Source organism: Ranitomeya imitator, chromosome 9, assembly GCF_032444005.1.
Source record: "Ranitomeya imitator isolate aRanImi1 chromosome 9, aRanImi1.pri, whole genome shotgun sequence".
NCBI lineage: Eukaryota > Metazoa > Chordata > Amphibia > Anura > Dendrobatidae > Ranitomeya > Ranitomeya imitator.
Genome location: NC_091290.1, coordinates 132,651,733 through 133,781,647, shown reverse-complemented (window position 1 = coordinate 133,781,647; position 1,129,915 = coordinate 132,651,733). Strand labels below are relative to the sequence as shown.

The window sequence follows — 1,129,915 nt, the reverse complement described above, 5'->3', positions numbered from 1 at the left end:
AGCCCCACTCCATACAGCCAACCAATTCCAGCCCTGTGCTGATGAGGGCCTAAAGCCCGAAACACGTGTCCACAGGTAGGAATTGGTTGGCTGTGTAAATTTAGAAACTAATCCGCAGCATTGCACGCTTGGCGGTTCCAAGCGCTGTGGATTAGACAGGGGTGGAAAGAGATGATTTGCATAGCTCCGCCTACTGCAAAGGATTCTGGGTAAACCTGCTATTCTTTGTATTATGCTGCTTGCAAGTACTTTCCGTTTCAGGAAAGCATCCACTATGTATTTCCTTTAAGTAGAGGGCTTTTCGGTCTCTTTCGTCCCGCTACATTTAGCCCAACTTGGGTCTCTCCCTAAGGTGGCTAGCATGTATGTATCGCTTGCTCACCGAGCCCCACTCCATACAGCCAACCAATTCCAGCCCTGTGCTGATGAGGGCCTAAAGCCCGAAACACGTGTCCACAGGTAGGAATTGGTTGGCTGTGTAAATTTAGAAACTAATCCGCAGCATTGCACGCTTGGCGGTTCCAAGCGCTGTGGATTAGACAGGGGTGGAAAGAGATGATTTGCATAGCTCCGCCTACTGCAAAGGATTCTGGGTAAACCTGCTATTCTTTGTATTATGCTGCTTGCAAGTACTTTCCGTTTCAGGAAAGCATCCACTATGTATTTCCTTTAAGTAGAGGGCTTTTCGGTCTCTTTCGTCCCGCTACATTTAGCCCAACTTGGGTCTCTCCCTAAGGTGGCTAGCATGTATGTATGGTCAGAAACAAAATTTCATCTCAATACTTTGTAATATATCCTTTGTTGGCAATGACAGAGGTCAAACGTTTTCTGTAAGTCTTCACAAGGTTGCCACACACTGTTGTTGGTATGTTGGCCCATTCCTCCATGCAGATCTCCTCTAGAGCAGTGATGTTTTTGGCTTTTCGCTTGGCAACACAGACTTTCAACTCCCTCCAAAGGTTTTCTATAGGGTTGAGATCTGGAGACTGGCTAGGCCACTCCAGGACCTTGAAATGCTTCTTACGAAGCCACTCCTTCGTTGCCCTGGCGGTGTGCTTTGGATCATTGTCATGTTGAAAGACCCAGCCACGTTTCATCTTCAATGCCCTTGCTGATGGAAGGAGGCTTGCACTCAAAATCTCACGATACATGGCCCCATTCATTCTTTCATGTACCCGGATCAGTCGTCCTGGCCCCTTTGCAGAGAAACAGCCCCAAAGCATGATGTTTCCACCACCATGCTTTACAGTAGGTATGGTGTTTGATGGATGCAACTCAGTATTCTTTTTCCTCCAAACACGACAAGTTGTGTTTCTACCAAACAGTTCCAGTTTGGTTTCATCAGACCATAGGACATTCTCCCAAAACTCCTCTGGATCATCCAAATGCTCTCTAGCAAACTTCAGACGGGCCCGGACATGTACTGGCTTAAGCAGTGGGACACGTCTGGCACTGCAGGATCTGAGTCCATGGTGGCGTAGTGTGTTACTTATGGTAGGCCTTGTTACATTGGTCCCAGCTCTCTGCAGTTCATTCACTAGGTCCCCCCGCATGGTTCTGGGATTTTTGCTCACCGTTCTTGTGATCATTCTGACCCCACGGGGTGGGATTTTGCGTGGAGCCCCAGATCGAGGGAGATTATCAGTGGTCTTGTATGTCTTCCATTTTCTAATTATTGCTCCCACTGTTGATTTCTTCACTCCAAGCTGGTTGGCTATTGCAGATTCAGTCTTCCCAGCCTGGTGCATGGCTACAATTTTGTTTCTGGTGTCCTTTGACAGCTCTTTGGTCTTCAGCATAGTGGAGTTTGGAGTCAGACTGTTTGAGGGTGTGCACAGGTGTCTTTTTATACTGATAACAAGTTTAAACAGGTGCCATTACTACAGGTAATGAGTGGAGGAAAGAGGAGACTCTTAAAGAAGAAGTTACAGGTCTGTGAGAGCCAGAAATCTCGATTGTTTGTTTCTGACCAAATACTTATTTTCCACCATAATATGCAAATAAAATGTTAAAAAAACAGACAATGTGATTTTCTGGATTTTTTTTTCTCAGTTTGTCTCCCATAGTTGAGGTCTACCTATGATGTAAATTACAGACGCCTCTCATCTTTTTAAGTGGTGGAACTTGCACTATTGCTGACTGACTAAATACTTTTTTGCCCCACTGTATATAAATACACTGTATGCAATACATTACTTATCCTGCACTGATTCTAAGTTACATCTTGTACTCCAGAGCTGCACTCACTATTCTGCTGGTGCAGTCACTGTGTACATACATTACTGATCCTGAGTTACATCTTGTATTATACTCCAGAGCTGTACTCACTATTCTGCTGGTGCAGTCACTGTGTACATACATTACATTACTGATCCTGAGTTACATCCTGTATTACACCCCAGAGCTGCGCTCACTATTCTGCTGGTGCAGTCACTGTGTACATACATTACATTACTGATCCTGAGTTACATCCTGTATTATACCCCAGAGCTGCACTCACTGTGCTGCTGGTGCAGTCACTGTGTACATACATTACTGATCCTGAGTCACATCCTGTTTTATACCCCAGAGCTGCACTCACTATTCTGCTGGTGCAGTCAATGTGTACATACATTATATTACTGATCCTGAGTTACATCCTGTATTATACTCCAGAGCTGCACTCACTATTCTGCTGGTGCAGTCACTGTGTACATACATTACATTACTGATCCTGAGTTATATCCTGTATTATACTCCAGAGCTGCACTCACTATTCTGCTGGTGCAGTCACTGTGTACATACATTACTGATCCTGAGTTACATCCTGTATTATACCCCAGAGCTGCACTCACTATTCTGCTGGTGCAGTCACTGTGCACATACATTACATTACTGATCCTGAGTTATATCCTGTATTATACCCCAGAGCTGCACTCACTATTCTGCTGGTGCAGTCACTGTGTACATACATTACTGATCCTGAGTTACATCCTGTATTATACCCCAGAGCTGCACTCACTATTCTGCTGGTGCAGTCACTGTGCACATACATTACATTACTGATCCTGAGTGACATCCTGTATTATACCCCAGAGCTGCACTCACTGTTCTGCTGGTGCAGTCACTGTGTACATACATTACATTACTGATCCTGAGTTACATCCTGTATTATACTCCAGAGCTGCACTCACTATTCTGCTGGTGCAGTCACTGTGTACATACATTACATTACTGATCCTGAGTGACATCCTGTATTATACTCCAGAGCTGCACTCACTATTCTGCTGGTGCAGTCACTGTGTACATACATTACATTACTGATCCTGAGTTACATCCTGTATTATACTCCAGAGCTGCACTCACTATGCTGCCGGTTTCAGAGCTGAAATTTCCCTGCAATGGGTGCCAGATGAATATTACATCTACAATTACATGTACAATTACAAATTGCACATTCACACTGAAGGCATCAAAACTATGAATTAACACATGTGGAATTATATACTTAACAAAAAAGTGTGAAACAACTGAAAATCTACTATATAATTGTCTAAGGGTCACTTCCGTCTGTCTGTCTTTCTGTCACGGTTATTCATTCGCTGATTGGTCTCGCCAGCTGCCTGTCATGGCTGCCGCGACCAATCAGCGACGGGCACAGTCCGGAAGAATATGGCCGCTCCTTACTCCCCGCAGTCAGTGCCTGTCGCCCGCATACTCCCCTCCGGTCACCGCTAACACAGGGTTAATGCCGGCGGTAACGGACCACGTTATGTCGCGGGTAACGCACTCCGCTACCGCCGTTATTAGCCCTGTGTGTCCCCAACTTTTTACTATTGACACTGCCTATGCGGCATCAATAGTATAAAATGTAATGTTAAAAATAATAATAATAAAAAAAAAACCTGCTATACTCACCCTCCGTTGCAGCTCGCGCCGGCCGCCATCTTCCGTTGCAGGTTCCGGTGTCCGAAGGATCTGCCATGACGTCACGGTCATGTGACCGCGACGTCATCACAGGTCCTGCGCTAATACCAACCCTGGGACCGGAAGCTGCCGTGGACTACAAGGGCTCCCTCGGAAAGGTGAGTATATGTTTATTTTTTATTTTTTCACCTGTGACAAACCTGGCTGGGCAATATACTACGTAGCTGGGCAATATACTACGTGACTGGCCAATATACTACGTGGCTCTGTGCTGTATACTAAGTCACTGGGCAATATACTATGTCACTGGGCAATATACTACGTGGCTGTGCAATATACTACGTAACTGGGCAATATACTATGTGGCTGCGCAATATGCTACGTCATTAGGAAATATACTATGTGGCTGGGCAATATACTACGTCACTAGGCAATACACTACGTGGCTGGGCAATATACTACGTGGCTGGGCAATACTACGTGGCTGGGCAATATACTACGTGGCTGGCCAATATATTACGTCACTGGGCAATATACTACGTGGGCTGTGCAATATACTACGTAGCTCGGCAATATACTACGTGGCTGGGCAATATACTACGTGGCTGGGCAATATACTACGTCACTGGAAAATATACTACGTAACTGGGTAATATACTACGTGGCTGGGCAATACACTACGTGGGCTGTGCAATATACTACGTAGCTCGGCAATATACTACGTGGCTGGGCAATATACTACGTGGCTGGCCAATATATTACGTCACTGGACAATATACTACATGGCTGGGCAATATACTACTTGGCTGGGCAATATACTACTTGGCTGGGCAATATACTACGTGGCTGGGCAATATACTACGTGGGCTGTGCAATATACTACGTGGACATGCATATTCTAGAATACCCGATGCCTTAGAATCGGGCCACCATCTAGTATGTCTTATATTCTAGGTTCTTCAAAGTAGCCACCTTTTGCTTTGATGACTGCTTTGCACACTCTTGGAATTCTCTTGATGAGCTTCAAGAGGTAGTCACCGGGAATGGTCTTCCAACAATCTTGAAGGAGTTCCCAGAGATCCTTAGCACTTGTTGGCCCTTTTGCCTTCACTCTGCGGTCCAGCTCACCCCAAACCATCTCGATTGGGTTCATGTCTGGTGAATGTGGAGGCCAGGTCATCTGGCGTAGCACCCCATCACTCTCCATCTTGGTCAAATAGCCCTTACACAGCCTGGAGGTGTGTTTGGGGTCATTGTCCTGTTGAAAAATAAATGGTGGTCCAACTAAACGCAAACCTTATGTTTATATATATTACAGGGAGAGACACACAGACCTCACATCCAGCCTATATTACTGGGAGAGAAACACAGACCTCACATCCAGCCTATATTACTGGGAGAGACACACAGCTCACATCCAGCCTATATTACTGGGAGAGACACACAGACCTCACATCCAGCCTATATTACTGAGAGAGACACAGACCTGATATCCAGCCTATAGTACTGGGAGAGACACACAGATCTCACATCCAGCCTATATTACTGGGAGAGACACACAGAGCTCACATCCAGCCTATATTACTGGGAGAGACACACGGATCTCACATCCAGCCTATATTATTGAGAGAGACACACGGATCTCACATCCAGCCTATATTACTGGGAGAGACACACAGAGCTCACATCCAGCCTATATTACTGGGAGAGACACACAGATCTCACATCCAGCCTATATTACTGGGAGAGACACACAGACCTCACATCCAGCCTATATTACTGGGAGAGACACACAGACCTCACATCCAGCCTATATTACTGGGAGAGACACACAGATCTCACATCCAGCCTATATTACTGGGAGAGACACACGGATCTCACATCCAGCCTATATTACTGGGAGAGACACACAGAGCTCACATCCAGCCTATATTACTGGGAGAGACACTCGGATCTCACATCCAGCCTATATTACTGAGAGAGACACACGGATCTCACATCCAGCCTATATTACTGGGAGAGACACACATAGCTCACATCCAGCCTATATTACTGGGAGAGACACACAGATCTCACATCCAGCCTATATTACTGGGAGAGACACACAGACCTCACATCCAGCCTATATTACTGGGAGAGACACAGATCTCACATCCAGCCTATATTACTGGGAGAGACACACAGATCTCACATCCAGCCTATATTACTGGGAGAGACACACAGACCTCACATCCAGCCTATATTACTGGGAGAGACACAGATCTCACATCCAGCCTATATTACTGGGAGAGACACACAGATCTCACATCCAGCCTATATTACTGGGAGAGACACACTGATCTCACATCCAGCCTATATTACTGGGAGAGACACACAGACCTCACATCCAGCCTATATTACTGGGAGAGACACACAGACCTCACATCCAGCCTATATTACTGGGAGAGACACAGATCTCACATCCAGCCTATATTACTGGGAGAGACATATAGATCTCACATCCAGCCTATATTACTGGGAGAGACACACTGATCTCACATCCAGCCTATATTACTGGGAGAGACACACAGACCTCACATCCAGCCTATATTACTGGGAGAGACACACAGATCTCACATCCAGCCTATATTACTGGGAGAGACACACAGATCTCACATCCAGCCTATATTACTGGTAGAGACACACAGATCTCACATCCAGCCTATATTACTGGGAGAGACACACAGATCTCACATCCAGCCTATATTACTGAGAGAGACACACAGACCTCACATCCAGCCTATATTACTGGGAGACACACAGATCTGACATCCAGCCTATATTACTGGGAGAGACACATAGACCTCACATCCAGCCTATATTACTGGGAGAGACACACAGACCTCACATCCAGCCTATATTACTGGGAGAGACACAGATCTCACATCCAGCCTATATTACTGGGAGAGACACACAGATCTCACATCCAGCCTATATTACTGAGAGAGACACACAGACCTCACATCCAGCCTATATTACTGGGAGACACACAGATCTGACATCCAGCCTATATTACTGGGAGAGACACATAGACCTCACATCCAGCCTATATTACTGGGAGAGACACATAGACCTCACATCCAGCCTATATTACTGGGAGAGACACACAGACCTCACATCCAGCCTATATTACTGGGAGAGACACAGATCTCACATCCAGCCTATATTACTGGGAGAGACACACAGATCTCACATCCAGCCTATATTACTGGGAGAGACACACTGATCTGGCATCCAGCCTATATTACTGGGAGAGACACATAGACCTCACATCCAGCCTATATTACTGGGAGAGACACATAGACCTCACATCCAGCCTATATTACTGGGAGAGACACACAGACCTCACATCCAGCCTATATTACTGGGAGAGACACAGATCTCACATCCAGCCTATATTACTGGGAGAGACACACAGATCTCACATCCAGCCTATATTACTGGGAGAGACACACTGATCTCACATCCAGCCTATATTACTGGGAGAGACACATAGATCTCACATCCAGCCTATATTACTGGTAGAGACACACAGATCTCACATCCAGCCTATATTACTGGGAGAGACACACAGATCTCACATCCAGCCTATATTACTGAGAGAGACACACAGACCTCACATCCAGCCTATATTACTGGGAGACACACAGATCTGACATCCAGCCTATATTACTGGGAGAGACACAGGCGGTGAATGGATATCTTTTTGTTTACACCCATAGATGAAACTAGAATAATTTAGAGCTTTCAGCATCTGGCTATTACCTATTATTATTATTATTATTATTTACTAATAGTAGGTTTCCTAGATTGTGGCAAACTCAGAGTTGTGAGTACTATCAGGCTGCCGTGGTTTTCAGTCCCTGGGCACAGATTACATGTGTTGTTATGGAAACAAGCAGAGAGCAGAGGCTTCGGCCTAGTTGTCACAGTTCTGTGCTCTGCTGCTATGGCAACGGATCAGTCAGCGGGCTGTATGATGAGGCTGACAAGTTTGATAGGACTTTTAGGAGCGTGTAGTAGCCATTCACTACATTCAGTTTTGGGGGCAGAATCCTACAAGCCAAACTGTGCCGAATTTGCTGGGACCGTACCGATTCTTTGGTACCAGTCGTGGTAAATTTGCAGGGCATTTTGTGCGGAATCGGGAGAGTCCCCAGGTTTGGGGGTGTGTGGGACTAAAGTATCCATAAATCACTTACACCAGTGCTGCCAGACTATGGAACAATTTCTGACAGGTTTCTATGGACAACAAGGTTAGCAGATCACAGCCACATTGGATGCATGAGGTCTATAGAGCTGAAGGAACGGATTCAGGAGATTGGTTAAAAATCCCATTATTATGGTATATGTACAAGTTGACCCTGATGAAGGACCCAGCTAATCTATTAATTTAAAAGGGGTTTTCCAGTCAAATTGGTTGGGGTCCGATACTCGGCACTCCCATCCATCAGCTGTTACCACCTCCGGCTATAGACAGGTGTAAGCAGTGCATGGAGCGGATCTGCCCTACCCATCCATGGCTACTAAACAATGTGATGGAGACAGAGGTGATAACAGATGATCAGTCGGGTGTCAGACCCCCACCAATCGAATATTGATGACCTATTATAAAAATGGGTCATCAATATCATCATACTGGAAATTCCCCTTTACAGAGAATTTGCCACCACCAAGTTTTTGCTACCCCATCCACTGTAGGGGCAGAGACCCCCATTCCAGCGACCCCTATTCCAACGATGTGTCACTTACTTGGCTATTTTTATTTTTTTAACTGTTGTATCTGCTGCAAATTTAGCAGTTCTGTGAATGATGAGCTCTGTATAATAACCCCGCACACACCACTGATTGTCTACTTTTTGTGTATACAGTGCATAGGCAGAAAGCTGCCAATAAGTGGTGGAGGCGTGGTTGGACTATCTGGCAGCAGATTTACTAGTCCTCTAGATCAATCAGTGATTTTATAAAAACTACACTAAACAGGCTAGTAAGTGATACATTGCCAGAATCAGGGTCTCTGCCTCTACATTAAACCGCTCTCAGATTACGTAGCAAATGAGAATTATTTAATACTTTATTACCCCTTGTGAATGCGCTGCAGGGAAAATAAACTTAAATAAAAATAACCCAACAAAAAGTGATTTCTATCCCAAAATACATACCTTTAAGAAAAAAAAATTGTCCCAAAATGTGGCTATCCCCTTTAATTTTCAGGGATCCGTCTCCCAAAATGAATAAAGTAAATTAAACCAGTTCAAAAAAATCTTTCTCGGTGACATCTTCTATAGCCATCCATCTTGTGACCTCTAGAAGAGCCAGGATCTCCTTATTGATCCCATCCTCTGTCAACAAAGAAAATGCAGACGATGACTAAACCGATAAGAGAAACCATTACGCCCAGCAGATACGGTGCCCCATTAAGTGAAGGCGATCGATTAGTTCGTAAACAAATCTTTATCTGCTTATAATCTCATACCTCCCAACTGTCCTGGATTTAATGGGACCGTCCTAAAATTGGAGATCTGTCCCAAGAGGTCTGGGGTGATGTCCCGAGTTCATTTGTATCTCTAGGTCAAATATATAGTTTATTGGATTAGGGGGCTGACAGATCCCTGCTCTATCGACCTGTCTGGTTCGAGTACTGAAGGTCTGCAAGAACCTTCAGGGTATGTGATATTCTCAGGATATGCAACTAGGCAGCAGAGACCAGGTCAGAGGAGCCAGATACTTATATATGTATACTTACTGTATATAGGAATATCCAACTGTATATGAGAGGTTGTGGGGGCCATTATACTGTGTGGGGGGCACAGTGGGAACATCACGCTGTATGAGTGGTCTGTAGAGGTATTATTCTATGTAGGATACTGTGGAAGCATTATACTCTGTGGGGGCATTATATTGAGTAGAGGGTAATGTGGGTGCATCATACTGTGTGGGGGTCTACGTAGAAATTATACTGTGTGAGGGCATGATAGTGTGTTTCTGGAGGACTGGAGGTGAGGATGTTATACTGTGGTGGGTGGGGACTGTGTTGGAGCATCATATTGTGTCTCAGAAGTGTTGGGGGCACCATGTGTGTGTGGGGGGATTGTTTTGGCGTTATACATGTACTATATAGGTGGTGAAATGTACTCTGGGGGTATGATAATGTGTTTAGACTATGGAGGCATAATACTGTGTGGAAGACTGTAAGGCATATAGACATCATACTGTGTTTATGAGGATGTGAGGGCACCATACTGTGTGGGGGGCTATGGGGACATTATACTGTGTGGGGCCACTTAGGGAGAATGTACAGTTAGGGCATCATACTGTGTGGGAAGACACTGTGGGGGCATCATATTTTGGGTGAAGGACTGTGAGGGCATCATACTGTGTGGGGGAGGCACTGTGGGGGCATCATACTCTGTGAGGGAGGCACTGTGAGGGCATCATACTGTGTGTGGGGGAGGCACTGTGGGGGCATCATACTGTGTGGGGTAGGCACTGCGAGGGTATCATACTGTGTAGGGGAGGCACTGTAAGGGCATCATACTGTGTGAGGAAGACACTATGGGGGCATCATACTCTGTGGGGGAGGCACTGTGAGGGCATCATACTGGGGAAGACACTGTGGGGGCATACTCTGCGGGGTAGGCACTGTGAGGGCATCATACTGTGTGGGGAAGGCACTGTGAGGACTTCATACTGTGTGGGGGAGACACTTTGGGGTCATCATACTGTGCGGGGTAAGCACTGTGAGGGTATCATACTGTGTAGGGGAGGCACTCTAAGGGCATCATACTGTGTGGGGAAGACACTATGGGGGCATCATACTCTGTGGGGGAAGCACTGTGAGGGCATCATACTGGGGAAGACACTGTAGGGGCATCATACTCTGTGGGGGAGGCACTGTGAGGGCATCGTACTGTGTGGGGGAGACACTGTGAGGGCATCATACTGTGTGGGGAAGGCAATGTGAGGACATCATACTGCGTGGGGTAGACACTGTGGGGGCATCATACTCTGTGGGGGAGGCACTGTGAGGGTATCATACTCTGTGGGGGAGGCACTGTGGGGGCATCATACTCTGTGGGGGAAGCACTGTGAGGGCATCATACTGCGGAAGACACTGTAGGGGCATCATACTGTGTGGGGGAGACACTGTGAGGGCATCATACTGCGGAAGACACTGTAGGGGCATCATACTCTGTGGGGGAAGCACTGTGAGGGCATCATACTGCGGAAGACACTGTAGGGGCATTATACTCTGTGGGGGAAGCACTGTGAGGGCATCATACTGCGGAAGACACTGTAGGGGCATTATACTCTGGGGGAAGCACTGTGAGGGCATCATACTGGGGAAGACACTGTAGGGGCATCATACTGTGTGGGGGAGACACTGAGGGCATCATACTGTGTGGGGGAGACACTGTGAGGGCATCATACTGTGTGGGGGAGACACTGTGAGGACATCATACTCTGTGGGGGAGGAACTATGGGGCCCATGAATAAGGTTTCGGACATTAATGGGCTTCACTAGAAGGAATATTTCTCGGAGGGTGCATGTAAAGAAATGGGAGAGGTTAAAGAAATGGCTTAGTATTAAAAAAATTGTTGCGGCACGCATCGATAAGAATAGCCCCAAGCATTTTAGTGAGGTCACTGAGGGTCTTATGTGTTTTTGGGTTCTCACAACTCTCCCCCAAAGGGCTCATACTCACTTGCGCGAAACTTGGATGAGTGTTGCATGTTAATACCCGGCGCTGCTGCCGGCACTCAGATCGGAGCGTGCGGCCGCATAGGAATACATGCAGCCGCACGCTCCGCTCCCCTCCCCTGTGCCGGGTATTGCCGTGCGAGACTCATCCGAGTTTCTCGCAAGTGAGTATGAGCCCAAACAGTAAGTACAGGGAAAAAGGATTTGGGCATGTTTTTACAGGGTCAGTCCTATTTTTCCTGCAGGGGTAAAGAAGAATCAGAGATGTTGAATTTTAATACCTAACGCTTTTGTTCCCAGGGAAAATAAGCCGCCATCAAAGTGTCTGGCTGTAGCTTTGATACCACTAAAGGGAGGGGTCTTTCTCAGGATGCCAGATGTTTCTTTACAGTTTTGAAGTTTTTTGCCATTCTTCAAAACTGCTTGTTCTAGGTAAGCCATTTTTTATGGCAATTTTACCATTTCTTTCCCTATAGAACTTCAAAAACACTATGAAAATTACATAAAAGACCATCTTTCCCTGTAGTGGAAATGCTGCGGGGTTTCTTTCTGCAGGTGACCTTGCAGCAAAACACACAGGATAACAATCCACACTATTGCTTTTTTAATGAGCTTTCCAATTTTTAATACGTTTCTTAGTGCAAAATCACATTGATTCTACATTTGAATGCGCAATGGCGATTTTACTTGTGTTTTTTTTTAGCCTTTCCATAGAACTGAAATGTAAGGGTATGTGCACACGTTGCGGAATGGTGTGCGTATTTTTCCGCACTGTTTTTGCAAAATCCGCAGGTAAACCGCACTGCGGATTACCTGCGGTTTTTGTGCGGATTCCACCTGCGGTTTTACACCTGCGGATTCCTATTATGGAGCAGGTGTAAACTGCTGCGGAATCCGCACAAATAATTGGCATGCTGCGTAAAAAACACCACCACGATTCCACGCGTTTTTATCCTGCACCATGTGCGCTGCGGATTTTGTTTTCCATACGTTTACATGGTATTGTACAACGCATGGAAAACAGCTGCAGATCCGCAGCAAAATCCGCAACGTGTGCACATAGCCTAAAAGAATAGACATGCTGTATCTAAAAAAAACACGAGTGGATGACATTTTGGGCGCAGTCATACGGCTATATTACTCACGAGCAATGCTCGGACTGATTGTCAGCTCTCCTGGCCTGAACGCGACAGCATAGAAATGCTATCCCCCAAAAAAATACAAACAAAACATCGTTTATACCCCAAAAATGGTATCAATGACTAGGTCGGCTCACCATGCAAAAAAACAAGCCGTCATGCAGGTCCACTCATGAAAAAAAAATGGAAATGGTCTCAGAAAATATATATATATTTTTACAGATTTCTTTATTTTTTTTTTCACCATTTAAGTCAAATAAAATCCAAAAGTTTGGTATTCCCGTATTCATATTGACTTGGATAATCAAGTCATTTTTAACCCACATTTAATGATGTCCCCAATAACAATTGCGGAATTTAGATTTTTTTTTTTACCTTTTTTTGCTGTAATTGAATTTTTCTTCCCTTAATAAAGTACCTTATAGGGTAAAGTGCGCAGTGTCATTTACAACTACCCTCCCCAAAAAAAAGGAGATTATGACACTTGGATGGAAGGGAGGAAAACTAAATGCACAAAAGTGGAAAATTGCTTGGTTATGAATGGGTTAAAAACCTTGGAACTTCAATAATTTTTTAATTAATGAGCTTTATGGCTGTGGTCTATAGCAGATATTTGAGCGGCAGCGTTTGCTCTTGGAATGACACTTTCATTGTAGCAGGGATTTACTTTCCTAATCTCATCCATCCTAGTAGTGTACCTATTAATAGAAGCCTGGGGAGCCTGTCCTCTGCCCTCCCCCAATGCTGAAAAATGAGCAGAGCCGCAGAAATTGGCAGTTTATCATGGTGGGTAATTAAGAAAATGAATTCACGCAGGAACCGAGCTTAAAATACCCACACCGGCTGCTGCATACTACGGGAACAGAATTAACCCTAAATGGCCACTTTTAGGTTCCAGGTCCACACACGTGTTACAAAAGTGCAAATAATGCGGTCTGCAACACTTTCTTGTTGGAATATATATATATATATATAAATATATATATACCGGAGTTCTGTTGCACCCTATGAGGTCCATCGGAGTCCGTTTGGATGAATTACCATGTGGATCTTTCGGAGTATGTTCACACCTGTGTCGGTTTCTTAAAAAAAGCAATAAAAAAATTGCAACCGACATCTTGACGGAAACCTATTGGACTCAATTATAGTTAAAGGAGTTTGGGTAGTTCACAGTAAATCAAGATTTGTTAGTAGTAACACTTAATTAAACCAAATCACAGAAAAACCCCTACATTAAAAAAATACACTTTATTAATTATTATTTTTTAAAAACCGGGTGCACAAAAACCATCACCAAAGAAAAACATTTAAATAGAAATTTTGATAGTAAAGGGGTTTTGGTTAACTTCTGTCATCCGGGTGCCCATTTGTTTAACATAACAGACAAAGCACATTATTTACCCTCCCAGGTCCAATGTTGCTCCTAGTGTATGCAGTGGTGACATCACGTCGACAGCGCTGCGGACAATCAGTGAGCTCAGTGGACATCAGTGTCTGTACTTTTCGGACTTACTGAGAATATAAATGCACCTTTTTCTTGTGTTTTATTGGAGCCTTTATGACATGCCCTTCCATTGCTCTGGTGACTCTGATGCTATTGATGTATTTTTGGGCAGCTAACAACTAATAATGCATGTAAAATTATTCAAAGAAACAACCGTCCGTCAGGCTGATCTCTCAGGGACAGACAGTGAGTGGCGTAGTATGGCGGCACATTGCTGACTCAGGACGGGGAGGCCGCATCGGACGATCAATATTGGCCAATTTCTCGATGCTAAGAGCAACCTAGATGGATCTAGGACACCTGCAACTCCTGGGACGTAACCATTTACTGCCTGTATGTTATAATTATTCCAATTTTTCTCTATTTCTTTGTTAATAATACAAGTCACAACAGTTTGGTTATAGACATTTATTTTGCAGAACTAAAAAACATTATTTAAAGAGGATCTGTCACTTGCATATATATGTCATTTTTTTTTTACCTGGTGTAAATACCGCTGTTTTCCTGAATCCGACATTGTTTTTCTTTTGTTCCTGCGCCTTTCCGTTCTTCAAATATGGCCTCATCTTCGCTGTATGATGACATTTGGGGAACCTGGACCCAAATCACTGTTTTTCTTACAGCTATTAATATTTTCCGCACGATCAAAAGGGTTGCTTAAAAAAAAATGATGAAGTAATCATTTAAAATACTACTAAAATAACTTCATAAAATGTAATAATAAAACTATATAAGATAATAAAAGCAGTGTCTATCGCCCTATCAAAATACACTGAAACACATTAAATGCCATTGATTTGACAATATTTTTCTTGCACCGTCTCGCTCAAGGTTTATTTTATCTAAATGCCATATAAGAAGAGTACAGTAGCCAATAAAGTCGAATATTCTCCAAGGCCGAGCAGTCTTTGTCATTTTAATTTGTGCAATGAGACATGTTGGATTAAGTCTTAGCCCAGTGGCATCTGATTCAATTACTGCAATGCTAAAAGGGCACAGAATACAATCTAACATGCTAATTATGTATGTCCGCGGGAGAGGAATACATAGCAATGACCCATCTATTAATATGTTTGATATTCAGTTATTATGGAGAATTGATTATTAATTACATTCCAACATGAAGCCATGTAAAATAATAAAAACATATGTTTCTGCTATTTCAAATATTGAATGTATCATCTGTGACCTGGAGATAATCTATTCCACCTACTATCAATCTTTCTCCAAGTCACAGCAATCGCTCAGTATTCAGAAAGACAGAGTAGAGAGCAATGTGAGCAGCCTCTTCTTTCCCTCAGCACCACCGATATGTCCAGTAATAGATCAGGGTGAACAGCAGTGTGAGTTGCCTCTTTTTGCCTCACTAACCTGTTATGAACTGGTGATTCAGAAACACAATGGACCTGGTGGTTAAGAGCACACAAAGTGACCTGATAGTTACTAATACATAGGACGAGCTCTGAGACGTGGGAACTCTGCTGACCGCAATCCCTAATCCTATCACACCACACTAGAGGTAGCCGTGGAGCGCTCCTGACCAGACCTAGGCGCCTCGGGCACAGCCTGAGAAACTAGCTAGCCCTGAAGATAGAAAAATAAGCCTACCTTGCCTCAGAGAAATTCCCCAAAGGAAAAGGCAGCCCCCCACATATAATGACTGTGAGGAAAGATGAAAATGCAAACACAGAGATGAAATAGATTTTAGCAAAGTGAGGCCCGACTTACTGAATAGACCGAGGATAGGAAAGATAGCTTTGCGGTGAGCACAAAAACCTACAAACAACCACGCAGAGGGCGCAAAAAGACCCTCCGTACCGACTAACGGCACAGAGGTGCTCCCTCTGCGTCCCAGAGCTTCCAGCAAGCAAGACAAACCAATATAGCAAGCTGGACAGAAAAAATAGCAAACAAAAGTAACACAAGCAGAACTTAGCTTATGCAGGGCAGACAGGCCACAAGAACGATCCAGGAGAGAGAGCAAGACCAATACTGGAACATTGACTGGAGGCCAGGAACAAAGAACTAGGTGGAGTTAAATAGAGCAGCACCTAACGACTTAACCTCGTCACCTGAGGAAGGGAACTCAGAAGCCGCAGCCCCACTCACATCCACCAGAGGAAGCTCATAGACAGAACCAGCCGAAGTACCACTCATGACCACAGAAGGGAGCTTGACCACAGAATTCACAACACTAACCCTAGTATCTCCAGTGTTAGATGAGATAGAGAGGGTGGACAGCAGTGTGAACAGCCTCTTCTTACCTTGGAATTCCTAGTTTCTCTAGTATTAGATCAGATAGGGTGGACAGCAGTGTGAGCAGCCTCTTCTTAGCTTAGAACTCCTAGTATCTCTAGTATTAGATCAGATAGGGTGGACAGCAGTGTGAACAGCCTCTTCTTACCTTAGAACTCCTAGTATCTCTAGTATTAGATCAGATAGGGTGGACAGCAGTGTGAGCAGCCTCTTCTTACCTCAGCACTCCTGGTACTGCCAATATTAGATCAGATGGACAGGGTGGACAGCAGTGTGTTCAGATTCTTCATGTCTTAGAACTCCTCACATCTCAAGTATCAGTTCAGATAGACAGGGTTGGCAACAGTGTGAGCAGCCACTTTTTACCTCAGCACCCGTGGTATCTCTGGTATTAGAACATATAGACAGGGTGAACAGCAGTGTCAGCAGCCTCTTCTTACTTTAACATCCTGGTATCTCCAGTATTAGACCAGATATATAGAGTGGACAGCAGTGTGAGCAGCCTCTTCTTACTTTAATATCATGGTATCTCCAGTATTAGACCAGATATATAGAGTGGACAGCAGTGTGAGCAGCCTCTTCTTACTTTAGCATCCTGGTATCTCCAGTATTAGACCAGATATATAGAGTGGACAGCAGTGTGAGCAGCCTCTTCTTACTTTAGCATCCTGATACTTCCAGTAGTAGACCAGATATACAAGGTAGATAACAATGTGAGCAGCCTCTTCTTACTTTAGCATCCTGGTATCTCCAGTATTAGACCAGATATATAGAGTGGACAGCAGTGTGAGCAGCCTCTTCTTACTTTAGCATCCTGGTATCTCCAGTATTAGACCAGATATATAGAGTGGACAGCAGTGTGAGCAGCCTCTTCTTACTTTAGCATCCTGATACTTCCAGTAGTAGACCAGATATACAAGGTAGATAACAATGTGAGCAGCCTCTTCTTACTTTAGCATCCTGGTATCTCCAGTATTAGACCCGATATATAGAGTGGACAGCAGTGTGAGCAGCCTCTTCTTACCCGTTTAAGAATGTATTTATAATTACTGTTTATTAATATATTTTTTTATTTCCAAAGAAATCATTTAAGAGATTGCCCATTATTATACCCAGTCCCACTTCGCCCTATAATGTGCAGAGGTTTAACCATTTCCATTTTAATCAATAGGAGCTGCAGAACCTCTAAGTGAGGGCATCATTCAGATTCTTGGTGATGGATCTGTTTTAACGTTGCAGGACAAATAAATTATTAGGGTTTTTCATGTGGGCTTTCCCCTCGCTTCCAGACACCTGTCTGAATGACTAAGAATCAGCATGGGATACTGATAGTTTCACACCCAGGATATTACTCCTGTCATCATCAAAGCGTCTTTTCCCACATTTCCTCAGACTTTCTTGCTAGTTTACAAAGTCTGATGTTCAGACTTGTAGGTAAGATGACAAAGCCAATATTAAATGATGCAACAAAACCTCTGAATGGGCTTGTCAGCTGGTGGTGTGGTGACATTTTTAAAGATTGCTTCATGAAAGTAGCATTTTAGTGTCTTGTATTTTCCATACTACATCGTGACACTTGCAGTTATAGGCTGTGTTCACACCACAGTCTAGGCACAAGTTCATTGTATTAGATAGAAGATCATTCAACCTTCTAAACTGATCAGACCTGAATATACTTAATAGACCCAATGATGTCAAAGACCAAATTGCAAAATGGCTACTCCACAGGTTCCCCCTATTAGGCTGTGTTCACACCACAGTGAATGTATGCGGTATGCTCAATGCTCATTCTTGTGGAGATGCAAATTTTTGCAATAGATAAGGTGAAATTATTGACTACATTTGCAGTGAATTTGTTTAAAATTTGTGGCTATGTATTGAATTATCCTACTTTGCCAATTTAGTTTAATTAGAGAAATTGTGCTCCTTACGGGCAAGGCCCAACAGAGTGGCCGATCATGCCCATGGTGCCGCCATGACGCGGCTGCAAAAGGCAGAGGAAATTAACTTCTACTGTTTGATGATTGTCTAATAAGCCAACTTTTGATTTTGATCATCTATTTCTACTGTGAAACCTTGTGATTGTAAGTGGTGCACGATTCTGGGGTGAAACAACCATTACTTTACAAAATTAAGTGATTACTTATTAAACAATCACTGAACAGCAGGGGCGTAACGATTGTGGGCGCAGAGGTCGCAGCCGGGCCCGTGCGAGAAAGAGGCCCACCGACACCAGCACAACGCACATTTAGCTGAAGTGTATTGTGGCTCAGGGACCCGCCGGGTCTGTGCGCTGCGATACACGCTGCCGGCCAGTCAGAGGCCCGCAGCTGACATCGGTGTGCACATGACTGGGGACGCATGGCAGTGACGTTATGGGTTCCCAACGCTTGTATGCTGAAGTCAGCTACCGGTTTCAGAAGAGGATGCCGCGTGGCGGGGGAGCAGAGGGTATGTGAGTAGAATCTTTTTTTTTCTCTTTTTTTATAGGCATTAAAGAACAGTGGCAGAATGAGGGACATATATACCAGGATGGGAGATATATATACCAGGAAGGAGGATATGTATACCAGGATGGCGGGTTAGGATGAGGGACATATATGCTCGAATGGGCGAACATATGGTGGACATTACCACTTAATGGAGGAGGGGGTGCAACTTGTATGTCCTTATAGGATTTAGAACGCTACAAGGGCCCATATATCTGACCAACATGCAGGAGGGGGGGGCAGATCCAAATCTTGCACCGGGGCCCATCGGACTCTAGTTACGCCACTGCTGAACTGTAGCGGTAAATTGCAGCTGTGGCGGGCAGCCATGTCATGACTCCATCACGGCCAGTCCATCAGGCCATATCCTCAGACGGGCAAATTCTCCTGTGGCTCCCCAATTTAGATATTCCGTTTGTCCATTTGTGTGGACCCTTTGATTTTCTTTGCAACGTCTGCATGATGAAAGTTCTACGTTGCACCATCTGTCAACAGCATGATTAATAGTAGGGTTACTTTCCCTTTTCTCTAGGTGTGGCGGAAATGGGATGTAGTAAGAGAATTTGAAGCTTTTATGAACAGAGGTAATGAGATACTGCATCAACAAACATGTTCGAGATCTTATAAAAAATTATCATTATAACCTGCAGCAAAAAAAAAAATATATAAATTACACAATTCCTCCATGGAATACATGAACAGGAAACGTCCTGGAAACTAGCTACAAGTTTTACTGTAAAATAGTTTTATGAGTTTTAATTATTTACAGAATTTGCATAATATCTGATAGACACTATTGCTATGGGGGAGACTATGAGTGCATTATACTATACGTGTGGGGGCGTACAGAGGGCATCATACTGTGTGGGGGACACTGTGGCTGAATCATAATGTGTAAGGGAGGCACTATGGGTGCTTTATTTGTGTGGGTGTGTGGCCACTAGTATAGCAGGCAGTGGAGGCATAATGTATGTAAGAGCACTGTGGGGGCATCTTACTGTGTGAATGTAAGGGTGTACTGTGGGGGCATTAGTGTGTGTGAAGGGAATCATCCTGCGAGGAAGGGCACTGTGGAGCATCACACTGCGTAAGGGCCAAAAGAGGGGTATCAAACATCACTATTTCCTTGTGGGCACACAAAAAGCGTTGGGCACGGTTAGGGGTGAGCCTAGCTGTAAAAAAATACCTGTCTCTTTCCTGTCTTTCAAAGTTGGGAGGTATGGTAACATTAATATATCGGGTACGGATACTTGTCCCTAGGTGAAGTGCAGCTGCAATATGGATTAAAAAATTAACCAAAACATGATTTTAATACAAATCTCTGGATTAAAAAAAAAATGATAAAGTTTGCCTGTTTTAACAGTAGGACCATGAGCAATCAAAAATGGCCAAACCAAGGTTAAAACGCACAAAAAGCAAGCTGAAAACCAAAGACAAAACAGGTGATGTCTCCTATACAAGTGATCCTAAGCTCATAATAAGCTCCTCCAGCACTTCTCCATAAACCTCACCTTGGGCGAAATGCCCCTTAGGTGCCTTAGAGGGTTTCTTTGAAGCCGGGCACCGCCCTAAGTGTATTTTTTAATAATGATTAGTGAGAGGCCTCTCAGCGGTGAGATGAAAGGCTGCTGCCTGCTCGACAACCTGGGAAGGACTATAAACATAGGTTGTATTGTCTGACTACCACAATGGGGGCTCTCATGGATCCCCCCCAACAACCGCCACCTCCCACCGTGTAATTATCAGTGAAGCTGATCAATGTCCGCATGCCACATTTCTACATAGAATAAGTCATAAATATTAGAACAGGATATATAGGATCTGTATAAATTACGTTCCAATTCTTGTAGTGCGACCAAAAACTGTGCCACAATAAACGCATACGGAAAAAAAATCTAAGAATATGGGCAGAAAAAAAGCGCATGCACGCATTTTATGTGCCATTTTTGCTGAAAGACTTGACATTTTGCTAATTAAAAAAACATTCACTAGTGTTCAAGACTTGCATATGTAAGTAAATTCCCTCCCTATGTGATTGATATGTTCGAAATCAGTGGTTCAGGACGCTGAAATATGTATAGTTGCTTTGGCCTCCTTTAGGGTATGTTCACACGTGTTTTTTCAGCATTTTTTTTTTCCAAAAATCAGCATGGTTGCAGAAAATATGCATGTTTTTGTTTCACTTTTGCAGCGTTATTTACCCCATTAATTTGGCTTATGACTTATATCTCCGCTGAGTGATGGATTAAAGGGTTGTGCATCTGGAATATTTTTATGATTTTTTTTTGGATCAGTACCATTTAAAAAAAAAAAAAACCTTTGAAAAAAAAAGCTAAATAAGTGGCTGGAGCGATTTTTCCTATTGATTTCTATAGGAAAAGCTCTTTGCAGTTCACATGTTCACTCTTTTGAGCATTTTTTTTTTCGTGTTAGGATTTGAAAAATGCGCGGGCGGAAGAAAAGAAAATGAGTGCAAATCTGCGTTTTGAAAAATGGGCGTCTCAACGATGCCTCTCTTTAGACGCCATGGACTATAAAGATCCGTGAAAAACGGACGCCTCAACGATGCCTCACTTTAGAGGAAAACTTCCTTTTGGAATTTTGAAGGGTAATTGAAATAATTTATTTTCACATTTGATGTCTCTTTTTGCCTCTCAGGAGGTTTATATATTATAGGTAACCCTTCCATATGTAAAGGGTTAATGAAGGCCTCACACAATCAAAGATGGCTACCATTACTTGTACCAAAATAAGCCTTAGAAATGTAGGGAAATTCAGAAAGGAGGCATTTATGGAGAGAGGTTACCAGCCAGTGAAAGGGTTAATTGGTGTACGCGCATTAATGGGAGCGGCTGTAATTAGCGACCTTCTACTTTGCAGGGCTCCTGCGTGTCTGCGTTGTGCCAATTCACCCAGGGGTTGGGTAGAGAAGCGCGGTACGTCTCCTGTCATGTATCCAGCACCTGTGCCTTAGGATACAAGTTCCTCAGAAGATTGAAGAAAATGTGGATTATTTCCATATTGGGATACCATCTATTAAAATGAACGCCTTAGGCTGCACCACTGAATCTGATGACAACATATAAGATTCTGATTTTACCGTCCACTTCCATGTTTACCTCATAAAAATACATTTATTTGCCATTATACACTTCAGATAGAACGTACATGTGATATCATATCACATATTGTGGTGATCTGCCATGGTCTCCATGACGACACAGCTCCTGACAGAAATCTGAGGAGGACATGTCAGCAGAAGTAGCGCAGCCTCAGGCTTTGGGCCTGTAACGTCAATATATTAGAAAACTGCTTTAAACCCTCTACCCACCATGGCCATTCTTATGTTTATATGAGTTTTAATTTTTTTCAAAGTTATACATTTTTTATTCTTCCATCTACATAGACGTATGAGGGTTTTGGGGGATTTTTTTTGCGGGAAATATGTAGTTTTGAACTCCATTAATTTCATCATATAAATTATAAAGTACTGAAAAATTTGTAAAAAGTGGGGTGACATGGTGACAAAAATCAATTCCGCCATTGTTTTATTTTGTATCTTCCTTTTCATAAGGTTCATTGTGAGGTAAAAAATATCTGGCAATACCACAATTTTATATTTTTTTGTTATTTTAATAGTTATTAAAAAAAAAGAACTTTGTTAAGCACAAATGGTGTGTGTCACCATTTTATGAGACATAACCTGGTTTGCCACAAATCAGAACTATTTCAAAACTTCCAATTGCCCAGAAAAGTATGTATTATACAATTTTGTTTTCCTCAGACACTGATATTCATTACTGCTGTGCTGTTACACACTGCCTGTCTAGTTTATTCAGTGTTTATGGCTTCCTCTCACTATTTATATGGCTATGAGTTGTGACGTCCTTTCACTTTACAGATTCGCCTTATAATGGCTGCTGTATTCCCTTCCTCTGCTTTTATACAGGCTGATAGTCCTACCTGAACGGTTGTGCTATTTGCAATCTTCTGAAATGTGTATAATGCTGATGGACAATTGCAAATTGTTCGAATTTGCTGGGTTCAGCATGTTCCCAAAAATTTGATGCAGATTTGATTTGCTCATTTCTACTTAGAACTTTTTTATTATTCCTTCGATAGAGTTATGTGAGGGCTTTTTTGTGTGTATTAAGCTGCAATTTTATTTCAGATGCCAAAATGCCCCTGAATTACGGCCGCCAGGTTGAGGCCTTACAGCCATGAAGTCTAACCTAAATTTTCTTGGGATAGCCCTTCCGTGAAAGTGTAATTACAGCAAATGTGACCCAGTTTTCCTGACATTTATGATCAGAGGAAATGTCAGTCTCGACTCCTCACACCATTATTCATCTGATTCATCCTTTATTTCTGTAACTTACCATTTTATTCCAGCTTATTAAATGAGTTTATTAGTAGAGGAGATGAAATATTAAAGGCCAGTTCACATTACAGAGGTCAGTGGACCTCCTAGCACATCTCAGGTTTTCTGGGGACACCTACATTGTGCAGTATGTAAATCATTTGGTTATGACTCTTCTTCTCACCGTGAGGATGAATTCACAACTGCACTTTTTCATCAGTTTTTCTCGTATGAAAAAAAAAAAATTAAATATATATGTAATGTTATAATTGAGGTTTGAGTTTCCTAAGCGTCTCCTAGCAAACAAAACCGTGCGACCAGATGGGAGCCTTGTGATCAGCCTCCTACCTGCGGAATTCTCGGAATTCTTGTAATCAGAGGGAGCACCAAGGATGGGGGATTCCATAGGTAGGAGGCAATTTGCAGGGCTTTCATCCAGGGGCCAAGGAATAGTGATGTGGCCCTTGGACCAGTCGCTAATCTCTACTGTTATTAGCAATTTACTCAGTCAGTGATCTCTATTATTCTTATATGTCCAGTTTGTATGCAAGTCTTATTGCTGTATACAGACAGGATTTCCATTACTATCTACTATATAATTGTCTAAGGGTCACTTCCGTCTTTCTGTCTTTCCTTCTTTATGTCACGGATATTCATTGGTCGCGGCCTCTGTCTGTCAGGGAAATCCAAGTCGCTGATTGGTCGCGGCAAAACAGCCACGACCAATCAGCGACGGGCACAGTCCAGAAGAAAATGGCCACTCCTTACTCCCCGCCGTCAGTGCCCGGCGCCTGCATACTCCCTTCCAGTCACCGCTCACACAGGGTTAATGCCGGCGGTATCGGACCGCGTTGTACCGCGGGTAACGCACTCCGTAACCACTGCTATTAACCCTGTGACCAACTTTTTTACTATTGACACTGCCTATGCGGCATCAATAGTAAAAAAATGTAATGTTAAAAATAATTTAAAACAAAAAACCTGCTATTCTCATCCTCTGTAGTCTGCCGAGCCGAACGCGCCTGCCGCCATCTTCCATTCCCAGCGATGCATTGCGAAATTACCCAGAAGACTTAGCGGTCTCGCGAGACCGCTAAGTCATCTGGGTAATTTCGCAATGCATCCTGGGAACGGAAGATGACCGCAGCCGCGCGCGTATCGCCAGAGCTTCGGTGGATCCCGGTGGGTGAGTAACTGTTTTTTATTTTAATTATTTTTTTAACAGGGATATGGTGCCCACACTGCTGTATACTACGTGGGCTGTGTTAGATACCGCGTGGCTCTGTGCTGTATACTACATAGGCCACTGTTATATGCTATGTGGGCTGTGTTCTATATTACATGGCCACTGTTATATACTGTGTGGGCAGTGTTATATACTACGTGGGCTGTGCTATATATTACGTGGGCAGTGTTATATACTACGTGGCTGCTATATACTACGTGGCCTGTGTTATATACTGCGTGGCCTGTGTTATATACTACGTCGCCTGTGTTATATACTGCGTGGCTGCTATATACTGCGTGGGCTGTGTTATATAGTACGTGGCTGTTATATACTGCATGCCCACTGTTATATATTGTGTGGCCTGTATTAATGCATCGTGTATTCTACAATATGTATGTATATAGCAGCCACATAGTATATAGCACAGGCCACATAGTATTTGTCTGCTATATACTACATGGCTCCTATATACTACGTGGCCTGTGCTATATACTATGTGGCTGCTATATCCATACATAAATACATATTCTTGAATACCCGATGCGTTTGAATCGGGCCACCATTCTAGTAACTTTATAAAATTCCAGAAACTTTTTTTTATTTGAAAGTACAAGATTAGAGCGCCACCTTGTGGTAAATAGGAGCAGTGATGATGACTGATATATACCGCTCACGCGTCTTTATGACCCATTGATACGGAGTTATAAGACGGTATTCAATGAGTGAAGTCATGCCCACTAGCTCATTGTTAGAAAGATGTCTAAAAGAACAGATTTATATATTGGGGTTAAAACAGATTTCTGGTATAAATATATTAAAAACATGGCGGTCAGGTGCCAAAAGCATGGGAAGAGCTTCATAGTCCTACTCTATTCAACTCATTTGTCTGTTGTCATATTGTGTGTTTTTATTGTACCTTATATGTGTAGGTATATGCGAGTTTGCACTTTCCAAGGTATTACTTGAAGCTCCTGGAATTTTAATGGGTTATTCCATTAATAATTTTTATATCAAAAGTTTTGAAGTGTTGATAAAAGAATGTAGGATTTAGTTTACAGACTTTTTAAGAACACAATAGATATATTTTTTCATCATATTTGCTTAAATGTTTTCTCCATGGGTGCTGCTGCAACAATCTGTAGACATTATCAGTCTCCTTCCCCCTCTGGAAGTCAAATACATTGTCCCTTTATGCTTCTGCCAAAAGAGTGTTCAACTCTACTGTATCAAAGGCTATGCCCCTGATAAACAGGCAGAAAGCCATTCTGTGTGACCCAGAGGCTCTGATCAGCGGTAGTGTTAGACTATGGAGCCTCAGAGCTAGGCTCTACAGGTTTTGTATGACGGATTTTGGGAACTTTCTGGTAAGCGCTGCACTATATCGGAGCTACATGTGACCTTTTTTTTGCATAATAAATTGGTGAACGAGGCACAGTGTCTTGTTTTTATTTTTCTATTTTTATATTTTTCAGGTTTCCAATTGTGAACCGCATTGGATTCCCTGAACTACATCGAGCCAGAATGTTTTTTTTTTTCTTTTTAATGAATCGGTGAACCATGGAAATTGTCGTAGTGTTTTTTTTTTAAATAAAGTACTTTTGTGTGTGTTTACTTTTTATTACTGGTTTAGTAATGGGGGTGGTGTCTTATAGACACTTCTCCACTACTAACACCAAGGCTTGATGTCAGCTGTGTTTTTGGACAATTGACAGCTGACATTAATTGTTGTGAATTCTGCTCTTGGGTTCCCTCCAGTGGTTGTTGGTGGGAATGCAGTTGTCTCTGACTCGCAGTCCTGGCCATGTGTATCGGATGATTACAATTCTGACTGGGATATTTAGGTGTGCAGGATCCTTTAGCCCTTGCCAGTTGTCAATGTTCCTTGTGAAGTGTTGGATCACTTTCTGGCTTCTCCTGCTTGCTGCCAAATTCAGCAAAGAAAAGTGTTTGGTTTTTGTATCTGTGGCACACTGCTGTGTGCTTGTTTCAGTTTTATTACTGCTCTGATTGTAGGATTCACTGGAGTTGCAGATTTACGCTCCTACATCTTTTAGTTAGATGTAGGAAGTTTTTTTGTATATTCTGCTGTGGATGTTTTGGTAGGGTTTTAATACTGACCACACAGAACTCTGTCCTATCCTGTCCTATCTAGCTAGAGTGGACTCCTGTGCTAAATCCTGTTTTTCTGCCTGTGTATGTTTTTTCCTCTCCGACTCACCGCCAACATTTGTGGGGGGCTGTCTATCCTTTGGGGATTTTCTCTGAGGCAAGATAGTATTCCATTTCCATCTTTAGGGGTATTTAGTCCTCCGGCTGTGACGAGGTGTCTAGGTGTGTTAGGTACACTCCACGGCTACTTCTAGTTGCGGTGTTAAGTTCAGGATTGCGGTCAGTATAGTGGCCACTTTCTCCAGAGAAAGTTCTCATGCAGCTCCAAGGTCACCGGATCATAACAATTAATACCATTACCCCAATTGTCAACGTACCAGGGCAATTGGGAAGAAGGAAGGTGGAGTGCCAGACTTGGAGAATCTAATGTGTTGCCCCTTCAGGGGCGGCTGCAGGCTAGTATTGATAGGCTGGAAAGGGCCAAATAACCATGGACCTTCCCAGCCTGATTATATCAGCTCATAGCTGTCTGCTTTACCTTTGCTGGTTTCATAAACATTTTTTTTTCTTTTATTTATTAGGTTAACCAAGCCTAGGCCAACCAAGGCGAGAAAAAAAAAATTGCACAGTCGCATGAAATACAGAATGACATATGCATGACACATTCAAATTTTCGGAATGAACATCAGAGCTATTTTTAATACGCAGATGTGAGCGAACCCTAAACGAGTTTTCCAATTATTCCTATAACTGCTGCGACTAACAATGATCGCAAGAACCACAGTGGGGAGACGTATGTAGCTTAGGCCGGGCATGCATTCAGCATTCTTACTGACACTGTGCTGGAGTAGAAACAGTTGAGCACTTTAATGTTGTAGGTCAACACCAATTAAGACTATCTCTTTTTTTTTTGTCATGGCAGATATGAAAAAAGCTGAGTGCTTACAAGAAGAAACCTGGAAAACTGCTCAAGGTTTGTATACAATACTTTTTTTTATAACTGTTGCAACCCTTTAAAGAATACCTGTCACTTGCATTAACAGGTATTTTTCATTTGGTGCAAATGTCGCTGTTCTCCTGTGATGTTTTTCTTTTGTTCTTGCGCCTCTCTGTTGCTGAGATATGGCCTCCTCTCCCCTTATGTATGTCTTTTTATACAAGTATAACTAGCACATATAGTTGCACTCTGTAGCGCTATAATATGAAATATATGGAATTGTTTTACTGCTCTAGATAACCGGGAAAACAGTGGAGCCCAAGAGAGGAATCACATTTGTTTAGGTTCCCAACAAAGAGGATCGCCTTGTCGTTGGCTGCTGGACACATAAGAATTGGCCAATTTATGCTCAAAGTATCTTCATTTGTTTTCTTATTATCTGGAGCAGTAATGCAATTCTAATTTCATATATTTCATGCTGTAACATTACAGTGTGTAACTTTATTTGTTAGTTATATATGGAGGAGGCTCCTCTTAGTGTGTACCTGTTCACACCTGGACTCTGGAAGTGACAGGCAGTTGTTGATATTTCTTCTATACATAGGTTCTCTGACCGAACACTGCAACCCTCAACCTATGGCGGTTTTACTCACAGAAGGATCCTATCCACCCATATAAATATAGTTTATCAGCCCAAGAGTGGAATCACATTAGGTTAGGTTCCCAGCAAAGAGGATTGCCTTGTCCTTTGCTGCTGGGCACACATGAATTGGTCAATCTATGCGCAAAATATCTTTGTTTCTCCCTTTTTTCTAGAGTAGTAACGTAATTCCAATTTCATATATTTCATGTTTGCTTACTTTTTTTGCTAGTTATATATGGAGGTGGCTACTCATGCACCTGTTCACACCTGGTCTTTGTTTGGGAGTGGCCATCAACTCTTTTCTGTGGGAGTATTTTTTAGTACCACACCCAGTTGGCTAAAAATACCAGATAAACATACAAAAAAGAAGGAACCATATCTCAGGAACAGAGAGGAGGAGGAACAAAAGAAAAACATCACCGGATTCAGGAGAAAAGCAGCATTTACACCAAGTTAAAAGAAATAAACTTATTTATGGAGACAGGTCCTCTTTAATACCACATTCAAACCTGGAAACCCCATGGATTTTGCTTTGGCTTCAGATGCTCTTTTTAGGTTTTTATATTTAGTGAATAGAGCGGGGACCTAATGATCACTGTAAAACATTTTCTTTTATATAAACAATTTTATTTTTATACAAAAAATATATAAGCGAGTATAAACAATTCAGATCTAAAGCTTTCAATGCAATTTTTGAAGTAGACAGAGACGTTTCGTTTGAGAAGCCTCAGTTTTTGCAAAATCTAAGGAAATTTTATTGGGTTTTGGGCCAGAGGCGAATGGTAAAGACAAGGCCCAAGGCATTCCACATGCTGTTGTTTCATGGTCTTGTATGGATCGCGATTTCCAAACTGGGTGTTGGCCTCCTGACCCAAAAACAATAACCTTACATACTGTATGCCTAGGAAGCTGTTGAGTTCGGGTCGAGAGAACTGTAGTTGATCTGGAAATTGGAATCATCAGGTGTAATAGACGAAACGGCGACTTTGGCTACCACACAGGCCGTAGGGGTCAAAGAGCGCCCTGTGCCGCTGCTGCATGGCAGGTAATTGGGGTTGCAATACAACTTCCAAGGTAGTGCAACAAGTACATCACAACAAAATCCACTGGTCCTGACTTGCGACTTACTGGTCATGGTACCCTGTGGGTTTCTACATTGCAGCAGGCAGTGATTGCAATTCTCAATGACACTTTACCAAGTGTGTCAGACGCCACACACTTATCTTATATAGCTAAGATACAGTGCAGGTATTAAGGAGGTGCTTTAAGATTTAATTCTGCAAGTAAGGGTAGAATCGTTATACAATGATGAGTTGCAGGCGTAAAAGGGTAAGGGTAGAAAAGTTGCAGAGATAACAGGGTAAGGGTAAAATAGTTGCAGAGGTAACAGGGTAAGGGTATAATAGTTGCAGAGGTAAAAGGTTAAAGGTGGAAACGTTGTAGGCGTAAAAGCGTAAGGGTAGAATATTTGCAGAGGTAACAGGGTATGGGTATAATAGTTGCAGAGGTAAAATGGTAAGGGTAGAATAGTTGCATAGGTAAAAGGGTATGGATAGAATAGTTTCAGAATGAATACTTGCAGGGGTAAAAGGGAAAGAGTAGAATAATTGCAAGAGTAAAAGTGTAAGGGTAGAATAGTTGCAGGGGTATAACGATAAAGGTAGAATAGTTGCAGATTGAATAGTTGCAGGGGTAAAAGGGTAAGGGTAGAATAGTTTCAGAATGAATACTTGCAAGGGTAAGGGTAGAATAGTTACAGAATGAATAGTTGTAGGGGTAAGGGTAGAATAGTTGCAGGGGTATAGGGGTAAGGGTAGAATAGTTGCAGGGGTAAAATGATAAGGGTAGAATAGTTGCAGAATGAATAGTTACAGGGGTATAGGGGTAAGGTTACAAAAGTTGCAAAGTTTTAGAATGTCACAGGTAACAGCAATATTTTGGTACGTCAACACCTGCAAATACATATCATGTAGGCATAAAAATATAGTTCTTTGGATAGAATTATCGTTTCTTCATTAACATAATTAACACATCCCAAGGATAAATTATATAAAGAGACTAAATCACATTGTATAAAATGACAAAAAAAAAAAGTTGTATAAGCACAATATAGACAACTGGTATATGTTTGGCAAACAGCATTGCTTCTCTAACCCGCAGCCGTTTTAAAACTACAACTCCCAGCATACTTTGACAACCTGCGACTGCCGGGGCATGATGGGAGCTGTCGTTTTGCAACAGCTGTAGAGTAACAGGTTGGCGATCACTGCTTTAAAAGGCACAAATGACAAAGAAAAGAATATGATAGAATGTATGGCTGCTTCTCGTAAAGAGATCCAGTAGTAGTAGTAGTAGTAGAACCGCTGTCCTGTGACGACACCCCAGCTTTAGATAATAGGGCAGCAGAGTTAAGAAAATTCTCGTCCAGGCCCTTTTTTTCCCAGTGCGAAGTGATAAAAAAGTTCACAATTTCAGCCGTTATTATTCTCAGGTGTCGGCCACAATCTAGTCCTCGTCTCCCCCATACATGTCCGCCAATTTACTAAAGCGTGGACCCCAGTGGCTTAGACCACTGTAATCCTGGTCCATGTCTGAATTGGAGGAGTTCAAGGAGCTGAGAGACGCGGCCTCGGATCCGCTACCTTCATAATCGAACACGAGGAGGGAGTCGTACGGAGGGGCGGTGGGGTCATTGTCAGCAGCGTTCAGATTCTGGTTAAGGGAAAAAAATGCATTTTATTACATTTATTACGGTAATCATAATCATTATCATTTGCACCATTATATTGCAATAAAGCTAATATATGCGGCCCCTATTTATCAATTTTTTTGTGCCTTTTTTTTTTTTATTTTGCTCCACTTCTTTCCAATCCTTGTAATTTTTTTGTGTGTGTGTGGTTTTCAATCCAGCTATTTTCAACTAATTTATCATTTGCGACTTTTGGAAATGTCACGAAATTTCCGCGCAGTTTAGTGGAGTACAGAATCTGACTAATATTTTTTTTGTTATGTGCAGTTGACGACTAACATGCGACATTTTAAAGGGTCATGACACTTTTTGCTCTCTAAAAAGGCACAGAAAAGGTCAAATTAGAAAAAAAAGAGCATTTTTTTTTCATTTTGTGCAGAATTCATCAACCCATGGAGGAATTTGATGCAAAAAATGTCAACGGAAACCACAAAATTGTTCTGCAGTTGAAGACTAAAGCTCTGCAAATGTGTTAATATTTTTCACCATTTTCAAGATGTCAGCTTGCTGTCAGCGAATGTAAGCACTCATGAAACAGATGCAGCGCAATAGAGCTCTCTTGGAACGAGTCGTGGCTCATTTTTCGCCCCTGGCATGCGAAGATCGGACATATTTGTGGGAATTTATAGAGGTCAGGATGACAGTTTTTGGTACAAAAAAGCTGAAAATTTTGCCTAATGCAAGTTTTGTGCAAAAACATCAGACTTTTTTCCTATGTTTATGAATTGACTCCTACTTTTCGTAAAAATTGATGGGGCCCAGCTAGATGGACAGGGCCAAACTGTCCTAAAAAATTTACTGCAATTTTCATCTGAAATAATCCCTCATAGCGTGGCCCAACGAGTCTAAAAACGAAACGCCCTTGAGGTTTGATTGGAGTTCCTTGGGCCTATGAGCGAGCTGATTCTGAAGCCCACCGCTACACTAAAAATGAATATATTCATCTGTAATCAAATACCTAAATTTGTCAGGGTCCAGACAGACGCATTTCATGGTCCAGAGTGATTGTAGGTCTCCTGACCCAAACTTACAAACTTCATATATGCCTTTAAGGTCAGGAGACCCGCGATATTGTGATCCGTATATGGCCTTGAAAAAGTGTCACCTGTACAGGAGCTTTATGGTCATATGGCCATTAGATCTCTGGACACATGGTATGATCGTGAGAAGAGGACAATAGGGTTGGCGCCATACACAACACGCCTCAGTAGATACTCTGACAAAACCAATAGGATTGTCAGGAAGCTCGATCTTGGTCCTCAACATTGAATTTTCATTAAAAAAGGCTCTACTAGAACCATGACCACCTCTTGGAACCCCTTTAGCTAAAACCTCTCTTACCTCGTCAATGAAGTTTCCTATTTCATCAGGATTGGCAGGACGTGGCCGGTACTGAGGAGCCGGCATCAGCGTCGGTGCAACGTCATTACGAATGATTTCTGGACGGGCATCGAGACCACGGTGAAGTTGACCCAGATCGAAATCCTTCAAGAAAAGGAGGACGTTAAAAAGCCGTCCGGTAATAAGCGGACATTTGTGAGAGCGGATCCTCTTGGTACGGTACCTGGTCTTCCTCTCCTCCGCCCTCTTCATCGTAGTGATACACGTTATCGCGAGTCTCATCTTCTGGGGGTAGTAAGAGCTCCTTCGCAGGCTTCTTCTTTCTCACGAACAGCAGGAGAAGTAACAGCAAAACTAGAAATGCAAAAGCCAAAAAAACATTATTATCCATGTAGGTTTTTTTCTGTTTTTATATGAAGTGACCTCACCAGAAACAAAGCAATCAATAGTCAATTTTCATTTTCCATGAATCTCCTCATTACCATCACATATTACACTAGTAGGTGTCTGTTTATATTTTCCTCTGTGTTTTTTTTTTTAAAAAACCCTTTCCGCATCCACCTTTATTTCTCCCCTTTTCCCGAGAACATCAACTTTTTTAAATGTTTTTGATGACATGACTGGTAGGAGCACGGGTTATTTTTGCGTAACAAGTTGTAGGTTTGACTGACACCATTCATTTTACCATACAATGCACTGAAAAAAAAAAAAAAATAAATTCCAGAAGCGATGAAATGGTGCAACTTCCCCATTGTTTTTGAGGTTTTATTTTTACAGCGTTCATTCTGCAGTAAAAATTGCCTGGCAATGCGATTCTTCAGGTTGGTAAAATTATGGCAGTACTAAACGTGTAAAACTATTTTGTTTATTTAAATGGCAAAAACATATTAATTAATTTGTCATTTCGTTTGTGTCGTTAGTTTGTGAGACCCGTAACTTTTTTATTTTTCAACTAGTTGTTGTGTAATTGCTTTTTTTTATTTGTGATGCAGCCTTATATTTTTCAGTACCATTTTGTTCGCTAAATATTACATTTTGAGTGGAGGTACGTCGACTAAAAAAAAATAAAAATGGAACTCTGGTATTTAAATTTTTTGTAACTTTATTACATTTATTGCATGAGCTAAGTTATTTAATATTTTGATATTGGGATCAAAATATTAAATGTTAAAAATTATATTTAAATGTATATATTAAATACATATATATTTAAATAATATATAAATATGTTATTTTAATATTTAAATAAATATTAAATATTAATAATTGAGATCGGACTTTTGCAATGACAGCAATGTCAATTATGTTTAATTTTTTTATTTATTTTTTAAATTAAGAAAAAGTGCAACTTTCAAACTTTTATATATTTTTTTCATTTATTTTATAGTTTTAGGAAAAAAATGTTTTTTAATTTACTTTATTTTCAATTTGATTGTCCTATATACTGTAGTAACAAATGTATTGCAGTATATAGTATAAATGACAGTCTCCAGTCTTTGGGTGGAGTACCAAGATGGCAGTAACAGGAGCCTTCAGCTAACGTTATGGGGAAAGTGAGTAATGAGCGCTCGAAATGGCGCGCCACTTGGATTCTGTGCTTTAAGTGCTGCTGTCAGAAATTGACAGTGGCGTATATGGGGTTAAACAGCAGCAGCGATTGCTCCGGTTGCTGCTAATAGAGGCAGGTGCTTTCTGTGGAACACAGTCGGCACTTGCTGTCTGTAGGCTGCAGTTTGTATGGTATGGCATAAAGTGGTTGGCAGGTGCATGGATAACCTCATGGCAGTAAATGCCAAAAATTGGATGTAGCCTCTTTGAAATACTATGCGGTAAATTCATAACTTTTTGCCATTTTCATGCCAAATTTTGTGGCACTGAGCGTTGCCTAGCTCGCCCGACAAATTCATCATAGTGGCATAAATGACAACAAATTTACACAAGCCCTTGCCTGGCGTACATTTCCGGACACGGGGCATGACAGTTTAAAGATGAGCCACAGAGGCGCGCGCCATGTGATGTGTCTTACTCCAACGCTCCCGTCAATACACTAATCTTAATTATTTGGAGCCACTGTCCGTGCCCTAAGCCAAAATGTCCTGTGCCATCTTAACGGAGAGAAGGACTTACTCAAAAGTGCCAAGATGCCCCCGAGTATGCCAAGAATCACCGGGATCCCCAGCCCTCCAGCCAGCGCCTTTGCCCCAGAACATGTTGTGCCATGATCACATTCGCACACGTCTATCTTTAGTATAGTCGTGTTTTTAACCCCTCCGGCATCAAGGATGGTGACCGTCACAATGTATTGCTCTTCTTCCAGTTCCTTCTTAGGTTTTATCTCAAACTCTACAATAAGCAACAAAAAAAAAAAAAAGTTTGCATTACTGTAATCATTCAGCAGAAGGGACTCCATGTACACAGACGTCCTGGTCTATTTTCTTTCTCTGTTTTTCAGCCATGCTTTTAAGTTTATCGAGCAAAACAAACATATACATTAACTGTAGGGGAAATTGGGGGCGAGTTTGGGCAATTTTTTGGGGGGGTTATTTTGGATACCCCTTGAAACGCCCTATTGGGGGTTATCCTTTTTCAGAGCATTGACTAATAAATTCCCATCTTTTACTTACGGTTATTCACCACTGTGGTGGTCCAGTTTTCCCGGGCCTCTTTGTTGATTTCTGCCATGTAGGGGGATGTAAATGGTGTTTCATCTCTATCAATGATGTTGATAAGCAGAGGATCAGCGTTCTTCAGACACCATGTAATCCTATCCTCTTCCAAAAAGGGACCGTTATCATTTACATCAAGGAGAACAAGCTGGAGGGTCCCTGTTCCGGTAGCCACTGGAGAACCTGTATAGAAGAGCAAAGCGTCAGGTACAGCAATACGTCTGATGTGGAACGTCACACAACGATGTTGCGTCAGTTTCCCGGCAAGACTGGGTTCCATTCACTGAGAGAAACAAGAATGTTCCGTTACACAACTAAGGCCAAATTCAGACTGTCAGGGTACGAGTCATGATGCGCGAACCAGCTGTGAATCTCCCAACCGGGAGTTCAGGTCAGGAGACCCGCTGCGGCCAGTCCATCCATCTTCATCTGTGATTCAAGGACATATGAATTCGGTCAGCCCAAGTCAATGAGACTCGGGCAACATAGCTGTACAAGATGAGATTGCATCTACTGTTTGCAACAGAATGTGTTATGGTCTACGGGCATGGGATTGCTGACAGTTTCCACCAACATTGCCAGGGTCCAGCCTTTTTTGTATACAAGGGCAATGTCTTCGGTATGCCATCTCCATATCAAGCTTCAGGTATAAATGGATAGTTACCATTGTCCACAGCCAAGATGATGGCTTTGTATGTGTTGTTCTTGACAAAAATCGACTCTCGATCCAACTGGCCATTTCCGGTGATAATGCCATTCTCTGGGTTCACCGTCAGCCATCCAGCGGGGTCAAGACCAATATAATATCTGCAGGGGACATAAACCGAGATCATGAAGGACGATGTGACCTATCTGGCAAAAACAATGCTGAATCCTAACATTTATTATCTATAACCAAAGAGGTGAAATGTTACAACTAGTGTCTTTATATGGAGGCCCCAGCCTGGTTTGTGTGGCCCCTTGAGCGACAGACTCTCAGTGGGTTCTTCTTCGCTTCCATTTTTCCTCCTCATCTACAACTTTATTTTTTCGGTCGATTGAGTTGTATCAAAACTTGTTTATTTATCTACGAGCTGCAGTTTTTTTCATTACCATTTCTAATCTCTTTTTAAGGAAATGACAATAAAACAGCAATTTTCTATTTTTGTTTATTTTTTTTCTAATTTGGAATTTACTGTATGGGATAAATACTATCCTATTTAATAGTTCTGAGACGTTATGCATGAACATTTTAGATTTATTTTCATATTTTTTTCTAAAATATTAATCATTGTTTGTTTTTTTTATATTTTTTTTATTAAATGCCCTAGAGGACTTGAACAATACACTGCAATACTATAATATTGCAGTGTACTGTTAGAATTACTAATATCCAATTAAACCGAGTCACAGGTTGCTATACAAACAATATGGCTGCCATCACAATGCCATTGGCATTGTTGATGTACAGTGGGACACATCTCCCTATTTCCAACCTCTTAAATGCTGCTGTCACAATTGACAGTGGCATCTAAGAGTTTAAACAGTTGCAATCGGAGACAGCTCTGATCATACCAATTATATTTGTAGGCCTGAGTTCCAGCTGTAAAATACAGCCAGCATCATCGCTGTATGGAGCGGTTCGGCTCATGAGCATGCCACCATACTTGTCCTGCACAATCTGAATGAAGTGGGCTCTACAGACCCAGATCCACCAGATGCATGTGGCTTTCTTTAAGAAGAGTAATGCTATATACTCCTCCAGGGGGCGCTGCAGGAATACTGAACACTTACGACCAGATTCTCCACAGATTACAGCTGATCGCTGAGGGGGCCAGTAGATCCCCCTTTTAGATTTAGACTACTAATGATAAAATGGTCTATCTATGAAATAATATGTAAGCAACTTACGTGATCTTTTGATTCTGAACCTTGTCCGGATCTACAGCTGTATATGATGCCACCTCCTGGCCGCTGGGCAAATCCTCCGAGACCGAAACTCTTTTTTCTATTGGATCAAACACTGGAGCCTCGTTGACATCAGTAACGATTACAGTCACCGTAGCCGTGGAGGTCGGGAGTGCCACCGAAAAGTTTGCCTTGTTTGTAGCCGTCACAAGCAGGACATACTCCTTCTTTGTCTCAAAGTCCAACCCCTGCCAAGAAAACGAATCCGGAGAATGTTTCATGCGCTCTCCTAAAATACTCTGTGCTGCAAGGGACATTACCAATTGCTAGAATTTTTACCTTTACGGTTGTTAGGAGGCCCATGTTGTCAGAAGTGGTGCTTATTCCAAACACATTGGCTTCATTGCCTTTGATGATCTTGTACACGGCACGCCACGCGTCTGTGTTGGGAGTGTCCTCATCCGTGACTGTAAGCCGAGTAACTTCAAAGCCAACGCTATTTTCGGGCACCTCTGCTCTGTACTGGAAATTGAAGGGGTAAAAAAAAAAGTGAACATCCGGTCTCGGAAAAAATGGCTTCTCATTGAAATGAAAGGGGGTCTCTCTACTCACTGTCAAGGGATCAAAAATTGGAGGGTTGTCATTGGTGTCCGTCACGAGGATCACAGCTTTACCATGCGTTTCGAAGCCGGCGCCTTCTTGATCCGTTGCTGTGATGACTAAGGTGTATTGTGGATATTTCTGTAAATAGACAAAATATTTTAAAGATATTACATATACAGTAGATAGGAACACGTGCAGGGTTGTGCTATTTATCGGCACACCGACTCAATTTAGTCTAAGGGGTTCTATACACATTACATAACTGCAGGGCGAGACATGGCTCAGCTGGCAACGATCTCCCCCAACTCTTCCATATGCTCGCTCTGCCAAGGGTTTCTGTGTTCTTATTGAGAAGGTCTCTGCCAAAAACTCTGGCGGCGGCTTATAAAAACTAAAATTTTATTCCCTGCTAATTTTTTTCACACTGTTTATTTATTAGTTAGTGGCGCTCTAAATATGACTTAAAAAAAAAAAATTGTGAGACATGTCAGTAATAAAATGTCTCTATTTTTATGTCATGGAATTTGGCTCATACCTCGTGATCAAGACCAGTTTGCAAAACACTGATCACACCGGTCTCAGGATCGATCGCAAACATTTTGGAGGAGGGAAGTTGTGGCTCCTGACTGGTGATACTGTAGGCGACAATCCCATTGTTCACGGTAACCGCATCGTCTTTGTCTAATGCTTCCACCGTCATCACAGATGTACCTTAAAAAACAAGGGGGCATAGTAGTGAATCTACTAGAATTCATTCAGCGTTCAACTCTAACCGTGGGTTAACCCGATAGAAAGTGTTCAGTTTATATGCAGCGCCTCCGCAGGGGAAATTAAGCATTACACTGTGTGATGGAGCTGCAACGAAATTGAACTCTTGATGTCAGCTTTTCCTGGAGACGAGACCACCGCTGATCCAGGAGGGTCACTAACTCTAGTTATCAGCTTATTGTCAACAAATCTTTTTCATGTTGCGACCCTTTCATACACATGTACGCTTCGCTCGGTTGAGCGTGCATGTATTCTTAATAAGGATAGAGGAGTAAGCTGCCAAACTCCTCTGATGGCTGCTTATCTCCACTACGAACAAATGATCGAGCTTCTTGAAGTTTTACATGCTCAACTCTTCTCGAGATAGATGACTAGTCCCAACTTTACTCTTATGTGTATCGGCACCATGAAAAGTAGAAATTGGCCAAAGTGGTCAACCCTTTTTTAGGGTTCAATGCTTTGGACTTTGGGGCTGTGGACCTTCCAGCACTTCTAAAATAACCGATTGATCGTTCCACCTTTGCCCATGTATTGTCACAGTGGTACAATAGATGCCAAGCCTTAAGATTCCCCTTATACATTAGATGGCTGTCTGTAGAACAATTCTTTGGCCAGCAGATATCTACCCCGACCTCCTTGGCTAAGCCCTCCGGTCATTTTCTATGAGACCGCCGCTACTAGACATCTCTGATGTCGGTTAATCTCACAGAGAACAAAAGGATTGGCTGTAGGAAATCCAACATAATCTTTCAGGGAAGAGTCGGGATGTCCCCATATGCACTAGACAGTTGGACAATCCCACCAATATCAATTAGATTCCACCGATTTTGTGCATGGACATAGCTTTTACCTGGCATGGAACCTTCAGCCACTTCGCCTTCAAAGACCGACTGGGTGAAGTACGGACGGTTATCGTTCTGATCCGTGACCGTGATAAGAATTTCTATCGGAGTTTCCAAGCTTACGCCACTTGCGGAGACGGCATAAACAAAGATCTGGAAATACAGATACCCATCAGAGAACACAGGCCATGAACACATAACAGATCTGCGAGTTGTGTCTTGATGGTGAACTTACAGTGTAGCTCGGTATCTCTTCTCTGTCCATTGGCCTGGTGACGTTTAACCAACCAGTAGACTTCTCCATGACGAAGAGTCCCACAGGTTGTGAATCAGCCCCGCGGCCAGTGATGCTGTAGTATACCTTTATCTCGTCGGCTCTGCTGGATTTAATCTACAATATAAGACAAGGAAGATTTCTTCTAAGTAAAGGAGGGAGCTCTAACTTACATGGGCCCCAGCCACAAGAAATAATAGCAGTAATAGCTATGTACATATTCTATTTGCGTACTACCCACCTGGATAACCCTTTTGGGAAATGGCCCCCTCTCATTTTCAGGTGTGAATACTGGAGGGATGACCCAGTCTCTCTTCTGTCTTCTATGGCTGAGTTCAGCGTTTTTGTGGTGGTGGTGGTGGTGTCCAGGTTCAGGCTGAAAAGATCAAAAGTAAGAATATCTATCTACCGTGTTTTCTTTCCTAGCGCACACAATTTGTTACACCCATGTGATCAGCGACATAGCGTGGGTTGCCAGCTCCCAGGCCAAAATATTTTGCGCCCTTTCACCCACGAGCCATTGGTGCTTCCGGAGACCCTTCAATTAGTCCAATATGGAACCCCTTATCCCCCAAGTGCATGTATTGTAATATGAGGAAAATACTGACTTAATTATAATTTTATGGTTTTGCGCTTTGACCTCCTACATTTTGTTCTGCCTTCCAAAAAAATAAAAAGTTCCACATTATTTTTTTCCTTACATTTTTTTCTGTAACCATTATATTACTTTAGCCCCAAGGCAAACCCTAAGCCTATCCATAGCCTTGGTCCTAAGCCTAACTCAAACCGAATCCTTAGCCCTAAGAATAAACTAACCCAATCTTTAGCCCTAAGAATAACCTTAACCCAATCCTTAGACCTAAGAATAACCCTAACCAATCCTTTGACTTAAGAATAACCCTAACCCAATCCTTAGCCCTAAGAATAACCCTAACCCAATCCTTAGACCTAAGAATAACCCTAACCCAATCCTTTGACTTAAGAATAACCCTAACCCAATCCTTAGACCTAAGAATAACCCTAACCCAATCCTTAGACCTAAGAATAACCTCATCCCAATCCTTCGACCTAAGAATAACCCTAACCCAATCCTTAGACCTAAGAATAACCTTATCCCAATCCTTAGACCTAAGAATAACCCTAACCCAATCCTTAGCACTAAGAATAACCTTATCCCAATCCTTAGCCCTAAGAATAACCTTATCCCAATCCTTAGCCCTAAATCTAAGCCTAGCCGTAAGTCTAATTCCAAACCAATCTTTAACCCTTGTAATGTAAAAATATAAAGGCAGATTTAGGAATGACAGTATCGAGCCATGCGCAGTGCACTTGATTCAATACTGTCTACATTTTTTACGTCCTTGCTCATCTCTGTCACTGATTATGCAGAGCGCAGCAGTGGAGAAGATTCTCTCATGGGCTGCTGTGCTCTGCATAGGCAGCGACCAAGAAGCTTCTTGCTGTGTTGGAGATGGGAGTGGGCGCCATTATGTCTTGGGCTCCTGCTGCATGCCTCCATGTGCCAATCACTTTATAGTGCAAGCAGCTTGGGGGAAGGAGCGGGAGGCAAAATTTTGTAAGCTCATAACCCAGACGACACCACTCCATGTGAGTAGACTTCATATTACAAATAGCAAAAAGCATCTAATAACGAAACCTAGTGTGAATGCAGCCTATGGATCATTCCCAGATGTTGCCCACCCACCTGTCTGTGGTGAACATGCTCCTTCTTCAGGATGACAGTGGTGGACGACACTTCAGTCTTCTCATCGTATGCAACAACCTGGAACTTTCTTTGTGTTCGAAGTTTTACGTGATTCTTTACTGTGACTGTACCGTCCGCTTGGACTTGGAAATTGGGGTCTCCGGAAACAAACTTTATCGCTATCTGAGCCTCACACTTCTCAAAGTCCACTGGAAGAAATACAGAGAAAAGATTGATCAGAGTGACTTACTCCTGCCAGTTTATCCACATCACAATACTGTTTTCCACCCTGGGTGTCTTCTCCTAATAGATACCATATAGTAGTACCCACAGACTGTAGCAAAGCCTGTAGTAGTGGTTGCACAGTAGGCCGCAGAGGCGTAGCGCAGGTGGACCTGCAGAGGCGAATGCTCTGGGATCAAAATTATTAAATTCTCAAAATTATTTAAAAAACACACCAAAAATTACTTTTTTTTTTTTGCACCCCTTTGGAATTGCACATGCCCCAGATTTCTGTCTTGGCTCTCCCAGATCTACATTTTCAACTTTATTGACGTCAGCATGGTACCGATACAGTTGGATCCATTGGTAGAGCAGAGAGCCAATCTCTGTCCTGTCTGTCGTTGCCTACGGGCTACAAGACATCGGCGTCCCGGGACCACTATGTACATATAAGTAGAAGTGAGAAAAGGAATTGATTGCTCGGATAAGGCCAACATAGCCTTTTTGGGGTGGAAGGGGAATTTATTATTTTTGAAGGGGTCAGGATTGCTTTTTAAGCGGCAGTAAGAAAGCATTAATACGTTCTAAATGGACCACTCAGGGGGGGGGCATTGTTACTGGATTAGGGGGTGCAATGTTTACTTTACTGGCAACCTATCGGCAACAGATTGCCAAAACAATGGCAGCTGTACAGTAATACCCATACGCATACTGTATTTATAGTCCAATTAGTGGAAAGTTATCACTGACTATTCTGCCCCCAGAGGGAGCTTTTTAAATCAAACCCCAGAGGGAGCTTTTTTTAATCAAACCCCAGAGGGTTCTTTTTTTTAATCAAACCTCCAGAGATATTTTTTTTTAATCAAACCCCAGAGGGAGCTTTTTTAAAATCAAACCCCAGAGGGAGCTTTTAAAAAAAAATCAAACCCCAGAGGGAGCTTTTTATTTAATCAAACCCCAGTGGGAACTTTTTTTAATCAAACCCCAGAGGGAGCTTTTTTTAAATCAAACCCCAGAGGGAGATTTTTTTTTTTTAAGCAAACCCCAGAGGGAGATTTTTTTTTAATCAACCCCCATAGGGAGCTTTTTTTTATTCAAACCCCAGAGGGAGCTTTTTTAATCAAACCCCTGAGGGAGCTTTTTTTGAAATCCAACCCCAGAGGGAGCTTTTTTTTAAATCAAACACCAGAGGGAGCTTTTTTGTAATCAAACCCCAGAGAGAGCTTTGCTGGAGACGTCCCCACCCAAACATATGTTGTAAAATTCCCTATAGAGGACGTAAAGTGAACCTGACCCCTTTTCCGGACATGTCTGCTTTAGTAAATACTTATATTCCTGATACAATAAAGTTTTCAGAACAACAATTCTGCACTGCTTTATTCCTCTATTATTCCTCCTGCAAATCTTTTCATAAATTGATAACTATTACCAATGTGCTTTTCAAAACTTCACATTTTGGAAGTAAGACATTGTAGGAGCCCGCCCTATTGACAAAGAGAATGGTGACACCAAGTTGTCAATTTGGTCATATACTTCCAGGGGGAATAACGAGGGAATGATGACCATCCAGCTTTCTCAGGAATAGGTATAATAGTTGAATAGTATTCATAGGATTGCCAATGACACTTATCCTGAATTGCTTACAGTCCAGCACACGGAAGAAGTCATTACTATTGGCATTGTCATCTGTGCGTCAAGCATCAGGATGTAATTTTGAAGTTTTTTGAAAATCAGGCATCTCCGGATACACAAAGATCTAATTATTTCATGTGGTCCACCTACAATAGATGGATAATTCTACAAAATCAGGGGATTATATGGGGTGGGGGCACTCAACACTTACTGCTAATCCTATTCATTGACATTTAATGTGACACTGTGCACCCAAAGCAGGTAGTATGGGGGATGATGAATGTCTCTCTTGTGTGGGACAAACATGGTCTATAATAAGTTTCCATTTTTTTAAAGTGATACAAGCCAATATTATAAAATGCTGGTTTCTTAAATCCTCCACCAGAGGGCGCACAGTAGCATATCGCATAATAATTGGATCTTCCCATTACATAATGTTATAAAATTGGTCATCACCCGAGGAGGCAACATCGTGGACCCCCAACCGATCCTAAAAATAAGCCATTAATTAAAAAAAACAAGTCTGAATAACCACTTTAAAGGGACTTTCTACTACTGATGGTCCCCCCCATAGGACAGGTCATCAATCTGTTATCAGTGGGATTCCGAAAACGGGGACTCTCACTATTCCGCAGCGCATCCGCATGTGGTACTGTAGCTCAGCTGAACCGAATTTTGTAACAAAATGTCACCCAACTTTGAAAAGAAGTTGAGCCTTTGCAGTCTGTAAGTCGGCGACAGTGCCATTAGCTTTTTGCAATCCTTTTGCTTCTTGCATCAACTCAAGAGATGAGGTTTCATAACGCAGAGCCCAGACAAGGAAGGAAATAATTGCACGCTTTTAATAGATTTTTTTTGCAGAAATACAACAAATGGAAGTGTGCGGTCATTATGGGTGATGACATACTCAGCCACTAAGATTGGTACAGAGACCATGCCGCACCGTTGCCATTAGCGAGCATACTCCTACCCTCTTTTATAAGATGACAAGGATATTGGTAATAATGTATATCTATCTACACAAAAAGCCTAAGTATCATAATATTGCAAGCATATAACTTATCAGTATTGTCTGCAGCCTATCGGACCTTTACTACAACTTCTCCTCCAAGTTCCTCGGTGCTTTTTAAAAGTTTTTTAATAGTTGCGGGCGCTTAAGAGAACACACATTGTGTCAATGACAAGACAATCCCTATGTACCTGCTTAGGCATCTTGTAAGCTGACGCCTCAATCAAAGTTCTCCCTTGTAACCGGAGGCGTCTCGGGCACAATGCACCACTTGTCTTGGCTTTGTAAGACCAGCAGTGAATAGCGTCCGTCGGCGTTTGCAAAAATCACAAGAGAAATAAGATAAAGGCAGGGAAAGTTCCTGGACGCTCACAGGTAATTCCTTATATACTATGATTGCGGGGTAACAAAATACCTAAGGTGTATTGTATGGAAACAAGGTGAGTAACCGAGATCTGATCTCCCTGGTAGGCGGTGGCAGCGGAGGCGCTCTATAGCGCACCTGTCACCTGTTTGTGGCACTATTCATAAAGAGGGGATTGTATGGTTGTATGTAAATGGGGAGTGGGATACACAACAACTTTGGTTGCAAGACATCAAAGCATGAAGCCCCAAAATTTGGACCAAAATATTGATTTGGATACAGGTCATAAACTACGGTATCTCACGCGAATTAGATCGAGGTCTATAATGGAAACGTCGAACGCAACTTTTGACCAGAAAAATTAGCGCTTTGCTTTTCAACAGCCGCGGACCCCAGAGATCGCGCGGCAGAAGTCAATCATACGTACTGTTGCTCCATTCACTCTAATGGGAGTGCCGAAAACCAGTTGAATGAAGCGCTCGGCAATCACCGGCGCTACCAATATGAGTGAATGGAGCAGGAATGCGCATGCTCGTTCACCGCTCTGGTTCTCGAAATTGCTTGGGCGCCCCCAAGGATGAATTTCAGACTTGGGAATACCCTTTTAATGATCACCCGGTCCTATATAGTCTGTATCGGCCGCTGTGAAGGGTTCCTTTTAACGATTTCTTAATCATTCCAGCCATTTAATTGATAGCCAAGATGGCGTGTATCGGTGATTTATGTGTTATAATATTGGGAGACGGAGCCTCCTACGCTCCATGTAGTGTGATTTATCAGTCTCAGGTTAACTGGGACTATCCAGAGGTCAATAAGGCACCAATTTGTTCTCAAGATGCAATCAGTGATGATACAATGGGAGCATTGTCTAGCCGCACGCTCTGGTGGTCCTGGATATAAAATTCCTTCTAGCCAAGTGATTGTAGGGGGTCCGACTACTGAAAACAGCAGCTATCAACTATTTAGGTGAAGCTGCACATTGCTTCTTGTACAGAGGCGGATGCTGACTCTGAAGGGCCCCTGTGCAGGACTTGTGTCTGGGCCTCACTAAATCAAGCTGGGAGTTTTAGTGCCAGGACTGGCACCACTTAAAAATATAATTAACTGTATATTAAATAATATACAGTACTGACCAGGGAGAGGTGCACAGGGGGGTCCTTCTCCCAACGCTTGAGAATGAAAATCTACAAGGGAACGATCACAGTAATTGAGCGACCTGTAGTGCTGTCAATCAATGCTACTGTGCGGTGGGCACATGACCATAGCAGTATGACTGACACCCCAGTGTGTGCATGTGCAGGGTGGATGAGACGAGGGGCGATACCCCGACTAATGGACACCCAGCCATGGAAAGCTATATAAATGTAATGTCCAGCTCAAAGAAGAGGGAGGCCAGTGTGAACATGCTCCTACACATTGCATGCATACCAATTTATATTCCAGTTCATCTCTTTAGGTTTTTGCACCCAATGCAAATAAGGGTATGAACTCCCGTTTCATCAACACAGAGAGGATGGAGGTCCCATCCAGCAATTTTTGCAGAGCGGCCCGCCGCCCTTCTGTCTGTAAATTACTCGGGTATGGGCCCGGTTCATCTCTCTGTAAATGACTCGAGTACGGGCCCAGTTCATCTCTCTGTAAATGACTCGGGTACGGGCCCGGTTCATCTCTGTAAATGACTCTGGTTCAGGCCCGGTTCATCTCTCTGTAACTAACTCGGGTACGGGCCCGGTTCATCTCTCTGTAAATGACTCGAGTACGGGCCCAGTTCATCTCTCTGTAAATGACTCGGGTACGGGCCCGGTTCATCTCTCTGTAAATTACTCGGGTACAGGCCTTTTCTCTCAGTGTTGATGCCGCCGCTGGATCTATGACAGATAGATTGAGCACCTTCTCCTTCGGGGGGGTTCCCTGTTCAGCTGCACCGGCGGTATGTCCACCCTGCTCTGGTACCTTATGGCAACTGTGGAATTCCTGGGCATTGTGAGTGTGCAAGACCGAAGAGGTTCTGCTTCAGCTTCAGCCGTTCTCCACTATAAACACCTACTATTAGAAATGCCCAACAAAACAATGACTTATGAAATGTCCTTGTCGTGAGAGATGTAAACCCCTTAAATCAACACTTATTCTGTTGTCGGTGTCCTCGCCCATTGGAAAAAAAATGTATTACTGGTAAAATAGCGCCGTATATACAAAACGCCTTCATGACAATTAAGAAGCCTGAAGGGTCCTCACGTGATGACATGCTTGTCTGAGCAGCGCAAATGCTAGTTTACTTAAGAGAAAAGCACAAATATTCGGGTTAGTCGCTCTACCTTAGGATTCAGGGGGCTTGTGCTCCCTGCTTAGGTGGAGCAGTGGTCATGCCGGTGCGCTGACCCTTCATTCATTCTCTATGGGACTGCTGGAAATAGTGGAGCTAAAGGTGGCAAGCTGTGCGACTGCTATGGGGTCCATGGGTAGAGGGACGCCTGGTGCTGACCTCCACCCCAGACCCGATGGGTGCAAGCAATTTTGCGCATCAGATACCCATTGGTGCTGCTGGATCGGAGCAATTTAACTACTTAGATGCTGTAATGAATAGCAGCCAGAGCATCTAAGAGGTCAGATAGGACCCCAAAAAGCAATCATAGGAGCCAAATGGGTTATTTAGTGGCAGCCAGGGGCCCATGTGGAAGCCCCAATTCACACTTTCACTATTTGCCTCTCAGTTGAGCACTGTACGTCTGTCACAGACCTTGAATTGAGCGGACGTGCACATGGCTGAACACCCCTCCACTGGCTCTGTCAATTTAGGGGGTCTCAATTGGTGAGACCCGAACTGATATAGCAGATATTACCGATCCTATGCATAGCTGATAACTTATTTTAACCAAAGTACTCTTTACCAGAGTGGTATAAAAGTACAGGACTGCTTTGTTCAGAAACAGCGCCACCCCTGCCCACAGGTTGTGTCTGGTATTACACTTCAGCTTCAGTGAAGTGAATGAGGATGAGTTGCACTATGACACAATCTGTGGTCAGGCATGTCTCTGTTTTTTTAAAGAAATTCACCATATTTATTTCTTCTGGACAACCCTTGTAATGGATCTGGAAGGGTGACATTTCTTACATGGGTCTAAACTGATGACCGGGTGACCTATGAAGGCTCCGCATGACATTTTACCGACAGGACATTTCCTTATTATACGTGTAAATCAATAAAATACCAGTATGTTATTGCTCACTGTGTCTGAGTTGGAAGTATAGACGTTGCGTAGGATTATATGGTTTCAGGAATCGGGAAACACTCTTCCCGGAGTAGATGGCTACCGCCATGAACAGGACTGACCACCTCCTCCCACGTAAGCCAAACAGTACAAACAACCAGAAACCAGCACTTACTGATAATGAAGGCAGGCACACCCAGAGATGATGCACCCGTATCAATATTCAGAATGCTCAGCTCTAATTACAGGCTTATCTAGAGGCCATCTAATGCAGCAATTGCAAATAAAGAAGGAAAAATGTAAAAAAAATAAAGAAATCAAAATTTATACCAATTGCTAACAATAGAGCTGCAATGTTCTGCACGAAGGCTCCATATGCATAGACGTTAACAAGCTTCGATCAACCCGTTCGCTGATTAATTTCTCATCTAAAAACCAGATGTAGAAATCCCAAGGGTACTGTTCAACAATAGTATCATACAGTGCCTACTTAACACCGACACACGCTGCCAAACGATTGTGGAGGTCTTTAACAGACTTCTTCGGCGCAGCCTTCTGTATGGCAATTTTATCTTGTCCAGTTGTTTTTCTGATCTATGTTACATTACAGTGCTATAGAGTGCCTGTTTGATAGTACCCTACAGCTCCCACATAATAGGGCCATATTAGTGTTCACTGTAGTGCTCTTTACTACCCACATAATAGTGTAATACAGTGACTAAATACCAGAGCCTAAAAGTCCCACATAATAGTGCCATAAGGTCATAGTGTCATACAGTGCGATGAATGCTACTTTTCAGTACTCACATTATAGTATCTATATAAGTGCCTTAGAGTCCAACATAATTGTGCCATAAAGTTTTCACATCAGTGCAGCAATATCCTATAGTCAACATGAAAACATGCAGAAAAGTGCCATACAGCACCCACATAATAGCTCTACAGTCTTCACATCACAGTGTCATTCAGTTATAGATAAAAGTGCCACTTACTATAGATAATACTGCCACACAATCCCACATAATAGTGTCTTAGAGCAGGGGTCCCCAACTCCAGTTCTCAAGGCCCACCAACATGTCATGTTTTCAGGATTTCCTTAGTCTTGCCCAGGTAATAATTGCATCACCTGTGCAATGCAAAGGAAATCCTGAAAACATGACCTGTTGGTGGGCCTTGAGGACTGGAGTTGGGGACCCCTGTCTTAGAGCACCCATACAATGGTGCCATACAACACACAGACCATAGTGTCATGCAGTGTGTACAGAACATTACCATATAGTATACCATACAGTACCCACATCATAGAGCCATACAGTCTTTACATCACATTGACATGCAGTACTCCCATCATAGTGCCATATAGTACCCACATGATAGAGCCATACAGTCTTCACAACACATTGCCATACAGTACCCACATCATAGTGCCATATAGTACCAACATTGTAGAGCCATACTGTATTTACATCACATTAACATGCAGTACCCACATCATAGTGCCATACAGTCTTCACATATCACTGCCATACAGGACCCACATAATAGTGCCATATATTCTTTACATCTCAGTGCCCCTAACCTCATATAATAGTGCCATACAATACCCAGATGATAGTGCAATACAACATCTACAGAATAGTGCCATATATTCCCATATAATTGTGACATACAGTGCTCACGATAGTGCTTTTCAGCATCACATGTGTCGCATATTATCTAAATAACAGTGCCTTATAGTCTCACATAATTGTGCCATAAAGTTTTCCCATCACAGCACCATAGACTCCTACATATCAGTGCCATACAGTATTACAGTAATGTCCCATAATCAATATAAAAAAGCATGGTGCAGAATAGTGCCACATACTTTACCTACATAATAGATCAACACAGTCTTCACATCAGTGCCATACAGTCCTATATAATGGTGTCAGATAGTACTGTCACACAATCCCACATAATAGTGTCATAGAATACCCAAACGATATTGCCATACAGTGTCTACAGAACAGCGCCACACAGTACCATCATAATCATGCGCACATAATACCGCCATACAGTTTACACAATATTGATTTTCAATGCCCACATTATCATGTCAGTTGTATAGTGTGTAAATAACAGTTTACATAATAGAGCTATGTCTATGTCCACAGGAAAAAGGATCCTAAATAGACTAATCCCATTATGTAGGGAGGAGGGTTATGGTCGTGTACGACCAGCCGGTCACATTCTCTGGCCATATATGGCCATTCCTGGGACGATACTGTCGCGTTTCGAGCGGAGTTTCCAGGATGTTTGTTCTGTCATTTTTCATACTTCATCTTAGTAACACCGATTCAGGTGAAACGATGACATCAGCGCCGGCAAATCACACAGCCAAGTCTGAATCACCATGCCCAGGGGGGAGAGACAAAAAGAACAGGAAATTCCGCCTCCCCATGAAACCCAAGTATCTCACTGATAAGGACAAGAAGGCATTTAACCCTCATACTGCTGATCACTTTAACAAATTAGTAAGCAAATTGTGCTGTGGCCATGGAGTACGCAGCATGCACCAAATAAATTATGTCCTATACGCACTTTTTACACCTTTTTCAACACCAAGGCGGTCGTATTTATTAACAGTATATGTCTGTTTTTTTTTTTTTAATATTGGTGTAAAACCCTTTCAGTTATCAGTTGACATAAGAGGAGAAATATATCTGGATTTCTGCACCAAATTTATTGTTCTGGCATATGCAATTTTGATCAATGAAGGCTTCTTTATGAAACTAGGCCCCGCTGCTACTAGCAACCAATCAGAGCTCACCTTTCATTTCAATATCTGGTTAACAAACATATAGGCTGCGCTCTGATTGGTTGCTAAGGGCAGGAAGGCCGGATTTGATAACAGAAGCCTTTTTTTCCTTACCGTTTGCTTTTAGTGAATGGAATTATTCACGTTTATACTCCAAAGCTTTACAGACCTATGTCTACAACCAGTTATTATTAATCTAAGCACTTCGCAATGAGTAGCCCCAGACTGATGTCCCTCGCTTTGGTCCCAGGGACATGAGCGACCAAATTATAAATTTGAGAGAAGTAATCATACAGCAGCCATATTGTACTGTATCTCCATTCATATGGAATCTGTATGCATTTACATGCACCATATGGCGGCATAGATAGTGGCTGAGGCTTCGCAACACAGAATTATGGCAACCCTATGCTCCGCAGTACTGGCACTGTGCACACAGCTTTGCCATATGTTTGAAGCCTTCCGCTGACACATTGTACCATATGTCAGCTGTCAAAGTGATATTCCACATTTGCTGAAATAGTAGTAAACTCCGCGTGCACACTGAGCGCATTGTGTTTTCGTCCTACTCCTTCTACCATTACCATTGTGCTGGGAGGCTGACTCTAGTCCCTTCCTACACAATAAGGCGGCCATTAAATACTTATGTCCCACACTGACTCAGCTCATTGTATGGAGATGGTGGTGCTTTGAAGAGCTATAATATTTGCATACATCTGAGCTGTTGTATATATTAATGTGTCAGCGCTGGACTAACACAACCACTTCACAAGAGCTGACTGATCCGCGGCAGGAGTCATCCTCAGGGAGGCTTAACGCCATTTATTAGGTTTCATAATTAATTCACGCTCATGAGACATTGGGAGTTATAGTTTGGCACCTCTTACTATGTGACGGGTGCTCTACTGCTGCAATAGTCAAACCTATAAAGACTGATGGGCAAAAAAAGCAATATACAGACCCACTTGCCTCCAAAAACAAGGTGGGCAGACCTTAAACTGTGTAAAACACCTATATTCTACTATTCAGGCTGGGGCTACACCGTGATACAGGCCGCACTGACGGACATTTCGGTACACTACAATGAACAAGTGAATTAAGTCACATTGTGGCCTATAAGGTACCATGATAGCGACAAGCAAGTTGCAAAAAAACAAGCAAGTTGCCCAAAAAAAAATCGACTTTTTACCTTTGCTTGTTGCGGTACTTTGAGAATCGCAATGTGACCCCCATGCTTCAACGTAGCAACGCATCTTTTGATGGCTGCATCTTGAAATAAAGCTCAGCTCATGTAATGTCTACATAATTTATAAGCTTTTTTTTTGCTGTTTACTCCTTAGTTTATAGAAAAGCTTATTTTGCCATTGATGGCGGAAACCATCACCATGCTGCCATTTACAGATCCGCTATTTGTATTACATATCTACGTTGAGTACGTCACCTCTGCAGTCTTTTACATTAACTGGTTAATATGGAAATCAATTGTCAGACAATTTCAATGTTCCTGTATCTATATGAAATATTTTTATAGTTATTTTCTCCATTTTTTAGTTGATTTTTTAATGATGTAAAGTGAAAAAATATCTGTTACTACCTAGAAACCATCAGCAAGAAGGCACATTAGTTATGGCAGTAATTAACGCTAAACATCTAAGGTGATGACAGACGCTGCATCTTGCTTCATGTATCAGAAACTCCTTCCTACTCAAGGGCCATGCAATGTGTCTTCAAAATCGTGCGGCCGTAAGTCATCACGACAGGTGGAGTTTTGGATGCATGCAACAAGATGCAGAGTAAATAGAGTCTTTACTAATTTGCCTACTTGTTGATGGTTTCCTGGTACAAACAGATTTGTTTTCCACTTTTAACATAATAAAAATAAGCTGAAAAGAGAAAAATAGCTAAAAAAAATGAAGCAATAGTCCTACAGAGCCTGCATTTGCCGACTGTGTAATTGCATTTCTATCCTTCTTGTCCATAAGATGTTTTATAGGACTAGTCTCTTAAGTGCATACGCCAGTAATGTATTACACTGTATTGATTACAACAGCGTCCTGTAATAGATATTTCTCAAAAGCATCATTACTTATTAGAAATAATTGATATTTTTAGATACAAAAACATATTTGAATCCACTTATATGTTATGAAATTTAAAGGACCCACAACATTAAAATTTTAGAAAACATATATTAACGCCATTCAATAATATGTATATAGTTGCACAAGTTTCAGCTGCTTATCAAAAGTGCCTCGTTATTTGCCCAATGGTCAGACAACCTCAGATCTATCCTGTTTTTCCCGGTTAACCCCTTTAAGTCTGCATCCATAGTAATCTAGGATATTAGATGAATAGATATCTGTATGGACTAAATAATTGTTTTGACAGCTAAAAATTGTAGGATTTTGATCAAAACGAACTGACGTCCTTGCGTCTATTATATATTGCACACAATAATAAAATAAATTGAAAATAATAAAGTCCAATGGCTTAAAAAAAATGCAAACGAGGATACAGATTAATGAGGGGCGTTAATGAGGGGGCAGACCATAGACTGCTCCATAATTAATCATTCTTATAAACAATAATGACACTAGGAATCGAAATACCACTTAGAATGCAATAAATAAAAGTGTGGAATGACCCTTAAACGCATAGATCAGCTTCCTACAACCCTGGGAAAATGACTCGAAAAAACATCCTTATCATGGAGTCAAAGAGGAACTTTTTATTTAAACATCAGCTATGGAGAAGTTAATGATTAACGAAGGCAGCGATGAGGATAAAGGGAAAGTGTGCGCTTGACGGGGAGCAGCCATGACTTACTACCGGCCTATAAAAAAATACTAGGGTAAAGTCTACTGACTCCAACATTACTCACTATATAAACTCTACAAAAGCCAGTGGAAAGTACCTCTCAATGTCAATCTGTAAGGCCGCAGAGACATAATACAGTCCTCTATTAACTATTTGTGTTGCCATACAGATTTTTATTTAATTAAATAATAATTATAATAATATTTAGGCCACCAGTCCAGTGGTCAGTCATATTGATTTGTTACACGAGAGCCATCCATTTAAAGGAGTTCTCCAATTTGGACAATTCTTACTTAGAGGGGTCCCAGCTGATCACTGTTTTCCTGCTGGGACCCCCATTGATCTACTAAACTCAATATGAAACCCTAAAGAAAAATTCCGCCAAACCCAACTGTACACCCACCACCAGATCTGCTCCCAGTTCTACCCAACAGATTCACTTTTGAGTGTGGGAAAGTTGGTACATGTAGCTGCTGGTCAAGTGCTTGTCCAAAACATTTTTTGGCCCATAGTTATCTGTCGTGTATGGGGGTCTTAAACGTTACAACTAATTTTATCGTCAAAAGGGAAAACATTTTGCATTACTCGACACCCATTCAAATTTAAAAGGATTTTTAACTTTTCGAAAAGTGGTCCCCAAATGATCTGATATTAATAAAAAAAATACAAATATAGGTAGTAGTCACCTTCCACTGGTCAAGTACTGGCTCCCTGCCGATGCTCTGGTCTCTGTTTTTTGGATGCAATGGTGCAAATTACTGAGCTCAGCTGCCATGATATCTACACAGTGATCGTCTGCAGCGGTGATGTGCGCTGTAGTCATGATGTCAAGGAGCAGCTGCGGGAAGCTGACACCGGACTGGGAGAGGGTGAGTAATATCTCCCTTTTAAAGGGCTGCCAGTGTAATGCAGAACAGGAGAGGTCCGAGCCTGGCCAAAAGTTGGGGATCTCAAACAGAGGATCCCCCTCTAACATCCAATAATAGGGCATATTAAAAAAAAAAAAAATCAAAACACCACCTTTAACATGGGTATGAGATTTACATTGTTCCCATCTAATCTTTGTATGTTTTTGGCGCGGGTTTTTCTGTGTAAATTTCATAGTGTAAAATTTACACTGAAAATTCTCAACGGAGTCTGTACTTTGTCTAATTGTACTGCCCATTTTTGCATCCTGATAATAATGGACCGATTATAAAATATCAGCAGTAAAAGTTTCTTTTGATCCTAGATTAAATGGCTCCTATCAGCGGCCATACAGAACACCATATAACCCTATGGTGTAATTATACGGATCTACAGTGTGAGCACAGATACCATCCAGCCACTTTGAACATTTTCCCGCTTACTCAGCAATTACTTCTTTAGCATGGGAGAGGTCTCTTTGAAGTGGGGTAACTTGGCTGGAGATGTGTTTTTTGCCTTTATAACCCCTGGGTTTGGCCACAGCACAATACCCCTCCCTGCGCCTTGGGGCACAACATCATGGCATTGTGCAACGTGAGATATACCACATTCCTTAGCAGGCCATCACATAATATAGGACAACTATATATATATATATATACATATATATATATATATATATATATATATATATATATATACACACAGTACAGACCAAAAGTTTGGACACACCTTCTCATTTAGAGATTTTTCGGTATTTTCATGACTATGATAATTGTACATTCACACTGAAGGCATCAAAACTATGCCTTTTAAATGGGGTTGTGACCATCAGTTGTGTTGAGCAGAAGTCTGGTGGCTACACAGCTGATAGTCCTACTGAATAGACTGATAGAATTGGTATTATGGCAAGAAAAAAGCAGCTAAGTAAAGAAAAACAAGTGGCCATAATTACTTTAAGAAATGAAGGTCAGTCAGTCCGAAAAATTGGGAAAACTTTGAAAGTGTCGCCAAGTGCAGTGGCAAAAATCATCAAGCACTACAAAGAAACTGGCTTACATGAGGAAAGGAAGACCAAGAGTCACCTCTGCTTCTGAGGATAAGTTTATCCGAGTCACCAGCCTCAGAAATCGCAGGTTAACAGCAGCTCAGATTAGAGACCAGGTCAATGCCACACAGAGTTCTAGCAGCAGATACATCTCTGCAACAACTGTTAAGAGGAGACTTTGTGCAGCAGGCCTTCATGGTAAAATAGCTGCTAGGAAACCACCGCTAAGGACAGGCAACAAGCAGAAGAGACTTGTTTGGGATAAAGAACACAAGGAATGGACATTAGACCAGTGGAAATCTGTGCTTTGGTCTGATGAGTCCAAATGTGAGATCTTTGGTTCCAACCACCGTGTCTTTGTGCGACGTAGAAAAGGTGAACGGATGGACTCTACATGCCTGGTTCCCACCGTGAAGCATGGAGGAGGAGGTGTGATGGTGTGGGGGTGCTTTGCTGGTGACACTGTTGGGGATTTATTCAAAATTGAAGGCATACTGAACCAGCATGGCTACCACAGCATCTTGCAGCGGCATGCTATTCCATCCGGTTTGCGTTTAGTTGGACCATCATTTATTTTTCAACAGGACAATGACCCCAAACACACCTCCAGGCTGTGTAAGGGCTATTTGACCAAGAAGGAGAGTGATGGGGTGCTACGCCAGATGACCTGGCCTCCACAGTCACCAGACCTGAACCCAATTGAGATGGTTTGGGGTGAGCTGGACCGAGAGTGAAGGCAAAAGGGCCAACAAGTGCTAAGCATCTCTGGGAACTCCTTCAAGATTGTTGGAAGGCCATTCCCGGTGACTACCTCTTGAAGTTCATCAAGAGAATGCCAAGAGTGTGCAAAGCAGTCATCAAAGCAAAAGGTGGCTACTTTGAAGAACCTAGAATATAAGACATAATTTCAGTTGTTTCACACTTTTTTTGTTAAGTATATAATTCCACATGTGTTAATTCATAGTTTTGATGCCTTCAGTGTGAATGTACAATTTTCATAGTCATGAAAATACAGAAAAATCTTTAAATGAGAAGGTGTGTCCAAACTTTTGGTCTGTACTGTATATATATATATATATATATATATATATATATATATATTGTTCCATATTGGCAGAGGATCATAAAGTGGTCGGTCGGGGTTACAAGTAACAGAATGACCAATGGACGGTGCCCAAAACTAGAACACTTGGAGCTTGAGCGTGACCTCTAGCCTCACATAACCTTATGCAATCCACATGGTTTCCAGACTCTGGACTTGCCAAAAATTCCATACAACTATGCTCCTTCTAAACCATATCCTGAAATGATCAGATGATGCAAATGTAGCAGCTGCCAGCCACTTTGCATGGCCTTGCCAATGCATTTCAATATATCATCCGAGCAGGATAGTCGAAGATGTGTTCATTTAGATGGCATGGGGAATTTTAGTTTTTTTACTTAAATTCAGAACTAAGATTCATTTTTGCAATTAGGTTTCATTACAAATGTTTCACTGTTTGGCTTCTATATCATTTGTATTGCTGGCTGCAGAACGAGCTAAATGAGAATATGTCAGTAAGCTCATTCTGGGGGAGTTTGTAACTCTTTTATCTATCTTTTCTTCTACGATGCTCTCAGCTGATTTATGACCACAGAACACATCAGGAAAACAAAGAGCAGGGACAAAGCCAACCTGAATTGTAGCATATTTAGGCACATCCCATAAGGTCTGATAATACACATCTCAGGCTTTGACTGTCAGGACATGATGGGAGTTGCAGTTTTGGGTTGGAGATCACTGCCCTACAATGTGGAGCCTCCAGCATGGCAATATTGGAGAGTGATTGAGTTGGAACCAACCATTATTATAATATATCTGTTGTCGGTATTGCAAAAAATATATCTATTGCTTTTCTATCTAATTTTTTCATAACAGGAAAAACTTTCACTTCCACTTTCCAGCGTCCACTAACGAGCTCAGCTAGAATCACTTATATTCGTTAATTATTCACATGTCTGTCTCGTCTTTACACTTTTAGAATAGACCAGGTTTCGGCAATAATAGTAGATATTTTGCAAAAATATATTTAAAAAAAGCGAGAAAACTAAAATACGATAATTGCATCAAATGTAAAATTAATTAGAAACAGACAGTGGGAAATAAGAGGCTCAGGAAAAAAAAAAGTTTCTGCTTTCACTTCTCAAAAACTGTGCAACTAAAACCGCGGGTCATCGAGAGCAGCCAATGAGATTGCACTTTCCATCATTTGCGTATCATTTGAATACACAGATTTTTTTTTCCCCCTAATTTTTCACTTGCTCAAAAGTCTGCATATTGTGAGAAAAATAAAAAATAAGGAAGAGAATCTATGTAGTATTATTTCAGAAAAGCTGCTTTGTCCTTATATAGAACAGGATTGACTGGAATTCTGCCTCTGACGATAATGAGACTGCTGATATAAGTCCAGTAGTTGATTCATAAGCACCGTTGATGAGATTTGGGCATATCTCGGCCGGGCTTCCCACCAGGTCAAGAGCAGTACTTGAATCAAAGAAGTCGATGCACCAGGACAGAAAATTCCTTATAAAAACTTGATCTTTATTCAACTACTGGACTCCTATCTCCTGTCCTATCAGGAAGAGTTTTCAGCAGTCTCATTATCATCAGAGGCAGAATCACAATGACAGGTAACACCTCTACACAAAGCTGATAACACATGGTCCAGACATCACAATAGGCCTTGTCACAGGTCTACACAATGACTTTTGCACACACTCATTAGATGCTTCAAAACAGATAGGGTCGGAGTTGGTTTTTTTTGCTGCTAATGTTCATGTGAATTTCCTAAAACTACAGGAAGTAGGAGTCTAAAAACGCCCTAGTGGCCAGAGTGCAAATTGCAAGATTGTAAACAATGTTGTGTTATCAAAAGAGGAGTCTCGGATGCCGTCTGCTAAGAGGCAGTTCTCCTGGTCGAGACACTGGTTCTTGTGAGTCAATTTGCACCAAATCAATCCCTGCCATATATCCCTAGATCCCTATTCATTTTTTACAGGCCAGAATAGTTCCTTTCTGTCCGTCCCTGGGCTGGTATTAGTCAATATACCTATATACCTTGCTAAACAATGGGGATCCCAGGTGTAGGACCAGAATGGCGAACTTACCAAAATATTGGACTCTTTCTTATTTAATAAAAAGCAACAAAAAAAACCCGACAAGATTTGAGACGATCATTTTGAATTAATTTGGTTTCTGTATCAATGTACACAAATTATGTGTCAATACCAAAGCTATGTATCCCGGCAGCAGGGTGCAGGATGATGACAAGTGGAGGCACGCTGTGTTATGGCCGATTTGCAGGAGCCTTATAATGGCTGAGGAATCTGTAGACCTGCTGGAATCCCACCGGCAGCCGTGTCACTAATAATCCTGATAATTGCTCTCTGTCTCAGGCCAACAGGAATCCTAATACTACGTCGGCGCCGGTCACTGAAGCACTATTCAACTTTTTCCAAGTATAGGAGAATAAATCCCTTAAATGAGGGCTTACTTCTGCGTCGTTAGCCGTTTTATGCGCTGCAGCGCTCCCTATATATTTTAATATTATATTGCCGCCTAAATTGCAGAATGTCTGAGTATCGCTTTAATTAGTTTTTTGGGCTATGGCACCAAAAAGCTAATGTAGGGAGAAGAGGATCAGCCATCTTGGACTTTTTCAACTTTTAACCTTGTTGCGACAAGCTGTGCCTGGCTGTGTGTTCCTAAGGAAATCAGGCTGAACGGAGGCCAGAAAGTGTTTGACTACTATGTGGGCGATTCGCCCAGACGATACAGCATCATCGTCCTGAACTGGGACCATCAAAAATTGCTCCTCAACTACACCAGCAAAGACAAGACACTGTTGGCCAATCTCAAGTCCCGAATGTTACCGATCTCAAGCCCCCTAATGTTACCTGCTAGGGTGAACAAATCACATATCCCTGCCCTTGTCATAACTGGAGTTACAGGAAACACAGGACTAGGAGAAAGGTGAGCCTTTATCTACACGGTGACATTTAGGTGTGAGATATTTAACTACTTACTTACGTCTTTTGGTCACATTGACTCAAGACTGGATTCATGCTGCATGATTTTGGAGCCCGGTTATAAATTATGACTTCCTAAGATTGGTAGGATCCAAATGATACCAGATCAACTATCAAGGGTCTTCAATACTACTGTCCTTTTCACATGGGTCAAATTATTATTATTATTATTATTATACATTTTTATGTATACATCCCGGGTCAAAGGGACCTTTTGGGCACCCTAAGCTCCTAGCATGACTCTAGCCCCTCCAGTCCCTATATCTACACCCCTGCCTCTATAACTTTGTCTATGATCATTCCGATGCTTGAGAACTTACTGGAATTTTAGAGTAAGAAAAAGTGAAACTGAAGAAGAGGATGGACAACCATTAGGTTTTCTCATAGAAAGTTAGGGGATTCTCAAAGGTGTTGTCCAGCCCTATGGAATTTTTCGACAAGTAGTGCAGGTTACCAAATCCCAACAGTATGCAATGTGCACAATTTTAGAACTTGGCTCTACTTGCCGGTTCCATCGGTCGTCTTGCGACCACAAGTATCAAATCGTGTGCTGACTAGCTTCTCATCTGCTTCTCTGAAAATTCTATGGAAGAGAAGAGGCTGAGAAGCTAGTCAGCATCTGACCGTAAGGCGGCAAATCTCATACTTGAGGTCACTTGATGACCACTCAAACCGGCAAGCAAGACCTGAAACCTAACAGATTGTTAATTACACATGGTCTGTGCTTGTCAAAAATTTTCCCAGGGCTGGAGAAACTCTTTAAGTCATAACAGCTGAAGAAAAGTGATATTCCCCATTCTGTCTACACTTCTAAATAAAACAAAAAATATCTCCGAGATCAAGAGAAACCTTCTGGAGAAATACCTTGAGCAAATAAATCTGCACCTCTCCTCCAAAAGGCTATGACCTAAGATGTCCTGAAGTTTAAAGATCGCCCTAAAGTGAGTTATAGCTCCTACAATACATTACAGACTTCAATAAAGGAAAGATATAGATCTTGGTACCATGTTAGCCAGTAGATAGAAAAAATATTTAGAATTGAGAGTCCTCAGTGGTTGATACCTTTTAATGGCTAATTGAAAAGATGGTAACAAATTGCAAGCTTTCGAGACTACTCAGGCCTGATGAAGAGACCTGAGTCGTCTCGAAAGCTTGCAATTTGTTACCATCTTTTCAGTTAGCCATTAAAAGGTAGCAACCACTGAGGACTCTCAGTTCCAAACTTCGATAAAGATTCTAGATCCAAAAAGAAATCTAGAATTCCTATAAGGCAAGTTTCACCGAGGATATTAAATTCGAGAAAAATGACAAAGAATGTTGGAGCTGGAGGACACAATCGAAAAGAAAAACATGTCCATGCAGATGTTCTTTAGAGTAATGTCGACCGAAGCCACTGATTTTGGTAAGATTAGACTATTATCAAATATGTCTACTGCTGTGCTGGCTGTCCTACGAAAAATAGATGTCAGGGAGAAGACAGGTGGGGCATGTTGGATACCAATATGCCCAATCCTTTTGTTTCTGCAGGAGAAAAGCTTCATCCAAAGGTATCTGGCACCAGGATACTACTGTTGTTAGATCTCTTTTCCATTTTATGTATTATCTACTTTTTAATGAAGACATATTTTTATGGACATTAAGAAGGCAATGTAGTTTCTTTTTTTGGTTAATTATATACCGTATATATGACTTTTATTGTGCACAACCATTTCTTATAGAAAATTATTAATAAAACTTTTCTAAGTCGCGTCTACGTGTAATTTACTTTTATGATTGTTGTAGATGAGATCCTACACATGACTTGTAGTGTTGTAGTGTATGTATCACTTTTGCATTGGATCATTTTAGCTTTTTTTTTTTGCTTAGATCTGGGATTTTAAAGCGTCACAAGCTGCATCTCTCCCTGACTCTTAAAATCAAGCGATGTGAAGAAATGATGCAACCAAAGAAAAAAAGAATACGGGGGAATTAATGTGGATCTCCAGCTTCTTATAGATGAGCAGGGTTATAGTTACCTATGATGAGCTTTAGGCTTTGTCCAGGGTTCGCCATGTTCCCATGTTTTGCCCCTGTGACAAAATATGTGATGGCGGCTCCGATATTGTGCCGCCATCACAGATTTCGTCACATGGACGAAACATGAGAACACAGCAAACCCCGGCATAACTCATCCGGATAAATATGTAGCAATTCCCGTATTATAATTGTGCTTTTTGAAAAAGCAAAAAGAAAAGGACCTTGTGCAATATCCTATGGGACTAGCTCGAACAGAAAAGCTCATGGTGGCGCCAGTCTTGGATGGTAAAATAAAGCCCAACTGGGTGGGATGATTGCACGTCCCCACGAGTGTAGGCTGCTTCTCCGCAGCGGAATCGGGAAGCGTTCTAAGGTCAGAGAGTCACTTGTTGATCGCCGGATGACGTGAAGTCATGGAAGGAAATAAGAGATGGCTTACTGAAGAAAAACAACGCGTTCCAGTACAGATCCTGTACCGAAACGCGTCATTTTTATCTAACATAAAAAAAACAACATTTATTTTATTTCTTACAACCTACAATTTCTTCGCATCTTCTCCCAGGCAGTGCCCAACATCCGGCTAGCTCTTTCCATAATTATGTTGACTGATACTACGCTAATGTGTCCCGCAATAACACAGCTGTATAATATTATTTTCTGTAGCCCTCAGATTAGGGCAAGGCATGGACTCCGCTCCTAATTCCCAGACACCCAGGAAAACAGAATGTCACACAACTGGTTTTCTGCAATTGTTCCAGCACGGCCCACAATACACACCCGTGACCGCATCGGGCCTGTGATAACAAGTCTCTGCACACGCCAAGAGACAAAGGTCTGGAGAAGTAGAAGGTGCGGACGGACAGGACGCCATGTTGTGAGCGTTCGCAGAAAAGAAGCTGAAATAAATATGTCCGATGTTATATGAAAGATCCATGAATTAACATGTTTATATGTCAGGAGTTTTTATGGAAAGTCTCCTTATTAGAGATGGCGGCAATTCGAGGGGTAAGACTTCCTTCAGCACCAAGCAAACCTCGGAAAATGCCAGGGTCTACTGGGCTGGGGAGCACGCCGTCTGAGCTGACACACCTAGTGTCGGCCCTGGATTATTTATGGATTGTATAAACATGGCTATATTAAGAGCATTCGGAACTACAGGTGACTACTCCTTGGGGAGGATTAAGCAGTTGGGCAATTGGCCACATGGCCCAACAGGTGACAAAACCACAGGTCCATGCTTCTCTCCACATGTCATTTACAAGTCATGATTAGGGTGGTGCCCATTGTGCCCTCCCTATAATCCAGCCATGAATATGTACTAATGGGCTCAGGTGGCCCATTCACCAGGCATTTTATATTGACGTATAATTACACTAGGCTCGGTAACGACAGACATCTTACCGAGCTGCTAACAGTATACAGACATGTGCTTCATGGCAGCCACATTGGTCATAGGCAACAATAATCTGTACCTGTTCATGGTCATCTATGGAAGAGTATGGTGGGTATAATCTGAGATCTGTGCAAAGCTCATTGTACAGGAGGAGGAGGTGAGCTGTGACATCACCTTGAGAATGGTCGATCCTGTGTTATCTACTGTATATAGAGGTGTTATCAGTCATTGTACAGGAGGAGGTGAGCTGTGACATCACCTATTGTGAATGGTGGATCCTGTGTGATCTACTGTATATAGAGGTGTTATCAGTCATTGTACAGGAGGAGGAGGTGAGCTGTGACATCACCTTGTGAATGGTGGATCCTGTGTTATCTACTGTATATAGAGGTGTTATCAGTCATTGTACAGGAGGAGGAGGTGAGCTGTGATATCACCTATTGTGAATGGTTGATCCTGTGTTATCTACTGTATATAGAAGTGTTATCAGTCATTGTACAGGAGGAGGAGGTGAGCTGTGACATCACCTATTGTGAATGGTGGATCCTGTGTTATCTACTGTATATAGAGGAGTTATCAGTCATTGTACAGGAGGAGGAGGTGAGCTGTGATATCACCTATTGTGAATGGTGGAGCCTGTGTTATCTACTGTATATAGAGGTGATATCAGTCATTGTACAGGAGGAGGAGGTGAGCTGTGACATCATCTATTGTGATTGGTGGATCCTGTTATCTACTGTATATATGTGTTATCAGTCATTGTACAGGAGGAGGAGGTGAGCTGTGACATCACCTATTGTGAATGATGGATCCTGTTTTAGCTACTGTATATAGAGGTGTTACCAGTCATTGTACAGGTGGAGGAGGTGAGCAGTGACATCACCTATTGTGAATGGTGGATCCTGTTTTAGCTACTGTATATAGAGGTGTTATCAGTCATTGTACAGGAGGAGGAGGTGAGCTGTGACATCACCTATTGTGAATGGTGGATCCTGTTTTAGCTACTGTATATAGAGGTGTCATCAGTCATTGTACAGGAGGAGGAGGAGGTGAGCTGTGACATCACCTATAGTGAATGGTGGATTGTGTTATTCCTGCATATAGAGGTGATATCAGTCATTGTACGGGAGGAGGAGGTGAGCTGTGACATCACCTATAGTGAATGGTGGATTGTGTTATTACTGTATATAGAGGTGTTATCAGTCATTGTTCAGGAGGAGGAGGTGAGCTGTGATATCACCTATTGTGAATGTTGGATTGTGTTATTACTGTATATAGTCATTGTACAGGAGGGGGAGGTGAGCTGTGACATCACCTATAGTGAATGGTGGATTGTGTTATTACTGTATATAGAGGTGTTATCAGTCATTGTACAGGAGGAGGAGGTGAGCTGTGATATCACCTATTGTGAACGGTGGATCCTGTTATCTACTGTATATAGAGGGGTTATCGGTCATTGTACAGGAGGAGGAGGTGAGCTGTGATATCACCTATTGTGAATGGTGGCTCCTGTGTTATCTACTGTATATAGAGGTGTTATCAGTCATTGTACAGGAGGAGGGGGTGAGCTGTGACATCACCTATTGTGAATGGTGGATCCTGTGTTATCTACTCTATATAGAGGTGTTATCAGTCATTGTACAGGAGGAGGAGGTGAGCTGTGATATCACCTATTGTGAATGGTGGATCCTGTGTTATCTACCGTATATAGAGGTGTTATCAGTCAGTGTACAGGAGGAGGAGGTGAGCTGTGATATCACCTATTGTGAATGATGGATTCTGTGTTATCTACTGTATATAGAGGTGTTATAAGTCATTGTACAGGAGGAGAAGGTGAGCTGTGACATGAATGTTGGATCTCTTGTTATTTATATACAGGTATTAGTTATCATTGTAATTCTTTCTGTGATGGTAATGAGGCTGCTGAGAAGTGATCTCTACAGATTATGAAACTCAGTGACCAGTGTGAGAACTTTATCATTTCAATATTTTCTTTAAATAAAGTAACATGAAAAAAAAAAAAACAATAAAATCTGAAGAACTGCAATGGGACAAATAAATAGATAATTTCCTGACAACACATTCTCATTAAATGAAACCTGAAGATCTGAATCTTATAGAGATCACCATATATCAGTTCCTGCAGTCATTAACGATGGAAATAGAAACGGACACAATGTATCTAAGTTACAAAATGACTCTGTGAATTATACATGGCTACTCTGTACCTGATCAATGTCCTTATGATAAAAATATGTTCAGTTGTACGGTTCCTCCCAGGTACAGGACAGGCGGATGCTAGGAAGCTATGGTAATGTTCTTTTACGGGAACAGCAAAAATTTAAAAAACTGACCCAGACCAAACCTGGGGGCAGAAGGAAGAAAGCAATTTCTACCAATACATGGAATTCGACTGCTGTGTCTACTCCAAAGATTGGCCAAAGTTGTCCTACAAGCTCTTACATGATTTCATTCAGCTTTGACTTCCAGATACAAAGTCCATAGAAGCCATCTATTAGGCACCAGTTCAGACCTATGATTACTTTCACAAACCTATGTTTGCATTCAGTGAATATCTTTTGGATTGCAGCCTTGATCAATTGTATGAAGACGTCACCCAAGAGTTGGCCGAAACGGTGAAAATTATCCATGGAGCACTTGCTGTAAAAGTGCAATTCCCTTGCATCCAGTGACTATCTATTGGGTAACTGTCTTGGTCATGATCAGTTGGATAAAGAAGTCACCTAAGAGTTGACCAAAACTGATCAAATTATCCATGGAAGCACTAGCTGTAGAAGTGGCAATTCTCAGCCAAATTGGTGAATAGTTCCAGCACCGCCTGTACTTCCTGCCCCTGTGCCAAAAATACGGAAAAGAGGCGGTGGGCATATCTAATGAGATGAAGGTAAGGTTGGTGCCATTAGACAAACATGAAGGATGGTGGTTGTGAGAAGAAGCAATAGACCACACTAGAAGGGACCTCCATATGTATCTCCCTTCTTTTCATACATCCCTGAAGAAGACCCCAAAATGTGCTAAATTTAACCACTGTGCATATCTCAGGCTTCATCTCCACCCAGACTTTTCAGTATTGCCAAGAACAGAGGAATTTGGACAATTAATTAGATACCAGGGGGCATTTAAGGGATGCTTGAACTGCACAGGAGTGACAAAGAGAAGATAACACACACATTAGAGGAACTGTAAACAGGAGGGACAGTATTTATCACCAGAGACCTCCCAACCTAGCTGATCAGGGTGATAACCAGTTCTACCAGGCTATTAGCATTCACTGACATGTGCTGGGGGTCATGCAGTTCGGTTTTCTGACCATCATGTATGTGAATAGGTTCTGTCTTCTCCTGGGTCATCCTATATCGTAAGCCCTTATAGTCATGTCTTGCCAATAGGGTCGACCCAACTGGAGGCCGTCAATTCAAACAATGAACGGCAATTGCATACTCACAGATGCAAAGGCCCCAATAACTGACCAGGAGTTAAAAACCAATTTTCAATAAAAAAAAAAAAAAAATTGCTGAAAATTGGATTTGTCCAATTTAAACAACAATTTTGAAAAAAAACGAAAGCATGGCAGGGCTTCCTTGGAAAACACTTTAGTTTTTCAATGCTGTGCTTGTGCCACAGGCTCATCCAATAATCAGATCACGCCTTAATGGAGCATATGAAATTGGGTTTCCATTTTTGTAAGACCTCAACTGGTCAAGTGGAAAACAAAATCCCCCACTTTCCATTCTTACCTTGTCCCACTACTGTTCCTTCTTCCAAGGACTTGTGCACAGTGAATTGGTAACTTTTATCCGTGAATCCGAATACACATATCTCCCATTCTGCCAATCCTCCAGCAATCTGTCACAGAGACGAACATGGGTTTGCAATTAAGAACTAGCATGGAGAGTCATATGTAAAAAAACAGTATATATTTGACCATATCCATCTCCTATGTGGTGCTCAAAATCAGAACCTTCCAGGTGTATAATAATTGGTTATACAGTAGTCGCGTGATGGATAAATTTGAGGGTACACGCAGAGGGTCAATCTATTCTGTGGATTCTGGGCTATGCTATACTAGTGGTTAATACTTAGTATTATCTCCTTCACCATGATTGAAAGGGGGATTAAAATTTTAGGGGTGCCATATAGACTCATATAACCTAAATTAAAGGGGTTCAATCTAGAAACATGTCTCATATAGCCTAAATTAAAGGAGCTCAATACAGATACATGTCTCCTATAACCTAAGTTATATTTTAGCTCTCTGTAGCTTATCTTGGGGTTTGAAGGCGACACTGGTCAAGGTTGAGGGGCGCTATCTTTCTATGGTTTGGCCGTCTATACCTACACGGAGAGGCATGTATATATTAAATCAATTTAGTGTCTCGAATAAATGGAGTGGACCGAATCAAATTATTAAAAAATCTTTCAGTAATTATGTTCTAAAGACATTGAACGTATCAATAAGAGGTCCTAACAGATGGAAAAGAGGAGTCATATTAGTAGATATTAGTTTACAGAAGTAGTATATACATTGAGCAGATATACGAGTACAGAAGATCAGACAAATGGCTCCTATTGTCAAAAGCCCAAGGGTCATAAGTTGTCAATGGTCAACTTATTTGGGACGTGAGGTTATAAAGGAGATATGACTGACCTGCAGGAGGACACCCAGCAGCACAAGTCCATGGTAGCTCCTCTTGTTCATCCCCATCGGGGACTCCAGCTGAGAAGAAGTTATAAGAAGTTGTCCTAGATGTCCTCAGACAGTGACGTTTCCCCTGCAGACTTGTGCTCACAGTGTGACTGTGCCCTGAGTCTTCTCGCTGTTCTCCTGGTTTTTGGGCAGGGCTTTTTCCAGGTGTGGTCACCTGGGGGTGGCCAGGTAGAGTAATCAGTGGGTGGTGACTTTACCAGTTTGTATCAGGGTGGGTACAATATAGTATCAATGACTGCAGATTAGTCATGAAAGTTCAAGTAGGAGGTGTCAGATATTGCAGGAGCAGTGTGATAATCTGCAGTGGGTTACAATCTGTCCTCTGTAGACAGTATCTGTGGATTCGTCTCATCTCATTACTCTGACTTCTCCATTAGTGGTAAAAGCTGGGAGTGTCCGAGTCATAATGAATGTAACTGAGGACGCCGTCTGATGACAGGACATCTGCCTATTTGTAAACCAGCACAGAACTGACACATTCCACTTATCCTCCGTTTATGATTTCGGACCCACTCAGACCAACGTCCTGACAATTCATCATTTATTCCATTGTCTGAATTGCTCGTTTATAGGTTACCTTCTATTACAGGATAATAAACTCTGATATTCCCCATATTGACATTTTAAAAAGTTTCTAATCTTTTTTTTTTCCATTGTTTTTATTGCTTTTCAGCTGAAGTAAAGAAAGCCCCCGATAAATCTTAGATGGCTTGTTCAGCCGTCAGTCAGCTCAGCCGTCTCTCCGCTTTGCCTTTGCTCTTGTGTTGTCTATGAGGAAGCCACTGCTCGATTCCTCCGATGGTGGCTTATTTCAGGGCCAACAAAAGGATCAGCAATCCAAAATCAGACATGTCCGGTCAGCGCTGGACTGGCCATCTGGCAATTCTGGCAAATGCCAGAAGGGCCTGTCTGGACATGGGCTGCCTTGACTGCTACATTGTTAACAGAATCCGTGTTCTCAAGACACCCGTACTGTTAACAGTTGTGATGGAGCACAAAGTTGCTGACTCCGTCACTTACCCCAGTAGCCACCAGTATCATTAGAAATATTGGTCTTGTAGTAAATCTTGCTTTCCTCCACCCAGGGTAATATTAGTAATATATCCCATCTGGCGCTTGGGGACAACATGGGCCTGTGTGATGTCAAATGTCAGGGCTGAATTTCAGCCCCAGTCCATACCGGTGTCCGGTCCTTAACTCCACCAACAGTCTGTCCAGTGTCTCCTAACACAATAGACTGTCAGTCAATCCCATCTATATCTGTGGACTTGGCCAACATTAGCCTAAAGTTTACAGGGGGCTTAAGGGTTCATTTACACAGCATGATGAGCAGTGTCAAACCACAATCAAATCGGCAGTAATTTCGAACAGTCAGTAATAGAGCAGTGCGCATAGGCTGCTATTGGTCTCGGCAGCACAAATCCAGATTACACAAGACGATGTGCTGCCGAGCACTGAAGGATCAGTTATAGATCAGTGTGCATAGGTTGCTATAGTTCTCGGCAGCGCAAGTCCACATTACACAAGACGTTGTGCTGCAGAGCACTGAACGATCAGTAATAGATCAGTGCGCATAGGTTGCTATAGTTCTCGGCAGTGCGAGTCCTTATTACACAAGACGATGTGCTGCTGAGAATGATGATCTTCATTTCAAGCCAAAAGATCAGTTTGTCAGGTGATTGTCATCCCGTTTATCCGGCACGATTATGGTGAAATGAGTATTCCTAGGAACAACACTTGTGCAGTATGTAGGACCGTGAGATCACCAGTTAATCAATAATTTGATAAAGTTGACTTAAAGTGTACTGCTATGTTTGGTTATTTTTCAGCTGTGCAAATAAATGTATAAATTCATCCTTATAGAAGATCGGTCTCCATTCATTTACCTATAGCGCCATAATACAAAAACCCAGAGACCCAAAGCGTCGCCGCACGATAGGGCTGCACAGCAACTTTGGGCACGTTACATTGTAATGTCAATATTGCATTGTGCCATTACAACTAATAATTATCAATTGTGGAGGCACGATTTTTATAGCATAGTCCCAAATTTGGCGAGACTGTCCCATTTTTTTCAATAAATTTTGAGCTGTCCTGGGCTGACAAGGGATATGATTTATGTAAACTCTTCAAAAATGGGAGAGTAATACTTAGGCCTAGCTTCAGGGCTGGCGTTAGGCGCAGGCAGACCAGGCAGCTGCGAGTGCGATGAGCCAAGCATCTCCATAAGGCCTTATCAACCCAATAGAGGCCGTAAGTACACTCAGGCTGGTATATGTCGCTATCATAAAAAAATGGATTGGAATGGTGTCAGACTACTCTATTCCATACAATCCAGTAAGAAAGCAAAATTTTTTTTTTCTTTTTATACTGGGACCCTAATGGCCTATGATTAGATTTTACTTAGGGTATATAGAACTGGACGGGATCGGCTACAAACGGAAGAATAGTTTTATACTGTAAATTTGTTGCACTTTGTATCTAAGATTTCGTTCAATGTCCTAGCCCTGTATCTAAATCCCCTTGGACAAATTAGACTGGTTCATTGGACCCCCGCCATGCACCATTACTCAAGGCATGTGCGCCTCTACCCTATAGCTACCTCCCTGCCTAATGAATTGTAATGGCATCTCTAGGGTCTCCAGGACACACATCTGTCCAGCTTCACATTAATTATTCTCTCTCTGCTCCGTATAAATGGGTGTAAATGTGCATTTAGCCATGCAGGTAATGAAAACAGACAGGTGGGTGTGACTGGCGATGACCGTGCCCCGCAGACAAGATTTTTAACCCACTTGTCCATTATAGTCTTGCGAAAAGCTGGGCACTATAAAATAATCAACCGCCCCTAATTGTATCTGACGGGGAAAACAACCTCTCGGACACATATCTATATTTAAACTGGAAACTCGATTAGTTGGCGCTCGGTTCTAGCGTGAACTGCTTACTGTTTGTATCGTTGGACTTTGGTCTGTAGATTGATAAGAGGCTGGGTCTGTGCAGCCAAGTATAATCACACCAAGGTCGTATTGTACTGTGTAATTACATACAATGCATACACGTATACACGCATAAATACAGTTATGGCCAAAGGTGTTGGCACCCTCGAAATTGTTCCAGAAAATTAAATATTTCTCCCAGAAAATTATTGCAATTACACATGTTGTGTTATGCACATGTTTATTTCCTTTGTGAAAAATACATAATTTCAAACAAAACCCCCAAAATGGGCCGGACAAAATTTTTGCCATCTTTCCAAAATTGTGGTAAATAAGTTTTGTTTCAAGCAAGTGATGCTCGTTCAAACTCACCTTTGGCAAGAAACAGGTGTGGGCAATATAAAAATCACACCTGAAACCCAATGAAAATGGAAGAAGTTGCATTGCGTGTGGGTGTATGCCACACAAAGCATGGAGAACAGAAGGAGAAGAGAACTGTCTGAGGACTTGAGAACCCAAATTATTGATCAATCTCAAGGTTACAAGTCTACCTCCAGAGATTTTGATGTACCTTTGTCCACGGTGCACAACATAATCAAGAAGTTTGCAACCCATGGCACTATAGCTAATCTCACTGGACATGAGCAGCAAAGAAAAATTGATGAAATGTTGCAACGCAGGATAGTCTGGATGGTGGATAAGCAGCCCTAATCAAGGTCCAAATAATTTCAAGTTGTCCTGCAGGATCAGGTTGCATCAGTGTCAGCATGCGCTATCTGTCGACGTTTGAATGAAATTAAACAATATGCCAGGAGACCGGAGAGGGCACCACTGCTGACACAGACGTTAAAAAGCTAGACTACAGTTTGCCAAAATGTACATGAGTAAGCCAAAATCATTCTGGGAAAGTGTCTTGTAGACAGATGATACAAAGATATAGCGTTTTGCTAAAGCATATCATTCTACTGTCTACTGAAAACAGAATGAGGCCTACAAAGAAAATAACACACTACCTACAGTCAAATATGGTGGAGGTTTAAAGATGTTTTGGGGTTGCTTTGCTGCCTCTAGTACTGGGCGCCTTGACTGTGTGCAAGGCATCATTAAATCTGAAGATTACCAAAGGATTTTGGGTTGCAGTCTAATGCTTAGTGTCAGCTGGGTTTGTGTCCTAGGTCAATGACCCCCAAACATACTTCAAGAAGCACCCAGAAATGGATGGAAACAAAGCGCTTGAGAGTTCTGAAATGGCCAATGATGAGTCCGGATCTAAATCCCATTGATCACCAGTGGAGAGATCTTAAAATTGCTGTTGGGAGAAAGCGCCTTCACATATCAGAGACCTGGAGCAGTTTGCAAAAGAAGAGTGATCCATAATTCTAGTTGAGAGGTGTAAGAAGCTTGTTGATGGTTATAGGAAGTGATTGATTGCAGTTATTTATTCCACAGGGTGTGCAACCAAATATTAAGTTGAGGTTGCCAACAACTTTTTCCGGCTCATTTTGGGGATTTTGTGTGAAATGACGTCCAATTTGCCTTTTTTCCCCCCATGTTTTTTGTGTTGCTCCAATACACACAAAGGAAATAAACAAGTGTATAGGAAAATGTGTAATTGCAATAGTTTTTTGGAAAAAATACTTACCGTAATTTTCTGAAATAATTTCAAGGTTGCCAACACTTTCGGTCATGACTGTTTATATGCCGACAAACACACACTCACACATTAAATATATTAAGGCTTGCAATTTGTGTTGAGCGAACGTGCTCAGATAAGGTGCTATCCGAGCATGCTCGAGTGCTAACAGAGTATCTTCGGCATGCTCGAATATTATGTTCGAGTCGCCGCGGTTGCATGTCTTGCGGCAGTTCGACAGCTGCAACACATGTAGGGATTGCCTGTTTTTTTACTGAATTGAGTCAGGGTTAGAGTCAGCACATCACATCCATGTGTGCATCCTACAGCTTTTGAGCGCTGATCGGTGACGCACATCAGTGATCGGCCTCCAGTTGCTTTTTTTAAGTGGCAAAATAATATAAAAATTATGTGATTAGGTACAGTAAAAATATATCCTCAGTAATGAGGGAGAAGATCCCACCTTCCTTTATTTCTTTATTTTTCCTCTTTGTCCTCTTCTTCAAGTGATACTGAACCACCACGTAAATGCCCCAGGACAGAAACTGAACCATGAGCCGCTGATTTCTGAGTTTGTGGCACAATCAAGAATCAAATTTGACACCACCGGCCTCACAGAATTAGACTTTTTAAAAGTTACTTTCTCTGAGGATTTTGTAAACCTCATGGTGTCTAAACAAATTTGTAAGCCCAGCAATTTTTGGCATAAGTCCACAAGTCATTATTTCTAACTGGACCCCTGTAGACTCACTAGAAATTATGATGTTTTGGGGCCTGGTCCTTCACATTTGGTTAGTAAAGAAGCCAGAAAATCGGTAATATTGGAGTGTTTATATTGTATGCCACACTCCAGTGTCCCGCACGGCTATAACCCATAAACGACAATATTACATCTGCAGACCAATCCATCAAAGTCCGCACTCCAAAACATTACTCCTTTCCTTCCGAGCCCTGCCATGCACAGAAACAGAAGTTTTACCACACATATTGGGTATGAGCATACTTAGGAGAAATTGATAACAGATTTGGGGTTCAATTTTCTCCTCTTACCCTTGTGAAGATAATAAAAAAATCTTTCGGGCTAAAATGACATTTTTGTTGAAAAAATTTGATTTCTTTATTTTCACGACTCAATGTTATATTTTTTGGTGAAGCATCTGGGGGTTCAAGGTGCTCACCACACATCTATATAAGTTCCTTCAGGGGTCTAGTTTCCAAAATGAAGTCACTTGTGGGGTGTTTCCACTATTTAGGTATATCAGGGGCTCTCCAAACGTAATGTCGACTCTCAATTCTAGCCAATATTGCGTTAAAAAAGTCAAACTTTGCGCCTTCCTTTCTGAGCCCTGCTGTGCGCCCAAACAGTGGTTTTCCCCCACATATGACGTATCTGCGTACTCAGTAGAAATTGCACAACATTTTGGTGGGTTAATTTTCTCCTCTTGCCCTTGTAAAAAAAAAAAAATTAAATTTGGTGCTAAAAGATCATTTTTGTGGAAAAAAAGATAATTTTTTATTTTCATAGCTCTATGTTATAAACTTATGTGAAGCACCTAGGGCTCACCACACATCTAGATAAGCTCCTTGAGGGGTCTAGTTTCCAAAATGGGGTCACTTGTAGGGGGTTTCTACTGTTTAGGAACATCAAGGTCTCTCCAAATGCGACATGGCGTTTGCTCACGATTCCAGCCAAGTTTGGGTTCAAAAAGTCAAACTGTGCTCCTTCCCTTCTGAGCCCTGCCGAGCACTCAATCAGTGGTTTTCCCCCATATATGGGGTATTGGCAGGAGAAACAGGAGAAACTGTTCAACACATTTTGATTTTCTCCTCTTACCCTTGTAAAAATAGAACAAATTGGGTCTAAATTAAATTTCTGTGAAAAAAAGTTAAATGTTCAATTTTTTCATTCCACATTGCAAAAATTCCTGTAAAGCACCTGAAGGGTTAATAAACTTCTTGAATGTGGTTTTGAGCACCTTAAGGGGAGCAGTTTTTAGAATGGTGTCACTTTTGGGTATTTTCTGTCATATAGGCCCCTCAAAGTCACTTCAAATGTGATTTGGTCTCTCAAAAAAGTTTAGTAAATTTTGTTGAAAAAATGAGAAATCGCTGGTCAACGTTTAACCCTTATAATTTCCATACAAAATATATATGTTTCAAGAATTGAGATGGTGTAAAGTAGACATGTGGGAAATGTTATGTATTAACTATAACTATTTGTGTGACATGACTGATTTATAAGGGTATAAAAATTCAAAGTTCAAATTTCCGATTTTTTTCACAAATAAACGCAAGTAATATAAAAAAAACAACACTAACACTATCATGAAGTACAATATGTCATGAAGAAAACAAACTTAGATTTAATTGAATACATTGAAGAGATCCAGAGTTATCACCACATAATAGTTATTCTCGTCAGAATTGTAAAAATTTGTCCTGGTCATGAAGTTCAAAACAGGCTCGGGGGTGAAGAGGATAATGACAATTTATCAGAAAATTGCTCAAGGTGCAACTCCCTTTAGGGTATGTGCACACGATGCGGATTTTGCTGCGGATCCGCAGCAGTTTTCCATGAGTTTACACTTTACAGTACAATGTAAACCTATGGGAAACAAAAAACGCAGTGCACTTGCTGCGGAAAAATAAGTGTGGAAACGCGGCGGCTTACATTCCGCAGCATGACAATTCTTTCTGCGGATTCCGCAGCGGTTTTACACCTGCTCCATAATAGAAAACCGCAGGTGTAAAACCGCAGTGGAATCCGCAAAAAAACGGCTATAAATCCGCAGGAAAAATGCTGTGTTTTTTGCCCTGCGGATTTATCAAATCCACTGTGGAAAAATCCGCAGTGGACCATTCTACGTGTGTACATAGCCTTAATGAGGACTGGTGCTATCCTCCAGACATCAGCCACTTACCACTAATTTCCAGTGATTGCTTTTGCTCAACGTTTTCTGTCTGGAAAAGATAGTAGAATGCTTTAATATAATATGACAATATGATATAAACCATCACTGACTCCGTCCTCCTACCATTATGAAGGAATCCTCCAGGCCCGACCCTTCACAATACAATGGCTCTTATTTACCCTCTACTTTTTTTTTTTTTTAAACATTTTTTATGATGTGGGTCGTAAAAATGCAAGAAATACATACCAGGCGGAGAGTCTCCGACAGAGATGACATCATGGTACTGAATCCATTCCAACTGTTAAAAGAACTACAACTCACAGTATGACCTGACATTAGCACAGTCATAGTTTTGTGACAACAGGACAGCCACATGTATAGGATTACTGCCCTAATGAAAATTACAATAAAAAGGAAACAGTGCCACCCTTGTTCATAGGCTGGGTCTGGTATTACTGCTTATCCCAAGTCAAGTGAATGTTGTAAAGCTGCAATACCCTTTAAAAAGGTCCTGTCACTTGGCACTAGTGATGGGCGAACCCGTGGATGTTCGGGTCCAGCCGGACATCTAAAAAAAGTTTGATACAGGTACCCGAATCCAGACCCCATTCAGATGAATTGGAGGCACGAACATCTGTTGTTTGCCATGCTATCATCTGCATGACAGAGCGGCAAACACGGGGTCTGATTGGCGGAAAGAGCACTACCGGCGGTCAGAGAGCTGAGGTTCCCACGTTATCATCTGCATGACAGAGCGGCAAACACGGGCTCTGATTGGCGGAAAGAGCACTACCGGCGGTCAGAGAGCTGAGGTTCCCACGTTATCATCTGCAAGACAGAGCGGCAAACACGGGCTCTGATTGGCGGTAAGATCACTACCGGCGGTCAGAGAGCTGCGGTTCCCACGTTATCATCTGCATGACAGAGCGGCAAACACGGGCTCTGATTGGCGGTAAGATCACTACCGGCGGTCAGAGAGCTGCGGTTCCCACGTTATCATCTGCAAGACAGAGCGGCAAACATGGGCTCTGATTGGCGGTAAGATCACTACCGGCGGTCAGAGAGCTGCGGTTCCCATGTTATCATCTGCAAGACAGAGCGGCAAACATGGGCTCTAATTGGCGGTAAGATCACTACCGGCGGTCAGAGAGCTGCGGTTCCCACGTTATCATCTGCAAGACAGAGCGGCAAACATGGGCTCTGATTGGCGGTAAGATCACTACCGGCGGTCAGAGAGCTGCGGTTCCCATGTTATCATCTGCAAGACAGAGCGGCAAACATGGGCTCTAATTGGCGGTAAGATCACTACCGGCGGTCAGAGAGCTGCGGTTCCCACGTTATCATCTGCAAGACAGAGCGGCAAACACTGGCTCTGATTGGCGGTAAGATCACTACAGGCGGTCAGAGAGCTGCGGTTCCCATGTTATCATCTGCAAGACAGAGCGGCAAACACGGGCTCTGATTGGCGGTAAGATCGCTACCGGTGGTCAGAGAGCTGCCGTTCCCACGTTATCATCTGCAAGACAGAGCGGCAAACACGGGCTCTGATTGGCAGTAAGATCATTACCAGAAGTCAGAGAGCTGCGGTTCCCACGCTGTCAGCCAGCAGCTGTGACCTGCAGTATGCCGGCTGTTGCTGAAAAAGCCGGCGCTTGTGCTATAAATAAATAATAATAAAAAATGATGTGAGGTCTCTTCTATTTCTGATAACCAGCACAGGCAAAACTGACAGGTGCGGGCTGCAACCCTCAGCTGTCAGCTTTATCATGGCTGGTTATCAAGAATAGAGGGGTTTCCCACGCCATTTTTTTTTAATTATTTAAATACATAATTTAAAATAACGGTATGGGGTCCCCTCATTTTTGACAACCAGTCAAGTTAAAGCAGACAGCTGGGGGCTGGTATTCTCAGGCTGGTAAGAGGCCATGGATATTGCCCCTCTAACTAAAAAATGTCAGCCCACAGCTGCCCCAGAAAAGGCGCATCTATTAGAAAAGACACAGCAGGAGTAAAATCCTTTACTTGAAACAAAGACACAGTCTCCATTATTTGAAATAAAAGCACAGTTTAGACCTTTTTAGCCAAGTGGGCGTTGTCGCCGCACCCATTTGCCTAGATTTTTATACAGGGAAAAGGGGCCATATCTCAGGAACGGAGGCTCGCAGGAAGAAAAGGAAAACAACGCCGGATTCAGGAGAACTGCAGAATTTACAACAGCTACTAAAATAAAATTACAAATGACAGGTCCACTTTAAAGAGAGGTTTTTAATCACAGTTCCTTGTTATGCGGAGCTTTGTCTTTTACTTTTTTGCATTCAGCTTTCGCTTTTGTCATTTGCTTGCATGTAACATCAGGTTTTATTAGTGTCTGAGAACATAGATGTGATGATTGTGATCTCATTGCATAAAATTCTGATGGTAATTACCTAAAATTCTTACAAAATGTAAAGGCAGGTGATGGCGGGAAGATTGTGTATTCTGCTCCATCTGCCCCAGGCTGGGAAATCAGACATAGGGGAATGTAACAGGGTCCGGTATCCTTTCCTTCTCCCGACATCTGAAAAACTACGCTGAACGTTGGTACGCTGCTCTTAAAGGGGCTTTCCGATAATGAATATTTCAGCTTCATATGTCCGAATTGTCTGACAAGGAGAGACTGTGAGGGCATGCTGGGAGTTGTAGTTTTACAACAGCTGGAATGTCACTGATTACAGACTACTGTTCCTGACAATACTGATGACTCAAATTCCAGGTGATGCTGCAAGACATGAAAGGGCCAAAGGCAAAGAGAGTGCGAGAGCGGAAGAGGGGGCAGGGCGGAAAACGTATCACAAAAATCACACAGCCAGATACTGCAGTTACTTTTTGTTTCCTAGTTCACCTGATTTCGCCCATCTCAGGAAAGTAACAGGTTAAAATCTATAAGGACAAAAGTATGTGCCCCTCCACATTACACTACAGGAGCTTTCCTGACCTCCCATTCTGCATCCATAGACATAAACCCCTTCACTCCGCAGCCCTTTTTCATTTTTGCGTTTGTTTTTCACTCCCCTTCTTTCCAGAGCCATAACTTTTTTTATTTTTCCGTCAACATGACCATGTGAGTTCGTGTTTTTTTTTTTTTGCGGGACAAGATGTACTTTTGAACAACACCATTGGATTTACCATATCGGGTACTAGAAAATGGGCAAAAAAAAAATTCAAGTGTGGTGAAATTGCAAAAAAAAAGTGCAATTCTACAACTCTTTTTTTTGGGATTTTTTTTTTCACCATGTTCACCAAATGCTAGATCTGACCTGCCATTATGTTTCTCCAGGTCATTACGAGTTCATAGACACCAAACATGTCTAGGTTCATTTTTTATTTAAGTGGTGAAAAAAAAGATCCAAACAAACAAAAAAAAATTCCGTCATTTTCCAATACGCGTAGCGTCTACATTTTTTGTGATCTGGGGTCAGGTGAGGGCTTATTTTTTGTGTGCCGTGCTGACGTTTTTAATGATACCATTTTAGTGCAGATACGTTCTTTTGATCGCCCATTATTGCAGCGACCAAAAAAAAACGTAATTCTGGCTTTTTGACTTTTTTTCTCGTTACGCCGTTTAGCGATCAGGTTAATCCTTTTTTTTATATTGATAGATTGGGGAAATTCTGAAAGCGGCGATACCAAATATGTGTAGGTTTCATTTTTTTTATTGTTTTATTTTGAATGGGGGCGAAAGGGCGGTGATTTGAACTTTTATATTTTTTTTATAACTTTTTTTAAACTTTTGGCATGCTTCAATAGTCTCCATAGGAGACTAGAAGATGCCGTAACCCGATCGGCTCTGCTACATACAGGCGATGATCAGATCGTCTGTATGTAGCAGAATTGCTCACTTGCTATGAGGGCCGACCACCGGCGCTCATAACATCAGCAGTGTCTGTGCTGATGTTATACCAGAGGAGATCCGGACTCTGCAGTTATGTGGTCAGCAGAGCGTTGGTGACTTTTCTGCTCCTCAGCATTCGGCCCCCCGCTCTGCAATGTTATGGGGTCTCCACTTTGTAGCTGAGTTGCTGCAGTTCCTTCCACTCCTCAATAATATCACTCACAGGTGATGGGGGAAGATTTAGGGATTTAGGAGGGAAGAAATGTCATGAACGGACTTGTTACCCCAGTGGCTCCTATTACCGGTCCACACTTTTATCAGTGAGCTCTGCACCACCGGCCGGTCTATCACTTGTTAGTAAAGGTCAACGGCATGGTGGGGAGGTCAGAGGTGATACGGTTATAAACCGGAGATGAGGGTCCATATTGTATACACAGGGGAGGGGGGGTAGATGTTATATAATGGGGGGGGGGGCGAGGGGCCAGAGGTTATATACTGGGGAGACTGTGGGGCTGGAGGTTATGGGGAGAGGGGCAAGATGCTGGAGGCTATACATCGGGGAGGTGGGGTGGGGAAAGGCCACAGGTTATACATCGGGGCGAAGGGCCGGAGGTTATACACTGGAGGGAGGAGTGAGGAGCTGGAGATGATGGGACTTTTCCCCATAGAATGTTGCTCACCTTTAGGCTGTTGGACTGAAATAATGACCATGGTTCAGATTATATGACCAAAATGATGACTGTAGAGACTCGCGCACGTCCGTATTATGGGTCTGGAATGTATTGATCTCTAATATGATGCTTATTCTTGTGCATGGTGAAATGTAACATGCTTGATCCCTCTCTCCCCCGACATAGGGGGCGGCCAAGATGTCCCCATACAGGTCGGATTATTGTGTTTGGTGCGCAATTTAATGTCCCCAGAAGACCATTAACCTGCTCGCCTCCAGGACATTGGTGTTAGTCAGGGGATAACAAAAGAACTCTGTAATGGAAGGGTGCTGACACAAAGTTACACAATAGTGCATGGCGTTGGGTGCAATCATTTATGCAAAGAATATATAATAGTTAATTTGCACCTTGTTTTGTTATTATGTTCCTACTGAAATTATATACAATAGTAATGGGGGTACAAACAAGAGGCAATTTTATGTGTCAATTGACAAACCATGTTTTTCTCAGAAACCGCCTGAAGAAAAAAAAAAAAAAAACTATCAAAAAATGTTTAAAAGAATGAACATATGCATGTCTAAAAAAAAAAAAAAAAAAACAACTTGCTGTGCACATGTTCAGGCTTTTAAACTTTTTTTTACTCCTTCAGGCTTCTAAAAAATTAAAAATTCAAGTGTTTAAAAGAAGTGACGTCCATTCTTTTGTTGTTTTCTGTTCGGAAGACACTCCGTACTTCATAATACAAAACAATGGGAAAAATTGAAAAGATGAGCACTATTTTTTTGGAGCATTTTGTCTTTTTTTTTCTTAAAAAATGTGTGTTTTTCATTATTCAAGAGTGAAAAAACGACCAGAAAATGGCCTTAAAGAAAGACATCACAAAAACCATGAGAAAAACGGACAAAAACCGTCAAGAAAAACGCTCAGGAAACGACTAAGAAAAGTCAGTTTCCTTCTTAAAAAACATGTCGGGTTCGTCTGAGTTTAAAAGTCATAGGTTTTAAAGAATAATTTCTAGAAAATGGAAACAGAAGTTTTCCCCCTCATTATAGTAAAAGGAAGAAGAAAAATGAGGAAGAAAACAATTGTATCAGGCCTAAAAATACGTGCAGATCTTATCCACGGGAGATTCCCGCAGTCTCTGCTGTCATAGATTATATGATCGCTATCACTTGTGTGAACTAGATCCAGGCCCAATAAAAATCAGAAAACCTTGTCATTTATCGAGATGCTTCTTTCGAGTGTAAATGTAAAGTCTGAGTTCACATGTTGAGGAACAAAAGGAAAGTCCACACGGATCCGGGACCAAAAGAAAATGTGGCATGTGGATGAGTATAACAGTATAACAAGAAGAAAATCCCTTTCGGATGAGACATTTAAAGACGATCGGTCAATCGCCATAAAGTAATAATTCAATATTTTGTAAGATTTCTTTATTGATGTAAATGCCGCTGTTCTCCTGAATCCGGCGTTGTTTTTCTTTTGTTTCTGAGCCTCTCCGTTCCTGAGATATCGTCCTTTCTTGTTTTTTTGTATAAATTTAGTCCTGTAAGCCAAGTGGGCCGTCTTCTCGATGACCACGCCCGTTTGGAAAAAAAAACACACTAGATTTGCATCCAAATAAGAGAGGACCATATCTCAGGAACAGAGAGGAGCAGGAACAAAAGAAAAACATCGCCGGATTCAGGAGAACAGCGGCGTTTACATCAGGTAATAAGGATGACATATTTATGGAAGTCCTCTTTAAGGGATAAAAAATATTTAAAAAAAAAAGGCCAAATTTTTCAATGAGTTTAGTGCAAAACTGACACTAAACCTGTTAGATGCATCCTTAAAAATGCACTAAGCTCTAAGAAGTAACATTTCTCCTTGCGGAGAGTGACATATCGGCTCTGACATGCCAATGTAAGGAGGCTTATTCGCCATGCATGCTCCTCTGTGAAATCAAATATGCAAATTGCCTCTTCAGAGAGGAAGAGGACTAGAACTCTATAGCGCCACCTGTTGGAAGCAGCAATCACACAAGTCACTATAACGAGCCTTGCATTATGACTCAGATGAAATTTCCCAGAGGAACATTGCATGGCGAATAAGCCTCCTCACCTTGGCATGTCAGAGCCAATATGTCACCCTCCACAAGGAGAAACCTTACCCCTTAAACCTCAGTCCAGAACCGCTCACCTACCCAAATCAGATCTCTTACTCAGCACTGACGAGGGGTAATACCCCGAAACACCGTCTGCAAACGGAGATTCTGATGTGGCTTTAAAGGGACACTGTCACCTGAATTTGGAGGGAACAATCTTCAGCCATGGAGGCGGGGTTTTTGGGTGTTTGATTCACCCTTTCCTTACCCGCTGGCTGCATGCTGGCTGCAATATTGGATTGAAGTTAATTCTCTGTCCTCCATAGTACACGCCTGCGCAAGGCCATCTTGCCTTGCGCTGGCATGTACTATGGAGGACAGAGAATGAACTTCAATTCAATATTGCAGCCAGCATGCAGCCAGCGGGTAAGGAAAGGGTGAATCAAACACCCAAAAACCCCGCCTCCATGGCTGAAGATTGTTCCCTCCAAATTCAGGTGACAGTGTCCCTTTAATACCAGTGATACTGCAAGGGTCCATAGTGACTGGTCGGATTTGTGCTTCCAGCAGGTGGCGCTATAGAGTTCTAGTTCTCTACACCTCTATGAAGGGGTAATTTGCTAAATACACTAACACATAGGAAAAAAAAAAAAAAAAAAAAGACTACCCGCACCATCCTTCCTTCTCACACCTGAATTCCTGACAATCCTCCATCTCAGGTTACAGCGCGGTGGATTATAGCCAGAGATGACGCAATTAACTGGAACACAGTGTACATAAGTGAGACTGATGTATCATATTATAGGGGTACACTGCAGTCCCTCCTGGGCCCTATGACTCAGGGATCAGGGCACAAGACCCTCTTCCACCAAGAACAGCAGTGCCTTATGTCAGTGGTGCCATGCATCAATGTCATATATGCTAGATCAACCGGCGGCACTCTAGCTGTGGAACTACAGACCCCAGCATGCCCTTATAAACTCATCAGGTCAGGGCTTGCTGGGACAATTCTCATAATGGTTTCCGGGAAGTCACCTCTATTAGGTGTAACCACTGCCAATCATCTAGTATATAGGTAATAGCACAGAGCCACCTAGTGGCCAGGTGATGCTATAGCACCTGTGCAGCGACTGAAGTCACCGTATCCTTCTTCTATTCCCACACATTACCCACTTGGTAAGCTTAGAATGTGTTGAATTTTGTAACAAACAAAAAAAGCAATTGTTTTTATCGTAACATACAGGTACAAAAAAATAAAATAAAAATTATATATATATATATATATATATATATATATCTTTTACACCAAATTTTAAAAATGGTGCACACGGGTTAATTTTTTCTTTAATTCAAAATTAAAGTGTTTGGTTTTTTTTCCCTTTACCCTGTCGGCATCTTTTTTGTTTTAGGGTGTAACTCAAGTTCTATTCACATGTGCTTTGGGGCATTTCATGTGCCTATACTTTTTTTTTTTAGCAAATAGAATTCTCATCCAAAATTAATTAGTTGAGCATTTAATGTAAATGAAAGCAGAAGGGCCCATTTCATCTGTATGGGGGTTTACTTGGGGTCTGTTACATGCAAGTTCTCAAAATAAAAATAAAATTCTGCACAATGCATTTTATTTAATCAATACACACAATGGAGATGATAAACGGAGGAATATAGGAGTTAAACTGTGGCCAGAATGAGCTCGCTGACAGATTGACAGTTAACTCGTTGTGCAGACCGAAAAAGACCGTGCAACACAGAAGAAAAACGTTTGTTTTTGTTTTATGAATTCTTGTTGCAAAAGTTTTTTTTAGGCAAAAATACGTAAATTTAAAGCGTTTCCCCAACGGGGCGCAAGTATGTGCAGATTTAAAAACACATCACGCACTAGTCTGAAACCCTTCTGAGCCAGCTATATGGGCATGAAGGTCTCATAGACAGTGGACTAAATATACATCAAGAGGTCTGTGACCCAGAAATATCCACAATATTGTTAATATGTAAATGAGCTGTTAAGATCTATGGACTGGACATAGATCTCCACAAGAATCTGGCTCCAAAGATTATTTTAAATGAAAAGGGGTTTAGCAGTGACAGACATGTAATGACTGACAGGCCGCTCTCCTGACCTACATCTCACATGGACACCACCCCCCCTTTAATTTATAATGATCTCTGGGGGCAGATTCTCAGGGAGATCTATGTCCAGCCCATAGATCTTAACAGCTCATTGACTGGATTTCTCTGGAAGATTAAATCTGATTTCAGATATCAAGGTATCATTTTATTCAACTTTCTATGACCTACATGCCCATATCGATGGCTCTGGGAGGGTTGATCCTATTGACAGATTCCCTTTAAGGCTGGAGACACACTAGCGAATTTTTAAAAATCGGTCCGATTTTGTTCCTGAATAGTCAGAGTGTCATGCGTTTTTCATGCAAGTGCAATCCGATTTTTAACACCTAGCATCCGAATGACACACAATTAACATGCGAATGCGATCCGATTGCAATGCGATTTTAACATGAGGTTTAACAGAGCAATTCTGTATTTAGATTACATGTATTTTCCAAAGAGAGAGTATATGTATATTTCATTATATATATATACATACACACACGTATAGCTATAGAGATATTTATCTTTTTGTATCTATGTGAGATATAAATCAGTGCTTTGTGTGTAGTTTACTGTACTTTTTTTTTATACTAAAAACAAAGACTATTAACCAGCAGAGGGAAAGCAGACAGCTTAGTGCAGATGTTTACAGCCTGGGAAGGGGGTAATACCTATGTAGCTTCCTAGTTGTTTATTATTTTAATTCGGTTACAGGAGACATGGGCGTTGACACGAGTATATGTGTTTTTGGTAAATGTAGTATCATTAAAAATGAGTGTCAGTTTTTCTATTAAAATCACTTTATTTGGGGAGTTATACAATATCACTATGGGGTTTGTAATGAAGACCTCTTACAGATGCCTCTCCATTACTAACATCTGGATTTGATGTCACCTTACATCAACCCCCCAACTATCACCCCACCCGGGAAAATGGGAAAAGCAAGGCTAAGAGCCAGAATTGGCACATCTTATGGATGTGCCATTTCTAGGGTGGCTGAGAGCTGGTTAGGTTATTAAGATCAGCCCTCAACTGCCTGCCTAGTCTTTGCTGGTTATTAATTATATGGGGTCCATACATAGTTTCTTTATTTGGGGGGGGGGGGGGTTACCTCATTTTATTAACCAGGAAAGGCCAAGTATACAGCTGTGAGCTAATAAAATGGGCAGCTCCACGGGTATTACCCCCTTCCCAGGCTATTAACATCTTCCCCCAGCTGTCACCTTCTCTCTGCTGGTTAATAAAATATCAGTGATCTCATACATCCCCCCCCCCCACCCAAAAAAAAAAAAAATACCATTAAGTAGAATCATGTACAATTATGTGACTTGACATCTTAATATCCATCTATTCTGTGTTAATATCTATTGGGTCATGTTGTGATTTTACTCTACGTGGCAGATGAAGTGTCGGTTTTAAAATGGACATGAGAGCATGTTTCAAAAAAAAAAAAAAACACACGGAAAGCACTTGCATGGTCTGGATGCTGTGCAGTTTGCCCCACAATCTTGTAGAATGTAATCTCGCACGGTCAGCGTCCTCTTCCTTCTATACCAGTTTGCCATTGTAAGTGATATTCGTATTTTGATGTAACCCCGTTTAATGTACAGTACCATTGAATTAATGGTGCTATATAGTTTTTCACACTTATTTACTTTTATTGCTGAATGATCTCATTTCCGGTTACTATCGAAGCATGTGGCGATTTTTCCTCTCCGATCGTAATCAGATTTGGAGAAAAACACTAAATAGCAGATGAACACAGGATGACAGAATAACATTGGTCCAAATGCTATCCAGTTTGATTAGATTACATTTATCCAATTTAATTAGAAGTGGGAGTGAGCCCTACTGGTAGTAAAGGGGGGATGCTTAAAATTAAAGTCCAGAGGCTCACATGCAAGCCTTGAATACTTTTGCTGATGGTGCCATTTCTGGCATGTCTGCCATCTTGATTTCTTCTTTCCCTTAAGAAGGTTTTCTAACTGCATACGATAGCAACGGATGGCTCTCGCTTTGTAGGTAGCTGGAGTATTAATCACATATCACTGTGTCCTAAGATAACAGACAGCATTATGAGTGCAGGGACTGCCGTTCTCTGCACATCATGTGATGTAATGCTTTGTTACTTACTGGTCAGTGTTTTTCGGAGCCAATGACAGCCCCACAAATGATCAACCCTTCCAGGACAGGAAACCTACTGACATATAAAGGGTGGCACCTGTTTCCCACATCCGTTGGTTTCCTATCCCTGAGAGGTGAACCTCTTCGGACATACCTGTGGAAGGTCGAAGATATTCCCAGGCCTGGGAGGTCAGCTTAGGCAATGAGGGTCCCCCTGCCTCGGCCGGTCTAGTGCCCTGAAATCGCCACAGTGGGCAACGAAATAAAGTCATTTTCTCTGGATCCTGCTCTTGTTTCTCCGTCAGTCCTTACAAGCAGGTGGCAGGGTAAACAGACTGGAGCCGAACCACTTATTGCTGCATGTGCATCTTCCCAACATGAGAATCTAGTGTAGGTCAGGGGAGTTTTGTAGTTTTTAAGCTATCTAGGAGTGTATGCTGAAGTTAACGCAGAATCAATATCCTCAGATTTATAGCAGATGCACAAGGAATACATTGTGCTGAGAAAACCACATTGACCAAGTAAACTAGAAGTTGCACTGCAGCCCTTGGCAGTAGCCACTACACCATGTATGGAGCCGTCAAGGCATCTTGACAATATAAGCTTCGAATACATGCCGACCACCACTTTAATTACTGATAATAGGTGGCCACCATCTAGTAAAGTCCAAAATGTAATCGATAGGTTAACAGACCAAAAACAGTCCATGGGCTTACGTGAACTATGGGTTCCAAAAACCCTCACCCGTAGCCTTTTGAGTGTCTACCCGCTTCTCATTCATTTCACTCCCTACACCTTAAATGTTATATTGTGCCACCAACATGCAGATACAGCTTCAGAACTTTTGTATTCTAGGATCTCATACTGAGTTGTCCTAGCATATGAATGCACAACTTAAGGGGGTTCTCCATAGAAGCTCGGCAATAATTTAAAGTATTAGCGGAGGTCTGGCAGCTGTGATGATCGGCAGTAGGAGACCTTTGGATTCCATTAGAATGGAGCGCTGCACTCAAGTGATGGTAGAGTATGTGCACAGTAGTTGGAGTAAAAGGTTCCCCATTCTGCCGATCAGTATGGCCTTAAGTGGACAGATTCCTGTACTAATTTATAGGTTATCACTGGTGATCTTGAACTCTGATAAGGCGATATCAAAGCATGTTCGGGGGCTAACCAGGTGACTTCGGGGTGCTTCAATGTATTCGGGTCCCCGTGGCTGCATGTCTAATGGCTGTTAGCTGCAACACATGCAGGGATTGCCTATCTAACAGCTACGGGGGACTAACATTCGAGCATGCTGAAGACCCTTAGTACCCAAGCATGTGCAGATAACACCTTATCAGAGCACGTTTGCTCATCACTAGTTATCATTCTTCTATGGGGAGTCGCTGTGTGCCTAGCCTGCTCCTTATGATTTTTTTTGGGGGGTTGGTTAGATTTTATTACTAGGGTATGAAGTGAACAGACCCACGTCCTAGATATTCTCTACTCACTGATGGCCTTCACCTCATTTTTACCATATAGGAAGAAATAAAAAAAAAAAAAAAAAAAAAATAGAACCTCATTAAATAATCAAATTTTTCTTTTACACTGTAATTTTAAAATATAGTTTGAGAGCTCAATAAAAAAAAAAACACATAAACGTTTAATAAAATGTATTTGGGCATTTTACATCAAATCTTTTCTTGCAAGTTTAAAACACAAGTTAGAAAAAAAAAAAAAAAAACAAACGATTTATTCCTATAAATAGTTGACGAAACTGGAAAAAAAAATAGCCAATATAAAAACCTGCAGCAATACCCCAAATTGTGAATTAGAAACAAAACCCCCAAAAGGGGGTTAGAACTTTACTGTAGAAAGACAATGGCAGAGAAGGTTTGGGCAAAAAAAAAATTAATAAAAATATGTAGAGGTGGGAGTTTTCAGGGAAGAAAAACAAAATTTGTGGAGTTTTCAGATTTGGAGTTTCTGCTCCAAAAAAAGCCATGTGCACCGAGTAAGGAGGCGGGGGGCTGGTGACCTATGCCAAAAATGTTTTAGCATGATCTCATGATGCCATAAGATGATTTGGTCTCCTACCGTAGAACCTTAGAGCATGGTCGGCACCAAGCCTGAGTATTGATGGAAAGTTTTTGCACTATCATCCCAGAGTCATGCATCATTGGTCCCCATCCAGGAAGTGAAGGTTATTGAAATATATACATTTTTTATAAAGACTTGTCGATGCTAAGAAGCAAAAAAAAAAACCCCACTAAAAAAAACAAACAACAAAGCAAACATGACTGAGTACTGCATCATCCATAGCTTCTAGAGGAAGGCACAACAGCCTTTTTTTTGGCATGTTCTAGTTTATAAGCATAGTTTCAGGCACTGGATTTTGGCTTTTCAGCTCTTTAAAGAAAAAGTTTGTGTCATAAGATTGTCAAGCATGAAAGCCATGATAAAAAACAAAACATGCGAGTAGTGGTTCGAGGTACAACTAGACAAAGATTAGAGTCTTCAGTTTGGTCTGAAAAATTGAAAAAAAAGTTGGATGGAACAGAGTTTAAGGTGATGTGGTAGAAGTTCCAGTACAAGTCCCGCGCCTACAAACTAGTCTTCATCTCCTCCGTACATATCTGCTAGTTTCCGGAAACGAGGACCCCATTCGTGGAGACAGTCGTAATCCTGATCGGCACCCGAACTGGAAGAGTTTATGGAACTAAGAGAAGGTGCTTCCGAACCGCTACCTTCGTAGTCAAACACGAGGAGGGAGTCGTAGGGCGGAGCGGTGGGGTCGTTGTCAGCCGCGTGGAGGTTCTTTAAGAGAAAATAGAAGGAGTCAGTCAAGTTTGCATCACGGCAGCAGATATTCTAACAATAGAAGAGCAGAGTCCTCCAGAACATTAGGCCGGGAATGTTCCGTCAGCTTGTTTAGAAGTAATTTCTGCTTTTAATGAGCTGGAGAATCCATTAAGCAGCTTCCCGTATAAGTAGCTATGGAAGCTCACTAATGTCCACTCACTGGAAAATGACAACTAGGCAATTTAACCCTATCCAGTCGACCAGACTTTAATGTTCTTAGGATTTTTTTTAGCCTCATTACCCATTTGACTTTTCACACCTCAACATACCTCATCAATGAAGTTTCCAATTTCATCGGGGTTTGAGGGACGGGGTCTGTACTGTGGAGCAGGCATCAGGGTAGGGACCACATCATTCCTCATAACATCAGGCCGTGCGTCTAGTCCACGGTGGAGCTGACTCAGATCATAATCCTTAAAATAATGTAAAAACCGGTCACTTTACTCTGCAAAGGAGCCAGAGTACAGGGCAGACAATACATTACTTAATTTTGGTCTCACCTGATCTTCCTCTCCTCCTCCCTCTTCACCATAATAGAAGATATTGTCCCTCGTCTCATCCTCAGGAAGCAGTAGAGGTTCCTTTACCACCTTCTTCCTCCTCAAGAACAGCAACAGCAGTAGGATGAGAACTGTAGGCAAGAAATTAAGACATTCATGAAGCCACCTAAGCAGCCAGGATGGGATGAGGAACCAGCATAGCAGAAGACACCAACATAATGAGCAACTCCAATTGTAGGGTATAGAATGGGAAGGGTTTCCGGGTCTTTACACATTGCACTGGTTGATGGTTTTTATCAGTGCATATACATTTTATATTTCTGAATTTGGCACCTTAGAATTAAGATGGTTATTAAAACAATTTAATTTTTTTTTTTATTAAAGAAAAGGCAATCGTGTCAGCCAGAACAACTTACTTAGAAGGGCCAAAACAGATCCCAGAATGACCAGTATGATCGGCAGATTAAAACCAGCAACAATCTTATCTTGACACGAGATACTGCTGCCTTCACAGTTACACACTGTAGCATTGACGACCGTGACTTGGGCTCGCCTCTGAGCGTCATACAAGCGGACGTACAGATTGTAATCTCCAACCTTCAGCTCTTCTTTGGGCTGGATTAACAAAATATCTGAAAAAAAAAATCCCATCAAAATAAACATCCCACTTGTATAGGTTGTATTCTTAATGTGACCATACACGTCAGCCATTAGCCAAACACTCCAAGAACAACGGTTGTGCCAAAATCTGGGTTTGGCTGACAGCTTGTGTGTATGAGCACTTTCCTGCACCCATAATACCTTGTGGTGATCTCGTTAGGTGCAGATATTCTATGTGGAATATGGATGCCAATCACCTGTATTACATTCCCACTTACCTGTTCCCCTCATCTCAGCTGTCCAGGTCATGTCGGTGCCATGAGTGAGCTCCACCTCATACGGGTAGGTGTTTGGCGGCAAGTCAGCATCGGTCACCATGAACTCGTACGGCTCTGGGTTGCGGTTGCATATGGTGAAAGAGCGAGGACTGGGGACAGGACCGTTATCATTGACATCCAGTACTTGCAGAACAAGGGTACCGGTGCCAGTAGCAAATGGAATCCCTGTAAAAGCAAACAATATTTGTTTATAATAAAAAAAAAAAAAGTTCAAATCATGACCTTAGTGTTAACAGAGGCCGACAAAAATTCCATTTACCGTCATCAATCACCATCACAATGATCGTGTAATTGTTGTTCTTGACGAATTCCGACTCTCTATCCAGGTTGCCGTTTCCGGTAACAATGCCGGTTTCCTCATTTACAGTGACCCACCGAGCAGGGTCATTACCGATTCTGTACCTGCATTGCAAGATTTAACCAGTATGAGATCAATTATTCTAATTACAGGAGGTCAAGACTGCCAATACCTTCTACCCACCAAGTCAGCAGCTACCCCCCAGTCTGACCTACCGAAGCTTTTGGTTCTGCTGCTTGTCGGGATCCTGGGCCACCAGAGCAGTGATCTTCTGCCCACGTTGCAAGTCCTCTGACACCTCGGCCAAGCTGACCTGAGGGACGAAGAATGGCGCCTCATTCACGTCCTCCACGTTCACAGTCACTGTAGCAGTTGAGGTCGGCAGAGTGACGGAAAAGCGTTCTTCATTCTCCACCGTGATCTGCAGCACAAACTGCTTCCTGGTCTCAAAATCCAGACCCTTCGGGGGAAGAAAAATAAGAAGACGAGACGGGTTAGGAAAGAAAACCCAACAACTGGACGGCTCCATAGGTCGAGGAAGAGCAACTCTTGTACAATCGTCATAAGTCAATGGAGGAATGTTACCTTACCCTGCCCTAAACACCATCATATTACCAGACTGCCATCACTATGTGCTAGTCTGTGGACATACCTAGCAGTTCAGGTGCTTTGTCAGGAGAAAGCTGGACAATGCATGGTCTTCAGAAGAGGACACTGTATAAGGCACTACCCTCTTCCAAAATAGAAGAGGCCATATTGTAGAAGGTTTACCGGGAATCTGTCCATAAAGGTGCATTCAATGGGGAGTGATGCATGAAGGGGCCAGGACTGAGCATTGAAATTTGACATGCCCGTTTTTTCCTTCTGCCCCAACATTGGTGGGGCAAAGACTAGGAGGTCCTCATACACATTACATAGCTGCAATGTGCTGCTCAAATTGGAGGATTCAGACAACTTTGGGCTATTGTGTATTGACTACTGAACAGATTTGTCTGGAGCTGCTCACTTCTGCATCAGGAACAAGAGTGGAGCGTTTTTTTAAGCAAGGCACCATCCAGTAAGCTCATTTTAATGCCACCTCAAGGACCTTGATTAAAAAAAAAAAAAATTAGGGACGAGTAATTTTAAGTGTGACCACAACACTAATAAAGTTCCATAATGCAATTACATCGGAAGATTACATTATCTGGAGAGATACCGGAATGGATTAGAGCAAAAAAAAAAATCATCTTCTTGAGTGAATGGAAGTATTGAATGACAGCAGTCCGCTCTTCATGCTGCCGGACAGATGATCACATAATGCAATCAGCTAAGGACTCTGAAAGAGCAGCTTGTGTTCTATACAAGCAGTTACACATCTCGGCCACCAGGGGGCAGGATTTTTAACAGAACTGGACAGCGTGTTTTATTTTTTTGTTTTAATAAACATCAGCCGGGATCAGACTGCAAGGTCACGGGCGCTGGATAGTCAGGTGGGAGTCAGAGGACACAGACGGCTACTGTTTAATTTCATCTGTATGGAAAAAAAAATCTAAACACCAAACATTCACTGTTTTGGGTTACATTCCTCTTAATTAGCCTTATCATAAAAACCTCCTGTACGGGAGCGCGGGCACCAACCTTGGCTGTAGTCAGGATGCCTTCGTTTGTGTCTTTGTCTGTAGCAATGGAGAAAAATCCACCTTCGTTGCCCTTGATCTTGTAAACAGCGCGCCACGCGGGAGAATACATTTCGTCATCGTCCGTTACCGACAACCGCTTCACTTCAAACCCGACTTCATTTTCTGGCACAAGGGCCTGGTACTGTACAGAACATATAGAAGGTTACCAGTACTGCCCCTATTGAAGTGAACAGAACCTCTTAAGGCTTTTCTTTAACCAGTTCCTACATATGTACTCTCAGATTGCCTGAGCATGCATGTGTTTTATGGGGGAGAAAGCTGCTGGATTAATTTTATCTGGAAACTAAAAATTGGAACATTGATCCTTTTCCAACACTGGTAGAGCATGCAGCAAGATCTGCAGGCCAAGAAACACTGATTTGTTGGTGAAAATTGTGGGTTTCTTTGCACCATGAATTAAAGGACAACGCATTTGTTTAAGATGAGATTAGTAGCCCCCAGTTTAATGGATGCAATCATTAGTTTCACTGCCCGAGGCATGGACTGGCCGTGGTTCTCCTGAACCCGAGAGCCTCGTATATGCGCTTAGGAGGCTGTTTAATTCGAGCCAGAAGAACCATGGCACAGCGGGCAGAGTTCTGATCATAAAACATGAATGCGTAAATTTGGCTTTCGCGTAGTTTGAGAAAATCTTTACAACCCCCAACCATCCAGACAAAGATTTCTGTAGCACATTGTAAAATGGGTGCACAGCTCAGGGGCAGGAGCGTAATGGTGCCCGGAGCAACCCTCTGGTTGCCCCATATATCAAAAGAATGAGGTCAAGGGTTAAGTGTCTTTGTTTCATGCTTATCTCTTAAAAAAAAAAAAAAAAAAAAGGGTTAAGTTAATAAAAACTTACAGTCAAAGGATCGAAAATTGGGGCGTTATCGTTGGCATCCAAGACTTTGATAACGGCTTTTGCAGTGGAAGACAGACCTGTGCCCTCCATGTCGGCCACCTGTACAGTCAGTGTATACTCGGGGATTTTCTGGGGTTACAGAAAAGGAATGGGGGGTTAGCCAGTTAACAAATGGTGTCAATTATAACAGTATGCGAAGGAAACGAAGCCCACCTCTCGGTCCAGTCCGGTCCCAATCACACTGATGACACCGGTCTCACTGTTGATAGTGAAAAGTCCAGCTGACGGGTCCTCAGGCTCCTGCTTCAATATGGAATAACCCAGAATGGCGTTTGCCGTTTGGGGGTCATCGTCATCTGTTGCAGTGACGTTCATTACGGGCGTTCCTACGGAAGGATATTTATTGCCAGTTAATTTTGTTAAAATTAAAAAAAATAAATATATAAAATATAAAGAAATCCGCCTCACCTGGTGGAACGCCTTCTTTCACAGATCCTCTGAAAACTTGTTCTGTAAACACAGGTCTGTTGTCATTCTGATCAATAACCTCGATGATGATGTCCATGGGTTCCTCCACAGACTGGCCATTCGCTGACACCGCGTGAGACTTGAGCTGTGTCGGAAATAAAGCTAGTTAAGTAACCTGGAGCGTATACTGATCGGGCATGTTTATTTTAGTGGTGAAGGAGGAACTAGTCACTGTCAAACCCCTCAGGCAGTTGCTTCTTGCTAGTTGGAAAGAACTGGGCAGGTGAAACCTAAAAACTTGTGCAACGGTGGAGATCTGATTCCACTGATTTTGAGTAATAGGGCTCTGAAATACTGTGAGTTTAGCAGTGCCCACCCACGCCACCCTGGTTCATCTTTGACTGCCAATCCCAAAGAATAAATGGCAAATTGAACAGATGTTCACACGCACCATTGGAGTACAGATGTGCACACAAATGCAAATCAATCCATCCATTCTATGGAAGTGGAAGGCATGGAATGAGACATGCATGGCCCCTACGCTATTCTTACAGGGCATTTGAGACCTGTTCTCTGCATCAGCAGGGAAGGTATGACTGCTGGAAATGGGCCATTTATTGGCCTTTGGCACGATCGTGAGCTTTGGCAACTTGATGGATTTATGATCTTTAAGAAGCCTAGATAGGCCCAACAGCCTCTTCTCCGCAATTATCTTAATAGCATCAAGCCATCAGGTTGCTGGTCTTTACAGATTGTTCCTTCTACTCTAGCAAACTAGGCAAGTTGTAACTTGGGGATCCTTGCTTCGAGTGACGTCTGGCTTTTTTTTCTTCTTGCCATCCATGGTTGTGAACATCCTTCTCCAGCCTCACATTTCAAAGGCGTTGATTCATCTTCTGTCTTGTTTCTTTATCGTCCAGCTTTCTCATCCGCATGTTACTACAGAATAGTCCTCACTATGTACCAGCCGTGTGTCCGCAGTGAAATGTTCCTTGCTTTGAAGACAACGTCCAGTGACTTGAGTTGCTTATAGCTATTCTTGAGGCATCTTGTGAGATCTTAGATTCCAGTAGGTTGCAGTCTTTTACAGTTTCCAGTTAATCGTCGTCATGTTCTATTCCACCTTTTAATTGTTGGACCATCCAATCCCAACTATTTTCACCGAACTAGTAGGCTCAGCAGTATCTCACCTGTGTGACTTATAAGGCTCATTGGTCATAATTTGGACTGTTTATTTTTTTTTGTGATTACCACGTAAGCATCCCAAATGATAAGCAGTCGGCCAAGTCCAAATACTTACAACATATGTTGACAATTTTTCACGGTCCAAAGGTTGCGTCACCAACAGCCATCCAGTCTCCTTCTCAATAATGAATACTCCTTCCGGTGGGGTATCGGCACCCTGTCCGGTAATGCTGTAGTAAATCTTTGTAACCTTGTTGGATTTAATCTACAAGTAGAGAACCAAAAACAAACAAACAAAAAAAAAAAAATTTAAACCATTGAAGTTTCTTGGCAGTGTAACTTGCAGATTTTCCATTTGCAAACCCAACAGTCATGAGTGCATGTACCCTAATACTCCAGAGCTGCATTCACAATTGTTTTCTGTCGAATCAAGATCGATGCATTTATACAATGAGCAGCAGAATAGGGAGTGCAGCTCTGGAGCACAATATATTGCATATATGAAACAATCCTCAAACATGGACTCAGTTTAAAAAAAAAATAAAATAAAAAGTAGCAGGGCAGCACAGCTCAGGGACTAAAGCTTGGAACATGGTGAGGTGTCCTTACCTGTACTAGTTTTTTGGGAAAAGGACCCCTGTCATTCTCAGACAGATGGATGGGTGGAATGACCCAATCCCTTTTCCTTCTCTTTAGGCCAGTATGTTCCTCGGGGAAAGTCAGTACTGGTAGTTTGCTGTTGCGGTGAGATTTCTAAAAAAATTAAAAATTAGATTAATAGGTTAGAGATTATAGAAGGAATCCCAGTACAGAATCACACCAGCCACTACGCTCACCTCCTTATGCCGCTGCAACCTTTTGATAACGACTGCTGCGGAGTATTTCTTTCCATGACCATCCCATGTCTTGATGAGAAACTTGAGGTCCTGGCTTTGAAGCTTTACTAGTCGTTTAGCAATTAGTTCTCCATCTGCGCGCACCAAGAACCGGGCATCTCCGACATCAAATTTACCATGTTTACGAGCAGTGCAGTCCACAAACTTTACTGGAAAATAAGAGAAAAGTTGCTATATAAGAACCAATTCCTTCCAACCCAACATGCACGCGCGAATGTGCACTGAACCCAGGCAAGGGAGGAAGCAGTGACCGGACACCTCTGGAGGCATCAAGAGAAACTGGGTTCGGCATTAATTTCCTTGACACCATCTACATTGGGGAGGTTATGAGATTGACATTGCCCTATACTGGGGGTCAACCCCACAGTCAAGAATGAAGGTTACTCCAGTGCTGCGATGGGGCACAGCACAGATGCTATATATTGGCCAACACGCTGGCTTTGCTAGGCAGGAAGCGAGCCTTTGTTTAGTCTGTAGCTTCTGTGAACAAATCTTTATAGGTGACAAAGCGCAAAGCAGCCGCCCCATAAAACTGCATCAAGTGAGTAATGGAGGTGGCGGAGACTGGATAAACTAATCACAAGTTTGTGTTTTAGGGATACATGTGCAAGAACCATGGCGGTGGTCCCCAAACTGCATTTATGGCATGCATAACTGAGCAGGAGACAATATGATAAAAGCTCAGGCAGGGGTCACCCATTTAAAGAGGCACCCTTATATACCCATAGCGCTAATCTGCTCGTCAAGGGGCTGTGAACAGCAGATCAGAGATGGGCCCCAGGAAGCAGAGCAGGATTTTCTACCTCACCGAGTCATCCCCCTCGCCCAAAAACATCCTGAAAGTGATTCATTGTGGATCCTATTAAAAGCCTATGGAGGGGTGCAATGGCCCCAGGCATATTTGCATGACTGAAGGGAGTAAGCCGTTTGCACTACAAACATAGGACAGGGGCGTCAAATCCGCTCAAATTCTAATCAAGAAAGTTCTGTGGATGCTGGGAGTTGTAGTCCAATGCACAAGTACTGGACTCATCGGGACTAGAAAGTGTTTATCTCCATGACCAGAGAGTAGTCCGTCAGGGTGTAGTCAAAACCTGTCCCACCACATTTTAAAGGAATGAAAATTTTGCTTTTGGATGCAAAATTGTCGCATGTTCCAGGCCAGTACAGACATGAACTTTAACTACAGCATGCGATACAGTGCGGGCCCAACAGGCATTTCCCCTTCAGGGGCATTTATGATCCTTCAGACTCCATGGTAAATCTGATCTTCTGAAGCATAAGTGACAGTCGGGGGATGAGCAGACTATGCAGAGGACATGCAGGCAGGCCATGAAAGACTGCCACTACTGTGAATGGCACATAGGACCCCTCAGGCCATCATCAATCAGACCCGTTCCCCGAGTAATGAGCCGGTGACAGGAAAATGCATCATACTCGGAAGCCATCTAGGCTAGGACGGGGTTCAGCCAGGTCCAGACTAGATTTACACAGGACGGGGCTCAGCCAGGTCCAGACTAGAAGATTTGCACAGGACGGGGCTCAGCCAGGTCCAGACTAGAAGATTTGCACATTTTACTGCAATTTGGAGAAGAGTAAAAAGTAATAAGTTCTGCTCCAGTGAATGCAGTAGTTGACTCATTAGGTCATCGCACATTTATCAGTTTAAGGCCATGTTCACACGGTCAGTATTTGGAAGCCAATATCATGAGTGGATGATAAATACAGAAGTTCCGACGCGTTTCTTTTATACTTGTTCCACTCACAAATTCTAAACATGGCCTATAGATGTAAAAAGCTTCTCAGTTACAGATTATGATTTCACCCCCAAATTCCACTATTTATATAGCACCGTTGATTCCATGGTGCTGTACATGAGAAGGGGACCAAATTGCTCATTATTGAAGATAGGATGAAGATGTTCTGCAGTTTGATGGGGTCCTTAACATGGTCATTTTAGTTGACACTTTGATCAGCAACTAGGAATTAAAATAGGAGAAATAAAAAATGGAAGACGACTTAATAAAAACAGTCTCCAAATCAATCTCAACCGAGTGTTAAACTAGACTAAAGCCAGGGTTTAAATAAAGCTTTTACATCTGACTATTAGGATTTTGTGTAAAATGGAAGACAACAGCTCAAACTATTCAACTTGAGTCTGAAGAAATCTGGTTTGAACGTTTCCAGTCCACCCATCACCATGAAGAAAGGAGGGGAGGGAGAAAAAAAAAAAAGAAAAAGAAATGATAGTTTGATGCCTGATAAGAAAGTGACCTCACAGCGATGACTTTGAAGTGTGAACACAGAGTTCATTCTGCACAAAGCACAAGATCAGAGGAGACCGAGGAGGATTTAACTCATTGAGCTCATCACCCAGAACGTCTCCAATGTTCTCAGTAAGATCTGAAAGCATTAATGTCTGAGAGGCCAAACCTGCAGTCTTATGTGGAAGGGGATTGTAGGTTGAAGGAAGATCGGACATGCTCAATGCAGATATGCCCCATCCCTTTATAGGCCAGGTGTCTGGCAAGCTTTAGCTGAGAGTGCATGTGTTCAAAAATGTGGGGAGTAAAACCCAAAAAAAAGGGGGATCGGGCATGTTGAAACCTAAAAATGACATACATCAAGGGGGAGAGAGTCAGGATAAGTGTTCTACACATTACATGGACGCTTGCAGAACACCACAGCACTGGAGGCATCACAGCATGCAATCATGGATGGCCGGGAAACAATATCTTTCTAACAATATCTTTATCCACTACCCTGCTGATTAAATAGATGCCAGGGAACAATAGCACTCAGACGTAGAGGAGCATTGCAGAGCATCTCTTAAAATACTTCTATATTTTTTTCCATTACTAGTAATACCCAATAGATTCAATTGGAGAATAGAGTCCAATCTACTGTCCTGAGTGTGATGTAGAGAAGTTATCATGCAGTTATTTAAGACTTTCCAGATTACCAGGCTAGATCTGCTGACTGCTTCCCTGCAGGCAGACATGTGACAGAGGCCGAGTACTGCGCAAGCAGGCCAACAATGAGGGGTTTTATCCTACATCTTCCTCCAAAATGAATGGATCAGCAGTGACATAACTAGTGCCCAGTGTTACAGAACCACAGCTCTGCCCCTTCATTCACAAGTAGAGAGTTTTATTTTATTTTTTTTTATTAAAACACTTTGTCCAGCCTCCTAAACACCAGAAGTGTCAGAACAAGAATTAGTATATATTATATGAAAAAAAAAAATTACAGATGCTCCCGAATATTAGGGTACAGGGGCTACTGATTTGACTTGTGCATTGGATACTTGCCAGGTGTCAGCATTTATAGCATTTTAATATCTAAACACTAAACAGGTGGATGACCTCTGGCAAAAGGCCAAATCAGAAGTGTAAAAAGGGGGGGGGGGGCAGTGGTTGACCCCTTAAGGAGGGTTCCAACATCAGCTGTTTAAAATTTCAAGTTATTAAGAAAACTCCAAGACCCAGGATGGCCACTAGTACACTACAAAGTTTACAGAACGAAGGGACGGCTGTGCTTAACATAGCCCAGGATAGTATGCCAAGAGTCAGGAAGGTATCTAAAGAGTCAAGACAACTGCTGACAAGTCCCAAAACTAGTGAATGGAGTGCGTTTTGGGCCAAGAATGAGTTTCCTGAGAAAACCTCTCCCACTATTACTGTAACATTGTAGGTTTCTAGTTGCAGTAAAAGTCCTCCATTACTCACCGATGACCAGTTCAAGACAAGTATCACTGGTCTCCTCCCCCACAGTTCCCAGGACCCTATAAAGTATAACAAACCTTGCAGTCCTGTCCTAGGCTGAGCAGTGGGTGGAAGGCCATCCACATCACACTTCATTGAGAGGACGAAGTCACATCCTGCTGACAGGTCTAGTTTCATCAGATTAAGTACACATGTGGCAGCCAGGAAACAGAAGATGGAAGGATTTATACCAGCGGCTGCAGAGCTGAGTGATCACTGATCAATTTGCAGATTGGCAGTCAATTAATAGGCATATTAACCTGGATTCACATTGTCCGATCAGGAAAGCACTGTGCGAAGGTTTGCTTTTCTTCTATGACATTTGTCAGGGAAAAATGGGGAGGACAATACTACTAAAGTTAGTGTTTGGAATTTAAAAAACCCAAGGTTTTTTTTTTTTATCCTCAATTTATTGCAGTCATGTTACATAGAACTGTGTACTTACAATTGCTCATTTTGTCTTTCTAACCAGATAATTCTCCTCTTTTCTCTGCCTTTATATGGAAACAGTCTCTTGTCCCTGCTTTTTATCATAAACCTCCTGACCCAGCTGTGATCTTCCCCTGCCAAGAACTTTTGCAGTGATTTAGCATGCACGGAAAGTTGACCTCCTAGTTTTACACAGAGCTTAGGATTCAGCCAGTCTTTTTTTTTTTAATCAAGTGATGTCAGACAATGTAAAACAGAATAATTAACTGGGTAGAAAAGGAAAGTGAGCAATTGCAAATACAGTGCTATATAAGGACTGCAAGGAAAGGGGAGAAAAGAAAAAAAGAAAAAATCTTGGAGGAGTGCTTCTTTAAGTCACTGTATAATTAAGTCTCAAGATTTCTCAAACATGCCCAAAATATTGCAATCCACCAGAACATCAGATTGTTTGCAAAAACATCCCACCAGGAACATGGCAGACCAAGTGCACAAGTCATGTGCTTCAGCAGCGTGCCAAAAGGGAATTTAGTTGATTGTATCATACATACGCTTAAGAGTTTGTTATCTAACCATGCTCAAGTGCCAATAGCATTGGAGCACTCTGAAGATACTTTTTGTTCAAGTCCCCGCATGTCTCCCGCGGGGACTAAAAACATTTTTCCAGCACGCCAAAGACTCAGTTAGCACCTGAACATGCTCAGATAACATCTTACCCGAGCACATTCTTGCATCACTAATCATTTTTGAGTTTTTTTCCCTACTTTTTGGGAGTTTGCCAGCTTCACCACATTTATAAAAATTGGGTAGATGTTATAAACAGGTGGAGAATGGGGGAAGGAGGATTTAAGGTAGGGAGAAGTCCACAGATCCACTACACATTTATGCCACAACAACAGCCTAAATTATACCAGAAATCTACTCCAGTCCATGACCGAGGTGCATTGTGACGCATGTCTCACTAATTTAGCACATCCTTCTCCAGCAGAGTCTGGACCAAAGACTGGGATATGAAGTGTTAGCCAATAGTTGTGGATGGATTATATGCCAAGTCTTGATCCAGGAGACATTAGGAAGAAGTCCACTAGGAGGGCGTTCCAACGTGAGGACTACCAAGAAGATCATCTCCATACAGCACAATCAAATATGAGATGGAAGTGGGAGAAGTACTACCACCTTTCTTCTTGGAGTTGGTCATTTATGGTTGCAAGACCATTGCAAGGGAAAATCGTGGAAAAAGAATTTACAGATGGATTCCAAAAATCAAGAATGTAGATGAAATGGATACTGTAGTGTCCAAGCTGAGAGAACCAGTTGTGAGCAATCATATCTAAACTTAACCCAAACATTAGCAAGTCATCTTTAGCGCTTGCAGACCAGGACATGAGCGGCCGCTTAATATACCAAGATACCAAGTACACGGGTAACTCACAGACCTCCAGGGCTGGTAAATGGATAAAAGAAAACCCACAGATGGTTAAGGATAGAAATGTGTTAAATATTCATAAACCTGCTTCTACATTGGCTCGAGAGCTTTTCAATTTTTCCATTAGTTCCATGACATAATATAGGGGTTATGCAGAGATGTCAACATCTTTGTAGCCATAAATACAGTTACGGGAAGAGACTCATGTCAACCTTTCAGCTTTAATCATGGCAAACAGCAAGTCCAGATCTGAAAAGGCATTTATTATATCAGATAAAAGGGGCTGTCCAGAACAATAGGCCTTAAAATTCCCTGCAGATCGTTGGGAGTCCAGGTCCTGAGATCCCAACCACTGACAAGTGTGTACTAGTTAGCCGATTCAATTGTTTCTGGACTCCCCATAACACTGATGGTAGGGGGCACCTTAAGTCCACGCAGCAAGTTTTGGAAATCTCAGATTATTGGTGAACCACATGGGCACGGTCACCGCTTCCATTGAGTTGCATGGAACGTGATCTGTTTGATAGATGGACCCGCATCTCTCAGATTCTTTGGCCTTCCCTTTAACGTACTTCGTAGTCTAAGTGGTCACCGATCTTAAGAAACACTCCCAGTCCAGGATCATTTTCAGATGGTGTACTATACAGCACAGCTTTTGCAGTGCTACCATGTCATCACTGCTCTGTGTGAAGGGGGCTCGCTGGCAGCAAAGGGGTCTGGTTTGTCCTTCAAAATCAACATCTTTAAACCATGACTTTACATTTGTGCCAATTTAGTCAAAAGAAAAAAAAAAAAAAACATATTTCAGGCCTCCGATATAACTTGCCAGCTTCAGCAAGCGAGCAGCTTATTTAGCTGAACTTGAGGATAGCAGGGTAAGAAGCCATTGTACAAGGAAGCTCTGCCTGCATGGAAAGGAATGTGTTTGGGTTATGCTACAATGCATCTTTCAGGTCATCAGTTAACTATTACAAAGGAGCGCATGTAATCTGCAGAAACTGGAGGAGGTCACATTCAGATGAGTACCGGGTGCAAAGAACGCCAAAAAAAAGTCCGATGCCACCCTCACCCTTCAGTGCCTGTATTTTGGATGATTAAGACTGGGACGGAGCGTCACTTCATTTCAAATTTAGGGCTTGGAAATCACCGTTTCATAGGAAACGATAATTTTTTGTTTTGGAAACTAGCACCAACAGATCAAATCCATATTGCTTGCAAAACCCAATTCACAGCAACATGCATCATGTTGGGAATTTCCTTCTGTAATTATAGGAGGCCACTTAAGATGTTCTCGTACACCGAGCGGCATCATTAAATCCCATATTTGTGCATTTTGCTAACAAAATCAGACAAGGTCATTAGATAACGCTTCCTGTAAACACTCAATCGCCACGTCAAGGTTAATTCGCTGCTCGTTACTGTGCAACGATTCCCCAGGTTACAGATTAGAAGGTCTCCGCAGAAAGCTCCTTTCAAAGCACCCGAGCCAAGCAAGGCCCTCGGCAAAGCAACACTTTCCTCCAGCTCATATATAAACCGCTGGTAATTAACCTCCGGGACCTTTAGAAGGAGACACTAATTGTAAAGCTTTCACCAAACCGCTCAAAGTTACAGACAGGGGTCAGCCCATAGTCTCAAAGGATGAACTGTACTTCAAGACCAACAAGGATGACCAAGAGAGCCTGCAATAGATGCATGGTAGCCCAACATCACCCACCCTGGCATGCATGGTTACGGGATGGGGATGCACTCAGCAATTTCTACACTTAAGGATAAGTAAGCATCAAAAACTGAAAAGGAGGATGGCTAAAGGTTCGTTTAAAGAACTGATTTGGAGAAGGCAAGAATGTATGACCAAAAGTTGACTTGGCTGATAACAGGAGCCCAAAAACACATACTGGGTCTTACAAGGCAGTCAGGACCACCTCCGCAAAAGTTCTTAGACAGAATGGAGCTTCTACACTTCCTTTTACATTGAAAAGAGGAAAATACACTTGGAGGAGGTTGTGATACATTGTGCATGACTACAGCGCTTCCTCTTTGTTAGTGCATGACCTATTCTGTAATCTAGCCTCATGCCTGCTGTATGTTTGTCAGATTCATCTCATCATATGACTGCACGGATTTAAGATGTGAACCAAGAACGTTTTGGTAATGAATACAGGAAAGATGTTCTTTTCCGCACATGATACCCATTACAAAGTCCCAACAAGTTGAGGTTTAGTCTGCGTTTCCTTGCTGGCGACTTGTTTTTTTTGCTTCCAATGCTTGTAGAGAAAATTAGGGAATATTAATGACATAGTTAAAATTTCATCATACAGTAATCTTCCAAACATGAAGGTATGCAAGTGATCAATGATAGGAACCTCTAAAATCAATTGCATACATATGAATTAGTAGCTCGTTTACATGCTGGTGGACTTTTATGGTGTGGGGCCCCTTAAGGTAAACTGTTCACGAGCCCTTTCCATTAATAACTACGCTCCGAGGTCAGTATTGATTGGTATTAATACGCACAGGACAAAAAAAAGTAGCCAATTTCCAAAAAATAAGTAGTGATTTTACTGCAGCATTATTTTTCTGTACCTGGCAATGTGGCGACATAAATTCCATCTATTTAAACCAATAAATTCCTCCCTGGATCCAGCGCCCACCTTCATCTCTGCAGTAATTGCCATCCCATAGCGAGATCCAACATGTCGGCTGTTTTCCATCGCCTGTCAGACCTGAGCTCCTTAGTTTCTGTAGAGCGGGGGGGGGGGGGGGGGTGTTTACTAGCTATAATGAGACCCAAATGATTGTTTGTAGAGGACGTAGGCCAACTGTCTAAACACATTAGGATTAACGCCGCAGCACAAAACAAAATAAATCCTGACAAGTGACGCAGCAGATGTATGGTCAATTACCACATTGCTTCACAAAAAAAAAAAAAAGCTACCCAAGATTGAGAGGGTGCAATCAATATTCAGTAATCCGAACATATCCATTTATAGAAGGAAATTGCAAGTTAATTTCCCCAAATACACATCCTACACAAGCTGGAGGTGATCTGATAAGGACAGCCATGCATAATGCTAAAAGTCAACCTGTCTGCAAGGAAGTAACGAATGTAGTTTAAGGACCACCCATGTCAGCAAAAGTGGGTAGAGATTTTTTTGGAAGCTGGGGGCTTGGCAAGTTCAGTTTAAAGCAATTGAATATCAAACCCAAGATGTTGCAGAAGCGCAAGCCGGTTTGTTTTCAACTAAGGCCACAAAAGATTAAATTTACAGTTGTGACAAAGATCTTAGGAAAAAAAAAGTTGAACAACCAGTTATGATGATTGGAGTGCCATGTTCTCCATGGGGGTAAAGGTGCATTGTCCCTACCATTCTCTATGGAAATGCCAAAACAAATAGGACCCTTGTTCTCCAGACGTTTACGGATCTCTGCAAACTGGACCACAACATATCCTAAAAATTTGTTTGAAGAAACAAACTTTACTTCATTCATCTTCACCAGGTCCAGTTCCTGGTCTCAGAGATGATGTCATGTCCACAAGAGCCTCTTGTGCCATCTAGTTGGGCAGAACCGCCAAGCTCGCCAATTGACTGTAGTGGAAATGACAGCAGCGCTGCAGGCAGTATTTGACACCACGAACAGCAGTGCTGGACCTGGGGAGGACAAGTAATGACATTTATACTTCTAGAGCGCTTTATAGACGATATTGTGCCCCAATGGGGACAGAGTTACTCTAAATTCCCCAACAATGTCTCTGGAGTGTTGGAGGGAACCCGCGCAAACACAGGGGAGAACATACTTCTTGCAGATGTTAGCCTTGGTGGGATCTCAACCTAGGACCCCAGTGTTGCAATGCAGCAGTGCCAACCATTGGGATTAAGCAAACGGCAGCCGTGGAACATGACCCCTTTATTAACATTGGATGAGGACATGCAGCAAGAAATTTATTAAGAACAATGCAAAAAATACAAAAAAGTGCACCCATGCAGGAAACAGCAAGCATACAAGGGAATCTGCAAAACTAAATTCGAGCGGAGCATGCTGGGAGTTGTAGTTTGTGAAGCTGGAGGGACCCTAGTTGCGAACTATAGCTTTAACTTATGCCACCAGCTTTCAGGTTTTAACAAAAAAAAGTTTAGATGCCCAACTACAGATTACTCCCACTCAACCTATTCCAGGTAATAAATAAAAAATTATTACATAAATGCACGCAGATAGTTGTAAACATGGATCCCTCATTGCACACAGTACAGACAGATCACCCAGCTGCACGAATAGTACGGTAACTACAGATACCCGATATGGCGCTTCCTCCAGGGGAGGAGGTGCGTGTTTGAACAGGTGAAGCCTTAGGGAGGAGGAGGATGAGGAGGAGGAGGGGGTGTTCTCGCTGCTCCACCAACACAAAGATGAAACAAAACAGGCAAGAAAAAGACCGTAATAGGGCAGGAGACGGAGCAGGTGATAAACTTATCACATAGCAGCGATTATTATTATTTCTGCTGACCAATCAAAACATAAGAAGTTTGTATCAGATTAGAAGCGGCGTTAAAGGCCCATTACGAGACCTCAGGACCTGCGTGGAGCACTTAGATGATGGACGCAGACGAGTATACAACCACAACATGCCATTAACCATGCATCATATCTGCAGATCAATTCAGGAAATAGAAACAACTGCACAAAACGCTGGTACAGCTACAGCCATAGACCCAATAATAATAGCGGAGTGGAAGCCCCTATATATAGCGGTGCAAAGGCTGGGGAGGCACAATCTACACCTCCCAGGAGTTCAGGCCTCGTGTCGAATGACCATGTCAAAAAACTTGTAATAAAGAGCATTTAAAAAGGTTATTAAAGTCCACAAACAAGACAGAATTCAGACATATGATAAACATGGTTCTGTATGGACCACAAGTCCTTGACCCAAACTCAGGCTCAAAAAGGGCATCCAATGCCGGAGAGTTAGGATCAGGCGGGCCCGTTATTGGTCTGTGCTCAGCGTTTATTAGAACGTCTAAATTTAGCCCAAGGACCATAAGTCAATGTCTTTTAAGAAAACCCAATGTCATTATGCAAAATTACAGATAGATCTAGACAACCATATCGAGGTGGTGAAATGGTGTCCATGATTACCGTCAACCATAATGGCAGAGTTGTGCAACTGTCCTAAACTAGACCTTATACAGGCCACCCGTGATCAGATAAGCAGATTTTATCCTGTCTGGTTTTTGGTCACCCATGACCAGTCACCATTTATGACCACATCAGACAAACAGTCCATAGATAAGAATCGCCCAACCTGATCTTCATGTCTACAGTCCTTGACAAAATAACCTTGAAATACCCAGACAATACTAATTTGGATGCAGGTCATAGTGTAAAGATAAGCACTATTAGGCTATGTTCACATTAGCGCTGTGCGGTGCAGCGTTGGCGACGCAACGCACAACGCAAATGTGAACGCATTTACAACACAGCATTTTGTGACGCATGCGTTCATTTTTTTCATGGAAAAAACTGCATCATGCAGCGTCCTCTGCGCCCTGACAGTTGTGCCATAGGGACGCATGCGTCACAAAACGCAAGAGCAACGCATGTCCATGCGCCCCCCCATGTTAAATATAGGGGCGCATGACAAATGCGTCACCGCGGCTGCCTCCGACGCAACGCTAATGTGAACGTAGCCTTTATGAGTTTTCCACAGACTCATCTGTGATAGTGGGTGGGGGCAGTTTGCAGCAAGGAGAACAGACATAAGTCATTCAAACAAACATTCATTGATCACCTGTCACACAGTTCATATACACATTAAACATGGCTGAGGGGTTTTTTTTGGGTGGTCATTGGTCAGCAGAAGGCCCCCCAAACATAATCATGGAGGGAATGATTAGGCTGCTACATGTTAAAGCACCAGTACACATTAAACCAGTCAGACAAACATGGGAGGTGGACCGCAACCCCCCCCCCCAATGGTAAAGAATCTGGACCCTGGAACTTTAACATCCAAACTTCCTTTTGATCCCAAAGTAGACGAGACCCCACAAGAGGTGTCCACACACATTTGTATTTAGGGGGGGGGGGGGGGAAGCACTGATATAACCTAAAATTGCAAGATTGTCACCTTTTGAAGACCTGAGCGTGTTGTTGAGTTGGTGCGATAAAGAAAAAATTATAATAAAGAAAAAAATAACGCAACGTATCCTTTGGTGGCGTTACCCTTTTGCAAACAGTTCTATGAGAAAGTGACAAAAGCAGGATAAGTTTCAGTTTAGGACCTGCAGCTTATGGGTTCAGCAGGCGTTTGTTACACTGAAATCCTCAGGCACCTGGGCAAGAAGAACAATAATCCTTTTGTTAATACCCAGAGAAGAGTCAGGTACTAGAAAAAAAAATATATGGAGTTTCACTTGAGTTTCAGTTACAGGAAGATGTATAAAAAGTTAACTAGCCCTCTACAAACATGGGCACAAAGGGACATCTCACAGGACAGGGTAATGACCACCACCAGGAGGAGGATGGCCAGCACCCATGGAGAGAGGGGGATGGGAACAAGACCTATCAGGAACCTGGACAATGGCACCCTGGAGATTGCCTGGAACTATCCCAATTACCACTTCAAAAAGGTCATAACCATTCACATGGATTTAGTGCTCCTCTGTTCTAGTAACAAGATGCAGAGCCAAGGAGGAGACGATTAGAAATTCTTTAGCTTTTCAAGGTTTGGGGGCTACATGACAACTTTTGTAGTATTTTCCCCAAGACTGCACATAAGAATTGCATGCCATAGTTTTGCATCCCTGTCCTATAGATGTCAGTAGAAGAGTCCATAGAGTCCACTGATTAATTTGGAATCTGTTGAGGATTCTGGATTGCACTAGAGCAGCCATCAGCTAAAAAACGCCAAACTATTCAGCTGCTGGACAACCTAATAGATCAGTAGAGAAAACAAAAAAACTTACTCCATCTCTACTGGTTGTCACATTATGCATTGCTTATGTAGCCCCATCATGTTCCAACTCTTTAACGACATCACTGTCCCCATTGGGGCTCAATCTAGATTCCCCATCAGCATGTCGGTAGCGTGGGAGGAAACCCGGGAGAAAACAAACTCCTTGCAGATATACTTGGTGGGACTTGAACCCAGAGTGGCAAGGAAACAGTGCTTAAAAGGTGACAGTGCCATTATGATGACTTACTCTAAAGTGGCACCCTGAACTAGGGTTTCATTGCCAGCATTTGGTCAAGAATGAACCGTCAATCATTTGTTATTGTCGAGCTAACCACAAGCGTTTTGTAACCCACAGCACCCAAGTAAATACATAATCTTGCCAAAGCCTCTAGAGGCACAGGTTGCAGAACCTCTCAGATGAACAAGCCTTGATTGGCAGGGAAAGGTGGTCATATATATTAGAAATTAGTTTATTGCTTAACAACGATGATCAAACACTTTAGTCTGTATTGGCTATATAGAAGAATTGGAAGGGACCTCCAGGGTCATCTAGTCCAACCCTCTGTTCAATGCTGGAGTCACTAAACCATCTCAGACAGATGTCCATCCAGCCTTTGTTTGATGACTTCAATTGAAGGAGAACTCACCACCTCTCGTGACAGCCTGTTCCACTCATTGATCACCCTCACTGTCAAAAAGTTTTCTAATATCTAATCTCTTCTCCCATTCAGCTTCATCCCAATGCTTCTCGTGTTCCCATGTGCAAATGAGAATAATGATGATCCCTCTACACTGACAGCCATTCAGATATTTGTAGACCGCTATTAAGTCTCCAATTGTTGGTCTTTTCTTGGACTAGCACAGAAACTATGCTCCTTCATAGCTTTAGACCCAGAGGGACTTACCCATCAGCTTGCAAAATATTTTAGTGCTAAAATAATCATCCGGCGAGGGATTGCATTGGTTGAGCTTTCAATTAAAGTAGTTTATAAACAATATAGTAAAAAAAAAAAAATATCTAATGTGTATGGGGGCTCTAACAAGCAGAGAAGGATTGGGTGCGTCATGTTATAGGCGACGCTTACGCCACTGTCCCAGCTGAACACGTGCACACTTGGTATATTGGAGGTCAGCAGATTGCTAGGGCTTAAATGAAAGGTGCTACATTTACTTTTGTGATACCATGCACCAGATTTGCTACATTGTAAACATTTGAAGGATTGCCCATTGTATGCAGGAGCCAGTCCCAAGTAAAATACTGGCTGCCAGAAGAAATAAATTATATTACATTCCCAAACAATGATAAGATAAGACCTGTGCAAACAGCTCACAAGGCCAGAGACTCCTAACCTGACCCTCGCTCATGCTGCAGGAATGCGGCTAAGACCCTCAGGAATCCCATATTATTTATAGTAAAACACAGCAGAACCTGAAACCCGGATGTCACAACCTGCAAGATGCAGCGGGATATAATGTATCAGGCTGGGAAATAAGACACAACAGAAACTAGGTGACAAAACATCTGTTTATAAAGGAAGGAGAGGAAAAGAAAGACCTGGCAGGTAACCTGAGCCATGGTATGCATGGAGGTGGGGAGGGGGATGGGTGTGATCCAGGCAGGTTGTGGTGCCTTAGAGTCAAAAAGAAGAGAAAACCCACAATGCATTGCTTCAATATTTAAAAAAAATAAATAAAAATCGCCTATTACAGAAGAGGTAAAGTGCAACTTTCATCAGACTATATCACCGCTGCATACTATAAAGAAGTGCACCGTAGCACACCAAGAACAGAAACAACCAGGTCATGATCTTGTGTTCTGACCTCAGTACTTGGACACATGGAAGGAAATAATTAAAAACCTATTGAAGACAGGACACATGTGCATCTGTGCACTGGAGGATAGCGATCAATAATCAAATGAATGTCCATACAATGAGAGGGGAAAATAAATAAGATAGGAAAACAGAATCCAACAGTAAGGAGAAGTGATCCTATAGGAGCACAGGCAAGGTGACCGAAACCACCAGTACAGCAAGGAAGGTGTTAACACATTGCAACATTGTAGAGAAGCTGCTCTCAGCCATCATACCACCCTTCATTAACCATAACCCTGCCAGGTACCTTGTGCAAGAAGCAGTTCCCAGGGCTTTAGTGGTATCAAATTGGGAAGGACAGGAGGGCGGGATCATACCCACACAGAAGGCTGAGAGAGGGGTGAACAGGGGGCTATGCCATACCTGTGCCAAGCTTTCTATCCTTCTTCAGCTCCCTGCGGTCCACAGCAATGATATACTCATTGGAAGAAAAGCCAGGCTGGCAGGCCAGAGAGCTGGCGGTCACAAAGGTCAGCACCTATGGATGGAGACAGGAATGCAAGAAATTATATCTGCAGAGGAAGCTACAGCCTTGTCGTGGCCGGTGAACTCACAGGAATTCAGAACAAAAAAAAAAAAAAAAAAATTATATATATATATATATATATATATATATATATATATATATATATATATTAAATATTTTATTTATTTGTATATTTTATTTATTTTATTTATTATTATTATTTTTTTAGATTTTTTTTTCTAAGAAATGCAGGTGAGGTTTTCCATACAATGTGTGCAGACATCTCAGCACACAGAAGAGTTAGAAAACAAGAGAAGCTGGGCATATATGTTGCATATTATACTTTTGTTAATAGATGGTGTCCCCAGAGACTTCTCCACCCGCTCCATGTGGACCAAGAACAGATTCCATGACCAGTTACACTGCCAGGCACAATATTACATTAAACTCCCACCCCTGAAGAAGGAAAATGTTGGGCAGAAATGATTTAATAAGTTGTTTTTTTTCTTTTTAAGGCATTAGAGTAATTTATTGGATACATAAGGATTTTTCAATATCCTACAGAGATTTGGATTATATATATATATATATATATATAAATTTTTTTTTTTTTTTCTGGGGTCATCTATGTTGATATCCCCATTAGGATTTGTAGGGAATTATTATTAATACTACACAAATATTAAGAATATACAAAGATGACCCCAATTAATAAAATTAGTGTGAAACTAAAAGTAAAAACTTCATAATTTAAAAAAAAAAAATCTTACAATTAAAGGGTTAAATAAAAATCCGCACATTTAATCTAAAAGCGATTGATCCTCCGTCCGACCGCTCTCTCCCCCACAACGTGTCAGAGGCCGCTCCCACCGCGCCCACCGTTACTGAGGGGTAATAACTTACCTGTAAAGCGCACAGCACAGCCCCGGGGCTCCAGCCCGGGAAGGGTGACTTGTGTGCCCCCATGTGTACGGTACCGCGCCCGCACCGGCCCCAGCAGAGTCGCACACACCCGTCCGGCTCCTCGCACGCTTCGCTCTGACTCCAGAGCCAGGTGAGCCCGGCCGAGCGTGACGTAGGCAGGTGAGCGTGCGGATTGGCCGACTCTAACGTCAATCATCATTATAAATTCTTTGCCCCGCCTCACCCAGTGAGGCCCACGTGACCAGGGGATATCATTATCACCCAGAAGAGGAATCTGAGCGGCTCCTGCTTGTTTCTCCTTGTGAGGAGATTTGTTTATTTATTTTTTGCTTTTTCTGAGGATTTTTTTTGCAGGTCAATATGATGTTTTCATTTTTTTTGCCAATTATTATGATTAAGTAAACTTTTATATGTATATCTGGAAAAGTCGAGGGTGTACAAAGATGGCGGCCGCAAGGTCAGGGTCCTGAGCGCACGGCGGGTTTTATGGTTATTAAAGTTGGCCAATTAGTCATTGGCTATTACCCATAATACATCACTGCAGCCAAAAAAATGACTCGAGTACCTACTACCCCCTCACAGCCAAAAATGTGTCCCCCACCACCACCAATGACCGTAATTAAACGCTGCATCCCAGGGTTAAGTCTTTGCACCCATGAATGCCCCCCCAAAACAGCGGCTATGCCCAGTTTTGGGTGAGGTTTACATAAACCCTTCCTCATTTTGGACAAGGACATGCTCATATTTTACACATTTAAAAATTGGGGGGCAGTTCTGGGGAAAAAAATAGTGGCCTAGTACACAATGAGCTCACCCAGCTTTTCCAGAATCAGACAAGTGACTGAATTCAATGACAATATTTCTTGTACTTACATGTTTTCCTCTTTGAATTGTAGGCGGCGGTGCACAGTCTGAAGCCGGGCACTACGAAGGTACATGGGGGTCCAGATATGGGCATTGCCACTACTATAAATGGCACTTTGGGGGGCTGCTATATACTGATTGAAGGGGCAGCAGAATTTATCATTTCTTCTAGGCTTCACTCATGACCGCTGTTTAACAAGCGCCAACTCACCTTCATTGGGTCTTTAACACTTATTCCCTAGCTAATAAGTTATCCTCTATCCATATGATAACTTACTGATCGCTGGGGTCCTACCTATGAGACCCCCAATGTTCCTCAGTATGGGGGCTCTACAAAAAAAAAAAAAAAAATCACAGCATGCCCGAGTTGGATCCAATATTAGGAACGCACTTGGCCAGAGAAGTCAATGAATCAGTGAAAACATCGGGCTGCACACGGATGACATCTGAGTGCAGTAAGATTTTCATGGGCTGATACAATGGAGAAGATGGAGACATTTTTTTTTTCTCAATCATCTCATCCAAGAGAAATAAATCACACACTGATCAGACTGTGATTGGCAAAATCGACTTGATTCTCTGCACCTACCCTTAAAGGGGTTTAGCCATCTCTAGGATAGCCCATCTATTTTTGATCTGTGGTGGTCTAACCTCCTGAACATCCACTGATCCCGAGAAAGAAGGGACCAAAGTTCTGATTAAGTGCCGCATCCCCTTTTAAGTGTAACCATTGACTTCCATGGGACATGCTGCAGTTTCCAGCATGGTGGATGGCTTGGGTGCCACTGTGCAAAGGAAAACAGTAAAGAGGACATATTGCTAAACGGCGCTTTCCCCGTTATTCTGAGGTCTAACCTGAGATCATGGAACCGTGGTGTATCCTAGTGATCACTTTCTAAGGTGGGGATACTGGGGGAGGGGAGATCAGTGGCTGCCAGGCTCCTCGCCAGCCGGGGCACGGTCAGCATTACTCCATGCACGCTGCCTAATCTGGTGGGATTGACCGAGTATAATGTATAGGGCCATCAAACTCCTCGACCAGTGAAGGTCAACCATAATAAAATTAATAGCATAATGCGATTTCAATGGAAATGTCAGCTGTGCTTCACGGAGGGTCCACAGTGGTGGTCTTTCCTCTGCCGTGCCCTTCTATCCTAAAGGGGAATATGGAAAACCCCTTTAACGAAATGCCCACATTTTAGCAATTGCTTAATGTCAGCCGTGTGCACAAATCTAAAGTTTCATATCCAGCAGTTAAGAAAACAAAATAAATCCGTATGACCAGAAAAGGAAGTGGGGAAACCTAAAGCCGCGGTGTGAAAACCATTAATTAGTGTTGGTCAGATGTGGGACTTTCCTGCTCCGCCTCCGTAGAGGTTTATATAGGAATATTCATTATTACTACATTTGTATAGAAATAGAGTAAAGTGTGGCATGAAGGGACTTGGGGTCCGCATAATTGGCTGTGTTCTGGATTGTTGGACTGCCATGAAAAAGTATATAACACATACATGTAATGAAAGAAAACCTGATGGATCACCCGTAACTTTATAGTGAGGGGTTTTTAAATTTTGGGTGGTTTCCAGGGTTCGCCAAGTGTTGGTGCAGCAGATCTCTTCCAATTCCTCCATGCACATGAGATCGGCCGAGCGTTCATGTGATTTCAATGGGGAGAGAGGAGGATGTATAATAATAAATAATAATAATGATGTGTATGGCCGGCATGGTGTCAAAATGAAAAAGAAAACATACCTACCAATTCCCGGCCGCTCCTCCGCACCTATGCCTGGGTCACCAGCCTGTCCTCCCTCTGCCAGGTGATGGACATCACTGCAGCCAGTGATTGACTGCAGCGGTCACACAACGACTCCTGGATAAGGTTTAGCATAACTTGTGCATCAGAGTATGAGCGATCCTACCCTTACAATTGCTTGTTTGCAGCGTCCATTAGCCTGAGGTGCAGATGTTAATTTGTAACGGTGCTAGATTAGGGGTCACATTTTTTTCAGGGAAGTTTTGGGGTCAGGAATACTCTGGGGATCACTTATTGGAAGGTCGTTCAGCTGTAGATTATACTGCTCTCTGAATAGCTGAGGACACTTTTTTTTGCTCTTGAGTTTGATCTGACATTCGTGCGTGCAAGTCAATGAGTCCAAGGAAACCGTCACACTGCACTCTGATGACATCTGATTGCAGTCCAATTTCCATGGACTGACAGAATGGTGAAGATAAGAGGATGTAGACCCTTTTTTTCCCATCTTCTCCTCGTCCGAGAGAATCAGATCTAACTCCGTTTAGTGTTCTTTTTTGGATGAGAGAATATACACTGGTGTGACCCGAGCCGTACTCTCACTTCCCTCTTGGCTCTATATATAAAACACATGATTATAGAAAATGCTGCAGACGTCTCATCAGCTGTGTTATGTATGGGTTTTGGTGCCATAACTTTAGATTTGTGAATTGGGGGTAATACCCATGTTTAGGCTATGTTCCCACAAATGAGCTTTGGCTGAGTTTTTACTGTTGCAGATCTTCTGCACCCACTAAATAAAATCGATTACTTGCATTTTTTTTGAAAATACGCAGCATAAAAAAAATCTACAAAAACTCATCATGGGAGCGTAGCATTAGTCTTTCACTGTTATTTTAAGGTGAAAATACCCTTTAATTGTCATTTAAAGGGGATGTCTAGCTCCTTCATATATATATATATATATATATATATATATATATATATATATATATATATATATATATATATATATATATATATATATATATATATATATATATATATATATACCAAAAGCTTAGATTGGAAGAAAATCAGAAACAAAATGATACCTTTTTTTTTTTTTGTAGAGATCCGATATGCCACTCATGAGAAATCTAGCATAGAAGCTATATGCAAATCAGGCTGGAAGTGCTCTGGGAATGTGGAAGAAGCAGTTCAAGTGCACGGACACGCCCCCGTGCATGGACACGCCCCCAGTGCACTAACAGCCTGATTTGCATATGGCTTCTTTACTAGATTTCTCATGACTGACACATCGGATCGCCTACATGTATTTCTTCCAGCTGGTAATCTTGAGTTTGTCCATGAGATGATTAGTGGGAAGATGCACTCATCGTTAGGCATCCTGGGTTACATGGAGGTGGGTGTTGAGGCTTCGGGTCAAGGTTTAGGGTGGGAACAGTGGGTCGCAGCCATGACCCCCAAATGCATGGAGTCCACGGTTGATGACACCGTGAGCCCGGTGTTTATGACTCTCCTACATGTGACAGATGTGAATGTCCCGCAGCGTGTTTCCATATGACTTGTTTGTTCTCTTTGAGAAGAAGCTTACTTCATATGGAAACCCCTGTAATCCCATTAAATGACATGAAATCGATGCGGCAATCCCTCCCCTTCCCCCTTCAGTCGACTTGTTCATTCTACTCCTTAGGTTTATTTGTGATATTTTTTAATGCTTGTTTGCACAGAGTTTTTTTTACTTGGATTTTGGAGCAGATACTCTTTAAAAACTACTTCAAAAAACCCTCAAATGCTCTTATAATATGCTTTGATGTGGATAATTAAACGGATCCGCTCCTAAGTCCTCAGAAAAAACTGTGTAAAACTATATTTAAAAGGAGAGCTGCTTGATACCTACTTTGGCCACAGCTCCACTCCAGTATAATGCCCACACAGCTCTCTATATAGTATGATGTCCCCACAGCTCCACTCCAGTATAATGCCCACACAGCTCTCTATATAGTATGATGTCCCCACAGCTCCACTCCAGTATAATGCCCACACAGCTCTCTATATAGTATGATGTCCCCACAGCTCCACTCCAGTATAATGCCCACACAGCTCTCTATATAGTATTATGTCCCCACAGCTCCACTCCAGTATAATGCCCACACAGCTCTCTATATAGTATTATGTCCCCACAGCTCCACTCCAGTATAATGCCCACACAGCTCTCTATATAGTATGATGTCCCCACAGCTCCACTATACCTAGTATGATGCCCCTACATCTCCCCTCTACACAGTATATCTCCATAGCTCCCCTGTACACAATATATTGCCCACACATCTCCCTATACACAGTATTATGTCCCCACAGCTCCACTCTGCACAGTATAATGCCCACACAGCTGTCTATACACAGTGTTATGTCCCCACAGCTCCACTATACCTAGTATGATATCCCTACGTATGCAGTATACACAATATGATATCCCCATAGTTCTCCTGTACACAGTATAATGCCCACACATCTCTCTATACAAAGTATGATGTCCCCACAGCTCCACTATAGTTAGTATGATGTCCCTACATCTCCCCTCTACACAGTATATATCTGTAGCTTCCCTGTACACAGTATAACGCTCACACAGCTCTCTCAACATAGTATGATGTCCCCACAGCTCCCCTCTGCACAGTATGATGTTCCTACAGCTCTACTATATGCATTATGATGTTCCTAAATCTTTAATCTATACAGTATGATGTCACCACAGCTCCCCTATATACAGTATGATAGACCCACAGCTCCCTTACATACAGTATGACGTCCCCACACCTCTTCTATACATAGTATGATGTCCCCACATCTCCCCTATACATAATATGATGTCTCCACATCTCCCCTATACACAGTATGTGTTCTCCAAAGCTCCTCTATGCATATCATGATGTCCCCACATCTTCCATATACCGTATGATGTCCCCACATCTCCCCTATACATGGTATGGTGTCTCCACATCTCCCCTACACACAGTATATTGTCTCCACCGCTTCTATGTACACAGTATGGTAAACTCACAGCTCCCCTCTACACAGAATGATGTTCTCACAGCTCTCCTCTATACAGTATGATGTCCCCACATCTCCTCTAGACATAGTATGATGTCTCCACATCTCCCCTATACGCAGTATGCTGTCTCCAAAGCTTCTATATGCACAGTATGGTACACCCACATAATGAACTTACAGAATGATGTCCCCACAGCTCCCCTCTATACAGTATGATGTCCCCACATCTCCCCTATACATAGTATGGTGTCTCCACATATCCCCTATACACAGTATGTTGTCTCCACAGCTTCTATGTACACAGTATGGCAGACTCACAGCTCCCCTCTACAGAATGATGTCCCCACAGCTCCGCGTAGGTAGGTACCGGGAGACCATGTCACAGATGTATGGAGGAGACAGGTTGTGGATGGCTTTGTATGTCAGTGTGAGGGTTTTGAACTGGAGTCTCTGGGCGATAGGAAGCCAGTGAAGGGCTTGACATAGGGGAGAGACTGGGGATTAGCGGGGGGACAGGTGGATTAGTCGGGCAGCAGAATGTAGGATGGATTGGAGTGGTGCCAGAGTGCTAGAGGGCAGTCCAGAGAGTAGGAGGTTGCAGTAGTCGAGGCGGGAGATGATAAGGGCATGCACTAGCGTTTTTGCAGTGTTGCGGTCAAGGAAAGCACGGATTCGGGAAATATTTTTGAGTTTGAGACGACAGGAGGAGGCAAGGGCTTGGATATGTGGCTTGAAAGAGAGGGCAGAGTCGAGGATCACCCCGATGTGTCTCCACATCTCCCCTATACACAATATGTTGTCTGCACAGGTTCTATATACACAGTATGGTAGACCCACAGCTCCCCTCTATACAGAATGATGTTCTCACAGCTCCCCTCTATACAGTATGACGTCCCCACATCTCCGCTATACATAGTATAATGTCCCCACATCTCCTCTATACACAGTATGCTGTCTCCACAGCTTCTATATACCCAGTATGGTACAACCACAGCCCCCTCTATACAGTATGATGTCCTCACATCTCCCCTATACATAGTATGGTGTCTCCACATCTCCCCTATACACTGTATGATGTCTCCACATCTCCCCTATACACAGTATGATGTCTCCACATCTCCCCTATACACAGTATGATGTCCCCACATCTCCCCTATACATAGTATGGTGTCTCCACATCTCCCCTATACACAGTATGTTGTCTCCACATCTCCCCTATACACAGTATGTTGTCTCCACATCTCCCCTATACACAGTATGATGTCTCCACATCTCCCCTATACATAGTATGTTGTCTCCACATCTCCCCTATACACAATATGTTGTCTCCACATCTCCCCTATACACAGTATGATGTCTCCACATCTCCCCTATACACAGTATGATGTCTCCACATCTCCCCTATACATAGTATGGTGTCTCCACATCTCCCCTATACACAATATGTTGTCTCCACAGTGTCTATATGCGCAGTATGGTAGACCCACAGCTCCCCTCTACAGAATGATGTCCCCACAGCTCACACAATATTAAAATAAAAAATAAACAACATGTACTCCCCTAACTACTGTGATTCCAGCGGCAGGTCACTGACAGAGCACTCGGTGATGTAGTCGCACCTGCGCTCTGATGTCATGTGCATGTTCCTCATCACATCGCTCCTCCTAGGACTTACCATTCTGAAGGCCTAAAGCGACCTGTGGACTACGGAAAGGAGAGCGGTAGTGCAGGGAGACCATTGTGCGCACACCGATACAGTTGAGGGTAGTGGTCGCTCTGGGTAGGACCCTCCAAGTCAGGGGTCCATGGTGACCTGCCCCTGACCTCTGCCCCTCCGGTAGCAACTCTTGTATGTTCAGTGTGATATCTGGGGAAGAAGGTTCGGCCATGTTTAATTTCACAGGCCTATTCTTTTATTCTCAGGAGAGGAGAGGTGAGATGTCTAGTGTGAGCAGCTTACTTTCCTCTCCCCATGGAAAACACATGTACACTCCGCTAACCGAGCATACCTGGGAAAAGAGGTTTGTTAGGAGTAACTGCTGCACAGGTGTGTATGGGCACCTTTAAGCATTACATTTCCATGTTCCTGCTGCAGATGTAACATATTGTAGTACCTTTGTGGCCTGCGGCCTTTTCAAGTGAAGTCGGGCAGGGTCGTTAATAATAGATAAGGACAATACATTACAATAGATTATTCTCCGAGCAAACAACCAGCAAATCTCCCAACCTCTCGAACCTGGAGAAACATACGTAATAATGCAGGATATCCACACAGGAGCGGCACTGGTGACAGCGGGCAACTGTACCCACCATCCGTGGCACTAAGGTGTCAGTGGCCATGGATCTATTGTGGGGGCACTAATATGTGGGCATTGTGTATTGGGGGCATAGTTACTGGCTATACCATACACAGGTGGCTTTGTTATGGGGTCACTAGTTGGCGATTATGGGAACAATGTTGCGAGTAATCTTATAAGAGCACTGTGGGGGGCTATGGTAGGGGGCTCTGCAGCCAGCTCTGGAGTTTACTATTGTGTGAGGGTGCTAAGGTTGGCACTGTTATGGAGGCATTGCAGCCAGCTCTTTTATAGCAGCACTGTAGTTATTGTATGGGGGCATTGTGGCTGGCACTGTTATGGGGGCACTGTAATTAGATATTGTATGGGGGCATTGTGGCTGGCACTGTTATGGGGACACTGTAATTAGATATTGTATGGGGCATTGTAGCTGGCACTGTTATGGGGGCACTGTAATTAGATATTGTATGGGGGCATTGTAGCTGGCACTGTTATGGGGCCCTGTAATTAGATATTGCATGGGGCATTGTAGCTGGCACTGTTATGGGGGCACTATAATTAGATATTGTTTGGGGGCATTGTGGCTGGCACTGTTATGGGGGAACTGACAGTAGCATAACTTTAGGGACTGTATTGACTACTGGGCCTCATTGTCACGGAGGCCCACAGCCCCCAACATCAGGCCTCATATCACAGTTCTTAAAAACTACATACAGTATAGATAGAACCATATGATAAAACCACTGATGACATTCCTCTTCCTCCTCTTCCTCCTGTTCCTCGTCCTCCTCCTCTTCCTCCTCTTCCTCCTGTTCCTCGTCCTCCTCCTCTTCCTCCTGTTCCTCGTCCTCCTCCTCTTCCTCCACAAACAGATGCACCATGACTTGTAAGCCGAATCTCCCTCACTAATGTTGGTCCATACAACCTCTCTCACCCCAGCCGTGATGACCTGACATTTTCTATATTTTCTCTCCCTCTTCCCCTTCAGGAGAGAGTTAAATAATAACTCACGGACCAGATCCTCCCCCCTCATTCCTAAAATCAGGATCCTTCTGAAAACCTCACAACTTCCAATAAATAACAGAGGTGGAAGGGAGACGCTGACTCCACCGTAGTATCGTTTTCTATCATCACTTCCTCATTTTGGGGGTTTTGTGTGAAATTTTGTCCAATTTTCCTCTATTTTTTGTGCGTTGTTCCAATACATACATAGGAAATAAACTGTATATTATAGGACTATTATAGGACTGTAGGTCGCACTTTTACAACCTTGTTGCTCTTTTCTCTCTGCTCAGTAAATAACCAACAAAAACAATCTCAAACCAAATTAACTTTTATTTCCAAGTTGAACTTTTCTTTTTTTCTGTAGTCTCATAACTTCTTGTATGGGATGGAGCATTAAGGTCCTGAGCTCCAGAGATGTAAACGGAAATTGGATCTCCTTCTCACGATGTTGTAGGTTACGTCCTGTGGGCTTCTCGTAGCCGGTTGACCTGGATTTAGAAGAAGGAGACAATGAAGTGGGGAACCCTTCGTTACGGTGTCCTCACGCCTTATTCTCGCCTCTCTCGTATAGGTACATACATGTCAATGGTACAAATATCCCTCAAAGAGGTTTTGCAGATAGATATTGATGACTTATGTACGTTGTGCACATCCAGCTCTTGTGGGACCTGGTTACAGCATCTTGGTGGGGTTGATGAGTGTCGAACCCCACCACTTTGATAGTGGTGACCAGTCCTAACGCTAGATCATGCATTACTTTTACCGACGCTTATTCTGGATTTACAAGGAAGTGAGAAATGGGAAACCTTGATGAGTCTTGTGGTTTTTCATTTATGTTCTCTACATTCGGCAAAACCACCAAGGCAGCCGGATTGTTCTTAGGAAGGGGTTGATGATGAATCATTCCGCGAACTCTCTTTCACCCCCCTTCCCCATCTTATCCCTGACCCTTTCTTGTCTTATGTTTCTACTCTATTTGTACCGGGTTTTTCAGCCTCTTTTTTAAAAATTCACAATGGGAAGCCACGCTGATAAAAGAAGAGAAGAAGCGGTGCTGTCCCCTAGGAATCCGCTCCCTGGTCCGGCGCCGCCGTTCTGACGTCTTGACCACCCATCGCCTGATTGCTTCCGCCATTGAAGGTGAGAGATCAACATAACATCACCGCTGGACCGGGGCGCAGATTCCCGGAGTGACTTTTCTTTTTTGTTAGTAGGGATCCCAATGTGAATTTTTTTTTTTAAAAAGCCAGAAGACCCCTATATTCCATTATGGTTTATTTGCAGGTTATTCCACACGCTATTTCTTGTTTATGCAGTGACTGAACCTAGCAAGCTCTCTGCCTGCAGACACTGAACCAGCAGGGACTGCTGGGAGATTTCAGCTCCAATATCACCAGAATGCTGCTGTGAGAGAGATCGGACTATGATACGGGCAGTAAGCCAAGTTAAATCAGAATATATATATATATCACAAATATCTGAGCTGCAGTCTGACGTTCGGCTCACATTGGCATCTTTCCTGGTTTGTCTCCTCTTACCCAACCAGCTTCTCGTGTAGGAGACGACTTCTTGGTAACTCACCGTTTGAAGTTGACCTATAATTGATGGATGTTGTCCTCTGATGATCAGTGATAGCTCTGTAGCCTGGAAACAGACGTGTTCAGTGTGAGGAGCATTGTCTACGTATCAGTAAGGGAAGCGGACAGAGGATGAAGCTATAGGGCCCCAAGGGAGTGGCAGAGCGTGTGCGCCAACGCCTGGGGCAAGGCAGTATTGCACCCGCTATTCCAGTAATAATACCCCCTCCAAAAGTAACATAGTTAGTTAGTTAGTAAGTAAGGCCGAAAAAAGACATTTGTCCATCCAGTTCAGCCTATATTCCATCATAATAAATCCCCAGATCTACGTCCTTCTACAGAACCTAATTGTATGATACAATATTGTTCTGCTCCAGGAAGACATCCAGGCCTCTCTTGAACCCCTCGACTGAGTTCGCCATCACCACCTCCTCAGGCAAGCAATTCCAGATTCTCACTGCCCTAACAGTAAAGAATCCTCTTCTATGTTGGTGGAAAAACCTTCTCTCCTCCAGACGCAAAGAATGCCCCCTTGTGCCCGTCACCTTCCTTGGTATAAACAGATCCTCAGCGAGATATTTGTATTGTCCCCTTATATACTTATACATGGTTATTAGATCGCCCCTCAGTCGTCTTTTTTCTAGACTAAATAATCCTAATTTCGCTAATCTATCTGGGTATTGTAGTTCTCCCATCCCCTTTATTAATTTTGTTGCCCTCCTTTGTACTCTCTCTAGTTCCATTATATCCTTCCTGAGCACCGGTGCCCAAAACTGGACACAGTACTCCATGTGCGGTCTAACTAGGGATTTGTACAGAGGCAGTATAATGCTCTCATCATGTGTATCCAGACCTCTTTTAATGCACCCCATGATCCTGTTTGCCTTGGCAGCTGCTGCCTGGCACTGGCTGCTCCAGTAACGACACCCCCACAGAAAAGGTAAATTTCATATTACTCCTCTTTTGTACCCATGACGTCATTGTGCCTCCTACACGTTTTGGCCCGCAGGAGAGTGTGGCTTCCTGCTCTATCGCACGCGGCTCTTGCCCAGTTCACCAGGCCAGAAGTCTATGGTATACAGTATGTGCACCACAGCTAATTTCTTTCGTTTTTTTCTTGAGAATTTTGCGCTCAGGGTAACCTCCCTCGTGACCCCCACTGCCAAACAATCATTTTACCAGGGACCTGCACCAATCACACACTTTTATAATATTGTTATCCAAATTAGCTCCCCTCCAGAAGGAAGAAAATTGCCTCTCTACTGCCACCTACAGGTCGCTGCAATGTAAACCATCAGTAATACAGAGCTGTGTGACATCCCGAGTCATATCCCACGGCTGTGACTTATAGGTGGCTCTATAGAGAGTTTTTTTTTTCCTTTTGGGGGCGCACTGCCATCTTCCCATAGAGAAATCTCATGACTCCCCCCAGTTCTTGCTTGCTAGCTCTGTAGGGAAAGGTCATGCAACCTATAACATCTCCCTTGTTGGAGCAGCAGGCGGGGGGCTACTCTGATACCCCAAATAGGAAAACACGTGAAATTCCGTGCTGGATTAAATTAGCTGTGAATGGGGGATGGGCCCAGTATTTCTGCAACCACCATGCTGGATAACCTACCAATGACAATGACGCAGTAAACGGCCACTGCTGCAAGCACAGTGAAGATTATAACGGAGGCGAGGACAGTGATTTTTGACCGAGACCCCTGGTCACCCTCCCGACCTGTAATGGAAATGATCAATAGTCATTGGGTCAGTTAGGAATGAAAACACAAAGGAACCTTCACCGTTATTATACGCATACATCAGTGAGCTGCAGCTGCTGCAGAACTACAGCGTTTTCTGACACCTGCCACTACCTGACAATGCTGGGAGTTGTAGTTTTGCAATAGCTGGGGAACAACTTTGATACAAGGAAATAGAAGCATTATAAATGATATTAAGCAGTTGCATAAATAACAATTCCTTAACTTGGAAATATATATAAAACCATTGACATGTTAAAGAGGCAGAAAACTTGATTGGTCGCATAAGCTGTGAAGATGGGTCAATAGAAAATCTATTACCGTAGTTTGTTTTTGGTCTCAGAAAAGAGCGCTGATCATCTTAGCACTTTCCCCCCCCCCCCCCCCCTTCATTTTAGGGATAAGTGGGGTCTCCAGTCGGCACTTGGATCGCTACCAATTAAAACTTTCAACATTTCAAAAGCTTTGTGACAGTGCAGCTACTCTCCTAGATAGGGTCCAAGTTGTCAGCTTGATTCTGCTGCCATCTAGTGGCCACATCTACTAATTGCATTCCGTAGAACTTGGCACCATAATCTGTAGAAACTGCTAAATATTGCACAATCTAAAGTAGTAAGAGATCAAACTGACCTTGTGCAACCGTCACTGGCAGCACCACGTGCTGACCCGTCAGGGCACATGAGATATTAATAGTCACTGGCACTGGGAATAACTGGATGGATGCGAGGTCCAAAATAGAGACGGGAAAGAGAAACAGTCCTGTGTGCTTTTCTGAAGCTATGGCGTTCCCAAGCAAGAAGTCTGGAAAACTTGATACTATCTGTAGGTAAAAGAAAGTGTCGTTGGTTTATGTATCTCCATTTTTTATAGTAATACCCCTCTAAAATTAGAAAATGTGGCAACCAGCATCATGGCCACCATTACATTTCACCACCCAGCGGTCATCATAACAACTTACCTCCACATTTCTTATGACGTCGCTGGTCCCATAGATCCTGATACAATCATCAAGATTGTTGTTACTGAAAATCAGCTCAGATTGGTTTATGTGGAAGGCTGGACAGAAAGGGACATGGATGAGCCCGATTGCTCCATTCAGAGAGGCTCTTATAGCCACCGAGGTCTCCGTCGTGCTCAGGGTTTGCATCTCCAGGTCTGTCAGGGGTCGGATGGAGATCTGACAAATATATTGTTCTAGAAATACAACACGTCACAGGATAAGGCCTCAGAATAAGTTGTGCTGTGTACGCACAGGAAAAAAACAACACTATTTCTATCCGTTATATGACCTGTATCCTGCATTTGTCACAATTTCCCTCCTCTGCAGGCTCTGTCTCTGAGCTGGTGGGGTGGGGATGAGCTGCTTTGATGCCTCCCATACACAGCACACACAGACATGGGGTATTCCAGCTCTCCTGTTTCCACAGCACATGATCAGAAGGATCAGCATAGCGAAAAAATATGCAGAAGTACTGAGCAGTGTAGCTGTGAATACAGATTTTGGGTGTGATAAAGCATACAGATGTTGCTGCTTTCTTTTATCTGGTTCTCGCTTTATCATTCTGCTGCTCGCTCCCGATCCCCTGTCCTTAGACTTTAATAGCTCCCTGCAGACCCGGCTGCAATCTCTGCTGGAATTTCTGCTCCTTGACATCAACACAACAGCTCTTCTTCTTCTGTCCACGGGGCATGACTGTTGACGTCATGCTGATTGACATCTGGCTCCCCGCAGTTAGGAAGCAGGGAGCCGACTGTCAATCAGTATGCCGTCAGCAGTAACGTCCCGTCAACAGAGCAGAGAGGAAGAGAAGTCGCTGCTTTGTGGACGTGACGTTAGAAAATCGGCGCCGAGCACAGCAGGCAGGTGGGTAGCTACCTCTTCTTAAAGTCATAGTAAAAAAAATAAAATGTCCTTTGCTTCTGACCGTACCCGTACCTGTCTCCATGCTGAACTCTGGTCTGATCTGGAACACCTTGGAAGCCGGGATGGGAAAGGATTGGTTACTGAACTGCACCGAACAGAGCAGGTGATTGGCAGGCGTCAGCATATTCTTCACCGCCTCCATCTGTGCGTTGCTGCACGGACCTGGCCAATAAAAAATATAAAGAGCGTGCAACAACAACAAAAAAGTGCTGGCCTGAGTATACAGACAAAGGTGTTCAATGAGAGAGAAGCACTTGAAGGACTATGTAAAGGAGCGTATGATCAGCCATTTGTCCTTTCTCCAATGTCCAGTGACCTCAGCTGGAAAATCCTCTGGAAAGTCATGAAGAAAGTTTCCGGAAGTGATAGATTTAAGCCAGATTCCCAGGACTAGAGGATTACCAACTACACCTGCAGACATGTCCCATCCTTACCTTTTATAATGGGCTCCGAGAGACTGAAAGCCACCAGCAATCTGTACTGACGTGTGGACGGGAAGTTAGTGACGTGACTTTGGGATACAAGTCTCATAATGAGGGACTTGGAAGATTCGATTGTGATCTGAAATGAAAGATTATGGATTATTACCCTCTAAACGATGGCGAAACCAATTTAAATGTTTCATACAGGGCATATATCGGAATCCATAATGGTAGGCAACTAATTGGAGACCCCGTATAATGGCCGACCACATACAATTGCCAATATACTTCTGCCGTTTGAGGGGTAGTCCACGTTCAGGGACAATTTATTTTTTCTTAAATGCATATATTTTTAGCTAAAAAATCATTTTCGTAATTGGGTTACGTTAAAGAATCTGCCTTGTTTTCCTTCTACAGCCTCTGTCTATTGCTGGCTGTAGAATGAGTTAGCTGAGAATCCATCAGTGAGCTTAATCTGACAATCTAATGGGAACATTTTTTTTTCCTGTCTTTAACTTCTCTGATTTATGACCACAGACCACATCAAAGTTGAATGTTCAGGAACACAAAGAGCTCATAAAAGCCAAATGGAGAATATTTTTACCCCCAAATGCATAAATGTAAGTGTAAAAAAAAAAAAAAAAAAAAAAATATATATATTTAGATTTGCTGTACCGCCATGTCTTATATCACAGGTGTATTTTCCTATAAGCCAGAGACTCTCACCTGCTTGTATGTGGTGAACATCCCAGTAATGATATAGAAGACATTGGTGATCCCTTTACAGCGAGCTACGGCCGCACCTGTCACTGCGTCTACCTGCAGGAATGGACCTTGTGACGACTGCCAGACCCCCGGTTCATCTGGTGAAGGACAAGGAGGATTTGGTGTGACAGAGTCTTCATTAGCCCAACGGTGGAAATCATACATTTTACTATCGCCCCTGCCCAAAGTTGGATCTCTAACAACCCAAGACAGAATATTTTAAGACTTGATAAAAGAGACCCGAGGACATTTTTGAACCCATGTATGTGAGATTTCAAATGTTTGCAATTTTTCAGAATTATGATGTACCTCTCAGAAAATGCACCCATCTTACTCAATGTGCCCCAAAATGCACCAATTGCCAGGCTACTTATCTCTGCTATTCCAAGGTGCTGTCTGCACCCTCTACTTTCCTGCACTGCTATTCCAAGGTGCTGTGTGCACCCTCTACTTTCCTGCACTGCTATTCCAAGGTGCTGTCTGCACCCTCTACTTTCCTGCACTGTTATTCCAAGGTGCTGTCTGCACCCTCTACTTTCCTGCACTGCTATTCCAAGGTGCTGTCTGCACCCTCTACTTTCCTGCACTGTTATTCCAAGGTGTTGTCTGCACCCTCTACTTTCCTGCACTGCTATTCCAAGGTGCTGTCTGCACCCTCTACTTTCCTGCACTGTTATTCCAAGGTGCTGTCTGCACCCTCTACTTTCCTGCACTGCTATTCCAAGGTGCTGTCTGCACCCTCTACTTTCCTGCACTGTTATTCCAAGGTGCTGTCTGCACCCTCTACTTTTCTGCACTGCTATTCCAAGTTGCTGTCTGCACCCTCTACTTTCCTGCACTGCTATTCCAAGGTGCTGTCTGCACCCTCTACTTTCCTGCACTGCTATTCCAAGGTGCTGTCTGCACCCTCTACTTTCCTGCACTGCTATTCCAAGGTGCTGTCTGCACCCTCTATTTTCCTGCACTGTTATTCCAAGGTGCTGTCTGCACCCTCTATTTTCCTGCACTGTTATTCCAAGGTGCTGTCTGCACCCTCTACTTTCCTGCACTGCTATTCCAAGTTGCTGTCTGCACCCTCTACTTTCCTGCACTGTTATTCCAAGGTGCTGTCTGCACTCTCTACTTTCCTGCACTGCTATTCCAAGGTGCTGTCTGCACCCTCTATTTTCCTGCACTGTTATTCCAAGGTGCTGTCTGCACCCTCTATTTTCCTGCACTGTTATTCCAAGGTGCTGTCTGCACCCTCTACTTTCCTGCACTGCTATTCCAAGGTGCTGTCTGCACCCTCTACTTTCCTGCACTGCTATTCCAAGGTGCTGTCTGCACCCTCTATTTTCCTGCACTGCTATTCCAAGGTGCTGTGTGCACCCTCTACTTTCCTGCACTGCTATTCCAAGGTGCTGTGTGCACCCTCTACTTTCCTGCACTGCTATTCCAAGGTGCTGTGTGCACCCTCTACTTTCCTGCACTGCTATTCCAAGGTGCTGTCTGCACCCTCTACTTTCCTGCAACAAGTTTCACCTCTGTTATTCCTGTGTTATTTCCATATTTCTTACATTAGTGTTCTGCCCGCACATTTTGCTCTGCTGCATCCAGTACTTCCAGCACTGCTGATACACCAGTTCTACTGGACCTCACCATTCAGCATAACCTCAACATCAGTATGTCCTTCTCTGCTGCTCACCCTGACCAACAACTTAGAGTATCTACCTCACCAGTTGAATCCATACTGGTACTAATCTCACCATTACTGTTGACCAGCTCTGTATTGAAGCAAATTACTTCTCCTACTGCAACGGATTGTTTAAGCTCTGGCGATATGGCATCTTCTACAGATATCGCCACAAAATCTGCCATTCCTGGATGTGCTTCATCCCAGACTCTCAGGAGGGTATCTCCTTGCATCACTGTCGTTATCATGAAGGTGTAATTCTTAATGCCTGGTTCGATTAGTAGGAGATCATCTCTGTTTAAGAGAAGAGAAAAAAACCTAATAAGTAATGCTTGAGTATGTGAAGACAAACAGGCAGCCTTGGGCAATGTTCTATCAGCTTATCCCCATGATTCCCATTTTTTCTCCATAGTATCCAATTTTCTGGTACCTGTTTGTTGAAAACCGAAGTTGGGTTTTCTGGGCGTGGAATCTTTCGCCAATGCTAGAGTAAAAGTGCACAGTGAGGTCCAGGGTTATACCGACAGGAAACGAGGCCAGCAGATGGCCACTTCTGGTATGGAGCTTGCGTTTGACGTCAATTCTTAGGTAGGAGACAGGAGCCACCTGGAAAAGGTTTAGAGTAGGGAGTAAGAGAAAATGTCATCATATTCATGTTTTTGAGTATTGCCTCCTACCTGCACCCCAACGACAAGGTTCTGGGTAATTCCAAATGGTTCCACAGCTGTGATCTTTAGGATGCCAGATCCGGTAATGCCTCCAGCTCTCAGATGCCCCTGCCCATCTTCTTCAATCACCGAAGAGTTGGGGAAGGACTGAAGCAAGTAAGAAGTCACGGAAGCTCCTCCATCTCTACATGTAAGGGTACAATTACCGGAAAGTCATCCACTTGTTCTAAAGAAATGACTGGAAATGTTCTGTTCTCCTTACTTGTTTGTAGTCACAGTGAGATAAGAATTTGGAGCCATTAGGATCTGCTGAGCAGAATATTTGAGGAACGCTAGAGAGAAGCTACGTAAAACCTTTTTTCCATCCAGAAAAAAAAAAGACAAACAGTCTAAGACTTGGAAAACCAATCTTTGCCAATGACTATTAAAAGAAGAACCGTAAGAACCAGACACACCACCACTTGTACTTGGTCTCTTAGCTCCGTGGTATTGCCCTCAAGCTGGCCACCAGACACAGCACGTACGGTCACTTTAATGTTTACCCTGCCAACCGCCCAAGTTCGAACCAACTGAGCAAAGTTTAACTCTGACCGCAACTGTACGGATTCCTGAAAATACAAAAAAAAATTAAATTCTCGCTTATCGTGAAAATATCTACATGAGAGATGTCACTTTTTTTGTTATCACCTCAATCATACGTGGCTCCAGGGTCACCACATCTCTCTTATTTAATGACCAGTAGAATTGCAAAGGAGGCTTTGAGTTGCCAAAGGAAAATGGTGTCTGTGTGCTGGAGACCCCCATCACATATACAGGCATCTGCAACAGGGAGGAAATGTCACTGTTATTGTGACCATTGATAGGAACCGTTGACCTACGTGTAGAAGTAGATGCATTCATCTAACATTTCCACTAATCAAGTGTAGAAAAGTTGCCTAAATAATTTATGGTTAAGGGTGACGGCAGGGAGCTCCTGTACAGACCTCCGATGGTGTAATTAGACGGGTCACGGGGATGTGGATCCTAATCGCTTTCAGATAAACGACCTCGACCACGATCTCATCCTATGAGATAAAACAGATGGAGTCATAGATTTAATAGGGTCATGTTTTATCTAAATATTGGGCTAAACTGACTTTCTTATGTGTATGGGGGGGCCTTTTCACTTTCCCTCCATGATCTCAGGAGAAAGAAGAATCGGTTACATTGAATTTTAAGACCCAATCCTTTTCTCAGAAGAGATAAGATGATCCCACCACTGTCCCAGTTCAGAACACATGAACACTCATGCAGTAGGTTGAACGAGCATTTTGCTGACTGCATATGGTCATCTTAAAGGTTAAAGATGAAAATCACATAATTGTGGATAGGTTCCCATTTATCCTTTGCTCTTCGCTGAGCACTGCTTCGAGGTTTCCACCCATGAAAACAGGATTCATACTGGACCCTCGATTAAGCTATTCCATATAGCTGGGTAAACTTTGGTTCTGGCAGCGTCCTTTTTTTTTTGGGCAGGCATAAAGGCGGTCTACCTTTATGGTTGCTCAACTCAATATTCATGATTTCAGTATAGTAGGGGGAGCTGTTTATAAGGGTGTCCAGTTGAGGGACCCTTCAAACCAGACAAATCTTCAAACCTGTCCCCCGGCTATAGTGTGTTTTACAAAAACAAGCATTGTTTAACTCTCCCTTCTCCGGTTCAGCACTGAGCATTGCAGACAATATCCGACACTGGGAGCAGCAGTGGAGACTCAGCGTTGAACCCAGGGAGGGTGAGAAAAGCACTTAATTTTTATTTTTTACTGCTAGATGAAAGGTTTTTTTTTTCTACAGAGATAAAAATCTCTCTATGAAAATTACGTTTTTTTTATACTAAAATCTGTGTAAAGTCGTTACCTGTGAAAACACCGTGGATTGGCCATTATCTTCTCTTATGGCCTGAACAGTTCCTCTGATTTTGGTAGTTCCGATGGCTAATCCAGTCACCTGACCCACTTCATTTATGGTGGCTACGCTGTCATTAATGATGGAAAATTGGATCACGGACTGTGGCTGCGGTCCTCCCTCGGACGTAACCTGGAAAAGGTCAATCCATATGAAGAACTAGTCAAAATGATAAGAGGTCCGAGTCTGTGCTAGGGTGAACCCAATATATTGACTAAAGATGAGTAAAGATGTCATCGATCTGTGGAGCAGATACTGTATGCCATATGTGATGGCGGTGTTGGGTGACCCTTACGGGATTTACTAGTGAGCTCTATCTTTCTTCTGATTGTTACTCCTCCTCAGACATCAGGGTCCATCGCTGCATGTCCCTATATACTTTATAGATATTGATTTTTTTCTTCTTTGAATTTTCCAGACGCGTGGTGCAAAAAAAAAAAGACATCATGCTACAATCTATCGAAAAAAAGCTCTCACCTGCATCATATTGTAAGGGATCAATGTCAGCTTCTCTGGGAGCAGTCGGAAAGGTGCAAATACCTACGGAGAAATCCAGCATGTGTGTACTGTACATAACAGGAGAATATTGGACATGTATTACGCGCCGGCACCAGTGCTGGCCATCGCACCTCCACCGGATAGGGGTCTGATGTTATCTTCCTCCCTGCTTTATCCTCTGCGGTCACTACCACCGTTGCCTGTCCTACGTCAGTGCCATGAAGGCGGTAACTCCAGGAGTACTTGTCACATTCAGGCAGCTGTCTGAAAAAGAAAAGTTTACGCTGAAACGACAAAATATGTGTTATTTTTCCCAGTTACTAATTAACATGGGACCAGATTACAAAAAAATAATATAGTATGTATGTAAAATCATTTCTGTTGATGATTTGCAAGGGCACAACTGATCCCTACCAATCCCTAGAATGAAGGGGATTGTTTACTTGAGAATGATGATAGAACTGGAGCTCTGGACTCTCAGTTGCATGACGTTGAAGTATTTATTCAGGAATGGCCTATGGGAAGAATCCCAGACTTTCACCGAGATGTCTACAGACTTTCCAACTTCCACCTAGAGAAAAACACAAAAGGTGAATGTGTGTATACTGTCACTTAGTGACTAAGGGCTGTGGGTGCTTACCTGATCCCTCGAACTAGAGGGCACCCTAGTCTATCCATGTCCCCCGGCTTACCCCTGAAGGTGGAGACACCAGTGTCACATGCCTTGCTATGCTCCTATGTTAGCCCTTATCTGTTCCCTCCACACCCAAAAACTCCAGTGGAAACCACTTCATGAAATTCTCCATCTTTGGGGAATTTTTGGAGATGTTTTTAAAGTCCAAAAGCAGTTTTCGAGCATTTTGGAAGAGCTTTTTGCAGTCTCTTGATTGGATAGTGCCTAGTTTGATGCGGATTCCATCAGGAGCCACTTCAAAGAAGCGACATATACTATACTTTTCCACCAGGTATTTTTCAAGCAATTTTTCTTCATTTGTTTTTTGGAGTATACCAGCTGTAAACACTTTGATGCATTGGGTGTTTTCATTCTTCTGCTTCGGGACCTGTAGTTAACTGATCAGTGGGGATGCCACCAGTCGGTCTCCAACCATTCTGATATTGGCGACCTTTCCTAAGGTTGGGTCATCATCATCAGTGCCTATGACCTGGATAACCCCATTAACTTCATTGGCGCTTCTTGGAGTTGAAGAACATAATTTTATTAGCCAGTTTGACTGGATAGTCGGTGACAACACAAAAGCAATATAATGAAAATATTACCTTATCGAACAAATTAATCTCCAAGTTATAGATGTCGGAGATGTGGATGGTGACATGGTTTGCTGATGAGATACACAGGTCATGCACCTCCAATGTCAGGGTCCCGGGGTGCAGAGGGGTCACCTGGAGAAAGATGCAGAGGTCTTTTGGTGTTTGCTCTTCTTCTCACACTGTATAGAGGTGTAGACTATAGCACTAACAGTATACAGTTATGTTTCGCAGCCTCGCCGTCCCAATAATTGATGCAATTCTCCTTGTCAGCAAATTGGCGGTAACTGCTAAAATGCAAAAACTCTCACTCTAGTCAGTGGGAACTTATTAGTCATCAAAGTGTTTGTGACTTAGCAATAAAAAAAAAAAAAAAAAAATCCCTCTATTTTCTGTTCCCTGTTACCTGCACCGTGTTCTCTGCTTCTACATACGCAGAATATGCAATCCGGGGATCGTTAACGTTCACCAGAAAATATCCTGATCCTTCCACTAAGTAAAACATTTCCTACAAAGTAAAAAATAAATAAATATATATTTATAATCAAATCGTAACATAAAAATTCTGTATTTCTATCAAAGGACATGGCCAATGAAGCAACGTACAACTTAGTTAAAATGTGCCATTAGAAACCAGGCGCGGCTTTTACCATGACAACTTTTGCCATTTTTGAAGTGAACGTCCAGCTCACCTCAACGTTTTGGTGATTGAACACCGTGATGTCATCGGGTGAAATGGACACGTCGTCAACCATGGACAGTTCCATCGTGGTGGTGATGAGAAGCGATGACGTTTCCTGTTATTAGAAACGTCTTGGTGATATTTGTCGCCTCCGCTCCACAACATTAGGATTTTTTTTTTTCACTTACTTCGACCTGAACCCAGGACTTGTATCCGGCACAGGTGACGCTGATGGAAGATGTCCCTTTTATCTTCTTCGCTTCGAGAAGATGCTGACCTATGGGAAGCCATTACCATCATATGATTACGACGCAGTGCGCCATTATCCTGCACTTTATATCTTGGCTCTCACTGTTGTGTGAAGGTAGTCGGTGCCAATAAAAAAGGTTGCAAGTTGCATTTACCCTTCTCACCTCCACCGTACCAATTCATGCAACAGTCCTTTGTAGATTGTGTTCCTAACCAACGCTGCTGCACCCTTCGGTTGATTTTATACCGATACCCTCCTTATGGCACTAGTTACTTATTTCCAAGTAGCCATCATTAAGATGTGGCACATTTGTAGAAAATTATTGAAACGTCTTGACATCATCTTGTACGTATGTTGTGTATCTGAAGCCTAACCGCTTACCGTGTAACCATGTCTGTCCGGTGCCATCACTCTTTGGTATCTCCTGCATGCCCTGGCTAGAAGAGAGATGGGCGGTGGTCTCGTTGGAAGAGGTCCAATCTATTGCCAGTGAGCTGAAGTTATCAAATTTCCTCTTGTGCTGGTCAAAAATGATCAGCTCCAGTTTTGTGTCCCTCAACATGGACACGGTCATCTAGATAAAGGATATCAGCAGTTTGGACAAAGACTGGATTCAGGTCTGATATCTTCTCCAAATACCATTTATGTCTTATATTCTACTATGTCTACAGAAGGAACTGGTCAAGAACAAAAAGTCTTACAAGTTGCTTCTTATGTTTCGGGATGGGGCATGGCGGCGCTCCATCGAGTGCAGAATGCAGCGGATACAAGGACATGCTCGCAGGAAGAGCACAGATAAGATTGACTTCTACTATTTCCACGGACGGTCTCGGATTTAGAATTCCAGGATTGTTTCCCAATTGGAATGTCAAAATCTGCGCAACAAAGTCTACATTTTACCTCCGTCATTAATGTGTCCAACACCGTCAACGTTTTCTGTCGCTCGCTTACCTGTTCCCCTAGTTTGGTGCACTGGACCTGATACATGTGTAATTTCTGCTTTGCCTTGGTAAGATCTCCAATTTGGCGAATCTGAACGCTGTCCCAGTCTTTGGCAGTGAGCCACATAAAGAAACTGGTTGGCTCTGGAAGCCATGGGCCCGGACCACCTTCAAACACCATGACCTTGGTGGACTGGAGGGAAAGAACCGAGGTGTGCACTGGATCCACTGCCTGCAAAAACAAGCAATATAGAGAAAAACTGAGCAGCAACCAGCAAAAACCTACAAGTATGAGAGTGCCGGGATTATGAAGCTTATAAGTGTACCTTAAGAGCGCTATAGGCTGAGAACATGGTGCTGTTGTGGCATTCCCTGTCATCTGTTGTTACACTGACTTTGAGGACAATGTGTCCGGGGTTTTGTGCAAGTATCTTCAAGCAGGAACATGATGGAGGCGCAAACGTGCATCTATCTATTGCCAAGGAAGACATATTATCAAATTACTAGTAGAAAGAGACCTTATTATCCAAGAAGTAGCAATCCGGAGTGAAGCTCTTCATCCATTACCCCAAGGCACCACTTGCAGACACTGCCAAACTTTAGTGGCTCTCTCCAGCCACTAATATAACAGTATGCGCTGGAGTTTCTGCATTCTGATAATAGGGAACAGTCAGGCAATCTCATAGGTTCTCTTTAAGGAGATAACCGCCATCGATCATACATAGCTGTTGGTTTACGGCATATCTCACCTTCTTGGAGGCTGAACACTCCACCCTTGTCCATGCTGACGTGCAGCAGAAGCAGAGAGCAGTTTACGAAGGGAATGATGGCATCCTGATATTTTCCGTACACCACTACAGGAATATTTATCTCGCGGCCGACCTGTGTGTCAGCATTGGGTGGAAGGAGCTCCAGAGAGGTGACCGGGAGCACCAAAACCTGCATAAGGATGGATGCACAACTCAAGAGCGAAACATAAACCTCTAGAAAAGTTGAAAGAAGTTGCAAAGGGCAAAAAAGTTTTGTGGAGGAAAAAAATCAACTATAGGGATCTGTTTCGTCGATCCTGACAGTGTAAAACAAATGTCCAATATGAGAAGTCCTGGCTTACTTACATGGCTCTGACTGCTGTGTAGCGGGTTCATGATGTCATTCGCCTGGATCAGACAGGGGCCAGGTTGTCCTCCCGTGGTGACGATGCCTCTGGCGTTGATACTTGCGATGCTCTTGTTTGTGGAAAACCAGGAGACGTTCCCGCTGCCTCCCTCGGCCTAAGGAGAATATTTTGTGTAAAGTTTTGTGCATATTATACCTTCCACCATCAGATGCCTGCTCTCCTAGCTATAATAAGGCATATATTGTATAGGCTGCACGTGTATGTGACTGCAGCTGCTTTCATTGTCTATAGGACTGTCGGAGGTCTGGTCCAGCGCTCGGCTATCTCCCAGTCCCATAGGCAGAAGATGGAGATGTGCTATTGAATGTACACAGCCACTCCATGTACTTAGTGGTTTAATAGACCTTAGTTCTAATATGTGGGGGACCTAGTAGTCAAAACTCCATAGTTTGGCCATGTATCCGCTCTTATGTGGATGGGTAATAAATTGCAATCATGGGCGCCAAGTTGGTAATTTATCCACAGGATAGAGGATAGGATCCCAAAGTTTCTGAGAGTGCGCCACCGCTCCATTCATTGTCTGTGGGACTGCCAAAGAGAGCTGAGCCTTGGTTATCTCCAGCAGTCCTATAGACAATGAATGGTGTGGAAGTGCGCATCCTCTTGGGAACGGTGTAGGGTCCAGCAGTCGATATCCTATGAATTGGAGAAAACGTACATACTTGTTACCAACCTTTTAAGTTTTATACTATGAATATTTGTCAGTATACGGTACTTGAAAATTTCTAGAAAAATATAATTTATATACAGTTAGGTCCATATATATTTGGACAGAGACAACGTTTTTCTAATTTTGGTTATAGACATTACCACAATGAATTTTAAACAAAACAATTCAGATACAGTTGAAGTTCAGACTTTCAGCTTTCATTTGAGGGTATCCACATTAAAATTGGATGAAGGGTTTAGGAGTTTCAGCTCCTTATCATGTGCCACCCTGTTTTTAAAGGGACCAAAATTAATTGGCCAATTGACTCCAAGGCTATTTCATGGACAGGTGTGGGCAATCCCTTTCTTTATGTCATTCTCAATTAAGCATATACAAGGCCTGGAGTTGATTTGAGGTGTGGTGCTGCATTTGGAAGGTTTTGCTGTGAAGTAAACATGTGGTCAAAGGAGCTCTCCATGCAGGTGAAACAAGCCAACCTTAAGCTGCGAAAACAGAAAAAACCCATCCGAGAAATTGCTACAACATTAGGAGTGGCAAAATCTACAATTTGGTACATCCTGAGAAAGAAAGAAAGCACTGGTGAACTCATCAATGCAAAAAGACCTGGGCGCCTACGGAAGACAACAGTGGTGGATAATCGCAGAATAATCTCCATGGTGAAGAGAAAGCCCTTCATAACAGCCAACCAAGTGAACAACACTCTCCAGGAGGTCGGCGTATCAATATCCAAATCTACCATAAAGAGAAGACTGCATGAAAGTAAATACAGAGGGTTCACAGCACGGTGCAGCCACTCATAAGCATCAAGAATAGAAAGGCTAGACTGGACTTTGCTAAAAAACATCTAAAAAAGCCGCACAGTTCTGGAAGAACATTCTTTGTACAGATGAAACCAAGATCAACCTCTACCAGAATGATGGAAAGAGAAAAGCATGGCGAAGGCGTGGTATAGCTCATGATCCAAAGCATACCACATCATCTGTAAACACGGCGGAGGCAGTGTGATGGCTTGGGCATGCATGGCTGCCAGTGGCACTGGGTCACTAGTGTTTATTGATGATGTGACACAGAACAGAAGCAGCTGAATTAATTCTGAGGTCTTCAGAGCCGCCATACTGTGTGCTCAGATCCAGCCAAATGCAGCCAAACTGATTGGTCGTCGTTTCATACTACAGATGGACAATGACCCAAAACATAAAGCCAAAGCAACCCAGGAGTTTATTAAAGCAAAGAAGTGGAATATTCTTGAATGGCCAAGTCAGTCACCTGATCTCAACCCAACTGAGCAGCATTTCACTTGTTAAAGACTAAACTTCAGACAGAAATGCCACAAACAGCAACTGAAAACCACCACAGGGAAGGCCTGGCAGAGGATCAAAAAGGAGGAAACACAGCGTCTGGTGATGTCCATGAGTTCAAGACTTCAGGCAGTCATTGCCAACAAAGGGTTTTCAACCAAGTACTAAAAATGAACGTTTTATTTAAAATTATTGAATCTGTCCAATTACTTTTGGTCCCTTTAAAAACAGGGTGGCACATGTTAAGGAGCTGAAATTCCTAAACCCTTCATCCAATGTTAATGTGGATACCCTCAAATGAAAGCTGAAAGTCTGAACTTCAACTGCATCTGAATTGTTTTGTTTAAAATTCATTGTGGTAATGTCTATAACCAAAATTAGAAAAATGTTCTCTCTGTCCAAATAAATATGGACCTAACTGTAAACACTGCCCCAAAAATGACAAAAATATTCTACCTATTAACCAGAAAAATACATTTTTTTGTTAAGCCTTTAAAGCTATCAGTTTTAGAATACTTTTGTCTTTTTTGGTTCTTACATAGATTTTTCTTAGTAACATGCAACCACAATATAATTTTTTTGTTATTGTAGGTTATAAAAAGGATATAAAAAAGAGGTGTGCGTCCAGAAGGTTTTTACCAGCCTCACCTTTACTGTGTACAGATAGGATGCATTTCTTGGGTAAGCGGGTAATGCCAGGGTTTGGGGAGCCAGGGTAATGGGCGAGAAAATTTTCACTTCTTGTTTCTGGGAAATTGGGTTTGAAAACATCCAGAGTTCATCCTGTCAATGACACAAGAAATATCTCATTTCTAGACAACCCAATGATCCACAACAATTTGGAATTCGGTGGCCATCAGGTGACATAATACTCACGCCGCCATCATTGCTTTGTAATACTTTGTGTGTAAGTTTATGCCTTTGATCTTACCTCGGGATCGACACCAATAAGTGACGCATTGAAGGTTGTGGTACCTGTATGGATGGCGCGTACCACATGGTATGACCCGTTTTTAGAGGAAAACATCAAACTGAAACATTCGGAGGGAAATTGAACACTGATCTGTAGGTTCTGTAAAAGAAGAAGAAACTAAATGGACCAGGGATCTTAATGAATATTGAGCTTATGTGTTTTGTATCTGTAGTATGCAGCTTAAAGAGGTGGAAATGCCGCTGTTCTCCTGAATCCGGCGATGTTTTTCTTTTGTTCCTGCGCCTCTCCGTTCCTGAGATATGGCCCCTTTTTCCCTGTATATAAAACTAGTCTTGTTAACCAAGTGGGCGTTTTCCTCAATAAGATGGCCACACCCGCTTGTATACAGGGAAGACGGGGCCATATCTCAGGAACGGAGAGGAGCAGGAACAAAAGAAAAATGACGCCGGATTCTGGAGAACAGCGGCTTTTACACCAGGTAAAAAGAATTACATGTTTATGGCAAATCACAGATCCTTTGGATATACTTATTACATTAGTCACGAGTCCATACCTGTGAGGGATAGACCCGGCGACTGCTTATCTTGTCGTACACCTCAATGGTGACCTCGTACGATTTTTCTACCTCCAAAATCCAGAGCTCTCCAGGACTTATGGAAAACCCTGAGGGAAATAACATAGTCATTATATGCTACATGTTTGTCGGTGATCTCGGTCTGCGGAGGGGTGTAAGAAGCAGTATGACCCTTACCGAGAAATCCCGGCTCTACCACACACACTGTGCAGTTAGGGAGGCTGGAACCGCCGTGCGTGGTGGCAATATCTAACGGCACATTGAGTTTTACTTTACATCTGATCCTTACAAGGATGTGGGGGGTTGTATGGACAACACTGGCCCACCAGGGGATATGACAAAGAAAGGAGAACGCTGGAGTAGAGGATTTCTCTAGTATGGAAACTTCTGAAACTTTGAAAATCATATTATTTGGGTATTTGTCTTCATTCCTGTTTTTAAAAAAAATATGCATGTTAGTAGGTTCCAATCCCCGGCTTCTCCCCAGTCACCTGCCATCAGCTGCATTGATGTCAGAACATACGCATTTGGAGTACGGATGATGGCAGTGATCGGTCACCCCCTGTCTCCTCTTGTCAGAACAATCCCACCGCAGCTTGGATGAAAACCTGATCAGGAGCACTGACGAAACTCAGATCGATAGGAGCTGACCGATCACTGCCATCATCTGTACTCCAAATGCGTACATTGTGATATCAATGCAGCTGAAGGCAGAAAAATAGACTGGGGGAAAAAGAGGGATTCGGAAGCTACTCACATGCCATATTTTACAGGAATAACGACAATTCCGATAATAAAGAGATTTGCAAAGTTTAATAACTTTTCATGCCGGACAAAATTAATAAAAAAAAAAAAAAAGTTTATTAACTCTTTAATCAATGATCTGGGCACATAGGAATAACCCAGGATAAAAGATGGCAGGAATCCTAAATCGTTGGCGTAGGATACTCTTGTGGGTGAAGATCAGGTTGGCGCAGCCCAGTTGGAGAGCCGTCACTGTAAGGGAGGATTCATCAAGATCAGCGACAGGAAAGTCAGGGTCGCCTCCTGGAAACAGCACCTGGTTCTCCAGCTGCACTATATAATTGGCCAAAGGTGGATCCATCCCTGCAGGTACAAAAAAAAAAGGTGAATATCTTCATTTGGTCTTTAGGGCAAGTTGCCACCATTGTCTTGTTATACCCCGGGCACCTGTACCTTTATGCTCCGCCAGTCTCCGCACTTGGAAGTGGACGCGAGCCATCTTTAGCAGGAGGACCTCGCAGCACGGGGTCAGGAATATCTTCTCCAGGACCACCAGGCGTATACTGGTCACCGGTATGTGCTGCGGGGAACAAAGCATTGCCAATGGAAGCTGTAACAATATAAAGACTGCAGCGCGGGACCGCCAAAGTCAACGGATCTCACCTTGTAAAATTCACCTTCTATCCGCACTTTGACAACGCTGGCTCCTGTGCGGACTCCTGACACCAGGACAATATCTCCCTGTTTTCCAGCTTTTTCCATCGATATGATATACTCAGGGATGTAATACTGTGTCTCCGTGTAACGCAGAATCCTACAGGGAAATCACTGATCATATAATGATGTCGGGGATACATTGCATCTGCCCCCTTAGAGCCAATATAAGGGGTAAGTAATGGCCCAAATTGCCATCTGCAATAGTTTCTCCTTTTCCTCACCTGATCTTTGTAGAAGTTTTGGAGATTCCTGTAGATTCATCCATCATCACCATCCACTGGAAGCTTATCCCGGCCAAACTGCTGAAGATATTACCTGTGGGTTACAAAGCATCGAAGCTCAGCGTCACAAGCGGATGATTTCTGATCGCTTGTAGCTAGTGATTAATTCGTATTTCCGTTTTTTTCCCCTACGTTTCTTATAGTGGACGTTCGCTATACAAATACTATAAGAAACGTAAACTGTGAAAAATCTGATATGAATCCGCAAGTACAATCCCAGGCTGATTAGTTCCGCGTGTACCGTAAATATCAGCCACGTTTTCCACACAGAATTCTTGGGATATTTGATGGAAGCAGTTTTCATTTCTGCACGAGTGAAATTTGTGTCCGTATGAGCTGTGGCATTATGTGGGTTTCCAGGGCTCCGGGCAATTTCATGTATTGTCGCCCCTAATTCTGCAATAATGCCCCTGAATGCACCCTAAAAAAAACAATGACTTGAGTTCTCCCTTTAGGCTATGTTCCCACCATGAACTTTTGGGGAGTTTTTGATATATCAAGTAAAATGGATTACTTGCATTTTTTCGAAAATACGCAGCACAAAAAAAAAAAGCACATGGTGGGAACGTAGCTTAAGAAAGTGTTAATGCCACCTAAACAAGCAATGATGACCCCTTCAAAGCCAACAATACCACTTTTTATTCCCCCTTCTGCAAAAAAAAAAAAAAAGTTTGTACTCTCCCAATCTGAGCGACTGTGCTCTCTTCTCCCATGCACACAGAAGGGTTTGCACAGGCGGCGCAATAAAGCCGCCAGCACCTCATAAGCCTATAGCTACCCTTGGTCTACAGGATGGAGAGTGGTTGGGATCAACTGTAATGGCGCCATATTGACACCGGTACAGTTTAGCCCTTGACCAGGATCCAGGTGGCTTCGATCTTCCTGGGCTCCTCTGATTCTGCTGCCATAGTTTGGACCAATGGCGCAACCAAGCCACTGGTTGGCATTGTCCTTCTTTAGGAGCACCGCTCCCCTGCAAACGGAGAGCCACGAAAAAGAGGAGCGGAGACCTTAAGAGTGAAGTATGTTGGTATGAGGTTATTAAAATGATAGTTGCACACCTTCTTTATCTAACCCAGCAACAGTAAGTTCCACCGGAGCGTCGTCCACATACAGCTCTCGAGTCCGCGATTCAATCTCCAGTGTCACTATGAGATCCACAATCACATCACAACGCAAGACTTGTCCGGTCACTGCAGGTAAGACAGGCTTGTAAGTTATTGCATTTTGAAGAAAGTAAAAAAGGGGTTGTCCATCTTTTTTTGAGAGAGTTTTTAAAAAAAAACCTTAAAAGTATGTACCGTATTTGTTGCTAAAAAATTTTTTTTTGCTATTTAGTGTCATTAAAAATGTTGCACCGTTTGGCTTTTACAGGCTTATTGTTTCCCGGCACATTCAACTCTGATGTGATCTGTGATCATAAATCAGCGGAAGGGAGGTCAGAAAAAGTCTGATGGCCCTCCCATTGGACCATCAGAATGGGCTCACTGACAAATTCTCCATTAACCCATCCTATAGACAACGCAGCACAAATGCTGTAGGTGGCAAACGGTGCAATATTTTTTTTACAAACCCCAATTTTGAAAAATATTTGTAGGCAAAAATACATGCACAGTCACAGTCTGTCTGTTGATCAACATTAGTCACAGTCTGTCTGTTGGCCGCCAGTAGTCACAGTCTGTTTGTTGGTCACCATTAGGCACAGTCTGTCTGCTGGCCATTATTATCCATAGTCTGTATGTTAGTCATGATTAGCCACAGTCTGTGTTCTGGCCACCATTAGTCACAGTCTGTGTGTTGGTCACCATTAAGCACAGTCTATGTGTTGGTCACCATTAGGCACAGTCTGTGTGTTGGTCACCATTAGGCACAGTCTGGGTGTTGGTCACCATTAGGCACAGCCTTTGTGTTGGTCACCATTAGGCACAGTCTGTGTGTTGGTCACCATTAGGCACAGTCTGGGTGTTGGTCACCATTAGGCACAGTTTGTCTGCTCACCACTGTTAGGCAGTGTGTGTTGGTCACCATTAGGTACGGTCTGTTTGCTGACCACCATTAGCCAAAGTCTATTTGTTTGCCACCATTAGGCACAGTCTGTCTATTGGCCATCATTAGGTACAATTTGTTGGTCATCATCATGCACAGTTTGTTGGTCACCATTACGATATGTCTGCTGACCACCATTAGGCACAGTGTGTCTGCTGGCCATGATTAGGCACAATCTGTTGGTCACCATTAGCCACATTCTGTGTGTTAGTCACCATTAGGCAATGTCTGTCTGTTGGCCACCATTAGGCACGGTCTGTCTGTTGGCCACCATTAGACATCGTAAATCTGTTGGCCACCATTAGGCACGATCTGTCTGCTGACCACCATTAGACACAGTGTGTCTGCTGGCCACCATTGGGCACTATCTGTCTGCTGACCAACATTATACACAGTCTATCTGTTCATCACCATTAGGCGCAGTCTGTCTGGCCACCATTAGGCACAGTGTGTCTGCTGGATATTATTAGGCACGATCTGTTTTCACCATTAGACCCAGTCTATCTGTTGGTCACTGTTAGCCACAGTCTGTGTATTGGTCGCCATTAGGCGCAGTCTGTCAGCTACGATTAGGCACAGTCTGTCTGCTGACCACCATTAGGCACAGACTGTCTATTGGTCAAGATTAGGCACAGTCTTTCTCTAGTACCTACCTATTTCTTGGGCAATCACTACTGTGGTCTGACGCTTGGGCTGTTCTGATTTGCATTTTAGGATGGCTTTCTGTGAGCACAGGGTGTTGTTCTCAAATATTGGTGTCACAGAGATGATCTCTGTGTGGTGAACATACCTACAGGTAAAACATCATGTTCGCGTTAGGAATGGCACATTTTGCTGCATAGACCTGGCTTTATAACCAGAAGGTTTATGTCACGATTCACACCGTGACCGTCACCCACACATCACAGATAGGGGTGACTTTAGGCCAACAGACGGCTATCACATGTGCAGGGGTCTTATCTTAGTTATCCCTCCACTCCACAATGTGATGAAAAAACCACACACAAGGCTATTGACCTCTTAGTTTACGGCAGGGGCTTATTTTAGGTATCCCACTGCTCTTCAATATACCACGAACTGCAGGGATTTATGTATATCCCACTTACAGTTCCACTTGAAACTTGCAGCTCTCTGGCGCCCCCCTTACTCTCAGGTCAGATTAGGTACTGCACCTGGGGTAATTAGTCGCTAGAAAGGCTGCCTGCTATGTACTGGCTATTGGGCATGCTGCAGCGACGCATTAAACTATTCCCACTCAGGCGGGAACAATAATTATCAACGCCACGGTCGCTACAACGACTCCCAACTACCCAGTACAAACGTATGCTGCCACCAGCTTCAATTAAACGGGTCCGAAGCTAACCCAAAACAGTAGCGTAATTCCCTTCAGAAGACTTGGGGTACGTTTTAGCGCATGAAGAACGAATCTAGTATTAAATATTATACTCCGTCAAAGGTTTCAGGCAGTGTTTATAAAAAGTTATATAAAGATGTTACAATATGAGACAATTGAACATATGTACAAGGTAATTATAAAAATAACAGGGGTTAAAGGAGAAATCAACACTTACATGTGTTCAGAGCATTGCAGGCAACCAGGCTAGGTCCATATATCCCAATGCAGCTTTACATGAACACCTGAGCCTTACACTATGGCTGGTCCGAATAACTAAAGCAATTGTTACCATCCACCTCTCGTGTCTCCCCTTTTCCTCATAGTTTGTAAGCTTGCGAGCAGGGCCCTCACTCCTCTTGGGATTACTCCAGATTTACCAAAAGCAATTTCCCCATAATGGAACAGAAGAATATGACTCACCAGGTATAGCATCCTCCACCAGCCTCAATGGTGTAAGGGACCTCCAACCCTGGGAAGAAGGGCAGGAGAACTTTGGGAACAGACAACCTGGAGGCCTCGGTGGTAACTCGCAGAATGGCAAAGAGTGCGGTGTACATGTACAATGCAATGGATCCGTGGGATCTCATCTTTCCAGACACAAAGAAAAGCTTAAAAAATAGATGAAACAAAGATTAAACTGACCAATACATTAACTCAAACACGTTAAGAACTAAGGACTTGTTCAGACATCAGTTTTTGGAGGGGGAATTTGTACTTGAAAAAATTTGACCTATTTTCATCAGTGTTTTAGATCGGATTCTCATTGGTGTTTGGTCCGTGTGTCAGTTTTTACCAGTGATTTTCTCGAATGCAAAAAAAAAATTAATAATAATTTATTATTATTATTATTATTTATTTATATAGCACCATTAATTCCATGGTGCTCTACATGAAACAATTTGCAAAAACTTCCTGGAGAAGCATCTGCGTGATCCGTGATTTTTAAGGGCTCACAGACTTGTACTGATAATTTTAATCCTTGACTTGGATCAAAAATGGACAAATTCCCTTGATTTTTTTTTTGGGAAACAATTTGCAAAAAAATATGGAAATGTGAACCCCCCTCAAAAAAAAAACTGAAAAAAAAAAAAGCGGCAAAAAAACACTTAGGAAATTACCCAAAAATTAGAAAAAATAATTTTCAGGAATTCAAAGCATTTTCAGCTTTTTTGACTGCTGGAAAAAGGCCCAGTGTGAACGTACCCTTAGGTAGCTGTTGGGTCGGTGCTCATTCGGCCGACTATATTCCACTTTAATAAGCAGTATCCCATTAATTACAAGCATCAGATACAGGCGGTGTGACCCATGTATGGCCAGTTGACGCATTTCGATCCCATCGTTCTGCACCCATGAGGAATAGGTTCCTCTTACACATATTTTTCTAGGAGCCATTGCCGATCACGCAGGTAAGCGTATGTATATAAGACGCCATCCCATAGTGGGTACATGTCCTTTATGGCCGCCCTCCGAGGCAAATGGAAGACTTGGATTGTGATCTAGGCCACTACTTACCCCCTAAACTTTATAATCTTATTTTTTTTATTTAGTCATGTCTAATCTGCCTACAAACAGCAAAAAAATAATTTCACATTAGTCCGACCACCCACCGCCATTAATCGCGTCGTCCTCGGCGAGCGATGCGATCAGATGTGACAGTTGGGCTGGGTCATTCCACTCAACGGGTGGAAAATGGTACAATCCAAAAAAAAAAAAAAAAAAAAGCAGCGGCATCCACAAGAGCCAATCGCATTATAGATTGAGCTGGGAGGAGCAATCTGATTGGCTGGGAAGTAACTTTAGCCTTTTTGCAAAATCACAACTGGTTGTGAACTATCAGCCCCCCACGTATACGTCTTACGTCTGATGCCCCCACGTTAAGTCCTGCCTATACCCCCACAATCACCAACGCACTTTCTCCCCTATGGGTATGGGTCCTATATGTAATACCAATTTTGGCAACTTTCTGATCAGAAACGCGGGTGTCTAGATTTGCTCCAAAATGTTGGTAGGAAGAGGGATTGGGCAGTTGGCTTTCAACATGCTCAATCCTCAGGGAAGAAACACCACTACTTGTGGGGTAAGGTAGAAGTTTATTATACTTTTCTCATGAAGAACACCTGGATGCTCAGTACTCCGGAGATATAACTGTAGGCCAAATACTAAAATCTGGAGGAAGGGGGCGATGGCACCAATGCATCAACTCCAGCACCAAGGATCCTCCCACTTGACTGACCTTTGGCATTGACCCCCTGACCTCCCACTACAGCAGGTTCACCACTGCTAGATACAATTGTAGTTTTTGCCTTGCAGAATAGCAAGAAATATTCCCGGAGCAGGATACCAGTCTGAATTTGCAGCTGCATCTCCCCACTTTCAGGATAGACATGGGGACAACACATCCCCCCCCAGTATTTGGTCTGTAAATGTTTAGCCTCTGGATATAAGCTAGAATTTACCCATTCACTGACAGCAGAGATACTGGAGATCAGCAAAATCAATTCAAGGTATAACATGCATATGTCATTTTCTGGCAAAATTAGAATTTTGGCAGATTCACGCATCACTGAAAAAGTTTATTTGAAAGTTATAAAACTTTTTTTTTTCTATAGCGAAAGTATTGACACCCCTGCAATTTTGTCAGATAATACTCAGTTTCTTCCTGAAAATGATTGCAAACACAAATTATTTGGTATTATTATCTTCATTTAATTTGTCTTAAATGAAAAAAAACACAAAAAGAATTGTCCTAAAGCCAAATTGTATATAATTCCACACCAAACATAAAAAAGGGGGTGGACAAAAGTATTGGCACTGTTCGAAAAATCATGTGATGCTTCTCTAATTAGTGTAATTAACAGCACCTGTAACTTACCTGTGGCACCTAACAGGTGTTGGCAATAACTAAATCACACTTGCAGCCAGTTGACATGGATTAAAGTTGACTCAACCTCTGTCCTGTGTCCTTGTGTGTACCACATTGAGCATGGAGAAAAGAAAGAAAACCAAAGAACTGTCTGAGGACTTGAGAAACCAAATTGTGAGGAAGCATGAGCAATCTCAAGGCTACAAGTCCATCTCCAAAGACCTGAATGTTCCTGTGTCTACCGTGCGCAGTATCATCAAGAAGTGTAAAGCCCATGGCACTGTGGCCATCCTCCCTAGATGTGGATGGAAAAGAAAAATTGACAAGAGATTTCAACGCAAGATTGTGCGGATGTTGGATAAAGAACCTCGACTAACATCCAAACAAGTTCAAGCTGCCCTGCAGTCCGAGGGTACAACAGTGTCAACCCGTACTATCCATCGGCGTCTGAATGAAAAGGGACTGTATGGTAGGAGACCCAGGAAGACCCCACTTCTTACCCCATGACATAAAAAAGCCAGGCTGGAGTTTGCCAAAACTTATTTGAAGAAGCCTAAAACGTTTTGGAAGAATGTTCTCTGGTCAGATGAGAGAAAAGTAGAGCTTTTTGGGCAAAGGCATCAACATAGAGTTTTGTTATGAACAGGTAATTCAGAACCACAATGGACCTTGAAGTTCAGAGCATACAAAGTGACCTGACATTTACCAAAAACATATGACGAGCTCTGAGACGTGGAAACTCTGCTGACCGTAATCCCTAATCCTATCAAACCACACTAGAGGTAGCCGTGGATTGCGCCTAACGCTCCCTATGCAACTCGGCACAGCCTTAGAAACTAACTAGCCCTGAAGATAGAAAAATAAGCCTACCTTGCCTCAGAGAAATTCCCCAAAGGAAAAGGCAGCCCCCCACATATAATGACTGTGAGTAAAGATGAAATACAAACACAGAGATTAAATAGATTTAGCAAAGTGAGGCCCGACTTACTGAATAGACCGAGGATAGGAAAGATAGCTTTGCGGTCAACACAAAAACCTACAAACAACCACGCAGAGGGGCAAAAAGACCCTCCGCACCGACTAACGGTACGGAGGCGCTTCCTCTGCGTCTCAGAGCTTCCAGCAAGCAAGAAAAACCAATATAGCAAGCTGGACAGAAAATATAGCAAACAAAAATAACATAAGCAGAGCTTAGCTTATGCAGGAAGACAGGCCACAGGAACGATCCAGGAGGAAGCAAGACCAATACTAGAACATTGACTGGAGGCCAGGATCAAAGCACCAGGTGGAGTTAAATAGAGCAGCACCTAACGCCTTAACCTCATCACCTGAGGAAGGAAACTCAGAAGCCACAGTACCACTCTCATCCACCAAAGGAAGCTTATAGACAGAACCAGCCACAGTACCACTCACGACCACAGGAGGGAGCTTGGCCACAGAATTCACAACGGTACCCCCCCTTGAGGAGGGGTCACCGAACCCTCACCACAACCCCCAGGCCGACCAGGATGAGCCACATGAAAGGCACAAACCAGATCGGCAGCATGGATATCAAAGGCAAAGACCCAGGAATTATCTTCCTGACCATAACCCTTCCACTTAACCAAATACTGGAGTTTCCGTCTCGAAACACGAGAATCCAAAATCTTCTCCACAATATACTCCAATTCCCCTTCAACCTAAACCGGAGCAGGAGGATCAATAGATGGAACCACAGGTGCCACGTATCTCCGCAACAATGACCTATGGAACACGTTATGGATGGAAAAAGAAGCTGGAAGAGTCAAACGAAAAGACACAGGATTAAGAACCTCAGAAATCCTATATGGACCAATGAAACGAGGCTTAAATTTAGGAGAGGAAACCTTCATAGGAATATAACGAGATGACAACCAAACCAAATCCCCAACACGAAATCGGGGACCCACACAGCGCCTGCGGTTAGCGAAACGTTGAGCCTTCTCGTGGGACAAAGTCAGATTGTCCACTACATGAGGCCAAATCTGCTGCAACCTATCCACCACAGTATCCACACCAGGACAGTCCGAAGGCAACCTGCCCTGAAGAGAAACGAGGGTAGAACCCAGAATTGCAGAAAAACGGCGAAACCAAAGTAGCCGAGCTGGCCCGATTATTAAGGGCGAACTCAGCCAAAGGCAAAAAGGACACCCAATCATCCTGATCAGCAGAAACAAAACATCTCAGATATGTTTCCAAGGTCTGATTGGTTCGTTCAGTCTGGCCATTTGTCTGAGGATGGAAAGCCGAGGAAAAAGACAAATCAATGCCCATCCTAGCACAAAACGCTCGCCAAAACCTCGAAACAAACTGGGAACCTCTGTCAGAAACAATGTTCTCTGGAATGCCATGTAAATGAACCACATGCTGGAAAAACAATGGCACCAAATCAGAGGAGGAAGGCAATTTAGATAAGGGCACCAAATGCACCATCTTAGAGAAGCGATCACAAACCACCCAAATGACCGACATTCTTTGAGAGACTGGGAGATCCGAAATAAAATCCATAGAGATATGTGTCCAAGGCCTCTTTGGGACCGGCAAGGGCAAAAGCAACCCACTGGCACGAGAACAGCAGGGCTTAGCCCGAGCACAAATCCCACAGGACTGCACAAAAGAACGCACATCCCGCGACAGAGACGGCCACCAAAAGGATCTAGCCACCAAATCTCTGGTACCAAAGATTCCAGGATGACCAGCCAACACCGAACAATGAACCTCAGAGATAACCTTATTCGTCCACCTATCCGGGACAAACAGTTTCTCCGCTGGGCAACGGTCAGGTCTGTTAGCCTGAAATTTTTGCAGCACCCGCTGCAAATCAGGGGAGATGGCAGACAAAATTACCCCCTCTTTGAGAATACCTGCCGGCTCAGACAAACCCAGAGAATCGGGCACAAAACTCCTAGACAGGGCATCCGCCTTCACATTTTTAGAGCCCGGAAGGTACGAAACCACAAAGTCAAAACGGGAGAAAAACAGCGACCAACGAGCCTGTCTAGGATTCAACCGTTTGGCAGACTCGAGATAAGTCAAGTTCTTATGATCAGTCAAGACCACCACGCGATGCTTAGCTCCTTCAAGCCAATGACGCCACTCCTCGAATGTCCACTTCATGGCTAGAAACTCTCGATTGCCAACATCATAATTTCGCTCAGCAGGCGAAAATTTCCTGGAAAAGAAGGCGCATGGTTTCATCACCGAGCAATCAGAACTTCTCTGCGACAAAACAGCCCCTGCTCCAATTTCGGAAGCATCAACCTCGACCTGAAACGGAAGCGAAACATCTGGTTGGCACAACACAGGGGCAGAAGAAAAACGACGCTTCAACTCCTGAAAAGCTTCCACAGCAGCAGAAGACCAATTGACCACATCAGCACCCTTCTTGGTCAAATCAGTCAACGGTTTAGCAATGTTAGAAAAATTAGCGATGAATCGACGATAAAAATTAGCAAAGCCCAGGAACTTCTGCAGACTCTTCAGAGATGTAGGCTGAGTCCAATCATAAATGGCCTGAACTTTAACAGGGTCCATCTCGATAGTAGAAGGAGAAAAAATGAACCCCAAAAATGAAATCTTCTGAACACCAAAGAGACACTTTGACCCCTTCACAAACAAAGAATTAGCACGCAGGACCTGGAACACCATTCTGACCTGCTTCACATGAGACTCCCAATCATCCGAGAAGACCAAAATATCATCCAAGTACACAATCAGGAATTTATCCAGGTACTCTTGGAAGATGTCATGCATAAAGGACTGAAACACTGATGGAGCATTAGAAAGTCCGAATGGCATAACCAGGTACTCAAAATGGCCTTCGGGCGTATTAAATGCTGTTTTCCATTCATCGCCCCGTTTAATACGCACAAGATTATACGCACCACGAAGATCTATCTTGGTGAACCAACTGGCCCCCTTAATCCGAGCAAACAAATCAGACAGCAGCGGCAAGGGGTACTGAAATTTGACCGTAATTTTATTTAGAAGGCAGTAATCAATACAAGGTCTCAGCGAACCATCCTTCTTGGCCACAAAAAAGAACCCCGCTCCCAATGGCGACGATGACGGGCGAATATGACCCTTCTCCAAAGACTCCTTCACGTAACTCCGCATAGCGGCGTGCTCAGGTACAGATAAATTAAACAGTCGACCCTTAGGAAACTTACTACCAGGAATCAAATCGATAGCACAATCACAATCCCTATGCGGAGGTAGGGCATTGGACTTGGGCCCATCGAATACATCCCGGTAATCAGACAAGAACTCTGGGACCTCAGAAGGGGTGGATGATGAGATAGACAGAAATGGAACATCACCATGTACCCCCTGACAACCCCAGCTGGACACAGACATTGATTTCCAATCTAATACTGGGTTATGGACTTGTAGCCATGGCAACCCCAACACGACCACATCATGCAGATTATGCAACACCAGAAAGCGAATATCCTCCTGGTGCGCAGGAGCCATGCACATGGTCAGCTGGGTCCAATACTGAGGCTTATTCTTGGCCAAAGGCGTAGCATCAATTCCTCTCAATGGAATAGGACACTGCAAGGGCTCCAAGACAAACCCACAGCGCCTAGCAAACTCCAAGTCCATCAAATTCAGGGCAGCGCCTGAATCCACAAATGCCATGACAGAATAGGAAGACAAAGAGCAGATCAAAGTATCGGACAAAAGAAATTTCGACTGTACCGTACCAATGGTGGCAGACCTAGCGAACCGCTTAGTGCGCTTAGGACAATCGGAGATAGCATGAGTGGAATCACCACAGTAGAAACACAGCCCATTCTGACGTCTGTGTTCTTGCCTTTCAGCTCTGGTTAAAGTCCTATCGCACTGCATAGGCTCAGGTTTATGCTCAGATAATACCGCCAAATGGTGCACAGATTTATGCTCGCGCAAGCGTCGACCGATCTGAATGGCCAAAGACATAGACTCATTCAGACCAGCAGGCATAGGAAATCCCACCATGACATCCTTAAGGGCTTCAGAGAGACCCTTTCTGAAAATAGCTGCCAGCGCACATTCATTCCATTGAGTGAGCACGGACCACTTTCTAAACTTCTGACAATAAATCTCTATCTCATCCTGACCCTGACACAGAGCCAGCAAATTTTTCTCTGCCTGATCCACTGAATTAGGTTCGTCGTACAGCAATCCGAGCGCCAGAAAGAACGCATCAATATTACATAATGCAGGATCTCCTGGCGCAAGGGAAAATGCCCAGTCTTGAGGGTCGCCACGTAATAAAGAAATAATCATCTTAACTTGTTGTACTGGGTCACCAGAGGAGCGGGGTTTCAAAGCCAGAAATAGTTTACAATTATTTTTAAAATTCAAAAACTTAGCTCTATCTCCAAAAAATAACTCAGGAATAGGAATTTTAGGTTCTAACATAGGATTCTGAACCACTAAATCTTGAATGTTCTGTACTGTTATAGTGAGATTATCCATCAAAGAGGACAGACCCTGAATGTCCATGTCCACACCTGTTTTCTGAACCACCCTGATGTATAGGGGGAAAGAAAGACAGAACACAGTGCAAAGAAAAAAAAATGGTCTCAGAACTTCTCTTTTCCCTCTATTGAGAAGCATTAGTACTTTGGGCCTCCAGTACTGTTATGAACAGGTAATTCAGAACCACAATGGACCTTGAAGTTCAGAGCATACAAAGTGACCTGACATTTACCAAAAACATATGACGAGCTCTGAGACGTGGAAACTCTGCTGACCGCAATCCCTAATCCTATCAAACCACACTAGAGGTAGCCGTGGATTGCGCCTAACGCTCCCTATGCAACTCGGCACAGCCTGAGAAACTATCTAGCCCTGAAGATAGAAAAATAAGCCTACCTTGCCTCAGAGAAATTCCCCAAAGGAAAAGGCAGCCCCCCACATATAATGACTGTGAGTAAAGATGAAATACAAACACAGAGATGAAATAGATTTAGCAAAGTGAGGCCCGACTTGCTGAATAGACCGAGGATAGGAATGATAGCTTTGCGGTCAACACAAAAACCTACAAACAACCACGCAGAGGGGCAAAAAGACCCTCCGCACCGACTAACGGTACGGAGGTGCTCCCTCTGCGTCTCAGAGCTTCCAGCAAGCAAGAAAAACCAATATAGCAAGCTAGACAGAAAATATAGCAAACAAAAATAACATAAGCAGAACTTAGCTTATGCAGGAAGACAAGCCACAGGAACGATCCAGGAGGAAGCAAGACCAATACTAGAACATTGACTGGAGGCCAGGATCAAAGCACCAGGTGGAGTTAAATAGAGCAGCACCTAACGACTTAACCTCATCACCTGAGGAAGGATACTCAGAAGCCGCAGTACCAACCTCATCCACCAAAGGAAGCTTATAGACAGAACCAGCCGCAGTACCACTCACGACCACAGGAGGGAGCTTGGCCACAGAATTCACAACAGAGTTTACAGGAGAAAAAAGAGGCATTCAAAGAAAAAAACACGGTCCCTACAGTCAAACATGGCAGAGGTTCCCTGATGTTTTGGGGTTGCTTTGCTGCCTCTGGCACTGGACTGCTTGACCGTGTGCATGGCATTATGAAGTCTGAAGACTACCAACAAATTTTGCAGCATAATGTAGGGCCCAGTGTGAGAAAGCTGGGTCTCCCTCAGAGGTCATGGGTCTTCCAGCAGGACAATGACCCAAAAAACACTTCAAAAAGCACTAGAAAATGGTTTGAGAGAAAGCACTGGAGACTTCTAAGGTGGCCAGCCATGAGTCCAGACCTGAATCCCATAGATCAGGGGTCCCCAACTCCAGTCCTCAAGGCCCACCAACATGTCATGTTTTCAGGATTTCCTTAGTCTTGCCCAGGTAATAATTGCATCACCTGTGCAATGCAAAGGAAATCCTGAAAACATGACCTGTTGGTGGGCCTTGAGGACTGGAGTTGGGGACCCCTGCCATAGATCACCTGTGGAGAGATCTAAAAATGGCAGTTTGGAGAAGGCACCTTCAAATATCAGGGACCTGGAGCAGTTTGCCAAAGAAGAATGGTCTAAAATTCCAGCAGAGCATTGTAATAAACTCGTTGATGGTTACTGGAAGCGGTTGGTCGCAGTTATTTTGGCTAAAGGTTGTGCAACCAAGTATTAGGCTGAGGGTGCCAATACTTTTGTCTGGCCCATTTTTGGAGTTTTGTGTGAAATAATCAATGTTTTGCTTTTTGCTTCATTCTCTTTTGTGTTTTTTCATTTAAGACAAATTAAATGAAGATAATAATAACAAAGAATTTGTGTTTGCAATCATTTTCAGGAAGAAACTGAGTATTATTGACAGAATTGCAGGGGTGTCAATATTTTTGGCCACAACTGTACTTGTCTTTTTCAGGCTCTACATGGGTATCTCTGCTTTTCTACACATCTGGAAATGCTTACTCCGCTGGAGGCGATGGTGACTACGTCCAGTGTGAGGAGGAGGAGGGATAGACTCACTGGACTTTCTCACTTTACCCAAAAGCTGCAGTAAACAAGAACTCTGGCAAACTGTGGAACAATGAGGTTGATGTACCCGGCGTTACTAATCCTCCTAGTAAAGGTAAATACATTATGTGGGTAGAAGAGGGGCTTACGGATTTATATTAGGCATACAACCGATATCTGTAGTTGGGACAGTATGAAAGCATCGCCTGTCATCTAGCCGGGGTGGGACTACAAGTTGCAGCATGCATGCAAAGCCAGTGCAACTGTCAAAGTTGCATATCAAACGGTGTTTTAATTTATTTTGCAGGTGTCCCTGGTGGTCTTGGAGGACCTGGAACAATGTGTGCCCGGCTTCAGTGAGCAACGCTACGCTTTTACTGTGCCCCGTAAGATCCTGGAGAGAGGCCGAGCTGTTGGAAAAGGTACCAGTTTTTAGGGTGCTCCCATAGCACAAAGTGAGGGCTTTGTGGCGGTCCTAAGTGCTGGCCCCTTTATTAAAGTCCCAGTAAAATGCTTTACGTTCAGTCTGTTGTTCTCTGTTATCAGCCATAGTAGGATAACGGTAATGTATCCCATTGGGTGGTCTAGAAAACTCCGCCGTCTATTAAATAAGCTATTTCTAGTGCTGGAAACTCCCAGGACCCTATACATAAGACCACATTCACACATCCGGTCAGACGTTGCAGCCGGACCTCCGTTCCGTGGCCGGTATCCTTGGCCCGGCATGTTTTGGGCACCAAGATGAAGCTGCAGCCGTCCTCCTGGGCACAAGTAAAGACATAGAGGGCAGAACTAGAAATGGAAAATCGTTTTGCCCATCTGTACCACGCTCCATCACTTTATTGGAAGGATATACTGTGCCCCCATAAGTAACGTAAATCCTGGCATCCCACTAATAAATTCCATAGAAACCTCAGAAGGAAATCGCCCACATTCCAGAGTTCTCCAAAGACGGAGAGAAAATGCTGAGACTTGCGGACCACTTAACGGATTTGCATTTTTTTTTAAATTGACACAAAAGGACCATAATTATTATATAGGGGCGAAAAGAGGGCGATATTACCATATAGAGGCGCAAAAGGGGTTGGAATTATTATATGGGGCATTATCGCTTGGAGCCAAGCACAAAGGGGGATGTATTCATAATAGGAGGCACAGAAGGGGGTCTTCTCATTATACAGAGGCACAAATGGTGCTTCATGGTTGTGACGTAGACTGTACATTATGAAAACATATTCAATTATTTCAGCCTTGTGTTAATAAAATGTTTTTATCGTTTTTAGTGACCTTTACATCCTGCTCCGTTAATAACCGGGCGCTGTACTCGCCTGAAGACACCCGCTTCAGGGTGTTTCCCGATGGTAAAGTTGCGGTGAAGAGGCAGATCACCCTCCACGACGGAGCTGTCAGTTTTGTATTGAATGCATGGGATGCCAAAGGAACGCGACACTCTGTGCCCATTATCTTATGGAATGAAAGAGAACAGCAGGTATTGTAAAGCTGTAAAGTTTTACCCACCATCTCATACTAGGTTCCAAATTCCATGATGGTTGCTGTATAGTATAAATATAATTGTAAGGTTTTATACAGGAGTAAAGTAGAAAAAAATAATTATATACCGTATTTTTCAGACTATAAGATGCACTTTTTTCCCCAAAAAAATTTGGGAGGAAATTGGGGGGTGCATCTTATAGTGCGGACGCAGGCTTACCGGGGGTTGTAGCAGAGGTGTGGCGATGCTGCGGTGGTGGGCGGTGTGGAGTGCAGGTGAGCAGGGTCCTTTCTTCAGGATGCCAGCGGCAGAAATGTGGTGGCGCTGCGGCCCGGTGTCCACGGTGAGCAGAGTGCATCACCAGTTTCCCTGCGACCATCTTCCCGAAGCCGTGGGCCGACGGAGGCTTCAGGAAAATGGCCGCTGAGATCTTAATCTGCGCACGCGTGGCTTCCGGCGGCCATTTTCCTGAAGCCTCCGGCGGCCCACGGCTTCAGGAAGATGGCTGCAGAGAAACCGGTGATGCACTCTTCTCACCGTGGACACCGGGCCGCTGCGCCGCCAGATTTCTGCTGCCGGCATCCTGAGGGTGGGTCCCTGCTTCAGTTCTGCCTCACCACCGACACCGGACCCACAGCATCGCACCCCGGGACTGCAGCATTGCCCCACTTCTGCCGCTGCTGGCTTCCTGAGGAAGGGATCCTGCCTTCTGTGACCCTGCTATACCACCGCCGTCTCTCAGGTAAGATACCTTAAATTCGGACAATAAGATGACCCCCATCTTATAAAAATCTTTTTTTCTGCTATTTTTCACCCCAAAATTTGGGGTGCGTCTTATGGTCCGAAAAATACAGTAGTTGTGGATTCCTACTGTCACCACTAGAGGGAGCTGAGTGAAGACAGTTATTATGTCAGTCGTAGCTATTTACATCTATATACAGTGAGCTCCCCCTGGTGGTAAATGCAGGCAGTAGGAGGAGAAACGGGTTATAATGGTCTAATCCCAGCGGTGATCACTAAACTAACAGCCTTGGATGTCTTGGAAGTTTTTGTTTGTTTGTTTGTTTGTTTTTTTCACATTTATGGCTAAGCATTAAATTGTTTTTTTGTCTTTGTTTCTTCTAAACTATCAGGCGGTGGATCAGTCTTTTGGAAGGTTCTAACTTGTCTACCTGGCGGTTACTTACTTTTTCTGATCTTCTACCATTTGTATGAATAAATGAATTGTTTTATATGGCAGAGTGTTTTATTTCTATTTATTTTTTCCGTAAAAAAAACATCACCAAAAAAACATATTTTCCCTAAATCCATAAATCAGACATTTGTGCATAGACCTCATATCATGCTTGGCATGTGCCCTCTCACATGTTCATAAAATTACTGTGCGCCTACAATCTGTTGTAGGGGAATGAGTGTTACTGGTCGGTACAGATGACATGGGGGGCCCTTCTGAGACTTTGGCACCCAGGTGGCCTAGATCTACTTTTTCTTAGAGCTTCCCCTTTGCCGGGATTCAAACCTAGTACCTGTGGCATGGAAGGCAGCAACTATTAACAACGATCCACAGGCTACATGGCTGTGTATGAGAGAAACTGGAATCATACAGGACCCTGTAGGTTTGGATTTCTTTCTTGCTTAATAATAAAGACCTTCTTATAAAAACTGCATTTTGTTATGTTATCTTTGTCTAATATTTATATTTGTTTGTTGATCTGAAACACTTAAGTATGTCAAACATTGCAAAAGAATAGGAAATCAGGAAGGGGGCAGAGACTTTTTCACACAACTGTATATGTGTAGTAAGAGACCTGACAGTCACAGCTGGCTGCAGTCACGCAAGCAGTGTCTGATTCATGTGCGGTCGAGTAAACCTATTATTTATGGTTAGCAATATATTAACATAACAGAACTGGCTTTTTTTTTACTGCTTATAATAATATGGTGTAGATATGGCTGCACAGGAGCAAGAAAGCGCTTAAGTCGGAGCAGTAGTGTGTGAAGTGTTACCCTGGTGAAGGAGATCAGCCCACCTGAACAAGAGTGCCGCCATTAGTTGAGGGGGAACCTGTAAGGGGTAAGAATATAGCGACCATGCGCAAGATTGGCCACACGAGAGGAGGCTGATGTGTGAGCGTGTCATGCCAGAGAGGGCACTACTGCTTCCAGCGTGTGGGGGAGAGTGATGTATCCCTATGAAGGGCGCACAGGGTCGGTTGCGATGAGCCAGAACAGAGTTCTCTTTACTCTGATATCCCTCTTCTAAGCAGGAATCAGAGTTGAGCGTGATGTGCTTTCTTTACTCACTTGTTGTTCGGGAGTCCCTATTACCTCCTCATCCATGGGACCAGATACATCTGCAGACATGACAGGAGACCTTAGGTCTAGTTAAACCAATTCAATTTAACTGTGCAATTCAGATACTTGCGGTTGCGGCGCACAGAGTGCGGCAGAATCCCCTCTGGATGATGTTCCCTTTGTCCAGTGTACTATCAGTCCTTGACTCTGTTCTGCCCGACCTCCCCCCAACCTAAACAGCTCCTGTTGGTACCAGGGACCTCCTATCTGGCTTCCCTGAGGCCCACCATCCTTCCCTCGCTGAGACCCGGCCGACATCTTTCTCACAGGGGAGACAGAGACATGGCACTCAATGCCTTTTCCGGGACCTAGGCCCATGACTGCCCGGGGATCTGCACGAAGCCTCACATTTGTCGTCATACTGTTGGGAGACTTGGCATGGACAGGACGACTTTGCCGCTGCTTGTCAAATGCTGTCACTGTCTAGCACTTCCTCTGACTGAACTCCGCCAGCACTTGACTCTGAATTTGACTCACAACTCGACTCTCTTTAACTGAGTAAAGCCAAATAAACCCTTGCCTGGCGCTCCATACTCGGTCCTGAGATGGCTGGTCTCATTGCTGGTTCTGGTCTGTATAGTTTTTGACCAAAACAGGAGTAAACGCCATCGGAGACAATCCGAAAAACTGAGTCTGTGATGGGATACACTAGTGCGTGAATGTGACAGATCCTAATTCACAAGACTTCACGATTTAAAGGGGAGATACACTTTAACCTGAAGAAGTCCTAACAATGTATCTGACAAAGGTGAGGAGCCCTCCTATGGAAAATAAAACAAATTTGGGGGGAAATTGGCTTCATCCAATCTGTACAGCGGTGCCCTTATGTGGAAACTGAACGATGTCTCGGAAAATATGCTCCGTCCCTTCACTTAAATGTAAGTAGCTGAAAGTATCGTAAGAACCACTTGACTTTATCAACTATATTTGTGGTTCACAGGCCCAGTCTTCTGATGGAAATAAGGATATTGAGAAAACAAGTCTTCTCCTGAGAAGAAAGAAAAGAGCTTATGTTTTACCGCCAGTCTACATAACTGAGAATGAGCGGGGTCCGTATCCAAAGCGATTTTTCCAGGTACGGCATCTATAAGATCGGTAGATAGACTCTGCTATTCCAGCCTATGTACATCCATCAAAAATGGGTAAAAAATATGCACAACTAATGGCACAAGTGTTGAAACTCATGAAATAGGCCTGGACAGAAATGATGGTACCTTAACTTAACATTTTGTCACACAACCTTTTGAGCAATCACTGAAATCAAACGGTTCCTGTAACAGTCAATGAGACTTCTGCTCCTCTCGACAGGTATTTTGGCCACTCCTCAAGAGCAAACTGCTCCAGTTGTCTCGTGTTTGAAGGTTGCCTTTTCCAGACGCCATGTTTCAGCTCTTTCCAAAGATGCTCAATAGGATTTAGGTCAGGGCTCTATGATGGCCACTTCAGAATAGTCCAATGTTTCCTCTTAGCCATTCTTGGGTGTTTTTAGCTGTGTGTTTTGGGTCATTATCCTGTTGCAAGACCCATGACCTGAGACTGAGACCAAGCTTTCTGACACTGGGCAGCACATTTCTCCCTAGAATCCCTTGATAGTCTTGAGATTTCATTGTACCCTGCACAGATTGTAGACACCTTGTGCCAGATGCAGCAAAGCAGCCCCAGAACACGGGGTGAATAATTCTGAGAGTAATATTAGTTGTGTTGAGATATGAACATTTATTGCAGAGAGCTGAAAGTTTATACATTTTGCTAATAGACAAAATGTCCAATGGGAGATGAATAACTATGATTAGATATAGTCAAATACAACTTCTACCTCCTATAACCATTGATTTTTCACGTACTTTTATTTTGCCTTCTCTATAGGTGAAATCAAATGTGGACTCTACTGGGAAAGTCTTTTACAGAATATCCGGCACCGGGGCTGATTCAGATCCCATTGGGGTATTTACTGTGGACAGTACTGGTTGGCTGTGGGTGACCAAACCCCTGGACAGGGAATACATTGCTAAGTACAATGTAAGTACACGGCCTCTCTGTAGTCCCTGCTGTATTATTATTAGGGGGCACGAAAGGTGTAGCTAAGGCTACGTTCACACTAGCGTTATGCTAGTGTGCGTCGGGTTAACGTCGGGCGACGCAGCGGCGACGCACGCGTCATGCGCCCCTATATTTAACATGGGGGACGCATGCGTTTTTGTTTGTTGCGTTGTGCGACGCATGCGTCTTTTTTGCCGCAAGCGTCGGACCAAGAAAACGCAACAAGTTGCATTTTTATTGCGTCCGATTTTCGGCAAAAAACGACGCATGCGTTGCAAAACGCAGCGTTTTTGCGTGCGTTTTGCCGCGTTTTTGCGTGCGTTGTGCGTTGCGTCGCCGACGCAGCGGCACACAACGCTAGTGTGAACGTAGCCTTAGAGTTACCAGGCTTCAATGCAAAAATCCGAAGTGCCATTTTTCATCCTGCTTCCACCAGATAGGGTGTACTTCTGTACCCCCTTACAGCTGTGCCCACGACAAGCTCTTAATTGCCACAGTTTGGAGGGGGTGGCAATTCTATTGACTATGATGGCGTTATCACACCGCTCCATCAATGAAAAAATATGCATAAAATAAAAATACAGGAAAATGGCGACACAAATTATAAGGTATATATATACGGTGTATATATATATATATATATATATATATATATATATATATATATATATATATATATATATATATATATATATTTATATTTATTTATTTATTTATTACAAATATCTGAATATCTTTTGACTCTTAAGTAATAAAAAAACACTATGTAAGTTTGGCAGGGCCGAGACAAGGGGTAGACAAGTTAGGCACTTGACTAGGGTGCTACCTCTTGCCTACCTGAGGAGGGCGCCCTTTGAAAAAAAAAAAAAAAAGAATGCCTTCGGCCACCCGACGCCTTCCTCCAGCCGCAGGCATTCAGCACAGTTATGGTCGGTGCGCAGGCACATGCTCTCTCAGTCTGTGCTCCAGAAATCACTCCCCGGCAGAGGAGCTGTAGTCAGCCTTCTGCTCTGCCAAGACCTCCAGCAAGATGTAGGCCATTTCCAGCCTGCACCCTGTTGGAGAAGGCGCACACACAGGACATTGGATGGTGCCGTTCAGTGATGTCATCATGCCATCAAGCGCCCACTGCTATTCAGGACAGGAGAGGAGACAGTGGACAAGGAGCCTGGATTAGGCGAATATAAGGGTTTTTTTTTTTCTTTAATTCCTATATTACTTGACCATGAACTGAGGGACTGTGAGAGGTTGCTGGAGGGCATAAAATGAGGGGATTGTGGGCTGTGCAAGGGGGACATAAAATGAGGGGCTGTGCAGGAGGGCAGAACATTTCATCCCAAACCACGTCTCCACTTTACATTTTACACTGATTTCTGTGCAAGAATCTTTATCGTTATTTCAAATGACGACACGATATTACCGTAATTCATATAAACATTTATGATTACAGATTAAAGTATCTGCTATTTCAGAGTCGGGACAAACTTTGGAAGATCCTGTTGAAATCGTCATTAATATTTCAGACCAGAATGACAACAAGCCGGTGTTCACACAGGCACGATATGATGGAGGAGTAAAGGAGGATGCTTTACCCGGTAAGTGTCATGTTTTGTGTTAGATATACCATTAAATCACACGCCTTATAAAGGGTTATTTCCATTTTTCTAGATTTTTTTTCAAATCACTATTCCTTAAAATTTTAAGCCATTCTTGAGACGTATCGTATTGTGCAAAAGTTTCAGGCAGGTGTGGAAAAAATGAATGAGTTCAAAACTAGAAGTTTTTGTTTATTTTTAGCAATTGACAAAATGCAAAGTGAATCAGCAAAGGAAAAATCAATATTTGGTGTTGTCATTTCGATACTTGTCACTTGAAAATAGTTAATGAACTCCTATATTTTCATGCATAGTTGAGTTGCTTGTCCATGTTCCCATATGGAAAATCTGTTCTTTTTGGCCACGTCTTCCATGACGGTCACTTCTGGGCAGACTACTCCAAACAGTAGATGGATGTAGCGGTGTCCCACTGGTCGCTGTCAGTTCTGAACTGATGGCACTGCTGGACATCTTCTGATTTAGAACGCAAGTAATCATGAAGCTTCTTTCACCTGCTGCAATAAGTTTCCTTGGCCGACCGCATCATCTACTGTCCTCAACGTTGCCTGTTTCTTGGTGCTTCTTCAACAGAACTTAAACAGCCCATCCTGTAACCCCAGTCTGCTTTGTGAGCAGGAAGACACCTTGCTGATGCAGTGTAACTACCTTGTGTGTTGTTGTGTTGCTCAGTCTTGCCATGTCATGATGTGTGACATTAAACTGTCTTGCTCACCTTTGGCTGTTCCCAGGTCCATTTTTAGGGCTTTGCTTATAAACAGTACATCTCAGCCATGAGACTATTCAATACACATGATGCATTCTTACATATCTCTTTAGACCAGGGTCGGATATATCATTGGTGCAACCTGTACGGTCACACAGGGGGTCCAAGAGTTAAGATGGCCAATTTCCTCCTCCAAAAACAGGTGGAATTGTGCATTATGATGTGCGTGACTGCGGTGATTGTGTTATATAGGTTTTCCCTGTGGAGCAGAAGGTGCACGCTCTATGTATGGACTCTGATTGTGTCTCTGATATAGGTACGTCCGTGGTGAAGGTATTGGCGACTGATGAGGACGATACTGAGTTCACCTCAAATGGGATAATACAATATTCAATAACTGACCAGACACCAAAAGAGCCCAACGATATATTTCGTATTGATCCTAAAACTGGGCTGATCAGCGTGGTCAAGCTCGGACTAAGCTACAAGGTTTGTTCTTCATCTTCCTAAATTAATTTGATCCATTGATTTTGCCATAAACTTAACAAAACAAAGTTGAGCTGAACCTAAATATTTATATCTATACCAGAGTCATTATACCAGGAAGGGGCCCAGGACGGGGGACATTGTTACTGCTAGGGACTGAGAATGGGTGCATTATACCAGGAAGGGGGATATTGTATCAGAATGGGGCCCAAAGTGGGGGAAATTATAACAGGAAGAAGCCCAGGATAAGGGACATTATAACAGGAAGGAGCAACAAATGGGGAACATTATTACAGGATGGGGGCCAGGACAGAGGACACTATTACAGATAGTGGCCAGGGGCATTATTACATAAAGGAACACATGATGGGGAATATTATTACAGGATGGGGGCCAGGATGGAGGACATTATTACAGATAGTGGCCAGGATGGAGGACATTATTACAGATAGTGGCCAGGATGGAGGACATTATTACAGATAGTGGCCAGGATGGGGGGCATTAATACAGGAAGAGACACATGATGGGGAACATTATTACAGGATGTGGGCCAGGAAGGAGGACATTATAACAGGAAGAGACACATGATGAGGGACATTATTACAGGATGGGGGCCAGGAAGGAGGACATTATTACAGATAGTGGCCAAGACGGGGGGCATTATTACAGGAAGGGGACCAGGACAAGGGACATTATAACAGGAAGAGGCACATGATAAGGTACATTACAGGCTGGGGACCAGGATGGAGGACATTATTACAGATAGTGGCCAGGATGGGGGGCATTAATACAGGAAGAGACACATGATGGGGAACATTATTACAGGATAGTGGCCAGGAAGGAGGACATTATAACAGGAAGAGACACATGATGAGGGACATTATTAGAGGCTGGGGGCCAGGACGGAGGACATTATTACAGAATGGGGGCCAGGACAGAGGACATTTTTACAGGATGGAGGTCAGGAAGGGAAACATTATTACAGAAAGGGGATAGGGTGGGGAATTATTACAGAAAGGGGCCCAAGACAGAGGACATTATAACAGGAATCTGTACATGATGGGAGACATTAGTACAGGAAGGGGCCAGGATGGGGAACATCATTACAGAAAGGGTCTAAGATAAGGGACATTATTAGAGGAAGGTGACAGGATGGGGGACATTATTATATGGAGGGTGAACTCATACTGTAAGTGTTTATTGGATCTAGAACACTACAAAGGCCTATACATCTGACCAACATATAGGTGGGGGCCCAGGTACAAATTTTGCACTGGGGCCCATTGGGCCCTAGTTACGCTACTGCCAAAATACATGTTAATTCCTTATAGAGGTTTATATATAGAGATTCAGCTGAACTTGTATTTTATTGATTTAAGTCCCAGAGGATTGTGATGTCCAATTGTGATGTTACATCTAATAGTTTCCAGTGGGGTTGGTGCCACACACGACCTGACAGCTAACACGACTGTTGACTTTTTGGTTGCAAGTTACATCCAATTTTTTGCCATCATGGATCACAATGCAAGTGTTGTGCAACAGAAATAGTGAGAATACAGCAAGGTGCGGACAAGTCACACACCATTTGATCTGCATGGAGACGTGGGCTAGGAGGTGGGCATGGACCCCTGAGGTCATCCTCTCCATGGGCTCGGTTGCGGTATTTTTGTACCAATGTTCTCAGTTGTGATGAATGATTTATGTTTGTTTTTTTTTTCAGAAAATCAATAACTATGTTCTAACAGTCAGTGCTGCAGATATGGAAGGGGTCGGACTCCGTACCACTTGTAGTGTTGCCATCTCTGTGCTGCCGGCTGAAGGAGACCAGGTAAGTCATCCCTGAAATTGACTCCACGGTTTGCTGATTTTTTTTTATTTTTTTTTTGGGGGGGAGGGGGGCGACGCTAAAGGAGGTTTTTGGTTTCTGGGAGCAATTAGTATAGAACTGTGCTTTATTCGCCCTCCCCAGATCTCCACTGCTGCTCCCGGTGTCTGGTATTGTCTACAGCGCTGATGTAATGTCGATAGCGCTTTGGGCAATCAGCTCTGAGCGTCTTGTTCTGGCTATTTGGGCTAAAACCGACCATAACATACACCCTGAGCAGAAGCGGAGACTCAGGGTTGGACCTGAGGAGGGTGACTAAAGGACTTTTTATTATTATTTTAATCAAACTACAGCCAAAGAACAAAGGTTTACCAGAACTGGAGATCTACTGTCTGCATCAATGGCAGAAAATAAATCCTACAAGGTCGGTGTGATCGGATTTTATTTGACAGCACATTTTTGCTTGGGGTCCATTAGCTTATATAAGGTACAGACGGAATAATCCCAAACTCATAGGTAATCACACACAACCAGGTGCAGCGGCGCCGCTGTTATTGGAAGAATCAGCCATGTTTTTCTGGCACTGAATACTAGAATACTCATTGCCTTTGGGGTCAGTGATCCGTCAGGACAACAAGGCTGGTAAATGATAACCAGGACCCCCCTGGGGCACAGGAGCTTTACAGTACAAAGGTCCCGGCTCAGAACACTGGATCCTTTACTATGAGCAGGAAGCGATTGCAGCTCATTCAGCAGCACCTCCAGGGCACGCAGGTAACGATCTGCCGCATGTGCTGACACTTCTGTGGGCATGATGGGATCACACCCTCCTATGTGCTCTCACGTTTCTGCAGGTCGGTGGCATCCGGCGGCAGGAAGTTCTTCTGCTGAATATCTGCAGCACAAGTAGGTATATGAGGAGGGCAGGCTGCAGAGGCAGCGACGCACGTTCTGCACAAGAATTGCTAACATTGCAACTCCCTAAAAGACTTGTAAGCCATGCTGCTCTCTATGGGTGTGAGAAAGAAACTAAGGGGACAGGACAACCGGTTCCGAACCTACAACTGTATTTCAGGGAATTGCTTAAAAGGGGATTCCCTAATATAATCTTATTTACTAGCAACTGGGGAAAATGCAGGAAAGGAAATTCCCCTACTGCAAAGCTGAAAAAGTCATAGCAGATTGCACATTTTTTTTCCGCACTGAATTCTCACGCAAATGTATTAATAAATAGGAAATAACGAGAAATCTTCATATCTTTTAGGACATGTCGGGGGGCAGTGACAGCCTGCTGAGCACACATGTCCTCAACACAGCGCAGGGGATTCCTGCCAAAGGGCTCACCATCACCCTGTCCAAGCTGGATGCCCGCCAAACAAAATGGGTACAAGTGAGCAGAAGGTGAGTACTCAACTGTCTCCCGGGTTTCCAGTCCTTTCAGGAAGAGTTTTCAGCAGTCTCATTATCATCAGAGGAAGAATTGCAATCGCAATAGGCTATGTCCCAGCTCCCCTCCCTTCACAATGGCCTTTGCACACGCTCATTAGATGCTACAATACAAAACATAGCTGTTTGTTTACTGTGGCTAATGTACATGTGGTGTCTCTTGAAACAATAGAGGAGTCAAAAAAAAGCCCAAGTGGACGATCTGAAAATTCCACAAATTCTATTTTTTTTATTTTAATGCAAATTATGATATGGATAAAAAAAAACAGGATTTTAAAAACAAGGATGATTTCACCCGGCGAGAGCGCCACCCCTGTCCTTGGGTTGTGATCGGTATTACAACTCGGCTCTCTTAAAGTGAACAGAGCTGCAATACCCAACACAACCTGTGACCAGCTGTAGCGCTGTTGTAGGAAGGAAGCAGCCATGTTTTTGTAACTATCACAATATAAATCACATCCAGGTACGATTTTTTTTTTCTTCTTTGAGCAAATGGAAAAAGTTGTATTTAATATAATTTTTTGTTAATGTAAACCTAATCTTTCTTCTCCAGCATCACTAATGAGGACGGCCGCTGTCCAGGGCTCCTGCGAGGAGAACCTCTTGCCGCTGGGACTTTCCAGTTACGTTTTGACACCAAGGACTACTGGAAACAGTTGCAGCAAGACAGTTTCTACCCTTATGTGGAGGTACCGTATGCAAAATCAGCAAAATCATATGCCCATAGGTACATGGGCTGTTGTCACCCCCGGAACATTTAACCTTGGGGGGCCCAGAAAGTCGTTTTGGCCCATATTAGAAGACCTATATAATTGCTGGAAAGTTTTCATTGGGGGCATGAGCTTCAAATTATCCCACTGCATGTGCAACGTATAATATTACTGTCTTCTATGTGGCAGAGGGTATCATGGGCCCTTCAGGTCCTATGTGCTATTGATAGTTTTCAAGACCCTTCTATCACATCTGGTGGCCCCCTTAGCCTGGGTTCAGATGGGCACATTTAAGAGCCCAGATAGGACCACAATGCCCAGTGTGACCATGGGTCTTACAGCCTGATAGTCACATACGAGGCTGTAAGTCTGGGTCAGTCTGGGCATTGCGGCTTGTTCACTCATCAGTACCCGGTCTTATACATTTGAGCTCAAAAGTGTACATACCCCGGCAGAATTTTTGCTTTCTTGGCCTTTATTCAGAGAGTGTGAATGTTTTCACCAAAACTTTTTCTCCACTCATGGTTAGTGGTTGGAAGAAGCCATTTGTTGTCAAACTACTGTGGTTTCTCTTTTTAAATCATAATGACAACCCAAAACATCCAATTGACCCTGATCAAAAGTTCACATATCCTATTTCTTAATGCCGTGTATTACCCCCTGTAACATCAATGACAGCTTGAAGTCTTTTGTGGTAGCTGTGGATGAGGTTCTTTATTTTCTCAGATGGTAAAGCTGCCCACTCTTCTTGGCAAAACGCCTCCAGTTCTTGTAAATTCCTGGGCTGTCTGACATGAACTGCGCGCTTGAGATCTCTCCAGAGTGGCTCAATGATATTGAGGTCAGGAGACTGAGATGGCCACTCCAGAACCTTCACTGTGTTCTGCTGTAGCCAATGACAGGTCGACTTGGCCTTGTGATTTGGATCGTTGTCATATTGGAACGTCCAAGTATGACCAATGCGCAGCTTCTGGGCTGATGAGTGCAAATTTGCCTCCAGTATTTGCTGACACAGTGCTGAATTCATCTTTCCTTCAACCTTGACCTAGTTTCCTGTGCCTTTGTAGCTCACACATCCCCAAAACATCTGCAATCCACCTCCATGCTTTACAGTAGGAATGGTGTTCCTTTCATCATAAGCCTTATTGAACTTTCTCCAAATGTAACGTTTATGGTTGTGGCCAAAAATTTCAATTTTGGTCTCATCACTTCAAATCATCTTGTTCCAGAAGTTTTGAGGCTTGTCTCTGTGCTGTTTTGCATATTGTAGGCGAGATACTTTGTGGCATTTACGCAGTAATTGCTATCTTCTGGCGACTCAACCATGCTGCCCATTTTTCTTCAAGTGCCTCCTTATTGTGCACCTTGAAACAGCCATACCGCTAGTTTTCAGAGTCCTGTATTTCAGCTGATGTTATTTGTAGGTTTTTCTTTGCATCCCGAACAATTTTCCTGGCAGTTGTGGATGACATTTTTGATGGTCTACCTGACCGTAGTTTTGTTTTTACAGAGACCCTGATTTTTCATTTGTTAATCACAGTTTGAACGCTGCTGCCTGACATTATCAATTCCTTGGATATTTTTGTGTATCCCTTTCCTGTTTTATACATTTCAACTACCTTTTCCTTTAGATGCGTTGACAATTCATTTGATCTCCCCATGACTCACAATCCAGAAACATCAGTGGCTGGATGAAAGATGCAAGAGTCTGTCTGGATCCCAGAAAATCACTCAGCTTTTATGCACACACACTGATTACAAGCAAACAGGTCACAGGTGAGGATGTCACCTTTAGTAGCCATTCAAACCCATTTGTGTCAACGTCTGTGCATGTTATCAGGCCAAAATCACCAGGGTATGTGAACTTTTGATCAGGGTCATTTGGATGTTTTGGTTTGTCATTTTGATTTAAAAAGAGAAAACACAGTAGTTTGACAATAAATGGCTTCACCCAACCACTAACCATGAGTGGAGAAAAAGTTTTGGTGATATTCATATTCTCTGAAAAAAGGCAAAGAAAGCAAAAATTCTGCCGGGGTATGTAAACTTTTGAGCACAACTGTATATCACTAAAGACAGTAATGGAGAACATACAATGCCTTTGTGATGTGTACATTTCCATCTTATTTTACAGGTTGTTTTCACCATCTTGGACCCAAAACAGAAGTACCACGTGCCACTCCTTCTGACTCCGTTCTCATACACCACCTACAGAGGGAGTTAATCAGGCAAATCTGCAGCTTCCGCCATTGTCACTTTGCATCTCTCATCCTGTATCCTGCATTTCTGAAATACAAGTCATAAAATCAGTCAAATAAACTGTGGTTACTCTCAATATTAGTGGTACTGCTGTTGTGTATATGTCCCAGGTCAGTTCGCAGAGGTCCCATTAGATCTGAGCACAGATATATACATTTGTTTCATGCTTTCTCCTTGTGCGCATTATTACCCCGTGCAGAGACACACACTTTGTACCCAGATGGAAAGTGACAGCTCCTCTTAATGCACTTGTGTATGTCATTGTCAGGCACATTCAGCCATTCCTGTCTCATGTAATAGTCATAAGTATGAGAGAAATTCGCTCTCTTCTATGCCTTTTGAAGTCAGGAGCCCCTACATTCTAGCATCTGCCCCTACCAGGAGCCCCTACATTCTAGCATCTGTCCCTACCAGGAGCCCCTACATTCTAGCATCTGTCCCTACCAGGAGCCCCTACATTCTAGCATCTGACCCTACCAGGAGCCCCTACATTCTAGCATCTGTCCCTACCAGGAGCCCCTACATTCTAGCATCTGTCCCTACCAGGAGCCCCTACATTCTAGCATCTGTCCCTACCAGGAGCCCCTACATTCTAGCATCTGACCCTACCAGGAGCCCCTACATTCTAGCATCTGTCCCTACCAGGAGCCCCTACATTCTAGCATCTGTCCCTACCAGGAGCCCCTACATTCTAGCATCTGTCCCCTACCAGGAGCCCCTACATTCTAGCATCTGTCCCTACCGGGAGCCCCTACATTCTAGCATCTGTCCTTACCGGGAGCCCCTACATTCTAGCATCTGTCCCCTACCGGGAGCCCCTACATTCTAGCATCTGTCCCCTACCGGGAGCCCCTACATTCTAGCATCTGTCCCTACCAGGAGCCCCTACATTCTAGCATCTGTCCCCTACCAGGAGCCCCTACATTCTAGCATCTGTCCCCTACCAGGAGCCCCTACATTCTAGCATCTGCCCCTACCGGGAGCCCCTACATTCTAGCAAATGTCCCTACTAGGAGCCACCACATTCTAGCATCTGCCCCTACCGGGAGCCACTACATTCTAGCATCTGTCCCTACCGGGAGCCCCTACATTCTAGCATCTGTCCCCTACCAGTAGCCCCTACATTCTAGCATCTGTCCCCTACCAGGAGCCCCTACATTCTAGCATCTGTCCCTTCCAGGAGCCTCTACATTCTAGCATCTGTCCCCTACCAGGAGGCCCTACATTCTAGCATCTGACCCTAGCGGGAGCCCCTACATTCTAGCATCTGTCCCCTACCAGGAGCCCCTACATTCTAGCATCTGTCCCTACCGGGAGCCCCTACATTCTAGCAAATGTCCCTACCTGGAGCCCCTACATTCTAGCATCTGTCCCCTACCAGGAGCCCCTACATTCTAGCATCTGTCCCTACCGGGAGCCCCTACATTCTAGCATCTGTCCCCTACCAGGAGCCCCTACATTCTAGCATCTGTCCCTACCAGGAGCCCCTACATTCTAGCATGTGTCCCCTACCACGAGCCCCTACCGGGAACCCCTACATTCTAGCATCTGTCCCCTACCAGGAGCCCCTACATTCTAGCATCTGTACCTACCAGGAGCCCCTACATTCTAGCATGTGTCCCCTACCACGAGCCCCTACCGGGAACCCCTACATTCTAGCATATGTCCCTACCAGGAGCCCCTACATTCTAGCATCTGCCCCCTACCAGTAGCCCCTACATTCTAGCATCTGTCCCTACCAGGAGCCCCTACATTCTAGCATCTGTCCCCTACCAGGAGCCCCTACATTCTAACATCTGTCCCTACCAGGAGACCCTACATTCTAGCATCTATCCCTACCGGGAGCCCCTACATTCTAGCATCTGTCCCTACCAGTAGCCCCTACATTCTAGCATCTGTCCCTACCAGGAGCCCCTACATTCTAGCATCTGCCCCCTACCGGGAGCCCCTACATTCTAGCATCTGTCCCTACCAGGAGCCCCTACATTCTAACATCTGTCCCTACCAGGAGCCCCTACATTCTAGCATATGCCCCCTACCAGGAGCCCCTACATTCTAGCATCTGTACCTACCAGGAGCCCCTACATTCTAGCATCTGTCCCTACCGGGAGCCCCTACATTCTAGCATCTGTCCCCTACCAGGAGCCCCTACATTCTAGCATCTGTCCCTACCAGGAGCCCCTACATTCTAGCATGTGTCCCCTACCACGAGCCCCTACCGGGAACCCCTACATTCTAGCATCTGTCCCCTACCAGGAGCCCCTACATTCTAGCATCTGTACCTACCAGGAGCCCCTACATTCTAGCATGTGTCCCCTACCACGAGCCCCTACCGGGAACCCCTACATTCTAGCATATGTCCCTACCAGGAGCCCCTACATTCTAGCATCTGCCCCCTACCAGTAGCCCCTACATTCTAGCATCTGTCCCTACCAGGAGCCCCTACATTCTAGCATCTGTCCCCTACCAGGAGCCCCTACATTCTAACATCTGTCCCTACCAGGAGACCCTACATTCTAGCATCTATCCCTACCGGGAGCCCCTACATTCTAGCATCTGTCCCTACCAGTAGCCCCTACATTCTAGCATCTGTCCCTACCAGGAGCCCCTACATTCTAGCATCTGCCCCCTACCGGGAGCCCCTACATTCTAGCATCTGTCCCTACCAGGAGCCCCTACATTCTAACATCTGTCCCTACCAGGAGCCCCTACATTCTAGCATATGCCCCCTACCAGGAGCCCCTACATTCTAGCATCTGTCCCCTACCAGGGGCCCCTACATTCTAGCATCTGTCCCTACCAGGAGCCCCTACATTCTAGCATCTGTCCCCTACCAGGGGATGCTAGAATGTAGGGGCTACTGGTAGGGGACAGATGCTAGAATGTAAGGGCTCCCGGTAAGGGCAGATGCTAGAATGTAGGGGCTCCCGGTAGGGGACAGATGCTAGAATGTAGGGGCTCCTGGTGGGGTCAGATGCTAGAATGTAGGGGCTCCTGGTAGGGTCAGATGCTAGAATGTAGGGGCTCCTGGTAGGGTCAGATGCTAGAATGTAGGGGCTCCTGGTAGGGTCAGATGCTAGAATGTAGGGGCTCCTGGTACGGTCAGATGCTAGAATGTAGGGGCTCCTGGTAGGGACAGATGCTAGAATGTAGGGGCTCCTGGTAGGGGACAGATGCTAGAATGTAGGGGCTCCTGGTAGGGGCAGATGCTAGAATGTAGGGGCTCCCGGTAGGGGCAGATGCTAGAATGTAGGGGCTCCCGTTAGGGACAGATGCTAGAATGTAGGGGCTCCCGGTAGGGGCTCCCGTTAGGGGCAGATGATAGAATGTAGGGGCTCCTGGTAGGGACAGATGCTAGAATGTAGGGGCTCCTGGTAGGGGACAGATGCTAGAATGTAGGGGCTCCTGGTAGGGGACAGATGCTAGAATGTAGCGGCTCCCGGTAGGGGCTCCCGTTAGGGGCAGATGATAGAATGTAGGGGCTCCTGGTAGGGACAGATGCTAGAATGTAGGGGCTCCTGGTAGGGGACAGATGCTAGAATGTAGGGGCTCCTGGTAGGGGACAGATGCTAGAATGTAGGGGCTCCTGGTAGGGGACAGATGCTAGAATGTAGCGGCTCCCGGTAGGGGCTCCCGTTAGGGGCAGATGATAGAATGTAGGGGCTCCTGGTAGGGACAGATGCTAGAATGTAGGGGCTCCTGGTAGGGGACAGATGCTAGAATGTAGGGGCTCCTGGTAGGGACAGATGCTAGAATGTAGGGGCTCCTGGTAGGGACAGATGCTAGCATGTAGGGGCTCCCGGTAGGGACAGATGCTAGAATGTAGGGGCTCCTGGTAGGGGACAGATGCTAGAATGTAGGGGCTCCCGGTAGGGGCAGATGCTAGAATGTAGGGGCTCCCGGTAGGGGACAGATGCTAGAATGTAGGGGCTCCTGGTAGGGGCAGATGCTAGAATGTAGGGGCTCCCGGTAGGGGCAGATGCTAGAATGTAGGGGCTCCCGTTAGGGACAGATGCTAGAATGTAGGGGCTCCCGGTAGGGGCTCCCGTTAGGGGCAGATGATAGAATGTAGGGGCTCCTGGTAGGGACAGATGCTAGAATGTAGGGGCTCCTGGTAGGGGACAGATGCTAGAATGTAGGGGCTCCTGGTAGGGGACAGATGCTAGAATGTAGCGGCTCCCGGTAGGGGCTCCCGTTAGGGGCAGATGCTAGAATGTAGGGGCTCCTGGTAGGGACAGATGCTAGAATGTAGGGGCTCCTGGTAGGGGACAGATGCTAGAATGTAGGGGCTCCTGGTAGGGGACAGATGCTAGAATGTAGGGGCTCCTGGTAGGGGACAGATGCTAGAATGTAGCGGCTCCCGGTAGGGGCTCCCGTTAGGGGCAGATGATAGAATGTAGGGGCTCCTGGTAGGGACAGATGCTAGAATGTAGGGGCTCCTGGTAGGGGACAGATGCTAGAATGTAGGGGCTCCTGGTAGGGACAGATGCTAGAATGTAGGGGCTCCTGGTAGGGACAGATGCTAGCATGTAGGGGCTCCCGGTAGGGACAGATGCTAGAATGTAGGGGCTCCTGGTAGGGGACAGATGCTAGAATGTAGGGGCTCCCGGTAGGGGCAGATGCTAGAATGTAGGGGCTCCCGGTAGGGGACAGATGCTAGAATGTAGGGGCTCCTGGTAGGGTCAGATGCTAGAATGTAGGGGCTCCTGGTAGGGTCAGATGCTAGAATATAGGGGCTCCTGGTAGGGTCAGATGCTAGAATGTAGGGGCTCCTGGTAGGGTCAGATGCTAGAATGTAGGGGCTCCTGGTAGGGTCAGATGCTAGAATGTAGGGGCTCCTGGTACGGTCAGATGCTAGAATGTAGGGGCTCCTGGTAGGGACAGATGCTAGAATGTAGGGGCTCCTGGTAGGGGACAGATGCTAGAATGTAGGGGCTCCTGGTAGGGGCAGATGCTAGAATGTAGGGGCTCCCGGTAGGGGCAGATGCTAGAATGTAGGGGCTCCCGGTAGGGACAGATGCTAGAATGTAGGGGCTCCCGGTAGGGGCTCCCGTTAGGGGCAGATGATAGAATGTAGGGGCTCCTGGTAGGGACAGATGCTAGAATGTAGGGGCTCCTGGTAGGGGACAGATGCTAGAATGTAGGGGCTCCTGGTAGAGGACAGATGCTAGAATGTAGCGGCTCCCGGTAGGGGCTCCCGTTAGGGGCAGATGATAGAATGTAGGGGCTCCTGGTAGGGGACAGATGCTAGAATGTAGGGGCTCCTGGTAGGGGACAGATGCTAGAATGTAGGGGCTCCTGGTAGGGACAGATGCTAGAATGTAGGGGCTCCTGGTAGGGGACAGATACTAGAATGTAGCGGCTCCAGGTAGGGACATTTGCTAGAATGTAGGGGATCCTGGTAGGGACAGATGCTAGAATGTAGGGGCTCCTGGTAGGGACAGATGCTAGAATGTAGGGGCTCCCGGTAGGGACAGATGCTAGAATGTAGGGGCTCCTGGTAGGGTCAGATGCTAGAATGTAGGGGCTCCTGGTAGGGGACAGATGCTAGAATGTAGGGGCTCCTGGTAGGGGCAGATGCTAGAATGTAGGGGCTCCCGGTAGGGGAGATGCTAGAATGTAGGGGCTCCTGGTAGGGACAGATGCTAGAATGTAGGGGCTCCTGATAGGGGACAGATGCTAGAATGTAGGGGCTCCTGGTAGGGACAGATGCTAGAATGTAGGGGCTCCTGGTAGGGTCAGATGCTAGAATGTAGGGGCTCCTGGTAGGGTCAGATGCTAGAATGTAGGGGCTCCTGGTAGGGTCAGATGCTAGAATGTAGGGGCTCCTGGTAGGGTCAGATGCTAGAATGTAGGGGCTCCTGGTACGGTCAGATGCTAGAATGTAGGGGCTCCTGGTAGGGACAGATGCTAGAATGTAGGGGCTCCTGGTAGGGGACAGATGCTAGAATGTAGGGGCTCCTGGTAGGGACAGATGCTCGAATGTCGGGGCTCCTTGGTAGGGGACAGATGCTAGAATGTAGGGGCTCCTGGTAGGGGACAGATGCTAGAATGTAGGGGCTCCCGGTAGGGACAGATGCTAGAATGTAGGGGCTCCCGGTAGGGATAGATGCTATAATGTAGGGGCTCCTGGTAGGGTCAGATGCTAGAATGTAGGGGCTCCTGGTAGGGACAGATGCTAGAATGTAGGGGCTCCTGGTAGGGTCAGATGCTAGAATGTAGGGGCTCCTGGTAGGGACAGATGCTAGAATGTAGGGGCTCCTGGTAGGGTCAGATGCTAGAATGTAGGGGCTCCTGGTAGGGGACAGATGCTAGAATGTAAGGGCTCCTGGTAGGGGGCAGATGCTAGAATGTAGGGGCTCCTGGTAGGGACATTTGCTAGAATGTAGGGGCTCCTGGTAGGGACATTTGCTAGAATGTAGGGGCTCCTGGTAGGGGACAGATGCTACAATGTAGGGGCTCCTGGTAGGGGACAGATGCTAGAATGTAGGGGCTCCTGGTAGGGGCTGATGCTAGAATGTAGGGGCTCCTGGTAGGGGACAGATGCTAGAATGTAGGGGCTCCTGGTAGGGGACAGATGCTAGAATGTAGGGGCTCCTGGTAGGGGACAGATGCTAGAATGTAGGGGCTCCTGGTAGGGTCAGATGCTAGAATGTAGGGGCTCCTGGTAGGGTCAGATGCTAGAATGTAGGGGCTCCCGGTAGGGGACAGATGCTAGAATGTAGGGGCTCCCGGTAGGGGCAGATGCTAGAATGTAGGGGCTCCCGGTAGGGACAGATGCTAGAATGTAGGGGCTCCCGATAGGGACAGGTGCTAGAATGTAGGGGCTCCCGATAGGGACAGATGCTAGAATGTAGGGGTCCCGGTAGGGGACAGATGCTAGAATGTAGGGGCTCCTGGTAGGGTCACATGCTAGAATGTAGGGGCTCCTGGTAGGGGACAGATGCTAGAATGTAGGGCTCCTTGTAGGGGGCAGATGCTAGAATGTAGGGGCTCCTGGTAGGGGACAGATGCTAGAATGTAGGGGCTCCCGGTAGGGACAGATGCGAGAATGTAGGGGCTCCCGGTAGGGACAGATGCTAGAATGTAGGGGCTCCCGGTAGGGTCAGATGCTAGAATGTAGGGGCTCCCGGTAGGGGACAGATGCTAGAATGTAGGGGCTCCCGGTAGGGGCAGATGCTAGAATGTAGGGGCTCCCGGTAGGGACAGATGCTAGAATGTAGGGGCTCCCGATAGGGACAGGTGCTAGAATGTAGGGGCTCCCGATAGGGACAGATGCTAGAATGTAGGGGCTCCCGGTAGGGACAGATGCTAGAATGTAGGGGCTCCTGGTAGGGGACAGATGCTAGAATGTAGGGGCTCCTGGTAGGGGACAGATGCTAGAATGTAGGGGCTCCTGGTAGGGGACAGATGCTAGAATGTACGGGCTCCTGGTAGGGACAGATTCTAGAATGTAGGGGCTCCTGGTAGGGACAGATGCTAGAATGTAGGGGCTCCTGGTAGGGACAGATGCTAGAATGTAGGGGCTCCTGGTAGGGACAGATGCTAGAATGTAGGGGCTCCTGGTAGGGGACCGATGCTAGAATGTAGGGGCTCCTGGTAGGGGACCGATGCTAGAATGTAGGGGCTCCTGGTAGGGGACAGATGCTAGAATGTAGGGGCAGATGCTAGAATGTAGGGGCTCCTGGTAGGGGACAGATGCTAGAATGTAGGGGCTCCCGGTAGGGGCAGATGCTAGAATGTAGGGGCTCCCGGTAGGGGCAGATGCTAGAATGTAGGGGCTCCCGGTAGGGACAGATGCTAGAATGTAGGGGCTCCCGGTAGTGGCAGATGCTAGAATGAAGAGGCTCCCGGTAGGGGACAGATGCTAGAATGTAGGGGCTCCTGGTAGGGACAGATGCTAGAATGTAGGGGCTCCTGGTAGGGGACCGATGCTAGAATGTAGGGGCTCCTGGTAGGGGACCGATGCTAGAATGTAGGGGCTCCTGGTAGGGGACAGATGCTAGAATGTAGGGGCAGATGCTAGAATGTAGGGGCTCCTGGTAGGGGACAGATGCTAGAATGTAGGGGCTCCCGGTAGGGGCAGATGCTAGAATGTAGGGGCTCCCGGTAGGGGCAGATGCTAGAATGTAGGGGCTCCCGGTAGGGACAGATGCTAGAATGTAGGGGCTCCCGGTAGTGGCAGATGCTAGAATGAAGAGGCTCCCGGTAGGGGACAGATGCTAGAATGTAGGGGCTCCTGGTAGGGACAGATGCTAGAATGTAGGGGCTACTGGTAGGGGACAGATGCTAGAATGTAGGGGCTCCCGGTAGGGACAGATGCTAGAATGTAGGGGCTCCTGGTAGGGGACAGATGCTAGAATGTAGGGGCTCCTGGTAGGGACAGATGCTAGAATGTAGGGGCTCCTGGTAGGGACAGATGCTAGAATGTAGGGGCTCCTGGTAGGGGACAGATGCCAGAATGTAGGGGCTCCCGGTAGGGGGCAGATGCTAGAATGTAGGGGCTCCCGGTAGGGACAGATGCTAGAATGTGGGGGCTCCCGGTAGGGGACAGATGCTAGAATGTAAGGGCTCCCGGTAGGGGCAGATGCTAGAATGTAGGGGCTCCCGGTAGGGGACAGATGCTAGAATGTAGGGGCTCCTGGTAGGGTCAGATGCTAGAATGTAGGGGCTCCTGGTAGGGTCAGATGCTAGAATGTAGGGGCTCCTGGTAGGGTCAGATGCTAGAATGTAGGGGCTCCTGGTAGGGTCAGATGCTAGAATGTAGGGGCTCCTGGTAGGGTCAGATGCTAGAATGTAGGGGCTCCTGGTACGGTCAGATGCTAGAATGTAGGGGCTCCTGGTAGGGGACAGATGCTAGAATGTAGGGGCTCCTGGTAGGGGACAGATGCTAGAATGTAGGGGCTCCTGGTAGGGGCAGATGCTAGAATGTAGGGGCTCCCGGTAGGGGCAGATGCTAGAATGTAGGGGCTCCCGTTAGGGACAGATGCTAGAATGTAGGGGCTCCCGGTAGGGGCTCCCGTTAGGGGCAGATGATAGAATGTAGGGGCTCCTGGTAGGGACAGATGCTAGAATGTAGGGGCTCCTGGTAGGGGACAGATGCTAGAATGTAGGGGCTCCTGGTAGGGGACAGATGCTAGAATGTAGCGGCTCCCGGTAGGGGCTCCCGTTAGGGGCAGATGATAGAATGTAGGGGCTCCTGGTAGGGACAGATGCTAGAATGTAGGGGCTCCTGGTAGGGGACAGATGCTAGAATGTAGGGGCTCCTGGTAGGGACAGATGCTAGAATGTAGGGGCTCCTGGTAGGGACAGATGCTAGAATGTAGGGGCTCCCGGTAGGGACAGATGCTAGAATGTAGGGGCTCCCGGTAGGGGACAGATGCTAGAATGTAGGGGCTCCCGGTAGGGGCAGATGCTAGAATGTAGGGGCTCCCGGTAGGGGACAGATGCTAGAATGTAGGGGCTCCTGGTAGGGTCAGATGCTAGAATGTAGGGGCTCCTGGTAGGGTCACATGCTAGAATGTAGGGGCTCCTGGTAGGGTCAGATGCTAGAATGTAGGGGCTCCTGGTAGGGTCAGATGCTAGAATGTAGGGGCTCCTGGTAGGGTCAGATGCTAGAATGTAGGGGCTCCTGGTACGGTCAGATGCTAGAATGTAGGGGCTCCTGGTAGGGACAGATGCTAGAATGTAGGGGCTCCTGGTAGGGGACAGATGCTAGAATGTAGGGGCTCCTGGTAGGGGCAGATGCTAGAATGTAGGGGCTCCCGGTAGGGGCAGATGCTAGAATGTAGGGGCTCCCGTTAGGGACAGATGCTAGAATGTAGGGGCTCCCGGTAGGGGCTCCCGTTAGGGGCAGATGATAGAATGTAGGGGCTCCTGGTAGGGACAGATGCTAGAATGTAGGGGCTCCTGGTAGGGGACAGATGCTAGAATGTAGGGGCTCCTGGTAGGGGACAGATGCTAGAATGTAGCGGCTCCCGGTAGGGGCTCCCGTTAGGGGCAGATGATAGAATGTAGGGGCTCCTGGTAGGGGACAGATGCTAGAATGTAGGGGCTCCTGGTAGGGGACAGATGCTAGAATGTAGGGGCTCCTGGTAGGGACAGATGCTAGAATGTAGGGGTTCCTGGTAGGGGACAGATACTAGAATGTAGCGGCTCCAGGTAGGGACATTTGCTAGAATGTAGGGGATCCTGGTAGGGACAGATGCTAGAATGTAGGGGCTCCTGGTAGGGACAGATGCTAGAATGTAGGGGCTCCCGGTAGGGACAGATGCTAGAATGTAGGGGCTCCTGGTAGGGTCAGATGCTAGAATGTAGGGGCTCCTGGTAGGGGACAGATGCTAGAATGTAGGGGCTCCTGGTAGGGGCAGATGCTAGAATGTAGGGGAGATGCTAGAATGTAGGGGCTCCTGGTAGGGACAGATGCTAGAATGTAGGGGCTCCTGATAGGGGACAGATGCTAGAATGTAGGGGCTCCTGGTAGGGACAGATGCTAGAATGTAGGGGCTCCCGGTAGGGACGATGCTAAAATGTAGGGGCTACTGGTAGGGGCTGATGCTAGAATGTAGGGGCTCCTGGTAGGGGACAGATGCTAGAATGTAGGGGCTCCCGGTAGGGGACAGATGCTAGAATGTAGGGGCTCCTGGTAGGGACAGATGCTAGAATGTAGGGGCTCCTGGTAGGGACATTTGCTAGAATGTAGGGGCTCCTGGTAGGGATATTTGCTAGAATGTAGGGGCTCCTGGTAGGGGACAGATGCTAGAATGTAGGGGCTCCCGGTAGGGGACAGATGCTAGAATGTAGGGGCTCCTGGTAGGGGCTGATGCTAGAATGTAGGGGCTCCTGGTAGGGGGCTGATGCTAGAATGTAGGGGCTCCCGGTAGGGGCAGATGCTAGAATGTAGGGGCTCCCGGTAGGGGCAGATGCTAGAATGTAGGGGCTCCCGGTAGGGACAGATGCTAGAATGTAGGGGCTCCCGGTAGGGTCAGATGCTAGAATGTAGGGGCTCCCGGTAGGGACAGATGCTAGAATGTAGGGGCTCCTGGTAGGGTCAGATGCTAGAATGTAGGGGCTCCTGGTAGGGTCAGATGCTAGAATGTAGGGGCTCTCGGTAGGGACAGATGCTAGAATGTAGGGGCTGCTGGTAGGGGACAGATGCTAGAATGTAGGGGCTCCTGGTAGGGTCAGATACTAGAATGTAGGGGCTCCTGGTAGGGGACAGATGCTAGAATGTAGGGGCTCTTGGTAGGGACAGATGCTAGAATGAAGAGGCTCCCGGTAGGGGACAGATGCTAGAATGTAGGGGCTCCTGGTAGGGTCAGATACTAGAATGTAGGGGCTCCTGGTAGGGGACAGATGCTAGAATGTAGGGGCTCCTGGTAGGGTCAGATACTAGAATGTAGGGGCTCCTGGTAGGGGACAGATGCTAGAATGTAGGGGCTCTTGGTAGGGACAGATGCTAGAATGATGAGGCTCCCGGTAGGGGACAGATGCTAGAATGTAGGGGCTCCTGGTAGGGTCAGATACTAGAATGTAGGGGCTCCTGGTAGGGGACAGATGCTAGAATGTAGGGGCTCTTGGTAGGGACAGATGCTAGAATGTAGGGGCTCCCGGTAGGGGACAGATGCTAGAATGTAGGGGCTCCCGGTAGGGTCAGATGCTAGAATGTAGGGGCTCCCGGTAGGGGACAGATGCTAGAATGTATGGGCTCCCGGTAGGGTCAGATGCTAGAATGTAGGGGCTCCTGGTAGGGTCAGATGCTAGAATGTAGGGGCTCCTGGTAGGGTCAGATGCTAGAATGTAGGGGCTCCCGGTAGGGACAGATGCTAGAATGTAGGGGTCCCGGTAGGGGACAGATGCTAGAATGTAGGGGCTCCTGGTAGGGTCACATGCTAGAATGTAGGGGCTCCTGGTAGGGGACAGATGCTAGAATGTAGGGGCTCCTTGTAGGGGGCAGATGCTAGAATGTAGGGGCTCCCGGTAGGGGGCAGATGCTAAAATGTAGGGGCTCCCGGTAGGGGACAGATGCTAGAATGTAGGGGCTCCCGGTAGGGACAGATGCTAGAATGTAGGGGCTCCCGGTAGGGACAGATGCTAGAATGTAGGGGCTCCCGGTAGGGTCAGATGCTAGAATGTAGGGGCTCCCGGTAGGGGACAGATGCTAGAATGTAGGGGCTCCCGGTAGGGGCAGATGCTAGAATGTAGGGGCTCCCGGTAGGGACAGATGCTAGAATGTAGGGGCTCCCGATAGGGACAGGTGCTAGAATGTAGGGGCTCCCGATAGGGACAGATGCTAGAATGTAGGGGCTCCCGGTAGGGACAGATGCTAGAATGTAGGGGCTCCCGGTAGGGGACAGATGCTAGAATGTAGGGGCTCCTGGTAGGGACAGATGCTAGAATGTAGGGGCTCCTGGTAGGGGACAGATGCTAGAATGTAGGGGCTCCTGGTAGGGACAGATGCTAGAATGTAGGGGCTCCTGGTAGGGGACAGATTCTAGAATGTAGGGGCTCCTGGTAGGGACAGATGCTAGAATGTAGGGGCTCCTGGTAGGGACAGATGCTAGAATGTAGGGGCTCCTGGTAGGGACAGATGCTAGAATGTAGGGGCTCCTGGTAGGGGACCGATGCTAGAATGTAGGGGCTCCTGGTAGGGGACCGATGCTAGAATGTAGGGGCTCCTGGTAGGGGACAGATGCTAGAATGTAGGGGCTCCTGGTAGGGACAGATGCTAGAATGTAGGGGCTCCTGGTAGGGACAGATGCTAGAATGTAGGGGCTCCTGGTAGGGACAGATGCTAGAATGTAGGGGCTCCTGGTAGGGACAGATGCTAGAATGTAGGGGCTCCTGGTAGGGACAGATGCTAGAATGTAGGGGCTCCTGGTAGGGGGCAGATGCTAGAATGTAGGGGCTCCTGATAGGACAGATGCTAGAATGTAGGGGCTCCTGGTAAGGACAGATGCTAGAATGTAGGGGCTCCTGGTAGGGGGCTGATGCTAGAATGTAGGGGCTCCTGGTAGGGAAAGATGCTAGAATGTAGGGGCTCCTGGTAGGGACAGATGCTAGAATGTAGGGGCTCCTGGTAGGGGACAGATGCTAGAATGTAGGGGCTCCTGGTAGGGACAGATGCTAGAATGTAGGGGCTCCTGGTAGGGTCAGATGCTAGAATGTAGGGGCTCCTGGTAGGGTCAGATGCTAGAATGTAGGGGCTCCTGGTAGGGTCAGATGCTAGAATGTAGGGGCTCCTGGTAGGGTCAGATGCTAGAATGTAGGGGCTCCTGGTAGGGTCAGATGCTAGAATGTAGGGGCTCCTGGTAGGGTCAGATGCTAGAATGTTGGGGCTCCTGGTACGGTCAGATGCTAGAATGTAGGGGCTCCTGGTAGGGACAGATGCTAGAATGTAGGGGCTCCTGGTAGGGGACAGATGCTAGAATGTAGGGGCTCCCGGTAGGGGCAGATGCTAGAATGTAGGGGCTCCCGGTAGGGGCAGATGCTAGAATGTAGGGGCTCCCGTTAGGGACAGATGCTAGAATGTAGGGGCTCCCGGTAGGGGCTCCCGTTAGGGGCAGATGATAGAATGTAGGGGCTCCTGGTAGGGACAGATGCTAGAATGTAGGGGCTCCTGGTAGGGGACAGATGCTAGAATGTAGGGGCTCCTGGTAGGGGCAGATGCTAGAATGTAGGGGCTCCCGGTAGGGACAGATGCTAGAATGTAGGGGCTCCTGGTAGGGGACAGATGCTAGAATGTAGCGGCTCCAGTTAGGGACATTTGCTAGAATGTAGGGGATCCTGGTAGGGACAGATGCTAGAATGTAGGGGCTCCTGGTAGGGACAGATGCTAGAATGTAGGGGCTCCTGGTAGGGTCAGATGCTAGAATGTAGGGGCTCCTGGTAGGGGACAGATGCTAGAATGTAGGGGCTCCTGGTAGGGGCAGATGCTAGAATGTAGGGGCTCCCGGTAGGGGAGATGCTAGAATGTAGGGGCTCCCGTTAGGGACAGATGCTAGAATGTAGGGGCTCCTAGTAGGGACAGATGCTAGAATGTAGGGGCTCCTGGTAGGGGACAGATGCTAGAATGTAGGGGCTCCTGGTAGGGTCAGATGCTAGAATGTAGGGGCTCCTGGTAGGGGACAGATGCTAGAATGTAGGGGCTCCTGGTAGGGACAGATGCTAGAATGAAGAGGCTCCCGGTAGGGGACAGATGCTAGAATGTAGGGGCTCCTGGTAGGGTCAGATGCTAGAATGTAGGGGCTCCCGGTAGGGACAGATGCTAGAATGTAGGGGTCCCGGTAGGGGACAGATGCTAGAATGTAGGGGCTCCTGGTAGGGTCACATGCTAGAATGTAGGGGCTCCTGGTAGGGGACAGATGCTAGAATGTAGGGGCTCCTTGTAGGGGGCAGATGCTAGAATGTAGGGGCTCCTGGTAGGGGGCAGATGCTAGAATGTAGGGACTCCTGGTAGGGGACAGATGCTAGAATGTAGGGGCTCCCGGTAGGGACAGATGCTAGAATGTAGGGGCTCCTGGTAGGGTCAGATGCTAGAATGTAGGGGCTCCCGGTAGGGGACAGATGCTAGAATGTAGGGGCTCCCGGTAGGGGCAGATGCTAGAATGTAGGGGCTCCCGGTAGGGGCAGATGCTAGAATGTAGGGGCTCCCGATAGGGACAGATGCTAGAATGTAGGGGCTCCCGATAGGGACAGATGCTAGAATGTAGGGGCTCTCGATAGGGACAGATGCTAGAATGTAGGGGCTCCCGGTAGGGACAGATGCTAGAATGTAGGGACTCCCGGTAGGGACAGATGCTAGAATGTAGGGGCTCCTGGTAGGGACAGATGCTAGAATGTAGGGGCTCCCGATAGGGACAGATGCTAGAATGTAGGGGTTCCCGGTAGGGACAGATGCTAGAATGTAGGGCTCCCGATAGGGACAGATGCTAGAATGTAGGGGCTCCTGGTAGGGACAGATGCTAGAATGTAGGGGCTCCTGGTAGGTGACAGATGCTAGAATGTAGGGGCTCCCGGAAGGGGCAGATGCTAGAATGTAGGGGCTCCCGGTAGGGGCAGATGCTAGAATGTACGGGCTCCTGCATGATGTATGATGCAGGAGTGACATAAGGTCACCCAAAAGCAGTGTGAAAGACTGGTGGAAAGCATGCCAAGACGCATGAAAGCTGTGATTAAAAATTGTGGGTATTCCACAAAATATTGATTTCTGAACTCTTCCTGAGTTAAAACATTACTATTGTTGTTTCTAAAGGATTATGAGCTTGGCTTTTTTGTATCATTTGAGGTCTGCAAGCAATGCATTTTTATTTTAATGAATTGTTTGGAACTTCAGAGACATGTCAGAAGTTTATAGAATAAAAGAACAATTTACATTTTTCTCAAAAATATACCTATAAAGAGAAAAGTCAAACTGAAAATTTTGCAGTAGTCTCATAATTTTTGCCAGAGCTGTGTAATGTCAGTGTACAGGTAATAGTTAAGTAAATAGGGCAGCACACTGCAGCGCCAAAACATGCAAACTTGAAAGCACGAAACCTGAACTGCATTACTGCACTAGAAATATGAAAAATGAGAGCTTTTAGCGCATAAAAATGGCCATATTTATGTGTACCTCGTAGCCACTTTACGGCATCTCTCTTATACGAGGTCCTACGCTTGACCTACCTCGCTGAGAATAAACGTCTCCAACTGAATGGGTACCTGTGAAACCTCTTCTTGGACTCAAATTCTCTCTGTCTGTGGAGGGGTATTGGACCTACTATAATTAAAACACCTGTGGCTAGGAGGCGGGGAGTGCACGATCAGAAGGCTAAAGAATACATTTCAAAAACCTGACCTGCACATCCAAACATAGACTGAGTGAGGTCCAATACCCCTCCACAGACAGAGAGAATTTGAGTCCAAGAAGAGGTTTCACAGGTACCCATTCAGATGGAGACGTTTATTCTCAGCGAGGTAGGTCAAGCGTAGGACCTCGTATAAGAGAGATGCCGTAAAGTGGCTACGAGGTACACATAAATATGGCCATTTTTATGCGCTAAAAGCTCTCATTTTTCATATTTCTAGTGCAGTAATGCAGTTCAGGTTTCGTGTTTTCAAGTTTGCATGTTTTGGCGCTGCAGTGTGCTGCCCTATTTACTTAACTATATACGAGTTGGCGACTCTGGGTTCAGCACCTGTTCACACTCAGTCTATGTTTGGATGTGCAGGTCAGGTTTTTGAAATGTATTTTGAAGTGTACAGGTAATAGTGATCCAGGTGAAATATAGGAGCTTTACATACAGTATTAGTGTACAGGTAGTACAATGATCAACAGTGACATTATATACACGAGAACTGTACATATTGTACAGGTTATACTGTGACCAATGACATTTTACACAGGAGCTCTGTATATAGTGTCAGTGTAATACAGTGATCACTGGTGACATTGTATACTATATACAGCGCTCCTGTGTACAGTATATAGTGTCAGTGAACAGGTAACACACTGACCATTGTCATTTCTAGGTGAAGTCCTTCATCTTTGCTTTTCATCTTCATACAGCACAGACCTCCATCACTTCCAGCCAGGCCTTATCTCTGCAGGAAATAACAGCCAGAGCACCGCTTGCAGAACACATTATTTTTCCCAACTTCTAAACTACACCAGATGAAGAAAAAAATGTGATAGTGTCACTGCACCAGTAACAGGAGTGCCTCCCGCATTTAAAACAGTATCCTACAAAAAAAATAAAATGCATCACTGCAGTAAGAAATATCCCTTAACTAGCCCTTATAGTAACAATATCCCCTATCCTGGACCCCGTGTCTCATTCCTGGCTCCAGCCATGTTTTCCCATCCTTGCCCCATATGTTCTCCTATGCTGCCCTCATGAGTATACATTCTGACCCATGTGATGTTCGATACTGCCCCATTTGTCTCCATCCTGCCCCAAGATCCTGCCCCATGTGTCTCCATCCTGCTCGCTGTGTCTCCATCCTGCCATCAAAACATATTACGGCTTGTCGTTTTCCATAAAAATAAAAAGCCCTTTCTCCTTACCTGACTGCCCCATTTGTCTCAATCCTGCACCATGTCTCCCATCCTGCCCCCTGTATCTTCCATCCTGCCCCCTGTATCTCCCATTCTGCCCTCCGTGTCTCCCATCCTGCCCGTGTCTCCCATCCTGCCCCCTGTATCTCCCATCCTGCCCCATGTCTCCCATCATGCCCCCTCTATCTCCCATCCTGCTCTCCGTGTCTCCCATCCTGCCCTCCGTGTCTCCCATCCTGCCCTCCGTGTCTCCCATCCTGCCCTCCGTGTCTCCCATCCTGCCCCCTGTATCTCCCATCCTGCCCGTGTCTCCCATCCTGCCCCCTGTATCTCCCATCCTGCCCCCTCTATCTCCCATCCTGCTCTCCGTGTCTCCCATCCTGCCCGTGTCTCCCATCCTGCCCCGTCTCACATCCTGCCCCGTGTCTCCCATCCTGCCCTCCGTGTCTCCCATCCTGCCCTCCGTGTCTCCCATCCTGCCCTCCGTGTCTCCCATCCTGCCCCGTTTCTCCCATCCTGCCCCATGTCTCCCATCCTGCCCCATGTCTCCCATCCTGCCCCATCTCATATCCTGCCCCATGTCTCCCATCCCGCCCCGTATCTCCATTCTTCCCCGTGTCTCCATTCATCCCCCCTGTATCTGCATTCTGCCCTGTGTCTCCATACTTCCCGCTGTGTCTCCATTCTTCTGCCTGTGTCTCCATAGTTCACCATGTCTCAATTTTTCCCCCTTTGTCTCCATTGGTTGCTCTCTTGTCTGAGAACACAGAGACTAAAAGCCTTTTGTTCCCATCTCATAGATCGGTGCACAGCCTGCTGTTGCTGGTGGTTATGCACCCATGGGGCAGCATGGTAACACTGTTGCTTTATTTTTCTTGTTGCTGTTTTCATTGGTTCAACTCTGACCAAGAACAATGAGATTCCTCCTCAGACACATCTCAGAAAATGAAATCAGTGACCACAAGGGAACCTGCTGTTTTTCATGACCTGTCGGTGGGTACTAATAGGCATATTGATGACCTAGCCATCAGCTAATTCTATGTTGGCTCAGTGGTTATCTCAATTACCTTTCAGTGCTTTAGTTCAATTCTGGTTAAGGTCGGAGTAATTCTACCTCTCAGTTGTACTTTAGAAATTGCAAATGGATCTGCTCTAGTTTTTTATGACCTGCGGGTGGGCACTGATAGATATATTGATGACCTAGCCTTCATGTGATGCTCAGGCAGCACAGTGGTTCAGTGTTTAGCTTTATTATATCTTTCAATACTTTGGTCCTTAGTTCAATTCTGACTGAGGTTTGAATAATTCTTCCTCTCAGTTGTACTTTAGAATTTGCAAATGGAGCTGCTCTAGTTTTTCCTGATCTTTCCATTGGTGCTGCTAGTAATATCAATGTTTTTGCCAAACGTAATCTTATGAGCAGCAAAGTAGCTCAGTGGAAAGCATTGGTGCTTTCAGCATGGGAGTCCAAGATTCAAATCCCACCATGGGAAAGTACTTGGTCTAGTTTATCCTGATCTTCCCATTGGTGCTGTGAGTCATATCAAAGAATTTGCCGAAGGTTTTCTTATGAGCAGCACAGTAGCTAAGTGGAAAGCACTGGTACTTTGCAGCATGTATGTCCACAGTTCAAATCCCACCATAGGAAATTGCAAATGGACCTGCTCTAGTTTCTCCTGATCTTCCCATAGGTGCTGGTAGTAATATCAATGACTTTGACAAAGATCTGCATCCGAGCAGCACGGTAGCCCTGTGGAAAGCACTGGTGCTTTGCAGCATGGGAGTCCAGTGTTCAAATCCCATCAAGAGAAATTGCAAGCGGACGTATTCCAGTTTTTCCTGATCTTCAGATTGGTGCTGCGAGTCATATAAACGAATGTGCGAAAGGTTATCTTCCTGGTGGCACAGTTGCTCAGTGGAAAGTACTGGTGCTCTGCAGCATGGGAGTCCAAGGTTCTAATCCAACCATAGGAAATAGCCAAAGGACTTGTTCTAGTTTTTCCTGATCTTCCCATTGGTGCTGCGAGTCATAGCAATGATTTTGCCAAAGTATTTCTTTAGAGCAGCGTGGAGGCCCAGTGGAAATCCCTGGTGCTTTGCAGCATTTGAGTCTACGGTTCAAATCCCACCATGAGAAATTGCAAATGGACCTGCTCTAGTTTTTCCTGATCCGCCTGGTGCTGGTAGTCATATCAATGACTTCAACAAAGGATGTCTTCTGAGCAGTACGGTGGCCCAGTGGAAAGTGCTGGTGCTTTGCTGCATATTAGTCCATGGTTCAAATCCCATCGTGGGAAATTGCAAATTGATCTCCTCTAGTTTTTCCTGGTGCTGGTAGTAATATCAAGGACTTTGCCAAATCTTATCTTCTGTGCATTACGGTAGCCCAATGGAAAGCGCTGGTGCTTTGCAGTGTGTGAGTCCACGGTTCTAATCCCACCCTGGGAAATTGCAAATGTTTCTCTTCTAGTTTTTCCTGCTGCTGGTAGTAATATCAATGATTTTTCCAAAGAATGTTTCTTGAGCAGCGCTGTAGCTCAGTGGTTACCTTGATTACCTGGCAATGCTTGGGTCCTTAGTTTAATTCTGACTGAGGTCTGAGTAATTCTAAATTGTTCTAGGTTTTCATGATCTTCTCATTGGTGTAATTAGTCATATAAATGATTTTGCCAAAGACGCTAGTCCGAGCAGCATAGTGGCCTAGTAGAAAGCTTTGGTCCTTTGCAGCATTTGAGACCACGGTTCAAATCCCATCATGGGAAGTTGCAAATGGACCTTCTCCAGCTTTTCCTCATCTTCCTGATGCTGGTAGTAATTTCAATAACTTTGAAAAGGTACTCTTCCGAGCAGCACGGTAGCCCAGTGGAAAGGACTGGTGCTCTGCAGCATGGGAGCCCAGGGTTCAAATCCCACCATGGGAAATTGTAAATGGACCTTGCTTTTCTTGACTTGATATTCCCATTGGTGCTGGTAGTAATATCAATGACTTCGCCAAAGTTTAATTTCTGAGCAGCACGGTAGCCCAGTGGAAAGGACTGGTGCTTTGCAGCATGGGAGTCGAGGGTTCTGATCCCACCATGGACGACATCTGCAAGGAGTTTGTATGTTCTCCCTGTGCTCAGATTGTTGGCCTCCCTTGAAAGACATACATGTAAGGGCGAGTGATGGACGTACTGTGGCTAATGATGTGTCTCCTGTGCAGCATTCAGGAGGGCTGCTTGCCTGCCTCCCCCCTTTGGGCAAGTATTCTGAATGGATTAATGTTCTGACACAATTAGCAACAAATTGATTTGTATATATTAACAGCTCAGCACAAGCTGAGCTGTGAAAAAGTCTTTTTGGGACTTAGGAAAAATTTTCCCCCTTCTATCCATATCATTTTAATAAATTCTTACGTTCCTTGAATCCTCAGGACAGGAGCTGCTTACCCAATAGACACAGGGAACACCACAGCACCTCCATTGTATGTCTTTAGAGCATGGGTGGCCGACAATCTGAGCACGGGGAGAACATACAAACTCCTTGCAGATGTCGTCCATGGTGGGATCAGAACCCTGGACTCCCATGCTGCAGAGCACCAGTCCTTTCCACTGGGCTACCGTGCTGCTCAGAAAATAACCTTTGGCGGAGTCATTGATATTACTACCAGCATCTATGAGAAGATCAAGTGAAGAAAAAGAAAGTCCATTTGCAATTTCCCATGGTGGGATTTGAACACTGGACTCCCATGTTGCAAAGCACCACTCCTTTCCTCTGAGCCACCGTGCTGTTCTAACAATAATTTTTGGCAAAGTCATTGATATTACTACCAGCACCAATGGGACGATTAGGAAAAACTAAAGCAGGTCCATTTGCAATTTCTCATGATAGGATATTAAGCAGCACGGTGGCTCAGTGGAAAGCACAGGCGCTTTGCGGCGTGGGAGTCCTGGGTTCTAATCCCACCATGGGAATCTGCAAATGGACTTGCTTTATATTTTCCTGATCTTCTTGGGGCTGGTAGTAATATCAATGACTTTGCCAAGGATTGTCTTCTGAGCAGCACGGTAGCCCAGTGGAAAGGACTGGTGCTCTGCAGCATGGGAGTCAAGGGTTCTAATCCCACCATGGACGACATCTGCAAGGAGTTTGTATGTTCTCCCCGTGCTCAGATTGGTCTATTGGCTAAGCAGCTCCTGTCCTGTGTTTCTGAGGATTCAAGGAACATAAGAATTTATTGAAATGATATGGATAGAAGGGGGAAAAATTTTTCCTAAGTCCCAAAAAGACTTTTTCACAGCTCAGCTTGTGCTGAGCTGTTAATATATACAAATCAATTTGTTGCTAATTGTGTCAGAACATTAATCCAATCAGAATACTTGCCCAAAGGGGGGAGGCAGGCAAGCAGCCCTCCTGGATGCTGCAGAGGAGACACATCATTAGCCACAGTACATCCATCACTCGCCCTTACATGTATGTCTTTCAAGGGAGGCCGACAATCTGAGCACGGGGAGAACATACAAACTCCTTGCAGATGTCGTCCATGGTGGGATCAGAACCCTGGACTCCCATGCTGCAGAGCACCAGTCCTTTCCACTGGGCTACCGTGCTGCTCAGAAAATAACCTTTGGCGGAGTCATTGATATTACTACCAGCATCTATGAGAAGATCAAGTGAAGAAAAAGAAAGTCCATTTGCAATTTCCCATGGTGGGATTTGAACACTGGACTCCCATGTTGCAAAGCACCACTCCTTTCCTCTGAGCCACCGTGCTGTTCTAACAATAATTTTTGGCAAAGTCATTGATATTACTACCAGCACTAATGGGAAGATCAGGAAAAACTAAAGCAAATCCATTTGCAATTTTTTCAAGCTGGGATTTGAAGCAGCACGGTGGCTCAGTGGAAAGCACAGGCGCTTTGCGGCGTGGGAGTCCTGGGTTCTAATCCCACCATGGGAATCTGCAAATGGACTTGCTTTATATTTTCCTGATCTTCTTGGGGCTGGTAGTAATATCAATGACTTTGCCAAGGATTGTCTTCTGAGCAGCACGGTAGCCCAGTGGAAAGGACTGGTGCTCTGCAGCATGGGAGTCCAGGGTTCTAATCCCACCATGGACGACATCTGCAAGGAGTTTGTATGTTCTCCCCGTGCTCAGATTGGTCTATTGGGTAAGCAGCTCCTGTCCTGTGTTTCTGAGGATTCAAGGAACATAAGAATTTATTGAAATGATATGGATAGAAGGGGGAAAAATTTTTCCTAAGTCCCAAAAAGACTTTTTCACAGCTCAGCTTGTGCTGAGCTGTTAATATATACAAATCAATTTGTTGCTAATTGTGTCAGAACATTAATCCAATCAGAATACTTGCCCAAAGGGGGGAGGCAAGCAAGCAGCCCTCCTGGATGCTGCACAGGAAACACATCATTAGCCACAGTACGTCCATCACTCGCCCTTACATGTATGTCTTTCAAGGGAGGCCGACAATCTGAGCACGGGGAGAACATACAAACTCCTTGCAGATGTCGTCCATGGTGGGATTAGAACCCTAGACTCCCATGCTGCAGAGCACCAGTCCTTTCCACTGGGCTACCGTGCTGCTCAGAAAATAACCTTTGGCGGAGTCATTGATATTACTACCAGCATCTATGAGAAGATCAAGTGAAGAAAAAGAAAGTCCATTTGCAATTTCCCATGGTGGGATTTGAACACTGGACTCCCATGTTGCAAAGCACCACTCCTTTCCTCTGAGCCACCGTGCTGTTCTAACAAAAATTTTTGGCAAAGTCATTGATATTACTACCAGCACCAATGGGACGATTAGGAAAAACTAAAGCAGGTCCATTTGCAATTTCTCATGGTAGGATATTAAGCAGCACGGTGGCTCAGTGGAAAGCACAGGCGCTTTGCGGCATGGGAGTTCTGGGTTCTAATCCCACCATGGGAATCTGCAAATGGACCTGCTTTAATTTTTCCTGCTCATCCCATTGGTGCTGGTAGTAATACCAACTAGTTTGCCAAAGGTTATCTTCCGAGCAGCACGGTAGCCCAGTGGAAAGGACTGGTGCTCTGCAGCATGGGAGTCCAGGGTTCTAATCCCACCATGGACGACATCTGCAAGGAGTTTGTATGTTCTCCCCATGCTCAGATTGTCGGCCACCCATGTTCTAAAGACATACAATGGAGGTGCTGTGGTGTTACCTGTGTCTATTGGGTAAGCAGCTCCTATCCTTTGTTTCTGAGGATTGGAGGAACATAAGAATTTATTGAAATGATATGGATAGAAGGGGGAAAATTTTTCCTAAGTCCCAAAAAGACTTTATCACAGCTCAGCTTGTGCTGAGCTGATTATATACAAATCAATTTGTTGCTAATTGTGTCAGAACATTGATCCAATCAGAATACTTGCCCAAAGGGGGGAGGCAGGCAAGCAGCCCTCCTGGATGATGCTCAGGTGACACATCATTAGCCACAGCACGTCCATCACTCGCCCTTACATGTATGTCTTTAGAGAATGGGAGGCCGACAATCTGAGCACGGGGAGAACATACAAACTCCTTGCAGATGTCGTCCATGGTGGGATCAGAACCCTGGACTCCCATGCTGCAGAGCACCAGTCCTTTCCACTGGGCTACCGTGCTGCTCGGAAAACAACATTTTTCAAAGGCACTGATATTACTACCAACACCTATTGGAAGATGAGGAAAACAAGAGCATGTTCATTTGCAATTTCCCATGGTGGGATTGGAACCCTGGACTCCCATGCTGCAGAGAACCAGTCCTTTCCACTGGGCTACCGTGCTGCTCAGCAGATAATCTTTGGCAAAGTCATTGATATTACTACCAGCACCTATGGGAAGATCAGGTAAAACTAGAGCAGGTCCATTTGCAATGTCGTATGGTGGGATTTGAAACGTGGACTCACATGCTGCAGAGCACCAGTCCTTTTCACTGAGCTACTGTGCTGCTCAGAAGATAACTGCTGGCATAACCATTGATATGACTGGCAGAACCAATGGAAAGATTGGGAAAAACTAGAGGACGTCCATTTGCAATTTCTCACAGTGGGATTTGAACCCTGGACTCCCATGCTGAAAAGCGTCAGTGCTTTCCACTTGGATACCGTGCTGCTCGGAAGAAAAATTTTGGCGAAGTCACTGATATTACTACCAGCACCAAAGGGAAGATCAAGAAAAACTAGAGCAGGTCCATTTGCAATTTCCCTTGCTGGGGTTTGAACTATGGACTCCCATACTGCAAAGCACCAGGATTTTCCACTGAGCTATTTTGCTGCTCGGAAGATAACCTTTAACAAAAGTTATAGATATGACTCGGAGCACCAATGGGAAGATCAGGAACTACTAGGGCAGGTCAATTTGCAATTTTTAAAGTACAATCAAGAAGTAGAATTACTCTGACCTTAGCCAGAATTGAGCTATGGACCCAAGTGTTGAAAGATAATTGAGCTACTCACTGAGCCACCATAGAATTACCTGATGGATAAGTCATCAATATGCCTATCAGTACCCACCGACAGGTCATGAAATGGAAGAGCAGGCTTCATTTGAGGTCTCTGATTTCAAATTCAAAGATGTCTGAGGAGGAATCACCTCAACCTCAGTCAGAGTTGAACTAAGGACCCAAGTGTAGGATGGCAATAGAGGTAACCACTGAGCCACTGAGCTGCCTGAGAGTTTATTTTTTGCCAGATCATCTATATGACTCTCAGCATTTATGGGATGGTAAGAAAAAAACAGAGCCGGTACCATTACAATCACTGACTACAATTTCTAAAATACATCAGATGAGGAGTTTGATTTCGAAAAGTATTTGGACGACATGGAGCAGGAAAAGCGTTGCTGCTGGAAAAAATATTCCACTCCCATAGAAAACATTTTAACCATATTTCAGCGACATTTTTCTCTTGCTCTCAAAGAAGTAGAAGAGTTCAATCGTTCATCAATACTGACTCATGAGGCAATTCCTTTACACCCTGAAATTGTTAAGAGATGTCGCCCATGTGGTTACCGCTTTGCCACCAACCCAAGTTAGTGTAGAGAGGTTGTTCTCTAGGCTTAAAATAATTAGGGCAGATATGAGGTCATCTATGAAGGAGGATCTGATGGAGGTGATACTATTTCTCAGAACAAATTCATAGACTGCACAAATGCTATTCAGTAAGCTTTTGTTTTAAACTGTTTTTTTCCACTTACTGCATAGTGTAGAATACATTGTAAATATGCAAAAGTTTTTTGTTCTAAAGTTGTATTCCAATAAATATATTTATGGTCTATCTTAATGGCTTGATTATTGTATCATAATAATAATTAAAAGCCTGATGTTACCATTTTACTACAGTAAATTTATCACTTCAACATGAGCCACATATGAGGGAGTCGTGGATTCAGAGTCAGAGTCATGGAAATTGAGGAGTTGGAGGTTTGGCTTACCGACTCCACAGCCCTTTTTTGAACTCCAAATATTAAAGTATGTACAGACTAGTTGGCCCATGCGAAATTTTCATACAATGGTTGTCAGGCAATTTTAGAAAAATTAAGCTGATCAAATTTAAATGTATTTAATGAGATGATGAACACAGAGAGGTATGTGTGTCACTGACATATATATATATATATATATATATATATGTATTTATATATATATATATATATATATATATATATATATGTATATATACATATATATATATATATGTTTTCACAAATATTTGAGCCCATGGATCCATTATATGTCCATTTTGCAAGCCGGCGAGAAAATCTCGCCATACGGCTGTCACACGGATACTTACATGCGAGAAAATCGCATCCTCGCATTGCACACAGATGACATACAGATCACTGTTCAGGAAACATTTCTGCGATTCTTGTCCGTGTAAAACGGCCGGATTTTTTATACGTTGTGTGTGACTCCAGCCTAAAGGAGATCCCCCAACATTAAACATAATGGTATTTTACTTATTGATCAGAAGGTGTCTGATTGTTAGGACCTTGCAAAAGAACAGGGGCAGCAGCATTTTTCCCCCTCCACAGCAGCACTGCAATCTATCTGCAGTGTAGGAAAGTGCAACACAGCCCTATGTATGTGAACGGAGCAGCTCCCTGTACAGCAGTGCCATTTTGACAGTAAAAATGATGGAGGAGAATTGACTCCATAAGTGAGCGTATTTACACCATCGTATAATAACTGAGAATATCCCTTCAAAAAAAAAAAAGTAATATCTGCAAATTATATTATTTTTTTCCCTACGGTTGGTTTTTTTTTTTTTTTTTTTTACAATTTTTGCAAGGTTGTTTCCACCAATCTCTCCCATCAGGAAACAATGTACAGTCTGAGTTATATCAATGCTGCAGTTTTTTACTTGTAACCAGAGGTGACCCCAGGTCACCAATAAGCTGCAACCTTAGAAGGAATTTAGACTTTTCAATGACTATCCAATAATACGGAAAATCTGATGGTTTAGAACCTGTCAGGTCCCTTTTAGGCTACATTCATTCATATCTTCTGTTTTAAAGCTGAAGTCTTAAAACAGGTAAAGTTTTACTTTTATTCTACTTCCACATATGTAGCAAATATTTTATATGTACCTGCCTGAAATCGGCTGGGCAAGGAGATCGGCAAGCTGGAAAGCCTCCAAGGCAGATATTAGGATTTGTTTCAGCTTTGTGGTAGTATGCTTTTGGGTAGTGTGGTGCCACTTGCAGGTCATTTATCCTTAATGCAGGTTTATGAAAATTAATGTTTAAATTGTATCTTGTGATCACATCGAGGATGTGTGGTTTGTTTGGCTATTTTAAGGGGGCAAGTTTACCTTTCAAATGTTGCATCATTTGTGTGTGTGGGTGCAGTATGAACGGAGATACATAGAAATCACCGAAAAAACAGGATTTTTGGTTGCTTACCGTAAAATCTGTTTCTTGGAGCCTCCATTGGGGGACACAGGAACCATGGGTGTATGCTGCTGCCACTAGGAGGCTGACACTATGCAAATAAAAAAAGTTAGCTCCTCCTCTGCAGTGTACACCCCACCGACTGGCATTATACTCTTCAGTTAGTAAGAAAGCAGTAGGAGAAAAATAACAAGGTTGAAAACCATAACCACAAACTTGAGAACTGTAAACGTGAGGACAGTCATAGAACAAAAACCAACAGGAACAGAGAAACATTGGGAGGGTGCTGTGTCCCCCAATGGAGGCTCCAAGAAACAGATTTTACGGTAAGCAACCAAAAATCCTGTTTTCTTTATCGCCTCTCATTGGGGGACAAAGGAACCATGGGACGTCCCAAAGCAGTCCCCAGGGCGGGAAAAACAGAATTCCATCAGGTCAGAGGACTGACCACTGCCGCCTGCAAGTTCCTTCCGCCTCGGCTGGCGTCCGCCGAAGCGTAGGTATGGACCTTGTAAAATTTTGCGAACATGTGAATGGAAGACCAGGTTGCCGCTTTGCAAAGCTGTAGGGCGGAAGCCCTGTGGTGCACCGCCCAGGAGGCGTCAACAGCCCGGGTAGAGTGAGCCTTGATCCCAGGAGGGAGCACTCTGTCCTCGACCCGTTAAGCCTCCAGCATTGCCGTTCAGATCCAGCGAGCAATAGTCGCCTTAGAAGCCGATTGGCCTCTGCGCGTGCCATCAGGAAAGGCGAAAAGAGAATCAGTCTTCCGGAAAGTGGACGTTCTATCCAGGTAGATCCTCACTGCCGTGACGAGGTCCAGCTTGTTCAACGATCACTCCAGGGGATGAGTCAGAGCTGGACAAAAGGAAGGTAGAACGCCACCTTAGGAAGGAAGGAAAGCGGAGGCCTGAGGACCTCCTTGTCCTGGAGAATGACCAAGAACGGAGGACGGCAAGAGAGGGCCGCCAACTCGGAAACGCGGATGATAGAAGAACTGGCCACAAGAAAGGCCACCTTCCCAGATAGAACTGACAGGGGAATCTCCCTGAGAGGCTCAAAGGGGAAAACCCTCAGAACGTCCAGGGCCAGGATTAAATCCCCTGAATCCACAAGGGCCCTGTACAGAGGGACAGCGTGTGCTACTCCTTGAAGGAAGGTCTTAACCTGTGGTCGGGAGGCAAAAGTCTTCTGAAAAAGGATGGAAAGAGCAGAGACTTGGCCCTTCAGGGAACTAAGAGCTAGCCCCGAACCCAGTCCTGCCTGAAGGAAGGCCAAAATGGAAGGCAGGGAAAAGGACATAGATGAAACGCGGTTGGACTCGCACCAACGGAAGTAATTCTTCCAGGTACGATAATAGGCCCTGGAAGACGAAGGCTTCCGAGCCTGAATCATGGTGTGAATCACCCGGTCCGAAAGACCGGACGCTCTTAGAACTGCAGTCCCAACAGCCACGCCGTTGAACTGAGCAACCGAGAATTCGGGTGGCAGATCGGACCCTGAGACAGCAGATCGGGCCTGTCTGGAAGGCGCCAGGGAGCGTCCGCGAGAAGATTGACGAGCTCCGCGAACCAAGCTCTCCTGGGCCAATCCGGGGCGATCAGAATGACCGGCACCCCTTCCATTACTTCCCAAACTGTTGAAAAAGATCAAAGCGGAAGGGGCGGGAACAGGTAGGGCAGCACAAACTGTGACCAAGGAATGGCCAGAGCGTCGACGCCCACTGCAAGAGGATCGCGAGACCTGGAGACGAACTGCGGAACCTTCCTGTTCATTCGAGACGCCGTGAGGTCCATGTCCGGAGTCCCCCATCAAAGACAAATCTGATGGAAGACCTCCGGATGCAAGGACCATTCCCCTGCCGTGAGACCCTTGCGGCTGAGGAAGTCGGCGGCCCAATTGTCCACGCCGGGTATATGCACCGCAGATAACCCCGGAACCGTTTCCTCTGCCCAGAGGAGGATCTTGGATACTTCGGCCAAGGCCAAGAAACTCCGAGTCCCCCGTAGATGGTTGACATATGCCACCGCCGTGGCATTGTCCACCTGGATTCGGATTGGAAGGCCCCTGAGAATCCCTTCCCAGAGATGAAGTGAAAGAAAAAAAAATGGCCCGGATCTCGAGGACATTGATCGGCAACGTTGACTCCTGCGCCGACCAACGGCCCTGAACCGTCAGGTTTGCGAAACACCGCGCCCCAGCTGAGCAGGCTGGCATCCGTCGTCACCACTTGCCAGTCAACTGGAAGGAAAGACCTGCCCTGGGAGACATGAGGTGACGTGAGCCACCAGTTGAGAGACCGTTTGACCCGGGAAGAAAGTCAAATCGGGCGGTCCAGGGAGAAGACAGACCTCTCCCTGTGAGACAGGATGGCTTGCTGGAGAGGTCCCGAGTGAAACTGGGCGAAAGAAATCGCTTCCAATGTTGCTACCATCCTCCCCAAAACCTTCATGGCCGCTCGGAAGGAGGGAGACCGAAGGCCCTGGAGCATGCGCATGTCCCGACGAAGGATGGATCTCTTGTCTTCGGGAAGAAAGACCTTGGTGTGACGAGTGTCGAAGAGCATGCCCAGAAAGATGATGCGCTGAGAAGTAATAAGGCATGACTTCTTCAGGTTGACCAGCCAGCCGAAGCGGGCTAGGGTGTTGAGAACGATGGACAGGCTTTGGCGGGCCTGAGAAAAGATGGAGCCTTGATGAGTATGTCGTCGAGGTATGGAACAGAACCAGGCCTCTGACCCTCAAGACTGCCAACAGCGCCGCCATGAGTTTCGTGAAAACTCTTGGGGCGGTTGCAAGACCGAACGGCAGGGTGACGAACTGAAAATGTTCCTGAAGCACTGCAAAGCGCAGGTATCGGTGATGTCCCGGGAATATCGGAACATGGAGGTAGGCGTCCTGAATATCCGTGGAGCACAGAAATTCCTGAGCCTCCATGGAAGCCATTACTGAACAAAGGAATTCCATCCCGAAGTGTCTCAGACAAACCCTCCTGTTCAGCAATTTTAGGTCCAGAATGGGGCGAACCTTGCCGTCTTTTTCCGGTACCACAAAAAGGTTCGAGTAGAAACCTGTGAATCGTTCTTTTTCTGGGACGGGAACGATTACCCCGGCTTTGGCTGTGAAGAAACCCGAAACTAGAGCGGGATTTCTTGGAGGTCGGGATTCTAAGAAACGATCCCGGGGTCGAGAAACAAAGTCTATCTTGTATCCACAGGATACAACTTCCCTGACCCATGCATCCTCCACTGCGGAGATTCACATGTCTCTGAAGAAGAGAAGACGGCCGCCCAACCTGAGAGGTGGACTGAGGTCGAGAGTCATGCCGAGGAGGATCTTCCAGCCCTGGGCCTGGAGGATCTACCCTGGGAGTAGCGAGGACGCCAGGACGGAGTGGGCCTAAAGGATAACGCTTTCTTCTCCTGACGTGCCTGTGGCCTCTGTTGCTGGGAAAGAGTTTGACGCCGCGAAGCGACGAAAAGGCAGAAAGGATCGGAATTGCCGTCTAGGAGGAGGGCGACGAGGTTTAGCCTGGGGGAGAAGAGAACTTATACCCCCGGTGGCGTCCTTAATGATTTGGTCCAGCTTGGAACCAAAGAGACGAGAGCCTTGGAAGGGCAGACTGGTAAGGGACTTTTTGGAAGATAAGTCCGCCTGCCAGGCCTTGAGCCAAACGGTCCGGCGGATGGCAACAGCATTGCCAGACGTCTGAGCCGCACAAGACGCAGATATTCATCAGCGTGGGAAATCTGGTTGGCAGGGAGGTGCCCCGTCCAGGATATCTCGGCGAAGTTCTTTGGCTCATTTGGAAATGGATTTTGAAACCCAAGTGGAAGCAAAGGCTGGGCATAGAGCCGCTGCAGCCGCTTCAAAGGCTGACTTCGCAAAGGATTCTATAACTCTTTTCGTTAGAATCCTTCAGTGATGCTCCGCGTGACAACACACCCAGGCGGTTTCCCCTCTGAAAACGTCTGGTCGGATTCGCTCTCTCTGGACATGATTTCCTCGAATTCCTGATGAGGAGCAAAAAACTTGGGAGGTGATTTAGCCCGTCTAAATGAAACCGCCTGATCTGCGGGTTCCGTAGAGGGATCCTTGATGCCACAGGTCTGGTTTACAGCTCCAATGAGATTCTGGACCATATCCCTCATGGTGGCGATTTGGTTAGAATCCAGCTCCGAAATATCCTCCGAGGGCGCATCAGAGAACGCCTCGCCTGACTCAGGGGAGGAGGATCGGGAGGACGCCGACCACAGAGGAGGACCGTGTGGCGAGATGGAGCTGGAAGAGGACTCAGACCGTCGTTCCTGTCTGGACCTTTTGTGGCTTGTCATGGAGGGCTCGGACGGAGGCTCCTGCGACCCGCTAGCTACTGCGGGGGTCTGCGGAGATAATCGATCCAGCACAGAAACCAGAGTTTGAAAAACCCGTGTTAGATTGGCCACCGATTGTGACAGAGAGGAAGCCCAGCCAGGGATGGGGGTATCACTCTCGGGCGGATCGGCAGGGGGATCCTGGGCGGTGGGAACAATCCTGACAGAGCGGAGAGAACTGACCTGAGGGAAAGGTCTGAAAAGAATGCCAGAGGGTTAGGTGACAGTGGGAGCAGAGGTAAGTCTGCAGTTGCAGAGCCACTCACGGTTGACGAAATAGCAGACGGAAGACGCAGCCCAGGTCGTGGTCCCTCAGGGAAGGTTGGAGGGAACGCTTTTCCCTTCTGGATGTGCAGCAGTCCAGCCAGGTGAATTCGAACCCCCAGTAAGCCCCTGCAGCACACCGATTTCAGGGACGTGCGTGCCAGGAGTACAAAGATGGCTTCGGTGGGCGGAGCAATGCCTCGTCCGAGGTGGGGATGTTCGGCGGGGGAAAAGCCCGCCCGAGTAGAGGGGAAGTGGGCGGAGCGGCGTCGCCGGAAGTAGGCCCCGGGAACAGCCGGGGCCTAAATTAGAAGCCGGCGACCGCCGGAGAAGCACCGCTGTGCAGGCGCTGCCCGGAATAAAAGGCGCGACAGCCTGCCGCATACACGGGGAGCGCTGCTGCCGGTGGGCGTAACGCCGGAAGTAGGCCCCGGAAAAAGCCGGGGCCTAAAGTAGGAGCCGGCGACCGGAGGAAAAGGCCGCGGTGCCAGCGCTAATCGGCTGGAAGGTGAGCGGTGCAGCAGCCTGCGAGGCCGCCGCCTAGAAAGGGGGGAAGGAGGGGACGCTGCCGCAGGCTGATGTGTCAGAGAAGACGGCCGCCGCAAGTAGGCCCCGGAAGAAGCTGGGGCCTGAATTAGGAAGAAAAGGCGACCGCCGGGGGGCCGCGGTGGTGCTAGGTGCAGGAAAGGTAGCACGGCTGGCAGAAAAACCGCCGCGCCAGACCGGACCACCGCGCAGAGAATGGGGAAAGGTGCTGCGAGGACCCCTGCTGAATACTGGGACCCCATTAAGGCACGCCGACCAGGCCAAAAAAGTGGCCTGGAATACTGAAAACAAGGGACCCCCGGGAAGTATACTTACCTAAAATCATCCCACGCCGTCCGTTACTAACCTCAAACCTTGGGGAAGGTATCAGACGTCCATGGGAGCTGGTGGTGGACGTCCTCATCACCTCCAACCGACAGGCTCTGGTGGGCGAGTGGGTGGGGGACGGAGCCAGGACCGGACTTCTAAGCACGCTTGTGTGCTAGGCTCTTGGTCCTGGAGAGGGATCTATGAGGATACGGGGTGGCAGTACATGCCGTACTCATAGTCCGCCTTGTGGGACTACAGGTGTGACTGTTCACCCTGTATCCCTCCGGAAAAACCTGAAAAGAAACGACGCACATTGAGGTAGATAAGGGTCTAATGAAAGACCCGTGTCCACCTCCTACTGACACTAAGCTAAACTGAAGAGTATAATGCCAGTCGGTGGGGTGTACACTGCAGAGGAGGAGCTAACTTTTTTTATTTGCATAGTGTCAGCCTCCTAGTGGCAGCAGCATACACCCATGGTTCCTGTGTCCCCCAATGAGAGGCGATAAAGAAAGAGTGTTTTGAAATAATGTAGAAGGATGACAGACATACTGGTACAGATACTTACAGGAGTTTTCTGGACTTGAGATAAATTTCTGGAGTTGCTCTACATGTCTGCAGATTGTCAAATCCTGACAGTGAGCCGAGGTCACGTACCAGCTAGATTTTTATCTGCCTCTCTCAGCACTCACAGTCAGGTTTGACAAATCTGCAGTTGCATAGAGTTACCATAAAAATGTATCTGAAGCCTGGATAACGCTTTTAACAACAATAGACATGTGCCGGAGGTCACCTCCTAAAAATAAAAGGCGCGTCACTGTTTTTGTTATTTTTTTTTGTAATGGATTAAAGAATATTTAAAGACTTTGTTTAAAAAAATAAATACTCTGTGCCGTCTCCATGTGCAAGTGTTAGGACAGTACAGATCAGATGATACATTGTTCTTCTGGATAGGAAAAATAGGTATGTACAGCTTTAAGTGCTGGCTGCTACCAGGCCCGCCGGCCCTTGCCCAAAGGTCTGCCCAGGTACCAGGCACTCCAGAGGCTTAAATCCCAGCTCTTCTACAGGGATTCCAAATGCCCTCATCTTGGCTTCATAAGTCCGGAGCAGGTCGTTGTGAGCCTGGAAAGGAGAAAAAAGGGTTTTTTTAAAAAAAAAAAACCATTCCAAATCCTACATATAGGAAAGGGAAAATTATATGACATTACTGGACCTGTAACTTCTGTATAATAGCATCTAATGGATTCATGGAAAGTATCCAGCGTCAGTCCTAATAAATAGGATAAGTCGTGTGTATGATGGACACCACACAGCAGTGTCTCACAGCTCCCAATGTGGAAGGATAAGGCAGCATTACACCACAAGCAGCTCTTCCAGGCTTCCCTATTTATGAAGAGCTGTTATGCACACAGGCCCAAGTCTCCATCCAGGAACTTGATTGCCCTTGTTTTCCACCTCCAACACTAATATGATCCATCTAACCAGCAGACATTAGGTCACCTATATGATCACATAGAGGATGCAATTGGGTTCATTAAGGCCAGGCATACATGGCCACGTGTATTGTGCAGCGTTCAATTTGACGAGTTGCAAATATTTCCGATTTTCTGTTGGTGGTCATAACAACTCACTTGACATAGACTTCAATGCATGCGACTATGACTTGCACTTGACTTGTCTGCAATTTTGTTGTTTTTTTCTACAGCAAAATCGCAGCTCAATTATAGTCGCGCGACAGCAAGTTGCATAAATGCTTCTGATGATGTGTCTATCCTGCCCCACGGCAATATGGTTAGTTCCACATGGACAATATATGAATGTATCTGCTCCCTATAATTAATTAGGACGCCTTTCTAGTTGTAGGGTATATTCAGACTGAGTTTTTTTATGGGGATTTGGGATTAGATCCACTTCAAAATCCACATAAAAAATCCTTCAAATACTCAGAATTCGTTTTAATGTGGATTTTGTTTGGTGTGAACGTACTCATTAAAATAAATGCAATGTATCTCCTTTTATCATATATCATGAGCACTATTGTGTTACTAGACTAGAGGTGATTGCTTCACCAGTACTCCCACTGCTATGAATCCTTACCTTACATACTCTGGCCAGTTCATACTGCAGATCCTTAATGGCGTTATTCTTGGTATCTAACACATCCTGTGAAAAACAAGAAAAACTAATTATTTTGTACATAAAAAATAATCTGTACAGGTCTTTTCTAGAGCGAACGAGCGTCTCGTACCTCTAGCTTGCGAGTGACGGTACTCAGAGCGACCGGGTCCAGGTTCGATGCTGCCAGCACCTCGTTAAGTTGTGCTTCCTTCTTCTCTAGAGTATCTCGTAGTGCCTGTAACTTTCTTTCCAGTAGTAAGTTCTTAAAGCCGTTCTTTTGCTGAACTTCGTGAATTGCCGCTGTGAATTTATTGTACAGCTCGTCTCGCTCGCTCTGGATCTATGGAGCAATATGGAACAATCTGAGCAGTCAAAGAAATCTCATTGAAGTCTAGATCCTCTGAATTCAGCACCTTCCTAACGCTATCGTGGAACTACAGAACCCAGAATACTTTATGGTCTGGACATCTTTCAAGGACTCCCAAGTCCTATCTATATCAAACTGAATTTTCACTTTCAATGCCCCCATGCATCATTTAGGTGTATGTTTATATCTGTTGACTTTATAAGTTTGCATCAATCGACTGCATATGGTATTAATTCACAATTTGGGTCTGTTCACAACACTAAAGGTCATATAATGGCAGACTACAATGGCGGATAGCACGCCACATCACAGTCTCCAGCTCGGGAGCTGACACTCACCTTCTGGAACCTTTGCACTAATACTTCGTGCTCCCATGTCAGATCTTCTAGTTCTTTCTCGGCTGATTTCAGACGTGATTTTGTGCTCTGTAGGGAGTCAGTAAACAATTAACAATGATTTATTTATGAGCTGCCGCCATGTTGCACGCAGATGTTTGTTTTGACAGAGAGTGACAAGTCGGCTTATAAGGAGATAAGAACTGAATATACAGTGATCACTTTCTCGCTGTCCTCATATGTGTACAGATATGTATAATAAGATAAGAAAGTGGCGCACTAGAGGAACAGAAAAACAACCACTAAAAAGGGAATGGATCTGCAGGTAGTGGCCACACACAATTTCTCCCCAGTTATCGTTCCTAACTAGTTTTTCATTTTGCTCGTGTCCTTGTCACTACAGCTACCCTAACTGCTGTCAAGTACAGGGATGCAATCCTCAGCACATTACCTTGGTGCAGTGGGACCTGGATTCCTCCAAGTACCAGTAAACGTCCTACCTCATGAGGCCGAGGTATAGGCAGCTCCTGGACGACGAGGGCAGGGGTGCCACTGATTGACCCTCATGTTCCCCTGGCCAGAATCAACCACTAAGGACTCTCAATTTTGAATATTTTTCAGATAATTTGCATCATCCAGTTTATCCTCTTATATAATACCACAATCCACGTCCCAAATATTACAGCCGTACACCCCTAGATAATATGGCTCCAGCTTGTTCCCATACTTCCAAACCTGGGCAATTGTCCAGACTGCCGCCCCACAACCTGCATTGCTATACAATGCTCTTCTATGGACTTTAATAGGATGAGATGTGACTATCTGTGATAAATTACCTCCTGCTGTCCTGCAAATATAAATAGCTATAATGTCCTGGCAAATATTGCTCTCCAAACGAATGAATGTAACATGGAAAACTCTGGAAATCCATTAAACATGGACTGCACAGGAAAAAGATAGATGACCAGGGCACAGCATGTTCCAACAGGACGATTTCCTTCAAGGCAAACACCCTGGTGAGCCAATCGAAAAGATATTAAGCTGCTGCGGATATGGACGCAAGAGCGGAGTGATTCCAGCATGAAATGGTGTGTCCTGGTGAGAAGACTGGTCATGGCGCATTGCACGGACAGGGTGAGACACTTACTATCAGAAATGCCTTGTCCTTTTCATAGTTGGTTAGTTGTCTCTGGTGTCCAGCCACCTCCTCGCGAGCCTTCTGCAGGGGTTCAGTGAGGCGACGGTTTTGTTGCTGGAGGTCCGCCATCTCTTTCTCTAAGCGATCTTCCTTTTTCCGCATCTCCTCCATCTGCTCCTGTAATGAAGATCATAAAAAAGGTTGATTTATTACAAAGTAAAATAATCAGAAACCTGAGAAAATCAAGAACATTCGATCTCTTGGTCCACATCTATCTCTGTCATATACATGCCTGTGCCGATCAGGTGAAGGTGCGTGACATTTCTATAATGAGACCACCAGGCACCGCTTATCAGGTTAATCCAAATGTGTTTAAAAACTAAAGCCCCGCTAAACTAAATGCCGATTCTTCAGGTGCCAACCATCCCGGCAGTCTCTCCCAGGAGTCCTCATTCAGCCGAGCGCTCAGGTGTTCTCTCCAGGACAATACCTTTAAGATGCCATACATATTAAAGGAATGTCAGCCAAACTCACTGATATATATGGGCAGCAATTGAGTAATTGGATTTTAATATGCCTGGTCCTTTGTTTTTAAGAGTGATAAGTCACCACTTGGAGACCGGCTCACTCCATTATCTGTACTCCCAGCCCGTGCATGCTTGGTCAGGCCGAGAGTGCATGTGTATGGGGAATTTTGAAGAATAGCCATCAGACAGCCATTTAATGTGTATGCCTAGGCTAATGGCCTATTAACATAAGCCGACTATATGGAAATGAGAGTTCTCGATTATCTGCTTGTCTAAACCCGACGAGCAAGCAAACGCTCGTTGGTCGGGTGAAATTATTTTTAAGCTTACTCAGCAGCACATCACCCCTGGTAAACAGGACATGTGCTGCAGAGAACACTGATATTAATAGTATTAACAATTGTTCTGTCTGCATCAACCTGCATGATCAGGCTAGTAAAACGACCACTGATCAACTTCCGGGCTTAATGTCTGCGAGACAGGAAATCTAAAGGCAACTGTTTGGTGTATGGACCAACCATGTGTCTCCCATGAAAAGCCAAGTGTAGTTGATATGGATCCAAATATCAACACTAGCTCATTAAATCCTAGCTGTAAAAAATTGGGGTTGATTCACAGTGGTGAGTAAAAGCAGGTCTAGATCTAGAAATCGGTCCCTCCCAGGCAACCATCCTGACAAAGTGGCCAGGTTTCAATTAAAATCTACATGGACAATTGATCAGGTTAGATTTGCTGACCAAAACACTATGGAGGCTTCCTTGCTTTTCATACCTTCAGTGAGTTGATTAGAGCCAGGTTGTTGAGAGTGATGTCATTATAGTAGTTTTTGATGTCGCTGAAGGCCTTCTCATGGTTCTTCATCAGGGCATTGATCTGTCCGTTCTTCCTTTCCTCAACCTCGTGAATTTCCGTCTTTCTACGGAGCTCTAGTTCGTCTCGCAGCACTTGCATCTTCTTTTCATATTTGGATTCAATTTCTGCATGTGAGATTGGAGGAGTAAAGACTCGTTTATAAGTGACTGTGAACAGAAGCAAACTTCACAGAAATTCTAGGCTTCGAGAGTCGCTGGGGCAGAAAATGGCGGTTCATAGACATGGTCTGCAGGTGCAACACCTTAGAAAAGAAGATCGGAGTTTTTACATCTACCACGTAGGGGGCACATAATTTAATAACCATAGCTGACCTTTTACTTGTCTTTCAAAATCATTCCTTAGGCGTGTGATCTCTTCATCTTGTTTCTTAAAAAAAAAAAAAAAACGTATTCAAAATTTTTGTCAGAAGAACATTACTGCATTACTAAATTTCCTGTGCAAGAAAAAGGTTCTCACGCTTGGATTTGGCTACAGGAGGCCAGTTAACATTTTGCCATGTAGTTAGAAGCAGATGCAAATGAATACAGCCTATAAAGACTAGTAAATGGTTTCCTAACCTTTAGTAATGCGGACTAGAGCCTACAAATTCTATTAGTCCAACATGACATTTTCACTACCAAACACAGCCTATAAATCCTCATAATAAGATGCCTAACCTGAGATTTCCTAATAGTGAATACAGCCTATAAATCCTAGTAATGAGAAGCCTAGCCTGAGATTTCTTAATAGTGAACACAGCCTATAAATCCTAGAAAACGGAAGTCCAACTTGAAGATTTTAAAGGGGTTGTCTGAGCTCAAAACAAAAGTCTATTGTCACTTTATGTGATTGCAGACTGCTGAATCATGACAGTGCACACAATGTCATGATTCCCCGTTATATGCAATGAGAACAGGCGGTAACGTAACCCCATGTATGCAATTTACAACTAATCTCACCCTGTTTCTCTCAATTCTTATCTACTGAAAGAAGCCAAACAATCGTAACCATACAGTCACGTGTTCCCATAGAGAATATTGAGGAATCATGACATTGTGCATACGGCACACTAACATAGTTTGAAAGCCTCGAGTGAAAAAGTGAGTGCAGACTTTTGTTGTGAGCTCAGACAAACCTTTTAATGGTGAACACAGCCTATAAATTCTAGTAACAAGGAATCTAACCTGAGATATTCAATATGGAAAACAGCCTTTAAATCCTAAATAACCTGTAGCCTAACTTAAGGTTTTAAATTGTGAATACAGCCTACAAATCATAATATTGAGATTTTTTAAATAGTCCAAATTCTAATAATTTGTAACCTAACATGAGATTTTTTTAGCGTGAATACAGCTATAGATCCTGGTAATTAAAAACCTGAGCAATGAAAGCAAATAAATACAACCTATTATTTTTAATAAATAGTATGCGAACCTGAGATTTTTCATAATGATGACTACAGCCTAAAAACAGGGATTTTTGTGTACTCGCCGTAAAATCCTTTTCTCCGAGCCACTCATTGGGGGACAAAGCACCATGGGTGCATGCTGCTGCCACTAGGAGGCTGACACTAAATGAATATAACAAAATTAACTCCTCCTCCTCTGCAGTATACACCAACCACTGGCTCCAGCCGAACCAGTTCAGTGACAAAGCAGTAGGAGATCAAAATCATCAAATACGGATACATGTCAAACCAAAAGAACAAACATAGCCATCAGGCCAATAGGGTGGGTGCTGTGTCTCCCAATGAGTGTCTCAGAGAAAAGGATTTTACGGTGAGTACACAAAAATCCATGTTTCTCCTTCACCTCATTGGGACCATGGGACGTCCTAAAGCCGTCACTGAGTGGGAACCGATAGGACAGACAACCTCAAGCACCAACTGCCCAGAGATGCGTTACCACCGTCTGAAAGATCCGTCTTCCCAGACTTGCATCTGCTGAAGGCTGAGTGTGAATATTGTGCTTTGAGAGGGTATGCCGACTGGACCGCCGATGCCTGTTGCCAAATGGTCCAGGAAACATCCACCGAACGAATGGAGTGTGCCCTAATCCCACTGGAAAAGGCTTGCCTCAGACACAGTAAGACTCCTGAATAGCCGAGAATATCCACCTGGCTATTGTGGATTTGGGCATGGCTAGTCTCTTCCTGTGACTCTCAGGAAGAACGAATAAGGCGTCCGTCTTGTGGAAGAACTCCGTTCGGGAGATGTATCTATTGAGAGCCCTCATGAGATCTAGAGTGTGGCGAGCACTCTCAAAACGGAGTATTGGTGCCAGTCAAAACAAGGGGAGGACAATGTCCTCGTTAAGGAAAAAGGAAGAGACCAACTTGGGTAAAAAGGATGGGGACGGAGAGAGAACCACCCTGTACTGGTGAAAAGGAACTCGACCGGAAGAGCGGCTAGCTCCAATCTCCGTCTCATCTAAGTTACAGCAAGCACGATGACGATCTTCCGGGAAAGGAGAGTCAGAGAGACATCCTGCAGCAGGTCCTGCGGAACGCCCAGGGTCAAGATAGGGTCCCTGACGTTCAATGGCCCTCTGTAGGTTGGCACCACGTTGGAGGCCCCATGAAAGACTGAAAGAAAGTCTAAACCTGTAGCTTAGAAACAATCCAGCGCTGAGGCAAAACTGATAAGGTCAGAACGAAGAAGGCAGGGGGAGAATAACGGCTATCCCTGCACCCCGCAAAAATAGCTTTCCGGGTATGTTGAAAAATGTGCTCCAATAAGTGTGCCCCGATACCGGTTTCCGAGCACGAAACATAGAGGAAACCACCTCCCGGGAGTACCCCACTCAGGTTATGATCCAGGAATCAACAGCCAGGCCGGTATGCAGAGGGCCCTGGTGACAGATCGGGCCCTGGGGGAACCAATCTGGTCGATCCAGTAGCCGCCAGTGGGAGTTGACAAAGAGCAGAGGCAACTCTGCGTATCACGCCCGGCGAGGCCAGTCCAGAGAGACAAGTATCGCCGGAATCCCTGCCGCCTTGATTGTCCCGATGACCCTCGGTGGACGAATCTGAAGCCACGAATGTAAGGTGTATCCGCCCCAATGACCTCTGGGTTCCGGGACCAGCTATGAGCCCGGGTACTTTGGCGTTTAGCCATGATGCACTCGGGTCTCCATCTGGAGTCCCCCAGCGATGACAAATCTCATGGAACACCTCTGGATGAAGTGACCACTCTCCAGAGACAAGACCCTGACGGATGAGGAAGTCTGGCGCCCAGCTTTCCACTCTCAGGATGTGAACCGCTGAGATGACTGAGTGTGACATCTTGACCCAGCGGAGAATGTGTTCCACCTCACGCCATGCCGCCCTGCTGCGGATGGTTCTGTAATAATTGATATAAGCTACAGTCGTGGTGTTGTCTAACTATATTCGGATGGGGCGATCCGCCAGGGGTGATGGGACGGGCTCAGGGACAACCGAATTGCCGGATCTCCAAGCCGTTGATCGAAAGGGGCGACTCCCGATGTGACCAGCACCCCTGGGCTGTGTGATTGGAGACAAGCGGCATAGACAATGGAAAGAGAATGTATTCCTGTCCCAGCTGTTAGTGAGGAAAAGGTCGACAAAGCGCCCGAGCCCCATGTTGAAGGGCTATGACCTTGTCTCGAGGGAAAATTACCAGTCCTCAGGAGGTGGAGGCTGAAGGGCAAAGCCTTAAATTGGAAATGTTCCTTTCGGACAGCGAAACGCAGGAACCTTAGAGTCGGAAAGATCGAGACATGAAGGTAAGCATCCTGTATGTCGATGGATGCTAGGGAACTCCCTCTTCTAAAGTGATTACAGAGCAGAAGAGCTCCCTCTTGAAGGAACCTGACGAACTTGTAGAGTAGCTTCAGGTCCAGGATGGGCCATACCGCTACGCCATTCTTTCTTCAGGAACGAACCATGCTGTAGGGCGGGATGAAACACTGTCTTGTATGCGAAAGACACCAGGAAATTGGCTCATTCGTCATGAAGGATGGAGAGCCAGATATGACAAGACAGGAATAGACATCAGCCTACAAAAGAATCAGAAACAATCCTGTTGACAAAAAAGACGCCTAGACTTTTGTAGGGAGGGAATTTTGTTTTCTCCTGTAGCGTCATAGATAAGCTAATACGGCATCTCGCCGAATAAGTACCCGGTCTGGTAGGGCAGACACATCAAGGAATGTTTGGAAGCAGCATCCGTTCGCCATCCCTGAGCCACAGTATCCGTCGGATGGTTATGGTAGTTGCGGCTGTAAGCACAACATGGAGTAGAGTGTAGGGACGCGTAGAAAAGATATTCCCTGGCCAAGGAGATCTAATTGGATAGTTCTGCTGCTTCCAGAGGAAGGTCAGTACGGAAGCTGAAAATGATGCCACGGGAGAACGAGTGCATCTGCCCTGATAGCTGCTGGATCGTGGGACCGAGATATGAAGTCGGGAACCTTGGAATTTAGCCATGAGGCCATCAGATCCATGTCCGGGGAGCCCCAACGACAGCGGATTTGGTGGAAGATCTCCGGATGGAGAGATCACTCCCTGGAGTCGAGGCCTTGACGACTGAGGAAATATGCCTCTCAATTATCCACTCCCGGATGTGAACCGCAGAGATAATTGAGCAGTTTTCCTTGGCCCAATGGAGAATGTAGCCTACCTCGTTCAAGGCTGCCACGCTGCGGGTTCCCCCTTGTCAGTTGATGTATGCCACTGCAGTGGCATTGTCGGACTGAATCCTGATTGGACGACCCGCCAGGAAGGGATGGAATTGGAGAAGAGCTAACCTGATTGCCTGAATTTCTCAGATGTTGATCGGAAGGCGTGATTCCTGAAGAGACCAGCGGCCCTGATCAGTGTGATGTAAGAACACCGCTCCCCAGCCTAGAAGACTGGCATCTGTTGTCACAACTAGCCAATATACTGGAAGTAAAGACTTCCCTTGATTCAGGGAGGACTATAATGTCCACCACCTGAGAGACTGTCTGACTCGCTGGGGAAGGAAGAACCGACGGTCGGGGGAGAACGGGTTCCTGTCCCAAACAGCCAGGAGGGCATGCTGTAAGGGACGGAGGTGTAATTGGGCAAATGGAACTGCCTCCAAGGCTGCTACCATCCTGCCAAAGACTCTCATACTGAGGGTATGTGCACACGTTCAGGTTTTTTTCTTTTTTTTTGCGTTTTTTCGTGATAAAAACGCAATAAAAATGCATTACAAACTGCAGACATATGCATCCTTTCATTTAGAGAGTGCATTCTGCAATTTTTGTGCACATGATGCGTTTTTTTTCTGCAAAAAAAAGCAGCATGTTCATTAATTTTGCTGATTTTTCGCATTTTTCCCGCTATTCTATGCATTTGGGAAAAAACGCACACAAAAAAAACACACCAAAAACGCGTCAAAAACGCATGCGGTTTTCTGGCAGAAATGTCCTGTTTTTGTCAGGAAATTTCTCCTAGAAAATCCTGACGTGTGCACATACCCTGAAGTGCAGAAAGTGATGCCGAGGCTGAGAGAGCTTCGCGCTGTAAGGCTGAGATCTTTTCCGGGGAAAGAAGTTCCAACCCCTGGGAAGAGTCCAGTATCATTCCTAGAAAGGAAATTCGCTGAGCCGGTACTGGGGAAGATTTTTTTTTTTTTTTTTTAAAGTTTATCTTCCAACCCAGGTGAGAAAAAGAATCTATTGTGATGTTCACAGCCTCCTTGCAGGCGCGGAAAGAGGGGCCTTTGATGAGGATATTGTCTAGATACGGTAACACCACCACTCCTGGGCTGTGGAGTATGGCCACGGCAGCTGCCATGACCTTTGTGAATACCCTGGTGGCGATGGTGAGGCCGAAGTGCAGAGCAACGAATTGGAAGTGTGGCACCTGAACTGCGAAGCGAAGAAACCTTTAGTGAGAAGGTAAAAATAGGAATGTGGAGGTACTCGTCCTGGATGTCTATAGACGCCAGGAACTCGCCTTTTCCCATGGAGGCGATGACAGAACAAAGCGATTCACTCCAGAAACGTCGCCCCCTGACGAACGTGTTCAGCAGTTTTAGGTCCAGTATGGACCGTACTGTACCGTCCTTCTTTGGAACCGTGAAGAGGTTTGAATTAAAAGGTTGAAACCGTTCGCCTTGAGGGACCGGAATAATAACTCCGTCTTTTCTCAGAGAGCTTATAGCTTGGAAGAACTCTGATGCCCTTTGCCCTGGGAGGACAAGATAAGAAGTCAATCTTGTATCCAGAGAACACCGAGTCGCGGACCCACTCGTCGTGAACGACCGAGAGCCACGCGGCACTGAAGGAAAGCAGGCGGCCGCCTACTTTGAGGGTGTCCCCCGGATACCACAGGGAGTCATTGTGTGGAAGATCTGCCCGTTGTGGAGCCTCTGGATCCCAATTGCCTAGGCCTGCCTCTCCATCAAGGGGAAGGTTAATAAGAGGCCTGGGAACCTCTGTCTCCACGTTGTGCCTGGCCAGAACCGGGAGATGTGGAAGTAGAGGACAAGTTTGAGTGGTAACGAAAAAAATCGGAACCGAGCCTGTGGTTGTGGAAAAAATTTACTCTTCCCTCCAGTAGCGTCGAAAATCAATTGGTCGACCTTTTCGCCAAAAAGGCGACCGCTCTGATAAGGTAGAGAAGTCAGTGATTTTTTGGAAGCAGAATCCACACGCCAGTCCCTGTGCCATAAGGACCTCCGGATGGTGATGGCGTTTGCTGCTTCTTGAGAAGCGCAGTTAGCGGCATCCAGGGACGCGGTCACTACAAAATCTCCAACTCTGGCTATCTGATTAGCGAGGTCTCCTATCTCGGGGGGAAGATTGGTATCCAGCACCGCTGAAGCCAAGACCTCAGCCCAGTGGGTCATAGCCTTAGCCACCCACGTAGCGGCAAAAGATGGGAAGAGTACGGCTGCTGAAGCTTCAAAGGTTGAACGTGCCATATTGTCGATCTGACGATCGGTTGGTTATTAACAGAGGCGCCCTCTGAGGAGGATAAAACAGATTTAGTAGCCAGGCGCGATCGGGGGAGACTGCGACCAATCTATTCTTGGATCCTGGGCAAAGGAATATTTTGACTCATGGGCTTCTGACCTGTGAATCTTTTATCTGGACGGATCTTGTGAGATTCAGCGATTTCCTTAAATTCGGGATGAGTGGCGAACACTCTATGAGCTCATTTGGTCCTCTTAAAGGACACGGTATGATCCGTTTTAGATAAAGGTTCCTCCTCAAGCTTCAAAGCCTTATTCACTGACTCGATCATGATGGAAATCCGGATCTAGGGACGTGTCAGAACCGCCCTCTGGAACAGGTTCTCTACTAGCCCCAGTGGAAGGGGAGTGAGAAATGGAGCTCTCAGAACCCGAAACCCGGTGATGGTCTGAGGATATGTCATGAGTCCTGTTCCTGGAAGAGCGAGAGCTCCTTGACAAGGTACGACCCCTGGAGTATGAGGGGTTCTGATCATCGGAAGCGTCGTCCGTATTAGTGCCCTGGTTAGAGGATGGGTCTCGGAACAATTCTAACGCTTTTGCCAAAGATGCCATAGGCCGGGTAAGGGAGGTAGCCCACTCAGGGCGACTAGGCTCATTGGGTTAGGTATCAGTAGCAGGTGGTTCCTGATCAGTCACCGGTTCACAAGCTGTGCATAATGCAGTTTTGTGACCCCTGGGTAATGATACTTTACGAGCGGTACATGCCGCAAAGAACATAGTGTGGGTTTTCCCAGACTTTTGTGAGGCTTTGATTGAGGCACAGCATAGCCTTGAGGAGAGCGCTTACTAACAGGGGAAAGGTTAAGCCATGTTTCTGCAGCTTACCCAGGTCCTGTGTCTTGAGTTCCCAGTGGGTGTGTGGTGTATGCACAGAGAACGCTAGTCCTAAAGGCTGTGATTCAAAAGGCTGGAGCAGCGCTGCAGCATCAGCCCTGTCGGTGTACCAAGATGGCCGCCGAGATCGCTTCTCTAGGGAACAAGAAGCGCCAGAAAGAGTGGGCGGCGGTAACTGCCGGTGGGTGTGGCCAAAACTCCGGCCTGTATGAAGGGGAAAAGCCAGGGGCTAAATTTTAAACCTGCGGTTGCGACCTGCAGCGCCGCGACCGCTATTAGAGCCATTCTTAAGCCACACTCCTTCATTGAATTGCCGCACTGCGGACCACCCACGGACTCGGGCTTTAAGGTGCGGACCTCCCATACCCTGAGGACCAGGACCCCCAGGGCCTTGGCCCCCGCAGTGTACTCACGGTAGATGCGGTGGGCCGGTGCTCAATCCACCGTCGCCATAGTCAGGGAGGGGGTGGAGAGCTTCTGCTGCCTTGCGTCATCCGTTATATGATGTTATATGTTGGTGATGCAGAGGGGGGCTGCAAATACGCCATACATATTTATGTCCGGCTAGGCACCTGGCTCCAGGAGAGGTAGATGGAGAGCTACTCCATGTCGTCGCCTGCTATGGAGGGGGGAGATCGGAACGCGAAGGAACCATCGCCCGTAAGGTGAGCTCAGGGCTGGCATCCAACGTTACAGGCGGGAGGGAAGCTCCACGTACTTGCCTGTTGATGATTCGGGGGTGATCGGAACCTAGAATGGAACCGTCGCCCCCATTCGCTCCGTTAAGAGAAAAAAATGGAATAAAAAGTAAATAAATTAATTTTAAAAAAGTGGGGTCTGAAACAGACCCAAGTGCCTCCTATAGACACTAAGCAAGAACTGGTTCACTTGGAGCCAGTAGGAGGGTGTATACTGCAGGGGAGGAGCTATTCTCTGTATTACTTAGTGTCCTCCTAGTGGCAGCAGCATAACACCCATGGTCCTGTGTCCCCCAATGAGGCGTAGGAGAAAAAAGAATGGCCCGGATTCTCTATCCGCCAGTCTGTGGGGACTTTAATTAAGGAACCATTTGGTACGGACCGAAGGGATTTTGAGGCTAAGCGGTGACAGGTGGATCAACCAGAGGGGATTATTCCCATTTCTTCCGCAAAGAGAAAGAATCCGGCAGGCATCTGTGAGTTATGTTTGCGCTGGGGGCTGCTCTTGGGGTGCGCACCACATGTAGGGGCCAGACACCCTGTGGTAATCTGCCCAGATACCGATGCTGCTCCACACAAGGCCCATTTTTCACTCCTACTTTATGAGAGGTGCTCCTACTGAAAATTTGCTGCAGGGGCCCACCGCCAACCTGGATTCTCTTGCCAGCGGTGCACGTCCTGGCATGGCGGCGCCGCCGCGGATGACTGGGCTTTAGTGTTGTTGCATTGTGGAAGGTGCAAGGAACCCTCCATCCACCATCCCTTTGTCCACGAGGTGGAGAGGGACCGTCCGCCTCCTTCCATCGCTGCTGTTCATCAATGGTGATGCAGTGGGGGCCGCACGGATGCCATAAGTGCCTCTGGACATCCTAGGGGTTTACTTCCTTAGGATGGAGCAGAGCTGTTGGTCCGACTGAAATAAGCCTGGCTCAGAAGAGGGTACATAGAGACAACACTTCATGTTCTCATCCGTTGTTGGTGTGGGGAGATCGGAATCCTGAAGGGAACCTTCGCCCCTAAAGAAGCTCAAGCATACCTTTTAACGGTGCAGTAGGGGGTATGTGGAGGCGACACTCCACGTTCCCGCCAGTTGTTGGTTTGGGGAGATTGGAACCCTGAAGGGAACCATTGCCCCTAAAGAAGCTCGAGCATACCTTTTAACGGTGCAGTAGGGGGTATGTGGAGGCGACACTCCACGTTCCCGCCAGTTGTTGGTTTGGGGAGATTGGAACCCTGAAGGGAACCATTGCCCCTAAAGAAGCTCGAGCATACCTTGTAACGGTGCAAGAGGGGGTATGTGGAGGCGACACTCCACGTTCCCGCCTGTTGTTGGTTTGGGGAGATCAGAACCCTGAAGGGATCCGTCGCCCTCTGTAATCCATTATAAGGAATAAAGAATAAAAAAAGCAGACCCATGTGCCTTCTACAGACACTAAGCATGAACTGGTTCGGCTGGAGCCAGTGGTTGGTGTATACTGTAGAGGAGGAGTTAATTTTGTTAGATTCACTTCGTGTCAACCTCCTAGTGGCAGCAGCATACACCCATGGTCCTGTGTTCCCAATGAGGCGAAGGAGAAATTATATTACCTAGTAATCTAACATAACATTTAACCCCTTCATGACCGGGGGATTTTTCGTTTTTCCGTGTTCGTTTTTCGCTCCCCTCCTTCCCAGAGCCATAACTTTTTTATTTTTCCGTCAATTTGGCCATGTGAGGGCTTATTTTTTGCGGGACGAGTTGTACTTTTGAACGACATCATTGGTTTTAGCATGTCGAGTACTAGAAAACGGGAAAAAAATTCCAAGTGCGGTGAAATTGCAAAAAAAGTGCAATCCCACATTGGTTTTTTGTTTGGCTTTTTTGCTAGGTTCACTAAATGCTAAAAATGACCTGCCATTATGATTCTCCAGGTCATTACGAGTTCATAGACACCAAACATGACTAGGTTATTTTTTATCTAAACATGAACACATGGGCTACTTGCACAGTGAACAAGTCTGTATGATCATGTTCACACACCACCAAGAAACCTGAAGACACAAAAGAGAATAGTAAAACCAAAAACACTCAGTTTGAAAAAATGTTGCAGTAATCCGCAAGTGCTAGTAAAAGATGTAAAAAACAGGGTATTTGGTTGATACGTTTTTTGCAAAAAATGTATACTAAGCTGCTCTACCAATCTTCACGGTATACCCTTATCAGAGCAGTCCTAACTAATGTATGCAATCCCTATCTGATGTATTTAAAAACCTGATCAAAAAATGTATACTAAGCTGCTGGTGTGTGAACATGATCATGGTATACCGTGAAGATTGGTAGAGCAGCTTAGTATACATTTTTTGCAAAAAACGTATCAACCAAATACCCTGTTTTTTACATCTTTTACTAGCACTTGCGGATTACTGCAACATTTTTTCAAACTGAGTGTTTTTGGTTTTACTATTCTCTTTTGTGTCTTCAGGTTTCTTGGTGGTGTGTGAACATGATCATACAGACTTGTTCACTGTGCAAGTAGCCCATGTGTTCCTGTTTCCATAATTGTTCTCTTGTGTCTACAAGACTGGGGAGTTCCACCACTCCTCTTGGGCTAGCTGCACAAAAGCTGTTCTTCCCTGTATGCACACATGGATTTTTCCTCTCTGAACCCTGTTCACACAGGTTATATACAGATGATCAGGTTTTTAAATACATCAGATAGGGATTGCATACATTAGTTAGGACTGCTCTGATAAGGGTATACCGTGAAGATTGGTAGAGCAGCTTAGTATACATTTTTTGCAAAAAACGTATCAACCAAATACCCTGTTTTTTACATCTTTTACTAGCACTTGCGGATTACTGCAACATTTTTTCAAACTGAGTGTTTTTGGTTTTACTATTCTCTTTTGTGTCTTCATATTTTTTATCTAAGTGGTGAAAAAAAATTCCAAACTTTGCTAAAAAAAAAAAAAAAAAAAAAAAATTGCGCCATTTTCCGATACTCGTAGCGTCTCCATTTTTCGTGATCTGGGGTCGGTTGAGGGCTTATTTTTTGCGTGCCGAGATGACGTTTTTAATGATAGCATTTCGGTGCAGATACGTTCTTTTGATCGCCCGTTATTGCATTTTAATGCAATGTCGCGGCGACCAAAAAAACGTAATTCTGGCGTTTCGAGTTTTTTTCCCGCTACGCTGTTTAGCGATCAGGTTAATACTTTTTTTTATTTGATAGATCGGGCAATTCTGAGCATGGCGATACCAAATATGCGTAGATTTGATATTTTTTTTTATTGATTTATTTTGATTGGGGCGAAAGGGGGGTGATTTAAACTTTTATTTTTTTTTATTTTTTTCATATTTTTTTAAACTTTTTTTTTTAACTTTTGCCATGCTTCAATAGCCTCCATGGGAGGCTAGAAGCAGGCACAGCACGATCGGCTCTGCTACATAGCAGCGATCTGCTGATCGCTGCTATGTAGCAGAATTGCACGTGTGCTGTGAGCGCCGACCACAGGGTGGCGCTCACAGCAACGGGCAATCAGTAACCATAGAGGTCTCAAGGACCTCTATGGCTACAATGGAGACGCATCGCCGACCCCCGGACATGTGACGGGGGTCGGCGATGACGTCATTTCCGGCCGCCCGGCCGGAAGCGGTAGTTAAATGCCGCTGTCTGCGTTTGACAGCAGCATTTAACTAGTTAATAGGTGCGGGCAGATCGTGATTCTGCCCGCGCCTATTACGGGCACATGTCAGCTGTTCAAAACAGCTGACATGTCCCGGCTTTGGTGCGGGCTCACCGCGGAGCCCTGCATCAAAGCAGGGGAGCCGGCATCGGACGGTATAGTACGTCCGATGCCGGTAAGGGGTTAAGGAGAAGATAAAGTCTGTAAATCCTAATAGCTTGTAGCCTAACCTAAGATTTTTATACCAGATACAGTCAATAAATACTAGTAAGGAGTCTGGCTTAAGATTTCTAATAGTGATACAGCCTAAAAATCCTAATAATTTGCAGGATAACCTGAGATTTTTTTTAATAGTGAATACAGCCTAAAAAATATAATAATTTGCAGCATAACCTGAGATTTTTTTATTAGTGAATACAGTCTAAAAATCCTTATAACTTGCAGCATAACCTGAGATTTCTAATAGTGAATACAGCCTAAAATCGTTATAATTTTCAGCATAACCTGAGATTTCTAATAGTGAATACAGCCTAAAAATCCTAATAATTTGCAGGATAACCTGAGATTTCTAATAGTGAATACAGCCTAAAAATCCTAATAATTTGCAGAATAACCTGAGATTTCTAATAGCGAATAGAGCGTACAAATCCTAATCATTTGCAGGATAACCTGAGATTTCTAATAGTGAATACAGTGTAAAAATCCCAATAATGTGCAGTATAACCTGAGATTTCAAATAGTGAATACAGCCTAAAAATCCTAATAACTTTTAGGACATCCTGAGATTTTTTAATAATGAATACTGCCTAAAACACTAATGATTTGCAGCATAACCTAGTGAATACAGCCTATAAACCTTAATATTTAGAAGAGTGGCATGAGATTCTTGTTAGTAATTACAGCGTATAGATATTAGTGAATACAGCCTAGAAAGTCTAATAACCCATGGTCATAAACATTACTTTCCTCTGGAGCCCTTACTTCATCATTTCTCTTACCTTCTTGATGTTCTTCACCACCATCTCGCTGGCCAGCTCCTGCTCCTTGATATCCACTCGCAGACCCCGAATATCTCTGCGTAACACGCTCTCCTGCGTGTGATGCTCCTTCTGTGCCAGCTTCATAGTGACGCTGCCCCCGGCTTTCAGCTCCGAAATGTTGTTCTGGTGCTCATATAGCAGGTGTTTTACTTTCTGCTTGTATACCTAAATCGGGAGAATGAAAATCAGAAGCCAGGGACAAGTTACAACAACGATAGAGAGTACAAAACATGCTTAGATCAGACGTCACTTCTATGTCTGAATTGGTCGATAGTAGAAACAGTCAGCAAGTTGGTGAGATAAATATGCCTAACCTAGCCAATAAGAGGGGAGCGTATTGTACAGTACCTGGTGTGAAGACTGCAGTATCCAAATCACTAAAGATACTTTGAGCTAGCAGTGAAATTAGGAGGTTTTAGCCAGCAGAATTGTGAATGCAGCTCTGGAGCGTAATACATACCCTTTAAGTCATGGATAGAAATAGGCCTCTTTATGTTATATGGTATGTTGAACACACTCATTTATTAGCAGGGGTTTGGTCACAAGAATAATAATGTCCTGAGGGAGAAGGACACTATGATATATGACAAGCTGGCTTAGTGGGCCAAGGATTAAACGCTGCCTCAGGGAAGTTTCCTTGGTTTCCTGGAAAATGTTGACTTACGGGAGATGGACTCTCTGTCCCTGCAGTTTCTCAAGACCCAGCACAAAACATAAGCAAAGTAAGCAGTGTAACGTCTGTGCGAGATGGCGGCATACATTATATGACGTAGCCAGCATCATCTAAAAAACGTTGAGCGGCACCTTTGTCGTTTCCCCCGTTCCTGCAGCATGACAGGTAATGATCATCTTTAAAAGGGGTTGTCTCAAGTTCTTAAATGGGGTAAAATTGCAAAGTGCTTGGAAAAAAAGCAACTTACTTTCTATTAAAAAACTCTCCATTCTCAAGAAAAAAGGGATTGAACATGTTATAGTGTAGAGCTGGTTGCCTAGGTTACCAGCCACCCTGCAGTATCAGAGTGGACAGTAACCTGGGTAACGAGCACGCGTCACAGCTTTCTGCAATGAACTCTCTCCAACAATTTCCTTCTAAACAATCTCCTGATTGGATGCTACAGCTGTCACTCAAGATCAGAGCGCTCGGGATGAGGAGTGTTTAGAGCAGAGTCCAGAACGTAGCACATGAAGAGACCACCCACCAGGAAATCACTGCCCGAGGGGTATGTTATAGCTGCGTTACCAATCTAGCTCAGTCAGCAATTTTAAGGGGTGAAAACTGCTGACAGTCTCCCTTTAATTCCTCCGTTACATATGTTCATACCTTGATTTCCACCTGATGTCTCTCCTCCGCCTCCTCCATCTCGCGGTCCTTGTTACGGAGTTCGGATTTCTTCTCTTCCAGCTGCCGGCGGGTGATCTCCCAGAAAGTGTGGATCTTGTCTCGTTCCAGCTGGAAGTAGTTTCTCTCCTCTCGTTCTCGGTCCAGCTCCTCTCGCAGACGTACTATGTGCTCCTCCAGCTAAGAACAATCACCACACTAACGATTATATATAATTATACGCCACTTACACATTGTACAAATATAAAGGGATAGAAAAATGCAACTAAGACTTAAAGGTGTTGCCTATTCATTTAAAAAGTTATTCTTAATGGGCACAGAATGGTGAAAAGAGAACATTTTCATTTAAATGTACATACAGCGGGTGAAATAAGTATTGAACTGGTCACCAATTTTTTAAGTAAGGTGCTATCAACATGAAATTCTCACCAGGTGTCTGCAATAACCCATCCAATCCACACAGGCAAAGACATCAAACCATAAGTGTCTATAAATTATGTGTGATAATGAGAAATGACACAGGGAAAAAGTATTTAACGCATAAGGCAAGAGAGGTGCAAAAAGCCCCTAAATCAGATGGTTATATCACACAAAATAGTTCATAAATAACATTTCCCACATGTCTAATTTACATCAGCACAATTTTTGAAACATAATTTTTTTGTTAGGAAGGGTTAAAAGTTGACCAGCAATTTCTCATTATTTCAACAAAATTTACAAAACAATTTTTTTTTTTTAAAGGGACCACCTCACATTTGAAGTGCCTTTGAGGGACCTATATGATAGAAAATACCCAAAAGTGACACCATTCTAAAAACTACACCCCTCAGGGTGTTCAAAACCACATTCAAGAAGTGTATTAACCCTTCAGGTGTTTCACAGAAATTAATGGCACCTGGTAGTAAAAAAATTAACATTTCATTTTCTTTTCACAAAAATTTTACTTTAGACCCCAATTTTTTAGTTTTGCAAGGGTAACAGGAAAAAACAGAACCCCAAATTTATTGTGCAATTTCTCCTGAGTACGTCGATACCCCATATGTGGGGGAAAACTACTGTTTTGGCACATGGCAGAGCTCAAAAGGGAAGGAGTGCCATTTGATCTTTTGATCCCACTAATATGCCTAAACAGTGGTAACTGGTCACAAGTGAGACCATTTTGGAACCTAAAATCCTCAGGGAACTTTTCTAGATGTGTGGTAAGCACCATGAACATTCATGTGCTTTACAAAAGTTTATAACGTTAAGCCGAGAAAAAAAAAAAATACATTTTTCACACAAAAATATTTTTTAGCCCCAAATTTTTTATGTTCACAAGGTTAAAAATGGAACCAAAAATTTATTGTGCAATTTCTCCTGAGAACACCAATACCCCTTATGTGGTTGAAAATTACATTTGAAGCACAGTGCAAAGCTCAGAAGGGAAGATCAGATTTTGCTGGACTGGTTTGAGGGTACCATATCACATTGGAAAAGCCCCTGAGGTGCCAGAACAGCAGAACCCCCGACAAATGACCCCATTTTGCAAACTACACCTCTCAATGAATTCATCTACAGGTGCAGTTATCATACTCACACCACAGGTGGTCACAGAATTTTATACAATTTGGGCAGTGAAAAAACCCCAAAAACATTACCACCATTTTATTTTAGATTTTACACACACTGGAAAATGGGTAAAATGGCACCAAAATTTGTCTCACAAGTTCTGCTGAATGTGGAAATATGTGGCTGTACAGTAATACTTAACCACACAGCAAGACATGGGAGGGACGAAGCGCTATTTTCCTCCTCGAGTGCAGATTTTGCTAGAATAGTTTGCAGACTCCATATATAGAGCCCCTAAGTGCTAGGAGAGCAGAATCCCCCCTCAAGTGACCCCATTATGGAAATTATTTTCTTTTGGGAATTTATCTACAGGTGTAGTGACAATTTTGACTCCATGTGTGTTTCCATAAACAAGCAGCAGTGGATCTTGCGGAGTGAAAATTGCAAACTACCATTGTAGTGACCAGTACATTGCAGTCACCAGTACGTTGTAGTGACCAGTACATTGCAGTCACCAGTACGTTGTAGTGACCAGTACATTGCAGTCACCAGTACGTTGTAGTGGCCAGTACATTGTGGTGCCCAGCTCATGCTTCTGTAGACAGGAACCTATAAATTAGGTGGGCTCTTATTGTTACAGAAATGCCAAACATGTGAATGCTAAATGCGGTTTAGGCACACTGGGGCTCAGAAGGGAGGGGGCATTTGGATTTGGAAGTGCAGAATTTGCTGAATTTCTTTGGAGGGAGGGACAAGAAGCTTTCCCTCAGCTTTTTTACTACCAGTAAAGTGGAAGCCCCTATATTTCCATTATCAGATGACAGACCAGAGTGGGGACTTGCTATTTTTGTGGATTGAATTGAATGTTTTGTTGGAAACATTTTACAAAACATTTGGGATCTCATTTATCCGGCGCTCTACGCTGAGCACTTTCACTCAGGTTTACCACCTAAATCTCTGAGTGACGTGATTCAGATGAAACCCCTGAGGGATCCATTTGCTATTATGAGGCAGCAGAGTTACTCTGGACTCTGTCTGGCCTTTGTTCAGTGGTGTTCTTCTTTTCAGAATGCACAAAACTGTGGGGGACCGCACTTTTATGCACACCTAAAAAGACAGACACCGCCGGATCCCATGCAGCCAAATGGCGTCCACAGTGCCTCCATCTGCCTCATTATAGGGAATCTTCCATCAGAAGTTCCGTCTGAATCATGTATTTTAAAGACTTACACTGAAATCATGGTGTCAGCTTTCACCGCAATATAAATGTGAGTTGAGAATTACTATGACCTTTGGGAGGCAGAATGAACAAATCAACAGCAGGTTAAGAATTGCTTTTATTTATTTTTCACTCTGTTCATCGTCCGGTATAAGCAATTAGACAACTTTATTCTTAGGGTCGGAGCGATTACAGCGATACTAGATTTATATTGTTTTTTTGGTTGGCAGCTGTCACACACTAAAAGACGCTTTTTACTGCAAAACGAGGATTTTTGAGTACTCACCCTAAAATCCTTTTCTCGGAGCCACTCATTGGGGGACACAGGACCATGGGTGTTATGCTGCTGCGACTAGGAGGCTGACACTAAGTAGATACAAAAAAGATTAGCTTCTACTCTGCAGTATACAGCCACACACTGGCTCCAGCTGAACCAGTTCAGTGACAAAGCAGTAGGAGAACATGAACATCATACAAAGGTCACACAGGACCATGTGACGTCCCAAAGCAGTCCCTGGGTGACGAAAAACCATAATCAAACAAACCCCATGCGCCAGCTGCCTAGAGATGTGCTACTACCTGCAAGATTCTTCTTCCCAGGCCTGCATCTGTGGAGACCTGAGTGTGAATGTTGTAGTGCTTCGAGAAGGTGTGCAAACTGGACCAGGTCGCAGCCCTGCAAACCTGTTCCGCCAATGCCTGGTGCTGACTGGCCCAAGAGGCACCCACCGACCGAGTGGAGTGAGACTCTATTCCCGCTGGGATAGGCTTGCCTCTGACACGGTAGGACTCCTCAATAGCCGAGCATATCCACCTAGCTATTGTGGATTTTGAAGCGGCCAATCCCTTCTTGTTATCCTCAGGAAGAACAAATAAAGTGTTCGTCTTTCGGAAGGACGCCGTCCAGGAGATGTGGCTTCTAAGGGCCCTCACCAGATCCAGAGTGTGGAAAGCTCTTTCAAAATGATGTACCGGTGCTGGGCAAAACAAGGGTAGGACAATGTCCTCATTAAGGTGAAATGGAGAGATCACCTTGGGCAAGAAGGCCGGAAACGGTCAGAGAACCACCTTGTCCTGGTGGAAAATTAGAAATGGAGCTCGACAGGAAAGAGCGGCTAGCTCTGATACCCACCTGATCGATGTTACTGCCACCAGGAAGGCGGCCTTCCATGAAAGGTGGGCCAGAGAGAGATCCTGCAGCGGCTCAAACGGAGCCTCCTGTAGGACACCCAGGACTAAGTTGAGGTCCCAGGCATCCAACTGCCTTCTATAGGTGGGAACCATGTGGGAGACCCCCTGAATGAAAGTCTTTACTGGCGGCTTAGAAGCAATCCAGCACTGGAACAAAACTGATAAGGCAGAGACTTGACCATTAAGGGAACTAAGCGCTAGGCCTGAGCCCAGACCAGCCTAAAGAAACTCCAAAATGATTGGGATAGATAAGTCGAGAGGGTAGCGGCCGCGTTCCCTGCACCATTCGAAAAAGGCTTCCCAGGTGCGGTTATAGATACGCACCGATGCAGGTTTCCAAGCGTAATCATAGTGGAAACCACTTCTCGGGTGAACCCAGCTTTGGGTTAGGACCCAGGATTCAACGGCCAAGCCATTAAACAAATACCTTTGAGTTCTGGTGGCAAATCGGTGATTGGGATAGAGAAGTCGAGAGGGTAGCGGCCGCGTTCCCTGCACCATTCGAAAAAGGCTTCCCAGGTGCGGTTATAGATACGCACCGATGCAGGTTTCCGAGCGTAATCATAGTGGAAACCACTTCTCGGGCGAACCCAGCTTGGGTTAGGACCCAGGATTCAACGGCCAAGCCATTAAACAAAGGCCTTTGAGTTCTGGTGGCAAATCAGGCCCTGTGAGAGTAGGTCTGGTTGTTCCGGTAGTCGCCAGGGAACATCGACGACGAGCTGCACCAACTCTGCGTACCACGCCGGCGAGACGAGTCCGGAGCGACTAAGATAACCAGGATCCCTTCCGTCTTGATCTTTCTGATAAACCTCGGAAGTAATGGAAGTGGGGGGAAGACATAAGGCAGACGAAATCGACGCCTAGAAAGGACCAGTGCATCCACTCCAATGGCCTCTGGATCCCGGGACTGAGCAATGAACTCGGGCACCTTTGCGTTTAGCCTTGATATCATCAGGTCCACGTCCGGAGTCCCCCATCGATGACATAACTGTTGGAAGACCTCTGGATGAAGAGACCACTCCCCCGAGGCGAGACCCTGACGGCTGAGGAAATCTGCAGCCCAGTTTTCGACGCCCGGGATGTGGACCGCTGACTGACTAGTTCATTTTGGCCCAGCAGAGACTGTGTGCCACCTCGCGCATTGCCGCCCTGCTGCAGGTGCCCCCCTGATGGTTGATGTATGCCACAGCCGTGGTGTTGTCTGACTGTGTTTGTATGGGGCGACCCGCCAGAAAGTAATGGAACCGTTGCAGGGTCAACCAGATGGCCCGAATTTCCAGGACATTGATCGGAAGAAGCAACTGCTGAGGCGACCAGCACCCCTGGGCAGTGTGTTGACGGAAGACAGCCTCCCAGCCGAGAACCGGAAGAAAAGATTTCCCGAGTGAGGGAGGACCGTAGCGTCCACTATCTGAGCGCCCGTTTGACCCACGGAGACAGGCGACACAGATGTCGAGAGAGAAGAGGTTCCTGTCCCAAGCTCACAGAAGCGCAATCTGCAGAGGACGGAAGTGTAGCTGGGCAAAGGGAATAGCTTCCATTGCTGCCACCATCCTGCCCAGGACCAGCATGCCGAACAAAATAGAGAGAGAAAATGGGCGACGAAGTGCCCAGGCTCCTTGTTGAAGGGCTAGGACTAGTGATGAGCAAGTATACGCATTGCTCGGGTTTTCCCCGAGTATGCTCGGTTGTCCTCCGAGCATTTTGGTATGCTTGGAGATTTAGTTTTTGTCGACACAGCTGCATTATTTGTGGATGCTGGACAGCCTGAATACATGTGGGAGTTGCCTGTTTGTTTAGGAATCCTCACATGTATTCAGGCTGTCTAGAAGCCACAAATCATGCAGTTGTGTCGACAAAAACTAAATCTCCCAGCACGCCAAAGGACACCCGACCTCAGGAAAACCCGAGCAACGAGAATACTCGCTCATCACTAGCTATGACCTTGTCTCGAGGGAGAATCACCAACCCTTGGGAGGTGTACAGAGTCATTACTAAAAAGTAAATCTGCTGAGCGGGGACTGGGGAAGATTTGTTTAAGTTTATAAGCCAGCCCAGGCAAGAAAGTGTATCCAAGGTTATACGGACGCACTTTGTGCAGGCCTGAAAAGACAGCTAAGCATCTCTGGGAACTCCTTCAAGATTGTTGGAAGACCATTCCCGGTGACTACCTCTTGAAGCTCATCAAGAGAATGCCAACAGTGTGCAAAGCAGTCATCAAAGCTAAAGGTGGCTACTTTGAAGAACCTAGAATATAAGACATAATTTCAGTTGTTTCACACTATTTTGTTAAGTATATAATTCCACATGTGTTAATTCATAGTTTTGATGCCTTCAGTGTGAATGTACAATTTTCATAGTTATGAAAATACAAAAAAAAAAATCTTTAAATGAGAAGGTGTGTCCAAACTTTTGGTCTGTATGGCAGCTTGTTTTTTTGTGGCACAAGATGATATTTTCAGCTATACAATTTTTATTTACGTTGGTCATTTTGATCGCGTTATATTCCACTTTTTGTTCAGTGGTATGATGATAAAGCATTGTTTTCTGCCTCGTTTTTTATTTAATTTTTTTACATTGTCCCGGATGGGACATGAACTTCACACTCACAGATTGCTGATCTAATACTCTGCAATGGTTCTGCACTGCAGAGCATCAGAGCAGCGTCTGACATGCAGGGAGGAGTCATTTCAGCTCGCGCTTTCAGGATAAGCCAACAGGCCACCATCCCTGAGTGACCCAGCGGCCATCTTTCAGCCCGGGGTCACCATGAAGACTATTGGCATAATGCGATCGTATCACGTTGTGCCAAAAGGAAAACAGAAGGAGCTCCCTCCCCTAGCAATTCCCCCCAAATTCGCTGTCATTATTGACAGCGGCATGGAAGGGGTTAAACGCCTGACACCCGCATTTAATTTCTGCTGCGCTCAGCGTGAGCCCACGTGACCATGACACCATATATATACACCGATTTGTAGGAACGCACTTTACAGCACATGTCGGGAAGGGGTTAACTAAACTCTGCAGAGCTGGGATTTAAACCTACTACTTGGATTACCGTATATATCTTGGCCTCCCTAGATATTGTGTCATCCGCTGGTCATCTGGCAACAAGAAAAAAGTGTCATGCGACTCTTGCAGCCAATCAGCTGCAGCCTTCATCTCCGAATAGGAAGAGAGATGTTTCGTCCTGATTGTATAGAATGTGAATGCTGCAACCAATCAGTGGATCCTAATTGGCTGCAGCATTCACATGAAATCTCTTTCCCTTGACGGATGTTGATGCCAGTAGCATCCAGTAGCGCTGGTCCAAGAAGCACATATAGGTTTTTCTTTTTTAACTTCTTACAACACAAAAGTAGTGGAAAACCTCTTTGTTGAAAATGTTAAAATGAATAACCCTAAAAATCAAGACATTTCCCATCTATATATTACCTCCTCTTTGCTCATTTCTTCAGTGGCCAACCCATCTACCAACCCGGGACTTTTCTTCCCCTTGGCGGACTTTTTCTTTGGTGAAGCTTTCTTTTTCGGCGGCTGAAAAACAGAACATAAGAAATCATACCGGGTCCACAGGCCTTAATACTTAGACTTACATTTAAAGGATTGTACCATCTCAGACATTTGCAACATATCCGTAGATGTCTGGTAGATACTTGTCCCTGAATCTATCTATCCACAGAAAAGGAACTTTCACCATTCACTTATACTGGAGTTTCCAAAAACATCAGCTGGTGATCACAACCGGTAATATACTTGTAGGGATTGAGTGAGTTTAACCCCTTAGTGACCGAGCCAAATTTTTGAAATCTGACCAGTGTCACGTTATGTGGTAATAACTCTGCAACGCTTCAACAAATCCCAGTGATTTTGAGATTGTTTTTTCATGACACATTATACTTTATGATAATGGTAAATTTAGTTCAACATTTTTTGTGTTTATTTATAAAAAATATAAAAAATTTGAGAAAAATGTTAAAAAATTAGCAATTTTCTAAATTTGAATGATTATCCCTTTAATCCAGATAGTCATACAACAGCAAACCATTAATAAATAACATTTCCCACATGTCTGCTTTACATCAGGACCATTTGTAAAATGTTATTTTATTTTGTTAGCATTTTAGGAGGTTTAAAAATGTAGCGGCAATTTTTCATTTTTTCAAAGAAATTTACCACATTTATTTTTTTTAGGGACTTATCCATGTTTAAAGTGACTTTAGGGGTCCCATATATTGGGAAACCCCCAAACGTGATACCATTTTAAAAACAGCACCCCTAAACATATTGAAAACTGCTGTCAGGTAGTTTATTAACCCTTCAGGTGCTTTACAGGAATTAATGCAAAATGGCATGACAGAAATGAAAATGTGTATTTTTACCACCTAAATGTTGCTAACTTCTAAACAAATTACTATAGCCGGCAGACTCTAAGGCCACTATTTGGTCATGAATTGCCATCGCAAACATCAGGACAACAAAATCATGATCTGAGGGCACCAATTGGGATAAAGAAGAAGCCCCCGCCCTCTGTTAACCATTTATAATGATGTAGTCACTATTGACAGCAGCATCTAAGGGGTTAAACAGATTTAGAAGGCGCAAATACTGATCGTGGCTGGTACAGCAAGTTGTCAGCTATAGTGTACAACCAACAGATGCTGGATTGTCATCTGTATGGGGAGACTATTCTCTTATATCTCAGGTCAGTTAAAAGACGTATTGGCGGTCATTAAGGGGTTAAAAAAACATGGCTGCTTTCTTCCTGAAAGATCAACACTTATGTAATGATTGAGAGCTGATCTGCAGGACCTGGCAGCGGCAACTACCTAGCGCCCTGCTGCTTCACTCTATACACTGTTTTCAATTTTCAAGTGTAACAACCTGATTTTAACCTAAGAACAAGCTATCAATATCCTTGTATTTGAAACTCCTGTAACCAAATATACTATACATAAGGCGGCTGCAATCACTCGGCAAACCCACAGCACACAATCTTCAACGGTTTCGGCTGTACATGAACATAATGTGTGCACGAATGGAGAAGAGCTTTACAGTCGGCATTTGAGTTTAACTGCTGAGATCAGAGCTAACTCTGATCTCAGCAGTTTAACCTCTGTCATGCCTCTAACAATTATGACTGCAGCATGTAAAGGGGTTATCAGGACTTTAACATTGATATCAGGCCTATATAAGTCATCAATGTCTGATCGATGGGGGTGCTGTTGTGGATTCTGTTTTTGGGCTCCCTCTGGTGGTTACAGATGGTACTGGGTGACTTGTGTTCTCTGCGGTCTCTGGTGTCCACCTGTTCTATCAGGATATGGGAGTTTCCTATTTAACCTGGCTTTCTTGTCATTTCCTCGCCGGCTATCAATGTAATCAGTGTGTCTTGTTACCTCTGCTTCCCGCTTCTGTATTCTTCAGGACAAGCTAAGTTTTTGATTTTCCTGTTCCACGTTTTGCTTAATTTTTGTCTTAGTCCAGCTTGCAGATATGTGATTCCTTTTTGCTGGTTGCTCTAGTGGGCTGATATTACTCCTCATGTTCCATGAGTTGGCACATGAGTTCAAGTAATTTCAGGATGGTTTTTTGTAGGGTTTTTCGCTGACCGCGCAGTTCACTTTTGTATCCTCTGCTATCTAGCTTTAGCGGGCCTCATTTTGCTGAATCTGTTTTCATAACTACGTATGTGCTTTCCTCTCATTTCACCGTCATTACATGTGGGGGGCTGTTATTTCTGTGGGGTGTTTCTCTGGAGGCAAGAGAGGTCTGTGTTTCTTCTAATAGGGAAAGTTAGTTCTTCGGCTGGCGCGAGACGTCTAGAATCATCGTAGGCACGTTCCCCGGCTACAGCTAGTTGTGTGTTGAGGTTCAGGATCGCGGTCAGCTCAGTTTCCATCACCCTAAAGCTTGTTTTGTTTTTTGTGCTTGTCCTTTTGTGATCCCCTGCCATTGGGATCATGACAGGGTGCATTCTCGCCCATCAGCTATTCCTTGCTTCGGAGGCGTCTGGAATCCACCCCCTATGGATTTGAATGGCGTATTCATGCAGCGTCAAACCCACAGAAGCCAGATGTTACAGCATAGTGGAGTTCACAGACGCCTGTGGATCACCTGCGGACACTGTCTTTCAAGACCGTGGAACATAAATTTCTCTTGCGAAGATGCGAGTCTCAGCAAAAGAAATTTAATCAATAGAATGTATTGAATGGAGTAAATCTGCACGGGTCAGTGAACACATGCGGATTTACCTGCATTCAATATAAGGCAGCGTATTGGACGCAACGAACATATGCTGCGTCCAAAGTGTTGCTACTTCTGGATCATGGGCACATTGCCTGAGCAGTTCTGGCTGCCACCAAGACTGGCAACAGCTGATCGGCGGGTGTACTGGGTGGCGTACCCCTACTAATCAGGAGTCAATGACCTATCGTAAGGATAGACTATCAACGTAAAAGCCCTGAACAACCACTTTAAGAGATTGGAAATGGGAAGTGTCCCTTCTGACCCAAATGCAACATGATTGCCAAAGGCGCTGTCATGCTAGCCAAGAGGTTACTGAAGGTGCCCGTGTCTACCATGTTTGTACGACTATCTGTCACTGGCCCTCATATGATAATAGTAATGTTACAATACATGCGATATTACAGTTTTGGAGCCTACTGTACAAGTTTTCGCAGGTTCAATAAAAATGTTAAAAAAAAGATAGAAAAAAATTAAATTATAAGGCTGTGTGCACTCGTTGTGGATTTTGATGCGGATCCACAGCGTTTTTGGATGCGCGGAATTGCATCAAATCTGCAGTGTAGTGCACAATCAGTGTTAATCAATGGGAAATCTAGAATTGGTGCGCACGTGGTGCGGAGAAATCAGGGTGGATTTGCAGTATGTCAATTCTTTTTGTGGATCTGCAGTGTTTCTGCACCCATTGACTTCCATTGAGTCAGTCAAATCTGCAGCAAAACCGTAGGTATAAAAAGATTTGTGGATTTGCTGTGGATGTGTGTGCAAAAAACGCTGCAGAAAGGCAGGAGGAAGAGTGTGTGGGTGGAGAATATGTGTGTGAGCGGAGACTGTGTGCGGAGACGGTGTGTGCGGAGAAGATGTGCGTGTCTGTCTGCGGGTGTCTGTGTGTGTGTGCGAGGGTCTGCAGGGCTGTGTGTGTGTCCGTGTGTAGGCAGGCATCGTCGGATGGGACTACTAGTGCCATCCGGCCATGTCTGCTGTCACATAGAACAGGGACAGCATTAGCCGATGATGGGATAGTAGTCCTATCATCCGGCTAATGTGTTGAATAGTAAAAGAAAAAACAAGAAAAAAAACACATATACAGCATTATACAGTACATAAATATACACATACAGTACATATATATACACATACAGTACATACTCCCCAAACAGCTAATCCCCGACAGCCTTGATCACCTGCAAAAAAAATAAAATAATAAACCAACCCAATACTCCTTGTTCCGATGTAGTCCATTTAATAACGAGTGTCCCACAACGATCTCCCGGGTAGAGCTGTCATATCAGGAGATGTGACCGCTCTACAGGGGCTCCGATGTACAGTGACCGGAGGTATTCTCCCGCACTGTATCTCTCTACCGCCTAGAGGTCACCGGAGTTCGTCTGGTCACTTGCGGCACCGCTGCGTGAGAAAATTCTCATGCAGCTGTAGTGCCGTAAAGCGAGAGCACAAACTCAGATGATACACTGGGGGATTATTACCTCGGGTCAGTGTATCATCGGAGGTCCCTGTAGAGCGGTCACATCTCCTGATATGACTGTTCTACACGGGAGATCGTCGTGGGACACTCGTTATTAAATGGATTACATCGGAACAGGGAGTATTTGTGTTGGTTTATTTATTTTTTTTTGCAGGTGATGGAGGGCATCGCAGGAATTAGGCGTATAATATGGGAAACTGTGTTGTGTTTTATTTCATTAAAAGACTTTATTCTGGCTGTGTCTTTATTTAACCTATAACAACTACAGGATTAGTAATGGATAGGTGTCTTATTGACACCTCTCCATTACAAAGCCGGGATTGATGTCACCTTACAATACAGAGGTGACATCAACCCCACTTGCCACAGCTACAGGGCAAGTGGGAAGAGAGAGGCTAAGTGTCGGAATTGGCGCATTTTAGAGATGCGCCATTTCTCGGGAGGCTGAGTGCTGGTGTTTGTAGCTAGGGTGGCCAATATCCATGGCCCCTTCCTAGGCTATTAATCACAGCCCACAGCTGGCGGCATAGCCTTTTCTGGTTATTAATTATAGGGGGAACCCGCATAATTTTTTAGGGGCTTCCCTATTTCTAAAAGCCAGCAAAGGCCAAGTATACAGCTGTGAGCTGATAATAATAGCCTGGGAAGCTCCATGGGTATTACCGCCTTCCCCGGCTATAAACATCTGCCCCCAGTCGCTGGCTTTCCCTCTCTGGTTTGGAAAACTTGCGTGGGAGTCCACACCATTTTTTTTTCATTTCCTTTTTAAATTAAACAGATATTGCATTTAAGGCCGGGGTCACACTTGTGAGAAACTAGCACAAGTCTCGCACCTCAATACCCGGCAGTGCTGTCGGCACTCTGGACTGGAGTGTGCGGCTGCATGTATTTCTGTGTATTTCTATGCAGCTGAACGCTCCGGTCCGACGCACCGGACCAGTATTAATCTATGGGGCAGCTTACATCACCGTTTTTTTCTTCGACCCTTTTCAACGTGCGAGTGAAATCGCAACACGCTGGGATTGTCACCGACAATTGTTCGAGTCTCATCTCACTCGCACCCATATAAACCTATGGGTGCGAGTGAGATAACGCACATCACTAGAATATCATCCGAGTGATGTACGATATATGCTGACCCCGCCAATGGAGGAGATGGAGAAATTCAGCACAGACGAATGTCACTCTGCTCCCACTCGCAGCAGAGCAGGAGCCGAGGGTCATTAGCATATCACATCCAATGCTCTAGCATCGGATGCTATACGCTAGTCTGGCCCCGGCCTAACGCAGATTTCGTGTGTGTGTGTGTGCCTTTATTTAACTCTTTATGTACCATTTTATTATGCTTATTACTCAACAGCGGGCTTGGTATTATCTATCTATATATAGTATCTATCTATTGTATCTATCTATTGCATCTATCTATCTATGTGTGTAAACATTATTCTTCAATGAAGTATGTAAAAGAAGAGGTTGGAAAAGGAAATGACATCACAATTCTTTTTTGTGAAATAACATATCTATATTTAGCTTACAAATCCGCATGAAAATCAGCATAAAAAACGAATCAGATCCCTGCGGATTTTCAACTTCATATTCTGCCAGGAGAGAAATAATCCGCGCACAAAATTCCACAGGCAAATCCGCAACGTGTGCACATACCCTAATTGTTCCCATCGTCTCTCCTTTTCCCAGACCGTAAATAAAATCAAAATAACATTCACACATTTGGTCTGGTCGTGTGGATAACTGTCTGAACTACTAAATATACCAATTTTTACCCAATACGGTGAAAAAAAAAAAAGTCAGAATCACTGTTTTTTGGTCACTTTGCTTACTTAAAAAAATTAATAGATAGAGACCAACTAGTACCGCAGAAAACAAGCCCCGGATACAGCCGTACGGACCACAAAATGGCAACAATAGAAACGCCAACTCGTACCGCAGAAAACAAGCCCCGAAACAGCGGTACGGACCCCAAAATGGCAACAATAGAAACACCAACATCTACTTCAGAAAACAAGCCTTGATACAACCGTACGGACCCCAAAATGGGAACAATAGAAACACCAACTCATACCACAGAAAACAAGCCCCGGATACAGCCGTACAGACCCCAAAATGGCAACAATAGAAACGCCAACTCGTACCACAGAAAACAAGCCCCGGATACAGCCGTACGGACCCCAAAATGGCAACAATAGAAACACCAACTCATACCCCAGAAAACAAGCCCCGGATACAGCCGTACAGACCCCAAAATGGCAACAATAGAAACGCCAACTCGTACCGCAGAAAACAAGCCCCGAAACAGCGGTACGGACCCCAATATGGCAACAATAGAAACACCAACATCTACTTCAGAAAACAAGCCTTGATACAACCGTACGGACCCCAAAATGGGAACAATAGAAACGCCAACTCATACCCCAGAAAACAAGCCCCGGATACAGCCGTACAGACCCCAAAATGGCAACAATAGAAACGCCAACTCATTCCGCAGAAAACAAGCCCCGGATACAGCCGTACAGAACCCAAGATGTCAACGACAGAAACTCCATCTCGTACCGCAGAAAATAAGCCCCCAATACAGCCGCACGGACCCCAAAATGGCAACAATAGAAACGCCAACTCGTACCACAGAAAACAAGCCCCGATACAGCCGTACGGACCCTAAAATAGCAAAAATAAAAATGCCAACTGGTACCGCAAAAAACACGCGCCCGATACAGCCGTAAGGACCCCAAAATGGCAACAATAGAAACGCCAACTCGTACCGCAGAAAACAAGCCCCGGATACAGCCGTACGGACCCCAAAATGGCAACAATAGAAACGCCAACTCGTGCAGCAGAAAACAAGCCCCGATACAGCCGTACGGACCCCAAAATGGCAACAATAGAAACGCCAACTCGTGCCGCAGAAAACAAGCCCCGATACAGCCGTACGGACCCCAAAATGGCAACAATAGAAACGTCAACTCGTACCACAGAAAACAAGCCCCGATACAGCCGTACGGACCCCAGAATGGTAACGATAGAAGCGCCAACTCGTATCGCAGAAAACAAGCCCCGATACAGCCGTACGGACCCCAAAATGGTAACGATAGAAACGCCAACTCGTATCACAGAAAACAAGCCCCGGATACAGCCGTACGGACCCTAAAATGGCAACAATAGAAACGCCAACTCGTATCGCAGAAAACAAGCCCCGATACAGCCGTACAGACCCCAAAATGGCAACAATAGAAACGCCAACTCGTGCCGCAGAAAACAAGCCCCGATACAGCAGTACGGACCCCAAAATGGCAACAATAGAAACGCCAACTCGTGCCGCAGAAAACACCTCAATACCCGGCACTGCCGTCGGCACTCTGGACTGGAGTGTGCGGCTGCATGTATTTCTGTGTATTTCTATGCAGCTGAACGCTCCGGTCCGACGCACCGGACCAGTATTAATCTATGGGGCAGCTTACATCACCGTTTTTTTCTTCGACCCTTTTCAACGTGCGAGTGAAATCGCAACACGCTGGGATTGTCACCGACAATTGTTCGAGTCTCAGCTCACTCGCACCCATATAAACCTATGGGTGCGAGTGAGATAACGCACATCACTAGAATATCATCCGAGTGATGTACGATATATGCTGACCCCGCCAATGGAGGAGATGGAGAAATTCAGCACAGACGAATGTCACTCTGCTCCCACTCGCAGCAGAGCAGGAGCCGAGGGTCATTAGCATATCACATCCAATGCTCTAGCATCGGATGCTATACGCTAGTCTGGCCCCGGCCTAACGCAGATTTCGTGTGTGTGTGTGTGTGTGTGCCTTTATTTAACTCTTTATGTACCATTTTATTATGCTTATTACTCAACAGCGGGCTTGGTATTATCTATCTATATATAGTATCTATCTATTGTATCTATCTATTGCATCTATCTATCTATGTGTGTAAACATTATTCTTCAATGAAGTATGTAAAAGAAGAGGTTGGAAAAGGAAATGACATCACAATTCTTTTTTGTGAAATAACATATCTATATTTAGCTTACAAATCCGCATGAAAATCAGCATAAAAAACGAATCAGATCCCTGCGGATTTTCAACTTCATATTCTGCCAGGAGAGAAATAATCCGCGCACAAAATTCCACAGGCAAATCCGCAACGTGTGCACATACCCTAATTGTTCCCATCGTCTCTCCTTTTCCCAGACCGTAAATAAAATCAAAATAACATTCACACATTTGGTCTGGTCGTGTGGATAACTGTCTGAACTACTAAATATACCAATTTTTACCCAATACGGTGGAAAAAAAAAAAGTCAGAATCACTGTTTTTTGGTCACTTTGCTTACTTAAAAAAATTAATAGATAGAGACCAACTAGTACCGCAGAAAACAAGCCCCGGATACAGCCGTACGGACCACAAAATGGCAACAATAGAAACGCCAACTCGTACCGCAGAAAACAAGCCCCGAAACAGCGGTACGGACCCCAATATGGCAACAATAGAAACACCAACATCTACTTCAGAAAACAAGCCTTGATACAACCGTACGGACCCCAAAATGGGAACAATAGAAACGCCAACTCATACCCCAGAAAACAAGCCCCGGATACAGCCGTACAGACCCCAAAATGGCAACAATAGAAACGCCAACTCATTCCGCAGAAAACAAGCCCCGGATACAGCCGTACAGAACCCAAGATGTCAACGACAGAAACTCCATCTCGTACCGCAGAAAATAAGCCCCCAATACAGCCGCACGGACCCCAAAATGGCAACAATAGAAACGCCAACTCGTACCACAGAAAACAAGCCCCCGATACAGCCGTACGGACCCTAAAATAGCAAAAATAAAAATGCCAACTGGTACCGCAAAAAACACGCGCCCGATACAGCCGTAAGGACCCCAAAATGGCAACAATAGAAACGCCAACTCGTACCGCAGAAAACAAGCCCCGGATACAGCCGTACGGACCCCAAAATGGCAACAATAGAAACGCCAACTCGTGCAGCAGAAAACAAGCCCCGATACAGCCGTACGGACCCCAAAATGGCAACAATAGAAACGCCAACTCGTGCCACAGAAAACAAGCCCCGATACAGCCGTACGGACCCCAAAATGGCAACAATAGAAACGTCAACTCGTACCACAGAAAACAAGCCCCGATACAGCCGTACGGACCCCAGAATGGTAACGATAGAAGCGCCAACTCGTATCGCAGAAAACAAGCCCCGATACAGCCGTACGGACCCCAAAATGGTAACGATAGAAACGCCAACTCGTATCGCAGAAAACAAGCCCCGATACAGCCGTACGGACCCCAAAATGGTAACGATAGAAACGCCAACTCGTATCACAGAAAACAAGCCCCGGATACAGCCGTACGGACCCTAAAATGGCAACAATAGAAACGCCAACTCGTATCGCAGAAAACAAGCCCCGATACAGCCGTACAGACCCCAAAATGGCAACAATAGAAACGCCAACTCGTGCCGCAGAAAACAAGCCCCGATACAGCAGTACGGACCCCAAAATGGCAACAATAGAAACGCCAACTCGTGCCGCAGAAAACAAGCCCCGATACAGCCGTACGGACCCCAAAATGGCAACAATAGAAACGCCAACTTGTACCGCAGAAAACAAGCCCCGATACAGCCGTACGGACCCCAAAATGGCAACAATAGAAACTCCAACTCGTACCACAAAAAACAAGCCCCGATACAGCCGTACGGACCCCAAAATGGTAACAATAGAAGCGCCAACTCGTACCACAGAAAACAAGCCCCGATACAGCCGTACGGACCCCAGAATGGTAACGATAGAAGCGCCAACTCGTATCACAGAAAACAAGCCCCGATACAGCCGTATGGACCCCAAAATGGTAACGATAGAAACGCCAACTCGTATCGCAGAAAACAAGCCCCGATACAGCCGTATGGACCCCAAAATGGTAACGATAGAAGCGCCAACTCGTATCGCAGGAAACAAGCCCCGATACAGCCGTATGGACCCCAAAATAGCAACAATAGAAACGCCAACTCGTACCACACAAAACAAGCCCCGATACAGCCGTACGGACCCCAAAATGGTAACGATAGAAACGCCAACTTCTACCGCAGAAAACAAGCCCCGATACAGCCGTACGGACCCCAAAATGGTAACGATAGAAACGCCAACTTCTACCGCAGAAAACAAGCCCCGATACAGCCGTAAGGACCCCAAAATGGCAACAATAGAAACGCCAACTCGTACCGCAGAAAACAAGCCCCGGATACAGCCGTACGGACCCCAAAATATCAACAATAGAAACGCCAACTCGTACCGCAGAAAACAAGCTCGGATACAGCCGTACGGACCCCAAAATGGCAACAATAGAAACGCCAACTCGTGCCGCAGAAAACAAGCCCCGATACAGCCGTACGGACCCCAAAATGGCAACAATAGAAACGCCAACTCGTACCACAGAAAACAAGCCCCGATACAGCCGTACGGACCCCAGAATGGTAACGATAGAAACGCCAACTCGTATCACAGAAAACAAGCCCCGATACAGCCGTATGGACCCTAAAATGGCAACAATAGAAACGCCAACTCGTGCCGCAGAAAACAAGCCCCGATACAGCCGTACAGACCCAAAAATGGCAACAATAGAAACGCCAACTCGTGCCGCAGAAAACAAGCCCCGATACAGCCGTACGGACCCCAGAATGGTAACGATAGAAACGCCAACTCGTGCCGCAGAAAACAAGCCCCGATACAGCCGTACGGACCCCAGAATGGTAACGATAGAAGCGCCAACTCGTATCGCAGAAAACAAGCCCCGATACAGCCGTACGGACCCCAAAATGGCAACAATTGAAACGCCAACTCGTATCACAGAAAACAAGCCCCGATACAGCCGTATGGACCCCAAAATGGTAACGATAGAAACGCCAACTCGTATCGCAGAAAACAAGCCCCGATACAGCCGTATGGACCCCAAAATGGTAACGATAGAAGCGCCAACTCGTATCGCAGAAAACAAGCCCCGATACAGCCATACGGACCACAAAATAGCAACAATAGAAACGCCAACTCGTGCCGCAGAAAACAAGCCCCTATACAGCCGTACAGACCCCAAAATGGCAACAATAGAAACGCCAACTCGTGCCGCAGAAAACAAGCCCCGATACAGCAGTACGGACCCCAAAATGGCAACAATAGAAACGCCAACTCGTACCACAGAAAACAAGCCCCGATACAGCCATACGGACCCCAAAATGGTAACGATAGAAACGCCAACTCGTATCGCAGAAAACAAGCCCCGATACAGCCGTACGGACCCCAGAATGGTAACGATAGAAGCGCCAACTCGTATAGCAGAAAACAAGCCCCGATACAGCAGTACGGACCCCAGAATGGTAACGATAGAAGCGCCAACTCGTATAGCAGAAAACAAGCCCCGATACAGCAGTACGGACCCCAGAATGGTAACGATAGAAGCGCCAACTCGTACCACAGAAAACAAGCCCCGATACAGCAGTACGGACCCCAGAATGGTAACGATAGAAACGCCAACTCGTATAGCAGAAAACAAGCCCCGATACAGCAGTACGGACCCCAGAATGGTAACGATAGAAGCGCCAACTCGTACCACAGAAAACAAGCCCCGATACAGCCGTACGGACCCCAGAATGGTAACGATAGAAACGCCAACTCGTATCACAGAAAACAAGCCCCTATACAGCCGTATGGACCCCAAAATGGTAACGATAGAAACGCCAACTCGTATCGCAGAAAACAAGCCCCGATACAGCCATACGGACCCCAAAATGGTAACGATAGAAACGCCAACTCGTATCGCAGAAAACAAGCCCCGATACAGCCGTACGGACCCCAAAATGGCAACAATAGAAACGCCAACTCGTATCGCAGAAAACAAGCCCCGATACAGCCGTATGGACCCCAAAATGGTAACGATAGAAACGCCAACTCGTATCGCAGAAAACAAGCCCCGGATACAGCCGTACGGACACCAAAATGGCAACGATAGAAACGCCAACTCGTATCACAGAAAACAAGCACCGGATACAGCCATACACACCGGAAAATAAAAAAGGGGGAAAAAATCAAAAGTGAAGAGGTGTATAATGTATTATATAATGTAATAACAATATCAAACATTGTACGGTTTCACTATCTTCTCCTGGGAAAGCTGGGTGACAACCGGTCCCACCTATTGGTATACAGGTTGTCAGTCAGCTTTCCTAGACAAATGTGCTTCTACCTATTACTAGCTTTTTAGAGTATAAATGGAAACGAGGAGCCCCCCATGTACACAGAGGGGGGCTCTGCAGGTCGCCACTCACCATTTTGGTCCTCGTTCCTTTCCCTCTGCTATAAAGTAACACGGTCTCCAGGCAACAGAATCTCGCGCGAGATTTCCCGTCATCACTTCCGGGTTTCTAGGCGGTCGCTATGGAGACGGTGTACACAGTAACAAGGCCTAGTAAAAGGGCTGCGAGTAGTCATTCTTGGGTGTGCCTGTAGGTGGCAGCACTGGCACATCCATGATGGAGATTATTGTGTAAAACTGTGTAGATTAATAAATTCTATATAGAAATATAAATATATATATAAATTCTGTATATAAATAAATTCTGCTCTAATCATGAGAACATGGCTGAGCACATTTCTGGCCCAAATGTGTCCCTTGCAAGAGTGCTGCTTGTATATTCTACGCTCTATGAACCGTGCTTTCCTGTACGCCGCCATTAGTGACCATTTCACCTCCAGGCGCCACTGGTCAGGACCCCAGTAAATAATACCGTCCCCTTGGACAGTCAGGTGATATTTCCTCGACTCCATTTTTTGTCCTGTAGCGTTTGTTAATGTTTCCTGAGGTGTTTTCTGTAGAGGTTTTTAAGAATTTTTTTTTTTTTTTTGTCAGTAATTTCTCGCATATTTTTTAAAAATCTATTAAGCAATGAATAAAACGCCTCAGAAACGCTTACAGATTGCTCAAAAAGACACGATTTTAGCGTGGTTTTTTTAAATCCTTTTGTGGCGTAAAACGCCTGAAGAACTGTCTGCTCATTTCTTTTATATTCTTGGCGTGTGTGGATGCCTGAAGATAATTTAAAAAAACCCTCAAAAGACCAAACGTATGGGCAACAAACAAAAAGAGTATTTCTAGCTTTTTTTAGCTATTTTTCAGGCATTTTTCGATGCAAACGTCCTCAAAAAACTATGTGTCCTTATAATTTTACACTGTACAAGGTCGTCATGGGCACAGCAATACCAATTTTGTTTCCCTCTTTTTTTTTTCTTTTTATTTCTTTAATGTTTTATCTTTTTTAACCTCCAAATCTTTATTCAGAAATTTGTTGTTTTCTTTTGCATATGAGAAAAAAAAACATCATTGTGCAGAATTGAATTTTCATCCTTTTTTGGTCCATGTATCATTTTTTTACCATTGGTGTACCATCCATTTATATTGTGTGCAAAAAAAGAAAATACTGTAATTGATGATGGTTTCCGAGCCTTTCCTACTCATTGCGCCTCATTCAGACATCCATTTTAGTCGTACTGTCCGTTTTTTTTTGTTTTTTTTTAAACATATCCAGTATATTGGTTTTTTTTTCACTAACCTAGTCAAGTCAATGAGTTGGTGAAAAAAAGGACAGTGCTCGGATTCTATTTGTTGCATTTGATTGTGTTCCATTTTTCACTGTGTAATGGGTAATCAGAAACTTTTTTATTCGGATATAAGAAAACGGAGGCCACACTGATGGTAAAAGCTAATAAACGTACCAAAACTGGATGACTTGGATCCAGCTCGATGATGAAAAGCAGTCTTTTTTTTTTTTCTTGTACGCAAAAAAAGGGTGTATTGAGGCATTATAAAATGGACAGCACTAGGATGCCACACAAATAGCATGCATCGCAGCAGTTTAAGGAAGGAGATGGACAAATGAGAGATTTCCACAGTTTCAGGCTTAATAGAGTGTCAGAGTCAAGACTGCAAACAGGCACCGCAATCTGCTGTGCTGGTCAAATGTTGTAGGACAAGAAAAAGTAGCAAGAACTGCACCAGCCAGAACTGTAGGGTGAAGTACATAGTTCCTGAGGGGCAGAAATTGGAGGCAAACCCAGGTTACATGGCGTAATTATTAATTATAAAAGACCCAGGAGGGCACACCTAGGATGAGTCGGCACCTGGACCGGTAGCAAGATGGATGTGTGTTGCAGCAGAGTTGGCTTATAGACACCATTATGAGTAACCAGAGCTGAGTGACCAGATCTGAGTGAGGAACCGAGTGAAGAACTGAGTAACTAGATCTAGATGAGGAATCAAGTAACCAGATCTGAGTGCAGAACCGAGTAACCAGATGCAAGTGAGGAACTGAGTAACGAGATCTGAGTGAAGAACCGAGTAACCAGATGCAAGTGAGGAACTGAGTAACTAGATCTGAGTGAAGAACCGAGTAACCAGATGCAAGTGAGGAACTGAGTAACTAGATCTGAGTGAAGAACCGAGTAACCAGATGCAAGTGAGGAACTGAGTAACTAGATCTGAGTGAAGAACCGAGTAACCAGATGCAAGTGAGGAACTGAGTAACGAGATCTGAGTGAAGAACCGAGTAACCAGATGCAAGTGAGGAACTGAGTAACTAGATCTGAGTGAAGAACCGAGTAACCCCGATACGAGTGAAGAACCGAGTAACCAGATGCAACTGAAGAACCAAGTAACCATATCCGAGTGAAGAACTGCATAACCCCGATACGAGTGAAGAAGCGAACAACCAGATGGAAGTGAGGAACCGGATCCAAGTGAGAAACCGAGTGAAGAACCAAGTAGCCAGATAACCGGATCGAGGTGAAGAATAGAGTAACCAGATAGGAGTGAGGGACCGAGTGAAGAACCAATAAGCAGATCTAGGCGAAGAACCGAGTTACCAGATTCAAGGGAGGAACCTAATGAAGAACTGAGTAACCAGATCCGAGTCCGAGTGAAGAACCAATAACCAGATCTAGGCGAAGAACAGAGTTACCAGATGCAAGTGAGGAACCTAATGAAGAACTGAGTAACCAGATCCGAGTCCGAGTGAAGAACCAATAACCAGATCTAGGCGAAGAACCGAGTCACCAGATGCAAGTGAGGAACCTAATGAAGAACTGAGTAACCAGATCCGAGTCTGAGTGAAGAACCGAGTAACCAGATATGAGTGAGGAACCGAGTGAAAAACCAAGTAACCAGATCCAAGTGAAAAAAACGAGTAACCAGATCCAAGTGAAGAACTACGTATCCAGGTCCGAGTAAAGAACCGAGTAACCAGGTCCGAGTGAAGAACCAAGTAACCAGGTTCAAATAAAGAACCGAGTACCTGCAATAAGAATGAAGGACTGAGTAATCAGATGCAAGTGCACCCCTACCTTCTGTCTCTTCCCCACTATCCCATAGAATGTAAATCTGCAAGGACAGGGTCCTCTCCCCTCTGCACCAGTCTGTCACTGTAAACCTGTTTACTGTAAACGATATCTATAACCCTGTATGTAACCCCTTTCTCATGTACAACACCATGGAATTAATGGTGCTATATAAATAAATAATAATAATAAAAAAGTGAGGAACCGAGTAGCCAGATCCGTGTGAGGAACTGAGTGAAGAACCAAGTAACCAGATCTAGGTGAAGAACCGAGTAGCCAGATCCAAGTGAAGCACCGAGTAACCAGATCAGAATGAGGAACTTAGTGAAGAACCAAGTAACTACAGTGCCCCACTTTTCAGTTTTTGAATTTTCACCAAAATTTAAAATAACCAATGAATTTCGTTCAACTTCACAATTGTGTTCCACTTGTTGTTGATTCTTCACCAAAACTTTACATTTGGTATCTTTATGTTTGAAGCATGATATGAGGGAAAAGGTTGAAAAGTTCAAGGGGGGCCGAATTCTTTCGCAGGGCACTGTATATCCGGGTGGGGAACCGAGTGAAGAACCGATTAACCAAATCTGCACAGCAAGAGCAGAAATGATGCTGGAGAGGGACGATCGGGTGAGCTGTAACTCCCAGGTTAGACGTACAGTACAAAAGGGACTTGGGCCGTACTTCAGGGGACTACAACAACCAGCACAGCAGGTGTGCAAACTGATTGATAAGGGACTTTCAGCCTGAAGACGTAGTACTGTAAATTCCCATTAGGGCCAGTACCACAATATGTATTGCCTGAGAGTGACGACGGGGACGGGTCCAATAGCATTGTGACGCACTTCTAGTCGAAGTGTTAGGTCAAAGTCACAGTACTATTGGACCCATCACTGTCGACACTCTCTTAGAAAATAAGAATCATCGTACTGGCCCCACCAGGAGTCTTTGGTACTACGCCATACATTTGGTCGAGGTATTAGGTCCAAGACACCCCTGATGATAATAGTCAACAACAGAACAATAGTGCGCTAATAATGCGATGCTGCATCCACTTACCTGTTTACAGATGCCACTGTCAATTATGACAGCAGAGGCTGGAAATAGGGTTCCAAAGGCCTACTGAAGACCCCGACGTCTGCCATGTTAGTAAACCTATGTTGGTCAGCCTGTGTCCTGGCTTCATGGAGATTGGTGACCTTACAATACACTCTGCAGTAACACAGTAAGCACACGCAGGTTCAAGTTCTAAGGAAAAATGAAGAAAAAAAAAAAACAATGAAAAATATTTTAAAATTACGGTAATAAACAAATCACCCAACTTTTCTGGGAACATAAATAATATCTAAAAAAAAATTAACATATGTCAGAACTGATGTTTTTTAGTCACTTCACGCTCTTCCACGCTGGATTTTATGAGCATTTTTCAGGCGCAGAGATGAGAAGAGAACATCTCACAGCTGATCATCTGCTTTCACAGCTTCCCCTGAAAGTGACACCAAAAAGTCACCAGGGCAGAGAGGATTACGCTATTTTTAACTGTTCCTTCCTCTGATGAATAAGTCATAGCGCCCTGACTTCCCCTTTAATTAATACAGACACATGGCAGGATTTCTGGCTTCTGAGCCTGGCAGAGCCCCAGCCGGGCAGAGACACATTTGGAATAGACGATTACTCCACTTTTCCTTTTTCTGTTTTTGTGGTTTTATTTGGATTATATTAGTCGTGTTTTTTTTTTCTTAACCCCTTTTTTTTGTATCTGTCTTGGCTCAAAAAATAAAAAATAAAGGGATTCTTAAATATCTGTCCACTCAGGGTTCACCTTGCAGGCCACTGATGTCCAACACTGTAATGGTGACCTGCCCTGCACCCTGCACATACAAATGGCGCACATTTAGACCTTTGTGCTTAATCAAGGGACTGTATTGTTTGTTAGGGCCCCTTTCCACTTGTGAGGAAAACGGACGAGTGCAATCCGATAAAAAATCGGATTGCACTCGGACCAATGTTAATTAATATGTGACACTCCATTTGCGATTTTTTTCCCAGCCGAAATCGGACTGAGAAAAATCTGTGTCGGCTGAGAAAAAAATCGCAGCATGCTGCGTATTGCTGAGATTCTCGGACGAGACTCGCCAATGCAAGTCAATGGGTGCGAGAGAAAAAACGCACAGCACTCGCACCATGCGAGTGCTGTCCGATTTTTACGCACCCGTGTCCTTAGAAAAGCCGGCAATTCAGCGCAGAGTACAGTAAAATCACACTGACAGGTTAGATGAGAGTAGATATATACACATAGAATAGGTATATATACATATATATATGTCAGGGAGACACCTATATATATATATTTATATTTAATGCAGCGCGAGATAGCTTTAAAGCTGATAATTCAATTACCGGCTTTTGCTTTCTCCTTCACAAACCCGACATGATATGAGACCTGGTTTACATACAGTAAACCATCTCATATCACCATTTTTTTTGCATATTCCACACTACTAATGTTAGTAGTGTGTATATGCAAAATTTGGGCGTTCTAGCTATTATATTTAAGGGTTAAATGGCGGAAAAAATTGGCGTGGGCTCCCGCACAATTTTCTCCGCCAGAGTAGTAAAGCCAGTGACTGAGGGCAGATATTAATAGCCTGGAGAGGGTCCATGGTTATTGGCCCCCCCCTGGCTAAAAACACCTGCCCCCAGCCACCCCAGAAAAGGCACATCTGGAAGATGCGCCTATTCTGGCACTTGGCCACTCTCTTCCCATTCCCGTGTAGCGGTGGGATATGGGGTAATGAAGGGTTAATGCCACCTTGCAATTGTAAGGTGACATTAAGCCTAATTAATAATGGAGAGGCGTCAATTATGACACCTATCCATTATTAATCCAATTGAAAGAAAGGGTTAAAAAAACACACACACAATTAAAAATTATTTTAATGAAATAAAAACAAAGGTTGTTGTAATTTTTTATTTAACGCCCAATCCACTCAGTGAAGACCCTCGTTCTGTGACAAAAAAAAAATAATAAACCAACAATATACTTACCTTCCACAGATCTGTAAAGTCCAACGATGTAAATCCTTCTGAAGGGGTTAAAACATTTTGCAGCCAGGAGCTTTGCTAATGCAATGCTACTCCTCGCTGCAAAACCCCGGGGAATGAGTCTAAATATAGATCAATGAGCTATATTTAGCTTCATTTGCGGTGAGGCGCCCTCTGCTGGCTGTTCATAGATCGTGGGAACTTTCCTAGAAAGCCTGGGAGCTTTCAAGGAAAGTTCCCACGATCTATGAACAGCCAGCAGAGGGCGCCTCACCGCAAATGAAGCTAAATATAGCTCATTGATCTATATTTAGACTCATTCCCCGGGGTTTTGCAGCGAGGAGTAGCATTGCATTAGCAAAGCTCCTGGCTGCAAAATGTTTTAACCCCTTCAGAAGGATTTACATCGTTGGACTTTACAGATCTGTGGAAGGTAAGTATATTGTTGGTTTATTATTTTTTTTTTTTGTCACAGAACGAGGGTCTTCACTGAGTGGATTGGGCGTTAAATAAAAAATTACAACAACCTTTGTTTTTATTTCATTAAAATAATTTTTAATAATGTGTGTGTGTATTTTTTTAACCCTTTCTTTCAAATTGGATTAATAATGGATAGGTGTCATAATTGACGCCTCTCCATTATTAATTAGGCTTAATGTCACCTTACAATTGCAAGGTGGCATTAACCCTTCATTACCCCATATCCCACCGCTACACGGGAATGGGAAGAGAGTGGCCAAGTGCCAGAATAGGCGCATCTTCCAGATGTGCCTTTTCTGGGGTGGCTGGGGGCAGGTGTTTTTAGCCAGGGGGGGGGGGCAATAACCATGGACCCTCTCCAGGCTATTAATATCTGCCCTCAGTCACTGGCTTTACTACTCTGGCGGAGAAAATTGTGCGGGAGCCCACGCCAATTTTTTCCGCCATTTAACCCTTAAATATAATAGCTAGAACGCCCAAATTTTGCATATACACACTACTAACATTAGTAGTGTGGAATATGCAAAAAAAAATGGTGATATGAGATGGTTTACTGTATGTAAACCAGGTCTCATATCATGTCGGGTTTGTGAAGGAGAAAGCAAAAGCCGGTAATTGAATTATCAGCTTTAAAGCTATCTCGCGCTGCATTAAATATAAATATATATATAGGTGTCTCCCTGACATATATATATGTATATATACCTATTCTATGTGTATATATCTACTCTCATCTAACCTGTCAGTGTGATTTTACTGTACTCTGTGCTGAATTGCCGGCTTTTCTAAGGACACGGGTGCGTAAAAATCGGACAGCACTCGCATGGTGCGAGTGCTGTGCGTTTTTTTTCTCGCACCCATTGACTTGCATTGGCGAGTCTCGTCCGAGAATCTCAGCAATACGCAGCATGCTGCGATTTTTTTCTCAGCCGACACAGATTTTTCTCAGTCCGATTTCGGCTGGGAAAAAAATCGCAAATGGAGTGTCACATATTGATTAACATTGGTCCGAGTGCAATCCGATTTTTTATCGGATTGCACTCGTCCGTTTTCCTCACAAATGGAAAGGGGCCCTAAGGCCCCATTTTGACCTTCACCCCCAGCAACGAAGGCGTTAAATCATGTCATGGCGGCAGAAAATCAGGTGATGGCTATGGTGATGAATTGTCAGCTCACACCTCTCCTCGCGCAGCCGGCTCTTGTGACAATGTGTGATCAGACTCCTAATTTCCAGAACCCCTCCTGCAGCAGAGCGTTCAATTATTCCTCCTTCCCATAGAAAAAACATCTGCCCGGGCGTCAGATCGCTGGCATCACATGAGAGTGGGTAGCTGATCCCTTTATACTGCCGCCCACCCAGTCTGTAGGGCCACGTTCACATGCCGGCGACGTCCCCTGTATGTGCACCCACTTGCTCAGTGCCAACTCCAGGATTATGGTGGCCTTCGGATGGCACAGTGACCTCGTCGTCTACCTCACCCATGGCTCTACAAGTGTTAAGCATGTTTATCCATTTATTCAGATCATCATGTGCCACTAAAGCCCAGCGGGTCCTGGCATCACCCCAGGCTCGTCTGATACTGATGCCAGCCATGAGCAAGTTCACATGCTGTCTAGCAAACAGATTATAAAAGGGGGGAAAGAAGCTAATTTTACTGGGGCGACCACAATATAGGGGCTTCTGCTACCCCATAACCATTTGTACTGGGGCGTCCACAATATGGGGGCTTCTGCTACCCCATAACCATTTGTACTGGGGAGTCCACAATATAGGGGCTTCTGCTACCCCATAACCATTTGTACTGGGGCGTCCACAATATGGGGACTTCTGCTACCCCATAACCATTTGTACTGGGGCGTCCACAATATGGGGGCTTCTGCTACCCCATAACCATTTGTACTGGGGCGTCCACAATATAGGGGCTTCTGCTACCCCATAACCATTTGTACTGGGGAGTCCACAATATAGGGGCTTCTGCTACCCCATAACCATTTGTACTGGGGCATCCACAATATAGGGGCTTCTGCTATCCCATAACCATTTGTACTGGGGCATCCACAATATAGGGGCTTCTGCTACCCCATAACCATTTGTACTGGGGCATCCACAATATAGGGGCTTCTGCTACCCCATAACCATTTGTACTGGGGCGTCCACAATATGGGGGCTTCTGCTACCCCATAACCATTTGTACTGGGGAGTCCACAATATGGGGGCTTCTGCTACCCCATAACCATTTGTACTGGGGCGTCCACAATATGGGGGCTTCTGCTACCCCATAACCATTTGTACTGGGGAGTCCACAATATGGGGGCTTCTGCTACGCCATAACCATTTGTACTGGGGCGCCACAATATAGGGGCTTCTGCGACCTTATTTCCATTTTATCTATGCCTAAAGCTGGCCTCCAAATTAAAGGGTGCTATAGACCGGTCCCCTTATCAAAGAAGAATTTAGCATGTACTGGACCGTACAATAATAAAAGTTTCATGGATGCTGCTGATAGAAAGTTGTCTGCTGGTATGGGCGCAGTATGGCAGTGCTATTTGGTGACACTATGGTGATATTTATTCACAGCACTTCACCCACCCCCTGGCAGGCCTCTGGAGAGGCACAGTGCCCAGTATTACGCCTGTAGTACCTGCAATCAAAACTCAATGAAAGACAGAACGTCCTCTGTTTTGGAAGGAAACAGAGCTGTCATATTTTTTACTAATGTCCTTTCTCAGCGCTGCGGGCATCTCCGAGTGCCAAGACTCAACTCCTATTTTTACCAGAGGTGAATGGTATGGTTTTTTTTTAAATTATTATTATCAAACGCCCATTTCCCCCCATTTTTTTTGTTTTACTTACTTCCTGTAAAGCTGGATGGCAACTAGTATGGCTGCCATTGTCGCCATCACGGGGGTTATTTGTTATACATGGCCAGGAATGGAAATATTTCTTCATAAGGCCTCTTTCACACTTCAGTCTTCTGCTGCGACAGCGACGGATCTGACAAAAATAGTGAAAAATGGAAACAACGGATCCAGTTTTTCGTCAGATCCATATAGCGGATCTGTCGAAAAACCTCATCCGCTGCATCCGTCGCATCTGTTTTTTCATCCGATTCTTCCGTTTTTTTCAACGATCCATTTTTTCCATATCTCCAAATGATGATTGGCTACTGGAAAAGAATGGAAACCTATATATTGAATGCTTTAACACCCCATCTTTGAGAGGTTGTAGAGCAAGTGGCAGAAATGTAAGGAGTTCTAGCAAATATTGTGACCATCTATCCATCAGGCAGGTTGCTGGCAGGCTTCTTGCTTGTATGCTTCTTGCTGGCACATTGAGGAATGAAGCCACATGGCAGGTCTATATACCGTAGATTTGGGGCTGTCTGGCCAATTAGCTACTAAATAAAGATTTGGAGCATGCTCAGTGTAAAAAAACGGAATCCGTCACTGGATTCTGTCATTTGACGGAAAGCGACGGATCCTGCGCCCATAGGCTTCTATTCTAGCCAACGATGGACGCCGCTGGATCCGTCGCTGTCCGACTTTTCGACGCAGACAAAAAATGTTACTTTGTCCGTTCTCCAGACGACGGATAAACAAATTCCAACGGATCCAGCGCACAACGGACGAAACGTGAGGCCATCGGTCGTAATCCGTCGCTAATACAAGTCTATGAGAAAAAGACGGATCCATCGGGCAAATTCGCTGGATTCGTTTTTTCCTCAAAACGATGGATTTTGACTGAAACAAAAAGACTGAAGTGTGAAAGAGGCCTAAGCAGTCAGATTAGGCTTCTTTCACACTTGCGTTGTTTGGAATCCGTCGCAATCCGTCATTTTGGGAAAAAACGGATCCTGCAAATGTGTTTTTTTTTCCCCATAGACTTGTATTGCCGACGGATGGCCATACGTTGTGTCCGTCGTGCGACGGATGAGTCGTGTTTTGGCGGACCGTCGGCACAAAAAAACGTTCAATGTAACTTTTTTTTGTACGTCGCGTCCGCCATTTCCTACCGCGCATGCGCGGCCGTAACTTCGCCCCCTCCTCCCCGGGACATAGAATGGGCAGCGGATGCGTTGAAAAACTGCATCCGCTGCCCACGTTGTGCCGCATTTTCACAATGTATGTCGGGCCAACGCATTGTGCTGCCTGGAAAAGCTGGGTGACAGCCCCTGTATATGCCAATTTTCCCAGATGGCACATTATATATCCCACATGCTAATGGTTGTCATATTGGTTGTCACCCAGTTTTCCTAGACTATGACTGGCACATTATAAGCCTTGAAGCAATAATATATATATCCAACATGCAGTGCCACCCAGCTTTCTCAGACACTGGCACTTTATAAGCCATTAAGCAATATGTGATCATTCAGCTTTCTGAGACCCTGATTGGCAAATAATAAGCAATAAAGCAATGCAAAATATATCCAGCTTGCAATAACTGTTCTATTAGCTGTCACACAGCTTTTTGAGTCCCTGATTGGCACATAATGTCATATATCGCACAAGCAATAATGGGTGTATTTATTGTCACCCAGCTTTTTCAGACCCTAATTAGCATGTTATAAGCCATAAAGCAATGTGAAATATATTCCATATGTAATAATGGGTATATTGGCTGTCACCCAGCTTTCCCAGACTCTGATTGGTACTATATAAAATATAAACCAATATGCGATATACCCCACGTGCAATGATGGGTCTTTTGGCTCTAATCCAGCTTTCTCAGACCCTGATTGGTACGTTATAAGCCATAAACCAATATGTGATATATCTCACATGTAATGATGGCTCTATTGAATGTCAACCAGCTTTCCCAGACCCTGATTTACACATTAAAAGCCATTAAGTAATATGCAACACATCCCACAAGTAACAGCTGTCATATTGGTGATAACCCAGCTGTCCCAGCAATAAATGAATATATGAAATTTTAAGGATTGTTGTAGGCGGACAGCGCACGGGCCACAAGGTGCAGCTCAGCTGTCATACTGGTGATAACCCAGCTTTCCCAGAAATAAATGAATATATGGAATTTTAAGGACTGTTGTAGGCGACAAGCGCATGGGCCACAAGGTGCAGCTTATAGTATTCTGTCTGCAAAGACCTGCAGCATCTGCTCTGATGGGGAGGACATCCTCAGCCAACCTCACCAGTCTGGGCTCCATGCCAGTGGCCTCCTACATCACACACAGGCTCCAGCTCTGACACCCAGAGACACATCCCAGCCCTCCCCTCTCACTGCCTCTTGTCTGCTCATTTGCAATGCAATGCTCACTTATCATCAGTGAGGCTGGGGATGTGTGTCTGTGGTGCAGATCCTGCTGCCTGCTGCAGGGAGGAGGCTGCATCTGATGCTGCCCTATGCCCCATCTCTTCCAGCTCAACACACTGAGGGTGGAACCCCTGATTCACTACCTGGATGGAGCCCCCAAAAGGGCCTGGTCCCTCAGGTGAGTGACCGACAAGGTGAGGGGTCCCAGGAGCCTACTTCTTGGATCAGAAGTGCATGATGTGAGATGATTGTGTCTTGGTGGGTCTGTAAAGTATAGGGTTGGGATGCTGTGACTTGCAGTGTGTGGACAGTACCGCATTGCACTGGCAATATTAATACACTGGGCATCCCATCATGGTCCGGTACAAACATATGCATTATATGGATGATAGCGGGTACATTATCCCAATCATTTGCAAAAATAATTGCACCCCATCCTTAGGTCAGTGTCAGATGATCCCCAATCTCAGGGGTTTTATATGTAGCAAGAAGAGTTCTCTATTGCAACAAAGTATCAAATGAAAAGCCCAGAAGTTACAATTAACATAATGTAGCAATGAATATGTCCAAAAAACAGAATTTAGGCTGCACCCCTATGGGTGAAAGGGGTCAAAAAACAGGACCTGGGAATGCTGAGTATTTTCTTTGTAGTATCAGGAGGAGGACAGCTGCAGACAAACTGTAATACAGTCCTGAAATGATGAGACAGTCACATACACAGGGGGGCGCAGCCAGACACCAATGTCCCCCCTTCCACTAACCAGGCGCTTAGTTTAAGTTTGCAAAGCTCTAAAGCCATAGCTGTAATCCCCAGAGAAGACATCAGTAGAGCATGGGGGAGGGGAAAGATGGGGTGCATAATCTAGGCTGATAATAAAAAAAATCCTCTCTTCTTTCATGGATCTAAATCTGAACTGCGGAGTCAGAGACAGATAGAAATGTAGGAAATGCCATAAAACATAAGCACGTTGCAAGCTGTCTCTGCATCGTGGTCATTTTATCATTCTAGGTTTAGTTATTTATTTTATATATTTGTGCATTTTTATTTTGTGTTGTGCATTTTTTTATTTATTTATTTACTTTAAAATAATTTCTGTATTTTGTATTTGTTTCATTACTCGGCTTATTTTGTGTTCTTATTTTTTTTTTCTTTTTGTTTGCTTGATGTTTTTTTTTTCTAATTAATTTATGTATTTTGCATTTGTTTTATTACCAAACCTTAAGTGCCCCTCCGTTTCCCAGCTTATTTTTTTATATATTTATTATATATTTTTTTATTTTTGCATTCTGCATTTGTTTTATCACCAAACCTTAAATGCCCTCAGTTTGCCATCTTATTTTTTGTTATATATATTTTTTTATTTATTTTTGTATTCTGCATTTGTTTTATTACCAAACCTTAAATTCCCCTTCATTACCTGGCTTATTTTTCATTTCTTTTTTTATGTTATTCATTTTTGTATTATTTTGCATTTGTTTTATTATCAGACCTTAAATTCCCCTGTTTCCTGGCTTATTTTGTGTTATTTTATTTATTTATCATTATTTTTATTTATTTATTTTTTCATTTTTATATTTTGCATTTGTTTTTATTACTGAACCCTTATGCCGCTTCGTTACCCGGCTTATTTTGTGTTATGTATTTTACATTTATTTTTGTATTTTGCATTTGTTTTATTACCGATACCGAACCGTAAATGCCCCTCCGTTACCTGGCTTATATTGTATTTATTTTTGTATTTTTCATTTGTTTTATCACCGATACTGAACCGTAAATGCCCCTCCGTTACCCGATAACTCTTGCCAGTCCCAATCACAATAGCACAGGAAGCCTCATTATAAAGAAGCTCTGTCTGCTGATGCCAATGGTAACACAGCAGCGTTTGTCTCTGGAGGGTGGCATGTTGAGAGTCACGTGGCATTTCGTCTAAGTGTCATCACCCTCTGGGGAAAGCATCACCGCATCTATAAATCTCAGTAACTACCTGTGCCAAGTGCAGCATCAGTGCAAGTCCCTGCAATAAGGATGGGCATCGATCATGGCAGCATTCGGTGTGGGCCGAGTAAGCGAGGTTTGCATGGTGCTGAATGCAAATGATAGCTACAGCCGGCACTTATAGGGTTACAGCCTGAAGTCTATAAGATGCCTTCTGTGCTGGATACATATATACTGACATACGCTTCCTCTCCCAGTGATGGAGAGCTACTATCCTGTTATTTCCTGCATTCTGGGACACTTTTAGCCCCCTCCGTATCCCTATATTTAGTACACGGCCCTTGTCCCTGGAGACTTTGTATTCTCAAAGTTATTTTTCCCCTATTAACTATTTATATTCCTATTATTTCCATAATTCGCATGATGATCTTACTTTTATTATTGACTGATCCATAATCCACAAATTTGGCATAAAATCCACATTTGCTGAAAACTTTACACCGGGTTGATCTTTAGCTGTGGAACTACAACTCCCAGTATGCAGGAAAGGGGTGGGTTGTCCACCATTGCTGAAGGCAATTTTATAAATAGTCTATAAATACAGCAATGTTTTAATGCCACCGTGCCCTTCGGTAAACACCAGACTTTTGGGGAGTCTGCAGAAGATGACTTTCAGGATGATAGTGGGGATATAAGTTAAGGCTTTGGGTAATACATATATATATATATATTTATATATACACAGGTCTGGGGGCTGTATACATTGCCATACTGCACTGTACTGTACAAAGGGCGGATTATGATAAATTCAAATTTTGGGGGTTTTCTACTCAATCTCAACTTCCTGCAAAATATGGTCCTTGGATGGGAATTGTGGGACTGGATATGACCACATTGGCCATCCATTAATGGGACAAGACACTACATGGATAAGCCATGTCAGAATATAACTGAGCACTTCATCATATATATTATTAACTGCAGCCATTCAGCTCACTGACATAAGCTACGGGAGCCATAGGCCTTGAAATTCCATATATATATATTTTTTTTAAAAGGGGTTGTCCACTACCTGACCTGTGATCCCATACTATTTAGCAGCCTGAGATGGGAATTGTCATAATTACTTTTAATTACTAAAAGATCCTCTGAGGGGCGCTAACTCTCCCTGTCATCTGATGCTGGGGCTGAGATTACTCTCACTTCTTGTGGTGTCACACCAGCTCCAGTCTTGACCTGGGGACTGGGGACTAGATTGATTGTACTGTGGAGGGGACAAAGGACGAAGGGGGGGGGGAGGTGAGAAACTAACATAGCCAAAAAAAAACAGCTCTGTAGACATTTCAGATACAGCAGAGCTGACAAGTTCAGCTCTTCTGCATTGACAAACACAGCTCTGCTCCATCAGACTACCTCAGCTCTGCTCCATCAGACAACCTCAGCTCTGCTCCATCAGACAACCTCAGCACTGCTCCATCAGACAACCTCAGCACTGCTCCATCAGACAACCTCAGCACTGCTCCATCAGACAACCTCAGCACTGCTCCATCAGACAACCTCAGCTCTGCTCCACCAGACAATCTCATCTCTGCTCCACCAGACAATCTCATCTCTGCTCCACCAGACAATCTCATCTCTGCTCCGCCAGACAGCCTCAGCTCTGCTCCACCAGACAACCTCAGCTCTGCTCCAGACAACCTCAGCTCTGCGCCATCAGACAACCTCAGCTCTGCTCCAGACAACCTCAGCTCTGCTCCATCAGACAACCTCAGCTCTGTTCCACCAGACAACCTCAGCTCTGCTCCACCAGACAACCTCATCTCTGCTCCACCAGACAACCTCATCTCTGCGCCATCAGACAACCTCATCTCTGCTCCACCAGACAACCTCATCTCTGCGCCATCAGACAACCTCAGCTCTGCTCCACCAGACAACCTCATCTCTGCGCCATCAGACAACCTCATCTCTGCTCCACCAGACAACCTCATCTCTGCTCCACCAGACAATCTCATCTCTGCTCCACCAGACAATCTCATCTCTGCTCCACCAGACAACCTCATCTCTGCTCCACCAGACAACCTCATCTCTGCGCCATCAGACAACCTCAGCTCTGCTCCATCAGACAACCTCATCTCTGCTCCACCAGACAACCTCATCTCTGCTCCACCAGACAATCTCATCTCTCCTCCACCAGACAACCTCATCTCTGCTCCACCAGACAACCTCATCTCTGCGCCATCAGACAACCTCAGCTCTGCTCCATCAGACAATCTCATCTCTGCTCCACCAGACAGCCTCAGCTCTGCGCCATCAGACAACCTCATCTCTGCTCCAGACAACCTCAGCTCTGCTCCTTTAGACCTCAGCCTGCTCCATCAGACAATCTCAGCTCTGCTCCATCAGACAACCTCAGCTCTGCTCCATCAGACAACCTCAGCTCTGCTCCATCAGACAATCTCATCTTTGCTCCACCAGACAATCTCATCTCTGCTCCACCAGACAGCCTCAGCTCTGCGCCATCAGACAACCTCATCTCTGCTCCAGACAACCTCAGCTCTGCTCCACCAGACACCAGACAACCTCAGCTCTGCTCCACCAGACAACCTCAGCTCTGCTCCTTTAGACCTTAGCCTGCTCCATCAGACAATCTCAGCTCTGCTCCGCAAGACAACCTCAGCTCTGCTCCTTCAGACAACCTCAGCTCTGCTCCTTCAGACAACCTCAGCTCTGCTCCACCAGACAACCTCAGCTCTGCTCCACCAGACAACCTCAGCTCTGCTCCACCAGACAATCTCATCTCTGCTCCACCAGACAGCCTCAGCTCTGCTCCACCAGACAACCTTAATTCTGCTCCACCGGACTACCTCATCTCTGCTCCACCAGACAGCCTCAGCTCTGCTCCACCAGACAACCTCAGCACTGCTCCACCAGACAACCTCATCTCTGTTCCACCAGACAACCTCAGCTAAGCTCCACCAGACAGCCTCAGCTCTGCTCCACCAGACAACCTCAGCTCTGCTCCACCAGACAACCTCAGCTCTGCTCCACCAGACAACCTCAGCACTGCTCCACCAGACAACCTCATCTCTGTTCCATCAGACAACCTCAGCACTGCTCCACCAGACAACCTCATCTCTGTTCCATCAGACAACCTCATCTCTGCTCCATCAGACAACCTTAGTTCTGCTCCACCGGACAACCTCATCTCTGCTCCACCAGACAACCTCAACTCTGCTCCACCAGACAACCTCAGCTCTGCTCCACCAGACAACCTCATCTCTGCTCCATCAGACAACCTTAATTCTGCTCCACCGGACTACCTCATCTCTGCTCCACCAGACAACCTCAGCTCTGCTCCACCAGACAACCTCAGCTCTGCTCCAGACAACCTCAGCTCTGCGCCATCAGACAACCTCAGCTCTGCTCCAGACAACCTCAGCTCTGCTCCATCAGACAACCTCAGCTCTGTTCCACCAGACAACCTCAGCTCTGCTCCACCAGACAACCTCATCTCTGCTCCACCAGACAACCTCATCTCTGCGCCATCAGACAACCTCATCTCTGCTCCACCAGACAACCTCATCTCTGCGCCATCAGACAACCTCAGCTCTGCTCCACCAGACAACCTCATCTCTGCGCCATCAGACAACCTCATCTCTGCTCCACCAGACAACCTCATCTCTGCTCCACCAGACAATCTCATCTCTGCTCCACCAGACAATCTCATCTCTGCTCCACCAGACAACCTCATCTCTGCTCCACCAGACAACCTCATCTCTGCGCCATCAGACAACCTCAGCTCTGCTCCATCAGACAACCTCATCTCTGCTCCACCAGACAACCTCATCTCTGCTCCACCAGACAATCTCATCTCTCCTCCACCAGACAACCTCATCTCTGCTCCACCAGACAACCTCATCTCTGCGCCATCAGACAACCTCAGCTCTGCTCCATCAGACAATCTCATCTCTGCTCCACCAGACAGCCTCAGCTCTGCGCCATCAGACAACCTCATCTCTGCTCCAGACAACCTCAGCTCTGCTCCTTTAGACCTCAGCCTGCTCCATCAGACAATCTCAGCTCTGCTCCATCAGACAACCTCAGCTCTGCTCCATCAGACAACCTCAGCTCTGCTCCATCAGACAATCTCATCTTTGCTCCACCAGACAATCTCATCTCTGCTCCACCAGACAGCCTCAGCTCTGCGCCATCAGACAACCTCATCTCTGCTCCAGACAACCTCAGCTCTGCTCCACCAGACACCAGACAACCTCAGCTCTGCTCCACCAGACAACCTCAGCTCTGCTCCTTTAGACCTTAGCCTGCTCCATCAGACAATCTCAGCTCTGCTCCGCAAGACAACCTCAGCTCTGCTCCTTCAGACAACCTCAGCTCTGCTCCTTCAGACAACCTCAGCTCTGCTCCACCAGACAACCTCAGCTCTGCTCCACCAGACAACCTCAGCTCTGCTCCACCAGACAATCTCATCTCTGCTCCACCAGACAGCCTCAGCTCTGCTCCACCAGACAACCTTAATTCTGCTCCACCGGACTACCTCATCTCTGCTCCACCAGACAGCCTCAGCTCTGCTCCACCAGACAACCTCAGCACTGCTCCACCAGACAACCTCATCTCTGTTCCACCAGACAACCTCAGCTAAGCTCCACCAGACAGCCTCAGCTCTGCTCCACCAGACAACCTCAGCTCTGCTCCACCAGACAACCTCAGCTCTGCTCCACCAGACAACCTCAGCACTGCTCCACCAGACAACCTCATCTCTGTTCCATCAGACAACCTCAGCACTGCTCCACCAGACAACCTCATCTCTGTTCCATCAGACAACCTCATCTCTGCTCCATCAGACAACCTTAGTTCTGCTCCACCGGACAACCTCATCTCTGCTCCACCAGACAACCTCAACTCTGCTCCACCAGACAACCTCAGCTCTGCTCCACCAGACAACCTCATCTCTGCTCCATCAGACAACCTTAATTCTGCTCCACCGGACTACCTCATCTCTGCTCCACCAGACAACCTCAGCTCTGCTCCACCAGACAACCTCAGCTCTGCTCCACCAGACAATCTCATCTCTGCTCCATCAGACAACCTCAGCTCTGCTCCACCAGATAATCTCATCTCTGCTCCACCAGACAACCTCATCTCTGTTTCATCAGACAACCTTAGTTCTGCTCCACTGGACAACCTCATCTCTGCTCCACCAGACAACCTCATCTCTGTTCCATCAAACAACCTCAGCTCTGCTCCACCAGACAACCTCAGCTCTGCTCCACCAGACAACCTCAGCTCTGCTCCACCAGACAACCTCAGCTCTGCTCCACCAGACAACCTCAGCTCTGCTCCACCAGACAACCTCATCTCTGCTCCACCAGACAACCTCATCTCTGTTCCATCAAACAACCTCAGCTCTGCTCCACCAGACAACCTCAGCTCTGCTCCATCAGACAATCTCATCTCTGCTCCATCAGACAACCTCAGCTCTGCTCCACCAGACAACCTCAGCTCTGCTCCACCAGACAATCTCATCTCTGCTCCATCAGACAACCTCAGCTCTGCTCCACCAGATAATCTCATCTCTGCTCCACCAGACAACCTCATCTCTGTTTCATCAGACAACCTTAGTTCTGCTCCACTGGACAACCTCATCTCTGCTCCACCAGACAACCTCATCTCTGCTCCACCAGACAACCTCATCTCTGTTCCATCAAACAACCTCAGCTCTGCTCCACCAGACAACCTCAGCTCTGCTCCACCAGACAACCTCAGCTCTGCTCCACCAGACAACCTCAGCTCTGCTCCACCAGACAACCTCAGCTCTGCTCCACCAGACAACCTCATCTCTGCTCCACCAGACAACCTCAGCTCTGCTCCACCAGACAACCTCATCTCTGCGCCATCAGACAACCTCAGCTCTGCTCCACCAGATAATCTCACCTCTGCTCCACCAGACAACCTCATCTCTGTTTCATCAGACAACCTTAGTTCTGCTCCACTGGACAACCTCATCTCTGCTCCACCAGACAACCTCATCTCTGTTCCATCAAACAACCTCAGCTCTGCTCCACCAGACAACCTCAGCTCTGCTCCACCAGACAATCTCAGCTCTGCTCCACCAGACAATCTCAGCTCTGCTCCATCAGACAACCTCAGCTCTGCTCCATCAGACAACCTCAGCTCTGCTCCACCAGACAACCTCATCTCTGCTGACCTGAAGAGCCCAGCTGTGTTACATATCGGCTTCTCTACATCTGAATATTTTCTGAGCTCATGGCCTTCACTCTTGCTACAGATCCATTAGCTACAAGTTAATTTTAGCTAGGTACTCAGAGAATAAGCCATAACATGGTAATTACAGTGACCGGCGTGTACCCAGCCTCAGGGCCTGTCGGCACAGTCGACTTAGGATGTGGAAAGTTCCATGAGAAACTCAAAGTTTCCAGTCTTGTGTTTGAGTTATGTTTTTACTATAAAGTTCACAGAGAAAGTTTATGCTGTAACTAAACTTTTGCACACAAGTGAATATACTGCATTAAAAAAGATTTAGGTTAATCTGTTGTGAGTCGAAACCAATGAGCAGAATACTAAAAAGGTGATCGTAACCACTGAGTCGGCTCTTCAAACTTTTCTTTTTTATAATTTCAGATTATTTATAGGTTAAGTAAGTATTCTCTTATATCCCATTTCAAAATACATTATAAATGAGAGCCTTCTGTGCCATAGTGATGATGTCTTTGATCATGTCCAGCATTACAAAATATGCCAGGAGTCATTTCCAGCCTGAGCTGGGCAGTGATACCCATGATTTGGCATTTTTTTTCTGTGTAGTGAGAATTAATTGGCATGAAAAATCAGAAAATATTATCCGTTGCCATGTAATATGGCCTTGATGATCCCCAGAAATGTCTACCATTATCTAGATCATTGGTCTCCTACCAGGTCCTAATATCGGAAATTAATAAATATGTCAATAATAGTATCCAGATTTAGATAAAATAAAATGCTCCATGATGATGATGACCTCCATGGGAGCAATAACGCCCACTAACATGGAATAGTGGCATTAGACCTTCAGGGTCAATATAGGTCTGGATTTTGTAAATGCCCATCTTCAGTGGTCCGTCATAATGGAGACCATTTATACATACCATGAAGGCGTCTCATGTAATTATTCTGGAGCAGGAAGATTCTTGTTGGGTTGACCCAACCATTCCTCAATAGATGTCGCCTATCCAAGGAGTCAATCTTAAAGCTTGGGAATGGCCATATCTACCAGTTGGGTGGTCCATGCAACGCAAAAGAGCCCTAATTTACTTGTGGGGTGATTTCTACTTTGCCTTTGATATGTTCTTGCCATATCGTGGTTAATATAGGGTCAAGGTATCTCTTGCTAATCTTATCAATCGCCAGGGTGGCACTTGATCATTAGGAGGCACCTTGAAGCCACGTGCCAAACATTACAACACAAAAGAAGATACCTTTGACCTGAAATTTTGAATTTACAGACAATATGATCTGCCCCTTGATATTCCTCTAGTAACACATGCTATTTTCCCTACGCAGAGCGGACCAGAGAAGCAAAGAGTGAGGTTGGCTCTCACCCTGGTGCCCCTACTGAGGTGACTGTAGAAGAACCTCAACAACCCCTTGTGGCTGAGGAGGAATTAGGAGTCCTGGCTCCTACGACGGGCCTCCTGCATGTCACAGAAAGAAGACGTGAGTATCTCCACCCTATTGGGTGAACCACATTGTCTTATCACTAGGACCACTCAATGTTACTGCACAACTCATTATTCCAACCAGAGATCATGGTCCTCAGATTTAGTCCCACGGTGCCCAATATTTCCAGCAACTTTTGAAGATTTCTTGTAAGATAGGTGGTCACATTGCAGATATTTCTCACCTGTATTGAAACTTCAACTCCTATCGTGGGTGTAGCAGTCATAGTTTTGCAGCAGTCAGAGATCCACAGGTTGAGGAACACTGCTTTAAAGCTATGGGTGATATCTTCTAGGTCAGGAATTTTTGCAATGGCAGCAACCAGAATGAATGCACTCCTTGAAATATAACCTCTGTGTATGCAAACCCCTATCTGTATGAAGTTTTTTTTTGTGAGTTCCTTACAAATCAGTTTTTATGAAGAGGTAAGCTATAGGCTGGACCACGGTGAGTCATTGGACGTGGTATATCTCGATTTTTCCAAAGCGTTTGATACCGTGCCGCACAAGAGGTTGGTACACAAAATGAGAATGCTTGGTCTGAGGGAAAATGTGTGTAAATGGGTTAGTAACTGGCTTAGTGATAGAAAGCAGAGGGTGGTTATAAATGGTATAGCCTCTAACTGGGTGGCTGTGACCAGTGGGGTACCGCAGGGGTCAGTATTGGGACCTGTTCTCTTCAACATATTCATGAATGATCTGGTAGAAGGTTTACATAGTAAAATATCGATATTTGCAGATGATACAAAACTATGTAAAGCAGTTAATACAAGAGAAGATAGTATTCTGCTACAGATGGATCTGGATAAGTTGGAAACTTGGGCTGAAAGGTGGCAGATGAGGTTTAACAATGATAAATGTAAGGTTATACACATGGGAAGAAGGAATCAATGTCACCATTACACACTGAATGGGAAACCACTGGGTAAATCTGACAGGGAGAAGGACTTGGGGATCCTAGTTAATGATAAACTTACCTGGAGCAGCCAGTGCCAGGCAGCAGCTGCCAAGGCAAACAGGATCATGGGGTGCATTAAAAGAGGTCTGGATACACATGATGAGAGCATTATACTGCCTCTGTACAAATCCCTAGTTAGACCGCACATGGAGTACTGTGTCCAGTTTTGGGCACCGGTGCTCAGGAAGGATATAATGGAACTAGAGAGAGTACAAAGGAGGGCAACAAAATTAATAAAGGGGATGGGAGAACTACAATACCCAGATAGATTAGCGAAATTAGGATTATTTAGTCTAGAAAAAAGACGACTGAGGGGCGATCTAATAACCATGTATAAGTATATAAGGGGACAATACAAATATCTCGCTGAGGATCTGTTTATACCAAGGAAGGTGACGGGCACAAGGGGGCATTCTTTGCGTCTGGAGGAGAGAAGGTTTTTCCACCAACATAGAAGAGGATTCTTTACTGTTAGGGCAGTGAGAATCTGGAATTGCTTGCCTGAGGAGGTGGTGATGGCGAACTCAGTCGAGGGGTTCAAGAGAGGCCTGGATGTCTTCCTGGAGCAGAACAATATTGTATCATACAATTATTAGGTTCTGTAGAAGGACGTAGATCTGGGGATTTATTATGATGGAATATAGGCTGAACTGGATGGACAAATGTCTTTTTTCGGCCTTACTAACTATGTTACTATGTTACAAATGGCACTTTTCCACAATTTCAACACAAAGTCCTTCTTTCTCTCTCCGTAGAACCGCTCAGCAGCGTCTCCTCTCTTGAAGTGCACTTTGATCTGCTGGACCTGACAGAGCTCACAGATATGTCTGACCAAGAACTGGCAGAAGTGTTTGCTGACTCAGATGATGAAAATCTGCACAATGAGCCCCCTCCAGGTATGTGATGAGGAGTTCTGCGGTAAAAATCACATTTTATGGATGGAACTTGGTAGGGTCTTCCGTTAAATAATTCACGATCCGGTACTAAGGTCTGGTGGCCATCAACCTCTCTGAGATAACTGGTTCCAAAGGGCTGATGGCACATATGGACCACCCTTAGAGTAGACTATCATAAAGGCAGCTCAGACAGCAGATTTGGGGTCCCTTAAAATAGCGGTGCCAGCCCAGGGTGATCCCCACGCTACAATATTATTGTAGGGAATTAAGCCAAGGATCTTCGATGGTAGATGGGGGAAATAATACACAGTCCTTCTGGCTTGGTTAGTTGGGTTGTCGTACCCAAGAAGATGCCCCAAACTTGATGTTCTGGTTGAATTGTGCATGTCAGAAGTGTCAGTAAAGCCGGTTTCACGCGTCCAATATTGACTGGACCATGATGTCCGGGCCAGTTGAGGATCCTCCATCTTGAACTCAAGATCCTCGTAGACATATATTAGGGTATGGCGTTTGGGTCAAAACTTCACAGTCTGTATTTGGACCAAGAATGTTGGATGTGTGAAACCAGGGTACTGTAAGAATCAGCATTTTTGCCATTTACTGCTTATTATTGTGATCGGATGCAGGAAATAGGCCGGGGCACATTGAGCCAACAGTTGCACCCCTTTAAATTCAGCAACAGGAATGGTAAAAGAATAGTAAGCTGGGAAATTGAACAGATTAAGATTAATGACCACTATTCCAGACACGCCGGCTCTATTCCAGGGCTAATCAGCCTTTCATTAAACCATTCCAGTTGGAGTGTGAGCGTGTCCTGAATGTATATGGTGTTCCACTCTCATTACCTTGTTCAGGGATCCGGGACATTGCTCGCGTTTCATATAAAGGGGGATTCCTTCTTTTCTGACACCACCTTCTCACATGCAGGTCTGCAATTACCTCCACTTCCCAGAGCCGGGTATCTGCGTTCTCCTTCTTGGACTCGCTCAAGAGCTGAAAGGGAGAAGAAACATCTCAGCGACTCAGAGCTGCAAGGAGGACTGCTGGACACGTTCCTCGCGGCAGAGAGATCCAAAGAGAACTAACAATAGGAAAGCCTTTACCCCATTCCCTACCCACCTAAGATGGTCCCTACTGCCCACCGAATCATCCATATCAGGGACTGGACCATAGAAAGTGCCAAGACCATAGCTCACAAAACTGCATTAACCAACTCAATAGGGACCATCTCAGTACTGCTACTACCCTCTGGGGTGATAGATGGGGCCTGCTCAGCACATGCAACTTAGTAGAGTCTTAGGTTGGGACTTGGTAGAAACCTATCAGTCATGGAGCTTGGATGGACATCATCTACTGATAAGACTGAAGAAGTGGAGACTTGGTAGAAGCGCAGTGCCGGGGAATGTAGGACGCCATAACACTACCAGCTGTAGAATGAATATATTGGACAGCCCCAGTATAGTAGCGGTGACAGAATGCCATTCAATTCAGGTAGAGGTCCTACCTGGTGCTCGGAGATGCTTAGGATGCTACCTTGGGCAGTACCAGCACTTGTTAATGGGTTACCAGCTGCTTCATGAATGTAGAATGAATGAGGAAGAGAGGACATTTTCGGGGCATACTCCAATTAACATAACGTCTTTCATAAGCACAGAATGCCCCTCCCTTTCGCCGCCTTAAAATCCACCTCCATCCACATCACCCTTGGGGGTCACCAAACCCTTTACTGTGGATCACTTTTATGGGGAGTTGCAGTGCACAAGCTCTTCATTTATCATGTAGTTGTTCCATCGTCTCGCAGAAGCAGCGTTACAATGTGTGCGTTTTCCAGTGACCACTTTTGTTTTGTTACTTTTGGTGACACTTTTGCACTTTATGATGATGTGGCTGCATCCCACAGCATTGGGAGTTTAGCCCCTGCGAGGGCTTTTCTGGCACTTAAGGGTTGTCATGATAGTTACAAATTGGTTCTGTTGCTCGCGACATGATGCATTAAAATCTTCCTGAACCACATGATCATGAATGATGAGTGACTAAGTCTCCTAATTACCCACGACAAAGTACACTAGTGGTGCATGTGGCTTTAGGCTACTCACATGCTTGCCTAATTTATTTAACATTTGCATAGACACACCCATATTTTGTCAGGCCACTCCCTCTCTACAAGCATTCCCGCCAGGGCTAAGTCATAAGAGCATTGCCTTGTGGGAGGTTTCTGTAGTTCCAGCTCTTCTGAGAAGTTCGAATAGCTCTCCTTATTCCCTGGAGACTTGTCACCATTTTAGAAAGTTCAGGAGATCTCTCCTTTTCTTCCTGGGGATTTCCCACATGTTTAGTGAGATCAGAAGATCTCTCTTTTTTTTCGTGGAGATTTGAAACCTTTTCAGAGAGGCCACGTGATCTCGTTTTTTTTCCTGCAGACTTGTCACCTTTTCAGAGAGGTAGGAAGATCTCTCTTTTTTTCCGGGGAGATTTGCCACCTTTTCAGAGAGGTCGGGAGATCTCTCCCTTTTTCCTGTGGATTTCCATCCTTTTTAGAGAGGTCTGGAGATCGATCCTTTTTTACTGAAGATTTGCCACCTTTTCAGAGAGGTCTGGAGATCGATCCTTTTTTCCTGGAGATTTTCCACCTTTTCAGAGAGGTCGGGAGATCTCTCCCTTTTTCCTGTGGATTTCCCACCTTTTTCAAAGAGGTCGGGAGATCGATCCTTTTTCCTGGAGATTTGCGACCTTTTTCAGAGAGGTTGGGAGATCGATCTTTTTTTCCTGAAGATTTGCCACCATTTCAGAGAGGTCTGGAGATCGATCCTTTTTTCCTGAAGATTTGCCACCTTTTTAGAGAGGTCTGGAGATCTCTTCTTTTTTTCCCGGAGATTTACCACCTTTTTAAAGAGGTTAGGAGATCTATCCTTTTTTCCCTGAATTTGTCACCTTTTCAGAAAGGTTGGGAGATGACTAATTTTTTTCCGGGAGACTTGGTAAGTATATATACAGTACAGACCAAAAGTTTGGACACACCTTCTCATTTAAAGATTTTTCTGTGTTTTGAGGACTATGAAAATTGTACATTCACACTGAAGGCATCAAAACTATGAAATAACACATGTGGAATTATATACTTAACAAAAAAGTGTGAAACAACTGAAAATATGTCTTATATTCTAGGTTCTTCAAAGTAGCCACCTTTTGCTTTGATGACTGCTTTGCACACCCATGGCATTCTCTTGATGAGCTTCAAGATGTAGTCACTGGGAATGGTTTTCACTTCACAGGTGTGCCCTGTCAGGTTTAATAAGTGGGATTTCTTGCCTTATAAATGGGGTTGGGACCATCAATTGGGTTGTGCAGAAGTCTGGTGGATACACAGCTGATAGTCCTACTGAATAGACTGTTAGAATTTGTTTTATGGCAAGAAAAAAGCAGCTAAGTAAAAAAAAACGAGTGGCCATCATTACTTTAAGAAATGAAGGTCAGTCAGTCTGAAAAATTGGGCAAACTTTGAAAGTGTCCCCCAAGTGCAGTTGCAAAAACCATCAAGGGCTACAAAGAAACTGGCTCACATGAGGACCGCCCCAGGAAAGGAAGACCAAGAGTCACCTCTGCTTCTGAGGATAAGTTTATCTGAGTCACGAGCCTGAGTCACCAACTGTTAAGAAGAGACTTTGTGCAGCAGGCCTTCATGGTAAAATAGCTGCTAGGAAACCACTTCTTAGGACAGGCAACAAGCAGAAGAGACTTGTTTGGGCTAAAGAAAACAAGGAATGGACATTAGACCAGTGGAAATCTGTGCTTTGGTCTGATGAGTCCAAATTTGAGATCTTTGGTTCCAACCACCGTGTCTTTGTGCGACGCAGAAAAGGTGAACGGATGGACTCTACATGCCTGGTTCCCACTGTGAAGCATGGAGGAGGAGGTGTGATGGTGTGAGGGTGCTTTGCTGGTGACACTGTTGGGGATTTATTCAAAATTGAAGGCATACTGAACCAGCATGGCTACCACAGCATCTTGCAGCGGCATGCTATTCCATCCAGTTTGCGTTTAGTTGGACCATCATTTATTTTTCAACAGGACAATGACCCCAAACACACCTCCAGGCTGTGTAAGGGCTATTTGACCAAGGAGAGTGATGGGGTGCTACGCCAGATGACCTGGCCTCCAGTCACCAGTCCTGAACCCAATCGAGATGGTTTGGGGTGAGCTGGACTGCAGAGTGAAGGCAAAAGGGCCAACAAGTGCTAAGCATCTCTGGGAACTCCTTCAAGATTGTTGGAAGACCATTCCCGGTGACTACCTCTTGAAGCTCATCAAGAGAATGCCAAGTGTGTGCAAAGCAGTCATCAAAGCAAAAGGTGGCTACTTTGAAGAACCTAGAATATAGTCAAAAAATAGAGACCATGCATTAGAGCAGGGGTCCCCAACCTGTAGCTCGGGAGCCACATGTGGCTCGCGGTACCATGAATTGTGGCTCTCGGCTGTCTGCCAGCTTGGTGCATTAGCTGCAGTTATAGCAAACCGGTATGAAGAGAAAATCTAAAAATGATTAATTTTATGTGTAGCCCTGAACAGAAGAGCTGATGTGATGCACATATACTGGTTATAGGGGTTTTAGAGATAATTTAAGTATGGGACGCTGGAGACAGGATGATAGCACCCGTCGGAGAAGGTGCCTGAAGCTAAATGTGACAGTATGTTGAGAGTGCTGGATGGGAGAATACTGAATGGGGGTATTGTGGGGACCGCTGGATCTTGTTATACTGCTTCGGGGTGGTATCTGTGGAAAAGCTTTGGTTATCATTATACCCATAATGGGGGCTCTGGTTGCCACTACTGTGAGGGTGAGGGAGCTAAATGTGGCTCGTGACGCCCTCTCAGAGCGGAATGTGGCTCTCTAGGTAAGAAAGGTTGGGGACCACTGCATTAGAGAGTTGGAGTTGTAGACCATTTGGCTGTCCTCCATAACAATTATCACCTCCTGAATTAGTAGGTCCCTGACCATTGGGGCAGTATTCCTTAAGGAGAGATACAATGCAAGGGAATACAGCTGTAGAATCAGACTACACAATGCTTTACACTGCAGATCTTGCAGAATCCAACACAAAAATCAGCAGGCGATTACATGATTTTCATTGGAGCCACAACTAAATGATTTTGAACTATTCCCACCATATTTGCGCACACTGCCCGCCATCTTGGACATCATATTGATTTGAACCATGCGGATAATTAGGTCCACTAGTTCTGTTATCTAATTATTAGTGATGGTTTCCGCATTGTCTCTTTAAAAGCAGAATGCATTTTTTATAAACCTCGTTACGTGGAGACACTAATACAGTTTATAGTTACGCCGTGTACACAGAACATCCCGTTTCTCCGGCCATGCAATAAAACTTTAATGTGCTCATCAACTTTCCTGTTCTCTTATTCATCATGACGTTTCACTTGTTACAGAAGTTTGTGCTTCGGAGCTGCTCTTCCTGCTGTAACTGATGGAAGCAAGTTGCAGCCATAGTCATTCTGTCACCTGGTCACTCACCTTTTCATGGTAGTCTTGTCATCCATCCATCAATAGCATCCTCTTATCCAGTAATATACATTAGGGAGTCTGTATAAAACTTTTTTCTATGTGACTTTCTCAAGTATTCATACCTCAGCCATTTAAAGGTGCGTTTGTTTAAAAAGACCCCTTTCTGGTAGAGGGGTCCTACAATAACGACCTGATCACAGGTTCTCTCCCAGATCGAACCCCACCCAGCGATCAGTAGTAATAAGAGAAACCTTAGCAAGTGCTCAATTTCTCTGTAGCACCTCCGCTGGAGAAATTAAGTATTACATGGTTATCATATAAATTATAATGTAATGGGCAAGTTGGGACCTCCAGACTGAGACGCTTATTTGTAGCCACTCTGGATAATAGCGGTGTCCCAGTCCATTAATATTCCCTAACAGGACATAGGGTTGTCTAAAACGGAGAAGCCCTTTATCCCCTTCACAACCTGTAACGTACATATATGTCATACGTCACGTACGGGTATATGGAGCGGGCAGTATATAGAATAAATTAACAACCAATCACAGGTTCATGTTCCCCAGGAAAAGTTAAAAAAATAAAAATAAAAAACACCCTAAAAAAAAACGTATTTAGGATTGCCGCATTTATAGAAGTCCGATCTGTAAAAATATAAAATTAACCTGTACAGTAAGGTGAAAATTAAAAAAATAGAAACACAAATTGTCATTTTTCGCTCACTGCACCTTGCCAAAAAAAAATTCAGTAAAAAGTGATCAAAAAGCTGTGCAAAAAATTAAAAATATTAGGAATGTCAGAAAATGGCAACTAAGCCAAAAAATTCTTTATTGATTTTTTTTAACCACTAAAATGCAAAAAAAAAAAAAAAAACTTATACAAGTTTTGTATCCAAGAAATTGTACCGACTTGCAGAATCATGTTTCCGGCTCATTTTTTACAGCACATGGAGCTCCATAAAAGCCCCCCAAAACATGGAAGAATTGCGTTTTTGTTTTTTTTTCTTACCATTTTACCCCACTTTAATTTTTATTTCAGATTTTTTAGTACATTGTTATGGTAAAATTAATGGTGTAATTCAAAACTACAATTCTTTCTGCACAAAATGCAAGCCACTGTTCGACTATATGGATGGAAAAAATAAAAGAATGATGGCTCTTGGAAGAAAAGAAGGAAAAAATGAAAATGCAAAAATAAAAAATTGCCTAGTTCGTAAGGGGTTAATACTTAACAGGACAAATTAAGACAGAGAGCCCCTTTAGGCTATGTGCACACGTTGCGGATTAGCCTTAGGAATTTCTGGTGCGGATTCTGCCTCTCCTGGCAGAAAACGCATCTGCGAATTTGTCGCGTTTTTTGTGCAGATCCGCAGCGTTTTTTGTGTGTTTTTGCTGCGTTTTTTTTTGCGGATTTGCTGCGTTTTTTACCCCTGTGGATTTCTATAATGGAATGGGTACAAAAACGCTGCAGATTCTCAAAAAAAAAAGTGACATGCTACTTCTTTTAAACCACAGCGGATTTTCCGCAACGTGTGCACAGTTTTTTTTTTTCTTATTGATTTACATTGCGTTTCTGCACCGCAAAAAACGCTGTGGATACGCAGAAAATCCGTAACATGTGCACATAGCCTTAAGGAAGGCACATGTCCTGCCAATTTCTGCTGTTGTATTCCCCACGATCGGAGGTAATAATAATCCGTCTCTCCGCAGAAGACGCCATCTTTCCTCATCGGCAGCTTCTTCTTCACGCTGCAGTTTCTTAAGCAGATTGCACCTTCTGATCCAAGTTTAGCTTCCTTCTGCTTTCTTAGATTAAAATATCCAGGTCACTTCTGTTCTTGGGGAACTAACTGAGAAACTTCAAGTCTTACAGATCTTGGAGAATTATGTCGGCAGCGATGAAGTCTGAATTCCCTCAAGATGCGATATCACAAAATGCAAGATTGGGGTCTGGGTAGTTAGTACTACAGGAGCAATCAGGATTTATATCGTATAGGCGGGACCGAATATAATAACCAGTAATGGCAGCCATTATACCGCACATAGGGTTGTCACCCAGTGTTCATTGTTGTCAGCAGCACGACGCTCCAAATAAAGAGACGTGCTGCTGACAACATGCAAACTGTATGTCTGTGGATAGTTGTATAAACGATCGCTCGGTCCTATATAGTGCAGATGGGGTAAAAGGAACTTATAAGCATCAAACTCCCAGCCGCAGTGCCCTGTCACATTACAGCTGCAGTGCTCCATCCCATTACAGCCGTAGCACCCCATCCCATTACAGCCGCAGTGCCCCGAACACATTACAGCCGCAGCGCTCCATCCCATTACAGCCGCAGTGCCCTGTCACATTACAGCCGCAGCACCCCATCCCATTACAGCCGCAGTGCCCTGTCACATTACAGCCGCAGCGCTCCATCCCATTACAGCCGCAGTGCCCTGTCACATTACAGCTGCAGTGCTCCATCCCATTACAGCCGTAGCACCCCATCCCATTACAGCCGCAGTGCCCCGAACACATTACAGCCGCAGCGCTCCATCCCATTACAGCCGTAGCACCCCATCCCATTACAGCCGCAGTGCCCCGAACACATTACAGCCGCAGCGCTCCATCCCATTACAGCCGCAGCACCCCATCCCATTACAGCCGCAGTGCCCTGTCACATTACAGCCGCAGCGCTCCATCCCATTACAGCCGCAGCACCCCATCCCATTACAGCCGCAGTGCCCCGAACACATTACAGCCGCAGCGATCCATCCCATTACAGCCGTAGCACCCCATCCCATTACAGCCGCAGTGCCCCGAACACATTACAGCCGCAGCGCTCCATCCCATTACAGCCGTAGCACCCCATCCCATTACAGCCGCAGTGCCCTGTCACATTACAGCCGCAGCGCTCCATCCCATTACAGCCGCAGCACCCCATCCCATTACAGCCGCAGTGCCCCGAACACATTACAGCCGCAGCGTCCCGGCACATTACAGCCACGGGACCCCGTCCCATTACAGCCGCAGCGTCCCATCGCATTACAGCCGCAGCGCCCCATCCCATTACAGCCGCAGCGCCCCATAGCATTAAAGCCGTAGCGCCCCATCACATTACAGCCGCAGCGCCCCATCCCATTACAGCCGCAGCGCACCATCGTATTACAGCTGCAGCGCCCCCTCCCATTACAGCTGCAGCGCAGCGCCCCATCCTATTACAGCCGCAGCGCCCCATCCCATTACAGCTGCAGTGTCCCATCCCATTACAGCTGCAGTGTCCCATCCCATTACAGCTGCAGTGTCCCATCCCATTACAGCCGCAGCGCCCCATCCCATTACAGCTGCAGTGTCCCATCGCATTGCAGCCGCAGCGCCCCATCCCATTACAGCTGCAGTGTCCCATCGCATTACAGCCGCAGCGCCCCATCCCATTACAGCTGCAGTGCCCCATCCCATTACAGCTGCAGTGTCCCATCCCATTACAGCCGCAGCGCCCCATCCCAACACAGCTGCAGTGCCCCATCCCATTACAGCTGCAGTGTCCCATCGCATTGCAGCCGCAGCGCCTTATCGCATTACAGCCACAGCGTCCCATCCCATTACGGTCGCAGCGCCCCATCACATTACAGCCACGGCGCCCCATCGCATTACAGCCGTGGCGCCCCATCGCATTACAGCTGTGGCGCCCCACCGCAGTACAGCCGCGGCGCCCCATAGCATTACAGCCGTAGCACCCCATCACATTACAGCCATGGCGCCCCATCATATTACAACTTCAGCGCCCCATCCCATTATAGCGGCAGCGCCTCATCACATTACAGCCGCACTGACACATACTATGGCTTTTCTCAAGAACAATCTATTCTTATAGATGTACAGTGGGATTATGTCCAGTTGTGAGATGTGTTCTGGGTGTTGGATAACAACCGCAGTATCACTTCCCAGTTATTATCACGGCTTCTTCCACTTCTCGTTCTTGTTCCCTCCTCCCAGTCTGAATTCTGACTTCACCTCCATGACTGAGAATAGGAGCTTAGAGTTTGGGTTCCTGGGACATGACTGATCTAGACCAAATATTCTGTAGGGAAGAAATGTCCTAAATTCTAGGCATCAGAAAAGCAGATTGTCAGGGAGGAGAGGGTCCATTCTGGAGTGGTAGATTATAATGTGTCACTGAAGCCTTATATTATCGGCCGGACATGGCGGATCTTCAGCCTGAATGATGGACAGGGGACTAGTCAGGAATATGGAGAATTATCGTCTATATTCATCCTGCTAACTGTGTGATATAAAGAGAAGAATGACACTGGAACCGGTTCTTGTCAAAAATGATTTATTAGCAATAGGCAGTGACGCCATTAATAATAATACAATACTGTATCACAACCAAAAATGGTTGCCCGGGATCAGAAAAACATGGCTGCTTTCTTCCAAAAACAGCACCTCCTCAATCTACAGGCTTAGTGTGGTATTGCAGACTCAAGCTGTGAACAAAGCTGTTTTTGGAAGAAGGCAGCCATGGGGCAGACCCATCAAGCACTTTTTTGCCAGGAAACTGGAGAAAAAAAAAAAAAATCACCATTTTTTTTGCAAAATGTGTAGTTGCGCAAAAACGTTGCAATTCCTTTGCGTTTTTAAGACAGTTCCTCTAGCTTTTTTAAAAAGCGGACGTCACTTATTACAGCCCACCAGATTCTTTATTATTTACTGCTCAAAAGTGGCATAAAATATAGCCGAGATGGTGACCGGGGCGGCTGAAAGACGCGCTAAGGTTCCTGCAGCCGCAGGGACCCGAGCATATTTTTCGAGCACACTCGGATACACTTTATCCCAGCACCTTTGCTCATCTCTATTCTCCTTGTTCTGCACATTTCCAGCGCTCCCTACGCAGTATGTCACTAATTTGCTATAATTTTTCATTTTTTCCAATGCAAACCTTATTGGCACCAATGCACCTTCATCCTCCTGCAGTGCCCACCCTAACTTCGCCACGTGTCCTTCTCCTCTAAGGGGTCATTTTTACTTCCGTTCCATAAATTGGGACTTGTAATATCTTTTTTTTGTCCCTATTCAGACATTTTCTAATCACCTAGTAATCCATAATAAACCATCTGTAGGGGGTGGAGTTGCCCTTTAAGCCCCAGCAGAGGTTAATAACTTACATAACGCTGCAGCCACGTCCAATCTGCAGCCGGAAAAGCGAATGTCAGGATGAATAATGACCTAGCAGGATGATAGGAGTAATAGTCCATCATATATGGCACAGGTGTGACTCCATTACTCCTGGTAGTGACGCATTTCACCTCTGCAGGGATTATGGATTTGCGTCAATCTGACCTTATATTTTCCTGCAGCTCAAATTATGTTGGATTAAAAATCCACGGGGCGCACGGCAAACCCATACAGTGACCGACGTCTATAAATTTAACCCACAAGATCGTGCATTTCTCATACGTTCACATTTGAGATTCGGCGCCGGCTCGACCTGCTGCTCACGTGTAGCGCCAACCTATTCTGTAGTGCCACCTATTAAAAAAAAATGTCTTGATGTGTATATAGAATATAGATCTGACTTTGGCAGCAGTTGTTTCAAGGGAGCGGCGCTGCAGGAAATAGAACGCAATACGCCGGGCGCCAGATGGCATCGCAGCGATATAGAGCGCGGCTCAATAGCAATTAGTAATTAGATAGGTGCCATCATTCGGATCCCAGTGCAAAATCTGTGCCATGGTCTGTACCCACGGCCAGCACTGGTGCCTTTTTATGAAGGGACCTCCATCATTTCAGAGCACAGCATTTCTATAGCGAGAACCATTTTTGCAAAGCCCCTCTGCACATCTACAGGATATGGACACTTTCGGAGATGGTTTTCTTACTTAAAAGAGTGTATTTTGGGCTAATAAACAGTTTTGCAATTAGGTTTTATTAAAATTTTGCATCCCTTGGCTCATACATTGACAGCTGCAGAATGAGTTAACTGAGAATTTGACAGTAAGCTCGTGAATGTTTTTCAGAGCTCCTCAGAGCGGATTTATGATCACTAAGATCAGCTAAAAAAAATAAATAATCAGCTAGCGAAGCTCAGAAGCAGACAGATTAAAAAAAGTTTCAAACATGTCAAAGCAAGCTCACTGACAGATTCTCAGTCAACTCATTCATAAGCCACAAATGTGCAGCGACACTAGTGCCCTATAAATATCAACTAAGAGTATATGTGTGTGTGTGTATGTATATATATATATATATATATATATATATACACATACACACATATACATACACACACACTGCTAAAAAAATAAAGGGAACACAAATAGCAAATCCTAGATCTGGATGAATGAAATAATCTCATTGAATACTTTGTTCTATACAAAGTTGAATGCGCTGACAAAATCTCAAAAATTATCAATGGAAATCAAATTTATTAACCAATGGAGGTCTGGATTTGGAATGATACTCAAAATCAAAGTGGAAAAATCAAACTACAGGCTGGTCCAACTTCAGTGGAAATGCCTCAAAACAAGGAAAAGATGCTCAGTAGTGTGTGTGGCCTCTACGTGCCTGTATGACCTCCCTACAATGCCTGGGCATGCTCCTGATGAGGTGGCGGATGGTTTCCGGAGGGATCTCCTCCCAGACCTGGACTAAAGCATCTGCCAACTCCTGGACAGTCTGTGGTGCAATGTGACGTTGGTGGATGGAGTGAGACATGATGTTCCAGATGTGCTCAATCGGATTCAGGTCTGGGGATCGGACGGGCCAGTCCATAGCTTCAATGCCTTCATCTTGCAGGAACTGCTGACACACTCCAGCCACGAGGTCTGACATTGTCCTGTTTTAGGCAGAACCCAGGGCCAACCGCACCAGCATATGGTCTCACAAGGGGTCTGAGGATCTCATCTCAGTACCTAATGGCAGTCAGGCTACCTCTGGTGAGCACATGGAGGGCTGTGCGGCCCTCCAAAGAAATGCCACCCCACACCATTACTGACCAACTGCCAAACCGGTCATACTGAAGGATGTTGCAGGCAGCAGATCGCTCTCCACAGCGTCTACAGACTCTGTCACGTCTGTCACATGTGCTCAGTGTGAACCTGCTCTCATCTGTGAAGAGCACAGGGCGCCAGTGGCGAATTTTCCAATCCTGGTGCTCTGTGGCAAGTGCCAATCATCCTGCACGGTGTTGGGCTGTGAGCACAACCCCCATCTGTGGACATTGGGCGCTCAGACCATCCTCATAGAGTCGGTTTCTAACCGTTTGTGCAGACACGCACATTTGAGGCCTGCTGGAGGTTATTTTGCAGGGCTCTGGCAGTGCTCCTCCTGTTCCTCCTTGCACAAAGGCTGAGGTACCGGTCCTGCTGCTGGGTTATTGCCCTCCTACAGCCCCCTCCACGTCTCCTGGCCTTTCTCCTGGTAGCGCCTCCAGCCTCAAGACACTACGCTGACAACCACAGAAAACCTTCTTGCCACAGCTCGAATTGATGTGCCATCCTGGATGAGCTGCACTACCTGAGCCACTTGTGTGGGTTGTAGAGTCCGTCTCATGCTACCACGAGTGTGAAAGCACAACCAACATTCAAAAGTGACCAAAACATCAGCCAGAAAGCATTGGTACTGAATAGTGATGAGCGAGTATACTTGTTGCTCGGGTTTTCCCCGAGCACGTTCGGGTGGTCTCCGAGTATTTGTGACTGCTCGGAGATTTAGTTTTCCTCACCGCAGCTGCATGATTTGTGGCTGCTAGGCAGCCTGAATACATGCGGGGATTTCCTGGAAACCAGGAAAGCCCCACATGTACTCAGGCTGGCTAGCAGCTGTAAATCATGCAGCTGCGTCAACAAAAACTAAATCTCCGAGCACTCATAAATACTCGGAGATCACCAGACGAACAAGTGTACTCGCTCATCACTAGTACTGAGATGTGGTCTGTGGTCCCCACCGGCAGAACAACTGCTTTATTGAGGGTGTCTTGATAATTGCCAATAATTTCCATCTGTTGTCTATTCCATTTGCACAGCAGCATGTGACATTGATTGTCAATCAGTGTTGCTTCCCAAGTGGACAGTTGGATTTCACAGAAGTTTGATTTACAGTTATATTCTGTTGTTTAAGTGTTCCCTTTATTTTTTTGAGCAGTGTATATATAATATATATTTTTCAATGTGCACTTTTGCCTTCGCATGCCCTTTTTTTTTTTTTCTTTCTTACCTATAAAAGCCAAAATCTGAACATTTTTTTTTTTTGCAAAAGATTATTTTAAAGCCAACAATACATTCATTTAAAGGGGAAGTCTCCTACTAGACAACCTCTTATTACAGGCCCAGGGAGGTGATAAAAAAAAATAAAAAAAATATGTCACCTCCTTAACCAAGACCAGTCTGGGAGAGCAGTATGATTTTTTTTTCACCCCTGTCCAGTAGTGGACAAAACGTTTAAGAAGGGGTCCTTATCCTCTAATGGCACCCATTTAGAAATAGATACACAGAGGGGTGGTCTTAGTTTTTTGGGGGTATAACAGCACCACTTGTGTATATAGGCTTTAACTGGTATTTGCAGCAAAATTTAATTCAATTGAGCTGCAATACCAGACTCAGCCAACGGACAGGAGTGGCGCCACTTACAAAAAGAAAAAAAAAATTAGATATCATCCCTCTGCTGCAAACATTTGGTGCGTGAATGCACTGTGTGGGAAATCTCTTAAAGGCATACCGCCATATCGTATGCTTGATGTGCTGCTGGTCGAGTTAGCGTTATGTATCACTGCAGGGAGCGGAGATGGTTCCCCGTCAGCAGACCCATCGTCGTTTCCATCCGGGAAGACTTGGCACCTCTCGGTAACAAGTTTGGAAGTGTCGTGTTATATAAAAGCTTTGTGGGAGAATTAACAGCGCATAAATCATCGGTGTCGGATGGCGACAGACGTCTGTACAATGCATCTGTTGTGAGCCACTCTTCCCTACCCCATTGCTGATGCGGTGAAAGCCGGGAATATTCTCCATTGTGCTCGTTCAGCCACACAGAAATAATAAAAAGAAGAGAAAAAGGCAAGCGATTGGGTCTTATAAATAATTAGTGGTCGTGTTGTGAGCAGAGGAAGATTCCTGCCTCCGAAGAGAAGGGATGATTTATTAATGGATGACTCAACAGGAGAGGAAGGGCCCGAGCGACAACGGAGGGAACGCTCTTATAAAGCGGAGCGAGGAGAATCGGGCACAGGGAAGGGTTCGATGTGTTATTCACAGCACCCAAGGGGCTCCACCATGAGAAGGATGAGGCCCAAGGGACAGGCGCTGGAGGTGCAAATTATTCCTGCCTCCTAGGAGTTTTATTACCCATCCCCCCTTCTACCATAAATGCAACTGGGATAAAAGCAAGCAGCCACAATATGGGGAGAATGACGAAAAGAGCAAGAATACAAAATATATATATATATATATATATATATATATATATATATATATATTTATTATACTCCAGAGCAGCATTCCCAATTCTGCTGTAAAACATAGGATGTAACTCAGGATCAGTAATGTATGTACACAGTGACTGCACCAGCAGAATAGTGAGTGCAGCTCTGGGGTATAATACAGGATGTAACTCAGGATCAGTAATGTAATGTATGTATACAGTGACTGCACCAGCAGAATAGTGAGTGCAGCTCTGGAGTATAATACAGGATGTAACTCAGGATCAGTAATGTAATGTATGTACATAGTGACTGCACCAGCAAAATAGTGAGTGCAGCTCTGGAGTATAATACAGGATGTAACTCAGGATCAGTAATGTAATGTATGTACACAGTGACTGCACCAGCAGAATAGTGAGTGCAGCTCTGGGGTATAATACAGGATGTAACTCAGGATCAGTAATGTAATGTATGTACACAGTGACTGCACCAGCAGAATAGTGAGTGCAGCTCTGGAGTATAATACAGGATGTAACTCAGGATCAGTAATGTAATGTATGTACACAGTGACTGCACCAGCAGAATAGTGAGTGCAGCTCTGGAGTATAATACAGGGTGTAACTCAGGATCAGTAATGTATGTACACAGTGACTGCACCAGCAGAATAGTGAGTGCAGCTCTGGGGTATAATACAGGATGTAACTCAGGATCAGTAATGTAATGTATGTACACAGTGACTGCACCAGCAGAATAGTGAGTGCAGCTCTGGGGTATAATACAGGATGTAACTCAGGATAAGTAATGTATGTACACAGTGACTGCACCAGCAGAATAGTGAGTGCAGCTCTGGGGTATAATACAGGATGTAACTCAGGATCAGTAATGTAATGTACGTACACAGTGACTGCACCAGCAGAATAGTGAGTGCAGCTCTGGAATATAGAACAAGATGTAACTCAGGATCAGTAATGTAATGTATGTACACAGTGACTGCACCAGCAGAATAGTGAGTGCAACTCTGGAGTATAATACAGGGTGTAACTCAGGATCAGTAATGTAATGTATGTACACAGTGACTGCACCAGCAGAATAGTGAGTGCAGTTCTGGAGTATAATATAGGATGTAACTCAGGATCAGTAATGTAATGTATGTACACAGTGACTGCACCAGCAGAATAGTGAGTGCAGCTCTGGAGTATAATATAGGATGTAACTCAGGATCAGTAATGTAATGTATGTACACAGTGACTGCACCAGCAGAATAGTGAGTGCAGCTCTGGAGTATAATTATTCCCCCATCGCTCTCCGCACCAACCTACAATATGAAGCAGATGACAGATTATATTATAGGACAATCAATACTTTATTAGCAGTAATCAGCACATCTTGGAGAATGTGATATGAGGAGAATCTGCTGGGACAGAGAAGGCATCTGGTTTTCATTACCGACTTGTTCTCTTACATCAATCCTAATTAACCCTACGTGGAGTGATAATCACGCGCCCCACATGGCACTGCACAATAGCTGCAGGATGCTTGCTATTCTCACCTCCGGTGCACGGACATCGTCTGGGGTCTCTCACTGGAGGTCAAGTTGTCATTTCTAACCATCCAATAATAGCAGTGCTGAATGTCACTGTTGTGCTGGTGATACACAGCAGACATTGTGAACCAGTCATTGTGACCGATACGCGCCTTCTCCCGTGCTCACTGGCGCCACCTGGTGAGCAGTGTGATTTACCTAAACAGCCAGGACGAGTGGGGGAAGGGACGTGACAACCGCTCTGAGTACAATTCTGGTTTGGAAAATTGGCGCTTCTGAAAGTAGCCACGGTGTGACCTCTTTACTATTCTAGTAGTAACTACAGTATTGACCCCAAGAGGATGCAATGCTGCTCTACTCTGTGTACTTAAAGGAGACAGGTTGCGATACCTGACTGAACCCATGATCAGGGGTGATGCTGTTTCACCCCTTTAAGTCTATGGAGCGGAGCTGCAATAGCAACAATAACTTCAGGATCAGGAGTGGCGCCGTTATCAATAGGCTGTTCTGTCAGCACTATAGATGCAGTGACTTTCATTTTACTCATTTCCTAGATTTGCCCTCCACTTTATCTAGACGGACAAAGACCCGACCCTACTTCCTTTAGAAAGACAAAGACCTGCCCCACTTCCTGTAGAGGCAAAGACACGCCCCCACTTCTTGTAGAAACTGTGCCTTACCTCCAACTTTTTGTAGGGACAAAGACCAGCCCCCTTACTTTCTGTCCCCTGCCTCTGCTGGAGACGGATTACACTTGTCATCAGTCATAGCACAATCAGTTAGACAGAAGGGAGACACCTAGTGGCCGGCACTTTGCAGTGATTTTTTGAGGGGTAACAAAATTCCAAACCATAATTTATAAATATTGTGATTTATCATCCATTTAAAAGTACGAGCACTATATAAGGAAGAGACTGTGTTTTGGCTCCTAGCACCTCCAGTAATAAAATAAAATACATTGATCCTGTAAAACATCGGTGTACGGAGTTACCTACATGACACATTCAGAAGACATCCACCTGCAGCGCCCCCTACTGACCGGAGTTGTATAGTAAGTAGGGACCCCCTATGAGCCATGTTGGTTAGTCATTATTCCCCCACACTTGCGCCCACCCTATAGGATCTACTTCCTGAGCGGAGCAGTGACCTTACAAATAATGTATAGAAGTAGAGGAGTAAGAGTTAGGCAAACAGCATGTAACGAGGTGGGTCTGACCCCACACTGCCGTACACCCACACTGGATCCCGAACTCCCTGGCTGTCGCTGAGGCACTGACGGTGTGGTCCAATTTAGTTACAAAAATTGGCCCTTGGTTTTCTTGGTTGTCTTCCCTGAGATTGCGCCTGATTAGCCGAGTAATATACTCTAAGGTCCACCTCCGAGAACGAGGCAAGCGCGGGATTACGGCTTCGTTGTGTCACGCTCATTGATGTTCTCTCGGTTCCAGTCTTTTAACCCTTCAGGTAATGACGTGTCCTCTTCAAAACTCCCTGTCCCTTCCACAAACTCCTCATAAGAGGACTTCTCTGGGAAAGGCCTTGGACCCAACAGGTCAATCATGTCTGATTTTTCCAAGACTTCCTTCTCCAGCAACAACTTCCCAACCTGTTGGTGGCAAAATAAAAAAAATGCAGCTTATTCCTTGCGTTTATATAAGACAGGCCTGTTACACTCCGAGAGGAGAAACCTACGTGGTAGAAGATTCTCCTGCCTGTAACTCGCCCCATTAGACCATGTTCCCACAATGCAAAAACTCTCCATTTTTTTCCTGCTGACTTTTTTTTGTGCAGAAAATTGTCTGTGCTTCACAGTTCAAACAAAGTAATGTGATGTCATGGAGACTAATGCCACTATGGCTTTAAAGCCGCTGCTGATTTTTCTTTTTTCTTGGTGTGGAGACTGAAAAAAAACAACTTGGTCCTAAAATAAGACGCCATGCGGGCAGTAACTATGTGCACAGTGTTTTTGCTGAGTTTCGGAGCAGAAACTAAGTTTTTGAGAAGAGAGTTTCCGCTTTAAAATCTCCTCGGTGCACATTTGTGGATTTTTTTTCTTGCAGGTGTCTGCAGCAAAATAAGCAATAGCAAACTGCTCCGATTGGTTATTTTACACCTTTTCCCCATTTTGATGCATCTTTAGTTCAGATTTGATGCCTTTTTTTAAAACTAACTTGGAACATGGTCTCAATGAATCCTTTTCCTTCCCTTCCGGCTGAGTAATCTCCGGATAATGATAGCTTGGTAGCGAGGAGTATGCACGGTTAATGGAGGCCGTACACCTACGAGGGCTCATCTGAAAGCTTAGGTAATGCTGACGTAATTTACACGGGGGCCCTTTAGGAACCTAGACAACCCCGATTGCACAGACCCCAGAATGAGGAATGGTTTTACCTTTTCCACCTGCTCCTTGCACTGAGTAATCAGCTCCACGGTTCTCTCGTAAGCAGAGTTGATGAGGTCTCTGGCCTCCTGGTCGATGAGCTCTGCGGTGGCTTCACTGTAGGGTCTATCTGCAATCATTTCTCCCTGACGTCCCAGGTCAAAAGACACCTGACCCAGCTTCTTGCTCATTCCAAATGTCACTATCTGTAAGGACAAACCAGAAACACCCACAGCCAGTAAATAAAATAATAATGTCTCTATCGCTTCATTGGGGGACACAGGTGACCTCCTTAGGTTGTGTGTTTATCATCTACCTTTGTTTTTCAGATTCTATAACCGCTCACCATGTCTTCCCACCTAAGAGACAGAGAGAACAGTGTGGTCTGATCCACATTGTACCCTCTCTGATCTACTACCAGGACCCTAACACTTTAAGCATGTTTTGGGGCAGACCTGACAAAAAGTCCTTCCCACTCTACCCAGCCCACTATAACAAGACTGTGGCGAGAGGAAGGCGTAGCTATTTCCAGGATCCCTTTTCCCGGAGCCCCTGATGGCGTCCATCTGTTCCATGAAGAAGGAATCGGGATGACAACAGGAAAGGTAACCATCCTTCCTTCCTCAGCTTCTACAGCTCTGTAGGGGCTCCAGAAGATATGGTACCGACTTCTCACAGCAAGCAGGCACATCAGACGTGAGGCAGTCCCAGGCCTCACAGGAGCCCCACCAACCACCAGGGTTGAGAGAATACCCCCTTCTCCCAAGTGGGCTGCCTCTCTCTCTCACTCAGTAGCCAACCTAAGCAAGGTATCCTAGTTTTTGGCAGAGGTCCTGACTTATCAACCATCCACCCCGGGTGCCCTGTTAATTTCACTAAGAATTGGATGCAAGCAGCTATGACCGATCACCCATAAGGTCCAGGAAGCAGGCACACTCCTGTCCATGTCCGGATCCCCTTCATCCTCTACATCATCCAGGATTGCTTCCATGTCTCGCTTCTCTACCCCAGAGGCAGCCCTGGGGTCGGACCCCCTTCCAAGTAAAACACAAATATAGACTCGGACCAGACTACCAAGCTACAGGACATGATGGACAGCCTGATAACACCTGTCAGACTCTGAGTCAAGTAAGGCAAGTCTCCCCCATGGAGCCCTCTGTCTCCTTCAAGAAGAACAAATGCCCCCCATGCGTGTTTTCCAACCACAAATAATTTAATGGAGTGTTCTCTGCGAAATGGAAACACCCAGAAAAACGTTTCTAGAACAGAATACATTCAGAGATCTTGTATCCTATCGGCTCTCGTCTCCTTAGCAGAGGGTGCATCCCTTTGCTCCTCTTTTGCCTCCATGTGGGTTGCCAAGGCGGTCTCTGCCTGGAACAAGCTCCTGCGTCAGGGCATACTATCTGTGGCCCAGTCTGACAAGTCGGCGAACCTGGCAGACCAAGTTGCCCACGCCGGAAAGTAACGCTCAAGGCCTGGAACACAGATGCGCCTTCCAAGAGGTCTCTCACCTATCTTCCTTTCCAGGAGTCACACTTCTTCAGAAGTAAATTGAATTAAATCATCTCTGATGCCACTGGTGGTAAGAGTACCTATCTTACCCAACCATAGCCCAAGCGCCCCCTCCCGCCAGGAGATGCGATCCTCGGTTCCGTTCCTTCTGGCATTTTGCATATTAAGGGTCCACCGCCAGATGGAAACGGTCTCTGGTTCATCCGGAAAGGAGAAGGCCACCCTTCTTGCACCCATGCAGCCATCAAGCCAGATCCGCAAGCTCCAAATCAACCAGATTCTCATCTGCATAATGGGCCGTGCCCACCTGGGAATCCTCTCAGGGTGGGTCGCCGTTTCCTTTTATTTCAGGATGTGCGGTTCTCTGTAGTCAATAACGTCTGGGTCAGAGAGATCATTTCATCTGGCTACAAAAACAGGATTTTTGGTTGCTTACCGTAAAATCTGTTTCTCGGAGCCTTCATTGGGGGACACAGGAACCATGGGTGTATGCTGCTGCCACTAGGAGGCTGACACTATGCAAATAAAAAAGTTAGCTCCTCCTCTGCAGTGTACACCCTACCGACAGGAAGTAGGATATTCAGTTAGTGAGAAAGCAGTAGGAGAAGCAATCGTGTAAAAGCGAAAGAATAATAATATAATAATAATAAACTTTATCTATATAGCGCCAACAAACTCCACGGCGCTTCACAGATCAACAGTTTCAAACACTCAAAGAGTGTTCAAAGAACTCAAACGTATACAGTAAACAGAGCTGTTCAACTTGGGAGGGTGCTGTGTCCCCCAATGAAGGCTCCGAGAAACAGATTTTACGGTAAGCAACCAAAAATCCTGTTTTCTCTATCGCCTTTCATTGGGGGACACAGGAACCATGGGACGTCCCAAAGCAGTCCCTGGGGTGGGAACAGCAGAAAAACTCCATTCAGGTCGGAGGAATCACCACTGCCGCCTGCAAGATCCTTCCGCCTAGGCTGGCAACTGCCGAAGCGTAGGTATGGAGCTTATAACCCCTTGGCAAAGGAGTGACCGGAACACTAGGCTTCCACCTAGCAAAGATGTAGGGCGGATGCCCCATGGTGTACCGCCCAGGAGGCGCCCACTGCCCGGAGCAGAGGGAGGAGTCACTCTGTTCTTGATCCGGTGAGCCTCCAGAATGGCAGGTCTGATCCAGAGAACAATCGTAACCTTGGAAGCCGGCAGGCCTCTTGGCGTACCGTCTGGAATGACAAAGGACAGTCCTTCTTCCTAAAGAAGGCGGCCCTACACAAATAGATCCTCACCGCCCTGACCAGGTCTAGCCTGTTCAGAGAATGCCCCAGAGAATCGATCGGAGCAGGACAAAGGTGGGAAGGACGATCTTATTCAAGTAAAAGGAGGACACAACCCTGGGAAGAAAAGGCGACGAAGGCCGTAAAACTACCCTATCCTGGTGAAAAACCAAGAAAGGGGCGATAGAGAGCCACCAACTCCGAGATGCGTGGAGATGGCCACCAGCAAAGCCACCTTGCAGGACAGAGCAGAAAGTGAGACTCATGGAGAGGATCAACGGAGAAAGTCCACCGAGCCTCCAGAACAAGACTGAGGTCCCAGGGATCCACGGAAGTGTGGTACGAGGGAGCCGCATGCGCTACTGAAGAAAGGCCCTGATCTGAGAACGGGACGGATATAAAACTTCGTACCGTGATAGCCAGTAGCAAAGGACCTCTGAAAAGGGACTTCACAAAAAGGATGGAAAGGGTTGCTATCTGACCCTTCAGAAAACTAAGGGCAAGGCCAACATCAAGTCCCGCCTAGAGAGAACGGCCAAAAAGGAAGGTTTCAACAGCAAAGCTGTTAACCTGAGACACCAAGAACTCTGCGGCAGATGGGTCCCTAGTACAGAAGATCTGACCTGACTGGGGCCTCCAATGAGAGTCCGCGAGGAGATAAACGATCTCAGCGAACCAGACCTTCTGGGCCAATCTGGTGCGGTCAGAATGACCGGCACCCCCTCCGCATAGATCTTCAACAGTCTGGGAAGAAAGGGGAGGGAGGAACAGAAAGGTAAGTACAAAAGGCGACCCAGGAATGGTCAAGGTATCGGTATCCACAACAAGAGGATTGCGGAGTTGGAAACAAAACGGTGGACTCTTCCTAAGCAGTCGGGCCGCCAGGAGATCCGTGTCCGGAGTTCCTCATCCAAGGAAAATTTGAAGGAAGACCTCCTGAGTCGGGACCTCTGTCCTGCCGCAAGGCCCTCGCGGCAGAGAAAACACTGCGGCCTAGTTGTCCACGCCGGGGATATACACTGCGAATAGTGCTGAAATCGTCGCCTCTGCCCAGAGGATCCTGGATACCTCCGCCATAGCCAAGAGGCTGATTCCCTCCCTGGCGATTGACATAAGCCACAGCCGAGGCATTGGACGTCTGGATTCTGACTGGCAGACGTCTGAGAAGCCTTTCCCAGTGACTCAGGGATAGAAGAAAGGCCCCTCTCTCAATGGTGTCGATCGGCGGAGAGGACCCTTGCTCCGACCAACGCCCCCTTCAATGACGGATGGCGAGAAAACGCACCCCAGCCGGGAAGGCTGGTGATCGTCGTCACCACCTGCCTTGGGGAGGACCGGACATGAGGAATGAGAGGGGATGACAGCCACCAGTTGAGAGGCTATTAGAATCTGATGGAAAGTCGGATTGGAGGGTCCAGAGAAAGCACAGACGTGTCCCACTGAGGAAGGATGGCCTGCTGAAGTGGTCCCAAGTGGAACCGCGCAAAAGAGAACGGTTACGGAGCTGTCACCATGCCTCACAGGACCGTCGTAGCTGAACGGAATGAAGGCAGCCGAAGGCCCTGCCGAGAGCGAACTCTGTATGGAGAATTGCCCGCTTCTCAAGAAGAAAAACCCCTAGCGATGTCGAACAACATGCCTAAGAGGACGAGACGCTGACTCGGAACAAGACAAGACTTTGTTCTGTTGGCCAGCCACCAGAAACAGGACAGGGAGTCTAGGACGATGGTCAGACCCTCGGGGCCTGAGAGAGGGGCAGAGGCTTGATGAGGATTACTTCAAGGTATGGAATGAGCACTAAGGCCCCTGATCATCAAGGGAAATCAGGACATGGAGCAAGGCCTCTTGGATATCCATGTAGCACAGGAAATCCTGTGGGTCCATGGAAGCCAGGACTGAACAGAGGAACTTCATCCTGAAATGCCGCATGCGGAACCTTCTGTTCACTAAGTTCAGAGACAGGAAGGGTCGAACTGCGCCGCTCTTCTTCGGCACTACAAGCAGGTTTGGATAGAAACCTGGGAAGCGTACCTGCTGTGGGACGGAAACAATAACCTCCAAACAAAGAAGGAAGGTAATGGACGCAAAGAAACCCAAGATCAGAGGAGGATTTTTAGAGGGCGGGATTCAAAGAAGCGATTCCGGGCCGCTAAGTGAACCCTATCTTGTATCCAGAGGATACCACCTCCCTGATCTAGGCGTCCTCCACCGAAGCCAGCCAAACATCCCTGAAAAAGGCAGGAGATGCCCGCCCAAACTGGAAGAAACGCTGGGCCGTTAGCACGAGTTATTATGCCGAAGAAGATCTGCCAGGTCTAGGCCTGGTGGCCCAACCATGGGAGTTGCGGGCACACCGGGAAGGGATAGGCTTAAAGGAAAGCCTTTTCTCTAGCCAGACGAGATCGCAGTCTGTGTTAGCTAGAGGAATCTTCCGACGCCGCAAAACAGCGAAGGGACAAAGGGAACTTGTGCCTCCCGTGGCGTCATTAATAATTTGTTCCCTCATGTAGCCAAAGAAACAGGCCCCCCGGAAGGGCTGTGTGTAGAGCCGAATATTCCATCGGATGGCCACCATAATGCTGGATGCGTGAGCTGCACAAGCTGCGCATCTAGGGAGGCAGATACCAAATATTTCCCTGCATAGGAAATCCGGTCCGTCAGGTCGGCTAGCTCCCCCGGAGGAGCTCCAGGCGGGGTGCTCTTACAAGGCTGTTTGGTCCATCTATCTATGGTCCTTGAGACCCAGGTAGAGGCAATGGCCGAGGCACAAAGTAGAAGCAGCCGTTACAAAAGGCTGATTTTTCCAGCAGTTCTATAAAAGTATCCTTGGAACCCGTGCCAAGCTGGTAGACAGTCTGGGAACTGACGAGTCCAGAATTGCCCGCTTCCTGCCGAGGAATCAGTCCAGTTAGCGATGAGCACAGGAGAGAAGGGATATAGGATGCCGAGACGCTTCCCTGTCTGCAAGCATCTGGTATGGCTCGCATTTCTCCTGGCAAGTACCACCACATATTCAGCGTGTGGGGCAAAGGTCCTGGAAAGTGGTTTTGACCGTCTAAACGAAAACCGCCTATTCTGCGGGTTCCGTAGAGGTATCCATGATGCTTAGGGTCTGGTTGATCGCATCAATAAGGCTATCCAAGTCTGAAACTTCCTCTGCAAACATGACCGAGGAAGCCCGTCTCTCTCTCGATAGAGAGGAGGATCAGGAAGAGGGATCTCACCGGTCCAGACCGGAGGGCAAGATGGAGCGGGAAAGACAGGTGTCAGACGTCCATGAGGCTGATGGTGGACGTCCTGGTCTCCTCCAACCGACAGGCTCTGGAGGGCGAGTGGGTGGGGAATGGAGCTGGGACCGAACATCTAAGCACGCTTGTGTGCTAGGATCATGGTCCTGCCGTCGGATCTATGAGGATACGGGGTGGCAGTACACGCCGTACTCATAGTCCATAATGTGGGATTGCAGGTGTGACTGTTCACCCTGTATCCCTCTGTTCTTGGCCAAGTTGAAGAAGGCTGGACGGAGAATCCTGTGACCCACTAGCGATTGCGGACAGGCACGGATACCAAGGTCGTGACATCCTGGTGAGGTCCGCCCCAGACTGAGACAGAAGGAAAGCCCACCCAGGGATAGGGGTCTCGGCCTCACCCGGGTTAGGGACTCCTGGACAGGGAGTTGCTGCAGCTGACAAGAGGAAGCAGGAGGACGGGACACACTCCTTATAGGGTTAGGCCTGGGAGCAGACCCCTAAATGATGTCCGAAGGTTAGGGGAACAGGATAGGGGAGTAATAGGCTGCCTAGCAGAGCTACTCACAGTAATAGTAGGGTCCTGCAGACTGCTCCTGGCTGAGCTGCGACCGGCATCATGGCACAGGTCCAGGGCACCAGCGATGAGATGGCAACCTAAGGAGGATGCAGGGGACCCCGCCGGAGGAAACGTGTGCTGGGGAAAGAAAGGGCCTGGCTGCAGTCTGGGAGAACCGCAGAAGGAGACCGCTGAAAAGGGCGCTGGAACGTGCGCCCTGCTGCGATGTGGCGCTAAGCAGCGGCGTAGAAATCATGGGCCCAGGAGCACCAAGATGGCGCCGGTGGGCGGGGAGTAAAGAGATTGTCGGGCGGGAGAAAGCCCGCCCGAAGAAACCGGAAGTGGAGGAGCGCGGTACCGGAAGTAGGCCCCGGCAGAAGCCGGGACCTAAATTAGAGGTCGGCGCGCCGGTAGAAGAGGCCAGGGCCCCGGAACAGTGCGCCGCAGAGCAGTGCGGCAGCCTGCCAGGGCCGCCCGAGGGAACGAAGAGTCTGGTCTCGGCGTCGGAAGTAGGCCCCGGCCGGAGCCAGGGCCTAAATTAGAGGCCGGCGCCGCTGGATAAGAGAGCCGCGGCGCCGGAGCAGAACGCCGCAGGGAAAGAGCAGCACGGCAGTCTGCCAAGGCCGCCGCGCAGGGACAGAAAGGCAATGTGGCCGACGAACAGTGCGGCCCAGGGGAAAGCGGTGCGGCAGACTGTCAGAGTGTCGCGCTGATGCGGAGAGAGCACTGCGGCAGAAGAAGAGACAGAACGAGCGTACCTAGCCTGCCATCACCGCAGCTCAAAAGGGAGCGCTGCTGCCTGACCCGCTGCGATGCTCTGGGATTCCATATAAAAGGTAAAAATCGTGCCTCAGGGACCTCTGCTCCCTCACACTGCGAGTGATCTGGGAAAAGGGAGCATGGAAAATACTCACCTAAACATCCCACGCCGTTACTAACCTGAGGGGGATGAGACGTCCATGGAGCTGGTGATGGACGTCCTCGTCACCTCCAACCGACAGGCTCTGGTGGGCGAGAGGGTGGGGGACGGAGCCAGGACCGGACTTCTAAGCACGCTTGTGTGCTAGGATCTTGGTCCTGGAGAGGGATCTATGAGGATACGGGGTGGCAGTACACGCCGTACTCATAGTCCGCCTTGTGGGATTACAGGTGTGACTGCTCACCCTGTATCCCATCCGGAAAAACCTGAAAGGAAACGACGCACACTGAGGTAGAAATGGGTCTAATGAAAGACCCGTGTCCACCTCCTACTGACACTAAGCTAAACTGAATATCCTACTTCCTGTCGGTAGGGTGTACACTGCAGAGGAGGAGCTAACTTTTTTATTTGCATAGTGTCAGCCTCCTAGTGGCAGCAGCATACACCCATGGTTCCTGTGTCCCCCAATGAAAGGCGATAGAGAAATAGAATTTTCTTCCCTCACTCGCTATCGTTTCTTTGAATTTCGTCCCCCAGGGGACCCATCTCAGGTTCTGGGGGTTTTTTTCAGGCCATCTCTTCACTGCTTCAAATAGATGCCATTGTTAATGTCAAGAACACTTCTCAAGTTTCCATTCAAATTTTGTGGTGCCAAAGAAGGATGGGTCTGTTTGCCATATCCTGGACCTCAAACTTCTGAACAAGTGGGTCAGGATCAGTCACTTTAGAATGGAGTCCCTCCACTTGGTTATAGTCTTCATTGAACCCAAAGAACTCCTCTGCTCAGTGGACATCCAAGATGCCCATCATCACATGCCAATATGTGCTCACCAGAGATTCCTCCGATTCACAGTCCAGGGCTCCCACTACTAATTCACAGCCCTTCCCTTTGGTTTAGCCTCAGCGTCCAGGGTCTTAACCAAGGTCATGGCAGCAGTCGCTCCAGAGGATTCTGGTTATCCTATATCTTGATGACCTTCTGATTAAGGCTTTGTCGTACCTGAGCTGCGAGAGTCTCAAAATCACTCTCGATACACTTACTTAGGCTGGCTCGTCAACAGTAGTCTCTGATCCCAGCCCAATGCTTAACTATCCTTGGCATGCAGTTCAACACCGCATGCGCCAGGGCCTACCTTCCAAAAGAAATGTTCTCAGCTCTCCTTCTTGGGATTCGCTCCCTCAGGCACCTCTCACCCTCCCCCCTTGGGCCCTGCAGGAGTGTCCGAAGCAAGAGGATTGCAATCCATGAAATCAGTCCCCTTTGCGCAGTTCTACTCGCGCCCACTCCAGTTGGGCCTATTGTTAGCCTGGGACAAGAGGACCCCTCCAGCCCATCTTCCTACCCCGCGAGTAAGACAGTCTCTCTCCTTCCATTCAGCGATGATCATTCCACCCACTTCACTGGTGATTGTAATGATGGACACCGTGGATGGAGAGGGCAATATTCCACCAGAACACAGTTCAAGGATGCAGGGACACCCAGGAGCCCTCTCCCCCTTCAAAATTCTGGAGCTCAGAGCCATTTATTTCTCCTGCTTTCACTGGCAAGACCTGCTAGCGGGTCAAGCAGTATGCATTCAATCCGACAATGTCACAGCTGTGGCTGAGCCGCCAATTTCCTAAGTCACTAGGGTCTCTCGTCGGGCGAGAGGTGTTCATCCAAATCTGCCAAAGGTGGGTCCCACCCGACGTCGACCTGATGGCCTCCAGAACAAACGATGTTGACCGCATTGTATCCAGGTCTTGCGATCCCATAGAAATCGGTGTTGAAGCCCTGGTTCTGCCCTGGTCCCAGTTCAACCTTCCATATCTATTTCAACCTCTACCCCTTATACCCAGGCTTGTCACAAAAATCAAGGTGGAAGGTGCTCAACCTCTTCGCAGATGTCCTATGGTAATTGCCAGATCGCCCAGACCTGTTCTCTCAGGGCCCTCTCTTCCACCACAATTCACAGTCTCTCAATTTATCATCACGGCTGTTGAAGCCACAGTCCCGAGGAATGCAAGTTTCTTCACTCAGGTCATTTAGACCATGATCAAAAGAAGAAAACCCTCGTCATCCCGCATAAACTATCGTACATGGAAGACCTTCTTTTAGTGGTGCGAAACCAACCAAGTGGAGCCAATGTCTTTTTTTATTTCAGTCTCTCCTGGCCTTTCTTCAGTCCGACATGGAATCTAGATAATCTCTCAGTTTCCTCAAGGGCCAGGTCTACTCTCTCTCGATCCTGTTCCAAAGGAATCTGACCTCAAGTTCCCACGTCAAAACCTGCCTGCAGGGAATTTCACATTCAGTTCCTCCATATCGTCCTCCAATGGGACCTTAACCTAATGTTGAGCATTCTCCTGGGTCCTCCCTTTGAACCCATTCGAGACATCGCCCTCTCCTTTCTTTCCTGGAAGATTTCCTTCCTTGTCGCAATCATCACTATCAGGCGAGTCTCAGAACTGGCATTTCTCTAGTGCCGCACTCCTTACCTTGTCCTCGATCAGGACAAGGTGGTCTTCTGACCAGTGCCTTCCTTTCTTCCCAAGGTGGTGTCTTCCTTCCAACTTAATGATGACATTGTTTTTCCGTCCTTTTGCCTGTCTCCATCCTGTCCTCTAGAATGGTCCCTACAAGAGTTGCATCATGTTAGGGCTTTACACCTATACCTCTCAAAAACATGATCCTTCAGATGCTCTGACTCTTTGTGATCATAGATGGTCATCGCAGAGGACTCAGGGCCACTATCACTGGATTAGCTCTGCCATACTGGAGGCGTATAGAGTCAAGGATAGGCTGCCCCCACTGGGAGTGAAGGTTCACTCCACCTGCACTGTGGGGTCTTCCTCGGACATTTGTCACTAGGCCTCTGTGACACAGCTCTGCAAGACTGCTACGTGGTCCTCCGTCCATACCTTTTCCAAACTCTACAGGGTGCATACCTATGCCTCGGCTGATGCAAGCCTGGGCAGGAAGGTTCTACAGGTGGCAGTTATCCACCATCCAACCTGATCTGGGCATGCCTCTTTTTGTTTCCCACCCTTGGGAACTGCTTTGGGATGTCCCATGGTTACCTGTGCCCCCCAATGAAGTGACAGAGAAAAGAGGATTTTGGGTACTCGCCGTAAAATCCCTTTTGGAGCCTTCACAGCTCCCACCCTAGTTTCATTTATGTGCTAGGTTTAGTTGCTTCTTGATGTTTGAGGTTAAATTCTTGTTGCTTCTCCTACCGCTTTCTGACTGACCCATTAGCTTCCTGCAGTTAATGGGTTGGTGGGTGTACCCTACTGAGGAGGAGTGAACTTTATTTTTTTGCCTAGTGGCAGTAGCCTATACCCAATGGCTACCTGTGTCCTCCAATGAAGGCTTTGTGACAGGAATTTTACGGTAAGTACCCAAAATCCTAGTTCAGTGATAAAGTGGAAAAAAAGCAAGGTTTTGTAAAATTTTGCATTTTCTTTGTCTGACCTGTGCATACGCCGTCTGTGTGACCTTCTTCAGGTCATCTTGTGCTCCAGTTGTGATGCGGCCAAAGAAGATCTGTTCCGCCACGCGGCCCCCCAGCATCATACACATACGGTCAAATAGTTGTTCCTTTGTGTATAGATACTGCTCCTTTGGGAGGTATTGTGCATAACCTAAACCTTTCCCTCGAGGAATGATCGATACCTAGATGTGGAAGAAATGACAGAGGATTTATCATGCACTTAAATCATTCACCTACATTGTAAAATGAGCCATAAGTGACACAAACGCATGAATGCAATGCAATATAATGCATCTAAGACTTAGGGGTCGATTCATCAATGCTTTTATACGAGAAATGTAACGCTTTGAAAAATCACTAAATTTTGCGCAACTTGAAGTTCTGTAACAATTTTGTGGCTTTTAGTGTTTTCACACCAGGATAAATCTGCTCTGCCGAAATGAGTGTAACTGAGGATGAGCCGCCAGCAAGCCCAATTCATCAAAAGTGCCGGTGTTTGGTACTGCAGAAATGCAACTCCTATCCCTGACTGGCACGGCTCATGCCACAGAGAAGATGGGCCAAATTTATTAGATGGTATGCGCTACTGTAGTCTTGATGAATCGGGCCTTTAGTGGACAAAAAAAGGAGACATGTCTGTTTTTGTTTTGAATCACAGATCAAATGAATGGGTCTGCGGGAAAAAAAACAAAAAAACAGCACACTGATGGCATCCATGTATCATCCAAGTGCTGTCTGTTTTTTTTTCTTTTTACTGTGAGACCACAAGAAGTGACTCGTTGCAAGCAGGCATAACTCCGTCAACCTGCAGTGGTCAATTTTAAAGCAAAATGTATAAAGTTTTTCTTAGTATATAGGGAAGCACAGCAGACTGCACTCTCTCTCCTGCGCACTATGCCGACACAAAAAAAAAAAAAGAAAACTATACCACATGGACAACATAAGCCACTGCATTGCTGTACAGAGGCATATGTCGGAGCCATCCATCAAAGGTATAAGCGCCTGCAAATTTTCCTGCCATAGACCTCCAGTGACAAGTGCAGGTGGATGTGTTCCAAGGTTAACCCCTTAAGTATGTAGTGACGTGCATCACTTCTATGTATCATGGGTGATGTAGATCACTCTCTAACAGGGTATTTGTAAGCGACAGAGTAATTATTTAATGGTTTCTGGCAGCCCCTTTTTAAACGTCACCTTGAGTAGAGGGTCTGCATGTTCCAAGAACCAGCCAACCACTGCATGTCCAGCCTCATGGTACGCCACGGTCCGCTTCTCATCTGGCTGAAGGACCTGTGTCTTTTTTTCCAGTCCTAAAAGCAGAAGAGTCTAATGTAAGGAATCTTAAAAATGGTAAAAAGCAGAAAGATAAGGGAGAGAACAAAAAGTAAAGAACAATCCCTCTACCTTGTCCTACAGTCCATCATTTATGTATGTACACAAGGTAAGTAGGGCAGCTTTGCGGAGTCGGTATCCGTACTGCACATCTCACTATGATGCTCGCTGAATGGGATATAAAAACCGTACCCTCCAATGTTCTCACCTCCAATGACGCGTTCAATTGCCTTCTCGAAGTGCTTCTCTAGCACATACTCATTCAGGTGTCTTGCTGCAATCAGAGCGGCCTCATTACAGACATTGGCGATATCAGCTCCTGAAATAAGGGGCAGAAGTCATCACGGCGAAGGAAGGAAGAAGCAGAGATGAGATAATCGTATCTGATATTCTGGGATATCCTCACCTGTAAAGCCTGGAGTCAGAGCTGACAACTTCCGAGAAAGGTCATCCTTGCTGATATTCTCAGGCAACTTCAATGGACGCAGGTGAACCTTAAAAATAGAGGCTCTTCCTTTTATATCAGGGGGACCTATAGAAAGAAAAGAATAGGACATAAACGCTTTATAGCAACCATGTCTAATAAAAAGGTATAAAGAAAAACATTGCCCATGGAGTCCCATTGTAAAAAAGTAGTAATAAAATATATAATTGAAGACTTATCCCACAGTTCAGTTATCCTCAATGAGTTGTTCCATACACACGATCACCTATACATGGGATAGTTTAGAAATATATGATCACTGGAGACCCTCAGTTATCATTAGACGGGAGTCCCAAAGTCCTGTGTGAATGTGCATAGAGGTGGGGGGAATTGGGGTGTCTGTCCTTTTGGGGTGTCCTTATATAGTGCTGGGCAGCCTGCCTGATTAAATAGTCTGGGTATTACTAAGAGGCAGCGATCGAGCATGTTGTACTAGACATTCCCGTGTGATGATGGGTGAGCGAGTGGTTGCTCATCGCCATCTTGCACCTTTTATCATAGGGTCTTGCTGCATTGTATTGGAAAGTATGGCCTTTACTATATTTGATGGTTGTTTTTTGGATTCAGTGAATTGCAGTAGCGCGCTTACGCGACGACGATGCGTCACCATCTCTCCTGGAATGGCAGTCACGCAGCAATAGACCGTAATTGGAGGGGTGGTCAGTCATGCTCACACAAATTTGAGACCCCTATTTTTGTTACTGTTGGGAATCCCAGCAGGTATGCTATCCTTTTAATAGGCAATAATGTAGTTTTTGGGACAATCCCTTTACCGTAAATCCTTCATGACTTACCAATGAAGATTTGCCGATCAAATCGCCCAGGTCTCATCAAAGCGGGATCCAGTATATCAGCACGGTTGGTGCCGGCCAAGACTACCACATTTGTGTCGGAGTTAAAACCTACAGCAAAAAAAAACAACACAACAAATATTTAGAGATGTCTGGACGATCAGCGGTCTGTAACCTGAGGCTCTGCTGGTGTTGTAAACCTACAGCGCTCTCCCCTCCACATGGCTGCAGCTTTGTGATCAGTACTCACCATCCATCTCTACCAGCAGCTGATTTAGGGTATTTTCTTGTTCGCTGTGCCCTCCGAAGGTCCCTTGTCCCCGTTTCCTGCCGACAGCATCAATCTCATCGATAAAGAGAATACACGGAGCGTTCTTCCGAGCTAATACAAACATGTCCCGCACCTATAGGATAAATGATGTAAAAGGCCAGATCTAGTATCAGTATAGAATAAGGGTCTGGAGGGACCACCATCATCACCTTGTTATAAACATACCCTGGCTGGACCAACTCCGACAAACATTTCCAGGAACTCTGATCCATTCACGGTTATAAACGGTACATTGGCTTCTCCAGCAGTTGCTTTTGCAAGGAGGGTCTTGCCGGTTCCTGGGGGTCCAGTGAGCATTGCTCCCTATTCAGGATAGCAGAAAGAACATGGTGCACCCAGGGCTATTTCTTAAAAGCAACCTGTCTAGCCTGTTACAACGCCTTGTAGTGGGAGAAATGTCAATTTTATAGCATGCCACGATCTACGATCATCTATTAGCTTGTGACAGGCTGAACTCGCTTCCATGCGCAGAACCATAGTCAATAGGATTGTTCTGTGCACATAGAATATCATGTGATTGGCAGCTCATCTCCTGCTTACATGTGCTGCTGAGAACAAACTTGCTAAATTATTTTACCCGATGAACAACCCTGTGGGATGCTCCATCCATATATCAGCCAGTGTAAACAGACCCTGAGGCACTGGTCAGTACCAACCTGTATACATAATGAAGAGGAGCACAGGAGCTCTATAGCCTCATTCAAAAAACTGCTTGGAAGAAGTGTGAAGAAATGGACCCCACTAATCTAAAGGTCCCCATACACATTAGACTACGCCAATATCGACAGGTTCAGCCAATTGCCTGATGTGTATGGGGGCACCTGCAGACTGATGTTTGGAAGAGATTTCTATCAGGCATGTCCAATGATCGCATGGTCCTACCAGACATAAGCCGCCGGCAGACCTGACGCAGGTGTGCTTAGCTGAATGAGCGCTCCTGTGTGTGGGAGAGTTGGCCGAGATGACTGTTGGCCAAACAATTAGCGAAATAATCGTTCAGATGACCACCATCTAATGTGTATGGCTGGCGTAAGAATAAGCATATTCTTCAATATTAAAGCATTGGATAACGGTTTATGGATATGGACAGAGCAGCCTGGATGCAATGCCCATACTGTAAAATCCCCGCTTCTCCATGTTCTCTTACTCGAGGTATCTTTGCTCCCAAATTGTGATATTGTTTGGGATTTTTGAGAAAATTCACAAATTCCATTATCTCCAATTTTGCCTCCTCGCATCCAGCCACATCACGAAACTTGACATTGATGTTTCCTTTCATCATTTTTGCAGTTGTCTCCCCGATACCAAAAATTCCACCACTTTTCCCTCCTCGGACAGAGCCCATAATACCTCTGCGTAGGCTATAAACTAAGTATCCTACGATGAGTAGCGAGGGAATGAGGCTCATCAGGAAAGACCTGCAAAAACAAGCAGAGAAAAATAAAAAAAATTAATGCAATCCTCTATTCATATAGCTTTTATGTCATCTATTGCTTTCTGTTATCAGCCATATGAAGAAAGAGGCAAATTAAAAGTATAATTATTCATTATTTAAGAAATTGCCAGGTGCTTTTCCCCCCATTTTGCATCCAATCTATGAACTCACCCATCGCTCTCAGTGCTATATACGACATTTATACGATCAGCCGGTTCGATCCCCAGATCCTGCTGTGCCATCTCCAGATTGCGCTCAAAGCTGTCCACACTGCCGATATTAAACCAAGCTTGTGCCTGAAATTTACAAAAAAGGATTGTATGTGAAACGTCACATACTAAAAATTTGGGTTGCTGAGCAAAATGTTAAAGAAAACAAGAATGCAGAGATTAGGAAATGTCTTGTCACCATATTTTATTCCCACACGACAGATAACAGAAGTTGAAAGTTTGACATTTTTTCCATTTAATTTGAAAAAAGAAATTGATGGCAGCGACACATCTCCAAAAATGTTGGGATGGGGTTTACCAATAGCTTGAAATGCAAGCCGTGCTAGTGAAAACCACTAAGAGGTTCTGAAGAAATGCACATGCACAAGGGAAAAAGGCAGACGGTCACTACTGGATGCTCGTCATCTACTGGCCCAGAGGCAGCTCTGTATTAATTACAGACATGATCCAGTCATGCAAATCACTGCAGGGGCTCAGGCATAATTCAGAAATCTATGTCTGAGAACACAGGTCACCATGCAATCCACAAATACGAGTGAAAGGTTCATCATGCAAAGAAGAATCCATAAATCGCCACAACCCAAAAACGCTGCTGTCTCCTCTTGGCCAAAGCTCATGGACAGAGCCAAAATGGAAAACTTTTCTGTGGGCAGAGGAATGAATATGCGAAATTCCTTATGAAAACAACGTGCTGCAGACTCAGGTGGGGAGGGACCATCCGGCTTATTAGCGCCGTGAGGGACCATCCGGCTTGGTATCGCTTATAGGGACCATCCGGCTTGTTATCAGTGCATAGTTCTGCTTCTCTAATGTGTAGGGCTGCATTAGTGCCTATGACAGGGGCAGCTTACACATGAGAGACGCTATCAATGCTGAGTATTATTTAGAGGTGTAAGACATTTTCTGGATGGAGCAGATGTTGTTCTGTTTCAGTGATGATACTGCATATTTGATTTAGACAATGGTAAACCACATACTGCACCCATCACAACAGCATGGCTCCGTCTTCAGAAGAGTGCGGGCGATGAACCGGCTGCCTATAGTCCAGATCTTTCCCAAACAAAAATATTTGGGGCATTATGAAAGGAAAAAATCTGCAAAGACACCGGACTGAGGATCAGGGAGAATCGGACATTAGACAAGAATGAGATTACATTCTTCTCCCAAAGGGCGCAGTCAGAAAACCATATAAATCGGATACAGAATGCAATGCTTAGACTGGTCGGCGGCTCTCCCGACCCAAGTGTGAAAGTTGAATGTATTTTTATACAGCTGTGACATTTAGGATGGGAGAGAGACCAGCCAGTCCATGTACCGCTTTCCGATTTAAACAGTGCTCTGACTGCATCCAAAACTCCAGCAATTGTCTCTTCACTTCCCAGACTGGGATGTGTTGCTGCCATCATTTTCTAAAAGAAGTAAAAGAAGTTAATTTTTTCAAATGAAATGGAAAAATGTCCAACAATGAACTTCTGATCTGCGTCCTTTGTTCTGCTGTGAATAAAATATGGCAATAAGACATTTCCAAATCATTGTGTTCTTGTTTTCTTTACATTTTACTCTGCATCCTAACATTTTGTCAATTGGGATTTTAGAAAGACAGACTAATAAAATCCACTGCACGTGCTGGAAGCAGAGTGGTGAATGCTATAGCTGAAAACTTGCCATCGGCGACAGGTTGGATGATAGGTGTTATTACCTTGGTGGAGGCCCCATGCGCAGGAATCACATTAACATATTGCTTATTGACAATTTCTAGCCGACCAACCTGCAGTGAATAGAAACAAAAATCAAGAATCAGATCAGTTATACTAAATTACCACAGGTAAAAACTAGTGATGAGCGAATATAGTCGTTACTCAAGATTTCTCAAGCATGCTCGGGGGGTCTCCGAGTATTTTTTAGAGCTCGGAGATTTAGTTTTTCTTGCCGCATCTAGCCAGCTTGATTACATGTAGGAATTCCCTAGCAACCAGGCAAACCCCCACATGTACTTATGCTGGCTAACAGATGTAAATAATTCAGCTGCGGCAAGAAAAACTAAATCTCTGAGCACTAGAAAATACTCAGAGGACCCCCGAGCATGCTCGGGAAATCTCGAGTTACGAGTATATTCGCTCATCACTAGTAAAAACGTATCTTCAAAGATACACAGTGCAGGAGGTGTCCGGCATTCATCTTAGCTCTACTTTTGTTGATGCCTAAGCCAGCCATGAGATGATAGCGCTTCCCAGAAAGGTTGGGAAAATGTTTCTGATAAATCAGGAGTCTAAAATAATTATAGCCCCTATATAACATAATTATGGTCAGATGTTTACAGGTGGATCCTGGGAAATGCTCTGCTCACTGTCGTGCGGTCCACCCTGGACCCACTGTGGCGCTTCCAGGGACCCCGCTCCGGCCGAGACAGGGGACCCCCGCTGCCTGAACCGACCGGCCGGGTCTGGGAATCCGCTTGAATCTACACACAGGTTTGTCCGATGAGGTTTCCCGTTCAGGGACAGAAACCAACTGATAGAGAGGTGCTGCCCTTTTATGTCTGTTAGTTTCCTGTCCCTGAATCGCGGATCCCCTCTCTCGTGGTGCTGTCATAGGAGACCGAATAAATTAAACCTGCAATGTGACAGCACAAAACATGGATTGATTTTATGTTACATAGTAACATAGTTATTAAGGTTGAAGGAAGACGTTAAGTCCATCTAGTTCAACCCATAGCCTAACCAAACATGCCCTAACAAGTTGATCCGAAGGAAGGCAAAAAAAAAAACCAAGTCTATCTCCTCTGAAGATAAATGGTGCAGTATAAGCAGCTATTTATCTCCATCCTTATAATAAGCGAATTTCCCTTTGGACGAAAGTAGACAAATACATCAACCTGCCCACATTTCACAAGATCCAGACTCGCCGGATTCGATGGCACCTACCAGCCCTCTTTCCAGGTAGAGATGGACAAACTCCTTCCAACTAATTTCCTTTCCTGAGTCTCTAAGATAAAAAACTGCAAATCCGGTGACCAGTCCGGCTGCGAGGAACATAAGGCTGCGGAAATCTTTATCATCCCACGGGAATTCGCCCTATAGTGACAAATCAAGAGGAAAAAATGTTAATACTTGTAGAGACGATGCCAAAAACCTGGAGTGTTCGCCCCTGGCATCAATAAGACTAAATCCTACTCCAACATTTTGATTTTAAAGAGAAATATCGACAATAACCTGAACGCACATAATGAGAAATTAAGTTTTAATTTATAGATTTGGAAGCCTTGTGTATATTCCTACAGGGATGGATCTGATCAACGTGCAACAGCGGCAGATGCTTGAAGGGATTGGACCATGAACATTTATTACCTTTCCACAGTGTAGGTGACAAATTGTATGATCGCTGGGAGTCTCATGTCTCCGATTTATTAAAGTGGTGGTCAAGCATGTGCACTAAGTCTCCATTCAATGTCTGCAAGCGGTGTACTTGGTGACATCAGCCAGTCACATAAACAAAGACTGTAGTGACTAATATTGCACACAATTATACAATTGGGGACACCAAACCCCGTCTTTGTGACCAGTGGTGTACCACCACAATCCAGTTTTCCTGCAGAAAAAGGGTGGGGGATGACTTGTACTTGTATTAGATCTACACTTCAGTATCAGCGTTGCTGCTCACGGGAAGGACCGGCACACATATCTGGGTGACTGCTAACTGTGCAGGCCTATGTGGGTTATTTTACATTGCATAATGACAGATGGACTCAGACGCACCTTCTGCACTCTCTTCCACCAGCCGGGCTCTTTCCTACTTCCATCCTTTTTACCGTTGTTCCCGCCGTTGCCTTGTGAACCCGATTCCTTACCTGTAATGGAAATGCACATCACATTAAAAAGGAGAACTCCAGAGGAAAAGGAGAGAAAAAACAACAATGCAGTCATAAAACCCGGCATCCAAGGAAGAGATTACTACATCCAAGTCGCTGCTAAGTCTCCTAGAAGTGTGGGACCATGGATAAGATCAATATTAAAAGGTATTGTCCGAGATTAAAAGGTACCTATCATGTTATTTATTATCTACTCCCTTCCTAATGCGTCCTGGAAATCAGAGGGGATATGGGTCCTGCTGAGACCCCCCACCAATTATTAAAAAAATAAATGCTGAGCAAGAAGAGCTGACCTCTTGCACGAGTATGTGCCCAGTATCAGACACTGTTTGAACATAAAGTTTATGACCCAGAACAAAGGGTGGAGTGAAGGCTCATTGACTTTCTATTGAGCCGGTACAATGCTTTGTGTGCAGGTACATGCGGGAGCTCAGCGCTTCTGCCTGCTGAAGAGTTTGAGTGACCGATAGTGGTCTCAGAATCAGCATGACATATTAGGAAGGGAACAGATAATAATAATAAAAAAAAATAAAAAATAAAAATAATATATATATATATATAAATAAATGTATATATATATATATATATATATATAAATAAATGTATATATATATATATAAATGTATATATATATATATATATATATATATATATATATATATATATATATATATATATATATATATATATATATATAAATGTATATATATATATATATATATATATATATATATATATATATATAAATGTATATATATATATATATATATATAAATGTATATATATATATATAAATGTAAATTTAAATAAAGGTTTATATATATATATATATATATAAATGTATATATATATATATATATATATATATATATATATATATATATATATATATATATATATATAAATGTATATATATATATATATATATATAAATGTATATATATATATATATATATATATATATATATATAAATGTATATATATATATATATATATATATATGTATATATATATATATATATATATATAAATGTATATATATATATATATATATATATATAAATGTATATATATATATATATATATATATATAAATGTATATATATATATATATATATATATATATAAATGTATATATATATATATATATATATATATATATATATATATATATATATATATATATATATATATATAAATAAATAAATGTATATATATATATAAATAAATGTATATATATATATATTTCCCCCTAAACATAGCGCCACACCAGTCTGCAGGTTGAGTGTGGTGTTGCAGCTCAGTTCCTTTCACTTCAATAGGATTTAGTTGCAATAAATGGCAACCCAAGTTTTGCTTTTCTATTTTGCACATCCCCCTTTAAAGTTTATTTTCATTGTTAATACCAGCAACATGTTACAGACCTCTATAAGGTTTAGAGCCGGTGAATGATAACATCGGTGACAGCCTCCATTGGAGATTCTGATGTAACGCCGGGCTTCCTCTAAGACACTGAAACAGAAAAGCACAAAGATGAGTCGTCTATGGGGTAGCAATAATAAGAAAAAGGAGTTTTCTTATAGCAGCAGCCTGAAGATATTTTCCCTTTTTTTTCATCTTGTTGCCTTGGAGACTGACTACAGCTGTTGCTATAATGCGGAACATGTGCACTGCTTACAAACTCTTTTCTATTGAGCTAGTAAGCGCTATTTTGAAGCTGCAGAGTGCTGTTGTTTCCTAATCCTCTCCAAAAGCTTACAGGCTAGATAGCAGCAGTGGTCGGTCTGCTAGGCAACGAGCTGCAAACAAAAGTAAAGTGATAATATCCAAAAATATCCATCTATGAAGAGGGGAAGGACCCTATAAAGTATAACTGACATTTCAGATGTTTTGATCGGTGAGGGGTGCGGGCACTGTGACCCCCGTATCGATCTCTGACAACAGAAGAGACCAGATGCGCTTTACGCTTGACACTCCGTGGAAAAGTGGTGTTAGTGGTGCCCAGACTCAGATCTGTATCTGCCTGTAGAAACCTAGGGCCCCCGGACACGACAGCGACTCGTTAACCATTGTCAATATCGCCACTCGCTGGCAGTTAACGTGATTGACTGATGACATATAAAGTTAACTGTTTGCTAAAAATAGAGCCACAAAAACCCATTTTTAGGCCAAGACCAGGACAAACACTCCATAGAGGTCAGAGATAGTCACCCGTCCTCTGCAAGCTGTTCCACTGCACAGCTGAGGGTTTGCTACAGTTACATCCAATCTAGATAGCCCTTTGTGAGTTCAGCACTGAGGCCGCACAGAACTGTCCTCTCCTCACAGTTTGTTACAATGTCTCAGGTGTCACTTTAGTGCTCTGGCTGCAGATAATTGCCAGGACTCCATACAATTATAGCAAACCCTCAGCAGTGAGAGGTGTCCGGCTTTCAGTGTCTGTACATGAATAATGTCATAATTCAAAAGCAGCAAGCAGAGGTGGTGAAAACAGTCAGGAATGCAATGAACCTATATAGGTGAGCTGTGGTCACTTCTGACAAGCCTGTCACACACTGCGCAGTCCTCACCTGACGTGCCCCAGTCACACACTGCGCAGTCCTCACCTGACGTGCCCCAGTCACACACTGCACAGTCCTCACCTGACGTGCCCCAGTCACACACTGCACAGTCCTCACCTGACGTGCCCCAGTCACACACTGCGCAGTCCTCACCTGACGTGCCCCAGTCACACACACTGCACAGTCCTCACCTGATGTGCCCCAGTCACACACTGCACAGTCCTCACCTGACGTGCCCCAGTCACACACTGCACAGTCCTCACCTGACGTGCCCCAGTCACACACTGCGCAGTCCTCACCTGACGTGCCCCAGTCACACACTGCGCAGTCCTCACCTGACGTGCCCCAGTCACACACTGCACAGTCCTCACCTGACGTGCCCCAGTCACACACTGCGCAGTCCTCACCTGACGTGCCCCAGTCACACACTGCACAGTCCTCACCTGACGCGCCCCAGTCACACACTGCGCAGTCCTCACCTGACGTGCCCCAGTCACACACTGCACAGTCCTCACCTGACGTGCCCCAGTCACACACTGCGCAGTCCTCACCTGACGTGCCCAAGTCACACACTGCACAGTCCTCACCTGACGTGCCCCAGTCACACACTGCGCAGTCCTCACCTGACGTGCCCCAGTCACACACTGCACAGTCCTCACCTGACGTGCCCCAGTCACACACTGCACAGTCCGCACCTGACGTGCCCCAGTCACACACTGCACAGTCCTCACCTGACGTGCCCCAGTGCCACGAGACAAACCCCGCCACCAGCCGGCACGACAACATCTCACAACCCCGGAGGAGAGCAGGCGTCCGAGCCCGGCACTCATCTCACTGCTCTGTATGGGGCTGAGGCAATGTCACTGCAACTGGTACAGATTGGGATCCTAACTGCGCCTGTCAACTTTCAGCCAATAGAAAAGCTGCATTCCGGGCAGGCAGTGCAATGACACACTGAAGGGGGCCTTCACAGCCGGTCCTTCACATATTGTTCTCCTGTAAGAAACAAAGTATAGACTAAATAGCTCCTTGCTGTTTAGTATACATTTCTTGTTCCTAGGTCTCTAGTGGGCAGACAGTGATAGTACTGTCACATGACCAAGTGTTTAACATGGGTAGAAACAGTTGGGGGTCTGCTACAGGGAAATTCTGGTTTTGGAAAAGCTATGTCCCTGGTTGCAGTTTCTGTCATATATATATATATATATCTCTATCTATCTATCTATCTATCTATCTATCTATATATCTATCTATCTATCTATCTATCTATCTATCTATCTATCTATCTATCTATCTATCTTTATCTATATATGTATCTATATATATATCTATATATAGATAGATATAGATATATAGATATAGATATATATACAGTACAGACCTAAAGTTTGGACACACCTTCTCATTTAACCCCTTTACCCCCAAGGGTGGTTTGCACGTCAATGACCAGGCCAATTTTTACAATTCTGACCACTGTCCCTTTATGAGGTTATAACTCTGGAACGCTTCAACGGATCCCGGTGATTCTGACATTGTTTTCTCGTGACATATTGTACTTCATGATAGTGGTAAAATTTCTTTGATATTACTTGCGATTATTTGTGAAAAAAACGGAAATATGGCGAAAATTTTGAAAATTTTGCAATTTTCCAACTTTGAATTTTTAGGCAATTAAATCACAGACATATGTCACACAAAATACTTAATAAGTAACATTTCCCACATGTCTACTTTACATCAGCACAATTTTGGAACCAAAATTTTTTTTTGTTAGGGAGTTATAAGGGTTAAAAGTTGACCAGCAATTTCTCATTTTTACAACACCATTTTATTTTAGGGGCCACATCTCATTTGAAGTCATTTTGAGGGGTCTAAATGATAGAAAATACCCAAGTGTGACACCATTCTAAAAACTGCACCCCTCAAGGTTCTCAAAACCATATTCAAGAAGTTTATTAACCCTTCAGGTGTTTCACAGGAATTTTTGGAATGTTTAAATAAAAATTAACGTTTTACTTTTTTTTCACAAAAAATTTACTTCAGCTCCAATTTGTTTTATTTTACCAAGGGTAACAGGAGAAAATGGACCCTAAAACTTGTTGTACAATTTGTCCTGAGAACACCGATACCACATAAGTGGAGGTAAACCACTGTTTGGGCGCATGGGAGAGCTCGGAAGCGAAGGAGCGCCATTTGACTTTTTAATGCAAAATTGACTGGAATTGAGATGGGACGCCATGTTGCGTTTGCAGAGCCCCTGATGTGCCTAAACATTGAAACCCCCCACAAGTGACACCATTTTGGAAAGTAGACCCCCTAAGGAACTTATCTAGAGGTGTGGTGAGCACTTTGACCCACCAAGTGCTACACAGAAGTTTATAATGCAGAACCGTAAAAATAAAAAATATTTTTTGTAAAAAAATGATCTTTTCGCCCCCAATTTTTTATTTTCCCAATGGTAAGAGAAGAATTTGGAACCAAAAAGTTGTTGTACAAATTGTCCTGAGTACGCTGATACCCCATATGTGGGAGTAAACCACTGTTTGGGCGCATGGCAGAGCTCGGAAGGGAAGGAGCGCCGTTTGACCTTTCAATGCAAAATTGACAGGAATTGAGATGGGACGCCATGTTGCGTTTGAAGAGCCACTGATGTGCCTAAACATTGAAACCCCCCACAAGTGACACCATTTTGGACAGTAGACCCCCTAAGGAACTTATCTAGAGGTGTGGTGAGCACTTTGACCCACCAAGTGCTTCACAGAAGTTTATAATGCAGAACCGTAAAAATAAAAAATAATTTTTGTGAAAAAAAATGATCTTTTCGCCCCCAATTTTTTATTTTCCCAATGGTAAGAGAAGAAATTGGAACCAAAAAGTTGTTGTACAATTTGTCCTGAGTACGCTGATACCCCATATGTGGGGGTAAACCACTGTTTGGGCGCATGGGAGAGCTCGGAAGGGAAGGAGCGCCGTTTGACTTTTCAATGCAAAATTCACAGGAATTGAGATGAGACGCCATGTTGCGTTTGGAGAGCCACTGATGTGCCTAAACATTGAAACCCCCCACAAGTGACACCATTTTGGAAAGTAGACCCCCTAAGGAACTTATCTAGATGTGTTGTGAGCACTTTGACCCACCAAGAGCTTCACAGAAGTTTATAATGCAGAGCCGTAAAAATAAAACAAATTTTTTTTCCCACAAATATTATTTTTTAGCCCCCAGTTTTGTATTTTCCCGAGGGGAACAGGAGAAATTGGACCCCAAAATTTGTTGTGCAATTTGTCCTGAGTGCGCTGATACCCCATATGTGGGGGGGAACCACCGTTTGGGCGCATGGGAAGGCTCGGAAGGGAAGGAGCGCCATTTGAAATACAGACTTAGATGGAATGGTCTGCAGGCGTCACATTGCGTTTGCAGAGCCCCTAATGTACCTAAACAATAGAAACCCCCCACAAGTGACCCCATATTGGAAACTAGACCCCCCAAGGAACTTATATAGATGTGTTGTGAGAACTTTGAGCCCCCAAGTGTTTCACTACAGTTTCTAACGCAGAGCCGTGAAAATAAAAAGAAAAATTCCCCCCAAAATTATTTTTTAGCCCCCAGTTTTGTATTTTCTCGAGGGTAACAGGAGAAATTGGACCCCAAAATTTATTGTCCAATTTGTCCTGAGTGCGCTGATGCCCCATATGTGGAGGGGAACCACCGTTTGGGCGCATTGGGAGGGCTCGGAAGGGAAGGAGCGCCATTTGGAATGCAGACTTAGATGGAATGGTCTGCAGGCGTCACATTGCGTTTGCAGAGCCCCTGATGTACCTAAACAGTAGAAACCCCCAACAAGTGACCCCATATTGGAAAATAGACCCCCCATGAACTTATCTAGATGTGTTGTGAGAACTTTGAGCCCACACGTATTTCACTACAGTTTATAACGCAGAGCCGTGAAAATTAAAAAAATCTTTTTTTTCCCACAAAACTTATCTTTTAGCCCCCAGTTTTGTATTTTCCCAAGGGTAACAGGAGAAATTGGACCCTAAAAGTTGTTGTCCTATTTGTCCTGAGTACGCTGATACCCCATATATTGGGGTAAACTCCTGTTTGGGCACACGGGAGAGCTCGGAAGTGAAGGAGCACTGTTTTACTTTTTCAACGCAGAATTGGCTGGAATTGAGATCGGACGCCATGTTGCGTTTGGAGAGCCCCTGATGTGTCTAAACAGTGGAAACCCCCCAATTATAACTGAAACCCTAATCTAAACACACCCCTAACCCTAATTCCAACGGTAACCCTAACCACACCTCTAACCCTGACACACCCCTAACCCTAATCCCAACCCTATTCCCAACCGCAAATGTAATCCAAACCCTAACCCTAACTTTAGCCCCAACCCTAACTGTAGCCTTAACCCTAACTGTAGCCTTAACCCTAGCCCTAACCATAACCCTAGCCCTAGCCCTAACCCTAGCCCTAACCCTAGCCCTAACCCTAACCCTAATGGGAAAATGGAAATAAATACATTTTTTAAATTTTTTTTACTTTTTCCTAACTAAGGGGGTAATGAAGGGGGGTTTGATTTACTTTTATAGCAGGTTTTTTAGCGGATTTTTATGATTGGCAGCCGTCACTCACTGAAAGACGCTTTCTATTGCAAAAAATATTTTTTGCGCTACCACATTTTGAGAGCTATAATTTTTCCATTTTTTGAGTCCACAGAGTCATGTGAGGTCTTGTTTTTTGCGGGACGAGTTGACGTTTTTGTTGGTAACACTTTCGGGCACGTGACATTTTTTGATCGCCTTTTATTCCGATTTTTGTGAGGCAGAATTACCAAAAACCAGCTATTCATGAATTTCTTTTGGGGGAGGCGTTTATACCGTTCCACGTTTGGTAAAATTGATGAAGCAGTTTTATTCTTCGGGTCAGTACGATTACAGCGACACCTCATTTATATCATTTTTTTATGTTTTGGCGCTTTTATACGATAAAAACTATTTTATAGAAAAAATAATTATTTTTGCATCGCTTTATTCTGAGGACTATAACTTTTTTATTTTTTTGCTGATGTTGCTGTATGGCGGCTCATTTTTTGCGGGACAAGATGACGCTTTCAGCGGTACCCTGGTTATTTATATCTGTGTTTTTGATCGCGTGTTATTCCACTTTTTGTTCGGCGGTATGATAATAAAGCGTTGTTTTTTGCCTCGTTTTTTTTTTTTTTCTTACGGTGTTTACTGAAGGGGTTAACTAGTGGGCCAGTTTTATAGGTCGGGTCGTTACGGACGCGGCGATACTAAATATGTGTACTTTTATTGTTTGTTTTTTTTTATTTAGATAAAGAAATGTATTTATGGGAATAATTTTTTTTTTTTTTTTTTCATTATTTAGGATTTTTTTTTTTTTTTTTTTTTTACACACTTGTAAAAAATTTTTTTTTTACTTTGTCCCAGGGGGGACAATACAGATCGGTGATCTGCCAGTTTGCACAGCACTCTGACAGATCACCGATCTGTCTGAGAGCAGTGCAGCGTTACCAAGTGCCTGCTCTGAGCAGGCACTTGGTAAGCCACCTCCCTCCCTGCAGGACCCGGATCCGCGGCCATATTGGATCCGGGACTTGATGCAGGGAGGGAGGTAGGAGACCCCCGGAGCAACGCGATCACATCGCGTTGCTGCGGGGGTCTCAGGGAAGCCCGCAGGGAGCCCCCTCCCTGCGCGATGCTTCCCTGCACCGCCGGCACATCGCGATCATGTTTGATCGCGGTGTGCCGGGGGTTAATGTGTCGGGGGCGGTCCGTGACCGCTCCTGGCACATAGTGCCGGATGTCAGCTGCGTCGGCTATGACGTACTATTCCGTCCTTGGGAAGTAAAGCCCACCCCACATGGACGGAATAGTACGTCTAATGGCAGAAAGGGGTTAAAGATTTTTCTGTATTTTCATGACTATGAAAATTGTACATTCACACTGAAGGCATCAAAACTATAAATTAACACATGTGGAATTATATACTTAACAAAAAAGTGTGAAACAACTGAAATTATGTCTTATATTCTAGGTTCTTCAAAGTAGCCACCTTTTGCTTTGATGACTGCTTTGCACACTCTTGGCATTCTCTTGGTGATCTTCAAGAGGTAGTCACCGGGAATGGTTTTCACTTCACAGGTGTGCCCTGTCAGGTTTAATAAGTGGGATTTCTTGCCTTATAAATGGGGTTGGGACCATCCGTTGTGTTGTGCAGAAGTCTGGTGGATACACAGCTGATAGTCCTACTGAATAGACTGTTAGAATTTGTATTATGGCAAGAAAAAAGCAGATAAGTAAAGAAAAACGAGTGGCCATCAATACTTTAAGAAATGAAGGTAAGTCAGTCCAAAAAATTGGGAAAACTTTGAAAGTGTCCCCAAGAGCAGTGGCAAAAACCATCAAGTTCTACAAAGAAACTGGCTCACATGAGGACCGCCCCAGGAAAGGAAGACCAAGAGTCACCTCTGCTTCTGAGGATTAGTATCCGAGTCACCAGCCTCAGAAATCGCAGGTTAACAGCAGCTCAGATTAGAGACCAGGTCAATGCCACACAGTTCTAGCAGCAGACACATCTCTACAACAACTGTTAAGAGGAGACTTTGTGCAGCAGGCCTTCATGGTAAAATAGCTGCTAGGAAACCACTGATAAGGACAGGCAACAAGCAGAAGAGACTTCTTTGGGCTAAAGAACACAAGGAATGGACATTAGACCAGTGGAAATCTGTGCTTTGGTCTGATGAGTCCAAATTTGAGATCTTTGGTTCCAACCACCGTGTCTTTGTGCGACACAGAAAAGGTGAACGGATGGACTCTACATGCCTAGTTCCCACCGTGAAGCATGGAGGAGGTGGTGTGATGGTGAGGGGGTGCTTTGCTGGTGACACTGTTGGGGATTTATTCAAAATTGAAGGCACACTGAACCAGCATGGCTACCACAGCATCTTGCAGCGGCATGCTATTCCATCCGGTTTGCGTTTAGTTGGGCCATCATTTATTTTTCAACAGGACAATGACCCCAAACACACCTCCAGGCTGTGTAAGGGCTATTTGACCAAGAAGGAGAGTGATGGGGTGCTACCCCAGATGACCTGGCCTCCACAGTCACCAGACCTGAACCCAATCTAGATGGTTTGGGGTGAGCTGGACCGAAGAGTGAAGGCAAAAGGGCCAACAAGTGCTGAGCATCTCTGGGAACTCCTTCAAGATTGTTGTAAGACCATTCCCGGTGACTACCTCTTGAAGCTCATCAAGAGAATACCAAGAGTGTGCAAAGCTGTTATCAAAGCAAAAGGTGGCTACTTTGAAGAACCTAGAATATAAGACATAATTTCAGTTGTAGAGCAGATAAGGAGTGGCTCAGACTGTTATATACAGGTGCTCAGGAAAAATATTTTAATAGTCTCGAAAAAAATCCGGCACACTGTTTTTCCAAACACGGTGAAATTTATTAGAAATGTAAATTTATTTCATTTCGTATTCAAGCAAAATGCACACAAAAAGGACCAAAAAGGTACATAAAGTAGGTATCAAGATCCACATGAGGTAGGTATCATATTTCAACGTTTCGGCTATAGCATTAGCCTTTATCAAGAGATACCAAAAGGATGTGACTCGAGTGCTCAGGAAGGTCAGTTGTTTCACACTTTTTTGTTAAGTATATAAATCCACATGTTAATTCATAGCTTTGATCTAAATCTGCGAACTCGGCCTCAGGAAGATGGCCGCCGCCACCGATAAAGCCATGATTCACCCGGCTCTCCTGCTTACCGGGCCGCTGCTTCACCTCATCTTTGGAAGGGACCTTGCTCGCGCCATACGGCTCACTACGCCTCATCATCCCTGCACCTCTTCCGCCGCCACAGCACTGCTGTAACCCCCCAAGGACACCAGGCCGTGGCATCGCCCACAAAACAGGTGCGTCTTATAGTCCAAAAAATATGGTATATTATGCTGTGCAAATTAATTGGGACAAAGAAAACACTTATTTTTTAATATTTAATAATAAAATGTTATAATGCACTGTTACATACTAATTTTAGTAAGAAATATGTCCTCCTTTAGCAGATATGAGATTTTCAATGCGTTTTGCATTGATTCTACCAAGTTTTTGCATAAATTCTTAAATTCATCATCATGGAACCATACTTGTATGGTACTGTTTATCATGTGTTCTTTGGTTGTACAGTACATTTTGCCAAGACGCCTCTTCACAATGCTCAACAAATTTTCTATAGGATTTAAGTCTGGTGAATTGCCAGGCCAGTCCAGCACTTTTACTTTATTTTCTTGCAGGAATTTCTTCCCACACTTGGAATTGTGGCATGGAGCCAAATCTTGTTGAAATGTCCCTTCAAATTTACGCATGAATGGCACAATAAAACGTTTTAAATTTCTATGTATTTGGATGAATTCATCATACCATCAACAGGAAATAAGCTCCCTGTACCATCAGCTGTAAAAAAAAAGCCCCAAAATATCTGGTTTTGAAGGGGTTTTACAGTTTGGTGAATATGATCAGCTCGCAATGGTTCATTTTTGCTTCTTCTAACAACACTTGCTCTGTACCCTTGAACAAAAAGATGGGTTTCATCACTAAAAATTTTTCCACTGGCTAGTTGACCAAGATCTATTATACGGTATATTAAAACTGGTGTGAATCACTGACTGGTAACCATCTTATGATGTTACTTAAAAAATGCTTTGTCCCAATTAATTTGCACAGCACTGTACTGTATAAATATATATAAGACCACAGCAGCACATGTACATGAATTGGCCATGTGAAAACAGACAAATATACATTTCACAAAAATATTTTTTCATAAAACTTACAGTTAAAATGGAGATTTTTAGCGCATAAATTGGCCAATTCATGTGTGCCCATCAACCACGGCAAGGTGATCTCCCCCTGATGGGTCCTACTCTACTGTACATGACACTCTTGGGCCATCAGCCTACAGCTTCGGACAAACATGTCACTCTGGGCTAAACCTACAATTTATGGGCAGGTAGAGTTGATTACCGCCACCTGCAAGGTCAATGGGGGGAGTGCAAGATAAGTCTGGATGTTGCCACATCCATACAAATAGAGGAAAAAAAACAAATCAGCACTTCCAAAGTGAACACGTGCAAGCTGCAAACTGCAACACACAGATAAAAAAAGACCACAGCAGCACATGTACATGAATCGGCCATGTGAAAACACAGACAAATATACATTTCACAAAAATATTTTTTCATAAAAATTTTCTCAAATTTTTTTTTCATAAAACTTACAGTTAAAATGGAGATTCTTAGCACATAAATTGGCCAATTCATGTGTGCCCATCAACCATGTATACTTGTCTGTGTTTTCACATGGCCGATTCATGTACATGTGCTGCTGTGGTCTTTTTTTATCTGTGTGTTGCAGTTTGCAGCTTGCACGTGTTCACATTGGGAGTGCTGATTTGTATCAGTATACTGCCCAGCCACGTAGTATACTGCCCAGCCTCGTAGTATATTGCCCAGTTACGTAGTATATTGCCCAGTTACGTAGTATATTGCCCAGTTACGTAGTATATTGCCCAGCCTCGTAGTATATTGCCCAGCCACGTAGTATACTGCCCAGCCTCGTAGTATACTGCCCAGCCACGTAGTATACTGCCCAGCCTCGTAGTATATTGCCCAGTTACGTAGTATATTGCCCAGCCTCGTAGTATATTGCCCAGTTACGTAGTATATTGCCCAGTTACGTAGTATATTGCCCAGTGACGTAGTATATTGCCCAGTGACGTAGTATATTGCCCAGTCACGTAGTATATTGCCCAGTTACGTAGTATATTGCCCAGTTACGTAGTATATTGCCCAGTTACGTAGTATATTACCCAGCTACGTAGTATATTGCCCAGCCTCGTAGTATATTGCCCAGCCTCGTAGTATATTGCCCAGTTACGTAGTATATTGCCCAGTTACGTAGTATATTGCCCAGCGACGTAGTATATTGCCCAGTCACGTAGTATATTGCCCAGCGACGTAGTATATTGCCCAGCGACGTAGTATATTGCCCAGTCGCGTAGTATATTGCCCAGCCACGTAGTATATTGCCCAGTCGCGTAGTATATTGCCCAGTCGCGTAGTATATTGCCCAGCCACGTAGTATATTGCCCAGTCACGTAGTATATTGCCCAGCCACATAGTATATTGCCCAGCCACGTAGTATATTGCCCAGCCACGTAGTATATTGCCCAGCCACGTAGTATATTGCCCAGCCACGTAGTATATTGCCCAGCCACGTAGTATATTGCCCAGCCACGTAGTATATTGCCCAGTTACGTAGTATATTGCCCAGTTACGTAGTATATTGCCCAGTTACGTAGTATATTGCCCAGTTACGTAGTATATTGCCCAGCGACTTAGTATATTGCCCAGTCACGTAGTATATTGCCCAGTTACGTAGTATATTGCCCAGCGACTTAGTATATTGCCCAGTCACGTAGTATATTGCCCAGTTACGTAGTATATTGCCCAGCGACTTAGTATATTGCCCAGTGACGTAGTATACAGCGGCCGAAACTCCGTCCCCTCCTCCCCGCTCATCACAATGGGCAGCGGATGAGTTGTAAAACTGCATCCGCTGCCCACGTTGTGCTAAATTTAGCACAAGTTCGTCCGCACAAGTCGGTACGTCGGCCCGATGGTTTGCGAAGGCCCCGTACCAACGGAAGTGTGAAAGAAGCCTTACAGCGCTGTGCTCATAACAGGAAGTTGCTGTGCACGTGTGAGGGGAAGAGAGGAGTGAGGTGAAAATGAGAAGAGTGAGGGGAAAATGAGAAGAGTAAGGGGAAAATGAGAGGGGTGAGGGGAAAATGAGAGGGGTGAGGGAAAAATAGTGTTGTGAGGGGAAAATGAGGGGAGTGACAGGAAAATGAGAGGAGTGAGGGGAAAATGAGAGCACTGTGTAAAAAGGAGCATGAGGCGCAGGAGTTTTACAGGCAATGTTATACACTAAAGACAATTGCTTAATAGGCAATTCCATACACCAAAGACAACTGCTTAATAGGCAATGCCACACACCAAGGACAACTGCTTAACAGGCAATGCCACACACCAAGGACAATTGCCTAAAGGACAATTCCATATACCAGACAACTGCTTAATAGGCAATGTTTATCTTTGCACCGGAAAGAAAAACCAAGAATGTTGTTTATCAAAAGGTGAGAGAAATGTGATGGCGCTTTCGACAGCTAATGTGCTTAATAATAATGGTGACATTTTACACATTCATGATGCTGAAAGCTGACTAACCTTCATCTATATAATCTGAGAATGGCTCCTTGGCAACAGGGGAACTACAAGCCCCAGCAGTCACTCATATTATACGCTCCACCCTCCTCTCATGTTAGAGAGCTTTCCTCATCAACATCCTCTATTTCATGCCTAGTATTGATCAGGCAATGATTTCTGGGATTTGTAGTGTAACTGTCCCCGTCCAGTGTTTGTTACTGTATTCTCTGGACTACAGTTCCCAGAAACCATTTGTGGCGCATGGATTTCTGGGAACTGTAGTTCACGCCTGCTGTTATCTAATACGCAGGAGTGATTATTAAACTACGACTCCCAGCAACCATTGCGAACACTGCTGGCTTTCCTCAGATTCTGCACTATTTCTAGGCGGGAAATGCTCCTGAGGTAAATTATGACACCAGTAGTTCTCTCCTTGTGGTGAATGGTGCTGATATTAATGGTTTCTGAGGTAAATGTCACAGCTATTGGTCTTTATTCGTGTCATCTGCCTTGAAATGTGAAAACACAACTGATATCATATGTTATACCTGTGCGGTGAAGTGTCTGTTTCCCTGTCTGGTGGGCGGCTGTTGTCAGAACTACACATTGCAGCTTCATTTACTAGAACTTGGACCTCTTTAATTAAGGGGTTCCCAGTAGTATAATAGGGTCCCATGTATTTCTGCTGATTTTTCCACAGCGTACCTGCGGTTTTTCTACAGTAGAAACCTCCAAATACGTATAAAAAAAAATGACATGCTTTATATTAAAAAATAAATAAATAAAAAAGTCAATTTTCTTGGGGATTTAATGAAAAAAAAAAGCAGCATATACATAAAATTATATTAAAACTCACTTTGCTGGTGCTATAAAATGCTGCAGATTTTACGTGCGTAATCGTAATGTTATGTCAATCGACACTTAGAAAAACATGACGTATTCAGAGAGGACAGTTGGTGCTTGTAGATTTCTATGGAAGGAGCAGCCATAGGACGACAAAGTCAATAGTTAACGTTCACCATCGAATGTTATGGGCACCAACTGTCATCTATTTCAGTAATGGGAAAGTCTGTCTTCACTGAACGCAGATATTACGCATGAAGTTTGGAATAAGGTAAAATTATTTCTGTTCCAGTTCCCAGATCCGTTCATGTTGGTCCGATTCACTGGGTTGAGCTGCAAATATCCAATCCTGAGGCTACTATGAAAAGTTCCTGTAAGGTAACGCTATAGTTCCTGGCTTGTAAAACCACAGCGACGATACAACTTCCTAACATAGTAACTTCAGTTACAGAGTAAAACTATAATTTTGACTTTTTTTTGCACCACCCACAGATTTTGCACTGAAAAGCAACACAATATTGTAAGCCAAGGGTCGTTTTAATCACTGCGCTGGAACAAAGGTTGGGTGCAGCCGGTGAGGGCCGCCATTTAGAATCTCATCGCTCTCAGCAGCACATTACCTGTTTACACAAGACAATGTGCTGTCAAAAAAAGGTTCATTCATGCAAATTGGTCTGAGATCGGACTGCAATGCATGGACTGGCCGCAGAGTGGGACAGCCTCATAAAAATACATGGAGCCGTCAGACCCGTGGCCAGTCCGTGCATTAGTGATCCGATTTCAGACCGATTTGTACGGACGTCTGAATGAGCCTTAATAATGATTTTTTAATGCCGGCATTAATATAATCCAAACCTGAGGTTTTCTCATTTATCCGGTGACAGCCGGCATGTTTACACAAGCCGATAATCAGAGTCACAGATTCACTTTCCCGATTATCGGCTTGTATAAAACGGGTCTTGAGAGCAAAAAAGGGTAACACGTGACTCAAGGATCTAAGGTTTGTTACCAGGAGAGCACATGGGTCTGCATAGGAGCTGATCCATTTTTTTTTTTTTGGATTAGCGTATACAGAATGTTATATTTTTTGGTTATTGGTATTCTACAACAAAAGCAGCAACTGTGTTGAGTAGCATCAATTTTATTGACAAAAATCATTTTCTATATATACAAGGGGATAAATAATAGCAATAATTCTCTTAATAAATAATAATGTTCCTCTGGCTCCCCCTCCCAGGTTACAGATCTTTTCCTTTTGGATCCCACTTGTTTTGCAGTGATTGAGTGGTTTGAGGATAAAATGAGTATCTAATACTCGCCACGATCAGGCCAGCATATAACTTGCCCATGTCATATCTAGAACCCCTGCTTTTATTAAACTGGTCTGATAACACCATACGGTAAAGTACTGACCCCCCCTGACATGCATTTTTGCACGTTTTTTTTTCCCCTTCCTCCCCAAAGTCCAATGGTGTGAAGAGCGAAGGTTCACAGCATTAACCCTTTCTGCACAAACCCATAGGGCTTTTTAAAACTAGCAAAATTAAAGTGCAGGATAAGAAAGGAAAAATACCCCAGCACCTTAGTGAAAAGAGACTTAGCGAGGCACTGAATAATCCTATTAGAGATGCCAGAGGCTGTACATTTTATATACAGTAGGCTGGAAAGATCTGTAGGGTAGTAATAAACCTGCGTTGTCCATGGCAGTGCCTGCATGGAACAGCATGAAGAAGAAACCATAGGACCGAGTCCTATATATCGAGCCTTCCTACAAGTGACGCCTGTATATGGGAATTATAAAGAAGTCTCTGCTGGAATGGTCGCCATTAGTCTGGAATGTCTCGTTTTAGCGTCTTCTTATCCAAGGGTGTTAAGATGGTTCTTTTCAACGTTTTGTGCCACTTCTGTCTGTACATAGTTGTCCCAAGCGTGAGGGTCTCTCTCTCACTGCTGTCATTTATCCTCTCCAGGCTCCTGTGTCTGTTTCCGGACATTCAGCCTCATACATCGGGGGCAGCTTGTTGAGTTGTCATAATAGCAATCCCTGGAAAAGAAAAATTATCAAGAAAAAAATAAAATACAGAATATAAAAGTTACCTCTGCATAAAGTATAGTCACAGGAACTGTGCAGACATTGATATCAGAAGGCGAAGATACAGTGCTGTGCAAATTAATTGGGACAAAGCAAAAGAATAAAATGTTATAATGCACTGTTACATACTAATTCTGAAAATTACCTTTTTCCACTGGCTAGTTGACCAAGATTTAGTTATTACATATAAAAACTGGTTTGAATCACTGACTGGTAACCAACTTACGATTTTACTTAAAAAAGGCTTAGTCCCAATTAATTTGCACAGCACTGTACACCAGCGGCCACACAGACCGAAAACTATAGGGACTAAATATGGCCACCTAATTATAAATCTGAATCAACGGGGGCGTAAAAGGAAATATTTATCCGGGTGTTTAATGTAAATATGACAGATCAGTATAATGCAGAGACATATAAAAGATCTCACCTGTGGAAGACGGCGGCACAGTCCTGGCACACAGATGTGTGGCTGTCAAATGGGAATAAAATGTCTCCTTCCTTGCACAGTTCACACACGAAGCCCTTAGCCTGGCAGCGCTGCAAATGTAAAGATCACATCATAAACATGACCAAACCTTCACCTACACAGACCAGATCTTCACTGGCCCCAGGGCAAAGACAAACTGATTTATTTTGCTATGCTATGAATGTAGCAGCTTGACTACTGATCCATTGAAACTGGAGACGCAGGACCCCGTTCTCGTGATAGGTGGGAGTACCAGGGGTGACTTATAAATCAGACACTTATACAAGGTATTACCATGTACTACAATGTCAGGCAACCCGACACTGCAGCATCCCATCTATACTAGAAATGAATATTCACCCAGTGTAAGTGGACAGGTTGACTTTAAAGGCTATGGATGCTTTTGACATGAAACAAATGATTTTCACATGTTAGTGGTTAGTTAATAAAATTGAACTTTGTTTCAGTCTGCAGTATTCATTTTTTCATTACTTTAAAGCCCCTTGATATGCAGTTTGCAGCTCATCCAAGCTTCAGATTTTTTTTCTAATGTGAATCTATCTCCCAGGAATACAGACTGGATGTGAGCTCTGTGTATCTCTCCCAGTAATATAGGCTGGATGTGAGGTCTGTCTCTCCTGGTAATATAGGCTGGATGTGAGATCTGTCTCTCTCTCCTGGTAATATAGGCTGGATGTGAGATCTGTGTCTCTCCCAGTAATATAGGCTGGATGTGAGATATGCGTGTCTCTCCCAGTAATATAGGCTGGATGTGAGCTCTGTGTCTTTCCCAGTAATATAGGCTGGATGTGAGGTCTGTGTCTCTCCCAGTAATATAGGCTGGATGTGAGCTTTGTGTATCTCTCCCAGTAATATAGGCTGAATGTGAGGTCTGTGTCTCTCCCAGTAATTTAGGCTGGATGTGAGCTCTGTGTGTCTCTCCCAGTAATATAGGCTGGATGTGAGCTCTGTGTGTCTCTCCCAGTAATATAGGCTGGATGTCAGATCTGTGTGTCTCTCCCAGTAATATAGGCTGGATGTGAGGTCTGTGTGTCTCTCCCAGTAATATAGGCTGGATGTGAGCTCTGTGTGTCTCTCCCAGTAATATAGACTGGGTGTGAGCTATGTGTGCCTCTCCCAGTAATATAGGCTGGATGTGAGATCTTTGTGTCTCTCTCAGTAATATAGGCTGGATGTGAGCTCTGTGTGTCTCTCCCAGTAATATAGGATGGATGTCAGATCTGTGTGTCTCTCCCAGTAATATAGGCTGGATGTCAGATCTGTGTGTCTCTGCCAGTAATATAGGCTGGATGTGAGCTCTGTGTGTCTCTCCCAGTAATATAGGCTGGATGTGAGCTCTGTGTGTCTCTCCCAGTAATATAGGCTGGATGTGAGCTCTGTGTGTCTCTCCCAGTAATATAGGCTGGATGTCAGACATGTGTGTCTCTCCCAGTAATATAGGCTGGATGTGAGGTCTGGGTGCCTTTCCCAGTAATATAGGCTGGATGTGAGCTCTGTGTGTCTCTCCCAGTAATATAGGCTGGATGTGAGCTCTGTGTGTCTCTCCCAGTAATATAGGCTGGATGTGAGCTCTGTGTGTCTCTCCCAGTAATATAGGCTGGATGTGAGCTCTGTGTGTCTCTCCCAGTAATATAGGCTGGATGTGAGCTCTGTGTGTCTCTCCCAGTAATATAGGCTGGATGTCAGATATGTGTGTCTCTCCCAGTAATATAGGCTGGATGTGAGGTCTGGGTGCCTTTCCCAGTAATATAGGCTGGATGTGAGCTCTGTGTGTCTCTCCCAGTAATATAGGCTGGATGTGAGCTCTGTGTGTCTCTCCCAGTAATACAGGCTGGATGTGAGCTCTGTGTGTCTCTCCCAGTAATATAGGCTGGATGTCAGACATGTGTGTCTCTCCCAGTAATATAGGCTGGATGTGAGGTCTGGGTGCCTTTCCCAGTAATATAGGCTGGATGTGAGGTCTGTGTGTTCCTCCGTGTAATATTAGCTAGATACAGGACTTGCAAACATCTGCAGCACAAAAATAGTACATTGTTTAATAAAACCTTATTTGGAATTCTGCTTAAACTTTTAACATTCAAAAAGCGAATGAACGATAAAGAGAAAAAAAAAATCCTTACGAAGGTGGTAACATTTTCACGTGCAGACAGCATGGATGACAAATGCTGGTACAGGTCCGACTACTGGGAGCCCCACAATCACTAGTTGTATGGCACAGAGGCCAAGCGTGCAAGTTGCCACTCCATCATTTGTTTCCATAACTCCCATAGACAAGACTAGAGAACCAGGTGCATATGTGACCACCATTAATATCCCACCTCACAGTCCAGCTTAATGTGCTTAGCAAACATGGTGTGTATGTCTGTGAGGGAGGCGCCGAGCCGTCCGCTGCTGACATCCAGAAGATCCTGCAGGGAATACATGTCATCGTTCTCCACAAAATGCTGCCGATCTTGGAGCTGGAAGAAGAAGACAGCATGAAATAGAAAAAAAAACGGTTTTTACGTACCGGTAATAGGATTTTACAGAGTCCACGACAGCACCCACAACGAGAGAGGGGATCCGCCCACCTTCCGGACAGGAACCTACAGGTTAAAAAGGGGCGGTCCCCCTCGCCCTCCAGTTTGTGTTCCAGAGTACAAGGGTTACCGCCAATGAATCAGTACATGACAATATCATATTAAACAATACTAAATACCACCACCTCTATAGAGTGAACTCTACGGCACACCTTCCAACAGAGTGCAGGAATAAGTAACTAAATACAGGGGGAGGAATGTATGGGTGCTGTCGTGGACTCTGTAAAATCCTATTACCGGTACGTAAAAACCGGTTTTCCTATCGCCACGACAGCACCCACAACGAGAGACTTTCAAAGACTATTTAACTGGGAGGGACCACAGCACTAAGTACTGAACGGCCAAACTGTAAGCTGGAATTAGCAGATAGATCAAGGCGATAGTGCTTATAAAAGGTGGAAGGTGATGACCAAGTTGCCGCCTTACATATCATTTCAATGGGGACATCTGCCTTCTCCGCCCAGGATGATGCCATGGCCCGAGTGGAGTGCGCCCTGATGCCTTCTGTTGGTGTTACTCCCTTGGCAGAATAAGCAAGACATATCGCTTCTCTAATCCATCTAGCGATAGAGTTCTTCGTGACACCAGAACCCTTTTTCCGATTCTGGAAAGAAACAAACAGAGCCCTACTCTGTCTCCAGCTTTGTGTCCTATCCAGGTATTCTAATATCGCCCTCTTTACATCTAGAGTATGATATTTTTTCTCCTCTTCTGAACCTGGATCTTCATAGAAGGATGGTAAATAAATCTCCTGACTTCTATGAAATTTAGTTGCTACTTTTGGTAAATATGCAGGATCAGGCTTTAAGACAATCTTATCCTGGAGAATTATTAGATAGGGAGGATCTACTGATAACGCATGTATATCACTGACCCTCCTGGCAGATGTTAATGCTAAGAGTAGAGCTGTTTTTAAGGTTAAATTTTTTATTGAAATAGAGTCTAATGGCTCGAACGGAGGTTCAGTCAACGCCTCAAGTACCAAATTTAAATCCCAAGGGGGTATTCTTACAATATGGATTGGGTTAGAACGCTGACATGCCTTAATAAATCTAGCAACCCATCTATTACCAGCTATATCACTGTTATATAGAGCTCCCAAGGCTGAAACATGAACTCTTAGAGTGTTGACCGCTAAGCCCAATTCCCAGCCTTTCTGAAGGAATTCTAAAATAGCTGAAATCGGAGCCTTATCTCCTAATGGTTGCTGATGAAACAAAAGGAATTTTTTCCAAATTTTCGAGTAGATCTTTGTAGTGACCTCCTTTCTACTTTTCAATAAAGTAGCTATTAAAGCGTTAGAGAACCCCCTCTCCCTCAGAAGCTCCCTCTCAAATTCCAGGCCGTTAAGTGAAGAGTCTCCAAATTTGGATGAGGAAATGGACCCTGAGAGAGGAGTTCCGGAACCACTGGCAACACCCAGGGATCGGTCACAGACATTGTCATGAGGAGAGAGAACCAAGGCCTCCTGGGCCAGAAGGGGGCGATTAAGATCACTCTGGCTCTTTCCTCCCGGATCTTCCTGAGAACTATCGGAATCAGACACTTTGGGGGAAAGGCATATGCCAGCTGGAAGTCCCAACGGACACGAAGGGAATCCACTATAAATGGTTGGTCTGTTATATGTAAGGATGCGAACTTCCTGACCTTCATGTTCCTCCTCGTAGCAAACAGATCTATTGTCGGCAACCCCCACAGATTGACTATCTGATCGAATATCTGTTGGTTTAGGGACCACTCTCCCTGACGAAGGGAATGGCGACTGAGGTAGTCCGCCTCTATATTGAGTTCCCCTCTTATATGTACTGCCGACAGGGATTGTAAGTGTTTCTCGGCCAGGGACAATATCTGTGCTGTAGTGGTCATCAGGGATCGAGACCTTGTCCCCCCCTGATGATTGATGTAGGCTACCACAGTCATATTGTCTGTTTGTATCTGTACATGCGTATTCCTCAGGGATGGTAGTAAGGAAAGAAGAGCCTGATAGACTGCAGTAAGCTCTCTTAGATTCGAGGAATTCTGGGACTCCTGACTCGACCATCGCCCTTGGGTTAGAATGTCTCCCATATGGGCTCCCCAACCGAACGGGCTGGCATCTGTTGTAACTGTATTGTTCGGAGTGATGGTCCAGAGAACTCCTTTTGACAAATGTGCTGGATTGAGCCACCATCTCAGATCGTGAAGAGTGGCGGGTGATAATTTGAACTTTCTGCTCAGAGCACCGTGAAGATCTTTTTCTGCTCGAAGAACTTCGTACTGAAGTATTCGGGTATGAGCCTGAGCCCATCTTACCGCCGATATACACGCAGTCAAAGATCCTAGTAGAGACATTGCGTCTCTTAAACTTAAGTTTGGAGCTTTTCTTACGGCCGTGATCCTTTGAACGATCTTCCGCTTCTTCTCTTCTGGTAGGAAGGATGACTGATCTTCTGAGTCTAGAAGAACTCCTAGGAACATTTGACGTCTTGTGGGTTCCAGTTTTGACTTTTCCCAGTTGATTATCCATCCGAGATCCTGTAGGGATGATATTATGGCATTTACCCTAGACGTACACTGGTCAATTGAATTTCCTACTATCAAAAAATCGTCTAGATAGGGCACCACAAGGGTTTCTCTTTCCCTAATATGGGCCATTACTTCAGAAACAACCTTAGTAAAAACTCTAGGTGCCATGGACAGGCCAAAGGGCATTGCCAAAAATTGAAAATGTTTAATCTGATGGTTTACCCATACTGCCATCCTGAGGAATTGCTGGTGATTTCTGTGAACTGGAAGATGGTAGTACACATCTTTTAGATCCAAGACCGACATGTAGCACCTAGGAAACAAAAGCTTAGTTGTTGACTTAATGGATTCCATCTTAAAAGCGTGGTACTGAAGATATCTATTCAATTTACGTAAATTTATGATAGTCCTAAAGGACCCATCAGGTTTAGAGATTAAGAATAGCGGAGAATAAAAGCCTGTCTTCTCCTGATGTTTTGGTACTTCTTCAATAACTCGCTTTGTAAGCAATTGTTGAATCTCTAATTCTAAGGCCTGTTGTTGGGCCGGAGTGTCCAGTGATGTTATCACAAAATGATCTGGGGGAGTTCTCAAAAATTCTAATTTTAATCCGGACTCAACCACCCCCATTATCCAGGCACTAGAAGTAATCTTTTTCCATCTATCTGAGAAGAACTTTAGTCTTCCCCCTACTGGTAGATCTGTTCTATCTGTAGTTACGTCTACGTCTTGAGAAAGATGAAGGGTTCTTATAGTATCCACCTTTCTTCTTATGATCTGATGTTTCCGAATCGCGATTATACCCCTGCTGGTCTGGCTGGAATCTCCTGAAGGGCATGCGTCTTCGGAAGGCGTTCCTAAAAGTGGGATTAAACGTTTTAGGAAATCCCTTCTTCCTATCTTCTGCCTTTGCAAGGATGTCATCCAGCACCGGGCCGAATAGGTACTCACCCCTACATGGAATGGAGCAAAGTTTGGCCTTAGCCTGGGCATCCCCCTTCCATGTCTTTAGCCATAGAGCCCGTCTGGCTGCATTCGAAAGACCTGCCGATCTTGCAGCCAATTTCAGAGAATCAATTGAGGCGTCTGCTAGATAAGCTGCTCCTTCTCTGACCTGAGACAGGGAATTCAGCAACTTATCCCTGGGTACCTTCGCTTTAAGCTGCTCCTCCAGCTGAGTCACCCAGACCATGATTGATCTGGCCGTACAGGTGCCTGCAATAGCCGGCTTAAAGGCTCCAGATGATGACTCCCATAGTTTTTTAAGGAGCATGTCAGCCTTTCTGTCTGAAGGATCCTTGAGGAGCCCTACATCTTCTAACGGAAGTGAGGCTGTTTTTGAAGTAGAGGCTACTGCCGCATCTATTTTAGGAACCTTCATCCACTGTGACAAAGTGTCATCTTCAAAGGGGTACCTTCTTTTTGCCGCTGAAGGTAAGAACCCTTTATCCAGCTTGTCCCACTCCCGTTTGACCAGATCTTTAACAGAATCCACCACTGGGAAGGCTTTCCGACTTCTCTGGCTCATCCCTGCGAACATGATCTCCTGGGTTGTTTTTGGTTCTTTACTCTCTGCAACCCCCATAGTTGCAACGAACTGCCTTAATTAAGGTTTCCATACCCTCCATGGAAAAGCAAGGTCTTCCCTCCTCATCTGAAGAGGATGCCGAAGAACTTTCCGAACACTCGCCTTCTTGTACTGAAGGGCTGGAATCGGACACCAACTCCACACTGCTTTTTTCATGGCGTCTGGTTTTAAGGGATGATTTTATTTCTTCCCTAATTACTTCCCTCAGATCCGATACCCGGAGAGGGGCCTCTTCTTCTAACATACGACATATGCATAATTGGCATAACTTTTTAACATAGGTGTCAGGTAGAGGCTCTGTGCATACAGCACACTGCTTATGCTTGGATTTGGAGACCTTTTTCCCCTATAATAAAGCATAGTGTAGAAAACGGCTGTATCAGGCAATGGTTTACATATTACACTCACCACTGCTGAAAAAATGTAGAGTACCGGTTTTTGAGGGGGCGAGGCGCGACGTGACGCTGGTTTGCCAGGATCCTGCTGCCCACGTTCGCCGCTATGAGACCTGTGCTCTCCTGCCTGTCGGTGTTCAGCGTCTCCTGCTGAAGACATATTGCCGCACACACATCTCACCTGAGCGCTGCTCCTTTTCAAAAGTCCCACGCTCCTCCTCCCGGTCTCCTCCGGAAGTCGATCGATCACTTCCGGGTCATAAGCGCCGACCTGCTCCCGCAGCGTCGCGCGCGTGTGGACGACCCAGGGCGGCGTGCCTTCCCCTGGGAACGCCACTTCGGCATTCAGCCGCTCCTTGCCAGACGAGGGGGGAAGCTGGACACAGGACTTCCCCCGACGCTGCTTCCGGGCCCCCGACTCTGCCGTTCTCACCCGGACACCGCACAGAGGCTTGGCGGACCCGGGTAGGTGAACGAGACCTGTAGGCTCCCGCCGTCCGGACAGGAACCCAAACTGGAGGGCGAGGGGGACCGCCCCTTTTTAACCTGTAGGTTCCTGTCCGGAAGGTGGGCGGATCCCCTCTCTCGTTGTGGGTGCTGTCGTGGCGATAGGAAAAAATACAATCACACGGTACAATGTTACCGTAACTGACATCCTGACCTGTAGCAGCAATCGTGCCTCCATCGCTTCTTTACAAGTGATGAAGTACGGCTTCATGAGGAGGATATCCTGACGTAGCTTCTATGCAGGGGACACGATGGCAGAAAAAAAAGCAATTACTAGTACTACTACTATTGATCCCAATTCATATAGAAAGAATTGTGCATAAAAAAAAAAAAAAAAGAAAAACAGCAAAATGCGGTAATAATTTGCTCAAAATTACTATTGATCCATAATGTAAGCCTGGATATAGCAGAAAGTATTAAGGCTCAGCTCTTACCCGAATCTCTACCAGCTCTTCCACGTAGTTAAACAGCAAAGGGTTAATTTCCCGCAGCCTCAGCACCGGACGTCCCACCATCAGGGCCAGGTAACGCATGCTGCAGCGGGACACCTGCGGTGGAGATTGCAGGAACAAAGATCAGATTTGGCCACGATTTCGCTTGGATATTGTTCCCTGCTCGATGGGGGTCAGGATGGCTGGTGGTCACAACAGACAACAGCTGGACCCCCAGGGATGCCTTGTTATTTTGGGTCTATCCCTATAGAATCCCCAATAGTGGCATAAACTATCGTCTATGGCATCTTCTGCCATTTTTTTTTTCTTAATACTGGGAATATGACCGATCCAAGCGATGATGTGCTAGAGATGCAATCCATGCCTACCTTACGTGGTTCAAAGTCCCAGTTGTGAATAACGCGGGCTGGGATGACGGCCAGATCATTCCAGTGGCAATTGCTGCAGTAATACTGCCCAGTGTAATCGCACTGCCGGGCCTCGCTGGGGACGGTCCCTGTAACAGGAACATCAGACAAAAGTAAATGCAAAGCCAGAATACTGATGTTTACAGCGGGCCTGGTCCCCATTATACTGCACGGAACGAAGAGGTTCTGAAGAAGCTGCGGTGCCATTCATAAAACCCTAACACTTACATAGCCAAGAGCTTAACTGGCAAAATCCAGGGGAAGAGTGGTGCCAAATCTGTCTGGCAGCCACTTATCCGCTCCTAAATAAAGCTCTGTTGACTCCCGTCTGCATGTTTTTTTAGGTAGCTGTCGTACGGATGATTGCTTAGTTTGTAAGTGTGCAAAATCGTGCGGGACAGGTAAGAAAGGAGATGAAAATTTATAGAACTCCCATATCATACACCGTCCCTTAGGCTTAGCAAAAAATCATTATCGGCAGCACATTGTCCCGTGTAAACAGGACTTATGCTGCCAAGAACTTGATGATCAGCAATGTTAACGATCGTTCTGTGCGAACGGAATGTCCGCTGGTCGTTAAACGGTCGCCGATCTGCTGGCAAGAAATGACCAAAGGAAATATATTCCATAAGTCCAAACAGAACAATGCTTCTCAGTCATTGCTGATTACATGCGTTGGGTGTAGTATACGGAGAAATGCATGTGCATGCGGAAAATCTGTGTTAAATGCTGTGGTGTCTGGCCCTTTAAAGGGTTATTCCACAAATCAGAAGTTATCCTGTATCCTCAGGACAGGGGATAACTTGCTGCTCGCTGGCGGTTCTACTGCTGCTGGGACCCCCCGGTGACTGTGAGATTGGGGCTCTGGAACATACTAAGAACAGACAGCACGTTTTGGCTTTGTGATGGACCTGTACTTACGCAGTGAAATGGGCGCCCTGCACTCAGCACAGCGGTAATCCTGACTGTCCAGTCCTGTCTCTGGGCAAATGGTCAACTCGTACTCGGACTGATGACTGACTTTTGATCTGACGCAGGGTTTGGTAATGAGGTTCAGACATTTGCTATGACAACGATAGTAACAACCTGCAAAAAGAAGAGGGTGTGAACGCTGGCCGAGATGTGCGTACTAGAAGATACGATAAGTTCCCCACATGGTTCTAAAGGTACCTTCACACTGAACAACGATAACGATAGCGATCCGTGACGTTGCAGCATCCTGGATAGCGATATCGTTGTGTGGAGCTGGAAGTCCAGAACTTTATTTCGTCGCTGGATCTCCCGCTGACATCGGTGAATCGGCGTGTGTGACGCCAATTCAGCGATGTCTTCACTGGTAACCAGGGTAAACATCGGGTTACTAAGCGCAGGGCCGCGCTTAGTAACCCGATATTTACCCTGGTTACCATTGTAAATGTTAAAAAAAAAAAAAAACACTACATACTTACATTCCGGTGTCTGTCGCATCCCCCGGCGTTCTGCTTCCCTGCACTCCTCCTGCATCCTGTGTCAGCGCCGGCCGGCCGTAAAGCAGAGCACAGCGGTGACGTCACCGCTCTGCTTTACAGCCGGCGCTTACACAGTGCAGGGAAGCAGAGCGCCGGGGGACGCGACAGACACCAAAATGTAAGTATGTAGTGTTTTTTTTTTTTACATTTACAATGGTAACCAGGGTAAACATCGGGTTACTAAGCGCAGCCCTGCGCTTAGTAACCCGATGTTTACCCTGGTTACCCGGGGACTTCGGCATCGTTGGTCGCTGAAGAGCTGTCTGTGTGACAGCTCTCCAGCGACCACACAACGACGCTGCAGCGATCGGCATCGTTGTCTATATTGCTGCAGCGTCGCTTAATGTGACGGTACCTTAACATGAAGGCTTTATGTCTTGACAGTGAAGTGGGGGGGGAGACCTGCAGTGACTAATGGGACAGCGAGGGAGGGGACCTGTCGTCACTACTGGGACAGTGCGGGGGGTTTAGAACCTACAGCGAATACTAGGACAGTGGGGGAGAACCTGCCGACACTACTGGGACAGCGGGGGGGGGGGCTTCCATCACTACTGGGACAGCAGGGAGAGGGAGGGAGCTGCAATCACTACTGGGACAGTGGGGGGGGGGGGGTAGGACCTGTAGTGACTACTGAGACAGTGGGGGGAAGACCTGCCGTCACTACTGGGACAGGAACCCACATCATAAAGTAGTACAGCATCCGCCTCCCCTAAAGGTAAAGGGGGGTCATTCAGCTTTAGTTTGTCTGAACAGAGCCACCAAGATCAGTGACCCGATGTGTACATGACATGGACAAAAAATTGGTGTAAATTTACCTTTAACGAATGCAAAAAAAATCCAAAAAATGGCATCTTATAAACTGTGGCCTTGCATTCTCCCTCACCTGTACATGTATACCAGGTCTGGATCAGGCCCCAAATAAAGGTGCTGCACTTGTCACACACTTGTTTTACACTTTTACTCTTCTCCTTGTAGAATCGATGTTCTAATATAATGCGCATATTTGGCTCATCCTCGTGTGGGTCCTGGAAAATGTAAATAAAATAATGTGAATAGTGGAGCCGAGAAAGTAGACTTAGGGATTGTTCACACGTAGCATTTTTTATTATAGGATTTTTTCTTGTCTAAAATTATTTTAACCCCTTCATGACCCAGCCTATTTTGACCTTAAAGACCTTGCCGTTTTTTGCAATTCTGACCAGTGTCCCTTTGTGAGGTAATAACTCGAGAACACTTCAACGGATCCTAGCGGTTCTGAGATTGTTTTTTCGTGACATATTGGGCTTCATGTTAGTGGTAAATTTAGGTCAATAAATTCTGTGTTTATTTGTGATAAAAACGGAAATTTGGCGAAAATTTTGAAAATTTCGCAATTTTCACATTTTGAATTTTTATTCTGTTAAACCAGAGAGTTATGTGACACAAAATAGTTAATAAATAACATTTCCCACACGTCTACTTTACATCAGCACAATTTTGGAAACAAAATTTTTTTTTGCTAGGAAGTTATAAGGGTTAAAATTTGACCAGCGATTTCTTATTTTTACAACGAAATTTAAAAACCATTTTTTTTAGGGACTACCTCACATTTGAAGTCAGTTTGAGGGGTCTATATGGCTGAAAATACCCAAAAGTGACACCATTCTAAAAACTGCACCCCTCAAGGTGCACAAAACCACATTCCAGAAGTTTATTAACCCTTCAGGTGCTTCACAGCAGCAGAAGCAACATGAAAGGAAAAAATGAACATTTAACTTTTTAGTCACAAAAATGATCTTTCAGCAACAATTTTTTTATTTTCCGAATGGTAAAAAGAGAAACTGAACCACGAAAGTTGTTGTCCAATTTGTCCTGAGTACGCTGATACCTCATATGTGGGGGTAAACCACTGTTTGGGCGCACGGCAGGGCTTGGAAGGGAAGGAGCGCCATTTGACTTTTTGAATGAAAAATTGGCTCCACTCTTTAGCGGACACCATGTCACGTTTGAAGAGCCCCCGTGTGCCTAAAAATTGGAGCTCCCCAACAAGTGACCCCATTTTGGAAACTAGACGCCCCAAGGAACTTATCTAGATGCATAGTGAGCACTTTAAACCCCCAGGTGCTTCACAAATTGATCCGTAAAAATGAAAAAGTACTTTTTTTTCACAAAAAAATTATTTTAGCCTCAATTTTTTCATTTTCACATGGACAACAGGATAAAATGGATTCTAAAATTTGTTTGGCAATTTCTCCTGAGTACACCGATACCTCACATGTGGGGGTAAACCACTGTTTGGGCACATGGTAAGGCTCGGAAGGGAAGGAGCGCCATTTGACTTTTTGAATGGAAAATTATCTCCATCGTTAGCGGACACCATGTTGCGTTTGGAGAGACCCTGTGTGCTTAAACATTGGAGCTCCCCCACAAGTGACCCCATTTTGGAAACTGGACCCCCCAAGGAACTTATATAGATGCCTAGTGAGCACTTTAAACCCTCAGGTGCTTCACAAATTGATCCGTAAAAATGAAAAAGTACTTTTTTTTCACAAAAAAATTTTTTCGCCTCAATTTTTTCATTTTCACATGGGCAATAGGATAAAATGGATCCTAAAATTTGTTGAGCAATTTCTCCCGAGTACGCCGATACCTCACATGTGGGGGTAAACCACTGTTTGGGCACAAGACAGGGCTCGGAAGGGAAGGCGCGCCTTTTGACTTTTTGAATGGAAAATTAGCTCCAATTGTTAGCGGACACCATGTCGCATTTGGAGCGCCCCTGTGTGCCTATGCAATGGAGCTCCCCCACAAGTGACCCCATTTTGGAAACTAGACCCCCCAAGGAACTTATCTAGATGCATACTGAGCACTTTAAACCCCCAGGTGCTTCACAGAAGTTTATAATGCAGAGCCATGAAAATAAAAAATAATTTTTCTTTTCTCAAAAATGATTTTTTAGCCTGGAATTTCCTATTTTGCCAATGGTAATAGGAGAAATTGGACCACAAATGTTGTTGTCCAGTTTGTCCTGAGTATGCAGATACCCCATATGTGGGGGTAAACCACTGTTTGGGTGCACGGCAGGGCTCAGAAGGGAAGGCACGCCATTTGGCTTTTTAAATGGAAAATTAGCTCCAATCATTAGCGGACACCATGTTGCATTTGGAGAGCCCCTGTGTGCCTAAACATTGGAGATCCCCCACAAATGACCCCATTTTGGAAACTAGACCCCCAAAGGAACTAACCTAGATGTGTGGTGAGCACTTTGAACCCTCAAGTGCTTCACAGAAGTTTATAACGCAGAGCCATGAAAATAAAAAAAAAAATTTCTTTTCTCAAAAATGATTTTTTAGCCCGCAATTTTTTATTTTCCCAAGGGTAACAGGAGAAATTTGACCCCAAAAGTTGTTGTCCAGTTTCTCCTGAGTACGCCGATACCCCATATGTGGGGGTAAACCACTGTTTGGGCACATGCCAGGGCTCGGAAGTGAAGTAGTGACGTTTTGAAATGCAGACTTTGATGGAATGCTCTGCGGGCGTCACGTTGCGTTTGCAGAGCCCCTGATGTGGCTAAACAGTAGAAACCCCCCACAAGTGACCCCATTTTGGAAACTAGACCCCGAAAGGAACTTATCTAGATGTGAGGTGAGCACTTTGAACCCCCAAGTGCTTCGCAGAAGTTCATAACACAGAGCAGTGAAAATAATAAATACGTTTTCTTTCCTCAAAAATAATTTTTTAGCCCAGAATTTTTTAATTTTCCCAAGGGTAACAGGAGAAATTTGACCCCAATATTTGTTGTCCAGTTTCTTCCGAGTACGGTGATACCCCATATGTGGGGGTAAACTACTATTTGGGCACTTGCCGGGGCTCGGAAGTGAAGTAGTGACGTTTTGAAATACAGACTTTGATGGAATGCTCTACGGGCGTCACGTTGCGTTTGCAGAGCCCCTGATGTGACTAAACAAGTCACCCCATTTCGGAAACTAGACCCCGAAATGAAATTATCTAGATATGTGGTGAGCACTTTCAACCCCCAAGTGCTTCACAGAGGTTTATAACGCAGAGCCGTGAAAATAATAAATACGTTTTCTTTCCTCAAAAATAATTTTTTAGCCCAGAATTTTTTATTTTCCCAAGGGTTACAGGGGAAATTGGACCACAAAAGTTGTTGTCCAGTTTCTCCTGAGTAAGCTGATACCCCTTGTGTGGGGGTAAACCACTGTTTGGGCACACGTCGGGGCTCAGAAGGGAAGAAGTGACTTTTGAAATGCAGACTTTGATGGAATGGTCTGCGGGCGTCACGTTGCGTTTGCAGAGCCCCTGGTGTGCCTAAACAGTAGAAACCCCCCACAAGTGACCCCATTTTGGAAACTAGACCCCCCAAGGAACTTATCTAGATATGTGCTGAGCACTTTGAACCCCCAAGTGCTTCACAGACGTTTACAACGCAGAGCCGTGAAAATAAAAAATCATTTTTCTTTCCTCAAAAATGATGTTTTAGCAAGCAATTTTTTATTTTCTCAAGGGTAACAGGAGAAATTGGACCCCAGTAATTGTTGCGCAGTTTGTCCTGAGTATGCTGGTACCCCATATGTGGGGGTAAACCACTGTTTGGGCACACGTCGGGGCTCGGAAGTGAGGGAGCACCATTTGACTTTTTGAATACAAGATTGGCTGGAATCAATGGTGGCGCCATGTTGCGTTTGGAGACCCCCTGATGTGCCTAAACAGTGGAAACCCCTCAATTCTAACTCCAACACACCCCTAAACCTTGTCCCAACTGTAGCCATAACCCTAATCACAACCCTAACCCCAACACACCCCTAACCACAACCCTAATTCCAACCCAACCCTAACCCTAAGGCTATGTGCCAACGTTGCGGATTCGTATGAGATTTTTCAGCACCATTTTTGAAAAATCCGCGGGTAAAAGGCACTGCGTTTTACCTGCGGATTTTCCGCGGATTTCCAGTGTTTTTTGTGCGGATTTCACCTGTGGATTCCTATTGAGGAACAAGTGTAAAACGCTGCGGAATCCGCACAAAGAATTGACATGCTGCGGAAAATACAACACAGCGTTTCCGCGCGGTATTTTCCGCACCATGGGCACAGCGGATTTGGTTTTCCATATGTTTACATGGTACTGTAAACCTGATGGAACACTGCTGCGAATCTGCAGCCAAATCCGCACCGTGTGCACATAGCCTAATTCTAAAGGTATGTGCACACGCTGCGGAAAACGCTGCGGATCCGCAGCAGTTTCCCATGAGTTTACAGTTCAATGTAAACCTATGGGAAACAAAAATCGCTGTACACAGCATGTCACTTATTTCTGCGGATTCCGCAGCGGTTTTACAACTGCTCCAATAGAAAATCGCAGTTGTAAAACCGCAGTGAAATGCGCAGAAAAACCGCGGTAAATCCACAGCGGTTTAGCACTGCGGATTTATCAAATCCTCTGCGGAAAAATCCGCAGAGGACCAGAATAAGTGTGCACATCCCGAACCCTACCCCTAACCCTACCCCTAACCCTAGTTCTTACCCCAACCTTAGTGGAAAAAAAAAATTATTTATTTTTTTTATTGTCCCTACCTATGGGGGTGACAAAGGGCGGGGTCATTTACTATTTTTTTTATTTTGATCACTGAGATAGGTTATATCTCAGTGATCAAAATTCACTCTGGAACGAATCTGCCGGCCGGCAGATTCGGCGGGCGCACTGCACATGCGCCCGCCATTTTGGAAGATGGCGGCGCCCGGGAAAGAAGACGGACACCGGCAGGCTCGGTAAGTATAAGGGGGGGGGGGGGGGGGGAGATCAGGGCAGGGGGGGGGGCGTCGGAGCACAGGGGTGGGGGGGCGTCGGAGCACGGGGGGGGGGGGAGCGTCGGAGCACGGGGGGAGGGGGCGTCGGAGCACGGGGGGAGGGGGCGTCGGAGCACGGGGGGAGGGGGCGTCGGAGCATGGATGAGGATCGGTGTGCGTGCGGGTGGATTGGAGCACGGGGTGGGGGATCGTTGTGCAGGGGGGTGGATCGGAGCACGGGGGGGGGGCATCGCTGTGCGGGGGGGGATCGGAGCACGGGGGGGGTTTCATTGGAGCACGGGGGGTGTGATTGGAGCACGGGGGAGCGGAGCACTGGACGGAGGGGAGCGCTGCACAGATCGGGGGGCGATCGGAGGGGTGGGGTGGGTGCACATTAGTATTTCCAGCCATGGCCGATGATATTGCAGCATCGGCCATGGCTGGATTGTAATATTTCACCCGTTATAATAGGTGAAATATTACAAATCGCTCTGATTGGCAGTTTCACTTTCAACAGCCAATCAGAGCGATCGTAGCCACGGGGGGGGTTAAGCCACCCCCCCCTGGGCTAAACTACCACTCCCCCTGTCCCTGCAGGCCAGGTGAAATTGGAGTTAACCCTTTCACCCGGCCTGCAGGGACGCGATCTTTCTGTGACACAGCATATGCGTCACAGGTCGGATTGGCACCGACTTTCATGACGCATACGCTGTGTCACAGGTCGGGAAGGGGTTAAGTATCTTAGGCTTGATACACAAGTTGTTTTGTTTTTGGTGGACAGATGCCAAGGCGTGCATCTATCTGTGGCCACATCCTGAGTGTATGTGCCCATCCTGAGTGTGTGGGCTCTAGCGCAGTGTAACCGGGTGAGAATCTTTCATGCAGCTGTAAGTAGCAGCAGAACGATGGCTTACCTTCAGCTCCTGCAACTTGAGTCGTAGATGAATGAGTCTGACCACTGCGTCCTTCTGCTTGTCCGACTGTTCGGGCAGCTCCAGGATCACCTGTTTACACTCCTCAATCGCCTGTCTCAACTGCTGGATGTCGGATGCCAGAAAGAGGCCCTTTAAGCCGAAAAGGAAGACAGATATGGCACCTGTTGTGTGTACTAGTCTGATATATCTATAAGCTTTATAACGGTGCACCCTTGCAGAACGTATTGTACCCTGCTCACCACCGGCCGGGAGAAGTGATCTTCAGAAACGCCCAAATCCATCACTCGCTCCGTGTACTGGAATTCTGATACACGCAGAGGAGATCCTGGTGGAGATTCTGAAAAAAAGAGGAGGAAAGGTGTCATGGGGGACAAAACTGGTGACCCCTAGAAGGTGTCAGACCTATGGTGGGAACAAAATTGGTAACCCCTAGAAGGTGTCAGACCTATGGTGGGAACAAAATTGGTAACCCCTAGAAGGTGTCAGACCTATGGTGGGAACAAAATTGGTAACCCTAGAAGGTGTCAGACCTATGGTGGGGACAAAATTGGTAACCCTAGAAGGTGTCAGACCTATGGTGGGAACAAAATTGGTAACCCTAGAAGGTGTCAGACCTATGGTGGGAACAAATTTGGTGACCCCTAGAAGGTGTCAGACCTATGGTGGGAACAAAATTGGTGACCCCTAGAAGGTGTCAGACCTATGGTGGGAACAAAATTGGTAACCCTAGAAGGTGTCAGACCTATGGTGGGAACAAAATTGGTAACCCTAGAAGGTGTCAGACCTATGGTGGGAACAAAATTGGTAACCCTAGAAGGTGTCAGACCTATGGTGGGAACAAAATTGGTGACCCCTAGAAGGAGTCAGACCTATGGTGGGAACAAAATTGGTAACCCTAGAAGGTGTCAGACCTATGGTGGGAACAAAATTGGTGACCCCTAGAAGGTGTCAGACCTATGGTGGGGACAAAATTGGTAACCCTAGAAGGTGTCAGACCTATGGTGGGAACAAAATTGGTAACCCTAGAAGGTGTCAGACCTATGGTGGGAACAAAATTGGTAACCCTAGAAGGTGTCAGACCTATGGTGGGAACAAAATTGGTAACCCTAGAAGGTGTCAGACCTATGGTGGGAACAAAATTGGTAACCCTAGAAGGTGTCAGACCTATCGGGGAGACAAAATTGATGAGTGCATAAATTCTCAGGACACCAGACGGGAGCCCTGCAAACGCAACGTGTGAATGAAATTCTAGAAATCTCATTCATTTTGCTGTTATTGTAGAACACCGCGTTTTTTTCCATATGAGAAGAGAAATGCATAAAAACCACCACGTGTGAGCGAGACAGTTTTTTTTATACAAATTTTACATTCAGCTTGTAAATTTCCCTCAATATTTGCAGTCCGAGACACTTATGGAACAGACGTAGCCTGGGAGCGTGCCGAGCGTTAGGTGCGTCCCCCTTCCTGAAGGACTGCACAAATCAAAGAAAAAGTGTATGCATAAAAAAGAAGGGGATCACCAAGAGATTTTTTTATGAAGTGTTATATAAGAATGCTTTATATTGAAAACCACCACATACAAAAACCATTAAAAACATTTAAAAAAATACACAACTCCGATTACAATCAAAAGAGTATGGGTCATACAAATGATGTGTACAATATAGAAGAGTCCTACATGCCATAATATTTGATAGTTAACAGACCTCTAAATAGTAGCCCGATGCAAAGATTTGCAGATAAGAATAAATAAATGCAGGATGGTAGCAATCACAAAATATATACAAAATATACCTGCTGCTGTCATATAGTAAATTTTAGATATTCAAGCCCTTCCTGAAGGACTGGCTATGCTTGCTTATTTCGGAGATGGTCAGGCTCTTATTAATATCTCACTTCTGAAATACGAACCCTTGGATGGCTCCTGCTCTCTGTCCTCCCGGGGATTTTCTTCCTCTCTTGGCTTATTGAAAGGGTTAAGATGACCCTGACGGAATCGGGCCAGCTTGTCATTGTATTCCATATCCAGTCACACTGCAAGAGAGGACCAACACCATATATACCCCAGGCACGACATACATCTTATAGGGTCAGGCAATAGTCTACATCCTAAATCCTAGTAATATCTGAAATAAATATATTTGCAAAGGAGAATAGCACCCACAATCGTTCAGCATCCCCATACTTGAAGCTCAACTTCTGAGACTGTTGAGGTTCTGCAGCAGCTGGGACGATGCACCTTCCCCAGTAATGGGGATGGAAAAGAGGAAGAATTAAAGAGAATATCCAAAATGTATAAAAAAAAAGTGTGCTAATATTAGAAATTCTGATAAAGAATAAAAAAAACATTACGCACTGCCACTCCGATGGTTCCCAGACATTCATCCACAGGACCGCTGCCGCCAATCACTAGCCTCAATCTGATTGGCTGCAGCGGTTGTGTGGATGTATATGATGTCATTGTTGGCACTGACCGGCAGGAATCATTGGAGCGGTCTAGGACTGTTAATGGCTGGGGACTTATTTTTTATTATTTCATCACATTTGCTTCTATTTGTTACTTTTTATGAAAACTCTCGGACTTTCCCGTATAGGGGTTTCCCAGCTTTATGTACATTGGCCTAGTATATGGTAGTAGGAGGAAAGTTTAACAACTTTCTATTATTCTTTTGACCTGATTCATCAAGCAGTTTGCCCCAGAGAATTGGAGTAAAACTTCCAAATACTATTTTTTTTTTCGCAACGCTCCTGGCTGGTTAATGAATTTGCCACAACATACTTCAACCCAAAAATCACTGGGCGGGATGAATCGGCCCCATGGTCCAATAATGGAGTTATCCGGGCGGCTCACTTCAGCCGCTCCCGCCTGGTCTTTTCCACCATATGTCGCATCTTGCGGCGCTCACCAGGCCGCACACGGTGTACGCCATCGATGCCAATAACATGAACTGCTCCCATGTGACCGGCGCAAAAAGCAAGGATGAGACTATGCGGGGGCTGCGGTGACCGCGGTACTGACAAGTATAAGATTTTATTATTTTTTAACCTCATCCCAATTCTCAAGAGTCCAGAAAAAAGGTGTTATCCTGGACTCGAACAAACTGAAGCCTGAAAATTGTGGATTGTGATGTTTTCAGGAAATTTATAACCAATTCAATTAGTTACAATCTGATTCTGATCTGTTACATTGTTTATAAATCGTACGAGAAGTGTCCTTATATATAATGCAAGGTATAAAGGGGGCAAATCGACTGCCACTGGCAGCATGGGGACCCCTGACTACACCGTGACACCCCAGATTACTCAATAACACCCCATGTTACCCCATATTATACCCTGACCAACTAGATTACCCAATAACACCCCATATTACACCCTCACACCCCAGGTTACTCAATAACAACCCATACTATACACTCACACCCGATTACCCAATAACACTCCGGTACCCCAGATTACACCCTCACACCCCAAGTTACCCCAATACACCCCAGATTACACCCTGACACCCCAAATTATACCCTTACATCCCAGATTACACCCTGACACCCCAAATTATACCCTTACATCTAATATTGTCCAACACCCATATTACACCCTGACCCCCCCATATTACCCAATAACACCCCATATTACCCTGAGATATCCCATATTACTCCATGACATCCCATATTATCTAACACCTCATATTACCCATGTCACACTATATTACCATGTAACACCCCATATTACAGCCTGTTACCTCCTAAATCCCCCCCATGACAGCCCATATTATTCCATGTCACCAAATATTATTCTATAAGGCCCCATACCACCAATGACACTACATATTACCCGTGTCACCCTAATTACCCAATAGCAACCCATATTATACCCTATATTACCCCATTACTCCCATATCACCCCATCTTACCACCTGACACTCCACATCACCCCCTATACCACCCATATTACCGCCTGACACTCCACATTGCCCCCTATACCACCCATATTACCGCCTGACACTCCACATTACCCCTATACCACCCATATTACCGCCTGACACTCCACATTGCCCCCTATACCACCCATATTACCGCCTGACACTCCACATTGCCCCCTATACCACCCATATTACCGCCTGACACTCCACATTACCCCTATACCACCCATATTACCGCCTGACACTCCACATTACCCCTATACCACCCATATTACCGCCTGACACTCCACATTGCCCCTATACCACCCATATTACCTGACACTCCATATTACCCCTATACCACCCATATTACCGCCTGACACTCCACATTACCCCTATACCACCCATATTACCGCCTGACACTCCACATTACCCCCTATACCACCCATATTACCGCCTGACACTCCACATTACCCCTATACAACCCATATTACCGCCTAACAATCCACATTACCCCTATACCACCCATATTACCGCCTGACACTCCACATTACCCCTATACCACCCATATTACCGCCTGACACTCCACATTGCCCCTATACCACCCATATTACCGCCTGACACTCCACATTACCCCTATACCACCCATATTACCGCCTGACACTCCACATTACCCCCTATACCACCCATATTACCGCCTGACACTCCACATTACCCCTATACTACCCATATTACCCCCTGACACTCCACATTGCCCCCTATGCCACCCATATTACCGCCTGACACTCCACATTGCCCCCTATACCACCCATATTACCCCCTGACACTCCACATTGCCCCCTATACCACCCATATTACCGCCTGACACTCCACATTGCCCCCTATACCACCCATATTACCCCCTGACACTCCACATTGCCCCCTATACCACCCATATTACCGCCTGACACTCCACATTACCCCTATACTACCCATATTACCCCCTGACACTCCACATTGCCCCCTATGCCACCCATATTACCGCCTGACACTCCACATTGCCCCCTATACCACCCATATTACCCCCTGACACTCCACATTGCCCCCTATACCACCCATATTACCGCCTGACACTCCACATTGCCCCCTATACCACCCATATTACCCCCTGACACTCCACATTGCCCCCTATACCACCCATATTACCGCCTGACACTCCACATTGCCCCCTATACCACCCATATTACCCCCTGACACTCCACATTGCCCCCTATACCACCCATATTACCGCCTGACACTCCACATTGCCCCCTATACTACCCATATTACCGCCTGACACTCCACATTGCCCCCTATACCACCCATATTACCGCCTGACACTCCACATTGCCCCTATACCACCCATATTACCGCCTGACACTCCACATTACCCCTATACCACCCATATTACCGCCTGACACTCCACATTGCCCCCTATACCACCCATATTACCCCCTGACACTCCACATTGCCCCCTATACCACCCATATTACCGCCTGACACTCCACATTACCCCTATACCACCCATATTACCGCCTGACACTCCACATTGCCCCTATACCACCCATATTACCGCCTGACACTCCACATTACCCCTATACTACCCATATTACCCCCTGACACTCCACATTGCCCCCTATGCCACCCATATTACCGCCTGACACTCCACATTGCCCCCTATACCACCCATATTACCCCGACACTCCACATTGCCCCCTATACCACCCATATTACCGCCTGACACTCCACATTGCCCCCTATACCACCCATATTACCGCCTGACACTCCACATTGCCCCCTATACCACCCATATTACCCCCTGACACTCCACATTGCCCCCTATACCACCCATATTACCGCCTGACACTCCACATTGCCCCCTATACCACCCATATTACCCCCTGACACTCCACATTGCCCCCTATACCACCCATATTACCCCCTGACACTCCACATTGCCCCCTATACCACCCATATTACCGCCTGACACTCCACATTGCCCCCTATACTACCCATATTACCGCCTGACACTCCACATTGCCCCCTATACCACCCATATTACCGCCTGACACTCCACATTGCCCCTATACCACCCATATTACCGCCTGACACTCCACATTACCCCTATACCACCCATATTACCGCCTGACACTCCACATTGCCCCCTATACCACCCATATTACCCCCTGACACTCCACATTGCCCCCTATACCACCCATATTACCGCCTGACACTCCACATTGCCCCCTATACCACCCATATTACCGCCTGACACTCCACATTACCCCTATACCACCCATATTACCGCCTGACACTCCACATTGCCCCCTATACCACCCATATTACCCCCTGACACTCCACATTGCCCCCTATACCACCCATATTACCCCCTGACACTCCACATTGCCCCCTATACCACCCATATTACCGCCTGACACTCCACATTACCCCTATACCACCCATATTACCGCCTGACACTCCACATTGCCCCTATACCACCCATATTACCGCCTGACACTCCACATTACCCCTATACTACCCATATTACCCCGACACTCCACATTGCCCCCTATACCACCCATATTACCGCCTGACACTCCACATTGCCCCCTATACCACCCATATTACCCCCTGACACTCCACATTGCCCCCTATACCACCCATATTACCGCCTGACACTCCACATTACCCCTATACCACCCATATTACCCCTATACCACCCATATTACCGCCTGACACTCCACATTGCCCCTATACCACCCATATTACCGCCTGACACTCCACATTACCCCTATACTACCCATATTACCCCGACACTCCACATTGCCCCCTATACCACCCATATTACCGCCTGACACTCCACATTGCCCCCTATACCACCCATATTACCCCCTGACACTCCACATTGCCCCCTATACCACCCATATTACCGCCTGACACTCCACATTGCCCCCTATACCACCCATATTACCCCCTGACACTCCACATTGCCCCCTATACCACCCATATTACCGCCTGACACTCCACATTACCCCTATACCACCCATATTACCGCCTGACACTCCACATTGCCCCCTATACCACCCATATTACCGCCTGACACTCCACATTGCCCCCTATACCACCCATATTACCGCCTGACACTCCACATTGCCCCCTATACCACCCATATTACTGCCTGACACTCCACATTGCCCCCTATACCACCCGTCCGCACTGCTGTACACAGCTCCTCCAGCGCTCACCTCGGCATGTCCCGTCACGCTGAGGCCTCTCCGTCCAGGAGCGGCCTTCCCCCGGTCCTCCTGCCGGCCCGGTGACCACTGTCCCCCCCCAGAGTCCCGGTGTCTCCGGTTGTCAGACGGGGCGGGGCCACCAGTGCTAGCACCGTGCTCAGTCAGCAGACGCTGGAGGCTCCTCCTCTGTGGTGGCCGTGCTGCCCTCTGGCGGCAGGATGAGTGCACTGCAGGCCGCTCCCTGCAGTCCGGGGACTCTCCGCTCCTTCTGTCCTTGTAGCGGCCACACGGTGACCTCCCCGAGCCAGGAGAGCAGATACAGCCGCTAACGTAGCAGTGATATTACACATATTATATGGCCGTGTAATAGTCAAAAGCAGCTTTGGGGTCCAACATTTTATGGAATATCCTAAAAAAGTTCCTTGGCAACAAAGAATGGCAGGTCCTGTGAGGTGTTCTCAGTATATGGCAGGTCCTGTGAGGTGTTCTCGGTATACGGCAGGTCCTGTGAGGTGTTCTCAGTATATGGCAGGTCCTGTGGGGTGTTCTCGGTATACGGCAGGTCCTGTGAGGTGTTCTCAGTATATGGCAGGTCCTGTGGGGTGTTCTCGGTATACGGCAGGTCCTGTGAGGTGTTCTCGGTATACGGCAGGTCCTGTGAGGTGTTCTTAGTATATGGCAGGTCCTGTGGGGTGTTCCCGGTATACGGCAGGTCCTGTGTGGTGTTCCCGGTATACGGCAGGTCCTGTGGGGTGTTCTCAGTATACGGCAGGTCCTGTGGGGTGTTCTCGGTATATGGCAGGTCCTGTGAGGTGTTCTCAGTATATGGCAGGTCCTGTGGGGTGTTCTCGGTATACGGCAGGTCCTGTGGGGTGTTCTCGGTATACGGCAGGTCCTGTGAGGTGTTCTCAGTATATGGCAGGTCCTGTGGGGTGTTCTCGGTATACGGCAGGTCCTGTGAGGTGTTCCCGGTATACGGCAGGTCCTGTGAGGTGTTCTCGGTATATGGCAGGTCCTGTGAGGTGTTCTCGGTATATGGCAGGTCCTGTGAGGTGTTCCCGGTATACGGCAGGTCCTGTGTGGTGTTCCCGGTATACGGCAGGTCCTGTGAGGTGTTCCCGGTATACGGCAGGTCCTGTGAGGTGTTCTCAGTATATGGCAGGTCCTGTGGGGTGTTCCCGGTATACGGCAGGTCCTGTGAGGTGTTCCCGGTATACGGCAGGTCCTGTGAGGTGTTCTCGGTATACGGCAGGTCCTGTGGGGTGTTCTCGGTATACGGCAGGTCCTGTGAGGTGTTCTCAGTATATGGCAGGTCCTGTGGGGTGTTCCCGGTATACGGCAGGTCCTGTGAGGTGTTCTCGGTATACGGCAGGTCCTGTGGGGTGTTCCCGGTATATGGCAGGTCCTGTGAGGTGTTCCCGGTATACGGCAGGTCCTGTGAGGTGTTCCCGGTATACGGCAGGTCCTGTGTGGTGTTCCCGGTATACGGCAGGTCCTGTGGGGTGTTCCCGGTATACGGCAGGTCCTGTGTGGTGTTCCCGGTATACGGCAGGTCCTGTGAGGTGTTCCCGGTATATGGCAGGTCCTGTGAGGTGTTCCCGGTATACGGCAGGTCCTGTGAGGTGTTCCCGGTATACGGCAGGTCCTGTGAGGTGTTCCCGGTATACGGCAGGTCCTGTGAGGTGTTCCCGGTATACGGCAGGTCCTGTGGGGTGTTCTCGGTATACGGCAGGTCCTGTGACGTGTTCCCGGTATACAGCAGGTCCTGTGGGGTGTTCTCGGTATACGGCAGGTCCTGTGGGGTGTTTGCGGTATACAGCAGGTCCTGTGAGGTGTTCCCGGTATACGGCAGGTCCTGTGGGGTGTTCTCGGTATACGGCAGGTCCTGTGGGGTGTTTGCGGTATACGGCAGGTCCTGTGGGGTAAGGTCCGAGCATGCTCGGGTGCTAACAGAGTGTCTTCAGCATGCTCGAAAAATATGTTCAAGTCTCCGCACCTACTTGTCTTGCGGCTGATCGACAGGCTGTTTCCTGTTTGTTAGGCAATCCATACATGTGTTGCAGCTGTCGAACATCCGCGAGACATGCAGCCGCGGGGACTCAAACATACAATTCGAGCCCGTTCACTCAGCACTAGTCCTATCCTTTAATGAGGAGTTTTCAGCAGACTCACATCATCATGAGTGGCAGGACTATAATGAAAGGTAACACCACTATACACAGCTGATAACACAGGATCCACCAATCACAGTAGGTGATGTTATAGCTCTCTCTCTTTACAGTGACCTTTGCACACGGTCATTAGATGCTCCGATACAAAAGATAGGATTATTCTATTCATTGCTGCTAATGTTAATGTGATGTTTCCTAAAACAACAGGAAATTAAAGTCTTAAATAGCCCCACACATTTCCTTACATTGATTTCCTGATAGAGCGCACGACGATTTTGGTATTTACTCCCAGTTCTGTACATGGCAGGTGCGTGACTTGTATTATGTGAGCCTTCGGCGCTCCTCTTGCGTCAGCTCCCGCCTCGGACCGTGTCATGGGTCAGACAGACAATTAGAAGGATTTATACTAAATTGGATCAGGTTATTTATCAATTACTGAGCCTCAAATAGCCTGTAAGGGACGATGGTATTAGGCACATGCCGGACAGGACAACTTTGGCGTTAATTTCAGTTTTATTGTGTTTTCAGCCTTGATTTACGGCAGTGGATTTCAACCAAAACTGGCCAATGGGGAGTGTAGTAACCAATCACATCCAAATATGAAACAAAAAGGTGAGAACTGAAATGTGGGTTGATAGATTGGGGCTTAAGCTTCAGGATATGTCTGGTTATATATATATGGCTCATGGTATAGTGTGACATTTTTGAAGGAAACGTGCCAGATTTATTCTGTGCTGACCACAGGCAGGATGAATTGTATTTGTCCCTTCTCTGAAATGTTGGGACAATTTGGAGAAAATGTAATTTGAAAAGTGGGCCAGGGACCATGCGACTATGTTTGGGGCTTCTCCCCATCCCTAGGCCATACACATACATAGGGAGACACATGTCGGTCAAGACAGTCAACACCGAACACCGGCCACCACCACCAAACCCCAACAGGCACCGTTAAAGCTGATGATGTCTGGATGGCGCCATTGTATCCATCATGGGACGGAGCTGTTTTAGCAAAACTTGTCCCCTCTTCTCTTCCCATATTACAATGAAGAACACAGCCTGGATAAGTTGAGTGGATCACTGGTCATCCATTTGTTCTTCCACTCCAATCAGAGTCCATGGTCATGACTAAGATAGCAGAGTGCCATGCAACAGTCAGTCCCTCGCTGATTGAGCAGGACCAGATGACTATCCTATGTATACGTGGCTCCCCCAGGAGATTCCGCCAGGGACCAGAAGAACAGGGCATGTTGAATTTCACTACCCAATCCTGATTACTTACATCCGCCATTTGCAGCCACTGGCTCTCTGCATGCCGGGTTGTTAGTACCAGGTTCTCCTGTGACGACCCTCACCTAAACTGTTTAGTCCAGCTTAGGCTGCAAGCCATGCTTAATTTTGGCCTCCAGAAGTAGCCAGCTCTGCTAAATCACAGGGTTCTTCTAAATGCCTTCTGACTCTGCTACATTGTCACTTAGTTTCTTCTTGCAATATGGTGGCTGTGTGCCTCCTGACATACCCAGCTCTACTATGTCGCTGGTATTGACTACATTGCCACAAGGTGCTGCTAAACCTACTCAACTCCTCTACATCACTGGACTCTACTACATTGGGTCTCCTGACCAACTCAGCTCTGCTACAACAGGCTCTTCATCAGTGCTACAATGAATGTACTGACCTACTCAACTCTACTACAGCAGTACAATGAGTCTTCTGACCTACCCAACTTTGCTACATCACCAGGTTCAACAGCACTACTGTAATGTGAAACGGGGCGGTAGCCGTGGGCAAGTTACTTGTGTTTCATGCCCCTGGATGCTACATGAAAATGGGGGTCCTGGCTGGATGTGTGGATTTTAGTTATGGGTGTGATTTGTCCTTGCAGGTGCACGGTGCCGTTGATTTAGCCTGGCCAGGATCGGATGTTATAAAGTTCAACGATGAAGACCAAAACTCACAAATAAAGGGACGTTTCTCTTTACTCACGGAACCTCGTCATACACAGTCTCTCTTTCCTTCCTAGACTCACACGATTTCTGCCTCTGTTAGTTCCTCTGCCTTCACCCAGCCCAGTGCTTCGGGAGCTTCCCTCCTACCCAATAACAGCTCTACCATTCAGTAAGCAAGAGTCCTACATCTCACCCCACGGTTCCTGGTCCTTTTCCCCCTAGGGGAGCTACTTCTGCCACTATGGCCAGAACTTGGCTCATCTGCTTGCCGACGCCTCGGGACCACCATATGGGGCACTCTCTTCGTCTCACGTTCTCTGCTCCGATTCATCCCGTTACCTCTTTGGCTTGCGAACCTCAAGACCGAGTCATGATCCGGATCCCGTCTCTGGAGGATCACTCATTCCTTCTATCACTTATCCTTGTCTCTACCCTGGATCACACTATCCGTTGTCTCAGTCTCTCACTTTAGGGACTCCTACTTTTTGCGGTTACGGTCGCTGGTCAGACCATAGGTCTGATTCTACATGCTGGGCCCTATCTGGACTCCTGACAGGAAGCTGCCCCAGTCCCTTCGCTTTTGCCACTCCCACTCTGGGCTAGTTCCAACTATTAACCCTAACTTTCCCTAGCAACTATTTAGTGCTGAGTAGTACTACTCTATTACTAATAACATACGCTACTAAAAACATCACACATTTCAAACGCATTATAACAATACACGTCTCTTCACCTTGAAAGTGGGCAACACTTCCATCATCTTACACTACATTGAGTGTTCTGACCTGCTCAACTCTGCTACCTCACTGGCCCCGCTACACCACTACAGGGAGACTTCTTATCTACTCAACTCTGCTACATTACTGGGCTGTGCTAGATATACACAAAATTGTAATAACCAGCCTTTATTAAACACCAGGGGAAGAAAGACCTCTAAAAATTAACTTTTATTAGTCTGTTTAAAAGATAAAAAAAATGAAGGTGCAAAAAATGTGCAACAATTTGCAAACAGGTGGGGGTCAAAAAAGTATAATAACTTAACAGGGACTAATTTCTCCCTAGGGAAGCCCTGTACAATCGCCCTTCCTACTGCACACAGCATTGTCTTTTGTCAGGGGGAACATTGGAGCCCTCACCCTGATCCCCTCATGAACCCTTACATTTAGAGGGGGAAACGCATCAGGAATGAGAGGGAATCTAGTAACGATTAGTACCAAAACTATGTGGGATTCTTCTTCTATGGCTACTGGCACCTTCATTTTTTTAATCTTTTAAACAAACTAATAAAAGTTAATTTTTAGAGGTATTTCTTCCCCTGGTGTTTAATGAATTTTGAGACTTATTTTCTAAAAGCTTTTGTCTTTAGCCTTTACCCTAGTAGCCGCTTCACCCCAGGTCCCAAATGCTTAACAGCGAAGCATTTCCAGTGTGGGCACGGGCCTGGAGCAATATGTGAAGGGGGCTGGCTGACTGCTTATTTGATGCATAGAGAAGGGGGCTGGCTTTTTATAGCATTTTATATGCTCAGGACTTGGCTTCTCTGCTTGCTGACGCCTCTGAACTCCTGCCCAGGCCAATCTCTGCGTCTCATGTTCCCTGTTCAGTCCTGGCACGTTACCTCTCCTAGTTGTTTACTTGGGGCCATACAGCTAGGCGTCCTGTGCCGTCTCCGATGCATCACGTCTGTCCATTTTCCTTCTAATGATCTCACTATCTACTCATTTCAGGGACACCCACGTCACGTGGCTCTGCTGACTAATCAGACCTTAGGTCTGCTTCTCTTGCACACTGGGCCCTATCTGACTTCCTGACAGGAAACTGTCTCTGTCCCTGCATTTGAGTCCCTCCCACTCTGGGCTAGTCCCAATCATTAACCCTAACTCTTCTTACTGTTGGTCAAACTACAATGCCACCACTAATATGCATATCACAATACATATTATACATCATAGCAATACTTGTGTCTTCAAGGGCAAATGTGGGCATCTCCTTGCACAGACATGTTTGGGGAGGAAGAACATCCTTACACAGACATCCCCCTTTTGGGGGAAGAACGTGGCCGGCCGCACAGAGCCCGGACATCAACCCCATCCAACATCTTCATGATGATCGAAGATTGTGAGCCCGACCTCTCCCCAACTTTAGGGTCTGACCTCACAAATGCTCTTCTGGGTGAATCATAAAAAATACACACAGACCCCTCCAAAGTCTTCCCAGAAGAGCAGGAGCCATTACATCTGCAGAGGGGCCGACTCCATATTAGTGTCTATGGGAGGTGTAATGTGCAGGGGGCACACAGCGTATTTCTATGTACACACATTGGGTCGTGGACGCACCACAAGGGCGCCTTTGTTGAACTTGCACATCAGAGGTCTCCTGAATGGTTTCTTTACAAGTTTCTAATTTCTGCTTGTATGACATTGGCCTCTGATGACATACGAGATGAAATATCCTGGGGGCAGATCAGCTGATATTATACATTACCCAGGCTATTAGGAGAACACACGTCGGCCTGTTCTAGAATTACAGTAAGAGTCTCACGCTCACATGTTGGACAGCAGGAAGTTTATTTCTTATTTAAAAATAAATAATCCAATAAAACCGACATAAAAATAAAAGCACGTTAAAAAAAAAAAAAAAAAATCAAGACGGTACAAGAGAAAGATGATAAGACACGGAGTAAACCCTGCGTCTCAGCTGCTAGAGTTTCACAACACTTAAGACTCTCTCTCGGGACATCTCCCTCCATGTATGTAATTCTCTAACCCTGTACATGCACTTCACCAAGACACGTTCACTTCTTTCAGCTGCTCATATTCCACTGTCCAGACTCTACCTAGACATCATCACCTCCATTTTTTTTTTTAACCTTTTCTTGCAATTGTTCCTACGACACCCTTAACATTTGTTTCCCTGCTGCAGAAGCGCCTGCAAAGTGATGCACACCATGCACAATATATTACAGGACTCTGCCAGCAGAAAGCTCCATGTTTGCTGTTGCACATTCAATTCTGCAGGTTCCTTTGGCAGCGGAGATCTAAATAAATAAGGGAGATGGATCCTGACCGGAACTATAATCCTAACTCAGAAGCGACACATGATGCAGTATGAGTGGGATTTCTAAACCTCGGGAGGGAAAAAGGGGGGCACTAATCGATGTCTCCGGCTCCAGGATGAGCGTCTCACTTTCCTTGAGCTTCAGATTCCTCTTCATCGTCTTCATACATCTCACCTTCTTCCTCTGCTGTGGCGTCCTGGTACTGTTGGTACTCAGATACCAGGTCGTTCATGTTGCTTTCTGCCTCTGTAAACTCCATTTCGTCCATACCCTCTCCTGTGTACCAGTGCAAGAAAGCCTTACGTCGGAACATGGCAGTGAACTGCTCAGAGATGCGCTTGAAGAGCTCTTGGATGGCTGTGCTGTTGCCAATGAAGGTGGAAGACATCTTGAGGCCACGCGGTGGGATGTCACAGACGGCGACTTTTACGTTATTGGGGATCCATTCCACAAAGTAGCTGCTGTTCTTGCTCTGGATGGCCAGCATCTGCTCATCTACTTCCTTCATTGACATGCGCCCCCGGAAGACGGTAGCCACTGTCAGGTACCGTCCGTGGCGTGGATCACAGGCTGCCATCATGTTCTTGGCATCGAACATCTGTTGGGTGAGTTCCGGTACAGTCAGTGCTCGGTATTGCTGGCTACCACGGGCAGTCAGAGGAGCGAAGCCGGGCATGAAGAAGTGGAGGCGAGGGAAGGGCACCATGTTGACAGCCAGTTTGCGGAGGTCAGCGTTAAGCTGTCCAGGGAACCTCAGAGAAGTGGTGACCCCACTCATTGTGGCGCTGACAAGGTGGTTGAGGTCTCCATAGGTTGGAGTGGCCAGTTTAAGGGTGCGGAAGCAGATGTCGTATAAAGCCTCATTGTCAATACAGTAGGTCTCGTCGGTGTTCTCCACCAGCTGATGGATGGACAATGTTGCATTGTAAGGTTCAACCACTGTGTCAGACACCTTTGGAGAAGGGACTACGCTAAAAGTGTTCATGATACGGTCAGGATATTCCTCCCTGACTTTACTGATGAGCAGGGTGCCCATGCCAGAGCCGGTGCCACCACCCAGGGAATGTGTGAGCTGGAAGCCTTGAAGACAATCACAGTTTTCACATTCCTTCCTCACCACGTCTAGCACAGAGTCCACTAACTCAGCGCCTTCTGTATAGTGACCCTTTGCCCAGTTGTTACCGGCACCGCTTTGTCCTAGGAAGGAAAATGAAAAACGACACAGGTGTAAGATTATACAAGGCAAACTCAGATGTATAGAAACAATGTGATACAATGAGACATATTCTAAGACCTGGTGCTATCTACGTTTGGGATTTCAATGACGACCTACGAACATCTTAGGCTACGTTCACACTAGCGTTGTGCGCCGCTGCGTCGGCGACGCAACGCACAACACACGCAAAAACACAGCAAAACGCACGCAAAAACGCTGCGTTTTGCGACGCATGCGTCAGTTTTTGCCGAAATTTGGACGCAAGAAAAATGCAACTTGTTGCGTTTTCTTGGTCCGACGCTAGCGGCAAAAAAGACGCATGCTTCGCACAACGCAACAAAAAAAAACGCATGCGTCCCCCATGTTAAATATAGGGGCGCATGACGCATGCGTCGCCGCTGCGTCGCCCGACGCAAACTAGCATAACGCTAGTGTGAACGTTACCTTACACATTACATGAAGAACAACCAAGCGCACAGATTTTGATGAGAACGGGCAGCCATCTAAAGTGTGTGGGGAAACCAAGATTGGGCATAATAACTTGCAACATGCTCCATCCAGTTCCTACAGAGATAAGTCGCTACTAGAGGTGTGTTACAGTGGCTTTCTCCCCTCTTCCATTTGAGATTATAGGCAAACATGGCCACAAGGGCAAGTAAATAAGTGACACTTGGTAGGAATAGCTTCGCCTAAACCATATAGCTGGGGTTAAAGGGGTTTTCCCAGTTTCATAAAACCCTGGCTGGAGTTTGTTCTAGAAAAATTGTGCTTTACTCACCCTCCATGGGTCCAGCGCTGAGTCTCAGCTGCTGCTACCGTTGTCTGTTATTGTTTGCAGCGCTAACATCACTTCAACAGTTAATCAGTGATTCGAGACGTCATCTCGGGATGAGCCGCTGATTTCACTGCAGTGCTACAGACCTTAACAAATACAGGGATCAGCAGAGGAGACTCAGCGCCGGGCCTGGGAAGGGTGAGTAGAGCTTTTAAAAACATGCTGCTGGAGAAGTTTTACAAAACCAGAAAGAAAACCCCTTTTAATACAGGTTTCTCCGAGCTGGATGCTCACAATGCAATATAAAAGAATGCTGAGTAAAGGGTGTGGACCCCATCTGTACTGCAAAGATAAATGATGGGTGTGCAACTAAAGTAGAAGAACAGGAACCAACTGTGTCCTTAGACCTCTGCCTGCTACAATCAAAAAGCCAAGCGAGCTTTTGGAGTGATGTATCTGCCTTCCAAATCCCAGAATAATTTGTGACTACAAACTGCAATGTACCAAAAATGAAGTTATCTGGTCGGAAAAGGTGTCCAAAAGCTCCAGAGCGGACGCTGTCCATGGTCCCTGGTTCCAAATCCACCAAGATGGCTCTAGGCACGTACTTGTGTGCTGAAAAGAAGAAATATGGCATCATGTTATTTAATCATTTCTAGAATTTAGTGTTCTTGAACTTTTTATTACATTTCCTTGCCTATCGTAGGAGAGATTAGGATTATAAATACCAATTCCTTTCATCTTGGAGAGTGAGCGAAACAATAAAAATCTTTATGTGCATCTACAACCAAAGAGTGCAACTTAATCTTTGCAACAAAGGGTTAAAAAAAGGCCCTATAGATATTAAATAAGAGTTAAGCAGTCCTGCATCGGCTAGGTCTAACTGGCAGAGGGATCAGGCAGTTGGATTCCAACATGTCCAATCCTTTTGTTCTTAGGGGAGATAAGCAAGGGCATAACTACCACAGTCGCAGCAGTCGCCATTGCGACCGGGCCCGGGGTAGTCAGGGGCCCCAGCAGGTCGGATGCACGCCGACACCAGCAAAAAGTTAAAAACTGTTGCCGTGCAGGTGATTCGTCCCGCACGGCAACAGACAGACCTGCCCTCCACCTGACCTGCCGGGCGCACACATCAGATCAGCAGCCGACGCCTGATCTGAAAGGAAGAGCTGAAGATCCTGTGGTGACGTCATCACTATCATAGGTCCTTCACCATTTATCAGCTCCGCCTCCTGATCACATGACGATGACGTCACCACAGGTCCTTCAGCTCTCAGCAGCTCAGTCCTGGTTGTGTGCAGCTCGTGTTCTCTGGTATCAACCAGCAGCAGATTTCCGGTTCCTGCTGTTCTGGTGAGATATGGAGACGAGCAGAATGTGGAGACGGATGGGGCAGAATGCGGAGACGGATGGGGCAGAATGCGGAGACGGATGGGGCAGGAGCATGGGCAGGATGTGGATTTGGGTGGAAAATGTTTTGGTGGGGGGGCCCCATTTGAAAGTTCGCATCGGGGCCCATAACTTTGTAGTTACGCCACTGGAGATAAGTTAATAACGGCATCATATTCCCTTTTTCCTTTTGGCATGGTCAGATTTGCTTGTGTATAGATGCCATTGGCTGAGGGCACTTACAGGAAGCCTCATTGTAATAGACACTAATCCTCTCCAGTTGCAGATCCGAGTCCCCAACGTAGTTTCCGGTAGGGTCAATTCCATGTTCATCGCTGATCACTTCCCAGAACTGGGGACAAAGCAGAACAAAGGAGACAACTCAGATGCGTCACAACACATGGCTGCAATAGGTGTACGAGATCCCAGTTTAGATGCAGGAAAAGCCAGAAAATAAATATAAAAGTGTCCAGGACCAACGTAAAGCTTCATTGCACAAAATCCACACTCTCTTCTCCATCAGATATTTGACATGACAGCAGGCGAGCGCTGGAGAGGGGCAGGGTGAGCTAATTGCCCCCTCAGGCAGTACTGATTTTACAGAAAGTCAGGACTGACATGAGGGGCCCCTTCTGGGAAGCAGCTGGGACCATAAGTCTGGACAATCGATAGCAGTACTGTCATATGTAGCCAGGCTGACGGTGCAGATACAGTGTTCTCCTGCTTGTCCTACAGCCTGGCAATTTGATGGGACTGGCGGGTCCACACCCACACCTGATGGGACTGGCAGGACCACACCCACCACACCTGATGGGACTGGCTGGACCACACCCACCACACCTCATGGGACTGGCAGGACCACACCCACCACACCTGATGGGACTGGCAGGACCACACCCATAACACCTGATGGGACTGGCAGGACCACACCCACCACACCTGATGGACTGGCAGGACCACACCCGATGGGGCTGGCGGGTCCACACCCACCACACCTGATGGGACAGGCAGGACCACTCCCACCACACCTGATGGGACTGGCAGACCACACCCACCACACCTGATGGGACTGGCGGGACCACACCCACCACACCTGATGGGACCACACCCGATGTGGCTGGCAGGTCCACACCCACCACACCTGAAGGGAATGACGGGACCACACCCATCACACCTGATGTGACTGGCGGGCCCACACCCACCACACCCGATGCGACTGGCGGGCCCACACCCACCACACCTGATGGGACCACACCCGATGTGGCTGGCAGGTCCACACCCACCACACCTGAAGGGAATGACGGGACCACACCCATCACACCTGATGTGACTGGCGGGCCCACACCCACCACACCCGATGCGACTGGCGGGCCCACACCCACCACTCCCGATGCGACTGGCAGGTCCACACCCACCACACCTGATGAGACTGGCGGGCCCACACCCACTACACCCGATGGGACTGGCGGGCCCACATCCACCACACCTGATGGGACCACACCCGATGTGGCTGGCAGGTCCACACCCACCACACCTGAAGGGAATGACGGGACCACACCCATCACACCCGATGCAACTGGCGGGCCCACACCCACCACACCCGATGCGACTGGCGGACCCACACCCAATGCGACTGGCGGGCCCACACCCACTACACCCAATGGGACTGGCGGGCCCACATCCACCACACCCGATGGGACTGGTGGGCCCACACCCAGCACACCCGATGGGACTAGAGGGTTCACACCCACCACACCTGATGGGACAGGCGGGTCCACACACACCACACCCGATGGGACTGGAGGGTCCACGATGGGAGTGGAGGATCCACACACACCTGATGGGATCTATATTTCCAGATCTGCTGTGCATTATTGCACTTGTGTATTATACATAACAGGATACCACATATATAGTATAAACACAAGCTGCCTCGCATGATGGGACTTTTAGTTCTGCAGCTACAAAGGATGATTGGACTTGTATATACACAGCTAACATCTGCAGATCTTTATCTCAGACTCCTGTATAAGGTTGCTATATCCACAGATGGAGCTGTCCTTTGTACTGATTTTCGGGAAGGTACAATTTCTATCTCAAGGGTTTCGTTTTTTTTACAACTCATCTCATTAGCAAACTTCACAGCCATCCTCTCAGCCTGAATGGTCTGATAACAGAACAATAGATATATTTAGAAAAAAAAATAAATGGGATAAGTTGACTTTTGATCAGCACTTTGCCAATGCACACAGCATTTTTCTGAGATTCACAACGTGGTGCATAACCTGAAGTGACCCATCGTAGACCCTGTGGTCAGTGACTAGCTAAACCAGACAGGCCTCTGTGTCCTTTGTCTGCAGGGAAATCACTGGGTTATTACAGTAAAAAGCAACAAAGCCATAAGCCAGGCCTCGGAGCCGGCAACACCCTGCAAACACATTCCATGGCAAGGGGGCGAGGATGGGAGGGTGGAGCACCCTGGCAGCAGCGGAGGCTAAAATATGACAAAGGAAGGATGAAAGGAACTAAAATTACAATAATCAGAAATGAATCAGAGAAGCAAATCCATCAGGATTATAGCCCCCCACACCTCATAACCTCACCGAACGCTGCAATAATCCATGACAAGTCATAACTACAAAGGAGGCCTATTAAATGTGCAATATGGATAGTACATAAAATAAAGCAGCAATTGTTCATCACATCCCTCGGACCCTCAGTCCCTTTTTTTTTTTGCTTTCTATTGTTCTCTGTTATCAGTCATGATAATTTGGGGAGTGGTTTAATGAAGTGTTCTTCAATAAAATGATGATTATACAATTTGGACTTATTTATAAACCAGCCCTTTAAGGAGACTTAAAGAGACTGCTAGCACATTTTGTATATATGGACATAGTGGATCTGCTGTATAGGTTCTTGTCCTCCCAATCAAAACAATACCTTTTTTGTAGAGATCTGATGTACCAGTGATGAGAAATCTAGCTTAGAAGTCACATGCAAATCAGGGTAGAGATGCACTAGGGGCGTGTCACTGAAGAAGCAGACCAACTACACTGACACGCCCCCAGTGCACTACCAGCCTTATTTGCATGTGGCTTCAACATTAGATTTCTCATGAGTGGAACATGGAATCTCTACAAAAAAAAGGGGTCATTTTTATTGGGGGACAAGGGCCTGTACAGCCGTATATAAAACACATGAATTGTAAACTGCATCCAGGAAAAATATGTTGCAGATACATTACAAATTTTGTCATGGATTTGCCTCTGCGGTCGCTGATTGGCTGCAGTGGTCACATGGAAGCATGGCAGGAAAATGACCAAAGACTGGAAGGGACCGCCAAAGTGGTGGTTCTAGTTGGGAGCATTTTTTATTGCATTTTCTCATTAGTTTTTTTTTTTTTTTTTTAAATCCCTTACTATTTTGATGACTTTGTTATATAAGATAATGGATTATATTATACCAAACCCACCAGGTAGATCCAAAATTAACTCCTTCCTGCATATTATGTTCACGTCTTAGAAGTCAGCTAGTGTCCATCACCTTCTCCATCCGCTAGCCCATTGTAAAGCTCTGCATAAACTGTTGCGCTGTGTAATTAATCTAATAACCCTAATGTCTGGTGACATCTGCTCCGTCCTACTCCCCCCATCCCCTGGTGACAAGAAAAAGACCTGCTGCAGGAATTAAAATTGTCATCTTCTGACTCCAGGGACCGGCTGATGTCTGCGGAGAATGCCCACGGGGTGATCAAAGCATCTGTCTGTCTCCACACCAGACGTGACATCACTACGCCATATAACATCCCTCTATGGGTCATCTGGGCAGCCCATTCTTTGTCTGCTAGCACAGTATTATAATTAAGGGGTGCCGATGACATCACCTCCCAACAGTAATGCTGCGGGGATGGGGGAGGGGGCTGGGGAGTGGTCCTGTATAGCCGAACAATGCATGAACACGCCGATCCAGCACTGCACAAGTTAAGTTTCGGACAATGCTGTCATTTTCATACGGAAAAAAAATAAATTGCTACGTCGTCCTCTGGTGTCAGCTTAATCCACCCTAGGACACATCCTGGTCCTAATTGTCAGCATCTCTAATCATCCCCTCCCTCCCTTCCGTCCTGCTTTGATGGGGCTGACACCTCCCTCTTTGCCTGCAGATCCCTTTAATTAAAACAGGATTTACAGGCTTCGGCTCATGAACGGGAGTGAAATGCGTTAACCCTTTAACTACCTCCCCAGACACCGAAATACTATATTAAATGAATGGAGCAGGTTCCATTGAAATCATTAGCAAAGGCCTGCAATTGAATGAATGAATGAAACAGAACCCCCCCCCCCCCCCCCAAAAAAAAAAAAAAAATAAATAAATAAATAAAGAGGGGTTTTGTTGTCAAGGAAATAGTTGATACAAAGCGTATGATGATCATCATATTATAGATGCTGGGAATAGAAAGGATGGCATTACATTCACCATTTAAGTGCACTAATGACTGGCACGTAGAGCCCCCCACCCTCTTCCATGTAGTGCCCCCCATCCTGCTGCCATACCCACTTCACCCTTTGTTCCCATGCTGCAGTGATGGGTGTGGTTTTGCAGCAATGGGCTGCTTCTATGGTTGCGCCCACCCAATATCTGATCGCAGACACCAATACTACAAACTGGTGCGTGCCCATCGTCTACAATCCCTAATATGCATTATTAGGCACCCCGGGTGCAGGATAAATGCTCAAGGACATAAGGGGGTACTTACTTTTTCCAAAAAAAAAATTCTATTTGCAGGGTGATCTGTAGGAGTGCAGGTAGAGCAAAAAAAAAAAAGAATGGTCTGCAGGGGCAGAGCTAGGGTGGCATGTGCAGGGTTAATCAATGCAAGGCTGGAAAAATTAACTTTTTCCAATGGCACAGCGACAGCACACATAATCCGGGCTGCAGCAGTGGGCACCTACCTTGGCCCCGATCTGGTTGCCGCACTGGCCGGCCTGGATGTGCACAATCTCCCTCATGCTGGCTCAGGTCTGGCTGGGGATGCGGGCACTGGAGGAGGCGGCGGCGCAGACGGCTCTTTATATAGGCAGCTGCGTGACGTCATCGATCCCAGCAGCCAATCACAAGGCGTCTGCGACACCGCCGCAACATCATCTCTGCAGCATCAGCACCGGCGGCGGGGACGCGCAGGACACGCCCAGCTCCTCCTCCACAGGCGGGTGCGCGCTCATGGAGGGAGAGAGGGCATGCTGGGACTTGTGCTGCCAAAGTATCCTGCAGCTGTTTACATATGGACTTGATTAAGAATTTTTTAAAATCTTCCCATTAATTTCTATAGTACAATCCCATTTTACTGTATTTTGAGAGTATTTTTTTCCCACTTGAGGTTTTATAAAAATGTCTTCAGGGCAAAAAAAAAATAAAGTGCAAGTCACTTCTGTGATAGATAACGCTCCAAATAGCCAAAAAAAAAAAAAAAAACTCCAAAAAACTTCCCAAAGAAGGAGCGGGTTCCAATAGAAAACTCATAGTTTTTGATTGCTTAAAAAAAACCTTGCGTTCATAAAGCCTAAGAGCGTGTTCACACTGTACTTTTTTTTTTTCTGACCGTTTTTCAAGCAGAAGACGTTTGAAGAATCGCTCAAGTTTTATAAACTTGAAGGGTCTTTTGTGAGTGATTTGGGGCCATTTCCTGAGCATTTTGGGTTTTTTTTGTGCTTTTTTTTATGTTTTCCAGGCTTTTTCTAGTCTCAATGAAGAAGTGAAAAAAAAAATGTTTGTGTTGTTGTGGCAGAAAGACTGAAAAAAAATCGCAAAAAAAAAAAAACTAAGCACCCCTCTTTATAACTTTCCCCATCGTCTTGACTTGTGAAGTATTGAGCGTCTTCCTTCCTTCAATTCTTTTAAACTCTTTTTGGTCTCTTTTAAAAGCCAGAAGAATAGAAAAGAAGCTCAGGTACCTGAACATAGAATATGTTCATTCTTTTGAGCCTTTGTTTATTTTTTATGCTCAAAAACGACAGAAAAAAAAACGCAGTGTGAACACACCCCAAAGGTGTGGTTTTTTTTTCAGCCAGTCAAAAACAATAAGTTTTTCAAACGGAAACTTCGTCAGAAAAAGCTGTTTTTTTTGTTTTTGTTTTTTTTTTACTTAATCGTTTTTGTTAACACTTGTTTTCTGTAAACTTTTTTTTTTACTATTTCTTAGTATTTTTTATTGTATTTTTAAAGTGATTGTCACCTTTTTTTTAATCTATTAAGAAATTAATAAAATAAAGTCCAAATTACAAAATGCTCCAAAAGAATCACCTTTGGGGCAGTTTTATAGCCTTCTCATTGAGTCCTGTTGTAAAGCGGAAAACGCCTGAAGAGCGGTCCTTCTTTTTGTAAACCTGAAGATAATTAAAAATTGACTGTAGGAAAAGCACTTTATTAAACATATAATGGGCCTTATTTATAAAAACCACTATCACTAATACTGTGTCTGTTTCTCTTAATAACCAATCAGAGCTCAGCTTTAATTTTTTAAACTGCTCTGGAAAAATAAAAGCTGCTCTCTGATTGGTTGCTAAGGGCAACATAGCCACGTCCTCTTGTAAACAGTTTTATATACAGTACAGATCAAAAGTTTAGACACACCTCATTTAAAGATTTTTCTGTATTTTCATGACTATGAAAATTGTACATTCACACTGAAGGCATCAAAACTATGAATTAACACATGTGGAATTATATACTTAACAAAAAAGTGTGAAACAACTGAAAATATGTCTTATATTCTAGGTTCTTCAAAGTAGCCACCTTTTGCTTTGATGACTGCTTGGCACACTCTTGGCATTCTCTTGATGAGCTTCAAGAGGTGTCACCGGGAATGGTTTTCACTTCACAGGTGTGCCCTGTCAGGTTTAATAAGTGGGATTTCTTGCCTTATAAATGGGGTTGGGACCATCAGTTGTGTTGTGCAGAAGTCTGGTGGATACACAGCTGATAGTCCTACTGAATAGACTCTTAGAATTTGTATTATGGCAAGAAAAAAGCAGCTGAGTAAAGAAAAACGAGTGGCCATCATTACTTTAAGAAATGAAGTTCAGTCAGTCCAAAAAATTGGGCAAACTTTGAAAGTGTCCCCAAGTGCAGTGGCAAAAACCCTCAAGCGCTACAAAGAAACTGGCTCACATGAGGACCGCCCCAGGAAAGGAAGACCAAGAGTCACCTCTGCTTCTGAGGATAAGTTTATCCGAGTCACCAGCCTCAGAAATCACAGGTTAACAGCAGCTCAGATTAGAGACCAGGTCAATGCCACACAGAGTTCTAGCAGCAGACACATCTCTACAACAACTGTTAAGAGGAGACTTTGTGCAGCAGGCCTTCATGGTAAAATATCTGCTAGGAAACCACTGCTAAGGACAGGCAACAAGCAGAAGAGACTTGTTTGGGCTAAAGAACACAAGGAATGGACATTAGACCAGTGGAAATCTGGGCTTTGGTCTGATGAGTCCAAATGTGAGATCTTTGGTTCCAACCACCGTGTCTTTGTGCGACGCAGAAAAGGTGAACGGATGGACTCTACATGCCTGGTTCCCACCGTGAAGCATGGAGAAGGAGGTGTGATGGTGTGGGGGTGCTTTGCTGGTGATGCTGTTGGGGATTTATTCAAAATTGAAGGCATACTGAACCAGCATGGCTACCACAGCATCTTGCAGCGGCATGCTATTCCATCCGGTTTGCATTTAGTTGCACCATCATTTATTTTTCAACAGGACAATGACCCCAAACACACCTCCAGGCTGTGTAAGGGCTATTTGACCAAGAAGGAGAGTGATGGGGTGCTACACCAGATGACCTGGCCTCCACAGTCACCAGACCGGAACCCAATCGAGATGGTTTGGGGTGAGCTGGACCGCAGAGGGAAGGCAAAAGGGCCAACAAGTGCTAAGCATCTCTGGGAACTCCTTCAAGATTGTTGGAAGACCATTCATTGTGACTACCTCTTGAAGCTCATCAAGAGAATGCCAAGAGTGTGCAAAGCAGTCATCAAAGCAAAAGGCGGCTACTTTGAAGAACCTAGAATAGAAGACATAATTTCAGTTGTTTCACACTTTTTTGTTAAGTATATAATTCCACATGTGTTAATTCATAGTTTTGATGCCTTCAGTGTGAATGTACAATTCTCATAGTCATGAAAATACAGAAAAATCGTTAAATGAGAAGGTGTGTCCAAACTTTTGGTCTGTACTGTATGTCCACCCCACCCCCCATATTTTCTGATGTAGCTGCGCCATATTAGTTATTACACCTATACACAGGAGCCCTGTTATGTCCTGAATGACAGCGATCTCCTATCATTACTTGTCCAGTCACTCTGCTATATGGAGGTAATATGGCAGCGAGCCCGCCCTGTGTAAGTGCACGGGACGTGGAGTCATATACGGTTACTCAGCGCTATTACCGGTAATGTATACCATTATAGGCTATACCAATATCAAAGTAAAGGAAGGGAGGGGGGTGAAAGATCCTCCTGTGACGTGACAGGCCTAGTCTTATAGGCAGAGGAGTCATATATTTGGGAAGGGGCATCTGTTTTAGGGGGGGATGGGAGAGAGACGGCTGAGTCTTACTGTGCAGACAATGCATGGCCGCCCCTCCTCTCCGCCATAGCCCCTTACTCTTGCTGGCACTTTGTTTCCTTCTTTTCATGATGGAGGTGCATGCATGACCTGTTATATATCCGTACAAATCACTGATCAACAGGACGGTGATCGCTCCATCCATGTGGAGAATCGATGGCGTCAGATCTATTATTAAGGAAGACTGTCAGACCATTGCAGCTATTAGAAAAAAACATATGGAAAATTCCTTTTTTTCCCAGCACTAATAGGGAACTGAATTGATGGATTAGAAAATATTCTGGATTATTAAACAGTCATTTCAAGTATATTTAAAGGGCTGTCCAGCAACAACAAAAAAAGTTTTCACCTATCCTAAGGGTGGGCTTATTGATCAAAAAGGGGTCCGAAAGCTGGGACCAGCACCAATCAGCAGAACGGGGAAATTTTATCTCTGTTAGAGCGGATCGCGCTGCACAGACTGGCCGGCGGCTCTCCCGGACTGAACGTGTCAAATATTTCTATGCAGCTGTCATAATTGGGTTGGGAGAGCCGCCGGACAGTCCGAGTATTGCAATCCGATCTCCGTCCAATTTATACGACCGTCTGACGGCGCCCTTAGAATAGAGCGCATGCTCGACCGCCCTAATATTCATCCGCTATGGTACTGCTCAGCTTCTCCAGCAGCCCCACAATGAATGGAAAAAATGACCCATCTGGGATAAAAGTCCCCTGTTATGCCGATCCGTTCGGGTCCCAGCAGTCGGATCCCCACCAATCCTGAGGATAGGTGGTAACTCAGACATTTTACTCGTTTAGTGTCACTTTGTGACTTACCGCGACTGCGACACAGAGTCACGAATGTTTCCAAGTGTATTGATTTTTCTGTCGGTAGTTACAAGTCGCACACGACTCACTTGCCATAAACTTCGATGCACGGTGCATGCACGTACGACATGCGTGTCACTTGCCTGCATTTTGACATTTTGTTTTTTTTCCACAGCACTGAAATAGTTGCGCAACAACAAGTCACAAAAAAGTTGCACAAATGTATCTGGTCGTGTGTTGCTGTCACCTGACACATGTCATCATTGATAAGACGAGCCCCTTGTTGCTGCTGTGCTCACTGATGGGCTGCAGCGCTGTGGACGTGACAACAGTAAAAGACACTGGCAGAGGTGGTGGAGGATCAGCGCTGGACCAGGGTAGGGTGAGTAAAGCGAATTGTTGCTTTTTTTGCCAGAGGACAGGAGTTTTTTGAAACCAGAAACCTCTTTATTGACTTTAATCAGGCAGAACGTAACTATCTCAGTAATAAACAAACTCTCTTTTACAGGGTGACATCATCAGACTGCAGCATGTGACATCATCAGATTGCATCATGTGATATCATCAGACTGCAGCATGTGACATCATCAGATTGCATCATGTGACATCATCAGACTGCAGCATGTGACATCAGATTGCATCATGTGACATCATCAGATTGCAGCATGTTACATCATCAGACCGCAACATGTGACATCATCAGACCGCAGCATGTGACATCATCAGACCGTATTGTATGACATCATCAGATTGCAGCATGTGACATCATCAGATTGCAGCATGTGACATCATCAGACCGCAGCATGTGACATTATCAGACCGCAGCATGTGACATCAGATTGCAGCATGTGACATCATCAGACCGCAGCGTGTGATATCATCAGACCGCAGCGTGTGACATCATCAGATTGCAGCATGTGACATCATCAGATTGCAGCATGTGACATCATCAGACCGCAGCATGTGACATCATCAGACCGCAGCATGTGACATCATCAGATTGCAGCATGTTACATCATCAGACCGCAACATGTGACATCATCAGACCGCAGCATGTGACATCATCAGACCGTATTGTATGACATCATCAGATTGCAGCATGTGACATCATCAGATTGCAGCATGTGACATCATCAGACCGCAGCATGTGACATCATCAGACCGCAGCATGTGACATCATCAGATTGCAGCATGTGACATCATCAGACCGCAGCGTGTGATATCATCAGACCGCAGCGTGTGACATCATCAGATTTCAGCGTGTGATGTCATCAGACCGCAGCATGTGACATCATCAGACCGCATCATGTGACATCATCAGACCGCATCATGTGACATCATCAGACCGCAGCATGTGACATCATCAGATTGCAGCGTGTGACATCATCAGACCGCAGCATGTGACATATTAGATTGCAGCGTGTGACATCATCAGACCGCATCATGTAACATCATCAGATCGCAGCATGTGACATCATCAGATTGCAGCATGTTACATCATCAGACCGCAACATGTGACATCATCAGACCGCAGCATGTGACATCATCAGACCGTATTATATGACATCATCAGATTGCAGCATGTGACATCATCAGATTGCAGCATGCGACATCATCAGACCGCAGCATGTGCCATCATCAGACCGCAGCATGTGCCATCATCAGACCGCAGCATGTGATATCATCAGACCGCAGCGTGTGACATCATCAGATTTCAGCGTGTGATGTCATCAGACCGCAGCATGTGACATCATCAGACCACAGCATGTAACATCATCAGATTGCAGCGTGTGACATCATCAGACCGCATCATGTGACATCATCAGACCGCAGCATGTGACATAATCAAACCGCAGCATGTGACATCATCAGACCGCAGCATGTGACATCATCAGATTGCAGAGTGTGACATCACTAGTGGGTAGGTAGTAAATATTCTCCACTGTGGAATTATCTTTGTCATTAGTAGCCAACCATTATTGCTGTCTTGATCTTAAAGGCAAGTTTTCACGTCTGAGAGATCAGATCCACATTTCTGTGAATAATATAATATTCACGCCCTCATTTCCTGCTCTGCAGACCAGCTCTTAGGGTACTTTCACACTAGCGTTTTTTGCAATACGTCGCAATGCGTCGTTTATGGGAAAAAACGCATCCTGCAAAGTTGTTTGCAGGATGCGTTTTTGCCCCATAGATTAACATTAGCGACGCATTGCGACGCATTGACACACGTTGCAACCGTCGTGCGACGGTTGCACCGTGTTGTGGTGGACCGCCGGGAGCAAAAAACGTTACATGTAACGTTTTTTGCTGCCGACGGACCGCTTTTTCCGACCGCGCATGCGCGGCCGGAACTCCGCTCCCACCTCCCCGCACCTTACAATGGGGCAGCGGATGCGCAGGAAAAATGCATCTGCTGCCTCCGTTGTGCCTCCGTTTCACTGCTAGCGTCGGGACCTCGGCCCGAACCACTGCGACGGGCCGAGTCCGACGCTAGTGTGAAAGTAGCCTTAATTACACATGTTGCTGCATCCAGCAGATGGACGGTGGATGACCTATCGGGTCGAGTCTGGACATGTCACACAGCTAGGACATCTTCCTAATAGAATTTTATTTTATTAGTTTCTGGTTTTAAGACATAGTTAACCCTGTCCAGACACAGCTGCCATACAATAGGACCACTCTCATCATTTATGATCCCCTGTGACCATCCGCAGGAAGATACTAGTGATGGTTCCCCCGCCTTACACACTCAACACCGTCAAATGAGTGTCAGATTCATTAGCTCATTGTCAAGGGGAAAAAATAGGTAGAGTGCATATGTTCTACGTTGCATGTGATCAAGGTTACGGGAATCCTATTCACTTGCATTGGATGTGCAGAATCCGCATCGAAAAACCCTTGTAAAATTCGAAGCCTAATATTCATTTTGTGGTTTTCGATCACATCGCAGCTACACATAATATGATTACAGTTACACGTGAGCCGGGATTCTCTCTGCTGTCCTTAATACTTGTGTTTGTAAATATATATATATATTTTGTAATCATATTTTACTATTATTTTTGCTATTATATAAACAACAGACGTCCGTCGCTGCTTTAAAATAATTTCTCGTCCTTGCATATTCCGCTGAGGGAGACCATATGTTGCAGAGAGAATGATTGGGAAATGTGCTGCCCCCTTCTGGATTACACCGAGCAGTGTTGCAGTCCATTTAGAATGCACGATTATTGTAAACGATCATTCCTAGTTTCACGAAAATCTTGCAGTCTATATGTGCAAGTTATACATCGTTTTTTTGGGGGTAATCCAATACCCCTTAATGTAACTGGGAGCACCTCTGTGCAAATAATCTACGGTAGACACATAATCTGGGACATTTATGGCATATCCACAAAATGTCAGATAGACGTGTGCGCCAAAGCTATGGCCACATCGCATGAGGATTTTAGCAAATGTGGCAGTTTTGGGAATCCCATACAGATTAGTGATGGCCATGCAAGCACAATCACCTTTACGTTTCAGACAGCCCCATTTTCAAGATAATTGCTGGTCCCAACGATGAGACGTGTACCTGCTGGAAATGTAGATTATATTCCCTGGATATGCCATACATTTTCCAGATTGGATCAGCCGAATAAATGGGAAATAACCTGTTCAGGTTTGCATTATGCTCTTTGCAGTCAGGTTTTTGGTATTTTTGTCATCAACAATAGCACAGTATTCTTGCTATCAAAATTGTAGGAAACCATAGCGAAAAGCTGATGGACCCTATTTTAATGCAATGATATCCATTACATCCACCGTGATTCTAGCCAATGTCACGTGTAATAAAGCCTCATCTATTATTGCATTTATTAATGTGTTCCCAAAATACCATCATCATCAAAAGTCTGTAAGGATGCAATGAACAGTGTCTACTTGGCACGTTGGAACTCACGGGAAATGTGATTTAAGGAAATATATTGCTTCACAGAATACATTAAATAACCAGAAACAAAATATTTTTGTGACCTTTGTTTATTACAGTAATTATAAAGTTTATATTACATGGCATTTAGTATATGATTGTCGCCTTTTCATTGAGGTGATTCAGATGGTCCCTCCCAATCCTAAAATACGATCGGACTGATCAACGGGCCACCCATAGTCTCACATAGCCAATGTTCATTTTTTATATACAGGGGACTCTGCTCCTTCATATCTTAGTGACTGGCATCTTCTAGGGTAGAGAGAGTGTTAATTTTATACTTTTCTGTACAGATCGGTGTCTCTGCTTTGACTGAGATCCTTGATTGGGGCCAAACATTGACATATAGTTACCTATAGATGGCACCACAGAGATAGTTTTACTTTTGGGGGAGGAGATCTAATTTGCATACTTTTCCCAGGGAGCATTACTTTCCCGCACGTCTCCATAAGAAGAAAGAGTATGTTTCAAAAGTTGGGAAAACCTATAAAAGAACCAGAATTCAGGACCATAAGTGGTTCCTCAGTAGTAACCTTATCTCCAACCACACTTTTATTACGTCTTGGTGCTCGTCATATTTACCCCCAATCTTTTTCTGACATCTTTTAACCCCATATAAGTCAATAGTACGTTCTTGGGAGATGGAGAGGACTTGGACAAGAAGCTTAGATGTTCTCTATGCTTCTGTCCCCCCCATCCCCTTTGTACCGTCAGAAGGAACAATACATCACAATGCCCTTCAGGGTTTTTCTCAGCTCCTGGCTTCGGAAAGCGTAGATAATAGGGTCAATAGTAGAGTTGAATATCATAAGGACAAAGGTGATGTTGAAGTACTTGAAGTATTCACGGCAGAAGGGGTGCTTGGGACAGGACACGATTAGGGTCAGGTGGAGGAAAAAGGGTCCCCAGCATAGAAAGAAGATGCCAAGCAGCATGGTCAAGGTGATGGCTCCTCGGAGATTGGCAGCGGCCTGATGCGGAGAGAATCCACTTCGCACTCCTTTCTGTTGTGCCATTATGATCCGGGAATGTTTTCTCGCTAAAACGAACATGTGGATGTAGAGACCCAACATTAAGACCAACATGAAGATAAAAAACGAAATAAGACACAAGATGACAACATGGCTGTCCGAAAATACTATGAATGTGACGCTACAAGCTATGTTGGCCACCCAGATCCCAATAATGGCCCTGACCACCCTACGCTGGGTTATAATGTTATGGTATCGCAAAGCGTAGAAGATGGTAACGTAGCGGTCCACCGCGATAGCACCGAGAAATGAGAGAGAAGTCACCAAAGAACAGAGGATCATGGTATCTACAATGTTGTCCATCATTTTGACCATGGGTTCATTATACTCAATGACGGCATAGCTGAGAAGGATCAGGATTAGGGTCTCCACCAGGTTGCTGATACTGACCAACATGTCTGACGCAGCCAGGCAGCAGATGAAATAGTACATCGGAGAGTGAAGGTTGTGATTCTTCGCGATAGCCACGACCACCAGGATGTTCTCCAGTAGGCTGAGGACACATAGGCTTAAGAAGACACCTTTAGGGACCTCGATATGAATGATGGTTGTTTCATTCGCCCTCACATCTGAGGTGCTTTGGAGAGTGACGTTTGTGATATTGATCCCTGATTGTAGAGCAGAAAACGGGGTCATAGTGATCTGTGTCTGGGGAAGAAAACAACATAATTTAGGTAGGACGGTCTCAAATGGGATCCCTCTCTTCACAGTAAATACACAAGGAAACATCTCCCGAAAGATTCCTTTTCACCCTACCTCCTCAGATTGTTTTTTTATCATTTGTATCCATAATACATGATAGATGTATGATCACTGAGGGTCCGGCTTCTCAGACCACCACCAATCCCAAAAAGGTAGCACAAGTCACTAGTATGAATGTAGTGATACTGAGCATGTGCGACCATAACTCCTAGTGAATGTATCAGTGGTCGCACATGCTCACTACAGCTCCCTTCACATAGGGGTCAGGAGAGATCGGCTTGCCAGTGATGGCTGACACATGGCAGTGACATTATGCGGTGTCAGTGCCAGCACACTGAAGTCAGCCACCGGCTTCTGAGCCAGGGAGGACATTGCACATAGGGGGAAGGGAAGAATAAACTTTTGTTTCTTTTTAAAATGTTCTGAAGAAGAATAGAAGGGGCCGAAGATAGGAAGCATTGTACCAGGAAGGGGCCCAGGATAGGGAGCATTATACCAGGAAAGGGCCCAGGATAGGGAGTATTACACCAGGAAGGACCCCGGGATAGAGAGCATTATACCAGGATGGGGGACATTATACCAGGAAGGAGCCCAGGATAGAGAGCATTACACCAGGAAGGGGCCCAGGATAGAGAGTATTATACCAGGAAAGGGCCCAGGATAGGGAGTATTACACCAGGAAGGGCCCCGGGATAGAGAGCATTATACCAGGAAGGGGCCCAGGATAGAGAGCATTATACCAGGATGGGGGACATTATACCAGGAAGGGGGCCAGGATAGGGAGTATTATACCAGGATGGTGACCAGGATAGGGAGCATTATACCAGGATGGGGGACATTATACCAGGAAGGGGCCCAAGATAGGGAGCATTGTACCAAGAAGGGGCCCAGGATAGGGAGCATTATACCAGGAAAGGGCCCAGGATAGGGAGAATTATACCAGGATGGTGCCCAGGATAAGGAGCATTATAACAAGAAGGGGCCCAGGATAGGGAGCATTATACCAGGTAGGGGCCCAGGATATGGAGCATTGTACCAGGAAGGGGCTCAGGATAGGGAGCATTATACCAGGAAGGGGCCCAGGATAGGGAGCATTATACCAGGAAGGGGCTCAGGATAGGGAGCATTATATAAGGAAGGGGCTCAGGATAGGGAGCATTATACCAGGAAGGGGCCCAGGATAGGGAGCATTACACCAGGAAGGGACCCAGGATAGGGAGCATTGTACCAGGAAGGGACCCAGGATAGGGAGCATTGTACCAGGAAGGGACCCAGGATAGGGAGTATTATACGAGGAAGGGGCTCAGGATAGGGAGCATTATACCAGGAAGGGGCCCAGAATAGGGAGCATTATACCAGGAAGGGGCTCAGGATAGGGAGCATTATACCAGGAAGGGGCCCATGATAGGGAGCATTATACCAGGACGGGGCTCAGGTCAGGGAGCATTATACCAGGAAGGGGCCCGGGATAGGGAGCATTGTACCAGGAATGGACCCAGGATAGGGAGCATTGTACCAGGAAGGGACCCAGGATAGGGAGTATTATACCAGGAAGGGGCCCAGGATGGGGTGCATTATACCAGGATGGGGGACATTATACCAGGAAGGAGCCAAGGATGGAAGACATTGTTATAGGATTGGGCCGAGGATTGGTAGCATTATGACCGGAAGGGGCCAAGATTACATTATTATAGGAAGGTGCACAGGATGGGGGACATTATTAAACAAAGGGCCCAGGACAGGTTATATTACTACATGATGTAGAACATTATACCTGGAAGAGGTCCAGAATGGGGGACATTGTTATAGCATGGGCCCAAGATGGGGGGGGGTGGGTTGCAAGCATGACGGGAGGCATTATTACTGGAAGGCGCCCGGGATGGAGTGACATTATTACGGGAAGCTGCCAGAATGGAGGAGATTGTTTCCGGACAGAGCCATGTCTTTATAGGATCTCCGATGCTACAGTGGGCCATCTGACTAACATGCAGGTGGGGGCGCAGGTCCAACTTTTGGAATCTACTTACATCTTTGCCAAAGAGAGTTCTTCAGAAATCGGCTGGTGCCCCCCATACAGGTTCAATGAAAGGTGACAAGCAGATGTCTGTTTTGACAAGGGGAGGTGATGACAGTAAATCACTAATCATTGATCGGTCAGCATGCTTAGCCTGTGAACAATATGGTTCATATAAACGATTGGGCGATTATTGATGGAAGTGGACCTCTTTTATGAGACCCTTTACTTACCGCTTCCTGCCAGTGATCCCCAGTCTGCACCTGGATGTGCACCTTGGGCCGCTCTCACCTGGGTAGTCGTTGAGTCCTGTGCGCAGCACGAGGTCCCAGGACACATAACCTCACTACACGTAAACTTACCCTATTCTGTTGGCCTCTCAGCGCTGATCTGCTCTACCAGATCCTGAAATATCCTGAAACTTTTCATCTGACACGCCCATAATGGCTTATTCTACATGTGGAAGTGGGCGACTGTGTTTTCTATTTATTAGATTATTGTTCAGTTTTTGATGTGAAGACGACAGTTCCCAGAATGCAGAGTACGCGTGCACCGACCCATGAGCTGCAGAATTGGGAGTGCAGCTCTGGAGTATAATACAGGGAGTAACTCAGGATCAGTAATGTATGTACACAGTGACTGCACCAGCAGAATAGTGAGTGCAGCTCTGGGGTATAATACAGGATGTAACTCAGGATCAGTAATGTAATGTATGTACACAGTGACTGCACCAGCAGAATAGTGAGTGCAGCTCTGGAGTATAATACAGGATGTAACTCAGGATCAGTAATGTAATGTATGTACACAGTGACTGCACCAGCAGAATAGTGAGTGCAGCTCTGGAGTATAATACAGGGAGTAACTCAGGATCAGTAATGTATGTACACAGTGACTGCACCAGCAGAATAGTGAGTGCAGCTCTGGGGTATAATACAGGATGTAACTCAGGATCAGTAATGTAATGTATGTACACAGTGACTGCACCAGCAGAATAGTGAGTGCAGCTCTGGAGTATAATACAGGATGTAACTCAGGATCAGTAATGTAATGTATGTACACAGTGACTGCACCAGCAGAAGAGTGAGTGCAGCTCTGGAGTATAATACAGGGTGTAACTCAGGATCAGTAATGTCATGTATGTACACAGTGACTGCACCAGCAGAATAGTGAGTGCAGCTCTGGGGTATAATACAGGATGTAACTCAGGATCAGTAATGTAATGTATGTAATAAGTGACTGCACCAGCAGAATAGTGAGTGCAGCTCTGGGGTATAATACAGGATGTAACTCGGGATCAGTAATGTAATGTATGTACACAGTGACTGCACCAGCAGAATAGTGAGTGCAGCTCTGGGGTATAATACAGGATGTAACTCGGGATCAGTAATGTAATGTATGTACACAGTGACTGCACCAGCAGAATAGTGAGTGCAGCTCTTGGGTATAATACAGGAGGTAACTCAGGATCAGTAATGTAATGTATGTACACAGTGACTGCATCAGCAGAATAGTGAGTGCAGCTCTGGGGTATAATACAGGATGTAACCCAGGATCAGTAATGTAATGTATGTACACAGTGACTGCACCAGCAGAATAGTGAGTGCAGCTCTTGGGTATAATACAGGAGGTAACTCAGGATCAGTAATGTAATGTATGTACACAGTGACTGCACCAGCAGAATAGTGAGTGCAGCTCTGGGGTATAATACAGGATGTAACTCAGGATCAGTAATGTAATGTATGTACACAGTGACTGCATCAGCAGAATAATGAGTGCAGCTCTGGGGTAATACAGGATGTAACTCAGGATCAGTAGAATGTAACCTATGTTAGGCTAGGTTCACACTAATAAACACGTGGAAGAAATGGATCTATCCAATGATGGAGATATATAGCCTTAGACAGACAACACTGACTATATTGGGTATGTTTAATTTTCTGCCGGGTGTGCATTATTTAAAAACAATAATAATATACAGTGCAGCAATTTGCGCTTTTTCTTCTGGTGATAATTATGTGACGTGTAACATGTCCTCCTAACTGAAACGCCAAAGCGAGTGTGAGCGTAGCCTAATACAATGTACGACCTCCAAGTACGGGGAGCCATTTCCCATGTTGCGGCCAGGTGAATAGACCCGTGAAAGAGTCTCTATGTTTCAAAACAAACAAACCCATTTTAATTTCCTTGTGATTAAAGACGTATTCTTGCAAGCTTCCACAAATTGTAATGACAGGTCCTCTCCCTCAATTCCATGCAGTGTAAACCTTAATGGCCATGATTTGTTTTGAGTTTTTTTTTACGGCATCTTTTGGTGCCTTTTTTGTAAGATGAAATATGCTCTACGTGTAGCATTTTCTTTCTTTACAAAAATTGTAATTGTTTTACAAATAAAAGTATTGTAAATATGGGCAACATAGCACAGAATAATGTTTATCTTGTTCCCCTGGAAGTTTTAATTTTTTGCAACATTGTATCCAGTGGATAGAGTGTTCGATCCTTCAATTAAAGTTTTTCCTTAAGTTCCACTCCTGGTTTTGGTATACAGACACCAATGCACAATACTGACCAAATACTGAAGTGTGAATAAGCCCTAAGAGGGATATCTTGCTATGAATGGTTATTATTTTAAAAAAAAAAAGCCTAGAAACCGTAGTTTGAGCATTTTCTGACTCATTTTGTTAAACCCAGTCTTCTATGGATACACACTGCACAGATACAGTATAGCAGGGGAAACAATAATGCATAAGTGTTGTAATATTAATAATGCAATATTTATCTGCAGGGCCAGAAACAGGGTCTTTCCAGGGGATAGGTAATAACCACAGAATAGTGTATATCATGTAATCCCTTTTAAAAATATCTTTAATGAAAAAAGTTTTTAAAAATACCCTCCCAGTGCAAATCACACAAAATATATATGTTCTAGCATAACCTACAAAAGCCCTAGACTTGCCTGCTATCCCTTCCTATCAGCAGGGGTTGGCACCCTAAGAGAAATGATTTTTTGGCGCCCCTACTCCTCGGCGGCTGTCCCAATATAGCCCTGATAATTCCCTGATGTACTATAGGTGGGAAAACGACAAGCAAAATAAAAGAGATGAAGGGATAGTACTTATTATTAAAAAGACATAGGTTATGTGCCACTTGACACCCGTATATATAGATAATGCATACTAGGTAGCTTTTATGGGACCCATATCACATAGATAAACCTCACGGACCCTTCACAGCTACAAGACCTGCACGCCAAAACCAAGGGGCCATATGACTAGCCTTTCAGCACAGTTTACACATAATAAATTCGCCACATTGAGTGCAAAAGAGCAAATGGCTATACGATTTGTGGCTATAAAGAACAGATGAAAAAAATAAATAAATAGACACAGTTGGGGTTTAACCCAAACATAACTTCCAGCCTCGACGCGTTTCCCCGTCCATACGGTTCATCAGGAGGCACACAATGCAGAGCCAGTCAATGGATATGAGGTGTCATGGTGAGAGGACAGACCTCCTCTCTCCTCCTCCTCCTCTGTCCTCTCATCATGATACCTCATATCCATTGACTGGCTCTGCATTGTGTGCCTCCTGATGAACCGTATGGACGGGGAAACGCCGATTGCGCTATAGTAGTAAAAATCGGTAAACATTAAAGTGATGAAGTTACCCATTGCAACCAATCATTTTCCAGTAGACATCTGAGAAATGAGAGCAGGAAACTTGTAGTTCTGGGCAATTGCTCCATTGTTCCTTTCTTCCAGTTTTGATACATCTCCTTCCTATTCCAAAGTGAATGCGATGGTTGCATTACACCAATGTTATGTTAGATGGTCTTCACCACTGGGTATTATCTTCATGATCTACAAATGACCCCATTACTTACCTATAGGTTTGTGAAAAATTAATCAAAGCCATCTAAGTCCAATTACCTTGCACGTGATGGGAAATGCCTCGGCAATAAACCAGTGTTGGTGTCTCGTTCTTCCACTCTCGTTTAAGGCTGGTGGGGATCAGTGCTTTTAGTTCTTTTGGTTCCCCTTGCACATTTTGACTCCCTGTCAATCACAATAGTTTTTATAGTTCTGCTTGGTGGGTAGTCGGTAGTGCGCAGGGCAGTTTCCCACTGTGCTTCTGACATACCAGGCTGATATCTTTCTGCTTGGGTAGCCTCACAGTAGATGAAGTCTCCAACCTTCTCCCGTTGAGGGCAGGTCCAGATGGTGGAGCACTCAGTTCTCCCAGCAGGACTCATTCACTTCTCGTACCTTATGGTTCCCTCTCTTCGTGATAATTTATTCCGCACCGTGTAACGCCGGGAAAGATCTATTTCTTCGGATGAGATAAGGAGAATGAATGTATCCTTATATCCGTGCGGAGTCTTTAAATGGCATCTTCTGAGCCCCTCCTAGATTGCCAGGAGAGCACACATGACTGGGACGGCTAGAGGCAGTGGAAAGTTATGAAACCATGAAAACCGTTCAACAAGCATCCACCACCCTTTAATTTAAAAAAACAAGCAGCATTTATGGATAATATATGACCTTAGGCTATATTGGGACTTTATGGATCACATTCATTGGGACTTTATGGATCACACTACTGTACGTCTCCCTGTTTACCCATCTCATAGATAAAGGCCTTTGAAGCAAGCTATTGTACATTGTATGATAGGATTACCCCGCGTACACAAGGAGCCACAATGTAGTTCACTGTTTCCTTGTAAACAGTTTCTTTGGCCAATTGCTCCTATAATCTAATTATTGGAACACAAGGATCTAACAAGGTTTTGGCCAAGCATCTGATTCTGGGACGTATCTGATTCCAATTTCTGAAATGTATGTGTTTTTTTGTTGGTAAGACTTGCGGTTATAGTGGGCACGGCAGCAGGCAACAATCCCGTTACTGAAAAAAAACATTATATAAAGTCCAATCTTACCAATAGTGACCAAAAAGTGGAAGATACCAGTTCTGGAGATGAGCGTATCGATTCTCAGATCCCAGATCTAGTGACCAGGTCAGTAGCCCGTGGCCGCTGGACGTGAGCCATGTGAACCGCCTCCTACCTTCCGGCATCCTGTGCTCCTCTCTTGGTTGGCCAGCCTGGTGTAGGTGTCACACCACAATGATGGTGTCATGCTTGGCGTACAAACCAAAAAAGGAGGTCTTTCGCCGGGATTCCATCCAGCTAACATGGATTACTCCCGTGGGTCCTGCGAATTGATTCGTTCATCTCAAACCAGTTCTGCAGATCATATAAGATGTTAAAGTGCATATAAAGTGACTCGCATGCGACGTCCTTTCTGATTGAAGTCAAATCTTTTATGTTGTGAATTCAGCTTTTGGGCTCCCTCCGGTGGTTGTAGAGGGTAATGCAGTTGTGCCTGGATTGCAGGAGTGGACATGTGTTTCTACTAATTGCAGGACTGACTGGGGTATATAGCTTTGCAGGATCCTTTAGTCAGTGCCAGTTGTCCATTGTTCTTGAAGGATTCACTTCTCTGCTGGTCTCTCCAGTTTGCTGTGTTTCTCTACAAAGATAAGTCCTGGCTTTGTTTTTGCTGTCCACCTGCTGTGGACCTTATAGTTCTGTGCTTTTTCATGTTTTTGTCTTGTCCCGCTTGGTCTGTGAAGGATTTTTTGCAGCCTAGCTATTTCTCTGGAGATGCAGATATACCCCCCATGTCTTTAGTCAGATGTGGTGATCCGTATTTTCTGCGGTGGATATTTTCTAGTTTTTTTATACTGACCACATAGTACTCTGTTCTATTCTTTCTTTTTAGCTAGTATGGCCTCCTATGCTAAAATCTGATTTCATATCTGCGTATGTTTTTTCCCTCTCCTCTCACAGTCAATATTTGTGGGGGGATATCTATCCTTTGGGGATTTTCTCTGAGGCAAGATAGGTTTCCTGTTTCTGTCTTTAGGGGTAGTTAGATCTTAGGCTGTGCCGAGGGGTCTAGGGAGTGTCAGGTACCCCCCACGGCTACTTCTAGTTGTGCTGCTAGGTTCAGGGTTTGCGGTCAGTACAGGGACCACCTTCTCCAGAGTCCGTCTCATGCTGCTCCTAGGCCACCAGATCATAACACTTTTCCGTCTGGCCCAGACCGTCATGAAGATTTCTTCTTGCAGCCACAACTCGTCAGCAGAGTTTACAACACAGACATATTTGAGTTCTTACATTTTCAACATTATAACTATTTTTTTTCCCAAATTACACAAAGTCCCCATGTTGCCACTACCCCCAATGCTGAGCCTATTGCTTCCAGATTTGCACTTATTACTGCATCTGCTGTATGGCACGGTTCCCTAAGTACTGTATATCAGAAGTATTGATGCAATATCCCCCACAAATTAATGCCACACAGACAGCCGCCCTGAAAACAAAACCACATTATCAATACAATCAAATTATTATCATGCAGGTCAAGCTTTGGAAACTCCTAGGGAACAGCTTATAGGATTGGGGCAAGTTGCTGCCAGCCAAATATTGTTAATTAATCCCATAGTCCTATATTTACAGTGGCTAAAGTCACTTCGACGTAGAGCATGAACATATTTTCAAATGATGAATACCAAAAGAAAATAATGAAGTGATAAAGAGATGGTTGATAATAAAAAAATAGATTTATTTAGAATTAGTTCTAAAAAGTGTATTTACACATAATATAAAATTAGACAAAAAGTAGGGGGGGGGATGGAAACCTCCAGATACCAGAGGAGGCACACCACCATCTCACACAGTCCTATGATACTGACAATGATCCAAATAAGCGGCAAAAAATAGATAAAGTAATTCTTAACATATATGTCTAAACCTATGAGAAATAGCTTAAAGGATCAAAAAATAATAATATGCAGTGCACAGGATTTGCCTGACAAGTGATGATGTGTAATCTATAACCTTAGAAAGGACGCATATCTATAGGACCATAAGCATATGTACCCAGGGTACGGGCATATATTATGCTCTAAACCATATGGGAAGTGACCTTAGCACTATATATGCGGTTGGAAACTATGGTGCAGCGCCACTTAGAGTGTGATAGATCAAGGTAATTTACCTGTGATAATTGGATGTCAGGAACCTGGATGTGACAGCAAAGTAGTGTGGAGGCCTCCCGCGCCCGACAAGCGCCGTTTCGCAATAATGCTTCTTCCAATGGGGCGTGGATAAGTAGGTGGATGTCAGCGGTGTTTTTATAGAGCGATATCAGTGAGGGGGAGGGCCGTGGAGATCTTAGTTTAGCGCGCGTCTGCAGAGCCGCGCCTCCCATTGCAAAAGGGACTTCCGGATCGGCGCACGCATGACACGCAGTGGAACGCACTGCGGTCATGTCGGCGGCGCCTCCGGAAGTCAGGGGAGGCATACGGACCCTGCGCGTGCCCAATAGATCCACGTACCCAAGGGGGGAACTGGGCATGCGCTTGTATAAACTAAGGACAGGCTGGTTACCAAGGATAGAAGGAAAGGAAGATGACATCGGAGGGACGGACGGCACTAGGGAAAGTCATGGAGCATAGCGAAACAGCGTAGTAAAGCGGCATATGGACCAAATGTAATCCGGGATCTATACAGGGATAGGGGAGGGTGGCGACTAGGGGAAACATGTGGCATATAGTGTACCCCGGAAGAGGGACCAAAATGATCAGAGGCATAGCTGGAAATATCCTAGAAAGATGGACAAGACCCTAGGGGAAATAATCATAGTGCCCGGGAAGATATGCCTGGAATTGGGAAATGTATGGGGGGGACCTAAGTATAAGGAATAATATGTTAATAAGACCATCAGATACTTGAAAAGTGCCGCGTGCAGCAAATGCCTATTAAGGGCAAAAGAAGGCTAGGAGAGCTAAAGAGAGTGGTATGCCAAATAAAGTGCTTGGGGAACGGGATACCAGGTAGGGCATAAAGTGCAGTAAGTACTGTCACTAAACACTAAATCGGAGTGACAATATATAATATATAAAGTACTAGAGAAGTGCTATGAAGCTGCCAATTAAGAGGCTTAGAGTGCAAGAAGTGCCGTCACAAAAGGTGATGAATAATAATTTAATAAATTAAGGATGACGACTACTAAAAAAGTGCTATAAAGCTACTGGTTAAGAGCTTGAAGTGCAAAGTGTGCTGTCACGAAAAATAAAAAATAAAATATAAAAGCGAATAAGAAACGGATAAAATATTGACGACTAATAAAAAAGAAGGTAAAGTGATAATTATAATGAGTGAAGTGTGATGAATGAAGAGCACAAGGCGATAGGGATGGTAATAAAAACATGTATATATATATATATGCATATATGTCTATGAAGGCCGCCGTCCGTACTCCAAATAAATATAGTGCATAGTAATTACATAAATGTAGTCCATATAAATCCCTCTTCCATTACTTTCTGGGAGTCCGGGGGGAATATAGGTAGAGTGGCAGAGATTCATAATATCCAGAGAGGAATTCTCCTTGGTATAAGTCCGGAAGAATATTAGTAATGCGGCAAGAGTCCATGGACAGGGAGAAAACCTGTTATCACGGGAACCGTATTGTAGTTGGCTTTTAGTTCCTTCCATCTAGCTTCGGATGCAGGAATGTTCATCGTGTTGTGAGGGTTAGTCCCAACCGCCATCAAGGTATATGCACAGTACAGTTAGGAAGCGCATTTCACCGTAGGGAAAAAGTGTCAGTCTAGGGAAAAAGAATCCAAATAAGTAAAAACACTTAAAAACACGAGGAATAAATAATTATATTAAAAACACCTTAAAAACAATCCGAAAAGGAGGGAAACGGTTACAAAAAAGAAATGAAACCAAAGTTTTCATTTAGGCCAAGGGGGGTCACTGTATCCAGGCGGTATATCCACTTGCTTTCTAGCTGCGCCAGGGATTTAGCTAAGTCACCCCCACGGGTGCCAAGGTTAATCTGATCAATTGCTTTAAAGAAGAAATTTTTGGGGTCGCTGTCATGATGGATTTTAAAGTGCCGGGGTATTGTTTTTAAGAGAGACATATCTGTAATGGTTTTGGCTTTCTCGATATCGCGGATATGTTCTCGGACACGGATCTTCATCTCTCGTGTGGTGAGTCCGATGTATATCAGTTTGCAAGGGCATGTAGCATGATATATTACTCCCTGAGACGAACAAGTGAGATGCTTTCTTATATCAAAATTTTTTGAGCCTTGGGAATTGCTGAAAAAGGATGCCTTTTTCATATTGAGGCATGCCTTACATCCTCCGCAGGGGAAAAAACCATTTTTAAGGGGCTGGGTTTTGGGTGTATCAGTGGGGTCATAATGGCTGTGTACCAACAAGTCTCTCAAGTTGCGACTCCTTTTTGCTACCATGGAGGGAGAGGTCGGAAGGATTTTGCATAGTATAGGGTCCGTTAATAAGATATTCCAATGTTTTTGGAAGGCTGTTTTGATATCTTTCCAGCGGTTATTGTATGTGGATATATATCTCACCTGATTGTTGTTTGTCTGAGGTCTTTTGACTGAGTAGAGGAGTTGTTCCCTATCGGAGTTTTTTGCCCTTCTATAGCCATTTTTAATACTCCTTCTGCTATATCCCCGGTTTAAGAACCTTTTTGTGAGGTCCGCGGCCTGATCCTCAAAATTGGAAGGTTCGGAGCAGATTCTTTTGGCTCTAAGGAATTGGCCGATTGGTATGCCTTTTATAGTGGCCGGTGGATGTGAGGAAGTAGCATGCAGGAGGGAGTTTGTGGCTGTGGGTTTTCTATACAGATTAGTATTGATTATACCCCCCGCTGAAACTTTAATGTTGATATCTAAGAAATCCAATTCTCTTCCATATTTATATGTTAGGAAGATATTGGATTTGTTGGTATTGAGTTTAGTCATAAGTTTATGCAAGTCCTCCACTGTACCCTCCCAGACAAACCACACGTCGTCGATGTACCTCATCCAACCCTGCACACCTTGTATTTCGGGGATGGTATCGCCCTGAAAGATTTCTCTTTCCCAGGCTCCCAAAAAGAGGTTAGCGTAAGAGGGGGCACATGAGGCCCCCATAGCGGTACCCTGTGTCTGTAAATAGATATTTTTGTTGAATATGAAAATGTTGTGTGTGAGGACAAACTCTAAGAGAGTCAAGATTAATTTGGTTAGATCCGGGTCCAGGTTGCTGGTTTGCAAATACCATGCTGTGGCTTTGAGGCCGTCCTCATGTTTTATGGAGGTATATAGGGCCTCTACGTCGGCGGTCACCATGAGCATATGGTCCTCCAGACACAGGCCGTTCAGTTTTTGTAGGGCCGATGTAGTGTCTTGAATATAAGATGGTAGAGTGGAGACTAAAGGTTTTAGGTAAAAGTCAATAAAGTCTGCGATTGTTTCACACAAACTACCATTGCCCGAAATAATGGGTCTTCCTGGTGGGTCCAAAGGTTCTTTATGTAGTTTTGGAATTAAGTATAAGGTGGGAAGTTTGGGATGGATTCTCTGAATACATTCCACCATTTTTTTGGTAACAATACCATTTTCGAATGCTTTCTCTATTATGTTTAGCAGGTCCGTTTGATATTTTGTGAGGGGGTTGTAGCACAATTTTTTGTAGCAGAGGGGGGCATTTAGCAATTTATATGCTTGTTTTTCATACATGTGAGTTGGCCATATGACTAAATTGCCCCCCTTATCTGCTGGTTTAAAGACTACATCATTAAGGGATTGTAAACGAGTGAGCGCAACTTTTTCCTCCTTTGTGAGGTTAGAGTTCCAAGAGGGTTTTTTGGCTATAGCTTCAATTTCGGTTGTGAGGACTTTGGTAAAAACCTCAATGGCTGCGCATGTATTTAAGGGAGGAAATCTTTTGGATTTATTAAACAATTGGTGTGGAAACTTACTTGCATTTGGTGATGTATTTTCTTCCAAGAGCTCCTCCAGGTCCCTCAGTGTTTCCCTTTCTTCCACTATGGAGAAGGTGTCATTTATCTCATTTTTGAAGTGTAGTTTTTTGAGAGTGAGCTTTCTGGAGAAGAGGTGTAGGTCCTTCACAGCCGTAAAAGGGTCTAGCCGACAGGTAGGTGAGAACGTAAGACCCCTCTCCAGAAGACTCACTTCCACTGTAGATAATGTGTGTTTAGATAGGTTAATTACCTTTAGCTGGTCTCCCTGTGTGCGGAGTGCTTTGGATCTAGTAAAGATATCTGGGAGTCTTCGGGATGTTTCGCCGGTGGTATTTTCACCTTCACTTTGTGAGGTATTATTTTCTGAACTTGATATTGCCGAGCTCTCAGAAGGGCTTCTATCATGACTGGTTTTGGTTTTCTTCTGGTCATTACCCTTTCTTCTGCTTCTGACAGGGTTCTGTCTTTTAATCTGCCACCGGTAGATCTTGTCTGTATCATAGTCATTGGTGTCTCGCTGAAATTTCTTAATTTTACTCTGACAGATTTCATTTTCCCACCTGTCAACATCTTTGTTGATTTCAGTCATGATTTTGTCCAGATTATCTACCGGAATATCCTTTACTAGTTGTTTCTCGTAGTCCTCAATTTGAGAATCTATTATTTGCAAGGACATGGTATTTTTATCAATGATGATCTGGATGAAGTCCAGAGAGCATGTAGTAGCGGCTGAGGTCCACCTCTTAAGGAGTACATCATCTTCTAATTCAAAAGAAGGGTATAGTTGGACTCTCAGTCCTCTCGGGATTATTTGCTTATCCATATAGTTTTCTAAAGTTGCTCTGTTCCACCATAGTCTCGTTTTTTTGTATAGAGCGTTTCTGTATGTTTTGATCAGATCTTTATTTGGTGTAACCGTTTCACCAGTGGTATTGGAGGCCCCCTGTCTAAATAGGTTAGATGCCTTATTCAGCCAGGTTTTTTCCCTGGCTTTAAAGTCCATTATAATGAGTTGGCGGACAATCTGTTTGTAGAACACAGAAAAAGCGATTAATCCCATAGTCCTATATTTACAGTGGCTAAAGTCACTTCGACGTAGAGCATGAACATATTTTCAAATGATGAATACCAAAAGAAAATAATGAAGTGATAAAGAGATGGTTGATAATAAAAAAATAGATTTATTTAGAATTAGTTCTAAAAAGTGTATTTACACATAATATAAAATTAGACAAAAAGTAGGGGGGGGGGATGGAAACCTCCAGATACCAGAGGAGGCACACCACCATCTCACACAGTCCTATGATACTGACAATGATCCAAATAAGCGGCAAAAAATAGATAAAGTAATTCTTAACATATATGTCTAAACCTATGAGAAATAGCTTAAAGGATCAAAAAATAATAATATGCAGTGCACAGGATTTGCCTGACAAGTGATGATGTGTAATCTATAACCTTAGAAAGGACGCATATCTATAGGACCATAAGCATATGTACCCAGGGTACGGGCATATATTATGCTCTAAACCATATGGGAAGTGACCTTAGCACTATATATGCGGTTGGAAACTATGGTGCAGCGCCACTTAGAGTGTGATAGATCAAGGTAATTTACCTGTGATAATTGGATGTCAGGAACCTGGATGTGACAGCAAAGTAGTGTGGAGGCCTCCCGCGCCCGACAAGCGCCGTTTCGCAATAATGCTTCTTCAAATGGGGCGTGGATAAGTAGGTGGATGTCAGCGGTGTTTTTATAGAGCGATATCAGTGAGGGGGAGGGCCGTGGAGATCTTAGTTTAGCGCGGCTCTGCAGACGCGCGCTAAACTAAGATCTCCACGGCCCTCCCCCTCACTGATATCGCTCTATAAAAACACCGCTGACATCCACCTACTTATCCACGCCCCATTTGAAGAAGCATTATTGCGAAACGGCGCTTGTCGGGCGCGGGAGGCCTCCACACTACTTTGCTGTCACATCCAGGTTCCTGACATCCAATTATCACAGGTAAATTACCTTGATCTATCACACTCTAAGTGGCGCTGCACCATAGTTTCCAACCGCATATATAGTGCTAAGGTCACTTCCCATATGGTTTAGAGCATAATATATGCCCGTACCCTGGGTACATATGCTTATGGTCCTATAGATATGCGTCCTTTCTAAGGTTATAGATTACACATCATCACTTGTCAGGCAAATCCTGTGCACTGCATATTATTATTTTTTGATCCTTTAAGCTATTTCTCATAGGTTTAGACATATATGTTAAGAATTACTTTATCTATTTTTTGCCGCTTATTTGGATCATTGTCAGTATCATAGGACTGTGTGAGATGGTGGTGTGCCTCCTCTGGTATCTGGAGGTTTCCATCCCCCCCCCCTACTTTTTGTCTAATTTTATATTATGTGTAAATACACTTTTTAGAACTAATTCTAAATAAATCTATTTTTTTATTATCAACCATCTCTTTATCACTTCATTATTTTCTTTTGGTATTCATCATTTGAAAATATGTTCATGCTCTACGTCGAAGTGACTTTAGCCACTGTAAATATAGGACTATGGGATTAATCGCTTTTTCTGTGTTCTACAAACAGATTGTCCGCCAACTCATTATAATGGACTTTAAAGCCAGGGAAAAAACCTGGCTGAATAAGGCATCTAACCTATTTAGACAGGGGGCCTCCAATACCACTGGTGAAACGGTTACACCAAATAAAGATCTGATCAAAACATACAGAAACGCTCTATACAAAAAAACGAGACTATGGTGGAACAGAGCAACTTTAGAAAACTATATGGATAAGCAAATAATCCCGAGAGGACTGAGAGTCCAACTATACCCTTCTTTTGAATTAGAAGATGATGTACTCCTTAAGAGGTGGACCTCAGCCGCTACTACATGCTCTCTGGACTTCATCCAGATCATCATTGATAAAAATACCATGTCCTTGCAAATAATAGATTCTCAAATTGAGGACTACGAGAAACAACTAGTAAAGGATATTCCGGTAGATAATCTGGACAAAATCATGACTGAAATCAACAAAGATGTTGACAGGTGGGAAAATGAAATCTGTCAGAGTAAAATTAAGAAATTTCAGCGAGACACCAATGACTATGATACAGACAAGATCTACCGGTGGCAGATTAAAAGACAGAACCCTGTCAGAAGCAGAAGAAAGGGTAATGACCAGAAGAAAACCAAAACCAGTCATGATAGAAGCCCTTCTGAGAGCTCGGCAATATCAAGTTCAGAAAATAATACCTCACAAAGTGAAGGTGAAAATACCACCGGCGAAACATCCCGAAGACTCCCAGATATCTTTACTAGATCCAAAGCACTCCGCACACAGGGAGACCAGCTAAAGGTAATTAACCTATCTAAACACACATTATCTACAGTGGAAGTGAGTCTTCTGGAGAGGGGTCTTACGTTCTCACCTACCTGTCGGCTAGACCCTTTTACGGCTGTGAAGGACCTACACCTCTTCTCCAGAAAGCTCACTCTCAAAAAACTACACTTCAAAAATGAGATAAATGACACCTTCTCCATAGTGGAAGAAAGGGAAACACTGAGGGACCTGGAGGAGCTCTTGGAAGAAAATACATCACCAAATGCAAGTAAGTTTCCACACCAATTGTTTAATAAATCCAAAAGATTTCCTCCCTTAAATACATGCGCAGCCATTGAGGTTTTTACCAAAGTCCTCACAACCGAAATTGAAGCTATAGCCAAAAAACCCTCTTGGAACTCTAACCTCACAAAGGAGGAAAAAGTTGCGCTCACTCGTTTACAATCCCTTAATGATGTAGTCTTTAAACCAGCAGATAAGGGGGGCAATTTAGTCATATGGCCAACTCACATGTATGAAAAACAAGCATATAAATTGCTAAATGCCCCCCTCTGCTACAAAAAATTGTGCTACAACCCCCTCACAAAATATCAAACGGACCTGCTAAACATAATAGAGAAAGCATTCGAAAATGGTATTGTTACCAAAAAAATGGTGGAATGTATTCAGAGAATCCATCCCAAACTTCCCACCTTATACTTAATTCCAAAACTACATAAAGAACCTTTGGACCCACCAGGAAGACCCATTATTTCGGGCAATGGTAGTTTGTGTGAAACAATCGCAGACTTTATTGACTTTTACCTAAAACCTTTAGTCTCCACTCTACCATCTTATATTCAAGACACTACATCGGCCCTACAAAAACTGAACGGCCTGTGTCTGGAGGACCATATGCTCATGGTGACCGCCGACGTAGAGGCCCTATATACCTCCATAAAACATGAGGACGGCCTCAAAGCCACAGCATGGTATTTGCAAACCAGCAACCTGGACCCGGATCTAACCAAATTAATCTTGACTCTCTTAGAGTTTGTCCTCACACACAACATTTTCATATTCAACAAAAATATCTATTTACAGACACAGGGTACCGCTATGGGGGCCTCATGTGCCCCCTCTTACGCTAACCTCTTTTTGGGAGCCTGGGAAAGAGAAATCTTTCAGGGCGATACCATCCCCGAAATACAAGGTGTGCAGGGTTGGATGAGGTACATCGACGACGTGTGGTTTGTCTGGGAGGGTACAGTGGAGGACTTGCATAAACTTATGACTAAACTCAATACCAACAAATCCAATATCTTCCTAACATATAAATATGGAAGAGAATTGGATTTCTTAGATATCAACATTAAAGTTTCAGCGGGGGGTATAATCAATACTAATCTGTATAGAAAACCCACAGCCACAAACTCCCTCCTGCATGCTACTTCCTCACATCCACCGGCCACTATAAAAGGCATACCAATCGGCCAATTCCTTAGAGCCAAAAGAATCTGCTCCGAACCTTCCAATTTTGAGGATCAGGCCGCGGACCTCACAAAAAGGTTCTTAAACCGGGGATATAGCAGAAGGAGTATTAAAAATGGCTATAGAAGGGCAAAAAACTCCGATAGGGAACAACTCCTCTACTCAGTCAAAAGACCTCAGACAAACAACAATCAGGTGAGATATATATCCACATACAATAACCGCTGGAAAGATATCAAAACAGCCTTCCAAAAACATTGGAATATCTTATTAACGGACCCTATACTATGCAAAATCCTTCCGACCTCTCCCTCCATGGTAGCAAAAAGGAGTCGCAACTTGAGAGACTTGTTGGTACACAGCCATTATGACCCCACTGATACACCCAAAACCCAGCCCCTTAAAAATGGTTTTTTCCCCTGCGGAGGATGTAAGGCATGCCTCAATATGAAAAAGGCATCCTTTTTCAGCAATTCCCAAGGCTCAAAAAATTTTGATATAAGAAAGCATCTCACTTGTTCGTCTCAGGGAGTAATATATCATGCTACATGCCCTTGCAAACTGATATACATCGGACTCACCACACGAGAGATGAAGATCCGTGTCCGAGAACATATCCGCGATATCGAGAAAGCCAAAACCATTACAGATATGTCTCTCTTAAAAACAATACCCCGGCACTTTAAAATCCATCATGACAGCGACCCCAAAAATTTCTTCTTTAAAGCAATTGATCAGATTAACCTTGGCACCCGTGGGGGTGACTTAGCTAAATCCCTGGCGCAGCTAGAAAGCAAGTGGATATACCGCCTGGATACAGTGACCCCCCTTGGCCTAAATGAAAACTTTGGTTTCATTTCTTTTTTGTAACCGTTTCCCTCCTTTTCGGATTGTTTTTAAGGTGTTTTTAATATAATTATTTATTCCTCGTGTTTTTAAGTGTTTTTACTTATTTGGATTCTTTTTCCCTAGACTGACACTTTTTCCCTACGGTGAAATGCGCTTCCTAACTGTACTGTGCATATACCTTGATGGCGGTTGGGACTAACCCTCACAACACGATGAACATTCCTGCATCCGAAGCTAGATGGAAGGAACTAAAAGCCAACTACAATACGGTTCCCGTGATAACAGGTTTTCTCCCTGTCCATGGACTCTTGCCGCATTACTAATATTCTTCCGGACTTATACCAAGGAGAATTCCTCTCTGGATATTATGAATCTCTGCCACTCTACCTATATTCCCCCCGGACTCCCAGAAAGTAATGGAAGAGGGATTTATATGGACTACATTTATGTAATTACTATGCACTATATTTATTTGGAGTACGGACGGCGGCCTTCATAGACATATATGCATATATATATATATACATGTTTTTATTACCATCCCTATCGCCTTGTGCTCTTCATTCATCACACTTCACTCATTATAATTATCACTTTACCTTCTTTTTTATTAGTCGTCAATATTTTATCCGTTTCTTATTCGCTTTTATATTTTATTTTTTATTTTTCGTGACAGCACACTTTGCACTTCAAGCTCTTAACCAGTAGCTTTATAGCACTTTTTTAGTAGTCGTCATCCTTAATTTATTAAATTATTATTCATCACCTTTTGTGACGGCACTTCTTGCACTCTAAGCCTCTTAATTGGCAGCTTCATAGCACTTCTCTAGTACTTTATATATTATATATTGTCACTCCGATTTAGTGTTTAGTGACAGTACTTACTGCACTTTATGCCCTACCTGGTATCCCGTTCCCCAAGCACTTTATTTGGCATACCACTCTCTTTAGCTCTCCTAGCCTTCTTTTGCCCTTAATAGGCATTTGCTGCACGCGGCACTTTTCAAGTATCTGATGGTCTTATTAACATATTATTCCTTATACTTAGGTCCCCCCCATACATTTCCCAATTCCAGGCATATCTTCCCGGGCACTATGATTATTTCCCCTAGGGTCTTGTCCATCTTTCTAGGATATTTCCAGCTATGCCTCTGATCATTTTGGTCCCTCTTCCGGGGTACACTATATGCCACATGTTTCCCCTAGTCGCCACCCTCCCCTATCCCTGTATAGATCCCGGATTACATTTGGTCCATATGCCGCTTTACTACGCTGTTTCGCTATGCTCCATGACTTTCCCTAGTGCCGTCCGTCCCTCCGATGTCATCTTCCTTTCCTTCTATCCTTGGTAACCAGCCTGTCCTTAGTTTATACAAGCGCATGCCCAGTTCCCCCCTTGGGTACGTGGATCTATTGGGCACGCGCAGGGTCCGTATGCCTCCCCTGACTTCCGGAGGCGCCGCCGACATGACCGCAGTGCGTTCCACTGCGTGTCATGCGTGCGCCGATCCGGAAGTCCCTTTTGCAATGGGAGGCGCGGCTCTGCAGACGCGCGCTAAACTAAGATCTCCACGGCCCTCCCCCTCACTGATATCGCTCTATAAAAACACCGCTGACATCCACCTACTTATCCACGCCCCATTGGAAGAAGCATTATTGCGAAACGGCGCTTGTCGGGCGCGGGAGGCCTCCACACTACTTTGCTGTCACATCCAGGTTCCTGACATCCAATTATCACAGGTAAATTACCTTGATCTATCACACTCTAAGTGGCGCTGCACCATAGTTTCCAACCGCATATATAGTGCTAAGGTCACTTCCCATATGGTTTAGAGCATAATATATGCCCGTACCCTGGGTACATATGCTTATGGTCCTATAGATATGCGTCCTTTCTAAGGTTATAGATTACACATCATCACTTGTCAGGCAAATCCTGTGCACTGCATATTATTATTTTTTGATCCTTTAAGCTATTTCTCATAGGTTTAGACATATATGTTAAGAATTACTTTATCTATTTTTTGCCGCTTATTTGGATCATTGTCAGTATCATAGGACTGTGTGAGATGGTGGTGTGCCTCCTCTGGTATCTGGAGGTTTCCATCCCCCCCCCCTACTTTTTGTCTAATTTTATATTATGTGTAAATACACTTTTTAGAACTAATTCTAAATAAATCTATTTTTTTATTATCAACCATCTCTTTATCACTTCATTATTTTCTTTTGGTATTCATCATTTGAAAATATGTTCATGCTCTACGTCGAAGTGACTTTAGCCACTGTAAATATAGGACTATGGGATTAATCGCTTTTTCTGTGTTCTACAAACAGATTGTCCGCCAACTCATTATAATGGACTTTAAAGCCAGGGAAAAAACCTGGCTGAATAAGGCATCTAACCTATTTAGACAGGGGGCCTCCAATACCACTGGTGAAACGGTTACACCAAATAAAGATCTGATCAAAACATACAGAAACGCTCTATACAAAAAAACGAGACTATGGTGGAACAGAGCAACTTTAGAAAACTATATGGATAAGCAAATAATCCCGAGAGGACTGAGAGTCCAACTATACCCTTCTTTTGAATTAGAAGATGATGTACTCCTTAAGAGGTGGACCTCAGCCGCTACTACATGCTCTCTGGACTTCATCCAGATCATCATTGATAAAAATACCATGTCCTTGCAAATAATAGATTCTCAAATTGAGGACTACGAGAAACAACTAGTAAAGGATATTCCGGTAGATAATCTGGACAAAATCATGACTGAAATCAACAAAGATGTTGACAGGTGGGAAAATGAAATCTGTCAGAGTAAAATTAAGAAATTTCAGCGAGACACCAATGACTATGATACAGACAAGATCTACCGGTGGCAGATTAAAAGACAGAACCCTGTCAGAAGCAGAAGAAAGGGTAATGACCAGAAGAAAACCAAAACCAGTCATGATAGAAGCCCTTCTGAGAGCTCGGCAATATCAAGTTCAGAAAATAATACCTCACAAAGTGAAGGTGAAAATACCACCGGCGAAACATCCCGAAGACTCCCAGATATCTTTACTAGATCCAAAGCACTCCGCACACAGGGAGACCAGCTAAAGGTAATTAACCTATCTAAACACACATTATCTACAGTGGAAGTGAGTCTTCTGGAGAGGGGTCTTACGTTCTCACCTACCTGTCGGCTAGACCCTTTTACGGCTGTGAAGGACCTACACCTCTTCTCCAGAAAGCTCACTCTCAAAAAACTACACTTCAAAAATGAGATAAATGACACCTTCTCCATAGTGGAAGAAAGGGAAACACTGAGGGACCTGGAGGAGCTCTTGGAAGAAAATACATCACCAAATGCAAGTAAGTTTCCACACCAATTGTTTAATAAATCCAAAAGATTTCCTCCCTTAAATACATGCGCAGCCATTGAGGTTTTTACCAAAGTCCTCACAACCGAAATTGAAGCTATAGCCAAAAAACCCTCTTGGAACTCTAACCTCACAAAGGAGGAAAAAGTTGCGCTCACTCGTTTACAATCCCTTAATGATGTAGTCTTTAAACCAGCAGATAAGGGGGGCAATTTAGTCATATGGCCAACTCACATGTATGAAAAACAAGCATATAAATTGCTAAATGCCCCCCTCTGCTACAAAAAATTGTGCTACAACCCCCTCACAAAATATCAAACGGACCTGCTAAACATAATAGAGAAAGCATTCGAAAATGGTATTGTTACCAAAAAAATGGTGGAATGTATTCAGAGAATCCATCCCAAACTTCCCACCTTATACTTAATTCCAAAACTACATAAAGAACCTTTGGACCCACCAGGAAGACCCATTATTTCGGGCAATGGTAGTTTGTGTGAAACAATCGCAGACTTTATTGACTTTTACCTAAAACCTTTAGTCTCCACTCTACCATCTTATATTCAAGACACTACATCGGCCCTACAAAAACTGAACGGCCTGTGTCTGGAGGACCATATGCTCATGGTGACCGCCGACGTAGAGGCCCTATATACCTCCATAAAACATGAGGACGGCCTCAAAGCCACAGCATGGTATTTGCAAACCAGCAACCTGGACCCGGATCTAACCAAATTAATCTTGACTCTCTTAGAGTTTGTCCTCACACACAACATTTTCATATTCAACAAAAATATCTATTTACAGACACAGGGTACCGCTATGGGGGCCTCATGTGCCCCCTCTTACGCTAACCTCTTTTTGGGAGCCTGGGAAAGAGAAATCTTTCAGGGCGATACCATCCCCGAAATACAAGGTGTGCAGGGTTGGATGAGGTACATCGACGACGTGTGGTTTGTCTGGGAGGGTACAGTGGAGGACTTGCATAAACTTATGACTAAACTCAATACCAACAAATCCAATATCTTCCTAACATATAAATATGGAAGAGAATTGGATTTCTTAGATATCAACATTAAAGTTTCAGCGGGGGGTATAATCAATACTAATCTGTATAGAAAACCCACAGCCACAAACTCCCTCCTGCATGCTACTTCCTCACATCCACCGGCCACTATAAAAGGCATACCAATCGGCCAATTCCTTAGAGCCAAAAGAATCTGCTCCGAACCTTCCAATTTTGAGGATCAGGCCGCGGACCTCACAAAAAGGTTCTTAAACCGGGGATATAGCAGAAGGAGTATTAAAAATGGCTATAGAAGGGCAAAAAACTCCGATAGGGAACAACTCCTCTACTCAGTCAAAAGACCTCAGACAAACAACAATCAGGTGAGATATATATCCACATACAATAACCGCTGGAAAGATATCAAAACAGCCTTCCAAAAACATTGGAATATCTTATTAACGGACCCTATACTATGCAAAATCCTTCCGACCTCTCCCTCCATGGTAGCAAAAAGGAGTCGCAACTTGAGAGACTTGTTGGTACACAGCCATTATGACCCCACTGATACACCCAAAACCCAGCCCCTTAAAAATGGTTTTTTCCCCTGCGGAGGATGTAAGGCATGCCTCAATATGAAAAAGGCATCCTTTTTCAGCAATTCCCAAGGCTCAAAAAATTTTGATATAAGAAAGCATCTCACTTGTTCGTCTCAGGGAGTAATATATCATGCTACATGCCCTTGCAAACTGATATACATCGGACTCACCACACGAGAGATGAAGATCCGTGTCCGAGAACATATCCGCGATATCGAGAAAGCCAAAACCATTACAGATATGTCTCTCTTAAAAACAATACCCCGGCACTTTAAAATCCATCATGACAGCGACCCCAAAAATTTCTTCTTTAAAGCAATTGATCAGATTAACCTTGGCACCCGTGGGGGTGACTTAGCTAAATCCCTGGCGCAGCTAGAAAGCAAGTGGATATACCGCCTGGATACAGTGACCCCCCTTGGCCTAAATGAAAACTTTGGTTTCATTTCTTTTTTGTAACCGTTTCCCTCCTTTTCGGATTGTTTTTAAGGTGTTTTTAATATAATTATTTATTCCTCGTGTTTTTAAGTGTTTTTACTTATTTGGATTCTTTTTCCCTAGACTGACACTTTTTCCCTACGGTGAAATGCGCTTCCTAACTGTACTGTGCATATACCTTGATGGCGGTTGGGACTAACCCTCACAACACGATGAACATTCCTGCATCCGAAGCTAGATGGAAGGAACTAAAAGCCAACTACAATACGGTTCCCGTGATAACAGGTTTTCTCCCTGTCCATGGACTCTTGCCGCATTACTAATATTCTTCCGGACTTATACCAAGGAGAATTCCTCTCTGGATATTATGAATCTCTGCCACTCTACCTATATTCCCCCCGGACTCCCAGAAAGTAATGGAAGAGGGATTTATAAGGACTACATTTATGTAATTACTATGCACTATATTTATTTGGAGTACGGACGGCGGCCTTCATAGACATATATGCATATATATATATATACATGTTTTTATTACCATCCCTATCGCCTTGTGCTCTTCATTCATCACACTTCACTCATTATAATTATCACTTTACCTTCTTTTTTATTAGTCGTCAATATTTTATCCGTTTCTTATTCGCTTTTATATTTTATTTTTTATTTTTCGTGACAGCACACTTTGCACTTCAAGCTCTTAACCAGTAGCTTTATAGCACTTTTTTAGTAGTCGTCATCCTTAATTTATTAAATTATTATTCATCACCTTTTGTGACGGCACTTCTTGCACTCTAAGCCTCTTAATTGGCAGCTTCATAGCACTTCTCTAGTACTTTATATATTATATATTGTCACTCCGATTTAGTGTTTAGTGACAGTACTTACTGCACTTTATGCCCTACCTGGTATCCCGTTCCCCAAGCACTTTATTTGGCATACCACTCTCTTTAGCTCTCCTAGCCTTCTTTTGCCCTTAATAGGCATTTGCTGCACGCGGCACTTTTCAAGTATCTGATGGTCTTATTAACATATTATTCCTTATACTTAGGTCCCCCCCATACATTTCCCAATTCCAGGCATATCTTCCCGGGCACTATGATTATTTCCCCTAGGGTCTTGTCCATCTTTCTAGGATATTTCCAGCTATGCCTCTGATCATTTTGGTCCCTCTTCCGGGGTACACTATATGCCACATGTTTCCCCTAGTCGCCACCCTCCCCTATCCCTGTATAGATCCCGGATTACATTTGGTCCATATGCCGCTTTACTACGCTGTTTCGCTATGCTCCATGACTTTCCCTAGTGCCGTCCGTCCCTCCGATGTCATCTTCCTTTCCTTCTATCCTTGGTAACCAGCCTGTCCTTAGTTTATACAAGCGCATGCCCAGTTCCCCCCTTGGGTACGTGGATCTATTGGGCACGCGCAGGGTCCGTATGCCTCCCCTGACTTCCGGAGGCGCCGCCGACATGACCGCAGTGCGTTCCACTGCGTGTCATGCGTGCGCCGATCCGGAAGTCCCTTTTGCAATGGGAGGCGCGGCTCTGCAGACGCGCGCTAAACTAAGATCTCCACGGCCCTCCCCCTCACTGATATCGCTCTATAAAAACACCGCTGACATCCACCTACTTATCCACGCCCCATTTGAAGAAGCATTATTGCGAAACGGCGCTTGTCGGGCGCGGGAGGCCTCCACACTACTTTGCTGTCACATCCAGGTTCCTGACATCCAATTATCACAGGTAAATTACCTTGATCTATCACACTCTAAGTGGCGCTGCACCATAGTTTCCAACCGCATATATAGTGCTAAGGTCACTTCCCATATGGTTTAGAGCATAATATATGCCCGTACCCTGGGTACATATGCTTATGGTCCTATAGATATGCGTCCTTTCTAAGGTTATAGATTACACATCATCACTTGTCAGGCAAATCCTGTGCACTGCATATTATTATTTTTTGATCCTTTAAGCTATTTCTCATAGGTTTAGACATATATGTTAAGAATTACTTTATCTATTTTTTGCCGCTTATTTGCATCATTGTCAGTATCATAGGACTGTGTGAGATGGTGGTGTGCCTCCTCTGGTATCTGGAGGTTTCCATCCCCCCCCCTACTTTTTGTCTAATTTTATATTATGTGTAAATACACTTTTTAGAACTAATTCTAAATAAATCTATTTTTTTATTATCAACCATCTCTTTATCACTTCATTATTTTCTTTTGGTATTCATCATTTGAAAATATGTTCAGCCAAATATTGTGCAATGTAAATTTATATCCTGGTCATTTAAAGATTTTGTCCCAAGTTTTTAAGTTATCACCTATCCACAGGGTATCTGGGGGTCCGTTAATTCTGTCCAGACACATTAGATAGCAGTCGGATGATGGTTCGGCCAACAACCATCTCGGCTTTCCCTTCCATACACAGGAGCTCTCTCTTGGCCAAGTGGTCTCCTCTTCTCCAGGAGAAAGCCGCCGACTGACCAGTCAGCTGGTGGCTTATCTCAGGGAGAATAATCCGCAATCGACATCTCTCCTAACCATCAGTCGGCTGCTGCGCCCATAACCACTAGACCATCGACCGAACCCATTGATATTTGAAGATTCAGCCAACATTAATCTATTGTGTATGGCGGCCTTAAGTGTATCACCAACCATGTAGTAGATGGTCAAGCTGAGTTCACCAAAGTAAGATCTGCAACTTCTTAAGGTACCTTCACACATAACGATATCATTAACGAAATCGTTGCAACGTCACGCTTTTTGTGATGTAGCAACGATCCCGCTAACGATCTCGTTATGTGTGACAGTGACCCTGCTGGGAGATCGTTGGGGAATGATCAGGACCTTTTTTTGGTCGCTGATCACCCGCTGTCATCGCTGGATCGGTGTGTGTGACGCCGATCCAGCAATGTGTTCACTGGTAACCAGGGTAAATATCGGGTTACTAAGCGCAGGGCCGTGCTTAGTAACCCGATATTTACCCTGGTTACCATTGTAAAAGTAAAAAAAAACCAGTACATACTCACATTCTGATATCTGTCACATCCCCCGTCATCCACAGGGTTAAAACTGCTTTCGGCAGGAGCGCTGCTAATGCACGCGCTCCGGCCGAGAGCTTCCCTGCACTGACTGTCAGCGCCGGCCGTAAAGCAGAGCACAGCGGTGACGTCACTGCTGTGCTCTGCTTTACGGCCGGCGCTGACACAGTCAGTGCGGGAAGCTGACGGCGGGGGACGTGACAGACATCGGAATGTGAGTATGTACGGTTTTTTTTTTTACTTTTACAATGGTAACCAGGGTAAATATCGGGTTACTAAGCGCGGCCCTGCACTTAGTAACCCGATGTTTACCCTGGTTACCCAGGGACTGCGGCATAGTTGAAGACAGTTTCAACTATGGCTAAGTCTTTCCCCTGATCGTTGGTCGCTGGAGAGAGCTGTCTGTGTGACAGCTCCCCAGCGACCACACAACGACTTACCAACGATCACGGCCAGGTCGTATCGCTGGTGGTGATCGTTGGTAAGTCGTTTAGTGTAATGGTACCTTTAGAGGCTCTCTAGCCATAGACCTGATATAACCATCTGTTCAACATTAGTTTGTCACACAACTGTCTTTCCCAAGTCCACCATATGCATGAGCACGTGTGTTTTCAGAGGGGAGATAGGAAAAAGCCACTGCCAGACAGCTCTGGCAGTGGCTTATTGCCAGTAGTAAATTTGTGAGTGTTAACTGCTTAATGCCCATTAATCAAACCTTCCTTATGTGATCGGCGTGTCCAAATTTCATCAGTCATCGTAACAGTAATACATTCATCATGTGACTTCTAAATCCCCATGTAACTCAATGGAGAACGTCAGGCTCTTGCTGAGTGGATCGTTCCCATTTCTGTATGTGGTAAACCCCCCTACTAGGTATTAATCTCAGCTGTATTCTCTCCCTCCCACTGTACTCAGAGCCTTACTTGTGTCTGAAAGTATTAATGTTAAAGGACCTGAGCCGCTGAGTTTACCGCCGTGTCCAGCAGAGAGAGCCGATAACCATCCTCTGACATATGGTGAGATGTGAGCAAGTCAAGGATCTTTTCATACATAGCAAGGAAAAGTAATGTATCATGTTTATAACATTCTGCGCCCCCAATATTAACAGTAATAATGATAATCTGGACCTTGTTTTTCCAATGCAGAGCTGCATTACCGGCATAGATTTGCGTGCTTCATGTATTTTCTGACAACTTGATCATATTTGATAGATAACGTGATAAATTGAAAATACATATTAATTTTGTTTCACTATTAAAAAAAACACTTAAAATTTGCCAGCCACTAGGTGACACCTTTCTGTGTAACTTACTGTTGTCAAATGTAATCCCTCTGTAGCAGCAGACAGATTACAGTAAGTGGAGGCAGGTCTATGTAACACTACAGGAAGTGGAGGAGAATCTATGTCACTCTACAGGAAGTGGGGGCAGGTCTATGTCGCTCTACAGTAAGTGGGGGCAGGTCTATATCACTCTACAGTAAGTGGGGGCAGGTCTATATCACTCTACAGTAAGTGGGGGCAGGTCTATGTCACTCTACAGTAAGTGGGGGCAGGTCTATGTCACTCTACAGTAAGTGGGGGCAGGTCTATATCACTCTACAGTAAGTGGGGGCAGGTCTTTGTCTCTCTACAGTAAGTGGGGGCAGGTCTTTGTCTCTCTACAGTAAGTGGGGGCAGGTCTATGTCACTCTACAGTAAGTGGGGGCAGGTCTTTGTCACTCTACAGTAAGTGGGGGCAGGTCTTTGTCACTCTATAGGAAGTGGGGGCAGGTCTATATCACTCTACAGTAAGTGGGGGCAGGTCTATGTCACTCTACAGTAAGTGGGGGCAGGTCTTTGTCACTCTATAGGAAGTGGGGGCAGGTCTATATCACTCTACAGTAAGTGGGGGCAGGTCTTTGTCGCTCTACAGTAAGTGGGGGCAGGTCTTTGTCACTCTATAGGAAGTGGGGGCAGGTCTATATCACTCTACAGTAAGTGGGGGCAGGTCTTTGTCTCTCTACAGTAAGTGGGGGCAGGTCTTTGTCTCTCTACAGTAAGTGGGGGCAGGTCTTTGTCACTCTACAGTAAGTGGGGGCAGGTCTTTGTCTCTCTACAGTAAGTGGGGGCAGGTCTTTGTCACTCTATAGGAAGTGGGGGCAGGTCTATATCACTCTACAGTAAGTGGGGGCAGGTCTTTGTCTCTCTACAGTAAGTGGGGGCAGGTCTATGTCACTCTACAGTAAGTGGGGGCAGGTCTTTGTCTCTCTACAGTAAGTGGGGGCAGGTCTTTGTCTCTCTACAGTAAGTGGGGGCAGGTCTTTGTCGCTCTACAGTAAGTGGGGGCAGGTCTATGTCACTCTACAGTAAGTGGGGGCAGGTCTTTGTCTCTCTACAGTAAGTGGGGGCAGGTCTTTGTCACTCTATAGGAAGTGGGGGCAGGTCTATATCACTCTACAGTAAGTGGGGGCAGGTCTATGTCACTCTACAGTAAGTGGGGGCAGGTCTTTGTCACTCTATAGGAAGTGGGGGCAGGTCTATATCACTCTACAGTAAGTGGGGGCAGGTCTTTGTCGCTCTACAGTAAGTGGGGGCAGGTCTTTGTCACTCTATAGGAAGTGGGGGCAGGTCTATATCACTCTACAGTAAGTGGGGGCAGGTCTTTGTCTCTCTACAGTAAGTGGGGGCAGGTCTATGTCACTCTACAGTAAGTGGGGGCAGGTCTTTGTCGCTCTACAGTAAGTGGGGGCAGGTCTTTGTCTCTCTACAGTAAGTGGGGGCAGGTCTTTGTCGCTCTACAGTAAGTGGGGGCGGGTCTTTGTCACTCTATAGGAAGTGGGGGCGGGTCTATATCACTCTACAGTAAGTAGGAACTGTGGTTGGTCTTTTTTTCTCTACATGAAGCTGGCGGTCTTTGTCCCACTACAGGAAGAGTGGGTGGGCCTATGTCGCTCTACAGGAAGTGGGTGTATGTCTTTGTCTTTCTACAGGAAGTTGAGGTGGGACTTGTCTCTCTGCAGGGCATATGAATGGGTCTTGGTCTCTACAGGAGGTAGGGACGGACCTTTTGCTTTGTAAAGGAAGTATAGGCAGGTCTTTGTCTCTTTACAGGAAAAGTAGATGAGTTATTGTCTCTATAGGAAGTGGGGGTGATGAGTCTTTATCTCTACAGGAAAGGGGCCAAGTATTTTTCTCTGTAGAGAAGAGTCTTTGTTTCTGCAGGAAGTGGGGATTGGTATTTTTCTGTTTACAGGAAGTGGGGACTGGTCTGTCTCTCTCCCCATGGTCTGTCCCGCACCCTTCCCTTCTTTTGGATTATGAAAGCCAGAAAAAAAAATCAAAACACAGTTTTAAGAGAGGATGTCTTATTTACAGGAGCACAGACCTTTATGGAAAACAATGGAAACCCAGTGGACACCCTGCTTGGTGCACTTTAAGTATAAGCAAATGGCTTTGTCCCTTTAATTAAACCTTCTAAATTTTTGCATAGAAAATGATCATGTTATAATAGGACTCCTCCTAGGAGAAAGTCGTGCACTTTTTCAGCTGTTACTGTAAAATGGCGACCCTCAACCACAGACCCCCCCCCCCCCCCTACTGCCTCCATGTTTATTTTACATTTATAAGCCTGTTATCGAAAATGAGGCTGGTTACAAGACTAAAAGGGTTAATCACTTTGATGATTGTCAGTGGTGAGGAGGCTTAACAGCCTGCAGTGTCTTCTTTGGGATGTTTACTGTTCCCATCTTCCATTGGTCTTTGTTGTGGTCTTGGGGGGCCATTGCAGAATGAAATCTTCTCAGCCATGTGAAACATCAGTTCTGATATTTTTAGTCTGTGTTACAAAGGGTTCATTTATCGCATCGACAAATATAGCAGATCCGTGTCATCGGACGTCCCCCGGAGCCAAACATGGAGAGACTTGTGAGCTTTATTCTGACCAGGCGTTAAGTACAGTCTCATCCACTCTTTATAAAAGAGCATGAAGTTCTCCAAAGTGGGACTGGATCCTATCACCATCTATACAGTTTCCTCTGTGATTGCATTGGAGCGTTTTCTTGGATTTTCGGACATACTTCTTCGTATACCGTTGTCTTCTGCCATAAGTACCAATTGTTTAAAAAATAGGGATTCTTGTGTACTCACCGTAAAATCCTTTTCTCTGAGCCATTCATTGGGGGACACAGACCGTGGGTGTATGCCGCTGCCACTAGGAGGCTGACACTAAGTAATACAAAAAAGTTAGCTCCTCCCCTGCAGTATACACCCTCCTGCTGGCTCTCAGCTAACCAGTTCGGTGCAAAAGCAGTAGGAGATCAATAATAACAAATGAGATTATACTATGTCAAATTATATATGAGAGTATAGTATATCAAGTTATATATGAGAGTATAGCATGTCAATATATATATATAAGTATAGCATGTGAAATTATATATGAGAGAATAGTATGTTAATTATAAAAAACAAGCACAAACTAATAACAGGGCGGGAGCTGTGTCCCCCAATGAATGGCTCGGAGAAAAGGATTTTACGGTGAGTACACAAAAATCCCTATTTCTCCTTCGCCTCATTGGGGGACACAGACTGTGGGACGTCCCAAAGCAGTCCCTGGGCGGGAACAACATCAGATCAGACTCTGTGTAACGCTACTTACAAGTGCGCCACCGCGGCCTGCAGAGTCCGCCTGCCCAGACTCACGTCTGCGGAGGTCTGGGAATTATGGTGCTTCAAGGGTGCATGCGGGCTGGATGAACCCGCAAATTTGACAGATGCGCTTTGCTGACGCCTGGTGTCTAGAACCCAAGGAACCTTGATCGATCGAGTGGCGTGAAAATAGGCTAAGGCTACTTTCACACTAACGTTTTTTGCAATACGTCGCAATGTGTCGTTTATGGGAAAAAACGCATCCTGCAAAGTTGTTTGCAGGATGCGTTTTTGCCCCATAGCTTAACATTAGCGACACATTGCGACGCATTGCCACACGTCGCAACCGTTGTGTGACGGTTGCGCCGTGTTGTAGTGGACCGCCGGGAGCAAAAAACGCTACATGTAACGTTTTTTGCTGCCGACGGACTGCTTTTTCCGACCGCGCATGCGCGGCCGGAACTCCTCCCCCACCTCCCCGCACCTCACAATGGGGCAGCAGATGCGATGAAAATCTGCATCCGCTGCACCCGTTGTGCGGCGCAAACAATGCTAGCGTCGGTAACCTCGGCCCGACGCACTGCGACGGGCCGAGCCCGACGCTACTGTGAAAGTAGCCTAACACGGAAGGACTTCTGGATGTGTAAAGAATCCACCAGACTAACATGGCCGAAGACACGGCTAAGCCCTTCCTGAAAAACGCCAGGAAGCTCAAATGAGGTGTCCATCCTCTCGAAGGACGCCGTCCTCAACACGTACTGTAATGTTTTGTACACAGTCTATTTAGAGTCTTGTGCTTGGGTGCGAGGAAGACACAGGAGACACAGGTTTAGTTAGGACTTGCTTGTATTACTTCATACAAGTATGCCACAGAGAAACAGGTTTTACATAATTGCAGGTACAGAGGCAGGAGACACGGGGGGGCGACACAGCAGACCAGAGTAAACCATAAGTTCAGTATTAAGCACAAAGCGGGTTCAGAGTCTCTCTGTTACTTCCCTGGTAAATGTTGTTTAGCATGCAGCAGAGTTCCAGTGTCCACAAGTGTCCACAAGTGTCCCAGAGATCCACAGTAGGTGATGGCTGAATAATTAGCAAGTCTTCCATGAGCAGGTCATAGGCTGACTGCAGACATGATTAAGAAGCACTGATTGTGAACAGCTGAGGCTGCTTAAAAAGCTGAGGCTGCTTAAAAAGGCAAAAGGCAGAGAACAGGGCGGAAACATAGAAGCTAGAAACTCCATACTGACTCTGGGCAAAGTAGCTGCAGCAAGACAAAGCAAAATGGCTGACTGAAAAGCCAGGTTACAAAAACAGAAAATCACAGCAGATATAGCAAAGAGTCTAAGAACCTTACACGAACTTACTCAGGGCACTCACATTGTCCAGGGAATGGGGCACCCATTCCGTTTTGTGGACTGGAGCCGAAAGAGAAGAAGGAAGAACGATGCCCTAGTAACAATGGAAGTAGGATACCCCCTTGGAAACAAGGGACGGGGACGGGCTGAGGACAACTTTGCCTTGATGGTAATAAGGAAAAAAGATCTGACGGAACAGTGGCCAGCTCCGAAGACTCATCTGAATTGACCTGGACAACGCGAATGTCCAGGATCACTGGGGCCTTCCTGTTTCCTAAAGACCCTCGGAACTAGTGGAAAAGGCGGGAAGGAGCTGGTATCACAGAAGAACTAGAGCATGCACTACGATGGCTATTGGGTCTCGAAGCCGAATCATGAACTCGAGTACATTGGCGTTCAGGATGGACGCCATCCGATCAACATCTGGAGTGCTCCAGTGAAGGCAGATATGTTGGAAGACTTCCGGATGAATTTCTCACTCACTTGAGGCGAGATCCTGGCGGCTGAGGAGAAACTGCCACCCAAAGCTGTACTCCTGGAATGAGTACTGCCGAGATCACCGGATGATAGATCTCGGCCCATCAGAGAGGGTGAGGTACGTAGGTCAAGGTGTCTGAGCGTGGGGGCTCCCTGTTGAAGGACCACGGCCTTGTTTTAAGGGAGGATTTCAACCATCTGGAGGTGTCCAGGATCGCCCTTAAAAAGGATATCTGCTGGGCTGGAAACGAGGAAGACCTGTCTGAGTCTATCCACCAGCCAAGGTGAGGAAGGGTATCGTAAGGTATATATGTATATAGAGGGGCTCAGCGTAATCATGGAAGGACGGCTGGAAGTCGACCAGATATGAGAGGATGGCCACGCACCCAGAATGCCAGTGGGGCATGACAGCCGCCATGATAAAGGCGAACACTTTGGGAGCAGACTTGGGCAAGGTCGTGACTTGTGAAGGTAAGCATCCCGAATGTCGATGGATGCCAGAAAAAAACTCCATCTTTTCCTATTGAAGTGATGGCCGAGTGGGGGAACTCCATCCAAAGGAGGATGACCTTTTCAAAGCTTGTTAGAAGTTAGAGTTCCAGGATCAGTCTTACCTTTCGGTCCTGTTTTTGGAACCAAGATCCCTCAGATCTAGACTCTCCTGGACAACCCTTCCACCGTTGGTTGGATCTACAGGACCCTGCTATCCTTGGTTCCCACATGGGGAACACTCCCAACTACTCACCGAATAAGCGACCACTCTGTAAGGGAGTGATGACAGAGGTTTTTTGTTTTTTTTGAACGCAGAGTATGCTTCCGTTCTCTGATCCATAAAGCTGAATGAAATGGGATTTGCTGCAGACAGCGCCGCGCAACTAGCCGCATTCAAAGAGGCGTGCACCAGAAAGCCTCCCGCTCAAGAGATTTGAATGGCCCGCTGTACTGTCTCCGGAAGAGAGATAATTTATCTGAAACAAACAAATATAGACCAACATTGGAACCATCAGTAACAAAAAACTTCATAGACCAAGCACCCTATGGTGAGGTGTATAGCATATTTTACATAAGACACTCCTATGTGTTGCAGACACTACTCCAATCTTTCTGTAAATGAAAGTAGCTAAGGTGTCCGACCAGTAGACCATTGGTGGTGCAGTGGGGGCTGCTCGGACGCCACGCTGGAAAAGTACCTCTGAACAGCCGAGGGTAAAACCTGGTGGGCAAGGCTGAATGTCCGGCAATAGGCCTGGCTGCAGAAGAGGATACTGGAGGTGACACTCCAGTGCTCGTCTGATAAGGAAGGGGGGAGATCGGTGCCCTTGAAGGGGCCCATCGCCCCTAGAATCAGCTCAGGCAGTGGCTTCCCACGTCGCAGGAGAGGATACGGAGAGGTAAAACTCCCGTGCTCGCCTGTTGTTGGTTCGGGGAGACCGGAACCATGAAAGGATCTGTCGCCCCATTCGTCCGTTGTAAAGGTAAAGAGTTTTTGGGGTCTGAATGGCAGACCAGTCCGTGTGCCTCCTATGGACAACTGGTTAGCTGAGAGCCAGCAGGAGGGTGTATACTGCAGGGGAGGAGAGAACTTTCTTTGTATCACTTAATGTCAGCCTCCTAGTGGCAGCAGAAAACACCCACGGTCTGTGTCCCCCAATGAGGCGAAGGAGAAATATTGTTTTGCGGGATGAATTTGCCAAGAAGAGCTCAATCATCTGTGCTATTGTATGCCATCAATGGAGAAGATATCTCAAGGTAAACATGACAAAGTTAACGAGGATCTATAGGTATGTATATTTCCCTGGGAATAGAGCGGTCAGTCTTATAGTGTCACGCGACCTCAGACCGTAGACGAGAGAGTTGGAAGAACAAACTCTACCCATGTGGATGTAACCACATCAGTTCGGCAGAAGGGAATTGGCGCAGGAACGCAGAAGTGACTTATGGTGACTACGGAAGGATCTCGGATGTATGGCCAGCTTTAAAAATTGTACAGACTACAGCCAATACTATGGGCCGAGATTGTGCCTCAAACTGTACGATACAGCTACACCAGATTTCCCCATTATAAAGAGAAGAGAAAGACATTCATTGGTTTTCATGCAATTTGGATCCAGTAAAGTAACACTTATGATTTATAAATGAGTCCCTTAGGGTGAAAGGCAGAATCCCCGTCCCAGGAGTGCGCCGATCCTCTGTATGGAGCGCCATAACTACAGAACGGTGGATGATATTGCATTTATTCATTATTAGGACTACAGAAAGTAAATTTTAAAGGGTGGTTCCGTTATTATGGTACTAACAATCTATTATTCAGATGGGTCATCAGTATCAGATCAGTGGGGGTCCGACTTCTGGTGGTCACTAACAGCAGCTGGCAGTATACGTAGCCGAAGACCACCGCTCCGTCACTGTTTAGTGGCCATGGATCAGCCCCGATCTCCTTGACGATTATGTTCACTGCTGACCTAGCCACGAAAATCCTTCTCTGACCACACATTTCCCCAAAAAGTGACCATGTAATAAAGAAAGGGCTCTCCTTTCAACGAAGGGGAGCTCCCCGTATGTCGGAAGAGGTATCAGCTTCAGAATTCAGTCTTCTTGCTTCTATCCAGAAGGTGAAAACGCGTCACGATGATGTTCAACATTTACAGCTGATGGATTGCGCAGATAGAAAGCTCTAATGCACGATTACGCGCTGTGCCCCCGTGTCCGCTAAACATCACCAGGGCCGGTTTTCAGCCGCTGGGTATGTGCACACAGGAGTTTCCAAATCAGAAGACACTTTAGGGAAGTGGCTTTTTTGGATTCTATTTGTTTGGAGATTTTTTGTTGCGGCTTTTTTTTTTTTTTTTTTTTACTGAATAAATTAGTTTGCAGATTCCAAAAGTGAAGCAACCTGATATAGTCAGGTCACTTGTTTTAGCTGGTTCATGGCTGTCAACGCCTGAATCGGGTAAAAGAAGCTCTAAAAGACTGAACATATTCACAGCAAATAGTTTTGACATTGCAGTGCATATTTTAGTTCTTTTTATCATTTGTCAAGCAGGTGGAATCCCATGCCGCTTAGGGTTCAGTTCTTTCCTGATTTTCCCTCATCTGTGCTCCTTGTTCCTGTCCTTGACGATTTGGAAATTGCCCGAAATGCCTGATCAGTCAATCACTGGCTGTTTCAATGAAACACCACATTAGAAATTTCCAGTGTGTCCAGGACCCACAGACCAGTGAAGACAAAGTCTGAAATACTTCGAAAAACGTTGGATTTTTTTTCCGCATCGCACGTCACTCCCAAATCACTTGCTTCAAACTGCAATTAAAGTGAACAGATGTTTTTGGTCACGAGACTTGTCTGAGGATAGGATTAACCCCCAGCCATGGGTAATAATAGGTGGAAGGGTGTAAAATGAACTGCAATCTCAGACTCTCAGGGGTTGTGTAGAATATTTTACCATAGAGAAACATTGATCTGCATTGGAGCTGTAGGCACAAATCTGCAAACACAATCTTTAAAGTGGATTAGTCATCTGAATTCACCATACTGCATGTATTATTAAATAGATAAGACCTGGTGAAGCTGGAATACTTACGATGATAAAGTATACATCTTTTTTGGGGAAAAAAAATCCTAATATTAAGGCTGTACTACAACGTGGGGCTTGTCACATCCATAAATTATAGACATGCCTGGCTCTGTGCGTGCGAGCACGGGGGGTTGTGCCCGTTATCGAAATGCACTAGTCTTGTCCTTAAATCAAGATGACATTGGGAGTAGGTTCCCCTGGCAGTGGAATATTTATTTAGGGTTCCGCTAGAGCAAGGATAAGCAGCCTTCAACATCCTCAGGCTATTAGGGCATGTTGGGGATTGTAGTTCCATATCAGCTGGGAGTGCTGATCCCTGCCCTAGAGCAATCCTTTTATGCCTTGTTCTCCATATTCAAACATTTGAGCTCTGTGGCATCACCGCTCTGACCTGACCAGGGAGAAGAAGTAAGAACCCCTATTACCAGTCCCAGGTCCCGAGCGAGGTTGCAGTGTCAAGGCAGTTCATCGCTGGAACAAACCTCATTTCACGTTTTCCGTGTGACTGGGACTAATTCTTAAGACACTGCCATATCTCACATGAGATATATTAACAGCCGAATATCTAGCCGAAGCTCCCGGCTTTACACTTCATGAGATTTGCAGGATGCTCACATGTTCTCAATGCTGGACAACCATAAAAAACGTAATTCCTACAGTAGAAATCTGATCCAGACATGGAATCACCATATGCACTATAACGCCACCACGAGACCAGAGCTGTGTAGTACGTCTCTATTTATTGCACGGTACAGTTTGTGTAAAAAGTGTGGCGATGGCAAGGGGACTGCTTAGCGCGCTGCACCCAGCATCAGTCCCACTCTTCGTCTCCTTCCCCATCGGGATTGTCGTCCCGCGGAGGTTCCTGGAACTGAATATTGGCCAGCATGTCTCTCATCGCTGCCATCAGCCGATTCACACCTCGATTCAAGTCCCGGACAGCTCCGGCTTCTTCACCCTCAGCGGCAGCTGCCTCGCCCTGCAGAAAAAAAGCCAAAAAAGGAGATTTTAATAGGATAAAAAAAAAAGCATCAGGTCAGCCATCTTCACCGATAATGCGACTGCTCCAGTACACAGACTCCAGGGAACAATAACTCACAGCACAAGGCATAAAATCCAGCAAAATTAAGTAGTAATGAAATTAAAATCAAAGTTTCTGCTTAAGTGCTTCAAGACATATGTAGATCTCAACCATAGCACCACATGTATTAACATCTCCAAATGTGGAAATGGTAGTGAAATAAAGCCCATTATTTCCAAGTATCTGAAGTGTGGAGGTATTTATGCCTTCAGCAAGAAAAATTAATAATATATTAGAATAGCATTAAGCTACTTACTGGTAGCGGCGTTTTTCGGAGGCCCATGACAGCACTACGAGAGAGGGGATCCGCCCTTCAGGAACAGGAAACCTACAGATACAAAAGGGCGGCACCTCTCCCTATGCATCAGTTGTATTTCAGAGCCTGAGAGGACTACCGCGGTTAGTAGCACACAAATATACATTATATACAGTTTATGTACAAAAATAATCCATCATATTGAACTATATACCACACGTGAGATCTATCTATCTCATTATATATACTATAGGAAGTGCAACCCCCACGTGAATAGGGAGGGAACTAAGGGTGCTGTCATGGGCCTCCGAAAAACGCCGCTACCAGTAAGTAGCTTAATGCTTTATTCGGATTCCCATGACAGCACTACGAGAGAATTACAGAGATGTAAACTACCTTAGGGAGGGACTATAGCCTGCAGCACCCTTAACCCGAAGGTGAGATCAGAAGAGAACCCCAAGTCCAACCTATAGTGCTTGAAAAAGGTGGAAGGGGATGACCACGTAGCTGCCTTACATATCTGGTCGATCGACACTCCAGATCTTTCAGCCCAGGATGTAGCCATGGCCCGGGTGGAATGTGCCCTCAGATTCTGCGGAGCTGGACCTCCACCTGCAGTATAAGCCAGAGAGATAGCCTCCCTAATCCACTTCGCTAGCGTGTACTTTGAAACTCTAAGACCTTTCCTGGGACCTTGGAAGGATAGAAACAACGCATCCTCTCTCTTCCAAGCATCATTGACTGATATATATTCTAATAGACATCTCCTAACATCTAATGTATGGAGTAACTCCTCTTTGGAATTAGAAGGATTAGGGAGAAATGACGGTAACACTATCTCCTGAGATCTGTGAAAATCTGAGGCCACTTTTGGTAAATAAGCTGGATCTGGTCTGAGGACTACTCTGTCCTGTAGAAATTCTGTATAAGGGGACAGCCTAGAAAGAGCCTGTATGTCTCCTACCCTACGAGCAGATGTAATTGTCACCAAAAACGCTGTTTTGAGGGATAGTAATTTAACTGAGGCTGAATGTAAGGGCTCAAATGGTTCCTTAGTCAAGGCTGAAAGGACTAGATTGAGATCCCAAGGCATTGACCTATTCCTGTGTATAGGTCTGGATCTACTAGATGCTTTGATAAACCTTGATACCCAATAATTACCCGCAATGTTACAAGAAAATAGAGCCCCCAGGGCTGATACTTGTACTTTTAGTGTACTTGTGGATAGATTTAGCTCTAGCCCCCTCTGCAGGAATTCTAGAATCTGGTTGATTGGTATACCCTCTTCAATATTAACATTTGAAGAGGCCAGAAACTTCCTCCAAGTTCTAGAGTAGATCTTAGTTGTTATGTTTTTCCTACTCTTCATAAGGGTATCAATTAGGTTTGGAGAAAAACCTCTGCTTTTTAACAATGACCTCTCAAAAACCATGCCATCAAATGGAGACCCTTCACTTGTGGATGGTTGATCGGACCTTGATGAAGTAAGTCCGGAATGTCCGGCAGCACCCAGGGGTCTTTCACGGACATGGTCCTGAGCCAGGAAAACCAAGCTCTTGCTCTTCTGGGCCAGAACGGAGCGATCAGTATGACTCTCGCTTGATCCTCCCTTATCTTTCTGACCACCAGCGGCAATAGATTGAGCGGGGGGAACGCATATGCCAATCGGAAATCCCATCTGATCAGGAAGGCATCCACTGCCAGTGGATATTCCGTGGGATTTAAGGAACAGAAATTTATCTTCTTTCTGTTGTGCTTGGTGGCAAATAAATCCACTTCTGGATGACCCCACATGCGGACAATCCGGTTGAAGATCTTTGTGTTCAGAGACCATTCTCCTTGTTTTAAGGTGCTTCGACTTAGAAAGTCTGCTCTTATATTCTCTCTCCCTCTTATGTGAACTGCGGATAAAGATAGAAAATGGTTTTCTGCTGTCTGGAGCAGGCGATCCGCTACTTCCATCAGGGACTTGGAGCGTGTTCCACCCTGGTGATTCACATAGGCCACTGCCACCTGGTTGTCGGAGAGGATTTTGACATGGTGACCCTGTAGATATACGAGGAGTTCTTTAATTGAGAATTCAATTGCCATTAACTCCTTCTGATTGGAAGAGGCTGATGTTTGGGGATCCCATAACCCCTGGACTACTACGTCACCCATGTGTGCCCCCCACCCCGTGGGGCTGGCGTCCGTCGTAATTACCCGAGTCACTTGAGTCACCCAGGGAACTCCTGCTGACAGATTGTCTTCCTCTAGCCACCATTTAAGAGATGCCAGAACCTCTGGACTCAATGTCATCTGACCCTGCAAGGAACCCTGTAAGACTCTATCATAATTCAGTACTTCAAACTGTAAAGGTCTGGAGTGGAACTGTGCCCAACAGACGGCGGGAATACAGGAAGTTAGGGAACCTAATAAAGACATAGCCTGTCTAAGAGTCATGGTTGGTTTATTAATTGCTTTTAATACCTGTTGTTGGATATGGAGCAGTTTATCAGGTGGAAGACGGCATTGTTGGGACTCGGAATCTAACAGCAGCCCTAGAAATCTCTGGGTTTTTAGGGGATGTAATCGGGATTTTTCATAGTTTATAATCCAGCCCAGATGTTCTAGTTTGGACATAGCTGTTTTTACCTGAGCAAGGCAATGGTCTGCTGAGTTTCCAACTATCAGGAAATAATCCAGATAAGGGATTATGAGGATATCAGATTCACGTAAGTGCGCCATGACCTTCGCAACAACTTTAGTGAATACTCGGGGAGACGTTGAGAGGCCGAAGGGAAGGGCTCTAAATTGAAAGTGTCGAACAATACCCCCCATAGACACCGCCACACGTAGAAACCTCTGAAAGTTTTCATGGATAGGAACATGATAATACGCATCTTTTAAGTCCACAACTACCATGAAGCAGTGTTTGAACAACATTTTTATTGCAGAGCTGATTGACTCCATTTTAAATGTGGCTTTAACCAGGTATTCATTAAGGGATTTAAGGTTAATAATAGTCCTAAATGACCTGTCTGGTTTTTGAATCAGAAATAGAGGAGAGTAGAATCCACTCCCTCTATCTGACTCTGGGGCCTCAATCAGCACGTTCTTAAGGCATAAACTCACAACTTCTGCCTCTAAAGCCGTCTGTTAAATAGTGGAGGAGCGTAAGGGGGTTAACATAAATTTATCCCGAGGCCAGTGAATAAATTCCAATTTCAGACCTTCTGAAATAATACCTCGGACCCAGTCACTATTTGAGATGTTAGTCCATGCGGAAGAGAAGGCTGACAATCTCCCTCCCACAGGGATTGCTAGTCATTGGTCCGGTTTCTTACGTTCTTTTGAGGAACGGCGGAACATGTAACCCGTACCTCTCCTGCGTCTATCCTCCCATCTAAAATTCTCTCTAGAGGGCGAGGATGCGCGCTTCCTTCCGCGACCAAATCTCCTCCTGTTGAATGGACGCCGATAAGAGGCTGATGACAAACTAGGGAATTTTTTCTTGTCATCTCCAGCCTTTTCAAGCAGCTCATCCAAGGTTGGCCCAAAGAGATATTTCCCTTTGCATGGAATAGCGCATAATTTGGACCTTGATTGAATGTCACCTGACCAACATTTCAACCACAGGGCTCTACGAGCCGCGTTGGAGAGTCCTGCTGCTCTGGCCGCCATTCTGACCGAATCGACCGACGCGTCCGACAGGAAAGCCGCAGCATCTTGAATCACCGGAAGCGCACTTAGAATAGAACTTCTGGAAGCGCCTTCTTTAAGCTGGGATTCCAACTGTTCCAGCCAGACCATTAGGGATCTGGCTGTACAAGTCGCAGCCACTGCCGGTCTCAAGGATCCGGCTGCCATCTCCCAAGTACCTTTAAAGAAGGTATCCGCCTTCCTGTCAAGAGGGTCTTTAAGGGATCCCATGTCCTCGAAAGGTAATGCGGCTCCCTTTGATGCCTTTGCCACCGCGGCATCTAATTTAGGGGCCTTGTCCCAGGTATCCACAGTCGTATCCTCAAAGGGATACCTGCGTTTTAAAGCTGGTGGTAATGAGCCTTTCTTCTCCGGTTTCTTCCATTCTCGGAGAATCAGGTCTTGAATTTTATCATTCACCGGGAAGGATCTACGCTTCTTGTGTTCCAAGCCACTGAACATTAGCTCCTGACGGGAAAGCTGAGTCTTAGGTTCTTCTAGGCCCATCGTACCTCTGACCAACTTAACTAATTTATCCACCCGGTCCAGAGGCAGACAGAATCGGCCAGATTCCTCTTCTGATGACGAGGAAGAGAGATTTGAGCCATAAGAACCTTCCTCTTTATCTTCCTCTGACGAATCAGAGATCACCGAGGCTCTCTGTTTTGAACTTCCCGCCTGGGACATAGACCGCAGGGATTCCCTTACTTCTGTATGGATCATCTCACGTAGATTAGCCGTAGAAGCAGATTCTTCCGCTACCTAGGGGAGGACAATAAGGGTGATACCATCTATCTAGCCTGATGTCACTCAACCCCTCCACTCCTGTAGACCTCACCGTCTGTTGTATACAGGAGGCGCATAATTTTTAATATAAGAATCTGGTAACGGGACTTCACACAGGGCACACGCCTTATGTTTCGACTTTGCACTTTTCTTCCCCTAGAATGACAAAGTATAAGGGGCCCGCGTCACTGAGTGAGCATTCACGTAGATCTCTTACCAGTGTACGCCAACAAAGGTACCGGAACACGAGGGGGTTCTTTGCCAGTCGATGCTCTAGATCCCTGCTTGGACGAGCTTTTATGGCTGGACTGGTCACTCCTGGCATGCTCCTTCTCCGTGGGCTTTTGTCGCACCTCCTCCGACAGCTGAAGCTGCCGCTCACCATCACTCTCCATGATGTGGATGTGACCAAAGGCCGAGCTCTAAATCCAGCTCCTGCTTAAACCCCCCTCAGATCCGGTCAGCAGGCTGCCTGGCGCCACTCTCATTGGTTCCTGCTGATGAGACTACAGCTGGGGGGTCAGCGCAGTGTGTGAGGAGTCCGGCGTTCAGGATCGATGGGCGCCGCCATCTTGGATGAACTGCGCATGCGCAGTTCCCCAGTGACCCGGAAGCGCCTGCTGACTCTGCCCCCTCGACGTCACTGCACCCGGAAACGCTCCAGCTAACGCTGAAAGCGATGCAGGACGCCGAAGAGCACGCAGCAGCGCTCCGGATAGCGTTCCCCTCCTGGCACCGCTACCTCACCACCGCGCTGCACCACCACATGAACCGAAGGAGCGCTATACTTGCCGGCGCTGAAGGAGATCAGGAATCCTCCGGACTCTGCTCCCTGCTGTCTACGTCACTGACGTGCAGTCCAGCCAGGACCACCGTGACGTCTTCCAGGGGCTTCCGCACCGGCCGAGGTAGGAGACCCCCCCGCTACCTGATTCGGTCCGGCCGGCCTGGGATCCATTACGAGATTCATCTGTAGGATCCTGTCCCTTCAGGAACAGGAAACCAACTGATGCATAGGGAGAGGTGCCGCCCTTTTGTATCTGTAGGTTTCCTGTTCCTGAAGGGCGGATCCCCTCTCTCGTAGTGCTGTCATGGGAATCCGAATAAAGTATGTTATCCTCAGACGTGAGAGCATTCAGGGATGATGTCTTCTTAATCCCATGTACAACCTTCAGTCCCTCGACCCCAGGTATATAACCTCCGACCCTTCGCCCCCCCAATGTATAACCTCCGACCCTTCACCCCCAGGTGTATAACCTCTGGCTTCATCCCCTAGGTGTATAACCTCCAACCCCCTCACACCCCAGTACATAATTTATGTCCCCTCGCCCCCCAGTGTATAACTTCTGGTCCTCCGCCCCCCAGTGTATAACTTCTGGTCCTTCGCCCCCCGCTAGCGTATAGGCTCCAGCGTCTTGCCCCCCAGGTGTGTAACCTCCGATCCCTCGCACCCCATTGTATAACTTCTGGCCCCTCGCCACCCATAGCGTATAACCCCCGACCCTTCACTCCTCGGTGTGTAACATCCGGCCGACCGCCATGCCGTCTGACATTACTAACATGTAACAGACTGGACAGTAGTGCGGAGCTCATTGATACCAGCACGGTCCTGTAATAGCAGCCACCAGGGTAACAAGTCTGTCCGTGACATTTCTTCCCTCCTAAATCTAATCCCAACACCTGTGAGTGATATTAGTGAGGAGTGGAAGGAACTGCAGCAACTCAGCCATGAAGTGGAGACCCCATAACATTACAGAGCGGGGGGCAGAGTGCTGGGGAGCAGAATACAAAAAAGTCACCAACACTATGCTGACCCCATGCTTTGGTATATCATCAGAACAAAAACTGCACCCCCACGGTGAGCTCCATAGCCTAGCAGCTGCATGCAGCCGTACATCACCAAGCACAATGCAAAGTATTGGATGGAGTGGTGTAAAGCTGCCACCACTGGACTCTGGTGGAGACATGTTCTGTGCAGTAACGGATCACACTTCTCTATCTGCATCTGATAGAAGAGTCTGGCTTTTGTGATTCCAGAACATTACCATCCTGACTGCATTGTGCCTGCTTTACAGTTTGGTGGAAGAGGATAATGCTATGGGCTTGTTATCAGGGGGCGGCCTTGTCTATTCAGCTCCTTTTAATCTATAATTTGCCGTAATGGCCTGACCTCACTGACAATCACATATGTTATCTGCTCCCAGCCTGATCTAATCAGATCATTGCGCCGTCCTCGTGTAGTGTGCAGCCCCCTCTTTAGTCCTACTTTTGGCGTCCATAATTCTTCCCCCCTCCATACATCCGGCTCTGCTCCTGCAAACACCATCACATGAGAATATCGGTCACCCCTCTCCCGAAATGATTTGTACAGGGATAAACAGCTGCGGCAGGGTAACACTGACAAGATGACACTCCCACCCCAGGAAAAGTGATGATAAAATGAGGCATTGTGTGCATTTTTGGCTGATTACGAAAATAACATGGGCGTGTGACAGGAACACTGGCAGAACAGTCGTGAGAGATCAGATAGAATTACAGGACAGAAAGCAGATATTGTGTCCGGACGGTGCTGGAAAACCGCAAAATGTTCTGCTGCGCTGGACACATGCAAGATATGATTGCGGTACCAAGGCCCATAACCGCTGAGGCCATTGATCGGCTGCAGAGGTCCTGTGCCGCTATAGCACATCATCACTGACAGTCAATATGGAGAATCGGAACCGTCAGAGCTTCAGTGCTGGAATGCCGAGGGGATCACAACAGCAAAAAACACAGAAAATGTGACATGGAGGAGTTATACTAGAAAAAGCAAAGAAAAGAAGGCATGCACAAAATGGGGATCACCACACTATAAATCATACAAATATTACAAAATTTATTGAAGTCCAAAAGCACTGAACACTGCAAAAAACACTTAAAAACACATAAAACAACCATATGCATGGTAAATACAAAGACCCATAATAGGGTCTAAAACCCTGGTTCAAAAACCACCCCCACACACAATAAAGTGATCTAAAGCAGTATGGTACACTGAAGAAAGATACACAATGCAGTCCTACAAGCAAAGATAGTAGTCTAGTATACAGTTCTAAAATTTCATATAAGCAAAAGATATCCAATCCAATATATCTATGCAGAAAATGTAGACAGCATGAATAAACCCCCCGTAAATCCTAGGGATACCAGTCTAGCATAGAAGCACAAAGAAGGTCGTGCCTGATAAATGGGATAGGAAAATATATAACCTGTATAGGGCCCAGCCTTGACCCTTGTGAGGAGTCAAGGAATGCTGCAGGACAGACAGGGAGGGTGGAGAACAAGGGCACAAAAACGCCCAACGCGTGTCGCCAGAGAACACTGGCTTCTTCAGGGGCAATGGATACAGTGAAGGTGCCCACATTATAAATACCTGGTAATTATGTGAGGCCAGGAACAGCTGGTGCCTAGTATACCGCGCATAGTACAGCACGGCTCTGCTGTATTGCGCAGATGCCGGCGTCTCTCGTCATTTCCGGTCTTCTCCGGTCAGCTCCAGCGCCATGTACTATGCGCGGTATACTAGGCACCAGCTGTTCCTGGCCTCACATAATTACCAGGTATTTATAATGTGGGCACCTTCACTGTATCCATTGCCCCTGAAGAAGCCAGTGTTCTCTGGCGACACACGTTGGGCGTTTTTGTGCCCTGGTTCTCCACCCTCCCCGTCTGTCCTGCAGCATTCCTTGACTCCTCACAAGGGTCAAGGCTGGGCCCTATACAGGTTATATATTTTCCTATCCCATTTATCAGGCACGACCTTCTTTGTGCTTCTATGCTAGACTAGTATCCCTAGGATTTATGGGGGGTTTATTCATGCTGTCTACATTTTCTGCATAGATATATTGGATTGGATATCTTTTGCTTATATGAAATTTTAGAACTGTATACTAGACTACTATCTTTGCTTGTAGGACTGCATTGTGTATCTTTCTTCAGTGTACCATACTGCTTTAGATCACTTTATTGTGTGTGGGGGTGGTTTTTGAACCAGGGTTTTAGACCCTATTATGGGTCTTTGTATTTACCATGCATATGGTTGCTTTATGTGTTTTTAAGTGGTTTTTGCAGCGTTCAGTGCTTTTGGACTTCAATAAATTTTGTAATATTTGTATGATTTATAGTGTGGTGATCCCCATTTTGTGCATGCCTTCTTTTCTTTGCTTTTTCTAGTATAGTAGTATTTGTGGCATGTGATGGGAGATCCCTTTTAGTGGTGCCCGCCAGTCTTCGTTTTAAAAAATGGAGGAGTTATACATTATCACCCACCTGCAAATTAAAATTTGGCAAAAGTGATCTAAAGAACAGAGATAAGGTCCCTTCATTTGATGGCCGGTGTGTCCTGAGAGGGGGAAGAAAAGCTTATTAGTGAGAAACAACCAAACGGGCATCATGGAGACCTCATAATACAAATCGACACCTACCTCTCCGGCCTTGTGTACGACACCACGGAGTCCAGAGGGGGTAAAGGATCAAAGCTGAGCACCGGCTGCGAGGACACATCCTGAGGACATGAGAATCACACCAATAAATGAGAAAATGATAGAACTATGGCACTTTATGTAGGATAAGCCTTAACGAGACTCCGTACTAAACTCAATTATTCACAGAAAAGGCCCATGATCTGTCCCCCTTTATTGTAACACAAGCACATTTAGAGCAGCAATTTCACACCATCAGCCGTCCCCAATCAATGTGGGACAGTGAATTAGTAGGGTCTATAAATGTCTGCAATGTGACTGGGTCCTGTAGAAAATAAAAAAATGCCTCATAACAAAATTACAAACTATCAGAACAGTCGGTGTCCGATCAGAATGTGGTGGTGACACAGGACTGTGGGACATCCTAAAGTAGTCCTAATGGGTGGGAAAAAAAACAACAGAAGACCATGTGGACCATCTAGCAGATAGCAACATGCAGTACCCTACGCCCTAAACTGGCATCAGTAAAAGCCATAGAGCTAGCAGCGTTTGTAGAGCTTGAGAAAAGGTGTGGACGAAAGCCAAAAACATGGAAGCCCAGAAGACCCCGACCGCCAATGTGGAATGAGCTGTGACTCGAAAAGGCAGAGATTTGACCTTGGTCTTGTAAGAATCCACAATAGCAGACGTGATCCATTTGGAAATGGTCGTATTGGAGGCTGAACGACTCTTGAAAAGCGAATCGGAACATTGAAAGGCCCTAACCAGATTCAGATGATGGAGACAATACTCACGAGGATGAGATAGAGATGAGAAAAAGGATGATGTCCTCATTGAGGAAGGCAGAAACAACCTTTAGAAGAATGGCCCAGGGCGCAAGATCATCTTGTTCTGACAAGAACAAGGAAGGGAGTCCGCAGGAAAAGGGCAGCAAGCTTAGGCACCCCCATATGTGGGTTTTGGCCACCTTCCATGAATGGAAATGGGGATATGTTGTGGAAAGGATCAAGGAGGCCTATAGGAATGCAGACACAACAAGGTTAAAAATGTTGGGGCTACACCATGCACTTTTAAGGAGATGAGTAATTAGCCAACCAAGGTCTTAATCGGTTTGTGAAAAAACTAGCGTGTGCTGAAAGATTATGGAGAGGACAGAAACCCATTCTTTCAAGGAGGTGAGGATTGCATCCAGACTAGCGTGAAGAAAGGAAGAATACTAGGAATGGTGAGAATCATGGGATGGAAATAGCAGATTGCAGCTTCTGAGTCAACAGAATGGTCACAATGTTAAAAACAGTCAGAATGATATTTGCGAACTCAGTACCTCGGCCTCAATAGCTACACCATTGACCATAGGCAGAAGTGCAGTGAGATACAATACGGGACCTGGACCTGGCCATGGAGCATCTGCAACTAGTTTGATAAGGTCAGAGTACCATGCTCGGTGAGGCCAGTTCACCGCTATCAGGATCGCCGGAGCATCTTCTACCTTGATCTGTTTGAGAACACAGGGAAGCAGAAGAAAATAAGGGAAGATATAGAGCAGAGGGACCTCTGAACATGGACCAACCAGAGTTTCATCTGCAAGACCCTCAGGACCTGGCAACGAATGTTGAGACCTAGTGTTAGAGAGGAGATGATGTTCACATCCAGGGTGCTCCAGCGAAGGAATAATTGGCTGAAGACATCTCCTCCCCCAGATCCGGAGTTTCTCAGCTCAGAAAGTCTGTGGTCCAGCTTCACACGCCAAGAATGGAAATCGCGGAGAAAGCTGCAACATGGAGCTTCATTACAGAATAATCCTAGCAGTTTCCCTCATGAGGAACGGCTTCTGATGGCTCAGGTGGGCCACTGCAGTTAACTTCTTGGTCTGTAGTCGAAGCAGGCGGTTCTTGAGGAGGAGGGACCAGAAAAAGACAGAAGTTGGCTCTCAGTTCCAGTAGTTCTCAGTTCCTCAGTGGTCTTGGTTGAACACTGCTCCACAGCCACTAGACTCATGCTGGCTGTCACCATCTGCCATTGAAGGAGGAGAGACAATCTGCCAGAAAAAAAGATTCGGGGCACCCTCCAAAGAAGGTCTTTGTGGAGTGTAGCAGAAAGACGGAAACAGTAAGGAGTCTAATGATTTGTTTTATAGAGATAAAATAGAATGTTGAAGCAGCAGTGTGTGAAACTGGGCAAAGTGCACGCCTCGAAAATCAAGACCATCCTGCTCAGAACCCTCATGGAATAAAACAGATGAAGCATGAGGTTTCCATCTGCACCCACCCAGGTGTTGAAGGTCATTCTAGACATTCCAGGCGATAGGATGGCATCAAATATTACTTTGTTGATGATTAACTGAAGAACACCAAGGAAGCCAAGGTGCTTTGGAGACTGCACCGATTCTCCTCCATGGACGGAACCTTCACCAACTGATCATCCACATAGGGAAAGAAGGATGGCCCGGGTGGAATAAACAGGGCCGCCATCAGGGCATTACAGCCGTGACTGGCGTATGGGGCCCGGTGAGCAGAGGGGGCCCGCATCGGGCCCCCTCTTACCTGCTCACCGGGCCCCTACCGGCAGCCGCAGGCTGAACCGGGCCCTTAGCAGCGGCCGGCGCTACAGCTGTACGCTATTGACATGCGGGCCCGGGACAGAAGGCTGGACACAGATGGGGCAGTAAAGCTGGACACAGAGGGGGCAGAAGGCCGCTGGACACAGGGGGGCAGTAAAGCTGGACACGGGGGGCAGAAGGCTGGACACAGAGGGGGCAGTAAAGCTGGACACAGAGGGGGGGGCAGAAAGCTGGACACGGGGGGGGGGGGCAGAAAGCTGGACACAGGGGGGGGGGGCAGAAAGCTGGACACAGGGGGGGGTAGAAAGCTGGACACAGGGGGGGGCAGAAAGCTGGACACGGGGGGGGCAGAAAGCTGGACACGGGGGGGGCAGAAAGCTGGACACAGGGGGGGGCAGAAAGCTGGACACAGGGGGGGGGGGGGGGGCAGAAAGCTGGACACAGGGGGGGGGCAGAAAGCTGGACACAGGGGGGGGCAGAAAGCTGGACACAGGGGGGGGGCAGACAGCTGGACACGGGGGGGGCAGAAAGCTGGACACGGGGGGGGCAGAAAGCTGGACACAGGGGGGGGCAGAAAGCTGGACACATGGGGGGCAGAGTGCTGGACACATGGGGGGCAGAGTGCTGGACAGAGATGGGGCAGAGTGCTGGACAGAGATGGGGCAGAGTGCTGGACAGAGATGGGGCAGAGTGCTGGACAGAGATGGGGCAGAGTGCTGGACAGAGATGGGGCAGAGTGCTGGACAGAGATGGGGCAGAGTGCTGGACAGAGATGGGGCAGAGTGCTGGACAGAGATGGGGCAGAGTGCTGGACAGAGATGGGGCAGAGTGCTGGACAGAGATGGGGCAGAGTGCTGGACAGAGATGGGGCAGAGTGCTGGACAGAGATGGGGCAGAGTGCTGGACAGAGATGGGGCAGAGTGCTGGACAGAGATGGGGCAGAGTGCTGGACAGAGATGGGGCAGAGTGCTGGACAGAGATGGGGCAGAGTGCTGGACAGAGATGGGGCAGAGTGCTGGACAGAGATGGGGCAGAGTGCTGGACAGAGATGGGGCAGAGTGCTGGACAGAGATGGGGCAGAGTGCTGGACAGAGATGGGGCAGAGTGCTGGACAGAGATGGGGCAGAGTGCTGGACAGAGATGGGGCAGAGTGCTGGACAGAGATGGGGCAGAGTGCTGGACAGAGATGGGGCAGAGTGCTGGACAGAGATGGGGCAGAGTGCTGGACAGAGATGGGGCAGAGTGCTGGACAGAGATGGGGCAGAGTGCTGGACAGAGATGGGGCAGAGTGCTGGACAGAGATGGGGCAGAGTGCTGGACAGAGATGGGGCAGAGTGCTGGACAGAGATGGGGCAGAGTGCTGGACAGAGATGGGGCAGAGTGCTGGACAGAGATGGGGCAGAGTGCTGGACAGAGATGGGGCAGAGTGCTGGACAGAGATGGGGCAGAGTGCTGGACAGAGATGGGGCAGAGTGCTGGACAGAGATGGGGCAGAGTGCTGGACAGAGATGGGGCAGAGTGCTGGACAGAGATGGGGCAGAGTGCTGGACAGAGATGGGGCAGAGTGCTGGACAGAGATGGGGCAGAGTGCTGGACAGAGATGGGGCAGAGTGCTGGACAGAGATGGGGCAGAGTGCTGGACAGAGATGGGGCAGAGTGCTGGACACAGATGGGGCAGAGTGCTGGACACAGATGGGGCAGAGTGCTGGACACAGATGGGGCAGAGTGCTGGACACAGATGGGGCAGAGTGCTGGACACAGATGGGGCAGAGTGCTGGACACAGATGGGGCAGAGTGCTGGACACAGATGGGGCAGAGTGCTGGACACAGATGGGGCAGAGTGCTGGACACAGATGGGGCAGAGTGCTGGACACAGATGGGGCAGAGTGCTGGACACAGATGGGGCAGCAAGATTGGAGACAGATGGGGCAGGATGGATACGATGGAGACAGATGGGGCAGGATGGGGAGATCATATGGGGCAGAATGGATACTCATGAGGGCAGAATGGGAGAACATATGGCTGGAGCCTGGAATGAGACACACGGGGGCTAGGATGGCGAATATTACCATAGGGGCTAATTAAGGGATATTATTATTGCAGTGATGTATTTATTTTATTTTTTGAGTATACTGTTTTAAATGGGGGGGCGGTCCTGTTACTGTGTAGAGTGATACTATGTTGCCTTCTTCATGTGGTGTAATGTAGAAGTTGGGAAAATAAGTAATGTGTTCTACAAGCGGAACTCGAGATAACTTTTATTTCCTGCAGAGACGAGTCCTGGCTGGATGAAGTGATGGCGGTCTGTGCTGGATGAAAGATGAAGGACTTCACCTAGAGACGTCACTGGTGAGTCAGTGTTACCTATACACTGACACTATACACTGTATACTATATACAGAGGTCCTGTGTACAATGTCACCAGTGATCACTGTATTACCTATACATTATATACAGAGCTCCTGTGTGTAATGTCACCGGTGATCACTGTATTACCTGTACACAGACACTGCTTACTAATTACAGATCTCCTGTGTATAATGGCACTGATGGTGATAGTATTGTGTTTTTTTTTTTTATTACTGATCAGTATTGTAGTATTCAGTCATTGGTGGTAATATGCGGTCTGGTCATGGTGTAGCGGTATTTGTTCCTTGTATTTTATATTATTCGATCACTGTGGTGGTAATATGTCATCTGGTCATAGTGCTGTGGTATTTGTTCCTTGTATGTAGTATTATAGGTCATTTTAAAAATTGAAAAATAAATAAAAATATACCTAAATTGTATTGCATATTTTAACAAATATTTAGTAGGTTACAGTAGAGTAGGGCCCGGCCAAAAGTGTCTACCTTGTTGTGGTGGCGGCTTAAAAAATCTTTTGGCCAAAACAAAAGCTGCCGGCTATATGTGTGATCTGGTGATGGGAACTGTCAATGTGTGATAGGTGAGAAGTGGAGATTTTCCAAGAGAGAGCGGTGGTACTGTGGACAGTTCGTGGGGTGGAGCCTGGAGGCGGGGCTGGGGTGGAGCCTGGGCGGAGTTTCAAGGGGCCCCGAAAATTTTGCCAGTATGGGGCCCCGAAATTTCTAGTGGCAGCCCTGGGAATAAATAAGAGAGAGACACCACAGGGGACAGACCCTAAACAGAGGAAGATTATGCTCATCCTTCTGATACTATCGGTGGCCTCTCACTATTGTAGGGATACTGACATTCTGCTTTGGCAGCTTCCACAGGGTTTGGGAGATAGGCTTAGAATGGCGTTCGCAGGGAGGTACACTATTGTGGAGCGCAGCGTGTCCTCTCTGGGATGCTGACATAAGGTGGAAGACATCCACACCACCTAGGAAAATACCTGATACAGGATTCTTCTTCCTAGTCTGCGGACACTAGGCTAAAACGGAGCTGCAGGAGAGGAAATAGACCCCAGGTGGAGGCAATTTTTTTTTTTTGTTCACATAGTGTCAAGCCTCCTAGTATCGGGGTGTATATTCAGGTTCTTGTGCCCCACAATACAATTAACAAGAAAAATAAATATATTATGCTGCAAAGTAAGAATGTTTTGAAAACTGGAAGTGTTAGGGTATGTTCACACGTTCAGGATTTCCATCCTTTTTTTTTCAGGACAGTTTTTTTTAAAAAACTGCAGCTCTTGGCAGAAAACGCAGGTCCTTTTTTTGGTCCTTTTTTTGTCCTTTTTTGATGCCTTTTTTGATGCGTTTTTTGATGCGTTTTTTTATCCTTTTTTTATGCAGTTTTCTATGCAGAGACTGTGTGTTTCCTAGGAAGCTTTTTAGGGCTAAAATGGCTGAAAATATCCTAACCCTACCCCTACCCCTACCCCTATTCTAACCTTAGTGAAAAAAAAAAAAAAAAAAAAATTCTTAATTTTTTTATTGTCCCTACCAATGGGGGTGACAAAGTGGGGGGGTGTCATTTACTATTTTTTTATTTTGATCACTGAGATATAACCTATCTCAGTGATCAAAATGCACTTTGGAGCGAATCTGCCGGGCGGCAGATTCGGCGGGCGCACTGCGCATGCGCCCGCCATTTTGCAAGATGGCGGCGCCCAGGGAGAAGACGGCCGGACGGACACCGGGACGCCGGGTAAGTATAAGGGGGGGAGATTAGGGCACGGGGGGGGCATCGGAGCACGGGGGGGGGGGGGGCATCGGAGCACGGGGGGGCGGGATCGGAGCACGGGGGGGCAGCCACACTCCGCCCACGCACTTCCGCCCGCTCCCCCGCACTTCCTGCTGCAGCGGTTCTGCACATCAAATCGCAGTAAAACCCGCAGATATATTTTTGATCTGCGGGTTTTACTGCGATTTTGACCTCACAATGGAGGTCTATGGGTGCAGAACCACTGCGGTTCAGGAAAAAGAAGTGACATGCTCCTTCTTTTTTGCCGCAGCTATTCTGCGCGGCTTTTTAAACGAAATTACGGACCATGTGCACAGCAGTGACTGTTTTCCATAGGGTTACATTGTTATGTACCCTGCATGGAAAACTGCTGCGGAACCGCAGCGGCAATACCGCTGCGGTTCCGCAGTAAAAAACGCACTGTGTGAACATGGCCTTAAATAGTTTTTTTTAAATGTGTAAACAAGAGAGAAATCTAAATTCCAAGAATATTTGGTGACCGCCATCTAGTTCCTTCATCAGTTCTTCTAGTTACACTTGCACAGCAAGAGGTTGTTCCAAATACCTTGAAGAACTGACCACAGATCTTCTGTGGATGTGGCTTGTGCAAATCCTTTTGACTCCTCGTGTGATCCCAAACAGACTGAGATCAGACATCTGTTGGGGCCATATTTCATAGTTTTATTTATTTTACACGCTTATATACTGTCATTATTTCCGCAGCGCACTTTACAGACATCATCACCATTGTCTCTATTGGGGCTCACAGCCTAAATTCACCATCACTTTGTTTTTGAAGTAGCACTTCCAGGTTTCCTTGGTCTTTTTTATGCTGAAGAAAGTTCTTAATGACATTGGTTGTATGTTTGGCGTCATTGTCCTGATGCAGAATAAATTTGGAAGCAGACGTCTCCCTGGTGGTTGTGCATGATTGATAAGTGCAGCCCCCAAACTTGCAAGGACCTTCCACCCTGTTTCATTGCTGTCTGTATACCTTCATTATTGTGCTGCTCTCCAAGCCGTTGGGTTACACCTGAATATAGGGATTTTTGTGTACTTACCGTAAAATCCTTTTCTCCGAGCCATTCATTGGGGGACACAGACCATGGGTGTATGCTGCTGCCACCAGGAGGCTGACACTAAGTAATACAAAGAAAGTTAGCTCCTCCCCTGCAGTATACACCCTCCTGCTGGCCCCCAGCTAACCAGTTCGGTGCAAAAGCAGTAGGAGATCAATAGCAACATATAAACGTATAGCATGTAACATTATAAATGAGAGTATAAAACATATCAAAAGGTAAAATAAAGCATAAGCTAATAACAGGGTGGGAGCTGTGTCCCCCAATGAATGGCTCGGAGAAAAGGATTTTACGGTGAGTACACAAAAATCCCTATTTCTCCTTCGCCTCATTGGGGGACACAGACCATGGGACGTCCCAAAGCAGTCCCTGGGTGGGGACAACATCAGATCAGGCCGTGTAACCGCTACTTACAAGTGCGCCACCGCGGCCTGCAAGGTCCGCCTGCCCCGACTCACATCTGTAGAAGTATGTGAATAAAAGTGCTTCAAGAATGTATGCGGACTGGAGGAGTTCGCAAGCTTGCGGTCGTGCTTGCCGAAGTCTGGAACCTAGAGCCCTCAGACAGGGAAATAGGCTGAAATCTAGCTCGGAAGGACTCCTGGATGGAGAAAACAATCCACCAGGCTAACCTGGCCGAAGAAACGGCTAGACCCTTCCTGCGACCGTCAGGAAGCCTACTTACCATCGAGAAAGCCAAGTAAAGCGTCCAACCCTTGGCAGGACGCCATTCTCGATACGTACCCACTCGAAGTACTCACTTCTTCCAGATTACGGAGGATCCCTTCCGAGGTGTGTGGAGCGGAATCGAAAGAAATGAGAGAACGATTCCCCTGCAACAGTGGGAATACAATACCACCTTGGCAATGAGGGAAGGGGATGTCCTGAGGGCAACCCTGCCTTGAGGTAATAAGGAAAAAAGTCAAAGAACAGAACGTCGAGTTCCGAAGACTCATCAGTAGGACAAGAACGCAGAGAAAGAAGGGACGAGACCTTCCCTGATAGTGAAGGCTGTCCGGATCCAAAAAAGAAGTCCACTGTCAGATGCCCAGGAACGTTAGGGTCCCACGGATCTAACGGTACGCGGAAAGGAAGAACTACAGGTTAAAGCTCCCTGCGAGAAAGTCCATCTTTCCAGTTTTGTCACAATAAGACGGAAAACTAGAAGAACAGTAAGCGAGCAAACCCTGACATGGTCAGTGCGGTTCTCCCGGGATCCCTGGAGCCCTTCCTGCTTCCGAAAAGATCTCAGAAGTAGAAGAAGAGGAGATATAGAAATTGGTACCGTGGAAGAACAGAGCATGCACTGTGATGGTCTTGGAAGTCAAGGCCAAACCATGAATCGGAGTACATTGGCGTTCAGCTTGGACGCCATCTGACCTACATCTGGAGTAGTCCAGTGAAGGCAGATCCGATGGAAGACTTCCGAGTGAAGTTCCCACTCACTAGAGGAGAAAACCCTGACGGCTGAATATGTCTGCCGCCCAGAGCTCTACTCCAGGGATAAGTACTGTTGAGATCCCTGAATGAAAGATCTCGGCTCATCAGTAGAGAGAGAGATACCTGGGCCATGGCGCTTGACTGTGGGTACTTGCTAGATGGTTAACGAGTGGCACAGCCGTGGCGATATCCAACTGAAGACCCGCCTAAAGTAAGTGGGCCTGCTGTAGGATTAGACGTACCGTTCAGAACTCCAGAGAAATGATAGGGAGAAGAAGACTGGCCTTGGAATTCCCCCAATGGCCATTGGATCAGGAGAAGGCTCTGGGAGAGGAAGGAGCTCAGAGAATACTCTTTGAAAGCCTGATAGATTTGCAGAAAACAAGCACAGCGAAGGAAACTGCTTCCATTGTTGTCCAATTCCTCAGAACCCTCCTAGCGAACTGAATGAACCGAGGGAATGAGAGAACAAGTGCGCAAGCTCTCTGGAGAAGAGCCACGACCTTGACTCGAGAGAGAATAATCATCCTGCGTGAGCAGGATCATCCTCAAAGAGGATCTGCTGAACTGGGAAAGAGGAAAAGAAACTTGTCTAAGTTCAGCTGCCAGCCCAGAGAAAGGGTATTGCAAGAGATATAGACGACTCAGCGTAGTCCTAGAAGAGCAGCTACAAAGTCGACCAAATAGAGCAGGACAACCAAGCTTCTAGGGTGCAAGAAGCACACGACAACCGACATGACCCTTGCGACCATTCTGGTGTGGTAGCCAGGCCGGAGGACAAGAACGAGACTAGAAAATGCTGTTCGCAAATGGAAAGGTGAAGAGATTGTTGTAGCGGAAAGAAATAGGCATGTGAAGGTAAGAATCCCGAATGTCTAAGGATGCCAGAAAAGTCCACCTCTTTCTGATGAAGTAATAACTGAGCGCAGGGACTCCATAAGAAAAAGGGAGGACCTTGACCAAGGTTGTTAGATTCCCTCCATTTAGGAACCAAGATCCCTTAGATCTAGGCTATCCTGGGCAATGCTTCCACTGCTGGTTGGGTCTGTAGAGGAGATACGATCCCTTGCTAGTCTCCCGCTCAGAAAATTAGATTGGCCGGCTATATTGTTGAAGACGAAGTAGTTAAGGTCTCTGACCAGGAGACTATTGGTCAAGCAACCCATGTGGCGGCTAAGGGAGGGAAAAGCGCTGAACCCGAAACCACAAGACGGAACGAACTAGGTTTGCTATCCGACCGTCTGTGGTATCTTAAATGATGATACATCAGGCAGGGATACTGGTAGGTATACCACAAGAAACTCTACCCGGATAATCTGCCAAGAGGTAGAATGCGGGACTGCGACCAGCAGGTCTCTAGCCATCGTCGTGCAGAGTAGAAAAATTAGGAACCCTCAATCCACCGTCCTCTTAACAGGGACGCGGAGAGGAATCGTCCGCTTTCTTGCATCATCCGCTAAATAGTGATGATAGAAAGGGGGGGGGGGGGGGGAGTGCTTGGACACCAAAAATGTGTGCCTCCGTACATCCTCAGAGTAGAAGTCCCCGAGTGGACCGGGCAGGTTGTCTGGCGTTAGGCCTGAATGCAGAAGAGAATACACGGAGGCGACAATCCATATGCTCGTCTGTTGAAGGTGTGGGCGGAAATCGGAGCCCCTTAAAGGACCAGTCGCCATAAAAAACCGACCCGGAATGGCATCCAACTTAGAGGTTTCTGTCCAGTGCATCGCCCGTCAACCTGTTGATGATATAAAGAGAGAGAGTCCCTCTTTCTCAGAAGCTCTGGCAAATCAAGGCAATATCCGATCCATATTCCGCATTGTTCTCAACAAAACATGGGGGAGAGATCAGGAAAAGAAAACTTCCATTTTCTAGAACCTGTACGTTATTCAAGAATACTAGCGGCCCTTGCTAGCCGACGACTCACATTGTAGGATAGGGAGCATGTTGAGTGCTCCAGAGTTCAGATAGGGAGACCAGTTTAGGATTGCTGATGTGCCCTTAAGGCCAGTCAATACTAGTCATGCGCCTTTAAGACCAGGGAATACTGGTCTTGTGCCTTTAAGAGGAGGACATACAGTTCCTGTGCGTCATGTGCCATTAAGAACCAAGGCCTACCGGTCATGTGCCTTTAAGAAACAGGACAAACTTGACATGCACCTTTAAGTCCAAGACATACTGGTCATGGGCCCTTAAAACCAGGGCCTACTGGTCATTTGCGTTTAAGACCAGGGTATACTGGACATGTGCCTTTAAGACCAGGGCATAATGGTCACGTGTCTCTAAAACCAGGGCATACTGGTCGAGATCCTTAAAGAGCAGGGCGTACTGGTCACCTTTAAACACCACGGCATACTGGACAAACGCCTTAAGACCAGGGCATACAGGTCATGTGCCTTTAAGACCAGAGCATACTGGTCATGTGCCTTTAAAAACCAGGGCGTACTGGTCATGGGAGTTTAAGACCAGGGCATACTGCTCACTAGCGTTTAAGACCGAGGAGTACTGGTCACGTGCATTTAAGACCAGGGCATACTGGTCATGAGACAATAAGACCAGGAAATACTGGTAATGTGCCTTCAAGGCCAGGGCATACTAGCCAAGTGCCTTAAAGGCCAGGGCATGCTGGTCACGTGCCCTTAAGGCCAGGGCATACTTGTCATGTGCCTTTAAGACCAGGAATACTGGTCGTGTGCCTTTAAGACCGGGAATGCTGGTCATGCTCCTTTAAGACCAGGAATGCTTGACAAGACCGGGGCATTTTTTTTTTAAAGATTATGCCAGAGCTGGGACCCCATGAGGGGAACTAGGTACTCTGGGAGGAGCCGGAATAGGCGGCAGCGAAGGCTCCTGAGCTAAATTGATAAAGAACTATGAGAAATGTGACCGGCTCTGCTGGTAATATGCCCCTTTTAAACTAGGGAACCCTTAAAGGGACTCTGTCACCTGAATTTGGCGGGACTGGTTTTGGGTCATATGGGCGGAGTTTTCGGGTGTTTGATTCACCCTTTCCTTACCCGCTGGCTGCATGCTGGTTGCAATATTGGATTGAAGTTCATTCTCTGTCCTCCATAGAACACACCTGCGCAAGGCAAGATTGCTTTGCGGAGGCGTGTACTATGGAGGACAGAGAATGAACTTCAATCCAATATTGCAGCCAGCATGCAGCCAGCGGGTAAGGAAAGGGTGAATCAAACACCCGAAAACTCCGCCCATATGACCCAAAACCAGTCCCGCCAAATTCAGGTGACAGAGTCCCTTTAAGACCAGGAAATGCAGGTCAAGGGTTTATGAGAAACACCATGGAAAAAACTGGGGAAAGTTGGGCTCGAACTTCCGAGTAGTTGGAACACAGCATTCAATAACGGATCCAATAAATCTCCGTTCAGTAGCAGCACCTATAAGCCCAGCGACCACTGGGCATTGAAGCGGCTACTGGACACGAGTCAAGCCCAGCGGCCACCGGACATGAGACTCAAAGACCAGGGGACCCGAGAGAATGCAGGTCCCAAGTATATAAAAACCGTGATGTTAGACCCTTTATGCTGCCGGACGTGCGGGGCTGCGGGGGAAGGGAGCAATTCACCTTACCGGGATTCTGAGTCCCCCGACTGGAATAGCGCCGACTACAGCGCTGAAAACCGCCGGCAGCAGCCCCTTCCAGAAGAACTAGGGACCGGAAACTCCTGGGCTCAGGGAGAAGATGGCCGCCGAGATCTCGTCCTGCATGAGAAGCGCTAGAATAGGGGGGCGGAGCCGCTAGAGTGATGCAGGCGGGGGGCGGGGCTTCCCGGAATGCGGCCTAAACAGGGCTGAAGCCGGGGACTAAATTTATAGACTCGGCTGGCGCGCACCCGCGGACTGAAGGGGAAAGGACCGCTAAGCTCTGTGGGGACCCTGGGGCTATGGAGCCCACCTATGACCGCCAGAAAACTCAATTTTTCACGTGCACTTACCCCATGCTGCAGGTAGAGCTGAGCCAGGGAAGATAGGACGGTGTAGGGGTTGGGGAGCCTCCATCCACCATCCCTGCAGAAGAGGGGTGGAGAGGAACCGTCTGCCTCCTTCCATCATCCGCTTTTTCAGTGGTGATGCAGTGGGGGCTGCTCGGACGCCACGTTGGAAGGTGCCTCTGTACAGCCGAGGGTAAAACCTGGTGGACAGGGCTGAATGTCCGGCAATAGGCCTGGCTGCAGAGGAGGATACTGAAGGTGAAACTTCAGTGCTCGTCTGATAAGGGAGGGGGGAGATCGGTGCCCATGAAGGGGCCCGTCGCCCCTAAAATCAGCTCAGGCAGTGGCTTCCCACGTCGCAGGAGAGGATACGGAGAGGTGAAACTCCCGTGCTCGCCTGTTGTTGGTTCGGGGGAGATCGGACCATGAAAGAATCCGTCGCCCCCTTCGTCCGTTGTAAAAGGTAAAAAAGGTAAAAAGGTAAATTCTTTGGGTCTGAATAGCAGACCCGTCCGTGTGCCTCCTACGGACACTAAGCAAGAACTGGTTAGCTGGGGGCCAGCAGGAGGGTGTATACTGCAGGGGAGGAGCTAACTTTCTTTGTATTACTTAGTGTCAGCCTCCTGGTGGCAGCAGCGTACACCCATGGTCTGTGTCCCCCAATGAGGCGAAGGAGAAATTTCATATTTTGCCATCACCTGCTGCCAATGTTCTGTATCCCAGTTCTTATGTTTTTGCAGAGTTGAGCTGCTTGGCCTTCTTTCCATGTCGAAGGTCTGATTTTCTTCCATGAAGACCATTTCAGACCAGACTTCTCAGAACAGTAGATGGGTGTACCTAGGTTCCAATAGTTGCTGCCATTTCTTAGCTGATGGCACTGCTGGACATCTTCTGATTTTGAAGGGAAGTAATCATTGTATGTCTTACCTGCTGCACTAATTTTCCATGGCCGACCACTACATCTACGGTCCCTTAATGTTGACCGTTTCTTGGTGCTTCTTCAAAAGAGCTTGAACAGCCCATCCTGAAACTCCAGTCTGCTTTAAAATCTTTGCCTGGGAGACACCTTGCTGATGCAGTGTAACTACCTTGTGTCCTTTTGCTGTGCTTAGTCTTACCAGAGTTTGACAAGGCAGAGGGCAATCAAACCAAATATTTTTTGTAATGAAAGTATATTGGAAAAAAAAAAAAAAAAAAAAAAAAAAAAAACTTATGGAAACCGCATCGTAACTGCAAAATTGCCAATTGTACCCACTTTCTCCTCTCAGAGGAAAAAAAAATCAATAAAAATTAGTAAAAGTATATAACAACAACTTTCCCAGCAAAACCCCCTTTAACTAGACACCAAGGGCATCTTTATGGAATTAAGAGCGCTGGCTTGGGGGGGGGGAGGGGGGAGTGGGGGACAAAAAAAAACAAACGGTAAATTCTAGATTCTTAGTATTCTCTGAGCTCCCGAAAAGAGGCTTTGTTTGCAATGACATCTCACTGTACCAAGAAACTCTTGATATTTTGTGATATTATGAACATTATGATCTTAGAGAATGAAATTTTTGGAAAAGGAGAAGAGGTGAGGGCAGTAAAAATGACAAAATCCGCCCTCGTCTTCAATTTGATCACACAATGAACGGTGGGGCACTCACCAGAGGCAGCGCAAAGTTTGCTCCCTTGATCTCAGACAGGATGACATGACGATGGATGTTCCGGGGGGCGCTCTGATATCGAGTCTTTCTCCTGGCGATGGAATAAGCAAAACAAAAGTGTGCAACAATCACAAGTCTTACTAAATCCTGCAAGCGCAGGACGGCTCTGCTATTTATATCTGGAGATAACGCTTTCATCTCATCTATGGCCTCTTGTTCCCAGATGTTTAGCCTCCTCGCAGCCTGACTCCTTAACAGCAAAAATGGGATATTCTGCGCCATAACTTCCTAAATAACTTGGACTTTGCTATAGAAGTGCATTCGCAGAGTTAGATATGGGGGGAAATATCATTTAGTTGTTTTTATAGCCGACACTTACTGCCAAAAGATAATGCAGAATCCCGGAATATACCTGGCAGAGATCCAAGGCTGCGGGCTCATCAATATGCCGGAGCTACAACCGGCCAAACTAACATCTTACATAGCCGATCCTCCGATTTTCATACAGTAGCACCCCCTTCTGCCCGAAGAACTCATTTATATTTACAGCCGATCAACTTTGCTTCCAGAATAGATCATAAAACCTTCCCAAGATCTTGAATGTTGGCTTTTCGGAGAGTTTAAAGAATATGGATCTTTTCTTAAAGAAGTTCTCCAGGACAATATACACTTTTAATTGTGGGTCTAAGAACCAACATGCTAGCTATCTGTTACTGTCCCCAACACTGATCTCTGCCAGCATTTAGTGGCTTCCGCTGACGTCATGTCGACAGAGCAGCGGCTTCTTTACCGCTCTGTTGACATCATAACGACTTGCAGACAGCTCCCTGCTGCCTAACTGCGGGGAGCCAGCTGTCAATCAGTATAACGTCAGCAGTCACGCCCATCAACAAAGCAGAAAAATAACCAAAAGCAAAATATTCCTTAGCAGTTAAATCCCAGCCGGTCCAGCAGCACTGGTGATCTGGTCCTCTGTGTCTGTCTTTTACCTTCCTGGAGTGATGATGATGCGTCGTACATCCATATGACCATTGTCTTTAGAAGTGATACACGTGATTGACGTCATTGCTCCAGGAAAATAAACAAAAAAGGTACTAAAAGAATTTAAAAAAAAAGAAAAAAAAAGTTCATGTGTTCTTACCTGAGCTCACACTCCTTCACGACTGGGTCATTACTGTCAACCTTGTGCAAAACTTCTCGGACGTTCTGCTCCAACCAGCACATGACCGCAGGATCCTTCCAGAGGCCTTGACATCTTCCAATATACAGAGAGGTCAACTGGGATAGGGCAAGAGGCTGGCTGCAAAGTCGAATGTATAAAAAGAATTATAAAAAAAAAACAGCGCCCCTCCGCTCCATGGGTTGTGTCTGGTATTGCAGCTTTACTCCATTTGGGTCAGCAGAATATCTATTTTCCTTTTTCCCTTCGCTTGTGTCGCCATTTTCCGAGACCCCTAACGTTTTCAATTTTTGGTCAATGAGGCTTATTTTTTGCGCCCTGATTTGACGTTTGTTAATGATACCATTTTGTGTTGGATACACAGTTTTGACTTCTACTCATTGAATTTATTGCAGATTTTGTGGGGGTCGAATTTGGCTTTTCGATTCTTTTCTCATTGCGCTATTTAAAAATCGGATTAATTGATTTCATATTTTGACAGACTGGACTGTTAAATCATACAATGGGGAATAAAAGTGGCCGATAGATTGACACGGGTGTGTAGATTGATGCGCTCTACTGCCGGAGAGCATTAAATGTCGCTGTCAGAGATTGACAGCTTCATTTAATAGGTTATCAGCCATTAGAGGCAGATGATGGCTGATTATCACAGCAGATGACGGCTGATTGTCACAGCCATCATCTGCCGGGAAAGATGGCGACACTGTAATACCCACAAAGTCTTGTTTTAGAGCGGTGACAGCATTTGCAAACGTATAAGCACCGATACAGGGGGGCATCTCAGACGCACTGACTACAGGGAATGTACGTTACCCACCTTATTTGGGCCACAGCTCCGAAAAATGGATGTGAAGAGACATTAGTATCGGGCTGAATACCACAGGTATCAAGAAGTGGAATGAGAACTGCAGCACAAAGAAAAAGAAAATCACAGCGACCTTCAGTAAATATAGCAGGGGAAAACAATAATTCTGGAGACAATCAGCAAGACAATATTATACAATGAAAGAACTAGAGACAGTAAACAACTTGCTGATTATTTCTAGATCATAAGAAGGATGTTTTTTTTTATACATACTGCAAAAAAAGGGATTAAATCTGGATCTTTTGCGAAGATATACAAAGTAAAAGAACAAATATGAAAAAAGGACAAACCAAAAACCGTAGCCGCGTGTATAAAAAGAGGAATATTCCCCATGGACGGGACACTTACTCCCCGGGAACATGATGAGTGACTGCTGCAGGAGGAGCGATGCTCGGTTGTACTTGTTCAGCTGCTCCTGCTCCGACACCTCTTCCTGCTGACCGTACAGAAAGAGAGCCAACGGGACAGAAAGAGCAAAGTTGGGAAGTTGGGATAAATTCCGATGAGCCTGAAAAAAACAAAGGATTGTCATACCAAAAACGATAATGAAATGTAAGCAGCAGCTGATTTACAGACGCCGTGTTCCCTCCGACGTACTCACCTCCCACTCCTCAAACATCCGGACAAGATACAGGAACTCCCGTGCACGCAGAGCCAGGTAATCGATCAGCAGCAGCATGCACAGCGGGTCATTCTCAGGATCAAAACTGCAAAAAAATAACGGCAGCGATTAAGTCACATTGTTCAGTCTAGTAATATAAGTTACATTGTCAGGATCCTGTGGAAAGCGTGCCTGGCCTCTGGTATTGCCGCTTTCATCTTCCAGAACGTGCACATACCGGTCTAATATGTCTAGAAACTATCTTCATTATCCTACACTCTACCTGGCCATTCAAGCTTTTATATCGGACAATTCCTCAGTGGCATTTTACCAGCACAGTAAGCGCTGGAACTTTCCTTTCCCCTCATTTCGCAGCAAGCATTGCTCCAGCCTTTGGCCAATTGTTTACCAGCCCTGAACTTAATGCCTGTGTGAGTTTAACAGACAGAACAGTAAAAGCAGAGGCAAAGACTGGCCCCACTTACTGTAGAGGCTAGCCCAGCCTCCACGTCTAGTAAACAAAGCTCTGCCCCCCCACTTCCTGGACAGATAAAGGCCCACCCTCTCACTTCCTGCACAGATACAAAGGCCCGCCCTCCCACTTCCTGCACAGATACAAAGGCCCTTCCTGCACAGATATAGAGGCCCGCCCTCCCACTTCCTGCGCAGATACAAAGGCCCTTCCTGCACAGATATAGAAGCCCGCCCTCCCACTTCCTAGGCAGATACAAAGGCCCTTCCTGCACAGATATAGAAGCCCGCCCTCCCACTTCCTGCACAGATACAAAGGCCCGCCCTCCCACTTCCTGCACAGATACAAAGGCCCTTCCTGCACAGATATAGAAGCCCGCCCTCCCACTTCCTGGGCAGATACAAAGGCCCTTCCTGCACAGATATAGAAGCCCGCCCTCCCACTTCCTGCACAGATACAAAGGCCCTTCCTGCACAGATATAGAAGCCCGCCCTCCCACTTCCTGCACAGATACAAAGGCCCGCCCTCCCACTTCCTGCACAGATACAAAGGCCCTTCCTGCACAGATATAGAAGCCCGCCCTCCCACTTCCTGGGCAGATACAAAGGCCCTTCCTGCACAGATAGAGAAGCCCGCCCTCCCACTTCCTGAGCAGATACAAAGGCCCGCCCTCCCACTTCCTGGGCAGATACAAAGGCCCTTCCTGCACAGATATAGAAGCCCGCCCTCACACTTCCTGGGCAGATACAAAGGCCCTTCCTGCACAGATATAGAAGCCCGCCCTCCCACTTCCTGCGCAGATACAAAGGCCCTTCCTGCACAGATATAGAAGCCCGTCCTCCCACTTCCTGGACAGCTACAAAGGCCCTTCCTGCACAGATATAGAAGCCCGCCCTCCCACTTCCTGCGCAGATACAAAGGCCCTTCCTGCACAGATATAGAAGCCCGCCCTCCCACTTCCTGCGCAGATACAAAGGCCCTTCCTGCACAGATATAGAAGCCCGCCCTCCCACTTCCTAGGCAGATACAAAGGCCCTTCCTGCACAGATATAGAAGCCCGCCCTCCCACTTCCTGCACAGATACAAAGGCCCTTCCTGCACAGATATAGAAGCCCGCCCTCCCACTTCCTGGGCAGATACAAAGGCCCTTCCTGCACAGATATAGAAGCCCGCCCTCCCACTTCCTGCACAGATACAAAGGCCCGCCCTCCCACTTCCTGCACAGATACAAAGGCCCTTCCTGCACAGATATAGAAGCCCGCCCTCCCACTTCCTGGGCAGATACAAAGGCCCTTCCTGCACAGATAGAGAAGCCCGCCCTCCCACTTCCTGAGCAGATACAAAGGCCCGCCCTCCCACTTCCTGGGCAGATACAAAGGCCCTTCCTGCACAGATATAGAAGCCCGCCCTCACACTTCCTGGGCAGATACAAAGGCCCTTCCTGCACAGATATAGAAGCCCGCCCTCCCACTTCCTGCGCAGATACAAAGGCCCTTCCTGCACAGATATAGAAGCCCGTCCTCCCACTTCCTGCGCAGATACAAAGGCCCTTCCTGCACAGATATAGAGGCCCGCCCTCCCACTTCCTGGACAGCTACAAAGGCCCTTCCTGCACAGATATAGAAGCCCGCCCTCCCACTTCCTGCGCAGATACAAAGGCCCTTCCTGCACAGATATAGAAGCCCGCCCTCCCACTTCCTGCGCAGATACAAAGGCCCTTCCTGCACAGATATAGAAGCCCGCCCTCCCACTTCCTAGGCAGATACAAAGGCCCTTCCTGCACAGATATAGAAGCCCGCCCTCCCACTTCCTGCGCAGATACAAAGGCCCTTCCTGCACAGATATAGAAGCCCGCCCTCCCACTTCCTGGGCAGATACAAAGGCCCTTCCTACACAGATATAGAGGCCCGCCCTCCCACTTCCTGGACAGCTACAAAGGCCCGCCCTCCCACTACCAGCACAGATACAAAGGCCCGCCTTCCCACTTCCTGCACAGATACAAAGGCCCGCCCTCCCACTTCCTGCAGATACAAAGGCCCGCCCTCCCACTTCCTGCACAGATACAAAGGCCCGCCCTCCCACTTCCTGCACAGATACAAAGGCCCGCCCTCCCACTTCCTGCACAGATACAAAGGCCCGCCCTCCCACTTCCTGCACAGATACAAAGGCCCGCCCTCCCACTTCCTGCACAGATACAAAGGCCCACCCTCCCACTTCCTGCACAGATACAAAGGCCCGCCCTCCCACTTCCTGCACAGATACAAAGGCCCGCCCTCCCACTTCCTGCACAGATACAAAGGCCCGCCCTCCCACTTCCTGTATAGTTACAAAGGCCCCGCCCTCCCACTTCCTGGACAGATACAAAGACCCGCCCTCCCACTTCCTGTAATCACATCATAGAGATGGAATACACTTGACGGCAAATTACACAGAAGGGTGACATCTAGTGGCCGGTATTATAAAGTGATTTTTTTGGGGAAGGACAACACTATTTATTATTAAAGTGATTTAAAGTTTGTCTATTTATCACATTATGTATAAGTCGCCTGAGCTTCCTCCACCCCGTGACAGCGGATGACGCTACCTTTGCTTACTCACCTGAGGATTAGTTTGCAGAACTCCAGTGCCGTCCGGAGGCAGCCTCGCTTCTCCAAGAACATCATGTGCTTGAAAAGAGCCAAGAAAAACCCTCTATGGACAAAGGGTACAAAAACAAACATCACTAGCTTCATCTCATTGTTACAAGTTCCTTGTTGCAAAAAAGTGTGGCAGAAATGGCTGATGGCAGCCTTCTTATTTCTGGGAGTCCCATGGAAAATGAATGGAGTGTCGGTGCGCACGTCTGACCATTGCTCCACTCTTAAAGGGCACTCCAGAGCCATGGGCTTGTGATCAGAGGGGGTCCCAGGAGGTGGGAGCAGCAGTGATTACCAAATGATCTTGCTATCTTGGCCCAACCCCGTTAAAAAGAACAATCTGTCCACCTGAAAGAATACTGTAGCAGCGGTATCAGACCTGTTTTCTGATCGGACGTAATCCAGCCTGCAAGTCCCGCTGGTCAAACTAAAAACCGGATGGAAGGCACACTCCAAACTGTAGAGCGCTCGCTCTGCGAAAAAAGTAAAAACAATATTAATAACCCTAAGGATCCACCGTCACATTATTACCAACCTATACAATGAAATTCGGCAAGACTGGGCTATTACCAATTAAATCCCGCGCCATTTCCTGGTCCTCCTGTAGCCGGCACACATCGCTGAGCTGTAGCAAGGAGTCTATGTGATAGGGGTTCATCTGGAGGAGCAGCTACAGAAGAGAATGGACACACCGATAAAGTGCCATTAAGACCAAATTTATGTCCTAAAAAGGAATCTGGATGGAAAGGGTTAACAGCGTAGCTTACCACAATGTTATTGGGATCCATTGACTCCACCGCATCCAGAAACTTGAACTGAACCTGCTGATAATCTCTCTGGTGCTCGAAGGCGAAATACTGGACCCCTCGCTTGGTCTCTAGAAGGCTCATAGTAATCCCTAAGAAAGACGTCATATCAACTAAGAGTGAGCAGCGTGACCCGAGACAGGCGGCACTGGCACTGTCACTTACCTGGAGCAGAACTCACCTGTTTTACTGAATCTCGGCCATGTGTTCTTTGCCGACGTCAACCACGTGCTCCGGTGATGCAGCCGTTGTCTCTGACGCGGTCTGTGATGTGAAAGGCGATATATTAGGGTTCATTTAAAGTAATGGTCGCGAGTGTCCCTCTGAGTAATACATGCTGGATGTGTGGTCTGTCTGTCTTCCCTCTCTCTTGTGTTAGCACAGCTTCATTTCTGGAGTGATTTCTTCTACCGCTCACGAGGAATCTAATGTTGAGGAGTGTGTGTTACAGTTTGCCCTTGGTTTAACATACAGTCTGTGTAATCCCTCCCTATAAACTGCTTTGTATGTGCTTTTCATTCCAGCTTATAGCCTTTGTAATCTGCCCTCTCGGAAGACTTGGATGCTTTCCTCCCTGTCTCCAATGCTAAGGGCTCATTTACATGTCAGGATTTTTATATGTACAAGAAAAACTGTCCAAGTTTAATCAGTAATTTCTGTCCAGTTTTTCTCGTACATAAAAAAAAAAAGTTTCTACACCTTCTCTTATGTAACAATCCGTGAAAAATCAGACCGCACTCCATGGTACACAGATGGCATCTGAGTACTATCTGTTTCTTTTCACGGACCCATAGACTTGCCCTGTCTTGTCACAACCCACCTCTGATCGCCCAGAACTGCTCGAGATCCAAAAAATTTCTTGAGCTCGGTCTCGGGGTTCAGGTTCCTACAAAGAGAAACACATCAGGTTACAACGATATTGGGACGGATATGGACCCTAATGTGACCTGACACACAGCGGAGGAAGCCATAGAAGTGGATACGGCTCGTCATTTCAACAGGACTTGCTGTCCATAGACTGATCGAGGTGGGCTCCAGGGGTTGGACTGTGACCAATCCCACATCGGTGGTCCATTAAGGTTATATCCCGGAGAGCCCCAGACAGACAGTTGGGTTATGCTCCCTATAGGTAGACCATTTCCCTTGATGAAGACCCCTATAACAGAAGAGCTGTCTGTCGGTACCTGTGCTCCACATATAGCAGAGGACGGCTGTCTGCGTTACTCCCGTTCTGAACCTGGTGCGTAATTCCATTACCGTTTTCTATCTTCTCTAAAATACTGTCGATGTCCCCGATCTCATCGCCGCCCTCCGCAGCACCATCTGGCTGCACGTGGTCAGGAAAAAAAAAAAAAAAAATGAAAGCAAGTCATTTTCTGCACAATAACAATATGCAAATAAACGACAGCACATAGTATAATGAAGAGATGAACCCGGCATATAGGTCGAAGTGATCAGGAAGGGATCTCACCATTTATTACTAGGGCATATGTATATACAAAGGGAGCCAGAACATATACTGTACCCGCCCTGTGACAGCAGCCCCACATTGGCGATGTAGTATGTGGAGAAAAGCATTGGGCCATCTCCACAATACCAGCACCAGATTTAAGATATTCCATTAATGAACGCATAGGGAGACCAGATTTTGGAGGTTTATGTGTGATTTTTTTGCCCTGTCGTCCATAAGAGCATTTGTGAGATCAGACCCTGATGTTGTGGAGAGGCCGGGCTCACAGGCTCAGCTCTCGTTCATCCCAAAAGGTGTTGCATAGGGCTGAGCTGTGTGTGGCCGGTCACGTTCATCCACCAAACTCTGCCGAACATGTCTTTATGGGAACAGAAAAGGGTCTTCCCCAAAGCTACAATTGTCCACAATGTCTTGTGCTAAAGCATTAACATTTCCCTTTATTACAACTAAGGGCCCAATGCCGACCCCTGATAACAGCCCATAGCATTATCCACCTTCTGTACAGGGGGCACAATGCAGTCAGGGGGTAACGTCTCCTAGAATCACCAAACCCAGACTCCTCCATCAGAGAAGGGGGATCCGTCACATCTCCTCCAGAGTCCAGTGGTGGCGGCTTTACACCACTCCATCCCATACTCTACATTGTGCTTGGTGATGTACGGCTGCATGCATGCTCCTGGTGGGGGCGCAGTGTTTGTGCTGATGTTATCCCACAGTTATAGGGTCAGTTATAGGGCTGGATGATGGCGTGTGAGTAATGTAATTCCATGCCCGCCATGTGAGCCGTTCCTTCCCCAGTGATCAATACTACATATAATACAGTCTCCATTATCTGGAGAGGCCGTCGTACCTGACCATCAGCGGCTGCAGACTTCTTTGCTTTCCTTTTCTTTTTCTTCTTCTTTGTTTTATTACTGGAACCGTTCTGAAAAGAGAATTAAGCAGAAATGTAAGAAGTTGTGAAGGACATGACTGGGAACACAGAGCATTACTGGGGGTCCGCACCTGAGCCGCCGCCGCCTCACAGGGGTCATTGTCAGGCTTTTCTTCTCTATTGGGCTCATCTTCATCTGTAAGTCTGGACTGAGCCGACCGGCCAGTGTCGGGGTCACTCCGGGGGTCTTCATCTGCGTCTGTGATCTGTTGAAAATAAGTTATACACCGACACTATATAGATAATACAAAATCGGATGATTGCAGGTCCCTTTATGTAACTAAGTAACTGTTATTAGTTATGGCTCTCGGAGAAAAAAAAATGAAAGCATAATAATGAAAAATGTCCATGGTGGGAAGGGGTTAATAAGGGAAATCACAGCCTGACTCTACACAGCATTACTCCTGACAGCCGCAGTTCCTCGGCCCCGCCACCAGATGGCAGTACACACCAGCTGGAATGGATTACTCAGGCCCCGTTCTTCCAACAGTTTGCGGTTCCCCTTGTTTTTCCGGTTCCGTGGCTCGGGCTGTAGAGGTTCCTCTTCCTCCTCTAACTCATCAGGGCCACCAGGTTCCTCTTGCCCCCTCTGATCCCCTCGCAGCCTCCTCAAGGCCCGACGGGACATGGCTCCACCTCACATCCGGGGGGTGGCGAGCACGTTAAATTCAAGAACGAGCACGGAAGAGTTTGACACTGCGCATGTGCCAGATTTTTGACATGTCATACACACTCTGGCCACTAGGTGGGGATAGTGACTCGTGTAAATTCCTTATCATGCTGCCACCTAGTGGTAGAATTGCAAATCTACGAGCAACTTTTTCTGGGCATCGAAATACATTTTTGTAAATGTAGAAAAACGACTTTAATTATTATTTATTGCCTGGAATAGGGTCTATAAAATTAATATAGCAGTTCTAAAATACAGGAAAGGCTACAGGTAGGTACATAATGCATCACAATAAGGGGGTCAATATTTATTAATAAATATTAAAAATAACATGATTAAAAAGTAAAGAATATCGTATGGGACACCTAAGTACATGTATATATATATATATATATATATATATATATATATATATATATATATATATACATATATATATATATATGTATATATATATATGTATATATATATATATATATATATATATATATATATACACCCAATCAGATATATAATAGTTGGTACTGGAGAATAACTCTACCGTATTAGGAAAATGCCCACAAACACAAATCAACATGGAACTAATTCCAAATACGGTAGAGTTATTCTCCAGTACCAACTATTATATATATATATATATACATATATATATCCTTGTACTTAGGTTTCCCCTACGATATTCTTTGCTTTTTAATCATGTTATTTTTAATATTTATTAATAAATATCGGTTTTAAATATTATTCAGGATCTCTTCTTCTTCTCACGTATAATTATGTGAGATTAGTTGTGATATTGCTGTGAAGTGCCCTGGGATTACAGGAGACATATGTTGAGTTAATTACAATAAGGGGGTCGTCTGATTTTTTATTAAACTGATTTAGACTCAGACACTGATCCTACTCCTGATGAGAAGATTGAAGGCGGATTCTCTGTGCAGTCTTAATTGTAGATCTAGATCACTGTGTCAGAGCATCCCAGTAATGGCAGGTCTTGTGGGGTGACCCCAGTGTGCAGTGGTCTAAGGAAGGGGAACTGGTGACCCGGCCATAGTGTCATCGGCCCAGGGCTCATAGATGTGTGCGGCTACTGAAGGTTCGCCAGGTCTGATGTGCAAGGAAGACATGGCAGCAGGAAGCACTATGGGAAGAAGACAGTCCGGCGCATGCAGAGTGATAGGAATAAGGTGCACTAAATTAATTAAAGGGAACCTGATATGTGCTGCAGATAGGGAACAAAAAGGACCAGTGACTAGTCAAAAAAAATGGCTCCCTGACAAGTTCTCTCGGCCCGCTCCCCTGGAGTGACTGGTTTCTATTTGTGTGCTTGTATAAGGAAAGACCAGTAAATCTTTCGCACTGGGCGGAGGGAAGCTGTCGAGGACCAGCATGTCCGACTAGTCTCCCCTGGTGGCTTTGGTGTTTCAGAGAAACCCATTCATGGCTGAAATCATACAGCTGGTGCCCGATACATACGGCCTATGGATCTGCCGGCATGTATTTGCTATCAGGTTCCCTTTAAGAGGCGCACGGCATGTTAGGAGTTAAGCATATCATCTTTTGCGCCAAAATTGCTATCCCAGTCAAGGACTAGAGTAACATTTTTGGCCGACAGTTTTGATGGATTTGATGGGCAGGTGTTTTCTGATGTAAACACTTTGATGAATCAGCCCCCCTTTGTGTCCTGGTGTCCTACGTTTACAAAGTACCCCCATTCATAGCAGTGGTGTTCCCTAACGATAGAGGCCTCCTTCAGCAGGATAGCCTGCGCCACACAGCAAAACTGATCAACAATGGAGGAACGGGACACTCCCAGATCTTAGTCTGATCATCCGTGCCGTCCATGGAGACTGCACCGAGCCGTGCACTGGACGTAAAGTGGTTTCTATCTAATGGCCGATCGGGGTGGAGTTCATGAGCTTTTCGTTCACGGCCACGATTATGAAAAAAACACAAAAGAAAACAAAGTAAGGGAACACAAATTATGCTTTTAAAATGGTGCAAAAAAGGAATTGGACCCATAATGTGTGTTCAAAACCAGAAGATCCTGGATGGGGGAGAGAAGTGGGACGGAGATATTACATAGCCGTAATATGGCCGCAACAACTGGTTTACCCGCACTCCCTTGATGGCGCTGGCAATAAATCTGCGGCTTTTACATTGGACCCTAATAGCAGCACATGAATAAAGCCGAACAAGGCCCTTTTATAGACTCAGTCCAAGTGCACGGATCCAGGCACACGTCCCCCCCCATGGTTAGCGCTGTCCTACAGTCTTATATTACGGGTGTATTGTCTGCTAGCTGCTATATGGGAGAATACCTCCATAACATGACCTCTGATTGAGCAAGCCACAAGCTTTCAGTCTCCACATAACTCCTCATTCAGACATCCATGTTCTCCCCATGTAATCTGTGCAATACATCTATTAAAAACTGATACTATTGCCCCCTCATGCTCTCCAAGACCTCCGTAGACCCCCCACACATCGACGCAGGTTCTCAGTCTCTACAGACTAAAGAAGAACTCGACACGGACAATGTAGAAAAAGAAATCCCAATCTTTACTGCAGTGCGACATTTTATGACGAGTGCGATCAGGGAGATGCAATTACCTTAGATACATGTACATTATATATATATTTACACAATCATTCAGTCTTTACATTTTTATTTTTTTTTATTTTCTTACAAAAATAGGATTTGAACCACCTGAGGACGGCTCGAGAACTGGCGAAACGTCGCCCTGCAACAGTTAATCAGCTCGGCCAGTCCTCAAGGGGTTAAATCTCAGCCGGCGCACCTGTACTTCTCCATATTAAAGGTCCTGTGTAGCGATACAGCCTCCTGTATATAACCAGAGGGAGTCTGGGAAGCGGATGAGGCTGCATTAAAAGACAATTCAGGACGATAGGACGGCACATGCAATAGGGACAAGGCAGAGGATACTGTGAGGTTCACACCGGGTCGTGAGTGCAACTGAACTCCCCTGTGAACTGGAACATCCATGCCTTAAAGGCAACTCAACATTATTTTTGCTTTTTGCTTGGTCCAGATAATCTACACCCCAAAATCCTACTGCTGTGAGACCTGGTGATATGGAGGCGTGAAGACAACTCCATGTCCTGTACATAGGAAAATACTGCCTCTGCTGGTCACACGGGGTATAGCAGCAGGATGATCATGACTATACCCCTGCAGAAGAGCCGGACCCCAGGTACTTAGGGGGGCGATCCACTTATACCCTTTAATATCTGGGGGCTGTAATCTCTCACATCAATCCCCTTCTATATTAGCAGATTTTCACAGTAGTGATGCCTGCGCACATTAACTCCCCTGCTATTGTAAAACTACAACAACAAACCCTAAGGTCACTTTCACCCCAGTGTAATACAAGCACATTTCTGTTCCATTAATATGGCGAATTGTCCCGCCCGATTGTGGTTCTAATGACCCAAACCAGCAATAGCGGGCAGTGGGTGGGCGCCCAGTCGGGCTGCGACATTCACCCGATATGTGAAACTAGACTCAATGTGTAATGACACTTAACGGCCTTGCAGTGTGCAGCAACCCTGTGGCCTCGCAGCGGTCAGGGCATGTTGGGAGGTGTTTCAAAGCGGCACAATTCTGCAGGATTTTTTTTCCCATGGTAATGTAGAAATTTTGCTTACGGAAACTGCTTTTCTGGCAATTACCTAAAATGACATTTTACATTAGAAAAAAAAAACTGTCACGAGGCTCAGTGACCAGGCTGGAAAACTTCCTTGCACCCCCATCATATGTAAAACCACTGGGTCTAAGACACAGATGTCATTACTGGAGGTTATACATTTTCAAATATGTTAGGAAATTGCTAATTCCTAATATTACGTTCTTGCACATAAATATGTAATTTTTATCAGCTGTAAATGCCGCTGTTCTCCTGAATCTGGCGATGTTTTTCTTTTGCTCCTGAGCCCCTCCATTCACGAGATATGGCCCTTTCTTCCCCATACATAAATCTGATCTCTCAGCCAAGTGGGAGTCTTCTTGGGGACCACACCCACTTGCCAACAAGACTACAGTTATAGATGGGGAGGAGGAGGCCATATCTCAGGAACGGAGAGGAGCAGGAACGAAAGAAAAACAGCGCTGGATTCAGGAGAACAGCGGTAATTACAACAAGTAAAAAAAAAATAAGACATTCATGGAATCAACATTTAGTACGGATTTCACTTAGGGCGTATCCAATTTTCAGTTCAGTGATCCACGGGACAAATTCGTGTAAAATTAGTCTATAGGTGGCGATAGAGGGACTGATTTCTGGAGACCCATGGTGTATTAAAATGAGGTTTCAGGAGCAGTGTGGGCACTGATATGACTCAATGATCCATCTGATGTCCCTGGTGACCCAGCACCTTCCTCAGGACAGGTCTTCCCTCCAGGACCAGCGATGACACCAGCTCCTCTCCTCAAGGCATCTGCTCACATCAATCGGTTCATTCAGTATAAGCATCATATTATACATAGGAGAGGTTATAAGCACCTGGGTTAGGAGGGGTTAACATTTGCTCCCCTCCTCCCACAGGACTCTACATTAGCGGGAGGGATCGGTGTGGGGGGCAGAAGGTGCGACGGCTGCGCCATTTCATCACAGTTTCTTGACTGTCCGATATTGGGGGTGAGAGGTCCCCGGTCGGGGTCTGGTGTTTAGGATGTCCACACTTTTTCGGCTGGAGCAGACCACGTCGCGGATGAAGCAGGCGCAGTCCGAACACACGTCCTTCAGAACAGAACCCTGAGCGTAGATGTGGGGGAACTGACCCTCGACGTTCTTCCAGGACAGGCCGCTGCAGGACCTGGGCAAAAGTGGAGAGGAGCATTACTGTGATGGGGCAGCATTTAAAGGGCAATTCCAGTTATGTATGCACAGATTTGTCCATAAGGGGGCAGCATTACAGCAGTTAGAGGGGTATTCACATCTGATAAAATGATGGCATATTTATTGATCTGGGACCCCTGAAATTAGATATCCGCGGCATAACTGGATTACTGTTCAAGAGTTTCGCTCTGGACACCAGGTATTCATGGAACGGCAGCGCTGGGTGTCCAAGAGCGCCGCTCTGTAGGGAAAAATGCAGCACTGCAGCCTCAAGGATAAATGACAAGGATTGCATGGCTATTTTCTTCCACGGAGTATGCCATTACTATACTGCAGCTCAGCTCCATTCACTTCAATGGGACTGAGTTGCAATACCAGACACATCCTGTGGTCACAGGTGGCGCTGTTTCCGTTAGAAAGCATATATTTTTTTTTTTTCTCCAATTCTGGATTTTATTTTTTTTCTAGCAACTAAAATTGTGCTGATGTCTGTTGTCAGCTCTTTTCCCCCTGCTAATTGCATTTTGTTCAGCAGGGGGCGACAATGAGCACAAGGTAAAAACCTTATCCCAAAAATAAAAAAGTAAAATGCAGCCACGTGCAACTTTTTTGGGGATCGTCAGAACAGAAGCGTGTTTTTTTGGGGGGACGCTGCAATGCAGCCGCACTGATACGTATTAATGGCCGTGCATTAGAGCCACCGTCATCTTCGCAGCCCGAAAGTAAATGGATACTCACTGGAAGGCATCCCGCTTCTTGTGAGCATTTCCATTTGTGCTGATTACTCCTTGGGGGGTCTCGAACCCCACACTGTAGACCGGGATGTGCCCCAACTTCTTGGCGGGAAGCTTCATCTAGAATATATCCATAAGTGCGCAGCAAATATACATTAAAGTGACAAACTATCTGTCCGGACTGGGTCATGTAGTACCACAAATACCACATTTCCCACCTGCAATCTTACCTTAACACTACAGGAGCCACAAGCAGATCTAGAAATAAGAAAAATGAGTTTTAATATTTCAATATCTCCATACGTCAAAGCATTATAATCCATGAAAAAAAAAACCCTAATTGTGACTTGCAATTCTTCAAGCAACCACCAGATGGCGAAAGAATGCTAAGAATTCACTTGGGGACGGTGCTGCAAAAGTTTTCAAACAATCCCTCAGTAAGGAAAAGAGTGAGTTAGGCAAAAAGATGGTAAAACGTGCACCGTCACATGGTTCTAATAAGGACAAATCTGGAAGTGGGTGACAAAGTGCAAGTACAACAGTTCATCCATCCGTCCATAGCGTAGGAATCGCTCACCTTTTACAGAATAGACAATTCGCAGGCCAAGAGAACAGAGGGAATTTCGTCCGGCAACAGCAGCAAACCTAAGGAACGAAGCACGAAGGCCGTGAGGATCTGATTGGCACAAGCCAATATGGCCGACAGTGCAGGTTTTCGCATGATGGTGGTGGTTGTCCTCCTCCATACCTTTCCTTTCTTTAGGTTGGTGTACAGCTCTTTGCTCTGCAGAAACTTCTCCATCTCGGCCTTCACCAGCACACGCCGCACGTTCATCACCTCCTCCACGGTCAACGCCAACGTGTCCACCGGGTGACTGAACTCCTGCAAAAAAAACATTACAGTCAGTGACGCCATCCGAGACCAGAAGACACAAAGAAAATGTAGACGTACCAGCCAACGATGGCGGGAGCTGCTGTCTGCGGCGGACTCCGGCTCTGCCTTCTCCTGCACGGAGCTGAGGCTGGGCGATGGTGATCCGGGGCTGCCATAGTCTGAGTAACCCACTGTAAAGGGAAATGTGCCATTACCGTACATGCACAGAGGAAAACCCCGCACAGAGGGGACGCAGCAGCCGCTTACTCAGATGCCGATGCAGGGGCCGCTGCGGGGTGGTCATGCTGCCAGATCGCGCCCGAGACTCCGGTCCTGGCTGCTCTGGAGTCGTTTCCCTCTGTGGCCGGTGCCCCATCTCAGTCTGTAACTGTGCCAGGTCCTGCTCCGAAAAGGAGCGGTCACGTTTCAGGGGCAAAGGAGCACTGATCACCCGCCGCAGCTCAGAATTGGGGGAGTCATCATCCTGGGGGAAGACGGCGATACCTCAGGGTTACAGCAGAATTGTGGGGGGAGTCACTTTTATTATATACCCCACTCTCCTAAATGCCCTGATATTACAATGCATCAGGCAGTGTGGCCGGTGCTCAAGGGTGAAGACACTGGGGGCCGATAACATACATGTCACTGTGTACATACATTACATTACTGATCCTGAGTTACATCCTGTATTATACCCCAGAGCTGCACTCACTATTCTGCTGGTGCAGTCACTGTGTACATACATTACATTACTGATCCTGAGTTACATCCTGTATCATACTCAGAATAGTGAGTGCAGCTCTGGGGTATAATACAGGATGTAACCCAGGATCAGTAATGTAATGTATGTACACAGTGACTGCACCAGCAGAATAGTGAGAGCAGCTCTGGAGTATAATACAGGATATAACTCAGGATCAGTAATGTAATGTATGTACACAGTGACTGCACCAGCAGAATAGTGAGTGCAGCTCTGGAGTAGAATACAGGATGTAACTCAGGATCAGTAATGTAATGTATGTACACTGTGACTGCACCAGCAGAATAGTGAGTGCAGCTCTGGGGTATAATACAGGTGTAGTACTGAAGCCCGTTGCACAGTCACCCATTTTCCAGTCTCCATATTGGCACGTGTTTGAGCCTTAATCTTTCCAGGTGAATATTCGGGTCCTTGTACCTCAGACAGATTCATCTCCTCCATCTCTGCCAGCGTGGGAGCCTTGAGCAGTATTCGGGGACGAGCCCGAGGGGCCGCAGCGTCCGGGACTGAGAGGTTGATACAAGACGTTGACTTCTTGTCAGCAGAATAAGCGTCCACGATACACGGGAGCGAGCCAAAGCCTGACAGAGAACCGGAGATAAAACAGAAAAATGGGACAACGGGCGGGTGAGAAATGGGGTCAATGACTATACCGGCAGCGAGATCGGAACGTAATGTCCGGAGACCTTTCTCCATTTGCGGCTCATTTACCCTGGAAATAAGAGGATCCGGCATGTACAGTGGGCCGCCATTCTCTTACCTGACACATGAGTTGGGAAGCCCCCATACAAATCAGATGGTCGTCAGACGCCACCAAAAATATGTTAAATGTCTCTGGGGGTCTTTACATGCCTTATGGCCCCGTTACTTGCACTATAGTTAGGATATTTGAGCCTCATGGATGTTTTTAAGCTCATTATGGGGTTATTATTTCAGCAGTATGTGGCCGTAATATTGGAGCAGAAAAAGCTTAATCCGAGCCTGATCGTCCATCTTTTTTTAACCCTTCGCCACCGCACCTTTCTGTCCTCGCCTTTCCGTGGGCACAGGACGCAGTTTTGGCTCTTGTTTAATCTCCTCCAGAATCTTCTCATGGAGACTAATTGGTCTGAGCGGCAACGGGGGAAGATTCCTTTTCGACACCTGCAGAGAATAGAAGCGATCAGTTTACAGACGGCGCTGCTCCGATCAATGACTGACATACGACGGTCTGCCTCACCGGCCTCAGAGGAGGACGAGATCTGATGAAGTCCAGGATTAGTTCATGTGCGTCCTTCTTGACCTTCGGAGCAATGTCTCCACCGACCTGTGAAGAATTAGATTAGGATTGCAAAACCTGCACAGTGGAAAGTCTCTGCAGTATGTGGATGAGATCGGATCCGCGTGGATGTGATCAGCTGAGGCCTTTCCGACATGCATACCCAACTCAGAACTCCGCCAGACGTCCATTCTTTACTTGCTTATTCTGTTTTGTTTTTTTTTTGCACACAGGAGAAACGGCTAACACAGTCATGGTAAAAATAAGCACAAAAGTCAAGCAGAGCGCTCCACCATTTCCTGCAGTCCCATAGACATGCAGCGGAGGTCTTCCATTTAAGTCGAGGCTCTGCAGACGACCCCATTTTCTTGACTTCTGGGGGTACTAGCAGTCGGATATACACTAATCAGTAAGTATGAGTAGCAGATAACTCTCTGGGGAATAACTCTCAGTGATGAGCAAACGTGCTGGGATAAAGTGTATCCGAGTGTGCTAACCGAGTCACTTTGGCATGCTCGAAAAACATGTTCATGTCCCCGCGGCTATTTGACAGCTGCAACACAGGCAATCCCTGCTGTCTAACAGCCGCAAGACATGGACAAATTACTCGAGCACGCCGAAGTCACTCGGTTAGCACACTCGGATACACTTTATCCCAGCACGTTCGCTCATCACTACACTTACACAAGCGCCATAGTGGGCAATTCTGACGATTTGGTAAGGGAACATATATGGCGGTTCTGAAATCCCAGCAAAAAAAATTGCGCCAAAACCTCAGCACATTGCACGAAGCCCCAGAGTTACTTTGTACTCACCATGACCTTGCGCAGTTTGTAGTTTCGTGCCCTGATGTCCTGCATAAGCATCTCAAATGGAGTGAGCTGGTACTCGGTGGGCAAAGAGTTAAACGTCTTCTCCCGCACCTTCTTCAGCTGTACCCCATGTCGGAGGTCTCTCATCAGCTGCACCCACAAACGTGCCTGTAGAGCGCAAGACACCAGGTGTGATGTGCACAGCACCGAGCACACAACAGGACGCGCACAGCCGTGAGACGCGCACACAAAGCACAGCACATACTGCACAGCACCCAGCACGGAGCAGAGAGCCACACACACAGTGACCGTAGTATGGCGGGACACACAACCACCGCAGGACATGGTGATGCGGACATGAAGGACTAGCAGCACTCACTCCATGCTCAGGGATTTACACAGGTGCCTCTCTCAGGATGTCTCCAGGATTAACCCATCCAGCTGCTCTCATGTGCAAGGAGCTTCCTATTCCAACCAGAAGGTTGGGGCTCATCACATTATATCAAGTCCGAGGCTACACCCCACCACGGCATTATGCTCCAGCACCAGAAACCCCCACTTCTCTGATGGGACCCTACTCCATTTTTCCAAAGCCGCAAGATTTTGCCCAAACTTTATCCTACTGACCAGAACTGATGGCATCATAAGGACCAGGTTGGGATCTCCAGACATAAATATGACACACGCTCACGCTCTGCATCCATATAGTTTTCTCGCTCCATCACAAAATCTATTAGTTGGGGGTGCACGGAATTGCACAGGTTCAGACAAATCGGATAATTTTTTTTTTTTTTTAACTTGGGTCACGTTCACACATATAGAACCACAAATGCATAATAAAGGGGTTCTGCTGCACCTCTTATTTCACCACTGGACAGAGTCACCATATTGGATTTTTCTAATGCAGGGGTTACACCGTCCTCAAAAAAAAAAAAAAACAAAAAAAAAAATGGATAAATCTTTACTTCTCACAGACATTGGAAAAAAATGTCCGGGAATTTAAGGTTGGCACTGAGCAGAAAAGTTGCAGAGTCAGCTTTCCGACACAGAAATGAGAGGCGCTGCAGAGACCCTTTTAGAAATTAATACCTGGAGGTTTTTGTTTTTTACTTTTTCCACCCTTATATTTCTTTGCCTAGATGATGCACAAAAGGCCGAAACTGCACACCTCCGACATCGCAGGTGAATGGTGTCACAACCAGTTGGATTTTTTGCAGCCAACTTATGGGTCACGATGCAGCCGCGTTCACCTGCATTGTACTCCATACCAAGTTCTTTGCCCACATGACCCGTGTCGTGGCCAAAGCCGCCAGACCTATCGTGAACCCGCATCCTTCCCGCTCACCCAGTCTGTGTTCTGCAGGTTCACCAGTCCGTCCGGTTCCATCTCCTCCACCTTCATCTTCTTCAGCATCTAAGAAATTAAAACCAACGTGTTATCCGGGATGTCATCAAGGACAGGTCATGGGGGGCTTCACTCTCACCTCTTTGGCTTCCCGTATTTTATGGAGAAAAGCTTGAAGCTCCATGGTCTCTGCAAACAGCGCCCTACACACCGCCTGGTAGTGGACTGATGCCTCCAGGGGCTCCGGGAGATGGGATGCACAAAAGCGCAAAACTGCTGAAAAACTCCGCACCACCTTTGGAGGCGCTTCCTCATCTTCATCCTCTGTTCCTTCATAACCTTCGTCTGTCATGACTCCCTCGGAGTCACTGGCGGCCATGAGGTCTATGAGCTGCTCCAACTGGGGGCTGAGCTCTCGCTCCTCGCTCTCATCGAGACCCCAGTCCAGTGCCCGGTAGATGGTAAAGCCCAGACATTGCACCATCTGCAGAGAGGCAAGGAGGAGACATAACAAAGTGAACCATCTGCAGGCCACCGTCTTCTCTTCTGGACAAGATGGATGATCGTAGCAGTCATTACCTGCCGCCCTACATTACAGGTCCGCCATTGCCTATTTCCTATAAATTTCCCCGATCGAGGTCCAGAAATAACATCAGGGTCATTTTCATTGCTAGAAGATTTCCTATACCATGTCCTTACCCATACCCCACAGAATCCCCCTGAATTACCCTGCCAGAACAGTACAGCCATGTTCACACACAGTTTTTTAATGTGTTTTTTTAACTGCTCTAAAAAAAAAGTTGAAGAATCCCACTAATTTCTATGAATAATCCGCTTTCCTGTTCATATGAGAAGTTTTTTGGGTTTTTTTTCGCAAAAAATTGGTGGAAAAATAATCACGTCTTTGAAATCCACTCTAAACTAGGTAGTATCCAATCAAAAGGCTGCAAATAATAAAAAAAAGTCCTCCAAAACCTTCCCTAAATAGGAGCGTTTCTTTAAAGCGGTTTCCGCTTGAAAATTTTGGCCTTAAAAAAAAAAAATGTGAACATAGCCCATTACTTCCAGCATGTCCAGAGGTAAGAAGGCAGCAAAAAAGGGGATTACAGATAAAAGTGACACTCAAATCTGAGGCTAAATTCACACAATGCATATTTGACGCAGATTTATCACATGTATAATCCTCAATTTTTTTTTACAGCACCAGCAACTTAAAGGGGTTGTCCACTAGTCGGTCATCTCCTTCTCAATCCCTGTGTTTGTAAAATAATACTCTAATACAATGATACATCACCTTTTCCCAGCCAGTCACCTCTTATCTACATTGAGAACAATAGAATTGGGCATGTTGAAAACCAACATGCCCATTCCTTATCAGAACGCCTATACTCACCTCTGGTGCCGGTGCCTTTCCAGCGATGCCGGCACTGCCTCTCCCGGGGCTTGCGTAACATTATTATGTCATGCGATCCCTGAGGTCAGTTAGCGTCTGCTTCACTGTCCCCTCCATCGGACATCCGGAGGAAGTGAAGGAGCAGTCGCAGCTCTCACTTCCTCCGGATGTCAATTGTGTCCGAAGGAGGGAAGTGCCTGCTAATTGGCCACAGTGATCGCATGACATAATAATGTTACGTAAGCCCCGGGAGAGGCAGTGCCGATATCGCTGGAGCAGTGTCGGCACCAGAGGTGAGTATAGGTGTTCTGAGTAACAAGGATTGGGAATGTTGATTTTCAACATGCCCAGTTCCATTGTTCTTGGGGTAGATCAGAGATGACTGGTTGGGAAAAAAGAGACGTATCATTGTCTGAACCTGTGGATGTCTAGCAGAGCTGGAAGACGACACTTGTGGCTAATGGTGGCTCAACTGGTTATCATATGCAGTTTTACGTTGAGCTTATGGGGGAAAAAAGGTGGCCGATAACCACATGGTCATTGCAAAAATCTCGGTCACTGCGGTGTTGGTGCCGTTTCAACACGATTTTACCGCATGCATAGCCCTAACCTAGGCTTAGTTAATTAAAAGTCGTAAGTAAAAATAATTAAAAAGGCAACATGAACATGCTGGAACTTATGGTGTCGCGCTAGCTTGTGCGCTTTTCTTTCTTTCAAGATATAACATAAAAATTTCACGTGTAATACAGTGTGAGTAGGAAATAGGGCAGAGCTGTCTGTGAATTAGTGGATTCACCGCAGTGCAATTATCCCATTATAAATGTAAGACTAATTATAATCTTATCCAAATAATCTCATCATTAAAATTCTCTGATCTACGGGAAATTAACATGTTTCCCGTAGCGGAGCGACGCTCGTAGCTTGGGAAATCGGGAGTGGAAGTAAGGCTGTGTTCACACTGAATTTTTTGTGGAGGTCAAAAATGGCGAATTTTCAAGCGGAAACCATTTTGGGTAATGCTCCTTTTTGTGGATCATGAATTGCTGATGTAAAAAAGCTGAGTGACCGCCTCTATCGGAAAGGTCATATTGGCTGTCACCCAGCTTTCCCGGGAGCAGATGTCACAATTTAGTTTTCAACAATTTGAGAGAAGGGAATGATTCAGAAACTTTTTAGAAAGATGCACAATTCCCACACTTGGCGGGCAGGTTATCTGATCTGGTCATAGATCTTACCTGGGTCTCTGTGAGTGATGAAAGGGCGGCACTCCCAGTGATCCCTGGAGACAGAAAAGAAGAAAACGTATCATTAGAGCGGAGAATATTACTCCTGACCTGCTATAACATGAGCTACTCAGTCCCTGGGGATCTGTACTGGATATAGGACCTACAGAGAACAAATACATTTACTGGCCCAAAAAAATACCCTATGCTTAAACTTCTTAATCACATTTGGGCTGCGATAAGAGGCAATTAAATGGTTAATCCTTGCACTGGTAATGGTGGGGCATGTGCCCAGGCAATAACTATAGATAAGGTGATGGCACGCTCCAACGCCTTCCATGAATTCACTGTTTGCATTACACACAGCGTCCAACACAACACAAGCCAAACACTGAACATGAGGCCAATATCCTGCTCTGACAGCCATTATAATGGTGAGAGGCCCACACATTGTATTGAATCCACAGATACTTATATATGTATCACTAGTATGACAGCATCACTCTGATGCAGCATCTTTAACAATAACCACATCCTTATTGGCAGGTTTGTGCCCCTTTTAGCACTAAGCCCTTGGAGCAACATCTGGATCCCTTAAATCTACATCACTGATGATCAGGATTACTTTGTGCATAGACAATCAGCTAATCGTCATCCTTAAAGGGGACGTATCATTTACTATAAATATGTATTTTATTTACCTGGTGTAAATGCCGCTTTTCTCCTGAATCCAGCAATGTTTTAATTTTGTTTCTGTGCTTCTCCATTCCTGAGATAGGACCCTGTTTTTCCTGCATGTAAATCTAGTCCTCTCACCAAGTGGGCGTGGTCCTCAACATTTAGCTGTGGGCATCTTCTTGAGGACCACGCCCACTTAGCTAAGGGACAGATTTTACACACAGGGAAGAAGGGGTCATATCTCAGGAATGGAAAGAAGCAGAAAAAAAAGAAAAACAACGCCGGATTCAGGAAAACAGCGGCTTTTACACCAGGCAAAAAAAATTGACTATTTAATACTCCCTTATCTACCAGCATTCTTGGCTCCTTTTCTGATGAGCCAGTCTGTCGATGACATTGCACCAGGCTATGTATGAGGCAGTTCTCAGGGCTCTTATCCGGTGGTCATCGATAATTATTAACATGGTCCGTGGACTGGATCCTGATAATTGATTTGCACCCTCTACCACCGTGTGACCACCTAGTAAGCAGGAGGACCACTGATCGCAGCGGGAGGTAAAAAGAGCTAATCTATGACAAATGTACAGACACTTTTCAGCACCAAGGTGGTTCCTCAACGGGTCAGACATTGACTTACAGGTAGGCAGTAGAGATACAGTGCTCTTATGTCTGGCGGAGAGCTAATTTGCTTACTTTTCCCAGGTAGTATTGCCTGTAAAATCTCCGGAAGAAGAGCCGAGAGCAAGGTAACCAAGAAAAGCTGATGGTGAAATGAGAATCGTGACTTTATACAAATACGACACTCGCCTCTTGTTTGTTCCAAAGTCGCTTTAAATACTCCATATAAAGTCAAACATCCTACACAAACACGACAACGCTGCCAGATCCTCCGCCGCAACGGAATCCATCATAAGTGTGTGCTCAGTATCAAGAGAGCCCTGCAAAAGCCTCCATCACACAGGATAGTCTGACCATCCATTATAAGAAACATCTGCTAGACAATGCTTGAGCCGGCGCTGCAGCCATATTTGTGGTGAGGAAGAGACGCCATTGCGTGGCGGTAGACCAGTCGATGTTGTCATATATAATTAGGTACTTGTGGAAAGAGGAAGAAACACAAACACACGGCAAATAAACATAAACACGGGGTGCAAACCTGATGTGAAACTCCAAATGTTTATCATAGGGTCATCCACAATGGACAGCTCTGTATTGGGAGTCCTGATAAAGGGACGCTGCCGTACAACCTCCATGAGAGCGCCTAGAGGGGAGCTGAATATGGGGGTTCATTTCATGGACAACAGCCTGCATGAAATGATGATTTTATGATGATACATCGCTGGCAGCTGTACGGCATTTACCTCTTCAGGAGCTGCGCGGCGCCTCGCGTGTTAGTAATGGTAATATTGTGATAGCGTGCCGTCATGTTGTGACACCTGAGTAATGTCAGTGATATGATAGGCGTGGAGCTAGAATCAGCCACATGCAATATGATTAGTGACGGATGTGGAGTCACCTAAGCAAACACATCTCTATTAGTAAAGCCACGCACCCGACCATAGGTGGTGTGCCCCCCATAACAATATATACATTCAGACCCTTGCCACCAACACAATTTTAGGACTTAAATGATTATTCCCATTTTGTACGGTGGATACGCTATCACTTTATGATCTGACATCAGGGACAAGGTTCCCTTTTATACACCAGCACTGCCGCTGCCTTCTGTTTCATGATCCGTGGGGGTCTCAGAGCTGGAATTCCAACGGAATATAAAGTGATGGATATCCTAGTAATATACTATTACTTTATAAAATGGGAATATCTCCTTAACAAGGGTTTTACGACCAAGTGTTGAGAAAGTTATAAAAATAACACATGAAGACCCCTCCGCTCCATCTCTGAATTTCCAGTGGTTCCCGTGATGATGGTAGCCCAGCAGTGGTCTCACGTGTTGTCATACCGTTGATGTCTGCATGTACAAGTGTTGGGCTGCAGACAGTGGCGTAACTTGAAACTCATGGGCCATTATCTGGAGCAGCGATGGGGGCAAGTCCTACCCCATATTTCCCAAATCAGTACCCTGAGATGATTCCAATATGCCATACGCCTGATACCACTGTCTATTACTCTTCTCATTAATACGCACCCTCATTACCATACTATCTGCAATCAATATTATTATTATTATTTCCAGAAAGAAAACAGCCTAATTCATAAACCCGCGGTCAGACAGGTTTGGGCGGCTCATTAGTTAGGAAAAAGCAAAACTCATTAAGGGCAATTACACCAATCAAGAGAATAAAACGGCAGCATGTGCAGAGAAGATGCCGTACATGATGGGACAATAGCGCATGACCGCTCCCTCCAATAATATCCATCTATCACTTATGTCTTTACCGTACCTGCTCTGTTATATAGCGCTTGAATTTATAAACTATGGGGCGGCATTATCAGTATGGAGTGTTGCACAAACCGTCACATCATCAATATCCCTCTAAATTAGTTCTCATGTCCCATGTTCATTTTATTTTCCAGGGGGTTAACCACAAGGGCCCAGCAGCGCCAATGCAAAATATGTAACAGGGCTGCCACTTAGCATTTATAACACTTGTGTCATCTTATGTGGCACAAGGGACTTGGGGCACCCAGGACTGATTGTGGTTCTGCCCCCGAGGACCCACATCAAATCTAGGGTGAGATGCTCTAAGCGTCTGAATACAGGGGGATTTTTGCTCCCTGATGGGTGCCTATAATCCAGTTGCTTTTTTTTCTCTGTTGCCGATCCCATTTGCTATTTTTTCCTCCACCATTTGTGTTTCTGTCAGCGACGCTCTGTGTTTGCGAAGCTGGAAATATGAGTCCTGTCTACACTTCTAAGAAGTAATAGAGCAGAATGTCAGCGACTTCAGACAATGCAGTCGCTCACGGTCCATTAACCAGAACAGGTCGGGACAATGAGCACAGAGGAGCCGCGGGCGGCAGCCGCCAATGCCGACGCTGTGGTTACCACATTCATTTTTGGGGGCCCAACACCATCATAGAGTAGACATGCATGTGAGGAGGGGTAGGTATCCTGATGTCAGCCAGATGTTGCCGTGCTAGTTAGAGAACTGTGATCAGATGATCGGCGGTGGTGCTGGATGTCACTCCCCCATCGATCAGACATTGATGACATCCCAAGGATAGACCATCAATGTTAGAACCTGAGAATGACCCTTTAACGAGGCGTCATACATAACTGAACGTCCGGTAAGGTTTCCTTTAGTAATGCCATCAGGCCTGATGCTTCTTATAGATCCATCTACGTATAGAACTGTATTCGGGGCCTGGGAGAAGCCGAGACAGAAGTTACGCACAGAACTCTGCACACTCAGCGCTTCAAAGCTTGAGTCAGTAGAAATCTAGAAATCCTGCCGAGTGCAAATTATCCGGTTATTATCTCCTTATTACAGGTCACCTGGGAAGGAAATGAGGCAGAGAATTGTGCCGGCATCATGTATCGTTAGCTGTGTTTTCTATAATGACATTTCTTTCTGAAATTCAGGGCCAAAAGGAGCTGTTTCACCATAGATCTTCAGGGGCGCACCGCTCCCCTACCTCCCGGCTTCCTGCTTTGCGGAGGCGGTGCGCCCCTGAAGATTGACAGTTCGGTCAGCAGCGTGGTTGAGCCGATGCTGCCAGCAGAGGCGGCTTAGGGTCCGGATCATTGGAGGAGGAATCCGGCCACCTTCAGAGCAGCGCTCTATAGAAAAGAGCTTATAAGAAAGAAAATTGATGATAAAAAGGTGACCAAACGCTGGTGAAAAACAGTCAGCAGATAAATCACTGATGTCTGAACAAGCCCTTAGGGTCAGGATTCTTATCCAGTGATATACAAGCAGTTGTATTGTGGTCTTTCCAAGGGCTCGTTCAGACTGATCGTCTTCTTGGAAAAATGTTTGTTGCGTGCACGACTTTGGGCCATTTTACGGACAATAGACGCATCCGAGGCAGATGAGCATGTGGAGCCAATCCTTTCCAAAATTTGCAGAGGTGACTTGCCTAATTTTTTATTTAGCCACATTAACCTGACCTTATTGGAGGGTTGGGGCCAAATTGGATAGAGGGTCGTTTTTTGTAAGCAGCCACTCTCGGTGGCGTGCCTGACCTTAGAGGTGATGTCTGACAGTCCTAACTTGGTACCCACTGTGATGCCCATTTTTTTCATGATAATGCCCCTCCTGTTAGTTTGGAAGGACTGATCGGTCCAATGGGCGTCTGTGTTCTGCGGACCATGCTGGGCGACTCCTCGGTGCCCTCTCTGTCTATAATTGATGTCCCCATACATCATCCACACAAGGCTCTGAAATCTCACGCCAGAACCATTGATCAGAAGACCTGTTGGAGGGTAATATAAAGGGATTCTTTTGCACCAGTGCCATTGATCAGAAGATCCATTGGAGGACAGTATAAAGAGATCCTCTGCACCAGCGCCATTGATCAGAAGACCCATTGGGGAAGTATAAAGGGATCCTCTGCACCAGCGCCGTTGATCAGAAGACCCATGGGGGAAGTATAAAGGGATCCTCTGCACCAGCGCCGTTGATCAGAAGACCCATTGGGGGAGGTATAAAGGGATCCTCTGCACCTGTGCCGTTGATCAGAAGACCCGTTGGAGGGCAATATAAAGGGATCCTCTGCACTTGTGCCGTTGATCTGAAGACCCATTGGGGAAGTATAAAGGGATCCTCTGCACCAGCGCCGTTGATTAGAAGACCCATTGGGGAAGTATAAAGGGATCCTCTGCACCAGCGCCGTTGATCAGAAGACCCATGGGGGAAGTATAAAGGGATCCTCTGCACCAGCGCCGTTGATCAGAAGACCCATTGGGGGAAGTATAAAGGGATCCTCTGCACCAGTGCCGTTGATCAGAAGACCCATGGGGGAAGTATAAAGGGATCCTCTGCACCAGCGCCGTTGATCCGAAGACCCATTGGGGGAAGTATAAAGGGATCCTCTGCACCTGTGCTGTTGATCAGAAGACCCGTTGGAGGGCAATATAAAAGGATCCTCTGCACTTGTGCCGTTGATCAGAAGACCCATTGGGGAAGTATAAAGGGATCCTCTGCACCAGTGCCGTTGATCAGAAGACTCTTTGGGGGAAGTATAAAAGGATCCTCTGCACCAGTGCCGTTGATCAGAAGACCCATTGGGGGAAGTATAAAGGGATCCTCTGCACCTGTGCCATTGATCAGAAGACCCGTTGGAGGGCAATATAAAGGGATCCTTTGCACTTGTGCCATTGATCAAAAAACCCATTGGGGGAGTATAAAGGGATCCTATGCACCTGCGCCATTGATCAGAAGACCCGTTGGTGGGTGGTATATAGGGATCCTATGCGTCTGCGCCATCAATCAGTAGACCCATTGGAGGACAGTATAAAGGGATCCTCTGCACCTGTGCGGTTGATCAGAAGACCTGTTGGGGGTTATAAAGGGATCATCTGCGCATGCGTCAGCTTGAAAGCGTAGGATTTCATGAGCTGTGCAGATGATTCTGGGGACGTCATGCATATCAATTACAGTCGGGGGGAGGCACAAGGTGGGCACTAATCATGGTCCACTCATTATGGCATATGGGGGCAACTTAGGTGTGCTAACGTGATAGCGCCAGTTTTGCAAAAGGGATAAACAAAACAAGTTGGATGAGAATAGGAAACCATTTCTGCTTCCAGAAACAGCGCCACTCTTGTCTAAGGCAGGGGTCCCCAACTCCAGTCCTCAAGGCCCACCAACAGGTCATGTTTTCAGGATTTCCTTTGCATTGCACAGGTGATGCAATTATTACGTGGGCAAGACTAAGGAAATCCTGAAAACATGACATGTTGGTGGGCCTTGAGGACTGGAGTTGGGGACCCCTGGTCTAAGGCATACGTTTGGTACTGCATCACACTTGGATGTCGCTTAGATGTAATACCACAAATAGGCTGTTGCCATTTGTGGCGCTGTTTCTGGGAAATGCACTGCTATGGCATATTACAGTCAGAGCCATATCCTAACTGCATTAGCGGAGAGAGCACACATTTCTACAACCCCTCTGATTTCTCCTGAAAGCTCCCGCCGTGCCCTAATGCATTCGTCTGACATGGGAAATGCTATTTCCTGGATGCATTTAGCGGGGGGGGCTCGCTGCGTGCCGAGGACGACGGCCTTTTACCTCGCACGGATGTCAGTTATGTAACAAGAGGAAGAAGAATGTAAAGAACGAGGCTTCTGTATTCTGCCGGAATCGTGCACCAGGGGACGGGTATATCAGTAATGGGTCAGTGCTGCCGTCACAGGCGTTGTCCATTGGTGCCATTTTTGGGCCCCCATTTTCAGCATGAGGGTGGTCTCCCAAGAAGTGCACAATAAATGTGTCAATGCATCCTTAGTGAAGCGGGTGCAGCACTACTGTGGAGCTTTGTCCTCTTCACCATTTTATCCAAGCACAACAGCGCCCCCCACACCATCTGGCTATTCAGGGAACTGCAGCGGAGCTTTGTTTATGTAAATGGGTTGGTTACCAAAATGGTCTCATTCAGTAAGAGCTAGAAGAGATATTGAAAAGAAGGAGAGACTTAAACACAAATTATATTTAAAAGCTGCAAAACTTCATTTTGCAATTAGTAAAGTGTTTTTTTTCCTGGTCTTGATATATGGGTATCGTTGTATAGATCTTGTAATTACGAGCAAATCTGCAATTTACTGCTTTTTTAAATTTTCAGCCGTTCTCGAGATATTAACACTTTTCTCTTGGTGACAGCTCGTTGCCTCGGAGGCCGACCACCGCTGCTAAACAGTAGAACGTGCATAGAGCTTATATAAACAGTAGAACATGCATAGAGCTTATAAACTCTTTGCTGTCAAGCTTGTAAGTGCTTTTTTTTTTAAGCTGGCCATGATCCCTATTACCTCCTACTCCTCCTTGCTTAAAATATAGAAAGCAGCGGTGGTCGGTTTCCAAGGCAACGAGCTGTAAACAAAAATAAAAGTGTTCATATCTCGAGAACGGATTGAAATTTTAACAAGCAGTAAATTGCAAAAGTGCTTGTTTTTTTTTACGAGGATTATTTGACAATATCCAGCTATGAAGTTGGGAAGAACCCTTTAAGTGAAATCTCATACTGTGTTATATGAAGGGAGAGAGCACGAGTCAGCTATCTGGTGCGCTCTGCCCTCTGTACGAGGATGAAGCGCAGAATGCAGTTTGTCTAGTTTGCAATTACAATGTCGTCGACCGACGGCAACGGCACAAATCTGCATTTCATCGGACAGATATTCCCTGGGAATGACTGTCCTGAGATTCTGAGCTGTCAGGAAGACATTAGCAGAAATGATCGGCGCGGGGCTCATTTGCTGCACTGGCAGCGCGGTGACGTCTGGCGGTCGCCCTCTGCATAGTGTGACATACATCTGTCTCCGGCGCTGCAGAGGCAGGTGGGGGATGTGGAGCTGAAGGCTGCTGCATGGCGCAGGCTGTGGACTGTAAACAATGGGCAGGTGCCGAGCCGTCATCAGGGCACCGATGCCCCCAAACAGTAAAGTAAAAAGTGCACCCAGGTGCCGAGATCTGCAAACCGTGCCAGGCTTGGTGTAACCGTACACTGCCAGGAATAGATCCTACACTGCGGTCACATAATGCCGCACCTCCGTCATTAATACCAAGATATTACTAGGACACAAGGGGTTAATGCAGTTACGCTATATGCAGGAATTAAAGGGGAACGTTATCTGTCCGTCCACCTCTCCGGAGGACCCAGAACGTCCATTGACTTCAATAGGAATTGTGTAATGCTGCATCTGTCCTGTGGTGGCGCTGTAGGTGAATTAAACACTTGTTCTAAGGTTGCAGGCGATCACTTGGGGGGGTCCCAGCCTCGGACCAGCCTGTCATTGCCGCTTTGTATCTTTCATGTCCAGGCTCACCTACAGATGTAGCAGAGCCGAGCGTGCTATATTGCTATATCTCTGGACGCACAGATACCGCAGTCCTATGTAAAATCGCAGCTTTCAGTTTGCTATATCATCATGAGCTCTGCTACATCAGTACAGCGCTGGCGTCTGATCTTTCCATTCTTCCCAGTAATTTCTCAGAAATCAATACGACCTTGCACTATTACTACTCTCAGCGTTCTGCGCGGCGCTCCGACGTCCTGAACCATATGATGATTGTTGCTCTAGACTGTTAAAGGGGATGGTCCAAGAGTAGAAAAACATGGCTGCTTTACTTCAGACACAGCGCCCCACCTGTCAACAGGTTGTGTGTGGAATTGCAGCTAATTCCATATACTGTAAATGAATAAGGCTGAGATGCAATACCACCCACAACCTGTAGACAGAGGTGGCGCTATATTTAGAAGAAATCATGTTTTTCTACTCCTGTGCATACTCAGACATCAGCGGAACCACAACGAGAGCTTTTATTGGAGCCCTGGGCATCTACAGCGGCAAAAACATTATGTCCAAGCACCACATTTAAAAGGGTGTAACCAACACATACTTTTTGGCATTTTAACTATGTAACATGTATCATTGGTTTACGTGCAGGCTTTGTTGGACCAGGTGGACAACAGTAATTGGTATGCTTTGTTGGGTCTAGTAGACAATTGTGGTGGGCATACTCTGTTGTGTCTGATGGGTAATTGTGTGGGCATGCTCTGCTGGACCTGATAGATAATTGTGGTGGGCATGCTCTGCTGGACCTGATGGGTAATTGTGGTGGGCATGCTCTGCTGGATCTGATGGATAATTGTGGTGGGCATGCTCTGCTGGACCTGATGGATAATTGTGGTGGGCATGCTCTGCTGGATCTGATGGGTAATTGTGGTGGGCATGCTCTGCTGGACCTGATGGATAATTGTGGTGGGCATGCTCTGCTGGACCTGATGGATAATTGTGGTGGGCATGCTCTGCTGGACCTGATGGATAATTGTGTGGGCATGCTCTGCTGGATCTGATGGGTAATTGTGTGGGTATGCTCTGCTGGATCTAATGGATAATTGTGGTGGGCATGCTCTGCTGGATCTGATGGATAATTGTGGTGGGCATGCTCTGCTGGACCTGATGGATAATTGTGGTGGGCATGCTCTGCTGGACCTGATGGATAATTGTGTGGGCATGCTCTGCTGGATCTGATGGATAATTGTGGTGGGCATGCTCTGCTGGATCTGATGGATAATTGTGGTGGGCATGCTCTGCTGGACCTGATGGATAATTGTGGTGGGCATGCTCTGCTGGACCTGATGGATAATTGTGGTGGGCATGCTCTGCTGGACCTGATGGATAATTGTGTGGGCATGCTCTGCTGGATCTGATGGGTAATTGTGTGGGCATGCTCTGCTGGACCTGATGGATAATTGTGGTGGGCATGCTCTGCTGGACCTGATGGATAATTGTGGTGGGCATGCTCTGCTGGACCTGATGGATAATTGTGGTGGGCATGCTCTGCTGGACCTGATGGATAATTGTGGTGGGCATGCTCTGCTGGACCTGATGGATAATTGTGTGGGCATGCTCTGCTGGATCTGATGGATAATTGTGGTGGGCATGCTCTGCTGGATCTGATGGATAATTGCGGTGGGCATGCTCTGCTGGATCTGATGGATAATTGTGGTGGGCAATGCTCTGCTGGATCTGATGGTAATTGTGGTGGGCATGCTCTGCTGGATCTGATGGATAATTGTGGTGGGCATGCTCTGCTGGATCTGATGGATAATTGCGGTGGGCATGCTCTGCTGGATCTGATGGATAATTGTGGTGGGCAATGCTCTGCTGGATCTGATGGTAATTGTGGTGGGCATGCTCTGCTGGATCTGATGGTAATTGTGGTGGGCATGCTCTGCTGGATCTGATGGATAATTGTGGTGGGCATGCTCTGCTGGATCTGATGGATAATTGTGGTGGGCATGCTCGGCTGGATCAGGTGGACAACAGTTTGTTGGGTCTGGTAGATAATTGTGGGTATGCTCTGTTTGAATAGGTCGACTACAGTAGTGGGCATTCTCTGTTGGGCCTGGTGGATGATTGCAGTGAGCACGCTCCATTAAACCTGGTAGAGTACAGTAGTAGGCATGCATTGTTAAACCAGGTGGATAATTGTGAGCATGCTCAGTTGGACCTTGGTCTTTAAAGTGAACCTGTCACCTGAATTTGGCGGGACCGGTTTTGGGTGATATGGGCGGAGTTTTCGGGTGTTTGATTCACCCTTTCCTTACCCGCTGGCTGCATGCTGGCCGCAATATTGGATTGAAGTTCATTCTCTGTCCTCCATAGTACATGCCTGCACAAGGCAAGATTGGATAACCATAGTGGGCATGCTCTGTTGGACCTGGTGGTGAAAGTATAAAGGGCGCACTACACCAACAGTTTCCCAGCCCCCTATAGGAGAGTGCATACACCTGTCAATAGTGTGCCACCTGTCTGGTGACTGATCTGTAGGGACAGTCTATAAAGTGTATATATAGATATATATATATATATATATATATATATATATATATAGTATGCAAATAGCCATGCTCCCCCTGCAGTGTGTATATACATGACTATGATATATGATATGTGATCTGCTATATGATATATAGTGATATCTGCAGTGTATATACATGACTATGGTATATATGATATGACATGATATATGATATATAGTGATACCTGCCGTGTATATATGATGTGACAGGACTATGATATATATGATATATAGTGATACCTGCAGTGTATATATGATATGTGACAGGACTATGATATATATGATATATAGTGATACCTGCAGTGTATATATGATATGTGACAGGACTGATATATATGATATATAGTGATACCTGCCGTGTATATATGATGTGACAGGACTATGATATATATGATATATAGTGATACCTGCAGTGTATATATGATATGTGACAGGACTATGATATATATGATATATAGTGATACCTGCAGTGTATATATGATATGTGACAGGACTGATATATATGATATATAGTGATACCTGCCGTGTATATATGATATGTGACAGGACTATGCTATATATGATATATAGTGATACCTGCAGTGTATATATGATATGTGACAGGACTATGCTATATATGATATATAGTGATACCTGCCGTGTATATATGATGTGTGACCGGACTATGCTATATATGATATATAGTGATACCTGCCATGTATATATGATGTGTGACAGGACTAGGCTATATATGATATATAGTGATACCTGCAGTGTATATATGATATGTGACAGGACTATGCTATATATGATATATAGTGATACCTGCCGTGTATATATGATATGTGACAGGACTAGGCTATATATGATATATAGTGATACCTGCAGTGTATATATGATATGTGACAGGACTATGCTATATATGATATATAGTGATACCTGCCGTGTATATATGATATGTGACAGGACTATGATATATAGTGATACCTGCCGTGTATATATGATATGTGACAGGACTATGATATATAGTGATACCTGCCGTGTATATATGATATGTGACAGGACTATGATATATATGATATATAGTGATACCTGCCGTGTATATATGATATGTGACAGGACTATGATATATATGATATATAGTGATACCTGCAGTGTATATATGATATGTGACAGGACTATGCTATATATGATATATAGTGATACCTGCCGTGTATATATGATATGTGACAGGACTATGATATATAGTGATACCTGCCGTGTATATATGATATGTGACAGGACTATGGTATATATGATATGACATGATATATGATATATAGTGATACCTGCCGTGTATATATGATATGTGACAGGACTATGCTATATATGATATATAGTGATACCTGCCGTGTATATATGATATGTGACAGGACTATGATATATATGATATATAGTGATACCTGCCGTGTATATATGATATGTGACAGGACTATGATATATAGTGATACCTGCCGTGTATATATGATATGTGACAGGACTATGGTATATATGATATGACATGATATATGATATATAGTGATACCTGCCGTGTATATATGATATGTGACAGGACTATGATATATATGATATATATGATATATAGTGTTACCAAAATCCCGCACTGTCTGTCTGCCATTTCAGCCTTCTTTTCTGCTCGCTTTCTACAACTGAACATGGACAAAACAGAATTCATCATCTTTCCCCCATCTCACTCTACCCCTCCACCAGACCTATCCATCAATGTCAATGGCTGCTCACTATCCCCAGTCCCACACGCCCGGTGCCTCGGGGTGATCCTCGACTCTGCCCTCTCTTTCAAGCCACATATCCAAGCCCTTGCCTCCTCCTGTCGTCTCAAACTCAAAAATATTTCCCGGATCCGTGCTTTCCTTGACCGCAACACTGCAAAAACGCTAGTGCATGCCCTTATCATCTCCCGCCTCGACTACTGCAACCTCCTACTCTCTGGACTCCCCTCTAGCACTCTGGCACCACTCCAATCCATCCTACACTCTGCTGCCCGACTAATCCACCTGTCCCCCCGCTATTCCCCAGCCTCTCCCCTGTGTCAAGCCCTTCACTGGCTTCCTATCGCCCAGAGACTCCAGTTCAAAACCCTCACACTGACATACAAAGCCATCCACAACCTGTCTCCTCCATACATCTGTGACATGGTCTCCCGGTACCTACCTACACGCGACCTCCGATCCTCCCAAGACCTCCTTCTCTACTCCCCTCTCATCTCTTCTTCCCACAACCGCATCCAAGACTTCTCCCGTGCTTCCCCCATACTCTGGAACTCTCTACCCCAACACATCAGACTTGCGCCTACCATAGAAACCTTCAAAAAGAACCTGAAGACTCATCTCTTCCGACAAGCCTACAGCCTGCAGTGATCCTCAACCTACTGAACAGCCGTACAGCCAGCTCTTCCCTCTCCTAGTGTATCCTCACCCATCCCCTGCAGACTGTGAGCCCTCGCGGGCAGGGTCCTCCCTCCTTATGTACTCGTGTGCCTTGTTATCTGCTCATGTTTAATGTATTTGTCTATATTTGCCCCGTATTCACATGTAAAGCGCCATGGAATAAATGGCGCTATAAAAATGTATAATAATAATAATAAATACCTGCCGTGTATATATGATATGTGACAGGACTATGCTATATATGATATATAGTGATACCTGCCGTGTATATATGATATGTGACAGGACTATGATATATATGATATATAGTGATACCTGCCGTGTATATATGATATGTGATATGTGACAGGACTATGATATATATGATATATAGTGATACCTGCCGTGTATATATGATATGTGATATGTGACAGGACTATGATATATATGATATATAGTGATACCTGCCGTGTATATATGATATGTGACAGGACTATGATATATATGATATATAGTGATACCTGCCGTGTATATATGATATGTGACAGGACTATGATATATATGATATATAGTGATACCTGCCGTGTATATATGATATGTGACAGGACTATGGTATATATGATATGACATGATATATGATATATAGTGATACCTGCCGTGTATATATGATATGTGATATGTGACAGGACTATGATATATATGATATATAGTGATACCTGCCGTGTATATATGATATGTGACAGGACTATGATATATATGATATATAGTGATACCTGCCGTGTATATATGATATGTGACAGGACTATGATATATATGATATATAGTGATACCTGCCGTGTATATATGATATGTGACAGGACTATGGTATATATGATATGACATGATATATGATATATAGTGATACCTGCCGTGTATATATGATATGTGATATGTGACAGGACTATGATATATATGATATATAGTGATACCTGCCGTGTATATATGATATATGATATGTGACAGGACTATGATATATATGATATATAGTGATACCTGCCGTGTATATATGATATGTGACAGGACTATGATATATATGATATATAGTGATACCTGCCGTGTATATATGATATGTGACAGGACTATGATATATATGATATATAGTGATACCTGCCGTGTATATATGATATGTGACAGGACTATGGTATATATGATATGACATGATATATGATATATAGTGATACCTGCCGTGTATATATGATATGTGATATGTGACAGGACTATGATATATATGATATATAGTGATACCTGCCGTGTATATATGATATATGATATGTGACAGGACTATGATATATATGATATATAGTGATACCTGCCGTGTATATATGATGTGTGACAGGACTATGCTATATATGATATATAGTGATACCTGCCGTGTATATATGATATGTGACAGGACTATGCTATATATGATATGACATGATATATGATATATAGTGATACCTGCCGTGTATATATGATATGTGATATGTGACAGGACTATGGTATATATGATATGACATGATATATGATATATAGTGATACCTGCCGTGTATATATGATATGTGATATGTGACAGGACTATGCTATATATGATATATAGTGATACCTGCCGTGTATATATGATATGTGACATGTGACAGGACTATGCTAGTATACAGTATATACACCGTGCATACACTCGGTTCCTCTCCTCCCGCCGTCAGACCGTCCGCTCCCCGGCAGCGCTCCCCGGTGCCGGCTGCACTCACCTGGGCCGCCCGGACTCTCCGGCACCGCGGTGACCGTCCCATCCCGGTGCAGCAGCAGAGACGCCGGGTCCCGGATCCTGCTCCTGGGCCCCGGGGGCCCCTCCACCAGCCCCCGGGCACACTGGTAGCACACGGCCCACGCCTGCTCCTCATTGATCGGCTGCTCGTAGGATTTCAGCACCTCCTCCAGGGACAGCTCCCCGCGGCCCCCCGGCGGCCCCCCGCCGCTGCTGCTAGCCTGGGCCATCCGGCAGCTCCATCACCGGGCGCACACCGGGCGGCTCCCCATCACACGGCGCTCCGGTGCGGGCATGTGCAGGCGCCGCCTCCTCCGGGCCCTCCTACCGGGCACTGTCATCGGCGGGGGGAGGCGGAGCGGGGACGGCCACTATATACACTGTATATATATATATATATGGGGTGAGCCCCGGAATCCGCCGCTCCTCTGCGTCCGTTCTCACTTCTCATCAGATAACGGATCCGTCTTTGTTCCGAATGTGAAATTCCCAAGTGTGCAGTGAACAGAACACACTGGGGGCTCATCTGCTGGGACCGGGGGCTACAGGGGGCGTCCATATGCTCTATGCAGGGGTGCACTAACTTTTTGTACTCCAGTGCTCTAATTGGACATGCAAAGAAATGGCGTGACCATCCCTTTAAGAGCTATAATAACCCAATATCATAGTGATCTGAAGGTTCTGCCAATAGGATTGCACCGAGCTGCAGTTCCAGGCGCTGCCTACAGCCAGGAGGGGCGCTATATATGTATGTATGTGTATATATATATATATATATATAATGCAGATTTCCTCCTTATGTGATACAAAGTGACAAGGGAACAGCGCACAGAGCGGCCCATCCCAGGGCAAAGAGCGGAGCGTGCAAGATAATGGGCGTGATCTGTGTGCACTGTATTATACAGTCTGTATACCGGTGACTATGATGCCACTGGTCGCCCCGTGTACTGTACACACAAGCCAGGCCCATAGATACAGCCGCAGAGCCAGTCTGCTCCCCACGGGCAAACAATGGGTCACAGGGCGTGCCAGCCGGGCGCAACCAGCGATTACACAATGCCACACGCACCACAATACCAAATGAAAACTTTATTTCCTGGAGCAGCGCCACACCTGAGCTCAGGTTGTGAGTGGTATTGCAGCTCAGTTGTCGGGCAGGTGTGCTGCAACCATATTCCTAAGGACTACAACATACATGGTCGGGGCCCCTCTGCTAACCAGCATGGGGGGCTCACGTTTTGGTGGGCTTGGCATTCCCATGGAGCGGACCATGGATGCGGGCCTGTGATGTGACTCCTTACTGGGTCCCTACATGGGGCAAGGACCCGAAGTTGGGCCACAATTCTGCCGTCAATCTATTTAACTACGGTGATTGCTGCACACGGATTGTAACCAGCCGCCGAGACCAATATGTCAGTAACTATATCCTGCCATGGGGGCACGGAGGAGAAGCCGCCATCTCGTCATCTCTCCAATACATCCACCTCTATAAAGTGCGAGGGGCGCAGGGCGGTTATTGCTTGATTTTTAATGAATTCATACTTCTTAAAAAAAGGCGTTCCGCAGCAGCTTAGGCGTGCATTATGATAGCACATCTCACCTTCCCTCGGAGGAGAATGAGGAGTTTTGGTGACTTTGCCCCTCTCTGTCACATCTAAGGGGCCCCATACACAACTGATCGATAGTTGGAGCAATCTGCCATCTCTTCCGGCTCCTCCATACAAAGGAGCATTTTCTCTATGTTCTTCATGAGAAAGACACTGCCATACTCCTCTGGCGGCGACTTATCTCACCAATAACAAAAGGATCTGCAGTCTAAAGTTGGACCTGCCGGAGTTTTATCTCCCCTGACATCATCTGTCAGGGAGACCTCGGAGCCCCCATATATATATTAGACTGTCAGGCGAGCCCACCGATATCAGTGGGTTCTACTGTAAATGGGGACCTTTATCCGTAGATGTCGACTGGTATCAAAAGGGAGCGCCAAATCGATTTTTATGCTTCTTTGCACCCCGCTATCGACCACACATTTATAATTCTTACTTTCCATTATTTCAACCAAGTCTCAGTAAAAAAAAAAAAAAAGAAGAAGATGAAGTTGCTGTGTATATCGTCCCTGTGTTCCCAGGCCGGCACAATAGACCTCTGTGTCTTCCATCCCACAAGGGGGATTTCTGAATGAGACCGAAGCGCGTTGACTGTGAGAGCTGAATCTAATTTCACGTAAGAGGAGCCTTTATTTCGGGTCCCACAGGACCAGGGACAAAGGGAGATAAGTAAAGTGGCAAACCGGTTTTCCAATGGCCGCACTATTGACAGGCTGTCCCTTCATCTTCTGTTACAGGGAACCTGTCAAATACCATCGAAAATACAACCTTAAAGAATTACACCATCGATTTGTGCAGCGTGGTTTACTTCACCTTCTATGCGAATCTACAAGGGAAGGACACATCGCATCTGTTCATCCTGAGCTTTCTGGTTCATGGCAAACAATAGCAGTAAATGCAGGTGCACAAGTAGCAAAGTATTTTCAGTGGAAAAGTGCCATCGCACCATTATTTTTGCATTTTTTTACCTGTGCATTTTTCAAATATAGAAGTGTTGGATCAGATTTGATCGTGGCGGGTGTTGTGCGGTGTAATAAATGGGCAAAGTGTGGCGTTACATAATCAGTGCAAAGGTTTATTCTGGGCCATAAAAAAGGAATGTGAAAGATCCCGACTGGTAATAGTGGAAGGGATGGGACCAGCTTCATACACATTCAGAGTAAATGGTTAATTATCCTGGGGTCTCTTTAGGCTTTTTTTCACATTTATTGTGATAGGTAATGGTCAAAGACCCCTCTACACTTCCACTAATGGATTCATCTGGTTTTAAGATTAAAGTAGAACTCCAGATCACCTTGCAGGGACTTATCGGATACAGCAGTTAACCTTTTACGCTTTTTATAGCTCTAGCACTAACATTTTGGTGGACTTGTGTTAGGCTGGGTTCACATTGCGCTAGGTGTGTCCGTCTAACGGACTCGTTTTTAAGTAGTAAAAACGCAATGTAACGCACATACTAACGCGCCCATAGACTTGCATTGTCTGACGCATCGTGACGCATCCCTAAATTGGTATGCGTTTGTCACATAACGTTTTTTTTCTGACGGACCTTCAACGCGGCTTGCAGCGTTTTCGGGTCCGGCCAAGCTAACGCACTACTAACGGAAGCGTTCATTCTGCCATAGAAGGCTATGGCAAACGCAGTCAGACGCAAATCATGAAAAATTTCCAAATAGAACCACACGTTTTAATAGCTTTTGAAGGTGGTCACATGTGGTCATGTGACAGGAAATGTGACTTCGGCCATTAAAATATCCCACTCACACAAAGTCTCCTGCACGTGACAGAGTGTTTTGCCGTAGAATGAATGTTAACATTATTTAATGTTAAAATATTTTTTTTTACATTTTACATACACAATAGGTTGTGGCACAAGGAGGACAAAAAAAGAAAAAAGGTCCCTAGCCGTCTGTCGTCGCCACAACTGCCAGTGGTAAATATAAAATAGAAATATTCTATCCAATATTTACCAACAAAAAAAAAAGAACAACTTTATTGACAGTGACAAACGCAGACAAACGGATACTTCGTAAACGGACATCAAAATGAAAAAACGCGATCACATGCGTTAACGCTAGCGTTACCGTGACGACGAATTTCACATATTTTTGCTCCGTTTCTGTACATGCGTTTAACGCATCCGTTTGACGCCATGTACTTGACGCAATGTGAACCTAGCCTTAGACAAGCAGAGCTTCAGTGTAAAGTATGGGGGGAAATAAAACACCAGCTCTTAGGACACATGAGGAAGATTTGAGATGACCTCAGATTCCAATATACAATGCAACCAGGCTGTCCTACATCCTAAACCCTCAAACCAACACTTTTATGGACTCTCCTGAACCAACCATAGGTTTCTATGCTATCAGCTATATATATATAGTATTGACCCATCTGTAATCTATTAGTATGGATGTCCATAAAAAATGTCAGGAACCCATACAGGTAACTTGTGGCCCTTCATTCCTTGGATTAGTGGTGGCCCCAGGGGTCAGTTTCTGCCAAACCGACCAGCCACCGGCAATGGAAATCAACATTTAGGAAGCGACTTCTCAGTTTATGCACCTCGGATGCGTGCAACATCAGGCCCGCAGATCGGGGGCGGACATATCATTGGACCTGGGGCCCAAGAGGTATATGCCCCCAACATAAAAGTTATCTGCTGTCCAAAATAATTGGTAATATCTTATGGGTCAGCGGGAGTCCCAATGCTGGGACCCTGACCTGTCCTGAGAATACGCCCCGTAGGAATGGAGCAGTGGTATTCTATATGTTTGTCTATAGGACTGCCAGACCGGTTATATTATATAGCTTTATAAGATGGGGGAAAAAAAGACTCAGACGATCAAGTTCAACATTTCTCAACCAATAATACATTATCCATCGCTAGATTTGTAAGGATGTGGACTGTATTGCCCGTTTCCTGAAGACAACAATTGCGTAATGAGAATAGTGTCATACGTATTACGTATATAGTTGGTGTCATGTGAAATGTGAATTATGTACTGTGGTTTTTTTAAGTGTATGTTGTAACTAGACTGTAATAGAGAATAGCATAAATACCCTTAATATAGTTATGTGGCTCGGTAACAGTATAGTGAATAGTGCAGAGTATAAAAATAGGACATACGATAAGAAAAATAGATTTAGATTTAGCATATACTGATATAGGATAAGATATAGTTAATGTTTGGGACTAGCCCGCAGTGGGAGGGGGTAGATTAGGCTAGAAAAGGTGTTCACTTGCTGGTAGGTGTGGAAGTACAGTGACAAGGTTGCTAGGGCCATCATGTACCAATCATTCCAGGCAATGGGAGTTCCAAATTGGATCCCATATTCAAGATGTGGCCCTATGAGTGATTTATCCAGGGGTAATATTACATTTATAGAGAGGTAATAATCTAAATGATTATATTTGTTTTTAGAAACCTTCAAATCTTATGGTAAAGATGAATGACTAGTGAGCGATACATCTGACTAGTGCACGGTGCATGTGCCCTGAATATTAGAAGATGCCGGTAATGGCCCCGTCCACATATATCATAGATGGAGTCATCACGGCTGACAGTAGAATAACATGATTGTCACAAGCGGCGTCCTGGGTTATTTGTGCTTTGTTCTGAGCGAGCACCTGCCAATTATCCACTCATCTGTTTGCAGCACGGCGGATGATGTCATGGCCGATCGGTCACATTTCTTTACTGTGACTTGCAAGTGAGATAATAATCTGTTCGTATGATGAAATCGGGGGCAAGGAGCAAAGACTCCATGTACAGGGTGGGTAGATGTAGTCATCGCCATGTGCTGTGGACATAGAGAACGGAAAATCAGTGACATAAAGTAGAAAAGAGAAATCCTGTACATTTGTGTTTATCGTGCAGATGCGTTTTTTTTGCATGGGAGCCTATGGGCGATGGATGCCACTAAGTGTACCATCTGCATATGGAGCGCCCCCAGGTGCAGGGTCGCGGGTTACTCAGTACCGGTCCTCTCTGGCTCAGTTCCGGGGATGTCACAGTGGCTGGACCCGGTCCGTGACCCTGCTAAGGGGCGTCCAATGAAAGGTGATACGAGTCTGTCAAGGTTTCGTGACGCCACCTGTGGTATTCGGTCAGGGCGACCGACGCTTCTTGGGGTCCATTGAGGTGATGTGATGGCAGCTAGATGGTTTACCTTCCCACAGGTGAAGTATGTCCCCAGGGCTTCCCAGTAAGGTGGATGGTGATGGTGTGAGGTGCAGACAATAACGAGGACACAGGGTTGCAGTCTCTTTACCTCTTTACTGGTGACTTCAGGATCCTCAATCCAGAGCACAGTTAACAGGGCTGTCTGAGACCGGCCGGTCCGAAGGCACATCCAGAGTTCCCTTTGCAGGTGGAAATCGTTGCCTACCACTAGCGCCTGTGTGTTGTAGTGCTTCCCTGCTGAGCATTCGGGATAGTCCTCACAACTTCTATTCTTGTTCGTTCCAGTTCTTTCTAGTTCTTTCTATTTTCCGTCCCCCAGGTTTGTTATGGCTAGGACGCACCCGTCTGACGGGTGGGCTCGGATCTCTTCCGGGACCCTAGAGACGCCCCTCTCCACGCGTTGCCCCCTATGTCTGCTTAGGTGATGTAAGGTAGACAGCCAACCTATAATTAACTGTCCTGCGGTATTTGAAGTAAGGCATAAAGTCAGTTACTTCCTCGGTGTTCCGGGCACCGGCTACGCGCCTCAGTAGGATGTTGCCATTCTTGGGGCACGACTCCTACTGGCTCTCCTTTGTGCTTGATCTCGTTTCTCACTGTCCACAATATCCTTCGCTTCAAGTCCTTTCTGAGGATACCGCCGCAAGGTAGTGCAGGCGCGGTTCCGTAACGTTCTGTTCTTGTCGCTAGGTACCTGCCAGGTTCCCACGCCTGACAGGGACCCCCCTGAATGTTCCCCGCAACACCCCCTGCCACGGGATGTTGCCTGGACAAAACCCAGTCAGCTTCTAATCTAACTTCCTATCCAACCCCTAGTTTTACCAGTGTGAGGAGTGGCCTAATAAATAGAAACTTTTGCTCCCTCTAGTGGCCGGAGTGTGAAGTGTAGTGTGTGCTTGTGATACCTGGTCAGATGAACTCCTTTAGTGCCATCAGACGTACCATCACTCCCCTTAGTGGCAGAGCGACACTACTGCAACGGCCAGGTCTCTGGGGCGCTGCACATACACCTAAGGTTTTCTATTGCAGCATCACACCAATGGAAAGTTCTCAGCTTCAAACCTCTGGCATCCAATTTTTTTCCAGGCTCGTAAACTTTAATATGCAATTTTAATCTGTGATTCAGACATATCTTCATTATTTTTTTTTTGCTAACATTCGGTTTACAAAAAAAAAACAAATGCGTGAACTGCTCCATGGACTATAATTGGTACTTGTCCTATAAGTATAGGATGCAAAAATGGATTGCAGACATCTGAATGAGGCCTAAGACTGCAAAAGAATATATATTATATGCTACATATTAATTTCTCATTCTTATCTACTAAATAAATATAAATAATATATAATAATATAACAAAATAATATGCATAATAAATATTTCTAATACTTTGTTATGTTATTCTTATCTGCTAAATAAATATATAGTTAAATAATATATTAATCTATAAATAAATTATATATAATATAAATATACAATACATAATAAATGTATACACATAAAATATATAATAGATAATATATAATCAATATCTTTAATAATATAAATAAATAATATATAATAAAAATATATACAGTAATGCATAATATCGCTAATATAAATAAATAATATAAATATATTAGGTCCATATATATTTGGACAGAGACAACATTTTTCTAATTTTGGTTATAGACATTACCAAAATGAATTTTAAACAAAACAATTCAGATGCAGTTGAAGTTCAGACTTTCAGCTTTCATTTGAGGGTATCCACATTAAAATTGGATGAAGGGTTTAGGAGTTTCAGCTCCTTAACATGTGCCACCCTGTTTTTAAAGGGACCAAAAGTAATTGGACAATTGACTCCACGGCTATTTCATGGACAGGTGTGGGCAATCCCTTCATTATGTCATTCTCAATTAAGCAGATAAAAGGCCTGGAGTTGATTTGAGGTGTGGTGCTTGCATTTGGAAGGTTTTGCTGTGAAGTAAACATGCGGTCAAAGGAGCTCTCCATGCAGGTGAAACAAGCCATCCTTAAGCTGCGAAAACAGAAAAAAACCATCCAAGAAATTGCTACAATATTGTACTGGGTCACTAGTGTTTATTGATGATGTGACACAGGACAGAAGCAGCCGAATGAATTCTGAGGTCTTCAGAGCCGCCATACTGTGAGCTCAGATCCAGCCAAATGCAGCCAAACTGATTGGTCGTCATTTCATACTACATATGGACAATGACCCAAAACATAAAGCCAAAGCAACCCAGGAGTTTATTAAAGCAAAGAAGTGGAATATTCTTGAATGGCCAAGTCAGTCACCTGAGCTCAACCCAATTGAGCAGCATTTCACTTGTTAAAGACTAAACTTCAGACAGAAATGCCCACAAACAAACAGCAACTGCAAACCACCGCAGTGAACGCCTGACAGAGCATCAAAAAGGAGGAAACACAGCGTCTGGTGATGTCCATGAGTTCAAGACTTCAGGCAGTCATTGCCAACAAAGGGTTTTCAACCAAGTACTAAAAATGAACATTTTATTTAAAATTATTGTATCTGTCCAATTACTTTTGGTCCCTTTAAAAACAGGGTGGCACATGATAATGAGCTGAAACTCCTAAACCCTTCATCCAATTTTAATGTGGATACCCTCAAATGAAAGCTGAAAGTCTGAACTTCAACTGCATCTGAATTGTTTTGCTTAAAATTCATTGTGGTAATGTCTGTAACCAAAATTAGAAAAATGTTGTCTCTGTCCAAATATATATGGACCTAACTGTATGTAAATGGTATGCATAGTTTACAAAGCTGGATGACAGCCATTATAGCTGCTATGTCAGCTATCTCAGGCATTGTCACCTAGCTTTTCCAGCCAACTGGATGGGTGTGTTGTTTTTCTGCAGTATTGCGACAAGGGATGTATCGCCCCATAGGTAGCCAAAATTAAATTTCTGGACCCTAGGAGATCTGTGAAAGCTGTAAAATGGCCACCGTGGTTGTTGTTCAGCTTCCCAGAACCAGATATAAGTTAGTAATGGAGGGATGTTTTGCAGTGGTCTTAGGCTTAGTTGGCTGCTGACAGATATGACTTCCAACTCCCCATGAGAATGGACGTTCGGCATGTCAGAGCATATATACAGTACCTACAAGTAGTATTCAACCCCCTGCAGATTTAGCAGGTTTACACATTTGAAATTAACTTGGCATTGTGACATTTGGACTGTAGATCAGCCTGGAAGTGTGAAATGCACTGCAGCAAAAAAGAATGTTATTTCTTTGTTTATTTTTTAAATTGTGAAAAGTCTTTTCAGAGGGTCATTTATTATTCAACCCCTCAACCCACCAGAATTCTGTTTGGTTCCCCTAAAGTATTAAGAAGTAGTTCAGGCACAAAGAACAATGAGCTTCACATGTTTGGATTAATTATCTCTTTTTCCAGCCTTTTCTGACTATTTAAGACCCTCCCCAAACTTGTGAACAGCACTCATACATGGTCAACATGGGAAAGACAAAGGAGCATTCCAAGGCCATCAGAGACAAGATCGTGGAGGGTCACAAGGCTGGCAAGGGGTACAAAACCCTTTCCAAGGAGTTGGGCCTACCTGTCTCCACTGTTGGGAGCATCATCCGGAAGTGGAAGGCTTATGGAACTACAGTTAGCCTTCCACGGCCTGGACAGCCTTTGAAAGTTTCCTCCCGTGCCGAGGCCAGGCTTGTCCGAAGAGTCAAGGCTAACCCAAGGACAACAAGGAAGGAGCTCCAGTCAATACCATAAGTAACGTACTCCACCGCAATGGTCTCCGTTCCAGACGAGCCCGTAAGGTACCTTTACTTTCAAAGCGTCATGTTAAAGCTCGTCTATAGTTTGCTCATGATCACTTGGAGGACTCTGAGGCTGACTGGTTCAAGGTTCTCTGGTCTGATGAGACCAAGATCGAGATCTTTGGTGCCAACCACACACGTGACGTTTGGAGACTGGATGGCACTGCATACGACCCCAAGAATACCATCCCTACAGTCAAGCATGGTGGTGGCAGCATCATGCTGTGGGGCTGTTTCTCAGCCAAGGGGCCTGGCCATCTGGTCCGCATCCATGGGAAGATGGATAGCACGGCCTACCTGGAGATTTTGGCCAAGAACCTCCGCTCCTCCATCAAGGATCTTAAGATGGGTCGTCATTTCATCTTCCAACAAGACAACGACCCAAAGCAAAACAGCCAAGAAAACCAAGGCCTGGTTCAAGAGGCAAAAAATCAAGGTGTTGCAGTGGCCTAGTCAGTCTCCTGACCTTAACCCAATTGAAAACTTGTGGAAGGAGCTCAAGATTAAAGTCCACATGAGACACCCAAAGAACCTAGATAACTTGGAGAAGATCTGCATGGAGGAGTGGGCCAAGATAACTCCAGAGACCTGTGCCGGCCTGATCAGGTCTTATAAAAGACGATTATTAGCTGTAATTGCAAACAAAGGTTATTCCACAAAATATTAAACTTAGGGGTTGAATAATAATTGACCCACACTTTTATGTTTAAAATTTATAAAAATTTAACTGAGCAACAAAACTTTTTGATTTGTAAGATTTATGCATCTGTTAATAAATCCTGCTCTTGTTTGAAGTTTGAAGGCTCTAACTTATTTGCATCTTATTAAACCTGCTAAATCTGCAGGGGGTTGAATACTACTTGTAGGCACTGTATGATCAGTGGGGAGGGACAGCTCTGGCATCGGCTAATCTCCCCTGAGAACAAAGGGATTGGGCATGTTGAAATCCAACTGCCCGATCCTTCTCACCCTCCACTTCTGCCCCATAGACATCAGATGGTTGGCGGGTTGTGCATTCTTGAGATTATAGTTCTTTTCTCTTTTTGGGGTCACCGCTTCCTTTTGTAGGTCCCGTCCGCCCCATCTCACAGAATGCATTTTTTTCATCTTCGGTTGACCAGTTCATACTTGCCCCCTCACCGAGTCGCTGGACTATGAAATCCTCGGCCTTGGAGCCACATACAGTGGGGCAAAAAAGTATTTAGTCAGTCAGCAATAGTGCAAGTTCCACCACTTAAAAAGATGAGAGGCGTCTGTAATTTACATCATAGGTAGACCTCAACTATGGGAGACAAACTGAGAAAAAAAAATCCAGAAAATCACATTGTCTGTTTCTTTATCATTTTATTTGCATATTATGGTGGAAAATAAGTATTTGGTCAGAAACAAACAATCAAGATTTCTGGCTCTCACAGACCTGTAACTTCTTCTTTAAGAGTCTCCTCTTTCCTCCACTCATTACCTGTAGTAATGGCACCTGTTTAAACTTGTTATCAGTATAAAAAGACACCTGTGCACACCCTCAAACAGTCTGACTCCAAACTCAACTATGGTGAAGACCAAAGAGCTGTCAAAGGACACCAGAAACAAAATTGTAGCCCTGCACCAGGTTGGGAAGACTGAATCTGCAATAGCCAACCAGCTTGGAGTGAATGAATCAACAGTGGGAGCAATAATTAGAAAATGGAAGACATACAAGACCACTGATAATCTCCCTCGATCTCGGGCTCCAAGAAAAATCCCACCCCGTGGGGTCAGAATGATCACAAGAACGGTGAGCAAAAATAACAGAACCACGCGGGGGGACCTAGTGAATGAACTGCAGAGAGCTGGGACCAATGTAACAAGGCCTACCATAAGTAACATACTACGCCACCATGGACTCAGATCCTGCAGTGCCAGACGTGTCCCACTGCTTAAGCCAGTACATGTCCGGGCCCGTCTGAAGTTTGCTAGAGAGCATTTGGATGATCCAGAGGAGTTTTGGGAGAATGTCCTATGGTCTGATGAAACCAAACTGGAACTGTTTGGTAGAAACACAACTTGTCGTGTTTGGAGGAAAAAGAATACTGAGTTGCATCCATCAAACACCATACCCACTGTAAAGCATGGTGGTGGAAACATCATGCTTTGGGGCTGTTTCTCTGCAAAGGGGCCAGGACGACTGATCCGGGTACATGAAAGAATGAATGGGGCCATGTATCGTGAGCTTTTGAGTGCAAACCTCCTTCCATCAGCAAGGGCATTGAAGATGAAACGTGGCTGGGTCTTTCAACATGACAATGATCCAAAGCACACCGCCAGGGCAACGAAGGAGTGGCTTCGTAAGAAGCATTTCAAGGTCCTGGAGTGGCCTAGCCAGTCTCCAGATCTCAACCCTATAGAAAACCTTTGGAGGGAGTTGAAAGTCCGTGTTGCCAAGCGAAAAGCCAAAAACATCACTGCTCTAGAGCAGAGGTCCCCAACTCCAGTCCTCAAGGCCCACCAACAGGTCATGTTTTCAGGATTTCCTTTGCATTGCACAGGTGATGCAATTATTACCTGGGCAAGACTAAGGAAATCCTGAAAACATGACATGTTGGTGGGCCTTGAGGACTGGAGTTGGGGACCCCTGCTCTAGAGGAGATCTGCATGGAGGAATGGGCCAACATACCAACAACAGTGTGTGGCAACCTTGTGAAGACTTACAGATAACGTTTGACCTCTGTCATTGCCAACAAAGGATATATTACAAAGTATTGAGATGAAATTTTGTTTCTGACCAAATACTTATTTTCCACCATAATATGCAAATAAAATGTTAAAAAAACAGACAATGTGATTTTCTGGATTTTTTTTTCTCAGTTTGTCTCCCATAGTTGAGGTCTACCTATGATGTAAATTACAGACGCCTCTCATCTTTTTAAGTGGTGGAACTTGCACTATTGCTGACTGACTAAATACTTTTTTGCCCCACTGTACCTCGTCGCTGCGGTCATTATTCTCAGCTTCTGTGTGACCCATGAAGAATGAACATGAGCGAGTTCTGTTCTCACCCTGAGCGGAGGTCGCACCCCAATGGCTATAATTACACTCCGCAAAAGCTGCCATTTACCTCACCTGCGACCTGTCGCGTGTCTGGCCTGCTGCGTGTAATGGAGGCCTCGGGGCGATATCAAGATGTCGCTCTCATACTGCGACTGCCTCCACTTACACACGAAAACACGGCCAGTAAATGTCGTGTCCTCGTCTGTCCACACAAGTGTAGGCCAGTTGTTCCATAGTTATGGGAGAGCCGAGTGGCAAACAATATGGCTGCCATTACTGACCCCACAGAAGCGGCCATGAGCTTTCCACTCTTCAGTAGCGCACAAACTAATAATATGACGGCACTTTGGTTGGCTCCGCAATGGCGGCACAATGGCTAGCTGCGAGGCTGCCATCAGGATTTGTAGGGCTTCCTACAGCCAAGGCCTAGACCTCATTACCAGGCAGGTCATGGAGGTGAGGAGCAGTCAAGACTAATATTACCGCCATATGCTGCCCATACAGTGGTAGATATCACTGCTACAGACCACAGAAGCGACTGCAGTACAGTTATATATAGTGTTTTATAGGTGATGTCCTTTCTGATGGAGTCGTTCACTTTTCTTGTCTTTTCCATCTGGCCCAGACCACCATGATGACTTCCAGCATCTATAACTCGTATGCAGAGCTTACATCACAGACACATATAACCTCACACATTTTTAGCACTGTCCCCATCTATTTCCAACCTGCACAAACTCTATATCATGCTGCTCTGACAAATTCTGTACCTGATGTCACCCTATTTTTTCATTACTGCACCTACTGTACTTCAGAAATAACATTTTAGTAAAAAACGGCACCAAAATATAGTGCCAAACGGACCACTCCTCTAAAAACATTAGTGCTTCCAAAATAATAGTGCTGCGCAGTGCCCTACATAGGGCACAGCACAATAAAAGTGCCATGTTTTGTGCCCCACATAGTAATAATGCTGACTTTTGTTCCCTCTTGACCATAAAAAATAATATGGCCTATTGTGTGCTCCTTAGAAACTAATAGCACCCCTTTTGGTGCTTCACAGCTATTAGAGTGCACCATTGAAGGTTATAATTCCTTAAATGCCCCTTTACTAAATAATAATGCATCAAATACCCTTTTATAAAATAATAGTGCAAACAAGTGCCCCCTTACTGAATAATAATGCCTCAAGTGCCGCCCTTGCTGAGTAATAATGCCTCTAGTGCACCCCTTACTGAATAATAATGCCCCAAGTCCCCCATACTGAATAACAGTTCCCCAAGTGCCCCCTTACTGAATAATAAAGCCTCAAGTGACTCCATAACTGAATAATAATGCCCCAAGTGCCCCACTTACTGAATAATAATGCCTCAAGTGCCCCCTTACTGAATAATAATGCCTCAAGTGCCCCCTTACTGAATAATAATGCCCCAAGTTCCCCCTAACTGAATAATAATGCCCCAAGTGACTCCCTTACTTAATAATAATGCCTCAAGTTCCCCCTAACTGAATAATAATTCCCCAAGTGACTCCGTTACTGAATAATAATGCCCCAAGTGACTCCCTTACTTAATAATATTGCCCCAAGTTCCTCCTTACCGCATAACAGTTCCCCAAATGCCCCCTTACTGAAAAATAATGCCTCAAGTGCCCCCCCCTTACTGAATAATAATGCCCAAAGTGACTCCCTAACTGAATAATAATGCCCTAAGTGCCCCCTCACTGAATAATAATGCCTCAAGTGACTCCGTTACTGAATAATAATGCCACAAGTGTTCCCATACTGAATAATAATGCCCTAAGTTACTCCCTTACTGAATAATAATGCCCCAAGTGACTCCCTTACTGAATAATGATGCCCCAAGTGCTCCTTTACTGAATAATAATGCCCCAAGTGACTCCCTTACTGAATAATAATGCCTCAAGTGACTCCTTTACTGAATAATAATGCCCCAAGTGCTCCTTTACTGAATAATAATGCCCCAAGTGACTCCCTTACGGAATAATAATGCCTCAAGTGACTCCCTTACTGAATAATAATGCCCCAAGTGACTCCCTTACTGAATAATGATGCCCCAAGTGCTCCTTTACTGAATAATAATGCCCCAAATGACTCCCTTACTGAATAATAATGCCTCAAGTGACTCCTTTACTGAATAATAATGCCCCAAGTGACTCCCTTACTGAATAATAATGCCCCAAGCGCCCCCTTACTGAATAACAATGCCTCAAGTGACTCCCTTACTGAATAATAATGCCCCAAGTGACTCCCTTGCTGAATAATAATGCCCCAAGTGACTCCCTTACTGAATAATAATGCCTCAAGTGACTCCTTTACTGAATAATAATGCCCCAAGTGCTCCTTTACTGAATAATAATGCCCCAAGTGACTCCCTTTCTGAATAATAATGCCTAAGTGACTCCCTTACCGAATAATAGTGCCCCAAGTGACTCCATTACTGAATAATAATGCCCCAAGTGTTCCTTTACTGAATAATAATGCCCCAATTGCCCCCTTACTGAATAATAATGCCCCAAGTGCCCCCTTACTGAATAATAATGCCCCAAGTGACTACCTTACTGAATAATAATGCCCCGAGTGACTACCTTACTGAATAATAATGCGCCAAGTGACTCCCTTACTCAATAATAATGCCCCAAGTGCCCCTTACTGAATAATAATGACCCAAGTGTTCCCATACTGAATACTAATGCTCTAAGTAACTCCCTTTCAGATTTGTTTTTGTTATCTATTAAGATGACTGCTGGAATTTCCTTTTCTCCTATCCATATAACTATATTGTGGCACGCATTAGCTGGTTGGGATCCATCGCCGGGCACCATCTACCAGACCATCACGTGGCTTGGAAACTGGGGAAAAAATCCATGTCTGTCAGTGTTATGGTGGCCATACTGCTGGCTTTGGTACGGGGGAACTGTGCCAATGTTATGGCTCCTGATTGGTATAGGAGGGGTATTGTTACCTGGTGTGTGACTTTGCATTTCAGTCGCACCCGGTCCTTGGAGCCTTGGGTGGCCCAGAAGATCCCATGTGGTAAGACATGGTTTGGGGTCTATGAGCCCCAAGTCATAGTGGTAATAACACTATGGCACCTGGAAAAAGGGGCATGCCAAAATCTTACCGCCTGACTGAGCACTTATTTGTGTATTTTCAGTAAAAGCGCATGTAGTTTTTCCATAAGGCTATGTGCACATGTTCAGGAATTTTTGCGCGTTTTTTTCGCTATAAAAACACGATAAAACCACGAAAAAAAATGCATACATTAAGCATCCTATTATTAGAATGCATTCCGCAATTTTTGTGCACATGCTGCGTTTTTGTCCGTGGCGGAATCGCATTCCGGAAAACAATGCAGCATGTTCATTTGTGCGGAATCTCGGGGATTCTGCACACCTAGGAATGCATTGATCCGCTTACTTTCTGCATGTGGCTGTGCCCACCATGCGGGATGTAAGCGGATCATGTGCGGTTGGTACCCAGGGGGGAAGAGAGGAGACTCTCCTCCAGGCCCTGGGAACCATATACAGGGCTGCCACTAGAAATTTCGGGGCCCCATACTGGCAAAATTTTCGGGGCCCCCTTGAGACTCCGCCCAGGCTCCACCCCAGCCCCACCTCCAGGCTCCACCCCTCGAACTGTCCACAGTCCCACCGCTCTCTCTTGGAAAAACTTCACTTCTCACCAATCACACATTAACAGTTCCCATCACCAGATCACACATATAGCAGGCAGCTTTTGTTTTGGCCAAAAGATTTTTTAAGCCGCCACCATAACACGGTAGACACTTTTGGCCGGGCCCTACTCTGCTGTAACCTATTAAATATTTGTTAAAATATGCAATACAATTTAGGTATATTTTTATTTATTTTTCAATTTTTAAAATGCCCAATAATATCACATAGAAGGAACAAATACCACAACACCATGACCAGATGACATATTACCACCACAGTGATCGAATAATATCACATACAAGGAACAAATACCACAACACCATGTCCAGACCACATATTACCACCACATAGTGACTGAATACTACAATTCTGATCAGTAATTTTTAAAAAAGCACCATACTATCACCATAAGTGCCATTATACACAGGAGATCTGTACTTAGTATGCAGTGTCTGTGTACAGATAATATAGTGATCACTAGTGAAATTATACACAGGAGCTCTGTATACAGTGTATAGTGTCAGTGTATAGGTAACACACTGACTCACCAGTGACGTCTCTAGGTGAAGTCCTTCATCTTTCATCCAGCACAGACCGCCATCATTTCATCCAGCCAGGACTTCTCTCTGCAGGAAATAACACAGTTATCTCGAGCTCCGCTTGCAGAACACATTACTTAATTTTTCACAACTTCTACATTACACCACATGAAGAAGGCGACATAGTATCACTCTATACAGTAACAGGACCGCCCCCCATTTAAAACAGTATACTCAAAAAATAAAATAAATACATCACTGCAGTAATAATATCCCTAAATTAGCCCCTATGGTATTAATAATATCACCCAGCCTGGCCCCGTGTGTCTCATTCCTGGCGTCAGCCAGATATTCTCCCATCCTGCCCTCATGAGTATCCATTCTGCCCCATATGATCTCCTTATCCTGCCCCATATGATCGCCCCATGTGATCTCTCCATCCTGCCCCATCTGTCTCCATCATATCCACCCTGCCCCATGATCCTGCACGATCTGTCTCCAATTCTGCCCCCAGTGTCTCCAATCATGCCCCATGTCTCCATTCTGCCCCCTATGTCTCCAACCATGCCCCCATGTCTGCAATCCTGACACTTGTCTCCAATCATGCCCCCTGTGTCTCCATTCTGCCCCATCTGTCTCCAATCCTGCCCCATCTGTCTCCAGTCATGCCCCCATGTCTTTCATCCTGCCCCGTGTCTCCAATCATGCCCCGTATCTCCATTCTGCCCCGTGTCTCGCATTCTGCCCCTGGGTCTCACAGTCTGCCCCTGTGTCCAGCATTCTGCACCTGTCACTGTGTCCAGCATTCTGCCCCTGTCACTGTGTCCAGCATTTCTGCCCCACTGTGTCCAGCATTCTGCCCCAATGTCCAGCATTCTGCCCCTGTCACTGTGTCCAGCATTTCTGCCCCTGTCTCCAGCATTCTGCCCCACTGTGTGTCCAGCATTCTGCCCCACTGTGTGTCCAGCATTCTGCCCCACTGTGTGTCCAGCATTCTGCCCCACTGTGTGTCCAGCATTCTGCCCCACTGTGTCCAGCATTTCTGCCCCTGTGTCCAGCATTTCTGCCCCTGTGTGTCCAGCATTTCTGCCCCACTGTGTCCAGCATTCTGCCCCACCGTGTCCAGCATTCTGCCCCACTGTGTCCAGCATTCTGCCCCACTGTGTGTCCAGCATTTCTGCCCCTGTGTGTGTCCACCATTCTGTCCCACTGTGTCCAGCATTTCTGCCCCTGTGTCCAGCATTTTTGCCCCACTGTGTCCAGCATTTCTGCCCCACTGTGTCCAGCATTTCTGCCCCTGTGTGTCCAGCATTCTGCCCCACTGTGTCCAGCATTCTGCCCCACTGTGTGTCCAGCATTCTGCCCCACTGTGTGTCCAGCATTTCTGCCCCTGTCTCCAGCATTCTGCCCCACTGTGTGTCCAGCATTCTGCCCCACTGTGTGTCCAGCATTCTGCCCCACTGTGTGTCCAGCATTCTGCCCCACTGTGTGTCCAGCATTCTGCCCCACTGTGTCCAGCATTCTGCCCCATTGTGTGTCCAGCATTCTGCCCCACTGTGTGTCCAGCATTCTGCCCCACTGTGTGTCCAGCATTCTGCCCCACTGTGTGTCCAGCATTCTGCCCCACTGTGTGTCCAGCATTCTGCCCTACTGTGTGTCCAGCATTCTGCCCCACTGTGTCCAGCATTTCTGCCCCTGTGTCCAGCATTTCTGCCCCTGTGTCCAGCATTTCTGCCCCTGTGTGTCCAGCATTCTGCCCCACTGTGTCCAGCATTCTGCCCCACTGTGTGTCCAGCATTTCTGCCCCTGTGTGTGTCCACCATTCTGTCCCACTGTGTCCAGCATTTCTGCCCCTGTGTCCAGCATTTTTGCCCCACTGTGTCCAGCATTTCTGCCCCACTGTGTCCAGCATTTCTGCCCCTTTGTGTCCAGCATTCTGCCCCACTGTGTCCAGCATTCTGCCCCACTGTGTGTCCAGCATTTCTGCCCCTGTGTGTGTCCACCATTCTGTCCCACTGTGTCCAGCATTTCTGCCCCTGTGTCCAGCATTTCTGCCCCACTGTGTCCAGCATTTCTGCCCCACTGTGTCCAGCATCCTGCCCCCATTGTGTCCAGCATCCTGCCCCACTGTGTCCAGCATTTCTGCCCCACTGTGTCCAGCATTTCTGCCCCACTGTGTCCAGCATTTCTGCCCCACTGTGTCCAGCATTTCTGCCCCACTGTGTCCAGCATTTCTGCCCCACTGTGTCCAGCATTTCTGCCCCACTGTGTCCAGCATTTCTGCCCCACTGGGTCCAGCATTTCTGCCCCACTGTGTCCAGCATTCTGCCCCAGTGTCCAGCATTCTGCCCCACTGCGTCCAGCATTTCTGCCCCTGTGTCCACCATTCTGTCCCACTGTGTCCAGCATTTCTGCCCCACTGTGTCCAGCATTTCTGCCCCACCGTGTCCAGCATTTTTGCCCCACTGTGTCCAGCATTTTTTCCCCACTGTGTCCAGCATTTCTGCCCCACTGTGTCCAGCATTTCTGCCCCACTGTGTCCAGCATTTCTGCCCCACTGTGTCCAGCATTTCTGCCCCACTGTGTCCAGCATTTCTGCCCCACTGTGTCCAGCATTTCTGCCCCTGTGTGTCCACATTTCTGCCCCACTGTGTCCAGCATTCTGCCCCACTGTGTCCACCATTCTGCCCCACTGTGTCCGGCATTTCTGCCCCTGTGTCACTGTGTCCAGCATTCTGCCCCACTGTGTCCACCATTCTGCCCCTGTGTGTCCACCATTCTGCCCGCGTGTCCACCATTCTGTCCCACTGTGTCCAGCATTTCTGCCCCACTGTGTCCAGCATTTCTGCCCCACTGTGTCCAGCATTTCTGCCCCACTGTGTCCAGCATTCTGCCCCACTGTGTCCACCATTCTGCCCCACTGTGTCCGGCATTTCTGCCCCTGTGTGTCCAGCATTCTGCCCCACTGTGTCCACCATTCTGCCCCTGTGTGTCCACCATTCTGCCCCTGTGTGTCCACCATTCTGCCCCACTGTGTCCAGCATTTCTGCCCCACTGTGTCCAGCATTTCTGCCCCTGTGTGTCCACCATTCTGCCCCACTGTGTCCACCATTCTGCCCCACTGTGTCCAGCATTTCTGCCCCACTGTGTCCAGCATTTCTGCCCCTGTGTGTCCAGCATTCTGCCCCACTGTGTCCAGCATTTCTGCCCCTGTGTGTCCATCATCCTGCCCCCCGGGCCCCCCTGGATCGCAGCAGCTCTCAAAGAAAAAAAAAAAAACACAACTTCTTACCTGGCCAAGCTCCAGCGCCGGGTGATGCTCCCTCTCCAGGCTCCACACAGACGCACTCGCCGCCGGGCCCGGCGGCTGACAATGACGTCAGACGCCGGCGACGCCGGCGAGTGCGCACTGCGGCCCTATTCAGCCGCCAGCCTCAGACTGGCTGGCGGCTGTTAACTATTGACGTGCGGGCACGGGCCCGCACGTCAATAGTGTGCCGCAGCGCCTGCAGGGGGGGCCCGGTGTCCAGATGAGACGGGGCCCGATGCGGGCCCCCTCTGCTCACCGGGCCCCATACGCCAGTCACGGCTGTCATGCCCTGATGGCGGCCCTGACCATATAATTGTTAAAAAAAAAAGAATTAAAATAGTAAATTGTGATATTCTCACCTTCCGGCGTCCCCGGCAGTCTTCCCGCTCCTCGCGTTCCCAGTGATGCTTTGCGGCAATGACCTGTGATGACGTGCGGTCCCGCGAGATGCTATGTCATCTGGGGTCACTGCCGCAAAGCATTACTGGGAACGCTAGCATCGCGAGGAGCGGGAAGACTGCCGGGGAGGTCTGAAGGTGAGAATATCACGATTTTTTTATTATTTTTAACATTAGATCTTTTCACTATTGATCCTGCATATTCAGCATCAACAGTAAAGAGTTGGTCACACTTATCAAACACTATGTTTGACAAGTGTGACCAACCTGTCAATCAGTTTTCCAAGCGATGCTTCAGATCGCTTGGAAAACGCTAGTGTTTAGCACCAGGGAGTTCCGGAATTGCCGCGGAATTTCCGTGGCACCTCCAGACGTGTGCACATAGCCTAAACATTTTTTTTTTCCCTTTCCTGCGGAAACATTTGTCACAGAGCGGCGCCACTCTGAGGTAAATAATGTAGCATTGATGCATTGTGACCAAGTGGGGGGTAAAAATAACCTCACTCATATAATTATAGCTTACAAAAAAAGTGGCCTGTGCAGCTCATTTTCCACCAATATTAATGAGTGTTGTAGTTCAGTTATTTTCCACAGAATTGAAGCCTCTACCAACATGGCCGTTCGGTCCCGTCAAGAACTCGTGGTTGCGTCATCACGTTCGCCCAATGACAAACGACGCACTTGAGCTTCGGCCAATCGGATTAGGGCGCGCGGACCGGTTCCGAAGTGTGGCGGAAGTGCTGCTGGGGTTTTCCACGTGTATTTAGCTGCCTCGTGACGGGAGTTATGTTCGCTGGGTCCAGCTCCGGTTCGGGTGTCCACAAGAGGAGCCTGGCGGAGCTGCTCGGTATATCTGTCCGTTAACATCGTGTCATTTCCCGCTTTAGCTGCCATACTATCTTGCATATTGGGCTGTTGCATGTAGGGGGACTACAACCCCCAGTGTCCCCTGACAGCTCAGAAGCTAGGGGTAGTAGTTTTGTAATAGTTTGCATCTCTGTAGTAGTAGACCCAATCTTCTGTCTATAAATCATGAATTCTGTGAATATGTGATAAAGGCTTTTTTTTTGTTTGTTTTATGTCTTTTTTTTATTGGTCATTGCTGCAGATGTGATACTTTCAGTCCAGACAGACTTTGCAGTGCATGCATATTTGTTTTTTTACTGCAATATTTGCAACAGATCCACGCAAGGGTTAAAAAGGAGGCGCGGTTAAAAAAATAATATAGATATATGCAAGTAGCGCCAATGGGCAAATTCACCTGTAAGACTATGTTCACACATTGCAGTTTTGCTGCGATTTTTTTTTCTACAGTAAAAAAGCAGGTTTTCCTGCGTTTTTATCAGTCACATTTGTCTCTTGTGCGTGCTGATAGAGATTAGTGGCCCCAAAAAACACAAAGCATCTTCCTTTTGCACCAAAACCTGCTACGTGTTTTTTTGTTTTTTTTTTTTTGCTGCGTTTTTGCACTTATTAATTGTTTTTTTTATGGGTGAAAAAAAACACCCAAAGTAGTGACATACAGCAGTTTTCCAAATCGGTCAAAAAAAAAAAAGTAAAACCATGTGTGTGCATGAGATTTCTGAAATCTCATCGCTTTTGCTGGTACTGTTAAAAAGCAGCTTAAAATTTGCATCAGAAAACGCAATGTGTGAACATAGCCTTAGATTCCGTGCAGAGAAAGCGCTGCGTACATTACTTTTGCTCCCATCTTCACTGGTCTCCAGGGTTTATTTAGGCCATGTTCACACAGAGCTTTCTGGGGACTTGGTCTTTTTGCTCCAAAATCATCCTCAAAAATATTTAGAAAACTCTTCCTACACATTTCTATGGGAAATCCATTTTACTGTCCACATGAGTTTTTTTTTTCATGCTGGGTGAAAAACAAGAAACGTGAATGTGACTGTCCAAATCTCAAGGTGCAAAAGGAAGAAAAAAAAAAGACTTCTATGGCTATATACACATGTTGAGTATCTACAGCAGATTGTTCTGCACCCAAAACCAAAGTGATGGCATGAAAAATTCATGTGATGTCATACTGTTTTTTTTTTTTAATGCATTTTTTTCCACTATTCATTTGTTAAAAAAAATGAAAAAAGTGCTACATTGAAAATTTACTTTGGTCCAAATCTGCAAGGGAAAAATAAGCCGGGTGTGCATGAGGATTCAGAGATGTCATTTACTTTGCTTTAAAATGCTTTTTTTTTCCCAACAGTAAAAACGCAGCATGTGAACCAAGCCCTAAACCATGTATCAAAAGCTCCTCGGGAAAATAAAAACCTCCAAAAACTCACAATAAAAGTGTTTTCCACTTGACAAACTCTTTTTTTGAAAGCCTCAAAAAACTTAGTGTGGTACTGCTTTAGTATGTTGTCAGTGCTGTGTGTGAAGGGGGCTGGCTGATGGGCTCATTTCCATTGCTAAGCCAGACAAGGGGGCTGGTTGATCTGACTATTCGGCCACCTTTACACACAATCAATTGGCCATTCAATGGGACTAATCCTTTATGTTTCTGTGCAAAACATATTATCTGAGTGTATATGATTTCTAGCAGCCACTTATACAACCTCTCCTGACACCCAGAAGTGGTTTTGTGCCTGAATCCGACCTGTATGGAGGAATTAGGGCTGAGTCCTATCTCATCACCCACCATCTCTCCGTCTGTGGGGGTCTTAATTGGCACTCAGGTGCTGATGAGAGTTATGGAGTGAGGCTACGTGCACACGTAGAATGGTCCAATGTGGATTTTTCCGCAGTGGATTTGATAAATCTGCAGGGCAAAAACACTGCGTTTTTGCTGCAGATTTATCGTGGATTTACCACGGTTTTCCTGCGGATTTCTATTGGAGCAGCAGTAAAACCGCTGCAGAAAAAAGTGACATGCTGTGGAATGTAAAGTGCTGCGTTTCCGTGCGTTGCAGCATGTGCGCAGCGTTTTTTGTTCCCCATAGGTTTACATTGTTATGTAAACTCATGGGAAACTGCTGCGGACCCGCAGCGTTTTCCGCATCGTGTGCACATACCCTAATTCATGGCCCGGGCCCCTGATGTGATCGGATTGCATTTCCAGGGTGTATAATGACGGGAAACCCAGGACTCTCGTCTCCTCGTTACTTGCAATCTCATCAATCTGAACACATAAATATCTCATTTTTCAGCTACCAGGCCCAAAAAAGCCGACAGGAAAGCTGAATCCGGCAATAAAAGCCTTCAGGAGGCCGTCCTGTATCTGCTGAGCTGTCGCCAGGATGTAAATCAGTTTCTGCTGGAGGTGAGTCCGAGATGTGGCGTCACTTGGAAGACGCCATTTACACACCGTGTCTAAGAGGATTGCACACAGTATAGGCTCCGTACACATTACACTAATGTCGGCCGATGTGTTTATTCTCTGAGAGATGAGATGTCTCTCCGGGGCTCTGATGGAGAACAGTAGTGCTCAGCCAAGTTGGTCGAGATGGCTATGTAAAAGTGTATGGAGGGCTTGACGGTTCGGTGGTCTCAAGTTCCATCACATAATATAGTTAAAAAAAAAAAAAAACTTTTAAAGTGACCATACACCTTAGATATCTGTTGATCAGCAGCTTTTCTCCCCTCTTATACATGCACAAACAGTTTGGTTGACTGGATAGATTCGCGGAACTCAGGTGCAGGTCAGTGGTACTTGGCGGATAGACAGGCTACCCGCTAATTTCTCACCTTCCGGGGTCCCCCAGTGCTTCATTTGATTTGTTAGGTCGGGCGCGACATCATCAGTTCAGTGTGACGCACAGATCTCACCACACCAGCCTTGGCTAATTAAAAGCCTCGCCAGGGATGCCGGAAGGTAAGAAATTGGCAGGTGTGCTGTCTATCCGCCAAGTACCACTGAGCTGCACCGGAGACCCGCGAATAGATCCAGGCCCACTGTCTTGCTGCCACGTATCATTGACCTGTACACTGGCCTCTGAATCGATCTGCTCAATTGCTGTCTCTCCTGACCCCTTGCATACACATGCACTCTCGGTTTGATCGAGCATGCATGTTGACATTTCCCTTGACATCTGGCCATCATTCATCAGATCTGTATGGACGGGTTAAGGCATACTTAACATATCCAAATTGCTCTCTATAGTTGTTTTTTTGCAAAAAATTTGGGTCAAATTTGCACATGCTTTACAGAATTTTATTGTATCTACTCATTTTGTGCCTAAATCAGACACTTGGGTCCCTTGTCTGTCATTACTATAGGCGGACATCGGGCAGGTTCCTTCTCTGCAGTCATCTCCTGACCATATTTCTTCTTTAGGTGGAGGCTCTTCCATGTAAGAAGGTGCGCAGGGATGACGGCTCGGCCTCCGCTCCCATTCAGGAGGCTACGGCATTTACAGACATATTTATTGGTAAGTGTATTGTGTTAAAGGGGTTGTCCGTGCACGTAACGTTAGCTCATCAATATCAGATCAACACTCCGCTTCCCAACGGATCAGCTGTTATCAGCTCCCACGGCGGCTGGATGTCCACAGCACCGCTCCGTACACTGTGTTGTGGCCGTCATCAGTAAAATAAGCCCAGACAACCCCTTTAAAAAAAAAAATCTTTGAGATGTCCAATGGCAAGTTGTTTCACAACTACCACGCCGCAGGGCATTCTGGGTGTTGTAGTTCTTCTGTAACTGTTGGAGAGCCATGGGTTAGAGACCTCTGTCACTTTGCATTTGCAGATTGATTTTTCCACCATTTTTCTCACCCTTTTCCAAGCATCTGCGTTGCGAGATCAAGCTTTGCTCCTGAACTTACCACCAAATATCCTGGGAGCCAAAGCGGCCGCGTCCAATATCCAGAAGATCTGTCAGAATGTTGGAAATGGAGCAGAAGAAACGCTGCTGAGCCGGGAACAAAGGGTGAGAGATGGAATAAAGGACGAAGGCGGTAATGACACAACTGTATGTATTGTGTAGAGTTCTAAAGTGCCAGTCGTGAGAAATATAATGTAAAATACATATGCAAATAAGGCTGGAAGTGCATTGGGGTGTGGCAATGCATTTAGATGGCTTCTTCCAAGTGCATTGACACCCCCTGTGCACTTCCAGCTTGATTTGTATGTGGCCTCTACTCTAGATTTATGGTGAAGGGCACAAACAGTGATTTTTACTGGTGGATAAACATTTGCACTTCATGACAGAACCTGATTGACCCCTTTATAGTTAGCGGGGGTCTTTAGAGTGCTCTCTTGGTGTCTTGTCATGTGATGGATTAGACCCCTGCTTAGATTGAAGCCCAACGCAAATGTGAACATAGCTAAAACCTTTAACTCCATTGATGCATATTGTACAAAATCGTAAGGTGCAGCCTCATGTTGGTGTGTAGCTCTTGCCTTAAAGTGACAGACTTAATGGCATCCCCTATTTACCCCTCTACCATTTAAAGGGGTGCTCACATCTTTGATGTTGACCTACAGCTGTTTCTCCCATCCCACACACATGCATGCTTGCTCGGTATTCTCCATAGGAGGAGGGATGTAAGCTGATGTCAGATATGTGGCAGCTGCTTATCTTCCTTTCATAACAAAGGATTGAGCGTGTTCACATTCGACATGCCCCACCCTTCTTTCTCTCTTAATATCTACCATCAGGGGAAATTCTGACTCTCGACTTTGTCTGACATTGTAGTTGGAAATCTTTTATTCCCCCACAGTACTCTCCACCACCCTTTGTGCTTTTTGGGGACACTTCTACCATGTCACATTTCGTCTATTCCTTACAGGACAGGCTGACGGATTTTCTACAGACATTAAAAGGTCTTCAAGCAGAAAATTGCTTTAGTCGCTCTGTTTTTTTAAAGCAGATTTGGGAACAAGAAGTAAGTGCCACCCTGGGGTAAGAGGCATTGCCTCTAGTAAAAGTGTGAGACGTCCGGTAGGTTGTGGATCTAGCTGAATAAAGCTGTTCTGCAGCAGCTCTTAGAATCGGCATTGTATCACCCTGCAGTAACGGCATGAAGAAGGTGAATGATGTAAGGGGAGATCTTGTCGTGTGGCAATATTTCATGTCTTTGGTCTCTCCCTGGTAGCGCCCTCCTGCTGTCGAAGTCGTATGGCACTTGCAGAACTCGGACATTGTCGGACTGGAAGACGTATTGGAGAGGTAAGTGTTAAATGGAAAATGACACAACCTTGGAAAATATATTAATGGAGTCTTAAACCGGCACATCGGATAGCTGTCGGCTGAAAACTCCTTTATCTGACAACTCTCTCTCCTGACTCTCTGTAAATTCACGCCCAGCCCGACCGAACTAGCTGGCGTTTTTTATGGAGGTATGGGGTAGATGGGAGTTATCTACTGCCAAATGTTCCTCTATAGATAGATAAGTCCCCATCTTATATCTAGCCAGTCCATTCTCTGTAGTTGCAGGGACCCTTGCTCTGCGGTGGACTGGTTCTGCAGGGAGTTGCATTCACTCTTCCTGCACATGGAAAAGTCTCTTGATGTAGAGTTTTGTGAGCAGATGATATCCGGTGAGTTGCCTTACTACTGATTTATTAGGTTCTTTACAAAAGACCATTTGGTGTACAAAAAAAGAAGAAAAAATATCCATCCTGCAGCATCTCTCCTCCAGTGTCCTCATGACAACACTTATTGCCTGTGCAAATCCAAATCTCTGTCCACATCCAGGACCACAGGTAACCAGTGTTGTTCAAGTGCTGGGATCGGGCGGACACGTGACTGCTAGTATTGGATTTGTATACATGCGATCACTTGCCGACTATACATGTACGGCTTCGCTCAATACCAGTGAGTTGATTGAGGTCAGACATGTCTAGTCGGAATGTGTCCGGAATTGCGCAACTCACATATGTGCGGTCACATCACCTCCCGCTCCGGAGAGCCCTGACAGTGCGGGCTGAGAGGATTCACGAGTCTGCAATCACATAGAGTATCTGCAGACTTGTACCCCAAGGCCAGAAAACCCCATTTATTTTCCAGTTTCTCCTTTTAATTTTTCGTGCTTTTGCATAGGTTTTTTGGTTGGGCTGATTGGAAAAGCTTTCTGTAAGTCCTCTGCATCCGGGAAAAAATCTGAATGTTCCCAAAGTACCAAGGTAAGAGAAGGTCCGAGCATAAATCCTTCGACCGATGCTTATAGAGTGACTGTCGTTTTAATTATTATCCATAAATTAATAGTACCGGTGAATATAAGAAACTTTGTAATTTATCAGATAAATCCGCTTTTTTCTCCTCCTGGACTCTTTCATTGTCAATATTTTCTAGTCACGGGTAAAGTTTGTCTCCAGTGAGTACAGACATTCCCATTACTGAGATAGGAGATGACAGTTGGTGCTTTTAAAGTTCCATGGATCTTGCAGCAGAATGTCTGTGTGTTCCCGTAGCTCCTCCCTAGAATTTCTGTGTTCCACTAGCTCCTCCCTAGAATGTCTGTGTGTTCCACTAGCTCCTCCCTGGAATGTCTGTGTTCCACTAGCTCCTCCCTAGAATGTCTGTGTGTTCCACTAGCTCCTCCCTAGAATGTCTGTGTGTTCCACTAGCTCCTCCCTAGAATGTCTGTGTTCCACTAGCTCCTCCCTAGAATGTCTGTGTGTTCCACTAGCTCCTCCCTAGAATGTCTGTGTTCCACTAGCTCCTCCCTAGAATGTCTGTGTGTTCCACTAGCTCCTCCCTAGAATGCCTGTGTGTTCCACTAGCTCCTCCCTAGAATTTCTGTGTTCCACTAGCTCCTCCCTAGAATTTCTGTGTTCCACTAGCTCCTCCCTAGAATTTCTGTGTTCCACTAGCTCCTCCCTAGAATTTCTGTGTTCCACTAGCTCCTCCCTAGAATTTCTGTGTTCCACTAGCTCCTCCCTAGAATTTCTGTGTTCCACTAGCTCCTCCCTAGAATTTCTGTGTTCCACTAGCTCCTCCCTAGAATTTCTGTGTTCCACTAGCTCCTCCCTAGAATTTCTGTGTTCCACTAGCTCCTCCCTAGAATTTCTGTGTTCCACTAGCTCCTTCCTAGAATTTCTGTGTTCCACTAGCTCTTCTCCTTCCATAGAGTTTTAAAAGCACCAACTGTCATCTCCTATCTGAGTAATGGGGAGATGTGTCTTCACTGAATACAGATTTTACCAATGAATTGAGAGTAAAATAGGAGTCCAGGATGAGAAAGAAGCCGAATTTCTCAGATAACATATATTACAAAACTTCTTATTTTCACCTTTACTATTTATGGAGTAAAAATTAAAATGATTTCTAGCATTGTTTTCTTTTGCTCTTTCAGATTTCCCTCTCCATTTTGGATAAAATGCTTTCATGTAAGTAAGTGGGGAGACAGTAAGTTGGGATTTAACCATCCCTGAAATAGACACTCCGTATTCTGCCTTCTAGCCTGGGGCTGCATTCACGATTCTGCAGGCTTCAGAGCTTCCAGCATTCACCGTTGGCCAAAAAAAAACAACTAATTGCTCCTCTGCATTATGGAAACTCAGCAAAACGGATCGGTCAGCAAACTTGTTGACGGTTTCCTATTGAAACCAGCAGAATTGCAAATGCAACACTGGACTGTAGCACCTCTTAAGAAGTGGGATCTAAAGATGGACGACCCCTTTGACACTTTCACATAGATATACAGTAATGGGGGGATGTGTTCTCTTCCAGGGTTTCTTGATCGTATCCCTGAAGCCTATAGTGACGAGTCTTACAAGCCCGGCGTGGAGCAGTTCTGGTATTTGGAGGCCGTTGTACCCCAATGCATTTCTTTAGATCTGTCATTTTCCTTTTTTATTTCAGTGCTTTTTGCACTTTCTTAGGGGGACCCCAATTTGTTTTACATTTTCATAATACTTTGTGCGAGAAATGATCCCCATGGGATCGGTAAACTTTTGGCAGGGAACATCTTTCATTTTTCTGCGTGATTTGCCGGTGAATGTGGCTTCAAATTTATTTGGCAGCCACTTATCCTCCCCCTGTTCTGTCACTTAAAGGCTAATGGGGGAAACTGAACTAATGATGAGCATCTGGTGAGATAATGAATGCAGGGGGCTAATCTGGTATCTGTTCTTTCACAGGTTAATTGCCTATGATGCTTCTAGATACAGGGTACGTGTGATTCCGGAGTTTCTGGAGGATTTCTTTACCCATACCCTGAGCCAGACCCTCGTCTTCAGGCCAAAGCTAAAAGGTAACACACACGTATTCCTGATAAGAGATGGTGGGAAGAGGGCGAACATGCAATATCCCATGAATGATAGTTGTCCCCTTTAAATACCTCAAGTCGTCAGGGTCTCGGAACCCTAGTTTTATCCTTTAGTCCTGAGGAGGGTTCCCAGTGTTAGGGATAAGTGATAAATGAAAATTTTTGTGGGGAATGGGCTGTAAGAACTAATCTGACCGCTTTTCATGGTTGTCACTGCCCATTCAGGTGTTTAAGTGAAGAGCTCCGTACAGTAATAGCGTCCCCTGTGGATTAGATTGTGCATCTGCACCGGTGCACTTTAGCAGGCTGGCAAATACATGAGTTTCTTCCATGACTCCGTCCTGTTAGGACATAGCTGATATCCGTGCCTCGCACCTTGTCCAGATGACACACCTCTGCTGTCCTACTCACAGTATATCCATGTCCCCGGGCTCTGGGGCACCAGAAGTCGTGGTTTATGACGTGTCCTCCCGTATCCTTGCCGCCACTTACACACTTATTACTTTGACCCGGATTTCATCATAATTAAAGAAGCACTATGCACTGATTAAATCCGTCACTCCATAGTGTGCTGCCTTTTTATAGACGGGTTTACAAGGTACAGAGACATGAAAGAATCCAAGTCCATTACTGATCTGTAATACTCAGCAATTAATAAGAAATCTGCTGCCTGTGCCTATAATTGTAAAGACTGGGGCATAATGCTGCATAAATCACATGATGCAAATGTATAAGTGTATACGCTAATCTTCTTTCTCCACACGGGTTTTTTTAAGTGCATCCAAAAAAAAGCAGTGTAAAGTATGTTGATTCAGATTAGTCCGTGCAGTTGCGCTGGAGTCGTACCGTCATGTGCATGTTTGGAGATGGTATCAAATTATGATATGTAGGGGGTCTGATCTGGGGGGATCCATAAAGGTGGGGGCCATATAGTACCTGTGGATACAGTTCTTGTCATTGAACACTTTTTAGTCATTTCCATTTTGCTGTCATTCTGCACACAGTGTCTGATGCCATACGATTACAAGGAGGTTGGAGTTTTGCGAAAACATGGCCGCTGCTAACGACCTTATACCGGAAGGTAAGTTTGGATTTAGTTTCCCTCCAGCTCGCTGTACATGTGCACGCTCGGCTAAAGAATGCATGCACTCTCAATACGGATGCTGACATGTTTCGGCGGAAGAACCTAACAACTTTATACACATTAGAGAATTAGCAAGTTTCTCTAAAATCCACTTTGGCTGCAGTTTATCTAATGTGTACAGGCCCCTATAGACAGGAGCATTGATCCTGACTTGCAGCTTCTTCTTGTGGATCTCACCTGTTTTATTCCCTTCCAGTTGTTTGTCCTGCTTAATGCTGAGAAGCTGTTGTCTCGCATACAGAGGGTTTTGGATACGCAGGAGGTGAATTGGCACCATGTCTTGGCCTGCATCTCCTGCCTGGTCGTCTGCCAACCTGAAGCTCAAGCACTGGTGAAAGGTGAGAAATGTGCGGATATTCAGATTATAATGTGTGCAACCTGGTGGCGGATCAGTGGTACTGCAGCAGTTTTGTCCTCATCGTTTTTATGCTATAAATTAAGTTAATCTTCACCTTCTTTTCTTGTTTTAGATCTTTTGAGCCGTCTCCTGTCACAAGCCTTTGAGACTTACGAGCTGGAGTATTTAATCACCGCCTTCCTTGTTGCTCGACAAGCAGCATTGGAAGGACCTGCGGCATTTATGTCCTATACGGAATGGTTCAGGGTCAGTATCCGGTAAAGCAGCGTGGCACCATAGTGCGATTATAATCGTTAAGAGAAAAAAAACAAAAGAGCAAAAAGCACCCGATCTAGAAGGGGGTTAAAAGCCACCATATTAGATAGCGACGATATACGCGGTAAAGGAGGGCGAGTTGGAAGACTTTGTTGGGGTGACTGACGTTTATTACTCCCTTTTTTAGGGTACATTTGGTAGCCCCAGTTCACACCAGAGCATCACCAAGAAGTCACTGCTTTTCCTTTTGAAATTTCTCTCCGATTTGGTCCCTTATGAGACGTCACAATACTTAAAGGCAAGTGCATACATGCTCTTTAAATGTTTTTTTCTTTTTCGCCTTATTGGGGGACACAGGACCATGGGTGTTATGCTGCTGCCTTTAGGAGGATTAGGAAATGGGGTCTTGTCCTGAGTCTGTGTCTGGTATTGTAGCTTCACTATGTTCATGTTTCTGCAGTTCCAGGCGTCGTTCACAAGTGGCGGGGGCGCTGTTTTTGGATCAAGAAAACATAGAAAATTCCATTTACATTTTTTCAGGTGCACATCCTCCATCCGCCATTCGTGGCAGCTAAATTACGCCCTCTATTGATGGAGTACATCACGCTGGCTAAAACCCGGCTTGCAGACATGAAGGTGAGAATGTGGATGAAGGCGGCAGGGTGCGGGCTGACTGGACATTATTCTCTTTGGCTGATTGCATTGTTTCTGTGTTTGCAGGTTTCTATTGAAGACATGGGCTTGTATGAGGACCTCTCCGTAGCCTCTGACAAACATCAGGTATGCGACGCCTGGGTGAGACCTGTGCCAGCTCTATAACACAGTCGTCGTCTCTATGTATGGTGGGTGTTCAGCTCCGGAGCCCGCTCCACACACCCCGCACCCGACGTAGGATGCATTGTTATATCCTATGTCAGGAAGGGGTTAAAATACGCTATCTTTAAGCAAATCGTCCTTGTTATCCACAGCAGCCAATCGCAGCGCAGCTTTCATATTATCTCAGCTGATTTAGCCATGAAAGCTGAGCTCTGATTGGTTGCTGTGCACCGCCGGGCTGTCTGTTAGAAAGTCCTCATCCATAAGGTCCACAGTGTTGATGACGTCTCCCGTGCATCTTCGGCTCCGCAGACACAGCCTCAGGCGCAGCAAGACGTGGAGAAGGCCGTACAGATATTCCAGAATACCGGCAAGATCCCGGCCAGTGTCATGGAGGCCAGGTGGGTGTAGCTCGTCTGCGCTGGCCGTCAGGGCATGCTGGGAGTTGTAGTTCCATGACAGCTGCAATGCTGTTTGTCTGTTAATGGTGCATTTATTTTCCTTTATTGCCTAATGCAAACGTTGTCCCCGGCCTCGCTCCATCTCTACAGCGGATCCTTCACAGCCCCTCCTGAAATCCTCTGTGCTGCGGTCGCTCTTTTTAGTTCCACGTCGGCCATTGGTAGACAAGTTTGTGCCAGTGTTCTGTGTTAGTGACTCCTCCGACGTCTGTGTTCTTTCATGGATCAGATATTTAGGAGAATAATATCCTGTAAATGTTGTGTGTCCTAGATCCCTGAAATATTCCTCGGATCCCACAGCTGAGATCTCAGACCCCGATATTTCTCTGCTCTTTCTTAGCATCTTCCGGAGGCCGTATTTTACATCCCGCTTCCTCCCTGCGCTGCTGACCCCCAGACCGGTCCGTATACGACGTCTGCTCCATCATGGAGGCATTTTATTATCCCTCTCTGTCTATCTATTATTTATTTATTATGTATCTTATCTATCATCTATTATCTATCACTATCTATTATCTGTCTGTGTATTATGTTTTTTTCTTTCTCTTTTTTTATACTTACCTTTTATGTCTTTCTTAATTTTTTTCCTTTCTTTCTATCTCTTTGTCTTCTTTCTATCTTCCTTTATTTTTATTTTTCTGTTTATTTCGCCTCTCCCTCTGCTTTTCTTTCATTCTTTCTCTCATATCTTTGTCTCACTAGCTCTCTATTTCTCGGTTTGTCTAGTTGTCTGTATTTCTATCTCATATCTTATCTATCTCAGTCTGCTTTCTCTCCTGATTTACTGTTATTTACATCCAGAGCTGCATTTACAATCCTGCTTGTTGTGCTTTAATCAGACTTCAGTTTGTGTCCTTCCTTCTTTCTGTCAGACATGTTCATCTGTTCTTGTGTCTTTAGCTCGATATCTGGATGAAGAAGAAAACCTTGCACACTCTGAAATCCATTACGTTATTGTACACTGGTGATATATATATTTCTGACAATCTATGCTTGTTACAGCTCCCGGAGGCTGCCGACTCGCTGATGTTACTCATTGACGCACTGAGGAGGTGAGACACTTGTCCTTTTAGTTGTATAATCCAGGAATCACACCGCCGTGTACGTCTCTGTCCCCCCCTCGCTGCCCGCCACTCCTAAGCTTCTGATACAGAGGAGATGTCATTTATGTGCCGTTTTTTGTTACACTGCTCCATTTTCTCTACTTGATTTCACACAGGCGTTACCAAGACTGAAAACTTATCACCTACCCGTAACAGACGGGATAAGTGCCCAATGACTGAGGGTCCCATTTTTGGGGCTCCCACCTATACAGGAATTCGGGGTCCCATATTGTTCGTTCGAAAGGCCTGCAGCTGCCACTAGAGGGAGCTTCAAGGACAGATTATATACAGTACAGACCAAAAGTTTGGACACACCTTCTCATTTAAAGATTTTTCTGTATTTTCCTGACTATGAAAAATGTACATTCACACTGAAGGCATCAAAACTATGAAATAACACATGTGGAATTATATACTTAACAAAAAAGTGTGAAACAACTGAAATTATGTCTTATATTCTAGGTTGTTCAAAGTAGCCACCTTTTGCTTTGATGACTGCTTTGCACACTCTTGGCGTTCTCTTGATGAGCTTCAAGAGGTAGTCACCGGGAATAGTCTTCCAACAATCTTGAAGGAGTTCCCAGAGAGGCTTAGCACTTGTTGGCCCTTTTGCCTTCACTCTGCGGTCCAGCTCACCCCAAACCATCTCGATTGGGTTCAGGTCTGGTGACTGTGGAGGCCAGGTCATCTGGCGTAGCACCCCATCACTCTCCTTCTTGGTCATATAGCCCTTACACAGCCTGGAGGTGTGTTTGGGGTCATTGTCCCATTGAAAAATAAATGATGGTCCAACTAAACGCAAACCGGATGGAATAGCATGCTGCTGCAAGATGCTGTGGTAGCCATGCTGGTTCAGTGTGCCTTCTATTTTGAATAAATCCCCAACAGTGTCACCAGCAAAGCACCCCCACACCATCACACCTCCTCCTCCATGCTTCACGGTGGGAACCAGGCATGTAGAGTCCATCCGTTCACCTTTTCTGTGTCGCACAAAGACACGGTGGTTCTCAAAGATCTCAAATTTGGACTCATCAGACCAAAGCACAGATTTCCACTGGTCTAATGTCCATTCCTTGTGTTCTTTAGCCAAACAAGTCTCTTCTGCTTGTTGCCTGTCTTTAGCAGTTGTTTCCTAGCAGCTATTTTACCATGAAGGCCTGCTGCACAAAGTCTCCTCTTAACAGTTGTTGTAGAGATATGTCTGCTGCTAGAACTCTGTGTGGCATTGACCTGGTCTCTAATCTGAGCTGCTGTTAACCTGCGATTTCTGAGGCTGGTGACTCGGATAAACTTATCCTCAGAAGCAGAGGTGACTCTTGGTCTTCCTTTCCTGGGGCGGTCCTCATGTGAGCCAGTTTCTTTGTAGCGGTTGATGGTTTTTGCCTCTGCACTTGGGGACACTTTCAAAGTTTTCCCAATTTTTCGGACTGACTTACCTTCATTTCTTAAAGTGATGATGGCCACTCGTTTTTCTTTACTTAGCTGCTTTTTTCTTGCCATAATACAAATTCTAACAGTTTATTCAGTAGGACCAGACTTCTGCACAACACAACTGATGGTTCCAGCCCCATTTATAAGGCAAGAAATCCCACTTATTGAACCTGACAGGGCACACCTGTGAAGTGAAAAGCATTCCCGTTGACTACCTCTTGAAGCTCATCAAGAGAATGCCAAGAGTGTGCAAAGCAGTCATCAAAGCAAAAGTTAGCTACTTTGAAGAACCTAGAATATAAGACATATTTTCAGTTGTTTCACACTTTTTTTGTTACGTATATAATTCCACATGTGTTAATTCATAGTTTTGATGCCTTCAGTGTAAATGTACAATTTTCATAATCACGAAAATATAGAAAAATCTTTAAATGAGGTGTCCAAACTTTTGGTCTGTACTGTATATACATACATATATATATATGTATATATATATATATATATATATATATATATATATATATACACCGTTTATACTCGAGTACAAGCCGAGATTTTCAGCCCATTTTTGGGGGCTGAAAGTCCCCCTCTCGGCTTATACTCGAGTCATACCCAGGGGTCGGCAGGGGAGGGGGAACGGGGGCTGTGTAATAATACTCACCTGCTCCTGGCGCGGTCCCTGCAGGTCCCTGGCTCCCCGGCACCCCAGCTTTTTCCTGTACCGAGCGATCACATGGTACCGCTCATTACAGTAATGAATATGCGGCTCCACCTCCCATAGGGTGGAGCCGCATATTCATTACTGTAATGAGCAGTAACGGTGACAGCTCAGTACAGGAAGAAGCTGCGGCACCGGGAAAACAGGGACTGCACAGCTCCAGGAGCAGGTGAGTATAACGGGGAGGGGAGTGCTGCGCGATATTCACCTGCTCCCCGTTCCGGCGCAGCTCCGTCTTCAGCATCTTCTGCAGTGACGCTCAGGTCAGAGGGTGCGGTGACGTGGTTAGTGCGCGGCCTCTGTCTGAACGTCAGTGCTGAAGATGGAGCGGCGCCGGATCGGTGAGCAGATGAATATTGAAAGTGTCTTGGGCCTGAGCGACGGAGAGGTGAGTATGTGATTTTTTTTTTTTATCGCAGCCACAGCAAATGGGGCAAGTGTCTGTATGGAGCATCTATGGGGCTATAACGTTTGTGCAGCACTATATGGGGCAAGTGTCTGAATGGGGCCATAACGTTTGTGCAGCACTATATGGGGCAAGTGTCTATATGGGGCCTTAACGTTTGTGCAGCACTATATGGGGCAAGTGTCTGTATGGGGCCATAACGTTTGTGCAGCACTATATGGGGCAAGTGTCTGTATGGGGCCATAACGTTTGTGCAGCACTATATGGGGCAAGTGTCTGTATGGGGCCATAACGTTTGTGCAGCACTATATGGGGCAAGTGTCTGAATGGGGCCATAACGTTTGTGCAGCACTATATGGGGCAAGTGTCTGTATTGGGCCATAATGTTTGTGCAGCACTATATGGGGCAAGTGTCTGTATGGGGCCATAATTAACGTTTGTGGAGCATTATATGGGGCAAGTGTCTGTATGGAGCATCTTATGGGGCCATAATCAAGGTTTGTGGAGCATTATATGGGGCAAATATCTTTATGGAGCATCTTATGGGGCCATAATCAGCATTTGTGCAGCATTATATTGGGCAAATGTGTCTATGGAGCATCTTATGGGGCCATTATTAACATTTATGCACGATTATATGGGGCATATTTGAATATGGAGCATCTTATGGGGCCCATCATAAACTTTATGGAGCATTATATGGGGCTCCTGATTCAATATGGATATTCAAAAACAATTAACCTACTGATGTCTCAATTAATTTTACTTTTATTGGTATCTATTTTTACTTTTGACATTTACCAGTAGCTGCTGCATTTCCCACCCTAGGCTTATACTCGAGTCATTAAGTTTTCCCAGTATTTTGTGGCAAAATTAGGGGGGGGGGGGGGGGTCGGCTTATACTCGAGTATATACGGGCTATGTAATGTATCTATCTATCTATCTATCTATCTATCTATCTATCTATCTATCTATCTATCTATATGTCAAGGCATGCTGGGAGTTGTAGTTTTACAGCTGGGAAGCCAAACAGGACTGGTTTTGAAGATTGAAGTAATCTGTTCTACATAGTTTATGACACGCCGTCTCCCTTTTACATATTTGCTGTAGATCTGATAAGATCCCCCCTGCCGTGATGAGCTCGTATCTCGATGCTTGTGAACTGGAGAAACATCGGAAACTAGAAGGTGAGGTCAAGATATAGGAATGGTTAATGTCAGGGCAGGGAAAAAACAATGGACGGAGCAATTAGGCTGGGGCTACATCATAATCTTCAGCCTAGTTGCCGAATAAGAATAAGCCATTTACAGGTTAGTCCTTTTGAATGGGGATGATCCTCCTTCTGCATAGCAGCCTGGCCTAGGAGACGAAGCTTAATCACAATCTTCTCCAAGGGGAATAGACCTTCGTTTGCTGACAGCTGTTTCAGGCTTCTTTCCCCTCATTAATGAAAGGGTTGGTTGGATGGGTGAGAGGCTTTTGACAGAGGGTCCTTTGGAGAAGATTCTGGTTTGGTTTTATTTCATATCCTAAGTCATGTGGGAGCCTCCTTATAGGGTCAGTATTTACGTATATCGCAGGCATGGGGATGAGCGGAGCGTTGTACTTCTTATATATATTTATTCGTATCCTGATTTTCACGCATTAGGAAATGAGAAGATGGAGGTGTCCCTAAATGAGGAGCCTATGGCCAGACTGCAGGCACCACTGTGGGAGCTGAGATCTTTAATCGCAGACCAGAAGCCACATGATGGTATGTGCAGAATAATCTTTTATTACACTCCCACGGCTTCTCCTTATATAACTGGGGTCTGTGTCCTCAGAGATCTCCTGCCAGGTGGCCGTGGTCGCTGACAGACTGGCATCAGCATTGGGGAGCGCCAACATGGATGATGGTCCTGTGATGTCACAGCCTCTATTTACTGAATCTGTGGAGGATCTGGAGCCGCAGGAGCTGAAGGTTGATGAGAATCTTCCTTGTCTCCTTTAGGCTTTTATGACCTTTACATTTTTGTTCATTATTTTGCAGGTTGCTGATCTGCTTCTCACATGCTTTTGCCAATGTGTCATGGCTGCTTCTAGCGCCAATCCTCCTGACAGGTAGGAAAGTCTATTATTGGGACACAAGCAAATAGTCTGGCGGCAGACAGATGTCTGTTAAAATTCCCAGAGGAGCATTGCAAGGCCTACGTGATCCATTCATTTGGTCTCCCCTCTGCAGACAGGGACCCTGGCCCTCCTTGTATGTGAAGATGCTGTGTGGCCACCCCAGGGCACTCTCTGCAGTGCTGAGCCGGATCCTGCAGCTGCTGTGCCAGCAGGTACATCTTCATGATACAGATGGTCCATCCGATATCTATGTGGCTGAGATCCACCTGTTATTGGTGGATGATAGTTTGGTAGATTTATTCCTTCTCTTACGCCTGGTCATAGGCAGGACTCTTGACAGATCCACATGTGGTCGGACTTGCTGTTTTCTCAGTCCATCTCCACGAGTGTCGGGAATCTTTCACCTCCCCAAATATAGAAGTGAATGCTCTCGAAAAGTTCTGGGAACTTGTGCTGAAGCCGCGATGCATGAAGTCTGCGTCTGTAATTCTCAGGTGAGGGCTCCGTGCAGCTTTAACAACCGTCTGTGTCCATCATGTGTGGACATAGTATCCACAGAGAGCATCATATGCCGGGTCAGACTTCCCACAGTAATGAATGGGACAGAAGCATGATACCAGCGCAACGCACAAGTGTCCCAGCAGGTATGGATGATATCTGCCCCGCTCACCTCCTGATGCCGAAGTGAGCGTAGCGGGATTAACCCATTAAATGGCTTATCCTATTCTCAGATTTGTTAATCAGAAAATTACCTATTGTTTAAATCAGGTTTTTGTGTTAAATATAATTAAAAAAGGCTTTTTTTCATTTTACACACCTGATATAACACAGGATCCACCATTCACAATAGATGGTGTCACAGCTCACCTCCTCCCCCTCCTGTACAACACTGAGGTCTACAATCTGTGGGCATATTGGGAAGAAGACAAGGCACAGGCTACTAATCTGTGGGGTCTCTCGTTTCAGGTTCTGCACAGCAGCAGTTTCCTACACTTGCTGTCGGTTCTCTTTACTCTCTCCAGGGGTCTCGCTGGACTGCATCCCCCCATTATTCATGCGTAAGGTAATTTGGCTGCAGATGAAAGCTATAAAGGATTTCTTCCATGTACCGTTCCTGTTCATGAGTTGTACCTAGTATCTCGGCTTTGGCTGCATGATGCGGCCATTGAATTCAGCAGCATCCTTGCAGACAGGCGCGGCGCTTCGTGCAGAGTCCTCACGCTTTCACTATTCATCAGTTTTGCATGGTAATTTGCAGCTGTAATGATTCTTACCCAGAAGTTGTGATTCTGCAGCGTTAGCTTAGTTCTCTGTAGCACAATTGCAGAAGGAGCGCAAGTCTTTAAAACCTATTTTCTTTCTAAGAAATGTCTTATTTTTCCCTTGTTCACAGCTTCAACATCTCTTGCCCAGGCTTGTACTGGAAGCCAGAGAAGAATGGTTAATGGAGGAGGACGAGGAGAAGACCCATACCCTGTACCGATCAATGCTTTTTCCTTCGGCGGGCTGGAAGGAAGCCACGGTTAGGCTATGGCACCAGATTCACTTCCAGAAACTGCTAACAGAGCAGACTTTCCAGGTTAGCATTCACATAGGTGATCGCCCAGCTGTATGTTTCTACATGGCTGGCTTCAGGAGGGGTTGTCACTAAGTTTTCCAAAAGTGTTGCGACAAATCTGCCGGTTTCACACGTCTAACGCTCATAGTCCAAAAATGGACCTCATTGTCTGGACCTACCATGCACATATATGAGAATTGAAACGGTACGGAAAAAGTAGTGAATATCAGACGTGTGAAACCTGCACAGGAGATGGTTGTATATTGTCACATTCAGGAATCCAGGAAAGTTGGATGACAACTTCTGTGGCAAGTGGAATTGTATCTTAATAGGTTGTCTCCCAACTTTCCTTTAACGAACCAATCAGAAATAAGTCGTTTCATATTGTTAAGTGGGTGACCGTCCCTGGAGGGCTTTAATGGTGGCCAAAAAAACAGGATTTTTGGTTGCTTACCGTAAAATCTGTTTCTCGGAGCCTTCATTTGGGGACACAGGAACCATGGGTGTATGCTGCTGCCACTAGGAGGCTGACACTATGCACAAAAAAGTTAGCTCCTCCTCTGCAGTGTACACCCCACCGACTGGCACTAGGATAATCAGTTAGTGAGAAAGCAGTAGGAGAAAACAATAAAGCCAAAAGAACACAAACATGTATTTGAACTGTAACATGGAACATAGAAGAAACCATTCATAGAACATCAAGGAACTGATCAACATGGGAAGGTGCTGTGTCCCCCAATGGAGGCTCCGAGAAACAGCTTTTAAGGTAAGCAACCAAAAATCCTGTTTTCTCTATCGCCTCATTGGGGGACACAGGAACCATGGGACGTCCAAAAGCAGTCCCTAGGGAGGGAAAACAGACTTCCATCAGGTCGGAGAACTGACCACTCCCGCGTGCACGATCCTACTGCCTAGGCTGACGTCCACCGAAGCGTAGGTATGGACCTTGTAAAATTTGGCGAACATATGGATGGAAGACCAGGTTACCGCTTTACAAAGCTGTGGGGTGGAAGCCCTGTGGAGCACCGCTCAGGAGGCGCCGACTGCCCGGGTACAGTGAGCCCCAACTCCAGAGGGGGGACACTGTTCTTGACCCGGTAAGCCTCTAAAATTGCCGTTTTAATCCAGCGAGCGATAGTCAACTTGGAGGCCGGCAGGACTCTTCGCATACTATCTGGAATGACAAATAGAGAATCCATCTTTCGAAAGGAGGCCGTACTAGCCAGGTAAACTCTGAGCGCTCTGACCAAGACAAGCTTGGTCAACGAACGCTCCAGAGGATGAGTCAGAGCAGGGCAAAAGGAAGGCAGAACAATGTCGTCATTGAGATGGAAGGTGGATACCCCCTTAGAGAGGAAAAGTGGAGGCCACAGTACCACTTTATCCTGGTGAATAACCAAGAAAGGCAGGCGGCAAGGGAGGGCCGCCAACTCCGAAACACGCCGGATGGAGGTGATGGACACGAGAAAGACCACCTTCCCGGTCAGAAAAGACAGGGAAACCTCCCTGGGCGAGTCAAAGGAAGGACCCCTCAGGACTTCCAGTACAAGATTGAGATCCCAGGGATCCACTGGAGCCCAGTATGGAGGAGCTGCATGCGCTACTCCCTGAAGGAAGTCTTGACCTGCGGTTGGGATGCTAATGTCCTCTGAAAAAGAATAGAAAGCGCTGATACTTGACCCTTCAGAGAACTAAGGGCAAGCCCCACGTCCAGTCCCGCCTGGAAGAAAAGGACATAGGTGGAACATGATTGGACTTGCACAAGCGGACAAAGGCCCTCCAGGTTGGATAGTAGATCCTGGAAGATGAGACTTCCAAGCCTGGATCATGATGTGAATCACCCGATCTGTAAAACTGGACGCTTATAGAAACGCCACGCAGTCAAAATGAGCAACCGAGAATTCGAGTGGCAGATCGGACCTTGGGACAGCAGATTGGATCTGTCTGGAAGCCTCTGGGAGCGGGCGCGAGAAGGTTGACGACCTCCGCGAACCAAGACCTTCTGGGCCAACCCGGAGTGATCAGGATGACCGGTACCCCCTCCGCCTTGATCCTCCTCAATAGGTTGAGAGGAAGAGGGAGGAACATACAGGGAAGCACGAACTTCGACCAAGGAATGGCCAGGGCGTCGGCTCCCACCACGAGAGGATTGCGGTACCTGGAGACGAAATGAGGGACCTTCCTGTTCAGTCGCGACGCCATGAGGTCCACATCCAGAGTCCCTCATCGAAGGCAAACCTGATGGAAAGACCTGATGCAGGGACCATTCCCTGCCGCGAGGCCCAAGCGGCTGAGGAAGTCGGTGGCCCAATTGTCTACGCTGGGGATATGCACAGCGGATATCGCTGGAACCGTCACCTCCGCCCAAAGGAGGATCTTGGAGATCTCGGCCAGTGCCAAGGAACTCCAAGCCCCTCCCTCGTGGTTGACATATGCCTCTGCCGTGTCATTGCCTGTCTGAATTCGGGCTGCCAGACCCTGAGAAATTTCCTCCTGAGAAGGAGGGACAGAAAAATGGCCCGTATTTCGAGGAAGTTGATCGAGAGTCCTGCGCCGACCAACGTCCCTGGACGAACAGGTGGTGAAAACACCCCCCCCCCCCCCCAGCCGAGAGGGCTGGCGTCCGTCGTCACAACCTGCCAGTGAACATGAAGGAAGAACTGACCTGGGAAAATGAGGAAACATCAGCCACCAAGTGAGGAACCGTTTGACTCGGAGAGAGCGTCGAATTGGATGATCCAGAGGAAGGACAGACTTGTCCCACTGCCAAAGGATCGCTTGCTGAAGAAGTCGTGAGTGGAATTGAGCGAAGGGGATCACTTTCAATGTTGTCAGCATCCTTCCCAGGACCTTCATGGCCGTTCTGAAAGATGGAAGCTGGGTGCCCTGAAGCAAGCGAAGAATATCCCGGCAAAGAAGCGCTCTCTTCTCCTCGGGAAGAAAAAAAACCAAAACCCTAGTTCGACGGGTGTTGAAACAGCATGCCTAGGAACACAAGGCGCTGAGTCGGAACAAGACAAGACTTCTTCTTATTGACAAGCCACCCGAAACAGGACAGAGTGTCGAGAATGATGGACAGGCTTTCTTGGGTCTGTGAATAGGATGGAGCCTAGATGAGAATATCATAGAGGTACGGAAAGAGTACCAGACCTCTGACCCTCAAGATGGCCAGCAAGTCTGCCATGATCTTTGTAAAGACCCTGGGAGCGGTTGCGAGACCGAAATGCAGTGTGACAAACTGGAAAAACTCTGAATGTACTGCAAAACGCAGGAACTGTGATGTCATGGAAATATAGGGACATGAAGATAGGCGTCCTGAATGTCTATGGAGCACAGAAATTCCTGTGCCTCCCTGGAAGCGATTACTGGGAGCGCACACCAGGGGGACTAATATGGCACCAATTGCGGGCACTGCTATGGGGGCGGAGCTAGGCGCCGCTGCAGGAAGAAGGAACGGGCGGGAGAAAAGCCCGCCCGAAGGAGAACGAATGGGGGGCGGAGTTACTGCTCCGGAGTAGGCCCAAGAAGCCGGGACCTAGATTAGAAGCCGGCGACCGCCGCACTTGAGTAGGCCCGAGAAGCTGGGCCTAAATTAGAACCCGGTGACCGTCGCGCCGGAGCAGGCCCGAGAAGCCAGGGCCTAGACTAGAACCTGGCGACTGCCGCGCCGGAGAAAGCCCGAAAACCAGGGCCTAGGTTAGAACCCGGCGAGCGCCTGGAAGGAGGCGATTAACCCTTTGCCGCAGCAAACGTCTTGCCTGTGTCCCTGAAAAGGTAGCCCATAAAGTAGCGCCGGAGCCCCGCTCCAGAACGGGGGGGAGGGGGAGCACCTGAACCAAGGGAAAGATGTCCTGAACCTCCTGCTGAAAGCTCTACGAAATGGCTCTGAGGAGGATAGAGGGGCACCTTCCTAAGTACTCACCTTCTTCATCTATATCTTCTCTGGAAAAACCTGAGGAAAAAGGTAGAAATATACCTCATTCCGGAATGCAAAAGACGTCCAGATCTTGCGGGTGGACGTCCTCGTCTCCTCCAACCGATAGCCTCTGGTGGGCTAGTGGGTGGGGGATGGAGCTAGGACCGGCCAGATCTCCTAAACACCTTCTGTGATAGGGTCCTGGTCCTGCCGGCAAATCTATGAGGATACGGGGTGGCAGTACACGCCGTACTCATAGTCTCTTTGTGGGAGTACTGTAGTGACCGTTCACACTGTATCCCACCAGGTACCTGAAAAGAAACGACGCACATTGAGGTAGATAAGGGTCTAATGAAAGACCCGCGTCCACCTCCTACTGACACTAAGCTAAACTGATTATCCTAGTGCCAGTCGGTGGGGTGTACACTGCAGAGGAGGAGAGAACTTTTTTGTGCATAGTGTCAGCCTCCTAGTGGCAGCATCATGCACCCATGGTTCCTGTGTCCCCCAATGAGGCGATAGAGAAAGTAATCTGATAGATGTAACCGTAAAGTAACCGTGTCCCATTTGTAGTTGTCTTTCAGAGATTGGCTGCAGTGGGAGATGGAGCTGGGATCAGATAAGGATCCTTTATGTGACACTGACAGGTAAGTCTATGCCCAAAAACACAGATCAATGTCCACACACAGTGGATTTGCTGTGGAAAATCTCTGCAGGAAATCTGCACCAAGTGATGCACGTTTTGGTCAGGATTTCCCTGTGGATTATTTCCAAATCATTGCTTTTTGCATTACATTGCGACTTCAGATAATCTGCAGCAAAGTCACCAGCAATTGGATTTTGATGCAACAAGTTGGCATGTTGCAGAATATCTCAAATCTGCAGCATTTCTGCCGCTTGTTCTCCCATCCTATATTGTCTGGACCTTCTCTCGTTCACTCTCTGCAGACACGAATACCAACGCTGGGCTTTGAATTGCTGCTTTCTCCCAGAATCTTCCACAAAAGGCGGCTGTGGAAATGATTTGGAGGTTGCATGTTCCATAATGGTGGAAGCGCTGCTAGAATTTGGCTGCAGGTGATACTTTGTCCCGTATTTGTCCTATCATGTGGTGATCCGTATCTATATATATTTTTTTGTGAGACCCCCGATCCATTGTGTTATTTTATTGTAGATCTGAATCTAGCGTAGCTCATCAGCCGCCTCACACTTGCACCGGGATGGCCGATATCCTGTGCCGTTTGCAGGTAGGTTCTTGATGCCTTTGATACTGGGCTTATGCCATCCTCACCACATTAGCCATCTGTAATATATTCTGCAGACGTGGGGTCAGTGAGTAATATCCTGGATTACTCCAGTTTGATCATATATGAACCATTAAAGGGGTCCCCTACTCAGGATCCCCATCTAGTAACCACAGAGGAGAGTAACTGAAAAGTGTCTGGTTTACCTTTGTGTTACACATGGTATGTCGAGGGCTGACTTTTCTGGTGGCACCGCAAAGGAATCCCTTCCGGATTCATATATTACTAGTTATTGCTTCTGCTACCAAAGAGCTTGTCCAAAGTGCAGAACCCCTTTAATATCATAACCCTCCATCTGTTGCCTCTCTGTAGAAATGAATGTTGTTTTTCCTCCGCATCGTACAGGAGTTGGTCTGCGATTTGCTCACGCAGTCACACTCGGGTAATCTCAGACAGACGAATTTCCTTTTCAACATCTTTCATCGAAGGTTAGAAGTCTCTTCGGGCAGCAGGACGAGTGCCCAACTGAGAAGACATGGAGACCTTGCCACGTGCACCAGGTAGGCCTACACCATTAACGGGCAGCAGCGTACCTGCTGAACGTATCCTGATGCCCGATAATGACCCTGTGGGTCACGTACAGAGTGAGAGCGGTGCTTGCGTATTATAGCAGCGCGGTATTCTCTCTATGCCGGATTACTGATGCTTTTAGTCTTTCTACTTAGAATCCTCCTGGGACTTCCGCCTGCGTTCCTGATCGGCACATCCTCAGAGAGGGGAAACGCTCGTCTAGACTGTGAGGACCTCTTCAGATTCATCAATAAGGAATTGGTGAGATAATGATGCGCTTAATTTATTTGCACACATGGATTTTACCTACAGGACATAAAATACCATCTCGTTACAGAAAAGCATTGGTCAGCGAGGCTGCGCCCTGCCGTATGACTTCACCGCTCACTTTTTCAGGGTAAGGCAGAGTTTATGCATCATCGTCCTGTTATTGATACACTTTCTTTATTTCTGGAGACTGCAGATAACTTGTTTGCTATTTTTTTTTCCAGGGTTTACTCGGGGCCAGTGCAAAGTGCGAGGATCCGAGTGACGCAGTGAATTGTATACTCCGTGCTGCTCATGCACAATGTCCCATCATCCTGACATCCGCTGCGGTATGTCGGTGCATTTTTATTTCCATAGTTTACTGCTCGATGCCTAGCTTACCGACCACCTCTGGCGTCTATCAGCGTTGGCCAGTTTGCTATAAAGCTCGCTAGCGCCACTCTGAAATTGGCTGAATCTGGCTTCAGTGCGTTAGCAGAATGGCAGAGCACTTTTTAAGCAAGCGGTTTGACCATGCCCCGTCAATCTTCAGGAGCGCATCCTGAAAATCGGAAAATGGATGCATCAAAAAAGATTAGACAATCCCTTTAAATGAATCCATTATTTGTGATTTTTTTTTTGCTGTAGCATTGGTGGCCAAGGTTGGGTCCTGCCATTGAAAGTCAGTGGAGCCGTCTGCACGGAGGGGTCCTGCCGAAACAGATTGCGGTGTTGAGGGAAATACAAAGCGACGTGGACAGGTAAGTGACAGGTAGTTATCTCCGTCACTGGGGTCCGGCACCACAGACACTAATCATTCTTCTCCGGGTCATCAGATGCCTTGCACATCACACATCTCTGCCCCTCACTGACACCGCCTGGTTATCAGCCGCCATCCTGCATTTCACCATGAGAAGGAAAAAGATGGAACATGAGGAAATATTACAATTATTTGGCAGAAAACACGTTCAGGTGATAACAATGCAATGATGGTCATACTGCAAATAAACGAGAAGTTTCTGGGTAGGAAGACTCAGCTGCTGCGGCGGTGCTTTAGCGGATTTGTCAGGTGCTATGGACAACATCTAAAATATCATACTGTAATTGCAGCACCATTTGCTTCAGAACTCTCCATTGTTCTTGCAGACGTTGGATTCATTGCTGTTCTTTTCCGTTCTGGACCTCATCCCTGTGTTACTGGAGGTGACGCACTGATATTTTACCATCATTTTCATATATATAAATTAAAAGAAAGAATGGAAATGAAAACATGTATAATGGATTTCTCTTATGTTGTGATAGGAAGGAGAAAGGCCTAAAAAAGCGCAAGAAAATTGTCTGTTCATTATACGTTGTGTGGAAGCAAACGGGGGTAGCTGGGTGACGGCCTTTCAACCCACCAAGGAAAAACGTGAGTAGAGACAATGACCTTGTGGGATCTCAGCCACATGGAAGCATTTTAGCACCCGGATCCCCCCCCCCAAACCTACATAATTGTGGAGGGGTCTGGTTCTTGCAGTCATTATTCAACCATCTTGGCAACTTCTACACTGCAGATTCTTCATTTGGGATCTAAAAATGTATATACGTTGATGAGGACGAACGGATCGTGTGCAGTCTTTAAAATGTGCATATTAGTGCCGTATTACAGGATTCAGCAGGATAAGATGCTTATATAAATGCATTTTCTGCAGATGTGTCCCTTCTGCAGCAGACGGCCCCGGAAGCCCTGCGTGACCTGCTTCCACTGGCTTTCTTCAGGTGCGTTCTCTTGCAGGAGGCGGTCGTCGTCTTCTCCATATTGCAGACGTCTTATGTTTCCGCTTTGGGTTGCAGTTTGGCTCCTCGACTTCCCGTGGAGAGGACGGTATTGCTGCAGGACTTTGTGTGTGTGACACTGGAGCTTTATGCCAGATTCCTCCAGCTTTTCGTAGATGGAAATCCAGTCCTGGATCAGGTAGAGTAATCTCATGAGTGATTGCATATCGATTCAGTAATCGGTGAGCAACCTGGAGATATACCCCCTACTTGGAGGCATCCATGGTGCAATGGCATGTGATATTATGCCAGACCTGCTAATCAGATGGAGTGTTCAGGATGGAGACAGGTAGGAGGCATTTCTCAGGCTCCAATCAAGTGGTTAAAGGACCTGATCCTGCAAATAAATTTGCACCAACTCTAAATCTGTCTGTTCCGTGTCTTCAGGCTGATACCAATGAAGTTTTCAGCCGTGGCCGTCACTTTCTGCTAAATTGTGTACAGAAGTGCCCATCGCCGAGCAGTGTGGTCAGAAGTCGCCTTCCCCAGGTATGATCTAACTAATGGCACCAGCCGCCATGTTACTGTCAGTATCTCATCGATCTGAACTTGGCCATCAGTGCCCATGTCAGAATTAAAGTAGTAGGTTTATCTTAAAGTGATTGTCAATCTTTGGGAAAATTATATATATGTGTATTTGGGGCTAAAAATTGGAGCAAACCTGATTGTAACCTTCTCGATGCGCAAATGTTATATCACACGATAAGTCATTGCCGTCTAATCTGCAGGTTGCGGATTCCTGGGAGGAGAAGGACCCGGAACTCGCTGCCCTGCTGAGAAATATCCTTCAGCCATGCCAAGATGAAGACATGTTTGATCAGCCCGATCTCTTCTAGGCAGTGAACTTTTTGACTTTTTACTTTAGCTTCATTGATGGTAAGGTCCCGTTCGTCCCCACCTTAAGGAAGTACAGAGATGTTGTATTGTAGGAAACCATGAACATACAAGGTGGTCCTCAGCGATTGATGGCACTCATGACCCCTGACTAGATGGACAATCCCAGGAGAGCAGAGCTTTCCATAACAAAATAAAAGTTATACTGAAAAATTCGACACCGTGTGAAGTGACATTTTCCGTTTGTGCCCCAATATCAATCAACTCTTGTAAATAATTTATTCAAAATCTTTCATACTTGTTATCATAAATTAGTCAGGGTCTATGTACGCTCACTAGAGGGGAGGACGCACTGCTCTGCAGCAACCTGCGTATCGACAGTGTTAGGCCACTGTTGTCAGAGGTCCGAGCCGCAGGATGCACAACACCAGCCCGGCCCTCGTCACAGTGCTTTGGACAGACAACAAAAAGTCTGGTGCCCGTGAATGAGCTCTTTGCCACTTTGTACATACTGTCTGCACTCACGGATCTGTACAGAAAAAAATGCAATATAAAAACGTCCGCCCTCTGCGGCTTCTCTTCTTCCTCAGCTAGGGAGAGGCTGCTGCGGCGCAGCTTCTGGTTTCATTGTTTGTCCTTCCGTGGTTCCGGAATGGGCGTCCGATTCTGTATCCGGGGGCTTTGCAGGGATCTGGGTGAGCGGATGAGCCATGGACATGTGAACATTGAGGTTATGGGCCTTCTCAAAGCGATTTCCACACTGGTAACATGCAAACTCCAGGTCTGTCTCGGCCTTGTGCTTGGTCATGTGGTATTTCAGGGACGCCCTCTGCCGGCATTGGAATCCGCACACTTCACATCTGATAGGAGAAAATACAAGGATTAGACTCTGGCGGAAAGAGATATAGGCAGCAAATCCAAAATTCACTGCAGCTCCCCTGCCCAGACTAAACCCTATGACCCTGCTGGCTGATACATATTCTGTGGTGGTCAGATGGATGGGCGAGAGACGCAGGAGTTGTGGTAATGACGATGCAGGAGAGAGAGCAATGGGATATTATACAGAGCAGCAGAAAGTCTGGGAACATTTACTGTGTGTATTGTGAGTCATTTACAGACAGCAAGCTGAGGTATGGATATATACACACATATATACAGATACACACGTACACCAAGACATACAGACACCCATTCACACATGCACCCATACACCAACACATCCATACATACACAAACAGACATACCCCCCAAAAATGTGGACACCCCTGGTGAAAATTTTGGTAGGAGGCATTTCTCAGGCTCCAATCAAGTGGTTAAAGGACCTGATCCTGTAAATAAATTTGCACCAACTCTAAATCTGTCTGTTCCGTGTCTTCAGGCTGATACCAATGAAGTTTTCAGCCGCGGCCGTCACTTTCTGCTAAATTGTGTACAGAAGTGCCCTCCGTGAGGGTATTTATGAAGATTAGGCAGGATCAGGTGTCTGTCATAGCCATCCTACCGTTCTGGCCAAAGAGATCGTGGTTTGCTCTCCTCATGATAATGAGCCAGGGCCAGTTCTGGAAGCTTCCCTTCCAACAGAACCTGATTTCTCAGGGGCCGTTCTGTGTCAGACCCTGAGAGCCCTCAATCTGACAGCAGGGAGGTTGACCACCCTCTATTGAAAACTAAAGGTACCTTCACACTGAGCAACTTTACAACGAGAACGACAACGATCCGTGACGTTGCAGCGTCCTGGATAGCGATCTCGTTGTGTTTGACACGCAGCAGCGATCAGGATCCTGCTGTGACATCGCTGGTCGTAGCTAGAAGTCCGGAACTTTATTTGGTTGTCAGGTCGGCGTGATTCGTCATGTTTGACAGCAAAAGCAACGATGCCTGCAATGTTTTTACATGGAGCAACGACCAGCGAGAACGATAAGTACGTCACTGGATCGCTCCTGCATCGTTCTGGTGTTGACGTGTTTGACGTCTCTACAGCGACCTAAACAGCAACGCTGAAGCGATCGGATCGTTGTCTATATCGCTGCAGCGTCGCTGAATGTGACGGTACCTTAAGGGTTTTTCAACTAGGGTGTTGGATACGCTAGCTCGCTCTAGGAGTTATGCAACCAACAGGTCCTATACACGAATAAAGAAAATCTTTACCTCTTGGTGCTCAAGGAGATCCATCAACCATGGGGAACCATCCATCCCACAAATCTTGGAATTTTTGCAGGATGGATTTGACAGAGGACTTAGTACCATCAGAGTTCAGGTTGCAGCTATCTCTGCTTGCCTTAGAAGACGCCTTACAGAATCTCCAGAGATCACAGATTATCTGAAAGCAATTTCAAGAATAAGACCTTGAATTTCTAAATCAGTTACCCAGTGGGACCTACGCTTGGTGCTCAAACAGTTAACTAAGCCACCATTTGAACCCCTGATCTCAGTAGAATTGAAATTCCTGACCCTCAAGACTCTTGCTAGCTAGTGAGCTACAGGCTACGTCCTCCAGGGAACCCTACACTGAAGTCACACAGGATATGGTTAATTTGAGACTTCTTCCTTCCTTCAGACCAAAAATTCCGTCATCAGAGAATCTGAACCAAATGATCTCTCTTCCAGCTAATGTTCCTGAAGCAACATCCTCCTAGGAAGAAGATCTCACTTCTCTTTACATCGTAAGATGTCTAAAAGTTCAGAAAGATGAAAACCTCCTGGTACTTCATTCAGAAAAGTTCAAGGGGGAGAAGGCCTCAAAACCTTCCTTTTGGAGATGGATTTGTGATTGCATCAAAATGCCAACGTTCCATCTCCCCTGTTTACCTCTGCCCATTCAACTAGGGCAGTATCTACTAACGAGGCTGAGAAGGATTCTGTATCTATTGACCACATTTGTTTCTCAGCTATATGGTTAACACCTATGTTTTTCCTGATCTTCCCATTGGTGCTGGTAGTCATATCAATGACGTTGCCTAATATTATCTTCCGAGCAGTACAGTGGCCCAGTGTAAAGCTCTAGTGCTTTGCAGCATGGGAGTTCAGGGTTTAACTCTTCTATGGATGACATCTGCAAGGAGTTTGTATGTTCTCCTTGTGCTCAGGTGGCCTGAAAGCATTTTGTTCCCATCTCATAGATCGGTGCACAGCCTGCTGTTGCTGGTGGTTAAACACCCATGGGGCCGCAAGGTAACACTATAGCTTTCTTTTTCTTCTTGCTGTTTTTATTGGTTCAGCTCTGACCAAGAACAATGAGATTCCTCTTCTCAGACACATCTCAAAAAATAAAATCAGTGACCACAAGGGAACCTGCCTTTCCTTTTCATGACCTGTTCGTGGGTACTGATAGGCATATTGATGATCTAGCCATCAGGTAATTCTATTGTGTCAGTGGTTAGCTCAATTACCTTTCAATACTTGGGTCCTTAGTTCAATTCTGACTGAGGGCTGAGTGTTTCTACCGCTCAGTTGTACTTTAGAAATTGAATGGACCTGATCTAGTTTTTCCTGATCTTCCCATTGGTGCTGCGAGTTTGCCACAGGATATCATCTGAGCAGCAGGGTAGCCCAGTGGACAGCACTGGTGTTTTGCAGCAAGGGAGTCCAGGGATCAAATCCCACCGTGAAAATTTGGTAATAGACTTGCTCTAGTTTTTCCTGATCTTATCATAGGTGCTGGTAGTCATATGACTTTGCCAAATGCTTCCTTCTGAGCAGCATGATAGCCCGGTGGTGCAGTGGTGCTTTGTAGCATGGGAGTTGAGGGTTCAAATCCCACCATGGGAAATTGCAAATGGACCTGCTATAGTTTTCCTTTATCTTCTTATTAGTGCTGCAAGTCTTATCAATGACTTTCCGAAAGCCTTTTTCTCGAGCAGTACTGTAGCTTAGTGGTTATCTCAATTACCTGCCAATGCTTAGTTCCTTAGTTCAGGACTGGCGCATAGCAAATGTGGTGCCAATATTCAAAAAGGGCTCTAAAAGTGAACCTGGAAATTATAGGCCAGTAAGTCTAACCTCTATTGTTGGTAAAATATTTGAAGGGTTTCTGAGGGATGTTATTCTGGATTATCTCAATGAGAATAACTGTTTAACTCCATATCAGCATGGGTTTATGAGAAATCGCTCCTGTCAAACCAATCTAATCAGTTTTTATGAAGAGGTAAGCTATAGACTGGACCACGGTGAGTCATTGGACGTGGTATATCTCGATTTTTCCAAAGCGTTTGATACCGTGCCGCACAAGAGGTTGGTACACAAAATGAGAATGCTTGGTCTGGGGGAAAATGTGTGTAAATGGGTTAGTAACTGGCTTAGTGATAGAAAGCAGAGGGTGGTTATAAATGGTATAGTCTCTAACTGGGTCGCTGTGACCAGTGGGGTACCGCAGGGGTCAGTATTGGGACCTGTTCTCTTCAACATATTCATTAATGATCTGGTAGAAGGTTTACACAGTAAAATATCGATATTTGCAGATGATACAAAACTATGTAAAGCAGTTAATACAAGAGAAGATAGTATTCTGCTACAGATGGATCTGGATAAGTTGGAAACTTGGGCTGAAAGGTGGCAGATGAGGTTTAACAATGATAAATGTAAGGTTATACACATGGGAAGAGGGAATCAATATCACCATTACACACTGAACGGGAAACCACTGGGTAAATCTGACAGGGAGAAGGACTTGGGGATCCTAGTTAATGATAAACTTACCTGGAGCAGCCAGTGCCAGGCAGCAGCTGCCAAGGCAAACAGGATCATGGGGTGCATTAAAAGAGGTCTGGATACACATGATGAGAGCATTATACTGCCTCTGTACAAATCCCTAGTTAGACCGCACATGGAGTACTGTGTCCAGTTTTGGGCACCGGTGCTCAGGAAGGATATAATGGAACTAGAGAGAGTACAAAGGAGGGCAACAAAATTAATAAAGGGGATGGGAGAACTACAATACCCAGATAGATTAGCGAAATTAGGATTATTTAGTCTAGAAAAAAGACGACTGAGGGGCGATCTAATAACCATGTATAAGTATATAAGGGGACAATACAAATATCTCGCTGAGGATCTGTTTATACCAAGGAAGGTGACGGGCACAAGGGGGCATTCTTTGCGTCTGGAGGAGAGAAGGTTTTTCCACCAACATAGAAGAGGATTCTTTACTGTTAGGGCAGTGAGAATCTGGAATTGCTTGCCTGAGGAGGTGGTGATGGCGAACTCAGTCGAGGGGTTCAAGAGAGGCCTGGATGTCTTCCTGGAGCAGAACAATACTGTATCATACAATTATTAGGTTCTGTAGAAGGACGTAGATCTGGGTATTTATTATGATGGAATATAGGCTGAACTGGATGGACAAATGTCTTTTTTCGGCCTTACTAACTATGTTACTATGTTACTAATTCTGGTTGAGGTGTGAGTAATTCTGCTTCTAAGTTGGTCTAGTTTTTCATGATCTTAACATTGGTGCTGTGAGTCATATCAATGATTGTGCCAAGAGTTATCTTCTAAGCAGCATGGTAGCCCAGTGGAAAGCACTGGTGCTTTGCAGCATTTGAGTCCAGGGTTCAGATCCCACGTTGGAAATGGACCTGTTCTATATTTTTCTGATCTTCCCAGTGGTGTTGTGAGTCATATCAATGACTTTGAAAAGGTTATTTTCTGAGCAAAATGGTAGCTCAGTGGGAAGGACTGGTGCTCTGCAGCATGGGAGTCCAGGGTTCTAATCCCACAGTGGGAAACTGCAAATGGCCCCGCTCTATTTTTATCTCATCATCCCATTGGTGCTGGTAGTAATATGTATGACTTCGACAAAGGTTAACTTCTGAGCAGCACGGTAGCCCAGTGGAAAGGACTGGTGCTTTGTAGCATGGGAGTCCAGGGTTCTGATCCCACCATGGACGACATCTGCAAGGAGTTTGTATGTTCTCCCCGTGCTCAGATTGTCGGCCTCCCATTCTCTAAAGACATACATGTAAGGGCGAGTGATGGACGTACTGTGGCTAATGATGTGTCTCCTGTGCAGCATCCAGGAGGGCTGCTTGCCTGCCTCCCCCTTTGGGCAAGTATTCTGATTGGATTAATGTTCTGACACAATTAGCAACAAATTGTTTTGTATATATTAACAGCTCAGCACAAGCTGAGCTGTGAAAAAGTCTTTTTGGGACTTAGGAAAAATTTTTCCCCCTTCTATCCATATCATTTCAATAAATTCTTATGTTCTTCCAATCCTCAGAAACACAGGACAGGAGCTGCTTACCCAATAGACACAGGTAACACCACAGCACCTCCATTGTATGTCTTTAGAGCATGGGTGGCCGACAATCTGAGCACGGGGAGAACATACAAACTCCTTGCAGATGTCGTCCATGGTGGGATCAGAACCCTGGACTCCCATGCTGCAGAGCACCAGTCCTTTCCACTGGGCTACCGTGCTGCTCAGAAGACAATATTTGGCAAAGTCATTTATATTACTACCAGCACCAAAAAAGATCAAGAAAATGTAGAGCAGGACCATTTGCAATTATCCATGGTGGGATTTGAACACTGGACTCCCATGTTGTAGAGCACCAGTCCTTTCCACTGGACCACTGTGTTGCTCGGTAGATAACTTTTGGCAAAGTCATTGATATTACTACCAGCCCCTATGAGAAGATCAGGTCAGCAAAAACTAAAGCAAATCCATTTGCAATTTCTTATGATGGGACATGAAGCAGCACGGTGGCTCAGTGGAACGCACAGGCGCTTTGCGACATGGGAGTTTTGGGTTCTAATCCCACCATGGGAATCTGCAGATGTCCTTGCTTTAGTTTTTCCTGCTCATCCTATTGGTGCAGGTAGTAATATCAATGACTTTGCCAAAAAGAATGTTTCGAGTAGCACAGTAGCTCAGTTGCAAGCACTGGTACTTTGAAGCATTTGAGTCCGTGGTTGAAATCCCACCATGGGAACTTGCAAATGGATCTGCTCTAGCTTTTCTTAGTCTTCCCATTGGTGCTGGTAGTAATATCAATGACTTTCCAAAGGTTATTTTCTGAGCAACACGGTAGCTCAGTGGAAAGCGATGATGCTTTGCAGCATGTGAGTCCATGGTTCAAATCCCACTGTGGAAAAATGCAAATAACCCTGCTTTAGTTTTTCTGATTTTCCAATAGGTGCTGGTAGTAATATCAATGACTTTGCCAAAAGTTTTCTTTGGAGCAGCACAGTGGTCCAGCGGAAAGCACTGGTGCGTTGCTGCATGGGAGTCTGGGGTTCAAATCCCACCATGTTAAATTACAAATGTCCCTGCTTTAGTTTTTCCTGATCTTCCCTTAGGTGCTGGTAGTAATATCAATGGCTTTGACAAATGCTATCTTCTGAGCAGCACGGTAGCCCAGTGGAAAGGACTGGTGCTCTGCAGCATGGGAGTCCAGGGTTCTGATCCCACCATGGACGACATCTGCAAGGAGTTTGTATGTTCTCCCCGTGCTCAGATTGTCGGCCTCCCTTGAAAGACATACATGTAAGGGCGAGTGATGGACGAGCTGTGGCTAATGATGTGTCTCCTGAGCAGCATCCAGGAGGGCTGCTTGCCTGCCTCCCCCCTTTGGGCAAGTATTCAGATTGGATTAATGTTCTGACACAATTAGCAACAAAATGATTTGTATATATTAACAGCTCAGCACTAGCTGAGCTGTGAAAAAGTCTTTTTGGGACTTAGGAAAAATTTTCCCCCTTTCTATCCATATCATTTCAATAAATTCTTACGTTTCTCGAATCCTCAGAAACACAGGACAGGAGCTGCTTACCCAATAGACACAGGGAACACCACAGCACCTCCATTGTATGTCTTTAGAGCATGGGAGGCCGACAATCTGAGCACGGGGAGAACATACAAACTCCTTGCAGATGTCGTCCATGGTGTGATCAGAACCCTGGACTCCCATGCTGCAGAGCACCAGTCCTTTCCACTGGGCTACCGTGCTGCTCAGAAAATAACCTTTTGCAAAGGCACTGATATTACTACCAGCACCAATGGGATGGGCAGGAAAAACTAAAGGCCCATCTTCAGATTCCCATGGTGGGATTAGAACCCATGACTCCCACGCCGCAAAGCGCCTGTGCTTTCCACTGAGCCACCGTGCTGCTTCAAATTCCAGTTTGAAAAAATTGCAAATGGATTTGCTTTAGTTTTTCCTGAGCTTCCCATTGGTGCTGGTAGTAATATCAATGACTTTGTCAAAGATGATCTTCGGAGCAGCATGGTGGCTCAGTGGAAAGCAATGGTGCTTTGCAACATGGGAGTCTAGTGTTCAAATCCCACCATGGGAAATCGCAAATGGACCTTCTTTTTCTTGACTAGATCTTCCATTGGTGCTGGTAGTAATATCAATGACTTTGCCAAAGATTAACTTCTGAGCAGCACGGTAGCCCAGTGGAAAGGACTGGTGCTCTGCAGCATGGGAGTCCAGGGTTCTAATCCAACCATGGATGACATCTGCAAGGAGTTTGTATGTTCTCCCCGTGCTCAGATTGTCGGCCTCCCGTGCTCTAAAGACATACAATGGAGGTCCTGTGGTGTTTCCTGTGTCTATTGGGTAAGCAGCTCCTGTCCTGTGTTTCTGAGAATTGGAGGAACATAAGAATTTATTGAAATGATATGGATAGAAGGGGGAAAATTTTTCCTAAGTCCCAAAAAGACTTTTTCACAGCTCAGCTGGTGCTGAGCTGTTAATATATACAAATCAATTTGTTGCTAATTGTGCCAGAACATTAATCCAATCAGAATACTTGCCCAAAGGGGGGAGGCAGGCAAGCAGCCCTCCTGGATGCTGCTCAGGTGACACATCATTAGCCACAGCACGTCCGTCACTCGCCCTTACATGTATGTCTTTCAAGGGAGGCCGACAATCTGAGCACGGGGAGAACATACAAACTCCTTGCAGATGTCGTCCATGGTGGGATTAGAACCCTGGACTCCCATGCTGCAGAGCACCAGTCCTTTCCACTGGGCTACCGTGCTGCTCAGAAACTAAACTTTGCCAAAGTCATTGATATTACTATCAGCATCAATGGGAAGATCATTTCAAGAAAAAGCAAGTCCATTTGCAATTTCCCATGGTGGGATTCGAACACTTGACTTCTATGTTGCAAAGCACCATTCCTTTCCAATGCGCCACCGTGCTGCTCTGAAAATATTTTTTGGCAAAGTCATTGATATTACTAACAGCACCAATGTGAAGATCAGGAAACACTAAAGCACATCCATTTGCAATTTCTCATGATGGGATTTGAAGCAGCACGGTGGCTCAGTGGAAAGCACAGGAGCTTTGTGGCGTGGGAGTTCTGGGTTCTAATCCCACCATGGGAATCTGCGGATGGACCTGCTTTAGTTTTTTCTGCTCCTCCCATTGGTGCTGGTAGTAACATTAATTAGTTTGCCAAAGATTATTTTCCAAGCAGCAAGATCAGGAAAAACAAGAGCAGGTCCATTTGCAATTTCCCATGGCTGGATTAGAACCCTGGACTCCCATGCTGCAGAGCACCAGTCCTTTCCACTGGGCTACCGTGCTGCTCAGAAAATAATCTCTGTCAAAGTCATTGATATTACTACAAGCACCTAAGGGAAGATCAGGAAAAACTAGAGCAGGGCCATTTGCAATTTCTCATGGTGGATTTGAACACTGGATTCACATGCTGCAAAGCACCAGCGCTTTCCACTGCATTACCGTGCTCTAGTTCTTCCTGATCTTCTCATTGGTGCTGGTAGTAATATCAATGACGTTGCCAAAGGTTAAGTTCCAAGCAACATGGTAGCCCAGTGGAAAGGACTGGTGCTTTGCAGCGTGGGAGTCAGGAGTTCGAGTCCCACTATGGGAAGTTGCTAATGGACTTGCTTTAGCTTTTCCTTATCTTTCCATTGGTGATGGTCGTAATATGTATGACTCCGATAAAGCTTATCTCCTAAGCGGCACGGTAGCCCAGTGGAAAGGACTGGTGCTCTGCAGCATGGGAGTCCAGGGTTCTAATCCCACCATGGACGACATCTGCAAGGAGTTTGTATGTTCTCCCCGTGCTCAGATTGTCGGCTGCCCATGCTCTAAAGACATGCAATGGAGGTGCTGTGGTGTTCCCTGTGTCTATTGGGTAAGCAGCTCCTGTCCTGTGTTTCTGAGAATTGGAGGAACATAAGAATTTATTGAAATGATATGGATAGAAGGGGGAAAATTTTTCCTAAGTCCCAAAAAGACTTTTTCACAGCTCAGCTGGTGCTGAGCTGTTAATATATACAAATCAATTTGTTGCTAATTGTGCCAGAACATTAATCCAATCAGAATACTTGCCCAAAGGGGGGAGGCAGGCAAGCAGCCCTCCTGGATGCTGCTCAGGTGACACATCATTAGCCACAGCACGTCCATCACTCGCCCTTACATGTATGTCTTTAGAGCATGGGAGGCCGACAATCTGAGCACGGGGAGAACATACAAACTCCTTGCAGATGTCGTCCATGGTGGGATTAGAACCCTGGACTCCCATGCTGCAGAGCACCAGTCCTTTCCACTGGGCTACCGTGCTGCTCTGAAGATAATCTTTGTCGAAGTCATACATATTAAGACCATCACTAATGGGAAGATTAGAAAAAACTTAAGCAGGGACATACGCAGTTTACCACTGTGGGATTAGAACCCAGAATTCTCATGTTGTTAAGCGCCAGTCCTTTCCACTGGGCTACCGTGCTGCTCGGAAGGTGTGCTTTTCAAAGTCATTGATATGACTCATAGCACAATGTGAAGATCAGGAAAAACTATAACAACTGAGAGGTAGAATTACTCAGACCTCAGCCAGAATTGAACTATGGACCCAAGCACTGGAAGGTAAGCAAGCTAACCACTGAGCCACCATGATGCTCAGGAAAGAGCTGTTGGCAAAGTCGAGGATATTACTACCAGCATCTCAGAGAAAATCAGGAAAAACTAAAGTGTGTTCCATTTGCAATTTCCCATGGTGGGATTAGAACACAGAACTCCCATGCTGTAAAGCACCAGTACTTTCCACTGGGACACCGTGCTGCTCTGAAGGAACCTTTTTTAAAGTCATTGATATGACTCACAGCACCAATGGGAAGATCATGAAAATCCAGAGAATCTTAGAGGAAGAATTACTCAGACCTCAGTCAGAAATGATCTAAGGAGCCAAGGATTGGCAGGTAATAAAACTAACCACTGAGCTACCGTGCTGCTCAGAAAAGACCTTTTGGCAAAGTCATTGATATGACTCGCTGCACCAATGGGAAGATAAATAAAAACTAGAGCAGGTCCATCTGCAATTTGTCATGGTGGGATTTGAACCATGGACTCCCATGCTGCGAAGCACCAGTTCTTTTCACTGGGCCGCTATGCTGCTCGGAAGATAAATTTTAGCAAAGTCATTGATATTACTACCAGCCTAAATGGGAAGATCAGGAACATTTAGTTTAGAGAAGATCCATTTATAATTTTCCACGGTGGGATTTGAACCCAGGACTCCCATGCTGCAAAGCATCAACGCTTTCCACTGCGCTACTGTGCTGCTCAAAACAGAAAACTTGGCAAAATCATTGATATGACTCACAACACCAATGGGAACATCAGGAAAAAAAGAGCAGGTCCATTTGCATTTTCTAAAGTACAACTGAGAGGTAGAATTACTCAGACCTCAGTCAGAATTGAACTAAGGACTTAAGCATTGAAAGATAAAGGAGCTAACCACTGAGCCACCATAGAATTACATGATGCCTAGGTCATCAATATGCCTATCATTACCCAAAGACAGGTTATGAAAAGGAAGAGCAGGCTTCATTTGAGGTCTCTGATTTCATTTTCTAAGATGTGTCTGAGAGGAGAAATCTCATTCACCTCAGTCAGAGGTGACCCCAGGACACCAGCAGTGCTAACACCTGCACCATCATGCTAGCTAAGCGCTAACCTCTGGGTAACTCATCTGTATGACTCCCGCCACCTACGGGAAGGTCAGGAGCAACAGACATAGCTGCCCAACACATCTAACCAACCTGTTCATTGATTTCAATTTATTAAGTGAAGTGGAAATGAAATCAGATGTTGCAGAGTATAATGTAATCTTTTTTCCACTCTTAGGGGTTTTTTTTAAGTGCACCCACAAAAAAGCAGTGTTGCAGAGTAAAGTATGTGAGATGGGGTCAGACTCAGATTAGACTATGCAGTTGGACCCTCATATGTATGTTCGCAAATGGTATCACATTATGATATGTCAGGGATCCGATCTGTGGGGATCCATATAGGTGGGGGCCATTTAGTATCTGCGGACACAGTTCTTGTACACTTTATTTCATGGTTTCAGTCGTTTCCCTTTCACTGTCATTCTGACCATAGAATCTTATTTCTCATAGCCTGGGAGTCCTTGTGTTTTGTAGCAAACTCTTTGAGGGCTTTCATATGTCTTGCACTGAGGAGAGGCTTCCATCGGGCCACTCTGCCATAAAGGCCCGACTGGTGGAGGGCTGCAGTGATAGTTGACTTTGTGGAACTTTCTCCCATCTCTCTACTGCATCTCTGGAGCTCAGACACAGTGTCTTGGGGCTCTTCTTTACCTCTCACCAAGGCTCTTCTCCCACGATTGCTCAGTTTACCTGGACGGCCAGGTCTAAGAAGACTTCTGGTGGTCCCAAACATCATTTAAGGATCATGGAGGCCACTGTGCTCTTAGGAACCTTGAGTACTGCAGAAATTCTGTTATAACCTTGACCAGATCTGGGCCTTGCCACAATTCTGTCTCTGAGCTCCTTGGCCAGTTCCTTTGACCTCATGATTCCCATTTAGTCTGACATGCACTGTGAGCTGTGAGGTCTTATATAGACAGGTGTGCGCCTTTCCAAATCAAGTCCTATCAGTCTAATTAACAGAGCTGGACTCCAATGAAGGAGTAAATCCTTCACAAGGAGGATCACAAGGAAATAGCATGTGACTTAACTCCTTTCTGGAATTGGACGTACTATTCCATCCATGTGACCTGGTAATCCCCATGGACGGATCGGCCGTGCACACGGGGTGTGTGCGGTCGATCGGGCCGGGTATCAGCTGATTTTCACAGCTGACACCCGGCACTTTAACCCCTGAAACACTGCGGATCAAACATGATCGCAGCATTCTGGAGCCGGCAAAGGGCTGACAGCCCCTCTGCCTTTTGATCAGAGACTCTGGGGCCCCGATCGTTTCCATGGAGATCCGATGTCGTCCGGGTCTTCAGAGCTGAGAGACTTCCTGTCTTGCATAGTGCATGTCAGGAAGTCTCTAAGGTTAGTGCACAGAAGCTGGAGCATCAACAGCTTCTATAGCATGCAGATCTGCCTACACAAAATGAATGTCCCATAGTGGGACACAGTGTAAATCTAAGAACGAATTAAAAAAAAAAAATGTTTTAATAATTGTAAAAATATTTTAAATATTATTAAACAATAATACAAAATAAATATTTATTCTATCAATAAATAAACATTTGAGTGAAAAAACGTTATAGCCCTCAGAATAAAGCGATGCAAAGATATTTATTTTTTTATATAAAATAGTTTTTATTGTATAAAAGCGCCAAAACATAAAAAATGATATAATTGAGGTATTGCTGTCATAGTTCTGACCCGACGAATAAAAGAGCCTTATCAATTTTACCATAGGCGGATAGGTATAAACGCCCCCCCCCCCCCCAAAGAAATTAATGAATAGCTGGTTTTTGTTCATTCTGCCTCCCAAAAATCGGAATAAAGAGCAATCAAAAAATGTCATGTGTCCGAAAATGGTTCCAATAAAAACGTCAACTCGTTCTGCAAAAAACAAGACCTCACATGACTCTGTGGGCCAAAATATGGAAAAATTATAGCTCTCAAAATGTGGTGATGCAAAAAATATTTTTTGCAATAAAAAGCGTCTTTCAGTGTGTGACGGCTGCCAATCATAAAAATCCGCTATAAATAGTAATCAAACCCCCCTTCATCACCGCCTTAGTTAGGGAAAAAAATGTATTTATTTCCATTTTCCCATTAGGGTTAGTGTTGGGGCTAAAGTTAGGATTACGGTTACGGTTGGGATGAGGGTAAGGATTGGGATTAGGGGTGTTAGGTTTGTCATTATGGTTAGGGTTGGGATTAGCGTTAGGGGTGTGTTCGGGTTAGGGGTGTGGTTATGGTTGTGATTAGTGTTAGGGGTGTGTTGGAGTTAGGATTGGGAGTTTCCACTGTTTAGGCGGCACCTTGCGACATGGCATCTAATCTCAATTCCAGCCAATTCTGCGTTGAAAAAGTCAAACAGCGCTCCTTCCCTTCCGAGCTCGGCCATGCACCCAAACAGTGGTTTACCCCCACACATGGAGTATCAGAGTACTCAGGACAAATTGGACAACAACTTTTGGTTACCCTTGGGAAAATAAAAAAAAAATTGGATCTTTTTTATGAAAAAAGTTAAATGTTCATTTTTTTGTTTAACATTCCAAAAATTCTGTGAAACACCTGAAGGGTTAATAAACCTCCTGAATGTGGTTTTGAGAACCTTGAGGGGTGCAGTTTTTAGAATGGTGTCACACTTGGGTATTTTCTATCATATAGACCCCTCAAAATGACTTCAAATGAGATGTGGTCCCTAAAAAAAAATGGTGTTGTAAAAATGAGAAATTGCTGGTCAACTTTTAACCCTTAGAGCTCCCTAACAAAAAAAAAGTTGGTTCCAAAATTGTGCTGATGTAAAGTAGACATGTGGGAAATGTTACTTATTAAGTATTTTGTGTGACATATCTCTGTGATTTAAGGGCATGAAAACTCAAAGTTGGAAAAATTGTGAAATTTTCAAAATTTTCGCCAAATTTCCTTTTTTTTCATAAATACACGCAAGTCATATCAAAGAAATGTTACCACTAACATGACGTACAATATGTCACGAGAAAACAGTGTCAAAATCATCGGGATCCGTTGAAGTGTTCCAGAGTTATAACCTCATAAAGGGACAGTGGTCAGAATTGTAATAATTGGCTCGGTCATTAGCGTGCAAACCATCCTTGGGGGTAAAGGGGTTAAATATGAGTGTCTGAGCAAAGGGAATACTTATGACCATGTGATATTTTGTTTTTTCTTTTTTAATAATTTCAGTTTTTTTCAGTCAAGATGGGGTGCAGAGTGTACAGTAATGAGAAAAAATGAACTTTTTTGAATTTACCAAATTGCTGCAATGAAACAAAGAGTGAAAAATGTAATGGGGTCTGAATACTTTCGGTACCCACTATATACACATTACAGGATTAGCCAGTTCCTCCAAAATACATTTTGGCTGCAATTTATCTAATATGTACAGTCCCCTATAGTCATGTGCATTGATCCTGACTTGCAGCTTCTTCTTGGGGATAAATGAAGTTAATCTTCACCTTCTTTTCTCGTTTTAGATCTTTTGAGCCGTCTCCTGTCACAAGCCTTTGAGACTTACGAGCTGGAGTATTTAATCACCGCCTTCCTCGTTGCTCGACAAGCAGCATTGGAAGGACCTGCGGCATTTATGTCCTATACGGAATGGTTCAGGGTCAGTATCCGGTAAAGCAGGGCGGCACTAGACAGCGTTTACAATCGTTAAAGAGAAAAACAAATTATGGAGAAAAAAAAACAAAAGCAAAAAAACGCCAGATCAAGAAGGGGTTAAAAGGCGCCATATTAAATAGCGACGATATATGCGGTAAAGGAGGATTAGTTGGAAGACTTTGTTGGGGTGAGTGACGTTTATTACTCTCTTCTTTTAGGGTACGTTTGGTAGCCCCAGTTCACACCAGAGCATCACCAAGAAGTCACTGCTTTTCCTCTTGAAATTTCTCTCCGATTTGGTCCCTTATGAGACGTCACAATACTTAAAGGCAAATGCATACATGCTCTTTAAATGTTTTGTTGGGGGGATTAGGAAATGGGGTCTTGTCCTGAGGCTGCGTCTGGTATTGTAGCTTCACTATGTTCATGTTTGTGCAGTTCCAGGCGTCGTCCATGAGTGGCAGGGGCGCTGTTTTTGGATTAAGAAAACTTGGAAAATCCTCTTTACATTTTTGCAGGTGCACATCCTCCATCCGCCATTTGTGGCAGCCAAATTACGCCCCTTATTAATGGAGTACATCACGCTGGCTAAAACCCGGCTTGCAGACATGAAGGTGAGGATGTGGATGAAGGCGGCAGGGTGCGGGCTAAATGGACATTATTCGCTTTGGCTGATTTCATTGTTTCTGTGTTTGCAGGTTTCTATTGAAGACATTTGTTTGTTTGAGGACCTCTCCGTAGCCTCTGACAAAGATCAGGTATGCGACGCCTGGGTGAGACCTGTGCCGGCTCTATAACACAGTCGTCGTCTCTACGTATGGTGGGTGTTCAGTTCCAGAGCCCGCTCCACACACCCGAGGTAGGATGCATTGTTATATCCTATGTCAGGAAAGGGTTAAAATACACCATCCTTATGAAAACAGTCCTCGTTATCCACAGCAGCCAATCGCAGCGCAGCTTTCATATTATCTCAGCTGATTTAGCCATGAAAGCTGAGCTCTGATTGGTTGCTGTGCACCGCCGGGCTGTATGTTAGAAAGTCCTGATCCATAAGGTCCACAGTGTTGATGACGTCTCCCGTGTATCTCCGGCTCCGCAGACACAGCCTCAGGCGCAGAAAGACGTGGAGAAGGCCGTACAGATATTCCAGAATACCGGCAGGATCTCGGCCAGTGTCATGGAGGCCAGGTGGGTGTAGCTCCTGTGCGCTGGCCGTCAGGGCATGCTGGGAGTTGTACTTCCATGACAGCTGCAATGCTGTTCGTCTGTTAATGGTGCGTTTATTTTCCTTTATTGCCTAATGCCGACGTTGTCCTCGGCCTCGCACCATCTCTACAGTGGATCCTTCACAGCCACTCCTGAAATCCTCTGTGCTGAGGTCGCTCTTATTAGTTCCTAGTCGGCCATTAGTAGACAAGATGGTGCCGGTGTTCTGTGTTAGTGACTCCTCCGACCTCTTTGTTATATCCTGTGAATGTCGTGTGTCCTAGATCCCTGAACTATTCCTCGGATCGCTAGCCTGAGATCTCAGACCCCAATATATCTCTGCTCTTTCTTAGCATCTTTCAGAGGCCGTATTTTACATCCCGCTTCCTCCCTGCGCTGCTGACCCCCAGACCGGTCCGTATACGACGTCTGCTCCATCATGGAGGCATTTTATTGTCTATGTCTATCTATATATCATCTATTTGTTATGTATCTATTATGTATCTTCCTATTATCTATTGATATATCTATTATCTCTTTATTATCTATCTGTATATCTATTTATCTATCATCTAGATCAGGGGTCCCCAACTCCAGTCCTCAAGGCCCACCAACATGTCATGTTTTCAGGATTTCCTTAGTCTTGCCCAGGTAATAATTGCATCACCTGTGCAATGCAAAGGAAATCCTGAAAACATGACCTGTTGGTGGGCCTTGAGAACTGGAGTTGGGGACCCCTGATCTAGATCTCCTATTTTTTTCTTTCGGTCTTGTTTTTTTTATACGTACCTTCATGTTTTTCTTTATTTTTTCCTTTCTCTTTCTATCTCTCTTCCTTTATTTTTCTATTTATTTCTCCTCTCCCTCTATTTTTCTTTCATTCTTTCTCTCATATCTTTGTCTCACTAGCTCTCTATTTCTCGGTTTGTCTAGTTGTCTGTATTTCTATCTCATATCTTATCTTTCTCAGTCGGTTTTCTCTCCTGATTTACTGTAATTCATACCCAGAGCTGCATTTACAATCCTGCTTGTTGTGCTGTAATCAGACTTCAGTTTGTGTCCTTCCTTCTTTCTGTCAGACATGTTCATCTGTTCTTGTGTCTTTAGCTCGATATCTGGATGAAGGAAGAAAACTTTGCACACTCTGAAATCCATTACGTTATTGTACAATGGTGATATATAACGTATTTTTCAGACTATAAGACGCACTTTTTAACGAAAAAATTTGGGAGGAAAATGGGGTGTGTGTCTAATAGTGCGAATGCAGGCTTGCCGGGGGGTTGCAGCAGTGGTGTAGCAGCGGAACTGACGGCGGCAGAGGTGTGGCGATGCTGAGAAATATCCTTCAGCCATGCCAAGATGAAGACATGTTTGATCAGCCTGATCTCTTCTAGGTAGTGAACTTTGTGACTTTTTACTTTACGACCCCACCTTAAAGAAGTACAGAGATGTTGTATTGTAGGAAACCATGAACATACAAGGTGGTCCTCAGCGATTGATGGCACTCATGACCCCTGACGAGATGTACAATCCCAGGAGAGCAGAGCTTTCCATAACAAAATAAACATTATACTGAAAAATCGGCATTTCCGTTTGTGCCTCAATATTCATCACGGATCCATCAACTCTTGTAAATAATTTATTCAAAATCTTTCATACTTGTTATCATAAATTAGTCAGGGTCTATGTACGCTCACTAGAGGGGAGGACGCACTGCTCTGCAGCAACCTGTGTATCGACAGTGTTAGGCCACTGTTGTCAGAGGTCCGGAGAGCCGCAGGATGCACAACACCAGCCCGGCCCTCGTCACAGTGCTTTGGACAGACCAAAAAAGAAAAAGTCTGGTGCCCGAGGACGGGCTCTGTGCCACTTTGTACATACTGTCTGCACTCAAGGATCTGTACAGAAAACCCTAAAAGCAATATAAAAACGTCCGCCCTCTGCGGTTTCTCTTCTTCCTTAGCTAGGGAGAGGCTGCTGCTGCGGCGCAGCTTCTGGTTTCATTGCTTGTCCTTCCATGGTTCCGGAAGGGGCGTCCGGTTCTGTATCCGGGGGCTTTGCAGGGCTCTGGGTGAGTGGATGAACCATGGACATGTGAACATTGAGGTTATGGGCCTTCTCAAAGCGTTTTCCACACTGGTCACATGCAAACTCCAGGTCTGCCTCGGCCTTGTGCTTGGTCATGTGGTATTTCAGGGACGCCCTCTGCCGGCATTGGAATCCGCACACTTCACATCTGATAAGAGAAAATACAAGAATTAGCCCCTGGAGGAAAGAGACATAGGCAGCAAAGCCAAAATTCGCTGCAGCTCCCCTGCCCAGACTAAACCCCATGACTGCAGTCAAGTCCATATATCCCCTGCTGGCTGATATATATTCTGTAGGGGACAGATGGACAGGCATGAGACTAAAGGGCAGAACGAGGACACAGGAATTGTGGTAGTGACAATGCAGAAGAGAACAATGGAATATTATACACCACAGCAGAAATAGGGATTTTTGTGTACTCACCGTAAAATCCTTTTCTCCAAGCCACTCATTGGGGGACACAGGACCATGGGTGTTATGCTGCTGCCACTAGGAGGACACTAAGCAAAAATACAAAAAAGTTAACTCCTCCTATGCAGTATACACCCTCTGCTGGCTCTCTCATGAACCAGTTCGGTACCAAGTAGGAGCTCACAAACAGAATTGCAATATGTCAAAACCAATAAAGACTACAAGCCAACGGCTAACAGGGTGGGTGCTGTGTCCCCCAATGATTGGCTCGGAGAAAAGGATTTAACGGTGAGTACACAAAAATCCCTGTTTCTCCTTCGCCTCATTGGGGGACACAGGACCATGGGACGTCCTAAAGCAGTCCCTGGGTGGGAAAATGTCACAACAGGGGAAACCTCACACACCCAATGCTTAAAGAATTAAGTGATTAAATGAAGCCTACAGATGCGAAACTGTCGACTGCAGAATAACATAGTAACATAGTTAGTAAGGCCGAAAAAAGACATTTGTCCATCCAGTTCAGCCTATATTCCATCATAATAAATCCCCAGATTTGCGTCCTTCTACAGAACCTAATAATTGTATGATACAATATTGTTCTGCTCCAGGAAGACATCCAGGCCTCTCTTGAACCCCTCGACTGAGTTCGCCATCACCACCTCCTCAGGCAAGCAATTCCAGATTCTCACTGCCCTAACAGTAAAGAATCCTCTTCTATGTTGGTGGAAAAACCTTCTCTCCTCCAGACGCAAAGAATGCCCCCTTGTGCCCGTCACCTTCCTTGGTATAAACAGATCCTCAGCGAGATATTTGTATTGTCCCCTTATATACTTATACATGGTTATTAGATCGCCCCTCAGTCGTCTTTTTTCTAGACTAAATAATCCTAATTTCGCTAATCTATCTGGGTATTGTAGTTCTCCCATCCCCTTTATTAATTTTGTTGCCCTCCTTTGTACTCTCTCTAGTTCCATTATATTCTTCCTGAGCACCGGTGCCCAAAACTGGACACAGTACTCCATGTGCGGTCTAACTAGGGATTTGTACAGAGGCAGTATAATGCTCTCATCATGTGTATCCAGACCTCTTTTAATGCACCCCATGATCCTGTTTGCCTTGGCAGCTGCTGCCTGGCACTGGCTGCTCCAGGTAAGTTTATCATTAACTAGGATCCCCAAGTCCTTCTCCCTGTCAGATTTACCCAGTGGTTTCCCGTTCAGTGTGTAATGGTGATATTGATTCCTTCTTCCCATGTGTATAACCTTACATTTATCATCTTGTACGGAGGGATAAGATGCGAAACTCCTTTCAGGAAGGTCTTAACCTGAGGCTATCCAACGCTGGAAAAGGACGGAGAGGGCCGAGATCTGGCCTTTGAGAGAGGCCAGCGCTGGGCCTGAATCGAGACCCGCTTGGAGAAACTCCAGAATGGAGGGGATGGAAAACACCAATGGGGAAAGATCCTTATCTTTACACCATGAGAAACAGGCTTCCTAGCATTGATCATGGTAGATGCCACTTGATGGGAGAACCCAGCTTGGGCTAGGATCCAGGATTCAATGGCCAGGCCGTTAAACTCAGAACCCTCAAGTTCTGGTGGCAAGTGGGTCCTGGGAGAGAAGGTCTGGAAGATCCGGTAACGTCCAGGGAACGTCGGCGACGAGATGCATTAACTCCGCGTACCAAGCTCGGCGTGGCGAGTCCGAAACGACAAGGATGACCCTTGGGATCAGCGGAAGAGGTGGAAAGATGTAAGGGAGACGAAATTGGCTCCAAAGGAGAACTAGGGCTTCCGAGCCGATGGCTAAGGGATCGCGGGATTGGACTACAAAAGCCGGAACCTTGGCATTCAGCCTGGAAACCATGAGGTCCACGTCTGGAGTGCCGAAAAGCTGGCAAATCCCGAGAAAGACTTCTGGGTGAAGAGACCACCCTCCTGAGGCTATGCCCTGGCAGCTGAGAATATGAACTGCGGAGATGAGCAATTGATTTGCCTTGGCCCATTGGAGAATGCGCAAAACCTCGGTCATCGCTCTTCTGCTGCGCGTGCCTCCCTGGCGATTGATGTACGCCACAGCAGTGGTGTTGTCTGATTGGATCCGGACGGGACATCCAGCCAAGAGGTTGTGGAAACGATGAAGAGTCAGCGTTATCGCTCGGATCTCGAAGATGTTGATTGGAAGGTTGGCTTCCTGAGCAGACCAACGTCCTTGAGCCGTGTGGTGACGAAAAATCGCTCCCCATCCGAGGAGACTGGCGTCGGTGGTCACTACCAGCCAGTGAACCGGGAGGAAAGACCTTCCCTGATCCAAGGACGAGGTTGCAGTCCACCACCTGAGAAATCGCCTGATTCTGGGTGCCAGGCAAAAGCGGCGACCCAGGGAGGCTGGATTCTTGTCCCATGCTGAGATCAAAGCCTGCTGCAGGGGACGGAAGTGAAATTGGGCAAAAGGCACTACCTCAATAGATGCTACCATTTTCCCGAGTACCTGCATGGCGAACCGCAGGAAGTGAGATAACAATTGGGCTAATTGGGGTTAGAGAGGAAATATTTTCCGGAGGGAGAATTACCATCCCTAGGGAAGTGTCCAAGATCATCCCCCCAAAAAGGGGACTGGCTGGGATGGAACTGGTAACGATTTCTGCATGTTCACCAGCCAACCTAGACGAGACAGAGTGTCGATGGTGACAGGGACGCTCTCTTCGCAAGCTCGCAAAGATGGACTTTTGACGAGATCGTCCAGATATGGAAGAATACCACGCCACGGGAGTGTAGAATAGACATAACGGCTGTCATGACTTTTGTGAATACCCTGGGGGTGGTGGCGAGCCCAGAGGGAAGAGTGGCAAATAGAAAATGATCGTCTCCGACCTCAAAGCGTAGGAATCTTTGATGACTTTCGAAAATTGGGATGTGAAGATATGCGTCTGATGTCGATTGACGCCAGGTATTCCCCTTTTTCCAAAGAACCGACGACAGAGCGTAGGGATTCCATCCTGAAGTGGCGCACTGAGAGGAATTTGTTTAACAACTTCAGGTCCAAAATGGGAAGCATGGTTCCGTCTTTCTTGGGGACCATGAACAGGTTCGAATAGACCTTTCTGTGGGAGGAACCGGAACGTTAACTGCGCTATTGCGGAGGGCTTTTAAGGCCTGGTAAAAGGGGATTGTGTGCGACTTGGACCTTGGAAGACGAGACTGGAAAAAACGCGTCGGAGGAGGGGAAATGAAGTCGATCCTGTTTCCGGAAGACACGAGATTTCTGACCCACTGGTCGTGAACGACCGATAATCATACTTGGCGAAACAAAAGTAGACGGTCGCCTACCCTGCTCGTGTCTACCGGACACGGCCAGAAGTCGTTGAGAAGAGAATTTTCGGGAAGGACACTTTTGGGCCTGGATCGAAGAGATCTGTTTCTCCAGGAGTTAGAAGGTCTGAAGGAAGGTTGCGACCCCCTGCCTCTGCGTGGGGGGCGAGACGAGCTAGCGGGAGTGAAAGAGAAAGAGGTGGAGGCTGGAAATAGCCACAGGTAACGGAGCGGTAGGCGCTCGGGGAGGCTGACGGGGGGAAGGTAACGGCCACGACGGAAGAGAAGGATGCGGCTGCAGTATCGGGTGTCACTCCCCACGGGGGCCCGGGATAAATACAGGGCCCCAGGAAGGGAGGATGCTTGGTCCTCATCTTCAGGGGCCCAAGGGGACCTCCCTGCCACTGAAATGGCGGTACTCACTGTGATACAATCGGGAGGCCACCGACGGTGAATATCGTTTGTGCCGTCCATCCTCATTCCACCATCCCTTAGATAGGGAGGTGGAGAGGGCATGATATATTCCTGAGACCAGCCGCTTCCGTCAGTGGTGGTTGCAGTGGGGCCACTCAAGAGCCCTGGGCCTCGAGGGGGCTTCTCTTTCACATCATTGGGGGGGAAAGGCCGACTGAAGTCCTGGCTCCGGAAGGGGGTGCATGGGGGCGACACCTCATGTTCCCGTCCGTTTTTGATGTGGGAAGAGCGGACCCATTACAGGAATCCGTCGCCCCGATGAAAACCCAGGCTGATGTTGCAGGAGGGGGTACGGTGAGGCGACACTCCACGTTCCCACCTGTTGATTTTGGGAGATCGGGACCTTGAAAGGCCCCGTCGCCCGATCAATCCGTGGAAAAAAAGAGACAAAAATAGTAAAAAATAAAATAAGAAAATCGGGGTCTGAAATCAGACCCTAGTGGCTCCTACAAACACTAAGCAAGAACTGGTTCACGAGAGAGCCAGCAGAGTGTGTATACTGCGTAGGAGGAGTTCACTTTTTTGTATTTTTGCTTAGTGTCCTCCTAGTGGCAGCAGAATAACACCCATGGTCCTGTGTCCCCCAATGAGGCGAAGAAGAAAGTCTGGGAACATTTACTGTACTTTGTAAGTCATTCACAGACAGCAAGCTGAGGTATGGATTCATAGTACTGTATTTATGAACATTCATTTCTCTAAAGTAGTGGGACACGTGACCACAGGCAGCAGCAGGAAGCCGGTTCCTGACACTGGGCGCTACAGAAGAGCAATGTATACTCGCTGCTCTCCATGCACAGTCCCGGCGTGGAGAGCAATGAGTATTCCGGCAGCTGTACTCTGCTTGTGAGCAGGGCATGACGTTACTGACAAGCTGCTGCTTACAAATGCCGGGACACGACCTATGACATACATATACATCATAGGTCATAATTGGGTTCAAATGTAAAACTTGAAAAAAAATATATATTTTTTTTTTACCAAAAAGACAAAGGAAACATGTAATCTTTAAATTGTACAATCAAAGCTACAGGGTCAGTCAAAACAAACCTAAAAAAAAAAAAAAGACAAGGTATCGCCCAGAAGTCAATTTCTTTTTCCATTTCTAGGAGGAATAACTGAGGGACAGCACAAGAAAGAAGTAAGAAGGCGACCCAGATCAGTGAGACTGAGGAATAGAGGCGACACTTACTGTAAGGGTTTAGCTCCGGAGTGCCTCATCTGATGCACAGATAAATGCTTCCTTTGCTTGAACGCCTGGCCGCACTGGTCACAGATGTAATTCCTCTCCTCTGGGGGAAGAAATAGGGGGCGTTAGGCAGAAGAGGTCAGAAACGTACAGGATGGAGGAGACGCAGCGCTCACCGGTGTGGATCAGCTTCACATGTCTCTGCAGGTAGCGATCTATCATGAACACCTTGTTGCAGCCGGGGTGAGGGCACGGCCGCTCCCGCACCTCTTCATGATGCTCTTTGATGTGCTTCTATAAAAGCAAAACATGAAATTGTTCTACTGCCAAAATTAAAAGTAATCCTCTGCATGGAATGACAGTGATGAGCTGATCGCGGGCTCTCAGGAGCTGCTTTAATTGTGCACAATTGGAAAAGAAAAAGAAAGAAATGTCCAGCTTCAACGAGTCCGTAAAAAAGCTTTTTCTTTATTAACAAACTTTGAACATGGAGGATACAGACTTCAGCACAACCATATGGGCAAGAATCTCAACGCGTTTCTGGAGACTAGGCTCCCTTAATCATGAAAAAGCTTTTTTACGGACTCGGTGAAGCTGGACATTTCTTTCTTTTTCTGGATCTTGCACGCCTGGACACAGCGGGTCCGTGCTCCCGAGGTTTGGTTGCTGAATCACGGGTGAGCTGGTTTATGTTCCTTCTTACACAATTAGAAAAACACGGCTGTCTTCTACCAGACACAGTCCAACACCAGTCCAGGAGTTCTGCTGGGAAGTGAATAGTTTGACCTCCAGTATCCCACACTGACTGGGGACACATGTGGCGCTGATTATGGAAGACGGCAGCTGGACTGCTATGATGCAGCACCAAGTCGGCTAACCAGAAGAGCCACAGACATCAACTGCAACAGGCGGCTCTCCAGCTCCAGCCAGCGGCTACTAAGTGCGACCGTGGCAGATGGACTGGGAAGAGCAAATTGATCAGCACCAACTCTATTTTAGACTCCTATGCATCTGAGATTCCTTCCAAAACCTCCATTGCCCAGACCGTCCGATTTATTTACCTTCATCCCATCAGCTCCTCGATAGACGGCAGTGCAGCCTTGGTAAGGACACTTGTAGATAGTGGGCAGTTCCTCTCTGCAAAACAGAAAGGATCACTAAGATGTCTTATACAATAAGACCCCAAAAACATAACATCCTCTGCCAGGGAAAGTTAGGAGGCCCCATAACATTATACTGGCAGCCAGGCGTCTTGTATGAGACACAATGCATCCAGTGCCCATCAGGCCCTTGATCCCAGACCTCACTCTGACCTCTCACGCTTAATCTTCTTCTTCCAGCCCGGTTTTGGTCCCGGCTTCTTCCTCACTTTGGGCTCTTGGGCTTTCTGGCTTTTCCTCGGTCTGGTCTTCCTAAGCCGAGGCCTAGAATCCAGAAAAGAAGTAAGTGGGGGTATAAACTATACACAAGTAATACCGCAAGCGGAATTGTGAATTCAAGATGATGCTGCATGAACCGGACACCTATTAAGTGCATGGAGGGTGTGAACAGATGCTATGTGGAAAGGCAAAACAGGAATAGTTACATAAGTGAGGTGAGGTGATATGTCCAAAAAAAAGAGCTTTTTAGGGTACACTTAAAACTGTGGGTACTGGGAATCAATCAAATTGTCCTGGGTAGTACATTCCAGGGAACCTGTGCAGCTTGTGAGAAGTCTTGAAGACAATGGTGGGAAGTTCGGAGTATTAGTAGAGATGAGCGAGTGTACTCGTTGCTCGGGTGGTCTCCGAGTATTTGTTAGTGCTCAGAGATTTCGTTTTCATTGCCGCAGCTGAATGATTTACGGCTAATAGCCAGCCTGGGTACATGTGGGGGTTGCCTGGTTGCTAGGGAATCCCCACATGTAATCAAACTGTCTAGTAGCCGCAAATCATTCAGCTGCGGCAATGAAAATAAAACTCCGAGCAGTCATAAATACTCGGCGGACACCCGAGCGTGCTCGGAAAAACCCGAGCAACGAGTATACTCGCTCATCACTAATTATTAGTCTTTAGCAGGATGGAGGGCACGGGAAGGGTGGTAGACTGAGATGAGCGAGGAGAAGCAGGGTCGTGCTCAACTGTGGAGCACTTTGTGGGTGGGAGATAAGTTTATATTGGACTCTATAGTGGATGGGCAACCAGTGCAATGACTGGCACAGGGTGGAGGCGCCTGTGTATAGGTTGGCAAGGAATATGATCATGGCTGCAGTATTCAGAACGGATTGGAGAGGAGAAAGTTTAGTAAGAGGGAGACCGATTAGTAGAGAGATACAATAGTCCAGACGAGAATGAATAAAAAGAGAGACAGTAAGAGTTTTTGCAGAGTCAAAGGTAAGAAAAGGTAAAATTCTCTAGATATTTTTGAGGCGTAGGTGACGTGAACGAGTGAGTGATTGGATGTGGGGGGTGAAGGAAGGATCTGAATCAGATCTGACCCCACGACAGCAGGCATGCTGCTGGGAAGGAATGGTGGAGCCACACACGGAAATGGCAATATTGGGCACAGGTAGTTTAGTGGACGGAGGAAACACAAGTTCAGTTTTTGACAGATTCAGTTTTAGATAGAGGGAGGACATGATGTTAGAGTCAGCGGAAAGACAATCACTGATGTTTTGTAGTAATGCAGGCATGATGTCAGGAGACGATGTGTATAATTAGGTGTCATCAGCAGAAAGATGGTGCTGAAAACCGAATATACTGATGGTTTGTCCAATAGGGGCAGTGTATAGAGAGGAGGAGGGGGACCAGGACTGATCCTTGAGGATCCCCGACAGTAAGAGGAGCTGGTAAAAGACACAGTGAAGGAGAGGTCAGAGAGGAAGGAGGAGAACCAGGAGAGAACGGTGTCCTTGAGCCCGATGGAGCGGAGCATCTTGAAGATCATCCACAGTGTTGAATACTGCAGAGCTCCAGCAGAATGAGCAGCGATCAGTGATTATAGATTTAGCTGTTAGTAGATCATTAGAGACTTTAGCAAAACCAAATTGAAGAGGGTCAAGAAGAGAGTGATCTGAGAGATAGCGTAACTAAGCGGCAGTGGACGCAGCGTTCCAGGAGTTTAGAGATGAAGGGAAGATTAGAGACAGGTCTATAGTTAGCGGCACCGTTCTGGTTGAGGGATGGTTTTTTAAGTAATGGATGTATGTTGGCGTGTTTAAATAAGGAGGGAAAGATACTGGAAGAGAGAGAGAGGTAAAATATTTAAGTTTGGCAAGTGGTGAAAGCTGGGGGAAAGAGACTGGAGGAGATGTGAGGGAATAGGGTCACTAGTGCAGGTAGTAGGGTGAGAAGATACAAGTAGCCTTGTCACTTCTTTTTCTCTGACCTGTTCACAGAAGAAAGTGAGCGAGATGCAGTGCGGGAGGGAGGAAAATGCATGATATTAGGGGATTGGGAGGAAATTGCCTGCTGGATATGGTCATTTTTTTCTATGTCAGTGCTGAATTTGGTGGGGAGGCCTGCACTCTTGGATTGAGGAGAGAATGAAAAGTGTCAAAGAGTCTTTTAGAAGTGCTTGATAGTGCAGTGATAAGGGTGCTAGAAGTAGGCTGGTTTGGAGAGGTGACGGCTAGAGTTGTATGTTTTAAACATAAATTTATAATGGAAGATATCTCCGACCAGATTGGATTTTTTCCACAAACATTTGGTGCACCTGGAGCAACGCTGGAGAAGAGGTGTTTGCAGCATGTGCTAGGGTTGCCGCCATCTGTGCCAAGTTGTTCTATGTGTAGGCATTGCAGCTTCGCCCGAGGCACATTGCAATGTATCATTATAATCCAGAAGGTTAAAGGAGTTTGAAATGAAAAAGTCATGAATGTAGGAGAGTTTGTTACACGCAGACCAAGAGTTCCAGAGGGCACAATTAAAAATGACAGAAGGCAGAGAAGGAGAATTATGAATTACAAAATGGAAATCTCCACCATTGCAGACCCATCATTTTTCATTACCGGCTCATGGATTCCACCATCATGTAACAGAACAGTTTACCTCTCCTCTGTGTATGGTTCAAAGGAGTCATCTGAAGACAACAAGGCGTCTGTTCTGCGTTCTTCGGCATCTCTGCTGTGGTATTCACTATATGAGAAAAAAAATGCCATTACAGTAGACCCCGGAGCACAATGGGAACCAGTATAACCCAGTCTGAACTCCCACAGTCCACGCTAGAAAGAGAACTGTCATACATACAAGAACATCCTCACCCGTCTAAGAGGTCGATGTCCACATCCCTTGTAGGATCAGTAGTCACAGGAGAAGTTCTACCGTCATATCCTGCAGTAAGAAAGAAGAACTCACAGAACAAGGCAGCGGCACTGAGCGTCATCGCCATACATGTGCAAACTAGAAGGTGCAGCCCCATACATGTGCAAACTAGAAGGTGCAGCCCCATACATGTGCAAACTAGAAGGTGCAGCCCCATACATGTGCAAACTAGAAGGTGCAGCCCATTACATGTACAAACTAGAAGGTGCAACCCATTACATGTGTAAACTAGAAGGTGCAGCCCCAGCCCCATACGTGTGCAAACTAGAAGGTGCAGCCCCATATGTGTGCAAACTAGAAGGTGCAGCCCCATACATGTGCAAACTAGAAGGTGCAGTCCCGTACATGGGCAAACTAGAAGGTGCAGCCCCATACATGTGCAAACTAGAAGGTGCAGCCCATTACATGTGCAAACTAGAAGGTGCAGCCCATTACATGTGCAAACTAGAAGGTGCAGCCCATTACATGTGTAAACTAGAAGGTGCAGCCCCAGCCCCATACGTGTGCAAACTAGAAGGTGCAGCCACATACGTGTGCAAATTAGAAGGTGGAGCCCAATACATGGGCAAACGAGAAGGTGCAGCCCCATACATGTGCAAACTAGAAGGTGCAGCCCCGTACATGGGCAAACTAGAAGGTGCAGCCCCATACGTGTGCAAATTAGAAGGTGGAGCCCAATACATGGGCAAACTAGAAGGTGCAGCCCCATACATGTGCAAACTAGAAGGTGCAGCCCATTACATGTGCAAACTAGAAGGTGCAGCCCATTACATGTGCAAACTAGAAGGTGCAGCCCCATACGTGTGCAAACTAGAAGGTGCAGCCCCATACGTGTGCAACTTAGAAGGTGGAGCCCAATACATGGGCAAACTAGAAGGTGCAGCCCCGTACATGGGCAAACTAGAAGGTGCAGCCCCGTACATGGGCAAACTAGAAGGTGCAGCCCCGTACATGTGCAAATTAGAAGGTGGAGCCCCATACATGGGCAAATTAGAAGGTGGAGCCCCATACATGGGCAAACTAGAAGGTGCAGCCCCATACATGTGCAACCTAGAAGGAGCAGCCCCATACATGTGCAACCTAGAAGGTGCAGCCCCATACATGTGCAAATTAGAAGGTGGAGCCCCATACATGGGCAAATTAGAAGGTGGAGCCCCATACATGGGCAAACTAGAAGGTGCAGCCCATTACATGTGCAACCTAGAAGGTGCAGCCCATTACATGTGCAAACTAGAAGGTGCAGCCCCATACATGTGCAACCTAGAAGGTGCAGCTCATTACATGTGCAAACTAGAAGGTACAGCCCCATACATGTGCAAACTAGAAGGTGCAGCCCCATACATGGGCAAACTAGAAGGTGCAGCCCCATACATGGGCAAACTAGAAGGTGCAGCCCCATACATGGGCAAACTAGAAGGTGCAGCCCCATACATGGGCAAACTAGAAGGTGCAGCCCCATACATGGGCAAACTAGAAGGTGCAGCCCATTACATGTGCAAACTAGAAGGTGCAGCCCCAGCCCCGTACATGGGCAAACTAGAAGGTGCAGCCCCATACGTGTGCAAATTAGAAGGTGGAGCCCAATACATGGACAAACTAGAAGGTGCAGCCCCATACATGGGCAAACTAGAAGGTGCAGCCCCATAAAAGTGCAAACTAGAAGGTGCAGCCCATTACATGTGAAAACTAGAAGGTGCAGCCCATTACATATGCAAACTAGAAGGTGCAGCCCCACACGTGTGCAAACTAGAAGGTGCAGCCCTGTACATGTGCAAATTAGAAGGTGGAGCCCCATACATGGGCAAATTAGAAGGTGGAGCCCCATACATGGGCAAACTAGAAGGTGCAGCCCCATACATGTGCAACCTAGAAGGTGCAGCCCCATACATGTGCAACCTAGAAGGTGCAGCCCCATATATGTGCAAATTAGAAGGTGGAGCCCCATACATGGGCAAATTAGAAGGTGGAGCCCCATACATGGGCAAACTAGAAGGTGCAGCCCATTACATGTGCAACCTAGAAGGTGCAGCCCATTACATGTGCAAACTAGAAGGTGCAGCCCCATACATGTGCAACCTAGAAGGTGCAGCTCATTACATGTGCAAACTAGAAGGTACAGCCCCATACATGTGCAAACTAGAAGGTGCAGCCCCATACATGGGCAAACTAGAAGGTGCAGCCCCATACATGGGCAAACTAGAAGGTGCAGCCCCATACATGGGCAAACTAGAAGGTGCAGCCCCATACATGGGCAAACTAGAAGGTGCAGCCCCATACATGGGCAAACTAGAAGGTGCAGCCCATTACATGTGCAAACTAGAAGGTGCAGCCCCAGCCCCGTACATGGGCAAACTAGAAGGTGCAGCCCCATACGTGTGCAAATTAGAAGGTGGAGCCCAATACATGGACAAACTAGAAGGTGCAGCCCCATACATGGGCAAACTAGAAGGTGCAGCCCCATAAAAGTGCAAACTAGAAGGTGCAGCCCATTACATGTGAAAACTAGAAGGTGCAGCCCATTACATATGCAAACTAGAAGGTGCAGCCCCACACGTGTGCAAACTAGAAGGTGCAGCCCCATACGTGTGCAAATTAGAAGGTGGAGCCCAATATATGGGTAAACTAGAAGGTGCAGCCTCATACATGTGCAAACTAGAAGGTGCAGCCCCGTACATGGGCAAACTAGAAGGTGCAGCCCCAAACGTGTGCAAATTAGAAGGTGGAGCCCAATACATGGGCAAACTAGAAGGTGCAGCCCCATACATGTGCAACCTAGAAGGTGGAGCCCCATACATGTGCAAACTAGAAGGTGCAGCCCCATACATGGGCAAACTAGAAGGTGCAGGCGCATACATGGGCAAACTAGAAGGTGCAGGCCCACACATGGGCAAACAGTACAAAATCAGTAATGTAATGTATGTACACAGTGACTGCACCAGCAGAATAGGGAGTGCAGCTCTGGAGTATGATACAGGATGTAACTCGGGATCAGTAATGTAATGTATGTACACAGTGACTGCACCAGCAGAATAGGGAGTGCAGCTCTGGAGTATAATACAGGATGTAACTCAGGATCAGTAATGTAATGTATGTACACAGTGACTGCACCAGCAGAATAGTGAGTGCAGCTCTGGGGTATAATACAGGATGTAACTCGGGATCAGTAATGTAATGTATGTACACAGTGACTGCACCAGCAGAATAGTGAGTGCAGCTCTGGGGTATAATACAGGATGTAACTCAGGATCAGTAATGTAATGTATGTACACAGTGACTGCACCAGCAGAATAGGGAGTGCAGCTCTGGAGTATAATACAGGATGTAACTCAGGATCAGTACTGTATGTACACAGTGACTGCACCAGAAGAATAGTGAGTGCAGCTCTGGAGGATAATACAGGATGTAACGTCTCTGTGGCTGCACTGACACTTAATAGGTTTCAATATTAAGACTAATTAATTGCATTTGTAAGACATCAATGGTGATCGGCTTCGGACATCTTACCCTGCGCTGAATCTGTCTCAGGACACAAGGCCATTGGGGTCTCCAGGGGCAGCGCGGGCCATCTGATCTGGGCCGGAGGGTAACCTTCCCTTCCAATATCAGCAGTAGCCGGAGAGGCGTCCATCCTGTCCGGTAGTTTATACCCCAATGTGGCAGTGTCTGCAGCTCTGACGGTATAAAGACCATTTCCACTTTGTGCCTTTGGATTTTCCGTACTTTGCTGCCCTTCTGTGAGGTCGGAGTCGGTGTCCATGATGTAATCGTGCCCGTCGTTGCAGCTCCATACTGCCCGAATGACGCCGCAGTATTGTACGGAAAGCACTCGCTGCAAGCTGGGCACAGAGGCGCATCCGCCCGCATGGCGGTGGGTCCAGTTCACCAGACCGGTCAGGCACTCGGGGCTTGAGGTGATCAGATCTGAAAATATAGAAACACATATGAGCCAAACCCACCAGCAAGACAAATCAATCTCAGCCCTGATAGTCTGCAGAAATGTAGCAAATGCTCAGCTGTGAAAAGCGTTAGGCCTGAGTGGCCCCAGCCAATAAATCATAGCAATGGATCCTCCTTACCTGCGCAGGGCCCGGTGCTCAGACTCTCAGCACTGTGCACGATATCACTAAAAATGCAAAAAAAAAAAAAAATACAAAATCATACAGTGCAGGCACCAAAGCAAACAAGGGGGTCCTCAATGGGTCCCCAGCGGCCATGAAGCCCATGTGCACCCCATGACTGCACCACGAGGTCTGTGAGGCTGAGACAGGACCTACACCTCCGTCTATCCACTCCAATGTCTCATTGGTGTAGCACCGTATCATCCGAGCAGACAGACGACCGACATTAGAGATCTCTCTGATCCTGGATGAAAAACTGTAGGGGGCATCTACGGTATTCTCCTAACTTTGTGAGGGGGATGTAAACTTATGCTGCATACAATATACATAGTTTACCTTACTGCACCCACCCTGTGGCGTTGCTGTGCGGAGCGGTCGGGGAGATGTTCACTCTCTGCATGAAGGTGCGTAACACGCTGCGGCACCTGTAGAATTGGGCATGGCAGTTCTTACACACGGACTGCGGCAGCCGAGGGTCCTGCTGCACGGAGACGCCGACCAGCTGCTGGAAGTCAGCGAAGAAAACCTGCTCCATCCGCCGCTGCTTCTCCGAGCTCCGACCAGCGACCGGCACCTTCCCAAATACCTGGCGCAAACTGCGGGAAGAGAACTTCCCATGGCACAGCCGGCAGTGACCGGAGCTCAACGTCCGTCCGAAGGCTGAAAGGAAAAACGGCAAAGATGGAAACTAAGTGCAATGTATCTATCAACCAAGTCCTGCTCTGTGCAACACTGGACACATGTGACATCGATGACATTGTCATATGAAGATGCAATCGGTTTATTATGAATTATATCCCAGAGCTGAACTCGCTATTCTGCTGGTGCAGTCACTGTGTACATACATTACATTACTGATCCTGAGTTACATCCTGTATTATACTCCAGAGCTGCACTCACTATTCTGCTTGTGCAGTCACTGTGTACATACATTACAATACTGATACTGAGTTACATCCTGTATTATACCCCAGAGCTGCACTCACTATTCTGCTGGTGCAGTCACTGTGAACATACATTACATTACTGATCCTGAGTTACATCCGGTATTATACCCCAGAGCTGCAATCACTATTCTGCTGGTGAAAGTCACTGTGTACATACATTACATTACTAATCCTGAGTTACATCCTGTATTATACCCCAGAGCTGCACTCACTATTCTGCTGGTGCAGTCACTGTGTACATACATTACATTACTGATCCTGAGATACATCCTGTATTATACCCCAGAGCTGCACTCACTATTCTGCTGGTGCAGTCACTGTGTACATACATTACATTACTAATCCTGAGTTACATCCTACATTATACCCCAGAGCTGCACTCACTATTCTGCTGGTGCAATCACTGTCTACATACATTAATGATCCTGAGTTACATCTTGTATTATACCCCAGAGCTGCACTTACTATTCTGCTGGTGCAGTCACTGTTTACATACATTACATTACTGATCCTGAGTTACATCCTGTATTATACTCCAGAGCTGCACTCACTATTCTGCTGGTGCAGTCACTGTGTACATACATTAAATTACTGATCCTGAGTTACATTCTGTATTATACTCCAGAGCTGCACTCACTATTCTGCTGGTGCAGTCACTGTCTACATACATTACATTACTGATCCTGAGTTACCTTATGTATTATACCCCAGAGCTGCACTCGCTATTCTGCTGGTGCAGTCACTGTGTACATACATTACATTACTGATCCTGAGTTACATTCTGTATTATACTCCAGAGCTGCACTCACTATTCTGCTGGTGCAGCCACTGTGTACATACATTACATTACTGATCCTGAGTCACCTCCTGTATTATACCCCAGAGCTGCACTCACTATTCTGCTGGTGCAGTCACTGTGTACATACATTACATTACTGATCCTGAGCTACATCCCGTATTATACCCCAGAGCTGCACTCACTATTCTGCTGGTGCAGTCACTGTGTACATACATTACTGATCCTGAGTTATATCCTGTATTATACCCCGGAGCTGCACTCACTATTCTGCTGGTGCAGTCACTGTGTACATACATTACATTACTGATCCTGAGTTACATCCTGTATTATACTCCAGAGCTGCACTCACTATTCTGCTGGTGCAGTCACTGTGTACATACATTACTGATCCTGAGTTATATCCTGTATTATACCCCAGAGCTGCACTCACTATTCTGCTGGTGCAGTCACTGTGTACATACATTACATTACTGATCCTGAGTTACATCCTGTATTATACTCCAGAGCTGCACTCACTATTCTGCTGGTGCAGTCACTGTGTACATACATTACAGTACTGATCCTGAGTTACATCCTGTATTATACCCCAGAGCTGCACTCACTATTCTGCTGGTGCAGTCACTGTGTACATACATTACATTACTGATCCTTATTTATATCCTGTATTATACTCCAGAGCTGCACTCACTATTCTGCTGGTGCAGTCACTGTGTACATACATTACATTACTGATCCTGAGTTACATTCTGTATTATACCCCAGAGCTGCACTCACTATTCTGCTGGTGCAGTCACTGTGTACATACATTACATTACGGATCCTGAGTCACCTCCTGTATTATACCCCAGAGCTGTACTCACTATTCTGCTGGTGCAGTCACTGTGTACATACATTACTGATCCTGAGTTATATCCTGTATTATACCCCAGAGCTGCACTCACTATTCTGCTGGTGCAGTCACTGTGTACATACATTACATTACTGATCCTGAGTTACATCCTGTATTATACCCCAGAGCTGCACTCACTATTCTGCTGGTGCAGTCACTGTGTACATACCTTACATTACTGATCCTGAGTTACATCCTGTATTATACTCCAGAGCTGCACTCACTATTCTGCTGGTGCAGTCACTGTCTACATACATTACTGATCCTGAGTTACCTCATGTATTATACCCCAGAGCTGCACTCGCTATTCTGCTGGTGCAGTCACTGTGTACATACATTACATTACTGATCCTGAGCTACATCCCGTATTATACCCCAGAGCTGCACTCAGTATTCTGCTGGTGCAGTCACTGTGTACATACATTACTGATCCTGAGTTATATCCTGTATTATACCCCAGAGCTGCACTCACTATTCTGCTGGTGCAGTCACTGTGTACATACATTACATTACTGATCCTGAGCTACATCCCGTATTATACCCCAGAGCTGCACTCAGTATTCTGCTGGTGCAGTCACTGTGTACATACATTACTGATCCTGAGTTATATCCTGTATTATACTCCAGAGCTGCACTCACTATTCTGCTGGTGCAGTCACTGTGTACATACATTACATTACTGATCCTGAGCTACATCCCGTATTATACCCCAGAGCTGCACTCACTATTCTGCTGGTGCAGTCACTGTGTACATACATTACATTACTGATCCTGAGTTACATCCTGTACTATACTCCAGAGCTGCACTCACTATTCTGCTCGTGCAGTCACTGTGTACATACATTACATTACTGATCCTGAGTTACATCCTGTATTATACTCCAGAGCTGCACTCACTATACTGCTGGTGCAGTCACTGTGTACATACATTACATTACTGATCCTGAGTTACATGCTGTATTATACCCCAGAGCTGCACTCACTATACTGCTGGTGCAGTCACTGTGTACATACATTACATTACTGATCCTGAGTTACATCCTGTATTATACTCCAGAGCTGCACTCACTACTCTGCTGGTGCAGTCACTGTTTACATACATTACATTACTGATCCTGAGTTACATTCTGTATTATACCCCAGAGCTGCACTCACTATTCTGCTGGTGCAGTCACTGTGTACATACATTACATTACTGATCCTGAGTTACATCCTGTATTATACTCCAGAGCTGCACTCACTATTCTGCTGGTGCAGTCACTGTGTACATACATTACATTACTGATCCTGAGTTACATCCTGTATTATACCCCAGAGCTGCACTCACTATTCTGCTGGTGCAGTCACTGTGTACATACATTACATTACTGATCCTGAGTTACATCCTGTATTATACTCCAGAGCTGCACTCACTATTCTGCTGGTGCAGTCACTGTATACATACATTACATTACTGATCCTGAGTTACATTCTGTATTATACCCCAGAGCTGCACTCACTATTCTGCTGGTGCAGTCACTGTGTACATACATTACATTACTGATCCTGAGTTACCTCCTGTATTATACTCCAGAGCTGCACTCACTATTCTGCTGGTGCAGTCACTGTGTACATACATTACATTACTGATCCTGAGTTACATTCTGTATTATACCCCAGAGCTGCACTCACTATTCTGCTGGTGCAGTCACTGTGTACATACGTTACATTACTGATCCTGAGTTATATCCTGTATTATACCCCAGAGCTGCACTCACTATTCTGCTGGTGCAGTCACTGTGTACATACATTACATTACTGATCCTGAGTTACATCCTGTATTATACCCCAGAGCTGCACTCGCTATTCTGCTGGTGCAGTCACTGTGTACATACATTACTGATCCTGAGTTACATTCTGTATTATACCCCAGAGCTGCACTCACTATTCTGCTGGTGCAGTCACTGTGTACATACATTACATTACTGATCCTGAGTTACCTCCTGTATTATACTCCAGAGCTGCACTCACTATTCTGCTGGTGCAGTCACTGTGTACATACATTACATTACTGATCCTGAGTTACATTCTGTATTATACCCCAGAGCTGCACTCACTATTCTGCTGGTGCAGTCACTGTGTACATACGTTACATTACTGATCCTGAGTTATATCCTGTATTATACCCCAGAGCTGCACTCACTATTCTGCTGGTGCAGTCACTGTGTACATACATTACATTACTGATCCTGAGTTACATCCTGTATTATACCCCAGAGCTGCACTCGCTATTCTGCTGGTGCAGTCACTGTGTACATACATTACATTACTGATCCTGAGTTACATCCTGTATTATACTCCAGAGCTGCACTCACTATTCTGCTGGTGCAGTCACTGTGTACATACATTACATTACTGATCCTGAGTTACATCCTGTATTATACTCCAGAGCGGCACTCACTATTCTGCTGGTGCAGTCACTATGTACATACATTACTGATCCTGAGTTACATCCTGTATTATACTCCAGAGCTGCACTCACTATTCTGCTGGTGCAGTCACTGTGTACATACATTACATTACTGATCCTGAGTTACATCCTGTATTATACCCCAGAGCTGCACTCACTATTCTGCTGGTGCAGTCACTGTGTACATACATTACATTACTGATCCTGAGTTACATCCTGTATTATACCCCAGAGCTGCACTCACTATTCTGCTGGTGCAGTCACTGTGTACATACATTACATTACTGATCCCGATAAGAGGTTCTGCAGCAGCTCTGGGCTCGTTTCTCCGGTCACTCCCGTTCCTTACCCGCTCTGGGCTCTGTCGGGGGCAGTCTGGGCACTTGGGTCCTTTCCTTCGCCGTAGCCCGGGAAGCCCTCCGGTGATAGGACGTGCTCCGCCCGCGCCTGTCCCGCTTCATTCCGCGGCCTCACCCCCCAAGCGGGAGCCCGGGAGCCGCCATCCAGCCCGGGGACTCCTCCTCAGTACTACCGCTGCGCTTGTCTCCCTCTGGTGGTTACGTGTGGGTAGTACATTCACACCATGTACCATCATAACAGGTTTAGCTCAGAAATAAAGCGTGTCACAAATAAATCCTCCTCTCTCCACATCACGTTATTTTTTATTCCTCCTTATTTTATATCATGACTGTCACGATACTTCATACTAATTAGTCATTTCTATTCAATAGGAATTGCTATTTTATCTTCCGGCCGCTAGTTGGCGCTGTGAACATTTGCTCGTCTCTTGGCTGGTCCGCTGTTAATGTATTCCGGATTGTGCAGTAATTGTTTACATTCCGGGTGGACACCTGAGACTCGGCATAAGAGTTCCGGATGCTGGATGTTCCCATAGTTGATTCGTCCGTCATGGCTTCGTCAGACGCGGGGCTGAAGCCGCTACAGAGGGCGATGAAACTGGCGAACAGAGCCATCCAGCTGGACACCGGGAACCGGCACCGGGTGAGCTGGGGCGGGGGGCTGTCAGACCCTGCAACACCTAGAACATATGTCCACCACCATCAGCGGCCACAGAGGGTTAACCCCTTCCTTTCTCATTCTGCACTTTCTTTTTTTTCCCCCTCTGAATTATCAGTTTTTTATATTTACATCTCTCTGGCCGAATAACAAGCTGATTTTCCCTGGATGAGTTGTAATAGTCACCGGCTCCATTCATTTTAACATATAATGTACCGGGGGTGGGGGGGTAAAGCTAAAAGGCATGAAAAGGTGAAAAAAACAACAAACAAAACCCCTTTATCCATAGTTTATGGGGGTTTGGTTTTTCCAGCGTTCATTGTACGGTCAGAATATTTTGCCGGCGAGATTCTGCAGCTCAGTGCGAGTGCGGCGACACCAAACTTGTACTTTTTTTAATTTTTTTTATTGCATGCAAATTAGTGGGGGGTCTGTGGTCCGGAGACCCCCAGCTGTCGCTTAGGAAACACGAGCGCATGCAGAGCGTTGCACAGAACTGTGTCGGGACCCCTCCGGTGCACGTTATATGGTTAATGTCTGCTCTTCTCTGGGGCTTCCAGCAGGCGGGTGATGGTGATCATCGGGGGTCCGCCTTATAATACCGGGGTGCTCCTTACTGATCACATTTCCAGTTTAGTGATTGATGCCAGATTGGTGGGATCAGTATTTCACATTGCCCCTCGCTGAGATATAATCACACGGTGCAGAAGCAGGACGGTGATTGCTGCATCCAGCGCCAGATATACAGGAGAAGCTGCACCAGAAAGGGGTCAGTGCCAACTCCCATCTGCTAATTCCACCCTCCGCCCAGACTCGTATTCCTACCTGTTCTTCTGGTCCGGGCTCCACGTAGAGCGCGGCGGAGGAGACGATGCCACCGCCATTAGTCGCATTCCAGCCACAGAAGTGATATATTATAATATATATATATATATATATATATTGCCATATATTACTTACTGTAAAAGTGTAATACCTCACTCCACCTGTGGTGGCGCTACAGGAATACAAACATTTTTCATTATTTTCCACAAAGCCATAACTTTATTATTTTTTTTCTTTTTGTCCATATATGCCGACCTATTTCTTTCGCAGGATGAGTTTTAGTTACAAATTCACTTTTGCCATAAAATGTCCGGAAAAAAAAATTCCAAGTGCGTTGAAATGGCAAAAAAACAAACAAACAAAAAAAAAACACAATTCTGACTAGTGTTTTTTTTTTAAATTATTTCTTTTTTATCTACACAGATTACTGCATTTATTAACTAATCTGCAGATAAATTTTTATCCCAAAGCACTACACAATAATAAATCGAACTGTGTAAATAAAAAAAAATAATTATGTAAATTTTTTTTTTCTTGCTTTTTTACAGGAAGCCTATGTGGAATACCTCAGGGGCGTGAGCTTCATTTCCCAAATCTTGGCTGAGGAAGCCGAGCAGAAAGGTAAGCTGCGCTCCATCTAATTAATGCCACTAGAATGGCGCCATCGTGTGGTCAGAGTTGAGATTAAGGGAAAAAAATGTATTTAGATTTTTATTTTTAAAGTAGAAGCATCTTATACACTCTAATTTTTCTGTCCTGACCAGTAAATGAGGCCCTGAGCCCGGACTCCCAGAAGATGCTGAAGTTGGCAGAACAATGTCTCGAGAGGGCACGGATGACGGCGGACAAGCTGGGTGAGACCTCTCTGCCTCCAGCCTCTGTATATAGGTGTCTGGAAACTAAATGAATGCAGAGACCTGAATCTGATTATTTCGCTTCCCTCCTAAGCTGAGGGTTTGTTACAATGTATCAGGGAAGGTCAGAGCTTTGCGCTGGGATTTTAGTTGAGTAGATACGCGTCGCTGATACACTGTAACAATCCTTAGTCCAGTCATGATTTCTGTTTTAGGTAAATTGGATATTAAGTTACAGTCACCGGAAAATCGTATTTCTGAATTCCCCGATCCGCCATCTACTATAAAGACTACGAGCGCCTCGTCCACTCCTTCCCCGACCACCTCTGTGACGTCACCGGTGGCTCCCAGCCATCACTATGGGCACCGACGAGCTTGTTCAGATGAGGCTCAGAAGCTCGGAGCTTTTCCAACACCAGAGGTTTTCCAAATGCTGAGGGCAGCTGAAGTCCAGAGGTCTAGAAAGTGAGTACCCCGAAATCCTCCCGGTCAGAGGAGCAGCCCAGTAATGATGTGTCTGTTACCAGGGAGCTCACACCCCTAGAAGAGGCGTCCATACAGAACCAGAAGCTCCGGGCTGCATATGAAGTCCGGCTGGCCCGGCTGAACCCCAGGCAGGCGGCGCAGAAGACCTCGCTGGTAAGTGGCCAAATATAAGGCCTGATTCACATGTCTGAGCGGGTGACGGCCCCTGCAGGGGGCACTTTTACAGCTGTCATTGTTACACGAATTAAAGGGACTCTCGATATATGAATGGGAAATGTGCTACAAGTTTGTTTCTGGAACAGAAACCGTCTGCCAGGAGCGGGATCCATCAGTCACAGCCCGACGGGGGAATACTGAGGAGGGTCACATAAGCCACACGCCTCTGATTCTAGGGCCATGTGCACACTGAGCCTTCAAGAGACTCTTTTTTTTCAAACATAAAACCTCTTCAGGAATTCTTTTTTTCTGAATTGTTTGGGTGGCCCCATACACATTAGACCACTGTTCACCAACTCAGGTCCTCAGGAGCCACCAACAGATCATGGTGGAATTATCACCTGTGCAATACTAAGAAAATCCTGAAAACCTGTTGGTGGCTCTTGAGGACCGGAGTTGGGGAACACTGTTCTAATATTTACGGGGCCCTCAACTTTACCCTGATATAAACAGGTTTGGCCGGCGACCCCATACACAGACTGCCGGCTGAACCTGTTGATATCGGAGTGTGACTGATTGTCGGGGGAGATGTGGATCAGACATGTCCAATTTCGAAATCCCTGAGTGAAGTCACCGGCAGAGATGTTTGTCGGCAGCTTTCTCCTAGAGATTACAGGAGCGACCGGCCGAGCGAGTGATCCTGTGTATGGAAGAGACGGCCATTAAATGTTAGGGGGAGGGGTGTGTTTATATGTAAAATCATCCTTAAAACCCATCCTGCGTGATAATATAGGTGAATCTAATGAAAATGTAGAGTCCCTGTGGGTGGAGATAAGGGGAGGGGGGAAAAAAATAATAAATTACTGATAGGGGTTTGTTATAAGTCTCCAAAAATAATGGAAGCAATGGAGAATATCCTCGTAAAGCAAATAGATGAAGCTGCGACTCAAGGAGAAGTCATTATTATGGGGGACTTCAACTACCCTGAAATAGATTGGGGAACAGAAACCTGCAGTTCCAGCAAAGGTAATCGGTTTTTGACAACTATGAGAGACAATTACCTTTCACAACTGGTTCAGGACCCAACAAGAAGGGGGGCACTGCTAGACCTAATATTAACCAACAGGCCAGACCGCATATCAAATATAAGGGGGTCACTTGGGGAATAGTGATCACAAAATAATAAGTTTTCATGTATCCTTTAATAAGATGTGTAATAGAGGGGTTACACGGACACTAAACTTCAGGAGGGCAAATTTTCAACGGATGAGAGAGGATCTTGGTGCAATTAACTGGGACGATATCCTGAGACACAAAAATACACAAAGAAAATGGGAGACATTTATTAGCATCCTGGATAGGACCTGTGCACAGTATATACCGTGTGGGAATAAACATACTAGAAATAGGAGGAAACCAATATGGCTAAATAGAGCTGTAAGGGGTGCAATAAGTGACAAAAATAAAGCATTTAGAGAATTAAAGGAAGTAGGTAGTGATGAGGCACTAAATAAATACAAAAAATTATATAAATTCTGTAAAAAGCAAATCAAGGCAGCAAAGATTGAGACAGAGAGACTCATTGCCAGAGAGAGTAAAAATAATCCCAAAATATTCTTTAACTACATAAATAGTAAGAAACTAAAAAATGATAGTGTTGGCCCCCTTAAAAATAGTCTGGGTGAAATGGTGGATGAGGAAAAAGCCAATATGCTAAATGACTTTTTTTCATCAGTATTTACACAAGAAAATTCCATGGCAGACAAAATGATCAGTGATAACAAAAATTCCCCATTAAATGTCACCTGCTTAACCCAGCAGGAAGTGCGGCGGCGTCTAAAAATCACTAAAAACAGGATTTTTGGTTGCTTACCGTAAAATCTGTTTCTCGGAGCCTTCATTGGGGGACACAGGAACCATGGGTGTATGCTGCTGCCACTAGGAGGCTGACACTATGCAAATAAAAAGTTAGCTCCTCCTCTGCAGTGTACACCCCACCGACAGGAAGTAGGATCTTCAGTTAGTGAGAAAGCAGTAGGAGAAGCAACGTGTAAAAGAGAAAGAATAATATAATAATAAACTTTATATAGCGCCAACAAAATCCATGGCGCTTCACAGATTAACAGCTTCAAACACTCAGAGTGTTCAAAGAACTCAAACGTAGACAGTAAACAGAGCTGTTCAACTTGGGAGGGTGCTGTGTCCCCCAATGAAGGCTCCGAGAAACAGATTTTACGGTAAGCAACCAAAAATCCTGTTTTCTCTATCGCCTTTCATTGGGGGACACAGGAACCATGGGACGTCCCAAAGCAGTCCCTGGGGTGGGAAAAAACAGACTTCCATCAGGTCAGAGGACTCACCACTGCCGCCTGCAGGATCCTTCTGCCCAGGCTGGAATCCGCCGTAGTTCGGCGAAACGTGTGGATGGAAGACCAGGTTACCGCTTTGCAAAGCCGTCGGCGAAAGCCCTGTGACGTACCGCACTGGAAGCGCCGACTGCCCGGGTAGAGTGAGCCTTCATCTCAGGAGGGGGCCCTCTGTGCTTGACCCGGTAAGCTTCCAAAATTGCCATTCTGATCGAGCGAGCAATCGTTGCCTTGGAAGCCGGCAGGCCTCTACGCACGCCATCAGGGATGGCGAAAAGAGAATCCATCTGTCGGAAAGCGGCCGTGCTAGCCAGGGAGATCTTCACTGCCCTGACGAGGTCCAGCCTGTTCAACGATCGCTCCAGAGGATGAGTCGGAGCTGGACAAAAAGGAAGGTAGAACGAAGTCCTCGTTGAGGTGGAAAGATGAAAACCACCTCGAGAAAGGAAGGAAGGCGGAGGCCTGGGACCACCTTATCCTGGTGGAAAAATCAAGAAAGGAGGTAGCAGGAAATGGCCGTCAACTCAAAAACGCGGCGGATCGAAGAGATGGACCTGAGAAAAGCCACCTTCTGAGATAGAACTGACAGGGAAAACTCCCTGAGAGGCTCAAAGGGGGGAACCCCTAAGAACAACCAACACAACCTTTAAATCCCATGAATCCACAGAGGCCCTGAACGGAGGGACAGCGTGGACTACTCCTTGAAGGAAGGTCTTAACCTGTGGCTGAGGAGATAAAGTCTTCTTAAAGGGAAGAAGAGCGCAGGAACCTGGCCCTTTTGGGAACTGAGAGCGAAGCCCGAATCCAGTCCTGCCTGAAGGAAAACCAAATGGAAGGCAGGGAAAAAGGACATAGGTGAAAAGCGGTTGGACTCGCATCAGCGAAAGTAAGCCTTCCAGGTACAATAGTAGATCCTGGAAGAAGACAAAGGCTTCCTAGCCTGGGTTATAGTGTGACTCATCCGGGCCGAAAGGCCGGACACTCTTAAAACAGTGGAGTCCACAGCCACGCGCTGAGACAGCAGATCGGGTCTGTTTGGAAGGCACCAGGGGTGTCCGCGAGAAGATTGACGATGTCTGCAAACCAAGACCTCCAGGGTCAAACCGGGACGATCAGAATGACCGGCACCCATCCCGCCTTGATCTTTTTCGACAGCTTGGAAAGCAAGGGAAGGGGTGGGAACCGATAGGGGAGCAGGAACTGCGACCAAGGAATGACCAAAATGTCAACACCACTGTGAGAGGATCACGGGACCCTGGGCCGACCCGAGGGACCTCCTGTTCAATCGGGACGCCATGAGGTCCACCTCTGGAGTCCCCCATCGAAGAGCAATCCGACGGGAAACCTCCTGAAGTACCATTCCCCTGCCGCGAGGCCTTCGAAGCCGAGGAAGTCGGCGGCCTAAATGTCCACGCCGGGGACATGCACTGCGGAGCTCACCAGGACCGTTGCCTCTGTCCAAAGGAGGATCCTGGAATCTCGGCCGAGGCCAGAGAACGCCGAGTCCACCCCTGGTGGTAGACGTATGCCACTGCTGTGTCATTGTCTGTCTGGGTTCGAATTGGCAGGCTGCTGAGAATCCTTACCCAGTGAAGGCAAGACGGAAAGATGATCCGGAACTCGAGAACATTGATCGGCAAAGAGGACTCCTGCGCCGACCAACAACCCTGAAAGAACAGGAGACAAAGCCCCGCGCCTCCGCCGAGGGGGCTGGCGCCCGTCGTCACCACCTGCCAGGGAACTGGAAGGAAGGATATGCTGAGAAGGATCTACTCTGGGATAAGAGAAGTGACCTCGGCCACCAGTCGAGGAACCATTTGACCCGGGAGAAAACCGGATCGGACGATGCAGGGAGAAGACAGACCTGTCCCCTGTGATAGAATAGCCTGCTGAAGAAGTCTTGAATGAAACGGGCGAAGGGAAAATTGCTTCCGATGTTGCAACCAACCTCCTTAGGGCCTTTAAGGCCCATTGGAAAGGAGGGGAGCCGAGAACCCTGGAGCAAGCGAACTTCCCGACAACGGAGGGATATCTTGTCTTCGGGAAGGAAGACTCTGGTCCGACAAGTGTCGAAGAACATGCCCGGAGATACGAGGCGCTGAACAAGACGGAACTTCTTCCTGTTGAGGAGCCACCCGCAACAGTTAGAATGTCGGGAAAGATGGATAGACTTTCGGGAGCCTGAAACCGAAATTCCTGAGCCTCCATGGAAGCGATTACTGAACGAGGGGATATCGTCCTGAAGTGTCTCCGACGAAACTTCTTGTTCAGCAAATTGAGATCCGGACTGGGACGAACCTTGTCGTTCTCTGTCAGTAGAAAAAGATTCGAAGAGAAGCCTGTGAACCGTTCCTGTTCTGGGACGGGAACGATTACTCCGGATTTAAGGAGGGAAACAATGGCAGTAAAGAAAACCCGGGACTAGAGCGGGGTCTCTCGTAGGTTGGGATTTGAAGAAAACGATCCCAGGACCGTGAAATGAAGATTTTGTGTCTAGAGGGAACAGGTGCCCTGGCCCATGCGACCTCTGCTGAGGAGACCCAGACGTCCCTGAGGAACAGGAGACGGTTGCCCAGTCTGAGAAACGGGCTGGGGTCTAGCTGTGGGTCATGCCTAGGTGGAACTTCCAGTACTGGACCTGGAGAATCCACCTTAGGAGTAGCAGGCACGCCAGGAAAGAGTGAGCCGAAGAATACCTTCTTCTCTTAACATGCCTGTGGCCTCTGCAGTTGCGAAGAAGAATCTGATGCCGCAAAACTACGAGAAAGGTCGAAAAGACCAAAGTAGCCGCCTAAGGGGAAGTAGGTGAGGTCTGGAGAAGAAGACTGGTGCCACCAGTGGCGTCCTTAATAATTTGGTCCAGCTTGGAACCGAAAGGACGTGAACCTTGAAAAGGCAGGCTCGTGAGGGACTTCTTCAATGACTCTTGAGTCAAACAGTGCGACAGCTGGCAACGACATTACTGGGCGCCCGTGCGGCAGAAGACGCGACGTCCCGGGAACAAATTATTCCCCGGCATGAGTGATCTGGGTGGCAAGTTCCGCCAGCCGGCCTGACGGAGCTCCGGAGTTGTTTAGCCCCTCAAATACAGACTTCGAAACCCATGAGGAAGCCAAAGCCGGGCATTGGGATGATGCGGCAGTTTCGAAAGCCGACTTCACGAAGGATTCCATGATCCAATCGATGGAATCTTTCAGAGCTGCCCACCGGACAGCGTAAGGACTGTGTTGGCGGCAAGTCTAGCAGCCGACGGATCCACAGGGGGAGAGGTCGTTCTCTAACGCCTCTCATTCCGGTTGGCAATGAGATTCGGAGGAAAGAGATATGAGACTCCAAGACGATTGTCTCTTTGAGAACGTCTGGTCGAATTCGCTCTCTCTGGCCAGAAGCTCCTCGAATTCAGGATGAGGAGCAAATACCTTGGGAGGTAGTTTAGACCGTCTAAACGAAACCGCCTGATCTGCGGGTTTCGTAGAGGAATCTTCGATGCCACAGGTCTGATTGGTCGCTCCAATGAGGCTTTGAACCATATCCCTCATGTTAGCGATTTGGTTCGAATCCGGCCCCAAATTATCCTCCGAAGGCGCATCAGAGAAGCCTCGCCTGACTCAGCGGAGGAGGATCGGGAGGACGCCGACCGCAGAGGAGGACGAGTGGCGAGATGGAGCGAGAAGAGGACTCAGACCGGCGTTCCTGTCTGGACCTTTTGCAGCTAGCCTTGGAAGGCTTGGACGGAGCTTCCTGCGACCCGGTGGCTACTGCGGGGGTCTGCAGGGGTAACCGATCCAGCACGGAAACCAGGGTTTGAGACACCCCTGTTAAATTGGCCACCGATTGAGACAGAGAGGAGGCCCAGCCTGGGATGGGTATCACTCTGGGGCGGATCGGCTGGGGGATCCTGGGCGGTGGGAACAATCGGGTTGCTGCAGGACAGACATAGCGGAGTGTCAGTCTGCGGTGCAGAGCTACTTACGGCAGACGAAATCCGGAGGAAGCTGTCCGGCTAGATGGTATGGACCTCCGGCGAGAAATAGACCCTTAGGCAGGAGAGTGGTAAGGCCTGCTGCCGTAATCTTGATCGATCTGCGTTGCTTAAAATTAACTTTCATTGCTGGGGTTCGAACTCACAGCTCTCTGTTTGCAAGCCTGCACACCTTACTATATCACTCTCTTGTTCCGGAGGAGGGGACTCGTGGTTTAGGAGTCCCAAGATGGCGCCGGTGGGAGGAGAAAAGGCGGTTCTCAGTGAAATTGTCGGGCGGGAGAAAAGCCCGCCCGACGAAACAAGGAAAGGGGGCGGAGTCCGGCACCGGAAATAGGCCCAGGCAGAAGCCGGGGCCTAAATTAGCGATCGGTGACCGGCATGGAAGGGCCGCAGCGGAGAACAGTGCGCCGCAGAAGGCGATGGTGAGCGGCCGCCTACAGCGGCGGGAGTAGCGCAGCCGCAGGTCCCAAGCGGTGTGGCGGTCTGACAAGCCGCCGCGCTGAGGGAGGATGAGGATGAGCGGCACTGTAAGCGGCCAGAGGGACGCAGCTGCAGGGGGCCCGAAGCGATGCGGCGGCCGGCAAAGCCGCCGCGCTAAAAAGAAATGAACGGCCGCATACAGCGGCCGGAGCAGGGAAGCCAGAGAGGGCCGAAGCGATGTGGCGGCTGGGAAGCCGCCGCGCTGAAAAGAACGGCCGCATACAGCGGCCAGAGCGATGCGACGCAAAGCCACCACGCAGAAAAGAAATGAACGGCCGCAAACAGCGGCCGGAGCAGGGGAGCCACTGAGGGCCGAAGCCACCGCGCTGAAGCTGGGGCTAGGAAGCCTGCAGGACCCGAGGCGGAAATGTCCCCCCCCCCCCCCCTGAGCAAGGCCACGCACATAGCGTGCCTGGACAAGAAGCGGCGCGGTGGTCCGTAAAGGCAGCCGCGCCGGGACAGGGAGGCCGCCTCCACGGAAGTGGCGCGGCTGAAAAGAGATGCGATTCGCATCAGAAAACCCCCTAAATCGGATTTTTTTTTTTTTTTTTTTTTTTTTTTTTTGTTTCTGGGATCCAGGGAGGCCACAGGGTGGGCGGGAAAATACTCACCTAAACATCCCCCGCCGGTACTAACCTGGAAGGAATGAGATGTCCACGGAGCTGATGGACGTCCTCGTCTCCTCCGACCGACAGGCTCTGGTGGGCGAGTGGGTGGGGGACGGGGCCAGGACCGGACTTCTGAGCACGCTTGTGTGCTAGGATCTTGGTCCTGGAGAGGGATCTATGAGGATACGGGGTGGCAGTACACGCCGTACTCATAGTCCGCATAGTGGGACTACAGGTGTGACTGTTCACCCTGTATCCCTCCGGAAAAACCTGAAAGGAAACGACGCACATTGAGGTAGATAAGGGTCTAATGAAAGACCTGTGTCCACCTCCTACTGACACTAAGCTAAACTGAAGATCCTACTTCCTGTCGGTGGGGTGTACACTGCAGAGGAGGAGCTAACTTTTTATTTGCATAGTGTCAGCCTCCTAGTGGCAGCAGCATACACCCATGGTTCCTGTGTCCCCCAATGAAAGGCGATAGAGAAATTGACAAATCTCCGGGCCCGGATGGGATACACCCTCGAGTACTGCAGGAATTAAGTGCAGTCATTAATAGACCATTATTTTTAATCTTTAAAGACTCCATAATAACAAGGTCTGTACCACAGGACTGGCGTATAGCAAACGTGGTGCCAATATTCAAAAAGGGGACAAAAACTGAACTCGGAAATTATAGGCCAGTAAGCTTAACCTCTACTGTGGGTAAAATCCTGGAGGGCATTCTAAGGGATGCTATACTGGAGTATCTGAAGAGGAATAACCTCACACCCTACTCTGCAGGGTAATCAATACAGGGGAGGACAATTTTATATTACAGGATGATTTATGTAAACTCGAAGCTTGTGCTGATAAATGGCAAATGAGCTTTAATGGGGATAAATGTAAGGTCATGCACTTGGGGAGAAGTAATAAAAGATGTATAACTATGGGCTTTATTCTAAGGGTATGTGCACACGCAGAAAGCTCCTATGCGGTTTTTTCCGCAGCGGATTTCTGAAATCCGCAGGGCAAAACCGTTGTGGTTTTTCCTGCGGATTTATCGTGTTTTCTATTGCAGATTCCGCTGCGGATTTACATCTGCAGTTTTGTATTGGAGCAGATGTAAAAACGCTGCGGATTCCGCACAAAAAATTGACATGCTGCGGAAAATAAAGCGCTGTGTTTCCGCGTGTTTTTTTCCGCAGCATGGGCACAGCGTTTTTGGTTTCCCATAGGTTTACATTGTTCTGTAAACTCATGGGAAACTGCTGCGGATCCACAGCAAAATCCGCATCGTGTGCACATAGCCTTAAACTCTGGGCAAAACAGTCAATGAAAAAGACCTGGGTGTATGGGTGGATGACAAACTCATGTTCAGTGGCCAGTGTCAGGCAGCTGCTACAAAGGCAAATAAAATAATGGGATGCATTAAAAGAGGCATAGATGCTCATGAGGGGAACATAATTTTACCTCTATACAAGTCACTAGTTCGACCACACTTAGAATACTGTGCACAGTTCTGGTCTCCGGTGTATAAGAAAGACATAGCTGAACTAGAGCGGGTGCAGAGAAGAGCGACCAAGGATATTAGAGGACTGGGGGGTCTGCAATGGAGGAAAGAAGGTTTAAGCATAATAACAGACGGGGATTCTTTACTGTAAGAGCAGTGAGACTATGGAACTCTCTGCCGTATCATGTTGTAATGAGGGATTCATTACTTACATTTAAAGGGAACCTGTCACCTGAATTTGGCGGGACTGGTTTTGGGTCATATGGGCGGAGTTTTCGGGTGTTTGATTCACCCTTTCCTTACCCGCTGGCTGCATGCTGGCTGCAATATTGGATTGAAGTTCATTCTCTGTCCTCCATAGTACACGCCTGCACAAGGCAATCTTGCCTTGCGCAGGCGTGTACTATGGAGGACAGAGAATGAACCTTAATCCAATATTGCAGCCAGCATGCAGCCAGCGGGTAAGGAAAGGGTGAATCAAACACCCGAAAACTCCGCCGATATGACCCAAAACCAGTCCCGCCAAATTCAGGTGACAGAGTCCCTTTAAGAGGGGACTGGATACATTTCTGGAAAAGTATAATGTTACAGGGTATATACACTAGATTCCTTGATAGGGCGTTGATCTAGGGAACTAGTCTGATTGCCGTATGTGGAGTCGGGAAGGAATTTTTTTCCCCAATGTGGAGCTTACTATTTGCCACATGGGTTTTTTTTGCCTTCCTCTGGATCAACATGTTAGGGCATGTTAGGTTAGGCTTTGGGTTGAACTAGATGGACTTAAAGTCTTCCTTCAACCCTAACTATGTTACTACATTGTGTGTATCGGGGCTTGCAGCCTCCACCGACAGGTTAATGAGCCCATACAGATAATTAGAAGTTTCACAGGTGGGAGCTCCCATCCCCCCTCCATCATCAGCAGCCAGACCCATGGCAGGAGGGCACAGTGTAGTTTGCATTGAATGATTCCTGAGCATCCAGCTTTCTAGGAGTATCTGCAAAAGAAGCCGGAGAAGGCGATGGGGCAGACAGGGGGGAGCCCGAGGAAAGGTGTGTGCCCGATGCTTGAGCTTGTGTGTGTGTGTCCACATCTCTACACCTGTGTGTCCGCCCGTAAGTCATGGCGCCCTCCCTCCTCGTCTGCTCACTGCACCTTCCCTATCGTTTATCCTTTTGTTTTCAGTTTCTAAACCACATTTAGGCTGCATCTAGGTTTATTTAGGCTGCTCTATAAAAAATGATTGGCCGTCCATGGGACATGTTTCCTGGATGAGTCAGGGTGGGGGGAACATGTCACTGAGACCACCACAGAGCCAGCTGTAAGGAGATGCGCATTCTGCATTACACAAGTTTTTCTCCCTTTTCTTGGGGTGGGTGGGGCAGTTTTCTCTCCCAGTAGAAGTTTTTGAAGACTTTTTCTTTTTCCTTTCTTCCTAGCCTCTTGTTTGGATAATGCCACATTTGTGGCAGTCCATCAAGACCCATAAGCTCCTACATAAGGAAGGAGATTTTGAACTTAAATCATCCACTTTTATTTCCTTATTGTTTTTGGCTTTTTTACACTAACTATAATTGTATGGATATTGCCGTATAACACTGTGTGAATAGGAACTAGGGGAAATGTTCATTCCCTCCTCTTTTCTCTGAAAAATGTAAATTTGTGGTTTCACCATGAAGCGGGTATTCAGACGCAAAGATAACAGCCACATCGGTGCATATGAGGCAGCCAAGTCCAGGTATGGAGACCCGCGGCCGCAGCTGCCTCGTACCTCGAGTACAGACTGAGAAAGCTGTTGGCAGTCCAAAAATGAACATGTCCGAACTACATCTCCCCTGAAGTTTGCAGGGCTCTGCTGCGACAGCCATGGGCTACTGATGGGACCATAATGCTCCTGTCAAGTAGCAAAAGATAGTTTTTCAGATATTCTGTTCCTGGTAAAGCTGGGTGACAAGCTTATATGGTCTGCCAGATCTGACACCACCCAGCTTTCCCAGACTCTGTAGTGTAGACTTGCCACCCAGGACTCTGAGAAAGCTGGGTGCATTACCCTGGTGACCACACAGGTTGTCATACAGCTTTATTACCGATAAGTCTCTGGCCAAACCCAAAGGTCCTGATGTCTCGGATGCTATTATTCCACTTTTTTGTATTTTTCTCAAAAATTTAGTTTTTGAAGTGGAAACCATTTCAAGAAATGCTTTTTTTTTTTTTTTTTTTTTCCCGGGTGTGTTTTTTTTTTTTGCTTTTTTTTTCAGATTTGGACTGTCTAGTTTGGAACTAGTTCCTTCAAAGTGATCTGCACATCCCCCTCCACACACATTAGCGAAAAAAAAAATCAACAAAAAAACCCATAACACTGAGGATTCTAAAGCAAATCCAGCCCTGACCAATCCTCACACTCTGGGTTTGTTTGTCAACAGTCTGTGTGTCACATGGAGATGAGGACATTATCCTCCACAGACGCCCATTGTCCTCTCTGTGGTCCTGTATAGAGATGCTAATGGCAGGTGATGTGGAGGGCACCTGATGTAGACCTCCTGTCTCCAGACCCCTCCATGCACAGGATAATGGAATCTAATATCTCCATGTCATAATCCATGTTCCTATTAATCCCCGGATATATCCATGATCAGGATTCATCGCTTCTCTGATTTAAATTTTTTTAGATTTTTGGTTTTCGTAAACTCTAAAAAGTTAATATTGGTCTAAATTATGATCCGGTCGTGTTTGGTGTCGTTACGCTGGTAAAGGTATGCTCGGGAACATGGCGGTCACACTCTCCCCCCAGAAGGTTCCTACAGGAAACTATGCCATAAATGAGAATAATGTCCCGCAAACAGACTTCCCCTGCATGTAATTAGCCGTCCTCCTCTCACCTGACCAGGAGGGTGGAGGGGTCTTGTTGGGACCCTTACAAATCTCTCAAAGAGAAACAAAGGGTCAGACCCAGGAGATACAGCCAGGAATACAGTTCTGCTGGAACTTCAGCTCCTCCGCAGTATTCCCCTCCAGTCTCTGCAGTAAGAAGCTTTATTCTAGATTTCTCCATTTTTATATATTTAATGCCTTATATTATATTGATGATTTGGCCTTAATTTTCACCAGCCGAATTTGCGTCGTTAAATGGTGGCCGATCGGTAGATATTTTACCTTTCTAGACACCGGCTCCATGCAATGTGTAGCAGTCGCTCCTGGGTGCTGCAGAACTCAGGAGGGAGCGGCCACTACACTTGCCATTGTGCAGCTCTGATGGGTGGGGGTGGTAGACCACCACTGATATTGATCACCTATCCTATGGATGGGATATGCTATGGCCCGACCACCCATATTCGCTGCGGCCAATTTTTCTACTTTGACTTTTTTCTATCCTGTTCACATATGAGGGCTTCTTGCTTGAAGGACCCCATTGATTCCCCATAAAGTGGGGGGAAATACTCCAATGTCTGCAGTACCCGGCAGTGGCATGGAGCTGTAATGCTCCGCTCCGTATACAGTGCCACCGCTGGAGATCAGGACAGCCGATTATGGGGGTGCCGTGTGTCGGACCTCCATCAATCTTATATTGATGACATATTATGGATCGGTCATCAATATAAAAGTTCTGGGAAACAATTTTATGTTTCTTTCTTCCAGACACTGTCCCTGCAGAGACAGATGATGGAGAACCTGGTAATAGCCAAGGCCCGAGAAGACACTGTATCCTTCATTCTGGGTGGAGGGAGGGTGTTTATTTTTTAGTCTTTTTTTCTTTTTTGCTGTGTTTATATTTCCTAATTGAATCATTGACTTTTTTCTTTTAAAGTAAAAGGCCAAAGAAACGCTAAAGAAATCCTTAACCATCGGCCTCAGCTGCAGAGGAAAGCGGAGGAGCGCAGGCAGCGGCGGCAGGACAGGTCGGGCAGGTAGATCCCTGAGGCCTCGCCATGGGGGGGGTGGTTTCCTTTTTCCTCAGCTGCTTCTGTTTTGACTGCAGACTGTTCACCAAAGAAAAGCAGATGACCCCGGCGGAGGAAGAGCAGAAGGAGCTGTACACCGCCGTGCTGGAATACGAGCAGGACTATGTGAGTCGTCTCTCTCTCAATGGTTTCTGTCTTTTATACACCGAGAATGAAAAATTGTGGATTCTGGAAATCACAGGATGGAAAGACGCGGTACTGAGCTGTAAATGATGGAAAAATAGAGGCAACATTTTAGTTTGCTGTGTGTGCGACACTTACACACCTGAAATACTGCAGCCCCTGTATCTAGGAGACTGCGGTCACTGTCTGACCGCATCTCCTGTGCTGTGACCTGGGCACGCACCCTGGGCTGTCCACGACACCACTGAGGGAGGAGATGGGCACAATCTGCCACTGATCACACTGGGGTGCAGTGATGGGAGCGGAGGTGAAGGCAACCTGACATCAGTAATACAACACAAGGCTGCAGGTCGCCGCCATGTTCAGAGCACAGCAGAGAAATCATCACACTGACACAGCTCTGCTATATCACTGTAAACTGATACAGCAGAGCTGTGTATGTAATGCCCATTCTACTGTATGGGGAATCTAGGGGGTTCAATAGGACAAAAATTACTTTGTAAGGGCTGCAAAGTTATGAGATATCCACGGAATTGTTTTTTTTAGGGGGCAATTAATGTGACCCTGCTCCGTCCACTTCTATGGGAGCATTGGTGTAATGTGTGTGACCCCACCCCCGCACAGTCTTCTTCTATGAGATAACTATTGTGTGAGCCCCCCCTTCCATCACCTGTGGGAGCACTGGTGTAATGTGTGATCTTGCTTTGTCCACTTCTATGGGAGTAGTAAAGTAGTGTATGCATAGAGGTCATATGGATGGAGTGAGGTCACATATTTCATCACTGCCCCCATAGAAGTGGATGAAACGGGATTATACTACTGCCCCCATAGAAGTGGATGGAGCTGGGGGTCACACGTTACACCACTGCCCCCATAGAAGTGGATGGAGCGGGGGGTCACATGTTACACCATTGCTCCCATAGAAGTGGCCGGAGCACAGTAGAGTTGTAACGTACACTAGGTTTTCATGGCAAATTTCAGCAGCTGCTCCCCCTAGTGATTAAAGGTGGAAACTATCAAACCTCAAATTATTTTTCATTTTTAACTTCATTAAAAACAATTATATTTTTGTCAAAGGCAATGTCGGTCCCCCCCCCCTCCCCTCCCCCGGGGATTATGGTGTGGGGTGCAATAATGCACAGTATTTGGAACCCTCTAGTCTTATTTCCAGGTAACTAACAGCACAGTGGGGCGGCCATTTTACAACAGAACAGGCCACATGTTGCTGGTGTCTCTGTGAGGCGCCTGTGTGCCCTGATTGTGCTACTACGGCTGCAGTGTCTCCAGCCTTGTCTCCCATCGAGCATATTTGGGACGTCATTGGTCGGTGATTACACAGGAGCTGCCAGCAGTGGATCTTGATGATTCCTCAGATGACCATTAATAACCCCAGTGATGGAGGCTGTAAGTTCTGGGATTTCTTCACGTGGCTCACACTCCATACTGAATAAAACTAGATGTCTATCAGTAATGCCTCTATCCATCCTGAGACTTCCGTCATTCCTCAACATTTCCTTCTTAGTGTTACAATAACATTCTTGAGGGCTGTAGATTGAGCGGCGGCCACATCGGTGGCTATGGGACGTTATAGGAGAGCGAGTTACTGTAGGACGCTAGATACGTTTCCACTTTATGATCCTAAATGTTGTTGTTGTGGTGCATTAGAGATGGCCGGCCGACTATAAGGAGAAGATTAAGAACAACCCGGGAGACGTAGACGCGGTCTCCAGCTATCTCTGCCAAATCCTCAGGTAATACACACAGTATTGGAGATGGGGGGGATTGGGAAGGGCCTGAATGTTTAGGCTGGGGCTGCATGGCGACTTTTTGGACAACTTTTGCACAACTTGTCTGCAACTTGCAAAGTTGTAGTCTACTTGAAAGCCAACAAGTGACTTCCCGCTCCTGTTGTACCCGGTCTAATTGCGTTTTGTTCCCTTTGACCCCAGCTCCTCTGATCATCCACTCACCAAATTAGTGATCCATCTCCAGTGCAAGATCTACAGCCGCCTGTATCCCGTCATCAGTAAGGACGCCGCTAAGAAAACCTCGGCCACCAAACTCTTCCGTCGTTCCCTCCAGGCTGATAATGGAGCTGGATCGGCCGTCAGCCTGCCGCAGCTAAAATCCTCAAAAAGTTTCCAGTATCTCCCAAACCCTCACCGGCCCTCCATTCAGCACAGCCGCTCTATAGGTGACAGGCTGGAAAGCTGGGAAAACTCCGGCAGCATCGAGCTTAGTACCGAGCTTAGTACAGGACGCAGCAGGAAAGACATGGAGACGTCTTTTGAGGACTTGGAATGTCTGCTGTCCCCCACGTCGCTGACTGTGCCAGACGCCCTGCAAAGACTGACCCCGTCCCAGCACCTAAACGTTGTGGTGACTGAGATCCACAATGCCAGAGGTGGGTGATATAGGGTTAAACGAAACTTATCCAAACTTACAAAGCCTTTATAATTTGGGTTATTCCATATTTATACACAAGGGGGCAGCACAGGACACCGTAGACCCTTCCCTATAGGCTGCAAGTGATATACAGCCGAATGTGTTGGAAGTAGCCCCCTCAAATGTCTGTGTATGGGGGGGCATTTCCAGATCATACCTAATGGTCTAATAGGGAGCAGTTATTTGATGATGTATCCATAAGGGAAGTTATGGGATCAGTTTATATCCAGATGCTTATTGCATTAATTTGAAATCCCTTTTTTTTTTCTTCACCAGACCGGTTGCTTTCTTGCGCCATGTTCTCACTGAATCTCCCTTCGAGTCCACAAGTGAAGGACGCCTGCCTGGACTGCTTGGAGGACAGCTTCTTCCCCCCGCTGTGGCCGCCGCTGCTCGCTTTATACAGGTAATTATACCAGTCGCTCCATTTAATATAGATACATGAGGGTCATTTCGCTGGAGACCACCGGCCCCGGCAGTTCTCATCTTTACCGTGGAGCGGCGATAATCCATTGATCGTCAGCCTGTTCCTATCCTGATAAATACAATTCGGTCCTTGTAGTATTGGGGAGCACCATCCTAGACGGATGGCCCATGGTAGGTAAGCCATGAATGATTTGCTTTAATGGTCTCCTTTCCCCTCAGACAGGTGTTGTTTGCCCAGGAGGAATCTCTTCTCCAGGTTATGGATATGTACAGCACAGCGATGCCATCTGTGCTGGGGGTCTCAAAAAAGCTGTACCACGAAGATCTAAAGGAACCATATAAACCTGCTGTGGATGACCTGCAAAACCTGCCGCACCAGCGCAGTCCACAGAGAAAACTGGAGGGTATAGGTAAGGAGCGCTATTAACCCTTTCACAAGGCCACAGGAGTATAACTTGAGGCGTAAAGAGGCTCAGACCCCAGATATGATTGTTTAAAGGGGTCCGTCTCATGAAGAGAATCCCAGTCCGTGTGCCCTTGTAGTGTAAGTAGATACCGTGGAGGGGGTCTTGCTATGAACCATAAATGAGACCCCGCAGGCAGGAGATGGCAGCTCATCCCATAATCTGACATATTATATAGTGGTGGGTATTATGCAGGTAACTGTGGCATGCGGACCAGGGTTTTGCAAACATCATATGCCTGCATCCTTGGCACCTCTGGTGTTTTTTCAAAGCCCACATCATGACATGGCGGCACAACGCTTGTTAGTGACTACGCCTTGCGTGACATGTCGCTTGCCCCTGTAAACGCCAGAGGTGCCCAGGATGGAGGCATATGAGTGCCAGCAAGGAAGCTTGCAGAACCTTGGTACAGATGCGATGGAGTACCGCCAGGTTTAGGAAGGTTGGAGAACCCTGGTCGGTTGCCATGGAGTGCCACCAGGTCTAGGAAGGTTGGAGAACCCAGATTCGGATACCATGGAGTTACCGCCAGAGTCTAGGAAGTTTGTAGAACCCTGGTCAGGATGCCACCGCCGAATACCGCCAGGTCTAGGAAGGTTGGAGAACCCTGGTCAGTTGCCATGGAGTACCACCAGAGTCTAGAAAGGTTGGAGAACCCTGGTCAGGATGCCACCGAGTACCGCCAGGTCTAGGAAGGTTGGAGAACCTTTGTCAGATGCCATGGAGTTACTTCTAAGTTTGAGGAAGTTTGCAAAACTGGTGCCTCTGTAAAACTGTATCCCCTGCTGATGTCAGACAAGAGTCCTGGTAAACTCTTTGATCAGCTCTTTCTATGGCTGTATGATGGCAACGTTGTGAGAATTCCACAATCTTACTTTATAGGCGCATTATACTCCGCCTTAAAGGGATCGAATTGAATGTAGCTCTGCACAGTAACACATGTCAGAGTGTGATTCTTCCCACCGAGACACTAAATGCCCCTGGAAGACAACTCCAATTCTTATATTAAAGTGTTCTTTTTTTTTATGCTTTCAGTGAGGACCCTGCGTGTCATTTGTGAGTGCACAGAAGAATATTGCCACTCCCCTGGGACTGCCGCCATGTGAGTGCCTTTATATTTTGGGTTGAGGGTGAGCGCCGTCTGAGCCGGGGTTTTGATATTTTCCCTGTGTCCGTCCATCTGTACGCTGCACGTGTCTCCCTCTCCTCTGCTCCTCTCTCCTCGTGTGCTCAGGTTGCTGAGTACATGATGTTTATTGGGTACAGATAGGAGGCCCCTCTGGGGTCTTCACTGATGGATGAGATGTGACAGTCGCAGGCAGCACATGGCCTGTCCTGCAGAGCACAGGGGGCTGTGGCGCTCTGTAGAGCAGCAGCTCCCAAGCAGAGCGCCTGTCTGCTCGAATTAGCAGAGCTCCACAGATGAAGAGGTTGGGTGGGGGGTCGGCAGCGTCATGGATGGGGAAAAAAGTCATGGAAGGGACCAGACGGCAGCATAGTGGAGGGGAGAGAACATGGAGATGACTTACTAGAGGAGTCACGATGGCATATCAGGCCGTGAAAGGGTCATTAAGGAGCAAAGATCTTCAACATGGCGAAGAATTGAAAGCAAAACGTGAAAAATGTGAGATGGTGTCCCCTATGTGGGGAAGGGTTAAGCATGGGGGCAGCGGGGGGGTTTTCGGGGGTAGCTGTCAGAACATAATGAGCCCAGACTCCCCAATTTCCCAGGCAGAGCAGCGTCGGACGTGACCTCAGACAGCGGGGGACAGACGCAAGGTTATGACCCCAGAGACACAGGGACACCTCTAATGTTTCCTGGAACAAGACCGATTTGTTATATCGCTGCTCTTAATCCGAAATGCAAGACTCCCTCCCATACTCCTGCGCCCACCCTGTGTGCAATCTTTGTTCTGCTGCAGGCGGACTCGCGGCAGAAATCTCCCGCTTTCTGCTAATCTCCAGGAACATGGATCTGACCGGGGCAAAACCTCCTGGTACTTGTTCCTGCACCGACATTACGGGATGTGTCCTGCTGAACCTATAAAGGTGTAGGACTGGTGATCATGCTCTAAGAGCAGCCTGGATGCCATAGATGGGGGGAGTTTGCAGGTCTTGGTACCATTGGTATCTCCAGCCGGACCCCCAGCGATCGGCTCCAGTACTGCCAAGCAGTCTATAGGTGCATTATATGGGGCGCTATGTCCTGTACGGTCCCATATCTAGTAACGTCTCCTTTTCTCTTCTCTTTCTAGTGGTGCAGACGACCTCCTGCCCATTGTGTCATTTGTAGTGCTGAAAAGCGGCATGTCTCATTTGGTGTCGGAGTGCGCGGCGCTGGAGGAGTTTATACACGAGGGGTAAGTGCCAACCATTACAGTCCGCATGTCTCGGCCATGACAGTTTGTGTAATTGTTAGTGAGCACCACTAGCGCTCAGTAACAGCAGGGGGGCGCCCCGTCCCAGGCCTGTCTCTGGGTGACATGTCTGCTGTTGTGACAGCTTTATCGTCTCTCTGAGCCAGTTTTGCAGACTCGAGTCTCCGTCTATTCCTCCCAGGCAGTCTGGGTGTCTGGTCTCCTTCTCTGCAGCTCCTTCCTACACGTCCAGCCTCCTCCTAACCTATGCACAATATTTACATGCAGCCATTATTTTGAAACGCGGCGGCTTTCTCTTAAACTGCGCCACCCCTGACCGTGGGTTTTGTCCGGAATTGCACCTCCGGGCCCCATTGATTGTCAATCAGGGGTGCAGCTTAAACTGTAAAGTGATGCCTGCGGCCATTTTATCCGGGCGTCGGCGTTTGTGATGGATCCGAATCGATATAATCCACAATCTTGTTTTCTTGTCCTCCGCAGGGATCTGATTGGAGAGGTGGGCTACTGTCTGACCTCGCTGCAGAGCGCCCTGGTGTATTTGGAGACCCTCCCTGTGCCCCCATTGCTCCAGCCTGTCTGAGGAGGAGCGGTGATGTGGAGAAACTACTTCTCAGCAGCTATGACGGCACATTATTCTGCACCTTACCTGCGTACATGAAGAAATCTTCAACCACTGGTCATTCGCCCATGAATGTGAAACTGACAAATAGTGTTAATGATCTTCTACACCGCGCATGGGAAAGACTTTTCTACTGTATATACTAAATCCAATATGGCTGCTGTTACAACCATTGCATGGCTCGTCACCCAACTTTCCTATAGTCCTGAGTGACGCGCCCCTTCCTGCCATGTGACAGGAGATCTTTCTGGCATCCACTTTGGTTGTATTTCCAGAAACCAACAAAAGTGAGCGGTTTCTAGGAAAGTTGGAGGGCGGCTAATATGGGGAACGCTCCGTATATTGGTCACCCATCTTTTCCAGGAAAAATTTCTACATAACTGTGTCCCATCTCAGAAAGTGACACAAGTCGGGCTCCTACCTCTGATCCGGAGACTAATGGGGTCCAGCTCTGCTATCCCTTTACAGTTTTGCATTACGGACCACCCACTGCAATTCTCTGCACGGCAGGGGTGCAAGAGTGCGCTGTGAAGGGGGCCCAATCGTTCTTCCGGATTGATGAGGGTCTCGGAATCCTAAAATGACCTATCGAATCCCTTGCTGAGATGGGAGGACCCCTTATAGATTTTAGAGGTGAAGACGGCAGGGAGCGGACTCTGCACAATCTGTTAGGCCGCTGTTCACATACACATAATGATCATTGTACTAAACTAGTTATCGTCATAGATGAGTTTTCAAACTACAAATGCCGTCTTGCTGGGACTTATAGTTCTGCACAAAATGGAGCACTGCAAGTTGATATGCAATTAAACAAACTCCCAACATGCCAGAGCTCCGACTTATGTCTAAACTACAACTCCCATCATGAAGGCCAACGTCTATGCTCCAGAGTAGCAAAAATACAACTCCCATCACGATCTGACAGCAGCAGCTGGGAGTTGTAGTGTTGCCGCAAGACTGGAGATCAATGTTCTAAGTCCATAGGGAAAGATGAATTTCTGCTTTTACTTTACTGCTTGAAATAAAGTTATTTTTTAATTAAGTTATTTAGTTTTTTTTTTCCTCCTGACAGTCGGGTTTTATTGTGTTTCCAGAACAAAAGACAATCTGAAATAATTGGGATCTTTCCATCCTGGCAGGAGATGCTCAGGCCGGGGCCAAGTATTCGACACACAACATAATTGCTGTCTTATAGCGGATTTATTTATAGTTTTAGCTATGGGGAGCTGTCGGCGTCTAAAGTACTGATTTTTTTTTTTTGTTTAACAATTTATTTTGACATTCAATAATATAAATATAGAAGACTTTAAATGTAAAGTAAACATGACTTTGCTGCATGTCCCCACTATGCACGTTTGCTGCACACCTTTGTGTTGCACCCTTTGCCTTGCAAAAAAGGTAAAATCTTCAAATCCAAATTTGCTGATTTATTTATTTTTTACGGTGCAAGCAAATCTATGGTGCAAAAATATGCCGTGTGTGAATGGGAGTCATCCAGATCCGTAAGTGAGCGATATCCAGAGCCCACTGTACCCCGAGCGAGGAGGAACATGGGAGTCTTTTCTTATAAATTCAATTGGAATCTGTGTCAAATTCTGAAAATATTGTGCTGCAGCCTCAAATACAAAATGTTAGATTCCCTTTTAAACCCTACAGAAATTGTTTGCTATGTAATCTGATGTAGGGGCAGAGACCCTGATGCCGGCGATGTATCACTTAGTTAATGGGTGCGGCAGTTGAAATACAATCAGTTTTCTCTGACACATAACTCGGAATGTGGAGTTCTGTATAGCCACACCCCCACCACTCATTGGCGGCTTTCTGTAAGTGTACACAAGTCAGCCAATCACTGGTGGGGGTGTGGTTGGACCAGGAGACACCAGCCACCTAGTCCTGTAGTGATAATCTCCTGCTGATAACACTAAATGTATTGAAACACAACCTAGTAAGTGATACATCACCAGAATCAGGGTCTCTGCCTATACATCATGCTGCTCTCAGAGGACATGACCAAAGCCTGCTAACATATTCCCCTTAAAAAAAAAAAAAAAACACTTTAAGCCTTATTTCTCACTTTCAGAGGGTGTGTAAAGCATTGCTGATCATTGGGGGTCCTGATCCGGAGACCCCCACAACTAGTCAAAACACCTCTTTGAAGTCAGCAGCTCCTGCATGGGTCTATAGATTCTCTTAGAATCTTGGGTACGGACTTACTAATGAGACCACGCAGCTCATGCAGGAGCTACAGAGATTGGTGGGTTCCTGGAACCCAGACCATATCGATCAACACTATTGCCATACCTGATATATATATATATATATATATATATATATATACATACATTCACTTTTATACGATGGCCGTTACACTATAAAGGAATTGCACAAAGAATGCAAGTTAGCACCTATTGCGTGGATAGTTGTTAATTCTCCAACTGCCCAGACATGGGGTATCTTACGTGCCCATTACTGCTCCATCAAATCTGGCTATAACTGTGGCCTTTTAAGGTGCTTGATGATCCCAAAGTCATTAAAGCGTAAAAATCAGAGGAGATGGGAAGATGTGTGCATCATGCAGCTGGCTGATGACACTTTATTCTACAGGGCAACATCCGCAAGATGTTTCCATTTTCTGCCCATATTTCAGTTCCCTAAAGATAGTAGGGAACCTGGAGTCCTGCAGATTAATGCATGCAGGGTCGTTATTGAGGGCATGCAGATAATTTTGCAACCTACCTAAAAAAAGGTAAAATCGGGCCATGGGATTCAGGACAAAAAGTCTGAGCAGAGTTTGCCATGTGTGCGAGTAGGAGAGGTGGCATGCACATGGAAGCTGGCACATAAAAGAATGGCTTGCAGGCCAGCTGGACCAGCTCAGCTTATGAATAAGCTTTTCTATCTGTGACCTCATTTTTCTGCAATTTACAGAAATTCCCCCAGCTTCTCCTCCGCCATCTCCCAGCTATGGATCCTCGGCTCACTGCAGCCAACATGGACTGTAAGACCCACAGAGGAGTAGATTAATCGCTCCGGATCACAGGCACGAACATGCAAAAGTATCATTTCATCAAGATTTATTGAATTCACATGAATCGGAGATTGGATTGGTGAAAAAGCAGGAACTAGGGGGTTAATATTATATCTATAAAGCAAGTAGGAGCCATCAGAGATTACGACAGATGGGCAGGGGATGAATGTATGAAAATCATCTCATCATGAAACTCCCAGAGGAAAACAAAAAATGTTAAAAAAAAGATAATGCAAGCTGGATTTTACGCGTCGTCCTAAACCGTCGGCGGCTTAGTAGAACAGATCCGGATTAGTACTTTCTTCAAGGGATTGTTCAGGTTGCAGCTGGTTCCGTGCCCATAAGAGATTGGAAAAAATGGTGGTACCCCTTAATAGATGGATCTCCGACCCATAAGGAGATTGTAGAAGACCCACGCTCCGGAGTTGGATCAGTGGTGGTCTTGGCAATGGTCGTAGATGGGTTTGTGGCAGTGCATATGGGATATGAACCAGGTTTGGTGCACCCAATTCTCACAGCTTCCCTTCTAAGATGAGTGTCTTGAGGTCGGTGGTGGAGTTGGCGCAGAGCACCGTGTGGGACACCCTCCGTTTCTCCACCAACGACGCAACGGCTTCTCCTACCTCCAAATGACTCACGTACCCGGGCCCGAGGCGCTCGGGAGGAGCCACCCCCATGTTGATTTTTACCTGATAACGGCAAAAAACAGCCAATTTTGGAACCATATGATCTACAACCGTTCATTGGGATAATTCTCCGACCCAAAATAATCCATGTTATTACATCAAAATTCTAATATCTTCCCTACAGCCCTCCCAAATTTAGCACTAACCTCATTCAGTTTACAAGGAACATCAGGATACTCCTCCCGAATCACTTGAGAAAACGCCAGCGCTCCCGCTGCGCCCAAGGTTAGGAATCCAGTGCCCGGCATAAGCAAACGCTCGCCAGCGCCCCCTAGGGTCACATGAAAAACGGCATGAATTTCACATAAAATACACTGGACATTGCAGACATTCACTAATAGATCTCCAGGAGCACAGCGCTCCCTAGCCTCGTGTCAGGGACCGATGTGCTCCTGATGATTGACAGTTCAGACCGGAACACATATATACACAAATAAATATATATATATATACATACATATATATATATATATATATATATATATATATATATATATATATATATATATATATATATATATATATATATATATATATATATACACACACATACATATACACACACACACATACATATACACACACACACACACATACACATTCTTTTTTATTAACCAATGACAGACCCTCTGACCATCACCTACCGGTAATAAAGGTGTATGTTCCACTTGGATTATCTTTTATCAAGGGAAAGAATGCCTTCCAGGACGTGAATGTGCTCAGAAGTAAAGTATCCAGCACCTACAGGGACAGAATGGATCCGTGAGCTGATGCCATTATCTGCATTCATTCCTGAAGTTCGGGGACACGTTACGTATCTATGATTTCGGCACAAAGTGCAGTGGCGGGATATATCGGTATATGATCGAAAACCATCCGGCTCTGCTACATTATGATTGTAATTGGTGGAATATCTTGTATATGTCTTTGTCTGTTGCAGATCCTATTATCACCCCTCCAGTCTGTGCAGATCTGTCGCCCCTTCCTCTATCCGCCCATTGTTGCACGGTCTGACGATCTTTGTCCTTTATGTTATGAACGGCACAGAGCAAATTACCTGCTACTTAATTTCCGGGCAATATGTGGACCTGTCTATCAAGCAGTGTCCGGCTGTGTGACTGCAGATACAGCAGTGCTGAGTTTTATAAGATGTAGTGGAGATGAACTGGTGATGAGAGAGTCACACACGTGCAACAGAGCCGAGTCAGTAACGTGCAGCACATGTGCAACAGAGCAAAAAGTAAAGTGCAGCACACATGAAGCAGAGCTGAGTCAGTAACGTGCATTACACACGCAGCAGAGCCGAGTCAGTAACGTGCAGTACACATGCAGCAGAGCAGAGTTAGTAACATGCAGCAGAGCAAAAAGTAAATTGCAGCACACATGAAGCAGAGCCAAATCAGTAACGTGCAGTACACATGCAGCAGAGCCGAATCAGTAACGCGCAGCAAAGCAGAGTCAGTAACGTGCAGTACACATGCAGCGGAGCCGAATCAGTAACGTACAGCATAGCTGAGTCAGTAATGTGCAGCAAAGCAGAGTCAGTAACGTGCACAGAGCAGAGTCAGTAACATGCAGTACACATGCAGCAGAGCCGAGTCAGTAACGTGCACAGAGCAGAGTCAGTAACATGCAGTACACATGCAGCAGAGCCGAGTCAGTAACGTGCACAGAGCAGAGTCAGTAACATGCAGTACACATGCAGCAGAGCCGAGTCAGTAACGTGCACAGAGCAGAGTCAGTAACATGCAGTACACATGCAGCAGAGCCGAGTCAGTAACATGCAGTACACATGCAGCAGTCGAGTCAGTAACGTGCAGTACATGAGCATCTCATCTAGCACCGATGCTTGCAACGTTGCAATATGCGACCTGTCAGTTACATAGGACTGCACAATTCCAAGCTCAGTGCCCGTCCTTCAGTACTTAGACTGTCAGCTCTTCATACAAACCCATGCAGCAGAGATGATGGTAAAAGCTACATGCATTGTAATAACTTAACAAGAAATAGTTCTGGCACCGTACCCTCTGCAGCTCCTGCAACGACTGTGTGTGTGGCGGACCACCCTGCCACCAGCTGAACCCCAGCGAAGACACCACGTCGGTCACTTTTCCTGCTCTGCTGACCAGAGCCGCTGCCGCCTCCTGTGCCCCCTGCTCCGAGCCTGCACAAACCCAAAACACAAAAAATGGGGTCAGCGAGCCAGACAGTTCCGCATCCGACCCCCTCCCCCGGGCAGAAATTAAGATAACAGACTGTGCACGGAAATAAAGGACAAACAGAACAAATGCGATTCAGTGGGTGCTCCAGAGCTGAAATCCCAACATTCTTCATAGCCATACAGGTGTGACGCCTCCTTGCTTCTCCTAGACGGGTCTTACCCACATCTCCAACCAGGGTGTGAAGACTTTCTCTGTACTGCGCCGGCACAAAACCCGTCAGCTTCTCCAAGCGGGCGTCATCTCGGGAAATCACGGCCACCTGGAACCCTGCAGCACAAGACGAGGACAACGCTTAGGACTAGAGATCGGCCGCCTGTGCCATAAGACGAGCTCGGCCCTACCTCTCTCCAGAAGACATTTCACAATCCCAGACCCAACAGTACCGGCTCCGCCGAGGACCAGCACCAGCCTCTGTGACGTGGACATAGTGAGCGGCTCAGCAGCAGAACTCTGGACCGCAGCGTCTCCCGGCAATCAGGGAGGTTGGCTATATAGGCTCAATATTAATAGTGAGCGTGGTACCTCCCCAAAGACTCCCACCCCTACCAAACCCACCAAATCCCACCCTCCCAGCACCCTCCTCCTGACCCTGTCGCACACCAATGTACCCTGGAAGCCGGCAATCAGGGGGACACTTAACTGCTACAGGAAAATTCTAGACAGATTGCAAGCTCTTCGGGGGAGTGACTACATAACGTGATAAAGTAAAAAGCCAATGGCCGACATCTACCTATGAACGGTCAAGGATAATGGATTGGAGAAAGAAGGGTTAATAATGCAGGAAAAGTTTATGGGCAAAAAAAAGAAAAAGTGCCTTATTGTAAGCGAGACTGGAGACTGTGCTGTCAGAGAGAGAGAGCGCCACCTGGTGGTCGGTTGGGAAACGGAACGTTTTCTATAATGTTACATAAACACAGGATGAAAAGTAACAACGGAAAACAAAGGTTAATCAGGAGGATTTCCCAGGGGATAACACCAATGGTAGGCAGTAGTGAGTGCAGCTCTGGAGCATAATACAGCATAAGCAATGTAATGTAGGGGGTATAATACAGGAGATGACTCAGGATTAATAATGTAATGTATGTACACAGTGACTGCACCAGCAGAATAGTGAGCGCAGCTCTGGAGCATAATACAGGATGTAACTCAGGATCAGTAATGTAATGTATGTACACAGTGACTGCACCAGCAGAATAGTGAGCGCAGCTCTGGAGCATAATACAGGATGTAACTCAGGATCAGTAATGTAATGTATGTACACAGTGACTGCACCAGCAGAATAGTGAGTGCAGCTCTGGGGTATAATACAGGATGTAACTCAGGATCAGTAATGTAATGTATGTACACAGTGACTGCACCAGCAGGATAGTGAGCGCAGCTCTGGAGCATAATACAGGATGTAACTCAGGATCAGTAATGTAATGTATGTACACAGTGACTGCACCAGCAGAATAGTGAGTGCAGCTCTGGAGTATAATACAGGATGTAACTCAGGATCAGTAATGTGATGTATGTACACAGTGACTGCACCAGCAGAATAGTGAGTGCAGCTCTGGAGTATAATACAGGATGTAACTCAGGATCAGTAATGTAATGTATGTTCCCAGTGACTACACCAGCAGAATAGTGAGTGCAGCTCTGGAGTATAATACAGCATGTAACTCAGGGTCAGTAATGTAAAGTATGTATACAGTGACTGCACCAGCAGAATAGTGAGTGCAGCTCTGGAGTATAATACAGGATGTAACTCAGGATCAGTAATGTAATGTGTGTACACAGTGACTGCACCAGCAGAATAGTGAGTGCAGCTCTGGAGTATAATACAGGATGTAACTCAGGATCAGTAATGTAATGTATGTACACAGTGACTGCACCAGTAGAATAGTGAGTGCAGCTCTGGGGTATAATACAGGATGTAACTCAGGATCAGTAATGCAATGTATGTACAAAGTGACTGCACCAGCAGAATAGTGAGTGCAGCTCTGGGGTATAATGCAGGATGTAACTCGGGATCAGTAATGTAATGTATGTACACAGTGACTGCACCAGCAGAATAGTGAGTGCAGCTCTGGGGTATAATACAGGATGTAACTCAGGATCAGTAATGTAATGTATGTACACAGTAACTGCACCAGTAGAAGAGTGAGGTCAGCTCTGGAGTATAATACAGGAAGTAACTCAGGATCAATAATGTAATGTATGTACACAGTGACTGCACCAGCAGAATAGTGAGTGCAGCTCTGGAGTGTTTTCAATATGTGTGTTTTTTAAAATGGTATCACTTTTGTATATTATTATTTATTATTATAGCACCATTTATTCCATGGTGCTTTACATGTGAGGAGGGGTATACATAATAAAACAAGTACAATAATCTTGAACAATACAAGTCACAACTGGTACAGGAGGAGAGAGGACCCTGTCCGCGAGGGCTCACAGTCTACAAGGGATGGGTGAGGATACAGTAGGTGAGGGTGTGTGTGTGTGTGTGTGTACTAGATGGTGGCCCGATTCTAACGCATCGGTTATTCTAGAATATGTATGTATATAGCAGCCACATAGTACATAGCACAGGGACATATTCCTGAATACCCGATGTGTTAATACAGGCCACGCAGTATATAACATTGCCCACGTAGTACATAGCAGCCTTGTAGTATATAATACAGGCCACGCAGTATATAACATTGCCCACGCAGTATGTAACGCAGCCCACGTAGTATATAGCAATGTGGGCACTATATGCGTGGTTAAAAAAAGACTTAAAATAAAAAATAAACATAAACTCACCTTCCGAAGGCCCCCTGAAGTCCTGGCGCCTGTGTGCGGTGCATTCGGCAGCTTCCGGTCCCAGGGTTGGATGAGCGCAGGACCTGTGATGACGTCGCGGTCACATGACTGTGACGTCATGGAAAGTCCTTCTCGCATAGCATCCTTGGCCCCGGAACCTGCCGCTTGCACTGCCGAGAACAGGGCGCGCCGTCAGAGAGTGAGAATAACGTATTTTTTTATTATTATTTGTAACATTAGATCTTTTTACTATTGATGCTGCATACGGTATGACTATCTGGAGTGAAGTTTGAAAATAGCACTTTTTTTTTACATTTTAGTCAAATTTTTGATATTTTCTACTATATAATTGTCTATGGGTCACTTCCGTCTGTCTGTCACGGATATTCATTGGTCGCGGCCTCTTTCTGTCATGGAAATCCAAATCGCTGATTGGTCACGGCAAAACAGCCACGACCAATCAGCGACTGGCACAGTCCGGAAGAAAATGGCCGCTCCTTCCTCCCCGCAGTCAGTGCCCGGCGCCCGCATACTCCCCTCCAGTCACCGCTCACACAGGGTTAATGACAGCGGTAATGGACTCCGTTACCGCTGCTATTAACCCTATATGTCCCCAACCTTTTACTATTGATGCTGCCTATGCGGCATCAATAGTAAAAAAACGTAATGTTAAAAATAAAAAAACAAAAAACCTGCTATTCTCATCCTCCGTCGTCCGACGATGCGCTCGCGCCTGCCGCCATCTTCCGTTCCCGGCAATGCATTGCGAAATTACCCAGAAGACTTAGCGGTCTCGCGAGACCGCTAAGTCATCTGGGTAATTTCGCAATGCATCCTGTGAACGGAAGATGGCGGCAGCCGCGCGTATATCGCCGGAGCTTCGGTGGATCCCAGGGGGTGAGTATATAACTATTTTTTATTTTAATTATGTTTTTAACAGGGATATGGTGCCCACACTGCTGTATACTACGTGGGCTGTGTTAGATACCGCGTGGCTCTGTGCTGTATACTATATAGGCAGTGTGAGATACTATGTGGCCTGTGTTATATACTGCGTGGGCTGTGTTATATACTACGTGGCTGCTATATACTGCATGGGCTGTGTTATATACTACATGGCTCCTATATACTACGTGGGCTGTGTTATATACTACGTGGCTGCTATATACTGCATGGGCTGTGTTATATACTACATGGCTCCTATATACTACGTGGGCTGTGTTATATACTACGTGGCTGCTATATACTGCATGGGCTGTGTTATATACTACATGGCTCCTATATACTACGTGGCCTGTGTTATATACTATGTGGCTGCTATATACATACATAAATACATATTCTAGAATACACGATGCGTTAGAATCGGGCCACCATCTAGTTTATAAACACAAAACATAGTGACCTAAATTTACCATTAACATAAAGTATAATAACGTGTCACAAAAAAACAATCTCAAAATGACTATAATTTGTTTTAGAATTCCAGAGTTATTACCACATATTTATACAGGCTCGGTAATGTAATGTGTGTCTAGTATTTCCGTACAGTCGCTGTGCTCCCCGTCTCCCGCCAGCACCGCACCGCACCGCACCGCACCGCACCGCACAGCACCGCACCGCACCGGCCTCTCGCACTCACACACTCCGCTGCTTCCTCTTTTTCCTCAGAGTAGTGACACGGAGACCTCGTGCTGAAGAAAAAAGCTGTCCACCAATTAACACACAGATATGAAATAATCCACCAATCAGCGAAGCGCTCATGACGTCAGTCAGCCGGCGATGTCCTATAAGGAGGACGCACCCCGGACGTAAGAATGGCGATTAGCAGGTGAGGAGGACGCGGCCGCTGCGGGCTGCACGGTCACTAGAGGGCGCTCTTCTCGCCATGTCTCAGTCTGTGTGTCGGAGCAGTAGAGACTTTCACTTCTCTTAATACGAGCGCAGTCACGGGAAGTCGGTATCTGACGTGGTCATTCGGCAGGTGAGAGCGTTTAGGGGGCACCTAGTGGTGAGAGGGGGAAATTACATGCTTGTAGGTCTAAAAACCCTCTAAACTCTATTAAACGTTCCCTGATTGACAGCCGTCAGGGTGCGCGGGGGAGGAAGACGGGTCAGGGTGCTCTCTAGATGGAAGGATGAGGGTGTGCGGGGGAGGGAGACGGATCAGGGTGCTCTCTAGATGGAAGGATGAGGGTGTGCGGGGGAGGGAGACGGATCAGGGTGCTCTCTAGATGGAAGGATGAGGGTGTGCGGGGGAGGGAGACGGGTCAGGGTGCTCTCTAGATGGAAGGATCAGGGTGCGCGGGGGAGGGAGACGGATCAGGGTGCACTCTAGATGGAAGGATGAGGGTGTGCGGGGGAGGAAGACGGGTCAGGGTGCGCTCTAGATGGAAGGATGAGGGTGTGCGGGGGAGGGAGACGGATCAGGGTGCTCTCTAGATGGAAGGATGAGGGTGTGCGGGGGAGGGAGACGGATCAGGGTGCTCTCTAGATGGAAGGATCAGGGTGTGCGGAGGAGGTATACGGATCAGGGTGCGCTCTAGATGGAAGGATGAGGGTGTGCGGGGGAGGGAGACGGGTCAGGGTGCTCTCTAGATGGAAGGATCAGGGTGCGCGGGGGAGGGAGACGGATCAGGGTGCTCTCTAGATGGAAGGATCAGGGTGTGCGGAGGAGGTATACGGATCAGGGTGCGCTCTAGATGGAAGGATGAGGGTGTGCGGGGGAGGGAGACGGATCAGGGTGCTCTCTAGATGGAAGGATGAGGGTGTGCGGGGGAGGGAGACATATCAGGGTGTGCTCTAGATGGAAGGATCAGGGTGCACGGGGGAGGGAGACAGATCAGGGTGCGCTCTAGATGGAAGGATGAGGGTGTGCGGGGGAGGGAGACGGATCAGGGTGCTCTCTAGATGGAAGGAGGAGGGTGCGCAGGGGAGGGAGACGTATCAGGGTGCGCTCTAGATGGAAGGATCAGGGTGCGCGGGGGAGGGAGACGGATCAGGGTGCACTATAGATGGAAGGATCAGGGTGCGCGGGGGAGGGAGACGGATCAGGGTGCACTATAGATGGAAAGATCAGGGTGCACGGGGGATGTCGGGTAGTGCGGGGGAGGGATGTCAGGTAGTGCGGGGGAGGGAGGCGTCAGGGTGCGCGGGGGGCGGATGTCAGGTAGTGCTGGTGAAGTCGGTGGGGGAGACATCAGGGTATGTTGAGGCGAAGTCTAGGTGCACAGGGGAGGGAAGCAGCAGGTTGCGCATTGACGGGAGTCATCAGGGTGCGCAGGAGAGGGAGGTGACAGTCAGCAGGGGCGTGGAGGTGTCCCAGGGCAGGCGATAGGGTGTAGACTTGGATTTGGGACGTCTTCAGGACACCTATAGCACAGACGTGGAGTACTGAGGCCTCTGCAGCACAGGGAGGTGACGCTGTAACAGATGCTCACATAGCGGTGCAGCATTACTGGACGTCTTCCCTTTCCCCCCAGAATGAGTGCAGACTCGCTCCTGGCTCAGTATACCAGCTGGCTGCTCGGCGCCTCCTCTGCCGGATCGCTTGCTCCATGCACAGATAACCGCATCATGGATTTGGTGAGACAGCGGATTCTGGAGGAGCCGGACCTGCACAATAATCTCCAGAATGATGCCTTCCCCTTGATCGGCTGCGGACTCCAGGACGGAGCTGACCTGCTCCTCACACTACAGCATCTGGTTTTGGCCTTCCAGGCCCTGGAGCAGGCAGCGCTCCATCTTTACTGTACTCCATGGCGGAGAGAATTTCATACTATAAAGGTGAGGAGCCGCCATGTGCTGCACTCCGGGGTGTAATGGTGGAGTGGTGCCGCCTCCGTCCTGGTACCTGTCCATCACATTTCTATTCTATGTGCTTTCTTGTAATGGCTCATTATTTTCCTCCTCTCTCCCACCCACCAGACCTACTCTGGATATTACGTGCACACCCTGGAGGCCGCCCTACCCCCGGATGCCATAATCCGAGCCCTCAGAAGATTAAACTACGAGCCAGAAGAAGACGGCACCTCCCTTAAGATACATGTCCTACCGGCACCACAGACTCTGGCTACAGCTGCTCTCGGCTTCCTAGCGGCTCAGATGGAGTGTCACATCTTATCTGACCTGGTATCTTGCTCCGGATCTAACCTGGTGTGTGGCGCTGACCTGATCCAAGAAAGAAGGAGCTGGCGGGGTGAAGATGCCTGCATGGAAAGACTGCAAAAACTGGTGTTAGAACAGAGAACGACCCTCGCTTCGGCAGATTGCGTCTTGGGAGCTTCCAATGGTGACGTTTTCTACCAACCTAAGTTTTGTGACTGCTGCCATGAGCCCTTTGCTCAGCATGTAAATGGGTCCTGTCGGATGGTCGTTGACCATCGGGAGGATGAGCGATGCCACACCCAGGTACCACACGTGGACTTCATCATGCACGACTGTGTATTTGTAGAAAACTTTTTAGAGCATTGCTGCGCGGAGTGCAACATGTTCCACGGCTCGTTGTGTTCCATGATGAAAGTGTGCAGAGACAAGAGACACCGGGTATCCCTGATGACCGCATCCGAGAAGGTCCAAGCGGTGATGGAGGAGCAGAGGAGGCAATACCAGCTCCACTGCTGCCTGCAGCCGGGACAGCTGCCCCATTACCGCTGCACGTACTGCCGCCAGCTTCATTACATCAAGTGCAAGGAGGTGGAGCAGTGCCGCAGCCATGGCCACAGCGCCAGCATGATTATGCTGGAGAAAGACCAGCGGCTATGGCTTCAGCGCAGCTCCATGGACCTCACATTACTTTGTAGGAATATCCCAGCAAGTCATTGCGGGTAAGAGCCATGTCTGTCCAAAGGCGCAGAATAATTCCATAGTCAGATCACATTGCCTACGCCAGGGGCACTACAGGAAAAAATGAGGGGAGGTGGCGCAAGGACCCTCTGCAGGTCACTGCGTGCTATGTGATGCCTCTCCTCGCCACTGTAATTCAAAAAGTCTGTGGACCCCCGATTCATCATTGCTGTTTTTCTGGAAAAATTGATTTTTTATTTTTTTTTTGTTTTTTTTTAAATCTTTTCACTTACCGTATATACTCGAGTATAAGCCAAGACCCCTAATTTTGCCACCAAAAACTGGGAAAACGTCATGACTCGAGTATAAGCCTAGGGTGAAAAATGCAGCAGCTACCGGAAAATGTCAAAAATGCTGATTATGGCCCCATAAGATGCTCCATAGAGATATTTGCCCCATATAATGCTGCACAAATGCTGATTATGGCCCCATAAGATGCTCCTTAGACTATTATGCCCCATATGCTGTTGCTGCGATTAAAAAAAAAAAAATAAAATAAATGACATACTCCCCCCTCGTCGCTCAGGCCCCCGGCACTTGTTATAGTCATCTTTCCCCGTTCCACCGCCGGGCGCCGCTGTGTCTTCCCCGTCCTCCGCACTGACGCTCAGGCAGAGGGCGCGCACTAACCACGTCATCGCGCCCTCTGACCTGAGCGTCACAGGAAGATGGCGCCCGTCGGTGGAACGAGGAGAGTTGAATATCTCCGTGCTCCCCCTCCCCATTATACTCACCTGCTCCCGATGCGGTCCCTGGCAGCTTGCTTCCCTGATGCGCTGACAGCTTCTTCCAGCATTGAGCGGTCATCGGTACCGCTCATTACAGTAATGAATATGCAGCTCCACTCCTATGGGAGAGGAGTTGTGTCCATATTCATAACTGTGATGAGCGGTACCATGTGACTGCTCAACGCTGGTGAGTATGTTACAGCTGCTGTTCCCCCTCCCCGCCGAGCCCCCAAGGACAATGACCCGAGTATAAGCCGAGAGGGGCACTTTCAGCCTAAAGAAAATGGTCTGAAAATCTCGGCTTATACTCGAGTATATACGGTATTTCGCTATCTGACACAGATTTATGAAATGCAGGGGATAACACAAGACAAAAAAAAAGGAACTTCCAAAATGTCGTCAATGGTGAATTAGGACCCTGTATTTATTTAGACATGGGTGCAAAATGCGCCCCCTCCCCCCCCCAGCAAAAAATGGAGTAAAAAGATTTGCAGGATTCTGGTCAAATTGCCGCGTTGGTAGCCTCCAGCTCCAGGAGGCTCATCCTACCTGCCGCCTCTACTGGTTAGTACCCCAGCACAATGTCTACATCGCAGCCAACTAATCAGAAGAGGCGCCGAGCATGACAGACAGCAGCTAGTGAGAGGAGGTACACAAGGCTCTGTTCAGGGGGGGACACAGACTATGGAAGTGGCTGATGGATCAGGATCCTGTGACTCTTTTTGCTCAACTCTCGTTCGGCATTTCAGCTCCACAGGATCTACAGTGCGGTATTACAGTTTTGTCTTATCGGCCTTCCTGGTGGTCAAACTTCCTATTATGAAGCAAATACCGTCATTATAATGTAAGTAAAGCGCTGCCGAATAAGATGGCGCTACATAAGCAATGCATAATAAACCAAGAATATTTACGTAAAATTACAATATGGCTTCACCCAGTAACCCTGCTGTCATCTGTCGATTAAATTAGTAGTTATAAATGATTTTTATTTTTTTCCCCCAAATATGTGATCAAAACTTACACAGTGGCCGAGCACCTACAATAAAACCAATGGTAAAAATCCCATGTTCTGTTCTTCTTTTAGTCCGCGTGTCCTCTATATGCAAACTATTCCTAGCAATCCAATGGGGGGCAGTGGATGTATGGCAGAAATCCCCTCGTTCAGATGCACCAAGCCAATGATGAGATCTTGTAGGGAAGATCCACTTTTATTTAGTACAATGTAGAGCAGGGGTGTCAAACTGCAATCCTCGAGGGCTGCAAACAGGTCATGTTTTCAGGATTTCCTTGTACTGCACAGGTGATAATTTAATCACCTACATGCATAATTATTGCAGCACCTTGTGCAATGCTAAGGAAATCTTGAAAACACGCATGGTTTGCGGCCCTCGAGGAATGCAGTTTGACACCCCTGATGTAGAGTTACCTCCGTCTGTATCTCTAAGGCTTTGGATTTCTTAGATTTTATGCCTTTGACTTTGCTGGCAGTATATAAAAACTATGATAATGGCTAACCGGAACTATGGCAGAGAAGATTAGTGCAGTTTGCTATTGATATTTAATCCAAACAAACCTGCACATTGGTCGTTATGGTGCCACTATTGATATCTTCCCTGTTCTTGTGAGTGCACCATGTGTGATCAGGCCATGGCACCACATTTCGGCCAGACAGGCAGCTCACAGTAGCACGAGTGACATGGGGTCTGGTGTTAAACGGCTACTGAGAAATGTTGGAGGAATAGTAGTAACTCTGGTTCCAAGATTGGTCCATTCTGTGCTGCAAGTGAAGTTACATGTCACATCCCAAGTGTAAGGAGTCAACAGAACCATCAGAAGGCGTCTGCACAGGATTGGGCTACGAGACAAAGTCCAGCTACAGGTGCTCCACTGCACCCACTCCATCATGGTGCAGAGCAAGACGGCAATGGAGGCTGTGAAGGAAGGTCTATTCTCTACAGCGATGAGTCCTGCTTCTGTCTTCGACCCAATAATAGCTGGAAATAAAGCTGGAGACCACCACGCCATGGAGAGGCCTTAACAAGGGACCATCACACCAATACTAGTCCCGGGAATATCGTGTGGGGAGGCGTAATATATGGTAGCTGGATCCCTCAAGTCTTAATTCAAACTTTTGCTTCTAGATGTTGCAATTTTATTGTTGAGGAATGTAAATTACATCCTGTTCTGGTCCTGAGTTGTATCCTGTATTATACCTCAGAGCTGCACTCAGTATTCTGCTGGTGCAGTCACTATGTACATTACATTACTGATCCTGAGTTACATCCTGTATTATACCCCAGAGCTGCACTCACTATTCTGCTGGTGCAGTCACTGTGTACATACATTACATTACTGATCCTGAGTTACATCCTGTATTATACCCCAGAGCTGCACTCACTATTCTGCTGGTGCAGTCACTGTGTACATACATTACATTACTGATCCTGAGTCACCTCCTGTATTATACCCCAGAGCTGCACTCACTATTCTGCTGGTGCAGTCACTGTGCACATACATTACATTACTGATCCTGAGTTACATCCTGTATTATACTCCAGAGCTGCACTCCCTATTCGGCTGTTGCAGTCACTGTGTACATACTATACATTACTTGTGTTTATGAAGATAGGCTCCGCTAAGCTGTGCATGCAGCTCTGGAGTGTAATGGTGGCTGTAACTCAGGATCAGGACAAATATAGTAATACAACCTATCTAGAAAGTTGGGTAATGGTAGATGAAGCATAGTCTGCAGTGCCAGGTTCCTGGAGACATTTGTTTTATGCTCAGTGTGAACCAGGGCAAAAAAATCAGAGCTAAAAGTCTATTAGAAGCGCAGAGATATTTGGGCTCTTTATAATCTCTAGTGCTGTCATTTATATATTATATATGAGATTTTAGCTCTCTTGCTTTGCCCCCAGCGGGGGGTGAACGTGTCCCCGTCACCTGGTGCTGCCCCTCTCCTGGTCACATACAGTGGGGTCGCCCGTCCATGATCCTGCTGTACCGGGCTGATGATGAGCCGGGGCTCCGCTTGCAGCCTGCTGTGGAGTCTCGCGTTGCATGCGTCCCGCGGTGCTGTCACTGCTTGCAGCGTTTCGCCTGGCTCTCCACGCCCGAGCTGCTCACTCTCTTGTTGCGGTGATGTGGAAAGGTCGGCATCAGCTGCGGCTCACAGGCTACAAACAAACCAGGATCATACAATGAGAGGCCGTGCCCACGTCTGTCCTACAAGTTCATGGTGGATTAACCCAATAATCTGCTAATCAGAGGAGGCCGGCGAGAGGGACACAGGGCTCTGGTCCGGCTGCCATAATGTCTGACCTGGATGCAGGGCCAGGCTACGACAAAGCGTTCTACTCAGGAGAAGCTCAAGATAAAATCATGGGGCAGAGATAAAACTTGCTGGATGGAGGGAGACTGTAGAGCGAGGGTCCGCCACATGCAGGCTAAAGCGAGGGTCCGCCGCATGTAGTCTAAAGCAAGGGTCCGCCACATGTAGTCTAAAGCGAGGGCCCGCCGCATGTAGTCTAAAGCGAGGGTCCATCACATGCGGTCTATAGGGAGCGTCCCGTGTACAGTCTATAGAGTGCGTCCCGTGTGTAGTCTATAGAGAGCGTCGTGTGCAGTCTATAGAGAGCGTCCCGTGTGCAGTCTATAGAGAGCGTCCCGTGTGCAGTCTATAGAGAGCGTCCCGTGTGTAGTCTAAAGGAGCGTCCCATGTGCAGTCTATAGAGAGCGTCCCGTGCGCAGTCTATAGAGAGCGTCCCGTGTGTAGTTTATAGAGAGCGTCGTGTGCAGTCTATAGAGAGCGTACCGCATGTGGTCTATAGGGAGCATCCCGCGCGCAGTCTATAGAGAGCGTCCCGTGCGCAGTCTATAGGGAGCGCCCCGCACGCAGCCTATAGAGTCCCGCATGCGGTCTATAGGGAGCGTCCTGCGCGCAGTCTATAGAGAGCGTCCCGTGTGCAATTTATACAGAGCGTTCCGAGTGCAGCTTATAGAGAGAGTCCCGAGTGCAGCCTATAGGGAGCGTCCCGAGTGCAGCCTATAGGGAGCGTCCCGAGTGCAGCCTATAGGGAGCGTCCCGTGCGCAGTCTCTATGACTGGAGAGAACACGATATAATTACAGAGTACCCTCCGGCATTGGGCGGCACGGCTCCTGGTAGCATCGGGTGAAGGCTATGGCAGCATTGTGCCAACACATCTGAGGGTTAACCTCTTCAGTACCAGGGAAAATAAAAGTCCAGTGTATAGCAGAACTGGTGCACTGTATAATCCCAGCGCTCTGTGTACAGTAAAACCTTCTGCCATTCTTACTTCACTTTGTGTTATAGTAGTCCTCATTTGTGAGATCTCTACTCGCAGTCTGTTCCCTGAATTCTAAGTGATCCCCCACCCATAGGTGACCGCGCTCTAGATGCTGGACCTCCGCTACGATCATCTAATGGGTTTTAGCAGGATTTTTCCAGCTTTCCCATAGACTATGCACGGAGCGGATGTCCCAGGAATCCCAGGATAAGGGCAGTGGATAACATGATTTGGGGGGAAGAACCCTTTTAAAACAATCACTCATTAGGAGTAACATTCAAAGCAGTTGAGTGACAAACGTCTTACGTAAAGGCTTCTCCTTGAAGTAGGAACTTGCCAAGCTGTCTTCTGCCGTAGCCCTGACGGGAGGGGGGGAGAGAAGAGACAAAGATGGGTCCATGTTCTGTATATCAGGGACATCTCCATCCAAAAACCCTCTTACCTCTTTTTGGGATCGTACATAAATAGGAAATTGAGAAGCCGGAGGCCGGCTTCAGACAGCCAGGGAAACTTATGCTTCAGATTGTTGTATGGCTGCTTGCGCACCGTGTATTGACCGACAAGGGGTAACTTGGAGAAACCCTGCAGAAAAAAAAAAAAAATCAGACGCTTAAGAAAAATATCAAACGTGATAAAAGTATGGCTACAAAGAAACCCGCATACGTACAGGCCAGATGGCTTCACTGGGTGTCCCCAATAGTTGTATGATTAAATCGATCTGCTGGATTTCTGACGTTCCTGGTAATAAAGGCTTGTGAGCCAGCAACTCGGCCAGGATACATCCCACCGCCCTGCAAGAGCCACAGCATTACTGGGAACAGCCGTCTGCTGCAACCGGTGAGACCCCCATTAATGGAGGCTCCGTGGGGCAGACCCTGCACCAAGCCAAGAGGTGCTGTAACAAGAGAGTTTATACGTACCACATATCGATGGCCGTCGTCTGCGTCGTGCTTCCCAAAAGCAGTTCAGGGGCGCGGTACCTGCAATCCCAGAGGAAGCTCAAAAATGTATAAAAGTCATCGGTAAAGCAAAACGCAATTAAAACAACCCTTAAAGGATCAATGGAAACTTTTGGGGACAATTATTATTTTTCTAGTTACTTAAGTGCATGTTCTGCTTTAAGCCCCGTAATTTTTTCTCGCTTTTTCAGGGTTTGGAAGCTATCACGAGGTCAGAAGTGTCTTGTTCGTTCTCTGAAATGAAGCCGTCTGTTTAAAAAATACATAGCAAAGACAGCGGCGGTGGCGGCGGCAATGACTGGCAAGACACTTGAGGAAAACAACCACCGGCGTATTCCCGAGAGTTTTCGCCTAAGGAAAACATGTCTTACAGACACCGTGTGCACATGTCCTAATGGGAGTTTGTCACTCTATTATATGATTTCTCAGCTGATTTATGACCACAGACCACATCCAAAGGATCTGAACTGTCATGTGGTCAGAAACCAGCTGAGAAAAGCTCCGGAAAATTACTATTTCTCTGCTGGAACAAGCTCACTCGTAGACCGGGATCACATCTTATGTCCGCTGGATTATATTTCCTGCCTGATACACAGGACGCTACTCACCAAAGAGTCACTACTTTGGGGGTCATCTTCTTTGCAGGAACGCTGTATGCCCGGGCAAGTCCAAAGTCGGCTGCAAAAGGAAAAATAATCAATCGGTTGGTTTGGTTAATACCAAAAAAAGAATATTTTACATGAAAAAAACTGTGTTTTACCGATCTTCACACAGCCTTTATCAGTCATCAGCAGGTTGGAGACCTTCAGATCCCTGCCCGAGGAACATACAAAAGTGAGGACGACGAGAACCTCCAACATATTCAATAATGGTAACAGGAGGCGAATCAACCAAGGGTCAAAATTTTTGGTCTCTATTCACATCCAAAGTACAGAAAACCACTGTCCTCTGATTAGTGATGAGCGAACGTGCCGGGATAAGGTGTTATCCGCCATGCTCGGGTGCTGAGTGTCTTCGGGGGGTGCTCAAATAATGTGTCCGAATCCCTGTGGCTGTCGGCGCAAAACATGCAGAGATTGCCTAACAGCCACACGCAGAGGACACTCGGTTGGCACCCGAGCATGGCAGATAACACCTTATCCCAGCACGTTCGCTCATCACTACTCCTGATACCTGCTATGGATGTAGAGTAGTGAATGTTAGCTTTAGAGAATTTCACAGGTCATTCAAATAATACAAAAAATGGAAGATGGAAGAGAGATAACCCTAATAATACAAGACTGGACAGGATGAGAGACTCCCATTTTGAAGATAGGTGCTGTCCAGATAGACGTGGGTCCTATCGATGGAGCCTTGTTCTATCAGACATTCATGGCAGATCCTAAAACAAGATTACCCCTTTAAGGGTCTATAAAACGAATTCCTTACCTGTGCACTATGAAGTTTTCGTGCAGATACTGGAGGCCGGTGAGAAGCTGGAAGCATATGCATTTCACCTGTGTATAGAAAAAAAAACAGGAAATCGTAAAAATAATAGTAAATTACAAGAATCTAATAACGTTATTGTGCGCAAAGAATCTGAGGCTCCACCTTTGATTAACCTGTTAACGACTGTACGCTATAAATAGATGACAGATTGCTCTAGGTTGAGATGATCAAAAACAATTTGCGGTTCCCAGTTCCAGCCTCTGGTCCTTCATTACTGGATCCGGCACCCTAAGCTTGGCATCTCATGGGCACCTTGATTGCTTTCTAAGCCTCACGTGACGTCTTGACAAGCATTGCTCCACGACGTTGAAGTCTTAAAAGTAAGTGAGGTGCCCCGGAAATGCCAGGCTGAGGATGCCGGACGCGGAAGTGGAGCCTGGGTACTGGCAATGTTACTGATCATCTCTAGTCCTGGATTTTAGGTTGCTGAAACCCCAGCAGGGTAAACTGTGGGTGGTTAGACAAGTCGCTGTCACTGTAAGGAAAGCTACCATTACACAGCGTCACAATTGACCAGGTAATTGATGACTGATCCATTCTGGAGTAATAGATAAGGGTCCCGAGTGTAGAATAAGGACACAGGTTTCCCATCTAAGACAACATTTATTTAAAGGAATCATAAGTAGAAAAACAAATTCATAGAAAAATATATATATCAGCCTGCTTGGTGATGGTTTCCAGAAAACAAGTAGAGGCAGCATCATGACTATACTTTAACGTGGCGAGTCAGTGATTTGTTGTATATATCACTACATCCGTACCTGAGCTTCGGAGAATGGAGTCTGCATGTTTTCCAGGAGACTGGCCAAGTCTTGCTCGCAGTAACCCATGACCAGGAAAATGCTGCAAAAACCATACAAATAGCGTCATTATAATAACCGGCAAAGTGCGGCACCTCGCACACGACGGGGTTATCCTAACCTCGCACACGACGGGGGTCATCCTCACCCCGCACACGACGGGGTTCATCCTCACCCCGGACACGACGGGGTTATCCTCACCCCGGACACGACGGGGTTCATCCTCACCCCGGACACGACGGGGTTCATCCTCACCCCGGACACGACGGGGTTCATCCTCACCCCGGACACGACGGGGTTCATCCTCACCCCGGACACGACGGGGTTCATCCTCACCCCGGACACGACGGGGTTATCCTCACCCCGGACACGACGGGGTTATCCTCACCCCGGACACGACGGGGTTATCCTCACCCCGGACACGACGGGGTTATCCTCACCCCGGACACGACGGGGTTATCCTCACCCCGGACACGACGGGGTTATCCTCACCCCGGACACGACGGGGTTATCCTCACCCCGGACACGACGGGGTTATCCTCACCCCGGACACGACGGGGTTATCCTCACCCCGGACACGACGGGGTTATCCTCACCCCGGACACGACGGGGTTATCCTCACCCCGGACACGACGGGGTTATCCTCACCCCGGACACGACGGGGTTATCCTCACCCCGGACACGACGGGGTTATCCTCACCCCGGACACGACGGGGTTATCCTCACCCCGGACACGACGGGGTTATCCTCACCCCGGACACGACGGGGTTATCCTCACCCCGGACACGACGGGGTTATCCTCACCCCGGACACGTCGGGGTTATCCTCACCTCGCACACGACGGGGTTATCCTCACCTCGCACACGACGGGGTTATCCTCACCCCGGACACAATGGGGTTATCCTCACCCCGGACACAATGGGGTTATCCTCACACTGGACACAACAGGGTTATCCTCACCCCACACACGTCGGGGTCATCCTCACTTAGCACACGAGGGGGCCATCCTTACCTCTCTAGATGATTCCCAACGACCACTTCCTTCAGCTCCACTATGTTGGGATGTCTGAGCTTTAACAGCAGCGTGATCTCTCGGAGGCTGCTAATAGGGATTCCTGCAACATAATGACACGTCAGTGATGCAACCTGTAGACTCACAGCACTTAGTGGGGGGTGCCGGGAGTAGACCCCCACATGATCTTATATTGATGACCTATCCCAAGCTTGGAAACTGTCTTTAAAGCCATGACCACGTTCATGGAAAGAAACCTTAAGGATATCTCTGTACGAGAGAAACATGAAGTGGAGGGTGAGGACGTCCCGGCTGACGACAAGAATTATAGGTCTCGATCTGATGGTCACAGACGCTGCAGGGAGGCTCAGGTGCCAAGACAAGAACGAAAAGTAAAGATCTAGGAGAGGCTTCGGTGTATGACCAGTTGGCCGGCCCTGCAGTGTCTCTGGCTGGGGACCCAGTGTGCTTCATAGGTGAAGCTTGTACCCACCACCATTTACTTTTTTTGCTATAAGACAGACGCCTCATTCAGGAGACAAGAAGTGCCAGTAATCCTGCAGATTTCTTGCAGTGAGATCCACTCCCTTCCTCTGAATGAAGCTTGTTTTGCATGGGCACGTCTCCATTAATGGGGCAGAAGTAGAAATTCCTGCATGTAATTTTACACCCCCCGATCCTGTCCGTCCTCGCGTCATGGGAAACCACTCACCGTCCTTTTCTTTATCCATCCGAACTTTCTTCAGCGCCACGATTTCATTATTCCTGGTGTCTCTGGCGCGATCTGCAAGCAAAACGGAAGCTTGGGGCACAGATAATGGGGTGAAGGGACACATCACAAGAGTTATGTATAGACCAGTGCAGGCCTGGCGACGTCCCCGTAGGGTGTGAATACTTACACACGATGCCGTAGGTGCCTTCGCCTATTCGGTTTAACTTCTCGAATTCCTTTACGCTTCGACATTGCCCGAGCTGTAAAAAAATTCTATTCATTATATGGGATCTAAAATGTAACACATGATAATATGCAGCAGCAGGGCGTTACAGTGTACCAGAGCTTACTTAAAGGGAACCTGACCAAACCAAACACCTGTGTGTGCGTATAGGGAAAGACCTGTCTGTCAAGAGAATCGGGGCAGAGACAAATTGCAGGGGTTCGGCCTCAGACTAGTCAGGCCTCTCCCTATCGAGGACGGCAGGTATCCGTACTGGGAGTAGTGGGGACCGCAAGCATCAATGCTGGGAGCAGTGGCATCCGCAGACATATGTACTGGGAGCAGTGGCAACTGCAGGCATACGTACTGGGAGCAGTGGCGCCCGCAAGCATCCATGATGGGAGCAGTGGCGACCGCAGGCATCCCTACTGGGAGCAGTGGCGACCGCAGGCATCCCTACTGGGAGCAGTGGCGACCGCAGGCATCCCTACTGGGAGCAGTGGCGACCGCAGGCATCCCTACTGGGAGCAGTGGCGACCGCAGGCATCCCTACTGGGAGCAGTGGCGACCGCAGGCATCCCTACTGGGAGCAGTGGCGACCGCAGGCATCCCTACTGGGAGCAGTGGCGACCGCAGGCATCCCTACTGGAAGCAGTGGCGACCGCAGGCATCTGTACCAGGAGCAGTGGCGACCGCAGGCATCCCTACTGGGAGCAGTGGCAACTGCAGGCATACGTACTGGGAGCAGTGGCGCCCGCAAGCATCCATGATGGGAGCAGTGGCGACCGCAGGCATCCCTACTGGGAGCAGTGGCGACCGCAGGCATCCCTACTGGGAGCAGTGGCGACCGCAGGCATATGTACTGGGAGCAGTGGCGACCGCAGGCATATGTACTGGGAGCAGTGGCGACCGCAGGCATATGTACCGGGAGCAGTGGCGACCGCAGGCATCTGTACCAGGAGCAGTGGCGACCGCAGGCATCTGTACTGGGATCAGTGGCGACCGCAGGCATATGTACTGGGAGCAGTGGGGACCGCAGGCTTCCGTACTGGGAGCAGTGGGGACCGCAGGCATCCATACTGGGAGCAATGGGGACCCAGGAATCCCTACTGGGAGCAATGGGGACCGCAGGCTTCCATACTGGGAGCAGTGGGGACCGCAGGCTTCCATACTGGGAGCAGTGGGGACCGCAGGCTTCCATACCGGCAGCAGTGGGGACCGCAGGCATATGTACTGGGAGCAGTGGCGACCGCAGGCATCTGTACCAGGAGCAGTGGCGACCGCAGGCATCTGTACCGGGAGCAGTGGCGACCGCAGGCATATGTCCCGGGAGCAGTGGCGACCGCAGGCATATGTCCCGGGAGCAGTGGCGACCGTAGGCATCTGTACCGGGAGCAGTGGGGACCGCAGGCTTCCATACTGGGAGCAGTGGGGACCGCAGGCTTCCATACCGGCAGCAGTGGGGACCGCAGGCTTCCATACTGGGAGCAGTGGCGACCGCAGGCTTCCATACCGGCAGCAGTGGGGACCGCAGGCATATGTACTGGGAGCAGTGGCGACCGCAGGCATATGTCCCGGGAGCAGTGGCGACCGCAGGCATATGTCCCGGGAGCAGTGGCGACCGTAGGCATCTGTACCGGGAGCAGTGGCGACCGCAGGCATATGTACTGGGAGCAGTTGCGACCGCAGGCATATGTACTGGGAGCAGTGGGGACCGCAGGCTTCCATACTGGGAGCAGTGGGGACCGCAGGCATCCATACTGGGAGCAATGGGGACCCAGGAATCCCTACTGGGAGCAATAGGGACCGCAGGCTTCCATACCGGCAGCAGTGGGGACCGCAGGCATATGTACTGGGAGCAGTGGGGACGACAAGAGGTAGTGGAAGGTTGAATTTGATGGACCGGGGTCTTTTTTCCAACCTATGTAACTATATATCACCAGCCAGGGCAAAAGTCTCATCACTGCGGCGTCTTCAGCAGCGTTCCCAGTTTTTCCTAATGTTCCCACCAGCAGGTGGCGCCTTGCACTGTCCCATACTAAAACCTTATATACTAACCTTAGAGCTTATAATGGCCATTGTGTGCTAAAATTACCCCAAATAAATGGTGACCATGTAAACAGTACGCAGCCCCCCCTGCTGAGCAATACACCCACATCATCATCACCACCTGAGACCTATCATCCCCTTCTCACCCGGTCTCCCTCCGGCACTGGGAGAAATTTCTCCTCTCTGGCGCTTTTGAGCCGGATTTGCTCCAGTTCTGGCTCCGGCTCCACTGTGGTGTCGGCCATTGTGTACGGGAGGCGCTTTACACGCAGGAAAGTCCGAGGCTCTGCGGCCTGTGCGCTCCAGTCCGGAGTGTAAGGAAGAGATGGTATGCGGGCGCCCTCTGGTGGCTGCAAGTAGTAATTACAGGGGCACTGGGAGAAAGCAGCAGTAACCAGTGGGGGACACTGGTGGGAGCATGGCTACATAGAATACAGTATGTGATAGTATACGGTACCTATAGATAAACACAAACATTTTGGAGCCATATTTTAAAAAATGGTGAACAGGGGTTATGAATTTTGTGCAAAATAAAAAATGGTGTGTATGTTTCATTTTGTTTTTGCAAGTTTTTAGATCAAAAAGAGTCACAAATATAAGTGGGGAATGGTGTAAATGTGCAACAAACTTTATGACTCTGTGAAAAGTGGCAAAGGATGAATAAGGGGAAAACCTAGAAACCCTAAAAGGGGAGGGAGAGAGAGAGAGAGAGAGAGAAAAGAGAGAGAGAGAGAGAGAGAGAGAGAGAGAGAGAGAGAGAGAGAGAGAGAGAGAGAGAGAATAAATTGACACAAATAAAAACAGGCAAAAAACACTAAAGATAGCAAAATATTATGTGCCGACATGATAATCGGGGCCATATAACTATTTCATTTTCCGGTCCATACGGCTGGATCCAGGTTTCTGTGGTACAAGCTGCAGTTTTTATTATCGGCATTTTGCCTCCATATAACTTTCTGATCTTTTTTCAATGTAGTTTTTGGGAGGAAAAAACAAACAAACAAAACAACGATTCTGACGTTTCCAATATTTCGTTTTGGCGTTTCAACGCATGAGATAATATAATCTTCTCTTAGTTCAGAGAGGGAGATGCACACAGCGAGACCAATTTTTTATATATAAATTTTTTTTTAATATCTTATTTATATTTTCGGAGAAGGTGAAATTTACCATTTGTAATATATTGATATATATAATTATATTATTTTTAATATATTTATTATTTAATTTGTTTTGTATTTCTTGTTCGTCTGCATCGGGGACTTGAATCTGAGCTCATATTACTGTGAGTAAGTATTGTAAAATCAGTCTCGTAGGAAGGGCAGCCACAGGCAAACATGGCGGACACATGGGGGTCTCCAGTAGCCCCTCTCCCCTCTGTCATGATACGATTATGTTATGATTGACTCATTGCCGGGGTTTTACATTGAAGTGCACAGATGTGTCCCCTGTCTGCTGACCTTCAGCGCACAGCGCCCCTATGTCCATGAGGCAGTCTGTGGTACTGCAGCTCCGTCCCTGTGTAGTCGCACTTTACCGCCCCATCCGATATTAGGTGTGGTGAGACGGTGGATGGTGACCGTCCGACTCCCATTGTGTGACTGATACTGGAGAAGTGGCCATCAGGGTTATATATTGCGGACCCCCTGTTCAGGTTGGGGCTTCTTTACTGGTGCCGGTGTTCCTGGAAAATTAATAGTTAAAAAAAATGGCGTATTTGTTATCATTGCGTGTGGAAACGTGCAAAATAATGAGAGATTTAAGGCGAACGCTGAAACGGAAGAAAAATGGCAGAAACAATTGGTATAAAAATAGATGAGAATGTCGTGCGGACCCCAATATGGTAACAGAACCTCCAGCGCATGTGAAAGAGGAAAAGCCCAACTCTACAGACAGAATACAGAAAAGTAACAGGTCTCTGAGGGTGAAGAGGAAAAAGAGGGGCCCCTGAGAGTGTGAGGGCCCCAGAACTATGGCTTGGTGACGTCACAAGTTAGAGGTGCAGGCTGGGACCACGTGACTGCGAAGCAGGTCATGTGATATACGTTGTCGGGGCAGCTGTGAGAACTCACGTGACCGAGTCGCCGGAGTGTGTGACGTCATCTCATCGCGCGAGTTGGGAGGGAGCGCAGCAGCAGCCAGAACCCGGAAGTGTCGCTGGTGTTCTCTGCTGCGGCGGTGAGAAGAGCTCGGGATGGACGGTGAGAAGCGGAGGGGAGAGAAGGGACCAGGGAAGGGGGCGCTGCTGTGTGTGCGCCCCCTGCAGGCAGCAGGGTGTACTGGGCACAATGTTTTCTCCCTGCCCAGGACAGGGCGACTTTGGTCATGTGACCCCAGAAATTCGCCCCCAGCTTGTTACCAGGATACCACTTTAGGCTGTGGTTTGGGCTCTGTACGCTTTCTGGGGTCTGACCGCCGTGGTGGGCCGCTCTGGGGGTCTCTGCGGGGACAAGAAGTGGTGACATCTGGGTCTACAGTCACCTGACACCGAGGCTTGTGATTGGCGGCTGGCGGGACATCATTCCGATCACATCTGACCCCGGTGTTCTACCTCTGGTTATAATGAGAGCTACAAATCCCAGCATGCCAGTTTACCCAGAGCCAGGCTGGTTTTTGTGTGGAGCAGTTGGTGGTCCGGCCCTTTGGCCGACACGATTGGGAGGGAGGAAACTCCACCTGACTGGGATTTGAAGTCTAAAATTGAGCATGCAAAAATAATAATAATGCCTCCTATAATAAACACGGGGAGCAAATTGCGCCATCAGAATAACCCTTTAAAATTTAAAGGGGGGGGGGTTGCACCTTAAAGAAGTTGCGCTCTGCATTATCTTGACTGATCCCTTTAAGGAAATAATCCCTGAGCACCAACGTCTACACTGTAGGTGGTCCTCCGCTCAGGACCCTCCTTCCCCTACTACATGTATGACACTGACTGCCCTCACGGTGCCCTGAACATAATGCGATTTGATTTGAGGGACTTCAGTATCAAAGACCCCCACTGGTTAGAGCTGGGGTCCTGATTCCCTGTTCTTTCTCACTTTTTTGGGGATGCATCGCTCAGTTTTCTCCGCCAGATGAAGATGGAGCTCGACCCGTGCCACTCACTCCCAAAAAACAAGATGAGGACCCCCAGACTAGTGTTCTTAGTGAGCAGACATTTCTCTTGAGGATTGGGTGATAGAACCCTGTTAATTCGAAGCTCGGTGGGTTGTCAGCACGAAATGACTGTGTGATCGCGGGTGGTCTGACCGCTGGGATCCCCTGAATGGAGCGGCTGTGGCCATGCCTGGCTGTAGATCCGTCCATCTCTCTTTGTCTGTGGTCACACTTCACACAGAGGACTCGGGGCCCGTCCGCCAGTCTTGTCACATGTGGACAGGTAGATTTGATTGACAACACCCTATGTTATTTTACCACCTCTCTACAGATCCTGTATGACAGGCTGCGGATTTTCTGGCTTTACTATGTTGTCTCAGCGGTGGTGACGTCATCGGACTGTCACCGCTTATCAGACCGACCCTCCCAGGTCTTGTGACTGCTGCAGCCACACCTCAAGCACCTGAGTAATGGAAGGTGTGAACATAAAGGGCTACAACTGGAGTTATGCAATCTTCTTACAGAGGAATTGTCACGTGACCCGTCCTAGGACATTGATGTCAGGAGTATAAAGAGGTCACCTAAGAACCAATGCTGTCCCGATACTTCTCACAGCTGAGTTTTTGCTACATTCTGGGCTCCTCACTCAGCTGGAGACAGATACAGATAACCTCACACTGGCCACCGGCTCTCTTGACCTAAGCATGACGGCATGTATTTCTATGCAGCTGTCACACGCGGGGCGGGAGAGCCGCCGGCCAGTCCTAGCGTTGTGATCTTCGTCCAAGTTATATGGGCTTCTAATTCTTCCCTAATAGTGACAAAGCTTCAGCTGTGAGAGGTATAAGGTCTGTGGGGGGTTTTAGTCACCGGATGGAAACAAGAATGTTTCTATTTACTGACTGTAAGGAATGACAGCTGTAAAGGACAAGTGGCCCTGTCGCCCATGGCAAGTTTTTTGTTTTCCAGAGCCATTTTAGTAAGTGAAATGATTTGAATGTGAAGATAATTGATCATGGCTGGAGTTACCCCTGTACAGTGTATGCCAGAGGGGCTGCAGGCGGCATCTCATCATATTCAGCCCCAGAATAATCAGCAACCCACTTCTCCTGCTTCTCTGCTCTGAAATCTTTAGCAGCATCTTTACTACGTTTGCAATGCAATCATCAGCACTAACCTGCCGCCTTCTGTTTCCTTTGCAGACACGTTGTTCCAGTTGAAGGTGAGCATATTTCACTCTTTACACTGGACCTCTCGACTTTTCTGACTCTTGTGGGAACATTTGGGCTCATCTCTTGTTTTCCGCTTCCTTTCAGTTCACGGCCAAGCAGCTGGAGAAGCTGGCAAAGAAGGCGGAGAAGGACTCCAATACTGAAAACGCCAAAGTTAAGAAGGTAATATTAGTGGTGGCGTTATATTAGTGTGCAAACTGGAGCCACAGAGCCCCCTACTGGGCAGATAATTGTGAAACATACTGTAGAGCTGTTAAATAATTTTGTAAGGGTGCTCTCAAACTTCATTTTGGTACCCTCTCATTGGTCCCGTCAGGGCTTATGTCCGAACCCCCGTAAAACGGGATTCAGGCATATTCGCCGACGGGGCCATGACTATAATGGTGCCAACAGAGTGAACTTGCATTCTGTCGTACATCATTTTCAGGGGTATACGTCTACTGAAGGCGGACACCCAAAGTCTACTACGCAGGGGCATAACTACAATGGGTGCAAAGGGCAGCAATCGCATCGGGGCCCTGGAACCTAAGGGGCCCAAAAAGTCCCTTTGCCCCATATGAAAAAAACAATACTATTGAGGCTTTGCAATAATTGGGGGCCACATTGGGACCCATGAGCTTCAAGTTATGCCACTGAAACTACGCCTGAGTTAGTATTTACTACCATCTCCTTCTTCACGGTTATCAGATAACGGGCTCTATGGCCCCCCGTTCTGGGTGCGGAGTGGCCCCCTGCAGTCTCATGTTTGCAAAGAACTTTCCTAGACCTGAATTCCTCCTGTATAATCGTTCAGCAGTTTGTATTTCGGTGATTACGGTTCGGTGTGCTTGTTAATTCTGAGCATTGTCTTCATTCCTCCCACAGGCTCTGCAGCAGAAGAATGTGGATGTTGCCCGTGTGTATGCCGAGAACGCAATCAGGAAGAAGAACGAGGGGCTGAACTGGCTTCGGATGGCATCCCGGGTAGACGCTGTCGCCTCTAAAGTGCAAACAGCAGTTACCATGAAGGGGGTATGTGTCCTGACACTCCCAGTTGGGAGCAAAGCAAATTTCAGACCATTTTACACCCGTGTGACTGCACCCCCTAAACTGATGAATTCACCCCAGCCATTGGAGATGAACACGCTGAGTCTAAGTACCCTGGTCTGGGGTCCAGTGTGGTCCTCTGTGGCAGCTGGACCAGGGCAGCCTTTACTTCTGCGCCGGCAATCCGCTGCTGCTTACTAGGTCCAGGCAAGACATTGCTGGAGGCCTAGTAAGCAGCAGAGGATTGCAGGTGCAGAGTGAAGCCTGCCCTGGTCCAGCTGCCACTGCTATAATCCACTAGGGGAGAATCCAATGCAAGTCAGAGGTAAGCATTTAAATTATGTTAACACTTTGCTGCTATAATTAAGGGGTTGTATATACAAATGCCACAACCCATGCGAGCTGCGGGCACATCTATAGTTCAGTAATTCATAGGTTTTGCCTATTGAAGTAATTTGATGATCATATACTGTATGGTGGTCACAAATCTTCCAAAACGTGGGATGCGCTTTGCAGCGCCACACCTTCTTTCATAAAGTTTTTAGGTAATGTTCAGAGCGCATATAGCGTGGTTGCTACAGAGCCGCTTCTTTAGCTTTCCATGGCATCATTACAAATTATTGCAACCAGCTTGCCTATTATTAATAATAATTTTATTTCTGTAGCGTCACCATATTCCGCAGCACTTTACATTTTTAATGGACGGACGGTTTTGCAGAAAACGCAGTTATTAACAATTTATTTATACTTTAGCAGAAAGCCACTGCAACTTTTGGGAAACTTCTCCCCAGCAGCCACTCTATGGGTGCTCTAAACGCTACATGAGACGCCAGCCTAATGGGGCACATAGTATGGGGTCGTTCTAGCTTAACTTGTGTTCTCCAGACAACAGATTTATCTGCTATCCACAGGATAGGTGATAAATTATTGATCAGAGGGGACCCAAGCACTTGAACCAACACCAATCTGCAGAATGAGGAACTTTATCCATATGGGGCTGCTGATCACTGCACTCACCTTTTTCTGGCAGCTCCATAAAGAATCAGTGGCGTGATGTTCAGGCACCCGACCCGTTGTTCCATTTTATAACTATGATAAAAGTTGCCTGTTCTGTTGATCAGTGCGGGTCCCAGTGGTCAGTCCCTCACGATCAATACGTGATCACCTATTGGACGTCTAGTTTCATCAGTTAGTTTGTGCAGAGTGTCGCCCAAGTGTCTTCCGTTTTTCTCTGATCAGAAACAAACAAAAAAGTTTTTCTACCTTCTGAGCGCAGTTGTAATTTTTTTTTTTTATGGACCCGTAGACTCACATTACTGATCTTGACCCAGCACTTGGATCAATATCAGACATGTCTTCTCAATTTGGTGTGGACCAGCCTTCTATGCTGTACTAGGTAGCGGTAGAATTCGGATGTGTAAAAAAATTTTTTTGTTTGTCAGGATTGACAATTATATAAATGAATACATCCCATGTACTGTTCCATTTAACATGTCATTGCTATATAAATAATAAGACCTCTTTCCATTTTCTGCTTTTTTCTCTATCGCCTTTCATTGGGGGACACAGGAACCATGGGTGTATGCTGCTGCCACTAGGAGGCTGACACTATGCAAATAAAAAGTTAGCTCCTCCTCTGCAGTGTACACCCTACCAACAGGAAGTAGGATCTTCAGTTTAGCTTAGTGTCAGTAGGAGGTGGACACGGGTCTTTCATTAGACCCTTATCTACCTCAATGTGCGTCGTTCCTTTTCAGGTTTTCCGGAGGGATACAGGGTGAGCAGTCACACCTGTACTCCCACAATGCGGACTATGAGTACGGCGTGTACTGCCACCCCGTATCCTCATAGATCCCTCTCCAGGACCAAGATCCTAGCACACAAGCGTGCTGAGAAGTCCGGTCCTGGCTCCGTCCCCCACCCACTCGCCCACCAGAGCCTGTCGGTTGGAGGAGACGAGGACGTCCATCACAGCTCCGTGGACGTCTCAATCCCCTCAGGTTAGTAACTGCGTGGGATGTCTAAGGTGAGTATTTCCCCTAAATCTCCAGATCTTCCCCCCTTACTCTCTCGCTGTGTGGGGGAGTAGTAGTCCCTAGATGCGCTGCTCTATCCTCTATGGCGGCGCTGATCTCATTTTAAAAGGAATCCCAGGGGCAGCAAGACGTGCAGTAGCTCTGCACTACAGGTTATCCCCTTCTACGGGGCCGCAGTGTCCTCCCTGCGGTCGCGCTGCGGCTGCAATGTCACTTTTCTGGCGGCGTCGGCACCGCTCCCCCCGGCGGCCGCCCTGCAGGCTTCGGCGCCGCAATCCTCTTTCCGGCGGCGCCGGCCTCTAATTTAGGTCCTGGCTTCTGCCGGGGCCTACTTCGGCGCCGCCTTCCGACCTCCCTGCGGCCCTGGCAGGCTGCCGCGCTGCTCTGCGGCACATTGTTCCGGGGCCGCGATCTTTTTCCGGCGGCGCCGGCCTCTAATTTAGGTCCCGGCTTCAGCCGGGGCCTACTTCGGCGCCGCCTTCCGACTATTCCGTCCTCCCTGCGGCCCTGGCAGGCTACCGCGCTGCTCTGCGGCACATTGTTCCGGGGCCGCGATCTTTTTCCAGCGGCGCCGGCCTCTAATTTAGGTCCCGGCTTCCGCCGGGGCCTACTTCCGGTACCGCGCTCCTCAACTTCCGCTTTCTTCGGGCGGGCTTTCTCCCGCCCGACAAACTGTGCCCTGCAATCTCCGCCCACCGGTGTCATCTGGGCGGACTCCGCCCCTTCCTCCACGTCGCAGCTGAGCACAGGGCAGGAGATTTCACACGCGCATTTTCACTGAGAGCGTTCATTCAGCAGCTCCATCTTTCTGTTCCACTGCTGTTCTTCAGGCCTGCAGCAAGTTCCGAACAAGAGTGCCCCAGATATGTCTACCTGTTCTCCCAGGGGCTATCGTTCCTGAGGAGCATCTTCCAAGCCGTGCAGCCTTCCATCTGGACACCGCAGCGCCTACCGTGAGTACCTCTGCACCGCAGTTTGACTCAAACCCCAGCCCCCCCCCCCAATCCTCTGTCTCAGGGGCCGGAGTCACTTTTTCCTGTGTCTTAGTGAAACACTTTCAGGGTTCGCCTTGCAACCGCAAGCCTCTCTCAGGCAGGCCTGCAGCAACCCACTTTATGTTCCCTGCTGCTCCGCCTCAGAGCGAAGTCCCCACCCCAGGCTGGGCCTCCCCTCTGTCTCTATCAGTAGCGGATCTCACACGGGTGTCCCAGACCCTTGTGTCCATGCTCGATCTGTTGCCCCTGCAGACTTCCGTAGTAGCCAGCGGGTCGCAAGAATCTCTGTCGAGTCTTCCAATACAGGCCGCGAAAGATCCAGATGGGAACGCCGGTCTGAGTTCTCTTCTCGGTCCATCTCGCCCCACGGTCCTTCTCTGTGGTCGAGTTTCCCCTTATCCTCCCCCTCTCGGAGGGCGAGGCTTTTTATGATGTACCTTCGGAGGATAATTTGGGGCTGGAGTCGGACCATATCATAACATGAGGGATATGGTTCAAAGACTCATTGGAGCGTCCAATCTGACCTGTGGCATCTAAGATTCCTCTACGGAACCCGCAGATCAGGCGGTTTCGTTTAGACGGTCTAAACTACCTCCCAAGGGATTCGTTCCTCATCCTGAATCGAGGAGCTTCTGGCCAGAGAAAGGGAGAATTCGACCAGACGTTCTCAAAGAGACAAGCGTCTTGGAGTCTCATATCTCTTTCCTCCGGATCTCATCGCCAACCGGTATGAGAGGCGATGGAGAACGACCTCTCCCTCTGTGGATCCGCCGACTGCTAGACTTGCCACTAAGACAGTCCTCGCGCTGTCCGGTGGGGCGACTCTGACAGATTCCATCGATAGAATCATGGAATTCTTCGTGAATTTCGGCATCATCCCTATGCCCGGCTTTCGCTTCCACTTTGGTTTCGAAGTCGGTATCCGAAAGGGCTAAAACAATTCCGTTGGGACATTCAAGCCGGAGCTCCACCAGACTGGCTGGCGGAAGCTGCCACCCAGATTACTCACGCAGGGGTATAATTTGTTCCCTGGACGTCGCGTCTTCTGCCGCTCAGACACCCAGTAATGTTGTTGCCAGCTGTCGCTCTGTTTGGCTCAAGAGCCATCAAAGAAGTCCCTTACGAGCCTGCCCTTTTCAAGGATCACGTCCTTTTGGTTCCAAGCTGGACCAAATTATTAAGGACGCCACTGACGGCACCAGTTCTCTTCTTAGGCGGCAGCTTCGGTCTTTTCGGCCTCTTTTTTTTTTTTTCGTCGTTTCGCGGCATCAGATTCCCTTTCGCAACAGAGGCCACAGGCACGTTAAGAGAAGAAGGTATTCTTCGACTCACTACTCCCTGGTGTTCCCGCTAGTCCTAAGGTGGATTCTCCAGGTCCAGGACTGGAAGTTCCACCTAGGCATGACCCACGACTAGACCCCAGCCCGTTTCTCAGGCTGGGCAGCCGTCTTCTGTTTCTAAGGGACGTCTGGGTCTCCTCAGTAGAGGACGCATGGGCCAGGGCACTTGTATCCTCTAGATACAAAATCTTCATTTCCGGCCCTGGGATCGTTTTCTTAAAATTCCAACCTCCAAGAGACCCCGCTCTAGTCCCGGGTCTCTTTACAGCCATTGTTTCCCTCATTAAATCCGGGGTAATCGTTCCCATCCCAGAACAGGAACAGTTCAACGTTTCACAGGCTTCTCTTCGAATCTTTTTGTACTGACAGAGGACGACAACGTTCGTCCCAGTCTGGATCTCGAATTGCTGAACAGGAAGTTTTGTCGGAGACCTTCAGGATGATATTCCCTCGTTCAGTAATCGCTTCCATGTAGGCTCAGGAATTTCGGTTTCAGGCGCCCGAAAGTCTATCCATCTTTCCCGACACTCTAGCCGTTGCGGGTGGCTCGCCAACAGGAAGAATTTCCGTCTTGTTCAGCGCCTCGTAGCTCCGGGCATATTCTTCGACGCTTGTCGGACCAGAGTCTTCCTTCCCAAAGACAGGATATCCCTCCTTTTGTCAGGAAGTTCGCTTGCTCCCCTCCTTTCCGATGGGCCTTAAAGGTCCTAAGGAGGTTGGTTGCAACATCGGAAGCAATTTTCCCTTCGCCCGTCTCATTCAAGACTTCTTCAGCAGGCTATGCTATCACAGGGGACAGGTCTGTCTTCTCCCTGCATCGTCCGATCCGGCTTTCTCCTGGGTCAGACGGTTCCTCGACTGGTGGCCGAGGTCACTTTTATCCCACAGCAGATCCTTCACAGCATTTCCTTCCTTCCAGTTCCCTGGCAGGTGGTGACGATGGACGCCAGCCCGCTCGGCGGAGGCGCGGGGCTTTGTCACCTGTTCTTTTCAGGGTTGTAGGTCGGCGCAGGAGTCCTCTTTGCCGATCATTGTCCTCGAGTTCATCTTTCTGTCTTCCTTCACTGGGTAAGGATTCTCAGCAGCCTGCCAATTCGAATCCAGACAGACAATGACACAGCTGTGGCATATGTCTACCACCAGGGGTGGACTCGGCGTTCTCTGGCCTCGGCCGAGATTCCAGGATCCTCCTTTGGACAGAGGCAACGGTCCTGGGTAGCTCCGCAGTGCATGTCCCCGGTGTAGACATTTAGGCCGCCGACTTCCTCAGCCGCGAGGGCCTTGCGGCAGGGGAATGGTCCTTACTTCAGGAGGTTTCCTTTCATATTGCTCTTCGATGGGGGACTCCAGAGGTGGTCCTCATGGAGTCCCGATGGAACAGGAAGGTCCCTCGGGTCATCCCAAGGTCCCGCGATCCTCTCGCAGTGGTGTTGACACTTTGGCCATTCCTTGGTCGCAGTTCGTGCTCCCCTATCGGTTCCCTTGCTTTCCAAGCTGTCGAAAGATCAAGGCGGGATAGGTGCCGGTCATTCTGATCGTCCTGGATTGGCCCAGGAGGTCTTGGTTTGCGGACATCGTCAATCTTCTCACGGACACCCCTGGTGCCTTCCAAACAGACCCGATCTGCTGTCTCAGGGTCCGATCTGCCACCCGAATTATCGGTCGCTCAGTTTAACGGCATGGCTGTGGACTCCACAGTTGTGAGAGCGTCCGGCCTTTCGGACCGGATGGGTCACACTATAATCCAGGCTAGGAAGCCTTCGTCTTCTTCCAGGATCTACTTTTCGTACCTGGAAGGCTTACTTTCGTTGATGCGAGTCCAACCGCTTGTCACTATGTCCTTTTCCCTGCCTTCCATGTGGTTTTCCTTCAGGCAGGACTGGATTCGGGCTTCGCTCTCAGTTCTCTAAAGGGCCAGGTTCCTGCGCTCTTCTTCCCTTTAAGAAGACGTTCTCTTCTCAGCCACAGGCTAAGACCTTCCTTCGAGGAGTAGCCCACACTGTCCCTCCGTACAGGGCCTCTGTGGATTCATGGGCTTTAAAGGTTGTGCTGGTTGTTCTTAGGGGTTCCCCCTTTGAGCCTCTCAGGGAGTTTTCCCTGTCAGTTCTATCTCGGAAGGTGGCTCTCATCAGGGCCATCTCTTCGATCTGCCACGTTTTTGAGTTGGCGGCCATTTCTTGCCGACCTCCTTTCTCGATTTTTTTCCACCAGGACAAGGTGGTCCCAGGCCTCCGCCTTCCTTCCTTTAACGAGGGGGTTTTCATCTTTCCACCTCAACGAGGACATCGTTTCTACCTTTTGTCCAGCTCCGACTCACCCTCTGGAGCGATCGTTGAACAGTCCGGAACTCGTCAGGGCAGTGAGGATCTCCCTGGCTAGCACGGCCGCTTTCCGAAAGATGGATTCTCTTTTCGCCATCCCTGATGGCGTGCGTAGAGGCCTGCCGGCTTCCAAGGCGACTATTGCCTGCTCGATCAGAACGGCAATTTTGGAAGCTTACCGGGTCAGGAGCAGAGTGCCCCCTCCTGGGATTAAGGCTCACTCTACCCTACCCGGGCGGTCGGCGCTTCCAGTGCGGTACGTCACAAGGCTTTCGCCGACTGCTTTGCAAAGCGGCAACCTGGTCTTCCATCCACACGTTTTGCCGAACTACAAGGTCCGTACCTATGCTTCGGCGGACGCCAGCCTGGGCAGAAGGATCCTGCAGGCGGCAGTGGTGAGTCCTCGGACCTGATGGAAGTCCGTTTTTTCCCACCCCAGGGACTGCTTTGGGACGTCCCATGGTTCCTGTGTCCCCCAATGAAAGGCGATAGAGAAAACAGGATTTTTGGTTGCTTACCGTAAAATCTGTTTCTCGGAGCCTTCATTGGGGGACACAGCACCCTCCCAAGTTGAACATTCCTGTTTACTGTATACGTTTGAGTTCTTTGAACACTCTTTGAGTGTTTGAATCTGTTAATTTGTGGAGCGCCGTGGAATTTGTTGGCGCTCTGTAGATAAAGTTTATTATTATTATATTATTATTCTTTCTCTTTTACACGTTGCTTCTCCTACTGCTTTCTCACTAACTGAAGATCCTACTTCCTGTTGGTAGGGTGTACACTGCAGAGGAGGAGCTAACTTTTTATTTGCATAGTGTCAGCCTCCTAGTGGCAGCAGCATACACCCATGGTTCCTGTGTCCCCCAATGAAGGCTCCGAGAAACAGATTTTACGGTAAGCAACCAAAAATCCTGTTTTTTGCATTTAGGTGACGAAGAACATGGCTCAGGTGACAAAGGCTCTGGACAAGGCACTGGGCTCCATGGACCTGCAGAAGGTGTCGGCTGTTATGGATAAATTTGAGCAGCAGGTTCAGAATTTGGATGTTCACACGTCGGTGAGTTCTCAGTCTGTTATCATGCACCGCTGCTCATGTCCCCTAAGTGGCAGTCATGTCCAGCAGTCTGCAGTCACTACGCTATAGACACCCGCCTCCCATACTTCCTTACACCCACTGTATAGTCACCGTCCTATGGTACAGAGCAATTAATGACTAATTTGCAAAATAGGACAAATTCTTGATCCTTGGTCAAATGAAACATGGAAGTCGACAGAATTTGAAGATGCAGATTAAAGGGGTTGTCCGGCCTTTTGATACTAATGTCCTTAGGATAGGTCTTCAGTATCAGATCAGTGAAGATGCCAGGTAACTTACCATCACTTTTCCTAAGGATGGACAAACCCTTTTAAACATTCTTTATTGTCTGGGTACATAAACCAGCTTGGTATAATTTTCCCTTTCTTTGTGATCCATCAGTAATCTTTTAACTCTGTTTTTCACAGGTGATGGAAGACTCTATGGGATCGGCTATGACCCTGACCACTCCGCAGGAACAGGTGGATAACTTGATCTTGCAGATCGCGGAAGAGAATGGGTTGGAAGTCATGGATCAGCTGAACCAGCTTCCCCAGGGAGCGTCATCCGTGGGAGAGAGTTCCACCCGCACCCCGGAAGACCAGCTGTCACGCAGGTAAGATCAAGGCAGGAATGGATGACCTAGATTGTGCCCAAAGTGACTCTTTGTTGCAGGATCAATTCTAATCCCAACTTGGAAAGTGGATGGCTAATACACAGAGGGAGGAATGTAACTAGCTTTCAGACATGAGTCTGATTGCATGGGTCATCTATGTAAAGACACATTTGCAGATTCGATAGGTTTGCAAGTATTCGTGACCCGAGCTAGCAGGTACAGCTTTATGACTTGTGGTTTCTGACTCTTATCTCTTTCAGACTGGCTGCACTGAGGAACTGAAGTCTCGCTGCTTTGCCCTCTCCTGCCTGGGGTACACTGGGGTCACTTTATCACATGTGGCCTTCACCAATAAATAATGGGAGAATCTTGGGCCCCCGGGATTGCACTGCTAAAGCCTTTTTAGTTTCTCCGCAATCTCGGAAGCTGAAGCCGCCATGTCGGTGGCCTCGATGCATGGATTTCAGCCCAGGATTAGCATTTCATATGGAGGGATAATGTACAAATATTAGATTTTCTCTTATTCTTCCTGTCTCCCTGACGCCTTGCTGGGAATGAGAGAATCTTAGTGATCAGGGGACGCACAGGCCGCTGATAATCACATCTGGGGAGATCTCAGAAATATTAAAATGTGCTTCCTCCTACACTAAAGGTTGTATTTTACTTGCTGTCCTTGTATCCTAAATGGAGACCTATCTATATTCTATATGTGCCAGAGACGCCATACAGTGCCCCTTGTTACATCTCCCCCGTACTCGCGTTCTCTCACAAGATCAAAAAGTCTGTGTGAGGTTGTAAACCTAATGACTGTATATGTGCTTTTGTAATAATTGTGAAGCAGGGTATGACCCCTGAATCCTATACTTGCACCCGTGTGGGCTTGTCTGCTTATTGCTCTAACCTCCTGTGCAGAGTGGGTTAATGTATTGTGCCTGTTTAACCTTTAATATGCTGGAAACAATGCCATGCTAGCTGTGGTAGTTCATAGGACCGGTAAGGCCTTCATACATATCCATGTAGGTGGTGATGCAAGTAGATGTGCCATGTGCTTCATAAAGGGCATCTCCCCCTAAAAATTATTAGTAATCATAGTTCCCGTCATCTTTTTCTGACAGATTGCTGTGGGAGTTGGAATGGCGGCCATATTGGTTATTTGCAGGACTCGTGGCCACCAGACTAGAGCCCTGCGACCTCTTCCTACCTGCCGGCATTTCTGGTCCTTCGGATTAGTAGACCCCACATAGTCAGCTCAATGCATGACATCAAAGGGACCTACTAACCAAAAGAGGCGCAGGACTGTCACAGGTAGGAGGTTCACTGTGCTGTGGTCTGGGTGGTAGAAACCACCAACGATCAGGGTCCTGCAAACTTTTTTTCTTTCTTAATTATTATTTTCTCAAAACTTAGTAAACACAAGCAAAACTCAGGAATTTATGTTTTACAGGTATTCTCGGGAGATGTCCTATAAAACAACACTACATATGGCCCCTGGTTATGTTTTCCCAGTGGTTGGTGTCTAATGCAAAAAATTGAAGGGAATGTCCAGAGTCAGAGAAACATGGCCGATTTCTTTTACTATCAGCATCACACCCGCCTACAGGTTGTGTCTTGTATTGCAGCTCGTTTTATTTTTTTTTAGGATTGAGCTGCTATATCATATACATCCTGCAGAAAGAAAAGGTGCTGTTTTTGGAAGAAAGTAGCCCTTCTTTCCCTCTAATAGCCTGTTGTCCCTGCTGTTCCCCTATATGGTTTGTGCCACCTCTTCTCCCAGCATACTTTGTTTTTAGCCATCCCAAATGTAAATTTTGTGCATTATTTCTTTTTTTTTCCTTTTTACCAATTTGCCTTTGTTTTTGTTTTCCACTGTCTTTTTGTTCTTGGGTGTAATTTATCTATAAAGAAATGTTTGTATTTACGTTTCCAAATAAATTCTGGTAATTCTTACTTCTCTGGTATTGGATTTGTTATGTTAACTTGTCAGAAGGTTGCGGACACGGGTGCCAGTAAGGTAAGAGACGAAGTACAAATGACTGCACCTTCCTTGGGGTGGGCCCATAAATTCCGGGTGACCTCTGCAGTCCATAGTGTTACATGTAACTCATTATAACCCTCTGGACTGCAGTGATGAAAAAGTCGGTATAGTTAGTCTGCGTGTAACCTTCACAATGCTAACTGCATACATTACATGGATCTTGGACCTGATAAATATGATGTGTACTCTGAAAATCCATCTCAGAAACGCTGCATAACCCTGTGTAAAAGTTTAACTTACTCTCTTCACCACTTGGCCTGATTGCTGGTTTCTCATGGTCCCTCCTCCCTGCTTCTGCATACATCTCTCACTGCTTAGTACAAGCTGCAGCTGTCAGACAGGTCAGATACTGAGTACACTTGGACTTGTGAGTAGAGATGAGCAAATCTCGATTCTCAAGTTTTCACATCAGTATTCTATATCCGCCAACCAGGAGTCTTGTGCACCACTTCCTACCTGCCAATATCTTTGACACCTCTTCTATGGAAAAAAAAAGCAAAAAAACTATGCATTTTCAAGGTAAATACATTGGCCTCAACAGGTCTAAGAAAATAATGCTATGCAGAGAGAAATCCGGTGATGAATGAATCTACGGTTTAAAAATGTTATGTCCTAAAAAAAACAAGTTCAGGAACCACTTATAAAGTGCATGTTCTGAACCTGATCTATCAGCCTGACACTTCCCAGGATGTTAGTTCATTTCCTAAAGCGTTGCCACAGTAAGTACCACAAGGTAAATGTACGTCACATGCGTCTGCAACAGATTTCCTAATCGTTCCGCTGTCTACTTCTGGTTTTGTGAACAGATGGGGGGGATCTGCTCGTGGCTGTCTTATCAGTCCTTTACACTGCGCATCTCATGGCTGAAATTGTGTGTAATTTATAGCTATAATTTCAATAAATAAGTGTATTTTATATATAATTACCTAGATATCGATACAGTGGGGAAAATAAGTATTTGATACACTGCCGATTTTGCACGTTTCCCCACCTGCAAAGAATTGAGAGGTCTGTAACACTGAGTTTCTGCTTCTTCCAAAGATTTTCTATTGGGTTCAGGGCTGGAGACTGGCTAGGCCGCTGCACGACCTGGAAATGCTTCTTAGACTACGTTCACATTAGCGTCGCGTCGCCGTTGCGTCGGCGACGCAAGGAAAAACGCGCGCGTTTTGCGACGCGTGCGTCGTTTTTTGCCGAAATCGGACGCAAGAAAAATGCAACTTGTAGCGTTTTCTTGCGTCCGACGCTAGCGTCTAAAACGACGCACGTGTCGGAAAACGCGTGCAAAAAGACGCACGCGTCCCCTATGTTAAACATAGGGGCGCGTCGCCGCTGCGTCGCCGACGCAACAGCGACGCACATTAGCGTAACGCTAATGTGAACGTAGCCTTATGGAGCCATTGTTTAGTTGCTCTGCCGTCTTTTTTTTTTTTGTCATGCTGGAAGACCCAGCCACGACCCATCTTCAGCTCTCTTACTGAGGGAAGGAGGTTGTGGGCCATAATCACGGCATACAAGACCCCATCCATTCTCCCTTCCATAAGGTGCTGTCATCCTGTCCCCTTTGCACAAAAGCACCCCCAAAGTATGATATTTCCCCCACCATGCTTCACAGTTAGAACAGTGTTCTTGGGGTTGTACATCCTTCTTCCTCCAAACATGGCGAGTGGAATTGTTACCAAAAAGTTCTATCTTGATCTCATCTGACCACAAGACCTTCTCCCATGCCCCCTCTGGATAATCCAGATGGTCACTAGCGAACTTCAAATGTGCCAGTGTGACCTTGTGTGCCCTGCAGGATTTTAATCCATGATGGCATAGTGTTAAAAAGTAATGTTTTAGACTGTGGCCCCAGCTCTCTTCAGGTCCTTAACCAGGTCCTCCCGTGTAGTTCTGAGTGGATTCGTGACCTTTTTCAGAATCCTCCTTACCCTACAAGGCGAGATATTGCATGGAGCCTCAGACCGAGGAAGATTGTCAGTCATCTTGTGTTTCTTGCTGCTTGCATATTGTCCTGTAGCCCATCCCAGCCTTGTGAAGGTCTACAGTTTAGTCCCTGGTGTCCTTAGACAGCTCTTTGGTCTTGGCCATGGTGGAGGAGTTGGAGTGTGATTGAGTGTGTGGATAGGTGTCTTTTATACAGGTAACGAGATCAAACAGGAACAATTAATACAGGTAATGAGTGCAGAGTAGGAGGCTTCTTAAAGGAAACACTAAAAGGTCTGTGAGAGACAGAATTCTCTGATTGGTAGGTGATCAAATACTTAATTGCATTTTATTGCATGAATTACCGTATGTAAAAATCATACAATGTGCTTATTCTGGTTTTTATTTTTAGATTGTCTTTCACAGGTGAAGTGTACCTATGATAAAAATTACAGACCTCTCCATTCTATGTAGGTGGGAAAACTTGCAAAATTGGCAGCGTATATATATATACATACATACATACATACATAGTGGCATGTAAAAGTTTGGGCACCCCTGGTTAAAATTAGTTATTTTAATTTTTTACACTTTAAAAAATTACTAAAATGAAAATGTACCGATGCAAACGTTTGGGCACCCTTGGAGATTTGTGTGCTCAGATAAATTTGACCAAGGTTTCAGACCTTAATTAGCCTGTAAGGGTTATGGCTTGTTCACTCTTATTATGAGGAAAGGCCGCGTGATGGAAACTTCCCAGCTTTATAAAAACCCTGCCGCCTCTAATTTTGTGCCCAAAAACAGCAGCCATGGGTTCTACTAAGCAGCTGCCTAGCAATCTGAAAATGGAGGCCCACAAAGCAGGAGAAGGCTATAAGAAGATAATAAAGCGTTTTCAGGTTGAACTTTCCTTAATTTGAAATGTAATTAATAAATGGTAGTAAACAGGAACAGTGGAGGTCAAGATAAGGTCTGCAAGACCAAAATTTCATTGAAAGCTGCTCGTAGGATTGCTGTGGAAAGGCAAATGAAAACCTCCGCTTGACTGCAAAAGACCTTCAGAAAGATTTAGTAGACTCTGGAGTTGTGGTACAATGTTCTACTGTTCAGAGACACCTGCACAAATATGGCCTTCAAGGAAGTCATTAGAAGAAAACCTCTCCTGCATCCTCACCATAAAATTCAGTGTCAGAATAATACAAACGAACATCTAAACAAGCCTGATGAATTTTGGAAACAAGTCCTGTGGACCGATTAGGTTAAAATAGAACTCTTTGGCCACAATGATCAAAGGTATGTGTGGAGAAAAAAGAGCACGGAATTTCAGGAAAAGAACATCTCACCAACCATTAAGCATGGAGGCAGATCAATCATGCTTTGGGGAACATTGTTGACATTTAATTGAATCAATTCTTCCCTCTACCTGTGCAAATTCTTGATGCAAACATAACATCATCAAATGGATAATGATTCTAAACACACGTCACAATCCACAATAGACAACCTCAAAAGGCTCAAGCTGAAGGTTTTACAATGGCCCTCACAGTCCTCTGATCTGAACATCATTGAAAATCTGTGGCTAGACCTCAAAATAGCAGAGGATGGAAGACAACCCTAGAATCTCACAGAACTGGAAGAATTTCCCTGGGAAAATTGGATGAAAATCCCTCAAATAAGAGTCGAAAAATATATTTTCATCTTTTGCATTTTAAAAATGACAAAAAAGGAAAATGGCCAATGCAAAAGTTTGGGTACCCTGATAATTAGTACCTAGTAGCACCCTCTTTTGCAAGTTTCACAGCTTGTATATACTTTTTGTAGGCAGAAAAGTCTTTTTTAACTAAAATACAAACGAAATGTCTCCTTTAACTTTAGGCCTGTTCGAGATCATTTAATCTTCAACTTGCTTAACTGTTTATATATATATATATATATATATATATATATATATATATTATATATATTATATATATTATATATATATATATATATATATATATATATATAGGGGGCTTCTTTCATACACCCGGCCTTGGATCCTCCAATCTTTACCTTGGTAAGTGTCTGCCCATCTCCCCATGCTTTGATGTTTGCCTCACTGGGGGCTAGGCTTATATGGGGCGCTGTTTTGGCAGGCACATCTGCCTAGATGATAGCACTATGCACCTTATGGTTAACCGGTTTGGCCTTTAGTTATTAAGGTTTTTTGGTGGATCCTGTCCATCCCGGTGTATTGTTCCTGCACATGAACTACTGCTTTTTTATATGTATGTTTAATATAGACTATGTGATTTGTTAATAAATTTTGGATTTTTATATATATATACCTAGTATGGCTCTTTTTTTCTCCTTTTCATAATATATATATATATATATATATATATTTTTTTTTTATTTTTTTTTTAAACATTTAATATTTACATAGCCTGAGTAATTAATAAATCCTATTTTCCTGTAGACATCACTGACATGGCTATGGGACCCATGACATCGTTATTATGGAACGACGTACATTGTCACAAATAATATCAAATAGTAATCTTTATTCATAATCTAAAAAATTCATTAAAAAAAAAAATGAGTCACACATAGGAAGGGAGGCATGTTAAGGATGAGGAACAAAGACGTAGTAAAAAAATAATGCCAAATACAATATATATAGATTACTAATATATAATAAAGTGCAAGTCTGCACAGATCTCTCTAGACATATCAGGGAATGGACAATGTATTAGCGCTACAGGCACTATGAGGGTCATCAGACACAAGTTGGTACAAATAACAGTCCCATAGGTGACACCGAGATGGCCCTGCAACCTGTGGGTATATTATGAAGATGCCACCGTCCCATGTGTGACTTATTTCTGAATTCATACTAATATAAATTAATGAAGCTCGTTACTATTTTATATTTGTGGCTCTTTTTCTGCCTCGGGTCATGCTACAAAGTGTACTTTTTTATCAGCATCCAATGTCACAGCTCAGTTTTGTAAAAGTTCAGCTTTATATAAGTTTTCCACTTTTCCAGAATACTTTCTGTATCAGTTCTTCGCAATCTTCGCTTGTTTTTATTCAGTGGGAACTTTTAGTTGGTGGGAAGTTATGGCAGAGCAAACCTGTCTTACCGAGGACAAAACAGCAATCTTTTGGCATCTGTTTGGTGAATGGAGTCCTTGTATACATATTGTATATTCTTGGATTGAAAAAGCGAGGGGAGAAACGACTGGGTGGAAAGGATATATGTTCGTTCAGCAGATGGTTCTCTCTCCTGACTCCCCCATATGTGTTTTCAATGGGGAGAGAGGAGGAAGCTGCTGCCAGACTTGTCTGAAAATAAAAGCATCGGGCTCTAAAATTCCACCTGCCCGATCCTTCTCTTCCCAATGCGCTACATGGTTGTCCGATCCTGTCGTAGTCAGTCCTTTCCTCCAATGTATTCGGGGCCTTAAATTGGACCATGGATATATAGATCCAATTCAGCAACAGGAGAGAGAGAGTATTGTGGCAAATAGGGGGTCCGCACTCCAAAACCCTTCTAGGAGCCCCTTATTTTTCTCAATGATACATATTCCCTCTGGTGTTCTATGTTCATGTAGAAGAAACTGCAGACAAAGACGCTTAATAAAAAAAATATTATTTCATATACCAGGACTGAATGTGACTCCATATTTGTCATTAAATAACATGCGGCCGAAAATGATAACCCAAAAATCAGCGTAAAGTCCCACATGTCCCAGGTGCAGACTGCAAGGACTAAGGGAGTATAACAAGGTGTGGCAGCTGCATTGAAATTATTATAAAAGGCTGTTTGTTTTTTTTCGGTATGGCACCCATAAATGTGCCCAGTCTGCAGCCGCTATTTGCATATTGATACATGTACCCCACTAAATATAATGGGATTTTGAGGGTAGTTGCAGAGTTTAAAGGGACAAAGGGTAAAAAAGACACATGAGAAGAAGCAGCCCTTTGCCAACATGTGGAAGGACGGCGGTACCGGTGGATATACTGTAGCCATAGCTGGTGCGACAGTCATCCTTAATCTCTTTGTAATCTATGGGATCATCCGCGGGCTGTGCCGAGTTCATGCTGATACTTGTCTAGTAAGAAAGAGAAGATGTTATATTCGGGGCAAGCTTCGGCCCAATGGCCGCCATTAAATCCGCGCAGGAGCTCACCTTCTCCACTTCATTAAAGACACGAATGAGGTTATTAGTCAGGGCTGCCTGGAGCTCTGTCTGCGTCCATCCTCTCCGTAGCAGCTCCGCCACAAGGTCCGGGTACTTGGATACATCTTTCAGTCCATCGGGTACCCTAAGATAATGAACGAGTCCCCCATTATAGAACATGCATTATATTCGGATTATGGGGCGATGAGCGATATGTATGCTCTGTTATGGAGTCCTGAAGAGGTAGAAAAGCCCCCAGACTATGGCAGATGTATTTTTCAGAACCCTAAGAAAGTTGGGTGATATGCTTTGTAATAGTGACTTTATGGGTTGTCACCCAGGCACGCCCGTCACGTGATCACAGGGCGCCGATGGGTTGTCCTGACAGCTGGAGGGGTCTGCTGAGGACCCCTGTGCCTGCCATCACGATCCTCCTAGGAGATAGTGATTTTTCTATATATGCTACTATGTATATAACTAGCGATCGGACGATGGCAGCTTCAAGTCTCCTAAGTGGACTAATGAATACAAAAAGAAAATAAAAAAAATATATATATTACATATATATATATATATATATATATATATATATATATATATATATATATATATATATATATATATATATACTAGGTGAAATCACCCCCCATTACAAATAAAACAATTTAAAAATATTTTAAAAAATACACATATTTGGTTCAGAAATGTCCGATGTATCAAAATATAAAATAAATTAATAAGATCGGTAAACGACGTAACGAGAAAAAAATTTTTTTTTGGTCGCCGCAACATTGCAATACAAGACAATAAAAACATTGCATTCTACCCCAAAATGGTATCCGTAAAAACGTCAGCTCATAGCAAATAAAAACAAGCCATCACCTAACCCCAGATCTTGAAAAATGGACACGTTACGGATCTCGGAAAATGACAACAAAAGCAATTTTTTTGGGGACATTTTTTTTTTCACCACCTTAATAAAAAAAAAAAAAAACCTATACATGTTTGGTATCTGCAAACTCATACTGACCTGGGCAAACATACTGCCAGGTCAGTTTGACCATATATTGAACATGGTAAATAAAAGAAACCAAAAACATTGTTGAATTGCCCTTTTTTTTGCAATTTCACTGCTCTTGGATTTTTTTTCCCCATTTACCAGTAGACTATGTGGCAGAATGAAAGGTGTCATTCAAACGTACAACTCGTCCCGCAAAAAACAAGCCCTCATATGGCCGCAAAAATAAAAATGTTATGGCTCTTGTAAGAAAGGGAGAAAAAAAAACAAAACAAAAAAACTTGTCCTGGAGTGAAGAGGTTAATTAATCTCATGTAGTCTGAGGCCATTAATCAGATGAGAGGAGCTAGGAAAAAAAGAGATATAAGAGTGATGTGCTCTCCTATCAGACGTCAGAACGAGCTCGCTGACGGATCCTAAGTTACCTCATTCTGCAGCCAGCAATAGCCAGAACAACACAGGATATAGAAGCAAACGGTGCAACATATTTAATAAAACCCAACTGCAAAATGTATTTTTAGCTTTAATTATATGCATTTAAGTAAAAAAAAAAAAAAGTCTCCAAAAATGGATAACCCATTAAATTCACTTCGTAAAACGTGCAGCATGGCAATGGGTGTTCTGGTGCCCAGACCACCAAACTAGCCCACAGACTGGTATATAGGTTCAGTGGAAATCCTACGAGCCCCACTCTGCATCATAGACTTTATTAAAGAGCCCACACACTGTCACTGACCTAACGTGCTATTTTAATTGATTATGGTTTTGCATACTGATTAGATCAGAGGTCATTTTCTTTTGCATAAGTATAAAATGACCTGCTATGTCCCACACTCTCTCCAAATCTCCTGCAAAAAATGTAAAATTTCCTGATTTAATTCTATCTACAGCCAGCAGGGGGAGCTCAATTATTTTGTTTATCTATATATTTAATTGTCTAAGGGTCACTTCCGTCTGTCTGTCTGTCTGTAACGGAAATCCCGCGACACTGACTGGTGTCAGCGAAGGGCACAGTCCGGCCGAGAATTAGTCCCTCCCTACTTCCGTCCAGTCAGTGCCCGGCGCCCGCTCCATACTCCCCTCCAGTCAGCGCTGACACAGGGTTAATGGCAGCGTTAACGGACCACGTTATGCCGCAGGTAACGCACTCCGTTAACGCTGCTATTAACCCTGTGTGACCAACTTTTTACTATTGATGCTGCCTATGCAGCATCAATAGTAAAAAGATCTAATGTTACAGTAAAAATTATAAAAAAAAACAAAAAAGCCTGCTATTCTCACCTTCTGTCGTCCGCCGATGCGCGCGCAGCTGCCGCCAGCTTCCGTTCCCAGAGATGAATTGTGAAATTACCCAGAAGACTTAGCGGTCTCGCGAGACCGCTAATTCATCTGGGTAATTTCGCAATGCATCGCTGGGAATGGAAGCTGGCGGCAGCAGAGTGCGCATCGGGACAGCTTCATTGCACGCCGGCGGGTAAGTACATAACTATTTTTTATTTACATTTTTTTAACAGGGATATGGTGCCCACACTGCTATATACTACGTGGGCTGTGTTATATACCGCGTGGCTGCTATATACTACGTGGCCAGTGTTATATACTGCGTGGGCTGTGCTATATACTGCGTGGGCTGTGTTATATACTACGTGGGCTGTGTTATATACTACGTGGGCTGTGTTATATACTACGTGGGCTGTGTTATATATTGCGTGGGCTGTGTTATATACTGCGTGGGCTGTGTTATATACTGCGTGGGCTGTGTTATATACTGCGTGGGCTGCGCTATATACTGCGTGGGCTGTGCTATATACTACGTGGGCTGTGTTATATACTACGTGGGCTGTGTTATATACTGCGTGGCCTGTATTATATACTGCATGGCCTGTATTATATACTGTGTGGCCTGTGTTATATACTGCGTGGGCTGTGTTATATACTGCGTGGGCTGTGTTATATACTGCATGGGCTGTGTTATATACTGCGTGGGCTGTGTTATATATTGCGTGGGCTGTGTTATATACTGGGTGTCTGCTATATACTACATGGCTCCTATATACTACGTGGCCTGTGCTGTATACTATGAGGCTGCTATATACATACATACATACATACATATTCTAGAATACCCGATGCGTTAGAATCGGGCCACCATCTAGTTTTCTATATAGAGTGTATGCAGTGTGCTCCCTTTAGTGGTGGCTGCAAGAAGCTAGAATTATATTATTTCTAAGGAGTGGTTTTTAACCAGCGTACCTGGGGACTCCATCATAATCACCTCCAAATCCAACAGATTCATATCCAGCAATTTTTTTAATGTGATCAAAATGATCTATGGAAAGATAAACATAAATGTAAATGGTGCAAAAAAAAAGCAAGACTGTATCTAAGGTGTCCATGACAGGTCAGAGACAATGGATGCGGAAGTAACACTTTAATATCGCACCCATTACTAGGTTGATAGTCCTATAGGAGACAGAACATGGAATCCATACTATCCGATCACTACTTACCGGCCACATCGGACAGATTGGCAGCGGTTTTGCATGTGACATAGTCATTATAGAAGTTCACCATCACCAGACCCTTCTTGTCTTTCTGTAATCAGAAACAGAGGATGTCAGGAGGTTTTGCAGTGTTTCTCTTATATCATGGCAACTTTTCAGTAGCCATTGATCAATTTAACCCCTTCCCGTTACGGCCAATTTTGCAATTCGCTTTTTCCTCCCCTTTATTCAGGAACCAGAAATACAGATTTAGAAGCCCATCCTGCCACCCGTTCTAACCCGGGGTACCGTGGTGTCACCCTTTTCCCATCCAAAAATAAGGAAAATGTAAAAAAAAAAAAAACAGTTAGATTGATAGCGGCATTTACGTGGTTATATAGCAGCAATCGAAGCTTGCTCCAATCACTGCTGGAAGATCTGCCATGTAGAATCCAACTTGATCAAAAAAAGACAGACTGTCAGTTTACTGAGGGATCAGATTACAACTATCCATTGAAGTCTATGGAGGAGGAGGGAGGAGCAGAGAGACCAGCAGCTTTGCTGCAATATTCTAGTAGATGAAGGTGATCAAGTCTATGTGCTGCCTGAGCCAAGATAAGCAATGGTCACACAGTGAATGGAAGACTCTAGGAAGAGGAGAGCCTGGGTGTGGATTTTCACCTTCAGTCTTATTCTAGTTATATAAGACTTTCTGATGTTCTCACTTACCACAATTCTGAGAACGTCATCTTTCACGTTCCTGGCATGATTGCATAGATGGAAGGCAGATGAGTGACTGAATATGACGGGGGCCACAGAGACGCTTAGGGCATCTCTCATCGTCTTTTCCGAAACATGAGCTAAATCCACAATCATTCCAAGGCGATTCATCTCCAAGACGACTTTCTGTATTAAGATAGTAAGTCCAGATGTGAAATGGTTGCAGGGACTTCGAGGACCATCTTGAATGGTGCTCGACCTCCACTCCATTCATTCATAGTCTATGCCGACTGCTGCGTAATCCCAAAAGATTGGGGCAAATTTCATATTTTGGTAATAACCCTTTAAAGGGAACCTGTCACCTGAATTTGGCGGGACTGGTTTTGGGTCATATGGGCGGAGTTTTCGGGTGTTTGATTCACCCTTTCCTTACCTGCTGGCTGCATGCTGGCCGAAATATTGGATTGAAGTTCATTCTCTGTTCTCCGTAGTACATGCCTGCACAAGGCAAGATTGCCTTGTGCAGGCGTGTACTACGGAGGACAGAGAATGAACTTCAATCCAATATTGCACCCAGCATGCAGCCAGTGGGTAAGGAAAGGGTGAATCAAAAACCCGAAAACTCCGCCCATATGACCCAAAACCAGTCCCGCCAAATTCAGGTGACAGGTTCCCTTTAAGGTCTCCAACCTATAGCTATATTGTAAAGCTAGAACTTGTCCTTACACCTGATGGCCGACATTGGATACTGAGAGTATTAGTTCTACAACAGATACAAAGCCATCAGCTGCGGACCAAATCTAGCAACGTCCAAAGTCTGGATCCATCCAAATATAAGTAGATGACTTTATATAATAATTGTCTTATTATTATCACTATGTGTTGGATTAATGGGTAATTTTATTAGGTAAAAGTCCCTCTCCGACATCCTAAAAAGTCATCCGACTGCCTGGAAAAGTTTATATCCTTCCAATATTTAATGATGTACAGATTTTTCAGGGTGATTCTTGACTTACTGTATATGAGCAGTCGGTATTCTGAGGTCACGGAAAAAATAAATCAGGGTGGGCATATATGGATGAAGTGTGGCATCAATATATCGTAAGGGGGCGTCAATGTATCGTAACCCAAGCATGAAACATATTATTTGTTCCAAAAAACACAATTACACATTGTTATAAAAAGAAATCTGCAAAAGTGTTTGATGTGTCTTGGAAAAAGGTATTAATGGATTTAGGAAACGTTATGTCGTCACTTCTTGGAGTAAATACCCTCAAAGTTTAGGTGATCAGAGAAGATTGGAATGTCAAAGCGAAGTGAAGGCAGGTCCGGCCATTGCTGTATAGCTGTGGTCTCCAATCTGATTTTCTTTAGTTGTTTTAAGACTACAACTCCTAGCATGTCCTGGAAGCCATAACCTCAGTTAGGAGTTAGCTCAATTAAACCTCTTTATGGACAATCTGAACCTACTCGGGTAGGGAGGTCTTTATACCTTTAAATGTTTATTGCCAAAATTAAAAGTTATCAATAATCAAACCATAACTTAAAAGTTCATTTCCAAGATTAAAAATTATCAATATCCAAACCATAACTTAAAAGTTGACTGCCAAAATTAAGAGTTATCAATATCCAAACCATAAGTCATATCTTCTGAGGATCGTTGGGGAGTATACAGTATATTCTACCAAATTAGTTTTTAACTTGTGTATTCAGAGAAATGTCAGACCTTGAATAATTTCCCAAGTTTGGGTAATTTTAATGACACAGCTGTAATAACATTAATTACTTATGAAAAATCCCATAAGTAATAGAACCAAATAGAACCTAAAATCACCGATGTTTCTCCGGGACCCCAATATTTGTACCTCTTTTGGATGGGTGACACTACTCGTGCTTCGAGAGTCATAGCTGACTATCGGTGGCACTAGAGACTGTTTCCCTCCTGCTGGTGGAGAGCTCATTTACGTACTCACCTTTCCAAATTCAGACAAGCCGTTGCTCTTAGCTGGATCTTTATTTGTATCCACCAGCCAGTTATCCGCCCTATTAAGAAACCAAGAGGTATAATTTGTAAGAAAGCATATTTAATACCCGTGATTCCATGAACAGGGTCCAAGAGCTTTCAGTTATTAGGACTTAAAGGGTTTTTCGTAAGAACAAATTTAATTTTAATCAATGTTTTAATCAATAGATCTTGGAATAATAATAATTTCCACAATTGGATGTGTTTAAAAAAAATGTTCCTGTGCTGAGATGATCTTATAAATGTGCCCCTGCTGTGTACTGTGTAATGGCTGTGTCTGCAGGAACTTGGTCAGATCATACCACATCTCCTGGGTAGGAGGGGGGAGTAAAAGAGTATACAGATATTACAGCAGAGGGATTGCAGCTGATTCTTTCTTTGATGTAAAACATTGCTTTAAAACAGGCAGTGAAAGGTTTTGCCTTACAAAAAGAATCAGCTGCAATCTCTCTGCTGTAATGTCTGTATACTCTCTTGTGCGTCCTCCCCTGCCGAGGACATGTGCTATATCCAACCAAGTTCCTGCAGACACAGCCATTACACAGTACACAGCAGGGGCACATTTATAAGATTATCTCAGCACAGGAACATTTTTTCTTAACACATCCAATTGTAGAAGTTATTATTATTCCAAGATCTATTGATTAAAATGTACTTTGTGGCACAACCCTGTTGTGAGTTCCGTTCTGGAGCTCCCTCCTGTGGTTGCTAATGGTATTTTTGCGGGTTCTGCCCTTGGGCTCCCTCTGGCGGTTTCAAGTGGAACTGCTGCTCCGTTAGGTGGCTTTAGCAGCTGCCTTCACTAATTGCCTTGCCTGGGTTTGTTATTTAAACCTGCTCTGGGCTTTAGTCCTTGCCTGCTGTCAATGTTCTTTGTTGGATTTGATTCTTCCCTTGGATTTCTCATATGGCCAGTCCTTGTCTGCAAAAGATAAGTTTTGCTAGTTTTGTTTGTCCATTTGTTTTGGACTCTATTGCTTTGCATTTTGTCTCTTTTGTCCAGCTTGTCACTATGTCTTATTCAGGCTAGCTGGAAGCTCTGGGAAAGCAGATTTGCCCCTCCACACCGTGAGTCGGTGTGGAGTTCATTTTTGTAAACTCTGCGTGGATTTTGTAGTTTTTAATACTGACCGCACAGTATCCTTTGCTCTCTGTCTATCTAGTTTAGTTTTGGCCTCCCTTTGCTGAAATCTAATTTCATTTCTGTGTTCGTCATTTCCCTCTCCTTTCACAGTCAATATTTGTGGGGGGCTGTCTTTCCTTTTGGGGGTTTCTCTGAGGCAAGATAGCTTTCTATTTCCTTCTTTAGGGGTAGTTATATCTGAGGCTGTGACGAGGTGTCTAGGGAGTGTCAGGAACATCCCACGGCTATTTCTAGTTGTGTTGTTAGGATTAGGGACTGCGGTCAGTAGAGATACCACCTTCTCAGAGCTCGTTCCATGTTGCGTTTTAGCCAACAGGTCATTTCAGTGTGGCCTCTTAACCACCAGGTCATAACACAACCCATTTCATGCTCCCTAACTGGCGCCATTGCTATTGATTTCCTTTGGGTCTTTGACTACCAGAGCCTTTGGTACATCCGCGACATTTGTACCCCTTACAGCTTTGCCGTTGCCTCCGATCCCCACATAGGATTTTGTAGGTCAGAGGTATAATCCCATCACCAGTAGTACAATATGATGATTTTGGCACCAGCGTCATGGCGTTGGTTACCTGATGCCCCCTTGTTGGCAGTCAATACAAATAAAAGCATAATGCTATAATTCCAAGTGTGGTTACGGATCTTACCATGGGACGTTACAGCTGTGAGTCAAGGTCATATATCGCACCCCGAGATGGTAAAAGGTCCGCAGTACTGCTAAGCTGCTGTCGATGGAGTGTCCACCCTCCACACCAATCAGACTGGCCACCTTCTTATTCTGGATAGCTTGAACAATCCCTGTATGAGGAATACAACAGTCCTGTGACTGCTGCAGCCAATTAGCGGCCATTGATTGGCTGCAGCCTTCACTTTTACATTGTTCGGTCTACTGGTCCTGAATCATATTGTAACATATTCCTGGGCCATTCTGTACCAGAAAACATAGCCGAGCTCCTTGACTTTACATATACCCTTGCGGCATCCCTTCTAATCCACCACCCATCGGTTCTCACCTCCGGCAGTGGTTACGCACAGGAAGTCATCGGGATACTTTTGGCACATCCGATGGATGACGTCTATCTGCTCCAAGGTCCTTTTCACAGCATCTTTGCCTTGAGTATTACAAGGAACGTAGGCGGCCCAGAACTACGTACAAATAATGTTCTGGGTGAAAATACATTAAAGCAAATACATAGGATAAAAGAATAAAAAAAAATGATGGGCAATCAATGCCCATAGGTGAGGATTACTAATCTAGGTTTCCTTTACTATTAGCAGCTTTGCCTTCTTATCTTAACTTTGCATTAAGAAAGTTTTTTTAGTTATAAAAAAAGAAGAAAACTTCTGGAAAAAAATGAAAAGCTATAACCACCCCAGGAATCCGCACCCAGGTCCAATGCTGCCACTCCAAAGGTCTCTGCCATGAATCCACCAGTATCCTGACCCTGCAGTCAATCACTGGCCGCAGCAGTCAGGTGTCTGATATTGGTGACGTCACCACTTTTTCCCACTTTTGAAGTGGCAGCGCTGGGGCAGGGAGTGGATTTTTGGCTTCTTTCTTCTTTTATCATCATGTTAAAACTCCTTTAAGATCCATCTATACTTAGAATTAACTTGTTTGCAACGGTTGAAAGCAGACTCCTCTCTACCAAGAAATAAGCGCTGCCACGTTGGATCTTTTCCAAGAGGTTTTTTTGCCAAAATACAAGTGTCTGCTTTATCGGATAAATGTGGCACGTGTTGGTGCATTATAAGATAAGCCACACACCCCTTTGAATAAGGCACAAATAGTAAATTCATAGGCCTAAAACTAGATGTGAAAATTTGCTGCAAATTGTGCAAAAATTTACGTAAATTTTTAAGTAAATTTTTTGTACAAAAGATAATATGGGCTTAGAATAATAAATCTTTCCCTTTGTACTAGTGAATAAGCAGATCTGGTTGTATTGCATCAGTCTAGGCTGTAAGCTGGCAAAGAAATGAAGGATTTGGTTACTTAATAAGCTGTTGCCACAAGTTTGGAAAAGTTTTAGGTTACATATTAATTACCGTAATATACAAACTTTTTTTTTTTTTTTGTTAATTCCCCATAAATAGTTGGGTCTTTAAACACTCACCTGTCCTCCAACTTTTCCCTCTCGTAGTTTGGGGATGTTGGTGTGAGTAGTATTCACTGTGAAAAGGTCCACTTTACTCAGCTGGTTATTGGATGCAATCAGTAGCTGCCAGGGCAGATCATTGTGCCTATGGAGAAGATGGGATTTATTATTAAATGGGTGGTCCGATTTATAAAACCCATTTCCATCAGGGAATTCAGAGTTAAAGGGGTTGTCTATTACTACATTATATTTTACTGATGACTTTATAATGGTCGAAAAAGAAAAAACAAACAAACATATACTGACCTAAAATGGCCACATTGTTCCTCTACACCACTGGATGTTTTCCCTGCCTTTCTCTTTGCCATTCTCGTTTCTTAGCTCAAGGCTGCAGCCAATCAATGGCCACTGATTGGCTGCAGTGGTCATATGGGATCCACCGCAGGAAGAGGAAGCAAATAGAACGGAGAGGGACACAGCCAGTGGTGCAGAGGAACAGTGGGAGTATGATAGGTGAGTATCACCATTAGTAAAAAGCAATATTGTAGTGTAGAACCCCTTTAATAGAGGGGGGGTCACATGTTCAGGATGCCCTTTTTTTTAACAGAGTGCTTCAAAAGTGTCTCTTTCTCAGGACAGACAGTCCATTGATTAAGATGAGCGCACTGAAATGCTTAATTTTTCCTGTGGGTGGCGCTATTTGGAAATATAACACCTACTGCTGGGTTTCCTGACAGTGATCGGCGGAGATCTCAGCAGAGATAAATTATGACCAGTTTATTGTCAAAATAACCTAACGTGTAAGGATTGTCCAAGGTGGAGGACCTCTTTAACAGGAGGGATTCCTTTTGATCATTAAAGGGGTTGTCCACCTTTGAGGATTTTTTTTTATTTTACTCAAATTCATACATTTGGGGCTAAAAATCATTTTTGCAATTGAGTTTCATTAGAAGTTTTGCTCTACGTGCTCATAAATCAGCTGAGAAGAGCTCAGGAAAAGACAGACATAAGATCTCAAAACTGTCCCGTAAGACCTTCATGGCGGGCTGACTGACGGGATCTCAGTTAGCTCATTCAGCAATTAATAGTGCGACACGGGCTATGGATAGAAATAAGACTGCTACATCAGGTCTACCTATAACCTAGGGCAACACTTACCCATCAATGACAGGACTGCTCTCCATTATCCTCAAGGCTTCATCCCTGTTGGAGTTGACCCCACAGACCAGTAGAGTAATTAACCAAAAAAGCTCCATAGCGTATTTGGTGCCCATAGTGTTATTCCAGGTGATTCCTTGTGTAATGATCCTCAGTGTAGGATTCGATGACCCGGGATCTTATCTAGTGTCTTTAGTTGGCCCATATACCTGGTAAATTATTAGAAGACGATTTTATACGTCATATACAGGAGGAAATTAATAAGTAACTGAGACAATGATTGGCATTTGTTCATCATCACATGGACTCGTATACTCAAGAGGAATGAATTCTGGAGGAAGATCCACTGGTGTCAGAATTGGGTTGTGTCTGAGGGATTTTTTTTCCATTTCATCCAGAAAAACATTTGTGATGTCTGACTAAAATGTTTTGGAGAGGCCGGACTCACAACCTCCGCTCTAGGTGTGGGATGGGGCTGAGGTCCGGCTTCTGGGCGGTCGGTCATGTTCTTCCCCCAAACTCACCCAACTGTATCTGTATGGACCATGTGTATCGGGCACAGTCATGGGGAACACAAAGGGGCCTTCCCCAAAACTGTTCCCACGAAGCAGCAATTGTCCGCAATGTTTTGTTCTTAAGTATTAAGATTTCACCTCCGGTAGAATTTAGGGTACCGTCACACAGTGCAATTTTGATCGCTACGACGGCACGATTCGTGACGTTCGAGCGATATAGTTACGATCTCGCAGTGTCTGACACGCTCCTGCGATCAGGGACCCCGCTGAGAATCGTACGTCGTAGCAGATCGTTTGAAACTTTCTTTCGTCGTCTAGTGTCCCGCTGTGGCGGCATGATCGCATGGTGTAACAAAGGTGTGCACGATATTGTATACGATGTAATGGGTGGAGGAGCTGGCTACGTAGGAGCGCCAAATTCTCCACCTCCTGTGTGCCGATTGGGCGGTACAATACTGTGCGCTCATTCGACAGACAAAGGACTATTGTTCCCGGCTGATAAAACCGGAGCTGTCGAGCGCTGTATTCTTTTCTCTCTGGAGCACGTGCTGGAAACAGAACTCCTAAATTCGCTGGATTCCCTGGACTTTTATAACTACTATAACTACAGACTTTTACCGCAAGAGGTATGTATAACGCTACAGCGTAGCAGATGTTGCGCTTCAACAGGGATAAACGCTGGAGTGTGGACGATTGTTCCTTATGGGGAGTAGGGTAGGCAAGAGAGCCTCAGGTACACAGCTGTAGCGTGGCCCAATTAATCCTTTTACAGATCGAGCTGTAGCATGGTGGACTGCCCCGTTTATGCCAGTAGCAACATATATAGTTATTAGATCAATGGTCAAAACATTGTTTTGTAAGCACGTGTATTTATTGTACGTTTGTTTTCTTTTTAGGAAGTATGCTCACTTCCGATGAGAGTTCTGTTGTTGCTGCTGCCCTGGTGTTTGAGGCAGCACGTCTCCAAGAGGAGAGACGTCCTAAACGAAAACGTCGCATGTGGACCCGAAGCTGGCAGCAGAAAAGATCCACATTGTCACACATGGGTCTCATAAGAGAGTTACGTGATAATAACCCTCATGATTTCCGAAACTACCTTAGGATGTCAGAGGAATCCTTCAAGATAATACTTTCTGCTGTTACGCCACTCATACAAAGGCGTGATACGCCGATGCGTGCAGCCGTGCCCGTGGATGAAAGGTTGGCGGTGACACTGCGGTTCCTGGCTACAGGAAGGTCTCTTCAGGATTTGCAGTTTTCCGCAGCTGTTTCCAGACCTTTACTGAGCGTTGTGATTCCGGAGACATGCGAGGCCATTGTGCAGAGCTTAAGGCATTATATGGAGGTACTACTATTTTTTTGGGGCTGCTGTGTTATGTCGATATATTATACTAGCTATTGAACCCGTTCTACGCCCTGGTGGCGAGCATTTCTATTGGTATATGTTCTCCATCCTATCATGTGCTGCTCCCATCCTGTGCCCCCATGACAAATTTTCCAACCAATTGTGTGCACAGAACCTGTGGCCTATCAGCACATTAGCTAGCAGCACAACACGCCCCTAGTGAACAACGTCACGCACAGATTATGCAAAATGTGCTCTGAATTGTCTTGTGTGACATGACCGTACGACTGTCCCATACGACTTCTACATCGCAAATACGTCATGAAATTATCGCTCCAGCGCCGTGCATCGCGAAGTGTGACCGCAGTCTACGATGTTGGAGCGATAATTGACCGACGATGTAACGTCACGAATCGTGCCGTCGTAGCGATCAAAATTGCACTGTGTGACGGTACCCTAAGGGGCAGAGGCCGCCCCCTGATAACAAACCCATAGGTTATCCTCCTCCACCAAACTGTATAGCGTGCACAATGCAGTCAGGGGGTAGCGTTCTCCTTGCATTCACCAGACTCCTCCATTAGATGCCAGAGAGAAGTGTGATCCATCACTGCACAGAACACGTCTCCTCCAGAGTCCAGTGGTTGAAGCTTTACACCACTCCATCCGACGCTCTGCATTGTGCTTGGTAGTGTAAGGCTGCATGCAGCTGCTCAGCCATTAAGTTCACGATTCTACCTCCTGATAAAGTATCTGGATGCCAGGGCTTTTTATGGGAGCTTCTTGGGTGTTCTGGGAGGGTTGGCAAGCACTCTATAAAGTAGTCTTAGGGTACCTCCGATTATACCAGCTACTGACTAAATGCTCATTCTGTTGACAGATCTCTTTCCTGACTCAGCCTAGCTGATCATACATGTGTTCTGCATGGGAAGAGGGGAGAAAGTTGCTCCCAAACTCCTCAGTCCTCGTCTGTAAGCTCCATCCGGCAGCAACTTATCTCTGAGGATAATAAAAGGATCGGGCAAACTACTTTTTATGCCGATGTCATTGCAATTGATAGAAAAAAAAAACAAAGATTAACATTGATAAGTTTCCTGTAATAAAAGGGTTAAACTTTAAACCTCATAACCTTATTGGCTCTTTAAAGCCATCAATTACAATGCAGACTTTTCTTCTAAATCTCATCCCAGTTTATTGGGGGTAATGAAACTATTTAAGTACAAGGGTGCCTAGATACCTAAACACAAAGATAAGCACTATGTGATAATAGATAAGAACTGGTTGACCCAACAATGATCTTCATGACTTTAGATCTCAAGCTCAAGGTTATCACTGTTTATCACCTTCTCTTCCTTGGAGGAGATAACAGTTTTGAACCATTACCGTAGAGACTTTAGAAAATCAGAAAATTCAGGCCAAAGATAGATTTTGGAATGGTGTCATCAGAAGCACATTGGGAACATCTCTAGTGTTCTAGTAGGGGACATTTGACCACTTTTTCCCAAAATGTTCCTACCTATTTATAGCTGTCTGACAAACTACATTAATAAGTCTTCTTGGCAATGACATTTGCACATTTTCTGCAAAAGTGTTTAGAACTTTAAGTGGTTTCTGCCACTAACCTAAAAGACTGAATGCCTCCATACACATAGAAGTAGTCCAAGCCGACAATGGGACCAGCTGACCATCTGCTAAGTATAGGGACGTCAGAAGAGATAGATCTCAACAAACGTATCCAGAAAATCATAGTTTGATTTATTAAAACCGGAATTGTACACTTTGGGCCATCTACAGTACACCCGAGCTTTGGAAACCACAGACACATTTTATTAAACCATCATTCTCTACAATGTATGTATATAACAATGGAAAAACCCTAAATAAAATGATAGGTGAACGTTAAATACTTACTTTGCCAGTCTTTCGTAGACCCGGTTTGAGAACTTTATACTCCTCCATCAGTTCCTGAAGAAGAAGGAAGTCCTTTCTTTTATTTGTATTTTCCCGAATGTGTTGTTCTTTCTTCGCTGCTGATTTATTAGGCTCCCCGTTGTCATAAGGAATCATTACAAGGTATAATGGCCAATTATGAAAAACCAAGAAAATATTGAGCCAAAGTAAAGACTGTTGTGTTGATTCAAGGCAACTAAGCCAATCTATTCTCAGCGATGGGGCTGTCCATTGCAGAAGGTACACAGACTTAATCACTTGCTGATTGGTCAACCACAGAGTAAATATATTCATAATGAAATTAAGAGTGAATTGTGAAATAGCCACAGAGTGTTAACCCTTGCTGTGGCTTTACAGTCATCCACGTGAGTCATCTTATATCTCCACTCCTTGGTATGGTTCACATTGTAAAATGAGACCTATTTGTCTCACACATGTCTGTGTGTGGAGGTGTGCAGACCTCCAGGATTGTGTGCATTTGCTAAAGGACCAAGAAGCTGGACTCCAACTCAAGCAGGCGAACCCGCACTATTGTACGGAGTTTTTACTTTATGTTTCACTTTGTGCCGGACAAGGGCTGTATTTGAGTCTTCCTGTGATGTGGTTTATAAACCATGAGGACTTTTAAATAGAAACTGTTCCTGTGATACCTCATAATCGCTCCCAAGTGAGTAGCACTAACAAATAAATTTGGAACTAAAAAAAGAAACGACATGAGAATGGATCACATTGAGATGCTCCAGATCATACCGGCTTATAGTTCATTATCTTTGATACCTGTAGAGATAAATAGACAAATATGATTTAGAAAGAGGATCCCTGATTATCATCACATTTAAGAAATTGGTTGATCACATAAAATCGAACAAGTCTTAACTGGTTGGTCTTCTGTGTGTAAATGTATTTTCGGTATATTCTTCAAGCTCTTAAAGGTGGCTATACATATGAGACCAACTTTGGACAAATCTGCACATTTCATAAGATCGACCAATTTATATGGGAAGGTGTCAACGACAGATGTCAGATATTGAATTTACATACCCGATCCTTTTGTTCACAAGGTACATGCCAGGTAGTGGCTTATTTCCCCATCTATCAACGGAAAAATGTACCTTGTTCAGCCAACAGCTATCTAAGGAGAATAGCCACCTTAAGAGCTGACCAAAAGTGGCCTTTATCACTTCACCATTTCTGTAATACATTTATTGACCAACTGAACCTCAAAAATGGCAAACAAGAATCCATTCAATCTATAACCTCAGAAGCGCGGTGGTCCGTAATTTACTTGGGGCTTAAGGAGACCATTTCATGGTCAATGACCCATACACCATGTCTATTCCTGCCTACCAATAAGGAAAGTTGCAATGACTGGTAAAGTGAAGTTTCTTCACCGCTCCCCTTCACGCACCATCTATTAGACAAAAATGAGATTTTCTGATTTTATTTTTAATTTCCGCATATATTTCACAGCAGAATACAATGCTTTATTTCTAGTTATAATCCTGAGCATAGAATTTTGTGGCTGGTTTTACCACTTGGAATCCAAGGTTTTTTTTTTTATCTCTGTGCACATAGGGGTACCTGGCACATTGTACTACCCTGTGTGCCCGACGGGTCACCTACCATCACATCAAACTTCAGGAGGACGAGCAACAAGAGTCAGACATTTTCATAAAGGGTTCAAAGTCAACCTGTTGCCTCTCTTGGGATTGTTGAAACCATCAAGCGCGTCGCCTTATGTAAGCCTGTAACCACCAAATTCACCAAGAGTCACAATTGTTGTGAATTCTGTTATCAAACTCCCTCCTGTGGTCATGAATGGTACTTCGGCGAGTTCTGTCCATGGACTCCCTCTGGTGGCTGTGAGTGGAGTTGCTGGTTCTGAGGTTCCTTCCACAGGTGATCTAGGTTATTCTTTGGCTGGCTTCTCTATTTAACTCCACTCAGATCGTTACTCCATCCCAGCTGTCAATGTTCCTGTACTGGTTCAGTTCGCTCTTGGATCTTTCTGGTGACCTGTCTCTTCCTGCAAGAAGCTAAGTCCCCGATTGTTATTTTCTGTTCATTGTTCTCTTGTCCAGCTTGCTTTCATGATTTTGCTTTGCTAGCTGGAAGCTCTGGGATGCAGAGTGGCACCTCCGCACCGTGAGTCGGTGCGGGGGGGTCTTTTTGCACACTCTGCCTGGTCTTTTGTAGTTTTTTGTGCTGACCGCAAAGATACCTTTCCTATCCTCTGTCTGTTTAGTTAGTTTGGCCTCCCTTTGCTAAAACCTGTTTCATTTCTGTGTTTGTGACTTTCATCTTAACTCACAGTTAATATTTGTGGGGGGCTGCCTTTTCCTTTGGGGAAATTTCTCTGAGGCAAGGTAGGCTTTATTTTCTATCTCTAGGGCTAGCTAGTTCTTAGGCTGTGTCGAGGCGTCTAGGCCATGTCAGGTACGCTCCACGGCTATTACTAGTTGTGTGATAGGATTAGGGATTGCGGTCAGCAGAGTTCCCACTTCCCAGAGCTTGTCCTGTATCGGTTTAACCATCAGGTAATTTCGGGTGCTCTTTAACCACCAGGTCCATAACACACAATATCCTGCATTATATTTAAAGGGTCCATCCCCCACCTACCACAACCATCATTTCAAGGGAACTCACTTTGATTCAGAAGTTTGGATATCAGGTCTGTTCATCTGAGCAGGGTAGTTTTATTTACAAGCATGTAGATTTGTGCAAACCATGTTTGGAAAAATGGCATATGGGCACACATTTCTGCAACAAAATGCCACATGTGAACTAAGCCTTGAGAAGAAGACTACACGCAAAGTCTAAATGAACTTGGCTTCACGTGAGGACATAAATGGACGATTGTTCTCACGCCGAACATACACAGAAATTTCTCTGTGTCACAATGTTTCTCTTGGAACCAAAAAAAGAAATTCATGTTTTCATGAGTATAACTTGACATAGTCAAGATCGTCTCTGGAAAATTCCAAGGAATCACTTTACGAGAAAAAGAAAACTCTTACTTAGAAATTGACTGTTGAGTAGCTGCCATCTTCCTGATAGGATTATTAGCCTTGTAGAAAAGTGCCTCTAATGTGTATATGCAATGGAGAATTAGATTGTTAGTCCGATCTGGTCATTAATGGGTCAAAATCAATGTGTCTCCAGAAAATAACCTAGTATTTAAATCAAATTTTTGTGCTTATTTTCGGACAATCTTGGTTTTGAAGATTCTAAAAAATTTCTTGTTATGTCCAGCTAAATAAAGCTTTGTTCTCTAATCAGTGACTGGCAAATTCTCCAAAACCCAGGCCTATGGGATAGATAGGATGATTTACCAAAGGAGTACAAAGGCATTAGTATCAGACATTGCTTGCTGACCCTGGCACCTGTCAGTAGGGTTCGAGGACCATTAATGTCCCTTTCAGGGGTAAAAGTATCACTGGTACAATCTGTGCACCCAGGAGGTAAGGGGGTAACTACCATATCTAAAACATATGGAACTGTGTGTTATGAGGCGCTATTGGACTGCAAACAGCACCTATATTGTTCTTGCATAGGGGCCTTCTTCTGTCTGTGTCCACCCATGGGTCCTTTGTATGGAGAAACTCTTTGAAATCATATTCTTCTTGAGTGTTCTGTTGACAGATGACTGTCTTCTGTATCTTGTTGACTATACCACTGAGATTAGAATTATCACTTTGTCTCATAAATGATACAGTAATAAAACATCGATGATAGAACCATCACGTGGACTTACAATAAAGTGCTTAAGTGTTTACTCATTAACCTTGGCCAAACATTTGTCATATCTAAAGCAGCCGTAATCATGGAACTGCTATTAAATAGACAGTGACCCTCCATAACAATAAAACTACAGGTAGAGCGGATGGCATTGATTAACTTGTTTCAATGACGGCAGTCAAAGGGTGGGAAATGTGAGGCAGCAAGTGAACAGGCAGTTCTTGGAGCAGGACAAATGGGCAAGCGAAAGAAACGGAAGATGTTTGGGTAGGGTGAAATTAAGATTTCGTCAAGATGGCTGGGTAAAGCAAATCCAAAACTGAAGATCTTGTGAAACTGAAGCTGTTTGGGTAGGGTGAAATTAAGATTTCGTCAAGATGGCTGGGTAAAGCAAATCCAAAACTGAAGATCTTGTGGGGTGTTTTCGGTATCTAGTGGTCAGTGCTTACCAAAAGTAGACAAAGGAAGGTAAAGTGGTGACCGTGAGACAACGTCATGGGTGTCCCAGGGTATATGATGTGTGTGGAGAGCAAAGGATAGGGAGATCCGATCTAAGGAGCTACAGCAATAAACAACCGATATTGAGGTAGAAATGCGTCAGGAGGGATTTTCTTTTTTTGGGGGGATACAAAGTTTAGCACTATACTTGGGAATTGCCCTTGTTAGGGCAGGAGTCACTGCATGGGGCAGACCAGAGAGAATAAGGGTTACTCCAAGATCTGTGTTGCTGTCATCCCTGAAGGGCTAGAGGATCTACAACATCCTACTGTCACAAGGAGGTTTTCTCAAACATCACCAACTGTCATGGCGGCGTCAGGGTCCTCCTTATAACGCCATTGATAGTTATAATCAGCATAGGGTGACTCGGGCGTAGACTCTTAGAGCTGATGCTCCTATGCAGGTTAGCAAGAGTTATCAAGAGTTAAATCTTTTCTGGGCTGAGGATGTTGATTTCTTTTGGTCACATACTGCAGCAGAATCGGTCATGCCTGCTCTTGCTCAATTTAAGCTGGCTCTGCTGTACAAGAATAGTAATAGTAATAGTTTCCTGTAATAGTTTCTCTCTCTGGGTCTGGAAAGGTGGACACGTCCTGGTTATTATTGCTTCTTTCCAAAGTTTGTGTTTGGATAATCCTTTCCTTTTTCCCTAGCTGTCTTTATATTACTTTGTTGCTTCTTGGGCTTTACACTTTATATTGCTTTGTGTATTTCCCTGATAGAGTGCTGTTTGATGGTGCTTCCGTTTTGCCCTGTCTTGTTTATATTCCCCCAATACACTGCACCGACCAGTGCTACTTAGGAGCAATAGTAAGGAAAGTGGTCCAGGTATCCCAAACTAATTATTGGGGACAGCTATAGCGATAGCTATCCCGTAGTTACACCATGACATTATTGCTGGCCATTTCTTTTCCCTATAGTTCAGTATGGATCAGTTTACGGCTCTCGCGGGCCATATGCAGGCTTTGTCTCTACAGGTGGCTGAATTAAAGAGGACGATTCAGCAGTGATCTCAGTCCGATACACCGGATCAATCTGCTCTAGAACCCAAGCTGCCTCTTAAACAGACATTTTCGGGGGAGCGCAGTTGGTTTATTATTTCAGAGAAACATGCAAGTTGTGTTTTCGTTTACGACCCCTCTCCTCTGGACAGGAGAAAAAGAGGGTGGAAATCATTATTTCTCTCTTGAGTTATGGGGCACATTCCGTGGGTGAACCACCATGAGTGGAGTTGTTTTTTTGTCAGTACTTGTACCTCGGTGCCCAGAGAGAGACAGCAGCCGGAGAACTCCTAGACCCAGGTTGCTTGGGGGATCTCAACCTTGTTCTACGTATATCTTCCACTATGGTGGCTCAATGTTTGATACTTGCCATGGTTAATATTGGGGCCAGGAGATTTCTATTTCCATATTTCTTGATAGTGGTTCAGCAGTTCTCCCGCTCTTCAGGGTTGGATTTAAAAAAAAAAATCAAATCCAGTTCAGATATTTGCTATTGATTTGTCACCTCTGACTCAGGGGGCTTTTCTGAGAGGGTACAGGGGCTGGAACTCCATATAGGGGTACTTCATTCGGAGAGGTTATCATGTTTTGTTCTCAGTGGTATTCCTGCACAAGTAGTGCTGAGGTTTTCTTGGTTTACCCTACATAATCTCAGAGTAGATTAGCAAATTTAGGAGATAACCAAATAGAGCTTGTATTGTAAGGACCACTGTTTAGGAACCTGTATTTTTTTTCATTTACCACAAGCCTTCTGGTCCTCTCTCTGATTTTTGTGATGTATTCTCGGAGAAAGGATGCTGGGTGTCACTGGGGGCTTCTTTTTTTGCCAAAAGGAAGGATGGTGGGTTACAGCCATGCCTGGAGTTCCAGGAGCTCAATCAAATAACGGTCTGGGAACGGTATCCTTTTCCACTCATTCCTGACCTCTTTGATCAGATTGCCACTGCCAAATAGTTCTCTAAACTTGACTTTAATGGGGCCTCTAATCTGATCAGAGTCAATAAGGGGGATGAGTGGAGACCGGCCTTCAAAACACCCGGAGGAGCACTTTGAAACCTTGTGATTCCTTTTGACCTTACAAACACACCTGCAGTATTCCAACATTTTGTTAATGATGTTTTTCTCATCTTTTAGGGAGGTTTGTTACCTTGATGACATTCTTGTATAGTCACAGGATTACGAATCTCATATGGAACACGGCAGGCAGGTAGTACGTTTTTTCAGAGAGAATAGATTGTATGCTAAACTCGAGAAGCGTGTATTCACCATACCAGAACTTACTTTTTTGGGTTATAATTTCTGCTGCAGGTTTTCGGATGGATCCCACTCAATATAGTGCATCAGCTGGGTTTTTGAGGGACAAACCATTTGTTCCTCAGAATCTTCACCTTAAGGTCTTGGAGGAACATCATGATTCGGTACTCGCTGTTCATCCTGAGGTTAAAGGAATGCCTGATATCATATTATGACTCTTTTGGTGACTTAAATTCGGGGGGCATGGCGTAGTGTCATGGGGATACCACGACAGAGAGGGACCAGAAGATCGCATCGTCTGGTTACACAAACCCCTGCAGTTTTTAGATCTTCTTCACTTCCTTTTAGCAGTGCAGGTTTTCCTTGCTCTGTTATTACAAGGGTAAATCAGTTCTGAGTGTCTCCTGGAGCTCTCTGTCCTGAATTGTCTCAGCTGTTCTGTGTCGGCCATTCCTCTCTAGTATAATTGTTCACCACTTGCACTAGGGAGTTCCTGGTGGTAGTTTACACCTTCTTTGTTTAGTATTGAAGGAGTAGTCTGAATTAGTGATGGTTGGTGTAGTTTTTAGGAGATATCTGTGCGGATTTGGCACTGTGTGTGTATCCTAATCCACTTCCCATTTGGTTTGTCCTTCCTACTGTTCCCTTGATTTCCACTTGGTTGTTTTCTGAGTGTATTTTTAAGATTGTAGTTTTACTTTATCCCTGTCTGTTTCCCATGTCTGTCAGGTTTGTGTTATCCTATACACGTCTGTCCTATTCCTCCCTTTGATGGGGGAGGAAACAGATGGGTGTCCATACAGGAGCATAGCAAGGTACAAGACCCCGGTATCTCCACCATCTGGGGTAATCTGGGGAACAGGGATAGCCTAGGGTCCTCCCAGCTTGAGGGACAGGCAAGGAGACCATTTCCTGGGAAATGCTGCTACAGTATCTACAGTATTGACAGGTAGCCTATGTTTCCGAGAAAAAGATGAGGAATCCAGCTCAACGAGGTAGTGAAAAAAAACTTTCTTTATTCACTTCAAATCATGTTCAGTGGAGGATAAAACATCAGCAGCAACAAGAAATAAAAAGCGATATCAACGCGTTTCTGGTGAACAAGCACCCTTAATCATGATATCATGATTCCTCATCTTTTTCCTAAGGATGCCGATCATGGTGAGCTGGACTTTGTTTTATCTAGCCTATGTTTCCGCCTGTGCCACCTGTGTGTGTTCTAAGGCATTGCATTCTCATTCTTCAGGGTGTTTGCAACTTTTGAGTATTCCCACTGAACCATGGAAAGACATCTCTGTGGATTTTATAACTGATTTGCCTTCTTCTGCTGGTAGGATGATAATTTTGGTGAACGTTGATAGGTTTTCCAAAATAAAACATTTTATCGCTTTCTGTCCTTACCAAATGCCAAGACTTTGGCTCAGGTGGTTGTCCAGGAGATTATTAAACTCCACAATGTTCTTGCTAATATTGTGTTTATTGCTAAATTATGGAGAGCCTTTTGTTCTCGGTTACGATTAAACTATCCCATTCATGGGCTTTTCACCTTCTCTCTAATGGGTAAACGGAACGTATAAACCAGAATCTGGAGCAGTATTTACATTGTTTTGAATCTGAAGATCAGGAAGAGTGATCCTCTTCATTTTCTTGCTGAATTTGCCATTAATAATCAGTCATAAATCTACTGGGGTATCACAGTTTTTCAGTGTCCATGGTTGGCATCCTCAGTTCTGTACGTTGCAGGAAGGGAATTCATCAGGTGTACCTGGGAAGGATCAGTTTGTTTCTTTATTATCGTCTACAGGGGAATGCATTTGGCGACATTTGCATGACGTGAGTTCAAAATATTAACGTTCGGCTGATTGTAAACGTGTGCCGGGTCCGGACCTGTATGTGGGTGATTTGGTATGGCTGTCTACCAAGAAGATTAAGCTTAAAGTACCTTCATTGAAGTTAAGACCTTGGTTTATTGGTCCATATAAGATTACAGCGGTCATTAATCCTGTTGCTCTCCGGCTGGCATTACCTGCATCATTCAAATTCCATAACGTTTTTCATAGGTCTCTTTTAAAGAAATATGAGGCTTCTGAAACCTCTCTTCCCTCACCACCGCTTCCAGTCCTAGTAGATAGGTCATTAGAGTTTCAGGTATCCAAATTTATCGATTCTCATTTCATTCGCCATTCTTTGCAGTATTTGGTTCATTGGTGGAGTTTTGATCCTAAGGAGAGGACTTGTACCAGCTTCTGATATACATGCTGAACGTCTGGTTAGGTCCCTTCATCTGGATAAACAGGACAATGAGAGTCTAGGGAGCCCCTCTTGGAGGGACACATTGCGCCACATTGGGAATATCCCACTTTTTAATATATTAAATAAAAGTTATATTTTAACAAAGAATCTCTTTTTGCTGCTTGTCAAGCTGCTGTAGAGCAAGAAGCTTGAAAATGTAATGCTGGCTATGATAGAAATGTGTCAGAATACAAGGGGCAGGTACTACCTTTCATGGCAGCGATATTCCCTAAAGGTAGAGACCCTTTTCAGCAGGAAAATGCTAAAATTGTTCAGGCTTTGGCTTGACAAAGGACCATGCAGGTCTGAAACATGTTGCCTGGGAGCTCAGCATATATTTAATTTCTGCCTTTTTAATTTTTGTGCCGTTGTGTTCAACCATTTTGTAGCCTCGGCGTCCCTGCATGCTTCCTCCCACCCCCAGCAGGGACGCCGACTTACTCACTGCCAATGGCCCCCATCCTGCACTCCCTCCTTCTTCTCCTGCTGCTACCTAGGGTCTGCGCAAGACTCGCAGATCCCCAGGCACCGCTCCTACCCTCTTAAAAGGACAGTGTGCATCGTCCTAAAGTGCCCCCAGCCAATGGCTGGGAAACACTAATTATTTAAGGCACCTCCGCCTGATGGGAGGTGCATGAGCAACGTGGTTAGTCTATTCCCAACACATTGCTAATTGTCAGGTCTCTAGTACCCGCCAGTCAGTTTATGTCTTCTACATGTCTACCCGTTCTTGCCTTTTTTTCCCTATATTCCAGCCAAGCCTGCTTGCAGCAGCCATTCCAGTCTGAATACCATCCGAACTTGCCTGCACCTGTCGTGCCCGTCTGTATATCAACTGTTCCAGTCTATATACCAGCCTTACTTGCTTGCACCAGCTGTGCCAGTTTGCATACCAGCCGTACCTACCTGAAGCTGCCGTACCAGTCTACACCTGCCGTGTCTCCCTCATGTTGTGTCTGCCTGTTATTGTCAAGTCCATCTATTCTTGGCCGTTCCATCTACCTGCCCTGTGGGGTCAGCTGCCGTGCATCCAAGGATTGTCCTGGAGTAGCACCTGGTGTTCATCGGGAGCCAAGTCTAACCGCACCATCAGGGGCTCTAGCAAAAAGTCTAGTGTTCGCCTACTCGTGCCCCTCCAAGCTCTCCTCAGATTACGACACGGTGGTTCCACCACCTCATTACACATTTTTTATGCTTTTTATACTACTGGATCAAGAAAGCAATTCTTTTAAGAAGATGTGAATGCCGGCTATTCTTTGGACTGTTGCTATTAATGGAGTATTTTGTCTTGCACCTGGACAAGTGAGCCGGTTGCTCTTTTTTTCTTTTATCCTTTATAACCCCCCTCCCCAACTTTTTACTATTGGCTTATACTATTTGAAAACTTGCATTGATGTGTTTTTTTTGTCTTCGGGTATCCATTCAGGATCTTGGGAAAGTTACCGGATTCTTTCTCGGAGCAGTCAAGTCAGACAGTTTGGTTGTCACTTAGCTTTCTCCGACATAGGCAGAATTATATTACCTTTGACAAAAGAGGATGAATTAAAGACTCAAGTATTAGTTCCTCTCTTGTAATATTTGAGCGCTCCTTCACTTGCTGACAGATTCCTTTGTACGTGTTATTTTCTCCTCAGCGTCTGTCTCGGTTAATAATCACCATTCCTGCAGTTACAGTTTTACATCAAGATTTATTAATATTATCAATGATTTTTAAAAGTTTCTTTCTTTTCCACTTTCTTGCCATCCAACACTAAGTGGCTAAAAGCACAAGACATGAAATGGTTTGTCCAGCAGCACAAAATGTCTAATATTTCTAACTTACAAGGAGCAGAGCAACATATTCTGTACATTTATGGGAGACCATTAAAGAAGTTTTCCATTACTTGGTTAACTTCTTTTCGTAGCCCACTCTTGGCCCCCATAAAATAATAAAGCCTATACTCACCTCCCGTGCTGGCGCCGTTCTCCTATGAATGGCAGCTAAACGCTGGCTTTCACAGGTGTGTTGTAATGACAGGCACAAGGGTCTACAGCAAACCCCCAATGGCGTCCAGTGATCACGCATGTTAAATGCCGCTATCAGGGATTGACAGTGGCATTTAACAGATTAAAAACTGTGGACAGCTCCACCAGCGGCTGTTAAAGAGACATGATGGCTGAATAATTCAGCCATCATCTGCTGGGAAATATGCAGGCTCAGATTGCGAGCCTGCATCAAAGTAAGGGAGCAGGTATATAACTTACCAGTAAAAGTTATTCTGAAACCTTCTCCACACACATGTATATTTTTCTCTACGATATATGTTACCCATAAATTGTCCAAAATGCTGATACTTTCCCTTTAATTGCACTCACTAATGTACTTTAATTTTCCAATATCTCGCCTCTCTGTTTAAAGTATTTACTGCAACCAGAGAGTAAATTTTGTACTACAATGTGGAAAAAGTAAACTGCGTATGATTTCTCAGACTGGCAAACGTTCAGCCAAAGTCTACAGCACCACCAAGAGTCTATGGAAAGATATAGCAAACGTTAACATTTTATTTCTGCTCAGCTAATTATTTTGCTTTACTATTAATTTAATTTACGAATTGATTTGTCATTTGCCAATAATTAAAGGCGTTAACCGGTTAAAAATAAATAAATAGTTAAATGTGTGACTTCTCTCAATGGCGTAGCATTGGTTAGCTGTTCCTTAGGCGAGGACTAACCTGAGTCCCTTCCACTAGTCCAGCATTGAACCCCTTATTTTAAGAAAATACTGATGTAATCATGGTTTTCCCTTCGACGCTCTAGTAATTTTCTGCTTTTTGCTGAAATCTGACATAAAATTATAAAAATAAAAAGTTAGACATTGTTAGGATTTATCTTTTATTAACTTTAAATATTTTATTACATTTGTATGTGTTATACTCACCTGGTGAGGTGGATCCTCCAAGCCCAAGGTCTCGGTGGGTAAACGGACCACGGACGTCAGCACAGCAGATAGGAGCGAGACAGCAGGCAGGTGAGAGGAAGTCAGAAAAAAGAAGGCAGGCAGGAAGACGCCAGGAAACCACAGGCAAGCAGGAGGATGTCATGAAACCGCAGGCAAGCAGGAGGACACCATGAAACCGCAGGCAAGCAGGAGGATGTCAGGAAATCACAGGCAGGTAGGAGGACATCAGGAAACCGTAGGCAGGCAGGTGGGGTGCAGAAAACTGCAGACAGGTGGAGGACATCCGGAAGCCACAGGCAGGTGTAGGATGTCAGGAAACTACAGGCAGGAAGGTGGATTGCATAAAACTGCAGGCAGGCGGAGAATGTCAGGAAACCGCAGGCAGGCTATATGCAGGAAATTGCAGGCAGGTGGAGGCGTGCAAGAGAAGCTGAGTAGAAAGCCAAAGTCCAGCAACACAGAAGTCTTAATGCAATACCAACACACAAGGGTGAGTCTCGATGAGCCTTATATAGACCTGGGCTGATGCTCATATGAGATCACGCCGGGCCATCTACAAAGCCCGATGTGGAGTACAGAAGAGTTCAGCGGATCGGGGAAAGGGCAGCAAGGCACGGATCTGGGACAGGTATGTAAAATTGTATTACCCTAACCTTAGTTCTAATGCCAGTCCTAGCCCTAACACTAGTCCAAATTGGGGTTAGAAAAAAGTACCGGTATGTAAAAGTGTAAAATTTATTAGTGTTCAATAACGCTCAGTGCGGTGACTCATTTGGCGGTTGGGACGGCAATAGCGCCCACAAAATTTGTTGCCTAAGATAACTGCTCTTGTGCACCCACCTCTCCATGAGTTCTTCAACCAACAAAGTGCAATTATGCTAGGTGCCACCATCGTCAAGTGACCCATCAGTTTCCATGACAGATCACTGGAAAGTATCTGCGTCACTACATTACGGTGGCAAATTCCTTTTATATACATCCGAGGACAAGTTTCATTGACGATATCAGCGGAGCTCCTTGTGCACCCTGGCATAATAAAAGAGATTTTATCATTCACAATTTTCGGAAATCTGGATTAAATTACATTACTGGAGATGTAGGTTATTGCCGACTGATCTTTGAAGCAGGATTTGTAGTAACTTGACATAAACGGAGGTGACTGTGGACTTATGTCTCTTTTTCAATGGGAACGAACCTGTACAACCATTCACCATGTAAGTCACTGTTGCCCATGATATTATTGTTGGAGGGCTCTCGCTATAGAAACCCAGAATGGATCCTAGATACGGCAGGGGACACACACGGGCTAGATTGTGTAGCAGAGAGCTAACGGCATCCTGAGAATGCTGATACAGTGGAAACCAGGACATGACCCTGACCTTCCGGAACAGAGGGCCATTTTCCTAAATCTGCGAATGTCTCATAGGATCCAGGATGGTTGGAGGTAAACAAGATTGAGGATACTCTGTGCTGCAAGTTCAGGATTTGTTACGGTGAGTGTTATACTGGTTTATATTATAATGCCAATATAGCCCGTCCTGAAATGAATTGAAGGGTTGCATACAGTAGGTCCTGGTACAACAATAGAAGCTAGACATTTGGTGCCACATGGAAATTAGCATGGAAGTGCACTCGGGGCATGCCACTGACCCACTTGTGCACGACGCCTCTGTCAGAGACTTCATCAGCAAGCGTGATTTTAAAGTGAAGTCTCCAGGAGTTATTGCCATGCTCCCAAAGTGACAGGAGGCTTGAGCGCCCCACATCAGGATGCTGCCAGTCAGGACACTAGGAGTTGTGGTTTTGGAGAGTGACAGGTTGCAGACCACTGTGAGAACAGTAGGGGCCGGGTGTAGATCAATTTGGTGTTTGTGACAGCGACTTGGCTCATGTTTGATGGGAGAATACGTATATTCGGACAGTCTGTATGTATAAGTGTCACTTTCCGGATTTTACACTGGATAATAATCCTGCTGTGTACCAGCTGCACCATCACTAACGCCATCCCACATCTGGGCAGAGTCATTCCCCAGTGTCTGAGATCACATTTTCCTTTCCACATAAGACAAATCACTTGCAAACATAAGTAATGTCGAATCTGCCAAGTAATGAACTAATGTTCCTGTGTAATTGGTCAGATTGGATAAGTGGGAGTCTGTAAGACCCCTGGTGGGGCCCTGGTGGGAGAGGTATTAGGGATATATATGTCGCAGTTAACACATTTTCCAACTTTTAATCCACATGCTCTGATGAATAGTCGACAATTACATGTATATTTTTTAACAATTCCATATACAGGTCCTTCTCAAAAAATTAGCATATAGTGTTAAATTTCATTATTTACCATAATGTAATGATTACAATTAAACTTTCATATATTATAGATTCATTATCCACCAACTGAAATTTGTCAGGTCTTTTATTGTTTTAATACTGATGATTTTGGCATACAACTCCTGATAACCCAAAAAACCTGTCTCAATAAATTAGCATATTTCACCCATCCAATCAAATAAAAGTGTTTTTTAATAACAAACAAAAAAACCAACAAATAATAATGTTCAGTTATGCACTCAATACTTGGTCGGGAATCCTTTGGCAGAAATGACTGCTTCAATGCGGCGTGGCATGGAGGCAATCAGCCTGTGACACTGCTGAGATGTTATGGAGGCCCAGGATGCTTCAATAGCGGCCTTAAGCTCATCCAGAGTGTTGGGTCTTGCGTCTCTCAACTTTCTCTTCACAATATCCCACAGATTCTCTATGGGGTTCAGGTCAGGAGAGTTGGCAGGCCAATTGAGCACAGTAATACCATGGTCAGTAAACCATTTACCAGTGGTTTTGGCACTGTGAGCAGGTGCCAGGTCGTGCTGAAAAATGAAATCTTCATCTCCATAAAGCATTTCAGCCGATGGAAGCATGAAGTGCTCCAAAATCTCCTGATAGCTAGCTGCATTGACCCTGCCCTTGATGAAACACAGTGGACCAACACCAGCAGCTGACATGGCACCCCACACCATCACTGACTGTGGGTACTTGACACTGGACTTCAGGCATTTTGGCATTTCCTTCTCCCCAGTCTTCCTCCAGACTCTGGCACCTTGATTTCCGAATGACATGCAAAATTTGCTTTCATCAGAAAAAAGTACTTGGGACCACTTAGCAACAGTCCAGTGCTACTTCTCTGTAGCCCAGGTCAGGCGCCTCTGCCGCTGTTTATGGTTCAAAAGTGGCTTTACCTGGGGAATGCGGCACCTGTAGCCCATTTCCTGCACACGCCTGTGCACGGTGGCTCTGAATGTTTCCACACCAGACTCAGTCCACTGCTTCCTCAGGTTCCCCAAGGTCTGGAATCGGTCCTTCTCCACAATCTTCCTCAGGGTCCGGTCTCCTCTTCTCGTTGTACAGCGTTTTCTGCCACATTGTTTCCTTCCAACAGACTTACCATTGAGGTGCCTTGATACAGCACTCTGGGAACAGCCTATTTGTTGAGAAATTTCTTTCTGGGTCTAAAGGTACCGTCACACATAGCGACGCTGCAGCGATACCGACAACGATCCGGATCGCTGCAGCGTCGCTGTTTGGTCGCTGGAGAGCTGTCACACAGACCGCTCTCCAGCGACCAACGATCCCGAGGTCCCCGGTAACCAGGGTAAACATCGGGTAACTAAGCGCATGGCCGCGCTTAGTAACCCGATGTTTACCCTGGTTACCATCCTAAAAAGTAAAAAAACAAACGCTACATACTTACCTTCCGCTGTCTGTCCTCGGCGCTCTGCATCTCTGGTCTGGCTGTGAGCGCCGGGCAGCCAGAAAGCAGAGCGGTGACGTCACCGCTCTGCTTTCCGGCTGACCGACGCTCACAGCCAGAGCAGGAGGAGTGCAGAGCACAGCGCTGGAGGACAGAGAGCGTTAGGTAAGTATGTAGTGTTTGTTTTTTTACTTTTAGGATGGTAACCAGGGTAAACATCGGGTTACTAAGCGCGGCCCTGCGCTTAGTTACCCGATGTTTACCCTGGTTACCAGCAAAGACATCGCTGAATCGGTGTCACACACGCCGATTCAGCGATGTCTACGGGGAGTCCAGCGACGAAATAAAGTTCTGGACTTTCTTCCCCGACCAGCGATCTCCCAGCAGGGGCCTGATCGCTGCTGCCTGTCACACTGGACGATATCGCTAGCGAGGACGCTGCAACGTCACGGATCGCTAGCGATATCGTCTAGTGTGACAGTACCTTTACCCTCTTGCTTGAGGGTGTCAATGATGGCCTTCTTGACATCTGTCAGGTCGCTAGTCTTAGGCTACGTTCACATTGGCGTTCCGCCAATGTGCGTCGCTGTTGCGCCGGCGACGCAGCGGCGACGCAGCGGCGACGCAGCGGCGACGCGCCCCTATGTTTAACATAGGGGACGCGTGCGTTGTTTTGGTGGCGTTTTTGCCACGTGCGTCGTTTCCGACGCTAGCTTCGGACGCAAGAAAACGCTACATTGTAGCATTTTCTGTGCGTCCGATTTTCGTCAAAAACGACGCACGCGTCGCAAAACGCGCGCGTTTTTGCGCGCGTTTGCGCGCGTTTTTACGTGCGTCGCGCGTTGCGTCGCCGACGCAGGGCGGCGCAACGCTAGTGTGAACCTAGCCTTACCCATGATGGGGGTTTTGAGTAATGAACCAGGCAGGGAGTTTATAAAAGCCTCAGGTATCTTTTGCATGTGTTTAGAGTTAATTAGTTGATTCAGAAGATTAGGGTAATAGGTCGTTTAGAGAACCTTTCCTTGATATGCTAATTTATTGAGACAGGTTTTTTGGGTTATCAGGAGTTGTATGCCAAAATCATCAGTATTAAAACAATAAAAGACCTGACAAATTTCAGTTGGTGGATAATGAATCTATAATATATGAAAGTTTAATTGTAATCATTACATTATGGTAAATAATGAAATTTAACACTATATGCTAATTTTTTGAGAAGGACCTGTAGTTTTCCATTGACCCCAGTGACCGGCAACCCGTGTCCCTCATCCCTTGTGGAACTACTACTCCTAGCATTACCAAACTTTCCAAAAGTTGCTTAGTCTCCCATGACTCACTCCTTTTTTCCATGTTTATTCTTTAGTCTAAAGATAGAAGTCGGCGCCGGGGTGTAATTGGATAATACTGGAAGTCTTTTTTTTTTTTTAGATGTTTTTAAGAGTGAACTTCATAAAATGAAAAAAGTTTAGGGAGTTCCTCGCTGAGTGGGAGGTTTGTTCGCAAATGCGCAAGGTTGCATCTTACATCGCGTCTAGTCCGATCGCTTGTCTATACGTGTGTTGGAAAAAACTAATTGTAAAATATTTTTGAAAAACGTTGTAAGAAAGAACATAAGAAAGCCTGCACGTCTCCATCCTGTGCAGTGCAGCCGCGCAGGGATGATCGCAGTATAGGAATGTGTGCAGATGAAAAAAAAAACTCCAAATTCCTTCATGTCCGCACTGCAGATACCATCTTATCACCCCGGGCTCCAAACTTATCCAGACACATTCGCTCTACAGAATAGATTTTGTATATGGCAAGGACTATGCTGGGATTCATTGCAGCGCTACTCGCTGGCTTTACTGCTTCAGATGCAGAGTCCAGTACAATGCATTGAGTTGCCAGAGTGCAAGTGTCCTAAGTTTAAGCCAATCAGTAGAACTATACTTCCTCTAGAGGGAGCTAATGGGCGCGCACAGGTTTGCGGTAACACTCCAGGCGCTACCTCCAGGATCACTCATTCATTTGTGATCATCAGCAGTTGGTCTTAGCCGCACTGGGACTTTACCCAAAAAGTTCTTAGGCTGGTTTCACATATGCGTTTTTTGCCGCTGCGTTTTAGCGCAAAAAAACGCATGTGTTTTTTTCCCTATACTTAACATTAAAAACGCATGCGTTTTTTGCATGCGTTTTGCCGCGTTTTGCCGACGCATGCGTCGTTTCTATGCTTGCGTTTTGTTGCAGAAATGCAACATGTAGTAATCTCTAGCGGCGTTTTTTTGCCGCAAAAAAACGCATGCGTTTTTTTTGTGGTAAAAAAAGTATTGCTGTCTATGTAAACGCATGCGTTTTTAAGCACATGCGTTTACATGCATTTTTTCCTGCGTTTGCGTTTTTGAAACGCATGATGAGAAGTGTGTGACAGCTGCCAATCCTCAAAATCAACTAGAAAACCCACTATAAACAGAAATAGCTAGGGTTAGGGTTAGGATCCCTAGGGTTAGGGTTAGGATCCCTAGGGTTAGGGTTAGAGTTAGGGTTAGGGTCCCTAGGGTTAGGGTTAGGATCCCTAGGGTTAGGGTTAGGATCCCTAGGGTTAGGGTTAGGATCCCTAGGTTTACTAGGGATCCTAACCCTAACCCTAGCTATTTCTGTTTATAGTGGGTTTTCTAGTTGATTTTGAGGATTGGCAGCTGTCACACACTTCTCATCATGCGTTTCAAAAACGCAAACGCGTCAAAACGCCGCGTTTGTTTTAACACATGCAAACACACGTGTCTAAAAAAACGCGTTTACAAGCATTTTTTTTCACCACATGCGTTTGCGTTTAAAACGCTGCGTTTTTAAACGCAAATGTGAAACCAGCCTTATACAGACTTGACCATAGGCCCAAAAAGTTTTAAGTAAGGCCTCATTCAGACAGGTGGAACACGTACTATAGTCTCACATGTTGGCAGATTTTCGCGGATCGAGGATCTGGGTATTGCTTCATCTAGTCTTGTTTTTCTCATTTTGCTACCATGGTTTAATCTTCTTTATATTTATTGCCTTACTTATTTGTACACATTGTGCCTAATGTATCACTTATTTAGGGGGCGCTGCTTCCATCAAATTTTTTTTTTCAGTTGTGCGTATTTTAAATGATAAATGTTTTGTCATGCTATATGCTTCTACTAAATACATTTTTTGTTGTACTGTATACCAGTTGTGACTGGTTTTGGATGTGCCACTTGTTTTAACCCCTTCACCACTGGAGGTATTTTTGGTTTTACGTTTTCCTTTTTTTTGCTCCCCTTCTTCCCAGAGTCGTAACTTTTTTTTATTTTTCGGTCAATATGGCCATGTGAGGGCTTGTTTTTTTTCCTCGACGAGTTGTACTTTTGAACATCACCATTGGTTTTAACATATCATGTACTGGAAAATGGGGGGGAAAAAAAACACCAAATATGTGCATGTTTTTTTTTATTTTGAATGGGGCGAAAGGGGGGTGATTTTAACTTCTATATTTTTTTTAGTTTTGTAATATTTAAAAAAAAATATATATATATATATTTTTGTACTTTTTGCATGTTTCAAGTGTCTCCATGGGAGACTAGAAGTTGCAATACTTCGATCGCGTCAGCTACATACAGGCAATGATCAAATCGCTTGTATGTAGCAGAAATGCTAACTTGCTATGAGCGCTGACCACCGGGTGGCGCTCATAGCAATCTGGCTATGACTCCCATAGCGGTCTGCTGGAGACCGCTGGTGATCATGCTGACCCACAATCATTTGACGAGGGTCACCGGTGGGCGGGTTGATGGACGAGCTTCAGGTAAGCGCGAGTTAAATTATACCTGTGGTTGTTGCAGGCACATGTCAGCTGTATGGATCAGCTGACATGTGCTTGGAAAAGTGTGGGTTCAGCGCAGGAGCATGCACCAAACAGGGGGAGTCCGACGTGGGTGTATTATTACACCCAACATCGGAATGGGATTAAAATACCCCAAGACATTTTGTTTGGGGGGGGGGGGAGTTTGCAAATGTTTAGTTTTCTTCATGATTTAATGGTGTGAAAAAAAGACTGTACATTCAATAGAGGAGATGGAGAGATTAATTTCTCCGTCTCCTCCACACCTGTGCTGCGTTTCTTGGAGCACAATGCACTGACACTTGGCTGACGCTCGCAGCAGAGCTGGAGATGACCGTCTTTAGCGTATCACATCCGATGCCATATACTACTGTGAGTCCAGCCTTAACGGGAATATGTCAGCAGATTTTTGCCATGTAATCTGAAGACAGCAGGCGATAGAGGCTGAAACACAGATTTCAACCATGCGTCATTTATTATGCTGTTAATTACTAACAATGAAGGTTTCATGACTAGGATATTATCATTGACCACAGTGCACATGAGTCCTGGTCCGACCACGCCCCCTCTGATAAGCAGCTCGCTGTCAATAGACAATATACACAAAAAGCTGTGGTGTAGGCGCGGTTAGCTTTCTGAGCTCTGCTACATCTAAAAACTCTGTCTCACAACTGCTGCACCCAGTAAATTAAGTGACACATCACTGGAATCAGAGTCTCTTTTCCTACTTTGTGATGCTCTCAGATGAGGTGGAAAAAATCTTGGTGACAGATTCCCTTTACATTTTTAGCATGGCAATTCTTTATGCAGAATCAGCAAAGATTTAACCCCTCTGCGACGGAAAGTGTGAATACTGCTCCAAAATTGCAAGGAATACCACAACAAAATATACATGGAACGTGTAACTACGCCGTTGCAGAAAAACTGCAGCTTTGCAGTGGAAAAATTTGCACTGAATACAAAATATGTGAGAATATCCTTGGGCTATGTTCACATGCAGCGATTTTGCTGTGATTTTTTTTTGCTCTCTCGTCATTAAAAACAAGTTTTTCAGCATTTTTTTTTAGGTGCGGATTACATCTGTGCTTTCTGTATAGCACATGTTTAATAAAAATTAGTTTTATTTACCAAAAATGCTGCAAAAAACACCTTAAAAAAAAATACCGTTCCTGCGTTTTTCACTTTCTCATGGGTGAAAAAAAAAAAAAAATTAATATGCTGCAGATTTAAGAAAAAACATGTTACAGTTCTCAAAATTCGGTCAGGTAAAAGAAAACCCGAGGTTTCTGAAATCTCAGATTTTGTTGGTGCTGTAAAAAGCAGCCGAAAATAAAAATGCAGTAAAAAAAAAAAAGTTTAAAAAAAAAACGCACCATGTGAACATAGTCTTATGTTTCTGGGTGCAAAGATTTGATCCATCACATTACGACGAGACTTAAAGTACAAACTTCTAAACTTCAAATAAGAAAAAAAAAATCAGGAATAAAAGGTTTTGGTGCAATCAGACAATGAATGGAGAAATGTATTACGGTAATTCCAAAAAGGGACACGTGAGGGTGTAAAAGAAGAAGGACGAACTAGTGCTTACGTCACAAGGAGGCAGTGAGAGTGTTTACGTTGGAGCATTTTGCAGCACTCCCCCCCAGGACCCTGATGACTTCCATTTACCAAGACCCTACACAATCTGCTGGCCGTAGTCCAACTAGGAGAGGCGAAACCGCTTCCTGACGTTGGCAGACACAGAAGTTGCTTAAACTTTTCTAAAAAGGAAGCAGAAAACATATTGAGTACAAAAGGTAGGAAGTAAAAATAATGCAAGAATGTAATGCATTTCCTATGTAAAGCTTCGCTCTTCCTCCTCCAGTCACTATGGACAGGATGGATGTCACAGAAGAATTTGCTGGGGTCCAACTACCGGGGCATCTGCACACCCCACAGTCCTTGCAGTACGCCCAGGATTTCGAGTTCAGGGCGGGAGACGTGGTGATCGTTACCTACCCCAAGTCAGGTAGGAATGGCACGTAAATTTTACCTATATGTTATGTAAAGAAGAGGGAATAAATGCATAAAGTGCAATACTCAGAATGGAAAAGTTTGGGCAAGAGGTGGGGACCGGGTGGTAAAGATATTTAGGTAGATGACTCAGCCTTTGCCCTGGTCTAGTTACAATCCTCCGGCTGTTTTAAGGGATTTTTGTACTAAAGGTTTTCCCAAATAATAATAAAAAAAACACTTAAAAATCATTATATCGTGCATACCCTATGCAAGGAGTTAAATCGGCAGTGATAATCCGTAGAATAAATCGAATAATCTAATTGCTATTCTTGGTACTATTGAGGTCGCGGTACAACCCCATTCCCGTCCTGCAGTTATTACCACCCGAAAATATAGTTATCCTCTATCGTTACCGGTGGCTGGGGTTCCAACAATCCCCAGAATCGGAGGACTGGGCTGTATGGAGCAGAGGTGCTCTATTTATTGTCCATGGGACTGTCGTAAACAGTCCCATGGACAATGAATGGAGCGGAGGCTGAAGAGCCCCACTCTAGAGATTGCTGAAGGTCCCAGCGATCAACAACTTCTTTCCTATCCAGCGGATAGGAGATGATTAGATTCATTTTTTTTGGAGGAATAACCCTTTAATATTCACAGAGGGTCTAGAGACGTGGAAAAAAGGGAGCACTCTGCCCTCTGTGGATTGGGGGTCTCGGCTCTCAGGGGTCAGATTTGCCGTTGCTCTGCTAAAGATAAGGATGTTGGGGGATATTTATGAAGACCAGCGTTCCCAGAGTAAATTATAATAAATCTATCAATCTGAAAAGTATCAAAGGGGGGTGAAAAATGCAGAAAGTGAGGCTTGTGCAAAATATGTGAATGTGTAACACTAAAATTGGGGTTCCTGGCCCTAAATAAATCCCGGCTCCAGAGGCGTGTGAGGACTGGCTGCAGATACACTGACTCAGCAGCGAGGTGTAGAACATGTACGTGCTTGTGCGTCACTTCTTGGGAATCGCACATTGCCCAAGGTCGATTGTAGAAGAACACTTACTCATTAATTTCACTCCCATTACATAAGACTATCCTTGCTGGAGAATATACTAGTAGGGACGCAATAATATAAAGAAAAGACTAACCCTTCCTTTGGTTTTTCGGCTACAGACTACAGCCAAGGTTAGGGCAGTCTGTAGTCTGCAGGTGGAAACTTGCATTTTCCTTAAAGAATGAAGATAATTAACCTTGGAGGTTTCCATGATCACATCTACTTTTATGTCATCTTAGTCTGACGGCCGTAAGACACGGACGACTATCACGGACTGGCCGGCGGCTCACGTATCACACTCTGGTGAGGAGAGCCGCCGGCCAGTCCGAGCACTGCGATGTGATTGACGCCCTTAAAGTGTTGTTTCATGCACATCATAGAGACCCCTAAATGAGACCCTATTAGCGAAAGCAGATACTTACGCCGGCCTGACTCAACCAGGTAGCACATTTCACCATTTATCCTTTTTAGATCCAGAACCAGGACCCATTGATTCTGGAAAGGACTTGCTCCCTATCTCTTGCGACCCTCTGACATGTATGATCGGCACACTACTAAATTCCTTCAGTGGCATAGTCGTGCGCGACCATCTCTCCATTCTGTCAGGGCATCTCCGAGCCCCGTTCTCAGGGCTGGTGGCTGTCCTAACAATCGGACCCCACCGATCTGCCAGCTTTGGAGGGTCACTGTGATAACTTTAATGCTGGGTATAATGTGATGTTCCCCATCCACATGGTCATCCAGGACACTATCACAGAACAAACTCCAGTATATCGGCACATCGGAGATGCCTCGTACCTTCTATACTGAATTTCACAAGTGTAAAACCAGACGGTCTGACATGCACCATGCTAAAGGTTTCCGCTCACACTTGCACTTCCCCCACTTTAAAAAAAAAAAAAAAATTAAAGAAATGAGAAAAATGCAAACAGAGAAGGGTCCTAAAGTAAATAAGTAGGGACAAGTCAATGTCCACTTCTCCCTGCATGTGTCTAAGTAAATACCATTTTGTTCTTTAAGGGAGTTGTCTAGTTTAGAAAACACATAAACCCTATTAGGTAATTCTAAATAAAAGGAAGGAGACCCCCCATATAGGACCCTCACCTCCTGGCCAGAGAACAGAGTGGATGTTTCATCCGATTTCACAATAAAAATTGCGCACATATTAAATAAATCTCTTGATGAGGCTGGTGTACTTACTTTGAAAATCAATGTCAAAATGGCTGTAAAGTTAATTTTTTGAAAGTTTCCCTCCCTAATAATAAAATTAGCATTTTTATGAGTTCAGATTGATCTTTTTTAATATTGAGGAGAAAAAAATAGATTATTAATAGTGATGAGCGAGTGTACTCGTTGCTCGGGTGACCTCCGAGTATTTGTTATTGCTCGGAGATATAGTTTTCATTGCCTCAGTTGTATGATTTTCGGCTGCCAGATACGCTGAATACATGTGAGGAATGCCTGTTTGTTAGGGAATTCCCACATGTATTCAGCTTTTCTGGGAGCCGTAAATCATGCAACTGAGGCGATGAAAACTATATCCCTGAGCTATAACAAATACTCAGAGGTCACCCGAGCAACGAGCACACTCGCTCATCACTAATTATTAAGCCTTTCTGGATTTTCATAGTAAGTACACCAGCCTTGAAATGTGAAACCTGGTTGAATGGATCCGCTTTATATGGCCATTGCTTAGTTTCTTCCTCTGCAGGGACAATGAACAGGTTTCCTTGCCGAGTTTTCAGCAGGAGGTAACTTGGGGATCATTTTGTTAAGCAAGTCTTTAAAAAAAAAGAAAGTGAGAGTTGTCTGTTACTTATCAAACGTTTTTGATACAGAATCCAAATATGCACAAATGTGAAAGATATCAAATAAAATTGTGTCCGTTCTCATCTACCACTAGGGGGAGCTTAATGCACATTTTTAGGATGCAGTAAGCTCTGAAGCTCCCCCTAGTGGTAGCAGTAGGCAGCCAAAATTTAATGTCAATGCAGAATATTTGGGGATCAACAGTTTACGGATACGGGGAGCATCATCTTTACATCCTACTTCCTTTAGGCAATGTGTGACTTCAAATAGCATAGTGCACTGCTGTAAGGAAAAGCATATTAAAATGTCACGCTACGCAAAAACTAGTGTAGTCCATATGAGAAGATATCTGATCTCAAGTCAATCTTATAGGAACCACATGGATGCAAGAGATCCTAACGCTTATCTACAGCCAAGGGGATCCAGAGATTGCGACTTCTGTGCCTAACTGGATGCGCGCTCCATGGCTGGAGCACACGTACTTCAAGGAAACCCTAAAGGACGGAGAAGGTCCCAGAGTCATCACCACTCACCTTCCGAGCAACACTCTGGCTCCAGCTTTGCAAAAGTCTAAAGCAAAGGTATTTTTATTTTTTTTCCTTTTTCTGGAGCTTTAGATATTCTGTCCATATTTACTTCCTCTGTGAGATACATTTTATTGCTTTAATGTATCTAAAAATCGAAAACAAAAAAAATGAAACAACTTAGCAACAGCTTTTATTTACTTCTCAATAGTTAAAAAATAAGAAAACAGTCGTCTTCCGGATTGGCGTCAGTTCGGTGATTTCTTGTGCCCCCTCTGTAACCACTAACACTTATGGATCTGATTATAATTGTACACTGAAAACAAAAAATTTGTTTGTTTTTTTTATCAAGACTTTAAGCAAAGATACTGTACTTTGGTTTGGATCTTTCGAAAAGCGTTACATTAGTTGACCTAGTTTATTTTTTTTTTATGGAGTGCACATTCTCTTCCGGATCTGTAGACTTTAACAATGTGTGGAACTCGAGCAGAATGCGACCAAAAGATGCCGAGATACATCCTGGAGCGAACAATTAGGTGTCACTTATATGTCACCTCTTGCAGAGGAAATGACTACTAGAGAAAGAAGAAATGATGGCGCCACAGATAACACTTTGCAGAACAGTGAAATGTATTCATAGATCTGGGGTTTTAAAGAGAAGTCGTTATCTCTCCAGAAATGGCTATTTAGTAACTCCTTGGGTTTACCATCAAATAACAATTCTGCTTTATACTGTTCCTCTGTCTCCCCTTTTATTAGTGTTTTTTTAACCCCTTTTCCAGTTTTTACATTACAATCTGCATACATTATTAAATAAAACTTTTGATCCTGATGAGACTGGTATACTTACTATAAAAATCCAAATCCTAATGGCTTGCATTATCCTTTGTGAAAGTTTCCCTACCTAATATTAAAACATTAGAACATTTTAGGAGTTCACCTTTAGCTGAACTTTATAAAATCCTTTTTTTAATTTTAGGATTATACAGCCATTCTGACATGGATTTTCAAAGCAAGTACATCAGACTTATCAGGTCCGGGAGATTTATGTAGTAATGTGTGCAGTTTGTATTGTGAAATCTGATCACAAATCTGCTTTCAGGAGCAGTCATTTAGGTTTTTGTTTTGTTTTTACACTTCTGAATGCCAGCAAAGCCTCATTTATTTCTATTTGATGGCGATGTGATATAAAAAAAAAAGCTGCTGGGCATGCTGGATCTATAAAAAAAATGATACTTGAATTTATCACCAAGGTTTTCCAGAAACAGTTCAATAGAATTGTAATATAAAGTTGATATTCATGACCAAGTAAAAATATGGCTGTCAGAAACAGCGCCACTTTAGTCTCCTGGCTGTGTGTGGTATTGCATCTCAGACGCATGTTGACTGCAGTGTGTGGAAGATGCCGATTTACAAACCGGACTTTTATCCACCCAGGTCATCTACATTCTGAGGAATCCCAAAGATGTGGCAGTGTCTTTTTATTATTTCCATAAGATGGCCAAATTCCTGCCAGACTCTGGATCGTTTCCCGAATTCCTAGAACTCTTCCTGGAAGGCAAAGGTCTGATATCCAAGCTAAGAGGGAACGGGGGAGTAATGTACTTCTGAGTATTAATGCAATGTGCTATCACCCTCGACCACGGCAAAATCAGGCAGGTTTACACATTCAGGAGTCTTGGAAAGATGGGTGACAAGAAATGTAACTGAGGAGAGGGGGACATCTCAAACATATGTGATGGGTGTGACGCAGGACATGTACTTGGCTTTACATAACGCAAAATGTAGCCTGCGGAGGAGATGGCAGGGTAGGTCAGCGGCATCTCATAATGCGGGGTCATTATAGCTTTCAAAGTTTCAAATTTAGGAGCGAGTCTGACTTGTTGGGGTAGAAAGTTCCAGAGGATAAGTGCAGCGCGGGAGAAGTCTTGGAGATTATTGGATGAGGAGCAGACAAGAAGAGAGCAGGTCTTGGGAGAACTGGGGAATATGTGTGTGGAAATACAAAAAGTATTGGGCCACACGTCTTAATTTAGTTTTGATTTCTAATGCCCCCAATGTATAATCTCTGGACCCTCGCCCCCGATGTATAACCTGGGCACCCCGCCATGCCACCTGCCTTTACAAACATGTGACAGAGCGGCCGATGGTCCTGTAATAGCAGCCACCGGGGTAACAAGTCCGTCCTATATATTTCTTCCCTCCTAAATCTTCCCCCATCACCTGTGAGTGATATTATCGAGAAGTAGAAGGAACTGCAGCAACTCAGCTACGAAGTGGAGACCCCATAACGTTACAGAGCGGGGGGCCGAGTGCTGAGGAGCAGAGGGCAGAAAAGTCACCAAAACTCTGCTGACTTCATAACTGCAGACCTCCTGTGGTATAACATCAGCACAAACACTGCGCCCCCGCCAGGAGCTTTGTGGCCGAGCAGCTGCATGCAGCCGTACATCACCAAGCACAATGGAGAGCGTCAGATGGAGTGGTGTAAAGCCGCCACCACTGGACTCTGGAGGAGACGTGTTCTGTGCAGTGACGGATCACACTTCTCTGAGGTCTGATGGAGGAATCTGGGTTTGGTGATTGCAGGAGGACGTTACCCCTTGACTGCATTGTGCCCCCTGTACGGATGGTGGAGGGATAACTATGGGCTGTTATCAGGGGGCGGCCTCCTCGACTCCTTTGTGGACAATTGTAGCTTCCAGCTTTGTGGGAACAGTTTGGGATTCACCTTTTTCTGTTCCCCATGACTGTGCCCAGGACACAAGGTCCATACAAACATGAAGGGGGAGTTTGGTGGAAAAACATGACCGGCTTCAGAGAGTCCGAACCACAACCCCATCCGACTCCTTTGGGATGAACTAGAGCAGCGATTGTGAGCCACTGGTGGACAAGAGATTACACGTCCGGAGGTTGAGGAACGTTTGGTGAGAGATTGAGAGATGTATGGAGGGGACCAGTTATAGGATGGAGATTGTGTGGGAAGATAGTGGGAGATTAGGTCATGTTATCAGCACCATATGGATCAAGCCCAAGCCTTTCCTGCTCCTCGCGCGCCACTCCGGTCGCAATAATGCATTGCGGCAATGACCGGAGATGACGTAGCAGTCTCGCGAGACCGCTACATCATCACGTGTTATTGCCGCTTGGGACCGGAGCGGCGCGCGAGGAGCGGGAAAGGCCTGGGCTGGATCCGGGGACCGTCAGAGAGTGAGTATAAAACTATTTTTTATTTATTTTTATTTTTTTTAACAGGGATATGGGGCCCACATTGCTATATACTGCGTGGGTTGTTATATATTACATGGGCAGTGTTATATACTACGTGGGCAGTGTTACATACTGCGTTGGCTGTTATATAGTCGGCTGTGTAATATAATACGTGGCTGTGCTATATACTACGTGGGCTGTGCAATATACTATGTGGCTGTGTAATATACTGCGTGGCCTTTGCTATATACTATGTGGGCTGTGCAATATACTATGTGGCTGTGTAATATACTGCGTGGCCTGTGCTATATACTGCGTCGGCTCTGCAATATACTGCGTCGGCTGTGCAATATACTATGTGGCTGTGCTATATACTACGTGGACTGTGCAATATACTACGTGGCTGTGCAATATACTACGTGGCTGTGCAATATACTACGTGGCTGTGCAATATACTTCGTGGCTGTGTAATATACTACTTGGCTGTGCTATGGACTACGTGGGCTGTGTTATATACTGCATGAACTGTGTTATATACTACGTTGCTGTGCTATATACTACGTCGGCTGTGCACTATACTACGTGGGCTGTGTAGTATATTACGTGGCTGTAATATACTGCGTGGGCTATGCTATATACTGCATCGGCTGGGCAATATACTACGTGGGCTGTGCTATATACTACGTGGGCTGTGCAATATACTACGTGGACTGTGCAATATACTACGTGGCTGTGCAATATACTACGTGGCTGTGCAATATACTACGTGGCTGTGCAATATACTACGTGGCTGTGCTATATACTACTTGGCTGTGCTATATACTATGTGGGACTACGTGGCTGTGTTATATACTGCATGGGCTGTGTTATATACTACGTCACTGTGTAATTTACTGGGTGGGCTGTGCAATATACTACGTGGGCTGTGCAATATACTATGTGGGCTGAGCAATATACTACATGGCTGTGCAATATACTACGTGGCTGGGCAATATACTACGTGGGATGTGCAATATACTACATGGCTGTGCAAAATACTATGTGGCTGTGCAACATACTACGTAGGCTGTGCAATATAGTACGTGGGCTGTGCAATATAATACATGGCTGTGCAATATACTATGTGGCTGTGCAATATACTATGTGGGCTCTGTTATATACTATGTGGCTGTGTTATACACTACGTGGGCTGTGTTATATACTACGTGAGCTGTGTTATATACTACGTGGTTGTGTTATATGCTATGTGGGCTGCTATATACTACGTGGCTGTGCTATATACTACGTGGCTGTGTTATATATACTACGTAGCCGGCCGTGAAAAATCATCGACAGGCGCACTCCGGCCGCGAATTGGCGCGGGATTTGAACCACGCTTTGCTAATTGGTCGCGCCCGGCCAGCCGAATTCTGTGTATTCATTGTATTATTCTAAAATCTTCATAAATAAATTACATACATATTCTAGAATACCCGATGCGTTAGAAACGGGCCACCATCTAGTTTTTATATAAAGTTTGTATTGAAAAAGAGGAGACACAGATCACTGCTTTCCTCATTGCCTCCGTATAGAGACACGTCTGTTAAAGTGATGGCATACCATTAGGATGTGTGGCGGTCTGATTACCGCCTCTTTTGAGAATGATGGGGTCGCAGCGCTGAATTGACAGTCTGCTCTGCACAGCGGCACTCCCTGTTACCCGCTATGCAGCATCTGCACCAAGTCCAGCCCCATTAAAGTGACTGGGGCCATGCTGTATGAACCCAGACAGCTGCTGATTGTGTAAGAAGTATAAAAACTATGAAGGGAACACAACACCTTCATTCTCGTGATCAGTGGCGGGTCTGGTAATCAAACCCGCACCACACATCAATTCTAGTGATATCCTAACCCTGTGAGATGTTATGTCAGATGACCATGGCAGCCATGATTGCCTGTGGCCTTTCCATTATTGGTGTCTTTTTTTGTATATTTCAGTGTATTATGGCTCATGGTTTGACCATGTGAAGGGCTGGTACAGTGAAAAAAAGAACCTGGACATATTTTATATCACATATGAAGATATGAAAAAGGTAGGAGATCTCTCTGGAATGTTTTTAGCCCTTTACTGAATTAACTGTAGATCTTCAAACAGCTTAATGACTAATCGAAAGTAGCACGTTTTCTGTGTTTTAAGCCATAAATATGTTGTTTTTTTTACCTGGTGTAAATGGCGCTGTTCTCCTGAATCCAGCGATGTTTTTCTTTTGTTCCTGCGCCTCTCGGCTCCTGAGATATAGCCCCTTATTCCTTGCACATAAATCTAGTCTTTTAGCCAACTGGGTGTGATCTTCAACTCTTCTATGTGGGCGTATTCATGAGGACCACACCCAGTTGTTTAAAAGACTAGATTTATATGTGGGGGAAGATGAGGCCATATCTTAGGAACGGAGAGGCGTAGGAACAAAAGAAAAGCGTCGACGGATTCAGGAGAACAGCGGCGTTTACACCAGGTAAAGAAATATTTTATACTTTTTTTTTGGCAAGCGATAGGTCCTTTTAAAATTTTCTTAAAGGATTAGAAAACCATGAATGGTTTATTCTAAAAACAGCACAGGTTGTGTGTGATATTGCAGTTCTGCTCCACTCATTGAGCTGGGCTGTAATACTTTGGGCAAATATGGCACGATTCTGAACAACCTCTTTAATTGCAATAAAGGTCACATGAGAGAGAAAAAACTTTACTGGTTGTGTCCCCATGGTAGAACAGCTGTCATAGTTCTCCTAGATCTACTTTACCATCCACATTGATATCTACCATACTTTCTTCTAATTAATTAGCATGTGAGCAACAGCAAGATGGGGGATGGATCAGGAAGGGTTGTCATAGGGAGGCTAGCAAGTGGAAAGTGAAAATGTTCTTTCTTTCTGGTATTTTTTTTGATCACCCATGGGGCAGTTTTGTGCTCATTGCTTACCCTAAAAAAAATCCTAATGACTTTTTTGTCAAATGTTCATAGGATTTAAGAAGATCAATAAAGAAGCTGTGCGGTTTCCTTGGTTGTCCCATGTACTCTGAGGAGGTGGATAAGGTGGAACAACACTGTGACTTTGCCGTCATGAGCCAGAACGTAATGGTCAATTATACACTTATACCCCGGGAGATACTTGACCATGAGCAGAGCAAGTTCATGAGGAAAGGTGGGTATTAAAGGTTTCTCCACCATTGATTGGGTATGCCAAAAATATGTGACTGGTCTATGCTGGGACTGGGGAAAAGATAGGCAGAACCCTGGGAATGTAGCTGCTAGAACTCGTAGTGCCCCGGAGGAGAAGTCTTGTCTACGGTCAGATTGTCCATGTAGAAGGACGCTGGTTGGACAGTCCATCGCCTTACTACACACCACTGGTGTCAGATCATAGGTTGCACCCTCTTCACTACACTTTCTTGGGTTATAGGGGTAGTTGGAGACTGGAAAAACCACCTGACGGATGAGCAGAATGAGAATTTTGATAAGGTTTATAAAGAGAAGATGTCGGATTGTGATCTACAAGTTGTCTGGAATTTGGACTAAACAACGAACTATCAAAACCAAGGACTCAAGTCTGAATACTTATACAGATGACGGCCAGGCTTACAAGCGGGGCGCAAATATGCAGAGTATTTAAATGGTTGCACTTGGTCAATAATGTGACTCCTAGATTGAGATTGCTGGAGATCACCGACACTTCCACAACTGGTGTAATTGCTGTAATAGGAGAGGATAAGCAGCGTCATGTCTGGCACTGCTCATCTCAACAGACAACAAGGAATCAAAAGCTGAATATCCCATTTTTTGCTAACAGTCTGTGTCCATAAACCTCAGACCGTTGATGGATCGCTGAATCTCCTGATGGCGATTCGGCTGCTCCACGTCAACAGAGCAGCTCTTCTTCTCCCAGGCTGCGCTGTTAACAGGGCATGACTGCCGATGTCATGCTGATTGACAACTGGTTATGTCATGCTGATTGACAACTGGTTAACCACAGCTAGCCAATGGGTAGCTGGCTGTCAATCAGCATGATGTCGCCAGTCACACCACATCAACAGAGCAGAATGGAAGAGAAGCTGCTGCCCTGTCGACATAACATCAGCGGGAGCCGCAGAATTGCCGACAGGATGGTCAATGACTGGTCTGTGCTGGCAGAGATCGGTGTCGGGCTGCATGGAAAGCGTGACAAAGGGAGATGTTTATTAGATTTATATACTTGAATATATGTTTGGCTGGTTTCACATGTCCGACGTTCACTCTACGGACTTCGAGGTCTGTATTAGGGTTGAAGATGAGCAGCTGCTCCTTACATCAGTTTCTGGCTATCTTGCAAACTTCAACCTGTCTGATACAATTTCCTTGACTGCCTCGATTTAATATCTAATTGATCCCAGAAGTCTGATATCTATGGCCAGCTCTTTACTGTGTTATCAGATATTTTAGATGGCGTTTACTGCAGTATCTCTCACTGGAGGACTCAGCACGTCTATGCATTCAGTTAGTTTCAATGAGACACGTGTTATGCTTTATTTGCCCTGCGGAGGTGCTGCAGCTGAAATGTTTACTATTAGACTGGTTTTTTTTTAACCTGCAATGTACTTTTCTAGTTTTAACTGCTGAGTAATAATAAATATTAATAATGATAAATGTGCTCAGTATTCATTTTTGCAATGACTGTGTAATGACTAATATTTGTTACTTGTTTGTTTTAATATTTTTTATCCTCCTAAAAATAAATCTTTTGTATAATAATGTGAATGGATTCATTAATGTAAAGCCAGTGACCATCATTGACCCGGTCAGGGCCAATATTTGGTGCCCTGGTTGAACGTGTTACATACCCCTCGCTTTCAGGCTAGCGCCATCACCCATCCCCATGACATCATGAGCAGGATTCAGCTTCTACTTAGCAAAAAAAAGGATTATAATTGGGATTGTGGATCACAAATTGTTCATTTCTTCAACACTGGGAGCCGATACTCACTCGTTCTGATAAACTGGCACTGACCCATCGAAGCATGGGCTTCACAACCACTGGAGATGTCCTGTAAGATCTGACACCAAGAGGTTAGCAGAAGATCCTCTAAGGCATTGCTCGATGTGGCCTCCATAGATTGTGCTGGTCTTTCCTACAGATCAGATCAATCTGGTCGATCAGATTGAGATCGGGGACTTTATAGAGGAGTTGTCTCTTTGAATTCTTTCTCATGTTTCTTGGAAAATTCCTTGGCAGCGTTGCAGGCACATTATCCTCTTGAAAGAAGCCACTGCCACTAAGTACTGCTGCCATGAATGCGGGCACTTTGTCTCTACAATGTTTAGGTAGGTGGTACATGTCACATCCACGTCATGCCAGGACCCACTGTTCCCTAGACCAATGTCCAGACCATCACATTGCCTCCTGTGGCTTTTTTTTTTCCTAGTCCACCGTGGTACCATCTCTTACTTAGGTAAGTGACGTACTCGCACCATGGCTGCCCACATGATGTAAAAGAAAAAGAGATCCAAGGTCATCCATTGCTCCATGGTTCAGGTTTGATGGTTAGGTGCCCACCATAGTCACTTAGAGTATATTCAAACACACCGGCTGACTTCCCACTGAGTAGAAGCCCAAATCCAGACTTAAGTCTTGGGTCATGCGTCAAACAGTGTGGGCAATGGCGTCTGTTAAATGTGATGGTTTGTGGATCTCCGGGAACCAACTCCACCACACTGGACTTGCATATGTGCCTAGGACTTTGCGGCTTGGCATGATAAAGGATATCCTATCCAAATAGGAAATAATTTGGCTATGCCAAAATCCAGACACTTATGCAGGCTTCAAAACAAAAATGGGATTGGCACAAGCCTTCCAATGGTTATGCCAGCAGGGCTAGTGGTTTACTAGCTAGGAGCTAGGTGGCAACCTTAATTAGCATGGCTACCTGGACTGGTTTGTGTCACGCTATGACAGTCTTTGGTAAGGAAGGGAGGCCTCAAACTGTCCCTGTAACTGGGACCCTAACTATCCCTGTCCCATGGGTACTCCTGAAGGTGGAGAGGACAGAGTCTCTGAGCTTGCTGTGCTCCTGTTAAACCCTCATATGTCCCCTCCCTCACACCATGAGGCTTGGAACAGAAATATAAGGCAAACAAAACACAAAAACCAAACAGGGATAACAAAAAGCAACAAACACTCACCAAAGGTACAGTATATAGGGAAGGATAGGAATGTACCAACCAAATGGGAATATGGACCAGGAGATAAACACATATATACTACAGCAAACTAAAGATCACTACTACAACTCCACTTCAGCCACTTATTAGCTTTAGCCCTCAACAGAGGAAGATGAGTCTCCAGTAACAACAACGACGACGAACTCCTATTCAGCACAGCATTTCCAAAGAGCTAGGAATCAAAGCTATCACTGGCAAGACAGAGAGGATCTGGCCACGATTTATAGGGAGAGGCAATGACCAGATCAGAAGCAGCTGAAAATGGAGCTGCTAGTTTCTGACCAGCATAGAAAAGGTCGTTAACTTCTTCAGCACCAAAACAAACCAAATCTATTTACTATGGGATCCAAACACACAGGCTAAATGGAAGATCTACGATTCACAAAACGTAGTGATATTCGATCTCCCGGGAGGACGTGACCCACTCGTGACATGGGGGGCCATGCAGAAATGTTGCACCAGAGTCTATGAGCCTTTAGTTACGTCTTTGACAATCAGGTATTACTTGCGTGAAAAGGGAGGGCCTCTGTATAATATCTCAAAGGGCAGGATATGGTGAAACGATCCACAAGCTTCAGTAACCACACGAGAAGGATGTCACCTGATAGAACACCAGATCTAGCGGGAAATAGATAACGTTTCCTCAATATTTGTATGGTTATGTTCTCAGTATGAGCTGTAAGTGGCTCAGCTACATCGCATATTAGAGCCCAGCGCTCGTGTGGTCAGTGTCGCTACAAACCTTAATTCAGGCATCATAAGAATCTGAAAACTAAAAAACAGGAAACTTTACCCACAAGAAATGAAAGACGGAAGTGCAAACTGGCATCTAATAATAGTGAAACCTGGTACCAGGTATACACTGAAAACCCTGACCTATTTATTTCACGCTATTGTGTCTGTATATTGTGACTGGGGAAAAGTGTATAATATTTCCTCAGCTAATACCAGATGCTGGAGACTTTGGATTCATTTGTAGACTGCTTTTGTATATCAACGGTCCCTAAATAATGGGGTTTTTCACCTCAGGGTAAACTTTTGGCAAGCAGTGCAGCTTGCTGAATCCTAACAGTTTGTCATGTACACACAAGGGTGCAGAGACTGCAGACGGGAAGCGGGGACGGGGCACGCGTGTTTACGTCTGTTGTGGGCCGGAACGAGGTTCTGATTTCCCCGCAACCCCTCTTCTGAACGGGTGTCTGGGTGGAGTGTGTTGGAGTACGTTCCTTACTCTTGTTTCGGGAGCCCTGGTTATCTCTCCTTCCATGGGACCGGTTCTGGCTACAAACAAGACAGAAGATCAGGTCTGGGTTAACAGGTCCGACTTTACTGTGCAATTGATGTACACATGCTGCAGCATACAGATAAAGACACATTCTCATTAAGTGATGTTCCTTTGTTTTTGTGATCCGTCAATCCTTGTTCCCATCCTGTCCTGGCTGAGACCCATATAAAACACACTTAACCCTCGTCTTAACTCGGCCTCTTCTTCAATCCAACACCCTCCTTCAGACGCATCCAAGTCCTGGATACAACAGGGCCCAGATGGTCCTTTTGGCCCATATTGGACGATCAATATTATTAAAGACCCATGATAGTTAGGGGCCCACAAGCTTCCAGTTACACAACTGTTACACACTGTTAGGATTCACACTGTTGCAGCCGTCATCTTGTGACTGCCAGCATTTGCATTCTTACAGTCACTCGATAACCTATAGAACGCGATACCACCGCTGAATCCTTACAGTTTGTATATTTCGCACTGTTAGACTGCCGTTGATTCTCTCATGTGAGAAAATTCAGCCGATTATGCTAATAAAACTTGGCTTAAACTCTTGTCAGAGTTTGATCTGAGCGTCATCTTAGTGTGATCCGATTTTCTCGCGTGAGAAAATCGAAGCACAGGTGTGGAGAAGACTGAGAACTTAATTTCTCCATATTCTGAGTCTGCAGATGTTGGACTGCACTTGGATGACATCCGAGTACAGTTCGATATTTCACACGCACCCATAGACTTGTGTGGGTGAGCGTAATCCGAATTGCGTTGAAACTCACCCCATGCTGCTTCTCATGCTGAGTAATCAGGTAAATGCACTAACGGTATGTCTAAAAGAGGTCATGTGCCCAAAAAGTAGCCCAGAAGTGGTGCATAAACAAGAGAGCAATAGTGATTGCAAAAAAGTGGTGCTAATACAAAAAAAGTCAAATTATGAATAAAGTGCTTCTGTGCAAAAAAGAGTAGTGCAGGAGCAATGGAAAGGGGGCATGTACCTTTAAGGTCTGCCAGTCCAAGCACAGAGCACACCCCGACGCACGTTTCGGAATGAATTCCTTCATCAATGGCAGACAGTTAAAGGTGTTGTCCAGGCTTGGGACACAGGTCTACAGTCATCATGTGACTACAGAATCTTGACAGTGCGCCGTTGGCCATGATTTCCCAGTGTTTCTAGTGCGTGCGGGTGGTCACTTGGCCCATGCTTGCGATTTGCATATAGACGTCCTCTAACTGACTTTCTTCATTAGAAATGAATTTTTGAGAAGATGGATGTGACAAATCGTCACGCAATCACTAGTGTGCAAATAGCAGACATATGATTACGTGACCGTAAAAAAAAACCTAAAAAATGCAATGAAAGAACGCAAGGGACCTAATTTAGCTAATAGGTGCAGAAATGCTGCAGCATCAAAAGCTTACCAAATATTCATAGACAGCAATATAGGGAAGGATTCTCTGCAGTTACAGTAGTAACAGTTTTACATGCTCTACTTCAGAAGGCAGTATTAGCAGATTAGTCTAGATGTGTGCCATATAGGGAAGGATTCTCTACAATAACAGTAGTAACAGTATGAAATGCTCTACCTCAGGAGGCAGTATTAGCAGATTAGTCTAGATGTGTGCCATATAGGGAAGGATTCTCTGCAGTTACAGTAGAAACAGTATTACATGCTCTACCCCAGGAGGCAGTATTAGCAGATTAGTCTAGAGCCTTTCCGTACATGGAAGGATTCTCTACAGTTACAGTAGAAACAGTATTACATGCTCTACCCAAGAAGGTGGCATTAGCAGATTAGTCTAGAGTCTTGCCATATAGGGAAGGATTCTCTACAGTTAGAGTAATAACAATATTACATGCTCTAACCCAGGAGGTAGTATTAGCAGATTAGTCTAGAGCCTTGCCATATAGGGAAGGATTCTCTACAATTACAGTAGTAACAGTATGAAATGCGGTACCTCAGGAGGCAGTATTAGCAGATTAGCCTAGATGCTTGCCATATAGGAATGGATTCTCTACAGTTATAGTAGTAACAGTATGAAATGCTCTACCCCAGGAGGTAGCATTAGCAGATTAGTCTAGATGCTTGCCATATAGGGAAGGATTCGCTACAGTTATAATAGTAACAGTATGAAATGCTCTACCCCAGGATTGGCATTAGCAGATTAGTCTAGATGCGTGCCATGTAGGGAAGGATTCTCTACAATAACAGTAGTAACAGTATGAAATGCTCTACGCCAGGAGGTAGCATTAGCAGATTAGTCTAGATGCGTGCCATATAGGGAAGGATTCGCTACAGTTACAGTAGTAACAGTATTACATGCTATACCCCGGGAGGTAGCATTAGCAGAGTAGTCTAATGGCAAAAGGAATTGATATTATTATGTTTTATTTAAACTGTATATTTTGGACAATTGACACAAATAAGGTTGAATTGATGGTTCTGTTTCTTTTTCATACCTTTGTAACTCACTATAAACGGTTGATTTTCCAGGAGTATCAACAAAGGAAGAGCAAAAAAACAAATTATGTTGCAATACATCCTACAATACATCTCAGGACGCACAACAAACTAATAATGGAAATGTTCAATGTCCTTTGTCATGGTAAAGTTAATTGCTTGGTTACTTGGAGGAAGTAATAAAATATATATCCAGGGACGACTGTGACCAAGCCAGCGCTCACCTGGGGCGTAATATGATGTACCAGGGTGGGTAATCCCGATGAGCATGTAAGAGATCACAGCAGACGTTGTTTGCTCCTGATTATTGGCCATGTGCCGGGCTATACTGTTTCCTCCTGCTGAATTGTTATCATTGTTATTCTTTTAGTTGGTTTCTTGCTTGGTCAAGGTATTTTTTATCAATTCTCCACCCCTTTTGTGGCAATATATGGACTCTTCCTCACCTGCCAGTAATGTCTGCTGCAGTCACCTGCTCCGGGTGTATACCACATGCTCTGCAGTGACAGGTGAGTGATTGCTTATATTATGCTTTTAATACTGTAATATTCACTGCTCAATATTGAGATTGCAACACCAAGAATGAAAAGTGGTGGAATTACAGAAATCGCAGGATGGATACATATGTGAATGATGACAAAATAGCAGCAAAGTTTTCAAAACATTTGTCCAATATGAAGTATGAGAGCCACGTGCTGCTATCAATGAGGTTATTAATGGTCGTCTCAGGAAGGTTCTGCCACATTGAATCCAATTGGACAAATCATCAAGATCCGATGCTGGCAGCTCCTTTGCTATTGCCGAACAATAATGTCTGGATGGCAGATTCTGTAGTCTTTAGGTCACGCAAGCTGCTCACAGTAGCAACATCTACATGTAGCCTGGCGTTCTCGTGTTGAAAAACGACTCTCAGGATTCTTTGGAGAAATGGTTGCACCACTGGTTTCACAACCAAATCAATGTTAGTTCAACTGGAATGAAGACTATAGGACACACTGGGACATCATTGGTCGCTAATTGCAAAGGAAGCTGCCAGCAGAGGATCTTGATGATTTGCCCAAGCGCATTCAGTGGGGAGAACATTCCTCAGACGACTGTTAATAACCTCATTGATAGCAGTCGGGGAGTGTATATGTGGAGATTTCTGCACGTGGCGCTCATACTCCATCCTGAAAAAATTGAGATACTTTGAAAATTTTGTTACCATTATTTCCAAATCACTAACATGTCTACCCGTCCTGTGATATCCATAATCCCATGACTTTTCCTTCTTGGTATTACAATTTCAATGTTGAGGCACAATGCTGTGTGCCTGTTATGTCGGTACCCTTGTGAAAGCCAGCTTGTGATTTTTGGCATTTACAACATTGTTGTATATTGCACAAGTGATCACATGATTGCAGCTTCAAGTTCCCTAAGGGGACTAACAAATTCAGTGAAAATTGAAAAAAAAAAAAGTTTTGAAAAATATGAACAAAAAATATATAAAAAAGTTCAAATCGCGCCCTTTTCCCACATTAAAAATTACGAAATAAAACAACACACATATTTGGTATTTTTATGTCCATAAAAGTCCAATCTACCAAGATATAAATTATTGCAATAAGTAAATGGAATAATGAGAAAAAAAAATAAAAACGTCAGAATTAATTTTTTTTGTCAGCCACAACAATAAAAAAATGTAATAATTTATCGCATCTAGTCCAAAATGTTATCAATAAAAACATTGTCTCTGGGCGGAACAAACAAGTCTGAGACAGCTCCATATCCCCAAAATTTAAAATGTAAGAGCTCTCGAAAAATAACGAGACAAGTGAATTTTTTTTTTTTACAAATTTCTGAATGTTTTTTAACGTTTATAAAAAGCAAACACTAAGCTATGCATGTTTGGTATCTTCGGAATCGTACTCACCTGTTGTAATTTTTATTGTAAATTAAAAACAAAAATTGCAGAATTGCGCTTTTTTTTTTTACATTTTTTTTTTTTTTGCTATTTTGACACATTTGAACTTTCCAGTAAATCACACGATAAAATGGATTGTGTCATTCAAAAGTACAACTCATCTTAAAAAAAAAAAAAAACACACAAAAAAAAGCCCTCCTATGGCTATGTGGATGCAAAAATAAAAAAAAAAGTTATTGCTCTTGGAAAAAGGAAAAAAAAAAAATAAAAATGGACAATCGACCCAGGGGTGAATGGGTTAAAAATGTCTTTTTTTCCCCCAATTTAAGAAAATATCTACTTTTCCAATCAATATTAGTTAGGAAGGTCAGAGGGTGATGAGCTGATCAGGATCACCCAGCGCCAGTGATCGGGTGCAGCGCAGCAAGTGTTCAATTTCCCTGCAGCGCCCCCACAGGAGAAATGAAACATTACACACTGCCTATTGAAATCAACAGGCAAGTGATGTAATTTCTTTCCAGTCCATCTAATAGATGAGGGTCCTAAATGGCAGATGCCCTTCTATTCATTCACGGCCTACCAGTATCACCAGGACCATGATATTTTCTGCTTTTCTCCCCCCGGATCCGCAGTCACATTTTATCTGGCACATGTTTAGTCTTTGATAACAGCTGTCTCGCAGAGTGACAGTCTCATAAAGAGCCACATGGTCGTCCTCAGACTCGGGGGGCCCAGCTGGGATCTCTATGTGCAATTAATAATCGTATCTCCCCCTGCGCTCCTCCTGAAAGTGAAGAGTGGCATAGAGCAGGTGTGTGAGACTTCCCGCAGAATTAAAGAATTACTTAAGTCTCCTTTTATTTGTCACACTGGGAATATGGAAGACTGGAAAAAGAAAAAAAAAAGATCTTCACTGTCTAAACTCCAATGTGAGTGCTTCTAAAAAAGCAGGAAAGTCATGCAATGTTATACATTGTTTAATTGCTGAAGTGGATAGCAGCACCTGAGAACGGCCACTACGGAGTGTATGCAGCTGCGCCATTCCGGCTCTATTCATATCGTAGGGAGATGGAAAATGCTGATAGGTGGGGTGCCAGGTGTCGGACCCCCCACTGATCTGATATTAATAACCTAAGGATAGGTCATTAATATGTACATTCTATTGACCAAGCCCCATCCTTCTTCCCTATACAGAGAGGAGAGTTTGGTGGGTTTATATTCGCCAATAATGGCCGTTAAACAAGCACCGATTGGTTACAGGTTTTCTTCTTTAATAGCCAATTTAGACAGGTCAACTGTACTGTAATTGCTAATTAATCGTTCTGTGGTGTGTAAAGATTGTCAGTGTTTTCGGCAGCACTTAGTGTTCTTGTGGTATATTTCACAGATGGATTTAACTATAGACAAAGAAAGGGCAACAATGTGGCAAAGTGGATTTTCTCCTGGATGCCATATAATGAAGCGATATATTGTACACCAGAAGCTGGGGAGCGGATCCTTCGCTACTACATACTTGGTAACTGATTTAAAAGACGGAGAATCTCAGTAAGTACTTACAACTAAGAAAAACAGTCAGCAAGCAGGATTGTAGTACATCTGCAACAAGTCAAATAATTTTATCCACATTTACATCTTGCAATGATCATCCAGAATTACATCCTGTATTATACTCCAGAGCTGCACTCACTATTCTGCTGGTGCAGTCACTGTGTACATACATTACATTACTGATCCCGAGTTACATCCTGTATTATACCCCAGAGCTGCGCTCACTATTCTGCTGGTGCAGTCACTGTGTACATACATTACATTACTGATCCTGAGTTACATCCTGTATTATACTCCAGAGCTGCACTCACTATTCTGCTGGTGCAGTCACTGTGTACATACATTACATTACTGATCCTGAGTTACATCCTGTATTATACCCCAGAGCTGCACTCACTATTCTGCTGGTGCAGTCACTGTGTACATACATTACATTACTGATCATGAGTTACATCCTGTATTATACCCCAGAGCTGCACTCACTATTCTGCTGGTGCAGTCACTGTGTACATACATTACATTACTGATCCTGAGTTACATCCTGTATTATACTCCGGAGCTGCACTCACTATTCTGCTGGTGCAGTCACTGTGTACATACATTACATTACTGATCCTGAGTTACATCCTGTATTATACCCCAGAGCTGCACTCACTATTCTGCTGGTGCAGTCACTGTGTACATACATTACATTACTGATCATGAGTTACATCCTGTATTATACCCCAGAGCTGCACTCACTATTCTGCTGGTGCAGTCACTGTGTACATACATTACATTACTGATCCTGAGTTACATCCTGTATTATACTCCGGAGCTGCACTCACTATTCTGCTGGTGCACTCACTGTATACATACATTACATTACTGATCCTGAGTTACATCCTGTATTATACCCCAGAGCTGCACTCACTATTCTGCTGGTGCAGTCACTGTGTACATACATTACATTACTGATCCTGAGTTACATCCTGTATTATACTCCAGAGCTGCACTCACTATTCTGCTGGTGCAGTCACTGTGTACATACATTACATTACTGATCCTGAGTTACATCCTGTATTATACCCCAGAGCTGCGCTCACTATTCTGCTGGTGCAGTCACTGTGTACATACATTACATTACTGATCCTGAGTTACATCCTGTATTATACCCCAGAGCTGCACTCACTATTCTGCTGGTGCAGTCACTGTGTACATACATTACATTACTGATCCTGAGTTACATCCTGTATTATATCCCAGAGCTGCGCTTACTATTCTGCTGGTGCAGTCACTGTGTACATACATTACATTACTGATCCTGAGTTACATCCTGTATTATACTCCAGAGCTGCACTCACTATTCTGCTGGTGCAGTCACTGTGTACATACATTACATTACTGATCCTGAGTTACATCCTGTATTATACCCCAGAGCTGCACTCACTATTCTGCTGGTGCAGTCACTGTGTACATACATTACATTACTGATCATGAGTTACATCCTGTATTATACCCCAGAGCTGCACTCACTATTCTGCTGGTGCAGTCACTGTGTACATACATTACATTACTGATCCTGAGTTACATCCTGTATTATACTCCAGAGCTGCACTCACTATTCTGCTGGTGCAGTCACTGTGTACATACATTACATTACTGATCCTGAGTTACATCCTGTATTATACTCCGGAGCTGCACTCACTATTCTGCTGGTGCACTCACTGTATACATACATTACATTACTGATCCTGAGTTACATCCTGTATTATACCCCAGAGCTGCACTCACTATTCTGCTGGTGCAGTCACTGTGTACATACATTACATTACTGATCCTGAGTTACATCCTGTATTATACTCCAGAGCTGCACTCACTATTCTGCTGGTGCAGTCACTGTGTACATACATTACATTACTGATCCTGAGTTACATCCTGTATTATATCCCAGAGTTGCACTCACTATTCTGCTGGTGCAGTCACTGTGTACATACATTACATTACTGATCCTGAGTTACATCCTGTATTATACCCCAGAGCTGCACTCACTGTGTACATACATTACTGATCCTGAGTTACATCCTGTATTATACCCCAGAGCTGCACTCACTATTCTGCTGGTGCAGTCACTGTGTACATACATTACATTACTTTTTTCTTTATTGGGTACTCAGCTCTAAAGGAAGTAGAATTGTGAATACAGCTCTGAGCTCTGACACCGGATCCTGTTCACCTAGTGCTTGATTTGGGCTGTATATAACGCAGTATAATGCACTGCACACTTATATTACTATTATATTAGAATTCAGTACAAGAGTCGTCAAGCACAATATAACACTGAGGCCAGTAGTGAACAAATATCACTCCCCCATCGTAAACACCAGAAGATGGCTGAAAAGGACTGCTCCCAAATACAATATGCACAAAAAAATGGAGCCTACTCAATGTCCCACCGATCATGATAAAAAGGTTATTTTATTGAAACAAATCATATATACAAATAAATAAATATACAAATGACAATAAAGACCCAGAAACAGGAGGTAGAAGGGGAAACATGGCGATAAATGGGGAAGGAGTGGAAGATTATATTAGACAGTTAGAAGTTTCTGCTGTGGAATAACAGGGTGTGTTTTTCTTTCCCTGTACATATAATGAGACTATCGCCATATGGCCTCTCTAAAGAGCATCCAGTTACGCTTACAGGCGACGTGTTTGGTTTCCATGGGGTCTCCTTGTTTTTCTCCCAGAGCTAACACCTCTGTTAATTGTTGTTGGAAAGCATCAAACTTACATAAGAAGATGAGAACCAGCGAGGCAGACATGCAGAAACAAGACACAAAATGAAAATCTCCGCTCACAATTAGATTACCATGAGTCACGGATTTTTATGTTAATGAACATTATTGTTGTTGTGCAATTTCTCCTGAGTACATCGATACCCAATATGTGGGGATAAACCACTGTTTGGGCGCACCGCAGAGCTTGGAAGAGAAAGAGTGCCGTTTTACTTTTTCAATGTAGAATTGGCTGGAATTGAGATCGGACGCCATGTCGCGTTTGGAGAGCCCCTGATGTGCCTAAACAGTAGAAATCCCCCACAAGTGACCCCATTTTGGAAACTAGACCCCCCATGGAACTTATCTAGATGTGTGGTGAGAACCTTGAATGCCCAAGTGCTTCACAGAAGTTTATAATGCAGAGCCGTGAAAATAAAAAATATTTTTTTTTCCACAAAAAAGATTTTTTAGCCCCCAAGTTTTTATTTTCACTAGGGTAACAAGAGAAATTGGACCACAAAAGTTGTTGTCCAATTTGTCCTGAGTATGCTGGTACCCCATATGTGGGGGTAAACCACTGTTTGGGCGCACGGCAGAGCTCGGAAGGAAGGAGCGCCGTTTTGGAATGCAGACTTTGATAGAATGGTCTGCGGGTATTATGTTGCGTTTGCAGAGCCCCTGATGTACCTAACCAGTAGAAACCCTCCACAAGTGACCCCATTTTGGAAACTAGACCCCCCAAGGAACTTATCTAGATGTGTGGTGAGAACTTTGAATGCCCAAGTGCTTCACAGAAGTTTAGAATGCAGAGTCGTGAAAATAAAAAATATTTTTTTTTTTCACAAAAAAGATATTGTAGCCTCCAAGTTTTTATTTTCACAAGGGTAACAGGAGAAATTGGACTGCAATAGTTGTTGTCCAATTTATCCCGAGTACGCTGATGCGCCATATGTGGGGGTAAACCACTGTTTGGGCGCACGGCAGAGCTCGGAAGGGAAGGAGCGCCTTTTTGGAATGCAGACTCTGATAGAATGGTCTGTGGGCATTATGTTGCGATTGCAGAGTCCCTGATGTACCTAAACTGTAGTAACCCCCCACAAGTGACCCCATTTTGGAAACTAGACCCCCCAAGGAACTTATCTAGATGTGTGGTGAGAACTTTGAATGCCCAAGTGCTTCACAAAAGTTTAGAATGCAGAGTCGTGAAAATAAAAAATATTTTTTTTTTCACAAAAAAGATATTGTAGCCCCCAAGTTTTTAGTTTCTGCTGTGGAATAACAGGGTGTGTTTTTCTTTCCCTGTACATATAATGAGACTATCGCCATATGGCCTCTCTAAAGAGCATCCAGTTACGCTTACAGGCGACGTGTTTGGTTTCCATGGGGTCTCCTTGTTTTTCTCCCAGAGCTAACACCTCTGTTAATTGTTGTTGGAAAGCATCAAACTTACATAAGAAGATGAGAACCAGCGAGGCAGACATGCAGAAACAAGACACAAAATGAAAATCTCCGCTCACAATTAGATTACCATGAGTCACGGATTTTTATGTTAATGAACATTATTATGATAAACGTTCAGACGCGGGGTCTACATGGTATGGATGTAAAATGCAGGTTCTATCCAGGAGATACGTATATCGTTTCATTAATCTGGGACGGCACAATAAATAAAATAACTATAAAGTGTCCGTATAACAGAATAAATCACCGTGTGTGTAAACAGGTGCAATAGCGCAGACGATGAGGACTCAGCGGTAACCTAACCAGCGATAATTTATTAATATCACACAGCAATTTGAATGATTCGGATACAAAATTAAACAAGATTATCAGATTATTAGAGAGCGCAATGCAATGTTTGACAATTTAAACTCAAGTCTCCTGTGCGGATAGAACAGCGGTAAAATTTTGAAAAATTGGCAAAAATGTTACTTTTAACCCCTTAGTGACAGAGCCAATTTGGTACTTAATGACCGGGCCAATTTTTGCAATTCTGACCACTGTCACTTTATGAGGTTATAACTCTGGAACGCTTCAACGGATCCCGCTGATTCTGAGACTGTTTTTTCGTGACATATTGTACTTCATGTTAGTGGTAACATTTCTTCGATATTACTTGCGATTATTTATGAAAAAAACGGAAATATGGCGAAAATTTTTAAAATTTTGCAATTTTCAAACTTTGTATTTTTATGCCCTTAAATCAGAGAGATATGTCACGAAAAATAGTTAATAAATAACATTTCCCACATGTCTACTTTACATCAGCACAATTTTGGAAACAAAATTTTTTTTTGTTAGGGAGTTATAAGGGTTAAAAGTTGACCAGCAATTTCTCATTTTTACAACACCATTTTTTTTTAGGGACCACATCACATTTGAAGTCATTTTGAGGGGTCTATATGATAGAAAATAATGAAGTGTGACACCATTCTAAAAACTACACCCCTCAAGGTTCTCAAAACCACATTCAAGAAGTTATTAACCCTTTACGTGCTTCACAGGAACTGAAACAATGTGGAAGGAAAAAATGAACATTTAACTTTTTTTTGCAAACATCTTAATTCAGAACCATTTTTTTTATTTTCACAAGTGTAAAAACAGAAATGTAACCATAAATTTTGTTATGCAATTTCTCCTGAATACGCCAATACCCCATATGTGGGGGTAAACCACTTTTTGGGCGCACCGCAGAACTTAGAAGTGAAGGAGCGCCGTTTGACTTTTTCAATGCAGAATTGGCTGGAATTGAGATCGGACGCCATGTCACGTTTAGAGAGCCCCTGATGTGCCTAAACAGTGGAAACTTCCCACAAGTGACACCATTTTGGAAACTAGACCCCTTAAGGAACTTATCTAGATGTGTGGTGAGCACTTTGAACCCCCAAGTGCTTCACAGAAGTTTATAACGTAGAGCCGTGAAAATAAAAAATCGCTTTTGTTTACACAAAAATGATCTTTTCGCCCACAAATTCTTATTTTCACAAGGGTAACAGGAGAAATTAGACCACAAAAGTTGTTGTGCGATTTCTCCTGAATACGTCGATACCCAATATGTGGGGGTAAACCACTGTTTGGGCGCACCGCAGAGCTTGGAAGTGAAGGAGCGCCGTTTTACTTTTTCAATGTTGAATTGGCTGGAATTGAGATTGGACGCCATGTCGCGTTTGGAGAGCCCCTGATGTGCCTAAACAGTGGAAACCCCCCACAAGTGACACCATTTTGGAAACTAGACCCCTTAAGGAACTTATCTAGATGTGTGGCGAGCACTTTGAACCCCCATGTGCTTCACAGAAGTTTATAACGTAGAGCCGTGAAAAAAAAAAATCGCATTTTTTTCTACAAAAATGATCTTTTTGCCCACAAATTTTTATTTTCACAAGGGTAACAGGAGAAATTAGACCACAAAAGTTGTTGTGCAATTTCTCCTGAGTACATCGATACCCAATATGTGGGGATAAACCACTGTTTGGGCGCACCGCAGAGCTTGGAAGAGAAAGAGTGCCGTTTTACTTTTTCAATCTAGAATTGGCTGGAATTGAGATCAGACGCCATGTCGCGTTTGGAGAGCCCCTGATGTGCCTAAACAGTAGAAATCCCCCACAAGTGACCCCATTTTGGAAACTAGACCCCCCATGGAACTTATCTAGATGTGTGGTGAGAACCTTGAATGCCCAAGTGCTTCACAGAAGTTTATAATGCAGAGCCGTGAAAATAAAAAATATTTTTTTTTTTCACAAAAAAGATATTGTAGCCTCCAAGTTTTTATTTTCACAAGGGTAACAAGAGAAATTGGACCCCAGAAGTTGTTGTCCAATTTATCCCGAGTACGCTGATGCCCCATATGTGGGGGTAAACCACTGTTTGGGCGCACGGCAGAGCTCGGAAGGGAAGGAGCGCCTTTTTGGAATGCAGACTTTGATAGAATGGTCTGTGGGCATTATGTTGCGATTGCAGAGCCCCTGATGTACCTAAACTGTAGTAACCCCCCCACAAGTGACCCCATTTTGGAAACTAGACCCCCCAAGGAACTTATCTAGATGTGTGGTGAGAACTTTGAATGCCCAAGTGCTTCACAGAAGTTTAGAAGGCAGAGTCGTGAAAATAAAAAATATTTTTTTTTTCACAAAAAAGATATTGTAGCCCCCAAGTTTTTATTTTCACAAGGGTAACAAGAGAAATTGGACCCCAGAAGTTGTTGTCCAATTTATCCCGAGTACGCTGATGCCCCATATGTGGGGGTAACCCACTGTTTGGGCGCACGGCAGAGCTCAGAAGGGAGGGAGCACCATTTGACTTTTTGAGCGCAAAATTGGCTGTCGTGTTTGGAGACCCCCTGATGTACATAAACAGTGGAAACCCCCCAATTCTAGCTCCAACCCTAACCCCAACACACCCCTAACCCTAATCCCAACCTCATCCATAATCCTAATCACTAACCCTAACCATTATCACAACCCTTACCCCAAAACAACCCTAATGTCAACCCTAACCATAACCCTAATCAAAACCCTAAATCCAACACACCCCTAATCCTAATCTCAACCCTAACCTCAAACCTAACCCTAATCCCAATACACCCCTAATCACAACCCTAACCTTAACCCTAATCCCAAACCTAACCCTAATCCCAAGCGTAACCCTAATGCCAACCCTAACCCTAATACCAACCCTAATCCAAACCCTAACCCTAATCCCAGCTCTAACCCTAACTTTAGCCCCAACCCTAGCCCTAACTTTAGCCCCAACCCTAACCCTAGCCCTAAGGCTACTTTCACACTTGCGTCGTTTGGCATTCCGTCGCAAACGGATCCTGCAAATGTGCCCGCAGGATGCGTTTTTTGCCCATAGACTTGTATTGCCGACGGATCGTGACGGATGGCCACACGTCGCGTCCGTCGTGCACTGGATCAGTTGTGTTTTGGCGGAGCGTCGGCACAAAAAACGTTCAATGAAACGTTTTTTTGTACGTCGCATCCGCCATTTCTGACCGCGCATGCGTGGCCGTAACTCCGCCCCCTCCTCCCCAGGACATAGATTGGGCAGCGGATGCGTTGAAAAACTACAGCTGCTGCCCACGTTGTGCACAATTTTCACAACGTGCGTCGGTATGTCGGGCCGACGCATTGCGACGGCCCCGTACCGACGTAAGTGTGAAAGAAGCCTAACCCTAAATTTAGCCCCAACCCTAACCCTAAATTTAGCCCCAACCCTAACCCTAAATTTAGCCCCAACCCTAGCCCTAACCCTACCCCTAACCCTACCCCTAGCCCTACCCCTACCTCTACCCCTAACCCTACCCCTAACCCTAATTTTAGCCCCAACTGCTGTTCTCCTGCCGGCCGGCAGATGGAGACAGATGGCGGGCGCACTGGGCATGCGTCCGCCATGTTCTTCTGCCGGCGGCCAGGAGGAGCAGCAAGAGGATCCAGGGACCTAGGTGAGTATGCTAGGGTCCCCGAATCCCCCTATTTCTCTGTCCTCTGATGTGCGATCACATCAGAGGACAGAGAATTACACTTTACTTTTTTTTTTTTTTTTTTGCGGTCGCCGGTAAACAGTTAATTACCAGCGATCGCAAAACAGGGGTCGGTAATACCGACCCCGATCATGCTCTTTGGGGTCTTGGCTATCCCCGGCAGCCGAGACCCCAAAGATTCTCCCGGTGCCGGCCGGCGGGCGCACTGCGCATGCGCCCGCCATTTTGAAGATGGCGGCGCCCACCGGGAGACACGAGGAGCATCGGGGGAGCTAGGTGAGTATTGGGGGGCCACCTGGGACCCCTTTTCTCCGTCCTCCGATGTGCGATCACATCGGAGGACAGAGAAATTAAAAAGAGATCGCTTTTTTTTTTTTTGCGATCGCCGGTAAACGGTTAATTACCGGCAATCGCAAATGCGGGGTGGGTTAAAAACCCCCCGAATCATGTTCTCTGGGGTCTCGGCTACCCTCGGCAGCCGAGACCCCGGAGAAAATCGGCCTCTGGGGGGCGCTATGGACTTTTTCCACAGCGCCGTTAATTAACGGCGCTGTGGTTTAAGTACCCTTAGCGGCCGCCGTTAAAAGGCGTATCGGCGGTCGCTAAGGGGTTAATCCTTGTACCCTTAAACTAGAGTTATGTCACCCAACATAGGTCACAAATAACATTTCCCACATGTCTACTTTACATCATTACAATTTTTGAAACATGATGTTTTTTTTGTTACGAAGTTAGAAGGGTTAAAAGTTGACCATCAATTTCTAATTTTTCCCCATAAAAAATTAACAAAACCATTTTTTTTAGGGACCACATCACATTTGGAGTGACTTTGAGGGGTCTATATGACAAAAAATACCCAAATGTGACACCATTCTAAAAACTGCTCCCCACAAGGTGCTCAAAACCACATTCAAGAAGTTTATTAAGGCTATGTTCACACCTTGCGTCGGGTCCCTGCGGGTTCTCCCGCAGCGGATTTGATAAATCTGCAAGGCAAAACAACTGTGGTTCTCCCTGCAGATTTATCGCGGTTTGTTCCGCGGTTTCCGCTGCGGGTTTCCGCCTATACTATTGATGCTGCATATGCAGCAATATGCAGCATCAATAGTAATGTTAAAAATAATAAAAATTGGTTATACTCACCCTCTGATGTCCGGATCTCCTGGGCGCTGCACCCGGCGGTCCGGTTCCAAAGATGCTGTGCGAGAAGGACCCTTCGTGACGTCACTGTCATGTGACCGCGACGTCACCGCAGGTCCTGGTCGCACAGCAACTCTGACCGGACGGCCCCGTGCAGCGCCCAGGAGATCCGGACATCAGAGGGTGAGTATAACCAGATTTTTTATTTTTTAACCCCAAATATGGTTCCCAGGGCCTGGAGGAGAGTCTCCTCTCCTCCACCCCGGGTAGGAACCGCACATTATCCGCTTACTTCCCGCAACGTGGGCACAGCATAAAATGCACCATAAAATTTGTTGTGCGAGTTTCTCTTGAGCGTGCCAATACCTGATATGTGGTGGAAAACTACTTTTTGGGCGCACAACAGGGCTCAGAAGGGAAGGAGCAACTTTTGAGTTTTGGAATGCAAAATTGGCTGGATGGATTGGCTTGTAATGTGGTAATTAACCCTAAGTTAACTTTAGTAACTGTAATATTGTACAGCTCATATCGAAATATAATGTATTTTCCCACTAAGTGGTGCTGTATGTATGAACTAAATATCTGTGTAGTTATGGATACTGTCCAGATGGTGGCAGCCGCGGGATGTGCTGTTGGATCCTTCTATGAGTCCCTGATTGGAAGGATAAATTAGGGAACATCCAATTTTTTTACTTGCACATTGTTTTAGTCTAATTACCGTCAAGATACTCAGCCGAATTATGCATATCATTACAGTGTGTGCGAGAGAGAAAGAATAGAGGAAATCAGATTTTTGTTTTCACAATGATTGGCTCTCTCAAGTCCCTGATTGGCTCATTTGCAATTAACCTCTTTTTCTATCCTAAAGTTTAGCTGCATTTCCCCCCCCAAAATCCCTCTTGAAAAGTTTTTGGAAAGTGGTAAATTTTGCCAGCAGCACATGGTTCTGACTGGCTCTAAATGTGCCGCCATATAGTGCTATAGTGTGGGCCAGCACTTCGATAGCTCCTTATGGGAGCCGTAATGGGGCCATGTGTATGACGAATATTAGTAGGAAATAAAGGCAGTTTATACGGATGTATTATTAGCCCATCGATGAGTCACTTCTTATGGTACGGTGATGACGTCATCAATTAACGCTATTAATTAACACCGAGATTAAGAAGATGTGTCAGAAAAGGGAATGCAGGAAGAATAGGTGTGAATGAGGAAGAAAATATACCGCCATAGTGGTAGCACCCGGCCTAAGGGAAGGCGTAGAAACATATAGATCTCTGAGAAACCCGGAGAAATAGGAGTTATCATTTATCACCTACAGAGATGTTTTTTCCAAGTACATAAGACCCGATTTTTTTAAGGTGGTTTTCCAAAAATTCTGTAGAAAAAAACACCTTGAAATGCAAATTCATCAAAAATTTATATCAGAAATGTACTCCAGTCACTAACTGGAGTAAGATTTCTGGCAGAGGTGCACTGTGATTATAATCTTACTCCAGCGGTGGAGTTCTTTACAAGGCACAGTGCCGTTCCTAATAAATTGGGCCTATAAATTTTGCACGCCTAAAGATTCCTAAAAAGACATAGGTGCTCTGACACTTAAGCTACTGCAATGCCCTGCACATGGGAAAAGTGAAATAGCTAATCAGGTGAACTATACTATGTTTCTAATTGGAGGCATTTCCTAATATTATTATTATTATTATTATTAAATCTAAGGTGGATCCAAGAAGGTTCTGTAAAAACCTGGAAGTCCGCAATTATACATTACAAAGGTCATGGATTTTCCATTGCAGCACAGAGGAATTAATTCACCACAGCTGGAGATCGGAGGATTGTCTGTCATTGCTACATGACCGCACTTGTCCAATTTTCCCCTTCTGCGGGAGGCTTCAGAACATGGACTTGTGACCTGAGCGTTATTCTAGTCTTCTGGGGGGAGTTCGTCAAGATGCATCTAATCCCTGGCAGAGCGACTCCTTATCTTGCCTTCCTGCTACAATTTGGTTATATAAAATACACCTTATGGAGTATTAAAATATATACAAAATAAATAATAAATTGATATTTCATGCAAGACATCGGGCGAGTAATAAATCTCCGTCGGTGTCCCGGGCAACCCCAACTAGCTTAATGTAATTTATTCCTTCTGGTTTCAGCGAAAATCCTCTTTATTCCCATTTCAATCTGAGCTGTTTTCTGCAGCGCTGGGAGATAGAGCCACCCTGCCTCGCCGGCTCTGGGACTTTGTCCTGCTTGAATTACTTCCACCATAATTGGGATGATGCTACTTTTTTAGCAGAGAAATGTGAAGCTTCCCCTGTATAATTTAGTGGATTCTGCGGTTGATAGCTTCATAGACATTTAAAGGGACCTGTCACTGAGATAAACCTCTTAACGTGGCCCTATCGGTTCTAAGAAAAGCATCAAGAGTGACAGTAGTGGAATTCTAAGACTTTTCTCATATATATATATATATATATATATATATATATATATATATATATTATATATATATATGTCACCAGCAAATCTGATGATTTCCCTCAAAATCTGGTTAGAGTCTCTTCTCGGAGATGTGCCATCTTTGAGGGGGGAGCTGATTCTTTAAAACATCAGAATGGCAAAGCACAAGTTTGGTTCATAGAATCTAATAGACAAATGGATTTATTTATTTTAACCACCTGATGAGTTAATTTACCATTGCATCTCAATGGGCAGGCTATCAGCAAATTGCAAATCAGACGGCAATTATCTTTACCTCTCTCCAAGAGTTTTAACTTTACTTAATCCAATTTTTTTTTTCCATTTATCAACCATGTAACAAGATGTCCCCGTCTATTCTTGCAGTCCAGATAAAGGAAAAGTATACAGCTGCTTGAAAAAGGTTAATCTACGAGAGGAGGACATAGCTGCTTGTAAAAGGTTAATCTACGAGAGGAGGACATAGCTGCTTGTAAAAGGTTAATCTACGAGAGGAGGACATAGCTGCTTGTCAAAGGTTAAGCTCCAAAATAAGGAGTTAACTGCATGTAAAGGATTAATCTAAAGATTTAATATCAGTCTGTCAGTTCAGAAGTCTGTGCTCCACAATCCTTCTTACATATCTTCTTTTCTAACTTACATAAAACATCATGTAAGATAACAGCACAGATCTCCCCTGTGTTTACATGCTGCACACTATCAGTCTTCCTACATACAGTGGTTTCTCCGGGAGGTCTCACACAGCTATCAAATAATCAAAGGAACGGTAGGAGAAATCAGCGAAAAATAGGGTCTTATCTAGTAGACGAATTAGGGTTATACTCAGATTAAAATAACATGATATATCCGGTATTAGCGGGTATCAGCTGCAGCAGATCCACGGGTCAGCCAGTGACCATTTGAACATCAAAAGAAAGGATTTTTGTGGTTTCTGTTGGTGGCTCCTATCTAGTTAGCTGCTTCATCTGAAGAGAAAAATTTGTGGAATGTGAATTCGAAGCTCCCATACCAGCCACCAAAATTTTTTTGTGTTTGTTTTTTTATCACAAGAGATTGAACCACACAATAATTTTTAATAATTTATTATAATTCAAATTACCGTAATTTTCATCACAATTCTCCTTTATAAAATGCTGGATCAAATCCCTTTTTTTTTTAATAAAATAAATCTCAACATTTTATCCTACATCATTCAGGAAAATTAAATTTTTAACTCCACATTTTAATAAATAATTTTTTTTTATTACTTTCTTCGCATATTAATAAAGAGATTTTTTTTAGAAAATGAAGCTTTCTATCTATGGGAACATAAAAATGTATTAAAAAAATATATATTTTGTTTACACCACAAAATGATCTCATAGAATAAATTATTCACATTCCACAAATTTTTCCCTTTAGCCCATTTAAAAAAAAAAAAAAAAAGAAGGAGGTGAAGGAGAAGATTTGGAAGGATGAATATGTAGAGATATTTTCCCTCCGTCTGTTGGAGAAATTAAACCTTGATAAGGGAAAAAAGAGGAGAGTAAAAAGGAGAGGAAGAAAAGCGTGCGTGGAGGCTTATTCCTCAGGCTTTTGTTATTGGTTACAGGCTTTCGCCATTTTAGCGGGTGTTATACAGTAGGTGAAAAGACACCAGAGTTGCCCATAGGATTTACAACGGGCAAACTTAGCTGAGATACGATGAGTAATTTCCGCAGATGGCAGTGCAGTCTAGTATTCATTTCAATTAGTCCTTTCCAGGGTAGTCTGGGGTCTCCAGCCACCGTGGGACAGTGGGGGTTGAGGCCCACACTTGGTCCACAGGTAATAAGATAGGCTTACAGTATGCTGGCAGTTTAATGAAGGCCTATGCAAGTTCGGGGGGTACAGTAAATTCAAGCACCAGTGTTAGACATGCAACAATGAACTCCACGGAGCGGCTTGTTGCTTTAAAAAAGGGAGAGTTATTCCTTGGGGAGGGGATTCTGCAAAACGGGAGGAGTCCAATGAGACTTCCCGCGATGGCTTCTTATCTAAGTAAAACAGGATAAGGTGGTGTTGTTGTAGGAGGTTTTTCTTTTTGGTTTTAGGATTCCCTCATCATCATTTGATGTCCCTTTTTGCTGAAAAAAATTAAAATATGCCTAACAGCACCCCTCGATTGTAAATCAAAACCTTGTGGTAGAAGTTCATTGTGGGCTTATGGCTGGTGCTTTTCAATTTCCTCCCTTACATAACTTAATTGGTACCACCACCAGTGGTGAAACAAAGAATGAGCCAAATAAATTTCGGCTCTTCAGCAGTTGTCTGCCCCCCCCCAATTTTTTTTCGGTAAATGACGGCATAGATCCGGAGCTTTGCTCCATGGTTTATACTTCACTTGATGCCGCGGTTAGTTGGGTGAGGACTTACAGAAAAGGGGCGCCGTTAGTGAAGATGGATATCGAGTCCGCTTTCCGATTGTTGCCGATGCACCCCTTTAGTCGAGATTTGTTGGGTTGTTTTTGGGAAGGCTCATATTTCGTAGAGAGATGCCCCCCCCAATGGGTGGCTCGATTTCATGCTTCCTGTTTGAAGCTTTTAGTTAATTTCTGAAATGGGTAGCTTGTGATGTAGCCAGGATATTGTCTGTCATTCACTATTTAGATTATTTTTTGTGATTTGGTCCTCCCGATACCCCAGTTTGCCAGTTGCTACTGAAATTAATGGAATGAGTAGCTCATCGTTTTGGAATCCCTTTGGTTCAGGAGAAAACTGAGGGTTCCACCACTTGTCTTAGATTTTTGGGAATTACCATCAATACGGTAAGTGTAGAGCGTAGATCGCCAGAAGAAAAAATTACAGCACTGTGCGCAGAAGTTCACAACGCAAATCAGCTTAAAAAATACAATTGTGGAACCTCTAATCACTGCTTGTAAAGCTCAATTTTGCCTGCAGAGTGCCTAGGTTAGCTGTGGCTATGGCAAGGGTCTTGTCTCCTTGGCACTACATTTGGTTAATGTACGAACTTAGGGATGATTTGATAGTTTGGAAAGATTTCCCCGACAAGTAAAATGGCCGGTCAATAATGATAACTGGGATTGTAGAGAATTTTGATTGCAAACTGTTTACTGACAAAAAAAAAAAAAAAAGAGTCAGGTTTCATTGTGATAACATGTCAGTTGTGATGGTCATCAATAATTTATCCACATCCTCTCCGCCTGTGGTTCGTTTGCTACGTCACTTTGTTTTGCATTTTATTAGATTTAACTCTTGGTGGTGGCGGTTCACATGCCGGGGGTTGAGAATTCAATTGTTGATTCCCTTTCTCGATTATAGTGTGAGCGGTTTCGGACCTTGGCGCCAGGAGCAGAGTCTGCAGGCTGCAAGTGGTCCGTGGAGCTTTGGAAATTGGTGCTCAAGCATTAGGATCATTGATTAGGGCTTCCCTTCCAGACAATACACTGAGGGCATATGAAACAGCCTGGAAATAGTGGGAGTTTTGGATTCAGCAGCCGAGAGTTTCTGGGGTAGAAGAAGTCTACGTAGATGTGCTGCTTTATTGGTTGAGCCACGTGGCAAAGGAAGGGTGGTTAATTTCGAAGGTAGATAATTTTTTGGCAGGGGTAGCATTTGGTTGGAAAACTATGGGCAGGACAGACATCACGAAGAATTTACTGGTGTCACAGGCATTAAAAGGTTTGAGGAAGGGACACACAAGGACTGATACTTGCACGCCAATCTCATTGAATTTATTGGTGGAATTTGGAGGAAGGCTGGGGCAAGTGTGCAGCTCCCCTTTTAAAGAGTTGTTGTTTCAACTGGCTTAACCATGGGTGGCTAGGGGTACGAGGTATGAGCTGGCGACAGGTACTGCTGGAGTTCCCCGGTAAGTGCCTCTGGATATCATATTCAAATGCCTATTCTGGGCCACAGACCTCGGTCTGCACAGGGTTTTGCGCAAGACTTCTGGTGAGTCCTCATGCTTCGTGTACCCATTGCAGCTTGCACCTGAGCTTCCACTTAAACCGCCCTCTCTCTCTTCCTTAGACTCATAATCAGAAAGTGTTTCCGCTTTTTGTTTCCTTTATCCCATCTCCACCCTCGGCTATTCCCAAGCTCACCATGTTTCGCTGTGGAGATGATATTCTTGAGGTGATGAGCCTTGTTGGTTTGGAGCCAGATATAGCGTTACCTTGATGTCCAAAATGTTCAATTTTGGTCTCATCTGACCACAGCACCTTCCTCCATTCAGTTGGAGAGTCTCCAACATGTCTTTTGGAAAACTTAAAGTGAGCCTTACAATTTTTGTTTAAGCTTAGGCTTTTTTTTCTGACCACTTTTCCACAAAGGCCACCTCTATGGAGTGTACAGCTTATTGTGGTCTTATGGAAAAATACTCCAGTCTGTGTTTGGGAACTCTGCCTCCTCCAGGGTTACCATTGGGCTCTGCACTGCCTCTCTAATTAATGCCTGCCTTGCCTGGGTTGAGAGTTTTGGTGGTCGGCCCTCTCTTGGCAGGTTTGTTGTGGTACTATGTTCATTCCAATGGATTATGGTGCTCTGGGGATTATCAGAGATTGGGATTTTTTTTTTTGTAATCCAACCCTGACTTGTTCTTCTCATCAACTTTGTCCCTGACTTGTTTGGAGATCTCCTTGGTCTTCATGGTGGTGTTTGGAGATCTCCTAGGTCTTCATGATGGTGTTTGGAGATCTCCTAGGTCTTCATGGTGGTGTTTGGAGATCTCCTTGGTCTTCATGGTGGTGTTTGAAGATCTCCTTGGTCTTCATGGTGTTGTTTGGAGATCTCCTTGGTCTTCATGGTGTTGTTTGGAGATCTCCTTGGTCTTCACGGTGTTTGGTTAGTGGTGCCTCTTCTTAATGGTGTTGCAGTCTCTGTGGCCTTTCAGGAAAGTTAAAAAGAGTATATACTGACAGACATGTGACACTTAGATTACACACAGGAGGAAGCCCTGTTACTAAGCATGGGACGTATGAAGGCAATTGCTTGAACCAGAAATATTTAGGGGCTTAATCACAAAAGGGATGAATACATATGCACATGCCAATTTTTAGCTATTTGATCCCATAAATGTAATTAATTCCTGTATGTTTCTCTCTTCACTAACTTAGACTATTTAGTGCTGATGCATCACACACACAAAACGGATTGCAAAAATATTTAAACACAGGATGTAATGTAAGAAAATAGGTAAAAAGCCAAAGGGGGTGAATACACTGTACATTATAATCACATGTCCAAACTGTTGTTTTTCAGGTAAACAGGCTTGTGACCATCCTGGTCACCCCCTTACATTTTGAGGGGTCAAGTAATGCTCGCTGTGGCGGTAGGGAGGGGGCTCTTGGAGTTGGTGACAAAAATTGTAGTGGGGGAGCAGTTGTACATTGTGTAGATGGTAACCTCCTATTGGGTTTGGAATTATGGTAATTGCCTGGTGGATTTTTTGCTCTTCGGGGTGGGGTCCCTGGGAGTCGGTGGTATGGAAATGGTTTTCCAGCAATTGAGGTGCTCCTGAGCCTGTGGTTGCAGCTGGGGGTAATGCTGGATGGTTATTATGTATTTGCTCTCACCTGGTTTTGGAGCTCCAAGAACCTCCTGATCACAAGTCATTTATTAGCTGTTATGTTTTTGTTATACTAAAAGCCGATATGGCCAATTTAATCCAAAATTGGTTGTGTATCTGCTTTTTTAGAGTAATCCGGAAAAATAGGGCGATGGGGGAGATGGAAAGTTTAAGGAGTCATTTAAAGGGAGGCAGCCATTACAATACTGCAGACAAGGATTTTTTTTTTTTTTAGATTTTCCAAATTATATACACAGGAAGATTTTTGACACTGTCTTCCTTTTACATTATGAATTTCGGGAGATAATCTTTTTTTAAGTTTACATTATGATGGAACATGGGCACAATGAGCTCCGTTTCCTTCATAGAACTCCATGCTCAAAATAACAGGAACTCCAACAGATGCACTTAATGCCAGGGTTAACACACCTACAACCCCTGGCAAAAATTATAGAATCACCGTCCATGGAGGATGTTCATGGCACAAAACTACAGTAATTTCAAATGACAACTTTCTGACTTTAATAAACACTAAAAGAAATCAAAAACAAAAAATGTGGTTGTCAGTAATGGTTACTTTTTTAGAACAAGCAGAGGGAAAAAAAATATGGACTCACTCAATTATGTGGGAAAAAATTATGGAATCACCCTCTAAATTTCAATTCCCAAAACTAACACCTGCATCAAATTAGATCTGCTCGTTATTCTGCATTTAAAAAGGAGTGATCACATCTCGGAGAGCTGTTGCACCAAGTGGGCTGACATGAATCATGTCTCCAACACGAGAGATGTCAATTGAAACAAAGGGGAGGATTATCAAACTCTTAAAAGAGGGTAAATCATCAGGCAATGTTGCAAAAGATGTTGGATGTTCACAGTCAGCTGTGTCTAAAATCTGGACCAAATACAAACAACATGGGAAGGTTGTTAAAGGCAAACATACTGGTAGACCAAGGAAGACATCAAAGCATCAAGACCGGAAACTTAAAGCAATATGTCTCCAAAACAGGAAATGCACAACAAAACAAATGAGGAATGAATGGGAGGAAACTGGAGTCAACGTCTGTGACCGAACTGTAAGAAACCGCCTAAAGGAAATGGGATTTACATACAGGAAAGCTAAAGAAAAGCCATCATTAACACCGAAAGAGAAAAAGGTTACAATGGGCTAAGGAAAAGCAATCGTGGACTGTGGATGACTGGATGAAAGTCATATTCAGTGAAGAATCGCGAATCTGCATTGGGCAAGGTGATGATGCTGGAACTTTTGTTTGGTGCCGTTCCAATGAGAGTTATAAAGATGACTGCCTGAAGAAAACATGCAAATTTCCACAGTCATTGATGATATGGGGCTGCGTGTCAGGTAAAGGCGCTGGGGAAATGGCTGTCATTACATCTACTATATAATTGTCTAAGGGTCACTTCCGTCTTTTTGTCCTTCTGTCTGTCCCGGATATTCATTGGTCGCGGCCTCTGTCTGTCATGGAATCCAAGTCGCTGATTGGTCTCGCCAGCTGCCTGTCATGGCTGCCGCGAACAATCAGCGACGGCCACAGTCCGATTAGTCCCTCCCTACTCCCCTGCAGTCAGTGCCCGGTGCCCGCTCCATACTCCCCACAGTCACCGCGCACACAGGGTTAATGCCAGCGGTAACGGACCGTGTTATGCCGCGGGTAACTCCGTTACCACCGCTATTAACCCTGTGTGACAAAGTTTTTTACTATTGATGCTGCCTATGCAGTGTCAATAGTAAAAGGATCTAATGTTAAAAATAATTTAAAAAATAAAAAATCATTATATACTCACCTTTCCCGCTCCTCGCGACGCTCCGGTAATAGCTCCATGCAAGCGGCAGGTTCCGGTGGCAAGGATGGTATGTGACAAGGACCTGCCATGACGTCACGGTCATGTGACCGCGACCTCATCACAGGTCCTGTGCACCTGCGCGAGAAGGACCTGCCATGACGTCACGGTCATGTGACCGCGACGTCATCACGGGTCCTCCGCTACCAACCCTGGGACCGGAAGCTGCCGAGTGCACCGCACACAGGCGACATGACTACAAGGGCTCCCTCGGAAGATGAGTATATATTTATTTTTTAACCTGTGACATACGTGGCTGGGCAATATGCTATGTAGCTGGGCAATATACTACGTGACTGGCCAATATACTACGTGGCTGGGCAATATACTACGTGGCTCTGTGCTGTATACTACGTCACTGTGCAATATACTACATGGCTCTGTGCTGTATACTACGTCACTGGGCAATATACTACATAACTGGGCAATATACTATGTGGCTGGGCAATATACTACGTCACTGGGCAATATACTACGTAACTGGGCAATATACTACGTCGCTGGGCAATATACTACGTGACTGGGCAATATACTACGTGGCTGGGCAATACACTACGTGACTGGGCAATATACTACGTGGCTGGGCAATATACTACGTGACTGGGCAATATACTACGTGGCTGGGCAATATACTACGTCACTGGGCAATATACTACGTCGCTGGGCAATATACTACGTGACTGGGCAATATACTACGTCACTGGGCAATATACTACGTCGCTGGGCAATATACTACGTGGCTGGGCAATATACTACGTGGCTGGGCAATATACTACGTGGACATGCATATTCTAGAATACCCGATGCGTTAGAATCGGGCCACCATCTAGTCTTCAATAAATGCACAAGTTTATGTTGATATTTTGGACACTTTTTCTTATCCCATCAATTGAAAGAATGTTTGGGGATGATGAAATCATTTTTCAGGATGATAATGCATCCTGGCATAGAGCAAAAACTGTGCAAACATTCCTTGAAAATGGACACATAAGGTCAATGTCATGGCCTGCAAATAGTCCGGATCTCAATCCAATAGAAAATCTTTGATGGAAGTTGAAGAAAGTGATCCATGACAGGAATCCAACCTGCAAAGCTGATCTGGCAACAGCAATCACAGAAAGTTGGAGCCAGATTGATGGAGAGTCCTGTGTGACCCTCATTAAGTCCAGACCTCAGAGACTGCAAGCTGTTAGAAAAGCCAGAGGTGGTGCAACAAAATACTAGTAATGTGCTGGAGTGTTTTTTTGTTTGTTTTTCATGAATCCATATTTTTTTCCCTAAAAACGTAACCATTACTGACTACCACATTTTTTGTTCTTGATTTCTTTTAGTGTTTATTAAAGCCAGAAAGTTGCCATTTGAAATGACTGTAGTTTTGTGCCATGTCTGTGATCTGCTTTTTTTCTACAAAATTAAACAACTGAATGAACATCCTTCAAGGCTGGTGATTCCATAATTTTTGCCAGGGGTTGTATACATGTAGGCATTTTACGCATGTTTAAGGTTTTTTTTCGCAAGGTTTGGAGTCTCAAAATCCCATGTGTGAATGGAAAAGCGATGTGCACGGTCTATGTGTGCTCCCTGCACATCTATGGAACTGATAGATTGCCTATAAGCAGGCGTTGACAGCCCAAGTAACAAAAATTAAACTAGACACTGCAACCCAAACTCCTGACTTTGGGACTAGACTAATTTTTTTGCATCCCCTTAAATATGAATAGGGGTGAGAATAAAGCTGTGACTTCTTGAATATGTGCTTGATAACTATGGGTACAATCCATGTGCAATGTTTAGATTTGGGACCCTTTGTTAAAAGGGTTTTCCACTATCAAAAAACTTGCGCCCAAACGACTGCATATATGCAAAACAACAAACACAGTCAGTACTCATCCTCCCCTGGTCCAACATTGGCTCTCCAACGCATCCTCATTCATTATGCATTGACTGCAGTGGTGACGGCATGACTATAGTTCCCATCACCGTAGCAGTAGCACCGTAGCAGCCTTTCTCTGGTTTGGGTTTCCCTGGATCAACACGATAGGATATAGGTTCAACTCGAAGGACTGCTGTCTTCTCAGCATTGGCCTCATGGGGGTTTGTGTTCTCCTGAATCAACATGATAGGATATAGGTTCAACTCGATGGACTTGTGTCTTAGCATCGGCCTCATGGGGGTTTGTGTTTCCTGGATGAACATGATAGAATATAGGTTCTACTCGATGGACTGGTGTCTTCTCAGCATTGGCCTCATGGGGGTTTGTGTTCTCCTGAATCAACATGATAGGATATAGGTTCAACTCGATGGACTGCTGTCTTCTTAGCATCGGCCTCATGGGGGTTTGTGCTCCCGTGAATCAATATGATAGGATATAGGTTCAACTCGATGGACTGCTGTCTTCTTAGCATCGGCCTCATGGGTGTTTGAGTTCCCCTGCATTAACATGATAGGATATAGGTTCAACTCGATGGACTTGTGTCTTCGTAGCATCGACCTCATAGTGGTTTGTGTTCCCCTGGATCAACATGATAGGATATAGGTTCAATTTGATGGACTTGTGTCTACTTTCAATCTTAAAACTACGAAAACGGGAAAGCTGGTGAAAAAAAAACCATTGGTAGATTCCTGTGTCTCTTCGGATATTGTAAGAAATTGGATGGAAGACTCAGTGAAAAGTAAGAATTTATGCTTTTGGGCAAAATTTCAATGCAGACTACAAGTATTCCTCTTCCAAACGTTGCTAGAGGAAGGGACTTGACAACTATTTCAAGTGTCTCAGAACTTTGGTTGTCCCTTTCCTTATGGCATCACCCTCTCAGCTAGTTGCCAGATTTCTAAACAATGCTGCCAGGGGTTTTCCAAACGAACTGCCTTCGGGTTCATTTAGTCCAGTAGGTAGGGGGACATGTTAAAGGTTCTAAAGTTAAGGAGAAATGTAATGTTCTCACATTGATGTGTACTTACTAGTGATGAGCGAATATACTCGTTACTCGAGATTTCCCGAGCACGCTCGGGTGTCCTCCGAGTATTTTTTTTTAGTTCTCGGAGATTTAGTTTTCATCGCCTCAGCTGAATGATTTACAGCTATTAGTGAGGCTAAGTACATGTGGGGGTTGCCTGGTTGCAAGGGAATCCCCACATGTAATCAAGCAGGCTAGTAGCTGTAAGTCATCCAGCTGCGGCGAAGAAAACTAAGTCTCCGAGCACTAAAAAATGCTCGGGAAATCTCGGGAAAGCGTGCTCGGGAAATCTCGAGTAACGAGTATATTCGCTCATCACTAGTACTTACCATGCCAACGGCACTTTAAATCAGCATACCATAAACTAATTATGACCTTCAGCTGTAAATATGGGTTAATACTACTTATAAGGACCTCGTTTCTTTGATATTTTGGACCAAAACCAAAAGGAAATAAATGTAAGGTTTAACCGTTCTTCCCCTAGAAGTGAGCAGATCATTACTGCCCCGACACAAGAGAATTGCTTCTAATATGTTGTGCTTTGTAAAACTTTTATTTTCATGTGCAGATGACCCCATTTTAATGGTGAATTCAGTAATCTCCATTTTCCATAAATGTTCTTGATCACTATGGTAATATCACATTAGAAGCAAAATATTTCATGCTGCGACTGTACGGATGGCACAAGGTTGTCTCTAGATTAGAGGAAAACGGGCTTCACCACCAGAAAGGAACGCGGTTCAAGAGTCTTGTTGTAATGACGTAAAATTCTCTTCTGTAGAAGCCTCCAACTTCTTTACTGGAAAATTAGAAATATCTAAAACAAAGAATGCACAGAAACTGGGCCAATTATATGATACTAGATGGTGGCCCGATTCTAACGCATCGGGTATTCTAGAATATGTATTTATGTATGTATATAACAGCCACATAGTATATAGCACAGGCCACGTAGTATATAGGAGCCATGTAGTATATAGCAGACAAATACTATGTGGCCTGTGCTATATACTATGTGGCTGCTATATACATACATATTGTAGAATACTCGATGCGTTAATACAGGCCACGCAATATATAACAGTGGCCACGCAGTATATAACACAGCCACGTACTATATAACACAGTCCACGCAGGGGACATAGTATATAACACAGGCCATGCAGTATATAACACTGGCCACGTAATATATAGCACAGCCCACACAGTATATAGCAGCCACGTAGTATATAACACTGCCCACGCAGAATATAACAGTGGCCACGCAGTATATAACACAGCCCATGCAGTATATAGCAGTCATGCAGTATATAACACAGGCGACATAGTATATAACACAGGCCATGCAGTATATAACACTGGCCACGTAATATATAGCACAGCCCACACAGTATAGAACACAGCCCATATAGTATATAACACTGGCCTATGTAGTATATAGCAGCCACGCGGTATCTAACACAGCCCACGTAGTATACAGCAGTGTGGGCACCATATCCCTGTTAAAAAATAATTAAAATAAAAAATAGTTATATACTCACCCCTGGGATCCAGCGAAGCTCTGGCGATACGCGCTGCATAGGCAGCATCAATAGTAAAAAGTTGGGGACACACAGGGTTAATAGCAGCGGTTACGGAGTGCATTACCCGCCGGCATTAACCCTGTGTTAGCGGTGGCGAGAGGGGAGTATGCGGGCGCCGGGCATTGACTGCGGGGAGCAAGGAGCGGCCATTTTCTTTCGGACCGTGTCCGTCGCTGATTGATCGTGGCTGTTTTGCTGCGACCAATCATCGACTTGGAATTCCATGACACTGAGGCCGCGACCAATAAATATCCGCGACAGAAAGAAGGACAGAAAGAAAGACAGAATGTCGGAAGTGACCCTTAGAAAATTATATAGTAGATCCAGGCAGGCAGATGTTCTGCGATGAAATATCATATATATTTAATTTATTTTGACCTTTGGGAAGGACGTTTTTATTTGTGCTCATTGAAAACCATATCATCAGCTGATTAAGTCGTCGACAAAAAAATAAAGAGGCAAAAGACAGTAGAAAGATTTTTATCTAAATAATTTTTTCGATAAATCTCGGATGTGGAGAAATAACAATAGTGGGGCCACTGTGGCTTCAATGTCTATGAGGATGGGCAAAAATGGTGTTCCTCCATATTCTTCTGTTCCACGTTCATATGGACCTCTAGGTTCCTGGGCCAAAGTCTATAACGGGGCCCTCCATTAACTAGTTACAAAACTGGTGTTTTGGGGTGTGGATGTGATTTTCACCCCCTACAGCTGTACCGCCAATGGACTCCATTGGGGAATACGTGCCTGAAGACTCTAGGCCCAGCTGACCTCTCTTGGCACATTAGTAGTCAAGTGGCCAAATACTGTACGATACATAAATGGCAAAAAAGGGGCACCTTGATTTATTGGTGATCATAAATATTAATTTTCTTTCCCTATAAATTAGATTCTCAACTAATCATTATATTGGCCGAACAATAGAATCAGGTAGCGTAAATTCAGTAAGTGTCACCTTTCAGATACGCAGAGTATGGGTGTTTTTTTGCCCTTATTATGGCCGTAATACCTGTCTCTCCTTTTTTATTAGAATCTTAGAAGCCTACAATGCTCAACCTTATGTACAGCGGGACATGTCGTGTTGTGTCCTTCAAACGGGCGTAATAAAGTACCCATTTCATGCTCATCAGGAAACGCTCTGTGGCTGGAATATTCAGTGCTTTATCCATTGATTGAGGATGTTCTCATTCTAGCTTTACATTTTACTAACCGAAAAGTACAAACAAATGGGAGTATATGAAGGATAATAACCAAAAAAAGAAAAAAAAACTCCTAAAATATAGCTTTTATTTATACGGTTATAGTCACTAAATACTCAATAGGTTCACTACAAAAATCAGTCTTATAGTATAATAAACAGAAAAGAGAACAATTTAAGGGGTTGGGGCGAGTGCCCCCCTCCACCTTGCCTCGGAGTTGACACTTTAAGTTCAACATGGCGCCCCTGATTAACATTGGCTATCCCTTAGTGACCCTAATGGGGAATGACTATCAAAAGACCACAACAAGAAAAAATAAAGTGCTATAGTGCCATTTAGCAGCTTATAGCTGATGCATGACCGCAATAACACAAGGTCATAAGCTCTAGGACTAAGCAGTCGGTAAATTCGTATTGTTTTTGTGAACCCTCAATGAGTACAACAGAATAGTTGGTTATAGCGCTGTAACGTTAAGCCTTCAATGCAACAGTCAGAGAAATACAGTAAATGGCTTAAATCTATATATAAAAAGATGTACTAACGCAAAATGTACAATGAGACTTCACATAATTGTCTCATCACACAATATAGATATAAGCAGAGCAAAAGTGATCCATAAGGGTCAATAGCTTTATAGAGATAGAGCAGACCAAAACATCGATACGTTAGTGTACTTATCTTTTAAAGTTTAAAATAAAATATGCCCAACCCGACGCGTTTTCCCCCGGAAATGGAAACCAGGGTTCATCAGGGGACCTAATGTGCTTGCACTAGAGATGTCAATACAATGAGGAACATATCTCTATTATTATTTATTATTATAGCGCCATTTATTCCATGGCGCTTTACATGTGAGGAGGGGTATACATAATAAAAACAAGTACAATAATCAAACAATACAAGTCACGACTGGTACAGGAGGAGAGAGGACCCTGCCCGCGAGGGCTCACAATCTACAAGGGATGGGTGAGGATACAGTAGGTGAGGATAGAGCTGGTCGTGCAGTGGTTTGGTCCATCGGTGGTTACTGCAGGTTGTAGGCTTGTCGGAAGAGTTAGGTCTTCAGGTTCTTTTTGAAGGTTTCGATGGTAGGCGAGAGTCTGATGTGTTGGGGTAGAGAGTTCCAGAGTATGGGAAATGCGTGGGAGAAATCGTGTATGCAATTGTGGGAAGATGAGAAGAAAGGGGAGTAGAGAAGGAGATCTTGTGAGGATCGGAGGTTGCGTGCAGGTAAGTATTGGGAGACGAGGTCACAGATGTATGGAGGACATGTATGGATGTATGGTTCTCTATGGCCACATGTTTGATAATGATAGAACAGGCATCGTCCTATTATTAGAGATGCACCAAAGTAATTAAGAGGAGACCACCCCATCATTAATACTGGCATATAAAACATAATTCTTAAAATTTATTGGATGCAATGAGGACCTGTGGCATCATAGTTATAAGGGCTGCAGCACTTGTATTAGAAATAATAAAAAAAAAGGGCTCCTACGGTAAAACCAAATCATTGACTCCAACCGCTTGTTGTGAACAATACAGCACTGGTTTCTGGATTGGACTGATATTGTGGAAAAACTATGTTGGCCAGAGGCATACATCCTGGACCCCAGTGCAAAGCAAGTAACACAGCCCCCAGCTGTCACATACCAGTCATAGAGGTATTGTCCTCTAAATCATTAAAGGGGGCCTCCTAAGGCTCTAAGTCCCAGTAGTGCCAACAATAATTGTTGGTGCAGGTAACGCTATAGACTAATGGCCATCTACCACCAGACAGGAGACAGCCCAGGCATGTTTAGTTTAATTACTGATCTGTAGACATTTCAATTCCCCATCAGTCTGCATGATATCATTGAATGTGTGTTAATAAGGTTACTTGGTTCTTTAGGCATTTACAATTGATATGATCTCAAACTTTGGTCAGATTACGGAGACTCCGGTGACTCAGCGTTAGAACAGAAGTCTACATGATGGCAATTTCCTCGCTAATTTGTTTTGCCTTATAAGAATCTATAATTTCTGCTCGAGAGTGTGACAGACAAAGGGAAAATCTGTAAGCTTGGCCTCGATCCAGAGAACAGCACAGTAAAGATGTTTATTTACTTGTATAGGACTTCTGCAGATTTCTGCCGATTCTTCACAAAGTTATTTTCTAGGATTTGGTCACCAAACTTCATCATTGTTTAAAGAGAAAGGAAAGGTACAAAAAAAACAGTTGGCAGTGGATTAATCTCAGTACTGTCCAAGCGTTCAACAATGGATATATATTCAGGAATAAAGATAACAGCTTACAACTGATGTTTCTTACAGCTTAGGATCTTAGCATCTTTTGTCAACTTGCAAAGTGAAAGTAAACTATGCTCCAGCTCTACACACAGTGAGCACACACTTTCTGGTTTCTTTTTTTTTTTTTTTTAAACAGTGCTTTATTGGCAATATAACACCATCAGTGGAGACAGAAACTCATGCACTATTAAACAGTAGTAAATAGTAGTTGTTTCAATATATACAACAATAAGAGTTATTCCAACAGACACAGATGATCATGACCGTTATGATCCTGGTCATTGCAAAATTGGATCAGTTGTAATTATTTCCTTTTAGGCTAGAGACTAGAGTTACACCATCCAGAAGAATCGGGTGATTATGCTAATCACACTCTGATCAGAGTTTAATTACATTGTGATCCGATCTTCTAGGATGAGGAAAAGATGGAAAAACAAAATTTCTCCATTTTGTCAGTCTGTGAAAACCGAACCCGACTCGGATGTCAACCAACTCATTGACTTGCATGGCCAAGTGTGAGTGCAAATTGGGCATGCTGCAAATTTTTAATCGGACCATCTCTTTCCGAAGAAAAAGGTCGGACATGTGCACGGCCACATAGAATAACATTGGTCTGAGTGCGATACGATGTTTTGTCAGGTCGCACTTGGATCAAAAATACGGTCGTCTGCATGTGCCCTAAAACCGCATAGTTGTTACCTCTTTTGCACAAATTTACTAAGATTGACATTTCATATGCAAATCTAAAAAGTGCCCAAAATGTATTAAAAAGGTGACTACCACTTAAAAAGGAGTTACAAACTCTCCTGAGACCATTAGAACAAACTCACTGACGGATTGTAAGTTAACATGTTCTGCAGCCAGCAATGTATAGTGTAACACAGAGGCTATAGAAGCAAAACAGTGCAAACGTTTTAATGAAACCCAATGGCAAAAATTACTTTGAGGCTGCCGTCACACTAGCAGTATTTGGTCAGTATTTTACATCAGTATTTACAAGCCAAAACCAGGAGTGGGTGATAAATGCAGAAGTGGTGCATATGTTTCTATTATATTTTCCTCTAAATGAGGTTTTGGCTTACAAATACTGATGTAAAATACTGACCTAATACTGCTAGTGTGACGGCAGCCTTAACCTCAAATACTGCCATTTACCAAAAAATTATTCCTAAAGACAACCTACATGTCTAAACATTGTAGGCCATGCCCTCCCAGTAAGTCAATCCAACATTCTTAAGTTTTGATGTACTAAAGGTAGTTCTGTTGCCCAAATTGCATCTTTTTGGCACAACTTGACATTTTTTTGGGATTAGTTTAAGCTAAAGCTGATAGCGAAATAAAAGATTAATAAATCTGGGCTGTTGTTGTGGCCCACTCTGATATTTTAACTATATCTGGGAGTGGGTAGCAGTTTATTACGTGTAAAGGTGTTCAGTTTGGTGTATTATCGGTATTTATCTGCCTTCATGAAGGAGCAGAGGTACCTGGAGACAGCAGAAGATCAAATACCCAAAAGGGGGCATTTATGAAAAAACTTAAGTACAATCATTTGGCAAACATTTTGGGGACCATGAATCAGGGCAATTGAGGGACTTTGTGCTCCCAACCATCATAACGGGAATTCCTGAAACTTGAGAACCTTTTTATATGTTTTTTAATTAAATTGTGAATATGTTTTAATTTTAATTTGACGTTAAAATAATTGAGATAATCTTGGTGTTTAATTGATTTTAGCATAAATCTTCAATTAATGTTCTCACCACATTACACATCCAGAGGTCTCATTTACAATCGGTAGGATGCAGAAGCTCAGGGAAATCTTAGACACTAATTAAAGTAAGAAGGTGACTTGATGCTCCCAAAATATGCCCAAACTAATTAGGTTTCTTATAAAAAAGAAAACAAAGAAAATTAGAGGAAGTTTGCAGCCTGCTAAAAAAAATGGCATCATAGTAAATGTAGAATCACTTTTTTTTTTTTTTTTTTAAGAAAAAGTTTCTTAACTGAGGAGCCAAAAATCTGAAATCGAAAAATAAAAGAACAAATGGAAAGGGGTTTAAGAGTTTGAGGATTGGGAAAACAAATGTGGAGTTCCCTAATAACAAACTTAACAGGTTAATGATCAATTATCCCAGAGCCCCGAAGGTTTAAGAAATTGGTGGGGACATTATTAATTATAAGAATCTCTGCTTCTCTGAAATAACTTTTAGGGTGTTTCCAATTAAATAGAATGAGAAAAACAGTTTACATCAGTAGTCAAATTTGCAAGTAGGTAATCTACAACTCAGAATAGGCAAATCGTGGACGGCATTTTTCTGGGACCACCAAGATGAGCCTTAGTAAACACGAAAATGTTATGCCGATCGTCATAGGAATCCTTACATTCCCAAAACCTATGTAGCGCTGTCTTAGTGATAATTAAGCTTCTTGTTCAGATTAGTGGATGTTTTTGCTTCATTTTCATATACAGTAGCTCTCTCTTTGACCATATCTGCATGATGGCTAACAGTGCCTTGCAGTGTCGGGGTCCTGGTTACAATTTTAATCAGAAGCAATATCTGCATGAAACTTGTTGTATGATCTCTCTTTGTGTGATTTTCCTCCAGATACTCCTGTTTTGTTCTGCATCCAAAAATATAATGACTATACACATTAGACTAATGTCATCCAAACCTGGCAGTATCAGCGGTATCGGCTTAGGGTCTAAAAATAAAAATATGGAGAGTGATCAGTATCAGCCTAAAATGTATGGCTAATAATGTGTATGGTTGTCTACCAACTTTCCACTCCGTCACGGGCGATAATTTTGTTCTCTGGGAGATGAGTCGCCGCCAAAGGCATATGGCAACGACTCTTTCATAGAGAACACATGACAGCTCGGCTGAACCAAGTGTTCCTGTGTATGGAGGAATTAGGAGAAACAGTTGCCAGTTGAACCATTGTTCAATCAATAGTGATCTACTGTATGTGAGAGGACATACCGTACTCATAAGTAAGAACATTTCCTATGAAAAGGGTGTAGTTTGTGCAAGATAAGGATCTTAGGCTACTTTCACACTAGCGTTTTCTGCAATCCGTCACAATGCGTCGTTTTGCAGAAAAAACGCATCCTGCAAAAGTGCTTGCAGGATGCGTTTTTTCCCCATAGACTTGCATTGACGACGCATTTGCGACGGATTGCCACACGTCGCATCCGTCGAGCGACGGATGCGTCGTGCTTTTGCGGACCGTCGGGAGAAAAAAACGCTACATGTAACGTTTTTTTCTCCTGACGGACCGCTTTTTCCGGCCAGAACTCCGCCCCCACCTCCCCGCACCTTACAATGGGGCAGCGGATGCGCCGGAAAAATGCATGCGCTGCACCCATTGTGCAATGCAGCAAACGCTAGCGTCGGAATCTCTCCCCGACGCATTGCGACGGGGAGATTCTGACGCTAGTGTGAAAGAAGCCTTAGATTGTGAGTTTCTAAGCAACAAGAACCTAGGCTGGGTTTACGAGGACCAAAAGGACCCCATAAACCTTAGATAAAAGTTTGCCAAACCCATTGGTTTCATCAGGATCAACCCTCTGACTATGCAGATTTTCCGATATTTCCCTTGATAGTTTATGTTAGAGGACACAAGGGTTGGGCTGTGGGAGTTTAAGCACCTGACCCTTTTTTTTTGCTCCAGAAGATACGCCACCATAAGAGGTATCTAATACCGGCTTTCTCTATGATCCCCACTGACAACATTAGACCATGTATATAGTTGGGAAAGTTAGCTTGGCTGATGGCTATTGCCTGTGAATGGCCACCTTCAGCTGGTTTGCGGGGTTGCCAATATATTTGATGACATGCAACAATGCCAAGGTCATCTCACTTCAAAATGTTGTTGATGTATAGATTAACCCCTTTATGACCACCAATATGCCTTTTAAATGTTGACAATTAAGGGTACTTATGCCTCAGGGCCACTTTTTAACGGCGCTAAGGAATAAGTGTATAGCGCCCCCCAGCGTCGGGATTTCTCCGAGGTCTTGGCTATCGGGGTAGCTGAGACCCCAGAGAACATGATTCAGGTTTTTACTGACCCCGGTGTTGCGATCACCGTTATTTACTGAAAACGGTGACCATAAAAATAAAAAATAAAAAATCAGAGGGGAGAGAAATGGGGTCCTCAGATTCCCCCTCGGTACCTCCGGTGTCCCTGCATCCTCCCATGAAGGCCCCATGCCAGCAGCGTCTTCTTCTGGGAGAAAATTATGGGCGCAGTGTGCCTGCCGAGATTTGCCGGCCGGCACCAGTAGGAAATTTTTCCTATTGGTTCATTTTGATCACTGTGATAGGGTCTATCACAGTGATCAAAATAAAAAAAATTGTAAACCAAACTCCCCTCTATCACCCCCTTAGATAAAAATAATAAAATTTAAAAAATGTATTTATTTCCATTTTCCATTAGGGTTAGGGTTGGGCTAAAGTTAGGGTTGGGCTACAGTTAGTTGGGCTACAATTAGGGTTAGGGGTGTCTAGGGGTTAGGGTTGGAGTTAGAATTGGGGGTTCCAAACGCGATATGGCGACACCATTGATTCAAGCCAATTTTGCGTTCAAAAAGTCAAACGGTGCTTCCTCCCTTCTGAGCCCTGCCATGCGCCCAAACAGTGGCTTTTCACTACATGTGGGGTATCGGCGTACTCATCAGAAATCGCACAACAAATTTTGTAGTTCATTTTCTCCTGACACCCTTGTGAAAATAAACAAAAAAAATTGGTTCAAAAAGTATTTTTTTTTTTGTGAAAAAAGTAAAATGTTAATTTTTTCCTTCCATATTGCTTTAGTTCTCCTGAAGCACCTTAATAAATTTCTTGAACGTGTTTTTGCGCACCTTGAGAGGTGCAGTTTTTAGAATGGTGTCACTTTTGGGTATTTTCTGCTATATTGACCCCCCACAATCACTTTAAATGTGAGGTGGTCCCTAAAAAAAAAAAAGTTTTGTAAATTTTGTTGAAAAAAAAATGAGAAATCGCAGAATCAGTGGGATACGTTGAAGCGTTCCAGAGCTATAACGTCATAAAGTAACGGTGGTCAGAATTATAAAAATTGGTTTGGTCATTAAGTAGTAAATTGGCTCTGTCACCAAGGGGTTAAAGATATAATAGAACACATATTATAATAGCAGCAACTGTACATTTCACGGACACTAATCACACGTACGCGGCGTCCAGAATCCCTTCTTGAACTTCTATTTGCAACTTACATTTGAAGTAAAAAAAAAAAAAAGTCTAAAGAATAGTCCAATAAAATCAGAATTTAATTAGCTCTTCACATCAGCGTGTGTCTTCTAATTAACACCACGTTATCAAGTAAGCCTGTCTGCTTAGCGTGGGGGTCTCTTGGCGCTCAGCCCATCACAGGTGAGAGTTTGAAGATTGTCGATGGAAATCTGCGTCCTGCTTCTGGCTTTATTTCTCTTTTTGAGTCGCATGATGTGCAAATTGTCCCTTTCTGGGTAATTTATTCACTACACGACTCCACATCACAGTAATTGCGGCTGTTTTTGTGACCTTTCTGGAACAGGTCTCAGATTCATCCTGTGCGTAGCTGTCAGTGCGACTTTGATGCTGAATATTTTGTGGTTTGCAAAGCCAGAAATGCTCCGCAGACGAGCATGCAGAGACAATTGTGTCTACAATGCTTCTTGGATGGGTTAAAATGCAACATGGCGCTTTACAAAGGGCTCATAATTATTTAATTAGGCTGTGACAAACTCTGACGGTCCCTCGCTGTGATCCTCTGACTACACAACGCATGTGTTTGTGTGTAAACTTGTATTGATTCCTAATTGTGGTGTGGAATAGAGTGGACATTCAGGTACTTTACTGACCCTAAATTATACCGCAATTTTGGTGCAAATAATTTATGAAATGGTCCAAAAGGAACAGATAATAATGACAGAAATGGGGTTTAAGTCACAAAATAAGTCAGCTTTATTATGGGAATGTGGCAATTTTTAGGTGCAAAGTACTGGTCTAAAAAGTATACCACCCAAGAAGTGGAGAAAGGATAGTCTAATGGGCGCCCAATCTATCTAACAGCGTGCTTAGAATTTGGGCATCTTTTGAATATATGTTGTGCTTTAAAAAACAAGTCCAGCAATACCTTTACATGATCAGTCCATTCCTTCATTACTGAGAACTCTGCGTTTTTACCGGATATGTATGAGGTTTAGAAGCTATATGTGTAGAATCTGTAACCTCCGTCACTCCAGCTCTATTCCCTGCCAGTGTTGTCTCCTCCTTTGTCTGAAATCACTCAGCATAGAGTCTGACAGTCAAAAATTAGGAGGCGCCACTGGGCAGGGAATAGACCTGGAGTGACAGAGGTTTCAGCTCTACCAGAGCTCTTCAGCTTCATTTCAATATCATACCTCTCAGTAACGGAGGAACAGACTGACAATGTAAAGGTACTGCTGGACTTGTCTGTGCTGGAGCTACATGAGTGCATAAATGTGGGGAGGGTGAGAATGCAAAGCCTGCTAACAGATTCCCTTTAAAACCAAATTTACTTTTCTATGAAAAGTTTAGTATTGTATGAGGAGATACTTTTAGAATAATCGAATTCCGAGGCATGTTTACAGCCCTGACCCTGTTAAATAGTTAACTTCTAAGCTGGAAGAACAGACCCGAGGTGGCCTTTGGCTATGGCTTCATGATAATATGTGTTGTGTGACATTAAAGGGGTGGTCCAGGCATGGGGCTCAAGTGCTTGACATCGCCAGGAGCGGCCGATCATGTGGCTGCAAATATGCGATTTACATGATAACTGACACATTCCAACTAGACGTGTATTTTTATGCATTCCTTCATATTTTATATCCTCCCGCCTATGCAGATTTTCATATCTCGGTATTAATAATATATGGTAGCAGTAGAGAAAGACACGACCTCTGCTGTTTCTCACCTCATCATTGCCGGATGAGCTAAGGGTCTCATTTCTTTGGGTTGTTTGGAATAGAGCCTACGGGGATTCCTGGACTTAATGCTGAACATTTCCGAGGCGAATCCTTTTCCTTTTTTTTTTTTATAAACTGCTGCAATAAAGGCTCTGGAGGTTGATCAATGTTTTTGCGATCCCGCTCGGTTTGTGTACACACACATTTAATTTGTCCCGTTGATTATTGAGCTAGATGTTTATGAAAAGGTCAGGCCGAAGCGGATGCCCGTCTTCCTCCCCGTACGCGGGTTTCCAGAGCAACGTTGCCTCCGCTGGTCCCTCAAGCCAATAAGGCCGCTCCTTGTCTGCGCCTTATTAAACTGTTTCCTGATGTGTTGCTTTATAACTTGCTTGTCCAGCAAATTGTGTTTTTTTTTTCACCGGCGTTAATAGATGGAGTAGACAGCGCAGAAGTCTGTTTCTTTCGATTCTGAAATGCAGAACAGGTTAATTTTCGGCGTCTCGCCAATCTCAGGCTTTCTGCATTTGAGGAGTCTAGATTATCGGAAACAAACATCTATTTGTATGCAGAGCTAACCTAGCGGAAAACCTTCATCAAGAAGAAGAATCTTGGCCGGCCGGCGTGTTATCTGCACAAAGTCTACACTTCTCCAATCTTCTATATTTGATTTTTATGTATTACAAGTAGTGATGAGCGAATATACTCGTTACTCGAGATTTCCCGAGCACGCTCCGGTGTCCTCCGAGTATTTTTTTTGTAATGCTCGGAAATTTAGTTTTTATTGCCGCAGCTGAATGATTTACATCTGTAAGCCAGCATAAGTACATGTGGGGGTTGCCTGGTTGCTAGGGAACCCCCACATGTACTTATGCTGGCTATCACATGTAAATCATTCAGCTGCGGCAATAAAAACTAAATTTCCGAGCACTAAAAAAATACTCGGAGGACACCCGAGCGTGCTCGGGAAATCTCGAGTAACGAGTATATTCGCTCATCACTAATTACAAGCTATTTGCTCCAATTTTGGGCTCCTCTAATAAAAGCATGGCATGTTCTTACTAGAATAAATTGAATCCAGTAGTTTGCATGTGGGCTGGAATGTGGCCAGTCGATTTCTTTACATGCTAACCCAAGTAAGCCGAGGAAACACATGGGTGAGACGGGCAGCCATGGAAAGAAAAGAGGAGTGGTAATGTCCACTTAGGTCTAAGGGGTAATGTTTCTCCTTATGGAAAGTGACATACAAGGGTAAGGGGGATTTTAAGGTCGCGTAATGCTCCTCTGGGACATTAAATACGTAAATTACTTCTTCAGAACTCTAGTGCCACCTATTGGAAGTAGCAATCCCAAAATTCAATATTGACCCTTTAACGAGCCTTGCCACATGACTTAGCATAAAATAATCTCTATTTGCAGAAATCTGTTTCGGGGTGTTGTTCCTCCTCAGTGCAAAGCGTGAGATTTATTTGACTGTATGAGGTCTAAGGGGAAAGGTTTCTCCTTAAGGAGGGTGACATGCCAGGGTGAGGAGGCTTATAAACAGTGGCATAATTACAGCCCGATGGACCCTGGTGTAAAATTTGGACCTGGGCCAGCCCTGTATTTTGGTCAGATATATGGACCCTTGTAGCGTTCTAAATTCTATACAGACTTACATTTCCCTCATGCTTGTTAATATGTCCCCCATCCTGTGCACCTTCCTTGTATATATTTCTCCCATCCTGGTATATACAGTCATGGCCGAAAGTGTTGGAACCCTTGAATTTGTCCCAGAAAATGATAGTAATTTCACATGTTTTGTTATACACAGGCTCATTTCCTTTGTGTGTATTAGAACAATACAAAAAATACAGTCAAAAAGGCAAATTGGGCACACAATTGTCGCCAGCTTTCCAATATTGTGGGTAAACAACTTTGTTTCAAGCATGTGATACTCGTTCAAACTCACCTGTGGCAAGTAACAGGTGTGGGCAAAATGAAAATCACACCTGAAACCAGATTAAAAAAAGGGATACGTTGGCGCTGTCTTTGCATTTTGTGTCTGTGTACGCTACACTATTGTTTGAAAAAGAATCAAAACTATGACTAAAGGTTCATTTCCAATGCACAATTATCTTTTCTAAGAAACCTCGGTTCACGATAATTGCACAGCTTAAGCAGGCTGCCAATCACCAGACGGACAAAAAAAAAACGCTTGTTCGTCAGGTGAAATGATCTTTTGTGCTGCACAAGAAGTGATCATTGTTCTAGGCAGCATTGAATATCCAAATGGGTGTGGTCATCAACTTCTCTATGAGTTTTATTGAGAAACACACCCAGTTGGCTGAAAAAAATGACTAGATTTACATGCAGAGAAGAGAGGATCATATCTCAAGAATGGAGAGTCGCAGGAACAAAAGAAGAAAAACACTGGACTCAGGAGAACAGCGGCATTTACATCAAATAAAAAATTATAATATAATTAATTACATAATTAATAATGAGAAAATAATACAACATATTTTTGGCAAATGACATGAAGGAGAAAAAAAAGTGACAAAATAAAAAAATCTGTTAATTCAGTTTTCTGTGGCAATTGAATGGCAAGCTGGATGACAACCTTTCGGAGCTGAAAATGAAGGTAAAATGTACTTTAAAAAAAAAATTATAGGGCAGTTCAGGGTTAATACTACCATTTTTATAAAAGCAATATAAAATATATTCTAAGACCCACAATGCACCAGTGTACTTGTATGATTTCTCATGGGAATACAAAACCACATTTTTGACCTGAGAGGTGAACAGATGCTGTTCCTCATGTGTGGTCATGGCTGCAGCAGGGTATATTAAAGATATGTATTCCAGGGGCAGAGGAATAAGAGTCAGAGCTGTCCACAGATTTACTTCTACCAGTCTAGATATATGATGCAAATTTCAGTGAATTTTCTAATAGTTGCTAATAATACGATAGTCGATTTTGAAATGGACGTATATGGATGTCAGGTGCAATTTTTATTATTCTTTTTAAATTAAATTTAGGTTAATGAAACCTAATTGCAAAGATGATTTTTTTTTTTTTTTAAAGCTCTGACGGTGTTCATATCCTGATCTAAACCCCCATTTCAAATACCCTATTGGGGCATACAGAGTTCATCATTTGGGAATCACTTTCTCTCTGGAGGACCCAATTGTAGATTTTAATGTAATACTTAATTTCTCCTGTGGGGGCACCGCAGGGGAATCCGAAACTTACTACTGGGTTCCCTCACAGATTACAACTCTCAGTAGCAGAACATCCTACAAACAGACTATTTTTCAAGACCCTTCTAAAAAAAAAAAAGGAATCTAACCACCTCCATATCTATTGTTACACATGCATTGATTAATGAAAAAAAAAATAAGTTAATTAACCCATCATGACCGGGGGATTTTTCGTTTTTCCGTGTTCGTTTTTCGCTCCCCTCCTTCCCAGAGTCATAACTTTTTTATTTTTCCGTCAATTTGGCCATGTGAGGGCTTATTTTTTGCGGGACGAGTTGTACTTTTGAACGACATCATTGGTTTTAGCATGTCATGTACTAGAAAACGCGAAAAAAAATTCCAAGTGCGGTGAAATTGCAAGAAAAGTGGAATCACACACTTGTTTTTTGTTTGGCTTTTTTGCTAGGTTCACTAAATGCTAAAAATGACCTGACATTATGATTCTCCAGGTCATTACGAGTTCATAGACACCAAACATGACTAGGTTATTTTTTATCTAAGTGGTGAAATAAAATTCCAAACTTTGCTAAAAAAAAAAAAAAAAAAAAATTGCGCCATTTTCCGATACTCGTAGCGTCTCCATTTTTCATGATCTGGGGTCGGTTGAGGGCTTATTTTTTGCATGCCGAGATGACGTTTTTAATGATAGCATTTCGGTGCAGATACGTTCTTTTGATCGCCCGTTATTGCATTTTAATGCAATGTCGCGGCGACCAAAAAAACGTAATTCTGGCGTTTCGAATTTTTTTCCCGCTACGCTGTTTAGCGATCAGGTTAATACTTTTTTTTAATTGATAGATCGGGCGATTCTGAGCGCGGCGATACCAAATATGCGTAGATTTGATATTTTTTTTATTGATTTATTTTGATTGGGGCGAAAGGGGGGTGATTTAAACTTTTATGTTTTTTTTTATTTTTTTTCACATTTTTTTAAACTTTTTTTTTTTAACTTTTGCCATGCTTCAATAGCCTCCATGGGAGGCTAGAAACAGGCACAGCACGATCGGCTCTGCTACATAGCAGCGATCTGCTGATCGCTGCTATGTAGCAGAATTGCACGTGTGCTGTGAGCGCCGACCACAGGGTGGCGCTCACAGCGACGGGCAATCAGTAACCATAGAGGTCTCTAGGACCTCTATGGTTACAATGGAGACGCATCGCCGACCCCCGTTCATGTGACGGGGGTCGGCGATGACGTCATTTCCGGCCGCCCGGCCGGAAGCGGTAGTTAAATGCCGCTGTCTGCGTTTGACAGCGGCATTTAACTAGTTAATAGGTGCGGGCAGATCGCGATTCTGCCCGCGCCTATTACGGGCACATGTCAGCTGTTCAGAACAGCTGACATGTCCCGGCTTTGATGCGGGCTCACCGCGGAGCCCTGCATCAAAGCAGGGGAGCCGGCATCGGACGGTATAGTACGTCCGATGCCGGTAAGGGGTTAATTTCCAGGATCATATCAAATAAAAAAAACTGCTTGCAAAATTTATTTAAAAAAAATGGTTGTCAATATTTATTTTTTAATTGCGGCATTATGTGGCAGCGGAAAGGTTAAAGCGAAGCTAAAATTATGTTTGTATGTTAGGTAAGAAAAAGTTGATTTAAGGGAGGAGCGGCGGTAAATGAATTATGAAGCGTCCTATGAATATTTAATCGACGTGTATTTCTTAATAACGTCTCTCAATATTTAATTTATTTTGAGCCGTTTGCGCAGCAGCCATTAAGATGAGCCGCGGAGCGGAGCGGGCTGTACGGGGAGGTAAGTCAACTTACGGTAGTTTAGGTAATAATTTAGCAGGGTTATAGGTTAATATGGGGATGGAGCCCACTTAGGGCTTAGCTTTTCCCGTACGAGTTCTACCCGTATTTTTCCGACAGTACGTGCAGTCATGACCGTCTACGGGACTGTTCACATATATTTTTGCACATCGAGTGTTTTGCACAAAACCATAATACGGATTCGAGTGTTGGTCCAAAATCGCCTATGAGAAATAAATGGGTCTGTGAAAAAAAAAAAAAATTGTCAGGTATCAGTATTATTTATGTATCTAGACCATTATAATCTATAGTTTGTTAAAGAGTCATAATATTTTATATTATTTTGGGGTCAGGTTGTAAGATCACTCAAAAGACTTCTGAGAAGTGCACAGCTCAGGAGATAGGAGCGCATGAGCAGAGTATGGATAAAATAGGAAGCATAGACTTTTGATTGAATCCGCACTCCGCGCTGTGAGTTCCTTTCTCCTGTATATCGAAGTGTTATCAGTCATTATACAGGAGGATGAGAGCTGTGACATCACCTATTGTGAATGGTGCATCCTGTGTTATCTACTGTATATAGAGGTGTTATCAGTCATTGTACAGGAGAAGGTGAGCTGTGACATGTATTGTGAATGGTGGATCCTGTGTTATCTACTCTATATAGAGGTGTTATCAGTCATTGTACAGGAGGAGGAGGTGAGCTGTGACATCACCTATTGTGAATGATGGATCCTGGGTTATCTACTGTATATAGAGGTGTTATCAGTCATTGTACAGGAGGAGGAGGTGAGCTGTGACATCACCTATTGTGAATGGTGCATCCTGTGTTATCTACTGTATATAGAGGTGTTATCAGTCATTGTACAGGAGAAGGTGAGCTGTGACATGTATTGTGAATGGTGGATCCTGTGTTATCTACTCTATATAGAGGTGTTATCAGTCATTGTACAGGAGGAGGAGGTGAGCTGTGACATCACCTATTGTGAATGGTGCATCCTGTGTTATCTACTGTATATAGAGGTGTTATCAGTCATTGTACAGGAGAAGGTGAGCTGTGACATGTATTGTGAATGGTGGATCCTGTGTTATCTACTCTATATAGAGGTGTTATCAGTCATTGTACAGGAGGAGGAGGAGGTGAGCTGTGACATCACCTATTGTGAATGGTGGATCCTGTGTTATCTACTGTATATAGAGGTGTTATCAGTCATTGTACAGGAGAAGGAGGAGGTGAGCTGTGTCATCACCTATTGTGAATCCTGTGATATTTACTATATATAGAGAGCTGTTACCATTCAGTGCAGTCCTATTTGAGATGACATGGAGACTGTCGAAAAGACTTTTGTACAGAAAAGCAAGTGTGAATCTTATGTAAGGCCTAGTATCTAGTGTGAAAATTACAAAATCCCTTTGTTTTTTTCCATATAAATAGCTATATGCAAAATTAGAATATTTAAAAAAAAACAACCCATTCAACATAAAAACTGGATTGAAACAATAGATAATTTAAATAGATAGGAGAATCAAATTGCAGGACTGCAGTCAGTAATCTGTGGAACGCTGGAACACCCAGCTTTTGATCAGCTGGGCGCGATGCCAAGATTTCAGCGTGACACACGCGCACACAATGTCGTGCCAGCCCAGCTAATTAAAAGAAGAGCCTCCTGTCCAGTGCTCACTGATTACGGACCCGGGTGATGTATCGGACTCCTGGAAATGAATCCGTCATTTTCCTCAACTTAGAATTCCCTAAAATGTTTTTCCTCAAAACTGGAACTGAACTTTATAAGGGTTGCTTTAAGAAAGTTAGGAATATCAAAACAGACTACTTCTGTAAGATGGCTGACGTTACAGCGAGATGAGCCGAAAACCTCCCTCTGTTCATGTGTTTCGGCAGCCAGCGCCGAGTTTAATAAGATGAATCGGAACGTTTCCTGATGTGCGGATCCCGGGGCAGCGGATTAACTGCTAGTCATTTGTCTCTGACTCCCCATCGACGGCATGAGCTGAGGCCACTCATCTGTGCAAATGAACAAGTGGCAGCAGCTGGGGGTACAATTACTAACATCAGCTGCCTGTTGGTAGCCCAAGGGATGAGCAGGGACGGAGCGATTAATGGAGTCATAGTCCTTAATTCATATCTATAGACCTGACATTGCCTAGATACCTCTGCTGTCCAACAATTGGTGGAACATCCCCCGAAGGACCGGAGAAATCAGCCTCTGAATAAACGTCTTACATTAACAAAAGGACATTTAAAAAGGATAAAATACCCTGTCTGCCAGGAGGCCATCAATTAAAGTACATGCCTTTTCGGCACAGATAAATCGTGCATCCGTTCCTAATTGTTATTTCTTTGGCTGCACAATTAATTTTAAAGGGCATTTTCATAAAGATGGAGAGGCACGTTGAAAGAAATTGTACAATCAGAGGTATTCATAGCAATTAGGAAGAGATGGAAATTTAGGTCCAAATACCAAAAATAACCAAAGAACATTGCAAAAAAAAAAGTAATCACTAAGTTCTGAAGTTCCAGCACAGGGGAGTCCTATTCATATTTAGCATTGCTTTTAGGGTTCATGCGCACAGTTGTATTACGGCTTCGTAAAAGACCAAGTTGCCAATCTTTACAGAGAAGCTGTCGGAAGAATTTTACTACTGAAACTAATGGTATGGTTGTATAGTTAGTAAAATAAGAGTAGCGCAGTAATGTAGCGTGGTGTGAGGCACTCATCTTCTCATGACGCCTCCGGGGTGCTACATGAAAGAGTGGCTCCTGGCTGGGTGTTGGTGTTGTGTGGGCTTTGTGCCCATGCAGGCTGGCAGTAGACTATGGTATTGGCTGGCCGGGACCATTAAATCCACAGATTAATAAAGGAGACTTCCGCTCTGCATTTTCCGTTTTGTCTCTACGTCGCCACATCCCAGGTTCCAGGCCACAGTTCTGAACAGGACGTTTCTCTCTACTTGCTCGGTGGTTCCGCATTCTATCAGTATGGACACTCAGGATCAACCGCTTGGGATCCCAACTAGTCCAATACTCTCAGTTTTCTTTAGGTCCATTACCTTCGGCACTAGCAAGCTCTCAGGTTTCTCATTATCCAATAATGCCTTCTGGAAGGTCACTCAGTCTCGTCGTCAGTAACTTTTTAGGATCTTGCTTTCCCCAGTCTTCTAGCTGTAGATCACCCAGTCGCTGAACTGCACACTTGTTATTCGCCAAACTTTATCTACCTCTATCCAGGAAAAACTTTTATGTACTTATCATTAAGCCCTTCCACTGAAGGCTAGCCCCAACACTTAACTACTTCTGACCCTGCTGTCTGTTGCTGGGCAGAACTTCCTTACCCTACACCCTATGTATATTATATTAACAGTACTTATCACACGCTATACATTACACAGGAAAACACCACAATGCAATACAAATCAGATGACACAATATATACAAAATTGCATCACATAATTCACAATTGGTGTCTTCAGGGGCAGGAAGGCGACAGCGCAGTCCACCACCCTTATGCAACAATGTACCAGTGCTGAAAAATCAATCTTGAAGATTCAAGCAAACTGGGGACATGTCCAATGTGCTCTAAGAATATTGCCACACCCCTGATACACTTTCAGGCTAATTTACATGTGGCTTCAAAGGTTGATTACTTGTTGCTGGCAAATTAGAATTTTACTGAACAGGTACCATTCCTAGGGCCGTCAGACGGCCGTATAACATGAACGATGATCGCATTATAATGCTCGAACTGGCTGGCTGCTCTCCTGACCTGAGAGTTTCAACATGTATTTCTACGTAGTTGTCATGCTTGGGTCAGGAGAGCCACCAGCCAGTCTAAGGATTGGTTTGTGATCGTCGGTTATGTGACTGTGCCCTTACGGTTGTCCTATGACCCAGTACCTTAAAAAGGGACTGCAAGGACAAAATTACTCTTCAAACCGTGCACAGTTTGTTTTTTAGCACTATTAATTAAAATTCCAAAATTGTTGCACTCACCATTTTCCTCAATTTCATACATTTCTATGGAATGGCAACGTGCATGATTGATGACCGTTCAATGCAACTCCTCCATACTGCACCTGTGAAGGTTGGGTGATAAATGTTTTGGGTGAGTAAACTCCTTTAGGGTGATGTCGTACACAACATTTATGTAACATTCGTGCATTATTTTTCCTACAGGTTTATGCATTTTTTTTTTATTTTTTTAGCATGAAAAATTTAGAACTGTGCTTGCAAAAATTGCATGAAAATCATAGAACTTTTTTTTCTTTTTACAAAGCAGAAAAGAGAAAAATTGCAAGAAAAATCATTAAAAAAAAAAAAAAAAAAAACAGGGGGCCAAATTTACTAATAAAAATATGCCTAGACGTTATCAGAAGATATGGCAAATTTTGGGAGATTGTCATAAGCATTTACCGATTAAAGGTTATTTAATAGCTGGTTTACACAATGCACAATGAACAATCTGTAGCAGGTCGCTCAGTGCACATAGGCTGCCACTGTTCTCAGCAGCACAAGTCAGGTTTACACAGGACGATGAGCTGCCGAGAACAATTGTGCAGCACAAAAGATCATTTTCGCCATTGAATGAGTGTTTTGCTCGTTCATCGGGTGATCTTAAGAACGCTCGTTTCACAGTGTAAATGAGTTCTGTGTTTCACAGTCCATGTACAGGATGCAGGACTTATATTAATAACCTCATGGACATATATTTCTATGATTTTAAGGTCTAGTGACTTATGGCCTTTGGGTTCCCCTCACTCACCCGCCCAGATATGGCCCTGGTACAATATAGGTCAATACTGGGGTAGTAGTTGCACGCCAAGAGTTATAGTTTTGCAACATTTGGAGCGTCACAGGTGTAGACACCATGACAGACCATATATTTCTTGCCTTCCATCTGTCTTTGTCCCAGGTGAGCAGTACATACAGCAGAGTCTGCAATGGCTCCGACGTTGGTGACTTATAATTGATGGCTGTTTCTAGATCTTAGTAATTGAATGCTTTCCTAAACACGGCTTGCAGCGTCACACACTCATTATGGAACCTAATTAAAAGTGATCTATTTACTCAACGTTGCCAAGCTGGAAAGTGAAAACGGAGTTGTAATTTCAGGGACTTCTAAGCATGGTGATTGTTTTCTACTGTCAGTCTCCATTAATTAATGCCCTTCTGAAAAGTGTCCCCTGTGCATAATGACTTAGCAAATGCCAGCCGGTGATCAGGAAAGACAATGAAGGCAAAATGTCTCTCAGTATTGCTTGAATAAGTAGATGTCAAAAATGTTTAAATATTAAATGAGAGTTTGACAATTTTTATTTTATTTTTTTTAAAGGAACAGTGCCACTTTGGTCTTTGGGCTATATTGGTATTACAGCCGAGCTATACTAATTGAATGGGGCTGAGCGGTAGGACCCGGTGTAGCCCAATGACAAAGATTGTGTTCTATATTATAATTTTAAGATAACATTTCTCCTTGTGGAGAGTGGCGCATCTGACATGCCAGTGTAAGGAGACTTTTAGGCCATGCAATGCACCTCTGGGAAGTTAGATACGCAATAGGAAGAAGAGTAGAATTCTAGTGCTATCTACTGGAAGTAGTAGAAAACATACACCACAACATCTCGATCATTCTTGTTCCAACTTGGTAAATAATCACTTATACACGAGATAGGTGATAATTTGCAGATCGTTGGGGATCCCAGAACTGAGCCACCAATAATCCTGGGAATGGGGCTCTGATGTGAATGCAGTAGTAGAAGCCAATGTCCGCCATCACTCCATTGACGGTATTTGGGACTGCCAGATACAGCGGAGTGCTGCACTTGACTTTCTCTCGTAATACTATAGAAAATTAATGGAGTGGTGGCACATATTGGCCTCCATTTCAATGGGGCACTTCAGAGGCCCGTTCTTAGGATTGTGAGGGTCCTTGCGATCATAGGAGTAGTAATATCTTATTAAGTGGAGACCACCACTTTAAAGGCCACCAACGAGAGTGGTGCAATAGTCTAGCTGCGATATGATGAAGGCATGCACAAGACTAATATGGATGGTGCGGATTTTGGTACAGAAAATCCATTGCAGATCTGTGGAACATGTATTCACACAAAGGCTTGGATATGTAGTCTTATAAGGGGGGGAGAATAATTCTGATGACATGATTGGCTGTTTTGAGGTGTAAGGTCCTGTTAGTCAGTCTAGCTTACCAGTGCCCTGAGGAAGCAACACACTTAATTTGCGAAATGCGCTCTGGGGGATCTTTCTTCATGTGGTGACCTTGCAATGTGCACTGTTGCTATGGGTAAGAGCCTTTTTTCGTGCCATATGCCTAATCTATGTATGTGTATGCCTGTATATATATATATATATATATATATATATATATATGTATATATATATATATATATATATATATACACATATGTACACACAGTATATATGTTATATGTACACTCAAAGACATTTATGCCTCCGCACCTTCACATTGCTTCCTTTGTGCTTTTTTTGCTGGTCACTATGTACTGACTTTTGTCTATCCTTGTATTTTTCTTGCCTTTTTATGATATTTGGTGCTAATAAAATTAGAATTTTTATATACGGTAGCTAATACATACCACTTAGTAGGACTTGACCAGTGCCATGTAACCAAACCACATTTTGATGGTTAACGTCTTAGCAACTAACCAGACATCTCCTTTCATTATGGATTAACCATTAAATGCTGATTGGTTTGCACTGGTTCCTATTAGTTTTCTTTTTAGGATTAGGTCACGCTTCCCCCTGTGGCACAAACCACTTTCTGGACAAACAGATGATTAAGAATTAATGAAAGCTCAGCTGAAGCCTTTTTTTTTTTTACTTTCCTCAGTTCATTAATTCTTTATAGATCAATACATTCTTAATACGTCCGTGTTGCTTATGATTATTTAAGTAGAATTAGTCTTGGTGCACATTGCCTAGAACGATTCTTTTAGCTGACCTCTTTCTTATTTTGGTAGGGTGACATTTTCAATAAAACTGCGCATATTTTGCGCTTAAGGAAGAATGACATTTTTTATCTAAAAACAGTTGGTTTTGTATTATCGCTAATTAGCTTATAGTGTTTTGTGCAGCTTAGCCAGCTGGATCCAGGCTGGCTGCAGAAATAATGTTCTACGGGAGAAAATAAATCTGCACGTTAGAAATGTGCTCTCGGGTGGAACAGCTTGACATTCTCCCAGTCTTTGTACGATTCTTTATATGTCACGAATCCTGCACTGATGGGTCCTAGCGAGGGTGGAAGAGTTGCCCGTAATTTCATCTATGATGAGATTGTGGTGATACAACGTAGCCAATCTGAAAAGTTAGAGCTGTGCGGAGAACTTGTGGCCAAAGGTGGATTTCACATGACCATCCTGTCTTCATAGATCACAGTTCTGCCATAATAGGTGAACAAAGAAGTATCACCTGTGGGCTGACTAGTCACGGAGGGTTGCAATACGACTTTAATAAGGTGTCCAGTTTTAAGAAATTACCTATCCAATGTACCCCTCCCGTTGTCTTGCGAGTAGAGAAAAATGGGAACCTTATTCTGACTCCCACGATCTAACAGATACAACTACCCATTTAAAAGGAAACCTTTCATTTGATTCATGCTGCCCGAACTACAGGCAGCATAAATTTGACACGTGTATGTATAACTCTGAATCGCTAGGGCCTTCAGAGAAATTGTACTTTGAAATATCGGCCAAATAGCCTGAGGTCGACCCCCAGTGGGTCTCCCCTCCACATTCCCTTTGATTGACAGGTCTCTCCCCATGCACACATATCGGGATGATCCTATCAGTCTTGAGAGGAAAGACAAGGAGACGCCACAAAGGACCCCCCCATCTAGGACTTGCCATTCGAAAAGCATGGTGTCTGATCAGATTTTCAAGATACATTTTCTCTGAAATGACACCTACGTCTTTCTCCACAAGTCGAAATACGTCGGTTTGTGAAAAAACAGGATCCTGCAAATTTGTATGCAGGATCCTATTTTTTCCCATTGACTTGTATTAGCGACGTATGTCTGTCGTGCACTGGATCCTGTGCATTTTGGCGGACCGTCGTTGGCTAAAAACGTTCAAGGGAACGTTTTTCTGTACGTTGGATCCTGCGTTTCCTACTGAGCATGCCTGGCAGGAAATCTCTCTCTCCTCCCTGGGATTTTACACTTTACCTTTCCGGACAGCGGACCCGTTGAAACACTGCATCCGCTGCACACGTTATCCACTATTTCCCAAACGTCCGTCGGTACATCGCGCCGATGCTTTGTGATGGCCGAATACCGACGGAAATGTGAAAGAAGCCTTAGACAGCAGGAATCAAATTACAAGTTCCCTTTAAAAAGGGGTTATCCTATGTATATAAAATAAAAATAAAATCATCTGAATATTGCACATAATTACTTTAACCACATCAATGCAAGCAAAAACTCCAATGTGTAATGTAATATTCCCCCTTTCAGCCTCTTTACTCACTCCTGATCAACTCTGATCTATTCTTCTTTTCCAGTAGATGGGTAGTAGGTTGTCCCAAGGGACCAGGAAGAAACAGCATCTTCCAGAATTCCCCACCCAAAAAAAAGTGCATTGAAGACCTCATCTCCAGTCCTCCTCCCTGGACCCGCGCTCTATTTATAAGTGATGTAGGTTTCAAATAAATGTATTTTTCACTTTGTTTTGAAAGATACTTTTTATAAGACAACCCCATGAACCTTTGCATCAATGCTGCCATATCTGAAGCATCACATACCGTAATGCTATTTTCAAAGTGACACTATGGCCCAGATTTACTAACATGGATGTTGTATCTTCTGACACACGCTGTACAGGAGAAAAACTGGGCACAACTCACTCAGGCGAACAATTATTAAAAGCATCATGCTGTGCCCTGAGGGGTATGTTTAGGGCCATGATGCTGTGCCCTGAGGGGCATGTTTAGGGACATGATGCTGTGCCCTGAGGGGCATGTTTAGGGATATGATGCTGTGCCCTGAGAGGTATGTTTAGGGACATGATGCTGTGCCCTGAGAGGCATGTTTAGGGACATGATGCTGTGCCTTGGAGGGGCATGTTTAGGGACGTGATGCTGTGCCCTGAGGGGGCATGTTTAGGGACTTGATGTTGTGCCCTGAGAGGCATGTTTAGGAACATGATGCTGTGCCCTGAGGGGCATGTTTAGGGACATGATACTGTGCCATGAGGGGTATGTTTAGGGACATGATGCTGTGCCCTGAGGGGTGTGTTTAGGGCCATGATGCTGTGCCATGAGGGGTATGTTTAGGGACACGATGCTGTGCCCTGAGGGGTATGTTTAGGGCCATGATGCTGTGCCCTGAGGGGTATGTTTAGGGACATGATGCTGTGCCTGGAGGGGCATGTTTAGGGCCATGATGCTGTGCCCTGGAGGGGCATGTTTAGGGCCATGATGCTGTGCCCTGGAGGGGCATGTTTAGGGCCATGATGCTGTGCCCTGAGGGGCATGTTTAGGGCCATGATGCTGTGCCCTGAGGGGTATGTTTAGTGACATCATGCTGTATCCAATGGGGCATGTGTAGGGATATAATTCTGCATGGAGGGTCTGTGTAGGGATATTTTACTATGTAAGGGGGCTGTCTGAGTACCTCACAATGCGTGGGGGCAGGAGGGCTTTGTAGTGACATACTTTGTGAGGATATCATATTGTTTGGGGACATTTAGTGTGGGGGGATTTGTGGGAACAACAAACTTTGTATGGTGACTGTGGGGGCATAATATTGTGTTATGAGATGTTGATTAAGGGACAAAACACTGCATAACAGGAGCAGAACAATTTGCTGCATTATATAAACTTTGTAAACAGTTGTAAATTATATGTTTTGTTTCTTAGCTGCCACAAGGAAGAATACTTTACATGTATTAACAGTAACAGTGAGTCACCAGACTTAATTCTGTTCAATATTAAGTGATAAAAATTGATGTAAAATAATAATAATGAGCAGAATTAAGTTCGACAGGTTGGATCGGCCTTCCACAACAGTTATGGTCTTTGATGTAGTGGCCCCGTGGCAAAATTGTTTAAAGAAAGTACAATAGTCAACGAGTGGTAGGGTTCATTGCCGGGACTGAAGAGCAGCCCATCTGATCCGAGCCCACGGAAAAACTACTAGACGGCAAATTGATGAAAAAGTTAATGCTAGCTATGATAGCAAGGTATTGGGTTGCGTAATGGAGCGCCCATTCTGACCCCCCGTACGTCACTGAAAGCTCCTATAACGGGGATCATAAGCATCAAAACTGGTTTACAGAGCTAAAAAAGAAGACGGCATGGTCAATTATATTTTTCTTGAAAAGTGATAACACTACAATACCCGGGACGATGAAGTAACTGCACAATATTCTGTTATACATTTTTACTGTATATGATAGAAAATTCCACAATAGGTTGTTCCCACCGCTACATGTAAGCAGATGGCCGCTGTTGTTTCCTATGTGATTAAAGCCGTGTTTTATTATTTCCATGCATGATACAAAGAAAAACAAAATATGGGACATTTCCAGGCGTTTTTTTTCATCTGCTGTGTTTTCGTTCCTCGGTTGGAGGGGCTTCATCCTCTAATCAGGCAGCCCATCATACAGTGAAGATAATTAATTTACTCGCCAGGAAATCTGCCCATGTTTTTTGAGCTGAAAACAAGTAAGGTTTGGAGACTGTCTTGTCGTTTGGTGCCACCCGTAGGATGTTTGCCAGGGAACACAATGTGTGTGAGGCCTACAGACTCCTCTCCCACTAATTCCTTCACAGTGGGGGGGATTATGGATAAGAAACAGTTTTCTCTGTATTGTTGGATGGTCCGCTTCCCCTGCTGATACGGAATGTGCTTCATCTATTAAACATGGATTGCTGAGTGTATTCAGAAGAGCTGCATGTCGTTCATGTCTTGTTCTTGTCGTTAACAACTGATGGATATGCATTGTTTGATGAAACAGAGGATGAGCATACGGCCAAAAAGTTCTGGCACCGACACTGCTCCTCAAGAGAGTAACATGTAAAAGCGGCAGCAGGATCTTCTACTCTTCTATGCCCTCAATTCCGGCAGATGTCCACACTTCAAGTCTGCCTGGTAGGTAGGCTGTTGTGAAGGCAAAATAGGGTAATCCGGCAGATGAACCCATCTAAATAGCCTGGAGATCTTGCCTGCAGCTTAGATGTGGGACACCGACGTCTTCTATGTCTCCAGGATATTACATTTTATTAGGCTGCAGTATATTGTGCTGTAAGAATATTTAAAGTGTGTTGTATGCCAGGTATTGTGCCAATTCTCATAATCTGTAACCTTCCATCCTTTCTTTTTACGTTGCAGGTAAACTTCAATAGCGCCAATTCGGGAACTTCCTATCCTCGTTTCCAGCATGCATTTCTCCCACTATTGTCCAATGGCTTGCCCGTCCTGAACTGAAAGCCTGCCTCTCTGTTACGCCTCAATGTAGTTTAGCCAACTGGAGACTGAGAGCAGAGACACAAGGACCTGCCCCCCTTACTGTAGAATGACAAAAATCCTGCCCCCACTTACTGTAGAATGACAAAATTCCTGCCCCCACTTACTGGAGACAAAGACCTGCCCCCACTTACTGTAGAGTGACATAGACCTGCCCCCACTTACTGCAGAGCGACAAAGACCTGCCCCCACTTACTGTAGAGTGACATAGACCTGCCCCCACTTACTGCAGAGCGACAAAGACCTGCCCCCACTTACTGTAGAGTGACATAGACCTGCCCCCACTTACTGCAGAGCGACAAAGACCTGCCCCCACTTACTGTAGAGTGATATAGACCTGCCCCCACTTACTGTAGAGCGACAAAGACCTGCCCCCACTTACTGGAGAGCGACAAAGACCTGACCCCACTTACTGTAGAGCGACAAAGACCTGACCCCACTTACTGTAGAGTGATATAGACCTGCCCCCACTTACTGTAGAGTGATAGACCTGCCCCCACTTACTGTAGAGTGATAGACCTGCCCCCACTTACTGCAGAGCGACAAAGACCTGCCCCCACTTACTGTAGAGTGACATAGACCTGCCCCCACTTACTGCAGAGCGACAAAGACCTGCCCCCACTTACTGTAGAGTGATATAGACCCGCCCCCACTTACTGTAGAGAGACATAGACCTGCCCCCACTTACTGGAGAGCGACAAAGACCTGCCCCCACTTACTGGAGAGCGACAAAGACCTGCCCCCACTTACTGTAGAGCGACAAAGACCTGCCCCCACTTACTGTAGAGTGATATAGACCTGCCCCCACTTACTGTAGAGTGATAGACCTGCCCCCACTTACTGTAGAGTGATATAGACCTGCCCCCACTTACTGTAGAGTGATATAGACCTGCCCCCACTTACTGTAGAGTGACATAGACCTGCCCCCACTTACTGTAGAGAGACAAACACCTGCCCCCACTTACTGTAGAGTGATATAGACCTGCCCCCACTTACTGTAGAGTGATAGACCTGCCCCCACTTACTGCAGAGCGACAAAGACCTGCCCCCACTTACTGTAGAGTGACATAGACCTGCCCCCACTTACTGCAGAGCGACAAAGACCTGCCCCCACTTACTGGAGAGCGACAAAGACCTGACCCCACTTACTGTAGAGTGACATAGACCTGCCCCCACTTACTGCAGAGCGACATAGACCTGCCCCCACTTACTGCAGAGCGACAAAGACCTGCCCCCACTTACTGCAGAGCGACAAAGACCTGCCCCCACTTACTGTAGAGTGACATAGACCTGCCCCCACTTACTGCAGAGCGACAAAGACCTGCCCCCACTTACTGGAGAGCGACAAAGACCTGACCCCACTTACTGTAGAGCGACAAAGACCTGCCCCCACTTACTGTAGAGTGATATAGACCTGCCCCCACTTACTGTAGAGTGATATAGACCTGCCCCCACTTACTGTAGAGCGACAAAGACCTGCCCCCACTTACTGTAGAGTGATAGACCTGCCCCCACTTACTGTAGAGTGATATAGACCTGCCTCCACTTACTGTAGAGAGACATAGACCTGCCCCCACTTACTGCAGAGCGACAAAGACGAGCCCCCACTTACTGGAGAGCAACAAAGACCTGCCCCCACTTACTGTAGAGTGACATAGACCTGCCCCCACTTACTGTAGAGTGATATAGACCTGCCTCCACTTACTGTAGAGAGACATAGACCTGCCCCCACTTACTGTAGAGTGATATAGACCTGCCCCCACTTACTGTAGAGTGATATAGACCTGCCTCCACTTACTGTAGAGTGACAGCAGCACTCCCCCACTTACTGTAGAGAGACAAAGACCTGCCCCCACTTACTGTAGAGTGATATAGACCTGCCTCCACTTACTGTAGAGAGACAAAGACCTGCCCCCACTTACTGTAGAGTGATATAGACCTGCCCCCACTTACTGTAGAGTGATATAGACCTGCCCCCACTTACTGTAGAGTGACAGCAGCACTCCCCCACTTACTGTAGAGAGACAAAGACCTGCCTCCACTTACTGTAGAGAGACATAGACCTGCCCCCACTTACTATAGAGTGACATAGACCTGCCCCCACTTACTGTAGAGAGACAAAGACCTGCCCCCACTTACTATAGAGTGACATAGACCTGCCCCCACTTACTGTAGAGTGACATAGACCTGCCTCCACTTACTGTAGAGTGACAAAGACCTGCCCCCACTTACTGTAGAGTGACATAGACCTGCCCCAATTTACTGTAGAGTGACATAGACCTGCCCCAATTTACTGTAGAGAGACAAAGACAGCTATCAGTTAAACTGGATGAGAGGAGACTGAACACACTTTGAGCCATTTCATTCAAAGGTTGGACTCATAAAATGCTAATTTTGATATCAGAAATTTGCAGCCGATCTGACCATGAATTTTCAAACTAAATACATCAGCTTCATATTGTCTAAGAGATCTATTAAACAACATGTGCAGCTTGTGTTGGGAAATCTGATGGTGTCAGATATGTTTTAAGTTATTCCCATCTTTTAAAATGATGGTATATTGCTAAGATATGCCATTGCTTTATGGGGCTCTGACTTCAGAGACACCCACTGATTCGGGGTGTGCAGCCATTGTAGCACTATGCTATCTTTACTGGCCACCGAGCAGCGCAGCTGCATCTTCTTAAGTCTCGGGATTGGTTGGGATTAGTGATGAGTGAACATGCTTGGATAAGGTGTTATCTTAGCATGCTCAGGTGCTAACCGAGTGTCTTCGGCGTGCTCGAAAAATATGTTTGAGTCCCCGCGGCTGCATGTCTCGTGGCTCTTTTGACAGCCACAACACATGCATGGGTTTCTTGTTTGTTAGACAATCCCTGCATGTGTTGCGGCTGAGAACCACAAGACATGCAGTGGCGGGGACATATTTTTCGAGTATGACGAAGACAATCGGTTAGCACCCGAGCATGCTCGCTCGTCACTAGTAGTGATGTCTCATCTTCGACCGTCTTCATTATAGTTAAAACCACCTTGACAAATTATGAAGAAACCCTAAAGGGGTTGAATATTTTGAAAAGATCTTGTTGGTTATTCACTATTGGTTGAAAGTTATTTCATCTCTTCTCTTTGCCCTGATGACCAGTGCAATCCTATTACATGTAGAAGGGATTGATACCTGTACATTGTCACTGACAGGTATTTTCCTGAGCCTCGGGCAACGATCATCATTGTTTACCATTTGCCGAGCGGCAAAGATTAAAGTCGCCTTCTTGTTTCCTGCATTTTAGGCGGGTTTTTTTTGTCTTTTTTTTTTTTTGAAGCATGAGCTTTTCTTTGATGCTCGGATTATCTGAGAACACGTAGGTAGAAATTGTTAAGCATGACTGTACAAATGTTACGTCTTCTATCTCTCCGAAGCCCCAGGTACAGATTTCTTTCATCTCAGAGTCTAATAGCATTCCCTTTAATTCTACAGTCAGAATTCGTCTTGCTAGGTTTTTCAATCAAGTAAATAGTTCTTTTTTTTTAACCTCCGAGTCCTCTTAGGCTCCCTGAAGTTGAGCGAGATTGAGTGCTCTCGTGTTAATGAAACACCAAAAGAAGCTTGACGGACAATTGAAGCAAGATTGGTTTTGCAGTTGGTTCGGAACACTTTAGATTCAAATGACTAGGCTGCAATATTTTTACCATAGAGGGCGCTCTTTTACTATACTATGACATCTAACAGACCAGTGAACATAATGTACAAGGGAATGGATAAAACATGAAAACTAATATATCATTTTCTGGGTGTCTGTGAACTGGTGAGAGGACGGTTCTTAATCCTTGCAGCTTCTCCATCTTCTACCAGAAAGGTCGATCAATAGCAATACTCTATTACACTACAAGTGCATCTTGTTGGCATTTTCCTTAAGCGCTTTTTTTTGCAGTCTATTGAGCCTTCCATTTTACTTGTATTTTAAGTACGGAGCGCCTTCCAAATGGAAAACGCCAGAAGAATAGACATGTCATTTTTTTTAAATCTCTGTCGAGCCGATCAGCGGGTTTTTGTGGGCTAGGGATTCTAATGAATGTGACATGTACATGATACTTGTCAATCGTGCGCACGACTTGGCAGCTGTGTGGGGTAGTAATGTCATTATCGGTGCACATCTCCGATGCAGAAGGGAGCGGCGCCTTTAAGCAATAGTCACGACTGAAAAGAAAGGGAAGGTATAAGGAAAGATGCTACTTCTCTCTTTGTTTTAATCCTCTTTATGTTTTAGTTTCCAAAACTGCATCAAAATTTGCACTTCGTTGTTCATTGTTAAAATTGTGCCAGTTATGACCACATATTGCACTGCATATTGCATGCCTAAAAGGTAGGCATTAATGCTGGAACTAGGGTATAAAGGGCCTGGTGCAAAAATTGGGCCAGGGCCTCCCTCAACATGTTGGTCAGATGTATGGGCCCTTGTAGCGTTTTAGATCCTATAAAGACATACGTTTTGGTCTCCTTTGTAATAGTGTGCCCCATCCTGGCTGCTTCTTGTAATCATCTCCTCCTTCCTGAAATAATGTTCTCCATACTGGGCCCATTCCAGGAATAATGTTTCACATCCTGAGCCCCTTACGGTAATAATGACCCCATCCTGAGCCCCTTTCTGGTATTATGCCCTATCCTGGGCCCCTTTCTGGTATTATGCCCCCCATCCTGAGCCCCTTCCTGGTATAATGCCCCCATCCTAGTATTATGTGCTATCCTGGGACCCTTCCTGGTATAATGCCCCCCATCCTGGGTAATTTCCTGGTACAATGACCCCCATCCTGGACCCCTTCCCGGTACAATGACACCCCCATCCTGCGCCCCTTCCTGGTATAATGCCCCCATCCTGAGCCCCATACTGGTAAAATGTCCCCATCCTGGGCCCCTTCCTGATATAATGTCCCCCATCCTGGTATAATGCCCCCATCCTGGGCCCCTTTCTGGTATAATGCCCCCATCCTGGGCCACTTCCTGATATAAAGTCCGCCATCCTGGTATAATGTCCCACATCCTGGGCCCCTTCCTGGTATAATGCCCCTCCATCATCATCAGCGGCCCCTCATCCTCCACAGGCGCAGTCAGACCTCTTGCAAACATGATGGTTACTCCCCCAGTAGGCATAAACATCGAGTAGTCAAGATGCAGCTGCAATATGGTTGAAAATTCTGCAGGCCTGCTGTTTGGCGCAGTCTTAAATCATTAGGCTACATTCCCACGATAAGTTTTTGGTGAGTTTTTTATGCTACGTATTTTCGAAAAAATGCAAGTAACCTATTTTACTTAATAGGCGCAGAAAATCTGCAACATCAAAAACTCACCAAAAGATGATTGTGGGAACATAGCCTTAATGTCTGCCTGGTTTTGCAGGCAAACAGAGCTTTTCTCGCAAAACTGTGCAGCTCTTAACATTCAGTTTGAAAGCCGCGGCAAACAGCAGGACAGTGTTTTGAACAGAATTGCAGCACCAGCTCATCCACCCATTACACGCTACACGTGTCCATATCTTCCACTGTTTGCTTGTGTACCAATAAATCAATGCAAAATTAGCCATGATGAGATGTCCTCCTAGCAACATTGGTATTTAGTGAAAGAAACAGTAGTTCTTAAACTTTCTTCACCCCAGATATCATTTTAATCAGTTTAACACTGCCAACCTGACAATGCCTGTAGTTTACTTAGCAAAATCTTGCTGAGAGGTTCACTTTAAAAAAAAAAAAGTCTAAAATCCACAAATGACAGGCAAAAATTGTGTAAATAAACTACAAAAGTAACATCTGCCCACGATATAAAAAAATTGCAGCAAAATTCTGTATGTGAATTTTCTCCTTCACTAGTAATGTGGGAAACAAATTGAGATCAGGAGCGGAAGGCATTAATATAGTCTTCATGTCTTTTAGGATGCTTGACATTTGCCCACCCCTCGAGTAATCCTCCCTCTGGTTTCTGAGAAAGGATCAGAGCGGAGGACACAGAGGAAAGTAGAGCAGCGCACGTAGAAAAGACAATATAAAACGGACTTGTCTGTAATCCTCCGAGCAGCGCAAAACTCTGCAGCTCTCCGCAGGGAGCGGGAAATACAGGCATCACCGCTAATCAGGCCTTTGTATACTGACTGCACTGAACGACAGCTGACGACCTCAGCCAGAATCCCTCCAGCCCAGTGAATGGCGGCGTGCGGCTAATGAGATATTAGATAACACACAAATGACAACTGAAGAGATCACCGCGCGTCATTACACTTGCACTCCAGCGTCCCTTACATTATTCTTCAGCTTTTCAGCCCTGTACGTGATTCTTCGCGCCGCCTATTTATTGTGCCCAGAAGGATACAGAATATCCCACACCTCATCAATCCCACCCATGTATTCAGTTCACTTACCTGTGCCGCCGATTACAAATTCCACAATTTGTTTTTTTCCAATTGGGCTCATTTATATGTTGACTCGTATGTTTCCACGTTCAGGAAACGCTGCGTTTTTGACGCTGCGTTGAGCCGCAGCGTCAAAAACGCAGCATCCAGATGTTACAGCATAGTGGAGGGGATTTAATGAAACCCCGTCTCCACTATGCAATAAAAAACGCATGCGGCATATCCGGTGCGTCTTTTAAGAACGCAGCATGTCCTTACAGTGCAGAAAGAACGCAAGGAAAGCGCAGGTGACCTGCCAGTGACCTCAGGTGCAGATTTGGTCAGGATTTTACCTGCATAAAATCCTGACCAAATCCTGAAGCAATCCTGAACGTGGAAACATACCCTTCTTAGGCTACGTTCACATTAGCGTTGCGTCGGGGGCAGCCGCGGCGACGCATGCGTCATGCGCCCCTATATTTAACATGGGGGGCGCATGGACATGCATTACTCTTGCGTTTTGTGACGCATGCGTCACTTTGGCGCAAGTGTCAGGGCGCAGAGGACGCTGCATGATGCATTTTTTTCTGCGCCAAAAATCATGAAAACATGAACGCATGCGTCACAAAATGCTGCGTTGTGCATGCGTTCACATTTGCGTTGTGCGTTGCGTCGCCGACGCTGCACCGCACAACGCAAATGTGAACTTAGCCTTAGGCATTAATATCAGAAGATGTTTTACTTTCTGATCGAGTCTTAAATAGATCCTAGATTGGAAAAACATCAAAAAAAGACTTGCAAAAAAAAAAAAAACAGCGCTACATCTGCTTGCAGTTCTTGTGTTTTATTATTGCAGCTTATATCAATTTATGTCGAAGTAGCTAAATGGCAAAACCAGAACACATCCACGGACAAGCATGTTTTTCCAATCTAAGGCTGGTTTCCCAAGTGTGAATTAGATAGTTCATATATGAATCGCCAATTCCAGACCGGCCACAGATATTCTAACCTAAACTCATCAACCTCATATATGTTTAGTAAAGCTCGGATCAGGAGAACTACAGCTACTTTGGTAGACGCACTCCGTACATGGACCACAAAACACAGACATTGAACCTTTATGTGTAGCAGGTCTCAATTCTAGACACCCAAACTGGAAAAAAAGAAACAGCGTGAACAACTTACCTCTGAGAATCAGATGGCACTCGCTCATTCAAGTCTATGGGTCTATTAAAAAAATTTAAAAAAAATTGGACATCTGAGTGCAGTCCTATTTTTACAGACTGACTACATGGAGAAGGTGGAGAATCTTTTTTTTTTTTTGGTTTTCTCTCCACCTCAAGAAAATCAGATCCCACTCTGATCATAGTGTGATTAGCATAATCGGACCAATTATCAGCAAACAGGGCACCTGCCCTTAAAATGATCAATAGACCATTACTATAAAACATGATCTCACCTGAATGGTAAGCTGCCTCCTCTGGGGTGGAGATGTCAATGGCATTTACATATAGGTCAGATCTAAAAAAAATAAAATAAAATAAATAGTGTAAATATACAGCACTGCTGTGTACACATCAGGAACATGAACCTAAAGAAGTGTGCAGGTATAAGACAAGAAACTGACCCTTAATTAATTTGTCACCAGGCTTTTGCTATCTATTCTGAGAGCAGCGTAATGTAGGGGCTGAGACCCTGATTCCAGCAATGTGTCACTAACAGGGTAGTTTTTATAAAATCATTGATTTTTCAGCAGGAGGACTATTAAAACTGCTACCAGGTAGCCCATCCTTGCCCCCAGCACTGATTGGCAGCTTTCAGTGTAGACTGTGCATAGGCAGCAAGCTGCCAATCAGTGGTGTAGGCAGAGTTATATAGAGCTAACTTGTACATCTGTAGCAGATAAAAGTAGTTTTTAATCAAAATTGAAGCAAGTGGCCCGGTAAGTGACACATCTTTGCAATCAGGGGTCTGACTGCAGGGACCCGATCCAATCCCAAAAACAGGGCTGGTCTGAATGGAGTGATTGCAGGACAAGTGCATCACCGCTCCATTTATTCTCCATGGGACTTCGGTAAATCGCTAAGTACTGTATTCAGCGCCATTCTCAGTATCATGTGGTCGGACCCCCACTGATCAGCAACGTATTACAGATTACAATGTTCATTACTCAATTTCACTTTCTTGACCCAGGTGGGGTTTAGGACATCCAAAAGGGCAGGGTTGTCAGATGGATAAGTATGCATCTGACAACTCTGCCCTTTTAGGCTGTTGGCGCACTGACAGCCTCGGCTCTGCTCGTCCTATATAATGGAGTTGCCAACATGAGGTCATTAACCTGACTTTTACTTCAGCGATTCTTGTGCCAGAGATTTAGCTGAAGTGTCTGTGGCCGTGGAGTGCTGGCTGAGAAGATAAAAAGGGATTAATGTACTGAAGAGCGGATCACTTTAATCCATCATGCCCCTTGGCACTGTAGATCATACTTATGCATAATAGAGGGAAATCTATAGGGGAGTTTTAAGGACATACTGAAGCCATAATGCTTCTGTGATCAAAATATTGCACAATGCGCGGAGGATAAGTCAATTATTTGTACTGGATCATGGTTCTAAAAAAGCCTTCCCCAGTCCCATAGCTGACAGCAGTGTTAAAGGACAAAAAAAATGCAGGTAAAACGTCAGAACATATGGCCGAGGAAAGGGTGCATGTAGTTAGGTGGACGTAGGAATAGTTGTCAGCTCAATCTTTTGACAGCTATTTAAAGTTTTTAGCCAGCTTAAGATTTCAAAGTAAGGCTAGGGTCACACGACTGTATTTTCTCTCATCTGAGAAAATTGGTCTGATTATGCTAATCACAATCTGTGATTCAATTTTCTCGGATGAGGAGAAGATGAAAAAAAAAAAATCTCCATCTTCTCCATTCTGCTAATCCATGAAAATCGGACTGCACTCAGATGTCATCCAAGTGCAGTATGATTTTTTTTCCCACGTACTCATTGACTTGTATGGCTGGGTTCCATCCGAACATCGGATATAAATTGTCCAGGCTACGATGTTTTACTCGAACAGACTCTAAGGAAATAAAGAAGAAAATCAGACGTGCATGGCCCCATAGAATAACTTTGGTCCAAGTGCAATTTCTCAGATGGCACTCGGACCAAAAATATGGTCATCCATGCAAAAAGCTTTGAAATTTGCTCTCCCACTATTGCTTTTTATTTTCTTTAGAAAGGGATACGTAGGAGTTTGTGAACTAAACAAACTGATAATGTGATAAAGGGGTCAATAAACTGGGGGGGGGGGGCAAATACACAGGAGCAATTTATTAGCTGCTAATCCTGCTGCAATATGTCTGAATTAAAGACTTTCTCTTGCGGTTCTCAGACCTGACATTTTAAGATGGATTTTCTGTCCTGGTTAAACAGGTCCTAAAAGCGAACGCTTGTCACTGCGCTGTGATACTCTGAGCCAGATAAACTCATTAAGTGAATCCACTCTGCGCACAAGCCTTCATCTGTTTTTTTTTTCTCCTAATGTCGCGTTGACCATAAATCCTTCCTCCTTGTGCCCTTTTTTTTTTCTTGTTAGAGTGTCAACTATAATGGACAGGAGTTTGTGAAGAATGTCTTGGGGGGGAACAAAAAAAGAAAAAAAATATTGTGCAGCCCAGATTGTAATGATTGTAATATAAGAGATATTTTCTGAATTGGCACAAAAGTATCAATTTTGAAAGAATAACATTCTGTAACATCAGAAAATAAAGAGGTTTGATTCTACAAGGAGCGGCACACAATGCTGGGATTGGGAGCAATTTACTTCCAATCCGAATAGGGACTCTGAGCTTCTAAAAACTTCTGAACTTTGTTAAAAATTGGTTTGCGTTGCCATTTTCTAAAGAGATATGTTTATTTTTCCATTGATGAAGCGATATGAGATTTTTATATTTTGCAAGGCCGTCATGATGAATACCTAGAATTCTGGCATTTTGATTCTTTTTTTTTCTTTACTGCAGGGGTGTCAAACTGCATTCCTCGTGGGCTGCAAACAGGTCATGTTTTCAGGATTTCCTTGTACTGCACAGGTGATAATTTAATCACCTACACAAATAATGAGTTGGTGATTAAATTATCACCTGTGCAGTACAAAGAAATCCTGAGAACATGACCTGTTTGCAGCCCTCGAGGAATGCAGTTTGACACCCCTGCTTTACTGTGTTTAGTAAAGAATTAATTTTATATTTTGAACTATCAGACTGATACATATGCAGCAATGCCAGATATGATTATTTTTTTTTTAAATTGCTTTATTTTCAGGATCGGGAATAGAGGGGTGATTTAAACTATTTAGGTTTTGGAAATTCTTGTAATGTTTTTAACTACTTTTTTGTCGTTTTCATACCCCTCCTTATTGGACTTGATCCTGCCATTGCTTGATTTTAGTACTGAACTTAGTGTTAGGATCCGTTCACACTGGCGAGAGAATCCGGCTGATTATACTAATGACACTGTAATTGTTGGTCAGAGTGTGATCTGAGTGTGATGCGGCTTTCTCGCTTGAGGGACATAGAACTTAATTTCTCTATCTTCTCCATTGTCTCTGTGATCATACATCGTGCTGCACTTGGATGACATCCGAGTGCGGTTTGATGTTTCACACGCACCCGTAGACTTTTATGATTGCGTGATCCAAATATCAGGGCTACTCGTAGCATGCTGTGATTGTTTTCTGTTGCCGAATTGGCATGAGAAAATAATCACAGATCTGCACTGCCCTGTTGTATAACATTGGGCCTAGTGCTTGCCGATAAAACATCGGATAGCACTTGAGTTAACCCTCCTGGCATAATCAGATGACCATATAAATCGGACGGAGATCGATGGACTGATTGGCGGCTCTCCCAACCCAAGCATGACGGCTTCATACATTTGTCACATTGGGGTCAGGAGAGCCACTGGCCATTCAATGTATGTGATCCGATCTATGTCTGATTTTATACGGCCGCCTGACTGCGCCCTTGCGGTGTACTGTCAGTCTATAGAACTGCAGGGGGTCTTGGGCTTTATAGGACTACCGCGATGGGGGCCTTCATCAGGCCCCCAGCTGCCAATTTGGCCAATTCTCACCCTAAGGTTATGGGGAGCAGTGGGGAGGTATATGAGCAAGACCACGCACCCCTCCGCCACAGGATCAAATTAAACGCCAATGCCAGGGTTTGACAGCAGTATTGGTGAATAGTTGTCCATTCCTTACCAATATGCACAACACATGTCATGTTCCCCTGTCTCTGTTAAAAACCCAGTTATTTATTTCGGATTCTGTGCCTTCCTCCAATCTCTCATTGTTCAGCTGACACTCACAATTCCTCCGTGCAGCCATTCCGCCGCGCTCCCCCTCGCCCTCCTCCGCTCGTCTCATGCCTTTTATTTTCTCCGATAATGCACATGCTAATTTGTTACTCCTATTTGAAGACATTTTACAGAACAGAAGAATAAATTGAACACGAATTGTCCTGTATATCCTTTTTATCTCAGACAAATGTGATGTGACTGAGCTGCGGAGATGGGGCATATAATTATGAAATATATGACGAAGCCCGGTAGGGACCGGCGTACAGAATATTTCACTGACTAGTGGTGAGCCGGCCAGATGGGATGGCGTATACAGTGATTGATAAAATTATCATTTATATACGCAGCGCCCACATACTAGGAACTTATCCTACGTAGGTTTAGTGTGTAATATTCTGAATATTAATAATTTCTTTTATAATGTTTATTAGTTGTAACTCTATTTCAGAAAGCTGAATGGCAACCAATATAGCAGCCGGCCGAGCTAATGTGACAGAAGTCAGTGCACACGTGGCCATGTACATATATACAGGGGTCACGTGTCTGTATACAGGAGACACACGTGGACGTATACAAATACAGGAATCACATATGGAAGTATACAAAGGTCAGGCCACATATGGACATACATATAGAGGGGTGACACATGGGTGTGTACATATACAGGGGTTACATATGGGTATATACAGGAGCCGCACACAGCCGTATACATATATACAGAAGCTGCATGTGGGCATATTGTAATAGTGGTCAGGCATGACTGTATACCTATATACAGGGGTCGCGCATGGCCGTATACCTGTATATAGGGGTAGCGCACGGCCATATAGTTGTATATAGGGGTTGCGCATGGCCGTATATCTGTATATAATGGGTCGTGCATGGCCGAATACCTGTAGCGCACAGCCATATACCTATCTACAGGGGTTGAGCACGGCTGTATACCTATATACAGGGGTTGAGCACGGCTGTATACCTATATACAGGGGTTGAGCACGGCTGTATACCTATATACAGGGGTTGAGCACGGCTGTATACCTATATACAGGGGTTGAGCACGGCTGTATACCTATATACAGGGGTTGAGCACGGCTGTATACCTATGTACAGGGGTTGAGCACGGCTGTATACCTATCTACAGGGGTTGAGCACGGCTGTATACCTATGTACAGGGGTTGAGCACGGCTGTATACCTATATACAGGGGTTGAGCACGGCTGTATACCTATATACAGGGGTTGAGCACGGATGTATACCTATATACAGGGGTTGAGCACGGCTGTATACCTATGTACAGGGGTTGAGCACGGCTGTATACCTATCTACAGGGGTTGAGCACGGCTGTATACCTATGTACAGGGGTTGAGCACGGCTGTATACCTATGTACAGGGGTTGAGCACGGATGTATACCTATGTACAGGGGTTGAGCACGGATGTATACCTATGTACAGGGGTTGAGCACGGATGTATACCTATGTACAGGGGTTGAGCACGGCTGTATACCTATGTACAGGGGTTGAGCACGGATGTATACCTATGTACAGGGGTTGAGCACGGCTGTATACCTATCTACAGGGGTTGAGCACGGATGTATACCTATGTACAGGGGTTGAGCACGGCTGTATACCTATGTACAGGGGTTGAGCACGGCTGTATACCTATGTACAGGGGTTGAGCACGGCTGTATACCTATGTACAGGGGTTGAGCACGGCTGTATACCTATGTACAGGGGTTGAGCACGGCTGTATACCTATATACAGGGGTTGAGCACGGCTGTATACCTATGTACAGGGGTTGAGCACGGCTGTATACCTATGTACAGGGGTTGAGCACGGCTGTATACCTATATACAGGGGTTGAGCACGGCTGTATACCTATGTACAGGGGTTGAGCACGGCTGTATACCTATGTACAGGGGTTGAGCACGGATGTATACCTATGTACAGGGGTTGAGCACGGATGTATACCTATGTACAGGGGTTGAGCACGGCTGTATACCTATGTACAGGGGTTGAGCACGGCTGTATACCTATGTACAGGGGTTGAGCACGGCTGTATACCTATGTACAGGGGTTGAGCACGGCTGTATACCTATGTACAGGGGTTGAGCACGGCTGTATACCTATATACAGGGGTTGAGCACGGCTGTATACCTATGTACAGGGGTTGAGCACGGCTGTATACCTATGTACAGGGGTTGAGCACGGCTGTATACCTATATACAGGGGTTGAGCACGGCTGTATACCTATGTACAGGGGTTGAGCACGGCTGTATACCTATGTACAGGGGTTGAGCACGGCTGTATACCTATCTACAGGGGTTGAGCACGGCTGTATACCTATGTACAGGGGTTGAGCACGGCTGTATACCTATGTACAGGGGTTGAGCACGGCTGTATACCTATGTACAGGGGTTGAGCACGGCTGTATACCTATGTACAGGGGTTGAGCACGGCTGTATACCTATGTACAGGGGTTGAGCACGGCTGTATACCTATGTACAGTAACCTTTTTTTTGTTTTTTACCTCAGACACTAAGCAGGCTATGGAAGCTGTCTCACAGAAAAGCTGGCAACCAATCACAGCGCAGCTTTTATTTCTAGAACGGAGTTGATTTTTGGAGGGAATGAGGTCACCGGAGGGGGCGGGGCCTCCTTCCGTCCAGTGAACATGAACAGCTGATAGCAGGAAGCAGCGCCGTGCTTCTGAGGCTGCTGGAGAGGAGAGTGGCAAATGACAGCCTGCACCATGGAGCCCTGTGAGGAGCAGAGGACTGAGGGGCTGCACCATGGAGCATGTGAGGAGAGGACTGAGGGGCTGCACCATGGAGCCCTGTGAGGAGCAGAGGACTGACGGGCTGCACCATGGAGCGTGTGAGGAGTGGACTGAGGGGCTGCACCATGGAGCCCTGTGAGGAGCAGAGGACTGAGGGGCTGCACCATGGAGCATGTGAGGAGAGGACTGAGGGGCTGCACCATGGAGCCCTGTGAGGAGCAGAGGACTGACGGGCTGCACCATGGAGCGTGTGAGGAGTGGACTGAGGGGCTGCACCATGGAGCCCTGTGAGGAGCAGAGGACTGAGGGGCTGCACCATGGAGCATGTGAGGAGAGGACTGAGGGGCTGCACCATGGAGCGTGTGAGGAGTGGACTGAGGGGCTGCACCATGGAGCTGTGTGAGGAGTGGACTGAGGGGCTGCACCATGGAGCTGTGTGGGGAGAGAACTGAGGGGCTGCACCATGGAGCATGTGAGGAGAGAACTGAGGGGCTGCACCATGGAGCATGTGAGGAGAGGACTGAGGGGCTGCACCATGGAGCATGTGAGAAAACTGAGGGGCTGCACCATGGAGCTGTGTGAGGGGAGGACTGAGGGGCTGCACCATGGAGCATGTGAGGAGAGGACTGAGGGGCTGCACCATGGAGCATGTGAGGAGAGGACTGAGGGGCTGCACCATGGAGCGTGTGAGGAGTGGACTGAGGGGCTGCACCATGGAGCTGTGTGAGGAGTGGACTGAGGGGCTGCACCATGGAGCTGTGTGGGGAGAGAACTGAGGGGCTGCACCATGGAGCATGTGAGGAGAGAACTGAGGGGCTGCACCATGGAGCATGTGAGGAGAGGACTGAGGGGCTGCACCATGGAGCATGTGAGAAAACTGAGGGGCTGCACCATGGAGCTGTGTGAGGGGAGGACTGAGGGGCTGCACCATGGAGCTGTGTGAGGAGAGGACTGAGGGGCTGCACCATGGAGCGTGTGAGGAGAGAACTGAGGGGCTGCACCATGGAGCTGTGTGAGGAGAGGACTGAGGGGCTGCACCATGGAGCGTGTGAGGAGAGAACTGAGGGGCTGCACCATGGAGCTGTGTGAGGAGAGGACTGAGGGGCTGCACCATGGAGCATGTGAGGAGAGAACTGAGGGGCTGCACCATGGAGCATGTGAGGAGAGTACTGAGGGGCTGCACCATGGAGCATGTGAGGAGAAAACTGAGGGGCTGCACCATGGAGCTGTGTGAGAGGAGGACTGAGGGGCTGCACCATGGAGCCCTGTGAGGGGGAGAGGACTGAGGGGCTGCACCATGGAGCATGTGAGGAGAGAACTGAGGGGCTGCACCATGGAGCCCTGTGAGGGGGAGAGGACTGAGGGGCTGCACCATGGAGCCCTGTGAGGGGGAGAGGACTGAGGGGCTGCACCATGGAGCTGTGTGAGGAGAGGACTGAGGGGCTGCACCATGGAGCATGTGTGGAGAGGACTGAGGGGCTGCACCATGGAGCCCTGTGAGGGGGAGAGGACTGAGGGGCTGCACCATGGAGCATGTGAGGAGAGGACTGAGGGGCTGCACCATGTAGCATGTGAGGAGAGTACTGAGGGGCTGCACCATGTAGCATGTGAGGAGAGGACTGAGGGGCTGCACCATGGAGCATGTGAGGAGAGTACTAAGGGGCTGCACCATGGAGCATGTTAGGAGAGGACTGAGGGGCTGCACCATGGAGCATGTGAGGAGAGTACTAAGGGGCTGCACCATGGAGCATGTTAGGAGAGGACTGAGGGGCTGCACCATGTAGCATGTGTGGAGAGGACTGAGGGGCTGCACCATGGAGCATGTGAGGAGAGGACTGAGGGGCTGCACCATGGAGCATGTGAGGAGAAAACTGAGGGGCTGCACCATGGAGCTGTGTGAGGGGAGGACTGAGGGGCTGCACCATGGAGCCCTGTGAGGAGAGGACTGAGGGGCTGCACCATGGAGCCCTGTGAGGGGGAGAGGACTGAGGGGCTGCACCATGGAGCATGTGAGGAGAGGACTGAGGGGCTGCACCATGGAGCCCTGTGAGGGGGAGAGGACTGAGGGGCTGCACCATGGAGCCCTGTGAGGAGGAGAGGACTGAGGGGCTGCACCATGGAGCTGTGTGAGGAGAGGAATGAGGGGCTGCACCATGGAGCCCTGTGAGGGGGAGAGGACTGAGGGGCTGCACCATGGAGCCCTGTGAGGGGGAGAGGACTGAGGGGCTGCACCATGGAGCTGTGTGAGGAGAGGACTGAGGGGCTGCACCATGGAGCTGTGTGAGGAGAGGACTGAGGGGCTGCACCATGGAGCATGTGTGGAGAGGACTGAGGGGCTGCACCATGTAGCATGTGAGGAGAGTACTGAGGGGCTGCACCATGGAGCATGTGAGGAGAGTACTAAGGGGCTGCACCATGGAGCATATTAGGAGAGGACTGAGGGGCTGCACCATGTAGCATGTGTGGAGAGGACTGAGGGGCTGCACCATGGAGCATGTGAGGAGAGGACTGAGGGGCTCTATCATGGAGCTGTGTGAGGAGAGGACTGAGGGGCTGCACCATGGAGCCCTGTGAGGAGGAGAGGACTGAGGGGCTGCACCATGGAGCTGTGTGAGGAGAGAACTGAGGGGCTCCATCATGGAGCTGTGTGAGGAGAGGACTGAGGGGCTGCACCATGGAGCCCTGTGAGGAGGAGAGGACTGAGGGGCTGCACCATGGAGCCCTGTGAGGAGGAGAGGACTGAGGGGCTGCACCATGGAGCAGTGTGAGGAGAGGACTGAGGGGCTGCACCATGGAGCTGTGTGAGGAGAGGACTGAGGGGCTGCACCATGGAGCATGTGAGGAGAGTACTGAGGGGGCTGCACCATGGAGCATGTGAGGAGAGGACTGAGGGGCTCCATCATGGAGCCCTGTGAGGAGGAGAGGACTGAGGGGCTGCACCATGGAGCCGTGTGAGGAGAGAACTGAGGGGCTGCACCATGGAGCTGTGTGAGGAGAGGACTGAGGGGCTGCACCATGGAGCTGTGTGAGGAGAGGACTGAGGGGCTGCACCATGGAGCTGTGAGAGAAGAGGTCTGAGGGGCTGCACCATGGACCTTTGTGCAGATGGGAATGAGGACCCAGGACCCTGTGTGAGTGCTCTGAGGTTTATTGTGTTAAGTGTTGATGTTACTTGAGTTGGGCTGCATAGGGAAGATGATGAGGGGCTGTGTAGAGAATGGGGGGAGTGAGTAAAAGCATTTTGGTGCAGCAGTGAGTTCACCGTAGAAATTTCTCAAAGTGAACGCTCTGAGCTCACTGCTGCACCATCAGACTTTTTCACAGTACTATCTGGGATCTCACTGAGGTCACCGCAGTTCAGCCCAGCTGGGATTGGATCCTCAGTGACCAGCAGTAATCTTGATGATGTCACCACTGCTCACTGATGCTGCAGTGATTCTCATCCTTGACAGTCACATCTTGGCGCACCGTCCAGGTTTAAAACTGTTTATCCCCCAGACATGGATTACGGCGTGGGACAAGTGAGGGATATCGTTGTTTTATTATTTTTGTTTTATTACAGGAGACGAGGGATTCAATGAAATGGGAGATGACGTGAGAATAGTTTGATTTATTAAAGGAGTCTGTGTCATTCTTTCAATTAACCCTTTCACGACATGTGCCGTACATGTACTGCGCATGCCGTGAATCCCCCTTTGATGTGGGCTCCGGCGGTGAGCCAGCATCAAAGTCGCGACATGTCAGCTGTTTTGTACAGCTGACATGTGCGCGCAATAGCGGCGGGTGAAATCGCTATTCACCCGCCGCTATTAACCTGTTAAATGCCGCTGTCAAACACAGACAGCGGCATTTAACTACTGCATCCGGCCGGGTGGCCGGAAATGACGTCATCGCCGACCCCTGTCACATGATCGGGGTCGGCGATGCATCAGGAAGGTAACCATAGAGGTCCTTGAGACCTCTATGGTTACTGATGCAGGCCTGCTGTGTGCGCCCCCCTGTGGTCGGCGCTCACAGCACACCTGCATTTCTGCTACAAAGCAGCGATCTGATGATAGGTAGTATAACCCTTAGGCCCAGGAAGAAGTGGATACGGACAACCCTAAACAAGAGACTTGTTCTATAGTCAGTCGTAGGGACCTATTCTTGGCACATATGCTACAACTACATGTTCTTGTACAATATCAGGTGATATTATAATTGTTTTACAGGAAAGTCATCAAGAGAATCCCATGCGGTAACCTGAGAGGCGACGCCACGCTTCCTTCCACTCAAGAGGCCAAACTATTAGGCAACCTCAGGCACCCATTCATTGTCCAGTTCTTCGCAAGTTTCCTAGAGAAAAAAGATTTCTGCATTGTTACCGAATACTGCGAGGTATAGTACTAGTAGCTATGGTAGGAATGGTCGATGGCCATCTGCTGTATATGAAAGGGTTAAAGTGAGCATTGGGATGTCCTTATGGGATAAAAGTTGTTTTTTATGGGTCTACAACTGGGACATGACAGAAGTGGTGTCAGGGATACACTGGGCCCTTTCATTTGGAAGGTCCATTTCTATGCTGTATGCATGCTTAAAATCAAAAGAAGTTTGATTTAAAGGATACCTTTGATATGGAAGATATTATTTTTATATATGTGTCACACAACGTGTAGGAAAGGCTAAGTGCAACACTAAGGCCGGGATCACACATGCGAGAAGCACGTCCGTGTCTCGCATGTGAAATCCAAGCTCTGGCGCCGGCACTCCAGAGCGGAGCGTGCGGCCGCATAGCAATACATGGAGCCGCACGCTCCGCTCCGAAGTGCCGGCGCCAGAGCTTGGATTTCACATGCGAGACACAGACGTGTTTCTCGCATGTGTGATCCCTGCCTAAGTGAAAGGGAACCAAACACTAGCGAAGGGGGGAGTGGAGACCCCTAGACAGATCTAATGGCACCCTGGCTGACCTATTATCCCTATATATGTTCCACACCTATCGTCGAGCAGGATACCTAATCCTTGCCTGACATTGGTGGTAAGCCCTGCATTGGGAAGGACAGGATGTGCGCTAGTTAATCCCCACTACCACTAAAGACAGCTAGGATACATAAAACAAGGGGGAACACTTAACTTGAGTAGACTCAGAGAGAAACACCAGCATCCTCCAAACTCCAAAGAAGACGCTAGCTGACTGCTCCAGCCCCAAGCCTCAATAGGGAAGTGCAAATGGAAAATATCACCTGTGCTTGCCAGCAGCAAGCATTAAGTTTATCAATACTCAGGTGCAGGTATGGCCATTAGCACCGGGGTAGGTGATCACTCGTCTGCAAAGCAAACTACAGAGACTTTCTGCAGACAGATGGAGTACAACGGTGTGCAGCCTCTCACGCATCCGTGACAGTTAGTGGTTGCCTATAGTTAATAAAATTGCATTAAGTTTTAGTCTAAAATCTTAATTCTTTTATTCATTTTCAGACCCTAGATATGCAGTTTGCAACCTGATCCACTTTTTAGCTTTGTTTTCTTGTGGGATTGTTTTTCACAGTAATACAGGCTGGATATCCATCTGTATGTATCTAGAGTATTGAGGTTTTCACAGCTTCTATGCTGCAATTTCCTCTTTGTGTGCTTTCATCCATTTCTATAGATTATTTTCTTTGCCCTCCTTGAGGCTGTAGATTGTTTCTCTTCCCTCCAAACTGTGGAGGTCTGTGTATAACCCTTCCCTCTGCTCTCCTGTTATCTCTAACACTGAAAGAAGGGAGTGGGAGAACAGTGAGAGCCGACAGAAGCAGGAGCTCTGATGGATTTTTAGCAATACTTGAAAGTGGTGTGATGGAAAAAGGACTCACAGAGGCTGCAGCAGATTGACATTTTTTTGACGAAGACTATTTAAGGAATTGCTTAACTTTGCATCTAGTAAGGAAATGGGAGTATAGCTATGGGCAAATCAACAATGGAGTCACGGAATAAGGTCTTCAAAACAAGAAACATTTCACTGGTGATGAAGACGCTACTCGTACATAGTTTTTTTTTTTTTCTGTAGTATCATTTGGATGCGAAACCTAGAAGATAATGAAACAAGTCAGAAGAAGAATTGACACCTTCGAAATGTGGTGCTGGAGAAGGATGTTATCAATACCATGGATGGCTTGAAAAACAAACAAATTAATTTTGGAACAAATCAAGCCAGACGTGTCACTCAAAGCAAGGATCACCAAGCTACGACTTGGATACTTGCCTAAGACAGCAATCACTGAGAAAGAACATCATGGTCGGAAATATAGAAGGAGCAAGGCGAAGAGGAAGACCAACAACCTGATGGCTTGATGCTATCAGGATAACAGCGGAGAAGACCCTGGTGGACCTATCTAGGCTGGCGCCAGATCGATCTTCCTACAGATCGTTCATCTATCAGGTTGCCATAGCTCGAAATCGAGCTGAAAGACAAAAAGAAAAAAGGAAATGAGCAATAAAAAAAATTAGTTGCGAAGGAGTAAATGGCCTTTAAAAGAAGGGGTCCTCAGTGCCGGCACATCTTATTTTCAAGGGAAAATAAGTGAAGATTAAAAAAAAAAAAAAAAATTCTGAACTGAGATTTATTAAGGCTCATAAATTTTATTAAAACTGTTCTTTACCACTTCAAAAGCAAAGTAAAATAATATTAAGTGCATCTAGTGCTTTTTAATATCATCCAGTGTTTTGCCTCCGGTGATGTGGGGGTGTTTGTCATGCTTGTTATGTGCAGATATATTACTTTTGAGTATACCTTTAGGGACTAGTAAAGCAATAGTAAAAATAATTTATGATTTTTTATGACTTCTCAGGGTGGAGATCTTCACTGTTACATCCAGCGACAGAAAGACGAAGGCGAGAACCTCACAGAAGGACACGTCATGGAATGGTTCATCCAGCTACTTCTTGGAGTAAACTATCTTCACGACAGGTGCGACACTTCTAGAATTACAATAGTAAGTACGGTAGTTGCAATCAAAGTTTTTCAGCCCCCGTTGCAAATTAGGTTTATTAACAAAAATTGCAAAGTTTCTGCTTTTTGCAATAAAGCATTCAAACAAGAATAATGTAAACCACTAATGTGACAAGTGGCTTCTCAAAATTAAACCCAAAATGCCTCTTTTAATAACTTCTGCAGTACCAGAATCTCCCTTTAAAAGAGCAGATGTACAAATCAAGTGTTGTCTCTCTCAAGCACATCTAACACAGCTAATCAAGGGATTCATTCGTTTTATCGAGTTTGCATGATAGAAGCAGGGTTGACATGTTCAAAGGTAACGGAACTCTGGCTACCCTACCTGGATGTGGCGGGAAAAAGGAAGCAATCACTGGCTGCCGCTAGATTCCTGAAGAGGCAGGTGGTCAAAAACCATCACGTGACTGCAGAAGGCCTACAGAAAGATTTGGTGATAGCAGGCACTGAGGATTTGGTTTTCACAGTTGAAGCACATACTAAATGCTAAAGGTGTCCATGCACAAACTACGTAACATATACTAACCAAAAATACAAGAAATATATTCAAATCGTCATAAATAAGCAACAGATGTTCTGGCACTTGTTTTGTGGTGTGATAGAACTTTTTAGGTCTGCGGATAAGGAGCCAGCATATGAAGCTGAAAAAAACACCCTGCTTACAGTGAAGCATGAAGGAGGCTCATTAATACCTACATTACAGCATGATGGTGGCTCGTTGATGATCTGGAGCTGCTTTGCTTCCTTTGGCACTGTAAATCTGCAGAGTGTGGAGGTCAAGATTCAATGAAGTTTTAGGAGATCCTTGCCAAAAACATCATGTGTTTTGTGAGGAAGCTGAAGCTTGGACACCATTGGATCTTCTAAAAGGACAATGCTCCCCAACAAATCTCACAGTCCATCATGGACTAAGATTCCCAGGGAACGCTTCCAGAAGCTGGTGTCCGACTTTGTATCACGTTTGCTGCAGGGCGGGTTGAGATAGGTAAACTATTGTTTTTTTTTGCAAAAAAGCAGAATGTTTCTAAATTTTCCTAATAAACCAAATTTGCAATGGGGATTAAATCAATTTTGCAACTGCTTGATGCTCTTTCTCATCACTGTCGCAGGGCCCTCGTCTGAAGCTGATGAATGGGGGTATCGCCTATTGTCTTGTTAGAGTGATCTGACATTACAATGTGTAGGCGATACCCCTATTCATCAGCTTTAGATGAGGGCCATACTTGTTAGGAGGCCTCCTTTATAAAAGGCATGTCATCAAGTTCCCCTAGCAATTAGATGTAATCTGCTGGGACATCAGTCAGTAAGAAACAATTTTCTTGCAGCGCCACCAAAAAGTTAAGCATTACATATTCTAATCAGCGGGGACAGTATTTTGGGTAAAGTCAATAAAATTGTCGAAGAAGATTCAATTTCAGACAATTTGGAGAAAGGCAGAGCTGTCATTTGCAAAGTCAGGCTGACATTTGTCAGGCTGGACATATAAAACCTTCCAGTGTTAAGCAGCAACTGAGACAGATTTGGAGAAAAATAAGAAAATAAAAAAATATAGAATGAAAGGATTTAATACCATCACATTCAATTGTACAACATTTTACAACCAAATTTGTAGTCAATTGTGGTGACCGCTGCAGAAATAGCGAGATCCAATCTAGTCATCAGCAAAGCAATGATAGACAATGGCTTGACTATTTACCGCTACATGGCAAACCCATAATAATTCCTTTGGTAAAGGGTTAAAAGAAACAAAAATAATGACTAGGCTTCATCATTAAAGGGGTAATCTATTTTAAAACATTGATAGCTAATCTCTAGTGGGGGTCCTAAGCTATGATCCTCACTGATCGCTCTGACCAAGTGACAGCGGTATTAGGAGAGGATAATTTTCTAACTTTTCTCTTTCAGGCTAGTGATGCACAGAGATCTGAAGACGAAAAACATTTTCTTGAAGGACGGAATACTTAAAATTGGTAATATTTATTATTCCATAAAGCTTATTGCTTAATCCCAGAGGAGAAATAGATTAAACGAATGGGTATAGGATCATAGACCCCATAATGAAGTTAACACTGCTTCAGCTCCCAACCATGGTCTTTCACGTTCCTTGTGTTAAGTCACAACAGCTATTGTGGGATCGGTGGCTAGGAGATCCATGCTCAGCTCCTCCACACTCAATAAAAGTGGCTATGCACCATAGATATCTGCCATTTTCACGGTGGCAACCTATCTGTGATGAAATCTAAGGATTGGGTATGTTGAAATCCAACACGCCAAATTGCCCAATTTTTTCCCCCAATCCGAACATCTGCCATTGTTGAAGAATTGTTACACTTCCATACACATTAGATGATTCTCCTGTCCCACCATTGAGACAAGATTTATCCACACTTAGCAACTTTTGGAAGTGGATCTTTTGGAGATAGTATAGTGCACCTCGCTTGTAGCAGTGATGAATTTCTCATACTTTTTGCATTTTACAACACCCCTTTTTATGGGACGTGCCCCTCCATTTCCTGTCCTTTAAATGTGCTCCGCTTCCTGGACACCCAGGATTTAACTACAGATGAAGCGTTATGCACAGGATACCTTTCATAAGCGCTACTTTCTTGGAGTTTTTCATGATATAGGACAGGACCCCCAAGACATTAGCTAACTCCTTCAGGTGTTCCAGAGGCCTCCGCTTTTTCTGGAAGCTTTTCAGATGTTACGTTAGATTAGGCAAGCATAATGTGTAAGTAAGGTCATTTTAACAAATGAGATGAAACTAACCTCTCTTTTGCGGTTCCCTAATACATGTTTCTTGAACACGTCCGGGTTCGTTTTACTCAGAATGAGACATGCAGGCATAATGGTTAAAGTTTTTCTGGTTACACAGCAAAACATGCAGATAATTCTTCATAATTGAGGCACTGAGATTGGCAGTTACATAATCAGAAGGCACAGAGCTTGGTTGTTAAACCTTTAGGCGGAATAGAGCTTGGTCATTAGACTACGAAGAGACACAGAACTTAGTGGTTATAGGACTAAGGAGCACATTGTTTTGTGGTTACACTACTAAGAGTCACAGAGCTTGGCGGTTGCACTTCTAAGTAGCCTGGTAGCTGGCCGTTACACTACGAAGAGGCAGAGAGCTTGGGAGTTACAATATTACAAGGCACAGAGCTTGGTGGTTATACTACAAGGATTAATAAAGCTTGGTCATTATACTACGAATAGGCACAGAGCTCATTGGTAATACTACTAAGGAGCAAAACACTTTGTGGTTATACTACTATGAGGCACAAAGCTTGGCGGTTGAACTACTACGAGGACTGAAAGCTGGCCACTACACTATCAAGAGGCACAGAGCTCAGCGGTTGCACTACTAAGAGGCCTGGAAGCTGGCCGCTACACTATCAAGAGGCGCAGAGCTCGGCGGTTGCACTACTAAAAGGCCTGGAAGCTGGCTGAATTATCAAGAGGCGCAGAGCTTGGGAGTTACAATATTACAATGCTCAAAGCTTGGTGTTAATACTACTAGGAATAATAGAGCTTGGTCATTATACGACGAATAGGCACAGAGCTTAGTGGTAATACAACTAAGGAGCAAAACACTTTGTGGTTACACTACTATGAGGCACAAAGCTTGGCGGTTGTACTGCTAAGAGGCCTGGAAGCTGGCTGTTACACTACTAAGAGGTGCAGAGCTTGTGAGTTACATTATTAGGAGGCACAGACCTTGGTAATTATACTACTAGGAATAACAGGGTTTGGTTTTTATAACACTATGAGGATCAGACCTTTGTTGTTATACTACTAAAATGCTCAGAATCTAGTGGTTATACTACATAACCATCCTCTCTAGTGCATTATCTGTTGTGTTTTTGGGTAGAAGTGGTGCCTTCTGGCTTGTAGTCACCCCTACTATCAGCTTAACACTTCCGTAGGGACTGGGGGCCTGCATGAGGACCACACTGGAAAATAACACAAATCCAAGGTCCTCACTTCTGCCGGTTACTAGGCAGCCATACAAACTCATTCCGCTCTGTGCTTGCAAAACATTCTCGATAGGGAATCTGAAGGACGCTTTTGCTTTCACCGGGGCTGTTTACCTCAACCGATCTACTGTACCCTGATCTCACATTTTTCCCTATGACTATGTGCGAGCAATGAGTCATGCATAGTGCTAATATGAAAGCAAAATAAAAAAAGAATGTGTAGTCAGGACTTGTCTAGTAGCCACTGTAGGGTGCCCAAAGCTGAAGCCCTTGATTAAATACCTTGTACATTACTGAACAACAAGCTTTTCAATGTTCCTAATGATCATAGTAAAATTAAAAAGCATACGTACCTCCCCTAATTCCAAGGCTATGTCCCGCGGCTATCTCATGAAATTGTCACATGAGCTCTGCCGCCCATCAACAACTACAGATGGCTGCAGCCATCGCGTTTTTATTTTACTGGGCACATTATGGAGGTTGGCGTTGACCAGTAATGGAAAACCCCAATAATACCCCTTAATGCCACAGAAGCTATCTACCGTACCACTAACCTCACTAGCCGTGTGGCTTCTACACTTACACAATATCAGTGTCCTTGTTTGCTTTTTTTTTTTTAATATCTCCAGAATATATTGAATAGGTTTTCTAAATCTGATTAATTTTATCTATCCTCCATTTATATCAGATACTAACTCTTCTATTGTTGAAGACATAACTCTTATCATCTGCAGTTCAACCATACCCAAAAAATTCCCTAGAAACCAATTCACTTGTCCGAGGACCCAGTGTCTAGATATATCATAGGGATGACAGTCCTAGACTGAAGTTACATGTTGCAATAAGTTCTTTCATAACAAAACTGTAATATTATATTGGCCTCTAGATAATCACTGCCAACTGAAGGGAATCTTACAACCTGATAGTGTCACGCCGTTAACGGCGATAAAGGGGCAGGACGGCGTACTGGGACCCGCACATGTCCCTGCCACTATAATGAGACCCTGACTTTCCCTTATCTCAGGGGTACCTATGATGGTTAGGAGGCCTGAGCCGCCAGCGCATCCCTGTCAACTGTGCAGGCCCTATCAGTGGCCCCCTCTCCCCCCAGGGAGGAGGACTGCACCAGTGTATAAATACAACAATAACCAGGGTATACAGACAAGGTAACTAAAAGTCTCAAACTCACCAAATGCTCACACAACCACAGAGGAAACACATAGAAGGGAAGATAAGGAAAAAACTAGGAAGGAAAACAGGTTTAACATGCAACCAAAACCGCAGACACCAATCTCTGTAAATAAACCTCCAAACTCCAAATACTACGCTCCTTCAACCTCCAAGCCAGGCAGCAGAACTGATCACTGACAATAGCTGTATTCAAGGCTGGGTCTATATAGAGGAGAAGATTACAAAATCCACTTCAGCTGAGAGACCCAGCTCACAGCAACTCAGCAACAAGGTTAACTCCTGCACTGCTGGCACAAAGCAGCCAGGTCAGAATACAGGAGAAGAGCTTCTGTTCACTGTGTGTGAACGAGGCCCAGAGCGCTGCGGTTCTCTGGAACCTCTCTGTCGCAGTAGCCCCGTGACAGATAGATTGACATATATGAGATGGATACTGTATGTAAGGGGGTCAAAACTTGTATGCGGAATTTAGACTCCAGACATGACTCCAGGATTGAAAATGGCAGTGTGTTGAACATGTATCTGTCAGGCTTACCGTTACTCAGAATGAGGCAGATAGGTATAATGGTTAAAGTCTTTCTAGTTACACAGCAGAACATGGGGATAATACTTGTTGGTTATTATACATCATAATTGAGGCATTGAGTTTGTCAGTTACAGAAGGCACAGAGCTTGGTGGTTATAGGAGGAATAGAGCTTGATCATTATACTACAAAGAGGCACAGAACTTAGTGATTATAGTACTAAGGGGCACAAATCTTTGTAGCAACACTACTTGGAGGCACAGAGCTTAGTGGTTATAGTATTAAGGGGCACAAAGCTTTGTTGTTACACTAATACGAGGCAGAGAGCTTGGCGGTTGCACTATCAAGAGGCCTGGAGATTGGGCGTTATACTATCAAGGCACTGAGCTTGTGAGTTATGCCAGTAGGAGACAGCGAGCTTGGTTATGCCACTTGGAGGAACAGAGTGTGATTGCTATACTATGATGGGCCTAGAGCTTAGTTGTTATACAACTAAGGAGCACGGTGGCTCAGTGATTAGCACTGTTGTTTTGTAGTTCTGGAGTCATGGGTTCAAATCCCACCAAGCACAACATCTGCAAGTAATTTGTATGTTCTCGTGTTTGCGTGGGTTTCTTCTAGGGTTTACTGGTTTACTCCCATACTCTAAAGACAATACTGATAGGGTATTTAGATTGTAAGCCCCCATGGGGGCAGCAATTATGTCTACTGTAAAGTGCTTCATTATATTATCGCACTATATTAGCAAAGCATAATTAATAAAAATTAACAAAGAGCACAACGCTTTGTGGTTACAGTACTAAGAGACGCAGAGCTTGTTAGTTGCACCATTATAAGGCCTGAAAGCTGGCTGTTACACTACTAAAAGGCACAGATCTTGGCAGTTGCTTTACTAAAAGGCCTGGAAGCTGACCGTTATACTACCAAAAGGCATAGAGCTAGGATGTGACACTATTAGGAGGCACAGAACTTGGTGGTTATACTACTAGGAGAAAAAGAGCTTGATGGTTATACCACTAGGAAAAAAAAAGCTTGGTTCTCATACCAGTAGGAGGAACAGAGCTTGATTGTTATACTACTAAAGCACACAGAGCTTAATGGTTATTATACTACTAAGAGGCACAGAGCCTAATGGTTATTATAGTACTAAGAGGCACAGAGCTTAATGGTTATTAATACTACTAAGAGGCACAGAGCTTAATGGTTATTATACTACTAAGAGGCACAGAGCTTAATGGTTATTAATACTACTGAGAGGCACAGAGCTTAATGGTTATTATACTACTGAGAGGCACAGAGCTTAATGGTTATTATACTACTGAGAGGCACAGAGCTTAATGGTTATTATACTGCTGAGAGGAACAGCTTAATGGTTATTAATGCTACTAAGAGGCACAGAGCTTAATTGTTATTAATACTACTGAGAGGCACAAAGCTTAATGGTTATTAATACTGAGAGGCACAGAGCTTAACGGTTATTAATACTACTGGGAGGCACAGAGCTTAATGGTTATTTTACTACTGAGAGGCACAGAGCTTTATGGTTATTTTACTACTGAGAGGCACAGAGCTTTATGGTTATTTTACTACTAACATTGGTGGTTGCACTACTTAGTTTAACTGCCTGACTCCGTTACTTTATCAGGCGACAGAGCTTGGTGTTTATGCCACTAAGAGACAGTGTTTTCTAGTTGCACTATTAAGAGGCACAGAGCTTAGTGGTAAAATTACTGTAAGTGCCCGTTCGCAACAGAGTTTGCCCTTACAGACCACAATTTCCGATGACTACCAATGTAGCAACTTCTTCAGAGTGGCTGAAAAACCTGAGCTAAATAAAAACCCTGGAAATATGCTTACAAAGGTGTCCCGCAGGCAAAAGATCACGCCAGCCTACCCATACCTGGATATTGTCTGTGGGAGGCGATTAAGGATTATGAAAGTTTGTGGTTTAATACCCTTTTAGATAGAATAACCTTCTAGAATATCTGTTTGGATGGTAACAATAACAAATCCTTTTTCAAATGAATGGTAAAAATACAGTGTAAACTATTTCTGTAGGATTCTTAGAATGAAGAACATTTCTTGTATCGTGCACATACTCAAAATGTAATCACGATCCCAATAATCGTGTAATTAAAATCAATTACGCTGTGACCTGGCATGTTACTAAATGCAGATGAAAAGTGACAGCTATAAACCATATAGAAGCTCTTACAGTCCTCACTGATACATCTGACACTTCCCATACAGGACTACTAATAATCCATACTGAGCTTCATGCAGTGGTGTGTATAGTAGACAGGAACATATAGCAATTTGTAAAATTACCCAAATTATTCATTCCCCCTCCCGTTCTTGCAAGAGGCATGGGACCAACCGTGGCTAGGTTCCTTCAACCTGCTAAAAATGATGTTTTTAGTCAATTTATTTGTGCATAGAACTATTATATCATAATTTTAATGCAATCAGTTGATTAAGGTGATCTCATTCAAGTACGGCACAAGCATATGTTGCAATTATTTATTCTGCAGAAAGTCATGAAAATGTAATTTCCTGTACCAAAAAAAAAAATATTTTGAGCCTTCCCAGTGTTACATTGCTAAAATGATTAGAATATTCTGCATGGAACCTGTAAATAATCAGCAAACCAAGAGGGAGTACCCTGAAATACCCACCTGTACACAGAGACGAGGGGAGCAGTCCACGTCGATCTTTGCAAACAACACAGAATGTCAACCTGAGCCGATGACCCAAGGAGCCATGGAACAAGGGGAACAGTGATTATTGATATATTTGAGCCTCGAGCACGAAGATTATAAATCTATTTATTTTGGATTTCTACTTTATTTCTTCCAGAATATAAAATCATACACAGAAACAGACAACATTACACATCATGTTGTACATAATAACGAAGGTAGAGATTTATTAATGGGAACTCCAGGCTTTGTCCATACAGAGGCCCATTTGGCTCCATATGGGCTTGGGCACTGGAGTTCCGGCAAGGATTGAGTATACCGGAATCAAACATGAGAAACTTTTTGTATGGCTGGTTTCACACGTCCTCATATTTACGGTACCGAAGAAATCAGTGTCCATGTGTGTACTACGTGCGGCACATGTGTGACAACCGTGTGCCGCTTCAGTACCACACGGTCGGCCGCCGGGGAAGTAGCGCCACTGTAAGCGCTGTACCCCGGCGGCTGGTGCTGAAGCCGGCTGTCATCCATTCTCCCCTGCTCTGCCAGTGAGAAGAGCGAGCAGGGGAGAATGAATGAATGAGAAGCTGCGGGCACAGGCTCGGTAACTAGCGCTGACGTCACAGTCTGTGCTCGCTGCTGGCATGAACTCCTGTGACCTCAGGACCGTGGGACAATGCAAGTGATGAGGTCACTGTGACAGAGCTTGAACGGCCGTGACCTCATCACTTGCATTCTCCCACAGTCCTGAGGTCACAGGAATTCATGCCGGTAGCGAGCACAGACTTAGTGACGTCACCACTAGTTACTGAGCCTGCGCCTGCAGCTTCTCATTAATTCCCCAGTAGTTTACAGCCAGTCCGTTCGCATTAGCACCACTCCCGGTTCTAAACTGTCCATACCTTAGACATGGATTACGGCGTGGGACTGACCGAATGTTGGACAGGTATGGTATATTGTTGGATTATTTTAATTTTTTTTTACAGGAGATCGAGGGCGTCGCTTGGATTAGCAGTATAATAAAGATGGCAAAACTGTGTGTTAATTTCATTAAGATACTTTATTCTTACTGTGTGACTTTTGTTTAACCCTTTACCAACTATAGGATTAGTAAGAAGAGGTGTCTTTTTGACACCTCTCCATTACTAAGCTGGGCTTAATGTCACCTTACCATAGGAAGGTGACATTAACCCCCCATTACCCCACTTGCCACCACTACAGGGCAAGTAGGAAGAACCAGGCAAAGCTCCAGAATTGGCGCATCTAATAGATGCGCCTTTTCTGGGCAGCTGCCTGCTGCTCTTTTTAGGCTGGGGGGGCATATCCATGGCCCCCTACCAGCCTGAGAATAGCAGCCCGCACCTGTGAGTTTTGCCGTGTTGGTTTAATAACAGAGGAACCGCACATTGGGTTTTTCATTCATTCTCCCGTGTTCACGCTGCTTGCCGGCAGAGCAGGGGAGAATGGATGAGAGCCTCGTTCAGCACCAGTTGCCAGGGAACATTGACTTACAGTAGCGCTACTTCCCCAGCGTCCATCCATGCACATGTGTGACACAATTTGCTGTCCGGGTGAAAAGAGACATGTCTGCGTGTTTTGCACATGAACACACTGTCCGTGAAAACACGCTGACATATGCATAGACCCATTCATTTGAATGGGTCTACGTGTGTCATTGTCTCTGGTACGTGAGAAAACTGTCACCACACGTACTGGAGACACTGACATGTGAAACCGGCCTAAGGGAGGTTTCGAGAGGCTTCAGTAATGCTCAGGATAATTGCCAACTCTTCCTGGGATGCTTCCTAGATTTCCCTGGAGAGTTGGCAAGTATGAACGTTTTTATCACTTTCACCATGGTAGAAATTTTGTTCTTCATTGGATAAACTATTTTCTCCTTTTTATTGGGTAGAAAGGTTGTACTCTACTGAGGTGGTTGAGAGAATCTGCCCTGGTACCATAGTTTTGGCATCCATGGTCACTGGATTCTCTTTCTGAGAGGGTATTGTGTTACTGATGCAGAGATGCATGGTTTAGTGTCACAAAGTTGGGATTGCTAGACATGTCCATATCAGGAGCAACATATCATTGTCTCGCACCAATATGTGCAGCTGTACAAGGGCCCAAGAGGCAAGAGAGCCCACGACCACCTCCAAATCAGGTGGAATTGACACCCCCATGCTAAAGGGCATCCCTGTCCTTTGGATTACCCCTGGTGGAGATGCCAGGGTCATGTGCCTTGCTGTACTCCTGACTTACTGTTATCTGTTCCCTCTCCCAATGTGGATGGTGTGAGGCCAAAGTATATAGGATTACACTAACCAAACAGACGAGGGAAGACAAATAAGGATAAATTAAAACTGCAATCATGCAAAATACACTCACCAAAGAGAGTAGAACAGAGGGGAGGGTAAGGTAGGTGAAATCAAATAGGAGAGGATGAGGATGAACACACAAACAAACCACGCAAAAATCACCAAAACAACACTCCAAATGCCAACTCCAGACACCAAACAACTCCAAACCAGGCAGGATGAACTATCGCTGGCAATTCCCAAATGCCAGTGGCAAGGATATATACCAGAGGGTAGTGTTCAACACAGAACAGCTGAGGCAATCCATGATGGAGAGCTCCAGGAGATAAACTGAACTGATTAACCCTAGCAAGTATTATAATGGTGAAGCCGTTCTAACCAGTGCTGGAGTTCGAGTAACCAGACACTGCAATCTCCTGGCCACTCTCTGTCACGGTATTCCCACGACATGACCAGAATGGAGTCTTCCAATTAGGGTATGTGCAAATGTTGTGGATTTGGCCTGTGGATCCGCAGCAGTTTTCCATGTGGTGTACAGTACAATGTTAGGGTATGTGCACACGTTGTGGAGTCAATGGTGGATTTTTCAGCGTGTATTGTGCCGAAACCGCAGGTAAAATGACCTGCGTTTTACCTGCAGATTCCCTGCGGGTTTTGTGCAGATTTCGCTTGTGTTTTTACACCTGCGGATTCCTATAATGGAATAGGTGTAAAACGCTGCAGAATCCGTACAAAGAATTGACATGCTGCGTAAAATAATCAGCAGCGTTTCTGCGTGGAATTTTCCGCAGCATGTGCACAGTGGATTTGGTTTTCCATAGGTTAAGAGGCATGACTCACTCTTTCATCACTAACACCTCCTCAGCTCTGCTTCCATTCCTGCGTGTCATAACCTGCTACAGTAGATACTGGCATTGTATCTCTGCCCAGGGGTCGACACTGACAGCTTAGAGCCCCTGTGCAAGGAATGTGTCTGGGACCCCCCTCCTTTTATGGCAACAAAGCTATATATATATATATATATATATGTGACGCCCAGGAGACCGGGATACCCAGCACCGGACCAATGGGGTCTGTCTCTTGAGGGGGATGTCACGGGTGGCTTGACCCGATGCTGTGGCCTCAGGCGATGCACAGTGTAAGGGGTATCGTGAGGGGACAGGCACTTACTTGATCAGCAGCAGGTTCTCCCAGCGGTGATGATCCCGATCCTGGATAGATGGCTATTGTCCAAATGAAAGACTGAGGCACTAAAACGTTTAACCAGTTTACTTTAACATAAAGGGATTTACAACCAGTCCTGTCACCGGAGTCTGTATGGGAACTCTGAGTTACTTTGACCCTGCCGGGGTCTTCGCCTCATATTGTACGCAATTTCTGTGTGGCCCTGCTGCTGTATGTGAACTGGCTGCCGGCCCAATCTGTACCCTCCGGGCCCTGATTCGACGGGCAACCCGAGTCCTTTTATCCGCTTACCCCCTCCGGGAGTACCGCTGAACTCTGTGTCTGTTGCTGCGTCCGACCCTAGTGAAGCTGATATCACCTCACGTTTTTCCGGTTGCTGTATTATATAAAATGAATACAGCCACGGATCCGGTATCCGTCTTTGCGCCTGTTCTGGGTAGTGATTAATGCTACCCGGTTCTCACAATGTCCCTCTTCTCTATCCCTCTTCTCCTCAGACCGGTGATTTGGGCCTGGAAACCGTCATAGGGCTGTTAGAAATTCAGCTGTATGACCTCTCACTATCAGCTCCTTAGCCCAACTGCCAGTTCTTCTCTCAGACCAGAATGGATCAAGGGGAGTCTCTGGAGCTCCCCCTTCTGGCCGGAGGTGGTAGTGCAGTCTTGCTATTTTAGTATTTGCATTTACTGTCAGTAACTATTTTTGTGGCAAATACCCCTAGGGGTGCCACATTCCCCCTTAGTTAAGAACAGTACTCCGGGACTGTGGGACAATAACATTTTGAAATAACAATTAATATGTACAGAGTCTTAAAAATGAAAAGTTACAAAAACCACTCGAGGAAACAAAAATATAGTTCTGTACAAAGTCATTTCAAATAGCGTCCATTAATACAGTTCTATCCTTGAAGGTATTAGGAAAGGCACTGTACTTAGTGTCCAGGTATTTAGTTCCATTTTTCCAACGGAGTTATCAATATAAAGTCTAAAGAAAGTTCAAAAAGAGCGAGGAGCAAAGTTCAAAAAGCAGTCTTTCCGGAGCTTTGATTTAGTGCCTCCGGGCTGATAAAAAGTTCAAGAATATGCAAGAAGTTCATACAGACAAGTCTCTGTAGGCACTGGGCTTAAACGTTGCAGACTGATAACAATGACTATACTACATTTTCTGTTTAACTATATACGGCATAACATATATACAATTCACATTATGAGCTTTATAGTTGGTAATCTGCATACCTGGCCGGTAATTGACCCTGGGTACTACGCTGTGATCTACGTAATAGCGGTGTCTCTTCATGTGGTGTACTACTGTCTACTGCGGATGTAGTATCTGCCCGCTCTGCTAAAGATAATTCCATGACTATGGAGTTGGCAAGTCCACCGTGAATGGGATTACTCTGATCAGGAATCTGTTCTTCCTGGTCTGGAACCTCCTGTAGTACGGGGTCAGCCTCTTCCTTTCTTGGGACTTCTGGTATTGGGTTCGGTTTTGGGTAAAAGGCCACCATGGGAACCACTACTGCACCATGGTATGTTAGTAGGGTTTTGGGAAAGTCTCCTATACAGGTGTGATACATTTCCCCTTGTTTTTCCTTTACTGGTTGAACCTGTATGGGTTGAATAACTTCTGGTTCTGACTGGACAACTTCTGGCTCTTTCAATGCTTCCGGACACAATTTAAGATTGTCTCTTGACACTAGTACAGATGTTAAGCCTCCGTTTTTGCTAATGAGACACATTTTAGGATTATCCATTCTTGTTGGTAAAACTGTGTAGGGTACGGCTTCCCACTGATTGTCTAGTTTGTTGGTTCGACGGTTTCTCTTGAGCACTTGGTCACCCGGTCTTAATGGGGTCGCTAGAGCATTCTGGTTGAAAGTTCGCTCTTGTCTTTCTCTAGTTTGCTGAAGGCTTCTTTCCACACTCTCTTGCACTTGGCGATACTGCTTTTGCCGTATGATATCCCAATTGGAGTCTTGAACTTCTGCGTCTGGTTTCAGAATTCCCATTTCTAGATCGATTGGTAATTGGCCGGGTCTTGCACGCATAAGGTAAGCTGGGGTGCAGTTGGTGGAGCTCACCGGGACATGATTATACAGATCCACCAAGTCAGGCAATTTCTCTGGCCATTGATTCCTTTCTGTCTCAGGTAAAGTCTTTAGTAGGTCTATTACAATATGGTTCATCTTCTCGCATAAGCCGTTTGTTTGTGGATGATAGGCCGTCGTCCGGATCTTTTTGCAACCATACATGTTACAGAATTCTCTAAAGATCTCTGATTCAAAGGCTGTACCTTGGTCGGTGAGAACCTGTTCCGGATATCCATGGGGTCTACAAAAGTACGTTTCGAACGCTTTGGCTGCTGTTTTTGCTGTCAGATCTTTTAGGGGTACTACTACCAAGAAGCGTGAATAATGGTCCACAATGGTCAAGGCATAGATATAGCCGGACCGGCTTGTTATTAACTTCACGTGGTCTATGGCTACAAGTTCAAGTGGTTGTTTGGTGATTATGGGCTGCAGTGGTGCTCTTTGGTTCTTTTGATCGTTTCTTCTGAGGTTGCACGGGCCACAATTTCTGCACCACTGTTCGATTGATTTTCTCATCCCGACCCAATAAAATCTTTCTCTTAGAAGTACTTCTAACTTTTTCCAACCAAAGTGACCAGCACCATTATGGTAAGCTTCGAGGACCATCTTGACATCTTGTTTAGGCACGATAATCTGCCAAACCAATTCATGTGTTTTCGGATTGGTGTACCTCCTACAGAGCTTCCCTTGATACAGGAACATTTTGCCTCTCTCTTTCCAGAGTTGATGCGTCTCTTCTGGGGCATCCTCATCGGGATATGCACTTTGCTCAGTTAAAAGTTCCTTCACCAACTTCACAGCCGGATTGCTGTCTTGGGTGTCAGCCCATCTATGGTGTGCTAACGGATTAAAATTCACCTCTTGTTGTTTCTGATAGGTACTTGACTGATGATGTTTTGCCTTGGGATGATGGAAGGCTGGTAGTTCAATTTCTTCAAGCTCCCCCGTTTCTTCTTCTACATCTCTCAAGTGTGGCATCCGGGATAGGGCATCGGCATTTCCATTCTTGCGACCTGCTCGATACTTGATCTTGAAGTTGTAATTAGATAACCGGGCTATCCATCGCTGTACTAATGCACCTAATTTGGCTGTGTCCAGGTGGGTCAACGGATTGTTGTCAGTATAGACAATAAATTCTGCAGCGGCCAGATAGTGTTTGAAACGTTCAGTCACAGCCCAAACTACTGCCAGTAGTTCCAATTTGAAGGAGCTATAATTTTCTGGATTTCTTTCAGTAGGCCGGAGCTTTCTACTTGCAAAGGCGATGACTTTCTCCCGACCTTCTTGCTTTTGTGACAGCACCGCTCCTAGTCCCACATTACTGGCATCGGTGTAGAGGATGAAAGGTTGATGGTAATCTGGGTATGCCAGAACCTCTTCTCCGGTTAGTGCCTTCTTTAGTTGTTCAAAGGAGTCTTCCCTTTCGTCGTTCCACTGGAAAGGAGGGTTTCGGTTTGAAGGTTTCTTCGTCTGCCCTACCAAGGCGTCTTGCAAGGGTGCTGCCAACTTGGTAAATCCTTTTATAAATCTGCGATAGTAACCCACCAATCCCAGGAATTGCCTCACTTCTTTTGCGCTGGTAGGTCTCGGCCAATCCCTTATGGCGGTTATTTTCTCGGGATCCGGTGCTACTCCCTCCGAACTCACGATGTGTCCCAGGTACTGTACCTTTGGCTTGAGAAGGTGACATTTGGATGGCTTGATTTTCATGCCATACCTGGATAAGGCTTCGAACACTTCTGCCAAGTCTTTTAAGTGTTGTTCGTAAGTCTTTGAGTAGACGATCACATCATCTAGGTACAGGAGGACGGTCTCGAAGTTCTTGTGTCCGAGGCAGCATTCCATCAGCCGCTGGAAGGTACCGGATGCGTTGCAGAGTCCGAACGGCATGCGATTAAATTCACATAGACCGATTGGTGTGGTGAATGCCGTCTTTTCCTTATCTCGCTCAGCCACAGGGACTTGCCAATACCCGCTTGTTAAGTCTAAGGTGGAAAAATAATTAGCAGATTTCAAAGCAGTTAAGGACTCTTCTATCCTAGGCAAGGGGTAGGCGTCTTTATGGGTGATGTTATTAATCTTCCGGTAGTCTACGCACATTCTCATGGTTCCGTCCTTTTTTTTGACAATCACTAGAGGGGCCGCCCAGGAGCTACAGCTGTCTCTTATTACCCCGGCCTGTTTCATCTCCCTCAGCATATCTTTTGCACATTGATAGTGAGCGGGCGGTATGGGTCTATATCTTTCTTTTATTGGGGGATGGTCACTGGTGGGGATTGTGTGTTCTACCCCTTCTATCCGTCCGAAGTCCAATGGGTGTTTACTGAAGACTTGTTCATATTCCGTCACTAGCCTATACACCCCTTGTTTTTGATGGGTAGGTGTTGAATTTATGCCCACGTGTAGCTGTTGGCACCAATCCTCCATTTCTCCATCTGAGCCATTGCCTTCCACCTGACAGGTTGATTCTAAGGGCTCAATGGTTGTGATGGCATTGTTGTCAACAGTATATAGCTTTGCCATTGTAGCATACCTTGGCAAAGTGACCTCTTCCTCTCCACAGTTCAAAAGTCGTACCGGCACTCGTCCCCGGTGTACCTCGACTATCCTTCGTGCTGTGAGTATAGTGGGCCTGCTGTCGGTGTACACTGGTTCTATTAAGGCTTGATAATCTCGTCCCTTAGTACCAATGGCTGCTCTACACCATACCAGCATTTCTGTTTTTGGTGGGATTACAATAGACGTTGGATCACTTACCCTCACACTGCCGATTTCTCCACCTGCAACTTCTACCTGTTGCCTTAACATCAATACTTTTATTTCCCTCCGGAGAACTCTCTGCTGGCAGGATTGGGCAGTTTCAGCAATTTGCTGTAAGACAGAAATGACTTCGGAAAAGCAGTTCTCTAACACATTCATTCCTATCAATACAGTTGGTTCACAGTTCCGCCGGTCAACATCAACAACAATTATACCCTGTTTCTTCAATTCTACTTTACCAATCTTTATGGTCATCTCTCTGAATCCTAATTTCGGTACCAACTTACCATTACTGGCCCATATATCTAGTTCAACATCAGAGGGCCCTTTATCAATATCTGCATCAGCCCAGTACCTCTTATAAAGGATATACGGTATAGATGAAATCTGGGAACCTGTGTCCAGCAAAGCGTTGAGGGGCATTCCGTCCAGCACGATAGGGATAATGGGTCGTCCTCCGATGTACCTGTTGTGCCAGGGTGTTGGGCCTTCAAAGTGCATTCCTGCGAAGCGGCCCGCATTCCCAGGGGATTCCCGTTTAAATCACAATCTCGTGCAAAGTGGCCTGGCTGCTGTGAACGGCGGCAAATGGGCTGTCCATCCGGTTGGTAGCGGTCGCGGGGTCGTCCTCTCCATGTCGGGTATCTCCGGGGTCTCATCCATTGAACATCTTCTCTACGGTTTGCCAACTCCATCTTGGCTCCTCTAATCTCCTGCATGGTTTTAGCCATTGAAGCAACAACATCAGTTAAAGAGTCAAGCTTTTGTTGAAGAGCCTCATTAGTACTGGGCCCCAGGGGCTTAGCAATGGCCCCGGACATAGCTGATGTCACTGACACTCCCTGTTGTTGAGGAGCCTCTGCCATGGGTTGCGCAGGCTCCTGATCCCGAGGTGCCTCTGCCAGCTGGAGACGTATAGCGCTCTCCTTTAATTGGGCAAATGTCAATTCAGGGTTCTTAAAAACAAGCATGCTCACATGCCCCCGGTGAGAAGGGGTGTAGAGATCCTCAATAAATTGATCTCTTAGCAGTTTATCCGCTCCGGTGTTAAAAATGGGTTCAGCCAGTGTAAGTGATTTAAGGGCTTCCTGCAGGTTTAAGGCAAAGTCTCTCACGCCCTCATTAGCTTTTTGTTTGCAATTAAAGAATCGTACTTTAGCTTTGCTGCTGGCAGTGGTTTCAAATGTAGCTTTTAATCCAGCAAATATGCGTTCAACAGTGCCTTTTAGGTCAGCTGCCCATGCTGTGACTTCTCGCTTAGCATGGCCACTTAACTGCATCATCAGGAGACTAACACGCTGAGCTTCACCCACGGGGAACATGTCAAAATGGGCCAACATCTTTTCTCTGAAATCGTCAAGGGTATTAGGCTCACCTTCATACATTGGAAGCCACGGGCCACCCGGGGTATATGGCATCAGCACCGGCATGATGGGCACCACTCCTTGCACCGCTGCGCTACCGGACTCTCTATCAACACTCTGTCTTTCAGCTGCATTAGCATCGCCGGGTGCTGCGGCGTCTCCGTGCTGCGACATACTGTGCCCCCTTAGTTAATCCGGACCCTTCCGGTCCTCCGCTTCCGTCGGGATAGTGTAGATTCGTTCCGCTGTGCAGCAGGATCGATTTTCCCCTTGCTCTGACGTCAGAGCGCTCAGCTTGGTGCCGCCCACAATGACACGCCCCCTGCTGCTCCCGCCTGCCGCACGCACTGTAATGGCGGATTCTGAAGTTTTTCAGTCAGACTGGGGCTCAGGTGATGGCGCAGCTCAACCAACAGTCTCGTGCCCAACTGTCATGAGGTGATCACCTCAGGGGATGGCGGCCATCTTTACTTCATTATAACCAATGGGGAAAAGTCACTTTTAATAGTTTTCAATGGGGAATGGAATTTTCTTTAATAAAGTCAATTTTCAAGATTTTTCATCCCAAGTTTTCACAGTTTTGGGCTCCAATCACGGCACACAATACCCGGTATACGGGCTGGCTAGATCCTGTTCGTGACGCCAATTGTGACGCCCAGGAGACCGGGATACCCAGCACCGGACCAATGGGGTCTGTCTCTTGAGGGGGATGTCACGGGTGGCTTGACCCGGTGCTGTGGCCTCAGGCGATGCACAGTGTAAGGGGTATCGTGAGGGGACAGGCACTTACTTGATCAGCAGCAGGTTCTCCCAGCGGTGATGATCCCGATCCTGGATAGATGGCTATTGTCCAAATGAAAGACTGAGGCACTAAAACGTTTAACCAGTTTACTTTAACATAAAGGGATTTACAACCAGTCCTGTCACCGGAGTCTGTATGGGAACTCTGAGTTACTTTGACCCTGCCGGGGTCTTCGCCTCTTATTGTACGCAATTTCTGTGTGGCCCTGCTGCTGTATGTGAACTGGCTGCCGGCCCAATCTGTACCCTCCGGGCCCTGATTCGACGGGCAACCCGAGTCCTTTTATCCGCTTACCCCCTCCGGGAGTACCGCTGAACTCTGTGTCTGTTGCTGCGTCCGACCCTAGTGAAGCTGATATCACCTCACGTTTTTCCGGTTGCTGTATTATATAAAATGAATACAGCCACGGATCCGGTATCCGTCTTTGCGCCTGTTCTGGGTAGTGATTAATGCTACCCGGTTCTCACAATGTCCCTCTTCTCTATCCCTCTTCTCCTCAGACCGGTGATTTGGGCCTGGAAACCGTCATAGGGCTGTTAGAAATTCAGCTGTATGACCTCTCACTATCAGCTCCTTAGCCCAACTGCCAGTTCTTCTCTCAGACCAGAATGGATCAAGGGGAGTCTCTGGAGCTCCCCCTTCTGGCCGGAGGTGGTAGTGCAGTCTTGCTATTTTAGTATTTGCATTTACTGTCAGTAACTATTTTTGTGGCAAATACCCCTAGGGGTGCCACATATATATATATATATATATATATATATATATATATATATATAACCTGTCTCCTCCTGTCTCTGAACTAATCTCCCGATATCTTCCCTCACGTAATCTCTGGTCCTCCCAACACCTCCTTCTCTCCTCCACAATTATTCGCTCCTCACCCAACCACCTCCAAGACTTCTCCCAAATATCCCCCATCCTCTGGAATCCTGTGCCCCAACATATCCGACTAACTATCAACCACATCCGGATCCTTCAGACAGAACCTGACAACCCACCTCTTCAAGAAAGCTTACAGCCTGCAATGACCCCGCTGCCTCCTCACCACCACTGGAGCTACCCCCCTCACCAACACCGAAGCTGCCGCAACCCCCCAACCTATTGTCTCTTTCCCCACTATCCTGTAGAATGTAAACTCACAAGGGCAGGGTCCTCGCCCCTCTGTATCAGACTGTCATTGTTAGTTTTCTTACTGTAAGTGATGTCTGTAGGTAGCCCCTTCTCATGTACAGCACCATGGAATCAATGGTGCTATATAAATAGTAATAATATACCAGTATATATATATAGCCACACATATACATGTATACAGTACAGACCAAAAGTTTGGACACACCTCATTTAAAGATTTTTCTGTATTTTCATGACTATGAAAATTGTAAATTCACACTGAAGGCATCAAAACTATGAATAACACATGTGGAATTATATACTTAACAAAAAAGTGTGAAACAACTGAAATTATGTCTTATATTCTAGGTTCTTCAAAGTAGCCACCTTTTGCTTTGATCACTGCTTTGCACACTCTTGGCATTCTCTTGATGAGCTTCAAGAGGTAGTCACCGGGAATGGTCTTCCAACAATCTTGAAGGAGTTCCCAGAGATGCTTAGCACTTGTTGGCCCTTTTGCCTTCACTCTGCGGTCCAGCTCACCCCAATCCATCTCGATTGGGTTCAGGTCTGGTGACTGTGGAGGCCAGGTCATCTGGCGTAGCACCCCATCACTCTCCTTCTTGGTCACATAGCCCTTACCCAGCCTGGAGATGTGTTTGGGGTCATTTGTTGTGAATTCTGTTGTCGGGCTCCCTCCTGTGGTCATAAATGGTACTTCGGCTGGTTCTGTCTATGGACTTCCTCTGGTGGGTGTTTCTGAGTTTCCTTCCTCAGGTGACGAGGTTAATTCGTTAGCTGGCTGCTCTATTTAACTCCACTTAGATCTTTGCTCCATGCCACCTGTCAATGTTCCAGTATTGGTCCAGTTCACTCCTGGATCGTTCTTGTGTCCTGTCTTCCCAGCAGAAGCTAAGTTCCAGCTTGTATTTCTTTAGTTTGCTATTTTTCTGTCCAGCTTGCTATTTTTATTGTTGTCTTGCTTGCTGGAAGCTCTGGGACGCAGAGGGAGCGCCTCCGCACCGTGAGTCGGTGCGGAGGGTCTTTTTGCGCCCTCTGCGTGGTCTTTTTGTAGGTTTTTGTGCTGACCGCAAAGTAACCTTTCCTATCCTCGGTCTGTTCAGTAAGTCGGGCCTCACTTTGCTAAATCTATTTCATCTCTGTGTTTGTATTTTCATCTTTACTCACAGTCATTATATGTGGGGGGCTGCCTTTTTCTTTGGGGAATTTCTCTGAGGCAAGGTAGGCTTTATTTTTCTATCTTCAGGGCTAGCTAGTTCCTTAGGCTGTGCCGAGTTGCATAGGGAGCGTTAGGCGCAATCCACGGCTATTTCTACTGTGTTTGATAGGATTAGGGATTGCGGTCAGCAGAGTTCCCACGTCCCAGAGCTCGTCCTTTATTATCAGTAACTATCAGGTCATTCCGTGTGCTCTTAACCACCAGGTCCATTATTGTCCTGACCACCAGGTCATAACAGTACAGGTGGCCCAAAGTACTAATGCATCTCAATAGAGGGATAAGAGAAGTTCTGAGACCATTTTTTTTTTCTTTGCAATGTGTGTTGTCTCTCTTTTCCCCTTTACCTCTGGGTGGTTCAGGACACAGGTGTAAACATGGACATTCAAGGTCTGTCCTCTTGGATGGATAATCTCACTACAAGGGTACAAAACATTCAAGATTTTGTGGTTCAGAATCCGATGTCAGAGCCTAGGATTCCAATTCCTGATTTGTTTTTTGGTGATAGATCTAAGTTCTTGAATTTCAAAAATAATTGTAAATTGTTTCTTGCCTTGAAACCTCGCTCCTCAGTTGACCATGTTCAACAAGTAAAGATCATTATTTCTTTGTTACGTGGTGACCCTCAAGACTGGGCATTTTCCCTTGCGCCAGGAGATCCAGCATTGCGTGATGTTGATGCGTTTTTCCTGGCGCTTTGATTGCTTTATGACGAACCTAATTCAGTGGATCAGGCAGAGAAAATCTTGCTGGCTCTGTGTCAGGGTCAGGATGAAGCGGAGATATATTGTCAGAAGTTTAGAAAGTGGTCTGTGCTCACTCAGTGGAATGAATGTGCCCTGGCAGCAATCTTCAGAAAGGGTCTCTCTGAAGCCCTTAAGGATGTCATGGTGGGATTTCCCATGCCTGCTGGTCTGAATGAGTCTATGTCCTTGGCCATTCAGATCGATCGACGCTTGCGTGAGCGTAAAGCTGTGCACCATTTGGCGGTACTATCTGAGCATAGGCCTGAGCCTATGCAATGTGATTGGACTTTGACCAGAGCTGAACAGCAAGAACACAGACGTCAGAATGGGCTATGTTTTTACTGTGGTGATTCCACTCATGCTATCTCCGATTGTCCTAAGCGCACTAAGCGGTTCGCTAGGTCGGCCACCATTGGTACGGTACAGTCTAAATTTTTATTGTCCGTTACTCTGATATGCTCTTTGTCATCCTATTCTGTTATTGCATTTGTGGATTCAGGCGCTGCCCTGAATTTGATGGACTTGGAGTATGCTAGGCGCTGTGTTTTTTTCTTGGAGCCCTTGCAGTATCCTATTCCATTGAGAGGAATTGATGCTACGCCTTTGGCCAAGAATAAGCCTCAGTACTGGACCCAATTGACCATGTGCATGGCTCCTACACATCAGGAGGATATCCACTTTCTGGTGTTGCATAATCTGCATGATGTGGTCGTTTTGGGGTTGCCATGGCTACAGGTTCATAATCCAGTATTGGACTGGAAATCTATGTCTGTGTCCAGCTGGGGTTGCCAGGGGGTACATGGTGATGTTCCATTTTTGTCTATTTCGTCTTCCACTCCTTCTGAAGTTCCAGAGTTTTTGTCGGATTATCGGGATGTATTTGATGAGCCCAAAGCCAGTGCCCTACCTCCTCATAGGGATTGCGATTGTGCTATTAATTTGATTCCTGGTAGTAAGTTTCCTAAGGGCCGATTGTTCAATTTATCTGTGCCAGAACACGCCGCTATGCGGAGTTATATAAAGGAATCCTTCGAGAAAGGCCATATTCGCCCGTCGTCATCACCGTTAGGAGCAGGGTTCTTTTTTGTGGCCAAGAAGGATGGTTCTTTGAGACCTTGTATTGATTACCGCCTTCTTAATAAAATTACAGTCAAATTTCAGTATCCTTTGCCGTTGCTGTCTGATTTGTTTGCTCGTATTAAAGGGGCTAGTTGGTTCACCAAGATAGATCTTCGAGGGGCGTATAATCTTGTGCGTATTAAACAAGGCGATGAATGGAAAACAGCATTTAATACGCCCGAGGGCCATTTTGAGTACCTGGTTATGCCATTCGGGCTTTCCAATGCTCCATCAGTATTTCAGTCCTTTATGCATGACATCTTCCGAGAGTACCTGGATAAATTCCTGATTGTGTATTTGGATGATATTTTGGTCTTTTCGGATGATTGGGAGTCTCATGTGAAGCAGGTCAGGATGGTGTTCCAGGTCCTTCGTGCGAATTCCTTGTTTGTGAAGGGGTCAAAGTGTCTCTTTGGAGTTCAGAAGGTTTCATTTTTGGGGTTCATTTTTTCCCCTTCTACTATCGAGATGGACCCTGTTAAAGTCCAGGCCATTTACGATTGGACTCAGCCGACATCTGTGAAGAGCCTGCAAAAGTTCCTGGGCTTTGCTAATTTTTATCGGCGCTTCATCGCTAATTTTTCTACTGTTGGTAAACCGTTGACTGATTTGACCAAGAAGGGTGCTGATGTGGTCAATTGGTCTTCTGCAGCTGTAGAGGCTTTTCAGGAGTTGAAGCGTCGTTTTTCTTCTGCCCCTGTGTTGTGCCAGCCAGATGTTTCGCTCCCGTTTCAGGTTGAGGTTGATGCTTCTGAGATTGGAGCAGGGGCTGTTTTGTCGCAAAGAAGTTCTGATGGCTCGGTGATGAAGCCATGTGCTTTCTTTTCTAGAAAGTTTTTGCCTGCTGAGCGTTATTTTGATGTTGGTTATCGTGAGTTGTTGGCCATGAAGTGGGCATTCGAGGAGTGGCGTCATTGGCTTGAAGGAGCCAAGCATCGCGTGGTGGTCTTGACAGATCACAAGAATTTGACTTATCTTGAATCTGCCAAACGGTTGAATCCGAGACAGGCTCGATGGTCGTTATTTTTCTCCCGTTTTGATTTTGTGGTTTCGTACCTTCCGGGCTCTAAGAATGTGAAGGCTGATGCCCTGTCAAGGAGTTTTGTGCCTGACTCTCCGGGTGTTCCTGAGCCGGCGGGTATTCTCAAAGAGGGGGTAATTTTGTCTGCCATCTCCCCTGATTTGCGGAGGGTGCTGCAAAAATTTCAGGCTGATAGACCTGACCGTTGCCCAGCGGAGAAACTGTTTGTCCCTGATAGATGGACTAGTAGAGTCATCTCTGAGATTCATTGTTCAGTGTTGGCTGGGCATCCTAGAATCTTTGGTACCAGAGATTTGGTGGCTAGATCCTTTTGGTGGCTGTCTTTGTCACGGGATGTGCGTTCTTTTGTGCAGTCCTGTGGGACTTGTGCTCGGGCTAAGCCCTGCTGTTCTCGTGCCAGTGGGTTGCTTTTGCCCTTGCCGGTCCCGAAGAGGCCCTGGACGCATATTTCTATGGATTTTATTTCGAATCTCCCCGTCTCTCAAAAGATGTCGGTCATTTGGGTGGTTTGTGATCGCTTTTCTAAGATGGTCCATTTGGTACCTTTGTCTAAATTGCCTTCCTCCTCTGATTTGGTGCCATTATTTTTCCAGCATGTGGTTCGTTTACATGGTATCCCGGAGAACATCGTTTCTGACAGAGGTTCCCAGTTTGTTTCGAGGTTTTGGCGATCCTTTTGTGCAAGGATGGGCATTGATTTGTCTTTTTCCTCGGCTTTCCATCCTCAGACAAATGGCCAAACCAAACAAACTAATCAAACTTTGGAAACATATCTGAGATGCTTTGTTTCTGCTGATCAGGATGATTGGGTGTCCTTTTTGCCATTGGCTGAGTTCGCCCTTAATAATCGGGCCAGCTCGGCTACTTTGGTTTCGCCGTTTTTCTGCAATTCTGGTTTCCATCCTCGTTTCTCTTCAGGGCAGGTTGAGTCTTCGGACTGTCCTGGTGTAGATACTGTGGTGGATAGGTTGCAGCAGATTTGGACTCATGTGGTGGACAATTTGACATTGTCCCAGGAGAAGGCTCAACGTTTCGCTAACCGCCGGCGCTGTGTGGGTCCCCGACTTCGTGTTGGGAATTTGGTTTGGTTGTCGTCTCGTTATGTTCCTATGAAGGTTTCCTCTCCTAAGTTTAAGCCTCGTTTCATTGGTCCGTATAAGATTTCTGAGGTTATCAATCCTGTGTCATTTCGTTTGGCCCTTCCTGCTTCTTTTGCCATCCATAATGTGTTCCATAGGTCGTTATTGCGGAGATACGTGGCGCCTGTGGTTCCATCCGTTGATCCTCCTGCCCCGGTGTTGGTTGAGGGGGAGTTGGAGTATGTGGTGGAGAAGATTTTGGATTCTCGTGTTTCGAGACGGAAACTCCAGTACCTGGTCAAGTGGAAGGGTTATGGTCAGGAAGATAATTCCTGGGTTTTTGCCTCTGATGTTCATGCTGCCGATCTGGTTCGTGCCTTTCATTTGGCTCATCCTGGTCGGCCTGGGGGCTCTGGTGAGGGTTCAGTGACCCCTCCTCAAGGGGGGGGGGGTACTGTTGTGAATTCTGTTGTCGGGCTCCCTCCTGTGGTCATGAATGGTACTTCGGCTGGTTCTGTCCATGGACTTCCTCTGGTGGGTGTTTCTGAGTTTCCTTCCTCAGGTGACGAGGTTAATTCGTTAGCTGGCTGCTCTATTTAACTCCACTTAGATCTTTGCTCCATGCCACCTGTCAATGTTCCAGTATTGGTCTAGTTCACTCCTGGATCGTTCTTGTGTCCTGTCTTCCCAGCAGAAGCTAAGTTCCAGCTTGTATTTCTTTGGTTTGCTATTTTTCTGTCCAGCTTGCTATTTTTATTGTTGTCTTGCTTGCTGGAAGCTCTGGGACGCAGAGGGAGCGCCTCCGCACCGTGAGTCGGTGCGGAGGGTCTTTTTGCGCCCTCTGCGTGGTCTTTTTGTAGGTTTTTGTGCTGACCGCAAAGTAACCTTTCCTATCCTCGGTCTGTTCAGTAAGTCGGGCCTCACTTTGCTAAATCTATTTCATCTCTGTGTTTGTATTTTCATCTTTACTCACAGTCATTATATGTGGGGGGCTGCCTTTTCCTTTGGGGAATTTCTCTGAGGCAAGGTAGGCTTTATTTTTCTATCTTCAGGGCTAGCTAGTTCCTTAGGCTGTGCCGAGTTGCATAGGGAGCGTTAGGCGCAATCCACGGCTATTTCTAGTATGTTTGATAGGATTAGGGATTGCGGTCAGCAGAGTTCCCACGTCCCAGAGCTCGTCCTTTATTATCAGTAACTATCAGGTCATTCCGTGTGCTCTTAACCACCAGGTCCATTATTGTCCTGACCACCAGGTCATAACAGTCATTGTCCTGTTGAAAAATAAATGATGGTCCAACTAAACGCAAACCGGATGGAATAGCATGCCGCTGCAAGATGCTGTGGTAGCCATGCTGGTTCAGTGTGCCTTCAATTTTGAATAAATCCCCAACAGTGTCACCAGCAAAGCCCCCCCACACCATCACACCTCCTCCTCCATGCTTCACGGTGGGAGCCAGGCATGTAGAGTCCATCCGTTCACCTTTTCTGCGTTGCACAAAGACACAGTGGTTGGAACCAAAGATCTCAAATTTGGACTCATCAGACCAAAGCACAGATTTCCACTGGTCTAATGTCCATTCCTTGTGTTCTTTAGCCCAAAACAAGTCTCTTCTGCTTGTTGCCTGTCCTTAGCAGCGGTTTCCTAGCAGCTATTTTACCATGAAGGCCTGCTGCACAAAGTCTCCTCTTAACAGTTGTTGTAGAGATGTGTCTGCTGCTGGAACTCTGTGTGGCACTGACCTGGTCTCTAATCTGAGCTGCTGCTAACCTGCGATTTCTGAGGCTGGTGACCCGGATAAACTTATCCACAGAAGCAGAGGTGACTCTTGGTCTTCCTTTCCTGGGGCAGTCCTCATGTGAGACAGTTTTTTTGTAGCACTTGATGGTTTTTGCCACTGCACTTGGGGACACTTTCAAAGTTTTCCCAATTTTTCGGACTGACTGACCTTCATTTCTTAAAGTAATGATGGCCACTCGTTTTTCTTTACTTAGCTGCTTTTTTCTTGCCATAATACAAATTCTAACAGTCTATTCAGTAGGACTATCAGCTGTGTATCCACCAGACTTCTGCACAACACAACTGATGGTCCCAACCCCATTTATAAGGCAAGAAATCCCACTTGTTAAACCTGACAGGGCACACCTGTGAAGTGAAAACGATTGTGTGCATGTTTGTACTAGGAATATGAAAGAACAATGTGTAATGTAAGTAAAGTGTGGTGAAAGCATTTATTTTTATCATTTTGAATAAAGTGCAAATCATTATTTTTTTTTAAATTGTTATTTGAAAAGTCACTTTTAACTACAATATCTCCTTACTATATATCAAGCCTCCTGAGAACATTATCTAGACTACAATGGCCTGATATTTATATTTCCAGTTATGCTATAAAAGGTAGAAAATAAGTGAATTTAATAGCATTCCGCTATTACGTATTTGCGGGCAAAGTGTAACTATTAGGTGGATTATCATACAGGAAATTAATCTAATGAAATTATCTTGGTTTGTGTGTTAGGTGACTTTGGTGTGTCACGCATCCTTGCTCCACCTGATATGGCCACTACTATAACAGGGACTGCTTCCTACATGAGCCCCGAGCTGTTTTCTAACACCGGATACAACACAAAGTGCGATATCTGGTGAGTCACAAACTGCATGTTATAGAGAATGAATCTATATAAAAAGTATAACATCCTGTACTGATCCTGAGTTACATCCTGTATTATACCGCAGAGCTGCACTCACTATTCTGCTGGTGCAGTCACTGTGTACATACATTACATTACTGATCCTGAGTTACATCCTGAATTATACCCCAGAGCTGCACTCACTATTCTGCTGGTACAGTCACTGTGTACATACATTACATTACTGATCCTGAGTTACATCCTGTATTATACTCCAGAGCTGCACTCACTATTCTGCTTGTGCAGTCACTATGTACATACATTACATTACTGATCCTGAGTTACATCCGGTATTATACCCCAGAGCTGCACTCACTATTCTGCTGGTGCAGTCACTGTGTACATACATTACATTACTGATCCTGAGTTACATCCGGTATTATACCCCAGAGCTCCACTCACTATTCTGCTGGTGCAGTCACTGTGTACATACATTACATTACTGATCCTGAGTTACATCCTGTATTATACTCCAGAGCTGCGCTCACTATTCTGCTGGTGCAGTCACTGTGTACATACATTACATTACTGATCCTGAGTTACATCCTGTATTATACTCCAGAGCTGCACTCACTATTCTGCTGGTGCAGTCACTGTGTACATGCATTACATTACTGATCCTGAGTTATATCCTGTATTATACTCCAGAGCTGCACTCAGTATTCTGCTGGTGCAGTCACTGTGTACATACATTATATTACTGACCCTAAGTTACATCCTGTATTATACTCTAGAGCTGCACTCACTATTCTGCTGGTGCAGACACTGTGTACATACATTACATTACTGATCCTGAGTTATGATCATGAGTTACATCCTGTATTATACTCCAGAGCTGCAATCACTATTCTGCTGGTGCAGTCACTGTGTGCATACATTACATTACTAATCCTGAGTTACATCCTTTATTATACCCCAGAGCTGCACTCACTATTCTGCTGGTGCAATCACTGTGTACATACATTACATTACTGATCCTGAGTTACATCCTGTATTATACCCCAGAGCTGCACTCACTATTCTGCCGGTGCAGTCACTGTGTACATACATTACATTACTGATCCTGAGTTACATCCTGTATTATACTCCAGAGCTGCACTCACTATTCTGCTGGTGCAGTCACTGTGTACATACATTACATTACTAATCCTGAGTTACATCCTTTATTATACCCCAGAGCTGCACTCACTATTCTGCTGGTGCAATCACTGTGTACATACATTACATTACTGATCCTGAGTTACAGCCTGTATTATACCCCAGAGCTGCACTCACTATTATGCTGGTGCAATCACTGTGTACATACATTACATTACTGATCCTGAGTTACAGCCTGTATTATACTCCAGAGCTGCACTCACTATTCTGCTGGTGCAGTCACTGTGTACATACATTACATTACTGATCCTGAGTTATGATCCTGAGTTACATCCTGTATTATACCCCAGAGCTGCACTCACTATTCTGCCGGTGCAGTCACTATGTACATACATTACATTACTGATCCTGAGTTACATCCTGTATTATACTCCAGAGCTGCACTCACTATTCTGCTGGTGCAATCACTGTGTACATACATTACATTACTGATCCTGAGTTACAGCCTGTATCATACCCCAGAGCTGCACTCACTATTATGCTGGTGCAATCACTGTGTACATACATTACATTACTGATCCTGAGTTACAGCCTGTATTATACTCCAGAGCTGCACTCACTATTCTGCCGGTGCAGTCACTGTGTACATACATTACATTACTGATCCTGAGTTACATCCTGTATTATACTGCAGCGCTGCGCTCACTATTCTGCTGGTGCAGTCACTGTGTACATACATTACATTACTGATCCTGAGTTACATCCTGTATTATACCCAAGAGCTGCACTCACTATTCTGCTGGTGCAGTCACTGTGTACATACATTACATTACTGATCCTGAGTTACATCCTGTATTATACTCCAGAGCTGCACTCACTATTCTGCTGGTGCAATCACTGTGTACATACATTACATTACTGATCCTGAGTTACAGCCTGTATCATACCCCAGAGCTGCACTCACTATTATGCTGGTGCAATCACTGTGTACATACATTACATTACTGATCCTGAGTTACAGCCTGTATTATACTCCAGAGCTGCACTCACTATTCTGCCGGTGCAGTCACTGTGTACATACATTACATTACTGATCCTGAGTTACATCCTGTATTATACTGCAGAGCTGCGCTCACTATTCTGCTGTTGCAGTCACTGTGTACATACATTACATTACTGATCCTGAGTTACATCCTGTATTATACTGCAGCGCTGCGCTCACTATTCTGCTGGTGCAGTCACTGTGTACATACATTACATTACTGATCCTGAGTTACATCCTGTATTATACCCAAGAGCTGCACTCACTATTCTGCTGGTGCAGTCACTGTGTACATACATTACATTACTGATCCTGAGTTACATCCTGTACTATACTCCAGAGCTGCACTCACTATTCTGCTGGTGCAGTCACTGTGTACATACATTACATTACTGATCCTGGGTTATATCCTGTATTATACTCCATAGCTGCGCTCACTATTCTGCTGGTGCAGTCACTGTGTACATACATTACATTACTGATCCTGAGTTACATCCTGTATTATACTGCAGAGCTGCACTCACTATTCTGCTGGTGCAGTCACTGTGCACATACATTATATTACTGATCCTGAGTTACATCCTGTATTATACCCCAGAGCTGCACTCACTATTATGCTGGTGCAATCACTGTGTACATACATTACATTACTGATCCTGAGTTACAGCCTGTATTATACTCCAGAGCTGCACTCACTATTCTGCTGGTGCAGTCACTGTGTACATACATTACATTACTAATCCTGAGTTACATCCTTTATTATACCCCAGAGCTGCACTCACTATTATGCTGGTGCAATCACTGTGTACATACATTACATTACTGATCCTGAGTTACAGCCTGTATTATACTCCAGAGCTGCACTCACTATTCTGCTGGTGCAGTCACTGTGTACATACATTACATTACTGATCCTGAGTTACATCCTGTATTATACCCCAGAGCTGCACTCACTATTCTGCCGGTGCAGTCACTGTGTACATACATTACATTACTGATCCTGAGTTACATCCTGTATTATACTGCAGAGCTGCGCTCACTATTCTGCTGGTGCAGTCACTGTGTACATACATTACTGATCCTGAGTCACATCCTGTATTATACCCCAGAGCTGCACTCACTATTCTGCCGGTGCAGTCACTGTGTACATACATTATGTTACTGATCCTGAGTTACAGCCTGTATTATACTCCAGAGCTGCACTCAATATTCTGCTGGTGCAGTCACTGTGTACATACATTACATTACTGATCCTGGGTTACATCCTGTATTGTACTCCAGAGCTGCACTCACTATTCTGCTGGTGCAGTCACCGTGTACATACATTACTGATCCTGAGTTACATCCTGTATTATACCCCAGAGCTGCACTCACTATTCTGCTGGTGCAGTCCCTGTGTACATACATTACATTACTGATCCTGAGTTACATCCTGTATTATACTGCAGAGCTGCGCTCACTATTCTGCTGTTGCAGTCACTGTGTACATACATTACATTACTGATCCTGAGTTACATCCTGTATTATACTGCAGCGCTGCGCTCACTATTCTGCTGGTGCAGTCACTGTGTACATACATTACATTACTGATCCTGAGTTACATCCTGTATTATACCCAAGAGCTGCACTCACTATTCTGCTGGTGCAGTCACTGTGTACATACATTACATTACTGATCCTGAGTTACATCCTGTACTATACTCCAGAGCTGCACTCACTATTCTGCTGGTGCAGTCACTGTGTACATACATTACATTACTGATCCTGGGTTATATCCTGTATTATACTCCATAGCTGCGCTCACTATTCTGCTGGTGCAGTCACTGTGTACATACATTACATTACTGATCCTGAGTTACATCCTGTATTATACTGCAGAGCTGCACTCACTATTCTGCTGGTGCAGTCACTGTGCACATACATTATATTACTGATCCTGAGTTACATCCTGTATTATACCCCAGAGCTGCACTCACTATTATGCTGGTGCAATCACTGTGTACATACATTACATTACTGATCCTGAGTTACAGCCTGTATTATACTCCAGAGCTGCACTCACTATTCTGCTGGTGCAGTCACTGTGTACATACATTACATTACTAATCCTGAGTTACATCCTTTATTATACCCCAGAGCTGCACTCACTATTATGCTGGTGCAATCACTGTGTACATACATTACATTACTGATCCTGAGTTACAGCCTGTATTATACTCCAGAGCTGCACTCACTATTCTGCTGGTGCAGTCACTGTGTACATACATTACATTACTGATCCTGAGTTACATCCTGTATTATACCCCAGAGCTGCACTCACTATTCTGCCGGTGCAGTCACTGTGTACATACATTACATTACTGATCCTGAGTTACATCCTGTATTATACTGCAGAGCTGCGCTCACTATTCTGCTGGTGCCGTCACTGTGTACATACATTACTGATCCTGAGTCACATCCTGTATTATACCCCAGAGCTGCACTCACTATTCTGCCGGTGCAGTCACTGTGTACATACATTACGTTACTGATCCTGAGTTACAGCCTGTATTATACTCCAGAGCTGCACTCACTATTCTGCTGGTGCAGTCACTGTGTACATACATTACATTACTGATCCTGAGTAACATCCTGTACTATACTCCAGAGCTGCACTCAATATTCTGCTGGTGCAGTCACTGTGTACATACATTACATTACTGATCCTGGGTTACATCCTGTATTGTACTCCAGAGCTGCACTCACTATTCTTCTGGTGCAGTCACCGTGTACATACATTACTGATCCTGAGTTACATCCTGTATTATACCCCAGAGCTGCACTCACTATTCTGCTGGTGCAGTCACTGTGTACATACATTACATTACTGATCCTGAGTTACATCCTGTATTATACTGCAGAGCTGCACTCACTATTCTGCTGGTGCAGTCACTGTGCACATACATTATATTACTGATCCTGAGTTACATCCTGTATTATACCCCAGAGCTGCACTCACTATTCTGCTGGTGCAGTCACTGTGTACATACAGTAAATTACTGATCCTGAGTTACATCCTGTATTATCATCCAGAGCTGCATTCACTATTCTGCTGGGGGAGTTACTGCATATATACAGTGGGGGAAATATGTATTTGATCCCTCGCTGATTTTGAAATTTTTTTCACATCAACAGTCTATAATTTTAAGTGTAGGGTAATTTTAACATTGAGAGAAAATCAAAAATAAAAACCCCGGCCTCCCCATAAATTCTTGCACTTAGCCTTGGTCTTCCTGCTTGTCCTGTTGCACTGGCAAGTGGAGTAATATTTGGGGGGTTGATGTCAGCTGTGTAATTTCTGTTGACATCAAGCTAAGGGGTTAGTAATGGGGACGGCGTCTATCAGACAACCCCATTAAATAAAAATAGAAATAAACACACAGGAAAAAAAATCTTTATTTGAAAAACATACAAAAAAATCTTTATATATAAAATAAGGCCATGTTCACACAGTGCGTTTTTTACTGCGGAACCGCAGCGTTTTTGCCGCTGCGGTTCCGCAGCTGTTTTCCATGCAGGGTACAGTACAATGTACCCTATGGAAAACAGGAACCGCTGTGCACATGATCCTGAATTTAAAAAAAAAAAAGCCGCGCTGAATAGCTGCGGGAAAAAAGAAGGAGCATGTCACTTCTTTTTTCGGAGCCGCAGCGGTTCTGCAGCCATAGACCTCCATTGTGAGGTCAAACCCGCAGTAAAACCCGCAGATCAAAAATATATCTGCGGGTTTTATTGCGGTTTGTGGTGCCGAACCGCTGCAGCAGGAAGTGCGGGGAAGCGGGCGGAAGTGCGTGGGCGGAGTGTGGCTGCCCCGATCCCACCCCCCCATGCTCCGATGCCCCACCCCCGTGCTCCGATGCCCCCTCCCCCCCGTGCTCCGATGCCCCCCCCCGTGCTCCGATGCCCCCCCCCCGTGCCCTAATCTCCCCCCCTTATACTTACCCGGCCTCCCGGTGTCCGTCCGGCCGTCTTCTCCCTTGGCGCCGCCATCTTGCAAAATGGCGGGCGCATGCGCAGTGTGCCCGCCGAATCTGCCGGCCGGCAGATTCGTTCCAAAGAGCATTTTGATCACTGAGATATAACCTATCTCAGTGATCAAAATAAAAAAATAGTAAATGACACCCCTTCCCCTTTGTCACCCCCATAGGTAGGGACAATAAAAAAATTAAGAATTTTTTTTTTTTTCCACTAGGGTTAGGGGTAGGGTTAGGGGTAGGGGTAGGGTTAGGGTATTTTCAGCCATTTTAACCTTAAAAAAAACTTCCTAGAAAACACACAGACTCTGCATAGAAAACTGCATAAAAAAAGGATCAAAAAACGCATCAAAAAACGCACCAAAAAAGCACAAAAAAAGGACCTGCGTTTTCTGCCAAGAGCTGCGGTTTCAGTCCTGAAAAAAAAAGGATGGAAATCAGGAACGTGTGAACATACCCTAAAACTTCCCGAGCAATTTTCCTCTTTCCCCATTGTATTTTTAAAAATAAATAAAATACACACCAGTTCACCATAGTTCAAATGGAGGTCCCACGACGATCCTAGTTTTCTTAATTCAGTTTATGAAGCTCCTTACAGAAAATAAAAAATTGGCTTAGGGACCCCTTTATTTTTGGTAACCAGCCAAGATAAACCAAACAGCTGAGGGCTGAAGCCCGCAGCTGTCTGTTTTACCTGTGCTTGTTATCAAAAATAGTGGAAACCCCTTTTTTTAGCATACTGTGCCAATTACAGACATGCTTGGCTTGGTCGTGATGGAGCCAGAAGTTCCCACACCAGAAAAGCTGCAGACTTTCCACAAGCTTTGTTTGTGCTGCCGAGCTTGTGCAGTAACACGGACTTTTTGGAGAAGTACTTGTTCGATAACCGTGCACAGACTCTAGGTGTCAGGTACGGAACCCAAACTTTACCGTTCGGGTTCGCCCAGCCCTAGTGATATCTTGTTTTCACGGGACAACCCCTTTAATTCTTCCTCAGAATTAAAAATGGATTCATTAGTCAATAATGGACTTAACTTTCTTTAGTCTCTTCTTTTCCCATACTACTCTCAGGCGACCGCAGACCCAATGGCTTATAATGTGATATTTCTTGGAATAATGCTCTGTAGATCACCAGGTCAATGAACTAAACATGAGGCTTCTCTGATCTTCAGCTCAGCGAGTCCATTCCTGCCCCTGTGATGCCAACGTTCCTTTGAGCCGCTTGCTTAGTTACCTCTAATTGTACAGATATTGCATCCTGCCGGCCGTCGCCTCATTTACTTCTCACTTAGCGAAACGCGGAGTCCCTTTAATCTGTCGTTCTGCACGGAGGTTGCTTTCCCTCTGTGTTTGGTCTTTCAAGAGACAGGAAGCATAAAGATGTCAAGTACGAATGTGGCAGGGCGCAGAAATCCATTATTTCTAGTTAAAAAGTTTTATGATTTATCGTCGGCGAAGTAGCTTGGAAACTAACGACATCCCATCAGCATCACATAAGCGCTGTGTGCTACCGCACCGTACCCCGTCAATTGTTTAATAATAACCTGACATCTGCGGGAGGGATGTGACATGGCTCAGTGTGTGTTCTCCGCTTGTATTTTGTGCATCACATCTAAAGACTTTACAAAGCGGCAAGACGTTCGAGGAAGGAGCGGAAATAAGATTTATTGATGGTATAGGAGGATGGCAACTGGAATACGCTTTATGCAAGTCGAACCGGTGCGTACGGCAGCCAGTCATGTTCTTATTGTGGTGCTTTAATCAAAATGGCCCCTTAACACAGATCACATTTAAGGTTAAAGTTTTAGGCAAGTTTTGAAAAATTATACAGAGTAATAATTAAAAAATAGAATAGTTAATAGTTTACTTTTATCAATGAACAAAAGAGAAATGTAAATCAATATTTGGTGTGACCGCTCTTTGCCTTCATCGATTCTTCTAAGCATGCTGTTTTTGAAGGAGATCGGCAGGGAGGTTACTCCAAACATCTTGGAGAACTAACCCCTGGTCTTCTGTGTTTATTCCTTGTGCAAATCCTTCCGTCTTTTTATATGATCCCTGACATACTGGATGATGTGAGATCTGAGCTCCTCGGGGGTCGGATCATCACTTCCAGGACTCCTTGTTCTTTTTTTACTATGACGATAGTACGTTTGAAGTCGTTTTCCTGCTGCCGAATAAATTTGGAACCAATCAGACAACTCCATGATCGGTATTACATGGTGGATAAGTATCTCGACATAACGTATACTTTCAATATGTTCCAATGTTTCCAATTTCTTAATGTGACGGGAAATGAGTCTTCTCTTGTACTCCTGTAGAGCTTACTAATGAAAAATGACAATTTTTTGGGGGTAGCAAAAGATTTCCTCGGTGCAACAAAATAAAAAAAATGAGTTAAAATTTGATAAAATTTGTGCATCACTTTTTTTAATCTAATTTTCTTCTGTTCTTTAAATAAATCCATATTAAATACATTTTCCCTTGAAGTATTATATATTTTTTTGCTTCTTGTAGGAAAAACAACCCATAGAGGATACTGTAAAGTGGGATTACCTTTCCATTCACAGCAGTCTCGGTTTGACCTTTTTTATTTGTGGAACTAAAGTCAATGGAATAAAAACATAGATATAAAGAAACACATAAAGCGTATAAACATCAGATGAACCAAAGAATTCACAAATTCTGTAAAGCTGAGAAAAGGGATTCAATCCTGAAAGCTGCAAAGAAAAATAGAGGCACAGCAGGTTCAGTAAGGGCAAAAATCAAGAGACTGGAAGATCTTTAGAAAAAAAAGATAAACTCAATATGAAGACTAAAAACAAAATTCTAAAGTAAAACTTTTTATACAGTCGAGTCAGTATGTTTTATAGAATCGGTTGTACCTCTGCCATAGTGGATAGAAGTGTTATAGAAATGGTACAAACCCATCTGACCATGGGGCACGTCAATGGTTTATGGCTTCTGGATGGGAGCCCTCCGAACTGCCTCCCAATTTGTCGGATTCCTCGGCACCTCTTTTGATTTCTAGTCCCACTTCGACGTAATTAATTGTCATTATCTACGATTTCAGCGGCAATAACCTAAAGGAAAACAGACACTGTACCAGATCATGTTTCCTGATTGATTTTTTATTGAGGTTCTTCAGGTTTCATTGCGTTCTCTATTAATACCAACACAAATACGTAGCATGTGTAATTAACAAATACCAAGATGCACTGCTCAACTCTAAAAACCAACAGAAAAACTGGTGCTATAGAGTCTCATAAAATGTATAGCTTTAATAAAATAGATGGTAAATAATGACACTGAACACAGAAACATGCCCTCTGATGAAGCTTAGAGTGAAACGCGCGTAGGGGTCTTTTGACAATACAACACCCATCCTCAATTGGTCACATCAATGGATGTAAGTACAATGTTTTTAATCTGGCAGACATGGTCCTCTTTGGCAGTCTAGGCATAAACCTTATAGACATGGGGATTTTCTTACCATAAAATCATTTGTTTATATATAAATATATATATATATGTGTGTGTAGTGTTCTCCCTTCTTGGTCTGCTCTGTCTTTTTGTATATTCGGTGTCATTATTTATCATATATTTTAATAAAGATATTCATTTTATGAGACTCTATAACACTAGTTTTTCTATTGGTTTTCATTGCGTTGTCTCTTGGAAAAGTAACACTGTTGGCTTTACTATTCTTCCTGCCAAACCCAATTATACTGTATACCGAAGCAGTGATGGTAGTGTGAATAGAACAAGAGTCATTTTCCGGAGCAGAATAATTGATACTTATCCCTTACTCTCACGTAATCTGTGTATTTGTAAGAAATTTTGCAGCAGACAATAGTCCTACATCCTACGTCCGCCTGGATACACAGTAATGGAATTTTCAATGATCTGGAAGCAAGCATTGTGGCTGTAGAATCGCTGCGCATTGTTGGCTTTAATGAGAGGATATTTCGTGAGGACCAGTGACAGAACTGGCACAACTAGGCCATAGGCTCACATCTGTGCGCTGAGTGCGGCCGCTCTATTTCCATATGATGGCATTCAACGCTAAGAGAGCTCGGAACTCTCAGGATATTTTATGCTTCAGTTAAACCATCTGTAGAATTCCAGCAATTAAATAAGGAACTGGAGAAATCCCCTTGCAGCTTCGGTTAAAGCTCGGCTCTGTACACCCTCCATAGGGTGTTCATTGTTAATTTCTGGACATGTCACATTGTAGAGGGGCCTCTAAGGATGCAACGAGGTGTAGTGACGTCTTTGGACTGGTGGAAGGTCTGAGCATTCTCTCATGAAGTGCTGACATACTGAGGCTTAATTTCTTTTGGAAATTGTTGGAACATATTAACACAATTCGTACAAACTATTCAATAACTGCAGATGTCCGATGTACAATTTAGCAAAATAAGGATAATTCCCTCGATTTCGATTAATACCGCCCATGCCCAAAATAGAGATATTGCACCTGGCCAGTGCCCCATCCTGGATCCCTGTCGAAATGGAGCTACAAAACATGATTGATTCCGAAGCTCCTGCACCCCTTCCATCCTCCATCATCTGGCTGCATGCTGGTCTTTGGACTTCTGACTTTTGTAAAATTAACAGCTTTTGTAGTTGCAGGGTAAAGAGTCAAGAAGGAGTTTTTAAGTTCACATAAAACATGATATATATTAAAGGTATTGTCAACTTTGGACAATCCAAGAAGCGTCTTGCTAAAAAAAAATAATTAACAGTTGATCAGAGTGTCCTTCAGCTGGGACCCCCAGTGATCATTTTTGATCAGTGGATCAGTCTGCCAGAAAGTGCCACATTTCCCTGCAGTGCCTCCAGAGGAAAAAAAAAGAATTACACAGGCTATACTTAAATCAATGAGCTATCTGTGTAATGCACATACTGTACATACTAAGTCCTCAAGTGTGAGACACTCTTGATGCCACTCCTAGCTCCGATTAAACATCCATCAAGTTTTCTTAAAACTACCTATGAATGATCCGTAAAATTCTGATTATAAAGAACCTTTTTCTCCTTGTGTTGTTCCCTGGACTCCAATCGTCATGAACATAATATGCAAACATTAGTGGTCCGTTATGTCGCTTGTTGTGTAGAGAACATATTGCAATTCTTATTTTATAGGGAAAAAATTGTTAGAGAAAGAATGTGTTATCAAAACTCAGGACTACTGTATATTTTTTTTATTTTTTTAGCATCATGATATGTATTGAAAAAAATTATAAATCTTCCTTTTTCACATAAGTCACTAGGTCTTTATTTAAAAAAAAAAAAAAACATGTACATTAGCAGCAATAGACTGACTCTGACCCCATCCTTTCGCATCTAATGAGAATGTGCAAAAGTCATTGTGAAGGAAAGGGGAGCAGGCCAGCTGTGACATTGCCTAAATGGTGTTATATAGAAATGCTATCTGTCATCCTGCCTGTGATGATAATGAGACTTCTGAAAAACGTTTCTGCAGGAAGAATGATTCTTAAACAATGTGATAAGTAATTTTCTGATGACAACTAAGCTAACAGCGAGCAATTAACTAGTCCTTTGTGTTAGTTACTAGCCTGATGGACAATGCTCTATGATTAGTAGCAAAACATCTGCTTAGCTCACGTTCGGCAGTGACTCCCACTTTGGAGGACATGCAGCCCGTTTTCCGCTTCCAACTTTTCATGATTTGTTAAGTTACTGTGAGTCACAAAACCCAATTGGCATCAACATCCCTTTTTCTCGTCCTTTCTCTTGTCTTCCACCCACTCTCTTTCTCTCACTCACTAAGTGCAAATGAATGAAAGAGAAAATATCAGAGGAGCTTGGATCAAAACCAGAAACCTGGCAGCCGCTGCCAACCAATGTCACAATTATTTTCCTGTTGTAGCTCATCCAAGGGATCATGCGAAGCACAAAAGAAAATTTGCTTTTTCTGAGTGACCCTCCCTGGAATTACTTTTTCCATTTCCGTAATCTTTTTTTTTTTTTTTTTTTTTCAGTGGTTGTTTTTCTCTTAGTTTACAAAAAAAAACAGAGATGTTCCCCGCAGCTTGTGATATCCATCCCTCCGGCTGGCTAATCCTGTCTGATATCTTGACTGATCACCACCATAAAGCACGACGCATGGCCAAGTGCCAACGAGGGATGTTTAAAGTCCGATAAAAATAAGTTGTGTTTGTTTCCCAGACATAATTATCCTAATGTTTTTTTTTTCAAGAGATACCGCTGAATCCAATCTTCTTCATCCGTTGCGAATAAACCCTGTGGAACACGTTTTCTATATTCATTCCCTTTAGATATTACGAGGAAGCAATTTTGGGCATTTTTATAGCATTGTGTCAAAAGAGAAAGAGGTTCTAAGAGTTATCTATCCTAGTTGATGCTGCCAAGATACAGTAACTTTTCAATTATTATGGCACAGAGGATAGATTGAGATTACTTGGCAGCAGCGATGAAAGGAGTTGTCAGCCAGGGCAACATGCCAAAGTAAATCTCTGACTTAAATTGCTAGCTATACTACATATGTATGGGCATGTCATAAATGTCTAATAGATGCGGGTTCCATCATCTGTCTCAAGAATGGGCTGCCCTAATGCTTTTGTCAGTTGAAGGATGTACGCTCATGAATGACTCCTTTAGTTGATATCTATGGAAGTGTCATGGGGTCACTATGTGTGGTGGAATGGCAGCTCTAAGTAGGGGTTCTATGGACAGATTTAGCAATAGCCACTCCATCTACCAGGTCCCACGGAGTGCACAGACCTTCACCCTTTAACCACTGTACAGGTATTTGGACTTAAACTAGGGCCCTTGGGTTTGGTCCATGAAGTAATTGCTGGCTGGTGGAGAGGTCGGTAAAATATGGTCAGGAACCTGCTTCAATAATAGGGGGTGATGAACAGAATTGTCAGGCAGAAGGATAGTCAATAGCCACTCCATCTACCAGGTTCCAGGAAGTGCCTAAACTTTCACCCTTTAACCACTGTACAGGTATTTGGACCTACACAGGGGCCCCTGGGTTTGGTCCACGGAGTAGCTACTGGCTGGTGGAGAGGTCAGTAAAGTATGGTCAGGAGCCTGCTTCAATAATAGGAGGTCACAAACAGAATTGTCAGGCAGAAGGATAGTCAATAGCCACTCCATCTACCAGGTTCCAGGAAGTGCCTAAACTTTCACCCTTTAACCACTGTACAGGTATTTGGACTTACACAGGGGCCCCTGGGTTTGGTCCACGGAGTAGCTACTGGCTGGTGGAGAGGTCAGTAAAGTATGGTCAGGAGCCTGCTTCAATACTAGGAGGTCACAAACAGAATCGTCAGGCAGAAGGATAGTCTAATGACGGGACAAGTTCAAAAACAGAAAAGTAACTGGAGGGAACCACAGCAAGTATAAACTATAACTGGCAAAGTTTAAGTAGTAGGTGGTGCTGTCCCATTGATCACAGCAAGGAACCGATTACTCCTGCTGAATAGCACGCACACCCTTACTGGCAAACTGGATGACACTACAGGTCCAAGCCAAGCTAGTATTTCTGGCAGAGCCTGCATCACATAGAGCTTCTGGTCATCACATCTTCTCCATTACCTGCACCACCCACAAAATGAATACTGGGGCACCTGTTAATAGGAGCAAGTCCAGGTGGAGATGTGCCGCCAAGTTATTAAAATAGCCAAATAAGCTTGGAATAGGCCCAGCTCTGGCTGGACCACTGTGGTCCCCTTCAATCAGTTGATTGGTGGTGGTGCTGAGAGCTCGACCGCCACCGATTTTATAAAATTTTGTCTGCCTGCTGTCACCACTAGGGGGAGCTTATGAGCTAACTTCATATTATTAGTATGTTGACCTCTATAATAAGCAATATGCAATAAGCGCCCCCTAGTGGTAATTGCAGCCAGATAGATTGTTATAATTCATTTTTACATCCAAACATGGATCTGAAGTCCTGTAGCAGAAAAACTAGAAAACAAATGCAACAAAAGCCAATTTTCACTCTACGCTCTCCTATTGTGTACATGCAGAGGGACTATGTTCTTTGCAGGTGGGAGGGCAATATCCCATAGAGATGAACCGCATTTGCCCTCGGTGTCGCGTTGCGAGCCATGCTGTTTACCCGCAGAATAAATTGGCCAGATTGGATGACAATAACTCTTCTGAGCAGAATTATTAGACTAGGATCAGTTAAGAGCATAAATATATTATTTTTTTTGTATCGGAGGATAACCTCTTTTTCAAACTGTCAAAGAGTTTCTTGTAAAAACATAAATCTATATTTTTAAAAGTGGAAAAACGAGCAACGTGATATCAAAATATTCTCTGTTCACAAAATGAAATGTTTGTTCTCATCTGTGGATTTTTCATCTGGGTCGTGTGTGTGCTGGAGCAGAATTGTGTGCCCTGCTATATCAAAGAATCTTTTATTTCTAACATAAGACCCGGCCTCATCGCAACGTGAAACACTTGAGAAGAAGCGACAGCTGCTCCTGTAACATCTCCGGTGCCAGATGCAGAAATAAAAAGTGTATGTAGTAAAGAGGGAGACTTAGGGTGGTCCTATATATAAACCGTGTGAGCCTGCTCCGGGGAGTGTAGCTATAGATGGTGTAGAGTCCAGGGTGGTTGTATATAATATAAGTACTGAGAACCTGCACCTAATAGTGTAGCTATAGGCAGTCTAGAGCCCAGGGTGGTCCTATATGTAAGTACTGAGAACCTGCACCTTGTATTGTAGCTGTGGGCGGTGTAGCGTCCAAAGTGTGGTCCTATATGTAAGTAATGAGAGCCTACACCAGGGAGTGTAGCTATAGATGGTGTAGAGTCCAGGGTGGTTCTATATAATATAAGTACTGAGAACCTGCACCTAGTAGTGTAGCTATAGGGGTCTAGAGCCCAGGGTGGTCCTATATGTAAGTTCTGAGAACCTGCACCTTGTAATGTAGCTATAGGCGGTGTAGCGTCCAAGGTGATCCTATATGTAAGTACTGAGATCCTGCACCAGAGAGTGTCGCTATAGGCTGTGTAGAACCCAGGGTGGTCCTACACCATGTTCCAAATTATTATGCAAATTGGATTTAAGCATCATAACGATTTAATTGTTTTTGTTTTTCAAATAAACTCGTGGATGGTATTGTGTCTCAGGGCACAATGGATCACTGAAATCAATCTAAGGGTACCGTCACACTATACCATTTCGATCGCTACGACGGTACGATTCGTGACGTTCCAGCGATATCGTTACGATATCGCTGTGTCTGACACGCAGCAGCGATCAGGGATCCTGCTGAGAATCGTACGTCGTAGCAGATCGTATGGAACTTTCTTTCATCGCTGGATCTCCCGCTGTCATCGCTAGATCGGTGTGTGTGACACCGATCTAGCGATGCGATCCAGCGATGCGTTTGCTTCTAACCAGGGTAAACATCGGGTAACTAAGCGCAGGGCCGCGCTTAGTAACCCGATGTTTACCCTGGTTACAAGCGTAAAACTAAAAAAAAACAAACAGCACATACTTACATTCTGGTGTCCGTCAGGTCCCTTGCCGTCTGCTTCCAGCACTGTGACTGCCGGCCGTAAAGTGAAAGCAGACCTCGGCATCGTTGGTCGCTGGAGAGCTGTCTGTGTGACAGCTCCCCAGCGACCACACTACGATTTACCTACGATCACGGCCAGGTCATATCGCTGGTCGTGATTGTAGGTAAATCGTATAGTGTGACGGTACCCTTAAACACATGTGATAATTAGTTTTCCAGGTGATTCTAATTAAAGTAAAACTACTTAAATAGATGTTCCACATTATTAAGCAGGCCACAGGTTTCAAGCAATATGGGAAATAAAGAGGATCTCTCTGCTGCTGAAAAGCGTTAAATAGTGCAATGCCTTGGACAAGGTATGAAAACATTAGATATTTCACGAAAACTTAAGAGTGATCATCATACTGGGAAGAGATTTGTGACTGAAACAGAGCACAGACCGAGTTCATGCAGATAAAGGCATAATGAGAAAGGTTTCTGCCAGACAAATTCATGGGATTAAGAGAGCAGCTGCCAAAATACCATTACAAAGCAGTAAACAGATATTTGAAGCTGCTGGAGTCCTTCGAACCTCAAGGTGTAGGATCCTTCAAAGGCTTGCTGTGGTGCATAAACCTAATATTCGGCCAGCCCTAAACAGTGTTCACAAGCAGAAACGGTTGCAGTGGGCCCAGACATACATGAACACTAATTTCCAAACAGTCTGATGAGTGTCGAGCAACCCTGGATGGTCCAGATGGATGGAGTAGTGGATGGTTTGTGGATGGCCACCATATCCCAACAAGGCTGCGACATCAGCAAGGAGGTGGAGGAGTCATATTTTGGGTCAGAATCATGGGGAAACAGCTGGTGGGGCCCTTTAAGGTTCCTGAAGGTGTGAAATTGACCTCTGCAAATTATATAGAGTTTCTGACTGACAACTTTGTTCCATGGTATAGAAAGCAGAAATGTGCCTTCAGGAGCAAAATCATCTTCATGCATGACAATGCCCCATCTCATGCTGCAAATAATCCCTCTGAGTCATTGGCTGCTATGGGCATATTAGGAGATAAACTCTTGGTGTGGCCACCATCTTCCCCTGACCTCAACCCTATAGAGAACCTTGGGAGTATCATCAAGCACAAGATCTATGAGGGTGGGAGGCCGTTCACATCAAAACAGCGGCTCTGGGAGGCTATTCTGACTTAATGCAAAGAAATACAAGCAGAAACTCTCCAAAAACTCACAAGTTCGATGGATGCAAGAATTGTGAAGGTGATATCAAAGAAGGGGTCTTATGTGATCATGTATCTTGGCCTGTTCGGTTGTTTTGAAGTTAAATAGCTTTTTTTGTTCAGGGAATGTGACCTCCTAATGCTGCAAATTCCACAAACGAGCATTTTCAGTTCTTTAAAACATATCAAATGTATAGAAATTCTACTGTGCCTAATAATTTGGAACAGTGCATTGTGAGGTTTTATTCATTTTGGAGATTATACTGTTATCATTGGGAGGTTTCTTCAATAAAATTCGATGTATAATCTAACATGTGATGACTTTTATTAGACTGACTGTCATTTGCACCGACCATGTAGGAAAATCTGAGAAAAATATAATTTGGAACACCGTGTATATGTAAGTAGTGCGAGCCTGCACCTAGTAGTGTAGCTATAGGCAGTGTAGAGCCCAGGGTGGTCCTATATGTAGCTAGTGAGAGCCTGCATCTGGGAGTGTAGCTATAGAAGGTGTAGAGTCCAGGGTGGTCCTATATCTAAGTACTGAGAGGCTGCACCTAGTAATGTAGCTGTACGCAGTGTAGAGCCCAGGGCGGTCCTATATGTAACTAGTGAGAGCTTGCACCGGAGAGTGTAGCTATAGGCGGTGTAGAGCCCAGGGTGGTCCTATATGTATGTAGTGAGAGCCTGCACCTAGTAGTGTAGCTATAAGCAGTGTAGAGCCCAGGGTGGTCCTATAGGTAAGTAGTGTGAGCCTGCACCAGAGAGTGTAGCTATAGATGGTGTAGAGCCCAGGGTGGTCCCATATGTATGTACTGAGACCTTGCACTAGGGAGCATAGCTATAGATGGTGTAGAGCCCAGGGTGGTCCTATATGTAAGTACTGAGAGCCTGCACCAGAGAGTGTAGCTATAGATGGTGTAGAGCCCAGGGTGGTCCCATACAGTTAGGTTCATATATATTTGGACAGACACAACATTTTTCTAATTTTGGTTATAGACATTACCACAATGAATTTTAAACAAAACAATTCAGATGCAGTTGAAGTTCAGACTTTCAGCTTTCATTTGAGGGTATCCACATTAAAATTGGATGAAGGGTTTAGGAGTTTCAGCTCCTTAACATGTGCCACCCTGTTTTTAAAGGGACCAAAAGTAATTGGACAATTGACTCCAATGCTATTTCATGGACAGGTGTGGGCAATCCCTTCATTATGTCATTTTCAATTAAGCAGATAAAAGGCCTGGAGTTGATTTGAGGTGCGGTGCTGCATTTGGAAGGTTTTGCTGTGAAGTAAACATGTGGCCAAAGGAGCTCTCCATATAGGTGAAACAAGCCATCCTTAAGCTGCGAAAACAGAAAATACCCATCCAAGAAATTGCTACAATATTAGGAGTGGCAAAATCTACAGTTTGGTACATCCTGAGAAAGAAAGAAAGCACTGGTGAACTCATCAATGCAAAAAGACCTGGGCGCCCATGGAAGACAACAGTGGTGGATGATCGCAGAATAATCTCCATGGTCAAGAGAAACCCCTTCACAACAGCAAACCAAGTGACCAACACTCTCCAGGAGGTAGGCGTATCAATATCCAAATTTACCATAAAGAGAAGACTGCATGAAAGTAAATACAGAGGGTTCAGTGCACGGTGCAGCCACTCATAAGCATCAAGAATAAAAAGGCTAGACTGGACTTTGCTAAAAAACATCTAAATAAGCCAGCACAGTTCTGGAAGAACATTCTTTGGACAGATGAAACCAAGATCAACCTCTACCAGAATGATGGAAAGAGAAAAGTATGGCGAAGGCGTGGTACAGCTCATGATCCAAAGCATACCACATCATCTGTAAGACACAGCGGAGGCAGTGTGATGGCTTGGGCATGCATGGCTGCCAGTGGCACTGGGTCACTAGTGTTTATTGATGATGTGACACAGGACAGAAGCAGCCGAATGAATTCTGAGGTATTCAGAGACATACTGTATGCTCAGATCCAGCCAAATGCAGCCAAACTGATTGGTCGTTTTTTCATACTACAGATGGACATTGAGCCAAAACATAAAGCCAAAGCAACCCAGGAGTTTATTAAAGCAAAGATGTGGAATATTCTTGAATGACCAATTCAGTCACCTGATCTCAACCCAATTGAGCATGCATTTCACTTGTTAAAGACTAAACTTCAGACAGAAAGGCCACAAACAAACAGCAACTGAAAACCACCGCAGTGAAGGCCTGGCAGAGCATCAAAAAGGAGGAAACACAGCGTCTTGTGATGTCCATGAGTTCAAGACTTCAGGCAGTCATTGCCAACAAAGGGTTTTCAACCAAGTACTAGAAATGAACATTTTCTTTATAATTATTGAATCTGTCCAATTACTTTTGGCCCCTTTAAAAACAGGGTGGCACATGTTAAGGAGCTGAAACTCCTAAACCCTTCATCCAATTTTAAGGTGGATACCCTCAAATGAAAGCTGAAAGTCTGAACTTCAACTGCATCTGAAATGTTTTGTTTAAAATTCATTGTGGTAATGTCTATAAATAAAATTTGAAAAATGTTGTCTCTGTCCAAATATATATGGACCTAACTGTATGTATGTACTGAGACCTTGCACTAGGGAGCATAGCTATAGATGGTGTAGAGCCCAGGGTGGTCCTATATGTAAGTACTGAGAGCCTGCACCAGAGAGTGTAGCTATAGATGGTGTAGAGCCCAGGGTGGTCCCATATGTATGTACTGAGACCTTGCACTAGGGAGCATAGCTATAGATGGTGTAGAGCCCAGGGTGGTCCTATATGTAAGTACTGAGAGCCTGCACCTAGTAGTGTAGCTATAGATGGTGTAAAGCCCAGGGTGGTCCTATATGTATGTACTGAGAGCCTGCACTAGGGAGCGTAGCTATAGATGGTGTAAAGCCCAGGGTGGTCCTATATATATGTAGTGCAAGTCTGCACCAGGGAGTGTAGCTGTAGATGGTGTAGAGCCCAGGGTGGCCCTATATGTATGTAGTGCAAGTCTGCACCAGGGAGTGTAGCTGTAGATGGTGTAGAGCCCAGGGTGGTCCTATACGTAAGTAGTGAGAACCTGCACCTAATAGTGTAGCTATAGATGGTGTAGAGCCCAGGGTAGTCCTATATGTAAGTACTGAGAGCCTGCACTAGGGAGCGTAGCTATAGATGGTGTAAAGCCCAGGGTGGTCCTATATATATGTAGTGCAAGTCTGCACCAGGGAATGTAGCTATAGATGGTGTAGAGCCCAGGGTGGTCCTATATGTAAGTACTAAGAGCCTGCACCTAGTAGTGTAGCTATAAGCAGTGTAGAGCCAGGGCGGTCCTATATGTATGTAGTGAGAGCCTGCACCTAGTAGTGTAGCTATAAGCAGTGTAGAGCCCAGGGTGGTCCTATAGGTAAGTAGTGAGAGCCTGCACCAGAGAGTGCAGCTATAGGCGGTGTACAGCCCAGGGTGGTCCATATGTAAGTAGTGAGAGCCTGCACCAGGGAATGTAGCTATAGATGGTGTAGAGTCCAGGGTGGTCCTATATGTATGTACTGAGAGCCTGCACCTAGTAGTGTAGCTATAGATGGTGTAAAGCCCAGGGTGGTCCTATATATATGTAGTGCAAGTCTGCACCAGGGAGTGTAGCTATAGATGGTGTAGAGCCCAGGGTGGTCCTATATGTAAGTAGTGTGAGCCTGCACCAGAAACTGTAGCTATCAGGGTGGAGACGTAGCAAATGTTCCTGGGTTCCTGTATTAGAAATGGAACATTATATCTAGGTCCTGTATTGTTTGCGTTTGGGCTCTGGACCGATGGTGGGATAGAATGAACGAGCATCTGGAGAGAAGATGGTCCCATTATTCTATAATGATTTCCGTCTCATTTATTCATGCAAATTATTGTATTTTTTTGCTTTGCCTGGTGCAAACCTAAAAAATAATTAGTGTAAGAATAGGACAAAACATTCTTCTGAAATCCTGGTTTCCATCTTTTCCCCAGCTGTCTACTTTTTTCATGAGTGTATTTTTGCGTACAAAGTGCCGCTGTCACTGAATCTCTGTCTTCAGGACAATATTCCCAATGACACTAAGCTGAAGATCATCCGTTCCGTTTCTGGCCGGTCTTGGTTTGTGCACCACAGTAATAAGACGTTGGGGATTAATCAGCGGTCGCTGTTGGCGTCGCATTTGTATTGTCAATTTGTCACATTAATCAAAGAGACACCGGTTCACGCTTATTCTTCACTGGAGACAATTGTCATTTATGGGTATTGTCTAGGGGAGGTAGGAGCTGAGGCTTATGTTTCCATCTGTGCTTCAGATAACACTATCTTTAAGCTTGACTAGATGACATCTCGGAAGTTGGATTTTGCTATACTTATTTAATGGAAAAGACATTAATATGGAGTCAGCCTCTCCACAGATATAGCAGATCCCGCTCTCCTGGGAAGGCTTTCTATAAGATTTTAAAGGCGTCTGTGAGAATTTTTGCCAATTCATCCAGAAGAGCATTTGAGAGGTCAAACACTTATGTTGGGGAGAGGCCGGTCCTCTCTAATTCATCCCAAAGGGGTTGGATGGGACCGAGGTCTGGGCTCTCTGCAGCCGGTCATGTTCTTCCACCAACCGGACCTTGTGCACTGGGAATAATAATAGGGAGTAGAAAACGGTCTTCCCCAAACTGTTCCCTGAAGCTGGAAGCTACAATTGTCCAGAATGTCTTGTGCTGAAGCATTAAGTTTTCCTTAAACTGGAACCAAGAGGACGAGACCGACCCCTGATAACAAACCCATAGCATTATCCTGTTCCACCAAACTGTACAGCGGGCACAATGAAGTCAGGCGGGTAACGTTCTCCTGGCATTCACCAAATGCGGACTTCTCCATCAGACGGCAGATAGAAAAGTGTGATCCGTCACTGCAGAAAACATGTTTCCTCCAGAAAAAAAATTAAAAAGTATGAACTGGGATATAAACTGGTGTGCATGTAGCATGTAAGTGCATGTTCACACAGGCCCCTAAACAGAAAAAAGCAAAGACAGAAACATGATGATAAAACACTCTACAGTAAATAAATAGCATACTGCACGAAAATAATATACCGTATTTAGTTAACATGTTTTTTGATTTAAAAAAAAAAAAATGCGAAAGCTATCCCGCCTCGTCACGGTGACAATAATTGGGACGGTCATTCATTTCATTCACTATGTTATATATTTAGCTGGGTCTGTTACGGTCAGAAGTGAACAGTATACAGAGATGGAACAACCCAGCTCCATACATCATAGTAGCCATTCTAGGGTACTGCAGCTCAGCTCCCGTTCACTTCAGTGGGAGCAGAGGTGCAGTGTCCATTAAACCACCATTAGTACTGATTCCTTAGATCAGGACATGCATATAGTCCAAGGAGCCACAAAAATGGTCCATATTGTCCTTGAGCCACAGTGTTGCCACCATAGAGAACCTGTCACGTGGTAAAAAGTGACCAGTTTGTGCTCTTTTTTTAATTCCTTGAGTAGTAATATTTTTTTTATTCTACCGTACAGTTCCTGAGACATTGGCCTTAATATTTTGTGCCAATTTTCATAGTCTTTATGAAAAGGGTGTGGCTCACAGGGTAATAATGCAGAGCAGCCAGAGACACGCCCCCGAGGATCCTGTGTGCACCGCCCCCTAGGTATAGACCATAAAAATAAGCACTACATAGGCCCATATCTCTGGAACCGTATGGAAGGGTTAAAAGAAAAAAACAACAAAAACCAGAATACTCAGGGGAAGTAAAATAAAAACTGGCCACTTTATACCCGGTGACAGGTCCTCTATAAGTGATATTATTAAACTCTTATCATTCCAATATCTTCTACACCTGTAGCCATATTTGGTGAATATACTGTACATCTCTCTCCACCATTGTACACATTGTATGATCTCATTTTCTTAGGATATTGATCGTCTTCTGCTTATTTGCAGGTCTCTGGGCTGTATTCTCTATGAGATGTGCTCCCTGACTCGAGCCTTCGACTGTCCGAGATGGATCAAACTTGTATCGCTGATTGTGAATGGTCCCAGTCCTGCCCTTCCCTCGAAATACTCAGTAGAGCTTAACGACATCCTGCAAAGGTGAGAAGAAAACCCATGTGAGACAGGATTATAGTGAGAAACATCTATTGTATCGCCATGGTCTATAGGAAACATGCACGAATGCCGGGTCCATCTGCCATATCTACAGGGACCCCATACACATGGCCATCTGATGGGGGCTTCCACACTGACCCCGGATAGATAATACTGGGGAGAGATGGATCAGGCAGGTGGAATTTCAATGGTTGATTCTTTTATTTTCAGGGAAGATTAAGCCTCTGCCAGAGGAGTATGGCAGCGGCTTTCTCCTGTCTCCCCATTGAAAACAGGTGAATACTTGGCCGAGCGCTTATGTGTATGGTGGAGTGTTGAGGAATGACTGTTAAAGAAGTTGTCCACTACTTTATCTGAGGAAAAGTCATCAATGTCTGATCGATCGGCGTCCGTCACCAGCTGTCCTCAGTGTCGGCAGCGGCAGCTCGGTTGCGGAGCTGGGTACTGCACATCCACCTCCAAAATGTGCATGTATCACCGTATGGAATTATAATGTGCAATCTGCGGAGGGTAAATGTTCCCTGTGTGCACGAAACTATGAGGTGATGTGTCCCTGCATAATTAGGCATAGATAAGAGTAAGCCCCTTTTGGAGATGTAATGGTGGCAGTGCTTTATTGCACCCCTGTAGTCATCTGTGCAGCTTTCCTCCTTCTTTCCTCCGCTGGTAACTGCCTGTGTAGGTTTGATTGTCACCTCGCAGCCGACATGTGACAGCCGCACAGGGAGATGTGACGCATCTCATGCTGCACCTTTGATTTCTGACTTTTTCATGTTTTTTTTTAAGCTTGTGGTAATGGAGTGTGCAATTACATGAGTAAGAGAAGCGCCGTCCCGCAGGGAGGATCTGTGCACATCCACCAAAAGCAGCTGACAAATCTCATATTCTTCTGGACTTCTGGATGTGGTTACTGGACTCGTGCCTCCGAGCCCATGGGGAGGACAGATCAGAGTTACCTCTCCTGTCTTGTGTGGTATATACTGTATACTATAGAGCTCCATCAACAGAACAGTGAGTGCAGCTCTGGGGTATAATACAGGATGTAACTTAGGGTCAGTAATGTAATGTATGTACATAGTGACTGCACCAGCAGAATAGTGAGTGCAGCTCTGCAGTATAATACAGGATGTAACTCAGGATCAGTAATGTAATGTATATACACAGTGACTGCACCAGCAGAATAGTGAGTGCAGCTCTGGAGTATAATACAGGATGTAACTCAGGATCAGTAATGTATTGTATGTACACAGTGACTGCCCCAGCAGAATAGTGAGTGCAGCTCTGGAGTATAATACAGGATGTAACTCAGGATCAGTAATGTAATGTATGTACACAGTGACTGCACCAGCAGAATAGTGAGTGCAGCTCTGGGGTATAATACAGGATGTAACTCAGGATCAGTAATGTAATATATGTACACAGCGACTGCACCAGCAGAATAGTGAGTGCAGCTTTGGGGTATAGTACAGGAGGTGACTCAGGATCAGTAACGTAATATATGTACACAGTGACTGCACTAGCAGAATAGTGAGTGCAGCTCTGGAGTATAATACAGGATGTAACTCAGGATCAGTAATGTAATGTATGTACACAGTGACTGCACCAGCAGAATAATGAGTGCAGCTCTGGGGTATAATACAGGATGTAACTCAGGATCAGTAATGTAATGTATGTACACAGTGACTGCACCAGCAGAATAGTGAGCGCAGCTCTGGGGTATAGTACAGGAGGTGACTCAGGATCAGTAACGTAATATATGTACACAGTGACTGCACCAGCAGAATAGTGAGTGCAGCTCTGGAGTATAATACAGGAGGTGACTCAGGATCAGTAACGTAATGTATGTACACAGTGACTGCACTAGCAGAATAGTGAGTGCAGCTCTGGGGTATAATACAGGATGTAACTCAGGATCAGTAATGTAATGTATGTACACAGTGACTGCACCAGCAGAATAGTGAGTGCAGCTCTGGGGTATAATACAGGAGGTAACTCAGGATCAGTAATGTAATGTATGTACACACTGACTGCACCAGCAGAATAGTGAGTGCAGCTCTGGGGTATAATACAGGATGTAACTCCGGATCAGTAATGTAATGTATGTACACAGTGACTGCACCAGCAGAATAGTGAGTGCAGCTCTGGGGTATAATACAGGATGTGACTCCGGATCAGTAATGTAATGTATGTACACAGTGACTGCACCAGCAGAATAGTGAGTGCAGCCCTGGGGTATAATACAGGATGTAACTCAGTATCAGTAATGTAATGTATGTACACAGTGACTGCACTAGCAGAATAGTGAGTGCAGCTCTGGGGTATAATACAGGATGTAACTCAGGATCAGTAATGTAATGTATGTACACAGTGACTGCTCCAGCAGAATAGTGAGTGCAGCTCTGGGGTATAATACAGGATGTAGCTTAGTTATTTGAAAAGAGAGAAGTGGATTTTGAAAGATGCCTTAATTTATATGTAGAATTTTTTCAGTGTATAATGTTCATTGTATAACAGTAATTATAAGTATTAACTTTGTTCCTTCTTTCAGCATTATTAAGCATTATTTCCTGCACACGATTTGTTCAGCATGTTTTAATGCGAATTATTTTTTTTTTTCAGGGAACTTTGCCGGTATTTTTAATTTTCTTACATTCATATCAAATGTTATTTTTTTACAGAATAGTTCAAGCCCTATAGAAAAGCCTTTGGGGAAAAAAAATACCATACGTTTCGGGGGGAAAAACAAATTGCACCCAAATAAAAGACTCTCCACAAACCCCAAAATTGACAAATGAAAAGTATTTACACATTTCAATCATTTGCTATAGACTGTACAGTTTTTGTAAAAGAAAAAAAAACAATGATAAACACCTAGAAAAACTCTACAACAAAAAAATTGTGATATGAAAAAAAAAAATTGCCAAAAATTGTTAAAAAATGAATGTAACAAAAACCTGATTTTAGCAATAGGTCATTTACGTATTCTCTTTAAATGTGAGGATAAGGTGAGATTTACGGAATGGCGATAGAAATTACAGAGATTCATATTTACTGATAGATTTTTTTTTTTAGGAAGGGGAACTTTTTTAACTCTTTCATTATTTCTTCTTTCTTCCTGCTATTTGACCCCTGCCTCCCCTATGAGGTCGGCAGAAACATTGAGTGCAGAGAGACTGATCGCTGAGAGCTGTGCCTCGGGGACCTTCCCGCAGCGGGTTAGCACTGTGTCTACAGTAGTTCTCTAAGGTTCCCCAGAGCCTTGCATCTCTCTTAGAACATCCGAGGATCAAACCAGCAGGCAATTCCGCTCATGAATGGCAAGAAGAGACGGGTAGTGCCAGCCTCATTATCAAGCCCAAAGCACTGACTGCCGGCAGTATAGTCTTCTTAAGAGCAAGTCAAGAAACATAGAACAAGGGGGGAGGGTCACTGCATTGCTAATTTAAGGACTGGGCAAAAGGGACACAATTCTCACTTTCTCAGTAGGAAACTAGGTCGGTTGGGAAGTCTAGGAAATCTCCAAGAAAATGATAAGAGGCTTCAGGTGGTGTGCGGAGGTGGAGTGACAGAGGAATTGGCTAAGAACCCGTCATATGCTGGGGAGGTGGGAAAGAAGAGCAGTTAGACAAAAAAAAAAAGGAACTTTGGAAAACAAGATCATAACACACAGAATCAAAAATTATATGTGGGCTTGAACATTAATTTTTTATTATAAAATACAAAAGACATGGTCCCGTTGGAATAATGGCAGTTCTTTACGCTTAATGTACACGGCACCAAAACCCAGCCTAGTAGACCATAGTAGACAGCCTAGTAGACCAAAACCATGCCCAGGGCTTGTTTTCTGTGTTCCCTTTTCTTATAAAAGTGATTGCTGATGAACACAAGGTCTCAGGTTTTGTAATTTTGGGGTCAGCAGAGAGGGTGAACCCATATGCTGAAAGTGTCCATCGCACGTGGAGCAGGTGGACCTGGGATACGTGTAACTGTAAGCCATGCGGAAGTTGTAGTAGCACCAGGGCCTGGTTCCTCTTGAGACCCAATGGTCTCTCCACCCTGTACATGTCATGAATCATAGCTCCCAATAGGTGGCACTAGGGTCCCTACTGTCATCCATGAAGACGTTACTTTCGTTTCCAGGGGCTCATCACATGGCAAGTCTCCGTATGCCAGCTTGGCACTCTCCACAAGGAGAAATGTTAACCCTTAGAGGTCATAGCTTCAAGTTATGTCTCAATCAAAAGTCCTCACTCGAGATCTACAGGTCCATGACAGCTTCCTTGCACAGAAAAAAAAATATACTATCAGCAAACCAAAGAGTCTCATAATGTAATCCCTAAAATGCCAAGCAAAGTGCCCTTAAAAATGTCAACTGGCTCTGTCCATGGTAGCCTGACAGATCTGAAAAGGGCTTCCACAAGCAGGCTTTGTTCTAGCTACTCTGACTATCGGGCGCCATGGGAGCTCTGGCCTTTACTCTTAAACCCCTGTACAAGGATGTGAACAGTGGCCCTGAGGTTTAGTTCTTGGAGAAGCTGCTGGCTGGTGGACCGGCCTGGCAGGAATGGACAGGTTGCCAGGTCAGGACCAGGAGGAATGTCAAGGACCAAAATTGTCAGAAGTCAACAAAATTGTCAGTAAATGGGCCAAGGTCTTAAAAAAAAAAAACAGGCAGGATAAGAGCTAATAAAAACAGGAGCCAAAGGTAGTATAGACCATAACTGGCAACTCCCAGCTATAAGCTGAGAGGTTTAATAAGGTGTGGTACTGTTCCATATGGATGGCGCTAACAACCATACTGCAAAACTTGATGATAATACAGGTCCTAGCCACACTAGCCTCTGTGGCTGGACCGAGCCATTGCTGCCCAGAGCCTCTGGTACTGACTTTTCTTCCATCACAAACGCTATCCAAAGAACTAACATGGTGGCACCTAGTTACAGAAGCAGACGTCTCAGGAGCAGGTCCAGGAGACAATAAAATGATCTTGTAGCAGTTTGATGTCTTACCCATCACTTACTTGGTTCCCAAAGTCTGTGGACGTCTGTTACTCCAGTCTTTTTTAGCACTGACCCTGCATATGTATTTTATCACACCTATTTGTCTGCTATCCGCCCTGACCTCTGCCAAACTATCAATTCTGACCATATGCCGCGTGCCTTTACCCATGACTTATCCAGCTATTATTAATGTCTTGGTGCTGCATATCTATTGTCTATCATTCCTTGCTCGTAGGTAGCAACCTAGAGATTCCCTTTGGAAAAGTCCAAACCCTATTGTGTGAGTTGCAGGGAATCTGTCAGGAGGTTTAAGCTTTTTAATCTAAAAAACAGCTTAATATAGAGCAAGAGAGCCTGATTTAAACAATGTTTTACTTATTAGGCTGTTTGTTGTAATTTAAATGTAATCAGTGTTTTATCAGCAGGAGATTATTTATCACTACAGGACTAGGTGTCTCCTGCCAATCAGGCTAATCTATGTAACTCCGCCCCTTCCACTTATTGGCAGCTTGCTGAAACGAAGCTGCCAATCAGTGATGTGGGCGGGGTTATACACAGCAACACTCCAACATCTATGGCAGAAAAAAACTGGGATTGAATTAAAACTACACCAAGCAGCTCAGTAAGTGATAAATCGCTGGAATCAGGCTCTCTGCCTCTACATGATGCTAATCTCAGATTACATGTAGACAGATTCCCTTTAAGGGTGAAGAGCCATCCCCAAGACTCTACAAACTGGATTAACCCTAAGTCAATGCAATATATGGTGTCACCCGTACAGAACATTCTGCACTAATAATGGTCCCTGATGCTCATTGACCCTATTGTTCCAGGGGTACAAGATGGCGTTGCTGACTGTGATGTGAAGCTCATCTTCTACTTTCCTCTCTATGGTTAATGGGATCTTATTTGCAGTAAAAGTAAATGGTAACTCAGACGCCTATTCCATAATCCTCGCCATTGTGTAATATTTATAGCTGATTTGTTCTCTCCGGGTTTTCTCATTTCTAAAATCAGCACCTGGAGGATCTGTCCTTTTTATAATTGTGGCATTTGCAAAATCCCTTTCATGTCAGCGCCTGAGAGCCGACTGCTGATCAGTATATATCATGGCCCACTTTTATATTGTGCTGCTTGTTCAGAATGATGCCGCTCTCCATTTAAGTCATCAAATACAAATACAATGCCCGTTCTTTGTGGAAACTGCGATGTGACACGGTATAAAGAAGAGAAGAGATATTTCATTACTGGCCTATTGTAGGATCCGTGTTTTCTGCATATTTTTATGTACATGGAAGAGGAAAGGCACAATGATCATATGGAGAACTGCGGCAAAGCGGAATCTACGATAAAGAACATAATAGTCTCACCTGTTCCAAAATGAATTATGATACATGAAAAACTCCCAACAAAAGTTTATGTTTTTTTTTTAATAGGAGATTTAAAGTGCACATGACAAGAGATAGATATACTTTTAAGGCAATAGTCTTTGCGATCATTGATTTCATAATATACATGATATTATTGGCCACATACCAACTGGTATATGGCCAATCTTGATAGCAGGAATGTTCCCCCATCCTTTTTTTTTTTCTTAAAAGGGTCACATCCCACATTATTGTTGGCCATATACCAATTAGTGTAGGATTGCATACACAGCCCACGTCCTGACATTAGTGGGGGATGTGTAGAATCCTATATAAATGTGTCAGCCACCAACCTGCATCTTCAGCTACGTCTAAATTTGGGCTGAAATCTGTTGCCCAATTTTTCACTCTATTCCCTGTTTCATACACCAAGATTTGACCTACTGTTATGATCAGGTGACCTTGGAGCAGCATGAAAACTTTCACTGGAGTAGGTGGTAACTATACTGACCGCAAATCCTGATCTTAACACCGCAACTAGAAGTAGCCGTGGGGTGTGCCTAACAAAACCTAGACACCTCGACACAGCCGGAGGACTAAATACCCCTATAGATGGAAATAGGAATTCTACCTTGCCTCAGAGCAGAACCCCAAAGGATAGGCAGCCCCCCACAAATATTGACTGTGAGTAGTAGAAAAGACACACGCAGGCAGGAAACAGGATTTAGCAAAAGAGGTCACTCTAGCTAAAATTAGGAAAGGATAGGACAGGATACTAAGCGATCAGTATTAAAATCCTTCCAAAAATATGCACAGCAGAAAATACAAAAACTCCACCATCTAACTAAAGATGTGGAGCGTATATCTGCAACTCCAGAGAATCCAACAAGACTGAGAAAACACTGACACAGTCTAAGCTGGACAAGAGAAAACAAATGAATAGCACAGAATATAAGCACACTGCATGTGTGCCACAGCAAAAGATACAGACACTTATCTTTGCTGAATTGGCAGCTAAGCAGGAGAAGCCAGACAAAGATCCAACACTTCCTGTTATGGCTGGCAATCAGGCAACACAGCGTGCAGTAATCAGCGCACATACAGAGATCTGGCAATAACCAAAAACAATAGGACGAGCTCTGAGACGTGGAATCTCTGTAGACTGCAGTACCTGATCTATCCTCACACAACTATAAGCAGCAGTGGATTGCGCCTATCACTACCTATGCAACTCGGCACTGCCTGAGGAGCTGACTAGCCTGAAGATAGAAATACAAGCCTGACTTACCTCAGAGAAATACCCCAAAGGAATAGGCAGCCCCCCACATATAATGACTGTTAGCAAGATGAAAAGACAAACGTAGGAATGAAATAGATTCAGCAAAGTGACGCCCGATATTCTAGACAGAGCGAGGATAGCAAAGAGAACTATGCAGTCTACAAAAAACCCTAAAACGAAAACCACGCAAAGGGGCAAAAAGACCCACTGTGCCGAACTAACAGCACGGCGGTGCACCCCTTTGCTTCTCAGAGCTTCCAGCAAAAGTTAATAGCAAGCTGGACAGAAAAAACAGAAAACAAACTAGAAGCACTTATCTAGCAGAGCAGCAGGCCCAAGGAAAGATGCAGTAGCTCAGATCCAACACTGGAACATTGACAAGGAGCAAGGAAGACAGACTCAGGTGGAGCTAAATAGCAAGGCAGCCAACGAGCTAACCAAAACACCTGAGGGAGGAAGCCCAGAGACTGCAATACCACTTGTGACCACAGAAGTGAACTCAGCCACAGAATTCACAACAGTACCCCCCCCTTGAGGAGGGGTCACCAAACCCTCACCAGAACCCCCAGGCCGACCAGGATGAGCCACATGAAAGGCACGAACAAGATCTGGGGCATGGACATCAGAGGCAAAAACCCAGGAATTATCTTCCTGAGCATAACCCTTCCATTTGACCAGATACTGGAGTTTCCGTCTAGAGACACGAGAATCCAAAATCTTCTCCACAATATACTCCAATTCCCCCTCCACCAAAACAGGGGCAGGAGGCTCCACAGATGGAACCATAGGTGCCACGTATCTCCTCAACAACGACCTATGGAATACATTATGTATGGAAAAGGAGTCTGGGAGGGTCAGACGAAAAGACACCGGATTGAGAATCTCAGAAATCCTATACGGACCAATAAAACGAGGTTTAAATTTAGGAGAGGAAACCTTCATAGGAATATGACGAGAAGATAACCAAACCAGATCCCCAACACGAAGTCGGGGTCCCACACGGCGTCTGCGATTAGCGAAAAGCTGAGCCTTCTCCTGGGACAAGGTCAAATTGTCCACTACCTGAGTCCAGATCTGCTGCAACCTGTCCACCACAGAATCCACACCAGGACAGTCCGAAGACTCAACCTGTCCTGAAGAGAAACGAGGATGGAACCCAGAATTGCAGAAAAATGGAGAGACCAAGGTAGCCGAGCTGGCCCGATTATTAAGGGCGAACTCAGCCAACGGCAAAAATGACACCCAATCATCCTGGTCAGCGGAAACAAAACATCTCAGATATGTTTCCAAGGTCTGATTGGTTCGTTCGGTCTGGCCATTAGTCTGAGGATGGAAGGCCGAGGAGAAAGATAGGTCAATGCCCATCCTACCACAAAAGGCTCGCCAGAACCTCGAGACAAACTGGGAACCTCTGTCAGAAACAATATTCTCAGGAATGCCATGTAAACGAACCACATGCTGGAAGAACAAAGGCACCAAATCAGAGGAGGAAGGCAATTTAACCAAGGGCACCAGATGGACCATTTTAGAAAAGCGATCACAGACCACCCAAATGACCGACATTTTTTGAGAAACGGGAAGGTCAGAAATGAAATCCATCGAAATATGTGTCCAAGGCCTCTTCGGGACCGGCAAGGGCAAAAGCAACCCACTGGCACGTGAACAGCAGGGCTTAGCCCTAGCACAAATTCCACAGGACTGCACAAAAGCACGCACATCCCGTGACAGAGATGGCCACCAGAAGGATCTAGCAACCAACTCCCTGGTACCAAAGATTCCTGGATGACCGGCCAGCACCGAACAATGAAGTTCAGAGATAACTTTACTAGTCCACCTATCAGGGACGAACAGTTTCTCGGCCGGACAACGATCAGGTTTATTAGCCTGAAATTTCTGCAACACTCTCCGCAAATCAGGGGAGATGGCAGACACAATGACTCCTTCCTTGAGGATACTCGCCGGCTCAGATAACCCCGGAGAGTCGGGCACAAAACTCCTAGACAGAGCATCCGCCTTCACATTTTTAGAGCCCGGAAGGTATGAAATCACAAAATCAAAACGAGCAAAAAATAACGACCAACGGGCCTGTCTAGGATTCAAGCGCTTGGCAGACTCAAGATAAGTAAGGTTCTTATGATCAGTCAAAACCACCACGCGATGCTTAGCACCCTCAAGCCAATGACGCCACTCCTCGAATGCCCACTTCATGGCCAGCAACTCTCGGTTGCCCACATCATAATTACGCTCAGCAGCAGAAAATTTCCTGGAAAAGAAAGCACATGGTTTGAACACTGAGCAACCAGAACCTCTCTGTGACAAAACCGCCCCTGCACCAATCTCAGAAGCATCAACCTCGACCTGGAACGGAAGAGAAACATCAGGTTGACACAACACAGGGGCACAGCAAAAACGACGCTTCAACTCCTGAAAAGCTTCCACGGCAGCAGAAGACCAATTAACCAAATCAGCACCCTTCTTGGTCAAATCGGTCAATGGTCTGGCAATGCTAGAAAAATTACAGATGAAGCGACGATAAAAATTAGCAAAGCCCAGGAATTTCTGCAGACTTTTTAGAGATGTCGGCTGAGTCCAATCCTGGATGGCCTGAACCTTAACCGGATCCATCTCGATAGTAGAAGGGGAAAAGATGAACCCCAAAAATGAAACTTTCTGCACACCGAAGAGACACTTTGATCCCTTCACGAACAAGGAATTAGCACGCAGTACCTGGAAAACCATTCTGACTTGCTTCACATGAGACTCCCAATCATCTGAGAAGATCAAAATGTCATCCAAGTAAACAATCAAGAATTTATCCAGATACTCACGGAAAATGTCATGCATAAAAGACTGAAAAACAGATGGAGCATTGGCAAGTCCGAACGGCATCACCAGATACTCAAAATGACCCTCGGGCGTATTAAATGCCGTTTTCCATTCATCTCCCTGCCTGATTCTCACCAGATTATACGCACCACGAAGATCAATCTTAGTAAACCAACTAGCCCCCTTAATCCGAGCAAACAAGTCAGAAATCAATGGCAAGGGATACTGAAACTTAACAGTGATCTTATTAAGAAGGCGGTAATCAATACACGGTCTTAGCGAACCATCCTTCTTGGCTACAAAAAAGAACCCTGCTCCCAATGGTGACGACGATGGGCGAATATGTCCCTTCTCCAGGGACTCCTTCACATAACTGCACATAGCGGTGTGTTCAGGTACGGACAAATTAAATAAACGACCCTTAGGGAATTTACTACCGGGAATCAAATCGATAGCACAATCACAATTCCTATGCGGAGGTAGGGCATCAGACTTGGACTCTTCAAATACATCCTGAAAGTCCGACAAGAACTCTGGGATGTCAGAAGGAATGGATGACGTAATAGACAAAAATGGAACATCACCATGTACTCCCTGACAACCCCAGCTGGTTACCGACATAGAGTTCCAATCCAATACTGGATTATGGGTTTGTAGCCATGGCAACCCCAACACGACCACATCATGCAAATTATGCAGTACCAGAAAGCGAATAACTTCCTGATGTGCAGGAGCCATGCACATGGTCAGCTGGGCCCAGTACTGAGGCTTATTCTTGGCCAAAGGTGTAGCATCAATTCCTCTCAACGGAATAGGACACCGCAAAGGCTCCAAGAAAAATCCACAACGTTTAGCATAATCCAAATCCATCAGATTCAGGGCAGCGCCTGAATCCACAAACGCCATGACAGAATACGATGACAAAGAGCACATTAAGGTAATGGACAAAAGGAATTTGGACTGTACAGTACCAATAACGGCAGAGCTATCGAACCGCCTAGTGCGTTTAGGACAATTAGAAATAGCATGAGTAGAATCACCACAATAGAAACACAGTCTGTTCAGACGTCTGTGTTCTTGCCGTTCTACTTTAGTCATAGTCCTGTCGCACTGCATAGGCTCAGGTTTACTCTCAGACAATACCGCCAGATGGTGCAAAGATTTACGCTCGCGCAAGCGACGACCGATCTGAATGGCCAAGGACATAGAGAATCCCACCATTACATCCTTAAGAGCTTCAGAGAGACCCTTTCTGAACAAAGCCGCTAGTGCAGATTCATTCCACAGAGTGAGTACTGACCACTTCCTAAATTTCTGACAATATACTTCTACATCATCCTGACCCTGGCATAAAGCCAGCAGATTTTTCTCAGCCTGATCCACTGAATTAGGCTCATCGTAAAGCAATCCCAGCGCCTGAAAATATGCATCAACATTACTCAATGCAGAATCTCCTGGTGCAAGAGAAAACGCCCAGTCCTGTGGGTCGCCGCGCAAAAAAGAAATAATAATCAAAACCTGTTGAATAGGATTACCAGAAGAATGAGGTTTCAAGGCCAAAAATAGCTTACAATTATTTCTGAAGCTCAGGAACTTAGTTCTGTCACCAAAAAACAAATCAGGAATCGGAATTCTTGGTTCTAGCATCGATTTCTGATCAATAGTATCTTGAATCTTTTGTACATTTACAACGAGATTATCCATTGAGGAGCACAGAGCCTGAATATCCATGTCCACAGCTGTGTCCTGAAGCACTCCAATGTCTAGGGGAAAAAAAAGACTGAAGACAGAGCTTAGAAAAAAAAATGATGTCAGGATTTCTTTTTTCCCTCTATTGGGAATCATTGGTGTGGCTCCTTGTACTGTTATGGCTGGCAATCAGGCAACACAGCGTGCAGTAATCAGCGCACATACAGAGATCTGGCAATAACCAAAAACAATAGGACGAGCTCTGAGACGTGGAATCTCTGTAGACTGCAGTACCTGATCTATCCTCACACAACTATAAGCAGCAGTGGATTGCGCCTATCACTACCTATGCAACTCGGCACTGCCTGAGGAGCTGACTAGCCTGAAGATAGAAATACAAGCCTGACTTACCTCAGAGAAATACCCCAAAGGAATAGGCAGCCCCCCACATATAATGACTGTTAGCAAGATGAAAAGACAAACGTAGGAATGAAATAGATTCAGCAAAGTGAGGCCCGATATTCTAGACAGAGCGAGGATAGCAAAGAGAACTATGCAGTCTACAAAAAACCCTAAAACGAAAACCACGCAAAGGGGCAAAAAGACCCACCGTGCCGAACTAACAGCACGGCGGTGCACCCCTTTGCTTCTCAGAGCTTCCAGCAAAAGTTAATAGCAAGCTGGACAGAAAAAACAGAAAACAAACTAGAAGCACTTATCTAGCAGAGCAGCAGGCCCAAGGAAAGATGCAGTAGCTCAGATCCAACACTGGAACATTGACAAGGAGCAAGGAAGACAGACTCAGGTGGAGCTAAATAGCAAGGCAGCCAACGAGCTAACCAAAACACCTGAGGGAGGAAGCCCAAAGACTGCAATACCACTTGTGACCACAGAAGTGAACTCAGCCACAGAATTCACAACAACTTCCCAAGAAAAATTGACAACTGGCAAGGACCAATGAGTCCTGCAAACCTAAATATCCCAGTCAGAATTGCAATCAGTAGATACACCTGTCCAAGACTGCAGCCCAGGGACAACTGCATTACCACCTACAACCACTGGAGGGAGCCCAAAAGCAGAATTCACAACAACCTACATCCCAAAACCTAAAGAGTATGAATTCTGATACCTGTATCCTGTTTTTTATATATAAATTATGTATATAACTTTTTTTTAGAATTTTTTTTATTGTTCTCTTGCTTCCTAAATGCAAAGTTATGCAAAGTATCGAAACATTGTCCCTCATTTTGCTTCATCAATTACAAATCCATCAGAGCTCCTAATTCCAGTTGCTCTCTCTCTCTCTCTCTCTGACTCCTATCTCAATTCCTTTGTTTTAGAGATTGCAGCATCTTATTTTTTTTTCTCCCCACCTTGAGACCGTACATGCTTTCTCCGCCTTTCACACTGTGGAGATATGTGCAGCATCTAGAGTCTCAGGGTGGGGAGAGAAAAAAGCTATGAACAAGAATATGAAGATGAGGTGAGTGCAGGATAGAAGCTGTGCTGATATATAGGTAGCACCCTAGAAACACACAGACTTCACATCCAGCCTATATTGCTGTAAAAGATAATCCCACAACAGAAAAATCAGAAACTTGGATCAGGCTGAAAACTGTAGAGCAAGGGGGCTGAAGACTGAAACTTAGCGTCATTTCATTAATTAAAGATAGCCACTTACATGTTGTTTCTTGCATGACACAATAGTGGGCAGAGATCCTAGATAATTGGAATATATCATTACAAAAAAAAGTTTTAGAGGGAGGTGATATCAGGCACAGACTCGCACAGTGTTGCTCAGTAATGAAGCATTAAACATTGGCTGACTGACACTTCCAAAACTTTTGATGCCGCGAGCTATTTGTTACAGACTCAGTGCTTGGCCAAATGTTTGCACCAGTCTTACCCCTACCTATAAATTTGACAGCTACTTTTATCTGGGTCACTTAAAATAATTTACCCCCTAGTCAAAAAACTGCCAGCCAGACTCCAATAATGAGGACTTAGATTTGCGCCACTGACTGTGCATAATTGTTACATCTCCCACAATCACTCTACTCAGCGGAACAATTATGTTTTGCGTTTAATTGCATTACTGGACGCCCTAAAAAACACATCTCTTATAGGGCACATATCTCATTTGCTGCAACTGACATCGAGCAATGCAAGGTCTACTGAACCATGAGAGAGCCAGATAGTAGAGGAACAGGGGCGCATATAAAGTTCCAGATTAGGGATGTGATGTCTGTGCAAATTTCATTGGTGATCAAGCACAGCAGCTAAAGAGATAATATCCCGTTATTCAAGGGATTCTGGAAAAATGACTATAAGATGTACACCCAGATCAGAATTCTAGCTTAGATAAATCATGGCTTGTATACAGATCCAGAACGGATCAATCATGTTTAGCCTCTTAGATGCTCAAACCTGAACAGAAGTAGATGTTCAATACGTTTACTTTATCATTTGATCAAAAAACGGCCCTGAAGTAGGTTTACAGCATGGAAACTTAGACAAAAGTAGGTGTACAGTACTGATACGGCCAAGTTTAGTCTCTTAGTTGCCCAAAATTTGCCAAAAATGTTCCAAAAAGTAGATAAAGAGGGCTAAGCTGGTCATGTTTATTTTCGTAGGTGCTAAATATTGGGCCAAAAGTACAAAGTAGGTATTTTATACTTTGAGTCTAGTTTAGTCTTTTAGATTTAGTCTCTTAGGTGCCAAAAAGTAGGTAAACAGGGCTAAAAAGGCCATGTTTATTTTTGTAGGTGATAAAAATTGGCAAAAGTACAAAGTAGATATGTTATACTTTGAGTCTTGTTTAGTCTTTTAGATGTTCGAAATTGGGTCAGTAGTAGGTATAGATTATGACTAGTCTCCTAGGTGCTCAAAATTGGAGCAAAAGTAAAGTATACAGTACTGATTGTGTCATGTTTAGTCTCGTAGGTACTCGAAACTGGAACAAAATCAGGTATAGATTATCTTCAGCTCTTAAGTGCCCAAAAACTAAACCAAAAGTATGTAAACAGTACTGATTGTGTCATGTATGTTTAGCATCTTAAATGCGCAAAATTGGGTAAAAGTTGGTATAGAGTAAACTGTAGGTTCAGTAGTGTTAAGTCTCGTACATACTTTATAAATTACCATATTAAGTCTCTTTCGTGCTCAAACTTGGGCCAAAAGTTGGTTTAACACGGTTGGTTCTCAAAACAGCCATCATCAATGATCCAACGTTCATTAAACCTGTTCCTGTAGGCCCCAATTATGATAAATGCTTGTGAGATAAACATTTTCAGTTTACCTGGGCTTCCTCTAAAAAATCCTCCACTTCACCCCAAAAAATGGTTATAAGTATAAAGTCTGGAGAAGGTGGTGACCAGTCCATGCTGCCATGTCTCTTTATCTAACACTGTGGAAGAGTGCTTTCATGGTAGGAAAAATGAGGACGGTAGCTCTTGGGAAGTCTGATGTGTGGACTTTCCTGAATGGCAAAACAACTCTCGTCTCAATGTCCCCTGTTTACCTTGACCCCATCAGTCAAATTAACCCACATTTGGGCCAATCTCTCTTTACTGACCACATTTGGGCACTTTATCATGTAAAGGTTTCCATACTGTACTATCTCCAACATGTGCTCCATGTCTTTTAGGACTGCAAACATGTCAGCTGTTGTGATGTCCTCATTATGGTGTTTTGGCAACCCAAATATTTTTGCACCCACAAAGTTGGACTATTGGCACATTGCTGTGTTTTGCTTTAGGTAAAATCAGTTGATAGTATGTCAACTTCTAATTGTACTACCACCAGGTTCTTCTCCATTTTGTTCTACACTGGAGAACAGTTTATCCCCTTTCTGTGATGTGATGAAGGGGGCTGGCTGTGGCTCATTTCAGTTGGTAAACAGGCCTTTTTCTTTGTCTTTTTCCTAGAATTAGAAGGGGGATTTGACGTTGCTAATAATCCAAGTTAGACAGCCAGCCCCCTTCATCACATCATCAACGAAGGGAGAGAGAAGAATCTCTCTTGATGCAGCAGAATGAATGCAGAAGTGGAGCTCCCAAGATCGCGAAAAGGGGTCTCTAACCGAGACATGAATGCAGACTTCATAATTAAATTACATTAATAAGTTTTATTATTTTGCATTTCAGAAACAAACTCTGTTTTACGTCCTTGGAAAACCCTTTGAAGTAATGTTTGTATTAAAACCAACAAGATTCTATGCCTTCCCGGAGTTGGAACCAATAAGCACATTGTGCCTCTTAAAGTTACAGTCTCCCAAAATTTGGTTCGTGGAGGAGAATGATGAGATGTGGAGGAAGGCCTCATTAAAAACTTGGACCAATTTAAAGGAGCAGTTCTCCTAGACTTGTAATGCCCATACACTGTGCATGGGCTCACAAACATTTCCCCATGGGGGCTACATTTTTTAAAAATTTTTTATGGAGATCATAGATACCCTTGCAAAAAATTGACTGACTGTAGAAGCATAGAACACATTCACCCTGGTGTTTTAGTGGCGGAGAATGATGAGATGTTGAGGAAGGCCGCATTAAAAACTAGGCCCAATTTAAAGGAGCGGGTCTCCTAGGCTTGTAATACCCATACACTAAGTGCATGGGCTCACAAACATTTCCCCATGGGGGGTACATTTTTTAAATTTTTTTTATGAGGATCATAGACAAACTTGCCCAAAAATTGACTGGCTGTAGCAGCATAGAACACATTCACCCTGGTGTTCTAGTGCTTGTGGATGATGAGGATGAGGATTAGGGCTCATACTCACTTGCTAGAAAAAAAACGGTCCATAATCTAGACCAAAAGAATTGGATGCAAACTATGCGATTTTCGTGCGAGTTCAATGCGATTTTTAATCGCACCATCCGTTTTACATCCGTATGACATCCGTATGCAATGCGTTTTTTTTCTCTGCAACTATTTTTATACAATGATTTACAGGACCATTTACAGTGTTCTATGCCACAGAATGGTAAGGTATCTGTAAAAAACAAATGGAAAACGGATGGCCCGTATTCCGTCCGTTTTGTTTCTCGCACCCATTGACTTGCATTGGCGAGACTCGCAGCATGCTGCAATTTTTTTTTTCAGTCCAATTTCGACTGAGAAAAAAATCGCAAATGAGATGTCACCTATTGAATAACATTCGCTGGGAAATGTCATTGTGACATGTAACAACCCTGGCTGGCCAAGTGGTGTGTGACACATAAGGAGACACATCTTGTTTCATTTATGAAGGCGGGACTCTTAAAGTCACAAAGCCTATTTTTAGAGGGGCATCAGGCGGCATTAATATTCTTAAACGGCCATTATTAAACAGTGGGTCTCCTATGCTGTTACTGCCTATGCAGTGAGTGGCGTGGGTGCCAAGAATTATGACGCACCCCAATACCCCTTTCATGAGAGGTACAGGAGGGCTTACTGAAAATTTTTTTGCATTGACTGCAAGGCCTGCCCTGCTACCAAGTCAGATGCCCCCCAAGAAGCCTTTGAACCCAGGTACTAGATGGATGGCCACAGGAAAACCCACTTCACATTCTTCAGTTGGTCCCGCCATACTGTTTCCTTATACATTGAATGCAAGGGCCGCTTTGACCCAAATTTGCACGCACCCCAATCCCCCCTTGGAAGAAGCATGGAGGAGGGCCTCCTAAAAAAACCCTGTCCCACTACAAAGGAGCGGGTCTCCTAGACTCATGCCCATACACTAAGTGTATGGGCTGACAAACATTTCCCCATGGGGGGTACATTTTCTAAAAATTTTTTATGGGGGATCATAGACAAACTTGCCAAAAAATTGACTGGCTGTAGCAGCATAGAACACATTCACCCTTTTGTTCTAGTGGCGGAGAATGATGAGATGTGGAGGAAGGCCTCCTTAACCCCTTTACCCCCAAGGGTGGTTTGCACGTTAATAACCGGACCAATTTTTACAATTCTGACCACTGTCCATTTATGAGGTTAGAACTCTGGAACGCTTCCATGGATCCCACTGATTCTGACACTGTTTTCTCGTGACATATTGTACTTCATGACAGTGGTAAACATTTTTTGATATTACTTGCGTTTATTTGTGAAAAAAATGGAAATGTAGCGAAAATGTTGAAAATTTTCGCTTTTTTCCAGCTTTGAATTTTCATGCCCTTAAATCACACAGATATGTCACACAAAATACTTAATAAGTAACATTTCCCACATGTCTCCTTTACATCAGCACAATTTTGGAACCAAATTTTTTTTTGTTAGGGAGTTGTAGCGGAATAGGAGGAAAGACCTATGATGTCATCAAAATCTCCTACACCGAGAACCGCTACAGCGTGAACGGTAGAAGAACGGCTGATTTCTAGCAGAGCCGCAGAGTCAGACAGGGCTGCACCCTAAGCCCAACGCTCTTCAATATCTACATCAATGAGTTGGCCACCGCTCTGGAATCTTCCACGGCACCAGTTCTCACACTCCATGACGCCCAGGTGAAATTCCTGCTGTATGCAGATGACCTACTGCTGCTGTCACCAACTGAGAAGGGTCTCCAACAAAACCTGAAAATCTTGGAGAAATTCAGCTCCACATGGGCACTACCGATCAATACAAAGAAAATCAACATCATGGTGTTCCAGAAGAGAAAGCCAAGACCGAACCAGCATCTTCCATTCGTGCTAAACAACTGCGCTCTTACAGAAACGGACAAATATACTTACCTGGGCCTGGAAATTCACCAGTCAGGGACATTCAAACAAGTCATAGAGACCCTGAAGGACAAGGCCTGCAAAACCTTCTATGCCATCCGAAGGACCATCTGAAGCCACCAGTGAGGGTCTGGCTAAAAATCTTCGATGCCGTAATCACCCCAATCCCCCTGTACGGCAGTAAAGTATGGGGCCCTCACACATACCCAGACTGGTCAAAGTGGGATTCCAGTCCAACAGAAATATTCCACCTGGAATTCTGTAAACACCTTCTCCAGGTCCATCGGAGCACCACCAACAATGCCTGCTGGACTGAGCTGGGCAGATTCCCACTGCACCTAGCAGTCCTGAAGAAGGCGCCGTCCTTCCAGGCTCACCTACAGCAACCCAAGCTCCCATCACCATAAAGCCATGCTACATATAGGTGATCCCCACAAACCAGGACCCCCGGAACATCCCACCCAACCTGACCGAACCGTCAACCAAAATAACCTGAGAAAAGCCACAATCAGGAAGATGGTAGAGGAGGGGCAGGAGAGGTACGTCAGTGTCTGGAGGAAAGAAATCAGCAGTTCACAGAAACTGACCGTGTACCAGAGTCTACAGAGAGACTACAGACTGGCTCCATATCTGGAGAAACTCTTGGACCTTAGAGACCACCAGATCCTGAACCGGTATAGACTCAGTGCCCACAATCTGGCCATCGAGGTCGGCCGTCACAGACAGAGCTACAAGCCCAGGGAGGACAGACTGTGCCTACACTGTGACCTGGAGGATGAGACCCACTTCCTGCTACACTGCACCAAATACTCAGCAGTGAGGGACACTCACTTCAGGAGACTCTCCGATCTCTTCCCGGATTTCAGCTCCTTCTGGAGGAAGAGAAAACATATATCCTGCTGGGGGAAGAAGGGAGCGCAGTGGAGATAGCAGTGCAGTATGTGAGCGCGTGCCATAGGCTGCGAGAAAGACAACCATGATATGCCATGGACTTCCTTACCCACCACCCTGTACCCCATCCATCATTCCTACAGTCCCCACCCATTATCCCCACAGTCCCGACTCCCTATTACCTACTGTACACGTGCTTTGGCAAAACTAATGTTTATTTGGTCTTGCCAATAAAGCTTTGAATTGAATTGTTGTAAGGGTTAAAAGTTGACGAGCGATTTCTCATTTTTACAACACCATTTTGTTTTAGAGACCACATCACATTTGAAGTCACTTTGAGGGGTCTATATGATAGAAAATACCAAAAAGTTACACCATTCTAAAAACTACACCCCTCAAGGTGCTCAAAACCACATGTAAGAAGTTTATTAACCCTTCAGATGCTTCACAGGAATTTTTGGAATGTTTTTTAAAAAAATGAACATTTAACTTTTTTTCACAAAAAAATTGCTTCAGACCCAATTAGTTTTATTTTACCAAGGGTAACAGGAGAAATTGGACCCCAAAAGATGTTGTACAATTTGTCCTGAGTACGCTGATACCCCATATGTGGGGGTAAACCACTGTTTGGGCGCATGGCAGAGCTCGGAAAGGAAGGAGCGCTGTTTGACTTTTCAATGCAAAATTGGCTGGAATTGAGATAGGATGCCATGTCGCGTTTGGAGAGCCCCTGATGTGCCTAAACAGTGGAAACCCCCCTTCCCCCCCCCCCCCCACAAGTGACAACATTTTGGAAAGTAGACCCCCTAAGGAACTTATCTAGATGTGTGGTGCCCACTTTGAACCCAGAGTGCTTCACAGAAGTGTATAGACGGTTTTTATTGTAGGTTTTTGTTTGGCAGCTGTCATGCACAAAAAGACGCTTTTTATTGCAAAAAATAGTTTTTGCGTCACCACATTTTGAGAGCTATAATTTTTCCATATTTCGTCCCACAGAGTCATGTGAGGTCTTGTTTTTTGCGGGACGAGTTGACGTTTTTATTGGAACCATTTTCGGGCACATGACACTTTTTGATCGCTTTTTATTCAGAGTTTTGTTAGGCAGAATGAACAAAAACCAGCTATTCATGAATTTCTTTTGGGAGAGGCGTTTATACTGTTCCGCATGTGGTAAAATTGATAAAACAGTTTTATTCTTCGGGTCAGTGCGATTACAGCGATATCTCATTTATATAATTTTTTTATGCTTTAGCGCTTTTATACAATAAAAACTATTTTATATAAAAAATAATTAGTTTTGCATCGCTTTTTTCTGAGGGCTATAAGTTTTTTATTTTTTTGCTGATGACGCTGTATGGTGGTTCGTTTTTTTTTGTTACGGTGTTTACTGAAGGGGTTAACTAGTGGGACAGTTTTATAGGTCGGGTCGTTACGGACGCGGCAATACTAATTATGTGTACTTTTATTGTTTTTTTTATTTACATAAAGAAATGTATTTATTGGAACAATTTTTTTTTCTTTATTTAGGAATTTAAAAAAATATATTTTTACAGAGTGTAATATATATATATATTTTTTTACATTGTCCCAGGGTGTGACATTACTATATAGCGTCAGATCACTGATCTGACACTTTGCAGAGCACTGCTCTCAGCCACCTCCCTGCAGGACCCAGAAGGACCCCGTGGCCATCTTGGATCCGGGGGGGCCTGCAGGGAGCAGACAGGAGGAGACTCTCGGAGCAACGCGATCAAATCGCGTTGTTCTGAGGGTCTCAGGGAAGCACCCAGGGAGCCCCCTCCCTGCGCGATGCTTCCCTATGCCACTGGAATGCTGCGATCTTGCTTGATCGCAGCGTTCTGGGGGTTAAAGTGCCATAAGCGGTCCGAGACAATGATAATCAGCTGACACCCGGCCGCGATCGGAGAAAAAAAAACATGCTACAATAGTCAAGTTCTTCTTTATTAGCATTTATTCTGGTCACCTTTCCATTTCTATCTCTCTTTTATGCTTACAGAATGCTGTCGAAGGACCCGGCGCTTCGTCCAAGTGCCAAAGAAATCTTGCAGTTTCCTTATGTAACTTATAGAGGGCAGGTATGTATGGAACTTTTTATATGCTTTTATATGCATATTTGGCTAAAAACCATAGAATGTTAGAGTTGGAAGGGACCGCCAAGGTCATCATGTCCAACTACCTGCTCAATGCACGATTCACGAAACCATCTCAGACAGATGTCTCTCCGGCCTCTGTTTGAAGACTTCCATTGCAGGAGAACTCACCACCTCTCGTGGCAGCCTGTTCCACTCATTGAATACCCTGACTGACAAAAAGTTTTTTTTCTAATATCTAATCTACCATTCAACATCATTACAACCAACTGTTTATATACCCAATTAGCACATTCGTATGTTTGATCCAGCGACAATTATACATAGGGTTAAAGACGTCATTTCTCTCCGTGTGAACCACAAGTCGTTTGCAATTAGGAAAAGATTCCATCTCGTTGAGAGCATGTGTTGGGTTCTTGCTTCAGGATTTAATTGCTGCTGGCATTCTTCTCTGTTCCGTCAAGTTTTTGATGTGATGGGTAGAGAATGAAACAGAGGAAGACAAAGGAATCCAGGAAAGTTTCAGTGCAAGAATCGACTCGGCGGGGGGCAGAGAGCTGCAAACTTGTAGAAAGCTGACGTCCATTATTCAAAGCTTGAGATACCACCATCTATGGAGATTATTCTAAGTGAAAGGGGGTTTGTTGGATTCTAGCAGAGAATTGATAGAGGAAATCCTGATATTTGGTGTGAAATATACAATTGAGCTGATGTACCTCCATCACATTCTGCAGTAAATACGCCATGCACATCCAGCACGTACACCGCTCATACAGCCATACGCAATGTGCTTTATTATTGTCTTACACTACATGACATTTGACTAAGTTTCCATGGAGGTTTGTTCATCTGTGTTCACACACACTGGAAATGTTGTGGATCTTCTTTTTGGATTTTTGGCCAAAATATCCTGGAGTGACAATAAAGTGGATAAGACTTTTTTTTAATCTGCAGTATGTTGCAGAAAAAGTGCAATTTTATGTTGAAACTTCCCCATTTAGTTCGAGTTTGAAGTCATTTTTACTGATTTCACTATGTCTGCAGTTCCACAATAAGAAAAAAATAATCTTGAAAAAAGTAAGAAATAATAATAATAATAATAAATACTGTAATCACTTCTGCTGACTGCTTATCCATTTTTGGGCTATGTGTATGAAGAGTTTTTCAAGGAATTTTTGGAGCAGAAACTGGATGGAAACTGAGCAGAAACTCTCTGAATCTCAAAATTTTTCAAAAACTGAATTTCTGCTCAGCTTCCTCTCCAAAAATGCACATACCCTAAGGGCTCATAGTCATTTGCGAGAAAAAATTGGATTGCACTCTGACCAATTTTATTCAATGGGCGACATCTCAACTGCGATTTTTTTTCTCAGCTGAAATCGGACTGAGAAAAAAATCGCAGCATGCCGGGTTTTGCCGCGTTTCTCAGCCAAGATTCGCCAATGCACGCCTATGGGTGCGAGAAAAAAATCGCACAGCACTCGGACCAAATTTTCCCACGGTGCTCGCCTTGACATTACATAGGTGAAGTGAGTTCATTGGTTGTGAACTCCCAGCACCTGTTTCATGACACTGCGAGCAGGAGAACTTTCTCACGCTCGTGGTCCCGTCAGACAGGTAATAGGAGTTCACGGGGAGACACTGAGCACACGTTGCTCAGTGTCTCTGCTGGATGACAGGCCGTATGGTCACATCATGCAACCATGCAGCCTGCCATATGCCTGTAGCAGAGCTATACTCGTCGTGTGACAAATGGATTATCATCGTCTCTGCGGAAAGGTGAGGAATATTGATGTTTTTTATTTTTAACTCTTTTGCAGAAGACAAGGGCGTTGGTTGAATGGGCAAGGTCATAATTATTGTTTAATTAAGATTTATTAAGGGCATCTTTTATTCTTTCAATTAAAGGGCTTTATTCTTGGTGTCTGTGTTTTTATACAATATGACTATGGGGTTAGCAATGGGGGTGTCTTATAGACTCTTCTCCATTACTAACCTATGGGCTTGATGTCACTTGACAATACAAAGGTGACATCAACCCCCCCAATTATCACCCCACTTGCCACCGCTACAAGGAAAGTGGGAAGAGCGAGCCTAAGTGGCAGAATTGGCACATCTTAAAGATGCGCCTTTTGTGGGGTGGCTGAGAGCTGCTGTTTTTGCCTGGGAGGGCAGTATACATGGCCCCTTCTTAGGCTAGTAATATCAGCCCACAGATGTCTGCATAGCCTTTGCTGGTTATTATTTATAGGAGGACCTTATGGCATTTTTTAGGGGCCCCCATTTTAATAGCCTGTAAAGGCTAAGTATACACTTGTGAGCTGGTATTCATAGCATGGGAAGCTCCAGGGCTAATACCCCCTTCCCAGGCTATAAACATCTGCCTGAGAGAGCATATAAGAAGAGGCGTAAGATGAACAATAAAATTACAATATTATTTTAGAACAATGTTAAAAAAATGCCAATATAGTGCAAGGTGATGAGCCAAAGAAAGTAAGTGGCACTACCAGAAGGCAGGTAAGAGCAAGATGTAATGCTAATAAACAACGTAGTCAAAGATTGAAAATACACATATAAGTACTAATATAAATAAAGCTTGTATCCAGAGACTAGAAAAAAATTATATAGTGTATTGACTATATTCCCAAAACCCTCAAAATTACTGCTAAAGTGCCTGCAACACACATTGGATAGAACACTGGAGCATAGACGTGAAAATCATAGTATCCTACATTGATGTAATGAATGTAATAAACATATCTCACCTCACCATGCGATGGTGCCACTTCCCCATCGGCTTTCCCTCTGCTGATTAAGAAAATTACGCGGGAGCACACGCCATTATTTTCAGAAAAATAATCTTTTTTTTATTAATTACATACTTGTCCAGTAAGCTGCACACACACTGTGCTAAGTGTATGTGTTACTGACATCTGTATATCTACCTATTCTATGTGTATATACTGTATGTAATCCATCTATCTAATATATATATATGTGTGTGTGTGTGTGTGTGTTTTGAAGAATATTTCCTTTGAAAACAATGTGGAATAGACAGAGAATTGCTGTATGTAAAAGATCATGTTAAAATCGCATTGCAATCGGATGCTAGGTGTGAAAAATTGGATTGTACTCGCAAGACACTCGTCCCTTTTTTTATTCCTGATATCGGAATGTGTTTTTTCACACATATGGGTATGAGCCCTTAGTAAGGTTTCCATGCTGGTTCTGGTACAGTCCGCGAACTGATGTGAAAACACTGCTTGGATCAGCAGAAGATTTGGTGCAGATCTGAGGACTTTCCTGCAGATACTTGAAGATTTGCAAAGTGTAGTTTCAATTTTTATGATGTCCATATACCCAAGTTAGATAAATAGACACAAGTTCATATATACAGTATTTGATACCCATAAAAATAACCACGTTTGTAGTAACCTTTTATGATTCTAAATATAAGGGCTCACGCACGCGGTCATATTATGGCTCTGGGGGTTGTTTCAGACGCTCCAGATGCCTTTTATTTAATACAATGCTTCCTCTAACTCCATATATGTAAAATAAAACAACTTCGCATACACATAAAGGCTCCAGGCAACCGCCGGACAGCCTCTTCCATATACATTACGCCTTATAAAAGCATCAAATTCCTAAACATTTTGCAGTTCTCTTATTTAACTTTCTGCTAAGTCTGCAAAAAAATACTCGGCAAATCCAACTCCAAATTTTACAGAAAATCTTCCAAAAAATTAGTGATTGACATTATCGCTCTACGTAGAATTTGGACATGTTGGAAATATGGCTGCAGTTCTGTGGGTTTTTGTGGATGTCTGCCTGTCCCCATAGTCTTAGCTCTCGTCAATTACAGGTTCTCTCACAATGGCTACAGGAGGTGATCCGTCAAGACAGAAAAGATTCTATAGATGAAGATGTCGCCAGGATCACGGCTGCCATGTACGTACAGCACTTGTACTTGTGTTAATCAATATCATCAAATGTTATAGTCAAGAATCCAGCTAATTAGACGCGTGTCGGAGCTGTACCTGACATGTAGGTCAAGCATTAAACCATCTGCATCACTCAGCTCCATATATAGTTATTTCAGACCATTTTCACCTATTTGCTAGGAACTAAAACGTGTGGAAATATTATATATGCCTTTTATCATCTACAATCAGACGTTTTTCTACCTGTGTATGAGTTAATGCATTGAGGTTTGATTAGAACTTTAGGTTATGATGTGTATATACCATCAATTTTATTATAGCTTTTTGGACCTATTGCTTTAAAGGAAGTCTATCAGTACGACCAACCCTCCTACACCATCTACATGGGCATGTGGGTCATACAATGCTGAATAAAAATGATACCTTGATATCTGCAATCTGATGTTTTATTCCAGAGAAATCCAATTTTTTTAAATATGTAAATTAGCAGTTAAGATCTATGGGCGGGGCACAGATCTTCCCGAGAATCTGCCTCCAGAGCTTATTATAAATGAAAGGGGGCATTATCAGTGTGAGACATGTAGATCAGGAAAGCAGCCTGAGTTATTACATGTCTCACACTGGCAATTCCTCGTCACTTATAGTAAGCTCTGGAGGCAGATTCTCGTGGACGATCAGAATGTACATAGCCCACACTAGGAAGAAAAACACAGCTGACCTACGTGTTTTGACGCTCAGCCTTAGTCATGGTACAGACTATTGCACGCCCTGCTTATAAGAGACAAAGGCTAATCACATAATGACTGGTAACCGGCATACAGTTGTGTGAAAAAGTGTCGGCCCCCTTTCTGATTTCCTATTCTTTGCATGTTTGTCACACTTAAATGTTTCAGATTACCCAAACAATTTAAATATCAGACAAAGATAATGCAGTGCCCCAGGGTGCTGGTCATTGCAGTGGTGTCATTTTCCTCTAGAGGAGAGTGATGTTACGTTTGAAGGCAATGAAGGAGAACTCTTTGTCAGGTGACACAATGCATGCAACATGTTCACACTCCAGACCAGAAGGGGGAGCTCTAACCCTGTTTAAGGTGAACTCCCCTATAAGAACATCCTGATCTGGAGGGAAAGGGTTGAGTTCCTGTCAGGAAGACAGAGGGAAAGGACGCATAGGAGCCGTGTGGCCTGAAGTGCTACAGCTCCTGGGAAGAGACATAGAAAGCAGAACATATTGCAGCAAGCGTGAAGGAAGTCAGAGCAAAGGAGAGGATATCCGAGGGAGATCAGCCAGGAGCAGGCTGCTTCCTTCTGAGGCGCAGAAATCCGGTAGCCAGAATACCGAGGGAGTAAGGATCTCTATGCTTTACTTCAGAGACTGGCAGGACAGCTAATTGCAAGTTACCTGTCCGCACCTACACCCAGGAGGCACGGTGGCACCTCTCAGAGGCCGGGGTGTGCTAGAGTCCCTACAAACAGCCTCAAACCACCAGTCATACGGGTTTTGTCCTATCCATCTGGGGGACACAGAGAGAGAGACATAACATCTTCAACAGTTGTGAGGACCTTATGAGAAGCTTAGCAGTAAGGTACTACAACACACGGCGCTAGAGGAAGGCTACTGATTTCTACTTGGATAACGGGATTCTGGATTTGCCTCCAAACCGGCCGGACCCTGCCTGCCCTGTGGTTTGTGCTCTGGACTGTGGATGCTGAAGCCTTCAGTAAAAGGTAAAGAGACTGCAACCTTGTGTCCTCGTTATTCACTGCGCCTCTCACCATCCACCATCTACACACTGGGAAGCCCTGGGGATACACTTCACCTATGGGAAGGTAAACCATCTAGCTGCCATAACATCACCCCAGCGGACCCCTTAAAGCAGCGTCAGTCACCCTGACCGAAGACCACAGGTGGCGTCACGAACAATCCCTTTAAAGACCTTTCCCTTTTACACGGACGTCCCGAGGGCCACAGACCGGATCAGCCACCGTGACATCCCCCTGAGAACTGAAGGACCCTGTACCGAGTTCCCCACTGCCCTTGGGGGTGATCCAATAACACAAGTAAACACAAAATGCAGTTTTTGTAGGTCTTTATTACTAAGGGAAAAAGAAATCCAAACCTACAGGGCCCTGTGTAATAAAGTGATTGCCCCCATTTAAAACATAAATTAACAGTGGTTTATCACATCTTTGGGAAGCTGAGTTCTAGCCACACCCAGGCCTAATTACTGTCGCACCTGCTCTCATTCAAGAATTCACTTAAATAGGACCTGCCTGACAAAGTGAAGTAGACCAAATGTTCCTCAAAATAGACAACAGGCCGATATCCCAAAAAATTCTGGAACAAATGAGAAACAAAGTAATTGAGATCTATCAGTTCTGAAGCCATTATAAAGCCATTTCTAAAGCTTTGTGACTCCAGTGAATCATAGTGAGAGCCATTATCCACAAATTGCAAAAACATGGAACATTGCTGAACCTTCCCAGGAGTGGCCTGCAGACCAAAATTACACCAAGAGCACAGCAATGACTCATTCAAGAAGTCACAAAATACCCTGCAACAGCATCCAAAGAACTGCAGGCCTCACTTGCCTCAGTTAAGCTGGACTCCACCATAAGAAAGAGACAGGGCAAAAATGGCCTGCATGGCAAAGTTCCTAGATGAAAACCACTGCTTTTCTTGAGATATACTTTTGGGAGAATACTCTGTGGACTGACGAGACAAAAGTTGAACTTTTTGGAAGGTGTATGTCCCATTACATCTGATGTAGAAGTAACACAGCATTTCAGAAAAGGAGCACCATTCCAACAGTAAAATATGATGGTGGTAGTGTGATGGTTTGAGGCTGTTTTGCTGCTTCAGGACCTGGAATAATTGCTGTTGTAATTGGAACTATGACTCTGCTGCCTACCAAAAAATCCTGACAGAGATTGTTCGGACACCTGTGCATGACCTCAAGCTGAAGCAGACTTTGATTATGCAGCAGGACAATGATCCAAAACACACCAGCAGGTCCACCTTTGAAAGGCTTAAGAAAAACAAAATTAAGACGATCCAAAACACACCAGCAGGTCCACCTTTGAAAGGCTTAAGAAAAACAAAATTAAGACTTTGGAGTGGCCTAGTCAAAGTCCTGACCTTAATCCGATTGAGATGCTATGCCATGACCTTAAAAAGGTGGTTCATGCTCGGAAACCTCCAATGTGGCTGAATTGCAACAATTCTGCAAAGATGTGGGTAAAATTCCTCAAGAGCGATGAAAAAAACTCATTGCCAATTATTTAAAACGCTTGATTGAAGTTTTGCTGCTTAGGGTGGCCCAACCAGTTATTAGGTTTAGGGGTCTATCACTTTTTCACTCAGGGCCCTGTAGGTTTGGATTTCTTTTTTCCTTAAAGGGAACCTGTCAGCAGGATTGTGCTGAGCAACCTACAGACAGCGTCAGGTTGGCACCGTTATACTGATTAAAATGATTCATGGGTTGATGATCGCATGTGTGATGTGGAGTTGATTCTTTTATATCGTGCTATAAATAAATTCATGAAAGAAAAATAATGTGACTGAAAATAGCTGCTGTCGGCAATCTGATAGCTGCTACTGCACAGGTGCCGGCAGTGCCATCTTGCCAGGGGGAAAAAAAAACATTTCCTCCTCCAATGTGACACCAGCATATGTGCAGCGAAGTCGTTGGCGAAGTTGGATCGCCCCCACGTAAGGGCAATGGGGTACTCGGTACCGGGTCCTTCAGTTCCCTCAGCGAGTATGTCACGGTTGCCCGACCCGGACCGTGGCCCTATGAGGGGCGCCCAATAAAAGGCAGAGTTCATAGATAACGGTAGTGTTCGTGACGCCACCTGTGGTATTCGGTCAGAGTGACTGACACTGCTCAGGGGTCCGCTGGGGTGATGTTATGGCAGCTAGATAGTATACCTTCCCACAGGTGAAGTATTTCCCCAGGGCTTCCCAGAAGTGTAGATGGTGATGGTGGATGATGTAAGGCACGGCGAATAACGAGGACACAATGGGTGCAGTCTCTTTACCTTTACTGAAGGCTTCAGCATCCACAGTCCAGAGTGCCGGATGACAGGGTAGGCAGAGTCCGGCCGGTCTGATGGCAATTCCAGAGTCCCCTTATCCAGGTGGAACTCAGTAGCCTTCCTTCTAACGCTCGTGTGTTGTAGTACCCCCCTGCTGAGCAACTCGGTAAGGTCCTCACAACTTTTGTGGATGTTATGTCTTTCTCTCTCTCTGTCCCCCAGATGGATAGGACAAACCCGTACGACGGTGATGGCCTGAGGCTATTTTATAGGGACCCTAGAGACGCCCCTCCTCCACAATTGCCACCGTGTCTGCTTAGATGTTTAGGTCGGACAGCCAACTTGGAATTGACTGCCCTGCCGGTCTCTCAAGTAAAGCGTAGAGTCTATTACTCCCTCAGTGTTCCGGCCACCGGCCCGCGCTCCAGGAGGAGGCATCCTCTCTAAGGACAGGACTCCTTCTGTTTTTTGTTCTCCTTTTGCTGTGACTTCGTGGCTCACTTCCTACAACACAATTCCTTTTGTGTCCTTTCTTAGGATGCTGCCACATGGGTTGCAGGCGCAGCTCCGTGTACTTTCTGTCCTCCTCAGACCGCAGTCTGGATCTGACTGGAGATCACTCCAGCCAGCTCGACCTGGAGACCTTTCCTCGTCGGTCTCCAGCCAGGAACTCCCTAACTTCCTACCGGTTTTACCCTAATGTGAGGAGTGGCCTAATAGATAGAACCCTTAGCTCCCCTGGTGGACTGGTGTGTGAAGTGTGTGTGTGTGGCTGTGATACCTGGTAAGGTGAACTCCTTTGGTGCCACCAGACGTAACATCACTCCCCCTGGTGGAAGAACGACATTACTGCAACGACCAGGACTCTGGGGCGCTGCATACCTCCATACCTTCAAGGTCGTAGAAGATTTCCACAGGCAGTGATAAGATGGTCTCCCGACAAGGAGGGAGGGTGAGGGATATCCTTTCCGGCACTCGGATAACTCCCACAGACTAGTGTATTGGGAAGCTCTTCTATGTCCCACAGACAGAGATCAGCCATTGGAATGCTTTCTGGGTGGGTTTGTGCGGAGTGGCCTTTTTCCAGTAACCAGGACCCCGTTTAGTGAACATGACCTGGTCTGGTCAACTCTTGCAGGATATTCATGCCCATTATCACCAGTAATCTTCTTTGAATGGCTCGGAAACCAGAAGGATGCCTTTTCTTCCCACTTATCCATATAGCTGCACATTCATCCACACAACCCGCCGTGATGGGGATCAGTTCCTGATTAGCTGCTGTTACACAAATCTCTCTCTGGCTTGGCCATCGCTTGAAAGAAACGGTTGAAGTACGACTCGAGCACGGTCGTTACCTGTGACCTGGTATCCACTAATCAGTCCACTGCGATGCCTTAAAACTCAGCTCGCAAGATGGGACACCCTGTAACCAGATGTTCGGAGTTGTGCTGAAGTGGTTTGTTCTCCTATCTCCCCCACAGTACACCCCACTACTGCAGGGTCTGGAAGTTTAATGGCGGTGCTGGGTGTCCTTGCAAACCACTCTGACACCCTTTAGCGAAGTTTCCTCTACTTTCACACCTCTAACACTGTGCCCTGATGATCTTCTCTTCATCTACGTGTAGAAGGCGTGCTTGGAACCTGACTAAAAGGCCTTGGTGGAGAACGCGGGGGTCCTGGATAGATTGGCTCAGGCTGCTGATGTCCCATCGGTGGATGATATTGACGAACTTGGTCCAAATACAAGCGTAGTAGCTGGAGGATCGTAGGGGTTCAGTAGACTTGCGTAGGGAGGCTCAGGTTCGGGAGCCTGAGAGAAGGCCTAATAAGGAGCGTCCTGGATAGATTGGCTCAGCCTGAGGTCCCGCCGATGGATGATATTGACAAACTTTGTCCAAATACAAGCGTAGTAGGTGGAGGACCATAGGGGTTCAGTAGACTTGAGTAGGGAGGCTCAGGTTCGGGAGCCTGAGGGAAGGCCCGATAAGGATTTTGTAGGGCCCAGTAGGCGGCCTCAGAGGCGAAGCTGGTTCCCATCCTCTTCTCCATGTGAGTCAACTTTTCTTGCAGAACATTCAGGGAACTCTGCTAATCTTATACTACCCTGATCAGAGCTTCCTCCTTTCTTACTCCCCCGATGGATGTGACCGCCTGGGTCCATACCACTCCAGAAGCATAGCTTTCGTCTTTGCTTCAGGCCACCGCCTCTTCCAATATTTGTCGAAAACTTAAGGCAGGACCCACTAACTCGCTCACGCAGGACCTGCCTCAGGAGAGTACTGTAGATTATCAGAATAAATTGTTCTCCTCGTATCCGATCTACAGATCCTATGCCGCCTACTCTGTCTGCCTCTTTCTTTTGCACTCCTGCAAGTATTTCTTGTAACACTGTGGCATATTTCGAGACCCCTTCCCCTTCTTGTTTCAGCCGGTAGAAGAACTTTGCCCAGAGGTGCCCCACACTAACTGCTTCTCTATATATCTCCATCAGAAATTTCACCACTTCTTTCAATGTGTTACATTTGGCTTCAAGTGTCAGGAAAATTTCTCTGCGGGCCTCACCCTCCAGGGCGGCCAGAGCGATCTCCACTTGTAGTTCTGGGCTGACATTAGCAGCACTTTGCAATCTGGTCGTACAATGACATATTCTGGGCATCAAATTTTGGTAGCACGCTAAACAACATGCTCACATGGAGGGCCCTTGCAGGAGTTCCACCATTGCCTGTGGTACTCACATTAACAACACCACCATTGCTGCCAGCCGCCTTCATCTCTATGACTGTACCCAGCTTGTAGTGCCACTTGTAGCAGTGCCTGAAAGACACCGCAGGGCAGGACTCAAATATGGTACAGTAGACTATGAGTCAGAAACAAAACACCGGCTTTATTGAAAGACAGAGGATTATATGCTGGAAAATAAGACTAAGTACACACACAGTTTTGTTGCTTAGAAGAAAGTCTGGTAGCTGCTGCTTGGTCCTGATGTAGTGGAGCCAAATTTGTTGTGTTGAGCTCTTCCTTCAATTTAACTGATCTGTCTTCTTCAGGATTTACACAAATCTTGTACGCACTTTCAATGTTAAGAGATTACTGGTACCATAGCGTTGTTTCTTCTCTCAGGTTGCAAGTGCTCCAGGAGAACTACCTGGCTGTATGATGCGACTCTTTCCTTCTGACACGGTCCTGGTGATTGATCCTGCGGTAACCGGGCAGTATCTTCTCCCTTGAAGCAGTTCATTCATTTACCCGTTACTCATGATTAGGACACAATTTTTGTCTTGCCTGAGTCTCACAGACACAAGGTTCCCTCTCTACTTACTGATCCGACACACTTGCTGCTTCTTGTCCAAAACCAACATACAGCAAGCTGCAGGGGAGAAAAGACTAATCCAACTGCACATAAATCAGAGGAGAGCATTGTCTCTTACAGCCACAGTGTCATTCAATTCTTATCAAGGGCTGATTCCCTACATTGGCAGTTACACCCCATTGAAAGAGCAATCTGGAAGATGAGCTGCTCTTTTAACCTGGAGCCACTGAATTGCCTGCAGGAGGTGTTAGTGACTGCTCTGAGCCAGCGCCAGAGCACACAAGGAGTTGCTAACCAGTTATCAACTACCTGCTTGGTACTTTTTGGCTCTTATTAAAAAACTAGATTGTGGCCCGATTCTAACGCATCGGGTATTCTAGAATATGCATGACCCGTAGTATATGGACAATAATGATTCCAGAATTCGCGGCAGACTGTGCCCGTCGCTGATTGGTCGAGGCAACCTTTATGACATCATCGTCGCCATTGCAACCATTATGACATCTACGTCGATACTGTGCCCGTTGCTGATTGGTCGAGGCGAATTCGCGGCAGACTGTGCCCGTCGCTGATTGGTCGAGGCAACCTTTATGACATCATCGTCGCCATGCTGTGCCCGTCTCTGATTGGTCGAGGCCTGGCGGCCTCGACCAATCAGAGACGCGGGATTTCCAGGACAGACAGACAGACAGACAGGCGGAAAAACCCTTAGACAATTATATATATAGATATTTAGTCCTGGAAAACCCCTTTGAAGGGTTGAGCATTGATTTACAGGGCTACTACCTCCTATAGGTGGGACTAGCGAGATAGCTGTCTTTGCTTATCAGGAGGGAGCTCATTTTCACAATCTGATCAGAAGGAATGAACACATTAGAGGTCAAGCCTCTGGTGACCCTTCCGGTGACTACTTACATTTTGTAGAGTATGTTGGACCGAAATCAGCACTCTGATTAACTATTTTTTTCTAAATTATCGATTCACCTACAACATATTTGTCTTGCAATATAATTAAATGACAGCGGTGCCTCATTTCTTGACTGCATCAGAGGAAGTGAGGGGTTCTTCCTTTTTGGCCGGCATGGGACGGGTTAACCTAAGTAGCTTGCTGCTGATCTTTAATTGATGCTGTGGTTTGCCGTGGAGTCAGGAAGCTGAGCTGAGTCTCTGATCAACGGTTTTGGGGTCCTTGGGGGGAACATGCAGGAATCAATTAGAAGCACAGGAGGAGATAGGCTTCGTCCATTTGTTATCGACGTCCCACTTTTGCCCAATTCGGAATCTTGCACTTCCCAAAGAATGCGGTGAGAAGCACTTCTACAAAGGATGGTGACAGTCGAGGCTTTCACAAGGGCTACATGACCTTGTTTCTCACAATCTCTGAAACCACTTTAAGAGTAGACGTTTTAGCATTGCATTACATACATGATGCCTAAATCCGGTTCTCAAGGACCCATAATGAGCTTATGTGCCCGCTTGTCCTATCGAAGAGGGTAAGGAAGGGTAACAGCCAAGATATTTTCATTATCTGACCTTCGCTGCCGTCAGCGCTTTCTGATATGAAGCAAACAACTTCCCAGAAAATATCACCGAGATATTGTCCTCAAGACGCACATATTATTCCTCCAAAGTGCAGACCGCAGGATTACGAGAGCACAGAAATATTACATTTCAGGGAACAACATAGCCATAAAGAAGCATCCCTAATAATAGCATGCCCTGCAAACTCCAGAATACAAAACTATATCTTTTAAGCATATAGCCAATCCGCATTGGATGCATATTTGATTTTTTTCATTCATTATAATGAATGAAAATTCATGCCAGAAAAATCAACATTCTACAGATTTAAAAGAACACCCAGCAGCCCAAAAAACTGAAGGTAAAAGGATGAGCAAGTGCATGAGATTTTCTTAGTCTGCATTCACTTTGCTGGTAATGTAAAATGCAGAAAAAATAAAAAAGCAGCAAAAAACCCACATGTGAACATACCCTTATAGTGACTATGTCATCATTATTATAATGCGGTCATGTCTCACAGGGAAGAGAAGCTCCATCTAGACAGTCTACAGGCCATGAGGGAGGTGCAGGAGATGGCTCCTCGTCAGCGGAGGAGAATCCGTCAAGAAGAAGAGCCAGATACTCATATGAAGAAGTTGAAGTAAGTGTGTACTGCTTTTTTCACCATTTCAATGTGTTCACCTTTTGGAACAATTTTTTGTTTACTTACGTACATGTATTTGGGGCTAAATATCATTTTAGTAACTGGGTTTCATTAAAAAAAAATTCACTATTTGCCATCTATAGCCTCTGTTTTCTGCTGCAGAGTGAGTTAACTGAGAATCCATCAGTGAGCCCACTATGACGGTCTGCTAGGGAGTTTGACATTCTTTTGACCGTCATTGTACGAGCTCTTCTCAGCTGACTTACGACCACAGACCACATCAAACTTGAATGTGCCATTAGAGTATGACATACTTGCCATTTGTCATGGATGACCCTTCGCGAAAACATTGCTTATATTCTGAATTTTTCTCCCTTAAACACGCCACCCTTTTTCGGGTCATGACTTTTCCACTCTTCCTCCGTGCATCTTGCACACGCCCTGAACGTAGATTTGGATGCCAAAGGAACGATCATTAGACGGAGCATTAGTATCTATAAACTGTCTAGAAGCTCTGTTTTCCGAAAGTTTTAGGCATGTGCCCAGAAGATTTGCCAGCGGTTCAGAAGGTCTCCCTTTTTTTTTCTCAAGAGCCTCCTAGACATTTTGGGAGAGCTGGCAAGTATAAAAAATATGGAGTAGAGAGGACCCGCTAATTGCTTCTCTGTTACCTAGATTGCCTAAGCCAGAACCACTGCAAAGAGCAACTCTAGAGGATAGTGTGGGAATTGCAGTATTCAGACCTCCAGTGACCAGCTTTAGTAGCGGCTCTGTAGCTGTTGCAGAATTACAACCCCCAGCATGTCGTAGTAATTATCTTTCATGGTTTTAGTGTATTATCTCCTAGAGCCTTATCATGCTTCTTAGTCTGCATTAAGACAGCCCGATTGTGGCCGTTAACTGCTGATCAGCTACATAGAAGCCGATCGGTGTGATTGAATAGCCGTTCAGACAGGCCGACCACACTTCCAGGCGTACAGAACGATCGGCAATATGATTGTTTTGCGAGCATCGAGCATCATGTTCTCGGCAGCACATGTTCTGTTTACGTAAATGTGCTGCCGGGATTGATTAAATAACTACACAAACAAGAAAGACACTTTGTGGGGGAAACCTAGCAAGATAGATGACAATTTACACACTGAGGTAAGACATTAGAATAAAATATTATTTTCTGTGAAGATGTCAGGAGCCAAGAAATATACAAAAAGTGCAAGTGCTACATTTTAAAAAGAAAATTGTTGTTTTTTCACCCCAAAGTCTTACATTATACAAAGATGACAAGAAATACTTGAACACAGACTATAATCAAATACTGAAGTTAATATCAAGTGGTAGAGAAGAATTCACCCACCAATGCACAAATGACATGTGTTTCGCCAAGTACTTCATCTGGGGTTTTAATTCCTATTTTTATTATTTTATCATTTTTGCTCATTCAATGGCCAGTCAGCAGTCTGTTTAGTTTGGCTGATAGATAATTGAGTACAAGCGTACCTAGGAACGATTGTTCCCGATTGTTGGTCAACAATACACCCTTAGTGAATTATATTATGTTTCTTTCCTTTTGTAACTTAAGATCACATTTTAGGATTTCATCCTGCTGCATTGCGTTTATATCTCCTCTTATCTCTTTCATTTCATCCCTGCGATGTCTTTGTCGGTAATCCGCTAACAAGGTTATATCGTTGTCTCACTTTATTGTCATACAAAGTGGCCGCTTATCACCCCTCATGTTACCTGAGCGCTCCTTCAAGAAAAATCTAATTTTTTCAGATTATCCGTTTTTCCACTGTCTTCTGATCCTCCCTCTGGGACAGAAATCTTATTTTACGACCACGAAGGACATCGTTTCATTTTTCGTTCTTTTTCTTTTTTTTTTCTGGCAATTTTATACTCTGCATATAAAGGGATATCCGAAAACTTAGAATCAGTGAATGTAAATGACAAGAAAAATAAAAAATTTCTTACCATTTCTTGGTATTAGGCACTGGATTTATAACGCAAAGACTGCTGACAGTAGCTGCCTTTTTGCATTTTCCATTATGCCGCTATCAATCCTCCATTAAGTAGGATGTGCAATCCTTAAGGAGTTATCTACCTTCGGGAACAGTTTTCTCTTTTCACTTAAATGCATGTATTTAGGGCTAAAAAAATAATTTTTGTAATAGGGTTTCATTAAAAATTTGAACTGTGTATTGCTGACTGCAGAATGAGTTAACTGAGATCCATCAGTGAGCTCACTCTGACCCTCTGCCATGGAGTTTATAGCTCTTTTCTGCGTTTTTCTGATCTTCTTTCGGCTGATTCATAACCACAGAAAATATTAAAGTTGAACGCACAGGGAAACAAAGAGCTTGTTAAAGTTGATCTATAAATGTGTTATGACCTGGTGGTTAAGAGGCCACACTGATATGACCTGGTGGCTAAAACGCAACATGGAGCGAGCTCTGAGAAGGTGGTATCTCTACTGACCGCAGTCCCCAATCCTAACAACAACACTAGAAATAGCCGTGGGATGTTCCTGACTCTCCCTAGACACCTCTTCACAGCCTAAGAAATAACTACCCCTAAAGAAGGAAATAGAAAGCTATCTTGCCTCAGAGAAACCCCCAAAAGGAAAGACAGCCCCCCACAAATATTGACTGTGAATGGAGAGGGAAATGACGTACAAAGAAATGAAATCAGAATTCAGCAAAGGAGGCCAATACTAAACTAGATAGACAGAGAGAAAAGGATACTGTGCGGTCAGTATAAAAACTACAAAATCCACGCAGAGTTTACAAAAATGAACTCCACACCGACTCACGGTGTGGAGGGGCAAATCTGCTTTCCCAGAGCTTCCAGCTAGCCTGAATAAGACATAGTGACAAGCTGGACAAAATGAGACATATTTGCAAAGCAATAGAGTCCAAACAAATGGACAAACAAAAACTAGCAAAAACTTATCTTTTGCAGACAAGGACTGGCCATATGAGAATTCCAAGGAAAGAACCAAATCCAACCAAGAACATTGACAGCAGGCAAGGACTAAAGCCCAGAGCAGGTTTAAATAACAAACCCAGGCAAGGCGATTAGTGAAGGCAGCTGCTACAGCTACCTAAAGGAGGAGCAGTTCCACTCGAAACCACCAGAGGGAGCCCAAGGGCAGAACTCACAAAAATACCATTAGCAACCACAGGAGGGAGCTCCAGAACGGAATTCACAACATAAATGATAAATGAGGATTTTTATGAAACACATTTAACGGGCACCTATTGTTTTATTTTTTTTTAAGCTAAGATCTTGTCCTTTCCTAACAAGTGTTGTAAACTGTAGGCGGTCTGAGTCCTGAGACCCCCATGATCCCTTAAAAAACAAACAAAAAAAAAAACACTCAGCAGTGCAATGCTCAACAGGCAGAAGCCCCGAGTACTTGCATAAGCGTGTGCCCTTAGAGACTTATGTATAGGCTCATAGACTTTCTGTTAAACACTTACACTGCTCTGTATGTTTAATCCCTGGTGATCCAAATTCGAGGACCCTCATCTATCCCTCCAAAAAAAAAAATACTCAGTAGTGCAATGCTCAACAGGCAGAAGCACCAAGCTCCTGCATAAGCATGTGCCTTTAGTGGCCTATATACAGGCTCTTAGGTTGTCTATTGAGCCCATATGCTGATTTGAATGTATGATCCCTGGTGGTGCAAATTCAAAGACCCCCACCAATCCCTCCAAATAAAAACAAACCCTCAGCAGTGCAATGCTCGAAAAGGCAGAAGCACCATACTCCTGGTTAAGCGAGTGCTCTTAGTGGCTTATGTATAGGCTCTTAGAATTTCTGTTAAACACTTAACACTGCTTTGTATGTAAGATCCCTGGTGGTCCAAATTTTAGGACCCCACCAATCCCTAAAAAAAATGCATTCAGCAGTGAAATGGCCAACAGGCAGAATCATTGACCTCCTGCATAAGTGGGCTCCCTTAGTGGCTTATGTATAGGCTCTTAGAAATTATGTTAAACACTTACACTGCTTTGTTTGTATGATCCCTGGTGGTCCAAATTTTAGGACACCACCGATCCCTCAAAAAAAAAAAACAAACAAAAAAAAACATTCAGCAGTGAAATGGCCAACAGTCAGAAGCACCGATCTCCTGCATAAGCATGTCGCCTTTGTGGCCTGTATACAGACTCTTAGACTTTCATGCATGATAAAAGTATGATCTCTGGTGGTCCAAATTCGACGACATCCACCAACCCCCCCAAAAAAGAGGTTCACTTTTTTAATGCATGCAAATTTTACACAATGGCACATCTCTCTATATAATGGTTTAGGAGGGGTGAGCACGGTACAGACGGTGCCCCAGAGCCCGGGAGCGTTACGTTACGCCTCCGCTCGTCCACTATGTGACGTCATACACATTTGTCATCTGTATAAAAGGAGAAAAGATTAGAAGAAGAATCATCAGACTATTAACTGAGCGAGAATAACCCACCCTGCCAACCCCTGGCACAGTCACAGACGCTCGCTGAATGTGCCCGTACTCCCTCACACCTGCACTCTGCCTCCTTCTGAGAATCTCTGGCAGCCAGCAGACACCCCCACTCTAATTAAACACACTTACCCATCATTTGCCATCTCTGTTTCTAAAAAAGTAATAGAATCTATCAAGCAATTATCTCTTTTTTTCCTGCAGCTCTCTCTCTCTCCCTCTCTCTCTCGCACTCTCTTGTTGATCAGCGAAACCTCATTATAAGTCCAGTTTTCTTCTCTCTATCTTCGGATAATTATTTTATTCTCTCGGCCCTAGATTTGTTTCTTTTTCATGTGCCCCCCGACTTGCACGTTTTACTGATACTACACCCCCAGCCCTCAATTGCTGACGCTAGACACTCAGCGCCATTAACTCTTCTTTCTCCAGTCTGATGTTACTCTTTAATTTTGCAAATTACGTAGGAGCTCTAGAAAGAGTTGGCAATAGTTTTGGGGGGTCGCCATCATTTAGGGATCTCAATACTTGGAGGCCCTGTTAGAGCTTTTGTACTGGGGCCCACAAGCTTCAAGGTACGCCTCTGGCTGGACTATTGACCTACAGTAACTTGAATGGAGAGGTGTTGCAGTGCACAGCACAGTGAGCTGCTGGGTGTCTACTAGAATAATGGTGAAGGGGACTCAGTTCTACACCTGAGTCCCCTACTTTTGCAGATTGTTTGAAGGGAGATGTTTGGTACCAATTCTTCAATCTAGGAAGCCATATACAGTGGGTACGGAAAGTATTCAGACCCAAAATTTTCACTCTTTGTTTCATTGCAGCCAATTGGTAAATTCAAAAAAAAGTTAATTTTTTTCTCATAAATGTACACTCTGCACCCCATCTTGACGGAAAAAAAAATAGAAACGTAGTAATGTTTGCAAATTTAATAAAAAAGAAAAACTGAAATATCACATGTTCATAAGTATTCAGACCCTTTGCTCAGACACTCATATTTAAGTCACATGCTGTCCATTTCCTTGTGATCCTCCATAAGATGGTTCAACTCCTCCATTGGAGTCCAGCTGTGTTAATTAAACTGATAAGACTTGATTTGGAAAGGCACACACCTGTCTATATAAGATCTCACAGCTCACGTCAGACCAAATGAGAATCATGAGGTCAAAGGAACTGGCCAAGGAGCTCAGAGACAGAATTGTGGCAAGGCTGTTGTGAATTCCGTTCTTGGGCTCCCTCCGGTGGTTGTAAATGGCACTTTTGTGAATTCTGCCCTTGGGCTCCCTCTGGTGGTTTTGAGTGGAACTGCCGCTCCTTGAGTTTAGCTTTAGCAGCTGCTTTCACTAATCGTCTCTCCTGGCTCTGCTATTTAACCTGGTTCTAGTCTTCAGCCTATGCCACTTGTCAATGTTTTCTGCTGGATTCACATCTCTGCTTGGATTCTCCTGGTTTCCTGACCAGTTCTGCAAAGATAAGTTCTGGCTTTGCTCATTTCAGTCCACATGTTGTGGACTTATTGTTCTGTGCATTCTATTTTTGTCCAGCTTGTCATTATGGATTTTTTCTGTTAGCTGGAAGCTCTGGGAAGCAGATTTACCCTCCACACCTTTAGTCAGGTGTGGAGATTTTGTAAACTCTGTGTGGATTGTTTTGTAGTTTTTATACTGACCGCACAGTATCTTTTCCTGTCCTATCTATCAAGCTAGACTGGCCTCCTATGCTAAAATCTGATTTCATCTCTGCGTATGTTATTTTCCCCTCCTCTCACCATCAATATTTGTGGGGGGCTATCTTTCCTTTGGGGATTTTCTCTGAGGCAAGATAGGTTTCCTGCTTCCATCTTTAGGGGAAGTTAGATCTTAGGCTGTGCCGAGGGGTCTAGGGAGCGTCAGGTACCCCCCACGGCTATTTCTAGTTGCGCTGCTAGGTTCAGGGTCTGCGATCAGTACAGATACCACCTCCTTCAGAGCTTGTCTCATGTTGTTCCTAAACCACCAGATCATAACACAAGGCCCAGATCTGGCCAAGGTTACAACATAATTTCTGCAGTACTCAAGGTTCCTAAGAGCACAGTGGCCTCCATAATCCTTCACTGCATCACTCCACTCTAAGCGGTATGTGTTGAGAAAACCAGGCACTGCTTATAACCTACCTAATACAATCCCAACAGTGAAACATGGTGGTGGCAGCATCCTACTATGGGAGTTTTTTTCAGCTGCAGGGACAGGATGACTGATTGTCATTGAAGGAAACATGAATGCGGCCAAGTACAGAGAGATCCTGGATGAAAACCTCTTCCAAAGTGCTATGGACCTCAGACTTGGCCGAAGGGTCACCTTCCAACAAGACAATGACCCTAAGCACACAGCTAAAATAACAAAAGAGTGACTTCAGAACAACTCTGTGACCATTCTTGACTGGCCCAGCCAGAGCCCTGACCTAAACCCAATTGATCATCTCTGGAGAGACCTGAAAATGGCTGTCCACCAACGTTCACCATCCAACCTGACAGAACTGGAGAGGATCTGCAAGGAAGAATGGCCGAGGATCCCCAAATCCAGGGGTGAAAAACTTGTTGCATCATTCCCAAGAAGACTCATGGCTGTACTAGCTCAAAAGGTGCTTCTACTCAATACTGAGCAAAGGGTCTGAATACTTATGACCATGAGATATTTCAGTTTTTCTTTTTTAATACATTGGCAAAATTTACTACATTTCTGGGTTTTTTCAGTCAAGATGGGGTGCAGATTGTACAGTAATGAGAAAAAAATAACTTTTTTGAATTTACTAAATGGCTGCAACGAAACAGAGTGAAAAATTTTATGGGGTCTGAATACTTTCTGTACCCACTGTAAGCCTAGATAATGGTGAAGAGTGGTAAAATAAGCTTTCAATTCATTTTTGAAGAAAATTTACCACCCATTAGTTCACCTCGTAAAGAACATAAATTATGCTATGTGTGTTATGACAAGAAAAGCCCCAGTGTCCTGTTAAGGTAAAACAATCATCAGAGAATTACCTCTTGTTTACATTTGTTTTTTGTTTTGTCCGTATTTTTTTTTTCATACCACAATTTTTATTAAAAAACGGAATTGGTCCTCTTGTGATTTTTACACTAACCACTTGAGCTATTTTAGATTCATACTCCCTGTACTTTTGTTAGACACCTGTCCCAGATATCCTGGGTTCTGCTTATTTCCCCTGTGTCCGTTGCCCTCTGTTGTGCTCCACGTTGGGTTTTGCAGGTTGCCTGGCGTGGCTCAGTGACGTCATCTCTCTAATCCTATTTAAGGCCCATTATGACGCACACCTGTGTCTTAAGATTGAGTCTCAAGACTTTGGTTTGGTATACCCCATCTTCTATGCACAACGGCAAGACTTGCTTCCATCCCTGTTGGGCTCCACTGCATCCATTCAGATGCACTCAGGATTCCCAAGTGTTCCGAGTCCTCACCGCTGACTGCTTAAAGTCTGTGTGCCCACCCGGACCTGAGGCTTAGAGAATCCATTTCACCAGTTGAACCTTAACACCCTTCAGGAAGCGTTTTCAACAACCTCATTATCACCACAGGCAGGATTACAAAGACAGGTAATACTTCTATACACAGCTGGTAACACAGGATCCTTCAGCGGACCCTGCTTCCCTCTAATGACTTTTGCACGCACTCATTAGATGCTTCAATGCAAAAATATAGGGGCAGAGTCAGTATTTTGCTGTTAATGTACATGTGTTGTTTCCTGAAACATGAAGAAAAAAAGCCTGAGTGGCCAGTGAGAAAATGTCAAGATTTCTATTTTTTTTAACATTTTTAAAACAAATTTGTGATAAGGAAAATAAAAATTGCCCAAAAAAACATTTAACACAAAAACCTAATTTAAACAATGAATCAATTTCTGATGATAGTTTTCTCTTTAAAGGGTTTGTCCGGTCAAAAAAAATAAGTCTGCAGTCACTCTGTGTGACTGCAGACTTATGATTCTCCCAGCGCACACACTGGAAATAAAGCAAATGTGCGCTAAATGTACACTGACAAAGAGTGGTACGTGATGAACATCATAAAGAGCGTCTAATGGCTTCCTTTTGCAGAAGAGCAGTTGAAAGGGTTTACGAAGAAAACCAGCAGAGGATGGAGCAGAACAGGAAACCCCAAGCCGATGACGATGTAAGTCTATGCCAGTAATCTGGACGTAGTGACTGCTGGTAGAGATGGCACCTTTCCTGGTGTCCTCATTTATTTCTATGATATATTACATTGAGTATTCATGCCAAGCAAAGCAATGTGCCAACCAGTCGAAAGGAATCCTAAAGGAAGGTCACACCAGGTCTATGTATGGTGGACTGGCATGGGCGACCAGTTGAAGATGCCAGTGAGCTGCTGTACCGCCTGGTGTGCACTTTGCTGGACCAAGGTGCCTTCTTCTGACATTTAGGCCTTGTGTTTTCTGTGTGTTTTCTATGCATATTTCATGCAATCCTACTAGATAATTGCTCTGTATGAAGACCCCCCCAATACAGCAAATGATTCTGGCACCAACATTTAGCCCAGTAATCTTCATCATGCGCATTATGTATGAAAAACATATTCAATCCATTTTGCGTTCATGAATTTCCATTTTCATTATGACACGGATTAATATGTAATTGTCCAGCAGGGGAATAAAGCAGCTGTATCCTGCTGATAGGCACCATGATAAATAACCAAATGATATGTCCCCCAGGTATATACAACAGCGTCGTGTCATATTGAACACCCTAATGAGAAACAACCCTGACTGCTACATAATGTCACAGTGACATGCCGCTTCCCTGTAAAGATATATTAATATAATACTCCGCTATACACAGTCATTTGCACAGCCCCGGTGCAACGTTATGTGAGCATGAATAACATTAATGGAAAGCAAAACAATTAGAGGGCTACTGTAATTGTCACTCTTTTTTCCCCAGAAATGTCAATAGAGATCGTGTAAACATTGAGAGTATTCCAACAAAATGTAGATTGGTTTTACTCATTAATTTTGCTTTGTTAGGGGTGCAGAAGTGGTATTTGAGTCCTAGTATGGCTTCTATGCCTTACAGTAGAGGTCCCCAACCTGTGGCTCGGGAGCCACACGTGGCGCGCGGGTCCGTGATGCGTGGCTCACGGCTGTGTGCCAGTCCAGGTCTAACAATTATGAAAAGCAGGTATCCAGATGGGACTTTTTTGGGTGGCCTTGCCCAGAAGAGTAACTCTGGATGTGCATGTACTTGCCATGGGGGTGGAGAGATATCGAAAGCTGGAGATACCATGATTTTTCCAGTTGCTTGAAGGCGGATACAATAATGTGGTGGGAGTACTGTATTCAAGAACACCATATGGGTAAGGTGGATGGAAATATACAGCCTATATGTGTGTCAATACTGTGGAGGAGGCAGGTGCTGGTTGTCACTGCTCAGAGGGCTCTGAATATGGCTTGTGACCATCTCTCAAAGGCAAATGTAGCTATCAAGGTAGGGTTGAAGACCACTGCCAGTATCATAAATGGTCCATTCTAGGTTGGACAGACAGCTTGAAAATGTTTCCTACCAATTCGTATACATCATGGTATGCCTTTGGTGGATGCCAACAACTCATGCCAATACTCAAGTGCACACGACCATTCTTAGTAAATTTATCACCATCATACTATGAGGCTTTTCTTCTGTTACTGGTGACCACATATGGTCGCAATGTAATGGATCCAACGTTACAAGTAATATCTCCGCCTTCTCCCTTTCGACAGGTACATTGGGTAGAGGACAGAGCTCAGAAGGAGGAAGGTGAGCGTCTATCAATGAGATGAACATAACTGACTGATACATGTTGAGGTTTGTGATCTCTAATGCCAAATATCTTACTACTAAGGTCACTGAGATGTTCTTCACCCTTATGGACCCACAGCCAGTATAGGAGTCTTAATCTCGGTACTCTAGATCTTCATCTCTTTTGATGGGTTGTTCTTCAGCGTAATCTCTTGTTTTCTGATAGTTATGATATTAAGTATTAATGTTTTAGTGCTCCTATTTTTGAGGATTTACATCTTATTTGTAATGGAGGTTTACACCTCACATGAGGTTTATAAATCTGGTGGTGCTGATCTATTTCTCCCACGATCCTCAGTCACGCGGAAGGCCTACTAGCCGAGTATTTTATGATTAAAGGGACTCTGTCACCTGAATTTGGCGGGACTGGTTTTGGGTCATATGGGCGGAGTTTTTGGGTGTTTGATTCACCCTTTCCTTACCCGCTGGCTGCATGCTGGCTGCAATATTGGATTGAAGTTCATTCTCTGTCCTCCATAGTACACGCCTGCGCAAAGCAATCTTGCCTTGTGCAGGCGTGTACTATGGAGGACAGAAAATGAACTTCAATCCAATATTGCAGCCAGCATGCAGCCAGCGGGTAAGGAAAGGGTGAATCAAACACCCAAAAACTCCGCCCATATGACCCAAAACCAGTCCCGCCAAATTCAGGTGATAGGTTCCCTTTAAGTATGGCTCCCATGATAATCAGCCAGACAGCAAACCTACTGGCATTCATCTACGGTATATCTCCCATGATATTTGGCCAGCCTTGACCTTGCTGGCATCAGTTTTCTCATCTGCACTCCGCCAACTAACAGCTGACTGGGAATCATCATGAGATAACTGGCTTTGCCTTGGCCTTTTCTGCTCTAATATGTCATCAAACTTTAAAAAAAATTGTCTACAGGCAAGAATCCATGTGTTAACTATGCATTAAATGGATCAATGTCTCGTCTAAGGTGTCATTGCTCATTTACTGGTTATTTTTATACTAGCTGAAGAGCCCGGCGTTGCCTGGGCATAGTAAATATCTGTGGTTAGTTATAGCACCTCACTTCTCTTATTTTCCCATCACGCCTCTCATTTTCCTCTAACATCTTTCGTTTTCCCCCTCACTTCTCTCATTTTCTCCCTCACACCTCTCATTTTCCCCCTCACTCCTCTCATTCCCCCTCACTCCTCTCATTTTCCCCTCACTCCTCTCATTCCCCCCTCTCTCCTCTCATTCCCCCCTAACACTTGTCATTTCGACCTCACATCGGTCATTTTCCGATCACGCCACTATTTTCCCTCACTCCTCTCATTTTGCACTCACACCTTTTGATTTTCACCTCACACCTCTCATTTTCACCTCAAACCTCTCATTTTCACCTCACACCTCTCATTTTCCCCTCAGTATATACATGTTTGCATCTCCCTTATATATAGTACACACCTGTATGTCATCTCCTGTATATACCGTTGTGGCCAAAAGTATTGACACCCCTGCGATTCTGTCAGATAATACTCAGTTTCTTCCTGAAAATGATTGCAATCACAAATTCTTTGGTATTATTATATTCATTTAATTTGTCTTAAATAAAAAAACACAAAAAGAATTGTCCTAAAGCCAAATTGGATATAATTCCACACCAAACATAAAAAAGGGGGTGGACAAAAGTATTGGCACTGTTCGAAAAATCATGTGATGCTTCTCTAATTTGTGTAATTAACAGCACCTGTAACTTACCTGTGGCACCTGACAGGTGTTGGCAATAACTAAATCACACTTGCAGCCAGTTGACATGGATTAAAGCTGACTCAACCTCTGTCCTGTGTCCTTGTGTGCACCACATAGAGCATGGAGAATAGAAAGAAGTCCAAAGAACTGTCTGAGGACTTGAGAAACCAAATTGTGAGGAAGCATGAGCAATCTCAAGGCTACAAGTCCATCTCCAAAGACCTGAATGTTAATGTGTCTACCGTGCGCAGTGTCATCAAGAAGTTTAAAGCCCATGGCACTGTGGCTAACCTCCCTAGATGTGGACGGAAAAGAAAAATTGACAAGAGATTTCAACGCAAGATTGTGCGGATGTTGGATAAAGAACCTCGACTAACATCCAAACAAGTTCAAGCTGCCCTGCAGTCCGAGGGTACAACAGTGTCAACCCGTACTATCCGTCGGCGTCTGAATGAAAAGGGACTGTATGGTAGGAGACCCAGGAAGACCCCACTTCTTACCCCGAGATATAAAAAAGCCAGGCTGGAGATTGCCAAAACTTACCTGAAAAAGCCTAAAACGTTTTGGTAGAAAGTTCTCTGGTCAGATGAGACAAAAGTAGAGCTTTTTGGGCAAAGGCATCAACAGAGTTTACAGGAGAAAAAAAGAGGCATTCAAAGAAAAGAACACGGTCCCTACAGTCAAACATGGCGGAGGTTCCCTGATGTTTTGGGGTTGCTTTGCTGGTTCTGGCACTGGACTGCTTGACCGTGTGAATGGCATTATGAAGTCAGGAGACTACCAACAAATTTTGCAGCATAATGTAGGGCCCAGTGTGAGATAGCTGGGTCTCCCTCAGAGGTCATGGGTCTTCCAGCAGGACAATGACCCAAAATACACTTCAAAAATCACTAGAAAATGGTTTGAGAGAAAGCACTGGAGACTTCTAAGGTGGCCAGCAATGAGTCCAGACCTGAATCCAATAGAACACCTGTGGAGAGATCTAAAAATGGCAGTTTGGAGAAGGCACCCTTCAAATATCAAGGACCTGGAGCAGTTTGCCAAAGAAGAATGGTCTATAATTCCAGCAGAGCTTTGTAAGAAACTCGTTGATGGTTACCGGAAGCGGTTGGTAACGTATACTCAGCAAATAAAAAACCCGAACGATCTGCTCTGGATTAGTCTGACCAATATAAATACACAATATAGCAAAGCCAGCTCCTAAACTAGTTAAAATTTAACATTTAATATGTATACTTAAAACAATTGACAGTCAACAATCAAAAAAATAAGGTGCTCATGATTACCAGTGCTCTTAATAAAATGGCTTAGTCTCACCCAATTGTTGTAACCCGGTTCTCCAGAGGTACATGTAACGCCGGGATGTATGAGACCAAAATGTAGAGAGAGAAGGACAGGGGGGGGAAGAAAAATTGGGGCCTACTTTTTCCCTGTCGTGTCTTCTGCAAGAAGCTCCTGCCCTCACAAAGGCAGTACCCAAATATGAGCCTACTTATGGTGCCCATGGTAAATGTAGCCTCCCTGGATAATATGTCTTTACTTCCCAACGCGTTTCCTCCCCTGTTCAGGGGGTTCATCAGGGGAAATTGTCCAGGCTAGTGAAGGTCTTCTGCAGTGGCAGATACAACCTTCCTATGTGAAAGATTCCTCAGTGTGTGGGTAAAAAGGTCATGAAGGACTGCTGTTCCCTCGGTATTCTGGCTACCGGGATCTTGCGCCTCAGAAGGATGCAGCCTGTGCAGGGCAGAACTCCTTCTGGTATCCACTCCTTTGCTATGACTTCTTCACCCTCTCTACAATACAGTTCTCCTTGGTGTCCGTTTTTAGGAACTGCTGCACTTAGGGCAGGCGCAGCTCTGTGACCTTCTGTCTAGGCCTCTGACAGGCTCCCACCCCTGTCAGGGACCAACTTCCTGAGTGAAGCTCAGACAGCAACTGCCTAACTTCCTCCCCAGGCAACCAGTTTTAAATAGGAGCATAGCTCCCCCTGGTGGACTGGAGTATGAAATGTGTTGTATGTTTGTGATACCTGTTAAAGAGATCTCCTTCATTGCCTCCAAACATAACATCACTCCCCCCTAGAGAAAAATAACATTACTGCAATGACCAGGACCCTGGGGTGCTGCACTGACACAGGCCTGTATCTTGTTATTAAGACTTTCAGTTTGTATGTACACAGTTCACTGTCTGCGGTCTACAGGACGCCTCCTGGCTCCCTGCGGCTTCCAGTCCTTCAGTTAACTGTCTGCCTGCGGCTTCCAGTATCTCAGTTTTCGGTCTGCCTGCAGCTTTCAGTGCTTCAGTTACCTGTATGCCTGCAGCTTCTAGTGCCTCTGCTACCTGTCTGCTTGCAGCCTCCAGTACCTCAGTTACCTATCTGCCTGTGACTTTCCGTCCCTCAGTTACCCATCTGTCTGTGGCTTCCAGTATCTCAGTTACTTGTCTTCCTGCAGCTTCTAGTGCCTCGGCTACCTGTCTTCCTTCAGCTTCCAGTACCTCGCTTCCAGTATCTGTTTCCTGTCTGCCTGCGGCTTCCACTACCTCAGTTACCTGTCTGCAGCTTCCAGTACATCAGTTACCTGTCTGCTTGCAGCTTCTAGTGCCTCAGCTACCGGTCTGCCTGCAGCTTCCTGTACATCAGTTACCTGTCTGCAGCTTTGTGTACCTCAGATGTTTGTCTTATTGTGACTGCCAATACCTCACGTGCTTGTGTATCTGCGGATTCCAGTACCTCTTCTATCTGTCTGCGGCTTCCAGTATCTTTGCTATCTGTTTCCCACATGCCTCACCTGCCTGCTGCACCGATGCCTGTGTGCTCACCTGGACCTTGGGCTTTTGAGGAACCACCTCACCAGAATAGTCTCTGCTGACAAGAACTGGTTTGTGGATGAACAGAAAATGCCAATTTGTGGAATCTGTGGGCAAGATTTGTAGTCAGAGGGGCAGAGGTCATGGCATGAAGAGTTTAATTGCAAATGGTAGACAGGCAAAGGTCAGGATGGGTAGGAGACAAGAAGACATGGTCAAATTAATGAGGCAAATAAAACTAGGGCAAAATACCTAATACTAAATTGACCTTGTTTCTCAGACCTGACCCAGCGTTTTGGAGGAGGTTTTCTCCAGGGTACCATGGCTTTGGTGTAAGGCAGTTATTATTGGTCCCACTGCCCATAAGATGTCAGAAAATACTCATGTATGTAGCCCAACAGCAGAGTGACCAAAGCCAGGAGTTCAGCGTCAGCGGGAAATGAGGAACCATGAAGGAGCAGGTACAAAATAAATGTAAGAAAAAACTCCAGATTAAACTAAATGGGAATATATAATATTTAGGCTTATCCAACAGGGCAGTAATATAATTTTCCAGATGTGTCACATAATACCAATTGTCTTGGATCTTACTGTATATAATCCAAGGGTAACATGAGAAAGGGAATCAAGTATAGATCTCAATTTGGACTTATAAGCAAAAACATATCTATCACTTTGCAGCCACGAAGGCATGTGGCAAACATAGTGTCTTGGGTTTACAGTGACAGAGAGGAGCCAGAAGACCGCAGCGTCTGATTTCTCTTGCCCTGATTAGAAGCACTTCCCCTTCATATTAAACGGTGTAAATTTATTTTCGCAGTGCAGGGGTTAATCTGCTTAGTTGAGAGCTCCTGGAGTGTTAAGTCTCTCAGCTGTGCACTATAAGCCACTCCCAACTCCTATATAATCTGGGTCCTGGCTAGCACTCATTGTCAGAGTTAGCTTATTCAGCATGGCTGGAAGTTTTTGGTTGTTATCATTGCAGAAAGGTGTCTGGTGGATTTATCCGTTACTGTTACTAGGTTTTGAGTGTGTGATAATTCCTTTTCTTCTACTTTGGTTTAACCCCATCCTCCACTCCCTAGTGCATTCCTCTGCTATATGTGTGAGTATATTTGTATGATTGGTATATTTCGTTACTCCTGTTAGTATTACCTTGTTAATCTGGCTGCTGTATTACGGTACACAACTACTCCACTTTTCCCTGGGTAGGGGAAGGGTACAGACTGAGGGTGCATCCAGGCAAGGTACGTGGCCCCGGTGTCTTCACATCAGAACTAATCCGGGAAGCAGGGCAAATTAAGGCTCCCTTAGCAGTAGGGACAGTGAAGGAGCCCTGGTACCGGGATAGCCGACAACAGAGTGAAGGAAATAAGCCCAAAACGTATGGATTCCTATATTTTGATGGACCATTTGGCACTCCGATGATTAGTTCATCTTTTTTACGGTAACCACAGTAGGATGTTAAGGGGAACAGGTCAGGTATTCAGAGGATTACAGAAACTATGGGACAACAATGAGACAAAGGCCATAGTATTTTGCAGACTAGTTGATGTGTAATATTTGTCACATAAAACCACTTATCATGTCCTGCACATGTTTTATGTGTACGTGACACAATTAAGTGAAGCCACAAATTGAAGATCTCAGATACTGTCCCTGTATTGCGGCATTAGTGACAGAGATGTATTGTGTCAGCACAGCAGTTTTAGATTACTGCTTTCATTACCATACATCGTGGAAATAATTGTACTGTTTTGTTACCCAGTTGATAACAGAAACCCCTCGAGAGTCACTTAATACGCAGCGTCCTAGGTGGCGGAACGCAACAATAGATACCACAAGTCTCCTGCCGACTGAGGCCCCTTCCAGAGCAATCTGGTTGTATAAGGATCCATTGGGCTCCGCTGTTACATCTAGCTCAGGAGTTAATTAGAAACTGGTCTGATAGGAACAACATAACCAACTAAAGATAATTACAACTGATCATATCAACCCTCTGCCAGGAAGAGGTTTCAATAGGCAGCAGACGTGGGGTTAAAGGGAAAAAATAAATTAAAACAAGTCATAGGGGCATTCAGTAAAGGAGTAATATCCAGTACCGATCCACTAATTATATGACTCCAGGGTCACATTTAATAATCTTTCATGACTTAATTGCTGTATTGAAAGATGATTTGGCAGCAGCTGAGAATAGGTTATTGTGACGCTCCGTGCACTGTGCACCGCTGTCAGTACAGGCTCTAGTCACAGACATCTGTACAAACCGCAGGAAAAGTAATGTAATGTACAGTGAGGCAAAAAAGTATTTAGTCAGTCAGCAATAGTGCAAGCTCCACCACTTAAAAAGATGAGAGGCGTCTGTAATTTACATCATAGGTAGACCTCAACTATGGGAGACAAACTGAGAAAAAAAAATCCAGAAAATCACATTGTCTGTTTTTTTAACATTTTATTTGCATATTATGGTGGAAAATAAGTATTTGGTCAGAAACAAAATTTCATCTCAATACTTTGTAATATATCCTTTGTTGGCAATGACAGAGGTCAAACGTTTTCTGTAAGTCTTCACAAGGTTGCCACACACTGTTGTTGGTATGTTGGCCCATTCCTCCATGCAGATCTCCTCTAGAGCAGTGATGTTTTTGGCTTTTCGCTTGGCAACACGGACTTTCAACTCCCTCCAAAGGTTTTCTATGGGGTTGAGATCTGGAGACTGGCTAGGCCACTCCAGGACCTTAAAATGCTTCTTACGAAGCCACTCCTTCGTTGCCCTGGCGGTGTGCTTTGGATCATTGTCATGTTGAAAGACCCAGCCACGTTTCATCTTCAATGCCCTTGCTGATGGAAGGAGGTTTGCACTCAAAATCTCACGATACATGGCCCCATTCATTCTTTCATGTACCCGGATCAGTCGTCCTGGCCCCTTTGCAGAGAAACAGCCCCAAAGCATGATGTTTCCACCACCATGCTTTACAGTAGGTATGGTGTTTGATGGATGCAACTCAGTATTCTTTTTCCTCCAAACACGACAAGTTGTGTTTCTACCAAACAGTTCCAGTTTGGTTTCATCAGACCATAGGACATTCTCCTAAAACTCCTCTGGATCATCCAAATGCTCTCTAGCAAACTTCAGACGGGCCCGGACATGTACTGGCTTAAGCAGTGGGACACGTCTGGCACTGCAGGATCTGAGTCCATGGTGGCGTAGTGTGTTACTTATGGTAGGCCTTGTTACATTGGTCCCAGCTCTCTGCAGTTCATTCACTAGGTCCCCCCGCGTGGTTCTGGGATTTTTGCTCACCGTTCTTGTGATCATTCTGACCCCACGGGGTGGGATTTTGCGTGGAGCCCCAGATCGAGGGAGATTATCAGTGGTCTTGTATGTCTTCCATTTTCTAATTATTGCTCCCACTGTTGATTTCTTCACTCCAAGCTGGTTGGCTATTGCAGATTCAGTCTTCCCAGCCTGGTGCAGGGCTACAATTTTGTTTCTGGTGTCCTTTGACAGCTCTTTGGTCTTCACCATAGTGGAGTTTGGAGTCAGACTGTTTGAGGGTGTGCACAGGTGTCTTTTTATACTGATAACAAGTTTAAACAGGTGCCATTACTACAGGTAATGAGTGGAGGAAAGAGGAGACTCTTAAAGAAGAAGTTACAGGTCTGTGAGAGCCAGAAATCTTGATTGTTTGTTTCTGACCAAATACTTATTTTCCACCATAATATGCAAAAAAAATGATAAAAAAAACAGACAATGTGATTTTCTGGATTTTTTTTTCTCAGTTTGTCTCCCATAGTTGAGGTCTACCTATGATGTAAATTACAGACGCCTCTCATCTTTTTAAGTGGTGGAACTTGCACTATTGCTGACTGACTAAATACTTTTTTGCCCCACTGTATGTACACAGTGACTGCACCAGCAGAATAGTGAGTGCAGCTCTGGGGTATAATACAGGATGTAACTCAGGATCAGTAATGTAATGTATGTACACAGTGACTGCATCAGCAGAATAGTGAGTGCAGCTCTGGAGTATAATACAGGATGTAACTCAGGATCAGTAATGTAATGTATGTACACAGTGACTGCACCAGCAGAATAGTGAGTGCAGCTCTGGAGTATAATACAGGATGTAACTCAGGATCAGTAATGTAATGTATGTACACAGTGACTGCACCAGCAGAATAGTGAGTGCAGCTCTGGAGTATAATACAGGATGTAACTCAGGATCAGTAATGTAATGTATGTACACAGTGACTGCACCAGCAGAATAGTGAGTGCAGCTCTGGAGTATAATACAGGATGTAACTCAGGATCAGTAATGTAATGTATGTACACAGTGACTGCACCAGCAGAATAGTGAGTGCAGCCCTGGAGTATAATACAGGATGTAACTCAGGATCAGTTATGTAATGTATGTACACAGTGACTGCACCAGCAGAATAAGGAGTGCAGCTCTGGGGTATAATACAGGATGTAACTCAGGATCAGTAATGTATGTACACAGTGACTGCACCAGCAGAATAGTGAGTGCAGCTCTGGGGTATAATACAGGATATAACTAAGGATCAGTAATGTAATGTATGTACACAGTGACTGCACCAGCAGAATAGTGAGTGCAGCTTTGGAGTATAATACAGGATGTTACTCAGGATCAGTAATGTAATGTATGTACACAGTGACTGCACCAGCAGAATAGTGAGTGCAGCTCTGGGGTATAATACAGGATGTAACTCAGGGTCAGTAATGTAATGTATGTACACAGTGACTGCACAGCAGAATAGTGAGTGCAGCTTTGGGGTATAATACAGGATGTAACTCAGGATCAGTAATGTAATGTATGTACACAGTGACTGCACAGCAGAATAGTGAGTGCAGCTCTGGGGTATAATACAGGATGTAACTCAGGATCAGTAATGTAATGTATGTACACAGTGACTGCACAGCAGAATAGTGAGTGCAGCTTTGGGGTATAATACAGGATGTAACTCAGGATCAGTAATGTAATGTATGTACACAGTGACTGCACAGCAGAATAGTGAGTGCAGCTCTGGGGTATAATACAGGATGTAACTCAGGATCAGTAATGTATGTACACAGTGACTGCACAGCAGAATAGTGAGTGCAGCTCTGGGGTATAATACAGGATGTAACTCAGGATCAGTAATGTAATGTATGTACACAGTGACTGCACCAGCAGAATAGTGAGTGCAGCTTTGGGGTATAATACAGGATGTAACTCAGGATCAGTAATGTAATGTATGTACACAGTGACTGCACAGCAGAATAGTGAGTGCAGCTTTGGGGTATAATACAGGATGTAACTCAGGATCAGTAATGTAATGTATGTACACAGTGACTGCACAGCAGAATAGTGAGTGCAGCTCTGGGGTATAATACAGGATGTAACTCAGGATCAGTAATGTAATGTATGTACACAGTGACTGCACCAGCAGAATAGTGAGTGCAGCTTTGGAGTATAATACAGGATGTAACTCAGGATCAGTAATGTAATGTATGTACACAGTGACTGCACCAGCAGAATAGTGAGTGCAGCTCTGGGGTATAATACAGGATGTAACTCAGGGTCAGTAATGTAATGTATGTACACAGTGACTGCACAGCAGAATAGTGAGTGCAGCTTTGGGGTATAATACAGGATGTAACTCAGGATCAGTAATGTAATGTATGTACACAGTGACTGCACAGCAGAATAGTGAGTGCAGCTCTGGGGTATAATACAGGATGTAACTCAGGATCAGTAATGTAATGTATGTACACAGTGACTGCACAGCAGAATAGTGAGTGCAGCTCTGGGGTATAATACAGGATGTAACTCAGGATCAGTAATGTATGTACACAGTGACTGCACAGCAGAATAGTGAGTGCAGCTCTGGGGTATAATACAGGATGTAACTCAGGATCAGTAATGTAATGTATGTACACAGTGACTGCACCAGCAGAATAGTGAGTGCAGCTTTGGGGTATAATACAGGATGTAACTCAGGATCAGTAATGTAATGTATGTACACAGTGACTGCACAGCAGAATAGTGAGTGCAGCTTTGGGGTATAATACAGGATGTAACTCAGGATCAGTAATGTAATGTATGTACACAGTGACTGCACAGCAGAATAGTGAGTGCAGCTCTGGGGTATAATACAGGATGTAACTCAGGATCAGTAATGTAATGTATGTACACAGTGACTGCACAGCAGAATAGTGAGTGCAGCTTTGGGGTATAATACAGGATGTAACTCAGGATCAGTAATGTAATGTATGTACACAGTGACTGCACCAGCAGAATAGTGAGTGCAGCTCTGGGGTATAATACAGGATGTAACTCAGGATCAGTAATGTAATGTATGTACACAGTGACTGCACAGCAGAATAGTGAGTGCAGCTCTGGGGTATAATACAGGATGTAACTCAGGATCAGTAATGTATGTACACAGTGACTGCACAGCAGAATAGTGAGTGCAGCTCTGGGGTATAATACAGGATGTAACTCAGGATCAGTAATGTAATGTATGTACACAGTGACTGCACCAGCAGAATAGTGAGTGCAGCTTTGGGGTATAATACAGGATGTAACTCAGGATCAGTAATGTAATGTATGTACACAGTGACTGCACAGCAGAATAGTGAGTGCAGCTTTGGGGTATAATACAGGATGTAACTCAGGATCAGTAATGTATGTACACAGTGACTGCACAGCAGAATAGTGAGTGCAGCTCTGGGGTATAATACAGGATGTAACTCAGGATCAGTAATGTAATGTATGTACACAGTGACTGCACCAGCAGAATAGTGAGTGCAGCTCTGGGGTATAATACAGGATGTAACTCAGGATCAGTAATGTAATGTATGTACACAGTGACTGCACCAGCAGAATAGTGAGTGCCTGTGTGTTTCTTTGTATTTATTAGGATCCAACAGCTACCAGTAGCAAATAGTGAATCTGTATCGATGTGGAGAAAGATCATCAAGTTTTTTAGAGCATTGGAATTCTTGTGCTTATTATTCTGAAGACAATTCTAAGGTTTCTTACATATTGGTCTATTTACAGCTCTGTAAATCCTCTGTCTTCTAATGCCCGTGGTCACAGAGGAGTCATTTTAGTGTTTTTTTTGTTGTTCCTGAATGTGCAGAAACAAAGTGCCTGGGAGTGTGGCACATAATTCATCAAATCTCCGCAGCTTCACATTAATTTGCTCTACTAAGCATATTTGACCTAAATTTATCACATGAGATACATTTTTAAGTCATGCTAAATTTTCACGTCTTGACTTAAGCAAAGTGCATTTGAATGTATTCCCGACTAGGATACAAATAGGCGACATTGTGTCGGCGGGCGATGTGAATCATTCATGAGAGTTAACTCGGGATTCAAGACTTCTCCGATTAAACAGCGCTTTTAAAGGAGTATTCCAGGCTACATAATTAATCACCTATTTACTGGAGAGCCAAAAATTGTTAGACCGTTGTGTCCAGAGGTGGACACTGACAGCTTGGGGCACCTGTGCTAGACATGTGTTTGCGAAATAAATAAATATATATATACTAGATGGTGGCCCGATTCTAAGCATCGGGTATTCTAGAATATGCATGTCCACGTAGTATATTGCACAGCCCACATAGTATATTGCACAGCCCACATAGTATATTGCCCAGCCACGTAGTATACTGCCCAGCCACGTAGTACATTGCCCAGCCACGTAGTATATTGCCCAGCCACGTAGTATATTTCCCAGCCACGTAGTATATTTCCCAGCCACGTAGTACATTGCCCAGTGACGTAGTATATTGCCCAGCCACGTAGTATAGTGCTCAGCCACATAGTATATTGCACAGCGACGTAGTATACAGCACAGAGCCACGTAGTATATTGCCCAGCCACGTAGTATATTGCCCAGTGACATAGTATATTGCCCAGCCACGTAGTATAGTGCTCAGCCACATAGTATATTGCACAGCGACGTAGTATACAGCACAGAGCCACGTAGTATATTGCCCAGCCACGTAGTATATTGCCCAGTCACGTAGTATATTGCCCAGTCACGTAGTATATTGCCCAGTCACGTAGTATATTGCCCAGCCACGTAATATATTGCACAGCGATGTAGTATACAGCAAAGAGCCACGTAGTATATTGCCCAGCCACGTAGTATATTGCCCAGTCACGTAGTATATTGCCCAGCCACGTAGTATATTGCCCAGCCACGTAGTATATTGCCCAGTCACGTAGTATATTGCACAGCCACGTAATATATTGCACAGCGATGTAGTATACAGCACAGAGCCACGTAGTATATTGCCCAGTCACGTAGTACATTGCCCAGTGACATAGTATATTGCCCAGCCACGTAGTATATTGCCCAGTGACATAGTATATTGCCCAGCCACGTAGTATAGTGCTCAGCCACATAGTATATTGCACAGCGACGTAGTATACAGCACAGAGCCACGTAGTATATTGCCCAGTGACATAGTATATTGCCCAGCCACGTAGTATAGTGCTCAGCCACATAGTATATTGCACAGCGACGTAGTATACAGCACAGAGCCACGTAGTATATTGCCCAGCCACGTAGTATATTGCCCAGTCACGTAGTATATTGCCCAGTCACGTAGTATATTGCCCAGCCACGTAATATATTGCACAGCGATGTAGTATACAGCAAAGAGCCACGTAGTATATTGCCCAGCCACGTAGTATATTGCCCAGTCACGTAGTATATTGCCCAGCCACGTAGTATATTGCCCAGCCACGTAGTATATTGCCCAGTCACGTAGTATATTGCACAGCCACGTAATATATTGCACAGCGATGTAGTATACAGCACAGAGCCACGTAGTATATTGCCCAGTCACGTAGTACATTGCCCAGTGACGTAGTATATTGCCCAGCCACGTAGTATATTGCCCAGTGACATAGTATATTGCCCAGCCACGTAGTATAGTGCTCAGCCACATAGTATATTGCACAGCGACGTAGTATACAGCACAGAGCCACGTAGTATATTGCCCAGCCACGTAGTATATTGCCCAGCCACGTAGTATATTGCCCAGTCACGTAGTATATTGCCCTTCCACGTAATATATTGCACAGCGATGTAGTATACAGCACAGAGCCACGTAGTATATTGCCCAGCCACGTAGTATATTGCCCAGTCACGTAGTATATTGCCCAGCCACGTAGTATATTGCCCAGTCACGTAGTATATTGCCCAGCCACGTAATATATTGCACAGCGATGTAGTATACAGCACAGAGCCACGTAGTATATTGCCCAGCCACGCAGTATATTGCACAGCGATGTAGTATACAGCACAGAGCCACGTAGTATATTGGCCAGTCACGTCGTATATTGCCCAGCCACGTATGTCACAGGTTAAAAAATAAAAAATAAACATATACTCACCTTCCGAGGGAGCCCTTGTAGTCATGTCGCCTGTGTGCGGTGCACGCGGCAGCTTCCGGTCCCAGGTTTTTTTTGTAATATCTAATCTGTATCTTCTCCCTTTCAGTTTCATTCCATTGCTTCTCGTGTTTCCATGTGCAAATGAGAATAATGATGATCCATCTATACTGTGACAGCCCTTCAGATATTTGTAGACAGCTATTAAGTCTCCTGTTAGCCTTCTTTTTTGCAAGGTAGACATTACCAGATCCTTTTACCATTCCTCAAAGGACATACTTTGCAGTCCGCTCACCATCCTGGAAGCTCTTCTCTGAACTTTCTCCAATTTTTCAATGTACTTTTTAAAATGTGTTGCCCAGAACTGGACACAGTATTCCAGATGAGGCCTGACCAAGGAGGAGTAGAGGGGGATAACTACTTCACGTGATCTAGACTCTATGCTTCTCTTAATACAGCCTAAACTGTTTGCCCTTTTTGCTGCTGCATCACACTGCTGACTCATGTGCAGTCTGTAATCTATAATAGTTTGAGACTAATACATAGTCTCCTCTCATTATATATTTTGCCATTCCTTATTATACAGTGCCCTTCCTTGTTATGTACAGTCCTTTGGTCTGGCTATGGTGGAGAGGTTGGAGTTTGAGTATGTGTGGACAGGTGTTTTTTTATACAAGTAACAAGTTCAAATAGATGCATTTAATCCAGGTAATGAGTGCAGAGTAGGAGGCTTCTTAAAGGGAACCTGTCACCTGACTTTGGCGGGACCGGTTTTCGGTCATATGGGCGGAGGTTGCGGGTGTTTGATTCACCCTTTCCTTACCCGCTGGCTGCATGCTGGCCGCAATATTGGATTGAAGTTCATTCTCTGTCCTCCGTAGTACATGCCTGCGCAAGGCAATCTTGCCTTGCACACGCGCAGTATGCTTTGCCCAACTGCGGACAAAGCCGAAAAGCATTAATGCGCATTCGCCGGCGCACTATGTCTCGGAACACAGCTAAATACTTCCGGGACATAGTGCGCCGGCACATGCGCACTAAGCACTAATGCTTTTCGGCATTTGCCAGATGGCCAGTCCGGCACTGCACCATAGTATGAAATATAAAACACTAATGAAGCCAAAGTATTCTCCATATAAGATGTGCCTAAATAGCAAAGACTATTTTTATATAGGTTCTGTTCTTTGTCCTATGGGTGGGTGAGGATCTAAATAAATCTCACCATCCCCTAAGCACTGAAAAAATAGTTGTGGGATTTAAAGAGGACCTATCACTTGCCACAAATATGTAATCCTGAATCCGGCGATATTTTTCTTTTCTTCCTGCTCCTCTCCGTTCCTGAGGTATGGCCCCATCTTCCCTATGTATAAATTTAGTGTTTTTAACCAACTGGGCGTGGTTCCTAATAAGACACCCACAAGGAGAGTTGAGTGTCACGCCCACTAGGATAACAAGATAAGATTTACAGGGAAGAGGAGGCCATATCTCAGGAACAGAGAGGCACAGGAACAAGAGACAAACATCACCGGGTTCGGGAGAACAGCGGCATGTATACCAGGTAAAAAAATTACATATTTATGGCAAGTGACAAGTCCCCTTTAGCCATAGGCATAGCCATGTGTAGATGCAGAAGTTGCCCAAGATATTCAAGCTACATTATAGGTCATTGGCACCATTAATGCCACATGAGGGTTGAAGGTCCAAGCCAATAGATTTTGCATAAGTGCTCAAGGCTGTGGCATAGCACCGATGCGGAGGCTTTCAGACTGGTGGATAATTTCCATTACCTCCCATTAAATGACTACTAGTTGAAAGAACTTATACTATATATATAACTATGTAGTCACAATGATGAAGCCATTCATTTGCAACCCTCCAATGAATACCGATAGTGGATATATTGTAGGATATCTGGTACAGATGGTGTTTTCTTACAAAGATCCAAGGCTGTGCAGGCAGATGTGCCATAGACTCACATGGTAGTGTGACTCTCAGCCCAATCAGTATAGTGCGGATGCTACAATGTCCCCAAGACGCTGCATCCTAAATAAAAGCAATATCTCCTACTTCAAGCATGTTCTTCCTATTTGGTCCATTTTATGCTCCAGTAGTAGATGATTCCTTCCATTTCAGGCCATTTAATGATTTCGAGGTTAACCCGTCTCCCTTAAAGCCATGGGTTCAGGTCATCGCTATTATATGGCGAGATGCGAAAGGCGAGCGGATTGTAGCATATAAATTACATCTTGAAATGAAAAACTTACTGATAAATCCAGTATACATAATATATCCAGCCGTCTGCACAGACTTATTGAAGCCTCTGTCAATACTGAATGCGTTTTATCAGGCATAATGCTTATTCGGGTTATCGGGTCCTATCACCTGTTACATATTAATACTATCGTCATCTGGAAGAACATTTATCATCGGGCGCTTTACTGGGGATAACGATGAGGACTGACAGTAGGTTTCCTATACAAATGAAAGCTGAAATGAAGAAGATATCTGTGGTTTTCTTATATTGCTTTACACATACATAATAATCTACAGTGATACATCTAGTTTCTTAATTATAATCAGCATGAATGGTGTTACAGATGATATGTCACCATGTTTTGTCATTTTTTGAGATGAATGAGACAAATTACAAGTCTTTCGATGCTTAAAGGGGAGTTGTCACCAGGTCAGAAGTGGACAGTGTTTGCTCTTATTTTATCCCTACTTGCTCCCCTGAGTATATTGTTTTTAGTTTTTTTTAAATCCGCCATATGGTTCTAGAGATATCGGCCTTTACATTCAAGGCAAATTTTTGTGCTCTTAACGATGGGGGCGTGTCTCACAGGATTTTCTGGGGGCGTGTCTCACAGGATTTTCTGGGGGCGTGTCTCACAGGATTTTCTGGGGGTGTGCCTTTATCCTGCTCTGCAGTTACCCTGTGAGCACTTCCCCCTTAGCACTGATTTAAAAAGCCCATTTCTCTGAAACCGTATGGCATATTTGAAAAAAATCAAAAAAGTCATACTGCGGGGAGCAGAGGGAATAACATAAGAGCAAACAACACGTTTCGACTCCAACATCCCGGAGTCTTCTTCAGGTTATTTAAAAAATATGTATATATGAAAGAACCTGAAGAAGACTCCGGGATGTTGGAGTCGAAACGTGTTGTTTTATCCTTTATCTCCTAAATAAAGATTATATTTGATTTCCACGAGAATCTTATGGCAGAAGCTCCAACAGCTATCTGGGTATTTATCTGTCTATTGATTACTTTGGGTACAGGGTAATGACACTGATACCTTGAATAGGGAGTAATGATGCTGACAATTATGGAACAGAATAATTACACACTGATTTTTTTGATATATGACAATGACACTGAAACTTGGGGTTCTCCTCTCTCTGGCTAGATGTTCATCTAGTTCTCATCATCCATTAGTGACAATAACCCTGAGTGAAGAATGAAGCTACATTGTATCTCGTTGTTTGTACCTCCTCATACTGGTTTATGGTGAATCTTCTGATTTTTCTTCTCCGTAGTTTATGCTCATCCTGGAGCCGAAAAAAGCAGAGATGTTTTACCTGCTGAAGCCTCCAACTGAATGCACCAGCAGGGCGCAGCGGACCCGATAAATGATGGCAAACACACAGGTGCAAAAAATACCGATGAAACAACCACTTTCAATCCAGTGTTGGCTGTTTGGCATTAGTGCACAAAAAGATAAGAGATACTAGTCTGTATATGACATAATTCACACACGCAATGCAAGGCATCTGGTTTACAGCCTATTAGTAACGCACATACAGGCGGGCTGCCCAGTGCTACAAAATGCATGCTGTGTGAACAGAGGCCAATAGTTTACAGAGCCATCATGGTCCGACTGCGCCCTGCAAGATAAAGTGCAAAAAGAAAACCACATATCATTGTATGTAAGGTATTAGTTTATATTGGGGCCTCAATACGTAAGCTGGCAACCCACGTCAAGGGTCCTTACAATTTGCCAGTCCTAACGCTAAACATTGAATAAAAGCTCACCGACACAAAAAGAGGACTTACAAATCATCCTGGAGCCGGTCATGCAGATGATGTGATCATCTCCTCTTTACACAATGATAACAATTATCAACAATCTAAATGTAAACAATTTTTTTTGAGGTGTGATATTTATATGAGGTCGAGATCTATACTGTCCTGGAGTCCAGAAAATTATCCACTATAACAATATGTAGTATATAACCGCAGCTCACATGTAAAACCTGCACTGGAGAATAAAGATATGGGACCGGCCGGACACGGTGGTGAACCGTCCACTGACCCAGTGCGAGGATAAGGCGGTGTGACGATCCATTTTTGGATTTGTAGCAGCTCTGGTTCCACTTTGATTTAAATGGAGCTTTTTTCCTTTCAGGACCAGCGGGGGTTAATGTCAGCTTCCGTTGCTGGAACCCTGCTGCAACTGCAGAGTGGCTAGGTCAGCTGATGTGGGTGGTGACCACTCCCACCATCCTTTAAATATTCACCTGATGCATCAGCAGACTGTCGGTGATAGAGCATTCTATATTGACCAAGCCTAGAGGAAGGATCTCTCTGGCTGCTGTGGCGTTTCAGCTGGTTTCATGGTTTGGCAGCTTTTCACCTGCTGTGCAGTGCTTTGCAGCTGAGAAGGCTATTAACCCCTTCATGACCGGGGGATTTTTCGTTTTTCCGTGTTCGTTTTTCGCTCCCCTCCTTCCCAGAGCCATAACTTTTTTATTTTTCCGTCAATTTGGCCATGTGAGGGCTTATTTTTTGCGGGACGAGTTGTACTTTTGAACGACATCATTGGTTTTAGCATGTCGTGTACTAGAAAACGGGAAAAAAATTCCAAGTGCGGTGAAATTGCAAAAAAAGTGCAATCCCACATTGGTTTTTTGTTTGGCTTTTTTGCTAGGTTCACTAAATGCTAAAATGACCTGCCATTATGATTCTCCAGGTCATTACGAGTTCATAGACCCCAAACATGACTAGGTTATTTTTTATCTAAGTGGTGAAAAAAAATTCCAAACTTTGCTAAAAAAAAAAAAAAAATTGCGCCATTTTCCGATACTCGTAGCGTCTCCATTTTTCAACATCTGGGGTCGGTTGAGGGCTTATTTTTTGCGTGCCGAGATGACGTTTTTAATGATAGCATTTCGGTGCAGATACGTTCTTTTGATCGCCCGTTATTGCATTTTAATGCAATGTCGCGGCGACCAAAAAAACGTAATTCTGGCGTTTCGAGTTTTTTTCCCGCTACGCTGTCTAGCGATCAGGTTAATACTTTTTTTTATTTGATAGATCGGGCGATTCTGAGCGCGGCGATACCAAATATGCGTAGATTTGATTTTTTTTTATTGATTTATTTTGATTGGGGCGAAAGGGGGGTGATTTAAATTTTATATTTTTTTTATTTCTTTCAACTTTTTTTTTATACTTTTGCCATGCTTCAATAGCCTCCATGAGAGGCTAGAAGCAAGCACAACCCGATCGGCTCTGCTACATAGCAGCGATCTGCTGATCACTGCTATGTAGCAGAATTGCACGTGTGCTGTGAGCGCCGACCACAGGGTGGCGCTCACAGCGACGGGCAATCAGTAACCATAGAGGTCTCAAGGACCTCTATGGTTACCATTCACAAGCATCGCCGACCCCCGATCATGTGACGGGGGTCGGCGATGACGTCATTTCCGGCCGCCCGGCCAGAAGCGGTAGTTAAATGCCGCTGTCTGCGTTTGACAGCGGCATTTAACTAGTTAATAGGTGCGGGCAGATCGCGATTCTGCCCGCGCCTATTACGGGCACATGTCAGCTGTTCAAAACAGCTGACATGTCCCGGCTTTGGTGCGGGCTCACCGCGGAGCCCTGCATCAAAGCAGGGGAGCCGGCATCGGACGGTATAGTACGTCCGATGCCGGTAAGGGGTTAAGCTAAGTTTGTTGTTTTTGTCCTCGTCTGTCTCGTGTTTATCACTGTCCCCTGTGTTCATCTATCTGCAGTGATAAGGCTAGCGCCCTTGCCGGCCAGTGCACTAGCCAGGGCAGTGGTAGGTGACAGTGAGGGATGAAGTTCCTGAAGGCGGTGGGGGAAGGACCCACTTAGGGCATTAGGGGAGTGCAGGGTCAGTCTCAGGTTTGAGCAGGAGGTCTCCATCCCTCATTTCCCTATCAGTAGGGTCTTTCTTCTCTCCAATTCCATCCCGTTGTGTGTGTGTGTGTCGTGCCATCCACTGAGCTACCCCCTGTGGGGTCGCTACGTATCGTGACAGGTGGCCGCAGGGCACAGCATTTTGTATATGGCATCATACATATGCATTTGCTTGATTGCTTGACATAAATATGGTAAACTGGGAAGGAATACCCATTTAATAATTGAATTATTGTGATATCAAAAGTTCTGTAGCTTTCTCATATAATCTCTGCTTCAATCCTATCTATCCATAATACTTCCATCACCCATCTACATCATCTATCAGCTATACATCTTATGGAGCACAGTGCGGCTGTAGAGGCCCTGACTCGTCTCTCGGGGCCCGTTTCCTCCCTCTTTCTCCAACATACAATTATACCAGTTTCTCTTTGCTTCTCTTGGCACCGCTGGGCATGAACACGACTCATGGAGATGATCTTGTTGAAGCTGCTTCACACCTCTTTCCTATTCATCACATGCGCTGTGTTGTGCACACGCTGCAGCTGGCAATAAGAGATAGTCTGCAAGAGGGACATGCTGGGACACTGATTAGCAAAGTGAGGAAATTGGCTATCGCTGCCAGAACCCCTAAAATTGATTCCATCTTGGAGAGACGTGCTGAAAAAGGGCCAACTGTGGATCAAGCCACTCGGTGGGGCAGCACCTATTTAATGATTGAGCCATTGCTTGAGCTGAAACCTTTCCTTGTAGATACGGCCGACCCTCAGGTAACACTACATGAAGGTCAATGGACACAGGTGGCTGAATTGAAGGAATTGCTTCATCGGCCATTTACAATGACTACAAATTTACAAGCTGATGATTTAACTTCTGGCATTTTTATAAAGGAGTGGAAGAACTTGTTGTTTTCCTTGTCCCAAAGAGGAGGTTTAATCGCAGAAGGCATTGCTGCTTCAATGAAATGGAGAAAGACACTGCTATTAGAAAATAAAATTCTTCTGGCAGCTGTTTATGTGGACCCGAGTGATCGTATATTGCTAGATGATCAACAGCTACTAAAGAAAAGAAGCTCTGAATCGACTGTGCGCGAGGCAATTCCTTTACACCCTGAAATTGTTGGAGATGTTGCCCATGTGGTTACTGCTTTGTCACCATCCCAAGTAGAGAGGTTGTTCTCTAGCCTTAAAATCTTTAGGGCAGATTTGAGGTTGTCTATGAAGGAGGATCTGATGGAGGCGATACTATTTCTCAGAACAAATTCATAGACTGCACAAATGTCATTCAGTACGTTTTTGTTGAAAACTGTTTTTTTCCACTTACTGCATAGTGTATAATAAATTGTAAATATGCAAAAGTTTTTTGTTCTAAAGTTGAATTCCAATAAATATATTTTATGTTCTACAGTCATGGCCAAAAGTATTGACACCCCTGCAATTCTGTCTGATAATACTCATTTTCTACCTTAAAATGATTGCAAACACAAATTATTTGGTATTATTATCTTCATTTAATTTGTTTTAAATGAAAAAACACAAATAGAATTGTCCTAAAGCCAAATTGGATATAATTCTACACCAAACATAAAAAAGGGGGTGGACAAAAGTATTGGCACTGTTCGAAAAATCATGTGATGCTTCTCTAATTTGTGTAATTAACAGCACCTATAACTTACCTGTGGCACCTAACAGGTGTTGGCAATAACTAAATCACACTTGCAGCCAGTTGACATGGATTAAAGTTGACTCAACCTCTGTCATGTGTCCTTGTGTGTACCACATTGAGCATGGAGAAAAGAAAGAAAACCAAAGAACTGTCTGAGGACTTGAGAAACCAAATTGTGAGGAAGCATGAGCAATCTCAAGGCTACAAGTCCATCTCCAAAGACTTGAATGCTCCTGTGTCTACCGTGTGCAGTGTCATCAAGAAGTGTAAAGCCCATGGCACTGTGGCTAACCTCCCTAGATGTGGACGGAAAAGAAAAATTGACAAGAGATTTCAACGCAAGATTGTGCGGATGTTGGATAAAGAGCCTCGACTAACATCCAAACAAGTTCAAGCTGCCCTGCAGTCCGAGGGTACAACAGTGTCAACCCGTACTATCCGTCGGCATCTGAATGAAAAGGGACTGTATGGTAGGAGACCCAGGAAGACCCCACTTCTTACCCCGAGACATAAAAAAGCCAGGCTGGAGTTTGCCAAAACTTACCTGAAAAAGCCTAAAACATTTTGGAAGAATGTTTTCTGGTCAGATGAGACAAAATTAGAGCTTTTTGGGCAAAGGCATCAACATAGAGTTTACAGGAGAAGAAAAGAGGCATTCAAAGAAAAGAACACGGTCCCTACAGTCAAACATGGTGGAGGTTTCCTGATGTTTTGGGTTGCTTTGCTGCCTCTGGCACTGGACTGCTTAACCGTGTGCATGGCATTATGGAGTCTGAAGACTACCAACAAATTTTGCAGCATAATGTAGGGCCCAGTGTGAAAAAGCTGAGTCTCCCTCGGAGGTCATGGGTCTTCCAGCAGGACAATGACCCAAAACTCACTTCAAAAAGCACTAAAAAATGGTTTGAGAGAAAGCACTGGAGACTTCTAAGGTGGCCAGCAATGAGTCCAGACCTGAATCCCATAGAACACCTGTGGAGAGATCTAAAAATGGCAGTTTGGAGAAGGCACCCTTCAAATATCAGGGACCTGGAGCAGTTTGCCAAAGAAGAATGGTCTAAAATTCCAGCAGAGCATTGTAAGAAACTCATTGATGGTTACCGGAAGTGGTTGGTCGCAGTTATTTTGGCCAAAGGTTGTGCAACCAAGTATTAGGCTGAGGGAGCTAATACTTTTGTCTGGCCCATTTTTGGAGTTTTGTGTGAAATGATCAATGTTTTGCTTTTTGCTTCATTCTCTTTTGTGTTTTTTCATTTAAGACAAATTAAATGAAGATAATAATACGAAATAATTTGTGTTTGCAATCATTTTCAGGAAGAAACTGAGTATTATCTGACAGAATTGCAGGGGTGTCAATACTTTTGGCCATGACTGTATCTAAATGGCTTGATTATTGTATCATAAAAATGATTAAAAGCCTGATGTTACCATTTTACTACAGTAAATTTATCACTTAAACTTAAACATGAGCCATGTATGAGGGAGTCAGAGTTGTGTAGTCGGAGTTAGTGTCATGGAAATTGAGGAGTCGGAGGTTTGGCTTACCGTCTCCACAGCCCTGATTTTGTGTGACTGTGTGGGTTTCCTCCCATGTTCTGAAGACAGACCTGTAGGAGATATGACCACTGATGGGTGCAGTGATGTCTGTAATGTGCTGTTCAATCAATATGCTTATTTATTATGCTTCATAAGAACGATCTCACTTTGCAGACATTATTGCCCCATCAGGAGTCACATCCTATCAGTATGTCTTTGGAAGTTCAGCTGCTCATACTCTGCTCCATTCATTGTTTATGGGACCATCTGGGAATGCAGAGGTCCATTATTTCTAGACAGTCCTGTAGACAATGAATACAATGGAGGATAAGCCTGCACACCTCTGCTCCATTCAAGAATGGGATGGATCTAGGACACTTGTGCACCGAGCTCTGGAGACCTTGTCGTGGAGATTATAACGTGATGTTTTCTAGCACGTTGACGTGTCAGAAATGTCCCACAGTGAACGGCCGCCTGCGCCGCTCTCTTGTCTGAGAACACAGAGACTAAAAGCCTTTTGTTCCCATCTCATAGATCGGTGCACAGCCTGCTGTTGCTGGTGGTTAAGCACCCATGGGGCAGCATGCTAACACTGTTGCTTTCTTTTTCTTGTTGCTGTTTTCATTGTTTCAGCTCTGACCAAGAACAATGAGATTCCTCCTCAGACACATCTCAGAAAATGAAATCAGTGACCACAAGGGACCTGCTCTTCCGTTTCATGACCTGTCGGTGGGCGCTGATAGGCATATTGATGACCTAGCCATCAAGTAATTCTATGGTGGCTCAGTGGTTAGCTCTAGTGAAGAGCAAATATACTCGTTACTTGAGATTTCTCGAGCATGCTCGGGTGTCCTCCGAGTATTTTTAAGTGCTCAGAGAATTAGTTTTTATTGTTGCAGCTGAATGATTTACATCTGTTAGCCAGCATAAGTACTTTACATGTGGGGGTTGCCTGGTTGCTAGGGAACCCCCACATGTACTTATGCTGGCTAACAGATGTAAATCATTCAGCTGCGGCAAGAAAAACTAAATCTCCGAGCACTAAAAAATACTCGGAGGACACCCAACACGAGTAACGAGTATATTCGCTCATCATTAATTAGCTCCCTTACCTTTTAATGCTTGGGACCTTCGTTCAATTCTGACTGGGGTCTGAGTAATTCTACCTCTCAGTTGTACTTTAGAGACTGCAAATGGACCTGCTCTAGTTTTTCATGACCTGTTGGTGGACACTGAAAGACATATTGATGACCTAGCCATCAAATAATTATCAGGCAGCACGGTGGCTCAGTGGTTAGCTTGGTTACTTTTCAATGCTTGGGTCCTTAGTTCAATTCTGACTGAGGTCTGAGTAATTCTACCTCTCAGTTGCTACATATTTTTCTGATCTTCCCATAGGTGCTGTTAGTAATATCAATGACTTTGCCAAAGGTTGTCTTCCGAGCAGTATGGTGGCCCAGTGGAATGTGCTTGTGATTTGCAGGATGGAAGTCCATGGTTCAAATCCCACCATGGGAAATTGCAAATGGACCACATCTAGTTTTTCCTGATCTTGCCATCGGCCATTGTAGTAATATCAATGACTTTGCCAAAGGTTATCTTCCGAGCAGCACGGTGGAAAGCACTGGTACTTTGCAGCATGTGAGTCTATTGTTTCGATCCCACCATGGTAAATTGCAAATTGGCCTGCTCTAGATTTTCCTGATTTTCCCATTGGTGCTGGTAGTAATATCAATGACTTTGCCAAATGTTATTTTCTAAGCAGCATGGTGGGTCAGTGGAAAGCAATGAAGCTTTGTGACATGGGAGTCCATTGTTCGAATCCCACCATGGGAAATTTTCGAATGGACGTGCTCTACTTTTTCCTGATCTTTCCATTGGTGCTGGTAGTAATATCAATGACTTTGCCAAAAAGAATCTTTCGAGTAGCATAGTAGCTCAGTTGCAAGCACTGGTACTTTGCAGCATTTGGGTCCGTGGTTGAAATCCCACTATGGGAACTTGCAAATGGATCTGCTTTAGTTTTTTTTTAGTCTTCCCATTGGTGCTGGTAGTAATATCAATGACTTTCCAAAGGTTATTTTCCAAGCAACATTGTAGCTCAGTGGAAAGCGATGATGCTTTGCAGCATGTGAGTCCATGGTTCAAATCCCACCATGGAAAAATGCAAATAAACCTGCTTTAGTTTTTCTGATCTTCCAATAGGTGCTGGTAGTAATATCAATGACTTTGCCAAAAGTTTTCTTTGGAGCAGCACAGTGGTCCAGCGGAAAGCGCTGGTGCGTTGCCGCATGGGAGTCTGGGGTTCAAATCCCACCATATTAAATTACAAATGTCCCTGCTTTAGTTTTTCCTGATCTTCCCTTAGGTGCTGGTAGTAATATCAATGCCTTTGACAAACACTATCTTCCGAGCAGCACGGTAGCCCAGTGGAAAGGACTGGTGCTTTGCAGCATGGGAGTCCAGGGTTCTGATCCCCCCATGGACGACATCTGCAAGGAGTTTGTATGTTCTCCCCGTGCTCAGATTGTCGGCCACCCATTCTTGAAAGACATACATGTAAGGGCGAGTGATGGACGAGCTGTGGCTAATGATGTGTCTCCTGTGCAGCATCCAGGAGGGCTGCTTGCCTGCCTCCCCCCTTTGGGCAAGTTTCCTGATTGGATTAATGTTCTGACACAATTAGCAACATATTGATTTGTATATATTAACAGCTCAGCACAAGCTGAGCTGTGAAAAAGTCTTTTTGGGACTTAGGAAAATTTTTCCCCCTTCTATCCATATCATTTCAATAAATTCTCATGTCCTTCCAATCCTCAGAAACACAGGATAGGAGCTGTTGACACAGATAACACCACAGAACTTCCATCACTGGCCCTTACCTGTATGTCTTTAGAGTATGGGTGGCCGACAATCTGAGCACGGGGAGAACATACAAACTCCTTGCAGATGTCGTCCATGGTGGGATCAGAACCCTGGACTCCCATGCTGCAGAGCACCAGTCCTTTCCACTGGGCTACCGTGCTGCTCAGAAAATAACCTTTGACAAACTAGTAAATATTACTAACAGCACCAGTAGGATGAGCAGGAAAAACTAAAGCAAGGCCATCTGCAGATTCCCATGGTGGGATTAGAACCCAGAACTCCCATGTCGCAAAGCGCCTGTGCTTTCCACTGAGCCACCGTGCTGCTTCAAATCCCAACATGAGAAATTGCAAATGGACCTGCTTTAGTTTTTCCTTACCTGATCTTCTCATAGGGGCTGGTAGTAATATCAATGACTTTGCCAAAAGTTATTTGTTGAGCAACACAGTGGTCTAGTGGAAAGGACTGGTGCTCTGCAACATGGGAGTCTAGTGTTCAAATCCCACCATGGGAAATTTCAAATGGACTTGCTTTTTCTTGACTTGATCTTCCCATTGGTGCTGGTAGTAATATCAATGACTTTGCCAAAGGTTATTTTCTGAGCAGCACGGTAGCCCAGTGGAAAGGACTGGTGCTCTGCAGCATGGGAGTCCAGGGTTCTGATCCCACCATGGACGACATCTGCAAGGAGTTTGTATGTTCTCCCCGTGCTCAGATTGTCGGCCTCCCATACTCTAAAGACATACAGGTAAGGGCCAGTGATGGAAGTTCTGTGGTGTTATCTGTGTCAACAGCTCCTATCCTGTGTTTCTGAGGATTGGAAGGACATGAGAATTTATTGAAATGATATGGATAGAAGGGGGAAAATTTTTCCTAAGTCCCAAAAAGACTTTTTCACAGCTCAGCTTGTGCTGAGCTGCTTATATATACAAATCAATATGTTGCTAATTGTGTCAGAACATTAATCCAATCAAGATACTTGCCCAAAGGGGGGAGGCAGGCAAGCAGCCCTCCTGGATGCTGCACAGGAGACACATCATTAGCCACAGCACGTCCATCACTCGCCCTTACATGTATGTTTTTCAAGAATGGGAGGCCGACAATCCGAGCACGGGGAGAACATACAAACTCCTTGCAGATGTCGTCCATGGTGGGATCAGAACCCTGGACTCCCATGCTGCAGAGCACCAGTCCTTTCCACTGGGCTACCATGCTGCTCGGAAGATAGTGTTTGTCAAAGGCATTGATATTATTACCAGCACCTAAGGGAAGATCAGGAAAAACTAAAGCAGGGACATTTGTAATTTAACATGGTGGGATTTGAACCCCAGACTCCCATGCAGCAACGCACAAGCGCTTTCCGCTGGACCACTGTGCTGCTCCGAAGATAACTTTTGGCAAAGTCATTGATATTACTACCAGCACCTATTGGAAAATCAGAAAAACTAAAGCAGGTTTATTTGCATTTTTCCACAGTGGGATTTGAACCATGGACTCACATGCTGCAAAGCATCATCGCTTTCCACTGAGCTACCATGTTGCTCGGAAAATAACCTTTGGAAAGTCATTGATATTACTACCAGCACCAATGGGAAGACTAAGAAAAACTAGAGCAGATCCATTTGCAAGTTCCCATGGTGGGATTTCAACCACGGACTCAAATGCTGCAAAGTACCAGTGCTTGCAACTGAGCTACTGTGCTACTCGAAACATACTTTTTGGCAAAGTCATTGATATTACTACCTGCACCAATGGGATGAGCAGGAAAAACTAAAGCAAGGACATCTGCAGATTCCCATGGTGGGATTAGAACCCAAAACTCCCATGTCGCAAAGCGCCTGTGCTTTCCACTGAGCCACCGTGCTGCTTCATGTCCCATCATAAGAAATTGCAAATGGATTTGCTTTAGTTTTTGCTGACCTGATCTTCTCATAGGGGCTGGTAGTAATATCAATGACTTTGCCAAAAGTTGTTTATTGAGCAACAAAGTGGTCCAGTGGAAAGGAGTGGTGCTCTACAACATGGGAGTCCAGTGTTCAAATCCCACCATGGGAAATTGCAACTAGACCTGCTTTTTCTTCACTTGATCTTCCTATTGGTGCTGATAGTTATATCAATGACGCCGCCAAAGTTTAACTTCTGAGCAGCACGGTAGCCCAGTGGAAAGGACTGGTGCTCTGCAGCATGGGAGTCCAGGGTTCTGATCCCACCATGGACGACATCTGCAAGGAGTTTGTATGTTCTCCCCGTGCTCAGATTGTCGGCCACCCATGCTCTAAAGACATACAATGGAGGTGCTGTGGTGTTACCTGTGTCTATTGGGTAAGCAGCTCCTGTCCTGTGTTTCTGAGGATTCAAGGAACATAAGAATTTATTGAAATGATAAGGATAGCAGGGGGAAAATTTTTCCTAAGTCCCAAAAAGACTTTTTCTCAGCTCAGCTTGTGCTGAGCTGTTAATATATACAAATCAATTTGTTGCTAATTGTGTCAGAACATTAATCCAATCAGAATACTTGCCCAAAGGGGGGAGGCAGGCAAGCAGCCCTCCTGGATGCTGCTCAGGTGACACATCATTAGCCGCAGTACGTCCATCACTCGCCCTTACATGTATGTCTTTCAAGAATTGGTGGCTGACAATCTGAGCACGGGGAGAACATACAAACTCCTTGCAGATGTCGTCCATGGTGGGATTAGAACCCTGGACTCCCATGCTGCAGAGCACCAGTCCTTTCCACTGGGCTACCGTGCTGCTCAGAAGACAACCTTTTCAAAGTCATACATATTACTACCAGCACCTATGGGTAGATCAGGAAAAACTAAAGCAGGGACATTTGTAATTTTCCATGGTGGGATTTGAACACCGGACTCCTATACTGCAAAGCACCAGTGCTTTCCACTAGACCACTGTGCTACTCCAAAGATAACCTTTAGCAAAGTCATTGATATTACAACCAGCACCAATGGGAAGACTAAGAAAAACTAGAGCAGATCCATTTGCAAGTTCCCATGGTGGGATTTTAACCATGGACTCAAATGCTGCAAGGTACCAGTGCTTGCCACTGGGCTACTGTGTGGCTCGAAAGATACTTTTTGGCAAAGTCATTGATATTACTACCAGCACCAATGGAAAGATCAGGAAAAACTAGAGCACGTCCATTTGCAATTTCCCATTGTGGGATTCCAATCATTTACTCCCATGCTGCCAAGCACCAGTGCTTTCCTCTGGGCTACCATGCTGCTCGGAGTTTAACCTTTGGAAAGTCATTGATATTACTACCAGCACCAATGGGGGGACTAGGAAAAACTATAGAAAGTCCATTTGAAATTTCCTATGATGTAATTAGAACAGTGGACTCCAAAGCCGCAAAGCTCCAGTCCTTTCCACTGGACTACCATGCTGCTCGGAAGATAACCTTTGTCGAAGTCATTGATATTACTACCAGCACCTATGGGAAGACTAAGAAAAAGTAGAGCTGGTCCTTTGCCCATGGTGGGAGTTGAACCACGAACTCAAATGCTGCAAAGTACCAGCGCTTGCCACTGAGTTCCTGTGCTGCTCGAAAAGTGCAGTTTGGCAAAGTCATTGATATTACTACCAGCACCAATGGAAAGATCAGGAAAAACTAGAGAAGGTCCATTTGCTATTTCTCATGGTGGGATTTGAACCATGGACTCAAACATAGAAAAGCACCAGCGCTTTCCACTGGACCACCATGCTACTCAGAAGACAAATTTGGCAAAGTCATTGATATCACTACCAGCACCTATGGGAAGATCACAAAAAACTAGAACAACAGAGAGGTAGAATTTCTCAGACCTCAGTCAGAATTGAACTAAGATCACAAGCTCTTACAAGTTAAGGGAGCTAACCGGTTTGCCACCATAGTATTACCTGATGTCTTGCTCATCAATATTTCAATCAGTACCCAAAGACAGGTCATGAAAAGGAAGAGCCGGTTTCATTTAAGGTCTCTGATTTCATTTTCTAAGATGTGTCTGAGAGGAGGAATCTCATTCACCTTAGTCAGAGTTGAACTAAGGACCCAAGTGTAGGATGGTAATGGAGGTAACCACTGAGCCACTGAGCTGCCTGAGAGTTTGCTTTTGGCCAGATCATCTATATGACTCTCAGCATTTATGGGAAGGTCAGGAAAAACTAGAGCAGCTACCATTACAATCACTGACTACAATTTCTAAAGTACACCTGAGAGGAGGAACCTCATTGTCCTCAGTCAGAGTTGACCCCAGGACACCAGCAGTGATAACACCTGCGCCATCATGCTAGCTAAGCGCTAAACTCTGGGTAACTCATCAATATGACTCCCGGCACCTACGGGAAGGTCAGGAAAAACACATAGCTGCCCAACACATCTAACCAATCTGTTCATTGATTTCAATTTTTAAAGTGAGGTGGAAGGTGTCACAGCATTTTTTTTTTACGTCTTTGTTAGGTAGGCCCCATAAATCCCATGTTTTAGGGCATACATATATGCTAGCCACCTTAGGGAGAGACCCAAGTTGGGCTAAATGTAGCGGGACGAAAGAGACCGAAAAGCCCTCTACTTAAAGGAAATACATAGTGGATGCTTTCCTGAAACGGAAAGTACTTGCAAGCAGCATAATAGGGTCTCTCCCTAAGGTGGCTAGCATATATGTATCGCTTGCTCACCGAGCCCCACTCCATACAGCCAACCAATTCCAGCCCTGTGCTGATGAGGGCCTAAAGCCCGAAACACGTGTCCACAGGTAGGAATTGGTTGGCTGTGTAAATTTAGAAACTAATCCGCAGCATTGCACGCTTGGCGGTTCCAAGCGCTGTGGATTAGACAGGGGTGGAAAGAGATGATTTGCATAGCTCCGCCTACTGCAAAGGATTCTGGGTAAACCTGCTATTCTTTGTATTATGCTGCTTGCAAGTACTTTCCGTTTCAGGAAAGCATCCACTATGTTTTAGGGCAGCCAGTTTACATCGTGGTACATTGCTGCTCTGCCGGTATGAGTAGTAGATCAGGCATCAGGCTGATTTCCCGGTGGTGTCCGGTAATAACAGGCTGACACATTGAAAGGAAATCACTACAGGGGCTCATTAAGCGAATGGTAATTGATGTCTCCTCTGAGAACTGCAGAAAAGCAAACCAGGAACATAGCAATTACATGGTGTTTAGTTAGTAGCTATACTTTAGATAGCACTGGATTAAGGAAGACATGAAAAGCGCAGTCAGGGGGTTTACTAATACAGCGGAGACATTGACATATTGGGCTTGTATCATTCTGTAATGAGACCACGCCAGTCACACACGTTGCTAAACTAAAGAGAAAAAGAATTTGGAATTGCCCGTAATGCATTTTATTACCATTGTAGAGACTGTAACTCCAGATTATAGCACAAAAAGGGAAGAAAATTGGTCTCAGTTGGGAGAAGGAAGCCAAAAATGCATCTTCTCCATATTCTAGTTCGTTCTTAAACCTACATTAAAAAAAATATTTAAGTTCATTGATAAAGGAACAGTTTTGTATTTAGGCCGCCATCTAGCAAGCACCATCGGCATTGGAATGCAGAAGGTCACCATGAAGCTTCTGGAATCAAGTGCAAAAATTTAGGAACTCACCATCATGCACCATTTACTATACTGGTGTCTTGTATGGCAGAGGGGCATTTGGAGTCCATCAGATGACTGATCTGAGTGACCTCTGCACCCCTATTTCCCATCCCATTATTGGGGGTAACACATCTGTACAATTATAGAGAAGTGCATGACTGTTTTGTGCTACCATCATTTCTACACCATAGGTTGCATTTAGTCCTTGCTCATGACAGTTTTGAAAAGTGGACTTTGCTTGCAGTTTTTGGTTTATTTGGGTCGCAAAGCAAGGAATAAGGAAAAAAACAATCATTTGGGCCATAGGGAAAATCAGATTGGCCACTTTTTAGTTCCAATTGGGTAAAGGAGGTAGGCAGATTGTTTATAATGGACAGCCTTCCCTTTGCTTTAGTTTAATGCAGTGGTAAAGATATTGGGGATGCTGAGGTAGCAGTGGGACATGGATCCTGATTTCTGATCGTACCTAAATAGACCTTCCAAACATCCTGGATCAAGCAGGACAGTCCCAAACTTAGGAAGCTGTCCTACTATCCTGGGAGGTCAGTGGCATGTCCTAACTTCAACTATGTGATGGGCAATGTGGGGGCATAATGTGTGTGGTGAGCCACTGTGTGCACCATACTTTGTGTGTGGGAATGTAATGTGGAGGCATCATACTGTGTGTGGGGGAATGGATTGTGGGGGCATCATACTCTGGGGGGCATTCTGGAGGCATCATACATTGTGTCGTGGGCACCATGGAGCCATCATAGTATGGGGGCATCATACCGTGTTGGACATCATACTGTGTTTGGTAGATCATTGTGGGGCATCGTACTGTGGTAAGACTTTGTGGGTATTATAGTGTGTGGTGGGTATCATACTATGTGTGTTGGTCTACTGTGGGGGAATCATACTGTGTGCGGTAGGAACTGTGGAGGCATTATAGTATGTGTTGGGACATCATATTATGTGGTCGGGTCACTGAGAGCATCATACTATGTGGTGAACCACATACGTTATTTAGGGAATATACTGTGGGGGCATCATACTCTGTGTGGAGAAATATACTGTAGATGCATCATGCTTTGTGGTGGGTATGGTAGGGGCATCATACTGTGTATGAGAAAATGTACTGTGCGAGCCTCATACTGTGTGAGGGGGAATGTACAGTAAGTGCATCATACTGTGTGAGGGGAATGTACTGTGGGGACATCATACTGTGTGAGGGGGAATGTACAGTGAGTGCATCATACTGTGTGTGGGGAATGTACTGTGGGGACATCACACTGTGTGTGGGGAATGTACTGTGGGGACATCACACTGTGTGTGGGGAATGTACTGTGGGGACATCATATTGTGTGTGGGAGAATGTACTGTGGGGACATCACACTGTGTGTGGGGAATGTACTGTGGGGACATCATACTGTGTGAGGGGAATGTACTGTGGGGACATCATACTGTGTGAGGGGGAATGTACAGTGAGTGCATCATACTGTGTGTGGGGAATGTACTGTGGGGACATCACACTGTGTGTGGGGAATGTACTGTGGGGAAATCACACTGTGTGTGGGGAATGTACTGTGGGGACATCATATTGTGTGTGGGGGAATGTACTGTGGGGACATCACACTGTGTGTGGGGAATGTACTGTGGGGACATCATATTGTGTGTGGGGGAATGTACTGTGGGGACATCATACTGTGTGTGGAGAACGTAGTGTGGGGACATCATACTGTGTGTGGGGAATGTACTATGGGGACATCATACTGTGTGTGGGGGAATGTACTGTGGGGACATCATACTGTGTGTGGAGAACGTACTGTGGGGACATCATACTGTGTGTGGGGGAATGTACTGTGGGGACATCATACTGTTTGTGGGGGGATGTACTGTGGGGCATCATACTGTGTGTGGAGAATGTACTGTGGGGACATCATACTGTGTGTGGGGGAATGTACTGTGGGGGGAGGGGTGTGTGGGGGAGTGTACTATGGGGACATCATACTGTGTGTGGGGGAATGTACTGTGGGGACATCATACTGTGTGTGGGGGAATGTACTGTGGGGACATCATACTGTTTGTGGGGGGATGTACTGTGGGGCATCATACTGTGTGTGGAGAATGTACTGTGGGGACATCGTACTGTGTGTGGGGGAATGTACTGTGGGGACATCGTACTGTGTGTGGGGGAATGTACTGTGGGGACATCATACTGTGTGTGGGGAATGTACTGTGGGGACATCATACTGTGTGTGGGGAATGTACTGTGGGGACATCATACTGTGTGTGGAGAATGTACTGTGGGGACATCATACTGTATGTGGGGGGATGTACTGTGGGGACATCATCCTGTGTGTGGGGGAATGTACTGTGGGGACATGATACTGTGTGTGTGGTGGAATGTACTGTGGGGACATCATACTGTGTGTAGGGGAAAGTACTGTGGGGACATCATACTGTGTGTGGGGGAATGTACTGTGGGGACATCATACTGTGTGTGTGGTGGAATGCACTCTGGGGACATGATACTGTGTATGGAGGAATGTACTGTGGGGGCATCATACTGTGTGTGTGGGGGAATGCACTCTGGGGACATCATACTGTGTATGGAGGAATGTACTGTGGGGACATCATACTGTGTGTGTGGGGGAATGCACTCTGGGGACATCATACTGTGTGTGGGGAATGTACTGTGGGGACATGATACTGTGTGTGGGGGAATGTACTGTGGGGACAACATTCTGTGTGTGGGGGAAAGTACAGTGAGTGCATCAGTGTATCATAATTTGTGGGAACAATGTAGAGGCATCATACTGTGTGAGGGGAATGTACTGTGGGGACATCATACTGTGTGTGGGGAAATATACTCTTGAGGACATCATACTGTGTGTGGGGGGGGGATGTACTGTGGGGACATCATACTCTGTGTGTGTGTGGGAGGGAATGTACTATGGGGACATCATACTGTGTGTGTGGGGGGAATGTACTGTGGGGACATAGTACTGTGTGTGGGGAAATGTACTGTGGGGACATCATACTGTGTGTGTGGGGGGAATGTATTGTGGGGACATCATACTGTCTGTGGGGAGAATGTACTGTGGGGACAACATACTGTGTGTGGGGAGAATGTACTGTGGGACATCATACTGTGTGTGGGGGGAATGTACTGTGGGGACATCATAGTGTGTGAGGGGAATGTACTGTGGAGACATCATACTGTCTGTGGGGAGAATGAACTGTGGGACATCATACTGTGTGTGGGGGGAATGTACTGTCGGGACATCATACTGTGTGTGTGTGAGTGAATGTTCTGTAAGGACATCATACTGTGGGTGGGGGGAATGTACTGTGGGGACATCATACTGTGTGTGAGGGACTATTTTGAGGGCATCATACTGTGTGTGGTGGGTTATAGTGGAGCCATGATTTTGTGTAGTGAGTCATTCAGGAGGCATTATAGTATGTGTGAGGGGTTCATACTGTGTGGGGGGGATACTGAGGGCATCATTCTGTGTGTAGTGGGCACTGTGGTGGCTATATGTGAACCATAGTGGGCTTCACTAGGAGCAATATATTTGTGTGGGTGCATATAAAGCACTGGGAGAGGTTAGGGATGGGTCTTAGCACTGCAGTATGTGTTCCTCTTTCCTAGCCTTCACATTTGGTACGTATACCTAAGAACCCCTTTGCCACTTAAAAATACTCCAGTGTTCTGAATGGTGCATGGTAGATGGGTGGTCCTCGCATGGATCCAGCTTATTCTTTTACTTATATTCATTATTTTTCCATCCTAGGATGTCATCACCTTGCGTTCTCCTCTTTGTCTGACCCTGTCTGCAGATATAACCGTCTGAGCTCCTTCTGACAAGCAGGATAGATTTTTCACCGTGCGCTGGAGTCCCTGTATTTCCCTTTGGGGTGTGCGAGCTCCGCCAGTTAGCTTGTGATCAGATAGGAGAGGACAGACAACTATTACCGGCTGTCAGTATCTGGATCTTATATATATCTATATAAAGCTGCACAGGAGACCAGGAAAGCCTCAGCGATATGGACACATATATTATTGATAAGTAATAATGTAGCAAAAGCAAATGTACCGGTAATTCCCTATATGTGTATGGTGCCGCCGCCTGTGTCCTGTACGGTATTGTATCCACATCCCCCTCTCCTAATTATATGGCCTGGAGCCCCGTGGTAGGAAATGAACTGAAGGAGACGAGAGAGATGCAAACTCCACTTATCACCAGTAATATACAAGATCAGGACGGAGGGGATATTTTGGTTCATTTTGCAATAGAGGAAATATAAATCATTGTAGACAGTACAGTACACAAATTAATTGCAAAAAATGTATGGGGGAAAAAAAATGAACGTTTGTAGTTTTTTTTTTTTTTACCAAGTTGCAATACCCCATACATCCTGTGGACTGGTGGGGCACTGTTCTTGGAGGACGGTAGCTATCATTTTCTAATTCTAAACAGTGATTTTTAAACTTGAGAGTGATAAAGAGAAATCAATTATGCATCTAGAATACGAGATCCTACACTATTATGGCTGGAGATGGCACTGAGTGAGCCAGTGACAAGAATTGTACACAATGATGTGGTGCCAAGGAGTTATCCCTTTAAAAAAAAAGGCCCACACTGACCCCGTGGTTTACAAAACTTGTGTCCTACCATTTTAGGTCCACATACCTCAATATGTAATAGCATAAATAATAGTAAATATATCCCAAGACAACGTGTCCTCTGGTTGTTACAGCTCCACACATTGCGTCTCGACGCGTTTCTAATCGCAATTGTCATTGCAATGGATAAAAGAAAATATTGTGCCAAAATATGGTCCGCAGAACCTGAATATTTTTTCTCTCTGCCTGTTTGCTTACTTTCAATTATATCTTGCTTTACACATTTTTATTTTTTATCTATTTATTTATTTTGTTTTTAATTTTTCAATAGATTTTTCATTGTAAGCAATCGTGATTGGACAGTGCCTAGATTCTAGCGGTTCCATCCTCTTCTCAGAAGTGACATCCACTTTTTTCCACCTCCGCCAAGTATTTCTCAAAACCCGAAGTGGAAAAAAAAAACACTCAAAACTCTGAAAATATAAACAGTAAAGTGGTTTTACCATAAAAATGAGTAGGACGAGTCTTTCAAGCTTTTGTGTCTCAAATAGGTTTTTTTAAAGTGGACCCATGCCAAAAAAAACCTCCTAAAAACTCAATGTGCAGACTACGGAATGTGTCCAAAATTTTGAACAGTAAAAATCAGGGTGCCGAAACCCTGGTCAATCACTAAAATCAAGATGCAAAAGCTTTGCCATGAAGTGGGCATAGATCTCAACCGATGAAAAATTCCAACTTGTCAAACATTTTTTGAAGGTTCAGCTACTCTTTAAGTGGTGTTTGGCCGAGCTACTGTACCTAGAGTCCAGATTTTGGGTGGGAAAGTCTTAGGAATTAGGACCCACTCAAAACGAGGGTGGTTCTGACATTTTTAAAGGTGCCATGTAGTGACGGGGCAAGGATTAAATGTCCTGATTTTGGCTATTAGAGTGTTGGCACTGTCTTTCACTAGGGGGACTTGTCAGGGAGTCACAAAAACATTGAACTTTAGGAAGGCAAAGTTTGAACAGCTTAGAGATGCCCTTAATCTGGTAGACTGGGACAATATCCTCAGAAATAAGAATACAGATAATAAATGGGAAATGTTTAAGAACATCCTAAATAGGCAGTGTAAGCGGTTTATACCTTGTGGGAATAAAAGGACTAGAAATAGGAAAAACCCAATGTGGCTAAACAAAGAAGTAAGACAGGCAATTAACAGTAAAAAGAAAGCATTTGCACTACTAAAGCAGGATGGCACCATTGAAGCTCTAAAAAACTATAGGGAGAAAAATACTTTATCTAAAAAACTAATTAAAGCTGCCAAAAAGGAAACAGAGAAGCACATTGCTAAGGAGAGTAAAACTAATCCCAAACTGTTCTTCAACTATATCAATAGTAAAAGAATAAAAACTGAAAATGTAGGCCCCTTAAAAAATAGTGAGGAAAGAATGGTTGTAAATGACGAGGAAAACAAGAAACAATGAAAACCCTATATTAAGGGTCACCAATCTAACCCAAGAAGAGGTGCGAAACCGGCTAAATAAGATTAAAATAGATAAATCTCCGGGTCCGGATGGCATACACCCACGAGTACTAAGAGAACTAAGTAATGTAATAGATAAACCATTATTTCTTATTTTTAGGGACTCTATGGCGACAGGGTCTGTTCCGCAGGACTGGCGCATAGCAAATGTGGTGCCAATATTCAAAAAGGGCTCTAAAAGTGAACCTGGAAATTATAGGCCAGTAAGTCTAACCTCTATTGTTGGTAAAATATTTGAAGGGTTTCTGAGGGATGTTATTCTGGATTATCTCAATGAGAATAACTGTTTAACTCCATATCAGCATGGGTTTATGAGAAATCGCTCCTGTCAAACCAATCTAATCAGTTTTTATGAAGAGGTAAGCTATAGACTGGACCACGGTGAGTCATTGGACGTGGTATATCTCGATTTTTCCAAAGCGTTTGATACCGTGCCGCACAAGAGGTTGGTACACAAAATGAGAATGCTTGGTCTGGGGGAAAATGTGTGTAAATGGGTTAGTAACTGGCTTAGTGATAGAAAGCAGAGGGTGGTTATAAATGGTATAGTCTCTAACTGGGTCGCTGTGACCAGTGGGGTACCGCAGGGGTCAGTATTGGGACCTGTTCTCTTCAACATATTCATTAATGATCTGGTAGAAGGTTTACACAGTAAAACATCGATATTTGCAGATGATACAAAACTATGTAAAGCAGTTAATACAAGAGAAGATAGTATTCTGCTACAGATGGATCTGGATAAGTTGGAAACTTGGGCTGAAAGGTGGCAGATGAGGTTTAACAATGATAAATGTAAGGTTATACACATGGGAAGAGGGAATCAATATCACCATTACACACTGAACGGGAAACCACTGGGTAAATCTGACAGGGAGAAGGACTTGGGGATCCTAGTTAATGATAAACTTACCTGGAGCAGCCAGTGCCAGGCAGCAGCTGCCAAGGCAAACAGGATCATGGGGTGCATTAAAAGAGGTCTGGATACACATGATGAGAGCATTATACTGCCTCTGTACAAATCCCTAGTTAGACCGCACATGGAGTACTGTGTCCAGTTTTGGGCACCGGTGCTCAGGAAGGATATAATGGAACTAGAGAGAGTACAAAGGAGGGCAACAAAATTAATAAAGGGGATGGGAGAACTACAATACCCAGATAGATTAGCGAAATTAGGATTATTTAGTCTAGAAAAAAGACGACTGAGGGGCGATCTAATAACCATGTATAAGTATATAAGGGGACAATACAAATATCTCGCTGAGGATCTGTTTATACCAAGGAAGGTGACGGGCACAAGGGGGCATTCTTTGCGTCTGGAGGAGAGAAGGTTTTTCCACCAACATAGAAGAGGATTCTTTACTGTTAGGGCAGTGAGAATCTGGAATTGCTTGCCTGAGGAGGTGGTGATGGCGAACTCAGTCGAGGGGTTCAAGAGAGGCCTGGATGTCTTCCTGGAGCAGAACAATATTGTATCATACAATTATTAGGTTCTGTAGAAGGACGTAGATCTGGGTATTTATTATGATGGAATATAGGCTGAACTGGATGGACAAATGTCTTTTTTCGGCCTTACTAACTATGTTACTATGTTACATGTAAACAATGAAGGGGTCGGGGTCCTGACTACAGTGCTGTGACCTCTTCATTCTGCAAATCGGTGTACAATCTATTAATCAGACCTATTCTGACTCCCTAACTAGGCTGTGAGTGTGAGACTGTCTCTTGTGTGAGTACTAATACTCACACACATCTCTTTTTGTGAGTATTAGTACGTAGAGAGAGTTCTTGGCTCTCTACGTACTAGTACTCACGCAAAGAGATTTCATTAGATAGCTTGACTCAACTGCAGAGGCACGTATGATGATTTCTTTTCAAGCTGAATTCTTATAGTTGTTCACAATTATAGTAGGTAAAAAAGATTATACTGGACCAGGGATGCAATACACTAGCTTCATAACATGGCTGACCTAGTCAGAATGAGGAAAATGAAGGGAGGAGTTACTGACATCAGAGATGGGAAGGCAGACAGTGAGAGCGACAAGGCAAACTTCTAAAAGGCAAACTGTCACGATAATGTAAAATACCATGGTCTGAAAATTTTTTGCAGATGTGACCATTGTCCTAGACACACACTGCAGCTTGGACCCCCCTTCTCTCCCCTCTCTGCACTTGCACATACCACAAACAAAGCCCTACGGCAGATACACTGTGCAACTTGATACTAATGTGTGAGCAGGGTGTGGCTTTTAAAATGCAGACGACCTAGCCACTCGTTCCCCCTCCCTTCTCACTCAGGAATGTCTTTGTTAGAGGGACTGCAAAGCGTAAATTCTGAGGAAAGGGTGCATATCATTAGTCAGCCCACTTAGTGATGTCACGACGAGAGAGCATATCTTTTACGCCTGCTGAGTAGTGGCTGAGTCTTGGCCCAGGAAGCGAGCTAACACCAGCTCCGCAAAGCTGTTCTATGCATCTGGATGTATTTATCCTCCTAAGCCACAGGCTAGCCAAAATGATACCATGACATAACGACCTGTAAGTGTTCTCTTTTCAATGTTAATCCTATTTTATTTTGTAATCTGTAATGTATATATGAAATGTCTTCTTAATAATATCTAATACTTTGTAAACACTGCCTAACTTTTTATGGAGTAAAATATATAATTTACTAGCTGTCTCTTCCTTCTCTATGAACTAACTGTTGCTTCCTCTAAAGTGAATTATGCCACTGATTTGGGTTGGCTCCGGACCCATTAACCTTTGGTGCAATCGGAGCTGGTGGCAGCATACTTTGTTCTGTGCGATTTGGAAGCTTTCTATCAATGGTGGCGTTGTTAATTATTGTTCCCACCTGAGTGGGAGTAGTTAATCGCCCTTGCTGCAGTGAGCCCAATAGCCAGTACATAGCAGGCAGCCTTTCTGGCGACTAATTACCCAAGGTCCAGTACCTAATCTGACCTGAGGGTAAGGGGGCGCCAGAGAGCTGTAGGTTCCAAACTGGAACTGGGAAGTGGGATATACAGTGGGGCAAAAAAGTATTTAGTCAGTCAGCAATAGTGCAAGTTCCACCACTTAAAAAGATGAGAGGCGTCTGTAATTTACATCATAGGTAGACCTCAACTATGGGAGACAAACTGAGAAAAAAAAAATCCAGAAAATCACATTGTCTGCTTTTTTAACATTTTATTTGCATATTATGGTGGAAAATAAGTATTTGGTCAGAAACAAAATTTCATCTCAATACTTTGTAATATATCCTTTGTTGGCAATGACAGAGGTCAAACGTTTTCTGTAAGTCTTCACAAGGTTGCCACACACTGTTGTTGGTATGTTGGCCCACTCCTCCATGCAGATCTCCTCTAGAGCAGTGATGTTTTTGGCTTTTCACTTGGCAACACGGACTTTCAACTCCCTCCAAAGGTTTTCTATAGGGTTGAGATCTGGAGACTGGCTAGGCCACTCCAGGACCTTGAAATGCTTCTTACGAAGCCACTCCTTCGTTGCCCTGGCGGTGTGCTTTGGATCATTGTCATGTTGAAAGACCCAGCCACGTTTCATCTTCAATGCCCTTGCTGATGGAAGGAGGTTTGCACTCAAAATCTCACGATACATGGCCCCATTCATTCTTTCATGTACCCGGATCAGTCGTCCTGGCCCCTTTGCAGAGAAACAGCCCCAAAGCATGATGTTTCCACCACCATGCTTTACAGTAGGTATGGTGTTTGATGGATGCAACTCAGTATTCTTTTTCCTCCAAACACGACAAGTTGTGTTTCTACCAAACAGTTCCAGTTTGGTTTCATCAGACCATAGGACATTCTCCCAAAACTCCTCTGGATCATCCAAATGCTCTCTAGTAAACTTCAGACGGGCCCGGACATGTACTGGCTTAAGCAGTGGGACACGTCTGGCACTGCAGGATCTGAGTCCATGGTGGCGTAGTGTGTTACTTATGGTAGGCCTTGTTACATTGGTCCCAGCTCTCTGCAGTTCATTCACTAGGTCCCCCCGCGTGGTTCTGGGATTTTTGCTCACCGTTCTTGTGATCATTCTGACCCCACGGGGTGGGATTTTGCGTGGAGCCCCAGATCGAGGGAGATTATCAGTGGTCTTGTATGTCTTCGATTTTCTAATTATTGCTTCCACTGTTGATTTCTTCACCCCAAGCTGGTTGGCTATTGCAGATTCAGTCTTCCCAGCCTGGTGCAGGGCTACAATTTTGTTTCTGGTGTCCCTTGACAGCTCTTTGGTCTTCACCATAGTGGAGTTTGGAGTCAGACTGTTTGAGGGTGTGCACAGGTGTCTTTTTATACTGATAACAAGTTTAAACAGGTGCCATTACTACAGGTAATGAGTGGAGGAAAGAGGAGACTCTTAAAGAAGAAGTTACAGGTCTGTGAGAGCCAGAAATCTTGATTGTTTGTTTCTGACCAAATACTTATTTTCCACCATAATATGCAAATAAAATGATAAAAAAACAGACAATGTGATTTTCTGGATTTTTTTTCCTCAGTTTGTCTCCCATAGTTGAGGTCTACCTATGATGTAAATTACAGACGCCTCTCATCTTTTTAAGTGGTGGAACTTGCACTATTGCTGACTGACTAAATACTTTTTTGCCCCACTGTAGATAAATCCCCTTCAGAAGGAACCAGGGGCCATCAAACAACCCCGGTTCGTGACAAATTAGTGTGAGTAGTGAGGACGATAAAGGTATCCTCCCCGAGATCCCTAACCCGTTGTTGGGATCCGTGACATATTTTTGACAGCACGGTGTGAACTGAGACACAAACCTTATTGAATAGCAATGCAACAACACAATACTATATGATTCCCAAGTTGTGGGACATGACAAGACCCCAAATAAACAAGCATTGATAGCTATGCTAAAGTTCCCAGATGACCCCTTTAAGTGTACACATGTTGATTGTCCATATGTTTCCTAATTAGGAAATTACAGAGCATTTGCCCTTTCTATTTGCATGAAAGTACAGATGATTAATCTGAGTGATGTGATAATGAAACGAACGACCATCATGGATACAATTTATGCCTTAGTTAGAATGCATTTTTCCACTTTCCACCTACTCGCTTCCTATAGCAGTAACATTTTTTTGCACTTAGGCTTCTATAGTCATAATAAAAATCCACTTGGAAGCCAAGTATTGTCATGTTTTCCAGTTCATGCCGCTATCTCATCGAGATCATATTATTCCATGATGAATAATCTGTTCTCTGCTTCTTAGCAAAAGCAATATATTGATGATAACAATAAACCTTTTCCAAGGACACTGAGCAAGGTCATTTCATGCAGACTCTATAAGCTCCAACGATCTTCTGATACATTACTGAAACCTCATGTTTATTAAATATTGGAGAGATCGGCCCGTGTACATAGCTGTATTATACTCCAGAGCTGCATTCACAATTCTTCAAGTCTTATTAAAAACTAATTCCTTTCTTTGAGTAAGAAAAAACAACCATTTTTCATCAATGAGTCAAATCCAATTTTCATCCAATTTTATCCATTTTTGGCCATTGTGTCCATTTTTTCGTAGATGCAAAAAAAAAGAAAAAAACTCCAATCTCCATTTATTTATTTTATTTATTTTTTAAGACAATTGGTCTCACAAAAAAAGCAGGCATTTGATCATCCCATATACTATAATGGGTCGGTGTTTTACCCATAAAAAATACAGATATAACATGTACCGTACATCTAATATGACCTTATGTATTGGGTCTTAAAGGGAATCTGTCAACAGGTTTTTGTTATGTAATCTGAGAACAGCAGGATATGGGGTCTGAGACCCCGATTCCAGCGATGTATCACTTGCTGGGTTGCTTGCTGTCATTTTGATATAATCACAGTTTTTCGGCTGCAGAGCTCGGAATGCTGAGCTCTGTATAACTCCACCCACACCACTGAATGGCAGATTTTTGTGTACACTGTGCATAGGCAGAAAACTCCAAATCAGTGATGGGGATGCGGTTGGACCAGGAGGTATGAGACACCTAGTCCTGTAGTGATGATAATCTCCTGATGATAAAACACTAAATAGCAAAACACAGCCCAGTAAATGACACATTGCTGGAATCAGGGTATCTACATCTACATCATGCTGCTCTCAGATTACATAGATACAGATTCGCCTGGATTATGATCTGTATTTTCTTTTGTTCCGCACAGACATCTGCAGTGAAGAAGAGGAGTCCACGGGCGGATCATTGCTCACAATCTCTCTGCCTTTGTCCGAGCAACAGGTGAGTGTTAGCATCCGGGTAAAACAATCCAATCCTGACAACCCGGGCGCAAGAAGAGTTGTTTGACAACCTGGTAGCTGAGGTACTTTTTTCTGAAACGTCACCTTTTACCTTTCTCTGTTTTTGTGCTACTCTTTTAAATAAAGAAAAATAAAGAATTTATTAAATATAAAAATGAAAGTTCACTTCTACAGTATATTGAACAAGGTTGCATTTTTGAAAAAAAAAAAAAAACAGCTCCACTTTAGCCTACAGGTTGTGTCAGGTATTGCAGCTCAGCTCCGTTCAAGCAGAACCAAACCCAGACCCTTGTATCGTTATAGTAAGTGTTTATATTGTATCTGTACATTATGCTGTATAGTATGTGATATTCCGCGGCTAATTTCGCCCCCTTACCACCATTGGACCAGTGATTGTCACAAATTATACGACCTGAGATCCTAATTTAAGCTGAAAAATTTAATACTCCGACCTACAAATGGCACTAAGACAATAGCGGATAACAGGTCTCGGAGACATCGCTGTCACCAGGTAAACTACATATCGACCAACGTCCAATATTGTTTTCACGTTTAGCCATGTCTATAGTCTGAGCTGTCCTGCAGTACCAGACACAGCCTGTGGATGAGTGCGGCGCTGTATCTAGGGACAGAGATCTTTTTTTTTTTTCATTTCTGAGCAATATAAAATTACCGTATGTGCAGGAAATGTTTTTGCTTTTTGGACTTTCTTCTCTGAATGTATTATCTACAAAACCATCCAGTCCTTTACTCCTCTTTGCAGCATGTTATGTGTCACATCCTCTGATAATGCTCATTGTGTTCTTACAGAGCAGCACATTAAGTGCCTACCAGAGCTGCCTGCAGAAATTCCTCGACTGCGGCAGTGACAGTGAGTAGCTGCTTACATTTCCTATTCTACAATGGAATGCTAAACACATCAATGTGCGGACTGTTCTTCCATGAGAGCGAACTACAAGTGTCAGCTCTGGGGTATAATGCAGGATCAGTAATGTAATGTATGTACACAGTGACTGCACCAGCAGAATAGTGAGTGCAGCTCTGGGGTATAATACAGCAGGTAACTCAGGATCAGTAATGTAATGTATGTACACAGTGACTGCACCAGCAGAATAGTGAGTGCAGCTCTGGGGTATAATACAGGATGTAACTCGGGATCAGTAATGTAATGTATGTACACAGTGACTGCACCAGCAGAATAGTGAGTGCAGCTCTGGGGTATAATACAGGATGTAACTCAGGATCAGTAATGTAATGTATGTACACAGTGACTGCACCAGCAGAATACTGAGTGCAGCTCTGGAGTATAATACAGGATGTAACTCAGGATCAGTAATGTATGTACACAGTGACTGCACCAGCAGAATAGTGAGTGCAGCTCTGGAGTATAATACAGGATGTAACTCAGGATCAGTAATGTAATGTATGTACACAGTGACTTCACTAGCAGAATAGTGAGTGCAGCTCTGGGGTATAATACATGATGTAACCCAGGATTAGTAATATAATGTATGTACACAGTGACTGCACCAGCAGAATGGTGAGTGCAGCTCTGGGGTATAACGCAGGATATAACTCAGGATCAGTAATGTAATGTATGTACACAGTGACTGCACCAGCAGAATAGTGAGTGCAGCTCTGGGGTATAATACAGGATGTAACTCAGGATCAGTAATGTAATGTATGTACACAGTGACTGCACCAGCAGAATAGTGAGTGCAGCTCTGGGGTATAATACAGGATGTAACTCAGGATCAGTAATGTAATGTATGTACACAGTGACTGCACCAGCAGAATAGTGAGTGCAGCTCTGGGGTATAATACAGGATGTAACTCAGGATCAGTAATGTATGTACACAGTGACTGCACCAGCAGAATAGTGAGTGCAGCTCTGGGGTATAATACAGGATGTAACGCAGGATCAGTAATGTAATGTATGTACACAGTGACTGCACCAGCAGAATAGTGAGTGCAGCTCTGGGGTATAATACAGGATGTAACTCAGGATCAGTAATGTAATGTATGTACACAGTGACTGCACCAGCAGAATAGTGAGTGCAGCTCTGGGGTATAATACAGGATGTAACTCAGGATCAGTAATGTATGTACACAGTGACTGCACCAGCAGAATAGTGAGTGCAGCTCTGGGGTATAATACAGGATGTAACGCAGGATCAGTAATGTAATGTATGTACACAGTGACTGCACCAGCAGAATAGTGAGTGCAGCTCTGGGGTATAATACAGGATGTAACTCAGGATCAGTAATGTAATGTATGTACACAGTGACTGCACCAGCAGAATAGTGAGTGCAGCTCTGGGGTATAATACAGGATGTAACTCAGGATCAGTAATGTATGTACACAGTGACTGCACCAGCAGAATAGTGAGTGCAGCTCTGGGGTATAATACAGGATGTAACGCAGGATCAGTAATGTAATGTATGTACACAGTGACTGCACCAGCAGAATAGTGAGTGCAGCTCTGGGGTATAAGTACAGGATGTAACTCAGGATCAGTACAGGGTAAGTTCTGTAATGTATGTGGATTTTAAGTCCTGGTTCACATTTCTAATTTTGTCATTTATATTTAGTCCTCGGAGGCCTCTGTAAGTGTCGTCTTTTTCTCGCCGCATCGTACTGTTATCTGAACTATGCTTTCTCCTCCTCTCAGCAGCTGAAATTCAGGATTTGGTTCCTCAGGACTCGGAGGACACAATTGTTTCTGTCAGCAGCGAGCAGGAAATTGCGCTGCTCAGAAAGTAAGTATCAGTGTGGACGACGAGGAGGGAATCAAAGGAACAAAGTAGGAAAGACAAGAATGGCGTATTTGCCCCACAGGGGCCTGTGTGCGGAGCAGATTAGCTGCCCTTGTACAGGAGACGGATCAGCAGAAATACACAGAAGCGCACAGTCAGCAGAAAATGAATGTAACAAGCAAATAGAGCGATAAAGCCACAATACGTCTGATATTACTGAGCATCTTATGTAAATTGCATACAGATTCCATCTACAAAGAGCACAACTTAAATGAGTTGTCCACCCTTAGAGACATTTTTACATTTAAATGCATGTATTTTGGGCTACAAATCATTTTTGCAATTGGGTTTCATTACAGGTTTTGTTCCGTTTTGCTTTTTTTTTGTTGCATGTTCAACTTTCATGTCATAAATTAGCTGAAAAAGACTCCGAAAAATTCATAAAACAGTTAGAAACTGTCCTATTGGATCGTCAGAATGAGCTCACCGATGGAATCTCAGTTAACTCATTCTGCAGTCACCAGTAGACAGCACAACACACAGATTTATAGTTGTCAATGCTTTCTCTTATGTTATTCCCACAGTTTTCCTGAGTATTCCAGTTTTTGTTTTTTAAAAATCTGACATGCGGTTCCAGAGATATGGACCTTTTTATTCAGTGTTTATTTTTATGGTCTTTACTAAATGGGCGTGTACACAAGTCCTGATCTGCATAATTAGCCACTCCTCCACGTAAAGATAATAAAAATGAGCACCAAATAAAAAAGACCTGTGTCTCTGAAACCATATGGCGGATTTCTAAAAAACAAAAACCGTAATACTCAGAGGAGCAGCAGGAATGATATAAGAGCAAAAAGTGGCCACTTTTGAATTGGTGACCAGTCCCCCTTAAAGGGGTTGTCCAATGTACTAAAGTGCTTTTTTAATTAATAGATAATGGAAAAAGCTCATCTACATAGTCTGGCACAAGCCTTCCCTTTAAGTAAAAACATTTGCTAAAACAGACATGTCAAGTAACAAAATATGTATTTATTAGGAGATAAATATGTCTCCAGAATAAGGTAATCCTTAGAATCTAATGACTGTACCTGAATCTACTAAATGGTACCCCCCCCCCCCCAAACAGGGGCTAAAAGAATAGTTTGACTCCCCTTAAATTCCAAGAAGCCAAAATAATCTTCGTTCATGTAAGTCAGGGCAGGTCGGACTCACATGGCTCTATAATAGGGGGAGGTAAACTCTTTAGGGTTGTGCGCCAGATCCCTTTAAGAGGAAATTGCAATATTTGATTATATCTGATACAAGGAATGTTTTTTCTTAGTTGAGTCTCCATCCAAGACATGTCCAAAGACCACCACAAGGTGTATGGACTAGGGCAATGTTGATGAGAGGACCCCTTTAAGAATGTTCTAATATGGTGCAGATATGGGATCATTAGCAGAAGTGCATCCTCGGCAGTGCGCTCTTCTAAGTCACAATGACCCTGGTGATATCAATTCTTGAACAGCTGAAAGTTGGATGAGTGTTCTGCCTTTCAACAAAGGACGATAAACTTTCATTTGTCTGTAAGATCTGTCCCGGTGATTTTTTTTTAAACGAGCACAGGTGTACGGAGATGTGACAAGATGCCAGCGTGAGGCATCACTCTCTGTGCCTGGAAATGAGCAGCTGCCTTCCCAGTGTGCAGGATATTTCCGGAGCAGCAAAATAATTATGGAGTTTTACAAAGAAACCTGAAAGTTGCACTTGTTGTCTTTTTTTTTATTAAAGTGGCACAAAACTAGAAAAGAAAGAAGTCAAGAGAATGCAAAAAAAAAAACAACCCAAAACACAGCAATACTTGATCCGGAAAGTCATGGAGTAAACTGCCTGCAGAGGTTTTTTTTTTCCTGGAGAAACGGGACTTATCTAAAACAAGTGGCAAAGTTTAACGTTTATCCCAACCAGAGCCGAAAAGTTCAAACCCCATTCATTTCAAGAATTAGTAAAGTAGGAAAATGTTTTCTATTCTAACCTCAGCCACCAAAATTAAAGACGGCAGAGTTCATAGAGCAAAAAAAACCCTCTTTATTTTAAATCATTAAAAACATGATTAACGGGCAAAAGGATCCTAGGAGTCAGGCCCACACGTTTCAAATTGTAAGGTTCCTAATCAATTCATTTCAGGTCAATCGTACATCCATCAGTACTCCCTTAGATGACCGCCTAAATTGTGAAATGATGAGACTTAATGTCTCAGCTTTGCACTTTTACTAGCAATCACCATAAATATTGAATTCTGGAGCATCTATTTTTCTCTTCATACTGTACATTTCCTGGGGGAATAACAGAAGCAAAAAAAAAGCAACGTTCTGTGATAAAATGTTCCAGAATTTTTATTTTATGAGAAATGACATGATTTTAAAGTAATTTAGTTACTAGGTCAAAATTGATCAGTTTTTGTTCTTATTTTATTCCCGTTGCTTCCCTGAGCATCCCAATGTTTTTCTTTTTTAAATCCGCCAAATGGTTCCTGAGATATCGACCTTTTTATTTAGTACTAATTGTATTATCTTTACAAAGGGGGGCGTGTCTCACTGGGTTCTCTAGTGGGGCGTGTCTCAGACTGCTCTGCATATTTACCCTATGAGCCACACCCACAGAAAGAAAAGGCACTAAATAAAAAGGCCCATATCTCTTAAACCGTAAGGCGGATTTTAAAAAGAGAAAAAACGAAATACTCAAGGAAACAGCGAGAATACAATAATAGAAAAAAATGCCTATTTTTGAACTGATGACAAGTCCCCTTTAAGAAATAGTGCATGAATAAAATTAGCTCAGTTGAAATGTGTCGGCAATTTACTGGAAATCCCTGCAGAATATCAGGGCAGACAGTGCATTGTCCCAGCTCTGCTGTCAAGGCTTTATATTAAAGAACAATTATAGAAAGTGGACGGGAAAGTGCAGGAGGTTACTATGGAGACATTCGGGCTTTCTTCCTGTGGCAGAATGGTTAAATAAAGGTCCTGAGCAGAGCCCAACTGTGAAGCAACAGGTGCTGTACAGTAGAGGAAGCTGCAGACATTTCAGATGGAAGAAAAAAAAACAAAGCCCTGCTCTAATCGTCCAAATCTGAGCGTCGCCACAAAAATCAGGGGTGACATTCCTCTTATTTGAGATGCATATTAAAGGGGTTGTCACCTTTAATTAAGTCCATCTCATACTGAACCTGGCTGTCATGCTACTGTGGGGAATAGACAATATAGCACCCTAGAAGGAAGCCGCAATGGTACTAACTTGGGGAGATATACACCTAGAGTTAGGGTATGTTCACATGGAGGTCTTTTAGCTTGTTTTTACAGCAGATATCTCTCCAGAATCCATATAAGGCCTGTTTCACACATCCTGATACTTTCGGTAATGGAGGAACCGGTACTGGAGATATCCGTGACCGTGTGTGTAATATTTGTGGCACACGTGTGGCAACCGTGTGCCACCCGTGTGCTGCATTAGTTAGTGGCGCACGGCGTAGGGTGCTGAAAACAGCTCTCATCATTCCCTGCTCTGCCGGCGATCAAAGTGAGCAAGGGAGAATGATGAGAGTTATATTCAACTGATAACAGCGACACCAGTTGGCGGCTGATGGCACTATTACTCCCATTAGCCTACACCTGCTGCCGCTAATAACAATTAGAGCAGGCGCCACCTGCGCTATAAGTAAATAAAAAAATACAGCGTGGGTTCCCCTGTATTTTCTATAACCAGCTCAGCAAAACTGACAGCTGGGGGCAACCCTCAGCTGTCAGCATTAGCATGGCTTGTTATCAAGAATACAGGGGTCCCCACGCTGTTTTTTTTTTTAAATTATTTAAAGAAATAATTTTAAAAATCAGCGTGGGGTTCCCCCCATTTTGTACAACCAGCCTTGCTAAAGTGGACAACTGGGGGCTGGTAGTCTCAGGCTGGTAAGGGGCCTTGGATATTGACCCCCCCAGCCTAAACATATCAGCCCACAGCTGCCCAGAAAAGGCACATCTATTAGATGCACCAATTCTAGTGCTTTGCCTGGCTCTTCTCACTTGCCCTGTAGGGATGGCAAGTGGGGTTCATATTTGTGGTAATCCATGTCTGGAGGATAAATAGTTTTCAACTTGGACGGTGCCAAGATGCGACCATCCAGGCTGAGAACCACTGGTGAATGAACTGCTGCGAGCGCAGCATCAGTGACCGGCAGTGACATTATCGAGGTTACTGCTGGTCACTGAGGCTACGTTTCCAGCCGGGCTGAACTGCAGTGAGCTCAGCACTGTCCAAGTTGAAAACTATTTATCCTCCAGACATGGATTACGACGTGGGACAGAACGTCGGACAGGCGATGGATGTTGTTGTTTTTTTTTTTGTTGTTTTATTACAGGAGACGAGGGATTCAATTCAATGGACATTAGGTGAGTATAACTGTGTTTGTTAATTTTAAATAAAAATGTGTTTTGTTTTATTTCTAATAAAATACTTTATTCTGGCTTTGTGTTTATTTACCAGCTATAGTATTAGTAATGGAGAGGTGTCTTATAGACGCCTCTCCATTACTAAGCCATGGGCTTGATGTCACCAGACAATACAAAGGTGACATCAACCACACAAATATGAACTCCACTTGCCACTGCTACAGGGCAAGTGGGAAGAGCCGGGCAAAGCGCCGGAATTGGCGTATCTAATAGATGTGCATTTTCTGGGCAGCTGCAGGCTGCTATTTTTAGGCTGGGGGAACAATATCCCCATACCAGCCCGAGAATACCAGCCCCCAGCTATCTGCTTTAGCAAGGCTGGTTGTCAAAAATGGGGAGGAACCCCACACCGTTTTTAAAATTATTTATTTAAATAAATAAAAAAATTGAAGTGGGGACCCCTCTATTCTTGATAACCAGCGGACAGCTAATAGTTGTGAGTTTTGCCTGACTGGTTATAGAAAATACAGGGGAACCCATGCCGGATATTTATTTATGGCGCAGGAACCATCTGATGAATACTCCCATCATCCGCTCCTGCTGTCACTGTTATTAGTTGCAGTAGGCTTAGGCTGATGGTAGTAATAGTCCCATCAGCCGCTGCCTGCTCTCATTGTTATCACTGGAATATAACTCTCATTATTCTCCTCTGATCACTGGCAGAGCAAGGGAGAATGATGAGAGCCGTCTTCAGCACCTGGTGCCAGAGAACAGCGCTTACTGTACGGCATTGATCCTCCCATTTTGAATAAGAAAATGCGCCTGTGGCGCCAATCATGTTAATTCTTTGGCACGTTTTCCACTTGTAAATCATGGAAAAATGTCACTTGATCCTCTGCTAAAAGCCAGATTTAAAAGACACATGATTTTTGGCACAGTTGTGTAAGAGCACTTGGTTTTTGGCGTTGTTTTGATGCATTTTTTAAGATTGTTTAGTGATACATTTCTACTTATACTTTTCTACTTATAAAACGGGGATTAAGGCACATATCCAGTGCAAAAACTCACCAAAACCCTCAATTAAATTCACTTGAAAATTTCATGTTTTGTCCTGATTTATAGGCAGAAAATGAGCCAAAGAATAGACATGACATAAAAAAAATGCATGGAAAAATATAGATGCAGCATGTCCACTATAGGCACATTTTATCCTTGAAACCTTGAAATGAATTGGAAGGTTTTTGCTATAATCATATTTTTTTATGTCGATATTGCGGCAGAATCCATTCTAAAAACCCCATTATAAACTCCATCTAAACATACCTTTATAATACAGAAAGTTCCTAAATTGGGTATCCCGGTAAAGACATAAAAAGGGGGTCTCCACTTACCAAATACCAGTGACCTGACTGCTGAGGCCGAGGCTACATAGCCAAATAACTGGTGGTCAGGCAGATTCAGTCACGTATGGCTTTTTTTTCCTTCTATCAGGATGGCGTCCCACTTTTAGAAGGGTTCTCATAAATCAGCTGAGAGGAGCTCAGAAAAAGACAGATAAAACAGTTAGAAACTCTCCTATTGGACCATCAGAACAAGCTCACTGACAGATTCTCACTTAACTCATTCTGCAGCCAGCAATAAACAATGCAGCACAGGGGCAATAAAAAGCAAACGGTGCAAAATTTTTAATGAAACCCAATTACAAAAATTATTTTTAACATGTATTTAAGTAAGAAAACAAAATTACGGTATATCCAAAGGTGGAACCCCCATAAATCAAATATTGATGGATTATAACCAATTACTCCACCGCCTGGACACAGATCGGATCTCATAGAGGAGTATGTAACATCTTCAGTATGTTACCGGATATTCTGAAGATAAGACGGATCCATACAATACTGCGCTATAAATCAGAATTTTATCGGCGTCCTCGCCCCTTGGTGCATTGTGAGTGATGCTGTGACCTCTCGGGCTTGATTTCATGCTGTAGCGCCTGCCGGTTAACATCCCTAAATATACACTTTCTAAATTCGGTGTAATCCAAGACCCCCGGCGCTGCTTCCTGCCTCATCAGTTTAGCCCCAGTCTTTCTGTAGCAGAAGAAGGAAAAAAAAATTGTAGAAATTAAACAGAGATTTTTGCAAAGCGGATGGAATATCAGCAAGAGGATTAGGAAAAGGTAATAAGTGTTTATTTGAGGAAATTGCAGTGAAAGGAAGCTGTGAACACAAACTATGCCGACCTTTTCTTTTTTACTTAAATGCATGTATTTCAGGCTAAAAAAAAAAATTCCTCAACTGATTGATGATCACAGACCACATCAAAGTTGAGTGTGCAGCTAAACAAGGAGCTTGTAAAAGCCAAACGGTGATATATTATTTGTTAAACCCTGTGTTGCTCCTTGTATCGCTGGCTGCAGAATGAGTTGACTGAGAATCTGTCAGTGAGCTGGATAGAATAGTTTGTAGGTTTTCTGAGTTCCTCTCCATTGATTTATGTCCACAGACCACATCAAAGTTGAATGTGCAGCAAAATAAATATGCCTATAAAAGTAAAAGGGTGCAAATTTTTTTTAATGAAACCCAATTGCAAAAATGATTTTAAGCCCCACATGTGTATTTATGTAAAGCAAAAAATGCACTTTTGTGCTGAAAGACATCAGAAATAATGAATTGTATGACCAATCATGGAGCGGCGTCCAAGGTGCTGAAATGCACACAAAAATAGGGCTATCACTGCGGAGCTGTCCGCGGTGCTGCAGGACGGAGCACATTAGGAAGCTCTGTCCAAGGGGCTGAAATATGAAAAATCCTGATACTTTACCAGGAGCGTCCGTGGACTCAGACGCTGTGCGCACTGCAGAATCAGTCCAGTCGCAGGTACATGATGGTTAGGTGAAGTTTTGGGGCTTCCACGTAAGATATTTTATTTGCATAGGGTGTATATGAATAAATGCAGAATTTTTCCAAGTCAACATCTGCCCCTTAAAGGAGTTGTCCATCTTTGGAGACATTTCTTTTTTTTTTTTAGTTTTACTTAAATTAATGTATTTGGGGGATAAATTTTACAATTGGGTTTATATTAAAAATTTGCACCGTTTGGCTTTTACAGGATCTTTGTTTCCCGGTACAATGAACTTGGATGTGGTCTGTGGTCATAAATCAGCTGAGAAGGGCTCAGAATAAGACAGATAAGGGAGTTTCGAACTCTCTGTCAGAACCAGCTCACTGATGGATTCTCAGTTTACTTATTCCACAGCAAGCGTTTGACATCGCAGCGCAGAGGCTATAAAAGGCAAATGGTGTAAAAATATTTAAAGAAAACCACTTGAAAAAATACATGCATTTAAGTAAAAAAAAAAAATGAAAAATTGTCCCCAAAGGGGTTTTCTAAGTTTGGAAAACCTCTCTTTCCTGTCTGCAGTTTGTTTGTTGTTTGTTTAAAAAAAATGGGCATGACTCACTGTCCCCAGGTCCAGCACAGAGTCTCTCCTGGTGTCTGTTATTGTCTGCAGCGCTGCAGGCAATCAGTGAGCTCAGTGACTCTAGGCAGCTCAACGACTTGGACAGAACCGCTGAGCTCGCTGGTTGGCTGCAGCACCGTTGATGTGCAGACAATCGGCAGTGGAGAGTCAGCGCTGGACCTGGGGAGGATGAGCGAGGAACAGTTTTGTTTTGTTTTCTGGGGGGGGGGGGTGATGCCTCTGAACAAAATAGTGTAGTGTAGTGTAATCCGCCCCATAATTGGAGTAGGAACAACAATGGTAAGTACAGGTAATTTTTGTAATTGTGAGCAGAGGGGGAATTCAGATATATCCGTCGTCCATCCGGCTACATCAGTTGTGCCCAACATGGAACTCGCTGCAGTTAAGAGATGCAACAATGGAGGAGAAATTCTGAATGAAACACACAGATTATTGGTTTCTAGAGCCTTGATTTCCGCTAATTAGAAGATGGAGGCGCCTACGGCGCCAGTCATTGATTTCTTTGTAAAAGCCGACATAATGAAGCGAAATCTGTGTCAGCGGCTCCGTTTTATTTTCTGATCCTCCACACACGCTGACTATAAAAGGGCAAATCTTTTGTGGTTTTACACATCCCCCAAGCTCCTATTGTGCGGAGAAAATATAACGATTCCACCCTTAGGATCTGCTGTGGATGAGTAATATTTGAGTTTGGATTTTTTTTTTAACCCTGGAAATTGCAAAACCTGGATAATGTCTAAAATTGAGTTTTCAGGGGACTTTTTGGTTTACCCTGAGTCCTGGTATTCATTAAGTGCATGGTGTGGCGGAGTAAGCCTGCAAATATTATCGTGGGGAGAACCTAATCTTTATTGAAGTCAGTGAGGTGAACGGAGTTCATCGGCTATGAAATCTGCTCACCTTATTCACGTCACTGCGAGACACTGATGCTATCACGTGCAGCTCAGTGTTTCTGCTGGCGGCCAGGCTGAACGCTTGCATCATGCCAACATTCAGTAATAGCATCTAGATGTAGCAGAGCTAGACTGGTTGAAGGACAAATGGATTATGTTCACGTCGGACAGGTGAGGAATATGGTGCTTTATTATTTTTGTTCTTTTACAGGGGACATGGTCATCGGTGGATTATGTTCTCGTCAAACAGGTGATTATAAGTTTGCTTTTTTATTTTTTACATTAAGTGGGTAAAAGAGGGGGAATATTTATTTCAAATAAAGGACTTTGGTCAGGCTGTGTTTTTTTTAACAATTTGACTATGAGGTTAGTAATGTAATCTGTTACTGACCCCTTGGCTTGATGGCAGCTGCTAATACAAAGCTGACATCAGCTCCAATATTATTACCCAACTTGCACCTTCCTAGCCTATTAATATCAGCTCACAGCTGTTTGCCTAGCCTTTGCTGGTTATTAATTATAGGGAGGCTCACTTTAGTTTTTGGGGAGGTCCCTCATTTTAATAACCAGTAAATGCTAAGTATACAGCTGTTAGGTGATATTAATAGTCCGGGAAGCTCCATATTTATTACCCCCTTCCCAGGCTATAAACATCAGCCCCCAGCTGTCGGCTTTCCTTCTGCTGGTTATTAAAATTTCAGGGACCCCACGCCTCTTTTTACTTTAGGTTATTTAATTAAATATATGAACATTAAATTACACATGCACTGCACTAGTTATATATCTCACTGATATCTTTATATCCGTCTATTCTATCTATTCTTTTCTGACGGGTCACACAGTGTTACTTTACTCGGCTGATAAAATGTCAGGTGCATAAAAGTAGGATGGCACACGAAAAAAATCGCAGATGAACAGGGACTCATAGATTAACATTAGTCAGAGTGCAATCTGATTTTTTTTTATCGGATTGCTCTGGTCCGTTTTTCTCACAGATGAGTTTGAGCCCTAATACTCACATTTCCCTTGCAGGGTTTGGAAAATAAGTTTGTTATTGGAAAAAGATGATATGGTCCCAGTCAGCTAGAAATGAAGGATAATAATAATTCACAGTCTTCAGTCTTGATGCCAGCATAGTTCTGTATATCATTGCAGTGGGAGAAATTATTTTTTATGGCTTCTTGAGTCTTGGGAAATTATACTCCATCACTATATGGCCTCTAGCTTGCGACTGTAGGTAATTACTTCATAAAATTCTGGTCTCTGACTGTAGGTAATTATTTCCCACTACACCATCTCCCTCAAATTTTGGAGCTTTGCAGGCATAACACAGCACAGCACCCCGCTCCATTTGGCATTTGGGTTCCTGGGATAGTTGAACATTTGTAGATTAGCACCACCATTTATATGCGAGTAATATATAGGCAATGCACATGTCCACCTTTTAACACTGCTATTTCAAGTCGATTTTAGATCCAATATCCTGGGCTGATTATATTTATTCAATTATACGGTACATACTTTTAGTTGTAATATTTTTTTTTTTAATTCTTTATATCCTATTACACATTTAATATAATAATTTAAAATTATACATAAAGAAGTAAATTACTAATATAAAATGAATATGTATAATTTTCATATTTATTTTATATTAGTAATTTACTTTATATATAATTTGAAATAATGCATGTTAAATGTGTAATATGATATAATGGAGTATAAATAAAAATATTAAAATAAACCAATACAAAATATATATATACATTTTATATATATATATATATATATATATATATATATATATATATATACAGTGGGGCAAAAAAGTATTTAGTCAGTCAGCAATAGTGCAAGTTCCACCACTTAAAAAGATGAGAGGCGTCTGTAATTTACATCATAGGTAGACCTCAACTATGGGAGACAAACTGAAAAAAAAAAATCCAGAAAATCACATTGTCTGTTTTTTTAACATTTTATTTGCATATTATGGTGGAAAATAAGTATTTGGTCAGAAACAAACAATCAAGATTTCTGGCTCTCACAGACCTGTAACTTCTTCTTTAAGAGTCTCCTCTTTCCTCCACTCATTACCTGTAGTAATGGCACCTGTTTAAACTTGTTATCAGTATAAAAAGACACCTGTGCACACCCTCAAACAGTCTGACTCCAAACTCCACTATGGTGAAGACCAAAGAGCTGTCAAAGGACACCAGAAACAAAATTGTAGCCCTGCACCAGGCTGGGAAGACTGAATCTGCAATAGCCAACCCTGCTTGGAGTGAAGAAATCAACAGTGGGAGCAATAATTAGAAAATGGAAGACATACAAGACCACTGATAATCTCCCTCGATCTGGGGCTCCACGCAAAATCCCACCCCGTGGGGTCAGAATGATCACAAGAACGGTGAGCAAAAATCCCAGAACCACGCGGGGGGACCTAGTGAATGAACTGCAGAGAGCTGGGACCAATGTAACAAGGCCTACCATAAGTAACACACTACGCCACCATGGACTCAGATCCTGCAGTGCCAGACGTGTCCCACTGCTTAAGCCAGTACATGTCCGGGCCCGTCTGAAGTTTGCTAGAGAGAATTTGGATGATCCAGAGGAGTTTTTGGAGAATGTCCTATGGTCTGATGAAACCAAACTGGAACTGTTTGGTAGAAACACAACTTGTCGTGTTTGGAGGAAAAAGAATACTGAGTTGCATCCATCAAACACCATACCTACTGTAAAGCATGGTGGTGGAAACATCATGCTTTGGGGCTGTTTCTCTGCAAAGGGGCCAGGATGACTGATCCGGGTACATGAAAGAATGAATGGGGCCATGTATCGTGAGATTTTGAGTGCAAACCTCCTTCCATCAGCAAGGGTATTGAAGATGAAACTGGCTGGGTCTTTCAACATGACAATGATCCAAAGCACACCGCCAGGGCAACGAAGGAGTGGCTTCGTAAGAAGCATTTCAAGGTCCTGGAGTGGCCTAGCCAGTCTCCAGATCTCAACCCTATAGAAAACCTTTGGAGGGAGTTGAAAGTCCGTGTTGCCAAGCGAAAAGCCAAAAACATCACTGGTCTAGAGGAGATCTGCATGGAGGAATGGGCCAACATACCAACAACAGTGTGTGGCAACCTTGTGAAGACTTACAGAAAACGTTTGACCTCTGTCATTGCCAACAAAGGATATATTACAAAGTATTGAGATGAAATTTTATTTCTGACCAAATACTTATTTTCCACCATAATATGCAAATAAAATGATAAAAAAAACAGACAATGTGATTTTCTGGATTTTTTTTTCTCAGTTTGTCTCCCATAGTTGAGGTCTACCTATGATGTAAATTACAGACGCCTCTCATCTTTTTAAGTGGTGGAACTTGCACTATTGCTGACTGACTAAATACTTTTTTGCCCCACTGTATATATATATAAATAAAATGTATATATATATTTTGTACTGTTTTATTTTAATATATATATGTGTATATATATATATACATATATATATAAATAAATATATATAATATATATATATATATATAATATTATTATTATATATTCTTGTTATATTGATCCCAACCGATCAGCTGCTATCCACTATCAATGTCCTCAGTATATTCAATATCAAAGTAGTGGACAAACCCTTGAATGGACCCCTAGGACATGCCATTACCTAGTATCACTTGGGGTCGACACTCCGGTCTGTCCTAGGGGGAGTTCCCAGCACTGCGCAGAGGCAGAGCAGCGATTATTTCCATCTGAAGATGGGTGGGGGTCTCATCATTTCCTGAGATGGGAATGTCCCTTTAAAGTTTACATATAAAAATTGGTCTCTGCCCTAGAAACTTTAGGAAATAATCAGTAATTAATATGAAGCATTAATTCTAAAAAAAATGCATTTCCGCCTCCTTTGCATATTTATACACGTAAGATTAATGGTAATTTATGCAAAATACTTTGCCGAAACAGTTGATATAGTATTTGAAAGATGGCTGCTTCCATTGTGAGATCGTAAAAGCAATTATAAGCGCTTCCTATTGTTTTTATTGTCTACGCAGCGGAGTATTTCCCTGTAATTGCGCCGTGTGTTGTTATGTGGGACTGAGACCCATAATCTGTTCATAGATGATTCACTTCAAGCTGCTAATAAAGCGATAAGTTGTATCAATGGAGTCGTAAGATTCTAAAATGAGCAGTAAAATAAGAATATCAGCAATCCTCGCTGATAAAACACGTGGCCATATAAAGACCTGAAGACCGTAGGATGCAGGGTATTGTATGATTGCAAGCTGGGATCAGTCATTAATGGCTTTTCTTCTCCTGAGCTCCCAGGGTGCGAGGACAGTAAGTAGAATCAGATGGCGGATCCCTTGGGTAAGCTCCCTGGGGGGGACGCCTGAGAATTATAGTGCTGCCTGCTTGTCACGAGTTATGGTTCTTATGCTGACAGAGGTAACTTGTACTTAGCTGCAAGGAAGGTTACAGAAAAACTCCAGGAGTGAGACACTGGGAGAGATTTATCAAAACTAGTGCAAGAGAAAAGTTTGCACCAGAGCAGCTAATTAGACTGCAGCAGTAATATTATTGCTTGCTATGGGAAACTTCTTTACTTTTCCCTTGCACTATGTAAACAATATAAGCAGATCCTTGGTTTTCACCCTGTAACTCTTGTACAGGACTTCGCAGCTGGGACTCCCAGGATGCTTCTGTAGAGCGAGCTAAAAAAAAATTACTAAATAAGCCGGGGTTAGTAGCTGAAAAAAGTTACTAAAGAATCCAGGTTTTAGTAGTTGAAAATGTTACTAAACAATCCGGGAGTTAGTAGCTGCAAAAAAGTTACCAAAGAATCCAGGTTTTAGTAGCTGAAAAATGTTACTAAACAAACAGGGGATTAGTAACTAAAAAAAGTTACTAAACTATCCGGGAGTTAGTAGCTGAAAAAGTTACTAAACAAGCCGGGGGTTAGTAGCTAAAAAAGTTACTAAACAATCCGGGAGTTAGTAGCTGAAAAAAGTTACTAAACAATCCGGGAGTTAGTAGCTGAAAAAAGTTACTAAACAATCTGGGAGTTAGTAGCTGAAAAAAGTTACTAAACAATCTGGGAGTTAGTAGCTGAAAAAAGTTACTAAACAATCCGGGAGTTAGTAGCTGAAAAAAGTTACTAAACAATCCGGGAGTTAGTAGCTGAAAAAAGTTACTAAACAATCCGGGAGTTAGTAGCTGAAAAAAGTTACTAAACAATCCCGGAGTTAGTAGCTGAAAAAAGTTACTAAACAAGCCGGGGGTTAGTAGCTAAAAAAGTTACTAAACAATCCAGGAGTTAATAGCTGAAAAAAGTTACTAAACAATCCGGGAGTTAGTAGCTGAAAAAAGTTACTAAACAATCTGGGGTTAGTAGCTGAAAAAAAGTAAATAAAAAGCAGCATCAGTAGCAGGGATAACTAGATAGACATAGAATAGGAGTCCAAGGGCAGAGTTTGGGAAAAGCTTGATAAAAATCCAGGCAGAACCATTAGGCACAGAAGGGACAAAACCAGAGCAGGAATCAAAGGGTATTCAAGAAGAGTAGCAAGGGCAAAATACGTAATATCAAAAATCTGCAAGAATATATATGGTTAAAGAAGACAGCAAACATAAAGGTGCCTAAACTGCACATTGGTAGCCAGACAATCAAACTGGTTAGGAATGATTAAGAGGCAGTCATCCTGACTGGGCAACCTTCACTGTCCAACATCTTTGTCAGTGATGCCAAGAATACCAGATCAGTGGGGACTGGTACAAAAGAAGGTTGGGGAACCTATTGATTCCAATTAGCACTTCTATTAAAAGTATGTACGTGTAATAGAAGTTCTGCAAATAAGAAATGGGATAAATTACTTTGCTTAAATATTGTGACAATTATGAGCCTGATTTTTTCCATTTCACTAACGCGTTTCGTAACCCTGTGTTTCTCATGTGATTAGTGACTTGTGTAATGAGTCAGCTTAAATCTGCCATTGTTATCTCTCCCATATGTTACCCTGGATGGCGCAGCGAGACCAGATAGTGTGCGCCGTCTGTTGTTTTCACACAATGTGTTTCCTCTCCTTGTCACATTTGGGATCTCATTATGTGTGTGCGTTTGTGTTTCTCACTGGACATGTGCTCTTTAACTCTTTAGTCTATTTTCGTGCATGTCGACATGTCCTTCGCCTTCTATCTACTGACTGATCCTTAGCGTCAGACCGATGGTGGTCCAACTTCTGCTGCACCAATCACCTAATTGTGGGGGCTGCGTTGGTCGTGGATAGTACTGCAGCTCTCTGACCTTGCAGTATCATTTATGGCCACTGCATGACGTGCAGAACTTTGCCATCTTTAGCGCGCCAAGGCCACTTTTATCAATTGATCGCTGGAGATATCAGGAGTCAAACCTCATATTGATGTCCAGTTCTTGCAAATAGTCATCAATACCAAAGACCCCTTTAAAAAGATTTATGAAATTAGATATTTATAGAGGCATCAATATCTCATTTGTTACGTCTGTCAGAGGTCACAGGCTCAAAATGGCTTCTTTGGACAGATTTCGCACAAGTCACTCTATCTGGCAGATCCTGGAGAAACACCGGCCTCTACCCTCTTCGGTGGAAGCAATCCAGTAGATAATGTTTTAAGTCCAGATCCCTGTGACGGGGTACAGGGATCTGGACTTAAAACATGATCTACTGGATTGCTTCCACCGAAGAGCTGCTGTCCAGAAGAGCGAAACTGAGGCAAGGGAATAGTCAGGTAGATAGGTCAGAATCAGGAGATCGGTGTTGGGAGAAAATAATAAAAAATGAGATTAGTCAAAAAGAAAGACGAAGTAAAAAAAAATCAGGAATATACACTGGAAGAATATCAAGGCACAATTTACACAAAAGCAGGTCAAAGTAAAACTGGCAGTGGACAGCAGGATTTCAGGAGCTTAAACAGCTTGCAGCCTCACCAAAACCACACAGCAGTTAATGCTATGTCTCCCAGTATGGATGAGGCTACAAGTCTCAAACTAGATCTGTCGCCTCGCAACACCTGCAACAAGACCGTGGTTCTGCCTGGCGACAGAAGCAGAGGCAGGAAGGGCAGGCACTGGTACAAATGTCACACCATTAAAATTGATTCTTGCATGTAGAATAGGTAATTGGGAGGCTTCTGTCACAGCACAGTTGTGGGATATCCCAGGGCCAGGGGCTTGTTCCCTATCCCTGCTCACTTCTGATGGTGAAGACGCCGGGGCCATGTGCCTTGCTGAGCTCCTAAATCAGCCCTTATCTGTCCCCTCCACCACCCAGGGAAGTGGGGAGTTGTAGTATATAAGTATACATAAACCAGAATAACAAAGGAAGACATACAGGGATAAATGAAAATACCAATTGTGAAGACACAGGGCTAGGTAGGTGGTATCATCCACTGATGCGATATCGCATAGACCAGGACTCATCCCACTGAACGCCCACTATCTTTTTCCGTTGGCATAATACTACTCAGACAACACAGGGTGAGGGTAAAACAATGGGGGAATATTTTAGTGAACCACCAAGCAGACAAATAAACATAAAGAACAGTCACAGCAAATACCCAAAATGGTGCAAATTGCAGAATCTCACCCATCCACTGACTCGCCGGAATTGGAGCAGCTGCGACTTCCAGGGCCAACTACACCCTCCTGGCTTCCCAAAACATATCCATGGGTTCAGTAATGATCAATGAAGCAGATCTGTATTCTTTCAGCTGTGGTCCCTTAAGCTGACATCCTGTAAAATGTGAAATCTGTGTTCATCTTGATGGAGCCATATTGTCTTGGCAGCTGCTCTGTCAAGTCACTCTGAATCTTTTTTGCAGAACAATAGAAATCCCTTTTTTAACTCTCATTGTTTGAGTACTTAATCAATCTGCATAGTTCGTCCTCTGTTTTGCAGGTCAACAAACTAGCTAGCCTGGTAATCAACATATTAACAAATTTATTGTTTAATTACCTTGCTTCCAAGATAACAGATGATAAGTTACAACAAACATCAACTCAAGAGTCAAGGTTAAAGGCTCAAATGAACAATAGTCTATGTTTCTTGACCAACCAAAGAAAGACACAAATTAAAAAGTTAACATAAAGATAATAGCGTATGCCTTCTGTCCAACTGAAAATAGACATCTGGATAACACCTGTTGTGAATTCTGTGGCTGAGTTCACTTCTGTGGTCACAAGTGGTATTGCAGTCTCTGGGCTTCCTCCCTCAGGTGTTTTGGTGAGCTCGTTGGCTGCCTTGCTATTTAGCTCCACCTGAGTCTGTCTTCCTTGCTCCTTGTCAATGTTCCAGTGTTGGATCTGAGCTACTGCATCTTTCCTTGGGCCTGCTGCTCTGCTAGATAAGTGCTTCTAGTTTGTTTTCTGTTTTTTCTGTCCAGCTTGCTATTAACTTTTGCTGGAAGCTCTGAGAAGCAAAGGGGTGCACCGCCGTGCTGTTAGTTCGGCACGGTGGGTCTTTTTGCCCCTTTGCGTGGTTTTCGTTTTAGGGTTTTTTGTAGACTGCATAGTTCTCTTTGCTATCCTCGCTCTGTCTAGAATATCGGGCCTCACTTTGCTGAATCTATTTCATTCCTACGTTTGTCTTTTCATCTTGCTAACAGTCATTATATGTGGGGGGCTGCCTATTCCTTTGGGGTATTTCTCTGAGGTAAGTCAGGCTTGTATTTCTATCTTCAGGCTAGTCAGCTCCTCAGGCAGTGCCGAGTTGCATAGGTAGTTGTTAGGCGCAATCCACTGCTGCTTATAGTTGTGTGAGGATAGATTAGGTACTGCAGTCTACAGAGATTCCACGTCTCAGAGCTTGTCCTATTGTTTTTGGTTATTGCCAGATCTCTGTATGTGCGCTGATTACTGCACGCTGTGTTGCCTGATTGCCAGCCATAACAGTACAAGGAGCCCCACCAATGATTCCCAATAGAGGGAAAAAAGAAATCCTGACATCATTTTTTTTTCTTAGCTCTGTCTTCAGTCTTTTTTTTCTCCTAGACATTAGAGTGCTTCAGGACACAGCTGTGGACATGGATATTCAGGCTCTGTGCTCCTCAATGGATAATCTCGTTGTAAATGTACAAAAGATTCAAGATACTATTGATCAGAAATCGATGCTAGAACCAAGAATTCCGATTCCTGATTTGTTTTTTGGTGACAGAACTAAGTTCCTGAGCTTCAGAAATAATTGTAAGCTATTTTTGGCCTTGAAACCTCATTCTTCTGGTAATCCTATTCAACAGGTTTTGATTATTATTTCTTTTTTGCGCGGCGACCCACAGGACTGGGCGTTTTCTCTTGCGCCAGGAGACCCTGCATTGAGTAGTGTCGATGCGTTTTTCCTGGCGCTCGGATTGCTTTACGATGAGCCTAATTCAGTGGATCAGGCTGAGAAAAATCTGCTGGCTTTATGCCAGGGTCAGGATGATATAGAAGTATATTGTCAGAAATTTAGAAAGTGGTCAGTACTCACTCTGTGGAATGAATCTGCACTAGCGGCTTTGTTCAGAAAGGGTCTCTCTGAAGCTCTTAAGGATGTAATGGTGGGATTTCCTATGCCTGCTGGTTTGAATGAGTCCATGTCCTTGGCCATTCAGATCGGTCGTCGCTTGCGCGAGCGTAAATCTGTGCACCATCTGGCGGTATTGTCTGAGAGTAAACCTGAGCCTATGCAGTGCGACAGGACTATGACTAAAGTAGAACGGCAAGAACACAGACGTCTGAACAGACTGTGTTTCTATTGTGGTGATTCTACTCATGCTATTTCTAATTGTCCTAAACGCACTAGGCGGTTCGATAGCTCTGCCGTTATTGGTACTGTACAGTCCAAATTCCTTTTGTCCATTACCTTAATGTGCTCTTTGTCATCGTATTCTGTCATGGCGTTTGTGGATTCAGGCGCTGCCCTGAATCTGATGGATTTGGATTATGCTAAACGTTGTGGATTTTTCTTGGAGCCTTTGCGGTGTCCTATTCCGTTGAGAGGAATTGATGCTACACCTTTGGCCAAGAATAAGCCTCAGTACTGGGCCCAGCTGACCATGTGCATGGCTCCTGCACATCAGGAAGTTATTCGCTTTCTGGTACTGCATAATTTGCATGATGTGGTCGTGTTGGGGTTGCCATGGCTACAAACCCATAATCCAGTATTGGATTGGAACTCTATGTCGGTAACCAGCTGGGGTTGTCAGGGAGTACATGGTGATATTCCATTTTTGTCTATTTCGTCATCCATTCCTTCTGACATCCCAGAGTTCTTGTCGGACTTTCAGGATGTATTTGAAGAGTCCAAGTCTGATGCCCTACCTCCGCATAGGAATTGTGATTGTGCTATCGATTTGATTCCTGGTAGTAAATTCCCTAAGGGTCGTTTATTTAATTTGTCCGTACCTGAACACACCGCTATGCGCAGTTATGTGAAGGAGTCCCTGGAGAAGGGACATATTCGCCCATCGTCGTCACCATTGGGAGCAGGGTTCTTTTTTGTAGCCAAGAAGGATGGTTCGCTAAGACCGTGTATTGATTACCGCCTTCTTAATAAGATCACTGTTAAGTTTCAGTATCCCTTGCCATTGATTTCTGACTTGTTTGCTCGGATTAAGGGGGCTAGTTGGTTCACCAAGATAGATCTTCGTGGTGCGTATAATCTGGTGAGAATCAGGCAAGGAGATGAATGGAAAACGGCATTTAATACGCCCGAGGGTCATTTTGAGTATCTGGTGATGCCGTTTGGACTTGCCAATGCTCCATCTGTTTTTCAGTCTTTTATGCATGACATTTTCCGTGAGTATCTGGATAAATTCTTGATTGTTTACTTGGATGACATTTTGATCTTCTCTGATGATTGGGAGTCTCATGTGAAGCAAGTCAGAATGGTTTTCCAGGTACTGCGTGCTAATTCCTTGTTCGTGAAGGGATCAAAGTGTCTCTTCGGTGTGCAGAAAGTTTCATTTTTGGGGTTCATCTTTTCCCCTTCTACTATCGAGATGGATCCGGTTAAGGTTCAGGCCATCCAGGATTGGACTCAGCCGACATCTCTAAAAAGTCTGCAGAAATTCCTGGGCTTTGCTAATTTTTATCGTCGCTTCATCTGTAATTTTTCTAGCATTGCCAGACCATTGACCGATTTGACCAAGAAGGGTGCTGATTTGGTTAATTGGTCTTCTGCTGCCGTGGAAGCTTTTCAGGAGTTGAAGCGTCGTTTCTGCTGTGCCCCTGTGTTGTGTCAACCTGATGTTTCTCTTCCGTTCCAGGTCGAGGTTGATGCTTCTGAGATTGGTGCAGGGGCGGTTTTGTCACAGAGAGGTTCTGGTTGCTCAGTGTTCAAACCATGCGCTTTCTTTTCCAGGAAATTTTCTGCTGCTGAGCGTAATTATGATGTGGGCAACCGAGAGTTGCTGGCCATGAAGTGGGCATTCGAGGAGTGGCGTCATTGGCTTGAGGGTGCTAAGCATCGCGTGGTGGTTTTGACTGATCATAAGAACCTTACTTATCTTGAGTCTGCCAAGCGCTTGAATCCTAGACAGGCCCGTTGGTCGTTATTTTTTGCTCGTTTTGATTTTGTGGTTTCATACCTTCCGGGCTCTAAAAATGTGAAGGCGGATGCTCTGTCTAGGAGTTTTGTGCCCGACTCTCCGGGGTTATCTGAGCCGGCGAGTATCCTCAAGGAAGGAGTCATTGTGTCTGCCATCTCCCCTGATTTGCGGAGAGTGTTGCAGAAATTTCAGGCTAATAAACCTGATCGTTGTCCGGCCGAGAAACTGTTCGTCCCTGATAGGTGGACTAGTAAAGTTATCTCTGAACTTCATTGTTCGGTGCTGGCCGGTCATCCAGGAATCTTTGGTACCAGGGAGTTGGTTGCTAGATCCTTCTGGTGGCCATCTCTGTCACGGGATGTGCGTGCTTTTGTGCAGTCCTGTGGAATTTGTGCTAGGGCTAAGCCCTGCTGTTCACGTGCCAGTGGGTTGCTTTTGCCCTTGCCGGTCCCGAAGAGGCCTTGGACACATATTTCGATGGATTTCATTTCTGACCTTCCCGTTTCTCAAAAAATGTCGGTCATTTGGGTGGTCTGTGATCGCTTTTCTAAAATGGTCCATCTGGTGCCCTTGGTTAAATTGCCTTCCTCCTCTGATTTGGTGCCTTTGTTCTTCCAGCATGTGGTTCGTTTACATGGCATTCCTGAGAATATTGTTTCTGACAGAGGTTCCCAGTTTGTCTCGAGGTTCTGGCGAGCCTTTTGTGGTAGGATGGGCATTGACCTATCTTTCTCCTCGGCCTTCCATCCTCAGACTAATGGCCAGACCGAACGAACCAATCAGACCTTGGAAACATATCTGAGATGTTTTGTTTCCGCTGACCAGGATGATTGGGTGTCATTTTTGCCGTTGGCTGAGTTCGCCCTTAATAATCGGGCCAGCTCGGCTACCTTGGTCTCTCCATTTTTCTGCAATTCTGGGTTCCATCCTCGTTTCTCTTCAGGACAGGTTGAGTCTTCGGACTGTCCTGGTGTGGATTCTGTGGTGGACAGGTTGCAGCAGATCTGGACTCAGGTGGTGGACAATTTGACCTTGTCCCAGGAGAAGGCTCAGCTTTTCGCTAATCGCAGACGCCGTGTGGGACCCCGACTTCGTGTTGGGGATCTGGTTTGGTTATCTTCTCGTCATATTCCTATGAAGGTTTCCTCTCCTAAATTTAAACCTCGTTTTATTGGTCCGTATAGGATTTCTGAGATTCTCAATCCGGTGTCTTTTCGTCTGACCCTCCCAGACTCCTTTTCCATACATAATGTATTCCATAGGTCGTTGTTGAGGAGATACGTGGCACCTATGGTTCCATCTGTGGAGCCTCCTGCCCCTGTTTTGGTGGAGGGGGAATTGGAGTATATTGTGGAGAAGATTTTGGATTCTCGTGTCTCTAGACGGAAACTCCAGTATCTGGTCAAATGGAAGGGTTATGCTCAGGAAGATAATTCCTGGGTTTTTGCCTCTGATGTCCATGCCCCAGATCTTGTTCGTGCCTTTCATGTGGCTCATCCTGGTCGGCCTGGGGGTTCTGGTGAGGGTTCGGTGACCCCTCCTCAAGGGGGGGGTACTGTTGTGAATTCTGTGGCTGAGTTCACTTCTGTGGTCACAAGTGGTATTGCAGTCTCTGGGCTTCCTCCCTCAGGTGTTTTGGTGAGCTCGTTGGCTGCCTTGCTATTTAGCTCCACCTGAGTCTGTCTTCCTTGCTCCTTGTCAATGTTCCAGTGTTGGATCTGAGCTACTGCATCTTTCCTTGGGCCTGCTGCTCTGCTAGATAAGTGCTTCTAGTTTGTTTTCTGTTTTTTCTGTCCAGCTTGCTATTAACTTTTGCTGGAAGCTCTGAGAAGCAAAGGGGTGCACCGCCGTGCTGTTAGTTCGGCACGGTGGGTCTTTTTGCCCCTTTGCGTGGTTTTCGTTTTAGGGTTTTTTGTAGACTGCATAGTTCTCTTTGCTATCCTCGCTCTGTCTAGAATATCGGGCCTCACTTTGCTGAATCTATTTCATTCCTACGTTTGTCTTTTCATCTTGCTAACAGTCATTATATGTGGGGGGCTGCCTATTCCTTTGGGGTATTTCTCTGAGGTAAGTCAGGCTTGTATTTCTATCTTCAGGCTAGTCAGCTCCTCAGGCAGTGCCGAGTTGCATAGGTAGTTGTTAGGCGCAATCCACTGCTGCTTATAGTTGTGTGAGGATAGATTAGGTACTGCAGTCTACAGAGATTCCACGTCTCAGAGCTTGTCCTATTGTTTTTGGTTATTGCCAGATCTCTGTATGTGCGCTGATTACTGCACGCTGTGTTGCCTGATTGCCAGCCATAACAAACACCACAATAACAACAACATTCGATTCGGCCGCCCCACTCATGCATAGTAAAACTCGTACAATTAACAGGCAGCCCTGGCTGACCAGCCTGACCAAAGAATTGAGACGGGCTTCCAGGATTGCTGAGCGGAGATGGAAGCGATCCCACCCTGCCGACCACTTCACTGCATACAAGCAGTCCCTCGCCAGCTTCAAGTCTGCGCTCACTGCCGCAAAACAAACTTACTTCTCATCCCTCATATCCTCCCTGTCCCACAACCCTAAACAGCTTTTCAACACTTTCAATTCTCTACTCCGTCCCCCCGCACCTCCTCCCTCCCCCCTCATTTCTGCTGATGACTTCGCCTCTTTCTTTAAACAGAAGATCGATACGATCAGAGAAAGCTTTGGCCCACAGCGCCCACTGCCCCTCTTAGCTGCTCAACCCTGCTCCTCCAAAACCAGCTTCTCCACCATGACAGAAGATCAGCTCTCCACCCTCCTGTCAAGATCACACCTCGCCACCTGCACGCTTGACCCGCTCCCATCCCACCTCATCCCTAACCTTTCCACGGTCTTCATCCCAACCCTAACGCACCTCTTCAACCTCTCACTCACAACAGGTGTCTTTCCCTCATCCTTCAAGCATGCCAAGATCACACTTATCCTCAAAAAGCCCTCCCTCGACCCATCCTCTGTGTCTAGCTATCGCCCAATATCTCTTCTCCCTTATGCCTCCAAATTGCTGGAGCAACACGTCCATCTTAAACTGTCCTCCCACTTCTCCTCCTGCTCCCTCTTTGATCGGTTACAATCAGGCTTCCGTTCCCATCACTCAACTGAAACTGCCCTAACTAAAGTCACCAATGACCTACTAACTGCCAGGAGCAAGCGACACTACTCTGTCCTCCTTCTCCTGGACTTGTCTTCTGCCTTTGACACTGTAGACCACTCCCTTTTGCTACAAATCCTCTCATCCCTTGGCATCACAGACTTGGCCCTTTCCTGGATCTCGTCATATCTGACAGACCGAACATTCAGTGTCTCCCTCCCCCACACCACCTCCTCACTTCGCCCCTTGTCAGTCGGTGTTCCTCAAGGCTCTGTTCTAGGACCCCTACTCTTCTCCATCTACACTTTCGGCCTGGGACAGCTCATAGAATCCCACGGTATGCAGTACCATCTCTACGCTGACGACACGCAGATCTACCTCTCCGGACCTGACCTCTCCTCCTTGCTTACCAAAATCCCGCACTGTCTGTCTGCCATTTCAGCCTTCTTTTCTGCTCGCTTTCTACAACTGAACATGGACAAAACAGAATTCATCATCTTTCCCCCATCTCACTCTACCCCTCCACCAGACCTATCCATCAATGTCAATGGCTGCTCACTATCCCCAGTCCCACACGCCTGGTGCCTCGGGGTGATCCTCGACTCTGCCCTCTCTTTCAAGCCACATATCCAAGCCCTTGCCTCCTCCTGTCGTCTCAAACTCAAAAATATTTCCCGGATCCGTGCTTTCCTTGACCGCAACACTGCAAAAACGCTAGTGCATGCCCTTATCATCTCCCGCCTCGACTACTGCAACCTCCTACTCTCTGGACTCCCCTCTAGCACTCTGGCACCACTCCAATCCATCCTACACTCTGCTGCCCGACTAATCCACCTGTCCCCCCGCTATTCCCCAGCCTCTCCCCTGTGTCAAGCCCTTCACTGGCTTCCTATCGCCCAGAGACTCCAGTTCAAAACCCTCACACTGACATACAAAGCCATCCACAACCTGTCTCCTCCATACATCTGTGACATGGTCTCCCGGTACCTACCTACACGCGACCTCCGATCCTCCCAAGACCTCCTTCTCTACTCCCCTCTCATCTCTTCTTCCCATAACCGCATCCAAGACTTCTCCCGTGCTTCCCCCATACTCTGGAACTCTCTACCCCAACACATCAGACTTGCGCCTACCATAGAAACCTTCAAAAAGAACCTGAAGACTCATCTCTTCCGACAAGCCTACAGCCTGCAGTGATCCTCAACCTACTGAACAGCCGCACAGCCAGCTCTTCCCTCTCCTAGTGTATCCTCACCCACCCCCTGCAGACTGTGAGCCCTCGCGGGCAGGGTCCTCCCTCCTTATGTACTCGTGTGCCTTGTTATCTGCTCATGTTTAATGTATTTGTCTATATTTGCCCCGTATTCACATGTAAAGCGCCATGGAATAAATGGCGCTATAAAAATGTATAATAATAATCGAGATTAAATTCTGTGTCGCCACACCAATGACACCAAGGATGAGGATATGCACAGACAGATCACCAAGCAACAATCAAAAAGCCTCAAACAACCAACAAATCCAGGCAGTATTAAACTAACACTTTCAATCACTAATTGCCAAAGGTGAGTATATATAGCAGAGAGGAGTGGCCAACACAGAACAGCTGAGATCATCAAAGCAGGAAAGCTCCAGGAGCTTTCAACTGAACTGATAAACCCCTGCACTGCTAGCAAGCACCTGCACTGTTTAATATGATGGTGAAGAGCTTCTAATTAGTGCAGGAATACGTGAAATCAGACACTGTGGTCTTCTGGCTCCTCTCTGTCCTGGTAAACCCTTGACACCTTCCCTATGCATTCGATCTGACAACTTTTTCTGGTCAATTACCAGGTTTAAATATTATCTGGATGTAAATCTATGAAAGCCAAATGTATTATGTACAAAATTATAGATGCGTTTTCTCAGATCAGCAAGCACTTGACATGTTGTCCACATGTTTATTCTATTTGTCATAAAGGGTTGGTGATCTCTATTACTAGTCATTAAAACTGAGGTAATGGCAAACAGCCATGCCCTGTTTCTGAGCAACATCCCCCATCCCCACGTCAGCCCTTTGGCATTATTCTTATATTTCATGCATTCGAAATCTATTCCATTTTTCTGTATAATTTAAAAAACGAATATTTTTCAGCTCAAGTTGAGTCATTGCTTAAAACAAAGCAAAGGCGACGTTAATCATTGTATAGCTCATGTAGAACATGACCAAGGCTACAAGAGCAAGTGACGGTCACCTCCATCAAATTCACCAGCAAGACGTTGACCCCGATTCATCAAAGCACTTTGAGGAGCTGCAACATTTTTGAGCAATGTGATGCTGCACAAACCTTTAGAAACTTTTGCCATTTTCACACCAGTTACACCAAAATAGGCAAAGCCGGGGGAAGGACTTTAGGATGATGGGGGACATGTTTCCAGTTTGTGACTGGAGTAAGATTCGGAGGCTCCTGATTCATTAAGAAGCGTGAGTCATTGCAGGATGGGGCAGTCAGTACACCCACAATTTAGTTGCTGAATGGCACAATCAGGGAACTCATGATCTAGTTCCAGGGTGATGCAGTTAAGAAGTGGACAGCTTACTTGCAGGATGATATGAAGGATAACCAAAGTGTCTGCGGAGGAAGGTGCCTGGAAGATAACTCTGCCTCCAGAGCTTATTTTAGATGAAGGGGGAAATAGCAGCACTTTGGACGCAGGGTATTTTCGCTGCATTCAATCACGCATGTGTTCATTGAACCATGTGCATTTACCATATCCAATACATTCTATTGTGGAAATTTCTGTTGCGGACTAGTATCTCTGCAACAGAAATTAACATGATGTGGTTCGTATAAATGTATGCAGCGTTAAAAAGAAGCACAGTGAGCATGGGATTCTTGTACCTTACAAAGCAGAGTTTTGGACGCAGCGCAGATGAGCTGCAGCTAAAACGTTGCTATTCCCGATCGTGGGGACGTAGTCTTACCAGCGAGTCAAGTAACTAACACAGAACAAAAGAAATTAAATTTGTCTTCTTGCAAATACATTTTTTACAGCTCTCTCAGCTCTGCTGTATTGCAACTATATTGCGGCCTTGTCTGCTTGTGAGCTGGAACCTCTAGATCAGTGTTAGTTATAATTACACACAGCTCTGCAGTGAGATCAAGAGAGCAGAGATCGGCCATCACACTAATAACCATTACACATCACACTGGTAACTCCACCTTCATGTAAAATAAGCTCTGGAGGCAGAGTTATCTTCCAGGCACCATCCAAGAAATTATTTACAGTCTATAAAGTGATATTAGATGATTTGTTAACAACAAGGCGTCTGATACGAGACACACAGGAATGGCTTTTTCCAGCAGTCTGTAACCGCTATGCCCATATTAATAGTTTAGATAGGTCAAATGTGGTGACAGATTCCCTTTAACAAATCACTTTCAGTAGAAAAAGCTACCAACATCTACCATCAATTTTTAGTTTTAAGGTCAGGTATAAAAAGAGTTTACTACTGATATACAACTTCCTGAGCAAGTCAAGAAGCTCCACGGGCGAGCACAAGATTACAGGCGATGCAAATATCTCCAGGACATGGGGAAATCTTTTTCATTTAGGGTCCATTAGACGCGTGAGTCTCCAGATCAGCAGGGGTGACAGTGTTTCCTCACCTGAGTAGTATATTTCACATACAGATATGGTGTCAATAAAATAAGTGTCCCGGAATAAGTCCGGTAACATGTTATTACCAGGGTGCAGGGACTGGGCTACCTAAAAATATAGATGCTATAAAACAACTATAAATTTTCTTTTTCTGCCTGTATAGGGAATGTGTCCGGCTGCTGGGAGAAGACGCATTCATGGAGGTTTACAATTATTGGAAACAAGTCTATAACCGGCAGAATGGAGACACCACGGAGATAGAAGAGCAGACTCTGTGTGACCCTCAAGTAATGAAGCTGCACCCTCAGCTCTGCGAAAAAGTCCAGCAGCTCCTGTTCTTAGAAGAACGGATAAAAGTGGAGTATCAGGAGCCCTCCTTTACCTGGTTGTAGGGCTTTATTCTTACCGTAATGGGGGACAGAAAGTAAATTATTGCACTGCGGGATTTTTTCTGCAGTGCAGAAATAATCAGTCTTGGATGTTACCCATAGGGAATTTCTATTATCACACTGCATTATATTCGGTACCATATTCACATCTATGAAGCCCACTTTTCTATTAACATATACCATTATTTTATAATGTGTATTCATAGGTACATTTCCTTTTTTAAGACTTTTAAAAAATCAGCCATGCCCACCGAGCCTATAGGTAAATCTGGCCGCGATAAAGGTGCTCATCAGTAAAGCCTGGATAACGTTGACTGCAGGTCTTCTTTGGCCCCGATTCTCAAATGTTCTATGTGTACCCTAGAAGGGGAACAGGCTGTATCTCTGTGTGAGCCACGTATAGGGTGTATCCAGATATGATACCCCTAGAGGTCCTCAAAAAACAGTAGGCAAGTAAGCTAGGAGAACAACTAATATATATATACATAAACCTAAAACGTAACTTTTAATAGACAACGTTTAAAATATCAAATGGATAATGGCGCAACATGTGATAAAGTGCAAAAACGTGCTCATATAACCAGTGCTCTATTAAAAAATGGTTTTGTCTCACCAAATAGTCCTTTTCTTTGCGGGGGCATCCAATAGTATTCTTAGGGGGAGGGGGAGAGAAATTCTATACTACCCCAGTCGTGCCCCTGTATAGCTCCCGCCCTGACAAGGGCAGTCCCCAAGTCAGTCTAGTATATTGTACCCACCAAGATAATGTAACCTTCCCTATGCGTTTCCTCTCCCATAGGGGAGAATCATCAGGGGAACTAACTGAGATATATATGTGGGATATTCCTTTCAAGAGAGGGGAGTCCCTGCGTCGGCAGGTAACCCCCGTGTCCAGTGCTCCCAGTTATGGGCACAGACTTCTGGTAAGGTGTATCTCTGGGTGCAAATAGATCAATGGCTGCACTCAACTGTACTAAAGCAAGGGAATGTGCGATACATGAAATGTGAATAGCATAATGGCTTGTGAAATCTATGAAAAAACACATGAGATGCTTAGCACAAGATTTGGCCAAAAAATGTTGAGCCCATCAACCAAACGTCAAGGTAATCTCATGGATTTAGTACAGTTGAGTGCAGCCATTGATCTATTTGCTATGTAAGTCTTTTTTGGTTATGCACCAGTTCAGACTAGATCGCTGTTCAGTCAGTTTACCTATATTTGCTATGTACTATTTTTTCTGACTTGAACGCCCCTCCCTTCACCATGCTGTGATTTTAATTACCATACATCCAAACACAGTTGGTTCCGACCTTCCTATAAATGCAGGCTTTACCATGTTATTAGCCTGAGGTAAGTGTTCACACTAGACAGACAGGTCAGGGACCCATCCGATCCATGAGATTACCTTGACGTTTGGTGGATGGGCTCACATTTTTTGGACAAATCTTGTGCTACGCATCTCGTGTTTTTTTCATAGATTTCACAAGCCATTATGCTATTCTCATTTCATGTATCGCACATTCCATTGCTTTAGTACAGTTGAGTGCAGCCATTGATCTTTTTGCTATGTAAGTCTTTTTTGGTTATGCACCAGTTCAGACTAGATTGCTGTTCAGTCAGTTTACCTATATTTGCTTGAATCTCTGGGTGGTTCTTGCTCTGACCTCATAATGCCAAATCTCCTCAAATGTTCCCAGAAAAAAAGGGAGAACTCTCTTGGCAAAACTTCAGCTCCAGAGACCTCCCATAGAGGAGCACTCTTAGGGGGAAGAACACAATGGAGTGTTAGTAATAAAGTTTCAGGACACAGAAGTGGGTTGAATAGTAATAAAGTTTCAGTGGCGCACTTTGCACTTTCACCCCAGGTGCAAGACCTTTATTAAAAGCTACCAAGCATGTCTTAATGGTCTTTGATTTAGCACTAAAGTGCATGATCATAGCCTTAGGATGGCTTCATACTCCTGTTTTGTTTCTGCATAGAAGATAAAAAAAAATGTCATCCATTCTTTGTCAGGTGATTCATTCATTTTTCTTATACGCTGGAAAAAAAAATTGTATTGACAATAAAATGGATAACACACGGATGATAGACAAACCCATGTACTGCCTATTTTTTCACCCACCTGTTGACTTGAATGAGCGATTTTAATCCACAAATTGGATTAAAATGTAACTTTTTTTATTATCAGGAAAACAATACAGACGTGACATGTGAAAGGCATCATAGACTGTGATGAGTCTATCCATACTGTACATGAAAATCAAATGTATGGAAGGGTCCTTAGAGATTGTATTTCATTTCCGAAGTTTTTAAGGCCGCCCCTACGCATTAGATTAAAGTCAGCCAAAGCTGCCAATTTTTCTTGTGTTCATCTCACCATCTAATGTTTATAGGGTTCTGTCAGTGGATATATTAGGACGCTAGGATTGTTAATAATTATTACAATAGATGTGGTCATGTCGAGCCTAATTTTCATGTTTAACTGAATATATTAAAATGATTGTTCGGAGGATGAAAAAGGGCTCAGACTGGTATAATAAATCTTTCTAACCCTTACCTCTTGCTCTGGAGCTCTCTTTCTGACACCTACCCGATCCCTACTGGCTTTTACTTTCGGGACGAGTCTCCATAGACAGAAAAAGCCCCCTCAGCCAGCCATTGGCTACAGTGGTGACCCACCTTAGACATTGATTGGCTGAGAGGGCATTTACACCCATTTCTGGCATGCTGCGATGAGACCAGCAGGGACTAGGTAAGCGGCAAAACAGAGTCTATGGGGATTGCAGAGGGTGAGTATTTATTACTTTTTGATCCTAGTCTAAACTCTTTAAAAATAATTTTCACCCCACAACCCTTTTATCTATTAGCTTTCTTCTGATCTAAGCCAACAATGAATACTAGAGTTCATTTAAATATACGGTAGTTAAAAATACATGCAAAATAGAGTTACTAATGAGGGGTCTAAAAAAACGCTAGGGTAAAGCCCAATTTATAGTGTAATAATAATACCTATAAATACTCTCAATATGCAGGCAATATTATCAGCTTGCTTGTACCCTGGGGTATCATATTATATACTGTGTAGTCATAGACCGCATGCAGAGAAAAAAAGAATAACCAATTAACTGTTCACATAATATATTAACGTCCAAGAGTGTGTCCCAATGTGAGTTTCGCCAAGCTTCTTCAGGGGCCGTTCGATATACAGTAGAGACCAGCAAGAACTGAAAAAGCTGTGAAACTGGAGTTGATGGTGACTATTAATATTTTTTAATACCAGTCTGAGCCCTTTAAATATAGTTTGAATCTTCGGGTCTCAAATCAAACATTAAAACGTATAACATAATCTGTCCTTATTCTCCCTTTACCCCATAGGCTTTTTTATCTCTATGTATGGCATTAGTTTTCCACTTTGCCTTCTTGCTCTGGACTTTACCTCCATGGACCAACACATCACTTGTACTCCCATTCTTAGCCAGATCCTCTCATTACCGGGTTTACAAAGCCCATGTCAGCTAATCCCACTCTTCTCCAAGCGGCCGAGCTACGTACTTCCCGTCACTGCTTGAATACTGAGATCTAAATTAAATCTACGGTTCTTCTGAATGTCTTCAGGCTAGAGACCAGCAGCGAACAACACGGTAATAAAAACCTAATCTACTAATACAATATCAACCCCTGTTTCACCCAGACGAGCAATGAAATAATCACAATAGAGGTTATGGAGACCTCTGACGGAAGAGACTCTCGGGGGCCAACTCAATTTTAGCATCAAGTCAAGAGGTGAATAGAAATGTAAGACATGACCTGAATTGGAGGCCGCAAGGACAACTCTGAAGTCTCCCAGGAAGCCCTGAAAATGTAAGATGTAAACTAAAGGGGTTAGTCCGGATTAGAAAATCAAGGCTATTTCCAAAATCAGCTTTATACTTGTGTGCGGGTCTCGCATGGAGCTGAACTTATTAGGTTTCCCAACCTCATTGACCATACTTGCATTACTTCTTGGAGATCAGAGCAACTTTGTGTAGAATCATGGAGCCAAAAGCAAAATTTAGAAAGTGGCCCCTGTACATCATGTCCAACCTCAGTAGGAAATTTTTCTCCAATTTTCCACTGCCTCTTCCATTTATATTGGTTACTTACTGAACGTCATCTTGAATGGAGGTGGACCATTTGAGGTGTTGATGCCCTATGCCTACTAACCTTTTTATCTGGCCATACATTGAAGATAGCTGCCAACTACTTCTAAAAGGAGCAAGGAGAGTCACTGCCAGACACCTCTGTCCTGAGAGGTGCTAAAATTCAACAACCCAATTATTGTTTTCCTTGACTTCAACTGTCAGGATACTCGCAAACACCATAGAGGGTGCGTCAGTCCTGCCAATGCATCAGATTTGGCCAACGTCAATATATCAATGACCACCCTTACCACCATAAAGTCACCAAGATGAATCCCCTTTAGATTACAGATTCTATACAGTACACGGGAACAGCGAGCAAACTATCTTCTTTCAAATGGCACCAACGTGAGAAGCATATTCTCCGCCATGATACGGTATAAATTATATACAATTAAAATTAAATAGATATATGCACAAAGTGCATATATCGGTATGCGCTGAAGAAATAGCGGTAACAGTAGGGACAAATAATCTATTAGAACGAAAATCCCCCGATTGAAAAAGGGGGGTAAGGAGCTGGTAATAGTCTGACAACCAAATCCACGCTGATATATTAGCACTATGTGTGATTCACAGAGGAAAAAATGAATGAGTAGCAGCGCTTAGAAGTACTCCCTACCTCCGTCGCTGATGGTAGAATATAAACGTTCCTCCTGCGAAACAGATGTCCGTGTGGTAAAGATGCTGTAAGCGGGTGGCTGCCCCGGCCGGCGGCGAGCCCCCTCCAACTGAACTCCGGGTGGAGACGGGATCCTGCAGAGCCGACGCCGCGCGTGGTAGCGGCGGTAAGAACAAACGGTGCGCAGGACCTGGGTGACGTAGTATGTCACGTGACCGAATCCCCCGGTGAGTAAGTGAATACAGGGTGCAGCTAGGACCAAACTACCGACGCGTTTCGGAGACGCCTGTCTCCTTCTTCAGGGTTGGTCTCTGCACCACATTCACAGTCCTTATATAGCTGCTAATCTTCTGAGCCAATTAGAAAAGAAGTTCACTGAAAACCAAAAAGTTCTGCACCCATATTTAGTCCTCTTGGTGCAATACTGTCTAGGAGAAAAATCCATTTTGTTTCCGCACGTGACATTGCCTTAATGAAATCACCCCCTCTCCAGTGGGGGTGCACCACAGCTATGCCCATTATTTTCGTCCCATATATTCTTCCGCCATGTACTTCTGCAAAATGTTGGGACAAAGGATGACCCATAAATTTGTTTTTAATATTACGGATGTGCTCATTCATCCTAGTTTTTAGGGGTCGCTTTGTCCTCCCCACATAGAGTTTGCCACATGGGCATTCTATGATATAAATTACCCCAGTGGTAGAACATGTGATACAGTCCCTGATCAAAAATATCTTATCACCTTTTTTAATATCCACGCATTTTAATGTTATTTTTTCTTTACATGCATTACATTTCTGGCATGGAAAAAAAACTTTTAATTTGGTGTGTGTAAAAGAAGAATGTACCAGGGGGAATTTTTTCTGTATTGTGGGAGCAATCATATTACCCAGATTTTGGCCCTTCTTGAAGACAAAACGTGGATGGTTGCCAATACTTCCTCCCAATATTTTGTCATTTTTTTAAAATATGCCAGTGTCTACTGACTATCTTACGGAAGAGATGTGCATTTGAATTGTATTTAGTGATAATGGGGATGGTTTCTAGAGATACTTTAATTTTTTGGGCTGGATTAATAAGTTCCTGTCTAAGTTTACTGACTGCCTTAAGTTTAGATTCCTCCAGCATTGTTATTTCATATCCTTTTTCCAGGAATTTTTTTGTTAGAATTTGAGATTCTACCTCAAAGTCCTGGGATCTATAACAATTTCGGTGAATCCTGGTAAACTGGCTTCCTGGAATGTTGAGCAGCCAGCCTGGAAGATGGCAGCTATCTACAGGAATGTAGCTGTTGGTGTCAGTAGGTTTAACAAAAGTGCATGTGTGTATCTTAGAGTCTTCGATAAAAATTCTTAAGTCTAAAAAATTAATTTCCTTGGTACTGGTGGTGGAAGAGAAATTTAAAAAATACTGATTTTTATTGATATCCGTTAAAAACTGTTTCAAAGAATCCCATCCACCAGACCAAATAAAAACAACATCATCTATAAAACGCCGCCAGAGGACCAGGTTCGCGAGCAGACCTCCTTCCGGATATATAAAATATTCCTCCCAGCTACCAACGTAAAGATTTGCATAACTGGGCGCGAACCTGGTCCCCATGGCGGTACCCCACTGCTGGGAGTAGTAGTCCTCCTTGTATAAAAAGTAGTTATGGTTTAAAATGAACTGCATTAGTTCACCTAAAAATTCGGTTTGTTCCGGAGGGACTTTAGAGAGTTTATTTAGAAAATGTTTTGCAGATTCACAGCCCTTCTTGTGGTCGATGACCGTATATAGTGAGGTTATGTCAAGGGTACCCATAATGTACCCTTCACGCCATTCAACCTGTTGGAGGAGTGACAAAATATGTGTACTGTCCTTAAGATGTGAGGGAAGTAATGGAACAATAGGCTGTAAATGAGAGTCTACCAGTTTAGACATATTAGCCGTTAGGCATTGAATGCCGGAAACAATAGGTCTACCGGGAGGGTTGGCGGCGTCCTTATGAATTTTCGGAAGATAGTAGAACACCGCCAAACGAGGGGGGCCGGAATTCATAAATTCGAATTCCTGCTTATTAATAAAACCCGAATGCAAGCCCCTTCTTGTCAGAATTCTCATTTCTTTAATGTAATTCATGGTGGGATTTCCGTTTAATTTCTTATAAGTTCTAGAATCACTTAGTAGACGTACTGCTTCATTATGGTAAGATTCCTCATCCAATATCACCACCCCACCCCCCTTATCTGCTGGGCGGATGACCAGACCTTTATTTTGTTGTAAAGAAATAATAGCTTTTCTTTCTTTATTGGTGAGATTAAATTTAAATTTATTACACTTTTTGTCACTGATTTTTCTAATCTCATCAATTACCATGGTTTGAAAGGTCTCCATTTGTTGTGAATATTCGTTTAATGGATGAAATTTAGATTTATTTTTAAGATTCAATTACCATGGTTTGAAAGGTCTCCATTTGTTGTGAATATTCGTTTAATGGTATAAATTATATGTTGCGACATCAGTCCAAAACTAATTTTGGCGGGACAACTGTGGGAATATGTCCCACTCACCGCCACTTTATGGTTCAGGAAAAATGAACTTGATGGGCAAACACCATTAGATCATTCTAAGTTGCCACCAATGGTATCTCCAAAAAGATCATCAGATGTTTGTGCAGATGGCTTTAGATCTGATGGCATCTTGAATCAAATAAGCAGCAAACGTCTGATGAATTAGAACATAGTGTAAATCCACTAATACTGTATGTATGTTAGAGTAATACATTTTTTATTAGTTATGCTCACAAACATAAGTAAATAAGGGCTTTGATAAAACCTTGAACTTCAATAATCCATACACAGCCACTTCGTGACCAAGCTGAGCAATCAATCTAAAAATCAATTCGGCACTCTAAATTTAATGCAGAAAAATCAGAGAATATTTTATTAGTATTGATCTATGCACTGTATATAAATATTGACGTTTCGCCCCAAGTCAGGCCTTCCTCAGAACTACAAGCAATAAACAACAAATACAATACATGGATAGAGAACTTAGTATATCACATGCAGCAAACAAAACAATAAAAAATAATAAAAGATAAACTTCATACTCCATATTGCATGTATGCATTAATTATTAGAAGCAGCATAATAAACTAGTGTGCTATATAGAGCTGATGCGTTCTCAATTTGTAAGAAAAAAACATTAGTTGAATCTAATACAGAGCCCAAAGGCTGAGATATAGGAGAAGTGAACAAAGAGGAGGAAATAAGAAAAAAATAAAAAAATATTATAACTAGACAGTCACATACATTGTCTTCAGTTTCTGGTGGCGACATTAATAAATCAGGTACAACTGAGCTAGAAGAAAAATACACACATGTTCAGCATTCTAGTGTGTAGGAACAATGTAGGAATAACCATAGGACAGCAAAGACAATAATGCGTTATAATGAACCTATGTTACGCACAAGGTAGCACTTCACCAGTGGAAAATTCATGAGAAGGATATCACAGCGCTGGGGTCAATGCACAACAGTGCAGGGGATAATGCGCTATCCTTGCTCTAAACTGGGCATCTTAAATATGTCTCTGATGCCTGTGTAGTATGTTGTGTGATTACATCACCGGAAGTGACGTTGCGGAACTTGGGAAGTAAATACTTACCCTATTATGGGCTGGATTACTTGGTGGTGCATCCTCTAATGTGTTCCCCCATTGTTGGTGACCGGAAATGATGCTGTCACAAAATGACTGCCAATCTTCCTTGGTTTGAGGCTCAGGGCCGTATTTGCCACTAGGCACTTGAGGGCACGTGCCTAGGGCGGAGACGATGCGGGGAGGCGGCACCTGAGCAAGGTTTTTTTTTTTTTTTAATTATTTTTTAAAGTCGTGGGTCACCTCCCGACAGCCCGCCCCCCGCCTGCCTGCCTCCCACCCACCCTCCTTGAAAATGATACTCACCCTGCTCCAGCGATGCCTGGTCTCAGCATCTGTAGCGCGTCCTGAGTGAGCGGTCAGGTAGTACCGCTAATTAAGGTCATGAATATGCACATATTCATGACCTTAATGAGCGGTACCACCTAACCGCTCACTCAGGAAGAAGGTGCTGCGCCGGGAGTCGGGACAGAGCCAGAGGGATGTCGGCGCGGCCGCGCGGTATGGGACAGGTGAGTATGAGGGACGGGGGGAAGAAAGAGGACGGGGAGCAGAGCAATGGGAGAAGGAGCGGGGGGTGGAGAGATGAGCCATGCATACGGGGGATTATGAGCCATGCATACAAGAGGTGGGGCATGCAAGAGGTGGGGGGGAATTATGAGCCATGCATACAGGAGGGGGACGGTGGTGGAATATGAGCCATGCATACAGGAGGAGGTGGTGGTGGAATATGAGCCATGCATACAGGAGGTGGGGGGGGGGATTATGAGCCATGCATACAGGAGGAGGTGGTGGTGGAATATGAGCCATGCATACAGGAGGTGGGGGGGGATTTAGGAGCCATGCATACAGGAGGGGGGATTATGAGCCATGCATACAGGAGGGAGGGGTGGAATATGAGCCATGAATACAGCAGGTGGGGGGGAATTATGAGCCATGCATACAGGGGGGATTATGAGTCATGCATATAGGAGGGGAAATATGAGCCATCATACAGGAGGGGGAGAATGTGAGCCATGCATACAGGAGGGGGGGAATATGAGCCATGCATACAGGAGGAGGGGGGGGATATGAGCCATGCATATGGGATGGGAGGGAGATGAGCCACGTATGCAAGATGGGAGGGGGGCTGTTATGAACAGGTAATTCAGAACCACAATGGACCTTGAAGTTCAGAGCACGCAAGGTGACCTGACATTTACCAAAAACATAGGACGAGCTCTGAGACGTGTAAATTCTGCTGACCGCAATCCCTAATCCTATCAAACCACACTAGAGGTAGCCGTGGATTGCGCCTAACGCTCCCTATGCAACTCGGCACAGCCTGAGAAACTAACTAGCCCTGAAGATAGAAAAATAAGCCTACCTTGCCTCAGAGAAATTCCCCAAAGGAAAAGGCAGCCCCCCACATATAATGACTGTGAGTAAAGATGAAATACAAACACAGAGATGAAATAGATTTAGCAAAGTGAGGCCCGACTTACTGAATAGACCGAGGATAGGAAAGATAGCTTTGCGGTCAACACAAAAACCTACAAACAACCACGCAGAGGGGCAAAAAGACCCTCCGCACCGACTAACGGTACGGATGTGCTTCCTCTGCGTCTCAGAGCTTCCAGCAAGCAAGAAAAACCAATATAGCAAGCTGGACAGAAAATATAGCAAACAAAAATAACATAAGCAGAGCTTAGCTTATGCAGGAAGACAGGCCACAGGAACGATCCAGGAGGAAGCAAGACCAATACTAGAACATTGACTGGAGGCCAGGATCAAAGCACCAGGTGGAGTTAAATAGAGCAGCACCTAACGACTTAACCTCATCACCTGAGGAAGAAAACTCAGAAGCCGCAGTACCACTCTCATCCACCAAAGGAAGCTTATAGACAGAACCAGCCGCAGTACCACTCACGACCACGGGAGGGAGCTTGGCCACAGAATTCACAACAGGGGGCATTATACAGTATGGAGCATCATGTGTGGCCATTATACAGTATGGAGGATCATGTGTGGTCATTATACAGTATGGAGCATCATGTGTGGCCATATTTATTTTTGTTTATAATTATTGTATATGAAACAGTGTGATCAGCAGTGCTAAATGGGTGTGGTTGGGACGTGGATGTGGGTGTGACTAGTTGTGAAATGGGTGTGGTCAGAGGCGTGGCCTAAAATTTGCAGGACAACTACTCCGTATTGAAGAGAGGATTGATGAGGTTATTTATAGTGAGATTTTGGCCAGCAACCTCCTCCGTACAAAGTATGAGATCTGCATATTTTATTTCCCAGAGGAACATGAAAGGCATTTAAGTCTCATCATACAGGCATGCCAGACCTGGCATGTCACTCTCCACAAGGAGAAACTTTACCCCTTAAATCCCAGTCTTCAGAGGTGTATCTAGGTTTTCTGCCACCTGGGGCAAGAATTCAGTTTGGCGCCCCCCCAAGTACATATGCGATTTTCACACTTAGTCATGTACCCACGAGCTCCTCTCCCTAATACTCTCAATGTTCAGTGAAAAACAGAGAAGCAGAAGAGAAGCTCGTTGTCACAGGACCATAAGTATGAAAGTCACATGTGAGTTTAGTGTCCATGTGATGACTGCCGGAACCTGCAGAGCTGAATCCTGACATCACAGCTTCTGAATTCTCACAACTCATGCACTGTACACTTTTAGGATTCTCCCTTGCCGGTGGACGGTCATGTCAGCACAAGCATGTGATTTGTATACCTCTGACCACATTCCGACTAGACGTGCCCGGCCTCGCTCAGTTCATCTTCATTGACTTAGGCCACACATGTCTAGTCAGCACGTGACCACATGTCTGTAAATCGCCGGCACGGGAGAATCCTGACAGCGTGCAGGGCGCACTGTGAGAACTCAGAAGTCTGCAGTCACAAAGAATGACTGCAGACTCATTACAAACCTGGACATCCCCTTTAATGCTCCTAACATAAATAAAAACATGACAATTAGTTAGTATCACAAATAACATTTACATCCAGGTACCTTATAGATGATGTCGTCTCTGGAGTCGTTCTTCTTTTCTTCCTCTTGTCCAGGTCCCATGATGAGTTTTCTCGCCTCTGCAGACTTCCATCTTCTCCGCTTTTTTGCAGAAAATCTCCACATGATGCCCTTAAAGATAGAAGTGTCATAATGCTTCTGAATAAAAAATTGCCCCTCACTATATTGTCTGCACAAAATATGACCCCCACATTGTCCCTCTTATGGTACATGCTCTTTACACTGACCTCTCCTTTCCATACCGGCCCCCAATTCACACTGTCCTCTCATACTGTGTCCCCCCTATAGGGCCCTCTCATCACACTCCCCCTGATTGGTATATTGTCCGCTCCTGGTTGTGCCCCTACACTGTCCCTTCATGCTACACTCCCACTACTCAGTTTCTATTCTGTGCCCACTCACTTTTCTCCCCCATACTGTCTCCTCACACTATTCCTCTCCCTCCTCATACTGTCTCGTCTCACATCCCCCTGTTCACCATACTGTCTCCTCATATATTTACCCCCTCATTTTCTATACTGCCTGCTCACCTGACTCCCCATAATGGGTCTGCGCACATACCATCACCCTCACTCCCCATACTCTGTCCAAATACATTTTTCACATCGCTACTCATACTGTGTCTGCATACATTCCCTCCCCGTACTGTCTGCACCCATCCCCCCATACTGTTTCCTCATATATGCGCTCATACTGTTTTCTTATACATGCCCCCCATTCTCCTGTACTGTTTCCTCATACATGCCCCCATTCCCCTGTACTGTTTCTTCATACATGCCCACATCTCCCCCACTGCTCTTCATTTTGTGTCCCCAAATCTCCCACACACATTAAATCACCCCATCCCCCTCCAAATCTTCCCACACACAATAAATCACCCCCATCCCCACTCAAATTCTCCCCAAACACAATAAAGCCCCCCCCCCCCCCCCGTGCACTCAATCTTCTGTGTCTTCAGCTCCACTGGAGCACTTGCCACCAGTTCTCGCCTCTGCAGCGTGCGAGAGTGACGTCAGCAGCGTGATCACATGATCTGATCACGCTGCTCCCGTCGCTCTGTCCCGGCAGTCAGAGCCTCAATTGTACTCGCTTCTGTAAGGCTGCTTTCACACATCAGTTTTTTGCCATCAGGCACAATCCGGCGAATTTTGAAACAAACGGATCTGGCAAAAGTTGCCGCCGGATCTGTTTTTTTCTCATAGATTTGTATTAGCGACAGATTGCGACTGATGGCCTCACGTTTCATCCATTTTTCGCCGGATCCGTTGAAAATTATTTTTCGGGCGACTGGAGAAAACGACATAGAAACATTTTTTGTGTCCATCGAAAAAAAAACAGACAGCGACGGATCTGTCGCTGTTCATCGTTTGATGGCAACGGATTCCATTTTTTTTTTTTACTGAGCATGCGCCGATTTTTTTAGGATCCAAATAGCTTGATCAGCCAGTCGAATCCATCAAAAAAACGGATCCTTCGCATCAGTTTTTCACAATCTGCGACGGATCCGTTTTTTTTTCACCATTCGAAGGATTGTGCCTGACGGCAAAAAACTGACGTGTGAAAGCAGCCTAAGGCTTCTATCACACTTGCGTTGGTACGGGGCCGTCGCAATGCGTCGGCCCGATGTACCGATGCACGTTGTGAAAATTGTGCAAAATGTGGGCAGCGGATGCAGTTTTTCAACGCATCCGCTACCCAGTCTATGTCCCGGGGAGGAGGGGGCGGAAATGGCGGACACGACGTACAAAAAAAGTTACATTGAATTTTTTTTGTGACGACGGTCTGCCAAAACACAACGGATCCAGTGCATGATGGACGTAACGTGTGGCCATCCGTCGCGATCCGTCGGCAATACAAGTCTATGGGCAAAAAACACATCCTGTGAGCACATTTGCAGGATCTGTTTTTTTGCCCAAAACGACGGATTGCTAAAAACGCAAGTGTGAAAATAGCCTAAGATGCGAGTACAATTGAATACTGGGAGGCGGCGCGCTGCGTTTTCTCTGAGCCGGCTGTCAGCTTGACAGCACAGAGAACAGCCGACTCTCTGTCCGGGGGGCAGCAGAATGCAGCCGCTGGGGGAGACACTGCGGACCGCCGCATTAGGCGGCCCGACTGCGCCCCCCCTGCCGGCTGCACCCGGGGCACATGCCCCGGCTGCCCCCTCTCCCCTAGATATGCCTCTGCCAGTATTAGCCTCTCACCTAACCAAATCTCATACTTTGTACTGAGAAGGGTCAATACCCTGAAACACCGTTTCTGCAAATCGAGATTCTGATTTCTCTTTTATTCTAAGTCATATTAACAGGCTTGTTAAAGGGTCGATAATGACTTGTAGGATCGCTACTTCCAAAATGTGGCACTAGAGTACAAGTCCTCTTCCTCTCCGAAGAGACAATTTGCATATTTAATGACATGAAACACACAGCCAGGGCAACGGAGTGGCTCCATAAGAAGCAGTTCACGGTCCTGGAGTGGCCTAGCCAGTCTCCAGACATGAAAGATCTGGAGAAGATCTGTATGGAGGAGGGGGCCAAAATCCCTGCTGCAGTGTGTCCAAACTTGGTCAAGAACTATAGGAACCATCTGACCCCTGTAATTGCAAACAAAGGTTTCTATAACAAATATTAAGTTCTGTTTTTCTATTGTATCAAATACTTATTTCATGCAATAAAATGCAAATTAATTATGTAAAAGTCCGACAATCTGATTTTCTGGATTTTTTTTAAAGATTCTATCTCTTCCAGTTGATAACAATTACAGACCTCTCCATTCTTTGTAGGTTGGAAAACTTGCAAAATCGGCAGCGCATCAAATACTTATTCTCCCCTCTGTAAATACTCGATTTCTAGTTTCCTGATAAAGCTTGGTTCTACTAAAGAATTTGTAAGGTGTTACCGCTTTGCAATGTGCAGACGGATATATTTTTAGATTCTGCACATTTGGTAGATAAAATATACAGAATAGATGTCTAACATATGAAGTCTGCCACTGTCTAGGAGGAGAATCCCCGTCGGCTGAGGAAGGAGGAGGAGGCGCACCGGAGAACCGTTTATCATAACAGGATGTCTCCGATGGCGGATTCTGAGCCCGGGGAAGTTGCTGATGAGAATTTGGCATGAAAAAATAAAAAACCCATGGAAACGGCAAAATGGATTCATCTCTCGTCGGCCGGTCTAGCCGCGGGGCGAAGACGTCCACATCGCCACATGTTCATGCAAACATGATGGCGAAGGGGTGAAAGAATTGTGTTTCAGCTTTGCATTTTCTGACACCTTTGCTAAAAAAAAACTGCAAGAGCACATCACAGGCTCATTGAACACATTTAGTAAAAGCATTTCGTGTTTTGCCAGATGCTAAGCCCCAAAGGGTGATCATTATAGAGCCGGTGATTTTTGTGCAGACTCCTCATGCTACGATTGCACGCAGCCATATGTTTACTGGTCATTTAACGGAGCATGACTAATGGCCTGAGAAGAGCCCATGTGGACTGAATAGCAGCAATGTTGACGAGAGGCCTTGGATTGAAGCCAGTGTGGCTGGTAAGTGTATCTCTCACTCAACCAAACAGTGTCCTGATGAGGGGCAAGAACCCAGAAACAGCGGCCGGCAAATGGAGGTCTTTTCCTCTTGGAGAAGATTCTGGTCTTGTAGGAAGTTTCTAAAGGGTCAATATTAACTTCAGTAAGCGACACTATAGACACTGTTCATTCCTCTGTGTAGATGACATTTGCACATTCATAAATATATGGACCGTAATGATTATCTGTGGGAGATGTAGCGATCCACCTCTCCATGGGATCAGACACGCGGAAGAGCAGAGGTATACGGGGATGTTCTCTGCAAGTAGTCAATTGCCATTTTAACAACGATGGAGCACGCCACCATTTATTTTGTGCTGAAAAAAGCCTCTTTATGCCTCCATGTGAAATCCATCATATATGAAGGTACAGCAGAGGGCTCATACACCACTATGGCAGCCTTATGACAGCTCCGTGTAAAATGTAATCCAGACGAACACTTGTGGGTCACAGCTCTTCTCGCCTACCAATGGCGGCATGGTAGGATACATTGGTATGAACAGTGATAAAGAGGGGGACATACCTCTGCTTTCACCCATGTGTTAGCAATGCAATGACACAATGGGGTTATCCGGTGCCTCTCGCCTCTGCATCAGAGGGTGATAGGAGCTGGCGAAGTTGTGTTGACGGTCACATCACAGGAAGGTATCGTGCCCATCTCTATTCTAATTAAAAGGGAATATTTCAGCAAGTATTGCTATGTAATCAGAGAGCTGCATGATTTAGCAACTGAGACCCTGATTCCAGCAATGTGTCACTTACTAGACTGTGTGTTGCTGTTTCAATAAAATCAGTGTTTTATCAGCAGGAGATGATCACTACAGGACTAGGTGTTTTGTGCTTCCTAGTCAACTGCTATGTAACCCCACTCCCGGCTCTGAATAGCAGCATGGGAAGCTGCCAATCAGTGGTGTGGGCGGGGTTATACACAGCTCAGCATTCTGAGCTCTGCTAGACCTGAAGATGAGAAAACTGTGATTTTATCAAAATGACAGCATACAGGACAGCAAGTGATACATCGTTGGAATCAGAGTCTCAGCCCCTACATTATGCTGCTCCCAGATTGGAAAACTCCACTCCCTTGGCTGAAGCTTGTTTTAAAAACAAAACAAACTAAGTTTTACTCACCCTCCCCAGGTCTAGCGCTGAGTCTTTGCCGCTGCTCCCTCTGTCTGTTATAATTGTCATCTCTAACATCAAATTGACAGGACAGCGCTGCAGCCAATCAATGAGCTCAGCGGCTCCCATTGAGTAGACAGCTTGAGCCACTCGGAATCACCGATCTCACTTATTGGCTACACTGACCATGTGACGCCAGCGCTGCAAACAAAAACAAACACAGAGGGCAGCAACGGAGACTCATCACTGGACCAGGGGAGGGTGAGTAAAGCTTTATTTTGGAAAAAAGGGATTAAAAAAAAAAATATTGAACCAGAAATCCCTGTTAATGAACAAACACCTGTAAGTAATATAGTTATAGAGCTCCAAAACTCCTCAATGTTGATATTCATGACCAAATCACCCAAAATATATATATATATACAGTGGGGCAAAAAAGTATTTAGTCAGTCAGCAATAGTGCAAGTTCCACCACTTAAAAAGATGAGAGGCGTCTGTAATTTACATCATAGGTAGACCTCAACTATGGGAGACAAACTGAGAAAAAAAAATCCAGAAAATCACATTGTCTGTTTTTTTATCATTTTTTTTGCATATTATGGTGGAAAATAAGTATTTGGTCAGAAACAAACAATCAAGATTTCTGGCTCTCACAGACCTGTAACTTCTTCTTTAAGAGTCTCCTCTTTCCTCCACTCATTACCTGTAGTAATGGCACCTGTTTAAACTTGTTATCAGTACAAAAAGACACCTGTGCACACCCTCAAACAGTCTGACTCCAAACTCCACTATGGTGAAGACCAAAGAGCTGTCAAAGGACACCAGAAACAAAATTGTAGCCCTGCACCAGGCTGGGAAGACTGAATCTGCAATAGCCAACCAGCTTGGAGTGAAGAAATCAACAGTGGGAGCAATAATTAGAAAATGGAAGACATACAAGACCACTGATAATCTCCCGCGATCTGGGGCTCCACGCAAAATCCCACCCCGTGGGGTCAGAATGATCACAAGAACGGTGAGCAAAAATCCCAGAACCATGCGGGGGGACCTAGTGAATGAACTGCAGAGAGCTGGGACCAATGTAACAAGGCCTACCATAAGTAACACACTACGCCACCATGGACTCAGATCCTGCAGTGCCAGACGTGTCCCACTGCTTAAGCCAGTACATGTCCGGGCCCGTCTGAAGTTTGCTAGAGAGCATTTGGATGATCCAGAGGAGTTTTGGGAGAATGTCCTATGGTCTGATGAAACCAAACTGGAACTGTTTGGTAGAAACACAACTTGTCGTGTTTGGAGGAAAAAGAATACTGAGTTGCATCCATCAAACACCATACCTACTGTAAAGCATGGTGGTGGAAACATCATGCTTTGGGGCTGTTTCTCTGCAAAGGGGCCAGGACGACTGATCCGGGTACATGAAAGAATGAATGGAGCCATGTATCGTGAGATTTTGAGTGCAAACCTCCTTCCATCAGCAAGGGCATTGAAGATGAAACGTGGCTGGGTCTTTCAACATGACAATGATCCAAAGCACACCGCCAGGGCAACGAAGGAGTGGCTTCGTAAGAAGCATTTCAAGGTCCTGGAGTGGCCTAGCCAGTCTCCAGATCTCAACCCTATAGAAAACCTTTGGAGGGAGTTGAAAGTCCGTGTTGCCAAGCGAAAAGCCAAAAACATCACTGCTCTAGAGGAGATCTGCATGGAGGAATGGGCCAACATACCAACAACAGTGTGTGGCAACCTTGTGAAGACTTACAGAAAACGTTTGACCTCTGTCATTGCCAACAAAGGATATATTACAAAGTATTGAGATGAAATTTTGTTTCTGACCAAATACTTATTTTCCACCATAATATGCAAATAAAATGTTAAAAAAAACAGACAATGTGATTTTCTGGATTTTTTTTTCTCAGTTTGTCTCCCATAGTTGAGGTCTACCTATGATGTAAATTACAGACGCCTCTCATCTTTTTAAGTGGTGGAACTTGCACTATTGCTGACTGACTAAATACTTTTTTTGCCCCACTGTATATATACATATATATATATGTATATATATATATATATATATATATATATATAGCAAAACAGAATCGAACAGACATGAAGAGAGAGAACAGAGATCTTTATTGGGGGCATTTTCCTTCCAGGATACAAATACGAGAAGCATGCAAACCTCACAAAAGCGCCAACATGTAGTATAGAGGTGCGCTTCAAAGGCCTTTCTAACTGCTACGATACGAGCGGGTTCTCGGGATCTGATCGCTGTACATGCATTGAAAACATTAAATGATGTGGATTTACTGACTACTTCTACCTTAATACTCGCTCTGATCCATTGTTGCCTTACATAAATAAAAGGGCACATATTTATATCTGTAAATATCCGCTCATTGCAGCGTTCGGTATGATCCATTGTTGCGCACATATTTATATCCATAGACGTCCGGTCATTACAGAGTTCTGCATGTCCATTAATATGTGTACACTGGACTATAATATTTGGATTCCTCTCATTTTAGCATTTAATTTTTCGCCTTTTTCAATATTTTTACATTTTACAACAGATCATAAAGTGAGGTCAATCTTCGGTAAAACCGCGTTGGGTTAGTTATAAAACACAGGACTGAATGCCATAAAGTATACAGTGTGTGCCGCCCTGTAGATGGAACATTCTTTGCCCGTTAAGGAAAATTAAGCGATTTTGCAAAACGTTAAGGAAGGTTCACTCGTCGTTAACATCGAACTTCGGAAATGTCGAGGCTGAAGGTGGGCGAGGAACGTACATATAGGCCTCCTCGGCAATCATTCGAAGACCTCACATCAAATTCTTGTAAAGTCTTCGACAAATAACTTCGGAGACCCCACAAGCTTTTATTTCCTTACGATTACCCCCCCCCAGTTCCTTATGCGTCTTGCTATTAGATGTGTTAATCTGACAGATATCAAAAGTAAAGTCACATAGACGTGTGTGCTCATGCAAGCCGAGAAGACCCCAAGAGATCCTTTTGGATATAATTTTAATGAGCAAGTATGTGGCTGATAACTCGGATTTCTGCGAGCCCTTCAATCCACGACTCCATCAATATAAAAAATAAGCGCTAATGAAGTGTTAAAATGAGCTTATAAAAGACTCGCTCTTTCAAAAGGAATATACCCGGCTACGTCAGTTCTTTCCCTACAAGAGTCAAACATGAAAATGGAAATTTGCCGGATGAACATAATCCCACTGTGACCTGTGCCTCAGAAAAGCCTCACGACCAAAGAAAAAGACGATGTAGCAAGAACATTCACTGCTTGACCTCAAGTGATAGAACAGTAATGACATAGACTGTATGTACCGAAGTATTGGAACAAGTCTTAATCATTGGCACCCTGTCCCCCACCCCCAACCCCGGTGTATAATTTCCAACCATAAGCTTCATACAGACATGGTTAGGGCAGTTTGTTGAAGATGAATAGAGCCTGGACCTCAACCCCATGCAACACCAGTACTGGAAATAATGAGCCCGGCCTCTACCCAACATGAGGGCCTGACCTCACAAATGCTCTTCTGGATCAAGGTACAACAATTCCCACAGACTCCTCCAAAATGTTGAAGCAAGTCTTCCCAGAAGTTATATCTACAGAGGGTCTGACTGCATATTAATTTCTATAGATGTAGAATGAGAGGTCAGAAAAGCTTATGAAGGTAGGATGTGGAGGGGACAAAAGACTTCTGTTCATATAGAAGATGTTCTGGATAATGGAAGATCCAATCACAAAGCTGAATATTACAGAATGACCTCCCAACCATAACATATGGAAATATACAATGTGTGAAGAGACTATAAGGCCAAGAATGACAGACATTTCCCACCAGTCCTTATAACGTATTCTACATTCAGAGTCTCACTAGATTTGGATGAGAAGGGTCGACCCCTGACAAAGTATAATCAGGATCTCAAGGACCTGAGGCTAGGTTATACACAGTAGATGGAGACTCTTCCAGTAGATAGGCCAATCAGTGCATTGTGTCCATACTAATTATTGTCCTGCGCTGGTTGAACAAATACTGGAAAACTATGGTGACTCCATCGAGAACTGAAGTAAAGTGAACTTCTGAATGGTTGGGAGTCCGGCTGGTCCATCAGATGGTATTGAACAAGGGCTGGAACGTTGGGCGATACAAGCTTTCATGGTCTTTCCAATAAGGATGGGGAGACGTTGGTTACAAAATCACGGGACTGGGCTCATTCAGGAGAATTGAGAGCAGAGTCTGGGGAATCTACTTTTGGGCAACGAGGAGGAAACACTTTGTAGCTGTAGTACTCTACTACTTGTTTCGGCACTTCAGCCAGGACACATTTTGCCAAGGCAGCCGGTGAAGCCTAAAATACAAAAACAAAAAACAAAAACAAATGGTATCCTTTACTATTATTTTCTTGTAGATATTGGGTAGTAATCATCTTCATTCTATCACAGCAGTCACAATAACAATGGGAATGACTGAGTGACTATGGATGGCAGCTCGGTGCTGGATTAATGTGGGAGTTTGCCGGCACTATGACATTGGCAAGTCCTACCATGGTGGACAACAGGTCCAAAGTGACGGTATGGGGTCATAAAGTTTTATCTATTAGCATTCCAGTGGAGCCTTGCATGAGACCTAGATATATCTGGATCTGGATGACGGCATTGGTGTAATGATGGCCACTGATTTCCAAGCCCATTTTCAGTAATTTAGACCCCCAGCATGATGCAAACTCTTTTGGCAGAATCCTAACACTAAAGTCGATAACATGGACATTGGGTCCAGATGAAAGAAGGGAATATGATGCTACAGAAAAGGTTAAACTCACGTTTTTGAATTCTCTGAATGGCACAAACTGGACAATGTCTCGGAGCACTGGCTCCCCTTTGGGTGCCCTTAGGATCCCATCATCTCCATCAAGAATCTGCATGTCGGTGAAGTCTGCATTTCCAACACCCACGATAATGATGGACATAGGCAAGTAGGACGCTCGCACGATAGCCTCTCTGGTATCTGCCATATCGGTTACTACTCCATCGGTGAGTATGAGTAGAATATAGTATTTCTGTAGCAAGAGACGGATGAGTTGGCAAGACACACACAATTCATTTGTCAGTTTTATACAATTTAGTCCAGAAAACTCACCGAGGCTTCCTTTGTCCTCTCCTCATCCGCTGCCAGCCGTGCCACCCGGGATATGATTGGTGCAACATTTGTGGGGCCATACAGCTGAATTTTGGGGAGGCAGTTCTGGTATGATTCCACTATGCCTTGAATACCTACAGATGATGAGATTAAAAAAAGATTAATAGGTCTATCATTCTGCAAAGTACATGCAAATATACCAATGTAATGAGGTTCATGCCGGGCTATCCTCAGTGACGCATCACATGTCGTTACCGAATTGGTCACAATTTGGTAGCTCAGTGGCACAGGAACCGGTTACTTAAGGGTTTTTATATAAACCTTCTGGTTGTCCACTTTTCAAGGACATTTCTACTCCCATATGAATCCAAATATTAATATGCCACCAACGAGATAACAACGCTTTCCCATGGTCATGATGTTAACCATAAGATATCTTAGTTCAGTTGGGTCTTCTACACGAGCAGACCTTCTTGGTGCGATGTAGACAAAGCCCTGACGGACTCTTATCTAGAGGTCATTAATTCGTATTTGCATAATTAATTTTGCAAAATTCTAAATCAACTAATTATACATGGGAATAATGGATGACTTGCAATTCATTTTCATGTCCCTTACCTTCACATTCATCATCATCAGGGTTAAAATTGATAGCGAAATCATGCGAAACCTAGAAAGGAACAGACACCATGAGAAGAAAGGTCAAGGGACGTTGTAAGGACAACGGTCATGTAGAAGGATCTCCAATGTCATGTTCATCTACAAGAACGTCCTTCATGATATTTCACGGTTCTACGCGGTGCCCCTTCCCTTATACTTCCAAGTACACAGGACCTCACCCTCCCTATGGGATCCGATCTACAAATGATTGCCCTTCCACTTCATGTACAGACGTTGATTCCCACATAAAGCAGCATGGAGTTAAAGACAGAAGAGAATGACAAACAACTTGTGGACTGCGAGAAACTAATTACATGAGGTCAGGATGTGACATTGATATATCAGATGCATGAGAGCAGTGACAGAATGACATAACAGGATGGAGGATCTAGGAGAGAGCGAGAAAGCACCCAAACACTCAGAGGAACCATCAATGGACCAGAAGAGGTTGACATTCCTATAGGATGGTTTAATATCTGGCCACCAGGGTAGTTTTTGACCACAACCAGACACAGAAAGAAGGTGGCCCTTGTGCTAGATCAATATTTTGGCCCTTTCCAGTTCAATTGCTCATCATTATGCGCATTTCCATCTGCTTTGGAGGTGGTAGTGGGCCATTTACCTCGTGGCTACACAGGTTGCAGCACCTCTGTTTTTGACCCTTAGGGCTCCTTTTCACTTGCAAGATAAACGTCCATGTCTCGCATGTGAAAACCAAGCTCTGGTGCTGGCACTTGGGAGCGGAGCATGCGGCACCACGTGGAAAGGAGCCCTAAGTCTGAAAATGTCACGATCCATGTTTGGATCTGTGGCAGATCTGGTTTCCCTTTGATTTAAACCTTTTTTCCTTTCTGGTGTCAAGCTTTTCTATGAAGGAAACCTCTTATGACGAAGCTTTGGCTAAGCAACGTAAAGAATATGAGAAGGGCCAACCCAAAGTTGATAAAAATAAGAAAGATAAACTCACAGAAAAGAAAGCAAAGCCAAAGAAAAAGGAGGACAAGCCCGATGGAAATTTAGCAGAGCATCAACTGACTGCGGAAACTAACAAGCAGAAAAAAGTTGAAAGGGAACCTCAGGAAACTGTGAGCTCTGTAACACCAATTGTGTCTCCAGCTCTTGAAAAGGTTGTGCCTTCTCTAAAAGACAGAAAGAAAAAGCAGGAGATGGTCCAGAAAGCTGAACCATCTCAGACTCAAGTTGCGGCTGTGACCAAGACTGTTTCAAAATCTCCAGTTTGAAGCCCCTGCCAAAGAATTGCCTGTGGTTGCTGTTCCTCCAGTTGGAACAAAGCAAAGCACAAAACTTACTCCTTTGGGAGCAAAGCAGAGCAACAAACAGGCTCCACAGGCTGAAGCTAAGCCGGCCAACAAGCAGTCTCCACGAGCTGAAGCTAAGCCGGGCAATAGGCAGTTTTCACAGGCTGAAGCTAAGCCCGCCAACAAGCAGGCTGCTCAGGCTGAAGCTAAGCCCGCCAACAAGCAGACTGCTCAGGCTGACGCTAAGGCAGGCAACAAGGAGGCTGACTCCAAGGCGTCCAACAAGCAGGCGGCGCAGCCTGATGCCAAGACTTTACCCAGGTAAATTTGTACAAGCTTCACATTTGAAAATTATGTAGCAGATCTTGCACCTGGTACCACACCAAACATTGCCAAGGATCACCGATTTATGGCCAGGTCCCAGCAGCCTTTCATTCCCAAACTTGTCTGGAATGATCCAACAGTCTCTGCAAATCCAGAAAGCTTTGGCGAGTATGTGTGGTGCTATTTCTGGAAAGAAGTAGCCATGTTTTTCAAATTCTAAACAACCCCCTTAAATCTCAGCAATATCTGTAGGATGGAAAGAGGGTAGCAGGTATAGCCACGGTAGCCATAGTGTTATCTGAGTGCTTCATGTTGTGGTACCTCCCACCCAAATCTCATGTCTACCCAATGTCATGTTCTCTCACCTCCCCTTCTGAAGACCCTAGACACTAGACCTACCCAGTGTCTAGTGGCTCCTCCTCCACAGGAAATGCCTGCAGGACCAATCAGTGGCTGAGGCAAGTCACTGATGCAGCCAGTGATTGGTCGAGAGGGCATTTCCTGCCATTTGCAGTCAAGAAGGAACCAAGACGTGAACACGAGCGGGGACCGGGTGAGCATCAGAACGGGATCTGTAAGGATTCAGTGAAGGTTGATAATACTTCTGTGAAGATCTGAGGTTGTGGGTTGTATTAATCACCTAGGTAGGTTAACGATGTAGTTAGCTCTATTTCTTCCGTCCACGGTCATACAGCATCTCATGGCCAAAATACAATGCCCTCAATCCACAAGTTTGGGGGGCGCAATGTTTGTGCTGATGTTAATAGCAGAGGAGGTCTGGACTGTGGAGTTATGGGATTGGTGACTTTTTTTGTCCTTTGCTCCTCAATACTTGGCCCCCCGTTCAGTAACGTTACAGGGTCTCGACTTTGAGGTTGAGTTGCTGCGGTTCCTTTTACTTCTCAATAATATCACTCACAGGTATGGGGAGGATTTAGGAGGAAGAAATGTCATGAACGGACTTGTTACCCCGGTGGCTCCTATTACAGGATCACACATTTTGTCATAAATATCTATCATCTTGGGTTCAAACGCAGCTTAAAAGCGGTCTGCCCGGCCAGGTGCGCGATTTTCTGGGGCTGGATGGAAATACTTAACTCGATGATCGAATACACGTGTCCCAATACTTTCATCCATACAGTGTATCTCAATCCTCAGGCTTCAGAGATGTGAGAGATCCGGATTCTTCTGTAGGAACCATCTGGTATTGAGGGGAACGTTCATCTGTTCCTCTTTAGCTTGAGATATTCTGTGATTTTTTTTTTTCTGCTCAGATTTTCATTTCTTAGTGACACGGCTTCACATCTATTGTCACCGAGACTTCAATTGAATTCTTGGTCTTGTCACTTAGAGAATCTCGGGGCCCTAAGTGTCGGTAATTACCTGCGATTTACATCTCATTAGCGGCAGATCTCTTGTCTGGTGAGTGATATGATGTAAGACTGGGTGACATTCACTCCGACAGCATAATTCTTGCTTGTAACTTGTAGACATCATTACCCGATTGTCCTCCGTTGGAAAGTAATATATCAATAATATCTACTGTGCAGAAAATCATCTGTTATCATCCACATAACTGATACGCAAATGTTCCCAAAGTATGGCGGCATGTACAGAATAGTGAGGTCACTGCACCGCATTGTTCTGCATCCGGCAAAGTAATATCATAGTATATATCAACTATATGTCATATATGTAGGACAATCCCTATTCTATTTCCAGGTTTTTCCATGACCTCCCGCCTCTAGGATTGCTAGTGATCAAGTAGGAGAATCAGCACTAAGTGATACATTTCCCTGCAGTGCCCCCGCAGGGGAAATGAAGCATGACACAGTAACCACTGAAATCAATGAGCAGCTCATGTGACTGGTGCTACCCGAAAGCTCTCAGGATGGCAGATCCTCAAACTAATTTATCTCTTTAAGCGCTGCAGACTATTATTGCCCCCTTTTTGCTATTAAAACAATATCGTTTTATTGCATTCTTATATATTTTGTTCTGGAATAAAGTCTCTTTGCAGAGTTTGAGAAATCAGATTCCTGTTTGTTGCCTTCTTGGATCTTGCGATATTTAGGTCAAACTCTATATGTGCAGCGTAAAATCTACTCTAAGCTATAAAATATGTATAAACGTATTATTTCTGGTGCATAACCCATATATAGATGCTTTACATGCAGTAATATAGTGACACCATAGAGATGCAACAAATGCACCTGGACTCCAATAATTAATGGGCCCCTATGAGGCAATTCTGAATTAATGGGCAGGGAAGGGCTGCTGGATGTTTTTCCATCACCTTCAGATCATATTTAACTCTTGGAAACCTCACTAAAAGATAGCTTGTACTTCTCTCGAAGTGTCCAAAGCTCATGATATAATGACACTTGTGCAGTAAGGGGTTAATATTATACAGATTGACCACTCATGGCATACCCTTAACAGGGGCAATTTTTTGGCAGGTGTGCAAGTTGTTCCCAAATTCAGGATACTGTGGCCTCACTGTCCAGTGAGTGCGATCTGGTCTGCTCTAATGTACATCTATGGCCCATATGAATGCTAGAGACCCCTACTGCCTAGACAGGTGGATCAGACACTTACTGCCTAAATAGGTGGACCAGACAACTACCGCATAATAGGAAGGTGAGATAAGGTTACTGCCTAGATCAGTGTTCCCCAAGTCCGGTCCTCAAGAGCCACCAACAGGTCATGTTTTCAGGATTTCCTTAGTATTGCACAGGTGATGGAATTATTGCCTGTGCAGGTGATGCAATTATCACCTGTGCAATACTAAGAAAATCCTGAAAACATTACCTGTTGGTGGCTCTTGAGGACTGGACTTGGGGAACACTGGCCTAAATGAATGCACAATATTCTTACTGCCGTGGTGGGTAGACCAGTCACCAGACACATATTGATTAGATGGGTAAACCAAACATTTACTACCCAAATGGATGGACCATTACTTCACTGCATGAAAGAGAGTGAAAACCCTTGTTGTCCAAATGGGTACATGAGACCCTTAGTGTTCAGATAGGCGGAGTGGACCCTTACTGTCCAAATGGCTGGACCAGACCTCTGCTGCCCAAATCGTGGAGGCAAGCACTTAACGTCCGGGTGGGTGAACCAAACCCTTAATTCCCATATGGGGTGCATGAGACTTTTATTGTCCAGATGGACGGACAAGACCTTTTCATCCCAAATGAGTCTAGAAGACCCTTATTACCCAGATGTGTTGATAAACCATTATTCCCTAAATGGATGCATTAGACCCTTACAATTCAGATGGGTTGAACCGGACCCTTATGTCTCAGATGGGTGCATGTGACCCTTACTGCCCAGATGGGTGCATCAAACACTGCGGAGATGGGTGAATTTGACCCTTTTTGCTTGGAAGGACGGAGATAACCATTATTGCCCAGGTGGGTGAACCAGACTCATACTATACAGATGGGTGGGCACTGAATGCCCAGGTAGGTGGCCAAGACCTTTATTGTCCAAATGGTACATCAGACACCTACTGGGTAACACTTCTACTGCCCAAACGGTTGCATGAGATCCTTATTGCCCAGACGGGTGAGCCGAAACCTACTGTCTAGATAGTAGAAGATGACCAAGGCCCATTTGGGTGGACAGGACCGTTACTGTCTAAATGGGTTATCGAGTTCCTCATTGCTTGTTGGCCTCAGCCAGGATATAAAATGAGACATTTCCCATCTCCTCTGATGAACATCTAGACGCTAAAAATATTCTATATATTCATTGTCAGGAGTAATTAAAAGTGAACAATGAGCTTCTGTGCACGGGATTCATCATCGATAATGAGTAATGCTTTACATCCAACCTACACTCAGTGTCAATGCGTCAAATATTAAAAGTAAAAAATATATATACCGTATATTAAAAAAAAATCCAACACTAGAATAGAAATGAGAGTAAATGTGAGAAGACAATAGGAAGCGGCATTATATACAGAAAATGGATCAAGGATGGCGGATAACTGCAGGGGACAAAAAGCGGGGGGACGGTGGAAACACATTGTGACTTCAAGGGAAGAGATGGAAGAGCGGCAAAGCTGACACGTCAATCCTCCCTATGGATGCTTTACATTTCAGGGGCTCCTGAACCTTCCCCTTGGCTACATAGAAGCCTGGCTGTGCAGGCGAGATACAATGGTCTTTGATGAAGCGGGACTGACGCATATGGCGTACGTGTGGCTTAGTGCGTGGTCTTTGTATTCATTCCATTCTCAATTTTTAGATAATTTTCAGATATTTTCACAATATAAATAACATTCTGTTGCACAAAAAATGACTTCTGGTGGTCGCCACCACTTAGGGGGCCAACACTATATTTCTAAGAATGATTAACAAGATTAACTATGGGTTCACCTAAAAAAAAACAAGACAAAGGCACTGTTATCTGGGCAGTGTATGGCGGTAATATTAGGATACTACATGACACTATTATATAGGCCTTCTGGTATTATAGCAGTGTTTTGGACAGTGGCTTACTAGCCTTCGGTCTCCTATAACAACCTAATGACCTATTCGAAAATGTTGCTGGTAATATAGCCGGGTACATTGGTTGCCCTATTTATGCCAAATTAATGCCCAGGGCGTGCAATGAATAAAAAGCAATATAGGCTGACGTTTTTAGTCAGAATTTTGCAGGCAATGCCCGCAAGGATCGACCTGGGATGTAAACAATATTTTATTTCTGTAAGGATCATGTCTCGTGATTTTATACCCTGTGGCGAAATTCTTTATTTTTAAATAAACGAAAAATAATGAATATTGCCAGCAACCACTGAACCAGACCCGACAGTGTCTACAGGCGATATATAGCGTACAGTTATGAAGGAAATGTACAGGAATACACAGAAGAGAGTCTAGCATTAATTCTGCCTCCCTGTGTACAAGAATATACCTACTATAATACTGCTCTCTATGTACAAGAATATAACTACTATAATACTGTCCCCTATGTACAAGAATATAACTACTATAATACTGCTCCTATGTACAAGAATATAACTACTATAATACTGCTCCTATGTACAAGAATATAACTACTATAATACTGCTCCCTATATACAAGAATATAACTACTATAATACTGCTCCCTATGTACAAGACTATAACTACTATAATACTGCCCCTATGTACAAGAATATAACTACTACAATACAGCTCCTATGTACAAGAATATAACTACTATAATACTGCTCCTATGTACAAAAATATAACTACTATAATACTGCCTCTATGTACAAGAATATAACTACTTTAATACTGCTCCTTATGTACAAGAATATAACTACTACAATACAGCTCCTATGTGCAAGAATATAACTACTATAATACTGCTCCTATGTACAAGAATATAACTACTACAATACAGCTCCTATGTACAAGAATATAACTACTACAATACAGCTCCTATGTACAAGAATATAACTACTATAATACTGCCCCCTATGTACAAGAATATAACTACTACAATACTGCTCCTATGTGCAAGAATATAACTACTATAATACTGCTCCTATGTACAAGAATATAACTACTACAATACAGCTCCTATGTACAAGAATATAACTACTACAATACAGCTCCTATGTGCAAGAATATAACTACTATAATACTGCTCCTATGTACAAAAATATAACTACTATAATACTGCCTCTATGTACAAGAATATAACTACTATAATACTGCTCCTTATGTACAAGAATATAACTACTACAATACAGCTCCTATGTGCAAGAATATAACTACTATAATACTGCTCCTATGTACAAGAATATAACTACTATAATACTGCTCCCTATATACAAGAATATAACTACTATAATACTGCTCCTATGTACAAGAATATAACTACTACAATACAGCTCCTATGTACAAGAATATAACTACTACAATACAGCTCCTATGTACAAGAATATAACTACTATAATACTGCCCCCTATGTACAAGAATATAACTACTACAATACAGCTCCTATGTACAAGAATATAACTACTACAATACAGCTCCTATGTGCAAGAATATAACTACTATAATACTGCTCCTATGTACAAGAATATAACTACTACAATACAGCTCCTATGTGCAAGAATATAACTACTATAATACTGCCCCCTATGTACAAGAATATAACTACTATAATACTGCTCCTATGTACAAGAATATAACTACTATAATACTGCCCCTATGTACACGAATATAACTACTATAATACTGCTCCTATGTACAAGAATATAACTACTATAATACTGCTCCTATGTACAAGAATATAACTACTATAATACTGCCCCTTATGTACAGGAATATAACTACTATAATACTGCTCCTATGTACAAGAATATAACTACTATAATACTGCTCCTATGTACAACAATATAACTACTATAATACTGCTCCTATGTACAAGAATATAACTACTATAATACTGCCCCTATGTACAAGAATATAACTACTATAATACTGCCCCTATATACAAGAATATAACTACTATAATACTGCTCCCTATGTACAAGAATATAACTACTATAATACTGCCTCTATGTACAAGAATATATCTACTATAATACTGCTCCCTATGTACAAGAATATAACTACTACAATACAGCTCCTATGTGCAAGAATATAACTACTATAATACTGCTCCTATGTACAACAATATAACTACTATAATACTGCTCCTATGTACAGGAATATAACTACTATAATACTGCCTCTATGTACAAGAATATATCTACTATAATACTGCTCCCTATGTACAAGAATATAACTACTACAATACAGCTCCTATGTGCAAGAATATAACTACTATAATACTGCTCCTATGTACAAGAATATAACTACTATAATACTGCTCCTATGTACAAGAATATAACTACTATAATACTGCCTCTATGTACAAGAATATATCTACTATAATACTGCTCCCTATGTACAAGAATATAACTACTACAATACAGCTCCTATGTGCAAGAATATAACTACTATAATACTGCTCCTACGTACAAGAATATAACTACTATAATATTGCTCCTATGTGCAAGAATATAACTACTATAATACTGCCCCCTATGTACAAGAATATAACTACTATAATACTGCTCCTATGTACAAGAATATAACTACTATAATACTGCCCCTATGTACAAGAATATAACTACTATAATACTGCTCCTATGTACAAGAATATAACTACTATAATACAGCTCCTATGTGCAAGAATATAACTACTATAATACTGCTCCTATGTACAAGAATATAACTACTATAATACTGCTCCTATGTACAAGAATATAACTACTATAATACTGCTCCTATGTACAAGAATATAACTACTATAATACTGCTCCCTATATACAAGAATATAACTACTATAATACTGCTCCCTATGTACAAGAATATAACTACTACAATACAGCTCCTATGTGCAAGAATATAACTACTATAATACTGCCCCCTATGTACAAGAATATAACTACTATAATACTGCTCCTATGTACAAGAATATAACTACTATAATACTGCCCCTATGTACAAGAATATAACTACTATAATACTGCCCCCTATGTACAAGAATATAACTACTATAATACTGCTCCTATGTACAAGAATATAACTACTATAATACTGCCCCTATGTACAAGAATATAACTACTATAATACTGCCCCCTATGTACAAGAATATAACTACTATAATACTGCTCCTATGTACAAGAATATAACTACTATAATCCTGCCCCTATGTACAAGAATATAACTACTATAATATTGCCCCTATGTACAAGAATATAACTACTATAATACTGCCCCTATGTACAAGAATATAACTACTATAATACTGCTCCTATGTACAAGAATATAACTACTATAATACTGCTCCTATGTACAAGAATATAACTACTATAATACTGCCCCTTATGTACAGGAATATAACTACTATAATACTGCTCCTATGTACAAGAATATAACTACTATAATACTGCTCCTATGTACAAGAATATAACTACTATAATACTGCCTCTATGTACAAGAATATATCTACTATAATACTGCTCCCTATGTACAAGAATATAACTACTACAATACAGCTCCTATGTACAAGAATATAACTACTATAATACTGCTCCTATGTACAAGAATATAACTACTATAATACTGCTCCTATGTACAAGAATATAACTACTATAATACTGCTCCTATGTACAAGAATATAACTACTATAATAGTGCTCCCTATATACAAGAATATAACTACTATAATACTGCTCCCTATGTACAAGAACATAACTACTACAATACAGCTCCTATGTGCAAGAATATAACTACTATAATACTGCTCCTATGTACAAGAATATAACTACTATAATACTGCTCCTATGTACAAGAATATAACTACTATAATACTGCTCCCTATGTACAAGAATATAACTACTACAATACAGCTCCTATGTGCAAGAATATAACTACTATAATACTGCTCCTATGTACAAGAATATAACTACTATAATACTGCTCCTATGTACAAGAATATAACTACTATAATACTGCTCCTATGTACAAGAATATACAGTGGGGCAAAAAAGTATTTAGTCAGTCAGCAATAGTGCAAGTTCCACCACTTAAAAAGATGAGAGGCGTCTGTAATTTACATCATAGGTAGACCTCAACTATGAGAGACAAACTCAGAAAAAAAAATCCAGAAAATCACATTGTCTGTTTTTTTATCATTTTTTTTGCATATTATGGTGGAAAATAAGTATTTGGTCAGAAACAAACAATCAAGATTTCTGGCTCTCACAGACCTGTAACTTCTTCTTTAAGAGTCTCCTCTTTCCTCCACTCATTACCTGTAGTAATGGCACCTGTTTAAACTTGTTATCAGTATAAAAAGACATCTGTGCACACCCTCAAACAGTCTGACTCCAAACTCCACTATGGTGAAGACCAAAGAGCTGTCAAAGGACACCAGAAACAAAATTGTAGCCCTGCACCAGGCTGGGAAGACTGAATCTGCAATAGCCAACCAGCTTGGAGTGAAGAAATCAACAGTGGGAGCAATCATTAGAAAATGGAAGACATACAAGACCACTGATAATCTCCCTCAATCTGGGGCTCCACGCAAAATCCCACCCCGTGGGGTCAGAATGATCACAAGAACAGTGAGCAAAAATCCCAGAACCACGCGGGGGGACCTAGTGAATGAACTGCAGAGAGCTGGGACCAATGTAACAAGGCCTACCATAAGTAACACACTACGCCACCATGGACTCAGATCCTGCAGTGCCAGACGTGTCCCACTGCTTAAGCCAGTACATGTCCGGGCCCGTCTGAAGTTTGCTAGAGAGCATTTGGATGATCCAGAGGAGTTTTGGGAGAATGTCCTATGATCTCATGAAACCAAACTGGAACTGTTTGGTAGAAACACAACTTGTCGTGTTTGGAGGAAAAAGAATACTGAGTTGCATCCATCAAACACCCTACCTACTGTAAAGCATGGTGGTGGAAACATCATGCTTTGGGGCTGTTTCTCTGCAAAGGGGCCAGGACGACTGATCCGGGTACATGAAAGAATGAATGGGGCCATGTATCGTGAGATTTTGAGTGCAAACCTCCTTCCATCAGCAAGGGCATTGAAGATGAAACGTGGCTGGGTCGTTCAACATGAAGGCACACCGCCAGGGCAACGAAGGAGTGGCTTCGTAAGAAGCATTTCAAGGTCCTGGAGTGGCCTAGCCAGTCTCCAGATCTCAACCCTATAGAAAACCTTTGGAGGGAGTTGAAAGTCCGTGTTGCCAAGCGAAAAGCCAAAAACATCACTGCTCAAGAGGAGATCTGCATGGAGGAATGGGCCAACATACCAACAACAGTGTGTGGCAACCTTGTGAAGACTTACAGAAAACGTTTGACCTCTGTCATTGCCAACAAAGGATATATTACAAAGTATTGAGATGAAATTTTGTTTCTGACCAAATACTTATTTTCCACTATAATATGCAAATAAAATGTTAAAAAAACAGACAATGTGATTTTCTGGATTTTTTTTTCTCAGTTTGTCTCCCATAGTTGAGGTCTACCTATGATGTAAATTACAGACACCTCTCATCTTTTTAAGTGGTGGAACTTGCACTATTGCTGACTGACTAAATACTTTTTTGCCCCACTGTAGCTACTATAATAGTGCTCCCTATATACAAGAATATAACTACTATAATACTGCCCCTATGTACAAGAATATAGCTACTATAATACTGCTCCCTATGTACAAGAATATAACTACTATAATACTGCTCCTATGTACAAGAATATAACTACTATAATACTGCTCCTATGTACAAGAATAAAACTACTATAATACTGCCCTCTATGTACAAGAATATAACTACTATAATACTGTCCCTATGTACAAGAATAAAACTACTATAATACTCCTTCCTATGTACAAGAATATAACTACTATAATACTGCTTCCTATGTACCTGCCTAGATAATCTGTATCCACGCAATACTCCTTTCTTTTTATATGCAGAATGGGTAATTTGGTGCATGTGAATACTTTTTTTATATGACGTCTCATCTTCACCTATTTTAAAACTGAGCGCACCTGAAATGAGCTGATACGTGGAGATTAATGGCCTCAGAGGAACCTCGCCTTAGAGAAAAGCTTCCTTGAAATGTCGCTTGTGTCACAGACTAGATTGAATCATCTGAAAGCCTTTGTGTATAATGTGCTATGGTTGCAGTCATATAAAGGGTAATTGCGGCGGCGGTAATTATCCTTCACTAATTGATGCCATTAATTTATCCAAACAGTAAAAGATTCAAGATGAAAGCACAATTACAGTTGGACGATCATTCATTCCAATGTTTATCAAAATCATTTATCAACGAGGCCCCCGACAACGATTGTTAAGGAGGCTTCTCGGCGTATACTAGACCCCATAGAGAGAAATATCAGCATATCGTATGTTCCCAGGCTCAGATATGGCGTCAGTGCAAAAAGTGTTGGAAAATCAGCCCAAAACTGAACCCTTAATGCTAATAAACCTACCTGGGCTGATCCGAGTCAAGTGCATTCAGGTAGGGAACTTTTAGACCCTCTATAGTTCAGGCTAGAATATGTTGTTAAATTATGTACTATGCTAACGAGTGTAATATGGGAAAATATATATTTTTTTCACTTTTTTTCCTTCAATTTTTGGATGATGTTTGTGTGTATGAGAATATATATATATATATATATATATATATATATACATATATATATATATAAACAAATACAAACAAAACATCTGAAAAAATGTAAAATAAAATGAACAAAAATAAAATTTTCTTTCCATATTATAAACGTTAGCATAGTACATATTTGTAACAAAAACTGTATATATATATATATATATATATATATATATATATATATATATATATATATATATACACACACACACTTTACATAATTTGCCCCTCAAGAGGTCATAAAAGATTTCTGAGGAATAATTTTTTTTCTTCTTTATCATGCATTTTTTCCCCTGTAACTGGAACCTACATAGGAACCTCAGTTACAGTGGAAACATCCCATTATATGACCAATATTGGCTTTGCTGTACAGGTCAGTGCCGCTGCTTTTATTTATTACATAGGGGTCATTGAATGATATGTAGCTGGCACAAGAGAAGACATCAGCAGTAAAAAGAGCTAGAGACCCGTAAGGCTTGAGACCTGCTCCAAGAATGTAGACTTACAGCAAAGTGCATCTTCCGCTCATATCTTTTTTGATTGACTGATTCATGTAGTATCACATTCCCCCTGCAGCAGACACCGGCAGCAGCCCCCCTGCAGCAGACACCGGCAGCTTCCATTATAATTGAAAACAGCTGCTCATTTAGAAAAGGAATTGTTCGCAAAAAAAAACCTCTTTTAGAGTACAAGCCCATCTCTGATATCTCCACCACATTATCTTCTGCTACATTGTAGCACTAGAGAACGTCTATAGACATCAATCCCATGAATCTGCTTATTAGACCTTATCAGTGCAAGATACATGGATAACAGCCCTGATGAAAGAAGCAAAAAATTCCATTTATTCCGCAATACAAAACTGGAGAACAAAAAAACCCTAAAAACTGGAGAAGATTAAATTACTGTTAATCACATTGTATCTTTCCCTCCGAGCCATTATAACGCCGGCGATATTTGCTCGTCATGTTCTTCCAATCATTTACACATCAAGACCAATTACAAGAACCTTCAAAGACGATTTTTTTTTCAAAAGAAACATTTCCTATTTGATTTGCAACATCAGCACTTAATTGAGAGCGCGTTTCACTGCCATCAAGCACAGATTAAAGAGAGATCCTTGTGCATTATTCAGAGTGTAATAAATTGGTGAAGAACTCGAGAGATCACTGAGAAAGATGGTGCGAGAACACGGACCCCCAGTGCGGGCTGCTAATTACTGAGGGTCACTGAGGAAATATCCTCAGATATGGTGAGAAGTCAGGGGAGGGAGGGGAATGGAGAAATAGGTCACAGAATAGATTGTTGGTTACAAGCAAATATTGGTAATAAAAAGCATAATGGAGCCATTGAAATAAAAATAAGGGTATGGACACCTTTGGCAGGTAAAAAAAAATATTCTATTGGTTACCTTTGGTTAAAAAAGCTTAACTAAGTTTCAGACTGTAATCTACATTTCTTCATTCATTTTCAGACCCCCTGAATGCAGTGTGCAGCATGCTCTTAGTTTCACAATGTTCTGGTGTGAATGTGTCCCTCTTAAAAATACAGGCTGGATTTGAGCTTGTGTGGCTCTCCCAGTAATATAGGCTGGATTTGAGCTTGTGTGTCTCTCCCTGTAATATAGGCTGGATGTGAGGTCTGTGTGTCTCTCCCAGTAATATAGGCTGGGTGTGAGGTCTGTGTGTCTCTCCCAGTAATATAGGCTGGATGTGAGATCTGTGTGTCTCTCCCAGTAATATAGGCTGGATGTGAGATCAGTGTGTCTCTCCCAGTAATATAGGCTGGATGTGAGATCTGTGTGTCTCTCCCAGTAATATAGGCTGGATGTGAGCTCTGTGTGTCTCTCCCAGTAATATAGGCTGGATGTGAGGTCTGTGTATCTCTCCCAGTAATATAGGCTGGATATGAGGTCTGTGTGTCTCTCCCAGTAATATAGGCTGGATATGAGGTCTGTGTTTCACACTCAGTAATATAGGCTGGATGTGAGCTCTGGGTGTCCCTCCCAGTAATATAGGCTGGATGTGAGCTCTGGGTGTCTCTCCCAGTAATATAGGCTGGATGTGAGCTCTGTGTGTCTCTCCCAGTAATATAGGCTGGACGTGAGATCTGTATGTCTCTCCCAGTAATATAGGCTGGATGTGAGGTCTGTGTGTCTCTCCCAGTAATATAGGCTGTGAGCTCTGGGTGTCTCTCCCAGTAATATAGGCTGGATATGAGGTCTGTGTTTCACACTCAGTAATATAGGCTGGATGTGAGCTCTGGGTGTCTCTCCCAGTAATATAGGCTGGATGTGAGGTCTGTGTGTCTCTCCCAGTAATATAGGCTGGATGTGAGATCTGTGTGTCTCTACCAGTAATATAGGCTGGATGTGAGCTCTGTGTCTCTCTCCCAGTAATATAGGCTGGATGTGAGCTCTGTGTCTCTCCCAGTAATATAGGCTGGATGTTAACTCTGTGTGTCTCTCCCAGTAATATAGGCTGGATGTGAGCTCTGTGTCTCTCTCCCAGTAATATAAGCTGGATGTGAGATCTGTGTGTCTCTACCAGTAATATAGGCTGGATGTGAGCTCTGTGTCTCTCTCCCAGTAATATAGGCTGGATGTGAGGGCTTGTGTTTCTCCCAGTAATATAGGCTGGATGTGAGATCTGTGTGTCTCTCCCAGTAATGAAGGCTGGATGTGAGATCTGTGTGTCTCTCCCAGTAATATAGGCTGGATGTGAGGTCTGTGTGTCTCTCCTAGTAATATAGGCTGGATGTGAGATCTGTGTGTACAGGATGCTGCTGCTTTCACTGGCTCCCATGTGTCAGCACAGCTTCATTCCTCATGAAGGACCATGATGGTACAACCCCTTATGTCCTATTTTTAAAATAGACTGTTAATGTTTGATTGGTGGAGATCTGAGCCTCGAGACCTCTTCCACCGGTAAAATTAAACATGAATGACTGATCCTGAGTAAGACCATCAATGTTTAAGTTTCAAAAATCATTTTTCCAGAGGAGTTTCACTAGAAATGATCATGCGATTTATCGGATTCCCTACTTCATGACACGATCACCAGCCATTAGATATAGGAAATGTTCTTACCTCGTATTTTGGAGGAATGCGAGCACCAAATCCAAGGGCAGAGAATCGTTTATCACTAAAAAAGAGGCGACAATGAAGAGTAAATTGGGGTCTGACATAAAGCGTGACGGTCCATGCAGAGTGACTGAGGAGGCCACGTATCATATCTGGAGTCACAGACAGTACAGACACAGAGGAAGGGGTGCTGAACACCTGTCATAATCTTGGCAGATTTCTCCCACAGCAACTAAGGCCTTCAGATACTCGTTGGGCTGGTAAGGGTTAATGTAATGAAGGGAGCAGCTATTTCGGGGATCTCCGTTGGACGCTGTGAAGTCTATGGCAACCTTACGAGAAGAAGCAGAGAGTCAAGCATATTAGCGAGTTCCTGATACGGCCATGAAGGTGCAGATGTTGACTAGATGTGCATGCAAGGAGTTAAAAGGATTATGTCATAAACAAATAAATGTGAGCCCTATCCACATTGCTAGGGGTCCCAATGGAGCACTGGTGAGCATGTGCAAAACCACCCCTATAGACAGTGAATGGAGCTCTAGTGAGCATGTGCAAAAACACCCCTGTAGGCAGTGAATGGAGTTCTAGTGAGCATGTGCAAAACCACCCCTATAGACAGTGAATTGAGCTCTAGTGAGAATGTGCAACACCACCGCTATAGACAGTGAATGGAGCTCTAGTGAGCATGTGCAAAACACCCCTATAGACAGTGAATGGGGGAATAGTGAGCATGTGCAACACCACCCCTATAGACAGTGAATGGGGGAATAGTGAGCATGTGCAACACCACCCCTATAGACAGTGAATGGGGAATAGTGAGCATGTGCAACACCACCCCTATAGAAAGTGAATGGGGGAATAGTGAGCATGTGCAAAACCACCCCTATAGACAGTGAATGGGGGAATAGTGAGCATGTGCAACACCACCCCTATAGACAGTGAATGGGGGAATAGTGAGCAAGTGCAATACCACAACTATAGACAGTGAATGGAGCTCTAGTGCGCATGTGCAATACCACCGCTAGAGGCAGTGAATGGAGCTCTAGGTGAGCATGTGCAACACCACCCCTATAGCCAGTGAATAGAAAAGTAGTGGGGTCTAAGGGGTAACATTTCTCCTAATGGAGAGTGACATACCATCTCTGGCTTGTCACGGTACGGAGGCTTATACGCCGTGCAATGCTCCTCTGGGAAATTAAATATCCAAATTGCCTCTTCTGAGAAAAAGAGGACTTAACTCTATAGCGCCTCTTTTTCTCAGAAGAGGCAATTTGCATATTTAATTTCCCAGAGGAGCATTGCATGGTGAATAAGCCTCCGTACCTTGACAAGCCAGAGATGGTATGTCACTCTCCATTAGGAGAACACCACCTCTATAGACAGTGAATAGAGCAGTAGTGAGCATGTGCAACACCACCCCTATAGACAGTGAATAGATACAGTAGTGAGCATGTGCAACACCACCCCTATAGACAGTGAATAGAGCAGTAGTGAGCATGTGCAACACAACCCCTATAGACAGTGAATAGAGCAGTAGTGAGCATGTGCAACAACACCCCTATAGACAGTGAATAGAGCAGTAGTGAGCATGTGCAACACCACCTCCATAAGCAATGAATGGAGCTCTAGTGAGCATGTGCAACACCACCCCTATAGACAGTGAATGGAGCAGTAGTGAGCATGTGCAACACCACCCCTATAGACAGTGAATGGAGCTCTATTTAGCATGCTCACTTCTGCTCCATTCCCACAGGAAACTTTAGCTTCTCTGTTTCTGATTATGGTGGGGTCCTCGTGGTTGTGACCCCAGCGATCATGCATTTAGCACTTATCCTATGGATAGATGATATATGGTATTTATGGGAGAATCCCTGTAATTAGAAGGAGCAGATGCAAAATTAAAGGACAACTATAAGGACCACGACCGCTAGTGACACTAACATTGTGCCACTTCTACTTCTTCTAGGAGTTAAAAAATGATCTCCCCTCCTTTACTTCCATGGAGGGGACCATGGTCATAATGGGCGGAAATACCGAGGCAGTTGTGGGTGTAAAATTAAAGGGATGATGGGCAGTTGAAGGAGGAGCTGAGGCAAATGTGGCATAATTTTTCCATTTATTGAGCATGATGGTGGGCATGACGGTAAGACCCCTTTCCTTGTAAATGGACCCCCTGACCATGCACATGTCATTCCATATCTCAGCACATTCACTATTTACAGCCAATAGGAACATACGTGTTATGAACAGGTAATTCAGAACCACAATGGACCTTGAAGTTCAGAGCATACAAAGTGACCTGACATTTACCAAAAACATATGACGAGCTCTGAGACGTGGAAACTCTGCTGACCGCAATCCCAAATCCTATCAACCACACTAGAGGTAGCCGTGGATTGCGCCTAACGCTCCCTATGCAACTCGGCACAGCCTGAGAAACTAGCTAGCCCTGAAGATAGAAAAATAAGCCTACCTTGCCTCAGAGAAATTCCCCAAAGGAAAAGGCAGCCCCCCACATATAATGACTTTGAGTAAAGATGAAATACAAACACAGAGATTAAATAGATTTAGCAAAGTGAGGCCCGACTTACTGAATAGACCGAGGATAGGAAAGATAGCTTTGCGGTCAACACAAAAACCTACAAACAACCACGCAGAGGGGCAAAAAGACCCTCCGCACCGACTAACGGTACGGAGGTGCTCCCTCTGCGTCTCAGAGCTTCCAGCAAGCAAGAAAAACCAATATAGCAAGCTGGACAGAAAATATAGCAAACAAAAATAACATAAGCAGAACTTAGCTATGCAGGATAGACAGGCCACAGGAACGATCCAGGAGGAAGAAAGACCAATACTAGAACATTGACTGGAGGCCAGGATCAAAGCACCAAGTGGAGTTAAATAGAGCAGCACCTAACGACTTAACCTCATCACCTGAGGAAGGAAACTCAGAAGCCGCAGTACCACTCTCATCCACCAAAGGAAGCTTATAGACAGAACCAGCCGCAGTACCACTCACGACCACAGGAGGGAGCTTGGCCACAGAATTCACAACACATACGCCACATAAAGCAGATCGTCGACGGGAAACTTACCGTAAAGTGGATTTGGCAGCCGCCCATTATATAATCAAGGAAGGAATAGACTCTGTGTATCTGTTATTAAATAGAGAGAAGGCCGAAATATTACACCCCGAAGTCACAAACAAGACCCCACGATCAGTATCAATGGCTTAACATTCCCATACAGTCAAAATAAAAGGGAATATTTCACCTTGGACAGCGGGATATTATCGTGCAGATTCATATATAGTTATGCGGGAAAGGATTCGGTATAACTTGTATATTATTCATTTCAATCTCTGCTCTTCCGTAGCTTAGGAGTCCAGTGGGCGGTCCTACTCAGTAATTGACAGCTTTCCTTTTGTGACTATGCACATAGGACCACCCACAGGACTCCTAGAAGAGGCGGTATGTACATACTTAATATTTGAGATTCCTTCATCTTTGCTTTATCAATGACCCCAATGGGCCCCTCATTAATCAAGTCTAAGAAATAGAAGAAAAAAAATGTGCCGATCAGTTACCTTCAGATCCGATAATATAACAAACCCGGAGTTCTTATAGTTTCTTTTCTTTAATTTGTATTTTGGATTTACACAGTCCCATTGTACCTGAAAAGAAATTGGAATAGGCACTGTTAAGATTCAGAGTCCCTGTTATATTCTAGAAATGAACCACTTCACGGCTCTGTTCACCCCCAGTCTTTGGAGGTATACACAGGGAAAGCTTTAAAGCGTTTTTCCTAATTTTCATATACGGATATATTTGGATTGTGCGTGTAAAACCAAACACTTTTTCAATTTACTTCTTGTTAAAATTTTCAGCCATTCTTGAGATATTAACACTTTTCTTTTGTTTACAGATCGTTGCCTAGGAGACCGACCAATTAATATCTGATAATATCTCAAGAACGACTGCAAATTTTAACAAGCAGTAAATTGCAAAGTTGCTTGTATTGGCAAGCACTATCTGATAATATACATTTATAAAAATGGAAGAAAAAAAACCTTTAAATCCTCTCTCCAAACCATCAAAGCATTATTGTTTTTTTTTTGTTTTCTTATGAAAAACATTTCTAAACATTACAACAAAGAAAATAGGAATATATGAGGTCCATGAAGTATTTATTTATTGGATCCCCTTTATATCTGGCAAAGTCTCAGTTTTTGGGGCATTTATGAAAAAAAGGGGTCAAATGTTTCCACCTTTTCTTTCGTGACCCCTACAATTAGTAGGATGTGGCAGGTCTGATTTACGGAGTGAAAATTCAGAATTGCCACCAAGCCACAGGTAATTTCCATTTAAAAACCTTACATCCCTATTTTCCACGCTTGTCGCTCCCTGTGAATTCTATCTCTTTTTCTCACCTTGTTCCCACCGATTCCTTTCTGCATCTCTTCAAAGGTTGCATAAAACTCTCCAATAAAATCATGTTTTCCGCGGGAGTCATAATCCCAGACAAGGCACTGGGGGGGGGGGGGGGAGAAGAGGGTTGAAAGTGAGATAAGGAAGAGAATGAGGAATTAGTAGAGAGAAGCATAGGAGGGAGTGATAATGAGGGGTGATACGCAAGGAAGGGTGAGTTACAGAATACACAGAATATACAGTACGGAGAATCCGCTGATGACTCACGCGCAGCTTCCTCTTCTCCTCGCAGCAGCACAGAGAACTCAGCGACACCTTAAATGGCTCCCAAACGGGGTTCAGGTTATTCTTAATAACCTAAAATGAGAATGTATATAACATATATAAAATGGCAATTTTATTGGTGGACCTACCAATATGTCTGGGACCCCAATATTTGGATTACTACAAAGGGGTGTCCCCTGTTCCACCTCACCCCATGAAGGAAGCAGCGGTCAGACATGTGTCCTGCTTTATCTATAGGGCTGATGGAAACAACAAGAGAAGGAACTGGGACCCCGTTCTAATAATCATGGGGGGGGTCTCATTCAGCGATCATGCATTCATTAACCTAATACCTTTCATTTGTCTAATTTTGTACATTTTGTAACCCCCCCATTTCCCAGCTGGAGTTTGTTATAAAACACAAATGCTGCTTTAACCAACATCCCCAGGTCCAATGTTGAGTTTCCGCTGCTGTTCCCCATCGCCTACAGAGCCGACGTCACTTGAGCTCAGTGATTGTTGATGTGACGTCAATAACAGACAGCAGGAGAAGCGAAGACTCTGTGTTTGGACCTGGGAATGGTGAGTAAGGCAGAATTTTATAAAAACTAACTGCAGCTGGGGAAAGGAGTTTCCCAAATGGGAAAACTACTTTAGTTGGTCATTCTCATTGGTCGTTCTCACACATAATTTAACCTTTTAAAGGGGTATTCCCAGGATCAAAAGTTATTCCTTGGGGGATATCCATTGGGTAGGGGATTCTTTACTAATCAATGGGTGGTCCAGTAATCTAAAAAATGGGGCTGTGCAGAATGAAAGGGGAGGTGCACATGTTTGACCTCCGCTCCAATCATTCTGTATGGGACTGTCCGAGAAAGCCGATCACAGCGCTTCGCCATTTCTGACAGTCCGATAGACAATGAATGGAACGTTGGTTGAGCATGCACCCTCCCCAAATGTTCTGCAGAGCCTGATCCTCAGTATCTAGAGCCCCATTCATGGGATCGCTGGAGTCCCAATTGATCAGCAAGATATCTCCTATCAATAGAATAGGATGTAACTTTCCATTCTGGGACTAACACCTTGCCTCCTTACCTCTGTCCTATGCACCAGCTGTTCACTTTGGTCATCGTTTACTCTGTAAATTTCCAGGAATGGATCTGATTTGCTAAAAAGGTCCTAATGCAAAACAAAACAAAACATAAATTGGGGGCATAGCAGCCTTAAAAAAAATATACGTTTACCCTGACCATGAAAAAACGCCAGCTCTGGATAGAGATGTGAGTGCAATAACCTTTTAATACCATTTTGTTGGTGCCAAATCAAGTGCTGATTAATATCATAGCATATTGATTCATTGCTCCAAATCACCTATTCTGATATATTTACTTTCTGCTTGCAGCCACCACTAGAGGGAGCTGTAGAGCTTACTGCATACTGTTCTGTTAGTGTGCATGTGATAAGCTGCTCAGCTCCCTCTAGTGGTGACTTAGTATCATTACTTGATTCTATGTCTATGCAAGACACTAAAGGGTCCTATCCTATTTCTTAAGAAAGTAAATGCAACTATTTTGAACATTTTTCATTTTAGGAAACTGCTTCTGCAAGAAAACACACAGTCAGTTTAGAAAATATCTTATCGTGTCTCTAAGAAGAGGGACATGCAAATCTGTCTCCAAAAAGGAGGCTGTACCCCGTTACGGTCACCTTGTCATCCAGTTTCCTTGCACAGAACGACAGCTCCACGTATCCATTATTACCAGAAATCTCTTCCGAAATGACCTATGGGAAAAAGCAAAAAAAAAAGAGAGAATTAAAAACCGTAATACAACAGTGCAGACAATCGCCAGACACCTACATCACATGGCCTAAATCATATGGAGTCTCGCGGTTGCATTTGTCGGCAATGGGGTAAATAAATGAGGCGAGCACATACATTTAGCCTGTGGTATAGGATCATGGGGCACAGTCTACAGCCCAAACTACAGGGGGGCGCTCGTACTTCATCAGTCATGTCTGGTAACTGATCGCCTCGAGACTTTTCCTGTGATGTAATAATTCATATTGTGTGTCTGTCACTTTAAACATCCAGCGGCTCCAGAAAATGAATCCATCAAACAGAAAATCCCCATGTAGATGTGATTAGTCTGATAATGAGCCCCAGGGTGTGACCGAGAGCGCTCAGAGAACAAAGGATATTCATATATAAACGTATTATAGAGGAGTTATAATCTATCATCTAATTGTCTATTTATATAGTGTCCATCATCTAGCTAATATCTTTCTAATTATCTAATATATATTTACAGTTGTGTGAAAAAGTGTTTGCCCCCTTCCTGATTTCCTATTCTTTTGCATGTTTGTGACTCTTAAATGTTTCATATCACCAAACAAATATTCATTTTAAACAAAGATAATAAGTAAACACAAAATGCAATTTTTAAATTAAGGTTTTTATTATTAAGGGAAAAAGAAATCCAAACCTACAGGGCCCTGTGTGAAAAAGTGATTGCTCGCCTCCTTCCCCTTAAAACATAAATTAACTGTGGTTTATCACATCATTAGGCAGCTGAGTTAAAATTCCCTAGCCACACATAGGCCTGATTACTGCCATACCTGTTCTCAATCAAGAAATCACTTAAATAGGACCTGACTGATAAATAGAAGTATACCAAAAGATCCTCAAAAGCTAGAGATCATGCCACAATCCAAAGAAATTTTGGATCAATTGAGAAACAAAGTAATTGAGATCTATCAGTCTGAAAAAGGTTCTGAAGTAATTTCTCAATCTTTGGGACTCCAGCGAACCACAGTGAGAGCCATTATCCACAAATGGCAAAAACATGGAACAGTTGTGAGCATTCCCAGAAGTGGTAGGCTGACAAAAATTACCCCAAGAGTGCAGTGACGACTCATCCAAGAGGTCACAAAAGACCCCACGACATCATCAAAAGAACTGCACTTGTCTCAGTTAAGATCAGTGTTCATGACTCCACCATAAGGAAGAGACTGGGCAAAAATGGCCTGCATGGCAGAGTTCCAAGACGAAAACCACTGCTGAGCAATAAGAGCATAAAGACTCATCTCAGTTTTGCCAGAAAACATATTGATCCCCAAAACTATTGAGAGAATACTTTGTGGACTGATGAGACAAAAGTTTAATTTTTTGAAAGGCGTATGTCCCATTATATCTGGCGTAGAAGTAACACAGTATTTCTGAAAAGGAACATCATACCAACAGTAAAATATGGTGGTAGTGTGATGGTCTGGGGCTGTTTTGCTACTTCAGGACCTGGAAGACTTGCTGTGGTAAATGGAACCATGAATTATGCTGTGTACCATATAAATCCTGAAGGAGAATGTCTGACCATCTGTTCGTGATCTCAAGCTGAAGATCACTTGCGTTACGCAGAAGGACAATGATCCAAAACACATCAACAAGTCCACCTCTGAATGACTTTTAGTGTGACAAACATGCAAAGAATAGGAAATCAGGAAGTGGGCAAACACTTTTTCACACAACTGTATCTAATATCGATCTATCTATCCCAATAATTACTGCTTTACTAAATTGTTAAAAAAAAATGATTGGCAATCAATCCAGTTACCTATGGTTGCAAATGTCACCCAATTAGTCTATCTAGTGAGACATCAGTACAGGACAGTGGATGTGTCAATAGGTAATTTGCCATTAAAATTTCAGAGAAGCTCATTAAGGGCCATATTTGTGGCCGCATTGGATGTCAAGCATCTTGAAAACTGGAATCTGCAGTGGTGAATTGCTTTGGTGTGGGCGTTCAATACATAAGGATCCCAGGTAATCTCACAGATTGACAAATAATATAGAGATAAACAGCTTATTCACCAGATTTGGGTACAGGCAGGGCCGTATTTGCCACTAGGCATTTGAGGGCACGTGCCTAGGGCGCCAGGATGAGTGGGGGGCGGCACCTGAGCAAGTTGTGTTTTTTTTGTTTTTTTTTTAGAATTAAAGTCCGGGGTCACCGCCCGCCCAAACCTCCCGACCGCCCACCCACCGCTCTCCCGCCCACCTCCATCCTTGCAGACATAATACTCACGTTTCTCCTCCGCTTTGAAAGTCTCTGTATCGCTGCCCCAACGCTGCAGCTTCTTCCTGTGTGAGCGGTCACATGGTACCGCTCATTAAGGTCATGAATATGGATGCATATTCATGACTTTATTGAGCGGTATCACGTGACCGCTCACACAGGAAGAAGCTGCAGTGTCGGGACAGCGATGCACGGACCTTCAGAGCGGAGGAGAAAGGTGACTGTGACAGGGGCGACACTTGTGGTTTTGCACTTGCCGTGAGACATAAAAAACACTGCTGCAAATACCGCATTTGCCGGATTGCGGCAAAACCGCAAGTGCCGCACATGTCCGCAAGTCCCATAGGGAATGAATGAGGCCGAACGCAGTGTTGCCGTAAGTGATCCATTACGCGGCAGATGCAGAAAAACTGCTGGATCTGCTGCAAAAGGCTACTTTCACATCAGCAATTATTGTTGAAGTCACTGCCGATATTGTCATACTCACCATTGGGGGAGGCAGCACTAAAAGTGCCTAGGGGAGCAGAAGCTCTAAATACGGCCCTGCGTACAAGGGTGAACACTTGGTTCCCAAGCAATATATTCCGCAATAGTTAATGTTTCAGGAATCAATCTGTGAACCTTGAATCTCGAGCCTGGAGGTGAAAACATTGCTCTATGTATAAATACTGCAGTTAATATCGAGCCGCTCTTACCGTTACAGTGGACTTTCCGGCATATTTGCCATATTTCAGGAAGAGACCTTTGGTAATCCTTTTCTGTGCAACAATCTAGTAAAATGGAAAAGAAACACAATAATAATTAACGTAAAGAATAACACAGAAATATTTCAACATACAACAGACACACAGAGGTTTAGAATTATGATAAGGCATAGCTATCGGGAAAAGGCACCATCCAGCAACTAAGGGGAGCCATCTGTATCCACTAGATAAGGGGGGGCATCTCCATCCAGCAACTAAGGGGAGCCATCTGTATCCACTAGATAAGGGGGGGCATCTCCATCCAGCAATTAAGGGGAGCCACCTGAATCCACTAGATAAGGGAGGCCATCTCCATCCAGCAATTAAGGGGAGCCACCTGAATCCACTAGATAAGGGGGCCATCTCCATCCAGCAGCTAAGGGGACCCATCTCCAACCAGCAGGTAAGAGAGGCCACCTCAATCCAGCAGCTAAGGAGACCCGCTCCATCCAGTAGGTATGAGGGGTTACATCAATCCAGCAGCTAAGAGAATCCTCCTCCATCCAGTAGATAAGAGATGCCAATTTCATACAGCATTTAAAAGAAGTCGCCTCCATTCATCGGCTAAGAGGAGCCACCTGCATCCAACAACCAAGAGGAGCCACCTCCGTCCAGCACCTCAGAGGAGCTACCTTCACCCAGCACGTAAGTGGAGCCACCTCCATCCAGCAACAGAGAGGAGCCACCTCCATCCTGCACCTAAGATGGGACACCTCCATCCAGCACCTCAGAGGAGCCACCTTCACCGAGCACCTAAGAGGAGCCACCTCTATTCAGCAACGAAGAGGAACCACCTCCATCTAGGAACTAAGAGAGGTCACCTCCATCTAACAGCTAAGGAGTTCTCTTCCATTCTGAAACTAAAAGGAGACACCTTTATCTAGCAGTTAAGAGGGGCCACCTCCATCCAGCAATTAAGACTTTACACCTTTATTCAACAGCTAAGAGGGGCCACCTTCATCCAGCAACTAAGAGAACCCACCTCCATCCAGCAACTAAGAGGAACCCCCGTCATACAGAATTTAAAAAAGCCACCGCCATGTATCGGTTAAGAGGAGCCACCTCCATTCAACAACTAAGAGGAGCCGCTTCCATCCAGCACCTAAAAGGAATCATCTATATCCAGCAACTAAGATGATTAACTTCCATTCAGCACTTAAGAGGAACCACCACCAGCCAGCCACTAAGAAGGGTCACCTCCTTTCAGTACCTAAGCATAACCAGCTTCATCCAGCAACTAAGAAGGGCCATCTCCATCCAGCAACTAAGATGGGCCACGTCCATCCTGCAGCTAAGAGGAACCTTCCATCCAGCAATTACGAGAAGCCACCTGCATCCAGCAACTTAGAGGAGACACCTCCACCCAGCAACTGAGAGGAACCACCTCAACCCAGCAGCTAAATAGGCCTCCTCCATTCAGCAGCTAAGATGAGCCACCTTAATGCAGCAGCTAAGAAAATCTTCCTCCATCCAGTAGGTAAGAGGAGCCACGTCCATCCAGCAGCTAAAAGGATCCCTCTCCCTCCAGCAATTAAGAGAGACCACCTACATCCAACAACTAACAGAAGTCACCTCCATCCAACAACTAAGAGCAGCCACATCCATTCAGCACCTAAGAGGAGCCACCTCCGTCCAGCACGTGAGAGCAGCTACCAGCAGCTAAAAGGTTCCCTCTCCATCCAGCAATTAAGAGAAGCCACCTCCATCTACCAACTAGGAGGGGCCACTTCCATCCAGCACCTAAGAGGAGCCATCTCCACCCAGCAATTAAGAGAAACCACCTACATTCAACAATTAAGAGGAGCCACCTCCATTCACCACCTAAGAGAGACCACGTCCTTCCAGCAGGTAGAGAGGCCTCCTCCATTCAGCAGCTAAGAGGAGCCACATTAATGCAGCAGCTAAAAAAATACTCCCCCATCCAGTAGGTAAGAGAAACCACATCCATCCAGTAGCTAAGAGGATCCATCTCCATCCAACAATTAAGAATAGCCACCTCCATCCAACAACTAAGAGGAGCCACCTCCATCCAGCACCTAAAGGAGGCCATGTCCATCCAGCAACTAAGGAGGCTGCCTCCATTCAGCAGGTAAGAGGAGCCACCTTCATGCAGCAGCTAAGAGAATCCTCTTCCATCCAGTAGATAAGAGGTGCCATATCCATCCATCAGCTAATGGGGTCCTTCTCCATCCAGCAATTAAAGAGAGACCACCTACATCCAACAACTAAGAGAAGCCACCTCCGTCCAACAACTAAGAACAGCCACCTCCATTCAGCACCTAGGAGGAGCCACTTCCATCCAGCACGTGAGAGCAGCTACCTCTGTATAGCACCTAAGAGGAGCCACCTCCATACAGCAGCAAAGAAGAGTAATCTCCATTCAACAACTAAAAGGAACCACCTCCATCCAGCACTTAAGAGGAGCCACCTCCATCCAGAAACTAAGAGGCGTCACCTTCATCCAGTAACTAAGAAGAGCCACCTCCATCCAGCACCTAACAGAGTCAACTTCATTCAGCCCCTAAGAGGAGCCACCTGCAAACAGCAATTAATTTGGGCCATGTTCACCCAGCAGCTAAGAGGAGTCACCTCCATCCAATTCTTAAGCTGAGCCACTTTCATCCAGCAACGAAGAAGTGCCACTTTCATCCAGCAACTAAGAGGGGCCACCTCCATCCAGCAGCTAAGAGAGTTCACCTACATCCAGCAACAAAGAGGAGCCACCACCATCCACACCTAAGAGGAGCCACCTCCATCCACATCTAAGAGGAGCCACCTCCACCCAGCACCTAAGAGAGGCCACGTTCATCCAGAAATTAAGGAGGTCCACCTCCATCCAACAACTAAGAGGAGCCACCTCCATTCAGCAACAAAGAGGAGCCACCTTCATCCAACAACTAAGAGCTGCCACATCAATCCAGCAACTAAGAGGAGCCACCTCCATTGAACAACTAAGAGGTGCCACATCCATCCAGCAACTAAGAGAAGCTACATCCATCCAGCAACTAAGAGGAGCCACCTCCATCCAACAACTAAGAGGTGCCACATCCATCAAGGAACTAAGAGGAGCCACGTCCATCCAACAACTAAGAGGTGCCACATCCATCCAGCAACTAAGAAGAGACACATCCATCCAGCAACTAAGAGGAGCCACATCCATCCAGCAACTAAGAGGAGCCACCTGCATCCAGCAACTAAGAGGAGCCACCTGCATCCAGCAACAAGGAGGAGCCACCTCCATCCAACCACCAAGAAGAGCCACCTCCATCCAACAACTAAGAGGAGCCAGCTCCATCCAACAACTAAGAGGAGCCACCTGCATCCAACAACTAAGAGGGGCCACCTCCATACAATAACTAAGAGGATCTACCTCAATCCAACAACTAAGAGGAGCCACTTCCATCCAACAACTAAGAAAAGCCACTTCCATCCAACAAATAATTGGGGGCATCTCCATTTTGTAGCTAAGGGAAGCCACCTCCATTCAACAACTAAGAGGAGCCAGCTCCACCCAACCTCTAAGAGGGACCATCTCCATTTTCCAGCTAAGGGGAGCCACCGTCATCGATCAGCTGGATGCACAGAGCGCCTCCTACAGCACCCACTGCGCCAATTCATTTGTTTTGCAATAAATTATATCACTACTATACACGAAAAATGCCAACATAGGGCGTCTGTTACAAATGTAGCACTGAGGACCAAGTGCAGGTTGTACACTTATTTTTGACATAATAAAGAGCTGGAAATGAGGAGTTAAATAGTCCAGCAGCATGGAGACAAGAACACTTGGAATAGGAAATGATGCATTAGTGGCGATGTTTGTGCAGGTGGAGGGCGGTAAGTGCGCGGTATAAGTGGGTTTGTATGGATTGTGGAGATGACATGAGGTTAGAACAATGCCAGCAGGAAACTGACGTGAACAAAGAAAGAGAAGATGAACGAGGGGATTGGAATAGTGGTTGGGTCAGATAACGAGGATGTGAATAAAAGCAGTTGCGTTCCCCGGAGATCCTCAGTTTTCAGACATGACAAAGCCCTCCTTCCCAGTGCCGCTACGAGCAAAAATACAAATGGATAAATTCTGGCATCGGAAATAAAGCATTGCTTCTATTGTGAGAGTCATCACTTGGGGTTTATGAAAACAATTATTAATAGGGTCTGAAATTTAGACAGCTGAATGAGTATTTTTTTTTATTTTTTATAATTTTGTCCAGCATGGAAAATTATGAAAGTTTGCAAATCACCTTATTAGGGAATTTGTATTCATTACTGTACAAAAAATTGCAAATAAATGGCTTCCCAACCCCAGCTTTTCCCCAGTCTATGTTCCTGCCTTCAGCTGCATTGATCAGAATGTAATAATTTGGAGTACAGATGATGGCATTGATGGGTCAGATCCTGTGTCTTCCTCTATGTGTCATGCTGATCAGAACAATCTCCTGCAGCAGCTTCTTCCCAGAGTTAGGAAGACACAGGAGCCCATCACTGCCATCATCTGTACTCCCAAACCCTGGGGAAAAGCCAGCCATGGTAGAGACGGCCCCCAGAGCAGAGGGGAGGAGTTACGGAGTATTCAGGACTCTTTACACAAAGGGACCGCCCACTGGACACTCTGCTGTGATCACAAAATAAGTGGGATTACAACTGGTTTCACTCATCCATGAAAGTAGCATAACCATCAACTAAGGTGTGTCTAAACCGCTTTACCCCTCTTCCCTGGGGGTAACACTGCTCGACAGGGGTACAAAAAATGTTTTCAATTTTTTTTTTTTTTAAATGATGCCAATGTTGTTGTTTTTTTCTTTTTTTACATCTTGATTTTTATATAAAAAAAAAAAAAAGTAATCTTATTTTAGACTCACACTTCCTATCCTTTCAGGAAGAGTTTTCAGCAGTGTCATTATCATCAGAGACAGGATTACAATGACAGGTAACACCGCTATACACAGCGGATATCACAATATTCACCAATCACAATAGACTATTGCACAGCTCCTGGTCCCTTCACAGTGATCTTTGCACACGCTCATTAGATGCTTCAATACAAAAGATAGGATCAGCCTTCTCTTTGCTGCTAATGTGCATGTGAATTTCCTGCAACAACAGGAAATATGAGTCTAAAAATGTTCTGTAAAGATGGAGCGTGGGCCCTCACAATCATTTCCTCCGTTGCGTCCAGCAATTAATGCCTTTCATAATACATTGTCGTTACCTGTCCCAGAGTCATCTCCACTCCCCCCAGGAAGTCGTCATCCCTGGATCCGATGCTGCAGTGTCCATGGATGTCATAAACCTCAAATCGCAGCTTCTGAACCTCTTCAAAATAATAATCCACAGTGAACACTTTGGAGAAGACGGGATTCAGATTGCTTTTTATTACTTCTGTCCGATCCACCTGTCAGGAAGGGAGAGGAATTAGAACAAGAGTGCATGAGAGCGACATTGGTTTTATAGGAAGAAATCTCCAAGACTTCTCCTGTGCTTCACCCCTACTCTGGAATTTGCTATCCACACCAGTCAGATTCTCTCCTACCTTTCAAACCTTAAAAAAAAAACAACTGAAAATCAATCTCTAAAAAAAAAGTGGACGATGAGGGTAGTACTACAAGTGACATATATTTTTCTCTTTACAAAATAATATATGCACTGACACTCAAAATGAAAATTGAATGTTACAGGCTCTTACATGAGGCAAAATGGCGGTGTTGTTATGCCGTTGGGTTAGTTTCCCATTCATAGTCCAGACTGCAGTTCAGATATAGCTTTTTACATGCCCCTATAGGACCCTAACTAAGCCCTTAATAGTGAGTGCTACTCACCCCTACTTGCCATGTAGCTATGGTGCAGGTGTTTCTTTGCTGCTGCTTAGCTCTTTTCTTAGTCAGCACCAGCTGAGTGTGTCTGCCCTCTACTGGTGGGAAATGTGAATAATCACGCTCTTTGCCATGCTACCATGGTAAAGGGTCATGGAAGCAAGTAGAAGCATGGAAGCATAAATATGCTTCTGGCTCTAAGCTGCTCTCTGACCCAGCCATGTCACATGCAACTTAGTACATTTAATTTAAGGATACATTGCACAACCCTCACTGTAACACCCTGACAAAGCATTATATGATCTGGGCATTTCTCCTATAATCACAACAGGAGACAGTATATAGGCATAGAAATGGCTCCTGACTCGAATGATGCAATACTACCTAGGAATTGGTGTCCGTACGTAGCAGGTATACATAATGTATATAGAATTATATTATGTTGACATATGTATAGTAATAACATTTGCATGGCCATAAAGCAATTTAGTTTATTTATCTCCATTGTAACATAGTCAACAGTAACCTATACTGGGGCAATTATAGGGGATTGTGAAAGCGGGCACAGTGTAGCGTGGGGTGAGGGGGGAACTTTATCCAGAGAGGCAGTGTGGAGGAGATGTTATGGAAATAGACAGTTTGGGTAGCACATTATGGAGAGGAGTAGTGAGGGAATGTTATGGAGAGGGTCTATGTGCTGGAGATATTATGGAAAGGGACAGTGTGTGAGGGAGATATTATGAGGAGGGTCAGTGTGGGGGGGGATAATTTGGAGAGGGGCAGTGTGGGAGATATTATGGAGAGGGGTAAAGTGGGGAATATTATGGAGAGGGGCAATGTTGGGGATATTATGGAGAGGGGTAATGTGGGGGAATATTATGGAGATGGGTAGTGTGGGGGATATTATGGAAAGGGGCAGTGTTGGGGATATTATGGATGGGGCATTGTGGGATGATATGGAGTGGGGCAGTGTGGAGCGTATTATGAAGAGGGGCAGTGTAGAGGACTTTACATAGAGGAGCAGCGTGGAGGGGACATTACGGAAAGGGACAATGTGGGGAATTTTATGGAGAGGGACAGTGTGGGGAATATTATGAAGAGGGTGTTAAATATTAATTGAATTATTCTTATTCTCAATTCTGTACTGAGCACATTGCTTCTTGCTGACATTACAAAAGCTATTTCTGTGTAGCTCAGAGTAGAAGTCAACACCATATAGAGGGTGGTCTGTGGGACATATGGTCTGTGGGACATATAAATAACGTCTCTTAGGAGGGTGTGGGGGTCATCACAGGGGCTTGTCACGTGGGAGCTGTCACCTCCGGCCTTCACCATCATTCTCCATGGACATCAGACAAGTCAGACAAGGAAAGAACAGCTGGTAGCCATGATGACTTCAGACTTCACACAGACAGACGGCTTTTACCATTCAGAACTTTAGGAAAGATGAGTAACAAGCGCTGATATTTACAAATGGACAATCTGTTCGTAACTATTTCATCTATTTTTATGTTTTGCTGCAATGTGGTTTTTCTGTGGACAATTTAATAAACCACTATATTTTTTATGAAAATATCATGACATTTTTTTCTTTAAGAGTAACACACCTGGTAAAGTCTTGATTAAAGAAATGTGCAAAATAAGCATATTTAACATTGGCCAAGCCAGCCAGTTTTGATTTTTTTGTGCTATTTTTGCGTGAATTTCCTTCACCTTGCACACGGAGGAAGAGAAAAGAGCTTCGCTAGATATTGTGCAAGTTTTCAGGAATTCCACTTCAAAACTTCAAGTCACAAAGATCTCACAAGAACCTATGAGTAACAGAGACTAACAGGTGTCAGACGGATTGACAAGCACTAGCATTGGAAGTGCTGAAAATAGACGTGCTGATGATCAGAGCCCAACGTTGTTTAACAAAGGAACTACAAGGTGAGATATTTCAAGGTAAGAAAAATGGATTTAATTAATTCGAAAGCTAAATCAAGTCAGATTAAATTTGTAAGTTTGTACAAATCTAGCTTAGAAATATTTTGGCTTTCTTTATTTGCAGAATGCAAGATAGTAAATCTAAAGATAGATTCTAAGTTAATTTACAAAAACAGAAAAAGAGCAAATTAAAAATATTTTACATATGGTTAACGTATTTCACAAGTTTGTGTCAGAAAAATCCAAAAATGACCGTGTAAAAATAGTATCAGTTGATACTAATGATGTTCCCAAGATTGACTGTAATGTAAAGAGTCAACACGATGTGACACACGTGTCTGTAATGGCCACTCAAGGTGACCTTGTATCTCATGATGAAAAACAAGATGGAGGAAGCGTAGGAGACATGACAACTGACAAAGATGATGTACGAGGGACAGATGTACAAAGAGCACTAAAAATAGAAGACGACTCGGAGTCCCAACAACTTCTTCAAACTAAACCTAGAAAAACCTTGTTAAAATTATGCAAAATAATTCTTGCATATGATGACAAAATCCATGTGTGCAGAAATTCAGAGATATTTGAAAGTTTTGCTGATAAGTTTGATTTGACTAATGAGGAGAAAAATCAGTTGTTTAAATGTGGCTTCCAGTAACTTTTTCCAGAAGGTTCTCATTAAAAATGCAGAATGATAAGTTCCATGAAGAAATGACTGATGTAGAAAGATTAAAATTTGTGATATTTTGCGGATTAAAATAAAATGATCCAGATATTGATATTCTTCTAAAATTGAGGATTGTCCGGAAAGAATGTACTTTTACATTCATGTCCATATTTGAAAGGTTGTACAAAACTGTCATTACAAATTTGAATAAACAATCAATGATAAATTGTAAACAAATTTGGATTCCTAAATCCTGCATCTTGTGTTATTGCGTCACAAAAATATTCTTTATTTGAATGTGCGCAATCCCTTGATTTTTCTAGAAAACATGAGAATTTTGAAAGAAAATCAAATTATACTAAAATGAACATAATTAAATCTTATCAGAAACCAAAATCAAAATTTCCAAATCCAAAATTGACCCAAAATCACATCTATGAAGTATGAAGAAAATGACATATTTGTTATAAGCCTTATAAAAAAAATGATTCAAGAGTCCTCCACTGAAGCTGCTCTGAAAGGATTAAAAGCTGATGGGCCAGATCTGTCTGTAAAGATGGCGGAAATTGACAGACAGAAACAGTTGAGCATAAGAAGTGAGCTGAATAGTCCATTATCACAGCTCATAAGTCTAAAGATGGCAATTTTGAATAGAGGTTTTCAACAAATTATTGACGGAGAGATACATTTTGGCTTAGGAATTAGCTAAAAATGTAATTATACTATATGATGTGAAAATTAGTTATACAATGTATTATTTATTAATATGTAATTATTTTATACAATATAATTCTGCAGTTATATATATTAATATAGTATACAGTAAATACTGTAGCATATTTGTATAAGTAGAGATTATATTAACTGTATTTTTATATGTATAGTGAAAAATAATTAAAACTTAATCCAATAATAATATTTAGAATTACATTAAATACATATTAAATATATACATATGTATAAGATATTTAAATTATTTTGATTTTAAATAAATATGAAAATAACCTTCATCTTTTATTTTTCCTTAGAGTTTTAATTTCAAAGCAGGAATTGAAAAAAAAAAAAACTCTTACATGGATTTATGTCTTCATTTACACAGGAAGTTATAATAATTGCATGATTTTATATTTAACACTTAAAAAGAAATAATACATAACTAACAATCTAAAACTTGTGTACTGTAAATTTTTTCTGTAACATAATCTTGTTTTCCTTTGCATGGTAATAATAATATTTTTTCTCCACTGCATGGCATGACATGTCACACCCCTGTTTCAATTTATAGCTGTAAGAAGAAGCTTTAGAAGCTCCTCAACCTTTACAAGTCAAATGGATTCAGTTGCAGGCCCTGTACCAAATATAGCTGTAAAACAAATGCTCAAGTTCTTATGAGTCCTATCTATAGGTTAGAACATAGTGTTAGTATTTGGGGAATATGCAAAGAAATATTAAAATATTACATTTCTTAGTTTACAATGCACATTGATAATTAGGATACAATATTTTGGGTTAACCCCTTCATGACCTTGGGATTTTTCGTTTTTCCATGTTCGTTTTTCACTCCCCTCCTTCCCAGAGCCATAACTTTTTTATTTTTCCGTCAATTTGGCCATGTGAGGGCTTATTTTTTGCAGGACGAGTTGTACTTTTGAACAACATCATTGGTTTTAGCATGTCGTGTCCTAGAAAATGGGAAAAAAATTCCAAGTGCATTGAAATTGCAAAAAAAGTGCAGTCCCACACTTGATTTTTGTTTGGCTTTTTTGCTAGGTTCACTAAATGCTAAAACTGACCTGCCATTATGATTCTCCAGGTCAGTACGAGTTCATAGACACCTAACATGATACGTTCTTTTGATCGCCCGCTATTGCATTTTAATGCAATGTCGCGGAGACCAAAAAAACGTAATTATGGCGTTTCAAAATTTTTTCTCGGTGTGCTGTTTAGCGATCAGGTTAATGCTTTTTTTTATTGATAGATTGGGCGATTCTGAACGCGGGGATACCAAATATGTGTAGGTTTGAGTTTTTTTATTGATTTATTTCGATTGGGGCGAAAGGGGGGTGATTTAAACTTTAATATTTTTTTATTGTTTTCACATTTTTTTTAACTTTTTTTTTTTAACTTTTGCCATACTTCAATAGCCTCCATGAGAGGCTAGTAGCAGGCACAGCACGATCGGCTTTGCTACATAGCAGGGATCTGCTGTTCGCTGCTATGTAGCAGAAAATCAGGTGTGCTGTGAGCGCCGACCACAGGGTGGCGCTCACAGCCACCGGTGATCAGTAACCATAGAGGTCTCTAGGACCTCTATGGTTACCATCCTGACGCATCGCCGACCCCCGATCATGTGACGGGGGTCGGCGATGACGTCATTTCCAGCCGCCCGGCCGGAAGCGGTAGTTAAATGCCGCTGTCTGCGTTTGACAGCGGCATTTAACTAGTTAATAGGTGCGGGCAGATCGCGATTCTGCCCGCGCCTATTACGGGCACATGTCAGCTGTTCAAAACAGCTGACATGTCCCGGCTTTGATGCAGGCTCACAGCGGAGCCCTGCATCAAAGAGGGGCTTCTGACCTCGGACGTACTATCCCGTCCGAGGTCAGATAGGGGTTAATGGGGAAATGTGTTTTTTGATCCAGATTATCATCACATTTCATCAATACCTCTTCACACATTTTAATAAAGAAGAAATATTAATAAGGTACTCTTGGGTATAATAACATTAAGTATTATAAAAGTATTTTTTTCTCTAATGAAGGATATTATATGCAAAGTTGCATAATTTCAATATTTTGGTAATCCAAGGTTATGGCAACATTTAAATGATGAGAATATTAAGGAAATGTGTTACTGAGACATAACCTCAGCATTTGTCATCAACATATAAAGGCTTTATTTTTATTTTTATTCTCATTTTTATTTTTCATTTTTAATTTTTATCTCAAGAAGAAAAAATCAATATTTAATAAAGTAATGTCTATAAGAATATTACTTTATTGAATATAGGGATCATATGGTTTCATTATATAAGAAATGTTTAAATTCTTTCACTCATTCATTCATTCATTCATTCATATATATTCTTATTTTGTTTCATGGCTATACATACTTACATATTATTGGTCTACTAAATATAGTTTATTAATAAAGTTTTAGTAATAAAGATGGAAACACTTGTTACATAAAAGACACTGACATCTATGGGTTCAAAAAGAAATTACACCTATGACATAAAAATGTCCAATCACATGAAGAATATGGTTAATAATGTATTATAATTTATTATTTTATTTTTCCAAACTAGAAGCCATATTAATATTTTGATAAAATAATTATATGGATAGTATCGATTGCTATGGTACGCTGTGATATTATAAGTGAGGTAAATTACCAGATTTGGTATAGAAAAGGGAATGAAGACTTCAATCAAGATACTGAAGTTACATTAATAAAGACTTTTCATCCCTCTTAGTTCAATTCATTCTTAAAAGTTGCAAGAAGAAAAAAGCCGTTATCCAGAAGTTCCACAAGGTAACAATGCTATGATTTCTGAATAATAATAGACTGTGTCAAGTACAATTCATGTCACCACTCACAATTACAGCATCCATCACTGACAACTATGAGTACAGTAGCTAAACTGACAACCACAATTGGAGAGGATGATGATCCTATGATGCTAAGATGAACTGTGTTATTACATTTTTATCATGCTCTAGTGGTTTCCTATCACCTATAAGACTTCCATGAAAGCTGGTGAACAATCAGGTAATTGTCAGGACGCTACAACCCTAACATGTGTCCTGTGCACTAAGGACTGGTTATGGTGCTATGTTTAGCAAGGAAGAGTCAATGTAACCCTTGCTGTGCTGACCAAAGATGTCACACCTGTTCCAAGACCAATGCGGATGATATGGAAGGATTCCAGATCCAAGGCGAGCCAATGTAAGTCCAGGTTTCTAAAGGTGACACTGCACAGATATTAAATCTAAATTTCACCTATGAACTTTGTTTTCTTATCAACATTTGAATTTATGGACTTTGATTGACACATGACACACAGTCTCTACAAATCTACATGCTATCATCTATTTCAAAAGAATTATGATGATCAGACCAGGGATGCTTCAAATATATATAGGGAAGTATAATTATATATTTTATATGAATATTAGTCACGGCTTACCATAACATGAATTTACATATCATTATATTATTGAGTACGTATAACAATATTATTATTATTTATATTATTATGAACATTAAATTATTATGCCAAAGAAGAAGAAAGAAGATCTTATTAATATATTTACTTTGAGGGTTCCAATCAATGTCTGTCACCCTCAAAAGGAGGAATTGTTAAATATTAATTATTAATTGAACTATTCTTATTCTCAATTCTGTACTGAGCACATTGCTTCTTGCTGACATTACAAAACCTATTTCTTTGTAGCTCAGAGTAGAAGTCAACACCATATAGAGGGTGGTCTGTGGGACATATGGTCTGTGGGACATATACGTATATAACGTCTCTTAAAAGGGTGTGGGGGTCGTCACAGGGGCTTGTCACGTGGGGGCTGTCACCTCCGGCCTTCACCATCATTCTCCATGGACATCAGACAAGTCACACAAGGAAGGAACAGCTGGTAGCCATGATGACTTCAGACTTCACACAGACAGACAGCTTTTACCATTCAGAACTTTGGGAAAGATGAGTAACAAGCGCTGATATTTACAAATGGACAATCTCTTTGTAACAATTTCATCTATTTTTATGTTTTGCTGCAATGTGGTTTTTCTGTGGACAATTTAATAAACCACTATATTTTTTATGAAAATATCATGACATTTTTTTCTTTAAGAGTAACGCACCTGGTAAAGTCTTGATTAAATAAATGTGCAAAATAAGCATATTTAACAGAGAGGCAGTGTGGGGGATATTATGGAGAGGGGCAGTGTGGGAGGATATTATGGAGGGGGCAGTGTGGGATGATATTATGGAGAGGGGCAGTGTGGGATGATATTATGGAGAGTGGCAGTGTGGGAGGATATTATGAAGAGGGGCAGTGTGGGAGGATATTATAGAGAGGGGCAGTGTGGGAGGATATTAAGTAGAGGTGCAGTGTAGGGGGACATTATGGAAAGAGGCAGTGTGGGGATATTGTAGAGTGGAGCAGTGTGAGAGGAGATATTATGGAGAGGGACAATGTGGGGGAGATCATAGAGTGGAGCAGTGTGGGGGATATATTATGGAGAGGGGCAGTATGGGAGGATACTATGGAGAGGGGAAATGTGTAGGATGTTACATAGAGATGCAGTGTGGGGGGACATTATGGAAATAGGGATTTTTGTGTTACTCACCGTAAAATCCTTTTCTCCGAGACGCTCATTGGGGGACACAGGACTGTGGGTGTATGCTTCTGCCGCCAGGGGGCTGACACTAAGTAAACTTGAAAAAAAAAGTTAGCTCCTCCTCCATCGTATACACCCTGACACTGGCTACCAGAGACTCCAGTTTGGTGCAAAAAGCAGTAGGAGAACAAAAACACAAAAAATAGTATAACAGCATAAATACAGAAACTTTATGTCTAGAAAAGATCCTACTGACTAATGTAATCAGATATAACCAAAGCAGCCATAAGGCTACCAGGGAGGGAGCTGTGTCCCCCAATGAGCGTCTCGGAGAAAAGGATTTTACGGTGAGTAACACAAAAATCCCTATTTCTCATTCGCCTCATTGGGGGACACAGGACTGTGGGATAGATATTGGCGGGGGGGGGGGGGGAGCCCTATGGGGGGATTGTGAGATGGTTCGTAAGTGGACATATCCTTTCCAGCACAAACCAGTGGACAAAGAATCCACTGGATAGACGCCGATTGTTAGATTTGCCGACGTCCCCGCCACTAGATCCCTCAACGAGGGGTAGAAAAAATGACGGTGCAGGAACCCTATCTCCATTATCCCCAGGATAAGGAGAGGGACCGTCACCACCCCAGCTAACACCCACAGGGGTGTAGAAATCAGGGGGAACACACGGACAACTCACGGGCACCTGTACAGCCTGGAGTCTAGGTACCTCAGGGTGGTCAGGGCTAAGTCTGGTGAATAATCCCACGTAGCGGGAAAGGATACGTGGAGAAATATCGCACGTACTTGCCCGTTGATGGTTTGGGGAGATCGGACCCTCAAAAAGGTCCGTCGCCCCTTCAATCCAAAGGTGTTGAAAAATCGGGTCCACGATCCAGGACCCAGAGATGTGCCTCCTTGAGACACTAAGCATAAACTGGAGTCTCTGGTAGCCAGTGTCAGGGTGTATACGATGGAGGAGGAGCTAACTTTTTTTTTCAAGTTTACTTAGTGTCAGCCTCCTGGCGGCAGAAGCATACACCCACAGTCCTGTGTCCCCCAATGAGGCGAAGGAGAAAGAGGCAGTGTGGGGGATATTATAGAGTGGAGCATGGTGGGGGAGATATTATGGAGAGGGGCAGTGTGGGGAATATTGTAGAGTGGGGCAGTGTGGGAGGGACATTATGGAGAGGGGCAGTGTGGAGAATATTATGGAGAGGGGCAGTCTGATGGGGATATTTTGTGCAGGAAGCACAGTGAGGGACAATTATGTATTCAAGGGTGCAGTATGAAAGATATTTATAGTCTTGTGGATAGTCACTTATTCTTATTGGTCATAAAACCCAATACCACCAATAAAGGAGCGTAGCTGTAGGGGGCAGTCTGACTTTGGTGCATGATTATAGATGGCACATGGTAAGTGAGAGACATTTTGCACTGAGGCCAGTCACTCGTCAGAGGCATAAAATAAACTTGACCCCGATGTAAAATATGAAAAGGATCCTAAGCTATGATGGGCTTTGTGACTTCTCATAGCATTTGGGCCCATCAGACACCATTATGGAATGGATGCGACTGCTACCGCAGCAGCCCCCATTGCTTCGCACCTGCACATAATCAATACAGATGTGCACGTGGTGATCTGCAGTAATTTAGAAGGAGCAGGGAAGATGTATAGGTTGTAATATATCCCAGGCATTACAGATGCTGTAGTGGATATACAGCTCTGGCAAAAATTAAGAGACCACTGCAGAGTTTTATAAAAATCAGCTTCTCTACATGTCTGACAGCCATTCCATCCCAGTGATTTGAATTCCAACCAGAGTTCACCTCATTCTACTTATTGTGCCTCTGATTAGGTGATCACCTGAGCCACATCTTATTTAACGAAGGAAAGTATACAAAACCCTGCTGTGGTGCTCACAATCCTCTTACAATAGGACAAGCTGGATGACAAAAGAAGTGCTAGTAATATCACAAAAGTCATAGGAATGAAAAAATAACTTTTAAAGGGAACCTGTCACCCTAAAATTCAAGAACGAGCTGCGGCCACCGGCATCAGGGGCTTATCTACAGCATTCTGTAGCTGATATTCTGCGGAGACAAACAGTGTATGCGGAACACTGGCAGAACACTTCAGAAGCTAAAGCACACACTAGCCGAAACCGGAATCTAGCAGCAGAGGATACTTGATGCTCCAGCACCCTCCCTATGGCGGAGGGGCTAGAAATAGTAATTACTAACACACCATTGGTCAGAAGTACTTTTTTAAAAATGCACACCGTCTCTTTGAGAGACTGGGAGTGCGCGCAACCTAAGCACTCTACCCGAGAACCTGCTGGCCGCGCGCCAGGAAGCAGGGGGAAGAGAGGAAGCAGAGGCTGCACAAGGACGGTGCGGGGCCGGCATAGAGCAGGAGTCCCAACGGGGACCCCGCACAGGTACAGGACCGGGTGTAACAGTATCCCCCTCTTTACGCCCCTATTTTTCAAGCCTGCATAGAATCTTTTTAGTAGGAGAGGGGCCTGAATATTCTCTTTAGGCTCCCATGAGCTCTCCTCAGGACCAAAGCCCCTCCAATCCACCGAATAATAGGTCTTACCCCTTACTCTCTTAGTGGCCAAGATATTTTCTACCTCAAAGACATCCTCCTCACTGACGGGATCAGGAGTGGAACCTGGGTCTTTAAAGAAGGAGCTCAAAACTACCGTATTTTCTGGTGTATAAGAAGACTGGGCGTATAAGACGACCCCCATCTTTTCCATATAAAATATGGAATTTGGGATATACCCACCGTATAAGACGGGGGTCATCTTATACGCCCTGTCATCTTATATGGCATGTGTGGTGCGTATGGTTCCCAGGGTCTGGAGGAGAGGAGACTCTCCTTCAGGCCCTGGGATCCATATTCATGTAAAAAATAAAGAATAAAAGTAAAAAATATGGATATACTCACCCTCTGACGGCCCCTGGCTCTCAGCGTTGCAAACGGCAGCCTCCGTTCCCAAGAATGCATTGAGCGTAGGACCTGCGATGACGTCGCGGTCGTGTGACCGATCACGCGACCGCAACGTCATTGCAGGTCCCTACGCTCAATCATTCTTAGGAACGGAGGCTGCCGCTTGCAAAGCTGAGAGCCAGGGGCCGTCAGAGGGTGAGTATATCCATATTTTTTATTTTTATTCTTTATTTTTTACATGAATATGGATCCCAGGGCCTGAAAGAGAGTTTCCTGTACTTCAGACCCTGGGAACAATCCAGGATCGCTCCCTGCACACACCGTACCCGGCGTATAAGACGACCCCCGACTTTTGAGAAGATTTTCAGGGGTTACAAAGTCGTCTTATACGCCGAAAAATACGGTACTGGTTTGAGGAGGGAAACATGGAAAGAGTTAGATACACGTAAAGAAGCAGGCAATTTCAATGTGTACGAGACTGCATTGATCTGTTTCAAGACTTCAAAAGGACCAATGAAGCGGGGACCCAGTTTGTAGGAGGGCACCTTCAGACGGATGTACCTGGAAGAGAGGCACACCTTATCCCCGGGCCGAATGACTGGAGCATCCAGGAGTCTCTTGTCCGCATGACTCTTCATACGTTGTGAGGCTTTCTCCAAGGCGACCTTGATGTCGCTCCACACATTCGAGAATTCCTCTGTGAAGGTGTCAGCTGCAGGGATGCCTGAAGACCCAGAGATGGGAAGAGGGATCCCGGGTTGGAGTCCAAACACAATCTGAAAGGGAGATCTTCCTGAGGATACACTTACTTGATTGCTACACGAGAATTCCGCCCAAGGCAGCAACTTGACCCAGTCATCATGATGTGCATTGACGAAGTGATGCAGGAATCCGGTCAAGATTTGATTGGTCCTCTCTACTTGCTCATTGGATTGAAGGTGGTATGCAGAAGAAAAGTCCAGTTCCACTTTCACTAATTTATAAACCGCTCTCCAGAACTTGGAGGTGAACTGGACGCCCCATTGGATGCAATGTGGAGAGGAAACCCATGAAGACGGAAGATGTGCTGTATGAAATGGTCAGCGAACTCTACAGCAGACGGAAGACTGGGTAACGGAATGAAGTGGGCCATCTTCGATAAGCGATCCACGACTACCCAGATAATGGAAGAGCTAGAAGAGATGGGAAGATCCAAAACTAAATCCAACGCAATGTGCTTCCAGTGAACTGAAGGAACAGAAAGAGGTAATAGCTGCCCGGAGGGCAGATGTTTCGCAGTCTTGTTGCGGGCACAAAAAGGACAGGCTGCGACATATTCCAAGATATCTTTGCCCACGGTGGGCCACCAGCAGTAGCGGGAGATGAGTCGCAGAGCCTTTTTCTGACCGGCGTGGCCGGTCAACTTGGAAGAGTGACCCCACCGGAGGACACGACTCCGGTCCGAAGTGTACACGAGAGTCTTTCCCGGGGGAAGCCGAGCAAGATTAACTGAGTCTACGGGCACCAACCTGGATGGCTCGATGATGTGTTGTGGTCCTTCCTCAGAATCAGGAGGCAGGAACGCTCTAGAGAGTGTCTCAGCTTTTACATTTTTGTCAGCTGGACGAAAATTAAATCGAGCAAAAAACAACCGGGACTCAGCCTCTGAGCAGATTAGAGATAAGCGAGGTTTTTATGATCAGTGAAGATGACAACCTGACGGACTGCTCCCTCGAGGAGATGTCACCACTCTTGCGGAGCCAACTTGATTGCCAACAATTCTCGATCTTCCATGGAATAGTTCCTTTCAGAAGTGGAAAAAACCTTCAAGAAATAAACACAGGTGACCATACAACCGGTAGACGACTTCTGGGTGAGAACTGCTCCAGTACCTATAGAGGAAGCATCAACCTCAAGCAAGAATTGCTTATCTGAGTCCAGTCGATGGAGAACAGGTGCGGAAGAGAAGACCTGTTTTAGAGAAACAAAAGCTTCCTCTGCCTCGGGAGTACAATCCTTGGCGTTTCCGCATTTCCGGGTCAAAGCCGAGATGGGAGCCACTCGGGTGGAAAAGTGTGGAATGAATAGATGGTAGTAGTTGGCGAACCCCAGGAACCATTGTATGGCTTTCAGCCCGGATGGGCGAGGCCACTAAGGACGGCGGACAACTTCTCCAGATCCATCTTCAAACCCGTGGACGAGACTATATAACCGAGGAAAGGCAGAGAAGATTGTTCAAAGAGGCACTTTTCAAATTTGGCATAAAGTCTGTTCTCCCTGAGTTTTTGTAAGACCTGACATACTTGCCTCCGGTATGAGGCTAAGCCTGCAGAGAAGATAAGGATATTGTCCAGGTAAACAACAACACAAGAATAGAATAGAGCAGATCTCTGAAAATGTCATTTATGAATTCCTGGAAAACTGCAGGTGCATTACTTAGGCCGAACGGCATTACCAGGTATTCGTAGTGTCCATGCCGGGTGTTAAAAGCTGTCTTCCACTCGTCTCCTTTACGTATACGAATCAGGTTGTAGGCCCCTCTGAGATCCAGTTTAGTGAAGATCCAGGTTCTCCTGAATGTAATCAGACATGGACTGGGTCTCTGCTTGAGAAAGAGGATAGATTCGCCCTCGAGGAGGAGATGTTCTGGGGAGCAGATAAATCGGACAGTCATACGACCTGTGCGGAGGTAGTCTCTCTGCTTCCTTTTTTCCAAAGACATCAGCGAAGGCCCAGTAGGAGGAAGGTAGACCCCGGCATAGCAGTAGGCTGGACTGGAGGTGGAAACAGGTTGAACAGGGATGATCCCCCCAGCGCAGAACCTCTCCCGTCTTCAATTTAAGACTGATTCATGCATCCTGAGCCAGGATAGACCTAAAATCAAGGGGTGAGACAAACCAGGCAACACATAAAAGCAGATTCTTTCCGAATGGTTTAGATCTACCCGAAGTTCCACTGGCACAGTCTGGAACTGAATGGGCTCGGTCAGGGGTTTGTCATCCAAGGATGTCACCTGCAACGGATCTGGAAGATGCTGGACTGTTATCTGGTATCGATCCACGACCGCCTGCTGAATAAGATTCCCGGCGGCTCCAGAGTCCAGGTGACAGAGTTCCGAAAATTTTACTGTGCCGAAGGACACAGAGACCGTTATTTGCAGTGATGGAGAGAGATGTTCCTTACCAAGGGTAGATTCTCCTACAGACCCTAGGCAATGGAGTTTCCTGACTTCTTTGGGCAGGAGCGAATCAGTTCCTCTGATCTGCCACAGTAGAAACAGCTCCCCTCCAGGCGACGCGCCTCCTGGCAGTGGTTGGCCAAGCTTACTTGATCCACTTCCATAGCCTCAGGAGAGAAGGACGAAGTCAGGAAGGCCGCAGGTTTTGATGAACTGGAAAGCAGGCGGTAGGGCCTTTTATCACGTTTGATCTCCTTGGAACGTTCTTGAAATCGTAGGTCTATCCGGACTGTCAGGGAAATCAGATCATCCAGAGTTGTAGGCATGTCCCGTCCAGCCAGCTCATCCTTTACTCTTCCCAAAAGACCTTCCAAGAAGGCAGCCACCAATGCCTTGTTGTTCCAGGATAGCTCAGTCGAAAGGGTACGGAACCGAACGGCATACTGAGCCACTGTAAAAGCCTCATGGCATAACTGAAGAACAGCCGAAGCTGTCGACGTGGCACGACCAGGTTCGTCAAAGGTCCTGCAGAATGCTTCTAGAAAAGACCGGGGATTAGTAATCAGAGGATCCCCTCTCTCTCCCACTGCAGATTCATATAGGCGAGGGACTCTCCAGCAAGGTTAGACATAATGAAGCCCACCTTGGCCCAATCAGAAGCAAACATATGCCCCAGGAGTTTAAAGTGCAGCGAGCACTGGTTAAAGAACCCCCGACACTGAACGGGGTCGCCATGGAAGTGGGTGGGAGCTTCCAGGCAAGGGCCTTTACTTGGCGTGCAACTAGATACCTGGATGCCAGTAGCAGAGATGGGTGCAGTCAAGGATATCAGGGAATTCATGCAAGTAGACAAGTTGCGCAGATAAGTCATGATCTTGTCCTGTTGATCCCTCAGACGGGTAACCTCTTGACATAGCTCCATGGCCGGAGGTACTTGGGATCCAGCGGGTTCCATGGCTAGAGCAATCTGTAACGAATGGATGCGGAGGCACAGGTGGTGAAGTTCACATTTGTTTTTATTGATATTTTTGTGGAACCTCCGGACCATGGTCCGGGGGCTCCGAAGGGGGTGTGACTATGTGAGCCCCAGACACCCGGGTAAGTCCCCTCGAACAGGGTCAGAATGGAATGCCTGGGGGATATTGGGCCCTCTTCTTTTTAACATATTTATTAATGACCTTGTAGGGGGCATTCAGAGCAGAATTTCAATATTTTCAGATGACACTAAACTCTGCAGGGTAATCAATACAGAGGAGGACAATATTATATTACAGGATGATTTATGTAAACTAGAAGCTTGGGCTGATAAATGGCAAATGAGTTTTAATGGGGATAAATGTAAGGTCATGCACTTGGGTAGAAGTAATAAGATGTATAACTATGCGCTTAATTCTAAAACTCTGGGCAAAACCGTCAATGAAAAATACCTGGGAGTATGGGTGGATGACAAACTCATGTTCATTGGCCAGTGTCAGGCAGCTGCTACAAAGGCAAATAAAATAATGGGATGCATTAAAAGAGGCATAGATGCTCATGAGGAGAACATAATTTTACCTGTATACAAGTCACTAGTTCGACCACACTTAGAATACTGTGCACAGTTCTGGTCTCCGGTGTATAAGAAAGACATAGCTGAACTGGAGCGGGTGCAGAGAAGAGCGACAAAGGTTATTAGAGGACTGGGGGGTCTGCAATACCTATTTAGTTTGGAAAAACGAAGACTAAGGGGTGATCTTATTTTAATGTAGAAATATATGAGGGGACAGTACAAAGACCTTTATGATGATCTTTTTAATCATAGACCTGAGACAGGAACAAGGGGGCATCCTCTACATCTGGAGGAAAGAAGGTTTAAGCATAATAACAGACGTGGATTCTTTACTGTAAGAGAATGAGACTATGGAACTCTCTGCCGTATGATGTTGTAATGAGTGATTCATTACTTAAATTTAAGAGGGGACTGGATGCCTTTCTGGAAAAGTATAATGTTACAGGGTATACTGTATATACTAGATTCCTTGATAGGGTGTTGATCCAGGGAACAAGTTTGATTGCCGTATGTAGAGTCGGGAAGGAATTTTTTTCCCCAAAGTGGAGCTTACTATTTGCCACATGGTTTTTTTTTGCCTTCCTCTGGATCAACATGTTAAGGCATGTTAGGTTAGGCTATGGGTTGAACTAGATGGACTTAAAGTCTTCCTTCAACCTTAATAACTATGTTACTATGCTACATGGATACTACCTCCAGTTAGACCCCGGACATGTGGCAGCTGTCCCAGTGGGACAGATGGACAAGCAGGTTTAACAGATGTCGTGGAGCTGGCACTGGTGGTACTGGCATTGTCCAGAGGTACGGATGGCTGAATGACGGGACGTGACGGAACTGGCATAGACAGAAAGGACGATGTCCAGGATAGCCAGGTAACAGGTAGATGATAGTCTGCGGAGACAAACAGTGTAAGCAGAGAACTGGCAGAACACTTCAGAAGCTATAGCACACACTAGCCGAAACACCGGAAGCTAGCAACAGAGGATATTTGTTACTCTGCTACCCTCCCTATGGCAGAGGGGCTAGAAATAGTAATTACTAATATGCCATTGGTCAGAAGTACTTTTTGAAAACTGTGCGTTGTCTCTTTAAGAGACCGGGAGCGTGGACGCGGCCTATGCATTCTACCCGAGAAGCTGCTGGTCTCGATGTGCCAGGAAGCAGGGGAAGAGAGGAAGCAGAGGCTGCAGGACGGCATGGGGCCAGCACAGAGCGGGAGTCCCGACGGGGACCACACAAAGGTACAGGACCGGGACCTGGTGTAACACATCCTTAAAATTTCTAAGACGGCAGTCCATTACAACAAGGTCAAGCAGCAGACATTGGGGACAACAAAGCTACAGACCGGCAGAGGGCGAAAACGACTCTCCACTGACCGGGATGACCGTCATCTTATTCAAATGTCACTTAGCAACCGCAGGATGACATCAAGTGACCTACAAAAGGAATGGCAAATGGTAGCTGGGGTGAAGTGCACGGCAAGAACAGTTCGTAACAGGCTCCTAGAGGCAGAGATAAAGTCATGTAAAGCTAGAAATAAGCCTTTCATCAATGAAAGGAGAGCCAGGCTGAAGTTTGCCAAAGACCATAAGGATTGGACCATAGAGGACTGGAGTAATGTAATCTTCTCTGATGAGTCCAATTTTCAGCTTTGCCTAACACCTAGTCATCTAATGGTTAGACGGAGACCTGGAGAGGCGTACAAGCCACAGTGTCTTGCACCTACTGTGAAATTTGGTGGAGGATCAGTGATCATCTGGGGATACTTTAGCAAGGCTGGAATTGGGCAGGTTGTTCTTTGCGAAGGCGCATGCAAGGTTATCCTGGAAAAAAAAGTTGATTCCTTCTGCTCAAGCAATGTTCCCCAACTCTGAGGACTGGTTTTCTAGCAGGACAATGGGCCATGCTACACAGCTAGGTCAATCAAGGTGTGGATGAAGGACCAGCACATGGTCAGCCCAATCTCCAGACCTGAACCCCATTGAAAACCTCTGGAATGTAATCAAGAGGAAGATGGATAGTCACAAGCTATCAAAAAAAGAAGAACTGCTTACATTTTTGTACCAGGAGTGTCATAAGGTCACCCAAAAGCAGTGTGAAAGACTGGTGGAAAGCATGCCAAGACGTATGAAAGCTGTGATTAAAAATCATGCTTATTCCACAAAATATTGATTTATGAACTCTTCCTGAGTTAACACATTAGTATTGTTGTTTCTAAATGATTATTAACTTGTTTTTTTTTTTGCATTATTCGAGGTCTGAAAGCAATGCATTTTTTTGTTATGTTGACCATTTCTCATTTTCAGAAAATAAATAAAAATGTTATTGCTTGGAACTTCCGAGACATGTTGTCACAAGTTTATAGAATAATAGAACAATTTACATTTTACTCAAAAATATACCTATAAAGAGAAAAATCAAACAATCTGAAATTTTGCAGTGGTCTCTTAATTTTTGCCAGAGCTGTATAGCTTTTCAAGATGGGTGGTGACCATGGCGGCCATTTTGAAGTCGGCCATTTTGGATCCAACTTTATTTTTCCCCAATGGGAAGAGGGTCATTCTGCCCGCTGCCTGTAATGTGTTTATTAAGTTCATAGACGTTGCCATTTACATTGTTGAAATAATTTATTGCTTCTACTTCATTATTTCTGAATTATATATTCCCAGTAAATGGGAACTGATTTTATTAAGATAGAAATGGCGCCTGTCATGCATAATTCATTGCCATCATCTTGTTCAAAAACCAAAACAGGTAAAAAAAAAACAAACCAACAAACAAATCTGAGATATCTAAAAAGTCCCTAAAATATATACGATTAACCCCTTCATGACTGACAGCATGTGCACATCCATACCCTTCAAGACGTGACTACAGAACATGGTTCTCGGGGTCCAGATTCCACATGTGGCCAGATCCAAATAACTAGAAAGTTATCCCCCGTCGTATATACACTGACGAGAAAAAGGGAACAATGTTTTGGACTTTCGACTTTCAAACAAGTTAGTGAGGTAGCGGCGCTAGTGTGAATATATGGAGACAGCTGCAGGTAGTGTCCCGTGCCACACTAGGGAATTAATAACTACAGAGAAATAAAATGATACGTATACCTGCGCTAGGGAATAAAATGCATCAGACAAGTGCTGGCGGTATTTGTTTACCTGTTTGGCAGAGAGTAATCAAGTTGCTTTGTTTTCATGTAGGTCAAATCAAAGATTATATAGGAACAAGGACTGTGATGAGGAAAAAGAAAGAAGTATGTTTAAAACACTTTTTTTTTTTTTTCAAATTGTGACTAAATCACTAATGTGCCCCTTGTTCTTTGTATATAAAGTATGTAGCGTTTCCCTTACTTCGGGTCTTGGGGGACACTCGCTTTTGCACAGGTATAACGCATACAGTCACGATTTCTCACACAAATTAAGCCCATTCCGGTTTATTAAAGCGTCATAAACCGCACTGTAAGCCAGGTTACACGTCAGCAGCTTACACATAGTCTGTTACTTTAACACGTGTGGCTTTACAAAGCATTCAATAGTCACGCCACCAGGTGACTGCACAGTTCAGCAACTGTCATATGCTAGCGCACAGTTCATTGCAGAATAGACTGTTAAAAAAGCAGCTAAGTTAAGAAAAACGAGTGGCCATCATTACTTGAAGGTCAGTCAGTCCGAAAAATTGGGAAAACTTTGAAAGTGTCCCCAAGTGCAGTTGCAAAAACCATCAAGAGCTACAAAGAAACTGGCTCACATGAGGATCGCCCCAGGAAAGGAAGACCAAGAGTCACCTCTGCTTCTGAGGATAAGTTTATCCGAGTCACCAGCCTCAGAAATCGCAGGTTAACAGCAACTCAGATTAGAGACCAGGTCAATGCCACACAGAGCTCTAGCAGCAGACACATCTCTACAACAACTGTTAAGAGGAGACTTTGTGCAGCAGGTCTTCATGGTAAAATAGCTGCTAGGAAACCACTGCTAAGGACAGGCAACAAGCAGAAGATACTTGTTTGGGCTAAAGAACACAAGGAATGAACATTAGACCAGTGGAAATCTGTGCTTTGGTCTGATGAGTCCAAGTTTGAGATCTTTGGTTCCAACAACCGTGTCTTTGTGCAATGCAGAAAAGGTGAACGGATGGACTCTACATGCCTGGTTCACATGTGAAGCATGGAGGAAGAGGAGGTGTGATGGTGTGGGGGTGCTTTGCTGGTGACACTGTTGGGGTTTTATTCAAAATTGAATGCATACTGAACCAGCATGGCTACCACAGCATCTTGCAGCTGCATGCTATTCCATCCGGTTTGCGTTTAGTTGGACCATCATTTATTTTTCAACAGGACAATGACCCCAAACACACCTCCAGGCTGTGTAAGGGTTATTTGGCCAAGAAGGAGAGTGATGGGGTGCTACGCCAGATGACCTGGCCTCCACAGTCACCAGTCCTGAACCCAATCGAGATGGTTTGGGGTGAGCTGGACCGCAGAGTGAAGGCAAAAGGGCCAACAAGTGCTAAGCATCTCTGGGAACTCCTTCAAGATAGTTGGAAGACCATTCCCGGTGACTACCTCTTGAAGCTCATCAAGAGAATACCAAAAGTGTGCAAAGCAAAAGGTGGCTACTTTGAAGAACCTAGAATATCTACTATATAATTGTCTAAAGGTCACTTCCGTGTGTCTGTCTGTCTGTCACAGATATTCATTGGTCGCGGCCTCTGTCTGTCATGGAAATCCAAGTCGCTGATCGGTCGTCGCAAAACGCCCACGACCATTGCCACGACCAATCAGCGACGGCCATAGTCTGGCAGCGAAATGGCCGCTGCTTTACTGCCCTGCAGTCAGCGCTGAGCGCTCACACAGGGTTAACGCCAGTGTTAACGGACCGTGGTGTAACGCACTCCGTTAACGAAGCTATTAACCCTGTGTGACCAACTTTTTACTATTGATGCTGCGTATGCAGCATCGATAGTAAAAAGATCTAATGTTACAAATAATAATAATAATAATAAAAAAGGTTATTCTCACCCTCCAACGTCGCACACTGTACTCAGCAGTGCAAGCGGCAGATTCCGGTACCATAGATGCTATGCGAGAAAGACCTGCCATGACGTCACGGTCATGTGACCGCTACATCATCATGGGTCCTGCGCTCATACCAACCCTGGGACCGGAAGCTGCCGCGTGCACCACACACAGGCGACAGGACTACAAGGGGCCCTCGGAAGGTGAGTATATGTTTATTTTCTATTTTAAGTCTTTTTTAACCACGCATATAGTGCCCACATTGCTATATACTACGTAGGCTGTGTTACATACTGCGTGGGCTCTGTTATATACTACATATCTGTTATATACTATGCAGCTGGGCAATATACAACGTGACTGTGCAAAATACAACGTGGCTGTGCAATATACTATGTGCTCTGTGTTATATACTACGTAGCTGTGCAATATACTATGTGGCTGTGTCGGTTCTGTTATATACTATGTTGACTGTTCAATATACTACGTGGATCTGTTATATACTACGTGGCTGTGCAATATACTATGTAGCTATGCAATATACTACGTGCTTCTACAATATACTACGTGGCTATGTTATATACTACGTGGCTCTGATATATACTACGTCATTGACCAATATACTACGTGAGCTATGCAATATACTACGTGCCTCTACAATATACTACGTGGCTATGTTATATACTACATGGCTCTGCTATATACTACGTCGCTGACCAATACACTACGTGGCTGTGCAATACACTACGTGACTGTGTTATATACTACGTGGCTGTGCAATATACTACGTGCCTGTGCAATATACTACGTCGCTCTACAATACACTACGTTGTTATGTTATATACTATGTGGCTCTGCTATATACTACTTGGCTGACCAATATACTACATATCTGTGCAATACACTACGTGGCTGTGTTATATACTACGTAGCTCTGCTATATACTACTTACACTGTGTTACATACTACGCAGCTCTGTTATATAGTACGTAGCTATGTTAGATACTACGTCGGTTGTGTTATATACTACGTCACTGTGCAATATAGTACGTAGCCTGTGCTGTATACTACCTACATATTCTAGAATACCTGATACGTTAGAATCGGGCCACTTTTTTGTTAAGTATATAATTTCACATGTGTGGGGTATCAGCAGGATGAAGAGGTTGGGAATAGATGGTGATGGGGCTGGAATATGAGAAGTAAAATGTGTCTTTGTTGTATTCTCTGCAGTCGAGTCCTGGCTGGAAGAAGTTATCGTGTCGGTCTGGGCCAGATGGAAAAGACGGGAAAAATGAACGATTCCTGTTATGAAAACTGATATGTAGGCAATTCAGTACCACAATGGACATAGCGATCAGAACACATACAGTGATCTGACAAACACCCAAAATAATAGAACGAGCTCTGAGACGTGGGAACTCTGCAGACCGCAAACCCTAATCCTATCAAACCACACTAAAGGTAGCCGTGGAGCGCTCCTGACCAGAACCTAGGCGCCTCGTCACAGCCTGAGAAACTAGCTAGGCCTAAAGATAGAAAAATAAGCCTACCTTGCCTCAGAGAAATTCCCCAAAGGAAAAGGCAGCCCCCCACATATAATGACTGTGAGTAAGATGAAAACACAAACATAGAGATGAAACAGGTTTAGCAAAGAGAGGCCCGACTAGCTGAATAGAACGAGGATAGGGAAGATAACTTTGCGGTCAGCACAAAAACCTATAAATAACCACGCAGAGGGCACAAAAAGACCCTCCGCACCGACTAACGGTACGGAGGTGGTCCCTCTGCGTCTCAGAGCTTCCAGCAGGCAAGAAAAACCAATAAAGCAAGCTGGACAGAAATATAGCAACAAAAAAAAAACATAAGAAACACTTAGCTATGAAGAGCAGCAGGCCACAGGAATGATCCAGGGAAAAGCAAGTCCAACACTGGAACATTGACAGGAAGCATGGATCAAAGCATCAGGTGGAGTTAAGTAGAGAAGTAGCTAACGACCTCACCAGATCACCTGAGGGAGGAAACTCAGAAGCTGCAGTACCACTTTCCTCCACAAACGGAAGCTCCCAGAGAGAATCAGCCGAAGTACCACTTGTGACCACAGGAGTGAACTCTGCCACAGAATTCACAACAGTACCCCCCCCTTGAGGAGGGGTCACCGAACCCTCACCAGAGCCCCCAGGCCGACCAGGATGAGCCACATGAAAGGCACGAACAAGATCGGGAGCATGGACATCAGAGGCAAAAACCCAGGAATTATCTTCCTGAGCATAACCCTTCCATTTAACCAGATACTGGAGTTTCCGTCTTGAAAGACGAGAATCCAAAATCTTCTCCACAATATAGTCCAATTCCCCCTCCACCAAAACCGGGGCAGGAGGCTCAACAGATGGAACCATAGGTGCCACGTATCTCCGCAACAATGACCTATGGAATACGTTATGTATGGAAAAAGAATCTGGAAGGGTCAGACGAAAAGACACAGGATTAAGAACCTCAGAAATCCTATACGGACCAATAAAACGAGGTTTAAACTTAGGAGAGGAAACCTTCATAGGAATATGACGAGAAGATAACCAAACCAGATCCCCAACACGAAGTCGGGGACCCGCACAGCGTCTGCGATTAGCAAAACGTTGAGCCCTCTCCTGGGACAAGGTCAAATTGTCCACCACATGAGTCCAAATCTGCTGCAACCTGTCCTCCACAGCATCCACACCAGGACAGTCCGAAGACTCAACCTGTCCTGAAGAGAAACGAGGATGGAACCCAGAGTTGCAGAAAAATGGCGAAACCAAGGTAGCCGAGCTGGTCCGGTTATTAAGGGCGAACTCAGCCAAAGGCAAAAAGGACACCCAGTCATCCTGATCAGCAGAAACAAAACATCTCAGATATGTTTCCAAGGTCTGATTGGTTCGTTCGGTCTGGCCATTAGTCTGAGGATGGAAAGCCGAGGAAAAAGACAAATCAATGCTCATCCTACCACAAAAGGCTCGCCAAAACCTCGAAACAAACTGGGAACCTCTGTCAGAAACGATATTCTCTGGAATGCCATGTAAACGAACCACATGCTGGAAGAACAATGGCACCAAATCAGAGGAGGAAGGCATTTTAGACAAGGGTACCAGATGGACCATCTTAGAAAAGCGATCACAGACCACCCAAATGACTGACATCTTTTGAGAAACGGGAAGATCTGAAATAAAATCCATAGAGATATGTGTCCAAGGCCTCTTCGGGACCGGCAAGGGCAAAAGCAACCCACTGGCACGAGAACAGCAGGGCTTAGCCCGAGCACAAATCCCACAAGACTGCACAAAAGTACGCACATCCCGCGACAGAGATGGCCACCAAAAGGATCTAGCCACTAACTCTCTGGTACCAAAGATTCCAGGATGACCAGCCAACACCGAACAATGAACCTCAGAGATAACCTTATTCGTCCACCTATCAGGGACAAACAGTCTCTCCGCTGGACAACGATCAGGTTTATTAGCCTGAAATTTTTGCAGCACTTGCCGCAAATCAGGGGAGATGGCAGACACAATTACTCCTTCCTTGAGGATACCCGCCGGCTCAGACAAACCCGGAGAGTCGGGCACAAAACTCCTAGACAGAGCATCCGCCTTCACATTTTTAGAGCCCGGGAGGTACGAAATCACAAAGTCAAAGCGGGCAAAAAACAGCGACCAACGAGCCTGTCTAGGATTCAACCGCTTGGCAGACTCGAGATAAGTCAAGTTCTTATGATCAGTCAATACCACCACGCGATGCTTAGCTCCTTCAAGCCAATGACGCCACTCCTCGAATGCCCACTTCATGGCCAGCAACTCTCGGTTGCCCACATCATAATTTCGCTCAGCAGGCGAAAACTTCCTGGAAAAGAAAGCGCATGGTTTCATCACTGAGCAATCAGAACCTCTCTGCGACAAAACAGCCCCTGCTCCAATCTCAGAAGCATCAACCTCGACCTGGAACGGAAGAGAAACATCTGGTTGACACAACACAGGGGCAGAAGAAAAACGACGCTTCAACTCTTGAAAGGCTTCCACAGCAGCAGAAGACCAATTGACCACATCAGCACCCTTCTTGGTCAAATCGGTCAATGGTTTAGCAATACTAGAAAAATTGCAGATGAAGCGACGATAAAAATTAGCAAAGCCCAGGAACTTTTGCAGACTTTTCAGAGATGTCGGCTGAGTCCAATCATGGATGGCTTGGACCTTAACAGGATCCATCTCGATAGTAGAAGGGGAAAAGATTAACCCCAAGAATGAAACCTTCTGCACACCAAAGAGACATTTTGATCCCTTCACAAACAAATAATTAGCTCGCAGGACCTGAAAAACCGTTCTGACCTGCTTCACATGAGACTCCCAATCATCCGAGAAGATCAAAATGTCATCCAAGTACACAATCAGGAATTTATCCAGGTACTCTCGGAAGATGTCATGCATAAAGGACTGAAACACTGATGGAGCATTGGCAAGTCCGAACGGCATCACAAGATACTCAAAATGACCCTCGGGCGTATTAAATGCAGTTTTCCATTCATCGCCTTGCTTAATTCGCACCAGATTATACGCACCACGAAGATCTATCTTTGTGAACCAACTAGCCCCCTTAATCCGAGCAAACAGATCAGATAACAATGGCAAGGGGTACTGAAATTTAACAGTGATCTTATTAAGAAGGCGGTAATCAATACACGGTCTCAGCGAACCATCCTTCTTGGCTACAAAAAAGAACCCTGCTCCTAATGGTGACGATGACGGGCGAATATGCCCCTTCTCCAGGGATTCCTTCACATAACTGCGCATAGCGGTGTGCTCAGGTACGGATAAATTAAACAATCGACCTTTTGGGAATTTACTACCAGGAATCAAATTGATAGCACAATCACAATCCCTATGCGGAGGTAGGGTATCAGACTTGGGCTCATCAAATACATCCCGGTAATCAGACAAGAACTCTGGGACCTCAGAAGGGGTGGATGACGAAATTGACAGAAATGGAACATCACCATGTACCCCCTGACAACCCCAGCTGGACACCGACATGGATTTCCAATCCAATACTGGATTATGGGCTTGTAGCCATGGCAACCCCAACACAACCACATCATGCAGATTATGCAACACCAGAAAGCGAATAACTTCCTGATGTGCAGGAGCCATGCACATGGTCAGCTGGGCCCAGTATTGAGTCTTATTCTTGGCCAAAGGCGTAGCATCAATTCCTCTCAATGGAATAGGACACTGCAAGGGCTCCAAGAAAAACCCACAACGCTTAGCATATTCCAAGTCCATCAAATTCAGGGCAGCGCCTGAATCCACAAATGCCATGACAGAATACGATGACAAAGAGCAGATCAAGGTAACGGACAGAAGAAATTTTGACTGTACCGTACCAATGGTGGCAGACCTAGCGAACCGCTTAGTGCGCTTAGGACAATCAGAGATGGCATGAGTGGAATCACCACAGTAGAAACACAGACCATTCAGACGTCTGTGTTCTTGCCGTTCAACTCTGGTCAAGGTCCTATCACATTGCATAGGCTCAGGTTTAAGCTCAGGTAATACCGCCAAATGGTGCACAGATTTACGCTCACGCAAGCGTCGACCGATCTGAATGGCCAAAGACATAGACTCATTCAAACCAGCAGGCATAGGAAATCCCACTATAACATCCTTAAGGGCTTCAGAGAGACCCTTTCTGAATATAGCTGCCAGCGCAGATTCATTCCATTGAGTGAGCACTGACCACTTTCTAAATTTCTGACAATATACCTCTATCTCATCCTGAGCCTGACAAAGAGCCAGCAAATTCTTTTCTGCCTGATCCACTGAATTAGGCTCATCGTACAGCAACCCAAGTGCCAGGAAAAACGCATCAATATTACTCAATGCAGGATCTCCTGACGGAAGAGAAAACGCCCAGTCCTGAGGATCGCCGCGCAAAAAAGAAATGACGATCCTAACCTGTTGAACTGGGTCACCAGAAGAACGAGGTTTCAAAGCCAGAAATAGTTTACAATTATTTTTGAAACTCAGAAATTTAATTCTATCTCCAAAAAACAAATCTGGAATAGGAATTCTCGGCTCTAACATAGATTTCTGATCAATAGTGTCCTGAATCTTTTGTACTCTTGCCGAGAGCTGATCCACACATGAAGACAGACCTTTAATGTCCATTGCTACTACACCTGTGTCCTGAACCACCCAAATGTCTAGGGGAAAAAAAAGACAAAACACAGTGCAAAGAAAAAAAAAATGGTCTCAGAACTTCTTTTTTCCCTCTATTGAGAATCATTAGCACTGTTGGCTTCCTGTACTGTTATGAAAACTGATATGTAGGCAATTCAGTACCACAATGGACATAGCGATCAGAACACATACAGTGATCTGACAAACACCCAAAATAATAGAACGAGCTCTGAGACGTGGGAACTCTGCAGACCGCAAACCCTAATCCTATCAAACCACACTAAAGGTAGCCGTGGAGCGCTCCTGACCAGAACCTAGGCGCCTCGTCACAGCCTGAGAAACTAGCTAGGCCTAAAGATAGAAAAATAAGTCTACCTTGCCTCAGAGAAATTCCCCAAAGGAAAAGGCAGCCCCCCACATATAATGACTGTGAGTAAGATGAAAACACAAACATAGAGATGAAACAGGTTTAGCAAAGAGAGGCCCGACTAGCTGAATAGAATGAGGATAGGGAAGATAACTTTGCGGTCAGCACAAAAACCTATAAATAACCACGCAGAGGGCACAAAAAGACCCTCCGCACCGACTAACGGTACGGAGGTGGTCCCTCTGCGTCTCAGAGCTTCCAGCAGGCAAGAAAAACCAATAAAGCAAGCTGGACAGAAATATAGCAACAAAAAAAAACCATAAGAAACACTTAGCTATGAAGAGCAGCAGGCCACAGGAATGATCCAGGGAAAAGCAAGTCCAACACTGGAACATTGACAGGAAGCATGGATCAAAGCATCAGGTGGAGTTAAGTAGAGAAGTAGCTAACGACCTCACCAGATCACCTGAGGGAGGAAACTCAGAAGCTGCAGTACCACTTTCCTCCACAAACGGAAGCTCCCAGAGAGAATCAGCCGAAGTACCACTTGTGACCACAGGAGTGTACTCTGCCACAGAATTCACAACAGATTCCATCAAAAAGAACGTCGGCAGTAAGTCATTATCTGTAACTGTGCTGTAATCACTTATATGTTCTGTAGGACTGACCATATGGCGGTAATATCCATGTTGGTCTTTGTATAGAGATTATTTTCAGTAATAGCGCGGTCATCTGCTGAGGTTCTCCTCCACTATTAGGGTGTGTCAACGAGTTGTAATCAAGGTTACCTGGTTAGGGGCCCACTCAGAAGCTTCGCCCCCCCTGAACCAAACCCCTTGCTACGCCTCTGCTCACCATCCACTACTGCCTTGATCGTGAGACTACCATCATCTTATAGACAATCACCTTGGCTATCTCATACAGAAACTTGACTTTTGGCTATATCGCATATGATTAGTTGTGCAGATTCTGGTCACATCACTGCATTATTGCTTTGTTCCTGGTGGCGGAAAAATATTTTTCTAGCTCTATGCTACAAATTACAACCTGTCCTCACATTCCCTAATAGCTCAGTGTGTTATTAGGTAGATTCCAAGCGAAAGGTCACTGGTTTCAATCGAGCAACAACCATGAAAATTTCCCAAGAAAAGAAAAACGGCATTGTCCAGCTCATCGATTGTGGTCTCTTGGCCAAGAAAATTGCCAAACTGTATCATGTGAGCGCCATGACAGCTGTAAGAAAACGAAATGAAGTCCGTCCATCCATTCAGAATCCAAGAGGTGGATGTCTAGGCAAAATATTGACGCCAACAAGCGGATCATCCCAGGGTCTATCAGTTCTGGTGCGACAAACCCGGCAGTGGAGGAGGCTCGTAAGCTTCATAATAGTGAGATCACAGACGTTCATGCAAGCACCTTGCGATGCACGTTACACAAGTCTGGAATGGTGGCCCGAAAAATGGTGAAGAAGCCTCAACTTCGATATCGTCATAAGAAGCGTCAGCTCAAGTTTGCCAAAAAAGTGGACAGTTTAAAATTGGAAGCGGGTGATTTGAAGTGATGAGATGGACGTCAATAGACTAGGCTGTGATGGGTGCAAATGGGTCTGGAAGAAACAAGGTGAAAAAGGACTGACGGCAAATTGAAGGAACTGTCAAATTTAGTGGAGGAAGCCTGATGAAATGGGATTGTTTCATAGCCAAAGACGTTGGTTACTTGACCGGGATCGATGGTGGTCTCAATGCTGACCTATATGTGAGTATCAGCCAATACAAGTTAGTTACTCTGTACACTCAAGTACAATAGGTATAAAAGGACGACATAGTGCTCCAGCAGGATGACGACACGAAACATAAGTGGAGATTGGCATAGAAATGGTTCAGTGACAATGAAGTAGAGGTGCTGGATTGAGCCCCACAGTCTCCAGACCTCAACCCCATCGATCGCTTGTGGGTAGAGTTGAAGAAAAAGCTGTAAACAGACCAAGTGAGGTGACCAGTGTGTACCAACTGTGGGAATGTGTAGAAGAGACCTGGGAACAGATTTCAGTGGAGACAAGCTTGCATCTGTTTGAGAGCAGCCCAGAAGGATTCAGGCAGTGCTGAAAGCCAAAGGGGGACTTACAAAATACTAGTAATATAATTAAAATTTTGATTTTTAGGGACAAAACAGTAACAATGCAGTGACCTGACAAGAATCTGTATAACTAATAATAGGCTAAATAGCAGCAAGTCACAATTATGTATGAGATAGCCAAGATGATTGTCTATAAAGTGATGGTCATCTCACATTCGAAGCAGAAGTGTATGGTGAGATATGGAGCCTGAAAGTCAAAAGTTCCAAACATTGTTACCCTTTTGTTCATCAGTGTATAGGGGATAGCTTTTGATTCTGGAAGACCCAGGTTTGGGGATCTCTAGTCTACATAACTTCCCTCTAAATCGGCTTGCAGTAAGGTGACGATGGGCTACACAAGCTGTCCTAATGTGCCACAATGAGTCTTGAAAAGGCTGCCCCTCCATTCACTACTTACGGTTGTGCATAAAACACTCCCAGTTCACACTCAAACTCTAATTTTCACATATCCCAACCCCACTTGTTGGCAAACATATGATGTCCAACTCTCGTAAACTTTGCGTTATGATGAGAACATCCCCAAGGCTCAAGAAGTCTTACAATCGAGGATGCCATCTCTTGAAAGATCGTAATGCCACGAACGTCACTACAATGACTTGCTGAACACCTGCAAGGTGACAAATAACTCTTCAAACTTAGTTCTTCAGGGTGGTCTGAGGATCCAATTCATCCCACTGGCTCTCCAAGACAGCCATTGGACAAATTTGGGACTATTGATCAACCCTGACGCAAGCTTATGGTTTACAGTAGGGTCAGATTCATGATTTAGTGGTGTCAGTAGTGAGGTATTGACATATCTTTAGGTTGGTGGAGTCCCTAGTAGAAATACACTTAAAATGGAGGACCACATCCCCCCTCCGGAGCCCAATTCTAACTTGGCTTTGTGTTCCAACCACATACAGAAGATCTGTCCACTCGAAGACATGGCCCTCTCCACTGATGTCTACAAGAATTATGGCGGCAGCCAAACTAGACTTCAACGGTAAGAACCAGACATAAGCATGACTGCTTCTCCACCTCTTCCAGGCTTGATAGCCCCACCAAAATGACCATCAGGAATAGATTGTGAGTTCTAAGGTAAAATCTCCAACATGGCTCCCAACTATCATTGGTCTTTATTAGAATTGGTCTTCTCACAAGGACCTTTAGGGGCCTGAAAATCTCCAGTGTAATCCTTGCAACCCAGTTATACTCCTGATCCCAAGCCCTCCATAGATGAGCCAGACTGACATGGCTATGAAGACTATGAAGAAAAAGAACATCTGATAGGTGACCAAACCTAAAATCATCCTGCAACCTGGTGAAGCACACTGACGGGGCAGGAAGAAGAAAGCATGAAGGTTCCTTTGCTCCTGCTCCACAAGGGTTGGCGTAGACAAAGAGGGAAAGTGTTGGAGGATCCTTAGCACCCCAAAGGTTGTAGAGACCTCAGAGCTTGTCCTACAAAGTGATACTGATTGCTGCCTTCTATCTCCATTAAATCCCATGATCAGTGCAGGAAACCAAAATCTAGGAGTCTAGAAGTGATGTGTGATGGAAAATGTCATCCATGTCCTATTGCTGAGTTGACACTTCATATAAATTTATTAGATGGAGTCCTGGAACAGCAGTAATTACTGGTATATGTCTGCATTATGGCCCTGGAAGAGGAGGGTGTTAATAATCCTATTATTTCTTCGGGACCATTACGAGAGCGTTTGCTCCTAACAGGATGCATGTTTTATCACTGAGAACGGCAGGCAGTGGAATACTTCATTAGTACCTGGAGAGCAGCAGCCTTTCTGTATGTCAGCAGGTCCTGGGCATTAGGTAGGCAGCCGTGCTCCGTCCACGCGCTAATTACCTTTTTGTTTCATTAATTTTTATTTCGTTTCTCCAGAACACATAAATAACTAAGTTAAATGTGATGCAAAATTACATTTCATGGACCCAGCGCAATAACTCTTAGACCATTAACCGTGAAGCGGAGGAGGCGATATTAATGGAATTATTCATGTTTACATGGCATAATGTAATGCATTACGACAAAACACAGTCATTAGCGGGGGGGCTTAGTAGGCACAGTGCAAAGATGTCGTATTACACATCTGTCTGTTTGTCCAGTTGCATAGACTAAATAAGAACATACAGTATTAGGCTCACTTAAAGGAGAATTCCACTTTTCACGGTCTACACATGAAGGCAAAGGATTAGACTGGCCTGAGTTATGTTGCTCCCCATTTAAATTAAATGTGTTTTTTTTGTTCTTGAAAAGATTGGGCTTAGTTATGTCCTTAAAGGGCTCCTGTCATCAGGTCAAAAGTAGGCAGTTTTTATTATTTCTTTATTCCCACTGTTCTCCTATGCATTCCGCTTTTTGTTTTTTCAAAATCCCCCATACGGATCCAGAGATATGAGCCTTCATAGTTAGTGCTAATTGTTATGGTCTTTTCTAAAGGGGAGTGGTTCACAGGGAAAGACACGCCCCCAGAGATTCCTGTGGACCACACCCTCTTTATAAGGACCATGGAAATTAGCACTACATAAAAAGACTCATATCTCTGGAACCATATGGCGGATTTTAGAAAAACAAAAAACGGAATTCTCAGGGGAACAATGGGAATACAATGAGAACAAAATGTGGGTACTTTACACCTGGTGACAGGTCCTTTTCAAAATGTGAAATATGTTGTGTTACTGTTCCATGTAGAGAAAACGTATCTTGGAGCACATGATAAAGGTATTCCCCAACGAAGCACATTTCCAGAGGGAAATGATTAATGTATGGTTGTGGGGGTCCAGGCACTGGATCCCCCACTAATTATTAAAATGGGGTTCCCACTAGGTTTTGTAATTATTTGGCCCCAGACTCATTTACCTATGGGGCTGTTATCTCACCCCCCATGGTAACACCTTAGGAGGACCTCTCCCCACCATTAGATGAGTAATTAACCAACCTGCCATAAAGCTCTATCATAATTTACATTTCCTTTTATTTCCGGTTTGACCGAAAACTGAAGTTCAGCCACAACAAGATGCATGAGGTTCAACCCAAACAAGATGAAAGGCAAAAAACGTTCTACTTGCCCCCATCTTCCCATTTCCCGCCACATATCATATGAATGGTCAACTACTACAATCCAGCAGCTCATTGTACTGGCCCCAGGGGCCCAAATTGGGCATATAGATAGAAAACTAAGATCACATCATCACCCATATTGGTTCTACTCAATGGAAAAACTAACAAACAATATAAAAACAAAATTAATATCAAAAACATTTTTCTTAAGTAGAAAACATTATCCTTGAACAATAAAGAACAAAATGACATGATGGATGTACCCCTGAGCTTTTTCTTGGACTTTAGTAATAAAAACTCCTATCACCCCCACGATCAGTCGATTGGAAGTGAAACAGCGCCCTACATTGTGTAGTGGCCATAGGTGGTATTGCAAGCTCTCTTCTTTACGAGCAAATGGAAGGTTTGAAACACAACGCACTGAGCTGTTCCACTTCTGATTTCATCTGGTCCCTTCAACCAGGAATCCAACCCTAGATCTGATTCTAAGCATAGGCATTCAATATAACAGGGGTTAAAGGGATTTTTTTAAATTAAATGCATGTATTTTTGGCTAAAAATAATTTTTGCAATTGGGTTTCGGTTGAAATTTTGCACCGTTTGGCTTTTACAGGATCTTTTGTTGCTTTGCATATTGAACTTTGATGCGGTCCGTGGTCACCAGTCAACTGAGAGGAGCTCAGAAAAAGACAGATAAAAGAAGGAGCGCACTGACGAATTCTTAGTCAACTCATTCTACAACCAGTATAGCACCGAAATTTTAGAAGTCAAACGATGCAAAATTTTTTAAAAAACCCAATTGCAAAATTAATTTTTAGCCTCATATACAGCACGTATAATAAGAACTACTTTGTCCCCAAAGGTGGACAAGCCCTTTAAATTCCCGTAAAATCAAATTATTACACAAAAGAATATCTACTTTCATATTCCGCCAAGTCATCAAAACCATCATCTCGAAGCTCTCCTCCAGATTATAGCTCACTACTTATAGTGGTGGTCTTACCTCCATCCATTGGCCCTGAGATTGCATAAGCAGCAGGACACAAGGGTCCGACTTGTTGAGTGTGTCTCGGTCCAGCAGGTTCTTGCAGCACACTCGGAGCTCCACCTTAGACACACAGGTGGCTGTGACAACGCCTAGCGAAGACGGAGATGCCAAGTCTGAAACCTCACTCACCATCATCTTGGCAAAATATATGGGGTTACTGGATAAGGATGTAATGGGAGGTTATCCAGTCAAGAATGGTGGTAATAGTACGATTTCCAGAGGACAGTCAGGAAGATGATCCCTTCTCCATGTAATGCCTGTTCTACAGAATATCTGGACCATGGAAGTTCTCTGAAGACATCTACAATCAAGGATCCAAGTTTGGTCTCTAAATTTGTGCCCTGTGATTACAGACGAGGGTAAAGGAAGGTTGAAATGGAGGTCAATATGTCATGCATCGATCGATCATGATGTAGCTTTAGGTCTTCTTACAAGGTGTGATACATCTGCTAAAAATGGAACGATGCCACCAGAGATTTATGCATCAATGTTAACAAATTAGTGACTTCTACAAAGTTAATAGCCAAAGAACTACTTTCGTTAATGCATCACACACCGATTTGCTGCTCCGTCATGGTTGACTTGCTTGATGTTCCAAGTTCAGCTCAAGCCCAAGAGTTAATCCAGATATGGAGCCAAAGACGATCCAGCTTTCTGGACATGTACAAAAGTTATGATGACGAGCGGACAACACTTGGCTCCTTGGCACTTGTCAATGGTCAAGCCCTTGTAGAAGAAGGGATGGAATAAACCAAAAGCTTAAAAGAGTCCAAGTTGTGCAAAAAGTAGAAGATTGATCGGTCTGAGGGGCGGACACGTGAGTCGGAAAGAGCCTGCAAAGCAAAACATATATCTGTCATGTATCTGCAGACTGGGATGACATATCACAAGCCTACTCTGATGGAAGAGGGAAGGCAGCCGTGCCGTCTGGGCTGGAATGTACTACCGTAATAATGTGTCATCCGCAGTTTGCATCATCGGATTTCAATCAATGGCTTTCAGAGATTATTAAGTTCAATGTCAGACAGCACAGAGGGAATCGGAATATTTAACATTTCACTCAACGCTTTTTCAATATCACTTTTCTGGTTACTTCGGCACTTCACTAGTCTCCTGCAAGATGTGCCGCAACATGGCCAATGCTGGATACACTATTTCTCCCAACTTCCCCATACACATGAACTGTTGCCTCAGCTGAGGGTGTATATGGTTTGTATGGGGCGAACGAAGTGAGACACTATCAGACACTTCCTGCTTATCCACCATGAGTAAAAAACGATCAGGCATGTCCAAATCCACATGTCCCATCCTTCCTCCCCCAACATCTGCCAGAACCAGTTGGGAGGTCCCCATAGAGATCAGTCGGCAAGTCCTGCTTGGGTTCAGCTGACATTAATCTACTCTATATGGCGAGATTAAGACATAGGGTTCGATTCATTATTTCATTTGTGTCTTTTAATTTTCTTGTTTTTGGTTACTTTTTTGCCTGCTTTCGATTTGCACCAAGTTCGTCTTTTACCCTGTAATTTGCAAAAAATTTTTAAGTCAATAAGTGTTGGCTTGCTTGTTTTTTTTTTTGTAGTCACCAATGTAAGAGTGTTTTATTTTTTTGGCTTTCCAGATCTTTTGTGTAAATATTGTGAAATTTGTACAAAATATGCAACTTTTTGCTGTAAAAAGGCTTAAAGGGAATCTGTCACAAGGTTTTTGATATTTAATCTGGGGGAAGCGTAATATAGAGGAAGAGTGCCTGATTCCAGGGATGTGTCACTTATTAGGCTGTTTGCTGTAGTTTCAACACAATCAGAAATTATCACTAGAGGGACTAGGTGGCACATGTCAGGCAGTCCAGCTAATCTGTGTAACCCCGCCCCCACCACTGATTGGCAGCTTGCTGAGCGTGTACACAGGAATCTGCCTATCAGGGATGTGGGCGGAGTTATACAAAGCTCAGAATTCCAAGCACTTCTACATCTATTTTCAAAGAAAACAGGAATTTAATCAAAACTGCAATAAGAAGCCCAGTAAGTGACACATTGCTGGAATCAGACTCTCTGCCCCTACATTATACTGATCCCAAAATCCATAGCAAAAAAAACCCAGCAGACAGCTTCCCTTTAAAAATAAAGAGCCTTTTTGTTTCTTAGCAAAATTCATTAACGGCTCTATTTTGGAAAATTAGTTTAAAAAAGTCCCGAGAAAAGAAAAGTGACTTAAAAAAGTGACTTTAAAAAAACAAACAAACAAAGTACACAAATGATGAATTGATGCCCTTAGAGCACATGGACCCCCTTGGGGCTGGCTCCAAGTGAATGTAGGACAGGTGTTCTGTGATATTAAGTCCATTTATGTTGCCTAAATTAATCTTTATGTGTAATGCTGCATTAATATGCATTACAGATCCTCGGGAATATAGAAGACACCTGTAATAATGTCACGGAAAAAGCGCCCCGCCACCAATACAGAGGAATCCTCTGCAGGCATTTGCTGGGAACAAGCAATCCTGCAGTGATGCCGAGGAGAACCCCACCACGCCTCTCCCCACATATCTAAATATATGTCATGTCTATAAATACCCGGCATAAAAATAAAAGTGCGACGTGCTTTTACGTACCAGAACGAGGTGTGAAGATGTGTGAACAGAAGGGGAGGCGGAAGACGTCCATGCAAGGAACAAGGGCAGCTGAAGAACTGCACAAGAGAATGGTTAAGGGCTAAACGCAATTATTGTCCCAAAACGCGTAGGTTTCCGGAAATAAAGGAAACCTTGTGGACCCCCGGAGGAGCTGGATGAGTACAGCAATCGACTTGCACCCATGTCTACAGGAAACCTATGGCGCAGCAGACAGCCATATGACTACAGAGATCCGGAGCGCCGGAGGATGTCAGACAGCGTAATGGCCAGTACCAGGAGGACAGCGTCACCGCTCATTCAGGCAGTTCGCCGAGGCAAAATTAACTTTATTTAGTTTTTTCTTGGCACAGATGGGCCATGTGACAGGAGGGAGGACAATAAAGTTTGGGGGGGGCACAAACGAAGGACATTTTTGTGTGGTGGTACATTGCTACATAGGGGCGCTATTATTAATAGGTTGGGACACAAGGAATATTATAGTGGGAAGACACTTTCTATTCTCCAGAGGCACAAATGTCTTACGTTACTGTGTTGGGGCACAAAGGATAATTTTAATATTATGTAGGAGCACTTTTACTGGAATAAAGAGGGACACTATTATAATAAGACTCACAAAAGAGGCACAGCTATCATATGGAGGCACAGAGGGGGGCACTATTATATGTAAGCACAGAGAGGATATGTTACATGGATGCACTGAGGGGGCACTATTATGTGGAGGAACAAAAGGGGCATTATTATCATGTGGAGTGACAGAGGGGGCAATAATATCATGTGGAGTCACAGAGGGGGCACCATTATCATGTGGAGCCACAGAGGGGGCACTATTATATGGAGGCACAGAGGGGACGCTATTATATGTAGGCACAAAGAGGATATGCATAATGGGGAGGCACAGAGGGGGCATTATTATCATGTGGAGGCACAGAGGGGGCACTATTATCATGTGGAGGCACAGAAGGGACACTATTACATGGAGGCACAGAGAAGACATTATTATCATGTGGAGGGACAGAGGGGGCACTATTACGTATGGTGTCACAGAAGGGACATTATTATCATGTGGAGGCACAGAGGGGGCACTATTATCATGTGGAGGCACAGAGGGGGCACTATTATCATGTGGATTAACATAAGGAGTACTATTAACATGTGGAGGCACAGAGGGGGCACCATTATCATGTGGATTCACAGACAGGGCACTATTATCATGTGAAGGCACAGAGGGGGGCACTATTAGAATGTGGAGACAGAGGGGGCACTATTAGAATGTGGAAGCACAGAGGGGGGCACAATTATCATATGGAGACATAGAAGGAGCACTACTATCATGTAGAGTCACAGATGGGAGAATAATATGTGGAGTCACAGAGGGGGCACTATTATCATGTGGAGGCACAGAGGGGACGCTATTATATGTAGGCACAGAGAGGATATGCATAATGAGGAGGCACAGAGGGGGCATTATTATCATGTGGAGGCACAGAGGAGGCTCTATTATGATGTGGAGGCACAGAATGGACACTATTACATGGAGGCACAGAGAAGACATTATTATCATGTGGAGGGACAGAGGGGGCACTATTATGTATGGTGTCACAGAGGGGACATTATTATCATATGGAGGCACAGAAGGGGCACTATTATCATGTGGATTAACATAAGGAGTACTATTAACATGTGGAGGCACAGAGGGGGCACCATTATCATGTGAATTCACAGAGGGGGGACTATTGTCATGTGGAGGCACAGAGGGGGGCACTATTAGAATGTGGAGACAGAGGGGGCACTATTTTCATGTGGAAGCACAGAGAGGGGCACTATTATCATATGGAGACATAAAAGGAGCACTACTATCATGTGGAGTCACAGATGGGAGAATATTATCATGTGGAGTCACAGAGGGGGCACTATTATCATGTGGAGGCACATTGGGGGCACTGTTATCATGTGGAGGCACAGAGGGGGCACTATTATCATGTGGATTAACATAAGGAGTACTATTAACATGTGGAGGCACAGAGGGGGCACCATTATCATGTGGATTCACAGACAGGGCACTATTATCATGTGAAGGCACAGAGGGGGGCACTATTAGAATGTGGAGACAGAGGGGGCACTATTAGAATGTGGAAGCACAGAGGGGGGCACAATTATCATATGGAGACATAGAAGGAGCACTACTATCATGTAGAGTCACAGATGGGAGAATAATATGTGGAGTCACAGAGGGGGCACTATTATCATGTGGAGGCACAGAGGGGACGCTATTATATGTAGGCACAGAGAGGATATGCATAATGAGGAGGCACAGAGGGGGCATTGTTATCATGTGGAGGCACAGAGGAGGCTCTATTATGATGTGGAGGCACAGAATGGACACTATTACATGGAGGCACAGAGAAGACATTATTATCATGTGGAGGGACAGAGGGGGCACTATTATGTATGGTGTCACAGAGGGGACATTATTATCATATGGAGGCACAGAAGGGGCACTATTATCATGTGGATTAACATAAGGAGTACTATTAACATGTGGAGGCACAGAGGGGGCACCATTATCATGTGAATTCACAGAGGGGGGACTATTGTCATGTGGAGGCACAGAGGGGGGCACTATTAGAATGTGGAGACAGAGGGGGCACTATTTTCATGTGGAAGCACAGAGAGGGGCACTATTATCATATGGAGACATAAAAGGAGCACTACTATCATGTGGAGTCACAGATGGGAGAATATTATCATGTGGAGTCACAGAGGGGGCACTATTATCATGTGGAGGCACAGAGGGGGCACTGTTATCATGTGGAGGCACAGATGGGGCACCATTATCATATGGAGTCAGAGGGGACATTATTATCATGTGGAGGCACAGAGGGGGCACCATTATCATGTGGAGTCACAGAGGGGGCATTATTATCATGTTAAGCCACAAAGGGGGCACTATTATCATATGGAGGCACAGAGGGGGCACCATTATCATGTGGAGGCGCAGAGGGGCACTATTATCATGTGGAGGCACCTAAGGGGCACTATTAACATGTGGAGGCACAGATGGGGCACAATTAAATGTGGAGACACAGAGGGGGCACCATTATCATATGGAGTCAGAGGGGACATTATTATCATGTGGAGGCACAGAGGGGGCACCATTATCATGTGGAGTCACAGAGGGGGCATTATTATCATGTTAAGCCACAAAGGGGGCACTATTATCATATGGAGGCACAGAGGGGGCACCATTATCATGTGGAGGCGCAGAGGGGCACTATTATCATGTGGAGGCACCTAAGGGGCACTATTAACATGTGGAGGCACAGAGGGGGCACCATTATCATGTGGAGGCACATGCGGAACACTAATATCATGTGGAGTCACAGAGGGGGCGGTATTATCATGTGGATTCACAGAGGGGGCACTATTTTCATGTGGAAGCACAGAGGGAGGCACTATTATCATATGGAGACATAGAAGGGGCACTTATCATGTGGAGTCACAGATGGGAGAATAATATCATGTGGAATCACAGAGGGGGCACTATTATCATGTGGTGGCACAGAGGGGGTACTATTATCATGTGGAGGCACAGAAGGGCGCAATTAAATGTGGAGACACAGAGGGGGCACCATTATCATATGGAGTCACAGAAGGGACATTATTATCATGTGGAGGCATAGAGGGAGCACCATTATCATGTGGAGTCACAGAGGGGGCATTATTATCATGTTGAGCCACAGAGGGGGCACTATTATCACATGGAGTCACAGATGGGACACTAATATCATGTGGAGTCACAGAGGGGGCATTATTATCACGTGGAGGCACAGAGGGGGCACTATTATCATATGGAGTCACAGATGGGACACTAATATCATATGGAGTCACAGAGGGGGCACTATTATCATGTGGAGGCACAGAGGGGGCACTATTATCATGTGGAGGCACAGATGGGGCACTACTATCATGTGAAGGCACAGAATGGACACTATTATATGGAGGCACAGAGAGGATACATGTAATGTGGAGGCACAAAGGGACACTATTATATGGAGGCACAGAAAGGACATTATTATCATGTGGAGGCACAGATGGGGCACCATTATCATGTGGAGTCATAGAGGGGGCATTATTATCATGTGGAGGCACAGAGGGGGCACTATTATCATGTATAGGCACAGAGGGGACACTATTATATGGAGGCACAGAGGGGGCACTATTATCATGTGGAGGCACAGAAGGGACACTATTATATGGAGGCACAGAGAGAATACATGCCATGTGGAGGCACAGAAGGGACACTATTATATGGAGGCACAGAGAGGATGCGTATCATGTGGAGGTACAGAGAGGACGTTATTATCATGTAGAGGGACAGAGGGGGCACTATTATCATGTGGAGGCACAGTGGGGGCACTATTATCATGTGGAGGCACAGAGGTGGCACCATTATCATGTGGAGTCACAGAGGGGGCACTATTATATGGAGGCACAGAGAGGATACGCATCATGTGGAGATACAGAGAGGACATTATTATCATGTAGAGGGACAGAGGGGGCACTATTATCATGTGGAAGCACAGAGGGGGCACTATTATCATGTGGAGTCACAGAGGGGTATTATTATTATGTGGAGACACAGATGGGGCACTATTATGTGGAGACAAAGAAGGGGCACTATTATGCGGAGGCACAGAAGGGGCACTATTATGCGGAGGCACAGAAGGGGCACTATTATGTGGAGGCACCATTACTATTGGGTGGAACTATTACTGTAGGGTATAGTATTATTGTTTAGGACACAGTGGGGCATTATTATTGCCTGGGGCAGCTGGATGGTTACAGCACTATGGAGTTTGTGTAGAGGTGGGTGCTGTAAAAAAAAGATTGCCCAAAGATGTCTGTGTGTTACATTATGCAGAGACAAGTAGCTAAGACATTGTCATGGTGGCCTGGGCTGAACAAAGTAAAAAAGAGAAAATAATCACTAGCGAGTCACTTGATATATCTGTGCAATATACACATATAGGGTCAAAGGGAACTGTATAACTGGTATCTACGACAATATGGTCACTGCATGGTGGTGATATTAGTTTTACATGGGACTGCAGGAAACATCTATTACATTATCCCTCCTCAGTGTTATCGCTGTGTTATCTGTGGGGATGGATGGATCTGTATACTCATATTATATGAGTATTTTGGTGGAGTAAGGTTAGATCCAGGGAGGTTTATCTGTTGTTCTCTTTCACCCCCTCACATGCTGAACATCACTTTTTTTTGTCATTTTATAAGAAAACACAATTTTCCCAGCGTAGAACAATTCTGACGTGAGGACCGAATGTAGTAATCAAGGAACATGGAGTGAGGATGAAAATGACAGCAGGAGGTATGTATGCTTCATAAAGGGAAATGACAAGAAAAACAGGCAAAACTGATGTCACAGTTCACACACGGTAAGATCTGTGAAGAAATATACAACAGATATAAAATATGGTAAAGAGGATATATCACGTAGAACGTGCAGACATGCACAGCAGCTGGGAGACACCAGCAACAAAAAACTGATATAAATGCATAAGTAAATACAAATATATCACACTTGGAAATATACAGCAGAAGAGAAACATAAAAGAAAATATACAACACAGAGACGTCTTATATAATAAATAGAAGACAGGTGAAAACAAACATCACACAGGGGACAGAAACCAAGCCGCAAAACATGAGAAACACGTGGAAAAACACCCAGGAAACATGTACAGATGGAAGATAACACGGGGAACCCGTACAGAAGTGATATAACATGGGGGACATATACAGATGTGATATAACACAGGGGACATGTACAGCTATGTATAACATGGTTGTCACATACAGATGTGTTAGAACACGGGGGACATGTACAGATGTGATACAACACGGGAGACATGTACAGATGTGATACAACACGGGAGACATGTACAGATGTGATACAACACGGGAGACATTTACAGATGTGATACAACTCGGGGTTCATGTACAGATGCGATATAACACGGGGGGCATGTACAGATGTGATATAACACAGGGACATCTACAGATGTGATATAACACGGGGACATGTACAGATGCGATATAACACGGGGGACATGTACAGATGTGATAAAACAGGGACATGTACAGATGTGATATAACACGGGGACATGTACAGATGTGATATAACACGGGGGACATGTACAGATGCGATATAACATGGGGACTTGTACAGATGTGATATAACACAGAGACATGTACAGATGTGATAACACGGGGACATGTACAGTTGTGATATAACACGGGGACATGTACAGATGTGATAACACAGGGACATGTACAGATGTGATATAACACGGGGGACATGTACAGATGCAATATAACACGGGGGACATGTACAGATGTGATATAACACGGGAGACATGTACAGATGTGATATAACACGGAGGACACATACTGATGTGATATAACACGGGGGACATGTACAGATGTGATACAACATGGGGAATATGTACAGATGTGATATAACACGGGGACATGTACAGAAGTGATATAACAAGGGGACATGTACAGAAGTGATATAACATGTGGGACATGTACAGATACGATATAACACGGAGGACATGTACAGAAGTGATATAACAAGGGGACATGTACAGAAGTGATATAACATGTGGGACATGTACAGATGTGATATAACATGGGGACATGTACAGAAATGATATAACAAGGGGACATGTACAGAAGTGATATAACAAGGGGACATGTACAGATGCGATATAACACGGGGGACATGTACAGATGCGATATAACACAGGGACATGTACAGATGTGATATAACACGGGGACATGTACAGATGTGATATAACACGGGGACATGTACAGATGTGATATAACATGTGGGACATGTACAGATGTGATATAACACGGGGACATGTACAGATGTGATATAACACGGGGACATGTACAGATGTGATATAACATGGGGACATGTACAGAAGTGATATAACACGGGGGACATGTACAGAAGTGATATAACACGGGGACATGTACAGATGTGATATAACTTGGTGCTTCGCTTTCAGTACTTTGTTCTCTGAGTCATGCAAGCTATTAGAACAAAGTATCAATGAGTCACCATCAGATCTGAACATTTAAGTTATAAACACCTTATATCCCAGCTGAGCCCCCAAGAAGTGTACCCCACATTGCTGTATGTGCTATTCACCATAATGTCACGTGTGTACATGTATGTAAGGTGTAGTCACATATAAATCTGTCACTCAGGGGTTATTTGAAGCCTTGAGATTATACTGCACCACATCCGTCGCTTTTACCCCGATACATTACTTACATTTTCAGTCACATAAAGCATCCTTCTCTATTCTTCACACCCCACCATATTACTATTACTGTCTAGCACAATGTACCCCGAAATGTTAGTAACGGCAGCTCATATTCAGCCCCCACAGGACCCCGCTTCTCTGCGGTTCTCCTTTTCTACCATGGTCCCTATAAAATACTCCATACCCCCTAAACTTATGATGTACCCCAGTTGCTAATTTAATGCGGCACCCCACTAATCTACCTATTCTCATGCTGCACCCCACTAATCTCCCTCATCTAATGCGGCACCCCACTAATCTCCCTCATCTAATGCTGCACCCACTAATATCCCTCATCTAATGCTGCACCCCACTAACATCCCTAATCCCAAGATGGACGCCACTAATCTCCCTCACCCCATGCTGCACCCCACTAATCTCCCTCATTCCATGCTGCACCCCACTAATCTCCCTCATCCCATGCTGCACCTCACTAATCTCCATGATCCCATGCTGCACCCCACTAATCTCCCTCATTCCATGCTGCACCACACTAATATCCCTCATCTAATGCGGCACCCCAGTAATCTCCCTCATCCCGTGCTGCACCCCACTAATATCCCTCATCTAATGTGGCACCCCAGTAATCTCCCTCATCCCGTGCTGCACCCCACTAATCTCCCTCATCCCGTGCTGCACCCCACTAATCTCCCTCATCCCGTGCTGCACCCCACTAATCTCCCTCATCCCGTGCTGCACCCCACTAATCTCCCTCTTCTTGTGCTGCACCCCACTAATCTCCCTCATCCCATGCTGCACCCCACTAATCTTCCTCATTCCATGCTGCACCCCACTAATCTCCTTCATCTCGTGCTGCACCTCACTAATCGCCCTCATCCCATGCTGCACCCCACTAATCTCCCTCATCCCATGCTGCACCCCACTAATCGCCCTCATCCCATGCTGCACCCCACTAATCTCCCTCATCCCATGCTGCACCCCACTAATCACCCTCATCCCATGCTGCACCCCACTAATCTCCCTCATCCCATGCTGCACCTCACTAATCTCCATAATCCCATGCTGCACCTCACTAATCTCCATAATCCCATGCTGCACCCCAGTAATCTCCCTCATTCCATGCTGCACCCCACTAATCTCCCTCATTCCATGCTGCACCATCAGTAATCTCTCTCATCCGGTGTTGCACCCCACTAATCTCCCTAATCTCATGCTGCACCCCACTAATCTCCCTCATCCCATGCTGCACCCCACTAATCTCCCTAATCTCATGCTGCACCCCATTAATCTCCCTAATCCCATGCTGCACCCCACTAATCTCCCTCATCCCATGCTGCACCTCACTAATCTCCCTCATCCCATGCTGCACCTCACTAATCTTCCTCATCCCATGCTGCACCTCACTAATCTCCCTCATCCCTTGCTGGACCTCACTAATCTTCCTCATCCCATGCTGCACCCCACTAATCTCCCTCATCCCATGCTGCACCGCACTAATCTCCCTCATCCCGTGCTGCACCGCACTAATCTCCCTCATCCCGTGCTGCACCCCACTAATCTCCCTCATCCCGTGCTGCACCCCACTAATTTCCCTCTTCTTGTGCTGCACCCCACTAATCTCCCTCATCCCGTGCTGCACCCCACTAATCTTCCTCATCCCGTGCTGCACCCCACTAATTTCCCTCTTCTTGTGCTGCACCCCACTAATCTCCCTCATCCCATGCTGCACTCCACTAATCTTCTTCATCCCGTGCTGCACTCCACTAATCTCCCTCATCCCATGCTGCACCCCACTAATCTCCCTCATCCCATGCTGCACCCCACTAATCTCCCTCATCCCGTGCTGCACCCCACTAATCTCCCTCATCCCATGCTGCACCCCACTAATTTCCCTCATCCCGTGCTGCACCCCACTAATCTCCCTCATCCCATGCTGCACTCCACTAATCTTCTTCATTCCGTGCTGCACTCCACTAATCTCCCTCATCCCGTGCTGCACCCCACTAATCTCCCTCATCCCATGCTGCACCGCACTAATCTCCCTCATCCCGTGCTGCACCGCACTAATCTCCCTCATCCCGTGCTGCACCCCACTAATCTCCCTCATCCCGTGCTGCACCCCACTAATTTCCCTCTTCTTGTGCTGCACCCCACTAATCTCCCTCATCCCATGCTGCACTCCACTAATCTTCTTCATCCCGTGCTGCACTCCACTAATCTCCCTCATCCCGTGCTGCACCCCACTAATCTCCCTCATCCCATGCTGCACCCCACTAATCTCCCTCATCCCATGCTGCACCCCACTAATCTCCCTCATCCCGTGCTGCACCCCACTAATCTCCCTCATCCCATGCTGCACTCCACTAATCTTCTTCATCCCGTGCTGCACCCCACTAATCTCCCTCTTCTTGTGCTGCACCCCACTAATCTCCCTCATCCCATGCTGCACCTCACTTATCTTCCTCATCCCATGCTGCACTCCACTAATCTTCTTCATCCCGTGCTGCACTCCACTAATCTCCCTCATCCCGTGCTGCACCCCACTAATCTCCCTCTTCTTGTGCTGAACCCCACTAATCTCCCTCATCCCGTGCTGCACCCCACTAATCTCCCTCTTCTTGTGCTGCACCCCACTAATCTCCCTCATCCCGTGCTGCACCTCACTTATCTTCCTCATCCCATGCTGCACTCCACTAATCTTCTTCATCCCGTGCTGCACTCAACTAATCTCCCTCATCCCGTGCTGCACCCCACTAATCTCCCTCATCCCATGCTGCACCCCACTAATCTCCCTCATCCCATGCTGCATCCCACTAATCTCCCTCCTTCCATGTTGGACCCCACAAATCTCCCTCATCCCATGCTGCACCTCACTAAGCTCCCTCCTTCCATGTTGGACCCCACTAATCCTCATTTTTTAGTTTCAAGCTCTAGCTCACTTCTCTAATCTCTCATCACATGTTTCCCTTCTCCACAAACCTTTCAATCAGTTCTGCGCCCCACTTTAATCACAATCCCACCATGCAGTCATCCACTTTCATCCCCGTCACCTAATGCTTATCTTTTCATCCCTCACAACTCATGCTTTACGTAAAATCTCTCACCTCCCTAAACTGCACCCCAATTCTTACTCTCGTATCTCCCTAAGCCGCATCCCAATTCTTACTCTCAGCTCCCTAATCTGCACCCCAATTCTTACTCTCAGCTCCCTAATCTGCACCCCAATTCTTACTCTCATATCTCCCTAAGCTGAACACAAATTCTTACTCTCATCTCCCTAATCTCATGGTACATCTGAATTTCCAGATCTGCCTAATCTTACGATGTACCCCACTTCATTATCCTCTGTGATATCATGCTGTACCCCACTTCTTACAATTATCATCTTCCTGTTATGCTGAACCCCACTGTACCCCCATAACACTCAGCTTATGGGGGCGCTGACATATAACCCTTATCCCTTCTCCCCGGTTACCACTACCACCTCCTTTTCCTCCTGTCCCCCAATCTGACATGATGTGTGAACCCTCTGCTCTTGCTCTTTTCAGTTTGCACCCCAGTTTCTAGCTTCCTCTCATCTATTGATGAACCCCACTTCTTACCCTCATCTCCCTCACACCCTCTTTATGCTAGATCTACTTCTTACCCCCACTCCATGCTGCACTCCACTTTTCTCCATCTCTCTTTTCTCTTCCATCTTCCTTACCCTCAGGGGTACACCACCTCTTATCCTTCCTATGACCCTTAATTCCTCATCACATACTGTCCCCCATTATTCCTACCTTCCTTTCTGCACCCCAACACTGTCACTTTCCTGTGGAAACGCATTACTAATGTGCACGCCAAATCTTTGCAGATCACCCCAGGATTTGGGCACTCACCACCTTCCTCCCCATACAGCAATGAGGGCTTTTCCTCCTCACCCCATCTCTATGGAGCCTCCAACCCCAGCGACACAATACAACCCCCACACTCGTTACTTCTTCACCCCACATAAGATCCTGCAAAGTCCCCACCCTGAGGCTTCTCCTTCCCAGACCTTAAGTCACTTCTCTCCAAATTCAGGCAAATCCCGCTCTCACATGAGCAACGACTCCTTGTTTTGGTTTCCTTGTGGTTTTGAAGAAACCTCAAATCTCCTCTTTGTGTCTTCTGCACATAAAAAAGGTCTTTTAACCCTCCAAGTGTAGATTTTTTTTGTCCATACCCCCTCCTACCCCCCAGTATACGCTGTGTCCACTGGAAGAATAGGGATCAGGGTGCCCAGATTGGGCATTTTTTGCTCACCTGCTGTATCTTTGCCTCCTGGGCTGGAGTGGTGGTCCGAGAGCTGATCTGTGCGGAGTAGCCTGCTCGCTATCTGGCTCTGTATTCCTCAGACTATTGTATAGTTTGCACTTCGTGCAGTATACCCATAGACGGAGCTCTATCCTACACTAACCCTTTCACTGCCAGGTTTCCCTGCACAGCTGATCACCCCCAACATGCCTCATCTCATTATACCCAGTGTTGAATGCTGATGCCCATGGCTATATTACTGCTCCTTGCCAATGTAGCACCTATAGAAAGATGCATATAGGGGAGAATATCTCCGTAATGCAAATTTCCCCTTAGCTCAGATTTCCAGGACCCTGGTCCAGTTGTCAGACCCTTGACCTCTTGCAAACTTCCTACCTCCTGCAACATCACCGACGACTTCTATAGCCTCCCACGACGGCATGCAGGTGTCACAATGTCGCGGCGTCCTACTAATCAGAAAAGACGACGTCGAGGTTTACATGGTCACCGGATCAAGGACCTGTAAATCCAACAAGTACACTTCCCTATGAGAAGATTGGAGAAGACATTGGGCAATTGCTTATATAGTAATTCCATTATGTAATTAATCTAATCCTGCACATTTCAGTGGTAAATTATGTTTGATTTAATCAATCGACATCCGTCACATTATCTGAGAAAGCTCTGTTTTAGGCAATCGCCTAAAAGGCAATTTCCTAATAATGTTCTCTCTTTCTAATTGCTTGCATTATGTTCACGAAGCAGGACAATTATATAGATAGATGGATGGAGCTGACCTGAAATACCAGGGGCAAGAGGGGCGCTGTTCTTCGGGGGCTGGGAAAGTGCTGAAATATGGCGCACTCTTCTCTGTATGTAAATCTACCCTTGCTAAGTGGATGTAGTGCACAATGCTCCTCGTGGGTGTGTTCTTGAGGACCACGCCTACTTGGCTAAAATACTAGATTTATATACAGGAAAGATGGAGACATATCTCAGAAACGAAGAGGCGCAGGAACAAGAGAAAAACAGCACCGGATTCAGGAGAACAGCGGCATTTACATCAGGTAAAAAATATATATTTATGGCAAGTGACAGGTATTTTGGCTTTAGCAAATAAAAAAAAATCTTCTATTTGGAATCCTTCTTTGAATATTTGCTACTTAAGTACGGTAATGACCTTATTCTTTCGACTAGCTAGAGAACAATAGGCGACAACCCACGTCAACATATCATCCCCCGTTTTGGCAATGAAAGGGTCAAACCCAAAGCGTCCTCCCCAGAGTATCATTCATCCAGCCCCTGATAAAATCTCCATCACAATTCCCGTCCCATTGGGCACAGTAAGGCCACGGCGTCTCCACTTTCGGCGCTGCGCTCTGCAGGCGATCCTTATTTCCTCACTCATATGGTTATTTAATCTAATATTTTATTACCTCTCAGTGGATTTGCATTGATTTCAACGTCTCGGGTTCTTTCCAGAGCAAATTAACGGGTCACTGCTGAAGAAAGAAAATACATATACTGTATATATATGTATAGGAAGAGATGGCTTCATGTGTCAGTGGGGGCTGAGGTGGGATTTATAGGGTTAATGTAGGAATGTATTCTTTTATTCATTCTTCCTATGGAGGATCAATTGCTGCTCAGTGTTTGTTCTCTTCTCACCCCTGGGGTCTTAACCGCAGGTTCATAGCATGTGGGATGGGAAGAAACACGGTGGTCTCCAGTTTGTGGGGCTGCTGCAAAACTGCAACTCCAAGCATGCCCTCATGACTGTTAGACCATGCTGGGAGTTGTAGCTTTGCAACAGCTGGGAAGTCAGAGGTTGCAGACTACTGCTGTAATGGATGACTCTTGATGGGATTACATATAATTGTGTCACCCATTGTTGGGGGTCTTCCTTCCCAGCCCAAACCAATCTAATAGTGTCACCTGAAGTGCTTGGCTTTCTCCAGCAGTCCCACAGTGGATGTGTAACAAGGTGGCATGGGGTGGTAGTTATGGGCGAGTCCACTAAGGCAGGGGTCCCCAACTCCAGTCCTCAAGGCCCACCAACAGGTCATGTTTTAAGGATTTCCTTTGCACTGCACAGGTGATGCAATTATTACCTGGGCAAGACTAAGGAAATCCTGAAAACATGACATGTTGGTGGGCCTTGAGGACTGGAGTTGGGGACCCCTGCACTAAGGCACAGTCCGTGGACACCCCAGCCCCTTGCAAATAGAAAGACAGATAAAGTCCCTGTTCTGCAGCGCAGTCAGTTACCTCTATCACAGGATTGCTCTCTGCGCTGGAAACACGTCCTCAGATACACCACAGGTCACGATTCTGTCCAACGCTAGAAACTTTATTTTCTTCGTGTTACCTCATGTTCATTAAATTAATTATTCTTGCACTATCCCTGCGTCTTCCACAAGACATTCAGCATCAACGGCTCATGTCCAGGTTTGGGAGCCACGAAAGTCCTTCTGTGGACGGTCCCCCAACATTAGGGCCAGTCCTCCCTGCCCGGCAGTCCTTGGCAGATAGTGTCCCCCAGGACCAGGCAGTGAGACACGTCCTGCCTCGGGCAAGCCTGCCCAGGCTCTGCACAAGATCAGGAAATCCTTCTCCTGTAAACCTGTGGGACCGCCTCCCGTAACCCCTTCTGTCCCTAAACTAATTAAGTACAAAAAGCACTCACATAACAGACATCACATTACACATTAATACACAGCATAACAATGTAAAACATAATGGAACTGTAGATGTACCGCAGGGGCCAATGTGTTAAGGAGGAGGCAGTCAAGGGTCCCCGCCACCTCCTTACAGATGGAGGTAGTGCTCCTCCGCTGCATTCAAATCCCTGCACTCGGGGTTCCAGAGGCCTAAGCTTGGGCTCAGTTGGAGGGGTCACCGTGGTCGGACGTTTTCTCCTTCCTGTCTTTGTGATGTGACAGATCTTGTGAACTGTGGAGGGGACTTAGAGAAGAAACCTAAAATCTGGAGACTGAACAGCCCCGTAAAATGTCACTTTAACTTGTTTTTTTGGGTCTAAACGAAGGAGGGAAAACTCCTATTGTCCTCGAGGACCGTGGGGGTCCTATAGTTGCATTTAATGCATACCGGTACACTGTGCACATATGCTGGACGCACATACTACATTCATGCACGCTCACACTATACTGTCATGCATATATATATACACGCACTATACACATACAAATATACATTTGATTAGGGGCAATTCTGAGCTCCTCTCCTCTCTGGCTATAGAGCAGCTTCCCTTCTCACAGAAAATGTGCAGCAGCTCCAACCACTCGATGGCAGCACCGTACACTAGCAGAGCTCACACACAGTATGATGCCCTATACTACCCAAGGGCCCATACACAGTATGATGCCCCAAAGTCCCACACACACAGTCTGATGCCCTAATGGTCCACACACACAGTATGATGCCCCAATGGCCCACACATACAGTATAATGCCCTATACTACCCAAGGGCCCATACACAGTATGATGCCCCAAAGTCCCACACACACAGTCTGATGCCCTAATGGTCCACACACACAGTATGATGCCCTATACTACCCAAAGACCCATACACAGTATGATGCCCCAAAGTCCCACACACACAGTATGATGCCCCAAAGTCCCACACACACAGTATGATGCCCCAATGGCCCCCACACACAGTATGATGCCCTATACTACCCAAAGGCACAAACACAGTATGATGGCCCATAGTGCCCAATGGCCCACACACACAGTATGATGCCCAAAGTCCCACACACACAGTATGATGCCCCAAAGTCCCACACACACAGTATGATGCCCCAATGGCCCCCACACACAGTATGATGCCCTATACTACCCAAAGGCACAAACACAGTATGATGGCCCATAGCGCCCAATGGCCCACACACACAGTATGATGCCCCAAAGTCCCACACACACAGTATGATGCCCCAAAGTCCCACACACACAGTATGATGCCCCAAAGTCCCACACACACAGTATGATGCCCCAATGGCCCCCATACACAGTATGATGCCCCAAAGTCCCACACATACAGTATGATGCCCTATACTACCCAAAGGCCCATACACAGTATGATGACCAATAATGCCCAATATCCCACACAGTATGATGCCCCAATGGCCCACATACAGTATAATGCCCCCCACACACAGTATGATATCCCAATGGCCCACACACAGTATGATGCCCCATACTGCCCAATGGCCCATACACACAGTATGATATCCCATAGTGCCCAATGGCCCACACACCGTATAATGCCCCATAGTGCCGCAATGGCCCACACATAGTATGATGCCCCATATTTCCCGCAACACTCTCATACAGTAAGAAGCCCCATCCCCCTTTCACATCACTGTCATAAATATACTCACCCAGCCACGTTCCCACGATGAATGGAGCAGATCTACACCCTGTGCTGCGTGGACCCACAACAGGGGCCATGTTCTGACTGCACAGGTGAATGGTGGTGCTCCACCCTTATATTCATCTGTATTGTAAAGACATTGATACGGTTTAAAGCAGAACATGACACTGACTTTCCGGGACTGCTCCACGAATCCAGGACTGGATTGGGAACTGTTACTTTAATGTTATGGTCTTGTAGGTGGACACAGATGACTGTGTTAGGACCTCCTATTAAGAAAAGCACTCATGTACAGCTATAACAGCGGGCCATCGATTGGTAAGCAATCTGCCGCAGACGCTCTGCCAATCTATTAGCTGGTTGTTGTCACGCGCCATTAGATGGCACTGAGCTGTGAATAATTTTCTTTCATCTGGAAGAGATGATAGTTTATGATGAAGTCATCACAGCCACGGAATAATCTGCACTGACCTAAGGAGGACCAATCCTCATTCTGGGCAAACGTTTAATATGCAAAATGCTGATATAATAATAATTTTTATTTATATAGCGCCAACATATTCCGCAGCGCTTTACAAATATATTAGTAATCCGTAAAGACGTGAAAGGGATGAGGATGTGTCCCCGCAGTCATGTAACACACCAATCAGATGTAGCAGCAGAGCTTGCAAATCCCTAATTAGGAGGATCATCTCAGTGAGGAGCCCGTCCCTCTGTTTAACGAACTGCATCGGAGTTGTTGAAAGGAATGGTCCCCAAAGATGTGCGAAGTGGGTTAATGATCGCACACATCCATTTCTGGTCCATGAAATGCAGAGTTTCAGCAACTTGTCACCAGTCCTAATTAGAAGAACACAAAGCGCTGAGCTTAGATTGTAAAAGTAGAGATCTGCTGCCACCTGGTGCTGAAGGAGGCAAGCGGAGTGTTTATATAACTCTATAGTAAATGGGATAGTTACAGTGACTTGTAAAAGTATTTACCCCCTTTGGGTTTTTTTTTTACCTATTTTGTTACATTACAACCCGTGTTCCAATATTTTTGTAATCCGATTTGTTTGTGATGCATCAGCACTAAATAGTCTAAGTTCTTGAAGTAAAAAAAAATGTAGGCAAAACTAAAATTTATGGGATAAAATAACTTAACTTTGGCATATGTATCAGGAAATAGGAAGAATTTCTTATTACTTCAATTACACATACAGAGTTGTCAGCTGCAGTTTCCTCTGCTTGCATGTTCCTGTGTGCGATTTCACCTTTCCTCCACCCTCCCCCTGCTATATAGCTGTAATGTGAGACCAGCTTGCCAGCAACCTTCACTGAGCAGTTTATGGCTTTAAGCTGGGAAAGGCAGCCATAGTACCATGTGCTCTTTTGTACCTGTAGAAACTTAATAGTAAGGCATAACTCGACCCCAATTAGTGACACAGATATGAAAGTTATGTTTGGTATGTGCGACAACAGGGCTACACGCCGATGCGCTTTCTGAGCACAGTGCCTCGCACGGACAAAGAGACGGATTGCATATATCTACCTCAGGTTTACACTTAAAGGAACCCCCATGACGTGGGGAGCATCATGATCATTGTGTCGTCTTTTAACGAGGATCATATGCAAAGATACGCAGGATGATGGTTTTTCATATCAAGAAAAAGGACTGCATTCCAAAGCTCACCATGAGGTCATCCAGGGGGAGAGACACTTAGTTTTGGGCAAAGATATAAAACTCAGAAGCCCAGACAAAGGGGGTCTTTTGCCGGGGGATTTAGCTACGACAGGCTGTGCAATCTGACCTGAAGATAAGTGGGGAAGGTCCCCTCCTGCGCCACCGCATGACATACCATCGATTATGAAAGAACTGTGTTTTTTTTTTTTTTTTTAAACTTTAATTCCTTTTTATTTGTAATCGTCTGTATATACATAGTCATCTCATTTTACCCTTTTGTAAACACTGCCTATCTTTTGGAGTAAAACATTTAAAATTACTAGCTTCGTTTCTCCTTGCTCTATAACGTACTGTCACGTCCTCTGAAGTGAATTACGCTACTAATTTGGGTTGGCTCCGGACCCGTTATTCATTAAGAAATCGGAGCTGGTGGCAGCAGATTTGTCCTGTGCGTTTGGGAGACCTGGTAGCGAAGGACGGCGTTGATAATTATTGTTCCCGCCTGAGTGGGAGTAGTTATACCGCCCTCGCTGAAGTGTTCCTTAGCCAGTACAAAGTAAGGCAGCCTTTCTGGCGACTAATTATCAAAAGTGCAGAACCCTGTCTGACCTGAGGGCAAGGGGGGGGCGCCAGAAAGCTGCAAGTTCCCAACCGGAACTGGGAGATAGGATATAGATAAATCCCCTTCAGAAAAGAACCAGGGGCAACCAAACAACCCTGGTTCAAGACAAATTGGTGTGAACGGTGGGGATGATAAAAAATATCCTCCCTGGGATCCGTGACATGTGCATATGTTTTCACTCCCTTTTGCTATGAAGTCCCTTAAAAATTTCTGGTGCAAACAATTCCCTTTGTTAGTCACACGATTAGTGTCAAGACGTCCGCCTGTGTGCAATCTAAGTGACACGTCTGTCAATATATACACTTTACCTACTCTGAAACGACACAGAGGATGCAACACCTTGAAGACCCAGGAGATCTCCAAACACCACCACGAAGACCAAGGAGATCTCCAAACACCACCACGAAGACCATGGAGATCTCCAAACAAGTCAGGAACAGAGTTGTTGAGAAGTAGAAGTTAGGGTTGGGTTACAACAAAATAGCCCCATCTCTGATGATTCCCCAGAGCACTATCAAATCCATCATCAAACTGAAAGAACATGGTACCACAACAAACCTGTCAAGAGAGGGTCACCCCCCCAAAACTATTGGCGTGGGTAAGGAGGGCATTAATCAGAAAGGGAGCAGAGTTCTCAAGCAGAGACTGGAGTATCTGTCCATACGATAAGCCGTCCACTCCTTAGAGGCGGCCTTTATGGAAGAGTGGTCAGAGAAAAGCCTTTACTTACACAATAATTGTAAGGCTCATTTTGAGTTTCCCAAAAGACATGTGGGAGACTCCCCAAATGTATGGAGGAAGATGCTTTGGTCAGACGAGACAGAAATTGAACTTTTTGGCCGCCAAAGTACACGCTATGTCTGGAGCCAAACTAACAGCTCCTCACCCCAAGAACACCATCCCCGCAGTGAAGCATGGCGGTGGCAGCATCATGCTCTTGGCATGTTTTTCAGCAGGGATGGGGAAAATAGTCCGAGTCGAGGGGAATATGGATGGTAAGAAATACAGGGGATATTCTTGAGCAAAACCGGTTTCAGTCTGTCAGTGATTTCAGACTGGGAAGGAGATTCACCTCCCAACAAGACAATAACTCAAAGCATACTGCTAAAGCAACACTCGAGTGGTTTAAGGGGAAACGTTTATATGTTTTGGAGTGGCAGAGTCACAGCCCAGACCTTAATCCAATTGAGAATCTGTGGTCAGACTTGAAGACTGCTGCTCACCAGAGGAAACCATCTTGAGTTAAGGAGATGGAGCAGTTTTGTCTTGAGAAATGGCCAAAAATCCCAGTAGCAAGAAGTGGAAAATTCATAGAGCATTATCCAAAGTGACCTGCAGCTGTAATTGCCACAAAAGGAGCCTCTACAAAGTACTGACTTTAGGGGGGTGAATAGTTATGCACACTGTTTTCAGTTATTTTTTCCTATTTGTTGATTGCTTCACAATAAAAGGAAAAACAAGTGTTCACAGTTGTAGGCATGTTCTTTACATGAACTGATACAAACCCTCAAAAAAAAAAACAAAAAAAAAACAACAACAACAACACAATGAAATTCCAGGTTGTGAGGTAGCAAAAACATGAAAAATATAAAAGGGAGTGAATACTTTCACAAGCCACTGTATAAGGGAGACAGTAGGCCAACCTAAAGAAATGTGTTTTTAGGGCACAGTTGAAACTGTGGATATGGGAAATTAACTGGATTGCTTGGGGTAGTGCATTCTAGAAAGCTGATGTAGCACAAGAGAAGTCCTGGAGATGAGAATGGGAGGTTCAGATTATAGGGAATGTTAGTCTTGGGTCATTAGCAGAACAAGGACAGGTGGTAGACAGATGAGGGAGGAGCAGGTTCGGACTAACCATCTGGCAAGTGCCAGATGGGTGGGGCGGCCGCATTACCTGCTATTAACTGTGACGATGCATAGGCTCAGTCACTTGCTCAGGCAGGCCGCAGGTATCTCTTCTGCTAAGGGTCTGTGGAGGATTTTCATAGTGTGTAGGGGTTGTAAGGGATATTATACTGTGTGGAGGTCTACGGGGTACATTATACTATATGCAGTGCTGTGGTGACATACATTCTGTATGGGGTGATAAAGAGGTACAACAAACTTAGGGGTGGTTATGGGGGACATCATATATTTTATAGGGCTTTGTGGTGCACCTCAAACTGTATATTAAGGGCGGTGGTGAATACCGTAATAGATGGGGGTTGTGGTGCCCATCTTACTGTGTGGGGGTATAATACTCTACAGGGGGTCATGAAAGAGGTGAGTTAAACCACTTAGGGACTTCAGTAGGGGGAAAATTATGGATGGAAGTAGAGGTCATGGCGGTCTGCACCGAATGTAAAAGAAAAGGGAAAACTAATGAAGACGATCAGTGCGACGTCACTGGTGAGAAGCTGCTCAATATACACATATATGGTCTGCAGAGCACTGGTGTAGACCTGATATTACCATTATACGGTCACTGTATGGGGGTGATATCAGTCCTAGTACAGAAGTTTTGGATAAAGGGGTAGTCAACATTTGATGAGGTCAAAGTCTGCAATGACTGACTGCAGACTTCTGAATCTTCATAGAGTGTGCATGGTGCACTGTCAGGATTCTCAGATGCCGTGAGCGCAGGGTCATGTGACCACAAGCATGCAATATGAATTGCGTGCTGACTAGACGTGCACGGCTCAACACAAGTGAATTTAGCAAAGCAGAGTACGTCTAGTCGGAATGTGGCCAGAGGTATGGAAATTCTATACTTGTGGCACGTGACGGCCACTTCCAATGCCGACACCAGAGAATCCTGACAGTGTGCGCTGAGAGGATTCAGAAGCCTTAAGTCACAAACTTTATCCCAAAGACTGGACAACCCCTTTAACGATCAGTGTGGTGGGATCATCACTACTGTATATTATGCCAATATTTAGTTATGGTTTGTTATACTGCAATATTGTCATTATTCAACATTATATAGCAGTATTAGAAATATTGGAAACGGATTCCTGCAGGTAAGGTAATATTAGTAATTAATATCCCCATCTGGGGCTTGGGGGAACAGAAAACCCATTGCCCTGTGTGCTTTAAAATTGCCAGGGCGGAATTTCAGTCCCAATCCATCCCTGGGGTGGAAATGTAGGGTGGTGCAAGTGTGGAGAGCATTTAGACCACAGTTACACCTTCAGCATTTGGTCAGCATTTTACATTAGCATTTATAAGCCAAAACCAGGAGTGGTTAAAGAATACAGAAGTGGTGACTTGCTTCTATTATACTTTTCCTCTGATTAAGCCAAAACCAAGAGCGAAACAATCAGAGAAAATTACTGAACATGTGAATGTGGCCTAAAGAGCGATACATTTGTATTGGACTCTAGCGGATGGGCAACTAGTGCAATGACTGGCACAGAGTGGAGGCTTCGGTGTAGGGGTTGGGCACAAATTTAATCTTGGTTTTTCTGTTAATAACAGATTGGAAAGGGGAGAGTTTAGTAAAGATGAGAATGATCAGTAGAGTTGGAGTAGTCAAGTTGAGAGTCGAAGGTAAGAAAATGTCAAATCCTAGGAATGTTTCTGGAGGTGCAGGAACATATCTCTCAACGTTGAATGAGAAGAAATAAGCAAATAAATCCAGTATCCTAACCATACCCAGTTCTATAAATGCACCACAGAGAAAAATTTCTCATGGTGAAGCATGTTCCCACAAAGACGAGTATCACTTCCACAGTGCCTATCATACAGTACGATGACCAAGCAGTATATTCCCCCACACACAGTATGATGTCCCCACAGTACATTCCCCCACACAGTATGATGTCCTCACAGTACATTTCCCCCCCCACACATGATGTCCCCACAGTACACAGGCCCACTAATATAGAGAACAAGGGTTCCCGTGGCACTAGAGAAGCAATTGCAGGCCACTACAATAAGGTAACCCAAGCATGTATAACAGCACCCATTTGTGCTGCAACTAGTGAAGAGTGAGTTTGGTTGTGTGCTAATCATAAGCACGTAGAAGATGCTGCATGTTCAAGTCACCGAGGCTGCATATCTTGGGGCTGTTTGACAGGTCCAACACCATGCAGAGGGTTGCATAACAAACAGGCAATCCCTGTATATGTTACAGCTGTCTAACAGCCACAAGACACGCAGCCTCGGGGACTCTTAACATCGCCTTTAATCACATTAAAGACACTCAATTAGAACACGAGCATGCTTGTATAATGCCTTACTCGAGCATGCACGCTAATCACCAGCTAGGACCAAATTTTGCAACCGGCCTCTATTGTGCCGCTGAAATAGGCAACTCTTACACAATTATACAGCCATTAACTTGCCCTGTCAAAGCTTTAGCTGCACTGCCAATGCAATCTAGCCATACCCTTTGTACAATTCCCACATAAGTGAAGAACGCAGACTAGCAGCCATACTACAGGCATATCCTGGGACTACATGAATCAGATATAGCAAATATAAAATGCCATGTTGCATGTCATCTAAACTGGGAAACAGGACACTAATGGTGCAGAGCCAATGGGACAGATACCAGTAAATGCACAGCGCACGTGGATTTCACTCACAGCTAGATCTGTATGTTACATGCAAATATTTAAGGGCGACAACATATTCACACTTCCGAATGGTCATACTATTGGGAAATTTTTATCAGTAGGAACAAGGATGCCAAAATTCTCCTCCACACCCCATAGTGGCTGTCAGCTCCCGACTTTGTGTACAATCAGTATAGGCAATCGCTGGTTCATGGAGTTTTTTTTTTTTTTTACAATAAAGAATTACATCTAATTAACCTTTTCATGACATGGGAGATTTTTTCGTGATATTGAAGGCTTTTGTCACAGGACATTAAAAAGGGAATATTCCCATCTGAGACATTTCTTGACTATCCACTGAGCAATGTGCCCTCTTATTTCTGTTCTTCTCCAAATGGGGAAATAGATGCACAAAGTCAGAAACAAAAGGGTGCAAGAGCTCAAAATGCATGCCCCTTTATTTACCATTTAGTGGGGGGCTTCAGCATCCAGACCCCTTGGATTAAAACTTAGGAAAAGTCAGCCATTCTATCCCCCCCCCCCCCACCTATAAATACATGCACTTGGAATATAACCAAAAAATGACAAAACCCAAAAATGACAATTTGACGCCCGGCAGAGACCGATATGAACGACTCGAGGACAGAATTACAGAATATTGTTTTATTAACAGTCCCATAGAAGGATTTATTTTTTCTTCTCCATGTCCTGTTCTGCAGCTTCCTTGGCTTTCTTAGCACGGATGCCAAAGAGCCGGGCGTTGGCACGAGCCATACGCAGACTGGCAAAGGCTTTGAAGTTCTTCTCTTCCTCTGTGATGACTCTTGGTTTTTCTTTCTTGTAGGTCTAAAAACAAAACACATTGTGAAACCCCCACACTGCGCACGGAGCAATAAAACGAGGCAACTTGGTGATTTGCGAAAACGATAAAACACTGCAGAGGAACATCGGATCAATCAGCGCTCTACAAACTTTCTGTTTAATAAAAGCCATTTCATTTAATTGACAACGTAGGACTTAAGAAGAGCGACAATCATACATTTTTGCCATAAATATCAGAATTGCCCCAGATATTTGTTTCTTGAGGAATCCATGATGTACCAATGATGGTCTACACTGACCTGGCAAATAAAAGCAGCCAATAGGCAAGTTTGCATGCTGGTGTCCTCACAATCATAGTTTTGGTTCCAACACTCCCGAAGCAAAAACATGAGAAAAACAGGAACCCCTGCAGCTTTTCATACCCGCTAAGATCGCAATATTACAATCTGCAATGTCTCAGGTCTAATGACGCCACATAGGAAATCATCACATCTATTCATATAGATCACAGCATGTATGAGAACTCCAATCTGGCCTTATAGGACACGACTGACCCCATCTATTTAGCAGTAGGGGCGCATTGTACCCTGGCACCTCCTTGGTTAACCAACCCACAAACCACCAAGGCAGCTGCCAAATTCTCAGGCAACTGTGGTGTCAGAATATCTATAGTCACCATGATGGAGTCGGCATCATTTTCCTCTACAGAGAATCAACCACCAAATTTTACAATTCAAAGGACTACTGTATGAACAAAAATATTGGGACAAGTCTTAAGCAGCAAATTTAATTTTTCCTTTTCTGTCCTATTGCCACCCCCTTCCCCCCCCAGTGTATAACCTACAGCCCCCCGCCATGCCTTTATTAACATGTGACAGACCGGCCAGTGGTGCAGAGCCCATCGATACCAGTGAGGTCCTGTAATAGGAGCCAACGGGGTAACACGTCCATCCAAGACATTTCTTCCTCCTAAATCTTCCCCCATCACCTGTGAGTGACTAGTGAGAAGTGGAAGGAACCGCAGCAGCTCATCCACAAAGTGGAGACCCCATAACTTAGAGTGGGGGGCAGAGTGCTGAGGAGCAGAGGGCACTAACGCTCTGCTGACCCCATAACTGCAGAGTCCAGACCTCCTCTGGTATAACATCAGCACAAACACTGCTACCCCGCCAGGAGCTTTATGGCAGAGTAGCTGCGTGCAGCCGTACATCACAAAGCACAATACAGAGTATCGGATGGAGTGGTGTAAAGCCGCCACCACTGGACTCTGGAGAAAATATGTTCTGTGCAGTGATGGATCACACTTCTATATCTGCGTCTGATGGAGGAGTCTGGGTTTGGTGAGTCCAGGAGGACAATACCCCGACTGCATTGTGCCCGCTGTACAGATGGTGGAGGAGGATAATGCTGCGGGTTTCTTAGGGTCAGCCTCGGCCCCTTACTTCCAGTGTTGGGGAATCTTAATTATTGTAGCTTCCAGGTTTGTGGATGCAGTTTGGGGAAAGCCCTTTTCTGTTCCCCATGACTGTGCCCGGTGGACAAGGTCATACACACATGGTTGGTGGACCAACACGAGAGCCTGGATCTCAACCCCATCCAACCCCCCCAGACGCCAGGGTCTGACACAAATCCAATTTCCAGACCCCTCCAACATATATCTCAATGAACTGGGACATTCTACTTCATGGAGATCCTTCTTTCAAGAATCTGTGAAACGAACATCTGCGTTCATGGACCATCATTCATACTCTACTATGAATAATTTATCCATTAGGAATTTGTTATATATCCCTATGTATATCCCTATTACTTAATAATGTTTTGGTCAAGCACTCTTAAGAGGTACGGGCTTTTAGATAGGGGACCCTACGTTATGATATAATGCCTTTGACAAAATATAGTCTAATTATTACTTGCCCCCATGTAGTGTTGTATATGAGATTCTGTGTCTTTACATTTGCTATAACATGTGGTATACTGTCATTTTTAGCTATGGTTATGACATTTGCGTGTACACACATATATATATATTTTACACACACACTTAATACTGTACTCCTTCCTTTTCATAATCTGATATTGTCATGTTGAATCCCCCTCCTTTCAGGCTGACCCCCCCCCCCCATTAATAGGGTCCCGTATTAAGGATCCCCTATGCACGTGTCACTTAGCTTTTCCTTCATTCTCAGTTTGAGCATTTACACTTGTCACTTTATTAAACCTTATATATACAGTTTCCTTATATGGCCCTCGCATCATATCCTTAGATCTACCATCTTAAATGACGCCCATATCGAATAGTTATGCTGTTCCTATGGCTTTCTGCATCTTATAACATTGCCAGAGTTGTTGCCCTTTATCAAGATGGTGCACGGGCTGGACACATGAGGCGGATATTCATCGATGTTGCCGACGGCGCTCAATTGTGACGTGTGGCTCTCGGGCGTCAGAGGATTTCCCCAAATCAGCTGTGCCGTACCACAGCCCGAACGCGAGACCTGTTTTTCGGCGTCCATAGTTACCCCTGGACGTAACCTCCAGCATATATATATATATATAAAGTCGCCTTTACACACAAGGAATCACAGCCACTCCCCCCCACGGATAAGCCCACGTGAAACGCACGTCAGGGCTGCTGCTATCTGCACATTCACATACAGGTTACCATGGGTGAGATAAGTCTTCCTTCCAGGTGCGGACGCATGAGGCGGATGTTAATCGATGTTGCCGACAGCGCTCAATTGTGACGTGTGGATCTCTGATGTCAGAGGATTTCCCCCAAATCAGCTGTTTCGCTGCGAGCGTCTGAGGCAGCGTCATTCATGATGCTGGCACTCACCGCGCATGCGCCATACCACAGCCCGAACGTGAAATGTTTTTCAGCGTCCATCGTTACCCCTGGACGTAACCTCCAGCATCTATATAAAGTCGCCTTTACACACAAGGAATCACAGCCCCCACGTGAAACGCGCGTCGGGGCTGCTGCTATCTGCACATTCACTTACAGGTTACCATGGGTGAGATACATCTTACTTGATTATTTACTTTATGTTTCCCTAAGATAGTGCCTCCAAAGACTTCAAAACTGCTACTTATGTCTTTACATCGTGGTTGTTGCTGCTGCTATCTTTATGTAAACGTCATGGTACATGTATAAATTGATTACCATGTTATTCTTATCATTTGGTGGTATTTTCCCTGATCTATCTTACTTATAGGATATCACCACTTTTGTGAAGCTCTAAGGACACCATTGATTTATTTGAATCCCCATGCCTGTCATTATGCTTGTAGATGTGTAACTTTGACACCATGTGCCTTTGCCTCAAATCTTCTATTTTTTTTTATGTATTAGTTCTTATGTTGTGTGATTAATAATTAACTTTTCTACATTTTACTATACTCTGGCTTGATACTCCGAGTCTCTTATAGGATATACCATGACGTAGTCTGCATCGTTTTCCTCTACAGAGAAGTGACCACCATATTCTACAATTCAAAGATCTACTGAATTGACAAAAGGATAGGGACAAAACTTGAGCAGCAAATTTAATTTTTCATATTCTGTCCTATTGCCACCCCCTTCCCCCAAGTGTATAACCTCTACCCCCCCCCTTCCCCACACAACCAAGTCATCAGGAATGAAAACTGGTAAGAACTTACAGTGCGGATCGGCATGATCGTGCCCTTAAATTGGGTGGCCATCTTCAATTCTTCAGCCTGGAATAAGAAATAAAACGTTGGTATAAGATTATTTAAGAGGGTTTAATGCATCCTCTGACCATAGGTATCAATGCACATGGGAGGATAGAGGGATGAGAACAAACAACTGAAGCAATCTGCAGGTGATCAGTCTTAGAAAAAGCGATGTCCATGAGCTCCATAATGCAGCAGATAATATGGCAGTACTTACAGAGCTGTCTCCCTTCTTGGGAGCGGAGGGTTTGCGTGGGAAGATGATCAGTTTGGAGCGGTACTCTTTTAGCCTCTGCACATTGGCCTGCAGGGCTTCTGTAGACTTGTTGCGGCGACGATGATCCACAGAGATCCCAATAGTGCGGGCGATCTTCTTGTTGATACCAGCAGCCTGCATGAAAGCAATTTGTTAAAATACAACGTACACTAAAGCCGTTAAGATGGATGACCGAACCCGAGAGCCATCAGAACAAAGGGTTCAAGGGAATCATCACAGAAATGCAGAGATTCCGGAGATTTGTCATCACGCGGCCGAGTTCACACACGTCAGAGTTGTAATATAAGGTCTCCGCTACATCTGTACACAATACGCAAGATTTGCAGTCATATAAAAAGGAATAAAAAAAGTCCAGTAGTTCATTATTAGGCCACTTTTTTTCAGAAAAATTAGGCATAACAATGCACCACAGATCTCGTTGGTTTTGATTAATCTCTTGCATAGTGTTCGTTTGCAAAATCTTTTGGTAGCAGAGGAGTGATTGAAGTTTACAGACAGCCATTTTGCCAGCTCACCTTGAGTTCCTCCAGACTGAAGCCTCTTCCAAGTCGCACCTTTGTGTGGTATCTGACGGTCGGACATCTTACCACTGGCCTGACTGGTCCTGAAACGGGCCTTGGAGCTATCAGGCGGGCTTTGGCCTGACGCGTCTTGCGCCTATTTGGGTTAAGAGAGTGCACGTTAGGATCTACCACCAAAGGTGGCGTAGTACGGGAAAAGCCACGCAGATCATGGTTTTCTGTATTAACTTCCACTTAGAGGGGTAGTCCAGTGAAGATATGTGATCCCCTAATCTATGGGATAGGTGGACTCTTATCGATGGAACCAATTTCTCCCCCGTTAGCGTGCACGCTTGACCACTACTCTATAGGACTACCAATTACTGGAGAATGAATGGAGCGGAGGTAAAAGTTGAGGGTTCTGTCTATCAGTGTGGGTTGTAAACATCAGACCCCCACATGTATAAAAGTTAAGACTTCTCAAAACTGGCAGGAAGTGATCTAGCTGACAAAAAGCGATAATTCCATCAAACGTCGCGGTCTACAGTCATCAGGCTGAAAGGGGTTCAAATATGGATTCATCACAGAAGCTGCAGAGATTCCGGAGAATGTGTCATCATCTGACCGTAGACCTGGACCACACACACCCCAGCAGATCTTCCTAGAGGATGGCCATTAGCTTACCTGCGGATCTTTCTGGCTGGCTGGTTAAACCAAGTGGCCACTCGCCGCTGCCAATCCTTGTGGAAATGTGGCTTCAAGATCATGCCATTCCTGCTGGGGGCCATGGCGACTTAATCCCTACAAAACAAAAACGGTTTAAGAGTTTTTTAGTCGAGTCTATGCTTTATCTGTACGGACGTCACGTGCAATTATAGAAACAGCCAGGTGAGGGATCCTGCGGCAATCTTATGTATGGACATGTGCACAGACCCAACAGATTACTGCCTGGAACGCAGCCTTTTAATATGCAAGTTTTCATGACATGTCAAATGTTAAACAATTGGTGTTCAGGGGGCAGAGATGTGAACGGTTTGGGGAAAACCACACATCGGAATAGCTGGCTGAATAGAAAGTCTGATACCCACCTACCCGGGTGCTGGGGAGGAATCTTACCACCCAAACACCCAACGATCAAAACTTAAGTGTCACCTGCTCACTAAGTTTTCATTCTTATTGTGCTGGGCTCATGGCCAGACACCACATAAGACCAATCTAAAAAAAAACAAAAAAAAAAAAAAAAAAAAACACACAATCCAGGACATGCCCAGAAAGTCTCACAACACTGACACTTGAGCCACTTAGTTATTAAAGGGTTAGTCCCTCAAAAATAAAGCTATCTCCTAGCCACAGGGCCAGAGTTTAACTAACTGATTACGGGGGTCCGACCACTGGGACCCCCACGGATCCAAGGAAGAAGCTTCTGGAAGCCCACCTTGAACGAAGCAGGGTCACTGGGGGTCCCAGCAGTCACACCTCATGTTATCCATTAGCCTATGCACTGGAGATGGCCATTGTCATAGGATAGAGAACCATGCTGATTGCTGGGGTCTCACTGCCGGGACCCCCAGTAGTTCTGAGATTTCCAGGAACCCTGATCCTGGAGAGGTCGACCCCCTATGATCAGCACGGTATCCACCAGTCTATTGCTGGGAGAATAACCCTTTAATAGCCAACTCCCAGGTAATCGTGGACGGAGAGGAGCAGCCGCTCACATGGCCGGCGCCGCTCGGCCCCAGGACTTAACTGGTTAATAAGCAACAGTCAGGCAGGAACGGGTAGCAGCAGCAGCACTGCGAGTACCAGGGTGCAGCCACGAATATATTCCCCCCTGCACACAGACACAGGAGAGCGCAGAGCCCTGTAGACATACATACATCCCCCGTACACCCCGCTCTCCGGTCACCAGGCCGCAATCCCCCCAAACCAGCACTAAACTCCCCCCAAACCAACGAGAGGGAGCAGAGGATCAAATCCCACCCGGTCGGGGCTTCCGGCGCGACACAGAGGCCGAGGATGGCAACGGATAGGAAATCATGGCGGCCGCGGAGCGGACAAACATACCTCTGTGGGGAGAAAATGGCCGAAAGGAAGAAAGCGCCCGGTGCAGTATGGGATATGATGCGCTGGCGCCAATCACAAGTAAGAAATGCCGACGGCCAATCAGAAGACGCGTAAAGGAACGTTCACTTCCGCCAGTAACTACGGCGTGCCCGCACTAAAGATGGAGGAGCCGGATGAGTGAACGCAAACAAAACTTTATTGACACGTTACAGTTAATTATGTTCATGAATCAATAAAATTTGATTACAGAAAATGGCAATAAAATTATTATTGTAGATATGTGTTTTCAGGTTCCTCCAGTTTGAGCGAACTTTGGTTCCAGTATCAGAACACTACCAAACCCCATAAAAGTCAATGGGGACCCGAACTTTGATGCTATAACTCTCTCTCCATGGACGTCCGTGTATTCGGAGTTCAACACTAGACGCTAAGTGTCCGCTACGAACCCCGAACTTTACAATTCAGGTTCACTCATCTCTAGCTATTTTGTTACGCCTGTTTAGACTGGGCTTCATCAGAGACCACCATCTCCATGTACACTGCAATACTGTGCAATGGCAGTATACAGAACGCGTGATCAGCAGCCGCAGGGTTACGTCCTTTAAGAGGACAACCCCTCCCCCCCCCCCCCCCCCCCCCAAAACAAAGTTTTAAAAGTATGAAAAAAATTTATAAAAAGTCAAATGACTATTTCAACAATTAAAATGCTATAAATAGGGAGGGAAAAAAACAACTAAATTTTCCACTGTTGCACTTATTTGAAAGAAGAAAAAAAATCATAAGAACAAAACATTACAAAAAAAACAAACAAACAAAAAAAAAACAATCAGTACTACCAGAATCCGGCCACAAAAGAAAACGAGCTCTCACATAGCAAAATTGCCCCCCAAAGTCTCAGAATGTCTCAGAAAATGGTGACCATAAACATTTTGCTCCCCTCTGTTTTTATTTTTTGTTTTTCAACCTTTAGGGCTCGCGCACACTTGCGATGTAATCTGACAAGTGCAATCCAATAATAAAAAAATTCAGACTGCACTCGGCCCACTCTTATACTATGGGGCAGCTTATATCTGAATTAATTTATTAATTAATAATTATTTAATTATTAATTAATTGCCAGTTGGGCGGCATGATGTGATTGCATCCGAGAGTCGGATCGCCCTCACCCATACAAGTCTATGGGTACGTGTGAAACATCACACTGCACTCGGATATCACCCGAGTGCAGTTCGATTTCCGTCGACAATGGAGAAATTAATTTCTCCGTCTCCTCCACTCCAGTGCACCGATCCTGCCATGCGAAAGGATTGGAGCACTGACACTCGGATCACGCTCGCAGCAGTGCTGGAGCCCAGGGTCATTAGCCATACCATAGTGTGACTCTGGCCTTAGCATTAAATCATGCAGTAATCATAGTGACCTAAAGCTTCAAGTAGTTTTCACCACACAATAAATAGTGTAAAAAAACAGCAACAAAAAACACAAATTAATGGCAAAATTGCATTTTTTTTCACCATTATAATCCACTTGGATTTTTTCCCCGCTTTTCAGTATGTTGTATAATTAAAATGAATGGTTGTCATTTAAGAACTACAACTTGTCCTTCAAAAAAAAAAAAAAAGCCGTCATACATCTGTAAATGAAAACAATAAAATTACAGCTTTTAAAGAAGTGAAGGATAAAAACGAAAGTGTAAAAATATTAATTAAAAATAATAATAATCATCATCCAATCCTTAAAGGGTTGAAGGAGTTGTCTGCTGTAAATAACCAGCTTACCCAGGTCCAGCGAAATCAGCTCCTTGTGGGCGGACAACCCCTCAATTGGCTGGTCACAAAAATCAACTGTTTTCTCCATAAATTAAATACAATAAATACATTTAATTTGTTTTTTTTTTATTCACAAAAATTACAACTTTAATCTGTTATATTAAATAAAAAATGCAAAACTCCAAGTGAGGTTTTTACCCCTGCATAGGTGCAATGGTATGTACATATATTGCATTCATCTCAATGGGATGGTTTCTTCTGCAGGTGCAAGGATTTTTGGAAGCCTCTGATATAAATGGACTAGTCACATTAACGTCTGCAGCAAATCTGCCACGTGGGAACCCCATCAGGGTCTGAGTACAGACCGGCCACTGGTCTCCTGATGCAAACGCCACGGGGTCTCATATATGCCCAAGAAGCTGTCAAGTTTGAGTCAGGAGACCAGTGGCCGGTCCGTGCCGCACAGATGCCTGAATTTGGGTTGTAGCAGTCATTTTTTTCAGGCGGGAGTCATATTAGGTTCCTCTTCTTCTTCCTCATCTTTCCGAGGCGGCGGTCTCTGAGATTCATCTTCTCCGGTGTCTTGTTTATCCCTCTCCGCTTCAACCCAGCTCTGCGGGGCGATCATTTTTTTTGGTCCATGTGGAGGAGGACCGATAAGTGTTTCAATGTCATTATAGTTTATCACTTCCTTTTCCAGTAGAGCATTGGCCAGCTACGGAGACAGACGAAAGGAGAGAACATGCGAGAAAGGGGCCGACAGAAAAATAGCACACACGTACACCTGTTCCTGAAATTAGGCTAGAGTATTGGGTGCCATAGAACCTAAAGGAAGCTTGGTACTAGACTTTAACACATGGTGGGTGGGAGTCTAATGTACGTTATTAACTTTTTTTAATTCTCAAGTTTCCATACCGACACCACTTACCGGCTGACACCGTTTACCGCTGGTATATACCGACATCATTTACCGCTGGTATATACCGACATCATTTACCGCTGGTATATACCGACATCATTTACCGCTGGTATATACCGACATCATTTACCGCTGGTATATACCGACATCATTTACCGCTGGTATATACCGACATCATTTACCGCTGGTATATACCGACATCATTTACCGCTGGTATATACCAACATCATTTACCACTGGTATATACCGTCATCATTTTCAAACTAATATGCGTGCAGGTAGCCATGTGGCAGCTATGCAGATCCCTACCATTTGCAGTTTGTCCTTGTTTTCCTTCAATAGTTTCTCCGTGTCCTTGTAGGCTATTGCCACGAGCTGCTGAGCTTCCTACGACATGAAGAAAATCCGTAATAAGCAGATCAGGATTATATGCACTATGACACATAACAGCGTAGACCCAGTGAGAGGAGGTGATTCAGGACCTCACACGTGGCCTCAACTTGTACCGTTTACCAACTACTCGGCAAGGGGGCATCCTCTACGTCTCTACGTGTTTTCCTTTATTGGATGCTGCCCTTCCCTTGGTTGTTCCTTCCCGGGGAAAGGCCTGGCTATTCACTGCCTGCATTGAGAAACACGTGATGGTGTCTCCGCAGCTCCTCTACATGCATAAGCATAATAACAGACGCGGGTTCTTTACTGTAAGAGCAGTGAGACTATGGAACTCTCTGCCGTATGATGTTGTAATAAGTGATTCATTACTTTCATTTAAGAGGGGACTGGATACCTTTCTTGAAAAGTATAATGTTACAGGGTATATATACTAGATTCCTTGATAGGGCGTTGATCCAGGGAACTAGTCTGATTGCCGTATGTGAAGTTGGGAAGGAATTTTTTTCCCCAGCATACTATGGAGCATACTCTTTGCCACATGGTTTTTTTTGCCTTCCTCTGGATCAACATGTTAGGGCATGTTAGGTTAGGCTATGGGTTGAACTAGGTGGACTTAAAGTCTTCCTTCAACCTTAATAACTATGTTACTATGTAATATACCTGGACAGGTGGATGGAAGCACCAATTCCTCATCCCATCGTCTCTAAATACGAAATGTTACTTTTACCCCCCAGTATAAAACGACACTCACGTAATCCATCATTTCCTGTAATCCCTGACTGAAGGGTCGTCTCCCAATGCCCGTCGAGGAGTCACTGTCTGGAAAGGAGACCTGCCCGATGCTGGGTATCATGCCATATTGTTTCACCATATTATACGCCACCCGGGTCACTTTCCTCAGATCATCCTGAGCGCCTGCACAATAGGAGGAAACATGAAAACCTCCAGCAATAATCATCATGTGATAAAATTAAAATACTTTTAAGGCTGATCTAGATTGTGCAAGTAGGAGTCTAGCACTGGAAATGGCTAATACCGGCTGGGGGGCACCGGTACCGATTCTGCTTTGGGCCAGGAGCTTTCATTCCCTTGTCCACCATATACTGAGATTAGCATATCGCAAAAAGAGTCACTGGTCCAGTGGCCATGTTAGTCCGTGGTGTCGGACCAGAGCCCTGCCAACCCCCACTTACCAACTGGCATCCTGCAACAATGACATTGCACCAGGTGTGCTAATCAGAAGAGACACTGGGGATGTCAGCAGGTAGGCGCAGTCTGCAACGCTCTGTTCTGGAGGCCGCTGGACCAGGTTCTTGAAAATATTTTTGACAAACTCTAGCCGAGACCCATTACCTTTTTATTTTGGCATCAATGTAGATCTAAGGGGACTTTTCATTAGTACTGGCTTGGGGTACCAGGACCTACGGATTCATTTCCATTCCATTTTTTTTTTTTTAAGGAGGTTGAATTAACCACAAAATAGTAAGACCTGTTATTTTTTATATATATTAATTATGTGTATTTTCTCAGCATGGGTATGTTTTTCAATTTTTTTAATTTATTGTTAGTTTTTTTTTTGTCCCCCCCCTCAGTAGGAATAGGGGTGCATGTGACTACTTGCTGGATTCATAGATTTCTGCATAGCAATGTCTTAGGCCTCTTTCACATTAGCGTCATGTGACGTACGTCGCAATGCGTCGTTTTGGAGAAAAAACGCATCCTGCAAAGTTGCCCACAGGATGCGTTTTTTCTCCATAGACTTGCATTAGCGACGCATTGCCACATGTCGCATCCGTCGTGCGACGGATGCGTCGTGTTTTTGGCGGCCGCGACGCACAAAAAACGTTCCAGGTAACTTTTTTTGTGCGTCGGGTCTGCCATTTTCGACCGTGCATGCGCGGCCGAAACTCCGCACCCTCCTTCCCCGAACTCTCAATGGGCAGTGGATGCGTTGTAAAACTGCATCCGCTGCCCACGTTGTGCTAATCAATCACATTGTCCGTCGGGTCGATGGTTTGCGACAGCCTAGTGTGAAAGTAGCCTTAGGCCTCTTTCACACTTGCGTCGGTACGAGTCCGTCGCTATACAATGAGCTGACGTACCGACGCACGTTGTGAAATTACTGCACGACGTGGATAGCGGATGCAGTTTTTCAACACATCCGCTGCCCATTCTGCAGTCCGGGGAGGAGGGGATGGAGTTTCGGCCGCGCATGCGCGGTCGAACATGGCGGACGCGGCGCACAAAAAAACGTTACATTCAACTTTTTTTGTGACGACGGTCTGCCAAAACGCGACGTGTGGCCATCCGTCGCTAATAAAAGTCTATGAGCAAAAAACGCATCCTGCGAGCACATTTGCAGGATCCATTTTTTGCCCAAAACGACGGATTGCAACGGAGGCCCCACGATGGAAGTGTGAAAGAGGCCTCAAGCCTCTTTCACACTTCCATCTTTTCAGAGCCGTCACAATCCGTCGATTTTTGAGAATGCAGGATCCTGCAAAAAAATTAGCAGGATCCTGCATTTTCCCATAGACTTGTATTAGCGACGGATTGTGACGGATGGCCATCCGTTTCATCCATTGTGCACTGGATCCGTCTTAAAATAGCGGTCCGTCGTGCAGAGAAAACGTTTGGCTACTTTCACACTTCCGTCTTTTAGAATCAGTCACAATCCGTCAAAGTGTTTAAAAGATGGATCCTGTGCAGATTGTAAAAAACGGATGCACTGGATCCTGTTTTTTGACGGATCCGTCGATGCAGCAGCTGCAGGAAGAATAATTTAACCCAAAGGAATAGAAATCCTTCCAGGCATGCTCAGTGTAAAAAAACGGAATCTGTTGCTGGATTCCGTAATTTCACGGACAGCAACGGATCCTGCGCCCATAGGCTTCCATTCTAGCCAACGACGGATGCCGCAGGATCCGTCGCTGTACGTTTTTCGACGCAGACAAAAAAAACGCTACATTGAACGTTTTTTCCAGATGACAGTCAGCCAGAACACGACGGATCCGTCGCACGACGGATGCAATGTGTGGCCATCCGTCGCGATCTGTCGCTAATACAAGTCTATAGGAAAAAACGGATCCTGCGGGCACATTTGCAGGATCCGTTTTTTTCCCCAAAACGACGCATCGCAACGGATCTTAAAAGACATTTGTGAAAGTAGCCTTCATTGTAACGTTTTTTGTGCACGTCTTAAAAATCGGTCAGCGACGCATCCTGCGCTGCCCGTCGTCGGCTACAATGGAAGCCTATGGACACAGGATCTGTCGCTGACCGTCACACACCGGAATCCAGCGACGGATCCAGTTTTTCCCCGTCTGAGCATGCCCAGAAGGATTTTCAAGTCCGGGGAAAAAGAGTCGCAGTCTCTCATTTGAATTCTGGAAATTTTCCCCTTGACGCATCCGTCAATTCACAGGATCCGTTGCACACATTTTTCGCTATTTTCATGACGTCCGTCGTTACGTCATTTCACTGCACGTCGACAGAAACTAAAAAATACAAGTGTGAAAGTAGCTTTATACTGCCCTATTAGACTCTTCATTTGGCACATACCACAGGTAAATATGGAAGCCTTCATACCAGCCTATAGGCGCCTGCGAGGTTGCAGTGATCTTATGGGATTAAGCAATACTTGCCATTATAATGCTTGATAAAGCTGGGATATTTAAAGTTCTATCTCCAGCACTATCTTGAAATTTTTTTTTATATATATATATAATAAAGAAATTACCGAGTTTGGCTGAAGAAGATGAACTGCGCTAACATAATTTGTCGCATACCTGTGGTGACCTTGTTGAAGGTTATTGCCTCCGCCACCCTGCCACCCAGCGCCATGCACATCCTCTCGCACAGCTGCTCCTTAGTATACAGATACTGGTCCATTGGTAAAATCTGAGCAAACCCTAAGGCTGCATTTGTCCTCGGAGCAATGGAGACCTGTAGAGACGACACACAATAGTTGCTCTGAACGTCCATTTAATGCAAATCTACATCCATTTTTTTTTCGCCCTCCATAAAATGTTCATTCCTCTCTAACCATAAATCCATCTTACCTTCATTACAGCTTCCGTGTGCTCCAGCAGCCATCCGACCAACGCGTGCCCAGATTCATGGTACGCCACCACGCGCCTCTCCTCCTTTGACATGATCTTGCTTTTCTTCACCGTCCCTGCGTAGAAAAGATTTGTGACTAAATTAGACATGAAAGGTAAATGGTATCGATTGCAAAATATTGGCAGCGTTCTCTATTCTCCCCCGGCCACAAGACCCATTATATATCTATGGCACTGAAGACATACATATATAACATTTACCTGCAATAACCCTCTCCACGGCATACTCAAAGTTCATGGTGTCTATGGACGGGTGGCCTTCGCGTGCCGCATGCAGAGCCGCCTCGTTGCAGATGTTAGCGATATCCGCTCCTGAGCAAAATGGTGAAGACGCCATTATTACAAGATGTGTTTGGATCAGGACATTCACCCCCCTGTGCTACAACTACAACATAAGTGTAGTCTACTAAAAAGACGCAGGCGACATATATATATATATATATATATATTTTTTTTTTTCCCTTTTGTGGTTTTATTTTTGCATTGAAGACTTTGTCATTTTTTTGCATTGTGCGCTGACAGTTTTATTGATACAATTTTGGGGTATGTATGATGTTTTCATCTATTTTTGTAGCATTTTTCAGTGACAAAAAAAAAAAATATATTTTTAAAGTTTCAATATAAAACCCAATCCTTCTTCCATACCCCACCGATATCTGCTATGGAAAGCGTGGTGGACACAGATAGTTCAGGACACAGATTTTGCTGACAGCGTGGAAGCAAGACAGATGCTACGAGGGGTGGACATACTATGTGTGCGACATGTACAGGTGGCCACAGTCATTTTAAAAGTGGCTAGCACGTCATTACTTATGAGGGAGCGTATGAGGATTAGTAAGCTGTGATTGTTATGCACCGAAAAGCAAGGGGGCCACATACTATCATCGAATATGGGCACTTTGCCATCTCCGTGGCTTATATCCACCACTGCTGAGACAAGTGGATTCATTTTTATTACCAGATATTGTCAGGATGGAGACTTCTTTATAAATCTGCACTGATTGGACATGAAAAAAAGACGTCACCCGTCAGGATATCCGCCACATACCACTGAACCCAGGAGTCAGCTCCGCCAGGCGCAGGGAATAAAAACTCCCAGGTTGAGTCAGTTTCAAGCTTTTCAGATGCTGCTCAAAGATCTCCCTTCTCTCCTAAAAGACAAAAAAAATGCATGAGGGCAGCTGTAACTAAAAATTCACCATAAAGATAAGCCTGGTCTTACCTGTAATGTGGGCAGATCGATAAAAATGTGTCTGTCCAGTCTTCCCGGCCTCATCAGAGCACCGTCCAATATGTCGGCTCTGTTGGTGGAGGCCAGAACGATGACGTGATCCGTCGTGCCCATACCTGCCGGAGAGAGCAGACCTTGGTACCCTACATACTGTGGGATCATCAGTGAATAGTATGGGATGATTGCGGAGGGAGGGGGAATTAATAATGGAGCCGCGAGTGAGAAATTCAGGAAACCAGGATGTGCTCTGTCAATTCTGGCCGACGTCCCATAACGCCGTGTCACATCTCGGGAGAGGATGCCATTGCTGAATAGCCAAAATAAAGCAATCCTTGTCCGTGCCGGCCACCTCCAGAGCCGAACACTACATCCCACACAAGGCTGGATCCACAGCTGGCAGGCGGAGGAAGGGGGCAAAGTCAGAAACGTCTCGCCCCATTCTATGTCATCTCCGTGAACCATAACTCAACGGAAGGAAGTTTCCTCCGATGCACTAAGAAACTAGAAAAAAAATAATAATGCAGGACTGGGTCATAGGGATCCCAAATTTATTGGAAAAGTAAGCAAAATCTATAGTCATAGACTTGGCCTCTTGATATTGCCCCAACCATCACTTATGAAAGTTGATGCAATAGAAAAAAATGGCAGTGATTTATAGGGACAGAGCAAAAGCTGCTAAAACAGGATCGCAGAGGTTGTGCTGGGTAGTTCTCGCCCTGCCGTGATGCTCTTACGTCCTAATAGGACATATTTATTCTGTGGAGCCGACATATTCTGCAACGGAGATCATCGCTATTTATATGAGACCGATATCAAAGGGGAAAACATTTAAAATGTTACTTTTTGCGTTTGGGTTTTTTTTTTATTTTTTTTTTTTAAGTCCCCTTCTTCCAAGAGCCGTCACGTGAGGTGTCGTTTTTAATGGTACCATTTTGGGGTGTTCATGAAGATCAAAAAAAAACAACAATTCTGGGATTTTTAACATTTGTTTTACAGGTTAGTGTTCATCAATGTTATATTTTGAGAAATCGGACTTAATGGGAGGTGATAATGTCGTATCGACAAGTGCTTGTGGGGTCTTGCGCAGTCATTTTATGCACTAGAATAGGACGCAATGATATCACCCGCCGGACGTGCACGTATCCTGACGATGCCAACTCATCAGCACCTATCAATTCCTGATGCAGGAGTGAGAGATCACTGCAGAACCCCTTTTAAAAAGAAATAAACAAAAAAAAACAAAAAAAAAAACATGCCAATCCCAAATACTCTCATTCCATATAAAACAACTAGGTCCTCAAAGTCATCAGATCTGTAAAAACAAAAAATTATCACCCTCTGCTCACCGTCCATCTCCACCAGCAGCTGGTTCAGCGTCTGCTCCTCTTCGGTATTCGAGAACGTGGACATGTTAGACGATCGTTTTTTACCCACCGCATCGATTTCATCAATGTAAACGATGCAGGGAGCGCGGATCCGGGCTTCCTTAAAGAGACTGCGCATACGTGCTGCGCCGAGACCTAGCGTGGTATAGAAGAGAGTACATCATAAATGAGTGGTCAGCAGGTCCCAAAAAGCACATGTAATCTACATTCTAGCCATAGCACCAATCCGATCATTCACGTTTCCTGTAATCCATCCGAACATATGGAATCTGAATCATTAATTATAATATTACTATTTATTTTAGGTAATCCATGCTATATCGGGCAAAAATCTAAAGTTCTGCAACTTTTTAACTTTGTTTTAAACTTTTTGCCAATTTCAGGATCTCTGCAGTTTCTAAAAAAAAATTAATATAAATTGCTTTTTATTAGGATTATTTCTTACCTCCGATCACTTCCACAAACTCTGAACCTGCTATAGCCAGAAATGGCACCTGCGCTTCTGTGGCCACGGCCTTTGCCAACAAGGTCTTTCCACAACCGGGAGGCCCAAGAAGTAATGATCCTTTCGGTACTTTTGCGCCAAGGTGAAGGTAACGTTCTGGGTTCTACGAAAATGTAATGTTAAACATTTGGGTGTACAGTCACCTAAGGGGTTAAACGGCTCTGACCAGAGCTTAGATTTGGGCGACTGACAACACAGCTCCTGAGCCCACTCCAGACAGGACTGTATGACCCCCAGACAGAGATAGACCAAGAGTTTGTCATGAGCCGGCGCCGATCTGGTCTTCCTTTCCAAGCAGAATCATTGTGTAAATGTCACAGGTACATAGTTATGTGATTTCTTACCTTCAAGTAATCCACAAACTCTTTCACTTCCATTTTAGCTTCATGCATCCCAGCGACATCCTTAAAACTAATTCCTTTCCCCGATGCTCCATCTACAATGGTAAAACGAGCCGTCTTCAGCTGATTCTAAAGCCAAAAGAGAATGCAGTAACGTGCGTTTATTTATGAAAAAAACGAAAATATGGCGAACATTTTTCAAACTTTGAATTTTTATGCCCTTAAATTAGAGAGTTATAATCGCACAAATACATAAATAACATTTCCCACATGTCTACTTTCATCAGCACAATTTTGGAACCAACATTTTTTTTGTTAGGGAGTTATAAGGGTTAAAAGTTGACCAGCGATTTCTCATTTTTACAACACCATTTTTTTTTTAGGGACCACCTCACATTTGAAGTCACTTTGAGGGATCCATATAATAGAAAATACCCAAGTGTGACACCATTCTAAAAACTACACCCCTCAAGGTTCTCAAAACCACATTCAAGAAGTTTATTAACCCTTCAGGTGCTTCACAGGAATTTTTGGAATGTTTAAAAAAAAAAAAATAAATAAAAAAGAAAAAAAAAAAAAGAACATTTCACTTTTTTTTTCCCCTACAAAATATTTTGCTTCAGATCCATTTTTTTATATTTTACCAATGGTAGCAGGAGAAATTGGACCCCAAAAGTTGTTGTGCAATTTGTCCCGAGTACACTGATACCCCATATGTGGGGGTAAACCCCTGTTTGGGCACACGGGAGAGCTCGGAAGGGAAGGAGCGCTGTTTGACTTTTTCAACGCAGAATTGGCTGGAATTGAGATCGGACGCCATTTTGCGTTTGAAGAGCCCCTGATGTGCCTAAACATTGACACCATTTTTGAAAGTAGACCCCCTAAGGAACTTATCTAGATGTGTGGTGAGCACTTTGAACGCAGAGTGCTTCACAGAAGTTTATAATGTAGAGCCATAAAAAAATGATCTTTTCGCCCCAATTTTTTAATTTCCCAAGGGTAACAGGAGAAATTGGACCCTAAAAGTTGTTGTACAATTTGTTCTGAGTACGCTGATAGCCCATATGTGGGGGAAAACCACTGTTTGGGTGCATGGCTGATGCTTTTGTTTTTGCATCACCATTTCGAGAGCTATAATTTTTCCATATTTTGGCCCACAGAGTCATGCGAGTTCTTGTTTTTTGCAGGACAAGTTGATAGTTTTATTGGTACCATTTTTGGGCACATGACATTTTTCGGTCGCTTTTTATTCTGGTTTTTGGGAGGCAGAATGAACAAAAAACAGCAATTTATGAATTTCTTTTGGGGGGGGAGTGGGCGTTTATACCATTCCTCGTTTGGTAAAACTGATAAAGCAGCTTTATTCTTTGGGTCAGTACTTTTACAGCGATACCTCATTTATATCATTTTTTAATGCTATGGCGCTTTTATACAATTAAAATTATTTTATCTAAAAAAATAATTATTTTTGCATCGCTTTATTCTAACAGCTATAACTTTTTTATTTTTTCACTGACAATTCTGTACGGGGGCTCGTTTTTTGCGGGACAAGATGATGTTTTAAGCGGTACCATGTTTATTTATATCTGTGTTTTTGATCGCGTGTTATTCCACTTTTTGCTCGGCGGTATTATAAGAAAGCATTGTTTTTTTGCCTTGTTTTTTTATGGTGTTCACTAAAGGGGTTAACTAGTGGGACAGTTTTATAGGGTGGATCGTTACAGACGCAGAGATACTAAATATGTTTACTTTTATTATTTAGATTTTTTTTCACTTAAATATTTATTTATTGATGGAATAAATATTAATTTAATTATTTTATTATTTTTTAAAATATTTTTACAATTATTTAAAACAATTTTTTTTTTTTAATTCTTAGTTGTACACTTTGTCCCACTATGGGACACTCATTTTCTGCAGGCTGATCACTTCTATAGCATGCGGATGAAGCAGCATCGGCATGGTATAGAAGCTGTCTGCGCTGCAGCTTTTCTGTGCACTAACCTGAGACTTCCTGACATGCACTGCGTCCCTGGCAATTAAGGCCCGGGTCACATGGGTGGGATAGTACGTCAAATGGTAAAAACGGTTTAACCCTTCAAAAATATTACCGGGAAAAACATAGGGAATATCAAAAACAAAGTAAAAATAAATAAAAATGTATTGGGTACGATCTTCCCCAACTGAGCAGTTTGTGAATCCCTCCATACAGGATGTAACCCTTTGTGATCCCACCCAATATAACATAACTCACAAAAGCGCTGAAACCTCCTTGGCGACCGGTTAGCCCAATGAGACGCAATAAGTAGATGATAAAGCCGATGGCGAGAACCGTGAAGCCAACGGTGTACACAGCACTGTGGGGAAAAAACAGACCCAAAGTGGGATTAAATCTAAGAACATAATATAATAAATATATTTACGCGCACTATTCGCATCTCATCTAGTCTTCATGGTAGTCTTCTATAAAAGCCATGATCATACTTTCCAAAAAAGTCACTGCGCTTGTAAGAAAGAGGAATCCGATCGGTCACTGCGATATTCAGGGCATCTTCCGCATCGCGCAGCCTCTCCTCGAACTTGTCAATGTTGGCCACTTTCATTCTGTAGAACAAAGTCCGGGCCTATGAGAAGGGGGCGATGGGAAAAAAAATGAAACTATTGAAAGTTTTGCCTGCAAAGTTGCAATAAATAAATATTCAAACCATGGAGAAACATTCAACTCTAACACAGCTAGCAGAAAGGGGGCTCGGGATCAATAGGGACCCTCAAGGAAGAGTCATAAAAAAAATATATATATATATATATATATATATATATATATATATATATATATATATATATATATATATATATATATATATATAAATTTCAACAATTGAAAAAAAAATGTTATATTATCATTTGCTTTTAATAGAGTAATATTTTAAAAATGATTTAAATAGGTTTGATATTTTCCACTATTAAACACTAGGGGGAGCAGCTGCTGAAATTTGGCATGAAAACCTAGAGTATCACTAGCTCGCATTACGACTGCAGTAAAAGTGGGCGGGGTCTGCTCACATGTGTGTGACATCACTCCTCTCCTCCCCTCTAAAAGAGGGTGAAGTTTAGGATCACACTGATACATCTGTATATTACCTTGAAAAATAAACTTGTCTCATAAAAGATACTGACAACAATAGGGACATTTTTAATTATTTATTTTTTTTAATTCGTATATTTTGAGCCAAAATGTATTTTAATTAAAAATGTTGCACTGTTTAACTTGTATTGCATTGTTTATTGCTGGCTGCAGGATAGTTAGATATAAGCTTAGGGGCAGAGGTGTACATAGAAATCATAGTCCTTCATATAGTCGAATGCACCCCCATTGTCCTCCATATAGTATAATGCACACCACATAGTCTTCCATATAGTATAAAGCGCCCCCCATAGTTCTCCATATAATATAATGTACTCCCCCATAGTCCTCCTTATAGACTAATGAACCCCCCATAGTCCTCCATATAGTCCAGTGTATCCCAAACTCCAGTCCTCACGGACCCCACAGGTCATGTTTTCAGGATTTCCATAGTGTTGCACAAGTGAGAGAATTCCTGAGGGCTTGATGAAACTTCCACCACCTGTGCAATACTAAGGAAATCCTGAGAACATGACCCGTGGGGTCCGTAAGGACTGGAGTTTGGGAAACACTGATATAGTCTAATGCATCCACCATAGTCCTCCATATAGTATTATGCTCCCCCCATAATCCTCCATATAGTCTAATGCTCCCCCCATAGTCCTGCATATAGTCTAATGAACCCCCCCATAGTCCTCCATATAGTCTAATGCACCCACCATAGTCCTCCGTATAGTAGAATGCACCCCCCATAGTCCTCCATATAGTAGAATGCACCCCCATAGTCCTTCGTATAGTATAATGCACACCCAATAGTCCTCCGTAATCTAATGCACCCCCATTGTCCTCCATATAGTCTAATGCACCCCCATAGTTCTCCATATAGGCTAATGCTCCCCCCATAATCCTCCATATAGTAGAATGCAAACCCAATAGCCCTTCATATAGTCTAGTGGAAACCCAATAGTCTTCCATATAGTATAATGCACCCCCATAGTCTTCAATATAGTATAATGCACACCTCATAGTCATCCATATAATATAATGCACCCCCCTTATAGTCTACTGCACCTCATAGTCCTTCATATAGAATAATGGAAACCCAATAGTCCTCCATATAGAATAATGCACCCCCATAGTCCTCTATTTAGTATAATGCACCCCCATAGTCTTCAATATAGTATAATACACACCTCATAGTCATCCATATAATATAATGCACCCCCTTATAGTCTACTGCACCTCATAGTCCTTCATATAGAATAACGGAAACCCAATAGTCCTCCATATAGTCTAATGCACCCCTATAGTCCTCCACTGCTTTGTCACGCATCACGTATGATGGCATTACATACACAGCTCTGCTATGGCAGTGTATGCCTTTTTCAAAAGTGTTATAGTGACATAGCAAAGCTGTGTCAGTGATCAGGACACAGGAGGGTGATAATTACCCTGCTGTGATCTGTCATGACAGTGGCTGGAAGCGGTGACCAGCAGCCTGGTAATGTACTACTAATCCCAGGCTGCTGATCACCATCGCTGATACTCACCTCACCCTGGACCTCCGCTCCCCAGCAGATCCAGTCACCGCACGACCTGAGCAGTGTGAATGGTGACAAAGGAAACAAGCTTGCTGCCTAGCTATGGGCTACAACAAAATGGCTGCGATCTCCTCTCACTGCTGTGGGTGTGCCCAGGTCACAGCACGAGGTAGCCACAATTAGGAGATTCGGTCGGACACCGACCGTAGTCACCTATGCCCAGGGGCTGCCATATTTCAGGTGTGTAAGTGTCGTACACACCAGCAAATGAAAATGGCAGCCCACAGTGGCTGAAGAAAAAGTTAATTTAAAAAAAAAAAAAAAAAAAAAAATCAATTAAACCAGTAAATTTAATTTTGCATTAAAAATAATAGATTATGTAATCAATAATTATTAATACAAAAAAAATTAAAAATTGTGGCAATAAGGGATCAACGTCATTTGTGGCCAAGCCCAACTGTGAATGATGCAGTAAGGCAAGTGCCAGGGTATTAGGCGATGTAACTTACTGGTCGCCCAAGGACCACGGCTTCTTCATGGAGGAATATCTGGACATAATCGCTCTCGGGTACGACCTCCACTCGCTTCACTTCGCCCTTGGCCAACATTTCATTTACAAATTCATTCCAGGAGACGTGGATGGTGTTCATGGTGGTTATAAAGTATATACCAAGGGCAAGGATAGAAATGGTGACTATTCGGTAAACTGACGAGAGGTGCTCCTTATTCTTATCCTCATCTGAGAAACAAAATGTGACATGTAAGTCTGTATATTGTTCAGGCCATAAGCAACGATCTGATGGAAATCTATCAGATCACTTTGATGGAAGTCTGAAAAGTTGGTTGATCTGCCGCCATCACTTCCTGTACACCTCCCGCCCGCACTGATCTCACATACCGTCATTTTCTTTCTGGCTTTTCTTACTGGAATCTTCATTCTGATTTTCTTTCCTCCTTTCAGCAGTGGAGCGGAAGTAATGGATCCCCCCTGTATAAGAACCAATATTGGATCACCATTCCAGGCACAAAGCTTAAAAGTGGCTGTCCTGCCTTATGGTGTGCACTCCCTATTACTATGGGGTCTATTCACTATAATAGGAGCTGAGCTGCGGGACTCAAGAACAGCCTCTACCCACGCTGAAAATCTGGAGAACCCCTGTAACTCGCCTTACATATGTTTTATCTTTAATGTAAGCTGTGAAATGACAAACCTAGGAGCCTCCAGAGCTGAGCCGGATTCTCGATGGCGTGTCGTCTTATTAGGAATCCTGTTACTCCGTCAGATATCGGGGTCACTTTCCTGCACAGTAACGTCTGCAAGAAAAGAAAAAAACGGGGTCAGAGCTTCTCCAAGAAAGAAAACCTCAGATCCACCAAAGAAAACAGCAAATATACCTGTAATATCTGGTAACCACCATTTTACTGCTCACCTTGTATCTGCCCCTATCACCCCTGTATCTACCCTGTATTACTGCCCCTTTATGTGCCCTCTATTACTGCCCCTGTCACCCTTGTATCTGCCTTGTATTACTGCCCCTGTATCTACCCTGTATTACTGCCCCTTTATGTGCCCTGTATTACTGCCCCTGTCACCCCTGTATCTACCCTGTATTACTGCCCCTTTATGTGCCCTGTATTACTGCCCGTCACCCCTGTATCTACCCTGTTTTACTGCCCGTCACCCCTGTATCTACCCTGTATTATTGCCCCTTTATGTGCCCTGTATTACTGCCCCCGTCACCCCTGTATCTGCCCTGTATTACTGCCCGTCACCCCTGTATCTACCCTGTATTATTGCCCCTTTATGTGCCCTGTATTACTGCCCCTGTCACCCCTGTATCTGCCCCTGTATTATTGCCTGTCACCCCTGTATCTTCCCTGTATTACTGTCCCTGTCACCCCTGTATTACTGTCCCCGTCACTCCTGTATCTGCCCCGTATTATTGCCCGTCACCTCTGTATCTGCCTGTATTATTGCCCAGTCAGCCATATATCTGCCCCGTATAATTGCCCCTGTCACTCCTGTATCTGCCCTGTATTATTGCCCGTCACCCCTGTATCTGTCCAGCATTATTGCCCATCACTCCTGTATCTGCCCCGTATTATTGCCCATCACCCCTGTATCTGCCCCGTATTATTGCCCGTCACCTCTGTATCTGCCCGTATTACCGTATTGCCCAGTCAGCCCTATATCTGCCCCGTATAATTGCCCCTGTCACTCCTGTATCTGCCCTGTGTTATTGCCCGTCACTCCTGTATCTGCCATGTGTTATTGCCTCTGTCACTCCTGTATCTGCCCCATATTATTGCCCCTGTGACTCCTGTATCTGCCCCATATTATTGCCCCTGTCACTCCTGTATCTGCCCTGCATTACTGCCCCTGTCACTCCTGTATCTGCCCTGCATTACTGCCCCTGTCACTCCTGTATCTGCCCTGCATTATTGCCCCTGTCACTCCTGTATCTGCCCTGCATTATTGCCCCTGTCACCCCTGTATCTGCCCTGTGTTATTGCCCCTGTCACCCCTGTATCTGCCCTGCATTATTGCCCCTGTCACTCCTGTATCTGCCATGCATTATTGCCCGTCACTCCTGTATCTGCCCTGCATTATAGCCCCTGTCACCCCTGTATCTGCCCTGCATTATTGCCCCTGTCACCCCTGTATCTGCCCTGCATTATTGCCCGTCACTCCTGTATCTGCCCTGCATTATAGCCCCTGTCACCCCTGTATCTGCCCTGCATTATTGCCCCTGTCACCCCTGTATCTGCCCTGCATTATTGCCCCTGTCACTCCTGTATCTGCCCTGCATTATTGCCCCTGTCACCCCTGTATCTTCCCTGCATTATTGCCCCTGTCACTTCTGTATCTGCCCTGCATTATTGCCCCTGTCACCCCTGTATCTGCCCTGCATTATTGCCCCTGTCACCCCTGTATCTGCCCTGCATTATTGCCCCTGTCACTCCTGTATCTGCCCTGCATTATTGCCCCTGTCACTCCTGTATCTGCCCTGCATTATTGCCCGTCACTCCTGTATCTGCCCTGCATTATAGCCCCTGTCACCCCTGTATCTGCCCTGCATTATTGCCCCTGTCACCCCTGTATCTGCCCTGCATTATTGCCCGTCACTCCTGTATCTGCCCTGCATTATAGCCCCTGTCACCCCTGTATCTGCCCTGCATTATTGCCCCTGTCACCCCTGTATCTGCCCTGCATTATTGCCCCTGTCACTCCTGTATCTGCCCTGCATTATTGCCCCTGTCACCCCTGTATCTTCCCTGCATTATTGCCCCTGTCACTTCTGTATCTGCCCTGCATTATTGCCCCTGTCACCCCTGTATCTGCCCTGCATTATTGCCCCTGTCACCCCTGTATCTGCCCTGCATTATTGCCCCTGTCACCCCTGTATCTGCCCTGCATTATTGCCCCTGTCACTCCTGTATCTGCCCTGCATTATTGCCCCTGTCACTCCTGTATCTGCCCTGCATTATTGCCCCTGTCACCCCTGTATCTGCCCTGCATTATTGCCCCTGTCACCCCTGTATCTGCCCTGCATTATTGCCCCTGTCACTCCTGTATCTGCCCTGCATTATTGCCCCTGTCACCCCTGTATCTGCCCTGCATTATTGCCCCTGTCACTCCTGTATCTGCCCTGCATTATTGCCCGTCACCCCTGTATCTGCCCTGCATTATTGCCCCTGTCACCCCTGTATCTGCCCTGCATTATTGCCCCTGTCACTCCTGTATCTGCCCTGCATTATTGCCCCTGTCACCCCTGTATCTGCCCTGCATTATTGCCCCTGTCACCCCTGTATCTGCCCTGCATTATTGCCCCTGCCTCTCTGCACCCTCTATACCTGCAGTAATCCCCCGGAGCTGCTGCTCCTGATCCCCGTCCTGCTCAGCAGCCTCCACGCTCCGCACAGACAGGCCGGCTTCCTCCCGAGAGCCCGTAGCAGTGGCCCCATGCGTGGGCCGGGCTGATAATCGAGGCCGAGGCTTCTCCGCGGCCTAGTGACTGAGCACAGGCTTCCGAGGTATCTGCCCGCCCACTGTCAGCAGAAGCCGCAGCCCAGGAGCCGTCACCGGAGGAGGCGCCATCACTGCTCCTCATCGTCCTGTAATAAATCCTTATAATATGCTCCATGTTATAATGGCCTGGTGTTAACCCCTTTAGGACCAGGTGTTTTCTTTTTCTTTATTGACCTTTTTTTTAACTATTTAAAAAATTAATATGTAAAAAAAAACTTGAAAAAAAAAATGCCTGAAGTCACCAAAGTTTGGGAGCCATGACTTTTTTTTTCAGTTTTCGGTAGACAGAGTGTATCAGACTTTAGCGGCCCTAGCTGTGGTTTTTATTGCCTCTATTTTGGGTCCATACAAAATTTTTTATCACTTCTTTTTGTGGGGGAAGGAGAATTTGGTGGGTCAGGGAGGGTAAACCTGACAGCCCCCAGCAGTAGAAGATAATTGACTGCAGCAGTCACCAGACGCCCCCCCAAGAAGAGAAAGGTAATTGTCTGCAGCGGTCATCTTATGTCTCCTGCTGGAAAAGAAAGCTAATCAGCTGCAGCAGTCCCCTGAAATCCCCAAATGGAAAAGGAAGCTAATTGTCTGCAGGGGTAACCAGACATCCCACCGCCAAAAGAGGAAGCTAATTGTCTGCAGCGGTCACTTGATGTCCCCCACTAAAAGAGGAATCTAATTGGCTGCAGCCTTAACCAGACGTCCCCTGCTGAAAAAGTAAGCTAATTGGCTGCAGCGGTCACCAGTTGTCCCAAGTTGCAAAATAAATAAATAAATAATCTCTATTTTTATATAGCGCTAACATATTCCGCAGCGCTTTACAGTTTTTGCACACATTATCATCACTGTCCCCGATTGGGCTCACAATCTAGAATTCCTATCAGTATGTCTTTGGAATGTGGGAGGAAACCGGAGTGCCCGGAGAAAACCCACGCAAACACGGAGAGAACATACAAACTCTTTGCAGATGTTGTCCTGGGTGGGACTAGAACCCAGGACCCCAGCACTGCAAGGCTGTAGTGCTAACCACTGCGCCACCGTGCTGCCCAAAAGAAACCTAAGTGACTGCAGTGGTCCCCTAACATTCCCTACTGTAAAAGTAAGCTAATTGGCTGCAGCGGTCACCAGTTGTCCCAAGTCGCAACAGAAACCTAAGTGACTGCAGTGGTCCCCTAACATTCCCTACTGTAAAAGTAAGCTAATTGGCTGCAGCGGTCACCAGTTGTCCCAAGTCGCAAAAGAAACCTAAGTGACTGCAGTGGTCCCCTAACATTCCCTACTGTTAAAGTAAGCTAATTGGCTGAAGTGGTCCCACGCCGTCCCCACTGAAAAAGGAAGCTAATTGGCTGCAGCGGTCACCATGTGTCCCAAGCCACAAAAGAAACCTAATTGACTGCAGTGGTCCCCTAACATCTCCCACTGGAAAAATAATTTAATTAGCTGCAGTGGTCCTCTAACATCCCCCACTTGAAAAAGAATCTAATTGGCTGCAGCGGTCCCATGACGTCCCCCACCCACTGAAAGAGGAAGCGAATTGGCTGTAGCGGTCATCAGGTGTCTCAAGCCACAAAAAAAACTTAATTGACTGCAGTGGTCCCCTAAAATTCCCCACTGGAAAAGGAAACTAATTGGCTGCAGTGGTCCCTTAACATTCCCCACTGGAAAAGGAAGCTAATTGGCTGCAGTGGTCCCCTATCATCCCCCACTGGAAAAGGAAGCTGATTGGCTGCAGTGGTCCCTTGACATCTCCCACTCAAAAAAAAAAAGAATCGAATTGGCTGCAGCAGTCCCATGACGTCTCTCACTGAAAGAGGAACTAATTGGCTGCAGCGGTCCCATGACGTCTTAATTAATATAAAGTAGTGGACAACCCCCATAATAGCGGGCTGCTCCCCAGTGGGGTGTGTGTGTCTGCTAGGGAATATAAATGATGCTAGTAAAAATCCTCAGATTCGCGGTCCCCCAGAGCGAGTGTCCGTGGGAATATGATGGAACTTGTGCAACCGAAAGACAGGTGGCGCCGCACTATAACTAATAACAGGCCGTGTTTTGTATTATATGTAAGGTTACATCCGGCGGAGTCTCGTGACAAAAACAGGAAGAAAAAGGCGATGTGACCAGTGACGTAACGCGTCCAGTAATACCGTCCCCCAATAACGTAGAGCTAGAGGTGGTCGACACCGACCACCTGCCGTGTAATGGATATAGCTGTATACAGTGTATATAGTCTCATCGTCATCGTATGTTCTCCCCGTGTTTGCGTGAGTTTCCTCCAGGTTCTCCGGTTTCCTCCCACACTCCAGAGACAGAGTGATCGGGAGTGTATGAGCCCCGATGGGGACAGAGATGATAATGCCTGTAAAGCGCTGTGGAATATGATGCCGCTATATATATATATATAAGCATAACAAATAAATAAAATAATAAAAACAAGAAACATTGAAATTTACTTGTTTTTTTTTAAATCCTCTTCATTCTCAAAGAATGTTATTGCTTATTGCTCAGTTCTCAGGTCACCGCTGCAGTCAATCAGTGATAGCTAGGAGCCTGGGCAAGGAGCGCGTTACTTACTGCACCCTAAGGATAAGACCAGACGTGCATTTACAAGGCCTTTGCAATTTTACCCATTGAATATGTTGAATCAATCCCTTTAAGAGGGCAATCCAGGACTTTAAGATGGATAGATGATCTCGGGAGGATTGCTGTGGGGTCTCTCATCTTGACCTTGAAGATGGAAAATGACCTTAGAACAAGTTTTGGAAACCTCCTGAATGGAGTAACACGACGTCCTTCTGTCTCCGTCTTCAGTGGGGTAAGTTTCCAACATTCGGGCACGGGCCCAAATAGTCGGGATAAGATGCATGGTCATTCCAGCTGTCCTTGGCTTCGGTGGTTTCAGCTCTCCACTGATGATAGCAAGATGTCTTCAAGGATTCTGAGCACAGTTGACAAGCAAGGTCATAACTAAGATTAAAAAGACCTTGGTTCATCTGAAAAAATGTGATTACAGTCCAAAACCAGGTATCATGGGTCCGTGGGAACCAGGGCAGAGTCATCTATATAATCTGATGTAGAGGAAGAGACCCTGATTCCAGCGATGTGCCACTTACTAGGTTGTGCTTTGTTGTTTCAATACAATCAGTGTTTTATCAGCAGGAGATTATCACTGCAGGACTAGTGTCTCGTGCCTCCTGGTCCAACCACGCTCCCACCATTTAAGTAAAAAGGTTGCAAAAGTGGACCACCCCCTTAAAACTTACTAAACCCTCAGGTATGATGTTCACATGCTATGTACATGGTATGGCCTCAGTCATGTGCAGTAAAGGGGCGGGACAGTGTCTGTATAGCAACAGAAGGAGATCAGACCAATCAGCATACAGTATATATTTAAGATTGACAGATAAGGTTTAGCCCCGCCCTTATCGCCGACGTCACTCCCAACATACACACAACAGAAGCAGGGAAGAGATGGCAGCAGCGCCCCGCCCCCTTTCTCGCGCCCTCTTCTTTCTAACTCCTCCCACCTCCGCATCTGACCGTAGCGTCACTAGACCAATGAGAGTCGCCAAGGCAGCCAGTCGCTGAGGCGTCGGCCAATAGGAGAGCGCGTCACGTTGCCTCCTTCCCGCCCACTTTCTTCTCTCCCGGGGAGCGCGCCTTGGTGGAGTCAAAGGGCGCGTAGAAGCAGCTCGCGATGCAAGCGTTTGGGGGCGCGCACGGGAGCGGCCTCTGAGGAGAAACAACCGGCAGCGGGGGGCTCCGCCTCCCCCACCACCACCGTTGACCGCGCGTTCGGGACTCAGCCTCTCCGTGTTTTTGGTCACCTTTACCTCATTTTGGGCCTTTTTTTTCCCCTCCCCTTTTTCCTGTAAGGACCTCGTTTACCGGACGCTGCTGTTCAGGAGAAGCCTCGCAGCCGCCCCCTCCCCGGCTCACACGTTGGGTTATCGGCTGTCGCTGGTTTCCGTTCCCCTCCCCCCCACACTTCCATCCCGGTTACCGGAGGAGGGGAGGAGGGGGAGGTAGGCCGCGGTCCCCGCTGGGTCCATGCGCAAGTTCGCGGCCTTCCCTCCCTCCTCCTCCTCCTCAGAACCGGTCCGAACACCGCGGGGCCCCAACCGCCAGGGAGTCGGGACTGATCACCGCCCGTCCGGAGAGCAGCGAGCACGGTAAGAGCCTGGGCTGGGGGGAGCGCAGCCTCCATCATGGCATCCTGGGGGGGAGCGCAGCCTCCATCATGGCATCCTGGGGGGGAGCGCAGCCTCCATCATGGCATCCTGGGGGGGAGCGCAGCCTCCATCATGGCATCCTAGGGGAGCGCAGCCTCCATCATGGCATCCTGGGGGGGAGCGCAGCCTCCATCATGGCATCCTGGGGGGGAGCGCAGCCTCCATCATGGCATCCTGGGGGGGAGCGCAGCCTCCATCATGGCATCCTGGGGGGGAGCGCAGCCTCCATCATGGCATCCTGGGGGGGAGCGCAGCCTCCATCATGGCATCCTGGGGGGGAGCGCAGCCTCCATCATGGCATCCTGGGGGGGAGCGCAGCCTCCATCATGGCATCCTGGGGGGGAGCGCAGCCTCCATCATGGCATCCTGGGGGGGAGCGCAGCCTCCATCATGGCATCCTGGGGGGGAGCGCAGCCTCCATCATGGCATCCTGGGGGGGAGCGCAGCCTCCATCATGGCATCCTGGGGGGGAGCGCAGCCTCCATCATGGCATCCTGGGGGGGAGCGCAGCCTCCATCATGGCATCCTGGGGGGGGGGCGCAGCCTCCATCATGGCATCCTGGGGGGGAGCAGCTTGGCTGCAGCTCTGGGATTCCCATTATGTGGTGCTGGTGTTGTTGTTGTGTTTTTTTTTTTTTTCTTCTTGGGTGGTCGGGGATTGAATCTGGAGACGTTTCTGTGGATTATTCTCCATAAGGTGTTTGGTAACTTTCTGATTGCTTGGGGCCCCCAGTGACCTCAATAACGGGGGTGTTTATGTCTTCCACGCCATTCATCCCACTTGGCTGTTTCCAGGGGTGTTGGGCACAGTTATACCTTTCAGGATGGTGCTCTGTTCTTGGGATCTCTGGGGGTCCCAGCACTCAGTACGAAATCTCCATATCTTCATCTTTTGGGGGTCTTGGGTACCTCTACACCATTCAGGATTGGGCTCTCTTCTTTTAGATCTCTGGATTTTTTTACTGAGTGCTGAGACCCCCCCAATCTCCACCATTATGGGGTATCTGGTACATTTACACAATTCCAGATGGGGCTCTGTTCTTGGGATCTCTGGAGGTCCAAGCATTCAGTATCCCACTCGGCACCCTATCAACACAATTTGATATGAGCCTGGCTCTCGGGGTCATTGGGGGTCTGTGTTTTTCCCACATTGTTCAATGAGTTATCACTTATGTAGAGGATGTTACTGCTTTAAAGAGGTTATCCAGCTTCTTAAAGGTAACCTGTCACCAGGTTTTCCCCACCACAGTTAATTGGTCTATTACAGCAGCACATCAATATGTTTATAGGCCCTCCCCAATGCATATCTAAAAAAAAAAAATAAGTTTGAACCATGTTATTGGCACGATCCAGTTCAGTGCGCGTCTGGGGTCTGTACCTCCATAGATGTGGATGACACGTCGTACATCTTCCACAGATCCCTACATGCCTTGCACAGTTGAAATACAGGCTTGCATTGCCCTTCAACCGCGCAGGGTTCTGCAGATGACGTACGGCGCATTATCCACATCTATCTGGTTGGAGGAGTCAGCCGTTGTTTACAATCAGTGGGTTTCAGCAGTCACATGTAGCACCGGCGCAGACCGATGCGCACAACACAGCCTGTTAACCTTGTTTGTGGCTGTTAGACGGTTGGTAAAAGCCATCACTTTTTGCATCATCTCATCCTAATCAGATCATGATGTTGTTGTCTGGTTGGGTTCTGTTCACATGCTATTGGCATCAGCACTGTGCCATTGTGCTAGTAGCCCAGCATATGAGTCCTGGGTGCTTGTAAACAAAGACCTATAGGGCCGCTGCTCAGTGACCAAGGGAAGAGTATTTTAATTTTTAGATAATTCCTGGTAGTCCTACACGGTAGAAAAAAGTAGAACGCGTATCTGTCCGGTGTGCCATTGTTCGGCAACGTAGTCATACACAGTACAGTTGATATTGGCCCTTATAGGTGCCCAGGACAGCCATGATATTGGGCCATAAGGGACCTGTATTACGATTGTTGGCGCATTGGATAGTGTGTGTTGATGAGGCCAATATTGTTCTTCACAGCGAGTTGGCCAAAGCCATTGTATTTTTGTTATAGCGCCATTTATTCCATGCTGCTTTGCATGTGAAGAGGGGTATACATAATAAAAAGCAAGTACAATTAACCTTGAACAACACAAGTCATTGACTGGTACAAGAGGAGAAAGGACCCTGCCTGCAAGGGCTCACTGTCTGCAAGGGATGGGTGAGGGTAGAGCTGGTCGTGCAGCAGAATGGTGGAAGGAGGGTATACTGCAGGTTGTAGATTTTTTTTCGGAAGAGGTGGGTCTTCAGGTTCCCTTTGAAGGTTTTAAAGGGTAAGCAAGAGTCTGATATGTTGGGGCAGAGTTCCAGTAGGGGGGAATCACATGCACAGGAAAAATCGAGCATGCGATTGTTGGAAGAGGAGATAAGAAAGATATAGTAGTGAAAGATCTTGTGAGGATCGGAGGTTGTGTGCAGGTAAGTACCAGGAGACTTGGTCACAGATCTATGGAAGGGACAGTTTGTGGATGGCTTTGTATGTCATGGTTAGGGTTTTGACCTGGAGTCTCTGTGCAGTGGGGAACCAGTGAAGGGATTGACAGAGGGGAGACTTGAGAATAGAGGGGGGACAGGTGGATTAGTCGGGAAGCAGAGTTTAGGATAGATTGTAGGGGTACGAGAGTGTATAGAAGGGAGGCCACAGAGCAGGAGGTTGCAGTAGTCAAGGCGGGAGATGAGGGCATGCGCTAGTGTTTGCAGATTCTTGATTAGCCATCATTGATTGTTGATTTTTGTCCCAACTAGTGATCATTAGGGGAAAATGACTGAAGATTTTTATATGTTGGAAGTCCGCAGGCCAATGTGGTACCGTCTAAGTTAGTGAGGTTTTATGTCTCCTGCATATTGCACAAATATTGGGGAATTCATTGGGTTCTACGCTCTTTACACTGTTTGGGTGAAATTCTCGAGACTCTGCTTGTGACACATGCAGATTTTCATGCAGAAATCTTGCAGAATGCTTTGGGTTTTGATATGGATAAGGTGCATAATTTAATGCAGATTTTCTTAGGAAAGTCCACATCAAACCTCCTACGTGTAGAGGTTCACTTCTGGTTCTGATCATTCACTATAGTAATGTGCTGATGTGGACCATCATGTAGTCCATAGTTAGGGGCCGCACATCACGGTGGCAAATAAAACAAAATGGTTGCTGTGAAATGAAAGTTGAAATCTGATTGCTCTAGGCAACACCTTGTTTGATCCTGTTGATAAATCTTTGACCCAAGTAGTGGGATGTCATTATCTTGTGGCATGCTAAAGTCACTACTGTCTGCAGTACTGTTAGGGTATGTGTCCACGTTCAGGATGGCCGGGGCTTTGGACGGAGCGGAAACCTCGCTCCGCTCCCTTCTGTAGACGCGGTGATTCCGGATGTGTTCATTGCACACATCTGGAATCTCCGCACCCCATAAATAGGGCCCTGTGTTTTACCTTGACCTTGCGACAGCGCAGCGTCGCCGCCAGGTAAACTGACATGCTGCGTTCTAAAAAGACGTGCCGCATGTCCGGAAACACAAGGCCGCCGGGTGCGTGTTCGCACGCATAGTGGAGACGGGATTTCATAAAATCCCCTCCACTGTGCTGTAACATTAGACGCTGTGGATTGAACGCTGCGGCTCTACGCAGCGTTCAATCCGCAGCTATTCTGGATGTAATACGGCCCATGGACACATACCCTAAGTTGTTCAGGATTGGGAGGGTGGGGGATATGCAAAGTCTCTGCAGATGATTAATTCCCAATTTCCATTAAAATACCAGAAAGTGTTTAGCTAAAGATGTGCAAAAATAAAAACATCACTTTTTTTTAAACTTGGATGAAAAGTATTTATTTTAGTACAAGGGGAATAAATGGAGCTGCAAATGTTAAGGTATAGTTGGCAGCCCACAGGATATAACCCACCAACCTTTGGTGCAAAACAAAATAATAAAATAGGCAGCACACTATAATAGTACATTCTATGCAAAAAAAAGAAGTGTTTTTATTGGATTGTGTCAATGGTTGTTCCACATGGGCCAATAAATGCACCATTTCCCCCCCCCCCCCCCTTAAATCCATAGTGATCAAAGTTGGCTTGCGTTTTTTCAGACTAACTAGACAGACGTGCCCACTGACTATATCCCCTACGTGATGTCACAGGTTAGAGGCCAAGATTGTCTGACTGTGTCTAATGTGCTAACGTTTTGTTGAGGATAGTGGGAGTCGCTCTCCTTGTGGTACTGGAAGTATCAGCAAGACCTGCTAGAGGTGGCTTGTGTTTTGTTAGAACCTTCCTTCTGTATTATGAATGTGTTGGCAGGAGTTTAAGGAAATCCTCTTTTTCTACCTTATCACATTGCTATATGAAGGAAGTGAGATCTGTTTGTGTCTCTATCCTGGGATTTCAGCAGTGTTTGCATATGCAATGACTGGTGCCCAGATTAAACATTTTTACCCAGGGCCCTATGGGACGCAACCCAACTGTCTACTCTTAGGGCTCTTACACACACACCTGTACAACTGTTCTGATTGGTACAGAGCCTCAAAGATTCCCATAGACCAGATTCCCTTATACCGCTGTGGGTATATTCTGTACCCGCAGTCAGTGAGCAAGCCATGATTCTCCTAAATCCGTAGCCGTAATACAGGGTTACTGCCATTGCTTTAAGTACATGGTGTCTGTGTACAGGGTGTTACTCGGCTGCAGTTTTGTTGCACTGTGTACCTTGTTTGGCTCTGGCAGACACTTTATCACTCGGCCCAGTCCTGTCTTCTTAACGCTGGCTGATGTTGAAGTATCTTACAGAGAAGGCGGAAAACTGCTTGTGGTTAACAATGCTTTATTTTAGGTTCTTCCTGAATATCCACTTTTCTGCTCCCCTTTCTATCCCCCCTCCCCGACAGTTTTTTTTTTTTTTTTTTATCATAGGCCTCAAAGTACTGCCAGAAAGGAATCTATTCCTGATAATCCTAGTGTATGCTTCACATGCAGCGTTCATCAAATGCATGAACGGAAGAGCTCAGCGTGTTTGGTCATACATATACTAATGCTGGTATCTGCTGACAAATAAATGGCCAATATTGAGGCTCTGCCATTACTGTAGGGTTTCCATTATAGAAGGCTGTTTACATCGTCTGGCTTGTTTAGAATCATGCTGTAACCGCATTATGCCTCTGCATAACCTGTTCTACTTCTCCAAGTGCTTTCATCTGCAGGCCATTTGCTGTAATGTATCCTGACCCCGATAGCGTTTCAACAAGAAATATGACTAAATAGAGACGGCAGGCCTCTTCATGGAGAGATCCAGGTTGTGTAGTGGTGATTTGCCACGTTTCCTCTTTTGATGGGCTGATGTTGGTCACCTCAGAGATGCCTGTCACATTGGCTGGCTAGTACGACACTTGGCCTCTTTGTTCAAATGGAGCTGTGTCTGTGACTAAAATAAAGAGTAACAGGACAATTCATTAAAGCTTTTATGTCAGAAAACTGTCGAACAGCTTTGAAAAACTTGAAAAGATAAAAATAATTCTGCAATTTTTTTGGCTTTTTTTTTAAACTTATATTAGCAGTTTGGCTCCTGTTCCCCAGAATGGGGGCATGCCAACACCCACCTGTCACATTTATACAAATTTCCTGCTTCTCTACGCTGAAATACTACTCCATTCCTTGACTAGAGTAGCATTTCTGGCGCAAGGCGCGCCGCTCAGCAGAGACACATAATGTATTAAGTGGTGAGTGCCTCTTAAATAAATCGGCGCCTCCTGTACTCCATCATGACTGGCGTAGTGTGTGTTCGCTATGCCAGCCTTAATGAATAGGCCCCTAAAGGCCTGAATGATGCCAGAAAACTAGGGCGCTATGGTGTCTAGCTGGGTACTATCCAGAAAAAAAATATTGAAAGGCAAAACCTATTAACATTGTGCTAGGAGTATTAGGACTCGTGTGCTGCAGCATTATTATGTGTATAGGTGAGGCACAATATTTACCTCTGAGATATGGGCTATGCAGTAATCCTATCTATATTGCCTGCCTAATTCACCTGTACTTTTTAAAGTGGCTTTTTTTCTTAAAGGAGTTTTATTGGTAGGACAGGGGATAACTTATTGATCGCTGATCATAAGAGCCTCATCTGAATGGAGCGAAGTCTAGCAGTGAAACCTCTCCGACACAAAACGCGCATAAACGCATGCGGATTTCGGGCAGAAATGTCTGTTTTTTTTGTCAAAATTTCTGCAAGAAATCCTGACATGTGCACATACCCTTAAAGGGACTCTGTCACCTTAATTTGGAGGGAACAATCTTCAGCCATAGGGGTGGGGTTTTCGGGTGTTTGATTCACCCTTTCCTTACCCGCTGGCTGCAATATTGGATTGAAGTTCATTCTCTGTCCTCCGTAGTATATGCCCACTATGGTTATCCAATCTTGCCTTGCGCAGGCGTGTACTATGGAGGACAGAGAATGAACTTCAATCCAATATTGTAGCCAGCATGCAGCCAGCGGGTAAGGAAAGGGTGAATCCCTTTAATCTCTGGAACTGCCCCAAATAAGGTTGTGATTTTCATTGTGGTTGAGTCAGAAATACACGTGATTATCAGGGTAAAAATATTGCAAGTTTGCTGGTGTCTTAACTTGCATTGAAGTCAATAGGAGCCTTGGGTGCTATTCACCTGAACAAATGTGTTGTCTGCGATTGCTGTCCGATGTGCGGTGCTTCTGTATGGCGCAGCGTTTAGGTTTTTGCATTCTCCTGTGCATGTTAAACTTTAAGGGAAAAACACCGCTGCACACCTCCACTGACCTTCTCTGCTCTACTTTATTTCTTTAAGCCATTAGGTTTAGTAACAATTACTTGGTTGTAAGGGAGTGAACTTGTTTTGACTGTCCACTTTCTTATAACTAGGTGATCCTAAGGCTGTATTATCTTCTGCTCCCATATTTTGAGTCCTAACTTGGTTTGACGAAAATACAGTGTAATGTTTGCTGCAGTCAGTTGATGCACAGGTTTATGTAATATCAGTCTTGAAAGAAGTGTGCTATTGTCACAGAATCAATTACAGTGGCTGGCTTCTGATTAAGGTGTGGCTGAGGTGTAGTTGTGGTTTTTCTTGGAAAAATTTCCTTCACAATATTCAGTCCGGTGACTTTGTGCTGTTTTGTAAAGTTGCTTTAGTTGCCTTGCCTCTGAAGATGGCTTTCATGCATTTTATTTGAGCATTGTGTCTCCTGACTTATTGGTAGAGCTTTTTTGAGCTGAGCTTTGCGGTCATGAATCAGCCTAGAGGAGTTCAGAAGAAAGAAAATAAGTTATAAATTCTCTCCTCCAAATCAGCTCGCTGACTGATTCTTAGGGTACCGTCACACACTGCCATTTCGATCGCTACGATTCGTGACGTTCCAGCGATATCGTTACGATATCGCTGTGTCTGACACCCAGCAGCGATCAGGGATCCTGCTGAGAATCGTACGTCGTAGCAGATCGTTTAGAACTTTCTTTCGTCGCTGGACCTCCCGCTGGCATCGCTAGATCAGTGTGTGTGACACCGATCTAGCGATGCGTTCGCTTGTAACCAGGGTAAACATCGGGTTACTAAGCGCAGGGCCGCGCTTAGTAACCCGATGTTTACCCTGGTTACAAGCGTAAAACTAAAAAAAAAACAAACAGCACATACTTACATTCTGGTGTCCGTCAGGTCCCTTGCCGTCTGCTTCCCGCACTCAGTGACTGCCGGCCGTAAAGTGAAAGCAGAGCACAGCGGTGACGTCACCGCTGTGCTGTGCTTTCACTTTCACTCTACGGCCGGCAGCCAGTGAGTGCGGGAAGCAGACGGTAAGGGACCTGACGGACACCAGAATGTAAGTATGTGCTGTTTGGTTTTTTTTTGCGCTGGTAACCAGGGTAAACATCGGGTTACTAAGCGTGGTCCTGCGCTTAGTAACCCGATGTTTACCCTGGTTACCCGGGTACCTCGGCATCGTTGGTCGCTGGAGAGCTGTCTGTGTGACCGCTCCCCAGCGACCACACTACGATTTACCTACGATCACGGCCAGGTCGTATCGCTGGTCGTGATCGTAGGTAAATCGTATAGTGTGACGGTACCCTTAGGCCAGTGTCATACATGCAAGAAACATGGACCGTCCTTGGAAAATCTGACTTGTCTGCTATCCTGACCTGAGCAAACTGATTCATTCATAAAGTACGTAGGCCAGGAGAGGTCTTCTGATGTGAGTGGTCAGTGTTTCATAGGCTAAAAAAAAAAAAAAAAAAAAAGTCCCAGAAGATGTTGAAATCCTTAGATGGCCTTCTTGAAGATTTTTCTGGATTTTTTTTTTTTTTTTTTCTTATTTGAAAGAGAATCTAACTCTATGCTTAATGTGCAGGGTTTAAAAAGTCATAAAACTCCACAATTTTTTTTGTCCCTTTTTAATTGAAAATATCTCATCGCAGCTACTAAAACCTTCAGTAACTACACAGCAAATGATGTGGGGTGAAAGCTTCATTAAGGGTATGTTCACATGTGATTGAATTGTGGATTTTCTTTGTTTAGTGTATTACAGTAGCAGGGATTCCTTGCCACATGCTGCCTACAGGTACCTCCACAGGGGCTAGAGGAATGCCTGCTCGAAAATGCTGTATGGTGTGTACGATGCCTTAAGGCCCCGTCACACATAGCGACGCTTAAGCGATCCCGACAACGATACGACCTGTCAGGGATCGTTGCTGCGTCGCTATGTGGTCGCTGGTGAGATGTCACACAGTGCGATCTCCCCAACGACGCAGCAGCGATGCGGCGAACTGTAGCGACCTGTAGAACGATGCTATTTCATGATGATTCAATGGGACGTCCTGTCAACGAGGTCGTTGGTAAGGTGTCAAACACAGCGATGTGTGTTACCCAGCGGGACCTCAACGATCAAAAAATGGTCCAGGCCATTCCGACTCGACCAGCGATCTCACAGCAGGGGCCTGATCGCTGCTACGTGTCACACATAGCGAGATCGCTACTGAGATCGCTGTTGTGTCACAAAACTTGTGACTCAGCAGCGATCTCGCTATGTGAGACGGGGGCTTTAGACCAGTTGTGAAGGAGCGTGTTTAGTGATTGTGGTAGCATACCTAAGGGTACCGTCACACAGTGGCATTTTGATCGCTACGACGGCACGATTTGTGACGTTCCAGCGATCTCGCTGTGTCTGACATGCTCCTGCGATCAGGGACCCCGCTGAGAATCGTACGTCGTAGCAGATCGTTTGAAACTTTCTTTCGTCGTCTAGTGTCCCGCTGTGGCGGCATGATCGCATGGTGTAACAAAGGTGTGCACGATATTGTATACGATGTGCGCATAGTAACCAACGGCTTCTACATCGCACATACGTCATGAAATTATCGCTCCAGCGTCGTACATTGCAAAGTGTGACCGCAGTCTACGACGCTGGAGCGATATTGTTATGATGCTGGAGCGTCACGGATCGTGCCGTCGTAGCGATCAAAATGCCACTGTGTGACGGTACCCTTAGGTTTTTTCAGCAAATGTGATTTGATCCTAACCAGATAATTAGTCAGTCTTAACACTTTTTTTTTTGTTTTTTTTTCCCCTGTTGGACTGTTTTATAGATCATTTATTTTCTCACTGAACTTTTCGTATAACTTATTGACTTCCGTTAGGTGTAGTGTTGTTTTTTTTATTTTTTTTTTTGTATGTGGTTTCCTGTTTTGAAGTTTGCAGCAGTCCATACTTTTCATTTCAATTGAGATGTAAAGCTACCAGAAATACCCCAAAAAGTAATATTTTTAAGCAATTTTCCAGTTCATGCAGTGCAGCTTGCTGAATACTAAGTTTGTATTGTGCACATTGTAAGAAATTGGTGGAGGGTTCAAGCAGTCTGATTTACATCAAATTAGCTTTTTATCCGCCTCTTTCAGTGCTGATAAACTTTAGTCATGTGATTACTGTTTGAGTCCTAAGGGTATGTGCACACGTAGGTGGGATCTCTGTGGATTTTTCCGCACGTAAACCGCACTACGGATTACTTGTGTATTTACTAAAGAATTACCACAGATTTACCGTTTTTTTTGTGCAGATTCCACCTGCGGTTTTACACCTGCGGAGTCCTATTATGGAGCAGGTGTAAACCGCTGCGGAATCCGCACAAATAATTGACATGCTGCGGAATTAACAACGCAGTGTTTCCGCATGTTTTTTTTTTCCCGCAGCATGTGCACGGCGGATTTTGTTTTCCATAGGTTTACATGGTACTGTAAACTCATGGAAAACAGCTGCGAATCCACAGTGTCAAAACTGCTGCAGATCCGCAGCAAAACCCGCAATGTGTGCACATACCCTTAAGGTACCGTCACACTGAACGATATCGCTAGCGATCCGTGACGTTGCAGCGTCCTGGCCAGCGATATCGTTCAGTGTGACACGCAGCAGCGATCAGGATCCTGCTGTGATGTTGGTCGCTGCAGAAAGTCCAGCACTTTATTTAGTCGCTGGACTCCCTGCAGACATCGCTGAATCGGTGTGTGTGACGCCGATTCAGCAATGTCTTCACTGGTAACCAGGGTAAACATCGGGTTACTAAGCGCAGGGCCGCGCTTAGTAACCCGATGTTTACCCTGGTTACCATCGTAAAAGTAAAAAAAAACAAACACTACATACTTACCTTCCGCTGTCTGTCCCCCGCTGTGCGTCTCTGCACTGACTGTGAGCGCCGGCCAGCCGGAAAGCACAGCGGTGACGTCACCGCTCTGCTTTCCGGCAGCTGTGCTCAGTCAGTGCAGGAAAGCAGAGCGCCGGAGACAGACAGCGGAAGGTAAGTATGTAGTATTTGTTTTTTTTTTTACTTTTACGATGGTAACCAGGGTAAACATCGGGTTACTAAGCGCGGCCCTGCGCTTAGTAACCCGATGTTTACCCTGGTTACCGGCATCGTTGGTCGCTGGAGAGTTGTCTGTGTGATAGCTCTCCAGCGACCAAACAGCGACGCTGCAGCGATCGGGATCGTTGTCTGGATCGCTGCAGCGTCGCTTAGTGTGACGGTACCTTTATACTGTATACATTGCACACTTAGTATTTGGTATTCTACACTAGTTGTCTAAACAGTCTTCTGAAGTGGAAAACGTTTTAGGCCATGTTCACACAGTGCGTTTTTTACTGCGGAACCGCAGCGGTTTTGCAGCTGTTTTCCATGCAGGGTACATAACAATGTAACCCTATGGAAAACAGTCACTGCTGTGCACATGATCCGTAATTTCGTTTAAAAAGCCGCGCAGAATAGCTGCGGCAAAAAAGGAGCATGTCACTTCTTTTTCCTGAACCGCAGCGGTTCTGCACCCATAGACCTCCATTGTGAGGTCAAAATCGCAGTAAAACCCGCAGATCAAAAATATATCTGCGGGTTTTACTGCGATTTGATGTGCAGAACCGCTGCAGCAGGAAGTGCGGGGGAGCGGGCGGAAGTGCGTGGGCGGAGTGTGGCTGCCCCCCCCGTGCTCCGATCCCGCCCCCCCGTGCTCCGATGCCCCCCCCGTGCCCTAATCTCCCCCCCTTATACTTACCCGGCGTCCCGGTGTCCGTCCGGCCGTCTTCTCCCTGGGCGCCGCCATCTTGCAAAATGGCGGGCGCATGCGAAGTGCGCCCGCCAGATTCGCTCCAAAGTGCATTTTGATCACTGAGATATAACCTATCTCAGTGATCAAAATAAAAAAATAGTAAATGACACCCCCCCCACTTTGTCACCCCCATTGGTAGGGACAATAAAAAAATTAAGAATTTTTTTTTTTTTTTTTTTCACTAAGGTTAGAATAGGGTTAGGGGTAGGGTTAGGGGTAGGGGTAGGGTTAGGGTATTTTCAGCCATTTTAGCCCTAAAAAGCTTCCTAGGAAACACACAGTCTCTGCATAGAAAACTGCATAAAAAACGCATCAAAAAACGCATCAGAAAAGGACAAAAAAAGGACCAAAAAAAGGACCTGCGTTTTCTGCCAAGAGCTGCAGTTTTTAAAAAAAACTGTCCTGAAAAAAAAAAAGGATGGAAATCCTGAACGTGTGAACATACCCTTAGGCCGTGGCTAGGCAGTGACTCTTGGAATGGCACAAAATGGCTTTATGCCGCTGCTACTACGTTGCAACCAAATGCAGGTGAATAGTGTGGCCCATTGGGTGCCACGACAGGCAAGTTACAAAAATCCAATTGGTTCTAACTTTCTGTGATTCTTTTTACCTGCTTTTCTGCGATGTAGCAGCTGCACAGAGCGATATGTGGCATTGCAGCCAAAGTTGCGGTGTTAAATCTAAGCCAAAAGTGAGCGCTCGCCTGTTTTCTCGCTGGCGTGCACACAGGCTTTCTATAACGCAGTAGTACTTTGCACGGAGTAGCTTGTTGCTAAGCTTCCGTATGGCTTTGTGCTTGCTCACACTGACTCATGACCATGTTCCAAGATTATTGTTGCTTTCAGCTTCCTTTTACCAAATGTACTTCAGATATTGAGACAGCAACTTAATTTTAAAAAGTCCGACATTTTCAATTAAGATTTAAGTGGTGGGAGGTGATCCTATAATATTGGGATAAATTGTTGGAGCGACCTGTACAGTCATGTTTCAAACTGCGATATTGTTGCCTTTTGGTGGCTTTTTAGTGGCGGTTAATTTTTTTTTTCTATTTTTTTTAATTTTATCCTGTATGCAAGAGGTTTTTTTTTCTTTCTTTTTTTTTTTTTTTCCTGCAGTAGCAATGGGCAAAGGCGTCTTGACTAGGCGCTCCTCTCTTGCTTAAGGCTAGGTTCACATTGCGTTAGTGGAAGTCCGCTAACGGAATCCGTTACATAGCGCCACTAACGCAATGTAACGGATCCGTTAGCGCACCCATTGACCGCATTGTATCTAACGCATGCCATTTTTGGCATGCGTTAGCGATGTCCCGTTATTTCCTGATGGACCTCGAACGCTGCTTGCAGCGTTTTTGGGTCCGTTCTCGCTAGCGCAGATCGGGCATCTGCGCTAGCGGGATTTCTAAACGCAATCCCTTTTTGTACATTGCATTAGCGCATTCCGTTAGTTCAATCCGTTTAGCGCATACGCTAACGCAATGTGAACCTAGCCTAAGTCTAGTTTGGCTTAATCCTGTATTCTTGATTTGTACAACATTATTTATGTCCTTCAGGTCCTATAGGGTTTTCCTGGCTGATTATGTGTAAACACATGGCCACACTGGATTCCATAAGGTGTGTGAGCTTGCATAACAGATTGGATCAAGATAGTCCTTTTACATGTGTGTTCACAAATGAAGGCCCTGCCTGGGAAGAAAGGCAAAAGCGGAAACCTCATTACTAGGCTGCTCCACCTCCATAAACCACAACAGCAAAGCAAACCTGGTTTGGAAAAAAAGCCTCTGGACTCCTTCTATCACTCATTATTCTTATTTAAAAAAAATATAAAGGAAAATCACAAACGTTAAGTATTTTGTTTGCTCTTAATTGTTTTTTTTTTTTTTTTTTTATATTGCAAGGTAAAAACTTGTAATGGATGTCCATTTCCCCTTTATTGGAGGGATGAGGTGTTGAAAGTAAGCTCATTCAAATTGGCCTTCACCTCTGATAAACAGGCCTACTTCGCAACCCCCGTATCTTCCTAATCCTATAACCCCAAACAGTTAATTCAGAACTTTTAACTTCCTCCAATGCCCCCTCCGACCTCCCTCATCTCTGCTGAGGACTTTGCCACAAGCTTTAAAAATAAGATCGACCATACAAGGCAAGTCTTTTTTGTTCAACCACCACAACCCCTTTTGTATATAAGACCGATGCCGTAACCTCCCTGAAGAAGAGCATAGTAGTCTCCTCTCCAAATGACACCTCACTACTTGTGAACTTGACCCCATCCCACCTCCTTTCCAATCTCACCGCCACACTTAACCCATCTCTAACCCCTCTCTTCAACCTATCACTAACTTCTGGTACCTTCCATTTTACTTTCAAACATGCCATAATCTGGCCTATCCTCAAAAGGCAATCATTCAACCTAACCTCTATGTCCAGCTATTGCCCCATATCGATGCTCCCATTCGCTTCAAAACCTCTTGAATAGCATGTTCACACAGAACATTCCTCCCGACTCTCCTCCTAACTCGCTCTTTGACCTCCTACTAACATGCTTCTTTCCTCATCATTCCACTGAAACCACCCTGACCAAAATTACTAACGACTCACAGCCAAAGCCAACAGACAATTCTCCATACTCCTTCTTCACCAGTCTTCTGCCTTCGACATAGTTGACCACTGCTTCATGCTACACATCCTCTCTTCCTTTGGCGTCGAAGAGCTTGCCCTATCCTGAATCTCCTCATACCTTGCACATTTAGCAACTCCTCATCCCACCCTACCTCTGTTTGAGTTCCTCAAGCCTCTGTCCTAAAACCCCCTACTCTTCTCTCTTTATACCCTTGGCCTAGGACAGTTCATAAAGTCCCATGGCTTACAGTATCATCTCTGTGCTGATGACACTCAGATTTACCTCTCTGGGCCAGATTTCACCTCTCTGCTGTCTAGAATTCCAGAGTGTCTTATAAGCCATATCCTCCTTCTCCTCTCACTGCCTCAAGCTCATTGTGGACAAATCTTAACTCATTATCTCTCCTCATTTTGCATATCTTGCCTATGTGATCTATCTATCATAATAAATGACATCACGCTTTCCCCTGTACCGGAAAGCCGCTGCCTCAGAGTAACCCTTGACTCTGCTCTGTCCTTCAAACCATACATCCAAGCTGTCGCCACATCCGATCGCCTCCAGCTCAAAAATATTTCCAGAATCCGTCCTTTCCTCAATCTACTAAAATGATTGGGCATGCCCTCATCTCCTGCCTTGACTACTGCAACATCATCCTTTTGTGGCCTCCCAACACTTTCACACCTCTTCTGTCCGTCCTTAACTCTGCTTCACGACTAATCCATCTTTCTTGTCGCTACTTCTGCTCCCCCCCTTAACAAATCCCTTCATTGGTTCGCAATTCCCCAGCGTATCCAGTTCAAACTACTGACACTGACCTAGAAAGTCATCCTTAACCTTTCTCCTGCGAACTAATCTCCCGTTATCTTCCCTCATGTAATCTCCAGTCTTCCCAAGACCTCTTTCACTCCTCAACACTTATCTGTTCCTCACCCAATCGCCTCCAAGACTTCTGAAGATCCTCCTGGTATTCTGTGCCCCAAAACGTCTGATTATCCCCCACATTTGGAGCCTTCAGATGGAACCTGAAAACCCATTGCTTCAAGAAAGCATACATCCTGCAAATGACCACTCTACCACCTCAACATCACTGGATCTACTGCGTTCTCCCCAGCCTTCGGTCTCCTTCCCCATCATCCTGTAGAATGTAAGCCCGCAAGGGCAGGGTCCTCTCCCCTCCGTACCAATCTATCATTAGCTTGTTTACTGTAAGTGATATCTGTATTTTGTACAGCACCATGGAATCAATGGAGCTATATAAATAATTAATTGTATTTTAGTATGAGCGTAGGTTCATACGACCATGTAAGAAAAGATTCAGTGTTTCATCCAGAAGCTCCGACAATTTTTTTTTTTCTTCCCCTAACATGTCATCCATATACAAGCCTTTTTTTTTTTTTTTTTTTTGCATCGACTGTTAATCCTTTGCAAGACCATTTAGTTTCCTATGTTGCAAAAGTGCAATTTGTCTCTGTAGGTAACCATTTTTATTTATTTATTTTTTTGGATTTTTGCTCCATACAGTTGAATGAGTAAAGGTACCGTCACTCAGCGACGCTGCAGCGATATAGACAACGAGCCGATCGCTGCAGCGTCGCTGTTTAGGTCGCTAGGAGACGTCAAACACGGCAACAGCTGAACGATGCAGGAGCGATCCAGTGACGTACTTATCGTTCTCGCTGGTTGTTCGCTCCATGAAAAACCATAGCAGGCATCGTTGCTTTTGCTGTCAAACATGACGAATCACGCCGACCTGACGACGAAATAAAGTTCTGGACTTCTAGCTCCGACCAGCGATGTCACAGCAGGATCCTGATCGCTGCTGCGTGTCAAACACAACGAGATCGCTATCCAGGACGCTGCAACGTCACGGATCACTGTTGTTCTCGTTGGAAAGTTGCTCAGTGTGAAGGTACCTTAAGTCATATCAGATTTAATGGGGGAAAAAAAATAAAATAGTGTTTTTTTTTTTTTTTTTGTTTGTTTTTCCTGCGACTCTTTCCTGGCATATGAAATCCGTTTTAGGTTTTGATCTCGCAGTGTGCCTTTGTTAGCCGCATGATGTTTACTCGTTAGGTCAACCCTTATTACACTAAAACTCCAACTTCGCTCTATCCCGTCCTGCACTCAGTGCCGTAGTGCTGACACATGGCGACAAGCACAGTATTCTCCTTTTTAGAAGGAATGTGTGGGGCGTCGTGTATCTACATGCTCTGGAAGACAGATTCATATTATTTGTGCCTCCCCTTGTGAGGCACCTTATTCACGTGTATTTATTTTTCAGCCTTATAGACACGTACTTCTAATATAAAACACAGATGCAGTGTGCAAGCCAGCCTACTCAAAGTATTTTATGAGACTGGAAGGGGTGGGATGGTTGTGTTTCATCAAACATGTTGAAACCTCTATCAGAATGGTACCATAGGGTTTTGCCTATGTAGGGCCTATACTCAGTTGAGACTGAGCACGCAGGCTCTGTAGTATATTACTGGGGGATATATATAATTTTTTTTATTTTTTTTTAAATGCTGGTACGCTCAAACTTTCAGCACATGCAATTCCACCAAACAACTTGTCGGTTTTAATAAAAAAAAAAATACTAAGGATTTCTTAAATGTTGTGAAGCTCCTCTCGGCACATTCCGGTGAATCACTTCGTGATGAATTAAAAAGCATCATATCCGTATGTACTTGGATGGCAAACATCCTGTTTGTGAATATATAATAATAATAATAATAATAATAATATAATATTCAAGTGTCATTACCAAACAATGACCCAAGATTAATTCAGAAACATGAAATTTTTGAGAGAATATGAACAGCTCAAAAGTTCAGTTCTTGGGTAGGTTTCTGAAAGCGTTAGGAGAATATTATATATAAGCTCATCAGCCGAATGAGAAATCAAGCTTATTTTTGGTGTGGGCTCGTGGATCTGGCACCAGATTTTACAATGCAAATTTAATATCATTAACTCTCTCCCAAGTGGGCAATGTTATTACCTTTTGGTATCACTGTGTTCGGGCTTGATTTTTGCAGGATGAATTCAATATATTAGAATGCCAAAGGCACCATACCACTTTTACTGAACCTATGAGTTGGCTCTATTTGTAAAGAGATACAGTTGGTGCTCAGCAAGATAACTATTCAAAGTCCATGTTGCAAGTATGAGAAAAATTCGACGCTGGCCATTTCGTTGAAGTTCAGACCTTTATTTCATCTTGAGACAAATAAGCGTTTGGCGGCAGGAAGGGGGTGCAGGGATATGTGTAAGGATGACTTGATGATTTGAATGGCATTATTCATTCTATTGTACAATGTACTGAAAAAAGTAGGGGGGGAAACCCCCAAAGTGAGCTAAATTTGAGGGGCAGACAATGGGGGTTAAATATGCAACTCCACAACTGTGTTTGAGTTTTGTTTTTATGGAGTTCATTGCGCTGTTAAAATTACCTGGAAATATGATTCTCTATATCTATACAATTACGATGATACTGAACTTATTTAACGGGGTTGTCCCACTATGTAGCTCCGTCAACAGAGAAGAGTTGTAGGTTTCAGAATCTAGCGATCCAAAAAACGGTTTTTCTTGTTCTATAAAATATTTGTCAAAGCAGCAAAATATAAAAAACTATATAAATTTGGAATTAATGTAGTTGTACTGACCCAAAGAATAAAGCTGCCTTATGAGTTTGACCACACAGTGAACGACCTAAAAAACAATTCCAATTCCTGAATTGCTGTTTTGTTCATTATGCTACTGAAAAATCGGAATAAACAAAGTTGAAAAAAATGTTGTGCCCGAAAATACCAATAAAAACATTAACACGTCTCCCACAAAAAAGTGTGTACACACACACACACACACACACACACACACACACACACACACACACACACACACACACACACACACACACACACACACACACACACACACACACACACACCCATAGGGAGACAATCAACTTTACAGCACCACGGCCAAGTTTTACTTATGAGGTCCTCATGATGGTTACTTCGATGTGCTGAAATCTCATAGGTTTAGCGACTTTCATTTAGGCCTCAGTCACACGTCAATATTTCTTTTTTTACATTATTCGTATGCCAAAACCAGGAGTGTCTCCAAAACACAGGACAAGTGTCAATCCTTCACTTAGGCCATGTTCACACCATCCTTTTTTCATGCGGAATCGCCGCGATTTTCCCGCTGCGGGTCAGCAGCTGTTTTCCATGCAGGGTACATTACAATGTACCCTATGGAAAACAGGAACTGCTGTGCCCACATTGCGGAAAATCGCGAAAAAAGCCGCACTGAATTGCCGCGGTTAAAAAGAAGTACCATGTCACTTCTTTTTGCGGAACTGCAGCGGTTCTGCACCCATAGACCTCCATTGTGAGGTCAAACCCGCAGTAAAACCCGCAGATGAAAAATATATCTGCGGATTTTACTGCGGTTTGTGGTGCAGTGTGGCTGCCCCCTGTGCTCCGACGCCTCTCCCGTGCCCTAATCTCCCCCCCTTATACTTACCCGGCCTCCCGGTGTCCATCCGGCCGTCTTCTCCCTGGGCGCCGCCATCTTGCAAAATGGCGGGCGCATGCGCAGTGCGCCCGCCGAATCTGCCGGCCGGCAGATTCGTTCCAAAGTGCATTTTGATCACTGAGAGAGGTTATATCTCAGTGATTAAAATAAAAAAAATAGTAAATGATCCCCCCCCCCTTTGTCACCCCCATAGGTAAAGACAATAAAAAAATTAAGATTTTTTTTTTTTTTTCCCCACTAAGGTTAGAATAGGGTTAGGGGTAGGGTTAGGGTATTTTCAGCCATTTTAACCCTAAAAAACTTCCTAGAAAACTGCATAAAAAAAAAACGCATCAAAAAAAGGACCTGCGTTTTCTGCCAAGAGCTGCGGTTTTTAGTCCTGAAAAAAAGGAGGGAAATCAGGAACGTGTGAACATACCCTTATAGTTTCTCTGTAAATTCCACTCCTGGTTTTGGCATTCAAATACTTTCTTGGATTACATAGCAAAATCCTTGTGATAGATTTTCCTTTATGCTGCTGCGATATTTAAAAAAATAAATACCATACTCTCCTATCGTCACTGGGTGCCGAGTGCTGGGGGGCCTGACCAGTTGGGTACACCGGCGGGCTGTGGGGGTCAGGTGCCAGAGTTGCCGCTAGCTCAGGCCCCTGACACTTGCTATATTGACCTTTCCCTGATCCAGCGCTGCATGCCGTTCCGGGTCCTCGGGCTGTGACTGTTCAGTCAGAGGGCGGCGCGCATTAAGCACGTCATCACGCCCTCTGAACTGTGAACGTCACAGGCAGAGGACCCGGAACATGGAGCCGCACGCAGCGCTGGAACGGGGGACAGGTGAATATAGCTTATACTTACCCTCCTGGCGCGTCCCTGCCTATCCGTTGGAGATTGCGGTGTGCGTTCAGTGTTTACGCATACCGCTATCTCCTGGGAGCGTCACTCTGTGGGGTCCAGACTGCGCCGGCGCGTCAAGGCCAGTAACAATATTGCAGTGGGCTCTGCTGTGAAACTATTGTTCCCTGGGGAATTGTTAGTAAATCCTCCTGTACTTGTGACTTGAAGCAGAGAAGTGCTGTGAACGTTGTCTTCACAAGCCACGTCCTTGAACATGTTCTGCTGCCACCCACTTATTTATTTTGTACAGATACTAGATATTTTTACATGTATATCTTGCATGACTGCTGCTATAGCAACTGATGTTCAGTGTCGGTGACTGCTAACGATGCATCGCATATCCTTTGCTACAGACCTGTTAATGCCGCAGCCACAGCAGTGTAGGATTTCATTAACAAGGTGGTTTGCTGGCTAAGGACTGTATGGTAGGGACTGATGATACAGCCGCCATACTGTAGCACCGTGTTCCTCCAGTCTTCTAATGAATATGAGAAGAAATAATTGTGGCCTCTTGTATCTCAGAGCTGTCCTTACCTAGGGATGAATAAGTCAACCACAAAACAGCATAATGGGCATCTGGGTGCTGAGCACAGCCGTGCAGGGTCTGAGCGCAGGGTCTGAGCGCACGGCATTGCCATGTGCCTATAAGCCTGTTATTCTATTGCTGTACTCCTAGTAATTTGGCTGTGACGTGCTTGGAGCACATGTGGTTATGTTTTCGTGTTTGTGCATGAAAGGTTTGTATCGTACAATGTTAATGCTTCTCTCCCACGGTCGTGTTCTGCATGTTTCATCACATGTGATGTACTAAGGCCCAAGCTGTCTATGGTTTAACAACTGGGGAGGGGAGAGATGAGGAAAGATAGTAATTTTACCAGTGTGTGATGTGTCACAAAAATATATATGTGGTTGTTTTTTTTGTTTTTTTTTGTGGCAAAAAATAAACTGGTTAAATTACGTTTCTCTCCCCCCCCCCCTTCCAGGAGCCTGATTCTGGCAGTCTAGTCAGAAAACCTGGCTAGTCTATGGGGCTGTCTATAAAAGTGTCCATAATTGGGATGAAGCAGGGGTCTAATGTTTATGCACATGTACAATCTCTAAGCTTGATGTGAAATAATTCCTCAGCTTCTGTATATTCTTGTATCATAATTTAGCTATTTTTTTTTTTTTATTTTTTTTTACACCCAAAGATCTGATAAGACATGATATTTCATATGATAGACGGATAACCTGTCTGAATTTGTTTTTTAGCTAATGTCACAAACCTTGTGAAATTAACTGGGAGGTGAAAGTCTGTTAAAAGCGTAAAAATACAATGATTATTTAACTGTATATGTATAATGGAGTGGCCATTCATTTATATTCTATGTAGGGTACATAACATCAGTTGTGGTCTCATCCATGAGCTAAATGGCTAATGGGAACCTCCTCCCCATCCTTCCTTAGCATATTAAGACATGTGTTGTATCTGTTCTTTTCATGGATACCACATGTACCCATTCCAATCTATGGTGTTGTTCATATGTCCATGTTTTTCACAGACCTCCTGTCCATGCAAAACGAATAGACATGTCCGTGTTTTTTTATTTATTTTTTTTTATATATAATGTATGTGTTTAAACCTGGACATGTGAATGAGGCCTTAGTGCTCATCTGTAAAGTTTTGATGTACCAAAAATTAATTGACCGGCCTTGCCTCTGCTTCCATAAGCAACATACACCATTGACTGCTATAATATGGAGTGTTTTTCCACAAGAGGCGCTATTATTGCTTTTAGGCTAAATGTCTCTGCCGCGTTGCTGTGGCATCAAGGCGCTGGTTTTGGCATGTTTCTTGGCTTCTTACTGTTGCTTTTAATATGAGCTGTGGTACTTGTGTCTGAGCACGTGGGAAAATGTGTAAAGAAGCCTATAATTGAGGTGTGAAGAGTGCGGTATAAAATTGCCTACTTTATATTGCAATATTACAGCATTTTATAGGTCCCACCATGCACTAGTGTATTGGGCCACTTTCCTAACTGCAGCGCTAAGCCGCTTATATCGCGGGGACCCGAATTGAGGCTGGAACCAAGGTGTTGTGCCGCCGTAGCACTGTAGTTTGACATTTGAGATGCAAATGCCGCTTTGTCTTACCAGTGTACATCTAACAAATCCCATGTTTTTCTTATTTCAGAATCTTCCCCCAAGCTTGGGCTAAACACTGGATTTTTATATGCGACTAGCTCATCGCGGCTTTCCACTATGGAGTCGGTAAATATCCTATTGCAATTTTTTTTTTTAACATCCTTTCTGATGCCACCCGCTGTACGCTCTGGCTGTAAAGCTTCAATATGTGACTTGATAATATAAAATGAAGTATTGTTGACAGACAGTAGTGCATTTTATGACTTTTGTTTCCTTTTACCCTTTAATTATCTGCTTTGCAGACTTTTAGATATGAAGGGTTACTGCACTACATGCCTTTTTTTATATTGCCTTTTATATACAGTTTACTAGCGTGTGTGCTTTACTGCTCATTTGGTTGAAAGCACTGTTTGATCGCAAGGTTTTGGATGCCGCTGGTGATCTGCTTTACTATGATGCTCTGGGTTGCGTTGTATTACTAGTATGTTTTCAGTACAGGATTGTTTTCAGGTGTTTAATGTTTTTTCTTTATACCTTTTTTTTTTTTTTTTGGGCAACAATATTTTAATGGAAATATAAAATGTCACCAATTGACCGTTAACATGCAAAACAAGAAGTTCAAAGATGTTGTACCTACCTGGTCACCTATTGTCATTGCTTCATGTAGTTAATTTTTCGCAATATGATCTTATGTCTGTCTGCAGATGGATTTGATGTAATTAGCAACATTGAGCGATTGACATCGGCTAGTGGCATGATCTGTTTTGTTCATCAGGGTTTTTGTCCCTAATTAGTGATCAGCAAACATGCTCAGAAAAGGTGTTAATCTGAGTATGCTTTGTGTGCTAATAATGTCTTCGGCGTGCTCGAAAAATATGCTCAAGTGGCTGTTGCCTAACACATTCGCACACAAGCATACTCCGATTAACACCTTATCCTGAGCATGTTCTCTCATCACTATTCCTTATCGCTAGGTATTGTGCTTTATAGAACTTTTTGTTGTTGGTGAGCTCTCTCGCTTGACTGTAATTCAGTAGGATCCTTGATGTCTCTTTGCATTTTGTCATGAGACTTTCTGGTTGCATGTCTGGGCTCAAGCATCTTAATGGACTCATTTTGTGAGTGTTACATTGTGTGCTCTCCCCCGCACCATTTGCTTTATGCCTCGGAGCGGGTGTCTTCTTTCACGTGACTTTTTCCATATAGTAGCTTAAGTCTGCTTATTTCTTTGTTTTGAGGCCGAGGCCCTGCTTTCCCGCTCTTGCTTGGCTTGTTGCGTGCAAGCAATTAACAAGCTGCTACATGGAAGACATTTACTTATTGCTTCTTCTAGTGTGTCTTAGTACCTCAGCGCCGGTGCAAAGAAAGTCATTTCTGTTCAGTCTTAAGTGTTCGCTGCCAGAGAGATTGGTGCATTTGGTAAACACTTAGATTTCATTAATCCGAGTAGTGTCAAGGCTTTGCGAACATCATGAGCATTTTAACTAATGTATCTTCAAATGTTCTTTTGGTACCTTTTTTCTTTTTTAAAATGCATTCTGTTTAGTACCATGGTAATTTTTCTTTGCTGATTAATTAAAAATAGATTAGCTCGAAGTGTTTTGTTTTTTTTAACATGTCTGGTTTTGTACTAATTTAATGACTACAGTAAAATTTTCTGTCTGCCTCCCCACCAAACATCCACTGCATTAACGAGCCAAGGTCCTGGCATACTTTAACATGTAGTACCCCAGAACATGACATGCTGTGACACATCAGTAAATGTAACTTGCTTCATTGAAACACAGTGCTGTGGTCTTTCCTACATTCTCAGGATTCCTACCCTGCCACTGAGCGCCACCATCCACCTGGCGTGCCAACCTTTACCTTTCTTCAAAAGTTTGCTTCTCCGTCGCTGCTCAAACAGAAATACGGTACTTTTTTTTTTTTTTTTTTAAACTCCCAATTTGGCAAATTATAATCTAGGTAGTATTGCCAAGGTTGTTCTTGTTTGTCGTCACTTTCTGAGATCCGTAACTTTTATATTTTGTCAGTAGAGCTGTATGAAGGTTTTTTTCTTGCATGGCTGTAGTTTTCTTTGATTGTGTACGTATGACATTTTTTATTGTGTACTGTCCTCTTCATGATGTTTCCCAATCAAGAACAGGTGGCATCATGCAGAAAAAAAAAACCCCTCTGCTCCTAAGGCTGCCATCACACTAGTAGTATTTGGTCAGTATTTTACATCGGTATTTGTAAGCCAAAACCAGGAGTGGGTGATAAATGCAGAAGTGGTGCATATGTTTCTATTATACTTTTCCTCTGATTGTTCCACTCCTGGTTTTGGCTTACTAATACTGAAGTAAAATACTGACCAAATACTGCTAGTGTGACGGCAGCCTTAAGGTACTGTCACACTAGACGATATCGCTAGCGATCCGTGACGTTGCAGCGTCCTCGCTAGCGATATCGTCCAGTGTGACAGGCAGCAGCGATCAGGCCCCTGCTGGGAGATCGCTGGTCGGGGAAGAAAGTCCAGAACTTTATTTCGTCGCTGGACTCCCCGTAGACATCGCTGAATCGGCGTGTGTGACACCGATTCAGCGATGTCTTCGCTGGTAACCAGGGTAAACATCGGGTAACTAAGCGCAGGGCCGCGCTTAGTAACCCGATGTTTACCCTGGTTACCATCCTAAAAGTAAAAAAACAAACACTACATACTTACCTACCGCTGTCTGTCCTCCAGCGCTGTGCTCTGCTCTCCTCCTGCTCTGGCTGTGAGCGTCGGTCAGCCGGAAAGCAGAGCGGTGACGTCACCGCTCTGCTTTCTGGCTGCCTGGCGCTCACAGCCAGACCAGAGATGCAGAGCGCCGAGGACAGACAGCGGAAGGTAAGTATGTAGCGTTTGTTTTTTTAATTTTTAGGATGGTAACCAGGGTAAACGTCGGGTTACTAAGCGCGGCCCTGCGCTTAGTTACCCGATGTTTACCCTGGTTACCGGGGACCTCGGGATCGTTGGTCGCTGGAGAGCGGTCTGTGTGACAGCTCTCCAGCGACCAAATAGCGACGCTGCAGCGATCCGGATCGTTGTCGGTATCGCTGCAGCGTCGCTATGTGTGACGGTACCTTTACTCTGCAGCTACTGTGTAGAGTACGGTAGACTAGAGTTTAACACTTCCAGATCTCCTCTCAGCAGTCAGTGTGAGGGGACGGAGAATACAGCAGAACAGTGTCAACAGAGACATAACTGCAGCTCTCCTCTCACAGCACTGTCAGCCATTCCCCTCTCTGAGATGCTGTCCATAGGAGATCTGGAGGTGTTTAATCATTGCACACACTGTATTTTCTACTATAGATGAGAACTGAGAATATACTTTGGCTTTTGATGTTCCCTTAAAGGGACTCTTGTCACCTGAATTTGGCGGACTCAGTCCTGTCCGATCTGCGGTGTTTTCTCTCTTTTCATTCACCCCTTCCTTTCCCGCTGGCCGCAATATTATCTTGAATGAGTCTGTTTCCTCCGTAGTAAACGCGTGCGCAAAGCAATCTTGCCTTGCGCATGCGCAGTATGCTTTGCCCAACTGCGGGCAAAGCCGAAAAGCATTATTGCGCATGTGCAGCCGCACTATGTCCCAGAACACAGCGAAATACTTCCGGGACATAGTGCAGCTGCGCATGCGCACTAATGCTATTCGGCTTTGCCCGCAGTTGGGCAAGGCAAGATTGCTTTGCGCACGCGTGAACTACGGAGGAAACGGACTCCTTTCCCCAGCCCTTCTTATCCTTGTAGTGGAAAAAAAATAAGAAATTGCAAAAAAACCTTTATAATATTGGGGGGTTGACAGTTTTCCAAGGACCGTAGCATTCCTCCCCCTGATGGATCTGTGTGATGGCTTAACCCTTGCAGTGCAAGACGACGCTTTTCATTAGTACCATTTTGGGATAAATGTGACACTTTGATCTCGTTTTGTGGAATTGTAGCTACCAAAAAGTAATTTTCTCAATCTTTGATTCCCCCCCCCCCATCCCTCATAAGCTGATTGCTCGCAGTCACAGCAACCCATCGTTGACACGCAAGCACGAAAATGATGCGCGCGAATGTTAAGTAACGCTGTGAAAGATAGACAGTGGTATTGGTCAGGTTAACAATTGTGGGGGAAGCAGCGCTCTACCAACAACTGTTAGCAGATCCTGGCTTTATTACATAGCCATGACCTGCTGGGTATGGGGTGATGGCCCGCACCATACACCCGCTTTCGACATGTACGGTGCATGTACAGCAGATGCCGTGAAAGGGTTAAGGCCATTGAGGGCTGTAACAAAAAAACTAGCATTGTGCGTCTTTTGCAAAGAGGGCTTTAGAGATTGCAGCCATATTGCTTCTATCCACTCCGGCTTCTTTTTATAGAGCTGTTGGATGTGGCATCATGACCTGAACCATAAAGCGCTAGAAAGAGAGTTTCTCTTTCAATGCAAATGATCCTCCTGCCTGCTGTATACGCGCTCTTTACACTGAATATGCAGCCCATAAATGCACTGAAGGTTTTTACCCGTTCTCTACATCTGTCACATTGGATGAGAGCAGTTTATATATGCTGCGGTTTAGAAAAGCCTCGTCTGTTGCTATGCAACGCGATGGTCGGCTCAGACGAACATTCGAGGATTTTTCAAGTTTTTAAATTGATTTTACTTTTTTTTTGTTTTTCCTTTTTCCTCTGTACATGCTGGATGAGCTGAACATGGCTTAAATCTGCATTACTGTGTAATTTGCCATACAAATTGTGTGTAGAAAGAAGTTCAACACTTTTTTGTTTACTGAAGGCATTTGGATAAAATAATAAAAATTTAAATACAAACAAATTGTAAATGTATTTTTTTAATTTTTTTTTTTTTTTTTTTTACTATAAATGGCCCAAATTTTGTGTAGGTGTTCCCTACTATATGCAGTGCAGGAGGTGATGAGGATAATGTGCCGTCTATCCTCCCATGGATTATGTCGGTGTAAACATGCTGGTTTATCCACTGTTCATCTGTTCTCAGGAATCACATGACTCCAGTATAATGGAAACCTTCAGAACTTAGTTCATTTCTATTTAGTGTTAATACATCCCTATGAATCATTACTGTGACTGCATGCTGAGTATTTCCAAAATGTACGTCTCAATTCTCCCCCCTCCTTCTCACATACTCAAATTGCCACTGTTTAAAACGGTTAATGTTTTGTTGGCCATGTGAACGTGGTCCGCTTTTATGTTGTCTGCAACAGTATTTTATGGCGGCCGTGCCAATAAATGGCACTTCATAACATACAAGGACCTATAGTGTTTTTTTGCTTGGGGAGGTAACGAAAGGCTGCCATAGTTGGCTGTACTTGAACAATCCAGTCTTGGGTTTAGGAACATCCCAGGCTCCTGTTGTGCTAAGGAGCCTCCAACCTTCCTTGAGCCCCCCTCCTATTACCATGTGGGGTCCATTTTCCTGTGAGTGTTGCCATCTCCTCTAGTTAATGCTGTCCTGATGCTGTGGAAGCCAAAAGGAACCTGAAGTCCTACCTCTTCCGACAAGCCTGTAGTACGCCTCGTTCCACCAAACCGCTGCACCATCAGTCTCTCTCCTCCTGTACCAGTCGGTGACTTGTTTTAAGATTATTGTCCTTTTTTTATTATCTACTATATAATTGTTTAAGGGTCACTTCCGTCTTTCTGTCTGTCCTTCTGTCTGTCACGGATATTCATTGGTTGCGGCCTCTGTCTGTCATGGAATCCAAGTCGCTGATTGGTCTCGCCAGCTGCCTGTCATGGCTGCCGTGACCAATCAGTGACGGCCACAGTCCAATTAGTCCCTCCCTACTCCCCTGCAGTCGGCACCCACTGCATACTCCCCACAGTCACCGCTCACACAGGGTTAATGACAGCGGTAACGGACCGTGTTATGCCGCGGGTAACTCACTCCGTTTTTACCACCGCTATTAATCCTGTGTGACCAAGTTTTTACTATTGATGCTGCCTATACATATATATATTGCAGTGTTTAACATGATTTGAAACCAATGAGGTCTTGGGATGACAGTAGAAAAGCACATGATCCAATCACCAAAATGCCTTCTGTTTACAAACAAATGAAGTAAACGAGTGGTGCAACAAAGCGGCAGCTGTTAACCGAGGTCCTATTTCTCTCTAATGCAGGGGTGTGGAGCCTTTTTTTATGCTAAGAACTATTTGGATATTTATACCATCCCTCGGGGGCTGAACAAATCACACGCCGCCCCTGCCCACAAAGTACATTCTGGCATTGGCGTCTGGATAAAATCATTGTTTGTGCTTCAGCGTTCAGTAGTGAGATCTGCGAGCATGTGCTTAACCCCTTAAGCCCCGAGGGTGGTTTGCACGTTAATGACCGGGCCAATTTTTACAATTCTGACCAATGTCCCTTTATGAGGTTATAACTCTGGAACGCTTCAACGGATCTTGGCGATTCTGACATTGTTTTCTCGTGACATATTGTACTTCATTTTAGTGGTAACATTTATTCGATATAACTTGCGTTTATTTGTGAAAAAAACGGAAATTTGGCGAAAATTTAGAAAATTTCACAATTTCCCAACTTTAAATTTTTATGCCCTTAAATCACAGAGATATGTCACGCAAAATACTTAATGCGTAACATTTCCCACATGTCTACATTACATCAGCACAATTTTGGAACCCAAATTTTTTTTTGTTAGGGAGTTATAAGGGTTAAAAGTTGACCAGCAATTTCTCATTTTTACAACACCATTTTTTTTTTAGGGACCACATCTCATTTGAAGTCATTTTGAGGGGTCTATATGATAAAAAATACCCAAGTGTGACACCATTCTAAAAACTGCACCCCTCAAGGTGCTCAAAACCACATTCAAGAAGTTTATTAACCCTTCAGGGGTTTCACAGGAATTTTTGGAATGTTTAAATAAAAATGAATATTTAACTTTTTTTCACACAAAATTTATTTCAGCTCCAATTTGTTTTATTTTACCAAGGGTAACAGGATAAAATGGATGCCAAACATTGTTGTACAATCTGTACTGAGTACGCTCATACCCCATATGTGGGGGTAAACCACTGTTTGGGCGCATGGCAGAGCTCGGAAGGAAAGGAGCGCCATTTGACTTTTCAATGCAAAATTGACTGGAATTGAGATGGGACACCATGTTGTGTTTGGAGAGCCCCTGATGTGCCTAAACATTGGAACCCCTCACAAGTGACACCATTTTGAAAAGTAGACCCCTTAAGGAACTTATCTAGATGTGTGGTGAGCACTTTGACCCAACAAGTGCTTCACAGAAGTTTATAATGCAGAGCCGTAAAAATAAAAAATCTTATTTTTTCACAAAAATGATCTTTTCGCCCCCAATTTTTTATTTTCCCAAGGGTAAGAGAAGAAATTAGACCACAAAAGTTGTTGTGCAATTTGTCCTGAGTGCGACGATACCCCATATGTGGGGGTAAACCACTTTTTGGGAGCATAGCAGAGCTCGGAAGGGAAGGAGCGCCATTTGACTTTTCAATGCAAAATTGACTGGAATTAAGATGGGACGCCATGTTGGTTTGGAGAGCCCCTGATGTGCCTAAACATTAAAACCCCCCACAAGTGACACCATTTTGGAAACTAGACCCCCTAAGGAACTTATCTAGATGTGTTTTGAGAGCTTTGAACCCCCAAGTGTTTCACTACAGTTTATAACGCAGAGCCGTTAAAATAATTTTTTTTTTCCGCAAAAATTATTTTTTAGCCCCCAGTTTTGTATTTTCACAAGGGTAACAGAATAAATTGGACCCCAAAAGTTGTTGTCCAATTTGTCCTGAGTACGCTGATACCCCATATGTGGGGGGGAACCACTGTTTGGGCGCATGGCAGAGCTTGGAAGGGAAGGAGCGCCATTTGGAATGCAGACTTAGATGGATTGGTCTGCAGGCGTCACGTTGCATTTGCAGAGCCCCTGATGTACCCAAACAGTAGAAACCACCCACAAGTGACCTCATATTGGAAACTAGACCTCCCACGGAACTTATCTAGATGTGTTGTGAAAACTTTGAACCCCCAAGTGTTTCACTACAGTTTACAACGCAGAGCCGTGAAAATAAAAAATCCTTTTTTTTTCCCACAAAAATGATTTTTAGCCCCCCAAATTTTTATTTTCCCAAGGATAACAAGAGAACTTGGACCCAAAAAGTTGTTGTCCAATTTGTCTCGAGTACGATGATACCCCATATGTTGGGGTAAACCCCTGTTTGGGCGCACGGGAGAGCTCGGAAGTGAAGGAGCACTGTTTTACTTTTTCAATGCAGAATTGGCTGGAATTGAGATCGGACGCCATGTCGCGTTTGGAGAGCCCCTGATGTGCCTAAACAGAGGAAACCCCCCAATTATAAATGAAACCCTAATCCAAACGCACCCCTAACCCTAATCCCAACTGTAACCCTAACCACACACCTAACCCTGACACACCCCTAATTCTAATACCAACCCTAATCCCAACCGTAAATGTAATCCAAACCCTAACCCTAGCCCTAACCCTAATGGGAAAATGGAAATAAATACATTTTTTTTTTTAAATTTTATTATTTTTCCCTAAGGCTAGGTTCACATTGCGTTAGGGAAATCCGTTTAGCACTAGCGGATTGCGCTAACGCAATGTCTTTTTAGGTGTCGTGTTTAGTGGTCGCGTTAACGTCCCCGCTCTGGAAGATCGGGGATCAGACCTCGGGCGCGCCGCGGACGCTGCAAGCAGCGTCTGAGGCGCGCCACAAAAGAACGGCACCTTGCTAGCGCGAACCGAAAATGGCACGCTCTAGCGATGCGCTACACCCGAAAATCACATTGCTGTCAATGGTTGTGCTAACGGACCCGTTGCACGGCGTTAATTGTGACATTTTCGCCGTGCAACGCTGTCCGTTAGCGTTAACCCATTAACGCAATGTGAACCTAGCCTAACTAAGGGGGTGATGAAGGGGGGTTTGATTTACTTTTATAGCGTTTTTTATATCGGATTTTTATGATTGGCAGCCGTCACACACTAAAAGACGCTTTTTATAGCAAAAAAGTTTTTGCGTCTCCACATTTTGAGACCTATAATTTTTCCATATTTTGGTCCACAGAGTCATGTGAGGTCTTGTTTTTTGCGGGACGAGTTGACGTTTTTATCGGTTACATTTTCGGACACGTGACAGTTTTTGATCGCTTTTTATTCCGATTTTTGTGAGGCAGAATGACCAAAAACCAGCTATTCATGAATTTCTTTTGGGGGAGGCGTTTATACCGTTCCGCGTTTAAAAAAATTGATAAAGCAGTTTTATTCTTCGGGTCAGTACGATTACAGCGATACCTCATTTATATCATTTTTTTATGTTTTGGCGCTTTTATACGAAAAAAGCTATTTTATAGAAAAAATAATTATTTTGGCATCGCTTTATTCTGAGGACTATAACTTTTTTATTTTTTTGGTTATGATGCTATATGGCGGCTCGTTTTTTGCGGGACAAGATGACGTTTTCAGAGGTACCATGGTTATTTATATCCGTCTTTTTGATCGCGTGTTATTCCACTTTTTGTTCAGCGTTATGATAATAAAGCGTTGTTTTTTGGCTCTTTTTTTTTTTTTTTTCTTACGGTGTTCACTGAAGGGGTTAACTAGTGGGCCAGTTTTATAGGTCGGGTCGTTACGGACGCGGCGATACTAAATATGTGTACTTTTATTGTTTTTTTTGTTTTTTTTTTAGGTAAAGAAATGTATTTATGGGAATTTTTTTTTTTTTTTGTTTACACGTGTGGAAATTTTTTTTTTTTCACTTTGTCCCAGGGGGGGACATCACAGATCACCGATCTGACAGTGTGCACAGCACTCTGTTAGATTGGTGATCTGACATACAGCCGGGCAGGATTAGAGCTGCAGCCTGATCCTGACCCGGAAGTGCTCCCTGCAGGACCCGGATGCAGCCCGGCGGCCATTTTGGATCCGGGGACTGCAGGGAGAAGACCCTCGGTACACGGTGAGTACATCACCGTGTACCGATCGTCTCAGGGAAGCCCGCAGGGAGCCCCCTCCCTGCGCGATGCTTCCCTGCACCGCCGGCACACCGTGATCATCTTTGATCGCGGTGTGCCGGGGGTTAATGTGCCGGAAGCGGTCCGTGACCGCTCCTGGCACATAGTGCCGGATGTCAGCTGCGATAGGCAGCTGACACTCGGCCGCGCTCCCCCCGTGAGCGCGGCCGATCGCATATGACGTACTATCCTGTCACTGGGAATTAAGTCCCAGGTCACCTGGACGGGATAGTACGTCATATGGGATTAAGGGGTTAAAGAACAAGAAGAAATTAAGAGGTCCTGGGAATCTGCCCGGGGACCAGCAAAAGGTAATGGCAGGCTGCAAATGCCCTGCGGGCCTGAGTTTCCCCACCGCTGCTGTAATGCTTAAAGGGACTCTGTCACCTGAATTTGGCGGGATCGGTTTTGGGTCATATGGGCGGAGTTTTCGGGTGTTTGATTCACCCTTTCCTTACCTGTTGGCTGCATGCTGGCTGCAATATTGGATTGAAGTTCATTCTCTGTCCTCCGTAGTACATGCCTGCGCAAAGCAATCTTGCCTTGCGCAGGCGTGTACTATGGAGGACAGAGAATGAACTTCAATCCAATATTGCAGCCAGCATGCAGCCAGCGGGTAAGGAAAGGGTGAATCAAACACCCGAAAACTCCGCCCATATGACCCAAAACCAGTCCCCCCAAATTCAGGTGACAGGTTCCCTTTAAGGCTAGGTTCACATTGCGTTAATGGCAATGCGCTGATGGCATCCGTTACATAGCGGCACTAACGCTATGTAACGGATGCGTTAGCGCACCCATTAACTGCCAGAATGTAGCGCATCGCTAACACATGTCATAATCGGCATTAGTGATGTGCCGTCATTCTGTGACGGACCCTCGGACACAGTCTGCAGCGTTTTTGGGTCCGTCACCGCTAGTGCAATCGCATAAACGCGATCTTTATCGGCACTTGCGTTAACGCAGTCCGTTTAACATATGCGTTGAACGGACTGCACTAACGCAATGTGAACCGAACCTAAGCATCACCACCATCTAACTACTGTGACCAGGAGAGACAATGTTTGAAGCCTCCTCCTTTTAAACCTATGTCTTTGTGATGATCAAATGATTTTGTTGCTATTGAGGTGCCTATTGGTTGATTATAAAGATGACATTCCCAATTTTTTTTTTTTTTTTAAATGCTCAGGTTATCATAACCCCAATTGCTTTCCCCTTTGCCATGTTTCAGGAGATCTCACTGCCTGTAGTTTAGTGGTATCCATGCAGAATTGCTATTGTCGCTTGGGAAATTATTAGACCCTTTCTACCTCCATGTGTAAGCACCTATGTAAAAGAGAGAAGACCTGGGGAAGTGGACAGTTGATTACCTGTCCTGTGGACACGGCACCACCACTGTGCAATTACTCAGTGCAGTGCACAGGTATTCATGATTACTTACGTCGTACACAATTTGGGCAAAAAAAAAAACAAACAAACAAAAAAACAAAACTGTCACAATGGCTAATTGTCATCAAAAAGTAGCAAAATCTGTGTAATGTACTGATCCTAATGCATAAAATTGTTCATGTTATTGTGGCTATCAATTTTCCTTATGCTTTCATTTTTATTTTTTTTCCCCACAAAATGTAATAAGCGGTCTGTGTATTCTTGCAGTCTGGGAAGCGTTGCAAGTCTGCTAAACACTGACTGCTCCACTACGCTGGTGTTTAATTATAATGATTGCAGGCTCGGTGTTCTTCCCTTTTCTGGTCTGTTTGTGGCACTTTGGTGCTGAGTTTGACATTCTTCACTGAAGGTTTTGCAGTTTTTCCCCAGTGCCTAGACACTGCTAAGTGGAATGTTAAAATCAGGCGTTTTCTAACTTTCCGATCTTGAATTACTTAATAGTTCTCAGTCAGTGTGGCTCTTTTTACATTGGTCCTAGGAATAGAACTGTGTTTTTCATTAATATTGCTTCATCAACAGTGGAGGAGGGGGAGAGAAAGTGTTTATTGCAAAGGAAGTGTATGTGTATAATATATATATACACATAACTTCTGTCTGCTTCTACCATTGCTAATACTTGCCCAAAGAAAGATGGTTTATTCCATAGAGCACAACATAGTGTTTCCAGTCCCATTTTCTTTCTTTCTTTTTGTTTTTGCTTCTAACATATCTTGTGTATTTTCTGTAGATATTCTATCACTTACACCAGATTGGATAGAATAGTTTGATGTTAGTCCTGTTCCCATGCTTTCATACCAGCTGCACATCATCATTTTAGAATGCTGTATATAAGTCCTGAAAGGTGATGGCCATATCTTATATCGGTCAAAACTGCTGACAGGATCCCTTTAAGGGCCTATATAAGCTGAGATGGTGAAAGCACTGCATGGAAGATGAAGTAACCAGGCGACACGGGTAGATTTAATAATGTACAATGTACTCCAGGAAACCTAACTTTTCTATTCGCCATGACAGCACCCACTCACAGCTCTAGTGGGTGCTGTCGTGGGCTCTATAAAAAAGCATTACCGGTAAGTAAGCCGGTATTTCAGGATGGCGTTTGAGCTTGTTGGGCACAGATGTTGGTCTGGTTTGCTAGCTGGCAGAATGTTGGCATTGATAATCTGCAATCATCAGTGAACGCTTCTTTTAGATAAGGGTCAGTAGGTGCATGAGCTTAGCTACCTGGTTTGCCTTTCTTCTTAAGATTTTATGGAGATGTGTTTTTTGAGCGTGTCTCAGCATATTTTAGGTGCATTCTGCATGTGTTTCATGTGACCCGCTATCAGTGGTGTACAAGACCATCCTAGTTTAAATTAAGAACTGATTTCCCCGTTATTTTGAATACGCAATCAATATATGATCTAAAGCAGTATCTAACAGTACCTGGCTGTTTTATCCCCCAACCACTAAAATATAAGGTAATGTTTTCTGTGCAGTGACCTCACATAACTGCTACTGCAATAAGGGGGTACTTACCGTAGCTTATTTTTGCCACCTAATCTGAGGGCAGCATAATGTAGAAACAGAAACCTTGATTCCAGCGATGCCACTTACTGGGCTGCTTGCTATAGTTTTGATAATGTTGATTAAACTGTTTTTATCTTTAGAGGACTAATTAACCTGCTGCCATTTATTCAGGACCTCTTTTATAGAAGACCACGTCTTTTTTTTCTTCTTTTTTTTTTTCTTCTTATCCTTCCTTTCGCATTTCAGGCCGGTTTCACACGTCAGTGGCTCCGGTATGTGAGGTGACCGTTTCCTCACGTACTGGAGACACTGACTCACGTAGACACATTAAATAAATGTGTGTGTGTGTATGTATATATATTCTCCAACTTTATCGTCATTCAGTACATCAGTATAATGAATGGCGTCATTCAAAGCCATACATCCTGCCCCCCAAAAAAATGCCCTCATTCAGACATATCAACAGAAAAATAAAGTTATGGCTGTCTGAAAGTGTTTTTAACTTAAATATTTGAAAGGGCATAATGGTGTGTACTGGTGTGTAATGAGATGTCAGTGGAAATGTATGCCGTCTTTTTTGCTGTCAGAATGTGTTATTGCAAAAAGATGGCTGGAAACTAGTGCCTTTTCAATTTTTGTATAATTTTTATTTTTTAAAAAAAAATTTGCGTTAAACCTTAAGTTTTGGTTTTATGGGAATATGGCTACATTCCCATGAGTGTTTTGATGTTTTAGGCTACGTTCACATTTGCGTTGTGTGGTGCTGCGTCGGCAACGCAACCAAAAACGCATTAATAACGCATTGTTTTGTGACGCATGCATCCTTTTTTGGCATGATTTTGGACGCAAAAAAAAATGCAACTTGCTGTGTCCTCTGCGCCCTGACGCTTGCACCAAAAAAGACGCATGCATCACAAAATGCAAGACAACGCATGTCCATGCGCCCCCATGTTAAATATAGGGGTGCATGACGCATGCGTCGCCGTGGCTGCGCCAGACGCAGCCCCGCAAAACGCTAATGTGAACGTACCCTAAGTGTTGCACAATTTCTGCATCTATTAAGTAAATTTGATTACTTGCATGTGTCAGCAACCATCAAGTGGGTTAAACCCCCTTCCTAATGTGACATGTTGGTTCGTCATATCTAGTCCATTGTTTGCAGGCGCAGAAGCTTGAGTATATCAATTTTGTGTGAATTTTTAGCGTTTTTCACCCATTGACTTCAATTGTCAGTCAAAAACGCAGGTATAAAAATGTTTACTTTCACGGGTAACAGTGATAGCAGGTGCCGCTGATGGGAAAATGAGTTTCGTCAGCCGGGGCCTGTGCTCAAACTTAAAAAAAATAAATAAAAACAATTTCAAATAAAAAAAAAAAAAGTGTACCCGTTGCCCTTGTTTCCTATAAAAAATGTAAAATAAAAAAAAAAAAATATACTCACCGTAATAACCAATCCTCTATGCCCATGTCCCTTGTAAACAATCAAAAAATGATGGTAAACAAAACATATACTCTCCTGTCTGCTGTAGATGGCAATAAACCTAAAGTTGATCAAAATGAGTGAAGACTGGTGAACTTAAACAATCACACACCTCCAACGTAAAACATGGCTGGCATTTTTCCGTAGTTTAAGATCTTTCTTGAGTCTTCTCTGAAAATCATCTGACTTGTCATTGAATATGTATGGACATTACTGCTGTTCAACTGGTACAGTGTGAACCAACACTGACTGTAGGACTTTTGTGCAATGGTTTACTGCTACGTTAACTAAAGTGTGACTTTTTAAATAACATGGAGAACAGATATTGGGTCCTAGAAAAAGTGGCAAGAGGCCTGTGGGATAATTCATTGCTTTTACTGCTTGACTTCCAAATCCCGACTCTCCACTGTGACATTTTTTTTTTTCTTCCCCTTTTTGTTTTCTGCATGAGGTTGCTCAATTTAAGAATCCAGAGTACTTTTCTTATCGTGTGTCACTGAACTTTCTTGTGCAGGTATAGACATGGTAACTAAGGCTACTTTCACACTTCTTTTTAGATCCGTCACAATGCGTCGTTTGTAAAAAACCACATCCTGCAAATGCCGGTTTTCCCCCATAGACTTGTATTGCCGACGGATCGTGACGTATGGCCACACGTCGCGTCCGTCGTGCACTGGATGCGTCGGTATTTGGCAGACCGTGGTAGTGAAAAAAACGTTCAAGGGAACGTTTTTTCATACGTCGTGTCACTGCGCATGCCCGGCTGTAATGCCACCCCCTTTTCCCTGGGAGTTTACTATAGGCAGTTGACGCGTCCGCTGCCCACGTTGTGCGGAAAATCGCCACTGTCCGTCGGTATGTTGTGCCGACGCTTTGTTATGGCCCCGTACCGACGGAAGTGTGAAAGAAGCCTTAGGCTTGAAGATGTGGGTTGCCCGAGGACGGCGGTGGCAGTGAGTTTGCTTTCAGTATGTGCGTAGTTCTGTATACTTGTAAATAATCAGCGTGGATTCTAGGATATGAAGCTTTTGTGATCATCCTGGTGGATTTTGCATAGCTATACGTTTTACTTTAGCTGCAAGATGAAAACTATATCTCAGTTTGAAGATTTTATCGATTCTTTTTTCCTATGACTCCCACTGACTGCTAAAACGAGCGCTCTGCATAGTTTAATTTTTTTTTTTACATTGGATACTTTCCTTGTAGCTGTCAGTGGTTTTTATCATTTATTTAGAGTAGTCTTAACCCCTTAACAACCGGCGATGCGCATAATGACTGCCGTTAAAGGGCGTGCTTATTCCTCAGCGCCACTCTTTTAACGGCGCTGAAGATTAGGAGAATGTCGCCGTCGAGCTGATGTCTGCTCTGTGACAGCTGACAACCTGGAGTATCGGCCCCGGACGGTTTTGCGATCGATCAGAGCCGATTAACTCCTCCAATATCACTATAATCCAACAAATAAGGAGAAAGACATACCACAAATAATTATAAATAATATTATAACATAAGCTTCAAGTGGGTATATAAACCTAAAACCCAATAAGAAACCACTTGAAATGAATAATCAAGAAGTCACCATTAAAATTCAATTATTTTATTATTATTTGACACCAAACAAACACAAAAGCTGTATTAAAATCAGTGGGAGCAGGTCGACACACACAGCACTACTACAAATCAGTACGTGCAAAAAGTTTTGATTCCGCAGTGTAGAGTACCAGGAGCCCGAGGAAGCAGATCTCATGCAGGATCAATTAATATCCAATGTAATTAATTTTATAAACAGTAGTTGTAATCATGGTTCCCTACTCTCACAGAAGTCCGCACTGTAGACACGAGCAGCAAAAAAGAAAATCATAATAGAATATCAATGATTTATCCCAATAATAGATTAGCCGTGGTAAAGAGAAATATACAATAAAGTCAATATGTTACAAATGCATAAATAGCATAGTCCTATTCCCAAAGTCATCCATAAGGGCAATCCCAAAAAGTGCATAGTGTCTTTGTAATACTAACCAGTGCTCATGCTGGATGTGCTGGTGCCGTCACCCCACGCTCCAACGCGCGTTTCACACGCTGCTTCCAATATCACTGTCCATCGCAACATCGGTATTTAAGTTGTTAAAACTGTGTCAAAAGACCCTCTTGGTAACCATGGGACCCACCACACACACGATCAGAATAGTGGGTCCCGATAGTTACCATGGTACCCTGAGGTCATGTGATGACTCCCAGGGTACAGTGGCCTGTGAGATGCAGCAATAAGCTTTACACATAATTGGTATCTCCACGTCCAGAACGACCCGTTCTATAAAACTGACACGTTATTTATTCAGTTAAGCGAACGCCATAAAAAAACAAACAAAAATGTAGCTTTTTCATCAGTGACTGTGTGAATAAAAAGGCTGTCATATGTAACATAAAATTGTATAAATGAAACCGCCAAACCGTCCCGCAAAAAAGCTCTAATATGGCTCATTCGACAATAAAAATTTTTTTTTAAAAAAAGCTGCAGCTCTCAGGACACTGCAAAAACAACTTAATTTTGCTTAACCTCTTAATGACCTCGGACGGGATAGTATGTATCGTCCTAACAAAGTTTAAAAAATTATGCAGATGTAAAGGAGACATGTGGGAAATGTTGTTTATTAACTATTTGTGTAACATAACGTTCTGATTTAACCCCTTTACTCCCAAGGGTGGTTTGCACGTCAATGACCAGGCCAATTTTTACAATTCTGACCACTGTCCCTTTATGAGGTTATAACTCCGAAACGCTTCAACGGATCCTGGTGATTCTGACATTGTTTTCTCGTGACATATTGTACTTCATGGTAGTGGTAAAATTTCTTTGATAGTACCTGCGTTTATTTGTGAAAAAAACGGAAATTTGGCGAAAATTTTGAAAATTTCGCAATTTTCAAACTTTGAATTTTTATGCAATTAAATCACAGAGATATGTCACACAAAATACTTAATAAGTAACATTTCCCACATGTCTCCTTTACATCAGCATCATTTTGGAACCAATTTTTTTTTTTGTTAGGGAGTTATAAGGGTTAAAAGTTGACCAGCAATTTCTCATTTTTACAACACCATTTTTTTTTAGGGACCACGTCTCATTTGAAGTCATTTTGAGGGGTCTATATGATAGAAAATGCCCAAGTGTGACACCATTCTAAAAACTGCACCCCTCAAGGTGCTCAAAACCACATTCAAGAAGTTTATTAACCCTTCTGGTGCTTCACAGGAATTTTTGGAATGTTTAAATAAAAATGAACATTTAACTTTTTTACACAAAAAATTTACTTCAGCTCCAATTTGTTTTATTTTACCAAGGGTAACAGGAGAAAATGGACCCCAAAAGTTGTTGTCCAATTTGTCCTGAGAACGCTGATACCCCATATCTGGCAGTAAACCACTGTTTGGGTGCATGGGAGAGCTCGGAAGGGAAGGAGCGCCGTTTGACTTTTCAATGCAAAATTGACAGGAATTGAGATGGGACGCCATGTTGCGTTTGGAGAGCCCCTGATGTGCCTAAACATTGAAACCCCCCACAAGTGACACCATTTTGGAAAGTAGACCCCCTAAGGAACTTATCTAGAGGTGTGGTGAGCACTTTGACCCACCAAGTGCTTCACAGAAGTTTATAATGCAGAACCGTAAAAATAAAAAATCATATTTTTTCACAAAAATTATATTTTTGCCCCCAATTTTTTATTTTTCCAAGGGTAAGAGAAGAAATTGGACCTCAAAAGTTGTTGTCCCATTTGTCCTGAGTACGCTGATACCCCATATGTGGCAGTAAACCACTGTTTGGGCGCATGGGAGAGCTCGGAAGGGAAGGAGCGCCGTTTGACTTTTCAATGCAAAATTGACCGGAATTGAGATGGGACGCCATGTTGCGTTTGGAGAGCCCCTGATGTGCCTAAACATTGAAACCCCCCACAAGTGACACCATTTTGGAAAGTAGACCCCCTAAGGAACTTATCTGGATGTGTGGTGAGCACTTTGACCCACCAAGGGCTTCACAGAAGTTTATAATGCAGAGCCATAAAAATAAAACAAATTTTTTTTCCCACAAAAATTATTTTTTAGCCCCCCGTTTTGTATTTTCCCTAGGGTAACAGGAGAAATTGGACCCCAAAAGTTGTTGTCCAATTTGTCCTGAATACGCTGATACCCCATATGTGGGGGGGAACCACCGTTTGGGCGCATGGGAGGGCTCGGAAGGGAAGGAGCGCCATTTGGAATGCAGACTTAGATGGAATGGTCTGCAGGCGTCACATTGCGTTTGCAGAGCCCCTGATGTACCTAAACAGTAGAAACCCCCCACAAGTGACCCCATATTGGAAACTAGACCCCTCAATGAACTTATCTAGATGTGTTGTGAGAACTTTGAACCCCCAAGTGTTTCACTACAGTTTATAACGCAGAGCCGTGAAAATAAAAAATCTTTTTGTTTTCCCACAAAAATTATTTTTTAGCCCCCAGTTTTGTATTTTCCCAAGGGTAACTGGAGAAATTGGTCCACAAAAGTTGTTGTCCAATTTGTCCTGAGTACGCTGATACCCCATATGTTGGGGTAAACTCCTGTTTGGGCACACAGGAGAGCTCGGAAGGGAAGGAGCACTGTTTTACTTTTTTAACGCAGAATTGGCTGGAATTGAGATCGGACGCCATGTCGTGTTTGGAGAGCCCCTGATGTGCCGAAACAGTGGAAACCCCCCAATTATAACTGAAACCCTAATCTAAACACACCCCTAACCCTAATTCCAACGGTAACCCTAACCACACCTCTAACCCTGACACACCCCTAACCCTAATCCCAACCCTATTCCCAACTGTAAATGTAATCTAAACCCTAACCCTAACTTTAGCCCCAACCCTAACTGTAACCCTAGCCCTAACCCTAGCCCTAACCCTAACCCTAGCCCTAGCCCTAGCCCTAACCCTAGCCCTAACCCTAGCCCTAACCCTAGCCCTAACCCTAGCCCTAGCCCTAGCCCTAGCCCTAACCCTAGCCCTAATGGGAAAATGGAAATAAATACATTTTTTTTTATTTTTCCCTAACTAAGGGGGTGATGAAGGGGGGTTTGATTTACTTTTATAGCGAGTTTTTTAGCGGATTTTTATGATTGGCAGCCGTCACACACTGAAAGACGCTTTTTATTGCAAAAAATATTTTTTGCAATACCACATTTTGAGAGCTATAATTTTTCCATATTTTGGTCCACAGAGTCATGTGAGGTCTTGTTTTTTGCGGGACGAGTTGACGTTTTTATTGAAAACATTTTCGGCACGTGACATTTTTTGATCGCTTTTTATTCCGATTTTTGTGAGGAAGAATGACCAAAAACCAGCTATTCATGAATTTCTATTGGGGGAGGCGTTTATACCGTTCCGCGTTTGGTAAAATTGATAAATCAGTTTTATTCTTCGGGTCAGTACGATTACAGCGACACCTCATTTATATCATTTTTTTTATGGTTTGGCGCTTTTATACGATAAAAACTATTTTACAGAAAAAATAATTATTTTTGCATCGCTTTATTCTCAGGACTATAACTTTTTTTTATTTTTTTGCTGATGATGCTGTATGGCGGCTCGTTTTTTGCGGGACAATACGACGCTTTCAGCGGTACCATGGTTATTTATATCTGTCCTTTTGATCGCGTGTTATTCCACTTTTTGTTCGGCGGTATGATAATAAAGCGTTGTTTTTTGCCTCGTTTTTTTTTTTTTTTCTTACGGTGTTTACTGAAGGGGTTAACTAGTGGGACAGTTTTATAGGTCGGGTCGTTACGGACGCGGCGATACTAAATATGTGTACTTTTATGGGTTTTTTTTTTATTTAGATGAAGAAATGTATTTATGGGAATAATAATTTTTTTTTTTTTCATTATTTTGGAATATTTTTTTTTATTTTTTTTTACACATTTGGAAAATTTTTTTTTTACTTTTTTACTTTGTCCCAGGGGGGGACATCACAGATCAGTGATCTGACAGTTTGCACAGCACTCTGTCAGATCACTGATCTGACATGCAGCGCTGCAGCCTTCACAGTGCCTGCTCTGAGCAGGCTCTGTGAAGCCACCTCCCTCCCTGCAGGACCCGGATCCGCGGCCATCTTGGATCCGGGGCTGGACTGAGCAGGGAGGGAGGTGAGACCCTCGCAGCAACGCGATCACATCGCGTTGCTCCGGGGGTCTCAGGGAAGCCCGCAGGGAGCCCCCTCCCTGCGCGGTGCTTCCCTGCACCGCCAGCACATCGCGATCATCTTTGATCGCGGTGTGCCAGGGGTTAATGTGCCGGGGCGGTCCGTGACCGCTCCTGGCACATAGTGCCGGATGTCAGCTGCGATAAGCAGCTGACACCCGGCCGCGATCGGCCGCGCTCCCCCCGTGAGCGCGGCCGATCGGCTATGACGTACTATCCCGTCCAGGGTCAGATAAGCCCAGGGCACCTCGACGGGATAGTACGTCTAAGGTCACAGAGGGGTTAAGGGCATAAAAATTGTAACATAAAAAAAATTGAGGTTTTGTAAATTTTCGCCAATTTTTCGATTTTTCACAAATAAATGCAAGTCATAGCAAACAAATATTACCACTGTTATAAAGTACAATGTGTCACAAAAAAAACATTGAAGTGGTCCAGAGTGGTTACCACATAAAGTGACAGTGGTCAGATTTAAAAAATTAAGGTCAAAATTGACTGTCACCAAGGGGTTAAACGGTCTGATCTGTGATTTGGCTGATCAGGCTTTTCAGACCAGTTTCACCCATTCATGGACCTGGAGATATGGTGGTCATTGTTATTAATGCTTTAATATTATTCCATCCTTTTAAAATACTTGTACGGCTGGACATTCTCTTTAAGTCAAAGTAGTTTGTGTATTTTTTTCATCCCCCTCGTTTAGGCTTAATCCCTAAAAACCAGCTGAATGCTGCAATTATATCCCGTCCACTCATGGATGCGCTGTGTTGTGCCACACAAGTCTGCCCATACACATACTTTTTTCATTATTTGGTTTCCTGTTTGCTGGCACCGGCTCTTGTGTCAGGCGGGCTCGAATAGTAGCTGTGTGTTTTGTGTTTAAGATCCACTATTTAATTGAGAGCGAATTCAGCCCATTTCCATTTCCGATGGGTAATTAACATCTGTGAAGCATGCAAAGGGCTACACAAAGCTTTCTCAAGATATAGCAAAGCTGTATTCATGTGCAGGCACAGGAGTCTCTTGGAGGCAATAGTTCTTCTCTGTGAAGGTTTCTGGGCAGCTGGCACTGTAGAGACGCAGCTCATCCAACAGGTGCTTGGGGGGGAAACTACAAATCAATTGCATTTCCCCCAAAGTGTTGTGGTGTATATGCATCTAAACGTTCTTAGCTGTGATTTGGGAGTTTGTCCGAGAGTTAGGTAGATGTTCGTTTTACTTATTTGCAGTATAGTTTGTCAGTTTTGTGCATTTTTATTTACCTGGCATTCTCAACCCACAAATAAGGGAATTACGGTATTCCACATTTGCGGCTTTTTGTCTAAAATGGATTTTCAATCGATTTTGGAATATGGCCGTGTGAATTCACATCATTTGAGTGTTACTGATGGCTGGGAATACAGTAGACGTTGTAGTTCCTTTAAGATAGACATCCATCCTCCCCCCCTCCATCTTCTCATTTAAGAGAATCGGATCACACTTTGATCAAATTCTTATCAGTGTGTACTTGGCATAATCCGCAGTTGCTCTCAGGTTAGAGAATACACAGCCGTCTTCACCTAGCCAAGCTCAAAGTAAAGGTACCGTCACACTAAGCGACGCTGCAGCGATACCGACAACGATCCGGATCGCTGCAGCGTCGCTGGAGAGCTGTCACACAGACACCTCTCCAGCGACCAACGATGCCGGTAACCAGGGTAAACATCGGGTTACTAAGCGCAGGGCCGCGCTTAGTAACCCGATGTTTACCCTGATTACCATCGTTAAAGTAAAAAAAAAAAACACTACATACTTACCTACCGCTGTCTGTCCCCGGCGCTCTGCTTCTCTGGTCTGGCTGTGAGCACAGCGGCCGGAAAGCAGAGCGGTGACGTCACCGCTCTGCTTTCCGGCTGCCCGGCGCTCACAGCCAGACCAGAGAAGCAGAGCGCCGGGGACAGACAGCGGTAGGTAAGTATGTAGTGGTTGTTTTTTTACTTTAACGATGGTAACCAGGGTAAACATCGGGTTACTAAGCGTGGCCCTGCGCTTAGTAACCCGATATTTACACTGGTTACCAGCGAAGACCTCGCTGAATCGGCGTCACACATGCCGATTCAGCGATGTCAGCGGGAGAGCCAGCGACTAAATAAAGTTCTAGCCTTTCTTCCCCGACCAACGACATCACAGCAGGGGCCTGATCGCTGCTGCCTGTCACACTGGACGATATCGCTAGCCAGGACGCTGCAACGTCACGGATCGCTAGCGATATCGTCTAGTGTGACGGTACCTTAATGGGGTTATCAGGGCATCAGTGTAAAGGTACTTGCCTCATTGTTTTAAGGATTCATATAATGTATTTTATAATGGACCACTAAAAGGATCTTTGAGAAGAGAATACCCCTATCTCGCTATGTAATCTGTGTAATATTAGCACATACCTCCAATTAGAAATGTAGTGTAGTTTATCTGAATGGCAATGTCTTTCCTCATGTGCAGGCATTGCAGGACTTTAAGTGGTATCCATGGTTACGACCACTGATATAGTGAGTTGGCTACTTGCCAGTGGTCGTGACCATGGATACCTAAGGTCCTGCAGTGCCTGCACATGAGAAAAGAGACAAAGCGAATAATAAAAACTAACCTCCAATCAGAAGTGTAGTAGCTTGCTAATATTACACCTGTGACATATTGGGCTAGGATCTTGCCGATAGCTTTACCTATTTAATCTCAATCCGTCCGATCTGATGCTGTGAGGCCTTTGTGAACGGTTCCTTATTCTGTCAGTAGTGGGAACAGGACTTCAGGATGTGCATTAATTTAGTAATACTCCCCGTATGCTGTCCACTGATGTAATACAGGTTATAAGGCTTACTATTTATTCTGATGGTACAGGTAAATTGGTTGTTGCGGCGTTACCTTTTCCCACAATTGCACACTTGAGCGCAGGACCTAATTTGGCATACAGAAGAGCGTCCGCCTAGTTACATACTATTCTTGATTATAGGAGTATTTATTAGTCAATTATGCGATTTGATCACTTTGCAGTTATGTACGGCCACTGGCAGCTACAATATAAACCGTAGAATCACAGCCTGGATATCGGTCAGTGATTCACCTGAATCACCAGGTTGTATTTTTCCACAATAGTCCTTTCACCGCTCGTGGAAAATGAAGCTCTGAACGGCCCGTGCCAAAAAAAGGATTTCTAAGCTGTACTTAATCTGCTTGTTATTTGGTTGCAGCGTTAGAATACGTGTAATGCCGGCTGCTCACTACGTGGACTTTGGCCTACTTTCCTTTTACTCCTTCTTACAGCAGTTACCAAACACAGATTGGTTTAGACAGGAAAAATCTCTGAAGCCAAGCCTGGCGCCTCCCATGTTGCACGACCTGTGGGGGTGTGGTGGGATTCTTCGCTGGGTATATGGCTGTTCTATGATTGCAGCAGATCAAAGCGCCTCAGTCTGTTCATAGGTTTGGCTTTTGTCATTTCTACTAATGTGTATGTAGAAAGAGGCCGATTCTGAGAGCTGAAATGTGCCTTGTCATCTTGGAGCAGCGTGGGTGTATTCATTTTTTATTTTAGAACATTAACTATACGCTTCCCATCGGTCCAGCCCCGATAGAGCAGTTTTATTGCATCAGTGTCTCTTGACCTACCACCCAGTTGGACCCCTGTGTTATACTTGTTTTTTTTTTTAAGAATTTTTCTCATAGTAGCACATGCCGGTTCCACCTTTTTGTTCTCCAGGCACCTGACCAAAAAGACCCTCTTTCATGTTATGCAAAAGGGACTTAATTAAACGCTTTCAACTGTTTTATGTCAGCAGCTCTTATGCAAACCAATGCCTACGTGACGGCACGTAATAAACCGTATTTAGTCTGATCTTACAGACCTCTGTGTTGCTCCATGTTGGTAAGAGGAGGTGATTGAGCACAGTAAATAAACCACATGGAGGTAGCAGGGCCCGCTTCTTCACATGAAACAAGTCTTCCTTTTAATGATGCAATACTTTGTTTTGGTATTTTGCGGTCGGGCCTTCTGTAGAGGGAAAAATGGTGTAAAAGTGGGTGGATTCTAACCTGTGCAATCCCATGTCTAGCAACTGCATTACGGAAGCTGTGCCCATTATTGAAGCTGAAATCCTGATGTCTATGGGCAACCAATAAATCGCCCATTTTGACAGTCCTGGTATCTGGTGCAGGTATGTCCAGATCAGATCACTTGCATCGTAAACATGGTAAGCTTCTCTTAAAAAGTGCTTTGTTGAAAGCTGAACCAAAAAAAGTATTAAGAAATGCAAAAAATGAAATAAGAGGACAAGTACCGTATATACTCGAGTATAAGCCGACCCGAGTATAAGTCAACCCCCCCCCCCCCTAGTTTTGCAACAAAAAACTGGGAAAACTTATTGACTCGAGTATAAGCCTAGTGTGGAAAATGCAGCAGCTACTGGTAAATGTCAAAAATAAAAATAGATACCAATAAAAGTAAAATTAATTGAGACATGAGTAGGTTAAGTGTTTTTGAATATCCGTATTGAATCAGGAGCCCCATATAATGCTCCATACTGTTCTTTATGGCCCCATAAGATGCTCCATATACATACATGCCCCATGTAGTACTCCATACAGTTGTTTATGGCCCCATAGATGCCCCATAGAATGCTCCATGCAGTTCGTTATGGCCCCATAGATGCCCCATAGAATGCTCCATGCAGTTCGTTATGGCCCCATAGATGCCCCATAGAATGCTCCATGCAGTTCGTTATGGCCCCATAGAATGCTCCATGCAGTTCGTTATGGCCCCATAGAATGCTCCATGCAGTTCGTTATGGCCCCATAGAATGCTCCATGCAGTTCGTTATGGCCCCATAGAATGCTCCATGCAGTTCGTTATGGCCCCATAGAATGCTCCATGCAGTTCGTTATGGCCCCATAGAATGCTCCATGCAGTTCGTTATGGCCCCATAGAATGCTCCATGCAGTTCGTTATGGCCCCATAGAATGCTCCATGCAGTTCGTTATGGCCCCATAGAATGCTCCATGCAGTTCGTTATGGCCCCATAGAATGCTCCATGCAGTTCGTTATGGCCCCATAGAATGCTCCATGCAGTTCGTTATGGCCCCATAGAATGCTCCATGCAGTTCGTTATGGCCCCATAGAATGCTCCATGCAGTTCGTTATGGCCCCATAGAATGCTCCATGCAGTTCGTTATGGCCCCATAGAATGCTCCATGCAGTTCGTTATGGCCCCATAGAATGCTCCATGCAGTTCGTTATGGCCCCATAGAATGCTCCATGCAGTTCGTTATGGCCCCATGTAATGCTGCTGCTGCACTTAAAAAAGCCATACTTGCCTCTCGTTGCTACCCGCTGCTCCTCAGCGTCCCGTCTCTCCGCACTGACTGTTCAGGCAGAGGGCGGTGCGCACACTAATACGTCATTGCTCCCTCTGACCTGAACAGTCACTGCAGAGGACACGGGAGACGAGGTGGCGGTGGAAAGGTGAATATGACATACTAACCTGCTCCTGGCACGGTCCCCGCATGTCCCACGTCTCCGGGAGCGGCAGCTTCTTCATGTAGTGAGCGGTCACGTGGCACTGCTCATTACAGTAATGAATATGAGGCTCCACCCCTATGGGAGTGGAGTCCATATTCATAACCTTAATGAGCGGTAGGTACCAGTGACCACTGAACAGGGGAAGAAGCTGCCGTGCCCAAAGACAGTGGGACATGCGCGAAGACAGTGGGACATGCGGGGACCGTGCCGGGAGCAGGTGAGTATTTGACAGGCGTCGCTTCCCCTCACCCCCTGACCCCTACCCCCCCGCCTTCCATGACTCGAGTATAAGCCGAGAGGGCCACTTTCAGCCCTTTTTTTGGGGCTGAAAATTTCAGCGTATACTCTAGTATATATGGTAAGCTTATTTACAAAAAATCAATGACCACAATTTAACAAAAAAAACCCTACTAGACATGATGAAAATGCATATACACAGGTTAATTTAAGAATAAATATTTAGGCATACAGCAAATATCCTTGTATGTATGTGTTGTTTTTTTTTTTTTTTTTTTGGTATATGATGTATGTATATGGTTTTTTTGGGAATATTTAATGAAAATTTAAAAAACAAAATAAACCTAAGATCGATCTATCTATCTATCACTGAATATTCAACTGCTTTATATAGATTTTTAGGTTACTTTTAATCCCACCCAGGACAACATCTGCAAAGAGTTTGTATGTTCTCTCCGTGTTTGCGTGGGTTTCCTCCGGGTTCTCCGGTTTCCTCCCACATTCCAAAGACATACTGATAGGGAATCTAGATTGTGAGCCCCATCGGGGACAGCGATGATAATGTGTGCAAACTGTAAAGCGCTGCGGAATATGTTAGCGCTATATAAAAATATATATTATTATTATAAGGTAGGTTTTTCATGCTTAAAAACTGATAGAGGAACGGTGCCTTGTGACTCTGACCCATAAACCCATAATTGTGCTGGTGACCTTTGATCCGTGACTCTGACCAACTGAAGCGAGATTGTGTTCTGTCTGTGGAAAAATGCTGAACATGGACATGAAAATTGGACGTCTGAGGCCTTCTGGTCAGCTCACTGTGAAGGACATTGTTGAAGCTCTGGTCAAACCTGTTTCACATGATAGGAGTATTATACTAAGGTTAGGGGTAACACATTTGATTAGGTAACCTGAGCGTCCTACTGAACGTACAGTTGGGTCCAGAAATATTTGGATCTGTGATTTCTGTGCTGCAGACCACCCTTTTTTTTTTAATTAAAACTGAGACCGCTTAGATGCAATTGTAGTAGGCATTCAGGTGTAACCTCTTAATGACTGAGCCAATTTTGACCTTAAACACCAAGCCAAATTTTACAATTCTGACTGCACTCACTTTGAGGTTATAAATGGAGTTGAGCGAATATGTTCGGATTCGGTCGCCGAATCTTAATTTGCCATATTCGTGCCGAATTTGTTTGATGATCGATTATTAACCTATTGGGTCATTTTTACTCCCATTGACTCCAATTACGTTTGGCTGTGTTTATCGAATATTGCATATACGATATTCTGTGCCAATCGTAATCTGAGCCTAATTTTGAAATATTCGCTCAACTCTTGTTCTAAACTGTGGAACGCTTCAACCCACTGATTTCGAGATTTTTTTTTTTCGTGATGCATTGAACTAAATGATGTCAAATTTCTTTGACTTTCATTTATCTGTGAAATTTTCAAACTTTTTTTTTAATTTTGAAAATCAGTCATGGCACACAATAGGTAATAAATATTTGCCACATCTCTACTTTACATCCGCACAATATATTGTTCGGATGTTATAAGGCTTAAAAGTTGACCAGCGATTTATTTGTTTTTTTTTGTTTTTTTTTTGTTTAAACAAAATTTTCAAAACAATTTTTTTTTTTTTTTTTTCAGGGACCACATCACATTTGAAGTAATGTTAAGGGGCTTATAAGACAAATACCCAAAAGTGTCACCGTTCTAAAATCTTCACCATGAACATCTTTTTTTCGCACAAATTTACACAACCTAAACTTATTTTATTTTCACTAGGGTAGCGGTAAAAAGTGTATCCCAAAATTTGTTGTGCAATTTCTCCTGAGTATGCCGAAACTCCATTTGTGGGGGAAAGTTACTGTTTGGGCGCACAGCAGGGCTCAGAAGGGAAGGAGCAACATTTGACTTTTTGAATCTAAAATGTGCTTGAAATTTTTTTTTACACCATGTTGCATTTGGAGAGCCCCTCAGGTGCCTAAACATTGGAAGGCCTCCGACAAAGTGACTCAATTTTACACCTCTCAAAGAGGTTATCCAGGGATTTAGTGAGCATTTTCACTGCCTGAAATCTGGAAGCCATGAATGTCTCCATACACCGGGTTTCCTGCTTTGTGATGCATTTCCAGGCCTTTCCTGCAGCTGACTTCAGTTGCTTGTTTGTGGGTTTTTGTGCCTTAATTTTTGTCTTGCGGAATGTTCCACTTTCATGCCTTGGGTTGCTATCGCTGCATGTTTTGGGTTGTTGTCCATCAGTTCTGTGAAGCGTTGTCCAATCAACCTTTCTGCATTTGGTTGAATCTAAGCAGAAAGTGTCTCCCTGTCTCTTAATAAACACTGGTTACCAGGTGCAATTGGAAGCCATGCATGCCCGCACCATCACACTGCCTCCACCATGTTTTACAGAGGTGGTGGTGCACTATGGATCAGGAGCCTTTCCAAGCCTTCGCCATACTTTCTTCCATTATTCTTGTACTGGTTGATTTTTAGTGTTGTCTGGTCCAAAAAATGCTTTTCCTGAACTGGGTGGCTTCTGTAGATGTTTTTGGCCGAGTCAGCCTTGTAATTTTGAGGCTGATAAATGGTTTGCACCTTGTGGTTGCTCTCATGAAGTCTTAGGGTATGTGTCCACGTTCAGGCTTACTTCAGGATTTGGTCAGGATTTTATGCAGGTAAAATCCTGACAAAATCTGCACCTGAGGTCACTGGCAGGTCACCTGCGTTGTTCTTGCGTGTTTTGTTCATTGTATCGACATGCTGCGTTTTGAAAAGACGCGCCGCATGTGCATTTTCGCGGGTATGCTGCATGCTTTTTTTCCTGCATAGTGGAGACGGGATTTCATGAAATCCCCTCCACTATGCTGTATATTTGGACGCTGCGTTTTTGACGCTGCGGCTCAACGCAGCGTCAAACGCAGCGTTTCCTGAACGTGGAAACATACCCTTAGGCTGTGTGCACACGCTGCAGATTTTTTGCCTTTTTTTTCGCTATAAAAACACATAAATGCATATATTATGCATCCCATCATTTAGAATGCATTCCACAATTTTTGTGCACATGATTCTTTTATTTCCCGCAATAAAACCGCATCATGTTCATTAATTTTGCTGATTTTTCACGTTTTCCTCGCTATTTAATGCATTGGGAAGCTCCAGGAAAAAAAAGCGTCTCAAACGCGAGAAACGCATGCGGATTTCTTGCAGGAAATGTCCGGTTTAATTATGGTAAACTTGGCCACTGAGATGCCTTCCTGGAGAGTGGTCTTCACTCGGGTGGATGTTGTGAAGGGGTTTTTATTCACCATGGAAAGGATTCAGCGATCATCCACCGCTGTTCTAATGTGGATGTTGAGGCTTTTTTTTTTTTAAAGTTTCTAAGCTCACCATTTTTATTTTAAGTATACCATTTCATTTCTTGATGTGAATGTTCTCAAAGCACTAAGCCCTTAACCCCTTCATGACATATTTATATATTTATTTATTACGTTGTGTCTCCTCCTTTGATGCGGGTTCCCGCGTTGAGCCCCGTATCTTTTCTGGCACATGTAGGCTAACTTAATCCGCTGACCTGATCAACCTGCGGCTGTTGACATGTTAAATGCCTGTGTCAGTCTCTTGACAGTGGCATTTAATTTGATCGTGCCAGAAGTGCGTAACTAGTTTTGCCCATTGCGCCCCTGTCATGTGATCGTGTGGCGTTGATGGTATGGCATTACAACCTGGTGTCTGCGGGAGACCCCCCGTGGTTGTCATTGCCGATCCGTTGTGAGCGCCGCCCTGTGGCCAGCGTTCATAGCAGATGATGAATTCTGCTACCAATAGCAGGGCTTCAGCCTATGTATAGCACAAGCGAGCAGAAGATTGCAGCTTCAAATCTCCTAAGGGGGACTATTGAAACGAGTAAAGTGTAAATCGCCCCCACTTATCCCCATTCATATTAAAACCATAAACAAATACACATGGTATATCTGCGTTCATGAATGGTGATCTATCAAAATATAAAAAAATTAATCTAATCGATTACAAAAATAAAAATTCTGTGCGTCTCAGAAAATGGCGCCATTTATTTATAATAAACTTCTAAAATGTGATCACTACTTAAATAAAGAACCTATGCATGTTTGGTATCCGCGAACTCGTAGGGACCTGGAGACTTATGGCAGGCCAGTGTTGGCATTTAGTGAGCATGGTAAAAAACAAACAAACAAACAAAAAAACCTGTTGTGGAATTGTACTTTTATTGTTGTTGCAAATTTGCCTCACTTGGATTTCCCCCCTCTTTATCCAGTACATTATATGATAAAATCAATAGTGTCTTTCAAAAGTACAAACTTGTCCCGCTAAAAAAAAAACAAAAAAACACCAAGCCCTCACATGGCCATATTGACCGGAAAATAAGTTATGGCTATGAGAAGAACAGAAGCGAAAACTAAGAAAACGAAAAATGGCCCGAGATGAAGGATATTGGCACTCTAATTTGAATGTTTTGATAAACGGTTAAAATGTCCAAATTTTGTCACAATCCAAATATTTCTAGTCCTGACTGTCCGCGCACATGGTTTTGAGACTATACGGGTCTGTCGGGCATTCTATGTGATAATATTGATTAAACATTAATGAACTGTACATATAAGCATCTTCTACATATCATGTGGTGCCAAACATTGGCGTATATGCTGGCATTATGCCACAAATTCCTCTCCACCTTGACCTTGTGGTTGTTTCGGAAGTGTCGGAAGGGCAACTTTGCATGTTGAATTTTAGGGCGCCCTAGACGAGCCATCACTTAATGCTCTCATACACATCATGACTAATATTGGCAAGCTTGGCCATCGGTCTAATGTGTATGTATGTGTATGTGAAGAGAAGGATCCGGCATGTCTAATGTCAGATTGCCTATCCTTTTTGTGCTCGGCGAGGAGCTGCATCTGATTGCTCCAGTGCATGGAGGGAGGGGTCAGTATAAATGGATGACTTATCTGTATATGGGGCACCCTGACATGTGCACCCCAAATGGCGCGTGTATGGGGACAGCGAGTGCGGTTTTCTGTATGGGGACAGCGAGTGCGGTTTTCTGAGCAGCGTTTTCCCTTGCCTGTACCAGCACAGCATTTTCCTAGGCTTACCTTGTTGGCAGTGGTCATTGTGGGTAGCAGACAGTTTGCTGTAAGTGAATGAGGTGATGGTAGGTTGGGTAAATGGCGGCGCCTCATTGTGGCTTATAATCACCCGTTATAAAGCACATTGGCAATTTTCCGGCTGGAGCGTTATAACCAGCTTATATGGAGGCCCCATCATGCAGAACACAGAAGGAACAGTTGCCAGCCCTCTGCCAGAGCCACGCTCGCACAGCTAGATGTGTTGTGTGAGTAGAGTTGTAATGTGCAGGGTCACAGTGGCTCAGAGAGGAAAATAAACAGGCATGGCATTGGCGGATCTAGCAGGAGGAGGACCGAGGAGCTTTTGTACCATTAATAACAGATCTGGCCGGCAGCCAAGGCTCAGAGTGTGGGATTAGCCTGAACAATCAAGACTGCAGGATCAAAACAAGGAGGCAGGAACAGCGAGGTCACACTGCTGCCATCTGCGTTGCCGCAGTGGGGGAGGGAGAAGACTGGGAAGAGAAGGGAGTGGGGGTGATGGAAAAAGAGGGGGCTGGGCAGGATGAGTCTGCTCCATGGCAGCCGGAGTATATGGGCAGTATATCTTTAGAAAAGCTGTCTGTGGAGCAGGAAGAAAACAGCCTGCAGTTCAGCAAGAAGCCTTGCCTGCAACTGTATGGTATGCGTGTATATTTACAAATATGATATATATTTGTGTATGTAACAGTGTACAGGCCTCATCACTAGATACATTTTTACGGATTGTTTGCTACATGAGTCAAAATGACTTTGTATACACAGCAGTTGCAGGCGACTTGTGGAACTGTAAAATGAAGAAAAAAAATAATCTGGTGCCTTGTGATTGTACAGGTGCCATAGCGCATCTGCCTATGTGCTTGTCAAATATTAACCTAAAAGACACCCGTAAACATGGGATGAAAAGTTGGCTGAATGAGAGGATTTTGACAAGACCTGTGGATCATCTGATGTGTATGGGGGGCTTACCGAATCACCCCGATAAAGGATCTTTGACGTCACCGCTCTGCTTTCCGGCTGACCGACGCTCACAGCCAGTACAGGAGGAGAGCAGAGCACAGCGCTGGAGGACAGACGGCTGTAGGTAAGTATGTAGTGTTTGTTTTTTTTTTTTACTTTTAGGATGGTAACCAGGGTAAACATCGGGTTACTAAGCGCGGCCCTGCGCTTAGTTACCCGATGTTTACCCTGGTTACCAGTGAAGACATCGCTGGATCGGTGTCACACACGCCGATCCAGCGATGTCAGCAGGAGTCCAGCGACCAAATAAAGTTCTGGACTTTATTCAGCGACCAACGATCTCCCAGCAGGGGCCTGATCGTTGGTCGCTGTCACACAGAAAGATTTCCTTAACGATATCGTTGCTACGTCACAAAAAGCAACGATATCGTTAACAATATCGTTATGTGTGAAGGTACCTTAAGAGATCTAATTCTAATGCAAGACTGGGGAAAATCCCCACAGAAGATTCAGTGTAAGACACTGAAGCTTTGCAGATGTGAAACTCAACAGGTCTGTTTACGCTGCTCAGTGGGCATTAGATTTCTCGAAATCCCATCCACTTTTCTGGAACTGTAAGGGTATGTGTCCACGTTCAGGATTGCATCAGGATTTGGTCAGAATTTTATGCAGGTAAAATACTGACCAAATCTGCACCTGAGGTCACTGGCAGGTCACCTGCGCTGTCATTGCGTTGTTTCTGCAATGTAAGGACGTGCTGCGTTCTGTAAAGACGCACCGCATGTGCGTTTCCATGGGTCTGCCGCATGCGTCTTTTAATGCATAGTGGAGACGGGATTTCATGAAATCCCCTCCACTATGCTGTAACAACTGGACGCTGCGCTTTTGACGCTGCGGCTCAACGCAGCGACAAAAACACAGCGTTTCCTGAACGTGGAAACATACCCTTAAGGTACCTTCACACTGAGCAACTTTACAACGAGAACGACAACGATCCGTGACGTTGCAGCGTCCTGGATAGCGATCTCGTTGTGTTTGACACGCAGCAGCGATCAGGATCCTGCTGTGCGTCGCTGGTCGGAGCTGAAAGTCCAGAACTTTATTTGGTCATCAGGTCGGCGTGATTCGTCATGTTTGACATCAAAAGCAACGATGCCTGCAATGTTTTTTCACAGAGCTAAAGGTACCGTCACACATAACGATATCGTTAACGATATTGTTGCTTTTTGTGACGTAGCAACGATATCGTTAACGAAATCGTTATGCGTGACAGCGACCAACGATCAGGCCCCTGCTGGGAGATCGTTGGTCGCTGGGGAATGTTCAGAATTTTATTTCGTCGCTGGATCTCCCGCTGACATGGCTGAATCGGCGTGTGACGCAGATTCAGCGATGTCTTCACTGGTAACCAGGGTAAACATCGGGTTACTAAGCGCAGGGCCGCGCTTGGTAACCCGATGTTTACCCTGGTTACCAGCGTAAAAGTAAAAAAAAAAAAAAAAGCACTACATACTTAAATTCCTGTCACGTCCCTCAGCGTCAGCTTCCTTGCGTCCCCCAGTGTCAGCGCCGGCCGGCTGTAAAGCAGAGCACAGCGGTGATGTCACCACTCTGCTTTCCGGCCAGTGATTACACAGTGCAGGGAAGCTGACGCTGGGGGACACGACAGGAATATAAGTATGTAGTGTTTTTTTTTTTAACTTTTACAATGGTAACCAGGGTAAACATCGGGTTACTAAGCGCGGCCCTTTACTTAGTAACCCTGGTTACGCGGGGACTTCGGCATCGTTGGTTGCTGGAGAGCTGTCTGTGTGACAGCTCCCCAGCCACACAACGACCTACCAACGATCACGGTCAGGTCGTATCGCTAGTCTTGATAATTGGTAAATCGTTAAGTGTAACGGTACCTTAACAACAAGCGAGAAAGATAAGTACGTCACTGGATCGCTCCTGCATCGTTCTGGAGTTGCTGTGTTTGACATCTCTACAGCGACCTAAACAGCGACGCTTCAGCGATCTAGTTTAGGTCGGATCGTTGTCTATATCGCTGGAGCGTCACTAAATGTGACGGTACCTTTAGACACGGACTTGTTGACACGGCAAAAAATGGGCAGCGTCAAAATCTATGGGCTTGTAAGCTTTAAACTTTTTGTATTACCGATCACATTGGGGGTCCCCTGCACCTGACGTTCTCAACAGCCTTTGTCTATTGAGCAAGATGTGCGCTAATAACCTCATTTAGGTAAGTTTCCACGTTGCGTTTTTGGTTCTGTGTATCTTAGCAGCTCTGGAAAATACAGATGCTTTATTTAAAACGTGACAATTTCAAGCTAGCTAATTTATCTAACTGGTGCAGAAAATTAGCAACATCAAAACCTCACCAAGTACTCATTTTGGTTGGGATGGTTTCATGGAGGCCTGTTGATTTTCAATATTTGGTGCAGCAGGAAGGGGTACCCAGAGAGTTGGCTGCCAATTCATTCATCCAAGCCAGGGAGGGGGTAGAGCAAAGTTTTTGTGGTAGTACATGCCGCTATGTTGCATACATTCTGCACACACACACACACGCACACGCACACGCACACGCACACGTACACATGTTCCTTCGGGGGCCGTACAGACTTGCCAACTTGAAAATTATACTGATATTTGGTCAAACATTTAATTACTTTACCCTTAGGCCGGGATCACACACAGCGACATACGGCCGAGTCTCACATGTTAAAACCAAGCTCTGGCGCTCCGGAGCGGAGCGTGCGGCCGTATAGCAATACACGGAGCTGCACGCTCCGCTCCGGAGTGCCGGTGCCAGAGCTTGGTTTTAACCTGCGAGACTCGGCCATATCTAGCTGTATTGTGACTCCGGCCTTATAGTGATGGCTGGAACAGCTTCTTTTGGGTGTGAGGTGACATTAGGTGGTATGGATGATGATCATATGCTTTTCCAAATTTGCGTCGATCTGGAGCGCAAGTGACGTTGCTATAAATTTTAAGAACTCACAGCAGTAAGTTGTACTGAAGACACATGTTATACAGCAGTTCTCCCCACAGTGGGAAATTAATCACTGCTGACATTACATTTACATACCTCCAAGCAGTAGATCTGCAGTTATATCACATAGGAGAAACCGAGACTGCTATATACACCTCACGTAGGAGTCAGACTGCTGTATATACATCACATGGGAGATGCAGGGAGTGCTGTATAAATAAGACGCCGAGACTGCCTTATAATCACATAGGAGACTGAGAGCTATGTACATAAGACACCAAGACTGTCTTGTATATACTCTAGTGTCTCCTACATTATGTATATCACAGCAGACATGGGGGATGCTTTATGGACGTCACAGGAGGGGGACATGGGATGGCTTTATGGACGTCACAGGAGGGGGACACGGGGTGGCTTTATAGACAACACAAAAGGGGGACACGGGGTGGCTTTATGGACGTCACAAAAGGGGGACACAGGGTGGCTTTATGGACGTCACAGGAGGGGGACACTGGGTGGCTTTATGGACGTCTCAGGAGGGGGACATGGGATGGCTTTATGGACATCACAGGAGGGGGACACGGGGTGGCTTTATGGACGTCACAAAAGGGACATGGGGTGGCTTTATGGACGTCACAAAAGGGGGACACGGGGTGGCTTTATGGACGTCACAGGAGGGGGACACTGGGCTGCTTCCTTCTGTGGGACCAGAGCGCCGCATGCGCTGACTCCATCTGCAAAGTACGTTCTTACGCTGGCACTGGCTTGGACATAATCTTTCATTGCATGTGCCGCTGTGTTCGATAGTGAATGTTGCATTCGCTTGTTCATGCTGACAGAAGAAATTAAAGGGCCATCAAACGCAGCCTGACCACTTTGGTCCCGGGACTGGAGAAGAACTGCCTGCTGACCTGAGGTTCCCCACCCCTGCTGTAGTGCATGAAGGCAGTTATAATGACAAGTGTGGGTTGCTTCCAGGAGATCCTACTTGATGCATGCACAAACCCAAATGAGTGTTCATTCTCCCTTCCTAGTAATTTATTTTGCGCGGGTGTCCTTTCATGTACAAAATCATGCTGTGCGTTTTCACTACATAGTTCAGTAAAGAGGATACCGCTTTTCACCTCATGCTCTGAGTTCTCAGAACCTATGATGCCGTGAGAAGGCAGACCAGTGGCCTCTTTCCCGACCCCATTTCCCAGCATGTCTTTCATGAATAGGCTTTAATACACTGCATTTAGAGGGATTATCACTATTTTATCCCATGTGATTTATTCAATCTATTCTCTCGTGATCACCTTACATATTGTAATCCTGCATGCGGCTGCCAGTGCTTTTTGTATAAATTAAAAGGTATTTGGGGATTGTATCTTTATGACCCTTCCTATTACAGACAGACCCAAGGTCTTCCCTTTAATCTAGGGTTCATTGTGCTGCTTGCTCTGTGGTGCTCGGCCATTATCTGAGTTGTAAAGAAATTATACTTGGACATTTTTTGCTCCGTTCTCTCCTTGTATTGCAGGTAAAACTTGCATCTACGGCTAAGGGCTTATTCAGACGTTCCGTGTACTCGTACCACTTAGTCTATGCTCTAGTCAAGTGTCCGAGTGGTTTTGCAGTTAGTGATCTGCGGCCGATTTTGATCTGTCGTGGACCAAACTTGTCAATACTGGTCCAGGAAAAAATTGGATTACACTCGCATGCCATCCTTCAGCTGTCGGTTTTTCATGGACTGTTTTGGAGGAAGGTTTCTTAGGCTATGTGCACACGTTGCGGATTTTGCAGTGGAGCCGCATCCTCGGGTCCGCGGCAGTTTTCCATGAGTTTACAGTACCATGTAAACCTATGGAAAGCAGAAACCGCTGTGCCCATGCTGCTGAAAAAGCCTCGTGGAAACGCAGCATTTTACATTCCACAGCATGTCAATCTTTCCACAGCTGTTTACATCTGCTCCATTATAGGTTTCCGCAGGTGTAAACCGCAGGTGGAAAATGCACAAATTCCGCAGTAAACCCGCTGGTGGAACGCAATGCTTTTTACCTGCTTATTTCTCAAATCCGTTGCGGAATAATCCGCAGCCCTCAAATACGTGTGCACATAACCTTAAGCTGCTCGTATCAGTGATTTTTTTTTTTGTAATTTTTTTTTTTTTTAACGAAAACCTTTTTGATATGCAAAGGAAACAAACAGTAGATTTTCTCAATTTCAAGATTTTTTATTTTTTATTTACTAGTTAAAATAAAGGGCTTATGAGCATGCAATCGAGCCCTAGTCTACCATGGTGGAGGTGGAAATGGAGATTTTTGAGTCCCCCGTATGGTGACAAACAGCTTACAGCTCCATGGTACTGCGACACTGAGGCTTCTCGCTAAGGCTCCTTTGACTTTTTTTTTTTTGCCCACAATCGTTTGTTGGTTGAAATCTTTGGGGCTTGCATCCGAACACCCCAACCCCGCAAAACGTTATTCAGACGTATCGGGCCATAGCCTATAATCATGCCGACAGCATTGACATGAGCCCTGTTGTGCATTTGTGCATCATTTTTGAAGTATAAGCCTACATGCGACAGATACCCAGATGTAGTGGACTACCGTGTGTGTGTTCATACGTGATACAAATGTTTATTTGCACAACAGACAGGTTAGGGAAATATTTAACATACATGTAAGATTTTCCTAACCTGTCTTTATTGTCCATGTGAATAAATATTTATCGTTTAACACTATTTTCTGTACATGATTATGGGGCA

General features: G+C 44.7%; 27 protein-coding genes, 1 long non-coding RNA gene and 2 other non-coding genes across 51 annotated transcripts in view; 11 read left to right on the top strand and 19 right to left on the bottom strand.

The window, feature by feature from the left end:
- Window positions 1-28,917: 28,917 nt before the first annotated feature.
- Window positions 28,918-67,475, bottom strand: LOC138649000 (cadherin-1-like). The gene is made up of 16 exons (XM_069739061.1): window positions 67,301-67,475; window positions 66,390-66,498; window positions 41,148-41,356; window positions 39,684-39,818; window positions 39,404-39,559; window positions 39,177-39,321; window positions 38,094-38,269; window positions 37,568-37,696; window positions 37,295-37,477; window positions 36,959-37,203; window positions 35,733-35,875; window positions 35,027-35,251; window positions 34,530-34,745; window positions 32,626-32,756; window positions 32,403-32,546; window positions 28,918-31,024 (listed from the first exon to the last, which is right to left on the bottom strand). The coding sequence occupies exons 1-16, from the start codon at window positions 67,355-67,357 to the stop codon at window positions 30,818-30,820; spliced, it is 2,610 nt and encodes an 869-aa protein (XP_069595162.1). The 5' UTR covers window positions 67,358-67,475; the 3' UTR covers window positions 28,918-30,817.
- Window positions 67,476-87,345: 19,870 nt separating this feature from the next.
- Window positions 87,346-111,323, bottom strand: LOC138648996 (EP-cadherin-like). The gene is made up of 16 exons (XM_069739036.1): window positions 111,169-111,323; window positions 110,163-110,277; window positions 95,298-95,506; window positions 95,071-95,214; window positions 94,577-94,726; window positions 93,277-93,421; window positions 93,022-93,194; window positions 92,809-92,937; window positions 91,906-92,088; window positions 90,501-90,745; window positions 90,247-90,389; window positions 89,928-90,152; window positions 89,466-89,681; window positions 89,050-89,180; window positions 88,819-88,962; window positions 87,346-88,504 (listed from the first exon to the last, which is right to left on the bottom strand). Exons 1-16 carry the CDS (start codon window positions 111,229-111,231, stop codon window positions 88,298-88,300), a joined length of 2,622 nt encoding a protein of 873 aa, XP_069595137.1. The 5' UTR covers window positions 111,232-111,323; the 3' UTR covers window positions 87,346-88,297.
- Window positions 111,324-120,487: 9,164 nt separating this feature from the next.
- Window positions 120,488-144,955, bottom strand: LOC138648638 (nuclear pore membrane glycoprotein 210-like). Its single transcript, XM_069738424.1, has 40 exons — window positions 144,774-144,955; window positions 143,611-143,747; window positions 141,973-142,104; window positions 140,852-140,945; window positions 140,577-140,727; window positions 140,367-140,493; window positions 140,118-140,276; window positions 139,347-139,556; window positions 139,149-139,258; window positions 138,593-138,733; window positions 138,310-138,444; window positions 135,632-135,787; window positions 135,266-135,521; window positions 134,843-134,988; window positions 134,527-134,748; window positions 134,277-134,450; window positions 133,957-134,149; window positions 133,514-133,602; window positions 133,336-133,440; window positions 133,050-133,151; window positions 132,656-132,778; window positions 131,821-131,948; window positions 131,509-131,641; window positions 131,357-131,419; window positions 130,832-131,011; window positions 129,919-129,999; window positions 129,623-129,754; window positions 129,391-129,543; window positions 129,198-129,289; window positions 128,945-129,119; window positions 128,698-128,873; window positions 128,341-128,561; window positions 126,557-126,693; window positions 125,843-125,969; window positions 125,421-125,570; window positions 124,443-124,678; window positions 124,115-124,304; window positions 123,358-123,462; window positions 121,744-121,806; window positions 120,488-120,650 (listed from the first exon to the last, which is right to left on the bottom strand). The coding sequence occupies exons 1-40, from the start codon at window positions 144,938-144,940 to the stop codon at window positions 120,556-120,558; spliced, it is 5,766 nt and encodes a 1,921-aa protein (XP_069594525.1). The 5' UTR covers window positions 144,941-144,955; the 3' UTR covers window positions 120,488-120,555.
- A 9,721-nt stretch (window positions 144,956-154,676) lies between these two features.
- On the top strand, window positions 154,677-169,705 carry LOC138648994 (EP-cadherin-like). The gene is made up of 11 exons (XM_069739032.1): window positions 154,677-154,812; window positions 155,005-155,119; window positions 155,981-156,186; window positions 159,485-159,619; window positions 160,411-160,563; window positions 162,035-162,179; window positions 163,220-163,392; window positions 165,110-165,217; window positions 166,479-166,615; window positions 167,214-167,349; window positions 169,505-169,705. Exons 1-11 carry the CDS (start codon window positions 154,771-154,773, stop codon window positions 169,592-169,594), a joined length of 1,440 nt encoding a protein of 479 aa, XP_069595133.1. The 5' UTR covers window positions 154,677-154,770; the 3' UTR covers window positions 169,595-169,705.
- A 33,169-nt stretch (window positions 169,706-202,874) lies between these two features.
- Window positions 202,875-246,538, bottom strand: GAS8 (growth arrest specific 8). Of its 2 annotated transcripts, none has more exons than XM_069739029.1 (11): window positions 246,090-246,538; window positions 229,321-229,422; window positions 221,907-222,104; window positions 220,544-220,750; window positions 207,713-207,767; window positions 207,300-207,505; window positions 206,011-206,178; window positions 204,867-204,953; window positions 204,292-204,501; window positions 204,141-204,206; window positions 202,875-203,165 (listed from the first exon to the last, which is right to left on the bottom strand). In XM_069739029.1, the coding sequence occupies exons 2-11, from the start codon at window positions 229,333-229,335 to the stop codon at window positions 203,016-203,018; spliced, it is 1,362 nt and encodes a 453-aa protein (XP_069595130.1). In that variant the 5' UTR covers window positions 229,336-229,422; window positions 246,090-246,538; the 3' UTR covers window positions 202,875-203,015. The 2 variants fall into 2 exon arrangements, with proteins under 2 accessions (XP_069595130.1, XP_069595129.1); XM_069739028.1 differs by lacking the exon at window positions 246,090-246,538 and adding an exon at window positions 241,973-242,015.
- Window positions 246,539-253,726: 7,188 nt separating this feature from the next.
- DBNDD1 (dysbindin domain containing 1) lies at window positions 253,727-267,379 on the top strand. Of its 2 annotated transcripts, none has more exons than XM_069739031.1 (4): window positions 253,727-254,011; window positions 263,348-263,500; window positions 265,216-265,356; window positions 266,284-267,379. In XM_069739031.1, the coding sequence occupies exons 1-4, from the start codon at window positions 253,981-253,983 to the stop codon at window positions 266,439-266,441; spliced, it is 483 nt and encodes a 160-aa protein (XP_069595132.1). In that variant the 5' UTR covers window positions 253,727-253,980; the 3' UTR covers window positions 266,442-267,379. The 2 variants fall into 2 exon arrangements, with proteins under 2 accessions (XP_069595132.1, XP_069595131.1); XM_069739030.1 differs by having other exon boundaries at window positions 253,818-254,027.
- Window positions 267,380-282,672: 15,293 nt separating this feature from the next.
- Window positions 282,673-317,629, bottom strand: LOC138648989 (mitochondrial inner membrane m-AAA protease component AFG3L1-like). 3 transcript variants are annotated; one of them, XM_069739023.1, is made up of 16 exons: window positions 317,522-317,629; window positions 305,075-305,162; window positions 303,538-303,629; window positions 302,707-302,856; window positions 301,482-301,550; window positions 299,724-299,848; window positions 299,265-299,535; window positions 298,283-298,420; window positions 298,037-298,190; window positions 297,790-297,897; window positions 296,918-297,043; window positions 296,720-296,830; window positions 296,374-296,489; window positions 295,161-295,361; window positions 284,209-284,403; window positions 282,673-283,423 (listed from the first exon to the last, which is right to left on the bottom strand). In XM_069739023.1, the coding sequence occupies exons 1-16, from the start codon at window positions 317,525-317,527 to the stop codon at window positions 283,220-283,222; spliced, it is 2,154 nt and encodes a 717-aa protein (XP_069595124.1). In that variant the 5' UTR covers window positions 317,528-317,629; the 3' UTR covers window positions 282,673-283,219. The 3 variants fall into 3 exon arrangements, with proteins under 3 accessions (XP_069595124.1, XP_069595123.1, XP_069595125.1); XM_069739022.1 differs by lacking the exon at window positions 317,522-317,629 and adding an exon at window positions 306,943-307,087; XM_069739024.1 differs by lacking the exon at window positions 317,522-317,629 and adding an exon at window positions 306,221-306,239.
- A 260-nt stretch (window positions 317,630-317,889) lies between these two features.
- LOC138648988 (uncharacterized) lies at window positions 317,890-348,890 on the top strand. The gene is made up of 4 exons (XR_011315222.1): window positions 317,890-317,969; window positions 318,636-318,721; window positions 347,443-347,526; window positions 348,797-348,890. It is a non-coding gene; the product is annotated as an uncharacterized lncRNA (long non-coding RNA).
- DEF8 (differentially expressed in FDCP 8 homolog) lies at window positions 319,469-344,926 on the bottom strand. Of its 2 annotated transcripts, XM_069739020.1 has the most exons (12): window positions 344,753-344,926; window positions 339,500-339,622; window positions 337,828-337,925; window positions 337,568-337,717; window positions 331,750-331,891; window positions 330,280-330,444; window positions 329,320-329,447; window positions 328,934-329,047; window positions 328,654-328,734; window positions 323,244-323,384; window positions 320,866-320,975; window positions 319,469-320,387 (listed from the first exon to the last, which is right to left on the bottom strand). In XM_069739020.1, the coding sequence occupies exons 2-12, from the start codon at window positions 339,609-339,611 to the stop codon at window positions 320,297-320,299; spliced, it is 1,332 nt and encodes a 443-aa protein (XP_069595121.1). In that variant the 5' UTR covers window positions 339,612-339,622; window positions 344,753-344,926; the 3' UTR covers window positions 319,469-320,296. The 2 variants fall into 2 exon arrangements, with proteins under 2 accessions (XP_069595121.1, XP_069595122.1); XM_069739021.1 differs by lacking the exon at window positions 328,654-328,734 and having other exon boundaries at window positions 344,753-344,921.
- Window positions 348,891-351,408: 2,518 nt separating the features above from the next.
- On the bottom strand, window positions 351,409-360,340 carry TUBB3 (tubulin beta 3 class III). 2 transcript variants are annotated; one of them, XM_069739012.1, is made up of 4 exons: window positions 360,055-360,340; window positions 355,542-355,650; window positions 354,414-354,524; window positions 351,409-353,115 (listed from the first exon to the last, which is right to left on the bottom strand). In XM_069739012.1, exons 1-4 carry the CDS (start codon window positions 360,220-360,222, stop codon window positions 352,043-352,045), a joined length of 1,461 nt encoding a protein of 486 aa, XP_069595113.1. In that variant the 5' UTR covers window positions 360,223-360,340; the 3' UTR covers window positions 351,409-352,042. The 2 variants fall into 2 exon arrangements, with proteins under 2 accessions (XP_069595113.1, XP_069595114.1); XM_069739013.1 differs by having other exon boundaries at window positions 360,251-360,338.
- Window positions 360,341-368,728: 8,388 nt separating this feature from the next.
- Window positions 368,729-377,511, bottom strand: MC1R (melanocortin 1 receptor). 6 transcript variants are annotated; one of them, XM_069739014.1, is made up of 3 exons: window positions 376,324-376,808; window positions 376,108-376,219; window positions 368,729-370,375 (listed from the first exon to the last, which is right to left on the bottom strand). In XM_069739014.1, exons 1-3 carry the CDS (start codon window positions 376,353-376,355, stop codon window positions 369,407-369,409), a joined length of 1,113 nt encoding a protein of 370 aa, XP_069595115.1. In that variant the 5' UTR covers window positions 376,356-376,808; the 3' UTR covers window positions 368,729-369,406. The 6 variants fall into 6 exon arrangements, with proteins under 6 accessions (XP_069595115.1, XP_069595116.1, XP_069595117.1 ...); XM_069739015.1 differs by having other exon boundaries at window positions 376,108-376,300; window positions 376,370-376,807; XM_069739016.1 differs by having other exon boundaries at window positions 376,370-376,807.
- Window positions 377,512-408,191: 30,680 nt separating this feature from the next.
- TCF25 (transcription factor 25) lies at window positions 408,192-442,188 on the bottom strand. The gene is made up of 18 exons (XM_069739011.1): window positions 441,972-442,188; window positions 441,592-441,726; window positions 441,437-441,511; window positions 440,300-440,442; window positions 439,936-440,001; window positions 439,297-439,379; window positions 439,077-439,207; window positions 438,880-438,979; window positions 438,689-438,782; window positions 438,272-438,364; window positions 435,202-435,307; window positions 434,949-435,108; window positions 434,553-434,640; window positions 433,697-433,855; window positions 432,556-432,646; window positions 417,738-417,817; window positions 417,583-417,655; window positions 408,192-408,449 (listed from the first exon to the last, which is right to left on the bottom strand). The coding sequence occupies exons 1-18, from the start codon at window positions 442,146-442,148 to the stop codon at window positions 408,282-408,284; spliced, it is 2,022 nt and encodes a 673-aa protein (XP_069595112.1). The 5' UTR covers window positions 442,149-442,188; the 3' UTR covers window positions 408,192-408,281.
- Window positions 442,189-444,730: 2,542 nt separating this feature from the next.
- Window positions 444,731-471,092, bottom strand: SPIRE2 (spire type actin nucleation factor 2). The gene is made up of 15 exons (XM_069739009.1): window positions 470,786-471,092; window positions 455,458-455,501; window positions 452,969-453,313; window positions 452,830-452,898; window positions 451,488-451,652; window positions 450,634-450,720; window positions 450,434-450,557; window positions 449,832-449,995; window positions 448,922-449,138; window positions 448,733-448,845; window positions 448,529-448,663; window positions 448,358-448,425; window positions 448,011-448,038; window positions 447,785-447,900; window positions 444,731-447,023 (listed from the first exon to the last, which is right to left on the bottom strand). Exons 1-15 carry the CDS (start codon window positions 471,030-471,032, stop codon window positions 446,816-446,818), a joined length of 2,130 nt encoding a protein of 709 aa, XP_069595110.1. The 5' UTR covers window positions 471,033-471,092; the 3' UTR covers window positions 444,731-446,815.
- Window positions 471,093-492,069: 20,977 nt separating this feature from the next.
- FANCA (FA complementation group A) lies at window positions 492,070-519,735 on the top strand. Of its 2 annotated transcripts, none has more exons than XM_069738997.1 (43): window positions 492,070-492,213; window positions 494,525-494,637; window positions 495,652-495,745; window positions 496,103-496,245; window positions 497,108-497,203; window positions 497,414-497,487; window positions 497,755-497,858; window positions 498,361-498,443; window positions 499,616-499,649; window positions 499,993-500,059; window positions 500,403-500,515; window positions 501,535-501,611; window positions 501,871-502,012; window positions 502,145-502,278; window positions 502,475-502,585; window positions 502,828-502,923; window positions 503,008-503,067; window positions 503,416-503,504; window positions 503,905-503,965; window positions 504,567-504,616; window positions 508,333-508,409; window positions 508,871-508,975; window positions 509,046-509,182; window positions 509,252-509,322; window positions 509,444-509,543; window positions 509,656-509,825; window positions 510,298-510,394; window positions 510,725-510,910; window positions 515,379-515,452; window positions 515,754-515,882; window positions 515,980-516,052; window positions 516,455-516,609; window positions 516,775-516,880; window positions 516,957-517,016; window positions 517,111-517,215; window positions 517,514-517,626; window positions 517,702-517,837; window positions 518,012-518,068; window positions 518,168-518,276; window positions 518,560-518,626; window positions 518,702-518,822; window positions 519,071-519,172; window positions 519,412-519,735. In XM_069738997.1, the coding sequence occupies exons 1-43, from the start codon at window positions 492,153-492,155 to the stop codon at window positions 519,517-519,519; spliced, it is 4,260 nt and encodes a 1,419-aa protein (XP_069595098.1). In that variant the 5' UTR covers window positions 492,070-492,152; the 3' UTR covers window positions 519,520-519,735. The 2 variants fall into 2 exon arrangements, with proteins under 2 accessions (XP_069595098.1, XP_069595097.1); XM_069738996.1 differs by having other exon boundaries at window positions 497,749-497,858.
- Window positions 519,736-535,546: 15,811 nt separating this feature from the next.
- On the top strand, window positions 535,547-537,548 carry LOC138648979 (Fanconi anemia group A protein-like). Its single transcript, XM_069738999.1, has 5 exons — window positions 535,547-535,660; window positions 535,745-535,804; window positions 536,146-536,234; window positions 536,606-536,666; window positions 537,360-537,548. The coding sequence occupies exons 1-5, from the start codon at window positions 535,616-535,618 to the stop codon at window positions 537,426-537,428; spliced, it is 324 nt and encodes a 107-aa protein (XP_069595100.1). The 5' UTR covers window positions 535,547-535,615; the 3' UTR covers window positions 537,429-537,548.
- Window positions 537,549-537,878: 330 nt separating this feature from the next.
- Window positions 537,879-557,760, bottom strand: ZNF276 (zinc finger protein 276). Its single transcript, XM_069738998.1, has 11 exons — window positions 557,574-557,760; window positions 552,491-552,800; window positions 552,099-552,145; window positions 551,527-551,943; window positions 547,962-548,031; window positions 547,750-547,836; window positions 545,035-545,145; window positions 544,783-544,858; window positions 543,898-544,015; window positions 543,725-543,824; window positions 537,879-538,488 (listed from the first exon to the last, which is right to left on the bottom strand). Exons 1-11 carry the CDS (start codon window positions 557,683-557,685, stop codon window positions 538,212-538,214), a joined length of 1,725 nt encoding a protein of 574 aa, XP_069595099.1. The 5' UTR covers window positions 557,686-557,760; the 3' UTR covers window positions 537,879-538,211.
- A 329-nt stretch (window positions 557,761-558,089) lies between these two features.
- On the top strand, window positions 558,090-580,947 carry VPS9D1 (VPS9 domain containing 1). Its single transcript, XM_069738995.1, has 15 exons — window positions 558,090-558,226; window positions 559,615-559,687; window positions 559,831-559,920; window positions 560,136-560,385; window positions 560,448-560,559; window positions 573,128-573,190; window positions 573,344-573,387; window positions 573,468-573,555; window positions 575,239-575,324; window positions 575,523-575,977; window positions 576,295-576,424; window positions 576,664-576,854; window positions 577,944-578,010; window positions 579,164-579,268; window positions 579,767-580,947. The coding sequence occupies exons 1-15, from the start codon at window positions 558,101-558,103 to the stop codon at window positions 579,864-579,866; spliced, it is 1,980 nt and encodes a 659-aa protein (XP_069595096.1). The 5' UTR covers window positions 558,090-558,100; the 3' UTR covers window positions 579,867-580,947.
- Window positions 580,948-582,962: 2,015 nt separating this feature from the next.
- On the bottom strand, window positions 582,963-586,342 carry LOC138648974 (uncharacterized). The gene is made up of 6 exons (XM_069738994.1): window positions 586,183-586,342; window positions 586,001-586,108; window positions 585,644-585,783; window positions 584,264-584,360; window positions 583,766-583,890; window positions 582,963-583,622 (listed from the first exon to the last, which is right to left on the bottom strand). Exons 1-6 carry the CDS (start codon window positions 586,265-586,267, stop codon window positions 583,446-583,448), a joined length of 732 nt encoding a protein of 243 aa, XP_069595095.1. The 5' UTR covers window positions 586,268-586,342; the 3' UTR covers window positions 582,963-583,445.
- A 4,089-nt stretch (window positions 586,343-590,431) lies between these two features.
- SPATA2L (spermatogenesis associated 2 like) lies at window positions 590,432-595,269 on the top strand. Its single transcript, XM_069738992.1, has 3 exons — window positions 590,432-590,615; window positions 592,114-592,417; window positions 592,559-595,269. Exons 2-3 carry the CDS (start codon window positions 592,115-592,117, stop codon window positions 593,459-593,461), a joined length of 1,206 nt encoding a protein of 401 aa, XP_069595093.1. The 5' UTR covers window positions 590,432-590,615; window position 592,114; the 3' UTR covers window positions 593,462-595,269.
- On the bottom strand, window positions 595,170-606,083 carry CDK10 (cyclin dependent kinase 10). Its single transcript, XM_069738993.1, has 13 exons — window positions 605,902-606,083; window positions 603,671-603,743; window positions 603,484-603,555; window positions 602,772-602,874; window positions 601,721-601,802; window positions 600,900-600,967; window positions 600,232-600,284; window positions 600,080-600,149; window positions 599,433-599,492; window positions 599,180-599,303; window positions 598,955-599,094; window positions 598,819-598,871; window positions 595,170-597,380 (listed from the first exon to the last, which is right to left on the bottom strand). The coding sequence occupies exons 1-13, from the start codon at window positions 605,998-606,000 to the stop codon at window positions 597,283-597,285; spliced, it is 1,095 nt and encodes a 364-aa protein (XP_069595094.1). The 5' UTR covers window positions 606,001-606,083; the 3' UTR covers window positions 595,170-597,282.
- A 1,772-nt stretch (window positions 606,084-607,855) lies between these two features.
- Window positions 607,856-621,439, top strand: CHMP1A (charged multivesicular body protein 1A). Its single transcript, XM_069738991.1, has 7 exons — window positions 607,856-607,956; window positions 610,054-610,073; window positions 610,168-610,245; window positions 610,948-611,094; window positions 618,730-618,858; window positions 619,305-619,492; window positions 619,753-621,439. Exons 1-7 carry the CDS (start codon window positions 607,950-607,952, stop codon window positions 619,772-619,774), a joined length of 591 nt encoding a protein of 196 aa, XP_069595092.1. The 5' UTR covers window positions 607,856-607,949; the 3' UTR covers window positions 619,775-621,439.
- Window positions 621,440-627,070: 5,631 nt separating this feature from the next.
- Window positions 627,071-642,162, bottom strand: DPEP1 (dipeptidase 1). The gene is made up of 11 exons (XM_069738984.1): window positions 642,030-642,162; window positions 638,262-638,470; window positions 637,122-637,248; window positions 636,018-636,150; window positions 635,652-635,802; window positions 633,814-633,883; window positions 631,850-632,026; window positions 631,148-631,232; window positions 630,891-630,966; window positions 627,629-627,764; window positions 627,071-627,550 (listed from the first exon to the last, which is right to left on the bottom strand). The coding sequence occupies exons 2-11, from the start codon at window positions 638,375-638,377 to the stop codon at window positions 627,374-627,376; spliced, it is 1,248 nt and encodes a 415-aa protein (XP_069595085.1). The 5' UTR covers window positions 638,378-638,470; window positions 642,030-642,162; the 3' UTR covers window positions 627,071-627,373.
- On the top strand, window positions 639,975-674,727 carry LOC138648969 (sulfotransferase 2B1-like). Of its 5 annotated transcripts, XM_069738985.1 has the most exons (8): window positions 654,258-654,417; window positions 655,216-655,282; window positions 663,240-663,383; window positions 666,597-666,805; window positions 668,186-668,312; window positions 671,936-672,030; window positions 672,958-673,138; window positions 673,397-674,727. In XM_069738985.1, the coding sequence occupies exons 1-8, from the start codon at window positions 654,355-654,357 to the stop codon at window positions 673,510-673,512; spliced, it is 1,002 nt and encodes a 333-aa protein (XP_069595086.1). In that variant the 5' UTR covers window positions 654,258-654,354; the 3' UTR covers window positions 673,513-674,727. The 5 variants fall into 5 exon arrangements, with proteins under 5 accessions (XP_069595087.1, XP_069595086.1, XP_069595089.1 ...); XM_069738986.1 differs by lacking the exons at window positions 654,258-654,417; window positions 655,216-655,282 and adding an exon at window positions 639,975-640,121; XM_069738988.1 differs by lacking the exon at window positions 655,216-655,282 and having other exon boundaries at window positions 654,282-654,417.
- A 5,455-nt stretch (window positions 674,728-680,182) lies between these two features.
- On the top strand, window positions 680,183-927,608 carry LOC138648963 (serine/threonine-protein kinase Nek11-like). Of its 5 annotated transcripts, none has more exons than XM_069738971.1 (16): window positions 680,183-680,432; window positions 683,214-683,371; window positions 752,833-752,998; window positions 755,431-755,549; window positions 757,497-757,561; window positions 783,344-783,467; window positions 806,384-806,533; window positions 828,316-828,394; window positions 832,275-832,360; window positions 841,743-841,862; window positions 850,421-850,496; window positions 852,097-852,133; window positions 896,260-896,333; window positions 897,164-897,224; window positions 899,029-899,113; window positions 926,405-927,608. In XM_069738971.1, exons 2-16 carry the CDS (start codon window positions 683,214-683,216, stop codon window positions 926,631-926,633), a joined length of 1,629 nt encoding a protein of 542 aa, XP_069595072.1. In that variant the 5' UTR covers window positions 680,183-680,432; the 3' UTR covers window positions 926,634-927,608. The 5 variants fall into 5 exon arrangements, with proteins under 5 accessions (XP_069595072.1, XP_069595071.1, XP_069595074.1 ...); XM_069738970.1 differs by having other exon boundaries at window positions 899,026-899,113; XM_069738973.1 differs by lacking the exons at window positions 680,183-680,432; window positions 683,214-683,371 and adding an exon at window positions 748,511-748,643 and having other exon boundaries at window positions 899,026-899,113.
- Window positions 927,609-944,914: 17,306 nt separating this feature from the next.
- Window positions 944,915-1,027,978, bottom strand: CPNE7 (copine 7). The gene is made up of 16 exons (XM_069738969.1): window positions 1,027,582-1,027,978; window positions 1,013,254-1,014,131; window positions 979,258-979,440; window positions 973,998-974,072; window positions 970,940-971,014; window positions 970,328-970,411; window positions 969,236-969,325; window positions 968,971-969,069; window positions 968,128-968,214; window positions 967,637-967,696; window positions 964,743-964,876; window positions 964,551-964,605; window positions 948,581-948,632; window positions 947,963-948,096; window positions 947,646-947,882; window positions 944,915-947,174 (listed from the first exon to the last, which is right to left on the bottom strand). Exons 2-16 carry the CDS (start codon window positions 1,013,431-1,013,433, stop codon window positions 947,037-947,039), a joined length of 1,683 nt encoding a protein of 560 aa, XP_069595070.1. The 5' UTR covers window positions 1,013,434-1,014,131; window positions 1,027,582-1,027,978; the 3' UTR covers window positions 944,915-947,036.
- An 11,461-nt stretch (window positions 1,027,979-1,039,439) lies between these two features.
- On the bottom strand, window positions 1,039,440-1,046,264 carry RPL13 (ribosomal protein L13). 2 transcript variants are annotated; one of them, XM_069738957.1, is made up of 6 exons: window positions 1,046,151-1,046,264; window positions 1,044,771-1,044,887; window positions 1,044,102-1,044,243; window positions 1,043,527-1,043,700; window positions 1,043,277-1,043,333; window positions 1,039,440-1,039,637 (listed from the first exon to the last, which is right to left on the bottom strand). In XM_069738957.1, exons 2-6 carry the CDS (start codon window positions 1,044,872-1,044,874, stop codon window positions 1,039,479-1,039,481), a joined length of 636 nt encoding a protein of 211 aa, XP_069595058.1. In that variant the 5' UTR covers window positions 1,044,875-1,044,887; window positions 1,046,151-1,046,264; the 3' UTR covers window positions 1,039,440-1,039,478. The 2 variants fall into 2 exon arrangements, with proteins under 2 accessions (XP_069595058.1, XP_069595059.1); XM_069738958.1 differs by having other exon boundaries at window positions 1,046,067-1,046,156.
- LOC138649892 (small nucleolar RNA MBII-202) lies at window positions 1,043,753-1,043,835 on the bottom strand. The gene has a single exon (XR_011315397.1). It is a non-coding gene; the product is annotated as a small nucleolar RNA MBII-202 (small nucleolar RNA).
- LOC138649893 (small nucleolar RNA MBII-202) lies at window positions 1,044,618-1,044,704 on the bottom strand. The gene has a single exon (XR_011315398.1). It is a non-coding gene; the product is annotated as a small nucleolar RNA MBII-202 (small nucleolar RNA).
- A 60-nt stretch (window positions 1,046,265-1,046,324) lies between the features above and the next one.
- On the bottom strand, window positions 1,046,325-1,065,537 carry SPG7 (SPG7 matrix AAA peptidase subunit, paraplegin). Its single transcript, XM_069738956.1, has 17 exons — window positions 1,065,335-1,065,537; window positions 1,062,691-1,062,793; window positions 1,062,378-1,062,467; window positions 1,061,989-1,062,218; window positions 1,059,299-1,059,438; window positions 1,059,069-1,059,171; window positions 1,056,818-1,056,943; window positions 1,056,414-1,056,576; window positions 1,055,930-1,056,103; window positions 1,054,575-1,054,699; window positions 1,054,401-1,054,503; window positions 1,053,554-1,053,664; window positions 1,053,293-1,053,408; window positions 1,053,020-1,053,176; window positions 1,049,983-1,050,146; window positions 1,049,148-1,049,225; window positions 1,046,325-1,048,634 (listed from the first exon to the last, which is right to left on the bottom strand). Exons 1-17 carry the CDS (start codon window positions 1,065,443-1,065,445, stop codon window positions 1,048,419-1,048,421), a joined length of 2,310 nt encoding a protein of 769 aa, XP_069595057.1. The 5' UTR covers window positions 1,065,446-1,065,537; the 3' UTR covers window positions 1,046,325-1,048,418.
- Window positions 1,065,538-1,069,052: 3,515 nt separating this feature from the next.
- Window positions 1,069,053-1,129,915, top strand: part of ANKRD11 (ankyrin repeat domain containing 11) — a 188,411-nt gene continuing 127,548 nt past the window's right edge. Inside the window, exons 1-2 of the mRNA XM_069738955.1 lie at window positions 1,069,053-1,069,672; window positions 1,091,613-1,091,689. The gene's annotated coding sequence lies outside the window, so the exon portion shown is untranslated. The remainder of the gene's footprint in view (window positions 1,069,673-1,091,612; window positions 1,091,690-1,129,915) is intronic.

Excerpts from the sequence above, each read along its gene's own strand:
- LOC138649000 (XM_069739061.1), bottom strand. The coding sequence starts at position 67,357 with ATGGGGATGAACAAGAGGAGCTACCATGGACTTGTGCTGCTGGGTGTC. Across the intron at positions 66,499-67,300 it reads TGCTGGGTGTCCTCCTGCAG|ATTGCTGGAGGATTGGCAGA; the intron begins GTCAGTCATATC and ends TCTCTGTGACAG. Across the intron at positions 34,746-35,026 it reads CACCACAGTGGTGAATAACC|AGTTTGAGATAAAACCTAAG; the intron begins GTAAGTAAAAGA and ends TGCTTATTGTAG.
- LOC138648996 (XM_069739036.1), bottom strand. The coding sequence starts at position 111,231 with ATGGGGGCACACAAGTCACCCTTCCCGGGCTGGAGCCCCGGGGCTGTG. Across the intron at positions 95,215-95,297 it reads GGTTGCAGCGGCATAAGGAG|AAATCTCACCGCAACAGCAA; the intron begins GTGAGCGTAGTG and ends TAATTTTTTTAG. Across the intron at positions 90,153-90,246 it reads TGTGATGGTGATTGATGACG|GGATTCCATTTGCTACTGGC; the intron begins GTAAATGGAATT and ends TTGCTTTTACAG.
- LOC138648638 (XM_069738424.1), bottom strand. The coding sequence starts at position 144,940 with ATGAGATCCCACGGATCCATTGCATTGTACATGTACACCGCACTCTTT. Across the intron at positions 135,788-138,309 it reads CCTATCTGTACACAGTAAAG|GCCGAGGGAGGCAGCGGGAA; the intron begins GTGAGGCTGGTA and ends TATTCTCCTTAG. Across the intron at positions 129,755-129,918 it reads GTCTAATTACACCATCGGAG|ATGCCTGTATATGTGATGGG; the intron begins GTCTGTACAGGA and ends TCCCTGTTGCAG.
- LOC138648994 (XM_069739032.1), top strand. The coding sequence starts at position 154,771 with ATGAGGTTGATGTACCCGGCGTTACTAATCCTCCTAGTAAAG. Across the intron at positions 160,564-162,034 it reads AATACATTGCTAAGTACAAT|ATTAAAGTATCTGCTATTTC; the intron begins GTAAGTACACGG and ends TTATGATTACAG. Across the intron at positions 165,218-166,478 it reads TGCCGGCTGAAGGAGACCAG|GACATGTCGGGGGGCAGTGA; the intron begins GTAAGTCATCCC and ends CATATCTTTTAG.
- GAS8 (XM_069739028.1), bottom strand. Across the intron at positions 222,105-229,320 it reads AAGAAATGAGCAAAGAGGAG|CTGGAGGAGCACATAGTACG; the intron begins GTAATATATAGA and ends GATTGTTCTTAG. Across the intron at positions 203,166-204,140 it reads AACTGGCCAGAGTATGTAAG|GCTCACAACGACCTGCTCCG; the intron begins GTAAGGATTCAT and ends TCTCCTTTCCAG.
- DBNDD1 (XM_069739030.1), top strand. The coding sequence starts at position 253,913 with ATGCTGCCCTATGCCCCATCTCTTCCAGCTCAACACACTGAGGGTGGA. Across the intron at positions 254,028-263,347 it reads TCAGGTGAGTGACCGACAAG|AGCGGACCAGAGAAGCAAAG; the intron begins GTGAGGGGTCCC and ends TTCCCTACGCAG. Across the intron at positions 265,357-266,283 it reads GCACAATGAGCCCCCTCCAG|GTCTGCAATTACCTCCACTT; the intron begins GTATGTGATGAG and ends TCTCACATGCAG.
- LOC138648989 (XM_069739022.1), bottom strand. The coding sequence starts at position 307,041 with ATGAGTGCCGGGCTCGGACGCCTGCTCTCCTCCGGGGTTGTGAGATGT. Across the intron at positions 305,163-306,942 it reads GTGGCACTGGGGCACGTCAG|TGTCTTAGAGGAAGCCCGGC; the intron begins GTGAGGACTGTG and ends TTTCTGTTTCAG. Across the intron at positions 298,191-298,282 it reads TCGGAGTTGGTCCAGCCAGG|GTGCGGGACATGTTTGTATT; the intron begins GTATGTTTATAA and ends TTTATCCTATAG.
- DEF8 (XM_069739020.1), bottom strand. The coding sequence starts at position 339,611 with ATGGAATACAATGACAAGCTGGCCCGATTCCGTCAGGGTCATCTTAAC. Across the intron at positions 331,892-337,567 it reads TCAAGTTGCAGGAGCTGAAG|GACCCACACGAGGATGAGCC; the intron begins GTAAGCCATCGT and ends TACATTTTCCAG. Across the intron at positions 323,385-328,653 it reads AGGCACGATTGCTGCTACAG|CTCCAAGATCGGCAGCATTT; the intron begins GTCAGGATGTCA and ends TTCTTCTTCCAG.
- TUBB3 (XM_069739012.1), bottom strand. The coding sequence starts at position 360,222 with ATGTGTGCTGTCGCTGTGCCATTGGAAAAAGTTAATTTTTCCAGCCTT. Across the intron at positions 355,651-360,054 it reads GAATTTTTTTTTTGGAAAAA|TTCTGGGAAGTGATCAGCGA; the intron begins GTAAGTACCCCC and ends CTTTGTCCCCAG. Across the intron at positions 353,116-354,413 it reads ACCAGATAACTTCATTTTTG|GACAAAGCGGTGCCGGTAAC; the intron begins GTACATTGCAGT and ends TTTCCTTCCTAG.
- MC1R (XM_069739014.1), bottom strand. The coding sequence starts at position 376,355 with ATGGCTTTGATTAATTTTTCACAAACCTATAG. Across the intron at positions 376,220-376,323 it reads AATTTTTCACAAACCTATAG|GAAGGAGATGTATCAAAACT; the intron begins GTAAGTAATGGG and ends ACTTTGGAATAG. Across the intron at positions 370,376-376,107 it reads AAAATGATTGGTTGCAATGG|ACACAGATCACTATGACCCC; the intron begins GTAACTTCATCA and ends TTTCTTCCCCAG.
- TCF25 (XM_069739011.1), bottom strand. The coding sequence starts at position 442,148 with ATGTCCCGTCGGGCCTTGAGGAGGCTGCGAGGGGATCAGAGGGGGCAA. Across the intron at positions 440,443-441,436 it reads CTGCAGCCGCTGATGGTCAG|CCAGATGGTGCTGCGGAGGG; the intron begins GTACGACGGCCT and ends GACCACGTGCAG. Across the intron at positions 438,783-438,879 it reads AATGGCGCGGGATTTAATTG|AGCGAGCGCTCTACAGTTTG; the intron begins GTAATAGCCCAG and ends CTTTTTTCGCAG.
- SPIRE2 (XM_069739009.1), bottom strand. The coding sequence starts at position 471,032 with ATGGCCCAGGCTAGCAGCAGCGGCGGGGGGCCGCCGGGGGGCCGCGGG. Across the intron at positions 453,314-455,457 it reads CATCACTCACAGAGACCCAG|ATGGTGCAATGTCTGGGCTT; the intron begins GTAAGATCTATG and ends GCCTCTCTGCAG. Across the intron at positions 448,039-448,357 it reads AATTGTCTATTCTGTAAAAG|ATCTGCTTGTGGCTCCTGTA; the intron begins GTGAGCGATTCC and ends TCTTATTTCTAG.
- FANCA (XM_069738996.1), top strand. The coding sequence starts at position 492,153 with ATGTTCGCTGGGTCCAGCTCCGGTTCGGGTGTCCACAAGAGGAGCCTG. Across the intron at positions 510,395-510,724 it reads CCCCATTATTCATGCGTAAG|CTTCAACATCTCTTGCCCAG; the intron begins GTAATTTGGCTG and ends CCTTGTTCACAG. Across the intron at positions 517,838-518,011 it reads TTGGCAGAAAACACGTTCAG|ACGTTGGATTCATTGCTGTT; the intron begins GTGATAACAATG and ends TTGTTCTTGCAG.
- LOC138648979 (XM_069738999.1), top strand. The coding sequence starts at position 535,616 with ATGGAGTACATCACGCTGGCTAAAACCCGGCTTGCAGACATGAAG. Across the intron at positions 535,661-535,744 it reads CCCGGCTTGCAGACATGAAG|GTTTCTATTGAAGACATTTG; the intron begins GTGAGGATGTGG and ends CTGTGTTTGCAG. Across the intron at positions 535,805-536,145 it reads TAGCCTCTGACAAAGATCAG|ACACAGCCTCAGGCGCAGAA; the intron begins GTATGCGACGCC and ends CCGGCTCCGCAG.
- ZNF276 (XM_069738998.1), bottom strand. The coding sequence starts at position 557,685 with ATGAAGCGGGACAGGCGCGGGCGGAGCACGTCCTATCACCGGAGGGCT. Across the intron at positions 552,146-552,490 it reads CCGCACAGCAACGCCACAGG|TGATATCGTGCACAGTGCTG; the intron begins GTGGGTGCAGTA and ends TTGCATTTTTAG. Across the intron at positions 543,825-543,897 it reads TGTGAAGCTGATCCACACCG|AGGAGAGGAATTACATCTGT; the intron begins GTGAGCGCTGCG and ends TTCTTCCCCCAG.
- VPS9D1 (XM_069738995.1), top strand. The coding sequence starts at position 558,101 with ATGCTGGATGTTCCCATAGTTGATTCGTCCGTCATGGCTTCGTCAGAC. Across the intron at positions 559,688-559,830 it reads TGAGGAAGCCGAGCAGAAAG|TAAATGAGGCCCTGAGCCCG; the intron begins GTAAGCTGCGCT and ends TGTCCTGACCAG. Across the intron at positions 573,191-573,343 it reads CCAAGGCCCGAGAAGACACT|CTGCAGAGGAAAGCGGAGGA; the intron begins GTATCCTTCATT and ends CATCGGCCTCAG.
- LOC138648974 (XM_069738994.1), bottom strand. The coding sequence starts at position 586,267 with ATGTCCACGTCACAGAGGCTGGTGCTGGTCCTCGGCGGAGCCGGTACT. Across the intron at positions 586,109-586,182 it reads GAAATGTCTTCTGGAGAGAG|GGTTCCAGGTGGCCGTGATT; the intron begins GTAGGGCCGAGC and ends CTTGTGCTGCAG. Across the intron at positions 584,361-585,643 it reads CGTTGCAGGAGCTGCAGAGG|GTGCTGGATACTTTACTTCT; the intron begins GTACGGTGCCAG and ends CTGTCCCTGTAG.
- SPATA2L (XM_069738992.1), top strand. The coding sequence starts at position 592,115 with ATGAGTGCAGACTCGCTCCTGGCTCAGTATACCAGCTGGCTGCTCGGC. Across the intron at positions 592,418-592,558 it reads GAGAATTTCATACTATAAAG|ACCTACTCTGGATATTACGT; the intron begins GTGAGGAGCCGC and ends CCCACCCACCAG.
- CDK10 (XM_069738993.1), bottom strand. The coding sequence starts at position 606,000 with ATGGCCGACACCACAGTGGAGCCGGAGCCAGAACTGGAGCAAATCCGG. Across the intron at positions 599,493-600,079 it reads CCCAAAGTAGTGACTCTTTG|GTACCGCGCCCCTGAACTGC; the intron begins GTGAGTAGCGTC and ends CTGGGATTGCAG. Across the intron at positions 599,304-599,432 it reads ACGACGGCCATCGATATGTG|GGCGGTGGGATGTATCCTGG; the intron begins GTACGTATAAAC and ends TGGCTCTTGCAG.
- CHMP1A (XM_069738991.1), top strand. Across the intron at positions 610,246-610,947 it reads AAAACGCCAAAGTTAAGAAG|GCTCTGCAGCAGAAGAATGT; the intron begins GTAATATTAGTG and ends TTCCTCCCACAG. Across the intron at positions 618,859-619,304 it reads ATTTGGATGTTCACACGTCG|GTGATGGAAGACTCTATGGG; the intron begins GTGAGTTCTCAG and ends TGTTTTTCACAG.
- DPEP1 (XM_069738984.1), bottom strand. The coding sequence starts at position 638,377 with ATGGGCACCAAATACGCTATGGAGCTTTTTTGGTTAATTACTCTACTG. Across the intron at positions 632,027-633,813 it reads GCTTGTCTGAATTTGGAAAG|AAAGTCGTCTTGGAGATGAA; the intron begins GTGAGTACGTAA and ends ATCTTAATACAG. Across the intron at positions 630,967-631,147 it reads CAATCTGTCCGATGTGGCCG|ATCATTTTGATCACATTAAA; the intron begins GTAAGTAGTGAT and ends ATCTTTCCATAG.
- LOC138648969 (XM_069738985.1), top strand. The coding sequence starts at position 654,355 with ATGTGGAGTACAGAAGAGTTCAGCGGATCGGGGAAAGGGCAGCAAGGC. Across the intron at positions 668,313-671,935 it reads ACTCTTCCTGGAAGGCAAAG|TGTATTATGGCTCATGGTTT; the intron begins GTCTGATATCCA and ends TGTATATTTCAG. Across the intron at positions 672,031-672,957 it reads CATATGAAGATATGAAAAAG|GATTTAAGAAGATCAATAAA; the intron begins GTAGGAGATCTC and ends AAATGTTCATAG.
- LOC138648963 (XM_069738970.1), top strand. The coding sequence starts at position 683,214 with ATGGATTTAACTATAGACAAAGAAAGGGCAACAATGTGGCAAAGTGGA. Across the intron at positions 828,395-832,274 it reads ATGTAACTTATAGAGGGCAG|GTTCTCTCACAATGGCTACA; the intron begins GTATGTATGGAA and ends CGTCAATTACAG. Across the intron at positions 899,114-926,404 it reads GAAATTGCGCTGCTCAGAAA|GGAATGTGTCCGGCTGCTGG; the intron begins GTAAGTATCAGT and ends CTGCCTGTATAG.
- CPNE7 (XM_069738969.1), bottom strand. The coding sequence starts at position 1,013,433 with ATGATGGTGAGTGAGGTTTCAGACTTGGCATCTCCGTCTTCGCTAGGC. Across the intron at positions 968,215-968,970 it reads AAGGAATCGGTGGGAACAAG|GTACAATGGGACTGTGTAAA; the intron begins GTGAGAAAAAGA and ends ATTTCTTTTCAG. Across the intron at positions 967,697-968,127 it reads TTATATTATCGGATCTGAAG|ATACACAGAGTCTATTCCTT; the intron begins GTAACTGATCGG and ends ATTTAATAACAG.
- RPL13 (XM_069738957.1), bottom strand. The coding sequence starts at position 1,044,874 with ATGGCCCCCAGCAGGAATGGCATGATCTTGAAGCCACATTTCCACAAG. Across the intron at positions 1,044,244-1,044,770 it reads CCAGCCAGAAAGATCCGCAG|GCGCAAGACGCGTCAGGCCA; the intron begins GTAAGCTAATGG and ends TAACCCAAATAG. Across the intron at positions 1,043,701-1,044,101 it reads TCAGTCTGGAGGAACTCAAG|GCTGCTGGTATCAACAAGAA; the intron begins GTGAGCTGGCAA and ends GCTTTCATGCAG.
- SPG7 (XM_069738956.1), bottom strand. The coding sequence starts at position 1,065,445 with ATGGGGCCACTGCTACGGGCTCTCGGGAGGAAGCCGGCCTGTCTGTGC. Across the intron at positions 1,054,700-1,055,929 it reads GCTGCTGGTGGAGATGGACG|GTATGGGCACGACGGATCAC; the intron begins GTGAGCAGAGGG and ends TCTCTCCGGCAG. Across the intron at positions 1,053,409-1,053,553 it reads CGTGGAGAGGGTTATTGCAG|GGACGGTGAAGAAAAGCAAG; the intron begins GTAAATGTTATA and ends TTTTCTACGCAG.